The 1,153,433-nt window shown below is 45.8% G+C and overlaps 1 protein-coding gene and 2 long non-coding RNA genes across 12 annotated transcripts; 1 reads left to right on the top strand and 2 right to left on the bottom strand.

The window, feature by feature from the left end:
- Positions 1-60,909: 60,909 nt before the first annotated feature.
- LOC120369489 lies at positions 60,910-67,012 on the top strand. Its single transcript, XR_005583183.1, has 3 exons — positions 60,910-61,168; positions 64,684-64,734; positions 66,878-67,012. It is a non-coding gene; the product is annotated as an uncharacterized LOC120369489 (long non-coding RNA).
- A 470,899-nt stretch (positions 67,013-537,911) lies between these two features.
- Positions 537,912-1,060,703, bottom strand: SORCS3 (sortilin related VPS10 domain containing receptor 3). 10 transcript variants are annotated; one of them, XM_039481980.1, is made up of 29 exons: positions 1,060,325-1,060,703; positions 1,059,075-1,059,189; positions 1,037,656-1,037,789; positions 840,956-841,023; positions 771,641-771,740; positions 724,199-724,357; positions 685,845-685,918; positions 666,200-666,264; positions 649,572-649,690; positions 634,705-634,794; positions 631,292-631,471; positions 627,880-628,026; positions 627,022-627,124; positions 619,644-619,720; positions 619,441-619,532; positions 613,527-613,634; positions 589,959-590,076; positions 587,428-587,561; positions 582,762-582,875; positions 580,678-580,849; positions 571,712-571,898; positions 564,394-564,527; positions 559,134-559,257; positions 555,400-555,512; positions 552,409-552,540; positions 550,524-550,623; positions 545,909-546,014; positions 538,704-538,864; positions 537,912-538,031 (listed from the first exon to the last, which is right to left on the bottom strand). In XM_039481980.1, exons 3-29 carry the CDS (start codon positions 1,037,671-1,037,673, stop codon positions 537,967-537,969), a joined length of 3,060 nt encoding a protein of 1,019 aa, XP_039337914.1. In that variant the 5' UTR covers positions 1,037,674-1,037,789; positions 1,059,075-1,059,189; positions 1,060,325-1,060,703; the 3' UTR covers positions 537,912-537,966. The 10 variants fall into 10 exon arrangements, with proteins under 10 accessions (XP_039337914.1, XP_039337919.1, XP_039337915.1 ...); XM_039481985.1 differs by lacking the exons at positions 1,037,656-1,037,789; positions 1,059,075-1,059,189; positions 1,060,325-1,060,703 and adding exons at positions 913,724-913,861; positions 940,006-940,041; XM_039481981.1 differs by lacking the exons at positions 1,037,656-1,037,789; positions 1,059,075-1,059,189; positions 1,060,325-1,060,703 and adding exons at positions 936,678-936,870; positions 940,006-940,040.
- On the bottom strand, positions 965,955-977,920 carry LOC120369087. Its single transcript, XR_005582923.1, has 4 exons — positions 977,874-977,920; positions 970,270-970,408; positions 966,498-966,559; positions 965,955-966,040 (listed from the first exon to the last, which is right to left on the bottom strand). It is a non-coding gene; the product is annotated as an uncharacterized LOC120369087 (long non-coding RNA).
- Positions 1,060,704-1,153,433: the final 92,730 nt, after the last annotated feature.

Genomic DNA, 1,153,433 nt, shown 5'->3' with positions numbered 1-1,153,433 from the left:
GTACCATTTATCCTTTTAAAAAATTGGCCCAACATTAGCTTTCTTCCAGTCTTTTGGAATTTCCCAGTGCTCCAAGAGTTATTGAAAATCAACATTAATGGTCCAGTGAGCTTCTCAACCAGCTATTTTAAAACCCTTGGATGTGAGTTGTCTGGACCTGCTGAGTTAAAAATGTCTCACTTTACTAGTTTCTGTTTAATATCCCCCAGGGATACAAGTGGAATAGAAAGAGTGTCATCTGCCGCATGTTTCCCTCCAAAATGTACAACAGAAATATTTATCAAACACCTCTGCTTTTTCTGCATTATTATTGATAATTCTACTATTTCCACCGAGCAATAGACCAATATCATTGTCAGGGTTCTTTTTGTTCCTAATATATTTTTTTAAACTTCTTATTGTCCTTAATTCTGCAAGCCATAGATTACACCTTTCATCCCTTGGCTTCCCTTACCAATTTTCCACAATTCCTAACTTATGATTTATATTCATTACTACCAACCTCCCCTTTCTTCCATTAGCAGTATATCATTTATTTATTTATTTTTACAGCTGCAATAATTTACTCTGTAAAAAAAAACAAAAACAAAAAAACCAACAACCACCCCAAAACACCTGGTTTAATCAGCACAGCCTTCTTCTTCAGTTGTGGGATTGTGGCTTTTGGGGTATCTAGTGGGATGTTCTTAAATGATTCCCAGTTATCGTGCACATTTTTCTGATTAAATTCTGCCTCCCATCTGTTCTGGCTCATAATTGTTTTCAGCTTTGTGAAATTGGCCCTGTTAAATCACCAAGTATATATATATATATGGACTTTATTCTGTTTGCACATTATAAATGTGATCAAGTCATGTACCTAAGCTACCGTTAACTTTTAGTTCTGTGATTGGTTCACTCTTGATCTGCTAGGACAAAGTCTAATATAAAATTCCCCCTTGTTGGTTGCAACACTTTTTAATCTAGGAACTTGTCATCTAGAATGTTCAGAAATTCCAAGGATGTGTTAGTACTAGCAGCATGAGACCTCCAGTCTATGTCACTCAAATTAAAATTCTTCATGAGCACACAGGTTTTTTTCTTACACATTAAACATAAGTGCACAAGGAGCTGGTCATCCTGTTCCCTAGTGGGATTTGGTGGTCTGTAGCAGACACCAAATAATACCCCATCTTTGCGCTTTATCTGTTAGGACATTGATCCGTAAGCATTCCAGATAATTTTCGTCTGAGTTGTCCATGACTCAAACAGGTAATGCCATTTTTGACAGAGTGCCACTCCCCCTTCCCCTACTGCCCAGTCGATCCTTCCTAAAGAAGTTATAACTATTGATTTTAACATTCCAAGTGTGTGAATCACCCCATCAAGTTTCAGTAATACCAATTAGAGCCAATTTATGCTCATAAATAAGTAATTCCTATTCCTCTTGTTTGTTACCTCAGCTTCTAGCATTGGTGTACAGGCAAATCAAGAATTCTTCTCTTCATGTCCATCCGTTTCTTGATTAATTTTATTCTCTGCATGTTGATTTTGTGTGGCGTGCTCATATCGTCATTCACTTTAAGTTCCCCTTTTACTATGAGCTTAACCCCCTCCTGGCTACTCCTTAGGGACAGGCTAGCTAGAGATCAGTCCCTGTTCTACTGAGTTGGAGGCCTTCTGAACTATACATTTCCCTCTCCTCATAGAAGGTGGACCCATGTTCCACAAAACCAAAGCTCTTCACCCTATTCCACTTATCTAGCCAGTGATTCACTTCCAGAATCGTGTGCCTTCTGTCTTCCTTTGCTAGTGGGACAGGAAGGATCCCAGAGAAGATTGTTTGTATATTCTTCTTCTACAGCATGCTTCTGAGTTCCCTGAAGTCATCTACTATCTGTGAGATATCCTGTGACACATGAACCATCACCAATTGACCCTTGCCCGCAGACTTCAGAAGCCTATCCAATCTTGAAGTTACGTCTCATGTCCTGGCTGTGGGACGGTAGCACACCCTCCTGTTGTCCACTTATCCCTTGCAGAAGGTTCTTTCAATTCTTCTGAGTCTTGAATCTCCAACAAGGATCGTCTGTCTACCTTGGATGATTGGAGAACTCTTGTGAGGTAAATTTGGTTTTCTTAGGGGTAAGCTTGGCCTAAGCTGCCATCCACACATGTGTCCTGTACATCTCTCTATTCCCTTGGACCTGCTGTATCTTAAGCCATATCTTCCATATTTGCCACATTGAGGACCCAATATTGATTTGAAACTTTTAGCTGTGTGGAATTCCTCCTGCTTCTCTTTTCTCTGGTGGCCACAGTCTGCCTATCCTCATCCATGTCTCCAACCATGGAGAATGCTGCCCCAACCTCTTGCCTCTGGTGGTTACAAACTGCCGGGCCTCCTCTCTGACTTCCTCTCTCGTCAATTTCTTTGTAGCTAGCGCCATTCTTCCTTGAACCTGGGATTCTGGTGTTTCCCAAACCTGGTTTTCTAGGAACTCCACAGCTTCTCTGATGCTTAGTGGCACTTTAACTTGCTCCTCCAATCCAATAATCTTTTCCTCCAGCACAGCCACCAGCTAGCACTTCATGCACAGGAAATCCCTTCTGTCTTCAGGCTGAAAAAAGAACATGGCACATCCATTGCAGATCGCCACCACTGTTCCATCACTGGCCATCTTGATATCACGCATAGTACTGAACCTGGAAGGAAAGTCTCTCCTGCTCCCTTCCAAACTTGCTCTGAAACTCCTGTTAGCTGCTTCTGGTTCTTTTGTTATAGGAGAACTCAGGAGATAAGAACCTATACATTAAATGGCACATTTCTGCTCCATTGACACAAATGCATGCCTACTGACAGAACAATAATGTAAGTTGTTTCTTTTTAATTCCTTGTGCATCCTGCTGAATGTGCAACCCTTACAGGTAGAGTCCTACTAAATACATCTTTGATTAGCTAGAAATGAAATTTTTATAATAATACTATGCAGACAGCTTGTAAGAATAGCAATGACCTTTTTTTTCCTCTCCTCTGTATTTTAAAATCAGTTTCTGTTAGATCAGTAGAAGATTTACTGTCGAAATAATCACTTCAGTTGCATTTAAACCCTATAAAAGACAGATTGGCTGTGTTTTTAGACATTTACATCAAAGTAATTAGCACTATATAAAAGTGTTGCATTCATTAAGATGCTCTGAACCAATTCTTATGTAGTATTAACAAAAAGAAGACAAAAACTGAAGAATGGGAAACTACAGATTACATTCTGCTGCTTGGCTTCTTTCTTATTCATGAGCCTCATTGCAATTCTCCATGGTAAGTGATAAAGAGACATAAAAACAGCTATGGGAGAACTAGGAGGCCTTGTGGGTAAGGCTGGGACTCAGGTGATCTGGTTTCCATTCCTAGCTCTGCCATAGACTGTGTATGCCAGAGTGGGAAAATGGCCTGCGGGCCACATCCGGCCCGCAGAACCATCCTGCTCGGCCCTTGAGCTCCCGGCCTGGCAGACTAACCCCAATCCCTCCCCTGCTGTCCTCCCTCCCCCGCAGCCTCAGCTCTCCATGCCGCCAGCGCTCTGGGTGGCAGAGCTGCAAGCTCCTGCCGGGTAGTGTGGCTGCCAGACATGCTGCTCTGAGCAGCATGGTAAGGGGGCAGGGAGTGGGGGGAGCGGATAAGGGGAAGGAGGTCCTGGGGGGCAGTCACGGGACAGGGAGCAGGGGGCGGTTGGATGGGGTGGAGGTTCTGGGGGGGCGGTCAGGGGATGGGGAACAGAGGGTGGTTGGATAGGCATGGGAATCCTGGGGGGCCTGTCAGGGGGTGAGGGTGTGGCTAGACGGTGGGGTCCCGGGGGGGTGGTTAGGGGTGGGAGATCCCAGGAGGGGGCAGTCAGGGGACAAGGAGCAGGGGGGTTGGATGGGTTGGGGGTTTTGAGGGGGGCAGTCGGGGCAGGAAGTGGAAGGGGGTGGATAGGGGGTGGGGGCCAGGCTGTCTGGGGAGGCACAGCCTTACCTATCCGGCCCTTCATACAGTCTTGGAACCCCGATGTGGCCCTCAGGCCAAAAAGTTTGCCCATCCCCAGTCTATGGGACTTAGGCAAGTCACACTGGCCCCGATTTTAAAAGGCATTTAGGTGTTATTGCATTCGGCGTTGCAACAATTCCCTGGTTTAGGAGCTTCAAACTGCTAGGTTTCAGAGCTGCAACTGCAAAGCACAGCTAATTTTAAAGCACTAGCACGAGCCCTGCTAGCCCAAGTCTGGTGACCTCTACTGGGAGGCTCAGTGCCACAGGCAGTGTAGACATTCCCTAGGAGTCTAGATCCCGTCAACCATCAATGGGATTTTGACCCCCCCCAAGAGCCTAAATCCCTTTTGAAAATTAGATATAGGCTCCTAAATCAGTTAGGCACTGCCACACTGAGTGCAGCAATGCTGAAATACCTTTACAAATCTCAGCCTTAATCTCTCTGGACTGTAAAATGGAGATCATAATCCTTCCCACCAGCCTTTGTCTGTTCTTGTCTACTTAAGATGGAGTCTTACTGTGTGTTTGTAGAGTTACTGGAACAATGGGGCCCTTGCTTTGGCTGAAGCTGCTAGGAACTACCAGAATAATAAAGATATGGTGTTAGAAGACTAGCTACAGATTGTAAAAACCAGTGAGGGAGAGGAATTATAAAAGCCACTGAGGGAGGGGAATTGTTCTAAACTAGTGGTAGGATAAATGGCATGAAACTCAGAAAATTGGAGTTTAATATGAAGGAAAAGTCTCAGATGTTGAGATCTCTAACTTGGAGGAATTAAGTTTTAAGAATAGTCTTCCATGGGAGTAGCTGGACAAAATAGCAGAGAATAGCCTGAAGGTAAAATGGTTACTCGGGCCTGGGGATAGACTAACCAAACTAATAGGTCTTCTTCAGCTATGACTTCTCGGAAAGCCCAACCCTCTTCCTATTCCACAGCAGGGAGGGAGGGCAGGGAAATGGGCTGGCTTCCTCTGGAGTCCCTCCGTGCTGCTGCTTGGATACCAGCCTACCAGTGTCATTGCAGAGTAGAGGTAGGTTAATGGTGAATGGTGCCCCCCTTCATGTCAGTAATATAATATAACTGATGTGGCATGTCCTGCATCATTCAGGCAGAGAAGTGAGCAGGACTGTGGATTCCCATTGTACTGTCAGAAGGGCTGATCCCTTGGTGTGTCTGACTGTGACTGAAAACAAAATGCAGCGCAAATCCCATGACAAAAGTTGCTTCTTCTGGGATTGCTGGATCAATTTTGCAAGGTCATTTGAATTCTCTGGATGTTTTCCCATCACTGGGGCTTCTCCCCTCAGCTGCTGCTGAACAGGTCAGGTGTGTGTCTGATGGGCATGGGCCTGCAGCAGTGCTGAATGGATCCAGATGTGGCTGCTTACACAGGTGAAATTGCAAGACCAGAATTTGAAATGAGATTTTAATAGACTGCCTTCACAGCTGCGGGACACTCCTTAAAAAGGGCCTTCAAATCCAACCAAGGGTGACTTGCCTTGTGGAAGAGGCTGGGACAGAGCTGCTTAGTTTCTCTTCTGTCTCCCATGTACTGAGGTGAAAAGGAGACCTCCCTGGATAAGATAGGAAGCTTAAATGGAAGCGTTTGTTACCCACTGTGAAAGGAGAGACTTACCTGTTGCCTTCTGCTACAGAGTGAAGTGGTTTCTGCCTTTCTACATCTTCAAGGAGCCATTTCTGTTTGTAATCTTCCTTTGTCCTCAGAGTGTCCTGAGGTGCCCTTGTAATCCATTTGATTAGGCTTCACGGTGATTTGACTAATGAGTGACATCCTTTTCTATTAGGTTGCATCTGTAATGTATGAAGCTTTCCTCTTCCCAGTCCCTCATTACTAATGCTTGGCTGCAATGGAGGAAAGAGACTATGTAGTGGGAGGAACTACATGATGGAGAATCACCTGGATAAAAATGAGATGCTGGGTGATAGAAGCAGAAAGTCAAACAGTCGACCTGCAGGTGAGTTTGTGTAACTTACATTTACAAGAGGCTCTGCCCAAAATTAGTCTGACAATCCCAGGGAATATGGAAATGACAAATCTTTATTTGCTTGGATATGGACTAGCTTGTCTAGTAGGTCTTCAGCGATCTTTGCTTTTTCTGGTAGCTCTTCACTTAATGACATTTGGTTAACACTGTCGGTCTAAACACTGGACTTTTTCATTCTCATCACCCATGTTCCTTTTGGTTGGTAGAAAAAGTGGTCCTTTTATAGCCAAAAGAAAAAAAAAAAGAGAGAGAGAGAGAGGCTGACTCTTGAAATAGTGGATATTGGAGATGAACAAAGATCTGGCAGCCCATCATCTCCATCCTCTGGCAATGCAGGGCTGTTCCCCGAAGTTCTGCCTGGGTCAGTTTTCAGGCCCAGATTCTCTGCTTCATCCAACTTACCCTTGCAGAGAAGAGAGGGCAGCTCTCAAGGGGATGGTTGTGAGTCTTTGATTGCCCGCACTGGGCTTGAAGCAATTCTGTTCTGAACGGAGCCAGCTGGCAATGCTCCCCCAGGGAATATATTCCAGCTGGAGATCATCAGAGCACAACAACTCTGAGCCACTACTCTTCCTACCACTCCCCACCCCCAATAAGTTCCATGCAATGGGGGGTAGGGAGGGAAGCATAGAAAATGGCTTTGTTGGCTCTATGCCGTCTGAGGACTCCCATATGCTGGGGGTGGGGGGAGATATGGGTCAGCAGAAGACTTGAGGGAAGTTTCCACTTTCAGGGCCTCCTGAGCAGCTGAAAGAGAGAGAGCAGGCCAGAGAATCCAGCTTTAGCACTCTCAAGCGATAGGGATTCCATCAGTTCCCTCAGCAGACTGTTTCACATACTAGTGGATCTTAGTTAGGACATTGTCTTCTGAGGCCTTGTATACCCACTGATTAGCATCTCACTCACCCCCACGTCAGATGTCACGTCTGCCAGCTGCAGCTTAACTCAGAAGTATGGATTTGATAAACTCTCACACCCTTTCCACATGTTAAAGTGGCTGCTTTGCAGAGCTCAGTAGCTCAGGAGGCTGGGTTATGTAGCACAAAAATCTTTCACTTCTCCAAGTTCTTGGCTCCGATAAAGCCCTTAGATTGATTGTGGCCATAAGTTGTTTACACCAGATGACCTATGTGTAATGAGTTGGCCTGGTCTCAGTTGACTTTCTAATGGACAAGTGTCCACATCACAAAAAGTATCCAGAGGGCATTAACCGCCATGTTAGTTGACCTTCTCAGCACAGGGATGGAGGGTTGAATGTGCCATGAAAACTGAATAATTCTTCAATGACTAGAAGTCTTTGCTTGTGAAGGTAGATGTGATAAATGAAGGGGGTCGGTAACTCCCTTTTATGGACACCCACAGCCAGCCAGTTAGCTATAAAGTCCCTCTTGGTGGCTACTTGCTTCACCTGTAAAGGGTTAAAAAGTCCCCCAGGTAAAGAAAAGGAAGTGGGCACCTGACCAAAAGAGCCAATGGGAAGGCTAGAACTTTTTAAAATGGTGAAAAAAAAACCTTTCCCTTTGTCTCTGGGTTGTTCTCTCTTGGCTGAAGGGACAGGGGCAGCAGGAATGCTGGGTAAAGTTTGAACCAGGTATGAAAAATTATCTTCCATGCCTAGAAGGATTCACTGGGACAGGGAATGTTTAGATAGACGCGATCGGGTTTATTTCTTTATTTTGGCTTGTGGATTTCCTCTGTGCTAAGCTCAGGCATTTTTTATTTCTTTCGTAACGTTAAGGTGGACCCCAGGGAGCCATTCCTGGTGTTTAACCTCTTTTGAATTGCTTTATAAAAATCTAGCAGTAGCCTGATTTTCCAGGTGTCTTTCCTTCCTTCTTTTTTAATAAAATTTACCTTTTAAAAAAAACCTGATTGGTTTTGTGTCTGAAAAGGTCTGTGCATATGTTTTTCAATTAGCTGGTGGCAACAGCTGGGCTTCCTTTTTTATTGTTTTCTTTCTCGGCTTCCCTGAGGGAGAGGTGAAAAAGCCGAGGGGCTTCAGGGAAAAATTCCCAAGTGAGGTTTTCCAGGATTTGCAAGAGGAGGTTTTTTTTTACTTGGGTGGTGGCAGCATTTACCAAGCCAAGGTCAGAGAAAAGCTGTAACCTTGAGAGTTTAATACAAGCCTGGAGTGGCCAATATTAATTTTTAGAATTCTTGCGGGCCCCCACCTTCTGCACTCGAAGTGCCAGAGTGGGGAATCGGCCTCGACAGTAGAGCAGAGACTTCTTCTGCCGTGCCCATTCTGTATCAATTCTGTAATCTTCAGATGCCCGGGTTGTCAATCCAGCACCTTTCACCAGCATTCAAGTCACCTGAAGAATTTTAAGGAGGGGAAATGAAATAGTGCTTAAGGGAATTGCCATGTCTTCAGCAGTGCATTTTAGAAGGCCAAGCTAATCACAGGTTCTTCACAGTAAATGGGATTTAACATGTAAATAGTGATTTAAAATGCCACCAGACAGTCTGCTTGCTTGATAAAAGAGTCGAGGTCAGTGATGTAAAATCAGTGCCCAGTATACTCGGAGAAAGAATCATTATGGGTTTCTGTTGGTATATGCAAAGTATCCCTCAATCTTTCCATGGTCAAATCATTTCCCTGGAACCAGATGAAAAATGTTAATTCCTGTTTCTCCTCCTGTGCCTCCAAAACAACGCTGTTTTTTTCCAGATCACTGTTTCTAGTAAAGGTCATTAGCGAAGATTTTCTGGGATAATCCAGATACCATCCTAAAATTAACATTCAACTGCTCTGGGGATGAACCTTTATCCCAGATATGGTGCATCTAAACTACGTGGTCTGAGTTAGGGTCTGATTCTAAGGTGTGCTGCTGACTCCCTGCAACTCCCGTGTTTTCACTGGGTGAAATCTATGGCCTGTAGTATGCAGGAGGTCAGACAAAATGATTATAATGACTCCTTTTTGCCTTAAAATCTATGATACCTTTCAGGATCAGGCCCTGAGGAAACCTGTAATCCCAGTAGCTACTGTTGCACTCCCATTGATGTCAATGGGAATTTTACCCTTGAGTCGAATGGGAGTAGGATGGGCTCCTTAGACTGTAAACTCCTCGGGGACAGGACCATTTCTTTGTCTGGAAAAGGCTGAGCCCAGTGACTGCTCTGAGTATATACACACATAATAGTAATCAAGCTGTGACTCACTCTACAGCAGGGGTCAGCAACCTTTCAGAAGTGATGTGCCGAGTCTTCATTTATTCACTCTAATTTAAGGTTTTGAATGCCAGAAATACATTTTAACATTTTTAGACGGTCTCTTTCTACAAGTCTATAATATATAACTAAACTATTGTATGTAAAGTAAATAAGGTTTTTAAAATGTGTAAGAAGCTTCATTTAAAATTAAATTAAAATGCAGAGCCCCCTGGACCAGTGGCCAGGACCCCGGCAGTGTGAGTGCCACTGAAAATCAGCTCGTGTGCCGCCTTCGGCACGTGTGCCATAGGTTGCCTACCTCTGCTCTACAGAGTTTCCAGTGAGCCCATGGGATCTTTATGGCCCATCAGCCTCCTCTGACAACAATTTCCATGAATGGAAAAACAATACATTTTGGTGATATTTTAAAAAAAATAACCAGTTCTCAACTTTAGAATCATAGAATATCAGGGTTGGAAGGGACCTCAGGAGATCATCTAGTCCAACCCCCTGCTCAAAACAGAACCAATTCCCAACTTGAGGTCCTTGTTGAACCTCATCAGATTTCTTTTGGCCCAATCCTCTAATTTGTCTAGGTCCCTCTGTATCCTATCACTACCCTCCAGTGTATCTACCACTCCTCCCAGTTTAGTGTCATCTGCAAACTTGCTGAGGGTACAGTCCACGCCATCCTCCAGATCATTAGTGAAGATATTGAACAAAAACGGCCCTAGGACCAACCCTTGGAGCACTCTGCTTGATACCAGCTGCCAACTAGACATGGAGCCATTGATCACTACCCGTTAAGCCCAACGATCTAGCCAGCTTTCTATCCGCCTTACAGTCCATTCATCCAGCCCATACTTCTTTAACTTGCTGGCAAGAATACTGTGGGAATTTGCTTGTTTCAGTAAAGTTTCATTGATTTCTATCCGGAGCTGGTCAGAATATGGGTTTTTTCCTCATGGAAAACTTTGGTGAAACTGAAACTCTTTTACTATTTTGTCAAAATGTTCAGTGGAAGTTTTCAATTTTTCTTAACCCCCCGCCCCAAAAAAATCTTTGTTTGGGTGGGGGGAGATGATACTTGGGAAAATGAACATTTTTAGCTGAAAGCTACCAAAATCTGAAACATTTTGCAGTTTTTGGTTTTCCAACAATAAACTTAGTATAACTAAGCTATTTAGTTAGATTTAATAATAAAATAAAATAATAATAACCTGGCTACTATATAGCATTTTTATCAGTAGATCTCAGAGCACTTCACAAGGAGGGAAGTCTCATTATTCCCATTTTACAGATGGGGAAACTGAAGCACAGGGAGGTATGTGGATCCTTCTACATCAGCGGTTCTCAAACTATGGGTCAGGACCCCAAAGTGGGTCGTGATCCCATTTTAATGGGGTTGGCAGGGCCAGCATAAGACTTGCTGGGACCCAGGCCTGAAGCTGCAGCCCGAGCTCCAGCCCCACCAAAGGTGGCAAGGCTTGGGCTGCGGCCCCCTCTCTCCCCACTCAAGATCCTTGGGTCATGTGGTAACTTTGTTGTCAGAAGGGGATCGCAGTGCAATGAAGTTTGGGAACCTCTGTCCTAGATCAGCCAGCAGGCCGCTAACACAGCCAAGAATAGAACCCACATTGTGCGAGTCCCAGTCTAGTGTCCTATCTTTTTCATCCAAAAGAGAGCCGATGGAAACCATTTCAGCCGGCTCCCTTTTTATTACAAACGGGAAACGCTGCTGATTTAAGTACAGAAATACTCAATTAAGGTATCGCACAATCAGGCAACCTTGGCACGTTCTCCTTTTTCACACTGCAGAGCAGCAAATGCAAGAATCCGTCTCAGCACTTGCACTTTCCCTAGCCAACCTCCCTGTCCTTCTCTCCAATTCTTACTTTGGCTTTGGACACAAGCTTTTGGCTTCATTAATTAGGCTGACCCATACTTGTGAAATATGAATGTCTTGCCCTCCCTTTTAGAGCATTCTGGGATGCTTTTTAGCACACTATTCTTTCAAGGATGTCTCCTTCGGCTAATTAGTTCTTGTTGCAGACAGCGGTTCCAAAAGCGTAAGGTTTCTGGAAGGTTTCCTTCCAAACGAGGCCAGGTATTTAAAGTAATTTAATGTTTGAAAAAAAGAAATCAAAGAGGTTATGCTGTGATGCGTAAATAACTGAATTAAAAGCGATGGCACCGAATGAAAAATTGATCACTGTTCCACAAATGTGAATTTCTCCTCCATCCTGAGCTAGTTGGAAGCGGGGGGGGGAACAACTAATAGATTTTGCTAAATTATTGAAACCCAAAAGGTACGGATCAACGCAATATGGATTAATTGTGCAAACAGAATCAAAATTTTATTACAGGCGCTAATGAAATATTTATCAGGCAGACTCCTTTGCTCATATACACTGGAGTAATTAAAGAGATGTAACCCATAGGTTAACATGTCTCTTCTCATATCCGTGTTTGTAAACCAAATGAGCAAAGTAAACCGATTCAGTTTAAGGAGACTCTGCTCCTCCATGGCATATGTCCAGCTCAAATTCCCACAGTTTTGCACTGGCTGGTCTCAGGAGAAAATGGGGCACCAAGACCCATTGCAATGAATAGGCCCTATATATTTGACACTCATATGGAAGCATATGAAAGTCAACTGAAAGAGATCCAGGGATTCTGGATCTGGCTCTTAGTTCTTTAATAGTAACATGAAAGAGAAAGGCCTCTTACTCTTCCTTGCCCTGGAGTAATAGGCACTCAAATAGCATGGTGATGGATGCCATACTAGTGCTGAGAAAGAAAGTTGGGGAGGATTCGCGTGCTCAGTGTTGGGATTCCCTCCAAGACTTCTTCCACTCAGTTCATCTCCAGTTTTCATCTCTCAGGTGTCTTTATTTGGCATACAGCAAAGCTATGCTGAGTTGACCAGACTCAACTGCAGTGGGTGGATGCTGGGTACATCACAAACCCCAAGTTACACAGAGCACCTCTTCCTTGATGTACATTTACACATACATTGCATTACTAGACATTACATCACATGCTTCACGATTGGGTCGGTTCCCTTGTAAGAACGGCATACTCTGTCCATGCACGACCTACTCTTTACCTCATCTTACATTCCAGGCTTATCTGGTCCATTGTGATCTTGTCCACTGTAAACGGTACCAGGTCGTTCCCCCTTTTCTTCATTAGTGCAGACATCCAGCTTCTAGCGGACTAATCCATTTACCTCTCCAGTCATGCTTATTGAGGAATGTGGCCTCACCCACATCTAGTTGTATATGTCAAGCCCACACCAACACTTACGAAGTTAGACAACCCAAGATTCAGAGTAGTGTGTTTGCTTTTAGATATTCAAAGTTTGTGGCCAGCAGCATTTATGCCCCACCACGCCATCATGTATTATGTGTAAACCACATTAAAAAAAAAAAAGAATGATTTTAGAAATATTTGGGAGTGATGTAAAACAATTCTATTGGGACTATTTTTTGTACCTTTTCACCTGCAAGTGCCTTAGTTCCCATGAGCCCAACTGTATAGGCCTCAGAGGAAATGAAAAGAAAGACAACTAATAAACAGGAAACACCTCTAAGTATGACTTAAAATAGTATTTTTCTACATCAGAGTTATCACACCTTTAACAGCAGATGTTGCAGGACCTTCCAGGGCTGGAAGTAATTGTTTTTTATCCCAATGGGAAGCTAAGAATTTCTCTTTTCCTATGGCATAAAGCTCCAGTTGTTAGCACTATAGAATTACTGTACTCTTTAAATCAGATCACTAACCCAACCTCGGTCCTGAGGGAGTGCAATTTCAGAGAAGGAGGCAGCCTGGAAACATTTCTCTAACCGGTAGATTTAAAAAAGAATGATGTCTGTTTAAAGCTGCTCTGGAGTTGATTCTGGTACATTGGGAAGAGGAATTAGGGGGTACAGAGTGCATTTGAGATGCTTAAATATACAGGATAAGTCACATCATTGTGGCAAATCCCAAAGGGATGTAGCCTCCTTGCAGAGCAAACGCCACCTGGTTCGATCTCTAGTTAGGTCCTTAACGTGGCCTGGTTGGATATTCTCTCTCTATCAGTCATTGGTGATCTTATTGCGCCACTGAAGCTTTTGGTGGCCACGTGATCACTGACCATTTAACAGCAGTCGTTGATAAACACACTTAGTAATTTTTCATCCAGGCACCCATTTTCCATTTGCTGTCAACATGTAGCATAATAGAATGGCCCTTTTGCAAGGTTACATTGATCATTTTTGCCTCATCCACAGAGAAACTATTGGCCTTTTCAGCAACAAGGGCAGTTGACCAGTTTGTCACAGATATAAACATCTTCACAACATGAACATATCGACCCTGGAAGGCAAATTTTGAATAAGTGCAACTGCGCAAATAGATATCACCAGCACATATGTGTATGTATGTGTGTGTATATATAATTTGCAAATGACTTTCACCAATAGGCATTTGGACAGTTGCAATCACATTTGCAAAGCGAGTGTCCTCAGCCCTTTACTTTCTCCATATCAGGACCTTTATTTCTATTTTTTAAACAAATGGAGTTGTGTCTCACAGCTATGCATCAATGTCATCTATGGCTACCATTTACATCCTTCTCCTTTTCATTCCAGGCACAAGTTAATTTTTTTTTTCTGGTGCCTAGAATTGCAATCACATGTAACAACTTGTGCCGAGACAACCTGAGAAGCAAGCGAATGATATGGCTAGGTGGAAGAGACGACACTCCGTCGTGATTTTTTTGCAAGCCTTATGATACTTGCTGTTATTCTTAAATCCCTAGCTCCTGGAGTCATGATTATGTGAGCAAGTCATGAATTTTTTTCATTAAAAATAGTAAATTTCTAGCTCTCAGAGGTGCCGAAAAGAGCTCAAACATCAGAAGGCAAATTTTAAAAAAATCGCAAGTGTGTGTATATGTCTTTTTAAATCTCATCAAGTTGTTTAAGCCAAGTTTGTGATTTTTTTGGGGGGGGGCAATCTCACAATTTTTGAATGCTTGGTGTTGGCCTTGCTAAGCCAGACACCCATGTACATAGAACAATGACTTGCACAGAAAGTCAGCTTCTGCTTTGCAAAGAGAACTGTGTGTTTAATTGGGATCCCTTCTCAGACGTGGGTGACTGCAATTTCTCTGTAGGGACACTGGGAAATACTCTCTTCTTTTCACATAAAAGGCAAATGCAGGCATCTACAAGAGATGAATGGAAGAGGGCTGGGTGCATGTGGTTGGTTTTTCTTTTCATTTTGTTTTGTTTTTGTAATTTTTTTCATCACAGAGGAAGCAGCACATAATTTCTGCAGAAGTTAAGCTAAATGAAAAGAAAATTGCCTCCATAATGGACAGGCTTAGTTTAGGCAGAACTTTAATAGCCTAGTCCTTACAGCAGGTCCAGAGGAACAAGTCAGAAGCTACCAATATGGCTCCTTGAGGAACCCAAGTCATGGGCTGTGAGGTGGGATCCCATGATGAGCATGCCCGGAACCATGCCCGCCTGCTATCCTCCTCCTGGCTGCACAGCTCGAGACTTGGTAAAGTCAAGTCACTGGAACAGGAGGCTTTGCTTTTAATTAATGGCCACTGCTCACCCAGGCTGTAGATGTGGCCTGTTGGTGTCCTTCCACTATAAATTAGTCAATGCTAATCCAGGTCTGTATGTGACAGCCACCACTTTAGCTGACAAACCAGGAGTTGAACCCGGGGAATCTCCTGTGCTAAAAATCACAAGCTGCTACAGCTTGAGCAAATATTCTCCGCTTGGAGCCTCTGTGAATCTGCCACACCAGGGCACCTGTAGCAGACTTACTAGAGGATGGAGTGCTTAGGAGGCATTGTACAACCTTCTTTTGGTGAATATGCCCCAGTCCTACATTGTTCAACACTCAAGGTCTCTCCTTGAATTTACCTCCAATTAGTTAAATCCAAGTTTGACCTGCTTATCCCTCTCCTTTGGTGGGTATCATTACTCTGTCAATTCCTGCTGCTCCTTGTAATTATATATTTACTTGCAGTGTATTGTCCAGCCACTAGATGTCTCCATGTGCTCCATAAAGTTCCAAAAAGGGGAGTGGTCCCTGGTTAAAAAATGTAGATTAAGCTGGAACTCAAGCTGTGTGGAAGCCTGTTTGTGTGCTCTGATGTGGGTAGCTGTATTTCTTTAATAAATGCCACCTGCTTGAAACAGACTCATATTCCATGTGTCATGGCACTCCTGAGGCCCTCACCGAAGAGATTAATTCCCATGTGACTGATTATCCTGTTTTATGACCCTCCCCTGAAGTTTAGCTTCACCGAACAGTGAAGGCATTTAGGGTATGTCTACACCGCAATTAAGCACCCGGCTGTCCTGTGCCAGCTGACTCGGGCTCACAGGACTTGGGCAAAGGGACTGTTTAACGAAGGTGTAGACATTCGGGCTCTGGCCGGAGCCTGGGCTCTTGGACCCTCTGAGGTGGGAGGGTCCCAGAGCTTGGACTGCAGCCCTAGTCTGAATGTCTACACCGCATTTCAACAGCCCCTTATGCCGAGTCCCAGTAGCCCAAAGTCAGCTGGCACTAGTGTGACCAGACATCCTGATATTATCGGGGCAGTTCCAATATTAGGGGCTTTGTCTTATATACACAATTATATCCCCCCCATCACCTGGAAAAAAAGTGTCCTGATTTTTCACACTTGCTCTCTGGTACCCTAGCTGGCACGGGCCAGCTGCGGGCGTCTAATTACAGCATAGACCTTCCCTTAGAGCATTAAAGGTTCCTCCTGGAAGCTTCCTGCTCCTGCCATATCAAACAGTCTGTGTCTGGCCTTCCCAGCAAATTGGCCTTTCTGCAGCACATTGGGTCTCCCTTCAAAGAGGCAGCTGAAATGACTGATCTCGTCCTATTACCTTCAGACTGCTAGTTCTGCCTGCTTGCTCAAATTCATAACAGGGCACCAGGGCTAGTTAACAGGGTTCTTTTCAGCAGTGTATACAACCTCCCTGGGTCAGCTGAGTACCAGCAGCAGACCAGTCCCTTCCCAACTCTCTTCTGCTGGGCTCTGTATTACTGCTGCTTTTCACGCTATTCACCCGATTCACTGGGATGTGGTGGTCACTGACAGCAGGAGCCAGGGGTTGCTATTGGCAACGAATGTGCCTACCCCAAGCAGCAGAAAGACTCTAGCTGCATCAATGCTTCAATGGCAAAGCTAGCCCTGACAGAGCTGCAGGACTACCCCTTGTGGCACCCGTCCTTTACGAGCCCTATGCCTGCCCCCTAACTGCAAGTAGCAGCTCAGAGGTGCATTTGCGGAGCGCTCCAAATGGAACACTCTGTCTAAGCTGGTCCCTCTTCCATTAGCAATTCCTGAGCAGACACACCGTGGTACTTGCTAGCTAGCAGCACTTTGCAAGTCTGCAATTGCTACCCACCCAGATGGGCAGGGGCAGAGCCTGCATCACAAGAGAAAAGAGTTAAGTGCAGTTCTCCTCTTGTACAAACACAACAGATATTTTGAAATGCCCTATCTCTGCCCACAAGCAATCTTCTGTTGGTGTGAGAGCCTTCTCCTTTGCAACCTGAGCGATGTAGAATGATCTTTCTGTCTCATCTCTAACTTGCTTTTCCTGTCACACCTGAAAAAACATATTTTCTCCCCGTTATGCTTAATTCCCCTTTCCCTCTGCTAACAGCCATTTGCCTTGATGCTTAACGTTTATTCATCTTACACTGCTTGATGAGGGACATTGTTGTATCATATTTGGCCCAAAGATAGGCAGGGTAAAAATAAGTTTTAGCATGACTAAGCTTGATTTTTTAAAAAGCATTTCTAATTCCAATGGAAATCTCTTATTTTTTTTAAACTAATCAACATTTCTCCATAATGTATGCAACGCCATCACTGCAGTGTTACGCTAATGGAGGGGACCCTGAGTGTGACACCAACTAGCAACTAGTTGCAAAGGAAAGTGAATCTCCACTTTTTTTACTGTTCCAAACTGAGGGAAATGAAAATAAGAATAAAAAATAGTGGAATAAATATAGTTCTCATTTATACCAGTATGAAACCTCGATCATGGAAGTCAATGGAGTTACTGATATTACTCCAGTGTAACTAACATAGTAGCTCATCAAGAGCAAAAATTATTGCTGAGTAACAACAGAATGAACGGACATTGGGATTGGCAACCTCATGTGGTCAAAAATCATTAGTCAGACTGGTTTAAAAAAAATCACAAGATTGGCTTAAAAACCACGAGGCTATTTTTTGTTTTTTGTTTTTTTTAGGGTGTCCTTTTACTTGTGAGCTAGTTTTTTTTTAACTTTCTGTGTTGTTTTTTCAAGCTTTCTTCTGCAAACATGAAGTAAGTTTCAATGAATGCCGAGATTCTCTCATAATCATATGACTCCAGGAGCTGAGGCTTTGAGCAAAAACAAGAATTATGATTTGGGATGTAATCATGACAGATGGCTACAATGGGAAATCAAATAGATTTTTCAATTCTTTTGGTTATGATAATCATTCTAAGGTGATTTTTGTAACAGGTCAAGTTTTTGTTTGTTTGTTTGTTTGTTTGTTTTTAAAGTATGATTTTTAATCTGAAAGTGTCAGTGTCCTTTTAATACTGAAATTAAACATCAAGATTTACTGATATAAGTCTCTTGAGATGTGACCATAGGGGAAGATTAAAGGAATCTTATTTTTGTTTCTGGCCACTATCCTCTTGGATTCTGCTTTTGGATACATTTTCAAAAGTTAAGAGAATGGAAGATTTCCTTTTTCAACCTTTCCAGAAACTGATTCTTACGCACTTTTAAACTAGATAAGTCGAATAAAGAGGTAAACTAATTTATACTAAAAATGATCAAAACACATAGGCATGATCATAAAGGCACATTTTGCAAAAATATACTTGAGAGGGTTCTCCCGCTACTTCATTTCTTTCTCCACTAGGTGACACTGTGGAGATATTTCTAAATTTTGAATCTTTTTCTTTTCTTTAAAAAGTACCATCAAATTACAGATTTCCCTCTATTGTTTACATCCTGCCGAAAAAGCAAAGTGAATTACACAGAGCAGTTCAGAAAATTAGCATTGTTAAACGTGTCACATATATCACTAATAAAGTTTCATTATTTACACTGTCGAATTGAAGAGCACTTATTTCCTAATCAATCAACTCACAACTATGTAAATAGTCATATTGGCATATAACATGAAATGATGGTGCTCCCAAATCAGATCTACTTGATATTAAATGTTTGCTGGCTGAGGTTAGAAAGGGAAGAATACCAGAGTGTAATGTGCCCCAGTCCAGTCACTTCCCTCCATCCCCAGATGCCTACAAGAAAACAGATTGACATTTGTTAGGCCTCTGGCTGATTTTTTAAACTGTAAATGCCACATGCTCACCCAAAGATGATGTTTAAGCAAAGTTAAGGCAGTCACATCATTTGTAAAAGCCAGGATTTCTTTTAATGTTAAGAGCGATGCATCTTTGCGGGATGGCACAGTGGAGTGGCTGTGGAATCCAAAAGCTCTTTGGGTATAAGTCATGGTTCAAATCCCACCTCGGTGCTATTCTGCAGTGACTGAAAGCCACCACCATCTGTGTTCACTGTCCAGTCTGGTCCGAGACCAGTGGGCAGCTGTATTGGTCAGCAAAGCCTCCATTCTATGCACTAATTGCCAGTCATGTGGGAGGTGCCAAGGGTAACGCAAAGAGGTAAATTCGGTGAGGTGGCTGGAGCAGGTCCAAGGAAAGGTTTGCGACAGGCTAGGTTGATTTTTGCACTGGATCCTAATATAAATGGGAAGCAGTCATACTTTATGCATGCAGTCCACCTTCATCCAGCAGCATTCAGCACATGCCAGAATAGGACAAACAGGCACCTGTAGAGAAGAGAGTTGTAATAGTGAAGACAATACTGGAGTCATATCATTGCTATGCAGCTGGCAATCTGTATGCCTAGCCTTGTACCCACAGCAGTACCCCTAACCTCCCCCCCAAAGCAGAAACACACACAGTTCTTGTATATGAGCTTAAACATCTCTCCTGTGGCACCTTAGGGCTTCATACTGTTCACCATCATGTCAAAGCTAAGCACCTTCCTTATAATATGATAGCAAGAGCGGGATCTCTAGTAGCCTTTCTGGAATCTCTGGCACTTTTCTCTTTTCAAGGTCAAAATTCTGCTTGTAGTAGGTGTTGGTGGGGGTGGCTTTTGTGATTGTTTGGCTTTCGTTTGTGGTTACTAACGGTTTAGGAGCAGAAGGAGGTGCCAATGATATGAGTGTCATCCTTATAATGGAAAGGCTTTTTCAAAGTGGAAGGTTTTGCAGTATTTCCTAAAGATGGTCAGACTCGGCATTTGCCCGATCCCCTCTGGAAGTTTGCTCCGTAGCTGGATCCTCTCGACAGAGACTGTTTTGTCTCCAGCTCAGATTCCTCGGCCTGGGGTTTGTGATCTGCATTGTCCCAGAGGAACTCAGCAGTCATGGTGGCTCACAGATTGGCTCAGTCTTTGACGTAGGGAGGGCTTGATCTATTAATTGCTTTAAAAATTGAGACCAAACACTTCATCTGGCATCAGAATCTGACCAGGAACCAGAGAGGGATGAGCACAGGCCTGATGTGCTCACAGAGGCATAAGCCCTGGCAAAGCCACATTCTGTACTAGCTGGAGCCTGTGCGTCATCTTTACATTCAGCTTCAGATGCGCTGGTGAATTGCAGCAATCCAGCTTGGAGGTGATGAATGCATGGATCGAAGTTTTCTAGCAGGCTGAATCCTTGCTATCAACCTCAGGGCAAAATCTGGGTTTGTCCTGAAAGGGAAAGAGGGAGGCCCGTAGCATTTTAGCAGTTTAGCAAACACATGCAGATCATGACAGGATACAGGTCTAGTCTTCCTTTGAAGACAAGCTGGTGGGGATAGCTAACAAGCCTGACAGTGCTCCAGAACCTCCAAAGGAACATGGTATGGACAGACTTGCTTATCCCTTGTGCATGTGTTGCCACTGGCAGCAGGAACTGGGGGACACACTTGTTGCTCATTTGTGGAGCAGCACTGCTGGCTTGCCCTGTAATGCAAAGTGGGTAACATGCACCTTTATGCAGAGGGCCAGGACAGAGTCTATGCGTTGCTTATGAGCTTAAATGGGATTTATATGGTGTAGTGACATTGTGCTGGCCCTCTGCATGTGGGTTAATTTCACTGAACGGGAATCCCCGAGGTATCCACTCTGCTCAGCTTCTAGTGCTCAGCCTGATGGATAAGGGCAGTTTGGTTGTGGGAGTTTACAGCTGGAGACAAGAATCAATCTGTAGAGTGGGAGCTTTAGGGTAGGTGAAGGGCATAATATTGAGACTCTCAGAGAATCGGAAAACACTGGCAACATACTGCAATTTTGAACAAATAAATGAATTTACCAGGCGTAAGAGAGAGACTGCTGAGAAAACAAAACCAAAAAGAATTCTATAGTCCAGAGGAGATTTTAGTCTGAGTTCTAATATTCTCTACAAGGGAATATTGAATTTAGAGAAAAAGCTTATTCACTCATTTGGCTTTTTAACTCTCCAAGGTGCTTTCATTGATTGATTTTGTTGGTGGCAGCTAATATTACTGTCACTGTAACAATATTTTTTCTTTAGTTCTCTTAGAGCAAGGCACCCTTTGAAGCCATTGACTTTTCTTTTTGTTTCAATAGAAGTGCTTTTTGAAAACTCAAAAATGGTTTCCCAGCATGTGTTTCGAGCCTGCGTTTTTTGTAACGGATCCACAGGAAAACCAAACTGCCAAACTGAATCAGACCCAAGGGGCATCTCAGCCAGTATCTTTTCACCAATAGTGGCCAGTGCAGCTGGTCAGGAAGTTTTCGACAACCCATTTTCACCTAAAGAGGCTGATTCATCAAAACTGAATATGTTCCTGAGGGTCACAAGTGACAAGATCTCCCCACTTGAAAAAAATTGGAAATTTGTTTTTTGAAATTTTGAAATTTTTTATGATCTGGACAGTTTCTGTTTTTTGGCTAGAAATTTATTCTTTTAATTTTAGAAAATTTAGAGAAAAATCAAAATGGGATTCAAGGTCTAAATAAAAAACAAAACATTTCAAAATTATCAAAATGAAATGTTTCCATTGACAAAATAATTTTTGCTGCTGTTTTGGTTTGTCAGATTATGAACATCTTTGACATTTCAATTTTTTGTCCCAATTTCGGACGGGAAATTTTTTTAAAATTTCAAAAACTCTCATGGGATGGGAAGCCTATTTCCCATTCGGCCCTAGGGGCCACCAACAGATGCTGGTACAACACCACAGGAGGCAAACGCTACCCTCCTACCCCAAATAGGTCTAATCAAACCATCTAATAATTCAAGATGGCTTAAACCCTAAAGCAGAAGTATTTCTACCTTTCCAAAATCCTCTCTGTCTCTTTTATATTTACTATTAAAATTCAGGCTATTCTGGTTCTTCATGTACATATCCGCTCCTTCACTGAATTTTGTTAAACTCTTGGCTTCAGCAACATTTTGTGGCAATGAGTTCCACAGTCTAATTTTGCATTGTGTGAAAGAGCATTTCCTCTTTGGCAGTTTTCAACTTTCTGCCTTTCCGTTTCATTCAATGTTCCATTCAGTTAAATGAGTCTCACGCAAATTGTGAACACTGGATACTCCAAGAAGATGGAATATGTGTGTGCACGCGCACACACACACACACACACACACACGTCCTGGCCTGTATGTATCCTTTTGGGTTTGACTCCCGATACCAGAGCGTGCAAAGAACTTGCCTTCATGCTGGTTGACCCACAAGCCCTTCTGTATTTTAGCATCTTGTTGCATATTTAAGAGGCTTTTGAAATATACATAGGAATTGTATGTATCCTTTTGGCAGTGAAAGCTCCTTCCCCCAGAATGCACTCCCCTGAATATCAAATCATTCTGAGTGGAGATTGCCTAAAAACAGAGCCTTTTCCCAGCCTCTCCACAACCTCAAACTTTGTTCCTTTAGCTAAAACGCCAAAATATCGATCATTTGAGTTTGGGTTTTGAAAAGATAGAGAATGGGATCCTGTGGTTCACCTGGCCACCTGATAGGTGACATACTACCCTAGCATAGGTAGGCAGCAGAAGAGACCCACTGGTATAACACCCTCTGCCCATCTTACACTCACTTTGCTTGGCACTTGTGCCTGAATAAATACTACCACCTTCTGAATGGGAGCCCTGCCATTCTAGCAGATGGGTGTGAAAATTGGAGCCAAGAGAATAATCTACATTATGAGCTTCAAACGTGTTTGCTGAAGGCCAGATTCCAACCCCCCAGTAAAACAGCTGTTACCTCTGAGCTGCTGCACTCAGGGTGAGAGGTGATATGGAATTGCCACTCCCAGACCAAGCTGGATTCAGTCTGAAAATGAAACAAAAATTGCTCCCAATTCTGCAGTAAAATGCTTTCTGTCATCAGGATTAGGGTTTTTTGCAAGGTCAGCCAGACCGAGAGACAGAGCTGCAAGGCTCAGAACCAGATTCAGTGCTGGTATATTGACTACAACTCTGCGGATGCCAGTAAACGTGCACCCACTTATAGCTGAGCTGAATTGTATGTTCTGACTTTAGGAGAGGGCCAGGGATAATTCCAAGCATGCTAAGCATCAGAAATATTTGCTACGCCAGTGCTACACTCACTCACACTCTGTGAACCTGATCCTCAGCTTATGTAAATCCACATTAACATCATTTGAGGATCTGGCCTGGTTTTTTATTTAGTCTCTTATCTGCTTTCACTATTAGTTCACCCGAATTTGTAAATCAGCTCTGTGCTCAGACCCATGTTTCCCTTCCTCTTGGTACAGCACATACCAAATACATGGATACATTATCATCCTTTCATTCTTGGTTTCTGTCTCTCCACTTATATGGACCTCAATGCTAGAGCATCTGAGCATCTTCCTAAATAACCTATTTGACAAAGAATATTCAACTAGCTCAGTTTAAGAATCTTAGAGCATTAGAAACAGACACTAATAAAATGATCTGATTACCCCCCTCCACACACCCACTCCTGTCCTAAGATGGAGCTTCTTAGAAGATTTTGAAGAAGACCATCGCAGGGTATATAATATCACTTTGTGCATACCTACCCTGACATAAGTTGGCATGCAGTTAATTAAGATGGAGATTCTTGCTCGGCTCCTACAGTTCAGAGCATTTTAGTGATTAAAAAGAGGGAGATCTAGACAGGCAGAGTATCCCGAGGGCAAATGGCACTAAAGAAAATGCACTAGAGATGGAACTGAGCATGGATCCCAGCGTTCCCAAACACCTGGGATGTTCAGTTCCAGGGTTATGGCCCATTGTAAGGATAACAGCCAAGCTGCTAAGTTCAGAGCAGGATCCAAGCTTCCCCAAATTTCTGGGCTATTGGTCTCGGAGATTTTAACGTGAGCTAGTATCTGGTACAGACTGGACAAAAAAACAACAGAAAAGGGCAGGGGATAGACCTGTAGTGACAGGGCCCAATAGGAAGAAGGGTGGTTTTGAAGCCTTCAGATTGGGACTCAGATGACCTCGGCTCTACCATATACTTCAAGTCTCACCTTCGTCAAGTCACTCAGTCTTCCCAGGCCAATCCTGGCACCTTTCTTCACATTGGCTAGCGGTGTTATTTAGTGAGTTGTTCCATTGACTTCATCAAGAGTGCTCATGGGGTATGGTACTATTCAAAACAAATCGGACTAGCAGAATCTGGCCCCTTTTTGCTTCTCTTCCCCATCTGCAATATCGGAATAGTGGTACTACCCACCTCATAGAATCATAGAATCATAGAATCTCAGGGTTGGAAGGGACCTCAGGAGGTCATCTAGTCCAACCCCCTGCTCAAAGCAGGACCAAACCCAACTAAATCATCCCAGCCAGGGCTTTGTCAAGCCTGACCTTAAAAACCTCTAAGGAAGGAGATTCCACCACCTCCCTAGGTAACCCATTCCAGTTCTTCACCACCCTACTAGTGAAAAAGTTTTCCTAATGTCCAATCTAAACCTCCCCCTCTGCAACTTGAGACCATTACTCCTTGTTCTGTCATTGGGTACCACTGAGAACAGTCTAGATCCATCCTCTTTGGGACCCCCTTTCAGGTAGTTGAAAGCAGCTATCAAATCCCCCCTCATTCTTCTCTTCTGCAGGCTAAACAATCCCAGTTCCCTCAGCCTCTCCTCATAAGTCATGTGCTGCAGCCCCCTAATCATTTTTGTTGCCCTCCGCTGGACTCTCTCCAATTTGTCCACATCCTTCTTGTAGTGTGGGGCCCAAAACTGGACACAGTACTACAGATGAGGCCTCACCAGTGCTGAGTAGAGGGGAATGATCACATCCCTCGATCTGCTGGAAATGCCCCTACTTATACAACCCAAAATGCCATTAGCCTTCTTGGCAACAAGGGCACACTGTTGACTCATATTCAGCTTTTCATCCACCGTAACCCCTAGGTCCTTTTCTGCAGAACTGCTGCCCAGCCATTCAGTCCCTAGTCTGTAGCAGTGTATGGGATTCTTCCGTCCTAAGTGCAGGACTCTGCACTTGTCCTTGTTGAACCTCATCATATTTCTTTTGGCCCAATCCTCTAATTTGTCTAGGTCCCTCTGTATCCTATCCCTACCCTCCAGCGTATCAACCACTCCTCCCAGTTTAGTGTCATCTGCAAACTTGCTAAGGGTGCAGTCCACACCATCCTCCAGATCATTAATGAAGATATTGAACAAAACCGGCCCCAGCACCGATCCTTGGGGCACTCCACTTGATACCGGAGCATGGTGCTACTGCAGTGATGGCAGCCAAGTAAGTGCCTACATAGGTTACAGCCCTAACAACTAGGAAAATGTACATCCAACTGATGAGGTGCACAGTGAAGCTGCTGGGCTTTAATATCAACATTAAATTAATATGGAGGAGGGAGGGAAAAAAACAAAAAACAATGCCTCAGCTAATCCCAGGCATGTTTTATGTGTGATAAGTGCATCAGCAATGACTAATTGTGTATATGTCAAGAGAAAACATCCTTAGAAAAGACCAAGCAACAGGAAATGTATCGCTGGCACGCAGATTCCAGCCTCCTATTAGCCTAGAATGAAAACAGCGGGGAACCCAAAGACAACACAAACAAAATGCCAACAAAGAGAAAGGGGATTAGCCACTCACAGCAACAACAGCTCCAAGTGCCAGAGAAAGGTGGAGAAAATTGCCACAATAGCTTTGTAGCAGATCTGCGTGCATTTGAGGGAGGACGAAAGCAAGGAAATTACATTGTTGAGAGTAATGCTAATGCAACCTATAGGCATTTCAGCTTCTAATGACTGAATGAAGATAGGGAGTGAGACAATAAACAAATGAGGAGAATAAGACAAAGGAAGATTATTATTATTATTATCTGTTTGTATTACAGTAGCACCCACAATCTGAACAAATATCAGGCCCCTTTCAGAAGTGCTGTGCCGAGTCTTCATTTATTCACTCTAATTTAAGGTTTTGCGTGCCAGTCATACATTTTAATGTTTTTAGAAGGTCTCTTTCTATAAGTCTGTAATATATAACTAAACTATTGTTGTATGTAAAGTAAATAAGGTTTTCAAAATGTTTAAGAAGCTTCATTTAAAATTACATTAAAATGCAGAGCCCCCCGGACCAGTGGCCAGGACCGGGGCAGTGTGAGTGCCACTGAAAATCAGCTCGTGTGCCGTCTTCGGCACGCGTGCCGTAGGTTGCCTACCCCTGTGCTAGGCTCTGTGCGGACGTAGTGAGAGAGCCCTTGCCCTGCAGAACTTACAGGCAAAGAGTGGGAGGCACAGAGAGGTGATGTGGCTTACCCATGGTCACACAGCAGCTCAGTGGTGAGGCTGGGAATAGACTCTGATCTCCTGTCTCCCAATCTAGTGCCTGGTCTTTTACAGCTAATAGCGCACATGGCATTTTTAAAATGACATTAGGCTGAGCTGGCAGTAGAGGTGATCAAATTATTTGTTGTGAATGTGCATTACAAATAAAGGGCTTGTGTGATGGGATCCCCAGGGTACAACCTGGAACTGGGGTACAGCTCGGACCCCTTGACTCTCCAGCCTGGGCTGTCTCTCACAATATTTTGCTAGTGACAAGCGTCAAACCCCTCCAGGCGCTGTTATCACTCAGTACAACAGCATGTGGAGCCCTACACCCAGCTAGATTGCATGACTGCTCCCTGAGACACTCACGAATCACACAGAGAAAGGCACCAGCAAATCTCCCAATCCCCTAGCCTTGCACCCCAGAATTATACCATCTTGCCCTGGTCAGAAGCCTGACCAGTGTACATTTATTACCCGGCCTGCCCCTTCCTCGATGTGGAGAGGACACACACCAGCCTTTGTAAACAGAGCTGAGATTTCCCAGGCACTTCAACCAAACCCAGCATTACTAGATTAGGCAGTATTTGGATTAAGCAGTTTTTCCTCACCCCACCGGATGTTGCAGGTAGGTTATAGTCCTTAATACACAAGCTTCCTCTTTAAGCCTGGGACCAGTTTCCTCCATTCAAGTCTCTGTCTTCCCAGAGTTCTTGTTGCTTCCAGCATAGGTGGGGGAGGAGAAAGGCAAAAGCACGATGTCACTGCCCCCTATTTTATATCCTCAGTCTATGGCTGGAAAACACTAGCCCAGACATGTCCTGATGGGCTTTGTTGAGTCACTCGGTTGAACAATCCCCATTGTGGTGCTTCTCTTACAGAAAGGTAAATCCCTTGTTTACAACTCCCTTGCTTGTTAATGGTTGTGTAACAGCCTCCTGGGAGTGGATCAGTTCTTTTGTTGTCACTGCAGAACTGGCAGTAGACAACCCTCAAACTTACAACATAGTTCAGTAACAATCCTATGGCTAAATCTCATAACTTCATACACACTAATGATATACATATTTTGACAGAACAATGGATTTCAGCAGATCAAGATCCTTTAGACAATATCATACGTGGCATGCTTTATATGAAATATCACAACCATATATGAATGTTGGCTATGGGGGTTACAGGGTGCTACTTTGAGGCACATTATGTCACAACCTGGACCTGGAAGCATTGAGCATCCTTAACTCCAACAGAGGTCAGTTCATGGACTCATCGATTTGAAAGCAGAAAGGACTACTGTGATAGTCTAATCTGACCTCCTGCATTACACAGGTCATAAAGCATCACTCAGCAGCAGTTCCTGCAATGAATCCAATGGGAATCGTGATTGGCCCAGCACCTCCGGGAGCTGCTCAGCACTTTGCAACATTGGTCCCTTACTCCCTTTCACAAACCATCCTGGATCTCTATACGTGGACTTATTGTTCATAAACACTCGCCAAATACTTTATACCGAAAGAAGTGATTAACCTGTGAAGGGTTCACAAACTATCCTCTTCGCCTGCCCATGTTGTGACTGGTTACTTGAATTGCAGGGTTACATTTCGGACCTCTAATTGGCTCGCTGATTTTTTTCTGGCATGGGAATAGTGACTGTCAGACAATCAATGGTAAATAATGAAAAACACACATTGAAGTGCACATTTCTGGCCAGTTATCTTTACTAAAATCTGTTGAACTTTGCAAACAGTTTCATAAATGCTGTGCAGCTGCCTGGATTTTCAAACAACAGACAATGAAACCCCTTAAATAATGGGAAACCAAATCATCCCTTTCATTTCAGATAATATTTGCACAGCACTCTGTATTATTTGAGTAACTGTAGTTAACTGCTAGTCTGTCCATGACAGGGGTATAACTGGGACAGAGTTTGATCTGGGTGATCGTGGAAATTAAGACTCCTGGGTTCTAATGATGATGATACTGACTTCTTTCTGTAAAGCACTTTGAGATCTGTGGATTAAAGGCACTATATAAGTGCTTGGTATTATTACTACATTCCTATCTCAGCCACTGACTCAGTAGGTGACATTGAGCTAGTCACTTAGACCAAGATTTTCAACACTAAGTAATCAAACTGTCGTGTGGTACCAGGCAAACATTTTTCAGAAGTCTAAGTATATTTACATCAACAATGTTATAAGTTTGGTTGATAAAGATAATCTCATCAACAAAGATCAAGTTAGTGTGACGGGGTTCGCTCGCCACGTTAGCGCCTCCTGCGAGCTGTCCTGGGGCTAAGCTCTGCTAGCCAGTGTGCCTTTGTCTGGTGGAGTCTCTCCACTGTCACCTCTGCTCCTGGATCCATGTCGCTCCAAGGAATGCAGCGTCCTCTTCAGGACACAGCCCTCGAGCTGTGCCTCACTCTGTGCCCCTCCCTTCCAGGGGACAGTACTGCAGTCCGACGGTCCAGCCACTTCCTCAGTGGTGACTGGGGTGGGGGGAATCCCAGGTCTGCCCACTCCTCTGGGTTCCAGCCCAGGGACCCTGTGCTGCATCTCCCCCCGCCCCCTCCCCAACTGTCAGTTTATTTCCCTGGGCTACTTCCCTGCAGCCCCAGTAGCTTCTTCAGCCTTGTCTCAGGGCCTCAGCCTGCAGCTACCAGCCAGTAGCAGTTCCCCTCCCCGTCCCTTCTAGCAGCACTGCTCTGTCCAAGTTTCTAGCTTTCTTCCACCTGTAAGGCAGCCTGTCCACCATCCTTGAGCTCCAGCCAGCTACTGAACCTGCTCTGCTCTGCAGCCTGTCTTCTATGGGCCTGCCTGGCCCTGATTGGCTACTCCTCAGAGCCCCCTTTCTAATTGGCTGTCTCCTGCACAGCCTCCATAGAGCTTCATTAATCCCTTACCAGCCAGTGTGGGGCGGATGTCCCATCACAGTTAGTTTGACAGCATCCATTTCCATAAGCCTCTGTTGATTGGCATTAATTTTATTAACCTCCTTTAATTATTTATTAAATTGATTTCCATATGAACTTCTCCATTATCTTGCCTGGGATCCATGTCAGACTGACAGCCCTATAATTACCTGGGTCATCCTTTTTACCCTTAAATCTTAGCACAACATTCCTTTCTTCCAGTCTTCTGGAAGGTCCACAGTGTTCCCAGAGATTAACAGCCTAGTCAGCTCTTTCCTGAGACAAATTAAAGAGAGGCAGTATGGCCAAGTGGCTAGCACACTACACTGGGCCTGAGAAGAGCTAGTTTCTATTCTTCTCTCTGCTGGTGACCCTGTGGAAGCCATGTCACCACTCTGTACCTTAGTTTTTCCATCTGTAAACTGGGAATAATAATACTGGCCTCCTTTGTAAAGCACTATAGAAGAGCTTGATATTATTAAAGGGTGCCTTATTTTCAGAGGTTGTGCACTCATCTATGTCTGAAAATCAGATATCCTTTGGGACGTCTCAAGTTGGGCAATGAAAAATTGAGACATCCAAAGCCACATTTGAAAATGTTGGCCTTAAATTCACTTTGGCTCAGTTTCCTCATTTGCAATCTGGGAAAAATAATCACTGCCTACTTCTGGCTGGTGTTGTGGATTCATTCATATTTGTATAGCATGCTGAGTTCTTCCAATGAAAGGAGCTGCAGAATAACAGCATTCTGATGGCCGTCCATATAAGGAATCCGACCCTCAGTAGGTCACTTGTGCACCATAGTGTAATGCTAAGCAACACTTGGAAAAAAACTGATTGTGGCTACAAACGTTGCTGCATATTCTCATATCACTTCGCTAATACAGAGTCAAGTTTAACTGCCTTTAGCTTAAGGGGCAGCTCCATGATTTGGATAGAGAAGAAGCATATAAATATCAAACAGCAACAGAACCCATAAACTCAACCTGAAGAAAATTTCAGAGCCAGCTTCACAACTCAACAATCTACAAGAGTCACCTTTACCTATGAAGCAACGTGTAAGTCAGAGCTATAAGAAGACAGCATTCTCATCTGAATGGTACCTAGCATGTAAACCTCGCGGGCTATTAAGAACAGGAGCTGCACTTTTACTCCAGGCACTGGAGATTGTTTACAGAGGGCAGTCTAAGCTGTGTGATTATGATGAATGTGTTTTTTTTATTATGGCCATTTCCTTTTGCCTTAGAATATTTTACTTTACTGGAACACTGAGAGAATGAATTTTACACAAGATAATTGTGAATTGATATGAATTACTCCTCATAAATATAAATGGTGTTCTCTTTTATGAATTGGAGGCTTCAGGAGGTACGAATGTATTCTAAGAGGCCTAGGGTTTTTCATTTAAAGGTGCTGATATATTTACTGCCAATTGAATATTCTTTGTGAAATCTATACAGCATTTGAAGTTATTTGTTAGTTTCGGGTTCAAGCCCTTGTTTTCTATAGAGGAGAGTGGTGGGCTTGTTTCCTGGTCTGTTGTAGCATCTGCACTCAGAGAAAATAAATTGGCATTAGTATAAGCCTGCCCTGCCTGTTGAAGCATCTGGAACTGTATGATTGTAAGGCTAGGTACTAGCATGATCCTTGCATTTGTATCCTTCATTGTATGAAGCCATCAGCGGGTGCATGATCTGTAGCCAGCAAAGGAGGGTTCCCGAAAAGGTTATAGTGTCGAGCATCTACGGCCCACATCCCACCCAGGGCTTCCTTTTCCATTACTGAGTAGGCTCTTTCATGTGGAAATAGCTTTTGACTTGACTGCAATGTGGGGTGTTCTTCTCCCTGAAAGGTCTGGGAGAGTACCAGCCCAAGTGCCACTTCCAACGAGGCTGTCTGCAGTATAAATTCCTTCAAGAAGTCCAGGTTGAAGAGCACCAGATCATGACACAAAGTGTCTTTCAACATTTTAATGGCTGTATCACAATTGTCTCACCACTGCACTTTCCACAGTTTCTCATCTCTTGTCAGGTCCATAACGGGGGCTGCAATGGTGGCAAAAAGCTTACCTGAAGTATCTGACCAACCCTAAAAATTGTCTAACTTGCTTTTTGGTCATATTGAATGGCGGTCACGACCTGCACCTTGTCTACAAGTGGGTGTATATGTCCATGTCCCACCGTATATCCCAGGTACATGGTTTTATTATTTCCAAATTTGCACTTAGCCGGGTTGATAGTCAGGCCTGCTTTTGAGATGAACCCACATCCTCTTGGGTAAGAGCCAAGGAGACTCTCCCACTGTCTGTCTGTGGTCAGTGTCATTGTGATGGTAAGCTAGATGAGTAGATCCAGGAAGGGCAGAGAAGACCTGAGGGAATGCCTGTATTAGCTGATATATATGGGTCTTTTGTTCAGCCCTTAGTATCTCCCCCAACTTGGTGGCACTAGGCATTCCTGTTGTTGGAATCTCGGGACCTAGTTTGGGGCCAGTGGCAAGGTGAGTGATAAAGACGGGCCTTCAGTATGTTATCTACACTGAGTGGCTTATGCTCAGGTCTCAGTTTCTTAGTCCTTCTTGTGTAATTTTTCCCCCAGAGCCAATTCAAAAAGGAAAAGACCACCAGTACCTTCTTACTTCAGGGATGTCTACATAATGGCTTTCTAGGAGTCCTTTCAATAGAAGAACTGAATTGGGATGGCTCTGTCAGATGTACCCTGGGAGTTCACTGTATTCCCCATGGAATCGGGGTGGAGATCTCCTGGATGGGACTCCAGCCATTTCCTGATCAGAGTGATTTCTGCCCCTAGCTGACTGCACTTTTCTCCTTTTAAAATGCTTCCTCCCTACCATACATGATTGACAGGGTCAGAGAGGTGGGGCTAGCCCCGCACATAGTGCTTCTCTGGTGCCTTCCTCATCACAACGAGCTTTGCAGGACATATAGTTCAGTGGCTAGATTCTAATAAGATGCACTTTAGCCTAGAGATAATGGGTATTGGTGTAGGGTGGTGAATCTGCTTGCCAGAACTGAATTTATACTCCATGATATTAAGCCAACCTCTAATTTAGAAAGAAAATTTCTCTTGTGGGTAGATTATTCCATAATTGTGCACTAAGAGGGTTCTTGAAACTTCCTCTGAAGCAGCTGGACTATTCCCCACATTATATTTTCTAGTGCTTTATCCAATGCTTCCATCATTTCCCTTGGATAGGTAGGTGGTTCCAATCCCATAAGCATTTGCATTGCTTTGCACATTTAATGCAGTGCATTTGCATCAACTGCTACCAGGGCAGTGGCACTAATTTGCAGGTTACTTGCATGAAAATCGTGAGACAAATCCTCAGTTGATGGAAAAAACTGACTGCAACGGAGCTAGACCAATTTACACTAGCTGGGGATAGCACCCACTGTGTTTGTTTTTTGAAGAGACCATGTCCTCCTACATACCATGGAGAGATCTGTTACTCTCCAGAATTATTCCTAGTGCAGAAGTGCCCAGAGGCCTCAGCCAGCATGGGAACTCGACAAAGGCATACTAAGTGTCCTTGGCCTGAAGAATGTACAAGCTTGAAGAGATAAGATAAACCAAAGGGATGGGTGAAAGGAACAGATCAGACAAGCAGGAGGCAGAGAACTGGGGCACAGAAAGTAACACATGGGAAGTCTGTCCCTTCGTAAGTCCCTTAGTAACACCTGGGATGTCTATGACAGAGTCAGGAATGAACCTCAGATCTTCTGAGTCACAGTCTAGCACCTAAACCACAAGACAACCCTTCCACCATGAAGAGCCAGAAGAAAAAGCTCCCTGCATATAACTTTTGGGTGGAGAAAGTCCTTCTGTTCCATTGCTTCCTACATTTCCTGAGAGAGAGAGAGAGAGAGAATGAATCAAACATCTCCTTTGGATGATATATTTACACAAACTAAAGGCTCAATAAAAGATTGTAGCAAAAACCTACAGTATTCAGAGCACTTTCTCCTCTGACCTTATTTCTAATGCACAGCAACCGTTGAATTTCTGTATGTCAATGCATTGTAATTTCTAACACAGAGAGATATTAAATTCTACGCAGCACAGACCAATATCTTAGAATTATACTGCTACATTAAAGATTTTTTTTCTTTAATTAAAATACTTCTTCAATTGCAGGTTCTAAGTTATCATGCTATAGAATAGATAAAAAAGAGCCACATTAGTAGTGGGAGAAATCCTAAAACCACAAAAATGGCAGTCAGTATATGTTTATGTTGGAAATAACCTGGATAATTTTCTGAGAGAAAGAGAGAGAGGAACACGGAAATGCTAAGGGAAACCAGCAGGATTAGCTTTCTTCAGCAAGACATACCTGGATGAATTATAAATACTCTTTGTGACACAAGGGATCAATTGACAATGTTGAAACTAAGCTTACATTTGCATTTTCTTATTTCCTTTTTAACTGATGGGATCTTCTAGCTTGTATGCTAAATGATCTGTCTTTGCATTTTTATTACGTGCTTCAAAATATTTTATACCAATTTTTTCCCATATATTTACTGAGAGGTTCAAAATATGTGAAGATGTGTGACAGGTGTGGATGTGGGGTGTATGTTGTTGATGTTCTTTTCAGGTTCTTATTCCATGTCCATCACCATGGTATCAGAGCACCTAATTAATTAAGCATTAATTAGCTTAACCAGCATCTATCACATATGCTTTTTTTCTGTCTCCCTTCCTTTTCTCAGGAAGAAGTATTAGTATTCCCCTTACGTAGTTGCTCGAGCAGAAATACTCTCCATGTATGCCTTAAATGAGACCAGTCAAGATGGGCTGGACATGGAGGGAGGACTGGATAATGAACAGACTCAAGAATTGTGTGACCTATTCACAAAAAGTAAGAAAGACTGAATTTTCTGAGAATTATCCACTCAGTTCTACTTCCAGACTCTTCCTTCTGCTGAAAAATAATTTTCTCACTTTTTAACTCTTTTCTCTCTTCAGGTGGCACCAACAACTCTTTCTCTGGTACAAGCCAACCTCAGACTAGAGGGGGTTAGAAAGACAGTCTCTGTGGCTGGTCATTTTATAAATGCCTAATGCAGGGGTTCCACCATTTGCCTTTGAAGTATGGCAGGTTGAAGATTTTCCATTAAAAACATTTTCTGATAGAAAATTAGGGTTTGACTAAATCAAACATTTTGCAAGAAGTATCTGGATTCTGTGGAAAAATTGAATGTTTCATAAAAAAACCCCAAATGCCTGAAAAGTGAAAAATCTTTGGTTTTCTACTGAAAACCAAAATATTTTGACTCAGAGATAACCTGTGGTGCATCATGGGAGTTGTAGTTCAGTTTTCTCATGCCCTCATTCTCCTCTATGGGCCAGACTCTCCAGCCAGACTTCATCTCCCATGATGCACTGCAGCCATGGGACTCCTCATAATGTACTGTGATGAGACATAAGAGAATGAGAATATGAAGCAGCTGAACTCTAACTCCCATGAGGCACTGTTTTTTAGGGCAAAAATATTTTGTGCTTTTGCTCAAAGTCAAAATTTTCCATGGTAGCGGGACAGAGGGGACAACATTTTCCCAACCAGCTTTACTTTTGGAGAATCTGGTACCAGACACTATCAGAGACAAGACACCAGCCACTAGATTAGCTGGACCATGGGTTTGATACAACCTAGCAGTTCCTGTTCTGGCTTCCTAGGAAGGATGGTGGTAAACACACTCGTCTGAGATAAATGATATTAATCTTTCAGGAGGCGGTCACAGAAACTGGCCGGGGGAGAGAATCCAGTTATAGGATGAGCTTCCAGTGGAGATTAGGCAAATCCAGAGTCTGACCATCTTTATGAAACCCTGCAAAACTTTCACCTGTGAAGAGGCCTTTCCCCCATAAGAATCACACAACACTGATACCACCACAGAATCCCCAACAAACAAAAATAAGGGAAATTAATAAAATCTATAACAATCACAACTCTACCCCAAGCAAAGATTGTACCTTGAAAAATGAAGAGAACTAGAGACTCCATGAAGTCCACTAGGGACTTGGCTATTGCTATTGATTTTACATGGAAGGAGCTCACATACTAAGATGATAAGCAGCAGTATAAAACCTTAGATAAGATAATGGCAAATTCCACTTTACTTTTGCCATTTACCCAAGCCATTTTCAAGAGAAAGATTAGATAGATAATCCCACCTACTCTTTACCCTCTCTCCTATCTGGTTTCTTAATTATGATATCCCATTAAGCTGTGTTATAGATGGGCATGTTGGATCACTCTTCATGGCAAGATATGCCATACTCTATTTATTTATATATATTTTATAGTTGGAGATATACCAATCTCCTAGAACTGGAAGGGACTTTGAAAGGTCATCAAGTCCAGCCCCCTGCCTTCACTAGCAGGAACAATTTTTGCCCCAGATCTTTAAGTGGCCCCCTCAAGGATTGAACTCACAACCCTGGGTTTAGCAAGCCAATACTCAAACCACTGAGCTATCCCTCCCCCTCTATTACCTTTCTTCCCATCGAACTGCCTTTAAAAGGTCAGGGCCTCCAGTTTTCCTCACTGGTAGGATCATCGTGTGAAATCCCCCCAAAGTCAAACATTAGCTGACCAGGCGAGAATTTGTCATTTCTCATTATCACGGAATAGTTCATTGTGCCATGCTGCTTGGCACTGATAGGTCAGTTTGTGTCTTATCCGAAGCTCATTGACATTTTTCCATTGACTTCAGTGGGCTTTGGATCAGGCTCATAAGGCTTGTCAGATGCCTTTTCAACCAATTTCAACGGGGGTAGAACCAGGCCCATGAAGCTGCGTGGCACGCATGAAAACCTTCTCATGAAAACTTTGTTAGTTGAAGTTTTGTTCCCCAGTTTTATTTTATCCACAGTTTTGACATCATGGCCATATTTTAATCCAAAACGTATAGAGATGGAGGTTTTCACCCGTTTTGGATAGGAGCAATGACATTGCATAAAAAGGGGTGGATTTTTGCTCTGAAAGTAGCTAGTTCTCATTAAAGAGATTAATATATTTCAATGCAAAATTCCTCCCATTTTTGCATTCCTAGTAAAGTGCCAAAACCCTTCAATTTTGAATTGTTTTGTACTTAGTTATGAATATTTTGCTCACCTGCAGGATTTCTACCTTGCAACAAGGGGTGGAATTTAGTATCATTATTTACATATCTCAGGAACACTTTGATCAAATGCCCTCAAATTTTCCACAAAAATATAATATACTGGTGCATGACCTGGTGTTCTAGTTTTCAAAACTGCTCAGACTATATATGAATGCAAAATTCACCTACAAACAGAAATTATGCTGGAGCTTCAACTGTAGAATGGTTAGTTGCAGCTGCATAATAAACCTAAATAGACACAGAAAGAGAGAACTAATGTGGCTGAAAAAGACTGTGTTAAGACATAAACAGTGTTTTATATGCTCAACAGCTTTGCTTTTTTCTCTCTCTCTAAATAAACTCTGGGCAGGTGTTTATGTAACACATTTATTTGAATCCTACCACACCGATAATACAGGCACATTTCTGAGAACATTCTAAGAGACACAAAGCAGATTTACAAAACGCTCCAAAAGAATAATGAAAATAAAAGCAAAATGAAAAGTTCTCAGTGAAAAAGACTCGGTGGTTCAGATTGTCAGCCCCCAGTGCTGGCCACCACTTTTAGGCAAGGAAACGTCAACAAGATGCAAATGCATGTGTGCTAATGCGTGTGCTTGCCCTTTAAATCGGCTAACATCTGCACACATGGCAGGCATTACAATGTGCACCTGTATAACCTATTGGCTCCAAGAATTAGGTTTAAATAATTGGTCCCCGTGGGGTGTTCAGTTCAAATTCTAAGCTATGTGCATATGCAACTGATAGGCACTTTAAAGGGCAAGTACAAGCATTCCACATTGTATCAACTGCTTGCAGCTGGAAAATGCAGGTGAAAGTTTTCATGCTTGCAAGTTCTGCCTGAATAGTTAGCATCTGGGGAGAAGCCCATGTAGAATAACAGCCCTCTGTGTAGAATCAAATAGAAGTGACTATTATTGTAAGCTCTTTTGGGGAGAGGGCGGTCGTTTTGTTCAGTGTTTGTACCACTGTGGGGTCCTGGTTCATGCCTGGGCTCCTAGGCACTACCACAGTTCAATGATACATAATAATAATACTTGCCATGTACCTGATCCAAAGTCCATTGAAGTCACTGGAAGTCTTTCCATTTGCTTTGGATCAGGCCCTTTCATCGTTATCAAATGTGCATAGTGCAGTCTCACAGTCATGATTCTTTACAAATGACCCACTCCTTGTCTGTCCATTGCACAGTAATGGCCACCTGTATAGAATCTGACCCACTTGGGATGCTCCGGTATGATGAAGTGTGTTAAGAAGAGAATCTCCCTCAGAGTCATGTAGTGAAGTAACTCCTGGTATGTCCACAGAGCTAAAAGAAACAACACCCTAATAGCAGTGTAGTTGTTGATGCTCGGGCTGGAGCCTAGGCTATGAAACCCGGTGAGGAAGGAAGGTCTCCAAGTCTAAGCTCCAGCCTGGGTGGCAGCAGCTACATTGCTATTTTTAGCCCCATAGCATGAGCCAGGCAAGCTCAAGTCAGTTGAGTTAGCTCTGAGACACACTGCCATGGGTTTTTGGTTTGTTTTTTCCTGTACATGTACCTTCAGTTTTACCTTTGTCATGTACATTTCAGCACTTTTCAAGGAGCTCATTATAAAACAGATTGAACTTGATTGGGCAGGTGGGTGGAGGGCCAGAGAGACAGTGCAAGTGTGTGCGTGAGAGAAAGAAGGGTTTATAAATCTGATCTTCCAACAGCTTCAAAGATATGATCTACAAACTGGTTACTTGCAGCACGGGCTAGCGCCAAGCATGATGCTACTCAAGAAGTGCTGCAATTTTCCAAATGAATGAAATCGGGGAGTCACACCTGTGCCACGGAACTGATTCTCCAGCACTAGCTGCAAAGGAAGGATTTGAGTATCGGGAAGTTTAATTTAGGATGCACAGGATTGCGTAGATCTAGCAGGCTCCATCAGGGCACTGTGGGACTAGCAAAGCAAGAGAAAGTAATTACTTCCCTGTACTTGGAATAGTACAGAGCTGGAGCTCCCCAGTAGGAGTCATTGTCCTCCAAGTATTAGTGCCTCTATCATGACACGTGCCTGTCTCACCATCTCTCATTTGAAGTGGCCAGGCTACAGGATAAGGCCAATCTATTTAGCCACTGCTGCATTGCTGGGTTTGTAACTACACCGCAGGTTTTCATGCCGGTTTGGCAAATCTGACTGTGATATTTGGGGGTGAATTTGAAATCTACCAGAAGCTGTAAATATGTGATTCCACCCCACGCTGTCCAAAGCATTGGAAAGCTAAATGGATTGGCAGAACCCACACAAAACAGTTCACGCTGCAATAAGTTACTTACAACTCTCTACCAGGATGACATTAAAACTGATAGAGAGAATCTCCACTATTACTTTTGAAAAAATGGTACCCTGTGTGGCCTAGACATTAGGATACTCTGGAGCTACTTGATCAGCATGGAGATGGAGGGCAGATATGTACCTGGAGAGATAGAAACATACATTAGCAATAGCATTATGATGGTACCTACTGATTCCCAATCAAGATTGGGATCCCATTGTACCAGGAGCAGTACAAATACATAAGAGATGGTCCTTGCCCTGAAGAACTTACCAACTAAATAGGCAAAATAGATACACATTCAGAAGGGAAACAGGCACAAAGAAGTAAAGTTTGTCCAAGGGTCACACAGCACGTCAGTAGCAAAGCCAGAAAAGGACCCATGTCTCCTAGATTTCAGAGCCATACCCGAGCCACTAGACAGCATTGTTTCTGGATGGAACCAGCTCCAACTCTTCCTTACTTACATGCCATGAACCACTGTGAATTGGTGGAAGTGTTTCCAGATAGTCGATAGTAAGCAGTGTTCAGAATAAGCCAGGACCACCCTGGCAAGAGAACAAGAGATGAGGCAAAGCAGTCAGTGTTAGACTGTGGAGAGAGGGGATTACTCCGATGCCCTTATGACAATTATGAGACCTTGGAAGTTTGGCAACTTCAAAAGACTCTCATACTGAGATATGGCCCCAGGGACCAGTCAAACTTTAAATGTTTTAAATCTATCTATCTAGATAGATATATTTACCTTTGGGACCTAGGGACTGTATTCTAGATATATGGGGAAGGGTTAATGAGCTTCCCCCAAGAACTAAAAATAGTGGGTAGTAATTACTGCTTATCCTGGGAAAGTAAAGAACTCCAAAGAAGTACCACCCCCTCAGATGATATAAAGAAACTGAACTGAGATTGTAACCAAGAGGGTGAAACCCTCTGGGCAGGTTCGAAGGATGAGAATCTGTTGCGGTCTCCACCTGGAAATCTAGTGTAATGATTGGGACCACCTGGATCACACCAAATTTCTATGGTGCCAGTAGTACCATGACTAGAAGACAAGCACTCTCGGAGCTTCAGCAGCTGGGCCTTGTAGATCCAATAGCCACTCGGACACATGGCTCAGGGAAAGACTGAAAATACCCCAAGTACAGAGGCTTAAACAGATATCGTTCAAAGTGAGCAATACTAGTAGATGTCTGGGTCCCCGGGGAAGTCCTGTCAAGAGTGAGGGCTCTTCAGGCCTACTGCCTGTAGTTCCCACTCCAGTCCAATCTCTAGTCAAGCAAATATGAGCTGGTGGGTTTCCAGGCTAGGCTCAGATGGTGTCTTCTCACTGGCACCTTTCTGCACTGGTTCCCTGTCCAATGGCTGCTACCCCAGAAGTCCCACACGGAGCTGCACACACCTGAATCATCCACAGTCACACCCTGTTCCACATGTGACTCTGCACACAGGTCCTGGGGGGGGTTCTCTCTGCATCTGGATTCTCTGCTGCTCCCTGCTTACCATGCCAATCCCCCAAATCCCAAAGCCATGTCCTGGTTCAGGACCCATCCCTCATATGGCCAGGGGAAAGGGAAGTGCAATGGGGATGGGGTTTGATGGGAAACTTAGTCCCCTGTTTAGCAGATCCATCACACTACCAGGCAAGTAGACTGTTTATTGCTTTGTTATATGTTTTTGCTGGAATGTTTTTGTCCTAAAATACAAATACTGTGCTCCGTGAAAACCGGCAGTGTGAGGAACTGGGCCTAGGCAATCTGGCCTAATGGGATGGCCTGGGATACGTGACCAGGAGTCAAGTTGGCATCAATAGTCAGAAGACAAGCTGGGGTTGGAGCCAGGACTAGTAGCTGAAGGGCAGGAGCAGCCCGTAGGGGCAGGAGCCAGAGAAGGGGCAAAGGTGAGTCATGGAGCAGCACAGGAACTGAGGGCACACGCAGGAGTAAGGAACCAGGGGTAAGGGTTGGATACAGATCAGGAGACAAGCAAGAGCAGGATCCAACTAGGGCTGCCCAGAGGATTCAGGGGGCCTGGGGTCTTTGGCGGCGGATCCCGGGGCAGAAGGACCCCCCGCCACCGAATTGCCGCCGAAGACCCGGAGCGGAAGAAGCTCTGGGGACCCGGGCTCTGCGAGAGTTTTCTGGGATCCCTGGAGTGAGTGAAGGACCCTGCTCCAGGGGACCCGAAAAACTTTCGTGGGGGCCCCTGTGGGGCCCGGGGCAAATTGCCCCACTTGCCCCCCCCGGGTGGCCCCAGATCCAACACAACAGAGTTGCTCGGACAGCCCACCCCATTTACTTCCTGGCGTGAGCAGTGTGTGAGAGCCAATCAGGCAGCCACATCCCTTGGGGGTTCCTGTGAGGCCTGGCCTTCCAGAATTGACGAGGTGGTGCTTTATCTCATCTGGTGGTGCTGAGGAAGTGTCCGAGACCTGCCATCCTGGGTTCTAGACCCACCACAACTGAGAACCCACACTCTTGGATCCTTGCAGCTGGTCATCGGTAACTCTGTCATTGTCCTTAAGAGACAGCAAACTTTAGGTGCTGGACTAAGGTCACACCTGTTGGGATAAGCACAGAGTATTGCAGTCCTAAATCCACAGGGTGGAAGGAGAGAAATAGCACCAGTTCTTGCCCATACAGCCAGAGGCCTGAGACCCAAAGGGGTGCCTTTGAGTAGACCATGGAGCAAGCAAAGGTATAGTGGATCCTGGACCTCTGCCAAGACATCTGTGTTTCACTACAAATTTTTTTAAACGTTGAATGTGCCTTCTCCCCTTCAGTGAATTGCCATGTAGGATAAATTAAACAGTACGGGAAGGGATTTCAGTGCTAACCCTCTGTCACAGGAATCCCCTCTACAATCCATTACCATAGTATCAAAGCCAAATGTTCTCAACTTTTTCCACATTGCAGAGAAAGATGCTTCAGGACACATGCCCCTCATCTAGCTAGAAAGACAGGAAAGGTTACCACATTGACCTCCTGAAAGCTGTTTGAGACCAACCCTCTGGTGAAGGACCTTTGATCTACTCACTTTGTGAATTAAACACTGTGATAAGATTCTGATTGGAGTTAAACAAGTGTGAATCTAGACTAACCCCATTAATTTTAATTTGGCTTTAACAGCCTCCTGCATTAGCTGTCTACTGCTACCTTGGAGTCCATTAGAAACCTAACTTTGATACCACACACCATGCTCTGTATAATGTTCTGCAAAGAGAGGGGGCATTTTCCATGACATATAGCAGACAATGTAAATGAACTGTGGAGTAACAAATTAAAAAGCTTTTCTAAAACTGCTAAATACTATTTATGGCTCTGAGATGTAACCGAGGCTGACCACCAGTCAAATAATTACAGGCTCTGCACTGCATGCCAGAGTGCATTTTGTTGACTAACAACTTACGCAGTGAGCTATGCAATCAATTTTGTGAGATGAATTATCCAAATAGTTGACAGCAAAATTGCCCAGACACTGTGTGTGACTGCTTACCATTCAAAGAATAAAGGGTGTATTAAAATGTATTGGTTATTTTGGCATCTTTCTGCCAATCTTTTCTTACCACTTGCACTTTTTTACCATAACAAAAAAGCATATTGTTAGAGCTGGGCAGGAATAGTTCCCTGACCCTGTGAGGGTTTCTAGGATTTTGATTTTTTTTTCTCCCCACTGAGAAAGAACAAAGGCAAAATCTCAAAAAAAAATTCACAAACCCATAAATCAAAAAAAGGTTGGATCAGGTCAATCAAAATGTTTTGTTTCAATCATTTTGAAATATTTAAATTTCCGCAGTTTAAAAGCAAACTTTTTTTTAGTATAAATTATCAAAAATTTCAAAACAAAAAGCCTTTTGGAATTGAAAAATAAAACTCCCTTTGAAAAATGTCAGAGACATTTTAATAATTTCAAAACTTTTTTTTATTATTTCAATTTGGGAGATTTGTCAAAATTGACACTTACCCACAAACAGTTTTGGTTTTGATAAATTAGTGTTTCCTGGTGAAAACAAATATTTTGTTTGAGAATTCCCAGGGCCTCATGGTTCCTGATATGAAGCTTGCTGACTGCAATGGAAAGTCTTTCATTGATATCAGATCATGCCTATAGAAGCCAGAGCAGGAAAAGACTCATCAGTGAGATGGGTTGAAAAGTTTTAATGGAAAATTTTGTTCAGTGGGAAATTGGGTTTTCAACTAAATTAAACTTTTTCCAGAAATAATTGCTTTCCTCCCCAGCTTGAATTTTTTGTGAAAAAACAGTCAAACATTTTCAGCCAAATATTTTTCTGTTTTCACTTGGATTTTATTCCTTTTTATTGGCAGTTTTCCAACTGTGGTTTCTTTGTTGTTGTTTTTTTTCAGGGGGAGGGATGGGGAGAAGAGGTTGGCTGAAATTTTTAGGTTCTCAGTTGCTGAGAGCCAGAAAAATGTCAATTTTCTAATTTTTTTTTAATGAAAAGTCAAAATGTTCAGAAGAAAATAGCCCCCAATTTTCTGACCACCTCTGCTCCTTAGGACTTCTAAATTGTTCTCTTTTCCCCAGGAAGTTTATTCTCCATTGTTTTTCCCTGTCCTGTATAAAATAACTGAAACCAGGAGAATTCCACCACTTTCCTTTAATGACTCTCACAGTTAAATACAGCTGATCACCAGGAAATTGTTCCCTGTAGAATTCTTTGGGGGGAGGAAGGGAAAAAAATACTTTTCAGAACTTTTTTTTTAATTCTCTACTTTTTTCCCCTCAAAAATTTAAAATTCAAAATTCTGAAATTCTAAATGGTGTTGAAATTGTGAAGATTGCAACCAGCTAGGATGACCAGACATCCCAATTTTATCAGGACTGTCCTGATATTTACTCGTTTGTCCTGCATCCCGACCGATGTTCGGTCGGGATGCGAACTGTCCCGATATTTTGCCCTCCGGCACACAGGCGGAGGGGGCTCGTGCCCCCCCACCCCAACTCCACCCCGCCCCACCCCGACTCCGCCCCTCCCTCCCCCATTGGATCTCTCCCCAAATCCCCACCCTGGCCCCGCCTCTTCCCCAAGTACACCACATTCCTCCTCCTCACCCCTCCCTCCCAGGTTTGAGCTAATCAGCTGGAGGGATGAGGGAGAAGCAGGACGTGGAGGCCAGCTCAGGGGAGGTGGAGGCAGAGTGAAGGCAAGCTGGTGTGGGGGGGGCGGGGTGTGGAGCTGCCAGTGGGTGCTCAGCCCCCATCAATTTTTCCTATGCTCCAGTGGCTCTTGTTTTTTTGGTTGCTCCACTGGCACCACATCCCGATATTTCACGTCTCTCATCTGGTCACCCTACAACCAGCTCTCCAACTGGACAAAAATGGATGTGTGGGATAGAAGTTGGGGGAATTATGTAGAATTTTTTCCTGGCCTATGTGTATTTAAATATTGAAATACCAGTGTCCCTAAGTGTTGGTCAGACGTGGAAGCCAAGCAACACAGAAGGTCCTTTGTTTTAGGGCTGTATCTCATCCTCAGATCCACAGATTGCACGATGAGTGCAGCATTGCTATACTACTGGATTGTTCTCCCAGAATTGTGCATGAGTGTCTCTTTTAAACCTAGATTTCCATAGTCAAAGGTATATTGTCAAATGAGCTATAGTAGCTCATGATAAAATAGCCAGGACATTATGACCTCACTTCAATAAGCTCTGGCAACATTATCATCAGTCAGGTATACCGCGTTCCCGAGGAAAGGGCTTGTTCTACTGTTTCTCTTAGAACAGAGTAATAGCATCATATCCCACTTAGCAAGTGATGGGTGATCTTTCATTTTTCTGGTGCTGCGCAGAGGAAGGTTGGAAACAAAGTCAAAATTTCCAGGATAAACTAGTAGAAATAAGCATATAGAATTAAAAACAAGAACAAATTGAAATCATATATAGGACTGTCTGGTGGCTATTTGGGGCTACTAGCTAGTTCCTTTAATATCCTGCTATAAAGATGAAGTTAGAAACAGAGCTGGGTATACTCCACAATAAATCTTCTACAGTGAGTGAAAAATGAATTTGCTTCAGCTGTGCTCACGCCCCTTTTATGTTGCATGAACATTTCGTGGGAGAAATTGTCCTTGGACAATATTCTGGCAGCACATTTTTAATTTGCATGCTTATTTCAGAGTGTGTGGGGGGGGTTGTCTATTTTATATGGCAGATAGGGTGCGCAGAATCTTTGCCAGAGCCCCAACACAGAGGGCATCAAAAAAGCCGTACGAGGATCTCATTGTATCCCTTGCTGCTGAGACCTTGCTCACTCAGGCAATTGCTTTGTAGAAATGACCATGGAGATTACAGACCATAAATGCAATGCACTTAACATGTTATGCGAGATGGGGCCTGCTTGCAAGGGAGTTAGGCACCTAAATACCTTTGAGGGTCTGGACCAAGGTTCCTGAAAAAACCATGCCATGCCCTGATATAAGCGGGTAGATCAATTTCTAGAGGGACAGGAGGAGGACAACCCACTTGCCAGCTCTGTGATTTGCACAACCCAATAAACACTGGGTAGCTTCAGGCACCATCCAGTCGTTTTCAGCTCCTAATGAGAATGCCTTTAACTGAGGGTATTTGAATGTTAAAATGGACTCCCTTAACTGTAGCCAAGCAAGGAGTCACAATGAGAATCGACTAGGATCCCACTGTCATACATGTTGGAAAATGACATTTTCCACAATTGATGACTGTATATATATAGTTTAAGGACTAAAGGATTAATAAAAGCTTAAAAAAAAAATCCATAGCCGATGGCAAAGAAAAGTGTTAAGCCTGGCTACTAGAGATTGAATTAGAAATAATATAATTAGAAGGAAACTAACACTTACCGGAACAAATGCGCAGACAAGTATAATGGCTTTACACTTGCACCAGATCAGAGACGGTATTAATGATTTACAATTCCAGCTTATATATGTGATGTAGCAATAAAACTAGGAGCGGTGAAATCTATAATTACAGTAATACACTTGTGACAATGGGCAATATTATGGATACATGCCTTTAAGAATTAAAAAAAAAGTGTCAACTGTGCATTCAGCTAGTCCATGAAAAAATATTCAAGGATTATGTTTCCCCATTCCCTTCTTACAATTTAGACTAAGATTGTAGACTCGGTTTAGAAATATTGAGTGTTAAGCAATTCCCCCACAAGAAAATTGCACCCAGCAAACAGGTAACTGCATGTTTTCTACACGTATTTGAGTGTCCAAATAAGTATATAGACATGAAAATGTATGTTTTGAGTAGGCAGTTGCTTGTTTACACAGGAATACTTTGTGGCCCAATACAGACACATAGACACGCGGCAATTTTCTTTTAGTTTTTGAAATTTCTGACTTTTGTCTTATGTAAAAGTGGGTTGACATATTTTGAAATTTCAAAACATTGAAAACAATTTTCAAGATTTTTTTTTTAAAATGTTGATGAAACAGTTCCACAATTGCTTTGAGCAGTCTCTCGGACACCTAATGTTTGGGGATTTAGATCCTAAGGTCACAGGGCACTATATTTATTATTATTATTACTATTATTATTGGGGGGGCATGGATCAATGTTCACATTGCACTCCCCATCAGTACCTGGCCCAGGCTGAGCAAGCTCATGGTCCAACCAGCGGACCAAATTCTGGTCACGTGCCGCCCGAAGCACATTGCACATACGCTAAGAAGATTATTATGATTGTTGTTGTTATTACTGATGTCACTACCACAGCTCTTGATCTGAGGCATACCACCAGATTACCAATTCAGAAGAGAAATGATCAGTAGATTTGGTCTTTTTAAAATAAATACTAAATTAAGGTGGATAGGTCTGAATCACCACTTGTCCAGAGGTAAATGTCTTAAATGGCAAATTAGCACAAGGCAGTTCCTAGGCAGGGCTGTGAACTAGCTGAGTAAACTCTCATCTACAGCTAGCTAATGGCATGACTGGTTCAAAAGCAAAACCAACCAAGAAGAAGTCAAAGCATGAGTTCAGAAAACTGGCTCTACCACATAGTTATAGAGAACAGATCTTTGCTTAACGTTTACATTCATGCATACTGTCCTGGCCAATAGCTTCCTTTCTCAAAATTAGCAGAAGTTATGGAAACGAAAGACAAAACTTTTATCCCCTAAAATTAAGAGTGTAACAATGGTTGAGACATTAAATTACATGGTACAGATATCCAATAAAATCTATTTACATAGAGGGTAAATGTTGCCCATTTAATTGTGAGGTAATTACCACTTACCATGACCAGCTATTTACATAGTAAGTTCCATATCATTATAGGTTAAATGCATAGTTATTTCTGTCTTAACTTCTACATCTACTGAATGTAATTATATAACACTAATCTCACTTATTAGGAACATAGAATTACTGCATGCACCAGGAAGCAGTGTTGAGTTTCAGTGTAATTAAAGAGCAGTTATTGCACCTGATATTTGTTATGAGCAACATAAATGTAGCTGAAAAGTTTCAAGTCTTCCTTTGGTCAGCAGTTGAAAGGCTTGTGGGCTGAGTCTATAACAAAGGAGATGAAGGATTCATTTCCAGTTGGCAGTAAATTGGAAATTGGACAGTAAATTGGAAACAGCTAGAGCTGTCTACATGTTTCATCTAAAGACTGTGGATTAATTTGCTGGATGGGAATCATACCTCCTAGTAGTATGGGATGCCAACACTATCATCTCCTTAGATCTCCTAATGAGCTAAACAGGACCTGGTCCCTCCTTGAAGGAAAGATCTGGAAGGAAAACCTGTGTGTGGTGGGAACTAGTGATGGCGATTCAAGTCAACAGATGGCACTCTTCCCTCAGAATCACCATTGAACCCAACGAGATGGTATTCCGGGTCTCTCTGCTGCCGGAGGTGCTGCCTTATGAATGAAAGGTTGAACAGGGCTTCTTACTGCTCATTAGGTTGCCAGGCATCTGCTTTTTTAACGAAATGCCCGGTCGAAAAGGGCCCGTGGTGGCTCCGGTCAGCACCGCTGACCAGGCCGCTAAAAGTATTAGTTCTACTACTAATGATAAGCCGTTTGTCAGCAAAGCTTTTGTCATTTGTTTTTTTTTTACACCTCTGAACGACAAAGCTGTCTACAGGTTCCAGTGTAGACAAAACCTTATTATATTTTACTGTACTCCCACTATGTAAATATGATACATGGCTCATCCTTTACTTTGAGGAAATTTAAGCAGTCCGCTGTAGAGCGCTCTATTTGCCTTCCCTGTCGCACAGCTCTGATGTCTTGATACAATTTGTTAAAAATCCCATTCATTTAGAAAGGAAAATAAAGATGATGTCCCTTTGGAAAGAATGTGCCCAGAAGCACTAGGCTTATAAAGAAAGTAGCACACCAGACACTCCTAAACTATTGGTAAAATCGCCAGCAGCAGAACAACAGCTTGTCAGGTTTTATTTGCAGTTAAATGGAACAGGTGCCATAAATGTGAATTGTGACAAACAGGGATCAAGTAATAAAATTTAAAATATTATTAGTTCTGCAAAAATGTCATTTTTCACCCCTCTTGGCTCTCTGACTACGGTGCACTAATTTACAATCATTTGAGTCACTGCTAGCTTGCAGCCTCGGGTATTATGATCTTGCTACCATTGGACACTTAATGCATAGGTCTTGTTAAGTGCATTCCACATTGTTCATGTTTGGGGCAATGTGGGCTCATCTGGAAAAGCACAGGAACATTCTCCATTTCCAGCCACCTTAAATATCTGGGGGAAATAAATGGCTGCAGCAAATATTTGCTATTCGAATCTCAAGCAATTTTCTTCCTCTCTTATGGAAAGTCCTTCCAGCACTTTTAGGAGGATTAGTCATATATTAAAGAGAGAGATTTTCCCTACTGGGGTGAACTGTCTTTCAAATATTTCTGACAAGCATAAATCCATTTACCTTTCACAGCTTGTTTTGTAATTCTTCTTGTTGTGAATGTTAATTAATAACTAGAGCCTACTGCATTTAAGTCAGGCTATCTTCTCACACAGCCTTGTTTTTTATTGCAGCAATGAAGTGAGACTCTCTCCCAGACGAGGACTGTGCAAAATGGTTCATTCTGACCTCAGTGAACAGGTTTTTTCTTGGGAAAACTCAAGAGAATTGTTCGGAGGACAGCAATGCTGCTTCATGACAATTTTTGAGGTTTCAGAATTTGTTTTCATTACACACTGGAAAACACCCAAAGCATTTTGAATATTTTTTAAAAATGAATTGTGTTTCAGTGGCTGTTTTCAGATTAAAAAGCTCAGGTTTTCTATTCCAGTTCTCCTGCTCCTCTTCTCTTTGGTCAGAGTTGCCCACAGAGCCCCAGATCTCACCAAACTTTCTGAGGAAAACTTAATTGAAACTTGGACATCCGGCAAAATGTTTCAGCTTCGGTGAAACAGCCTATTTAAATGAAATTTCGTTTAGTCAAAAATATTCTGACCAACTCAAGTTTGCAAGATTTTTATAACCAAGTTCTTGGCCTCCTTATCAAAAAAAAGGCCAGAAAAATTAGCAGCCCTGTGAAACTTGCTTCTTCCACCAGTCCCAGATCCCAACACAGTGGATTGGGTGGTGTGTCCCTACACTAAAGCAGGTTTTCATTCCAATTGTTTTCACTTCTCAAAAACTGAAAAGAAAAATGGATTTTTCATTATAAAAGGAAAACATCCTTCAGTTTTTTTTAAAAAGATTTTCATTTCTTTTGATATTTGCAGGTAAATACCGTTTTCCAAGCATCTTTGATGTATCTCTGCTTTCTGCAGGGCAGAATCAGAATTCCCATTGTGTGTCATAGATACCACACTCTGACTAACTCATGGAGAGTTTCCTTTAGTTCAAGTCATTGGAGTGGTTTATGTAGGAAGAAAATATGAGCTCTATCCAATCAGCCAACATGCAGTTCCAAGTTGGCATGCATGCTGCATAGTGATATTACAGACCAGAACCACAGTTGGCAAAAATCACCAGTTGAAGATCTGGTCCAAACTAACCGCATTTGTTCCCAGACGTAACACCCAAATTTAATTTCTTTTTCTTTACTAGAGAAGGATGTGTGGGAGTGAGTAGGACTCCACACATTCTCAAGTATTATCTGTTTCCTGGGGAGACCTCAAATGTCCCTGGGAAGTCCTATAGTGGCACATGGCTCTTTAAACTACTGGGATAGAAGCTGACGAATAAACTAATGAAACCATATCGCACCTCTCTCTTTGGTCTGCGGGAGAGACTGTAAGCTCTTTGGGGCACGGATCGTTTACCCTGTTCGTACAGCACCTAGAACAATAGAGTCCTGTTAATGCTGCTGGTGGTGCTTCTGCTATTGTTTAGTATTATTGACAGTTTTGGGGAGGGTGGGAATATCCCGGGAAACTCCATAAGAAAATCAGAGGTAAAAATGTGTATCATAAGTATCCAAGAATCTGATGCACATGCAGTTTTATACCAGTGTCACACATGCACATTCCTGCTCAGTTAAGACCCGGGGCTGGGAGCCAGATTTAAAAAAAAAAAAAAAAAAAAAACCAACCCAAAAAACAAAAAACACAACCCACAAGCTGAAACGGGTCTCAAAAGCAACCCCGAACTCTGAAAACAAGCACACACACACACCATGCCAACCTTCAACCAACCAGCTGTACCAAGGATGTATTCCACCCAACACACAGCCACCCTCGGGTGTGGGTGTGGGTGGTGTTTGTCACTCTCCTTGGGCCAGGGGAGGTGTGTAGGGGAGCCAGGTATGCTCCAAGCACAAATAAAAGCCCATATTAAATGCAACCTATTTGATCCTACAGGCTTCAACTTGGTTTAAAAAAAAAAAAGGCTTAAAAACTGTAAGTTGAAATTCGCTTTTTTTTTTTGGCTACCTTTTTAAGCAACTTTTGCAGCACACTGGCCTACAGGGCATGCGATACCTCTCTTACACCACTGCTAGGCTGTCTCTTATTGTAGCCCCAAAAGATTACTAGGATTTTTACAAAAGGTAAAATATACTAAAGCTGATTATCAATAGTGGGCTGAAGGGAGAGCGATAGCTTAAGTGGTTTGAGCATTAGCCTGCTAAATCCAGGGTTATGAATTCAATCCTTGAGGGGGCCACTTAGGGATCTGGGGCAAAATCAGTAACTGGTCCTGCTAGTGAAGGCAGGGGCTGGACTTGGTGACCTTTCAGGGTCCCTTCCAGTTCTAGGAGAGAGGTGTATATATCCCCATTTAATTTTTAATTTTTTTTAAAAGGGAGAGAAATAGCATCTATAATAGGGACTTCTATCCTGGGACAAGTGTATGTGTCTGTCACTGACGGATCACCCAGTTACATTTCATTTCAAATCATCAGCCAGGCCGTTTTTTCCCTGCAAGCACAGAAAAAAGAAACTCTGGCAAGAATGCCTTTAGAAGACAAACTCTTTGACATGCCATGCAGTGGCCAGTCATTATCATAACGGAGACCATAAATGCTATGCTAGATAAGTGGGACACTGTCAGAACTGAGAAAGACAGAGAGAAGTGCCTGGTTGTGAAAGACAATGGGGTTTAGGGTGACCAGACAGCAAGGGTGAAAAATGGTGATGGGGGGTGGGGGGTAATAGCCTATATAAGAAAAAGACCCCAAAATCAGGGCTGTCTCTGACACCTGGTCACCCTAATGGGGCAAGCCCTGCCAGTGCCATAGTAAATGGGTGGCTTTATAAATATCCCGCTTTGCATGCTAATCTGCTTTTGCTTGTGTAATACCCTTGAGAAGGAGAATGTTTCGGGGGGGGGGGGAGAGGGAGGGAGAAAAGATCAGTTGGTAGTTTTGATAGATTTATACATGGGAGTGAACTCCTGAAATGCTCTCAGGAAGGATGTAATGTATGCAGCTCCCCTTCACCCAACACAAATTTGTTCAGAATGTGTAGCTACCCGAAGAAATTCAACTGTGCAGAATGAAGGGAGACCAGGAAAGTGCCTTGAATTTGAACATGATATCTGGCAGCTCCATCTCTTTGGTAAGCTGACTGTAGCTGTAATGGATGGAATGCCTTGTGAATTCCTTGAATCCATTTGAGGAGGGCAACCGACAAATGAGTGCTGAAGGACACGCCTGAACCTTCTCTTGCTGACAGATCACAAGCTGTGGTGCATATTTTGGTTTTAAAGAAGACATCCTGGTAGAAATCTACTGTGGCACTACAGAATTGGAGGCAGAACTTTCCAGGGCACCTAAATAAATAAAAGCCCACATCCCCCATTATTGAATTCCCCCCTTGTATTAAAAATAGTTGAATTATTTGTGTTCAAGCTTTTAAAATAACTCACCATGGATCAGAAACATTCATCCCCAAAAGGTAAAGGGTGGGACAATTATAAGCAATGGAAAAGCAGGAGCCAGACTGGAAGCAGTCCGCCCTGGGCAAAGGGTAGTACATAGGTGTACTCACTGCCCCATATTACAAGAAGAACTGTGACAGAGAGTAATAATTCAGTCTCTGTTTCCTACTTACTTCACAAGGGAAAGAAGCTGCAACAGCCCTTTTAATGGTGCTAAGTCAGCTGTGATGGCTGCTCTATTGTGCTGCTTAATTTTGGCTGCTCTAAAGTGTAGCTCAAACCCATTCCTTCCTGACCTTCCCCACCTACCTGTGTGAGAAGAGGAGTAGCAGCATAATGCTAGCTGCTCTCATAGAATATCAGGGTTAGAAGGCACCTCAGAAGGTCATTTAGTCCAACCCACTGCTCAAAGCAGTACCCATCCCCGGACCCCTCAAGGATTAAACTCACAATGCTGGATTTAGTAAGCCAATGCTCAAACCATCAAGCTATCCCTCTCCCTTATATACTGCTCCCCACAGGAGTAGCTCTTGCAAGGGAGCAATGAGTCTTGTTCCATCCTCTTCATCTCCTGTGTGGGAGCACAGCCGAGGTCACAACGTGGCCTTGAGGCACCTTTAATATGTTTGCTGTCTCTTCCCATTACAAAACAGAGCACAAAAAGCAGCATTTTAAAACATTGTGCAAATGGCAAGGAACCGGTGACGAGTGGTAAAGGACGGCAATGCGAGCGCTGTGCAATACAAGGTCACGTCGAATTTATGATACAGAGATGGGCTCATTTCAAGAGCTTCTTCCCCCACTAAGTATGCTGTAAAAATATGGATGGTTGCGCAAAATTGATGTGTTAGCCATCTCTTTCTTAACAGCAACATTTCCAAATGTATAAACATTATTAACCGAATTATGCCAGGCAGTCATATTTAACATGATGAGTCCTTCCGACAACCCATTTAAGAGCGATGGGAATAGCAAGCCCATTCATTTTCTCTGATTGTAACCATATCTACCTGGCAGGACAATAGAAGAGGAATTCCTATTTCTCAAAGGTTATGTCTACACTTAAAAGGAGTAGAGACAGTCCAGCAGCAGTCTAGACAGTCCAGCAACAAAAAAGTGTGCTAATGAATGGAGGGATAGCTCAGTGGTTTGAGCATTAGTTTTCTAAACCGAAGGTTGTGTGCTCAATCCTTGAGGGGGCCACTTAGGGATCTGAGGGAAAATCAGTACTTGGTCCTGCTAGTGAAGGTAGGGGACTGGACTTAATGACCTTCAAGGTCCCTTCCAGCTCTATGACATAGGTAGGATAGATTGCTTCAGTAGCCACTTCAAACACTGACCCACACAGGGGCATCAGCAGTGAGGATCAAATTTGGGACCTCTGGAGCTTAATGCAGGAGCTTCTACTGCTTCAGCCAAAAGACACCAATCTATTAGCCAAGGTTGTATCAGGCTTATCAATCTCTAGCTGTCTTAGCCACCACTAGGGCTGGCAGAGTGCTACTCTGAGCAAGCAGAGGGTTACACACCTCCCCAAGTGGCAGTAGCTAGGTCAATGGAAGAATTCTTCCATCCGCTTAGCACTATCTACACCAGGGGGTAGGTTAACATTGTTACGTGTCTCAGAAGTGTGGATTTTTTCCACCCAAGAAAAGAAGCTATGCCGCTGTACGTTTTCAGGGTAGACCAGCCCAAAGTCACTGTCTGTCTTTGTTCACCTACCATTGATTCTTCCACATTCAGTCGAGAAAACCCAGCAATGAATGATCTCAGCACATTCATCCTTTCTTTCCACAAATGTGGAACTCTTGTCTCAGATATTTATAGTAGGGAAGAGTACAAGTGTTGCTGGTGTCAGGGTTGCTCCTAGAACTCTTTAGTGATTTGGCTACAAATTATTCTCATGACAGGGCAGGACATGGCCTTTGTGTGTAGTTAGAACTGGTTGGATAATTTTTGTCAAAACAAGTTTTCCCATCAGAAAATGCCATTTAGACAAAACTGAAATTTTTCACAAAGTTGTATTGCTTTTGACAATGTTACATTTATAAACAAAACTGAAGAAACACACATTTAGTAAATATCAAAAATGTCCCATTTTGATTCTTGTGGAATGAAAAATTTTAATTCTTCATTTCAGAATGGCGTTGTACATTTGTACAAAAGAGAGGATTTCCCTCTTTTCTTTTTCCATTTAAAAAAAAATAAATGTTAGGGGTGGGAGTGATAAAAACACACAAGAAAAGGTGGGAGTTTTACAATAATTTTGACCATAAAACTTTCAAAACGTCCCCAAATTGGCATTACTGGGTTTTTTTATTTCATTTCACTTTCTTAAAAAAAAAACTAAAAAAAAAACAACCCACCAACACAGAACTTTTAATAAAAAAATGAAGTTCTTCACGAAGTTTAGAATGAAAAAAAGCTTGTAGCAAAAAAATAAAACTTTCAACCAGCTTCCACTGTGAGCCCCTTCACTCACCCACACAAAGAGAAGGGGGCAGAGTATCTCTTCATTCCCCTCCATGAACTACCCACATTACAGACAATAACCTGGAGGGGGAAGGGTGGAAATACGACCATGCTCCTGCCTAGGGGTGGGCAGGGTAGAGGTGGACAATGGGCAGACCCTTGGCTGCACCCCATCCAATGACCCGGTTAGAAAAGCTCAGCCAGGTTGCAAAGGTAAATAATATGAGCCAGACAGAGTGTTTTACTTTCCCCACCAGACCAAGGTGGGAACCATGAGCCAGATTAGGACTTTGGTCTGTTTTCAGGGCAGTGCAGCTATGTACTTCCCCATGCTCAGGCCTTCCAGCAAAGCGCCGATTGATTCTGTAATTATTTGGCTAAGACTGAGTTCAGGTCTATCTAATATCTGCTGCATCCTTTTTGAGGGACCGTACACCTTTCTCAGTGAACAATGGTCTTGATGATCTCATAGTTTCTTCCATCCCCTAATTACTGGTAGGGAAAAGTGACATTTTCTAGCAATATTCAGAAATGCCAATTAGAGATAAAATGACGAATGCTCACCCAGTTACACAGCCTGGCTTGTGACACACACAAAGCTAATGCATCCACCTTGTAAAGAAAGTAAGTTTAATGTTCAGTGGGGAAAAAATCTATTAATCTCTAAGGGGATCTATTCTTCACTCAGCACTAGCACATAACTCCAGTTAATGTTAACGGGAATTACGTGTGCACCAAAGGGGAGAAGAAGCCAATAACTGTTTTATCAGTTCATCGTGTTGTTCTAATATAAAGACTCATTTTATATTGCTATTAAGTTTCTAACCCAAGATAAGCTACCAACCTATTACCTTTTATTGAGTAAAGTCTCAATCTTGAATAAAAGAAAGTGATATAATATCTGTTTACGATAAAATGATCTCTATCATTTCGGGTTTTTTAATTGCCTGGTGGTTATAGTCCTCATATATTCAGTGGCATAGCTGAGATCACTGATCATTGTGTCATCTGGTGAAAAGCTGTTAACTACTGTAGCAGTCTAAACCCTGGAGAGGCTAAAAAAGAGAATTTCTCCACGCAAAAATCAGTCATATCAAAGTCGCACAGATTTCAAGGTTTCCATATTTACAGAAAAAGCCCAGAAATGAGAGCGACAGCACTTTGGTAGGAAAGGCAGCCGTTGGCACCGCACAAGGGACTGCTGACAACAGCCAAAGCTGTGCTTGGATTCATAAGGAAAGGTCTTTGGGGAAATTGGCTGGAAGATCAAGCAATGTTTTGTAATATTTCCTGAATCCTTGGTTCACCTCCATGTGTCTTGTCTCTCGCTCTCTCTTTTTAGTAAGGGACACTGACAGGGAGTTTAGCCCCAGAACAGAGAGATTTGGATACAAGAGAAAAGAAGTTTTTAAAAAAAGAATCTTGTATTAACGGAATGTTCATCATTGATTAAAACAGTGAAAACAATTGGGTCTGGACTGGAACCTTAAAATCTGCCTTGAGTGAGGGGAGACATTTAGCGGCACTGCCCCAAGAACAGACCAGGGATTGAGTCACAATTCCACCCCTGCTCCCAGAGTGCTCTGGTTGGGGAGATAAGTTACTTCACTCACTTTCAATGGAGCAGCCTCTTACCCCCTGTTTCCTGCACGCTGGTCTGAATGGTAAGTGGGAGTCAGGGAGCAGAGGTAAGGCCCCATTGCTCAAAGTAGGGAATATCAGACAAGCAGCTTCTAGTCTCCCTTCCACTGGCATCACAGCGTATTCCCCAGCACAGCCGCACAATGGCTGAGATGTTCTATGATGTTTGGATAGAAACATTCCCTGTGTGGTGTTTGCAGCTCAAATGAGATGCCAATGAAGGAGCGTCAGAGAGAGTGAAATTTAACAAAAACAAGGCCATGAGCAAACTTGAAACGGCACTGATTTTCATCGGCTACGCCGGAGAGAAATGCAAATGTATGCATTTCCTTTGTATATAAAAATGGGGGGTTAAATTTAGCCCTAGCTCAAACCGGTGTGAATCCCAGGGATTTAGGACTGAATTTGATCTATGGGGTGAAATCCTGGCCCCGCTGAAATCAGTAGCAAAATTCCCATTGACTTCATTGGGGACAGGAGTTCACATGTGGAGTTTCAGTAGATAAATTCATTGGTTCCAATTTCTTCCCTTGCCCCTCACTGAAGCTGTGTGTAACTTTGTAACCTCAATGCAAACCAAGCACTGCAGAACATGGTTTTGTATTATTCTGCACTGGCACACACTGATCCCCCACCCCCAATAAAACATTCTAATTCTTTGTTGTTAATGACACAGTTCATTAGGGAGGAGTGGATCCCGGTGCAGTACACAAATATTGCTGTCTTTGAACTCTAGTGAGACAGGGAAGTATTATTATACTTCTCATACGGATGGGTAAACAGAGGCATAGGAAGATGCTGAGTGACCCTGAGCAACTCATGACAAGTGGGTAGAACACCTAGGAAGACTGGGGTTGAATTGGTAAATCGGAGGAAGGGTAACCTCTTCCTTCCCCAGCTCTGCTCATAGAATGAACTCCACCTACTTGAGACATCAAAATAAGAGCCATTCACACTGGGATCATGATGATCTTCAGACTATTATCAAGCCTGCTTTGCTGGCCTCCTTGGACTTGGCTTGCCCCAGAGGGACTTGCATGATCAACTGGGCTTCTCAGGATTGGCTCCTTCTCGAGTTGGAGAAAAGAGTGGCCTCTCCCAAGTGCCACCCACTTGTGCATGGCAAAGGGAGACATCGCTTCCAGGGAGGAGAATCTCTGAGAGTCCTGAATCTTAGTTCCCATCTCTAGTTACTAACAGATCATACACATGCTGTAGGAGGCAGCATTGCCATGTTAATTAGCATGCACTGGAATAGATAACTAAGGGGAAGGACTGTTTCTGAAGCATGCCTCCGTGCAAATACAGCCAAAATGCTTTACCAAGAGGTACAGATCTGCCTCTTTGGAGCAGTTTCCCCCTCAGTGGTTGAATACAATGCCAGTGTTGTTCTGGATGAATTAGTTGCACAGCTGAATTGTGTTGTTCCTATCTCTGTTATTTGCCGCTTTGTCAGCCAGCGACCCCCCTACACGGCACTCATCATGGAGAATTGTTCCACCTGCTATCTGACTGGTAATTACAGTTTTACAGACAGTCTACTTTTGTGCAGAATGGAACCTTTGACCTCTTAATTCCCAGTCGTCCTCATGAGCGGTTAGGAAAGAAATAATTTTTAACATACTTTTGCAGGTTAATAAAAACTTGTCTATTTCTAAACTTTTCAACCAACGGAAGCGAAGAGAAAAAAATACAAACTGCCCACAGTGACTGGAGCCTTAACTGACTGCTATTTTTGTGCCACTATCCCGTGACACCAAAAAATATTCTTGGTAAAGCCCCAGTTTGCCATACTGGGCTCTGTTATTGTAGCGGCCAAGCAATTTCAATCCATTCCATTTGATCACTTCAGCTTATCTGCCATCGGGTTTTCATTCTAGGGTGAATTAGAACCAGTTCCCTGATCCCTACAATAAAGGCACCCCCAATGGAACGGGCAGTAGAGCAGAAGCTGTATATATTAAACCAAATAATAAAATCCTCTTTTGGCTGCCTATATTTCATATAACAGGGTCAGATTTGTCTAATCTGCTAAAACGATGCAGGACTAGAGAGTGCACAGGTGCTTATTTACAGCCTGAGAGTTGGCTGTGAGAAGAGTCATATAATTCATTCCTCTCTCTCATAGGTGTTTGTCTATCTGCCATCAATTTAATATCTGAGTGCCTCAAGGTCTTTAATGTATCACAATACCCCTGGGAGGTAGGGCAAGGCTATTGTCCGGATTGTGCCGATGGGGCCCAGAGGCCCAGAAAGATTACGTGACTGCCCAAGCTTACATAAGGATGGCTGTGAGAACAGGAAATGGAACCCAAGTCTCCTGAGTCTTATGCTAGTGCATGAACCAGGGTTGGGTGAGCGGAGCAGCCACCAGGGCACAAAGCCAGGGGGGCGGAAAAATGATGGAAAAAGACCAGTAGGGGGCGCAAATATGCTTGCTTGCCTAGTTACGGCTCTGGCATGCACCACTTGACCATGCTTCCTCTCTCAGTCATAACTCCACTATTTGTAGCCAATGAGGTTATTTGTTTCTGATACTGGACTACACAGCCCATTCGTCTGACCTGGTTCCTTTGTTCCACATCCACAGCACACACATTTATTGTTGCTGTTGGTTTTTAAATTAAACCAACTCATTCCGCTTTGACATGGGCTTTAGAAATACACAGGCAGATCTAGCTAATGCTTAATTACCCACATCTGTCCATTGCCATTACCAAATACTAAACTGGTCACTTCCAAATGCATTATCATCGTGTTCATTTATTATTTATCTTGTAGCAGCACATTGGGGGCCCCGGCCAAGGATCAGAGCCTCACTATCGTGCTAGCCACTGGACAGTCCTGAATAATACTGCCCGAAAAGCTTACAATCTAACAAGAGACAACAGGATAATCAGAGAAATAAATGAGGGTTGGGATAAATGAGGAGGTGCCAATGAAGCCAGAAAGTCACTGTGCAATGCCTGGTTTCCATTCAGTAGTACCTTACACCCTGACTACTCTAACTGCTTTCCACAGGCTACTTACAGAGTAAAGTGTTACTGATCTGGAGTAAGAGTATGAGAAACTGGAAAACAACACACAGAAGGGCTCACATAGGAGCATCACCCTATCTTCCTTGTCTATTTTACTAACTTTCCTTAAGCTGTAGATTTCCAAGGTTTCTGAATGTACCCCCTCAAAAAAAAAGGGGGGGGATGAAAAATACAAAGAGATGAATGCTGCTGAATCTTCATCAGAATGAACTACATATGTCCAATTTTATTTTCATCTTGATTTATTTTAATCCCTGAGCCCCACACAGAAATAGACTGTTGAAGTTTAACATTGCTTGGATCCAAAGAGACAAATTCAGTGCAAGCACAACTCTGATTGACTTCACTGCAGTTGATATCAGGCCTGAGTCCACAGTATTGACAATCCCATGATTTTATTGCAAGTCTCGTGGTGCTTGGTGGGTTTTTTAAAGCCCCAGCTTCCGGAATCATGTGAATACATGAAAATCTCTTTTTTTTTTTTTTTTTTTTTTGGTAATAAGGTTTTTGCTGTAGGGTTATGGAGAAAAGCTTGGAAACAAGACCCAAGTGAACTGCAAATTAAAAAAAAACAGTAGGCAAATAAAGAAATCTAGTGCTGGTTGGAATATTTTTGACAGAATGTTTTTCTGTTTGAAAATGCAGATTCAGCAAAAGCTAAATTAATAATGGGACGTTTCAATAAATGTTTGTTTCAATAGAAAAATTGAGAAAAAAAAGAATTTTTATATGGTCAAAAAGTTCCATGTCAACCTTTTCACAATGGAAAATATAAAGTTTTGCATTTCAATTTTTTATAAAAAATATGTCATAAAACAGAATTTTTTAAAAAGTCAAAATTAGAATGAAATATTTTGATTTTATTAAAACAAAACATTTAGATCAGCCTGAAACAATTCCTTTTCCAGAGTTTTATTTCACCGGGAATTTCAAGGGTTTTTTTGTTTGTTTGTTTTTGTTCTGTTTTGGAATGGGAAAAAAGTTTTCAATTCATGGCATTCCCGACAAAACGAAAATAAAAAATAATAAATAACAATCAGAGTCCTACCCAGTTCTAAAATACCCTTGTAACAGGGGGTATGTGTACACTACTACTAGATACCTGTGGCTGACCAGTGCCAGCTGAGTGGGGCTTGTGGGGCTGTTAAGCTGCAGTGTAGATGGTTGGGCTCAGGCTGGAACCCGGGCTCCAGGACTCTGAAAGTTCAGTGGGTCCGAGAGCTTGGAGTGCAGCCTGAGCGTTTACACCACAGTTAAACAACCCTTTAGCCCAAGCCAGCTGGCATGGGCTAGTTGTGGTGTCTAATTACAGGTGAGATATACCCAGGCTTACTTGCCCCTTGGCTAAAGAATCACCATCCATTCACCTAGCTACCACCTCTTGGAGCGGTGGATCTATTACAGTGTGGAAGAACCCCTTCTGTCACTGTTGTAAATGCTTATACTTCAACATAACAGCACCACAGCTGCAGCTGAGTCACTCTATCATTTCTAATATAGACACGTTCTAAGTGGTGATAAAGCCCAACTGGAGAGAGAGCTGGAGTGAGAGCCAGGTAGGAAGCTCAGAGCAGGGAGGAAACCTCTCCAGTCAGGCGGGCCTGGGAGAGACCTGGCTCAAACATGGAAGAGATGTAGAGTCCCAGAGAAGAACTTAAGGGGTTGTTCCAGGGAAAACTGCAGCACAGGAAAAGGAGCAGACCCAGCTATTTAGTACAGGGTCCAGGGCCGGAACCCACAGAAGAGGGCGGGACTGAGTTCCCCTACCAGCTGCAAAGAAAGGAACGTACAAACCCATTGCAAGGGGACTGCAGGCTAAGCCCTGAAGATAGGCTGAGGAATAGCCCCAGAGAGGGCAGAAGGATTTTGTTTGTGTGGAAAATATTCTAGGACTTTTAGTTGGGACAATTGTGATGTCAGAAGGGGTGGCCTTAAGTCACTGGTTGAAGGCCTAGTCACTGGTAGAGAAACCATCACAGCACCAGAGCCACCATCAGTAGGGGGCGCTAGAGAAACAAGAGAGTTGCTATGCCATTATTTGACCTCAAAAATGTACTGTTTAAAGAACAAAAAATGAAGCAAAGCCGCCTTGTGCATTTTAAGCCAGCCTCATGACTGTGTGCATGTCTGACTTGTGATTTTCGAATGCTTGGAGTTGGCTATATTGATCCATTCCCTGTAGAGAGATAAATAGGGCAGGGTCCCCAAGGTTTCAACTTTGGTATAAATGGCTCTGTAGGTATCATCAATGAAGCTGCCAAGATTTGGAGGTGAGTGATGACTTTACTGGTAACGGAGAAACCTGGGGCTCTTGCACCATGTGTATTGTGGTTTCTTGATATAAACAGAAAATAAAATTAAGCCAATTCTTTTTTAAAAAAACTCTTGAATATTCATATCAATATGGCTGGGTTTGGATATTCAGCCTTGGAAATTTCTATTATGTCAATTGAGGAAAAAAAAACAACACCACTCATTTTTCATACTTTAGCCTTATCCAGTCAGTTTTGTGCCCCCAAACGTCATTAATCTTCATTATATGCTACATACCCCCTGTTACAAGGGTATTTTAGAACTGGGTAGGACCCTGATCATTATTATTTTTTATTTTTGTTTTGTGGGGAATGCCATGAATTGAAAACTTTTTTCCCATTCCAAAACAGAACAAAAACAAACAAACATTATATGCAAACATGTTGTCTGGTGCCTTGATGGGCAAAAAAGGCCCAGACGACAGGAGCTCATCCACATCAGCACTAGCACTTGAACAAATGACGTGTTCAGGGTGTTATGCTATAAATCACGGACAAACGGGACCGGCAACAGAAATGGCACCCAAAAAGTGCAGCCTCAGTAACTATCTATATCCTACTCAGAGATGGGCTGGAGAGATGCTCAGGGATGTGGAGCGGGGAAGGATTCACAAAGGGAGATCTTGCTTAAGCAATCTGGAAGAATCACTTTTCAGAAATAGGACAAATTGGTGGCCAGGGGATGCTGAGGACACAAGTTCCCTGGATTCTAAGGAAGGCCTCATTACTGCAAAGGTCACAGGGCTACCTCAGTTAAGCGTTAGCCATATGAATGGAAGGAGATTCAGCTTGGGCAACAACAGTAAAAGCCTTTTAGGATAGGGAACAAGGAGAAGGAGCTTTCTGCCAGGTTCAATATTAGATGGAATTTCACTCATTTTCCTTGGGGAAGGAATGGGCAGCAAGGAGGTGACATTTGCAGATAGTATAGCACTTTGGTGGGTCAGCCAATTCAACAGGTAACAATCAGATTCCTAGGGGCAGAGCCTTCGCTGGTATAAGCTGTCAAATCTCCACTGAAGTTGATGGATAATTTATCCCAGGTGAAGGTCTTCCTGCATGTGGTATGGAGAGATTCAGAAAAGAGATATATTTGGCTTGGAGTGAGAGCCAGGTAGGAAGCTCAGAGCAATTCAGGGTAGATATATGTAAGGTTTACAGGGCTGTGGATGGCTCAAAGGTTTCCTATCCACTCAAAATGCAGATCAGTGCAAGGATCTGGGAGTTATGAACTGAATTCCAAAATCTACAGCACATCACTTAGAAGCAACGGTGAAAGGAAACAGAATGCTAGGAATGAAAGAGATGGAGCAAAGCTCCATAACTAGGAGTGACTGGATGAAATTATGCAAAGGAAAATGTAGCCTGATTATCGGAAAATATTTCCTAATCGTGAAGTTTATTAGATGTGAAATAGTCTCTCCCAGAGGAAGTGGTGAATGCCTGGTTGTCAGAGCCATTTAAATCTAAACTGCCCCCCCATCACATTTATTCTGTAACAAACCTGCATTAGCAAGGAGATCTATTGAGTTATGTCCACTGAATTCAAGACCATTGCATCAGAGTAATTTACAAGGGAGACACAGGTTTTCGGTTATTTGCTCTGATAATTAAAATAGCCAAATACATATTTTCTAGAGCTGGTCAAAATCATATTTAATTCTCAGTTTTTAACAAAAGAACCAATTTTATGCAAGAAAGTGCTATTTTCCTTAAAAAAATCATTTGAGAATTTTTGGTTTTGTTATTTTTTCCCCTTATTTTTTTTCCTTTTTAGAGTAAAAAGGGGATGGGGAGAGAAAAATGGAAAGAACAGGAACAAATGGAACAAATAAACAAAGAACCCCAATAAATAACATTTTTTTCTAATTTCATCCAAACCAGCTCCAACATTTTGAAAAACAAAAAAACAAAAAAACAAAAAGTGTGAATTTTTTCATTTTTTTTAAAAAGCTCATTTTCAACAAAAACATTTCTCATGTGAAAAATTTTACCCAACCTTAATATTTTCCATCATTATATGTTATTCTATAATCCTGTGAGATGTCAGCCATAAAAACTAGATTGAGTTTAATCTCTGTGCTTGTGTACATGGGGACACTCAAGAAAGTTAAGATGAAGCAGCTAAAAAATCATGAAGCTAATGCATGTAAATTAAAGCATATTAAACTCCCGCCTCATGGATGTTCTCATTTGAAGTCTCCTTAGTTCAGCATACCGTCCTCCTCTTGATTAAGCTACAGGAAACTAAAGCCATATCTACCCTATAAAACCACCACAGTTAACTCACTTGTGTGCACACACTTGGCTCCTTGTGTCGGCAGTGTGTGTCAACACAAGGAACACACTTGTGGAACTCCTTACCTGAGGAGGTTGTGAAGGCTAGGACTATAACAATGTTTAAAAGGGGACTGGATAAATTCATGGTGGCTAAGTCCATAAATGGCTATTAGCCAGGATGGGTAAGAATGGTGTCCCCTAGCCTCTGTTGTCAGGAGGAGGATGATGGATGAGAGAGAGAGAGAGATCATGATCATTGCTGTTAGGTTCACTCCCTCAGGGGCACCTGGCATTGGCCACTGTCGGTAGACAGATACTGGGCTAGATGGACCTTTGGTCTGACCCGGTACGGCCGTTCTTATGTTCTTATGTTCTTATTGATTGTATTGTCAGTGTGAGGCTTTGTGAGATAGCTCCTGAAAGCCAGTGACAGTTGACATAAGGAACACAGTGTCTACACTGACACTGCATCGACCTAATTAGATCGACTGTCTCTATGCTGGTTGGGGAGGTGGTGTGTTACTAAATTGGCATAGGGACAGTCGATTTACGTCAACGGGAGTTAGGCTGATTCAAGGCAGCTTATGTCAACCTAACGTTGAGTGTTGACCAGGCTTAAGGTCACTTTACTTCTAAATAGAAGTGTCCACGTAGGAGTTGCATGTGCTTTAATTTAAGCCTTTAATTAATTCACCTTCACTCCTGTGTAGACAAACCTCAAGTATAGTGAATGACTGAGATCAGAACTGAAATACTTTGTTTGGGGGGGGATAAATAGAGATAATAGGTTTGAGCCGAAGCCCATTAAGAATCCAATTGACTTCAGTGGGTATAAGAAAGGAGCTCACAGAGATATGCCAATGTTTCTCACAGATTCACAGAGTCCAAATAGGACCATTGTGATCATCTAGTCCGACCTCCTGTCTAAAACAGGCCAGAGAGATTCCCCCAAATAATTCCTGTTTGAACTGGAACATCTCTTGGGATGGAGGGGGGTGGGGCGGGGAATAGCCAACCTTGATTTTTAAATTGCTAGAATAACTCTTGGTAAATTGTTCCAATGGTTAATTACCCTTATAAATTTGGGAAATTAAAAAGAAAAAGGGTAGCTGCTGTCAATGCAGCTAAACTCAGGCTCTGATAAAAGGAAAAGACCTAAAGAAACAACAATTTAGCCTAATTCTTTTTCACAGTACAATATAGTGAACAGATGAGTGAAGCTGGCTACTATGGGAGCAGTAACGGTAAGTCACTATTTGTTTTGAGTTGATAACTATTTGGTAGGAGAAGAAAAAAACAAGAGTCCCGAGAGCTTTAAGCATGATGAGATGAGTATAGATGGGAGGGCCACGCAGCAGCCAGACATTAGATCAAGCCTATCTAATTAGTGAAGTCTCCCGCCTATTGGCAAGTCACTGGACTCGATTAATGAGCTGTGTAAAGGGTGGCGGGATGATTTAGATGTGGCTAAGTAGTCACCTGGAAGGTGCAAGTGAGATGGAAGAGTCATTTGCACACTAGTGTAAATGTGACCTGAACTCCTTTGAGGTCAGAGCAGGGGGGCAGTGCGCAGATGAGAAATAGGATGGAGTCTGTGTCATTACAGACTTGTCAATGCCGGTCCTTTTAGCAGTTGAACTCATATAGTGGGGGAGTATGCACGTGCAAGGGCATTAAATTTACTACATGAGACAGTGTGGCTTAGTGGCTGGGGCACTGGAGTAGGACTCAGGAGACCTGCGTTCAAATCATGGCTCAACCACTACTTTGATAGATCACCTTGGACAAATCCCTTCCTTCTCCGTATCTCAGTGTCCCCAGCTGTAAAAAGGGGCTAATGCTCGTCCACTCCTTTGCAAAGCCTATGAATGACAAGTGCTGTTTGAGAACTAAGTATTGTAAATTGAAGTAGTATCCCCTGCACCAGTTTAGCTACGGCATGGTGCTACCTGCTGTGGAAGCATCTGCTCAAGCGCCTGGATTCCTTGCAGGCTGTAGTGGCCTTTTAGCCACCACAGAAGCATGTTATACTGTAGTCCTTACAGCAACTGGATAACATACCCGATGGCCCCACAATGAATGGAGCTATGACTCCAGCTGGTATCTCTGCAGCAGAATCATGTGGGTTTTTGGGCTTCTTTCCATCCCATCATCAACCTCACTAAGAATGTCTACACTGTACAAATAAATAAATAAAAACACCCCATCAGCAAGTCTCAGCGTCCAAGTCAACTGACCTGGACTCACAGGGCTTGGTCTTCGGTGATACAAATAGCAGTACAGACATTGCTGCTTGGGCTCTGAAACCTGGTAGGAGTAGAGAGTCTCAAACTTTGGCTCCAGCCCAATTGGGAACATTTACACGCCTATATTAAGTGCCGTAGCATGAGCCCTGTAAGCCAGAGTCATTAGACCTGGGCTCTGAGGCTCACTGATGCAGTGTTGGTTTTTATTTTTTTTTGCAGTGTAGACCTATGCTTCGTGACACTCTTTGATTGTAAATCAGTCACAGCCTGAGAATAAGAAACTCTCCTCTTTGCTTGCATGGCCACATTATATAAAAACTCCTGCCCCCGCCCCCCACCACGTACGCATCAGCACTGCACGCAGCCTTTGTTACGCCCGCGGCAGTGTGAACATCACGGACAGTCTGCCCCCTCACTGGCACCTGATCGAATTCAGAGCTGCGCTGCACTGGCAGTGTGAACGTCAGGACAAAGAGTGTGCATCCCACTGGAGACCTCTCATTGTCTGGCAGTAGCAGATCTGCTGAGTGAGGCAAAACGGAGCCCTGCATGAGCTGGGAGGAGTCAGACAGAGCTTGTCTTAGGCTGGGTCTACACTGTAAAAAAATCGATATAAGAAACTTCAGCCAGCGTGTGAATAAATAGGAAGCAAGTAGTATCTTATATCGATAACTTACCCGTCCTCACGCGCGATCGATGTCCGCTCTCCCTCGCCGCCGCGCCCCGGCCACGCCGGGGGAATCGGGGGAATCGGCGAAGCGCTAGATCGATATACGCGCCGCCAGATGACGACGCGATATATCGAATCGAGATATATCGATCTACGCGACGATACACGGGGCGTGTAGTAGACGCAGTAGGATGCAAGTCATGCTTGATCTACCCATAGAACAGACTAGGGACAGAGTAGGGGTGAAATTCACCATAGTGCAAAGACCATATGCATCTCTAAACTGCACTTGGTGTACAGGGTTTGGCATAGGACCTCTATGCTGTAGAGAATTACTCCTTTTGAACTGCAGCTATCACAGTGAATAATGCCTGGTGCTCATCAAGCTCTCTGTAGGCCAACAATATGCCCATTGCAGCAGAAGCACCTTGCCTCCAGTTAACAGATATTTCCCTTTTTTAATTGGCAAAGCATGTGACAGACCCCGCTGGGTTATGTCACATCTGTCATCCAGCCTGACCGAGTGAGACGAAGCCCAGCAACGCACGTGTCGCTTTGTAATCACCTATGGGAAGACGTGCCGCTGAAGGGAGCTGGGAGTAGACGGTATTTCGGGCAGGAGCAGAAACATGTACTTGTCACAGGGATAAAATGTTGCCATGGAATAATGGTCTCCTGCTGCTACTTAAATGCTGCAGCCTGTACTTTCAAAGCCAGAGGCATCAGTCCTATGGCAGTGCTCCCTTCTCAGGATTTTTTTTTTTATATACCTAACAAGTGATACCAATCTGATCATTTTATCTGAGCACTGTTGGTGCCATACAGCACTATTACTCACCTGCCTGGCTGGCTTGGCAAAAAACAGAGCCATTGTGCACTTCTTCCAATCTTACACCAACATAACACGGGTCTGTTATTACTATTTTTGCATTTGTAGCCTCTATAGACCGCCCCCAACTGATATTGGGACCCCATTGTGCCAGACATTGTATAAACACTTTGCAAGACAGTCCCTGCCTTGAAGAGCTTACAGTTGAAATAGACAAGGCAGATAAAAGGGAGTGTTTTTGTCCCCATTTTACAGACGGTGAGAGATTAATGGCCAGATTTTTAAAAAGAATATGTTGGGTGCTGTATGCTTTTGTAAAGCTCACTGTAAGGCCTGGTCTACACTAAGGGAGGGGGTCGAACTAAGGTACACGACTTCAGCTACGCGAATAGCGTAGCTGAAGTCGAAGTACCTTAGTTCAGGCTTAGTCCAGATGCTGCGGGAACAAAGTCCGCGGCTCCAAGGTCGACTCCGCCACTGCCGTTCGCGGTGGTGGAGTTCCGGAATCGACCGGCGCGCGTGGGGAGTTCGAACTATCGCGTCTTGATTAGACGCGATAGTTCGAATTCCGAGAAGTCGAACTCTCCGCGTCGACCCGCGCAGTAAGTATAGACCTACCCTAAGTGTCAGAATGGGAACTGCTGTGTGAACTTTGAAAAATCTTGCCTTTTTTTTTAGGGACCAGAATGAGAGCCAAGTGCTTTGGAAAATCTGGCCACATGTGACTTGACCAAAGTTACTGGGAGTTGGTGGCAGAGATCTCCTGAGTCCCAAATGAGGCCCCTGGAGTGAGCCAGGTAGCGGCATGCATCAATTTTTTTTTAATCTGTATGCCTTGTGCTGTATTCTGGGGCTTGCAGAGGTGCTGGGTAGCTAACCAGGCTGGTACCTTTGGAAAATCCCAGAGCCAAGCACACTCATTATCTTTGCACTGTCTTGGGCAAGCTTTCAGCCAGCAAAGGCACCTGAAAAACCAGCTGCAAATAGCTGTCTCTCAGCTCTCATAGATAATAAGGTGCCTACCTTCCACACTGTGAACTCACAGAAGTCTGAAAACATTAGGCTGAGCAACTTGTTCAAGGCCAGTAAGTAGCAAAGCTGGGAATAAAGCCCTACTCTCCTGGCTCATTAAAAACTCTGTTACAACAAGGCTGTATGCAGCCAACACTCATTCATAGCTGTGTCTAGGAGACTAGACAGACAAAGCGGGTGAGATATTAACTTTTATTGGACCAACTTCCATTGGAAAGAGAATATTTTGAGCTACACAGAGCTGTTCTTCAGGAGACAAAGTCAGGATTCAACCATATTTTCACCATGTCCAGTGTGCTGCAGTATTGGACATTAAACCACAAACTGGTCCCAAAGACCCTGAGAGTCAAAACTGTGTGTTATGCATGTCCCCCAACATGGTTCTTATAATCAGGTCCAGCAACACAATTAGAGTCATGTAAACCAGCCCTCGGTGGTGAAAGACTCTAAGCCTATACCAGTATCATGAGACATCCAGTCAACCAAACCCATGCAAATTTCATCTTAATTCGCCAAATTCTCTGCTGGAGTAAATGTGCTGAATTTCATTGACATCAACAGAATGGGCCCATTTAGACCAGCAGAGAATTTACCCCAATGTCTGAATTAAAATATGGCATTTTGCCTCCCTATTGGAAAACATACCACATGCTCCAATTAGCTCTGATATTAAAGAACTGTTCCTTTTTGTTGGGAGAGGAAATTATTATAATTGGCCCTACATATTTCCTCCGGGCATTCATTAAGCTAATTATTGTTCAGCTTATAGTACTGCAGCTTCTTTCCTTTACGAGAGACGCTGTATAAATACCCACGGAACTGAACTGATTGTTGTTTTTACATAATAATGGTCTTGACAAAATCTTTTTGTTTGATTGTTCTTCTCGCTAAATCATTCACGGAATTAGATTTGCTAAATTTTAATTTTGCAACAGCTTTTAGCTGAATGAACATTTTAATTGGCCGCTCAGCATTTTAACGAGATTGATTAATCTCTGAATCATTCTAACTGGCAGTTCCTAGTGATCCAAGTAATTTACTTACATCATTTATTTTTGTATGATGGAGGGAAATTTCATAATAATAGCATTTATATGGACCCTTCCATGCAGCGTGATAACTGTGGACAAATGAACCTTCCCAAACTTGATCTTCTGGCAAGTTCCACACGACTACAGTATACTTGCATGGAAGCCTGTACTTTTCTCCTTCCATATAGTGGGCCTAGTCTTAAATAGTTCTCCTTAAATATTATAGGCCAATTATTTTTACTGAAGTCAGTGGGAGACTTAACTAAGGACTGTGCAAAAATAAAAATCTTGACCTGGAACTTAAGGATTCAGCCCAATGATTATCATTTATATTTTTGTACTGTCTTTTAGCAAAGGATCTGCAAAGCACTTAAATATTGATTGGGGGCCGGATACTGCTACCCTTACAGGGAGCAGCCCAGGTACTGGCAATTGCACAGCACCGGCCTCTGCTACTTGAATGGAAGGAGGAACTATCAGCAGAAGTAGGCTGTTATCCTTTACGTGGATCGGCATTTAGAAGGGGATGATCATGTGACTTACCAATGGGTTAGTCAACTACTTGTGAGACAGCAGTGGATTGTTAGAAGATCAAGATTCCTGGTTGTATTTTGAGCTCTGGGACTGGCGTGTGATTAGGGCAGAGGCTACAGACAGAGCCCACCACAGATTGGGCACATTGATTCTGAAGAGCCCTATGGGCTACGAGCAGAATAAGGAGCTACTCAATGGGAGCAATAGTGACAGAATAGGGTTGCCAACTTTCTAATTGCACAAAACTGAAGCACCCTTGCCCCACACCCGCCCCACCCCTTCTCCGTGGCCCTGCCCCTTGCTCACTCCATCCCCCCATCGCTCACTGTTCCCCACTCTCACTCACTTTCACCAGGCTGGAGGGGGCGGGGTGAGGGCTCTGGCTGGGGTTGCGGGTTCTGGGGTGGGGATGAGGGATTTGGGGTGCAGTAGAGGGCTCCAGGCTGGGGCAAGAGGTTGGAGTGTGGGGCTGAGGGGTATGGGCTCTGGGTAGGGCCAGGGATGAGGGGTTTGGGTGCAGGAGGGGGCTCCAGGCTGAGGCAGGGCATTGGGGTGCAGGAGGGGGTTACGGTTCCGGCTGGAGGTGAGGGCTCTGGGTTGGGGCTGGGGATGAGGGGTTTGGGTGCAGGAGGGGGTGAGGGCTCTGGCTGGGGGTGTGGGCTCTGGGTTGGGGCTGGGGATGAGGGGTTTGGGTGCAGGAGGGGGTGAGGTCTCTGGCTGGAGGTGAGGGCTCTGGGTAGGGCCAGGGATGAGGGGTTTGGGTGCAGGAGGGGGTGAGGGTTCCTGCTGGAGGTGAGGGCTCTGGGTTGGGGCTGGGGATGAGGGGTTTGGGGTACAGAGGGGCGGTCAGGGCTTGGGCAGAGGGTTGGGGTGTGGGAGGGAATTCGGGGTCCCAGCAGCTCCCAGGAAGCAGCCACCAGGTCCTGCCAGCACCTAGGCTCATGGGCGGCCAGGGAGGCTCTGTAGGCTGCCCTTCCACTCGCAGGCACCACCCGCAATGCTACCATTGGTCACGGTTCCTGGCCAATGGGAGCTGCGGAGCCAGTGCGGAGGGCAGGGGCAGCACGCAGAGCCTCCCTGGCCACCCATGCATCTAGGGGCTGCAAGGACTTGGCGTCCGTTTCCAGAAGCCGCACAGAGCTAGGAAGCTTGCCTTACTGACAGGCCTCTGCTGCACTGCCGACCCGACTTTTAACTGCCCGGTCAGCAGTGCCAATCAGAGCCACCAGGGTCCCTTTTCGACCGGGCGTTCCAACTGAAAACTGGACACCTGGCAACCCTATGACAGAACCTGGGTCTAAATTTTACAAACAAACATCACTGCATTGCAGGTATAAAAAGTATGTTGCAGATGGGTAAGCCTAGGTTGGACTGGTGCCAGCGGTAGGACTAGAACGCAGGAAATCTGACTCATTGCCCCCTGCCGTAACTGCTTGAGGCTAAATCTTTTTGGTCGCTACATAGAAATGGAGCTACGGTATATGATTCTGAGAACATCTAATCAGATTAGCAAAGCTTGTGATAAATATGAGTGGCAGTTGTGGTAACTACACTGAGATCTGCATTTCTCACTCACCACCCCACACCCCGATTGCTAGGGAGCAAAAACTCTTATGCCCAAATGTACGGGAGACTTGGATGATTAAGATATATAGTCTCCAGTAAGAAGGGGAGGGGGAAAGCAGCTCTACTAATGTGCATAGTAATGAAACAGAAGCGGTAAAAGGGCTTCTTGGATGTCTTGTTCAAAATCCCTTGGGATGCTTGAGATGAAAGAAATCAGGGCCATTGTGGGGTGGCTCATCTCCAAATGGCAGATGAGCAAGAAGGGAAATTAATGTGACAAGGCTAATTTAGCTGCGCTCCAATCCACTTCTGCATGCCTCACATAGGCACTCCGCTAACTGCTTTATTCAGCCCAAAGTGTGTGAAAATCCAGTTAAAACACTCTCATTTTAAAAAGGCTTTTACTGCCCATTTTCCCGCTCTGTTGTTTACTGAGTTCAGCTGGATTTGGGGCCTTACATTTCCATTCAGTGCCTGTGTGCTCATTTACATGTTACACACGATTAGACTGTACTGCCATTCCCCTTGTTTGCAATGGGCTCCTGCAATTCTCCCTCTAGTGTTGCCTGTAACTCTGTTGTTCAGACTGTGTCAGCAAAGTGCACTTCCAATCATGCACGTCTGTTCAGAGACTGGTGAAAATCAAGAGTAGTACAGCTTCAGTCTGGGTTCTCCCATTTCTAAAAGCTTGGGCTAGAGCCCATTCAAGTCAGGCCCTATAAGATTTCCAATTACTCTCTGGTTTAAAAAGTTATAGTAATACATTCCTTATGTGCGTGGGGAGGTGGGAAGAAGGGGTAGTCCTCAGGTCTAGTAAAGCATGTGGCCTTTAAGCAGCCTCCAGTGATATAGGTCAGAGTCAGGGATCTCACCCGGAAACACAATAAGAATAATCTCATTTCTAAAGCTTGTCTTTCACTTACCAGCACTAAATACACCCCACACCTGCCTCTCCCCATTTCTTTAACATCCCTGGGGAGGATTTGCTAAAGGCCACCCTGACTGTGTTACTCAAAACTACTGCTTGAATCTTTGTTCATAAAGGCAAGTATTTCACATTTTCCTAAAAGCGAGATGGGTGTGAAATGCCATAACTGCCTCTAGTACCCACTGAAAATTTACTCCTAAGGAAGGAAAGGATTCCTTCAAAACTACCAAAACCACCAGATCTAAACAATGAAACATTCTGGAAAAGGTCGGATCTGATTCCGTTATGTTCATGGCATGCACACAGAGCAGGTAGATGAAAACAAATACTCTTTCGGGAAGGTTGCAGCATAACACTATTTTTAAGATTCAGAATGATGACAGAGGAAACCAAAAAAACCAGGGGAAAAAAACAAGCTGTTTCCTATGGCAGAGAAGTACAACTCACCCAAACTTGCTTTAAGCTGACTCTTTCCAGACTGGCTGTGAGCAGATTAGGGTGACCAGATGTCCCGATTTTATAGGGACAGTCCTGATATTAGGGCCCTTTTCCTATACAGGAGTCTATTACCCCCTACCTCCTGTCCCAATTTTTCAAACTTGCTATCTGGTCACCCTAGGGCAGATTGTGAAGGACTCGGAGGACCAAGATCACATGGCTTCCCTCATTGGCCCCCACCCTGCAAGCAGGACCAGGAAATCCTTCTCACTTGAAGTGCTAGCAGTTCCAACACAGTACACCACAGGTTATAACTGTGAACTCCACAGCGGGCCCTAGCCTCAGTTGTGGGCCCAAACCTCCGGAGGAGATTTCCTAAGGGGACTGTCACTAGGTTATTTAACCAGTGCCACATAGCTCCCATTTAGTTCAGTGAGAGTTGCATTGCTAACATCCCTAATCACCTTTGAAGATCTCAGCCATGTCTTTGGGTCCCAAGCCCCATAGAATTTTGTAAAAGTTTGCATCCAATCCTAAGCCTGGAATTCACATCAGGCAACTTATTTTCGATTCAACAGTCCTAGAAAGACAATCTCCTTTTAAAAACTGACTGTCACAGAGTAGCTGGTCCCTGTGGATAGACTAGGCCGGAGCTCCTGGACCACAGCAGGTGAGTTCAATCCAGCCAGTTAAAGGGCTGCACCTGGTCATACAAAGACCTGCTAGTGGGCAGGTGGAAGTGGGGGAGGAGGATTGACTGAGTCAGGTTGTGCAAGAGGAGGGAAAGTCACAGTACACAGCGCTAACTCTTGTGGTACATCCCCTGGTGGTGCAAGGAGGCCAGGTGCTCACAGAGCTTGTTGGGACTGGGTGGAGCTGAAACCTAAAAGAGAAGGACTTAGTGAAGAGTCTGTTTGTTTGTTTCTATTTAAGAAAACAAAGTTCCTGGAAAGAGTGAGCATGGCAGCACATGCTTTGGAGCTGGGGAGAAGCCCAGCCCAGTGACACTACCTGAAAAGTTCCTTTTACTTTCCAAGATGAAAGATTCAAGATATTTGTTTTCCTCTTGCACCTATCAGCGGCAGCACAAACACGTAGAGCAGAAAGGGATCTGGCTTGCCTGAATATTGCACACAGCTAGAAGTATCAGCCATCAGTTCTTGCAGGAGATCAACTGAATGCTGAAATGAAGGTAGAATGAAGAAAAACAGTTTTCAGATATATTGGGCCAGATTTTCCAAAGCGCTCTGCATCCCAAAAGCTCCCAGCGTTCTCAAATGGAACATCTGGCCACCTATTTACAAGCCTAAGTGGGAGCTATTGGGTATTGCATTGTTTTGAAGATCTGGCATTCCTCCCCCCACCCTTTCTTAAATGCAAAGATTTCTGATTTGTAAAGTCAGCACTTGCACTTTGTTAAAGGTGTTGAATACCAGTCTCTTTGCCAAGTCACCTTCCAGCATTCTAGACAACTTCTATGCTAATCTTAAGATTGTTTCTGAGGTGGGAGGCAGTCACCACTTTTAACTCATCTAATCAATGTTCGGGGAGACATAATTAGTTATTAAAATACTTGGGTGGCCAGCTCACTGATCCTGAATTTTGCTTAGCCCCAGTAGGGAATGGGATTAAAAATAATGTCCTGCCTCGGAACTTCAAACCATTTCCTTGTGAAAGTGACTGATTTCCCCATCAGAAAAGCAAAGCCAACATTCCCAAGGGTAATGCTTCGCATGAATAAAATGTGATGGGATATCAGTGCAGGGCCGCCCAGAGGATTCAGGGGGCCTGGGGCAAAGCGGGGGAGCTGCGGTGCTTGTACTCACCCGGCGGCGGTCTGGGTCTTCGGCAGCATTTTGGCGGTGGGGGGGCCCTTGAGTCGCTCTGTGTCTTCGGCAACACCGAAGAGCTCCCCGCTGCCGCAATGCCGCCGAAGACCTGGAGCGCCCCTGGGCCAGGGCTCGCGGAGCCCCTGAGTAGAGTGACCAGATAGCAAGTGTGAAAAATTGGGAGAGGAGGTGGGGGGTAATAGGAGCCAAATATCGGGACTGTCCCTATAAAATTGGGACATCTGGTCACCCTACCCCTGCGGGGCCCGGGGCAAATTGCCCCACTTGCCCCGCCCGGTGGCCCTATATCAGTGCAGCTTGTCTTCAGACAACTGGTCAGTCGTGCAAATTTCTCTCTTCCATAGATCATCTAATAGGCATTCAGGGTTTGCTGCTACCTTCAGAGAGTAGACAGACATCTCTCCTCCCCTGTCTGCTGTTGGTCATGGTTCTATCCAAAACAAACATTTATAAAGGTCTAGCTTGTGCCTTGAACTATCACCCATGCAAGGGAGAAAATCTCCCTTACGTCCCCTGCATGTGGGTCAGGATATAGGAGTAAGCAGGGCTACCTACTGCATTGTAAGCGGATGGTGAATGGTCAGGAGGAGAATGGATGGAGTTCTGGCAGAGTATTTGATCCAGCTTGGATGAGTGTTATTCTATCATTGATACAAGTGGGTAGTAATCTGAAACCTCATTCCCTGGAGCAAGGGGAAAGCAGGCGGGGGAATAGTGACTTTAGGGTGTGTCTGGTACTCAGTGCCCCTCAAGGCTACTTCTGAGGCAATATGCCTTATGCACCACCCCGGCTCAGAATTACGTCTAACGTCACATACTAGCCCTTGGTTTTTACATGAGCCTGACTAATGAAATCTGAGAGCCCTGGAAAGGAGCCGACACTTTACACAAGGCAGTTGATTCCCTTTAGTGTCTGTCCCAACAAAAGGAATCAAGTTTTCCCCACACAGCAAACCGCCTTGCCCCACACCCATGCAACAGGGCCAGCTAACCACCGATGGAAGTGAAATGATTTCCTATGAAAAACTGCCCTGCTCTCATGTTCACAACTGCAGACAGCACACACACTGTTTTTCAGTTCACCACACTTTGAATAATGGCATGCTTCATTACGATCCCAGTAACTTCAATGTAAGGTATGACCAATGGAAGTACAAACAGTAGAATCTGGCCCTATGACTGCGTTCCAAACTCTAGTTGCTTGATTTGTTTTTGCAAGAAAGCTATGACATGGGCAGACTGAAATGAACATTTCACTTCTGAGTGTTGCAACATTTTCATTTGTTATGGATATTTTGAAATATCCCCCCCGCCCCCCAATGCAACATCTGCTTTTCAGTCATGTTCCTGCATTTGACCCACTTTTTCCGGTGTGTTCGATGAGACACAAGAACGTCGAGAAGAGATTGTCTCAAGGCTAGAGGGAATCGGTGGCTAACGCTAGAATGAAACTCCCCAGGACCTCCCTAGCTCTTCCCTCTAATCTAATAACATAATAGGAATAATTTAATTTTATGTTAAATCAACTTATTTAAACATCAAGCTTTTCAAATACAGAACACTCAGAGCAGTGGTTCCTTATTAAATACAATAAGAGGATATTAAAAACTATTAAAGATGCAATTTCCACAATATGCAAACAAATGAAGGTCATGTCTACAGCAGGAGTGCTTTACCAGTATAGACATAGCAGTATACTATTCTGGCAACCATTCCTAGTGTGGAGGCAGAAGCTTATTCTGTGCCCTCACACTGTCCTCCCCCAGAAACAAACCATAACAGCAAAATTGCACATCTACTGGTATAACTGCACTACATTACACTACACTACATTACACTAGAGGCTTTAGCCAGGAAAGCTGTGTCAGTCAGGAATCAAGCTTCTTCAAATCGCTCCCCGACACAGCTTTGTCGGCAGAAATCTGTAGTATAGAGATGGCCTAAAAACCAAGGATGTCTGTTGCCCAAGGCATAGTTCGCTGCTCAGGGAAATCCACAGTGTTTGTGAGGGTTAAGTGAGGCCAAACAGCCAAGCACTGTCTTTGGGCTAGATTAAGAATGCACTCTCAGCCCTGTGAAAGGGACCCCAAAATCAACTGGAAAAGGCAATCCAGCTCTAGAAACAGAAGAGGAAATGGCAGAGGTCTGAGCTGATGTGGAGGAAGAACTGGCAGGATTTGGTGGCAGTCCAGAGGAAGGACAGAAGTTTAGAAAATGTGAGACATAGGGTATTATAAAGTCCAGCTGCAAAACAAGCTAGGGTTTACTGATGTTTTTGCAAGGGCAGTTAAGGAAGAGAAAATAGGTCTCACCCAGCAGTTTTCAAACTAAGGAAGGTGTGGACTCAACCGCACGGTATCAATGATCTGGCTATTCTTGAAGCGGCTTGTCTATTATATAGCCCGTTATCACACCGAACCATGGGGTGTGGAGGCCCTGATCCTTAGTGGCAGCAAACTGTATTAATGAGTAATGTCAGGAAAGCCTGGCTCTTGCACCTGTGACATCAATGACCATTATATACCATTTGCAGATCAAACATGCCATTATGCAGCCATATGCACAGGAGTCTTTATTCTGAAAGAACTCCATGTCATGACTGCTGCAGCTGCTAATCCAAACAACGGAGCTGTGCAGACATTCACCAATAAACAGGGAAATGGAGGAGGCTGATCTGTCTGAGTGACCCAAAGAACATCTGACAAGTGAAGTGTAAAACTATAATTAGGAAGGCCAAAAAAAACCCCCCAACCAAACAAAAAAAAACACCCCAATTTGAAGACCAGCTAGCCAAATCTGAAAAAGTAACAGCAAAAAATTGTAATTACATCAGAAGCAGGAAGCCTGATAAACAACCGCTGGGGTCACTGGACGATCAAGATGCTAAAGGAGCACTCAAGGGGGATAAGGCCATTGTGGAGAAACTAAATAAATTTTTTGCATCAGGTCTTCATGACTGAGGATGTGAGGGATGTTCCCCAACCTAAGCTGTTCTTTTTAGGTGACAAATTTGAGGAACTGTCCCAGACTGAGGTGTCATTAGAGGAGGTTTTGGAACAAATTGATAAATTAAACAGTAATAAGACACCAGGACCAGATGGTATTCACCCAAGAGTTCTGAAGAAACCCAAATGTGAAATAGCAAAACTACTCACTGAGGGATGTAACTTATTTAAATCAGCTTCTGTACCAGATGACTGGAGGATAGCTAATGTGATGCTATTAAAAAAAAAGGCTATAGAATTACTATAACAATGATTTCTGTAACATGATTATAACAACAATGCTCAGTGCATCATGAGCCTTCCGAAGACACCTGACATGACAAACTTTGCATTGGATACCATACAATCACATTATAAGGATGAACATGGGGGTGCTGGGTGTTCCCCAGATGTACAGAACATCACAATTAGCACTGTAGATATTTGTGGGGAGCTCCCCACCAGGCACGAGGGCAGCATGGGAGAAAGCACAATGGTGCCCTGACCCTGCTGCTGAGTTTCCTCACCTCCATAGAACACATTTCTGCTGGATGCCTCTGGCAGTGATGATTGCACCACGTGTAGTGCCCCTGCCACTGTAGGCGAGGGCCTAACCCAAGACCCATGGCAGCCAGTGGAAAGACTCATTAACTTTGGGGCGGGCGGGGAGGCGGTTGGATCAGGGTCTAAATGAACTAATGATATAAGAACCCTCCTCCCCTTTTCTGACCATGTTCAGTTACAGCTGTGAGGAAGCAGGGGGTTGGGGGTGGGCGGCGGGGAAGCTTCCAGAATCCCAGGTGCCTGGCTGGATTCTGACACTGGGCTATAATGTTTAGGGCCTTGCTGTCAGAAGAACTGATGTTCAGTGGAACCATGAGTGAAGCCTGCAAGCCAGCTATACAGAGTGATGAGACACCCAAATGAAAATTTCGGCTGGCAAAATGGTTGTGCTTGCAATAGGGATACTGTTTCCAGGAGCCCAAGCCTCGGAGAAAGCAAAGGATGTCTGCTCTTTGGTAAAAGAGGAATCAGAGAGAAAGAGAGAGAGCAGAAGCCAGATGAGATCTGAGAGCAATTTGATGAGTACCCTCAGTGCAATATCCCTGACACATCCTCTTAATATCATTCCACTCCCAGTGTTCTGGTTACTTCTGTTTTGCATATCTGTTACCCCTTTTACTGTCACTTACATTTCAGAGAGACAGCCTATATCATACCTGGCATGCGGGATGAAGAAAGGATTTGCATTCAGTGATATTAAAAATGCAGTTTAATTGAGAGGCTCTCAAAGCTGTGTTGCAAAGTGGTGCATTGTTCTGCCATCTGACTCATTGGGTAACCCAGAAACCTGTCTTCCCTGATGCCCATGAACCTGGATCTCTGAGGCAGATCAGAACTCCTGAATTTCTCTGGCAGTCTGCTTTCCTTTGCTTCTTCTTAAAGCAGATGGGGCGATACATTATATCTTCCTTTTCTTCAAACAATAAGGACAATCTTTTCCACATCATCATCTCATGATCACGCCCAAATTATCCCTGTTTGTTAACTGCTACTAGTGCTGAGGCTAAATTTTCAAATGTTCAACATCCACAGCTGGGGCCAGATTTTCAAAGCTCAGCTCCCACTTAGGCAGATGTTTTAAAAGTGCTCAGCCCTCACCAGTTCCTGTCCAGGCGCTGGTGGCCCGATTTTCAAGAGAGATCAGCCACCAACGTGCTGAGCTCTTCTGCAAACTCAGCCCTGATTTTAGTGCCTACATGGCAGCTGAATTATTCTGAAAACTTGGACCATTGAGTGTTCAGTTGGGTGTCTCCAGTTATGATAGCTTAAGTAGAAAGAATAAGACATTCAAAACTCACACATAAGAATAGCTAGCTCTTACGCAGCAGATTGCAATGTACTTTATAAAGGAGGTCAGTATCCTTATCCCCATTTTACATATGGGGAAACTGAGGCACAGAGCAGTGAGGTGACTTGTTCAACATCACTGTCATGGTTCCTGCATTAGCTGTACCTCTACTTGGTGCTTCTCAATCCCTGTTCCAGTTTCTGAGTGCACCCCCACAGCAATGGGGCCCTGTACCTTACTTCTAAGGTGGGACTACACAGTTCTCCAACTCTTAGACTGTCCCCTGGGCTGCAGTACCGTGTGGATCAACTGAGTTTCTCCAGCAAGTCTGACTGGGGTTGGTATCTGTGCTCCTCCTCTTCAGGAGCCTATGACTAGCAGATTACAGTAACCAAAAACAGCCTTCTTAAAACAAAATATTGTTTAGTTAGCCATAGGAGCAATGCATGGCATAGGAGGAAAAGGGTTTCAAAGGGGCCTACACACTTGTCTATCCTCTTGATGGGGACCCTGGTAGGTATAACCTTCCTCGGTAGGCTCTCAAACCTTAGTCTCAGAAAAGTCTCTCTCCTTGAGGGAGTATGTGTTCCTTCAAAACCTGCTATGGTTCCCTTTGATCCCCCTCCCTGCCAGGATACAGTCACTCTGGGGGAAAGCAGAGCTGCATGCCCGGCAGGGAGCTGAGGCAGGCTTTCAAAGTGACTAGTTCTTGCATTGTCTCTCAAGTGTTTGTGTATGTCAGGGTCTAGATTTCTGGGCGAATTCCCTGACAATCCTGCTATTGAATTAACTCAATCCAGGCACCCGGTGAACGTCACAATAATCAGATCAACACACACACACACACACACACCCCTACCTACCTACCTACCGGCAACTCCATATTTATCAAAGTCACAAACAGAGATTCCGATTAAAGAACTTTTTCAGCCAGACAAAGCCAGCAAGCATTTTATCAATGAGGTTTGGCAACAAGAGGAGACCACCAAGTCTCTCACGCAAGACCTTTGGGGACCACTCTCTTATTCATGAGTTAAATTGCTTACCGCTGCTGAGTTTAACCATATAGAATTGTGACTATTGAAAGGTCACTAACCCTTGTTGGCATGGTTATTGGTGGGGAATTGTTTTTAAAAGAAATGAAAAAAGAGTGATACAACTGTGTGGCTGCAACGCTGGAAATCATCATCAGAGAGGTCGACAGTTTTGTGGGGTTTTCTTTTTGCTCCCCCTGCTACCAGCAGTAGTGGCTGGTTAGTGAGAAAGATTTAGACAAATGACAGCTGGTTAAATAAGGCTAGAAATTACAGGTGCTCACATGCTTTTTACAGCATAAAGATGTAAAAAGAGTATTTCAGTGCTGGTAGCAGAATGTCTCAGGTTCCGGGAGGTATTGATCATGGGCTGTGGAACAGGAAATAATGATACAAATACACTAGGTGTAATATCAGAGGTAATTATCTCAGAGGAAATATAGGTGATTGTGCTGTAAAGCCTTCTCTTGGCCTTTTCCTTTTGAAATTCAGCTCCAATTGCCGTAATGGTAATATTGTTTATGGCCTTTCACCGTTCAGAATTTGACATTGTTTTTCACTGGGCTTTCTATACGGATGTTGCTTTTCCCTTCTTATAAGTCTCTCATCCTGTCGCCTACTAAAAAGGTTACCAGTCACAAATGTGAGACAGCTGAGAATTCATAAGGAGTTTGATCAGTTCTGGCCTCCAAGGGATGAGCCTCACCTGACAAATTCAGTATCATTGCAAATACTTTGCTGGCACTGATTAGACCTGGTGTAATTACCCTTGCTGGAAAGAAAGGGCTCCTAATTTGTGTGATCTGAGTTGAGGCAAAACAGCCAAATCAGACTCATGGAGTGCAAATAGAAAGTCTGTAAGTGAAGGTCTGTAAGTGAACTCAAAAGAGACAATTAGGTAGCTTTTCTGTTCGGACTCCAGGCAGCCAGCTGCTAATTTTGCACTCTCTGTAGATAGTAATATTTGTTATCAGTGCATGATTTAACAATCACATGCATTAGCCTGTAAATTGCTTTGAAATTCCTGGAAACAAACAGCTATAAGTGAACTCTCACAGACAGAGGGCAGGAGGGTACAGATGGTATAGATGGGTAAACTGAGGCAGAGAGGAGTTAAATGGGAGAGTCAGAAACAGATATCAGGAGTTCTATCTGTGGATTTTTAATATCAGACTGAGATCACAAGGCCAGAAAAGGATCACTGTGATCATTTTGTCTGACCTCCTGTATAACACAGGCCAGAGAACGTCCCCCAAATAGTTCAGAGAAAGGATGTTTTAGAAAAACACCTATTCTTGACTTCTAAATTGTCAGTGATGGAGAATCCACCATAGCCCTTTATAAATTGTTCCAATGGTTAATTACCCTCACGGTCAAAAATGTGCACCTTATTTCCAGTCTGAATTTATCTAGCTTCAATTCCAGACATTGGATCCTGTTGTGCCTTTTTCAGTTAGATCGAAGAGCCCATTATTAAATATTTGTTCCCTGTGCAAGACTAATCAAATCACCCTGAACCTTCTCTTTATTGAACTATATAGACTAAGCTCTTTGAGTTGTTCACTCGAAGACATGGTTTCTAACACTTTAATCATTCTCACAGCTCTACGCTGAATCATCTCCAAATTATCAATGTCCTTTTTGAAGAGAGGACATCAGAACTGAACACGGCATGCCAGCAGTGGTCACACCAGTGCCAAATACAAAGATAATGCAACCTTTCTACTACTATTTGAGAGTCCTCTGCTTACGCATCTCACAATCGCATTAGCTCTTTTTAGCCACAGCATCATACTGAAAGCTCCTGTTCAACTGGATTATCCATATCAACCTGCTCTAGCCACCATTTTGTACGGCTTCACAAACACTCTCAGTGTGGATCAAACCAAGTCATGTGGGGACATTGTCACAGGGATCCAAACACTCATGAAGATACCAATATTGAAGAACAAGGGCTAGGGTGCACAAATGGCATTATTACTAACATATAGCACTGTGCCTCTTCTAGAGATATGGTTTGTAAGATGAACCATGTGTTTTCAGAGATTTAGGGTTATTGAACAGTATTTTTGCAAATTTGTTTATATATTTATATATATAAAAATAAAAGCACAGCAGTAGCACAAAGTATGTAAGCACAGTAGGGCAGAGACTTCCAGTCAGAAGCTGACAGAATGATTAAGGTACAGTCTGGGACCCTATGACAGGGGGTTCCACTCACTGCTAGAGCAGCACTTCCCCTACTCTGGGGAAAGCTTGCAAGGTCATCATCCCTTCCTGGGGTTGCACACACCCACTCCATCTCTCCCACTCTGCAGCCCCTCTCTTGCGCCAGGAGCTGCAGCCTCCTTTTTTGTGACATGGCCCTTCAGCCAGCTCACCCTACATGTTTTCTCCTTCCAAGATACTAAAGGGTTCCTTTAACACTCTTAGGCAGCCTTCCCATTCCCTGCCTCAGTGCCCCTGGCAGGAGAACCTGGGGCCACTCTCTACTCCAGGTTCTGCCTCAGGAACCCTCTAGTCAGCAGTCAAGGTTTGTTCCCTTTAAGATCTTACTGCCTTTCCTTGAGCCCTTTCCTACCTCCATAGCTCTGTCCCCCTCCTCTGGGTTTAGCCAGCCTCCCAACTTCCTCCTCCCAGAAATTAACTGTAGGTCCCAGTCCCCTCCAAACATGCCTCCCTTCTCCCAGGGACTGACTGTAGACTTTCCTCACAACCCCCATCTACTACCAATTTCCTGTCCCTATAAACCCAACCCAGCTCATTCCTCCTCAGCTGGGATCCCTCGCTCAGTCCAGGGATTATTTAGCCCCCTGATTCCTCTCAGCTGTGGCCTGTTGGATTAATTAGCCCCTTTCTTAATCTGCCTTAGTCCTTCCTGGGCAAGTGTGGGGTGAACACCCTAACCCAGACCCCTGGCCCTGGGGTGTATCATTCTGCAATGGTGCCCATGCCTGGCCCAGCCAGGGGATCTAGGTCAGGGGAGTCAGAGTTTTCTAAGCCTCCAGTTTTTATCATGTGTTGCAACACAGGAAAGCCAACTATATAATTTTATTTTTGAAAATGTATGTCCCCACCCCCATGAGTGTTGCCTTTCTCCTTCAGGCTCCCACTCACAGGATGAAAACTAAAAACAGGGGGAAAGGGTATTTGCTACTGTTCTGCTGAGTCACAGAGCCTTCCCTGAGCATGGTCCAGCTGGCTGTCTTTAATGGCAGGCTCTTCAGACAGGCCAGCTACTAAAGAAAACCCTTAAGGCAGTTCAGCATGTAGGTGGAATGTGCCTAGCGAGCTTGAAAAGGAGCAGCAAATCTATAATTCAGCTGTGGAATTCACTGCTGCCAGATATTAGTGAGGCTAAGAGCTTAGTCAGAGTCATAAAAGGTTCAGAAATGTATACCAACAAGAACATCCAGAGTTACATTAGACAGGGTACAAACATGCAAGGGATATAAACCCTCAGATTTCAGGCACTATTCAAACATTCACTGCCTAGCCTTGGGAAGAAATTCCCCACCTGGACAGATTATTCCATAATCACTCTTTATGGTGTTTCTTGTTACCATCCCTGGATGGGCCATTTGTAGACTGTGTTGCTAACCACACCCTACATAGAGATGTTGCCATCATTAAACCCCCCCAGTTGCCAATGGTTCTTTCTCTGTGGTATCTGAAGTGTCATGGTTTAGAGAAGGAAATAATTCCTGTGCGGCAACTAGCATTGTTTGGGGAATGCTGAGATTTCAGTTAAGGCTACGCCTAGCAATGATCTCTTTTATTACCTTTGCCCTTGTGTCATAGGTATGCCCGACTCCTGCTGTCTCTGCTTTTGAAACTTTCTGGAGCTCCTGCTGATATTTGTTATCAGAAAGGGCTGTTTCCTGTAAAGGGGCCAGGGAATCAGGGCTGGAGCTAGAACAGCCCTATTCAGGTTTCATTTCAAGTGAGCTGTGGAGTCTGGTCTCTGCAGAGTCCTTTTGGGGAGGTTGGTGCCAGCCTGGCTTCTGCAAGACCTTTATTGACCCCGTGCCTTCCTATGAGGCTCCCTTCTTCCGATTCTGGAGACCCTCTCAAATATATCTTGTCTGTCTCCTATGTGAGCATGGTCTCGTGGTGTACAGGAATTGGGGAGTATCCCTCTAAATAGTTTGGGGCACCTCTAGCTGGCCTCCCTGTTTTCTATCAGAGTGGACCAGACCCTAACAGAGCAGCATGATGTATTTGTAGCTAGACCTTATACATTTAGAGTTGATATGCATGGGTATTTGGGACCCAGCTGTGTCCATGTGGGTTTCTCATATCCTTACTGTTGTGCAGAGGCCAAAAACACAACAGGTTTGTGTGTGTGTGTAAGATCTGATTTTACCCCCACCACCTACCTGCATGCTGTCTTGTGTGGCTGGTTGGATATCAAGCTGAGGGTTTTTTTAGACTGAAAGTCTGATAAGTACAAGCCCACTGCCCCAGGCCATCATGTTCTTAGGAAATGGCTGTACGCCTCCACAGAGAGCAGCATAGGAAGAAACACACTTGCCTCCCCCAGCTGTTAGTAGATTAAGCATCGGGGGAGATAGAATTCCACAGGGCTAGGGATTCCCTGGAGGATGCAGTTGGGTAGCCTGAAGTCAAATGAGCATAAAATATATCGCCTACCTCCAATGGCTGCTCTGAGGCCTAATTAAAGTTTGCAAAGCACTTTCAGATCTTGTCCAAAAAGCACTAATAAAAATGCAAAGTATTCTCAATCTCAATCGTTAAATACATATATTTCTTTGCCTCTGATAAGGCCCCCTGAAAATATAGGTATATCATATAGTCAAGCATCAAAGGAATACATAGGTATATTTTGATCAGTACTGCCTCCGTTGAGTTCCCCGGGAATTCTGGTTTCAAACAAACTCAAAGCAAAATTTAGCTGAATGTAAAGAGATGGATACAAAAGCTGGATTCAGATTTTAAACACACCAGTGTTGGAAGTGGTTTGGATCTGGGATTTTGGTCCAGCTCATAACAGAAATATGGGCTACTTGCATGATTAGGATCTGGCTATGGAGTTTGACCAATCTACAGTTTGGTGAAGTTTATATTCAAGTACAATTCTACCTGAAACTATGCTGTTTCATGTCAGAACCATGGAATTTCACAGTCTCAATGAAAAACCAGAAATCAAACACAGGTCTGATTTAAGAAGGTACATAGTTAACAGAGCTGCGTGGAAGATTAAAAAAAAAGTTTTGCAAAGGATTTCAGGATTTTAATGTTTGGTTTTCATTCTAATTCTGAAAGTAATCAAAACGTTTCAAAATTCTCCAAGAAAGCAAGCTCTGGGGGAAAAAAATGTTACGGATCCTTGGAAACATGCCATTTGGATTTTGACTTTTTAAATTTTAAATTGTTATAATATGGAATGCAATCAGGGGTGAAAGTAACTTACATTTCTTACTGGTAGGGTCGTATTGCAAGCAACCCACCTGTCCGACATGTATCCGATGAAGTGGGTATTCTCCCATGAAAGCTCATGCTACAAAACATCTGTTAGTCTATAAGGTGCCACAGGATTCTTTGCTGCTTCCACTTATCCTACACACTTAACTTCATGGTTCCTTTTGCATGATTTTGATATAGAAATTAAAGGTACTACTATCAATACTGTCTCTAATAAAACTGTAATATTGAAATAAAAGACTGAGAAATGAAAACTCTCTGTCACATTTCTCTCCTCCGTCTGCTGAAGGCAGCTAGGCTCAGCACTTTACCCCCGCTTGCACTCAGGAGTGGCCGTGGCTCCTCTCCAGCTTGCGGTGGGAAGGAAGGGGATTGGCTGATGGATGAGGAGCCATTTCTGGCATCCTTGTTTATTTCACAGTTGTTGGTGTGACCCAGGGGCAGTTTTTTTCTGCCCTGGATCCAATACACAAATACAATTGGAATCAGGGACAGAACATTAGCTGAGTTTAAGCTGTTATGCAGCCAAAAGAGGTGAAAGTAAGCCGGTACTGAATGCTTTGGCCGCTTTCTTACTGGTACGCTGCCCCGCATTTTTTTTTTTTTACCGGTATGCCGTACCAGCCGGTACCGGCTTACTTTAACCCCTGAGTGCAATCCAAAAGAAAAAGACTTCCAAACAAAAAGTCACTTCAGAAAAAAAAAATTGAAACATTTTGATCTGAAAATGTGAAATGAGACATTACAATATTGTTGGCATGTTTATTTTTCCAAAACAAAATGTTGGTGAAAGCAAGATGATTTGATGAAGCAGTTTGATTTCGATCGAACTGCGTTCTCTTATGGAAAATGGTCCAGTTGATGTTTTTTTTCTGCCTAGCTCTACAAGATAACCCAGGAGAAGTTCCATTGAGCAGGGGGTTGGACTAGATGACCTCCTGAGGTTCCTTCCAACCCTGAGATTCTATGATTCTATGATTTCTGTGGGACTACCTGCATGCTTAAAGTTATGCATTTGCGTAAGTACCTGGATGAATCGGGGACTTTGCAGGTTGGAAACCTCAGTGAAAACTGAAGGAACTTGGTTTTCCAGTGTGTAACAAAATATGAAACTGGTGACACAGTTTGATTTACTTTTTGCAAAGCTCTGGCTTATAACTAAATGACTTCTCAACCATAGCTACCCCTGTGCTAGCATAATGCTCTAGGGTTACGCATTAAGCTATCGAAGCACCATAGATTTTAGGAACGGAAAAGACCTGGCTGGCAGAAGTGGCTGTATAATGATTATCTAGGACATTGCTCTGCTAATGCAGGATTGTCTCTTACAGATATTGGGACAGATCCTCAGCTGGTGTGAACCAATGTAGCTCCATTGACTTGAATGGAGTGATACTAATTTACACCAGCTGAGGATCTGGTCCAGTATATGTCCCACTGCTGTGTCCAGGTAAATTTTAAATATCTCAACTGATGTGTTGCCACCAATTCTCTTGGGAGATTAATCTACAGTCAAATAGATCTCAGTGTCCACTTTACCCTGAAAAATCTGTCTGTATTTTCCATTTCTTTGGCCAGATCCCATTGCCTTTGATGCTTCGATGATTCACTCCAGCTGAGGATAAGGGTCCTTAATTTCACCTCACTACTCCCAGGTACACCCCTAAGTACCACACTAAGCAATGCTTAATGTCCTGCTGCCACCTATTGCAATAACCATGAATTCTGGCCAGTTTCACTATACTGTAAATATATTATTTATACCATCAAATGTCTGTTATAAAACATAGAACAAATTGTACTGACAGCTTCTATTATTTCCTTATAGCTGGAAGGCAAATCTCTCACTTTCCTTAGCGGAATGTAACTTCCATTGATTTATAGCTTTGCAGATAGTTCTTCATGCGATTGTTGAATTCGCTGTCCAACAGGGACCTGAGAATCTGTGTGTCTTGGCAAGTGCTATTCATCTTATATGCTTCATTCCCCCTGTTACGCTAGTCTGATGTTTGTGAACTATAGTACCCATGATCACTGTAGCTAAATGCAAGGTTGAGATTATCAGCCCATGCCCAGGCCGCAGAGCAAGCTGTTGATTATGCAGTCACTTGAGGATTATCACCTTGCCCGGGATGGACACATACTTTCAGTTCAGTTTTCCTGGTGGCTCCAGAAACAACCAGCAGCACTGCCCAGTCTGACCAGGTTCAGAAAGCCTCTTTGACAGGGTGCTGATGAAGAATGTGAGCAGCAATACTGGACATTTAAAACAATCCAACTGAGCTCATTTGGGCAGCTTGAAATTTAACCAGATAGTCCTTTGCAGACAAGGAAATCCAGCAATCAGATGGCTCCTTTGGGGAGAAAAGGGGGTGGGTGGGAATATGAAGACACGAAATCAGCACACAAACACACAAACTTTAGGAAATGACTTTGTTTCCCCTTGGATACTGAAGCAGCATTAAAAGTGTGCTGAAAAGTTTTACATGCATACTCCAGGGGCCCTTCTAAGATCCTACAATTCTTGATGTATAGTTCTAATAATTTCCCCTCCTCTTACAGTAATTTTCCTCCTCAAAAGCAATTTAAAAAGTCCCTCGGGGTGGGTGAGTCGCGTTTAGCAATCATAAGACAAAAGCACAAAGAGGAGAAATCAAAATGGCACAGAAGACTGGGGGGGGGGGGATTCAATACAGTGGGGGGGGGGGAATGTTCCAAAATGCTTGTTAATGGCTGTTTTGTGTCTTCTGGCTGTGACTTCACTGATAGAGACACACATTTGTGTGAGCCAAACATGTTGATTTGCACAGGCACTTTGATCACTGCTCCACTTTCCCAACAAATTCTGTCCTAAATGCGCTTTTCTAATACAACTCAAGACAACACCATGGGGGCAGTAGTTTAGACCTTCAGATACATCCTAGCACTCCCACAACAGGATCCCTTCCAATTCAAAGCCTTCATGCTACAAATCTCAAGGAAGACAAGTAGCACCGTTGAAGCCAGAACTACTTGTATGAGTAAAAGTTGCCAGATGGGGGACCAGAGGGTCCTGTGTTTTCATAAGCCTTCCAAGATGTTGCTGAGTGTGTGTGTGTGTGTGTGTGTGTGTGTGTGTGTGTGTGTGTGTGTGTGTGTGTGTGTGTGTGATATCCTAGGGGAAGTTGGGTCAAGGACAGTCATGCTGCTCTATGACCCAACTGTTCAGGCTCAACAGACAATGCAAATGAATTTAACGAATCAAAACTTTTATTGCCGGCCCGTGACTCTTTTCGTCAAACTCATGGGAAATCAAAGTGCACCAGTGTTTGATGAACAGGATGAATATACAACGCTCTCAAGAAAACAGATTTATAGCTGGAATTGGATCGAATGGCAGAATTTCACTGCTGAAGGAAGGGAGCGGAGGGAAGCCATGGGCTTATGAAAAGCTATTGTACCAGTATCCCAAAAGGAGACCTCAAATCATTGTGTAGCTCTATGAAATATACAAGGATGGCTGCTCTAACAGCAATGTAATTGTGACAAAGCTGGAGGTCTTTCCATTATCTCATTAGGTGATGCCTGATGACACGCTCCATACCTGAGTTAATTTCTCTTTCGCTGGAGCGGGGCTGTGGTACGTGTGGTGCCTGTCTCAGCTGACCTTCTTAGTGCAGTCACTTTTTTAGTCTGAAATCCAGTATTTCTTCCTTCAGATCACAAATCGTATCCTTGAACTGCATAGTCAAATGCCCTTCTGGCTTATTTTATGTAATTGCTCTTCTCTTTGCACCTCATTCTTTTGCAACTTGACTCCAAATGTGTTGTTTCCGACCCTGAAATTAGCTACCAGTAGCAGCGCCTGAAAGAGAAATGTTAGAAAATCACCCAAATGGTCTTTGTTAGTTTTTTGCCAAAGGGCAATTTTACACAGTTTTCTCATTTAGAATTCATCTTTACAAGAAGAGTCTAAGCGGCTTATCTGATCCTTCTGTATAACTGGACTTGCAAAAGAGCACAAGCTGCTGTGATAGAGTGACAAAAGTGCTAATGAGATACCAGGGAAAGTTTCTGATGTAGTTACAAAGGAAGGAAAACACAAATATTAATATCCAACATGGATCTCTTTTTTTGTGCTTTTCTGAGATCTCTGCTGATGTTTTCAAAGCTTCATTTTGTAAGCCTTGGTGCTGTTATTTTTAGAGATGAGCCTGAACCAAAATCCTGGGTTCAAAAATTCCCAGAAGTCTGTGGCCATTTGGTACCAGATCCAAATATTGCAGCTGTGGGTGGGAGAAGGGTTCTTGGTTCATTATAAAAAGACAATAGATACACAAACCAAAGCACACTTTTTCTCAGCTCTGCCACTAACTAGCTAGGTGACCTTGTGTGAGTCACTTAACCTTTCTGTGCCTATTCGTCTCATCCCAACCTTTGTCTGTCTTGTGTTTTTCACTCTAAGATCTTTGGAGCAGGGACTGTCTCTTAGCTGTACTTACTGTACCTTGCACAATGTGGCTCCAATTTCTCTAGCCACTATTGTGATACTATGGCCATTAAATACAGAAAGAACTCTTCAGACCATCCCTATACCTACTGCAGTGTTGTTCCATAGAATATATATTTTCCAGTGCTTTGTCTAGTTTTGTGTCTTTAAAGAAACATGTCATCCACCGCTTGTCCCAGGAGTCTCCTGGCAGATTTCCCTCTACGCAGGTTTGCTTGTTAATCACACTCAATTTTCTTCTGCTCATCTTCATTTTGGGCTGTCCACCTTTCTCCTGTTCATCAGTTCCTTAAACATCTTTCTGAATGTCTGGCCTTTATGCTTCCATGTGGCCTCCTCTTGCTTTCTCTTGCCAGTGCTTCTATACCATGATGCCAACTTTTCCCAACTAGGCGCTAAAAAATTCCCAAATCTGGTGAAAAATTCCCAGATAAAGTTTTTTATAGTGCTTCTATATCCTGGGAAATTTCCCCAAACCTGGGAAATTGGGAGTAAAATGTTTCAACTTGAGAAATTGGGAATTTTCATTCAAACATTTTACTCAACAATTCCTAGATTTGGGGACATTTCCCAGGATAAAGAAGCACTGTCTCTTGCTGGACAACTCTATCAGGTTTGTATAGTTTATAAATAAAGCAAGAAAATTAGAAGGAATTTTCCCCCCAAGTCAGCTTGGCAATGACCTTGGGTCTTTTTGCCGCCTTCTGCAGTGTGGGGAGTTGTAGGATCATCTGGGCATATCTTACTAAATCAACTCCATGCCATTGCCGGAGCCACAGGCATATGTCTGCCTTGGTCCTGCCCCTTCTCTGCCTGTGCACGCAATAGTTCAGTTTGCTTAGGATTGTAATACTTTGGTTGTTGGTCTGGTGTGCGGGTGCTGGGTGGTGTACAGTGGTCAGGCTAGATGATCTGGTGGTCTCTTCTAGCCCTAAACTCTATGACTCTGAAAAAATAGCGAGCCTGTAGCAGGGTGGTCACCTGCTCCCGCCTTAAAGGTAGGGTAACCAGAGAGCAAGTGTGAAAAATTGGGATGGGGAGTGGAGGGGGGTAATAGGAGCCTATATAATAAAGAGACCCAAAAATCAGGACTGTCCCTATAAAATCAGGACATCTGGTCACCCTACTTAAAGGGCCGAGAACAGCCCAGGAGAGGGCAGTGGCTGGGAACAAGCAGTTCCCAGGCTGATTGGGGAAGCAGGCTCAGCTGTGACCATGCCCCAATCAGGGCTCAGCTGGCCCTTATAAGAGGTCAGTGGGCCAGAAGCACAAACAGACTCTCTCTCTAGTCTGTTGAGAGGGAGGGACCTGGCTGCTGGGAGCGTACCAGGGTACCTGAGCTGGAGCAGAGCTGCGGGAAGGCCCAGGGAGCTGGGGCGCTCCGGCCTGGAAACCCCCAGGCTGTGGCCTGGTGGAAGGCCAAATAGGTACTGGAGTTGTAGGGTACTGTTAGTAAGGGGTAGGCAGAAGCAGCAGGTCCAAACCCCTTTGCCTGTGATGAGTGGCATTTGTACTGCAGTCTGCCCCAGTGAATGGGGGCTAAATGGAGACTGGGTAGTAGCCAAAGACTGAGGCGAAGTGGGGACAGGGGTTGGGGGTTCCCCAGGGAGGGGAGACCCAGAGATTGAGGGGTGCACTGCCAGGGGGCAGCACCCTGGTGTGCAAGGGGCACTGGGTCTAGGAGGGACTCGGGGGGCAGAAAAAGCAGGACACCGGCCTGCAGAAGGTGCTCCAATGTCTGGAGAACTAATTCCCAGATGGTACCAGCAGGAGGCGCCGGAGTGTGAGCCCGGCATGGTTACAGAGCCTTATAATGTTGAGTTAACACTCTGCCTGTTTGGAGTGCATGCAAAATCAGTCAGTGCTGCTCCGCGGCTGCAGGGTGACGAGAACCATGATAGAGCCAGGGTGACGAGAACCATGATTAATGACAGCCCGGTTTAATGTATCCCTTAGGAAATGGTTGCAAACATATTCTTGGGGACCTCGGTCTGCTTTAAGTTTTTGTGTATTGACAACTAACCAGCAAGCGTCTTTGTGTAGCTCTCTTCCATGACTTGGACGCGTCTGCTCTGGACTCTGCAGCAATGAAACAGGATGCTGTTTTGCTACTGATACAGTATTCATGTGAGCCACTGCTCCTACTCTCTCCACCATGAGCAAAACCACTTGTGCAACACAAGTGTCTCCACCAAAATATTGTTCTCCCATTGATGAGCTCCTCAAAGCAGTTGCAGAACAACTGCATTCTCATTCAAGGTCTCTCATTCCCCATCTGCTTTGTGCAGCTGTAGCTTCCTTCTATATAGCCTCATTAAATTGCCCTGGACCCACCCTTTGTGCTGTTAATCATTTCCCTCCAGCAAAAACCACAGGGAGAGACCTGACCATCCAGGATCATTCTTGCTCCTGTGAGACCAGCATGCAGTGGTATTATCACAGGCAAACCACACCCAGGAGCATGCAAATGGACCAGCGATATTATGTATTGAGAAAGAGCATTATGGAAATCAGCCATAATATTACTGTAGTTAACTGTGACCAAATATAGCCCCAGATTCACTTTCATTGCAACTACTGGGCATATTAGAAAACATGTCTTGACCTGCCCCATGTAGCATTTCCCAGCAAATACAGCCCAAACCTGAAATGCCAGCAATAGCCTGGAAGGTGTAAAGATGTCCCCGGGGAACAAAGAGAATTCACATCCAGCTCTGATGCCAAATCAGCACCAATCACTTCTGGTTCATGAGCACAGCTCAGATTCAAACCAAGGCTGAACAGGAGTGAATTTGAAAGGGAAGCCACAGAAATCCCAAGGATCTCTCCCAAAAGAAGCTCTATAAACTCCTCCCACAAAAAGAATGAGCTGCTGGGAGGGGTTGACCTACAAATCATTCAACAAAGACTCCTATCACTGCTAGGCAAATCTGTGCGGGAGCAAAACTTGCAACTGCAGGTCCTCAGAATGCTTCTGTTCAGCTTCCCATAACCAACAGGACATGGAGCTGCTTAACCAAAGCACAAACCCTCTGAGTTTTCTCCATTACCATTGGGAACATGAGGAGGAGAGAGGGGACCTCATGTCCAGCAGGGGACAGGTATTAAATCTCAGTTCAGGTGTTGGATGGGAGAAAACACATCAAGCAGATCATGATACTGAATCAGGAGTCAGCCAAAGGAAAGCCCAGTGTAGACACACACTTCCTTGGCTCTAAAGCCAAAATGAGAGATATTGTATAGTCTTAATAGTGCCCTTCCAAACCATGCACTATTTACAAGCCTGGAACAAGAATGCACTGTGAGTGGAATCCCATTTCCTGCCTCATTTTTTAAATTGAGCTCCAGTTTATTTACATGGAATGAGAGAACAGTGAGAGAATCGGCAGCTTGACAGGAAGCTTGCTAAAAAGTATCCATGACAAGAGGAGGATGTGCAAATCAGACAATCCCCAATTGCTTTCCTCCCTCCTTGAAAACCAATCAGCAACTTTGCCAGCTATCCTTTCAACCACATACTTTGTTATGCACACACATCAGAATAGGAAGAACTTGACCGAAGCTTGATAGGAACTTGACTAATTTATTCCAGGAATATTCTCTCTCTAAGAAAAAAAAAGTCCCCATGATTTAATTCTTCTCCTGGCAGTTATTAATGAGCCCATACATTTACATGGACACAAGTATTGATGAGATATGCTAATCTCCGTAGAGATAAGAATGAACGTGCCGGCTGGATTCATTTATAAGTCTATCAGCAGTACACATTTGTCACTGATACATATCTAATAAAGTATGTATAGAAGACATCTAGATAACTCACTTCCAATAAAGTTTTTGCAGCGATAGCATAATGCCTTAACTCATTCTCATTGTACCTTTCATAATTTACAGTTTAATGGATCTAACCTAGGTACTTCTCAACCGTTAGACTAAGTAATAAATAGAGACTCTCCCTTTTATCCCTGTCTAAATACAGCGGCACAGACTTTCCGCCAGCATTCTGCATATGCAGCAAGTTAACAAATCAATGCATGCCACGTACATTAAATCCTTATTATGCATTGTGTCCCGTTGCAGAAACTATAAAGCATTTTTATCAAGCGGGTTTCTTGCAGCAGGCAAAATAGATAAATAAGGTGAAAGATACACCCAAGGTCTAAGAAACCCAGGCTGAGATCTCATGGACAAGTCAATGGTTAGCACTGAAAAACACAGATTTTCATGGGGTTCCTCATTTAGTTTTGTTTCTTAGTAGTGCCATAGGGGCCTAAGTTATACAACCCTAGTGCCTTACACTGTTCTTTATGTCACCACTGAATTTTGCAGCAGGGTCTTCTATGGAAATTTTCCTTGCTTACACCATGTGTCCCTATGGGTCTTATCTTCCCAAGGCATAAGCTATTCTGTTGGACAAAGCTCTAGTGAATGCCAGGAATGATCTAGCATAGGTGGAACTCAGGGGAACTAAATAATCTTAAGTATCAGAGGAGTAGCCATGTTAGTCTGGATCTGCAAAAAGCAACAAAGAGTCCTGTGGCCGTATTGGAGCATAAGCTTTCGTGGGTGAATACTCACATGTATCCGACGAAGTGGGTATTCACCCACGAAAGCTTATGCTCCAGTACGTCTGTTAGTCTATAAGGGCCACAGGACTCTCTCACTTTATTTATAAATAATCTTAAAACTTTCCCATCCCTAATTCCTATGAGTTTATAAGAAAATACACACACTGATAGTTAAGAAAGGCACTTACTGATATTTATAAAGGATCAGTAGTGCACAGAATCCAAAGGACATGTTCCTGACACCTGGTGCTTACAGTCAAATTGGACAAAGAAAACAATAGTTACAGTACTCGCTTCCCTGACTGGCCAGAGAAATATATATGTGTGTAAAATGACTGCATTCACCATTTATGACTTGGGTGTCTTATTGGGTAAAAATGCAATTATACTGCATACCCTTCAAATGCTTCAGATTCTAACTGTATCTGATTAAGTGCATACCTCTCAACTATATCAAATTATAAAGGACAGTACATCAGTCATTTCTGACTTGAATTTACCTCTGTTCCACTCAAATTTTGGTGTTCTTACTGTTTATCACTGTGAAGTATTAAGATCAGCAATGCAAAACCATGACGTACAGGCTACATGAAGTTGTCCACATGCTAAAGGAATTAATTTTGCATCACCTCAAGTTTCCTCCTCCTCCTGATTTTTGGTGTGTGCATCACTTAGGGCTCTTCCAAAGCCCACCGAAGCCAGTGGAAAGATTCCCTTTGAATTCACTGATTCAGCCCATAGTCTATCAAACATGAAGTTTGTTGCTTGTGAAAAGTCCCAGAACCAAAGTCTTTTACCTGACCAAAGGATCCAGGTACAGCACAAGTAAACAGGAGAGCAGACTTCCCTTATGCTATTTGTTACAATGAAAGAGTAGCTCATTCTCCATGCCCATTCAGGCCTTGATGACTCTGCTGAACCTAATAGCGTGACAACTGTGATTTGTGTGGTTGACACCTGTCAGCTATGTCTTGAACTGTGACCTCCAGTTTACTTCACAGATCTTTAGGTCATCAGGTAACCAGGCAATTTTGGGTTAATACCAAACTGGATTAGATTAGAACTAGCATCCTGGTGTCATAAACCATACATCCTATTAAATAACCTTCTAAACCATCCAGTCCCCCTACAGAACACAGTTTACAATTGGGTTGAAAGGTCTTTTGCAGGAATGGCTCTTAAAGGTGGCAGCACTTCCACAGTATAGAGCAGATGTATTTATTTGTCCTTATCTACCTATGGTCCCCATCACTGTTGCAGCTAAACTCCTCTCCAATATTTAAAAATAGAAATAGGAATTCTGTTCTCCAAGCCAGTAGAAGACACAGTTTCATTTGTTTGTGATATTTATTAATTTCTCGTGTATGAGATAGAAAGGAGTGTGTGTGTGTGTGTGTGTGTGTGTGTGTGTGTGTGTGTGTGTAGACTTTACTGAAACAAAGCCAAACCAAACAACTACTCCCACAATACTTCTCAGAGCTGGTTGCTGAAAGGCAGCAGTGCCTGCTCTGATCGGGGGGGTGAGGGGGAGAATATGGATCTTTCCAAAATTATTTGTTTCTAAAATAATTCTTAAAATTATCTTATCAACACAGAAGAAAATCCAGCTCCAGTGGCCCCAAATCAAATATGGGAGGGGAGGCAAATTCCAGTCCTGGCCCCCTCCAGCAGGGATGCCAGGCCAGTTTGTGCTCATCCCTCACCTCCTTCTCCCGTCTCATAACACAAGAACTAGGGATCACCCAATGAAATTAATAGGCAGCGGATTTAAAACAAACATAAGGAAGTATTTCTTCACACAACACACAGTCAACCTGTGGAACTCCTTGCCAGAGGATGTTGTGAAGGCCAAGACTATAACGGGGTTCAAAACAGAACTAGATACATTCATGGAGGATGGGTCCATCAATAGCTGTTAGCTGGGATGGAGGGGGATGGTGTCCCTAGCCTCTGTTTGCCAGAAGCTGGGAATGGGCAACAGGGAATAGATCACTTGATGATTCCCTGTTCTGTTAATTCCCTCAGGGGCACCTGGCATTGGCCACTGTTAGAAGTCAGGACACTGGGCTAGATGGACCTTTGGTCTGATGGCCGTTCTTATGTTTTCTCCCTCAGCTGGGGAGTGTCCTCTCTCTTTTATCCACACAGTACATGAGCTGATACAGTCGGGGGTTGAATTCTCAGTGGATTCCCTGGAGCTCCACTATAGAGGATTTGATTCCCTGTGTATCAACTTGCAACACCACGTGGCCCGGCTTCCCCTCCATCTGGGCAGAGGCGCAGCTGAGCCAAATTTGAGTGCAACACCACTCACTGAAATTTGGCCTGGCCCTCTCTCTGTCTGGATGGAGGGATAGGCTGGTCAAATTACGGTGGCACTGAGACCATGGAGCCAGAGCACCACACCAGACTGCTCTGGCAGAAACTGTACTGATTTACTACAGGACCACTGTTTAAAAGTGGTTGGTCCATGGCTATCCCGTGTCTCTGTGGGGACCATGGAACTTTCAGCAAGTGCAAAATCCACCCATTTCCCCCCACCCCCAATTGGCACCAGTGTCAGGGACAGGTTGGTCCTGGGCACTGAGAAGGAGATATGAAGCACTCCGCTCCTGGTTTGCTGTTTCAAATCCAGCCCAGGTTGGTAGTGACTGGTGGCTATTTGGAGGTTCTCATGAAATGAATCTATGGTCTCAGTGTACTTATCAGGGGACAAGTGCCTATATCACAAAAAGCCACCACCATGTCAATCTGATACCTGTGTTAGAAATGTCAGCCTAGAGGCTCAGGATTTGATGGGCACGGAAGAGAGCTTCTGCCTCTATCAATGGTCGGGGATGGAGCGCTGTTGGCAGGGAGTGGCTTGGAAACAAGCTCCTAGTGCAGTACCTGTTCTGTGGGTAAAGAGGAGGACTTCACTCCGTAAGGCTGACAGGCTGACATTCTCCAGAGCCCTAAAATTAATACAGAAAGAAAAGAGAAAGTTCAGTTCAGTTCGCAGTTCAGTTATACATCCAAATTCGACCAATGCATTATGCATCTCTCTTCCCTTCTGAGCCTTCCTGACCTACCTTCCCCCTCACCCTTAAACACGCGTAGATGTGTCATACCCCTGACACAAATAGCACCATCCAGGACCCATTCTGTGCATACTGTTTATTTTTCATTTCTGGATAGAGACCATCTGGATTTGTGCTGGAGACAAGGGTCACAGCCAGCCAGCTTAATGCTCTGGTCTCTGAATTCCCTGCTGCCAGTCATGAGTTTGTAGATAGCATTCCAAATGATCCTGAATCTACAATACCAGCAACTCTGTACGAATACCACCAGCTAATTATTTTTTTAAACAGAAAGACTGGTGCTTGAATATTTAAGCTTGCACAGACTTCTCATTGAATTATGCACAAGCACATTCTGTACAGGCTTAAGTATTAAAAGGGTATTAGCCCCTTAACATGGCTGCAATAATGCATGTGGATGAAAATAATATTAGGCTTTTGCAGCAACAAGCAGCTACCTAGGCAGACAGAAAAACCCTATACACAGGCATACCAACCATATTGTGATTTAGATGAGAGAGTCTTTGTTTCCACAGTGGATCTCCAGATTAGGGCACTTGTAGCACATAAATTGCATGGAGATCATTTCAAACCATGGGCATGTTATGTATGTATTGAGTGGGGAGCTTGGGGGTGCTAGGAGGGGTTAGATGAAGAAAACAATCAGACTCCAATCTTTGTGGCTCACAGTTGATGAAAACCCAAACCTTCTTTGTTTTCTGCATCTGGATCAAAAGTAGAAATACCAAAAAGACCTGGGGAAATCTACTATCACTATATTTCTGCACTGACTGAAAGCTGGAATAGTCTTGAGAGGGAATCTGTTCTTGTAACATCCCCAAAGCAAAGCAGTTCAGAAGAACTGTTCAAATGTCTGACCTTGTTAGGGTGACCAGATAGCAAGTGTGAAAAATCGGGACGGGGGTGGGGAGTAATAGGAGCCCATATTAAAAAAAAGCCCCAAATATCAGGACTGTCCCTATAAAATCAGGACATCTGGTCACCCTAGACCTTGTGAACCTGTTGATGAGCAGCTTCCACGATACTTTTTCAGTTAGTCCTCTGTGTCTTGTAGGAGCCTCTCCGTCTTCATTCAATTCATGCTTTCTTCTGTCCCTTATAAAAAAAATCACATCTCCAGTAAATATCCATTTAGAATCTCTAGGGGTACATCTACACTGGAATACATCTGGGTACACCTACACTGAGCATGGCCGTAGCTGGCCCAGGTCAGCTGACTCGGGTTCTTGGGGCTCAGGCTGAGGGGCTAAATACTGCAGGGTAGATGTTCAGGCTTGGGCGGGGGTTAGGGCTCTGGGACCCTCCCCTGTCATGTCGTCTCAGCTCCCATGCTCCAGGCTGAGCCTGAATAGGTACATAGCAATTTTACAGCCCCACAGTCTGAACCCCATGCGCCCAAGTCAGCTGAACCGGGCCAACCACAGGTGTTTAATTGCTGTGTAGACATCCTCTAAGTGTCACACCATAACTGCCTGGATGGATCGCTACTGGTGCACGAGACACTTCTTCCCCAAGCTTCAGATAGTCAGCAGGCTGCCTGCACCCTTACAGCTCCTGGTCATATGGAGGAGAGAGAAAATCTGCAGTCATGCCATTGCAGACCACTGGTCCACCTCCAACCTCTCTTTTTCCATGGCTTCACTATGCACTTCCTTTCCATCACTGTGCATGAATAGACATCAGAGTCCTTCAATGGGTGAGACACGTCTGATGCCACTGTATGCAGGCAACGCTGAATCTTCTGATCAACTGCCTTGTTCTAGCCAGTGATATGTAGGACTGATGAAAGCAGGTGGATTTGGTGGCTCTATTGACAGCTCGCATCCTTGGAGAGGAACTGCCCAGCATATTACAGAATGGTGGCTGGTCACTTCTCCTCCAGGTCCGCGAGCATGATTTTAGAAGAACCGAAGGCTTCTCTGTGAAGAACAGTCCCACGTTTTACACTGATCCCAGTGCATGCTGGGCGGACACTTCAGAATAGTAGTGAATGCTGACACACTGTAGACTAGATCAATAAAATTCACCGGAAGTATTGATGGTCATGGGTAAAATACTGGACTGGGAGATTTGGGTTCCAAGATCTGCCGCTTGCCTGTTGGGTGACCAGGGGCAAGTCACTTTACCACTCCATGCCTCAGTTTCCCCATCAGTACAAAAGATGATCCTGACCACCTCTGTAAAGGATTTTGAGACCTATAGATGAAAATTTGATATATATGAGATCAGTATAATAATAATACTGGATTTCCGGTGCGACTGTGGGTATGTCATTTAATCTAACTGTGCCTCAGTTCCCCATAAATAAAATGGGGATAATAAACTATTTTACTGATGGGGAACTGCAGAACAAGAGGAAAAACACATTCATCTGTGCCTAAGTGACTTAGGAACCTAATCTGTGTTTTCAAAAATGACTTTAGACGCCTAAAGACAGTGGGACTTGGGCTGTTAAGTGCCTGAGTCACTACTGAAAATGGGATTTAGGTTCCTGTGATGGGGTGTGCACCCCACACAGGCACTGAAAGGGTTAATATGGGCCTGAGAGCCCAGTTTGGCTATGTGGCTGCACCTGGAGGATAGCCCTGTCATAAACAGATAGTTAAGGGTTAATGTCTCTTTTACCTGTAAGGGGTAAGAAGCTCAGTAAACCTGGCTGACACCTGACCAGAGGACCAATAAGGGGACAAGATACTTTCACATCTTGGTGGAGGGAAGTCTTTTGTTTGTGCTCTTTGTTTTGGGGGTTGTTCGTTCTCGGGACTGAGAGGACCAGACATCAATCCAGGCTCTCCAAATCTTTCTGAACCAGTCTCTCATGTTTCAAACTTGTAAGTAACAGCCAGGCAAGGCGTGATAGTCTTATTTTTGTTTTCTCAACTTGTTAATTCCCTCAGGGGCCCCTGGCATTGGCCACTGTCGGAAGTCAGGACACTGGGCTAGATGGACCTTTGGTCTGATCAACTGCCTTGTTCTAGCCAGTGATAAGTAGGACTGATGAAAGCAGGTGGATTTGGTGGCTCTATTGACAGCTCGCATCCTTGGAGGATTTTACCTCCGTTTGCTGTAACTTTGAACCTAAGACTAGAGGGGGTGCCTCTGGGCTATGTAAATCTGATTACCCTGTAAAGTATTTTCCATCCTGATTTTACAGAGATAATTTTTACCTTTTTTTCTTTAATTAAAAGTTCTCTTTTTAAGAACCTGATTGATTTTTTTCTTTCTTGTTTTAAGATCCCAAGGAATTGGGTCTGGACTCACCAGGAGTTGGTGGGGGAAAGGAAGGGAGAATGGTTAATTTCTCCTTGGGTTAAGATCCAAGGGGTTGGATCGGTATCACCAGGGACTTGGTGGAAAAGCCTCAAGGCTATCCAGGGAGGGGAAAATTTTGGGGGGACAGGGAGTGTGCCAGACACTGGAATTCTGGCTAGTGGCCGTGTTGCCGGATCAAAGCTTGTAATTAAGCTTAGAAGTGTCCATGCAGGTCCCCACATCTGTACCCTAAAGTTCAGAGTGGGGAAGGAACCTTGACAAGCCCAATTAAAGATGAGCCTATGACAATCTGGGCTGCAGTCCAGACCAGTGAGGGGATGTGTCACCATTTGCCCTGGAACCTGGGGTGCCTCCTAATGTGTTGCTGTGGCCACCCTGGGCTCCTCACAAGCAGCCAAACAGCAGGCAGGTGCCACCCTGAGTATCTGTGTAAAGCCACAGCCCTGGTCCAGCAGCTCTGACCCCAGGAAACACCAGCCACACTCTGGCTTCCGGCAGCCGTGGTTACTACTTGCTGGGCGACCCTAACACACTCCCGGTTCTGAATTACCCCCCTAGACTTGGTTCACAGTGAAGTCCCTTACCATGTGTTTTCAGGACACTGCTGACCAAACTCCCAGGCCAGGATCTGCTCCCAAAGTCCATAGGCTGTTTCTTTTTGTCATCTTAGGTGGAAAAAAGAGAGATGGGTAAGAAGAGAACTTGGGATGTTTGTGCCCATTGCTTTTACAGTTCAGTCACCCTTTGAAATGCATTGCCCTGAGAGTGACCCCTTGATAAAGGCCTTGGCTACACTTGAGAGTTGCAGCGCTGGTGGTGGCTTTACAGCGCTGTAACTCACTCCCCGTCCACACTAGCAAGGCACATACAGGGCTGTATCTCCCTGGCTACAGCGCTGCTTGTACTCCACCTCGACGAGAGGAATAAAGAGAACAGCGCTGGTGCTGCAGCGCTGGGGTGCCAGTGTAAACAGAGAATAATCTTACTACGCTGTAACTGACCTCCGGAACCTTCCCATAATGCTTTTAAGTAAAGATAACTCGCTTTGTTTTGTTGTGAACTCCAGGCTCCCGAAGCTGCTTATCAAAAAAACAAACACAGCTCCTGTTTGCTGTGAATGAGCTCCCTTTGGAACGCCCACAGCTAGTGTTTGCTTGAAGAGAGGGGGCTTGAGGAGGGAAGCAGCACGGCGTGAGGGAGGGAGGGAGGGACGGGGGGTCCGTTTCGGGGAGGCTGCTTATCTGGTCTGTGAGGAAAAAACCAAAGAGGGCTAATTGCTTTCAGTGAGCGAGAGCGGGGTGGGGGAGGGGGCCGGAACTTGCAGCTGCTGACGGAGTGTCAGCTCCAAAAGTCCACTCTCTCTCTCCCCCACGCTCCCTGTCACACTCCACCCCACCCCACCCCACCCTTTTGAAAAGCACGTTGCAGCCACTTGAACGCTGGGATAGCTGCCCATAATGCACCACTCCCAACACCGCTGAAAATGCTGCAAATGTGGCCACGACAGTGCACTGGTAGCTGTCAGTGTGGCCAGACTGCAGCGCTTTCTCTATTCAGCTGTACGAAGACAGGTTTAACTCCCAGCACCATACAGCTGCAAGTGTAGCCATACCCAAAGTTCTTTCCAGATGAAAGAAGATGTGGCAGCTGGTGGGGCAGAAGTTTTATGCTGTTATTTGCTAAGATGTGTATCTATTTGTTCCTGCCCCACTTCCTTGCCAAAGAATGGCTACTTGATAGGTGATGGCCCATCAGCTTTGATGACACCTGGCTAGAGGCATCAACATATCCTTTGTCTTTGAGAAATAGGTCTACTCACTCCCCAGACCTGTTTGGTAAACACACTTCAGTCATTGTAGCAGGGTGCTTACCCCGCTCTTGCCCTGAAGGGCTTAAAACAGCCTTGGGAGAGGGCTGTGGCAGGGAAAGCAGCTACTAGGCTGATTAGGGAAGCAGCCACAGCTGGGCCATGCCCCAATCGGGCCTCAGCTGGCCATATAAAAGGCCAGTGAGCCAGGCACTCAACAGTGTCTCTGTGTGTTCAGAGAGAGAAGGGTCTGGCTGCAGGGAGGTTAACTAGGTATCTGGAGTGGATCAGGGCTGGGAAAAGTCCAAGGGAGCTGGGGAGCTCCGGCCTAGGAAAGCCCCAGGCTGCAGGCCTGGTAAGGCCTATTAGATACTGGGTTGCAGGGACAGCCCACGGGTAGCTGGAGGCAGCAGGTCCGAACCCCTTTGCCTGTGATGAGTGGCTTATACTGCAGCCTGCCCCAGTGAATGGGGGCTAGATGGAGACTGGGCAGTAGCCAAGACTGAGGTGAAGTGGGGATGGTGGGTGGGGGTTCCCCTGGGAGGAGGAGACCCAGAACTGTGGGGATACTGCCAGGGGGCAGTACCCAGTTAAAGAGGCACCGGGGTCCTGGGAAGGACATAGGGGCCAGCAGTGGTAGCGGATCACCAGCTGACAGAGGGTGCTCCTGGGTCAAAGAGCTAATTCCTGGGGACGACCAGCAGGAGGCACCACAGGGTGAGTCCTGCACGTTTACAGTCATGATTTCAGCTTATGTTCATAATGTTACGTGTCATGTTACTACACACATTTCACTCTGATATTACTGAGCAGCACAGTCTTTGTTTTCAAATGATAACTTACAAGCCATATTTTGTTCAGCCATTATTACAATAGTGTATAAGGTGTGACTACAAGGGTGCAGTCTGCCACAGAGTCCCAACAGAGAGAGGAGCTGGTTGGTTAGTTTAAAGCCAGGATGCAGAAATGGATGGTATTATACAATTGCAAGTCTGACTGCAGAAATGATATATTTCAGGAAATATTACTGCTAACAAATGAATTGGAGCAATTGGGTGTGACCACAGTAATAGCATGGATCCCAGTGCGTGTAGAGATAGCTGACAATGAAGGAATGGCAGGAACTGTGAGCATATGAAACAAAAGGGGGAAAATGCCATGAAGCATGCCCAACAGTTGAAAATGTTGATGTAGTCAAAGGCCCTGAGAGGAAGGGCAAAGTGACTATTCAGAGAGTTTTACCAGGCGGTTGTTTATTAGAAATAGATGACTATTTAATCCATAAATACAAGGATGGACTATGCAAGACATATAAGATCCAGGAAATCACAATTCGTCTCTTATGGAATTGTAAAGGAAATACAGATATGGAAAACTCAAAAGCCTTGGAGTAACCGTTTTCTTTGCAACACCTATCCAGAATACAAGGAAAAGGGGGACCAATTAAAAAAGATATTCTGCAGCTCTTTAAAACTATTGGGAGAAGTGACAGACTAAGCCATAAAGTGTCTGGGCGTGGAGGGATTGGGAGAGTCAAGGCAGAAGCCAAGGGAGAGAGTTGGCCTGGTATCCTTGCTTGAACGAACCTGGCTGGCAAGCAGCCAGGTGAGACAGAGCACTCACTGGGGTGGAGCAGCTCCTTGTGGTGCACCTGGGCAGGAACTGGACTTCCAGGGAAAGACCTCTGAGAAGTGGTCAAGAGAGGAACAGAGAGGGGTGAAAGGTCAAGCCTGAGGAGAACAGGAGTGGCTCTAATTTTTACCGTTTGATTGGGGGATGCAAGGGGAGATCCTTATGAGTCCTGGCCTTGAAGGAAGGGCCTGAGGACCATGGATCTGAGCTACAGACCCAGTGCAAAATCTGGGATTTTGGTTTGATGGACTTCTTGTTACCTCAGAGGGGGTGGATGTAAATCATGGCCTGGCTGGAGGGCCAAGTTACAGGCAGAGTAAGGGAACAGAGACCATCTCAGGACCAGAGAGGCCACTGGCAGAGGACACTAGCAAGGAAAGAGTCATTTATGCCACACCCAGTCATGAGGGGACGTGCCAGAGGCGAGTGCACTCTTTCACAGTTCCTAAATCACTTTTGAGAATTTTACCCAGGGATTATGTCCTGAATCACAGATACCAAATGGTGCTTTCTACCTGTGTGTGTGTGTGGTTTTTTTTTTCCCCCATCATGGCAAAAAGCTGCATTTGCTGCTATAAATGACATACATTTACCTCCTTTGGGAGGATCTATTAATGAATGTGAGTGCTCAGATATTTGGTGATGGGGCGACACAACCCTCTAGATAGATAATTATATATGTCACTTTGATTTAAGCAGCTCGCAATAACCTGAGATATAACACCTGGTCAGAAATGATTTGTTATCCCCTTCTACTGTCTATACAGAAGTGTATATTTACGGTACATTGTAAAACAAAAATGGTATTGATGCTAACAATCAGCTGAAAATGAAATCCCCAGCTGCCAGATCAGCAATTACCTTTCTTCCAGAAATTCTGCATTAACTTCAAAATGTTATTCGAGGTTCAGTGTCTTTCAGATTAAATTGACATTTAAAAGGGAAATATGCATTCTCTCCTAACCTTTGGAAATAACATTGGATCCCGACATTTCTATCTGGCTTTCCTTCTCCTTGCTTGTGTTTCTTATCAGTTTATACAGCACCAAAGCTATTAGTTTTTTTTCAACCTCTGATAGGAGCTGATGAGCTGTTCTAGCCACGGAGTATTAGAGGCACTTTGGTAAAAGAGCAGTAGCAACGCAGAATATATTTGATCTCATTTCTCGGCATTCCTGTTATCATTATTTGACTGCACGAAAATGGTAAGAAAAACCTCCAGCTTCTGAAGGCACTAAAAGTCTTAGAACAGAAATAGTCTGTGCAATACAGAGGTCCAGCAAGAAGTGTTAGCCTCTGTGTCCTGGCTAAATGTCATCTGCTTAATTACATGATGCCGGCTTAAAGTTTCCCAGAATTTTCAATTAGAAACACAAACTTCACCCGACCTTAAGCTATGATAAACCCCAGGTTTGATTCACTCCCAGGTTTCTACTGGAAAACAAGCTACTGAAACTTCTCATTCTCAACTGATGCAATCACTGCCGCTGTTAAAATGTCAGAACGCCAACAGGAAATCAGCTCTCAGATGAAGGGCACTGGCCCAAGCTGAACCCAGCTAAGAACAAAGTGATGCTAGTCGGAAAGGGCCAATGGGTCATCTCCACTTTCCACTGACGTCTCGCAGCCCCCATACATCAGAGTGGAACAAAGTCTGTGTCCTGTTTGACACCTCACTATGGATCACCAGTTAGCAACAATCTCCAAAAATGCCGCCTTCACCTCCAGCTTGCTAGGAATCGTCCTCCCTTTCTCTCCCATGGCTTATCCTGCCGTGAGCACAAGTCCATTGACTTCCAGTTAGCTTCCAATGACAGTTTAATTTTCAGAGCAATTCATGGGTCAAGCTCCAGCTGCATCAGAGACCAGATTTTGATCTATGAATCATGGTGACAGCTACTCTCCTCTCGGACAATGCAGGTCTCAAAGCCCAGGACAACACACATAAGAGCTGGGGATGAAGCATTTTCAATTAAGGGGATCTGGTTATGGAGCAAACTTCCAGAGGAGATCAGGTGAATCCAGAATTGGACCATTTTGTAGTGAACATTGCTGTAACTGGCACACTCTATCCCATCATCTGATGCCTCAGAAACCTCTCAGACTCTGTCCAGGAGGTAGCAACTTCATGTGAATTTATTTATATTCTCAATACCAATACAGTCTTATTCAGCAAAGTATTTACTGTTTCTTTCCCTTCCCGCACAGGGCCAGAGCTCAGTTAACCCAAATCCTCCCCACTCACTTCCTTCCTGTGTCTTCTTTTATACCCTTCAGCTGGTGACTGGTTCACCAGCCCTCCTGGCCTGTTCAGCTAATTAGCTGCAAATCCCCAATCAGTCTTCTCCAGGGGAACTGGAATGGGTTACCTAGGCAGGTGGTGGAATCTCCATCCTTAGAGGTTTTTAAGGCCCAGCTTGACAAAGCCTTGGCTGGGATGATTTAGTTGGTGTTGGTCCTTCTTTGAGCAGGGGATTGGACTAGATGAGCTCCTGAGGTCTCTTCCAACCCCAATATTCTATGATTCTATAACTGATTGGAGCCAGAGTGAGCAAAGACTTGGTTCACCTCTTAGCTCAGGGCACTCTGTCACAGTTTCAAAGCCTTCTTCTTTGAGAGAGCCCTTCCCCCATAAGTGATGCTGACAATTCAAATATCCCTTTATCCCCTCCCAAACCTTACTACTCCATCTCCCCCAAACCCAAAACAAACAAACAAAAACCAAACCATTTATCCCAAGCAAAATTATTATCCTATTAGAAGAGAAATGCTAGAGACTCTATGAAGTCCACTATGGACTTCGTTGTTGCAATTGATTTTATATAGAAGGCACTCAGATACTCTGGTGATGGGGAGTGGTATAAGACACATTGATAGAAAGGTGGATTGCAAGCTCTTGGTAATGGAATCCATTCAGATTCAGTGGAACCAAGATACTCACAAGCTCCATTCTGTTAAGGAGGCCTGAGTTGGCCCGCACAGACTTCAAAACTTCAGTACATCTCGCAGGCAACCTCCAACAGCTTGGTTTCAATGGAGTCCCATGTGCCCTCCCTAAGCCATCCATTGGGAGTTGGTGGTACACCCAGCAATGAATAACCCCTTGAATACAGCAGCTCCTGGTAATGCAAATTGCATGAGGACTAAGTTCTAGCAGCATCATATAAGTGGGTCTAAGCCCCATGCCAATGAAGGGCAGAGCTGTCTAGTTCTTCTTTATAAAGCACATAGAGACCCGAGTCTCTGCCAGTCCCTTGTGTCAGGCATGTATATCGTTGTATTTAAAGTGACAGTCCCTTTAGAAGATACCATGGGTGAAAAATCTCATTTTGTCAGTGACAAATGAAGAGAAAAATCATTTTTGTGGGGTGATGAAATGGGCAAAACATTTCTCATTCTCACCTCCCAAGGTGTTGTTTGCTAAGGATGCTTTGCATTTACATAGCGCTAATTCTTCTGTGGCTCTCAAAACACCTTCTGAAAGTCAGAATGCAGGTGTAGCCCCGTTTAGCAGATTACAGAAGCAAGCACATAGATTTGGCAAGCTCATTCTGAGAGGCAGTGTGGCCAAGTAGCTGAGAACAGTAACTTTCATAGGCATTTTTTTGGCAGGCAGAATCCTCATGCCTTTGCAACAAGTTCCACATGCAACAAGTGGAAATCCTGGATGGAAATGGCAGCTTTTCCTCCAGGGCTTTGCCCTCCTCACGGTGAAAATCTGCAGCTGAAAATGATATAATTTCACCTCTCAAGACAAATTCACAAAGACCCATGAAAACATCAGTGTGAATTAACGTTTAGGCGGGTGCTGACACTGATTCGGCAACTGTGACTGTATGGGCTGAACAATTGTGGTTCTACAGAGAGGCAGGGACCCACCTGAGCAGAACCAATTGCAGGAATGGGATCAAGGCAAAATATGGGTCATTTCTGGCACTCTAGCTGTGACCAAAATGATACCATTTGGTGCTTGGCAGAGGCAACAGCAACAAGAGGATTTGTTCTTGGGGATTTATAGAGAATTGGTAATGTTAAAAAAAATGCTGCTTTCTGACCATACATTTCCCCATATTTATTCATTGAAATAATATGGCTTTGTAATAAAAATGGTTACAATGTAAATGGAGCTAAATGTATTTGATGTTGCTTTTGATCTTTGAGATTTCAGCGTTCCCCAGGAAACCGCATCACACTAAATATTTCCTTTCAGAGCTTCTTTTCTAATGAGCCATTCATTCTTTATGGTGTTTGCTATGGGAATGATTAGATTCATTAATCAGTGTTTGAAGACCTTGTTTTTTCATAGCAGTTCCATTGCTAATGGAGGCCTGGATATATTGATCTAATTTCTGATTATTTTTAAAAGTGACTCCACTAAACAAACCCAGGGTTAGTTTGTGGAAATGTTCATGGTGTGAGGAGGTGGAATGGTTGACTGGAAAGCAGGATTAGGCATGATACACCAGTGTGGGTTAGATATTGAGGCACGGAGAGGTAGAGGAACTGGCCCAGTCAGACTTTCCATATATTCATAGATTTTTAAGGCCAGAAGGTACCATTAGAACATTTGGTCTGACCTCCTGTATAATACAGGCCACTGAATTTCACTCAGTTACCCTGGTATTGACCTCAATAGCATGGGAGTGACTAAAGCTTCTCTTCCAGAGAGGCATCCAGTTTTGGTGTGAAGACATCAAGAGATGGAGCATCCACCACTTCCCTTGAACTTGTTCCAATGGTTAATCCCCCTCCTCACTGTGAGGAGTTATTCACACAACCCTGTAATGATCCATAGTCTCCTGTAGCAACCTAGGGCATCACTGTGTTGGGAACAAGGTTATATTTATGTCTGACATAACCTGCCATAGGGGATATAACTTTGACTCTTACACTGCTCTGACAATGGTTTAACATCTCAGCATAACTCCAACTGTGCATGGACAGGAAAGATGCCAAGTAATCATGGGAAGATAAAGTAACCACAAAGTTAGGAAAGACCGGTCTTTCCTAACACAAAACCTGACAGAGGAGAGTTAACAGGGTAATGAGGAACTACTACATATGCAGTGCCATGAGGGCAGGGGACTGGCCTAGATGACCTCTCGAAGTCTCTTTCAGTTCTATGATTTTATAATACAAGATAACAAGCAGTTTATATATAGTCAGCCTAACAAAAGATTGGGGAACTGTGAACTGACTGGTCCTGGAGGCATGTGTGGTATCATCCCAGCAAGCTTCCCACATGCAAGTAACTGATACCTGCTTGCTGGTGTTCTGCCTTACACATTGATTAATCTCATTGGCTAAATGGTGTATTTAAGTCCAACACACTGTTGCTGGGGTCCAAACAACCCCCTGACTGGGGGAAGCACAGGACTGGGGCTGCATTAATACTTTCAGAGATTTTCTGTCGGGTTAATGGGGAGACTGTGTGAGGAAAGGAAGGATAGCCCAGCAGTTAGGGGCATTAGCCTAGGACTGAGGATATGCTGCTTCAGTTCTAAGCCACACAGCCTATGGGACCTGGGCAAATTAATGAGCCTCTCCGTGCCCTAGAGCTCCATTTTACAGAACATAGCATTGCCCTATGCCAACAAATATTGTGTGAGGGTGAATACAGTAAAGATCGTGCAGTGCTCAAATACAGCGGTGGGGCCATACAAGTACCTTAGGTAGGTGCAGCCCTGCCCAGCCTAAATGCACCTCCTCCAACCCACAATGGCTTCCTTTTCTGTTCCATTTATTTATTTTACTTAATTTCTGTCATAGTTCCAGAGCCAGCCACACCTCTCACCCCTTTGGGTCTTTTGAGAGCGGCCCTGCAGGCTTTGGGTCTCTCTCTCTCTTAGCTGTTTTGAAGTGGAATCGAAATTCTCCCACTCTTCGATGGGGATGCGCACACAACACCTTGTCTAGACTGCCCACTTATTGCTCTGCATCCCTGACAGGGATGCTGGCACCTCTCTTTGGGGATCTGTGACTCCTTTAATCCAACTGCTTTATTCAGTAGCAGGAACAAAGCTTTAGAGAGAGATTTCAGAACTACAATTGGCCTACACACACACAGAGTCTCATCTCAGCCTGTCTTCCACTGCAAGCTCAGTTATACAGACTTTCCTCCTGAGATACAGAAACAACTTGCATTCTTTCAAGAAGCCATTGAGTTCTTGGGTCCCAGCCTGGTCTAAGTTTCTCATGTATGACAGCAGCGCCAGTGTGGATATGGCTACAGTGTGGACGTTTGCAGGCCTTGGCAAGCATGGATCCATATACATGGGAGCCTTGATACAGGTACACGCTGCAGTATGTATAGACCCTCTGCGAGGGTCTCTTGCAGTATTTTTTTCCCCTCATTCTCTTGAAAGCCCTTGGACCCCTCCCACTCCCCAAGATGTGTCTAGGTCCAACTACCATATTGTTCTATAGTCTTTGTTACAGACCTGTTTTGTATCCGGTTGGCCAGCCATGCTGTGGCAGAGAATACGACTCTTCCGGATGCTCCATTGTTCTGCATTTAGACCCATTCTGTCTGTTAAATGGCTTGCTGTCACCTGTGTGGTGTCTGTATCTGAGGGGGAGTATGTTATAACACTCTGCTCCCTCTGTCAGTCCAACACACCCGCTCAGAAATCCAGGATTTACTCCACAATTGGGGGTACAAATCCACATTCACACTGAGCACCCCCCATTCCGTGTCACATTTCCCTGGTATAATCTATTCACAATCATTCTTCCTTGTCAAAATCCCACCTCAGTCATCTCCCGCCGAACTCCCTTGGTGTTCTTTGATGTGAATGTTGTTTTATACTCCACTTATGATTATTACTACCTCAGTTTTGGCAGGGTAACTTGTCCCCTCCCCACCTCAGCTCAGCTCTCTTCACCTTCTCTTCTGATTGACCCCTCCTCTTGGCTTTCCGCAGTATCTTCCCTTGGGGGTTGTTTTCTCCAATTACAGCCCCACTTGTCTCCTTGAGTGAAACATGCTCACAGGAGCTGAGCGTTCACACAAACCCATGCCGCAAGCTCGTTGTGGAGAGAAATGTGATTGCTGTGAAAATGGTGACTCAGATTTACAATCAATGTCTTGTCCTGGCACCATCACCCGGTATACACGCTGTCCTCTTTCACACAGGTTTATTATCCTCTTGGGGCATTTTCCTGACAGTTTCATTCTTCCAACGTGTGTCTGTCACTTTAGAAATACTCTCGATTTTGATATACTGCAGCACTGGTTTTCTGATGGTAGACAATGTAGGATTTACACTGTGTGGTGGAGTGGTTGACTGGGAATAACCCCCACCAACAAACTTTAATTAATTATAGTGACCATGAGACCTGCGCAAAACACAGTCCTAAAACCTTCCTTAAAGAGGAAAGATCTTGACAGAGACAGGGTTTGATTCTTGATTCAACCACAGACATTCTGTGTATCACGTAATTTCAAGGTGCTGAATTCCCCATCTGTAAAACAGGGATAATATTTCCTTTGTCTCTTTAGATTGTAGTCTATTGGGAGCAGGGGCTGTCTCTTATGTTTGTACAGCTCCTAGCACAATAAAAATATGGACCTTTGGTTGGGTCTTCCGCATGCTACTATTACACTACTGTGTAACAAAATGTCTTGCCCTTAAGGGCAGGGGCCTGAACCCAGCCAACCGTGATTACTGAAGAGACACACCTGGGATTGGTCAGGTCACTTCCCTATAAGGAGGAGCATGTGGCTGCAGTGATGGGGGATGCTACAGAGTCTGTAGGGAAGACTCTGAGACCAGGGGAGTTGGGATGGTGCCCAGTTTAAGGCTGGAGGGAAGAGTTTTGTGTTGCATTTTGAACAGTCCAGAAACCAGACCCTAAAGAGGGCTGTTATTACTGGACTTGTGATAGCCTTTTTTTTTAAGTTTATTGAGAAACCAAAAGGGGAAAACAAGCTAAGGGCTGCTGGCTGGGCTGCCCTGAGGGGGCACCTAGGAAAGGCCACTTGATGACACATTACTGCTAAACATAATAAAATGAGAAATTATGCAAATTTTAATTTGGCCAGATCTTCCACTGGAGTAAATTAGTGGAGCTTAACAATGGCAATTCATACCAGCAGAAGGTCTGTCCCAGTGGCATTAAGCATGCCTGTATTCATAAGCTAACCAGCAACTCTGAAAGTCCAAGGTATTAAATACACTAGGCATCCGATCGATAGCCTGCTAATATCTGCAATGCTAGGTATTCTTGAGGACTGGAAGGATTGTTTGTGGTTTCAGGCATTCATTCCATTTCAGGGACTGAAAATAGGATGAGCTACTGTGTTCAATTGTGTTAAATAACATCTCTGTTCTGATATAGTTCCCTGATCCAAGGAGTGCTTATGCCTCAAAAGCAGTGTTGTGAGGCTTAGATGTTTATTTAGGCTTTGTCTACACTGGACTTTTGTTGGTAAAACTTCTGTCATTCGTGGGTGTGAAGAAAATGACAAACGACAAACGTTTTACTGACAAAGCGCCAGCGTGAACAGCGTTTTGTTGGCAGAAGAGCTCTCCTGCCAATAAAGCTAATGACGCTCATTGGGGGTGGAAGTTCTTTGTCAGTGGGAGAGCTCACTCCTGCCGACAAATAGTGGCTACACTGCATGCCTTTTAGTGGCACAGCTGTAGCAGCACAGCTGTGTCGCTAAAGGGTGCATAGTGTAGACAAAGCCTTAGACTGTAAGCAACTTGGAGCAGGGACCATCCCTTACTCTCTATGTGTGCGTGTGCACACAGTGCCTAGCACAGTGGGGCTCCAATCTCGGATTGGACCTGAGGAGATGCTATTGTAATACAAATAATAAACATTACTCCCATTTTAAAGATGGGTCCACTGAGGCACAGAAGTTAGGCATCATGTTCAGCATCACATTACAAGTCAATAGTAATGCAGAGTCTAGAAACCTAGAGCACCCTTTTCCAAACCCAGTCCTCATTCCCTGCCTTAAGTTGATACACTTAAGTAGAAGCCTGAAAATTAAACTTTATGATCAATATTTATCCTCCAATGTCCTAATATAATCTCATGAGGAGAAGTGGTTTATTTGATGATGTTTTTAGGGACTCTCATATTCTATTCAGGTTCTTATATCACACTTATCACTAGTATCTGAACAAAAGCAGGGCAAAATTTTGCAACTGAAACTTTTTCACCAAAAAACAAACAAAAAATGCAGATTTGGGATGACAAACATTAGTAAAACTGAAATTCTCAAATTGTTTTGGTTCCGCCACAAAAAATAAAAATAAAAATTAAATATTTGATTTGGTTTTTTATTCAAAATGACTATTTTGCATTTTTTTTTTAAATCTCAGAACCAAAATATTTAGGTTCAGGTTCCATTTGACCCAAAACAATTTTATTGATAAACTCTTTGGTTTTCCAAAAAAACTGAAGAATTTTCATTTCACGTCTGTCTGAGATTCCCCCCCAGTTCTTCAGGACAGCTAGAAAACTTTAAAAAAAAAAATCAGTTATTTGCCTAGCTCTAATCACAACTCCTTCCACAGTGCTCCAATGGATGTGCCTAGAATCTCTAATAAGACGATAATTCAGCAGGAATGACCCGAACCATGTTCATAATTACTCAGAGGTGTTCTGACCCCATTACACTACTAGTTTTCTATAACTAACTAGCCGAGACGTGCCATCAACTTCACAGAAAACGTATTCATCCACTGCCATGGTGTGAAACAACACAGTAAATTACTGTGTCCCTGCCTTTGGAACTTGTAGGATATCAGTGAAGTACTGCAATTACTGTGACGACGGTATATTGCATGAGCGATAGGGAAATGAAGGGATGTGTTATAAATAATGTTTGGTTTTGATCCTGTATAAAAGTAATTGCTTTTAATTACCATGGCAAATGTTTCAGATAATTACATGAGCACCCTTCTACATAACTGAGAATTTATGAGGGTGCTGGGCCAGCAATGCTACAGCTATGGTTGAAAAGCAGATCCCATTGGGATCCCTTTGTTAGATGTATCTTTTTTCTAAAAATATTCTCCCTTTCTGTGACAATGTCTTGCTTATTTGCTACCTGAGGATGAGAAACCTCACCCTCCCTTGCCTTGAAACTGGATTGATGACCATGTAGACCTGTCTGTTCTCCCATGCATTGGTAGTGCAGATCACAAGTTTCACACCCTATTTAGGGTGTACAGTCCCAAAAGGCTGGTAAAAATGAGACTTTAATGACAATGATCATGATCACACTAATATCACAGAACCACAAAAATATAGGTTAGGAAGGGACCTTGATAGGTCATTGTGATGGGGTTCTTCACCCATTGCTAGGATGGCTCATTCTCCTGGTCACTCTGGGGAATAGCTCACCAGGTTAACACCCCTTCCTGCTACTGCAGGACATCACTTCATCTCTCTCTGCCAGCCCACGGCCCCTCCTCTGGCTCCACAAGCTGTTTCCACCTCTTCATGACTCAGCCCTCCAGCCAGGTCACTATACACATTTTCCCCTTCTGGGGCACCAAAGTCCTTCCCTGGCAATCTTAGTCCTTCCACTCAACACCTCATAATGCCGCTCCCCTTGGCAGGGGAACTCAGACCCACCCTCTACTCTGGGTTCTGGCTCAAGGACCCTCTAGCCAGCAATCAAGGTCTGTTCCCTTCTAGAGCTTAATGCCTTTCCCTGAGGCCTGTCCTACCTTCCTGGCTTCCCCACCTCTCTAGGTTTGCCAGCCCAAATTCACCTCCCTTCTCCTAGGGAGTGACTGCAGACTTTCCCAGCAGCCCCCTTCTGCTGCCGATTTCCTGTGTTTATAGTCCCAGCCTAGCCAGTTCCTCCTCAGCTGATCTTCCTCATTCAGTTGGGGGATTGCTTAGCCACTTGAGTCCCCTCAGCTGTGGCCTGTTGGGTTAATAACCTCCCTTCTCAGTCTGCCTTTTCCTTTTCAGGGAAAGTGTGGGGTGAACACCCCATCACAGTCATCTAATCTAGTCCCCTGCACTGAGACAGGACTAAGTATCATCCATGACAATTGTTTGTCTAACCTGCCCTTAAAAACCTTCAGTGACAGAGAATCCACAACCTCCCTAGGTCATTTGTTCCCGTGCTTAACTACCCTGACAGCTAGGACATTTTTCTTAATGTCTAACCTAAATCTTCCTTGCTGTAATATAAGCCCATTACTTCTTGTTCTGTCGTCAGTGGCTAAAGAGAACAATTTATCACCCTCCTCGTTATAACAACTTTTTACACATTTGAAGACTGTGATCATGTCCCCCTCGGTTTTCTCTTCTCCAGCATAAACAAACTCAGGGGTGGGTTGTTGTTTTGTTTTTTTTCCAGTCTTTCCTCATAGGTAATATTTTCTAGACCTGTAATCATTTGTGTTGCTCTCCTCTGGACTTTCTCTAATTTGTCCACATCTTTCCCAAAGTGTGGTGCCCAGAACTGGACACAATAGTGCAGATGAGGCCATATTAGAGCTGAATAGAGTGGAAGAATTACTTATCATGTCTCACTTATAACACTTCTGCTAATACACTTGGGAATTATGTATGGTGAGGGATTTTTTTTTTTTTGGCAAGAGTATTACATTGTTGACTCATATTTAGTTTGCAGAATTGCTCTGTATTTGGAATAGCCTCTCATTCTGCAGCAAGGATCCCAAATGTGTTCTTCTTTGATCCACCTTAACGTCAACAGGCCCAACGTGACTATGCCAAAAAGCAAACAAACCCTACATGAGTGCACGTGTGGTAGTTGAGATCTTTACATGTATGAAAGTCAGGAAAATGCAATTTAGTTCCTCAGCAACCAATGCAGTAATTTAAGCATATTCTGCACTGAAAAGGGAACAGCATAATCAGTGATACATTAAACCTCTCCAAGCATGAGGTAGTAAACACTTTGTGTAAATTCCTGTACATTCTCAGCTCCCATTGACTTCAGTGTCCAATAGTCAGTGCTACATGAAGAATACTTAGAAGGATTTTTTTTTTTGGTTAAGGCCCTGGGCTGGACTTCTGAAAATATACATTCAATACCTGTTTTTTCCGTGATGACCTTGGGCAAGTCACTTAGGCTATATTTACACTACTGTGGTAAGTCGACCTAAGGTATGCAACTTCAGCTACGTGAATAACGTAGCTGGAGTCGATGTGGCTTAGGTCAACTTACTGTGGTGTCTACACCATGCTGAGTTGATGGGAGAAACTCTCCCATCGACTTACCTTACTCTTCTTGTTCCGGGTGGAGTACTGGGGTTGACTGGAGAGTGCTTTGCCGTTGATTTAGCGGGTCTTCATTAGACCCGCTAAATCGATCCCCAGTGCATCGATTGCCGGAGTGTCGATCTGGTGGTAGTGCAGACATAGCCTTAGTTCCTCTCTGGTTTAGTTTCCCATCTGTAAAATGGAATAATAGTACTTCTGTACCTCACAGGAGCACTGAAGATTGTGAATTGCTCAGATGTTATGGTCCTTCTTTTGCCTATCTTGTCTAGCTAAGCTCAATTTTTCAGAGTCCGTCTCTTACTATATGTCTGTAGAGTGCTTAGCACAATCTTGAACTTAATTTGTGCCTGCAGGGGCCATCATAAAAATAAATGATTATACAATGTAATATATACACAAGGGGACTAAATTTCATCTGCAGTGGCAGACATGACTTTGAACTTCCTGACTTCTTGGGAAAGAAGAACAATAGTGTTGCTAGCACAGATTTTTTTTTTTTTTTTTTTTTTTTGCATTTAACTCCTTGTAAGGGTGTGGACTCACCCAGAGGCGCCTCCTGCTGGTCGTCCGTGGGAATTTTCTCACCCGCCCTCTGGAGTGCCCTCTGTCGGCCTGTGATCCGCTACCACTGGGCGCCCGTGTCCCTCCTGGACCCCGGTGCCCGTTTCTCTGGGTTGCTGCCCCCTGGCAGTACCCCCACACTCTCAGGTTCTGGGTCTCCCCCACCCAGGGGAACCCCCACCCACTAACCCCACCCACTAACCCGACCTCGCCTCAGTCTGGGCTACTGCCAGTCACCATCTAGCCCCACTCCCTGGGGCAGGACTGCAGTATAAGCCACTCATCACAGGCAAGGGGGTTCGGACCTGCTGCCTTTCTCTACCACCCAGTACCCTTTTAGGCCTTAAACCAGGCCTTGCAGCCTGGGGAGTTGCCAGGCAGGAGCTCCTCTGGCCTTTCCCCAGCCCTGCCTCACTCCCAGTACCTTTTCTGCTAGGCAGCCAGGCCCTGCTCCCTCTCAGACCAGAGAGAGCCTTCTGAACTCCTGGCTGCCCTGACCTTTATAGGGCCAGCTGGGTCTGTCTGGGGCATGTCCTCCAGCTGAGGCTGCCTCCCAATCAGCCCAGCTATTCTCTCAGCCCTCTCCCAGGATGGCTTTAAACCCCTCAGGGCAGGAGCGGGTGTCTACCCTGCTACACTCCTCTAAAGTCCAATATCTTGTTCTACTTCTCTTGCAGCCTATTGGCAAGGTGCTAACCTCCCTGACGTTAACCACATCTCTCCAGGACTCAGCTGGACCGTTTTATTCCTTCAGAGTGCTTTCTCCTCATTAGACTCTCGTTTCCAGTTGTTAAAAACTCTGTTTGCAGAATATGTCCTTAGAGTGATCACTTTTAATCCATTCAGATTAATCTTTCCTTATATAAGCAAGTCTTTTTTCCAGGGTGGAAGTTTTAATCATAGTTTTGTTCCCTTATCGTAGTGTTTAAAAAAAAAATCCTCTTATCTATAGAGCGTGAAATGTCTAATGCAAAAAAAAAAAAAGGCTGCTGAATAACTAGCAAAAGAACTATTGTATTAAAGGACTTTACAACCTGCTCTTTCCAGTCATCCGTTATTTCAGTGCCATCTCCTGAAGCGAGATGTGTGTGATTATTAAAAGTGGGCTAGTACTGGAAGAAAGACGACTTGCCTCTTACTAGGTAGATCAGTCATCTCTATGGGGAAATCACATAATAAAGCTCAGTCACCTAATTCTCTTCTCCAGCTAATCCACATCCCATTTGCTGTGAAAGAAGAGGGACAGGTCTGGATTTGACTAAAGTATTCCAAGCTGCCAAGGACATAAACACTGGTTAATCCTTCCTTATTATCCTGTTCTATCACTCAAGAACAAGAGGCCATGGTTTGCAATGGAGCAATTAATCTATTATAAACGGAAAGCTTTACTTCTTTAAGTAGTGCTCAGTTAACTTATGGAATTCACTGCTGTAGAAGGCTATAGAGTCAAATACTAGTTGGATTTATAAAAGGACCGAGTAATTTCCTGAAAGCCCATAATGTCTGTAGCTATGTGCACTAAGATCAAATCAATCCATGCCCATTGTGACATTATTGATATAAATTGGGACCATATAGAACATGGGTTGCAACCAAGGTCCTGCAGTGGCACCAAATCTTAGATAAAGGGGGTCATCTAAGGTGTCTAAGACCAGATTATGGGTTGCTGGTTATAATTATGCTGTCTATATGTCTGTATCATTTGTAGTTAAAGTTATAAGTATTGGCTCTGTAATGTCTATAGTTTGTATTCTGCTCTGCCTCTGGGAAGTGTCCCAGACAAGCTGATGTTAGCCCGGCATAGCTGGATTGATGGCCCATTAAAGGGCCATCGGCTACACAATTGACCCATGGAGAGAAGGCAGACACGCCTTGTGACTCAGCAAAGTATGCAGGGACTGGCCCATGTGACTCTAGGCTCCATTTTGCTGTAAAATTCCACAGTGAAGACAAAGGGATTCTTACACCTGGAAAAGTCTATATAAGGCCAATGCCTCATCTCCATCTTGTCTTCAATCCTGCTTCTGACCTCTGGAAGGACTTTGCTAAAAACTGAAGCTCTATACCAGGGACTGAGGACTCATCCCAGCGGGGGATGCATTCCAGAGACTTAAATTGAACCTGCAGTTTACTCCAGCACTGCTGCAAGCCTGAACTAAGAACTTTGCCATTACTGTATGGAATTGATTCCATTTAACCAATTCTACCTCTCTTCTCTACCTTTTTCCCTTTGTAAATAAACCTTTAGATTTTAGATTCTAAAGGATTGGCAACAGCGTGATTTGTGGGTAAGATCTGATGTGTATATTGACCTGGGTCTGGGGCTTGGTCCTTTGGGATTGAGAGAACCTTTTTCTTTTATTGGGGCGTTGGTTTTCATAACCATTTATCCCCAGGACGAGTGCACTGGTGGTGATACTGGGAGACTGGAGTGTCTAAGGAAATTGCTTGTGTGACTTGTGGTAAGCCAGTGGGGTGAGACCAAAGTCCTTTTTGTCTGGCTGGTTTGGTTTGCCTTAGAGGTGGAAAAACCCCAGCCTAGGGCTGTAACTGCCCTGTTTGAGCAATTGGTCCTGATTTGGCACTCTCAGTTGGGTCCCGCCAGAACAGCTCCGTCACACCCATGCTTCAGGGTGTTACTTCATCTTCAGTGGCCAGGAAGGAAATTACCCTGCAACTGGGTAAGTGTAAAATGGGAATTTTTTGCTTTCTCCTGAAGCATCAGATACTGGATCAGGGAAGCAGGATAGATCCACTGGGCCACACTGGATAATTCTTAGTGGCTGATCAGAAATGCAAACCCTATGCATCTTGTTTATTGAAAACTCCCTTTGGAAGAGAGATGGGAAAAGCTGTTAACCATTAAAGGGAAGAATTCTAAACTTGGATGGATGCTTCACATGTGGTAATGGATGACGTGAAATAGCAGTGTCCAGAGAAAACGGAGCTTATGAGAAATGTATACATGTGAGACAAAGTGTGTTATACGTGCAGCTCACACTGATGTCACTGTGTCACTAGAAGCAGGATTTGCCCCCATAGCTATAAAGCACTGAGCCATCTATAGGTATTTCAAACTTGTGGCTTAGATCCCATAGGAAACAGACTTTGAATAACTCCAAAATTAAAGAGCAGTCAGGATGACTCCTCGGGGAATGTGGATGCTTATCTGCCAGGTGCTGCTAAGATCATCAGCTCATCTCATATCAACAGCCATCATTTGGCAATTAATTTTGATCAATAGGAATGCAATCTAGCTTCAAACCAGAAATCTATAGGTAACAAGCACTGTATCCTATACAACTCAGACAGACAAACATAGGAGAGAGAGAAATACCAGCAGATATAGATAGATCAGAGTCCATATGTAATCCACTGTTCAATGCATGTTGTGTATCTCCTCTGCGCCTGATCAACACAGGCTATATGTCTGTTACAGTTTCCAGCTTGTGCACTTAGTTGTTGAGGGGCTCATAGTCTCCAGTTTAGTCCCAAGTACTGCGTAGGAGGATGGCCCTTTCACATTTATGGCTGAAATTACCTTAAAGTAGGAAAAGTATCAAGGGAGTGGGAGGTGACAAAAGGAGGAGTAGGAGGGAAGATTGATTTCACAGCCCTTTTAAGTTTTCTCTCCCTTGCTCTTTTTCACCTCAGTGAGATTTTTGCATAACACTTGCTTCAGTAAAAAACCTAATGATCTCCAGTGGCAGTCAATACAATGCAAGAAAAGAAGGCAGCTACCTGGCCATTTGAATCTATCTGAACTGGCTTGGGTTCTCTCTCATAACTAATACCCTTTTAATGATGCCATGTGATCAATGACCTTAGCAAATGTAAGAAAAACAGGAATTCTGCAGAAGCATCAATAGCCTCAGTTCTTAGAAGGATTGCGGTCTCGCCTGCATTAAGATTGATGGTGTGATTAGCATAATTAAGTCTGTGGACCCTGGAGCTTTCCTCTGCAAAGCAGCAATTACTAATGTTTTTTTTTTCCCTTTTTTGTGTGTGTTTGTTTTGTGCCTGCCTATGCTTTTTATGAGATCTTATTTTGTGTTGCTTGGTTTAGATAAAGCTATCTTTGTTTCAGGACATTACATAGGACCACAGTAACTGGGGATAGAAGAGAAGTCATACAGTCCTAGACTTTAAGGGTCAGAAGGGACCATTATGATCATCTACCCTGACCTCCTGAACAACGCAGGCCACAGAATCTCACCCACCCACTCCTGTAACAAACCCCTGTCCTATGTCTGAGCTATTGAAGTCCTTAAATCATAGTTTAAAGACCTCAAGGTGCAGAGAATCCTCCAGCAAGTGACCCTTGCCCCACACTACAGAGGAAGGCGAAACCCCCCCACGGCCTCTGCCAATCTGCCCTGGAGGAAAATTCCTTCCCAGTCCCAAATATGGCGATCAGCTAAACCCTGAGCATGTGGGCAAGACTCACCAGCCAGACACGCAGGAAAGAATTCTCTGTAGTAACTCAGATCCCATCCCATCCAACATCCCACCACAGACCATTGGGCATATTTGCTGCTAATAGTCAAAGATCAATTAATTGCCAAATATTGGGTCACCTGGTCCCAGAGCTCAGTCCATGAAGGATTGTTCATGAACAATCCAGGGCCTTGTCCAGGTGAGTTTCCAGTACAATCCCCAGAGCCTTATCCAGGTAAGTTTTAATTGACCCAATATGACGGGGCTTCTACTATTTCCCTTGGGAAACTATTGTACAGTTTTGTGGCTCTACCCAAACACAGCTTGCAGCCTTGTTCCTCCCTCTCTTATAACCACATTCCCATCTCATTTAGAAAGACAACAAATACAGCCACTGTCTCAAGAACAGCTGGCAGCCAGCCACAAAAATGGGTTGTGGGTGGGGGAATGGTTCTATTGTTTCCCACTTAAATACACCTTTCCCATTGTGACGCCTTGTGCTGGGGTCCGTCACGGTGCTGACATATTGACAATGCACCCATGCAAGGTCCTTATATGGACCCTCTGACCATAATACCTGAGTGCCTCACAACACCCCTGCTAGGTGTAGGGAACCATTTTACACATGCAGAGCTGAAGGACAGAGAGTCACAGATTTTTAAAGGTATTTAAGCGTTGCTGCACTCAGCATTGCAATGCCTAACCCATTTCAGAGCCTAAATCTCATTTTTAAATGCACTTAGGATCCAAAAACCCAGTGACAGTCACTGGAATTTAGGCTCTGAGGTGTCCAAATCACTTCTCTTAAATCAGCTAGGTGTTACAAAACTGAGTGCAGCGATGCTTAAATACTTTTGAAATCTGGACCAAAGTGACTTGCTCAAGGTTGCACGAGAAGCCTGGGATGGAGCAAGAAATTGAACATGGGTCTCCTGGTAACACCCTCACCCACTGGACCATCCGTCCACTTTTTCTGGTTGCTTAGCTCTTGCTTCTGCCTTTTGCCCATCCCTAGGGTGACCAGATGTCCCAATTTTATAGGGACAGTCCCGATTTTTGGGTCTTTTTCTTATATAGGCTCCTATTACCCCCACCCCCATCCTGATTTTTCACACTTGTTGTCTGGCCACCCTACCCATCCTGCTCACTCTTCTCACCTCAGCGCTCCCTTTCTGCATTTGGATCTTCAAGCCTGTATTTGTAGTGGGCCCCTCTATCTAGAACAAACTTCCTCTCCCTGTGTGCAAATCCATCTCACAATCCATCTTGTCACCCTTCCTTCAGCCCCACTCTCTCAACTGGCTCAGATTCTTCTCTGCTAGCTACACCATCTTTTGCCTTGTTATTCACACATTCTTCAATGCTAAATAGATTCATAGATTCTCCAGGCCAGAAGGGACCATTGTGATAATCTGGTCTGACCTCCTGTATAATGCAGGCCATAGAACTTCCCCAGAATAATTCCTAGAGCAGATCTTTTAAAAAAATCTCTGATCCTGATTTTAAAATTGCCCGTGATGGGGAATCCACTGCAACACTGGGTAAATTGTTTCCATGGTTAATTACTCTCACCATTAACATCGTGTCTAGACTAGACACAATAAATTGATCCCTGCTGGCTTGATCGCTGCCCGCCGATCTGGCGGGTAGTGTAGACATATCCTTAGAGATTAATAAGGGTGTTACAGCCTTAGCTAATGGCCATGTGGCTTTTAGCTCATGCAGTAGAGGCTCATGCATTTAGCTCGCAAGCTCTCAGGTTCGATCCTGCCAACAACCGGGGTCTGTCCACGTTACACTGGCAAATGTGTGGTGCTCTATCACTGCTACTGCTGAGATTGAGCCGTTAGCCTCTGCCCTTAGTAAGGGGTGATATATAGCTGTGCTGTCCCAGGAAGGAACTGTGGCTTAATTCCTTCTGCTTGTGCTGCAAGGAAGGAAATGTTTTGCAGCCACTGGAAGAATGCATCTTACCCTTTGCACCCAGCCAGCTAATCTGGCCAGCAAGAGTCTCTGCCCCCTCTTTTCTTCTTCCCCACCCATTTAAGCTCATGGTCAGTATCCAGAGTGAAGAGTTATGGGTGGGTCTTGCTCAGGGGAGCAGGGTCGTGATGGAGTCTTATTGCCAGTCACCCCTGGGTTGGCCAAGTGAGAAAAGGACACACTCTAGCCCCAAGAAATAACAGCAGTTAATAAAGATTTTGGAGCCTTCCCATTACAAGTATCGCTCTTTCTCTGGGCAAAGGGGGATGATATTTGTAAGCTGGGTGGAATTCCATCTGTCAAAGGCAGGAACGGGTTCTGTACATTCTCATTTGAACCTCATGCACCGAACCTTCTGCTGAAACATTAACCTCCATGTCTCAATATGAACTCCTTCAAGGGGGCTGGAACAGTTTGTATAGGGGGGTGCTGAGAGCCATTGAACCAAACTGTAAACCTTGTATATAATGGAAACCATTTCAAGCCAGGGGCTGCGGGAGCACCCCCAGGACCCCTAGTTCGAGCAGCTATGAATACTTAGGGTATGTTTATACTACCCGCTGGATTGGCGGGCAGCGATCGATCCAGCGGGGGTTGATGGGTGCGATAAATCGACCCCCTGAGCGCTCTCCCGTTGACTCCTGTACTCCACGAGCGCAGGCAGAGTCGACGGGGGAGCGGCAGCAGTCAACTCACCATAGTGAAGACACCATGGTGAGTAGATCTAAGTACATCGACTTCAGCTACGTTATTCACGAAGCTGAAGTTGCGTAACTTAGATCGATCCCCCTCCCCCCAGTGTAGACCAGGCCTTAGACACATTGGCTGTGAGATTGGCACTGAGTAAGGCTAACCTGGGGTTAATAGCTCTTTTATGAGTCAGTGTTATGAGCCCGACCTCGGACCTTTCATTAGCTATTCTTGACATACAATGTATTTGACTAAGCTCATTCTTAGAGCTAAGAACTAAGGACCAGAACCGTAATGAAGGTGGGGAAGCCAAGTAACTTCTGTGACTTAAAAGACCTGATAGAGGATAGGATTTAATCAAGTCCAAATTGCCTTGGATTTGAGGTTACAAATCTGTAAAGTGAAGCCAAATGGTTTATCCATTATTAAGGGAGGAGAGACTAGAGGCTGATTGCAGGGAAAACAGTGCTGAATTCTATATCGCTTGCATTCCTAACTTATATTGATGGCTTCACTGTGGAGCATTATGGATTATTGTGGTCTGGATTCTTGACTGGGCAACAATAAAGCCATATAAGGGTCAGAGAAGAGGCAAGAGAGTGAAAAATGGATCAGAGAGTGGGTAGAATGGGAAAATGTAGAGACGGGGGTGGGAGAGGAGAGGGTAAGAGAGGAAATACAACATAAATACAATGGGCCGGCCTCTCCTCTGAGAGGTCTCCTTTATGCTGCTCAGAAGTGTTGTAAAAGGCCCAGATTCTGGCAGCTCATTGCCAGCAGAGAATTTCTTTGGCATTTGGGAACTCCCAACAGCTAGGAGGAGCTGGATTTTTTTTGTTTCACTGGAGAATCTGCAGTTTCAGGTTTTTTTTAATTCTTAACCATAATGAAAACAAAAAATGTAGAGATTCCAATGAATGAATGAAATTCCAAATAGTTATTTTGTCTTGGGTTGATCCAAATGTTTTGTTCCAATTTTGACTATTTTAAAAAAACTGTATATTGCATCATGTAATATATATATAAAAAATTGAAACACTGGCATTTTGAAATGGAAAATTGAATCATTCTGTTTTGAGTTCTGACTTCCCCTGCACTTCCCCCACCCCATGTAGGAAAGCTCCCTGCTGGTGCATCTGTGCCAGATGTGGGTCTTTCCCCCCAACCCCACCCCTCTGGGAGGCATGGGACATGACCAAGCTCCACTCTGCACTGGTGTAGGATTCATTAAGGACCCTGTCCCAGTGCCATAAGCTAAAGCTGCGCACCAGCAGCTCCAAGCATGCTCAGGATTAGTTCTGTAGCCGTCAGAATCATGGAACTGTGGCTAGTTCCCTGATGCCACCCACCTTTCTGCACTGAGTTCAATGGGTGAGAGAAACTAAGCCAATATCTATACCTAGAAGAGGGCACCCATTGGTGCCTGGCAAACTTTTTGTGGTGGATAGCAGGGCCCATCTATAACTTAACCTTTTATGAAATCACCCTTATGGCAGACATCATGGCCCAGATTCTTTGCTAGTGTAACTCCAGGGGAATGCATGGAGCTATGTAAGGGTACATCTACACCAGGGGTAGGGAACCTATGGCACGGGTGCCGAAGGCGGCACGCGAGCTGATTTTCAGTGGCATGCACACTGCCTGGGTCCTGGCCACTGGTCTAGGGGGCTTTGCATTTTAATTTAATTTTAAATGAAGCTTCTTAAACATTTTAAAAACCTTATTTACTTTACATACAACAATAGTTTAGTTATATATTATAGACTTATAGAAAGAGACCTTCTAAAAACATTAAAATGTATTACTGGCACACAAAACCTTAAATTAGAGTGAATAAATGAAGACTCGGCACTGCTGACCCCTGATCTACACTATCCGCTGGGTTGGCGGGTAGTGATCCATCTATCGGGGATCGATTTATCGTGTCTAGTGTAGACACGATAAATCGATCCCCGATCACTCTGCTGTCAACTCCGCGGTGAGAGGCAGAAGCGGAGTTGACAGGGGAGCAGCGGCAGTCGACCCCGCGCCATGAGGACACGAGGTAAGTTGACCTAAGATATGTCGATTTCAGCTATGCTATTCTCATAGGTCGAAGTATCTCAGGTTGATCCCCCTGCAGTGTAGACCCGGCCTTAGTTTATACCCAGCTGAGCGTCTGGCTCAATGAGTACATGGACTAGAACTGCCACCTGTTGGGTCTCATCATACACCTAGGGTTTAGGTTCTTTGGGGTGCAGGCACTGTTTTTTCATTATATGTGTGAACATGGAGCCCCAGTCTTGGTTGGGGCCTCTCGGAGCTGCTGTGATACAAATAGTCAATAATTCTAGCACTAATGGGAGCAATTTTCTGAACCCAAAAGGTAAGTTGTGATTATTTCCAAAGCCTCCAGCTCCACAATGTTTATCCATCCCTAGTTTCAGTAGATACATGTTTGTGTGGAAAAATAAATATGAACTCCCTTCCCCCATCTCGTGACCCTTGGCCCATTTCTAGAACAACTCCAGAACAGGAACTATTCCATGATTGGGAACCTCCAGGTTATTACGCTAAAGCAGAAGTGCTGAAAAACCATGAGAGTAGCTGTTTGTGTGTTTCTGGCTACATGTTAACAACAATTGCTGGACATCTCCGCCAGTTTGAGGGATTCTCAGTCAGACTTGTTGACTCGAGAGAGAGAGAGATCTGGATAGTCTGGATATGCATCCAGCCTAAAGGCAAATTCTGAGCCTTTTGACATTCAGCCCTAGCCATTATCCTCCTTAAAGAAAACAGCCAGAAAAAGTTTTACACACACACACACACACACACACACACACACTTACTTCTGAATCCCCTGGACTTCCACTTGGCTCCCAGATACTAAAGTGATGAGCATTGTAACAATGGCTACAAACTAATTAATTGATTAAAATGAGGTGAAGGTTGCTGAGCAGCTGACTGGACAGATTTGGAAATAACATCCCTGGTTCTCTTGCGTTTGAAAGCACGGACATTTCAATCCATGGCACTAGGAGGTATATTTCTGCATCACAAAGACGATTGCTCTGCTGCGCACTGAATTTACTCTCAATGCAGCTAAGAAGAAGGAAGGAAAAGGTGGGCTCCAGGGGCTACCTTTCCACTCCCTCGACTGCTCCTGGAATGGCAGGCAGCTGAAATGGCCTCTGGTGTACCTAATCTCCAGGAGTCTACAGCACTCTGTGCATTCTGCTTGTCCCCTTCTTTAACCAACACCAGTTCAGAGCATCTTCCCCCATGCCAGGGGGCAATCCTCAGCTGCCAGGCCTCAGCAGCCAGAGGTGGGGATCCAGTATTGAGTAGATAGAGTATTGGACTAGGACACAAGACCTGGACTCTATTCCCAGCTCATCCCATAGCTGTGTGACCTTGGACAAGCCTCTTCACCTGCCCTGGGATTCAGTTCCACATCTGTACAATGGCCATAATGCTTCCCTACCTCTCACCGGGCTAGACATTCATAGCTTCATAGATTTTAAGGCCAAAAGGGACCATTAGATCATCTAGTCTGACCTCCTGGGTAACCCAGGCCATAGAATATCACCCAGTTACCTCAGCATGAAGTCCAGTATGACGATTGGGAGGTACGACATGACAGTGATCAGGACCTAGATGTCTGTACAGCATCTTTCTCTGCAGGGCGTCAATGTGCTTTGCAAATTCGGTACAATATACTGACATCCTCAACGCGGGCAAGAAAGGGTTAAAACCTGTATTCGTCACCATTACTTCAGCTGGGTAGTTACTTGTTAGCCAGAGAGGGCAGTGCTAAAAGGATCAGGTGATAACTCAGACACCTGGGCCTTATAAATAGGTTGAGCGTGTTAATTCAGGGAGGAGAAGCCTTAAGGAGCAGACTGGCTTCTGTGAAGGGCTGAAATGCCAGAGACACAAAGGGCTGAGCACGGCGTCCAGAGGACAGGGTGATTCTTTGGGACTTTGGACTATACCTGGATATCTGGTTGTCCTGGAAGAGGTTTGGGGCTGGTCTACACTAAGGGGGAAAATCGATATAAGATACGCAACTTCAGCTACATTATTCACGTAGCTGAAGTATCTTATATCGATCACTTACCCGTCCTCACGGCGCGGGATCAATGTTCGGGGCTCTCCATGTCGACTCCGCCACCGCCGTTCGCGGTGGTGGAGTTCCGGAATCGATAGGAGCGCGTTCGGGGATCGATATATCGCGTCTAGATGAGACGCGATATATCGATCCCTGAAAAATCGATCGCTACCCGCCGATACGGCGGGTAGTGAAGACGTAGCCAGAGTCTAGCCACTTCTCAGGTGGAGGGCCGAGTGGTGCACAAAGACAGATGGCTGCCAGGGGGCAGCAGAGATGAAAAACACTGCAGCATTGTGCCCTGACATGAGGAGACGGCCTGGTGGTGAATGTGCATCGTTACAGTGTATGAAGTTTTTAGTGTCCCCATTGTAAAGTCCAGGAAACTAGGACACTTGAGAGGTTAAGTGAGTTGCTCAAGTTCATACAAGGAAATATCCATGCCAGATTTGGAGATCAGAACCAAGCCAGAAAAGAAGTGCAAACACACAGCATTTTCTTCATGGGTACTAGATAACTTCCTCACCCACATTTTTCTTTCCGTATTCCTTCCTATATAGCCTCTCACTTTAATGTTAATTTAATTAATTTTGCTACATCGAAATACAAGCATCAGTGAAGCCCAACTAATCCCTCGCCCATCTGTTTGCACTGCATAAATCCTGTGCTCTAACCAGAGAGAGAGACACCACACTCCAGGATGAGTGTCATGTAGTCGGCAGCAGCATTACAGATGTAAAGTACCATGTATGATCGCCAGATTCACCTGGATGGGGACGGGGTTAGAGCAGGGGTCAGGGCTAAGTACTGCTCTAATGCCAGGGATGGACTTAGAATTCAATGGTGGGAGAAATCCCAGTACAGTCCATTTTGCACAGTAAATGAACAACACAGCTGACACAGTCGATTTATAATGGATATGGACTCAGGCCCAGGACAGGGCCCAGTGACAAACAATACATGGATCTACAATCTAAAGGACTATTAGCCCCTTTACCTGCAGCCATAAGGGAGCAGGGGCATCTGCTAGCATTGAGAGCCCTCCTTAGTTCACTAACCTATAGCACCTTCCATTCCCACAAGCAGGCTTTTAGCTTCCTAGGTGCTCTCATCAGTTCTCATGCTGGGCCCGGGAGTGGGGATGGCTGGGTAGAACTGCCAGGCTGTCGCTTCGCACACAGAGCTCCCAATTAGGGTTGGGGAGATGCTCAGATGTTACAAACCTACTTTGGGACTTGCTTTAGAGACACCACCCCCCCCGTGAGAAATCCAGAGTTCAGGATGGTTCCGATCACAGACTTCATCTTGACAGGTTGGCAAGACACAGGGTATGTGTACGTGGCGATTAAACACCCATCTGACTCAGGCTCACAGGGCGCAAGCTGTGGGCTGCACAATTGCAGTGTAGACATTCGGGCTCAGGTTGCAGCCTGAGCTCTGGGACCCTATGGGGAGGGAGGATCCCAGAGCCCAGGCTCCAGCCCTATCCCAAACATCTACAAAAAGTGACATCCCAGTCCTCACCATGATGCCCTTACTTCTGCGCTGCTGCTGGCGGCGGGGCTACCTTCAGAGCTGGGCGGTTGGAGAGTGGCGGCTACTGGTCCAACTCTGAAGGTAGCGTCACCACCAGCAGCAGTGCAGAAGTAAGACTAGCACATTATGAGGGGGTCATCCCTTTTTTGGGGGGGAGATCATCACAGCCTGAAATATTTTCAAGGGCGGGCCCAGCAAAAAAAAATTTCAGAACCCCAGTCTCTACCCTGTAGACACACCCGCAGAATCATGCCTTAACTTTCAGATCACAGCTTCAACAAACTTCAACTTTGGAGGTGGAGCTCCGGCTCTGATTCCAACCTTCATTTTATACTTGCATCTGATGGGCTTGGTAGCATAGCCTAGTGGATAGAAAGCTAGACTGGGACTCAGGAGAGCTGGCCTCTATTCTTAGCTCTGCCACTGGCCTGCTGGGTGACCTTGGCCAAGTCACGTCACTGCTCTGTGCCTCGGTTTCCTCATCTGTAAAAATGGAGAGAATGATATTGACCTCCTTTGTACTGTGTTTTGAGACCTCTGGTGAAAACCGCTGTTTAAGAGCCCAGGATTATTATTACACTCACTGAGCCCTATTGTCAATAATTACACATGGTACTGGCCGATAGAAGAATCAGAACCACTGTATCACCAGCAATTAGTCACAGCCAGTTGTGGTACAATGAACTGGACCCGTCTCACATGCTTGCTGGTCTTGCGTTAAGCAGGGGCGGCTCTAGGAATTTGGCCGCCCAAGCAGTCATGCCTGCGGGAGGTGCACCGGAGCCGCGGGACCAGCGAACTGTCCGCAGGCGTGCCTGCGGGAGGTCGACTGGACCCGTGGCTCTGGTGGACCTCCTGCAGGCATGACTGCGGAAGGTCTGCCAGACCCGCCTGCTGCCCTGCTGGCAAAATGCCGCCCCAAGTGCGCGCTTGGCGCGCTGGGGTCTGGAGCCGGCCCTGGCGTTAAGATAGTCTGTGCTAGACCTGACTCTTACCTTCTGTGAACAGTGAAACGACACACAGGGGAACATAAACTCCTTCATTGTCAGCATTGTCAAACGGGAGGTGTGAAAAGATCTTGCGCAAGCAAAGATTTCAATCTGAATGAAAGCAGAAAGGTGGCTGACAATAGATAAGACAGTGTGCCATATGATTTCTAAAGTGGGTACCCTCCAGCCAGCACATCAGCTGTGTTTTAAGACAGAGCCTTTCCGAACACACGACAATTTCTTGTAACAAATATGTGTTGCCAACATAAATTCATCTACAGAATTTAGCATGCTGTGATAAGGGAGCTGAAACAGCTTGTAACATTCCTAGCAACGAAGCAGCCATGAGAGGAAAAAATGACCAAGCTGTTTTTCAAGTGGGCTGGCAGAGATGAGACATGAGCTGGTGAACCAGACACTGGCTTCCTAGCTGCCGGAGCTGAATTGTCACCACGGGGGTCACTGCAGGAACAACTGGACCAGATTCTGCTCTTGCTTCAAGCCCTGTGAATCAGTGCAGTTACTTCAGGCTTACAGCAATGTAAGTGAGAGCAGAAGCTGTCACATTGTGTACACTGTATCCTGCAGGAGTTGTGAACTTCTCTATTTTCTCTACTGTATATAGTGGGTGAATTTACACTGGGAGTCTCAAAAATAACCTAGGGGATTTAGGTACCCAAATCCAAATGAATTTCAGTGGACACTTATCCTCCTTCACAGATGGATTTTAAAACCAGAAGGGATTGTCTAATCTGACCTCCTGTATAACACAGGTCTACAGAATTTTCCCCAGTGATTCCTGCATCAAGCCCATATCTTGTAATCGAGCTGGAGCTTTTAGAAAGACATCCAATCTTCATTTAAAGGCTCCAAATAGTGGAAAATCCACACTATACCTTTGTAATTGCCCCAACGGTTAATCAGACTCATCGTTCACAATCCGTGCCTTATCTCTACTCTGAATTGGTCTAGCTTCAGCTTCATAGAATATCAGAGTTGGAAGGGACCTCAGGAGGTCATCTAGTCCAACCCCCGCTCAAAGCAGGACCAACCCCAACTAAATCATCCCAGTCAGGGCTTTGTCAAGACTGACCCTAAAAATCTCTAAGGATGGAGATTCCACCACCTCCCTAGGTAACCCATTCCAGTGCTTCACCACCCTCCTAGTGAAAAAGTGTTTCCTAATATCCAACCTAAACCTCCCCCACTGCAACTTGAGACCATTCCAGCCATTGGAGCTCATCATGCCTGTCTGATAGATTGAAGAGCCTTCTGCTCTCAGAAATCTTCTCCCCATGTAAATACTTCTAGAATCCCCTGTATAATGCCCCAACCGTAGTGCTCATGAAGTTAAGTGGGTTGCCAGCAGGGCCGGCTCCAGGCACCAGCCCAGCAAGCAGGTGCTTGGGGTGACCAAGAGGAAGGGGCGGCACACCGGGCTCTTCGGTGGCAATTCAGTGGCAGGTCCCTCACTCCTTCTCGTAGCGAAGGACCAGCCGCCGAAGACTGAAGCGGCGGTGGTAGAGCTGATTGCGATCACAGCTTTTTTCTTTTTTTTTTTTTTTTTTTGATGCTTGGGGTTGCAAAAACCCTGGATCCGGCCCTGGTTGCCAGAGCCAGATATAGTGGCAGATCCTGTGCTAGCTCTGTGTAAACTAGGGAGAAAACCACAGTCAGCATCAGTGAGGCCTTTTCCTTAATGGGGACAGCATGTTAATGGAAATTCTGAGTTACCATACACAGCAGGTAAACAGGAAACCTCAGCCCAGCCCTATGATGCTGTGTATAGAACCCAACTTTCCCAAAGGCATTCATACCACAAATATGCCTTTCACCCTCTGAGCACCTTAAAGAGGAGGAGTAATTTGAGCTGAGGAGAACCCCTCAGTCACTTGGGACCAGGTGCTACTGTTTCCCCATTTGGCGCTGCCAGTGCTTTCCTGACATTCACCACCCCCACCCCCCGCTTTTCTAACCCAGTGCCGCCCTCTCAGCCCCACGGTTCTGCCATCACACCGCAACCGTGACCTTGCATCTCTTTCCTGTGTCACTGCCGTTCTACCACCTGTACCCATGTCTGTAAAGTCTTGGAGATCTCTGGAGCACAAAGTATTACCATTGGCAGCCTTCCACAGAGTGATGGATTTTAAAGTGATTGGCCTTACACCTTGCATGCTGGAAGCACTCATTTTGCTCTTTGTACAAGCATAATAGGCTGGTTCTGGGTAAGCAATGTTCCCCCAGAGAGATAAGAGACTTGTTATAAACATTAAAGGAGATCTCCATTAGTTCAAGTGGAAGAGGCCTATCTGGAGCTGAATGAGTAGAGTTCTGGCCCAGGACCACAGCAGACTGTATGGTTTGTCTGTCATCTGGTGTACATGGAGGAGGCTGTTCTTCTCCCTAAGATAAGCTTTGTGACTGGAAAGTGACACAGCTCTCCGGGGTAAATATGGAGACAAACTGAGAAAGTCACCAACTGAAGGTCATGTAGTCTTTCCCCAACTCCTGCTAGCAAAGGATAATACCATCAATAGTTAAATATTTGTTCACTAACTCTGAATTAAACTATACAAGGAAAGGTCTGACAAATTAAAGCTCTGACAAAGAGTGGCTGTGTGCCAGAAGTTTGGGGCAGTTTCTTATGCCACAGGATGGTCTCTTGCACTCCAGGCATCTGAAGAAGTGGGTTTTTTGCCCATGAAAGCTTATGCCCAAATAAATCTGTTAATCTTTAAGGTGCCACCGGACTCCTCATTTTTTTGTGGATACAGACTACCAGGGCTACCCCTCTGATACTTGATTTCTTGCGCAGTTTTCCCTTATATTTTAAAAACATGGGTTCAGAAATATCCCTCAGCTTTGTAACTGTGAGCAGAAGCACTGCTGCTTCCCAGCAGGACTCTGGTCAGCTTCTAGGAGAAGTGAAGCTCCTAACGGAATTAACATCCAAGACCTCAATTCTGCAAGGACTTGCAGATGTGCTCAACTCTGAATACACGCAAAGTTCCATTGAGATCAATAGAACTACTCTATTCATGTGCTCAAAGTTAAGCACATTTGTAAGTCTCTGCAGGATTGGACCCGAGAAGGCAAATTTTGAGTTGCTGTATGACATGCACTATTATTCTTTAGGTGTAATACTGCTCTAAATGTCTCTGCCTTTATCGTGTATTGGAATTAGGGACGGGCCTGTTCCAAAACCCTCAATCTAAACACCTTTCAAAATCGGTGAAAATTCAAATCCAGTTGTGAATTTCACAGCTGGCTACTACCTTGTAAAGTAGATACCAAAACCAAGACCCAAATATACCTTTCAAACCACCCACCTCCCTAACCCACTAAATGTAACATTTGGATCTAAGTCTGAACTTCATGGCCAACACTTAAATAATTCAAAAGAGCATTGAATTTCCATGTCATCATCCATGGTGATGGAGAACCATGATGGCAGTTTCGTCTTTAATTGTTAAAAAAAATGTAGGATTGGCGCTAAAAAGGTTTTTAGTGATTTACTTTTCTTTGTTAATTAAATGTCACGACTGGAAAATCTCTCATACCATGGTGAGGTTTCCCTTTAAATCAGGCTGGTTCCATCACCCCTGGCATTGACTGAGATAGTGAGGTCATTCCACATGGTGATTTGCTGCTGTAGAAACCATTTCAGCAGGACACTTCCATTTTTTCTTGGAGTGTTTCTCCACTATATGTAGCAGCACGGCCAAGGCAAAGCACCATTTAACTTGTCACATTGCTCACCTCCTTGGTAAGAAGACGTCAATAACCAACCTGCACGGAATTAGTTATCTCCACACTCACTGAGCTCTCTGTTAACTAATGGAGAGTTATGACAGAAAGTCATCCCGCAACATCATGCAATTCACCATGCGTTTGTGTCAGGTCATTTTTGTGGGAGTTCATGCACAGTTAGGGACTACATTACAGCATCACTTATTAGGGAATGAGGAAACACTGGGGCATTGCTTAATACAGTAGCGATAGTGCTGTATTTATTACTATTAATACAATGGTAGAGGTGGCATGTGGCTTTAGAGACACTTGCTGAGCTTTGCATCACCTCCCTGGTGGCCCTACACTGCAACCCTCATTTGTTCTTTGTGACCTTACACAGTTGCCCCGGTGCCTCTTTCTGCACAGTCCCCTATGCATAGCACCACCTCCCAGAGATCATCAGCAGAGCCCCATTCCTGTCTACATTCAAGTCTCTCTACCATCGAGCTTGACCAGTCTGGAGCAGGCCAGGGAACAAAACCACATGGGCTGGTTCAGATTTGAAGGTTCAATTCAAAGAGCTCCTGAAACTGGAGGCTCTTTAGCACTACAAGTCAAGTCAGAGATGTGCTGGCCCTGTGTGGGTTTGGAAGGCTGAAGTCATCCTGGCCTTTCAGGGAAAATTTAGAATCGTGCTCAGTTAGGGGAAATAAATACAGGTCATTCACCAGATGGGTAAAGAGGACAGTGGGGGATCTGCATTATGGAACCGGATGGCTGGGAAGATGGAGAGGGTGAGGGAAATCAGCATGGGTTGGGTATCTGTGCTAGGGGAATGGAGCTTTATTGACTCTGGCTTGTGCTTGTATCATGGCATCATGGCCAGTGACCAGCCAAGATGGTCCCTCTCTCTGGTTGTTCTTCTTCTCTTATCTTTCTCCATGATATTGTAGTTAGTAATGTATCAGAGCAGACACTTTCACTCTTTGTGTGTGTGTGTGTGCGCACGCGTGTGTGCAACCTTGATACGGCAATTATAGAAACCGGAGTGTTTCCAATGTGGTGAAATGACTGCAGAAAAAAAGCCATTGCAGGAGAGCTCCAGCTTCAGTGGTATGGCTTCCTGAGGAGACAGTATGCACAATCCACCTGCACGGGGAGCATCTCCGCTGCCGGCAGGCCAGCCCTGCTTAATTTACACAGCTACAAAGATCTAATGAGACGTTTTGGAAAGTCACTAATACTATGGGGCTTTCACATTGTCGCAAGGCATTTGATTTGCTAGCATGTGATGAGACTGTGGATTAGCGGACGGTGCATCCCATTAACCATTTCGCCGGGATAAGTGAGCCATATCTGGCTGGCTGCCAGGGGCCTCCTCTCCCAGCCTTGGCTCTGCCGTCCTAATTAATTGCTTTACACAGGCTCCGAAGCCACACGGGGGTTTTAACTTCTCTCAGGAGCCACAAGGGGGTTTTAACTTCTCTCAGAAGCAACTTAGGGTATGTCTATACTAACTGCCGGATCGGTTGGCAGTTTTCAATCCAGTGGGGGTTGATTTATTGCGTTTAGTCTAGACACAATAAAGAGATCCCTGAGCACTCTCCCGTCGACTCCTGTACTCCAGCTCGTTGAGAGGCGAAGGCAGAGTCGACGGGGGAGCGGCAGCAGTCGACTCACCACAGTGAAGACACAGTAAGTAGATCTAAGTACATCGACTTCAGCTACGTTATTCACATAGCTGAAGTTGCGTAACTTAGATCGATTTCCCCCTCCCCCCGCAGCATAGACCAGGCCTTAGGGTTTGAATGGCCGTGAGAAGTCAAAGTAATGATTCCAAACCAACAAGCAGAAGATAACCCTTTGGCTTCCCCCTTCAGAGTCCTCTCCTTCCATGTCTGCTTTTGCTCCCCTCTTCCCCCAAGTGACCCTGTCTGAATAGCCCTCCCATACCACCCTGCCTCCCCCTCTGCCCAGCAGGCAGAGAGCCCCTTGATTCCTACCCTATTTTCAGTGCCTGCCTGCCACACCTGGTTCCGTACCCGCCCTTCTTCCACTTCCCCGTCTGCTATCTCGATGAAGGGAGTAGGAGCTAGCAGTGGGAGGTGGGGAAAGATAAATCACTTCAATCGCATAGTCAGGGGTTGGAAGATAGAGCAGAGACAAGTTAGGATTAGCTCCTTTTTAAGAGCATCTCCATGCTGCAGTCATGGGTTGTGACCGCAGCTCAGGTAGACCTACCCCAACTAGCTTTAATCTAGCTTGCTCGGGTCCTGGAGTAGTGAAGCTGCAGCAGTCTGCACTTCAGCACAGGTTACCCCTCCTAGTAATTACCCACGGTTATTGGTGGGCTTGCACAGCCCGTGCTGCCACACATTGACTCCACTTGTACCTGAGCTAGCTCCTTCGGGTATGTGCTCCTGAGCTGCAATCACATCCCAAGATTGTGGTGTAGACATACCCTAAGACTCCCAACCTCCTCCCACCATCTGGCAGCCAGAAACTTTGCCTTTGATCAGCAGGGACTGCTCTAGATATTTCGCCGCCCCAAGCAGGGTGGCATCCCATGGCTCCGGTGGACCTCCCGCAGGCGTGCCTGCGGAAAGTCCGCTGGTCCTGCAGCTCCACCAATGCCACGCTCGGGACCAGCGGACCCTCCGCAGGCACGCCTGCGGGAGGTCCACCAGAGCCGCCTGCCGCCCTCCTGGCAACCGGCAGAGCGCCCCCCGTGACATGCCGCCTTAAGCACGCGCTTGGCATGCTGGGGTCTGGAGCCGCCCCTGCTGCTCAGAACGATGCATCTATATGTCAGAGACAGGCACTGGGGGGATAATTTGACTCTGACAAAAATATCATTATACAGTCTTCCCTTGTAGAAGTGCAAAGTATTACCATCTAGCACAGTGCACTGTGGGCTTACTTGCTTCCACTGAGCCTGACAGAGAATAAGGCAACCTTCAATGGTACTGCCAAGGATAGGTGTCCATTCTGACTCCTGCATTAGGGTTTCTAAAGGTCTTGGGACAGGCTCCCTCACAATCACTGGGTTTATAAATGATAACTGACATGTCTATGTGACACGTCACAAATTGAATACTATAGAAACATGTATGTGAACACACATGGCATGTATGCTATAAACATAGTAAAGCTGGTTGAAATTTTTCACTGAAGTGTTTTTTGCTGAAAAAATGGCTTCCCCCCCAAAAACGAATAACTTACTATTTTTATTTCTGCACTTTTGACAAAAAATGTTCAGATTGTTATTTAAAAATATTCCCCCAGTTTTGTCAACTGAAAACAATTTTTTGGGTTTCAGAACAATATTGCTAATGCTGAAACCCCCGATCCCCCCCCCAAAAAAACACATAAGTTTTTGGGGCGCAGGGGATCTGACATAAAAAAACAAAAATCAAAGAAAATTTTGACAAAAGTTTTTGTTTCATTGCATTTTTTTTGGTGGGTGTGGTGGGGCAGTTGCTCCACCCCCATGAGAGGGGGCTAGAGTAGGCCAGTGCAGCTGCGCAGGCCAGCAGCCAATCAGGGAAGGACCTACTGAGAGCCAATCAGGGCTGAGAATAGAGCCAGCCAATCAGGGCTAGACTAGGCCCTATATAAAGGTGGCCTAGGAGAGGCGCAGGCAGTCTCTCCCAGGCCTTCCGAGGCTGAAGGTCCCTCTCCTGCATGAGGAGCATGGCATGGGGGAGCTGAAGGGAACTCCAGCTCGCTAGCTGCCAGGCTGCAGGCCCTGAGGGAAGGGCCTAGCTGGTGCAAAGGGGCCGAAGCGGCTGCCAAAGGGTCCCTGGGTCAGGACCCAGTGTGGAGGGTGGACCTGGGTCCCCCCTTTTCCCCTTGCATGTAGACCCAGCCATTGGATGTGGCAGTAGCAGACTGCACCAGACCCCTGACACAAGAGGTTAGACTTTGGGGTGTGGTTGACCACTGTGCCTGGGGCGCATAGAAAGACTGCTATTAACCCCCACCCCACCCTGGAAAGGGGTGAGGATGGGCTAAGGGGCACTGCCAGAGGGCAGTGGCCTGAAACAGACATCACCAAGTGGGGAGCAATGTGGGTCTGGACACCAACAGATAACAGATGATGGATAGGACACCACCAACAGAGGGTGCTCCCCGTGGACTGAACTAATTCCCGGAGCAACCAGTGGGCGGTGCCACAGTGGTGAGTCCCAAGCCCATCACAGTGGGGAAAAAATAATCCTACTGACCAGCTCCAAAACATGATATACCTTAATTAATGTTTTCACCACACATATGACTGTTGCTGGGGGAAAAAGGCAGCCACAATTTAATATTGTTTAATGTTCACGCCAAAACAAAAAGCAAAGAATACTCTTGACACAAATTCTGCCCCTTAACCATGGGGAGGGATAGTTCAGTGGTTTGAGCATTAGCCTGTTAAACACAGGGTTGTGAGTTCAATCCTTGAAGGGGCCATTTAGGGATCTGGGGTACATATCTGTCTGGGGATTCGTCCTTCTTCAAGCAGGGGGGTTAGACTAGATGACCTCCTGAGGTGCCTTGCTAGTCTATGATGAAATCCAGGGAACTGTAGGAGTTACATTCTATCTAAATTCCTGAGTGGAAACTTGATTGGACTCACATCTCATATCTTTTTTAAAAGTGCCATTGGATCTTTAATGAGCCAAATCTGAAGGATGACCCTTCCAGCAGCCTGGGACATCAGTTCCACAATGGAAGAGCACTTACCTTTTGAATCACCAGGACCACTTTCTTTGGCATGCAGGTGTCCCATTGAGGGCTTCTATCCAGTCTGAGATAACCTGATGCTGCTTAAAGTGAATGAGGATTGAAAGGAATCAGAGCTCAAGGTGATATATCTGCAAGTGAAATTCACCTTCATAGAGGTAGTGTTGGATGTTCCACCATGTCTTCAAACTTCTTGCCTTCCTCCAAACCCCCGGGGTGCTGATCTTTCTAGTTACACTGTAAACTCCTTGCCATGCTGCCTGCTGATTTAAAAAGACAGAGTTTGATGATAGGATTTAAGGAGACATTTGACATAGAGTTTCTGGCTTAATTAAGCCATTAAGATTTTTTTAGGGGGTTTTAAGTACAGGCAATTTGAATGTATAATTCAGTTTGCACACTGGCTTGCCTTGTGCTTCACTCCTTCTGTGGTGAAACAGATTGCAAGAAGGGAAGACAGCTGCGGCGACACCCTGTAGCGTCTGACTGAGCCTGTCCCTCATTTACATTGTGGCTTTGGAGATGAATTAATGAGGCTTTCCCAGCTTCAAGCTGGCATTATGCTCACAACCCCATGCTGGGCAGGTGCACCTCATTTGGCAAGGGACTGGCCCTAGAGATCATGAGCTATTGACAGGCTTGCTCAGAATTACCCTGATTACAGAGAGGTTGGAAAATATTGCCTGCAATTAACTGACCCACTGGGACACACTATGACCTTTGGGCCATAGACCGTTTTTAACTGAAGTTATCTTAGTTTAGGGAAAAAACAGGTCAGCAGAACCTACAGAATGCTTGACTCATTATTACTTTAAGCAAAGTTCAGATGGGAGATTGAATGACCAGGGGATCAAGAACTGAATATGGAGCTTGCGTCTTACCACGTCATCAATCTGAACCCAGCCCAGGCTCGCAATGCTCAAAAGTAGGTTTTCCGACGGCTTCTTGGTGGCTTTCTATTAACTACGCAAGTGATCTCAGTGCAGTTGCAGGTCCCATAGCAACTGGTGTATTCAGGCATTTTGCTGAGACTAAGGAGCAGAAGTATATGGAGAAAATTTCCTTTTCACTGCTAGAACCATCTCCTGAAATTAAGAGAGGAGGCAAATGGATTGTTGGAATTAGACCAGAAATTTACACAGATGTTTTTCCTGTTAAAAAACAAAGGAAACAAAAAATGTTTTTTTGATTAAATAGAATTTTTTTCTGAAATCTTTTGGCCTGTCCATTGTCAGAGACAGGCCTTTGGGGTTTGGGTCAGATGCAGTCTGGCAGGTCCTGTGTTCCTACATAAAACAATCTCCGTGGTCAGCTTGCAGAAAAGAAAGAGGAAAACAAAAATGTCAGGTGCTGAAAATGGGTTTTGCTTTATTTGACAAAAATCACACATAGTTAAAAGAATACTGGATGACAATGAATTTTGATTTTGTTGAAAAGGGAAGAAAGTTATTTGCCCAGCCACAGGTTGAGGTGCTGTGGAGCTTGGGGAAGTTTCTACATCTGGTGCCTATTTATCCTACGTTGTGAATAAAGGTTGTTTGGTTGTCAGCGCATTTCATCAACACTAAACAAATAAATGCTTTCACACCTGCGTCAGTGCATCATCTGATGTGTTTAAGTAGGTGTAAAAATGATAGAGTCCTTTTAAGGACTAACAGGCATTTCTTAAAATCTTTTAAAAACAAGAAGAGATTTTCCATTTCTGTTCTCCTTCCTGTCAGTCAAACCCTGACCTGCCTCATCTGTCTTCTGTGCCGGCCTCACAAAGTACAGAAATAAGGGCAAATATTCACTCAAAAGCTCGTCTCTCACCAAAAGAATTTGGTCCAATAAAACATCTATCTCGCCCACCTTATCTCTCTCTAAAACACACATACACGCGCGCACACACGTACGTACGTACATAGATCATAATGGTCTTTTTAACCTTTAACTCTAAAGCTCTGAGCCTGCATGTCACACAACACATGGGCAAACCAGCTTAGATAAAGCAAACTTCCTAGACGCTTTTTGCTCCGAACTTCACTGTGATCCTTCAGCCAAAGCCAGCATTCCAGTTCTGTGGGGCCAAAAATGTTTATTTTACTTCATTCTTTTTATTTGATTTTTATTTATTTTTGTTAATTTAGACTTTTTATTCAGTATTGTATTTATTTGCATTTATTTATTATTTCTTATATATTTTTATTTTATTTTTTTCATTATTTTTATTTCTTTTAATTTTATTTCATTCTTTTTCATTTTCCTGGCTCCCCTGCACTTTCAGCTTTCAACTGAGATCAGAAGTGCTACGGTAACTTCAGATACTGTTCTCATATTATTTCCAGTCCAAAAAGAAAGCAGAAAAATCTCACATTTAAAAAAAAAAAAAAACAACACCACCACATTATTGTTGGTGCAACATTTCTGTCCCCATTTCTATTAGCAGTCCGGCCTGTGCCACAGCTGGGCAGCTCTGACTCCTTCCAGCAGAGCGCAGTTACACACAAACACTAGTCACTGGTTCATTACACTATCCAACATAACAGGTTGCTCCTCTGGGCCCCTCCACAAGGAATAAAAAACATGGGTAGTGCCTATGGCAGCATTGCAGTGGGTGAGCGCTACTCAAGTCTTGCGACAGTACCCTCAGCCCAATGCCGTTCCCATGGCATATTAATGTTTGTACAGTTTTCCCTTGGCCAGTAACACAATTAGTTACTGTTTAAAGAGGACACACTGTAAATAAGCCATGTGACCCTCTACCATTTTTTTGTTCCAAGATAACTGCTTCAACCCCTAGGAAGCACCCAGGCTGGTGTGCTCAGTGATGGATAGTAACAGCAACTGGTTGTTCTGAGGCATCTGGCCAAATGGTTTCCATTCACAAGCTTAGAGATGCCCAACTCTCATTACTTTGCCACACACGTCTCTCGGAAATAGCTGTGTGGGTGAGGGGGAATATTTAAGGAGAAGAAGTTATGAAGTCAAGCATATTAGAATTCCACTGTTTTCCTTTGAAGAAACCTATGAATGCCAGCAGTTGGACTGGGTATTGGGGAGCCAGACTGAAGTGGCCTTCTGGGGCATTCTGGTGGCTGGGGAGGTCATTAAGCTTTTAAAGCTTGATGTCTGTTGCCTTGAAAGTGTAATGGTAACAGATGCTGGTTGTCAGTGGGCAGGATCGAACCTGCAACATCTGGCGCTAAAGCATATGCTAAAAACCACCTGACTATTAGCTGGAGCTGCTGCAGACTCATCAATCTCTAGCTGGATTAGATGCCACTAGAAGGGGACAGAGCACCACACCATGCAGGCCTGGGTTACGCAAACAGAATTCAAATGACCAAGCCACGTGAGATGAAAAGCACATCGGCCTCTTCGTTTCCTCCAGTCAGTGTCGTCCAGAAGCTCTGAATATGCTGGATGTAACCAGGTCTCAGCGTGAGGGAAGAATTCTGCTGCTCTCAATCTAAGCTTGTGGGTTCACTATAGGAGAATAGGATGCCAAGGACAGGAGAAGTTCTTCTGGTTAAAGTATTTGCCATTCCAATCCTGAGCATAACCCTCCAAAACCTCTTCAACCGAAAGGAAAGTGATGTAGTTGATGCAATTATTAATATAAATATATTACACTTCTGTAGTACAGTAAGTGAGGCAGGATGGGCTTGACGTTAACAACCTAAATCAGGGCTCGGGTGATCTGGGACCAATTCCGGCTCTGCCATGAATTTCATATGTGACCTTGGGCAAGTCACTTCATTTCACCATGTCTGAATTCCCATCTGTAAAATGCATAGAATACTTTCTTTCTCACACCCTTTATCTTGCGTATTTAGAATGTAAACTCTCAGAGAAAAGGATTGTCAATGCCTATGTATCGATACATTGCCTAGGACCACAGAGTCCTGATCATGGTTGGGTGTCTCCAGATGCCTCCAGAAGTTACACTTCTCCTAATGCTAGCTAGTGAGTAGACTGTGCTCTCAGATGAGGACCTTGTGTCAGGAGAAGGTTTGTAGGCAGTCATTCCTAGTGGTCAGAGCAAGTGTGAGGCCTTGTGGTTGGAGTCAGAATGCCAGCGCCCAAGGTCAAGGCAGAGTCAGAACCAGGGATCAGAGCTAAAGGTCCGAACTGATGTCAGAGTCCAAATACCGAGTCAAGGGTCGAGACAGAGTCAGCAGGAATCAAAGCCAAGGGTCAGAGCTCTTCTTGACTTGCTGCTCACAAACAAGGAAGAATTAGTAGGGGAAGCAAAAGTGGATGGGAACCTGGGAGGCAGTGACCATGAGATGGTTGGGTTCAGGATCCTGATATAAGGAAGAAAGAAGAGCAGCAGAATATGGACCCTGGATTTCAGAAAAGCAAACTTTGACTCCCTCAGGGAACTGATGGGCAGGATCCCCTGGGAGAATAACATGAAGGGGAAAGGAGTCCAGGAGATCTGGCTGTATTTTAAAGAATTCTTTAGGTTTGCAGGAACAAACCATCCTGATGTGTAGAAAGAATAGTAAATATGGCAGGCGACCAGCTTGGCTTAACAGTGAAATCCTTGCTAATCTTAAACACAAAAAAGAAGCTTACAAGAAGTGGAAGATTGGACAAATGACCAGGGAGGTATATAAAAATATTGCTCAGGCATGCAGGAGTGAAATCAGGAAGGCCAAATCACACTTGGAGTTGCAGCTAGCAAGAGATGTTAAGAGTAACAAGAAGGGTTTCTTCAGGTATGTTAGCAAAAAGAAGGTGGTCAAGGAAAGTGTGGGCCCCTTCCTGAATGAGGGAGGCAACCTAGTGACAGAGGATGTGGAAAAAGCTAATATACTCAATGTTTGTTTTGTCTCTGTCTTCACGAACAAGGTTAGTTCCCAGACTGCTGCACTGGGCAGCACAATATGGGGAGGAGGTGACCAGCCCTCTGTGAAGAAAGAAGTGGTTCGGGACTATTTAGAAAAGCTGGATGAGCACAAGTCATTGGGGCTGGATGAGCTGCATCAGAGGGTTCTAAAGGAGTTGGCGGATGTGATTGCAGAGCCATTGGCCATTATCTTTGAAAACTCATGGTGATCCGGGGAGGTCCTGGATGACTGGAAAAAGGCTAATGTAGTGCCTATCTTTAAAAAAGAGAAGAAGTAGGATCTGAGGAACTACAGGACAGTCAGCCTCACCTCAGTCCCTGGAAAAATCATGGAGCAGGTCCTCAAGGAATCAGTTCTGAAGCACTTAGAAGAGTGGAAGTGTTCAGGAACAGTCAGCATGGATTCACCAAGGGCAAGTCATGCCTGACTAACCTAATTGCCTTCTATGATGAGATAACTGGCTCTGTGGATGAGGGGAAAGCAGTGGACATGTTATTCCTTGACTTTAGCAAAGCTTTTGATACGGTTTCCCACAATATTCTTGACAGCAAGTTAAAGAAGTATGGGCTGGATGAATGGACTACACGGTGGATAGAAAGCTGGCTAGATCGTCGGGCTCAGTGGGTAGTGATCAATGGCGCCATGTCTAGTTGGCAGCTGGTATCAAGCGGAGTGTCCCAAGGGTCAGTCCTGGGGTTGGTTTTGTTCAATATCTTAATTAATGATCTGGAGGATGGCGTGAATTGCACCCTCAGCAAGTCTGCAGATGACACAAAACTATGAGGAGTGGTAGATACACTGGAGGGCAGGGATATGATACAGAGGGACCTAGACAAATTAGAGGATTGGGCCAAAAGAAATCTGATGAGGTTCAACATGGACAAGTGCAGAGTCCTGCACTTACGACGGAAGAATCCCATGCACTGCTACAGACTGGGGACCGAGTGGCTAGGCAGCAGTTCTGCAGAAAAGGACCTAGGGGTTACAGTGGACGAGAAGCTGGATATGAATCAACAGTGTGCCGTTGTTGCCAAGAAGTCTAATAGCATTTTGGGCTATATAAGTAGGAGCATTGTCAGCAGATACAGGGACATGATCGTTCCCCTCTATTCGGCCTTGGTGAAGCCTCATCTAGAGTACTGTGTCCAGTTTTGGGCCCCACTCTAATGATTAGGGGGCTGGAGCACATGACTTACGAGGAGAGGCTGAGGGAACTGGGATTATTTAGTCTGCAGAAGAAAAGAATGAGGGGGCGATATAATTGCTTTCAACTACCTGAAGGGAGGTTCCAAAGAGGATGGAACTCGGCTGTTCTCAGTGGTGGCAGATGACAGAACAAGGAGTAATGATCTCAAGTTGCAGTGGGGGAAGTTTAGGTTTGATATTAGGAAAAACTTTTTCACTAGGAGAGTGGTGAAGCACTGGAATGGATTACCTAGGGAGGTGGTGGAATCTCCTTCCTTAGAGGTTTTTAAGGTCAGGCTTGACAAAGCCCTGGCTGGGATGATTTAGTTGGGTTTGGTCCTGCTTTGAGCGGGGGGTTGGACTAGATGACCTCCTGAGGTCCCTTCCAACCCTGAGATTCTATGATTCTGTGATTACCTGGTATCAGAGAAGGCAGCAGCAGGGCTCGTTCCAAGGCAGGAGCAAGACTGGGATAGGACTGGAACAAGTGAATCCCTGAATGAGAGCATTGACCAACCACTGATCTGCTGCAGCTGCTGGGCTTAAGAGCAAGCTACCTGATTGCTGTGGCCAATCAGGTGGTTCTGCTCTGGCTGAGCTGCACTCTTTGGCTGCCTGACGAGCAGGCCGGTGCAGCTACAGGCCCTCAGTCCCGACACCTTGCCATCTTCACAACCAGGGCCGGCTCCAGGCACCAGCCCAGCAAGTAGGTGCTTGGGGTGGCCAACGGTGAGAGGCGGCACATTGGGCTCTTCGGCGGCCATTCGGCTGCGGGTCCCTCACTCCCTCTCGGAGTGAAGGACCTGCCACCGAATGGCCGCCGAAGACTGAAGCAGCGGCGGTAGAGCTGATCATGATCGCGGCTTTTTTTTCTTTTTCTGCTTGGGGCAGCAAAAACCCTGGAGCTGGCCCTGTTCACAACTAGATAGACCCAGGAAAGATCTCCTATCTGGGAGAGCACCACACAAAAGCTACAACTTATTCAGCACACACCAGCCTGCTTTTTAAATAAGGGTGAATGTGTATCACATACACACCACTAAATCCCTCTTCATTTCCAGAGTAAATCCAGCATCCTGATACTAATTTTCAAGGCCCTAAACAGGTTAGGACCAGACTGTTTTAGAAAATATATTGCCAGCCATGACTCATCCCCTCTACTCTTCATGAGGGGAGACCATGGTGCATCACAGGAGATGTAGTCTAACTTGGGAGCCCGACCAATGAAGAAGAATGGAAGCATAAGGCACGCAGATTGCAACTTCCTGGAGACTTCGCAATATTTCAGTCTAATGTTGGGCAGAAATATTTCAGGTTTTCATTTTTCACCGAAAAGTCAAAACTTTCCATGGGAAAAAAAAATCAAATTTTGTGATCAGCTTTGTTTTCTAGGCTGGGATTTCTAAAGGCAATGGAGGGAGGTGCTGAGAAATTCTATAAGAGTTGGGCAAATAAAAGCTGTAGGCTCCTTTGAAAATCCCACACGAAATGTCTAAAATTCCCTGATCCTCCTTGTCTGTTTTGTCTTTCTAAACTGCTACTCCTCCCTCGGATAGTTAAGCCAATCTTAACTCATCTAATTGCTGGGACACTGAATCCAGAGGACCAAACAGTCACAGCAAACTGCTCATGCTCAAGTCATAGAATACAAATGCACTAGCAAATGAAAGAAAGAAATGAATTGTCTAAATTTGAAATAAGAAATCTGAGAAAATTGCAATCTGCCCAAGGCTTTTATGAAAGCAGGGAAACATATTCACTGGTTGAAATTTTTCAAATGTGAACATTTTCAGCAAAACAGAGTAAGAATTTTTTTTAAGTACAAAAATGTTGTGTTTTGACCAACTCTAGATAAATTTATTTGCTAAATAACTGGGCTCTATTTAGAAGGCTAGAGGCCAAATTGTATCAACCAGGATTTGAACTTGTGTTTCCATTATAGTCCAGCTATTATAAACGTAGAGTGAAATCCTGGATTTATTAAAATAAACAGGAGTTTTGCCATCAGTTTCCATAGGGCCATGATTTCACCCCTGTTGCTTAGCTGGCCCAGCCAGTTATGCATAGAAATAGCAACTGTGTGTTAATATAATATTTGTTTTCTTTAACAAGAAAATAAAAAAGTTATCCTTTGATGAAGCTAGAGCATGAAATGCCACTTGTTAAATATAACAAATTAGACATAGAAGACCATCCATCATTCTGAAGGCTGCCAATGGCATGCTGTGAATAAAGAAACTCTACACTTTTTGGCTTTGTACGGCTCTGTATCTACTGAATTTTATTTTCTTAATAATCAAGTTACAGCTGCTGCAAACAAAGCTCCCCTGTGGCCACTCTGAAGCTATATTCCCACTCAACGACATACTGTACATAAATACTCGTGTTCTGAATGATCTTTTATGGAAATGGGACTCAGTCTGAGTGCGAGCCAGAGACCACGTGGACGGTTGGGAGGTTTTTAAACCAAAGTGTTGCAGGTTAATGATCCGGGGCTTATTGAAGTAGAGAGTTCTGCTTTCTTTGGAGTCCTGGGTCCTCGGGGATTGCATGCTTCCCCCTGAGTCATATACCAGGACTAGATTGGCCAACGGTCTGATCTAGAGATATGATGACATCTGTCATATGTCAGAATGTGGCCTCCTTAGAAAAGGAGTGAATTCTGGAAGACACTTCACATGGGTTACTAACAACTTCCAGGGTAAACCTGAAATCCTTTAATCATGATTTGAGGACTTCAGTTACTCAGCCAGAGGTTATGGGTCTATACAGGAGTGGGTGGGGGAGGTTCTGTTGCCTGCAATGTAGAGGAGGTCAGACTAGATGATCATGATGATCTGTTCTGACCTCAAAGTCTATGAGTCTAAGAGACATTTTATAAAATCGGGGATGGTCTAAAGCCATCAGAAGCAATTCTGGCACATTGCAAAGGAATGCAGTAGATAGAATATGCAAGGTTCCGCCCAGCCTACAGACTGGATTCTGATACTCTTACTCCGGTTGAATAGTACCGTCCTCCACAAGCAGCTCACCAAAGTCACCAGGGCTACTTGGAAAATAAGGTGCTATTCCATCAGAATAAGGAGTTCAGAATCTGGCCCTAAGTAGTCTCATGCTTCATTTCCTTTCTGGTTAATTTTAAATGGTCCAACAACAAAGGATAGATTTATTTATTGAAAAGTATAACATGGGGTTTGAACCTTAACCTGATCAACAAGCATTCAGTTGCTCCAAAATGAATCCTCTGTATAGAGCATGACTCTGGTTGCTGATTGTCCAAAGTTCTAACTTGCTGCTTGGGGCCATTTTGTTGATGGCACATTCATGCACCAACACTTGCTACTGCACACCTGGGACCTCACCACTTAATTAAATATACAAATCCCCACTGTCATTGCTCCAGGCTCTGATCTCTGGTACCCTCCCAGCTCTAAATGCAGAATATCGTTAATGTCTTTAACAGAGTTTCCTTGGATTTAAGCCAATAAGACTGAGATAAAAAACTGTCCTGTAACCCTTTATAGGTGGGGGAAAGAGAAAACTCTCTCCATGTTCCCTTTTTCCCCTGAGCCCTCGACTTCCTCTTTACCCCCTCCTCTCCTCTCCTCTTTTACTCGTATTCAATAAGCCTTAAACAGCTCCTAACATAGGCCAGTTTAAGTCAATGGAAGGGCTCCTATTGAGTGTCCTGGGCTTTGGATCAGATCCATAGGGTTGGATCCTGCAAAGTACTGACCGCTCTCAACTCTCATTGCCTTTGGTAGGAATTGCGGGTGCTCAGCAGCATCTTGCAGTGTCAGACCCTCATTTGAATCAGAAGGAGCCCAGCTGCTGGAAAGCAGGCTGTAGAAAGCAACAGGAGCTAGAGAAAATTAGGGGTGACTTGGGAGAAGGCGGAAGTTGCTGAATGTAATAGTGAATGTATCTCTCCAGGCTGTAATGCCTCCAAGGTCTTCAGCAGCTCAAGTATCAGTCATGTAGATTATACCTCCCCAGGACAAGTATGATACTGTGACTTGTATGCTTGATGATGCAAAGAGTGTTACGGGTTCTTTGCCCAGACTTCCGCTTATTCTTAGCTAGTTTCGTTCCATTTCCTTCAACCCTTGTTCCCATTTGTTTGTAAGTATCCCCTCCATGTCCACTCTCCATCCTTGTCCCACCACTAAAAGAGGAAGGCTGGTCTGGAATTTAGGGCTTTAGTTTAGCACTTGGGAGACCTGCTCCACCCCAGACTTCCTCTCTTATGAAGGGGACTGCAGATAGGCTGCCATAGGAGTTGGCTATTCCAACTCTAGTCTCAGTGGAGGATCTCTGAGATGCAGTAAACTGCCAGCAGGGAACATGCATTTTGGAAAGGAGCACTGTAAAGTTTAAGTAGGGTTGTGATAGAGAAATCTGACTCACAGTTGCAGTTATTTTGGCAGAGGTTCTATGTTGAGCTTCTCAAAAAATGATCCCCATAATAAGGAACTGATTTATGTGGTGCCAGCCTCTTGTAAATTAAAGCAAACTCATGAGGAAGCGGTTGTGCTTTGGATGGCTGAGAGGTTTTCTAAGCCCATAAAACATGTACATCTTTGCTTAAGTCTTGCATATGTCCATTAATTAAACATTTTTATTATGTGGCTGATAAAAATCTTCCATTAAGTTAACATAGCAATAAATAACGAATGGCACATCCAGTTTCAGTGTGGCATCAACAAATCTTCTAGTCAACACATACAGAAATACAGTGCATTGTTTTACTGCCTCTCATTAGAGCTACTTGCCAGAGATGGTGCTTTTGCACTGCAGTTTCAGCTTCAACATACTGAAAACAGGCAGGAAGTAATGATTCCAGCAGGTTATGGTAAAGTCAGCTATTTCATTGGTTTGAGTCTTAGCAGAGAGACCCCCAGGTGGGGTAAATCAGTATAGCTCCATTGATTTGTGGTCATGAAACTGATGCGTTAAAAGCATTTGCTAGAGCCTGATCTGAGAGGAAGGTCTTAGGAAAACCTTTCTTTCACACTTATGCCAACACCTGTCAGTCCCCAAACTTCAGCACACACATATTGCATTGAAAAAAATACATCAGAAGCAAGAAGCTTGCCAAACAGTCAGTGGAGCCACTGGCCGAGCAAGGTTAAAGGATCACTCAAGGAAGACAAGACCATTGCAGAGAAGCAATTTTTAGCATTTGTCTCCACTGAAGAAGATGTGGAGGAGATCCTCACACCCAAGCCATTCTTTTTAGGTGATAAATCTGAGGAACTGTCCCAGATGAGGTGGCTGTTGAGGAGGTTTTGAAATAAATTGATATATGAAACAGTAAGAAGTCATCCAAGAGTTCTGAAGGAACTCAAATATGAAACTGCAGAATAATTAACTGGTACATAACCCATCACCTAAATCAGTCTCTGCACCAGATGACTGGAGGGTAGGTAATGCAACTAAGATTTATTTTAAAAGGCTCCAGAGTCAATCCTGGCAATTACATGCTGGTAAACCTAACTTTAGTACCAGGAAAAATGGTTGAAACTATAGTGAAGAACAGAATGATCAGACACATAGATGAACACAATATGTTGGGGAAGAGTCAACATGGCTTTTGTAAAGGAAAATCATGCCTCACCGATCTATTAGAATTCTTTGAGGATGTCAACAAGCGTGTGGACAAGGGTGATACAGCTGATATAGCGTATTTGGATCCCTCACCAAAAGCTCTTAAGCAAAGTGAACTGAGATAAGAAGGAAGGTCCTCTCCTGGATTTGTAACTGGTTAAAAGATAGGGGGGAAAGGATAGGAATAAATGGTCAGTTTTCACAATGGAGACAGCTAAATAGTGGGATCCTCCAATAATCTGTACTGGGACTTGTGCTGTTCAACATATTCATAAATGATCTGGAAAAGGAGGTGAACAGTGAGGCAGCAGAAGTTGCAGACAATATAAAATTTCTCAAAATAGTTAAGTCCAAAGCTAACTGTGAAGAGTTACTAAGTGATCTCACTAAACTGAGTTATTGGGAAACAAGATGACGGATGAAATTCAGTGTTAATAAGTGCAAAGTAATGAACATTGGAAAAAAATCAGCTCAATTATACATGGAAAATGATGGTGTCTAAATTAATGGCTGCCACTCAGGGAAGAGATTTTGGAGTCCTTGTAGATAGTTCTCTGAAAAAGAATGTTAGAAATTATTAGGAAAAGGATAGATCATAAGACAGAAAATATCATAATGCCACTATATAAATCTATGGTATACCCACACTTTGGATACTGTGTGCAGTCTGGTCAACCCATCTCAAAAAAGACATGTTAGAATTAGAAAAGGTATAGAGAAGGGCAACAAAGATTATTAGGGATATGAACAGCTTCCATATGAAGGGAGATTAAAAAGACTAGGACAGTTCAGCTTGGAAAAGCAATAACTAAAGAGAGATATGATAGAGTCCTGTAAAATCATGAATGGTGTGGAGAAAACAAGTAGGGAAGTGTTATTTACCCCTTCATATAACACAATAACTAGCTGTCACCCAATAAAAGTAATAGACAGCAGGTTTAAAACAAACAAAAGGAAGTACTTCTTTATACAATGAACAATCAACCTGTGGAATTCATTTCCATGGGATGTTGTGAAGGCCAAAAGTATAACTGGGTTAGAAAAGAATTAGATAAGTTCATGGAGGATAGGTTTGTCAATAGCTATTAGCCAAAATTGTCAGGGACACAACTCCCATGATGTGGGTGTCCCTAAACCTCCACCTGACAGAAACTGGGACAGGATGATAGGACAGATTACTCAAAATTGCCCTGTTCTGGTCATTCCTTCTGAAACATCTGGCACTAGCCACTGTTGGAAGACAGGATACTGGGCTAGATGGACCATTGGTCTGACCCAGTATGGCAGTTCTTATGTGTATGTTTTCATTGGGGAAAATATTTAGCGGTCACAGAATACTTCTGGAAATCTGGATACTGTGATGAGTTGTCTACCCCACACAAGTAAACAAAGGTCAACAGGAGTCAGAAAGTTCAATTGCCTCATCTGTTTGGACCTGGCGGATGTGCCAGACCTAACTGATGATGGAACCCAGCTGGGAAAGGGCTGGGTGGTGTTGCCAACAGAGGAAGTTTGGAGCAGAAGCCATCTGCAGAGAGAAGCTCTGCAGCCACTCTTCTGATAGCTGGAGTAAAGGGACCTGTAGGGAACAGGAAAACTCTTGCACTGTGAGGAGAAAGACCAGGGGAAGAGTTTGGTCAGAAGAATTCCAGGGAAGTGGCTGCAGGGAATTAACTGGAGTGAACCTTGACTGCCTGAGCTAGGATCCCTGGACTGGAACCCAGGGTAGAAGGTATGCCTGGGTTCTCCTACCAGCCACTGGAAAGGTGAAGCCCTTTAGAAGGTGACATGGACCACTGGAAACCCTGAGAAAAGGGTATGTGAGTCTCTGGGCCAAGAAGTGAGAGCAGCAGGCTGGCCAGAAGCATCAGACATTCGTGACTGTTGTGTTTTTGATTATTTCCCCCTGGACTTTCTGTTACCCTAGAAGGGGTGAGGACTAAAACATGGCCTCGCTGGAGGGCTGAGTCATGACAAAAGACATACCATGAGACTGGAGCAACCATCAGCAGGGGGCACTACACCGGAAAGAACTCCCATGCCCACTCATGAGGGGGGACCCTAGGCATTCTTCTATAGATCCTATGGTGATAGACACTGTGGAAGTGTCTTAGACATACAAATAGACACAACTGTCATAAGAAGGGCCTGATCTGGTTCCCATAGAGGCTAATGCCCAACCCCACCATTGCTTTCAGTAGTTACAGGATCAGTCTTGAAATGAGCAATACATATTTGGTAGTGGAAATCCTTATGTAATGTTGGTTCAGTGACTCGCAGATAGAACTGGTTGCAAGAGGAGGTGGTGGTTTATTTTTTTAAAATTGTAATGAAATTTCCTTTTTATTTTGCACTGACATTTTGTTTTTACTGGAATCTTCAACTGGCTCTATTCATAAACTTGCAAAATGCAGCTGTTCTTTTAGCTCTTGGTGCAAATTAATGATGTTCTTATTGCATTTTGAGTTCCTCCATTTTTCGTGCTCATGATTCACCTTAGATGTTTTCTGCCATATCTAAAGAATATTTCTCCCTTTAGGGATTGTAGTGATGCTTAATATTATGCAACATTAAACTCATATTGTTTTCCAAACATACCATCTGCAGAATAATAATTTCCTATATGTGAAGCTGGTGCAGTGAGTTAAACAAATTGCTGAGGAAATAGAATTGAACTGATCGCTTTATGTCTATTTCCTTCTTACTATTATGGCTCCCCATGACTATTCAAATGGTTCCTATATATGCCCTGTAGCTGTTCCTCCTTTGACCGTGTTCAAGGTCAAGTGCCTACAGCTGGACCAGTGTGTGTGTGATAAGCCTTGAGATCACATCACAATTCATCTTGCATCTACCGATATTGTTCTTTTCCAATGTACAGCTGAATCTTGTGTAGCTCAAACTCCAATAAAAATGCTAAGTATTATAGTACTTCAAGGGCTATGTCTCATTTCTTTTAAAATGTATTAAAAGTAGTGTAGTTGACAGACCAAACTATGAGATCAGGACCTAGAATGAGGTGAGTTTTCATAGTTTTTACATCTAATATGCAACAATGACAGGCACCTTAGAAATACTGGACTTCACTAAATTCAGTAGAGTTACTCAGATTTACACCAGATGAAGATCTGGTGCTGTAGCTGCATACAATGGATGTGGATAAACTGAACCAGAATCCACATAGTTAAGGCTTATCCTGGGCTCAAATGCAGTGTAAACTGGGTACCCAATCCTGATTCTCCTTTCACTTCCCCTGGTGTGAATCAGAAGTCACTCCACTGTAGCTGTCCCAGTGTACCGCCATTGTAAGGTGGAAGAGAATCAGAGTTGTTAATAACTTTTAACCCTTGTAATGGAACAGAAATAAGTGGAATTCAGAAAAGACCGACAAACTTTTGTGCCCTGGGTTTGCTGTTGTTTTTTTGGCTTTTTTTATTCATATTTGGTTTGGATCAATTAATCACCATATGCACAAACATACTACACCACTAGCCCTTTTGTATTTGTATTCCTCCCTCCTACCCCAAACACTGGCACTACATAACATTCAAAAATACCCAAGATAAAATACAAAACTGTGACTCCATTACCCAGATCACACGACACCACTGTTCTTGGGCCTGTCTGCAAATGGATCAGAACCCTTCTGCAGGACTGGCAGCCAAAACAGATTAGTTCATCACCCGGAAGCAAAAGGGATTCTTCTCTCTGCTCCAAGTGTTGCAAGGACATGAACCCATGAGAAGGTAGCGATGTATGACCAAAGCTACAAGTGCTTCTCTCATCTTTCTCTTTAGGCAGCATATAAACGGTCACTTAGTTATTCTGTCCATTTAAATAAACAAAACAAAACACATGCATGGCTGCTGCGAGAAAACTGTTTCCTTGCCATTTTCCATTAGCTGGGCAGCTTCTTTAGTATTTGATCAGCAGGATGGGAGGCACTGAGACTGTAGTTAACTGGACAGAAGGGGTGAAATATTGTCCATGACAAATGTAAGCCTTTCCCAATGTGCCTACTTAGCAGGACTTACATCCTTTAAGATTTATCCACAAGCCCCATCAAAGGAGACACCAGCTTAATAGTTTAAAGGGCCTCATTAGTACCAGCTGTTTACTAGCTGGTTTACTTGTCTGACATCCAGCCCTTCCCCCAGCCGCACACAAAAACCAGGATAAAGGATTTGGGGTGATGCCTAATAGCCCTAAACCAGAGACAGACTGTAACAGTTTGGGGAGCATCAGTCATGCACTGACTTAAAAACGATATACAACTAATCGGTAAGCAGTTGTACCCACCCCCTCCCAACAAAACAGAGCAGAAAGAATGCAAGGAAGAGACCCCGGGGCAGATATCAGAGTTTCACTGCCTGAGCCCCCATCTCTTTGCCACTTTCCTTTTTACATTAACGTTCATGTGCTCCGGTGTTCAGCAGGGAGTATTTAATTGGATGACCTTCCACTGAACTACAGAACAATTCATTAATGAAAATTGTTTCCCCAAAGACATGCCATATGTAGGAGACACTACAGTAGTTTAAAGGCAGGAGACACAACCAAGTTGGGACGGGGGGTTTCTTTTTTTTCCTTTTTAACTTTCTCTGCTGACATGAAATTAATTTATTATTTAAACGAGGCTTTTAGAAAAGCCCCCTTTCATCCTCGCTAACTGTAAACATTCCCAGGGATCTGAATGTCTTGTCAATTGCCATTTAGCTCTCTGTAATGACTCCCTGTTTCACTGCAAGGCCCCTTCCTTTCCCAGCAACTGGGTGAACAAAGCACTGTTTGTTGAAGTAATGAATGGTATCTTATTAATTATGGTATAGTGGGTTCTTCCTTCATTTGTGTTGTCAGGTAGAGTTTGTTAGTGTGAATGAGAAGCATGCAAGGCAAGCAGGAAGGGAGGAAAAATGTGCTCAAATCCTTAGGAGCCAGAAGTCCTGTATACAGGGGAGCTCTGGAATGGCTTGATCAACCCACCGGCAACCCCAGGACAGTATAGTAGAAGGCCTGGAATGCTCAGCATGAGATCCCAGGATGTGACACTTGGGCTGGAAGAAACCACTGTGGGAGATGATGGGTGATGGTTTATGCCATGATGCCAGTATGTCTCTGAAATTATCCCTGTCAGTTTAAATCCTCAGGCAGTCTAAATCAGCACTGAAGTCAGTGGAACTATGCTGATTTACATCAGCTGGGAATCTGGCCCAGTAATCTAAAATTTAAAGATGCAAAAACTCTACTATAGCTTATGTAGAGTGTCTGAGGGACAGGTGAAGGATGGGTCTCCAGTATTCATAATTACTGGGTGCTGGCTGTGTGTTACAGGGTGGAATAGGCCCTGGGGCCCCAGTATGGAGGTCTTGCGGCCCTGCCATACCCTGCCCGAGAAAATAGCAGTGGAGAGGGTCCCTCCAAGCTGCCCACAATGACTGAGTGGGATGCAGTCAATCTGAAAGGACTGCAGGGAGCAGTCAATCAGGGCCCAGCAGGCTAGTATAAAAAGAGCTGCAGGGTCAGAGTGAGTTCAGTTCCTTGCTGGAGCTGGAGGAGCATGGATGGTGTGTGTGGCTGAGGGAAGCTACAGGACCTTGGACAGAGCAGTGCTGGCAGAGACCAGAGGGAGCGAGAAGGCGCTGTAGGCTGGCTGCTGAGATTCAACCAGTACAAGGCCCCGAGGTAAGATTGAAGAATGTGCTGGGACATGGAGCAGTGGGCAGGCCCAGGCCCCCCATTAGCTACCAGGGAAGTAGCCTGGATTTTTGATGCACCACAAAAGGGGGGACTGAACTCTTCGAGTGGCCCTGGAGGAAAGCAGGGACCAGAAACCCGAGAGTGAAGACATTGCTTCCAGGGAGGGAACTCTGGGGCACTGCTCTATACCAGAGCAGGGACAATTTGACAGAGTCCAGAAGAGGCTGAGAGACAGTTCAAACCAGTGTATTGGGAGGTCCTGATGGACTGATTGAGCAATTGATAGGGCTGCAGACAAAGAGACATTGCAGAGGGTGCTGAGAGGCCCCTGTTGGACTTGTAGCCTGGAAGGGGTTTGCTTTTTATTTCACATACAGATTGTGTGAGACTCGGCTGGAGGGCTGAGTTACTAAAGACTCACCACAAAGCAGAGAGAAAAGGCAGACACACACACTCAGTGACTGAGATCTGAGCCAGGTCCAGAATTGAACCTCTGTGGTTACAGATCAGCCCCAGACACAAAATGGTGAAGACTGGTGGAGATCTAACTACTTAAATCCAACCTGGAAAATTCCATTTGAATTTGGGGCACCAGTTCTGTGCCTATAGCGATCAGTGATTGCCCACTGAAAGTCCCTCTGCTTCTGGGGTGCAGAGCAGCAGCCATTCTGTACCAGCATCAATACACAACGATTTCTGGGAGCAGAAGTGAAGATGAATGTAATCACCCACCTGAGGATTTGGCTGGGACAGCAGGGGGCAACACCCCCTTTGCTCTAGCAAAAAGCGACAAGGGATCTTCCAGTGCCTACGTGTTGCCAGTGGAACCTAAATTCTGAAGGACAGAGACTCAAAGCAGCACAGTGCCCCACGGCTGACAGATGGGGTAACCTTTCAAGGACTGAGTCAGAAAGCAGCCACTGAATCGCTAATTCTGCATCCTGCAGAATCCTGGATTTTTCATGGCATCTCCCATCCCAGTACTGACTCAGCCCAGCCAAACTTAGTTTCCCATGATGTTTGGTGATATCACAATGTGTTCCTTGCTTTCCTGTATCTCTGGAGGATTAAACTAGACGTCCAGAGTGACCACGGCAGGGATGGCGCTCTGACTGAGCGTGTTTAGGTGAAGGGGTCTCAGACACTGTTTTCAGGGTCTATAGCAGGTGGATAGGAGCATCCCATGTCCCAAGGAAAGGTGTCAGTCAAGAGGTCTGCACTCAGACATGTACCTAAGGGTATGTCTACTCTGTGATTAAAAAATCCATGTCTCTGCGCTTGATCAGTTGACTCAGGCACACAGGGCTTGGGCTGCGGGGCTATAACATCACAGTGTAGATGTTCAGGGTCTGGCTGGAGCCACGGCTCTGGGACCCTCCCTCCTCACAGGGTTTCACAGCCATGGCTCCAGCCTGAGCCGAACCATCTACACTGAAATTGTATAGCCCCCCAGCCTGAGCCCTGCGAGGCCTAGTCAGCTGACCCAGGCCAGCCACGGGCCTTTTATTGCAGTGTACACATACCCATGGAGACCCAGAGCTACAAACTTTAGACTAGACACTACCCAAGCCCAGTTGGCTCGGAACATGTGAGACTCGGCGACTGGGTTTGTTCACAAGGCACAGGTAACCATACAGAGGGATACCAGCTCCATTCCATTGCTACCACAAAGTGCATTCCCAGCATCCCTCAACCCACCTCGTTCCCCCTTGGCACTAAGTGCCTAATACTACAGTATCATCCCCTGGCTCCTCCAAGCTCTCTCAATTCCCCATGCTTGTCCAATATCTGCAGCTACCCCATGAACCTTGGAGTCCCCTTTTCCCCTAATCACCCCTGACCTGAGCTACATATTTGCACTGCTGTTGGCTTCCCCAATCCTCGTCCTCCCCCTAGAACTGAGGTCCTCACCCCTTAGATTTGCAATATATTCTGCTGGATATATGACCACAGGCCACCGTTATTATTATGAAACTCCTATTTGTTGATCCCCATTATATACAAAGAAGCATGGGGTGCTAACCCTAATGCATGACTTGGCTGTACCCCCAAACTTTCTGGCGCGCCCAAGTTCAGCCCTGGAAAAGTCCATTAATGGCCTTCAGTGATGGAGAAACATTCTTTTGTTTACATTTTGTTGTTTCTGTCACCTTCTCCTGCTCCAACAATGCTAAATGAGTTGAGCCTCTTGCCAAGAAATGGAATGTCAATGCTCCTATATTTAATATGCAGAAAATGCCCCATTCTTACAAAACTCAATGGGAAATAAGATTTCTCATGAGCCTTTTTAAACCTGGTCAGTTTAATGAGTGATGGTCTTTATATAATATTTGTTTCACTGATGCTGTAGAATATGGATTTTCTGAAACCTGATGATGCTGGAACTAGGACACAGGTCAGAGTCCTATCTCACTTTCTGGAGTGCAGTTGATTGTGAAGGTAGAAAATCAATATACAATAAAGGTGGTACATGTTAAAACTAAATTGGAATGATTGATTTTTTTTTTCCTCAGGATCACTTAGATTCCTCCCCAAAATCTCTGTCTGGTTATAGAGAAATGTTTACTCTTCATTTAAGGTTTTACAGTGTAGTAAAAAGAGAGATAAAAATCCAAACTTTATCTGAGGGGGAAAAAACCAAATGCAGGAAAACACTGCATTTTAGATGCACTTTAAGGGGTCATTGCAGATACAATGCAATAAACTAGGGGAATTATTCTCTGCCCTTGTAACAACCAAAAGTCAATGTAAATCTCTAAAGACACTGGGCCAGATCCTCAGCTGGTGTAAATCAGCACAAATCCAGTCTGGCCCATGGAGGGGCTAAGCAACACAGCAGACTAGTGCAGCAGCCTTTGACTTCAGGAAACCTGGGTTCAAATCCTTCCTTGAGTCTGTCAGTCTGACAGTCCAGGAGAGTGAGATATTCTCTGTCCACAGGACTAATGCACCAGAAGCAGCAATGCAGGGCATAAACAACCATTGCCACCCTGCCCTACTCATGTGCCTCAACATTTGTGGGGCAGCTCTTGGGGTAGGAGGGTAGTTAAATTTTCCATGCTCTGTGAGGGCTAGGTTAAGAGCTGGACTATTTTCCTGCAATTACAGCTCACATCATCTGCCTGTTTCCAAGTGTGAACGTAATTTGATGTGTAGTTATTGTATACTTGTTTACATCAGAAAATGAATCCACTTTGCTGCCTTTTTCAAGGTACAAAGACATCTGTACAGAACATACACAATAACATTCTAAGTGTTAATAGACCAAAGAGTACAAATAGCATTAGACTGTAGTGACATGATGTTCTGTGCTAACGGTACCCAACAATTCATATATCACGTTCCTAAGAAGAACATACATCTTTTTTTCTGACAGCACCTACATGTTCATGGAACAGGAGTTACTGAGAGTTTACCTATTAGTATATATCCACAGTAAAGCTTAGCATAAGTGCAAGGCATCCTGGGTGCATGGTTCATAATTATGCCACTTAACATGCCTACAAAGTCTTCTAAAAATATGATATTGCCTTATGCCTTGATTCCCATAATCTTTGTCCTCTCTGGCCTCCCAGATTCGCCCTTCTTCATTCTATCCCAATCCATGCTGATTAAATCCTTTCTTTCACTAATTAAAATGAATCAGCCACTCTCAAATTAAGATTCCACAAACAACCTTAACTCTGCTCCCATTCAACACCCATCATCTGTCCAGTAAGTAACAATCCCTTGGTACCAAAAATAACCCAACTCTCCACGCGCCATTCATTTTTTTCCCCATGTAGGCTCTAAATCATCAGCACAACAGTGGTGCACACTGGAAATCAAACAGTCAATATTTTCTTATGACAAGGCTCTAATAATGTGGTTTTAATGGAACTAAAATCTATGTGCAATCTTAATATTTGAAGTAACTTATGCTTTACACCTACAAGTAAAAAAAAGTTACCAAGCCAAAGTCTGTAGTGGGTAAACCCTGTGTCACACCATTGCAAAAGGTCCCTAGGTGTCCAGCTGATAATCAGAGGTGGTTGAAATTTTTCCAACAAAAATTTTTCTAATAAAAAAATGGCCTTTTTAACCCCGCCCTTGCCCCGTCCCCCCAAAAAAAATACAAAAAAAGCTTGTCCATTTTCAATTGCAGAATGGAAATTATGTTGAAAATGTCAACATTTTTCATAAAAAATCTTAGATTTTTTCCCCAGACATCTCTATAGGTAGCAGCTATCTTTGAAAACAAAAATGATGGATGGATACATGGCTGTTTCCCTCTTTTAGCAACTCCTCACAGAAGTCAGTAGTGTTGCACTGTGGTAACTCAGCACAGCTTTCCAGACCACTGCCTCTTTGGCATCTGGGAAGATTGAAAATAGAGGTTAGATTTTTTTTTAAACTCTTTGTCTGTGTATTTCTCTAAAGAAAAAGATGGTCTCACGGTCTGTAAGATCACAGCATGAACTGCAAAGAGGAAAATATTGCAACCGGAGATGTTAACCCATTGAGCCAGATCCTTACCTAAAGTAACTCAGCAAAGCTCTATTGAAATGCATGTGAAGTCAACAGAGCTACACAAATTTACACCAGTGAAGGATCTAGCTGTTAACATTTAAAATTTTCCATTTTATAGATTGGATGAAGGAAAAGGGCCTTCAAAAGTCCCCAGCTGTCTTGTTTTATTAGAATAACTTCTTGTTTAATGCTCTATAAATCATTTCAAGGCAAACTTGACTGAGAATAATAATGTTATTTACTAAGCAAAGTCCACCATGGCATCTCTCTTGCTGTGCTCTGTATTCTAAGAGATGTTTTGGGACAGTAGGGCCTAGTGGTTAGGGTAATAACAGGGGACTCAGAAGACCTGGATTCTATTCCCAGCTGTACAACTAACCAGCCATGTTATACTAGGCAAGTTAATCCTTGTCTGTTTTCCTTTTTTCTGTCTTGTACATTAACATTTGTCAGCTTTTTGGTACAAAACCTGTCTCTTACTATGTTTATACAATTTCTAGCAGAGTAGGGTCCTGATCTTGTTTTGTGATTCTAGCTGTTATTGTAATATAAATAATATTTGACTCTGACATCAGTTTGCCTAGAATATCAATCATCTTTAGACACTGTTGTTTTATATTTGAGCAGTGGGAGGTAGTGTTCTCTAGTGATAATAACCTGGAACCCCAGGGCATCAGTACCCATGGGTTCTCTGTCTCTCTCTCCCAGGGGCTCACTGTATGACCCTGTACCAAATCAATAATCTCCCTCTGTTTCAGTGTATCCATCTTTGGGATGGGTATCTTAATACTTAAATACATCCTAAGGGTGTTATGATGCTGTGCTAATTAGTGGTTGTAAAGTGCTTTCAGATCCCCAGAAGAAAGGAGCTTGATGACTTCCCAGCAGAATGCTAACAACCTACCACTGTGACAAAGCTCCCATGGTGTATGGCTTGGCAGAGAATGTATGATGATTATTTTAAGATAATTAGCTGATCAGATATTTAGCGCAGTTGGTAATTCTTATTTAACATGACCAATTTGCAAACGTACACACTTCAGTGCATGCACAGCTCTAATTGAAACATGTCTAGAAGGCAGACTCCTAAAGCAGGAACACGGGAGTGGTGCTGATATCGCTGTGAAACAAACGTTAATTGATTAGCAATGAAATAATCCTGAGAAATAGAAAATTATCATTTGTTTGGTCCTAGAATGGCCTGACCATGAACCAAGAGAGGAAGGGTAAACACAGATGTTCCCAAGAAATATGATCTGGATGTACAAATATGTAGAAATGCAATAAATAAACCATCCTGCTAATTCTAGAGAAGGCAGTCACTCCTTCACGCCTGGTGATCCGGCTATATAGAGCATAGCGTAAGACACAGTTCAAACAAAATTGGAAGTAACTTCTGCATTAGGGCTCATTTAAGGCTGTTTTTCTGCAGTGAGTAATTATTTCAAATACATCTTTTTCCATTAAAGAGATGTTGCCAAGCAGTTAAATAATATAGTTCAGGTTCTGTTAAATCAAAAAATGGGGTTGGGATCTTAAAAAGCCACATGTTACTAGAAAGATGTGATTCAGAAAAATCAGGGACCTATACTTTCAAAAGTCCTGACGGGCTTTGTATGCTCAACCTCCTGCACCTTACAGGTGCATGATTTTCAGAAAGCGCTGAACACCATCTCTCTGAAAACCAGTCCTCTTTAAGGGGGATCTCAAGCTAGGCACCTCAAAATCACTAGTAGCTCTTTTAAAAATTCAGCCAGATTTTTTTTTATATATAATTATTGGTATAGTTTAAAACATACTCCTGGAGTTACAGAAAGCAAGGCACAAAAGGTATCAGGCTAGTACATGAGAAGAAGAAAATGAAACTGACTAGAAATCAATAGTGAAGCTGATCAATCTGATTTCATTGTGTAAACTGAGTGAAAGGCAAAAATGGTAAAAAATAAATTAGGTTATTGAAAGAATTTTAAGAACCTAAGGGATAGTTTTGGTAACAGAAAAGAGAAATATTAGTTTATTTACATAAATCACTTTATGGAGAGAATCCCTAATTAAAATAAAATAATAGGTAAAAAGCCCATAGTCTTAGTGGTGGTGGATGATCCTGGTAGGGGGTCAGCAGGGAAGCGTGCGGTTGCTAACTCAACTGGACCAGTGTCGAGCAGCACAACTGGACCAGTGTCTGCTTTCCCTGGACTCCTTACTACCGGTTTGTGCAGATGTTGTTCTATTGCAGCTGGGCTCAGGCTTGCAGTCAGGTGGCCCTTCCGCCAACCTCTCCTGGAAGTCTTTGGTTTCTTCAGGCCATAGATTTTTTGATCTTGTCTGTGGTGGGTTTCTGGACCTCCATGAGGGCTCAGCTCTCTGGGAGAGACATCTGCCTCCTTCCCCGGTCCAGCCGAAAGATTAGCTGGGCCCTACTCTGAAACTTCCTGCCCACCCCTGGGCTTCGTGTGAGGTGGGCGGCGTGGGGCTTAGCTGTGCCTCCCAAGGGAAGTTAACCCCCTCTGCACTTGACGGGGGCCACTTTGTCTCACTACAATGTGACAAACCAAAGTGATAAGAGCCCAATTTTTAGTTCCTAGCCCAGTATTACCAAAACCCAAATGTTCAAAAACCATGGATCAGAACTGAAACTCAAGAGATTTTTTTGGTAAAAATAAAATACATGTGGGGTTCTTTTCATTAGCCTTTGACTCTTTGGCCCTCATGTTTTCTCTGCAATCACAAGGCTGGAAATATCTTTTTTTTTAATTAAATTTGTATTTCTCATGTAATTGCATCATTCCAATAGCAGGGGTTTTAAGAAAACACCAAATATTGAGAGTCACAAGAGTTAGCAACACTGCTTGCTCCAGCCACATGATATGGATTAGCGTTAAAATACCCCCATCACACTACACTTCAGACCATATTCACCTTTCAGGAGAGGATAACAAACACCGTATCTATCTTAGGCACTTATATGGCCCTGATCACAGTATTTGAGCACCTCATAATAAATAATGGATTTATCCTCCTAACATCCCAGTCAGGTAAGAAACTGCTTATCCCCATTTTACAGATGGGGACCAGGAAAGAGGAGACAATTGTACTGGGGCCCCAAGCTCAGAAGCCCCCCACCCCCAAATGTCTGTGTAAATACAATGAAATGAGTGGGGATGGGGACCCAGTAAGCATGATGTACTTGACCCTCAAATGTCTCAGGAGGAACACAAAGGTTAAGTGATTCATGCAAGATGTCACATGCAGTCTGTGGTGGAGCAGGGAATTGACGTTGGGTTTCTCAAGTCCTCAGCTAATACCCAAACCACTGGGCCATTCTTCTACTTACAAACAGTTATGAACTAAATCACATTGTGTTTTTTGCATTAGGTAAGTCTTGTCTTGTGGCTCAGCTAGAGATTATACCACATTACAAGCAACTGGAGATTTTGGTTATGTTTCCATCTCTACCTTTGATTTCCCTTGAGTCTGTGACAATGTCAGAATGGTCGGGGTCAGTGGGATTCCTGGCTCCTCATCTATTGAGCTAATGCTACCCTTTTAAAAGTAGATTACATATTGGATGGTCACCGTTTTGACTGTATCCGTACAAGTACCTTCACAGGGGTGATATACCAGTTACTTAAGGGCTCTTCAATCTCGCAAAGAAAGACATAAGAAGAACCAGTGGCTGGAAACTAAAGCCAGACAAATTCTAATGAGACATGAGGTACAAAGTTTTAACAGTGAGGGTGATTTAACCATTGGAACAGGAAGTGGTGGATTCTCCATCTCACGAAGTCTCCATATCAAGACTGGGTGCCTTTTTGGTTGATCTATTTCAGCCAAACACAAGTTTTAGGGTAATTGGATGAAATACTCTAGCCTGCATTACCCAGGAGGTCAGACTAGATGATCTAATGGTTCCTTTTAGCCTTAGCACATCTGTGAGATTCATAGATTCTTTATCTGGTAGAGGAAAAAAATAAATAATTTCTAGACAGTAAATATCCTGGTGGACTGTGAATCAAAATAACTCCTTCCTTTGTTTTAACAAGGGTCCTCCTCATGCAAACCCTTAATCGTGTGAACCCTTTCACTGACCTCAGTGAGAATACTCATGTGAGGAAAAGCTGTTTGTATGAATAATGAGGACTCATTATTTAGGACTCTTCCCCCTCTTCTGGGGACAAAGATTATCCCCTTTAAAATGAGAGAAGAGCGCTAGGTGCTGATTACAAGTCCACCCAGCTGCCAGGTTTGTGTACTTTGCTGCTCTTAAAAAGAGTTCTGCTCTTGCCATTGGAGGTCCATCTTTATAGTCAAGGCATGGGCTTGGAAAAGAAACTTCGTTGCCTGTGATGAAGGGCTTCCAAGAACACCAATTCTGTTTTGATTGGTAGAATCTGAGCTGCAATTACTGATCCTACCAAGCCTCAGAGCTCCATGAAGTACAATATGACTATGATCAATGGAGCGAGAAGTATGAAACCTTAATTCTAAAACAACGGTAAGCTCTGTACTGAAAAAAATTGTCATTTAGCAGTGATTTGCTTGTATCCCATATAATGAGTCTGTCTTTAAGGTTCCCTTCCATTGATCTAGGCTATGCCTTTCCTTATCATAAACAGAGCGAGAGGGAGGGATCACATATATATATATATATATTGTGATGGAGCAAGGCTGGATGGCTACAGGAAAGTACTGAGGAGCAGGTATGTTAGCTCCAGGCTAAGCAAATCCCTAGTACCATGGGAACCAAAATGGCAGTTGCTCCAGGCTAATCAAGGCACCTGGGGCCAATTAAGAACTTTCTAGAAGGCACAGGAGAGAGCTACATTGATTGGAGCACCTGCAGCCAATCAGAACAGGCTAATCAAGGCACCTGGGGCCAATTAAGAACTTTCTAGAAGGCACCGGAGAGAGCTACATTGATTGGAGCACCTGCAGCCAATCAGGACAGGCTAATCAAGGCACCTGGTATAAAAAGGGGAGCTCACTCTAGTCTAGGGAGGAGGAGCCAGAGAAAAGAAGTGCGCATGAGGAGCTGGGAGCAAGAGACACAAGGAACTAAGAACTGAGAGGGGGTACTACTGGAGGATTGAGGAAAACACCATACAATCAAGCAGCATCAGACACCAGGAGGATCCTATGGTGAGGATAAAGAAGGTGTTTGAAGGAGGCTATGGGGAAGTAGCCCAGGGAGCTGTAGCGGTCAAGCAGCGGTTACAAGTAGCACTATAGAGACTGCTGCAATTCACAGGGCCCTGGGCTGGAACCCGGAGTAGAGGGCGGGCCCGGGTTCCCCCCAAGCCCCGCTACTCCTAATCAGACATAGGAGTAGATGATCCAGACTATGGGTTTCATCCAAGGGGAAAACCACTGAGGGGAAGAAATCCGCCAATAAGTGCAGGACCTACTAGAGGAGAGGAGGAACTTTGCCACTATATATATTATATATATATATATATAACATATATAGCACAATTCATCTAAGGAGGTTTTTTTTTTTATTATTACAGGGAAGCAGAAGGATCTGACTGATAGCCAGATCTAGCTTCTAATCTTTCCTTTATGTGACCTTGGACAAGTCACTTCACCTCTCTAAAGGGGGTGTAGCGGGGTGGTTATCCCCCTCCTGAAATAAGAGGAGTGAGAACAGCTGGGGGAAGCTGACTGAGTAGCTGACCACAGGTGTGTCCAGCTCAGTCAGGCAGGGCCGCCCAGAGAATTCCGGGGGGGGGGTCTCGGGGCGGGGGGGGCTCAGGGCGGGGCGTAGACCCAGCGCGCCAGCGGCGCGCGCGGGCGGCCTTTCCTGGGCGGGGGGCGGCTTGCTCCTCCGAGCTCCATGCCTGCGGCAGGTCGACCGGGCCGCGGGGAGTGTGGCGGGCGGGTGCCGTGGTGCGCCGTGGTCCTCGACCTGCCGCAGTCATGTCGCGGAGGTCCAGCGGGTCGCGGCCGGCCAGCACCCCTCGCGCGCATGCCCCTCATGCATCAGGCGGCCGGGGTTCCGTGGGTCGTCGGGAGGTCGGTGCCTGCGGAGGGGCAGCCAGAGGCTCCGGCGGCCCCAGGGGCCCAGCCGGGGGGCCCCTGCCTGGGGGCTGGGGGCCCCTGCCCCCTCTTGCCCCCCCCCTCTGGGCGGCCCTGCAGTCAGGTCCCAGCTGTCCACGATAAGAGGGCTGGAGGCCAGGAGCTACAGAGACTCTCTCTCTCTCTCTCTCTCTCGCTCTCTGGCTGTGGAGAGAGAAGGACCTGGCTGAGTAGGAGCTCAGGGTACCGGGAGTAGAGCAGTTCTGGGGAAAGGCAAGAGGAACAGGGGAGTTTCAGCCTGACAAATCCCCAGGCTGCAGGCCTTGCTAAAGGCCAAAGCAGGTACTGGGGTTGCAGAGGCTGCAGCCCGGGGTTAGGCAGAGGCAGCTGGTCTGACCCCCTTCCCAGTGATGAGTGGCCTTTACAGACTGCAGTTTGTCCCAGTGAGAGGGGGCTAGATGATGACTGGCAGTAGCCACTGAGGCAAGGTGGGTATAGAGGGCTGTGGGTTCCCCTGGGAGGTTAGACCCAGAGTGTGGTGGCACTTCTGGGGGCAGAACCCCAAGGTAAGGGGTACCAGGGCCCAGGAGGGACAGGTGAGACACCGGCCAGAAGGAGGCGCTCCGAGGCTGGAAAGAGCTAATTCCCAGGATGACCAGTGGGAGGTGCTGCACTGATGAGTCTTTGACCGTGCTTTGGGGAGATATGATTGAGGTCTATAAAATCATGAGTGGTGTGGAGAAAGTAAATAAAGGCAGTGTTGTTACTCCTCATAAGACAAGAACTAGGGGTCACCAAATGAAATTAATAGGCAGCAGGTTTAAAACAAACAAAAGGAGGTATTTTTTCATAACGTGGTCAACCTGTGGAACTCCTTGCCAGAGGATGTTGTGAAGGCCAAGACTATAAAAAGAACTAGATAAATTCATGGAGGATAGGTCGATCCATAGCTATTAGCCCGGATGGGCAGTGATGAATTTCCCTACTCTCTGTTTGCCAGAAGCTGGGAACGGGTGACAGGATGGAGCACTTAATGATTACCTGTTCTGTTCATTCCCTCTGAGGCACCTGGCACTGGCCACTGTCGGCAGACAGGATACTGGGCTGGATGGACTTTTGGTTTGACACAGTATGGCCGTTCTTATGTTCTCTCTATACCTCTTTTCCCCCTCGGACACTGAGTCTGTGCTGTCTATTTAAGCCTGGTCTACACTAGGAAATTAGGTCAGTATAATCACGTTGCTCAGGGGTGTGAAAAATCCACACACCTGAATGATGCTGTGAAACCAGCCTCACCCGCAGCGTAGACAGCGGTAGGTCAATGAGAGAATTCTGCTAGCGATGTAGCTACTGCCTCTCAAGGAGGTGGATTACCTACACTGACAGGAGAAATCTTCCTGTTGGCATAGGTAATGTCTTCACTGAAGCACTGCTGCTGTGCTGCTGCCACATTTTATAGGTAGACGAGCCCTTACAGCTCTTAGCCCAATGAGTCCTTGATCTGAGTTGAGGCTTTTTGGTGCTACAATACAAATAACAAATAGTTCACTCATTTTCATATGAATGCGTCATCACTTGCACCAATGCAATGTGAGTATAAAGCAGGTGCAAAAACATTAACGTTTTGATATAGTAGCACTACTGCCCGCTTTGCACTGGTGTAAATAACAGAGGTTATAGTGCAGCAGTGAATCAGTCGCAGAGACGTTGTCATTTGTCCAAACTCATACAGAAAGTGAGTGGTAGTACAAGAAATAGCATCTACGTGTTTTGACTAGTGGAGGGGGGAGGGTGAAATTCTTCAGATAATAGTTGATTTAATGAAAAATGCAGTTTGTCAGCCTGAGACCATTTGTGAGTTTGACAAATTTTTGTCCATTCACAAAACAGAGGAGGAGATGCTGGTGGTTCTGTTTGCCTTCCTACATTATAACCTTTAGCTCAGTGGTTTGGATATTCAGCTAGGCTATGAAGACCCAGGTTCAAATCACTGTCCTTCAACAGACCCAAAAGGACTTTTTTGATTCACCAAAAATTCAGATTCAGTTCAATCCAAACTATTTTTTTCCCAATTTTTAGGAACAGCCACTGAACCTAAAATCAATTATTCATCCAGCTGTAGTCTTGACTCCCATTCTGTTATTCTCTTACCACTAATACCCACACCTATGTGCCATCTGTAATGGCAGGGTCCTCCAGGTATAGGGAATTTTGGAATCATGCGATCATATCAAGTGATTTAAGGCAGTTGGGAGCCAAACTGGACGTGAAAAATGGCACCTCCAAAGTTTAGAGGCTGCATTTGGAAAGGTGGTCCTTAACCTGGGCTAAACAATTATTTTCAAGATCATTTGACCTTTTTAGGTGCCATTATCCCTTCCAGTTTATGGCTTTCATCCTCCTCTGTCCTTTGATAAACAGCGAAATGACACATCTTATGAATGTTCCAGCAGACCATGAAATATTAACTAACAGGAAAAGACGCACGCCTGTAAAAAGTGATATGGGAATTCAGCAGCTCTTGGAGAAGAACTAAACATCGTTTGTCACCTTTTAAAATCTCAGCAGCCACCTATTATTTTTGGAATTATCATTATACATTAGCAGGGCCAATTTTCAGGCTTTTAAAGTCATTTCACAGCTCCTACTTGTAGTGAATATTAATGCACTGACAGTAACTCATGAATATCGATGAGCTCTGAGCGTGGCAATGAAGGGTCAACATTTGGAGTCCCTTCGAATTGTACTTGTCCCCAGGCTGGCTTTAGAACTTCCAGTGTGCCGGGAGAGAATGGATTAATGGAATGAAGGGTGGAAGATGGTTTTTCAACAGGGATTTTCTACCTGAGATGGAAGATCTTGTTCCATCTAAATTTGCACCCACCAGAACATCATGGGCCAGATTGTGGTGCATTTTACAGCTAGCACGGTAGGGGCAGCCTAGGTTGGGGAAAGCAAAGGATGGTTTATGCCCCCATTGTGCCCTCCAAATTAAGGGTCTTGCTGAGACCTTGTTTAGTGTCCAAGTAGGATCTACAGCAGCCTCCGAGGCTCCTTTCCTCATGTCAACCTTGCATGGCTGCCTGTGGCCTGTAGCCCAGAATAGCCCAACTGCAAACCTCTCTTATGCCTCAACCTTCCAACAGTTCCACTCCCTCTTTGCAGGGGCAGCTCTAGGTATTTTGCCACCCCAAGCACGGCAGGCAGGCTGCCTTCGGCGACTTGCCTGCGGGAGGTCCCCGGTCCCGCGGATTCGGCGGCACGCCTGCGGGAGGTCTGGCAAAGCCGCGGGACAAGCGGACCCTCCGCAGGCACGCTGCCGAAGGCAACCTGCCTGCTGCCCTCACGGTGACTGGCAGAGCACCCCCCGTGGCTTGCCGCCCCAGGCACGCGCTTGGCGTGCTGGTGCCTGGAGCTGCCCCTGCCTCTTTGGCATTTCCGTATGCCATGGGCTGCATAGGAAAGTGGCCTACGGATTTCTAAACTGCCAGGGAAAACTCTCTGTGTCAAGTGAATTCCCCAAGGGGGCATTTGGCACCCTTTCTCCTGGAGTGGCATAAAAGGATTGTAGAGGGGCAAAACATCAGGACTAATAGGTGTGAAAGTTCAGCCATTACTGGGTTCATATTAGAGCTGAGCAGGAACTGGATTTTCTCTTTGGTAGAAAATTAGGTGAGTTAAAAAAAAATCCTTTCTGCTGCAGAACGAGAACAAGATTTTGAAATTTCTGGAAAAAAAAAACTTGTTCTGGATCAAAGTGTTCCATTCTAATTTTGGCTTTTTTCAATTAAAAATGTATTATATCAAAGAAAAAGTTTCTAACAAAAAGTCATTTGGAAACAAAATAGAAACATTCCGTTCCAAGAATATCAACACTCAGTAGTGGGTTTTTTTGTTTGTTTTGGGGTTTGTTTTTTTTTCCTAAATGCAGTTCTTGTGCGTGAGCAAGAGCGTCTCTTACAAAGACATCCAATCATGGTTTGAAGACTTGAAGTGATGGAGAACCCACAGCATCCCATGGGAAGTTGTTCATCTTGCATGTGGCTAAATAATGATGCAGTTCAGGGGGTAGGAGATGACATGGATTTAAGGACCTAGAAGTGGCTTCAGGTTGGAAGCTCAATGGGCCTATGAGAATGCCTAATGTGACGCATCCTAAACTCCTCTCCCTTTCCCCAACACAGGCAGTTTCCCCCATCATACAACAGTGAAATGAAAAGAAAACTGAAAGTCAATCTTTTTGGAAGCTGCTGGTAATTCTAAATGGGCATTGTAAGGGGGTGTACCAGGCCCTTTGTCGCCCGTTGCTGGAGGCCTTGTTGTCCTAGCACACCTCACCCCATAAAAGGTGCAATAAAGGTGTGTCCTCCAGGCTTGCCTAGAAAGGTTGCAGGGAAGCAGCCAATCAGAGCCCATCAGGCTCAGATAAAAAGAGCTTCATGGCGTGAGCACATCAGTTCCTGGCAGGGACCAGAGAAGCAAGAAAGACGCTCCTTGCTGGAGTTCAAGGGAGAACCAGAAGATGGGTTCTGGTGACATTTGCATTCCCTGAGGGAGAACTTCAGCCCTGAGGACAGGGTGAAGCAGCAGGGGCTATGTGGGAAGTGGCCCAGGGAATAGCCGTAGTAATTATTAAAGAAAGTGGTACATGGTTGTTATTTGTAGGGTCCCTGGATTGGGCCCTGGAGTAGTGAGCAGGCCTGAGTCCTTCCCCACTGGGGAAGTGGCCTAAGCCCCAAGAAAGGAATGAGGCTTATTTTGAGGCCCAAGTGAAGGGCAGGACTTAGAGTCTCCAGGGAGAAAGCCCTGGGGGCAATGATCTATACCAGGGCAAAGAGGGACTTAACCTAGCCCAGAAGGGGCTGAGAACTGAGCCCAGAGACAGGGCTGCAGACATTACCAAGGTCACAGGGACAAACCCTGTTGGACCCTTTACCCCGGAAGGGGTTTGTTTGTTCACATATTGACTGCGTGTAACCTGGGCCACTGAAGACCTAGCTGACGATGTTAACATCTGACAGGGGTACGAGGAGCAGATTCACACCCGACGAACAGGAAGCACTCACAAGAGGTGAGTGGCTCCTGTCACAGGCATCATTGAAAAGTTAAATGGATACAGAACTTTAGCTGGCTTTTAAACCAGAGTAGTTCTACTGAAAGCAAAGGAGCAATGCTAATTTACCGCAGATGATCTGGGGCCCATTGAAGTCCCATCTTTCTAATGATTTCATTATGCTTTGGATCAGGGTCCTGGTGAGCTCCTGGGAAGTAGCAGGGGCAAAAAACCTACCTTATTTGAAGACTGAGCTCAATAAGTGTATGGAAGGGACAGTATGATGAACTTGCCTACAATGGCATATGGCCCATCTGCAACTGCTATTAGCAAATATTTACAACAGCCAGAGATGAGACACTAGATGGGGAGGGCTCTGAGTTACTACAGAGAATTCTTTCCCAAGTATCTGGCTGGTGGGTGTTGCCCATGTGCTCAGGGTCTAACTGATCCCATATTTGGGGTCAGAAAGGAATTTTGCCCCAGGTCAGATTGGCAGAGACACTATTTTGTTTTGGATTTTTTTGTTTTCCTTCCTCAGCAACAGCAGGGGGGGCACAGATCACTTGCTGATTTGAACTAGAGTAAATGGTGGATTGCCTTTAACCTAAAGTCTTTAAATCAAAGGAGGAGGGATAGCTCAGTGGTTTGAGCATTGGCCTGCTAAACCCAGACTTGGGAGTTCACTCCTTGAGGGGGCCATTTGGGGGAACTGGGGTAAAAATCTGGGGATTGGTCTTGCTTTGAGCAGACAGTTGGACTAGATGACCTCCTGAGGTCCCTTCCAACTCTAATATTCTATGAATTTAGGACTTCAGTAATTCAACCAGCAGTTCTGGGTCTATTGCAGGAGTGGGTGGATGAGGTTCTGAGGCCCACAATGAGAAGGATGTCAGAGTAGATGATCATGATGGTCCCTGCTGACCTTGAAGTCTATGGGTACATCTACAGCATGAAATTAATTCAAACTTATTCTATCCAAATTTTTGGAAGCAATTTTATACATTCAGTGTTGTGTGTCCCCACTAAAGCACATGAATTTGGGGGAATGCAACCACAGTACCAAGGCTAGCATCGAATGTCAGAGCAGCGCACTGTGGGAAGCTATCCCACAGTTCCCGCAGTCCCCGCCACCCACTGGAATTGTGGGTTAAGCTCCCAGTGCATGATGGGGCAAAAACATTCTCACAAGTGTTTCTGGCTGTGTGCCGTCACTCGCTCCTCCCTCTGTGAAAGCTATGGCAGATGCCATACTGCCAGCAGACGGTGCAGTACGGTGCACTGCCTGTCTCCTGGTACTATAAATCCACCTCGCATGTCCTCTCGTCTTTCTATCTATTCTTTTACCTAACCATTTCCCGCCTTTTTTCGGCTACCATGAACTGAGCAGCATAGCTTCTGCTGCAAACTCTGCTCTCCCACTCTTGCATCGCTAGCTAATTTTTCCATGTTGTCTGTCCTGGGCTCACGTGGAAGCTACAGACGGCAACAATTGCCTGTCGTTTTTTGGCCATCGTGAACTGAGCCGCACAGCTTCCACCGCAAACTCTGCTCACGCTTCCGCCGCAAACTCTGCTCTCCCGCTCTTGCAGCTCTAGCGAACTTCCCAACTCCATGAAAGCTGCAGAAGACAACCATTTACCGCCTTTTATTGGCATCTTGAACCAAACAGGCCTCCTACGTGTTGCGCCTTTTTTCCAGGATTACCCATGCAGGCGACATAGTGTGGCAAGCATGGCACCCGCTCAGATCTCTGCTGCAGTTTTGACCATTGTAAATACCTCACACATTATCCAGCACTATGTGCAGTACCTGCAAAACTGGGTGAGGAAGTGATAACTGTGCAATTACTATACTGATGAGGACAGAGACACAGACGTTCCTAGAAGCACGGCATGTGGTGAGTGGAAGATCATGGTGGCATTGGGCCAGATTCATGCCGTGGAACGCCGATTCTGGACCCGGGAAACAAGCACAGACTGGGGGGACTGCATAGTGTCGCATGTCTGGGATGAATCACAGTGGCTGCAAAACTTTTGTATGTGTACGGCCGCTTTCATGGAACTTTGTGACTTGCTGTGCCCTGCCCTGAAGTGCAAAGACACCAAAATGAGAGCAGCCCTCACAGTTGAGAAGCAAGTGGCCATAGCACTGTGGAATATTGGCTGTACTGAGATCTAACCGAGTCAGTAAACTGCGCCAACGTGCTTTCAAATGTCCAAAAGCACATTCTGCCACCATTCTGCACTTGCTCAGCCTATAGTTGAACAGCTCCTGACTACTGTCAACCAATGCCTGACAGCTACCGGTCAGTCGGGAATCAGTTTGGAGTGGGCAAATCTACTGTAGGGGCTGCTATGCTGGAAGTAGCCAATGCAATCATTGACCAGCTGCTATCAAGGGTAGTGACTTTGGGAAATGTGCAGACCATTGTGGATGGCTTTAATGCGCTGGGGTTCCCTAACTGCGGCAGGGCAATATACAGAACGCATATCCTTATCTTGGCTCCAGCACACCAGGGCAGCCAGTACATAAACCGCAAGGGGTATCTTTCCATGGTGCTGAAAGCACTGGTGGATCACAAGGGATGTTTCACCAACATCAACATGGGATGGCCAGGAAAGGTGCATGACGCTCGCTTCTTCAGGAACTCTGGTCTGTTTGAACAGCTGCAGGAAGGGACTTACTTCCCAGAACACAAAATTACTGTTGGGGATATTGAAATGCCTATAGTTATCCTTGGGGACCCAGCCTACCCCTTAATGCCATGGCTAATGAAGCTGTACACAGGCATCCTAGACAGTAGTCAGGAGCTGTTCAACTATAGGCTGAGCAAGTGCAGAATGGTGGCAGAATGTGCTTTTGGACATTTGAAAGCACGTTGGCGCAGTTTACTGACTCGGTTAGATCTCAGTACAACCAATATTCCAACTGTAATTGCTGCTTGTTGTGTGCTCCACAATCTCTGTGAGAGTAAGGGGGAGACTTTTATCGTGGGGTGGGAGGTTGAGGCAACTCTCCTGGTGGCCAATTTCACACAGCCAGACAACAGGGCAATTAGAAGAGCGCAGCAGGGCGCACTGCGCATCAGAGAAGCTTTGAAAGCCAGTTTCATGACTGGCCAGGGTACGGTGTGACAGTTATATTTGTTTCTCTTGAAGTTATCCGCCCCCTATATATATGAAAGGAAAGAAAGTCAAAATAGTTTAAAAACTGTTCTTTATTATTTGTTGCACAACACATTGAGAGAAATCAGAAGGTAGACTTGCAGGGGGAGGGTATTGTGTTGGGGGGGGGGTGGAGGAGGGAAGGACAAGTCCAGAAACCAAATCAAAAGTTCGCATATGCCAGCTTTCTGCTGCTTGGGCGATCCTCTGGGGTTGAGTGTGTGGGTTCCCATAGCCTCCCCCCTCGTGTTCTTGGGCATCTGGGTGAGGAGGCTATGGAACTTGGGGAGAAGGAAGGGTGGTTATACAGGGGCTGCAGCAGCAGTCTGTGGTCTTGCTGCCTTTCCTGCATTAGATCCACCATACAGCGGAGCATGTCAGTTTGCTCCCCCATGAGCTTGACCATAGTGTCCTGCGTGCTCTCATCGCGCGCCTCCCTCCTCTCTTCCTGTTCCTGTAATGCTTTGCGGGACTCCGCAATTGTTTGCCTCCATGCATTCAGCTGGGCCCTATCACTGCAGGAGGACTGCATGAGGTCGGCAAACATGTCTTCCCAAGTTCATTTTTTCCCACCTGCTAATCTGGACCAGCCTCTGGGATGGAGTAGATAGGGGCCACGTTAAAACATTTGCACCTGCAGGAGGAGGAAAAAGGGAGGGTATTTGTATTTGAAAAGATACATTTCAGAGAAAAAAGGGGACACTTTGGTGTGAGTGAGCCATCACACACAGCCGGGCAACAGAATTCAGCTTGCAGGCAGCCTAGGGGCATGCGGGTTTCTGCTTCTACATTCATTTCAATGCTTTCAAATTGCTGGGCCACCTTTCCCATAGCAAGCAATGCCTGGTGGGTTTGCCATATAAAAGGAGGGCCTGCGGGCTCTCTGGGATGATCGCTTCACACACACCCTTCCCCCACACTCATCGCGTGGCTCCGATGAGGCACTGAGCAGGGATGAGCCCTTTAAACTAAACGCGAACAGCCCAGCACGGCTGGGTTTCCCCCCCGCCCCCCACCACGTGGCTCCGATCAGGCTCTCACTCACCAGAAGTACCTTCTCCGGGGTCATGGTCCGGGAGCCCGCCTTGGGAGTGGGGGGAGGCTGTTGGCTCCAGCGTTAAGAATAGTTCCTGGCTGGGGGGGAAATGGATTCCCCACTTGCTGCCTGTGCACTGTCCTCCTCATCTTCATCATCCAGTGACTCTTCCTCCTCACTCCGTGCAGGTGTCCACGGACAGTGGTGGGGTAGTGGTGGTGTCACCCCCCATAAATGCATGCAGTTCACGGTAGAAGCGGAATGTATGGGGCTGTGACCAGAGCTCCCATTTGCCTCCCTGGCTTTTTGGTACGCTTACCTGAGCTCCTTGATTTTTGTACGACACTGCTCTGTGTCCCTGGAGTAGCCTCTTTCCGTCATGGCCCTGGAGACTTTAGCATATGTATTTGCGTTCCTTTTTTTGGTCTATAGTTCTGCCATAACAGACTCATCTCCCCAACATGCAATGAGATCCAGTACCTCCCATTCGGACCATGCTGGAGCTCGTCTGCAAATCAGGGACTGCATGATCTCATGTGATGGTGGACTCTGCATGGTCGCCTGTGATGGTAGACTGTTCTGATGGTCACCTGTGCTGATGGTGGCCAAACAGGAAATGAAATTAAAAAGTTCCCGGGGCTTTTCCTGCCCACCTGGCTAGTGCATCGGAGTTGAGAGTGTTGTCCAGAGCAGTCAGAAGGCAGCATTCTAAGATAGCTCCCGGAGGCCAATAACATCGAATTGCATCCACAATAGCTTTAACCAAGGATTGCGATCTTGATTTAAGTGCTACTCCACTTGCTGAGGTGGAGTACAGAAATCGGATTAAAGAGCCCTTTAAATAGAAAAAAAAAACGGTTTGGTCATGTGGACAGAATCTTTTTTTTTTTTTATTAACTCGGCTAATTCCAAAATAACAGACTAGTGTAGACCAGGCCTATGAGAAAGTCAGAACAACTATGGAAGCATAAGAAAATATACTATAAAAAGCACAGGCAGGATGCTGCACTGACCGAATTGACCAGATGGGCTCATATGTTTTATCTTTCTTTATGTTCTAGGAATATAAACACAGTAAGGACTATTAATATTATAATAAGACATTCTTTTCCAATTATGTGCTAATCATTTATGCTTATATAGCTGCAAAGCCTTTTCTCTGAAAGGCTCACAATGTGCTTTACAAATTTGATAAACTGATGTACGGGGAGTGTTTCATCCACCACTGATATGCAGCTATCTCTGGATGAGAGGTGGCAGCTGTTTAACAACTCAGTGTGACCTCACTAAATTTAAGCTGGATTCTCAGCTGGCATATATTGGTGTAGTGCTAGTAAAGTCACGAGAACCGCATTAATTTACAACAGCAGAGGATCTGGCCTAATGTAGGTAGGCAGGACGCGGAGGGGGAAGCCATGTCATCAACAGGACTTGTCTGGGAAGTGTGCACATGTGCATGGGGGAGACTAGGAGTCAGATTCTTGCATCCTTGCAGCCATACTCACACATTGCACCCTGAGTGACTGGGACAACAATGCAGATGCACTTCCTGGAATTTGGCCAGGAGCTCATGCATGATATCCCTTCTCTGCTGAAACATGCCCTATGATCTTGATTAACCACACAGGGACAAGACAGCTTCTGCTTGATGCCTCATCCACACGACCACACTCCAGCAGCCTGGTGCCCCTCAGCCTCACATGATGTTATTTGATTTAGTATAAAAAAAAGAGAAGAGTGACATCCCCAGAGCTACCACCACTATTTTCGAAAGTGCCTTGATGTACCTGGTAGAGCTTCCCTCTCAGCACTCAGCTGCCCCAGCCCTACTGAGCTTGTTTCACTATCCGAGGGGTGCCTAGTGACAGACAAATTAAGTTTGAAGGCTTGACAAGCTGATGGACACAACACCCTGGTGCAAGCACCCCAGCAATGCAAAGTGATCCAATATATGTGGCACATGCCGTCACGACTGAACCAGGAACTCCCCAAACTAAATGCATGAGGTGCTAATGGTCTGTCACTGGATTCCTCTGCAAAGCTGTACAGAGGGGAACCCCATACTTCCTCTGCTCAAAGGAAGCTCATCTCTACTATCAGAGGTACACAGCAGTTTGAATTTCAACAGGAGATGGATCACTTGATGACTACCTGTTCCATGGCAGTCATCTGATCATGGAGAAGCCTTAGGACCTTAATACATTTTGGAGGGTAGCCATATCTGTCCAGCACCTTCCACAGGGCTTCGCGATTGACAGAGTCAAAGGCCTTTGTGAAATAGATGAAAGCCATGGACAGGTCCTGATTTTGCTCCTGAGACTTCAGACCTTGAACACAACCCACCACAAATCGCCATCGAGTGTCAGACTTTGGAGACAGTTGAGCATTTTTGCTACCTCAGTAGCCAACTTTCTCAAAATGCAAAAATCAACAGAGAGATCCAGCACAGGATCTCGTGTGCAAGTGCTTCCTTTGGGAAATTGCTCTGACACATTTTCATGGACCATGACTTACAGCAGACCACCAAGTTCAAGGTCTATAAGACAATTGTTGTTCCTACACTCCTCAATGGGTACAAAACCTGGTTGCCCCATCAACAGCACCACAAGAGTCTGCAGAGGTATCACCAATTATGCCTCCTAAAGATCATTCACATCAAGTGGCAAGATCGCCGCACTAAAGCCAGCATCCTCACTGAAGCTAATGTCACCAGCATTGACGCAATGAACCTCATGCACCAACTTTGCTGGGCTGGATGTTGTGTGCGGATGCCAGACTCTCACCACCTCAAAACAAGTCCTCTGCTCTCAGCTCACCCATGGTCAGAGATCCCGTGGAAGTCAGAGGAAACGCTACAAAGACAAACTGAAAGCGTATCTTAAGGCAACTGATGTGGACATCACAAGCTGGGAGGAGCAAGCCACTAACAGCCCCCCGTGGCACTATATCCTCCATCAGGCTTCGAGGAGAAGTGCCTTGCCTCAAAGCTGAAAAGAAAGAGAGAAGGGAAGAAAAAGAAATAACTTTCTCCCATTTTGTGGCTGGCCTGCCACAAAATGTCTGTACCTACTGCGGGCAGATTTGCGTTTCCAGGGTTGGACTCCTTGAGTCATCTCAGGACCTATATGTAAATCCGTGGTACAGATCATCCTCAAATTGAAGGATGGTCAATCATCAATTGCCTGTTCTGTTCATTCCCTCTGAAGCACCTGGCACCAGCCACTGTTGGAAGACAGGATATTGAGCTAGATGGCCGTTCTTATGTTCCAGACGAGCTCCTGCTTTGATGAAAGACCTTTTAACTGCCACACCAGATATGGAACCAGAGAACTTAGCAGTTAAAAGGACAAGGTGCTGCAGCTTGAGCTAAAGAGTCAAACCTTTATAGGGGAGGGCTGTAGCAACTTGTATCAGCTGCGGATTAGCACAGCAGGGGCCATGTCACACACTCCCAGTGGTAGTGTCCAACCCTCCAGGTCTTCTCCTGACTCTGTGGCACAGGCTTCCTTTAGAATGCCTCCCCATCAAACACCTGGCATTCTCCAAGGTGTGCCCTAACTTCTTGTCATTCATAATGCGGATTTATCTCCTGTCTGTTGTTTAATTTAACCTCTTGAAATAAACATAAATGAAAACAAAGATGTGCCAGGAAGAGGACATTATTAAGAGATACCATATGTAATTGACTCGGCAGGCTCTTTCCAGCACTTAGAAAAAGGGCCTGGGGCACCAAAAACCCTCCAGGGTAATTATCTCAAGATAATCCTTAGTGCTCAGGTGAATTATTACAATTGACAGGAGACGTTAAAATAAATGGACTTCTGAAAGCTAAGTAGACACTTTTCCTGTGTCATGCTCAACACCTGTGAGGCTTGTGCAAGTCTCCTCACTTACACTGCTGTAAATCAGGAGTAACTCCGCTGAAAGGACTCCTGATTTACAGGGGGTGGCTCCCCTGATTTCAATGGAGCTATGTTGATTTGCACCAGTGGATGATTAAATGCCTAGACAAATCCTGCACTCATTTTCACAGTGGTAACTCTTTAAATCAGCAGAGTTAGACCAGGTAAATCAGGAATTAGTTCAGTGGAATTACTCCTGCTTTACACCAGTGTAAATTAAAGCAGACTACAGCCCCTTTAGTCTGTTTTAAAAATAAGCAAAACAGCCGTAGTCCCCAAGCTACATAGCAAATCCTCTTCTTTCATTTTTAATCTCTTCTTTTTAAAAAAAAGAAAGAGCCAAAACATTAACAAGTAGTCAAATATTCAAACACTGCTAGGGGAGAAAGGATCCTTCAGTCATGGTGAGCTCACCCTGATAAGCCCTTTTTAATTAGGCTGTATGCGAACATTGTATAAAGCACTGAGGGATGCGTGTCTCCACGCTGCACATGTGGGGAAGGAATGTAGGAAAGGCAACAGAAATCAGAACCCCAAATACAGTTTCTCTGTTCGGCACGTGGCGGTATATGATTATGAATTGGCTACATCCCCCACTTAATAAGATGTAGGCTATGTTCCCCAGCACTTTATAACAATGTCTAAGCAGTAATAAACCCATAGGGCAGGCATTTCCTGGCAGGCAATGACAGGGGCATTAGCAGTGATGGCCCTGCCATCAAAGCATTACCTGACTCAGCAAAATGAGAAAATAAAATCAGCGTATGACAAATGTACCACCTTCTTCTTCATTTGATGTGCCATTCACAGCTGTGAAGTTAACAGAACAGCTCTTCCACAGGAGGCGTTGATGCCAAGAAAGCAGTTCAGGGCCCCTAGCTTGTGTTTTCCATTGAAGGGCTGCCTTAGTGTTCCAAGTACAACGGCACTCACAGTTTGTGTGAAGTTCCCATACTAAGGGAAGGGGAGCCAGAGATGTAGCTGGATAGACAGAGAGCCAGCAACTCCTCAGGTCTCATCCCAACATTGGCTCACTTTACCCATCTGCGTCTCAGTCTAGTTGCTTAATCTCTCTCTGATTCAGTTCCCCTATCTGCATAGAGAGTTTAATTATAAGCCATAAGATTGGCTTAAAAACCATGTGATATTAAAAAAAAATGACTTTGGGGTTTTCATTTGCCTTCTGATTTTGAACCTTTAAGGTTGGCATTTTCAAGCTTTCCTCCACCACCACAAGGACTAGAAGAGTATTTTTCAATGAAAACTGAGATTCTTAGAAAAATAACATGACTCCAGAAGCTGAAACTTCAAAAATACCATCAAATATCATGAGACTCTTGATAAAATTGTGAGAGGTGGCAACACTGCAAGACCTATTACACATCACAGTGGTGGTGTGGTGATAACTGGGCTGACAAATGTACCCTAATTTTCAGCTCAGAGTCCATAAGATGTCACAAAAACCTATCACAACAAATGTTGATTGGAAAAGGTACACAAATAAGACAGACTGGATTAGCCTAAACAAAACGGCCTATTGCTATACCTCCAGGATTGTGTTAATCTCATGTTTGGAAAATGAAAAAATGTGGGTCCAGAAATCCAAAATTGGTGTGTTGGAAACTAAGTCTAACAGGTGGACAAAATAATGAGGGACTAGGCTATTCCACCCACCCTTCCATTTGTGGATCCTTAAAGAGACTTTCATGGGGGGAAAATGGAAGAACAGACAGAGGCTACTGGAACAAGTTTCAGCATCATGGCTGCCACCCTGACTGTCTCCTGGGACCCCGCACTATTCCTGAGAGATGCCCTGACGATCTTAGGCTGGAGAGAGGGATCCAGATGACATTGCCCCACTACTGGCTCTAGCTGAGTCCCGAATACCAGCTGGGATGAAATGGGATTGGACTTTCGCAGCGGCAGCAGCTCCAACCCATCTCAGATAACTTCTTTCCCTCAAAAGGACACTTCCTGCCATCTTTGCTGCCATCTAAGACTGTCAAACAAGGGAGGATTTCCCTTCTAAAACTCTCGCCATCTAAAGAGAACAGCGGATGTTGTTAAAATGAACACCTTATTGAACTGTTTTCCCTTCTTTTCTGTATCTTTAACAAAAGGTTTAAAAGAGTTTTTAATGGTGTGTTTGCCATGGTACTAAGCAGGTTGAGGTCTTTATATACCAAACCCTGAACCTTGTTTAACACCATTTATTGTTGGACAGTAGCTGGGTTCTGATAACACCTTTGGCCTTTATTTGCCATCTAAATGAATACAAGAGTGGGCATATGAACTAACAGGAGAAAAAGCAGGATTCTTTGCTGGTGTAAATCTGTATCACTCCATTGACTTTACTGGAGCTACGCTGATGAATGCAGCAGCTAAGGATGTGGTCATATTGTGTGATGGTCATAGGTATTGCTGTCAGGGGATCATACTGTTTAGATGGCTTTAGAGTTGTTTACCATTAAATCCTTTCTACAGGGGTGAGGACATCAGTTGAATTGATCCAGTCTATTATCTGTCACTGAAAGTGGGAGTTAGCATCACATCTTTTGGTTACTAATTAATGGTCTTGGCAACTGTCGTTCATCTCCTAAAGAAATCAGTGTGTTTAAGTCTTGTTATTATTTTATACATGGGTTGCGTCTTCCGTGGGAGGGAGGGCAAAGCATTTCACAACGTTTATTTTCTGAGCCTCACTCACAAGCCGGGGAAGATGTTACAGCACATGTTATTAGAGCTGGAATGATACTTCCCAGGAAAGAATAATCTGAGCATTCACCCACATTTTAAAATGGAGGTTCTTTTGGGTGGGCTTGTAACCCTTTCATATTTATTCTGTCACATGAGTGATGTTTGCTCAGGCATAGCCATTTGTCAGGTGATGTACTTGAGTATTTGTTCCAGAAAGGGTCTATTGATAGTATTCAAGCCAGAGGGGTGTTTTTTTGGAATACTGCATCCAATTCTCATCACTCATGTTCCTGAGAGAGGAATTTAAATTGGGACAGGTACAAAGAAGTGCTGTTAGGGGGTCAGGGGAATAGAAGGCCTGTCTTCTATGAGGAGATAAAAGAATGTGGGTTGTTTAGCCTAGCAAAACAGAGACTGAGTGGTGATCTGATTGCTTTCTGTAAGGACACTGTGGGGTAAACTCCAGGGAGAAGAGCAAAAGGACAGTGTTGGAACAAAAACAAATGGGTGTCAATTGGCCATGAATAGACTTTGGCTGGCAATTAGAAGAAAGGTTTCTAACCATTAGCGGAGAGAGGTTCTCGATCAACCTCCCAGTCGGAGTAGTGCAGGCAAACAATCTAACCAGTTTCAACATGGAGTTTGGTAAATTTCTGAATGGGATTATGTGATGGGGTTGCCTGGGTTAGCAGGGGACTGGATTTGATGACCTAAAAGGTCCCTTTGTGATGCCTACACTGTGTCCTATGCTTATGCCTCCCCATGTCCTACATTTTATATGGGATGGCAGACAAAGTTTGACACAGCCTAGAGATGGAATTCTCCAACCCCTTTCTAGAGCCCTGACACACAGGCAGGTAAGTGAGCTAGACAAATATCTGATTGCACCCTTCACAGATGGGATCAGATGCTTTAACTTTGTGTCAATGACACCGGTGATTTGCAGACCAGTAAATTAACTTGGCACATTTTATATGGGATGGGACACAGATGTCGCAGGAGTACGGGGTTCCCCAAACCTCTCACCAGAAGCCAGGCACAGACACTTACATGAACAAGACAAGGATCAGACTGCACCCTTCTCAGTTAAGACAAAAACAGGGGAGGGATAGCTCAATAGTTTGAGCATTGGTCTGCTAAACTCATGGCTGTGAGCTCAATTCTTGAGGGGGCCATTTAGGGATCTGGGGCAAAAATCTGTCTGGAGATTAGCCCTGCTTTGAGTAGAGAGCTGGAGTCAATGACTTCCTGAGGTCCCTTCCAACCCTGGTATTCTATGACAAAGCACACACATGTGGTTATTTTGTGCAGATATTTCAAGAGAAAAATTTAAACCCCACACCCAGACAATGAATCCTACAGAAGTCTAAATTCTTTTGTGATGTCTTTTGCATGAGCCTATATGGCCCATAAAAAGTAAAGCTTTAAAACCTGCTAAAATTCCCTAATCCTTTTTATCCTTTACCTCTCACTGAATGCTCCCTCCCTCGGAGAGAGTCAAATCCACAGTTGTTCATTCTAGCCTTCCTCCAGATTATGAGTATTAAACCAACCCAGCTCAAATTGTGACTATGGAGGATTTGGTGCTGTAAACTGTACATAGCAGAAAACCTGTAACAAAATTAAGTGAGTCAGTTGTGATCTACACACAAAGGAGAGGTTAATTTTATTTGACGAAATTATCTGCTGGTGCAAATGGATGCACTGGCACATTTACACTAGGTGAAAATGTGGCCTGTTTAGTGAATTAGTCACTCATCTTCAGTGATTATAATATAGTCTGATGACCTGATAAACAGAGAAGTTAAGGACCATAACTGGGAATAGAATCCAGGGGTCCCTAGCCTGATGTTCCAGCCACTGGACAACACTTTTCTTCTCACACCTGCAACTGTTGGAAGAGCTGGTGCTTCTTAGCAAAAATCCAAGGTGGTCCATATTTTAAAAATTCAAAAAGAATTACGGATCTGATTCTGAATTAAACTAAGGCCCCTTTACACTATGGCAGTGTAATGAAATGAATAAAGGCAATTCATGCCCATTTTGTATGAGGGAGGAGTTGAAATAAGAACCAAGCCATGTATATCAGACTGCTAAATGGAATCTATAACAGATATACTGGTGTCCCAGGTTCTGAAACTTGACAGTGGTTGAGAAGAAAGAGTTGAAAGATCATTTAATGCTTTTTTTATACCTTCACAGAAACTAAGATGTCTTTTCTTCCCCCTTCTGGGTTATGTTCTATTATCTTCATGCAGTAACACTTTAAATTAATGACCTAGCTAATTAACATTGAATCCAAGCTGAAATTCTATAGAAGTACTTGTGACAACGACATGAATAACAGAGTGGTTCCTCAGAATTAATGTTATGACAGTACATACCAAGAAAATGAACCATGATTAGGTCATTATTCTACATTGTCCTCCCTTCTGCATTCAGCTCTTCTAGACAGTAGTATTCCATGAGGAATAGGTATGTCATTGCTTCATGGCTTAAGATCTCACTGCCTCAGATACTTTGAATCCCAGAAAACAATAAGGAAATGCTACAAGATGGGACTTAGTTTTCACACAGACATTTTATCACCACAGAATCAGATGCTTGAGGGTGGTAAAAGATGTCTGGGTACATATATCCCTCATTTCCTTGTCTAACATATTTGTGAAGAGAGCTGAGTGAACAACAGATTTTTCAGTCACCGGCAATGAAAAAAAAAAAAAAAAGATTTGAGTCAAACCAAACATCTAATTTTTGAACATGGCCGTGACTTAAATAATAATTCTAATAATAATTTCACGTTGAAAAAAACATGGTTTGCTACAAAATTGTTCAATTTTTTAATGTTTTTTTAATAAAATGAAAGGAAATTCCCAAACACATGATTTCAAATAAAAAATATGAAATGTTTCATTTACAACATGTCAAAATGAAATATTTTGATTTTTTTCCAGAGTGAAACAATATGGTGAAAGCTACATGGATTCACAAAACGTTTCAGTGTTGTTGAATTTGCATTTTTCACCCCCAAAAGGTGTTGGTCCAAAAATTTTATTATTAATTATTTCTACTATGACAGTGCCTATGGGCTCAAGTCTGGAGTGAGACCCCAGTGTCCTACGCACTGTACAAACTTCTAATAAGAGACAGTTTCTGTCTGGAATAGCTCACGGTCTAAATAGACAAATGGTGGGAGGGAAAACAAAGGTACAAAGACATCAAATGACTTCTCAACAATCACTCAACAGGGAGTTCTAGGAATAGAACTTATGTCGTCTGCCTCCTGATCCAATATTTCATCCAGTGCAGTGTGCTGCCTACTCGTGAGTGCCTTTTAGGGACCACCTCGCAGAATGAAAGGAGGACTCGCTGGGTTCTCTGAGTCTGCTAGGAAAAGGAGGCATGTAAAGATGACTGTGTTTTGTGATTTGAACACTGGATACTAGACCAGGGACCCGCGCTTTCTTTGCTGGCATGGTGAAATTTTAATATTTTAGGTGTTTTTTTGAGGCAAGTAGGACCGATCCAAGCTTCAAAGTGCAGGTGGTTGGGGTGCAGGGATGTGTGTGCGGGCTCCAGCTGGGGGTGCAGGCTCTGGGGTAAGGCCAGGGAGGAGGGGTTTGGGGTACAGGAGGGGGCTTCAGTCTTGGGGGGGTGTAACTGAGGGGTTCAGAGTATGGGAAAGGGCTCCAGGCTGAGGCAGGGAGTAGGGGTGTAATGTGGGGTATGAGCTCTGGGCTGGGGGTGCGGGTTCTGGGATGGGGCCAGAAACGAGGGGTTCAGGGTGTGGCAGGGAGCTCTGAGCTTGGGAAGGGGGTTGGGTGCAGAGGAGGGATGAGGGCTCTCGCTGGGTCTGCGGGCTCTTGTGTGGGGCTGGGAATGAGGGATTTGGGATGCGGGAGGGTGCTCCAGGCTGGGATTGAGCAGTTCAGATGGCAGAAGGGGTATCAGGGTTGGGGCAGGGGGGATGCAGTGTGGGCGGGGGTCAGGCTTTGTGGGGTGCTTACCTCAAGCAGCTCCCAGAAGCAGTGGCATGTCCCCCCTCTGGCTCCTACATGTAGGCATGGCCAGGTAGCTCTGCAGGCTGCCCTGTTTGCAGGCACCGCCCCCACAGCTCCCATTGGCCGTGGTTCCTGGCCAATGGGAGCTGCAGTGCCAGCACTTGGGGCAGGGGCAGCATGTGGAGCCCCCAGTCTGCCCCTATGCGTAGGAGCTGGAGCGGGGACATGCTGCTGCTTCTGGGAGCCACATGGAGCCATGGCAGGCAGGGAGCCTGCCTTCACCCTGCTGTGCCACCAACCGGACTTTTAACAGCTGCTGACTGGAACTGTCAGAGTCCTTTTTTGATCAGGTGATCCGGTCAAACACCGGACACCAGGCAAGCCTATCCCCAGAGCTGCTCACTTGCTGTTCCCCACTTCTCTAGCCTTTATTTAAAGTGTAAGGGCCAGATGGGGCAAGACTTCATATCACAGGGTATACTCACCACTGGGCACCTTCTTTTGGCTGCCTTTGAGGATTAGATCCACTCAGGTCTGATGGCCCATCCCCCCACTTCCACTGGTTGCTCATATCACACACACACACACACACACACCACCCCTTCCAGAACTCACCGTGACTCAGCCTTCTGTTCAGCTCACTATGTAGTTGTCCCCTTCCGGGGTATCAATTTCCCATTGGACTGATTTTCCTCATGCTTTTCCAGTCCAAGACCAGGTTCTGTGCCATTTTCCCGGCTGCTGGTAGGGGACCCTGGGCCCACCCACTACTCCAGGTTCCAGTCCAGGGACCCTATGTTCAGCAACTATGATCTGCTTGCTCCCAGATCCTATTGCTATTTCCCTGGACTCCTCCTTACCTCCCTGCTTTATCCCCTATGCCCCCCACCCCTTCTGGATTTTCCTGTCCAGACTCCCTCCTCCCAGGGAGTGACTGCAGACTACTTCTCCTGCAGCCCTCTTCTCTCTCTCTCTCTCTCTCTGTCTCCTTTTTCTGGCAAAGCAGACTTGAAAATAGTCCATCGCTGCCAACAGCTATAATTCCTCAATACTTATTGGTTTATAACCTCACACTCTTCCCTGTGACTTTCAGGTAATGTAACAGCACCATTTAAATAACACTCCATTTCCCTGATGTTTTTACTAAATAACAATGTATTTTTTTTAACCTTAAGATGTTTGAATGCCTCAAAAAGCTTTTCTCTTTCTTTATCAAAACCCTTGCATACCCATAAACAGTGATGAATTGTTTCTTCCACCTCACAGGGTGCACAAAGTCCATCTTTGTGTCTATTTATTCAAAAAAGATTTTTGGTTAAGCCACACTGACCAGTTAGGACGCCAAACAAAAGCACTTCCTTTATCCTATCCAGGCCTTAAAGTATGTCGTAATCCTCAACTCTAGGGCCCAATTAAAAAAAAACTTCCTCTTTTTTCATTAATCCAGATTTGATGCCCTTCCTCTTTTAAATTCAACCTTTTTCTGTTCTCAGCTTGCTGGCTTTGTACAAGCTCACCTATCCCTGCCCAGATGGGCTTCATCATCAGTTCAAGCCCTGGATCTCCCCAAGGTGCAGCCTATTGGGTTAATTGACCAAATTAACCTGCAACCTATCACACTTCATCTTATGTAAATCATCGTAGCTCTGGTGGCTTCACTGGAGCTATGTAAATTTACCACCACTGAGAACCTGGTCCTTTCTGCACTATACACATAGTACATATAATAAATAATAATAATAATAAAATAATTAATAGTTAGTATGACATTCCCCTCTGGAGTTATATGGACTGGTGATCTGCTAGGTCACTCCACTATTTGACTCTGGGAGCCAGCCTTACCCTGCTCTGCTGTGAGAACCCCCACTCCTTGACCACAGGCTGGCTGTTGCCCTTCATCCAGGCTCTCCACTTTGATCAGTGCTTCAGTCGCTTGGTGGTGATGTCTGTAGATAAGGTGGAAGAGAGAGGAAGAGCCTGGCAAACATCTCTCCCTTTTATCATGTCCTTTCTTCCCTCTTGGTTTTGTCCCGCTCCCTCCCCTTCAGAGGCAGGTGAGCATTACCTCATCGCAGTCCCAAACTGACCAAAGGAAGGGGGGTGACTCACTCGAGAGTCCAACAGATCCTTTGTTGTTGCCTAGGCCAGTGTCCTTTGTTCCTGAGGCTGGGCTGGGTTTGTCCCATACATGCCCTGATGAGGTGTGAACTGCCCCTCTGCTTCCGGAGAGTTTTTGCCTGGGCTTGTTTTAAGCCATGAGGACACATTTTCAGCCTCATAACTATATACATGAAATTACAACCTATAACAATGATTACTATAAAATTACCATAACAACTATGCTCAGTACATCATGAGCCTTCCGAAGACACCCAACATGACAAACTTTGTATTAGATACCACACAATAATATAAGAAGGATGAACATGGGGGTGTAGGGTGTTCCTCCATTGTACAGAGTGTCACAGTTAGCATTTATAGGGTGCTTTAAATGTTCAATGTGCATACAAGTATTAATAATTAAGGTACTATTATATATCCAGGCAGAAGAAATTAACCATCTAAATATTAGTCCTTAGTGTAATGACATTGCAAAAAGGCCAGTGTATTTCATCTGTATAATCTACAGACAAAACGGCTCTGGTGATCAATACAGCATAGATTTAGCATCACTGGATAAACCAGGTGTCAGGAATCAGGGCCTGCAACAGAGCTAGTCTCCAGCCAGCCTCCCCTGAATAGCTAGCCTGCAGCAAACTGCCTGATTGGCCATGCCACCGGATTGACTGAAGGGGCGAGTCTGACATACCATGGTACCATCCAGTGAGGGGGCTGTGTCACCCCTGCCCTGCCACTTTGGGTTCTTAACAATGCCACCTGTGCTGCTCACAAACAGCCTTTCTGAATACAACCCACACCCTGAGTGTCTGTGTATAACTGCAATCTGCCAGCCACACTTGGGTTACACTGTTTTTTACCAGCCTGGGTTACTTCTGCAGAGTGACCCCAGCACAATCCCAGTTCCATATTTCCACCCCAAATTGTATGTCTGGTACTGCCCAGCCCTCCTCATGATGGTTCAAATGTATTAAGGCCATCATTCCTTTAAGGGAATAATATACACACTAGCTTGTTATCTCAAATAAGTGACAAATAGTCCTGTGGCACCTTATAGACAGAGCCAGACATGTACCCAGACACCTCCTGCTGCAAGACAAGCCCAAGAAAGAAACCAACAGGACTCCACTGGCCATCACCTACAGTCCTCAGCTGAAACCTCTCCAATGCATCATCGGTGATCTACAACCCATCCTGAACAATGATCCCTCACTTTCACAGGCCTTGGGAGGCAGGCCAGTCCTCGCCCACAGACAACCCCCCAACCTTAAGCACATTCTCACCGGCAACCACACACTGCACCATAGTAACTCTAACTCAGGAACCAATCCATGCAACAAACCTCAATGCTGACTCTGCCCACATATTTACACCAGCGACACCATCACAGGACCTAACCAGATCAGCCACAACATCACCGGTTCATTCACTTGCACATCCACCAATGTAATATACGCCATCATGTGCCAGCAATGCCCCTCTGCTATGTACATTGGCCAAACTGGACAATCCCTACGTAAAAGGATAAATGGACACAAGTCAGATATTAGGAATAGCAAATGAGAACACTTCAACCTCCCTGGACACATGGTAGCAGATTTAAAGGTAGTCATCCTGCAGCAGGGAAACTTCGGGACCAGACTCCAAAGAGAAACTGCTGAACTTCGGTTCATTTGCAAATTTGACACCATCAGCTCAGGATTAAACGAAGACTGTGAGTGGCTAGCCAACTACAAAAGCAGTTTCTCCTCTTTAGGTGTTCACACCTCAACTGCTAGAAGAGGGCCTCATCCTCCCTGATTGAACTAACCTCGTTATCTCTAGACTGATTCTTGCCTGTATATTTATACCTGCCTCTGGAAATTTCCACCACATGCGTCTGACGAAGTGGGTATTCACCCACGAAAGCTCATGCTCCAATACTTCTGTTAGTCTATAAGGTGCCACAGGACTCTTTGTCGCTTTTTACAGATTCAGACTAACATAGCTACCTCTCTTATACTTGTCTCAAAGAGTTACCCAGGCACTTTAACTTAAACACACTGGATTACATAAAACATTAAAACAAATTTATTAACTATGAAGAGACAGATGTTAAGTGAATCAGAGCCGGGCGCTAGGCATAAGCAGACTAAACAATTGCTTAGGGTGAGGAGAAGCTCAAGGGGGCCCCCTATTCACTTTTCTAGCATGTCTTGGGGGGGGGAGGAAGCAAAAATATTCCTGCTTAGGACCCCCAATGGGCTAGCACCACCAGTGAATGAGTACAAAGTAATGAGGCATTAAAGTCAGAAATGGTTAAAAGGAAAATAAAGAGAAGACACCTACTAGTACCTGACAAATTCTATTAAATTCAAGCAAAGTTTCTCACCACCTGTTTCTAGCAGCATTACTGACCAAACACTTCGGATCAGGACCCCTTGTTCCTGCTGCTCTTGACTTGCACCCAACCTTGCCATGGTCCTGCCCCTGCCTTGAACCCCTTCTTGAGCCAGTTCCTGACCTCTGGTGTGTCCCTTGGCTCCAGCTATTGACTCTGGCTCTGACCCTAGTCCCTGGTTCCAATGCCTGGTGCCCGATGCTTGCTCTGACCACTAGGGTAGACTGCCCTCATCCTGGTTGCCTGACACCAGGCACTTAATAATTCTTCGCTAAATAGCTCTGGATGGACTAGGCTGAACATTGCACTCACTTCTGCAATACAAGGAAGATCAACCAGAATGGTACAAAGCTTACAGGAGAATATACATGAGGAGAGACTGAGGGAGCTAAATCTGTATGGTGTGGAGGACTTGAGAGGGACATGATCACAGTCTGTAAATACCTTCATATCAACAAAAACCTGTAGGAGAACACTTCAACCTCCCTGGCCACACAATAGCAGATCTTAAGGTGGCCATCCTGCAGCAAAAAAACTTCAGGACCAGACTTCAGAGAGAAACTGCTGAGCTCCAGTTCATCTGCAAATTTGACACCATCAGCTCAGGATTAAATAAAGACTGTGAATGGTTTGCCAATTACAGAACCAGTTTCTCCTCCCTTGGTTTTCACACCTCAACTGCTAGAACAGGGCCTCATCCCCCCTGATTGAACTAATCTCGTTATCTCTAGCTTGCTTCTTGCTTGCATATATATACCTGTCCCTGGAAATTTCCACTACTTGCATCCGAAGAAGTGGGTATTCAACCACGAAAGCTCATGCTGCAAAACGTCTGTTAGTCTATAAGGTGCCACAGGATTCTTTGCTGCTTCTACAGAACCAGACTAACACGGCTACTCCTCTGATACTTCATATCAACAACATCAATGCAGGAAATGAATTGTGCACATCTTCAGAAGATCGTGGGAGAGAGACGCAATGGCCTGGAGCTGAGTAATGAAAAGTTTAGGCTAGACAATAGGAAAAGTTCTTAGGGGAGGAGAGCGATAAAGGCATCTTCATCGCAGGGATATTAAGGGACTGGATATACACCATGTTCTCAACAGTAGTAGATTCATGTCATTTCATTGACTTGAATGGAGCTATTCTGACTTACTCCATTGGAGGATCTGACCTACAACCTCCAGTAAAGTCACTGGAGCTACACTGGTCTACATCAGCTGAGAATATGGGCCAGTAAGTAACTCAGTGGAGCTTCGCTGATTCACACCAGCTGAGAATTTATCCCAGTAGCTCTACTGAAGTCCATGGAACAACCCTGATTTACATCAGCTGAGAATCTGCCCCACCACGGGTGGGTGGTGTAGGATGCAATTAATAAGCCGTGAACTTTCCTGTGTTAGCCTGAGGCTGACCTTTTACCATCTTTGCAGAGCAATGGCTCCATTTGTTGTTTTTCCACTGGCTGAGGGGAACAGCTTGTCTGGGCTGCCCAATGCTACATTTGTCAATATCCTTCTGGGCTGAATCTGGGAAGCTGGAAGAGTGCAGTAAAATACACCCAGGTTTTTGTATTTAGGTTCTCCCCTGGTGCATAGACTGTGACACTTTTCCCCAATATCTACTGGAGCAGCATGCAGATGAAAAAAGCTAATGTGTGAACTTACCCACAATGGCCCTAAAGCCATGCGTAACTCTCTAAATACATAACATGGCTCAACTCTCTCTTGCCATTGTCCATTTCAAAACCAAAATAATGTCCTGTCCCTTTAAGGACTTGTCTCTGGCAGTGACTGTTGTTGACTAGTTACAATAAGGAACTAAATTCAGGCTATTTTAAATAAGCAATTGAGTTGCACAGTGTGGTCCAATGGAGAGGACATTGGACTGGAAGCCAAGAGGCCTGTTTTGTCATCCCAGCTTTGCCGCTGATGCCCTGTGTGATGGTGGAAATTCATTTAACGGGTCCATGCCTGTCAGGTTACATCATCCCTATGCTGCCTTGGTGGAAAGTTACAGCAGCAGGACAACAAGAATAGAGGAGTTAGATAAAGTTGTTATGAGAAAGTAGGGAATTGCCAGAGCGAGGCAAATGCCAGGTGGCCTAATTGGAATCAGATAAGTTGCATGGGAAATGGGAAACCAGTAGCAATGCATGTGAATGCATGAAAGTGTTGTGTGTAAAGAAACAAGAAGCAATCAGCAAATGTGTTGTGTGTGTGTGTGTGATGTTGCTATGTATGGATATAATATGAGGCATTGTAAATAATAATGATTCAAATGATTCAGCTTGCATGGTTTGTGTTTTTCTTGTGCTCTCCAAACTCAACACATGCCTCCATTTACCCGTCTGTACAATGGGGATTTGAAATACTTCTGTACCTCAGAAGGGGAGGCAGAGCTTTGATAAAACATTCACGTTCATAAAAAATACTGTAAAATCCTCAAAAATAATATTGTCAATTGCAAAATACATTCCTGCAGGCGTCCAATGAATATGCCACAGTAAATGACTATGCTGTACATTCTTGGCATATTACGTATGTAAAATGATGTGCAGAGACTAAATATTTTGTGAGGAATCTCTCTTTAGTAACGTCTGTTAATTTTTTTAAAATGCTTCTGGGATGACATACAGAGGAAGCAGCCAATTTGCAGCTCTCTGTTCTAACAATATAATTTCTTTGTCTTTGTTTCTTGCTGGATTGCCAAAGACAATGGGAGCTCGTACTGTGATTTAACCTACAAAAATCTGACGCTCACCAGGATAGAGAATGGCAAAGTTGTTCCAAGAAATGCAAGATGTATATACACGCCTGTAGAAATACATGTCAAAAAGCATCTTCAAATTGCCAGCAGGGCTACCAATATCAAAGTGACCTTAATATCTTAGTAATATGCTAAATGTGCTGCTTGCAACCTCATAAATCGTCTGGTTGCCTTAAGAAAAAAATGAAAAAGGAGAAAAAAAGAACATGGGGGAGACTCCTTGTGCTGATAAAAAAAAAAATTACAAAAATGGTGAAGAGCCCTATGCTCAGCTGATGTAAATTGGCAGAGCTCCATTGCCTTCAAAGGGCATTGACTTCAATGGAGCTACTCTAGTTTACATCAGATAAATGGTACGATGGACTTTGGCAGCATGTCTTTGCACCCTTGCTTTTGAGTCATTTTGAGTTTTATCCTGGGAGTAGGCACTGGGGACCCTCACCCTTGACCTTAGCACCTTGCAGGCCTGAGCCCCTAAACGCTGAACTGAAATGACAATGTTAATTAATTGTGGGGCATACCCATATAAAAAGCACACCCAACATTTTCTGCCACTAGCCATGGGTTCAGAATGTTCCTTTGGGGCACATGGAGTTTCCGTTGCCTTCTGCCTCTCTGCTACAGTGCATGGCAACCCGTGTTTGATGGAAGCCACATCCGTGAATGTAAGCCAGGCCAAGATGCTAAGAGGAGATGAATCCATGTGCTGTGGACAACAGACATCATTGCTTTGTACAACACCACCTGGGAGGTCACCCTTGTCCTTTGGCTTCAAATACTTGTCATGTTAATGAAAGGAGAAAACTCCCAGTTAAAAGTAGCAGCAGGTCTCTTGTCAACTTTGTTGTCCACCCATTGGGGTGTCAATGTCATACATATACATGTACATGGTACAGGGTGTGAGGATCAAAGTCTGCTCAGCAACTGACATTTAAAGTTTCATTAGTGATTGTGGACCGGAGTCAAGTGACTTAACTTGACTTTGCAAGACTCCCATTGCCTTCAGTGGGCTTTGGGTCGCACCCCAGAGAATTAAAGAAAACATTACTAAAATGGCTTCTATATATCCAAAGCTTTATTTCAGGGTGAGAGAGGAAGGAACAGATGTGTCAATTTGTAGGGCTCACAAATATGTGTGTTAAGGTATATGTAACCCACACACCTCCTGGGTATGGTGTTCTGTCCCCTCTAGTGGCACCAAGACCACTTAGAGATTAATGAGTTTGCTCTACAGCCTTAGCTAAGAGCCATGTGGTTTTCAGCTCATACAGTAGAGGCTCATGCATTTAGCTCCTCCCAGATTCAATCCCACCTGCCAATGCCTGCGGTCTGTCAGTGTTACATATAGAAGTGCACAACCTTTTTTAGTTCAGTGCAGTATCTCCATCCATGTAACGTTTCATATCACAGTCAGCCTAACTCTGAAAGAAATTAGTGTGTAGGAAGACTGTCTAATGCGAGAAAAGTTAATTCTCCAGAGGTAGAAATCAGATAAAGAAATGTAAATTGCTGGTTGGTACGGTATATACAGACTTGCCCTTTAAAAATCTTTCCTGTAAAAAGGGACGACCTTTATTTACAGGAACTCAGCGTTGTTAGATGCAAGACAAAAAAGATTTTTTGCAAGGTTAAGTCTGTAGGCCTAAGTGACTGTGTCTGTCTTGAAAACATAATGTTTCTGCCACATAAAGAAGTCCTGTAACACACAATTTTGGCTTGAACTGCGTAGGAAATTGGCCATATGTGATCGAACCGGTGCATCACTTTCCTGAATTTGTCCAATTCCAGGTAGAACGAATTACATTAGCCCAGCCTGATGGTGATAACCATGTGGCCCACCATAGCCAGGTCACTGTTAGAAGGGAATGGATGCACCACCGTTGACACCTACTGGATGGAGTCAGGACTGTCATGTGGCCTGTTTCTGCTCACAGTGGGGGTGAATCTCCTGTAGTTCAACTGATAGGAGGCCAGTGATTTTGGAGCAGACAGGTCTAAATTCTAACCCCGCTGCTGACACAAAGCTCCAAGTTGCCTTCATGAGTAGTCCTATGTGGCTATGGATATGTTATACCTAATTTTTCTGTTCCCTAGTTTACCCATCTGTAATGGAGGGATGATAACGCTTTCCACAAAGGGTGTTAGGAGACTTGGTGTTTGTAAAGTTCCACATGACCTTTGGTGCTATTGAGTTGTTGTTTTAAAAAGTGCTGCTGCAAGTGTAAATGGGCACTGTTATTCGAATCTCTTAGAATCATAGAATCATAGAATAGCAGGGTTGGAAGGGACCTCAGGAGGTCATCTAGTCCAACCCCCTGCTCAAAGCAGGACCAATTCCCAACTAAATCATCCCAGCCAGGGCTTTGTCAAGTCTGACCTTAAAAACCTCTAAGGAAGGAGATTCCACCACCTCCCTAGGTAACCCATTCCAGTGCTTCACCACTCTCTGAGTGAAAAAGTTTTTCCTAATATCCAACCTAAACCTCCCCCACTGCGTTGGCGTTGTTTGGCTGTGCCTGCCTCTCTGTGTATACCAGTATCATGCAACAGCCTTCCCTGTGGCTATGCTCCCAGTGTTGTCAGGGTAAGTGTCACTTCAAGAGATCGTTGCTTGTTAGTTCTTTACTATGACTTCTCTGGTCTGTCTGAAAATATCTCCAAACTGTCGCTCTGAAATCTGGGTCTGGCCAAAGATTTCCTTGTCTCAGCAACAGCCAATGTCATTGTGACTCAGACAGGCCCACCAAGACATATTATACTGAAATGCTTTTTCCAGCCTTGCGTATCGTGAATGAAGTATTTTACTTCTAGATCACTGAGGGGTTTTTAATCTTGCAGAGACAGGGAAGAAGCCTCTGCTGGCTTCAGGAGATGAAACGCTGGATCTGAAGTTATGCACAGCATGTTCTTTGGGTTCTTGTATTATTTTCCTTGGCTGTTTGGATTGTTAAACTCTGTAAGGGCCTGGATTAGTCTTCCTTGTCAGTCCAGGATCTGGATTGGTGATTAGTACAGAAAAGCCAGGACAAGAAGGGGTTGTGTCCTTTGTGAACAAGAGATAAGAGAGATCTGTCATCATAGCAATAACCAATGGCAGGAACTGGTGCCTCTTAGTGCTGATGAATAAGCTGTGTGGGAATTTAATTTTTGGTTTGGAGGGAATTTCTCAATTCTGATTTTTTTTTCCATTCTGGTATGGAACAAAAACAAAGTTGTGACATTTCTTGCAAACTGAATTTCCAAAATATTCCCAGCGACTTTGGGTTGATCCATATGTTTCATTCTAATTTTATTTTTAATTTTAAATTGTATAATATAATAAAACAATCAAATGAAATGTTGTGATGGGGTGCCTGCCCCACACTGGGCTCTAAGGGGTTAATAGAGCCTTGGGGAGGTTACGCAGGAGGCAGCCAATCAGAGAAGGGCTGAGGGGAGCAGCCAATCAGGGCCCGGCAGGCCCCTATAAGAAGAGCTGCAGGGCAGAGCAGCTTCACTCCCTCAAGATCAAAGAGGGAGAGGACCGGCTGCCTTGCAGGCTGATGGCAGCAAGCACCCTGGACAGAGCAGTGGTGCAGGCAGAGACCCAGGGAGCTAAAGGCAGCTCCTGGAGGGCTGCAGGGATTGGCAGGCTGTGGCCCTGTGGCAAAGGCAAAGAGGGTTCTTGGGCCATGGGGAAGTGGCACAGGGAAATTTACTGAGGGGTCAGAGGGGGCGCAGCAAGCAGTGGCCTTCTATAGGGTCCCTGAGGTGGGACCCAGAGTAGTGGGCAGGCCTGGAGTCGCATTCCTCCCTCTCCCCCCTCACTTGCCAGTGGGGAAGTGGCTAGACAATAGACTGCCGTGGCCACTGAGAGAAGTGGCTGGACAGGGATTGCCGAAGGGATATGTCACTGAAGAGGACACTGCAGTCCTTGGAGGAGCAGAAGAGGTGACGGGCGGAGCACCACCAGAGCAGGGCGCACTGGCTGCCAGAGCTAATTCCTGTATTGACCACCAGGAGGTGCCAGAGTGGTGAGCAAACCCGTTTCCACCTTACCGAAGTGCTTTCTTTCCATTTTCATTTCAAAACAAACTTTTTGACCAAAGGGGACACGTTTTCACAAAATGTTTCACTTTCATCAAATTGGCATTTTCCGATGGAAAAATTCTGACCAGCTCTTCTGGGAATGAAGGATCAAATATGAAAATATGGATAGCAGTACTAATCCTGCATTGTTTGCGGCTCTTCAAGCTGGGTGCTGGAGGTGACAATGGAAAAGCTACTCCCTCCCACATGTCATATGCAGGGTTCTACTGGCCAGATCATCCAGTGGCAGCAGTAGCAGGCAAGAGACATATGCCTGTAAATGCTACTGCAGATTGAATCAGAGATGGGAACAACCTATGGGGACATCTTGTCCTCCACCCACCCACACTAAAGGACTGTCCCATCCAATGCTTTTTCAGTTACTCGAATGATGGGGCTTCTACCACTTTGGGAAACTAATAGACCTCTCTGAGTCTATGAGACTCTGAGTCTCCTGGATGGCAGGAGAGAGATCACTTGATCATTACCTGCTAGGTTCACTCCCTCTGGGGCACCTGGCATTGGCCGCTGTCAGTAGACAGGATACCGGGCTGGATGGACCTTTGGTCTGACCCAGTGTGGCTGTTCTTACGTTCTCATGTTATGTACTTATGAGTCATTTAATTGAATCATGGAAATTAGTTCATCTAGTCTGTTCCCCTCTCTGGCACAGCATTACCCACCACCGCAGCTTTCTTAGTGCTTTGTCCCCTCTCGTTTTGTATGTCTCAACCAAAGGTCAACCAACACTTCCCTTTAGAGACTAGATCATAGGCTAAGAAGTTACAGTCAAATAGAAGCATGAAGTGGTCAGAATCTTGGCCCCACTAGGGACTGAACCAGGGACTTCTAAAGCTGAAATTATGAGCTGCTACAACTTGAGTTTAAAGAGCCGGGCTTTGTGGTGGGTGGCTGCAACAACCTCACATCCTCTGGGCGCAGTGTGGGGACACCTAATACACACAGGCCAGTGGATTACAATTACCTTGAGGTATCACTCCAAGCTACAATATGGAATATTTGTGGTTTTGAATTATAGATCTTTATTGCTGACCTAAAGCTTGCTTAGCCTCACAGTAACTCAATAAATAACCCATGTCACTGCCGTGTCTTAACTCAGACCTGCTGCTCATTCATGAAAAAGAGTCAAGACTGGTTCATCCTTTCTTTGAGCATAAGAAAAACTGGTACCTATAACGATTAGATAGAAAACTCTGAGAATTCAACTGTGATGCTGGCAGACCAGGTGCCAGCTCATGCCAAGGTCCCCATATCTCAGTGGAACACTGACAAACACATGGCAGAAGGCAGTCTGGCTCACCTGCGTGTTAGTAGGTATTTAAATTATGAGACTGTGTTTAGTGTTTAGGCTTTGTTGAATGTCTGTGAGTTGCTGCATGCATTGATCTCACTTACATATCTGTAATCCATATTGTACAGTCATATTTGAATGTTGGTATTGTAAGCCTCTGTAGCTGTGTGTCACCAAAGAGGAGAGAGATATGAGAATCACCAGAGAGGAGAGAGATAGAGAGTGCCAATCTCTAACTGAAGGAGTCATGTCCTGCCCAAAAGGAAAGGTCATGTCCTGCCCAAAAGGGAAGGTCTATCGACATCAGATGGACTATTGTGGAACATTAAAGAGAACAAAAGGTTTTGTTGTTCTGCTCTTCCCCCTGATGAAGACAAGTCATGTGTAGCCCCTCTCCCCTGTTCACTGGCCCCAGTATGAGGCTGTTCCAGATAGGGGAAGCCTGCCTTGTGACTTTTTACACAACTTTGGGAAACTGGGCCTGAGGCTGCTTTGTGTGTGCTCTGCATTGTGTGTTCACCTCAGACCAGACCCACTCAGACAAATCACCAGGAACAAGGCTTTATTCTGTAAAGAACATAGAACAAGATTACAGTCCAGCAGCCTCCTCTCTGCTTGCCTGCTACAAAAGTATAGGATTTGGCTACAAGCCAATTGTCTTTGGTGTGAGATCTAAAGTGCAATTGACCTGGGGTAAGTAACAGGTTTGGGGGGATTGGGAGTAACCTGAATATTGCTGTGATTCTTGGTGGGAGAGACCATCTGTCACAAAAGTAGGCCCTCACCAAGGTGGCAAGACAGATCGGAGTCCCCAGGGGGACTGTCTGTGAGTCCATGTTAAGGCTGTTCTAGTGCCTCAGGAGTTTTAATTGGTTGGTGAAATTAGGGTGACCAGACAGCAAATGTGAAAAATCGGGACGGGGTGGGGGTGGGGGTAATAGGCGCCCATATAAGAAAAAGACCCAAAAATTGGGACTGTCCCTATAAAATCGGGACATCTGGCCACCCTAGGTGAAATCTAAGTATAGAACTCACAAGCAATTTCGGGTTTGTGTTCTGTTCCCTAATAGCCCACCTGGAGGCTAGTACTCATGCTCTTGAGTCGCTGCAGACAGCTTGACATCAACTTTGCACCGCCAGTAGTCAGCAGTGATTACTAGGCCCGTTTCTACATGCCTGGAGACAAGAAACTGAGAAAGATACAATACAAATGGTGTAGAAATATGCACCTTCCAGGATAGATATTTCAGTCCAAAAGGCACATCAAATGATTAATTGCAAACCTTACGCCTTTATGATGAACTTTGCTTAGAATATGGGTGTTATGAACAGAAGAACCCGGCTGACAAAGGCGTTAGCGGAGCCATTATAACTGCTTGATTTCATTAGCCAACAGTACAAACAGCCAGCAATAATGTTTGTTTGAAATAAGACCAGGTCTCCAAGAAGTTCTGTTATCCTGAAAGCTGCTGCTTGGCTAATTAAGACCTTTTGGCTTCAGCCTGGATGCAAGATGTGTGAGTAACCGCTATAATTACACACACAAGTGCTTTGTTCTGTGCGATGTAACCTTGCCTGTTCTCCGCAGCTGGTCACACAATGTCTTGTTATGATTTAGCTGGGGGACATGAGTTTGGGGCCGTGTTTTTGGATCTGAAGAGCACAGTTGGTGCCGTCTACTCCTATAAGCTCTGCACTAAATGATACAGTGTCCCAGACGTGTGTGTTCCTGCAATTTAGTGGCCTGAGTCTTTTAATTATGGCCTTGGAAATAGACGGCTGGAGGGTAAATGCAGCTGAAATTGGTGTGGCTGTAGGGGTCAGTTCTCGGAATGTTTCTTTGTTTGTTCACTTCTGTGTTCTGGGAGCAGTTTTGCAATCAGAGAGCTCTTTCTGTATGGAACATGTCTCTTTGTTCCCACAGGTCCCTGCCATGAGGAAGATGAAGTAGCCATCATAATGAGTGGCTTGGTTTTTAAAAGAATTTAAAGGAAAAAATAAACAAGCTTAACCCTAAACTCTCTCACAAGACTCTGGTGTCCTCAGAGCTGGATTTACACCTTACGCATCCCTAGGCACAGCACTCCCCAGGCCTGTGGCTGACCTTCATGGTTTCTGTAAAAAATTAAATGAGAAGAAACATAAACACAGCCTTCCTGGAAAGGCACAAGACCCTCCATCACTCACGGCACTCCCAGCCCGAGCCGGGACACAGCGCACCCGCTCCAGGCGAGGTGCAAGGGGCGGGACTGTACCTCTTCCCACGGCGAGCAGTCCCCGGGTGTCTTCCATCCCTCCCGCAGCCCGGCACAACAGCCGCACTCTGGCTTTACCCAGGCAAGTGAATGGGGTGTCGGCCACGCTCCCTCCCCAGCATGGGGGAGAGGCAGCGGGGCAGCCAAGACTGGTAAGGGGCTGGGACACTCCCAGCACCTTCAGCAACCAACCCCCGCCAGACATGGCTCACAGTGCCCCCAGGTGGGCTGACTCGGATGCTCACCCTGCTCCAGGCACACACGCTGGGTGGCCACCAACCCGCACCAGGAGCCCAGCTGCCCGCAGGGGAACTATATGTATTAACTTTTTAGCTTTTAGGCACCCCTAGATCGCCAGCACTCCTAGGCATGAGCCTACTTGCCTAATTAGAAATCCGGCCATGGCTGTCCTTAAAGGAGCATCAACCAGTAGCGAGAGCAGAGCAGTGGGACAGGGTTGTGATCCTGATTGTGGTTCTGACATTGATTCATTTTGATAGAGCCTCAGCTAGTGTAAACTGCCATTGCTTCATTAGGGGCACCGGAGTGATGACGGTATACACCAGGTGAGCAGACACCACCCTGTGTCAGCTGCTCCCTGCCTTCTATAAAACGAATATAATGATACTTATCTGCCTCCTGGGGAGGAATTGTGAGGGTTTAATGAATGTTTGCAAAGCAAAGGTGTAGGTTGGTTTCACTCGTGTCTTGCAGAACGGTGCTATCTTGACAGCCCTAGAGAATGTTGTAGAACACAATGGGAGTTGGGTGCCTCCTTTAGCACCTAAGGAATTGCTCTTCATGTCCTTTGATAGTCACAGAACTAGTGCAGTGTAGGTCAGGGTTGGGTGAGCATACCCCACATTGTTCCACCCGACTGCCTCACTCCAGAAGGGCGTTCATGGCCCATATCCACAAATTACTGAGCACGGTCGAGTTAGCTCCCCTGCTGGAAAACTTTGGTGGGGGTGAATTCTTATCCACTAGGAACTTAGCTGAGTCCACAGATTTGTTTCATATGCGTCCACAAAAGGACCATCGAAAAAACAATGATTCTTTGAGACTCTTCCTCTTTCTCTGGCTATATGAAGTTGGTGGCTTAGACTTGGCCTTCTCCCTCCTCCAGGTCCCAGCTAGTCCATCCCCTGTAACTACGTTTCAGAAAATGATCTGGGCACATTTTATGAAAATCGTATCTAGCTACTGATTCTGCTGTCACATTCGGCATTGACCTGCTTCACTGCGTACTTACCTTGTACAGCACTGTAACTGGGTTGTCCTGTTATGTGTATTGTGTGATGGTTTCAGGTTCTCCTTAGGAAAAAGACCTCATCATTAATAAGCTGTCGAGCTTAACTGGGGCATCAGGTACATGTATCATTAAGAAATAAACAAAGAACTCTTCCTCGTGACTTAAGTATCCCGTCCCTGCCCCTCCTATCCCTCCACCCCATATTCCCAGGGACCTTCCACCCCAGCCCACAAGCACAAATGAGACTGAGGCCACGTTGTTCTTATTGTTATACAAGCACATGGGGAAAGAACGTCCCTGCTCCAAAAAGCGTATAAACATCACTAGGGTCAGGAAGGATGAGCCTGTAGATAAAGGAGCTGACCAAGGCTTCAGAAGAGGTGGTTTCAATGCCCAGATTTCATCTCTCTGTGCTTTAGTGAGCCCTCTTTCATATTCAAGGCATAGATTAAAGCCAGAAGGGACCATTACATCACCAGGTCTGCTCTTCTGTATGCTGCAGGCCACAGAATAACCCTCAGTTACCCAGGCACTGAGCCCAGTAATTTGTGTTTAATGATACATCTGCCTAGTGTCTATTTAGACTATGAGCTTTGGGGGGATCAGGTCTGTTGCTTGTTATGTGTTTGTACAGGGCCTAGCACAGTGGGGTCCTGATCTCAGTTATGGCCTTTCACAGCGAGAGTAATAGTACCCAATAGTGACAAATTGTGAACCCCTCACTCACACTGAGCACCAGTTACTCACACCCACATAGTCCCACTCTCTTCACTGTTTTACAAGCTGTCCCTCACTCAGGGGCGGCTCTAGAAATGGCGCCCCCCCAGCGCGCGGTGCGCGCCGCGCCTTCCTTCCCCCCTGCGGCGGGTCCTTCTTTCGCGGCTCTCGGTTGCTCTCCTGCAGCAGGTCGGGCGGGCGGGCGGGGCGCCGACCCCTGCCGCAGGCACGACCGGCCGGTGTGCGTCCGTCCCGCGGCTCCGCCGCCTGCGCGGCCAGCGCGGCGCCGGCAGTGCTCCCGCCGACCCGCCCCGACCTGCCGCCCCAGCCATGGCGCGGCCACCGCCCCCCCCTCCCCTCCCCCTCCCCCGGGGGCGGGGCCCCCCTTTTTGCCCTGTTTGCCTGCTTGTTTTTGCCCTGGTGCCCTGAGCCCGCCCTCACTATTTTAAGAACAGTCAGAGCAGCAGCGCACATCTATTTCTGCCAGCAGCTGTATTTCCTCGGGCTGTGATCTTCTCAGATTTCAGACACAGAGAAAGGTCGGGACTGGGAGAAGAGAACTCCAAGGAAACCCCAGGGTGCTGCAGGAATTGGTATTAACTATTCACTGTTGTGAAGCGGGACGGCAGCAATGCCTCAGCCTGCTGCTCAGGAGCACTCTGCTGTTGGATGTGCTGTCTCTCTGATGATGGGTAAAAGCACAGGCCTAACTGCTCATGGTGATTAAAAATCCCCACAGAATTTTTTTTTGCAAGAGGAGAAGTGTGTTAACTCTGATGTCCTCATCAAATTCCAGTTTGTGGTATTTCATTTTCCTGCTGGGTATGGCACTTTTCTTCCCTTCTATGCCTAACCCGTTGTCCAGGTGTAACTATGCCCCTGCTTGGCTCATCCGCAAGAATTATACCTAGGTGCTCTGGATCTAAAAGCATGAGACTCTACGGCTTGAGCGTAAAAACCACACCTGAAATCCTAGCACCTCCACTGATATCGATGAGAGTTTTGCAGTTGCCTTCAGCGGGACCAGGATTTCACCCCATGTGTGTTAGCTCTCAGGCAGTAGCAGACTTGTGTCATGGACTAGGCCCTTGAAGGAAGACAAAAAGTGTTAGTGCCCCAGCTTGAGTTATGCGGGGTTTGCTGGCCAGTGTCCAGCAGCGGCTACATTCCATCCCAGAAGTAGGTTCGTTTCCCTGGTGGATCAAGTGATCTCTACACAGAGCTCTATATAGAGCTAGGCTGTGATCCTTGATGCCCTCAGGGGTGCTGAATGGCGGCTTGGGGGCACCAGATTGCAGACAGAGTCCCCAGGAGGAATTCTGCTCAGCCTTCTCCAGTAGGTAAGACACCACCCCACCCCATCCCTTTCCGGTATCTAGCATCCCTACAGGTGCTGTGAGGGAAGAGGGAGTGAGTTCCCCTACCACACTGAGGATGTCTACACTGCATACTAAGCCCAGGTCTGAGGGACCTGGACTTGTGGGCTTGGTGTTCCCACGCCTGAGCTTGAATGTAAATACAATTGCTGGACCTGGGTCTCCCAGCCGTGCTAATGCGTCAATACTGCACTGTGCTGACTTTCTGACTCAGGTCTGTGGCTTGACCTGTGTCCACACTGCAAAATGGCAGGGCTTGGACTTAAGTCTCAATGGGACATGGGCTCTGACCCACCCACCCTAGCAGGGTCCTGGGTGCTTGCTAACTCAAGTCAGCCTGATTTGTGTGTGGATGGAAAACAGGGCACGGGCTCAAACCAGAGTTAGAGCCTAGGCTTATGGCGCAATGTAGACATACCCATTTTGGCTGCCCGCTGCGCAAGGAGAGGGGTTGGAGAGGCCCTTCTTACCTCCCTCTCTTCCTCCCCTTTGTGCACCTGCCCGGGGACTCGTCACTGTCAGGCACACAGAGCATCCTCCGTGCGAAAGCTACTGCTTCAGCCCAGTCAGTCCCTTAGTTACAACCCCTTCAGTTCAGTTCTGAATGGCCAATGAGGCTTCCCTAACAGCGATGGGATGAGGATTCCAAATTCAGTGGGCCAAGCGGCAGAAAACCCTGGCTGTCCCTGTTGTAAAATGAGAACTTGGGCAAACCGAGTCACCAGTCAAACCCAGCCTTGGGAAAGAGGCAGAAGATGATGGGTTAAAGCAGAAAAGGGGCAGCGGTCAGCCAGATGATCATACAGTCCCTCCTGGCCTTAAAATCTGCAAAGATATGAACTTGAAGAGTGGGGCGGGACATGCTGAGCCTCATTTGGAGCCCAAAGGTTTGAAAGTTGAACTCCAATGTTTCTGGGTTTGCAGCGTGTTTGGGGGTTAATGACACGTGACCAGGGCATGGGCTGTCATGACTAGTGGTCAGAACAGGAGTCATGCCTAGTGGTTAGAGCGGGACATGGTGCCTAGGATCAGAGCCAGAGCCAAGGGTCAGAACAAGGTTACCTGCAGTGTGGCTAAGGCAGGCCCAAGAGCTATTGCAGCTTTGAGCAGCCACTGAACTGCTGCTACTGCTGGATTTAAGAGCTGCCCTGCTGAGTCTTCCAACCAATCAGGCTGCCTACTACTCGTTCGGTAGCCCAGAGACTGGCTCTGCTGCAGGCTCTGATTCCTGACAGTTAGTGCATGATGGAAAGATACCCAGATAAAACAATGATGGGCATGTGCTAAGACCCAGAATAGAACAGAGGGAGGGTGTTCTTTGTACAGCACATAACACAATGGAGTCTTCCTCCATGACTACAGGTGCTACAGTACTGTGAATAACTAGCAATAATAGTAATTAATAATGTGATTTCTCCTATTCCCTTGGTGCAAGTGAGAGGAGAATCAGGCCCAAGAATCTAAAGTACAATTCATTTTTGAGCCTGGCTTAGGCGGATTTGCCAAAGCTCACAGCCTTTGAGGTTCACTTTTCCTTTAAAAAGTCTTTCAGATCAATATGAAATTGAGCAGGGCTAGCACAGAAGTTTTAATGTGGGAAGGATTCGCTGAGACAGCTGCAGCATTGTGAGGACGGGAGCTGCTGCATTTCTAAATATACGAAAACCCTCCATTAGCAACAGTAAAGGGCCTGAGTGAAATGTGCAAAGGCCTAGGAAATTGAGAGCAAAACCAAAAGACCTCAATGTGCAGGGCTTACATTAACTTCAAGCAGTAGAAAATAAGGGGATTTTAATCAGCAAAATATTTTTGATGTTGCAAAAGAGCCACAAAAACAAGCCAGTAAACATAAGGCCTCTTCTATCTCAAGGGGTCTGGAAAATTGTCAGGCCTGATCCTCCTCCTGGGGGATTTTGCCATTGATTGTGACGGGAAAAGGCTCAAACTTTTTATTATTGGTCCTGTGAGTCTAGAGAGAGGTGTAATGGAGAGGAAAGGTGGTCAAGTGGATAGGCTACTAATTGAAGATTTGGGAGTCTTGTGTTTAATTCCCTGTTCTGCCATATACATATGGGCACGGGGGGATTAAATGAGTAAATCATTTAATGCCCCCATGCCCAGGCGAAAGGAGCCAATACCGCCCCACTTCACAGGGGGGTTCTGAGGACAAATACATTAACGAGTGTGCGGTGCTCAGATATGACAGTCTTACGGGCCGTAGAAGTACCCAAGATAAGTAGACTTTCCTAAGTCATGTGACAAGGTCAATGATAAGAACCCAGATTTGAATGACACTCGCCTATTTAACCACAAACAACGTTACTGCGAGAGTTGTTTGGGAAATAATTTTTCTTTGAAATCTTCAAGATTTTCTTTGGGGAAAAAGGATCCTTTCCCCTGTTACACTATCATGAGTAATATTAAGATGATGGGGCGGGGTGGTGAACTGACTACATCAAGGGAGTAACATTTTACAGTTTGTCAAAGTAGAAGACATGCAGATGGGAATTTTTAAAAACACGGAAAGTGTGGTTCTGCTCTGGAAAAGGCCTGTGGGAAAATGGCCCCTTCGAACGAGATGTGCTCTCTCTATCCAAAGCCAGATCTATTCAATTTTGTACCAAAAGCCTCTTTTTAACTCCTGCTTAGCCCTGCAGAGCCAACCCAATGAAGAGTGAGTGAGCTGGCTCCTGTTCTGGAATCAGTCAGTCAGTTCTGGGCCAGAGTCTGCCCTCACCTACACCTCGAGTTGCAAGGCCATTACCTAGGGCATAATTTAAAAACAATGGCATTGTACAGGTGTCGCTCAGGGAAATGTATGGCATTTACCATCATTATTACTGGGGATGTTGAGCAAGGCAGGAAGAACCCACTTAATTTTAAGATCCCAAGTTGAGTTTCCAGGGCTAGTATTGGGGGAGGACGGGGAATAACATCATGTTTGCCTATAAAATGAGCAAATTTGACCTGGAAGCTACTGAGAGACAGGGCTGGCTCCAGACCCCAGTGCGCCAAGCATGCGCTTGGGGCGGCATGCCGTGGGGGGCGCTCTGCCTGTTGCCGGGAGGGCGGCAGGCAGCTCCGGTGGAGCCGCAGGACCAGCAGACCCTCCGCAGGCACGTCTGCGGGAGGTCCACTGGAGCCGCGGGACCGGCGACCGCCAGAGCGCCCCCCGTGGCGTGCCGCCGTGCTTGGGGCGGCGAAATTCCTAGAGCCGCCCCTGCTGAGAGACCATAAACATGGAACTCGCAATAGCCTCATTTCAGTGTCATGTTTCAGAGCAGAACTGCTTTATATATTGAAAAGGAGAGATATGCAGGACACGACTGGGCCAGATTCTCAACTGGCATCAATCAGGGTAGCTCTACTGAATTACACTGGCAGAGAACCCAGCTTCAGTTGTGCATCATGCTTTCACCAGGTTGAATCAAGGTTTTGCCCTTACCCCTTTGCCCTTCCCCCAACCCTTTGTAGATGCAATGGATTTACCCATGTCATCATGTAGAATATACCATGGCATTAAACCAAACACCCAGTGCATCTGTGATTGGTTAAGTTCCTCCTGCTTTCACTACCTGTCCGATGTGGCAGTTTCATACCGAGCAATTCTAGGTTTTCATTTTCCATCTGAAAAAGCTCAATTCACTTAAAATTGAAATAAATAAAACCGTACATAGTGTAAATTGCATTCAAAGAGTTCTCAGTGCCTGGACGGTGGCCAATATTGAGAGATTATTTTATCAACCTTGAAAGGAATATTCATCACCATTTTGGCAGCTTTGTCACTCAAAGGGCAGAAGAATGCAGCTTGCCTTCAATAGGAGGCAATGAAGTGATATCAAATCCTCAGCATGGAGGGGAGGTGGGGAAACATACAAGTTGCACTTTCTCCCTTAACCTCTTAAATATAAACAATTGAACAGTTCTGACCTGAAAATGTCATGCCAAGTTGTTATTTTGTGCCCTATAAACATGTGGATGGTGATTGCATTTTTCCCTCAGGCAGGAGAGGGAAAAATATTAGGTCAGAACCGTTAACAAAGTTGGGGACTAGCTGAGTTTCTCGCTTTAAACTCCAAAACTGCCAGCTCACATCTGGGAAGTTTTGCCCATGTTCCATTCCATTCTCCTGCATCAGCAACTTAGACTCCAACAGCTTTGGGTGTTTGGAGAATGAGACCTCTAAAGGCACATCTACCCTGCAATAAAAAAATAACAACATGGCTCCAAGTCTCACAGCCAGGTCCGGCTGACTCAGGCTTGCAGAGCTCAGGCTGCAGGGCTAAAAACTGTAATTCGGGTAAGCTCTGAGACCCACCCCCATTGCAGGGTTTCAGAGCCCAGGTTCCCGCTCGAGCCAGGATGTTTAAACTGCAATTATTAGCCATGCAGCCCAAACTCCCTGAGCCCAGTCAGCTGACCTGGGTCAACGACAACCGTCATGCAAGTCTTTTATTATAGTGTAGCCATATCCAAAGAGTGACAAGGGTTGAATCTGACATAAAGGAGCATTGACTAAAGTGAGGGAGAATAAACAGTCTCTTCAAAGGCCTGGCTACTGACGTTTTCACGATGCACTATGTTCCTGCCTCCCATTAGAAGACCACAGGCTTGGGGCATGTTTGCTGCCCAGGAAAGCTCTCTGTGTTAGAGTTAATAGCATGAGCATTTTGTTCTGAGTCCCAAAACACACTGCTGCCCTTTCAAATTCCTCCTGTGCTGCAGAGTCTCAGACACGGTGAATTCCACAGTGTTACAGAGTGTCTTGTCTCTTTAAGGGTTAGCGGCCTAGGGCCAGCCAACCCTAGTTACTCAGGTGGCATACCTGAGCAGGGATCAGCTGACTCCCCTAGAAAGAGCAGGGGGAAGCTGCAGAAAGAGGATCTCCAGGGAGACCAGAATGGGGATGGAGCAGGACAGAGAGAGTCTCCTGGGAGTTTGGAGGCTTCAGGAAAGGCCCAGGAGAGGCCTGATAAAGAGGTGACCGGATGGACTTGAGAACTCTAGTTTGAATCTTTGTTAATTTGCTGACTCAGAGCCAGAGAGGTGCTGCGAATGGGCAAAAGGGTCTGTGAGTTATTGAAGAAGCCCCTTGAAGGGGGAAACTGAGGCAGGAGCTGCTTGCAGTGCCACCTGGAGGCCACAAGGTGTGTTCCAGAGGAGGTCACACTATGACACACTCAAGAGCGTGGAGTTTCTATGTGGAAAAGAAAGATACCTGATGTACAGGAAGAATTTGAGAGGGCCTAGTCTGTATCTGTGCCTCAACACGACACACTGGGTATTTACCTACATCAGATATGGAGATGCCCTCCATGACTGCTAGGATAAGTTTATCCTCTGGCTCCAGAAATGTGGGTGGGGAAAGTTTGTAAGCATGAATAAGCAAGTGTTGGGGGATGACAGAGTTAACATGAACCATACCACCTTTCTGCCTGAAGAACTATGTAGTACCCTGCCCAGCTGAACTCAGAGCCCCTTACTTATCACAGAGGCTTCACTGATGAACATAACACCTCATGTTAAATTGCCGCATCCATGAACGTCATTACCAAAAGCAGCCACTCCATTTTGAACTACGCGTGTGTTTGGGTGAGCGGAATCCACACATGTCTGAAAGGCCCGATCCCTCAGGTGTGGGAGAGACCAAAGGGCCCAGAATTTAACACATTAGGGAGGACAAAAAATGAAAAATCGGGGAGCGGGATGCAGGTCACTGCTGGATGGCACTTAAGACTGAATTTCTCTACACACAGAACAAACATGTTTCCCCTGTCCAAGAGGCACCTCCATCTCAGCATGCAGATTATTGCTAGGGATGTGATAATAGCTCAGTCTGCCTTCCCCTTCAGGTCTTGGCATCTCTGCTAATTAGAGCTGAGTAACCAACCCACAGCAATTTCTCTGATGAATTTTGCCATTTTTCTGTGATTTCAAATTGCCCATGAAGAAATCCTGAAATTCTCATAGTTGTTTTTCATTCAAAAATTATTTGTGACTGGTTTTCTGCCAATAATACCTGTACCTTGAGATCTTGTAAATTGTGACGATTGCAATCAAATCGGTAATCTGCACTGCGGTGGTTAGTTACATAAACCACATGGTATTCTTTCTGTTCTCTAATTAGACAATGTATGTAGCTACCTAAGCAATACATAATGAACCACGAGCTATATCTATTCAGCTGTCAAATTCACAATACACATCATTTTCACATCTGAAATTTACTAGAACTGATGAGAAATGTGACTTTTTGCTTGCAAAAAGTTCATCAACATTTTCCCATCAGAATGTTGACAAAAAATAGTTTTAAAAAATTAAAAAATGTTGACCTGCTCTAAAGTTCTCTCTCTCGCTCACTCTCTCTCTCTCTCTCTCTCTCTCACACACACACACACACACACACACCATGTGCCCCAAGCTTTTTAAAAGCACATTCCAGCTAGTGCAAACACACAGATATTACAGAAAAAGATGCCATCTTTTAGATTTATTAGTAAGGCCCTAGCTCCTCTCTATTGCTCTTCCATCTTTACTGGAAGAGATCGTTTCTGGATCTCTGGTTGTTTTTCAGGACCACAGCGACAAAGTGACAGAATTGTTCCTGAACTGACTCCCATACACACACAATGATCTTTCCAGAGGATGACATTCAACAGCATAGATCACCTCAGCACAATGAAGAGATGTGGCCAGATTGTCAGCTGATGTAAAACAGCATAGTTCCACTGACAGCGATGGAGCTACACCAGTTTAAACCAGCCAAGAATCTGGCCTGTAGAAATTAGAGTTGGATGAGCATACCAACAATTTCCCACAATTATTGGCTTGGAATTAAAAATGAAATTTGCGTTGGGCTGTGCATGTGTGAGCCCCGCCGTCTTGGTCATTACTGAGGCTGGAACTGGGGACATCCTGACCTAAAAGAGCAAGACTTTACAGTATGAGCAAAAAGAAAATCACCTGTAGCTGGGACGTGTAACAGTCTCCTACCCTTTGTTGGTGGGGCACAGAAGAGGATGCAGAACACACAGAGATCAGTGAGTTCCATACAAACCCCATTTGTGCGTGCTTCCTGGATGACTGGGACCTTATTCACGTGAGTGCTTGGGCAAAGTGAATTGTACGTTTTCTTGCTCAAGTATTTGACTTGGGAAGAGTGGGAATGGTTTGTTTTGTATGGGATAATACAGCAAAGGGACAAGATTTCTCTGGCCCAAAGGGATTTAAACATGACAGAGAAGGGTCTGACTGCACCTGGAGTTGTTCACACACAAAGCTCCATTTTGTATCAATAATGGTGATGACTGGAGACTACAGGCTAATAGTTGCTGTGCATTTGGAATATTTTATATTGAATGGAACTATGCTTGACCCAACCTGAGCTCCCCGCTCCCAAAGAACCATGATTAGAACCATGGTCCAGCGAGAATGAAGTGAGCCCGACAAAGGTCCTTACCACTTCCCCATTGGCATGTGCCATATCGAACGTTTTGCAATTAGTGAACCTTGAGCAAACATTCCATAGTACTGGCTTCACCAGAAAAGAGTTTGCTGCATCCTGCCAGCTTTTAATTTTGTTCCCAAAGCTGGGGCCATCATTACTGGTTGCGGACGAGGCCCAGAAGACAAATAGTATTCCGGGTGTGTGTGTGCAAATGCGTCTCCTTTAACAGAGCAGAGAAAAGCTTGCAAGACAAAAAAAATAAAAATAAAAATAAATAAGACTCTAAAATAAATGATGAAAAGCAACTGCTATAAAATTTTAAGGTACGATCTAAGCCCAAGGCAGATGAGTGTTTAGACTGCCTGTGAACAGACAAGCTCACTGTGGGAATTTCTTTTAACCTAATATTGATAGCATTATTGACATATATATATATATATTTTTAAAGGCCTAGGCATGGGATGATTGAGAAACAGAGACATGTCTCCCAGAGCTAGCAATTCAAAGCTACTTGCTTGTAAACTTTCCTGATTCATCTTCAAGATCAGGAGCTGTTTTGCATTCTAGAAATTATTAGTTAGATGCAGAAAAGACCAAATCATCTCTCTCAGCAAGCCATTGGTGATGCAGGACACTAGCTGGGTCAGAAGGTTGTTAGACAACATCATTAGGCTTATCCCATTTCAGTCAAATCACATGGCCAATTTAGTCAGCTGGCAGTGCATCTGCAAAGTAATTCCAGCTGACTAGATCCAGATATGAAATGCCTTGCAGCATTCTCTTGATTCTGCAGTCTCAGGGATATTGTGAGTAAATAGATGAAATAAGGCATCTTAACCATGCTCTCTAAAAGATGTCCCATGAAGTAAGGTAAATAATGTTACTGATGGTAAACACTTGCAGCAGCCATATGAGGTGCTTATCAAAGAGGAGAATGGAGAAAAGAAATTGCAATAATAACTCAAGATTTGTGGAGATAGGAGATCCATTTCACAAAGGATTTTGACATTTCAAAACTTGGCTTCGTTCCAACTATAAAAAAGGAAAATTGAAAATTTAGAAATTCTCTATGAAGGAAACTTCAGGGAAAAAAATTGTCTTGGGTAATCTAAAACATTTTGCTTTGACATAATCAAAATGCTTCATTATTATTTAGATGCAGATCAAATCACTTCTTGCAGCAATTTCCGTTCAAATTCAATTTTTGTTATATAAAATACCAACAAAAAATTCGAACCAAAAATGTATTTCTAAATGAAACATTTGAAATGTGTTGTTCTGGAAATGTTGAAACAGGATGCTTTGACAATGTCAGATTTCCCCCTCTCCCTCCCGCCTCCCCACAATTTTTCTCAGAAATGAAATTCCAGTGAAATCAACCCAATTTTGTAATGGGTTCAGTTTCAATGGAACAGCGTATTCCAATGGAATCTGGTTCTGTCAAAGTTTCTCTGACCAGCTCTGCTAGCCACACAGGAATCAGTGGCTGGGATATATATTGACACCTGTTGCAGATGTTGCTTTTTAAAGAAGATGAAAATGATATTTAGCCATTAATAGAAAGCACCAGATGCAGCTGTACTATAAATAGATGTATTCCTTTTTGTTGCATGTCACAAATACGTGTTACACACAGGTGCTGTCCAGTACTAAAAAGGTATAGGCATAAATTCAGATAAACTTTAAGTTGAAAACCAAAAATACATGGGCCTAATGAAACCTCACATCTAAAACCCTTGGAGTTATGAGTGGTGGGTTTTAGCACCTCTGATCCGAATACCACACTATGCTTGTGGTTCAGATTGGGAGACCTGTTCTGCATTTCAGGTTTAAAATGAGTCAAAATCTAACTAGAATCTCTTTTGCAATTTCAAACCGAAAAGGAGAAAACTGTAGGAGACTGTTTATATCACACCATGGATCTGCGTGTGGCTTTTTGAACCAAAGAGTTTTGCTTCAAAGAGTTTACAATCTAAGGTCCTTTATCCTACACCTATTTGAGAGGTAAGATGGTTTAGCTGGAATCTAGGGTTCAGGTCTCTGCTCTCCTACAGACGGTCAGCAGACGGGGTGGTAGGCAGTAATGCCCAGTGGTTGGAGCGGGAGTCAGCCTTAGTGGTTGGTGTCTGAATGCCAGAACCAAGGGTTGAGGACAAGTCAGAGTCAAAAGCCAGAACTGAGGGTTGGAACTGGATTACTGGGAGTCAGGGAAGGCAGGAGAAATGCTGGTTCTGAAGCAGGAGCAAGGCTGGAAGAGGATGGGAGCAAGGTTGGGTGCAGGGCAGGATCTGATCTGAAGCAGTAGAGGAGCAAATCAGGAGCAAGAGTTGGAGAGATGAGCACAGGGAGGAAAAGAGTGCGTGGGCATGGGTATTGAGCAGCCAGCGAGCTACTGCTGCTGCTCGGTTTAGGAACCGACCTGCTGGCTTCCTCAGCCAATGAAGAAGGTTGGTCCAGCAGGCAGCCTAGCTGGCTTGTTAGGGCATCAGAAGCACTGTGCAGGAGCAGCTGAGGACCTTACTCCTGACACAGACTCCTGTGACCTTGGGCAAGACACTTCATTTCTCTGTGCCACAACTCCCTGTTTGGAAAATCAAGATAACAGCACTGCCCTACCTTACAGGGATAGTGTGAAAATAGATGCATTAGAGAGCGCAAAGTGCTCAGATACTATGGTGACGGAGGTCATATAAATACCTGAAATAAACTGAATTGTCTCCAGTAGTGCAACTGCTTGTCCCTGTGCAGGGGGAGCCACTCTGATCACAGGGTCAGGAACTCAGTTAAGGCAAGAACAACAAACAGAAGGACATCATGGCGTACCAAGAGGTTTCATAGAAAGCAATTGTAAAGAAAAAGGGTTATATTTCTGTGGTGCCTCAGGAGATGTAGCCCAGAAGAAGGGAGACAAAGGTAGCTTTACATGACCCTTACACCTTCCGGGTTTTGGACAGCTCTGGACCAAAATGGCCCTCTGGTCTAAGTGAGAGCAGCCTCTGCTTTAACTCACAGCATCCCACACTACACTGCCTATGGGCTGCAGTGCAGCCCAGAATTCCCATAGTGCTATGTGCTACCGGCCTGCCCTGGGTCACTTCCTATGCTGGGCTTGTGAAGAAAGATGGCCCTAAGCTGTGCCTGCACTGTGGGGGTTGTCCCTCACTCAGCTGCATCACAGGCCCCTGTATCCAACCAGAGAAGCAAGTATGGGCATCTGTCCAAATAGAACCACTTTGGAAAGTCATTCCCATACCCTGGAGGTTATGTGGATTTCCTTCAATTTATTAGCCTGTAGATATCAGCCTCCTTCAAAATCTCTTGAGATTTCAGAGCTGTTGAATCCAAATCTGCAACCCTCCTAGGAACCTGAGCCCAGATCCCAGACTAAATCTAATCCGGATGCTCCATTTCTGGTTGTTATATATTTTTTTCAGATCCATGGAGCAAAATTAAAGTCCTGTGTTACTTCAGGTGGTTAATGTAATGTGTTACAACCCTGGCTGAGATCCCCAGATGGATGATCACCCAGCTGCTGAAATAAACCCAAACCTTGGGTCCCATATGCTCAAAGGCTAACTGGGTCAGGACAGAGTCCAGGCACTGTTTCTGGACCTCTAGGCACAGTTGACTCTTAGGGTGCAGATCCTCTATCTTGAATACCTTTCTGAGAGATTGGACTTCAGAGTCCAACTCCCTACATCCTGAAACCAATGCTGGCCCTCCCAAGCCTTTGGAGACTATGTGACAGTTAAAGGAAAAGGCACATCCTAACTTTGTAAAGGAATTTCCAAACCAATCACACTTTACTCATAAGCAAAGTACAAGAGATATACGGATCTATGGGAAATAATAAACACCTGAACACAAAATGGTCCCCCCTGTGTCCTCACCACTTTGAGAGCCCTTTGAGTGTTAGTTCTATCAGGTTCACAGGACTCTACTTCCTCTTCAGCCCAGTCTTGTATTCTTGTTTTTTTCTCATCTATATGGCCAATGAGCGAGCCTCCCTTGTTTACATAAGAACATAAGAACGGCCATCCTGGGTCAGACCAATGGTCCATCTAGCCCAGTATCCTGTCTTCCAACCGTGTCCAATGCTAGATGCTTGAAAGGGAATGAACAGAACGGGGCAATTGTCAAATAATCCATCCCCTGTCATCCAGTCCCAGCATCTGGCATTCAGAGGCTTAGGGACGCCCAGAGCATGGGGTTCCATCCCTGATCACCTGGGCTAATAGCCATTGATGGACCTGTCATCCAGGAACTTATGTAATTCTCTTTTGACTGCACTTATAGTTTTGCCCTTCACAACATCGCCTGGCAACGAGTTCCACAGATTGACTGTACTTTTTTATGGTCTGAATGTTCCATTTTCCCCTGTCAGGTGATGCCTCTCAGCAGCTTCAAGACCTTTGTCAGGTGATTAATTGCTTGGTTACAGCCCATCTGAGAAAACTGGTCCTCCTCCACCCAGGTGCTGCAGCCAGCTCATTATTCTAGGATTTTTCCATTTCAATGGAAGATCATCCAGATTAATGATTCTTGATTACTCTCCATTGTTCTGCTAGGGCAGGGTTTTTCAGTTGTTGATGGAACTTAATGACTGTTCCATTCACAGACAGATACCCAGGTGCCCCTGCTCTTAAGAGGACTCAGGGAAAATGCATCAATCAAGGTATAAACATACAGAGAGTTCATAAAATCAAACTGAAAATCATAAATTCCCATAGACAGATCCCCAAACTGCCATATAATGCACAGCTGACTCTATAGGCTACAGTAGCATTGGACGTAACACATTCCTGGTCTCATCTTGCTGTTCTTATATTTTAATCTTCTTTGTTTGCATCTCTCAGTCCTTAGAGGTGAAATATTTTTTTCTTCTTCTCCATCCCTGTGTGAGAGAGAGAGATCAAATACAAACTCAGCTTTCAGCAGTACTTGCACTGTGACGTATTAATTAATTTTTTTATGCCTGACACTTATACTTTAAAAAATCCATTGAGATTCTAATGTCCCATCCATATTATAGGCATTTACAGAGTTTTGCTTCTGTTTTCTTTTGGCTAATTAAGGCTCACCAATTTATCTTGCCTGGGAATTCTGTACATATGCCTCTGTCAAGAGATAATGGAACAGATGGAAACTGCACCTTCCATCTAATTTCACTCCAGATTTCAAGTAACTACGAACAATGGCTCCTACCAATGTGTAATGCTACCATAAGACTTTGGGACTTGGGAAAATCTAGGTGCACAGATATTGGCAATGCGTTTTTCGTAGACTTCTAAGACAATCATTCACCTTTATTTTTTTCATTTTAACACTGATTTTCCCAGTTCTTTGACCATTATGGTATTATTTTGCCAGCCATTGCTACAAGAATTATAATCCAAAGGAATAATTTCAATTTATTAGGGTTACTATACGTCCTGGTTTTCCTGGACATCGTCTCTTTTTTGAGGTCTGTCCTCTGTCTGGGTGAATTGTTCAAATAACAGGAAATTTCCAGGATTTTTGCAGAGTGTACATTGAAGCTCAGAAAAAGCCCCGATTGATCTGCTTCCTGATTGGTCCCTCCCTTGCATCCACAGCTGATTGGTCCACTCCCCTGCAGACTAAGCTGCTGGATTCCTTTCACCCAGGCCCCAGTTCCAAACCCTTGGGGAAGGGGTCCCACAGGGAGGCACTGACTAGTGGATGTTGCTGTATCCTGGGCTTCCACCAATCATCCCGCCATCATGACAGGGAGTAACATTAGGGTGACCAGACAGCAAGTTTGAAAAATCAGGATGGGGCTGGGGGGCTGGAGCCTATATAAGAAAAGACCCAAAAATCAGGACTGTCCCTGTAAAATCGGGACATCCGGTCACCCTAAGTAACACTGCTCCCTACCTTCAGTGAGTACCCCCACTGCAGGTACTCCCTCCAGTACCCTCAACTGCACACAATCCCCTCCAGTTCCCCACCTCCTTCTGGCAGTGTCCTCTTTTTGGGAACCTGAAATATGGTAACCCTGGTGTAATTAACCTGTGCAGTCACAACTGCAGAATATGATTAAAGCAACTGTGTTAGTAAGGCTTAAAAAAAAAAAAAAAGATTTTGTAGCGAGGTGGTCTGGCTCCCCCCGAGAGAGGGCGATGAGCATCTCTGGACACCAAAGTGGGCGGAGCCAGCAAATCCTGCGCCCGCCCTTCAGAGGTCAGGGCACAGGACAGGAAGTATAAAAGCCCTCCCCAGAGCTCACTTGTCTCTCAGCCACCAGAGCGACCAGACGCTTGTGGCGTAGCTCCTGGTGGGGAGACCATGGCAATTGGTGGCCGACCTGAGGACTGGCCAGACCGGACACCGCCTGATGCTAGCCCGAGCCCAGAAATGCTGCCAGGCCTACTGTGCACCAGTTACCCCAAGGAACCGCCAAGCCTACCGCTCATCAGTTACCCCGAGGAACCTCCAGGCCTACCGCTCGCCAGTTATCCTGAGGAGCCTGTGGTGTGTGACCCTGTGGAAGATGCCGTCCGAATCCAGGTACCTTTAGAGGGGGAGGCTGGAAGTAGCCTGGGGCAGCCGACCCGAGTCTGGCTGCAGCACTGCCAGAGCCAATGTCAGTGTGTTGCAGTCAGGATCCCCACTGACACAACAGTGGGTGTTCGGCCGCTGCTAGGGCCCCGGGCTGGGACGCAGTGCAGTGGGAAGGCCTGCATCCCCCCTGCCACTCACCTCATGGGTGGCTGTCTCCCCGTCTCCCCGGCCGCTCAGAGCCAGGAGCCTGGGGTTTGCTGTGGAACCTGTCTGAGGGCCTGTGCTACTGACTGTTTGCTGCCGAGCCAAGCTAATTCCCCAACGCACCGGACCAACGTAACAAGGCGGTCTGGCTCCCCGCCGCCCCGGAGGGGGACAAGCCCCAGCCGACCAGCCTACAGACTTATATACAAACTAGTCTAGCCTGTACAATTATGCTAGCCCAGGAGAGCAATGGGCTAAGATGTATCTGAGAGGAAAGGTGGCCCAGTGGTTAGGGTACTGGCCAGAGCTGCGGGGAGAGCAGAGCATGGTTTCAGAACTGGAGTAACTGGGGGACCAGAGGTGCATTTGTAGATGTAAGGGGCTCCAAGCTTGGAACAGTAGAGTGCAAGAGCATTATTAGCAGGGCCGCATAGAGGACCAGGACTAGTATAACGCGGAGCTAAGGGTAGGAATGAGGCACATTAGCAGGGCGGCACGGGAGACCAGGTCTGGGATAGTAGTTAGTGTTGTAATTTGCGATTAAAGTCAGGGCTGTCTGAGGGGCCCAGGTCTAGGACCAGAATGGAAGATGCCAATCAGGATTGGGGTTCCTATTCACAGCTGCAGCGAGGTCCAGAACAGGGGCAGTCGCAGCTGTTACAGGGCAGGAGGGAGCAGCTGGCCCCTCTCTTCAAGGAGAACTGCCACTCACTCTCCAGGGTTTAGAGATGTGGAGAAAATCAGATTGTTTTTAGCCAGGGCAAGTGGTTTGATACTGGCCGGCAGAGCTCTCTGCTGGTTCTACTTTCAGGCAGTATTTTAGAAATGAGCGTTCCCAGTGAATTGCTCAAAGCCCAAGCAGTATAATATTGATCTCTTCTCCCCATTTCTAGTTCCCAAGTTACCCTCGGGTCAAGCGAGCGACCAGGTTGAGTATTTTACAATGGTCAGAAATTAAATGGGCCTGACTCCATTCCAGGTTTCCCTCCAGATCAATGACGTTAGGAGAAGTTGTCATTATCTGTGCTCTGTCTCCCAGCATTATCCTCTGCGCTTTATCACTGAGGGACCGTGTTACACAATCTGAACACAACCCAGACACCCTGAGCAGCTACACACACACACACACACACACAGCCTGCAGGAGAGCGACCCAGAAGGCAGCTGACAGGGCATGGCTGGCCGAGATGCTATAAGCTCTCCTCAGAGCCCAGCAGTGATAGGGCAAAAGTGAAGGAAAGGCAGTGTCACTTCGTGGGCACGTTTGATAACATCTTACAGATCAAAAAATTCAATCTGCATTAAACACCTGCAATCTACATCTGCTCCAGCCTTTTCCCCTCCCCCTCCCCCAGCCCCGACAGCTCTGACTGAGTGAAAATCCCATTATTTTAAGACGAGAAGGAAACCCAGTCAACATACTAATGACTTGCTTATTTCACTGTGCTTTTCTAAGCACTGCTTTAGCCATATGTTCAGTTTTTCCCATTACAAAGGTAAAGGGGGATGAGCTTTTTCTGCTCTAGTCAGACTCTCAATTGCTGAGATTCCTGAGTCCCGTCCAGCCGTGACATTGGCCCGCTGTCTCCCATAAGGATGTGTGGTGCATTATATCTATTTAAAATACTTACCATAGTACCTCACAATATTTCATGCCTTTATCCTCGCGAGATCCTTGTGAGGTAGGGCAGTGCTATAGCCCCATTTTACAGATGGGGAACGGAGGGCCTAGCTGATTTGCCAAGGTCACCCAAGAACTCTGCAGCAGGGCAGCGACTTGAACACAGGTCTCCAGCTAGCATTCTAACCACTAGGCCATCCATCCTCTCTAATAGCATTACACCTCTGCAAGAGGCACTGCAGCCATGCAAAACAAAGGCTAAGCCAATGCCATTCTCTTCACTGTGTTGCCACATTAATTCACGCTGGTCTGAGCTAAGCTGCTGGCGTGGAACACGTCTACCTTCTCGGTTGGCACTGGAGTGGTAACTACAGCCGGGTGGTGGCACTGGTGCAAATTTCCTTCCTGGACACCTGGCTTGAGTTTCGTGACTAGCATCTGTTGGTCCCTGTGGCCTAGATTCTGTTCTCAGTTACACTTGTGTACATCCATGCTCACATGTAGAGGTCCCACGCAAGGCCAGACACTCAGGGCTGTACAGACACCTAGGGAGAGACAGTCCCTGCCAAGGAGTTCATAATCCAATCAGTTGAGAGTGGGAGATGAAAAAGATTCAGGAACCAAAGCACACAGAGATGAAGCGATTTGCCCAGCATGACACAGGGAGCCCGTGACATACTCAGTAATTGAACCCAGCTCACCTGAGTCTTAGCCTAGTGACTTAGTTCAAGTCCGTCCTTTCCTGAGATGAATACTATTCCAACCAAGTCAATGGAGTTACTCTCTGCATGTATTGGCGCTACACACTGGCTGGGGCTGTGTCTATAACCTGATGGTGGCAGTACCTTGGCTGCGGTGTAGCGGGGTAGGAAGGGACAGTTATACTGCCTGTCCTTATAAAGGTAAGAATGACTGTTTTGGGACTGGATCCAAAACCCACCGAAGACAATGGACATACTCGCATTGACATCAGGCTCTTAGCTGCTACAGAATAACATATGCTTGCAGGAAATAAAACACCCGTCTCATCCCATTACAATTAAGCAGCCTTCTCTCTCCCCTCCCACAGTGACGGATGCTTGATTGGTAGAGCCAAACCTGAATACTTTGTGTCTCACCCTCAAAAAAAAGAGGGAGATCACAGCTGTCACACACCTTGTTTTCATCTCTCGGTAATACCTCGGTAGTTCCATTTGCTCTCCTCGCTAGCATTCGCTTTGGGGGCAGATAGATAGCTACATTTAAATGCCCAGAACCTTAGCATGGGCACACACATCTCGTATCATAAATCTCACTCATGCTAAACAAAATCCTTCTGGGTTTTTCTCGCCGCTACTTCTTAGAGGTTTGACAGTTTCTTGTGGAATTAGTCTTAATGCATTTCTGGAGAAGGGTTCTAAATAATTAAATTTGACATTTGTTGGGAGAAGGCACAGAGCGGGGAGAGCTGAAGTCACTGAGTGCAGAGAATATTAGGTGGGTTGTCATTGCCCGCCCCCCCAGCTCTAAGTGCAAACCAAGGTGGGATTTTCCCAACCCCCCTCTCTCTGTGTGTTCCTGGCGTCCCATTAAGTGCTGCTACTCATCATATGGATATGCCCCATCTCATCTCAGCAGGTACATTTCACTTATTGAAACATTATTTGAGAACAACTTTATTAAAGATGCAAGAAGCCAATACAATCTGACATGGTGTATAGAGGCTTGTATCCCGGACAGCTTTACAGAATTAAATAATACGAGACAGCAGGCAGGGGATGGTGTGAATTACAGAAAGGAGCAGTGTAAAAATCATTCCTTAGTGAATAAATTAAAGCATTCAGTCATATGGCTAGAAATGCCGGGAGACAGGAGCTGAAAGGCACAAGCAAAGCAGAGAAGCTGTGTTGGAAAAGAAGTGCTGAGTGGATGGGGCAGAGAGATCCAGGAAAGCTACTTTCAGTTGGCAGGATTTGCAGAGAAGAAGGCTCTGATGCATGGAACACGTCACTATGTGTGGTCAAATAATTGGTCCCACGTGTGGAGGGGCAAAATGACTGAAGGTGCCCCGGGGTTCCCTTGGGAACTGAAAAAGCCAAGATGTGAGGTGAAATCTGACAGCTGTTTTATTTTGCTGTTATAATTCTTGTAATGAATTATCATCCAGATCCTCAGCAGGTGTAAATTAGTGGAGCTACTCATACACCAGCTGAGGATCTAGCCCTGACAAACGTTTGAGACCTTACCTTACCCCAACTATGGCAGAGAAGGTGTTTAAAAAACAAGAAAGATAAATTTCATTGTTCCATTTCTAAGAGAGTTACTCTTGGGATGGCTGATCAGGTTCAGATAAAATATGAACTGAAGCAAACTTTTAATCCACAGCATCCAAATTGAAGTAAACCATTTTGATGTTCCAAAAGGTATACTAAACACGATGGACACACACACCATTTTCAGGCCTCGGCACTTCCAATTTGAGCTCAGGTCTAGAAGCAATAGTAGCAAAACACTATGAAAGAAAGATTTTGCGTATGCAGTTTTTCCTGTTAAACTGGGACAAGAAAGCACCATAAATTTGTTTTCTGTCAAATCTGTGATTTCCACCCTGTTTCGGAGATCAAAGGTGGAGTCCTTCAATACTGGGCAAGCTTCAAGGAAGTGTCTGAACTTTGGGGAGCTTTGGAGAGTCACCAATCACTTATGTTAGAAACAAGAGTCAATACAATCTTGCTTAGATACACGCATGTATTTAGATGTAAGCTTTTAGGAGCGTGACCTTCCTTTATACCAGGGGTTGGCAACCTTTCAGAAGTGGTGTGCTGAGTTTTCTTTTATTCACTCTAATTTAAGGTTCCATTTGCCAGTCATACATTTTAACGTTTTTAGAAGGTCTCTTTCTATAAGCCTATAATATATAACTCAGCTATTCTTGTATGTAAAGTAAATAAGGTTTTTTAAATGTTTAAGAAGCGTCATTTAAAATTAAATTAAAATGCAGAGCCCCTCCAGACCAGTGGTCAGGAGCCGGGCAGTGTGAGTGCCACTGAAAATCAGCTCGTGTGCTGACTTCGGCACCGTGCCATAGATTGCCTACCCCTGCTTTATACATACACAGTGTTCTTGGGTGCATTAGATATGGGCACAAGCAAGAGATGACCTGGGCATAAGTTGAGGAGGTGGTCAGCTAGCTTTCCACATCTCAGGAGACACTATAATAGCTGTGGGGACACGGAGGTCACTGATTGAAGAGTTTCTGCCCACTTGTTTGTCTCTTCACACTGCAAATAACTAAGCCAAAAAGGGACACCCTACTGGAGTGGGAAACAATGCAGACCAAGGACTGGGTGGAATGCTGAGCTGGGTGGGAGACAGTGCTGTAGGTTCTATCTATTCTCCTAGAGCATAGTTCCTTGGGTCAGTCCTGGTTCAAAACGATGTCAAATCCAGACGACCCAATACCGTGTCTGCACCTGAACTGCAATTTATATTATGGGCTTCGTTGAAGCCCAGAGCTGAATAACCACAAATGCTGCCATGCTTCAGGCCATGACCTTTGTGGCTTGAGTCCATCTCTACTTTAACAGCCCTTAGGGGATTCTTCTTTTGCCAGGGAGGTATCGATTGATTACACATCCCTCCTGTCATTATCTGGATTAGGCTACTTCAGCTTAGACTTGCAGTTCTGAAAGCTGTTCATAGACAGGTGCTTGGCAAAAGGCATCCTATTAGTTATAGTTCAGTATATTTAAAGGCCAGTTGAACCGGGTAACATCCCACAGCTTCAACTGAGGATTCATGCATAGCACTGTTATGAACTAGAGGGAGCTCTCCTTACATCCACAAGATGGCGCTGTGCCTGCCATTGTTCTACCAAGAGCTCTGTTCCTGTTTTGTTTTCAGTCCTGTACTGGAAAAAATTATTTCCTTAGTTACAATGGTTTTCATAGACACATTCGTTTTGTATTTCATGTAATCGACTCTGAGGAATTGTCCCCAAACAAATCCAGAGAGCTGACAAAGCCCCTAGAAAAATCTTCTATCCCTAGGCTGAATTATAGGAGCTGTGCTTCTTCAAAACTTAAGAACTTACCCCTGCGTGAGCTGGTGCTATAACCTGAGAGTATCTGGGGAATATGGCATATTAGAAGCTTTCCTGGATTTTATTATTAGATTGTCTCTTGTTAAATAATAGCAAAACAGTGGGCCAGATTCTGATTTCAGTGACACCAGTGTAAATTGCAAGAGCTTTGCTAAAGCCAATGGAATTGCTCCAGAGTTGCACCGCTGTAGCTAAGTTTGTTAGTATGATTGATTTGTACTGTGTAGAGTCTAGAGTAGAGTCTAGTGTAGATCAAGGATCGAGTCCCCACTGCATATCCATACATCAAAGGCGCTCACGATCTAATGGCCAGATCCTCGGCAGCTGTAAACAAAGATCCACTGAAATCAATGGAGCTATGCACACCAGCTGAAGATGTGGCCTGAAGTATTTATGTGGTTAGAGTAGGCGGGGCTGAGAGTCAGGATCCCAGGTCCTTTGGCCCTGCCATTGGCTCCCTTTGTGATCTTATGCAAATCACTAAATCCCAGTTTACACCGTTGTGAAATATACTGTGACTTCTCAGCTACTTCCCCTCCTGGGCAAGACGAGACACTGCCCTCTCTGATCACTTGACTGGGGGCCTTCACAGCCCTGTTCTGCGCTGGGGTTTTGTTTCCATCTCTTTACAGTGGGAACGTGTGCAAGTGATGGGTGTTCAATACTAAAAAAAGGAAAAGGTGCAAGTATTGCACATGTGACAGCATGTGGCTTACACAGCTGTTATCCGCTCCCGGGACCCGGAACACCTCCCCCACAGGCCCCCATCCACTTACTGCAGGATGAACATTGCTACTTTCCCACAGGAAGCAGACATGGTTCGCACAATGAGCTGCTGCTTCTGCCTGAATTTAAAGTATTTTTTCTGTTTCCTTTACTATCTCACTACCAGCTCAGATGCAGAAGGAAGGGAGGGTCCGGGTCCCCCTATCACTCCCTCTGGTCTTACAGACACTCTGTTCCCTACTCCAAACACACACACCCACCTGTAGCTGTTCCATGCCACCAAAAAAAAAAAGAGAATAATTTATATTTTGACTCCTAAGGAAAGAAATATATTTAGCTTGGCCACATGGAGGCTAACAGGGTGTATAAATGATTGCAAGGATTTGCAGGAGTTGTAGTCTTTCATAAGGCAATGTGATCTGGAGGAATGAGTCAAGATTCTGGGTTTTACTCCTGACTTTACTGACTCACTATGCTTTTGGGCAGCTCATTTCACTTCTGTCCTGGTTTTCCCATCTGTAAACTGAAGAGGCCCTTATTTGTGTAGTTAGGATTGGTTAGTTAACCTCTGTATGTCACTTTGAACATACCAGGACATTTGGCTCGGCCGGCATATCTTTTCTTTGTGTCCTCCATATTTTGAATGCCTCCTTATCTGCTATTATGTACTACGAGGTAATATCTTTTATTGAACCAACTTCTGTTGGTGAGGGAGACAAGCTTCTTCCCAGACCTGAAGAAGAGTTCCATGTAACTCGACAGCTTGACTCTCTCACTAACAGAAACTGGTCCAATAGAAGATAGTATCTCACCCGCCGTGTCTCTCTAATATCCTGAGACCAACACAGCTACAACACTGCATATTATCTACTATGCGTGTATAAGTTGCACACCTATTGACTCAAGCATTGGATGGCTTTTCTTGACTCTTGAATAAACTGATAGACCACGCTAGGGAAAGGGGTGCAGGATTGGTGTTTGTTTTTAGTGAATTAAGGTCAGCGATGTCTCTATTTGTAACTGGAGTGCAGAGATTTATTGCTAGTCAGTTTTTCAACTTCTGTTTGTAGAACCAGAGCATAGGAGAACCTCAGAGACTTTAGCTGGCACAAAGACCTGCTGTTTTTACTTATGAATCTCTAATGAGAGCTATTGCCTGCAGCTAGGCAAAGGATGTACATGCATTTCAGTACTAGAGCTGATCAAAAATGGTGAGACTTTTGTTTCTCTAGAAGTTGGTTAAAAAGCAGTAGCAATTCTCCTGATCTATCTATCTATTTATCTATCTCCATACATCCCCTCCCATCTATCTATCTATCTATCGAAAAAGTCTTCACATTTTTGAAAATTCACAATGGTTATAAGTCATTGTGAGGGAGAAGAGACCGCTGTCCGGCACAGTGGGGGTTAAAGAAAACCTTTGGGTTCAGCTAGTCCCTGCCCCCCACTATACCTGCAGCCAATGCCAGGCCCTGAGGGGGAGAAAAGGAGGGAGCCAGGCTGAGTTAGGGGCTGACTGGCAAAGAGGTAGGAGCTCTCTGTCTGCCTGCCTGAAGGGAAGGGATGGATCAGTGACCTGCCAGCCAGTGCAGCCACTTGAGGCAAGTAAGGGCTCCCCTGCCAAAGGGAGGCTGCAAATAAACCCCAGATTTCAGGGCAATTGGACTAGCAAGGCCATGCCCCAAACTGAAGAGACTTGTAGGAAGTGGGTCTCGACTCCCTGGGGGGAGGGAGACCCCATCTTCTGTGTTTAGGGGTTGATCTACACAAGGCCCTGGGCTGGGACCTGGTAGAGAGAGAGGGTCGGGGTCCCCCTACCATCCCCTCTGGCCTTACAGATTAAAAACCCCAGTGATCTAGCCACTAGGCTGCTCACAGAAGACCCTATCACAGTCAGCGTGTGAGAAGCTCCCAGTAGCATTGGCTGACTGTGGAGTCCTTCGTGTGACTCGATATAATGCACGGCACTTTGGAAACAGTTAAAACTCTCTTTTGCTCACCTTGGAAATGTCTGTTTTCGTAAGTTACTTTTGTTTATTATAGCTGGGATTTTCAAAGTAGCCTATGGAAATCAGGCAGCCAAATCCCTTGAATTCCATTGTAAATTGGGAACCTAACACCTTTAAATTCCATTGAAAATCCAGCATTAAAATGACTGTTGAAGGGCTAGTGTGATAGGTCCGACTAAGTGTGGCTATGGGCTTGTCTACATGGGACAATTAATTTGGATTAAGGTAAGGTGAGAAATTAAAGTGAAATAATTACTCCTGAATAACTCCTTGTATGGATGCTTTTATTCCAGAATCAGAGTGTCCACTCAGGGAGTTAATCCAGCATAGTTATTCTGGAATAACTCCCTATGTAGACAAGCCCTATGAGAGATCCTGCCCTCCTCTTTTCTTGTCCTCACAAGAAATTAAACTCATTAAACAGAGATTGGTTTCTCACTGCCATTCAGTTCCTCGGAAACTTCTGCCAACAATTCCCTGGCTGCATGTCCCCTGCCTGCCCTCTGAAGGCTGAACATGGCGGAGTTTTGGAAAAAGCTGCCTTCGTAAAGGCCTTGGGGATTTTTAGACCTTGTAGCTTAGGAACATCTAAAACATTAGGGTGGAAAAGACCCATGGATCCTTCTAGAATTGGATTCATGCAGAAGAAGGGGTATAACCTCGAAACCCTACTTCAGTGTGAAACAGTCTCTCTCCTTCCCCACACATACAGCGAGAAACAGCTGCAGCACCTGGACAAATTGACAATACAATGGCATGAGTGTGGATGCCAATCCAGCCAACACCTGGGATGGCAGCAAACCTCCTGATCTCACTCTGTGCCAGCTACCTTCACTTTAATACATCCAGATGGCTTGGCACATCTCTGCATAATGGCATAATTACAGAGGAATGGCCAGATTCAGTTGCTCGGGAAAGTGCCAGTGGGCTAATTCCACACAGCTAGAACCCCTCCGAGGGTACTCAAAGGCCTGGATGCTATCATGAAGGAGCCTAAGTGTTCGTTTACAATAAATCACATTCATGATCCTTTTACCCTCTCCCTCTATGCTCACGCTATGTTTACTCGCAGGACATTTCCTTTTCTTTACAGCCATTTCCAGACTCTCCTCCATTAATTATTCGTTTCAGGCACACTAGCTTAATGAAGATAAACGATTCTGCAGCCCCCCGAATGTAAAGCTGCCTGGCAGCCTGCAAGAAATGATTCGGTGGGTCTGCGTCTGGTTCCAAGTGGACAGATGTTCACGTTGCAAGGACCGCCACCAGAATTGTCACTCATTGTCACCCTTGTTAGCGGCCTCAGCAAACAGGCCAAGGACTGAGTGGGCCATGGAAGGTGAACTTACACTTAGAGGTGGTCCTTCGAAGGGGATGCAGACATACACTGGCAGGGTGTAGGATGAGGGAGGCTTGCAGAACAGCTGGGCACCAGTTCGGGGATCACTGACAGCAGAGAGAAGACAGTTTCCCTACTTTCAGTTCTAGTTTTCGGACCTGGACCCAGCATGGCCCATGGAGCAATTGTCAGGAAAATATTGCTCAACCCTTGTATCTCTGGGCTGGAGCATGCTCAGTGCAGATGAAATATTTGGAGATTTTAGTTGTCATACTAACAAGTCTCTACTGAGCATGTGCAAACTGAGATTTTTCAAAATTTTACCCATGGGCCAAATTTGAGCATTTTTCCACAGGAATTTCAAAAGTACATTTCTGACATGAGGGTGACCCCCTACCAAATTTCAGGCCCTCGCTTCAAGCCATGAGAGTGCTAGAGCTTCTCAATTAAACAGTTGTCAGATTTTGTTTGTGTGGCCCGAACAATGTTGTTTTCCCTAACCTAGTTATGAGGACCAACTACACCATTTTTGCTGAAACTTTCCAAAAAGATGCAGCATGAGGGTGACATACAGAATGGAAAGATTGAGCCAGAATGAGCAAAGTTATAAGCAACTGAAAGCAGTTATAAGGAGAAGTGTCAGGCAACCTTAGCTATACACAGAGCTACCAGCTCACCCTATAATATATGCTATATTCATTTTTTCCTTTATAATTTTTCCCTCTCCCCTTCTCCACTTCTTTTCCCCCCAACAATCTCTCTCTGTTCTTTTTCATTTTACCTGTTCCATTTTTGCCCTCTTTTTTTAATGGGATTTTTTTCTTTGCCTATCCTTCTTTCTCCTTATCTTTCTCCTAAGTGGAAGGTGACACCTCCCTACCGCTCCTTATTATTGAAGTACAAATCAAATTTTCCACCCATGCAGATTGATTGGATTCAATTAAAAAAAAAAAAAAAAAAGAAGAATTTTCCCATCTTCATTCCATGGACCAGATACCAAAGGAGCTTGGGATCCTCATTGGGAATAACTGGTCTTTAGGGTCAAAGGCACAAATGAATGCAAGCCAGTATACTTTGATGGGGAATCTTGCTGTGTTATTCCCCACTTTTTACCACACACCTACTGAAACGAATGGGTCCAGAAGTGAGTGTTTGTTTAAGGTAAGTAGCTAGTGCAGGGAGTCATCATAATTATCAATATGTATCCTGGAAAATAAAGGACTCTTTCATACTGGCCCTAACTCTTTAGCTTCTAAAGGTGGCAGTTACTATGGTATTGGAGAGAAATGCAATATGACAAGTGGTTTGTAATGATTTACAGGCTTTTCCTTAATTGAAAAATCAGTTGTTTGTTCCGGCTAATTGAGTTCCCTTCCAGTAATTATTCTTTGGAGTTCTTCATGCCACTGTGTTGCACACTTGACTCTTTTCACAGCTACACTGGCTCTCTGATTTCCCTGGACCCTGCAGTCTTGATCAACTGAAACAGAATCACCTTCCAACTTGCCCTGGAAGAAATGGTGGGTTTTTGCAGCCTGCATTCCACAATCGCCAGCTGTCAGGCCCCGGTGATCTCCTGGGAGTCATCACACTCTACTCTCTGTGAGCTTCCGGGACTGGGGTCCACGAAGTCCAACTGGGGCACAAAGCTACACTCAGATTCGGAGCGCTCCAAGGCATCTGATAGGGCCACAGCCCCTATTTAAGCCAGAGGAGGAAACAGGAAGTTGTCTGAACAACTGCGCTTCACCCCACCACGGACTGCTTAGCTGGTGTTTACCTCTTCCTGCCTTCTCATCCTGAGCCTTGGTAACTGAGTCTTGAACCCTGCCCTCCAGTTTGCCTCTCAATTCTGGCCTTCCAGCCCAGTCTGATGCCTGGTTATTGGCTCCCAGCCCCATGGCCCATGCCTGACACTAACCCCAAGACCGAGCTGCCCACGCCCCAGCCCTGACACCAACCTTGCAAAGTGCTGAGATTCCTTCTCTACCCAACACCCCTGTTGTGGGGGTACCTCGCGGTAGGAACCCAGGCAGGTCTCCATGCTTTTCAGCAAAATCCATCAGTGCCTCGGGTTCTTTCAAACCTTGCTGTCCTTTTGTTCCTCAGGGCTACACAAAACAGCAGAGTGCAATTCTATTTTGCATAGCCTGACACCCTCCTCTCTTTGCAGTACCTTCAAAAGGCCCACTTCTGACAGAATACCCCCAAGAAATTGACCAATGCTTAATGATGGGACCAAGGGGCAGTTGGGGAAAGTGAGTATGTATTTATTGCACGTATTTGATTGAAATGCACGTATTAGATTGAAAAAGCTATGGAGCCATGATGACTAGGGTGGGAGATTGAGTATGAAGACAGATTCAGTACCTGTTGCAACTATGTTCCATGTACTTCCCCATTGCTTTTGACATTTTCAATAGGCTTCTCTTAACCTCTCCATTTTCATCTGGTTCACTGCATCTGCTGGAGTCAGCTGAGGATTAGCCCTTCTCCCTTGCCCCACCTCTGCAACCATGGTGGGTCCAGAGTATAATGGAGCCAATGACAAGGCTACAAGATCCCGGGATCTTCCCCAGGGGGCCTGTGGAGCCCAACTTCTTGGGAACTCCCTGAGCATGGGGGGGTTTCAGACTTGGACTGAGATGCTTCTGGCTCCTGGTTGCACAGTCAGTCAAATAACCCCGTAGGGTGTACAATAAGAGGTCCATACCAAGGAAACAGGTCCTGACTGTTGAGGGCTTGTGAAAGCACAAGAGAAACCGACACAATGTAAGACAAGGCAGTATGGGTACAGAGTGGTGTGTAGCCACTGGAGCATGAAAGCTTCATTGTGCATTATTTCATGCTGAAAAGGAATATTAAATCTGAAAGGAGAGACATAAAAATTGACTCTGCACCAGGTTCCCTTCCAGTAAGTTTAATTCCTTAATTATTTTGGGGGGTTATTCCTTGCCGCTGCCAAGCTGTGACTCATTTCCACTGAAAATCACTGAGCTGCCTAAGCAGTCATCATCAATATCCTTCAGCCATCCATTCCTTCCAGCTGAAATTGCGTCCTCTGCAAAGAATTCCATTGCTGCCATAATGGTGAACAGCAAACTCACCCCTGCCATGCCAACAAAGAGAGACTTTTCCTTTACCCCAGGCAATGAGCTCAGGAGCCTGGATGGGAGACGTCTAGGGATATGTCTGCACCACACCTGGGAACAAGCCTCCCAGCCTGGGTCGACAGACTCACGCAAGCTGGGCTCAAGTTAGCACTATGGACATTGCAGCTTGGGCAGCAGTGAGAACGCTCAAGTCCACCTAACTCTCTGGGTCTGAGCTTGGGTGGCTAACCCACGCCTCCACAGAGCCACAATGTCTATACTGCTACTTTTAGTGTGCTAGCTCAGGCTCCACTAGTGCACGTCTGTTAACTCAGGCTGGGAGGTTCACTCCGAGCCCCAGTGTAGACAAAACCTACATAGGAGACCCGGTATGGTGCTTGGAACCACTGCTTCTCAACATACCATCTTTGTGGTAAGACCTAAAACTGAAAATCACTGAGCTGCCTAAACAGTCATCATCAATATCCTTCAGCCATCCATTCCTTCCAGCTGAAATTGTGTCCTCTGCAAAGAACTCCATTGCTGTCATAATGGTGACTAGCAAACTTCAAGTCATAGTCATTTGAGATCTCAGGGCAGTTTTTGCAATAGTAGGAGGTGTTGGCACCCTGCTGTCCTGGCCAAATTCCATTCTCAGGTTTCAACTGGACACCGAATCCTCCACTTCTTAGCCTAACCTGTTGTAGTATCTGCTGCTAAACAGCTGTCATGTCCCACTCCCGGGGTGATTCCATTTCAGTGGTGGGTGAAATTATTCCTGTATAAACAGAGGGTTTTTAAAGTACTTTGGGCTAATTCAGGATAAAAAGGTGCTTTAGAAATGCAGATGATTTATTATTAGTCTCTCCATATAGCTCGAGGAAGTACAGAGAGACACTGAGCAATGGGTGATTCAAGAACACTCTGAAGAATTTTAGAGCAATTTGGCCCTGTTCATTAAAGCTATTACATTATAAATTACCACTGAGATACAGTATATAGAATTCTAATGACCTCTGGTAAGGGTGGCACATTTATTTTCAGAGAATGGTTAAGAACATTTGCTTAGTCCTTATTAGAAGCAGCAAGTAAGAATTAACTGTTATGAAAACCCAGTTTGCTCTGTGTGTTTGCTGGGGGGGAGACAAATATGGGGGAACTGTCCTTAAATGATGTATAAATATTAGCCAGTAAACCTTCTTGCTGCAACAGATTTCACAGGAAATGCTTCAGTGAACCTGTGCCATGTATGGACAAATAGTGTTGCCGAAGCCCTGGATTCTCAGTTCTTACTGCTGCAGTGCTAAGGTCAAGTCTGCATATTGCATCTGAGCTGCAATAGCCACTAAATTGCTCACTCTCACAGTTATCAAGGTATCCTGGCTAAATCCCAGTGCCTTCGTTAAATTCTTACCTAGGGTGAATCAGGATGGGGTGGGGGGGTAATAGGAGTGTATATAAGAGAGAAACCCAAAAATCGGGATTGTCCCGATAAAATTGGGACAGGTGGTCACCCTATTCTTACCACTGTTTCAACAGGGCCATGGTGTCTGCTTTATCACCAACCAGTCCTCTTGATCATTGTCGCGCACTGTTATATGGCAACCGTGTTCCAACTCAGAAGTGGCTGCCACTCTTTCTACATGTGGGGTGTGATTGTTCAGATATGTTAGTACAGGCATGTTGGGATCTGGGCTGCTTCAGATGAGCTCACAAGATCCAGACAGGTGAATGTAGGAATGATTTTATTAAATATGTGAAGCTGTCCTGTGACTGTCTTCAACTGGGAGGCCAATTTTTAAAAAGGGCTCCAGAGGTGATCCCGGCAATTATAGGCCTGTAAGCCTGACTTCAGCATTGGGCAAAATGTTTGAAACTATAATAAAGAACAATATTGTCAGACATATAGGTGAACATAATTTGTTGAGGATGAATCAACATGGTTTTAGTAAAAGGAAATCATGCCTCAGCAATCTACTAGAATTCTTTGAGGGGGTCAACAAGCACGTGGACCAAGGGGATCCAGTGGATATAGTGTACTTAGATTTTCAGAAATCTAAGTCCCTCACCAAAGGGGACCAAAGGCTCTTACGCAAAGTAAGCTGCCACGGGATAAGAGGGAAAGTTCTCTCATGAATTGGTAACTGGTTAAAAGATAGGAAACAAAGGGTAGGAATAAATGGTCAGTTTTCAGAATGGAGAGAAGTAAATAGTGGTGTCCCCCAGGGGTCTGTATTAGGACCAGCCCTATTCAACATATTCATAAATGATCTGAAAAAAGGGGTAAACGGTGAGGTGGCAAAATTTGCAGATGATACAAAATTACTAAAGATAGTTAAGACCCAGGCAGACTGCAAAGAGCTACAAAGGGATCTCTCAAAACTGGGTGACTGGGCAACAAAATGGCAGATGAAATTCAATGTTGATAAATGCAAAGTAATGCACACTGGAAAACATAATCCCAATGATACATATAAAATGATAGGGTCTAAGTTAGTTGTTACCACTCAAGAAAGAGATCTTGGCGGTGGATAGTTCTCTGAAAACATCCACTCAATGTGCAGCGGCAGTCAAAAAAGCGAACAGAATGCTGGGAATAATTAAGAAAGGGAGAGATAATAGGACAGAAAATATCATGTTGCCTCTATATAAATCCATGGTACGCCCACATCTTGAATACTGTGTGCAGATGTGGTCACCCCATCTCAAAAAAAAATATTGGAATTGGAAAAGGTTCAGAAAAGAGAAAAAAATGATTAAGGGTATGTAACGGCTTCCATATGAGGAGAGATTAATAAGACTGGGACTTTTCAGCTTGGAAAAGAGATGGCTAAGGGGAGATATGATTTTGGTCTATAAAATCATGACTGGTGTAGAGAAAGTAGATAAGGAAGTGTTGTTTACTACTTCTCATAACACAAGAACTAGGGGTCACCAAATGGAATTAATAGGCAGCAGGTTTAAAACAAATAAAAGGAAGTATTACTTCACACAACACACAGTTAACCTGTGGAACTCCTTGCCAGAGGATGTTGTGAAGACTAAGACCATAACAGGGTTCAAAAAAGAACTAGATAAATTCATGGAGGATAGGTCCATCAATGGCTATTAGCCAGGATGGGCAGGAATGGTGTCCCTAGCCTCTGTTTGCCAGAAGCTAGGAATGAGCACCAGGGGATGGATCACTTGATGATTATCTGTTCTATCCATTCCCTCTGGGGCACCTAGCACTGACCAGGATAGTGGGCTAGATGGACCTTTGGTCTGACCCAGGAAGGCCATTCTTATGTTCTTATGTGTGATACGCAGAACATGAAGTCGTCTGTATCTATGGAGTGGTCCTTCTAGGTGGCTTCTTAAAGATATCCCACCCTCTGCTTTGGAGTGGGAGCCTCTTTAACCTGCATTGAAGCATATATTTGAAGGCTTAGAAAGGAACCTCTGTTCCACACACTTGGAAAGGGGGTGAGGAGTGGGGGCCTTCTTCAAAAATGTCAGACTGATCATCAGAAAAACATTCCTATCTACTGGGCTGGGGAATACGCTCCCAAGGGATGCAGTGAAAAAGCTTCATTACATACCCCTTGAAGTAGGCTGCCAGAAATGGTTGTATGGCTAAAGCATTGGCCTAGGACTCAGGAAATCTGAGGTCAAGTCTCACTCTTACTACCAATTTACTTGGGATAAGGGTTTGAGTCTCTCTCCTACACCCCAGCAGTCTATAATGGGGGAGTTGATAATATTTCTCTACCTCACTGGAGTGGTCTGAGGAAAAGTGGGCTCATGTCTGTGAGGTGCTCAGATGCACTTGTCATGTGGGGTTAGGTAAATAGATGATGTAATTCACAGAATGAAAAGTGGTTGGGGAATGTTCAAAATACCAATGGGGAAAAACATGAACATCTTTAGGCAAGGAATGTGTCTGGACCATCTCCCAGAATGACCCATTTTATTTTGTCTTGTTGGTCACCTTTGTTTCTTATATGAGGAGGCAGGTTTCCATTCCATAGGGTGTCCCCATACTTTTCCCATCAGCAGGGCCTGATCTGAATTGGAATATCCTGAGCCAGTAAAACCTGCCCCTGGAACTGTGCACTGGCCAGTGAGGAGGGATTAAAACCCCAATATTCTTTACCAATTCTGCAAAAAGTTATTTTGTTCTGCTTTCAAAGTGCTTGCTTGGTTGCCCCTCCCCTCGCCACCCATCTATCTCAACGATCGTTATAAGACTAATTTAGCTGCACTTGGATTTCATCAAGAAAAGTGCTTCCAAAAAAATTGCAACATAACTGCTAATTTAGGCTTCTTTCTATTACAGAAATAAGCCCTTTGCAGTCTCCGTAGCCTGTGCTTTACTGGATTCCCTCTGCTTTTTCTGCAGAGCAACAAAGTTTCCTTGTGATAACAAAAAGCAGCATAAGGCAGAGATGCAGTGGAGTGGGATGAGACAGCATTAGCAGACCTGCTGCCCAGGTATTCTAACCCTGTGTGAGTGAATACAACAGCAAGAGCTGTTAATGAGGCATTCCCTTCCCCAGGCAGGTGGCTTTCCCCTAGAGATTATCTGCATCTGCATTTAATCAGACACTTGTTTATGGCTTTATACAGAGGCCTGATTGGTGATTACAGTGAGCTGTGTTTCCCTGGGTTTCTCCTTTCCAATGCCTTTACCCACTTCCTTGCAATTTGAATGTCTGTCTATTTCAACATACCACAGGCTGGTCTTGAAAGGAGAATTAGAAATACAGAGTACTGGAGCTTTCTGGCTAGGTTAGAAATTTCTAACCTGATGATCCCCAGAGATCAAGAGATCAGGTCCTCAAAGATGGAAAAGCATAAGAAGACAGGCCAAGAAAGAATTTCAGAAGCAACTGCTAATGATGCAAAATTTAACAGTATTTTTTAAAAGTTTATCAGAAGCAGGAAGCCTGCCTAACAGGTAGTGGGACCACTGGACAACAAAGGTATTAAAGGAACACTCGGAAGGCAAGGCCATTGCAGAGATGCTAAATGAATTCTTTGCATTGGTCTTCACTGCAGAGGATGTAGGGGCAATGCCCACATCAGAGACAGTCTTTTGGGGGTGACGAGCCTGAAGTACTGTCCCAAACTGATGTGTCAATAGAGACAAGCTTTTAGAGTAAATCTAAACAGTAATAAATCACCAAGACCAGAGGGTATTCACCCAAGAATTTGAAAGGAACTCAAATATGACTTACAAATACTCTGATATGTAACCTATCTCTGAAATCAGCCTCTGTACCAGAAGATTGGAAAGTAACTAATTATTAAAAAGGGCTCCAGAGGTGAGATTCTAGCAGTTATAAAGTCCAGTGAGCCAAAGGGTCTTAGGCAAAGTAAGCAGTCATGGGGTAAGAGGGAAAGTCTCTGGTGGATCGCTAACTGGTTGAAAGATAGGAAGCAAAGGGCAGGAATAAGTGGTCAGTTTTCATAAAAGAGAGGTGAACTGTGGGATGCCACCAGGATGTGTACTGGGACCTGTGCTGTTCAAGGTATTCATTACTAATCTGGAAAAGGGAGTGAACAGTGAAGTGGCAAAGTTTGCAAGAAATTAAAAAAAAAATCAAGATAATTAACTCCAAAGTTGACTGTGAGGAGTTACAGAGGGATCTCAGAAAACTGGGTAACTGAGTAACAAAATGGCAGATGAAATGCAACATGGATAAATTAAAAGCAATGCACATTGGAAAAAATAATCCCAATTTTACATATAAAATGATGGGTTCTAAATTAGCTGTTACCACCCAAGAAAGAGATTTAGAGTCACCATAGATAGTTCTCTGAAAACTTCAGTGGTCAAAAAGGCTAGCGGTATGTTAGGGATTTTTAGGAAAGGGATAGAGAATAAAACAGAAAATATCATAATACCACAATATAAATCCATGGTGCACCCACATCTTTAATATGGTGATCAGTTATGGTCGCCCGATCTCAAAAATGATATAGGGGAACTGGAAATGGGTCAGAGAAGGGCAGCAAAGATGATTGAGGGTCTGGAACAGGTTCCATAAGAGGAAAGACTAAAAAGATTAGGGCTGTTCAACATGGAAAGAGACAGCTAAGGGGCAATATAGTAGAGGTCTATAAAACCATGAATGGTGTGGAAAAGTGACTAGAGAAGTGTTGTTTAGCCTTTCACACAATGCAACAACCAGGAGTCACCCAATGACATTAATAGGCAGCAGGTTTAATACAAACAAGAGGAAGTAATATTCTACACAGTGCACAGTTAACCTGTGCAGCTCATTACCATGGGATGTTGTGATGGCCAATAGTACAAGTGGGTTCAAAAAAGAACTAGAAAAGCTCATGGTCCATTAGTGGATATTAGCCAAGATGATCAAGGACTCAACTCCATTCTCACGGTGACCCTAAGCCTCTGACTGCCAGAAGTCAGGTAGGGAAGATGGGTAGGTCATTCCACAACTGCCCTGATCAGTACATTCCCCCTAAAGCTCTGGTAGGGGTCACTGGGCTAAATGGATGATGGTCTAAATGGATGATGGTCTGACCCAGTATGACAGCTGTGATATCCTTATGTTTAGGCACCTAACCAACTCCTACTGAAGTCAATGGAAGTTAGATCCCTGCCCTGTTGGCACAAAGAGATACAGTTTGCACCTTTCTTGCCCACAGTGTCAGTTCTGCCTCAAGCAGCCTTCACTCCCACAGAGGGAATGCGGCTTTTCCAGCCGGGGTAGGGAGGTTTCATTTCCACTGGCAGTGTCCACAGCTGTCCCAACAGCAGAGGCTGGTCTGAACTGGAACACCCGGGCCAGCACAGCCTGCTTTGGCTGGTCTCCTGTAGATGCTGTTTGGAGCCCTCTGCCCCCATTTTATGCTGAAAGAAACCAGGTGTGCAAATGTAGTGAAGAAATCTCTGAGCTGACATCTAGCTAATAGGGAAACTCTAGGGGAGGAGGGGCCTGATCCGCAGCCTGGCCCTAATCCAGGAAAGAGGGGCCCGGGGTGCATCCATCAGGATTAACACGCCCAGTGGGCGTGAAGGGAAGGGGCATAGCAGGGGATACAGCTTCTGACAGAAGAAAAGAAAGAAAGAAAAAAAAACACTCTTGCCTGAAATGACTTCGGCTTGAGAAGCAAAAAACCCATCAAAGCAGCTCTTGAAAAAACAACTCATTCCTACCCAGTAGGACTCTGCTGGCAGGTTGGAAAAATAGCTAGGAAAGTTGGCCATCTCTCTAGCAAACCATTATCAGCCCGTGCAGTAATGTACAAATCTTAACGGAGAAGCTGAGTGACGGCCAAAAAAACAGCTGCGGGGGGAGGCTCAGAACTCCTGAATCATTTCCATGGGCCTGGAGAATGCAGCTGCTTTGTCCTTGGCCTTTCTTGTTTGCCAGCTTCTCTTCTAGCACATGATCTCTTCTCTCCTTCCCCACGGGCCCCATATGTTCTTCCCTAGTAGCCCAGCCCTTAGTCCTGTCCCTGCTCTTTACCAATCTCCTTCTCTTCCCCCCTTAGCCTTTCTTCTCTTCCCCAGACTGGTCTCGCTCATGACTCCTCTAGTGAGGACTGATCAACAATGTTCTGTCAGAGCTGTTTTTCTGTGGGGAATTGTTTTGTTTTTAATCATGCTGTCAATGGAACCTTTAAATTTTTCATCAAAAAACCCAAACTCCTTTGGCTGAAAACTGAAATATTTAAATTCTGATGGGTTGTCACTGTGCCTCATAGAACTTTCAGTTGAGTTGGTTTTTTTGGTCATGTCCCAGTTCTCCTCCGTGGGCGGGGCTTCCCAGCTAGATTTCATCTCCCATGAGGCACTGCCTATCCTCACCAAGAGGGAGGACCGCAGTGCATCATGAAGGATGGAGTCCAACCAGGAGCCCAGCCTATGGAGGAGAATGGAAGCACCTCGGCACTGAGAGTTGCTGGGTTTCATAGACTCATAGAAATGTAGGGCTGGAAGGAACTTCAGGTCCAGTCCCCTGCACCGAGGCAGGACCAAGTAAACCTAGACCATCCCTGGCAAGTGTTTGTCGAATCTGTCCGTAAAAACCTTCAGTGATGAGGATTTCACAACCTCCCTTGAAATCCTATTCCAGACCTTAACTACCCTTAGAGTTAGTTTTTCCTAATATTGAACCTAAATCGCCTTTGCTGCAGATTAAGACAGTTACTACATGTCCTACCTTCACTGGACTCAGAGAACAATTGATCCCCACTCTCTTTATAACAGCCCCTAACATATTTTAAAGACTATTTCACCTGGGCATGTGTAGGCAGGATTTGCTGGGGGAGGCAGCTCTACATTGCAGGTGGAGTCTCATAGAAACTGCAGCTCCAGCCTGCCCAATGTATCATTTTAGTGATACAATGGATCACTACATCTCCTGGCAGGCCCTGGCAACCTCCTCTTTCCAGCCAGTGATGCCCCCTTTTAAGGGGGTTACTTACTGCCTATAGGCTCTGGATGGAGGGGAAGTTCTGGGTGCAGTGGGACTGTGTCCTGGACAGAGAAGGAGTCCTGTGCACCTGGATTATACCAGCAGGAACCAGTGTAATGTAGGGTTCAATCTAGCTCTCAGCCTCTAATGCTAGTTAGGGATTATCCTGCCTTAGCTTTTGTGTGGGAGGGGGACGAGTGTATGAACAAGCTGACCCAAGAGCATCTTTTCCATCTTTAATTGCTGTGATTAGAAGCCCGCGAGACATTACCGGCAGGCTAGAAATGCTATTAGGTGTTGCCATCTGCCGCACTAACTAGCACTGCCAGCAACAGTGCTCCCTCGGGGGATACAAGAACAGGGGCCATCAGGTCAGAATTATTCACCCGAGGGGCTAAAACGGTGGTTGTAAGTCAGTGGTTCTCAAGCTTTTTTACTGGTGACCCATAGCAAGCCTCTGAGTGCGACCCACCCCCCTTATAAATTAAAAAAAAAAATTTAAATTTATTTAACACCATTATAAATGCAGGAGGCAACGCAGGGTTTGAGGTGGAGGCTGACAGCTCACGACCCCCAGTAATAACCTCACGACCCCTTGAGGGGTCCCGACCCCCAGTTTGAGGATCCATGCTGTAAGTGGATCTGCAACTCTAAGGAGATTCTCTTAGTGAGTCAGTGCTTAGGGAATTTAGAAAAATACCCTGGCTCAGTTATGCCAAATGGACCAGTGGCTCCTGGGAGCCACATATATCTATGCTTCCCTTTGGGACCGCAGAAGGAATTTGTCAGGTCCCTTGGCTACACTCAGCTCCCACCCAGAAGGACAGGAGGAGAAACGTTTCATTGGCAGTGTTGTGTCACTTAAGCTGTAGGGTCGTTTCATCTGTTAATCAATGTGGTGTATGTTGGGGGAGAGATGGAGTACAACATTACACCAGGAAATATTCTAATGTGAGTCATTGTATGAAGCAGGGCAAAGGAATAGAGGGTTTACAAATGGGCTGACCTCTCCCTCCATGGCAGCGGTGTCAATACGATATGAGGTGCGCAGCCTTCTGTCTGTGGAGCCTTGTGGTAGGAGAGCTTCCTTGTGAACATCCTGGGCACCAGGACAGGACATGAGCTGCCAGTGGTTGCAGTTTCAAAGGCACATGCTCACACTGCTGAAAATGTGGATCGATAAGTATTACTTGAAGTGCCATCTAGTAACTATTTGGTCTGGCTGCTGCTGGAGACTGTGTGCTTTGAATTCTGGAGGTTGTAGCAAGTAGCTAAGTTACAAAAAATATGTGTGCGAGGGGGGAGAAATGTACCCCCACTTTGTTAAAGTTCACTTTTTTAAAAACAGTGCTGCCATTCAAGGAAATGTGGCCTCTCATCTGATTGAAGTTAAGCGAATGCCTGCATGATCTCCTGAATCAAGACCTTCCATTGAACTCAATGGCAGCAAGGTGCTTATTTACCTTTGAGGTTATGGGCCTAAGTAACTTGCCCAAGGTCACCTGGGAGTCTGTAACAGAACTGGCATTTGAACCCAGAACTCCTGAGTCCTCATCCAGTGCCTTAACAACAAGACCCCATCTGTCCTGCTGTCTGGAATGGCTCACGACCCTGAGTGCCTTCCTCAAGGCAGACTGTCAGAAAGCAGGGCAGCCCCCCCAAACGGTGGTGGTATGTTCTATAATTAGACTTCACCAAGCCGGTGACAAATGTGAACTCCTGGATCACTCTCCTGGTCTTACCATGGAGTCACAGACGGTCCCCTTAGATTCTCCAGTCTATCTTGCCACTCAGACAAACTGGAGTTTGTGATAAAAGGTCACTTAAACCAAAAATCACACCCAGGTTGCTCCCAGTCCGAAGAGACCAGTCACTTACCACAGATCTGTTGTTACTCAGGATCTTACACCAGACACAATGCTGGCCGCCAGTTCTATAGTAAACGAACTGAGGGTTTATTAGCTAAGAAAGGGAAGTGAGAGTTACTGAGAGGTTAAAGCAGGTAAAATATATGCACAGGTGAATCAGAGTTTGTCATTCCAAATGGTGGCGGTGATGCAATAAACTGCCAGTTTCAGGGTACCCAGATTGTCCTTGGGGATCTCCACTTTGCATCTGGTACACTTCCCTGTAAGAGTCCAAACAGTCCAGAGAGGCAGGATCTTTCCTTGAATCCGTACTTATAGCTTCTTCTCACAGAAAACAAGCTGAGAGTGTCACTGCCCACGCGGATTTTCCTCTGATGACGGTGAGTAAGGAATGCATTTTGAGTCTCTGACCTCTGGTCATCACACACAATGACCATTTGCTTTGAAATTAGCACTTTTCTGTTCAGTTGCATTCCACAAGGCTTCTTTCTCATTTGATGGGTTATTTAGTTACAGGGGTACACACAATGTAAATGTTCGCTACTACATTATAACAGGATACAGATAAATGAAAACAATGCAGGTAACATCCCACTCGTTTTCATGTCGTTTAAACACCAAATATACTCTTATACATTTAACAATCACTTTGATCTATGCTAATACACAACTGAATTGGCCTGGGGCTCTGGTGTGAGCTGGCACCTGGTCTGCCAGCATAACACCATCTTCTTGAACTTCATGCTCTATTCTCTGTATTCCAGTTAACTGTAACAACTATCTACAGCTTTCTATGGACTAGAATGACGCCCCAACCCAATCCTGTTGATTGGCTGCTTACCGTAGCACGACGTAGCACAGCTGGGCAGCCATTTCCTCTTGGGCATGTCTCTGTGAACTGCTTTTACTTAGTAAGATGTTTGTGTCGCTATTGCAACAAAACCCAGGACTTTCCTTTTGAAGACAGGTCATCTAGCAACCCGAGAGGGCCCCCGCTGCCGCTGCTGTGGTTGCTTGTGATGCACAAAGGAACATTCCCTACCTCCGCCATTATTATTAAAATAATAGCTTTCTCTAGTCAAATAACAAGCCTTCTGGAAGGTGTTTGTTCTGATTACAGTGTGACATAGCTGATCTATTGTGACAGCATCTAAAACTAAACGGCCAATTAACCTTGAGGCGCAGCAGGATGTCTGTGGCTCTCTATTTATTTTTGCTGCACAGAACCTCTTCTTTCCCATGCCTCCCACATCCTAACAGGCAGAAATCTCGAAACCTTGCAAATGCACCACATCACAATTCATGAAACACCTGATTCCGACCTCAGCTATTCCAGGGTAAATCCAGAGTAACCTTACTGAAGTCAGCAGAGTCATTTCAGGGTCAGAGTGACCGCGTATCCCTAAAACTGGAACTGTCTGTTTGATGGTGTCCAGATTGGTTTTTATCAAAACTCATGTTTTATTTTGGTTTTGTGAATCCTGTAGACTCTAGGAGCCATCAGCCAGCTGAGCTGGTGAACCAGACAGCAGGTTTGGCTGATCACCAACCCAGCAGTTCTGATACATTAGCACTTTACTTTCTGTCCAGAGAAGTCCTCCAAGAACCCCTTCCTCTTGCATAAGTCCTGGAGCCAACCCTCCACTTGAATGTCGAATCGAATCCATGCAGTGGGAGAGACTCACTCTGACACTAGGCAGTGGTGAACATCTAGCATCTCAGCTGCAATGCCACCATATATAGGTGGATATAGACCTGGGCTTCCACTGTAAGACACCCTTCCCTGCAGCCTCTGCCTCCCAGCCTTGGTCTACTGAAACAACAGAACTCTAGTGGAACCTTGTCTGAGGTTCTGGGAAATTTGACATTAGTGACAGGTCAGTTTCAAACCCCTTCAAACTCTGTGGGTTCCAAAAGCAACTTGGAAGTGAACATTACTGGGGAGCTAAGGAGGTGGGGAGTTAAACTACAACAGAGGGAACTACTCCAGGGAAAGCAAAACAGAATGCCCCAGCTGCTAATAGCTGCCTCAGGATATTAAACCACTGAGATCAGATGGGTAGGGGGAGAAACACAAGATCTTGGAGAGCAAAACTCTCTTCCAGAGAAAAGAGACAGATATTCTAAATGGTCACATCACTGAGAGGGGGAAAAGGGGCCAGATCCCAGCCCTGGCTCAGTCCATTTTTCAATATGAGGAGCAATCCTGAAGTTTCCATGGAGTTGGCATATTCTTCTTTAATTTGGTAGAAGTCTTACCTAGAGACCTGAGGGCAGATACTCCCCTTTACCATCTACCAGACTCTGAGTGAATGCTATTGACATCAGTGGATGTACTTGTACAATAAATGTAGCCCATCCTGCCCCAAAGTGAGAGGTCTGCCATGGGTCTCTTCTGTTGACCAGACATTCACTTGCACGGTACAGCATGGTCTTTCCATTCCAAAGGAGAGCCAGGATTGAGAAGGTTTGGTATTTGGCATTCCCATGCTGTTTGAAAAGAAGCGGGCAGAGGTCTCTGGGAAGGGAGTCTGCATGCAGCCCAGTGTAGGGAGTTACTGCAGTCACACTGCATTGTATAGTCATAGATACCGTTTGCAGTCATTGCTTCTGTAGCACACAGGTTCTGTGTAGATCCTGCTATGGTTTGCAGTAAGGTGAAGATAATGGGCATCTGTAGTGAATCTTCCCATTTCCAGTTAATCCCAAACAGAGGGTGCCATTCTGCAAATCTGGGAACCTTTCCTACTCTTTCTGATCTCAGTGAGGCATGATCTATCAATTTCCAGGTAAATTATCAGGGGGTAGCCGTGTTAGTCTGTATCCACAAAAACAACAAGGAGTCCGGTGGCACCTTAAAGACTAACAGATTTATCTGAGCATAAGCTTTCGTGGATATTTAGTCTTTAAGGTGCCAGTTATTCAGGTAAATTATCTCCACCTTTCAGTCTATTTTTATACACAAAAGGAAGATGCAAGGTGCAAAAAATCCAATCCAGATCCAAAACGTAGAGTTGTTCAAATCAAGGGGGAGGTTTTTTTAGCACCATCTGGAGTAAAAATTGCTATTCCCTGATGCAAGTCCCACTATAGCGTTTGGATCAGGCCCTCTTGCACAAGTGTGTACTTGCAGCTTCATGTATTACTGTGAAGTCTGTTGCATACTGTGCAGAATCTGAGAAGGCATCAAAGTCAGCAGAGCTGAAATGAAGGATTGTCCTTCTTTATGAAGTCTGCATTCCAGCAAAACATTGAATAAGGAGCTTCTGCGTTGGAAGCCAGTCAGGCTACATACTGAGCTGAAGCAGAATTTGTTTTCCGTCACTATTAGTACTGCTAACATTCTCTTTCAATCACCCAGCTGCTGCCCCATAATTGCTTATTGGCGCCCATTCTTTATTCATCCAGGGTGTACCTGCTCTAACATTATCTGAGCTTGTTATATCTTTAGCTGGAGAATTGTGTAAACTGCTGCACAGGGAAGAAGTGGGAAAGTTAAGGAGAGCTCCTGTGGCAAAGGAAGGCTTTGCTGAATATTGCTCTTCCTAACAAAGAAAGGTTCCATGTTCGGAGGTGATACTTAGTAATTATGATGCATGGTAGGTACAGTTAATTAAAGTGTAACTTTCCAACGCCAATCTGAGTTTTTTCTCCCCAAATCAGCCCATTAGCTGTCATGATACTGGGCACTCATGGACTATTTTAGACCGATAACATATGTCTTGCTTGCAAATTCTTCACTTTGATGATTTATGGTGTGTGATTGATCCCAGGGTATTGTGTCCACTCCCTGAAAAGATGATGATGAACAGCAATTAATGAACAGTTGGTGCAAACATGGTGCAAGTTCAGGAAACTTGGGATTTCGGGACCATCAGAACATTTACCAGAGTGCCCAGTAGTTGGTCATTTGAATAGTGTCAGATACACAGAATGATCCCATGAGTAGAAGTGAATTACAGTTCATCTGTTCATTCACAAATATAGTACTGAGTCCATTTGCTTACTATTCAGACAGCTTTATTAGGTCTTGCCAGGACTAGGACTACTTTAGACTTGTATTTCCTAATGGCTGCAGCTCCCACAAAGGTTAATACCCAGCACTTTTATGTTCAAAGCACATCTGAACCCTATGCAGACAGTGACTAACCCTCACAACCCTCCTGCAAAGTAAATGTGTATTATCCTCATTTACAGATTGAGACAGAAAGACACAGTGACTCACCCAAGCCCATGCAGTCAGTTGCAGAGCTGGGAACAGAATTATATGATACTGGCCAGGTATCAGGTTCAGAAGATACGAATTGCCATACTGGGTCAACCCTTATTGAGCTGGGTCAGACCCATCTGCCTATAACTTTGGATCTCAACCAGATTCTAGCTTGCATCTGAATGTTGTGGCTTGGACCCAGCTCAATAAGGGTTGAACAGAAACATCGGTATTAAAAAAAAAATCACCTTTAGGCTCCGAAATTGTAACGTAACCCCTCTGGTGAGTGAATGTGTGTGTGTTCCTCTGTGCCCAACCCTCAGGTCTATTACAGTTCTGAGACTGAGCCTGCTTCTTTAGCTTAAGCTGCAGGGAATCGTGCCTAACGGTGGTTGGTTCAGTACTCAGCGTTGGCCACCATAGCCGTAAATCACAAAGTAAATCATCCTGAGTGGGAAGGGGAGAAAATTATAAGCTAAAATAAGGGGCTTGAATGGAAGCTCCATCTCAGACTTACAGTGGGGCTGCTACTCCTCTCACCCTATAGAATTAATCCAGATCCATACTTCACATACGCTGGCTGTGTCAATCGTTGCAAGAGATCTATCAGATCTATGGTAAAGGTCTGATTTATTTTCCCATGAGGCAGATATAACACACCCCCCCCCACAGAGCAGAACCAACATTAATTTCCTCCAGCTCATCAGCTGATGAATTCCGAGACCGTGGGAGACCCTGCTGATGCTTTCAGTTCCGAGCCAGCTGCAAATGCAGAAAAAGATAGTCTGGGCTTTAAACTTTGTTTTATTCCTTCCCAACCAGGGTCAGACTCTGATTCCTCCCCAGCCCTCTCCCAGCATCTTGTAAAATATGCAGTAGCTAAAATTGCAGGAGAGGGCGAGACACTTAGTTGCAGTGGTACTAACAAATACCAGATCCTTCACATACATCAGAGCCGTTGCCTCTTTAAGACCAAACTGATGCCTGTAACTGGTCTTCAGCCCACCACTCTGTGTATGGTTGCTTAGCAACCACAAGACATGGAAGAGGGGGAGGCTGCAAGAGTCAGATGCAGAAAGAGGAGAGGAGTCATTAGCTCCAGAGACACTGAACACAGAGGGCTCTCAACCCTGCTGGTACAAACCCAGAGCCACTCAGGGGACTTCACTGTGAATGTATCCAGTCAGCACAGGATCTGTGCACCGCTGGAGTCCCTCGTAAGCCCTGAAAACAGGGACAAAGTGATGCTTAAGGGCCTGGTATGTATATGGTGAATTTCACGCTAAATGAGAGCAGAATTTGACCCACTCCCTGGAGCCAGTGTGGCCGTTCTTATTTTCTTAGACGTAGATTGAAGAGTTCTCCTTGCACTTCAGTGAGCACAATGCAAGGAGACATCAGCCTTATACATGGACATTGTCCCCTATTGCTTTGTATCTTGAGGTCCCTACACAAACTCTCCACAACCAGCGAGCCATATCTGAGGAGGGCAACTCCCTTTTCCCCCGGCAGGTAGCTGTCTGTGACAGTGACACAGAGAACTCTCTCGCTTACTGGGGCACAGGTATTCTCCCTGCTTCGCACTAGGCTAGATTCTGGTCTTGCCTTCACGGGTGTAAATCCACACTAACTCCACAGTGCTTGAGATCAGAATCTGGCCTTCTGACCAGTCTTCCAGCCTGGTGCTAAGACCCCATCTTAACAGAAGTTCCATCTTACAGAGGGAACTGACCGCCTGGTCCTCTGTTGTCTTTAAAGACTGCACGGTACATTTGGAAGAGTTCGTCAGAGCGTGCGGACACCCTTCCAGTTTGGGTTATGTGTTACCTACTCCAGAAGGTCCCTTCCTGTGTCTGTTGGCTACAAGGCTCTTCTTCACATATTGCTGTGCTATATCGCCACACAGTCAAAGAGCTGGCGCCTTTCACCTCCAGAGGAAGCTGAACTTCAGGGGTGGTCCGAGTGATTATTATCGAGAAGGCCATATTGCCGCTGGCCTCTGCGTGGGCATGAAAGGAGGGAAGAGGGTATATGCAGCTGCAAATGGAGCCACTGCATCACAACCCCTGGGCTTTCCTGCGCCTGCTAGCATCCGCTGCACCACAGGCCACTCGGCAAGAGAGAGAGGGGAGACTCAGGGATGTTCCTGTTCCCCAGTCCCCTTCTCTGCTCTAGCTTAAAGGGTAGCCTAGAGAGCGCACTCCACACGCATGCTACGGCGGCGCTCCAGCGAATACCAGGCCTGCCTGAGGAAGACTGCCCCCCAGGGCTCTCCCTGGGGCGCTACAGCTCCCCCCCACCCCCGAATCGGCTGGGCCCTGGCATATTTTCCCCCCTCATAAAATCAGATGCTGCTTTGCAGGCTGGAGAAGGTTGACTTTCCCCAAATACTCACACCGCTGGCTGGGTGTAATCTATCTAAATGATTCTCAGGTAGTGGGAGGCATGAAGGATGAGCTCCGTCACAGTGGTGCTAACAGAACAATATATCACCTGTCCTAACTGATATCAGCCAGATTAGAAATGTAGATACCCCGCTCTTCAGCACATCTCTGTAGGGCTGCTGACAGCACTGTATTGTATGGGTGACATAACATCCCCCACAGCAACATGCCGATGCCCTTGACCTCTCTGAATCATCAATCAACCAGGCACCCTTTCTATACCAATGGGAGGGAGCTGGTGCTTCTGAGGTTTTCCTTTGAATGATTTTTGTGCAGCGGAGGGCAACGGAATTGAAAGACAACTGCTGCCAGCTCAGCGTCAGATATTAAAGAGCAAGTATTGCAAAAGCATCAATCATCCTTTACATACAGTAAATAGTGATTTTTTTTTAAACGGCAGCTACTATTCAGAGTGAACCGAAATAGCAAGAAAGAGGTTAATGGTAGACAGTGGAGTCAAAAGAATAACGGATAAAAAACACAAGACTATAATCAACAGGCTATGTGACTGCTGCCCAGGGGCAGCTCTAGACATTTTGCCGCCCCAAGCAGGGCGGCATGCCGCGGGAGGCACTCTGCCAGTCGCTGGTCCCGCGGCTCCGGTGGACCTCCCGCAGGCGTGCTTGTGGAGGGTCCGCGGGTCCCGCGGCTTCACCGAGGCCACGCAGGACCAGTGGACCCTCCGCAGGCACGCCTGCGAGAGGTCCACCGGAGTCGCCTGCTGCCCTCCCGGCGACCAGCAAAGCGTCCCCCGCCGCCCCAAGCACGCGCTTGGCATGCTGGGGTCTGGAGCCGCCCCTGCTGCTGCCCTCTATGGGACTGAATCAGAACTGTGTGTCATAAGCCCTAACTGAGCTTGGGCATGTCACGTCCTTCCCCGTGCCTCAGTTTCTCCATCTGTAAAATGGGGATAATAATCCTGACCCCCTTTTTGTAAAATGTTTAGAGATTTCTGGATGAAAAGTGCTATAAAAGAGCTAGGTCGTATTAGGGCTTATTCCACAACTAGTGGCTATTCTCCTTTAGCATGACTAAGAGCCTGCAGTTCAGGAACAGGTACATCTGGGTTCTAGTCTTCACTGTAGCCGTAGAAATTTTGATTGCCCCTGGTATACAGCCCAGTCAATTTCTTAGAGGGCTGTTTGTTTGATATAATGATTCTTATGCTGTAGGACGTCTTTCATGCAATGCTCTCAAAGTGCTGTATCATTAATTAATTAAGCCACACAATACCCTTGTGTGGTAGGTGTTATCCCCTTTTACAGAAGAGAAAATCTGAGGCACAGAGAGGTGATGTGACTTGCCTAGATTGCCTGACCCAGCTGTCCCTTCTTCTCCTCTGCATCACGTCACCCACAATCTATGGAGCAGAGGTTGAAAAGTGTCTGTGACTTTGGGTGTCCACTTTTCACTCCTCAAAGGAGCCTGATCTTCAGAAATTACTGAAAATCAGGCTTCTTTACTGGGTCTCAGGTTGGGCCCCAAAAGCTGTAGTACCCTAAATCTCGAGGCACTTTTGAAAATATTGGCCCTAGGTATTTGCTACTGCAGAGCTGAGGAATGTGTCATTCTCTCTAGTCCATCCTGTGCTTGACAGAGGCCCATTCTGGAGCCTTCAGCGCCATGGGCAATATTCCCCCCAATGAATTGTGCAGTGCCAGGCTTCAGGAGTGGGAAAATATCTCCTGACCCAATCTGGTGATCAAGTCAGGCCCTGATGCATGATGATTGACACCTGTTTTCATCTGCATCCTCGTTAGTATCGCTGAGGTCATTACTCTTGTCTTATTTTCAGTGCCCTCCTGAGTCTTTTCCTCCAACAATATCCTGCAGCAGTGAATTTCTTTCTGAAACCGAGTGTAAATCTCCCAAATGTCCCTATAGCCATTAGCCCAGTACACTTGTTATCCCCCAGCAACTGCTCCGCCATGATCTTTTGCAGTCCCCATCTGGTCTCCCGGTGTTTTACCTTTCAACAGTTCCAGGCACACAGAACACCCTAGTGAACTAACCATTAGATTTTACTTACCATAGCAAGTCGCTGAGCAGATTTTAAACCGTGATGGACAGATAACGGCTTTCAATATGGTCCCAGAAGACTCCAGAGTAAATGAAACAGGGATTTAAGACATTTTCCCCCATTCCCACTCGCTGCTTGCAGCCTGTCAACAGACTCCATCTAGCTATTCTTAAATATTAAAGCCGGGAGCATGTCAGCTGGCACTGGCAGCTTGCCAAGCTCAATGTGACTTGGGGTATTTTAAATTAGCAAAGATCTGGGTGAGGTTAGTGTTGCTTTCTGTTGCCAGGCAGAAAACAATGACAGCCTCACGTTCTAACCTGGTGCAGATGTTGGTCTTTTGGTGTTAACATCATTCGGTGATATATACCCGGCTGGGGAGAATAATATTAGTCCACAGCTGGAATGGAATACCCTTCAAGATGTCTCAGTGGGCAAGCCAGCCCCAGCAGCTCCACTGTCTGCTGAAAGGTGTGTGAGCACTAAGACACCTGGAGCGGCACGCACTGCAAACAAATCTGCTGTTCCCAGGTAACCCGACCAGCAGCAAATTCTGTACAAGGCAGTCAAGTGCTCAATGCATAAACGTAATGCACATTAAATCTTTCATGGGAAGGTACAGAGATTTGCATTTATTTCAGCAGCAGGTTTTGATAGAGAGAGAGAGATCTAGCAAGCCACAGAACTGATTGGACCGCCCTCCCCCCTCTTACAGTTGCATCTGAGCACTTCACAGTCTTTCGTACATTTATTCTCACAACAAATCCTGCTGGGTAGGTCTATGCCAGAGGTGGGCAAACCACACTTGCGGGCCACATCCAGCCCGCAGGACCATCTTGCCTGGCTCCTGAGCTCCCGTCCGGGGAGGCTAGCCCCCGGCTCCTCCCCCACTGTCCCTTCCCCCCCAGCAATGCCACCACGTGGGCAGTGGGGCTGAGAGCATCTGCCGCTCTGAGTGGCGTAGTAAGGGGGCGGAGGTTGTGGGCGGCAGTCAGGGGACAGGGAACAGGGGCGGTTGGATGGGGCAGAGGTTCTCGGGGGGGCAGTCAGGGGATGGGGATCGGGGGTTGGATAGGCGTGGAGTCCCGGGGCCTGTCAGGGGCGGGGTGTGGATAGGAGTCAGGGCAGTCAAGGGACAGGGAGCGGGGGAGTTGAATAGGGGGTGGGGTCCTGGGGGGTGGTTAGGGGCAGGAGTCCCGGGAGGGGGCAGTCAGGGGACAAGGAGCAGGGGGGTTGGATGGGTTGAGGGTTGTTAGGGGGGCAGCCAGGGGCAGGAAGTGGGCACGGGGTTGGGGGGCAGGCTGTCTGGGGAGGCACAGTCTTTCCTACCTGGCCCTCCATACAGTTTTGCAATCCCAATGTGGCCCTCAGGCCAAAAAGTTTGCCCACCCCTGGTCTATGCTAATATCCCCATTTTACAGAGGGGGAACAAAGGCAAAGGGAGACTACACAACTAGCCTGTAAATAATGCTCACCCTCTAATCTGAAAAGTGTCATTAATTATTATGATCACGCAGTGCGGCTAGAATAAGCATTTCATCATTTACCCATATGCACTACCCCGCCTCCGTCATCTTCTGTATTCAATAACTAACAGCAAAGAACTATACAAGTTGCCTTTTGGCTGTAAAAAATAATAATACTAATAATCCTGCGATGGTATACAGAGAAAAAGAGAAATCTAAAAAGTCTGCCGAGTCATTGTTAAATAGCAGGTTCTCCAGGCATAATCCTTACATGGAGACGGGAGCATAGTTACTGAGGGCTATTTGCAGGGTGTTGTGTTTGTGATTATTTGCATTTGAATTTGTTTGTGGGCTTTTTGCTTAATGCCTCCGGGAGTTGAAGTGACATATTGTATATTTAAAAGAAATGCAATCAAAACAATTTAACACCTTTCCCCTGCGTCTGCGTTTGTTATTAGGCACTCGCAGGAGGCAGTACATTGGGAAAAAATATAGATTTCTTCTTTTTTTTTTAAATGGCAAAGTTGGGACTTGCTGAGCTGGAGGCAAGAATTTTGTCCTTAATGGTGAGAACTGTTCTCTCTAAAACAGGATTCACTGAGTTTAATCTGGGTTGGGGATTGACTCCTGAAAGGTTAGACTCTAAGTGCGATGATGATCACCCCAAATGATTTATCCCCTTGCAACATCCCCTCACATGCTGCTGCCCCATGAAAATATCTTCTGCCATATATAGGGTTGCCAGGCGTCAGGTTTTTTACCAGAACACCCGGTCGAAAAGGCACTGCTGACCAGGCCATTAAAAATCTGGTCAGTGGCACGGAGCGGCTAAGGCAGGCTTCCTGCCTGCCCTGGGTGCACGCAGGTCCCAGAAGTGGCGAGCATGTCCCTGCAGCCCCCAGGTGCAAGGGCAATCAGGGAAGCTCTGCCCACCCCCAGCACCGGCTCCGCAGCTCCCATTGGCCGGAACCATTGGCCAGGACCTGTGGGCACTTCCACCTAGGGGCCAGACATGTCGGGAGGTAGGGAGCCTGCCTTAGCCCCGGTGCACCACCAACCGGGAGTCACTTGAGGTAAGCGCCGGCCGGCCGGAGCCCGCACCTCGAACCCTCTGCCCCAGGATGGAACCCACTCCCACATCTTAACTCCCTCCGAGAGCCCACAACCCCAGCCGGAGCTTGCCCCCCCCCCCCCCCGCTCCACTCCAACCTCCTGCCTCAGATCGGTGCCCCCTCACATACCCGGAATTTCTCATTTATGGCCCCACCCCAGACCTGCACCCCCAGCTGGAGCCCTCACCCCAACCCCTGCCCCAACCCAGTGAAAGTGAGTGAGGAGGAGAGTGAGCGACAGAGGGAGGGGGGCTGGAGTGAGTTGGGGCAGGGCCTCAGAGAAGGGGTGGGGCAGGGGCAGAGCCTTGGGGCGGGCAAGGGTGTTCAGTTTTGTGCAATTAGAAAGATGGCAACTCTAGCTATATAGCACAAGAGATTTTCATAGGGTGCAATTGTTGCAGCCGCCATCTTGTCCAATACACCTGGCATTGAACTAGGGACCTCCAGAGCTAAAAGGAGGTGCTGCTAAAGTACTGTAGATGGTGCTATTACGGATTCATATTCTCTGTGGCTTGGGCACGGTTGGGGACCCATAACACACAATCACCAATGGGTTAGACAGTAACATAACACATCATGAAAATACCACAAGAAGTCCAGGTCCTGTATTATTTCTGTGATCCCAGCACAGGCAGTGAAAACTAATCACATAGTCTTCGGCTTTTGGCTAGGAGCTAGGGTGACCAGACAGCGAGTGTGAAAAATCGGGATGGGGGTGGGGGGGATAATAGGAGCCTACGTAAGAAAAAGACTCAAAAATTGGGACGCTCCCTATAAAATTGGGACATCTGATAACCCTACTAGGAGTTTAAATGGCACCATTTTTTAATGCTGGTTCCCCAGTATAATAACTTGGGGCTTTAGTCACATTACTCTGGAACCTGAATGCACAGCTTTGCGTGCACTACGTTCTTTCCGCTGGAGATAGGAGAAGCTCCTCTTGTTGAAGTATTGCAGGGAATGGATCTACAAACCAGCAGTCCCTTCAGCCCAGCAGAGGGCAGTGTTGTGCAAACATGAACCAGCCTATCACATCACCGATTTCTCCCCGGCCCGCCATGCAAACACCCACGAGTACTAGCAGGATATCATTATGGGCCTTGGAGACAGGAAGGATAGTGGAGCAGTCAGTGCAGATATAGAAAGGAGGGGCAATCACTGCAGCTTCTGAATGGGACTTTGTTTTTGAATACCCTGGTATATTTTATAGGATACTTACCTGCTTCCTTGAGGGCATTTCATTTCTGGAGAGCATCAATAGTAGTGGAATAGTCTATATGCATTTTCTTATAGCGCTCCTAAAGTGGAAGAAAAAGGAAATGCAGAGTCTCCCTTTCAGCCTCAATTAGGGCCCCAATCTGATTGGCTAACCCGAGTCGAGTAAAACAGCTGTGTAAAATTATGCTTCTCCCCAAAAGTCGACTACTGTACAGCTAGACTTCACTGGGCATGCGGGGATCACCGAAATAATAAAAGATCGAGATTTCTTGTGGTAATTCCATCAGATAGCATGTTATTGCGCCCTGCGAAAAGAACAATTTCAGGTGCAATACAAATCATAGGAATAATCGCTCTACAGTGCATAGGTTTATAAACATAAATTCATGCGTACGGCTGTCTCTCTTGCCCTAAACCAGGGGTGGCCAAACCATGGCTCATGAGCCACATGCTGCTCTTTTAAAGTGCCCCCCAGGCCACATTCTCCACCTACCAGACTATCTGGGGGAGCTTGTGGCCTCTGCCCTGCGGCGGGGTGGTGGGGCTAGGAGCTTCTGCCCAGGAGGCAGCGGGGCTGGAACAGTTTTTGTAGTGGGGGTGCTGAGAGCCATTGAACCAAACTGTAAACGCTGCATATGATGGAAACCACTTCAAGCCAGGGGATGTGGCAGCCCCCTCTGCACCCCTAGTTCCACTCCCTATGCCAGCAGGGAGAGGGGTCTTGGGGCTTCAGCCCTGCAGGAGGTGCCTGCCAAGACTCAGGGCTTCAGCAGGAGTGGGGCTGAAGCCATGAGCCACGGCAGGTTCGTGCTGTGGGGCTGAAGGCCTGAGACCCCCCAACCACACAGGGCAGAAGCCCCGGCCGGCGCACCCCGGCTCTCGAACTTCTGAAGATTGTCGTATGTGGCTCGGGGGGGGGTCAGTATGAACAGCCTACCTCATATTTCAGACAGTGTGGCGGAGTCGTGAAATGTTGCCTCTCATAAACTAGCTTGAAGCTGACCAATGAGAAAGGAAATGAAAACTGTGGTTTAGCTGCATCACTTTCAGTCTGTAACATTGACTGATCTAACTGTGCTCAGAATCTATCACTCAGATCAATCTGTTGGCGGGGTGACCCCTTTATCACCGTAGTTTTAAGCCTCTACAGTTCTCAGATTTAATGGGATTCTTTTAGCTTATCTGAACTTCAGCTCACAGAAATGCTGCTGTTAGTCCACAAGACAAAAGGATTGTAGGTCTCTATAAGTGAATGAGCAGGAGGCTAAAGGCATGTAAATTTGCATAAAGGCATGTAAGAGGCATGTAAGAAACAATTTGCATAAAGGCATGTAACAATTTGCATAAAGGCATGTTACTGTCGGGTTCCACCCTGGTAACAGGTCTTGATCCTGCTGGAAGAGGGTTAAATGGGGCCTGCTAATTCATGGACGCAGGTGGTTTGTTACATCACCTGACAATAAAGGAGGTGGAAGTGGTTATCTAGAGATGATCTAGACGGTGGTCTGACTAGTCCTGAAGGAGGAACCCTAGGAATAGCCGAGCACAGTGAGAAGGCACGCACTGAATTGAATTAATTTCTTTGTTACTGAAGCCAGCTTCAGAAGGAAGATGAGTTTTGGACTCCAGACTCTTATTTGTTGTGGAGGCAAGGGGGTAAAGGCACCCGCTGACATGGTTCATTGGATTACTCAGCTGCTTTGCCAGCAGTGGGTTGACGAATGTAAGTTTCTTTTGTGTTGGCAGCTGATTAAGTCCGTTTGGTACCAGGATGGCCCTGTTCCAGCAGAGTTCAGATTGTTCAGCCAAGTGATGTACAGTAAAAGAATCTTACATTTTTATCACCAGGGGGAAAAAATGCATGAAAGTTGGTAAAGTAATTAAACTAGAATCTTGCAACAATGGAAGCGAGAAGAAAGAAACCAGAGATCAAATATGAGATCCCAGGCCTGAGATGCCCCTGTGTGTCCTTTTCTGAGTATATAAAAATCCTTCTCACCAGGCCCAATAATAAGACAATAATATATGCAAGATAATAAGAAGTGATTCAAAACTGGGATGTCACATCTGAATTTTGTTCTCATTTAAGGAAGGCAGCATTGGATTTGAATCTCTGGACCTAACCCGACTGGGTCAGAACCTGAGCAGAGCCCCTCTGAGTCCTGTATAAGGGCAGCATCATCATTCAGCCTTTTATTGCCAATATACTTTAAGGTAAAACCCGGATTTGAAACAAAAATACATCTCACACAAAACGACACAGCAGACTGCAACAAAGACCGGATCCAAAGTCTCCTGAAGACAATACAAAGTCTTCCATTGTCTTTGATGAGCTATGCATCGGGTTTCTGAACAGCCAGTCTTGTCACTCTCATTTGAAGGTGTAACCCACACTTGCACAGCACGACACTATGGCCCCCGCTAGTGGCTGGGTCACACATTGATGTTGATGAGTCTGCTACAGCCTTGCCACTAACAGATCTGGCTCTTCTACCCAATTCAGTAGAGGTTCTGCCTTTAGATCCAGCAGTTCAGCATTCAGTCCCCACTGTCAACAACCCATCCAGAGGTGGTGTGTTATAAAAAGTTGTCATTCCTTGGTTTGTTTAGCTGATGCAAACTGTCACCTCACTGTGCCTAAGTGAGTTACAGATATGTATACCAAATTCAGGACAGACTGTATAAAACAGGGCAGACACATCCCAAACGGGCAGCTATTTTATCATTAGAAGAACAGGAGTACTTGTGGCACCTTAGAGACTAACAAATTTATTTGAGCATTAGAGTTTACCAAGCCAGTAACAAAAGTGAGCTTCTGTATCACCACACTGGTTAACAAGAAGCTAAAAACACCCTCCTGTTAGGCATTCCCACCCTTGGCTCATCACCTAACAACTGTACTTTATGATGAGAGGTTACTGAAAACCAGATCCATCAGTTAGAAGGTTCTTTCAATCCTAAGGGATCAGCCACCTAACCAGGTCAATATATACCTTAGATCATACTCAAAAAATCATGCTAGCAGTAACTAAAAACTAAAGGTTTATTAATATAAAAAACCAAAGAAAAGCCTTATCAAATGATTAAAGAATCGTATACATTACAGTTGATTTTCAGAGATTGCAGATCAGGATCATAGCAGTGATGTAAATTTGCTAGCTTGTGAAAAGTCACTCTCTGGACTCCCCAACTGATCGGGGGTAATTCAGTCCCTTTGTTCAAAGCTTCCTTGTTAGAAATCCAGTCCAGAGAAATGAAGAGAAAGAAGTGATGTCACCATCTCCCTTTTATACCTTCAGCCCAGGTGTATGGAAAGTTACTGGCAAAAGATGTAGTCTTAGGTCACATGTCCTTACACACCATGATTAGTCCCTGGGCAGCCATTGCCTCAAGTGTTTTCTGAAAGGTCTCCAGGAAAGGCTCATTGGGTGTGTTTAGTCTCTTCAATGGCCCGTTGTGAGAGCTGAGTGTCCTTAATGGGCCATTCATACCTAGTTGGCTAGCCCTGATGTAAATCTGTCGGGGGAGTGTCACCCAGAAACACAATGTGTGTTTGAGATACAAGTACGTAGCCAATATTCATCATTTCAGATTCAAAGATGATACGTGCATATAGACAGGATTATCATATTTAGTAAACCAGGGGTCGGCAACTTGCAGCATGCGTGCCAAAGGCGGCACGCAAGCTGATTTTTAGTGGCTGCTGCCAGCCGGGGTCCCAGCCGCCGGCCCCGCTCAGCTTGCTGCCTGCCTGGATGAACAGAATCCCAGGACCAGGGCCGGTTTCAGGCCCCAGCACGCCAAGCGAGTGCTTGGGGCGGCATGCCGCGGGGGGAGCTCCGCCGGTTGCCGGGAGGGCGGCAGGCAGCTCCGGTGGACCTCCCGCAGGCGTGCCTGCAGAGGGTCCGCTGGTCCCGTGGCTTCGGTGGACCTCCCGCAGGCATGCCTGCGGATGCTCCACCGGAGCCGCGGGACCAGCGGACCCTCCACAGGCACGTCTGCAGGAGGTCCACTGGAGCCGCAGGACCGGCGGCCGCCAGAGCACCCCCCGCAGCTTGCCGCCATGCTTGGGGCAGCGAAATTGCTAGAGCTGCCCCTGCCCAGGACAGCAGCGGGCTGAGCAGGGCCGGCATCCAGGACCCCGGCTGGCAGGAGCCGATGGACGGAACCCCAGGCCGGCAGCGGGCTGAGCGGGGCTGGCGGCCAGGACCCCCAATGAAACAATGTACAAAGAGAAATGTTTCTGCAAGAGAATTCCTTCTGAACAGGTACAAACACCATTGCTCAGGCAAAGTGACCACCATGAGTTTTGCCTGGGAACTGAGAAAGGACTCCAGGATTTTGCCCAATGTTAATTATCATGTGATCTTCCACATACAACACGACCATTCATGGAACAGCTGTTCAGCATGTGATGTCTTCTGTGTAACGCAGAGCCCTGTACATTTTCCATGATTCCCTAGAAGCCATTTCTGGTGAGCAAACCGCTATTTCAGGCTTTCAAAGCATCTCTTTTTAGTGCCTTGACAAAGAATTTATAGCCTGCTTTGATCATTCAGGCCTGAAGTGCTTTATAGTTTGGCAAAACTTCACATCCTGCTGTATATGAGCTGTGTAAATAAAAGCACTGATTATACAGTTGGATGATGTAATGAATGTTCTGATTATACAGCAGGACAATGGAGTGAATGTTTCTGATTCCCTGGTTATTATTTTACATAGCCAATTAATTGTTTTTATTTTAGCACAATGGCCTTTGACATTTTCTTCCCAGAGTAAGTGTGCTCACAAATTTGGTACCTCTCCGATCTACCTTTTGGATTTTTCAGTCTACTATTTTCATGCTGTGGAGCAATTAATTTCATGAGTCTGTAATTAATGTTGTTGTTTTTTTAGCTTAGTCTTTTATGTTCCACTCGTTCCATTTTTCAGCACAATTGAAACTGAAGCCCTGAGCACTCATTGCTATTAAAGATCACAAGGCCATCTTTCTTCACTAAAGATAGCAACCAGACCTTCATCCTTCTTAAATCACACAGATAATGGCGATGATATGGATGAAAATGTTAATACAATGATACCACTGACTTTTTTCGTTCTCTTGAGATTGACTTTTTCATCTCTCTCTTCATTTGCTTCCTCTTTTGATTTTTGAAATATTCCTCCTCTGTTCCGTTACGGGTATCTGATTCAGCAGATCTGCACATCTTATCTTTCCCCCTTCTTTTCTCTAAATCCAACCCCCTGGCAGGGTGATATAAAAGATCAGTTTGCAGGAGTCTTAATAAAATGAGAGAAAAGTCTCCCCGACACAGTTTAATTGTGTTCTTATTTTCATGTTTGCAGAAGGTTACCAGATAGCAATTGTGAAAAAACAGGATGGGGTGAGGGTAATAGGCACCTATATAAGAAAAAGTCCCCAAAAACAGGACTGTCTCTTTAAAAATGGGACATCTGGTCAACCTATATTTGCACAAAATGGAACAGAAATTAAACACATTGCATTTCACTCCTGCTTCTTCTTATTATAGCCAAAGGAATGGAGAACAAAAGTCTTCATTACTGTCTATCTTTCAGACACATACAATAAACCTTGCTATATGCAGAGATTCCCACAAGTTGGGTTCCCCTTTCTGCTATTTCTCTGCCAGTCAATGGGAATTACAGGACATAAAGATACTGGAAGTTGTGGGAAGCAATTCATGAGTTTTCCCAACTAGAGTTGGGTGAAATTTTTGCAAACTAAACATTTTTAGGTCAACCAAAACATTTTCCAAATTCATGTCGAATTCACCAAATAGTCTCAACTAAAAAACAACAACAAAAAATATTCCCAAAAAGTCTAAATGTTTTTTTTTTCAATGTAAATGACTTCATTTTGAATTTTTCTTACATTTTTCGTTGTTGTTTTTTTAAATAAAAATCTCCCTAAAAATTACATTTTGTTTCTGGTTGAGCTCAATGTTTTGTTTGACCCAAATCAATTTTTTCTCTGTTTCACTGAACAAAATTGAAGATTTTTTGTTTTGCATCGACCAGAAACTATTTTACCCTAATTTTTATCGGCTATTGTCACCGAGCTCTAATCCCAGTTCACCAAAAGCACCCGCGATGGTGTCTGCACCTCTCTGAACTAAAATGCTAGCAAATTTCTGTTCCGCAAGCATTGTACAATCCAGAGGAGGAAAACATTTATGATGTTATGATAATGTTTTGGGGTACAACACAGACCAGTAAGGGGTTGTGTCATCACCTGCCCTGAAACCCTGGGTGGCTCACAGCCCGAAGACCAACAGCCAGCAGACAAGCATGCCATTCCCTGAATATTTGTGTGCTGTGCAGCCGGCAGTCTGCTTACAACAGAATAGCCCCACTCTTGTCTCCAGCAGCCTTGCTTACTACTTGCAGGGTGACACCAACACAACCCAGTCTTGAATTTTCCCCAATCCATCTGCCCTGAAGTGTCCGGCCCACTCAGAGATGTAATAAGGTTCATTGCTCTTTTAAAGAGACAAAACCACATTAGAGCTTATTACGGTATCTGGAGCTAACAATCACTTCAGTTCAAACACAGCCCTGGGTTGGTTTCGATTAAAAGTAAGACAAGTGTATTTCATCAAAAGGAGAGAGATTTTAAGTGTGTTCTATTACAAAGTATAAAGACAAAAATGGTTACAAGGAAATAAAAGTAAAAATATGATTTCTAATGCTAAGACTGAATTTAACAAGATACAGTCTTTTTCCGAGGTAGGGTTCTTACCAATCATTCTTTTTTCCAGCCATGGCTGACCGTCTCTCAGTCAGGACCTTCCAGAGAAGTACACAGTGCTGGTTTCCTTGTCTTCCTCTGTGAAAGATGCCAAATGACTCTCCCCCATTTTATTTCTGAGAGTTCATCCACCCAGTTTCAAGAGACAAGATGACCTCACGCTGTTCCTCCCTTCCTGTGGACTTCCCATCTCCCTGTTGATTCATATATAAATGGGTGTGCCATTGTTTTGATTCCATGGTGCTACCTTCCTTCCTATTTGGGAGAAAACCTGTTTCTCTCCTTGTTTGGTTGGAGACTTTAAAGTATAATATCAATAGGTATCAATAATTCCTCATATAAGAACATAAGAATGGCCATACTGGGTCAGACCAATGGTCCATCTAGCCCAGTACCCTGTCTACCAACAGTGGCCAATGCCAGGTGCCCCAGAGGGACTGAACCTAACAGGTAATGATCAAGTGATCTTTCTCCTGCCATCCATCTCCACCCTCTGACAAACAGAGGCTAGGGACACCCTTCCTTACCCATCCTAGCTAATAGCCATTAATGGACTTAAATTCATGGAAGTTATCCAGTTCTCTTTTAAACGCTGTTATAGTCCTAACCTTCACAACCTCCTCAGGCAAGGAGTTCCACAGGTTGACTGTGCGCTGTGTGAAGAAGAACTTCCTTTTATTTGTTTTAAACCTGCTGCCCATTAATTTCATTTAGTGGCCCCTAGTTCTTGTATTATGGGAATATGTAAATAACTTTTCCTTATCTACTTTCTCCACGTCACTCATGATTTTATATACCTCTGTCATATCCCCCCCAGTCTCCTCTTTTCCAAGCTGAAAAGTCCTAGCCTCTTAATCTCTTTAATCTCTCCTGTTCCAAACCCTAATCATTTTAGTTGCCCAATACATACATTTCACAACTATATTAACCACCAGTGTATCACAGGCCCCCTGTCTTTATAAACCAGTAAACCTTTGAAATGTATTCATAGATAAAATTCTTTTTCTCCTGCTAGGAAGAGACAGCATGTGGTCTGGTGAAGTCTTCATGCTGGTACCTCCAGCAGTGGTGATAGTTGAGTTGTTACCTCTTCCCCTTGTTAGTTTGATGGCTTGGTTTACCTTTTATGTAAATAGACTTTCATCGTCTCTGCCTCAGAACCAGGCTGGTCAAACATACAAATATACCCATTGCTTTGTCTAGGGCAGACTGCACTTATGCATTGCTTCCCAAACACATTTTAAGAACATAATTCTAGCACATATCCTTAACTTTTTGTACACACTCCATACATACATGTAAGAATATTAATGATCAGTGAGTTGTTAGTTTTTCAGTGATGGATTACATTCCACCTTTGCGTATCTATTATGACAACAGCATGTTGTATGTCAGGTCTGAGAATAGTCGCTGGCAGAGTACAGAGAACCACAAATGAGCTTTTGTTTCATGGTCATCTAGTTAATTCAACCAGTGCAGGATTATTCCCTACAGTATGTTTCCTAATGCTTTGTCCTGTCTAGTTCGAAATATCCTAAGCAATAGGGTCTCCACTAATTTAATTTAGGAGGCTAATTCCACAGTTTAACAGCGCTTCCTGTCGGGACATCTTTCATGCTCTTTTGCCCAGGGTTTCCCCTTCTTAACTTCAGCCTATTACTCTCACACCAGCCTAAATAACTCTCCTCTTTTCTTGATGTTCACACCCTTCAAATACTTTATAAACTGCTATCATATCCTGCCTATATTGGTCATTGAACTAACCTTTATAAATCACGCCCTGTGAGCTTTTTCCTCTTCTCTGATTTCTCTCCAAATTTGTCGATATCTTTCAGGTGCCCAGAGCTCTATAGAACATTCCTGTTCAACTCACAAAGACCATCTAGAAATGGGTGACTATTTCCTTTCTCTGCAATGTGATGCATCTGAGTATGTGTAACACCGACAGACCCCGGTCGTCCGTGGTTGGGATCAAACCTGGGACCTCTGGAGCTAAATGCATGAGCCTCTACTGCATAAGCTAAAAGCCATATGTCCATTAGCTAAGGTTGTAGAGCAGACTCATTAATCTCTCTCTCTATGTGGTCTCAATGCTACTAGATGGGACAGAACACCGCACCCAGGAGGTATGTGGGTTACATTTGCAGCTCAAGAATGCATTGTATTTTTTGGTTCCCAACAGTAGGGAAGTGTGGCTCTTTTTCTCCCTATAGTCATTGGTCCTCATAAGAGGTTTATAAATCTGCTGCTGCTTGTGACCGGTGGGCTTATTCCTTTAACTCCAGCTGGAGATCCTGGCGTCAAACCTAGATGTTGTTGCAAACGGGATTATATCCCTGTGCATACGTGTGTCTAACATGCTTCCCACTGTCAATCCGAAGCTTACTGCAATTTTGAGGTTTCTCCTTCCCATTGGATATCTGTGTTTCGCAGAACAAACTGTGACCATTTTCCCCAAGATGAATTTTGGCCCATATTTTTAACCTCTCTCCGTCCCTTTGCATTATTTCTCTGTATTATTTATCTTACACTCTGATATGGTACAGGCACATTGTGTTAGGACAAGATGAACTACATCTCAAAATGGTGGAACACGAATATCTCTATGGGCTGCTGATCAGCTCCCTATTCTGGGACCCTGTCCCTGCCATGCAGAGGGTAATGCTGGTTTGTGTTCTCTGATTACAGCTCAAATGCAGATTTCCTTAGAACCTGCCGATGACGGGGTGTCAACCCCACACAAGGTCTGAGGAGGTAAAAAGGGCCAATTAACCTTACAGGCTACACCTGTAAGAGAGCCAGGAATGGATCAAACCCAGATGAAGATGAAGCCCAGCTGGGCAGGACAGTCTGGGCTTGTATAAAGCCAAGAAGTTGAGAGCAAGAGGGGGCTGAGCTGAGGCCAGGCTGGGTGAGGAGTTAGGTGGAGAGGGGCTTAGCTGCTGGGCTGAGGTTTGAGTCAGGCCAAGTGCTAGTGTCTGGTTGAAGAGAGACTGTAACTGGCCCCAGAACCCAGCTGAAAGGAGGCTAAACATTGAAACTGACAATGGAGGCAGGAGCAGGCAAAAAGAGGAAGTTGCCTTGGACTATGAAGGAGAAGCAGCAGGGGATGAGCAATGGTCTCACATCAGGAAAAATTAAAGACCAGACTAGCTAGATCAGGGTTTGTAGAAGGAGAAATAAAACCAGGGTAAAAGTTAACATTTCATCATTGTCAAATTAGAGACAGAAGAGGTGAAAATAGGAGGTGTTAACCCCCTGAACTGGTGTCATACAAAGAGCTAAAAGAATCCAGGGGGAGACCTCCTGAGAGCCTGTACACATAAGGAGCAAGCTGAAAAACTTCTTAAAACTTTAGCTATAGGAAAAATGAAAGTTACTTGTCAACTGCCTAAATGCCTGACAGCTACAGAAAAGACTTCCAGTGGGACTGTGGACATATCAGGTACTTCCCACTCTGCAGACCTGGGTTCTAGGCCCCAGGTCCTTACATGCACATAGTTACAACTAAACACACCAGAAGCAAGAAGGATTGGGTATAGAGTGCTTCTAGGGTTGTCTGAGAGTCATTTCAAAAAGAGGATAGGTTAACAAAAAATACTTTATCTTCAACAGCTTGAAGATACTTAGTATGAGAGAGGGAAAAATCCAGCTATTTATGACACCTTAAAAGTGGGATGCTCCAAATGGGGTATCAAGCTTTCAGGGTTAAACCATGTATTCCCTCCCTGTGAGGTGCTATAATTGTCAAAGGTTTGGACATGCAGCAGCCATTTGTAAGGAAACAAAGGGGTGCAGTGAAGGTGGAGAAAATCACTCAGATGAGAACTGTGTAGAAGGAACAGAACCTAAATGTACCAAGTGAAGCATATAAAGGTTGTGCAGTAGCAGAACAAGCTAGTGAAATACAACAATTAAAATAATTCAAAAGATTGTATGCAGAGGCTACCAAAAAGTACCAGATGCAAAAAATAGAAAAACAAATACTCCAGTCAGTCAGAGAAAAGATGTACATGGGTAGCAGAACACCTCGGTGGTCATGGAGGAGACTATGAGAGGAATGAGAGACGATGTATTGCTTGTCGGTATGGAGAAGTTTATAGTGTTGATTATAGAAGTTAAGTGTCACTTGCCCACAGGAGAAAAAATGAAAAGATTAAAACCGCAGCAGAAAAAGATTTAAAAATAAACTACCTCTTAGTAGACCAGAATCACACAATTTTAAATGAAGGCAATAATATAGCTTAACTAACATGGTCTTAACGATCCTTAGCTGGAATGCAGATCACTTAATAATGGATAGACAGGAATTTAAGAAAGTCATCTTTGAAATGGGAAAAAAGTCTGATGTAATATGTTTGCAAGAAACATGGCTGTGACCGGGTGTGTCCGGGGCTCAACCCTCCGAGGGGAGGAGGGGAGCCACACCGGCCCACTGGTCTCATGAGGGCTCTGTCCTGTCTCTTTAAGGCTAGACAACAGGGTCAGAGTCTATTAGGGCTCCGGCCTTTGGCTGCAAGGCGGAGCAGGAAACAGTACAAGGGGGAGCTCAGGCCTCTTGCAGCAGGGCTGAGCAGTAAAGTGAGGGGGATAACTGCCACCCATGAATGGGGTGGCAGGGGGGACACAGGCCCACCCACTCCACTGTGTCCCGGCCTGGGGCCCTAGGCAGCGGTCGTTACCGCTGACGGTCAGTGGGGATCCTGACCGCAACACACTGACATGGGTATCGTCTGGTCAGCAGCCTGACTGAGGTCGGCTGCCCCCGGGCCACTTCCAATATCCCCCTCGGGTCCTACCTGGTCCACGGCGTCCGGTTCCGGGAAGTCCCACTGCATGGGTTCCTCACAACCCGGGCTGGGGGGTAGGTCTGGGAGTTCCTCGGGGAAGTCTGGCCAATGCTGCTCCGGGGGCTCCTCAGAGTAACAGCAAGGAAGGGGGGAAGTTCCTGGTGGCTCCTCCTCGTAGGTAGCGCGGGGAAGCTCCGGCAGGTCTTCCCAGCAGCGAGGGAGGGTGGTCTCCGGCCAGTCCAGGCAGCTGCCCGGGGCTCCAGCGGTTCCTCCGTTAGGAGCTCCCTCAGGCAGGTCTGCTCTCCCCGGTGGCTGGGCACTGACTGGGCTGGAAGGGCCGGCTTTTATCCTTCCGGGTCGCCGTCTGACCCTCTGAGGGGCGGGCTCACCACTCTGTAGCCCCGCCCCTTCCTGTGTCTGGGGCTCAACCCTCTGAGGGGAGGAGGGGAGCCACACCGGCCCGCTACAATGGCTAATAAGTAAAACTTGTGTTCAGTCTACCAGGATATGATACTCAAGAGGGATTGAATGGCTAGCAGAGGAGGAGGAGTCTATAGTTATAAAAGAGGGACTTAGTTACATTGAAATGAAGGGGCAGAAACGAAGTTTTGAATATAATGCTATCGAGATTCTCATGTGGAACAAAACCACTTATATATGGATTTATGATGTTTACAGAGCATATACAAATTAATTATTTTAGAATTAGAAAAACTAGTTCATAATGTCAAAGCCATTGATAATTTGTGAAGACTTTCATAATGAGCTCTGAGGAAGTAAGAAAACAAACCTACATGATAAACGCTTAGAACAATTTAATGATATGCATAACCTGATAATATTGAATACATGAGCACTTACTAGATTTAATTCAGTAGATGGATCATTTTCTGGTTTGGATTGGGTAACTGTAACAAATAATATTGCTAGTAAATGCAGCTGGGAAAGTCATAAAGAAGACGGAATGAAAAGTGATCACTTCCCTATGGTTATTGAGTATCAAGGCTGAGGAAACGTTAAAAAACACAGAGTTCCTAGCTGCAATTTTTGAAATGCTGACTGGGCCCTTTTCAAGACTAAATGTGATGAACGTTGATGCAGTAACTGTACAAGTGACAACCCAGAAGAATTCTATACCAATGTAATAAAAGGAATTATAGGAACAGCTGATCTGGCCATCTACAAAACATCAAATTGCTCCCAACCTAGAAATCTGCTTCCCTGGTGGAATGAGGATAGCACTCAAGGAAAGAAACAAAGCATACAAGTAAGCAAAAGCACACAATGAAATAGTAAAGATTTAATGAATTATAAAAGATGTAAGGGGGTATCACAAAGGATTATCAAAAGGACCAAGAAAGTTGGAGGAATTTCTGTGGGAAACTGAACAAAGCCTGAAAGCTTTCAGAAAGATATAAGCAGATTCAAAGAATAAATGGAATTTGTAATAAAAGTAAATGTGTACGTGGTCTTATTGTAAACAATGACATTGAGGGCTCCAATTTAGGAGATGACAGACATTTTAGGAAAAGCGTTCCGACGGCTCCGCAGTCATAGGAATCAAAGCAACAAGTTTCATGAAAAAAGGAAGTAATTGAGGCAAACTGTGAACTATTAAGTGGCTGGAGAGAAAATACTCATGACGTGTTAAAGAAATTTAGTAGGCAGGAGCTAATTGCAGCCATTAGAGAAAGTAAGAATACAGCTCCAGGTAGAGATTATATTAGTAATGAAATGCCCCAACATTGGTCAGAAGGGAGTTTAAAGATTCTGTTTGGGTTATATAATAATATATGGGGGCCGGGGGACAGGACTGCTGCAGCAGAATGGAAACTAGCATTGGTGATAACATTTAGGCAACCAAGCAAGGTACATACAAGACCTGATGCTGATAGGCCTATTGCCCTCAAATCGTCTGTGGGGAAAATCACGAAAGAAATGCTAAATGTCAGACTGGTAGAATACTTGGAGAAAAATGATATTCTAACTGAGGAACAAAGTGGTTTCAGAAAAGGAAGACGCACAGTTGACCATTTAATGAGACTAGAAACAGAGGTACAGAAAAGCATAAAACCTAAGAACGTCATAAGTCTTTCTGGACATGAAAAAAGTATATGACGTGCTATAGAGGGAAGGCTTCCTATAGGAACTAGCCAAAATTAGAATAAAAGGGAGATTGTTTTGATGGATAAGGGACTTTTTAAGTAGCAGAATTCTACAAGTCAAAGTGGGAACAGCTTTATCAAAAATCTACAAGCTTACAAATGGAACTCCATGCAGAGAATTATCAGCCCTATTTTGTTTTCTATTATGAAAAATGACCTCCCAGAAAGTGAAAAGGTAGGTGAGGTGATATCTTTTACTGGACTAACTTCTGTTGGTGAGAGAGACAAGCTTTCAAGCTTAGACAGAGCTTATATTCAGGTCTGGGAACTGTACTCAGAGTGTCACAGCTAAATACAAGGTGGAAGAGATTGTTTAGTGTATTTCAAGGGACATGTGCAGACAGGAATAAGTATTTATTTCCCTTTTTGCAAATGACTTTGCTATATGGACTAAGCATAAAAGACACAACGTAGCCATGGAAAAGACTAATGAGGCACTTGAGAGAATTTCCAAGTGTGCAAATCATTGGAGGCTTAAATTCTGACTTGCAAAAACTAAGGGAATGCTTTTAACCAGAAAGAAAATTAGGAGATTTATCTCTTTAGGGTGGAAAAATTCAGATAGTTCAAAAGTTTATGTTCCTAGGAGTAGTGTTTGATAATAAATTAACTTGGAATGGTCCTATAGATAATACCATACAAGAGTGTAAAAATCGGATGAACGTGACAGAGTAGCTGGAAACAAAAGGGTTACAGATGAGAATGTATTGAAGATGGACAGAGCATTGCTAAAACCAGTTTTAGACTATGGATGCCAAGCTTTTGTTTCAGCCTGAAAAACAACTCTTAGAAATTTGGAACTGCTCCATGCCCAAGCTCTGCAATTGGAATGTAGCACAATGAAGATTGGTCAATCAGTGGCTATTAGCCAGGATGGGCAGAGATGGTGTCCGAAGCCTGTTTGCCAGAAGCTGGGAATGGGCAATGGGATGGATCACTTGATGATTACCTGTTCTGTTCATTACCCCTGTAGCACCTGGCATTGGCCACTGTTGGAAGTCAGGATACTGGGCTAGATGGACCATTGGTCTGACTCAGTATGGCCGTTCTTATGTTCGTATGACAGCAATAACATTCTGTGTGCTACAAATAGCCTGAAGAAGCACCTATAAATCTAATGATGAAACTGTTAGATCTAACATTTTGGGGAAAGGGAATTGTGAAAACTGACATACACAACAGATTTATGAGGCTTGCTGGAAACTTCGTGGACAAAAATGTATGGATTGCCACAGACTTCCTCATAGTATTAGGGCCAAATATGGGTAAATGAGATATGTAAAAAACAAAAATTGAGAGAACTAGCAATTTTTCGTCACAGGAAATTATAGCTGGACAGCAATTCCTCCATTTGTGGATCTGGAATTGTATGAAAAAACCAAGGGAAGAAAAACTATACATTGTGACCAATGAAATTTCTGAATGTATGTACGAACAATGAAGCCATCTTTGCTGAGACTATACAGATGGATCAAAAGATGACAGCATGGGCAGAGTGGGAAAGTCTTCTGCATTCTAGTCTTGGGATCCAGAAATCTAAAAAGCTGTCAAATTATTTGACCAATCTGACAGCAGAACTAATGGGGATAATGTTGGCACTAACTTGAGTAAGAGACATGCGACGGCTGTAATTTTATCTGATTCCTTGTCAGGCATTATGGCAATCAGGGCAGGGACTTTGGAAAGAGAAATGACATAATACGTGAAATAATGTTCCTAGCTGGAGAAATAACGCAACCATGTATCAGGGTAACAGTAGCATGGATTCCTGCGCATATCAGAATATCTGGAAATTAAATGGCTGACAAAACAGCAAAACAAGCTCTTAAAAAAATGAGGTGGATATTAAGATACATTTATGTAGACAAGAATTTAAAAGTGTGGTCATGAAGGATTGTGCCAAAGAATGGCAAGAACGGTGGACTAAGGAAACAAAAGGACAAACGTTTTAGAGGTATGCTCAAAAATTGAAGATAATGCCATATTCCACAGTTATGATAGACAAAGTGGACTAGTCATTTTTAGCATCTTAGCAGGTCATTGTGCTTTAAATGACAAGCTAAACCTCTTTAAAAGACATAAAAATGGACTGTGTAATGTGTGCAAAATAAAAAAAATACGGCATGGTGGGCAATATTCTGTGGGGAAAAAAAGTTTTTCTTTATGAAACATCGAGTGAGCTTGGAATCAAAGTTTCTTTCCCTAACAGAACTAGTGAGAATGCCAGAAAATGGAATAATGCAAGAAAAGTCTTGTTTTTTTCCTTAAGGATATTAAACTGAGTGAAAGGATATGCTAAAAATGAATGAAGAAACTGGCGGTCATAGTCTCGTATGATTAGACTGCTCCACCAAGAAAACAGACAAAGAGGGCTGCAGGAAGGCGGTCACTCCCTAGACAGAATGGGAGTCGGCTAGGGACAAGGAGCAGTTCTAGGGGCAGAGTAAACCCTGGGATCCTGCTCTGGACGACAGTCTGGGAAGAAGCTGAGGGAGAGGAGTTGCCACTGGGGGTGGAACAAGCTTGGGTTGGTAAACCCAGAGGTGGTCCAGGAGCTAGAGAAGTGAGGTAGGAGGGAGACCAGGGAAAACAGCAACAGGATCTGAGATGGAGTAGACCAGAGTTGCTGGGCATACGGTCCCTGGGCTGAAAATTAGAGTAGTGGGCAGGCCCAGGTTCCCTACTACTCCAGCCACTCTGAAAGCACTGGACCTGGACTTGGACCGGGAGCCTGCCTGACACAGCATGCAGACAGCTTGTCCAGTGGGACTTTGACACCCCCGAACGGGAGTACAAAATAGTGACCTGGCCAGACAGCTGGGTCATGTAGAGAGAGCACCAAAGTCCCAGAGAGAGGGAGAGGCCACAGCATGAACAACTGGCAGAAAGGGGCACCAGGTCAAGTGAGAGCTAATCCCCAGACTCAGACCCCAGGGGTGAGTGTACCCCTTTATACACCTACCCATATTAAAAACAAGGGCGAAAAATATCCAGTGTGAGGGTCTCAAGTAGTCATATCCACAAAGACCAGTAGTTCTCAACCCATGGCCCATGGGCTGCTTGCAGCCCAATCAGCACACAGCTGCAGCTCATGTGACAACCTCAGGGCCATACAGGGGTATATATATTGTGTGGATGCAGCCCACATAACAGAGAGAGCTGCATATGCAGCCCACAATGGTAAATAGGTTGAGAAACACTGATGAGGACACTGCATCAGGATTGGTGGTCATTAGTCAGAGTTATCACCCAAGCAGTGAGGGGCCAAGTGTTGGTTCTGATCTTCCTAAAGAAACAAATATATTTTAAGAAGTTTTGTTTGTTTTTTAGCAATTTGTAAGCCGCAGTAACCAGACCTGGTACAGTTGTCCTGCCAGACTCCTGCAGGAAAAAGTGAGTTAGAGAAATGCTAAGCAGAGAAATCATTAACTAATTAGTGAGCAATAAGCTCCTTAAATGACGACAGTGACAACTTGTTTGCTATCACGGCAAAGTAGCTGTTCTCTGAAGGGAGGCAGGTGGACCTTTGCAGACATTCTAGGACCACTTACAGAGAAAGAAGGCTGGAGTGGGAAAGGGGAACCTAGGCCATGGTTGGTGGAAGAGGCCCATGCCACAGTCACTCCAACAGCAGAGCCATGTATTTCTTCCCCATCGCTCATTTTCCTGCTGTATAGAGAACAAATACAATTATTGGAGAGTAGGATGGGTTAAGAACCAATTTTCATAATTTCCCTCTGGCTGGCGTGGAGTCTTAGTGGACCAAATTTGTGTAGGAAGAGTGTAAATTGTGTGTCCATAAGCGGGTCTTGAGTCTGCCGGAGCTGACATTCATGCAACAGGTACTTCGGGAGGCACCGATAAAAGGCATAATGACTCTCTCTAGAGTCAAGACTAGCCTCTGAATTTGGCCCAGTCCCAAGCTTCTCTGCTGCATTTCTATAGACACCAAGTGCAGAACCCGCTGTGTTGGGAGATAAAGAAACACACAGGCTGGTATCATGGTTCTGATCTTGTGTTCATTTAAGTCAATGGGAGTATCTCCGCTAACCTCACTGGGCATTGGACCTGGACTCACCTGCATAGCAATGATAACCCAAAGCCATGTTGCTGTAAACTCCCTCCAAGAAGCATCATATCCTGGAAAATTCTATACACAATACTCCGTAGCTTTCCAAGAGAGGCAAGAGGGTGACGTGTCTGTCTACCCTGGTGGCTGGCATAGAGTGGGTGATTGAATTGTACTTGCCATGTGCAGCTCCAACAATAACATTAAATATGTGACATTGACTGTGGATTTTATTCTCAGCTGTGCCACGGACTGACGGTTTGACACAGGGCAACTGCCCTCTCCGTGCCTCTGTTTCTCCTATTTTAAAGCTATTGGCTAACTATGGGTGTGTCTCCAGGGTGGCTAATATGCTCTACCAGGGTGTGATTTCTGATGTGCATTAATTCGTCCATATAGACGCTGCTGGTGCGCACTAAAGTTTCCCTATTGCATGTTAATGTATTGCCTTTTCAACCAGCACTTTGTTAAAGTTCACCAGCAGGGTCTACACAGACCAATGAACGAGCAGCAGGTTAGAGCACTTTAAAATCTCACCCCTGTAGATGGCATTACTTCACCGTGTAGACAAGGTCTATGTGCTTATAACTCAATCAGCCTTTTGGAATTTAAAAAAAAAAGCAATTGTGATGCTTCACTAGGAGCTGGGGGATTGGTTCACACTCATCTCCCATTCTGCAATCCGACTATAATTATATTTTGCACTTCCTTAGTACTTTCCATCCAAGGATCCCGCAGTGCCCTACAGACAGTGATGAATTTAACACCACACCGCCAGTGTAAAATAGGGAACTGTTACTATTGCATTGCACAGATGGGAAAAGTGAGCAGTCAAGAGCTTTTGTGCCTTGTCCAAAGTTCACATAGCAAGTCTGCTGCTGAGCCAGGAACAGAGCCCAAGGATCCCTGTCTTGTGCCGGAGCAATAAGACCATCCATCTGTGATGGCAAACATGTAAATAATTAACAGCTGTGAGTTGGGTACAGCGCCTACAAATGATCTAGCAGCAGTCCATGGCAGCGCTTTACAAGTTGCATGCACAACATTCAGCTTTCACACATAACATACTTTCTAATGACATATGAACCAGTTAGTACACAGTAACTTCTATGAATCTATGATTCCCTCGGTAGGATTTTTTTTCCCCAGTGGTTAAATATTTGTGCCTTTTTTCTAAGACCATTGGTTCTTGTTATGCCCTTCTCCACTACTCAGCCCTTTTCTCAGGAGCTGCCAGGTAGAGGTTCTTTCTCTTTCTCTTCCCTGTCCTGCCCACAACTGAGCTGCTCTGTTCCCTTTTAACTCCTTCTCCAACCTGTCCATCTCTCACAGGTGTGGCACGGCGGGGCTGGCTTAGCTCAGGCCAAATCCTTAACTCCTTGTTGCAAGGTGTGGGGTTTGTATACCCCACCACAGGCTCGTGTTCTCAAGTGATCCAAATTTCTCTGTACAGCTGACCTGTCCTCCTCATTATTTACCACTCTGCCAATCTGTGTCATCTGCACATTTTGTAAGTAGCTGATTTTCCATTTTCTTCCAGATCATTGATTAAAAATGCTCAGTGTCTGGGACAGTCCCAAGCTATGCAGAACCGATTAGAAACTAGAGCTGAGCGGGAAACAGTTTCCCATCCCATGAACATGTTCAAGATATGAAAAGAAAAAAAAACCCTCTCTCAAACCATTTTGTTTTAATAATTTCTATATGTTTCATTTCAATTTTGACTTTTCACATTTTAAAAACTTTTTTAGTATAGATTCGTTGAAATGTCAAAATGAAAAGTCATTTTGAACCAAAACATGAAACGTTTTGTTTAAAAAATATTTAAATCCCACATCAGCTTTTTCATTGATTTTTTCAGATTTGCGGTCACGCTTTCCAGCCTGTAATTTATCTGGGTCTCCGCTTGCCCTTTTTGAATAATGGAACAACATTATCACTCTTCCAGGCTTCTAGAATTTCTCTGGTATTCCAAAATTTCTTAAATATTAATGTCTGAGGGTCTGACATTGTCTCAGCCAATTCTCTTAGGATTTTCAGGTACAAATATCCATGACTGCTGATTTAAAAAATATTTATCCTGCATAGATTCTGTTTAGTTTCTTCCTTAGTTACTCATGAACTGGAAAGTATCTCATCATTATCATGTGATACAGATACATCATCCTACATTTTACCAAATATAGAAAAGAAATATTTATTCAATACTTCTGTCTGTTTTCCATCATTGTTAACAATTTTAACACATCCATCGAGAAATTGTCCTATAACATTGTTAGTATTATTTAGTTCCTAAGATATTTGGGAAAAAAACCTCCTTCTTATTGTCCCTAGCCCTGCCAGCTATAGATTGTTTCCTGATTTTTTTTTTGCTTCCTTTATCAATTTTCTACACTTCACACCTTCTAATTTATATTCATTGCTACCATCTTCCCTTTATTATATCTATATCTATAGTTTGGGATTTTGTATTATTTTTACCTGCTACCTTCATTTCCCTGTTTAAACCAAAATGAGCTTTTACCCAAAGTTGTCCTCCTCCTTGATTGTAGAATCATGGTTTTTTGGCCATCTAATACCCAATGAATCACTAACGCTGTTTTCTGGAGCACACTGTGCTTTTCATGGTTGTGTCCCAAACAAGCATTGGCCAAGGATGTGTAAGGAGCAGGGCTTGGGTGCTTAAACACAGGGTCCCTGGGCTTGAACTCAAAGGAGATGGTGGACCTGGATTCCCTTGCCACCCTAGAAAGACTGATAAGAAAGCCTTTCTGAGGAAGACGAGGGCAAGGACTATACAATCAAGGTAGGGTTGTGGTGACCTCCATAGAGTCCCAGAAGAGGTGAGACTATACCAGGGGTCGGCAACCTTTCAGAAGTGGTGTGCCGAGTCTTCATTTATTCACTCTAATTTAAGGTTTCGTGTGCCAGTAATACATTCTAACGTTTTCAGAAGGTCTCTTTCTATAAGTCTATAATATATAACTAGACTATTGTTGTATGTAAAGTAAATAAGGCTTTAAAAATGTTTAAGAAGCTTCATTTAAAATTAAATTAAAATGCAGAGCCCCCCTGACTGGTGGCCAGGACCCAGGCAGTGTGAGTGCCACTGAAAATCAGCTCATGTGCTGCCTTTAGCACCTGTGCCATAGGTTGCCTATGCCTGGACTATACTTATCTCATGGAACTGGAAGGGACCTTGCAAGATCATCAAGTCTAACCCCCTACTCAAAGCAGGACTGATCCCCTGATAGATATTTGCCCTAGATCCCTAAATGGCCCCCTCAAGGATTGAACTTATAACCCTGGGTTTAGCAGGCCAATACTCAAACCACTGAGCTATCCCTCCCCCTTGGCTCAATAGGAGGGCTGGTGTTGTGAAAAGAAGCCACTATCACAGGGCCAGGCAGCTGTCTGGGGCTAGAGGAAATGAAGGCAGAGTCCCTGCAATGGTCAGTGAGTTCACTCCAGTACAGCTGGTTTATCGCATTCACCTCTGCACCATGCCAGGCTGATAAAAAATCATCCATCTCCTGGGTTTTTTTTTATATTCCCCTTTTAGTTCAACCAATTATAAATTTACAAGGGGAAATGCTAACACATTAGCAGCGATGACTCTATGCCACTAATTGGATATCTAACTTTCAGAACAGCAGCCTCGTTTCTAAATCAAACTGATAATTAAGGCTGTTGGCCACTCACCTGTGTGATAGCTGGGAGGAGGAAGGGGCTTATGTGTTTATGCAGCAGCATCTTGGCAAATCCATCACAGAGACATCTTTCTCACGGACAGGTCAATAAAGCACATGTGTAACTAATCAGGGGCTCTTGATGAGCTTTCCACTCGTTACTTCCCATAGACCTGATGTGCCTTACACCAGCCAGTCTTTCAGTAGTGTCTCTTACATCCAGAAAGAGGCTGCTGAGGTATCAGGAATGGAGTTTCCTTCTCTGAGTCCAGTAGCATTGACACCAAAAACAAGGGGCCACATTCAACCAGGTGGTAATTCTATTGATTTCAATGGAGTTACGCACAGGCGCCGGCTTCCTCCATGCCCAGGGGGTGCTCAATCCCTGTTTTGTCCCAGGCCCCTCCCCCAGTCCACCCCTTCCCTCAAGGCCTCACCCTGTTCCACCCCCGCCCCGCATCTTCACACCAAGTTTTGTCCCCTCCCGCAAGCACGCCCTGTCCTCGCTCCTCCCCATCCCCCCAGAATCTCCTGCATGCTGCAGAACAGCTGATTGCAGCCGGCAGGAGGCTCTGGGGGGGTGTCTGAGATTAGCGGGGCCGCCGGCGGGTGGGAGGCACTGGTGGGGAGCGGGAGGAGATGGCTGCTGGTGGGTTCTAAGCACCCACTAATTTTTTTCCAGCCCTGAAGCATCCACGGAGTCAGTGCCTATGGAGTTATGCCAGAAATGGAATTCTCTCAAGATGAAGAGGAATTACATAGCTAGCGTGGACTGGTCATGAAGCACCAAGCCCTGTGTCTCTAGGTTGCTTGTTTAAAACCAACCAGGATTAATAATGAAACAAAGTCTTTATCATGAAATAAATTTTGATAATTTTCCTCCAAATTCAGTTCACTATGCGCTGGTGGCCACACCACAATCCGCATCCGTGGCAGCGATCTCGGCAGCACTGCGTTAAAGAGATGATGCCGAATACACCACATATTTGTTTAGTATCCCTTATGCAATTATTTATTGCAGGGAGGAATTTGCTCCCTGTTAGGATATCACTGTAGCGTAAGGTTTTCAATCGATTGCATTCCACACCGAACACTGAAATTCACTGCTAAGCAGAAGATGAGACAGAAGGTTACGGTTGAATTGTGAACATGAGCCAAAAATTGATGTCCCTATACTGAAAGCGTCAGTTCTATTGATGCTTGTTAACGCCATATAAATCTTAGTTAATGGGGTTTCTAATTCTTATTTCTTCCCCTCATGCTCCACTGTAAACTCAACCCACCGTTAGCACTTTCCTCCATCAAGAGTAAAGAAGCCAATGGAGATATGTGAAGGGAGTGGACGGAAGCAAACCTGTAGTAGAAGCAGCCCCTTTGATTCACATTATATAGCTTCACCATTTGGGTCCATGATGGGTTTGGATTGATAGTTTTTCATTAAGAGTCAATAAACAGGTTCCCAAGTCAACAGAAAGCGCTGCTAGCAAAATTCCCACATTCCCATTCATCATTGCTACAGCAGGACAAGAAACTCTATTTGTTTCCTCGGAGGCTGACAAATGTAATTTATGGGCTTTAAAGACCTAATCATTTTTTGGTCATACACAATTAAATAAAAGTATTTGTTTCGGGGGGCGTGGGAGGAATCATGAGGTTGGGTTTTTTTTTTTGGCGCCGTCAACTTTGATGCAGTGTCTGCTTGTGAAAGTGGCTTCCATTTATTTTGGAGATTCCACGTGGCTATGCAAGTGCAGCAGTTCCCCAGCACAGAAAACCCAGAGCCTTTGACTATTTCAATGTCTGATTTGAAACCTATTATTCTACGGGGAGGGAGGGAGATAATCTGATTGGAAACTAACTCTCGATCTTTGAAGTTGCCTTCAATTGACCTTAACCGTGCCGTTTAAAATTAACTGAATCGATAACCCTAACTAGCCTGTTTTTTTCCATTCTGTAAATTCCTCATGTTATTTAATTGGGAAGCACTCTTGATACCAGATCAGTTCTATTGAACAAAGCAGCAGTAACGAATGAGTGTGCTAATTTAAAGTGGCAGGACACTGGGGATTTCATGAGAGGCCAACAAATAGACTCAAGCAAAATCAAACACTCCCCTCCCCCACCTCATCTCCTTTTCTTATCTGTAGAAAATGAAAGTTTGGTTAAATCCGTCTTTAGTTTTGTGGAATTTAAAAGCAGGTGACAATGGTACAACATGTCAGATGCAATAATAAAGAAGTGATATTCATTTATAGAAAATATAATATTAGAATAGGGAAAGGAGCATTAGCAGGAAGGATCACTGAATGATTACATTATATTCAGCCAGAAACTACTCCAGAGGTCTCCAGGAAGAAATTTGAACTCTCAATGTAAGAATATTTTTGCTCTTTTACAAATCTTCAGAAAGTTCTAGGAAGGTCTGGTTTAGGCCCATCCCTACCTAGTTTTTCTTTTTAAGGGAAATTTTTGAGAGATCAGTCCCTATTGCCATGCAGGCTTTTCTGTTTTATTTAAATGTTAAAAAGAGAATTTTAAGCCAAGGCGAGCTATTAATTCTTCAAGTCCCTGGAAAATAAGATATTTATGTTATGAAAAGGCTGGCTAAAGGTCAGAGAAGGTTTGGAATTCAGAATCAAGGCTGAAATTGGGCTTTAAACGGATCCAGTTGCAATCACTCACGTGGTGTTCTTCAGAGTGGGTGATGTTAGAGCATAGAAGATGCCATCTAGGTCCAGTATGGTGAATGTGATAGAGAGAACAGTCACATGGCGGGAGGAAAAAAATCCAAGCACCTGACTTCAATTAACCTATCCTCTCAGAGGCTGCTGGGTAGGAGAGGTCTGGGATATAAATACAAGCCACATCCCGCTAATTCCAGAGAGAAGAGGAGAAGGAGTGGTAACACCCAAGAAGATTTGCAGGCTGAAGGAATGCTGAGGGGAAAAAACAGCCCCAGAAAGGGGCATGAGATGAGGAAATTACCTTGTCAGGGATGGTGGGAAGGGAAGATAGGAGTTTGGAGAAAGTTGGACCCCGGCTGCGACTGCCTCCCTAGGAAAGTTGGGACTTGCCTGGGGGGTAAAAAGACTTATGGGATAATGGGCCTAAAGAGTTTGGGTGCAGACGATGATAAACAGTATGGATACACCCCTTTTATAAGTATTCCTACATTCTCGCTGTGTCCTTTCTTCTCCCCTTTCTGCAGTGGTTCGGTCATCCTGGTCCACCAGGCAGTGGCTTGGTGACATTTGGGACTTACCCACAGGGCCAATTCACCTTTGTGATCATAAGCAGAAGTCCCTGCAGCTGGTCAGAATCCATCATTCACAGCGAATTAAGGAAAGAGCCTGCAAATAGTCTGAAGCAGTTTGTATCTTTAAAAGCTAAAGATGGTCAAACTGGGTCAGTACATGGAAAGGAAAACCCAGTTACCGCTGGGAGTAGTGTTGTTCTTACAATACATAGCCCTTTCCCCTTTAGTTCAGTACTGAACCACTGCTGGAGGTTATCTTTCAGATGAGATGTAAAACGGAAGGCCAGAAAACTTTAAAGTCAACGGTGTTGCATCAATGTAAGTGGGAAGAATATCAGGCCAATTTTTCTTTTCCAAGGGGATGTAGCAGACGTTGCCCCAGTGAATGTAAACTTTGCTGTTTTCAACATACATACATCATTCTTTCAAAGCAATAAGAGACACTCATGGATAAAACTGGTTTGAACATTTTCTATCACCATTTTTTTTTTAATAGAAAATGGCTGTTTGTCTAAAGGGAAAGTTCTGAATCACTGAAAATCTAAAAACCAAACACTTTTTTTCATTTTCAACAACTGAAAACTGAAAAAAATCCTGGTTTGGGGTGTCAGCTATATATATATATATATATATATATTTAATTAAATGAAAAATTTCAGTGACAAAATATTCCTTTTCATTTAATTATTTTTCATGGAGAAAAAATCGCAACCAGCTCTACTCAAAGAATTTGCTTTGAACAGGTAGCTAATATGTTAGCCAGAATAGAAGGCTATTCAAGGATATCACTGTATATTGTGGAAGTTCTGTGACCACTGAATATTACTTTTGTTGCTTATACAGTAAAACCTCAGAGTCCCGAACACCTCGGGACTGGAGATTGTTCGTAACTCTGAACAAAACGCTATGGTTGTTCTTTCAAAAGTCTACAACTGAACATTGACTTAATACAGCTTTGAAGCTTTACGATGCAGAAGAAAAATTCTTCTTTTAACCATCTTAATTTAAATGAAACAAGTGCAGAAAAAGTTTCCTTACTTTGTGAAATCTTTTTTTTTTAAACTTTCCCTTTCTTTTTTACTAGTTTATGTTTAACACAGTACTGGATTGTGCCTGATTGCATACTTCCGATTCTAAGGTGTATGGTTGTGACCGGTTAGTTCATAACTCTGGTGTTTGTAACACTGAGGTTCTACTGTGCAGTGATTTATTTGTTAGTCTTCCTTCTTTTTTGCATCCATTCTAGTTAATGGGGACTCTAGCAAGACTTATGGAAAATGTTAATGATTATCTTTGCTTTTCCTTTATAAATACTGTATATCTTCTCTCTACTAATTAAAATGTGTACAATTACCTCCTGAGCTGAGAGAAAAACCTCCCACAGACCAGCTCAGTACCATGGAAAATACCAGAAAATAGCCTACAATTATGGACAAATCAAATACATAAGTGATCATGAAGAATTAACCCCGTTCCCACATGTACCTCTGAACAGCCTTAATTGCTGACAGTATAAGATCATAAAATGAAGCATACATAACAGTCCTGTTCCAATAAAGCCTAACCGTAAGCACATGGTTAAGTCTCTTCAGGGAATTTTAAGAAACCAGTAGCTTCTTTTTCACCCCCAAAAAGTTTCAAGAAATATGACCACTGTACCCATGAATATGTAGTCCAGGGGTTCTTAAACTGGGGGTCGGGACCCCTCAAGGGGTTGCAAGGTTATTGCATAGGGGGGGTCACAAGTTATCAGCCTCCACCCCAAACCCTGCTTTGCCTTCAGCATTTATAATGGTGTTAAATATATAAAAAGTGTTTTTAATTTAAAGAGGGGGGAGTTGCACTTGGAGGCTTGCTATCTGAAAGGGGTCCCCAGCACAAAAGTTTGAGAACCAAACTTAGTCCCTTTATTAATTCTTAGGATTGTTTTGAATGCTGAATAGTAACATGTGGTTCTACAGTGATTTCAGGTAAAAATGTGTTCACTTTATTTAACTGATCTGCTTTCTGGTGTATATGCAATGGAACTGGTTTAATTCTTCATTATGAGTAAGAGTTATTGTGATTTTAGCTCTTTTTTTCTGCCTGTGAAGTGTGCAAAACCCAATCCAGCTTTCTGAGAATATACTGATTATTCCCAATTACTTGCCAAAGAGTTTGGGTGAACAGTTTTCAGCCTCTAGGTTCTGAACTGTACACTCCAGATATTTGATGTTCAATATTGATTGCCTGTGATGGGTCGCCTGAATCTTAAGCTTTCCGTTCCATGATTGGATAACTTTCAGAGTGAACAAACATTTTCAGAAATGATTTGTGACTTTTGATTCAAGACTTTGTTTCAAGACTGTGATTGTAAGTAGTTGCATAACCCCAGTGAAACAAAAAGGCTTAACATTTTTATTTTTGAACATATTCATACATGAGGGTTTTGTTTGTTTAATATTCAGTGAGGTCTAGTATCCAGATTCTCATCTGCCTATTGCAGTGAAAAAAAGCCAGAGATATTACTTCTGATAGACCTGCTATAGGAAAGTGAATTGAATTCTATTTTGGCTCACTTATTATTGGATAAATTGTTAACTAAGCACCCACTGCTGGATCTCACATGGCCCTCTCTTGAAGACAACAGAGTTTCACAAGTGGAATTGACAGCAAAATCCAAAGACTGAAGGTTGCACAGCTGTAATTTAGTGGAATTCCCCCGGGCGATCTCTTTCTTCCCAATGGTGTGATGCATAAGAACCCAGATCAGCTTTCCAATCCCCTGTGTAGTTTTCAGGGTTAGCAGTTCGGAAAAAAATATCTTTGTTGTAAATGGAGCAAGTTTGATTCGGAAGCTATTGAGAGTCCATAAATATGGAATCCCATCATGGTGTTTTTCAGATTAGAACCACACTTACATGAACTGAGTCCTAGGCAAACCAATCCACTGCTCATTAGAATCCTACTGTTGGATGCTGTTTGCCCCTCTAACTGAAAAATAACTGCAGCTTTCCTTAGGCCTATTCACAACCCCATTGCCCTCCCCGGGTTCCCTTCGCATGATAATGCCCAGCCATCTGTTTGCATGAAATTTAATGTCGGATGGCAAACTTTTATTTGTTTAATTCAGTTTCAAAAGCTCCAAACTTTCCAAATCTGGCAGCAGATGCAGAATAGCAAGTTTGTGTCTATTTGGCCTGCTATTCCCCGGTGAGCAGCCTGTGAGCACACTGGTTATACATATGCAACTAATTAGGGCCACTGGTAGGATAAGGTAATTGATTTCACCTCCAAACTTAGTTAAACGGCAGCCTCGGGAGTAGATACAGTGGGAGGAATTTCTCCACGATTACTCACATTGTTCCTGCCAGCCAACCTGCTGAGGCAGACTGAATATCTCTTCAGCAGTAGACTGCCCTCTAAAATGAAGAAAGCTGCATGGGGAAAAGAATAACACCCTTACTGACAGGAAAGGATGGTTGTTACGGAATGTAAAACCTGCTTCGCTGCTTTGTTTGCTTTCCATGAAGTCCAGAAGGCCTCTGGCACTGTTTTAATGGTCCTTCTGCTGGAAGGAAATCAGCAAACTTTCTGCAGATTGTGTAAGTCATAGTTTATCCAGGCTCCTGGTCTCTTTGCTACCAACTATCCTTCCATTAGTTTACTTAGAGGTAATGATGGGTGAGGTCCTTGGATCAGGAGTCAACTATCGGAACCTCTTTCTAGCCCTATTGTAGCTGTCTTCTGTAAACTATGTGTGCATTAGTAAGGCAAGCAGCTTAGTAATTAAGGCATTACATTATAAGAACGGCAGTTGCAATCACACCAGCCAGGACAAAATGATTAAATGAGATAGAGGCAGATAATTCTGGCAAATGACCATCACCCATACACTGCAGAGGAAGGTGGACACCCCTCAAGGTCACTGACTGGACTCCACCTCTAGTCTGTTGCATGGCCTTGAGTAAAGTTACTTCTTTGTTCTGGAATATGGCAATTAACTGGCCCATCTCACAGAGTGGTTCTGACAATTAATTAATGCTTGTAAAGTGCTTGGAGATCCTTGGGTGGAAGAAACTATAGAAATGCAAAGATTATAATATACATTTCTTTGTTTTAGGGGACTCCAACAATCCATCGATATTGGGTCCCCACTAACCTGCTTCACTAATTTAGCCAATGGCTTCACATTGCTCAGCCTGGGGATATTATGATGCTGACTCAGGTAGATGTCTCTAGTAGTCAAGGAATGAGACCCACAGTTCCTGCTGTGTATGACCCTTTGAATAATGACCAGTTCGGTATATTTGTCTCTTTCTGTTTCTATAGCAGCCGTAATAATTTGTGCTACAGTTGGGTGGTAAAGCAAGGCGAGCACTGGAACAAAGGTGATTGACGGCACCACCTTTGTTTCTAACTATACTTTGCTATACTCTGACGTGTGTATAAAATTAACCCGCGTTGCCACTGCCTCTCCTCGGAAGCTTTCAGCCCCTGGCCCTCTTCACTACTTTCCATTCCCTTTAGCCCTCCTGCTACAACAAAGCCTGAATGCTTTGGATATACCCTTTAAACATTTGCATTGCGGCCGATCAATACAGACTCCTCCACAGGACTGTAAACCAAAAGGGGAGTTAAATCAAAGGCCAGTAAGGAATTCTCAAGGAGCTCACAGCTGTGCGAAGACTGGAGAGCTGAGGTCAGAGGCTGAAAGTTCTGTTGCAGCTTCTTTACATTAAGGGAGATATTTTCTTTAACGCGCTCTCTCCTGGGCTCATTAGTGAAGATGTATCTCCAGTGAACTGCATTTGCCCTTCTATTAATCTCAGATAATTAAAAAATCCAAGCAGTTTTGTATGACACTGCATTCCCTCCCCTCCCCCTTCTCCCATGGTATATAGGATCTGCAAACCTGAGCAGTTTGTTGTCAATTAGGTGGACATGCCTACCGCCTGGAGGGGATTGAAGCTGATGGGAAGGGATCAGTCTCTCCAGGGCACAGATTTCCTCATCTTCTGTGGTTGCAGGGCACACAGCCCAATGGCTCCTGGTCCCAACTGAGGCCAGTGGTTAGTGGTAGCTCATTGGGCTCATTATGTATCTGAAAGGATACCTTTTAATCACCGCCTGGGCTATTTTATGATCAATAGAGATTTCATTGCTTCTTTACTGAGATCCTGATTTTGGCGCCCGACTCAGGAAAACATGATAGGGAAGTTCTTAAGCATATGCTTGCAGTATGCGCTGACATGCTTTGCTGAATAGGGCCCTCCACAGTGTATTTAAGCACATGCCTAATTGTCAGCATGTGAGTGGCCCTGCAATGGGACAGTTTCATGTACTTCAAGTCAGGCTCGTGTTTAAGTACATTTCTGAATCAGGGCCCTTAGATGGAAACCTATTTAAATAAAAAATCAAGTACAGGCTAGTAGTTAGAACACGGGCCAGAGAGCCAGGACTGGTTTCATGGTCCCAGCTCTAGTGAAGGAGTACTTGTGGCACCTTAGAGACGAACAAATGTATTTGAGCATAAGCTTTCGTGGGCTACAGCCCACTTCATCGGATGCATAGAGTGGAACATATAGTGGAACATATAGTAAGGAGATATATATATATATATCTCCTTACTATATGTTCCACTATATGTTCCACTCTATGCATCCGATGAAGTGGGCTGTATATATCTCTCCTTACTATATGTTCCACTATATGTTCCATTCTATGCATCCGATGAAGTGGGCTGTAGCCCACGAAAGCTTATGCTCAAATAAATTTGTATATATATATACACACATTCAGAACATGAAAAGGTGGCAGTAGGCATATCAGCTCTAAGAGGCTAATTAATTAAGATGAGCAATGCTCATTAATGCTCATCTTTTCATGTTCTGTATGTATATATATCTCCTTACTATATATTCCATTCTATGCATCTGATGAAGTGGGCTGTAGCCCACGAAAGCTTATGCTCAAATAAATTTGTTAGTCTCAAAGGTGCCACAAGGACTCCTGTTCTTTTTGCAGATACAGACTAACACGGCTGCTACTCTGAAACCTGTCACTTTGGAAAGTCACCTTAACCTTTCTGTGCTTCACTTTATCCATCTGTAAGAGATTTTAAGTTTCTTGGAGCAGGGATCCCTGTGTTTATCTGTAAAGTGCTGTTTACACCCAGGGCGCTCTAGAGATAATGATCAATAGTAATAAAATAGGCATAATTACAGTACTTAGTGATTGTGAGGTTTAATTAATAAACATTTTAAAGACTTTTAAAGTTTTAGCTGATACCATTATAAAAACCTCAACAAAAGAAGTAGAAACTAGGAAGAGAAAATCACCAGTTAAAAACACTCATCTTTTCTCCCATTCAACTTGTTCTCTCTACATCTGTTGAGTGATTGAGTGTTGATTTTTATTAAAGAAGCAAAAGAGCTTCCTGCCAAGATGTAGGTTTTGTGTTGTAAAAATTCAGCTGAGGAGAGAGAAGAGGATAGAAATGTTTCCAAAACTCCCTACCTACCTCAGTCACTTGAAACAGTTTTGCTGACTGGCTCTTTTTTTCTAGGGTCGCCTAATGGAAGCGCCGGCCCTGGGGCCCAGTCCTGCATGACAGTAAGCAGCACGCCTGGCTGTAAATGTGCAGGATTGGGCCCATAGGCAAGGAATTTGAATACACAGACGCATGCAGCCAAGGATCTACACATACTTATTTATATACCTGGTCAGAACCTTTTTAACTCAATGCGTTTTGTGGGGAAATGGCATTGTGTCGAAACTGAGATGTTTCATGGAGACATATCAATGTCACTGACATTTCCAATGGAAAGGTTTCTGAAGTCCAGGGTAGATCTAGTCCGTTCCAAGGAGGCAGAAGAAAAGGAGGAGCCGAATCCTGACCTTTTGGATCTGAAAACGGACGATTTGACACAATTCTATTTTGTGAAAACTTTTGAAAGGTGGAATTATCATTCCGACGCAGAACACAAGCAAACATTGAAACGTCAAAAGTCTTTGCAAAATGGAATTGTTGGTCTCCGAATCATTGTTCTGACTTTTCTGGTTTGTATCCTTTTTTAAATAGGTCACTGTTTTCACTTTGAATTCTCTGGTAGTGTATTCCATATAATGATTGTCATTTTTTTTGGAGCACGTTTACAACAACAATGAAATAAGAAGTCAAAAAGGAAAAAAGTTTGTTTTGCTTTAATCCTTGAGTCTAACAGACAATCAAAGTCTCCACTCGGAGGAGTGTCAAATTGCTCTCATACCCAAAACTTAGAGTTTAATTTGCAAATCTTTCATTTTTATTTAGGTGTTTGTTTATTTTTGGGTAGGTTAAAAATTATCTCAGTACCTATCATATTCAGCATGAAAACTCTTTGGAAGGGGAACTTTGAAGTACTTGTGTTGAATCACATTGTTAAACAGTTTTTCTGTGAAATAGAAAAATGATGAACAAAGCCCTCTGTCACTGCTCCATTAGATTTTGTTCATCTCTGGAATGTCTGTGGTGTTTCAAAGGAAGGGAAAGGAAAGCAGTGATTCAAACCATCTACTGCTCACCTCTGCACTCACATATATGCATTCAGCTCTCATTGGAGATTGCAGCCATCTGCCCTACATGGGAGCAGATTTACAATCTCTAGGAATTGTAGGTCTATTCTGAGCAAGGACATGAAACAGTGGAATAAGCATGAATTCACCGTAGCCTTGTGAATATGTAGAAGAGGTAGTTAATAGCAAAGTGCTAATAGGATAGTATGCAATGTGTGATAGCTTGCAGCTGGGGCCTAGCATGTAGTGCAGCACATGAATAGCTCATGATATAGATGGGGATTGACTACAAAAATTAGTAGCCCAATCATAAAGCATGTGATAGAATGTATTAGCCAATAGTATTAAGTATAAGTGTGTATATAAGTTGATCTATGATTATGTATATTGGATGAGTGGAGTACCCTGTTCCCACCTCCTACCCTTGAGCTTGATCAACTGAAGTGTACTTTGGTTGTATGCCAATAAAGAAGCCTCAGTGACAAGTTCTGAGCTGAGCTGAGTTCTTGGGAATCAAGTGGATAAGCTCTCAGAAGCCAGCCCAACATATTCCTGAGTGGATAAGGTCTCAAAGGCTACCCCAACAGGACGTTATTGTAGTGTCTACAGTCAGCCCCTGGTAAGCACTACCAAGAGAACACGTCAACCACGGCTACTTCTGCTCTGCTGCCAGATCTCAACATTGTCTTCTCTTTCAGCAGGCAATAATTTAGAATGACCAAGGAATAGGAGCAGTCTTCCTGGTTCTTAACGGAATATCTTAGCTGCTTTCGAAGAGACATAAGACCAGATCCTTAGCTGGTATATGTCGGTTGCAGCTGTCTGAAAAGTTTTCAGCCGAACAGTTTCCTATTGGAAAATGCAGTTTTTTCAGCATTGAAACATTTCATGACAATACGTCGATTTTGTTTTAATTTTTGATGAGAAACAATCTGAACAAATTGTTTTTACTTTCTCAGTTTATTTCCATAATGCCAATGTTCACTTTCCTGAGGTAATTTTTTTATTGTTTTGATTTATGTTATGTTAAAATATTAATTCAAATGTAATATGTATAGATATATTTAATATTATATACACAGTAAATGTGTCTTTTGTATTGATGTTATCAATACATTCTGATGGATCCAAATCAGAATTTTTGTTGCAAGGGAAATTTTGAAATTTCAGCTATTCTGTTAGGGTTCTTGTTTTTTTTTTAATATCAGAATTTCCCCTGGAATGGAAGTTCTATTTTCTGACCAGCGTTACCGCTGGTCCTGTTGTGTTGAATTAGAGGAGCTAGGTAACCTTATACTAGCTGAGGATCTGGCCCCTTTGGTTTCGTACAAACATGTCTACCAAAGTAGCCCTCCACATATTAGTACCAGAGCACTTCCTACTCATCAATGCATTTAACCATGCAACACTCCTGTGAGAGAGGGAAGGATTATCCCCATTTTACAGATGGGGAACTGAGGTACAGGATAAATAAAAAGAACAGGAGTACTTGTGGCACCTTAGAGACTAACACATTTATTTGACCATAAGCTTTCGTGGGCTACAGCCCACTTCTTCGGATGCATAGGATGGAACATATAGTAAGGAGTTATATATACATACAGAGAACATGAAAAGGTGGGAGTTGTCTTACCAACTCTAAGAGGCTAATTAATTAAGAGAAAAAAACTTTTGAAGTGATAATCAAGATAGCCCATTACAGACAGTTTGACAAGAGGTGTGAGGATACTTAACATGAGGAAATAGATTCAATTCAATGGTGCAGGCATTCCTAGTCTCTATTCAAGCCTAAATTGATGGTGTCTAATTTGCATATTAATTCAAGTTCAGCAGTTTCTCCTTGGAGTCTGTTTTTGTGCCCCAGATCATACAGCAAGTATATAGAAGAGGCAGGATTTGAACCCAAATTTCTGAAGTCCCAGTCTGGTGAGGTAACTATGAGACCATCCTTGCATCACATACCACAGGGATCCATAAGCAGGGCCGGCTCCAGGCACCAGCGGTGCAAGCTGGTGTTTGGGGCGGCCAAGGGGAAGGGATGGCACCGTCCAGCTCTTCGGTGGCAATTCAGTGGCGGGAAGGACCTGCCGCTGAAGTGCTGCCGAAGAAGAAGCGGCGCAGTGGAGCTGCCACTGAAGTGCCGCTATTCACGATCGCGACTGTTTTTTTTTTTCCCCGCGGCTTGGGACGGTTAAAACCCCTGGAGCCGGCCCTGTCCATAAGTGCTCAGTCCACAGGTTATTCCTCATAAGAGCTAATTTCTAATGGTTGCTTAATGGTATGCCCTACCAGCTTTCTTCCCCCACCAACTCCCTGAGCTTTCCTTTGGCTACAGCTCCTTCTCCCATCTTCAAACACCATAGGCCTTTTTTAGTTCAGGAGCTGAAATGAACTCGAGAGGCAAGGTCTCAGACAGAAATCACTTTTCCAAGCATTTGCAGCCTCCTATTGTAGATTTCAGTTGCTCCCCAGAGAGTGATTTTTCTGGCCAGGAGCCTGTAGCTTCTTGATATCCTGCTTAACTTGGAAACCAAAAAACCCTTGTCGTTCTCCTGAGACTCCCAAATCATTCTTCTCCTCAGAGGCTCATACTGCACTTCAGTAGCATATGTGGCTCCACTCTCAAGCACTTTGACTGGAATAGGTGGTTAGCTCCTGTAACTGTGCAAGAAAAATAGACACTCAGGAGAAGAGAGAGGCAATTCTCACAAGAACTGGGAGCTAGCTCAGCTCCCTGTGGCACAGGGAACCAGGAGGGGCTGTGTTGACGGGCACCAATCTGAGCCAGGAAGCCATGTTGGTGTCATGGAAAAGTGAAAGATGGATGGGGCCGCAGTGGTGCCGGCCTGGCCAAGCCCCCTCTGCCAGTGACACTTTCTAAGGTGCAGTTGACTGCATGAGCTGAGATCTAATGTGACTCGTACTATTGTTACCATGCTAGGGAAGGTGGGCATGTCATTTCCCATCAACTGGAGACATGTAGATGTTCCCAGGAGATGAAGCTGGGACAAGGGACCTTGCCCCAGAAATTGGCAGAATCTTCCAAAATTCAGGTTGGTTTGAAGCCCTGCTTCTATTCCCCTTTACACCCTGGCAGGGCTACACATTGTTATATGGGACACCACAAATAAGCTCCTCAACATACACCATGTAGCCTGTGGTCACAGACTGTTTGGGATGGAGTGTGGAAACACCACACTGGGCCAGGCTAGGCAGGGGTTTATGGTTCCGGCCTGCAGTCAGCTCTTCCCCCAGAAACACCATGTCTGGCGGAAGGGAAGATCAGCAGGGGAACGGGAGGAAGCAGATTGTAGAGAGGTAGCTTGGTTGGGAGCAGGATTTCAGAGGTAAGAACACTGCGGCCTGCTCAGACTAGGAGCGGGGTTCTCTGGGGGAAGAGAAGCTCAGGATGCAGACTCATCCTCCATTCATCTATGGGAGGAATGACTCGGTCTCCCTTAGCTAAGGTGAGCCAGGCTGTGTTCGAGGTTTTGGTTTTCAGGAGGAACACCGGACTCCCTGTCCTCCCACACAAAGCTCACTCCCCACCCGATATAGGCTCCCTTGAAATTCTGATCCCTGCCCAAGCACGCCAGGGCCCTTGGCACACACCTGGGGCCACCTGCTGTGGTCCCGGCCCCAGCCCAGAGAGGCAGTTGGCAGGAGCTACCACCAGAAGACCAAGAAGGCTTCCGAAAATCCTGCTATGATGTCACTAATGTTCACGGATTTTCCTGAATTTACTGACCCACACTAGATCTGTCTGCTGAGCTCAGGGGGACCTCCTGCCACCATTCCTCTCTGGGCTTCTCTCCTTTCTCAAGCAGCACTGGCCTTTCCTCTCACAGGGAGTGGTATGGGGCCACTTTCTTCCCCCTCAGGAGCAGCAGCAGGGTATCCTATGGGAGCAGAACAGACAACCCAGAGGTACACTCTTCACTGAAGATGCAGGAGGAGCAGCAGGGGGCTCTGCCAATCCTTTCCCCAATAGTAGGGGTATATGTTCTTGGATGGATGGATTGGCCCCAATACACTCTTCTCTTGCGACCCACAGAGTCCACTGCTGGATTGGGTTTGGCAGGACCTCCCAGGGCAGAGGATTTTGGAGTCAACACCTCATTAAGATGGATGAGTCCATTCCTACTTTTAGAGCTATTGTCTCAGGCTCTCTGCAGACTCAGGCAGTTGGCACTGAATTAGTTATAGGTCACAATTTCAAACTCTTCATCAGAGCCACAAAGGCTTTTAAAAATAATAATATCTAGCTCTTCTATAGCACCTTCCCTCAGTAGCTTTACAAAGGAGGGCAGTATCATTAGCCCCATTTTCAGATGGAGAAACTGAGGCACAGGAGGGGGAAGTGACTTGCCCAAGGTCAGGAATGAAACATGGGTCTGCTGAGTCCTAGTCCAGTGCTCTGGTTCTCTGGGCTAAAGGCAAGATACTGATGTAATCCTATCACTCCAGAAGCTGGGTCTCTAGGCACAGGTGCCTATGCCTTAGTCTAACCTTGCTGACAAATCCCTCTTGCACCTCAACTCCACAGTGAGCCTCATTAAGGGTATGTCTACAGAGCCCATGGCAGCCAGCTTCTGAGTCTGGGTTGACAGACCCGGGCTTAAACCGCAATACTAAAAACATTGCGGCTCAGGCTCTGAAGCCTGGGATGGGGTTGTGGTTAAAAGTTCCACCTACAAAGCTATTTTTGGCAGTACCGTGAGCCACGCAAGCCCCAATCTGGTGACCTGGGCTCAGAGGCTTGCTGCTGCAGGTTGCCACCGACTATGTAGATATTCCCTCCATCCCACTGACTTCAGTGGGACTTCAGCAAATACTTGGGTGGGTGCTTTTCTGCATTGGGGCCTGCAGCATTTAAAACACCCATGAAAAACACAAATACCGGGCCATGCCGCTCCTTGCAGTTATGCACAATAAACCCTGCAACATCAGCTGGTCCCTGGAGCCCTAGGAGAAGTAGCTTCACCTGTTCAGAGTGACCATACTGAACCAATCTACAGCCTGGCTTCCACCATGCCTGAGCGACTGAGCTCATCTTCAGCTGGCGACAATCACACGGCTGCTGCGCTCCCTGCCAGCACCTGGGTTCAAGATGTTTCTCTTCCCACGGGCACTTCCCACCCACTTGATAGTCAATGGCATTAATTTTGGCTTTAAGGGAGCAGCTTTTGCATATTGCATCTCATAAGGTTTTAAATGAAGAATGAAGTGGATACATGCTGTAGAGTGAGCATAGGCAGGCAAATAAGGCAGATCTTATGCATGAAGGGAAATCCCATACGGAACTGGGAATTTGCGCTAATGCTGGTTAATCTCTGGGTTTATTTGTTGCAAAAGAACAGGAGGGGAAAAAAAGCATTTGATCACCTGTCCCAGCTGGTGGTATAAGCTTTGCGTACCTATGTGCACATATGTACCCGCAGACCTGATTTTTCACAAAGGTTGAGCACCCATTCATCCCATTGAAGTTAACGTGCCCTGCAGGTGCTGAAAATCTTTGACCATCAGGCCTGCCTGTGTTTATATTTGCATATAACTGTGTTTGTGTTCACTCTGAAACATTTCATTCTAATTGTGCGTTCAGGTACAAAATGTTTGGCAGAAAGTATTTGTTCCCACCTAACTGTGGTACAGAAAGGGAGACCAGGTTGAGGTTCCTAAAATCTCAGGACCACTGAAAAGGTGTATTTGTGTATTTATATATATACACACATACCTACACAGAGGGCTTTAAAAAGACCCCAGCCTCTATCTGTGCATTGAAAACACACAGGAAAAGGAACACAACGAGCTATTTAAAATTGAGATTTTTTTTTACAGTCTCTTCATCATGTCTATTCCAAATAGCTGTTGAACATTACCCTGTCAACTCTTCAAGTACTTAAATACAAAATACACTTTGTAAATAATGTAGGCAGATTAACTAAATGGTACATAATTAGTGAAAATGTAGAGTCCCATCGCAGAATATGTTTTATCCATGATTACAGTCCTTACAGACTTTCCAAACACACTTGCGTATATTTGACAGTAAGCCATGGGAAAATTTCAGCAGCTGACAACTTCAATTCAGAATCTATAATAACCTAGATTAACATGTTATTAAAGACTTTGATTCAGGAAACACCTAATGTTTTCCCCCCTTTTCCTCCCATCAAAAGTTTTTTTTTAAAAAAAATTGCTTGAGCTTGTGCTTGCAAACTGATAGTTTTCCACGTTGATTGTAGGTTCACAGCTCTGTAACAAGGTACATCTACTCTGGCATGGACTCAAACAAGACAATTAAGAGGAGCAATGAAGCAATGCAAGGAGTGAGGAGGGTGTTTTTCTTCTTCTTCTCTTTTTTTCCATTGGTGCTATGGAAAGGCAAGGTCCCCTCTATGCAGAAAAGAACGGAGCCTTTGGAGTAATTGCCCAAGTGTTTCTGTGAAAAGGCTTTGAAATATCAGTGAAGCAAAATCTTGATCTCGGCATAGAAAGTGACAGAACGGCAAAGATGTGACTCCTCAGCAGAAGCCCATGAGGGATTTGCATTGATTTTAAACTGGTTATTAAAAGGGCTTGAAATAAATGCCCAAAGCAGACCTAAGCTAGGGGTTGGATCCTGCTCCTAGTTAAGGCTATGGGACAATCCCCTTTCACTTCAATGAGAGCAGGATCTAGCTCTCTTAGGTACTTACATGGCCTCCCATTACTGTAGACTGTGAGTTGCTCAGACACCTTCATTTATTTCTTCTCCCAACACTGCTGCTATATAGCCCTATTTTGCAGGCAGAACTGAGATGCAGAGAGGCTAAGGGACTTGCCCAAAGTCACAGAAGAAGCCTTTTTCAGTGCAGGAAATTGAACCAGAATATCCAGAATCGCAGGTTCATACCCTCATCTCTGGACCATCCTTTTTCCTTCCACTTTGTTCCATTTGGCTTAAATCCTGTATTCCTTCCTCAGGCAACACTCCCACTGGCTTGAAGGAGACTCAGGCCTTAAGAAGAGCTGAAGGCTAGATTCACACAAGGACTTGGGCATGGCAGTGCCTCACCTTAAGGTGCCCTGTAGCTTCATGGAATTCTCAGCCTCAAGTCAGGCACCCGGGCTCCTGATACAATGCAGAAGGAAAGTTAAAGGCCTAAGAGTGGGATTTACAGAAGCCAGCAAGCTGAGTGAGGAGCTGCCTAAACGAGCCAATAGGAAATGCAAAGGTTTAGGCCCCACCCCTATCAGGGAGTTAAGCACCTCCCTCCACTCTGGGTTCACAGACATAAATCCTCTCCTGGAGTTATGCACCTAAGCCAGGTCAGCCCTTTCTTGCAAGAAACCCACAGTACAGCAATACCCTTGTATACCAGTGGTTAGCACGCTCATCTGGGCGATGAGCAAAACCCCGGTTGATCTGATCTGGAGCAGAGATTTTAATCCAGGTTTCCCCCTTTCTCCCAGCTGAGTGCTACAGGGTATTCTGGGGTGAGTCTTTTTCAGTCACTCCTGCTGAAGCTGTTCCACTTTGTATAAATAACCATATTCAGTGGAGCAGGGACTGGAACTCGGAGCTCCCCAGTGACTGCCCTAACCACTAGGCTATACCATCACCAATGAATATTTAAGTATATTATACAAAATGGACTTGATCCAAATCCCACTGAAGTCAATGGGCTTTGAATGAGGCTCACTCTTCATCTTCTATTCACTGTTACACTTCATATGCTTCTTACCATAATAAAAACCAAACAAACAAACCCTTGAACATGGCAGATGGACATAAGCTAGACCATGTCTGTCACATAAATTAGTTCAAGGCAAAGTGTCTATTAAAAGACATCAGGCTCTGAAAGAGAAGTTGTTTGCATTGTGCTGAAAATGCTACCCATCCAGTTCCTGGGGCAGCCTCTCTGATGTACTGCAGGGTTTTTTTTGTTTGTTTGTTTGTTTTTGGAGGCACGTTGAGGGAAGATTTAGCCTGAAATTGGAATTTCATCCTCTGCTTGAGAGCAATGCAGATACAGCAGATAACAGAATTCATTGTGTGTTCGCTATAGGGTCTAGTGTCTCTAAGGGTACGTCTACACTACACCACCCAGGAGCAACAGGGAGAGGGAGGGACCACTATTTTGCCCCCCACCTCCACCCTATCACAGTCCAGGAGGCTGTGCCCGCAAGAAAAGCCCCTGGTGGCCGCATTTGAGAAACGCTGGCCAAGGGTCCAGGATGGGATTGTACTTGGGGCAGCTAGCCCGTTCCTCTGCTGGCACTGCTGAGGCTACCCTGCTATTTTTAGCACACTAGCTCAATCAGAGCTAGCGTAAGTATGTCTGCTTGAGTTGGAAATGACGCCTTCCTGCTACAGTCTAGACATATCCTATGTGTTTATACAGCGCCTAGCACAATGGATCTCAGATCTCAACTCGGGGAGGGGGGGGGCTTTAGGTTCTACCATAAAACAAATAAGAATAATACCACAATGGGACCCCATCCTGCTGCTGTCAAACTCTTTCATTTAACTTCCCCATTGAATGCAGCAGGTGCCAGCTTCGTTTCTCCTTGACAAATATTCAGAAACTGATCACAGCACCTGGTAATAAAAGCAACAATATCAAAGGCGATCACTCCCTTGATTTTAGCTGTGCCGTGCATTTCACTTGCACCGGTAACTCTAAATAAGAAGTGAAAATCTGAGCACTGCATGTATTAAAATAGTTAGACCAGATCCACCCCTACACTGTGTTTACGAAAACATCTGCATCTGAAAGCAATGTTTTTGCCCTTTGAGCACGGACCTACGATAATTTCATTTTTCCTTTTTGTTAGCGGTGAGTGGGTAGGGGAACTGCAGGGAAATAACTTTAAAGTGCACCAGACCTTTAAAGTCAAAACCTTGTTCTGCCATCAAAAGAGAGCAGGTTGGTTCTGCTTTTAGATAATCCCAAATTTCAAGCATGAATAATGATCGGGGAATGGGGGCGGGGTGAAAATCACAGTTCTATTCTGCTGCATTTTTCATTCCAATTTCTCCTCTATTGTAAATCAGAAAGTGCGTGCAATACATCCAGTCCACACGCTGACCTGTGTCTGGGTTGAGTCTTAATATCTGTCCAAAAATAATAATGCATGAAGGTATTAATTTTCTGACAGTGATATACCTTGGGGCCTCCTCATCTGCTGCATTGTAATAATTTGCTCTTTCAGATAGAAGTTTTAGCTCATTTTATCCCATGGGATTTTAAAGAAGGAATGAATTAGATAAGTACTGTAAAGTAAGCCCATGCATGCAGACCTTCTGCGTGTAGTGAAATCCCTCAGGAACTGCAAATTTTCCACTGATGCCAATTGATCACTCCAGTTACTAGCCAAAAAAAATGGTGGGGGGTGAGGCAGGAGAGAGAGCTAATCACCCATCCCAGTTTGCTCTTGGTTTTATAATCTTTGTTTTATGTTCCATAAAACCCCCAAAGCCTAGCCTGGGAAATGTCCCATCTTGCTTTTTTTTACACTTCATCCAACACTCAGGTGAATTCCTACTGAACTCATTGGAGTTTGTTTCAATAGGAATATCAGGTTTCACCCCATTTGTTTCAATGGTGCATACGCGCCTTCCTGGTACATTTTCCTGGGCTATCTGAGACCTCCAATTCCTCCTTTTTGCCTTCAAATCCCTGCACACCTCTGCCTTGGGTTTATGTCATAGAAATCATAGCAATGTAGGCTTAGAAGGGACCTCAAGGGGCCTAGTCCATCCCCCTTCAGTGATGCAGGATTAAGTTTTCTTAGCCCATCCCTGACAGATGTCCCCTCACTTCCTCTTTGCTTCATCAGTGAGACCAGTCTTACAACACTGTTCATTTCCATCTCCTTCTCCGACGCCTACCTCCATGCTCTCTGTCATGCATCCGAACCCCACGACACCAAACCCCATTTCTACCACCCTTACAAAAGGCTCACATCCTTCATGGATTCTAGCAAACATTAACTCAGGCCAGACAAACAGCCCTTACACCCTAGAATGTTATTAGTGGAGGGTTGGAGAAGGCATCAAACTAACAAAGGGTATGTCTACACTACCCGCTGGATCAGTGGGTAGTGATCGATCTACCGGGGATCAATCTATCGTGTATCATCTAGACGCAATACATCGATCCCCAAACGCGCTCCCAGTCGACTCCGGAACTCCACCAGGGCGAGAGGCGGAAGCGGAGTCGATGGGGGAGCGGTGGCCGTTGATCCCACGCTGTGAAGACGCGAAGTAAGTCAATCTAAGTCGATCTAAGATACGTCGACTTCAACTATGCTATTCTCATAGCTGAAGTTGCATATGTTAGATTGATTCCCCCAACACCCTTCAGTGTAGACCAGGCCAAAAGTTTCTAAGTTAAAATCTTCCTCTGGTTCTCCTTTCCCCATGGCCCAACTCCTTGACCTGCACCAACCTATTCCTGGGAGTATGCTAATAGTGCAACTCCAGTCTGAAAGACCTCTCTCCAATACTGATAAGAGGAGCAGTGGTTACAAATTCAAGCTATTTTGATGTTTATTACCACGCTATAAGATTTCTGTGTCGGTATCAATAACAAAATTGTGGCTTAGAACAATATCAGATTAATAACAAATGACTTTTCTATGACAGTGGTTTTCAGTTCCCACAATCCTCTTTTGCCAAAAATTTAAAGTTAAATGGAGTATTTTTCTTTTCTAATATCAGTGTTGACCAGTTAATCATCTTTTATAAGCCATGGCAAAAACCTACTTCTAGTAAAGTCTATCTGTCTCTGCTACTCATGGAACTCCCATTACCGTAGCATCTAAGAGTATCACAATCTTTTATTTAGCAATACAAAATCCATCTGAAGTCCCATTTTACAGATAGGGGACAGAGGCACAGAGACTGTGATTTGCAAGTGTTCACACAAATAGTGGCTTTGAACTTTAGTATCCCAGTGCAACACTGGCATTCTCTCTCTTGGATTAGCCTTCCCACATTTTCAGAGCTATCTACTGCACTAACTGGCTTGCTTGTCGGCAATCTCAGCAGAGGTTGCCAGGGATTGAAAGGGAACAGGGATTAAACTCCTATGGTCCCTTTCTGTCTCTGTTGAGGCACTTGTGTTTGAATCTTGTGCTGCTGATGCCACTCTGAAGACAATCATAGACATAAATATAAGAAGTCAATAGCTGGAACTGAGCCCTCTGGCAAGGGGTGTGAAGGGTTCTTTATTTTTGTTTGTGTGACAGAAACAGACATCCTAAAGAAAGGAGGTAGTATAAACAGGACTAGACATTCTGCAGCCCAAATTGTATAATTAATCCTTATGTTTACTAAGCAGCTTGTTACCAAAAAGACCCCCAAGACTGGTTAAATGTGACTGTATTTGTTACAGCTGGTCAAAGATTGGAATTTCTGTCTCGCAGGAAATTCTGGTATTTCAATATTTATTTATTTAATTTCCAAATCAGGGCGAAAAGATGAAGTACCACAATTTTCCCCAGAAATGGAAAGATCTTGACATTTCCAAATCACATTTTTTCAGAACACTTCAGCTTGGTCTGAACTGTGTCTGCCTGAGTCCTGGTGGTGTCTTATGGGAGTTGTAACTCAGACGCTTCATGCCCCCATTGTCTTCTATGGAGTGGGTGCCCAGACTGGACTATTTTGCCCATGAAGTACCATGGAGGTTCAACTATAGGAGAGACTGTGGTGCATCATGGAAGGTGTAGTCCAGCTAAATGGCCCATACCATAAAGGACAAGGTGGGCATGAGGCATCTGAACTACAGTTCCCATGAGGCACCATAGCATCTCAGGCAAACACATATTAATGTCAAAGTGCTCTGATGTTTTATTTTGGTTCAACGAACCAAACTGTTTTGATTCGTATCATCCTAATCCCAAATTTAAATATTTTTGTTCTGATTTTCCCAGGGAAAGTTTGACTTAATGGAAACAGCAGCTTCTGTAGAAAAACCCACTGGGAGCAGAAAATTCCCACCCAGTTCCAGTATTTATACTTGCCCACACATAGCCATAGAGGTACCTCTGCATTTCTTCATGAACTGCAGCTACTGAGAGGTCAATTTTGCCTCACGGGCATAGCCCTGGGTTGGATTCAGCAGAGTCACTCCTGATTTACACGGGTGAAGTGAGAACAGAATTTGGCCTTAGAATGAAAAGGTTCCATATAGACTCATAGACTTTAAAGGTCAGAAGGGGCCATTATGATCATCTACTCTGACTTCCTGCACAATGCAGGCCACAGAATCTCACCCACCCACTCCTGTAACAAACCCCTAACCTATGTCTTTCTATGTCTGAGCTACTGAAGTCCTCAAATCGTGGTTTAAAGACCTTAAGATGCAGAGAATCCTCCAGCAAGTGACCCGTGCCCCACGCTGCAGAGGAAGGCGAAAAACCTCTAGGGCCTCTGCCAATCTGCCCTGGAGGAAAATTCCTTCCCAGTCCCAAATATGGTGATCAGCTAAACCCTGAGCATGTGGTCAAGACTCACCAGCCAGACACCCAGGAAAGAATTCTCTGTAGTAACTCAGATCTCACCCCATCTAACATCCCATCACAGGCCATTGGGCATATTTACTGCTAATAATCAAAGATCAATTAATTGCCAAAATTAGGCTATCCCATCCCCTCCATAAACTTATCAAGCTTAGTCTTGAAGTCAGATATGTCTTTTGCCCCCACTACTCCCCTTGGAAGGCTGTTTCAGAACTTCACTCCTCTAATGGTTAGAAACCTTCGTCTAATTTCAAGTCTAAACTTCATAATGTCCAGTTTATACCCATTTGTTCATGTGTACACATTGGTACTGAGCTTAAATCATTCCTCTCCCTCCCTGTTATTTATCCCTCTGATATATTTATAGAGAGCAATCATATCCCCCCTCAGCCTTCTATTGGTGAGGCTAAACAAGCCAAGCTCTTTGAGTATCGTTTCATAAGACAGGTTTTCCATTCCTTGGATCATCCTAGTAGCCCTTCTCTGTACCTGTTCCAGTTTGTATCATAGAATCATAGAATATCAGGGTTGGAAGGGACCTCAGGACGTCATCTAGTCCAACCCCCTGCTCAAAGCAGGACCAATTCCCAACTAAATCATCCCAGCCAGGACTTTGTCAAGCCTGACCTTAAAAACCTCTAAGGAAGGAGATTCCACCACCTCCCTAGGTAACCCATTCCAGTGCTTCACCACCCTCCTAGTGAAAAAGTTTTTCCTATATCCAACCTGAATTCATCTTAAACATGGGAGAGCAGAACTGCACACAGTATTCCAGATGAGGTCTCACCAGTGCCTTGTATAACGGTACTAACACCTCCTTATCTCTACTGGAAATACCTCGCCTGATGCATCCCAAAACCGCATTAGCTTTTTTAACAGCCATATCATATTGGCGGCTCATAGTCATCCTGTGATCAAACAGTACTCCGAGGTCCTTCTTCTCCTCTGTTACTTCCAACTGATGTGTCCCCAGTTTATAACCAAAATTCTTGTTATTAATCCCTAAATGCATGACCTTGCACTTTTCACTATTACATTTCATCCTATTACTATTACTCCAGTTTACAAGGTCATCCAGATCTTCCTGTATGATATCCCGGTCCTTCTCTGTGTTAGCAATACCTCCCAGCTTTGTGTCATCCGCAAACTTTATTAGCACATTCCCACTTTTTGTGCCACGGTCAGTAATAAAAAGATTAAAAAGATTGGTCCCAAAACAGATCCCTGAGGAACTCCACTAGTAACCTCCCTCCAGCCTGACAGTTCACCTTTCAGTATGACCCATTGTAGTCTCTCCTTTAACCAGTTCCTTATCCACCTTTCAATTTTCATACTCATCTCCATCTTTTCCAATGTAGCTAATAATTCCCCATGTGGAACTGTGTCAAATGCCTTACTGAAATTGAGATAAATTAGATCTACTGCGTTTCCTTTGTCTAAAAAAATCTGTTACCTTCTCAAAGAAGGAGATCAGGTTGGTTTGGCACGATCTACCTTTTGTAAAACCATGTTGTATTTTGTCCTAATTACCACTGACCTCAATGTCCTTAACTACTTTCTCCTTCAAAATTTTTTCCAAGACCTTTCATGCTACAGATGTCAAACTAACAGGCCTATAGTTACCCGGATCACTCCCCACCCCCTTTTTAAAAACAGGAACTATGTTAGCAATTCTCCAGTTGTACAGTACAATCCCCGAGTTTACTGATTCATTAAAAATTCTTGCTAATGGGCTTGCAATTTTATGTGCCAGTTCCTTTAATACTCTTGGATGAAGATTATCTGGGCCCCCCGATTTAGTCCCATTAAACTGTTTGAGTTTGGCTTCTACCTCGGATGTGGTAATATCTACCTCCATATCCTCATTCCCATTTGGCATCCTACCATTATCCCTAAGCTCCTCATTAGCCTCATTAAAGACTGAGGCAAAGTATTTGTTTAGATATTGGGCCATGCCTAAATTATATTTAACCTCCACTCTATCCTCAGTGTTTAGCGGTCCCACTTCTTTTTTTCTTTCGTTTCTTCTTATTTATATGGCTATAGAACCTTTTACTATTGGTTTTAATTCCCTTTGCAAGATCCAACTCTACATGGCTTTTGGCCTTTCTCACTTTATCTCTACATGTTCTGACCTCAATAAGGCAGCTTTCCTTGCTGATCCCTCCCATCTTCCACTCCTTGTAGGTTTTCTGCTTTTTCTTAATCACCTCTCTGAGATGCTTGCTCTACAACTCCTGCCTATGAATTTTTTTCCCTTTCTTGGGATGCAGGCTTCTGATAGTTTCTTCAACTTTGACTTGAAGTAATTCCAGGCCTCCTCCACCTTTAGATCCACGAGTTCTTCAGTCCAATCCACTTCCCTAACTAATTTCCTTAATTCTTTAAAGTTAACCCTTTTGAAATAAAAAATCCTAGTCCCAGATCTATTTTTGTTTATCCTTCCATCTAGTGTGAACTGAATTAACTCATGGTCACTCGAGTCAAGGTTGTCCCCTACAACCATTTCTTCTATAAGGTCCTCACTACTCACCAAAACCAAATCTACCACATACCCTTCAATACCTGTATTACAGTCATTACTACTATTCCACCATGGTTCTGTTATCCCTCTTGTTGGTTCTTCAACTACTTGGTGAAGGACTCCATCAGCTGTTGCATCCAGGAAACTCTGAGCCCTATTATTATTACCTATTATTATTATAGACTACCAGTCTATATCTGGGAAGTTAAAGTCTCCCATGATCACACAATTCCCATTAGTGTTTACTTCATTAAAAACATTAAAGAGGTCTCTATCCATATCCAAATCATATCCCGGTGGTCTGTAGCACACCCCAAGCACTATACCAGGGAAGGCTCTAGTAGCTTTCTTTCCCAATGTGATTTTTGCCCAGACAGACTCTGTCTTATCCATTCCATCACTTCTTATTTCTTTACAGTCTACCTCATCACTGATATACAATGCTACTCCACCACCTTTGCCTTTATTTCTGTCTTTCCTAAACAGCGCATACCCTTCAATACCTGTACTCCAGTCATGACTGCTATTCCACCATGTTTCAGTTATCCCTATAATATCCGGTTTCACTTCCTGCACCAGTAGCTCTAGTTCCTCCATTTTGTTACCTAGGCTCCTCGCATTAGTGTACAAACAGCTTAACTTTTGCCGTTTGGCTTCACTGACCTTCTTTACCCGATTAGGCACAGACATTCTACCACCAGTATCACCTATTAGACTGGTATCCACACTACCCTTCCTCTTTATGTCCATTCTCATACCCACGGCTGTATCCTTTCCTACTTCGTTTTCTTCCCTCTCAATGTTAAATTCTGGCGTGGAGATTACCTGGACATCTCCCAACCATCTCCCCCAAATTCCTAGTTTAAAGCTCTCTTAATCAGTTGTGCCAGCCTCAATCCTAGAAGTCTATTTCCCTCCCTACTCAGGTGAAGTCCGTCACGAAAGAACCGTCCTTTCCAGTGTCCATACATCCCAAAGCCCTCCTTATAGCACCACTGCCTGCGCTATGTCTATTATCATTCCACTCCTTTTTCTAATGTAAAAGTTGTCCCACTAACTTTCTTCAACTGTTGGCTTCAGATTTTCTGTGGTTCAAATGAAAAATTGTTAACCAGGGTAATTTATTGTAATTATTTCAAAATCATACTTTCGCCTGTCCATCTGTGGTTGTCAAGTTAGTTGTTCTTACACTGCTCAGCCCTTTAAAAGTTAGTTATATAAACCTATAAATAATAATATTGACAACAATGGGAACTGGGAGGGGTGTCTCTTTTTTCCTTTGAAAGCTTTGGGCACTGTGGGAAACAAGAAGACAAGCAGACTGTGCAACAGCTCACTGGTCATTCATTCCCTCATATACAGCACAGGAGCAACTGGCTCTTAATTATGAGTGTGATGCTGGCACACAAGGGAAACAGCTGCCTATGGGGAAAGCAAAAAGGAGAGCAACAGCTCAGAGTGATTAAGTGCCGTGGCTATTAAGCTGCAATGAAAGAGAGCAAACGCTTCTTATTTTTTTTCTCTTGTGCACTTTATTTCAAAGCGCCAGGAAGCTTAATCTTTAGATGAATGTTCTCTTCAATAAAAACTAGCGTTTTGTTTCTTATATGGTGCATTTCTGTTACTGCACAAGACTTTTGAAATTGCTTTACCAAAACTGTAGCTTAAAAAAAAAAAAAAAGCTCACATACAACAAAAGCCACTGAGTTACTCAGATGCAGCCAGACAGCCTTGGGCTGAGATCGCGTGGATCAAGCCAATGAGAGTGGCGTTAGCACGGGTTTATGGGCTCAGTTTACTCACAGAACTCATGAAACTAGGGTGAGAGTGAGCCCAGGCCCCTGCTTTAGGTGTTGTGATCCGGCATGCAGGGTTGTAGCACCACTCAGGTTTGGCCCTGTTGTCACGACCGCAGTGCCGGGCAGAAGCTGCGACTGTGGGCGGCTGGTGTCCCCTCAGCAGTTTAATATAGTGCACCCGTTGAATCAGTAGGTGACATCTGCCTCTGTGAAGTGCACTAATCATTTTGGTTATTAAATATCTCTTGTCTTTTTGTCAGGGAAGATGTGCTGCCACAAGTGTCCTGGCCAAATTCTAACCTGTGTATTTCTATTGTGACAACCTGCAATTTCCCTCTCCAGTTTGATACAATAGTCTCCAGGAGACCTTTTCTGGACTTTCCTATTCATCGTAGCTCCCAGCTTATGGACTCAGTTCTGCATGATGCTGAGCATCCTGTGCTCCCCATAGACATCGCCGTGAACTGAAAATGTTCGTTGCGTTGCCTTTACAGTGGTGATCCTGCTGGTGTCCTACCCCTTGAGTTGAGACTCTTGCTATCCTGGTAGGTCAGTTGGCTATAGACACTTGCTCTCTTGCAGTTTTGGCAGCAATCAGTAAAAAGGTCCCATCTTCTTATAACCATGTTCTGGAGGACCCTAGGAGCCTTCATATCCCCCCAGACAATACCACAAGTAGATGTGCTGGCAGTGCTCCTACTAATACAGCCCAATATGCTGTTGGCCTTCTTGGCAACAAGGGCACAGTGCTGACTCATATTCAGCTTCTCATCCACTGTAATCCCCATGTCCTTTTCTGCAGAGCTGCTGTTTAGCCAGTCGATTCCAGCCTGTAGCGGTGCATGGGATTCTTCTGTCCTAAGTTCAGGACTCTGCGCTTGTCCTTGTTGAACCTCATCAGATTTCTTTTGGCCCAATCCTCCAATTTGTCTAGATCACTCTGGACCCTATCCCTACCCTCCAGCATATCTACCTCTCCCCACAGCTTAGTGTCATCTGTGAATTTGCTGAGGGTTCAATCTATCCCATCATCCAGATCAGTAATAAAGATGTTGGACAAAATCAGCTCCAGGACTGACTCCTGGGGCACCCCGCTTGATACTGGCTGCCAACTAGAGCTGGCTGTGAATTTTCTGGCAAAACATTTATTTATCTGAATAAGCTGATTTCTCAAAACCAGAACTTTTGGCAGGAACATATCCAGGGGGGCAAGCAATCAAGAGTGAGTGCATACATTCCCTCTCAGATTAGCCAGCCACCCAATGGCTAAGGTACTCCCTCAGGATTTGAGAAACCCAGGTTCAAGTCCCTCTTCTGGATCCTGAGGTAAGTTCATCTCCTGCCCCCCAACATTTTAAAAGATCTCAAGTTTGTCCCAAAATGGAACAGGATATTTTTTAAAAAATCTCAGATTGTCATGAGACCAGGAAAACAGTTTCCTGTGCAGATCCATTACCAACTATCAGCCACCACCTCCCGGCTCCCTGAGGCTTCTACTTATCTCCCTCCATGAGCCCTTCCCCCTCACCGTACCTTTGCAAAACCAGAAAAAACTCAGAAGCCTCTCCCAAGAATCAAAAAGGGTTGTGAATACTGAAGCCCCCTCACTTTTGCCCTAAGAGTCTCTTGCACTTAATTTACCAATGGATAATAATCAGTTCCCACCTCCAGCCCTTCCCCCTACAGTGGCCTCAAACGCTGTTTCCTTGAAAGCTAATGGGCATTTTATTTATAGACACAATATTTCTGTACCAACAATTCAACTCCATAGCAAGGTCTGTTGACTGTGGTTCTCGTTATCAGCGAATGATATTCTGATGGCTGCAACCATCTCCCCCGCTGAACTTACACTGCAGGCGTTTATGACTCCAGCTGATGGGTCTACTTTTTTATTCAGGCAAATGAAAACTTCATAGTTTGTGACTCAGCTCCAACTTTTCCCAGGAGATAGTTTATTAAACTGTTCTCCACACCAGACACTTCTGGCTTTGAATCAGCGCTTGTGGGAAAAGAAAATGGATGGATTGGGTCTGCTTGCTGGAAATGCTGAATGGCTCAGCGAGGCTGGCATTGGGGAATGGGGCCTTTCCTATCTAATTCACTGGTTCGACTCTGGTTTAGATCACTAGTGACAAACAATGGATGAATCTTAAGAGGTTTGGGTCAGTTTAAACAAGCAATCAGGATGATTGCTTTGGGCTGCAAATCTCTTCAGGAAAAGGGCTTTTTCATGAGATTTCAGTGTTCCCAAGTTATGCCTGTCTATTGTATTTATATGTCCCATTGTCTTAGAGTCTGAACACCTCACAGCTTTGATATGTTTAGACTCACAACACTCCTGCAAGGAAGGGCAGTGTTATTAAACCCGCAATACGGATAGGGAAACTGAGGCACAGAGCAGCTAAGTGACTTGCTAGAGGTCACACAGGAAGTCTGTAGCAGAGCAGAAAATTGTATCTGTCTCTCCTGGGTCCCAGGTTGGTGCCCATCCTGCTGCAGAAATCTCAGGGCAGCTTTTCTTTTTGTATTTCAGCCCTAGTGGTCTCATTGCTGGTTACCACCAGAAATGCATAAGTGTTCAAAAAGTGAAGCAAACCCTTCCTGACCTTGAAAAAGATTCACTTTGGCATCAGGAGAAGATTCAGGTTGTTTCTGATCATATCTCAATTGGTCACCCATGCCTACCAATATTCATCCACCACTACTTTCCTCTCTCCCCTCCTCATATATGGAACCCCCCCAAACATCATATACATTAGCCTCATGATAAATCTACAAACCGGTCCAGGGATGAGTAACATTTTTTCATGGATGGGCAAGTCGATTGTTCTTTCTGGGCTTGGTAAAGGTTCAGGGCTTTTTGAAAAGTGTGTGTGTGTGGAGAGAGACTTGGATTTAAATATAAAGCTGTTGTTGTTTTTCATTCAGAAAGGTATCCGACAAGTGGTATAATGATTTGAACAAGCCACATCTCACTGAAGATTCCCTCTATTCTTTGCCCATTCCAAGTGACAGAGCCCTCGTGAAGAGGGATGTTCAAAGCCATCACATCTATAACCTTTGCCAGAGGCGCACACAGGCTTTTGAAAGAAGGTTTTTATTTTCCCTGTCACCTTTAATGTTGGACACTCCAGCTGAAAGCTGAATCCTGAGTATAAGGTCACTGCTTGGGAGCTTTCTAGCGACACAGAGCTTGAAAAGAAATTGTCCCTGAATTTCACTTTGAAGCTTTTGCTGACAATGTAGTGATACGTTGTATTCACTAATTGCAGACCTCCTCTTATGCAGTAGGGGTCCTGGTCTCATTTGCACTGTTCCCCCGGTTTCATCTGTGCATTCTCCACTGTAAACCTACAAAGTTTAGTTTCTGGCGTAATTAGCACAACAGAGTTCCCTGGTTCACAGTCTGGTAAAGCAGCATTTTGCTGCTGAAAAATCTCTCTTGGTGCACTAGTAACTATGGACAGTCAATCAAAGGTGCATGGATCAGCTATAGATAGGTGTAATTTACCTACCTAAGCCAGATATACTTCTTATTTATTTGTACTGCAGTTAGCGCCTGGGAGCTCCAGGCTTAGATCGGGGGCCCCTTATTCCAGGAGCTGCATAAACACACATCACAGAGACTGTCCCTGTCCCAGAGAGTTTGCAAGCCAAGTATAAGGGCTTGTCTACACTTAAACTGCTACAGCAGCACAATGGTGACACTGTAGCGCTGCAGTGTAGACACTGTCTATGCCCGTGTCTACAGCTGAGACTTAGGCCGGCTTAACTACTCCAGTCAGGGGGGTGGATTTTTCACACCCTAAGCAATGTAATTACACTGACCCAATTTTCTAGTGTAGACTAGGCCTAAATCAAGGCACAACAGAGGAATGCAAGAAGCTGACAGAACAATGCAAAGCAATAATGAAACAATTATAGCACTTGACTATGAATGTTCTACCTAAAGGTGTGTGCATGTGTGTGTGGATGTGGGGGGGGGGGGGGTGTTGGCTGGCTTTTCAGGTGAAATCCACCTTGAGTAATTAGATTCTACCTGCTTGAGGGCTGGCTCTAAAACTCCTTAGAGTTAATGGAAAGATTCCCACGGACTCCAATAAGCTTTAGATCAGGTCCTAAATTCCCTCTGCTGTCACAAAAGTAGGAGGAGTTTCCTCACTTCCTGTCCAAAACTATTGTGTGTTGCATTTCTGGGGACTGGATAAATTCATGGAAGTTAAGTCCATTAATGGCTATTAGCCAGGATGGGTAGGGAATGGTGTCCCTACCCGCTGTTTGTCAGAGGCTGGAGATGGAAGGCAGGAGAGAGATCACTTGATCATTGCCTGTTAGGTTCACTCCCTCTGGGGCACCTGGCATTGGCCACTATTGGTAGACAGGATACTGGGCTAGATGGACCTTTGGTCTGACCCAGTACGGCCGTTCTTATGTTGCACAGCTTTTGCATTCTGCTTCAAAGGTTGCTGCATTTCAGTGGTGATTAAAGTGAATCTTGGTTACAATGTGGGATCATCCTGGGTGACAAGGGTCATATCAATGTAAAATAATTCAATTGTTTTTCTTTCACCCATTACTGGACCAAGCCGTGTCTGTGTGGTGAGATCCTCAGGTCCTGGAAAGAGTTGTGCAGCTCTACAGCTTTGAATAAATAACAATAATTACATGTGTACCATTATTTTAAAATATGTTTGTGGAAAAAATAGAAGTGCCCCGGTTCATGGTGCTTAGCATACAAGTCCAGAGCCTCAGAAGTATTTAGGCACTTAACTCTGATAGATTTCATGCATAAAAGAAATGCCAGCCAGTCATCCTACTGTTCCTTCCGTCTCAGAATCAGAGACTCAGAGTACAACTTTCAAGAGTGTCTAAGTGGTTTAGGCTCCTAAGTCTTACTTTCAAAAGTTAAGTCATTTTTATTGATGGAACTTATTCTTCTAGAGTCACTCAGGCATACTGGATAGGAAAAGGGGAAGCAGATTTTTCAAATTATTACCAGTTACTAAGGACAATTGTTTTAAGACTAAGTTGTACTTATGATTAAATTATTTATTGAATAATTCTTATAATGCAGTGCTGTCTCTTTAAAACTCCTCCTTGTCCTGAAGAAAATAAATATTTTTTACAAATATTCAGTGTAAATCAGTACTGAATGGTCGACATTTTTAAAGGCCAGAAATGTATATGTTCCCACCAAAAGAATCTGAAATGGAAATTTGTCACTAAGGTGGAGCCTGCTTATATATAAACAATACTTGACTTGAGAATATGTACACAATGTAAATGCCATATTTCTGTGCCATGTTGCATTTATTATCAGTATGAAACAGCTCTATTTTTAAATGAAATAATAATAATACTGGGATCTGTGGCAGAATTTAAAGTTTGGGTTATGAGATTTTTCCCATCTGGTAGATATTGTTAAAATGTGACCTGCCCTTTTAAAAAAAAGTGTTATCAATTAAGTGTGTGCAATTTGTCACTAAAAGAAAAAAATTCAATCTCTAATAAGTGTGTTGAGGATGCTTAAGCACAACCCTACAACAACAAACCCCGAAGGACACTGCTTTCACTTGAGCACTTCCAAGACTCACAGGGAGGAAAATAGCTTGGCCAGGACCTTTGAAGAACAGCACCAGGGATAAAATTCCCATTTCCCTTTAATTTACATTGCACAATCCTTGCCTTCAAAAGTTGGCTCTATTGCATTGTGACAAAGTGCTGGGAGTCAGCAGCTGAACCCACAGCCTGGTCACTGTTATGCCGGCACAGAGGGCCTGATTGCGGAGAGGAGTTCCTGCTTACCAGAGGAGATCGGGGCAGCTAATGAGCTAATTAGTCCATTAGCAAGGACACTGGGTAAAAAAGGACAGGAAGGACAGAAGGAGGAGAGAGAAAGGGCTAGCAGCGAGGAGACAAAAGGAGGTTCTCTGAGAGGAGACACCTCTCTTCCTCCATGGAGATAGGGTAAAAAAGCTTGATAAAATTGTCCATAATGTGACTGCACTAGTATGTAAAAGCTGATGGAGCAAAACTCTGTCAATAAACCACAGACAGCTATCTACAAAAGGGAAGGTGACTGAGTGGTTATTTTAGCAGGGTCACAGTACTGTCCCCCTTACTTCTGCTCTGCCTTCAAGTCTAGGCAGCTGGAGAACAGCGGCTGTTGGCAGGCGCCCAGCTCTGAAGGCAGCATCCCGCCAAACAGCAATGCAGAAGTCAGGGTGGCCACACCATACCGTGCCACCCTGACTTCTGTTCTGCTGCCTTCAGAGCTGGGCGGCCAGATAGTGGCGGCTACTGACTGAGGGCCCAGCTCTGCAGGCAGCAGAACAGAAACAAGGGTGGCAATATTATACCAGGCCATCCTTACTTCTGTGCTGCTGCTGGCGGCGGCTCTGCCTTCAGAGCTGGGCTCCCGGCCAGCAGCCGCCGCTCTCCAGCTGCCCAGCTCTGAAGGCAGCACCGCTGCCAGCAACAGAGCACAAGTAAGGGTAGCAATACCGCAACCCCCCCAACAATAACCTTGCAACCCTCCCACAACTCCTCTATGAGTCAGGACCTCTACAATCACACCACCATGAAATTTCAGATTTAAATAGCTGAAATAATAAAATTTATGATTTTTAAACTCTTCTGACTGTGATAACCCAAATGGACTGTGAATTTGGTAGGGCCCTAATTATACATGATGACTCTGCTATCCTTGCTTAGTCCAGTCGCCTGCAAGGACTGCAGAATTTGGCTCATATGTAACAAGCAGTTGATTGTGATCTATATCTCTGCAGAGCAGGATCCCAGAGAGAGAAATGTGCTACCTACACCTCCCTTGGCTGCCACAACATCTTTATGCTATAGTGCGATAAATGCATAATTCACATTGTCAAATGTACGCATGAAATGGTTATTAAAATACATCATCGCTCCAGTAGCTTGGTGTCTGTACTGCTGCCGACAGCATGCAGAGCAGGCTTTTCATTTGTTTTCACTGAAGAATGATTTGGGGTTTTATGTGTGAGCGTTACAGGAAAGTACCGGGTAGCTATGAGGATAAAGCCCCAGTCCAATAGCGATGATGAATTATACTGTGTGTCTGGGGATCATTTTTACAGGCTTATGAGTGTATTTTGACATTCACTGATCAGAGAAAGCACAGGAGGGGAAGAGATGCACTTAAAAAGGTAGTGAGGATAAGTGCTACATAAATGTGGATAGACAGATACACAGGTAGGAAGGCAAGGTTTTACCCCAGGCGCAATTTGCATCCACCAAAATTGCATCTGCATTTTTTGTGTGTGTGCCTACAGTTTACTGGCAGACACTGATAGGATCATGTAGATTGCTCAGTATCTGCATGTGGACACGAATAAGGCACATGGCCATCAAATCAGGGGTTTTCAGTCAGGTTCAGGTGCTAGTGAGCATTTTGTCTTTCCCATATTGCCAAATGGAAGGAGAGTCCTCGCTAGGTCTGACTGGATGAGGGAGGGTTCCTGTATGAAAGAAGTTGAGAAACACTGATCTAAGTGATTGGGTCTGAACCCACAAAATGGGAGGCCGCTCTCTAACAATCCAGCCCATTATTAGAAATTAGGGCATAACAAACCTGTGGATTTGTTTAGCTAAAGGTTGATGTTGGCTCCCTTTCTGCAACAGCAACTAGCCATCAAGTTTATGCCTCCGTCTGTTACTTTTGCCAACTCTGCCTTCCTTCTTCACAGCACCAATAATGGCCACTGGAACCAAATCGCTTTCTGAATCATAAAGATTGCACTGAATGATTGGTTTGGGGGAACTTCTGTTTTTCCTAGATCACCTGCCATATGGATTATGCCCAACTGTGATGTTCTGAGTTCGAGCTTTGTTCCTGTGCTTAGAACCTGGTCCTCTGGCATTCAAGGAGTTTTGCCATTGACTTCAGTGGAAGCAAGGTCAGCCCCCAGATTCCATTCTTGATCCACCAAATTACTGTGGTGTAAGTGAGGTCAGAACCTGGAACTATGCATCCATCTGAACATTCCTGTCTGCCACAGCAAGGGACTGAATTTATTCCCTGAATCCAGTGTATAGGAGCCCAGATCCTGTGAAATGTAAGAGTTAAATATGAATACATCTTACCGTATCCTACTGGGTATAAACATACACCATCATTACACTCACCATAAGCACTATAGGATCTATTTTGTAAGAAACACTCAGACATAACAGCCTGTCATAAAGGCATGTAATTGTGCTGTGCTTCTTAAGCAATGCAATCCCCTGAAACGATTAAGGGAGAACTTGTTTCATGTTATCTTTCTCCTCTTCGTGTGTTGGAGATTAGCAAACACCAATTCAAATGACGGTAGTATCTGAAATACAAATGACTGATAATTTCTTGATGAGGGTGGTTTTTTTGAAGCAAGTGTTAATGAAGCCAGCACTGAGTTTTTTATCACAGACCTCCAGGTTGGATGTGTTTTTAATATGAGGAAAAATTAGAAGACACAAATTCATAAATACATGCATCTTGGGGCCAAGATTGCTTGCTTAATCGAATATCAAATTATCTCCAAGAAAGGTTAGTTGGAGAACAAACATTCTCAGCTGTCCTATTTTCGGTCTTTTCCCTGAGTTGTAGAAGCATTAACAGAAGTAGCCTAGCCAGGCTGATCAGCAGATTTGGATGGAACATGGTCTTTAAGAAAAAGCAAGTAGCTCGGACTCCTGGGTTCTAATTCTGGCGCTGCTACTAATTCAGGGTTTGTCTACCACAGCTGCAGTGCTGCCAAGGGGAGGGGTTCTCCCACTGGCGTCTCTCCAAGAAACAATAGCTAGGGTGATAGAAGAATTCTTTTTAGTCTGGACCAGGCCTCCCTTAGTGAGCTTGAGTAGGTCATGTAATATTCTCAGACCTCAGTTGCCACAGAAGGCAGCTACAATAATACCTACCTCACAGAGGAATTCTGAGTCTGAATGTTTATGAACAACTCTGAGCTCCTTGGATAAAATATTTTTCAGCCCCTCCGTCAAGCAGTAGTAGACGTTGAGGCCTTGCGAGTTGGCATGCTGTGGAAGAAGAACTATTAGTGATGCAGAGGACAAGTATCGTCTCAATTCACCTTGTTGGGTTGGGGTTTTTTACACTAAATACACCAGTCTTTGAACAGAGGTGATCCTAAATTCCCAATTCCCAGGAAGCAACTCTGCCTCAGGAATTGACTCTCAATAGAGATTGAGGCAGATAGCAAACTCCCTAGCTACTTGCAACAGCTCCCCTAAAAAGAAATCAGCCTTGCAAAAATGCCTACAAAAATTTCTTCAAAGACTGAACAGTGTTGCACACTGAGAAAAACAACTAGTAAGACTGTGAAACAATGACACCCGGTGGCTCCTGTTAGAACAATATACAGGGAGTCCAAGGTACCAGATTGTTAGTATTGGCCTCTGAACTTTGAAGCACCCAATCCTCTATGAATTAAATGCTCATTTCCAAACTTACATGAACAGTATGGTGGGGATTCACATCCTGGAAACAATGGCAACTTTAACCAAGAAGGAATCAAGTGGTGTCCCATTGGGCAAAAAAATGTGTGGAAAATGTACTGCCTTATTTTGCTTAGAAAGGAGATACACGCTCGGGTATGAAACCAAACTAACTGAAGGGGAGCACTTCCCCTATAGTAGATTATTCCATAATTGTCCACTAAGAAAGCAGCTGGCACTGGCCATTATCTGAGGCAGGATACTGGACTACATGGACCATTGATCTGATTTGGTATCTCGTGCGCTTAAAGCCAAAGAACCTTTGTCTTCACAATGGCCTACAAAGCAGAGGATGCTTGGTGCCTTCTCAATTAATATTTCTTAGCATGTACATGTGCTTATATGGCTATCTAGGTTGGTGAGTATGCATATAAGGGACAAATGGCCAAATAGCCTTCAGATATGCTTGGGCCCAGATCTCCAAGGATATTTAGGTTCCTAATTCCCATTGATTTCAATGGGAGTTAGGCACCTAAATAAGTCTGAGGGCCTGGGCCTTGATATATAGCAATTAGAAAAGCATTCAGATGCACTGAGCCCAAAAAGACTGGGAGAGAAAACATGTTAGTGAAAACAGACACTCAGCTAAAGATCAGAGCTAAGTTGCAAAGTCTTTTAATAGCTGGTCTCTGATTAGGGGGTGGGGGAAGGCTTATTTCTGAAACGCTGCATTTCCTGTAAAGACTTGCAAAGAAACTTCAAATGGTTCGCCGGCTGAGTCTGTACAGCTTGGGAGGAACGGCTGCTCTAGCTCTGCAATTCTGCAGGGACCCGGAGTCTTTTAAGCATGCAAAAATTGCAACATTATGAATACCAAATGCCCACACGTACACACTCATCATTACTCCGGGCTTTGAATTCCCTCTGCATATATCTCCAGGGTGTACATATGACCGGGCAAATTCTCAGCTTGTATAATTTGGTGCAGCACTCAATGTGGCCCTAAGGATCAAACGTAGAGATGCAGGGCAAGGCAAAAGAGCCCCCCTAGGGATGAATTTGGCCCATGATGGATTCTTTCCTCTTCACCAATTGAAGAGGATCGAACATGTCGGATATATTTCCATTCCTAACAGTCACTAAGAAGAATGTAAGTACAACTGTACCCCCAGTCCTGTACAGCTCCAGCGGTTAATCATGCAAAGCAGATGCAAAAAAGAGCTATAAACGTACATGAATTGCCTGTATTTCTCGGAGAAGCAGGAGGAGGAGGAAAAAAACCCAGATAATCAAGGGAACATGTTTTCTGTGTCTCTGAGTTTGACAAATAAAGATGATTTGTGTAAGTGATTTCAGCAACTAGAAACCTTTCTCGTGTCTGCTTTGCATGTTTACATGCCGGAGCGATGCGGGACTCCATGTAAAGCAATACCCTTGTTTTGTTCTTTAAGAGGTGATTCAGAGGCTGATCTTGCTTAAGCATGGAAAAGCACCTGCCACATTATGCATGTGTGATTTCAACACTCAAATGCTATGAGTGTGCAGGATGATAAGAACTCATCTAGGAATGCAGGCTATGCCAAGCATCAGTCTGGCCTCCTGCTGCCACCAGACCAGCGGAAGGTAACTCCCCACATCCACACCCGCACACAGCCCCCTGCTAAGTAATTGACCAATTGTCTCATATTGTACATGAGGGTCATCCTTCCTTCCTGACCCCTGCAGTTATTACCTCATGCCCTGAAGCATGAGGGTTAATTATCCAAATCTCTGAGTAGCAATGAAGACAGGGCCTACACTATGAAAGACCTTGTGCAAAGGCAAACATCCAATTACTTCTTCCACCCCACAGCTTCTTCTCTGCCGAGAAGAGGTGTATGTTGGAGGACTTTTTAGAGCCTGCACACCTTTAAAAATCTGGGCATAAATGACTTGACCAAAGTCACACAGGAAATCAGGAGCAGATGTGGAGATGGAACCCAAGTTTCCTAATGCTTAAGCCAGCACCTTAGTCACAAGATCTTTCCTCCTTCCTGTTTATAATTACAACAGTCCAGATTTTCAGCAACAGCCTTCATTGTGAAGGACACTGTGATGGAGTGTAATAATCATACCCCACACGGGCAGTGAAAAGGGTTAACAGGAGCCAGAAAGCAACTAGAGCACCCAGTTGACCTTGGAGAGTGGGCCAGGCTCAGTTAAGTATGAGTCCTTGCTGCAGGGAAAGGCGTGGGGGCTGTCTAATAAACGAAGGGCTTCCGGGCAGGAGGGGAAAGGAAACTTTGGGATCTTCTCCTGGGAAGGGTCAGGAGATACCCTGAAGCGCTGCAGGGATGAAGCAAGCTCCTGTGGTGAGCCCTGACAAAAAGGAAGAAATTGGACCTTCAGGAAGGAAGCCCTGGGTGGCATGTCTCAGTGTGAGATGCTGGAAGAACTCTGCAGCGCCTGGGAAAGGGCCTGGAGGCAAGTAACAGCAGAAAGAAGCCCAGGGAAGCAGACTGTCGGGTCCCTGGACTGGAACACAGAGTAGAGGAAGAGCCTGCGTTCTCTTGCCAACCACCAAAAAAGGGACACAAGGACAACCGGGCCAAGAGCTGGGACCAAAGACCCGGTATAAGCTCATTGGGCAATTGTTTGTGGGACTGTCTGTTACCCTGGAAGAGGGGGACTGAAGGTGACCTGGCTGGAAGGCTGAGTCTTGAGAAGAGGCAGACCACCAAAGGGCCATCAGGGGGCACTAGATGAGGAGATTCTGCTATGCCTTTCCCAGCCAACAGGGGGTGCACCAGCAGTGAGGCCACCCTTCTAGAATAGTGGTTCTCAACCAGGGATACGCATACCCCTGGGGGTACACAGAGATCTTCCAGGAGGTACATCAACTCAGCTAGAGATTTGCCTAGTTTTCTAACAGGCTACATAAAAAGTACTAGCAAAGTCAGTACATACTCTAAAATGTCATACAGACAATGGCTTGTTTATACTGTTCGACATACTATACACTGAAATGTAAGTTCGATATATTCCCATTGTTTTATTTTATAATTATATGGTAAAAAATGAGAAAGTCGGCAATTTGTCAATAATAGTGTGCTGTGACACTTGTATTTTTATGTCTGATTTTGGAAGCAAGTAGTTTTTAAGTGAGGTGAAACTCGGGGTACACAAGGCCAATCACACTCCTGAAAGGGGTACAGTAGTCTGAAAATGCTGGGAACCGCTGTTCTACAACACGCAGACATTAGATAGCTAGGATCAGATCCTCAGCTACTGTAAATCTAAATAGGAGCTACACCAGTTTACACCAGCCGAGGAACTGGCTCTGAGACACTTAGGGTATATCTACACAGCAAAGAAAAATGCACAGCTGGCCTGTGCCAGCTAATGTGAGCTCCCGGGGCTTGGGCTGTGCGGCTGTTCCATTGCTGTGTAGACTTCTGGGCTCTGCCTGGAACCCGAACTCTGGGATCCTCCCAGCTCACAGGGTCCTACAACCCAGGCTCCAGCCCAGACATCTACACAGCAACGAAAGAGCCCTGCCGCCTGAGCTGGCTTGCACAGGCCAGCTGTGAGTGTCTAGCTGCTGTGTAGACATACCCTTAATACTTACATGAATTGTGGATAAAAAAATACTGACACATAAAAGGGACCTTGGTTGCAGCTGGTTGAAATATCTGGCTTATATATATACACACACCCTCGTGTACAGAAATGTGTTTGTCATCTCTCTCCACTGTGATTTCTGGCACTGGGAGATGGCTTGCTATAACCTGGCTGGGTCTCTTGGGGAGTGGAAATACATCCCAGGCATCCTTTCTTGGAGGACAATGGAATACCATGGTTCTTGCTTCAGCACCTTCCAAATGTATAATTCTTCAGAGAATGGATGATCCAGTTCAGATGAGAAAGATTCCAGACCTTTCTAAAGTTTAAGTGAACTGTCCAATGGACAGTTCTGTTAGTCTATAAGGCGCCACAGGACTCTGTCGCTTTTTACAGATCCAGACTAACACGGCTATCCCTCTGATACTTGGCCAGTGGAAGTGGTTTTAAGTAGAAAGGCTGCAGTTCTTGGAGATCTCTGTAGCCAAAGTAGTTGTCTTGCTTCAGAACAACACTGTCAAAGTTCATCATCCAGCCAGCAAAGCGGGTTATAAGCCCTGGTAGATCTGGCCTGAGAGATCCAGTGACTGATCGGTAATTATCTTTTAACTTCTATTCAATTATTTTAATGCTACAAAAGGTAAATTAACCAAGTTAATTAGAAACAATTTGGATCAACTTGATGTCTGAGGTCCTTAGGAGCGGGGGTGAAGTTATTGTAATTGGCTCTCTATCTCACCAGAGAGGCCTCAGCCAAGATTGGAGCCTCCTTGTACACAACCACAGAGTCCCTGCCTTGAAGATTTTACACCTGAACAAAAAGTGAAAATCAAACGGTGAGAGAAAGGAAGTGCTACTATGCCCATTTTACAGACAGGGAATTGAAGGGCAGAGAAACTTGCTAAGGTCACAGAGCCAGCAATTTAACCCGCATCTCCTGAGTCCTGTGCTATTGCCATAACCACAAGCCCATTCTTCCTCTCCCCTCTAAGTTGTTCCCCAAGAAGGAAAAAAAAAATAGATTTCTTTAAAGGCCGGAATCTTTCCTAATGAGCTCAATATCCTTCCTCCGTCACCCGTCCGCCTAATCTTCTTTCCAGCTGAACTGTAAGAGCTGTGCTGCTGAGGCTTATCCAGCAGTACCACGAAAAACACACTTTGTAATCTGAACAATTGTTTTATTGTTCTATAGTGGATTGGGTGGGATTGTGATACACATGTATTGTTGTTTGTCAGTTGTCTGGTATCTGTTATCAACGTCTGCCAGCAGTGATGATAAAAGACGTACCTGCTTGCCTGGAATGTGCCATGATTTCTTCATTTGCCTCCAAGAGTTGCCTTGCAATGATCAAGCAACTAATTGGACTCTTAAAGCTTGCAGGACATTTCTATCACCGCTTCATAGCAATCCTCCTTCTCCATTAGACAGCTCTTGTGTGGCATGTCTCCATTCCTCCTAGATCAGGGGTTCTCAAACTGGGGGTCGGGACACTTCAGGAGGTCGCAAGGTTCTTACATGGGGGATTGTGAGCTGTCAGCCTCCACCCCAAACCCCGCTTTGCCTCCAGCATTTATAATGGTGTTAAATATATTTTAAAGCATTTTTAATTGATTGCGAAGGGGTCGCACTCAGAGCCTTGCTATGTGAAATGGGTCCCCAGTAAAAAAAGTTTGAGAATCATTGTCCTAGAAGCTCCTGGCTGCAAACAGAGACACATTTCTATATAGGTTGGCCCAGGGCTTCGTGCTATAGAAATGATCACTGACTGGTGGACCTTGTTGTAACATCCTGCTGTGCTTCACAAAACTAAATGATCTTGCTGAAAACAATCATGTTCATTATATAGTTCATTGATATGCCCCAGGCCCAGCCTGAGGTCATGCCAGCTTCCACCAGGACAAACCCAGACAAGGGATCCTCAAGGCATAGCCTCTGCCAAATGGCAGATTTCAAAAGCAAAAACCAGCTGTCGCTTCCCAAAATACAGGAAAGACCCAGGGGATCATCTCAGCCAACAAAATTGGCGCTTACTAGCTGGAAAAGGGCATGGCCAGGAAAGCATTGAGATGGTGTATTCCTTCAGCAAAGGGCCTCCACCTACCATCTCTAGATGTAACTTATAGCCCAGCAATGATACCGCCAGGGGAACAAGAGGTGTCGCACTTCCTGCCCATCCAGGGGGCGCCCTCCCTTGGGGTTCAGTGGCTTAGAGGAGACTTTTTTGAAGAAATAATGTGGCACAAGTAACCAGCTGCAGAAGTGCTGAGATGAAAAAGTGGTGTGTGTATCTAAGTGCTTTGCTCTGGTTTACGTTTAGCTTAGGTGAAATGGCATGTATTATAAACGCCATCCAGGGCTTTGGCAAGGAAAAGGTTAACCCTTTCTTCCAGATTGAAGGCCATCCCAGTGTGACCCAACGGTAGGAACGGTCAGGGCTCAGACAGTTTATGCATTTTCCTCAGCACGTTAGAAGACCAGTATTTGGGCTTTACAGTGTTGCTGTAGCCATGTCGATCCAAGGATATTAGCGAGATAAGCTGGCTGAGGAAATATCTTTCATTGGACCAACTTCTGTTGGTGAGAGAGAGAGAGAGAAGTTGGACAGAAGTTGGTCCAATATTACCTCAACCACCTTGTCTCTGTTTGGGCTGACGGCTGGCATTACAAATTGAACTCTTGGGGGAGGGAGAAAGGGAGGCATTGGTTTTGATTGACTCAGACCTTGGTTGAAAGAAGCCATGCCTTTTAATCAAGTTAATTTAGGGCCAAATTTTCAGAAGTGCTCAGCACCCAACAGCACTGAGAACCATGGGAGCATTTTTGAAAATCCAGTCCCAGGCCAGAGAAGGCCTCTTAAGTCCTAAAGGCCAAAGCTCTGGTTGATCTCGCCAGCCTCCCAATGGGATGGGGGGGAATCCAAGAATCAGGAGCATTGATTCCATACATAAATGCAGCTCACCTAACCTGCCCCGCTTGGGTTTGAGACCATATTAAGGGTCAAAGTTTGGATTTGCTGCTGCTACAGTCTCTGTAACTGGTCCCATGAAGAGAGAGAGAAACCTCTCAAAGTTTCTGGCATTTTGATTGGTGCAAATCTTGCATAATCAATCATTCTTGGGAGATTTCAGCAATGTCGAAACCAGAAAATGAGACACTTCCAATTCTGGAGCCCACCACAACTGCTGGGGAAACACTGGCTTCTAATCTGACCCCCAAACTTGAAAGAGTTTGGATCTGAAATACTGGTGTTTGACCCATCACTAGTGGAAAGCCTGAGAAACACACTGGCCATAGGATAAATTGCTAAACAAAGGAGTCTTCAGATCAAGACTGAATGCCTTTCTTGAAGATATGCTTTAGTCAAAACCAAGTTGCTGGGCTCAGGCAGGGGTAGCTGGGTGAATTTTTATGGCCTCTGATATGCAGAAGGACAAACTAGATTATCTAACGGTCCCTTCTCACCTTAAGATCTATGATGATCAAAGGCTGCTAGTCCAAGAATAGTTCCACAGTAAATCATTAGTTCCAATGCATGTACTATAGAGCTGAATCTCCTCCTGTTTTCATTCCAAGTGACAGTGCTTTGACTGGAGCTCGATTAGAAGAACAGAAATAGGAAACTCAATTTTGCAGGAAGATTTGTTTCTAATCAGGCTAGAGGATTCTGTAAGTGGAGAGGAAGGGGGCTGCTTTATCAGCTCAGCTGGGGGACTCTGGAGACCTATCAAAGACTTTAATTTATTTGTATTTATTTTATATTTGTGCTCCGTGGGCACAGTCTCAGGAGGGTAGCATCAAGTTTCCTACATGCTAAATCTCAGTCAAACGGATCCAGCCCACATTTGTCTCAGTTATAAAACTTCTATTTGTGTGCAATAAATGTGAAACCGCAAAAATGCATTAAATTAAAACGTTATTAGTTAAAGCAGGTTGTGGGGACTGTTTATAAATAATCATCAAGGCCTTACTCCAGGGAGGCCACCATGAATATCTCAGGCAATTTTTCTCATGCAGCCCAGGGAACAGGCGAGCTTCATACACATACATTTTCTCATTTGTGGGTGTCTGTTCTAATAAGTGAAACTCCTGATTTTCTCACCATGCCAGAGCTGTCATTTGTTCCTTGTCTCATAGATCTCTCATTTCCCTAAGTTTGGAGCCATCTATGCAGATCTCCTAGCTCATCTTCTCCTGCACACCCATCCCTATCCCAGGCATTGGGTAATTCAAGAAGCTGTGCAAGTATGAGACTTACTGCATAGGTTGAAGACTTAGGGCAGGTCTACACTACAGCCCAGATTGACACTCTGAGATTGATCCACTGGCAGTCAATTTAGCGGGTCTAGTGAAGACCGGCCAAATCGACAGCAGATTGCTCTCCAGTCGATCCCCGTACTCTACCCCCGATGAGAAGAGTAAGGTAAGTCGACGGGAGAGTTTCTCCCATCAACCCCCTGCGGTGTAGACCCCGTGGTAACTCGACCTAAGGGACGTCGATTCCAATTACATTAGTCACGTAGCTGGAGCTGTGTAGCATAGGTCGACTTAATGTGGTAGTGTAGTCACAGCCTTAGTCAGCTTCTGAGCTGAGCTCTTAGATCTTAAGCGAGATGCAGTGACTGAATTCCACCTTCATTAGCAATGCCACGGCAGCAAATTCCTACATGACTGTATCAGGCTGGTTCCTCTCCAGTGTAGCTATATATGTGGCCTGTGTTACCTTGCAAGATGGCCTGGAATCCCAAATGTGCCTCTAGGTTCTCACAATAAGGAGAGAGTGAGAAGAAATGTTCCTTGGAAGTCTGTTCTCCACAGTATCTGCCTGTCTCACATTCTCTAGCTGGAGGAAGTCCAGATCACAAGGGTGTGAGAAAGTCTCATGTTCTCTTATTCAAGGGCTAATCCAGAGAGAAAGGATGGTCCAGTGATTAGGGTACTTGTGATCCTAGACATTCACACTGCTGCAGTGATATTTGTACAAACTATGACTTGTGGGGTATCATATGAAAGCTAACAACACACTGGTTATTAATATCATTGTAGAATACATGTGCTAATCTTATTTGTGAAGTTATGAAGTCCCTCTGCATGATGTTACTAGAATGTGTTTAAGACCAGACAGCCTCACCTAAAGGTGATAAATAGGTCTGTCCTAGACAGCAGAATGGGGGGTTACCTCAATTTACATATCAGCAATAAACAAAGCTATTGAGCTAAACCAGTGAGAGTTATCCTGATCCTGAACTCAAGTGACAGGAGAATTAACATAGCTCCTGTACCCAAGAGAGAATCAGGAGACTGTATCCCCAGAAGTCATAGACTCATAGAATATCAGCGTTGCAAGGGACCTCAGGAAGTCATCTAGTCCACCCCCCTGCTCAAAGCAGGACCAATCCCCAACTAAATCATCCCAGCCAGGGCTTTGCCAAGCCTGACCTTAAAAACCTCTAAGGAAGGAGATTCCACCACCTCCCTAGGTAACCCCTTCCAGTGTTTCACCACCCTCCTAGTGAAATTTTTTTTCCTAATATCCAACCTAAACCTCCCCCTCTGCAACTTGAGACCATTACTCCTTGTTCTGTCATCTACTACCACTGAGTACAGTCTAGATCCATCCTCTTTGGAACCCCCTTTAAGGTAGTTGAAAGCAGCTATCAAATCCCCCTCATTCTTCTCTTCTGCAGACTGAACAATCCCAGTTTCCTCAGCCTCTCCTCATAAATCAGAGTCCTTCCTAACATGTAAGGCAAAGGCATCCCTTTGGAGATAAAAGGAACAGAGAGAGAGACTCCATATTTATCCTCCACTTAGGAGACAAAGGAATCAAGTGATCCAATCTCTGTGATGGGTCCCTGGCTAGTAAAGGCTGAAAAAGAGGCTGGAGTGGGAGAGAGAAACCATCTTGAACTAAGACTGTATTTTGCTAGATGAAGTTTTAGACTTTTAGATGTGTGTGTTTTCACTCTTGTTTGCTTGTAATCATCTCTGCCTTTATCCTTTATTTGGCATCACTTAATCCGTGCTCTTGTGTTAATAAACTTGTTTTTACTTTTACTATACCCCAATTCAGGGCTGTGTTCGAAGGGAAGCGGGTATTTACCCTAGTAAGATTTATAAGCCGTGATGTACTGACTCGAACACAGCAGAGACCTTTAGGGCTTAGTGACAGGGACTGTGCCGTGCAGAGAAACATCTCCAAGGAGCACAGGGGCTGGAGTTCACTGATTGTTACCTGCTCGGACAGGTGTGCTGGGACAGTCCTAAGGAGTTTGCCACTGAGGAAGAGAGACTGGTGGGGCAGGGAGCTGACACACAGTCTAATCACCAGCAAAACTCACTCATGCTGAGGCAGAGTGGTGACGCGGAGTCTCACGGCTCTGGGTATCCCTAGCCACATGCTACAGCATTAGTCTGAGATTTGGAAACTGGAGTTCTATTCCCCTTTATGGCACATACTTCCTGTGTGACCAGGGCTGGTGCAAGGAAGTTTCGTGCCCTAGGTGAAACTTCCACCTTGTACCCCCCTCCAGCCCTGTGGCAGCTCCCTGCCCCCCCTCCACCTTGAGGTGCCCCCCCACGGCAGCTCCCCCCTCCACCCTGAGGGCCCCCAGCCCTGCAGCTCCTCCCCACCCCAGTTCACCTCTGCTCTACATAATCCCCAAGCACGCCACCCCCGCTCTCATTCTCCCGCCTCCCAGGCTTGCGGCGCCAAACAGCTGATTGGCGCTGCAAGCCTGGGAGGCCGGAGAAGTGGAGCAGTGACCGCGCTCCGGGAAGAACCACCGTAAAAAAAAATTGGGGGGCACCGCTTTTTGGCGCCCCCAAATCTTGGTGCCCTAGGCAACCGCTTAGTTCGCCTTAATGGTAGCACTGGCCCTGTGTGTGACCCTTAGATAATCACCTGGTTTCACTAGTCTAGATGTGCAAAGGTATTTAGGTTCCTAACATCCACAGAAATGATGGATCTATGCCTCAGACACCACTCTGTAAAGTGGGGCCAGTTCCGCTTTCCTCTCTAATAGGGGTGTTGTGAAGATAAATGTTAATGATTGTGCGTCATTCAGATACAGTTGTGATGGGGCCCACATAAGTACCATAGATAGATTCCTCCTATCTATTTCACCTCCAGTGAGGATGGATATTGTTTGAACAGCAACAGAGCACACCGTGAAAGACCCGAAGGATATTTATTACAAGAACATCCTTTCCTAACCTTCCAGTCTTTCGTTCCTTAACCTGGCCCCAAGAGGATGGAAGTTGTGCATATGCCAGTGAAAAAAGATAAGACTTAAATTATATATCTATGAAACTCAAGATACAACCTTAACTATGGTGCTTCTGGCATTTCCTCATATTGTTTATTCACAGATATGAGTTAGTCCTGATCTTCTTTCACTTGAGATATTTCCCCTGATTCCAGCTACTATTATGAATACAATCGGTTGGTACTTTTCATTAAAACATTATTTTTTTAATTAAAAATGTCACTGTTTTCTGAAATATTAAGTTTTTTCGACAAAATGAAAAAAAAATCAGTTTTTGTTTGTTTGTTTGTTTGTTTTCCACTCTCATTTTTCTTTTTTCCCTTCTCCTTTTTAACTGGTAGAATGGAGGAAAGGGAGAAAAGGATGAAAACAGAGAAAGAGGGTGAAACATCGCAAACCCGCACAACTGAAAAACGTTGCTTTTGAAAATTTGTGAAGCCCAAGATTCTTGATAAAATATTTTCAAGAATATTTTCAAATAAAGGACAAATCATTCCTTTGGCTACCTGTGGACTAAAATTATTTTATTTTCAGAAAATAGTTCCCATTTTCCAACCAGCTGTGATATTAAAGTCCTTAGACTGTGAGTTTTCTAGAACACGGATTGTCAATGTCTCTAGATTTGCCCAGCACCTTCCACAATGGTGCCCCAATATTTGTTAGGAGCCTCTGGGTGCTACTTCAGTTTGAATATTAATAATAATCCCTATCTCTTAGACAGTGCTTTTCATCAATAGATCTGAAAGTGCTTTAAGTCAGTTTATTAAAACTGAGGTGTGACTGATGTGGATCAGATCAGTGGTCCATCTAGTCCCATGGCCTATATCCAACACTGGCCAGAACCAGCTGCTCCCAGAGATGTTATTAGAAACTCTATGCAGTAGGTAGTTATGGGATAACCTGCCTAGAGGGAACAGTCTTTCTTAACCCCTGTGATTAGTTATAGAGACCATAAGGAGTAAATAATGGAGAACAGTCCCAATGGCTCTAAGACTGTAACATAATAAAAGGTCTCATTTACTCAGCTCTGAGTGATCAATATTTGAGTGGACGTGTTCAACCAGGACATGCATAGTACTGACCCTAACACACTGTACACTATCAGACAGCATTGTGGCTTCCCTTCTCATGAAGTCCTCACGAGTAACTCTGAACAGCTATAGGGGTCCATGGGGTTATATCTATTATGTTATATTTTGGAATCTCAGATTTTACCCATCACCTAGGTATTGAGCACTTAGGATTCTCTGATGTCTAGGATTGAAACTCGGCAAAGGGAATATTTTAGGCTATCATGAGAATTTGCCTAACAGTGAGATTCATTAGACTGTGGAATAGTCTCGCAAAGACCTAGAAGCCCCATCAAATGCATCATTTAAAGGTAGGCTGGACAAATCATTGAACTGGGCAAATCCTCCACTGGTAAGAGAACAGACTACATGAGCTATAGGTCAGTACTATTATAGTCATTTAGAATTGCAATGAGATGATCCCGGAAGCTATATAGCAATCCTTGAGTGAGAGCTCTCTGGAGAAGGAACTGACTACCTCTTTCATTTGTACAACGCCTAGCCCAGTGATGCCTACCCTTGATTCGGGTCTCTATGTGCTCCAGCAATACAAATTACATATGAGCATTGCATATGGTCCCTACTCTCATTCCCCTGCTGGAATTGCTGGATCCCACTCTTTGCCATGTCATGCCATGCGGAAGCTGCTGGGTGAAATACATCTTTAACCTCAGCAAATAATTGTGCGTAGCAGCAGTGCTGTGTTGGCACAACCGTCATCGTTAGGGCCCTACCAAATTCACGGTCCATCTTGGTCAATTTCACAGTCATAGGATTTTTAAAATAGTAAATTTCATGATTTCACATATTTAAATGTGAAATTTCAGTATTGTAGCTGTAGGAGTCCTGACTCAAAAGAGGGTAGTGGGGGGGTCGCAGTATTACCACCCTTATTTCTGTGCTTCTGCTGGGGGCTGTGCTGCCTTCAGAGCTGGGCGTCCAGAAAGCGGCAGCTGCTGGCTGGGAGCCCAGCTCTGAAGGCAGCACCACCAGCAGCAGGGCAGGAGTAAGGATGGCCTGGTATTGCCACCCTTATTTCTGCACCGCTGCCTTCAGAGCTGGGCACCTGGCCAGCAGCCACCACTCTCTAGCCACCCAGCTTTGAAGGCAGCGCCGAAGTAAGGATGGCAATACCATGCCCCTCTCCCCCCAACAATAATCTTGCAACCCTGCCACAACCCTCTTTTGGGTTGGGACCCCCAGTTTGAGAAATGCTGGTCTCCCCACATGAAGTTTGTATAGTACAGGGTAAAAATATACAAAAGACCAGATTTCATGGGGGAGACCAGATTTCACAGTCCATGACTCGTTTTTCACGGCCATGAATGTGGTAGGATCCTAGTCTCAGCTTTTCACTGCTGACCCGTGATCTTTATGAACACAGTCTCAGCTCATTTGTAGCAATATGGACTCTGGTGAAAACAAATAAACATTACAAAGAGGCTGATGATGGGCACTGGCTCACTCCCACTGGCCCACCTTTGACCCACCTCCCACTTTGTAGGTCAAATGTCTGAAGGTAGCCCCAGACAGTAGTGTTAGAAAATTGTTTCCATTGGACTATTAAGTAACTTGATTTTACTCTGGTTTCCAGTGTCCAACTGAAGGGCCCAAGATCTTATAGGGAATCCCTCCAGATCAAGGCTCAGATAAATGAAGGTCCTGGTACAAAGCTTATTGAAGTCAATGGAAGGAATCCCACAAACTTCAAAAGGCTTTGGGTCAGGTCCCAAGGGAGCAGTATTGGAGACCCTGCCCTTTCCCTAGATGCACCGTGTCCATTTGGTGGTTCAGTAGATGGTTTTGTTCTTCGGGCATGTGAACCTGATACTTTTCACCAGTACTGAATTCATCTTCTGGGAAGAAATGCACTTTTGGAAATGGATCAGAATGTTGGAACACTACAGATTCCCCCTGTAATTACTTCTGAAAGGTCATCAAAACCACAGAAGGGCAACATAACTCCAGAGTGACTCACCACTGGAGCAGAAAGGTGCGGGAAGATGGGAGTGTAACTCATTATTTTCAGTGAAAGAAGCATCAAATATAGTAAACAATTTTTGAAAAAAAATCAGTGTCCTATGAGCTATAAATGACCTGCTTCTTGTTCCTTTCAAGGTAGGTACTGGTTAGTTACCAAGGTGATAAATGCTTTAAAAATACCATAAATAGAGAGGTAATATCTAACCAGAGCATTAAGTGACCTTGGCTGTATCTTCACATCTGGGTCTTCAATACCATACTTAGTTCTTTCTTTTATAAACACACACACACACACACACACACACACACACACACACACACACACACACACACACACACACACACAAAGGATTATGAGAAAGGAAAGTAAGGAATTCAGTACATAGCTTATCTGAAAACCAATCATGTTTGTAATATCTGGGGATGCCAATCAGGAACTTATCTGTCCATCATATCATTTAACGTATCTGTTCCAACAGTTACACACTCCTCCTCCTCCCAGGAGGGATGTTGGGAATCTATATCCTGCCAATTAGGTGCTGCAGGAAATGGGCTAAGTGGTGATGGCCATCAATGATGGTCAAAGTGGCCACTAAACAGGCCACCACTATGCAAGTGGTTATAAAACATTCCACTGATAAAGCAGTAACACAGCCTCACCCTTACACCATGTGGCACCTTACTCTGCAGCTAGTCTTATTGAAAGCCATGGGACTCCTTGTAGAGTGGAAGGATCTAGCCCTCAACAAGGACAATTTCCAGACATGTCATTAAGCCTCACAGTTCCCTAATTCAGTTGTAAAATGCAAACAGGACCCCTTTTACAGATAGCAAAGGGATGTGCTATTTCCATGAATGCTACTTTTTCTACAGGGTGGCCTAGTGCAATATTATTCAAAGGAAGTTTTTCAGCAGTGGAATAGAGCTATAAACACGTACGTGTGTTATATATCTAAAAAAATTCTGATGATGGCTTTGAAAGGAAAGAGTACAAACTTTGATTAGTTGCCAAACATGTCTGGCATATTATGGATACTGGAACGTATTTCTTCATAGCAAATTGCATCATTTTATTGACTCTCAAGAAAGGAATTCAAATTTTAGGACCTCTCTTTCACTTCTTTCTCTTCCTTTTCAGCCTCCTCTTTATCTGTGGCACTAAAATACACTCTCTTTCCAGAGCCATTATTCTGTTAATGCAGTCCTATTCTGGTGCTACAGTGCTTTCCCTGCTTCTGCCTCAATACCTTTCTTCAAGTCTCCCTTTCCCACATTTTGAAATTACAATACAAAAATGAAATAGAACAGATCTTGTATTTTTTAAAAATATATATAAAGAGGTCAGACAAAAAGTGTATGCAGGTATTTCTGTTTGAAACAATTGATATTATTATAGAAAAGGAAATGGAATGAGATGAGTTACCCAATTCCTTAGGGAAATCATTCACTATGCACTTTTATCAAAGTCTTATAATGGCCCGGCTGCTGCTTGTTTGCTTTGATGAAGCTGATAATAACAGAAATTTACATTTATTTGCATTTTTTCCTCCAGAATTCACCGAAGCATCTCTGAATATTTAAAGTATTAATTTAACATGTGTAGGGCTGTGAGTAGCACAAAATATTAAATAATGAGAGGTCAGGGAGAAACGAGCAAAACAGGGTTAGGTTTGGTGCGATGCTTAACCTCGCCTGACTTTATTATTTATTTGCATATAGAAGCCCCAGCCAAAATCATGGCCTTATTGTGCTAGGTGATGTACAAATGCATAGTAAGAGACAGTCTCTGCCCCCAAAGGATTTACAATCTAAATAGACATGACAGAGTGTGGGAAGAAGATGAATTGACACTCAAGTTTATAGAGCAGGTCATTGGCAGAGCCCATATCTCCAGAGTCCCAGGACGTTGCTCAATTCATTGGACCACAGCACCTCTCCTCACAAGGCATCTTCTGGAGACTTTGCCCTTGATGTGTCCATTAAATCTCCTTCATGTCATGGTCACTTCCCTTCTCTTGCAGCATTCTCCTACTGGCTCGGAAGTATAACTCTTCCGCTAAACTAGCTTTATTCCGTATGCTGCCCCACCAAAAACACTAATAAGATGAAATATGATCGCCTTCATTAGAGCCAGGCAGGGGAGGTCCAAATTGACCTTGAACTCTACCAAGCTGGGTTTCCAGTTACTCAAAGCCCACTTGTAAGTAGGGTTTGGCAACCAGGTTTGGATGAACTAGGGTTATGTATGAGTCAGGAATTTCCGACCCACATCTAATTCCAAGATTCCTAAAGATACATGAAGAGGGAACGCGGGTCTGATTAATTTGGGAAGATGTCTCAGGCCTATGCCTGAACCACAGAGTTCAGATTTGCCATCTGACACTCCCTCGCAGCTCCAACATCAAACTTTGGAAGAGGTTAGATTCAGATCCCAGTGCTGATCCAGGCCCATCTCTACTAACAACTGACCTGAACCTTTGCAAAATCCGTAAAACAACCCAAAGCAAATATTTATCCTCTTATCTTCCCCCACACACACTCATCATATACCTCTGAATCTCCTTGTTTGGAAATGGAAGTGCCTAAATACTGCACCAAAACCTGATTTCATCGTATAACTGGCCTGACCCGAAAGATTAAATATCAGAAAACTCCTGAAATATCATAGTCTCACCAGATTTCTAAGAGGTCTGGATAGTTCCAATAGGATCTGGAAAAGCATTCAAACTTCTTAGGGCTCACTCCTACTGAACCTTGGAGCCTGTAAAAGTATATGCATCACCAGTACTTTGGAGCCCACGGATATGTCACATCAATGCATTGCTCTTTCCAAAGGAACAAATATATTCTCTTTGCTCATTTCCATGTTCTGTGATTGTTGAGTCTTTCTTACATATCTACTTTTCCTTTTACTTACTATAAACCTTCACGAACCTCTCAGCTACTGCTGCTACATGCAGCCAAAAGGTGCTAATGGTAACTCAACCGGTTTTCTCTCGCCAGCCCGATGAGGGTCCCGTAGTGACTTAGATCTCTCTCTCACAGGAGCAATAGATAACTTAATGGCTCTCTGAAATTTCCCAATCAATACCTATTTTAAAGTCCCCAGTGTGCCATAATCTGAATCAGCGCCTGTGAAGCAAAACTGAAAATGAGCTCCCCAGGCTTTTTTATGCGCTTATTATTTACTAACATATGCACCACAGTTTTAAACGCTGAGCTTCTGAGTTTGAACCTGCAAATTGCAAGTTTGTAAAGTGTGTCCACAATTCTGTGCAGGTACAACCAATGCCACTTTGTTAGCGAAGGCGTGGACTCTGTGGGTGCTCAAGGGCTCAAGCACCCATGGCTGTGGCTGCTACTCTGGTGGCCCTGGGGCTAGCCGCCAATCAACTTTTCAGTGGCTGGACCTAAACTCCCAGCAGCTCTTCAGTGGTTGTGCTGCTGATCAGCTGTTGAGCAGGGATGCTGTGCCCATCAGCTGTTCAGCAGGGCTGACCCACCAGTCACTCCTCTCTGCCCCATCCCCCACTCACTGCCCTGAAGGCAGGAGGGGGCAAAAAGGAGTGAAGGAGGGGGCAGGAGGTGCTCAGGGCAGGGGGTCTCGGGAGGCAGGGTGGGAAGAGTTGAAGTGGGGGCAGGGCCTCAGGGATGTTGCCTTGGGGGAGGGAGCAGAGCCAGTGTGGGTTAGCCACCGGCAAAACAAAAAGTCAGCGCCTATGGCTGAACGTGCGCATTCATCAAGGACTTAGGTGCGCTAGAGAATGATGATTCTAAACTTATGGAATGGCTTTTAATGGTATAATTTGTATGGCATAGATATAGTAGAGGGGAATAGCAGCTGGTAGGGCGAGCAAGCTTCCACAGACAGAGAGAAAGTTTGCGTGATTAGTTGCATGTGGCGTAAAAAACAATATATACAGTTTTATGGCCTTATCAAGGTGTTTTCCAATAACATTATACTAGTCACAGTTAATCCATCAGCCAGAGCTAATAAAATCAGTTAGAAGCCAGTGAGGACAAATACATCTTAAGCTCATAAACAAAACAAAGATGTTGGGCCAGAATCTACTTTCAATTACAGCAGTGTAAGTCTGGAGTAACTTCACGGCCGTCCATGAAGTCACTCCATTAAACTGAATATGCAATCAGACCACTCCAAGTGCTTTGCCAGAGATCGATCTGGGGAGCACTCAATTTGCACAGAGGCCACATCCCTTTGGGATTTGCTGTGATGGTGATGATAACGACGAATGGAGTTACTCCCGATTTACACAGATGTAGCTGAGCCAACTGGGTGTGGCCTGGGCTCATTCACACTCTGCATTATTATTTAGGAATATTACTCCTTTATTTATATGGGGCCCAGTTTTGGCATTGCTGGCCTCAGGAATAGCCTCAGGAACCATATCATGACCCAGACCATCGGTCTAGTGCCTGGTTTCATCTCTTTCTCCAGTGCTGGCTGAGGGGAAGTAATTGGCATTATCCCTATACTTGGTCCAGATTGCTTCCATCTCCCATGCTGGCTCAGCTGTATTAGCCAGCACATTGGGGACGCAGAGCACAAAGAGAAGGCTCTGCCCACCTGTGTACTATGAAGATAAGCCACCCTATGCCCCCACTACAGATAGCCAGTGCAGTGGAGTAAGGGACATCTGATGTGGCCTTACTTCTCCATGTTGTCATGTGGGACAAGTTACTAGCTCACCTTTATTTATTTAATGGCTGTTTGGTGACCCCTCTGGGAAAATAGTCAGAGGTCTCAATCCAGTGGCTGGTGGGCAGGTGTCCACACAAGCCACCATCATAGCTGGGAACGAACTAGAAACCGTAATAATCAATTGTCAGCAGAAAGGCTGACAACTGAAAGGACCACATTATTCTTAATTAATAATTCATAGTGAACCTTTTTCCATTAATCAATAACCAATTAAATTATAGTACTTATTATATTTTAAAATTGAGAATCTGTCTTTGGTGAGAGGGGTTTCCTGAGTCTAGATTAGTTTAATAACAACAACCTTGGATAAGTCAGCTTGATTGGTTTTATTGATTAATAGTTAGTAAAGACAGCACATGGCACAGAGAGGCATATAACTGCACACAGCTACACACGACCTTTGCATGTAGTTGTCTCTGACAGCCTGCGTGTAATCTGCAGGTGGTCTCCTTCCCCTTCACAAATGCTTAAGGTGACCAGATGTACCGTTTTTGGGGGGCAGTCCCAATATTTGGTCCTTTATCTTATATAGTTGCCTATAACCCCCATGCTCTGTCTGGATTTTTCACACTTGCTGTGTAGTCATACTACAAATGCTTAGACCCATTATATCTTTGTTTCCCCCTTTTGTTACCATGGCAACCATTATCTACTTCCTCATTTTTGGCCCATACTTCTTCTTGTCTTAGGCGATGAGAGATGAAAGCCTTACAACTTTCCAACTGTTTCAACACCTCATGGTTAGTGATTATTACCTTACTTGGGAGCTTTTAGCCATTCTACCCTTTGCTCCAATTTTGCGGCTAGTACAGGAACCAAAGGTTACAGCTTTCAGTAAAATTCCACTCTTTAAAGTTAGCTTAACTGCAAAGCATCATGGGACTCTTGCTCCCAGGAAAACCTTAGACACTTTCTTCGACCTGTTAAAAGTCAACAATATAGACCAAAACACCTTTTCACTGCCAAAGACTGTCCCTCCAATGTAGGGCTCACATTTATAAGTGAATGGTAATATGTGAAGAGCCTTTCAGCGTCATTTCTGTACATCAAGCCAACACTTCAACAGCATTAAAGTCGTCATTAAAAAAACTGGAACATTTTCTGGGCAAAGGAAGAACTTGTGGGTTGTTGTTTTTTTTTTTAAATTGAGTTGTAGTCATAATAAATGGCAAATTCATTCAGTATGGCAAAGAAACATTTAGAATCAATAAGCCAAATTCATGTCTGATGTAACTCTTTGCAATGAATGGACTTAAACCAAGATGAAGGAGGAGGATGCCTGTCTGTCTGTCTGTCTGTCTGTCTCATAAAGGGTTTCAGTGGAAAAAAATCACAGTTACATTTTCTATTTGGATTTTGTACTTCTCTATGCATCATGGAAAATTGCTAAAGGCCTGAGATCTACTATAACAAAGGTAAGTGTGGAATAAACGTTATGGCTCAGATATAAATCTTAGCTGAAGGAACTTAGTTATAGAAACAAAGAACAGAGAGTGTGTTGCCAGCTCCAGACAGAGCCACTGATAAAATTTTCAGTCGTTGAAGTTATTCATATTTAAAGGAAAGAGATTTAACAGCAACCAGAAATAGCCACACAGAGAGCACATCTTTCACTTCACTCTAGGTAGCATGTTAATGGAAATGTACACTGACTATAATTTTGCTGCAGAAGTATGACAGCGGGAGATTTGGTTGGGGACTGGTCCTGCTTTGAGCAGGGGGTTGGACTAGATGACCTCCTGAGGTCCCTTCCAACCCTGATATTCTATGATTCTATGAGATGAGGGGTTATATGAGTGACCCACAACAGACGTTTAGGGGAACTCAAAAGTACTGTCATCCCTACTTGTTGACACACATCACATCTCTTGTATTCATTTTTTCCTTAGTCTAACATCTCCTTCATTCCCCATTCAGGTCACTCTAGGAAATATTTATGGGACTATATAAACATTCTAGTTATTAAGGACATCATTATGAACATAATGAAACACTGAATGAAGTCCTGCTTTACAATATTGGTTACTGTACCCACATGGGCTTACTAGGGAAAGTCTGCAAAAGGAATCTCTATTCCTGGACAGGAGTGCACTGTTTAGCCCACAACTCTCCAGCAAATAAAATATGATTGAGTTGGATGAAAACCAAACCCCCAACATCTGAACACCCCCATACTTCCCATCCTAATCTAGACTACAATTCTCAGGCTCATCTTGAGTGTGGACTGAACCAAAACCCCTGGTCCAAACAGCCCAAAACTCTATGGTGTGGTCCTCCCCTTATAAAAAGTTAGTTACTTATTTTTTTTTCTTTATTATCATGATGGATCATGGCAAGAAAGGCAGCTAATTGCTGACTGGGTCAAGGGCTTTGCCTCAGGTCCTCCAGCCAATCAGGAAATGGCAGAGAATATCCTTCATATTGTACTTCTTAAATGAGTTCCAAGAGGCCCAACATGAATACCCATTATCTTTACTGGAGGGAAAGGAGAGGTAGATCTTCACATGCATTGGCACAGTTTGCTTTGACACTGCCTCCTTCTGAGGGAAGAATCTAACCTACCAAATTCTCAGAGTTCTGGGCAACTCCAAAACACCATCCCTTCACTTAGCAGAATCTTTCTATACCGAAAGGTCACCACTTAAGAACAGGAGCCCCATTCTCACTCCCCTTTTCATAGATTCATAGATTCTAGGACTGGAAGGGACCTCGAGAGGTCATCGAGTCCAGTCCCCTGCTCTCATGGCAGGACCAAATACTGTCTAGACCATCCCTGATAGACATTTATCTAACCTACTCTTAAATATCACCAGAGATGGAGATTCCACAACCTCCCTAGGAGGAGAGAGGATAGTTCTGTCTTCATGACCTGTCAATAATATAGAGCCATTTGTGGATACCAATCCACCGAAAACTTCTCTGAAACCCTCCAACCGTGAAGAAGCTGTGGTGTTTGACAGAGCAGTGAAACCTAAGTTCTACTCCTGATCAGTTCTGGAACCTTGGGCAAGTGACTTAATCTCTTAGTTTTTGCCGTCTGTAAAATGGGGATAAGAATGTCTACTTAGCATTTGTAAAGCTCTCTGAGATCCATGGAGGGCGAGTACAAGGATAAACACCCTATGAATGCTGGGAATTTTCCCATTCTATCACAAATACTGAGACACCTGTGCTTAAGATGGGTCACCTCCTGAACCCATGAACCCACTGCTCACATTGGTGAGTTGTTACACCCGCGAGTAGCCCCGTTGATTTCATTAGGACTCCTCATATTCCTGTGTACTCCTCAATAGCATTGGTTGGAAAATATTTTGAGGTTGTTTTGTTTTGTTTTGTTTTCGCCCATGAAAAGAAAATTGACTTTGGATCAAACAGCCAGAAACTGAAGAAGAAGAAGAAGAAGAAAAAAATCTGCTGAAAACAAAAAGGTTTTAGCCCATAATGTTCACGTTTGGGGTTTCCAGTGAAGAAGCAAATATTCTGGTAGAAATTTTCCAAGCAATTTTTCATTTAGTAAATAAGCCCAATTTTCCATTGAAAAGTTGAGATGAATAATTTGTTGCCCAAAGTGAGTAAGGGGTTTGAAATCAGTCCCTAAAGTTGTACTCAGAGTTTCTCAAATTCTTACTTGTGATGGGCAGTCGAGAGACTGCAGTATCAAGGATTTAGGAACTCTGGATCATAGGATCATAAGGGGAACGTTAGACTTTATGTGCTTTGTGGTTTTTTCCCTCCATTAGACCCAATATGCTCAATTTCCTTTAAAAAAAATGCCTACATGGCTCTACCTATTGATCATCTTCCATCAACACATCAATGAAAATGACCTTCGATGACCTTATAGACTTTAAGGTCAGAAGGGGCCATCCAGAGGTGAAAGTAAGCCGGTACAGAACGGTACGGCATTCCGGTCAGAAAGTGTCCGCCGGTACACAGCCGACTGCACTGGCAGGGCCACTGATGGGGAGGGGGGGCTGCTGCCCTGGGGCCCAGTGATTTAAAGGGCCTGGGGCTCCTGCCACCCTGTCCACTACCGTGCCCCTTTAAATCGCCACCGGAGCCCCAGGCAGCGCGGGCCGGGCAGTGCTGAAGGGCTGGCTGGGGGAGTCCAGCTCCAGCCCGTCCCCTTCTGCCAGAGGCCCCGCCCCTTCTGGGGGCCCAGGCTGCCCCCCCCCACCTTGCCCAGGACCCCGGCCGCCCTGCACACCAGTAAGTCCGTTAAGTTACTTTGACCTCTGGGGCCATCATGATCATCTAGTCTGACCTCCTGCACATTGCAGGCCACAGACCCTCACCCACCCACTCCTGTATTAGACCCCAACCTCTGACTGAGTTACTGAAGTCCTCAAATCATGATTTAAAGACCTCAAGTTATAGAAAATCCTCCATTTACACTGGTTTAAACCAGCAAGTGAGCCATGCCCCATCCTGCAGAGGAAGGCAAAAATCTGCCAATCTGACCAGGGGGTGGGGGGTGATAATTCCTTCCCGACCCCAGATATGGCAATCAGTTAGACCCTGGGTGTCTGGTAAAGACCCACCAGCCAGATGCCTGGGAAAGAATTCTCTGTAGTGACTCACAGCCCTGTTTGGTAACGGCTTAGAAATCTATTTAACCATTTTCAGGTACGATAGAGTTAAAAAGATACATACTTCCAGTCATAAATAAGTCTTTGTCTGTAATCACCTGCCTTCCTTTGGGGGCTGAAGACAATGTGCTATCAGACAGTACTGAAAAGCACATTGTAATTTTTTTTTTATTTGTATTGATTTCTCGCTTCTAAATCTGGCTTACATTGCATATGGGTTAGCATGTCTCAACAGCTTTTGTCTGGCTTGGATATAAAGGTCTGATTGCTGCTTCAGCATTCTTTGGGCCAGATATTCAGCTGGCATAAATTGGCCTGGCGCCATTGACTGCAGTGAAGCTATGCTAATATTCACAAGCTGAGGATCTAAGCTTCTAAGTTTTGGCCTTGAACCCATTTTTTTAAAAAATAAAATAAAAGGAGCGGAAACCAAGACAGGGGAAAATCACCTTTCTGAAAATCTGTTTACAAGGACAAACAGAACAACAGTGATTGACTTATTCCCATAGAATCACTGGCTGGGGTAGATAAGATGTATTGAATTTTTAATTATGTTCCATCATGAATACAGGTGTTTTGCATCAGCCACGATGTAACAGTCATTTAACAATTCTCTGCTGGTTTCCTGACAAGAGGAACCTCAAATTTAATTAGAATTCTGAGACGCAGCCAAAAGCTTGATAACTAAGGGCCATTCTGATGGAACTAAAAACACCAAGACGTTGGACAGCAAGAGATAAGATTTGTTTTAAAGAGTCACAGTGAATGCATTTCAACCTTCAGGTCCCATAGAGGCAAAGGTAATAGAACCTTTACACACAATTCCCAGGTTAGGTTGCACAGGGGCAATACATCTTTAGCTGTGTTATTGCCGTTTTTCTTCACATTATTGACACGTCAGACAACTAAATACCCGCTCTATTTGGGTAGATGAGTAAAGTACCAGGGGCTGGATCTCACCAGGCACAGATACTCAGTGCTCTTAACACATTCAAAACCTTAAAAGCCTTTGTCCTGGTCTGAACCCTCACTTGAAACTGGGCGGTTTCAAAGTGAGGACCAGCATGTCTTCCCCCCACCCCAAAATCCTAGGGTAGGTCTCCCCCTTGCCACCACACACCCCGGTCAATCCGTGGGCCACCCCCACCTGTTCCCCCCCACACACACAGATCACAGAGGAGGAACCTCCCCCCCCCCTCTCCTCTTCCTCTCCCAGCCTGAGGGAGAGAGTTCTGGATTCAAACCACTCCTTCTCTACACACAGGGGAGCAGGCCCCTTCCCCCCCCCTCCCTCCCCCTAGAGGGAGGAAAAGGAAGGAAAAAGAAAAGAAAAAAAGAAAAAAAAGAAAAGAAAAAAAAAGAAAAATCAAAAATCTCTAATCCAACTCATAGGTAGATAATTATAATAAGTTTCAGAGAGAAACTCTCTCTTTCTCAGTACAGTACAGTATAAGCAGTACAAATATAATATATAACACAACACACACATAAAACAGCAACATACATTTATTATATAAGGACAAAGTATTCTTCTAATACTCTCTACTCTAAGAAGAAAAGAAAAGAAAGAAAGGTTGAACTGAAGACTTGATTAACTCGTCTGGTCTCTTTGAACTCCAAACCAAAAACAAGAAAAACCCCAAGGCAAAGAAAAGAGAAGAAAGTTCCCTTCCTAAATTCTCTTCTCCTCTTCCTGTCCTCCAGTCAGGTCAGTAGGTCACCAGCATCCTGACAGCCTTAGATAAAACACAGATGCCCACCTAGTCGTTTTTATACTGAGGGGTCATGCTGCATAGAGGTGGAGGATGCTGGAGGAGCGCGTGGAATGGGAAAGTGTTGTGAAAAAGCTAACAAAATAGCCCGTGTGAGTTACCAAACCACTTTGAACTAGTCACATTTCAAAATTTCAATTAATTTCTGACCACGGTAATAAATATTTTGGAACAACTGTGAATCAAAATAGCAAGAAAGTCTTAGTCAGAGGTTAGTTTGAGTGCACTGGGAAATATGAACACCTCTTTATGGCGCTTAACTTGGGCGCTCACACGTGGAGGCAATTAACATCACCGGCGCCTTTTGAAAATGTCGGCCAGAAGATGGGCAGTAGAGGTGTTATCCTCACAGTTGAGTGATACTGCCGTCATAGCTCAGTGCCGATGAAGAGAGAACTGCCCCGCCTACGTACATGGGCTATAAATAAACACCAACTACTTTAGTGTAAGTTAACACCTCTGATTTCTTTGATCCCTTTGCCACTACAAAGCCTGCAGAGTGCATATAAGCTACCGTATGCTACGTTTCTAAAGGGGCAGGGTCATTAATCAGAGCAGTATGCCCCTTTTTTTCCTGATTGTAACCGCAGGATCATCAGTGTATAACCGTAGGGTTTTAGAAACCTTTTCCCCTGGTTTTTAATTCCTATCTAGCACTCCCAACAAACATGCAGCTAACATTGCGAGCAGCTCTGTTAAAGTTTGGTTATGCAGCAATGCCTGCCAGGCATCTGTACAACTGTCAGAGTTGACATGTCTTAATAGCTTTCTTGCCAGAAGCACTTCATATTGTAGGTGCTGCTTGAACTCGTCTAATGCCTCCTGCCCGCCTAGATGAGAATGCGAACTCCCTATTGTTTTAGGTAATAATGTTAGATTGGCTTATTCTATAGCATCTGACAAATAAATAGGGGGTGCAGTTTGAGTGATGCATCTTTTTGCTTTCTTACCTTCAGCAGATGCCTCAGGCCAAGTGGCCATTCATCTGTAGCTCTTTTCATTGCACTGTTATTCCTAATAAATTCTTTTCTACTGGATGGGGATATAAATAAATGACAGTAACGCAGACCTCTGCAGCTTTTTGCTAGGCACCGTTACTATTGAAGGTTGTCTCTTTCCCATTTCCAAAAATCACATAAAAAGCTACCCGGTAGGCTTTGTTTCCAAAGAATGGCTGGTAGGAAAATAAAACCCCCAGAGTGAATAACGCTTTATTGACGGATAAAAAATCTTTATTCTAAATTTTAGCTGAATATACAAGAATGGCTGAAGGAGCCTGGAATTTGTTTCAAGTCTTTAATGAAAATATATTTCTTTATATCTGTAGGGAATTGGGGTCCTGGCTACCACTTTTTATCATGGATTTTCATAAATAAAGTACCACCGAGGGCAGAAATGAGAGGGAGACAGAGAAGGTGGAAGAAATAATAACATTTGGGAAGTTGCAATGAATATACTTAGCCCAAAGAAGTGGCTTTTTATGCTGATGGACAGCATGATAACGTGTGTGTGTGTGTATGTGTTGTTATTGGTAGTTAGAATAAAGAATAAGGAAGGGGGACTGTAGTGAGGCGGCCTGGCTCCCGACGGCCCCTGAGAGAGAGGAACCAGAACAGCCACCTCAGTGGGCGGAGCCACCTCAGTGGGCGGAGCCACCGCCGCCTGTTCCCGCCCCCCGGAAGTCAAGGGGCGGGACAGGAAGTATAAAAGCCCGGCCTCAACCCTCAGTTGGAGCCCAGCGGCCGGAGAGGACGGACGCTCCTGTTCAGGCTCCTGCCGGACCGAGCCTCCCTCGAGCCAGGTACCCTGAAGCGGATGGACCGAGCCTCCCTCGAGCCAGGTACCCTGAAGCGGACGGACCGAGCCTCCCTCGAGCAAGGTACCCGGACGTGGACCGACCAAGCCTCCCTCGAGCCAGGTACCCCGAGGTGGACTGGCCGAGCCTGCCCCGAGCCCGGTACCCCGAGGAGCTGCCCGAGTGTTCCCGTGACCCGAGTCCGGAGGAGCAGCCCGACCTAGAGAGCCATCAGCACGACGAGGAGCCCATGGTGTGGGACCCCGCTGCAGAGCCCAGCGAGGAGCAGGTACCCATGGAGGGGGAGATGGAGTGTAGCCCGGGGGTAGCCGACCCCTGTCCGGCTGAGGGCACTGACGTGCCCATGTCAGTGTGTTGCGGCCAGGATCCCCACTGACTGCAGCGGATCCACGCCGCTGTTAGGGCTGGGACACAGTGGAGTGGGTGGGCCTGTGTTCCCCCCTGCCACCCCACTCACGGGTGGCAGCCTCCCCCTCCTACCAGCGTTCAGGCAGAGAAGCCTACACTTACCTGGGCTTCCTGAACTGCTGCCACAGCTCAGTTCCTGTTGCAAGGACCTGAGCCTTGAGCTATTGTTTGTTGCCCCGCCCTGACTGAGGGCCTGGGCCTCCTGAGACTGATGCCGCTGCTTAGCTCCTGCTACAAGGACCTGAGCCTTAAACTATAGTTTATTGCCCCACCCTGGGGCTTACTGACTATTGTTGCTTAGCTCCTGCTACAAGGACCTGAGCCTTGAACTATAGTTTATTGCCCCACCCTGGGGCTTACTGACTATTGTTGCTTAGCTCCTGCTACAAGGACCTGAGCCTTGAACTATAGTTTATTGCCCCACCCTGGGGCTTACTGACTATTGTTGCTTAGCTCCTGAGACAAGGACCTGAGCCCCTGGGACTATTGTTTGTTGCCCCACCCTGACCTAGGGCTGGGGATTACTGAACTATTGTTATTGCTCAGCCCCTGATGCAAGGACCTGAGCCCTGAACTGTTATTGATACTCAGCTCCTGACGCAAGGACCTGAGCCCTGAACTGTTATTGCTCAGATCCTGATGCAAGGACCTGAGCCCTGAACTATTATTGTTGCTCAGCTCCTGCTGTAAGGAGCTGAGCCTAGAACGGCTGTGTTTGGTGCCTCGCCCTGATTAAGGGCCGGGGCTTAGCTTGTTAACTTTGTGTTACTACTCAGCTTGCAGGGGATCTGAGCTCCCTGGATTCTTGGGTGCTGCCCCGCCCTGAGCTAGGGCTTGGGGCTTACTGCCTCTGTAACTGCTCAGCTCCGGCTGCCAGGACCGGAGCCTAGACCTAGTGTCTGCTGTCCCGCCCTGACTGAGGGCTGGGACTCATTGCAGGAACTGTGTGCCTTCTGTTCCGCCCCTGCTTGAGGGGCAGAACCCCAAAAACCTTCAGAACCCGGAGACTGATAGGGGCCGTGTAGTGAGGCGGCCTGGCTCCCGACGGCCCCTGAGAGGGCACGGCCCCAACCTCGGACTGTTACAGGGACAAACAATTAACACTTCAATCTCCAGCTCGGAAACATCTGCTATGTTTTTTGAATCCCAAACTGGAAAGGGACTGTTTTCTTGTTCTGATTTGCCATGAGGCCCAAATTGGCTAAAATCTCACGAGGAACAGCTGATTTTGTAACACTTCAAGTATTTAAAAATGCCTATTGCGGCCAAAGCAACAAAGAATCCTGTGGCACCTTATAGACTAACAGACGTTTTGCAGCATGAGCTTTCGTGGGTGAATACCCACTTCTTCGGATGCAAGTGGTGGAAGAGTTTTGTATTGAGGCCAGTTTCTGACACAAACAGCTGGTGAAGTTGAATTCAGAAGTTGAAGTTGAATCTGAAAACTGAACCCCAGCCTTGATCTAATTTAGATCCAGAAAACTGCCTTTTCAGTCTATCTTCATTACAAATACATTGGGCCCAGGTCAGCCTTGGCTTAGAAACAACTGTGTCCCTGGACAGTTATAGAACATTGCATGGATGTCAGTGAGGTAAAGATACAGTGGCACATTTGAAATTTACTTGGAGAATATGTGATCATCAACAAAACAGCATTCACATTTCTCAATGAATTAGAAAACTAAGCATTCAGTGTGCTTAACTGATGACTCAACTGGCTGAGACTACTGAAGGGCAGACTTTGGAAGGATTTCTAGACAGGCATTTTTTTACATCAAAAATGTATCAGGTATAAGTTTTTTATATTTGTATATTTAACCAATAGCCTTTATTTAGATGACATTTAGAGTAAGAACATGCAAGCTGGGTTTTGAGGAAATCTCAGCCGTATTCCTGAAAAGGACAAATTCCAATCCAGAACATGGGGCTGTTTCCATCACCTCAGGAGGGCACAAATATCTTAAAGTTATCTGTTGACCTGGGCTTGCAATGATTTGGTTGGGAGAGATTCAAACATGGTTGGGATGGGCAAGATCAGTGTTCTTTCCCAAATAATTCACCCGCACATGGTTTCCATCTATATTTGTTCAAGAGCAACAGCTGTGTCTCAGAAACAATGTAGAAACCGGGGGACAAATTCAGCTATGGTATAAGGGATTCATATTATATGAGAGCTGAATTTTACCCACAGACTTTCACATCAAGGAAGTGGATCCAATTTTTTTTCCGGCTGTTAGTGACCAAAAATTATTAAACTCTCACTTCAATAAAGCACTTAATCATGTGTTTAAGTGCTTTGCTGAATCAGGGCCTACGATACAATGCCTCTTCAATAATCTGCTTTATTTAGAATGAGTTGCTGGTTCCTAGTGGGAAAGTGTCTATCCCCAAACCACCATCTGGCTTACTGTCCCCTTGGCCACACTGCCTCCCTCTTAAGTATGGAAATGTATTCCACTGGGCTGTCCGTCCAGCACCTTTCACCAGTGCTGTATTACTTTGCTAAGAAATACCAGCTCAGACATGTAGTATTTATCAGTGTGGGATACATTGCCATAAATGCCCATGCCTCCCTGTATTGCTCTCTCTGACACAGTGGTGGATGGCATGCACACTGCAGAAGCAAATCATTCCCCCAAGGAGATATTCCTTGGTGACTTCCTGCTTCCTATTAAATGTCCCCAGGACAGACTTGCTCTCTTTTTTTTCCCAGCATGCCTTTCTGAGGCTGAACCTTTAAATATGGCAGATCCATGAAGCTATAGCCCCCAGAAAGACCATTTCCAGGCTGCATTTCCCTCTCTTCCAGCTAATATGTTTCCCTCATCCTGATATATTGATTTGTCCAAACTCCTGCGTGGTCTATTCATATGGTTCCCCTTTCACCTCACCTACAATAGTCCTACCACCTAATCAATATATAATCTTCTGTATCTTCCCAAGTCCATGTCACCGAACAAAGCCATTCTGTAACTGGGATGATGCAACTGAAACCCACTTCTTTCCCAATGGATGGAGAATATTCCTTTATAAAGCAGCCCAGTGTTTTCCATTTGAAAGTTAGTTGAACAGATTGGCCGAATATACTTCAGTTGCTACATCTTGACACAGAGATGTGTGACATGCATTGCTAATATGTTCTGTCTACTGCTGAAAGAATAAAACAGCCCGGGAATGAAGAGTATCTCAGTAGGAGGGGTTAGTTTTTGCACATGCAAAGGTGTGCATTCCCATTAGTGCTGTTGCTGCGTGTATTATGGTAACACTTAGAGTACATCCACATTGCAAGAAGAAACCTGTAGCATCACATCTCACAGTCTGGATCAATGGATGCCTTCTCAGAGTTTGGGCTGTGGCACTGAAAATCACAGTGTAGACGTTTGGGGTATGTCTACATTGTAGTTAAAAATCCACAGCTGGCCCATGCCAGCGGACTCAGGCTCATGGGGCTGGGGATCAGGGCTGTAGATGTTTAGGCCCAGGGTCTAGGTCTCTGCAACGGGGGAGTGTCCCAAAGCTCAGGCTACAGCCAAAGCCTGAATGTCTACATGGCAATTAAACCACGCCTCTGCTCAAGCCCAAGTCAGTTGGCATAGGCCAGCCGCAGGTATGTAATCACAGTGTGGACATACTCTGGGATTTGGACTGGAACCCAGGGTCTTGGAGCCTGGGCTCCAGCCTGAGCCAGAATGTCTACACTGCTACTTTTAGCCCGTAAGCCCGAGACCCATGAGCCCAAATCAGCTGATTCAGGCCAGCTATGGCTGTGCCATGGATCTTTTATTGCAGTATAGATGTACCTTTAGAGAGCCCACCGAGATCAGGGCTCCATTCTGCTAGGTACTGTACAAACGCACTCTGCCCTAGAAAGCTCACAGTTGAAAAGAGTTAATAAGTGGGAGGGGAAACAGGCAAAAATGAATGGAAATGAGTTGCCTGAGGTCCCATAGCTGGTTTGTGGAAGAGACAGGAACAGAAAACAGAGTCTCCTGAATCTCAGTTCAGGGCCCTTACGGGGGAGGGATAGCTCAGTGGTTTGAGCATTGGCCTGCTAAATCCAGCATTGGGAGTTCAAGCTGTGAGGGGGCCACTTAGGGATCTGGGGCAAAAATCAGTACTTGGTCTTGCTAGTGAAGGCAGGGGGTTGGACTCAATGACCTTCCAGTTCTGAGATAGGTATATCTCCATATATTATTAGACTGCACTGCAATCAAAAACAATTCCACCAGCAAAACAAGCTCCTTTGCACATTCAGAAGGCAGGTGGGTGCACAGATACCTGGGCCTGGTGTTCAAAGGACCATTTTCCCGGTGAGTGTTGTTGCAAATGCAACAGGCATCCATACATTTCCCAACCTCTGCCCCCTTGAAAACTTGGCCCAGCTTGTCAGCATTAAGTGTCTGCTTTCGAAGGCTCAATTTCACCCTTCGCTGGCATCAGTCTAAGGAGGGTTGAGTTGTGCTTTCAGAGAAGGATTCGATTGAAGCTCTTGGGTCAGGTCTGGTGCATTTTGATATATTCCACCTAATAAACAACTCTGTTATGAGAAGCACTGGGCAACGTCTGAGTTAGAAAAAAATAGAAGCATTTCTACTTAATTAGTCCTTTTAAAACCTTGCTGTTTGGTTGTCAAATAACTCTCAATGCAAGGAGCTTTTAGATAGAGCCTCATTGGTTTCAATTCTCTGTTACCCCTTGGAGGAACTAATTTTAAGAGACTGTTCTCGCTCCTTTTCTGATCTTCACATTGTGACTTGCTTTTGAGGCTCCTTTTGTTCGTATTATTTGGCCGTTTGAAAAGTGGCTCTTTTGCTAAACTGAGATTGCATTCAAGCTCAATCGCTTTGAACTAAAATGAACCTTTCTGCTTTGATGTTGGGGCTAATAGGCTCTGGGTAGGATTTTGAAATCTTTCAGGATGGTTCACCGCAGCATTATAGTGTCAGACCCTGTGACATAAGACCTCCTAATCCATCAGGAAGTATATTTCAGAGCCTTTGAATGCCTGGTTGGACAGCTGGTTGGTTTACAGCACTATATCTCTGTTGCAGTCTACTCTTCCTCCCCATATACCAACCCCAGTGCCCTCCCCTGAATCATATACAGGTCCCTAATGATCCATGCCAGGAGAGGTAGATATAAGTCTTTCTAATGTTCATCCGGACGATCCTCTTCTGATGGATTGGGACATGCATAGTGTCTGCTAAGCACTCAGAAGTCAGGTGTTTAGGGAAAGGAGGCACAGTAATTTATTAATTGCACAGGTATTCAGCTCAGTCTGAGTCTGCTTAGGCTTCTATAAACATTTCATTCACGCTGGGCACTTCCTTAATCCTGAAAACAAGACAAAGCCAAGGAACTTTGGGCTTTAGTAGATGCTGTGGGTACATGTGGGCACCACAATTAGCTTGGCACCTCCCCATTCTGTCTTTTAAGGAATATCGCTTCTTTGGGGCCTGATCACCTGTGATTCTGAACTACAAGGAGCCTGTAGGAAACACTTGATATGATTAAAAGTAGTGTGCTTTCAAGCAGTACTCACACACAGGATCGTTTGTGCGATTTTGTACCTAGGTGGGTGCAGGGCCTTTAAAATTATGCTTTGTCCTGTATTTTCCATCCAGTTGATCTTTATCTTTCATACAGTTTTCTTTTAGGAAAGGGGTGGTCAACCTGAGCCTGAGAAGGAGCCAGAATTTACCAATGTACATTGCCAAAGAGCCACAGTAATACATCAGCAGCCCCCCATCAGCTCCCCCACCCCGGCTCCCAGGGCCTCCCACCCACCGCCAGCCCTGCCGATCAGCACCTCCCCCTCCCTCTCCGCACCTCCCAATCAGCTGTTTTGTGGCATGCAGGAGGCTCTGGGTGGGAGGGGGAAGTAGTGAGGGCACGGCAGGCTCAGGGGAGGGGGCAGGAAGGGTTGGAGTGGGGGCAGGGCCTGTGGCAGAGCCACGGGTTGAGCAGTGAGCACCCCCTGGCACTTTGGAAAGTTGGTGCCTGTAGCTCCAGCCCCGGAGTCGGTGCCTGTACAAGGAGCCGCATGTTAACTTCTGAAGAACTGCATGTGGCTCCGGAGCCACAGATTGGCCACCCTTGTTCTAGGATAGCTACATAGCACATGGGTCACTGTCATAACCACTGCCCTCTATTGGCAGGAATGTGTCAGTCACGGTTTGTAACTGGCTCATCAACTAGGGGGTAGAGGTCTGAAAATGGGACATAAAATCCTATTCTATCAAAGAGGGTCATTAAATTTGATACCCTTAAGTCACATTGAATAGCACCTCTCACCGCATAAATCCCCATTCATTTGTGGAGTAATGTGCTCCTTGATGTGAATAAAGGGACGAGATCCCCGATCCTGTGCTACAGTATGTAGCCCCAGTCACAGCTCGCCTTCAGGGAATAGGCAGCTGCTATCAGAAAATGCCATGTGGGGTGAACTGGAGAGAAAATCCTGCCCTTTCCTCATGTTTTATCTGCTATCCAGTGGATTTGCTGTGAAGAAAGTAACCCTACCCTTGCAGAAATACAAGCCCACCTTGCATTCAGCCTGTGCCCATGTAGCACCAGAATAAGGAGCTCCTGCATTTGTATTCGAGTCAGGTTTCGAATGAGTAAAATAGACACCATGACCTCCATTCAGTTTCCTGCCATCTGGGAAGAAAATGTCAAAGTTGCTATGACACGTGTCTCCAATTCAAATACAGTGACCTACCTTTTTGTTCTGGGACCATTCATCTTCCACTCTGTCACTGTAGCTCCCGTGACTCCAGCTGTTGCCACATTCCCATTCTGAAGCAACCCAGCCAACAGAGGCAAGACATTTAGGTGCAGGGGAGGGGACTGTGAACACCTGTAGCTTTCAAATGGAGTTTTGTGGTGTTTAGCCCAGGGCATCTCAGATTGGGCACCAAAAATTAGGGGACACTTTTGAAAAAACCTTAGTGTGAGTGACTTGTCCAAGATCACACGGCAAGTCCATATCAGAGTTGGGGCCAGAACCAAGCAGATTTGGCTCACGTCTTCTAACCACTACATAATCTCAATATGCTTTAGAGGCCTGTCCAGCATGGTTTCTCCTGAGGCTCTCAAACCATACTGTATCCGTGAGGGCTGACCTTCTGTTTGTCATTAGACTCCTCTCCCCAGACAAGTTTCAGAGGGGCAGCCGTGTTAGTCTGTTTCAGCAAAAACAATGAGGAGTCTTGTGGCACCTTAAAGACTAACACATTTATTAGAGCATAAGCTTTCATGGGCTATGACCCACTTCTTCAGATGTATGGAGTGGATTCCATACATCTGAAGAAGTGGGTCATAGCCCATGAAAGCTTATACTCTTATTTAAATGTGTTAGTCTTTAAGGTGCCATGAGACTCCTTGTTGTTTCTCCCCAGACAGTAGCTTTCACAGACATAAGGGATTCCCTAGTGGCTCTCTGCAATGTTTACTCTCAGCAGAAGCTTTCACTGCGTCGTCAGGTTAGGACCTTCATTTGGTCATGGTAGATATCACTTGTCTCTGGGGAGGCTTCTCTGGAGATGCAAGCCAGAGGAAGCAGAAGGTGCAGCCTCCATAAGAAGATTTGCACGGTTCTATGCCCAAAGCAATCAGAACTTTGGTACAGTTCCCCAGCTGGTGTAAACCAATATTGTTCCATTCACGTCAATGCAGCCGTAACAATTTATACCAGCTAAGGAACTGACCCATATCTGAGTGTCCAGGTTTTTTCCATTGGATTATCACAGGGAAAGAGGATGTGCTGCTCTTTGAGAGGAAAGATGGCACAGATAGAAACCGCCCCTCTCTCAGTCTCAGGTTATGTCTACACTTCAACTGGAGATGCGATTGCAGCACATGTAGACATACCTGAGCTAGCATAAATTTTTAACAGTTAAGAACTGGAACAATTTACCAACGGTCTTGGTCAGGGGTCTCAAAGTTCCAGCCCACGGGCCATCTGTGGCCCGAGAACCTCCCCTCTGCAGCCCGCGGAGGAGAGAAACATGCTGCCAGCAATGACTGCTGCAGGTGCCGCTCCCCCACAGCTTCCATTGGCTGGGGGAGAGGGACAGAGATACGTAGAGTGACCAGATGTCTCAATTTTATAGGGACAGTCCCGATTTTTGGGTCTTTTTCTTATATGGGCTCCTATTACCCCTCCACCCCCTGTCCCGATTTTTCACACTTGCTGTCTGGTCACCCTAGAGATACCCTCACTAGTTGCTGGGCAGAGTCAGCCAGGGAGGCAGCGTCCCTTTTTTCCACAATGAATATAAACAAGTCAAAATACTGAACACAACTCTCTGATGCACACCTTGCTGCAATCCTGAAGGTTTCAACTGCTCAGCCACTGAGGCCAAACTTCAACAAACTGACAGGACAGGTGTCTGGCAAACACTAAAAACTTTCTGGCAGGTGAAGAATTGTCTAAAGTTGTATGACAGTTTAATTATTTCTAAGAAATTTGAAATAAAAAAATACAATAGACACGTTTTCTGAACACCATCTTCAGTGACATTATTGGCCCGCTGGGAGGATTTGAGGACTGGCGCTGGCCCTAAGGTAAATTGAGTTTGAGACCCCTGCCCTTGGTGGATTCTCCAACACTGACCATTTTAAATTGTTTTTCTAAAAGATCTGCTCTCGGAATTATTTGGGGGCAATTCTATATCTATATTCAAGTGGCCAGATGACCACAGTGGTCCCTTCTGGCCTTGGACTCTATGACTCAAGCTACAGGGTGAGGATAGTAGTGAAGCCTCAGCCACTGGGATTTCAGTATGGGCCTCCTGGATAGTTACCCAGCCTTTTGGGTAGGTTTGCACAGCCCACGCTTCTGTGGCTTCCCTGCTATCTGTACTCATGCGAGTCAGATTAAAGCTAGTTCGCGTACATATGCTGCAATCACACCTGGGATTGCTGTGTAGACATATCCAGTGTCTGAGCTCCTAAGTCACTGCTTCTGTCATCTTGCTCTGTTTTCTCCACATTGTAGCAATAGTTTGCACTTTACACATTGGTGTGACAGGTTGCTGAGAGCAGTGGTTGATAGGCGGAAAATATTCTACAGGCAGGAGCGAAATTATAACACCTATGCTATAGTTTATAAATAAAAAGTGTCCCAAGTATCCTGCCCCTTTAAGGCCCAAATGTAAATACAACAGAGCTTCCATCCACTAAGTAAAAAAGGTTTTACGTATGACACCCAAAGCCAGCTTCCAGAGCAAAAGAGTCTCTTTTTTGCACTGCCTTCCCTGTGAGTTTATATCTCCTCCCCAGAAGCAGATAGGAGCTGCCAGCGTCTAATCAGCCTCATTATGATACGTACTGTACATAAAAAGACACATTTGGGGATCTGGTGCACATGGCAATTGGAGAACAATGGGGACTGGCCACAGTTGCAGTTTTTGCCCTCTCTGAGTGCAGCTGTGACTGACTCACTTGAGTCAGCAACAAGTTTTGAACTTGGAACCTTCAATGCTAAAAGCATGAAGCTCTGAGCCTCCTATGACTAAAGTTATTTAATTCTTTTAAGGGGTTTGGATTTCTACAGCAGGTGTTCTCTCTGCTTCTGAAAAAAGGATGCTGGAGTTTTTCCTCTCTTAAGATGTCCCTCAGAATTATTGTCATGCCATCGATCTGATATCAGAAATCTACTAATGCTGATGATTTGATGCTGGAGGAGTAGATTGTTACATCTAGAATGTGTTCTGGATTACTTGGATTGCTGGCATTGGTATGAGGGGGGGCCCCATTGTCAATAATTCTGATGTCCAGGGGAAACAGGAAAGCCACAAGAGGATATGGTAGCAAGGCAGTATAGATGAGGGGCTAGCTATTAGCTTAGCTCTCAAAGGACTTGGGTTCTGTTCCCAGATCATCTACTGGGTGACTTGAGATACTTCTGTTCTAGAGTGTAGGCTCTTACTATATGCATAATACTTAACACAACTGGTCCATGATCTAGGGGCAATTTGGTGCTACTGTGGTATAAATAAAAAAGTAAGTAGCTTTATTCAGTGATAAGTGAACCAGTAGGTGCAGGACAATTGAGAGCTCAGAAGTCTTGCAAAGCTTTTCAGAACTGGAAATATCTTAGCTGTTGACTTATTCCTGATGCTTCTAGTTGGGGAGCAGCCAAATTAAAGAATTTTTTCTTCCATTTCTTCCCCCTAAAATGTTTCACAACATTTTTCACAATTTCATTCCTCCTGTTTTGGCAGCCCTTGAAATTTGACAGAACAAAATAATTGGGCAGGGCATGGCAGAATGGTATGGGTTGTTTGATTTTTGAGAAAACTGGTGTTGCTGAGAAATAGGCCTTATTCGTTGAAAACATTCTGATTTCAGGAAAAGTAGGTGAGAGGTGGAGACGATTTCAAATTTGCAATGCAATGTGGAAATGATCAGATTTGGAGACTTTTCAGTTTCATTGTGAATACTTTGCCCGTTGTTGTTACATGTCTACAGGCCCAAACTAAAATCAGGCATGCATTGGGCCAGGCACTGTGTAGTCATAGAGTGAGAAAGATCCCTGCCCCCCAAAGTTCACAGTCTATATAAACAAGACAGACAAATGATGGGAGAGGAAACAGAGGCATAGAAAGGTGAAGTGACTTACCCAAGAACACCCAGCAGGTCACTGGGAGAGCATGGATAGGAACCCAAGAGTCCTGAATAGAGCTGGGAGGGAAATGGGTTTCCCATCTCACAAATATTTTTTCCCATACTGAATTGGGATGAAATGTCAAAATCTTGAAATATTTGAGGCCCAAAACCCCAACATTTGTTCTTTGTTTGTTTTGGGTTGATCACAACATTTCTGTAACCCATGTGCCTAATACGGAGATATCTCTTTAAGGGACCGATTGTGGGGAGGTAGGAGTGAGTTGTGTGTGGGTCATTGTTGGTAGGCAGATTTAGCACTCCACATCCAGAAGCTTCTGGAATTGGGTGTGGCAGTGTTGGGTCTGCTCCAATAGGTTCCTTGTTGCTGGGGTCAGATTCCATGAGGGCTTGGGGGGGGCAGGGGGGCATGTGCTCTGTGTGAGTTGGGAGAAGCTGAGCCCAGGAGCATTTTGCAGCAGGTTAGTGATATTGTTAAACCTCTAACAGGGAAGCATGGGCAATGCTAATGATAGCCGGGGACATTGTGAGGGGAAAATAACCTCTATTTTAATTGTATGCTTTGAATGTGGTTTTGATTTTAGCCAAACTGTTCTAGTTAAATTGTCTCAACTGGAGCAATTCACCAACTTTCCTTTAAATGCAGTAATGTGGAAAGAGTCGTTTCTATTTTGCTATTCTCAGTTTTGTATTTTCTTGTAATAGGGTTTTCTTTAAATTTATACAATTGTGACTTAACTGAGTGGTTGGTTAAGCAGTCAGCTGACTGGCTAGCAGGGATTTCAGCACAGGAAGAGCCTGCATGGATTCCAGCTGAAGATTCCTATAAGCAAGTGGAGGGAAGATGTTGTTTTAGACTCACCAGATTGTATAGATTTGGTGATCAAAGACACTAACTGAGACTTAGGTGAACGCAACCTAAACTGTTGGGAATTCTCAGTATCTTCTGACTGTGTTTCTGTGGGGACTGAACTGTTCAGATTTTAATTTGTTTTCTTTATTTATGTTTATGTATAACTGTGAAGGTAATGTCTGTGGATTATAAAATAGCCATGTCATGCTGTAAAAATTAGATTATCTGTTTCTTTATCATGATTTTATAAAGTTATTTAATTAAATTCATTTTTTTACTTCCTTTAGTAAGGTTGACCCTGTGCAACCCTTGCTGAAAATCCTTAGAGACTGAACTCTGGGTCTCCAGCTACTTTTCTATGGGAGTTGGAGTTTTTTTTTAAGGCACAGGAGAAGGGCAATGAAGTAAACTCTAGCCCAGCCAAAGGTTACATTTCCTTTTGATAATGTTTGAAATGTTTTGACTTTTTTTCTTTATTTAACCTTTTCTTTCATCTAATCAGCTTATTTAAAAAAAATTGTTTTGAACTGGAAATTTTTGTTTAGAAAACATTGAAATGAAACATTTCCACAATTTTTTTTTAATAAATCTAAATATTTTTTCAAGTCGGGAAGCTTGTCCAAATTGACCCTGTTTTGTAAAGTTTCAGTTTTGATGAATCAGCTTTTTCTTTTTTTCAATGAAAAATCCATTTGTCAAAAAGTTCCCAACCAGCTTGTCCTGACTCCTACTCCAGGGTCTCATGTACTAAACAAAAACGTTTCTTGTTTCTGGTACCTCCTCCTCCTGGTGGATGGGTAAATCTGTGAGAGTAACATTTCTTGTTATATTTTAAGGGTTCCTCTTCCAATTCCATCCAGAACCAGAAAATAAATAGGCATGTGTCGCAGGGAGGCAGAGACTTGCAGTCCTGGTTGTTTTCTGGCAGTGTTGTGTAGATGTACCCACGTTTCAAGGCTAGAAGGGACTACTGGCTCACCTAACCTGACCTCCTCAATGGGTTCATTCATTGAAGGCTTGCACAACCAGTCCTCTATCACTAGGAAATGGATGTGGACAGTGTATAGGGTATTATACCTTAAGTCACATGCACTGTGTTCTGTATTTCAGATGCAAGCCAGAGCAACAGCATGTCTATGTAAGGAGGCTTTGCATCTCATGAGTATTCACTAAATTTGGTTATTTGGACCCCTCTCTCTGTGCCTATGTCGTCCCTTCATATTATGATTGTTGTATAAGGGTGGGGCGCCCACATAGAATATCAAGGTTGGAAGGGACCTCAGGAGGTCATCTAATCCACCTCCCCCCTTCTCCAAGCAGGACCAATCCCCTGACAGATTTTTGCCCTAGATGACTCCCTCAAGGATTGAACTCACAAGCCTGAGTTTAGCAGGCCAACGCTCAGACCACTGAGCTATCCCTCCATAACAAGCACTGACTCATTTCACATAGACCATCTGTCAGAGAGTAGCTGGCTCTTTAAGGGGCATTGGACCTAGCCCCATCTGTGACTTATCCACTGCCTCCCAGCTGATGTTGCAAAGCCAGGGATTACGTGACAGCTTGAAGATCACCTGGTCCTCATAAGAGCCAGCAAACAGTTCAGTTGCTGGGGACAAGAGCAGGTGTATGTCCCGGGGTCTGGGTAGAGAACCCAGTTTGTATATCGGTCTCAGATGGATGGCCTGCGAGCGCAGGTTAGGAAAGAAAAGGGAGGGGGTGAAGGGGATTGCCTTGACTCCCAGGCAGTTGGTGTGTGGAGTGTAATCTTGTACGGAGTACATAAGCCCCTGTAAGAGAGCCAGGGCCAGGCAGAACGGACATGACTGATGTATTGAATGTGAGTTATTTGAAGAAATAAAGCTGAGGCCCTAAAGGGAAAGGAACTGAAATCCTGTCTCTGGAGAATTCTTTGGTGCATGGGCCAGTGAGTTAGCCCACTTACTTACACCACTAAACCACCATCAGATGGAGAAATTATTGACCTGAGCTGGAATTCAACCAACAAGCTACACCTCTGCTGCTTGGCGCTCAAATCGCCAGAGGAGAAAAATCTAGTGCATTAGCCCTACTGCGCTAGCAGGGCTCTTGTTCAAACGTTTTTGAATCTTTTATATCTTTAATATTAGGAAGACAGGGAATTAAAAACAACACACTGCAGCGCTGTTGAACTGAAGGCTCTGTAGAAATCTCTTTGATGCAGCACTTACTGCCTTCTTGGCCAGAATCTTCCATGTGTAAAATGGATCACAAAATGCATTAGGAGATATTATGCCATACACTCCAATTAACATCAGCGCCATCCCGTTTTGGTAGCTGACTGTCCAAAAAATTAATTTTATTGCTTTCAAAACTTCGAACAAACTCAGATGATCTTTCAAGCAGATGTATGAGCCATTAAAAACCACAATTACATTACTTCAAAGCCATAATTAAAAAGTTTGGTACCAGTTCCAGTACTTAGCCATTGATTTCTAAGGGAAACACATTTTAGTCGTGATGTAAATCCCAATAAATCACTGGGCTATGAGGGAAAAAATAAGTTTAGCTTTCCTCATAAAAAATATAATGCAGTTTTATTGTGAGGGGGGGAAAAAGAAGACTAAATCATTGTAAATTTGTATTGCTTTTTTATAACTGCTTGGATTTGAAGTCAAGTATAATTTGACATTTTATTGATATTTCCAGTATTTAAAGCTGACAAGCAGTACATTAAATTTTACCATGTAAATCTGATATGACAATAAAAAGCCTTTTGCACTCTGCATTGGAACTGTTGCAGTAAAATAAAATAAGAAGTGCCATGCGGGAAGTGATTTTTTTCTTCTTCTGCCCAGTAATCCTTCTGAGCCCTCTACAGCCCTTGCTAGTAGCTGGATGGCATCTGTTCATACAGCATTCCTGGCCCCCTCTTCTTCATTGATCACTCCATGTAGCTGCTATTATCAAAGGAGCATGCCAAAGACACCTCAGGTTTTTTTCTTCAGTGCTGCTATAACAGGCTTTGACCCTGATCAATAAGGCACTTCAAGGCCCTTGTAAATCTAGAACCTAGACTGTGGCTGACTGCGCCCAGCCGCCACCCAACAGCAGCTGTAACCTCCTCTCGCTCCATTTCTAATGACCTCTGTGGACACAGACCATGGGATGTTCCTCCTCAAGGGTTTGACAGAGAGCAGCCCCGTGGCTCCTGATTGGCTCTCTGCCCGATATAAACCCACGGGGTGGTCCGGGAAGTTTCTAGGCAATAGTATGGATGGTCTGTAGCTGCTATGACTGTTTCTTGCGTTTGAATCCTGGCTTGACCTTGGCTTGATTTGGACTTTGCCCCCTGATTTGGACTCTGACTCTTGATGTCGACCCTGGCCTGGACCTGACTATGAAATTCTGGGCTATTCCTAGCCTCAGGGTTGCCCCTGCTCTGACCCTTGGCCCTGACTGCCCTTATTTGGATCCTGGTGCCTACCTATCATCTCTTATATGCCACTGAACCATTGCCCACCCGCCTCCATTCCTCCACTCCCCCAGCAATGTCAGCCCATAACAACCCATGATATTGTCTCCTTTCGTGTACTGTTACAAACCCCTCCTGAAAATGCACGTCTGCCTACACTGTGCTGGACAATGGCTTGGCAGCAGTTAGACTCTGAGTGCTGCTTATGTAATATTTCACTATTACCTTGTGCTACGCTGGTCCATTTGAGAATCCAGCTGTGTCAGCTTAGACTGATACTGTGCCCTATTTGGGGCACTATTTGTTATGTATGTTTGTGCAGCGCCTGGCACAATGGGGCCCCGATTCCTGAGTGAGGCCTCTAGAAGAAACCACAATGTCCCCTTTAGCATCCCTTGACAAAGGTGGTGAGAAAGCGAAGGTTTAAAAAGCTCCTAAGCAGCCAGAGTAGCTGAGGAACTGGAGAGCAAAGAGGGGATTTTTGCAAGGGAATGCAAGAGGCAGATACACCTAATCAAAATACTCTAAATTTAGGCCAATAATCCCCTGCCACAAACAAACAAAAACCCTGCAAGACTAAAAATAATGCAGGCAGAAGTTCAGCAGCAGAGTGGGGGCTATCCAGTTTATTGCACTGAATGCACCATGCCTTGCGGGCACGCGGTGTATGTGTGCATTCAGTGCAAGGCACTCATGGCCCTCGGAGACCCAAGTGCAGGCTCTTAATACCACAGCGGCTGAACTGGAGGAACTAAGGGAGATAGAGAGATACACAGAGGAGCCTTTCGGGGACACAGTAGAGCAGTCCCACCCCTAGTATGACAGCCTTTGTGCTGCTGAGGAAGATGAAAGTCTCTGGGAAGGAGAACATCAAGCTGGAGTGGAGGGAAATGATCCCATAGTTGGGACGTTCCTTCCTGATGATGTCATGAGGATACCCCTTCGGGAAAGGGGACCCCTGTTGTTAGGAAGAGACAGGAATAGTAATGAGGATTTCGTTTATTAGAAATATAGTTTGGTTTGTGATGACTGGGAGAACCACATGGAGAATCCTCTTCTGCGTAAGACATCTAAATAGTCTTATGTGCAGAGCTGGAGACACGCTGTGGTCATGGTGCATGTAGGTACCAGTGATACAGGGAAATGCAGGAGAGATGTCCTGAAGGCCAAATTTAGGCTGCTAGGTAAAAGATTAAAGTCCAGGACTTCCATGGGATAATTCTCTGAAAAGCTTCCAGTGCCACATGCTGTGCTAGTTAGACAGGAAAAACAGAGTCTCAATGTGTGGATGAAATGACGGTGTTGGGAGGAGGGATTTAGGTTTATTAGCAACTGGGCAAACTTTTGGAAAAAGTGAGGTTTTTTTACCCACGAAAGCTTATGCTCAAATAAATCTGTTAGTCTTTAACGTGCCACTGGACTCTGTGTTGTTTTTGTGGATACAGACTAACACGGCTACCCCTCGATACTTTTGGAAAAGGAGGAGCCGATACAGAAGGATGGTCTCCTCCTAAACCAAAATGGAACCGGACTTCTGGTATGTCAAATTAAAAGGTCATTAAACTAAGGGCTGGTAGAAAGTCAACAAGTACAGAGGAGCACAAGGTTTGGACACAGACATCCCTTACAGGAGAATTTATTAAGGTGGATACCCTATATCAGGGTTTCTCAAAGAGGGGTCGTCGCTTGTGTAGGGAAAGCTCCTGGCGGGCCAGGCCGGTGTGTTTACCTGCCCCGTCCGCAGGTGTGGCCCATCGCGACTCCCACTGGTTGCGGATCGCTGCTCCAGGCCAATGGGAGCTGATGGAAGTGGCGCAGGCCAAGGTACTTACTGGCCACCGCTTCCAGCAGCCCCCATTGGCCTGCAGCGGCGAATCACAGCCAGTGGGAGATACAATTGGCCGGACCTGCGGACAGGGCAGGTAAACACACCATCCCGGCCCGCCAGGGACTTTCCCTACACAAGCGGCGACCCTTGTTTGAGAAACCCTGCTCTATATCCTAGTAAAGAGGAGATGATAGAAGTTGATAAAGTGCAGGTAGTAACTGAAGAGAAACAGTCAAATGAAAAAGAGTCCCATTCAATTACATCACGTGAAGGCAGACAGCTAAATATTGCCTACAAGCATTTGTAAAATTTGTCAAATTCAATAAGCCTGAATACTAAAATGGGTGAACTAATGTTCCTGGTATTAAATGAGGATATTGATCTAACATACCTCACAGAAACTTGGTGCAACTATGATAATTAATGGTACATGGTAACACCAGCATAAAAAATATATATAGGAATGACAGAGTAGGTCACACTGGTGCGGGGAGGGGCTCAGGGAGATTAGAGAGATTACAAAACCAGAAAGCCCAATAAATAATGGGGGATTTCAACTATCCCCTTATTGACTGGGTACATGTCAGAAGAGATGCAGAGATATTAATGGTGTCTAAAAATGTTGACTGTCTCTTGGAGCAGCTAGTCCTGAAACCCACAAGACAAGAGGCAATTCTTGATTTCAGTCCTAAGTGGAGCACAGGATCTGGTTCAAGAGGTGAATATAGCTGCACTGCTTGGTAATAGCGACCATAAATAATGTAATTAAATTTAACATCAGCGGGGGTGGGGGATTCCAAAGAAACCCACCACAGTAGTGTTTAACTTCAAAAAGGGGAACTACAAAATAATGAGGAAGCTTGTTAAACAGAAATTAAAAGGAAGAGTCACAAGGATGAAATGTCTGCAAGCTGCATGGAAACTATTGGGGAAAAAAACAACCCTTAATAGAGGCTTATACTTAATGTATACCTCAAATTATTAAAAAAAAAAACAGCAAGAGGACCAAAAAAACGACATCATGGCTAAACATGGCCCAATGGAGGACGTTAGGGACAAAAAAGCATCCTTTAAAAATTGAAAGTCAAATCCTACTAAGAAAAATAGAAAGGAGCATAAACTCTGGCAAGCCAAGTGTAAAAGTATTTGAAAAACAACTAGCAAGACACAATAACTAACCGCAATTTTTAAAGTACATCAGAAGCAGGAAGCCTGCCAACAATCAGTAGAGCCACTGGACAAAGGAGCACTCCAGGAAGGCAAGGCCATTATACAGAGAAGCTAAATTAATTCTTTACATTGATCGTCACTGCAAAGGATGTGAGGGAGATTCCCACACCTGCGCCATTCTCCTTAGGTGACTAATCTGAAGAACTGGCCCAGATTGAGATGTCAGTAGGGGAAGTTTTGGAACAAATTGATAAATTAAACAGTAATAAGTCACCAGGACCAGATGGGATTCACCCAAGAGTTCTGAAGGAACTCAAATGTGAAATTGCAGAACTACTAACTGTGGTAAGAAACCTAGTGCTTGTACAGATTCTGTACCAGGTGGCTGGAGGTTAGCTAATGTGGCACCATTTTAAAAAAGGCTCTAGAGACAATCCCCACAGTTACAGGCCGGTAAGCATAACTTCAGTATCAGATATATTGGTTGAAACTATAGTAAATAACAGAATTATCAGACACGTATGCAAACATATGTTGGGGAAGAGTCAACACAGCTTTTGTAAAGGGAAAATCATGCCTCATTAATCTATTAGAATTCATTGAGGTAGGTCAACAAGCATGTGGATAAGGGTGATCCAGCTGATATAGTGTACTTGGATTTTCAGACAGCCTTTGACACGGTCCTTTGCCAAAGGCTCTTAAACAAAGTTAGCTGTCATGGGATAACAGGGAAGGTCCTCTTCTGGATCAGGAACTGGTTAAAAGAGCAAAGAGCAGGAATAAATGGTCATTTTACACAACTGAAAGGGATAAATAGCGGAATCCCCCAAGGATCTGTACTGGGATGCGTACTGGTCAACATATTTGTAAATGATCTGGAAAAGGGAATAAACAGTGAGGTGGCAAAGTTTGCAGATATACTGAATTACTCAAGATAGTTGAGTCCAAAGATGACTGCAAAGAGTCACAAAGGGATCTCACTAAACCGTGTGACTCAGCAACAAAATCGCAGATGAATTTCAATGTTGATAAATGCAAAGTAAATCACACTGGAAAACATAGGACTATAGAATTAAAATTCAAAATGACCTGGGCAAACTGGAGAAATGGTCTGAAGTAAATAGGATGAAATTCAATAAGGACAAATGCAAAGTACTCCATTTAGGAAGGATCAGTCATTTGCACACATACAAAATGGGAAATGACTGCCTAGGAAGGAGTATTGCGGAAAGGGATCTGGGGCTCATAGTGGACCACAAGCTAAATATGAGTCAACAGTGTAACGCTTTTTCAAAAAAGCAGACATCATTCTGAGATGTATTATCAGGCAGACACTTAGGGACATTGCATTGACCTTTATGCAAATAGGGAAAGGGAGGGGTGTAGGACATGAGGGGTCTTCGTCTTTCCCTCAGTATGCAAAGCAATGCCAATCTCAGTCCCTGCTCCACAATCTGGCTCTTCTCGAATACAGCAACAGTGGCCATGAACTGGAAGTGAGAATTAGAAGTCACAAATCTTGCACTGAGAGGAACTTCCTATTCCAGTCTTGGAAACACAAGGGAGTGTCAAGAAAGAGATTTGCTCCAATCATTGGGAATTGTCAGAGGCACCTCATCAAAAAGCCACGAGGAAGAACTGCAACTGACCCTAGGGGAGGGCAAAGATGGCACTGCACTAGCTAACCACCTGCCAGCAGCTCAGGAATGGATACGGAATCACACCCAGTGTGTAGCCTTACCTTGGGTCCCTCATGGACACCTGTCTCTTGTTTACACTTTGGCAGGGCTTGTGTAGCTTATCAAGCCACAAAGTCTCATTGAATGGTACCAGATTGAATCCCAGTCTGAGGTAGTCTCTCCAGCATGGCGGTGAAGCTGTGCTCCTGCCCCCTAAGTAGAGCTGTGTCCTAAGGGGCAAAATCTAGCCCACTGATAATCCCCATGAGTGGTCCCATTTCATCCACCTATGCATGAATAAATACTGCCACTGAAATGAAGGAGAATCTGGCCCAGTGCCAAGGCTGAAGTGCGTAACACTTGGCCGTTGGTGCCTATGTTGTTTCAGCCAGTTTTTCAAGATGGTTTTTGCACGTTTTGACCTTAGTCGCTGTCTTTGAAGATGGTCACGATATGTGAGAGTTCTATCCAACGTGACGCCTAGATAGACAAGGTGTGAATCATGCTGTATTCGCTGACCATTGAGAACTATATTAAGCTTTCTGCCCACTTGTGCATGATGTAAGTGGAAGACATTTGACACACTCTTACTTCCATTTGGCATCAGGCGGCACCGACAACAATAATCAACCATAGCCGCAATATCTGTGTTCAAAACGCTCTCAAGTATGTCAAAGGAGTGTGACTGAGTGCCGAGGCAGATGTCGTCTGCATAATCGAACTTGCGAGACCTGGTATATGGTAGGTCATTCAAATATAAGTTGAATAACATTGGAGATAATACTGATCCTTGCGGGAGGCCATTTTCATGCCTCCAAGCACTTGTTCTCTCACCAATACGCACACAGAAATGATTTCTCAAAACCAGAGCTATTGCTCCAACAAACCAACTTGGCATAGATCTAGACAATTTCACCAAAAGGCCCGTGTGCCAAACTGTATCGTATGCTGTGGTCAGGTCAAGAAAATACTGAACGAGTCTTCAGCTTATGTTGGAATGCCTGAAAGCACCTATGTTTCCTTTGCAAAATTCCAAGTATTCCCAGGCATGGATTTCTATTTCAGGGAGTTCAAGTGAGTCTGACCCATGGTGCAATGTCATTTTCGTCAGCAGATATGGGATGGCTTTTTTTTTTTCCAGCATGATGAATGGAACTGCAATGGGCTGATGGACAGAATACTGCACTGCAGGACGGCAAAGCGCTCTTCCCAGCTCTGCCATTCTTTCCCTGTGTGGCCTCAGGCACATCATTTAACCGCTCAGGGCCTCAGTTTCCCCATCTGTAAAGTGAGGAGAATGATACACATACCCTCTTTTCATGAAGTGCTTTGGGATCGTCAGTATAGTTCCTCCTATTTCCTCCTATTTCACCTCTTTAAAAGAAGCTAGTTTCCTGGAGGTATCTACCTTAGAAATGGCATGTTTCCTAAGGGTTAAAAGAATAGCTCTGTTGACAACACTTTCCCTGTACTAGGTTTCAAAAAATCATATCTACGGAAATTCAGACAAGTCCTTTAGAAATGAATATCTGATGAAGGAATAAACTTGAAAGGAGTCTAAACACCCAGCGGACCAAAAGGTCATATGCAGCAGAAAATTGAACTGCTTAAAAGACTAAATCTGTTTAAATGAGACATTTTCTCTCTAGCGTCATATCAAAATACATTTCATAAAACAGCAGAGCCCTTTTAAATGAAGTCCTGTTAAAGGAAATTGAGAAATAAACCAGGAACAAGTAGTATTGGCATGTCCAAGAGAGAGGAAAAATGCTTATCTTAACATCCAATGATCTATCTGGGATAAACCTCCTGAGAGCAGGATTCACAAGCAGAGATCAGAAAAATGCCCAAGCTTCACCAAAGATTGCCTCTGTTCTTAACCCTCAATTCATCTGTGTTATCAGGCTCTTACGAGAATTACACATTGCTGCGACAAGGTAATCTGTTTAGCAGGTTTCCACTGAGTTAGGAAATCTCTGCTCTTTATTAGTTGTGCTGGAAAACTCCTCAATGGTTGACAAACGCATCACCTCCTCATCTGACCCAGGCCGGAAAGGGACCGTCTCACCAGATCGTTTGAATACTTTCACTCTTGGTGTCGAGAACCAGAGGGAAATGTCTGTCCAGAGGTTAGAGCACTAGCCTGGGATTCTGACGCCTCTGATTTAGTTCTCTGCGTCATCGCGGCGTTCCTCTTAGTTTGGGCAGATCACTTAGCCCCAGCTCTTCAAAGGTATTTAGGGTTCTAACTTGCATTGAAATCAATGAACACAAGTAGCCTACATACCTCTGAGAATGTGGGCCCAAGTCTCAGTTATCCATCGGTACAATAGGGCTAATCGTACTTCCCTACCTCCCAGGAGTGTTATGAGGATAAATGCCTTAAGAGTGTGAGGTGCTCAGATGCTATGGTAATGGAACTCGTATAAGTGTCTAATCTAGATGGATAAACAGGATCTTTTCTGGTGCTCAGCAAAGTATGCTGGCAAATATCAGGGCCTCCCAGAGGATTCAGTGGGCCTGGGGTCCCGCCGCCGAATTGCCACCGAAGACCGGGAGTGGAAGACGCTCCGGGGGCCCGGGCCCCGCGAGAGTTTTCCGGGGCCCCCACAGCGAGTGAAGGACCCCGCTCCAGGGCCCCCAAAAAACTCTTGTGGGGGCACTTGCGGGGCCCAGGAACTGGGGCAAATTGCCCCACTTGCCCCCCCCCGGGCGTCCCAGGCAAATATAGGATGACAGCTATGCAGTAGTAGTTGCAAATTTCAGCAGCACATCTGAAGTAGGCTTGCGGTGCTGCTTTCTTGCAACGAGTGCCTTACTGGGCTGGATCAGTACTTGTGCTAGGGATCGGCCGGCTGCTGCAGGAGGCAGGGGCAGTGCTGGGGGGAGCTTGCAGGGATGATAGCCACCCCAAAATTTACCTTCGCATCTCACTCTGCCCCACAGCAGCCACCCGGCTCTGAAGGTAGACCAGAGAGAGCGGTAGCTGCTGGCTGGCCAGGTGCGCAGATCTGAAGGTGTGAGCAGCAGCAACGCAGGAGTAAGCCCAGGCAGGGACTGGGGGGGCCGAGAGCAGCCCCCAGACCATGTCCCCACCCACCAGAGCATGCCACCCAGGGCAGGTGGAGGGTCCAGGAGGCTCCCCACAGCTGTCTGGACTCACCCACTTCAGCCTGGGCTCCTGCCCTGCCCGCCACAGTCGCTGCTTCCCGAGGACTCTGCTTGGGTCCCCCTGCCCTAGAGGCTGACGCCAGCTGCAAGCAAAGGGCAGTGGGGAGCTGAGGACCAGCAGCCACCCCGGAACAGGAGGTGGCGCCTCAGAGGAGGAGGCAGGGCTGGAACTTATCTGAGGTAGAGCCAGGGGCAGGGCCATGGAGAGGGGCGGGATCTTGTGCTGAGAGGGGGAACAACCCACCCAATTTTCTGTCTAGTTTCCCTCAGCCCCCCACCGGGAAGAGGCCGGTGCCACTGCTGGCAGGAGGTGGGACTGGTGACGCAGCAAATGGCAATTTTCCGCTCTCGGCTGGGAGCTGCACCTTTCTCATGACCCACAAAACCAAAGTCCTGATTCTTAGCAGTAGTTCAAGATCCTATTGAACTGTCTTTGGGGCAAGATGCAGTTAGTCCTGGAGTCCAGGCAAGATTCCATCCCATTTAGATCTCTAAATACAAAGGTTATTTGCTCATTAGAAATTCATAGATAAATTATCTCTGAAATCTTAAGTGGAATACAGAATTCTTCACTTTCTGTCCTAAACAGTAGTATGTAAGTGTTGCACTTCATTGTGAAAGAATTACCCCATTCCACCCCAGAGATGGCTGCATTTCACTGGTGGGTGAAGCATATTGCATATTTTTTTTCTAAGGGTAAGATTTTCAACAGTGCCTGCAGGAGTTAAGTGCCAGAATCTCATTGATTTTCAAGTCAGTCCCACCCTAAAGCATTTTAGGATCCTTGAGAATAAAAGGTGCTGCGTAGGTATATATGTAAGTAGCTGGTATTACCATGATTACAATGATTGTATGAGGGAAAAAACCAGAACAGGCTTAGACTTGTGGCCATATTGAAGCTATGGAACTCCAAATATCATCTCAGTCTTGCATGTAAAGTCAACAAAGGTAAAGCAAGCCTTGGAGAAATATCAAGACCCAGCACTTTAGCTCGATTCAACGGCAGCTACTGGAGGGCATCAATTAATGGTGCCTAAATAGGTCTGATTTTCAGAGGTTCTGCTGAGCCCGTGTCTGACTCCATCTCAAGTTGGGGGTTCTTAGCACCTTTGCAAATCAAGCCATCTTGTCTCAAGCTGGGTTCCCAGAAAACTGAGCACCTAAGTACTATGGCATTCATTCATTGAAGGGCTGGTCAAAAAGTTTCAGATGAAACATTTTCCTGTTGGAACATGAGACTTTGTCAAAACTGAAATTTTCCATGGGAAACGCTTGATTTCAGCCAAATTTTTCTTTGGAGGAATTGAATCAAATTGAGCTATTTCCACGCTGAAAGTTTTCATTCTGTATGAAGTTTAGCTATTCCTGATGAAATGTCAAAATATCAGAATTTCCCCTCAGGATGGAAATTCCATTTTTTGATTGGCTCTAATGAACAGGTTAGCGAAAAGAGACAGGTTTATTTATTGATTGTAGTATACTGAAAAGTGTAAAGTGAATATAAATGTGTATAAATCTAGTAAACGCTGTCCCAGTTGACTATCACTGTACTTACAGTACCAGTAAAGTATGTGTTTGATTCACTTTTAATTTCCATAGAAGTCTTGTCCTCCAAAAGCAGTTATTCATGGGAAAGTGCCTGGATATGAAAACTAATTAAAATTTGGTGGTCTAATTAGTCATGCCATAGCTGAGGTCTGTAGCCCTTGCTTGATCTCTGCCCTGTAGGGAATTATATAAACAGAGCTTTGTGCTTTTCCATGTATAGTTACATTTATAAAATAACATTCAAATCAGCTTTGCTAGGGGTGGCTTCTGTTTGATCATGGGCTACTACAACGCTCAGCAAACAGACTGCAAAATCAATTTGGAATGTCCCTCTTTGCTGGTAATGATGTTAGATAGAAAAGCCATCTTCAGATGGGGTAGGCAGCAAATCTCCCCCAGATATTAAACAGACCGGACTCAGAAACTGCAGTACTTTTCATTACATGCCTGTTGTCTGTTTGGTTTATATTCAACAAATCAAGTCAAATCCTACTGAGGCATACATAATGCTCTCGGTAACAGATGCAGACGAGTGCATTAATAAATCATGACCATCATTAGAATTCTTAAACCAATTTTCTGCAGTCAGGCATGCTGTTTATTACCAGCCTTGTATTGTTGAGAGTAGGTTGGGGAGGGGCGGTTATTATTTAGTTTGTTATAGGATTTTTTTTTCTTTTCATATTAAATTAATAAAATGGCAGGAGGAGATTCATTACAAAGATCACTAACAACACAATGAAGGTGTGGAGCACACGTTTGACGCAGATGAGTATCAGGACCCTGGAGGTGGTGATGATAAGGGTTACTGGTGAGATGCTGCCCATTGGCAGTTTAGCATCAAGCTCAAACATAGACCGGGTCTAGGCTGAGATAGCCCTGGGAGGACTGGCTGAAATGGGCAGGAAGAATGGAATTAGGAATGAACCCAGGAGAAATTAGTGCACCTTTAAAGGTAACTGGGCTTCAATGTTCTGCATTGAGCAGCAGGGGCCAAAGATTTCTGTTCCTCTGCTGGTGTTTCTCCCATCCCTAAATAGTCTCTCCCCGCTGATGCAGGAGTCCTCCCTCCAGCCCAGCCTCCATCATGCAAACTGGCCTGAGGCCACCCTTTGCTGGATAAAATGATGGCAACAAAGGTACCTTGCATTGAGCGGCCACCACTGGCCAACACGTGATTGGGGTTAGGCGGTGTAAGTGGTGGGCTCCCGGGACTCAAGCCACGTGTGCTGTTGCCTGAGCAATTCTAGCATCCATCGGTGTCTCGTCTCCTCGCAAGCCCCATTCAATGAGAGGAGGTTGGAAGTAGCTTTCACAGATAAATCACCACCAGCAGTGGTCTTGGAAAGGCTTCCATTTGCCTGATCCCCAGTGGCAGAAGAATGGGCTTGAGGCATGGTCCTCATGGTCCAAGCCCATTCAAGTGTCAGAAAAAACAAGCCATCACCTCTCGCAGCTGTAGTAGAAAGAGAACCTGAGACAAGAGGCCTGGTATGAGGCTCTGTTCTTGCCAGGTTCTGTGAGCCTGCAACAAGGCAGAGCCTGACATCTGCTCACAGCCTGACTTTTGCTAACTTTGCTTTATATCAGCAAAACTTGCCCACTACTTTAGCTCAGGCCTCAGGCCTCATACCAGGCCTCTTGTCTCAGGCTCTCTTTCTACTACAACTGCCACCCCTATTAGTGATGGAGACGATGTGGAGGGGACAGCTGCCACCGACAGCACAGAACATTCTGCCACAGCAAAGCTGCAATCTGCTATGTTTGAGGTCTATAAAATCATGACTGGTGTAGAGAAAGTAGATAAGGAAGTGTTGTTTACTACTTCTCATAACACAAAAACTAGGGGTCACCAAATGAAATTAATAGGCAGCAGGTTTAAAACAAATAAAAGGAAGTATTTCTTCACACAACGCACAGTCAACCTGTGGAACTCCTTGCCAGAGGATGTTGTGAAGGCCAAGACCATAACAGGGTTCAAAAAATAACTAGATAAATTTATGGAGAATAGGTCCATCAGTGACTATTAGCCAGGATAGGCGGGGATGGTGTCCCTAGCCTCTGTTTGCCAGAAGCTGGGAATGGGTGACAGGGGATGGATCACTTGATGATTATCTGGGGCACCTGTCACTGGCCACTGTCAGAAGACAGGATACTGGGCTAGATAGACCTTTGGTCTGACGCAGTAGAGCCATTCTTATGTTCTTATGTATGTAAAGCTCAGTCATAAGTCTGCTTATGAGCTTGCACACGGAAATGAGGGGGCATTGATAGTCAGTATGCCAGGGAAGGAAGCAGCACACCCACACACCCTAAGGGATCGTGGTAATGCAACAATCATACCTTGTTTTATTTACACTTTGATCTTGTAGTGATAGAGCCATCAAGTTTAAGGCCAGAAGGGACGATCAGCTCATCTAGTCTGACCTCTTGGGTATCACACACCACTAAACATCAGCCAGCCACCCCTCCACACCAAGCCCAGCAACCAGACTCAAGGAGCTCAATCTGAGTAGCTTAACAAGGTTCAGGGGAGACAAGGACACAGTCTATATGTATCTACCTTAGGACCATACATTTGATAATACAGAGCTCTTCAATCTAGCAGAGAAAAGTATAGCAAATTCCAGTGGCTGGAAGATGACACTAAGCAAATTCAGACTGGAAGGACGACATACGTTTTTAACAGTGAGGGTAATTCACCATCAGAACAACTTATCAAGAGTTGTGGTACACTCCACCTCACTGTCAATTTTTAAATAACAATGGGTGTTTTTGTAAAAAAAAAACCTGCTCTTCAAGCAGGAGTTAATTTGGGGAAGTCCTACGGCCTGTGTTATAGAGAAGGTGAGACTAGGTGATCACAGTGGTCCCTTCCAGCCTTAAAATCTGTTGAAACTCCACCCAAAGCTCCGAGCGCCTTTGGCACATGCTTGCAAATACCGGAACTCAGTAGAAGTTGACCAGCGCAGCCACACTTCTTCCCCCAACCTTGTAGCAAGGCTCGCACCTCCTGGCAACAGTGAAAAGAGGCTCGGTATTTCAAGTGCTGGTGTATTATCCCTACAGAAGAAGGCATGCTATCAATGGGCAAAACTAAAACACTTCCCGGAGCTCTCCCTGTTGTGCCTAGACATGGCTGCTGATCTGATCTTTACGGGATGCTGCATGGTAAAGCAGCAGAAGGGAGGGGAAGGTCCTTTCATCCCCTGGATTAAGCATATATACGACATATTCCAGCAGTGCTTCCTCCTCAGAATGTACATTTCTGAAATTACCTAAATACGCATATATCTGAGTAGGCTGGAAAGGCTCCATCTGGCTGGTGGAGACGCAGCTGAGGATTTCTTAGTAAATGTACTTTTTTTTTAACTGGTGGCCCTTATGTTCTGTCAAATAAATACGTATTTTGACCAGCATTGCAGCATGCATTATTTACTCTACTGACATTAACAGCTTTCTGGAGCTGCTCTGGGAACTGTGACAAGGCACCAGCGTAATTTAGAGCAGTGGAAAAATTAGCAAATGGATCCTTGACGTGATACCTCATAACAGTTTCCTTGTGTCAACTCGTGGCATGGAGTCAGGAGTGCATGTTTAATAAGCAGGATCTGATTTTCCAACGTGCGTATTAAATGTTGGGATGCATGGAGCACTTGCCCCACTGTTGAAGATGATGAGAAGCTGCTGTTGTGTCGAGACTGAATAGCTAAATGGAGCATGTCCTAGAAATAATTCCTTTTGAAAAGCAAGCCTTGTTTGCTAGATTTTGATTTACGTAAGAGGCCAGATGTTGAAAAGGGCTCAGCACCAATCAGAACAACGTAACACATAAGGAACTGAATGCTTCTAAAAGCCTAGCCTTAAATGAACTTAATTACAAGGATGGCTTTCTGAAACCTAAGTCTGAGTCCATCAAGAAAGGACTTCTCCAGCTAGTCTTTCCTGGCCTTTTCCATAGAGTTCAGTTTCTACTACCAAGCAGCCACCCACTAGAATCCACAACCCATTGTGGGTGCTGAGCACTTCTGAAAACTCTGGCCCAGTGCTTTTATTGGACAATACGATATACTGTGAACTTCTCTGCATGGTAAAATGGTCCCAGGCTCCTCCACAAGACCCTCTGCTGTGCTGCCTCTGGGGAATCTGTATGTAAAATCCATTTTGCTGTTTCCCCGTCCCTTTTGTATGTCTGCCTGTCCATCCATTCAATATGAGCTACTCAAGGCAAGGACATCTTGGGTGCCACTGCCAATAATAATAAATATAATAGATTGCTGAGGTTGGTGCAGTTTCCCCATCTGTAAAATAGGGATAATAATACTGCCCTCCTTTGTAGCGTGCTCTGAAATCTACTGACGACAAGTGCCGCGGAAGGGCTAGGGATTATTATCAAGATGTGTGGCCGCTCAGCATCAGGCTGATCAGCTCCACTTGCAGAGCGATTCCATTGTAAAGGAGTCATCCCTCTGTTTTACTCTGCAAGCGACACCCGGGGCCCTTGCCTTTTCATGGTACGAGCCACAGCCAGGATCATCTGCAGAGCCGGCCGGCGGCTCGTGCTAAGAGGTGTTTCCGCAACCTACAGAGCCACATTTACGTTGTAAAAGCAAAAATAATGTTGCTGATTTTGTGCAGCATGTATTATTTTTTAGGGTTAGATTGGCTCTGGCCCTTCAAGGATGGCCAAGAAGGGAGCACAAAAGTGTCCTACCTTTGCCCTTCCAGCAGTCACCACTGCACTCCCCAGAGTACAGGCAGTGCTTTTTCCTAACCCCTGGGAGGCAGTAGACACCTCAGTAGGGTTGAGGGGTAGTAATGAGGACTAGATACATGAGAGAGCACCTGACACCCTACTAATGGGTGATGTAGCATGTAAATTTCCAATGTCATATTTTCAAGTTTTTCCCTGAAACCACAAGTGCTAGAAACTTACCTTTAAAACAAAAATGACAGCCGAGAGTCTCATAGCATCACATGACTCCAGGAGTTGGGGCTTTAAGAAAAGTAGGAAATATCATAAGACTCCCCGTAAACTCATGAGAGTTGGCATCGCTGGTGCTTCCCTGCCTTTGTAAAACTGGACTGGTCTAGAAAATACACCGTTAGACATCCCAATCCTGCTTTGACCCCTCAAATGGACAAACTGATTTTACAGCAAAGACCCATTTCTAATGTCTTTGACTTTGTAAAGGAATGATGGCCCAGTAGTCAACAGCCCTAGTCTAGGACATGGGTCCCTGTGCTAGGATAGACTTCCTGTGATATCTTTAGGTTTTCTGTGCCTCGGTTTCTCCATCTATAAAATGGGGATAATCGCACTTCCCTACCCCGGATAGGGGTGTTGTGAGGATAAATACATTAGAGATTGTGAGGTGCTTACATACTATGATGATGGAGGTCGTACAGGGACCAAAGGCTCTGGAAGGTTACATTCAGTTAGGAATAAACTTGGCCTATCTACCCACAGGATAAGGAGTAAGAACCCTGCTTATATCCCCATGTGGGCTACCGAGACCTTGAATGCAGAACCATGCACCCGCTTGCTCCCTCAGTGGAGAAGATGGGCAGCAATTGGGTGAGAAATAGCGGGGTATTGGCTCCAACCCCTCTCCTTGCTGGCTGGTCTGGGGGGAGTGGTAATTTCTGCTGATACAGGCCAGCAGTAAATTTCCACCCAACAGTGACTGTGTGTCCAAGGTGGGGCTGCTTCCAGAGTGGTGGTGGTTACATACCATCCTTTGCTGAGGGCTGTGATTAAAGTGACAATCAAGCCCTTCCCCAGAAATCTGGAACATGCCAGCGCACAAAGAGTGTTTGTTTCTTCTGCCGTAAATCAGCACAACGTTTTCATTTCATTTTCAGTTTATTTAAAAAATTAAAAAAAAAATGCTAGGCAAATTTGAACAGAAATGATTTTACTCAGGCTGCTTTAGATCTACCTTCCGCAGGTTCAAGAGAGAATGAATCAACTTTTTGTGTATGGGTGCAGTTGTCTCGTTGAACTGTGAATAATTTCACACAATCCAGTTTTGTCAAGAGTGGGGAGGAAAAAAGGAAGACATTTATATTGGCACCATGACGCCACATGTTTGGCAGCAGCTTAAACAGTTTCTATTTCACAAAGGGCTTTGTACATTACCATATTTATAGCTTTAGAAATACTTAGAAGGCTGGAACTGATACCGATTGCCTTAAATTTCTACTTATTTTGGAGTCTTTATCCCCGCAAATCTCTCTCTCTCTCTCCTCTCTCATTTGTTTTAAGATTTGGATGATGGTCAAAATCAGTGAATGGAGTGAGTTTAAGCTTAGGCTGATGTCACAGGCTGGCTTTTTATGGGGAGATGGGTTCAGCCCCATGTCTGACATGCTTTGCTCACCTGCCCAGGTGGAGAGAATTAGTGTCATGGGACAGGTGGCTAAAATCAGGCCTCTGGAGTGTAGATAAGAGAGACCTCTGGAGAGTCAGGAGAGGTTCCAGGCTGGACGTCCTGGGAGCTGTTGTTTGCTAGGGAGTGAAAGGATGGCATGAACATTTCTATACAAAGAATCTTCTTAGACCCAAGTGACAGGACATGGGCAGTGCAGAGAACCAACACCTGCTAGAAAGGCAAGAGCATAGGGAGCTGGTAGGCTGAAGGAAAACCCTCAGCTGGAAGTTTTGTTTTTTTCCTTTTGAACTTTATGTTAATTCACCAGACCCCAAGCATGGATGTTACTGGACATGGGAAAGCCTTTGTGAGTTATTGAGGAGCCCAAGAGGGGAAACTGAGGCAGCAGTGAGATTGGACTTAGACCAGCTAAGGTGACATGGTGACAGCTTGTTTGGATCCAAGTCTCACTTTATCTGGCCTCCAAATATTGTTGTTTTCGTAATGTGAGTAGGTTATTATTAATTATCTGCATCCCAGTACTGCCTCCAACAAAAATCAGGGTCACGTTGTGTTAGGTGCTGTACAAACACGTAATAAAGGATAGGCTCTGCTGTGACGAGATTACAATCTAAATAGACAAGACAGAGTAAAAGTCAGTTTGATTGTCCCCACTTTACAGATGGGAAATACAGAAACGGATAGGTTACATAAAATGCCCAAGGTTATGCAGGAAATCAGTGGCAGACCTGGGAACCGAATGGCAGACACATATGTCCCACTTCAGTGCATTAACCACAATACCACCCTTTTTTGTTAAGAGGAAGGATGGTTCAGTGGTTAGGACACTAATGGAGCCTTGTGAAATGGGGAGGGGGGGTGTCACTTCTTTTATCTGCCACAGACCTCCCGTGTGATCCTGGACAAGTCACTTAGGGCTTGTCTACATCGGGGCTGTGGGGGGTGTTAAACCAGATTGAGTCCATATGCTTTATTGAACTTTTTTGATACATAACCCTCAGTAATAGCATGCACACTGGATGCTGCTGCTTCTTTCAGTTCACCTCATTGTGTCCGCATGGCAGCAACTCATTGCATACGAAGAGTGGGGCATTCCTGGAGGGTATCAATCGTCCTTTGCTACGCTGCTCAGCAGAGTGCATTCTGGGTTTTTTTTTTCACTTTGCATTTTGGGATGCACAGCAGAAGCAAGGCAGGGTGGTTTTTTAAAAAATCCCATGGTTCTTTCCCAGGCATGCTAGCACCAGAGTCAAATCGTATCAGCCGGCATGGACCCAAGATTGATGTGCACTGCTGTGCTAGCAACTGTGAATACGTACAGGCTGCTTGGGCTGTATTTCAGCACTCACCGTTGGAAGTATTCAGCATTGGACTTCACAAGCACTAACTTTCTTCTTTCCAGGTGGGTGGTCCAACCCTGCTCCGCCCCATGGCCACACCCTCGCTCCACCTCTTCCCGCCCCCACTGCACCCTCTCCCCTTAATTGCAGTTAACTCAGGCAATTAACTCAAAAAAATAATTATGATTAGAAAAATTAATTGTAATTAATTGTACTGTTAAATAATAGAATACCAATAGAAATGTATTACATATTTTTGGATGTTTTTCTACATTTTCAAATATATTGATTTTAATTATAACACAGAATACAAAGTGTACAGTGCTCACTGTATATTATTTTTATTACAAATATTTGCACTGTAAAAATGATAAAAGAAATAGTATTTTTCAGTTCACCTCATACAAGTACTGTAGTGCAATCTCATTATAATGAAATGCAACTTACAAATGCAGGTTTTTTTGTTACATAACCGCACTCAAAAACAAAACAATGTAAAACTTTAGAGCCTACAAATCCACTCAGTCCTACTTCTTGTTCAGCCAATCGCTAAGACAAACAAGTTTGTTTACATATACGGGAGTTAATGCTGCCCACTTTAGAATTATGTCACCTGAAAGTGAGAACAGGCATTTTCATGGCACTTTTGTAGCTAGCATCGCAAGATATTTACGTGACAGATGCGCTAAAGATTTGTATGCCTCTTCATGCTTCGGCCTTCATTCCAGAGGACATGCTTCCATGCTAATGATGCTCGTTAAAAAAAATGTGTTAATTAAATTTGTGACTGAACATCTTGGGGGAAAATTATATGTCTCCTGCTCTGTTTTACCCGCATTCTGCCATATATTTCATGTTATAGTAATCTCGGGTGATGACCCAGCATATGTTTGTTTTAAGAACACTTTCACTGCAAATTTGACAAAATGTAAAGAAGATACCAATGTGAAATTTCTAAAGATAGTTACAGCACTTGACCTTAAGAATCTGTGATGTTTAAGAATCTGAAGTGCCTTCCAAAATCTGAGAGGGATGAGGTGTGGAGCTTGCTTTCAGAAGTCTTAAAAGAGCAACATTCTGATGCGGAAACTACAGAACTCAAACCACCAAAAAAAAAAAAAATCAACCTTCTGCTGGTGGCATCTGACTCAGATGATGAAAATGAAAGTGCATCAGTCTGCACTGCTTTGGATCATTATCAAGCAGACCCGTCATCAGCATGGACACAAGTCCTCTGGAATGGTGGTTGAAGCATCAAGGAACATATACAACTTTAGTGTATCTGGCATGTAAATATCTTGCGATGTCAGCTACAACAATGCTATGCAAACACCTGTTCTCACTGTCAGGTGACATTGTAAACAAGAAGCAGGCAGCATTATCCTCTACAAATGTAAACAAACTTGTTTGTCTTAGCGATTGGCTAAACAAGAAGTAGGACTGATTGGACTTGTAGACTCTACAGTTTTACATTTTTTTATTTTTGAATGCAGAGGTTTTTTGTACTTAATTCTACATTTGTAAGTTAAACTTTCATGATAAAGAGATTGCACTACAGTACCTGTGAATTGAAAAATACTATTTCTTTTGTTTTTTTACTGTGCAAATATTTGTAATAAAAATAAACATACAGTGAGCACTGTACACTTTGTATTCTGTATTGTAATTGAAATTGATATATTTGAAAATGTGGAAAACATAAAAAAAATTTAAATAAATGTTATTCTATTATTGTTTAACAGCACGATTAATCACGATTAATTTTTTTAATTGCGTGACAGCCCTAATAATAATACTAATTGTAAAGATAGATCCTTCCATGCCAAAATCCCCTCAAGAGAATCTTCCTCCTCAGTCCCAGCCTGGGTTTCTGGCTGGGAATCAGGCTTGGCTGCTGCATAGTGGGAATTGGGCTTGCCTCCTGTCTGGCTCTCTGGGGCCAACTCTTCACTCCTCGCGCTCATCATCTGATTCCTGCTGGATGTCCTCAAGAGTCTGTGAAATTCTGGCCCCGTGCCAGTTCTTATATGGGATAGTAGACATCCGGGCAACTTGACATGAGAGAAGTGGAGGACTCACAGGTAAACAGATAAGTCAGTAATCATTGTCCACAAAGTAATATGGAATAGTAGCTAGAGGACCAACAGAGTAGCATACAGCCACATCACGAGCATTCGAAAAACAACCGAACTAACTCAGCTTGCAGAAAACTTAGTTCGCTCTGGAAGCGGACTCCAGAGTTCCCGATTAAATATGGAGTTAGTGCATGACAACAAATTTTGTCATGTGTACACGAGTGTTTTCAAACCAGTTTCAAATCACTTAAACCGGTGTAACCCTTCCCCTTCACCCCTGTGTAGACAAGCCCTTAGTCTCTCTGTGCCTCAGTTTCCTGCCTGTAAAACGGAGCTAATAGCACTGCCCTACTTCACAGTGGTGTGAGGATGAATACATTAAAGGCCGCAAGGGGCTCAGATACTATAGTGATGAGGGGCCAGATCAGTACCTTAGATAGATGGAAGGAGAGTAATTGGATGAAATGGTCTCACTTTTGGTCAATTTCTAACCCAGCCCTGGATACCCAAGAACAGTATCTGCAAAGTTCAGCTGCTGTGCAGGCTTCCCTCAAGTTGCTTCCACCTTAGCCTGGAAGATGAGGGCCATGACATTGGAGCCTCCATCCCATTCGCTGCTTAGATTCTTTACTAGGAATGAGACCTCAATGCAGTGATAAATGAGTGACTTTCACTGTATCTTCAGTATTGTGTCCACACATTACAATGTAAGGAAGCACTTCCAGTATCCACAGAAACCTGGAGCGTGGTTAGCAATTATATTTCTGTAAGGCAATGCTTTCTCTGTGATTAGGCATTAGATTAACTCCTTTGCCCTGCTGAGAAAGGGTATTAAGTTCAGCATATGGAGAAACCAAATAGGTGGGCAAATGCTAGCCTGAGGGTCAGAGGAGCTCTGAATTCCTTCCATTTCTTCCATTCTTATTTATACCCAAGTAGGTTAGGGTGCACATGGGAGAATTGGTATAGGATAAAGGGCAGCCAAAAGAACTGAATTTCTCAATTGCTGGGTGGTGCAGTCAGGGCCACTGAGAGTGGGTTCGGGCCCTGGTGGAAAAAAAAAATTTCAGGCCCCCCAGCAAGGGCAGACCAGCTAAATAGGCCGACGAAGCCAGGGAAGCCGGGCCCCGGGTCCCCTTCCATACCGCCAGGCCCCGGTAATGTGTACTGGCTTCCCCCCCTCTCGTTGGCCCGGGGTGCAGTATTTCTATGTTTGTAGTATATTAAGAACAGCTATGCTGGGAGACACCAGTGGTCCTTCTAGCCTTGAATGGTATATGCCTGCTGGGAAGGGGTTGAAAATGTTCAGCCATAGCATGAGCAGTAGCGTGAGTCCTCTCCACGCTGCCCCACCAGCATTCCTCAGCCCTGATACGGAGGCACCATCTCTAGGAGTCCAGGGAAGTTCAATCCCAAAGATCCGTTGAGTCAACGCGCCTGCTAGGCCTGCCATCAAGGGGCTGTGTTGCGTTTGGTGGTGCTGGTGACGTGGCTGCTTGTACCTTAGCAAGCCCTAGTATCTGTTCTTCGGTTACATCTCTTTCTCTCCTGCCCTTGTCTTGTGGCTTTCCCCAGCCTTACAGCTCTTCCACCTTGTGCTGTGCTACTGCCAGACCTCAGGGCCGGGCTGGGTTGAATAGCTGAATAGGAGACTATAGAAATGCAAAGTATCCTTAGTCCCTTGAATGCTACTTGCTGTTTCACTGAAGACTCTGCTTCAAGAGAGGCCCTGTGGTCCAGTGGACAGGGTCCTGGGCATGGGGACCAGGGGTCTACTCCTGATTCTGCCATTGACCTGCTGTGTGATGTTGGGTATGTGACCTCCCTTCTTTGTGCCGCTGTTTCCTGTCCCGTCCATTTAGACAGACAGGAGCGTTCTCCCGCAAGACATGTATTAGACTGCCTAGCATAATGGAGTCCTGATCTAGAGGCCCCAGACAAGGTACTTACTGTAATATAATGAATAATATTTCCATCTGTACGCTAGCTGCACACAGTAGGTTGCTCTTACTCCTTAACTACATGGGGCATTAATAGGGACTCTAACCAAGACATCAGTTATCATGACACTCTGAATACAGTCGGGAGAGCTGGCGACACTTAGAACGCTCTGGGGGTGCTAAGTGGTGGGGTGGAGGGCTACTCATGCCCTCCACCCCTCTGTATTTTGTGTTTTGCAGCCAGACAGGCTTCGACCACATTCTAGATTGAAGAAACATAAACGAGGGGGAGCCTCAGATGAATGAGGCAGGTTAGCTTGTTTGCCTGGTTGCTTCAATGATAAAGGGTTGCAGGCGGCTCACTACTGAGCCAGATAATTATAATGCATAAAACAACCCAGCTATAACGCAGCCGGTGCCAAGAAGGAATCGACTCGCGGCTCCTGCGAGTATCTCCGCTGTGTTATTCCAGGCATTTGAGGAGGCGTCAGCTGTCGGGGAGTGTTTCTTAAAATGGTGATTGGAGGATCTTTCCTTTTGCAAATGGCCTCCGAATGCATCGGGACAGCTGCCTGGGATACACCTCATTTAGCTGAAATTGTCTCTGCTATGTTTATGACCCTCCCACTACCGTGCAAGATACAGCCATCACTTATAGTCTCATTTCCCTAACACAGTGTTAAGATGCCCTTCCAATGCTTTGCTGTGTTTCCTTCCCCTTCCTCTTTGCTGTGATTGTCATCATATCTGAGATGCTAAACCTATCTCTGAACAAGCTAAGCATCTGTGTCAAAGATTGCTTGCTGAAGGATGCTCTGTCTGCTGTTTACCCAGCAGCTTCCCCATCCTATTTAATGACACTGTTGGGGATACAGGGTATAATCTATAATGCCTGATTCATTATATTTAATAGCTGCACATTTTGGACTCTGGAAAACTGGCCAGGCATATGGAGCACATTAATTTGCTAGTGAGATCTGCCCTTCTTAAACCATGAACACCACAGTCTGCTCAGATTAAACCAAGGATCTGCAAACTTTGGCCTGTGGCCCATCAGGGAAATCCACCGGCGGGCCAGGTGCAGTGTCCACAGGTTCAGCCGATCGCGGCTCCCACTGGCCATGGTTCGCCGTTCCAGGCCAATGGGGGCTGCGGAAAGCAGCATGGGCCAAGGGACATGCTGGCCACCGCTTCCCGCAGCCCCCATTGGCCTGGAACGGCAACCTGCAGCCAGTGGGTGCTGCAATTGTCCGAACCAGTGGATGCTGCAGGTAAACAAACCGTCCCAGCCTGCCAGCGGCTTTCCCTGATGGGCTGCGTGCCAAAGGTTGCCAATCCCTGGATTAACCATGGGAAACCAGAGGTGTGTTCAAAGCCCTAATCCAGATCGTAGTTTAGCAGCTGGGACTATCTCTGTAATGCATGCTGGGAGTCCCATGCCTGTGGTGCATCATGGGAGATGTAGGCTAGCCAAGGAGTCCAGCCCATGGGGAGAATGGGAGCACGAGGCGCTTGAACTCCAACTCCCATGAGGCACTGCAGCAGCTCAGTTAGGCAGAGATGGATATTGAACAGACCTGAAATGAAATGTTTTGATTCAATTTTCCTGTTTGCTCTCTTTATCTCTAATGACATCCACATACGACCACCTTCATGGTTTCAGATTAATTTCTCCTTGTTCCATTGTGTCTTTGAGGTTCAAATGAACTCACCCTGAAGGGTTAAAAACCGATGCGAAGCAAGGAGACCAATTTTCCTGGAGCATTGCAAATGGAGGACTCTGGAATGTATATAACTCTAGAAATGGGCTGGCCATTTATATTTCATGGTCTTGAAAGCTGTTTAAAGATTTTATTGTATTGTCATGGTTTGTGTTTTAATGAGTATGTTGGTTATGTAGTTAGAGAAATCAGAGCTCTGAAAATAGGTTGGGAGCGCTTGGAGTGGGCCCATAAGCAGTTTTGGGGTTGCTTTGCTGAGATCTGTCTGCACATGCCATTGGGTGCCTGAAAGAAGGGTGCAAACTCAAATGATAGCCCAGTTATCATCCATGAAATGAAAGCCTGATTAGTGAAGCTGTAACAGAGCCTGAGACAGCTGAGAACCGTCGTCCCCCCCCCCCCCCCCGCCAGCCCTGATTTACAAATCTCTCAAAACAAACAATTCAGGTGGAAAGTGATGACAAATCCATCGATCTAGCTGGGAACCCTGCTGCTACAAAACACAAATCTCTTGTGGAAAGAGAAGCTTGCTTTGTTATCACAGAACACAGCTGATTATTGCTTTTAGATCAATAGCTGGTGGACCTACCAGTAACTTCCACCTAGGCCTGCAGATGTCATTCAATCTAGATCCTTTATTGAGGGATTGATGGCAACTACACAACTAACACTTTTGCTCCTTGCTTTCAGCTACATTCAGCTACTGGCTCCACGCTGTAGGTAACATTTTTGTTCCTGGGCAAATACACTTACAATAAATCACATTGTGGTATAGGAAAAGATACACTTGGAGGTTGTTACCTGCTATTTCTTTGTGTGTGCATGTGTGTATACATGTGTGTGAGAGAGTTTTGGGGTATTTCCATCACTCTGTGGTGCCCAAGTGATTGGGTTAGCCAAAGAAAGGCAAAGGGCAATGAAATAACTCAAATGCTTCTTTATTATGATGGTGTCTTCATTACAGAGTGCTCTGTTGTAACTGTTGTTAGCTAGAGCTCCCCAGCATAAGTGCTTTATTGCTGTCTGTCAGAAGGCCGTCTACTGCCAAAAGGGTGGAGTTTCTTGCCTGCAGCAAGGTGTGGAAGGTGGAAAAACTGCAGATCCTGTAAAGTACACTGCAGTACAACAGTGGTAGGTGCATTATTTCTACGCACAGACATCTCATTTTGAGCTGTCTATGGGGATAGTACATAAATGGTCTGATGGAAAATGCACTTAATTTAATCAAGACACCCATTGACTTAAAGAGGCTTTAGATCAGGCCCAAAATGAGAGACATCTGCAACTGCCAGATGATAAAGCTCTGTGCCGGGGGTCTAATTGGGAAGAAGTAGGCTATGTCTACACTACAGCTGGGATCAACGCTCTGAGATCAAGCCACCGGTGGTCGATTTAGCGGGTCTAGTGAAGACCCGCGAAATCAACAGCAGATTGCGCTCCAGTCGACCCCTGTACTCTACCCCCAACGAGAAGAGTAGGGTAAGTCGACGGGAGAGTTTCTCCCATCAACCCTGCCGTGGTGTAGACCCCACGGTAACTCGACCTAAGGTACATTGACTCCAGCTATGTTATTCACATAGCTGGAGTTGCATAACGTGGGTCGACTTACCACGGTAGTATAGACATAGCCTGAGAAAGAAATCTCAGAAATAAAACGGGCAGGGCTGAAGCAATAGCAAATTGAGAGATTATAATCGTTAATTCCAGATCATAATGGTTTGTGGCCAACTGTCTACTCTGTGGTTTTAATAAAACTGGTCACAATCTTTTGTTTGGAAAAAAATCTGTGAAAAGTAATCATTTTGGGAAAATTTTGGTTGTTTTTAGCTTTTAAAGTTTTCATTTTTGATTTCTGATTTTTTTCATTGGAAAACTGGATCACCTCTGGGAGGGGAGGGATAAATTTTAATTAACTTTTGTTCCTTTCAAAACATATCACAGAAAATACTGTTTTCCACCCAGCTGTGACACATAAGCAGTAGGAGGAAGGTTGGTGCAGGGATTAGCAGCACTAATTTTGGAGTCATGAGATTGTGGTTTAATTCCCATGACTTCCTGTGTAAGTTTGTGCAAGATGCTTAGTCTCTTTGTGTCTCAGATCCCCACCTTTTAAAAATAATAATAGATGTACCCCATCTCGCAGGTGTTGTGAGAATAGATGTATTAAAGATTTTGGGTCATACAGATACCATGGTAATGGGGGGCTATAGAAGTGGAAGAAGTCATGAGATGCTGCTGATTATTTGGTGGGCTGAGCTAATGGAATGTAGAACTGGATTCCCACATTTGCTGACAACAGACTTGAACCCACCCCTAAAGGACTTCAGTAGGATTTAGACACATATGCAGACTGGGCCGCCAAGAGGTGTGTACCATTCGATGTGTCTAAATGGGAAGTTACGCTAGGCCAAGAAGCAATCCATCCGAGGAAGGGGAGCCATTTCAACAGGCTGCATTCAGCAGGACATTCTCAAGAGAAGGCTGCTGATGACCAAAAGTCAAGCAGGCTCTTGCCAAAGTAGAGCCATTATATATAAGTCTAGAAAAAAGGTATTAAAACGTAACCATGCTTTTTGGGAGAGTGCACTTAAAGTACTGCACTGAAAGACTCAGGAAATGGAGGCGGAGAAGAGGAGGGAAAAGGAAGATAGTAGCCCGTAAAAGGATGAGAAGGCTAAATGGTAGATTTTCTCTGGTTAAGGAACAGACAGGGGACTATTTAATCTCACAAAGAAGAAAAAGCTATAATTAGAGCTGGCGCTAGGCATAAGTAGACTAGGCAAGTTCTTAGGGGCCCAAGCAGCCCCCTATTTGCTTTTTATTATGAGGACTTGCCTGTTTTCGTATTGGGGGAGCAAAAATATTCCTGCTTAGTGCCCCCAATGGGCTCACACTGGCTCTGGATACTGAGAGAAAAGATGGACATTTTTAATATACACAAATAACTGACGATGAAAGAGTGGGAAGGAAGCAGGGATGGGAATCATAAAATCTGGGGGGTTGGTGAGAACAGACACCCAACACTTAGGGGCTAGATCCCCTGGGGTGATGCAGCTGCTCTGCTCTGTTCTGCCAGTGGAATCTGGCTGCAAACCTGGTTTACCTGAGACCTGGAGGATTGTCCCAGTGCAGGACTGATTTACCAGTGGTGCGGAACCATGTAAGGGCTCTTGGACCACGCACACTTCTTGCTGCTAGAGGCGCAGGGAAAAGGGGACATGTGTGGGTTTCCCCTGGTCCATGCTGAATGTTGACCCCAGTTTCAGCCCCTTGGGCTCTCCACAGCTGGTATCTATTAGAGCAGCACTCAGGCTGCTCTCTCTTGTCATAGGATGGGAGGCACCAATTTTACAAGCCTACAGTTTGGTGGGTTTGTCCACTGTAGTGGTGAGTCAGGGATTGGCTGACTTCAGCTGTGGCCCATTCTAAAGCACTAAGCAGTGAGAGCAGGGCTGGTCTTTTTGTCTAGTTTTTCGCCCATCTGACCAACAGTCGTATTTGCCCCAGTGCATCATTTGAATTTAGGGTGACCAGATAGCAAAGGCAAAAAATCAGGATGGGGGTAATGGGTGCCTAAAAAAACAAAGCCTCAAATACTGGGACTCTCCTAGCAATATCAAGATGTCTGATCACCCTAGCTGAATTATGTTTAACAAATGATTTTCAATTTTTGGACATTTATCTGTCCTGCTCCTGCAAACACTTAGGTACGTTTTGCTCAGTGAGGACCAGTCGCATCCATGAAGTTACTCACATGAGTGTTTGCAGGCTCAGAGCCTGGGTTCTCCAAGCAGCACCCATCACCCTAGTATCTGAGCATCTCCTAAGAGTTATGACCATTAAAAGCCATTCAATAAATCACTGAATAAAGAGATTGATGTTAATGCCATTTTGCCAAACTCATCTTAGTTTCCTAGGCTTGTGCACCCTCGCAATCTCACTTAGCCTTGATTATGACTTGGTAACTGAAAAGTTAGGTGAATCCAGGATTAAGAATCCTACACGGGTTCAATATTTTAAAGTAATTTTAAAGAAAAAATAACATTTTTTAAAAAAAATCTGGGCGTTGTGCTGTGTGGTAATCCCAAAGTGTCACATGGAGATGGTATCTGAAAGCCTCCCCAAGGCTTGCAATTGAGAATGTCAATGAAGCGGTGCAATCCACTTCATCTAATGGAAATCTTGTGCAAGCGAAAGTTCGCAGGTATCCTGCTTAAAAATGAATCCAATACTCTTAGGAAATTATCTTCCTAGGCAGTTATGCATATGAGAGTGCTGCTGAGCACAGCAGGGGCTGGTTTGATGACTATATATTATACAGGAGAATGAAGAGGAGAAGAAAATAATGTATTTCGTCAGTTGCCAGTTGCTGGGATTTCATACACAGCAACTTAAGGATGCTTCCCTGGTTTCCTTCATTATTACCTTCAGTATTCAGGAAGCTACAGATTTAAATACACACTTCTGTCTCCAGGAATGATCTGTGCCCTATGAACTCATCTGGTATGAATTATTTATCTTTCAGTTTCAACTTTTCAGCATGATTCAGTGTTGGTTGGTTGTTCTGTTGATTATCGTTTTCCCGGTTGTTTTTGGCTGGTGGCTGGGATGGCCCAAGCAACTGCACCAGCCTTCATCTTGGCCATCGCCTGAGATTCAACCCAGGATCTCCAGTGATAGGGCATGAACCACCGCAGTTTGAGTGACGCTCATGTCTTCAGTGGGTCAGACATAAGAGGAGAGTGTGCAATACAACCCGAGCAGAGAGTTACAGAAGAGTCAGGTCTTCGTTTATTGAGATACAAATTGTGACCTGAATAGCTTTAAGATGAACTGCAGATTTTACTGGACTCTCCTGTACAAGGTTTGTGCAGCAGTTAAGACCTCGAAATAGAATTAAGTGGGGCTTAAGTGGCAGATAAGCCTTGTGCAGATTTTCTGCACATGGGTGAATTTCACCCTTGCCGAATATGGTTTGGGGAATTCCAAGAAATGGGGTGAAGAGAGTAAAATAATGTACCACTTGTCAAAGGTTTGCTGAAAGATGATACAGAGCCTTGATGCTGCAGTGACTTGAACTATATAGATACCTTGACCCTGCAGATTCACACGTCTTGTAAAAGAAACTCTCTGTAATACAAACTCAACTCACGGTGAGTTCAGGACTTGATCTAAAACCCATTGGAGTCAAGGGGAGTTTTTCAATGGGCTTTGGATCAAGGTCTGACTGAACTGCATGTTGTGGCAAAGACACAGACTGAAACTCCTTGATATATTACTAGGAGTTATAGTGACTATACCTGGAAAGAATCACTACGGCTTGGCTTAGTACCATGAGCAGGTACTTATATGCCCCCAGTTCAGCAAAGCACTTAAGCGCGTACTTTAGCATTAAGCCTGTAAGTAATCCTATCCCCGCAAAGCATGTCAGTGGGACTTAAACACAAGCACTTTGGTGAAGCAGGACCTTTATGAAGAATTTAGGCAAACAGCTTCACCTGGTCTCAACTGAGAGGGAGCTACCAGAACCGACTTACGCTGTGGTTCCAGACTGCTGAGTATATACTTTCTTCCTCCCTTGATTATCCCTTTTATTCTTTCTTTCCTTTTCCCTACTCCCTGATCTCACTTCCCAATACCCATTACTCCACCTGTGTCCCATCACCATGCTTAAGAAACAGGCCGTATGTGGCACTAAAAGCCACATGCGCTATCCTGCCCTGGCTCAGTGTGTTTGTATGTGCAGCCCATTCTCCCCTCTTCAGCTGCTTCAGACCATAAGCTCTTCCGGGCGGGGACTGTGCTTTCCTCCGTGCTTGGGAATCAGGATCACACCTGCTTGGGGAACAAATATTTGATAATGGGCACTGCAGTCTAGCAGACAAAGGTCTTAACAAGATCCAGAAGCTGGAAGTTGAAGCTAAATAAATTCAGAGTGGAAATAAGGGACAAACTTTTAATAGTGAGGGTCATTAACCCTTGGAGCCATCTGCCAAGGATCGTGGTGGATTCCTCATTGCTGAATTTTTAAATCACAATTAGATTGAAAAAATGCTCTAGTGCCAACAGGATTTATCTGGGGGAGGTTCTGTGGCCTGAGTTAAACAGGAGCTCAGACTAGATGATCATAGGGGTCCCTTCTGGCCTTGGAATCTATTAATCTATTTGGGGCTTTACTTCACTATAGAACAGGTGGGCAAACTTTTTGGCCCGAGGGCCACATCTGGGTGGGGAAATTTTATGCAGGGCCATGAATGTAGGGCTTGGGCAGGGGGCTGGGGTGCGGGAGGGTGTGTGTGTGTGGGGGGGTGCTGTGTGCAGGAAGAGGCTCAGGGTAGGGACTTGGGGTGCAGGAGGGCTCAGGGCAGGGGTTGGGGTGCATGGTGTGGGTGGGGGCACAGGGCCGGGGATTGGGGTGCTGGTGGGGTGCCGGGTGTGGGAGGGGGCTCAGGGCAGGGACATGGGGTGCAGGAGGGGTGCGGGCTGTGGGAGGGGGCTCAGGGCAGGGGGTTGGGGTGCGGGAGGAAGTGTGGGGTGTGGGGGGGGTACTGTGTGCAGGAAGAGGCTCAGGGCAAGGGGTGTGGGGTGCAGAAGGTGGCTCAGGGCAGGGGGTTGGGGTGCAGGCGGGGTGTGGGAGGGGGCTCAGGGCAGGGGGTTGGGATGTATGGGGGTACAGAGTGTGGGAGTTGGCTCAGGGCAGGGGGCTGGGGTGCAGCTGGGGTGCAGAAGGGGTGCGGGGTTCAGCAGGGGGCTCAGGGCAGGGGTTCAGCGTGCAGGCTCTGGCCCGGCGCCACTTACCTCGAGCGGCTGCAGGGTGGCAGCAGCATGCAGGGCCGCTGAGGCAGGCTCCCTGCCTGTCCTAGCCCTGCGCTGTTCCCGGAAGTGGCCAGCAGTGGCTCCTGGGGGTGAGGTGGGGCAGGCAGCTCCGCCGCGTGCTGCCCTCGCCTGCGGGAACCACCCCTGAAGCTCCCATTGGCCACGGTTCCCCGTTCCAGGAGCTTCCGGGAGCGGCATGGGGCCAGGGCAGGCAGGGAGACTGCCTTAGCCGTGGGCCATAGTTTGTCCTCCCCTGCTACAGAACATAATAACTAATAATAAAAGGTTCAGGGCTGGATACTTTTCAGCTTTGGCTAAAGATTCAAGCTGGTCCTTATTACACCCAAGCCAAGTCGTCTGTCTCACCGCAAAACCCATCACCTTCCCCCCCTCCCCCATGATCACCAAACAGAGACAGAACTCAAAAGGGGCCTCCCTGAGAATGAACACGTGTATCTTTAAGAGGTTTTGCTAGGACAGTGGCTCTCCCCCTTATTGGCAAACATCCCAGCTCGCTTTTCACATCTGCACAGACCCCAGGGCCTTTCCTGTCTATCTGCTGCGTCTAATGAGGTGCTTACCTGGTGTCAATCATCCTAACAGAGTCTTCTCTGTGACAGCTTGGGAGGCAGGCAGTACTGCAGCTACCTTGCAAGCAGCACTGCACACAAAAGCACTCTAAAATCAACGAACCAGGAGTAAAACACGAAACAACTTACATTCAGACCTGAATGACATTCCTCAGCAAGGAACAATCGTGCAGACATTAAACCAGAGGCCCACACGGTCATGGTTACTGTTTTACTTTAAATGAGTTGTGAGGGCAGCAAAAAAGGAGGCTTATTTTGTGGAGGCGGTGGGAGTATTTAAAGAGATGCAGTTTGGAGATGTTAGAGGGCTAAAGGGACTACTGGTGCACACTGTCAGCAATCAAGAGAAAAATGTTTTCATGGTCGTTTTTGTGAGTCATTCATAAAATATTGACTCTAGAAATGGGGAAAGTCTGATTGAAATAAATGCTTATGTCTGTCTGTCTGTCTATGTATGGGTTTTCTATAGTGTCCTTTACTAAGCATGTCCCAAGTAGATTAACTATGCATGGGGGTGGTCCCTAGTGTGAGTTCTGTACCTTTTTTTTTTTTTGGTCTGCTACTAGTTAGAGGAGGTTGTGCTTTGGGGGGAGAATTATAGCAAGTCAGGAAATGGTTTTTATTCCTGCAAATTGTTTTGTTTTCAGGTTATCCTGAAAAAACCCAAACCAACATTTTTTTTTTGACAGCTGAAAACTGAAGTATCTTTGATTTTCAGGTGCGTGTTTGGACAAAAACCTGACAAGTTTAGTCAAAATTGGACATTTCCTGCAGAATTTTTTTGTCCAAAAAATGTAGAATGACAAATGTCAGCTCTAGGGTATCCATATCTAGGCGGTATGTCATTGTTGTGCTGGCTATGGTGGAAATGCTTTGTCAAAGTGGAAGGGGACTTAAAGATGCCCTGAAGGTGGTCAGACTGGATTAGTCTGGTGCCATCTATAAACCCATTCCACAGCTGGGCCTTTCAACCAAGAACATTTTCCTCCCGCTTTGCTGGGCTGCATCCTGGGGTTTGTAAGCAGCCTAGTTCCAGAGGGGCAGAACTAGACAAGAGGGTTATGGATGGAGATGAGATCACTGATGGCACTAGGCTTTGACCCATTGACAATATCTCAGGCCCTGAAATCTCCTTAAAAAGCAACTCTCACTCCACTATATTCAGTCTGCTGAAGGACTGAGGAGATCCTCCCTTGGACCACACATTGGAGATACTAGTGGGGCTGTCCAACCCGCTATTTGGTCCCAGGATACACTCTGATAAAACTGTAAACTTCTCCAGTGGTTTTCCATACATTTGTTGTTATTATTTATTATTGTACATAGCTTGAAAGCCACTACGGTTTACATGCAAGCAGGAGGAGATCATAGATTCCAGATGGTGGCTGCACAGAATTGAAAGATTGCATATGTGCAAAGACTGTCAAGGGATGTGCTTTAATTTTTAATGGGAGTTTTCTGCTGTTTATGTCAAAGTAACAGTAACAACTGGTAATTTCTTTAAGACAGAAGTAAATTTGCAAGGGGAAAAAAAATTATATGATGCTGTTCCCCTCTATATCTCTAGCAGAATTTACTCCAGGTGGGCACAGAACTGGATTTTCAGTTACTTTTCCCTTCACGCCACTAAAGTGCTGAAGCACTTTTATTTTGGTGGCGAGTCAATTCTTAGTCAGGCAATATCTGCCATCAATGAAACTTTTTAATGGGCTTTGGATCAGCTCTCTGGTGAAAATAATCGAACAGAGAAGAAAGTGCTCATTGGTTAGCACAGGGCATCAGGACTCCTAGATCCGATTCCCATCTCACTACTTTCTTTGTGGCCAAGCATAAGTCATAACCATAGTGTGCCTCTTCATCTCTACCTGCCTTGCAAGGAAGCCATTAGTGCTCTTAAAATACTTTGAGATTCTCAAATAAAGACACTATCATAGATATATAGATATTAAGATCAGAGGGGACTGTTATACTAATTTATTCTGACCTCCTGCTTAACACAGGTCTAGATTTCATTCAGTAGTTCCCACATCAAGCATAAAAATTTTTGGTTGAACTAGAGCACATATTTTAGAAAGATGTCCGGTCTTGCTTTAAGGACTCCGAGTGGTGGAAATTTTGCCACCGCCTATGGCAGTTAGTTCCAGTAGTTAATTACTCCCCTTGTTAAAAATTTGCATCTTAATTCCCATTGGAACTTTTTTATTTCAGCGTCCAGCCATTGGATCTTTAAATGATTCAATATTATGCAGATTCACCTGGACATGTTGCAGGTAAATTTGCCTAGATGTTAGGAAAGGCATGTTTCTGAACACCCATTCACAGTTATCACGGTTCCACACACACACTGACTGTAACTGCATGCCTAAGAAATCAAAAATCTACCCTGCTAGGTTCTGGCCTGTACCAAGAGGCTATTACATTTTATTTGTAATACACTGACTTAGTGTGGGGGGGTCATGTCTTCCTCTACTGACTGGCCCCAGTGACTTTACCAGTCTATTACTTACACCTAATAAGCGATTTTTTTTTTCTTCAGATCAATCATTTGATAGGTGCTTTTGATGAAGAAAATCTTGGTCTTGATGCCTATCAGTGATGATAATGTCTGTATGTATGAACCCATGGTTCATTACATTAAAAAAAAAAGGATCAAACGTGTGCGATTAATTGTTTTTCTGCTTATCTGAAAGAAGGTTATTTTTTTACTAGATTTGTTTTCCCATCATATGCATCTGGGGGCGTATAAGAATGTACTGTCTGCAAGGGATTGCCATAATTTCCACTGCACAGGAAGCAGCATTTCAGTTGCAATCTGCTAACTCTCAGCTAAGTATCACATTGTGCATAACAAATTCAACCATGGCAGAAAAAGGGAAACAACACCATCAGAAATGCTCACCCCAATCTATTCTTCATGTTCAGTTCACTGTGGTACAGATAAATACAGGCTGAGGAGCGTGGCCTTTCCTAGTACATGGATTTGTATGGATAGGGTGGCCGTGGACTCATCCCCAGCGTCCAGGAGTTCCCCTGGGTTGTCCCTGCCACAACCTGTATGCCCCTGTCCCCAACAGTGTGCCCTCACACACACAGGGCATGCAAGATCATGGTGCACAAAGGATGCCATTTTGCAGAGTATGAGTATGCCACTCTGTTCCCACTGGCATGACCTCACATGCTCCATGTGGGCAAAGTCTAACCGGCAGTGTGGGGCAGGGGGGAAGCAGCATGCTCTGCAAAATGGTGTCCTAGGTGCTTCCATGACAATACCAGATTAAACCATGTCCAGTTTTACATCGGTACCAGACAGGGGTACACCTTACAAAACCAGGACTGCCCATCTTAAAACCAGACGAATGGCATGCCTAGGTATGGCAGAGCTGAATCTGGAGGAAACACAGAAATTTCCTTTCTGGATCAGAAGCCCATCTGGTCCAGTATCCTGTTTCTGACAATGGCCATTTGATGGAAGGTATAAGCAGCCCTACAACAGGCTCAGAGGGAGTTTCTGCCTAAATCCCATCTTAAACCCTCAATTGTGAAAGGTCATATCCCTTCCAAAACTCTTGGCCTAATTTAATACATACTATTGGAACTTTGACTATTCATTTTATCCAAACAAAGTTCCCGTTCAGTTTTGAATTCCGCCAAACTCTAAGAACAAAAACAAACATTTTGCTTTTCCCCCCAAACCATTAACAACATATTTTGTTTTTTGCCATTGAAGAAGGTTTTTTTTTCACATTACTTTACAAGTCATGCAAAATAAAATCCATCAAAGACCACCCACATATGTACAAAGACTCTGCCATTGCGATGCGTGAACATCAAGAGCAGACATTTCATGCTGGAAAAAGTGCTTAACAAGTAAATATGAATAATTCATGAACTGAGGTTAACAACAATAAAACTAACAATGCGGGCATCAAATAATGTCTGTTATTGTTCATTTTATTTTTCTTTAACCCCAGTTCAGTTGCTGGGTTTAGTGTCAAGGTGTCTAGTTGTGTTGGTGGCCTGTGATACACAGGTCAGACTAGATGATCAGGTCTTAAATTCCATGACTCTTCTATGACTCTGTTTGCGGACATACATTTCTTCACGTCATGTCACACGCTAAAGACTGTGTGTCACCATAGTAGCCTGCACCATGGAGATATTAGCCCTTTGGGCCTGGACTATAGAACATGGTTAGGAATTTAGATTTCAGCAGAGATGGATTAGATGTCAGATAATTAGCTCACCTGCCTTCCCAATGGCATCTCTGAAATACTTGCCTTTCTATAGTCACCATACACTGGGTATCTGAGGCTGTAATGTCACAGCTGGAAGTATCACCCTTAATAGTACTAGTTCCTGAGTGAGACGAGGTGGGTGAAGTAATTGGACTAACTTCTGTTGGTGAAGGAGGCAAGCACAGAGCTCTTCTTCGGGTCTGGAAAAGGTACTTGGAGTGTCAAAGCTAAATACAAGGTGGAACAGATTGTTAAATGTCAGGAATTAACACGTGTTGCAAGATACCATTCAAAATGAAGTGGGCAATTAGCACCTATGCAGTCATCAGAAAAAGGAGGGTTAGTGGGTTACAAGTTGTTATAGGAGACATCAATGCTGTTTGCTTTAGAAAATCCCACTCTTAGTGACATCAGCAAGTAGGTCATATCATCATCGCAGACCCAGGGGATCTTCATTTGCCATTTCTCCTGGCTAACGATGTCCATCAACATATGTTCAGGTTTCAGATCTCTGCCCTGACAACCCTATCACCCTCCTTCATTAAAAAGAACTGGGGGCATCACCAAAGGGGAACTGTTTTTTCCAGATTGCTTCCATCTAAGGGGTTTCATTGAAACGCCCACCTGCAGAAGTCAATATCAGGACCCGATGACAGTTTATCTTTTAATAATGCACCTGGTAATGCAATCCTAATAATCACAAACACGCAAAGAGAGAGATCACTTGCACAACCTCTGAATGATACTGTCTGCAGCAGACTAAGATAAAAGGATTATGCAGAGATGAACGGACAGCAATATGGTGCAATCAGTCCCCCATAATATGCTTCAGAGATCCTGATGTGTCAAAGCATACTCTGTGTGATTTGTTGTGGCTGGGGCTGCTTTGTCAGAAATCCAGTGCAGAAAAGAAGCAAAGAAACCAAACAAATTGGTACACTTCAGAGAACCGGCATAGCTGGAAACTGGGTTATATCCAATAGATTTCCTACCATGTGCTTGGTGAGTTCCCATGGTATTAACATTGCCTTTTCACTTACTTGCTACCTTGTGATTTAACAACAAAAATACCCCTCCAAGCTATCCTTTTATCGCTCAGACACAATTAAGAGTGTCCTTATCTAGCTTGTAACACGCCACAGTTTCCAGCTTTCTTTATACATCTAGGGCATAGTGAACATGCTGAATCAGCCATGCATGCTGTTCTTTCCCAGTCACCTGTTCATCGTCCCAATTCTCTCCCTAAACCAATGCACATTGTCAAAAGCTGAACTCCCTGCCTAATGCTCTCAGACGCCAATTAATTTTAAAGGGATGCTATCCAGAGTGATGGGTTCAAACATGCAATGCTGTGCATCACCAGATGTCCTGTTTCTTTTAATGCAAATGCACTTCTCATGGGAAAAGGAGACAATGGAGTATGAAGCCGTGTTCTTCGTCAGGGTGCTTTAGCTGTGAGTTTCCATACTTGCAACTGTTCGGGATTTTTTTTTTCAAGTTAGTCTTCACTCTCAGTTTCCTGGTTTCCTAATGCTGACCCTTTTTTATAGTTACAACATTCTTCCAAGGTTCCTTTTTTATGCTTCTGTTACTAATCTGTGTCCTCATCTTAACAAAACTTTTTTTTTTGGCAGGGGGTTTTGGGAATTTCCTTTGTTTTTCTGTCTGTCTGTTTTTTAAATGTTGGAAATGTTTATGGTCCCAGGGCCCCAGGTGTGGAGCAGAGCAGGGTTTCTTCACTGCCCTGCGACTCCTGCATGGGACCTGGGGAGCTACAGGATGTATCAGGGAGAGCGGGGCAATGGGTTTGTAATTCCCAGGGAATCTGTTCTCCTCCCACAACCTCAGCAAACCTTCTGGCTACTCAGCTACCCAGTGAGCCTAACTAGGAACATCAGCTCTTTATGCTCAACCAGCATCTGAGGAGCCCATGAAAAACTGTGGGATAAGAAAGCAGAGTCTCATGGAGATACGCAAGGGAAGTAGGGGAAGGAATCTTCTCTCCCCTGACATCCTCTGTAGGGTCTTGGGGAGCAACTAGAAGAGGACAGGATAAGCAGAGAGGGTTTCCCTCACCATCCCCCATCTTCTCCTTCCCTTATGCCCCGCTATCCAGAGTTCCACTCTCCTGTCCCCTTTTCTTTTTCCGCCCCTGCCTCTCCGCAGATTCCCCTCTTTTATTCCCCCTTGCTCAAACCTTCTGCTCTTCCACAGTGCCCCATCTCCAGTACCACCTCCTCCTCCTTCCTTTCTTTCAGTCTTCACCTTCTCCCTATCATGCTCCCACCTCTCCCTCCTGGTGTCCCTTTCTCCAACACTCACTTTCCCCTGCCATCTCAAAGATCACCAGAAGATACGCCAAATATCTGCCGGAGGTTTTCCAAATGGATCTGGCACGCATTAGGGCAGAAGGGAGGGAGGTGCTCAGAGGCGGTGGAGATGAGGGCCAGATAAGCCTGGAGTTCATCGGATAGAAGTGAGAGACGGAGACACTTCTCCAACTGTTGACAGAAAACCTGAAGTACGCAGGGATCCAGCTGAGGTTGCTTTATTTACCTTTTTGTGACTGAAAAGGAGTCGTGACGAGATACAAAATATTGGCTGATTTAGAAGCAGTTGAAGCATGCCATAGTGCCTCTAATTCTGTGGTCATACTGTTAGGCCTGAATGAAAATATAGCAGGCAAAACAGTTATGCCAACCTGACTGAAGTCAGGCTAGCAGAGGTTTCTGGGTAATCCCAGAGTGGAAAAGTACTGAGAAGCAGCATTTTTTTTTTACAGCCCTGGAAAACGTGAGATATGAGATAATAAGAAGATTTTGATTGCATTCCACATTTAGCTGTGCTACTGTGCAGGACAGTGTTTAAAAGAACTGAATAAACTCTCCTCCCATCCTAGATCTCCTTCTCTTTCTTATTTTTTTTTTTTTTTAAAACTCCCCTGTATTTTTACTTTTTTTAAGTTTGTTAAAATAATAAAAAAAATAAAAAAAAAATAAGAACATAGTCTAGGCATGTGTATATTAAAAGTGTCTAGTTTTAAGTTGTTAAACAAAGGGGGGGGGTTTTTTTCGAGTGAGTGATGTATGACGTATAAAACTGTCTATATATATATACTAAGCTGTGTAAACTGGCTGCTGTTGACTGAGGAGACAGAAGCTGCCCTTTATTGATGCGTTTGCTGGTGTTGCCTGTCTCTCTGTGAACAGACAACGAATTTCGCTGTCGGGGTTAAAGTCCCCAACAATACGGACAGTGTCAGATAAGCTGAAAGAGTTGGGAAAATATTATTTACTTCTATAAGGGCCTTGTGTCCTCTACCAAAAAAAAATATATATTTGCTAAGACTTTTGAATCAAGCTAAACCAGGCCTTAAAGCTACTGCAATTTCCAAATCTGTGGCATTTGCTAGAATTACACTTATAAGAGTCCATAATGTTCAAACACATGGTTGATTTCAAACATGCACTCGTGGGGCATTATTCAAATAAGCAAGCAAATTAAAGCACGTGTGCTTTGCTGTTTGCTGGGATCTAAATGGGATTCCAAAAGTGACTCCTACTGCGACTCAAAGTTGGTGGCACTCAATTATCAAAGCAAATGATGGGGGGTTTTTTGGCTGTCCAATGGCCTCTTCAATATGTTGTTGCTGCACAAGAAACCTACTGGGGCAAATGTTACTCAGAGCAGAGAAAAAAATAACATGATTTATTCATATTGCCAGCTGAAATTTATGATGGATTTTTCTTTTTGGTCATGTTTTATACTAAGGTTCCATTTCTGAATAATCTATAAAGATTTAATAAGTGATTAATGATTAATCAATTGTTATAGAGGCCAATACATCAATAGGTTGCTCATAACCATGGCCTATTGTCATCTATAAAATGCGCTTATAACGTAATGTGCAATATGCAAGCCTGTAACATATCTATAACTAGAGCTAGTTGGAGTTGTGATTTCAGCTGCCTCATGCTCCCGTTCCTCTTTATAGGCCAGGTTTCCTGGTCAAACTACATCTCCCGCGATGCACCATGATCTCCCATCTTGGAGAGGGGAGAGAATGTATAATGGGAATCCCTGGCCATGGTGCATCAGGGGAGTTGTAGTCAAGGAAGGGAGCACAGACAATACAGGTCAGTGAAGATATGAGGCAAAGAAACTTCAACTCCCATAAAGCACTCTGGCAGCATATAAAAATCAAAATATTTTGCTTTTCTGTTTGTCTTTTCAATGAAACATCTATATGTTTGTAGAAATTTTTATGAAAAATTTTGTTTTGTTGATAACCTGTTTTCCATCAGAAAACAGGTTGGATGGAAAATTTACAACCAGGCCTGCTTATAAAAACTATGAATAATCTTTATAAACTGGTTATAAATGGAGCCTTAATATAAAGAGTGACCAAAAATAATCTCAGAAATTGATTAAATAAAACAAGAGTGGGAATCTGAAAAAGATCTGTATCCACCAGCTGATTTTGCCAAATAAGGAATGGACTTGAGCATATGCTTAAATGCTTTGCTTAATCAGGGTCTGGAAGACAAGTAGTAGCAGGCGGGTGAAGCAAACAAACAGATGGATGATAACAGTAACAGGGGGAGGTTTTAGCATAGACTAGCTATGTGCACAATGAGCAGTCATTCAGAAGCAGCAACAATCACAGAACTATCCCTTCCAGATGACGAAGGAGCACTGGTTGGCTTCAAAGGGGTATGCCACGCATATGCGTTTGATCTTCGCCCACCACCCCCTCTCTGCTCTAACTCCATATCCTCTCCTGGGGAGGAGGGGTTCTTTTAACTGCTGCTGTTCAGTGTTTCAGGAAGGAAAAAGTTCAGTTTCACTGTTATGAATTTTATATAAGAGCTAAAAGGGGTGCATTTTCAACAGCGAAAACCCAGAAGAGACAAACGGAAGTTTGTATTATGTCTCTGAAGTATTTCTTTCTGCTTGGCCAAGAAACAGGCTCAGTGGAGCATGCAGGCTCTAAGTAGGATATTTCAATACTGGCCTCCCAAAGGACATCTCTAAAATAAACTGTCTCTGGCCTGCACTGACAACAGGCTCTAGAGGGAGTGTTGAACTCTTCAGTCATCTCCGTGAATGGCGCCGGAGATTCTGAAGCCCGTGTTCTGTTGCCTTTCCCTTCAGAGCACTCATGACCTGTTCTTTTGCCGGGAGGACGCACATGCAAGTGATTGGAAGGAGATCATATGCTGCAACCGCCATCAGGCCTTCTGTACAACCAGCAGTCTGATCTCAAGAGTGCTCACTGTGTTTTGTTGTTCCAAGTGTTGACACATCAGACAAGTCCGATAACTGGTTTTAGATATTCAAGGAAATCGCTAAGCTACCAGCGTTGCGTTTTTTCTCATAAATGGTTAGATTCCTCTAGTGACATTTCCAGGAATTTGCAGGATCTAGCCATTCTGTAAAACGCTCTTCACCCTCTGCTGAGCAGAGCTAAGTCCCAAATAAAAATAAATTAATTAAACCAACAAAAACCAATGAGCGATTGGTTTGTATTTTTATCCCCATTTTACAGCTGTGGAATCTAGTCACATAGAAGTTAAGTGATTTTATTTGTGGTTGCAAAATAGATCAATGGCAGAACTAGATATAGAATCCAAGAGTCCTGACTTCCATTCATTATTCATGGCGTGTGATTGGTAGAATAATTAGTAGTTATGTTTTAAGTTTTGGATCTCAGCTCTGGTCCAGTTGTTGGTTGATTTGTCCATAGGCAGTTCCTTGACCACTGTGTCTGTGAAGTTTCCTCCCCCTTCTGTAGAGAGAGGCTGTTCTTCCAGCTCCTCTTCCAGCAAACAAAATAGACAGGCCTCTGCCACACTCACCAATTGTGGGTGCTAAGCACTTGAAAATCTGGACCTAAATTCACTGCATTTTTTAAGCTGGAAAAATAATTCTTCTAGAGAATCTTCAAGTTTCCTGGAGTAGGATTTCTCTGCAGAACATGGTTAACTGATTGCTATTTATTGAGTCCTTGGTGCCTATTGTGCAGAATCTCCGAGAGTGTCAAAGTCACATATTAAAAAAGAGAGCGAGAGAGAGAGAAATTATGGCTCTCAGCAGATCAAGCAGCCTGGAGAACAGCTTACAGGAAGGCGACTGTCACTGAACGCCCAGCCGGTGTCGTACATATTTCAGATATGTCAATATTTTCCTTCATGGAGACATTGGTGGGAGTGTTTGAGGGGGGGAGGGGAGGCAGTTAACAGGCTGTGCTAGTATGTGTGGCTGCCCATGAAGAGCTAAATTGCTCAGATACTGTGTAGCAGGGTCCCCTTCTTGACACGTGGCCTTTGGTAGCCCATTCAGCCTGTCTGTCTCCCCTCATCTGTCTGCCTGTCTCCCTCTCTGTGTATGGATATGATACGTTTTCATAAATGCAGTATTGCCAAGCATAAGTGTATCAAATACGAGTCAGCCCCCACTTCCAAGTCATGTGACTGGCTTAAAAATCATGCAATTTTTTTTAATGATAACTTTTGAGTACTTTTTGTCTTCTGTTTCCTGACCCTTTAGGGTAGACTTGTTCTAGCTTTTCTCCACAGCCATCAAGGGGGTAGAAACTTACTTTTTTTCCCCAATGAAAGCTGAGATTCTCTCCAGGAACATGAAACTCGTGGTACAACTGCAAGAGCTGGCAACACGGGATATGTATTTTATTGCTGAACATCAATAAACAACATCATTGATAGTTATTTGAGTAACAGTCTGCTTTGGCGTTTCTTAGCAGTCGTAACAGCCTCAGCATTTTGTTCTGTGATAGCAGAACAAAGATGTAAAGCAGATGTAAAGGCTGCAAAAAGGGATCAAGACCCGATTTATGGATTTTAAAACCAAAAGGATGCATTACGATTATCTAGTCTGACCCAATGTATAGCCCAGGCCATATAACTTCACTCAGTGTTTCCTTCATCAAACCCAGTGGCTCTTGGTTGAACTAGACCATTTCTCTTTTGAGAAATATTTCCTGAGCTTTACTACTGTTAATAATTTGATGTATCAAACTTTTTTTTCTACTTTGCTATTTTGTGCTATTTGAGAGGAAAAACACTTGGTGCAATATGGTGGTTGGATGGGTGGATGAAAGGAAGGAAAGATATATATGGTAACAGATAGAATTGCACTTTCATTCTTTAAGGAGGATAAGAAGATAAAATACCACCTAAGGAGGGAAACGCAATCAAACCAAGTATTTCTGTTAATATCAGATTGCACATACTGTGTGGTGCATTTTATTCCAAAAATTGTACCTGTGAAAAATCTTTCAGCACCTTCCTCCCAAGGAGAGAATAGGATGTGTAAATGAAGGCAATATTTGCTTTCATTAGGGTTTATTTTACAATAGGCTTTGTTTCACATTAAGCTTTTTTTGTCACACAACTTGTTAAAATGACATGGACAGTGTTGGGGGTTTTTTCCCCATAGCATAAAATATTTTTACTACCTGTTATTTCATAAAACTTGGCAGGGAAATGCAAAGTGCTATTTTTGCACTAATCAGAGTGCAGCTACGAAACTTAAAGTAAATTCCAGTAAGGATGTTTATTTTTCTTGATTTTAACCTATTAATCTAACAGGCATAAACAGCCCATACCAATCAAAAGCTGAATTACTGTCTGTCATATGTCAATGGTAACGTGTCACTGTCTTTCAACATTGAACAGGGAACTTTATTATTCATTTCCCTAGAAATGTGTTTAAGGAAAACACAGTTATCCCTAAAGTTACTCTGTCTCTGCTTTCACTGAAGTGTCTGATCAGAACCTCCCAGCTCCCAAAATTTTCTCATTAAAAATATTGTGTTTTTGTTTAATACCCAAAAACTAAAAGAGTCCTGTGCTAGAACGAGGTGAAATGCCATATATTTAAAGGGATCCTATTTTAAAATTAAAAATAGGGAAACATTTGGGACATGTTTAGGGTAGAAAAATACACAAAAGATAAAAGTACACTCTTAAACTTTGTGGGTTGATGTTGCTACTGCCAGCTTTTGACTCAACATCAATACATAGATATTTTTCAGAGTGGAAGATTTTTTCCAGTAATTTAGTGTTCTGAATGAGTTTATCATGAAACACTGAACATGTGCCCTTCATGTTCATTCTGAGCAAAAAGAACAGCTTTGTTAGCATCAGCTCTGATTCAACTTTTCACTCCAAATGTGGTTCATTTCTCTGAACCCTCCTTCTACTAGAGTTCTTGGTTGTTTTGTCTTTGGTTAGACTGCTCAGAGCAATGGCAATCCATGCAGGGTAGATTAATCTAAACAGACTTTTTATGAAAAAGACTTTTCCAGTACACACTCTTCTCTCAGCAGCACAACTCAGCACATTGTTTGGTCTGCAGAAGAGAAGAATGAGGGGGGGATTTGATAGCTGCTTTCGACTACCTGAAAGGGGGTTCCAAAGAGGATGGATCTAGACTGTTCTCAGTGGTACCTGATGACAGAACAAGGAGTAATGGTCTCAAGTTGCAGAGGGGGAGGTTTAGGTTAGATATTAGGAAAAACTTTTTCACTAGGAGGGTGGTGAAGCACTGGAATGGGTTACCTAGGGAGGTGGTGGAATCTCCTTCCTTAGAGGTTTTTAAGGTCAGGCTTGACAAAGCCCTGACTGGGATGATTTAGTTGGGAATCGGTCCTGCTTTGAGCAGGGGGTTGGACTTGATCACCTCCTGAGGTCCCTTCCAACCCTGATATTCTCTATTGTACAAAGCCAGAGTGAGGGAGAGAGGGAGACAGAGAGTATATCAGAATCACTTCCTCTTTTGAAAGGGAAAGTGCTCCAGTTACATATGTAACCCTTCTGCCAGGTGGAGCCAGCAGCAACAAAGGCTGGGTTCAGTATCTAGGGGTTTCTTTTCAACAATACAAAACAAAATCAGCTTGAGCCCCCACCCAGTGACCTGGGACAATTACACACCACCCTCTGGGTGCCTCTAAGAGGCAATACTTCCCCTCTTGCAAGCACGGAGTCTGAGTGTAGCAACCACTTCCAATAAAAGGAGGGAAGTAACTCAGCATTAATTTGGAAATACACCACAAACAGGGTTCATAAACATAAACCATGAGCAAAAGCCCCACCCAAAGTTAGCTGGGCAGTGTCCCTTCCCCCTCCGGTTCTTAAGTCCAGCAACTCAAAAGTCCCTTTAACGTGCTCATCCCTTCTCTGCACCCCACTCACAGTTGCTGTCCTTGGCCAGTGCAGCCCCAGAGTTCAGAGGTTCATCCGCAGAGTCCACCTCCCACCCTGTATGGATGTAGGGGTAACAAGGCACCTTACATGCTCCGCTGCTCAGGCACTCGCTTGTCGCCCAAATGGCCAATTTCAGTGCCTCTCTGTGGGGCTCTGCTCTGGCCCTCTCTTCCAGCCGCCCTGCTGGCCACTCATCACACCTCTCCGCCAGTCGCCCTGCTGGCTGCGCCTCTCCACCAGTCTCCCTGCTGGTCACTCACCACACCTCCCCTCCAGCTGTCCTGCTGGCTGCTGACCATGCCTCTCCACCAGCTGCCCTGCTGGCCACTGGCCATGGTGCTCCACCAGCCGCCTGGCTTGCCATTCGCCAGGATGCCTTCAGGGCCCCCCACTTAACTCAGCTCTCAGTGATTTCAGCTCTGTGATCTCAGCTATTAGTGGGGGAGCCTCACTGCTGGTGCACACTGAGCAGTCTCGTGCAATAGAGACATTGTCCCAAAGTAGGTCTGATACTTAGACCTAGGTATCAGTGATTTCAGGTCTTCAGCATGTAACAAGACTTTCAATTGAGTCTAAATTAGCTCTATGATTATACCATGGAGAGGAAGGATCATATGGTGTCTAGGACCCTAAAACAGGGTCCACAGTAGCAGGTGCAAGTACCTGTCCCCACCCTCTCTCAACTTATTGAGCTTTGGAACCCATGTCCCCTGCCTAGCAAGTGCCGTTCAGTTGAGGGTGAGTCCCTCCATTGGGGTCTGCCAGGTACAGTTCTGCTGCCCTCCGTTCACACAACAAGGCTAACAACCCTTTATTAGTCCTGCCCCAATAACAAGGAGACTGGGGATCTTCGACCAGCCACAAGTGATCATTTGGGCAAGCAATAATCTTTGATTAGAACATACAGAGCTGCTCTACCCGTATGTTGTGTTATGTTCCTCCATGCACAAAAAGCAACCACATTCTTTCCGTCTTCCATTTTCAATTAAGGGAAACAATAATTCAAGAAAGGACAAAAGTAAAGTCTCCACGAGACAGCACAGCATGTACATCTATTCTCTAACATGCTTTGCCTCACAAAATGGCAGCTGCCCCCATGGACAGAAAGACTCCTTCGAAATGTAAAGATGCATTGCAGCGAAAATGACACCATAACAGTGACATGGCTAAAGTAAAATGTCGATGTGGGAAAATATTGCACAAGTAGGTCAATTGCGGGGAGTGCTTGGGGCTGGTTATGCCTTCCTTGGAAGCATCTTACCTGAATCACTGCCAGAGAAAGGACTAAGTGGATCATTAGCGTGATCCTCTGCAGAAATTCCTATGAGAACACAAAGTGAGCATGAGGCTCAGTTGTGAACTGAGCTCTCTTTAAAAGAGGGAGAGGGGAGGAGAGAGCCCCTAAAAGCAGCGGGGAGATCCCTCTCTCTTGGCTTGGGAAAGCAGTTGTACCTCACAGCCCCCCTCTTACTTGGTGACATCTGCTCCCTATTGTTTCAGGCTACTCTAAGCACCATTAGCATATACATATGGGATTTGAGGCAATTTCATTTTTTTCCAAGCTGGTCTTCCTTTTATGGAGCATTTGGGTCTCTTGGCAAGAACCTGGGGCTGATTCACAGTTATTCTATGAGGGAATGGCCCCCTGAGAATATTCCCCCCACCCATGCAGGAAGCCTCCCTGTAGAATTCCTCTGCACTGGTGCTCAGCCCCTCAGCAAGGGGCACTGCAGAATGGCTATTCAATGGTTCCCAGGGCCTCAGGCCAGAAACTGTATGTTGGGCTGCTCTAGCTTACACTAGGGGTTGGGTGGCCCTCCTGCACAGCTGCCTACGCAGGAAACAGAATGCTGTCGTAAAGCTACTTTTTACCTTCCCCTCCATCCTTGCCCCAAGCACACAAACAGAATAATGGAAAATCTGGCCCTGTGAGTCTAATCCTCCCCCCATCCTCCACTCTGACTGGCTGTTCCAGATTATCTGGCTGTGTTTATCTTGCTCATGCATTAACATGGTCTGAGTGTAGCATTCATGTCTTACGTTAGTTACTTTGCCTTCACTCGGATCGTGGTCAAAGCTGCCTCCATTTTCTAGAGAGAGATACCCCATCTCTTGCATCCCCTTCAAGTGGTATGAAACATGCCCTCCCAAAGGATCACAAAGATTTAGATTCTTCCACCTCTAGACACATTATTTGCCTTAACGATTCCCCAGAGCAAGCACACAGATATATATATTTGTTTGCTTAATTTCTAATAACCCTTTCCACTATGATTTTATTTTGTTAGTGTCTTTTTACATTTTATTTGGCTCTGGCTCAGTTGAAATGCTGCCCTGTTTATGCTTTTCAGCAAGTGGCTCTGGCTTTGAATGCTTAACATTTAATTCATGGTTATTTGTTCTTGCATTTAGTACACATCCAGCTTGTCGGCTGTGTAATTTCCTAATGAGAATATTATAAATGCCGGGAGGCTCGTTAAATGCTGGGCTTTTCCCCCCTCTTTCTCGCATTTGAATTAAAAGATGCATTTTTAATATTTAATATTTCATCCATTTGAGTCAATGAGTTACCCACACACATTATGGCTAATGAACTGTGAATATCTCCTCTCCATTAGGATCTTGGTGTGGGGGCGGAGGGGAGGGGGTGCAGGCTCACCACGGTCTGTCATTTTAAATAGAGGACTGGTATTGTCACAGGCACCCCTGGGCCTTTGCCAAGCTCCTCTCCAAAGAAAGGGACTCTCCCACTCCAGCTGAGAAGCTGCAGCTCTCCAAGGACAGGATGTGCTGAATTCATTCACAGTGGGCCACAATAAGCTATGGGCTTGTTGCAAGAAATGAAGCAAAAGTCTATGGCCTGTGTTATTCATTAGCTGAAACTAGATGGTCATGAAGGTCCTGTCTGTCCTCAGATTCCATTAATCTATGAAATCTGGCACCCTCGCTAACATGGAGTTGTACATGTCTCCACCAGGAGCCCGATTAGCTTCATTAAGGTACTAATCAACATGAGCAGCAGTGAAAGAACCAAGCCCAAGGTGTCGAGGATTTGATTCTGCCACCCTTTCTCACCACGAGTAGGACTGTACTCTGAGAACATCCCCATTGTAATAGGAGAACTTGTAGAGTGGGGTTTTACTCAACATAATGGTGACAGTTGCCGGACGTTACTTGGGTAATAAAGGAGTTGTTACTGGGGTAACTCAGAGAGTAAAAGCAACAAAGAATCCTGTGGCACCTTATAGACTAACAGACGTTTTGCAGCATGAGCTTTCGTGGGTGAATACCCACTTCTTCGGATGCAAGTGAGTAAAAAATGCCTACCTGCGTTAGTTATCCAGCCTTTCCTTGGGTCAGTGAGGGGAAGATGTGGGAAAGAGTCACATCTCCACAAACTGCCACTTAATGCTATATCCTAGGAGTGCTGCTGAGGATGGTTGTGTATTTTGTACCATACATTCCCAGGGATTAGATATATTAAGATCATCTCTCCCTTTGTATACAGCACTGGTGAGACTAATGCTGAAATACTGCGTACAGTGCTGGTGCCCAGATTTAAAAGGGATGTTAAAAAATTGGAGCGGATGCCCACAAAAATGGGCTGGAGACTGCCCTACAGTGAGAGATTTAAGCAGCTCAATCAGGTTCGTTTATCAAAAAGTTCAACAGGCAACTTGATCATTCTGTGTAAGTATGAGGAAAAAACGCCTGATTGGAGGGAAATGTTTCCCATGGAGCTTAGGAAAAAAACAACAACAGGAAAACAACTTCATAAACTTTCAAAATTGTTTCTATTTCCCAGGGTCCAAAATGGACCCATTTTAGGTGATGTTTCCCATAATATTTTTTACCTAAATGCCTATTGAAACCATTCAAAAAATCATTACTGAAATGTTTGTTTTATTGAAAACCCAGTTTTTGGAAAGACAAAAATGGTGTCCATGACATGAGAAATTACAAGAAAATTTCCAAATAAATTCCTGAAACAGCTTGGTAAGAAACATGGGGGAAAATTTTACAAAACTAGGAAAATTTCAATAAAGTTGACAATTTGTCATGACCATTTTTGTTTTTTAAAAAAAGTCATTTTTCATTGAAAAACCTTGCTATGCAAAAGTTCCAACCACCTCTAGCTTCATCCCCTTCCTAGCCACCACCTTCCACACTTCCTCTCCCTCCTTGCTACTTCAAATAGGTGTAGACAGTCACCATTTCCCTTTTCGCTGCCGTGTAGCCAAGCCGCAGGAAACAAGGTCATCCCTTTGAATCTTCCCTAAGGTCCATTATTCATGCCCCTTAATCATTTGTGCTGATCACTTTTGAAGTCCAATATATGAGTCTGATCCTGCAAAAGAAGCAGTGTGGCTGGACGCTTATGCAGGGGTGGGGGAGAGGGACGTGTGGCAGGACTGGGGAGTACGGTAGCAATGCACTCTAGGATTGAGATGCTCGTTGCACAATACTCTAGGTGAGTTATCATCAGGTCCGTATAGGAAAGAGGCACCAGCCTTCTGTTCTGTGATAGGATGTAGCTTAGCATGCAGTCCAGTACTGCATTTGGCCACTGAGTTTTATCTGACCTGTTGTCATGTCTTTTGATGCTCTTTCACAGCTTCCTGAAAATCCACCTTGGAGGCACTGAGAAGTCTCCTGCAGTAGTTTTCTGCACTAATAAACCTGAAGGGTGTCTCTATTTTGACAGAAGGGTCCATGGTTTTGACTTACTTTGTTAATTGCAAATAAAACAATACAAATATTAATTTTCTTATTGGGTAATCAACGTGATGGACATAGTTCACTACCTGTATCCTGCAGTTAGATCTCATGGTGCCTTTCACAAGAGCTGGTAGAGTATGTCTACATTTGGGCTGGGAGGTACGATTCCCAACTCACATAAACATTCCTATGCTAGATCTAGAGTACTAAAAATAGTGTATCCAGGGTAGCATGGGCGAAGCTGCCTGAGTGCGTACCGAGGGGGTCCAGGTGGACATGCATTGGGAAGCTATCCTGAGCTATTGCTCATGTTATCCTGGCTACACTGCTGTTTTTAGCATGCTAGTGCAGATACCTCTATCTGACCTGGAAATCACACCTGCCAGCTCAAATGTCGTGGTACCCTTAGTCCTATTGTTCTAGGTCAATTTCATTTTGGGTAATTTATATTCTGCTTTCTTAAAATGCCTCTTCAATTAGAAATACCTCACTTCCCGTCCTAACCTGTTGTGTCCTGATATCAAAGTTTGCTGTTAACAGCTATCACTTTCCAACTTGTCTGTAGTTGCACTAGAAATGGTCAGAAAATTTTTGATGAAACGTTTTATCATAGAAAAATATTGCTTTGTCAAAACCAAAACTGTTGGCAAACAGGTTTGGATTAGACAAATCTCCAGACTCCAAAAAAACGTAAATCCCCCCCCCCCCCCCAAATTTTGAAATTGTCAGAATGTTATGTTTTGACATTTTCATAACAAAAAAATTGGTTTTCTGATTTAAAATGACCTTTCATTTAGAAATGTAAGTTAATTAAAGTAAAAAAAAGAATACAAGAAATAAATGAAACATTTTGATGGGCCTATACTATTTTTTTTTCAGTTCATGAATATTTTCAAGATTTTGACTTTTCCTCTCCATTTGAGATGGGAGGAAATTTCAAACTCTTGAAAATAAGTCAGATAGGAAAACCATTTCCTGCACAGCTGTAGGTTGCACATATATAACATCTGAAATTCATTCTGAATCTACAGGCCACATGAAGGTTTTGCATTTGTTGTTTCTGGTTTTGTAGGTTTCTGGAAACCTAAAGCATTCATGATGATGGGGCATATTGCCCTATTAGCTGAAGCAACATTATACAGGAAGCAATTGTTTGCAGTCGGCAAACATGAGGACTCCGGGATACATATGATAACTTAAAAATCTTTTCCCATCTCAAATGTCTTTGGTCATTTAGAAATGTTGCTGTGAAAAGCAGAAGCTTTGCTCTGGTGTGTGACTTTGGAAGCCTTTTAAAAATTCACTGGAGTTGATTCAGTAGAGATTCCAAACACACCAGGTACTTCCTTTCAGGTCCAGTGGCAGCCACTTTGGTGCACAATGTCTAAACTCATAAAACTCTGGTGCTCCGTGTTCCTCAAACACCCGGTATAGAAACCAAGAGAATGAGCGTTCCATCGCTAAACAGAGCTTGTTCCCCAGTTGTGCATTGAATGTGCATCTTTTTTGCCCTGGACCCATGACATAGAAACTAAGCAGCAAAGTGGAGGTTTTCTAAAGTGGTTGACAGATACATGGCACAATAAAGAGGCATTAAACAAAGAGCTACAGGGTGGACATCTGTTTTGACTTGTCCGGCTGGGACCACTGTCCCAAAACAACCCTATATTCAATGCTTGGATGTGGTCTCTGGCCTGCTAATGCTCATGCCCATCTGCTTGGAGGGCACGGTGCCCGCTTGTAAGTTGCTCAGATGGTTGGCATTACTCTTGGGCAGCTGAAGGTTTGTGAGGGCAGCCTATGCAGCCCAGCTAAATTGCATCTGTTCTGCCAGATGTCCCACCTCTGTGTCTATTGGCTATGCCAGCGTGGCCGCCGCATATCTCTTATTTACATCACATCTACTGACACTAACCTGCCAAGTCAACCCAGCAACACTTAGACCGGCTCAGTGCCAGCAGGGGCAAACTAAACTGCAGCGCTGGGGAAAGCATCATGCTGAGTCCCCATGCACTGAGGCAGAGACAAAGCCAAACTTGGCCTGCATATAAGGCAAAGGTAGCATGGGGACTCTAGACCTGAGGAAACCCTCCCAACCACAGCTCAAAGCAGACGCAACCAGCATTGATGCTCATGCGGATTTGTAGGCCCTGCTGTTCTGGAAGGCTTAGGATGTTGGTTTCCAGTTCAAAGTGCTGGCTTTCATTACAAAGACCTAAATGGTTTCGGACTTGGTTAACTGAGGGATCCTCCCTCGCCATGATATATGATCGAGATTGCAGTAGCACTTACGGGCCTGAGCCCTGGAGCAGGACCCCATTGAAGAAGAAAATGGCTGTGTGTTTTGTACAAGGCAGAGATGAGGACAAGGAACTTAAACTTGATGTGGATAAAGACAGAACACCACTGAATGCATGTGAAGAGGAGAGTAATGCGGTGTCAGAAGAGTGAGAAAGGAAGATGACTTTGGTAACAGCATTTTGGATAGACTGGATGGAGAGCAAGAGATAGAGGCCCTATAAGAGGACACAGCAATTCCCTCCTGACCTTTGCCAGTGATGTTCTTATACCCTGAATCATGAGGATTTGGTAACTGTTAGTGAAAACAGAGCCCACTAATTAACTTAATCATCATGAATTATCCCAAAATAGAGAAACCAATTAAGAAACAGGCAGAGGAAGAAAAAGACTCCGAATGTGGATGAGCGTTGCCATCTAGAGAGATCTGTGACCATTTGCACAGAGAAGAACTCTTTGGAGTGGCCGAGCACACTATGGGGTTCCTCCAGCAGATAAAACACACTCTCTGATCCCTGCACAGTTGTTGTGGGCCCCCGGGGCCAGTCTCCTGTGTTTCTCACTAGCAGAGCCATAAACAGATGTCTGAACTACTAAACTAAAAGAGAAGGGGGAAGAATCACAGACTTACCTGCAAAGCAGTTTTTCCCCTCATGTTTCACACCCTGCTGTATTTTCACCTGTTATTTTGTCAGCCACTTTCCAATGTCTCTTTCCTGTCAACATGGCCAAGATATATTCAGCCTCCCAGCTTCTTATGACAAAACTAGTTTGGTAGTGAAGGAAAAAATAGCTCTTGTTTGTTTGTTTTCCTCCCTCTGAACAATTTATCTTATGGATCTTACTCAAATTACCCTCTAACTGCAATTTCATTTTCAGTGTTGACTTTGTTAGACAGGCCTTTGATTCCACCCACTGGACCAGGAAATGAAAGCTGGGACTCAGGACTGGAATTGGCAGGCACAGTTTGACTGAGACCCATTGCTCCTGCCAAATAGCAGCCATTTGCCAATGCTAAACTTTGCTTACGAGCAAAAGACTCACAACACTCTAGCCTAAAGAAAATTACAGTAAATGAAATAGACTGAAAAGTGTCTGGGGGGAGTTGGGCCTTACTTTGCCGGGGTTCTGTCCTGCTGTGGAAGGACTGATCTCCCATCATGTTATTGGTGGACACATATTTTTTTCAACCTCTTAGCAAGCTGTCTCTGTTTTTATTTTCTGTATTAAAGTAGCACATAGAGGCCCACCTGAAATCAGGACTAGGCACTTTACAAACACATACTGAGAGACAGCCCCTGGCTCGAAGAGCTTACACTCCAAACAGACAAGGCAGACAAAAGACTGGGAGGGGAAAACACAGCAGGAAGAGCTGAAGCAACTTGCCTAAGGCCACAGAGAAGGTCAGTGACACAGTTAAGAGGGCTAGTCTGCTATTTTAAGCACCAAGAGGCCCCGGAGGCTGGCTCAGCCTGTTTAATTAGACCCATCTGCCGCACCTGAGCTGGGTGTAGAGCTTAAAAAGAGTGGAAACCCAGCAGTTAGGGGCTAGCTGTGGAGGAGAACAGTGGAGCTAGGTTTCTGCTGGAGAGCTAAGCCCCATGAGTGGAGCTAGCTGCTGTGGTAGGCCTCAGGAACAACCGGCCATGCTGCAGGGAGGCAGTCTGGGGCTAGTGTTTCACAAGAGGAAGAAGGAGCTGAAAAATTGAGCCAAACAGAGGTGCAAGTGTAACCAACACACCTCCTGGGGCTGGTGCTTGGTCCCAACTAGTGGCACTGAGACTACTTAGAAAGATATTAATGAATCTGCTCTACAGACTTAGCTAAGAGGCCCATGGCTTTTAGCTCATGCAGTAGAGGCTCATGCATTAAGCTCCAGAGTTCCCAGGTTCAATCCTACCCACTGATGACCTGAGTCTGTTGGTATTACACAAGACCTTTTGTTTATGTTAACTTGAGACTTTTGTTGATTTGGGGACTTTGAATATCCCAGATGGGGATTGAATTTTCAAGTGGCTGTACCTGGGTCACAGAAGACCCAGCTGGAGATGACCAATAGGCGGAGGTGACCAAGGGGAAGGCCCAGCAATCCTGCAACCAGCCGCAGCAGGGTGGCAGCTGGTGAGTTGCTTCTATGCACATAGGGCTCACTCGGGGGCGAGACCCCCTAATTGAGATCCAGGAACAGAACCCAGGTCTCTGGACAGCCAGTGCTTTGCCCCATCCAATAGAGAGACACCATGAAATTCTGCAGAAGGGATGTTCTGAATCTGAAACGAGATCTGCAATAATGTCCTAGCCTCTGTGTGTGGGCAACAGATAGAGAAATAGCCCTAACAGATGGGAAGTGACCTGTAACTACCACTGCCATCTAGGTAGTCACCTTTAACTGAGGTGCTAATGCATGTACTTTTGGAGTCAAAGACCCAGAGCTCTAGTCTCAGCTCCCAAGTGGCGTGTGTACCTGTGAATTATCTAGTGACTGTGTGTCTCTTTGCCTGGGGCCCACTGATTCATTACAGTGATGGACTTTTTAATAATAATTCTCCAGGACATTAAGGCAATGGAGCAGCAAATGACTGGGAAGTTCTAGGCCCTTATTCCACCAGCTCTTACTGTGCATGGTGACATGGAAAGAACTGGAGGAGACCATTGTGGTATATGTTAGTGTATCCTGTGTAGTGTAGATCTGGTCACATTTTTTTGCCACTAATCATTTTTTTGTTGAAAAATGTCAATTCATCAGCGACGAAACTGTTCATGAAACAGGGTCTGGTTTGCTGAATAGCCTGACTGGAAAAACATGTAAATGGGGGTGGGGAAGATTCAGATTCTGGAAACACTTCACATGGACTATTTCAAACTGAAAATGTTCCAATTTCCCTGTTCAAAATGACTTTGTGTTTTGAAATTTCAGCTAAGTAGACCGAAAAAAATCAATGAAAAAAAGATCTGTGGAAACAAATGTGTCAACTGAGCTGACCCAAAAAAATGTTTTGGTTTTTCAGTTCACTCAGATTTTTACTTTTTTGTCTTGATTCCAAGCAGGGAAAGAATTCAAACTCTCAAACCTATTTAGAATTTCCTGCCCAACTCTAGTACTGTGATTGTGAGGTCTCTGGCATAGTAGAGCAAAATCCACGTAGACCCTCACTGCTCTTTTAGTGATGAAACCCAATCTCCAGCACTGCTTTACGGAGCACTTACAGCCTACAGAAATGACACACTGAGACAGAGAATCAGATCTGGGTTGCATGTAAGGCAATGCAGAGTACTCTGAAGGGCCTGCTACCCCCAAACCCTTGCTAAAAGAATCCCAGCCAGGTCTAATACAGGGCAGTGGGGAGTACAACACAATCCCAGTATAGCTCTTTGGCATTCTTATTGCCTTTGTGCATTCTTCAAAGCTGACCATTTTCTAAGAGTTTGCTTAAGATAGAAGTTATAGATCTAGGAACAGCAGATAAAGAGACTGAGCCTACCAGGACCGTTAATAATTAGAGGACTGGGTTTGTTTGTTTTTTAAAAAAGCAAGAACTGGATTTGAATGGGACAGTCTTGCTGAGACGCCTGCCCAGTTCATAGAATATCAGGATTGGAAGGGACCTCAGGAGGTCATCTAGTCCAACCCCCTGCTCAAAGCAGGACTCATCTCCAACTAAATCCCCAAATGGCCCCCTCAAGAACTCACAACCCTAGGTTTAGCAGGCCAATGTGCAAACCACTGGTTTCAAAGGCCAGTGATGTCTGAATTGCACCAAGACCCTTTTTCTGCCAGGGAATGGGGCTATTGCATTTTTCTGGCACATTTCCCCCTGATGGTTAATATTCTGCACCAGACGCTCCCCGGTCATTCAGATTACAGCACCATAATTTATTTATTTATTTTGTGTTCCATTTCCCTCTCCTCTTCCCCGCCCCTTCTTTGAATAATCTCATAAAGTTTGCACAATGCTCTGGGGGGAGAAAAAGAAATACCCTGAGGCATGCAAACAACGAACACAGGCAGCTCAAAAACAATCCAGACAAAGAGGACTTCTTTTTTTTTTTTAAATTGGGGCGGGGGGAAATATATTGTATTAAGGTTTCCAAATAGGAATCCAAAAAAACCAAGAAGAAATAATAATATTTAAAAAATGCAATTATGTTCTATTTTCCCAGGAACAGAGTAAGCAATTTCAGTACTGCACAGATTAAATTCTCCCATGGGGTCCGTTAGAAATGTCAGAGATTTAGCTAAGGACACTGCTGGAAAAGTCCATTATGACACAGTGGGTGGCAGAGGCTGTCTTTTGCATTTTTGCCCAATTTTTCCAAGGTTATTGTTATTAGATAGGGGGAGTGTGTGCATAGGTGAAAATCAGAGCTGAGCAAAGGTAATTTATCCAGTGAAAGTTCACTCTTTTACTGTTTGATAATTTTCCACAAAAAGATTGCTGTTTTATTGGATTTATCCATCATTCAAAATTATCTGCCAATTGATTTCTGTGAATAATTCATGGTCTGTAGATTGATCCCAAGCGGTTCATTGATAATAAGAATATTGGAAACGTGAACTGATTTGATTGGACACGTGGGTCATGTGGTTTGTTTCTGCTCTCTGCCTGGAGTTTGCACCAAGTGCATCAGTTCTCTAGAGAAAATACTGATAATGATGAATATGCGATTCTCTTTCTGGAAATATTCTGCAGTGTTTATTTAAAACTGGCTGGTTGGGTGCACTTTTGAGATAGAAAAATCATTTGATGGACTATTAGCAGAAAGCTAGAGCCATCATGCGAAGGACAAAGGGTCTCACAATCAGACCTCTAGCTTGGCACTCAGGAGATCTTGGTTTGATTCCCAGCTCTGTCACAAACCTCTTAAGGCCAGATTTTTTAAAGGAATTTAGGCACGCAATTCCCATTGAAATCAATGGCAGTTAGGTACCTAAATACCTTTAAAAATCTGGCCCTTAATTTCTTTGGGCCTCAGTTTTCCCGTCTGTGAAATGTGAGAAATAAGGTAATGAGTATGCTGTGATGACAACTTCATTATTGTGGGTGAGCTGCTTGTTTTGTTAGCAATAGGTGATTTTCTCGTGGAAAATTAAAACATTGCCAAAAGTGACTTTTCCACTGGAAAATTATTCTGATGTAAAATTCCCAACCAGCTCTAGTTACAAGACATGAGGCTGTATTAAGTATCAGAGGGGTAGCCGTGTTAGTTATAAGACACAAGGCTGTATTAAACATCCCAAGAGGCCAGCGTTACATGCTGAGGCCTTGCTGCTTGTATATCAGCAGCCAGCTACTGGCTTGCATTCTCGACTGTCTAGTCCTTCACCAATCTGGATCTCTCCTGAAACCTGATCGTCTTTCCATTCATCACACTAGTGATGCGGGGCCAATACAAGAGTAGGAGAGCAGATGCCAAGGGATACGAAATGGGAATGTGTGGATCTGTTTTATTTGACTGCTGTATTTACCCAGCTCTGGAGCAGATGAAGTCTCCAGCACTGTGCTTTTCATAATGGGTTTTGACTCTCAGATTTATGGGCTGTCGGGGCAGCAATAAGCAAAATGCTTTGATCATCTGTTTGATAAAACTGAGCAGCTATAAGGTGCAGTGAAAAGCACAAAGAAGGCATTGTCTAAATCACTGACAGTAAACAGAGAGAGGCTGAGGTTCTCACTCTAGCCCATCCTCGCATCTTTTGTTTTAAATGAGCAAGTTTGGGAGGGATTTTGCTGTACAGTTTGCACTCTGCTTGCATTCCCAGCAGCTTGCATTAGGTATTAGATGGAAAGAGAATGTGGTCTAATGGTTAGAGCGAGGCAGAGGAGTCTGGATTTCTACAGCCTCTTCCCATTTCTGCTGCTCATTCACTATCTGACATTGGGCAATTGCCTACCTTCACTGTTCATCAACATTTCCAAACCAAACCCGACGTCTAACCCCCCCGCCCCCAGATTCTGAAGGAGGAGGTTTGACTCAGATCTGAATTTATTACTTGAGCACACCTATCATAATGTATTAACCCATGTAAGACAAAAGGAAAGCACACAGGATGGGTTGGAGGCAGGGGTGCAAGGGGAAGGGTTTGGGTTGCATCAGACACAGGGATACATGGGACTATACATGGGGTGCATCATGGACAGGGGTGTCCAGGAAAGTGCCTAAGGTGCATCGGAAATGGGGGTATGTGTATTATATCAGGAATAGGAAAGAACATGGGACTTGGAGCCAGAAACCTCTGAGTTCCAAACCCGGCTCTCATTCCCTTTGTAGCCTGGGGAAAGGCTGAGGGAACTGGGATTATTTAGTCTGCGGAAGAGAAGAATGAGGGGGGGATTTGATAGCTGCTTTCAACTACCTGAAAGGGGGGTTCCAAAGAGGATGGATCTAGACTGTTCTCAGTGGTACCAGATGACAGAACAAGGAGTAATGGTCTCAAGTTGCAATGGGGGAGGTTTAGGTTGGATATTAGGAAAAACCTTTTCACTAGGAGGGTGGTGAAGCACTGGAATGGGTTACCTAGGGAGGTGGTGGAATCTCCTTCCTTAGAGGTTTTTAAGGTCAGGCTTGACAAAGCCCTGGCTGGGATGATTTAGTTGGGGATTGGTCCTCCTTTGAGCAGGTGGTTGGACTAGATGACCTCCTGAGGTCCCTTCCAACCCTGAGATTCTATGATTCTATGAAAGCTAAATAACAAAAGATGGACCCGAGGTGTAAAACTTCCCCCAAATTTGTGTGCTGGGGATTGGACCTAAAGTTTTGCTTTGGTTCCAGCTCTATACTTCATCTCCCAGAATCTCAGTGTATGGGGCTAGTCTTTACTCACCTCACAGAGATGTTGAGAAGCTTAATGTGTGTAGTGTGTTTTGAAGGTAGAAGGTGCTACAAATTATTATCATTTGGGAGCATCAGGATTAGGATGTTATGGGAGTCTGGATACCATACTAGAAGGGCCATTGATCTTCTCTGACAGGACAGTTCCTCTGCTCCCAAGTACATGAAGATAAAAAAAAACCCACAAACGCATCTATGTTAGAGATATACCACTTGACCCATATCTGTGTTGCTCTATAGCAAACTTAATAGCTTGTGAAAATGAGAAAGTGTCACCACCAAATGTTAAATGACAGTTGCTTAAGATATATATATAGGAACACAAAAACACTAATGATGTGTTGCAGGTCTCAAGCTGACTATCCAAATGCCAAGTACAGCTGAGTTAGTGCTGTACATGGAAACAAGACAAACATAACGCTGTATGGGGAGCTAAACAGGGTAGCTGGGGGTGTTACTTCAGTGTCAGAGCTCCCAATGAGAAATCTAACCCCCAAATGCCCTGTCTCATTATTATTTCCCAGGATGTACTAATGATAGAAAGGATTAGGAAAACTGTGGGGGGGGGCATTCAGATTAAAAGCATTGTCGAAATCAAACTCTGCTTGTTTAAAACAATGCATAACAACTGTGAGTGATTTTTCCCCACTTACAGGCTGCATGGATTTATTGACTATTTTCCTTTTGAATGTCAAGGCTATATTCAATTGTGCCAACAACAATGTATTGTGATTGGATTGAATTGAATTTTCTTTTCCATTCAAAAATGATTAGATGTGTACTGTAGAGCTGAATAAATAAGTAACTGGCCATAAATGTTACGCTCATGGTTATATTGTATCCTATGCCTTCAAGGTTACTATACATGGAAGATGACATATAAGAAATAAATTGTATTGACCCAAATGGTCATTTCTGATCAGTTGTATCCAATCCTACATCAATTCTGTGATCCTAGCTTAAAATTCCTGTTCTGCTCCCTAATAAGAGTTCCTAAAGAGTAGAATGCTACTACTCACATTTGCGAAATGGATTAAGATTACACTGGGATTGGTCCCTGTAGTGGGGCAGCTGCCTCACTCTGGCATGAAAGGGGTTAAAGCAAGACAGAGAGGCTGCACAGGGCCCCTGCCAATTCTGGAAGGGCTTATTGGGAGCCAATCAAGTGGAGGCTTGAAAGCAGCCAGTCAGGGCCCGGCTGGGTCCTATAAGAAGGCTGCAGGCAGAGAGGAGGGCAGTGTCTCCCTGGAGGGTGAAGGGAGAAGAATTGGCTCTTAGAGAAGCACCCAAAACAGCAGTGCTGGGCAGGGTCAGCTAGGGTGACCAGATAGCAAGTGTGAAAAATTGGGGTAGAGAGTGAGAAGTGGGGGGTAATAGGAGCCCATATAAACAAACCCCCCAAATATTGGGACTGTCCCTATAAAATTGGGACATCTGGTCACCCTAGGGTCAGCAGAAGCTGGTAGAGCTCAAGGCTGACGGCTGCCAGATTGGGACCCTGACACAAAGAGGCAGCGAAGGTGCTGGGGCTATGGGGAAGTGGCTCAGGGAAGCTGGCAGTAGAGGAGAGTTGAAGGGCGGGGCCCAGAGTAGCAGTGGGCCTGGGCTCCCCTTTCCCCCCCCCCCACTTGCCAATGATGAGAGTGGCCAAGCCAGACTGTTCTTGGAGGAAGGGGCTAGACTGAGGACTGCAGTGAGCCACTGAGGCGAGGGATAGAATCAGAAGCTGCCGGTCCCCCAGAAGTGGGGGAGAGCCAGCAGAGTGGGCACAGCCGGAGGGCAGTGTCCCAGCGGTCTGGGAGTGACAGGGGTCCGACAGCGAGGATGATGGAGACCGAGAAAGTAATGGAGGACGAGACACCACTAGCGAAAGTGCGCTGCTGAAAGAGCTAATTCCCTAACCAACCAGCAGGAGGCGCCGCTGTGGTAAGTCCGGCACCGTTACAGTCCCATCCCAATGCTCTAGTTCTCCAGCCCTACAAAGACATAGGTGGACATGCTCAAATGTAGGAGACCAACATTAAGCTCCAAAATCTATAGTTAGGCATGAAGGAACTGATTGGAAACTCGCTGAAGTCAATGGAAGTCTATTTATTGACTTTAGTGGGTGTTAGATTCAGTCCCTAAATGAGTGTCCTGATTTTCAAAGGCACCAAGCACTTTTCAGCATCAGGCCAGTGATTTAGGTGCTGGACTATAGACATCCAAATCTGAACATTTTTGCCATAGCCCCCACCCCAGGCAGCCATTAGGGTGTGCCAAAAAAAAGCTAGCATAGCCTTCTACACTGCTGTAGGACCTTGCAATGTGGGAGGGTCCCTGGAAGTCTACACTAAAATTAAATATCCCCTTAGCCCAAGCCCTGTGAGCCCAAGCCAGCTGCCACAGGTCAGTCCCAGGTATCTAATTGGAGCGTAGACATACCCCGAGTTAGAGCCACATGACTTCCAGATGCTGCTGGTCTTCTTCCATCTTATTATGATGACAACCTAGCAAGAAGTGAGTATTCAGTGGGTATCTCCTCCTTCTTCAGTTACTGGTCACAGAGCAGGTGGCCTTCCAGTAGCCATCAGCTGACCCACCTGCCGCTCACTGAGTCACTGATGCATTGTGCACCTCCTCTCATTGTGAGGTTCTGATCCCAAGGATGTTGGCCTAACCTGCCCCTCACACGTAGAATTTCTCTGTGGCCTAGGCACACATAGCCTTCTGACACTTCTATGAGATTGGGCCCTTAGGTTTGGGTGATGGATGAAATCAGCTGATTTTCCCTTAATGAACCTTGAATCAGCCATAAGTTTTGATGGAGGAAAGTGCACAATGTTCTATTGATTCTCAGGGCTTCTGCATAGTTCTAAAGATTTTGGTACCATTCTCATTACAAAAGTGATAAAAAGAACCTAATCACACTTAGCATGGCCAGAGCATGTTACCTTAGCTAGCCAGGAGAAGTCAGTGTTTGACACCAGTGGACCAGCTCCAGTCATGCATCTGGAACACAGGGACTATCTGCTCAGATCCAGCTGCAGGGTTGGGGACAAAGTGTGTCACTATCTCTTAAAATCATAGGATGCTTGTCCTACATCTGTGTGCAACGATGCACGTTCAAGAGCAGTGCAAAGATAATCCTATGGAGCAAACCTGGGTCTGTGGGAACCTTTATATTATCATCTCTGGAGATATTTAAAAGTAGGTTAGATAAATGTCTATCAGGGATGGTCTAGACAGTATTTGGTCCTGCCATGAGGGCAGGGGACTGGACTCGATGACCTCTCGAGGTCCCTTCCAGTCCTAGAGTCTATGAATCTATGAATCTCTGGATTTTTTGGTGTGTTTGTGCCATTACAGTCTCAACCTTGAAGTTTCATTGACATGATGGGGGGGTTAGGAGCTGCACTGACTGACATTTTACTTGGCTTTTAAAGTTGTAATATAACCCTGAGTCCAGTTAATTTTTTTCCCTGGTTCAAAGTAATGCAGAAGCTATGCATCCAAGTGGTCTGGATTAGGATTTGGACCCAGAACTATGCAGTTCTGTTTGCTGCTGTGCCCCTGACCTGTTGCATAAGCTCAGGCAACTCGCTTCATGTTTGTGCCTCAATTTCCCCGGCTGCAAAATGGATATAGTAATATTTACTGATGTCACAGGGGTGCTGTAAGGACTAATGCACTTAAACTTCTGTGTGCTCCTAAAGGGCTATATACATGCAAAATATTATAGTGCTCCCTAGATGGGAGAGGTTGAAATTCTCCCTAGAAGTGCAGTGAAACAATGTTATTCTTCATTTTGACTCTCCCTGCTGTCAAACTTCCTCTAAATCACCATGTAATCAGCTGGGAGCAGAGAAATACAAGGGCCGTAAATCTGAGATGTTTGAAGAGGAAATGAGGCTGTTCACTTTATTATTCTTGATTAACAGCAAATTATTCACCTAACATTTACTGTTCTTTTCATTTATTTGAAAGTGATTAGACAAAAGAAGTGGTTAAAAACATTGGGGTTTTTTAATAATAGTTTTATTTATGGTCATAATTCTTCTGTAGCTCTTCTGCAGCCAGACACACCTCCTCCTGACATGCATGCACTTAAACAGACCGCCCCAACCTTTGTCTCGTGCACACACTCTGCATGGAAGCTGGCAATGCAGACATATCTGTGGAGGCTGAAAGTAGCGGTGTAGCTAGAGTGGTAGGAGAACTGGATGATCCTGTGCAAGACTCTAGGCCTATGCTTGAGTGGCTAGCGTCTTGCACTGCTTGAGCACAATTAGCCAAGGACATGCCTATATAAGCTGGAAATTACACCTCTGGCTACAGGATAAACATAGCCACAGTGTCACTAATATATGGAGATATACCATCTCATAGAGCTGAAAGGGACCCTGACAGGTTGTTAAGTCCAGCCCCCTGCCTTCACTAGCAGGACCAAGTACTGATTTTGCCTCAGATCCTTAAGTGGCTCCCTCAAGGATGGAGCTCACAACCCTGGGTTTAGCAGGCCAATGCTCAAACCACTGAGCTATCCCTCCCCCTGTTCCAAAGATGCTAAAGAGCAGCTCATCGACCCATTGAATTCCCCAGGATCAGGATTGAACCCCTGATGCCGACTGGTAAGCAGTTACATAAGAATTAAAGTAAATGGGACAAGTCATGTGAGTAACTCAGTGTTCACCAATAGGAGTGTTATTTTTTTATTCCACTCAGAGGCCCATTACGCTAGGTGCTGTACAATCATATATCTCTTAAGCTCTTAGGGCCAGATTTGTAAAGGGATTTAGGTGTTGGCTAAGCAGATCAATGCCTAACCCCGAGGTGACCCACTGCCTAGGGGGATTTTCAGCCCTGAGTTAGCCAGCTCCCTTCTGCATAGGCTTCCTATGCAGTGCACAGGAATAGCTCAACCCCTGAGAAGGGGATTCTCATAAGCTTGCCAGTTGGGCAGGGAATCAGCTAACCTAATCAAGAGGAAGGTGAGACCCACACACGGCAACCTGGAAGCAAAGATGACACAGGGCGGCTCCAAGCACAGTGGCTGGCTGATAGAAGTGCCCCAGTCAAGCTCAGCTCTGAGAAGCTGCTATTGTTGCAAGTACAAGGACATATTGCCATCTAGTGAAACGCTAAGAGAAACGTGCAGGGCGAGGGTCGGGCGGGGGGGAGATGGAGAGGAGAGAGGCTTAGGTGCCTAAGTAGCTGACCTGGTGCAACCTGACTGATCAGCCAAAAATAAGCAGTTCCTCCTGCTACAAAGCTTCAGCCACAAACCCTCTCCTGGAGTTAGGCACCAAAGCCAGGTCAGACCATGACTTGTCTCTCTGCTGACTCCGCCAAACCATCTCTCTCCCTCCTGCTTACGCTCAGGTTTCAGAGTAATAGCTGTGTTAGTCTGTATCCGCAAAAAGAACAGGAGCACTTGTGGCATCTTAGGGTACGTCTTCACTACCCGCCGGATCGGCGGGTAGCAATCGAATTCTCAGAGTTCGATATATCGCGTCTCATCTAGACTCGATAGATCGAACTCCGAACGCGCTCCCGTCAACTCCGGAACTCCACCACCGCGAACGGCGGTGGCGGAGTCGACGGGGGAGCCGCGGACTTCGATCCCGCGCCGTGAGGACGGGTAAGTAACTCGAACTAAGGTAGTTCGACTTCAGCTACGCTATTCGCGTAGCTGAAGTTGCGTACCTTAGTTCGACCGCCCCCCCCCCAGTGTAGACCAGGCCTTAGAGACTAACAAATTTATTCGAGCATAAGCTTTTGTGGGCTACAGCCCACTTCATCTAGGGTGACCAGATGAGATGGAAAAAAATATCGGGACCCGGGGGGGGGGGCATCCGCTGGCGGAGCAAAAAAAAAAAAAAAGCCAAGTGCTGCCGGTGGAGCGAAATATCGGGACAAATTGAGTTCTGACCAAAGATCAGTCGGGACGCGGGACAACCACCCAAATATCGGGACGGTCCCAATTTTATCGGGATGTCTGGTCACCCTAACTTCATCCAATGCATAGAATGGAACATAAAGTAAGAAATATATATACATACAGAGAACATGAAAAGGTGGATGTTGCCATACCAAATTGAATCTATTTCTCCATGTTAAGTATCCTCACATCTTGTCAACTGTCTGAAATGGCCCATCTCGATTATCACTACAAAGCTTTTTTTCCTCCTGCTGATAATACCTCATCTTAATTAATTAGCCTCTTAGAGTTGGTATAGCAAATTCCACCTTTTCATGTTCTCTGTATGTATATATATTTCTTACTATATGTTCCATTCTATGCACCTGATGAAGCGGGCTGTAGCCCACAAAAGCTTATTCTCAAATAAATTTGTCAGTCTCTAAGGTGCCACAAGTACTCCTGTTCTTTTTGCTTACGCTCAGTCTCTCTCTCAGACTCATCCTGAATTTCCCTGTGCCTTTGACTGGTTTGTGGAGTGGGGGGCTGTGCTGTCTCTGCTCCTATTGGTGGCCCGCATCTGGCCCCATTGCTGTGGGGACTGGCAGGTGTTCGACCTACAAAAAGAGGCTGGATAGTCATCTGCCGTGGTCAATTTAGACACAACAAATCCTGCCTCTTGCCAGGGGGTTAGACTAGGTCCCTGTGTTGCATTTTAACCCTATGGTTCTATACTCAGAGGTTTCCTATGGGATTGGGCACTGCTGGTGAGGTAGGGCTTCCCAGAGACCCCAAAGTGAAATTTTTGGCTTAAGCTAGGGCTTAGAGCATCTCCTTACTAGTGGGGTGGGTGCAGGATGGAACATGCTCATAGGTGGAAACTTGAGCATCTGAGGACTCAGTGTCCATGGTGCCTGAGATTACTTCAAGTGAAATAGATTCAGCAGGAGAGATTGAGCCAGCTGCTCCAGAACACCTGACAGCCCAGTGGTTTGAGGCCTCACCTGTGGGGTAGACTACCAGGGTTTCAGTCTCTGCTCTGAGTCAGGCAGAGTGGGGGCTTGAACCTGAGATGGCCAAGTTTGCAGATGATACTAAACTGCTCAAGATAGTTAAGACCAAAGCAGACTGTGAAGAACTTCAAAAAGATCTCACAAAACTAAGTGATTGGGCAACAAAATGGCAAATGAACTTTAATGAGGATAAATGTAAAGTAATGCACATTGGGGGAAAAAAATAACCCCAACTATACATACAATATGATGGGGGCTAATTTAGCTACAACTAATCAGGAAAGAGATCTCGGTGTCATCGTGGATAATTCTCTGAAGAAGTCCGTGCAGCGGCAGTCAAAAAAGCAAACAGGATTTTAGGAATCATTCAAAAAGGGATAGAGAATTAGACAGAATATCTTATTGCCCTTATATAAATCCATGGTATGCCCACATCTTGAATACTGTGTACAGATGTGGTTTCCTCATCTCAAAAAAGATATACTGGCATTAGAAAACATTCAGAGAAAGGCAACTAAAATGATTAGTGGTTTGGAACGGGTCCCATATGAGGAGACATTAAAGAGGCTAGGACTTTTCAGCTTGGAAAAGAGGAGACGGCGGGGGATATGATAGAGGTATATAAAATCATGAGTGATGTGGAGAAAGTAAATAAGGAAAAGTTATTTACTTGTTCCCATAATATAAGAACTAGGGGCCATCAAATGAAATTAATGGGCATCAGGTTTAAAACAAATAAAAGAAAGTTCTTCTTCACGCAGCGTACAGTCAACGTGTGGAACTCCTTGCTTGAGGAGGTTGTGAAGGCTAGGACTATAACAGGGTTTAAAAGAGAGCTAGATAAATTCATGGAAGTTAAGTCCATTAATGGCTATTAGCCAGGATGGGTAAGGAAGGGTGTCGCTAGCCTCTGTTTGTCAGAGGGTGGAGATGGATGGCAGGAGAGAGATCACTTGATCATTACCTGTTAGGTTCACTCCCTCTGGGACACCTGGCATTCGTCACTGTTGGTAGACAAGTTACTGGGCTGTATGGACCTTTGGTCTGACCCAGTACGACCATTCTTATCTTCTTATGATGTCCCAAGCATGGGTGAGCACTCTGTTGATGGGGTATTGGGTATAAGGAAGCTACTGCCACCACTCCCTCCCTGTTGGCTGTGATTGGGGGGGGGGGGGGTGGCAAGCAGGTCAATGTCATCTTAGGTAGCCTCTGAGAACACCTACCAAATTGGGTCTCATAGGTAAAATAGGCCTAGTTTGAGAATCCTACAAGGGCTTGGGTGTTGAGCATATCGGCGATGTCAGGACATGGGCAGCTGTGCACATGCCCACTAGCAGAAATTTAGATGCCCAGGGGACTTTACTGACAGAAACGTATGCACCTAGGGACTTTTAGGTTTAGGTGGCAGCTGAGCAGGAGTTTAGAAGATCTAAATTTTGGTTTTAAATGCTTAAAGTTGCACGTACGCTTCTAAATCCCTTTGCGGATTTTGTCCGAAGTGTCTATTGTGTCTCATATCAAATTTTGTTCCATGTAGAGTTTATTTTCTTCTAACTGCCAGCTCTGCAGATCTCCCGGGATATCAGGGTCTGTTTAGACTAGATAGGCCTCCAACCAAACTTTCCCTTCCTTTGCACAAGCAATGTGCACCCACACACACATTTTCTCCTATTTATGCTTCTCTGGACATTGCTCAGTGCAAGTTCTCCCACTTCCTTTCTGATGTAAATCTACATCAGTGGGAGTTTCATCAGCATAGTGGCAAGGTAGACCGCACCCACTTCCAGGGTAACACAACTGATACAAATGGTCCTTTTATTCTGGGAGTCGAACTGAGGATTTTATGGCTTGTGCATCATTCCCAGAAAGGTTTTTGCAGCTGAAATTCTGCTCTGTGTGCACATCTGTGCAACCTGATGGTCTCCAAAGGTCTAAACTCATTTAACAGTCCTACTGATGAAAAGGATTGAACTTACTAAGAGCAGTAAAAAGCAGTGAAAACATCTTAAGCAAATGGTGTCCTCTGAGGGTGCCCAGGGAGTAGATGTGTTCAATAAGAAGGTGCTAATTTTACAGAGTCACTTTCTCGTTTAGAGCCTTACTTTTAAACTAATTTAATTAAAATTCAGATCCAGTTATGGAGAGGTACAGTGCTCCCTTAACAAGCACAGCCTGGCTGGAGGCAGTGAATCTGTCTTTGTTGCTAATGATGTTTGGATTATTTTACCATAACAGATTTAAGAGATTTTAGCATATAAAACCAGACTACACGTTTTTGAAACCACTTCTTGTGGTCAGTTCTCTGCCAGGAATTCCAGCTGGCAAAGACTTTTAGGCTGTATGCATTAAGAGTGCTAAAAAAACCCTAAAAGTTTAGGACAATGAAATCCTCCAGGTAAGGAGTCTGGGGAGTTTAACAAACTAGTCAATTACTTTAATAGCTGGAAAACACAGTGTTTTACACTTCAGCTGCCGTAACCCAGTTTATTGTAAAAATAATGGTCTCTGGCAACCAGATTGTTAAGTAACCAGATTGTTGAGTGACATACAGAAGGGTTGCTTTATAACACCCTCACTCGAGATATATGATTATGAATGACAAAGGTGACTGCAATGCTTTTAAAAGGGAAGGATTCATAACAAAGGTCTAAATCCAGGCAGAGAGAGAGAGAGCACATGCATTGGGAAAACTTCCCCCTATATGCAGCTCAAATAGTTCCTCTAAAGCCTTTATTTTCTTTCAAGTGAATTAAGCCCCTGTCCCGGATTAACAGCCTTTATCCATTGACCACTGAGGGGTAGAGACCAAATGAGCTTTTCCCCACAATGCTCTGCCAACGGGTCTCAACCCTGACCTGGGTGGGCCATTTCCATAGGCGCCAACTTTCTCCGGCGCCGGTGGGTGCCTGCACCGCTCCGTCCCGGCCCCGCCCGACTCCACCCTTTCCCCACACCTGGCCCCACCCCCATTCCAACCCCATCCCCAAAGTCCCCGCTCTAACTCTGCCCCCTCCCTGCCCCTACTGGATCCCTTCCCCAAATCCCTGCCCCAGTCCCGCCTCTTCCCCCAGCGTGCCATGCTCCCCCTCCTCCCCCGTGAATCATCTGTTTCGCGGTGCAAGCACTGGGAGGGAGGGGGGAGAAGCAGGATTCGGCTGCGCAATTGCAGAGGAGGCGGAGGTGAGCTGGAGCAGGGGTGGGGAGCTGCCAGTGGGTGCAGAGCACCCACCAATTTTTTTCCGTGGGTGCTCCAGCCCTGGAGCACCCATGGAGTTGGCACCTATGACCATTTCTAGGGATGAATGAGCCTTTTTGCCACCTATGATGCACACCAGTGCTTCAGTGGGCATTAAAGGGTGGGGCGGCTTCTTAGGAGACTATTGTACTTTGTCATTGTGACACAGTACAGGGATATTGCCTAATGAGCTATCCCCATCCTCTTGCCCTCATTATCAGGGGGATGGTTCTAAGAATGTCTGCTTGGGAGACAGAGTAGGGAGAGAAGGATCCTAGGACTGGTCTGAACCCTGTGTTGAATGGAGGGCATTCCACTTGCTTGCTGACTAAGCTTACTTGAGAGAAGGCCAGGAGAGCAGCTACCCAAGTAGTCCCACAGGGCAGAACTGGGAATAGAACTCTGAACTCCCCATGGGAACTTCAGTGGGACGACTTTCATGAGTAAGTGCTCCCAGTCTGGCCCATAAACCCAAACCTTTAAGGAAAAGATCTTGCTGACCGAACCTGTGGTGTATTCACTGCCGAATAACTTCATCGGCTTCCTCTAATAAACATCACCATTAGGAAACTGGTCCAGATATCTAGCCTCAAAAGTCAACAGCTAGTGTTCCCAAGGTATCCTTTAGTCCACACCAGTGCTTAAGTTGAGCCAGGGCTTGCCAGGCATAGCTCTGGCACCTCTGGGTTTCCTCCATCCATTATGAATGTAAAAAAAATTGCTTGAGCCCCAGCCTCTCTTTCATTACAAATTAAGCCGTGGTCCACACATGAATTGAGCCTTGCAGTATCAGTGCCTGTGTTGGAAGAAACAATCTCATTTATCTTCAGAGAGGAAATTATTTCATCCTTTTAATCCCAAAGTCAAAAGGTCACCATTATCACCTCAGAGACTAATTGCTTCACGTGCTCATGTATTAAAGTTTTGGAGGAATTAGTTTTTTGAAAATAGTGGAGGGGGAGAAAATAATAGGTCATAATAGAAAAATGGAATTCTTGGCCTTTATACTTTCATTATCTGGCTCAGCCTTCTCGGCAGCTCAACTTCATAATATTTCATGTGTGCACATTTATGAGTTCCTACATAAACTGAGCGATTAATTAAGGTGATTATCTAAAACTTCCAGTACGGATGGAAGTGAATTAGGGATTGAATAGGAAAGATGTGGAGGCGAGGGCCCTAAATCTTTCACAAGTGACTACTGAATTTAGGTGTCCTCATGGAGTTTGTAAGAGCAGCAAAGAGTCCTGTGGCACTTTATAGACTAACAAACGTATTGGAGCATGAGCTTTCGTGGGTGAATACCCACTTCGTCGGATGCATGTCTAACGTTTGTTAGTCTATAAAGTGCCATAGAACTCTTTGCCGCTTTTACAGATCCAGACTAACATGGCTACCCCTCTGATACTTGACACTCATGGAGTTTGATTGTCAGAAACTGCTGATCACCCGCCCTCTGGAAATCAAGCCCATTTAAGGTGACTCATATTGGCATCCAACATCAGAAATCACAGGTGAAACTTTAAGACAGAGTATCTGCTCCATTCGAAGGGTCTGAACCTGCAGCTGTGTGTGCACAACAGGCAATGAAGAACCCACTACTTCCCTTGGTAGTTTGTTCCAGGGATAAATCACCCTTGCTGTTAAAAATTTGAGTCTGATTTCCAATTTGAATTTTTCTGGCTACAGCTTCCACCCATTGGTCCCTGGTGTGCCTTTCTCTGCTAGATTAAAGAGCACTTTAGTGCCCGGTATTTTCTCCCTGTGAAGGTACTTAGACACTGTAATCAGGTCACCGCTCAGTCTTGTTTTTGATAAGCTAAACGGATTGAGCTGTGTAGGCCTTTCACTGTGCCATTTTCTCCAGCTCTTGAATGGCTTTTGGAGCTCTTTCTGCGCTCTCTTCATGTTTCCAATGTCCCTTTTAAGAAGAGGACACCAGAGCTATACACAGCAATCTAGTAGCCACCCCACCAATGCTGCATACAGATTGAGAATGAATCCACGGACCTATCCGTGTGTGCAAAGTGCTGCAACCCACCTGCAGAGTAACAGATTTATAGGAGCACCTCACTTCAGAGCATGGATCACTGCACCCGTTAACTAGCCAACAAATACAGGGGCAGCTTACTGGAGTGGCTTCGCTCTTCAAAGCTTTCAATGGGATGGGCCCTGCCTTTTTCCAGGGCTACAACTCCCACCACAACCGGAAGCTACTATGGTAGCTGTGGTCCTCAGGAATGAGGGACTTTTCAGTAAAACTAGTGGGAGCTAGAGCTGAAATTCATTTGGTAGCTGATGCATAGCTGTGGAACATCCTTCAGTTAAGAATGGCCATAATTTGGCTGGCAACAATACAAAATTCAAGACCCATGTCTTTGCTACAGCTCCCCCAAATGACTTCCTCCTGCCCTTGGAAAGGAGGCAAGCAGAGAATACCTAAGTCCCTGTATAACCCAGTGACTTGGGCCAATGTAAATTGGTAAGGGATTCACACACCGCAGCAGTGAGTGTGTTAGAAATGTCTGAGTTAATAGAGAGACGGCCAGATGAATGCTACTAAAGGTCATGAAATTATTCAGTCCTTGTCTTGCTGTCTTCTTTCACCAGTGAACTATAGAAGTTGATTCTCTATTGTGTAAAGAAATATTTTTGTATTGGTTGCCTTCCTTTAAAATGTAGCGGTGAGAGAGGAGGGAATTATTCACAATAAAAAACAGATTTGATAGTTGGTCTTCTCTTGTGCTTCATGAAACATTAACTGATGGCGCAGTATTATCCCAGATCTCAGTGAATTTGAATGGCACAAATGCAGCTTTAATAGACAAATCTGATTTATCTTGTGGAAACCATTAGAGGGGTTTTCTGAGCTATGCTCTGATTTCCTTTCCCAGCCAAAGGATGGGCTTGCAGTCCGAATGACATGGCTATCTGGATCCCATTGTGGCTCTGTGTGACTGGCCAGGGTTTCATTAGCAGTAAGTGATATGGCAGGCAGGCAGGCAGAGTTGTAAGAAAAAGATCGTTGTGGCGCATGCTGAGGCGCCAGGGTTACTTGCTGAGTAGAGGGTGTGAGGTAGCAAGCAGGCCCCGGCTTAAATTCCTGAGCCCCTAGTGCCACATCTAAATGGGTCCCTGCGGAAACCTGACCCTCTTTCTCCAGTTCCACTCGTCACATGACGGCCAAGTCATTTAATCCGTCAGTAACTCACTTTTCCGTCGGCATGACCAGTATAGTAAACCGTATCTACATCTCAAGGATGGGAGGCTGAATCCATTATAACCCCCCTGCGTGGAAAGTACAATAGAGATGCACTGTATCGCTGGTGACAGATACATGCTGAGGTCTGGTCCCCGGGTTTCTGGGAATAGGTATGTGTTAGTTGGTTGGGAAGTCTTGCCTGCAGCCAGTCATTTCTCCATCTTTGTGTAGCATTGCTTTTTCCTGCTCTCTTAGGTACTCATATGCCCCCCACTGCCGTAATATGCAAGTGCCTCACAGTCATTTGTGCATGTGTCCTGTTTAGAGTTACCACCTTTGAAATGCAAAAAAACCACAACCCAGCTCACCCCCCACCACACCCACACCCACACATAAGGCAAACCTGCTGCAACCCCAACCACAAGACAACTCCGCAACCCTCCCCCGAACAGCCACTTACAGTACCTAGAGAGAGAACACACATAGATAAGATTGATAACGTCATTAAAACAAATGCCAGTTTATCATCAGCACATTTTGCCAGCCAGTCTTTGTAGTCTCTTTTGTTTAGCCACTTGTCATTGAATGTGCAGTTTCTGATGCAAGCTCCCCCCCCCCCCAGCAGTGTAGTAGAATCACTCACACCATCGCCCTGATCTTCCATTATTTAATATGCCTCCCACATCTTCTCACTCTTGCATGACTCAAACCTTCTCTCTCACACACGTGTGTGTGTTGGTGGGCAGACAGCTGCTGTATTTCAAACAGTTTTGAACTGTTATCACTTAAATTGCAGAGGTGGGAACACTGCAGCATCTTTAGCTGGACAGAGAAACTTTTGACATTCGATATCCCAGTGTATTGTGATAATCATGCAAATCTTTAGACCCATGTGGAAAAAAATGGCAGCTTCAATTATTTTTCTGGCAACTGGAAAATCCATAAAAAAAATCTAGCCACACTGGTCAAATACCAGCCATGTGGTAACTCTAGTCCTGTTTGAAAGTGAAGTGTTCTGAGCCTCATTTAGCAGTTGGGGATCTGAGGCTAAGTGACTTGCCTTGGTTTGTGCAAGAAAATTGTGGTAGAGCAGGGAATCAAACCCAGGACTTTACTCACTGGATCATGTGCATTGTTAGATTGAAGAGGCACTCTCTGTCATGCTAGTTCTGGCCCACTAATTCACTCTCCATTGTAATAGTTACTCTATGTATCTTCCCCCAAAGGTTTGAGTGCAGGTCACTGAGCAGTGTGTTAATGTAAATCAGTCATTAGCCTTGTTCTGGGGCTGGAGGAGGCTCTGTGAAGGGAGGGAGAGGTTAGATGGATAATTTTAGACTGACTCAGAAAGGAACCACAGCACCTCAGATTGTGAGACTGCCACGTCTCATAAATTAAACTGTTTTTCGTTTGGGGAGGACAGTCCCTAAAGGGAGTGGTGTGTGCTGTTAATTCAATAAACAGCAGTGGTCCCTCTATGCTAGTGATGCAACGGTGCTGTATTTCACATAGGACATAAACCTTCTGAACTCTTGTCCCTTTCATGTTTCATCCCTAGGGTCAGAGCCAAATTCCCTCTAGAGCAACTCGTTCTACCTATCGAAAATTCCTCTCTCTCTTTCAGCTAAGGCAGGTATCTCTCTTCACTTCCTGTCCTAAACTCTTGAGTTGTTTCTATGCGTTGATCAACAGCTGCTGTGTTCTACTTCAGAGGCTGTTGCATTTTAGTGATGAGTTGGTGACACTTCTGACCTGAGACTGAGTATTGCCACATTAGGCTGTGGAGTGATTGTGTCTCACACTGTTGCTGATGCTAGCTCTGACCTGCTTTGGCAGTCTCTCCTGGGCTGCTGGAGGGACAGAGAGTAGGAGACCATGGTCATGATTATACCATTTCAGTACCCACTACCGAGTGATGTTGCTGGGGAACGGATTAAGAAAGTGGAGAAGAATTTAAAGCCTTTTTTGCCATGGTCTGCCTGCTTTAACATTGACTTCAGTGGGGGACAAGATCAGGGCCTTCCAGTAGAAGTGATCCAGGAAGCTAGTCATGTGGGCGTCACTCTCTGGAGGAGGTTTGCCACACTGGGCTCCGAGCCCCCTACAGAGAGCCAAGCCCTCTCATGAACTCCAGCAGCAAAGGGCTGAGAGCTGCCATCTGGTAGACCGCAGCTTGTGGTCCCCTGATCCCCACTGAGAGGAGGGGTGGTTTTTATTTTGGTTATAAAACCTGTTTTGTTTCATGGCCAGATGACAAAAGACTCTTAAAACCTGGGCTTTGTTGGGAAATGTTTCTCAGCAGACATGGATCTGCTCAGTTTAGACAACGGGCTGGCCGCCTGCTTGTACTTAACATCCTATAGAAATTAAAGAGCCAGTTCCAACCATCATGACTATACTTTGGAACCTGATCACGATGACAAATGGCTAATACGAAAAATGACCCGTGTCTTGTTCCATGAGCTATGCTGCAAGAGATGAGCAAGGAGAAAAGTATAAAGCAACCCGGGATAAAGGAGCAAAGAAACTACCTGACTCATGAATTCTCCTGGCACTTATCACGCTTAAAACATTTTCCAATCCATAAAGTTAATAACAAATATTACCCAGGAACAGCTTCAGCACTTGAGATAAAACTTCACAGCTTTGGAAAAGAAACGAGGGAGGGGGAAAATTGGCTCTCACAGACCATTAGTGTGTTTTTTGTTGCAATTAAATAAATTGAACTTAACAAAATTTCTCCGTGTCAGAATTGCGAAGCCATTTGCAGTTCTGCTGCCCTGGGTGTGGGAATAAGGGGTCCCTGGTGCATTCACAACTATCCCAAACTCTCCTTCCAACCAGGAAGAGTCAAATAGTCCCGCTTTGCTAGTCCTCACTGCAACAGTTAGCTGGAGTTACTCCACTCCAGTTCTGAGGAGAGTGGCACCCTGCAAAACAACACTCAGGCTACGCAGAGTGATTGGATGAGCAGCCTGTGAGTTGTAACTTGAGCTGCTGCATCCCCTTGCATTACAAGATTGAGGGGATGTCTACACTGTAATGACAGGTGGTGACTGCAGCTTGAGCTGATGTTCCAGAGCTAGCTTTAGTCTAGCTAGCTTGGGCCCCAGAGCTGTGAAGTGGCAGCAGCAGGCACTTCTGCATAGGCTAGTGGCTAGCAGGGGCAGCTCTAGACATTTTGCCACCCCAAGCACGGAGGGTCCGCTGGTCCCACGGCTTCGGCGGACCTCCCGCAGACGTGCCTGCGGGAGATCCACCGAAGCTGCGGGACCAGTGGACCCTCCGCAGGCAAGCCACTGATGGCACCCTGCCTGCCGCCCTCGCGGCGACCAGCAGAGCGCCCCCCATGGCTTGCTGCCCCAGGCACGCGCTTGTAGCACAGGTGCCTGGAGCCGCCCCTGGTGGCTAGCCTCGCAGGTAATAGGGTTCTGGGCAGGCACGCTGCTGCAACTTCTCTACTCCAGGACTCAGGCTAGCTGAGGTGTGTCTGCTCCAGCTGCAATCACACACAGTGACTGACGTCTAGACATACCCTAGGTGTCAGTAGCACTTGGGCTTCAGTCCCCCACACCCACCCAGTGGGCCAGCTAGCTGGATTTTGCATGCAGAGAGGGGTCAGGTTAGGGGTAACTCGGGGAGTAGTTTGAGCTCACACTGCAGGGAAGACAAGCCCTGGAGGGGTTTGCAGAGGGGTTTGAAATAACACCCCGAGTGGCTTTGGATCCACATAGATGCATTCTTGATTTTTGCACAAGCCTGTTGTCTTCAGTGAGGCTCTGTGTAGGTACGGGGGTCCTCCCACAATGCATTCCTGCTCAAGCTGATGGGACACCGCGTGTGCTCCTTCAGAGCCGCTTGCAGGGTTAGAGCCCAGATCTGGCTGGTCAATTTTGCCGGGCAAATAACCAGAATGATTTTTTTGTGGCTAACTACAAACCAGATTTCCATCAGCTGTGGTCACACCCTTTCATGATCAACTTGGGGTGAAGTTCCCGCCTTGCACAGAGAGCCATCCCAAGCCCCATGCATCACCTGAATGTGATAAAAGAAAAGTCCTTTTAACTCTGACCCCATCCTATGCTATTACAAGTATTCATTCTTGTAGCCGAGGCCTCAAGCAAAACCGGCCTCAACCGAAACAACAAGGTTTAAGATCCAATTCCTCTCATTTTAGCTCCTTCTAAATCCACAAGCTGCCCCCAACTTCGCCCCAAGAAAATCAAAGGACATAGGGTCCTGATGATGCTTTTCACTGCAACTCCTCTGGAAGCAGATCCAGTGCTGTGTGAGTAAGGTAACCAAGCACACCGCATAGTTAAAGAGTAGTGAATGCACATCACAAATCTCACTCTCAAACAATCAATGGACTGGAATGGATTTGCACCAAACATTCTTTGAATTATTATTTTCAGATTGATAGCACCCACAAATACAACTGAGCTGGGTGGTTACAAACACACGGTCCCTGGTCCAAAGAGCTTAAGAAAAAATGCCATAAGCTACCGTGACTCAAGAAGAGGAAGAGACGATGTTAACAGTAATAAGATCAGTTACGTAGGATTGCAGTGATAAGAGAACACGGTTACATAGGATAGCAGGGATCATGATTGAATAAGGCTATTTGGAAGTGGTTGGCTGTGAAAACTGTTCTGTTATTGTAGGTTCCTTATTCTGTGCTGTATACACTAGTTTGCAGCATTGCTAATGGAAATTTTTTCCTTTTCGAAAAAACAAAAAGGGTGACTGTGTTTAAACAGACACAAATATTTATCTGGAGTTTAACAGATAGAGGATTAAAAAATAGATCAAAATTTCCCAACTGACTGTCCCATTTTTTAATTGAATCCATATTGTATAGCTAGACTTTTTAATTACTTTCCCATTATTTAATGAGTGGCTGCAGTCCACAGCGAGCAGAGATTTCAGCTGAGATTCTTCCAGCTTCCCTACTGGTTATACTAGAAAGGCTGGCTCTAGCGTCTAACTCAAAGGCTGAGCATCAAACAACATAAAAGCCTATTCCTGACAACGAAGCCTGCCTTGGTGAAGGATATTCACTGCAGAAGCAAAGGGCTTGTATCATTACAGCTGGGGCTGGCCCAGCGTCACTTCCACAGGCTCAGCCTGCAGCCTGGTCAGAGGAAAAGTGGTCTCAGAGCGTGCTGGGACTTCCAGGCCAGTGCTTGGCTGCAGGCGTCCTTCTGACTGATTCCTGTAAAAGGAAAATATTCTAAAGCTGGTTTGGCCAAGTCGTTCAGATGTGCTGCTTTCTACCCCTTATTGCTGTGACCTCCTTGCTACCAGTGACGGCCATTGAGGAGCGTTGATGCTTCTCCCAATGACAAAACACCCGTGGATTTCAGTGGAAGTAGGATTAGGCCTTCAGAAGCCAGAGCCCTGTTTATGCTAGGCCTCATCCTGCCAGGTGCGAAGCTTCTTCAAAGCAAATTGGCCTAGTTGGGAGCATGATCGAGGTGTGAGGTGCCAGAGCCCTTTCCATACAGGACCCACTGTGATACACTCAGCATGAGGATCTAGACGGAGATTTCAAACAGCCAGACGGAGATTTCAAACAGCCAGACTGTTGGGGGGCAGGGGAGAGGAGGTGTTCTGATTTAGTGGGTCCCACGAAAAAGATGAAGTCCAGCTGCACAACTCAAATGCTGGTTCAGATTTCAGAGAAGACTGAAATCAGGTTTGCTTCGAGTTTTTTTTAATACAGGCTTTTTGTTGGCTCTCATCTCCGTAGTATCTGAGCCCATTGCATACATTAATGAATTAACCCTTGGAGGTAGGGAAGGATTGATATCCATTTGATCTAAAGGGAAGTGGGGCACAAGGAGAGCCCTTGAGCACAAGGGAAGTCCATGGCAGAGGCAGGAGTAGAACCCCCATCTCTTGACTCCTGCTCCAGAGCCTTCATGAGAATCCCATCCAGGCTTTGGCCCATCTTTTCCTTTGGCTATACATACACACACTAAACAATGTCTTTGATACTCGACGCTGAGCTTTTGTCTGGAAGTCTGACACAGCGGGAGCCCAAGTTTACCACTTGCTTGGTTTCACTTGTCATTTGCAGATGCAGAATATGCTATAACAATTGGCAAACATTGAAATTTCAAGTTTACTTACAGGCTCCATTAAGCTCTCCTTGTCTGTTTCTAGAACGATAAGGTAAAAGCTATAAGACTTTTGTATTTCTTTATTATGCCTTGATGCTTATTGCTACAGGACAGCCAACAAAATCCCACTTCTGAAATGTTTCTACTACCGAAAAGCCCTCTGGCCTATTAGTTACATTACAGTTAGCCAGGCCCTCTTAACTGAATCCTTGCCAATTAATTCTTTATAGCCTGTGTTTAGACAATGCACCAGCCTAGGGAAATTAAATCCACCAGTAAAATTAAAATCAAAGCTGAGGCATCTGTACTCAGAATGGGAGAACAGAGGAGAAGAGGGGGAAATGAAAGGGGAAGAAATGGGGAGAGAGACGCAAACAGGTAGCAGCGCAGAGAATGAAAGAACTGTAGAAACCAGGACAAGCGCGAGAGTGCAAGAGTAAAAGGCAGAAAGATAAATAAACATGGAAGGATAAAAACAGAATGAGAGGTACAGGTGGGAGAGACGGAGAGGCGCTCCGACGAAATATAGATGCAAGAAACAGGTGGAAATAAGGATGGTAACGGGATGAAGTGTAAATAATGGATTTCAAATTATCCACTGGGCAAAGCAGGATCCTGTGTATTATGAGCTCACTCCTGTCTTCCGTACTCAGTCCATCGACCTCAATAGGAGATTTGCTGAAGTGGAGATTGAGGGCTCAGTGGTGGCCCTTCAGAGTTGCACCATCGCAGCCGGAGATCTGAGAAACATTGCGGCTCAGGAAGTGCAATGTGGCTATTGTACTATTCTCAAGGATGCCTCAGTCACACCTTTCTGACCTGGGCTAGCTCTGCCCTGGCCTTCCCTGCCCCCAGTGGGCTGTGAAACATGAGGTCTCTGTCCAGCCCATATGCAGGACGACAATGGATTGGGCAGGTTCCTTGCGTCCTCTAGCCCAGTAATAACCAAGCCCTGATCTAGGCTGCAGTGCCACAAATCACTGACCTTAAGCATGTCCTTCAGTTCCATTGAGGTCAATGGGACTTCAGCACTTTAAAGTTGTGTGTGCAATTAAGTGCTTTCCTGAATCTGGGCCTAGGCGTTTATATTCATGCCATGACACTGGAAATGTTTGATGTCTCCAGAACTAATCAGGAGCCCAGCCACAGGGAAAAGATCCAAACCACTGTTAACCTGGCCACTGCTAAAATGTCAGCGGATATAATTCACGAGGTGGGAGAAATCACAAACTGCGTCGTCACTGGCCAAGGGAAACCTTTTATTAGCAATATTCTTATTTTATCGTTAAAGATGGAAATTTACCCACACAGCAGGAAATTCACTGCTCTAATACAGACACCGCCAGCATCTGAAAATAATCCTGTTCCATTAACAATCTCAGCTCCTGCTGCTATTGCTCATATCACTCCATTTAACAAGATTAACAAACTAACAGCCATTTACATTTACTTCCCCCTCTCTTTTTAACATGTATGGAGGGGGCATTTCTCTTTCCTCTCTCTCCAAATTATGAAAGGGGTTTATGATCCTTTGCGTTTCAGAACTTTCTCTTCCAAAACTGTCTCACCAGGGGCCGTTGTTCTGTGTTCATGGCATCCTTCTGGAGATATTAGCCCCCAATCACGATGGTTAAATCTGGATCCAAATGCCCTCCAGCTTCAGGGGTGTGCAAAATTGGGGAGATGACATTCCCAGGCACTTGATTGGGAGGGGAGGGATCGCTCAGTGGTTTGAGCATTGGCCTGCTAAACCCAGCGTTGAGAGTTCAATCCTTGAGGGGGTCATTTAGGGATCTGGGGCAAAATCAGTACTTGGTCCTGCTAGTGAAGGCAGGGGGCTGGACTCAATGACTTTTCAGGGTTCCTTCTGGTTCTAGGAGCTAGGTATACCTCCAGTTATAAGTCAGCAGCAGTTCTCAGCCTGACTGCACCAGCAGCAAAGTTGTGTGTTGGGAGAGCTCCTGCAGTGCCCGTAAGAAATGGGCCATCCCCTGCCACACGCCTTTAATTGCATGAAGGAAGCTTCATTGGTGCCTCAGCTTCTTGGGCACCATCTAGAGGTTGGGCTGATGTGAACAGAGAAAACCAGGGTTACATAAGTAATCATGGAGTCTTCTTAATGCCACCTCATCCATTGCTACTGTTTGCCACCCCTGCTACTCCAAAGAGCTTGTAAACTCTCCAGGGCAGTGACCATATTTATGCTAATAAAGCATCCTGCACAATTTGAGGCTCTAATAATAATGTTCAGATGTATGGTGCAGCCCAACCCCCCTCACGCACCCCTCTACCCACTCCTAACAAGTCTCTCTGGCTCTAGAATCTGATCGCTGCATTCCTAAAGTGCCCATCCCCCCAGTTCTCTAGGCTCCAGGGAGCCCGTTTGGAATTGCATTAAAATGGCTGATTTGGCATCAAAGTCAGAGGTTCCAGTGAGCAGGGAGGAGAGTTTATATTTTCCGAGCCAATTCAGCTGCATCAGCTTTCATGAGCACAATTTTCTCTTCGCACTCAGTTGAAATTTGCCAGCAGAAATCCACAATTAAAAAAAAAATCCCTTTTGCGGCGCATCTCTTCGTGAGATTTCATTTACTCTGTTTACAGATCGGAAAGCCACATTTACAGCTTTGATGGGCAAACTCTCCTTCCAGCCATCGCGCCATGCAACTGAAGCCACGCTATCTCCCAGAAACAAAAGCAGGCACTCTTTGCTTCCATCCTCTCCAGAATGAAAAGGACAAGAGAATAAGCTTGAGGATAGCTGGGCATGTCAGAGGCTGCTCGATTTCAGACAGCATACGCTGGTAAGCGCTTCATTAGCTCACCTGTTCTGTTACTCATCAGATCTATACACTGTTTGGAGCAAAGAGCCAGCATTCCTGTCTCTTGGACACCAACATCAGCCTTGCAAATGCAATTAAACCGAGTTTTGACATGGGCTGTGCCATTACTACACTTTTCTGCAGCTGGAGTGTGAACTAAATCTACATCCTCTTGCAACAATTCTGTTTTTGGCAAAGGAAATCAGATGTGGCCCATCAATAATAAACATGTACCATGGGTCTGTTCACAAGAGAAAGATGGTCTTCAGGCCACATCACAGCACTGCAATTCAGGTACTGTGTGTTCAAACCCGGGCTTTGCCATGGGCACATTCTGTAAGCAGGGACATATCACTTAATCTTCTTGCCTCTGTTCCACCATCTGTAAAATGGCAGCAACACTCCTTGCCTATTGTCCTTATATGTTGTGAGGCCGCACTGGGGCCGCCCGGGGGGGGGCAAGTGGGGCAATTTACCCCAGGCCCCGCCGGAGCCCCCACGAGAGTTTTTCAGGGCCCCTGGAACGGGGTCCTTCACTCACTCCGAGGGCCTCGGAAAACTCACGGGGCACGGGCCCCTGGAGCTTCTTCCGCTCCAGATCTTTGGCAGCGGAGGGTCCTTCCGCTCCGGGGCAGAAGGACCCCCCGTCGCCGAATTACCGCCGAAGTGGGACCTGCCACCGAAGTGCCTGGTCTTTGGCGGTAATTCGGCGGTGGGGAGCCCCCGCCGCAGGTATTCGGGGCACTTCGGCAGTGGGTCCCGGAGTGGAAGGAACCCCCGCCGCTGAATTGCCGCTGAAACGGGGGCTCCCCACCACCAAAGACTCCAGGCCCCCTGAATCCTCTGCATGGCTCTGGGCCTCACTGGTGTTTGCAAAGTGCTTAGAGGTCCTTGGATGAAAGTTGCTGTAGCTGTGCATAATAGTGTTAGTGTAACCAGGAAGATTTTCAAGATTTTTTCTTTAAATTTGTTTAAGGAATGAAGAAAAGTTTGAAGCAGAAAGTTGTTTCAAATAGAAAAATCAAAACATTTTGTTTAAAAGTGACAATGTTTTGATTTTTGTTGTTGTTGCAAAATTGACCCCTGAGTCACAAAACGTTCTGTTCCACCCAAATCTGCATTTTTAGCTTAAAAAAAAAAAAGAAAGTTTTGTCCAAAAAATTTCACCAGTTCTAATTGCAAACTGTATTTAGGGCTTCCTTCTTCCAATGCTGCCTCTTCTAAGGCAGCAGCTGTTTAAAGATTTACAGGAACACAGCACAGTTTAGGACAAGAAGCAAGGAAGAATACTGGAGACAGCTGAAACTGTAGGGGAATTTAGGTAGGTCAAATGTAGTCATCCAAACTGGAATTTGGCTAGGATATGGCAGCTTATTCTACTGCTGAAGCAAATGACCAGGGACATAGGTGCTGGAACTAGGGGTGCTGCTGCACCCCTGGCTTGATGTGGTTTCCATTATATACAGGGTTTACAGTTTGGTTCAATGGCTCTCAGCACCTGGGCCTGGGATTTTTAACTGTTACACGTGATCAGGGCTTTAGTTTTATTCATAGATTCTTAGAAGGGAACATTCTGATCATTGTATTCTGTACACAGGGTATACAATTTCACTCAGTGATCTTTTAGATAGAGTCTTGAAATGAAGATTGGCTGTCTAAGTGATCTAGAATCCACTATATTCCTAGGTAAGTTGTTCCAATAATTGATTACCCTTGCTGTTAAAAACATGCCCCATATTTCTAGTCTGAACTTGTGTGGCTTCAGCCAGGGGCGGCTCTAGGTATTTTGCCGCGCCAAGCACGGCAGGCAGGCTGCCTTCGGCGGCTTGCCAGCAGGAGGTCCTCAGTCCCACGGATTCGGCGGCAGGCCTGCGGGAGGTCTGCCGAAGCTGCGGGACCAGCGGACCCTCCACAGGCATGCCGCCGAAGGCAACCTGCCTGCCGTCCTCGCGGCGACCGGCAGAGCGCCCCCTGTGGCTTGCCGCGCCAGGCACGTGCTTGGCGTGCTGGTGCCTGGAGCCACCCCTGGCTTCAGCTTCCTGCCATCAGCTCTTGCGCTACCTTGGTCTGCCAGATTAAAGAACCGTCTGCAGTCTTCTCTGCATGGAGGTACATCTCTACCCCGATATAACGCTGTCCCCGGGAGACAAAAAATCTTACCGTGTTGTAGGTGACACCGCATTATATCGAACAGGGCCGGCTCCAGGCACCAGCTGATCAAGCAGGTGCTTGGGGTGGCCACTCTGGAGCGGGGCGGCACTTTCAAGTATTCGGCGGCAATTCGGCGGAGGGTCCCTCACTCCCGCTCGAAGCGAAGGACCTCCCGCTGAATTTCCGCAGATCGCGGCTTTTTTTTTTTTTTTTGGCTGCTTGGGGTAGCAAAACCCCTGGAGCTAGCCCTGATATCGAACTTGCTTTGAGCTGCCGGAGTGCGCAGCCCTGCCCCCCCCAGAGCACTGCTTTATCGCATTATATCCAAATTTGTGTTATATTGGGTTGCGTTATATCGGGGTAGAGATGTACTTATGTCTCTTCAGAAATCAACAGCAGCTTCTGCAGCACATTGGCTCAGAGCTGGCTGTGAAAGACAAATGCCTCATTCCAAATGACCAGCATGACTTCTCACAGTTCCTACAGTTCCTTGAAGGGGTCCCGTGTGAGTTTTGAACAAGCCCAGCGCTGCTTAGCAGTTGAGATCTGATGCAGAGGGTATGAGGAATATTGTCTTTCCAAGACCTCTTTTCTAAGGGCTGGTCCACACTAAGAAGCGGGGTCGAACTAGGGTACGCAAATTCAGCTACGTGAATAGCGTAGCTGAATTCGAAGTACCCTAGTTCGAACTACTCACCCGTCTAGACGCCGCGGAATCGAAGTCCGCGGCTCCAAGGTCGACTCCGCCACCGCCGTTTGCAGTGGTGGAGTACCGGAGTCGACCGCGGCGCTTCCAGAGTTCGAACTATCGCGTCCACATTAGACGCGATAGTTCGAACTCCGAGAAGTTGAACTCACCGCGTCGACCCGGCTGGTAAGTGTAGACTAGCCCTAAGAGGCTCTGCAGTGTTCAAATGGCATCCCTCAGACAGTTGGCTCTCTGAATACTTGACTACACCCGGTCTCTCTTGCATGCAAACATTTCTATTTTATTTATTTTTTTAGCAAAGGATCATTGTCTCATTAAGCAGACGGTAATTGCAATTATTCACCAAGTATTGTGAATGGCAAGCGAGGATTGCAAAGTCAATTGGGAAACAATTTGTCTATAAATACACGGATTAGAAAGCCTAATGAAATCCGCCTTGCTTTAGAAACTGCCACCCTTGTTTTCATCAACGGTTCTGTAGCAGTACAAATCTTGATAAATTATCCCTGTCTCTGCAACCTGGAGACAAAAGGAGCGCTGTACCATACCTAACAATGTTCCAATGTCTGCTGAGGATTTATATTGCGGCTGTAGAGGTTGGTGGGGGAGGGATCATGTCTCCCTCAGTACACAAAACAGTTACCTCCTGTTTTTCTAGCACTTCAGAACCTCTCAGCTTGCATGCTTGGCGCTACCATTCAAGTTAGGCTGTGAATGATTAAGAATTGGAGAATGAGCAGAAGAGAGATGCAGGGGGCGGTGTCTGCTAGGAACAAGAGCTTATCCTGGTTTATCTTGCTCTGGTAGGTATGGTTTGGCATCGTGGCATTGGATTCCCCTTTAACTGCCTCTTCTGCGGTTGTAACTCCACTGACTTGAATGAAGCTGCTCCTGATTTGCATCCACGTGAGATCAGCATCAGGCAGCTGGGGCCTGAGTCTCCCATTCTGCATTTCATGTAGTCCCGACTACCTGTGCCAAATGGGTGTGAGTGCTCCCAAATGGGTGTGAGTACGGGAGGGAACGTGGAATTCTGCCATGGTAACATTTCACACTCTCGGGACTCAGGGCGTATGTGAGAACACCAGGTGCAGGGCAGTGGAGAATCTCACGTAGGCCCACTCAGAAGATCACATGATTTTCATGGAGTCTTTGATGGGGAATGAACCTTAGAGATTCCATTTGGCTTGTGGGAATCACCCTAGCTAGCAGCAGTGCTCCCATCTGTGTAAGGCCAGAACTGGGTATGTGCTGGAGGGGTGACCCAAGCCCCGTGCACATGCCCTGACAGCACACCCAACTCAACAACACCTACATCCTCCCCCACTCTTTCTCTGCCCTGCTGGGTCCAACCCCCTGTCTCCCCCGTCCACAAGCCCTCTGAGGTGAATATGAAGCTGCTCTGTTATAACTTAACACTACAGTTTGGGCTGACTCTGGCTTGGTGATTTCTGTATCAATATTTTGGTTTAAGTATCAGAGGGGTAGCCGTGTTAGTCTGGTTCTGTAAAAGCAGCAAAGAATCCTGTGGCACCTTATTTCCACTACTTGCATCCGAAGAAGTGGGTATTCACCCACGAAAGCTCATGCTGCAAAACGTCTGTTAGTCTATAAGGTGCCACAGGATTCTTTGCTGATTTTGGTTTAAGTGTTTCTCAATAGAAGATTGTCTAAGATGTGACCTGTGGGAAAGAGGAGGTGGCTGAAGATGGTCACCCATCATAAAACCTAAATCAAGGCTGAAAAATTTGGGCTCTTTTTAATCAAACTTTGAAAACTTTCAAGGAAAGTAGATGCTCTCAGGGGGAAATCTTCATTTTCTCAACAGCCCAATTTTGATGGAAAATTTTTGACCAGCCCTAGGACTCATATTAGGTAGGCTGATAAATGGGATTATTTGCTCGTGGGGGTTCTGTCAGGAGGAGAGGATCTATTCGACCTATGTATATTTGTTTTTTTACAGTAAACATAAAGGATGTTTGCAAGCAGCAGCCATCACCGTCTGGGCTGTCAGCATTCATGTTCTTGATGCTACAGGAAGTCTGTCTCAGCCTTAGGAGATGGTAGGAGGCAGAGCTTGGGGGGTATGGATCTATTCTGCAATGGCATCGAGCACCAATACTAGCAGAGCCCACAGACATATAATAAGAACAGTTATATGGAAAAAAAGAGGAAGAGGAATGGAAGCCCTAGTGTATATCTGAAGTCCATGGATCTACAGAATGTGTTTGTGAGAGATGAAGACAAACTGTGGTCTACAAATAAGAATGTTCCATCAGATGATTTAGTTGGGGATTGGTCCTACTTTGAGCAGGGGGTTGGACTAGATGACCTCCTGAGGTCCTTTCCAACCCTAATCTTCTATAATTCTGTGAACGAGGGATGCAGTACATCTGTCCGTTTCCTCTTCAGAATCAAACAGATGCTTTAACTTCATTCTGAGACAGTCCCTTGTGAGGGAGGTTAGCTCATGGCGCCGGTAGTCAGGACTTCTAGGTTGTCTTTTCAGCTCTTCCCCTGAGTTGATCTGTGACATTGGGGAAATTGCTCAGCTTCCCTGTGTAGCAGTTTTCTTCTTTGCTCAACGGATGGAATTGTATTCATGTGCCTCAATGGGGTGTTGTGAGGGTTAATGAGGGGAGGTTTGCAGAGTGCTTGGAGATCCGTGGGTGCAAGGTGGTATGAAGTGCAAAGTCTGAACAAAAAAGCAAGCTCGTTAAATGGATCTTCAAATGACAGGCTGCCTCAGGGAAGGGATAGCTCACCTCAACGTAATTTAAAGGGATTTTTATGATGCTGGATGTAGGGAGTCTTATTCTTCCAATGTGTGTGCACTTCTAATGCATAGAAATGAAGTTAAATGTGGTGCACTTTGCAACTGACGAGAAAATATTAAACATAAACTAGTTGCCTTGCGTTGGGAAGGAAAGCAAATCAGTGCTGCTAACCGCAGGGTGGAACTGAAACGTGTGGCTCAAGATGCCGTTAATATGCTAGGAAGATGTAAAATATAGAGATGGGAATAGGTATGAGGTAAAAGATGCCATTAAACTATCAGAGAGAAAATGGGGATAGAGAAGCAATGGAGGGGAAAACTACCTATGTCTCTTTGCTGGAAGTGTTAGATGCACAATATTACCATTGAGCTATATGAGAGGATGGTGTTGCAGTGGCTACGGTGCTGAGCTAGGAAATAGGAGACTTGGGTTTTAGTCCCTGACCTGCTGTGTGGCCTTGGACATGTCACTCGTCTCTCTGACTCTGTTTCCCCTCACAGAATTCGTTTGTCTTCCCTAGTTAGATTATAAACTCCTTTGAGGCGGGGAATGTCTCTTGCCGTGTGTCTATAAAGCACCTAGCATGCCATGGCCCTAATCTCAGCTGGGACAGCTCTGTGCTACTGGAATCTAAATCATAATGATATAAAAGAACACCAAAATTGCAATTGCAAGCCCTGAACAGATAGGAAATGCCAGAAGTAAGGTTGCCCCTACTGTGGGAGCATTATGGTTAGAGCCGGGTGAATAATTGATTTTTTTTTGTTTGGCCAGCAAACCAATAAATCAGAAAAAAAATTTGGTTTGATTCTGAAAATGTTGAGAATTTGTCAGCCAATTAGAAAAGGCCGGATAAAACATTTCATTCTGGTCTACTTAGGAAAGTGTCTGTCCCTTATAAGGTTGACCTCAGTGGTTAGGCCACTTGCCTGGGACACAGAAGACCAGGCTTGAATCTCCTCTCTGAAATGGGGCTGGAGCATGGAGTTCAACTCAGATCCTTCCTAAGGGAGCACTCTAACCCCCAGCTCATTCTAGGGTGGGTTACCCTCAATCTCTCCTGCTGAAGCTGTTCCACTTTGTATAAATATTCAGTAGGCCAAAGAGCGTGAAAGCAACTTTATAGCATGGTGATCACCTGAGCAATAGGAGATGTGATTTCAAACTTCCCTCTGCCTGATTCAGAGGAACATTAAAATTTAATCTGTTCTCATCTAATTCAAACAAAGTCATAACACGTCTGCGTGCACTCTGTGTTGTGAAGGCTTCTGTCAAACTTTTGTCTGGCTCATTTCATGGCACTTGTGCCAGGGCTCTGGCTGGAGGTTTAGGGAGACCCCTAATCCTTCTATTTCAAGCAGTTGCCAGACCACTTCAGTCCAGGTGCACTGAAGACATGTAACTGCAATATATCATTACTACACTTATGATACAAAGTAACTGCATGTAAAGATGCAGTCCTAGCAGCCAAAGATGCAGTGTTGTGTTTCGTTCCATGGTGCTAGGGTCTTGCGAAGGGACTTAAGGGACCCGTTCCCCTTCTTCGCGAGGCAATACCAACATCAGTGCAAATGTGTGTGCACAAGTCTCAACCTTGTCCTGGTAGGACCATCTTTAGGGGTATCCAGTCATTTTACTGTTCGTGGCCATCCAGTGCTTGGTCTTTCTGTGGAGCCTGTCAGCAAGCAAGCCAATGGTGAAGGTCAGTTTTATGATGTGGATAAATTTAGCTGTGGTGTGAGCATGCATAACTTCGTGGATTTGCCTCAGGGCTAGGGATTGGATCTGATGCTCATTCAAGCCAATGGAGAAACTGTTGTCTACTTAAGTAGCCTTTCGATCAAGTCCTTGATGTCCACAAGGAACTGGAGCAAGACATCGTCTCTCTCCCCAGGCAGTAGGGCACCGGTTAGCGGAAGGTAAAGGCTTTGGTCACTATGGGGTTCCTGACCCACTACCAATTGTGAGGCAAACCTGAAACCAGACCAGGGCTGCTCCCTCAGCCTCTAAGCCTCACCCCTCCAACAGAGCCTGCAGTGACCCAGCCCTCAGGGCTGCTGCAGCAGCTTGTCCTGTGCAGGGCCTGGGGCAGACGAACCCCAGGCACAGGTATTTCACTGACCCTGTCCATGCTGCAGATTAGTCTGTGCAACAGCACTACGCAGCCAGGAACCCTCCTGCTGCCTAGCGGTGTTACAAACTGCCCAGGCTCTCAGCCTGCTCTTGATCCAGTTCCTGTTCTTGTCCCTCTTCAGTCTTCTCCGTGCCCTACCCTGACCCTGCTCCAGCTCTGCCACCTCCCTCCTAGGCCCCAGACCCTTGGGCTGACTCCAGCCCTGCTTCCTGACTCTGACTGCAGTCCTGATTTGGCTCGTCCGTGGGCTCTGGCCCACGGCCTGTGTCCAGATCCCGGTTTCAGCGCTGTCCTCAGCCTGGGCCTGACTCTACATCTGGCTTCAACCAACCGTCAGGCTTGACCACCTACCATCCAGTACCTGACCCCAGTCCCCTTCCAATCTTCCAAGCACAGTGTCCTTTGGCAGGTGAATATTGCCAGGAGTGGGCGATCAGTGGGGCATTGGGCCGCACTTCTGGGTCAGCCAAGAAACCCTCTGTTCATCACATACCCGTGGAATGTTAGAGAATTGCTGAGTTGGAAAATGTTAGCTTCATTTAGTCATTGTTTATAAACTCTCGCTGAGAGAGGAGACGGCTAGTTCGCATTCCGGACCTATTTTGGGAAACAATTAGGGATTAATTGGGCTGTTTTTGCTTTGAGCTCTCAGGGTTTCTCTCTTATGCCAGCTGCCTCGGATCACCAAACAAGCAACTGAATCTCATATGGAATCGCTGAGCCTGGCCCAACAATCTAGTGGTTATGTAATGAACGACTGTGTGGGGCTGTGGGGGATCTAGGTTCAGTTGTGAACATCCTGGCATGCTCAGCTCAGGCCTTAAGGCCAATTTTTCAAAAAAATGGCTACTGATTCTGTCTGCTGCTGTGTTTTGGCCTATCCTGACGTGCTTTGGTCCTGACTTTTCAGAAGTGCTGACCACCCACCACTCTCATGGAAGTCAGAGGGAGTGGTGGGTGCTCCGCACCTCTCAAAATCAGCCCCAAGATGGCTTAAGTTGGGGACCTCAAAAGCGCCCCTTCTCCAGGCTGGCAGGTTGAGTGGCACTGATGGGAAGCTGGCCCCAGCTCTCCTTTCCTGATGGATGGGTTGCCTGAAAGGTGGTTTCCCTATAAATTGCCCAGGCAGCTTCAAGGGAAGAAGTTATTCCCCAGTCCCCCTCCTAAAAGCCCTGTCACATAACCCCAAGCAGGCCTGCAGATCATGATCATCTCTGTTAGGTGCTCAGCTATATTGATGAGCATCGTATAAATGCTTCTAGTTATCTATCAGTACAAAGACTCGAGAGAGGCAGTATTGCTGATGCAGTTGTGGCTGCATTTTAGTATTGGGGGTATGTATTCTGACTCCCTGAAATGCTTTTGAACCCGTCACAGATTCAAACTATTAGGAACCAGGATGTCTCTCTCCATTCTGACTCAATATCTTCTCTATCAGTAGTTCCCAAAGTGAGGTCCCTGGACCTCTGGGGCTTCGCTGTGGGTTATACGGGAGTCTGTCCCTTGAGGAGTACTGCAGTGGGGCCAGAACGCACCCAAACAACATTTAAGCACTTTTGCGGCATGGAGGATGGCATTTTGTTCTCAAAGTGGCCTCCCGTGCAGTGTGCAGGAGAGGTCACACTGGCGAGGGCATTCCTACGCTGGTGAGAGCATTCCAGTAATTTCCTATCCAGGACTACACCACAGTTGGAGTTAAAGTGAAAATAAGGGTGATGTGATCATTTGTAGTAATTGCAGCCTGTTTACTCTGGTTTATTGGCGAGTTTGCTTTTTAATAATAAGCCAACTTAACTAACAGAATAATAATAACGTGAAACATAAGTATAAAAAATAAAAGGTGTCCAGGAAATTTAATTAAATGCCAAAGGGGTCCCTGGTGGAAAAACGTTTGGGAACCATGGTTCTATAGTATGGGACAGCCAACTATTGAAGGCATTTATATGGCCTCCATCACCATCGTAACCACACACCTCCTTATCTTTAATGTATTTATCCTTGCTACACCGCCGTGAAGTCTGGAAATGCCATTATCTCCATTGCACAGATGGGGGATGAAGAGGCTCAGGACTTACGCAAGGTGACAAAAGAAGTCTGTGGAAGAGCAGGGAATTGAATCCATGTCTCCCAAGAGCTAGGGTAGCCCCTAACGACAGGAGTATCCTTTCTCTCAAACCATAAAAGAATCCTGCTCTATTCCATGTCAAGAAACGTTTTCGTGTTTGCTTAGCCACTCTCTGGTGTGGATAACCTGGCAGCACCACCTGCACTGTTGGTGCAACGAATGCTAATTGATGCATGGTCTTCCCAAGTCAATTAAAAAGATAGGTCCTCTTCCCCTCCTCCCCTCCCAGGACTGTTTAAGTGTCCCAAGTCCTCCTGGAATCGAATTGGCCTCAAGGATACACGTGTGTTAATCTAGCAACCTCTTGAGAGAGATCACGTCCGCATTCCTAGCATCGGCTGCCGACTCCCTGATGCTGATTTGACAGCATTTGGAAGCACACCTCTACCTCAATATAACACTGTCCTCGGGAGCCAAAAAATCTTACTGCGTTATAGGTGAAACCGCATTATATTGAACTTGCTTTGATCTGCTGGAGTGCGCAGCCCTGCCCCCGTGGAGCGCTGCTTTACCGCGTTATATCCGAATTCGTGTTATATCGGGTCGCGTTATATCGAGGCAGAGGTGTATCGCTATAAAGCAGGAGCCAGGGTCCACTCTACTTTTCCAGACCTATTCAAGGCTGTGGGAGGCAGAGGTGGCCAGTTCTAGCTGGTCTGGAATCTGTTTACTGTGACTCAAGTTTCTGACTATAAAAAATATCTTGTGGTTGCCAAAGGGCTTTCCAGAAATGTTTGGCTTCTGTTTTATGTAACTGCTATTGCTACTCGCTTTAAGCTTTACCCAGCCTTGGGAACAGGGCTAATAGTGTATGGGGGGAGCAGAAAGCAGAACTCCTCCTCTGCTTTTGTCAAAGGAGCACTTCCTTGTCCTCTTTGGCTTGGATAAATGGCACTCCCCTGCACATCCCCCATCTTCTGGGCGGGTGAGACCTCACATTACTGTTTCAATCTCCTTAAACCACTGATGGAAAGGCCTGTAGTTTGACATGAATTGGAGACACAATTGAGAACACCTGCAGCTATTTTATAATGACGGAATGGCACATCCTATGCCCAGTGTCTTTAAAGGAACCCCAGAGCCTCAGTATATTCCCCCCACACACACACCATATCAGCATATATACAACCACCAGAATTGCCAGGTGTGATCAGAGCATCTTGTCCAACATTCTGTCTATTGTAGTGGCCAGTGTTAGTGGATTCAAAGGAAGGTGTAAAGCCTCCATGCTATACCTTATGCTGGGAACCGGGCAGGTCTCAGAAGCTACATTCTATCTAAATCTGGATAGGGGAGTGTTGCAGGGTACGTACACCCCGTCATGGGGCATCAGGTCACATGTGTCAAAAGAAAGGGTAGAGGCGGTACCGCAGCCGGTTAGGTCCTATCCTGATGCCCCTTACTATAAAACATGGTTGTATTGCCTAGTGACTGGAGTCAATAAAGTCTCCCCTCCACACAGGGCTGTGTGGCCCAATGGCTAGAGTCAACAGAGTAACCCTTCTGCCCACGGCAGCATGGCCTAATGGCTAGAGTCAATAAAGGCACCCACTTCTGGGATACCATGTGGCCTATTGATTCTTTGGGGAATTGGAGCTCCACATAGAGGTATGTGGCACCCAGGATAGGGGGACTCAGGCTCTCGCTGTTTCTCCAAGTCCCAGCCCAGGGCCCTCACAGTTATGGGGGTGCTCACTACTGAATCATCCAGGATCCTCCCAAAACACCCTGACTGGTTCCCCAGTTCACTAACTGGAAAAAAGTCCCCTGGGCTGCTTCCTACCTTTTCTCCCTAGGTGATGCTCCATGGTTTCCGCAGTCTTTGAGGTCCTCAAGTGGCATAGCTCCTGCCAGAATGGTCTCTTCTTCGGTCTCATCAGGCAGCCTGCAGTCTGTCTGGAGCTCTGCATGCCATGGCTCTGTAGTCAGGGCCTGTAGCCGGTCTTTGGAGAGAGCCTGCAGTCTGCATCCTCCCCCTTCAGCAGTCTGCCCAGACTGAGTTGGGCTGCTTCATTTTATACTCTGCCTCCAGGCTGAGCATGCCCAACAGAGTCAGAGGGGCGGGGCTTCCTCAGCTTGCAAAGCACAGTTAACCCTTTTGGGACTGGTGTGGGGTAGGTGCACCCCATCACACGAAGTCAGAACAGAATTAGAACATGTAGCAAATTATGAACAAAATCTAGAGCACTGGATGCTGCACTAGACTGCACTTCCTCTGAGTTTTCCTCCCCAACAAAGATAGTGGAGCATTAATACAACCAGAGGACTACAACCAAATGGCCCCAGGGGGAGAAGAGGCTCATTTGCCATGTTTTCTGAAAGAAACCTGTTACTTGAATTTCACCCTACAATCAAGATCTTGGTTCTCCCTTAAAGATGTTTAGAGAGAGCAATCCCTTAGATTTTTATGGGGAAAAGTGAACCTATTCAACAATGAAGTATGTAAATTGGCAAAGTAGAAGAGCCTATTTCATAGATTGCTATCTGAAAAGCATCTTCTTGGATAACAAGCGGAGATGTGTCTCTCTTCTCCCTCCGCCTCCCCCCGCCCGCCCCCGCTCCCACTACAATAGCGTGAAATATTGCCATGTAGAAACTGAAAGCTCCCTGATGAGGACTGAAGAGATTTAAGAGCCATTAAATCATTATACTAATGGGTACTGCGAGTGGGTCTATGGAAACAAATATACGACAAGAGGCAGGAGATTGGGAAGTTAGGTTAAAGTAGGAAATGTACCTTGGCCCTGGCAGAAATATAAGGTACTGGAAATAACAGGCACTGAGGGATTGTATGGCTCCAGAGAATATGGAGCCTTTCACCTCTAGGGGGCCTGAATCTGATCTTATTTAATGGCGTAAAGCACAAATAACTGAACTGAGTTGAACAAATACACCAGTATGTGGACAGAGTAATTGTTCTCAGAATCAGATCCTCAGCTGGTGTAAATGAGTGTCGCTGCACTGAAATTAACAGGGTTACACAGATTTACACCAACTGAGGATCTGTCCCTGGATGTGTCTGTTATTTCCTAAATGACTTTACAACCTTATGTAGGTTTAGCATTTGTAGAGTGATTTGGTGGGATCAATGAGGTTCCTAGCAGAGAGGAGTCCTGGGGAAGGGAGGGGGGATTTGTCTTCGGCAGCATGGGGCACGGGACACTTGCAGGTTTAAACTAGTGTAAATGGTGGATTCTTTGTAACTTGAAGTTTTTAAACCATGATTTGAAGACATCAGTAACTCAACCAGAGGTCAAGGGTCTATTACAGGAGTGGGTGGGTGAGGTTCTGTGGCCTGTGATGTGCAGGAGTTCAGAGTAGATGATCATGATGGTCCCTTCTGGCCTTCAAATCTGAGTCTGTAAGTCTATGAATCATCCCTATTGGTCCCCTTGTTCTCAGATTTATCGGAGAAGTCAGTGAGCAGCTGGATTATGGAACTCAAACGTCTTTCTCATTGCTAAAAGAACAAGGAGTACTTGTGGCACTTCAGAGACTAACAAATTTATTTGGGCATAAGCTTTCGTGGGCTAAAACCCACTTAGTTAGTGGGTTTTAGCCCATGAAAGCTTATGCCCAATAAATTTTAGTCTCTGAGGTGCCACAAGTACTCCTTGTTCTTTTTGCTGACACAGACTAACACGGCTACCACTCTGAAACCTTTCTCATTGCTAGGGAATGTTCTTGCACGTCAGAGATGATGCACAGCGGTGGGTTATAAATGGCTTGACCCCTCCCTGGGGGGGATCTATCAACTGGCAACTTTCAACAGGAGAACATTCCCCCCAGATCTTAATCCTCATTGTTCACTTAACCTTGCCCATTTTCCCTTCCACTTTGATACTGCACTTCAGTCATGCTGCCAGTGTTGGGACCGTGCAGCCCATGACACTAGAGACAAGGACAATGACTTTACTGCCTCCTCTGAAGCTCATACAGAAATTCATTACTCTAGACAAGGGCGTAAAGAGTCTGATCATTTCCCACACTGTGTACTTTGCCTACCCGCTTCTGTTTCGTTCTCTCAGTCCATCCTCACATTGGGTATTGGTGGTTTTTTACCATGTTTATCTGGGACCTGCCCTCAAGTGAAAGGGACCTGTTCTGTGCCCATATCCCATTTGGAATTTAGCAAAAACATGAAGTAACACAGGGGAAGCACAGTACAACTCACATAGTCTCAACACAGTTGGTCTTCATTTTTCCCTCCTGCTACATTTTATTTACATAAATTCTTTTTCTTTTTCCATCCCCCAATACTTTTTCACCCTGAACCATTTAATGTTTGCCACTCACTTCAGTGGGAGCAGCTTGGGTTGGGTTCTTTATTACTCCTAGTTGCTATTTCTCCGAGGAAGTGAAGAGTGCTAAAAGCAGTAAGATCAATCACACTTTCAGTGTTGCCAATTGTTGTGATTTTATCAGGAGTCTTGTGATATTTTTTCTTGGGGTGTTTTTCCCTTAAAGCCCCAGCTCCTGGATTCATGTGATTATGAGAATCTATGCTTTGTAAATAACGTAAGTTTCTAGTCCTCATGGTTGCTTGAAAATGTGAACCGTAATGGCTCAAAGCCAAAGGCATATATATATATATATATAGTGAGGGGACAAGGCCAGATGGCTATAGTAAAGGAGTGAGGAACAGGTATGTTAGCCCCAGGCTAAACAAATCCCTGGTACCATGCTAACCAAATGGTAGTTGCTCCAGGTTAATCAAGACACTTGGGGCCAATTAAGATCCTTCTAGAAAGCAGTGGAGATAGCTAGATTGATTGGGACACCTGAAGCCAACCAAGGGCTGGCTGGAGCTAGTTAAAAGCCTCCCAGTTAGTCAATGAGGTCTGGGTATCAGGAGCTGTAGGCGGGAGCTGTGCTGTTGGAGGAACTAAGCAGATTAAAGCCATATCAAGTGCAAGGAAGGAGGCCCTGAGGTAACAGTGAAGGAGATATTGAGTGGGGGCTGCTGTGGGGAAGTGGCCCAGGGAATTGTACATGTCCTATTTCCAAAAAGTTGGCTACCATTGCTGCTAATTTTAGGGTCTCTGGGCTGGAGCCTGGAGTAGAGGGTGGGCCTGGGCTCCCCGCTTCCCCTCCCTGATTAATCACTGAGACTGGGAGACAACAGAGACTGTGTGAGGGAGGGTTGCTTCTCCTCACCTCCCTTGTTGGCTTATGATGAAAATGGCTCAGTAAGTTGTGACCTTGCCTCTAGAGATAGAAGGGCTACATGGAGGGTCACAGTGAGCCTCTGAGGGTAGCAAAATCTGTCAGTAAATGTGGGACCCACAGAGACAAGGACAGAACTTTGTCACTATCTATGTCTTCATTTGGAGGGGGGGTCCTGACTCATGTTTTTTGAGCATTTGGGGTTAGGTAATAATTGGAGATATACCAATCTCCTAGAACTGGAAGGGAGCTCAAAAGGTCATTGAGTCCAGCCCTCTGCCTTCACTAGCAGGACCAATTTTTGCCCCAAATCCCTAAGTGGCCTCTTCAAGGATTGAACTCACAACCTTGGGTTTAGCAGGCCAATCTCAAACCACTGAGCTATCCCTCTGCCCCTGGGTTAGCAGTATCACTTTCATGTGCTACCAGCCCCCACTGGCAGAAAGCAGGTAGGTATAATATACCTCTTCTGCCTGGAACTGGTTGAAATGCTCCAGATCTCTTTAAAAGGAGCTGCACAGATACACTCTAGCATGGTGATAATCCATTTAGCAGGGATTTTTTGCAACTTTTAAATATTGATATGAGAAGCCTCCTTACCTCCTTGAGCTAGCTTATGTCAGCAGATACTGAACATCTTGTTAGACATGCGATTACCAATAAGTAATGTGTAATTCCACTGCTCTTGAAAACCCCACAAGGCATGTTACATGACAAAACGGGATTTGATTTAACCCCTTTTCCACCTCCCGCCCCTCCAGTATGTGTAGGCAAACTTGTTTCTTATGCAAATCCCCTTCCTTTTCCTTTGAACTAGTTTCCCAAACGCTAACACATTATATGGTGTATCACCAAAGAGAGAGAGGATGGCATCAGTGTCTAGGAGGAGGAAGGGGTAGTGGGGGCAGCTGATTTACATGTTTCTTAGTCATTAGAGAGGCACAAAGGACATAGGTAGATAAGGCCTCTTGGCCCCATTCACAGTTCACATCAATGAGTACAGCCCCATTGGTTCCAGTGGATCTGCACCCACCGACACCAGCTGAGGATCTTTTCTATTGAGTCAAATAGTCCATACCTCTACCGCAGAGTCAGTCTGTAACTCGCTGATGAATATGTTACAAGTCCCTCTCTGTGTCTGATCGGCAGAGAAGAGGAGTCTGTCACTGCTCTGCTAGGGGTCTTTCATTCAAGCTGGAGCAGCTCATGCTTTTAGCGCTGGGGTTACCTGGTGTGTTGGTCAAGATGACCAGACCATCATACTGTCTGCAACCATCATAACTGCAGAAGGTGGCTCACTGGGGTGGGAGAGCCCCTTGTTGAAAGAGCTCGGATGACATCCCTCCTTCTGCTCCTGTTTCCTTCCTTTCTGGATGTTGCTAACTCACCCTTGCCAAAGGTGACTTATCAGAGGGCTCATAAAAATACCTCTAGAGAGCTTTTTTTTTTTGGCCTTTGAAATGGACCAGAGTGCAAACTCATCCCCTTTGTTTATCTGATACCTTTCAGTGTGTCAGCATCAACCTGATCCTGATTTGAGAGAGGTGCGTCATGTGACAATGCTATTGCAGAAAGAGCTGCTGTCCCCAACACTGTCCCAGGAGCTTTATTAGAATGAAGGAGAACCGTATCAATCCCTAGAGCGGCTCCATCTTTCTCTCTGCTCCAATCTACAGTTTCCACTTAGCACCTTCCCCAGCCATCTTCCTGTCTGGCTTTCTCCTGCTAACTTAAAGGAACAGCAAACTCCTCTTTAGAGAGTGACTCGTTTTGCACAAATAGGGACAATAGGAAACTCCTGCCACCCTCCAATCTTTTCCAACATCTGAAGCAGACCTGAACTAAAGCCTTTTGGCAGGTTCAGAAATGATTTGCTTTACCTTTCTTCTGTAGGATTTGTGCATTCTGCACTTGCAGGTTTGGGCTGGAAGCACACCTGGTGAAGTACCACAATGAAGGCTGTTCTCAGGAGATTGCAGGATCATTTGTGGCAACCAAATACATCTGAGGAGGGACTTGAACCCACAACCCTCTGTCCAAGGCACAGCCCACTGAGCACAAACCTCATGGTCTGGAATTAGTGTCTGTGAAAGGAGGCACTGGTGATATATTATTGTTTTTATTAATTGTTCTCCAGAAGTGCCAAAGAGTCCCAGGTGCAAGTACAAACAAAACAAAAAGGCCCCTGCCCCAAAGGCCTTACAATCTAAGCATCAGACAGGAGGCAATTGATGGTTATGGACAGAGGGAGCCCAGAGAAACAATGAGATAGTTCAGATCAGCATGTTGGGTTGTGGTCTCCACACACCAGCAGATTAACCACTGGATATGAGATTATATAAGCATCAGTGAATGAGGATTTCATCCACCTTCACCTTAGAGTAGAGCAACAAGTGCTCTCTCGCCTGCGGGAACTGCGGGGTTAATGGGCGATGTCGCTGTGGGTCCTGTTTCTTGGACGTGACACGGAGAATGCAACATGTCTCGGCTCATAACAGGAAAATTAAAATGCTCCGGCATTTTAATAAATACAGCGCAGGCCGTGCTGTCAGTTCTCCGTGCAGCGACGAGAGATCTCTCTGGATGCCTTGATTAAAGATTGCACGGGCAGAAGCCCTTAATCAGACCCTGCTGCATTCTGCACTTCATTAACCTGGGCTGTGCAGAGCAGCTATGAACAAGCAGCAACAAAACGAAAAGGGGAACAGTGTTCTGAATAATATATTGCCCCACTTGTCCAGCCCTGCCACAATCCAGGATGCTGTAGAGGCCAGTGGGAGAGACCGCAGTACAAAACAATGAGTATGGAAGTCCAGACTCCAGGCACAGACAGTTGACAGGAATTAACATTCTAATATAAACTTCTGCTTTGGCACTGGAGGAGTGGGACACGAGGGTAAGGGTTTGTTTTTATTAAGTGAGTGCAGAGCCAAGCCTCCCAGATGAACACAACTGTGAGAACAGTGAGGCATCCAGGTTTTTACTTATTTAAGCAATATTGTAATGCAGGCTCTGCGGAATATGCAAGGTTCTGCTCAGGCATACATCTGTGCCTGCTCCAGTCATATCGAATACACATCACTGCCTGCTATTTATGGCAAAGCTCCATCCTCTTCTCCTCTTTCTCTCTCCACCTCTTCCTCCGACCAGATTCACAATTATTCTTTTAGGGATTATTTGGTCCTCAGTTCAGCTGTGGTTGCTGGGGCCACAATAAATTGCCACTTCCCATATTTCACTATTACCACAGCTCTGTCACCATTGCAGTGAGACCCAGAAGACCCAGCATGGAGATATTTTCCTGTGTCCACAGCAATCCGAAAAGGCTTTTAATTTGTGATTGTGCTAGCCTGTATTGAGAGCTGTCAGTCTCCTAGGTAGCTCTGTCCCTGATAAACCAGGGGGACTTTCTGTTGCTCAGGAACACTGGAGTATAGAGGAGGCCAAGTTTGTGATATGTCATGCTTTGGGTTGACTAACTGGTTCAGACATGGTTACCTAACTGCTCCCCTGGCTTCATTCCTAAGGGGAAACTCAGTCCATAAGATTGAATGAATCCTGGGCTTTGGAAAGGTCAAGCAGTTATACATGCAGCTCGGGAGAGCCTTGTATCTAGTCTCTTTGAGTTGAAAACAAAATCTGAGTGAGAAATACATGCCTAACAATGGCTGGAGATTGAGCAAACAATGGAGTAAGAAAGTCTAAAACTTCCTTATGTGTTTAGGAATAGGGATGGTCTTCTCCAAGAAAGTGGTTGCAGGAAAGAACACCCATTCTCCTAATCATCAGATGTAATGCATCATGCTTATGTCCTACCTCTTGTTCAGATGACCAAATTCCAAAGGCCTTTATACATTGCAGGTCAGATTTTCAAGAAGTTCTTTAATAACAAAGTACCGGGGGACGGACTAGAAGAACTCTTGAGATTGCTTCCAGCCCTACATTTCTATGATTCCTGGAGTCCAGGATTAGAACCCCATTGTGCAATGCTGTGGCCAATGGGGCTAATGTAATCCTTGGATGCATAAACAGGGGAATCTCAAGTAGGAAAAGAGAGGTTATTTTACTGCTCTATTTGTCACTGGTGCAACCACTGCTAGAATACTGTGTTCTGGTGTCCACAGTTCAAGAAGGATGTCGATAAATTGGAGAGGGTTCAGAGAAGAGTCTCTAGAATGATTAAAGGATTAGAAAACCTGCCCTACAGTGATAGACTCAAGGAGTTTACTCAATTTAGCTTAACCAAGAGAAGGTTAAGCAGTGGCTTGATTGCAGTCTATAAGTACCTACATGGGCAAGAAATATTTAATACTGGGCTCTTCTGTGTAGCAGCAAAAGGCACAATCCAGTGGCTGGAAGTTGAAGCAAGACAATTCAGACTGGAAATAAAGTGTACATTTTTAACAGTAATCTTAAATTGAGAGTAATTAGCCACTGGAACAATTTACTCAGGGTTGTGATGGATTCTCCATCCCTGACTATTTTAAAATCACAATGGGATGTTTCTTTCTAAAAACTCTGGTCTAGGAATTATTCTGGGGAAGTTCCATGGCTTGGAGGTCAGACTATGATCACAATGGTCCCTTCTGGCCTTGGAATCTATGAATTGATAAACTAGGTGCTGGTATAAGAACGGCCATACTGGGTCAGACCAAAGGTCCATCCAGCCCAGTATCCTGTCTTCCGACAGTGGCCAATACCAGGTGCCCCAGAGGGAGTGAACCTAACAGGTAATAATCAAGTGATCTCTCGCCTGCCGTCCATCACCACCCTCTGACAAACAGAGGCTAGGGACACCCTTCCTTACCCATCCTGGCTAATAGCCATTAATGGGCTTAACCTCCATGAATATATCCACTTCTCTTTTAAACCCTGTTATAGTCCTAGCCTTCACAACCTCCTCAGGCAAGGAGTTCCACCAGTTGGCTGTGTGAAGAAGCACTTCCTTTTATTTGTTTTAAACCTGCTGCCTATTAATTTCATTTGGTCGCCCCTAGTTCTTATATTATGGGAACAAGTAAATAACTTTTCCTTATTCACTTTCTCCACATTACTCATGCTTTTATATACCTCCATTATATCCCCCCTTAGTCTCCTCTTTTCCAAGATGAAAAGTCCTAGCCTCTTTAATCTCTCCTCATATGGGACCCGTTCCAAACCCCTAATCATTTTAGTTGCACTTCTCTGAACCTTTTCTAATGCCAGTATATTTTTTTTGAGATGAGGAGACCACATCTGTACGCAGTATTCAGGATGTGGGCGTACCATGGATTTATATAAGGGCAATAAGATATTCTCCATCTTATTCTCTATCCTCTTTTTAATGAGTCCTAACATCCTGTTTGCTTTTTTGACTGCTACTGCACACTGTGTGGATGTCTTCAGAGATGAGTCCAAGATCTTTTTCCTGATTCGTTGTAGCTAAATTAGCCCCCATCATATTGTTTGTATAGTTGGGGTTATTTTTCCCAATGTGCATTACTTTACATTTATCCACATTACATTTCATTTGCCATTTTGTTGCCCAATCACTTAGTTTTGTGAGATCTTTTTGAAGTTCTTCACAGTCTACTTTGGTCTTAACTATCTTGAGCAGTTTAGTATCGTCTGCAAACTTTGCCACCTCACTGTTTACCCCTTTCTCCAGATCATTTATGAATATGTTGAATAGGATTGGTCCTAGGACTGACTCTTGGGGAACACCACTAGTTACCCCTCTCCATGCTGAAAATTTACCATTTATTCCTACCCTTTGTTTATCTCCAAACACATAGTAAGAGTTTCTGCCCTGAGGAGCTTCCAGTGTAGATACACAAAGGGCGGATGGGGAAACAGGTGAAATGACTTGCCCGCAGTCATGCAGAAGGCCAGTGGCAGATTCAGGAGTAGGGCTAGGCCTGCCCAGAAAACAAGAATTACGTTTCATGAAAAAATGTCAAGGTTTGGATACATGTTGCCATTCCAGTGTGGAACGACACCAAGACCATTTGAAATTATTCACAAAAACAAAACAAACCAGGAGAGAGAGCTCTGTTCGCCCACTGTAGACTGGCCAACAGCTCAGTGGTTAGGGCACTGCTGTGGGAAATCCAGTATCAAGTCCCTGCTCTGGTTAATTCAGAATCACTCTGGCCCAATGAACTTTAAATTACTTTCAGACAGTGGAACGGCTCCAGAAGGAGAGATTGCATGAGGGATACTGAGTCTATAGCTGGACTGTTAAGGCTCTTGGTGTGCATTCAAGTAGTAAGGAGGATGGTGATTTTACAGTTTAGGGGAGGGATAGCTCAGCGGTTTGAGCATTGGCCTGCTAAACCCAGGGTTGTGAGTTCAATCCTTGAGGGGGGCATTTAGGGAACTGGGGTAAATATCTGTCTGGGGATGGGTCCTGCTTTGAGCAGGGGGTTGGACTAGATGACCTCCCGAGTTCCCTTCCAACCCTGATATTCTATAAATTCATCCAAAGCAGTGGCAGAATCTTTCCTAATGCTGTGCTGGTACTAACTCTGAGGGAAAAGCGGTATCACCTGAATCAACAAACCTGTTCCTCCAGCTCTTAGGTCAGAACCGCAGATGATGTGAACCAACATAGCACCAGTGGAGCTATGGTGATTTACATCTGATGGGGAGCTGTCTCCTTGGTGACTTCTCTCTGACTGGACCTGATTAACGTAGGAAGCATGATACGTCCACAGTCCAAGGTGTCATGGCTACAAGTTCCCCAGTTTGCTAACACTGTATTATCATGCCATGTATAAATATTTTACTGCTACCTATCAAATTATATGGGTCTTTATAATATGCTTTGTAATAACTAAACTCATGCATGAAAGAGGCATTTAAATTGGTATAACAATATCTACCTCCTATAATCTACTTTATGGCTGCATGTTATGGCTTTATCTGCTAAGATTGTGTTAGCTTTTTTTTAACAGGAGGATTTACAGTATAACACTTTAGCAACAGAAGTCACTTCCCATTCGGCTGGCAAACAGTTCTGTGGCAAGACAGTTGACTGTAGGATATTCATCCCAAGGTCAATTCTTCCATTCAAGGGCAGCTATCAAAAGGAAGGGCGGTAGCCCCATTGGTCTGCAGGGGATTTTTAATGTTCTTTTAAGGGGAACAGCTTGGGCCAAACAAAAATAGACACTTTTGTGCTCTTTGGACTAAATTGTGCCATGAAGTGCCTCCTCGGTGGACTGGATGGGAAAGAGGGTGTGGTGTGTTCCTGAGAAGAAACCAAAATCTCTTCTGGAGCTGGATACAAACATTGTCGTGTGTGTGTGTAAAATCAGGTCCATCTTTTTGTTCTGCATTTGTACAGCATGTAGCGCAATGAAGTCCTAGTCTGCCTAGGGCACCTAGGCACTGCCACAATATAAACACGACATAAAATAATGAATAACATGTCGGCAATGGGTCATATGCTCAGACCCCTACATTGGCTGAAAGCTTGGACAACTAGCATGGAGCAGAGAATTGACTAATTGCCCTTCTGGCTAGGGCTGCCAATTGTATTTGGACATATTCCTGGAGGTTTCATCAAAAGACATAAACTTTAATTGAATATAATTCTTTAATTCCTGGAGATTCCAGGACAATCCTGCAGGGTTGGCGACCCTGCTTCTGGCTGGTCGCACTGTGTCTTTTCTAAGTCTTCTAAAATGCTTAGACATTACAGACAGAGGATCGTTAGAAAGACAGATAGACTGCCTAGTGTACACTGTGCTGCATGCCATTGCTACTTGGAACTGCCTGGAGAAAGCAGGGACAGAGAGTAGAGCCTCTTGCTTCAAAACAATGAACTCCTACCTTTTGCATCTCTGTTAGCAGTACAGGGTCTAAGACCCATAGTTGAGCAGTTCTAAACCTATCCAGTAGTGGGCAACAGCACATATATGTAGCTACATGTAGACATGGGATAACATTTTCAAACATACCTAAGTCACTAGGAACCTAAGTAGACTGTGGGTACACCTATGCTTCAAGCTGGGGTGTCTCCCTGCTCAAGGAGCCATACCTGTGCTAGCTCTGATTGAGCTACCAAGCTAGAAACGGAGCTGCCATAGTGTGACCTTCGGAAGCAGCTAGTTGCCTGAGAAACTACCAAATGTCTCAGATGGGATGCCAAGGTGGCTAGGCCTTCCTGCTGCCTGCACCACTGCTCTTTTAAGCATGCTAGCCCAACGAGAGCTAGTGTTGGTATGTCTCCTCAAGCTGGACTTTACACCAAGTGTGGACATACTCTTAGGTTCCTGAGGGACTTAAGTGGTGTTGAAAACTTTATCCACACACTCTCCAGTTCATGAGAGCGTCTCTATTCATGCGGATATTTGGTTCTTCTTTGAAACTTGCTAAATTAATTTTAACAGACAATGGAGCTGTGTACAATCAGTATTGAATAAGTGTTAGTAAAACACATTTATAAACAGATTTTTAGCTACCAAATAGCTTTCTCTAGCTTCCTAGGCACACACCCGCAGTCCCATTCAAACATCCTTCACTGTTGGCTTTTCAAAATACTTTTGTTTGTATTTCTTTGAACGGGCCTTTTATTGAGATTAGAAATACTCCTCTGGGTTACTCCCGAAAGGCCGGCCCAGACACCTGAAAGAGTTTGTGTGAAGCCTTCAGTGATAGAAACCCTGACTCTTTTGTTACAGCATCTTTGACTGTACTCTGTGCCCGGTTTCCAGAAGCTTTCGGAGAAGGCGCCTGCAGCAGATAAGAATGACAGAGGCACCAAACGCTGCCATAACAATTTCCACAGTTGCACATTGGGAGATGTGCCTTCTGAGTGATTTTTCCAGTGCATGTTTTGTATGGAATGAAACAACAGTTAGGAAGGAGAGGGGGAAAATATACCGGGCATCAGTCTTGCTTTATTAGACTGAAAACCAGAGCAACACAAATTAATTAACAGTAACAACAACACACATTGGTGATATTCTGCCAACACAAAGGGTTTCCTCCAGGGCCGATGTGAGACGTGTGTTTGGGATGATAAAAACGAATGCAAGCAGGATGGTGCAATGATTGCTCTGCTGGGTTTGTAATTGGAAGTGGCCTTTCCATTTGAGGCAGGGGGAGGTTACGTGCTAAATTGGAGCCAAACGAAAAGCATTTGATTTAGATTTAACAGGATGACTGTCGGTTAAATGGATGGAACAGGAAAGCAAATGTATTGAGGCATAAAGGGAAAGTGGCCCTGATAGTACTCATGGGCCTGATCCTCAACTGGTGTCAATCAGTGTAATTCCATTAACGTCAAGGGAGCTATGCCAGTTTTCAGCATCTGTACTTATTTCTGGGGATCTGTATTTATTTCCCCAGGTGTTTTATTAAACCTATTGTCATGGTTCAGGACTAACTATACCTATGTCCTCTCATCTAATCCTGCTGAGTGCTCTCCTCCCTCACCCCCGACTTCCAGGTGTTAGGCCTCCTGGCGTCCCCAGTCCGGGGGAGGGCCGGGATCCTGTGATTCTCCCTCTCTCAGCATACCTTTACATGGGAATTAAGGTCTGAGAGTAGTGCGGTTAGACATACCTGCGCTAGCTTTAATTTAATATGTGCCACGGGATCCTGGCACACTTGTATAGGAGTAGCTAGCTCGCGCTGAAGACCACTCAGCCACATCTTCATTACTACTCTTGCCTGTACTCACTAGATTAAAGATAGTGCAGGTATTCCTGCCTGTCCATGCCACCATTATACCTTAATTTTTAGTGTAGGTTGGGTCACCGGGCTACAGCCCCCTGGGTACAAACCATGATTGCTCAGCAGGTCTGCCTGTGATTCTTCCCTTCTCCAGCAGCGAGCACGGTGCCCCAAACCAGCCTTTCCCACATGAAGCATTGTTTAATCTCTACCGTAGAAACTGTACATAACAACTTTATTTGCACACAAGGACTCCTCGTTGTTTTTGCTGATACAGACTAACACGGCTACCACTCTGAAACCTGCACATAACAAGTGAGACGGGATTTTAACACAGAAAAGCTCTACACACCTATGTCTTACCTAAAGCTCATGTAGGCCTCGCTTTTCCTAGCTACCCCCAGTCTGTTCCCTCACAGTCCTCTCTGGGTCTTAGGGTGACCAGACAGCAAATGTGAAAAATTGGGACAGCGGACGGGGGGTAATAGGAACCTATATAAGAAAAAGATCCAAAAATCGGGACTTTCCCTATAAAATCGGGACATCTGGTCACCCTTATGGGTCTCCCTCAGACTTCCCCCCGTTAGAGAGTGTGTCCCTTTAAAAAAGCCACCAATTCCTTTGTCGTCTTCTCTGCCCCGGAGTGTGGTCCCACGGGGTTGAGGATAGACTTCAAAGCAGCTGGTTTCCTGCATTGCCCCTTAAGTATTGATCTACAGTGTAGTCTAAAGCTGCTGTCTCTTCCTGTGAACCTGCAAGTCATCCCCTACGGGAATGAGCCCTCACATGTAATCATCTAGCAAATACCAACCATCAGGCAAACAGACACAACATGTAATCAGAAAATATAACAGGCAGCTCCCACGCCCTTCACATCCACGTTGATGTACTAAAACTGATTTAGCAGGCTTTTTGCATTTCCCTGTTGAAAATTAAACTAGATGGTGCAGCTTGCTCGCTGTTTCTAGTCACTGTCACATCCTGTTCTCCTGCCCTTCAGGGCCTGATCAGTGGAAGGGGAAGCATCTTGTGTGCTTCCCTGACTCCTTGGCTCATGCCCCTTATGATGGGAGACTCTCGTTTGCTCTGACAACACAATCTGCACCTGCAGGGTCACAGGTTAACATCGGACTGATCCACAACAAAACATTTAGACATTTGCAAACAAATAAACAAAAAAAGTCAGAAAATCTGTTCTGTGAACAATATGAATCTCTTTGTCATGGTTCGGGATGAAAAATGTTGGAATGTAGGGATTTTCTGCAAGATGGAAACTCCGACTTTCAACCAGCTCTAGTTTCCATGGACATCTAAGGAAAAATGTTGGAAAATATTTCTGTTCTTCCAAGATAAGGCAGGCCCTGTTTCTCTTTTTATTTATAGAATCTATATATATTTGATATAGGGGTTTTCCAGAACCCCTAAGTCCCATTTTCAAAAGTCACTTAGGCGCCTAGGTCTCATTGATTTTTCAGTTGAACTTAAGCTCCTAAGTCCCTTAGGTCCAGATCATCAAAGGTATTTAGGCACCTGATTCCCCTTGAAATCAATGGGTGTCAGGAACCTAAATATCTTTGAGGATCTGGGCTTTAGGTACTTTTGAAAGTGTTACTCCTAGACAACTTGTCCCTTGTTATACACTAGCTAGGTTGTAGATACCAAACCTCACTAAAGACATGTCTGGTAATTAGGTGCTATTTATTACCAGACAAAGGAGTCGGTCTCAAAAGCAGGGCCGGCTCCAGACCCCAGCACGCCAAGCGCGCGCTTGGGGCGGCATTTTTCCGGGAGGGCGGCAGGCAGCTCCGGTGGACCTCCTGCAGGCATGACTGCGGAGGGTCCGCTGGTCCCGCGGCTCCGGTGGACCTCCCGCAGGCATGCCTGCGGATGCTCCACCGGAACCGCGGGACCAGTGGACCCTCTGCAGGCACGTCTGCAAGAGGTCCCCCAGAGACATGGGACCAGCGACCGCCAGCGCGCCTCCCGCAGCATGCCGCCCTGCTTGGGGTGGCCAAATTCCTAGAGCCGCCCCTGCTCAAAAGATGTTGAGCATTCTCTCTCCCTGATTCAGCAAAGCACTAGAAAACGTGCTTAACCTCAAGCACATCAACACTCCCAATGAAGACAAGCATGTACATCACTGCTGTCCTGGGTCAGAAGCAGAGTGCCCGAGTACTTTGCAGGACCGAGTTCTAATTTGCTTATGAAATTTTATCCTTTAGATTTAATAGTCCAGTTATTGTAATGCACCAGAATATATATCTGACAGCTGGATTGTAATTAGATGGGGCCAGATCACTCCTTCTAGACCAGCATCTGGAGGGGAGAGACAGTGTTAGGCTTAAGGTCAAAGTGATGAGCATCATGTCCAGGCCACAGGTGGTAAATCTGTTAAAGTTATTCAATTTCAGGGGGCATTCATCTTGTCACACCTGCAGGCAGGTGCGAGCTCTTGCGCAAGCTACAGACATTAGCTAAGAACTGACAAACTCACAGCTGGAGACCAGACCAGTTCACGTACGTGCTAGTGTTGCTCAAAATAGGTATTTGTCTTTGTCACCATGGCTCAGTGGGTCACAGCTGAGAGCGTCAGACTCAGGACAAACTGCTGAGAAATAGAGCAGACTCACCCCCTCACTGGTGGTAATTCTGTCATTAGCATTTACCAAGCCGGTAACAAAAGTAAACTTCTGTCTCACCACGCTGGTTACCAAGAAATCAAAAATGACGTCCCCTTAGGCATTCCAGCCCGTCTCTCACTCCCAGACACTGGACTCTAGGATGAGTAGTTACTGAAATATAATATTTAATCCTGCCACGAGTGCACGGGACTGGACTAGATGACCTCCCGAGGTCCCTTCCAGTCCAATGATTCTATGAAAACCAATTTAATCAAATATAGGGCCCTTCCAATCTCAAGAGATCAGCCACTTAGCCAGGGCAAAATATAACTCAGATCTTACCCAATAATCAAGTTGTTGCCAATCCTTAGAAACTAAAATCTAAAGGTTTATTAATAAAAGAAAAGAAGAAGAGAGTTAAAATGGTTAATAGATCATATACATACAATAATTGCAATGTGCTTATACCAGGTTTGTAGCAGTAATGTTATAGACGGCTGGCTTGTGGAGTCTCTCTGGTAACTTCCGAAAGATTGGAAGGTCCTCGGTCCATAGCTCAATATGCTCCTTTTAGTTGTAAATCTACAGTCCAGAAAATCAGGACAGGAAAGAGGCAAAATGGATTCATTCCAGCAGTCTTTTATACCCTTTGCCGTGTGCCTCGAAATTTTCTGTTTCAAACAAAGCTCAGAGTCCAGTTGGTGGAAAGTTACTGACCCAAGATGGAGTCCAGGGTCACATGAGCATATCACTGTCTGTTACAGCTCCATTTTGTTTCTTAAAGCTGTCCCCTTACTCCATTTTGTTCTTGTTCTCCTCTGTGGCCGCCCCTCCCTGGCTGTTAAGTTGTTTACCAGGGCCTCTGCCCTTCTCAAAGGGAGGGCCCCCTAAGTTGTTTAACAAAAGCCATTGCCCTTCTCAAAGGGATGGCCACTTATGCTAAGTGGGACCACTGCCCTGTTCAAAGGGTTAGTCCTGTTATCACCTTGATAAAACCTGGGCTTGGTGTAGGGTGGCCACTGTCCAGAGCTGCAAGACCTATTGTGTTTTTAAGATCTTGGGCATGAGTCATACCTCTGGGCTCAGGACTAGTCCAAACATGTCTTGGTGGCTGCCTGCAGTTTTTTTTTCTCTGCCTTCTCTCCTACCTGTAAGAGGGGGAGCCAATCAGAGTTACTGGCGGGAAGCTGCCAGGGTTTGCCTTTAAAAACAGACATTTTTTGAACAGACTTCAGAAAGGTTCTTGCATTGCTGCCTGGTCTGATCAACCAGGGGTTCTGGGGGTCCTTTCTCCGCTCTCATTTTATTTTTGAGCGTACCCCCGTTTTTGAAACCCCCCCCCAACGAAGAATGAATTGCTGCCTGAGAGATCTCCTGATTATCAAGACTGTACCGAGCCTTCTGATGTTCTTACTGCTTCTGCCTCTGCTGCTGCCTTGTGGGATGGTAAGAATCCCTCTGTGAAACTTTCTATACTTTTATTTTATTATTTTAGCTGCTGGCTCTGTCTCCCCAGCACACAGACTCAAGCTAAACCTTGGTCTGCGTTTTAAAACCTCTCTCTTAAACCCTGTGGCACTCTGCCACTAAAAGTAAGTTTGTGCTGCTGCTAAGTTCTGCTCCTGTGGGCTTTGCCTTGGACTGTTTTCAGCTGTATCCACTGCTGCAGCCACCTCCCTTAGCTTCCTTGGGGGCTGCCTTGGGAGCTGTATTCTGGGCACATACCACTCTGCCCTCTGTAACTTCCCCATAGCCTAAGGTGCACCATAGGTTTTGTTTTTTCTTTCTTAGTTTGATAAGTCATAGTTTGTTAAGATTGTAAAGCTTGTAAGTCTCACCTGCCTTGCTATAGTTCGTTGTTTTGTTGCTCCATATAAGCTGCTTGTCATTTTATATAAGTTTGATTAAGTTAGAAGATAGATAAGGTTTTTGCTGCCTTTTCCCCCACGTCTGCATCACCCTCTGAACTTCCCAGAAGTCCTTGCTGCTTAAACTTACAGCCTGCGTGTTCTCTGTGTCTTCCTAGCGTGCTTGTTCTCTGTGTGTCTGTGTCTCTGTGCTCCTACTGCCAAACCTAGTCCTTGCTGCTTAAACTTACAGCCTGCGTGTTCTCTGTGTCTTCCTAGCGTGCTTGTTCTCTGTGTGTCTGTGTCTCTGTGCTCCTACTGCCAAACCTCAGTTGTATTGCTGAAGTCTAGCACAAAACCCCATTGGTTACTTTTTCCTCTCTGTAAAAGCAGCAAAGAATCCTGTGGCACCTTATAGACTAGCAGACGTTTTGCAGCATGAGCTTTCGTGGGTGTTGCATCCGAAGAAGTGGGTATTCACCCACGAAAGCTCATGCTGCAAAACGTCTGTTAGTCTATAAGGTGCCACAGGATTCTTTGCTGCTTTTACAGAACCAGACTAACACGGCTACCCCTCTGATACTTTTTCCTCTCTGATACACCTCACATTCTACATTTACACAACTGTGACACATTTTACCTAAAATTGTTATTTAACATATTTTTCCATAACTGTTAGTTGGTTATATGCTGCTGTGACACACCTTTTTACATAGAAATCGCTAGCTACCTGTTACAATTATACCTCCGTGTTAACTGATTACCCACTGTATTGTATCCTACTGTGTTATACCCCACTATTGAAACCCCCTTACTGTTCACCAAAAAGGAACCCCTCCCCAATTGTCTACCTTAACAACCCCTACCCCTCAATATTGAATTTTCCCTGTTTTTGTATTTTCTTAATAAAGTTTATTTTGCACCCCACCCGTGTGGTAATTGTTCCCCAAGATCCCATATACCTGCTGGCAGGGACAATCACATGTCCTTACATGGTTTGATTACTCACAGGAGGTCGTCACTGGCCCCTTGGAGCCTGAGTCATCTGCAGGAAGAGCTATCTGGGCAGAATTAATTTCTTTTACAGCCCATTGTGACAGCTAAGTGTCTTTGACGGGCCATCAAGCTTGAATAGTCCATACACGACTGGCTAGACTGGATACAAACTACCTTGTGGGTGTTATCCCAGGAGCAAACACAGATACAGAAACATAGCCAATATTCATATCTTCACATACAGTGATGGTACATGGATTTAAACAGGATAATCTTATTTAGCAAATCATAACTTTTCCATTGACACCTTACATGACATACCTTGTGATAGATTTCTTGCAATTGTCTAACAGTAGCAAATCAATGATCTACATGGTCATATTTCAGTCATACAGCATCACAGTTTTATTAAAATGTATTTAGTGGTTAGACTATAGAAAGCTTGTAAGTTGCTGCATGCATAAGCCTTATTTGTAATGTCTGCATTCTGCGCTATCAGGAAATATGTACATTTTGCTTTATAGCTGTGAAAACATTTGCTCTAAACTTGTGAACTCAGCTGGTAAGAGCATTTCCCCCTGCTCATCCAAGAAGACTGTTAAAAATTTAGTGGACCATTATAAGACAAAAGCTTTGTTAATTGCCCCATCCATCCATGGAGAAGAACAGGCAGAAGGCCTCTTCCCATCTGTTTGAATGCTGGAAAAGGGAAATAAAAATAGTGGACATGAAGAGTGGGATCACCGTACAGCCACACTCTACCAACATGGAAAGTTCTGCTTTGGCTTCATTTCTTAGCTTCCCGGTCTATGGAGGAGGTCACAGAGTCACACACAGATATGTTTGGGGGTGGCCTGTCCAGGTGAGGACCTTTCATACTTAGGCAGGAGGGGCATGGGTGATATGAGTACATGAAGGTGGGTGACGTGATCAGAGGTGGGGAGATAGGATGAAGGGCCCGTAGTACCTTACAGATCGTAGCATGCAAAGTCTAGTGTCCATCCTGTTGGCACAGGGCTTCTGTGGAGGGAGTTGCAGACCTGTAATGGTTTGGTTTGGATAAGCTCCCATATGTTCATCTGCGTAACATATGGAGCAATAGGGCTGAATTCATAGGTGTGGGGGAGTTAGACACTATGTCGAATCCTCAGCTGGTGTAAATTGGCCTGGGGCCATTGATGCCAAGTGGGATGTCACTTTGGGTCAAGTCACCTGTGCCAAACTTTTCAAAAGTAGCCTCTGATAGTGAGGGTCCCCGTTTCTGGGTGCCTAACCTGAGCCAGTCAAGACTCGATTTTCAGAGGTGCTGAGCACCCAGAGTTGGCAACTGAAGTCAGTGGGAGTTGCAGATGTTCGACACCTCCAAAAACCCAGGCCCCAGGCATCCCATGTTCAGCACCCAAAACCAGAGGCCATTTTTAAAATGTTGGCTTTAACCTGTCTGAACCTAATTTCTCCATTTGCAAAATGAGGGTAATATGTAAATCAAAGGCTTTTACAAGGATTAATTCATGAATGTTTGCTAAGTGTTTTGAGATAGTAAGATGGAAGATGCTCCTGGGTGCATATTATTATTGTATCATCATCTTCTCTGTGCTGTGTGTCCACAACAGGCCTTTCTCCCTAAGGTTTGTAGCCTTGTGTTCTTCAGAGTCTGCAAGCAAAAGCCTGCCTTGTGCTGCTGAATTTCAGCACCTGTGCTTTCACTTTAGCAAAGAACTGCAGTAACGGGTAAAATTTCACAATAACCACACTTCTTTGAGCCTCCATACAGAATGAGAGCCAATTTCTCAGCTGAAGCCACAGAGCTAGTCACCAGTTTACATCAGCTGCAGATCTGACTCTCAGCAGGTGGATCTAGCTTTGAGTTCAAAGAAAGGCAAGAGTTCATGCACGAAAAACAGGGCTGAGGGTGGTTGGTGGTGAGATGATGGGGGAATCTGCTACCTTTTAAGCCACTGTGCCAGACTTTCAGCTGGTGGAAATCAGCATAGCATAGGGTTCACAAGGGTTCAGCTTTTCAGCCAACGGGATGCTCCATCTCTGCGTCTCAGTTGTTTTATTTCTTTAAGCCAGCCCCATGTATTCGCACCAGTTCAAAGCTCAAAGCCTCAATGGGATCCATAGCTCTGAAGCCAAATTTTTGCTTTTAAAAATCCAGCCTTCTGTCTTCTTCCATTGTAGGTTTAAATCTAAGCAACTGCAGCACCAGGGCAAAGACACAGAGAAACCCATTAGTTTAAAAAATAATCTATTGGGAAGAAACCAGTCTTCCACCCTCACTTAACCTCCCTTGTTAGACTCCATTATCCTCCCATGCTCTTCTTGACTCCAATCGCCCAGGCCCAAAAAGAGAAGGGGAGACAGCGGTGACCTTGCCATCTATAATAACCATCCGCTCTCATGGTGGTTTTAATCATCAGTTGTTATTTGATGTCAAGGTGAAAGAGATGTGACGTTTGATTTGTTGGGGTTATGAAGAATCCCTGAACAAAGTATCACCAATTAAACTGCAAATCACAACCCTGCCATGAAGCGTGATGAACTTGCATTGCTCTCTGTGATCTGATTCGTAGCCATCACAGCTCTTCGGAGTGACTTGATTTGACATCAATTAGTTGGTGTTCACAAGGGAAAGTCCCTTTTTACAGGTAGCCTACCCTCATCAATGGGATTTTCCTCCTGAAACACAACCAGGAGCACACATCTTGCTGCCTGTGTTGAAACTCATTGCTGTTGGCATTTAGAATAGGGTGAGTGGTGGGGAGCAGAAAATCTTCACAGGAGAGGGTTGAAGGGCCAAAATTAGGCTTTCAAGCCCCACCTCCCATGTACCATTCTCCCATTTATCAGATTCTATTGAAGTAATGAGAAATGTGTAAAGTGATTTTACTTCCCAAAAATTAACACTAAAATGAAAAACCCAGTCCTGTCCTCCCAGACTGTGTTGTTTCTCAGTGGGCTTGCTTGCCTTATTGTCATGCTATACGGAGTCAGAGTTCACCTTAAACAGGAGGTGTTCATTGAAAAAAGCAACTATGGGTACAGGCACAAGAAGGGCAGCTTCCACGCAGCACAAGTCCCAGCTCTGTCTCCTTTGTTTACCATCCCCTGCCTTGAGTTCTGTACAGCACACACAACCACTTAGTGGCTGTATAATAAAGTGCAGGTAAACATATCATCACACCAGGGTGGTGCACTCCCAAGAAAGCAGACGTGGGGGCAGATTAAGTAGCGAGGATGCCACCAATTTTGTTGGCCACCATGACTTCTTGATACCACACACTTTGCATCATCTTGTGCTGATAGGATGCAGCAAGGGGAAGAGAAATGTAGCCGAATGGTTAGCCTTCAGCATCCCAGGAGTGGGGGAGCAGTGCTCCCGAAGCCAGGGAGAGGAAGGGGAGCTCTCATCCTGTTTTAGTAGAGGAGAATGAGCTGCACTGTCTGTCCCGTACCTCTATTAGCATTGCCAATGATAGAGGGTTGTAGTTACAACAGTGGTCCCTATTTCTTAGCTTCAGCCTTCATAATAACACTTTGCACTCCAGTGGCACTCCCCTCAAGGTGTGTTGATCCACAGCCACCCTATGGCAGTACCATTATCCTCATTTTACGGAAGGATGAAGTGGCCTGCCCAAGTCCACACAGCGATTCAGTGGCAGAACAGGCGCTAAAACCCCGTGGTGATGGGTACAATAGAATAACCTGGAAAAACTGGAAGAGCAGGGATTAGAATGCACATCTCACATTCAAGCCATTTGGAAAGACACAGATGTCTAATAAACAAACCCAGGGTTGTTTTGAGGCCTGCTGGTGGTGTAGGAATTTTTTTTACCTGCAGCCTTCTCTGCAGAACGCTGGGTGCTACTGTATTTTTGACACCTTTCCTATATCCCACCCTCTGCAGCATTGCCTCAGTGATGTCAGAATACCAGCAACCCTAATTGGCTACTGCTTCTTAAAGGAAATACAGCTTGTAGGAGAAAGGAAAGGGTAAACTCTGCAAGCCAGAGATGTGTCCCTTTAAGTCTCTGTAACGGGCCATGTACACACATGGTGCTGCATCATGTACCAGCTTGGGCTGACTGCGGATTTTCCACCAAAGCTGTATTGTGATGGAAAAACTGGTTTTCATATGAAGTGTCTTCCTGTGAAAAATTATTTTTTTTTCCATTGAAAAGTGAAATATTTCAATTCTGAAATGCTGCAATGGTAGCTCATGGGAGTTGTAGTTCGGGTGCCTCTTGTCCAGGGGTTCTCAAACTGGGGGTCATGACCTCTCAGGGGGTCGTGAGGTTACTATGTGGGGGGTCGTGAGCTGTCAGCCTCCACTCTCAACCCTGCTTCGCCTCCAGCATTTATAATAGTGTTAAATATTTTAAAATGTGGTTTTCATTTATAAGCAGAGCTGGATTTACATCTTACACGCCCCTAGGCACAGCATCTTCAGTACCCTCCCCCCCGCGCCGCGCCTACAGCTGACCTTCATGTTTTCCATAAAAAACAAAACTTTTAACCCACTTTTAACTATTAGGAGGCCTTAGAACACTGGTGCCCCATGGCACGTGCCTACTTTGCCTAACTGGAAATCCAGGCCTGTTTATCAGGGGAGTTACACTCAGAGATTTGCTGTGTGAAAGGGGTCATCAGTACAAACGTTTGAAAACCACTGCTCTTGTCTATGTGCCAGACTCCCCAGATGGACTGATCTCCTCTGGAGCACTATGGTCACCATGTGTCCAGCAGAGGGCAACAAAAATGATTAGGGGGCTGGAGCACATGACTTATGAGGAGAGGCTGAGGGAACTGGGATGGTTTAGTCTGCAGAAGAGAAGAGTGAGGGGGGATTTGATAGCTGCTTTCAACTACCTGAAAGGGGGTTCCAAAGAGGATGGATCTAGACTGTTCTCAGTGGTAGAAGATGACAGAACAAGGAGCAATGGTCTCAAGTTGCAGAGGGGGAGGTTTAGGTTGGACATTAGGAAAAACTTTTTCACTAGTAGGGTGGTGAAGCACTGGAATGGGTTACCTAGGGAGGTGGTGGAATCTCCATCCTTAGAGGTTTTTAAGGTCAGGCTTGACAAAGCCCTGGCTGGGATGATTTAGTTGGGTTTGGTCCTGCTTTGAGCAGGGGGGTGGACTAGATGACCTCCTGAGGTCCCTTCCAACCCTGATATTCTATGATTCTATGATTCTATGACTGCCACGATGCCCCACCTTCCTTTTCTAAGAGGGAAGAGCATGGTGCATCATGGGAGATGTAGTCGGACCAGGGAGCTCGGCCTATAGAGGAAAATGAGAACATGAGGCACTGGAACTGCAACTCCCATGAGGTACTGCTGTAACATTTCCAAATCATTTCCAAATATTTTTGTGCCGAAAAATTTCCACAGGATCACTCCACCCTCCCCCGATTTTCCAACCAGCTATAGTAGCAAGCTGTTGTTCTAGCTATTAGAGCAGAGGAGCATCAGTACTGTGATGTGCAATTGATATCTATGATACTGGGATACAGAAGAAAAGGAACTAAAGGATAAGCAGGGGCATTAAAATGAATGAAATGTTTATGAATGTCATTTTTTTTCATAGGGATTTATTCTGGCATTCAAGCTGGATCTTTATATACTGTAGAGAGAAAGGGAAGTAGTGCAAGGTACCACCTTCTGGCTATAACATCACAGTATGTCTCATCAGCACCCTCACCCATCAGTAGTGTCTGGGGAACATACAGGCAAGCCCCAGGAGGCAGAGAGTAATTTGATTTTGAATCCCTGCCTAGGAACCTGAATGACCCAGCTACAGACTGCTTTAGGACTCCCGCGTCTTTGGAAATAGCATGCATGTCCACAGCCAGTACAGAACAATTTAAATGGAGCTGGCTGGGAATTGTTCCCTGAAATGTTTTATATGTTGGAAAATGCCAATTCGTCCAAACCAAAACTTTTCCTGGCAAAAAGGTCAGTTTTGCCAAATTTTTTCAGTGTGAAAAACGTTTTGAAAAAAAAAACATTAGCAATAGTGGGACTGTGTCAATATGCCATGCTTGAAATGGAAAATTCTGTTTTTCTGGCTTGAACCAATGTTTTCTTTAGCAACATAAGCTAATTATAGTACAAAAGAGCCTCAGGCAGGGAGATGTTTAATAGTGGCATGTGCCATATGAAGTTCAGATCTGGATCTAAAATTGACAGCGAGCCCCGGCAGCATTGCTATATTTTGGGCTGAGTCAAAGCCCCATCCCTGAACAGCAGGAAAGTTTGGATGAGGATCTGGATCTGAGCTGTCAATCGCAGACCTATTTTTCAGCACCACCTGGAAGCAGAAGAGTTTCATGTGATTGCGGGATCTGTAGTGATGATTTCGCGTGTCTCTTTCTAATGCGTCTTTTCCGTCCCTAATATCTGTGATTGGACTCTGCATATAAGTAATGTGCTAAGCATGTACTAGCAGCTAATAAAAATAGATCTATTGAAGCATTTTGCCTGGTAGTAAAGGTTTGACTGACTGGACAGGCCTGTACTGTGTGATCCCAACCTGGTATTTCTAAGGAGAAATAGCATCTCTTTGCTAATAACAAAGGAACTGCAATATAAAGTAAATGATTGGAATGAGATTCTTCTAATAACAGCAATTCAGTGAATGCACAAAAATATCCACTTCATTGTCTAGGCTGTACTGCCAACCCACGTCACACTGATAGGGACCAAGCAACTCTTGATGCAGCGGCATACAGGTAGAATCTCTATATGAAAATGAGCCTGGATTGGATTCAGATAATGACACACTCCGCATATGGCACACTCCTAACCTCGATCAGTCAATTAGCACATAGTGCATTGCACGTAAGGCAATTTGTCAGGAGGCCACTCCATGATCGATAGATAAGTAAAAGATGGTTAATGTAAATTGCATTTCCAAAATCCATTCCGCCAAACGACATGCAGCCAGGCCCTTGAGATTGCAATCTAAAGACTGCAATGAGAGCGGGGAAAGTTTGGGCCATTTTCCACTTTTCTTAACATTTTCTTCCTGGAAACACATTAAATGTGTCCTACTTACTCTTCTTGTTACTACTGCCAATGAAAAGCATTGTGCGAATTTGCCCGCTGTATTCTGCGTCCACCTCATTACTGGTAGATGATCCCCAATGAACCCCCGTAAGTATCCAATTTTGAATGCTGCCGTTATAATGTTGCGGCCACCTGAGTTCTCAGCTTTTTCTGGTGATCCTTGGAGGAGTGGAATAGCACAGGGCAGTTTTCTAGTTCTAGAATATAATTCCCAGCTATCCCAGTATTAAGGATATTTCCTGGAATTGTCTATCCATCACCTTTGGGTTTTATACTGGCACTCGGCACCATGATGTCTAACTTTAGAAGAAGAGCATACAATCTACATTGACAAAATGATATTGTTATTTCCATTTTACAGATGGACAACCAACATACAGAGAGATTAAGTGATTTGCAGGGTCACACATTAAACCTGTGGCATAGCCCAGAGTCTTAACCACAAAATCATCCCTAGTCAGTTGGATTTTTTTATGGGATCCTAACCACAGAGCTGGGTCACAGCAACATCAGTATTAACAAAAAAGGAAATTCAGTAGCAAGTCGTAAAACCTTGGTGGTGCACCAGCAATAACATTAGCATGATACAGCTTTACAAGGTAAAAATACTGTCCCATCAAGAGGATAAACGGCTGAGTCTTAAGCCTCATCTTGCCCACTCAGGGACTGGATGAGTGCCTTGCCGTAAAACGAAGCCACAGTCCCATCCCTTCAGGGTTGTCGTTGTTGCGGGTTTTTTTGCCTAATGTAGTCATTCCTCTTAATAAATTCTTATTTACTGCATGTTATATCTGGAGTATTCCTGGCTGCTTGATACTCTGCATGGTTTGGGGTGTACATCAAACAGGCAGAGGTGCTAAATAAACAAGTCCAGGACCGTCTTCTTCATTACCCCTGAAATTTTCACTGTTCTGACTTCGCCCTTTTTTTTATAGGGTGTTACCACTGGAGATTAATAATGGGCTTGGAAGCCTTTTACCACTGGCTCATCTGTTCATGTGCCGCTTGATTGTCTGTGACAATGAGCTTTGCCATGTGATGACTCTTTGATGGCCTGTATATTCACAGCCTCCATCCAGTTTCTAGGACCTGATCCAAAGTTCACTGAAGTCAATGGGAGCTTTTCCTCTGTGGGGTGTAGAGGAGGAGACCAGCAAACAGGTGTATCCATCATCAGTATTGACGTTAACGGCTCCCTGGTTGGCAGTTTGAGCAGCACAGCCTACACCGCTTGAGAATGAGGTCCACCCAGGGCAGCTTTGTGATACGCTGCTGGGACAGTGTCAGAAAACTTTCACTGCCTGTGCTGTTCCTATTTTGGGGCTGTAGGGAGAAAGAGATGGAGCTCCACCGATTTACACCCACTGAGGATTTGCCTCACAGTCCCACTAGTCCTACAGCAGCTATTAAGTAAAACATTCAAACAAGATAAAATCACTAGAAAACAAAGGGGCACTTTTCAAATCTCATTTGCACGGATGTAAATCCAGAGTCACTCCAGTGCAGACAGGGGCTGTACTGTTAGTGTAGGATCTACAACCATCCCCATTCCCTACACTGAAGGGCAGGAAGCCGGGGGCACATAGGAGCCACTACACATTCCTATAAACATTGTGGATTTCCCTACCCAATGAGTGTTAAACATGAGTGGCTCCTGGACATACAGCAAGCAGGGAACGAAAGCCATGAGTCCTGACTCGCTCCACAGCTCTGACCATTGGGCCACGCTCCCTCCAATGAAACAAGCCTACCCTCCGCCCGGATGCTGTTGTTGCCCTCGGAGCGCTGGCTGTGGGAGAATAAAAGAGCCATCACCTTGCGTGTCAATTAAGAAAAGCAAAGGAGAAGTGCGTGCGCTGCATCCAGCTCGACTCTTGCTGAATGTACTTTGGCTCAGGGGAAGCGGTTCCCACTTCAGTCCTCCCCCCTCCTCCGCCTCATTCCACCCATCCTATTTGAACAGCAGCAGCTGGCTAATAAGAACAAAGGCTTATTAGACTTTGTTTCTCACACGTAACCCGTGTCTTGGAAATAATATTGAAGATTACAAGATGCCAATGTGTTCCACAAATATTTGCATTTTATAATTGTTTCTCCAAAGAGTGGAGCAGGCGGGACCACGCTGGAGGGACTGTGACTTCCCACCCACCAGCCTGGGAGAGGCGGTGGAATTTTAACATCACTTCCACTCTCTCGGCAGCTAATTTAGTACCTTGCTCTCTTTCTGCGTCTCTCCCGGCACATTGCCTGCTTACAAATAAATGCTCAGAAGACGCACCAGGAAATCGTTGGAGGGAGGTGATTGCAAAGATGAGCAACGTAAATGGGAGGTGCACAGAAGGCAGGAGCTGAGAGGGCGAGTCTGCCCGGAGAAGGGGAAGGGTCTGTGAATCTTCTCGATGATGGGCCTGGACCAAAACAATGGATCTGCCCCCACACTTGGGGAAATTCACTTTCCAAGCTGAACTTTGGATCCCAGTGAGCTGCACTTGGGGTAGAAGATGAGGGGATCCAATTCTGGAGCCAGCTGGGAACCACAATATAGAGCAACCTCGAGGCTGCTGTAAGCTGCAGCAGTCCCCTAGAAATGTTATATCAGACAGGGAATACAGGAGTGCAAGGCATTCTGGCCGTGCCTGTACAGTTCCCAGCCAGCCACCAACATGCTGCCTATGCCATGTAGGGGCCAGGAGTGTCTGGAGGAGAGGGAATCCCCAGGCGCCTCCTTAGAAGAACTTTATGGCTGCTCTGTGCTGTCTGAGCAGTGCAAAGTAGCAGGAAGGCGGGATGGGGAGAAGAAGATCTGACCTGTCATGTCTCAGGTAAACATCTGACCTGATCCATCACCTATAAAATACTATTGTAGGGCAGGTTTCAGGATCTCAGACTTCTTCCTTCTCAGTGGCTCCTAGAGCAAAATGGCTCTGCTTTGCAAGCTAAAAGCAGATTGTGTTTCTAATTAACTGTAAAGCTGAAAATCAAGCTGGGTGCTTGCTAGCTTAGCAGTTGAGACGTGTGTTGAATTCTCTGCCCAACTCCCTTTACGACTTTGAGCAAGTCACTTAGCCATCTTGTGCCTCAGTTTCCCCATATGTACAATGGCGTTAACAACACTTCCCTGCCTTACAGAGATGTTGTGAGGATGAGTACATCGAAGATTGTGAGGGGCTCAGGTATCACAGTAATGGGGGCCATATAAGTATCCGAGATAGATTTGGTAATTAAACCTTGGCTGCCCACCGTGTTGGTGCTGTGATAGAATCCAGCTCTCTCCCCAAGCTGTGTTGGCTCAGCAGAGCTAACAGGACCTTTAGCATATTTTCACTCAGTCCCGTGAGCAGATTTGTCTGAGACACAGAGGGAGCAGAGTCGTTACGGGATCATTTGCCATTTTCAGAAGAGTCACATGACTGGGGATCACATGATTCAGCCGCTGATCAAGAGGCAGCAGATCTTAGTTGGAGGGTCTGCTTGGCCAGTTCTTCTACTGAGTGGAGGCATCGGCTGGAGGAACTTGCCAGAGTCTTCTCCATGGAGATGAGGCCTGAAAAGGGCCTGGCTAGAAAGGTCCAGGAGGAGATGGCCTGTGTAGGAAGTGGCCCAGGGAAAAGTGAAGTAGGTGGGGATTTTAGTGAAAGGGGAAGGTACCTCACAGCTTTAGGGTGTCTGGAGTAGAGGGAGACTCCTTCTCTCCTCAGCTGCCCCTGTTAGAGGGAGGTAAGCTGGCACCCCTGTCAATAGTAGCCAAGGGCTACTGAGTTGCAGAGGCCTGGGAAAGGAGGCGTGAGGTCAGAAAGGGAGCAGGAAGGCTGTTATTTAGTGGCCTGTTTGCCAGAGGGTAGGACGCTTACTGATGTTTGGCCCAAGGGCTAACCCTCAAGTCACTGAATACCCATGGAACAGTGAGGAAACTGAGGCAGTGGATGACTTTCCATGATAGGGAGAGGTGAGCTGCTGTTTCAGGGTCTCTCGGCACGATTGCACTACAGGTTTCCCTGATCTCCAGCCCTGAGTTCAGTTCACCACAGTTCACAGCCATCTTCCATGAATGGGAGCTCGGAAGTTTCATTTTAGACCTCCCGGGCTCAAGCCACCAAATTTGGGTGTGGCTGCTGCTGATTGCATCCTACACCCTCCGCATTAATGATTTTTAAAAGGGTATCTTGGTGTATTTCAGAATTTCCCCCTGCGCTGCAGAAACTATTTTCCATGGATGCTGGGATCTAGTACACTGAACACAGGCAAATATAGGCTAAACAATATGAGAAATGTCCTCAGAGGGAAGTCTGTTACTATGGTGACAGAAACAACCCGAGCTCCACCCAGTTCTTCCCCTGACTGCTGGAGCTATGGGAATGGGAGTAGCAGGAGTGAGGTGTCACGTCATCTCAGAGGGAGACAGGGATGTAAATGGGCCAATGGAAGGACCTGCAGGGGGAGACCAAGGCTCCCAGATCATATGTATGAAGGCTATTTACATAAGAAATTCTGGATTAACCAATCACATTGCTAGTAGGAAGAGCCAATCAGGATCCCTCTGAGGAGTATAAAAAGAGGCCACCGCACAAAGATAAAGACTAGTAGCTGTGGAGGAGGGTAGTAATGTGGAATCTGTATTGGTTAGAAGAGATCTGATGAGTGAGAAGCATCCAGAAGTCGCAAAGGTAGCCAGAGCTGGGCAGTTAGGTACAGCAGTTGCCATCTCGGACTGTTTGTGGGAAGAGTTACGGTAAGTGGTAGAAACCCAGACTTATTGTAGAGCGTTGCTTGGCTCTTGATTGCAGCTTTAAGAAGGAAGCTGGGCCAAAATGCAGCCTGGATTTGGTATCCAGTTAACTGGTGTGATACTGCAGAAGCTCTTTTGTTACTGCTTTGGTGGATTTAATTATAGAGTAAACCACCAGGTCTGGGGATTGTCTGCCCTATTTCTTGCAGCCTGCCCCGAGTGTGGCATTATCAGTGTGGTCTATCTCAGGCACCTGGTCACACTGCTGATGTATTTGCAAATCTACAAAGTCGCCCTGCCTCAAAGGGACCCCAAAGGTAAAGGATAGCAATAAGGAGGCTGGTTCTGGGTGGAGTGGCAGGATTTGATGTTACAACAGTGGAAGATCTCTAGATGGAAAATTGGGGTGTTCGTGGAAAGATCTTGCCTGTTTTACTCATGGGTAAAACTCACCCCTGTGGAGAAACACAGCGTAAAATATATGCAGCTATTTAGTCCCTGTGAGATTTGAGCTATGCACAAGCCTTAAACTGATCCTCTGAACAGAGGTGAATTTCGCCCTATGAGAACTGAGCAAATAAGCTGATGAACTTAGTCCCTTTTTCTATTTGTGGAGATTTCCTCAGACGTATGTGTCATTCCAAACTCAGATGCTTTGGGGAATCGTTTGATGTGGCTGCATGGCAAAGAAATCTTGATGTTTGAGATGAAATCAATAGCTGTGATTGGTCGGACAATGTAAGTCACATGGTATAGCATCTGCCCCCTGATTGGATGAGAGCGCAAGTGGTTCTGGTGCAAATGTTTGGTTTTTTTGTGTGAAACTTTCCTGCGAGAGAAACTCAAATGTTCGAGTTTTTCTTACACTATTCACCTCGCAGTGCTCATTAATCCCATCTGTTTCCAACACTCATTGTTTCCTCAGACAAGTTTTGTCTTTTTCACTACAAAGTATCTTTTAATCTGTCAAAAATCCTCATTTGTTACATAGCTCACGCTATAAACTGCAGTCTAGTGAGGCAGCTCTGATTGTCCGATATATCAAAGCAACAGGATGATCCCACAAGGACTTGTTTAGAGTGTGTGCAAAAGAGATTTATAATGAAGGGCCGAGTGCAGAGAAGTGCTAGGATTCAGATTCTTCCTTGGGGAATGATGCCTGCAAATGAAATTGACCTTTGCGATGGATTATTAATTGCTGAAGAGCGCATTCTTGAGCATGATGCAGGTTAAATACATCGCCTGGATCCATGCACAAATGGAAAGACATTAGGGATTTCGCTTGTAGATACAGCGAGTTACATGTACTGCAAAGGGTCCAGAAGTAATTCAGCAGCTTTTCCCACTGTTTGCATTTGGGATGTGGATTTAAGCCCAGTGCTCTGAGCCGCTCTTAAAATCCAGGCATGCCTGGAAGTCTCAAACATTTCAGCCAGCTTACCTGGATCTTAATTCTGTTGCAGTGAGAGCTCTAACCATTAGCCGATGCTAGCCCAGCCATCTTCTGAAGCCACCCAGCAAAAGCAGTGCACCGTCTGGGCCAGTTGCTTCATCAAAATGGGTTAAAATGATTTAGCATCAAGATATCATCTTAGTGAGGCTCTGCCCTAAGATTCATTACACTGTGAGCTGGTTGCTATAGCACTGCATTAAATGCACTAGGCTGCTGTTAAGAAGGAAAGACCCTCAGGTTTTCTACCGAACTCTAAAGCAACACTGGAAACTGCAAATGGAGCTCCTTTGGGCTTTCATTTGTGCGGGGCCATTCCTTTAGTACTATGGTATGTATTGCCAGTACCTCATATAACCGTATCTTACATTTATCATAGAGCAGCTTCAGTCCCTTCAGTACTTCACAAATTCTGAACCAGATCAACTCACGCAATCACACTAAGGAATAGTGTAAGATCAGAGCTGGCGTAAAAACTAGATTGCAATCTCTTTGGAGCAGGCACCGCTCTTTGTCCTGTGTTTGCACAGCAGCTACCACCATGGCGTTGTGGTCCGTGATTTGGGGCATCCAGGCTCCCCTGTGCTGCAAAGAAAAGCAGTAAAAAGAGAACATTTTAAAATGGTTTCCATTTCACCTGATTTGAAGGAGAACCACTTCCGTTTGGGGGCTTGAAAACTATTTTTGATAAACATTTGGTTGTTGAAAATAATAAAAAATAATAAATATTTATCAAAAGCTGAGATTTTGGAAAATGGGAAATTTCGCTTTGGATAAAAATGGTGCCAAAATCAAAATGTTGAAAAAGTAAACAGTTGGGGGTGGGGGGGTGTTGGTCCACAACGTGTCTTTTTAAAAGATGGCTTTTCAATAGAAACCACTTCATTTAAAGAACTCTGAGCAGTCCTTTTTAAGATGGGAAGAAAATCTCTTTCAACTGAAATGATGAGGAGAATTTCAACTCAACCCCAGCCTCTGGCATGAGAAATTAAAAGTACAGTTGGCCACCCCGAGAGGTGATATTTTGGGCGGGGGAGAAGAGGAGGTTGCTTTTGTTTTAATACCAGGGTTGGTCTGAGTGTTAAAACAATTTAAGGTCCCCCACTCTCCTGCGAATGCCATTATTTCCTGGCATTGTTCTGTTAATTGCCCAGAAGGACAGTATTGGAGTTGTGGGAATGGGTATTTGTGTCTGCTTCTGTCAGGCACACTCAGCAATACCTTGCTGCATTGAAATGAGTAGGGCCGTTGGCAGAACAGGGCACTGCTTGGTGTGAGGCTGGAAGAATCAAGTCCACAATGAGTAAAAACTGTGAAGAGGGTCCTCTCTCCTGCAACCCGCACTGAGGATTTTTAAATCCACTCAAGTGCAATGTTGCTAATTTCCAGGGAAATGTTTGCCAGTCTCTCCTTTAGTGGGAGGGAGACAGGAATTCCAGGAAAGCTTAATCCAACTATTTCCTGGGCAACTGTATCACGTGTCATCAAAGTGTATGAATTTGCAACAGGGAAAAATAGTGTCTCTCCACGTTGAAAAAACTTCATTTCTCTTGTGATGCTGTTCCACCCCACAGTCCCTGGACTCAGTCAGGACTCCTATCTCCTTCCTTCCAGAAAGTGGGGAGGAGAGGGGATGCTCCTAGCCGGGAGTCCTTGTGACATTGTGGGGTCCACCCAGACTGGTAATGGGTTCTGTCACCGCCATGATAGGCCCATGAAAGCTGAGCGCAATGGTCTTTCCTAACAGCTAGTACTGTGCCCTGTTCTATCTCCCTGCCCTGCTTGGCAATGGTGGTGGTTTGGTTCCTTCTGAATGTTAAGGTCTCAAGGGTACAAATAAAAGGCTTTTCAGAGAAGACCTTTAGAATCCAGGTGTAGTCAAGACCTCCCCATCTACAAATATTTGAAGGAGACACTCATCAAGAAGGGAGAAGGCTGAGGGTTTGAAATCACTGCTGCATGGATCTCAGGGCGTGCTGAGTGTGCTCAGCACCTGTCGAGCAGCCTGTGATCCTAAGCCCCTCCACGTACAGGGATCCACCCCAGGCAGCAGAGGACAGGCCCACACAGTGATGTAGCCAAGCAGCACAGGGCTTTTCGACAGTGCAAGGAGGGAGATTTTTAGGGTTCACCTCTCACATTGGTTGAGGTGGGGCACCACGGGCTGGTTCCTTAGCACGTGCCCCAGCTCCAGCAGGGCTGCCTGTCTTTGGGGTCCTGGTGCCGCTGCCAGGTCCCTGAAGTTCATGGTCTGATCCCTGTCTGCATGGTATAGGGGTGTGCATGCATGCAGGTGCACACACATCGATTGCATCTCCGCAGGGGGTGTAGTGCCATGCCCTCCCTCCACTCCTGGCCCTGGCCTTTCTGCCCTCTGCACACTCCTGCAGAACTGGGTGCACACAGACTTCCTGTCTTACGTGGCACCCAGGTCATGTAATAAGGCCAGTCAACATTTTGTTGGTGTTATTGCTGCAAATGTTTTTTTTAATGGAAAACTTGAAAGTGTCTGGTTCCCAGGGAAACTGTTCACTTAAATCTTGAAACTGTATTTGTGCGGGAAGCAACCCCACCACCATCACCATCACTTTCTGACCAGCTTTAATGCATTGCTCTGTGTGTGTCAGCTGCAACCAAAGATCCACACCAGGAGGTTGCCATGCCATGCACTGTGAATCCTACCTGTGCAATAGTGCTAATCTTAGTGCCTCTGGAAAGACACTGCGCTTATGTAATGTGCTGCAAGGAGGCTTAACTGCAAGAAGGACACTGAAACATGTTGTCTTTAAATCACAAGGGAGTGCCTTTTTGGAAGATATGCTGTAGTAAAGCACAAGTTGTGAACTTTAATACTCGAGTAACTAGATGAAAGTTTACGGCCTGCATTAGACAGGAGGTCAGATTAGAAGATCTAATGGTTCCTTCAGCCTTAAAACCTGTGGATACAAGATGAGAAAATTAGTCTGAAATGAAGGAAAATTTTCACAGTATGGACAGTGTGACAGTAGGTCCCAACAGAACTAATGGAGGTTGCAATTCATTAATCATCTATAAGTGGACAGGGTAAAGCAGTGGAGAACATAGGGAGCAATCTTGCTGTGCTAGCGGGAAGGTCTAAAGTTGGGTTTGGGGGTGTTGTTTTTTCCCCCATCTTTGATTTCTAGAAGTCAGTCAATTCCCATCCACCACTTGTGGTAGGAAATGGACCTTTTTGACAGCTTTTGGTTGGAGAAAGCAACTGGGTACAGAGCTGGCCTGCCCTTTGATGAGCTAACATAACAAATTTCATTCGATTCCTCCATCTTTGCTAACGCGGTGCTGTGCAAAATAAAAAAATAAATAAATCAGAAGCCTGCAATAGAGAGAGCTGGAAACCTGGGGTATGTAAAGAAGGAAGGTATTGCCTTTGACAACGCTGATTTGTAATGTATCATCCTCTACAGAATACTATTGAATAGAAGCACTTTAATGGGAGGCCAGGACTGCGACCTTTATTTAAGGCTATTTGCCAATTCATCATTTGTTTAAAATCAAATGCTTCAATTATTTTGCAAAGAAGAAATAACGTGCGTCCCAATGCTGATGAGCAACCCTACAATCAATAGGAAACAGCTGCAGAGGTTCTTTCACCTGCGAACCAATGTCAGAAAGTTGCATGTTGTGCCACTCTTTCAAGTAGCTCTCTACAGCAGAGAACAATTCAATGCAAGCTGTTAATGACTTGCACTATAATTGCCACCATCTTTTAATTTAAAGAGCTCTTTTAGCCAGTTTCCGAGAAAGTGAGAGAAGGGAGGGGGTACACGTTTCATGAGGTCTTTCTTTCACTTTGGGAAATATGATGATGTTTTGCAAGAATCATTGATCGGTTTGACTTTCTGACACCGTTATCCAGCCGTTTGTCTCTGCTAGTGAGCTGCGCTCGCCATACCAATGGTTGCAGCTATCTGGGAAATGACTGTCTGTTTTTACGCAAAGCAGACAAAGGACATAAGGGTATGTAGACATTTGCTTCCCTTACGTTCCACCAGTGCCTGGGCAAAGTGATCCCAAATGGCCACATTCTGTTCTCATTTACACCACTGACTTCAGACGAGTGACTCCAGATTTGTGCCACTCTGACTCTAAGCTCTTTGGAGCAGGAACAGTGCTTTCTTGGTTTATATGGAAAATACCGAGCATACCATAGAGAAATGAATAATCACTGATCAGACAGGGACAAGATCCTGGCAAGTGGTGTGGTTTCCTGTGCCTACCTCATAAGAGTTAGACTTAACCATTATTTCACACAGTGATGAAATAGGCTTGAGGTAAAACAACTACTGCCCAGCCATGTCATCAGTGCCACATTTTGGTTAACACACAATGGCCCAGAGCTGGGGAGGGGTGAAAGGACTCTAAACTACCTTTTGTTTCCTGCAGTCACTGGTTTTACCATGCTCCATTGCAACCGACTCAGTGGAGTGACTCCTGATTCACACTGATGTAAGTGAGGGCAGAGGAGATAAAAGGGAACCTTTGAAAAGAAAAGCCAAGTTCTTGAACTGTGCCATGGCTAGATCTGGCTGGAAAAATAATCTCTGGGTAAATCTTTCACTGAAATTTTGATTGAGGGAGAAGGGGAGGAGGGGACTTTAAAAAAAAAAAAACAGCTCTCCAGTCAATGCTGCCTCCTCCCAACTCTCATGTTCTAAAGTTGAGCACAGAATCAAACAGAAACAGCATCTTACTGCGTCCTTAGGGCATTGCTTCTGCAATGGAATGCCCTATGGTTCTTCTCTGCGGCGACCTACTCCCATATGATGGCGTTCGGCAGCCTTCTGCGGCCTCTGCAGCACCACCTCTCCCTTTTTCATAACACTTAATGATAATCATTAAAATGGAGAGGGAGGATAACTTGGGGTTAAGAATCTGGCCTGAGGCTCAGGTTACCAGAGTTCAAAGCCTGACTCTGCACAGACTTCCTGTGTGACTTTGGACAAATCACGTAAACTGCGGCTCAGGGAGAATATTGATAAAATGGGGATGAGGCTTTCTTCCTGCCTTTGTCTCTCTTGTCAATTTAGACTGTAAGCTCTCTGAGGCAGGGACTTTCTCGCTATATGTATCTACAATGCGTAGCACAATGGGGCCTCAATCACAGATGCTACCAAAATATCAGTAATGGTATATGAAGCCATAAGATGGCGCTGTTACAAATAGACTCACCAATTATTTTTCTAATCCATGTGCAGTCCTTCAAGAAACACTGTATTGTTTTATGATGCAATTCCTTTTTTCAGGGAGCTGGTGCAAACAGCAAGAACTGCTCCCCGCCTTAAATCTCTAATTAGAGAGTCAGTTCTCGGGGTAGAGTTGCTCCCTGGGAACCAAGCACTGGTGTTTGGGTCAAGATTCCTGAAAGAGGGGATTGGCAAATAGGCCATTTGTGAACATCTCTGTTCAAGCATTAATGTAAATAAACAAGTTGCACTTCGAAACCACCCAAACTTTGTGTCATTGATTTTCTCTTTCAATCAGAAAATTACATGCAAGGCCCTGAAATCTGCCTCCATACACGACACTAATTATAGAATGGGATAATGTGGTGGGTTTTTGCTTCCTAATTGCCTTTTATTCTGCCTGTATCTTCAAGCTGAGGCAACTCAGCCTGGTAGGATTTTTGAGAGAAGAAATAGGAATTGTGCCTAGCCATGACTTCCCTTTCCCATCCACAGGTTCTCTCTGCTCAGATAAATGAAACTCTTGCAACTGACAGTATCGCATTGTCCATCTTTTCTTGTTCCTTGCCACTTCACTGATTTCCATGGACATTTCTTGATCCTCTTTTTTATTTCTGCTGGGACTAATTCTACATACCAGTTCATTGCTATAATTATGGTAAATTACTACACTGGTTTATCTTTTTGATCCTTTAAATAAAGTACCATTTATTGCCGTGGGATAAAACCATCATATCTGTATTTATGGCTGAAATTAATGAGTGTCTTTATTATAGACAGTGATAAAATGAAAGGTGAAAAGGAGGCATAATCCAGTTGGAAAGTGACAAAGGCAAATAAATTGTGGACTATTTAGAAATGTTCAAAGACGTGTCAGTGTTTTCGCTAAATGGATTGGGTTGCTCAAATTCCATAGACTTTATATATGATAGGAATAGATTATTTTTTCCCCCAAAGCACTCCTCACCCAAATTGCTTAGCACTCATGAAAATTCTAGCAGTCAGGCTTGATTCTTTCCTGAGCGTTAGGCCCTGAAACCAGCACCTGAGGTTGAGGTGTGTTACAGGTGCTCAGCATCCCTGGAAAATCAGGCTCACCAATAATCATGAATTCAGTGAGAGATCAAAAGAAAAGGACAGATTTCTCTGTCTAAACCGACCAGTTTGTTTAGCATTTATTGCATTCCTCATCAGGAAAGGTTCTTAGGTAAGTCTTTGGGATTCTGGCAAGGAAAGGGTGTATGGGGACCTTGTATGTTACTGGCCCACCCCCTGCGGAGTTGCATTTCCTCTCCAGGGTTAAGCCCATGTGAAGAATCTGCCCCAGGACTCCTTTGTGTTACTCACCCCCATAACTCAGTGTTTGATGCTTAGCTGTTGGGAGGGATTTAACTGCCTGGCTGTCTCCTCCCCTTCATCAGGTGGTTCATTAGCATTTTCACTGACACCAGCCTGCTTGGGGAAAAAACCCACCCTGCCTTAAAGAGACAGAGTTAGTTTTCACAAGTACAGCAGGAAAAATTTTTTGCAAAAGTGGGATCGGGGTACCCTCAGTCACCCCTCTCTCTGTTCCCAAGAGGTCAGCTGTATGGCTACTCCCCTCAGTTACGCAGCTCCGCCTTAAAACCTGAGCCACAGGAGAGTGCCTGGGATTACAGATGCAGATCCAGCAAATTTCTCCTGGGCAATCCCCCACCCCTGCCCCCCTGCAATCTGTGAGGAGACATTCCTGTACCCCCCCACACACATTTCTTCTTAACTTCCTTCTCTGGGCTGCGCTCCTGGGCACACATCCCTGTGCTCCCTAGAGTGGAATCTGTCCGCTGTGGGCTCACAAGGTAAAGGTAATAATTGGGGACATGCCAATCTCCTAGAGCTGGAAGGGACCTTGAAAGGTTATCAAGTCCAGCCCCCTGCCTTCACTAGCAGGACCAATTTTTGCCCTAGATCCCTAAGTGGCCCCCTCAAGGATTGAACTCCCCACCCTGGGTTTAGGGGGCCAATGCTCAAACCACTGAGCTATCCCTCCCCCAACTAACAGCCAGACCTGTCCCTGTTAAGCACTGCCCACTTCTCCATCTTTGAATTGGGTTTGCTTCCAGTTACGCCATGGAATCCACACCCACCGCAGGGGTCTCTCGGACTCCGTCACTTTTCTCTGGGCTTTCTTCTAGGACACATTTTTCTATGCATTTTAGAGCAAGCTCTGTTCCTTGCTTAACTGCAACTTTCTGGCAGCCAGCAACCTGGACAGTCTTCCTACCCTCAGGCGAAACATTCCCCTTCCCCGAGGGAATATCAGCCCAAAAGGAGCTGGTTTTACCCACACCCACCCCAGTAGCAAACTGCTTTGCAGGGCTGCAGAGGAATTAAAGAGACTTTCCCATTTCCTGAGCAGTTTATGTACTTTGCTGTTTCCCACTGGGGCTTCAGCACACGATTCCCCCTTGCTGCTGACAGACCCCTGCACAGCCTGAGCCACATGAAAAAAGTCAGGTTTCAGAGTGGCAGCCGTGTTAGTCTGTATCAGCAAAAACAACGCGGAGTCCTTGTGGCACCTTAGAGACTAACACATTTATTTGGACATAAGCTTTTGTGGGCTAAAACCCACTTCATCAGATGGATGTTGTAGAAAATACAGTTGCAGGTGTATATATGCACAGTACAAGAAAAGATGGGAGTTGCCTTTCCAAGGGGGGGGGGGGAGGCAGTGGTAACGAGACAATTCAATTAACAGTAGAATACCAAGGGAGGAAAAATCACTTTTGTAGTGGTAACGAGGGTGGCCCATTTCAAACAGCTGACAAGAAGGTGTGAGTAACAGTAGGGGGAAATTAATATGGGGAAGTATCAGAGGGGTAGCCGTGTTAGTCTGGATCTGTAAAAGCAGCAACGAGTCCTGTGGCACCTTATAGACTAACAGACATATTGGAGCATGAGCTTTCGTGGGTGAATACCCACTTCGTCGGATGCATGTAGTGGAAATTTCCAGAGGCAGGTATATATATGCAAATATATCTCCAGCCTGATTCTTGCTTGAATATATATACCTGCCTCAGTTCATGCTTCATTCCTTTGTCTTTCAGTTCCAGGGCTAACTGCTGCCTGGCTGCTTCCGCTTCCTTTTCTTTGTCAGCCTCCAGCTTTCTCCGTTCTTGGGCTTCCTCAGCCTCTAGCTGTCTCAGTTCCATGGCCCTCTGATGTGCAGCTTTTTGCTCATCAATTTCCATCTGTTTCAGTTCTATCTGTCTCTTATGCATCTTTTCGTTTTCTTCTACTTGCAACTGGTTGAGCTCCAACTTTTTGGTAGCTTCACTTTCACTCGTTTTCCTGCTTTTCTGTCCCTAATTCCCTTGCCCGAAAAAAGCAAACAGAAAATAACAAACCAGTAACCATTTTGTCTGTTCTCTAGCCAACACACTTAAAATCACCACCAGTGTCTCAGAGCAATAAGCTGTGCACATTATCCTGCTCAACGATGCCACTGTGATAGGTTAGACCCCCCCCTTCTGGGATGCCACCTCATGTACTGGGGTTTCACTGAGCCCCTCCTGCTCCACCAGCCTGGATTCCCATTCCATGTTTTGCTGAATTAGGCTCTTCGGCCTCTTGCAGCGCACACACAGATAGGGCCACACCCAGCACTCATGTGCACATCCCCTTTGCAGAATAAACCCAAAATAATACTGTCTTGCGCTGTATAGAAAGATCTGCACAGCGCAAGCTCATCAAAATTCACCATCACCCTCCATGTGAAGAGAGATATGCACAACTTCTCCCCCCCCGCACACTCAGAAATTGCACAAACTGCATTTAATAATAACCAAAACAACTTTATTGACTATAAAAGGCAGATTTTAAATGATTATAAGGGATAATAGCAAACAGAACAAAGCATATTACCAGGCAAATAAAACAAAACATGCATACTAAGCTTAAGATCTTAAAGAGATTGGTTTCAAGAAATAATTTCTCACCCTAAATGTTATTTTAGGCAAGTTGAGGAGTTTCTGTGGCTTAGAGTTCCAGTTATTTCTTCTTACAGACTGGACCCCTGTATCAGTCTAGACTCACCCCTGCCTTTCCCCTCAGGTTAGTTCCTTTGTCCCACCAGGTATTTTCAGCTGTCTTTCTTCTTGGGTAGGCAATGGAGGAGAGTCCAGATTAACCCCATCCCCAGCCTTAAAAAGGATTTACCTAAGGCGGGAAACCTTTCTTTGATCCCCATCTCCCTACAGAGGAAAAGTATTAGCAGTGTCCAAGGTGGTATTTTGTAGCAGGTTATCATATCACCTGACCTTGCAGCATCAATGCAGCATCCCAGGAAACTCCTCAGGAAGGTGGAAGATTAGTATATTCAGAGTTCTATTATCCTTCTCAAATGGCTCATTCAGGATGATTGCTTACTGTCTGGTGGGTGTTTCCCCAAGTACACACACAGTTGTAATTCTTACATAGTCAATATACCTCATTTCAGATACCGAAATGCATACAAATTGAATAATCACATTCAGTAAATCATAACCTTTCTAATGGTATCGTACATGAGCCATCTTGCATAAAGTTTATCTTTGTTATGCCATATTCATATCATAGCTGTATTTCCATGAAGAATATGGGGTGTAATGTCACACCTGAGTCATTAGTACTTTGAAGCATCTTTCCTCCCAAACTTCCAAATTATTTACAAATGCATCTTTTCTAAACCCTGTCACACCATTGCAATGGAAGTATTATAATCATATACAGATTATTGAGACAGAGACGTTAAGTGACTTACCACAGTCACACAACCAGTTCATTTCATGGGTGAAAACAAAACCCAAGACTCTGCTGTCCAATTCCCTTGTTAAAATTCACCGACTCTGACTCAGTGAGTTGGTTTTAGAACATTTTCATAGCATTTAAGACCAGAAGTGCCCATCAGATCATCTAGTCTGACCGATATTTCACAGGTCACTAAATTTCACCCAGTTACCCCTGTATTGAGCTCAATAACTTGTGTTTGGCTACAGCATCTCTACCGGAAAGGCAGCTAGTCTTCATATGAGGACTTCAAGAGATGGAGAATCCACCACCTCCCTTGGTCCAATGTCTAGTCACCATCATTGTTTCAAAACTTGCACCTTTATTACCAACTTTGAATTTGTCTGGCTTCAACTTCCAGTCACTGATCCTTGTTCTGCCTTTCTCAGCTAGATTTAAAGAGACTCTTAATACCTGACATTTTCTCTCTGTGAAGGTACTAATGTACTTTATCATATGATACTAATGTCTTCAATGAATTCTGCGCCCTGGGCTGGGAGGTGGCGGTAGCTAATCATTGATGAAAACTTCTCTCATGGAGCTCTGCTTTTGTACATCCAGCTCCTTCTCTAGTGTAGTTCGTTCATTATACTCACTTATCATCCTGAGAGTTTCCTTGCAGACACCCTCACCTGAAAATACTACTTCACTTAACTTAAACACTTTCCTTCTTAAATGCACCATCTTTTACAGCCTTCAAGGAAGACTTAATTAATACTAACCTCTGGTCACTCCTAGCTAGAGGCTTTTTCCTGAAGGTATGGATTTTCCTTCTTAGTAGTCAAAACATAACCTCCTGCCTATTAATCTAGCCTATTCGACTTGGGTGACATCTGCATCTTTGACATTGCAGAGGATGCAGTGGTGTAAACATTTAGCTCTGGGCAACACATTGATAATTGATCTGAGGAATTTACCTCTCTTTTCTGTTTGCAACCAGAGTTAGTTTTCTGAAATTAGTTTTAATTATTTGATCTACCAACTAGATGCTGTGGATTGAGAGAACATTCTTCCAAGACTCTAGACACCAGCCGTTCTTCGGAATTGTCAAGCAGTACACCACTATTTTTTTTTAATGAACGTTTTTTTTTGTTTTTTGGGTTTTTTTTTACTGCCTAGCTACATAGGACTGGAACGCTCACATACTATCTGCGTACAAGTGATACATGTGATTTGCTGCTCATTTGTTCTTCTAGATTCATGGATTCCAAGGCCAAAAGGGACCATTATGATTATCTAGTCTGACCTCCTGCATAACACATGCTGCAGAATTTCCCCAGAATAATTCCCAGAGCAGATCTTCTAGAGAAAACACTCAATCTTGATTTTTAAAATCATTAGGGATGGAGAATCCACCATAACCCTTGACAAATTTTTCCAATGGTTTATTACTCACTGTTAAAAAATTATGCCTTATTTCTAGTCAGAATTTGCCTAGCTTCAACTTTCAGCCGTTGGACTGTGATAGACCTTTCTCTGTCAGAGGATCCCATTACTAAATATTTGTTCCCCGTGTAGGTACCGAGACTGTGATCAAATCACCCTGAACCTTCTCTTTGTTAAGATAAATAGATTGAGCTCCTTGTGTCTATCACTATAGGGCATGTTGTCTAATCCTTTAATTGTTCTCACAGCTCTTCTCTGAACACTCTCCAATTTTTCAACATCCTTCTTGATTTGTGGGCACCATACTGGACACAGGATTCCAGCAGTGGTCACACCAGTGCCAAATACAGAGATAAAATAACCTCTCTATTCCTGCTCGAAATTTCCCTGTTCATGAATCCCAGGACACATTAGCTCTCTTGGCCACAGTGTCGCACTGGGAGCTCATGTTCAGTTGACTATCCATCACAAACCTCAAATCTGTTTTTCACAGTGATCTGGAACTGCTGATTTTCAAAAGATCTAACTGCAGTAGCTCCTGTTAGCATGCTCCAGGGATACTAATGGAATGGAAATAGTGTTTATTTGAAGTCTTGTTTCCCCCTAGTAGATGACAAATAAGAATCAAGTCACTCGTTTCCAAAGAATAGAATAGCCAGTGGTGAGCACTCCTTTTCATGCAAGAATGCCTTTGTCCCTGTGTGAATACAGACAGAAGCAACATTCCTTATACAGGTGTTTGGTACCAAGGCAGCCAAATGGTCCTATAGGAGTAGATCCCAGCCAAGTAGGATAGCAGGCATATCTCATTGCTATTACCTGTGTCTTGGAACAGTAATGAATCTGAAGAAGTGGGTATTCACCCACGAAAGCTCATGCTGCAAAACATCTGTTAGTCTATAAGATGCCACAGGATTCTTTGCTGCTACTATGAGACTGAACTGTCTTGGTGAAGGGAGGTAGGCTGCCCATGATGGAAGGTGAAGCCAGTGTCGGTTTGTCTGGGCTCGTCTCATCTGCATGGCTATCTCTTCCAAGATCTGAGCCATCCGTATGGAAGCATTTGCTGTGTTGCATTAGTGAGATGACCGTATCAAGCTGGTGTCATCTCTGCAGTGGTGACAATTGAGCCAGGGAGGTTTAGACCCTCTCCCGAAGGGTCAGTGTATCTGGAGGGGAAGTGTTGTGTACACATCCCTGAAGCCAGGAACTTTCACTTGTGATTCGATTCTGTTCTATACAGGGTCTGATACCGGCTTCACGCTGTAGTATCTGAGCACCTTCCCTTAGGGCATTAAACCACGTGACCAACATTGGTTACATCTGGCTCTCTCTCATCTCTTCTCCAAGGGGAGAACTGCGTGTGTAGTGTAGTGTGATTTACAGCACTGAATGCAACATTTGCCTCCTCCAGGGTTCTCCTATTTCAAATATAGGCAGAAACTTCTCTTAATGCAAGAAAGAGAGATGGTGACCTTTGAAATTCTTACGCTCCCCTCTGCAGATACATTGCAAGTCTCAAACTGAAAGGCACCAATGCATGGTAGCACCTCCAATTGGAGCTCAGATACACATTTCCTCTATGGCAGTTAAGGTGTCCAGGCAGGTGTCTATGCAGCACCCAGCAAGCTGGGGCTCTGATGCTGACTGAGGCCTTTGAATGATTATGATAGTGTCCATTCATAGTTCCTCTCCTTACTATGTCAAGTATCAGAGGGGTAGCCGTGTTAGTCTGGTTCTGTAGAAGCAGCAAAGAATCCTGTGGCACCTTATAGACTAACAGAAGTTTTGCAGCATGAGCTTTCGTGGGTGAATACCCACTTCTTCGGATGCAAGCAGTCATAGTCCTTACTATGGGAGAGGAGCTGGTTTTGAGAGGGAAAAACTGTAGGAGTAACCCATTCTGTCATGCTGGTCTCCAAGACAACCCCTCCCCTCCCCGGCTGTGCTTTTCTCAAAGATCCAGGGTGTTGGCTTATTCCTGGTTTTCACCTGCCCATAAAATGATGATGGCGTGGGATGCTAGTGATCTTGTTAGTGAACTGCCTTTGGGTTTGCAGGCAGAACTACAGGCTCTTAAACATGCACTGTCAACCACAATGCTGTCTCTTAATATCAATTATAAAGCTCTGTTATTTACAGAGCTTTGTGGGGTCAAAAAGAGATTCCTTGTGCAGTTACATCTGATCTCAAAAGCTCATTGGGACTGTATGTTTAATGAGGTGGGGCGGCTTTTGTGTCTTGCTGCTCATCAGAACCCTCTGGGTGCTTGAAATGGAAACTGTTTCCTTACTGAATTGTATTTCCTCCATTGTGCCTGGAGTGGTTTGCTGTAGGGTTGCTCGCTGGGCCAGATTCTCAGCTGGTGTAAATCATTGTGGCTCCATTATGGAGCCATTCTGATCTCTGCCAGCGGAAAATCTGGCCCACTGCCTCATTGTAAAGTTGCTCAGGTGAGGAACACTAGGGAAGTCTGCTGTATGCTGAGTTTTTGAGGAAGCCTCCGTTCCTATTTAAAATCGAAAGGTTTAACAGGTCTAATTGAAGACAGAATTTGGCCAAATTAATCTAATCTCTCAGTTATAGATGGCTTCATACTACAAAGTATTTGGAGCTGAGTTTCTCAAAGGTTCAGCGGTGACTGGAAGTCTTGGTTTGGGGCCATCTCTGCTCTCAGTTGAAGGGTAGTGGCTAGTTCCCTTGCACCTAGTATTAAATAGTGTTCACTGGCTTTGCACATCAGGGAGAGCATGCAGAAGCAGAGCAGGCACTTAGGATCTAGTCCTGTGCAATCAGTGGACGGTATCAAATAGGCCTGGGCCCATGAATGCCGGCTTGTGCACCGAGCCCCGGCTGCTTCAATCGCAAATTTTGTTTCCTGTTTGAATTTATGTCCCTCATCACGCCTGAGCTGTTTCATTGTCGGGTTGCTCCTGTGTGCGTAGCTCAGTCGTGTGCCTGCAGAACTGCAAGCCTAGCTCTGTGTGTGTGCGTTAAACATCTGGCCCTTATTCTTCTTCCTTAAGCCAATTTCAGGGCTCTTGCTTCCCTGTGTGCATCACCACTTCTTCTTGGGACCTTCTTCTAAGGCCGTTTATTCCCTGCAATGAGGCTGTTAGGAAACATGGCTGCTGCTAGGCCTGTGATGAGATACAGATGTTCTGTCAGCAGCATCCAGCCAACTATCCATATTGCGAGGGGAGGGGGAATACAATAAATAAATACATAAGCTGGGGATTTGTGCAGGGCTTCGTTTGGTGCCATTGAGGTCAATGGGAAGTTTGCTGCTGCCTTTAATAGGAAAAAGATCCTGGTCCCGTTGAAACTGAAAGGAGATTTGATAGTAATCTCAATGGGACCAGGATTTGGCTCTGCGGTGAATCTCACCTAGCTTATGTAGCATTTAGAGATGCTTGAGCAAAAGAATTCTCTCACATGGCCCCCTTAGACCTCACATCCTAGCTAATATAATCTCAGACACATTTGTACCTCATTAGAAAGCTGGTCCAGTGGTTAAGGTGGTAGTCTTGGACTCTGGTGACCCTGGTTCAAGTTTCAGCTTTGCTAGTTTTTGTGTATAACCTTAAGTAAGTCACATGGCCTCTCTGTGCTTTGGTTCCTCATTTGTAGAATGGGAACAATAGCCCTGCTCTATCTCATGGGGGTGTTGTGAGGCTAAGTACATTGACAACTCAAGATTGTGCTGTGTTCAGATAAGGTGGGGGGTGTTGTAAGTACCTGAAATAGATATTTGTATCTATACCTTGCTCAGCTGTCCATTCCCAAAAACATTGTTACAGTGCATCTCCTGCCAGCTCCATTAGGAATCTGCTTGCTGAAGGAATGATCCCCCAGGTCACTGCAGCTTCATTTATGAGGAGAAAAGCATGTCCTGATTTCAGCATCCTATGGCCAAAACGTAAACATCAAATGATATAGATCAGAATTTTGCACTCTGGGCCCCATCCCTAATAGACTGACTTATTTTATTGGCCATTGCATCTAGTTCTCTCACACCGTTTAAAAAAAATACTGAAGTCAATTTCACCCAGGAAGAACATTTAAAATAAAGAATCCTATCAAAACCAAGCCAACCTTCGAGAGCATCCTCTACCTGCCAGAGAGAGATGCAGGGAGGTCTGTCCATAGATCATGTACACTGTGGGGGCAGCCTGACATTTTGCCTTAGCTCTGGCTGCACGTATTTGAGAGTTGGTGATACTCATGTCACTCTGATAAACAAGTGAGCACCGTCCCTCGAGCGGCAGGAATGCTAACCTTTCTGCGCTGTCAGCTTGTTGCTTCTAGAGAGCCGGCACCACCTCCTTCCTCATCCCTGACCTTTCCTCAGTGTCTCTCCATTTCTTGCCGCTGTCCTTTTTAAAAAGCTCCTTATTGATGTTTTAAAGTAATGGGGGAACATAAACAAGTAATAAAGAAAGGTTAACAATACCCAATCGATACTGCGGAAAGAGATGGCAGCGAGGGGAGTGGGGGATAAAGCAAAAGGCCAAATTGAATCACAGTTCTATTGGCAATCAGATTGCATTTAGACTTCTTTTTTTTTTTTTATAAGCAAGTACTAATACAAGGTCTGTCTGGCATTGGGATGTTTTCTTAAGATGAAGCCTAATACCTGAATGGAAACTCTAGCAAATGTGGTCTCACATCTTTTTTTTAGAAAGAGTGGAATTAAATAGTCCAGTTTTCTTTTTCTGAGTGGAGAAGGGAGGAGGCTGATGTTAAAGCAGGGGGATTGGGAGATCTGTCCTTGGATAAATCTCCTTTGCACAGACTCACTGTGTCTTTGGGAAGGATGCTGCCTCCGTTTCCCAACCTGTAAAATGAGGATGGTATTTCCTTCCTTCATGGGGGTGTAGTATTTGGAGGTCCCTGGCTGGCAGGTGCTGGGGAAGGGCAAAGGGATTATGAAAGGTTTTAATTCAAAATCTGAGGCCATGATTTTCAAAAGTTACTTTTAATAAGTGCCCCAACTTGAGTCATCTTTAAAGGATCCTGATTTGTGTGTGCCTGTGTGAGTGTTAGAATGTGACCCCCCCCCCCCGAAAATCAGATCATTTTAAGACCTCTCAAGTTAGGGACCGAAGAGCTGAGGCTCTTCTTGAAAATCTTAGCCAGAAAAATCTCTCAGTGTGGAGTTGGGTCATCTCTGCACCTGAGTTTAATGTGATGTCTGAGGAATCCATGCAGCTCCTTGACCTCAAATGTGTATCTCCCGGGCTTTGTGTGCGGTCCCATAGCGTGTTGTACCCCAGTGAAAGACCTGGGTGCCTAAATGCATTCACATCTGCAGTAGGGTGTTCAAATTGACAGATGGGTACAGAAGAACATAAGAATGGCCATACTGGGTCAGACCATAGGTCCATCTAGCCCAGTATCCTGTCTTCCGACAGTGTCCAATGCCAGATGCCCCAGAGGGAATTAACAGAACAGATAATCATCAAGTGATCAATCCCCTGTCACCCATTCCCAGTTTCTGGCAAACAGAGGCTAGGGACACCATCCCTGCCCATCCTGTCTAATAGCCATTGGTGGACCTACCCTCCATGAATTTATCTAATTCTTTTTTTAATCCTGTTATAGTCTTTGCCTTCACAACATCCTCTGGCAAGGAGTTCCACAGGTTGACTGTGCATTGTGTGAAGAAATACTTCCTTATGTTTCTTTTAAACCTGCTGCCTAATAATTTCATTTGGTGTCCCCTAGTTCTTGTGTTATGAGAAGGAGCAAATAACACTTCCTTATCTACTTTCTCCACACCAGTCATGATTTTACATACTTCTGTCATATCTCCCCTTAGTTGTTGTCTTATTTCCAAGCTGAAAAGTCCCAGTCTTGTTAATCTCTCCTCATATGGCAGCCATTCCATACCCCTAATCATTCTTGTTGCCCTTTTCTGAACCTTTTCCAATTCCAATATATCTTTTTTGAGATGGGGCGATCACATCTGCAAGCAGTATTCAAGATGTGGGCGTACCATGGATTTATATAGAGGCAACATGATATTTTCTGTCTTACTATCTATTCTTTTTGTAATGATTCCCAACATTCTGTTCGCTTTTTTGATTGCCGCCGCACATTGAGTGTATGTTTTCAGAGCACTATCCACAATGACGCCAAGATCTTTCTTGAGTGGTAACAGCTAATTTAGACCCCATCATTTTATATGTATAATTGGGATTATGTTTTCCAATGGGCATTACTTTGCATTTATCAACACTGAATTTCATCGGCTATTTTGTTGCCATCACGCAGTTTTGTGAGATCCTTTCTGTAACTCTTCACTGTCTGCTTGGGACTTAACTATCTTGGGTAGGTTTGTATCACCTGCAAATTTTGCCATCTCACTGTTTACCCCTTTGTCCAGATCATTTATGAATATGTTGAATAGGACTGGTCCCAGTACAGACCCCAGGGGGACACCACTATTTACCTCTCTCCATTCTGAAAACTGACCATTTATTCCTACCCTTTGTTTGACGAAGGGCTGGTCTATGGGATGCTTTAGTCTGCACCCCGGAGGTGTAAATTCTAACGCACCTCAGCATGTCCTGTGTGTGTGGAGTTTGCTGCTGTGCACTAAACGTTCCCTAGTGTGCATTAGCATAGTCCCTTACAACAGCACTGAGTTAAAGCGCACTAAGCCCTTTCAGCACATCAGTAGGATCCACACTGGCCAGTTAGGATGCCACAGCCTTGTGGTGCGGACTAAAGCACCACGTAAACAAGCCCTTAAGGTATGTCCACACAGCCAGAAAAACCTGTGGCTGCTGGCCTGTGCCAGCCAGATCAGGCTGCAGGGCTGTCTTCTTGCTGTAACTGGGATGTGAAATTGTCACTCAGGGCATATCTATACAACCAAAACCAACCCCCTCGGCTGGCCCGTGCCAGCTGACTTGGGCTTGCAGGGCCGTTTCATTGTGAGGTAGGAGGAGCCTGGAAGTCTACAAGGCAATGAAACAGCCCTGTGAACCCAAGTCAGCTGACATGGGTCAGCCGCAGGGTTTTCTTTGTTGTGAAGACAAACCTTGAGTGACCCTTTCAAATCCAAGTTGCTTAAGCACATGCCTAAGTCTGCTAGTATTACCACCTCCAAGGCTTCCAAAATCATTTAGTAAGGCCGCAAGAAATTACAGAATGGCTTAAAAATCACGAAACTTCAATTTGAGGGGTTCATGTTTTCAAGCTTTTCTCCATAGTCGTGTGAACTAGACATTTTTTATCTAATGAAAGGTGAGATTCTCATATAATAGGCTGACTGCAGCAGGTGGGATTTCATGGAAAAACCCACCATCATTCACAAGACGGGTAGTAAAATCACAAGAGTTGGTATATCTGTTGTTGTGTTCAATGGAATTAACCATGTGCTTGAAGTTGGGCTCATGTAACAATATCTTAATTGATCAGGCTTGTATCCTCTCTAGGCCTAGTTCTCTTACACCGTTAGAAAACAAATGAAGTCAAATTTCACCCAGGAAATCTTACACTGAAAGAACATTTAAAATAAAGAATAAAGACCAAGCCGACCTTCCCAAGTATTGCCAGTTACGTGCTGTGTTTCTTATGGAGTTTTTACACCGCGTGTGAAATTCATCCCTAATTTCTCTTCAAGACCTGTAATAATTTTGTGTCCGTCTATCTGGAAACCGTTTGTGCTCCATTCGGAGCCCCACGCCAGAGTGTGCAATATCGGGCATACCAGTTTCAAGGTCAAGTAGCTTACGTTCCAATCCACTGAGGTGCTGAGCACCCAGAGCGGCCCTGGTTTCAGCATCAGACGTTTAAACATAAGTGCAAAGGCCAAAGTGATTGGTGGCATTTAATTCAGTTGAAATCAATGGATTTACACCAAAGTTGAACTTGTCCCTCTGGCTTTGCCTACATTAGGAGAATATTTTTTAGCACATGGGTGGCAGCGATGGGGGGAACCCTAATGTAGCCAAGACTCCTGCACTGGCTGGCATGAAATATTTCGCCCAAGCAGGTTTAAAGGTGGGGTGATTAAAAAGCACTGCCAGGCAGAGTTGCACTGATGGGTGGGACACTCTTGCCAAAGGATCCTAGTGCTGACAAGGATCCTAGTACAGATCTGTCTGTGAGACTCCCCCCTTCACAACTGCTTTTACAAAACACCAGTTTGAGCTCTGCCGCTTTTGGTTGGTGGTTTTTTGTTTTGCGTTCCCCCTCCCCTGCTCCCCAAGATCATAGAATCATAGAATTTCAGGGTTGGAAGGGACCTCAGGAGGTCACATAGTCCAACCCCCTGCTCAAAGCAGAACCAACCCTCAACTAAATCATCTGAAATGTAGCTATGTTTGTCCCAGGATATGAGAGACACCAGGTGAGTGAGGTAATATGTGTTATTGGACCAATTTCTGTTGGTGAACGGGACGGGACAAGATTTCAAGCTTCACAGAGCTGTTCCCTCAAGTCTGGAGGAGGTAACCAGAGCATCCAAGCTATGTACAAAGGGATGGGGGGGAGTTTGTTAATCATAAAGGGTTAACAAGTTGTAGGTCACCATTGAAAATGAAGTGGGCAATTAACACCTCTGCAAGTTGTACCACAATAAAAGGTTAGTAAGCAGCAGGGTGTGTTACAAATTGTTGTAAAGGGTCATACAACCAGTGTCTCTGTTAAATCCATTGTTTTTAGTGTCCAGCAGAGTTCTGAATTTAAATTCCCAGATTCCTCTTTTGACCGTGTTGTGCAGGGTTCCTGAAATGTTCCTGGCCTTACCCAGAAAGACATTTGGTTACTCAAACATTAATGAGTGATTCGCTCTCATTTATTGCAGGCAAAACGCTGTAAAATGAGCAGGAATGGAAACTAGGGAGCTGATTAGCATGAAGGGGAAGAGGCAAAAAAAAAGGATTTCAAAGCCTGCCCCCGTGCTGATCCAGAAACAGCTTTGAATGGGAAGTTATCAAGTTTGTTTTGTGGTGCGGTGCATTTTCCGGAGTTCCGCATGAAAGGCCCCGAATGTAAAAGGAACATTAAAGTCACAAAATATAAAACAAGTCAGATCTGACTTTTTAATAGCAAAACGCTCTCTTGTGTCTTCAGTCAGCTGGGACTGTCTTTTTAGAAGTGGGGAGAAAATCGCATGAAAATTGATGAGACTCGTTCTCTGGTTGCTGGCAGGGCAAACCAGTTACAAGATTATGCAATGTAATTGGACTTCCAGAGACGACCCGTGCCTGAGGAATGAGGGAGGAGGGGGGCAAAGTGAAGGCAGCTGACTTCAGCAGTGTTACTGAGCATGCTCAGTACAAGCCAAGCAGCAAATCTAGGGGGGGCACATGACCACGCATGCCCCCCATGCATTGCCTCTGCTTATTCCCTGGGCCATGGGTATGCCACAGTGCCACTGCAAAAAGGCTGTTTGCAGGTTCCTTTATAACCTGGCCATATAATTGGAAGGAGACCTCAGAACCGAAGTTATCACCTCTTTTAAATCCATTTTTCTGCTGGTTAAAACATTTGTGTTGAAACTGGTTTTGCTAGAAAATGTCACTTCCACATGCTCGAAATTGGTTTTGGCAAAGATGTTATCACTTTGACAGAACTGCCTTTAAAGAACATCCTGTTTCGATAACTTCAGAATAGAACAGAAAATTCAAAATTTTTCCATTTTAAAAGTAGCTTTTCACCTTGAAATGGACCTCATTTTATAGCTAAGGGAGGCTGAAATTGAAACAAAATGTTTCAGGCATATCAATGTTTGGATTGACCCCAAATATTTTATTGGCAGAATTTCAGTTCATAAACATTTTCAGAATTTGGGCTTTGTCTCAAATTGCACTTTTTTTTTTTTTTTTAGTCTAGAACTTTTTTCACAGGATGGGACAATTCACACTCCAGCCAGCTCTGGCTCATTCTGCTGCGGTCACTCAGTGCACCGATGTTACATAGGAATGGATGGAAGGTCAGGAGGTGCTTGAAACATTGCCAAAGCTTCTGACAGCCCCACCTGCTAGATCAGGTAGTGTGCAAGGGTTGCATATGGAGAGCCCTGCAAATCCGCAGGTCTCCGCTTTATATCCGTGGACCATTTTTACAGAGAGTAGCTCAGATGCGGATACAAATTTTGTATCGGGACAGGGCTCTCACTATAACAGACTCTCCAGAACGGAGGGCTGCCCCCAGGCTCCTTCCACCTCAGCTCAATGAATTGTGCAGCAGTGGGGATAACCCGCTGGGCGTTCTGGGAGTTGTAGTCCCCTGCTTGCTTTGACAGTGCGCCATTTTAAAAGAGATGCGGTGGGTCATTTAAAATAGTAGGCAGCAAGGGCCCGCGCTATGAGGGAGAGTAGTTATCGCCGCTCTCTGCCTGGGCCGGGTCTGCATGCATTACTGCCCCCACAACTGCCTCGGGGTGTCCAAATTCCTCCCCCCACCCTGGGAGGGTTGTGCGGCACTGCACGCATGGTCCCAGAAGTGTAGCCTTCCTATCCAGAGCTGGGAACGAGGCATGGCGGGGGCGGAGCAGGCGGTGGGGCAAGAGTTCTCTAGGGAAAATGGGGGGCAGTTGGGGATCAGGTGCTTGGCACAGCCCTGCATCACTGCCAAGGGCGCCAGGCAATTTTTGCGGATTGTGGCTCGGATGTGGATAGAGATGTTTGTATCCGCGCTTGGCTCTGTGTTTATGGAGCTGTTTAATCCCTTCCCCCATCCTTCATGGCCTTCGTTAGCATCTGCAAAATCGAAGCTCTAATTTAAATAATAATAATAATAATAAAAAAAATCAGGTGAAGACTTTCAAAGCTGCCTATACCGTGTGGATGCCTAACGCTCAATTATTATGGGAACTTTCCAGTCCTTCTGGTTGTATAGAGACGCTTGCAAAAGTGAAGCAAGGTAGGAAGCATTCTAGAGCAGGGCTTGTCTCTGCTCTGCGTTTGTATAGTGCCTCGCAGCGTGGGACCTGCTCCAGGAGTGGGGCCCGTAGGCGTGCTGGTAATACAAATAAATAACCACCCCATGCTTGGCCACAGTCTGGGAGTTGGGTGACTCACATCCTTAGGCCCTTTGTGGTCCCAGCCCCACAGCAACATCCTAAATCAGCTGTTGATTATCCGGCCTCTCCGATGGACTTCGCTTCCTTTTCCTCTTCACACCTGAAAACCTGCAGGTTCTTGTAGTTACATCGCTTAGGATAAAATTACAAAGGGCATTGATCCCCGCGCTTTAGAGCATAAGGTGATAGTGAATTGGTTTAGGAAGACTTTTCCCACAGTGCCACCTGGGGGCTCCAGGGTGTATAATGAGCATCATGGATCGGTCACTATCTGAGATAGGAGACCAGACCATTGGACCTGATGGATCACTGATTCAGAACAAATCACATCACCATTGAGCTTAAGCTAGAACTGAGAGCAGGCATACGTTGCCAGTATGTTAGCAATGCTTGGCTTTATAGGCACCACATTTGACTCCTGGTGCATGCTACAACCGCTCTATTTCCTACCAGAGTTGGGTAATCTACTAGGCACACATAGATCATAAACAAAATGCTACTGCTGTGTCTGATGCTGTTTTATGGCAAAGGAGGTGTTCACATGCTCCACTGAGTACCTAGACAGTGATAGGCAGGAGCGCTGGTGGGGGAGGATGCTCTTATGTTTGATCTGTTTCCAAAGGAAAATGTTCCATTCTCATGACAGGCATCAGCCTTCACCAACTCCTGCCTCTGTTACAGGGTAGATGTATGCAACGCCTTTAAATATTTAATCACCATAATCCATGCCATAATGATGCATTATTACTTTTTAACCACCATTAAAGTTTAAAAACGGAATAAAAGCTTTGCTTCATGCCAAAAGCAATTGTCTTTCGGAGAGAGGAAGAAGCGAGAAAGTGCATATGACTTGTTTAAAAGAACCTTAAAATAACTTGTTTAAAAGAACCTTAAAGGTTTAAAATAATCCTTCCTTTACAAAAATAAGGCTAAGGCCTTCTTTGCAGGGTTCACTTTAATTTCAGATCAGGGCTTTTCTTTTAGCTTTGGAAATCTTTTCTCTCGTTTCTGCTGGTGGGTTTGGTTATTAAGGGAGGGCTTGGACCAGCTGTCTGTGCAAGGAAGCAAAACTCCGCCCTCCTCCCCGACATACCTGTATGGGCTACTCAGCCTCCTTGCCTGCTTGTTTGCTTCCCAGAGCAGGTGGATGGGGCGCCAGCTCGCTGCATGCTAGCCAATATAGCTGATCCAGCATGGTCAAGGGATGGGGCAATCATTGATCACTGGTATAGATTGCCAGCACTAAGGAAGAAGCAGTGGAGGTATCCTGACTGAGCAGAGTGTCTCTGAATCACAGTGTCTCCTGGGCCAGTGTTCCGCATGGGCTGGGTCTAATGTCACAGTCTAGTCCTTGGACGCAGCAGGGTGCTTAGCCCAAAGTAGTGCGACTAATAATACAGTGTCTTTAGCTGGTCCTCTCAAGTAATCCCCAAATGCTTTATAAACTGAAAACAGAGGAGATATGTCACCCGCCACTGCACTGCAGCCAGTTCTGGGGTGGATTAAGGCAGATGTTTGTCTTAGGCGGCAGCGCTTTGCGCCGCAGGTGTAGTCAGCGCCCGCGCTGAAAAAAAAACTCTCCCAGCGCTCGTCCTCCCCCCTCCCTGTGGGGAATACGGGACGGCTGGGAGCGCGCGCTCCTGGGCAGCTTTTGCACACTGGCGCGCCGCTGTAGCGCCGCCAATTTACAGCGCTGCAGAGGGTGTGTTGTTTTCACTGCCTGCTGCGCTGCAAATAGTAGCTGCCCTTAGAACAGTAACATTACAAAACAATTTAGGGTAACATGCAGCTGAGCATCGCCAAGTGAAACTGCAGGGGAAATGTCTCCAGGCAGAATATTGTCACTGCAGCTTGTTGAAAAGCAAAATAACCCCAACATGGTGAAATTAGTTTAATAAATGACAGCACCAGATTTGTTTTGTTCATGAATATTCAGAGATTTGTAATGGGAGAGTCACGAAAACATTTGCAAGTCACAAGTTTCACCAGCTGAAAGGCATGCTGTCTTGGTGGATAAGTCATCTCGTAAATGCGCCGTTTGCTCCTTCTCATTCTCCTGTGTCACCCAACTAAGGAGCACCAATAAAGTCATGTGACTGAGCACACACCATGCGTGGTAAATCAAGAATCGGAAACTGCCAAAGCCCACAGTCCAGATTGGTACATTACTCTCTTCAACAGCGCTATGCCAGTTCACACCAGCTGAGGACCTTGCCCGTGATTTGCACTGGACAGTTCAAACTCCTCTAATTACCCAAACAGGAATCTTGCTGGGCTACTCGGACTAATTCTCTTGGTCTTTAATATTCACAGTCATTGGTCAGCATCTGGGTTGTCTGGATGACAAAACCCACAGCGAGCAGTATGTGAAACACACACCACCTCCTGCAGTGTGGGGGTTCTACCCTGTGTGACAGGGTCAGTCCAGATGGCTACAGGAGAGTGTTAGGAGGCAGATATATTAGTCCCAGATTAAGTAGATCCCTTTTCCCTGGGTAAGGTAACAGGAGCAGTTCCAGAACAAGCAGGAACTTGCTGGAACCAATTAAGGCAGGCAGGCTAATTAGGCCACCTGGAGCCAATTGAGAAGAAACTGCTAGAATCAATTAGGACAGGCTGGCTAATCAGGGAACCTGAGTTTAAAAAGAACCTCACTTCAGTTTGTAGCGTGCATGCAAGGATCTGGGAGCAAGAGGCACTAGGAGCTGAGAGTGAGAAGACGTATTGCTGGAAGACTGAGAAGTACAAGCGTTATCAGACATCAGAAGGAAGGTCCGGTGGTGAGGAATAAAGAAAGTGTTGGGAGGAGGCCATGGGGAAGTAGCCCAGGGAGTTGTAGCTGTTGTGCAGCTGTACCAGGAGGCACTCTAGGCAGCTGCAGTCCACAGGGCCCTGGGCTGGAACCTGGAGTAGAGGGCGGGCCCGGGTTCCCCCAAAACATCCCAACTCCTGATCAGACACAGGAGGAGTTGACCTGGACTGTGGGTTCTACCAGAGGGGAAGGTCTCTGGGCTGTTCCCTGACCCACATGGTGGATCTCTGAGGTGAACAAATCCGTCAGTAAGTGCAGGACCCACCAAGATAGAGGAGGAACTTTGTCACACCACACAAGTATGTACTAAGCCCTACTCTAATTTAGCTCATGAAATGGGATGAGATAATGATTCAAGCTCAATAATAAACTTTTTTCCCCTTCCAGTGAAAATTTTAAATGGTTTGAACATTTTTTCTGAGGTGAAAAATTGAAATCTTGATCAAACTTCACAAACTGAAGAATTTTCTCCTCACCCCCCAAACCCTCAACCCCAGTTCAGGTCAAATGAAACCTTCTGGTTTGATTTTTTGACTTTTAACTTTTTTTCAGTCTAATGCACTTAAATTTCTAAACCCACGAAAGCTTATGCTACAATAAATTTGTTAGTCTCTAAGGTGCCACAAGTACTTCTATTCTTTTTGCGGATACAGACAAACACGGCTACTACTCTTAAACCAAGTTGTTTCATGCAGTTTCAACTTTTTTTAAAATGTTTTTCCAATGTCAAAAACAAAACATCTTATAATTTCGAAACTTTTTTCAATACAGTTTTGAGGTGGGAGATTCAGCAAAGCACCCCTGTTTTGCAAACTGTTTTGGGCTTGACAAATGTTTTTGTCAATGTAAAAAATATTTTATCGAAACATTTCCAACCCAGTCTAAGCGTAACCCACAGTACATAAATGTTGTCTAATAGTTGTCACTGGAGTCGTACTGCCCCAGATGGAGAAGCTCCCGTGGAAGTGGCATCTCCAACTTTATATTCAAAATCATTTGGATTTTGCCTAAGCTCAGAATGGCATTCTGTCTCTCCAGAGCTTCCTGCATTGCATGGTTGTCTCTCCATGTCAGTAGGACAGTGATTTCCAATGTGGATTTTGTTTATCTGATACCAATATGGAAAGTAAGAATGGCTCATTTTAACTCAATTCTGTGGAATAAGCTGAAAGTGCTTGGCAAAATAAATATATCATTCAAATATGTTGTGGTCCCTATCCATGTGTCATTGAGCTAGGGTATGCCTAGGGTTGGGGGGTTTGTTTTGCATAATTTAAAAAAAGGTGTTTTTTTTTTATTGTGGCTGCCATTAACATTTGAAACATTTTCCTAGTGTAAAAGAAAAGAAAGCAGCACCTTCTGGTCCCAAGGCTCGGTGTAATTCAACATGAAGGAGTGGCACCTTTCTACTGATGGCTTTTCACACTTCTGGGTTCCATAAGATCTCGCGGGGTAGGGGATAACATGGAATTTCCCTACTTTGACATTTTGGATTCTTCAAAACAAAAATCTCACAAGTTGGAGAAGAGTTGAGCAACTCAGGGAACATGGGAACTTTCATTTCCTGATGGTAAATCAACATTGTCAACAAAATTGGAATGTTCCTACAGAAAATTTTAGTTTTGTGGAAATGTCACTTTTTGTTGTTTCTAATGGAAAACTCCTGATCAGTTCTTGTCTTGAGCAAATATCTAATCAGACACCAGTCCAGGTATCATCCTTTGCTGAAAACCTTATGGCCTCTCTTGGTTCCAGTTGTTGGGTTTGTAATTTGACTGCCACAAAACTCTATCCTTTCTGCCCAGAAATTTAATCCTGATCTAATATCTAGAAGTCACTAAAGTCAAACAGCTCACCAGGACTAGACCCACCAGGACTGGAAATAGATACTTTGCTAATTAAGGATTTGAGCATCCCACACACAAGCAAAAGGTTGGCTTCAAATGTAAAAGCACATATTAGTGCATCTCTGGCTTGTGTCTGGGTATGAGCAAGGAATCGATGGCCCACGTTCATAAAGAGAAATGTTGTGCTTTGATTGATACTCATTATACCACACTCAGGCATATCACCATTGCCTTGTCCTCTCCTGTTTGTTACTATCCTTCACCTTTACCTCTTCTCAGATGCTTAGGACCATCATTTCTTTATATGTGTGTATAACACCGCCCACAACAAGATCCTCATCCCTGAATGGGTCTTCTAGGCGCGGTTACAAAAGTAATAACTGGTATTTGTTTCTAGCTCTGGGGTGACGTGCAATGTCAGGTTACCCTGATGTAAAGGAATAGCGTGTAGATATCTAGTTTAAGAGGATTTTTAAATGATTCCAATAGTTCTGTCCTCTGAGGCCTGTGTGTATATAGGTTATAAAGGCAGAATGAGAAGGGCTATGAGAAATGGTCACAATAAAACGCTTCTGAAAAATGATTGGAAATAACATTGCTCTATAATGTGGCATCAGGAAAATACATGCTGCTGTGGCATAAAGGTTTTATTGGCAGGCGTTTGGGATGAGCCGCATAACTCACTCATTATGTCACGGCACATGAGTTATGCAATCTTCGCGAACGCCCGCACAGCCCAGCGTCCGAAATCCAACGCTTTCTCCTTGCAAAGGGGAGCAGCCTCCCCTGTCTTAGGAAAACAAACATGGATGTGTGGAAAAGGCACTGGGCTGGGACTCAGGAAACTGGGGTTTACTTCCCAGCTTGACTGCAACCTTGCTATGTGAGTTCAGGCACATCACTTAATCTCTGTGCCTAGAGATTCTGCTAACTGTCTTGTCTATTTAAACTCTGAGCTCTTTGGCATAGGCCCTGTGTCTCACTGGGTATATAACGAGCCTAGCACAATGGGACTCGATCTCAGCTGTGATACAAATAAACAATAACGGTGGTGCCCGTCTGAACACTTCCCAGTGCCTATTCTGTAACCATACACAGCTCCTCCTCATGCAAGGACTCTGATTGTTCAGCACGGGTAAGGTGTATAGAATGTTACAAGATAATTTCAAATGTGAAATCACTTTTATTCTGCTGTAGCCAATGACAGCCTAGCAGCTTTTGTCTTCCTTTACTGATAATTAATCAATGTGCTGTCCAACGCCAATGGAGGGATTTCTGGTAGTGACGGAATAGGTGTAACAAATACACACTTGCAGTTTCCTATATCTATTGTGTCAGTGTTAACAGCAAAATAATGGGAGACTTGTAATTTCTGCAACAGAAGCTTGTTTTCTTAAAAAAAAAAAACCAAGAACCCCCCACCAGCACAGGCATTCAAGCTGCCATTCGGATTATACGCCTGACACAATACTGATGCTACAGTTGTCCTGCAGTACAATAAAAATATATTTATAGGAAACTGATTCGAATTGCCAGAGTAAATTAGGCTTTTAGAAAAATGGCTGGGAAACCATCAGGCTTCAGATGAACAGCTGAGGTTTATTGCTTCTGGGGGCAGGGCAGGGGGGGAAAGTGGAGATCACACAGCTTAGAGGAAGGATGTTGATATTTTCTCAGGAAACTAGCACAGAGATATAGGCAAGGGAAGAGCGGGGTGGAACTGGGACTATTGGACAGATTTTAAAGAGAGTTAAGCTATTTAGACACCCAGAGTAAAAGGTCTTGTCTGCATATGCCGGGACTCAAGCACCCACCGGAAAAAAATAGGGGGTGCTCAGCACCCACAAGCCACCGGTAGGTGGCAGGAGTAGGTACATGGTGCACAGTGAAAGTGGAAGGCAGAAAGTACCCACCCGCAAAACCGCCCGTCAGTGCATGTGCTTGGCTGCACGGAGACCTTGTGGGCAGCGGGTTTGCACGCTGTGCGTTCACAGCCTGGATTTCTGCACACGAAGTCGCCACATGGACCCTGCTCCTGCGCACTAAATGTTCCACAGAGCCCGTTGATCTGCTGCCGTTTGAAATGGGAGGACGTCGAAGCGCGCTGCAGAACGTCTCGGGCGTGTCCTCACTGCATTTGATAACCCGCAGCAGCGGGTCTGAGTCCAGGTCTCCAGGCTTGGGCTCGTAGTGCTCAGAACAGCTGTGTAGACATTCGGGTTGAAGCCCGGGGCGGAGGGGTGTTCAGAACCCAAGTGACAAGGTCTGTGCTGCTGGTTTTGGTTCCGTAGCACAAGTGCTGCGAGCCCACGGCTGCAGAGCAGGGCTCAGACTTGCTGCTGCGGGTTATAAAGTGCAGCATAGCTACATCCTTGGCGCGTGGCCGCGGGGTCCGTACTGCGACGTTGTGTGCACCAAGCGAATGCGCTGTCCGTTCATGGCCTGGCTTGCTGGGCATGAAGACTCCATGTGGCCAAACCCTCAGGCTGGATTTTCAAAGGCTCCTGAGGGAGTTAGGCCTCATGCAGTAAGTCTCTTCTGAAACCCGCAGCCTGAGTGGCTAGATTTTTGAGACAGCTCAGCTTGCTGGGTGCTAAGCGCCTTCACCAGATTTCCTAAAGTCCCTCACTGGCAGATTCTGGGGGCCGAGTGCTTCTTAAATAAGGAGCAGATTTTTTTTTTTAAAGCACCTAACTGGAAGATGAGTTCTTGAAAATCTGACTCAAGCAACTTACCCTTAATTCAGAAGGCGGGGGGGGGGAGGGGGGCAGAGAGGACACCAATACAGGGATTGGAGTGGAATATATGTCATGCCGGGGGGGGGAGGGGAGGAGCTTACAGTAACTGCAGCCGTTGAGTATCAACAGAATTAGTTCATTGACATGTGTGTATCCTGACGGAGTAATTAAGAGTGGCGATGTACGTCTGGTTTCTGTTCTGATTTGGGTTTTTCCCCCGACTTGTCGACTACTGACTCGGAAGACAGAGTTCAAGGGAGCCGTCATTTTAGCTTCGCTTGGCTGGGGAGGGGCTGTACCTCTTGGAAAGCATTCGGAGACGGACCTGGGCTGGTTGGCTCGGCGGACTGAGTGGCTACAGGCTACTGGTTTGAACCTTGGGCCAGGTTAGAAGGAAGTGAAATTCTTACTGGACATGGGGGTTTGAGTTCCCCAAACACTGTCATAACTTTCCATTTGGGCCGCCGCTAGCACTCTGGCATGGGTGGGGAGACCAGATGTCCCGATATTATCAGGACCTTCCTAATATTAGAGGCTTTGGCTTATAAAGGACCCTGTGATCCCCCACCCACCATCCCCTGTTTTCACACTTGCTATCTGGTCACCCTAGCCATGGGGCACAAGACGCTACCCATTTTCCTTTACTTCTGGCTCATTTACACATTCGAGTCCACAAGCTAGGAGCCGTTGGTTGCGCTTTACAACGAAAGCCACTTGCTATTTGGGGAAGGGCCTGATTCTGCTCTCGCTTTCAGGAATATTACAGCAGTGCTACTCCAATATTATTAATTATTATTGTTATTTATTATGGCTTCAGTGGAGTCCCTGGACTGAGTGAGAACAGAGTGGCCCTGCATATCCTGTGATTAAAAACAGGGCAAGGTGCTCACCGCTCCTCTGCCCCCTTGCTGGTGCAAGCAGGAGGGAGAGTTGCTCTGTCAGGACAGCGGGTATGTCCGGTCATCCCCTGTGTAGTATAAAGCTGCTGTAGCTGACTAGGGCTCTCCTTGGAGGGTCAGGGGTGTGGTTGGGGACAAGCACGTGTCTACCGTATTCGGAGCCTCGCATGCACATAAGCATGGAGAAAGGCCAGAATGATACATAATATGTGAGTGCTCAGCGGCAGCATGGCCCAATAAATAGATAGAGCACTGGTCCGGGAGGCAGGAGGTCTTGGTTGTGTCCCAGTTTTGCCTTCTCTGTGACCGCGAGCAAGTCTGTTCACTTCTATTTCCTTCTCACCCCTTGTCTACTGAGACTGTAAACTCTGCCGTTCAGGGGCTTTTCCTGCTGTCTGTATGGACAGCATCTGGCACAGTGAGTCCCCAATCGTGGGTTGGGGCTCTGGGCGACGCCCGAATTCTGGCCATTCCTACACGCATATTTTAATGTGTCGCACTTTGCGCACTAGAGCTGGGTGAAGATTTTTCATCAAAAAAGCACTTTGGGGTCCCCAAAAACTGTGTTGAATGTCAACAACTCTGAAACATTTCAATGTTTTGATTCGAAACGGGGTTTCAAATTGACATTTGGGTGGGGAAAAGAAGAAATGCCCAAAAAGGGGGGGAAACACCCACAAACATAGACTAGGAGGAACATCAAAGTCGTCATGTTCTGACCCTACACTGTGACAGGGCCTAGTAACCCTAGACCATCCCTGCCAGGCGTTGACCCAATCTGTTCTTAAGAGCTTCCAATGATGCAGATTCCACAGCCTCCCTTGGGAGCCTAGTCCAGAGCTTAATTACTCATCAATAGCTACGAGGAAAAACTTTCTAACCAAAATCTCCCTTGCTGCAGATTAAGCCCATTCCTTCTTGTCCTACCTTCTGTGGACATGGAGAACAATTGATCACCATCTTCTTTATAACAGCCCTTAACATATTTCAAGTCCCCCCTGCTTTTTTTCCCTCAAGGTTGAACATACCCAGGTTTTTTGGTTTTTTTTTTAACCTTTCCTCATAGGTGAGGTTTTCTAAACCTTTTATCATTTTTTGTTGCTCTCCTCTGGCCTCTCTCCAGTTTGTCCACAGCATCTCTAAAGTGTGTCGCCCAGAACTGCACACAGTACTGCAGCTGAGGCCTCGTCAGTGCTGAGTAGAGCAGGACAATTACCGCCCCTGGCTTCAGTACAACACGTCTGTTACCGCACCCCAGAATGATATTAGCCTCCGTAGCAGCTGCATCATTGTTGACCCATATAAGCCATAGATCCTTTTCAGCAGTTTTACCACCCAGCCAGTTTTCCCCATGGTAGAGTTTGCACGTTTGATTTTTTTTCCTTCCCAAATGAAGCACTTTGCACTTGAATTTCATCGTGTTGAATTCAGAGCAGTTCTCCAAAATTTGTCAAGGTCACTTTGACTGCTGAGCATGCCCTCCAAAGCGCTTGCGATCCCTCCTGACTGGGTGTCATCTGGAAATTTTATAACCATACACTCCACGCCATTATTCAACTCATTAATGAAAATATTGAATGGTCCCAGACCCAGGACTGACCCTTGCAGGACCCCACAAGCTACACCCTGCCAGTTTGACAGCGAACCATTGATACCTATGCTTTGAGTGCGGTCTTTCAACCAGTTCTGCACCCGCTTATTATAGTTAGGTCATGTAGACCATAATCCCCTCGTTGGCTTATGAGAATGTCATGTGGGACTGTGTCAAAAGCAGGACTAAAATCAAGTTATATTCCATCTACAGTAAAAGCTGTTTTGTCCGGCATGTTGCGGGAATGGGGGGTGCCGGTAGGTGAAAAATGCGGGTTAACTAAGTGGGGGGGAGTTGCAGGGCATGGGTGCTGGAAGTGAGTTTGGGTGTGGGCAGGAGCTCAGGGTGCGGGAGGAGGTGTGGGGTGCCGGCTCTGGGGGTGGGGCACTCACCTCAGGCGGCTCCCTGCAAGAGGAGGAGCGGCAGGTGGCTCTGCACACTGCTTCCACCTGCAGGTGCCGCCTCTGCAGCTCCCATTGGCCTTGGTTCCCAGCCAATGCGAACTGCATTGTTAATACTCGGGGTGCGAGCGGAGGAAGTACGCAGAGTTGCCTACCATGCCACCACCTAGGAGCAGCCGGGACAGGTCGCCACTTGCAGGGAGCCGCCCAAGATGAGTGGCCCCTGGATCCAGCACCCTGGACCCCCTCCTGCACCCCACGTCCCGTCCTGCACCCTGCGCTCCGCACCTCCTCCTGTGCCCCACCCCTGCCGGCCCCACGCCAACCAGACTATAACCCGGCATTTCAATGAGGATCAGAAATGCCAGTCTATAGAGCTTTCCGGTTGATGAAGTGCTGCATAAAACAGCATTTACTGCTCCTTTTCCCCCATCTGTTAGGCCAGTGACCCTGTCAAAGAAGGAAGGTAGGATGGTTTGGCTTGATTTGTTCTTGACAAAGCCATGCTGGCTATTCTTTATAGCCCTATTGTCCTCCAGATGCTTACAAGTGCATTGTTTAGTAGTTTGTTTCAGTATCTTTCCTGGTACAAAAGTTAGGCTGAATGGTCTCTAATTTCTTGGGTCCTCGTTGCTCCCCTTTTTAAAGCTAGGTACTATGGCCGATTAAAATGAAAACCCAGCAGAAATTCATTTAGAGTTGACCTGATCCAATTGTTTTTTTTTCATTTTTGATAGGGGTTGGTTCTGGAATATTTTTCTTTATTTTAACCGAAAAAATCCCTTATTTGCCCAGTCCTGGTGTGCACGTGATGATATGAATGCCCTCTAAACATGGAACCCAGAGCACGACTGTTGGACTAAATTGCCCATAATCCTTAGCACACAACTGGGTGTGCCTGTATATGGAAGGTGCAAAATAAAGCATGGTTAGATTGTCACCATAGTGTCTGCTTCTCCTTCCAAACGCCAGTAACATCCTTAGTACTGCATAGGGCTCCATAAACCCTATTAAACTGGTGCCCCTGTTGAGTCTGAAACTCTTTATGAACTGAAACTTAACTCAGACTACATGTCTCTGTCTGAAACTTTTAATCAAAAGCTTTGACCTGCGAACTACTCATGACCCTTCCCCTCCCAATAAGCAGCCATCTCCCCTTTTTGTCTTCTCCAATTTGCATTTTAACCTGTTTATCCTGTAGAATCTTGATTGATTATGCATGACCATTATGATCTGTTAATCACTTTGTTTACTTCTGTGTATAAACATTGATGCTCACCCCTAATAAACTTGCCACACTTACTCCAAAGCTTGGCTCTTAAGCTAAGGATGGTGTGAGCCCGTTGATCAACGAATTGTTGTCTGGTCTCTGACAGATCTCTGAGCCTTATACCAACTCCGCACAAACTCGGGTGCTGGAGAGGTGAGTAGGACTTGCTTTTTACCTAACACCCCTATGCCTGATGGCTCGCATGTGTATTTTAGGTAAGGATGGTCTTTTGAAGGATTTATTTAAAAACCTATATGGCTGGTGATCCCAGCATTTAAGGCTAAAGATGAATGTGCAACTAAAAATCTATGCAGTGATTTTTGAGAGAGGTGATTTTTATAATCTTCAGCAACACACTAATGAAATATTTTTAAAGCAAATTTTAAACTAAGGTCCTGTAGACTAACATGGTCTGAGTAAATATTACAGTCCTGCACAACTGGTTTTGTCAGTAAATTCAGAAACTGACAGTATATACCTGGGGGTTGGCAAATGCCTGTTAAATGGCTTCATTACCCCTTGAATGGCTCTTTAGCAGTTTCAGTGTTGTGCTAATAGGTCTGGCAGGCCGGAAGCCTTTTCACTTTTAAGTACTGGTTTCAGAGTAGCAGCCATGTTAGTCCGTATCCACAAAAAGAACAGGCGTACTTGTGGCACCTTAGAACTCTTCAACTACCGCTGAGCAAAGTGCAGAATGGTGGTGGAACCTGTGACTGTCCACTTGATTTTTAAGAGAGCCTCATCAAAAAAGTTTTTTCCCCCACCCAAGGACGTTTTAAAACTAAGGACATGTTTTTTAATTAATAAATAAATCTTTCGTTGACTTTTCATTTTTCTGTTTATTGAAACAAACATGGGAAGCATTCTGTGCTGGTGTGTGCACTGATGGGGGGGGTTTGCGAAACCACAGACTGTCCCTGGTGCCTAGTGTGACTGCAGTCTGTGTGTGCTGCAGTTGACCCTGCAAGCCAGTCTGCTAGCATGGCACACTGGGGCAGCAGCATTGACATTACCCCCCCCCACAGAACAACAGAAAGTCTTCTGACACAGAAGAACGTGAGACGAAACAGTCAAACACCAAAAAATTTTAAAATAATGTAATACACAGGGGTTTGAACTGTTTGCCAACAGTAAACACAGTCTAGTCAGTTTCAGTGAACAAGACCAGAGGGAGGAAACTCTCAGGAGATCTCAGAACTAGTCTTTTGAAAATCCCCAGAGGACTATTGCTCCATTGCTGTTTGTGTAGACCTGCTGTTTTTTTTTTTTCATATTTAAAAAAATTATATAGTATTTTTTTTTTTATTTAATTAAAGGCCTTAGAGACTAACACATTTATTTCAGCATAAGTGAGCTGTAGCCCACGAAAGCTTATGCTGAAATAAATTTGTTAGTCTCTAAGGTGCCACAAGTACTCCTGTTTTTTTTAAGTACTAGATCCCCTCCAGAGGAAGACTCACCAGGCTGCAGCAGCCAGCTGTGGTGGGAGCCTGCAGGAAGGGTCAGAACAGGCATAGGAAATGGAGGATGGGTGGACACTAAGACTCAGGGGTGCCCCACATTTTCAGGTGCCCCAAGCAGCCGCGTATGTCTAAGGATGGTGCTGCTCAGTAACATCTCTTGTTAAAAAGCCAGCTCCTCTGGTATTTCACTTGCAACTATCTCTGCTATTACCACTGAGTACTGTTAGGAGATGCTTAGCCGGGAAGCCATGTGCACCTTTACCGGACAGTGTAACACTGTGGTCTTTCTATTATCTATCTCCCTGTACAGGCGTGGTTTTTTCCCCCATAGCAGTCCCAGAATATATAAGATGAGATGACTAGATAAAACATAACAGAGAGAGCGAAAACATGCAAAGGAAAACAACAAAGCTTCACAGAACAAAAAACTACCAGGCTAATGGGATGAAGACGTGGTCGATAATACCTAGCGCCATAGACTGTTTCGATCTAGTCTTTAATTTTAACATGTGTTTAACACCCAGCTATTAGATACAGTAGCAAGTGAAGTCAATATTTTTGTCCTTATTAAAAGGAGTCACGTTGCTATTTAATTACATGGGCTGCTGTGTGCAAGTACCATCTAATTAACACTAGTTGAACAATGCTGCATTTTAAGTAGGTGAACAGGAGTTTGGACACCCATAACACTTTTCTTCAGTTGATTTCAAAGCTCTTTACAAAGGAGATTAATATCATTATCCCCATTTTACAGATGGGGGAAACTGAGGCATAAAGAGGCAGTGACTTGGCCACATTCACCAGCAGGTCAGTGGTAGAGGTGGGAATAAATCCCAGGCCTCCTGAGCCACTGGCCAGGGCCTTTATCCACAAGGTGACAGACACTTGTCATTACAGGAAAGGCTCTCATGTAATGGTTTGTAGGTTACAGCCTCGCTCGCGCCAAAGAGTGACGTTTGTACTACCAGGGAGTGAGCTGCTTGGCAAGAAAAAGGCCAAGCTCATCAAATATGCAATGCGAATGCACCAGAGGGAAAAGGAGAAACAGGGTTTCCATTCCTGCTGTAGATCTTCCCATTAAACAGCCATTTCCAAGAACACGCTGCTCATGTGCAACGAGAGTCTCTGCATTCAGAGGGGAATGAGACCACGAGTTAACTTAGAAAACAAGGGCAGCTGCTAAAGGCCTTGTTCACTGTTGGCCTGGGATATGTTACCTTGAGACTCCAGGGGCCAGATTCACAGCTGGAGTAAATCTGTGCAGCTCCATTGAAGTCAAAGGAGCTCCTGACTTACACCCACTGTCGATCTGGCCATGCTGTTGTAACTCAACAGCTGACTTTTGCCACCCTTGGTTGCTGCCAGTCACCTTCCAAGATATCTGCCCCTGAATCATAGGAGGGAAATACCTAGCCCCATACGCTGGCGGTTAGCCCCTTAGGGCCTTCCATATCTCCTATAAGTTAAGTGGCTTACATTTTGAATTCTCCAGGCATTTACCATACCATTCAAAGTCCCACTAATGTGCCTGGATTGTGCCTCGACCCCATTGTTGAGGACAGCGGTTCAGAAATTAGATGGACCTCAACCTTATTTACATTGGAGCCCAGGTCCGATAATCATAGAATCATAGACCTGGAAGGGACCTTGACAGGTCATCTAGGCCAGTCCCCTGCACTAAGGCAGGACTAAGTATTATCTAGACCATCCCTGACAGGTGTTTGTCTAACCTGCTCTTAAAAACCTCCAATGATGGAGATTCCTCCCTAGGCAATTTATTCCAGTGCTTAACCACCATGACAGTTAGGAAGTTGGTCTGTTTGCAGGATTCTACCATTTTCCCCCAATTAACTAGTCATCTGTCAGGTTTAGACCCACTTCGCAAATCTATCACAGAGCAACCCCTTCCCCCCGCCCCCATGATTCTCACCAGAAAGCTACCGTTTAGGAACGGAGTTGGGGCACCCAGTGGGCAGAGTGTTGCCGTCACAGAAACCATCAGCACAGGTGTCTCTAGTTAACGGCTGAAACAGCCAATGGGGATGGCTAAGCCAAGGACTGGAAAGGCCATGTAGACTGGTCTCTTTGTACCCTCGCAAGTGGCCCCTCGGGGTCAGAGTAGAGATGCGTTAGTGGGGATGAAAGTCACTCTTCAGCCACCAGCTTTCACCAAGCATAGCAGGTCCCTGTTCTCACCAGGGACGGGCTGCTTCTGCGTGCAAGGCACTGGATGTGTATTCTAACAAAGCCTCTGCAAAGTGATCATATTAAGTATCCGGTGTACGGGGCAAAAGATCTCGGTTCAATCTGGTGTATGAGAAACCTGCCTTCTTTCCTTCCTGATGTGTGGTTACCTTCCAGAACAACTACCGCTAGCTGGGAGCTGCAGCCAGACAAATGCAAATGGGGAATAAGACTCATGTGCTTTTAACAGTGAGGGTGATTGATAGGGTGACCAGATTTTAAAGCCCAGTTTCCCTTTTTGGACTTAAAAATAAACACAGGGGCAAATTTTCAGGCATGGTTTATTGTGGGCCTGTAGTTCCTCATTTGCATTTGCAAGCATGTAACGGCCGGCTGGGTGAAGGCCCCTTTTTAAAAAACCCTCCAAAGTAGAGTTCAATTCAAACAAAAACAACTTCAAATTTTGTTGGTCAGCCGGTGCTAACAAATTTTGTTAGCCAGCATGAATGAGTCTAACCAACGGGGGTTTTATTCTGAGCTCCTTGGGCTCAGCTCATTTCAGATTCATGCCACGTGGCCTTGGCAAGTCGTCGCTCAGCCCTGTTCACATGTGCCCCTTTCTGTTTTCCCATCAAACCCATGTGGCCACAGAGTGATGGATGCCCAGTGCTGACCCGCTAACATGGCCCCTCTCCTGGCGTGAAAACCAGGCTGACGGTGCCCCAAACGCCTGCTGTAATGCCGTGGAGAGCAGTGCACTTGTGGAGGGTTATTAATGATGCTGCTGTGACAACTGGGCACAATATAGGAGGAAGTCCGCTTGAAAAATGGGTACGTTATCGTTTAAGTGATGTTGAACTAATCTCTGTTAATCCCTTTGCACTCACAAAGCATGGAGCTGAATGTACTTTACAAAGCTGGAGGAAAGGTATCCCTCTTGTTTAGAAAAAACAAAACAAAACCCCGCCACAGAATCGTGGGCTGAGATACTCTGCTGGGCCTCTAGAAGGTTCAGGACTTGAACTCAGCTCCTGGCAGCAAGGGCTAAGGTGGCTGCTCTAGATCCCCTCAGCATAATTTAGCCCTGAGGGCCTGTCTACATGCAGGCAGGCTCCCCAGAGCTGCCTTGTGACCTTCAGCATTTCCTGGAATCTCTGCAGTGCCACATGCTGCCATTCCCAGCATCCTGGTAGGACACGGCTGGCAAAAGTGTTGTTGGAAGGTTGCCTTAAAGCGGTCTCTGAACATGCCTGCACTGGAAAAATCCTCCCCCAGTCGTTCTGGGGATTTTAGGGCCTGATTATACCAGTGTGGGCCTCATGCATCTTAAAGGGATTGAAGTGGGCATGAAAATCTCATCCATGGATTTTAAGGTCAGAAGGGACCATTATAGTCATCTTGTCTGGCCTCCTGCATATCTCAGGCTGGAGAATTCCACCTACTGCTTTCTGCACTGAGTCTAGCAGTGGGTGGCTGAACTAGAGAAAAACATCCAGTTTGATTGAGTGCCTAATCCAGGTTCACCCAGCATGCCAGTGGAAGAGTCAGGAAGGCACCCCAGTTACAGCTCAGGGCTTCAGGGTGCTAGGTGCTGCATGGAGTGTTACAAGTGAATTTCTCTTGTAGGCATGAGATGGGCGTTGACAGGTGCAGGACACTGCTGAAGAGGGATTGGGACGGGCTTGGGGCACGGGTGGGCAAACGTTTTGGCCCAAGGGCCACATCAGGGTTCCAAAACTCTATGGAGGGCCAGATAGGGAAAGCTGTTCCCCTCCCAAGAGCCTGCCCTCTGCCCCCTATCTACCCCCTCCCACTTCCCACCTCCCGACTGCCCCCCTCAGAAACCCTAACCCATCCAACCCCCCCCCCCCGCGCCTTGTCCCCTGACCGCCCCCTCCCAGGACCCCTCCGCCCCAATGGGCGGGACCTCCCCGCAGCCCTTTTTGGAATGTGGCCCTGTGAACATGGGCGGAGGACTCAGGAGGAGATTGGGCAGCTGTGCAGCCAGAGAGACTTGGCGGTTTCCCCATCGCCGCCCAGTGCGCCTCCTGAGTCCTCCGACCACGTTCCCTGCACTCCCGCCACCAGCACCGCCCGCTGCTCCACTGTCCCTGCAGTGCAGGCCTTCCCCCTCACAGGGGGGTGCACCGGTGCTGAGCTGCCTGAGTGCCCAGCCCTGGGGCCCCCTGTTCTTGGGGGGGGGCAGTGCCAGGGCACCCTGTGTTCACCCCTGAGCCGCGCCCCCCCCGTCCGGAGCCAGCCGCACTGCCGGCATGGCAAGCTGAGGCTGCGGGGGAGGGGAGACAGCAAGGGAGGGGCCAGGGCCGGCCGGGAGCTCAAAGGCTGGGCAGGGTGGCCCCACGGGCTGGATGTGGCCCATGGGCCGTAGTTTGCCCACCTCTGGATTGGGGGAATGAGGTAACAATTAAACAGTTTGGAAGGGCGCAAAAGTCTCCATTCCCCACTTGCCTAACCAATGCCAAATGGGGGTGATGTGGAGCTTTACTTAGCTGGTAAGCTCTATATGGCAGGGACCACCTTTTTATTTGTACAGCACCTAGCGCATGGGGCCCCGGGTCATGACTGGGTTCCCCAACTGCTGTGGAGGTACACATAATAAATGGTGATCATTTGTGAGCATCCCAGCAGAGACGGGTTTTACAGAGAGCTTTGAGAAAAGCCAAGGCTCTGTCTTTAGAGTTCTCGCAATAGAAGCCAATTGTCCTGACACCCAACCACTAACTCAGTCCAGACCCGGCCCTGTGGCACTGAGAACACCTGGCTTCTGTTGTCTGGCCTCTTTTTTCTTGGTATCAATGAAGTTTCTAGCCGTGGGCTGAATCATGGCCCCACTAGTGTGGCAGTGCAGGGGCCCGAGGCATCCCTTATGCCTGGCATGAGCTAAATACATCTCAGGGCAGGGTGGACTAAAGGCGCTGCAGCACCATTATATTACACGACTAATAGTGTCATTCTGCCCCTCCCCACACGTTCAGTTGCACAGCGCATTGGGTAGTGTCCATTGCACCAGGAATAGCCGGGTCATAGGCTACTCCCTCGCCGGAGTAGCAGAGAGATTGAGCAGACCTACTTCCTGTCACAAACACCCGCCCCCGTTGGCATTTACCAGCCCCTGGCGTGCCTAGGGGGGTCCTACACAAGAGACTACAACTGCAATGGCTCTCCGAGCCCCCTGCCACCAGCATGCCTGGAGTTAGGCAAGAGGACAGCCTGGACTAAGCATACCTGCAGAGGCCAATACGGAGGCTTCTGCATGGGGGTGACCTGCTCAGCCCCCACCCCGTGGGCAAGCACAGCCTGCCAGAGACAAGGGTTTGGTTCAGCTTTGAGTTTGGAAGTGGAGAGAGAAGCAGAGTGGCTCAGGGCATCTCTGATTAATGCCCCCTCCCTGCAGTGGAGTCTGTGAACTGCTGGGGGTGCGGGGGCTGGTGCATGGGTCAGGCAGTTCCTGCCCTTCAGAGAATGGCCTCCAGGGCTGCGGAGACGCCACCCAGTGCTGGCTACCAAGAGCCAGCCGAGACTGCGGCAGAACTCCAGAGCAGGGAGCAGGCAAGAGCCAGGAGAGGACCCTGCCGCACCCAGGGGCGAAAGCCCAATCAGGTGGCCAACATTCGCAGTGGTGCAGGACGCCGCATCCCGCCTGCCTGAGACAGAGCTGGGGGTTGGGAAGAGTTGTGAGTGGAGAATTCGTTGAGTTCTTCCTGTTTAGTTCTTATTAGTTAACCCTTTCCTTCCTCAGAGCCTCCCCGTTATATTGTTGTTCTTGGGCGTCTCAGTCCATTGCTAGGATTTGTGCTGCTTTGCTTTGTTTCTTGTGCACCAGGTTTTATACTTCTCGCCCATAGCAGCACTACACCCTTGCGGCTCGGGCACAGTGAGGAATCACCTTGGGTGGAGGCGCCAGCCATCAGAAAAATAACCTCGGGTCTAATCCGTGCCAGGAGAGGGGAGAAGCTGCTCCAAGTAGGCAGCACCAGGAAGGAGGCATATGCCACACCTGGGGGGAGGAGCTACATTCCCAAGGTGCTGAGGGGCAGCACAACGCCAACCTGCCCCTTACACCATGCAGATGTTGTGCCTCTAACCTTCAGTCTATGTCTGTAATGTGCGATTCTCTTCTCCCACGCAAGGCACTCAGTCACAAGCACTGGGGAAACAGTCTGGATTTTTCTAGGGAGGAAAAAAGGGCTGCTGGAACTTTCACTCTCAAGTAGGTCTCTCAATCCCCTTGGGTAATGTTCTCAAATGACAAAGCTGCTCTCTCTTTTCAGCAAAGGTCTTTTATCAAGTGATACAGCAGCACATTTTCAATCATCTCCATATCACAATGAAGAGACAAACCCTGTTAGGGCTGTTCTCCGAAAATCATAAAATGCACTGGTTCAGTACACCTAGGGACAAGCCGGGGCTTTGAGCGGCCATGAATCTTAGCAGCAGCGGGAGAAGTGTAATTCAATCTTTTTAACTTGGTGATATATATTCATGTCAGTGGCTTTAAGATAAGGAAAAGACTTTAGCTGAAGAATGAAACTTTTGATGAATAACCCAGAGTCCGATGAATAATGTACAAATATTCCTTTCCTCTCAGTCAAAATGATTTCAGATCCTTTCTCATTCTAATCCCTGTCGTATTCTTCATTTTTTTTCTTTAAAGAAAGGAGGGGGTAACACAATATATATAGTGAAGGGTGTTGCAGTTCAAATACAAGAAACCTATTTAAAAAAAAAAAAAACTTCCCTCAAAACTCCTCAACCCTCAAAGACGGGTGTGATACCAACACTGCTAATGAGGACTAACTCACAAAACCCTGTCTGTGTGACTTGTTATAAAGAAAATGAGGGATTCATCCGAGAAGAATTGTTACATTTAGCTGCAAGGCATTCCTCACGAAATAAAAAATGAATCTGTATGGAGAGCGTAATTTCATTCCTAATTCTGTCCTTGTGAAAGTGATTGGTATGGGTGCTCGCTAAAGAGAGGCAACAAAAGAAACAGGTGTAAACATCAGGTTGTGTTTGTTTCCCGAGGGAGGGAGCGAGAGACTGAATTAAATGAGAGCCAGGAATTTTTAAAATGCAGGGAGGGTGGGGAGAGGTGTTGCAGAAGCATAGGCAGGAGGCTGAAATTGACATGCTCGATTAAATGATGTGGAGACATGTTTATCAGCCCACTTTGTATGGTGAGAGTCACCTTAAGAAGACAGTGGTAGATACTGGTATCATGGATAATGTTAAAGCCAGACAAATTCAAATAAGAAATAAGACACACTGGTTTTTTTTAACAGTGAGGGTGATTACCCACTGGAACCCGCTAAGACAGGAAGTGGTGTGTTCTCCCTCTGGTGACAGCTTCAGCTCAAGGCTGGATGCCTGTCTAGAAGAAAGGCTTTAGCCAAAACACAAGTTGCTGGGCTCAATGCAGGGGCAACTACATAAAATTCTCTAACTGGAATCAATTTGCAAACTGGACACCATTAAATTAGACTAGAATAAGGACTGGGAGTGGATCAGTCATAACACAAAGTAAAACCTATTTCCCCAGGCTCATTTTCCCCCTACTGTTACTCACACCTTCTTGTCAACTGTTGGAAATGGGCCATCCTGATTATCACTAAAAAAGTTTTTTTTTCTCCTGCTGATAATAGCCCACCTTAATTGATTACTCTCGTTATAGTTAGTATGGCAACACCCATTTTTTTCATGTTCTCTGTGTATATATATTTTCCTACTATATCTTCCACTGCATGCATCTGATGAAGTGGGTTTTAGCCCATGAAAGCTTATACTCAAGTAAATGTGTTAGTCTCTAAGGTACCACAAGTACGCCTCATTCTTTTTGCTGATATAGACTAACACAGCTACCACGCTGAAATCTCTAGCCTGTGTTACACAGGAGGTCAGACTGGGGATCTAATGGTACCTTTTGGGCATACAATCTCTGAATACTCTGATTCAGTGCTGCTGGGTTACAAAATATGACCATTCTCTGTGTTCCAGTAACATGTACTGTCTCCCCTCCCGTCCTGTCAAAGCACCAAGGGTGGATTTTATCTCTAGGCTGCAGCGAAATGCAAACACATACCAGAAACGGAATATAAGAGGTGAATTTCAGCCTAAAAGTGCAACCAAGGGAAGTGGCTGCATTTTCAAGGTACATTGGAATAAATGAAACAGGTAGAAGGCAGAGCCATGGTTTAGGGTGGCGCAAGGAAGAAAAGGATGAGGTGGAGCAAAGGGGTTTTTCTTTTTTAGGCTGGAAATCAGGAAAAGCTGAGCTCTGTTACTATGGCAACATATTGCCAGGAATGTGGCGGAAGCTCAGTAGCATACGCCATTTAAAAAAAAAAATTGCTAAAATAGTGTCCTAGAGAACTCCCCTGAGGATCTGTGCTTAGGAAAAGTGGTAGCAGGAAGTGCTGGCAGAGATAACACATGCGCCTTTGGCTTGACCTAAACTCAGCCTTTTTCCCAGTGGAGACGCAGGGTAACAGCAGCTATCTCAGTGTTGAGCTCACCGCATTTTAGGCACAAACCCACCATGGAATCATAGAAGATTAGGCTTGGAAGAGACCTCAGGAGCTCATCTAGTCCAATCCCCTTCTCAAAGCAGGACCAACACCAACTAACTCACCCCAGACAGAGCTTTGTCAAGCTGGGCCTTAAAAACCTCTGAGGCTGGAGATTCCACCACCATGAGGTGTCACATGGCAGCTACACTAGAAAAAGGTTGAGTTTGAGTCTGTCTTAACTAGCACATTAGCTCAGCGCCATCTAGATGCCAGTACTTTTCCTGGTCAAAACCAAGCCTGCAACATCCAAGCCACATGGTTCAGGCTCCGCACTTTGCTAAAGCTCAGGCGTGTTGAATCAAATCCCTCTCTCACCCTGCTAAATCGCCTCTTTCTCTAACTTGGGTGGCTTGGGAGGGCAGCAGGATTATGGGGGCTGATAGATTAAGCAGAAAATGACCACCAGTAGAAGTGGGCTGAAGCGACCCAATGGGAACACAGCTACGCACTGGCTGAGTACAGTATGGGTTTCTACAAACGTTCTGGTGGTTTAAGTTAGCCCCTGGGGGTGAAAGCCACTCATTAAAATCAAAGGACTGGGGAAATGCATTGTGCATAGGAGACTCCAAGGAAGTGACATCACACCTTCAGGTGTGAGGATAGAACGGGGCACTGTCGGCCTTTGAGACCTAAAGTAAATGTAAAGAGGGTAGAAAAGGTTACCGTTCTGCTCTGGCATTAATGCTTCCACCCCGTGCAGCAGGGCAATGGAGAAGCAGGGTGGAAGCACATGTCCAAAATGAACTGGAGAGAGACAAGCAACATAGTTCACACAGACTGATCTCAACTGATCTGGGACGCGCTCGCAGGTCTGGAGGTAAAAGGTGAATATCATAGAATCATAGGACTGGAAGGGACCTCGAGAGAGACTAGTCCAGTCCCCTGCACTCATGGCAGGACTAAGTATTATGCCTCATTGCCAAGTGATTAAGCCATCCAATCTCCCTGGGAGGTTTCCAATTTAGCAGCACAAGCACAGCAGAGGGAGCTTATCTTGTGATGCACACACTGGCTGGCATCTCTCTCTGTTGCTGTCACGGGAGGCCTGGTGAGCAGCGGCTGCGTTCTCCTAAAGCGTGAAGGAGCTGAGGTTGACCGTCAAAAATGAGCAACGTGTCAAGCAGAACTGTGCCCCTGACTGAGATCAATTTATCCCCCATCCCGCCCGCCCTTTTAATGAATGGTTCAGGCACAGCTGGGGCGAACCCAACCCATCCATAATAGAGCTGTGAGCTCTTAGGAAGGGCACAGCAAGTAGTTAGTGCTTCAGTGAAAGGAGCGGGTGGTGTTTGCTGAGGAATTCACTGGTTGGCCAGCTGAGGCAGCTGCAAGACAGGATAATTAGGAAGGAAAACTGGCCCACCACACAGTGAGCCGCTTATGATCATGCTACAGCTGCTCAACAGCTCTACCTGGCCCCAAACACCCCCCTGCCTAGAGCCACACGTGTGTGTGAAGAGCACAGATTACTACTGTTATTGCATAAGGGCTGACGACAAGTTTGGGTATGAAACTATCTCCTTCGAACGTGGGCACTAGCCGGATGGGGTCAGGCTCCACCGGTCTCTGTCCGCGGTGCTATTCAGCGGGGTGGAATCGCTCTGGAAACGGGGTTGCATAACTAAAAGGAGGTCGCAGGCCCAGCACCAGAGAAGTAGCAGCAGAGCAACCGTTGGTTGGGAGCGGGGAAGCCAGAGATAACAGCATTCCACTGGTGCAGGTGAGTGTAGCAATTGGCACCTGGCTGGCGATTGCCTTAGAGCCTTGGGTGGGGAGAAGGGGGGGATGGGTTGGATCACAGAAACCCCCTTGGGAGCTGACAACTGACGTGCCAAGACTAACTCTGCTCCTGCTTTCCCTGCCAGCTCGGGACCCCAGCACCCTGTCTTGCTGAGCCAGACACTCCCATCTGCTCCAACACAGACCCAGGGTCTGAATTACTTGCCCCAAAGCTGCAGGTTTACCTGAAAACAGCCCACAGCAGTGTGCTTGTCTGTAGCACTCAGATGCCCAACTCCCAATGGGGTCTAAACCCAAATAAATCCGTTTGACCCTGTATAAAGCTTATACGGGCTAAACTCATAAATTGTTTGCCCTCTATAACACTGATAGAGAGATATGCACAGCTGTTCGCTCCCCAGGTATTAACACATACTCTGTGTTAATTAATAAGTAAAAAGCGATTTTATTAAATACAGAAAGTAGGATTTAAGTGGTTCCAAGTAGTAACAGACAGAACAAAGTAAGTCACCAAGCAAAATAAAATAAAACACACAAATCTATGTCTAATCAGACTGAATACAGATAAGCTCACCCTCAGAGATGCTTCAGTAAGTTTTTTCCTCAGACTGGACACCTTCCAGGCCTGGGCACAATTCTTTCCCCTGGTACGGCTCTTGTCCCAGCTCAGGTAGTAGCTAGGGGATTCTTCATGATGGCTCCTCTCTCTCTGTTCTCTTCCACCCATTTATATATCTTTTGCATAAGACGGGAATCCCCTGTCCCTCTCTGAATTCCCACCTCCTCCTTCTCAATGGAAAGCCACCAGGTTAAAGATGGATTCCAGTTCAGGTGACATGATCACATGTCACTGCAAGACTTCATTACCCATTTGCCGGCACACACATATGCAGGAAGACTTACAGGTAAACCACAGCCATTTGCAGACAATGGTCCTAGTTAATGGGAGTCATCAAGATTCCAAACCACCAGTAATGGCCCACACTTTACATAATTACAATAGGCCCTCAGAGTTATATTTCATATTTCTAGTTTCAGATACAAGAGTGGTACATTTATACAAATAGGATGATTGCACTCAGTAGATTATAACCTTTGTAATGATACCTTACAAGAGACCTTTTGCATGAAGCATATTCCAGCTACATTATATTCACTTATTATTAATTTTTTATAAAACCATATAGACTGCACCATGTCACAGGAGGGGCTTTAGAAATACAGAGAGGGAGACAAGTCAGAGTATTGGGGGGGCTCAGTGGACCCCCAAACCCCCTGAAACTCAGGCCAAGGGTTGTCTCTCAAGGTGGGCACCAAATGCAATGGCCGCTCTTGCAACTTTGTACCTTAAGCTCTCTGGGCTGGGTTCTGCTCACCAGAGGCAGGCAGAGCAGGGTACATACATTGAGGTCTTTTCTAGCTTCTCTACCCCATCAGCACACAGGCTGAGGCAACCTCCCGGTGGGACGTGTCCCCACAGGAAGATCAGCACTCGAGGATGACAGTGCAACTGACCGAGTCCTCCTATCTCCATCCCGTTCAGGTCTAGGGTTGCCCATTTTGGGTGGACGTATTCCTGGAGGTGTCAGCCCATGACATCATCTTTAATTAATCTTTAATACCCGGAGACTCCAGGACAAGCCCGCAGGGTTGGCAAACCCTAGCCAGGTCATCAGGTGAGCAGTGCCTGAACGAGCCGGCTTCATGGGAGCAGTGTGTGTCTCTTTAAAAGCGAGACAGAACAAGCCAGTCGCAATTACATGGCCTTTCCCTTGAGCGCTATTTCATGCCATGCACCAGATAAAGAAGCGCAAGCTGAGAAGAGGGTGATTGCGACGCCGCCTAGCTGCCTGAAAAGCCAAGCAAAGAGACGTGGGTTTTAATTGGCTAATTTACTAGTCCACAATGGTCATGTTCCCCTTAATCGAGACTGAAAGACGAAGTGAGGTGGTGGCAGGGCAGCAGAAGGAGTAATCATCAACTAGCAGGCTGGGCCCTGTCACGGCACAGACAGTGTCTGAAACGCAGGAATTCTTTGGTTGCGTTCCTACCAGTTCAGCACAGCAAGTTAAAGGTGAATGTGAGGGGGTGGGGCTTCCGGGCCAGCTGTGCTGACTACTTTAAAGCAGGAACGACTCCCACCTCTGCCTACACTGCTGAGCATCTTGCATGTGTAAGTCCATACGAGACCCTGCTATTGCCTCGCTCCCCAAGACTATGGGTCCCTGAAAGTAGATGAAGGGCTCGTACAGCGGTGAATGGCTGTTCCAAGCATCTGACCGGGGCATGAGAAAACGTGTGGCATTACAGGCAGGCCACGACATTCACACCCCTGCCAAAAATACAGCTGTTTCCCCGGGCGGTGGAATCGGAGGCGAAGTCGAACTAAGGAATTTCTGCGGATAGAACAATGTTTTTCTCTGTGCCACCAAAACCAAGAGAGCCATTGCAAGGGCCGAAATGGCAAAGCTCTGGGCTGGGGTAATGGTGAATTTGCACTGAGTAATGTTAGTGTAGTGCAGTGCATGCAGACTGAGGGCAAGGATGAGGGGCCTGGGGTGCTAGCGTAACACCAACACCCCCCCCAGTGAGCAGGATCAAACCTGGGGCGTCTGGAGCTTAGTGTATGAGCCTCTACCACAGCTAAACGCCAACAGGCTCTTAGCTAAGGCTGTAGAGCAGGGGTGGGCAAACTTTTTGGGCCGAGGGCCACATCTGGGACTAGAACTTGTATGGCGGGCCATGACTACTCACGAAATTGGGGGGGTGAGGTGTGGGAGGCAGTGAGGGCTCCGGCTAGGGGTGTGGGCTCTGGGGTGGGGCCAGAAATGAGGAGTTCAGGGTGTGGGAGGAGGCCCAGGGGGCAGGGGGTTGGAGTGCGGGAAGGGGTGCAGGCTCTGGATGGGGGTGCAGACTCAGGGACTAGGGATGAGAGGTTTGGGGTGTAGGAGGGTGCTCTGGGATGGGACTGAGGCATTCAGAGGGCATGAGGGGGATCAGGGATGGGGCAGAGGTTTGTGGGGAGGCTCAGGGGTGCAGGATCCAGGCAGTGCTTACCTCAAGTGGCTCCTGGAAGCAGCGGCATGTCCCTTCTCCAGCTCCTATGCGGAGGCACGGCCAGGTGGCTCTGCATGCTGCCTCATCCACAGGCACTGCCCTTGCACCTGTGGTTCTTGGCCAATGGGTTCTGTGAGGGTGGTGCTTGGGGAAGGGGCACTGTGCAGAGCAGAGCCCCCTGGCTGCCCCTACATGTAGGAGCTAGAGGGGGGGAGGTCATGCCGCTGCTTCTGGGAGCCACTTCTCCCTGCCCCCAAACAGCTGATGTGTTATATAAACAGGCTAGGAGGAGAAACTGAGGCACAGAGTGGTGACTTGCCCAAGTGGCAAAGTTGGGGTCTATTGCCAGTGTCCAGACCACTAGCCCATCCTGCTTCCTGAGGACTCTGCAGTACCGGAAACCTTCCAAGACCACCGGCGTTCTGGCCCAGATGGAGCCGTTCAGATAACGACCCAAACGCTTTGCTGGTGGTTTGACCTAAACGTCTTCGCCTTTTGTGCTTCTTTGCATGTCACGACTCTGCCCAGCTTTGGAAGGGGAGGGAGCAAGAAACCAATCAAGTGATCTGACTGGCTGACCAGCTGTCAAGCCTTAATAACCGTTCTAGCTGCTGTTCCTGAGCAGTCATTAATTCTGATTAAAAATGAGAGCCAGGATAAGACCAGAACGGCTAAGCCAAATCCGAGCCCTGGCTTGGCCTCAGTTTCTAATTCTATCTGGATCCTGGCCCACACACCCTGGACTCGTCCACCTCCATGCAGACTTCAGGGTTAGCTTAGGTTCCAGCATGCGAGGCTAGACGTGAAAGGGCTGCTGAGTGGGAGGGAGGTGGCACTCCAGTGAGCTGAGCCCACACGCCAGAGGCAGCAGCTGGCATGCTCAGTCCCCTACAGGCTAGTACTAGCACTTTGGGCAAATCATTTAAGCCCAGCGCCTCAGAGGTATTTAGGCTCCTAACTCTCACTGATTTCAGTAGGAGTTTAGTCCCGATAGGCCTGTGAGGATCTGGGCTTTAATGGCTGATTCTGCCCGCAATTAAAAATCTGCCCTGGAGGAGTTAAACTGTTGCTATACAGAATGTAATGCTGCGTGTCAGCCGCCCCACCATTAAAACTGGGACTAATAAAATTTAGGATCAGTTGTGTTATTCCCCGGGGAGTTTACTTTGCCCCCTGTAGGGTGCACAAAGGGTTAATTTGTCATGTGCCATGTGCACTGAAAAAGATACGGGATAAAGAAGCCCTGAGGCCTGGCCCCTTAAAGGGATTTTTGGTGCCTGACTCCCACTGAAATCACCAGGACGTAGCTGGCTAAATACCTTTAAGGATTTGAGCCTAAGTTACAAAAGCAACTTCCACTGATCCTGGCTCTGAGCATTTAACTAAACCTCGAACCCAACCCCATGTCTCAAGAAGCCAATGGGGGAGACGGGCCAGGGCTGGCGGTAACGTGGTGCTAATGAGGCGCCTGGCACTGACCGATTTGGCTCCGTGTGCTGCGTTCGCCCCCCTGGCAGGGCAGCCCATTGCAGTCCCAAATGCAGTGACTTGCTGCAAGAGTTGTGTCACGCCAGCCAACAATGGGGCCCAGTTACACAATTACATGCGCGGCGGGGATGTGTCTAAGGAGCTGGAGTAATAGGCTACGAAAATGCAAGCGACACGTTAACGACTCGGCAGGTGGAGGGGAAATGGAAATAGAACCAAGAAATAGAACCGTTGCATTTTGATAACGGGAGCGTAGTCCACACATCCGCTTCTCAGCCGGTGTCACCAGGCACAGGGCCATCGCCGGCAATGGAGCTGCCCTGATTTATACGACCTGCATCTGTGTCCCAGGGAGTCAGCCAACTGCCCCAGTCTGCTGCCTGAGGGGGAAGCCCATCCCCTCTGTAAGAAGCAGAAGACAAGGGAAAGCGGCCTCACGCACTAAGGGTAGCATGTACCCACGCCATCAGCACTACTCCAGCTGCCGCTGCACCGAGTCGTGGGCCTGTTAGTCCTGCCCCACAAGGCTGTCTGAGCCAGGCGACTCGCACCGTGCCCACAGCCTGGTCTATGCCTCAGTGTCTTGGCTGGCTTAACCCCACGCTCTTGCTCAAAACTGGGCTGTACTGTACGGTGGCATCCATTTGCAGGGCATCTATGTGCGCTGTGTATTCCTGAGTGCCACCTACTGGCTGTTTCTCTTTTAACGCACAGTTTGTATGTGTGCAGCCATCAAGCACGCTCCCAACGCCTGCTAGTCAGTGGTATTATACTACTAATGTGCTCGTTCTCTTTAGCCAGCGTGTCATCAGCCGGTGAGTAACATTAATCCCCATTTTACAGGTGGGGACACTGAGGCTCAGGGTAGTTCAGTGACTTGCCCAAGGTCACCCAGCAGCATAGTAGCAGAGCTAGGAACAGGAGTTCCCCCTCCTTCCCTGGGTCCCAATCCAGTGCTATATCCACTAGGCCATGCTATGAGAGAAAAAGGAGGGTCTCACTGGTGAGACTATGTGGGTTATAACACTGTTGGCTCTTTACCAACTGATCAGGTAACGCCCCATACACCAGCTCCGCTCGCATGTAATTAAACAAACCCTGTGCTTAAAGACAAACGCAGCACCAGCCATGAGTGAACATCCCCAAGTCCCGGGGTCAGCGGGGAAAAGTGCGGCTCTTATTTCATCCAAACCAGTCCACTCGGCCCTAATTGGCTTAGTCCCTGTGGTTATTTAACATGTCGCTCACTGTAAGAGCCTCTTGAGATACATTCTCAGGGCCATCCCCACATCTATTAACACTCAGAGACTGACAGAAATGCCCAGAAGGCCTCTTGCCCCTGAACTCACCCCGCAGTTGTGCTGGGTGAGGGGAGCCGCCCTGCCCCATGTGCTGCAGTGCCTATGGGACGTGAAGGAGGCCAGCAGATTTAACCCTGGCTAGCTTTGCCTTAGTGGATTCCAGTGAATATCTCGGGGAAGTGGGAGGTTGCTTGCAGCCTTTTCCTTTTTTTTAAATATCGGGACAAATCCTGCATTACACCCCCAAGTGGTGGGTGGGGAGAAGTGATGGTCAGAGCAGGCATTTGGCCCATAGTCACGGAAGGGAAGCGAAGATGACGAAAGTCCTGCAACATCTTCGACTAGGGTGCAGAGCTGTTGGAACCAGTAGACCGGCAGTTATAGAGACACTGTCAAGGTAAAGAATCAGGGCGTTAAAATGTGGCCTCGCCTGTATTCCTAGCACTACCCAGCCTCATTGCAAGGGAAGGGAATAGTACTGAGACAGTGAGGCTCTGGGGCTGGGAAAGGCTTTCCATGCTGTGGGTGAAGTAGCCAGTAAAATGGGGCCATAATTCCCCCCATGGAGCCCTCAAGGTCCTGCCGCAACATGAATAATTGCTAATGATAAAGTGCTCGTTTCCTTTTCACCGGGCATGCTGGTGAGTCACAGCACGAGGTGCCTTTGGCGCCGCATGCACCTGGTCCACGGCACGTTTTGGTTGCGAATCAATTTCACTTTCTGGTTCCAGGGTTGCCTGACCAGGTGGCAGTTGTGGTTTTCGTGGCCAACACAGATTTATCATGACAGTTTAAAAAGCACGTGACAGGAAAATGTTTCTCGTTTTTTTCATAACCAGCCATCTCCGTCCTTCCCCCTCGCCCTGCTTTTTACTCAATTGAATTTGTTTGGTTACAAACTGCTCTTAATGTTGCCCCTGCAAGGCCTTGCCATGCCCAACTAGCACTAAAGGGGAGTGCGTCTTGGCTTGAAGTGGAAATGTAAACTACTCACAGGGGCGCTCATGCTGGTGTAAATCAGAAGTAACGTTCCCTGAAGTTGCACAAGTACAACTGGCATAAGAAAGCAGTGCCTCAGATCCTTTTGTATTTACTAAGGGCAACCCCGTCCTCCCCCCCAACACTCTGCCCCTCCCATCCCTGATAGGCTCCTACACACTTTCATTTTCAAAATGTAGCTGGCCACACAGACAGCGAAGCATCTGAAATTGGGCAGGATTATAATGGACACTGGCAAATCTCTGAGGAGCATGTTTTTTGCCTCTCCCACTTAAACACTGCACCTGTAGTTGTGTGCCAAATAGCAGCCGAACAAGCTTGAGTGAAGGGCTAACGCCCCTTCCACCCTACCCACGGGTTTCTGATGGAAACGTTGGCAGCCCTGTTAATTATAACACCAGAGCCGGCCTCGTACATAAGCTAGATTTAAAGGCTTTGAAAGCTCGATGGCAGCTCTCCAGCGCTGCCTTCTTTGTGTTCCACCTGCCAAACCAACCTCTCTCCTTAACGGCAAAACAGTGCTGGAAAAATTTCACAGCTGCAATCCCTCACTAGAACTTGTCAGCTGCCAGTCTGCCAATGTAGTACCATGCTACATGACAGGAGAACAGCACTCAGATGCTGTATTACAATAATATGTCAGCAGTGGAATGGGGCTTTGATAGTGTTTAATAACCAGAGTCTTTCTGGTTTGAAAGGCAGATGGTGAACAGGATGGAGGGTCTGTGAGTTCTGCCTTTTCCAAATCAAGGAGGTGCCTGGAAGTGACCAACACACGGCATTTCTATTACCCAGGAACTACTTGGATATTTGGTTTTGTCCAAAATAAAAGTTCTCAACAATTTGAGTTTGGGACTTTCAAAAGATTTCCGGTCAACATCAATAGCTCTGTTTGAGCAGCCGGGGTGCCGGATGAGAGTGTATGTCTGGGTCTCTTCCCCCGCCTCCCCGCTACAGGCCCTGTTCTCTAGTCGGACGATCTCCCATGGTGCACTGTGATCTCAGTTTGTGGCTGAGCCACTGTAATGGCTCATGGGAGTGGAAACCACAACTCCCAGGAGGTGCCCATAAGGCAGAGATTAACATTAATTTGATTTCATTTCATTTTGCTTTTTTCCAACGGTCAAGTAGATGAACCGTAGAATCGTAGAAATGGAGGCCTGTAAGGGACCATGGTTGTCATCCAGTCCAGCCCCCTGCACTGAGGCAGGACTTGGTATTAGAAATTAATCTTTCCTCATGGAAAAATGTGATGGTAACACAGCACCATTGTCCAAAGGGCAAATGTGTCTTTTCAGTCAGCTTTACCAGTGGCACAGACAGGATCCCACAAAGCGCCTCAGGCGGGGCAGTAGATTGCTTTATGGAGAGTTAGTGTAATAAAGCACTGCCAGCGGCATAGCAGCAGCAAACGCGGAAGGTAAATAGCGACTGCCATGATTCAGTTAGCTGCCTGGCCCCCAGAGTGGCTACTAAGCAGATCAGTAACTGGCGAGGAGGGCTGGGTTTGGGTGATGTTCTGATCTGGTTCCTTGCCCCACTGTGGGAAGGATACTTTTTTTTTTAAATTCATATTTTCCCCCCCTAACTGATTTAAAGGCCTCTTCTCCCAAGGGACACACGCAGCACTGCCCCCATGTGGCTTTACATGTCACGCCAGTACACTGCTGATGTTACGGGTTAACAAGTCAGATGCACATAAAGGGGCCTCATTCCAATATGCTGCCATTCAACCAAAAACTAAGAATTGCACCCAAACAGATAGGTGAGAAGGGGCGACGTTTTTTCCTTTGCTTTCGAGTGCAATGACATTTTCAAGGCCTCAGAACTCGCCCCCTGGCAGAGGTGACGACCGACCCATTTAGAAACTCTGTTCTAGGGTGAATGAAATGAAGAGTGAATGAAAAGAGCAGCTGTGAGTAGCTCTGATGTACAAAAATACATTTATTTTCAACAATTTCAAAACCACTGCCTTTTTTACAGTAGAAATATTCAAATGGAACAAGAAAACCAAGACCAGTATTTATATATATGTATATATGTGACATGCATTTGTATTACCGTGTTTAATAGGAGGATTGCAATTGTCTGCCCCATTTAATCCTTACAACATAAAAGGAGGGATTTTTTTTTTGAACTCTTCAAAAGAAACCAGAGTTTCTGACCTTGCTCCTCAAGGGTGATACAGGCAGGTGCCAAAGGGAAGCATGAGGATTTGTGCCACCTTTGCACTTCTCCGATCCCCAGGACTAAGCAGCGGCTGGTTGGGCTTCTGGAGCAATTTAGAGCTACCTCAGGGCTGCTTAACTGATGGTGGCTGCAACCAGGGATTACCAGAGTACAAGTGTGCTCTGGCCACGCCCCTTACTGTGGCCACACCCCCTTCCGCAGCAGCTGTGAGAGAGGCTAGATCCAGACAACATTATGGCCCAGATGGGCCACAGGGCTTCAAATAGCTCAGTGCCCTTTGCCCATTGTTCTATTATTTTAATAAAAAGCCCTTGGGATGGGCTGAACCGAGGGCCCAATAACTACACCACAGCTAGGAGGTGAATCCCCAGATGTGCTAGCTCGGCTGTCTGCCACGCCACCCTGCTGTGCCCACGCTGCTATATTTAGGAGCTAGCTTGAGCAGAGCTAGCGTGTGCATGGCTACCTAAGCGGAGAACTACGCCTCCCAGCGACTGGGTGATGGACGCTAAGAGCACGTGAGCAGGCAGTCTCAGGGCCTGAGCCAAAGCTCATTGAACTCTGTGGAGAAACTCCCATTGGTTTCAGGAAGCTCTGGATCACCCCCCCCCCCCCCCCGGTTCCCACTAAGTCCCACGGAAGCTGAAGTTTGCTCAGGACTAGAGATGCTTGAAACGTTCCCTCAACACAAGCACGGCTTTGTGACCGATACGGCGTTTTTGATGCCAAATCTTTGCATCATTTAAAAATGGTCCTATTTCCCAGCTCTCCCAAATACCAAAATTACTCATTTTTTGTGGGTTCCCCTCCCTTCTCATGTTTCCTTGCTGCCCCAATATGCAAGGGGGAAAGGCAGAAAAAGGTGAAGGGGGGAGAGGAACCCCACATGCATTTTTTTTTTGTACTGAATCAAATCCAAATGAAAAATTTCATTTCACTGGGGAAAAAAAAAAACCCTCTAAAATTCTCTGAAAACGTTCAAAGTGAAAATCATTTGGTACAATGGTTTGGCAGGAAACAAGGGCCATTTCTCTGCTCAGCCGCTCACAAAAGCTCCACCAAAATTCTGAGTAGGGCGAATGGTGCGCACGCACGCACGCACACACACCCCTATTTGAAAATAATGGCGCTGCTGTGACACTATTATCAGCAGATTGGCCCATTACTGTAAAACACTTTGGGGTTTCGGTCACAAGGATACCGTAACAGAACCAGGGTATGCTCATGTGATGGATGGAAACACAAGGTCAGCGAGCAAAGCACAGCCATCAGTCTCCGGTTTGCATCAGGAACTAGAGCAGAAGTGACGGGGTGAGGGAAATTATTTTTAAACCGATGGAAGGGACATCAAGCGTGTTAAGTGGTGGATTAGAATGGGAGCAGCGGTGGTCTGAGGTTGTTTTGCTTTAACGTTTCACACAATGCCATTTCCCTAAATTTGCCTGGTTTGATTGAATCTTGAAATAGCAGCTGCTTTTCTCCCCATAAAGATCCTTGAACCACCTTTCGTCTGATGAACAGAGCCCCAGGCATATGACGCTAGTAACACTTCCAGGGTGCTTGAAATCTTAGCCTCCTGCTCAGCTCTGCGGGTACGTTGGAGACGAACTGGAACGCTGTATCCAAACACCCCAAACTTCAGGGAGGCTTGGAGCTGGAGTTGACATAGAGCCCACCTCTGCTTTCTATAACCCTGCAAGAGGCTGAGCATCTCCTAAAGGTGTCCCAGCCAGGCACTCTCCTCCGCTCCCTTTGGGCCCTGGCAGGACTGGGCTCATTTTTAGCATCTTCCCCATTTCCTCCCACTCGGAACGCTCTCCCAGTTCGGAACCGGAACCAAAGAGCTCAGAAGGCTCTAAAACCTGCAGAGAACTTCCCATCCTCTGAACCCGTTTTCATGCTGCCTTTCCTCATGCCATAGTTTGACCAGGCAGCACCAACCATCAAAAGTTGTTCATGCAGCATTTCCAGCCAGGCCTGCAAGCAGCTGCCCTGGAAGCCTGGTAAGGAAGCCTCTTTCTAGGAGAACCCCAGCTCAGTTTTGCAGACTCAAGAGGTTTGGAGAAAATGTAGATTCAGCTCTGCTGCAACCTTTATTCCCCCAAACAGTCCCTAATTACACGCAGTATTGCATCAGGCCACATTCCGATACCTTTACTCACGTGGAAGTGCTCTGGCCTCCGGAGCGTGACTTCAGAGAGACTACTCAAAGGTACTTCTCAGTGCGAATAAGGATATCAGAATCTGGCCTATTGCGAGCAGGGGTTGTAGGATCAGGCCAGGCTTTCAGAAGCCTGTTCAAACCCAACTACTATGAGGTTTGCCCATCATTGAGATCAAGATCCTTTCTCCTCACTTCCGTCATGTTCTCTACCCTGTGACACCAGATTCTGCACTGGAAGTCCACGGGCAGTGGCTTAGCGTAGAACTGGGGTGAAAAACCACTGCGCATTGTTAAAGCGTGTTATGAAATCCTTGTTCCCGCCTCTTAAAATCATTCTCCCCCTAAAAAAAATCCTTCCTGTTATGCAAAAAGAAAAACCACCGTGGAACATAGAGATGCAAGAGTTAAATACGACAGACAACTGGAATATATTCAGAACCCATGTGTCACGCAAGAACTCACATGGGGTCCTTGGTGGGCTGGTTGGTGTGTTTGTGTGGGGGTGGGTTTTTTTTTTTTAAACTTTTCTTTTACTAAACATTAAATTGTTTCCCAAGAAATAAAAAGTTATTTACACTGGAATTATCTACAGTATGCCATCGGTATCCTCACCAGTCACATGCACAGGTTGGAGCCTCATTCATAAACTTGTGCACCCCCCCTCGCCAGCTTCAGAGCCCAAATGGTTAACATCACTCGGTTTGTTTCCCCATCAAAGGACAAGGAGAGTCAATTGAGTGGGCCTGATCCGGCTAAGACCTGCAAGTCATTGGGAGCTGAGGGCACTCCGCACGTTGCAGAGTCAACTCCCGTGTCTTAGGCTGTTGATTTACTGCGGAGCGTGGAGGCGGGAAGTGGATCGTTTGCCTGAAGTAGTTTAGCTGAGGCGTTCAGATCCACCTAGGAGATTTAGACACGTGATTCCCAGTCATTTTAACACAAACCAGGCACTCAAATCCCTTAGCCCCGTAGTCTTGGCCTACAATCGTTATGTTTAACCAATGGGAATTTTCCAAATGCTAAACATCTACCTGCTGTTTATGAATGTGGCCCTGGTAAACAAAACACCTCTTCCCAGCCCCGCCCCCAAATGATGATAATGATGCATCATTTTCTTTTTTTAATAATAATAATTATAACAATAATAATAATAATTACAAATAAAAAGCCAGAAATGCTGTAGACCAAGTGGATTCTCGCTATTAAACACTAGTGCAGTTGGGGATTTCCTTTGTGCTTTCGCTGTTAGCAATTGTTGAGATGCTTCCTGCAGAAGACAAGAGGGAGAAAAGGGTCAGGGTAGGTCAGGAAACGGCCCAGTCTGTCGCCTCTTGCCCACGGGCAATGGGTACAGATGAGCCACAGTGCAGCAGGACACAGTCCCGAGCCTAGGGAGAGAATTCGGTGGCTGGTGGGGAGATGTACCCCACACTTCTTGCAATAGTAGGAAACTGATCACATGGGATACACCCACCTGAACCTAACTGGGCTTGCTCAAGGGTTCCCAGCCTTGGGCTGAATCCCCCACCCCAACATCATGGGAGTCCAGATCACACACATGGGGGAGGCTCACAACACCCCTCCCCACCAAGCCATCACACATCGCCAAATGGCAGTGGGGTCCCGGCTAGCGGGGAAGGGGGAATCCCAGTATGGAAAAGGCCGAGAACAGAGGAAAGTGCAACATAACCTAAGCTCCCCGCTCTGGAGGGGAACTTCTTCCTGACCCGAGATGTGGCCATCAGTTCAACTCTGTGCACGTGAATACGAAACCCCCGCAGCGAGGTGTCCCTTCCCATTCACACCCTGAGGTGCCTTTGCTACCCAGGCCATTGTCCATTTGGTTTCCTGAACCCTGGTGACCTGGATTCTGCAACTCTCCAGGGCCAGCGTGCTCTCCAGGTTGATCACTGCTCGCCAAGAGGCAGTCGTGCCTTACCTATAACCCGTGTATCCAGTTCTTTCTCCATTAGCTCCTCAGGGTCAGTGAACTCACTCAGCGCGATCTTGGGGGCACTTTCGCTTTGGCTGACGGAACCAATCATCTCCTGTTCCTTGTCGTGCTGGACTTGAGCGTAGATGTTAACCCACGGGATTTTCCTGCCCGGGAAAGGGAAGCAAGAGGCATTTTTTAGGTGGTGATCTTTGGCATTGCAGAACTGAGTTCATTAGAGCAATTAAACCATAAGAACGGCCATACTGGGTCGGCCCAAAGGTCCATCTAGCCCAGTATCCTGTCTTCTGACAGTGGCCGATGCCAGGTGACCCAGAGGGAATGAACAGAACAGGGAATCATCAAGTGATCCATCCCCTGTCGCTCATTCCCAGCTTCTGGCAAACAGAGGCTAGGGACACCATCCCTGCCCAAACCAGGAATAACCCCCATGGCGTGGTAACCAAGACACTGTGGCTATGAACTATTCTATGCCTAGGGAAAGCATGCTGGAGTCACGGAGCCAGATCCTTCAAGCTGCCAAGGAAACGCCCACTGATTCCCATAGGAGTTAAACGCACCCAGCACCTCTCAGGGGTGTTTAGCACCTAGCAGGATGCGACATCGTATGGAGAGTATGTTGGCTCTTTAGTGATTGACCAATGAATTATCATCCTTTGGATTCTGGTAGCACTTGGATGCTTCCACCAAGCTCCATTGCTAGGTGTTGCACATACATATAGTAAGAAATGGTCCTTGCCCCAAAGAGCTACTAATCAGAATTGATAAGACAGGGAAAAGGCAGAAGAACGGTTTTATTACCCTCTGTTTGCAGGTGAGGAACGGGGATGTGTGGAGAAATAAGTGACCTGCCTGAAGAGTAGATGAGCTGGCCATTTCAGACCAATAGGAACAGTGTTTGCATCCCAGAGCTTGTTAGCGGGGTTTGTGTGTAGTCCCCTCCCGGAAGCTGGCTTTTAGATAACCCACCCCTCTGAAATGACCCCATTTGTGCCACTCCAGGCATAAGGCAGAGCAACAGATGTTGGCTTCAAAGGAAGCTCTGTCAAGGGCCACCTCTGGATGTTAGCTTCTTTGCTGCCAAAGAGTCAGATCCTCTCGGGTGTAAATTGGCTCGGCCCTATTGACCTCACTAGATCTGTGCTGATTTACACCAGTGAGATTCCGGCTCCAAATCTCCCGTGCTGTCATGTTAACTTGATATTTCTTTGTTATCAACAGACATCAGGATATATGTGTCATGTTCAGGAGCAGTGAAAAGTGTTAATGTTCTCCTCCTGAATCCCCATGCTCTCTCCCTCTCTCAGGGTATTTCTTCACTATGGAGATTTGGCACAGCCCTGCAGAGTAGACACAGCTTACACCAACAGGAGGGTTTTCACTAGTGGTACTCTTCTGTCGATGTAGCCGCATCTACAAGTGTTGACCAAGCCCCTCACACTCTCTTTCCCCATCTCTTTTGGGAGAAAAAGAGCAGCCTCTGCTAAGTGCAGCCACCTGCTCAGCCTGAGTATGCACTGCTAAGGAACAGGGCTCACTGAACACCTGGCAGGGAAAGGTGAGCTTCGGCTCATGAGGCTATCACTTAAAAATGTAAAACGCGTCTCTATTCTACAGCAAAGTCCACACATCGCAGTTCTGTGATTGTAAACTGCATGCCTTGATCAGCAGCAAAAGAGTTAACGGTGCTTACAGGCCAATGCTCACCACGAGGCTTTGGTGTCCACCCCTTGCGGAGATGACTGGGAGGCTCACACCTGGGAGCTATTAGTGTAGGCTGTCTGCAGACTCAGGTAAACAGCCCTGCTTACATTCCATTCGTATTCTGGAGGCTGCTTTCCCAACCAATACAGGCCAGAGATTCCCACCGCCACCACCAGTGACAGCTGGAGAATAAAACAACAGCCACCAACTATACCCAAGAATTTTTGCCAATAATAATGGACAAAGAATGAACCAAGCAGGGTAAATGGGAAGGAGAAGAATAGAATAGACCCAACCAGGTGTAAGGTGAAAACAAGTCCAGCAAGGAATGGAGGGGAAGAGTACATCAGGAAGACGGTGCAAAACTCTCCAGCAATGGATAAGGGGTAGGAGAAGGCTCTATCCGTCGGGTGAAGGGAACCAGAGTCTGAAAGGGCCGGAACAGTCCAATCAAGGTTTGAGAGTGAACAGGAAAACTCCAGTTAGGATCAAAGGGCCCAGAACACTCCAGATGAGCCTGTAGCTGCAGGGAATCTCAGCTCTGTTTTCAAAGGAAGCAGCAGTAGGAAAGTTACCATCTTAAATTGTGAGCGGGGTGGCTGTGTGTAAAAGAGTTCTCTGCTGCTGCGTGGAACAAAGCCTCCAGCTGCCGCTGGGAACCAGAGAGGAAACAAATCCACGCACACAAACAACCCCCATCACACATCTGCCCTCAGAGTCCCCCAAAGGCGCAAATCCAGTGCCAATCTATAAGAAAGGGAATCGCAGACCAGTCACTTTAACTTCAGTACCCGGAAAGATAATGGATCAAATAATGAAGCAATCGGTTTCACCTAGAAGATAATAAGGTGATAAGTAAGGGTCAGCATGGATCTGTCAAGAACAAATCCTGTCAAACCAACCCGATAGCTTTCTCTGACAGGGAAACAAACCTTGTGGATGGGGGGAAGCAGTAGATGTGGTATATCTTGACTTTAGTAAAACTTTTGATACTGTCTCGCATGACCGTCTCATAAACGGAAATGCAACCTAGATGGAGCTACTATAAGGTGGGTGCATAACTGGTTGGAAAACCCTTCCCAGAGAGTAGTTATCAGTGGTTCACAATCATGCTGGGAGGGCATAATGAATGGGGTCCCGCAGGGATCCGTTCTGGATCCAGTTCTGTTCAAGATCTTCATCAATGATTTAGATAATGGCATAGAGAGTACAGTTATAAAGTTTGCCAATGATACCAAGCTGGGAGGTGTTGCAAGTGCTTTGGAGGATAGGATTAAAATTCAAAATGATCTAGACAAAGTGGAGAAATGGTCTGAAGTAAATAGGATGAAATTCAATAAGGACTAATGTAAAGTACTTCACTTAGGAAGGAACAATCAGTTGCACACATACAAAATGGGAAATGACTGCCTAGGAGGGAACAGTGCGGAAAGGGATCTGGGGCTCATAGTGGATCACAAGCTAAATATGAGTCAACAGTGTGATGCTGTTGCAAAAAAAGCAAACATCCGTCTGAGATGTATTGGCAGGAGTGTTGTAAGCAAGACACGAGAAGTAATAATTATGCGCTGATGCGGCCTCAACTGGAGTATTGTGTCCAGTTCTGGGAGCCACATTTCAGGAAAGACGTGGACAAATTGGAGAAAGTCCAGAGAAGAGCAACAAAAATGATTAAAGGTCTAGAAAACATGACCTCTGAAGGAGGATTGAAAACATTGGGTTAGTTTACTCTGGAGAAGAGAAGACTGAGAGGGGCAATGATAACAGTTTTCACCTACATACAAGATTGTTACCAGGAGGAGGGAGAAAAATTATTCCCCTTAACCTCTGAGGATAGAACAAGAAGCAACGGGCTTAAATTGCAGCAAGGGAGGTTTAGGTTGGACATTAGGAAAAACTTCCTAACCATCAGGGTGGTTAAGCACTGGAATAAATTGCCAAGGGAGGTTTGGAATCTCCATCATTGGAGATTTTAAGAGCAGGTTAGACAAACACCTGTCAGGGATGGTCTAGATAATAATCAGTCCTGCCATGAGTGCAGGGATCTAGACTAGATGATCTCCTGAGGTCCCTTCCAGTCCTATGATTCTCTGATCCCCTCCACATACACACACTCCTTTCACAGCCAGGGTTCCAACAGGTTGCAGCAGGGATCTCTAACGTATCTGCTGAGTCTATTACTTACGGACTCATAATAAGGAGGCTGCGTGGAAGCCAGCGGTGTGCCAATTCTATAAATCTGCAGAATTAAAAATTCATGCAGCCACATGCTCCCCCCTTCTCTAAACAGAAGCTTGGTATTCAGACAGTAATTCTAGCTAATCATAAAAGTACACACTGCCGATGGACCGACAGCTCGGAGGAAGTGGGAGACGAGCGTTTACTTTACGCCCATTTCTCCGTCGACAGCTGCTGCACGCTTTAATTTCTAAGCCAAAGAGGCAGTGGGCTTGGGGTTTGAGCGTGTTTTCTGCTCCGTTACCCAGCACTCGGGGTTCCGGATTTCACCCCAACCTTTGTCATTTGCAGTGGCGTGTGCTGGTTTGGACAAAGCAGCTAATAATGTAGTCCCAGCACCCATTTAACAAGCTCTGATTTAACCACAGTGCGGTGCTACAGCTCAGACCTGTCCAGCCCCACATCTCTGGAGAGAGTGTAGGGTCTGGGTTCCCCACCCCTGGGGCACAGCAAAGTCATACCAGGCACCTGTGTAATGATCCCGCCTGGGGAGGTGGGGAGGGCATATAAGGTGGGGAGCACTTTTCAGGGGGGTGGCCAGGTTCAGAGAGGGTGCATTTAGGATGCCACGGATGCTGTGGCATTGGGGTTATCTTTCTGCGCACACTGGAATGTGGCCCCCTTTGCCAAGCTGCCTGGTACCTCTTTGCACAGGTGCCAACTTTCTTCTTCCCAGGTGGGTGCTCCACACCTGCTCCACCTCAAGGTCCCAGGCCCACTCCACCCCTTTTCCCGCAGGCCCTGCCCACCTCTTCCTGCCCTTGCTCCACCCCCTCCTCCCAGCGCCTCCCCCCCGCCGCTGAACAGCTGATCGGTGGGACCCACCAAACAGCCAACTGGCAGGTGGGTGCTGAGCACCAACTATTTTTCTCCCAGGGGTCCTCCGGCCCCCGAGACTGACTCCTCTTTACTAGCCCGCTCCCCTTTTACCAAGCCCCAAACACAACTCGATCAGAAAGCCTCCTGTGGGGCCACAGGCAGGGGAGGAAAGATTTGGGATTTTGCATCACTCCGAGAGGAAGGTTCGATAGAAGTCCAGCCTCTGGTCCCCACATTCTAGGACAGAGGTGTCATCTCACTGCACCTCCTGTCCCTGGAATAGCATCCCATGCACAGGAGCAGGGCTGGCACTCCGTTGGCAAGCTGCATTTCAGCACAGCGCGGGAGCAGAGAGTAACAGTGAAGTGGCTTTGTGCCATCGACTTGACAAGCGTAGGAGACTGAAACGCTGCATCTGAGCAGAGGAAAAACCTGGGCACTAAGGGCTTGATCCTACTCTCCTGAAATCAATGGAAGCTTCCCCACTCACTTCAATGGACGTAGGGATCAGAGCACTCGATTCCCATTGACTTCAGTGGGCTTTGGATCAAGCCCTTCAGCGACGGTGCCAGTCAATTTCAATTTAAAAAGCTCAGAAACGAGCGGCCGTTCCTTTTTATAAGGACAACGATATTGATTTCAATCTGGAGCATATAGTCCAGGCCCCTCTGAGTGACCGCTTTCCACTCTCGAGACCCCAGCCTGGCTACAACCCAGTAATGCCTTAGAAGGCACAACCTTACATGGTGCCGAAGAAGCGTCAGAGAGAAAGGCTCTGCTCTGGGAGTTAGAAGCTTAAAACGTATTCATGCCTGGAATCAACAAATCAGATCCAATCTGTAGTTCCAGTACAGTACAAACAGCTGCAGGGCTGGATCTGGGCATGCAGCATATTTAACACGGCAGGAACCTTACTGGGTGCAAAGATTACCCTAAGAAGCTCCATAAGCCTAAAACGCATCCCCATTAGGCAGCCATTCAGCAAACAAATCACACTTGCCCCATAGTTTTCTTTGATAACTCGAGACAGCACAGTATAATGAACACAATGCATGTCCTGACTGCTGCTCGGGAACGGGGGGTTTATATTAAAGTCTGGTTCCGGCACCTTCGCACTTAACATGGAAGTATCTGTTCTCTGCGTGTCAGACACAGACAAGCTCCCTGTTGGGTCACGACAGCTGTGGGAGATGGTGGCAGGTTCCATGATATCTACGGATACCGAATGATCCGCTGAATTTGGATTTTGAACATCCCCCGGGGCCCTCTACACCGAGGGCTGTTCAAACTCGGGTCCTGGTTCAAGCCCGTCTCCAGTGCTGATGCAAGACACAGCTTGATTTTTCAGGTCCTAATGAGCATTCACAGTGAGTTACGTGGGAAAAAATGTCATCTGTTGATCTGAGAGCGGGACAGACGTGATGTGGAAGTGACAGAAGGTGATTAACACTGGCTCCCACAACGTCATGTGCACCCTGCTCAATGGAGGGCTGCTGCATTCTAATGCTAGCACTCAGCAGGGGAGGGGCGACATTGCATTCAGGCTGAATACAGAGATTAACTGTGGTGAGCAACACGTGGAGACAAAGCTCATCTCCTGGGACCAGGCAGCAACAGGAAACAAATATCAAAGGCCTGATTCTCCTGTGTCTCCACCTGTGCAAAGCGGCTGTAAAACGCTACGCCCTTGGGAGATGTTTGCTTTACTCTTGCTTTTTGTATGTGTGAGCACCAATGCAAAGTGCAGAGCAGTGCAGAAGGGAGCTGGGAAAACCTCAGGTTATCCTCTGTCCTTCCACCCCCCGTTATGTAAATCATTGTCCATCATCGCTAAGATAAGAAAACGTCACTAGGTCCCAGCTGTCCAAACACAGCAGAACACTGCAGGTCTGCAATCCTAATGGGCGGCCATATTTTGGATGTGCTGTATGTGCACCTTGTACCCGGGTAAGTCATTGTCCACTTGGCAGTACCTTCGACTGCCTGGCCTACTGGAAATGTGGCAGCAAGTCCAGCGTCTGGCACAGCCCTTGCAGACAAGCACATTTCATCTTTTTGGCTAGGGGAGGGTAATTACATTACTGAGAATCCTAAATCAGTCTAAACCAAGGGCTAGCTTCTCAGCTGAGGTAAACAGGTGGAGCACCACTGAATGCAGTGGATCACATACTCAGCTGATGTAAATCAGGGTAGCTGCATGGAAGCCAAGAGGCTGGATTTCCAGCTGATGGAAACTGACACAGCTCCACAGAAAACAAGGGAACTATACAGGTCAAAGGAGGTTCTGGCCCCAAATCCCACCTACCATTCAATCGTAGAGCCCCCATACCAAGGAGCAAAGCTCTCCCGCTCTAAACGCCGGATTTTCAGCATCCCTTTGCCAGGCTTCCCTGGAAACAGCTGCCTCCCTGGATAGCTTCTCAACATACCTTTTAAATTTGTAGATTAAAAAAACAGCCAAGCCGACAAAGACCACAGACAACAACATCAACATCGCCGAACTGCTGTGCCCGGTGCTGGAGTCCACGAGCGGCGCTGCAAAGAGAAAGGGCAGACAATTATATTGGGAAGCCATTAACCAGGGGGGTCTGGGCACCTGTGATAACTGAAGGGGGCGGGAGGGAGCTCCCTTTTCTGGACACCCAGCCAGCCAGTTAGCTGTGAAATCCCTGTTAGGAGCTGTTCTCTACTTGCCTTATCTGTAAAGGGTTAAAAAGTCCGCAGGTAAAGGAAGGGAGTGGGCACCTGGCCAAAAGAGGCTAGAACTTTTTAAAACTGGACAAAAACTTTCCCTTTGTGTCTGTTGTTGTTCTCCGGGGAAGAGGGAACAGGGCAGCAGTTATGCTGTGAGAAGCTGAAGGCCAGGTATGAAAATCATCAGAATCATACCTAGAGAGTGCTTATTTGGAAACCCAGCTATGCAAGTAGATTAGAAAATGTGTAGGAAGACGTGATTAGGTTTATTTCTTATGGCTAGTGGACTCCTCTGTGCTAACCCAAATGCTTTTGTTTTGCTTGTCACCTTTAAGCTGGTTCTCAAGAAAGTTATTCTCCATGTTTAATTTTTGTAAGTGGGAGTTCTAAATCTAGTAAAAGCCTAAGATCCAGACGTATTTTCCTTCTTTTTGTTTTTAATCATATTTACCTTTTTTAAGAACAGGATTGGATTTTTGGTGTCCTAAGAGGTTTGTGCACATGTTGTTTTTTAATTGGCTGGTGGTAACAGCTGATTTCTTTGTTTTCCTTTCTCAGCTCTTCCCCAGGGGGCGGGGAGGGTGAAAGGGCTTGAGGGTACCACACAGGAAGGAATTCCCAAGTGCGCCTTCCTGAGTTCCAAGGGGTTTTGCATTTGGGTGGTGGAAGCATCTACCCATCCACGGTCAGAGAGAAGCTATAACCTTGGGAGTTTAATAGCAGCCTGGAGTGGCCAGTATTAATTTTTAGAGTCCTTGCAGGCCCCACCTTCTGCACTCGAAGTGCCAGAGTGGGGAATTGGCCTTGACAGCACCAGGCAGCCGAACCTGCTTCTCTCTTTGCAGCGTCTGCTTTCCTATCTCTGCTGCATGGGACATGCTGTTTGAGCAAAGCCAGCTGGTATGAGACAAATCAATTCCCCTGCTTCGAAAGAGAAGCTCCTATTTGAGCTGGCGCTGCCCTGTAACAGCTCCTGATAACAAGGCAAAAGCAGGCTGTGCTCAAACAAACTAACTGCTCCCATGTTAACTCTTCGGGCTGTCTCGTTTGAAGCTTTCACTGGGGCTGGAGCAGAGGCATAAAGGTTTTGAAGGGTGATTCTATAAAACTGGTGCTGAGATGTTATTTTGTTAGCTTATGCTGGAGATGAGCCCAAAGCAAAACCCCTCCAACCAAACAGCCTCCTACTGCTTCCTAAATTCCACAGCAGTTTGCACCTGTATTGATATGGTTTGGGTGGTTTCTAATAGAGTGTATGTAGTGCCTTGCGTGGGTATTTGCTCCCACAGCTTGTCTGGGGCAGAATTCTCATGGCTTAGTGGTCAGTGTGCAAGACTGGGACTGAGAACTAAGAACTCCTGAGTTTAATCCCAGCACTTAGCTTCTTGCAAATGATTTTAAGTAGCAGCTGAACTTTCCTGGACCTGCAAAGAACATTTGATCCGGGTTAATTATTACAACTCTCCATTGCTTATATAGCACCGCAGACATGGAGGTGTCTACAGGGACCAAGCCACTCATGGTCCCTGCCCCGATTCTTACAATCGAAGGGGCTGATACTGCCGGCATCCTGTTCTCAGAACTCCCTCTGACTTTCACGGAAGCACCCAGCCTGCGGAAAGCTTGGCTCAGACTCTCATTCCTGGAAAAGGGCTGGAGCTCCTGAATCTAAACGCGGTAAAGGGAGGGACCTGAAGCAAAAGCTCAGACCCAAACGGCCCTAGATTGTGGGAGGCTGGAAGACTGTGCAGAATCTTCACCTGGAGCTGAATTTTTCAGTTGCAGTATCTATAACAAATACTGAATCCTGAACTTGGGGATCTGGGTACAGATCTGACACATTAATTCTAACCGGCTGTCCACCCCTGACCATCAGGGTCTCCCCCAGAGGGAACAGTCTGAGAGGGGCTTTTTGTTGGTGTGGAGCCTTATGTTTATACCACCGAGAAGGAATTTGCTTCCGAATAAAAGCAATCTCAACGACTTAAATTAACCAGTGTCCGGCTGCCCACGGCCACCTATGGCCTGAGCAAAGGCAGCAGGTGGGAGAGAGGTCACAAGCCATGGTCTAAGCTAGTTGTTGGCTCTCTGAACGTTTCATGAATGAGGAATGTGAATCTCATTATTCTATGGGACAAACTCAACGGGAACCAGAAACCCCATTGAGATATTGCACGTCGGACCTGACCAGGTACTTGCAAGAGATGGTCAGCAAGAGCAAAAGCTAAAAGCTCTCCGGCTTTTCATCTCTCACTAAGAGCACCGTGTCAGGGTGGGCTGCATGGCTGCCGAGGTTGGAGGGGACGCGTTCTGATGTAGTGTGAAGATGGAGATGGATAGCCAGTGCTTAATCTTAATGAGGGCTAATTTGTAGAGATGGGTCACTCTCAGGGCAAGTGTTCCTCTGCCAGATGCCGAGATTTCCCTCTCCTACATTCCATGCTCATTGAAAGAGCAGCAGCTTCCTGTATAGGACTGTTATAGCGAGGATAGAACTGGCTGGGAATTTTGGGGGGAAGTGTTTTCTTGTTGGAAAATGATGATTTATTGAAATCTAAACTTTTCATGTGACTGTATCAGCCTCGATGGAACTTCCATTGGGAAGGTTTCTCAGGTCCAGGATGGAATTTCTGGACAAAGACAAAGAGAGAGACTCCAGCTGTTAGAGCACTCATCCTGGGCATGGGAGCCCCAGGTTGATGTCCCTGGTCTGAATCAAGCAGAGCAGGGACTGGAACCTGAATCTCTCACACCCTACACGAGTGCCCCTAATCACAGAGACTACGGGCTATTCTTGAGTGGCTTGGTCTCTCTCCCCCACCCCAGTGCCCCCACGTCTAATTAGCAATAAGGGCTTGATCCAATGCCCATGGAAGTCAATGTAAATGCTGCCTCTGATTTCCCTGGGCTCTGGATCAGGGCCTTATAAAAGATCTTTCACCTGAGTGTCTCAAAACACTTTCCAGATATTAATGCATTAATTAACTAAGCCTCACAATTATGGTATTTTTATAAGTGGGTAAACTGAGGCACAGAGCAACTACCTCACATTTTAAAAAGCAGCAGCAGACTTTGCATGTCTCAGATTTTGGGCCCCCTACTGAAGATACCTTGGCGTTGATTTTCAGAAGCACAGAGCACCCCATCTCCCATTGGCTATGATTGAAGTTGTGGATGTTGAGTGCTTCTGGAAATCAGATCTGAAGGGTGTCCAGTTAGGGGTGCAAAAGTTTTGGCCAAGGTGACCTGCCCATGGTTGTGCAGAGAGTCTGTGACAGAGCTAAGATTACAGCCCAGGAGGACCTCAGGCCTCCGTTCTATCTACTGGAGTACACTGTTTCCCTGGCCAATGTAAATGGTTTACATGCGTCAAGAACTGAGGGTGGGCAGATGCTCTGTTGTCAGATTGGAAGCTAAGGGCCAGCGAACCACCTGCAGAAGGTTAAATTCAGGGTCTAACCACGAAGACCAGGGAACCATTCCCAGAGCCCCAGCAGCTTCTTATCACAGTGTGGGGTTTCTTCAGGGAATGGAGCAAACGCCTAACCAAGTCATTTGCCTAACGCGAGGTTTAATCAGCTCTTTCTCTTCTTTAGCTGAGCTACCTAGAGTCACGGGAGAGGGTTGGGCTGGTGGAAGCAAGTTCTGAAGCTAGTTGGGCACCTCTGAAGAACATTCCCCTTCCAACGTTTTATGCCTCTCCTTTAAACCATCTCCCCCCCTCAAAGCTTAAGCGAACACACTTCCGGCCAAGGAGGGAGAGTTCTGTTGATCTAGCCCCTCCTTGGCTGGGAAGGTATCGGCTTATTGTGGGAAGCTTTGAGGAAGGAAACAAGTTAAAGGAGGGGGGTTAAACATTACAAAGGGGAAGTTCTTTGGAGGTTCTGATTAAACGTGGGCCTGAACCCGTGATCCCACATCACAGCAGCCCAAACTCTCTGACAATTCGAGCCCCAACCTGGAGCCAATCGGTGTGGATCTGGCCCTTCTTCAGTGCTGACTGGCTAGTGGAGGGTCCCGTGCGGGGAGGGAGAAGGCCGGGTAATGGGGAGCATACCCTTGCTTTAGGAAACAGAGAACCTAGCTCAACCAATCCACGTATCAAGCAGCAGTGCCAGTACCACCCAGTTTTGGTTGGGTTCTTTTGCTCACAGTGGGAGCTCCTCCTAAAATTCTGGGATGGCGTTTGGATGCAGTTGCCAACCTCCATCCTCCCTCTGCCACAGCCTGAATGACTCTCCTCTTTCCCCAGTGTCCATCTATTTATATGCCAGTAGTGTGCTGGTCTGTGTCCCTGCTCCTGTGAGAAGTAACAGGGGAAGCACAACTTACGTGGGACTCCACACTTACCTAACGTCAACTGAGTGACGTACGCGATGACTTCGACGCCAGGCTTCAGCTCAAACTGGACCAGGTTCTGGTTGAGAGCATTAAAGAGGAGTTCAACAACCTGGTGAACCAATCAGAGATACGTGGGGTCAAAATGGACAACAGTATCAGCACCACAGAACCTCTTGGGACGCATGCAGTCTCTGAAGGCTAAAACTTAACCCATCCCGCAGCAGGGAGAGTGGCGGGGGGCATTTGCAGGAACTCAGTGCTGTTCCATGTGATTCTCCTGGCAGGAAAAGTGGAATTTTAAGACCCCAGGTGTGTGCTATGATGTTTTTACTGGAAGGGAAACGAAGAACCATAGAGCCCCAGAGTTTAAGACCAGAAGGGAACTCCAGATCATCAAATCTGCCCTCCTATATATCACAAGAAAGCTAGACTTGGGTAGGAAGAAAATCCTTTGGGAACCTTCTAATTGAGCTCAATGGAGGTTGGATCAGACCATGGGTCATTAGACCAGTGGGCCAGCCTGGAGCCTCTCCTTTCCCCCTTGTTTCCAGGCCCTGCAGCTCCTGTTAAAGTAGGGGTGGGATCTAGTCCTGAAGGCCGTTTAACTCCCAACCCATTCCCTCTGCTCAAATGATGGGGGGCCTTGGAGTGCAGGCTCCTTGTGGGCTGTTAGCCCAGCATGCTGCGGTGACCTTTGCATGGCGGTTTCACAGCGCCCAGATCATTGTGTTGCAATGGAAGCAGAACTCACAGAAACCCGAGATCTCTGCAGCAATGCATGTGGCCCTACCCTCTAGGATAAAATTCAGCTGAAGTCAGGAGGATCCCCACACATGGCTTTCCAAACACGCCTTCATGCATCCCTTAGGCACACTGACTACACACTTAAGAGACTGACCTTGCTGGCTTTCAATCGGCTACTGTCATCTCAAGGGGATGACTTTGCTCAGCAGGTAACAAGAGCTTCTAAAGATTCTCTGTGGTCCCCCAAGTTTCTTAATGCCTAGTTGCCACAGAGCGAGCAAGTGAGCTGTGGGACGCCCCCCACGAAGCTTGTGCTGTTTATCCCGTACACCAGTGGTGCACCGGAGAATACTAGCCAGAGCTAAGCCGCTTTCTCCTGCAGCATTTCACTCTGTGTGCTTTTGTAGAGCTGATTTAATCACTTAGTAATCCTGGCGTGAAAGCTTTAGCAGCCTGGTGCTGCTGTTTCTAACTCTCCTCTTGCCTGAACATCGCAGTCCCTATTCATCATCGTAATTACCTATTTATCTAAATGGATGGATATTGTAACTTCCAAATATAGTTTGCATGCGCTGATTGCTATTGCAGAATAAAGAGGTCTCGTACCAGTGATATGCAAGCAGAAGAGCCTGATTTATTTTTAGTGAGCCTCAGTATGTTATCTCATTGCTTTGCCCTCTCTCCTTCCATTACTGTCAGGTGTGTACGGTATTGTCCTCAGGCCACAATGGAGAGGGTACAGACCCGGTCGGGAGGCACTACTGTAACTGGGTCTCGCCACTGGGGGTGCTATGGCATGAAAAAGGTTACGCAGCTCAGCTTCCTTAGTATCTCTCAATAAGCTATTGGGAAAGCCTATTTTTCTTTTTAAAATGGCCTTGCTTAATGAGAAAGGTATGGGTCTGCAGCCCTGAAACGTGCCCAGTTCCCCAAACTCGCTCGAAGTGGTTTCCAATGCTGCATGGACTCCCCATCTGGGCGAGGGCCTGTCTGAACGTGCGATAGGCTTCAAGTCCAATAGCTGCAGCTGAACAGCAGCACTTCTTTTAGAGAAACGTAAAAGCCCCAGGAGGATTCTGTGTGTAGTGTGTGTCCATGCAAGGTGTTCTCTGAGCTTAGCTGCATTCCGTGCTGCGACCCCTGCTGCTACCTGCTCCAGATCGCCTTCATGGCCTTTCCTCCTCTCCGTCGTGTTTTTGTGGGGTAGTATGAAGAGCTCAGCGGAGGTGGGCAGGCCAGGAAATACTGCCACCAAAATCTGCTCATCAGGGATGCCAGTCACCTAGGAAGAAGAGCGAGCAGTGGCATTAGAAGGTCACTCGGTGCCTTTTGGTCCTGCTCTCCGTTCTTTCATCCTGTTCCTTCAGAAGAGCTAATTAAGTGGTGAACAGCGAGCTTCTACCCACTGTCTGGGGGGGCTCAGGTTCTCTTATAGGCAACGTAGCTCTAGTGAGCTGCTGTTTCCACTCAGTAGGGCCCATTACAGAAGCTCTTGTATAGAACCACTCCTCCTCCTTAACCTTTAGAGCTAAGGATTAGCCTGACTGTACCCAGGGATCCAAAGAACCCAACTTCTGCGAGGTTTAAATACAGACCAACAGTATATCCAGATTTTTGCACATCTCCTATCTTTATAAAAGGCTGACTCAAAACCCCAGATCCAAGCAGCCCTGTTTCAGCACACCCACTGCTGCGCACACAACTGAAGGTACATGAAAAGGAGGGTATGAACCCATTACGCACCTACAGATCAGGTTTCTGGTCACCCAGCTGCCTAATTTTCATGCACAGGTGGCTGTCTAGTTGTGTCAGCTGGGTGCTCCCTCACTTTTGTAGTTGCATGAGCATAGCTCAGAGGTTGTAGCTGAATATTTGGTCCCAACAGGACACAGAGACAAGTATTCTTAGATTACGTCTATTTAACTTTGCACCTTCCGGTGCTTGCAATACTAGAAACAAAATCAGCTGGTCTTTTTTTGCAAAGTGACTCTGAATTTGGTAAAGGGGTAAAATATTCCCGTTTCGTCAAATGAACCATGTTTTCTCACAGTGTGAAAATTAAATTGCTGAAATTCCACCAACTGTGAATTTTCCATGTAGTTTTGCTGCCTGTGAGAAATAGCAAATAGGAATGTTAAAATGTAAAAAAAGTCACTTTCTGTTCCCAAGAACAGCAGAAAATAAATGTGAAGCAAAAGTACATGACGTTTCTCTTGCTTCGAGCCCATTACAATCAGAAATTTGTGCTTTGATCCATCATCTAATGAGACATAAAAACAGACTTCCTGGCTGCCTGATAGCATTAATTATTCCATGCCACTTTTATTGTTTTTTTGCAAGAATTCATGAGTTTTCACTCAGAATGTCCTGGTAAAATCCAAATGAGGGTTAGTTACACTCTGTCTCAATAAAGTCCCTCTCCCTCCTGCTGTCTTAATAGGATGAGATATTTTTCACTTCCTGTCTCAAACAGTTGTGTAGTGTTGATATGCGCTCCACTCCACAGGAGGCTAAGTATCAGATGAAAAGACATCTCTCTCATTCCAATACAGATAGATAGATTAGATTAGATTAGATCTTTTGACCTAGCACTGATATGCAGCTTCCTATGGAGTGGAACACAACAGCACATAGCAAGACTATACAACTGTGTGGGACTTGCGTGATAGCCGGGCCTACCAATTTACCCTAATTATGAGCTCAGCTGTAAAAGTGAGTGTAAGTTCATAAAGTGTCACAAGAACCTATAACAACAAACGTTATGGGGAACAGGTGCAAAGGCAAGACAGACTGAATTCGTCCAAACTAAAAGGCCTACTTATGTAACCCAAGGACTGTGCTAAGATCGTGCTTGGCAAACAAGAAAAGTGTTCAGTCAGGAATCAGTGAACCAACATTGGTATGTCGGAAATTAGGCCTAATAAATGGAAAAAAAATAATGAGGAGATGGGACTATTCCACCCACCACTTCCCTTTGGTGTCCTCAAAAATTGGCTACTGGAGCAAGCTTTGCCATCATGGCTGCCACCCCCACTGTCCCCTGGGACCGTGGGCCTTCACCATCCTGAGAGACGTCCTAACCAGACCAGGCCAGAGAGGGGCCCAGATGATCACCTCCACCCGCTCCAGCTGAATCCTAAACACCACCTAAAATGTGCCCTACCTCCCCGTGTGTCCTTTTCCTTGCCTACCTTATTTCTTCCCTTTCCTATCTCTCTCCTTCTTTCTTCTCGCTAATAAGAGTCTCGTTTAGCCCACCAAGAGTGCATATTTTGCAACACTGCTGTAAGCTTGTGACCAGAAAGAATCCACACCAGAGACAGAAGCTGCATATTCTATCTTTGGTGCTCTTTGCTCTCCCACTTTTGTGAGTGTTTGTCTTGTTTTATCTTCTAGGAAACGGGATCGGACTTTAACAACAGCAGCTTCAGCCCATCTCAACCATCTTCTTTTTCCCTCCAAAGGACAGCTACTACCCTCTTTAATACCAAGAGACTGTCAGACATGGGTTTTTTTCCCTCCTAAAGACTCTCTCCAACTAAAGGGAAAGAGCCAGAGACATTGTTAAAATAACAGCCTTATTTAATACTTCACGTTTCAAATGCTTTGAACTATTTTTCCTTCTTTTCTGTATCTTCAATAAAAGGTGAAAGGGCTTTTTAATGGTGTGTTTGCCAAGCAGCTTGAGGACTCTGTATGCCAATCCCCGAACCCTGTTTAAAACCGTTTCATGTTGGGCAGCGTCTGGGTTATGATAACATCTTTGATTCTTTGGGCCCATATATCCCACCTAAATTAATACAACAGACAGGAAATAAGGAATCTCTTATTCTATTAGTCACTTTACAAATATATTGGGTTTGTAAAGTGCTTTGGGATACTTAAGGTTGAAAAATGCTAGAGAAACGTTAATAGTAGTAATTATGTTGCGTACAAATCCCCTAATGCATTTTGTTTTACAATTGCTCAGCACATTAACAGGCTGCTGGTGACAACTCCAGAACGATGGCTTCATTATGGCTGTTCTCTCCCATCCTTTTCTTTTCTTTTTTTTGTTGTTGTTGCTATTCCGCTATGAAACTCTCTGCATTTTAATTGCCTTGCCATTGTTGGGGAAGGAGAATGGGAACCGGCCACTCACCTGCACTAGAGCTCGCTTGATCACTTTGCTAATGTCTTGTCTCCACTCGGGGATGTCAGGATTGTGGTAATCCAGATTAGGAGAAAACGACAAGAGCTGAGACTGGAAATACTCTGTGGATATAGATAGAATAGTAATAATACTTGGGCAGTACATAGGGCCTGATCCTATGTCCGTGGAAGTCAGTAAAAGACTCCCATTGTCATCAATGGCTTTGGATTAGGAGCCCAGTTCCTTTTGTCAGAGGATCTTAAAGCCAAAGAGAGAGACCAACGCACTGCTGGACAGAGATACCCAGACAAAACAACACACTGCACTTATAAAGGGCCTTTCAGTCCAGTAGCATCCCATTGCACTTCACAGAGGAAAGGGAGAAGGAAAGAAAGGAGAAAAGAAAGCGATACGAGAGGGGAGTACATGCTCCCTTCATCGTGCTTTGGGTTTGCGGTTTGAACATCTAACCTTCTGGCCTGCTGCTTGCAAAGCGGCTGCCCGGTAAGTAAAGCGGGGTCAGGATGAAATTTGGAGCCAGCGCCTCAAAATGGGGTTGTTCGCTTGCACTGTGCTCCACAGAGCAAACACGGACGGTCAGGAATGCTTTTTTCCAGAAGCAGCCATTAGCTGTTTGTTCTCCTGGAATGTTGCCAGGAATGGTTAATACCCCCGTAAATCAGGCACCAATAGTGCTAATGACACACAAATCCAGGGAAGGCCAGTCACAAGACGCTCCAAAATTACTTCCTAATTAATTGATAGCTAGGGTGGGGGCGTCCCAGGCTGGTTTCAGTGACAGTTTTTTTTTTTAAAGTACCCAAGCCCAGGCAGGTCCTCTAGCCTGCACTCTAACACCCCCCACCCCCACTGTTGGCACAAGCACCTGCCTCTGGACCTGCCTCCCCGTATCTCTCTGATTCATCCTCTCTTTTCAAGTCTCATCTAATGGGTATTGCTCCTTCCTGGCCCACCCCCTAATGTCTCCCTCACTCTGCTGTCATGTGGCTCTGTAATTCTAATGCAGCACCACAAAGTCTAACAAGATGCACTGGGATGTCTCAGCCTTTGAGGCCTTGAATTCGGCTTTCCACAGCCAACAGCAGAGCTCCCTCAGTTGCACAATGTACTGACTCCCTGTACATGTTTGGACTTGGGGCCTTCACCGTCACAGCCTAGATGTCTACCACTTGAGCTAATGGGAAAACTCCATTAGGTGGTAGTAGCAATAGGTTGTTATCCTCTAGAGGACCAGCCAGTGCTGGAGGACACAACCCAAGCACTTCCAGTATGTTGGGGAGTCAGATTTCCACCACACCTAGTGCTTGTGCCCCTGAGGGCCAGCTTTGGACGATCCACTAGCCATGCTGCAAGGCATTCCTCAGTGTGAATTTTGAGTGGGCTATTTTGTTTTCTTTTGAGGTTTTGGTTTCCAGGTTGGCTTGTTGACTCTGGGCATTTCAGATCCGAGTTCTTATGGAGGGTGGGATGGATTTGAGCCATTATGATGTCTGGAGGTTTCAATAATTAGCATACAGAACTGAGGTGGAGCAGACAACATTAAACATAAACTCTTTCTGGAGCAGGGACTTCTGGTGCATTTTGTGATTCATGTGTGTACTGTGAGAGCACCATGGACACCTGAGCTCTGGTCAGCGACTCTAGGAACTGCCACAATACAAATAAAGCATATCAGTAATAATTTCCCAGGGTGGTCTCGAGGCTCGGACATGGACTGGGACTTGGAAGACCTGTATTGTATTCCTTGCTCTGCCACTGGACTGCTGGGTGACCTTGGGCAGGTCACGTCTTGGTTCTGTGCCTCAGTTTCCCCGTTGGTAAAATGGGGACAATTCTATTGACCTTCTCTGTAAAATGCTTTGAGATGTACAGAAGCAAAGCCTACAGAAGAGCTAGGTATTATAATATGCAGGTAAAATTAACTTGACAATAGCATCAATGAGGAATGCCACAGATGGTGCCATAAAAACCACAGGTCTTGTCATGCTTTTAATGGCAAGGGCTGTCCTTTCTTTTTAGGCGCCACAGCATTATTAAATAAAGTACACATGATAGAAAAACTAAAAGGCAAACTAAGATCAGGCCTGAACTACAAACCTCGGTATGACTACGTTGCTCATGGGCGTGAAAAATCCACACCCTCAAGAGATGCAGTTATACCGACCTAAGCTCTGGTGTAGACAGCGCTCTGCCGACAGGAGGGCATCTCCTACTGACATAGCAGCATCTTCACTAAAGTGCTACAGTGGTGCAGCTTTTTAAGAGTAGAGCTGCCCAAAGTGAAACCGACTTTTGTATGGTGAACTCAACCCAGCCTCCAACCAAGTCTTCTGTGCTTCACCCTTCACCAGTGCACATAGTGTAGAATTTCCAACCGTCCATCCAAAACCAGACAGCAGGTGCATACATGACATCTTCCTCCTTGGCTCACATACCAGGGATCAAACTGGAGATCTCCAGCACTAAATGCATGAGCTAGTATAGCTTGACTTTAAGAGCTCCACTTTGCTACAAAGACTCAGATCCTTTGTGTATTGGGCACAGAGGGGCACCTCTAACATATCCTCCCCAGTGGGTTACAGCTACTCAGCACATATTCAAGCTCTGTTGGATTCGTCTCCTGAAGAAACTTATTGCCCAGTTCCCAAGACAATGATTTCCCTGAAATTTACAGTGCCTCTGACCACACTTGAAACAAGGCTGATTAAATACAGATTTACTTACATGGGCTAATAGTAACTGTGTGCTATTAAATCATGTTAGCAGATTATTAAAATCCACTGCATTTCCACAGCTCCACAGTAGATAAATACATATTTATCTGGTTGTTAAATCTCAACAGCTAGCTTTCTAGTAGCCACATGAGCATTTATTTAACACGTAATCACTGGAACGAGACAAACATTCAATGCAACTTCCATCATCTGACGCGCACATATTTCAAAACCTTGTATCCAAGCAGGGCCACGTTCCCGACATTAGCTGGGGAGAACTGGATAATGAAACCAGAGGGTGGCCCAGGGAGAGAAGTCTGATGTCTTGGGGGTATCCCCTCCATATTCCTGACCAGGACTCTGGAATGGCCCCGCTGTGAATCCAGTCCAGGATTTGTATTGTGCCCAGTGCAGGCAGGAACTGCGGAGGTTCGGTAAGTGCTGTGTGGATGCCCATGCAGTGCAGCTATGAGCTAGAAAGCTCACAGTTATGTAGCTTACTGTGAAGTCCTAGGCGCAGATCCTCACAGGGATTAAGGTGCCGAACTCCCATTGATGTCAAATTCCGCCTTGATTACAATGGGAGTTAGAGGATCTGGACCTCAGTGCCTTGGTTTTTTGAAGTTCCCAGTAACCTGGGAAATAACAGAGTCCAGGGCGGAGTCCCAGACCCAGAGAAAATTGTGATTTAACTAAAGAGCTTTGCTAGATGGATTTTGTTAAGGTGCTTTAGCCAAATCTCTCCCTCTTGGGATCCTCCCTCAATCAAACCTGCTCTCTGGTCTCCTCTGCAATTGGGGCAGCTGGCCAACAGGCCCTGGAGTCAGAGGATCCTCCAAACACGTCAAGCCCTGATAATCCAGGACCCTGTCCCTGGGGTAATCAGGCTTGTCCCATACTGAGATTCAATAGGGAAGCCACTGCCTGCTTTCTTCTGCTGGACTCTGGAAGACCCTTGTGTTCTGCTTGCCCCCTGCTTGAGCTTTGCTTGCAGTCGGTGGAGCATACCATGCACGGCGATGTCCTTGGTGTCCTGGAGGAGGGCACTCCCAGCGGAGACCTGCACCGTGATGGTGTTCGTCCCCTCGGTGGCGAAGGTGTAGGAGACGCTGCTTTCCAGGGTGATGAGGGGCTGCAAAAGCCAAACACAAGCAATGATGACAGAACCCCGTTCTAGGACTGGGGTTACAGTATCTTCTTGGACTCACAGAAATGACACATGGAACTGGCCTGTGGGGCCATTTTATCCGTCCCACCACCAGCTAATACAGCACTGCTCCTCAGGGCTTTCTGCATTTATACAGGACTCAAGTCACGGCCCTTCCCAAACTTCCCCTATGGAGACTCTCCCGCAGCCAGGTACGTCTCTGACTACCGTGGCCCCACAAAGTCGCGGGACCTCCTGGTCAACCTCCTCCTCGCCCTGGCTAAAATGGCCATCTACGCAACCAGGGAGAGGAGGTTGGCCAATGGAGACTCCTGTGACTGTGGGGCTTGTTTCTGGTCCTTAGTCCGTTCACGTATCCGGGCAGAGTTCCTCTGGGCGGCGTCCACTGGCTCCCTTGACGCCTTTGAGGAGCAGTGGGCGCTGTCCGGGGTTCTCTGCTCAGTGTCCCCGTCAGGCTCCCTTCTTATGACCCTCTGACCGCACTCCTGTCCCTGTTCTTTTATTAGTTGTCCCCCGAAATTAGTGGGGTTCTGAGGTCCTGTAGATCCTCCCCTTAGGCTGGGGGAGGGGATCCTTTAGCATTGGGTGGGCTTCCGCCCGCTCGGTTCCCAGAAACCCAATAGATACTGCAAATGCTTCCTGAAATTCAGCCTAAAAGGTTCCTTTTGCTGAACTGCAGCCCCTTCCTCTAGTTATACCCAAGTAGAGCACAATGAGCAGCTCCACAGTATTTGCAGAATGCCGTATTCCTCCCTTCCGCCCCACAGCTCTAGGTTAGCCAAGCTATATACTGAGATTGCCTTGAATGAGAGTTTGGAGCCAGGTTGGACCCCCCCCCACACACACAATTTGGATGCCATACCTCCCCTGAAGTGTCCAGACCCAAGCTATGGCAATCATGCCTAACTCAAGCTAGATGTTTAACGCTGCCTATCTATCTCAGTAGCGCTGTGGCCCTCGTCGCTGTCGTCTCTGAGGACTTGACATTAATACGTGGATCATCACAGCATCCCTGCGAGGGAACCAGGGTGGTGCAGTGGCTGGAGTGCAGTAGTGGGGCACAGGAGACCTGCATTCTACTCCCATCTCTGCTAGTTGGTGACCTTGGGCAGGCTGCTTTGCCTCTGTGCCTCAGTTTCCCCATTCTGTAAAATGGGAATAATGACACTGACTCTGAGACCGAATGAGTCTGGTCACACTAGCCCTATAGTGCTTAGAACAAGGTGCTTCTAAACTACAGGGAACATTAGCAATTGTCCTACAGGTTACCAGCCATGATTCCATCCCAAAATAACAGCAGCCAACGTTGTCTTCAAAACTGCCTTTTTCTTGCGTGTGCCTGTGCTGGATGTTGTATTATTAAGGCTGGTTTCACCTGCATCATGGAGTTTTAACATTCAGCCAATTCCTTCAATTTAATTCAAGCGTCAAGGCTTGGGAACGAACTCTAAATTAAATCAAGTCATTTAAGGTTCATTTGCACAATTGTATCAGACAGCCGGACACATTTATTAAACCGAACCTGCGTTGAGCCAAGCAAACTGGCCTTTGATCATATTGTAAACGCAGCAGACCAGCAATTCACTACAATGGCTGTGTGTGTGTGTGTGTGTGCGTGTGTGTGCGCGCTTAATATGGAAGTGGGGCTCTTTAAAGAATGGGGTTGAGTGCAGGGCAAAGTTTGCTGTGCACTGATGGGATTGCAAAGCTGCATACGAGGCGTTAGGTGCTGTGATACCTAGTGGCCTAGATTCACTCTTAGATCTAGTGGAGGGTGGCTGCGGAGGCAGAAATGGCTACACCTTCCCCTCTTCTCTGGTGGAAGGAGGCTTGAAATGGCAAGTGGCTTGAGCAGGGAAGGGATGTTTGAGTTCTCAGCTGCCTTTGAGAGCACAGGGGTGTGTCTGGAACTCTGCTGACCTCCCAGCGGAATCCCCAGGTAGCTCTGCCTGTCCTTCCTTGACTTTCACCCCCAGCCCCCACAGGGAGCAGCTGGTATAAACGACCCCCCTCTCTAAGACAGCCGGTGTGTATCCCAGGTGCAGCCCGCAGCCATACTCTGAGCCGATTTGTTCCTAAGAAAAGCAGCCTTTTTGTCTCGAACAAGCGTCGGATCCCTGACCCACAACCGTGCACATTAAACGAGGATTGGAGCAGGATCCCACGTGCCCCGTGACATGAGTTAGTGAAACCCACACACCTTCTGGGTGTGGTGTTCTGCCCCATCTAGTGGCACCAAGACACAGAGAGAGAGAGAGAAAATGAGTCAGCTTAGCAGCCAGCTGGCTGTTAGCTCACACAGTAGACGCTCCTGCACTAAGTTCACGAGGCCCCAGGTTCAAACCTGCCTGCTGATGAATGGGGTGTGTTGGTGTTATGTTAGCATGAGACAGAGGCTGCAGGCAGCAGGTGTTTTACCCAGAGAGTGCAGCAGGAGCTCGGAGCCAGCACGGCTGTGGTGCTGCAGCAGAGCCAAAGGGCTGGAGCATGTGGCAATTTCCATATCTGGGAGCCATATGGGCTCAGCAATGGAAAATGGCTTGTGCTGCTTCCCTCTTGGTAGGATCCAGAGAAGGCTGCTCAAGCTTGAGTATCCATAGAGCTAGATGAGGTTGGTGCTAAACTCCATGCTCCTCTCCCTTCTGCACCCCTCGCCTGAGAGCCCCTTCCCCTGCAAAGGTTGCTAAAGAGGTGGGGATACTGCTATAGAGGGGGCAGATTCCCCCTTCTGAAGAGAGGGGCCCCAAGCTGTGATCCCAGGAAGAAATGGATGGTAATAGAGGCAGCTGCCCCCAGAACCTCCTGCCAGGAGTCTGTCCTTCTCCATAGGCCTGGTGGCTTCCCCCCTGCTGACTCCGGCCCTGGAGGAGTCTTGCACATCCTCTGCAATCTCCTGAGCTTCCCCTCTCCATCACATCCTCCTGGGACTCTTTGTAGGGCCATCGCCCTGATCTCTGCCAGGTGTGCCTCATTCTGTCATCAGAATTGGCTAGCTCTAGCCCCTACCTAATGGCTGAGCCACGCTGGTACAAGGACACAGAGGAAAAAAAAATGATTCATCCTTGTAAAACATTCACCATTTCCATAGGAAGAGTCAGAAAATACATCATCCCTCAACACAAAAAATCCACTGTGCAACTATGATCAGTTGTTTGCATTCCCCCCAGTAGCACCCTCTTATTACCTCTGTAGCTGTCGTCGCGCAAGATCTAAACAAACACACAGGGGCTGTGTGAAGGCTGCAATTATCCGAGTCACCCCTCTGCACTCAGAGTGCCCTGCTAATTTACTATCACACGCCAGAGTTTGGGAGAGAGAGTGGGTGCCCATGCTGCATCTTTGTATTCCCTTTGCCATCTCTAAGCCGAGTGCTGTGAAGCCACAGGACACAACTCTGGGGCACGGGTGTATTTGTAACATATCCTGCTTCCAGGGTGAGGACTAGGCAACAAGAGGTCCATGGCAATGGATTAAAGTCTACGGGCAATTCTGGATCCCTGGGTTGACATAGGTGAAAGTGACACAAAATGACACCTTCTCCAGAAAGCCAACTCCACTTTCGTTAACAGAACCTGATGAGACTAGAAAGATGACTAATCACCTTGCTGTATTACTAGCATTAACTATTTTTACTCCATGCACGTCTAAAGCATCCCTCACCATGGCATCTATATCGGCCTATACGGTCCATGGGTTTGAGGTTACACTGAATGGCCCAGGATTCCACTGGAAACCAGTCACTTACAGATCTGAGACTCTGCAAACAAACTGCAGAACTGTTAGAGCTGAGAAGAGATTTGCAGCCACTTAACTCCACTTTCCCATCCTTATCTTATTTTTAAAGGCTCAAACTTTCATACCCCATTCTTAACATGACCTCCAGTTTTGTAGGCACAAATGACCGCAGGGACAATTTTCCACCTGCAATTTATACTGCTTTGATGTCTCAAGCTATGTCTTCCCAGCAAAAATAGATATATTTTTACATCAAGATAGCTAACTTGAGTGCTTGCCTTGATGTAGTTAGTCAAGAGAGTACAGCTATCTCAAAGTAAAAACCACACCTTTTTTGCTGTGAAAACACAGGCTTAGTTCATAGACTATCACAGTTGGAAGGGACCTCAGGAGGTCATCTAGTCCAACCCCCTGCTCAAGGCAAGACTAATCCCCACACAGATTTCTGCCCCGGGTCCATAAGTGGCTCCCTCAAGGACTGAACTCACAATACTGGGTTTTGCAGGCCAAGGCTCAAACCATTGAGCTATCTCTCCCCCACCCTGCTGTGAATTAGGGATGTAGACATTGAAGTGACCAAAAACACTCTCACAAAAATGCAACGACATTACTTCTCTTTGCAATTTACATCTGCATAACTGGAGGGCAGTGTCTGAAACTGTAGCCCACAGGTCTCTCAAACAATGGAACCTGCATTAAAGAGCATCTCCAGTAGGCAGTCTCCTGATTTATTCCTTTAGAAACATCTCCAAAACCACCAGTGGAATTCATTTCAACTTTTCATAAAGAGATCCTTTGTAGCAGGCAACGGAGTTTTGCCAATCCCTTTGCTTAAGAGAGGCTTCACTTTTATCTTTAATAGGTGCTCATGGCCCTGAACAATAGGCATGGTCAGGCAGGAGCAATTCATTGGGAACCTTGCTTGAATTTCTAGACAGCGATAGTTATTTCAACACCAGCAGCTCTAAAGTACTGTGTTGGAATCGAGCATTATACACTGTATACTGGTATATAATGGCAACACCAATGGTTACTTGAACACTCGCAGCTGTTAAATGCTGTGTTGAAACCCAGCATTATCCAGTATATAGTGGTATATAATTTTGTTAAGTTGCAAGCAAACTCAGGTAATAACAATGGTCTGCCAAGCACAATAATAAGCAGCGGCAAAAATGTAATGACTCCTGCAACACCACCACAAGGGGGAAAATAAATCACAACAGGCAAAGTTCAGATAACGAACAAACCTTTTTAGATCCAGGGAAAAAAACTCAGCAAGAGCAGCGTGTTTTCATTGCTGCTCAAACAATATTCTGCCCTGCCAAGCCACTGAGGTAAGTACAATATGATAAAAAGGGACCGTACCTTGGTGCTGTTACCAAACCACCAGAAGTAGGTAAGGGTGCCCGATTGACTTGGCCACACCACTGCGGTAAGGTTGACTTCCTTATTCCTAATGGCAACGAAGGGTACGTTCAGATGGACATGCTCCACTGGACCTGCGGGAGGTGATCTCATTATTACAGGCATCTCAGTAAGTCCTCCTTACACAACGTTCTACAATGACGCAAAGCAAAACTCTCTCCCCTTTTTGAAGTCAACCGAGTTCCACCAGCATAAATTTGATGCAATGGAGGAGAGACTCAAACCCTTAGAAGTTTACTTAATGATAGACGATGATACCAGATTAACAACCCTGGAGACTCCAATTCTTTGTTCAGCTTTTATAGGGTTGCATCATAGGAGGCAGGTGTGCAAGCTTCCCCTCTGTGGCCCAACCACTGTGTCTCAGACTTGGAGCTGGGATGCACAAGCTGTTAGGGTTTTACAGGATGATTTAGATTCTCTGCCCATTCAAACCTTGGCCTGTTGGAGCCAGCTAGAATGATGCTTTTTATAACGCAGACATCTGTCTGCTAGGAACCAAACTGAAACCCACCAACTCATTGCACAGATCACCAAACAGCTCTCAGATAGCTATGGATTTCAATCTCACCAGCTAAGCTGGGTCCTCTAGGTGAAAGGGCCCATAACCGATTACCAGCCCTCCCTGCCATGTTGGATGGACAAATTTCCCCCCTTGAGTAAACCAACCTACATAGCAGGGATGGACAAAATCAGTCCAGCAAGGGTTTTATATGGTTGTTCATCATCATTCTATCTGAGCACCAAGACACATCAGAAAGGACCCTCCAGCCGCTCTTTAAACTGAAAACAGTCCTCTTGCTTCGTGATTTGAACCCAAACCCCCAAACATTTTCAATATTATTAATAATAATATTCCAGTAGTGACCAATATCCACAGTTATGGTCCACCACCACATTGTGCTAGGTGCTGTACAAACAGAACAGAAAGATGGTCCTGCCCCAAAGCGTTTACAATCTAATACAAGACAAGAGGTAACAGGTGGCTACAGACTGACAGGCAGAGGAGGACAAGGAAACTATGATACAGTACTGGTCATCGCGATAGGCAGTGGTCAGAGTTTTTTGTGGGCATCACAGCAAAGGACAGTTTTAAGGAGGGATTTGAAGGAAGAGAATGAGGTAGCTTTGCAGAGATCTATGGGGAGCTTTTCCCAAGTGCAAAGGGGCAGAAAGCACAAAGATGCTAATTTGAAAATGTAACTAGTGAGTGATTAATATTCATAATATTTGACAAGCCTCCGAACTTGGTATTAACTGTGTCATGAAGCAGAAGTACCAAAGCAATCTAAGAACATTTATGTTTGAGGTATTCATGACCTGATCAAAGCCAGGTACTAATAAGAGTCTTCTGAGAGCGCTTGGTCTCATGAGATTTCCAGAACAAAGAAGTTTGAATAAGTCTAGGCAAGCATCTAAACTTCTTGCTCCTTTTTGATCTAGAGCTACACCTGGGAACTTTTTGGGGTCAGCTGTCATTGGTAGTATTTTCTTCTCTACTTTTGGTAATTATGGGCCATCTTTATCTTTCTATAGAAAGAGTTCTGAGAAGAAGAGCGAACCGAGAGATTAAACAGATAATCTCCCTTGCTTCTGGAATGGTTGAAAAGATGACGATGCAGCAGGAAATCTTGTTGCAGCAGCAAATGGCCAGAAATAACTCTAGTGCTCACTTCCAGTGCATGACAATTGAGAATTCAGTTCCTCGCCACAGAAAGGAAAAGAACAAGAGAAAAAAAAAACAGATGGAGAAAACGCTAACGTTTTCGGTTGGAACTTAAGCTTTTTCTCCATCTGCTTTCCCCCCTCCTCTTGCTTTATTTTTTTGGGTGGGACTGAATTTAAATTGGTAATTGAGATGCACTAGGCGTGCTAGCATGTTGCTGATTATGCCTTATCGGTGCCGTTCAGATCTGGTAGTCAGATGGACCTCTCCTGTTAGAGAGGAAAGGCGGGTTTGTGGATAATGCTTGGCCTGGGGCTAAGTAGAGCTAGGTCTGATTCCCAGTTCTGCCACAAACTCTCTGTGTGACCCTGGGAAAATCACTAAATCTCGTTGCCTCAGTTTCTCCTCTCTACGATGGGAAAGTTAACCCTTCATCTACTTGACTTGTAAACTCTTTGTAGGGCAGGGACTGACTCCTACTATGTGTATGTACAGCCCTAACACAACGGGAACCCAGGCTTGGTTGAGGCCTTGGGTGCTGCAGTTGTCTCCTTTTGATGGGGAAAACAAGGCAGCCAGACACCAGACACGTGCACTATCTTTCTAGGAGTGAAGGAGTTGCCTTAGGTCTTGTCTACACTACGGGGGGCGGGGTCAAACTAAGGTACGCGACTTCAGCTACGCGAATAGTCGACCGGAGCGCGTGGGGAGTTCGAACTATCGTGTCTTGATTAGACGCGATAGTTCGAACTCCGAGAAGTCGAACTCACCGCGTCAACCCGCGCGGTAAGTATGGACCTACCCTTGGTCTCTCAGATGCTCAGAAGACACGGAGTCCAGGCCTCAAGATACCCTAAGCGGGGGTGGAGTGAGGAGGTGAGCGGTGAGGCGAGCAGAAGGTAAGGGGATGAGGAGGCAGGAGGCGAGTGGCAGGTGGAGGAGTGAGGAGGGACACAGGAGGCAGGTGGGGGGGTGAGGAGGTGAGTAGTAGGCGCATAGGCAGTGGGTGGAGCCCCCCTTTGGGGAGGCTAGCCCCTGACTCCACCCCTTCTGCCTGCACTCCCCCACAGGCAGCTGGAGCCCCGAGACCCCCTGACGTATATGATAATAAGTTGAGATCATTAATATACTGACCTATAGGAGAAGGGCACCCCAACATTAGTAGGGTGAGGAAATACAAACAAGGAAGAGGGGAGAAATCGCTACTGAATATGCATTAGACATAGTGGCATCAGCGGAACATGTTATAAAAAAGTTCTATCCCAGCCTGCGGGCAGAAGGAGGGAGAGATGTAACCCTTGGGAGGTGCCAGCATGGTGCCCACTGGGGATGAGGAAGAAGGTGATGGTGATGGAGAAGATAATGCCTAACACTTCAGGTTATTCTGCATGGAATGGCGTGAGTATATGGATGTTTGGATGTACATTCCGCATTGTTTCTACCTACCTTGCTGGGTGAGAGTGTCTGTGACTTTGCTAAAGGTATTAATAAACTATTGTAAGTACAGACGGTTTCCTAAAGTGTGAGGGTTGCAACTGTGCACATCGGGGTTCCCAACTGAACAGTAATTTTAATAATACGGGGCCTGATCTTGAGACAAGCACCTGTCATACCTCAAAGTGATAACTGGGAATTCTTAAGTAATCAATATAATTAATACACAATCTTTAGCTCAAGCTACAGGTCCAAAGGGACAGTGATGGGGTCTAAGAGGACAAGGGAGATGAAGACAAAGAGGCTCAAAGAATCCCCGGCTCTAGAATCTCAATATCGAACAGCAAATCCAACAATAAAATTGAATAATCCCTGAGCAATGGGTTGCTATTACTGGCTAACAACTACTTTTGTTAGCTAATGGCCCAAGGTGAAGCCAAGAGCAGTTAATGCTCCAATAACTGGATGTTAAATGCAGGGCCGGCTTTAGGAAGTCCCCACCCAAACATTTTTATGGCCCTGCAGGATGACTAAAAAAAAAAAAAAAAAAAAAAAAAAAAAAAATTTCATTTCTTACTCTGTATTTTCTGTAAAAAGTTGCTTTTATGTGCCTATGTATTTATATTTTTTTTATTTTTGTTAGTACCAACGTCCGTTTTTAAAAAAATTCCTAGATGATGCTCCCAGAAGAACCAAAGAGAACCAAAAGCTGGAAATATGGGGGAAAATAAAATGTACTAAAAAGTCTTTTTTTTAAAGATCTTTTTGGGAATGAACTGAATGTGTGGTGTGTGTCCCCACCACTCCCCACCAGGACTGGGGTGTGAGGTGTGCTAGGGACAGTCCTGATTATTTAGGGACATTTGGGGTTTTCTTTTTAATATGGATCTCTATATCCACCCCCCTTCCCCCCACCCCTTTTCACACTTGCTGTCTGGTCACCTGTGGGTCCCAGTGGTTCCCCAGCCCAGTGTTCCCTCTCCCCCTCCATTGACTGAGGTTGGGTGTGCAGGTGGGGAACTGCAGGCACCAGTGGACATGGGGCTGGCTGGAGGCTGGGGGCAGGGGGCAGGCTGTGGGTGGGGGGGGGGGCTGGCTGAGGGCTGGTGGGGGGGGCTGGCTGGGGCTGGGGGTGGGGGTGGGGGGGGGCTGGCTGGCAGGCCGGAGGGGGTGCGGAGAGGGCGCAGGGCAGGGCAGGCTGGGCTGCAGGCAGGGGGGCAGGGCTGGGCAGGCTGGCTGGTGCGGGGGGGGCGGGGGTGGGGGGAGGGTGGGGGGCGGGGGGTGGGTGGGGGCCCCTCCTCCAGTGGGTCCTCTACCCCCCCCTACGCCCCTCCTCCCCTCCCAGCCCCCTCCCCTCCCCAGGGCCCCACCTGCCGGGGATCGCTCGCTCCCCCGCCCTGCCATGCCAGCCCTGGAGCCCTGGGCCCAGGGGCCCTTTAAAGGAGGGGGCCAAGGGGGGGGGTAAAAGGGGGGCCAGGGGCCTGGCTATTTAAAGAGGGAGGGCCAGGCCCAGAGGGGTGGCAGCCCAGCTGGGCCCAAGGGCCTAGGGCTCACTGGGAGGGGGAGCCCCAGGCCCCCGGCCCCCCCCCAGGGGGGCCCTTGCCACGCCAGCTGGCCTGGGGGGCTGGGCCCACCACACAGGCTTGGGTTAAATGCAGTTGTGATTGATTCTGAAGGAATTACAAGCATGGTACAAGATTCAAGGCACATTTTTACTCTTTCACACACCTAGCTTGGAGTTTAAAACCAATCCTCTCCACTGGCTCTTGCCATTTGGAAACTTTTTAGACAAGTGTACCCCTCGGGGAGTGCAGCAAATGAAACGCAGGAGGGAGAGAAGGTGTATTTGCAGGCTGAGGGTGAAGATAGTTGAGCTTCATGAACTTCCATCAGGAACTTGGATTAAAGGGTATAGCAGTGACTGCAACAGGAGCTCTCAGACTAGGTGGCCTAATGGTCCAAGCACAGGACAGAACACTCCGATCTCCTGCATTCCTATCCTGGGTTATTCACTCTCTTCTGTGGCATTAAGAAAGTCACTTAATTAGTCTGGATCTCAGCTTTCCAATGTATAAAATGGGGTTAATGATAGTTACCTCCTTCACTCGCATTTGTGAGGATAAAATAGCTAACGTTTGTCAAATACATTAAAAATGAAAAGCACTATTTAAGAATTCACATATTATTAATGCTCCAGAAAATGTTCCAGGCCTAATGGCTTTGTGATATTTAATCAGCATTGCCCGCCCCAAACATTCAAAAATCATGAGTCACAGACCCAAAGATCAGGATAATAAAAACGAATAATATATTTGGAATTTGTTTTATTTTTCTTCTGATTTCTGAGCCATTAGAATATGCTTGGCTCTCATTTTCAAGCTTTTCTTGAAGCCATGAGGCCTAGAAACTTACTTCATTTCAAAATGAAAGTTGAGATTTTAACATGGTCACGTCACTTTAGGAATTGGGGATTTCAGAAAAGAGCAATATCAAGAGCAGAGAATCATAGAAATCAGGATTTCTGTCCCACTGAAAAGCCCAATATTTCTATATTTGTTTTTGTCCCATATTGAGACATACTAAAATAACAAAACTTTTTCTAACATGAAAAGTTCCAAACCATTTTGATTCAGAAACGTTGAAATGTTTTGTTTTGAGTCAGTTCAACTTTAAACTGTATCTGCCTCTGTATGTGTTAAAACAGTTCAGTTAAACTGTAGCGAACCCCTGTTAGTTTGGTCTCAGAAGGTATATTTTCACTGAACAGCTAACCCCAGTGATCCACACCTGGGTGTGAGTAGCCAAGTTAGCGTAGCTCAGGTGTGAGCATGCCCACAAAAAAGCCCTACTCATGTTACTGCGTCCTCACTCTTTCTACACTCGCCCATGTGTGTCTGGGGGGGACATATCCCATGGTTCTTTGTGCTGAGAGGCGCCAGGATTTCTTCCCAGTCAACTGTGTCAATTGTGGGAGAACCTGTGTGCCCTTTGGGAGGAATTGTGGGGAAGGGCATTGGAAGACTATCAGCATTCAATTGATTTTGCCTCATTCTTCCCTCAGTGCCAGGCACTCTGGGTGGACTACATAGCCCATGATGCACCACATGGCTCAATGAAGTGAGACTGAGGTGCATCATGGGAGATGCAGATCAGCCAAGAAGTCCACAGGAGAGAATGGAGGCACAAAGGACCCAAATTACAACTCCCAAGGGCACCACATCATCTTATGTTGATGCAGTTAAATGTTGAATTGACTTGAAACCAAATGTTTTGGTGCAGTTTAACAAACTGAAAGGATTCAACTCATGTTGAAGGAATGCGTAACAAGGTATTTTATTTTGATCTGCCTGATGGAAAATCGAAAAATCTTGTCCACGGAACATTTTGAGTTCATTGAAACCACTTTTTCTGTCGAAAAATCATTCTGATGGAAAATTTCCAACCAGCTCTAATCATGAGATTTGCAATAAAATCACGAGAGGTGGTAAAATTATTTAATTTTTTCTTGCAGTGTATTTTTATGGATCTACTTCATAACAGCAATAAGCCAAGCCAAGGCAGTGTGTATTTCTGGGCATTTATATTGCTTCTCCAGAAGCTTGTCCACATCTATTTGGTCTAGAAACTGATGGGAAGACTGGTGAGACCTGGTTCATTTGTGAGCTATGTAGCATTTTCTGCTAAGTTGGAGATACTGATGAAATAAACCAATCTTGTGGTGTTTTATCTTTTTCAGGACTGTCCAGAACCACAAAGTGCGGCAGCACATGAGAATGAAATATAACTATCACAAACAGTAGCTAAAACTACCTGCAGTTTTTCAAACCCTAAGGAAAGGTTTGAGTTGTGTTTTGAGGGATTGATTCCTGCTGTCTGAAGTATGTTCATCTATCCTCTGCATACAAAGCTGACCCTTTAAAATCCCTCATTGCATATGTGAACGGAGAATCTTCTTTTAGAAGAACATGGTGAAATTCATCCTGCAGGTCAGGATGCTACTTAAAGGGCTGGGACTGCATGAACTGTGAGCCATGTATACAGGCCGGGATGAGAAATTTCCTAGGGTGACTGGCCTCACTGAAGTAAATGGGAGTTTTTCCATTAGCCTCAATGAGGCCAGAATTTCACCCTTAGAGTTTAGCACTGACATCAACTTACAGACCACATGTAGGAAGAGGACAGCAGTGTCGGAGCCCAGGCTGTTTTCCGCATAGGCCGTCACCTGAAAGATCCCAGCGCTCTTATAAACGTGCCTGATGCCCTCTTCTATGGGGCTGAAATTAGCATAGGACATGGCAATACCATCTCCGAAATCCAGCTGGATGTTTGTCCTCTGGAGATCGCCCTGCAACAGAGAGCACTGTGGTTAGGAAGTGGGCTGATAAGGGTGATTGATGTTACTCTCCATCCCGCTGCTCAGCTTCACTTTGTTAGTGCGAAGACAACCCCGGCACATGGCAAAACGATCGCTGCCAAATGCTGCAATGCCCCCAAACACAGCCAGAGCCAGCCCAGCTCCTATATTATAACTATTATATATCAGCAATGCCCAGAACAACCTGGACATTAAGAGGTGCAAGCAGGTGTTATCCTCCCACTCCTGAACCAGTGGTTCAAGGGTGCAGAACGCCACTACAGTGCTGCTTATGGGGCACCCGAGATGTGTCTATATTGGGGGCAGTTGAGATGGGAGGAGCTGCATAGATGGCAGGTTACGTCTCTGCTGAAGGACTAGCTAGGAGCACCTTCCAGGTGCTTCTGGAGTGCACTGCATACAAGAAGAGGAGGGAGTACAAATGAGTGACCAGCAGCAGACAAGAAATCCCAGAGTCTTAGGCTTTGTCTACTGCAATGGTTTCATTTAAATCAGTTTTTAAAGCAGGTCAGTTAAACAGTTTCGAACCCCTGTTAGTTTGGTCTCAGAGGGTATGTTTTCACTGAACAGCTAACCCACGTGATCAGCACCTGGGTCTGAGAACCCAGGTTAGCCTAACCCTGGCATGAATGCGGTCACAGCAAAGCCCTTCCCATGCTACTGCATCCTCATTGTTTCTACACTCACCCAGGTGTGTCTGGGGAGACATATCCCATGGTTCTTTGTGCTGAGATACTCTAGGATTCTTTCCCAGTCAACTGTGTCAATTGTGGGAGAACTTGTCTGGCCTTTGGAGGGAACTGTGGGGAGGGCATTGGAGGACTGTCAGCACTTGAGTGACCTAGCCAGCATCCTCGCTGCAAAGTGGACAGGTTCCACCCTCAGTTAAACCAGGGCCTGGGTTCTAACCTCTGCCCTCAACTGGGTGAGCTAGCCTGAAATTGGAGCACCTACAAACCCAGGTCAAAGGTTTTGCTGTGTGGATGGTAGGGAGGTTTGGGCTAAAACGCAGGGAAGCGCCCGAGTTAACTGCAGTGAAGACAGACCCAAAGTGGTTTATTTTTAAATTTGTTTCTGGTTAAATCAAAATAAGCCTGCTTTAAACGAAAATAAAAGCGTCCACATGGCGTTCTTCACCGATTTAACTACGTCAGTTTAAAATCACCCCTTCCATTAAATCTGTGTAGCTCTCTGTGCAGATAAGCACTCACGGCCCGAAATCCTTTCTTTAAGGTGATAAGGATTCCAATCGCATCCAGTTTGGATTGGGAAAGTCGGTAAAAGAGAGAGAATGTCTGAGTACATCCCTGGGATGCTCCACTCCAGAAATCAAACAGATTCTATCTCTATATCTATTCAGAGAGAGGAGAGAGATTCCAGCTCAAGATCAACCACTGCTCCTGAGTTTAACTTGCTTTCATGAGCTGCTGTAAACAGCCTGCTCCCACGCAAGTCAACAGCAAAACTCCCACGTGCTACAATGTGCAGGGTCAGGATCAAGGCTAATGATGTAGATCCACTACATGCTGGTCTAATTAGTGGAGGGAAACTACCATGCAGCTCAGACCCAGTTAATACTTCTCCAAGCCACCTCCCTCCCTCGGACTTCACTGGAATAAACTACCATAGTCGCAGGGTTGCATTAAACCCCAAAGAGGCCAGGTGATTAAAAGCACCATTTTGCATTTGCTGTGCAAAACAGGGATAGCTTCCCACAATAACAACCAGATTCAGTGGTAGATTTTCCGCTCTGATCTGCTCTCTCTGCGCAGGTCACGTGGCACGAAGGGAACAGAAGCCTTCCATAATTCCCTGCTTGGGATGCCCCCCAGTGTGATAGCATCCCCAACAGGCTTAAAGCTGAGACGGCTGGCTCCCTCCCTGCAGCCCTCAGAGTGCACTGGGGGCAGAGAGGAGCATTGCCTGGAGGTGATAGGTGGTCCTTTGGAGACCATAACTACCTGAAGCAAGCTAGAGCAGCACTCAGGATGCGCTAACCTGCACTGAGTCTGAAGCAGAGAATCAGGAAGACTTAGCCAGTTCCCTTGTCCTCATCCACCAAAAAAGGTTTGATCATCAACACCCCCCCTTTCCCCCTGATCCTCTGCAGAGGGAGCAGCCAATCAACTGGAAAGTGGCTTAGGAAACACAACAAAAGGTGGACAAAGTCAATGACACAGCAGCATGTCCACTCAGGCTCCGGGACAAATCTTTCCCTACCGTTACAACTTCCTTTTACGTAGTGACGGTCAGAGCTGGACTGACAGCGCCGGGGAGTGGAATCTCTTCCACAGCACAGACAGTGACCATGTTAGCTTCTTCCCAGCCAATGTAGCTCTGCCTTGTATAACTTAGCAGTCAGGTCCATTCCATCCACGGCCTCTCTGCTGGGACAAAGAGCCAGGACGCTGTGCATGCATGAAGCTTTTGCGAGGATGACACTTGGGTGGAAATCCTGGCCCCATTGAAATCAAAGGGGAGTTTTGCCATTGACTTCAATGGGGCTTGCATTTCACCTTTGTTCTCATGGAACATGGAAAAGTCCTATTGAATTTGACAGGGAAGAAGCCAACAGGCTTCTGTAGAAATGTAACTGAGTGCTATAAAACCCACAGGATTTAGAAGAAGGTGAATAGGACGCTCTTAAACCATCCTATAGAATTCTTTAGCAAGGACAGAATGCTAGGGTGACCAGACAGCAAATGTGAAAAATCGGGATGGGGGTGGGTGGGTAATAGGAGCCTATATAAGAAAAAGACCCCAAAATTGGGACTGTCCCTATAAAATTGGGACATCTGGTCACCCTACAGAATGCTCTGTTGTACTCTCCAGGACATTTCAAAAATTGGATAGAAAGGTTACTAAAGGAAGGTTTTGAATCAAGGTTGGATTTTTTTTCTAAACAATCAGCTCTAGGAATTATTCTGGGGAAGTTCTCTGGCCTGTGTTATACAGCAGGTCAGACTAGATCAGGGGTGGGCAAACTTTTTGTCCTGAGGGCCACATCGGGGTTCCAAAACAGTATGGAAGGCTGAGTAGGGAAGGCTGTGCCTCCGTAGACAGCCTGGCCCCCGCCCCCTATCTGCCCCCTCCCACTTCCCGCCCCCTGACTGCCCCCCTCAGAACCACCGACCCATCCAACTCCCCCCGTCCTTGTCCCCTGACCATCCCCTCCTGGGACCCCCTGCCCCTAACTGCCCCCCCTGGATCCCACACCTATCCAACCACCCCTGCACCCTGTCCCCAGACCACCTCCCAGGATCCCATGCCCCTTATCCAACCCTCCCTCTCCCTGCTCCCTTACCATGCCACTCAGAGCACCAGGACTGGCAGCCACACTGCCTGGTGGGAGCCAGCCGTGCCGCCGCGCAGCCTAGAGCACTGGGGCAGGTCGGTGGCTCTCGCAGCCGCACTGCCCGGCAGGAGCTCGCAGCCCCGCCGCTCAGAGCTCTGGCTGCATGGCGCGCTGAGACTGAGGGAGAGGGGGGAAAGCAGGGGACTAGCCTCCCCAGGCGGGAGCTCAAGGGCCGGACAGGATGGTCCCACGGGTCAGATGTGGCCCACAGACCATAGTTTGCCCACCTCTGACCTAGATGATCGCAGTGTCCCCTTCTGACCTGGGAATCTATGAATTCACTACGGCCTGTTAAATGCTACAAGACTTCTCTGTGTGGGCCTGCACTGAGCCTACAAACTCATTTCACAGGGATGCCACTGAACGTATGGCAGAAAACAGAGCTGGTCTGGATTCAGTCCTGGTGACCTCTGGGCGAAAACTCCATCACCCATCTCTGGAGTTCCATGCTCGTCCATGTCATTTTCTTTTTGTTTTCCTTATTGATTGGTGGCCGGGTTTTTGGTTTGTTTGTTGTTTTTTTTCCCCCCTCCCCTTCCTACAAAGGGAAGGTTTTGATATGGAGATTAGGGAACAGATTTCTAATAGCTAAACAGTAGCAGATGATCCTTCCACCCAATTACTGGCCTCGCTCTTTAATGCAGAGCCAGCGATAGCGCTAATCCGCCTTTCCCCATTTCCTTTGCTGCGGACTGGTATTTGGAATATCGAAAGGTGGCTGCTTGCCCCACGTACAATGGGTTTATGAATATAAATTAAAGCGGAAATGAAGTGGAGGCATTTCAAATGGATAAAAATCATTGGTCTCCAGATATAATCAAGAGGCACTTTCTATAGCGTTGGTCCTGTACACAGCTCAATGGGAATGTGGTAGTGGCCTGCCGTAACACTTGCAACTCGGTCAGTGGAATGCAAGGGGCAGCTGACGGGCAGCGGGAATCGGTGGAAATGGGGGTTACCTATAAGATACCTTGGCAGCTCTTCCTCACTGGAGTTCAGCTGGGAAAGTTTTCCAGATCGACGGCTGCACTGGCAATTTGTCAGAAGCCCACAAGCGTGCAGAGAATGGGTGAAATCTTGGCCTCACTGAAATCAATACCAAACTCCCATTGATTTCAATTGGGCCAGGATTTCCACCCATACCTTTATATATTTACATATTTTTACCATCTAGGAATAAATATGCAGAGTCCTAAGATTTGCTCAGGCTTGTTCTTGTCTTTTCAGTTTGCTAGCAATAAAAACCTGCAGCTGAGCAGCTCTGTCCTTACCTTGCAGTACCAGAGCGAAGGCTGCAATGGTAGGGAGCTGATTTCAGTGGCACAGCTCCCACCTGGTGCAGAGTGGCAGGGGGACCCGGGGCTCACTTACTCCATTCCCACCTACTTCAGCAAACCAACAAAGAGACTCAGACCTATGCTCACTTGTGTGTGCCCGGACCCTAGGTCCAGGGAGCTCATGTGGGAGTGTATTCTTCTTCCTTCTTCCTTATTGCTTAACTGTACAATCTAAGTCACAATCCAGAACTAAATTAATAAAAATATAACAAAGCTATATATACCTTCAATATATAAAACCCACCACCATGTGCTTATTGTAGGATTACCAGCATGGAGATCTTTTAACACCCTGCTACGCAATAGGGTGAAATCCAAGATCCACCATAAATCTAGGAAAATTACCTTTTGGAAGAACAACCTTCAGCTCCTAATGGATGAGCTTAGGTCCAGCCATTCATACTAGCATGTTCAGGACACCCAGAAATAGACAAAATAGAAGTCACTGGTAACTGAGCACAGGGCCATTGGATCAGATCATCGTCTTGTGTTGTCCACCAACTTGAACGGAGCTACACACTAACCCCATCTCAGGAGCTGGCACACTGTTATAACACATGAAGCCAAGCACATAACTAACACATGCACAATCACACACGCGCGCGCACACACACACACAAGCATTAGTATTTTTTAAAGCCCTGTCAAACATACTTCTGGCTTGAAAACTAGAGAGAAGCTCAAGTTTTGTAATTATCAGAGCTGAGGAAAATGAAAATTTCTTTGTTTTCTCTGATTTTTTTTCTCTACGGTTTTCAGGTTTCTGTCAAAAAAACACAAAACTGACTTTTTTTGTTTAAAACTGAAACCTTTTTGATTTTACCTAAAAAAAACTCCCAAGAAAAATTCTCCATAACAGAATTTTTGTCATGAAAATTTACATTTAATTGAAAATCCATTTTTTATTAGTAAAATGTTTCAATGGACACATTTTGATCACCTCTAGTAACAGTAGATAGCTCCGGTGCCCTGTGCCTAAAATGTTATAATCTGATCCCTTTTCAATAGCTTAACCCTACCTATCTGTTTATTCACCAGATCCTTCAATCCCTGAAACCTTGTGCCAACACAACTCTTCAACTACCTTGCCTGCAACCTTATTCCTGTCTGTTTATCATTCTTTATCTGCAGCTGTTCCGCTCGAGTTCCCTAATAAATTACTACTAGAGTCCTAATTTTTAGATTGTCTGTTCTTTTCTGAACTCCCACTCAATAATGTCTCTACAAATCTTTATACCTTGTCAAATCTAAACAGATAAAAGAATCAGTCAGGTAGACAAGAAATTCCCATTGTGCAGAAGCAGGAGGAATATGAATCTATGCAAAGAGACCCTGTCATCTCAGACTGGCTACAATGAACCATTTCATTGCATTATATTTTTTTTAATGAAAAATATGTGGATACTTAAAAAAACCATCAGGTTAGAAAAAAGTATTAGAAGACAGCATGATACCATAGCTAGGGCACTGAACTGGGAGTCAGGGAAGATGGCTTCTGGTCCCAGATCTTATAATGACACCACAGAATCACTCAGGAGGTCATCTAGTCCATCCCCCTGCTCAAAGCAGGACCAATCCTCAACTAAATCAGGACCAATCCCCAACTAAACCAGTGACTTTGGGCAAATCATTTCACCTCCCTAATACTGTTTCCTATCCCTCCTCTGCCTTTTCTGTGAAGACTGTGAACACTTTGGGGCTGGGACAGTCTCTTTTTATGTGTTTGTCCAGCTCCTGGCTCAATGGGTCCTGATCTTGGTTGGGGCCTTTAGAAGACACTGTAGCGCACATAATTCATAATCATGGTATTTAGGCTAAAGGATATCAATGACAAAAGTTTTACTTTAAAAAATATTAAAGCATCCCTCTGTCCTTTGGAAACCTAAAGACACCTGCATTGAATTAGAGCAGGAAAGCGAAATAGACCAGAAACAGACAGTGAAGCTGATCAACCTGGGTTTTTTGTCTGAGCTGAGTGAACTGCACAAAGATAAACAAACAGAACACAGATTGCCAGGTAAGCCTGATTTCTCAAATTCTCTCTTTCCTTTTACCAAGCATGATTAACACTTACGTTCTGATCCCATCTACACAATCTGCCCTGTCATTGTGACACGGGGAAGGCATTTGATAATTTCCCACGTTTCTTTCTTGCGTGCACATTCAATGTCTGCTGGGAGATTTTTAACAAGGAAATTATATTTGATATCCACAAAATGGCACTGTCCAAAATGGATACAGCTGGGATTTTTAAAGAAGCCTGATGGATTTCGGCCCCCAAATACCATTTCCGTGGGATTTGGGTGCCTAATGTCCCTACACATGCCTTTGAAAATTGTCCTGCGAGCGTGCCATGAATCGGTGACCTGTCAAGGCTTTGTGTCAATCCACTACCTGGTGGTGAAGTTTTCTGGACAAACGCACCCCAAACGAAGGCCTCCTTGCTGAATACAGAGCGGTATTAGTGGGTAAGCCACAGCAATCGATTATCCATGGGAGGTTGGCAAAGGGGATCAGAGCAAAGGTCTGTGATTTCCAAGAGATCCTGACAAATCACGTGCCAGAGGCTCCTGGCAACACGGTGATTCCAGATGTCACTCTGAGTGCCCTGGGGACTGGATCACTCGGGCATAATCCTTAACCACATCAAGCTCCCCCTGGGTGCATCTGAATGAGGGAGGTGAAAGTGGTGCTACGTCGCACATCACGCTCTCCTGATCCCAAGGGCCAGCCCCTTAGGGGCTGTTACACTGACGGGGACTGGCTACAGGGCAGTGATCTCTGGCCCTGCCCCCTCTTACCCCCAGCCCTCTCCAGTCACAACCGCAAGCCCAGGCGTGTTGGGGGCAGACTGGATGGCACACAGCCAGCTGCCCTGGCTTTACCCTATACCAGACCTATACCCCAGCTGCCCCTGCGTAGCTGCCTGAGCAGTGTAACCACCCAGAAGCAGGGCAGTGAGCTGGCCCCTCTATTTAGCCACAGATCATGAGCAGCGGCAGTGAAACCCGCCCAGACACAGATTTCTCCATTGCGCCCTCAACTCTGATCTCCAGGGAGCCCCTCTACGGGAGAGAGAGTAGCTGAGCCTCTCGTGCTCCATTCAGCCATTGCCCTCTAAGCTGAGACCATCAGACAGGGAACTAGGTAGTTGCAACCACAATGGGGATTTTTGCAACATGGTCAATTATCTCTCTAGGATCCTCAAGGGAGGCCATCAGGCAAAAGGTCCTTTTATTGCAACTGCTGTCGAGGCCCCAGGAAACGCCCTTATCCAGCAGATGGGGGGTTGGCCACAGAATCCACCACCTGCTGCAGAACTGTGCAGCGCGACCTAGGCTAGCATTGTCCATTGGTCTCTGGCACAGCATCTAGAACCATGGTCCATGACTGAGGCTCCTGGGCACTATCGCAGTACAATACATGGCCATCATCACTCCCTATAGTATCAGAGGGGAACAGCAGCTAGCCAGAGGTATACTTTCTTAATCAGGGCTTGTATCAATAGTGCAGGGATCTAGGAGGGGAGTCCCAGCATCACTCTGACCTGGGACTTCCTTATGACCATGACAGACAGAAGTATTGTCTGGTGCCATCTGTACTAACCTCAGACTGGGCTAGTGTTTCAGAGGAAGGAAGAGAAGGGGGACGGTCTCAGCTGGATTTCTATGCCCACCTGAAACAGCTGATGGCTGGATTTTCAAAGAGGTGAACAGAAGTAAGGAGCCCAATTTCCCATTGAAAATCAATGAGATTCGGGCATCTCACCGCTCTTTGTGTCTCTGAAAATCTTCCCCTACACTTATGCCCTATCCTGGCATGTCTTTCTACAGGCTTGGGCTAGACAGCGCCGAGGCTGCTCCAGCCAGCAGACACCGTATCACGATAACTAGTAGAGCTTTGCAGCCCTCCGTGCACTGGGACGTTCGTCATTCCACCCACCTTCTGCGAAAGGCTTCAAGTTTGGCCACCTGAATGCCATTCTCCTGATGAAGCCAGTAAATGAAAGGAAGGGGGCAGCCCGCACTTCAGTGCTCCAACAAGCCCAGAGACCTACCTCTTCCATAAGGATGATGAAGGTGGTGTTGTGCCCTTGCTGGGCAAGCAGCTTGCCATCAGAGGTGAGGATGTGCAGCCCACGCGGGGCTTTGCCGGGGCACTGCTCCGCTCTGGCCACGTATTTCTCCCGCAGCCCGTCCGTGCAATTGTTAGACACAATCCTCCGATACCTGGGGAACATGGACAATTCAGGTGGGGCTCGGGAGAGCAGGTTTTATTTTTGTAACGTACACATTCCAAAGAGCTGCCCCAGGCTGACAGCCCACATGCTCCCCTCAAATCAAAGAAACTCAAAGGCTTTATTAATCCGCAGAAGCCAAACAAATCACGATCCAGCCGTCTCCGGGGACCCTGGCTTCACTGGTGAGAACAGTTTCATATTGTTGAGCCGATTCTCTACATACCACTTTGAAAGCTGGAGAAGGCCTATTCAGCTCCCTGTTCCGTCTCCCTGTCTCCTGCATTATGGCATTTCGTTATGCTTTCGTTACACTGTGTCTGCTCCTATTCTGCTCCAAGGCACCCTGAATGATTTGGCAGGAGCTTTGTCCAGCTCAGTTTTAAATGATTCAAGGAGCAGGTTTCTCTTGGCTCCATTCAGAAGCAAAGCAAAGAGATTAGCTCCTGTGAGGACACTTGGCAATTTGTTGCCTTGTTCCGGGAGATTGACTCTCCTAGTCATTGCCTCGCAGAACCGGGGAAGGTTAGCAGGACTTCAGCAGCTCTTCCCCACTCCAGTGCATCCCTGCTGCCAGGGGCTCCCCCAGCTGCAGCCAGCCCACTTTAGTGATAATCTTTCCCCGTGGAGTGGTTTCCTAAGACCCATGAACACAGCCTTACAGTAGCCCAACTTTCATTGGCAAACCTCCAGGAAACAGCCAGCATTTGTGAGCAGGGCGTGGCACTCATGAGCAACCCTACAACAGACCTCCAAGTCGACATCTGCTGAGGCACACAAAGAATGTTAAAATGACAAACCAGTGTCTGCCGCCCACTATTTCGGAGTGACCCTACCAAAACAAACCAGCATCTGCAGCCCAACATTCCGGAACAACCCTACCAAAACAAACCAGCATCTGCAGCCCAACGTTCCGGAACAACCCTACCAAAACAAACCAGCATCTGCAGCCCGGTGTTCTGGAGCAACCCTACCAAAACAAATCAGTAACTGCAGTACAGTGGTCCAGATTGAGCCTACCAAAACAAACCAGCATCTGCAGCCCAATGTTCCGGAACAACCCTACCAAAGTAAACCAGCGTCTGCAGCCCAACGTTCCGGAACAACCCTACCAAAGTAAACCAACATCTGCAGTCCAACGTTCCAGAACAACCCTACCAAAACAAACCAGCGTCTGCAGCCCAACGTTCCGGAACAACCCTACCAAAACAACCCAGCATCAGCAGCCCAGCATTCCAGAGTAACCCTATCAAAACAAACCAGCGTTTGGAGCCCAACATTCTGGAGCCACCCTACCAAAACAGACCAGTGGGCAGAGCCTGGTACTCGTGAGCAACCCTACGTCAGCCCTCAAAGCACAAGCAGCCTAAGAATATGAGGAATGTCACAGTAACAAACCAGTATGTGCAGACCCAGTGCTATGGGAACCCTACAATAACAAACTACTAAATACACAGGGTGAAGGTGGGAAAAATTGGGTAAGGATGCACAGCATAAATCCAAGCTTCCTAAAGAGTTGTTATAAATAAGAACAGTAAGAGAGAAACAAATTATATGAAAAATCACGGAAAATACCCTGAGCGTGTCCATTTACATGTTCAGCAGCTACTCAGATGGATATTTTGATTCTCACTTTAATTTTGCAGCAGTGGTGGCATGAAGTGTGGGCTCCCAGGATCATATATCACTTGAGAGCAATGAAATATCTACATGTCACTTATGTTAATGGACTTTTCTCAGTGCCTGAGGAATGAGGCACAATTCCATATAGACGAGGCTGCAAAAAAGCAACTCGCAAATAAGGCTGGAAACCCGCCAGGCAGAGTAGAGATAACGCTAATGGTCTAGACTTACCGTAAATACCACAAGGTCACCAAAAGCGAGAGCCAGCTGGACTTACTTACCCAGTGCTGTTCAGGTAGCTCTGGCCAAGACTGCAGTCTTTTGGCAAGGAGGATGGGTTGAACCAGAAAGCTGGCATGCACTGGTTGTTATTGTGCCTTTCATAGCCATAGTCACTATGGAAACAGAAAGGTAATGAGGAGCATCAGATCATAATAATTAAGCACTGGAACTGTTTATCTAAAGAGGCTGTGGAATCCCCAGTATTGGTGGTTAAGAACAGGTCAGACACGCACTTGTCCGGGATGGTCCAGGTATACTTAACTGTGCCCTAGTGCATTGGGATGGACTAGATGACCTCTTGAGGTCCCTACAAGTTCTAAGATTCTATGTGCCATGGGTCACCACAATCTTCGGGAATCACCTATTTACTAGAGCTGGCTGGGAAATTTGAGCTAACTTCTTTTTTCTGAAAAAACAAGCTTTATTTTTAATGACCATAGTGGAAGAGAAAATGTGGGGGTTTTGACAAGCCGTGCTACTGATGGGGGGGGAACAGGAGAAGGGCTGTTCTTTCTTCTCATCCTGCCTTCTAGTCCATCAATAAGTATCCAAACCTGGATGCCTTACTCGGATTTCACTGTGTCCATTCTTGATCAAAACTCCCAGGGGTGTCAGAAGGAGTCTTGACTCACGGCGAAGTAAACCCAGAGTAACTGATTCGGCAAAGCTGTTAAATGTATGCTTAACTTTAAATGCATGCTTAAGTCCATCCAAATTCTGCAACACACAAGCTTAAGCCCCATTGACTTTGTTGGGCATTAAGAATATTGGAATGGATTTAAACACATGGTTAAGTGCTTTGCTGAACGGGACCCTAGTGAGTGCCCAAATTAGGGAGGCTATGCCAAGCAGCACTGAACACTGAAACTGGAAGCATGGGAGACCCTTTCGATGGGCCATACAGAATAGGGAAGAATGCAGCCCCAGAAAGCTTTGCCGAACAGTAAGCATTGCACAACTTTGGAAGCTTTTTGTTCCATGTGGTGACAAGAGAGGAAGAAAATCGGATTCACTTCGAGCTTAACTAAACCTGTAGCCATTTAATTTTTTGCATTTCCTTTGATTCCATGAACCAAGCCACGTCCCAGGATCTCGCCATATTCGCGACAGGGAAGCGTCGCACAAAACGCAAAGTGCCGGGAGCCGATCTTGACTGATTAGCCGAGGAATAAAGATGAACAGCATGCCTGAACAGTGACAGGGCTAACGAGCAAACAAGGACATGACTGATGCCTGTTCAAAAGAGCACTTAAAACAAACAGTTGGAACTGCCCTGGTAGGCTCATGATTACACAACAGAAAGTGCATCTTCCCTGCAGAGCGTACCACCAGCGCTCAGACTCTGGGGGTCGGGCGAGCTTTGACTCTGGTGAGTGGCTTGAAAGCTGCCACATCCACACTGCTATTTTTACCATGCTAGCTTGAGCCCTGCTACAGTGAGTCTGTCTATCTGGGCTGGGAGGCTCACTCCCAGCTGCAGTGTAGACAAACCTTTACTGTCATTCGGGGGGGAGAGGAATCCAGCTCACCGATCCCTCCCTGAACCTTTAGGGGATGGAAACACACCCAGCTCACACCAGTTGTCCTCCCAGTGATGAAGTCACAAGGCCGATCAGAAGCGCAAAGAGGTCAATGGGAGTCTTTTCATTAGTTTTGGTGAGCTTTGGATCAAATCCTCTGGGCCTCCCTCTTTGGCTAGCTGGAGCTAACGTGGGGATTTTGAGATAAAGAGGAGGAATAAAAAAATGATCACGAAGTTCATCTCACAACAAGCCAACAAACTCCAGCGCTATCGGAACCACAGACATGACGAAGGCTCCACACGCCCTGCGATGCTCTTGGTTTTATCCACAAGCATGCCAGAGTCTGAACGGAAAGCTTCATAGAAGGGTTTTAGCAAGATGAATTAACTGTGCAGCCTCACTGCTGCCAGTATTCTTTGGAGGACAGAGATTTCCAAGCTGCATGAAAAGGTTCAGAAATTCCCTAACGCTCTTTGTCGCAACGTTCCATTTAATCATTCTCAGAGGGTCAGCCTGGCACAGTAAAGAATGCCTGGCAGTGACTGCGTAATTAAAAATGTTCAGGAGGAGCCGTACTCTGCCCAAAAGAAGAAAAGAGCTGCATAAATATTTAATAAAATTAAAGACAACATTGCTGTATGCCCCGAAGGCTGTGGGCTCGTTCATTAACTTCTGGTAATTGTATATTAAAATCTCACATGCTGCCCACCTTCCCGCTTGCAAGCCCCAGGGTTTGCATAAGTTAGGGAAATAATCAAGTCCAACTGCTTCTCTGTCTTTCCTTTCTTGACAGAGTAAATAAAGAACCGGAGGGGGTGGGAAATACCAGCATGTATTTTAATAACACTTCTCAGTTCCACTGCTTCTGCACAAGGCAAGAGTTTGATTTTTAAAATGATTATGTCTGAATGTAGGTAGCCACAGCTACATCCTCATTGTATCTGTCCACACGCAGTTAGCGAACCCATGTGCTTTCATCTATAACTGTGGTCTTGCCATGAATAGTGACTAAGTCATAAGGACAAGATGGAGTTCCAAGCATCTTAGAATATCAGGGTTAGAAGGGACCTCAGGAGGTCATCTAGTCCAACCACCTGCTCAAAGCAGGACCAATCCCCATACAGATTTTTACCCCAGTTCCCTAAACGGCCCCCTCAAGGATTGAACTCACAACCCTGGATTTAGCAAGCCAATGCTCAAACCACTGAGCTATTGCCCCTTGATGACTCCCAATCAGATCTCTTCAGCTTACATGTAAAATATGGATTGGCCAAGATTTCCAAAACGGACTGGTGACTTTGGATGCCCAACTTAAGATGTCTGGAGGGGCCATGTTTTCCAGAAAGTGAAAACCATGAAAACCAGGCCCCTTTAAAATATCTCCGGTTGGGCATCCAAAAGGGAGGTGCCCCAATCACTTGTCACTGTTGAAACCCTTTGCTTTGTTCCTCCCTCCCCCACCATGTAACTATCAGCCCTGTAAACTCAACCTAGGATTGGAATGTTAACTGGTTCTTTCTGGCCCGTGCATCACTATCAATGAAGATTCAGCACTCAGAAGCCAGTTAAGGATTCTGTTGAGGGTGCACAAGCTGGAGTAGAATCCAGCTGTCTCCGCTATAGTTGTGTTGGCTCTGCAGGGCTAACAGGAGAATAAGGCAGTAAAATCTTATTTTAGTGTGTAAGGTAGGTGGAAATGATACTGAATAGATACAGGAAGCGGGTCTATTGAGTAAGAAGGTGCCATTTTTACAGTCACTCTCCAAGGTACCAACTGCATTTTAAGGCCAATTAAATTAGAGTAGCTTTGCACTTCAGCCTTAAAAATACACCAGGCTGAACTCTGGAATGAGAAAGCAGGAGTGCTTCAAAGCAGTAACCAACCAGACAAACACAAAAGCATCTGTGGAGATCAGTGACAGGCTGAGCACAGTGGCAGAACCAAATGATGTGGTATGGGTAGACAGTGCAGGGAGGTTCGGTGCTTATTATTAAATGTTAGCTTTTCTCGTTAAGGGTGAGACCAGCATCCAAATGTGCCACATCTCCTGGGATAATCCAGAAGAGTCTTAGATTTCATTGATGCATTAGGAATAAATGAACATCTGGTTCAGCAAAAATGAAAAAAAAAAATCTACCTGATGTCCCTAAACCTTTGCTTAGACCAACCACCATTGATATTCAGGAAAAGGCAGCTATCTTTCTTCACATTTTTTTCTCATTTTGGCTGCACCTGGTGCATGTCCAGGTCCCAGCCAAAGCTGTATCAGGAAGTCTTGAAAAGAAAAACTGTGGATCAGATCCTCATCTAGCGTATATTGGCATAGCTCCACAGATGTCATGCAGGAGGCTTGAATGGAATCCAGCCTAAGAAGTCCTCAGTGAATTTAGGTTGATTTTCACCAGCTGAGGATTTGGTCCTGCCTATTTAAATGGAAGCAGGAAATAAAAACATCTTCCCAAGACAACCTCTTCTTGTTGCATTCCCAGCCCAGTTTAGCTGTCCAAGAGGTGCAGGTAGTTCAGGGATTCATCTGAACTGCTGGGTGTTTGTGCACACCGCCCCAAACCTTGTCTGTACCCCCCACCCTTTTGAGAATCAGCTGTTGTTAGTCACCCCTTAGCATCCTCCTGCAGAAATCCCAGACACCGACACTTTCCCCAAATGTACGAGCAACATCAGGGTTTTTTAAAAAACCTCAGAGCAGTTTGGAATTTACGATGCCATTACCTCAAAACATCAGAATTTATGCAAAGCAGCCTGTGACTTCTGACAGGCCCACACTACATGGGGGAGGGGTGTGTGTGAAAAAAAGGCCGATCTGGCTTTTGCTGGTGACATTTCTTAATAAAGTGTTGCTGAAAAGCAATAACAGTTTCCCAGGCTAAAATGAAAATCATTGCCCTGTTTTCCACGATGCAGCCTCAAGTGGCTACAGAAGTCAAGTGAGGCTGAAATTCTTTCCCTATAGGGGCACCCTTTGGAGGGGAAACTCCTTTGTTAGAATGATCTGCAAAAAAAAGTCCCTTAGCACTGCACAGCCCACCCTTGGAATTCCATATACATCGAGCTGGCTGGTTCGGAACAGGCACAGAACCAACAGCAGCAGGAACACTAGTTATAATGGGCCAGAATACTTACCACTCAAAGTCCCATTCGGCACAGACACAAGGTTCTGACACAACGGTTCTGGAGTAGTCTCGACCCAGGGCACACTGGGCTCCAGGCTTGCGTTTCTTATAGATCTTCCTCTCTCCCATGACGCAAGGCTCACCCTTTGGCAGCGGAACCATCGTGGATTAGAAAGAGGAGAAGAACATGGAGGATTTCTAGTCTTTGCCCCACCACTATTACTATACAGCAGGATATCAAAGCATTTTGGGGGATGATTTGGGCAGTTAAGCGCTCTTTGAAAGTCAGGAGGGACTAATACTTAATTCCCATTTACACATTTAAAAACCTCCTCTGTACAAACTTCAAATCAAGTCTCCCAGATTCCTAACTCCCATTTACAGCTTCGTAAACCTCCCCCTACACTAACTTCATCAAAGTATCCCACCAGCCGCCCCCTTGTGACTCGCCTGTTACTGAAACAGAACGATTATTTCTGTTTTGAATATGGCAAAAGTTGTGCATCGAGTGCCTCGTCTAAGGTCACGCACAGAGTCAGCGACAAAGCTCTGACTCCTCTTCCCACTACCCCTTACTGCCTTGTAGCACTCGGTCATTTTCTTCAAGCGCTGTGTAGGGGATTAATACTGAGGTTTTCTAAAGCACTGCGGGAGGACGTTTGAAGGAAAGTTCGACCAGATACAGATTGTTTAGGTGAATTACCATCAATCGTCTTTTCTCTTAGGTTGAAATAACTTGTTTGAGCCAAACCCTGCCCCCCCCCAAAACAAACCAACCCAGACCAAAACGCACAATTACATTCCTTATCTTTCTCGTGATTACTGATTGCCAAGATGATCCCATGGTATGAAGAACAAGGGAGTTATATACATTACTTTTTATACAGATCATGTTTTACCTGTTTGATATTATCATGCCTGACTGCACAGAGTTAAATTAAAGGAAGCTGTTGCGGGAGATGAGGCTTGGGCAGAAAGATACAGAAACTGCAGCAAGCCAGCCATCTCTCCCAAGTCAGAGATGGAGGTAACCAGGCTGAATGGAACTCACAAGAATTTGCATGGGAAGACTGCAGTGTAGGTCAGGCCCACGCATATAGACTTTCTCTGGCTTCTCCCTTTGCACTGCATGCTATGTTCCTTTGGGTGAATACATAATGCTTTGTTTTGAAGAAGCTGAGTTTGAGACACTTTGATCAGATGCTGTCACAGGAACCCAGAGGAAAAGGGCTTCCAGGTACCAAACACAGTTGGCCCTGTCATGTTAAGGCAGCTGGTAAGAAGGCAAGGAGAGGGGGGTCAGCCCAGAGATGCAGTCTAAGAAAGGTAGGATGAAGATAGTGAAGCCTGAGGTGCACCTGAGAGGGACTAAAAGGGGTCCAAACATTTTGCCCAGCTAGATTAGCAGATGCTTTCCCCTTGCTTCATTTTGCATTAGTTTTATTCGTTCTGTGTCATGGCTCTATCCACCCAATATATTCCAGGTTCCATGACACTCATTTCTAATGCATCTTCTCTTGCTGATTTCGTTCAGTGACATCACAGTTTCAGTGTTTGTAATGTCACTTCATCACCATGGAAAGGACTGTGACATCACAGTGTGGTCGTTTTGCAAAGGGCCCCAACCCTACAAACAACTCCCCGAAGGACAGGACTGCATTAACTCCCATTGGCTTCCCAAGGCCCCAAATGACCCTAATGTGATAATAAGGCAGGTGATTACAGACGAGAAAGTTTATATACATATAAAAAAATAATAATATGGTCTTCTCTGTCCTCTTCGAGCAAAGGGCTCCTGAGAGTTTTCCAAACTTCTGTGAGATAAGTAGATACTTTTATATCCATTTTACAGATGGGGAAATGGAGGCACAGAGACGGGAAATGACTTGCCTGAGTGAGTGGTGGAGCCAGAAATAGACTCCAGAACTCCAAGACCTGAGTTTAAACCAGCAATGAGGAACAGCACATGCTAGTGGAATGGAATTTCTAAACACTGTTACAAGTTTAAAAGTACACTGGCATGGAGCTGGAGCTCTTTACCCTTTTTCCTGGGTTCACAACTCTCAGCTGACAGAATTCCCCTGTTGGTGTCTCCCGAGTGACTGATCCAATGATTTTAGGTTAGTTTATCTAACTGGGCCAGATTCCTGTTTACACTAAGGGCCCTTTATACGTCTCTGGCAGTGTAAGGGGAACTTAGCATGGGAGTACATGACATTACAGGCCCCTATTACACAGCCAGAGCGGTGGCAAGGGACCTTAGGGCAAATGAGAATCCGGCTCAGTGTGTTTCACTATGCTCTCCGTGCATTCCAAAGCACAAGTTGAGTCTAACCAAGATTTAATGCCGTTCTGGAAGCATCAGGAGGAACTATTTAAAATATGTGATATCTATAGGTCAGAACCGCCTCACTGATTTGATGAATGCTAGATCCTTCCCTCTCTAAAGAACAGAACATGATAGGCTCCTACCCACAAACACTCTGAGCTTGAAAGGCAGTGTTGTGCCCCATAAAAGACTGCACAGGGAGTCAATGGTACCTGATTGTGCAGGTGCCAGGTCTGGTAGTCCTCTTTGTTGCACCTCCTGCTGAAGATGGATTTGTAGTCCACTTTGACCAGCTGCCATTCAGAGCGGAGACTGAAGTGGCCAAAAATTCTGAACATTGGAAAAGAGAGAAAGGCATACACACAGTCAGCCATGGAAATACGGAGCCTCCATACAAAAGTGAACCAAGGGTGGAAACCAACATTGAATCCCAGAACACATTACAAGGAAAGAACATAAGAACAGCCATACTGGGTCAGACCAAAGTTCAATCCAGCCCAGTATCCTGTCTTCCGACAGTGCCCAATGCCAGATGCCCCAGAGGGAATGAACAGAACAAGTGATCATCAAGTGATCCATCCCCTGTCGCTCATTCATAGATTCTGGCAAACAAAGGCGAGGGACACCATCCCTGCCCATCCTGGCTAATAGCCATTGATGGATCTGTCCTCCATCGATTTATCTAGTTCTTTTTTGAACCCTGAGCCTTTACCTTCCTGTGCCTCAGCTTCCAATCATCTGCTTGTACGTGGTATCCTGTTCTCTGTCCCTTTGTGTATCCTGCCTTATTAGAGTGCAATGGATACACAATGGACATACTCCTGTATGTCTGTATAGCACCTAGCATAATGGAGTCCTGATGTTAGCTGTGGCTTTTAGACACTCCTGTCTTATATATAATTATAGTAAGGAGTAGCCCCATTAAAGCCAGTGGAATTACTCAGGTGAATACAGTTATACATGTATTTATACAATCGGGTCCTTTCTGAGATGACATGTTCTCACTGGAGTTAAATATTCTGATTGTACAAAAAGGAGAGAGGACCCAAATGTTAAAAAAAATCACTATGCAGCAAAGAATGAAATGAAAATAGAGACCAACATGATGGAGGTGCTTAGAACATAAGAAGGGCCATACTGGATCAGACTAATGGTCCATCTGGCCCAATATCCTGTCTTCTGACAGCGGCTATTGCTAGATGCTTCAAAGGGAATGAACAGAACAGGGAAAACATCAAGTGATCCATCCTCTGTCGTTCAGCCCCAGCTTCTGGAAGTCAGGCTTGGTAAACATGATGCAAGATGAGAGCCTGCAAAGACAGCAAACTACCATCTCCTAATTAGTTCAACTTCTCTGGAGCGAGGTCATGTCACATGATAACCGTGCTCCACCGCAGGGCAGGAACTTCCTTTTTTGGCAATTCTTTTGAGCAGGCTGATCATTACCAATGATTCAGTGACCCACATTTATGGCCGATCTGGCCAAGTAAGTAAGGAGATGTCTCGTTCATGATGTGCCCCCAAGCTAGTGGACTTGTCACTAGAGGCCCCAACCAACACTGGGGCCTGTTTGTGCCAGATGCTATGCAGCCCCAGGCACACAATAGGAGCAGAAGAGCGTGCATTCTAGATAGACAGGACAGACAATGGGTTACAGCACAGGATTGGGTACTGAGGCACAGAGACGTGAGGGCTGGGATTGTCAGGAAGGCCAATGAACATTAAACTCCAGACTAAGCACTCTGCCCAAGGCAATTCCAGACATCTGTGTGCTTGCTTGAATTCAAAGCCAGGTTTCCTGAAGCCCAGTGCAGTACCTTCCCCACAGGGCCATCTTTCCTCATACCCATAAAATCACACACATGCCTAAGTGCTTCCAAGATCAGCGCCAATGTGAGGCCAACCGTCTCGATACTAAACATTTTGTGCTGCCCTCCTGTGTGATAAACACTAAGAGAGTTTACTTGGCAGAAGCTCACGTCTTTTACAAAGAAACAACTCACAACAAAACCGCCTTTAATTAATAAATAACATCAGGTATCTACACAAAAGGCGCCATTCATCTGGAATCATTCAGCTAGCTGCAGGGAAACTGTTTTTCAATCAAGCAACTACTTCTTATTCCTCACGCCAACAGTTCTTTTCTCCATAAGAAGCAGCTTTTCAGCTGGCTGGAACCATATTTCCAACGGGGTGCGTGGTGCAGGGAGATGGGGGCACAGACATCAGTTGACCACTTTAAAAGCCATAAACAAAGCTACAGTCTCACAGAGGGAAAAGAAAATGAAATAAAGGTGATGGAGCAAATCAATGCATCATCAGAACAAGCCAATACCAGCAGCTTGTTCTCCCCAAAGCAGAGTCTCAGATGCAGAAGAAAAAGATCTTAGAAATCAACAATCATTCTTTAACTGAGGTTTTTAAATGCATATAGATGATTTGTTAAACCTACTTCATTTCCAATATTCAACCAGAAACAGCTGTCACAGTATCACCTTACCTAGAGGGTTGATAGGAAGGAGAGGGAAGTATTTTTCCAACACACCACACCTTTCACCAACCTAAAATTCAACCAGGCTATTCATGAGCTTAGGGCCGGGGGTTAAAATTCTTTTATATACAAAAAAGAGGGGAAATTGCAAGATGATTTGCAAGTCTCACAGTGAGAGGGGAAGAAAAACAAAGATCAAAAGAGTGCGACCCTCAAGACACAAACATTCCTAACCTACATAGCACTGTAACCTTATGGCTGTAACCCTCATCCTAACCTCTCCAGTGTTTGCCACCATCCCTTGCTCTGCCTCATCTTACCCTAGATTGTAAACTCCTAAAGGCTCATGGCTTTGCCTCTCCTCTGCCTGCAAGGTGCTATGCAAGCTTACAGTGCTGTGGAAATGCAAATGTAGGGAGCAGTGCAGGACACAGGATTAGTGGCATGGATGGTGAAGGGCCAGAGAGGGACAGAGACCTCTATTACAGGGAATGAGGAGCTGCATTGCCCCAGGGGCAGCTTCAGAAGGGACTGTGCCATTGGATTTATACAATCCCTCCCCCAGTACCTCGACACGCAGGGCAAGTGTGTGTGCTGTACCTGCCCTCTGGATGGTGCATTCCTATTCCCACCTGCTCAGTTCTGGTGTGGAGTCTCGAGGAACATGGGGCAATGATCTCCCCTCATTCACATCCACTTTGGTGACGTGTGCTAGAGCCAGGCACAGCCTGAGCCCGAGGCAGGTGGAGGAGCCCCTAGGCTCTGGGGAACTCGAACCTTTCTGAGCTGACTGCTTTTTGGCACCCAGCGGGTTAGTTTTATTTCCCTGACTGGCTGCTGTAAAACCAGCTTCACGCCCATGAATGGCAACATCGGCCGCACACTGAGCAGCTCCGGCAGCAGAAGCTTCATACCCACCAGCTCTGCATTCAGGAACCGCGTTCTGTGTATGGGCTTAGCTAGTGGCTACGATATTCTACTGAATCAACTGTGTTGCTTTTCCTCTAAACCTGGTTCCCGCCGGATTTGATACGGGTGATTTAAATGAGGCAAAGGAGGGTTAGAGGATGGAAATGTCACTCCATTTAGTGAGCCAGCCCCTCCGGGCTAGTGGCCTAGTCCCATTGACTCCCACAAAGCGATGCTGATTTACACCAGCTGAGGGACTGGCCCGGGGTGTCTATTTCATTGAACTGTAAACCCCCTGCCCCCAAGGAGCTTACCTTGGATCCTGGGTCTCTGTGTGCTAGTAACTCAGGGAGCGGCACACTGCCCCCAGGAGGAAGGGGGGGATCAAGGGCAGGCTCAGAGGCAGGGTGACCAGATGTCCCGATTTTATAGGGACAGTCCTGATATTTGGGGCTTTGTCTTATATAGATGCCAATTACCCCCCCCCATCCCCTGTCCCGATTTTTCACCTTTGCTATCTGGTCACCCTACTCAGAGGCTGATAGGCAACACATGGGGGGAGAGAGAGGAGAGCCATTATTTCGAGTGAGAGGGCCCCCATAGCTCAGGGGCATGAAGGAAGATGCCTGCTCAGAGGAGGAGCAGTGTAGGAGAGAAAGGAGGTGGTTAGAGTCAAGTGATTGACAAGCAAAAGCCCGAGAGCACTGTGAGAGGGAAAAAGCCATTCTGAAAAAAATCAGGACTGGAGCACGCATGGAAAAAAATTACCGTGGACTGGACTCAAGGAGATCAGGAGTTAGGATTTTCAGGATAGTTAGTATAATCTGCTCCTGATCCCTGCATCTTGTGAAGAGGCGGGGCAGGAATGGTGGAGGAAGGGGTGGAATGGGCCAGAGCTGGGGGTGGAGTTGGGGGCGGGAAGAGGCAGGGTGGGGGCAGGGCCTGAGGCTGAGCAGGGGTTGAGCACCCCCAGGGGAAAATTAGAAGCCGGCACATGTGAGGGCTTGCTGAGGGTAAGTCCCCGGCCTGCATGCAGGGTCTCCCTGAGAACTGGCCCCTGGAAACGTGGTAGCAATATCCCTAAACGTCTTCCTTTCCCTCTTCCGGGTAACTCCCAGTTTATAGAGTTTTGTTGGGAAAACTCCGTGCCCAGTCAAGCTGAGTTAGTCTTTCAGCTCCCTTGATAAAATCAGTTACCACGAGGCATGTACTGCTCATGCTGCTAGTCCAGGGCTGCCCCCACCTGCTGCGATTGTATCTGAGCTCTAGGGTAGGAGATCAGGAGTCAGGATTTTCAGGATAGTTAGTATAGTCTGCACCTGATCCCTGCATCTTGAGAACAGAAGCAGCCTGATTCCTGTGTGAAGAGGACACCTGCCAACTGCAACTGCCAGCCCCTATGCAGTTGTGGAGGAATCTGGATTCATCTCTGAACCTGTGGATCATTAGTGGAGTGGTGAGTGCACCATCTTTTAGTTAGACAGTCAGGGGAACTGTTTGGAAGACCCCTATCCCCTGAACTGTGTCCTCAAGCCAGGGAATAGGGGTTTGGTGATTTTATTACCAACTGCCTATTTAGCCTGTAGAGGGACTTACCATCTTATCCAACATGCACGTCTTTTGGGCTGGATTGAACTTAGGCAGCCAAGTTGTTTATTGATGCTACAGGAGATACATTGTCATAGGTGATCAAAGGCCACTACAAACCAGGAGGACAGTACATTTTTCTCTTGCTGTATCAGGTCATGTGACTGGGGAATGTCCTGGGTATTATCAGCGTGGGCACTGGTGACCCTGAAAATAGTGTTTTACCTTGTTCTGTTATATTTATTTCCCATTTAATTCAATTGACTATATTGTGTGTTTGTGTTATTTCTTGGGAGTCGCCAACCATCTGGCCCATAAGTGGGAGTTGTCCTGTGCTTAGAATTTTCCTTCCAAGCTGCCCTGGTGACCCTGCCCGGAAGGAGCAAGGGAAGGGGAGCCATCGCCAAATAAATTCCTATGGGAAGAAAATAAGGAAGTTACATGACACCCTGCTGAGCTAGAGGCAGTTTCCAGATGAATCCAGGCCTGTCCATCACAACTTGTAAGGAGATTGGCATGAAAGGAGGTAGCCGGGTGGATAGGATGCTACATCATCATCAACAGAGAAATAAACACTTGCTTGAACCCAACAGACAACACGGCTAGAGAAACCAAGAAATAGCGACTGGCCAGAACAGGGCCGTAAGAGCTGTCTCAAGATGAGCCACCAGGGTCTCCCTCTGCACTAACATTAGCGGCCTACACAGCAGGGAAAGCAGAAGGCTGCGCTGGCCTTTCATCAGCAACAAAACTCACCAGAGCCACTTGCTTTTTGAACAAAAAGAAAAACATTGAAATGCTTGCATGGTAATGACAATTAATGGAAAAAACAAGGTTTCCTAAGTGGAAGGGAATATATTAGCATTCCAAAAGCACAAAGCATTAGCTACTCTTTAATTAAATGATTTCAAAGAAGATCTTTGTATATAATTGCTATAATTTAGAAGGAAACAATACTACACTAAATGTAATTAGAGCAATATGAACTGTAAGGGATGTTTCCCTCTGTGATGCTGACGGGGTTCTGGGTCACCTGATTTTTATAAGAAGTGTTTTTTTTTAAATAAAAAGCTTCTTAATGCTGATAAACTATCATGATCCAGCCTTCGATGTTACGAGCTGCAAGTAGGCAAGCAAAGCTGCTGTATCGCCACTCTGGCAATACAGTCACCGATAATAAGTCCCACCAAGATACTTATAGCCCTTTTCTGATGTACAAACCCATCGACATGGTGAAGGCTGCATTTCTAGTGGTCCTGCCTCAGCATGGGGGGATGGACTAGTTGACCTCTCGAAGTCCAATCCAGCCCTACATTTCTGTGATTCATTTGAAGACAGAGGGTGTGAACAAGGGCTGCCCGTGTGTGGGGGGGGAGGGGAGGGGCAAATGGGGCAATTTGCCCCAGGCTCCAGGCCCCGCAGGGGCCCCCACGAGAATACAGTATTCTATAGTACTGCAACTTTTTTTTAATGGAAGGGACCCAAGGCCCCCTGAATCCTCTGGGCAGCCCTGGTATGAACAACTTTTAGAGTAACTAAGGACAAGGAATTGTAGGAGACTATCAAAAGAATACATTCCCAGGGGAAATGGGGAAAGCCCCATCCAAGTGGGATGTGTGGAAGTAGGCGAAAGAGAACATTGTAGGGAACAGTCCTGCCCTGGCAGCGGATTCAGGGGTGACCACCCCACTAGATACTCTAGAGCACAAGGTTCTGTAGTGGGTTCATAGAATAGCTCAATTTGGGATCAGAAAGGCTAAGCATTTATTTTAAAGCATGGTTATGGCCAGGAAAGCAACCACGGCACTGGGACAAGGTTTAAAGGTGCTCTGGTATGTAGTGGGTTACCAGGTACCTGTCTAGCATGCGGCTGATCTAAGGGGGGTTATGAAAGGAAGGTGGTCAGAGGTGAAAGGGAGGTTATCATTAGGGAGGGGACTTGTCCTCTCTTCTCCCCGTTGTCTGACACTGGAAAGGCCCCAGTCATTGGAATTGATTTGTCATTGTTCTGAGTTTGTATTTTTGGAAATAAAGCCAGGGCTGAGGAAAGGGATATGAAGAGGCGTAGCTGGGGGGTTATTTTTCTGTCTCCAACTTGGGAGCCTGTACACAGAGGGCATGTCTACACTACAAACTTAAGTCACCCTATGTCAGGTCGAATTACAGCCACCGCAGTTCCTATGGTGGGTCATGTCCACACTACCCCTCTTTCTGTCGGCGGTGCACAGCCTCACCGAGAGCGCTTCTACCAATTTACGAGGAGCCGGGCAGGGTGGGAGAGAAGACTGAAAGCCCGGGCTCTCAGCGCCACGTGCAGCTCCCTGCTGGGAGCCCGGCTGCGCCCCAGCTCTCCTGGGTTCCTGTCGGGGAGCTTCACTGCTGGATTCTGGGTGGCTGCCAGGTTCCCAGTGAGGAGGCTGGGCAGCAGCCCAGGTCGGAGCAGGGAGCCAGGACCCTGCAGGGCATCCCAGCTGAGAGCGGGGAGCCCAGGCAGCAGCTTGGCGGGGAGCGGGGAGCAGCTGGGCTCTAGCTGGAGGCCCTACCCCGCCCCCGTCCCAGGATGAGAGCCTTAGCTATGAGCCTGGCCTGGGGTTCACAGCAGGAAGCCTACCAGCCTGTCCTGTCAATTTCATGGTTCCAGCAGAGAGCCGTGAAATTGACAAGAATGACAACCAATGGCCAATGTAAGTAACACAGTGTCTACCTGGACATAAGCCCTACGCCCATCGAGGGGGTGCAGTTATTATGTTGCTGCAGCAGGGCACTTACACTGGTGGGAGTAAGGCTGTGGCGTAGACACTGACATAATGAGGTTGATGTAAGATGCCTTATGTCCACCTAATAGACCAGGCCTGAGTTACCTGCCCTTTTCCATTCAACAGAGCAGCTCCATGAGTGTGTCTGTCTCGTATCTGGTTACTTTACTCACTAAATTAGGGAGTTTGTTTTTTTGTTTGTTTTTTTCCCCTAAATATTGCTAACTGTCTAGAGGCAATGCAGATAAAGCAGAACAAGGTGAACTCTTCATTCTGTCTCACACATCCCCAATAACATTGTCAATCAGGACGTAACTGCAGCCCCTTAATTGCTAGCTGGGTTGGAAGAAGATGAAAGATGAGCGCTTGGTTTTCAAGAGCCTACTTTGGAAAGTCAATGTGAAAAGCCATCTTTAGATTTCCCATCTGAGCAGGTCTTATCTGGATATCACTGAGAAGCAATAAATACGGGAGCCCAGATGGCATTTAGACAGAGGCACTTTTCTGACTAAGTACACTTTAACAAGTATTCTCCATTCTGGGCCATAAAACAATAATTTACTGTCGACAGACATGACAGATTTAGTTTTCCTTCCTCAAAGTAAACAGTTAAAATTCGTGTGGATTCCCAGCGAACACAAGAGGGTCGACTCAACCACCATCATTCTCAGCTCTCAATTAAGCGATTGCTAAGGAACCGCAAATCCCATCCCAATCCCTTCTGTTACAGAAATTAGGTTATGCTTTTATTGCGGGGCTGAATGTCATTAATTTGCGAGCAAATTATTAGAAACCTAGAAAACAGTTCTGAAACGCCTGCAGATTTACGATGAAGTCATTTCGGAAAAGGTCAGTGGCAACACTGCTATAATTAAATCTTTCATTAATTTTTTAAATACACAACAACTTACAAATGCAGTATAAATTGACCAGACGACCTTGCAGGAAATTATTACAGTGCTCTTTCGTGTTGTACAATAATCTAGCAGGCCGGAGAATTGCATTTCCTCTCCCTCCTTGTTTTAATTGACGATGGAGTTTCATGTTTGTTACGTAGCAATAATCAGTAGTGGTGGATCGGGCCAGGGATTTGGATGGTTTGGGGGTTATGGAACACCAAGTTTTTGCCCTCTATCGATTCAAGGCCCACCCCAGCTTGGTAAGTGAGAAAAAGTTCTAACAACATCACAGCCAATGAGTTCCCTAGACAAAAGGTCTTAGTGGTAATAGTCTGGGTCCATTGCTGGTGGCGGCTGGGGATGGGACACTAGCAGGGGAGGGCTCTGAGTTACAAAAGAGAATCCTTTCCCAGGTGTCTGGCTGGTGGGTCTTGCTCACATGCTCAGGGTCTGACTGCCATATTTGGGGTGGGGAACGAATTTTCCTCCAGGTCAGACTGGCAGAGAGGCTCAGTCTTTTTTGCCTTTCTCTGCAGGATGGGGCCTGGGTCACTTGCAGGTTTAAACGGTGAATTCTCTGTAACTTGAAGTCTTTAAACCATGGTTTGAGGACTTCAATAACTCAGCCAGAGGTTAGGGGTCTATTACAGGAGTGGGTGGGTGAGGTCTTCTGGCCTGCAATGTGCAGGAGGTCAGATCATGATGGCTCCTTCTGATCTTAAAGTCTCTGAGTTTAAGAAAAGTCAATGGCTACTGTCAGGGCTGGCTTTATGACCCGCGGGGCCCGATTTGAATACCCGGCGGCGGTCCGGGGCTTCGGCGGCACTTCGGTGGCAGGGGATCCGCTCCAGGTCTTCCGCGGCACCGAAGGACCCCCCCACCCCACGCTGCCGAAATGCCACCAAAGACCCCCGGAGTGGGGCCCTGTTAGGTGCGGGGCCCTCTTAAGCACGGGGCCCAATTCCGGGGAATCGGCCTAAAGCCGGCCCTGGCTACTGTAGTGGGGTGGTCACCCCGCTCTGGCCTGGAAGGGGTTAAAAGCAGCCCTGCAGAGGGCTGTGGCAGGGAAAAGCCAGGCTGACTGGGGGAAGCAGCCACAGCTGCGGCCATGCCCCAATCAGGCCCCAGCTAGCCCCCCCAAAGGCTGAAGGACGCACTCTCTCTAGCCCCCTAGAGAGAGGAGGACCTGGCTGCCTGGGAAGCTGAGAAGAATATCTAGGGCGGAGCAGTGCTGGGGAAGGGCAGAGGGAGCTGGGGAGCTCCAGCCTAGCTAAGCCGCAGGCTGAGTTAAGGGCCCACAAGCAGGTATTAGGGTTGCAGAAGTGCAGCCCAGGAATAAGCAGAGGCAGCTGGTCCAAACCCCCCTTGCTGATGAGTGGTTTATAGACTGCAGTCCTCCCCCGTGAGCAGGGGCTAGATAGTGACAGGCAATAGCCGCTGCGGCAAGGGAAGGGTAGGGGGTTGGGAGTTCCCCTGGGAGGGGAGACCCAGACTGAGGGGGTACTGCCAGGGGGCAAAACCCTAACCTAGAAAGGCACAGGGTCTGGGAGGGATATGGGGGCAAGGGCAGGGGAGACACCGGCCTACAGAGGGCGCTCTGGAGGGCGGAGTGCTAATTCCCTGGACAACCAGCAGGAGGCACCGCAGCAGTGAGTTGCTGCCTCGCCACAGCTACTCAGACATGGAAATGCAAGTGCCTCCTCAGTCCTAAACCAAGCCTATTTATATCATGTTTGCAGTAACCTGACAGTGCAATATACAGTGCAAATCTGGGTTGCTGCTGTGTGTATTTGGTTGGACATGTTCTCTGGATATATAAAGGCCTTCGGTCTCCAGAGTTGCCCATTTAACTCGTAATGGAAGCTAGAGCACTGGGGCATTTGCAATGCCTCATATTGTTGACTGAATCTTACAGACCCCTCATTGATAATACAAGGTTTTATGGAGCATGAAGATGCCAAGTGGAAAATGAGTGCTAAGAACATCGCGCAGAGACCCAGACCTCACAGTCACAGCAACCATCTTCATTCATTCCGCAAATATTAGTACTTTCCTTCCATGGCTAACATCAAGGCTGGTGAGATAACAACTTGCCTCACTTTGTTTCTCGCACAGGCCACAGCACAATCCCCTTTGAAGTTAGATGTTGTCAGGATTTGGCCCAATACAATATACGGTTTATTTACAAAATACTTTAAAGTTTTAATTTTTTTCTATAAATACATTAACTAATTAATCAAAATCCTAGCAATCTAGCCTCTTTGTAATGTACCCTGTGGCATGACACTCCATATTCTTCATAGAAATATGGTTATGATATGCATATGGCCTAAGTAAGATATATATTTATACAAGATGGGTCTTGTAAGGTACCATCGGACAGGTTATAATTTACTAAATGTGATTATCCAATTTGTATGCATGCATCATTTCTGTATCTAACGTTAGGAATATTGACTATGTAACTATTACACCTGGGTGTGTATTTGGGAGACACCCACCAGACAACCAGCCATCACAGCCTTGATGGGCCATTAGGAAGAAACACTAAGACTTTAAAGATACTAATCTCGCTCCTTCCTGAGAGGCGTAACACTACCAGGTCAGGTGGTCCTGTCACCTGGTACTAGGCACCATCTTGGACTTCTAGTAATTTTCCATTAAAAAGAGGGGGAGGTCAAGACAGGGAAACAAAAGATTCCCGCCTTATGTGAATCTTATTTAAGGCTGGGGAGTAAGGCAAACAGGACTCTCCTCCATTGCCTACCAAAGAAGAAAGCCTGCTGAAAGTACCTGAAGGGCTCCAGTCCGTAAAAAGAAATAACTGGAACTCTAGCTACAGAAACTCTGCAACTTGCCTAAAATAACATTTAGGTTTAGAAATTACTTCTTGAAACCAGTCTCTTTAAGATCTTAAACTTATTGTCTGTGTTTTGTTTCATTTGCTCGTAATCTTCTTTGTTCTGTTTGCTATTATCCCTTATAATCACTTAAAATCTGCCTTTTATAGTTAATAAAGTTGTTTTGTTTATTACTAAACCCAGTTTGTGCAATTTCTGAGTGTGGGGGCCAAGAAGTTGTGCATATCTCTCTTTACATTGAGGGAGAGGGCAAATTTTTATGAGCTTGCTCTGTGAAGATCTACAGCGCAAGACAGTATTATTTTGGGTTTATTCCGCAAAGGGGGTGTGCACATGAGTGCTGGGTGAATCCTCTCACACAGAGTTGACTTCAGTCTGTGTCTGCAGCTGGGTGTGGCTCTACCTGTGTGTGCGCTGCAAGAGGCTGGAGAGCCTAATTCAGCAAAACAGGGAGAGGGAATCCAGGCTGGTGGAGCTCAGTGAAACCCCAGTACATCAGGTGGCATCCCAGAAGGGGGGGTCCAATCCGTCACATACCCTACTCAAGTAATGTGAATGTGTCCACACAACACTGAGACATTTATCGATACGGGAACATATTCTACCTTCAGGTTCCAAAGGTGGAAACACAATTAGAAACAGTAAATATTAAATACAGAAATACATAAACGATGGATGAGTGACTCCATCTTAATTTGTAGGATGGTGTTCACAAAGCCTTAGGCATGTCTCTGAAGCAAATGCCTCCTACAACTTGGGTGGCCCAGCCACTGGTATTTAATGGAAGGGTCAGAGAAGTATTGGTTTTGCAGCTTTGAAGAAAAACCTAGTGGCATGTGGACACGTTCTCCCCTATTAGCAAAGGGTGGGGTGTCCTATGTCCTGTCGATCAAAATTCACTGGATGTAAAATTCACTGTAAATGTGTGAACATCAACTCAAATTTGCCATAAAATAATTACAATGTTCACTTCTGCAGCATCGATTTCAAGAGTTAATTAAGCACTGCAGCATCCTTGTGAGTTACACAAGTATTATCGTTTCCATTTCCAAGATGGGTGAAATGAGACAGAGAGGAGAAGGGGTGTGGTCAGTGCTACCCAAGGAGTCAGCAGCTCCACACGGGTTGGAACCAAGCAGTGGAAGTCAAAGTGTCTTCCAGTCCTGTCTTCTTCTAACCACTGCACTGCCAGGTCCAGCCCTTTCACTAAAGATGTCTCTGTAGCATAGTCTCAGCAGAAATATATGTGGATCCCCACCGCCTATGAAAGGAGGTAGGAGATTCTCTGTAATGCGCAGATAGACTTTTAATAGATTTTAAGGCCAGAAGAGATCATTAGCACACGCCAGAGCATTTCCCCCAGTTACCCCTGCAACGAGCCCAATGACTTCTGAGCAAATAAATCAAAACACCAACAACCGCACCCAGAATGCAATGTGTGTTCCTACTGCAAAACCTTGACCCGGTGTGCCTAAAAAGGCTGCAGCAAAGGGGCACTGGCTCCCGAACGCAGGCTTAGCATTTAGGGCTCAACACATGTAAGCAATGGCGGAACAATTGCAAACTGAGCCAGTGGGGTTAGCGGCTATGAATGGAGAGCCAGAGCTGAGCCGTTCCCCATGAATTAAACATAAATTATGACTTTGACGACAAGCAAATGGGCTGTGTAACCTTCTGATTGTTTTTTATTAGGGTTTAGATGGAATTGGGGTGAAAGGAGGTCACCGGTTACATAGAAACTGGATGGAATGAGAGTGAGACAAAGAACCAGAACCTAATGAAAAGAGACACAGACCAGCAATTAGGGAGAGTGGAAGAGGAGCCTGAGTGATATTATCTAATGATTGGCAAGATGATGCAGGCAGCGAGAGACTGGAAGGGAAGTATAAAAGATGAACGATGACAGTTTAAAGGAAGGCAATCGTCAATGAAAAACACTCTATAATTTTTCTCCAAACAATAAATAGGGTCTTTAAAAGCCACTTTGAAGCTTTTAATTCAGTTCATTTCACCTGACCACTGGGCCAGAAACGGCTGCTTCGGGGCAACTGGATGACAGAAGTCAAGGCTGCCTGCGCTTGTCTCTGCGGGTGGGAAAAGATGAGAAGAAATGGCAATCATCTTTGGAAAGGGGGAGACAAGATCTGGAAGGGGTAAAACGACACAAACCTTTTTTTACCGAATCAAATATATGGTCCATTCAGAAAGGAATGGGGCCAGATCCTCTGCTGGAGTAGATCAGCACACCTCCACCAGGTTCAATAAAGTTATCCCGATTTACTCCCACTGTGGATCTGGCCCATGGTGTCAAGAACAGTCTGACAACTTAAACCCCCATTTTTATGGATATAAAATAGGTTGATCAGCTCGTTGGGGCAGTGACTATCCCTTAATAGTTATAATTAGGGTCCTACCAAATTCACGGTCCATTTTGGTCAATTTCACGGTCAGAGGATTTTAAAAATCGTAAGTTTCATTATTTCAGCTATTCAAATCTGAAATTCCACGGTGGTGTAATTGTCGGGGTCCTGACCCAAAAAGGAGTTGTGGAGGGGGGGCCTGCAAGGGCATTGTAGTAGGGGCTGTGGTCCTGCTACTCTTACTTCTGTGCTGCTGCTGACGGCTGCGCTGCCTTCAGAGCTGGGCAGCTGGTGAGCGGCGGCTACTTTACTTCTGCACTGCTGCTGGCAGGACGCTGCCTTCAGAACTGGGCATCTGGACAACAGCCGCCGCTCTCCGGCCACCCAGCTCTGAAGGCAGCACAGAAGTAAGGGTGGCAATACCATGACTCCCCTAAAATAACCTTATGACACCCCCCCTGGAACTCCCTTTTGGGCCAGGCCCCTCAATTTGAGAAACCCTGGTCTCCCCCGTGAAATCTGTACAGTCTAGGGTAAAAGCACACAAAAAAACAGATTTCACGGTCCGTGATGCATTTTTCATGGCCGTGAATTTGGTAGGCCCCTATATATAGTAAAGTCAGGCACTGGTATTGGCTGGGGCCTATAGGATGTGCCATTCTACAAATAACAAGATGGCTTCCTTATCGGCAAGCTCCACAGACAGTGCTTGACCAAATGTTCTCGGAGGAGGACGCCACTACCCCTGTAGGTCAGAAGTGGAGTATGATGGAGGTGATGGAGTGAGAGGGGAAGAACCATCATCCAATGCCATAGAGTTTCTGGGATGACAGAGAAGATCCAAGCGCCCAATGCTGTCAGTATAGTCCCTCTTACCCATGCTATGGTCTCTTTAAAAAATGGCCACATATTTACTCATCCAGTCAATGGGCACGTTCTCTACAGTGCTGGCATGAGAGCGGGAACCCTGCCAATTATACAGTGAGATGCGATCCTCGAGTTAGCGAGCGACGCCAAATGCAATTAGCGAGTAATCTGCAGAACACTATGACGAGGTGGCTCTTCAGTTTGAACTGGATTTATGGATTAGTCGCACAGCTCCACATGCAAAAGGGGAGGGAGTGACAAAAAAAATAATCAATATCAAAATACAAGTTTACTGAACAACAAAACCAGGCTTTTGAAATCCGATTTTTTAAAAAATTATTTCTGATGTTTCCAAACCGCTTTACATGACAATTGCTTCAAAAGAGATCCCAGACACATGAAAGGGAGCATGAGAAACAGGGAGTGTGAATTTTTAATGCTGGTTTTCAGAAGCACTTTCTTTGTGGCACTCATGAAAGGCAGCTGGCCTGACAGCTCAAGTCCACTTTGTTCCCCAGAACAGGTACTGCATGTACAACAGCATCCTCCCAACACCACGACTGGGTCTGCAGGCACCGTCCATGGGGGAAAGCAGTGCAACACCATCTCTTTAACCCATTCTTCCCTTATTGACTCCCTGCTAGTGTCATAAAATAGCAGGGTTGGAAGGGACCTCAGGAGATCATCTAGTCCAACCCCCTGCTCAAAGCAGGACCAATCCCCAACTTGCCCCCTCAAAGATTGAACTCACAACCCTGGGTTTAACAGGCTAACGCTCAAACCACTCAGCTATCCCTCCCCACAATGGCACTGGTCTGAGATCCTTCCACTGTGCATCTCACACAGGCCATCAAACAGGTATAAATTATTTATTATTATTATTGTGGTAGCACCCAGGGATTCCTATTAGGGATTAGGCCCTCTTCATGCTACATCCTGTGCAATGTGCAGGAAAAAGATGGTGCCTCCCGCGGAGGGCTTGGTTACTGCCAGTGAGTGCCGCTGGGCAATGGACCGACTGCCAGCTGGCATGCATGGGGTGAACCTGTGCCCTGCAAAGCACTGCTGAGCATACTCCTCAGAGGGGCTAAAACCCCACAAATGCTCAGCTGAGAGTTCAGGGCTTACCGCACCCAGCGCTGCACAGGGACAGGCCCTGCTGAAGCAGACAGCGGATGCTGGTGGCCAGACCCACCAACTAGGGGGAAGTGAAATCATCCTCCTGACAACGTTCCAGGGCCTACGCTTTTCTTTAGTCGATTGGGAACAACACAACTCAGAACTGTCTTTGCCACCCCCTCAGGGCCTGGCCCGAGCTCGTCTTCACAGCCCTCCTCCACTCAGGCTCCTTCCCCTCACGCCTTCTTGCTTGACAGATGCCATGAGCTCCCCTTCCCTAAACCTCCCCTGTTTGATTCTGGGCCTAAAGTGTCAGGAAACCAAGTGACTAAACACTAGCCTAGGATTCAGGTAGACCTGTGTTCTATTCCCAGCTCAGCCAGGGGGTGACCTTGGGCAAATCATTTCACTGCTCTGTGCCTCAGTTTCACCACCTGTAAAATGGGGCTAATGCACCTCACCCCCTTTGTGAAGTGTTTTGAGATCTACCGATGACAAATGCAGTAGAAAAGGTAGGGATTATTATATATGATTTTCCTGTAGGGCACATGACTAGGAATGAACACATGACCTGCAACTACAGCTCCCACCGTTAAAGGGCCAGAACAGGTGCACTGGGACATGCTGCAAGGCCCAGTGACCTCTGCCAGGGGGTTGTCAAGTTCTCTAGGAACTCGTGTAGGGTCACAGACACTCTCCTTTCCTGAGATGCAATAAATAAATACTTGATGGCTTGAGAATGATCACTTCAGAAGCAGAGATTGTGCTCACCTCATTAGCCTATTCAAACGATCTAGAAGGGCAGCGTGCACCACTGGCATCATCAATACAATGCTCTTTCAGTCTAACTAGCTGAATTCACACAGCAAGCCACAGGCTTAACAATTATACAGCTGCTGGAGGAGAAAAAAGATGGGGGTAGGAAAGGATACTGGTTAAATTAATGACCATTAGTAACATTTGTGGTCCTGAAGGCTAAGAAAATGCTACAGCGAATCAAATGTTATGGTTCCAGGTATAGGCTGACCAGGAACAAGGATAGAATAGGAATCCTCATACACACTCATTTTCTAGCATGGCATAAAATTGACAATCAGTATTAGTGGGATGCTCATTTTCCACTGAAGCCTCCAATACAGGCTATTTCCAGAGGTGGTTTGAAACCAGATCAGATGAGCCAGTGGCTTAACTCACTATCATAAAGGCTAATATCTCAAAAAAAAAAAAAAATCTTTGCTTCCCTCACTCAATATTCTTATTTTTGGTTTTTGTTCTCCAGCCAAGTTATATAATCTTGATGCAGGATTTTTTGTTTGTTGATTTGTTTCCCTTTCTTTCGTTCCAAGATGACTTCTCTGTTTTCTCGCGGCTCATTTTGATTCCACATCAGCTAGCTGAAGAGGAGTCCATATATCGATACATTTTAAGTTAAAGACCTTTGCTTCTCTCCTCTTGAAGGCTTCAGCTGTAGTTTCCATTATGCCCTCAAAGCAGTCCACAGTTGCCTGCTGCAGTTTTCATCGTTTCATAACCGCAGGATTGTGCAGTGAATCAGAAGGACAGACGTCATAATATTGCCAGTAAACCCCACTTTAGAAACTGGTCCACCGCCAATAATAAATCCAGTTGCATTTCAAACAGATAATGCAGTTGTAAAGCAGACTCCAAATAAGATAGGAAGGAAAACTTCATGGCAGGATAAAACTAGTCTAAGGGAAAAAAAAACCAGAGCCGTTTTCGGATAACAGCACTAGACAAGTTGGACAAACAGGGTTTTGAGACAATCCACCAATCCATACAGTGTATTCTCCTCCCCAGAATAATGGCATTTTTATGAGATTTGAGAGCTTATGGCAATCTGCCTGGTGGATCAGCTTTACACCCCCGGGGTGTAATAGCAGAGCTCAGAGTTCCACAAGCCCCCCCCCCCACATTTCCCATTCACTAAGTTGTATGGTGGAAGCTGCCAACCCCATTCTCCCTTCTACAGATCTAGGGTAGATGTCTAGAACCAGCGCTCCTTCCCCCTGGATTCCCTCTCCCTTTTTAGTTCTCTCCTCGGCTTACTAGCAGCAATGGCTGAACATCTCCATACGAGACAGACAAGGTGGGCGAGGAAATACCTTTTATTGGATCAAAGGCTGTTGGTGAGAGTTGTCCAATAAAAGATATTCCCTCACCCACCCGGTCTCTCTAAAATCCTGGGACCAGCATGGTTACAACACCACTGCCCACGTCTTCAAAAAAGGCTTTTTCAGGAAGTTTGGCTCAGATCCTCAAAGGTATTTAGGCTCCTAACCTCCACTGAAATCAGGGCTAGAGCTCAGGTTCTCAAGCCCACCCGGCCTCCTAGGGCCTGAGATGTTCTGCTATTTTTAGCATACTAGCCTGAGTCCCACCAGTATGGGTCTGCCTACCCAGCCTGGGAGGCTGGCTCCCCACTGCAATGTAGACAGACCCTTGGGGGTATTTCAATCTCCATCACCCACTGAGATTCCCATTACCCATTCAGCAACAAGACGGCCAATTAGTGTCAGCTGTGCTGGATTTGCAGCTGTGGGTTCTTGTCCACTAGGAAGCAACCAAGAGCAGCAAACCATTTCACATGGCCCACAGGGCAGGAACTGTTCAGTATCACCTCAGAGCTTTCAGCCACCTGTGCTGGGTTCAGGTCTGGAAGTCGAGATGGCAGGCACCAATAGCTCCAAGCCATCCAGTGCTCCGTGAATGCTCCCTTTATAGGCTTGATCTTCACCTGGGCCTCCATCACACCTTGCCACTGTTCTCTGCTATCTGCTCTCTCCCTGTGATGTGCTGCTGAGATTTTAACCTGGAGTTCCTGCATAATATGCCTGCGTCACCCCAGATTTTCCGTGTGTGCTTGGAAAAAAAGATGATGGCATGGGATCTGTTCATTGGTTTTCCCATGTAAACAGAACTGCCGTCTCATATCTGTAACTAAGCAGGGAGGGAGCAGCAGTGTACTTGCTGGAAACGTGGGTACTGAATGCTCCTACAAAGCATGCTGAAGCCCAGCGCAGCAGCATTCAAGAGCTGCAGTTTCAAAGGTGGGCTCGTGTGAAGACCGTGTAGGGGAAGGTTTGCAGAACTCTTAGCCCAAGAAGTGAATGAGCAGCAATGACAGTCATAATGCTAACAAGAAAAAAACCCTCCTCTGGTCCCGTGTGTGACCACTGTAGATTGGAAGCATTTTGGGAAAGGGACAGTCTTTGCTTTTGTGGAGCTTTAAGCACACCAGGGGAAGGGAGGCAGTCCAGTGGCTAGGGACCTGGCTTAGCACTCAGAAGATGTGGGTTCTACTCCCAGGTATGTGCTCTTCAGCAAGTCACTTTATTACTCAGAGCCTCAGTTTCCCCATCTGGCTTATCAATACACAATTTTTGTCCTGCTATAACTATAGATTAGAAAGTGATACAACTCTCTAGTGGAGTAGCATGAAGGTGCTTATACTGGTATAGTTTGTTCCCATATTGTTAAATCAGTATAACCGTGCACACTGGGGGTTTTACTGATTTAAATATATTGCCAGAAAAATCGCAACCCCAAGGAAATAATTAAATCAGTATAAAATCTGTGTATAGACTAGGCTTTACGTCGTAAATTCCCTGGGGCAAGGATGGTCTCCCTACATGTAAGAATTCAGCACAAAGGGGCCCCCAACTCAGAGGAGCACTCAGGGCACGACTGTAATACAAATAAATAATAATAGTCAGCATAACAACAAGTAATAAACAATGAATTCCCCCAGGAGATTAGGCTAGGAAGTAGCCGAGGTGCCGAGCAATCTGGTGCATTTCAATGGCAACGAGGTTACTTTTCCGAAGTCCTAGGTACTGGCTGTGATCTCTGGCAGGAATATTTTAGCTGTTTCCAGGAAGGGGTGGAGGACTCCAGAAAATCAACTCAACCCTTGATTTGGTTTCATGGCATTTGAATACTGGGCTCCCTGGAGCCCCTCCAGCATAGCACTGCCCCTTCCTGGCAGCCTCAGACTCCCCTGCAGCCCTACGCACCACTGAGGAATGAAAGCTCCCGGTCCTGCAAGCTGTGCTCTGTTGAAGGATCCCTGAAATCAGTGGAAGTGCTGCACGGCTACCCAGGTCCCACCTGCCTGCAGTTCTTCTGCCTCGGAGTCCCCCATGAGCCCAGAATGACCTGGCTCTGTCCATATGGATCAGTTCTCTACAATTCATCTTCAAGAAAATATTTAGAAAAGCTGCATGAAAACCATTTTCTAGCTAGGTTATAAATGAGCTGTTTTACCATTCAGCACCTGGGAAAGTGTGGGTAGGAGTTTCTATGCACATTTCTGGCAAGCAAAGGGCCATATTTCTTTTACAGCTTTTATAAACTCCTATGAACATTATTATACTGGCCTCAATATTTAAAAAGAAAAAATGCCTGTAAAGATTTCAAAAGGAAAACAAAGCAGTACTCAGTAAAGTTGGCATCGAATGGCTAGCAGCACTGGCTTCCCGCATTCTCCATGGAAATACTGGAAGGATAAATAATAATAATCTTGGATTTGAAAAGCATGTTTCATCTCAAAGGAAACCACATTGTACCTGGGCCGAATCCTTAGCTACTGTAAACTGGGTTAGCTCCACTGACTACAGTGGAGATATTGATGTGCTGATTTACACAAGTGGAGGACCTGGCTGTCCATATGGGTTTGAGTGAATGCAACCACTTCACCTACTACTGTATTTGGGAAACAGCAGATGCATAATAATGGTGCACAATATAACAATGCAGAGAAACCACTATATTGACCAGGACCCATTGAGGAAAATGTGGTAACCAGAATTGGTTACCCAGAGTGAACAGCTTAGGATCCAGCCCTTTATTCAGAGCTGCCTACATACCACTGACCTCCAAAATGACATTTACCCCTGTGGCAGAGCTCTGACCTTGCCCCCGTGGGTCCTGCGCTTCTAGGCGGTTTATGCTAGCCTCAGTGGCTCACTGTGACCCTCCACGTAGCCCTTCTCTCTCTAGGGCCAGGGTTACAGCGTACTGAGCCCTTTTCATCAAGCAAGGAGGTTGGCGAGAGAACTCCCACAGTCTCTGTTGTCCCTGGGGGCTTATTTTCAGAGCAGTTTAACCTCCTGTCCTGACAGGGGCCTGACTTCCCCTCCCAGGAGATGTTCCTGTAGTGGTGGGTTGTGGGGAACCCGGGCCCGCCCTCTGCTCCGGGTTCCGGGCCAGAGACCCTAATGGTAGCAGCTGTTGGCAGCCAATCTTTCACTGCCAGAGTTGCTACATTTCCCTGGGCCACTTCCCCACAACTCTCCTGCTTCTCCCTTACCTTAGGGTTCCCTTACGGATGGCTTGAGGGTGTCTTCATTAACCAGCCCTTCAGCCGCACTTCCTCTCCTCTGGCTCCCCGGCTCTCCTCTGCCTGACTGGGGTGAGCCCTTTTTATAGTATCAGCTGGGCCTTAATTAGAGTCAGGTGGTCACATTAGCTTAATGGCCTCACCTGACTCTTTGCAGATTAGAGTCAGGTGTTCTCAATAGGCTGGAGCAGCCCCTGCTCTGGTCAGTCAGGGAACAGGAAACTGTTAATCCAGTGACCAGTATATCTGCCTTCTGCTATTCTGCTGTACCCAACTGGCCTGGGTCTATCACACCCCATTTTCATGAAATGTTAAGTATTTGCCTGCATTACTTCTTATTGTGTTTTGCTCTTGTCAGGTAGTAGTTGCACATGACAAACTAGCACACATGCACACACTCCACAAAAGCTGGTTTCCCTGCAAAGATGGCAAAATGTTCCATTGATTAAAATTTCAAATTCTCATGGAAACTCACAAAAATCCCAGTTATTGCCTATGAATCAAAAAAAAAAAAAAGAGAGTTCTGTGAAGGTGCATCCTTGTTTCCAGTTGGAACATCACTATCTGATGGACAAACTACGAGACAGCATCACCAACAATGTAATTCAGAGCTTGAGCGGTTATAAAGCTAGACGTGACCATCGTAAGAAGCTAAACTGACCTCCTGTGTAACACAAGCCATAGGACTTCCCTGCATTTATTCCTGTTTGGACGAGAAAAACATGCAACTTTGACTTAAAATAATAAGGAAGCTAAGCACATTGCTCTCTCTCAAATATAAAGTAGCCAAACCAGAATCAAGTTTCATGGATTTGCTCTTCTGGGGCAGATTCTGGAGCTGGGTTATGATTCTTTGCCCCAGCTAAGTGGCATAAAGAAGCCATCACCCAACTGCAAATGCCTAGAAGAGACTGTCACGTGTGTAGGAGAACACTCTGGTAGTGCAGCTGCACTGCAGCAGGGCCTGGTGCCCTTGCCGGTGGGGAGGTCTGGCAGACAGAGAATCGAGCCCCGTATTGAATACCCTGGGCTAGATCATCTCCTGCAATGAGTTCCCTTTGGGACAGGAGAATTGGAGGAAGGGCTGTCAGAGAGCCAGTGACACCTCCTCATTCTCAAGCTGCCAAGGCCCCAGCCCTGACACACCCCATATGCCAAGAAAGGAGGTCTGGTTGCGGGCTCCACTGACTTTCTGCCAGCTGAGAGATTCAGCCCTCTCCCTGGGAATTCTCAACTTGGCAGCTACAGCTAGATTCCAGCCCCTTGTGTAAGAAATTGACAGGTTCTATGTACTAGAGATATCTAATTCCTTGGGACCCGTACGGCTGCAACAATGCTGTATAGGCTCTCTATCCAACACTCTCCCTACAATACGGTTAGTTCACTCTGCGTAAGATTGATGTATCACCATTATTTTTGGAAGAGATACCACGGTGAATCACAAAATCCAATACCAATGAAAGCACATCCCAACTCCCAAAGCCCTTATCCGATTCCAAACTTCTCAAGAGACGGGTGGCATTCCTGTCTAGTATTCCACTCCAGATTGACGATTAATAGTAATGCTACCTGCGAGCTACACCCCCCACCCCTTCCTGAAATATACAAGCATACAGGAACGATGGAGACTAGAACAAAAGATAGTGGGCCCAATACACCTTCCTCTTGGAACGGGTGTAAATCAGGATAACCCTACTGCTCAGGGTGCAGTCACACTGGTGTCAAAGGGGCCAGCGACAGCAGAATCAGACCCCTTACAAAGTGAAATTCAGAGCAGCCCTGACAGCCAGAGCAGCAGGAGGCTTCTGTGTTTGCAATGAAGTGTTACTGCAGCATAATCTCCTTCCTGTTGTGATTAATGGAGGGCACTTACTCACATCACAGGAACACTCCTGAAGCAGCACTACACAGCTGTATCACACAGTAAGTGTAGAGTGTTTGGATAGTACACTCTTAACTGTACTGCTCTCTGGGAACCTGACCCCTTACTCAGAGCCGGACTTTCCTCTTGCGGCACCCAGCCCCCAGAGGGAGAGCGGATAATGAAATGGTCACTGGAAGCCATTACCTCTGAGTCTATCGGCAAGTGCAACCCACTGGTGAGTGTGTTTCAAGCCACTCTCCGTGCCTGTCCAGAAGATATAAGTGGTTACAGCCAGCAGCTATGATGGACTGGCTCTTTAGCTCAAGCTGTAGCAATGCCTGCATTTAGTTCTGGGGGTCCCTGCTTCAATCCCCAGTGTGTCAGCTGAGAGGGTGCATATTGCTTAGTTCTAAACACCAGTAGCTTATTGCAACATTATACAGCCTGTTTATTCTCTAGCTCATGTTATACAGGAGGGTTAATGGTCCCTTCTGACCTTAAAATCTACAAATAATCCAAAAGCTCTGTAAATCCTAAAAGGTACCTGAGAACGGTCTGCTTTATTAGAGCTTCTAGGCAGCTCTGGAGAGTAACATGTTCACACACAGGGGAGCAGGTCTGACATTGCACCCGGCAGAGGGCTGAAGCAACCGACACACACACGCAGTGCCGTACGCTCGATCCCGACACAGCTCATTTGGGACTTACGTCATTAGCTGCGTCTCTATGCCCGGCTCCACAAGGGACCCATCCACAAAAAGCGGTGTCGAGGTGAAGGCATATTTATTCCAGGATCTTCCTTCGTCGAAACTCACCCTGGAATTGAAACGGACAAAATCAATAAATGTAAACGCCTGGCTCCGTAACCATTACCTAGGCAATTAAACAACTTCTAAGGCTTGCAAGCCACAGCTGCTGGATTTATAAACAAACGTCAATCTTTGCCATCTCCCCATGTTATTAATTAATGTTCTCAGAGTGCCCTCAAGGAGCAAAGCAGCAAGTATTATCATCAAAGTCATTAAGGGCCTGCGTTAGGGCTGTCAACCCTCCAGGACTGTCCTGGAGCCTCCAGGAATTAAATATTAATCTTTAATCAAAGAGTGTGTCTTGTGAGGAAACATCCAGGAATACATCCAACTAAAATTGGCAAGCCAGGCCTGTGTTTGCGATGTCAATCAACAGGTCAGATCCAAGACTGCAGGCGCTATTGATAACACCTAAGACAGGACATGTGGTTCCTAGGTGCGTGTCTATGTTCAAGATGTTAATTTCAGCAGGGGAAAATACACAGCCTCAAATGTGGTGTAGTGGAGTCAGGAGAGCTGGGTTCTTTCACCAACTCTGCCACAGACCCATGGTGAATCACAGCCGCTCTGTGCCCCCGTTTCCCCATCAATAAAACGAGGCTCTGAATACGTATCCCTCTGACAGGGCCTTTGTTGGGTTTAATCCATTAATATTAGCAATGTGCTTTGAGAATGGCAGATGAAGCGGGCTAAATGCTGAACCAAATTCTCTGCTTCATCCTCGCAACTCCACTCACGTCCATGGGACTGCATGGGAGCACCTGAGAGCAGAATCTGACCTTTATCCACTAGGAGGTGGTGGAATCTCCTTCCTTAGAGGTTTTTAAGGCCCGGCTTGACAAAGCCCTGGCTGGGATGATTTAGTTGGTGTTGGTCCTGCTTTGAGCAGGGGGTGGGACTAGATGACCTCCTGAGGTCCCTTCCAACCCTGAGATTCTATGATTCTATGATTCTATGAAAATGGAATGTGCCCAACTAATTTCAACCAAGAGCCAGCATGGACAGCAATCACATTCAGTCGCTGCTGCCGTGGGATGCTACAGGTCAGTGGCTCTGTAGTCTATGTCAAACTGCCTGAGCCACGGAGTGGCATGGGGTAGTGTGGTGATGTTCGGTTTACAAACAATTCAGGAAACGAGACAGTTTTCCTTTGATCCTGGAGTCTTTACATAACTGTTCCAGGAGGATTTCTGCTTGGAGATGTATCCCAGAATCCTGCCTGCAAAGAACAACAAACAGGGGAACACAAGGGCTTACTGGCCCCTGAACGATCAGGTCCCATTCCAGCTGGGTCATTTCAGAGCTCTCTCTTTGTAATGGCAGCACGTGGCTGAGCTGTGAAAGCTGAGAAATAACCCCCCATGGGCATCGCCAAAGGTACAAATGAGGCACAATTTCTCTTCTAGTCAACAGGAAATGTTTCTCACTTCAAAAGAGAAGAGAAACTTATTCTCCAGTCAGTGGGGGCTTGGGGCGGGGAGACATTGTTCTGCAGAATTCTGATTGCCACAGGGCTGAGTCAGCAGCACTTTAAGGGGTAAATTGATGCTTCTCAAGACCGGCAGATGTGACCAACTGGTCAGTGCATGAGATTTGTGTCCAGTCCATAGAGGAGAAGGGTCTCATCTACAGAGCCCAGCTTTTTAGCTCCTGCTGTACAGACTGCAGCTCTTAGCAGAGGAGGTCACTGGTTTAAACCCCAGCGTCAGCAAAGAGGAGCAGCCATCACACCGATTATTTTGAAGGGGGAGACAATATTTGAGCTAGAGAAGGGGTGAAATGCTCCATTTAGGTCTTTCAGTCCATAATGGACAGTCTCAAACCCTGTGTTTCCCTGTCAACATCCAGCCAAACTCCTGCTGGAACCAGCACATGATCTCCAACAGGTGAGTGAGGAGGATATGGACAGCCCACAGTGCCTGCTCCGCCTGAGTTGCGGGGTTTGGTGGAAGGGGTTCGGCAGGGGTTAGACTCCTCCCCACTGAAGCCAGGGAGGAGCAGGACAGATGATTAATGATTTGTATTTCAGTCGCTCCTAGGAGCCCAGTCAAAGGCCGGGAGCCCGTCAGGGTAGGCGTCGTGCAGCTGCATTGACAGACAGGGCGGCAGTGGACTCAGGCCCAGGGCTGCTGAATCCCACCACATCCCAAATCCCTGCCCTGAAGATGGCACATTGGGCCTGATCCAAAGGCAATGGGCCTTTCCATTGATTCCAAAAGGCCGAGGATGAGGCCTAAAGGCAGCCTAGCCCCCCACCCCAGGACTCATGCCTCACAGTATGCAGAGCTCCCCGCTTGAGCTCCTCAGCTCCTGCTTCCCCCATCGTGGAGCACACTGGTCCCAGTGAAACCAGGACCCTCCGCAAATGCAGAGGAATGGACTGGATTTATCCCCATGAGGCGCATTCCTGAGATCTTCCCCTTAGCACAGTGGCCCTCAAACTGTGGGGCGCAGCCCCATCGGGGAATGCGGAGGAACCTTCGGGGGGGCGTGGTGGACCCCAGGACAGCCTCCACAGGGGGCAGGGAGGGAGCACCTCCCAGCTCTACTCTGGTCCCTCCCCCAGCCATGGCCCCGGTCCTGCCCCCAGCTGCGACTCCCAGCTGGAGCTTTGCTCCTGGCCCCAGCCCCAGCCCCACCCCCAGCCTCAGCCCCAGACATGGCTCCATTCCCAGCCCCAGCCCTGCCCCCAGCTGCGGCCCCAGCCTCAGACCTTTTACCCCTCTCCAAGGGGGATCCAGGTGCCCACTCCCAGCCCTAGCTCCAGGGGGGGAGGTGCAGAGGCACGGACAGGAGTAAGGGGGGGCATGACCCTGAAAAGTTTGGGGACTGCTGCCTTAGCGCTACAGATACACAAAACAGCATCTGGCACAGGAGAAAGCGTGCAGCCCAAACAGAAAATGCTGTGGGAGAATCTCATGCAAAGAGCTTATCCTTCAGAAATCTATTTATTTAAATGTATGTATCTCCCCATACCCCTAAGCATTTGTATGCTGTTCGGTCTGCATGCTTATCTAACTAGCATTTCAATTTCAGGGGAACAGCAGGCTTCATTAAAGTTCTCTCAGCTTTTCAATTATCAAACCCTCTTTTCTCCGGGATGAAACTTATTGTACGCCATCCCAGCTTGAGAACTAACAGATTTCCATGTATACTTTAATCAAGATGGCTCTTCTCTTGCAGCAGGTGCCTATCGAGTCAAGATGATGCAAGTTTGAATGCCCCTAAAGGCATAATTTGAAGGACCTGTTTGAGTTTGTCAGCGACAACTCTAAATAACTATGCAATAGAGTGGGCCAGGCGTTCACAGGCACTTGCACGAGCCAAACAGCATGTGCACCAAACTCCTGTGATGAATCTGTGCACAAAACAAATATTTGCCCACACACACAGCCACAGGAACGCAGAACTGGACGGGACTTCCTGGGTCATCATGTCCTGTCCCCTGCTATGGCCTATTATCCACGTTGTGCAGGTATCACACTCCAGCTTAAAGTAGTGAGGTTGTTTCCACCACTCTTCCTGGTGGGAGGCTGTTCCAGAACCTCACTCCTCCAATGGTTAGAAACCGTCTTCTAATTTCCAGAGGACATTTATTCATGGCTGCTTCAGCCCCATTTGTTCTTGTGCCAGCATTGTCCCTTCTCCCAGTAAGCTAGGGCCAGAATCTGATAGCGTCTCTCTCACTGAGTAGCACCCTCCTCAGCAAGTCAATAGCAGCACTCGTGGAGTGAGGCGCCATTCGGTGTGAGGGTTACACTGTCTAGGAAGAGGTTAACAAATGATTGGCAGAAGCATAGGCATGGGAACTTGGGCTGCAAGGCCAGGTTTTACATGAGGCTCCACTCCTGGCCCCCCATGCGGGATCCTGGCTGCTGGCCCAGCTCCTGGGGTCCCGGCTCTCAACCTCACACCTGGGGTGCCCGCTGCTGGGGTCCCCGCTGCAGCCCTGTGCCTGGGGGCCCGGCTGCCAGTCCAGCACCTGGGACTCTGCTCCTGGCCCTGCCCCCAGCCTCAGCCCTTGGCCACGGCTGTTCCCAGCTCCAGCCCCAGACCTGCCCCCAGCTGTGGCCCCAGCTTCAGCCCTCTTGCCGATGTCCAGGTGCGGACAGGGATAAGGGGACTGGCTTTCAGCACCCCCACTATTAAAAGTATTCCAGCGCCGCTGAGCAGAAGCTTCAATAAAGAGCCAACCACTAAGTATAGATTGTGATTGAATCCAGCAGGTCAACAGGTCCCTTAGAAACATCTTACTGGCGTCCTTAGAACCTTCTAGAACACAGGCTGCTCCTGCCGGTGGCTTGTAACGGCAGTCGCTCACTGAGGAATCCTTTATAAACCACCCGTTATGGAACGCGTGGCCAGCGTGAGCGAGCATGTCAGAATCTGGCCTTTAACTGGCCATGAGCACAAGCAAATGCTCCGGCCCTGATCCTGCAGCAAGCCCTGCGTCCACGTGGCGCTCCACTGCCTTCACAGGGGTTCTGTTCAGACAGATTGGCGCTCATGGCAGTGCCTTGGCTGTTGGACTGCATAATGTATTCCTCATCTAGTGCTGTCACAAAGCATCTGTGACAGGCTGCAGGGGCACTGGGTGTGAGTGAACAAGAGAGTAACTCCGACTCGGCTCCCCCAGCCACGCCCCATATACAGGTGCTCCAGGGAGGGCAATACGAGCGGCAGCCTGGGAGATGGGGAGGAGAAAGCTGGCCTGCACATAGAGGGCAAGTGTATTGGGTCATACACCAAGCTGGGGGGCTTTTCTGTTCACTTGCTGAGCCTGGTCATTTATTTTACTTCCTGGTCACAAACCCCAACCCCAGAGGGAAAGGCCTTGCTTGCTGCAACCAGTTTTGTGCCGATGAGGTATTCCATCCGCTTACAGTGCATTACAAAGGAGGGCGATGTTCAGCGTGCCCATTTCACAAATGCGAAAACCAAGGCACAACCAGGTTAAATGACTCGCTTGTGGTCACACAGTGAATCGGCGGCAAAACCTGGATTAGGACCCGGTTGGGCGGTTGATTTCAGCTTAACCCACTGGACTATCCTACTCCTTATGCTGACAAGATCATAGAAAAATTCTAGCACCTTCAGAATATTTTGCTTGTTACTAGCCAGAAAGAAGAGAAAAATCAGAATTGAATCTGAGCCCATTGCATCCTGTCTTCTCTGTGTGGTAGGAATGTAACTTTCTTGTAAAGTGTGTGTTGCATCCATCTCTTGTGGCTAACCCACAGAGACAATAACAGTCCGCTACTGCTGCGAAGCTAATGGAGTTACTCCTTTAGTTCAAGCGGTAGAAGTGTGTACTTTGATGGAGGAGGTTCAAACCCTACTGGAAACCCCTAGTGGAAGTTCTTATAGAGCCATTTGCCTGGTTGTGGCAAGGAAGGATGTAAGGCTTTGAGATGAAGAGGCAACAATCAATAATCTTAGTAAGGTGTATCCCTGAAACATCATGGTGTGAAGGACAACGGCTTAGCCTGAGCTTGTCACAGTAAACTTGTCAGAAAATCTGACCCAAAGTGTGTAACTCAGGAGGCCTCAAACTTAAACACCTGTTGAAAGCAGCTAGTGACAAAATGAAGGACCAGAATCGTGATTTCCCCAGCCTTCTGTAGGCCACCACAAAGTGCTCTGAGTAAGAGATTATTTGATCTGCTCCTTAGTGTTCTGGGTACCTATACTGCATAACCAGCAGGAGAGAGAAGGATCCACTCCAGACCTGAGGGATCTTAATTATATTTTGGACAATTCCAGTTTAGCACCTCCCTCCCTGAACATTCTCAAAGCAAGGGAAACAGCCTTACCACAGATGCCGGATAGGCATTGACGTGCGCTTCATAGCCACAAGTGCCCCACCCCAGTCGAGATACCACACATTGTATTCTTCCTCGAAGATCTGGAAACAAGTCAGGTATAGTGTGAGCTTTTCAAGCCATTTGAGGCCCAGAGAGCAGCTGGAAAGGTTTGCAAAAGGCACACAGCTCCCTTTCCCCACATATGACTGTACCTGTCTCCATGAGTTTCCGGCATCAGAAGATATGAACGTGCTGATATCGGTATATGAGAGTTCAGAGCCAACGTTGCCTGAAACACAAGTGGATTTCATAAGTTCTTGTGTGGCAGGAGCAGGGAAATCACATTTTTGCAGGAAATCAGGGGTAACTGGTTTAACCAAAGTTTTTTGTTGTCTTAATTCCAGGATTATATGACAATACAATGGGACAGGTGGGAGGATTAAGATAGAATAACATTGCAAATAGTAAAATAGTAAAATGTTGTAAAGTAAATAGCTGAGAAAGACTGCTTCACTGGTTTGCTTTTACTCCAAGTGACACTCTGTGCATTTGCAACAACATGAGATACACATGTCTGGATTGCTGCATGTTGAGGCCTACATTTTCAGGAAAATACAAACACAACCCCAGGTCTATTATGTACCGTGTATGCAAATCAGTCATTTTTCTGAAAATTTTGCACCAAAGCATGGCTCTGCATTCTCCTAGTGATTGCAGTATTTTGACATGGAAACATTGAATTCTTCCTATCACCATTTCTCATGCAAATTCAAGTGAAAAGGTAAATGCACACGACCCAAATCAAATTATTCATACTGCCTTCACCTCATCAGAGCTGGAGTTCAAGGGTGAAATCCTGGTCCCATTGGAGTCAGTGGTGAAACTCCCACTGATTTATGTGGGGCTCAGATTGCACTACATGATTCTTCCAAAAAACAAATGGCCCAATGTACTGATCTCAGAAGCAGTGCACCTAGCAAACAGCACCTCCTGCGGGGTTCACTAGTGGCTTGCGGTGAAGCCTAACAGAGGAGGCTTATGGTGAAATTACCAATATCTCCCTGTCAAGGGTTGGCCTGTTTCTGATCTGAACTGCATCTTGGTGGAGCTGGGGTGTAAAATACGACCCAGGACCAAATGAGCTGGCAATAATGGTAATAATGACCAGACCACAGCAATGTCTTAGACAACGGTGACTGTTCTTCTTGATCAGAAACTGGGCAGATTTTAGTGTGAGCAGAAATGGACAGGTTTTGCCTGTGCGCATTTTTATTTTGTTAATTCAGTGCTGATGGAGATTATCACACTGATAGCCCTGGAGACTGAAGTCTTCTGCTTGTCTAAAGTATCACTGTGTAAGTTACCCTACCTTCCCATTACCCTAGAGGAGCCATCTTCCAGAATAAACTTTCTGTTCAGACTCCACACAGTTAACTGGCTTTCCTGCCAAGTCTGCCAACAAGATTGCTAATCTGTGCCAGTTGGGTTTCTGTAGCATGGGTGTCTGTACCCTACAAAGTAGACTGAGGGAACTAACTCTATCACATATACCACTGAAAGGCCCTCAAATGGTAATGACTCACAGACAATATGAACACTGTTGGGGGTTGAACCAATGGATGAAAGATTCAACAGCACATTCCTTATCCACTGATCCATAAAATTCCCTCTCCCTACAGCTAAGATATTTTTAAACTAGGGTATAATTTTCCTGATTTTTTTTTCTAAAGGAGCTAATATTTTTCCACTAAAAGCAGTAAGAAGGGAAGATTCACTCCTACACATCTGTAGTCTCAATAGGAGCACAATAAAAACAGACTAATGAAAATGTTAATTGCGCTCCTGACATTTAATGATGGAAAATGAGGAATTAAAGCCCAGATGCATCTTGACAAGCTCCCATCAGCAACAGAGACTATATAACTAGCCAAGTTGTTGTGACACTCCTGTTTCCAAAAATAAAACCCGAGGAACAGGGTTGTGCCCAATAGGTTTTGGTATCAGTATTAGGAACACAGGAATGACCACACTCCCTTAGTCCTTTGGTCCATCTACTCCAGGGGTTCTCAGACTTCATTGCTCTGTGACCCCCTTCTGACAACAAAAATTACTACACAACCCCAGGAACGGGATGGACACCAGAGCCCGCCCAAGCCCTGCCAAAGCCCAGGCCCCACCACCTTGGGTGAGGGGACAAAGCCAACGCCCAAAAGCTTAATCTCCAGGTGTGGGGGGATCTAACCTGAGCCCCATCACCCAGGGTGGAAGCCCTGGGGCTTCGGCTTCAGCCCTGGGTGGTGGGGCTCAGGCTTCAGCTTCCGCCCCAGCAAGTCTAATGCCACCCCTGGTGAGCCCATTAAAATGGTGTCACAACCCAGTTTGATAACCACTGATCTTCTCCACTGTCCTGTGACCACCAAGCTGTGACCTTCAGCTGAAAGTAGAAGAAATAGGCAGTTTTGGGTTGACTTGCCCATATGGGAAGTTTTCTCTTCACCCCCAAGAGTCAGAGGCTGGTTTATGCCCTGAAGCTTGACATTCAGACTCCTTCTTTATAGGAACTGCCATAGTGAATCAGGTTTTGCTATTAGCATTTTCGTCTCTAAGCTTCAAGGTCTGGAAGCCAATTGTCCAACTGGGGTTTATGGCTGGTAGCAAAGAGAAGTGAGCTCTTGCTTGCTGGAACTCCATCACTACCATTTCCAGATGGTTTTGTCTCTATAGCCCTGATTCGTGAATCCCTTCCTTTCTCCCTTTTAGCCTCATTTGGACAACGGAAGTCAACTGAAAGACTTCTGTTTACTTCAATACAATTTGGATCAGACCCTTGGTCCTGACAAGCGTGGAACGGGATGCTGATATGTGTCTCTTCTCTGTTAAAGAGTCAGACCAATGATCTGATATCTAGGCTAGTGCTCCTACCATTAGTATTACTGGTGGAGCTGCCACACTGGTAGTGAGAGAATGGGAACTTTCCCAGGGAAGCAGAGCAAAGACAAGCCCTATGAGGATAAGTTTGTGATGGGTAATCTGGATTGTCTGTGCTGATACAGTGCAGCTGTTGACCGTGTTTAACAGAAACAGATGGGCCAATTCCCACCAGGTTAAGCCTTTTATTGCACAAGGCAACAACACAGAAATGATGGCTCTGCCTTTTAAAGGTTAATTGTTATACAAGTGAAGCTTTCATCCCCTGCAGTGACAGCTTGAAAAGAAACTCATTGTTTAGTAATCTAGACCATTGCCTAGGACCTCATTCTCTTGCTGCCTCTGGCATCTTATCTGCTTCCTAGAGAATTCAGTAATCAAGAATAAAGGCCACTGTAAGAACTGTATCATGAGCCATGACCGTTTATACACACTCGCTGTGAGCTGCCAGCACCTGACAGTTTAGTTTGGATAAACTTCACAAAGTAGGGATGTTTAACCCAAATAACCTGAACCTCTTCAATCTGGAACATTGAGCTAGAAATCTTGAGGAGAGGATCTTTTGCAAAACATACAGTACCTTCCTTGCTAAAAGCCAGCATGCTCTCTCTCAGGATTTGGTTCAATTTCCAGTGCCGGCTGGAATATAGAAGCACAGAAGTGCATGAGAATGGAAACAAACCGAAGCAAGGGAAGAAATGGATCTGAGCCAGCATCCCACAACTGAACTTCCTGGAACATTGGGGTGTTTAGATGAAATTCTGAATTTTATAGATTGACTCAATCTAACTAAAGGTCTGTTCAGTCTGAATTTGGACTAATGCTTGAGTACAATAGAGCTCTGATTTTATCCAACACCTGGTGTACACATCCCTTGTCTGCCCCTGGCTCCCACCAACAGATTGAAGGGGAAACACCAGGGTGAAACACAAGCCCAGACGCACTTCCTTGTATTACCATTAATAGGAAAAATATGCCCTTGATAGAAAGAGGTGGAGCAAATTGTGAAAGCAGCCACAGACCTCCATGGTCTCTAGTGCCGGGGAGGGAGGGAGTAGGACACACTGCTTACCCCAGTGCAAATTCATACTGATGACGTTCTAAAATGAGACAACTGCAAGCTAAAGCTACAATTAACAGCATGAAACCTGCTCAGGGTGTAACAGCCAGAAACAACTAGGACTAAACTACATTATGGACAGAATGTTTAAGCTATTGCAATTCACTGTAGTATGACTGCTATGGGCCTTTACTCACTTACTCATCTGAGTAATCCCATCACAGGCAACAGGACTACGCAAGTGAGTAAGTATTAGCCAACATGAGGGAGGGTTCTGCTATGGGTCCCTAGGTAAAAAAAAGGACATTAAGCTGCTAGCATGTGTGTGAAATTACACAGAAGCTTTTTCTACTGCATTTGCAAGCTCTCCCCAGTGACAGTCATTCCAAAAGCGCTTTGTTACCCCCCAAAACAGTTCCCACAGAGCTAAGCATTGTGGGAGCTTCAAGTCGGGCCGAGATACTACGTCCATCCTGATTAGGCCGCCTACTGTGAGCAGGAAAATGAAAACAAAACGGGGCTGCGATGGTTGTCAGATTAATTACAGTGGGTCGGCCAGTCGAGGGCATTCAAGATTCCAACAGACTGTCATGAAAGCATTGCAATCTGCCAAAGCACCAGCACAGAGCAGCCACACAGAATCCACCGTCCAGGGCCAAGGTGGTTCACTGAGTGTGCGGCACAGCTAGAATGTCACTGCAAACCTCTAACTTCATAAAAAATAGCCTCTGGGCCAGATCCTCTGCTGGTGCAAATCATTTATGCCAGCCAAAAATCTGGCCCAGCGTGCGAGCCTGAGTCTCCTCTCGCTCACCTGGGCGTAAAAGAATAACTCCTCTAAAGCCAATGGCGTGGTATCAGTGTAAAACTGGTGCAAATGAGAGAAGTCTGAGGCCTGGTGTACATATTTACACATTCACACGAGCACAGATACACATCACACATGGACAGGCATATGCACGTCACATACAGCAGGGTTTCTCAAACAGGGATCACCGCTTCTGTAGGGAAAACCCCTGGCAGGCCAGGCTGGTGTGTTTACCTGCCGCATCCACAGGTCCGGACGATCGTGGCTCCCACTGGCCACGGATCACTGCTCTGGGCCAATGGGAGCTGCAGGAAGCGGCGCGGGCCGAGGGACGTACTGGCCACCGCTTCCAGCAGCTCTCATTCCGGAGCAGTGATCCGCAGCCAGTGGGAGCTGTGATCGGCCTGACCTGCAGACATGGCAGGTAAACACACCGGCCCGGCCCGCCAGGGGCTTTCCCTACAGAAGCGGCGACCCCTGTTTGAGAAACCCTGACATACAGGACACCGATACCCACCTGAAAAACTTCACAGCTATGTGACAAAATACATTCCTCATGGTTCCTTGTCAGTCTCATCTGCCCTCGGCTCACTAATCCATACCCCCCTCCCAGCCAAGATAACCTTCGACATTGCAAACCACTGAACAGCTAAAAACAACAGCAGTTTAGTAGCTCTCCTGAAGGAGTCTAAGGCCTGGTCTACACTACGCGTTTAAACCGGTTTTAGGAGCGTTAAACCGATTTAACGCCACACCCGTCCACACTAAGAGGCCCTTTATATCGATATAAAGGGCTCTTTAAACCGGTTTCTGTACTCCTCCCTAACGAGAGGAGTAGCGCTAATATCGGTATTACCATATCGGATTAGGGTTAGTGTGGCTGCAAATCGACAGTATTGGCCTCCGGGCGGTATCCCACAGTGCACCACTGTGACCGCTCTGGACAGGAATCTGAACTCGGATGCAGTGGCCAGGTAGACAGGAAAAGCCCCGCGAACTTTTGAATATCATTTCCTGTTTGCCCAGCGTGGAGCTCCGATCAGCACGGGTGGCGATGCAGTCCCAAATCAAAATCCAAAAAGAGCTCCAGCATGGACCGTACGGATGTGATCGCTGTATGGGCAGGCAAATCTGTTCTATCAGCTCCGTTACATAAAACGAAAGTCCAAAGCATTTTTTAAAAATCTCCAGACGGACGCCATAGCAGGGACTCAGCACGCTGCTGCGTGAAGAGCGTAACGGAAAGCCAAAGAATCAAATCGACGCTCATGGAGGGAGGGGGGACTGAGGACTCAAGGTATCCCACAGTTCCTGCAGTCTCCGAAAAGCATTTGCATTCTTGGCTGAGCTCCCAATGCCTGTACGGTCAAACACATTGTCCGCGGTGGTTCAGGGCATAGCTCGTCAATGTACTCCCACCCCCCACCCCGGAAGGAAAAGGGAAAAAATCATCTCTTGACTCTTTTAAATGTCACCCTATGTGTACTGAATGCTGCTGGTAGACGCGATGCTGCGGCACTGAACTGTAGCATCCTCGCCCCCCCTCCTTGGTGGGTGATGGTACAATATGGTTGATATCTGTCGTCATCATCAGCCTTGTGGCAGATGGTGTAGTGCAATACGACTGGTATCCATCCTCGTCATCATCCCATAAGTACTCCTGACTGGCCTCCCAGTCATTCCCAGTAGACGGTACAGAACGGCTGGTAACCGTCTTCATCATAGCAACAGGGGGCTGAGCTCTATCATAGCATAACTGGACTATCATAGCAGCTGGAGGCTGCCTTCCCCTCATTTTATTTCACTAACAAGTCACTGTTTCTTATTCCTGCATTCTGTATTACTTCAGCACACAAACGGGGGGACACTGCAACGGTAGCCCAGGAAGGCTGTGGGAGGAGGGAAGCAACAGGTGGGGTTGTTGCAGGAGCACCCCCTGTGAATGGCATGCAGCTCATCATTCCTGCAGGATCTGACACAGAGCTGCTGTGCTCTCTGGTTCTCTGATACACTGGATCTCTAGTACACTTGCCCCATATTCTAGGCAGGACTGATTCTATTTTTAGATACCATAAAGGAGGGATTGACTCAGGGAGTCATTCCCATTTTTGTCTTTTGCGCCCCCGGCTGATCTCAGCCAGGGGCACCTATGACAGCAGCAGAAGGTATAGTGCAATACGACTGGTAACCTTCATCTCATTGCCAATTTACAATAGCATGGTAGACGGTACAGAACGGCTGCTAACCATCTCTGCTGTCATGCAAAAGCAAATGAATGCTTCTGTGTAGCGCTGCTGAATCGCCTCTGTCCGCAGCATCTAGTACACATACGGTGACAGTGACAAAAGGCAAAACAGGCTCCATGGTTGCCATGCTATGGCGTCTGCCAGGGAAATCCAGGGGAAAAGGGCGCGAAATCATTGTCTGCCGTTGCTTTCCCGGAGGAAGGAAGGAATGACGACATTTACCCAGAACCACCCGCGACAATGATTTTTGCCCCATCAGGCACTGGGATCTCAACCCAGAATTCCAAGGGGAGGGGGAGACTGCGGGAACTATGGGATAGCTACAGAATAGCTACCCACAGTGCAACGCTCCAGAAATCGACGCTAGCCTCGGACCGTGGACGCACACCACCGAATTAATGCGCTTAGTGTGGCCGCGTGCACTCGATTTTATACAATCTGTTTTACTAAACCGGTTTATGTAAATTCGGAATAATCCCGTAGTGTAGACGTACCCTAGGTAAGGTATGGCTGAACGGGGACGGGGAAAGCACAGACAAAATCAATACCTGTAGCCACCACAAGCCCGGGAGCCGTCTCCTTGCTGGAGATACTTCCTGATGTGTATGGATTCTCTGAGATTTGCAAATGTAGGTGCAAGGAACAAAAAGGCTGCCGAGGGGAGGAAGTGGAGAGAATAATCTTTAATATACAAAAACCAAGATCAGAGAAAGAGCGAGCGATCAGCTTCTGAGTGCTGGCTAGTTTTGCCAATATGCTTCTAAAAATGGCCCCCTCAGCCACAAGTGGTCTCAGACACACAGAAAAGTGTGTATGTTGTGTTATATATTTCCTCCCCCCTCCAAAAAAAAATAATGAATTGCATGAAAAAGAGGAAAGTTCTGCTGAATCCTGGGAAGGGGAGTTCACGCTTGGGTTTTGTTGTTGTTTTAAAATCAATATAGTGATCTCCTGCAGTTCCCTGTCAGATCTTTTCAAATTTCAAACTCTCCAGCCTGTGTGATCCAGGAGGTCAGACAACAGGATAATGATGATCCTGTCTGGCTTTAAAATCTATGTATTTATGAGAACAGAAGCTGACTTAACTTCCTCAGTACCCAGCAGTCCAAAAACAGATGGGAAACAAACAGGGAAACATTGGGACCCGATTCCTTTAAATACATTGGGCCAGATCCTCAGCTTGTGCAAATTGATGTGGGTTCACTGACCCCAGTGGAGCGACATCAGTTTACACCAGTTGAGGATCCAGCTGACAAACAGGGTTCCATTTCGGAGCATTTGATCCTGCAGTCCTCATGCCGGCCAGAATACCACTGGCTTCAGTAGGGGCTTTGCCTGCATGGGGGCTAAAGGATGAAGCCTGGAATGGTTTGTCAATTCCACATGTGAAAAGTTCTGCCACTGACCAGCTGGCAGTGTAGAGGACCCCCTCTCAGATCGGTGTCAGGAGCCTGCAGCAAGCGCCAGTCTCTGCCCTTGTTGTAGGTGATGAAAGTCTTTATCTGGTCCTCTATCTTCTTATTAGCCAGGAATATGCCTTTGATCCCTGCTACCTAGGAAAAATGGAGAGAGATGGAAAACCACATCGGGCGAACAGGCAAGAATAAGGCTCCATTCGGAACTCTCAGAAGGGTGAGCTCTCTGCAAAAAGGTCAGTTCAACGCATGCTGCCACTGGAAGAACAGGGTGGGGAAAAATCAATTGCATTATTTCTAATGAGGGCAAGTCTGGAAGGTGTCTATGTGGCCGCTAAGGGACTGCTGCAATCTCAGTATGTAAGAGGAAGACGGGGTGAGGGATGCCCAGCAGGTACACGCCCCTTGCAAGCTGCCCACCTCTGTAGGATCTCCCTGCATGGCAGCAGAGAGGTTGGCAGGATGGGCAGGCGATAAATGAATATGAGCAGGCTTGGGGATCTGTGGGTATGTCTGCAGATGTACTGGTGTGAGGGAGGGAGTGAAGGGGAATACACCTCCCAGACCACCCTGCTAATGGCTGAGGGAGCCTGCAGGGCCCCTTACACAGGATATGTCTACATGGCAAAGGCTGCGCACGAACTAATGTAGCTGAGTGCAGCACATACCCAAGGGCCGTGCTGGGCTTACACTGAAATCTGCTCTGTGCAGTCCAGTGCTAGCTGGAGTCAAGCCACCTCGTCTATGCTAGCCCATACAGAGCATTAGGTATGTAGATGTGCCCTGCAAAAGGGGACACAATGCCTATTCCAGCTGCTAGTTCTGCGCCCTGGGGGCTGTCTTCCATTACTTTGCTTGTAAGCCCCTTGGGGGCAGGGACCGTCTTTGTTCTGTCTTTGTACAGCACCTCGCACAATGGGCTCGTGGTCCATTCCAGGGGCTCCTGGCAATACAAATAATACACAAAAACAGCAGCACTCCACCCCCCGCACCAGCACCTTCCCAGGCTTTGGAATTCCCCTCTAATATAAAGGAAACAATTCTTCTGGCAGGGAACGGATGTCCTCTCTGCATTCTCAGGCCAGCTACGGCACAGGCAGCAGCGGTGCAAGATTCCCCGTACTGCGCTGCCAACCTGCCTCACAGCGATACTGACCATCCTGAGCAGGGAAAGGATCTTTGAGAGTGAGACTGGGACCCCAGGCTCAGCCTTGCACAAGGTGCGGTGCGCAGGCTGCAAACAGGGCAAGGCTGTTTGGGGAGGACTTCTTAGAAAAACCTCTCTCCAGGAACTTTCTGCCAACAGGAATGCGAAGGTAGCACAGCAATGTAATTTACACTGTAATCAGATGACTGAATTCCTTATAAACAGCCTCTCTTCCGTGAATGAGGAGGAGAAATCTCTCTCTCACAAGGTAAAAGATCTCAATGAAACCTACAAGAGCGACTGCCTGGCAGAGCGGCCGACATCGTCTGATGAAAGATAGAAACCTGTTTTGAAAATCCACGGGGGAATTCAATACTATCCTATCAAATCCTATACAAAATTGCTGCTTGAAAGACTCCTCACTGGATTTTTCTCTCATCTCTTGAGGAATTCTTCCTCAACAGATGAATTTAAGATCTTTTTTTTTTAATCATAGTAATTTAAGAGCCTGAGATTTTGCCACTTTTGCTCATATGAGGTGGTCCCTTTCTCTGGCTCCAATTCAGGAAAGCATCCCTAGTCACAAGGGTGCTTAAGCACATATTTAACTTTAAGGACATGCTTAAATCCCCTCAAAGACGCAATGCTCAAATACATGCTGAAGTGTTTTCCTGCACCAGGGCTTCTGTGGGCAGTTCACAGGGATTACTCAAGGGAGTAAAGTTAGGCACATGTGCAAGCATTTGAAGGATCAAGCCCTTGTCTTGCAGAGTACCAAGGAGAATTATTCTGATTGGAGCCTCTGGGCACCGCTGCAACCCTTTGTCGTGAGGCTTACCAACAACTTGACAATGGCCAGGCAGCTGGTGCATTGAGACACTGCTTATCGTGCTGGCCAGCACTGCTGCATTGCCGCCTTAGTCTCTCAAAAGAACATAAGAACAGCCATAATGGGTCAGACCAAAGATCCATCCAGCTCAGTATCCCGTCTACCGACAGTGGCCAATGCCAGGTGCCCCAGAGGGAGTGAACTTAACAGGTAATGATCAAGTGATCTCTCTCCTGCCATCCATCTCCACCCTCTGACAAACAGAGGCTAGGGACACCATTCTTACCCATCCTGGCTAATAGCCATTTATGGACTTAATCTCCATGCATTTATCCACTTCTCTTTTAAACCCTGTTAAACCCTCTCTCCTCTGTCTCTCATCTTTGCAATACTGCCTTATGCTCTCAGTATCCACCTGCTGTCTCTCATCTTATACTTAGACTGCCAGCTTTTGGGGGCAGAGACCATCTTTTTGTTGTGTGCTTATACCTAGCACTAGGAGCAGTGGAAGTGCCCTAAAAGTGGGGGGGGGCGCACAGGGGCTCAGACTGTGGCCCTGTCCCCGCGCTGCACCGCCCCCAAGGCTCTGCCCCTTCTCCCTGAGCCCCTGCCCTCACGCCACCTGCTCCTCCAGAGGCCCCATCCTCGCACTGCCCCTCCCCCCAAGACCCCACCGCCTCTTCCCCTGAGACTCCGCTCCTGTGCTGCCTCTTCCCCCCAATACCCCGCCTCCCACTCGCTCCTCTCCACCTCCTCTTCTGGTAAAAAGTGGGAGGGCCACGGCCTCCTGGTCCCCGTTATTTCAGCGCCCCTGCCTAGCACCTACCACAGTGGGATCCTGGTCACAGACAAGGCAGATAATAAGAGAAATAACAGCTACTAATAACAACGTGTGATCTGACAAGATTAAAAGAAAAAGTAGCTCTTGCTGCACAACCTGAGTTAAAGTCAGATTTCAGAACCTCTTGGGCAGGATTTTCCAAAATGCTCAGTGTTGGCCTAACTCAAGTTAGGCCAAGGCTGAGCGCTTACGAAAACAGAGCCTTTTACTTTTCACGATGAATCTGTGCTTGATGGGATAGAGAATCTGGGGGAAATATGAACCTTGTACTTCACATGAATAAATCGTTTTCTTCCTCATTTGCAACAGAACATGATTGAGGAAGCAAACTCCCAACATTCCCTGCCCACATCTATCCCAGCATGCATTTCATCTATCCCAGCATGCACTGGTCCAGCATAAAACGTTGAGTTCTTCAGGGACCAGCTCCATTTTAGTGCACAGGGAGGGCAGAACATGTGTTCATTCTGGGGGATATTCCCAAAATTCCTGGAAGGAGGCTAAGAGGTTTACACACTCATCTGTACTGGCAGGTGGCTCCTGTCTTATGCAGCGGTGGTCCTACAAGGTGACCTTGACTACATACCTCGTAAAGGTCAATGATGATGTTTCCCTCCAGCCCCCGGCTGCTCTTCACATTCTCCAAGGCCAGCGTGAAGTAGACCCCTCGGGTGTCAGATATATAAAGGTTGTATGTATCATTCTGGTTCCACTCCTGTACGGCTGCAAACACCTGATTCTCATCCGTGCTAATAATATGCATGTCCTGTTAGAGGGAGACAAAAGGTCTATTACCGTGGATCTCTATATTTCTTTGCCCTTTGGGACACATAGTAATTACTGTGACTTATGAAAGAGTTGAGAAGGAGCATGAGTTATAGAAGACGTTAAACAATTTTCCGTTAGACCAAGCCAATAAATTACCACCAACGTGACTTTGCTGGGGTTTTTTCAATGGCCACAGGGTGGGTTACGGGTCTCTGCAGTCCTTGTTCTCAGTAGCTTCAAGGAGTTCCATCCAGCTTCATTTTTTATTTATGAATTTGAAAGTCAATTTTATCATGCCTGAAAGATTCATGAGCTGGAGCCTGAAATCCTATCTTTGTCCACCGAATTAGGTATAGCAAGAGTAGCAGCAGTGCTAGCTTCCCTCACGCTACAAACGCCAATAGGCCTGAGTCCTGAGCAGGAGGGGAACCACTTGTAGGAGGATGGAAAGAGATCAAATCTCCACCACATCTCTCTTGAGACTGCCAACCTAGGGATCCACTAGCTCACTTCATGTGGGCCACCAAACAGCCACCCGTCAACCTGAGCTGGATTCCAGCTGGTGGCCAAGACCTGAACAGCTTCATGGCCCAACACCAATCTCCCTCTTTTAGTTTAATACTAAGAAATTTTCCAAACATCACTGATGTTGCTTAATATCCTCTTGGAGAGGGCTTGTTTCCACATTTCACGGGGCAGATCAGGCTCTAGGCCCATTTAACCCTTGCCATCTCTGGTAACTCAGGGCTCATCTAAACAAACAGTGTGGGGGCAAATCTACAGTGCATTCGTGTGCCATGCACTAATTGTCCCTGTGGACTCAGGTACCATGCACTACATTTCCCTAGTGCACACTGATCTACTCCCATTTCAAAGCAGGCAAATTAAAGTACACCAAGGAAATTCTAGTGCATAGCAGATGGGTCCACAGGGACGGACAGGGCATGGCACACTAGTGTGCTGTAGGTTTACACCGCAGCTTGCCACAAACCCAACTGGTGGTCTAGACAAACCCTTAGCAGTGACAGTGCTTTTCGTGTTGCCAATGGCATTTTGGCAAAGTGGGGGATCCTAATGTATCTATTTTAAATCTCTGGGAAGTGAATTCCCCAAGAAACCTCAATTAATTCTCTTTTCTACTTCTGCACCAAGGAACTTTTAATACCGGCTCATCCACAGATATTGTGGGACTTTATCTTTGTCCACAAACACACTGTGTTTACCCGATGCCCGAAGAGGAGGGAGAGACTAGGAGGTAATTTATCTGAGTGTATGTCTACACTGCAGTCAAATGTGTGAGTGCAACGCGGGTCAGCACACCTGTGCTAGCATCCCAGATGGCTTATCATAAAATCAGGTTGGGGAGAGTCTTTGGGGGGAAATATCAATCTAACGGACCCTTCCTATGCAGAATGCAACTGAATCTTCTGTGCTATCCTACATGGATCGTTTAGGAAGATTAGATAGGGCTGTTACAGGGTAGCCTCAGACAGCCCCTCAAAGTGATATGAGGGGGGAAGCTTTCAGAGCCTCTGCCCCTAACAGGTCTGAGCCTGCTCCTGTGAAATTGATGGGAGCTTTGCCACTGACCTCAATGAGGGCAAGATCTGTCTGGTTCATATCAAATGTTTTTAATTCCTTGAACTCTAAAAATGTATTAAATTCACTCCAGCAATGGACTGATGAAGCAATGTAAGAATAAAGCAAATCACCCCAGCAACTCAATCTAGTTGACCAGCGGCAGTGGAGATGTTGCGTTATCCATAGTGGTAGCCTAACAAATATCCATCTCTGGCAGGATTCATTAATCAATAGCTGACAGAAGAGTTGTTATTGCAAGAGAATGCTTGCACTGGCGACCAAAGGCAGACCAAAGGCAGAGTAAACAAGGCTCCTTTATGCTTCTAAAAAGACTTTGCTTTGACAACTTGCTTAAAAGCAATTTCCATTTTTAAAATGCCAAAAGCAGTCATGGTTCTGTATCAGTTCAGAACTAGAGGGCTGCCCCACACCCTTTTCCACAGAGGCCAACAATCCATGATAACATAGGCCAATAAAGGACATTGATAGTGATGCAACTACTGTCTCATGCCTCCTTCATATCAGCACGGGACATCTTCTGACAGCAATCCATAAACTGGCCGCATAGATGCTGCTCCTCTAGGATATATAACTGGATGGTTCCCAGTTTTTAATGGGGCAGCCCAGTGATGTGACAGCTGTTTCCAAAAACTGTTCCAATCTACTGAAGAACACCCAGGAGAAAATACGTTTGCATGGTGATGGTGGCCAAACACAGCACCCCGTGGTTGGATCTAATGTGGAATCCAATGTGGGTTCGTTCAGATTCAGTATGCGGAAGACAAGGAGCTAATCCTCCACTGCTGCTGAGATGAGGCACACGGCTTTTCTGCCCCAGGACCAAGAGTGCACTTCCTAATCTGTTAGCCCGTCCCAGCAAATGGTGTGCTAAAGAATCCTATTACACCCTGAGGAGGCTATTATCCTCTTTGTTGCTTTAGGAAGTTTGTCCTAATATCTAACCTAAATCTCCCTTGCTGCAGATCAAGATCTTCTTGCCACACCTTCAGAAGACATGGAAAACAATCAATCACCATCCTCTTTATAACAACCTCTTACATGTTTGAAACCTGTTATCCTGCTTCCCCTCAGACTTCTCTTTTCAAGACTAAATATACCCCATTCTCTCAACCTTTCCTCGCGGGTCATGCTTTCTAAATGTCTTAGGTATGGCCCATGAAACACAGCGCTTCATAAGGCATGTTCAAGACACAAAATCTCCACCTTAGGGAAAACACAGCAATCCCTGTGAGAAGTGTTAGATGCAGGCAGGTCAGGTTATAATTGGCTCTAACTTGCACTCACCACTAGCTGTAACATTCGCTGAGTGCGGGTGGGTGAATTCACTTCAGTGTATTCTTCCCTGCCTTTGTGAGTGTCACCGAAAGGCAAGAAAATGTTCCCAATCTGTTCCTTTTTCCCCAGAGCCCCATCGATTAATGTAAGTGAGGGGCAAACACACCAGCACATACTTTTGAGGACTAGCTTTTGGGTTGATCCTCAAAACCTGAGTGACCAAAGCAAATGGCAACCAGCAGAAGTGGATTCCCTTGTAGCTCTGGTCCATGTCAGAAACGAACCACAGCACCTCCGCTGTGCTTTTTAAGATGCTGCACATCTCAAGACTGTGTTGATAACAGGTTCATTTACCTTTGGTAGTGAGTATTTGGGCAATTTAATTTGAGCGAAGGGTTCCCTTTTGTACGACACATAGTAATTCGCTCTTCCACCAGCCGTCACCTGTATAAAGACAAAAGACAGACATTGAGTACCCCTTTGAATACACACCATGCTGATACTCCTCAGCAGGGCTCAGTCACTTGTCTTTCAGCTCAGAGATGCCTATTGGGACTGCAAACATTTGTACAGCAATTGCAGACCCAGAAGGCCTGAGATCTGACTTAGTAAAATCACGTTGTTCCAAATTTCATCTAGTTTCCCCACACTTCAATTCTGACATGATTCTAACAACGGATATGCTGCCAGCCATGGACGAGGGGCAGAAGAGTTTGGTAGTGAAGGACTGGGCCCAAGGAGATAATCCAGGTTCTCTACCACAAACTCCCTGGGTGACCTTGGACATATCACTTAATCTCTTTGTGCCTCAGTTCCCCCGGTAAAGTAGAGGTAGTAATACCGCCTGATCTTGTCTATTTGCACGGTAAGCTCTTTGAGACATGGACTCTCTTCTCAGGCTACAGCTACACTACAAGTGCTACCGTGGTCCAAGTTTACTGTGCCAGGGGCGTGCTTCTGGTGAACATGGTTGAAGCCTACAGGAGACAGCTCTCCTCTAGAGTTAATGACTCCACCTCCTATGAGAGGCGGTAGCTATGTCTTCTTCTTCCGCTGACATACCGCTATCTACACCAGTGTTTAGGTCGGTATAATTTACGTCGCTCAGGGGGGTGGATTATTCACCCCCCATGAGCGACGAAAGTTCTATTGACGTAAGTTCTAGTGTAGACAAGGTTTTACTATAGGCATGCCTGTAACCAGGAGGTGTGATGGCAGCACATGGAGACCTAACTGAGCTAGCTTTGACCTAGGTAGATCAAGTATGTACCCAGCATCCTGGACAGGCAGGGCCAGCCCATGCAGCCACCCTACTACCACAGCTTCACTGCTCTTGTTACTCGAGCTAGCTCAGGTACGTCTACTTGTGCTGTAGTCGCACCTCCCGACGGCAGTGAAGACATCCTGGGAGTCTATGCCGTGCCTAGCCGAATAGCTCCGTGATCTTGGAGTGATCTGCAGTGCAGCCATAGGGCACGATTATCATACAAATAAATAACAAGTCACATGAATCCTTTTACCATCTGAAAACTGGGTTCAAAGCTCTCGGGTGCTTTATATAGCTAAAATAGAGGTTTCTCGGAAATAACATTGCCTTTGAGATAAGACGATGGGGAGGGCGGGGGAGAGAGATGAAAATAATCAGAATGATGTGATCTTATGGACTGAATGCTCACTACCTGCCAAGGCTAGGTATAAATGCCATACACTGATGAGAAGTAAGATTCTCAGCTTTCCAATCACTTGTTACATTCGTTCCTAGCCCCTGATCATTTGCGAGAGATTGGATTTTATACTGTCATTAATCCTTCAGTCTTCCAGGGAAGGTTCTTTTTGGCACTGGTCCAGGGCTGACGATGCCATGTCTCAGACCGGTGCAATTTCCATTCTCTGATGCTTTGGCAAGCTTACAGATTTTTAGATTATACAATACACAACACTCCTGTTATTACACAAAACATGATTTACTGGCTTTTTAAGTTTCCAGTAAGCAAACAGAAAGGACACAGATTCTCCCACAGGTAATTTTTCTTCATATCTGGCAGTGATATTTCCGAATGGGCTTATATAGTATATTGCTATAGTATCAATTATAATCTCAGCAATGATATCTATAGACGGTGGCATTTTCCCCTAGAGGAGCTGCCACTCAAAGGTCCTGGTAATACTGGTTGCATGCATCATGAATTGGTTATCTGATCACCTCAGGACGAGGCCTTTCCATTGACAGCTTAAGAGAAGAAAAGAAAAAACCTTGGAAATACAGCAAAACACAGCCAAGTAGAATTCTCCCCTTTAAGTGCTTGTTGTTGTTATTAATAATAGCCTAGTACCTAAAGGCCCCAACAAAGACACAAGAATGATCACTGTGCAAACACATAGTGAGAGACAAGACACAGACAAGATGGGAGGGTAAACACAGACACAGAGAAGTAAAGTGACATGGGCATGGGTGCACCTGGGTGGCACCTGTTCTCTGCCTGTAGCACTTGATAGTTTAAGCTCCTGGGGATACGTTGGCCTAATTCTGTCTGTTGGGTTTGGTATGGGGGTTACTGGCTGGTGTTTAATGGCCTGGGAAAATACAGAAAGCCAGACTAGACAGTCTTTGTCCCTTCTGGTCATAAACCTTATGAATTCCCCAAGGTCACAAGGTCATTGGTAGATTCAGTAAGAGACAGTGGTCATTCAAGATAAACTCAAGAGTGGTCAAGTAACATCTCCAGACCATAACCTCCTGATGTGATGATGGTGCAAGCGCCATGAGGGTTGTTTCAGGAGGACAACCTTGCTGCCCGGCCATCACCCCATCACAACAAGGGTTACCCTGGAGAAAGCAGGGTGAGTGGCCACTCAACTCTCAATTTGTATTTTAAAACTAAAATTCAGACCTATATTAACTATAAGCTCCTCTTGTATCAACTACATAGAGACACCCTAATACAGTCATTCTCATTATTCCTCAGGCCACACTAGACTTTCTCCTCCTATCCTTTCTCATGCTGTTGCCTTTTATTGCATGAGCCAGATCCCCAGCTGGTGTAAATGAGCATGGTCCCACTGAAGTAAATCAAGTTACACCAGCTGAGGGTCTGGCCCAGGATTACACCATCAGCTAGTTTCCATGGCGCACAGGACAAAGGGCATGAATGCACTCAGCGACAAGGGGATCACTAGTCAGGATTCCTGAATTCAATTCCCAGCTGTTCTGAATAGCTGTAACACCCTATAAGCAAGTAACTAAGGTGTTTTGAAATGAGGATAACAATATGTATGTACCTCACAGGGAGGTTGTGAGACTCAGTCAGTGCTTGTGAGCACTTTAAGGTCTTCAGATCAATGCTAGGCAGGTGCAAAATATAATAATAACTATTCACTAGGGTATCTGCCACAGTAACTGGTGAGCAGATGCAAAACTGGGGCTTGAACAACTAGGGTAGTTCCCTCTGCGTTAGCTACACTCCTTTTGAATTTTGTATCTGGTGCTTCACTTTGGCGAAAACTTGACTAGGGCCTACTGTGGTCTGTAGGTAGCAGCCCTACAAAGCCAGTGAATGGGAAGTCTCTCACTATCTCCACCAGCAAGAGCTATATAAAACTTATCTCAGCAGGGACCTGATTTTTGCATGATTTATACCCATGCTAATAGAGTCCCAAAAAATTGAAGTCTGGTAATCGCTGTGGTATGGAATGAATTTAGGGAGGCCCCTTTTCATTGAATCATAGAATTGGAAGGGACCTCGAGAGATCATCTAGTTCAGTCCCTTGCACTTGTGGCAGGACTAAGTATTATCTAGACCATTCCTGACAAGTGCCTGTCTAACCTGTTCTTAAAAATCTCCAATGATGAAGATTCCACAACCTCCCTAAGCAATTTATTCCAGTGCTTAACCAACCTGACAGGAATTTTTTCCTACTGTCCAACCTAAACCTCCCTTGCTGCAATTTAAGCCCATTGCTTCTTTTCCTATCCTCAGAGGTTAAGAAAAACAATTTTTCTTTCTCCTCCTTGTAACAACTTTTATGTCCCTTCTCAGTCTGTTTTCTAGACTAAACAAACCGAATTTTTCCAATCTTCCCTCATAGGTCCTGTTTTCTAGAACTTTAATCATTTTTGTTGCTGTTCTCAGGACTCTCTCCAATTTGTCCACATCTTTCCTGAAATGTGGCACCCAGAACTGGACCCATTACGCCAGTTGAGGCCTAATCAGCACGGAGTAGAGCGGAAAAATTACTGCTCGTGTCTTGCTTACAACACTCCTGCTAATACATCCCAGAATGATGTTCACTTTTTCTGCAATAGCGTTACACTATGGACTCATAGTAAGCTTGTGGTCCACTATGATCCCCAGATCCCTTTCCGCAGTACTCCTTCCTAGGCAGTCATTTCCCATTTTGTATGTGTGCAACTGATTGTTCCTTCCTAAGTGGAGTACTTTGCATTTGTCATTATTGAATTTCATCCTATTTACTTCAGACCATTTCTCCAGTTTGTCCACATCATTTTGAATGTTTAATCCTATCCTCCAAAGCACTTGCAACCCCTCCCAGCTTGGTATCGTTCGCAAACTTTATAAGTGTATTCTGTATGCCATTATCTAAATCATTGATGAAGATATTGAACAGAACCAGACCCAGAACTGATCCCTGCGGGACTCCACTCGTTATGCCCTTCCAGCATGATTTATTTTAATTTATTTTGGTGAACTCTTTTTCCTAGAAACAAACTTGCTGGCATTGTAAATCCAGGAGATTATTATAGCTGTTCCCGCCAACACTGCTTTTTATTTCACATTTGATGAATGTCACCCAGTTATTTGCTCTATGCTCATCAGTCGTGCTCAGCACAGAATTAGCCGGGTTTGTCTTTTACCTCCTCCTTTGCTAATGACTGACTCATGAATCTAATTTTCTGGATTTCTATTTTACAGGTTTAATTGTGATGCTGGCCAGTGGAAAGGATTCCTTCGACAAAATGTGTTTGCTGTTAAACACCTCAGTCTTTCCTGAGTTGTGTTCTCTCTTCCCTTTTCCAGGGCTGGCTCTACCTCCTCTTCAAATCTGTTCTCACTTGTGTTTCCAGAGAAGGGTTGGTTTGCTCTTGGTTTTATTTATTTTGGTAGCCACATGAGAACATGGGAAACTTCCATAGAAAGAAGAAATTGCATATGCTGGCCCATCACACATCATGCTCACTTGATAGCCTCTATCAGAAATGGATGACGACTGGCAGGCTTTCAAGCAAGTAAACAGAATAATGCAATAATTACTATGGAATCCAATCAGCTCTGAATTTTCTGTGGTGTGAAAAGAACATCGCTCAACTCCTGCACCCGAATGCTACATTGAAGGAAATGGTTTCTCAACTCCCACCTGCCCCCACATTTTTTTTTTTTTTAAGCGTAAGGCAGAAGAAACTTTGCTTAACCAAAAATTACACAGGCCATTTGACAGGAGCAAAGGGACTGGGGAAAAAATGCAGCTGCCTTTGTTTTTAATATAGAGGCCTGGTAGTCAGGTCCCAGTATCCAAAGTTTCACTATGATCCAAGCAGCCAGGAGTGGCCCTCAAAGACTACAGATCCCAGCATACAGTGCTCTAATTTGTTCTCAACAGCCTTGTTACTGGGAAATGTAGTCTTTAGTAGCCACTCCTCTTTGTGGTCACAAGTGGTGTTTTAGAACAACATGAGGTCCATAGCGCCAAGCTGACTTGTAATCACTGTCCTAGAGAGGGTCTATCCTCTTCCTGATGCTCAGATAATTTGAAGAAATGTGAAGGAACACACCCCATGCTAGTAGCCAAGCAGTGGTTGGAGCTGGGCATAGCACAGGCAAAGAAGCTGTTTCCTGAGCTTGGGGCATGTAAGAAGCTGGAGGACTAGATGCTTCTACACTGCCAACCTGCAGCCACCGCAGACCTGCGATCCATCCCCTATAAATCCTGTGAGGGGATGAAGCACCACAGGAAGTGCCAACCACAGAAAATCTGATTGACAGCATCCCCAAAAAACTCTGATTGGCCCCAGCACACTATTTAAGCATGGAGGGAGTTCCAGGAAGCTAGCTGGGCAACCTGGAAGTACTTGGCCTGTTACTGCAACAGACCCTGCACTTGTTCCCTGTTCTTTGGCTCCAATTTTTCTGACTTGACTCTGCTTTGACCCTTGGCTTGACCCCTGATCCCTGACTTGGGCTTGAACCCCTGGCTTGACTCCTGCTTTGAGCACTAGGGCTGACTCCTGGTCTTATCTGCTAACCTAGGCCTCCCCCATCCCAGTCATGACAGGGCAGCCCCACTATTCTATACTCTGGCTTCCCCTCTGCACAGATCATGGAGCTGAATGGTTCATGACAATGGGGAAGGGACGTGTCTAGCAGAAAAGCGAGACTGAAGTGACCAACAGATGGTGTGTTCGGAAGGACAGAGAATCTAGTACAGGCATTGGCCAGTGGGCTAAGCAGGAGATCCTCAAAGGTATTTAGGATTTCACTGGGAGTTAGGCAATGAAATAGCTTTGAGGATTTGTGTCTAAGGTACTATTCCTCTGACTAAACATAAAACAAAACTACTACTTTACCAGCCAAAATGGGGTAGTTTCCTATGCCCCAACTTTTTCATCTTTCCTTTTTCTTCGGTGCAGTGAACGGGGACAACTACTATATTATAAAACTAAACTCCCAGCTTCCTTCTGTCAGTCATTCTTTGGATAGTGGTTTAGAATGAGGCACTAGACACCTGTTTACCGAGAATTATTGCCTTCAATGGATCCCCTTGCTTTCTGATCACAGGAAGCCAGCTCTTCCCTGTAATGAAACTACACTATAATGAGAGGGCAGAAGCCCATAGTTCAGAAGCAGTGGGAGAATGCCGCAGCATTCTCTGAATTATATTTGGGAATTTAGCATAGTAGGATCATGCCATATTAAGCCTACAGGCTGCTATGTTGACTGCTTTAGTAGGGAATTGTGTTTTCATGGTATGTAGGCATCTATATATGATATACGTTCTCTATGTATCTATCTAGGATTTTAAGGCCCGGCTTGACAAAGCCCTGGCTGGGATGATTTAGTTGGGGTTGGTCCTGCTTTGAGTAGGGGGTTGGACTAGATGACCTCCTGAGGTCTCTTCCAACCCTAATCTTCTATGAGTCCATAGTGTAGACACATAAAGGTTTAATGCTGCTAGGTTCTGAGCACTCTCCTAATGAAGTCAGCAGTCAGTCAGGTAACTGAAGTTAGCACACAGTCACATTACCGAAGATGCTGTCCTCTCTGCTTTGAAGAAAATATACTGTGGTAGCTCAGATACAGCTATGCAGTATAGAGAGGTAAAATACTTGACTTTTTTAATGACAACTCGTGTAGTAAACGTGCACACAATTACACCTAAGACATCAAACCGACAGCACAGGCAGCGTTACATCTGGAAACCGTGCAATTTCCCTGCACAGAAACTGACTTGAAATGCACACGATTGTACACATTAAATCTCCTTTTGAAGGATTTTCAGAGGAAACATTTTTCAGTCTGCCAAGTACTTTATATCTCCTGCTGAAAATGCAGTTGATGTCGCAGACAACATGTCAAGGGAGGAGTGGGGAGGGGAGAAAGAGAGAAATAAAAGAAACTATGGAATAAAAAGCCCCCTAGAAACAAAATAAAAGACCAAAAAAAAGAAAAAGTTAATCAATTTTTACCAACAGCTGTTGAGCTTTGAGTTCCAAATTCAATAATATTTACCGTGGTAGAAATGAAACAGTGCCAGGAATGGGGGAAGTAGACGTGTCAGCAAATAGGAAAGCACCTAACTACACATTGCTCCTATTCCTTTATGGCACTGCCTTACAAAGGGTTTTAACTAGCATGTAGGATGCACTCTCTCTCGTCTCTAGGATTCTTGTCCCCCCTATCAGGGCTTCGTTTTGTATTTTAAATGGGTGTAGCAGAAGATCAGCTCCAGCAGTAAAACAGGTGTAATCATGCTCATCATTTAAAAGTCTTCATCCAATTAGTTTCACAATCAGTTTTTAATAATTTCTTCAATAGAAATCTCAAGGACCAGGCCTGATAAGTCAAAGAGAACACCATTGTCCCACCAAGCCGCTCTCTCTGCCATTGATTGCGAAGATAAAAATCAATCTCACCTAAGGAGAGAGAAGTTAAAAATAAATTGTGCAGATTGATTTCTGTTAAGAAGTTCTGTCTCCCAGTTAAAAAAAAATGGAGGAAAAAAGATATCTATTAGAACATGGTGTATTTAACTTCCATTGAAACAGAGAGAATGATCCAAGCTAGGGAAACCAAAAGTTTAACTCCCCGCCCCATCTAGTTTCATTGCTGTGAGATTTCGTGGTTAAAAAAAAATCCCTCTCTCCCCGAGGTGGAAGGCTAGTCCTGTTTGTCTTCAAGTGAATTTGTTGCTTGTTGAAGTTGTTACATTGACAGTCCTAGAAAAGGGCATTAAGTAGCCACATAACAGGTGCAGCCTGTGCCAATTGTACTGTGGGATCAACATCTGCTCGCCTGGTAACACTGGCTTAGATTCAGAAAAGCATGCCTATTCAGGAGAGCATTAAGCACGTGCTTAACTTGAAGCACACGCTCAAGTCCTGTTGAAGTCATGTGATGAAGTGCTTTCCTGAATTGAAGTCAGAGCCTGTAAGACACACAATGATATTAATAGGCCATTTTTATTAGTTATTTTTGAGATGTTAAATTTATAGAGCTAGTTGGGAAATGATCATTTTCCCCTCATGAAAAAGTTTCAATGTGCATTCTTTTTGTTTTTGTTGAAAGAGTGTTCACAGTTTTTAGGTTTCAGAGTAGCAGCTGTGTTAGTCTGTATCCGCAAAAAGAACAGGAGTCCTTGTGGCACCTTAGAGACTAACAAAGTTATTTGAGCATAAGCTTTTGTGGGCTACAGCCCACTTCATCGGATGCATAGCATTTTTTAGGCTTTCATTGTACACCTGACAAACAAAAATGTTTTGGTTTTCAATAGAAACCCCCAAATTTTGGACAAAAATTGGAATTTTTCACTAAAATTTCCATTTTGTCAAACAAGCCCTTTTCCAGTGAAAAAACATTTCAACTGAAAGTTTGTGACCAGCTCTATTAATTTAATTCCTATGCTGGTAGTCATTAAAAAGCCAATATTTATGCCAGAAGGAGCTATCAGAAGTCCCACCGTGCATGAGCCACATTCATTTGGGGGCAGGCATCATTCCATGGAATTTCAGCTGTGGAATTTCTAGGGTTAAACGCTCTCACTGATACCAACGGAAGTAACTCCATGTACGTCAATGGAACTGCAATGGTCTAAAACTATTTGAAGTGAGTCAGGCCTTTTGCATGCAAAATAAGTTCAGGTCTCAAAGCACTTCACAATCCTTTTTAACGGATTTATGCTTACAGTGCCTCAGAGAGAGACAAAGTGACCTTCACAAGGTGACACAGGAAGTATGGGCAGGGATGGTGTCCCTACCCTGTTTGCCATAATATGGGAATGGACATCAAGTGATCCATCCCCTGTCGATTACCTGTTCTGTTCATTCTCCCTGAAGCACCTGGCATTGGCCACTCTCAGAAGACTTAGATACTGGGTTAGGTGGACCTTTGGTCTGACCCAGCATAGCTGTTCTTATGTGGCAGAGCAGAGAAATGAATCCAGGTCTCTCAAGACAGTACCTTGGGATAGCTCAGTGGTTTGAGTATTGGCCTTCTAAACCCCGGGTTGCAAATTCAATCCTTGAGGGGGCCATTTAGGGATCTGGAGCCCCCAAAATAGCTGGGGATTAGTCCTGCTTTGAGCAGGGGGTTGGACTAGATGACCTCCTGAAGTCCCTTCCAACCCTGATATTCTATGAAATCCATAGGACCCTGACCACCATCCTTCTAGACAAGTGACTGGTGGTGCAGACAGGGGAGGAGAATTTTGCCCTAAATTTCTCACATTCTGTCCAGAATCCAGTCCTCTAGAACATCAGTTGACAGAGCAGTTTGCTCTCACAGCACGGTACCTCCAGGTTGCTAATGACAAAGTGACTGCTCCCTGCTCACACACGATAATACCACAGACACGGTCTGAATCAGGAAGAATGCTAGCCATAGTCAAATTGCCCCCCTGCCCTTAACATCTGTGTCTTAAGTCCCTTATCATCATCATCTGCAACAAGAGCAGGCAATACAGCCGCGGTTCTCAAGTCACACTGCTGTCACAGCAACAGCGATTGATTGGAGGGAGTCGCTGACCCGGCAGGTGAACACAGGTGCTCAGAGCAGCCACTGATCAGAGAATCACTTGCTTTGGGGGAAACCAGAGTCGAGAGAGAAAAGCCCAGTTGTAAAGGTGCCCAGGAAACTGAATAACAAATGGAATACAACAGGAGGTGGCCAGATATGAGGAGGAATGGCAAGAGAGAGACAGAGTGATAGATATTAACAACGATTAACTAGGCAGTGTCTGTGCTCTTTGGGGCTAACCACACAACTCTCATTAGAATTACATCCTACGTGCCCCTGAGCAGCTGAATAAATATGCCATATGGGCTGCAGGGGGAGAGGGAGTCTATGGTCCAGCTCTTTAAAAAGGCTGAGATAATGATTATTTATTATTCCCCATCATGTGTCCCTTTGGTTAATGGTGCAGGGAGCTTCCAATTTTAAGTGGAAATGAAGCGGATCCTGAGGCAAATAGCAATCCCCACCCAACAAGGATTGAGGCAGGAGGGTCGCTACCACATTCAGATCCAAGTTCTTCCCGCAGTGGAGGATGTTCAGCTCCAAAGGGCTGGTTTGGTCCACTGGAGAGAACGGCCATCAGCCACGAAGTTCAAATCAGGAACCAAGCTTCCCCAAGGTTCAGAGAGGGTTGGATCTGGGGATTTGGTACGGATTCAGCTCTAGTTTCTAATCCAGAAAAACACCCACCAATTTCCTTACCCTGCTGCCGTGTAGAACCCTGTCTAAACCAGAGTTCAGACCATGTTAGCCTGCATTGTGTGTGGGGCTATCCAACCCACACCACGCCCTACCATCCTAAAACGACCCAATTAGAATGCAATTGTCTCGCCCCATCTCTGTCCTTCAACACTCACGGATTATAGTTGGTTCAAAGAGAAAGGCCAAGTTCTGGTCCAAAGTTCTAAATAGCCCCGCCCTCCCTCCGGACCCCTGCAGATATTGATAGATGTGGGAGCACAGGGGTATTAACTAGATGATGAGCTAAACTAGCAGAACATCTGATATGCTAGGAGAACATCATCAAGGACAGGGGCAGCTCTAGCTTTTTTGCCGCCCCAAGCATGGCAGTCGGGCAGCTTTCGGCGGCTTGCCTGCCTGCAGGCAATCCCCAGTCCTCTGGCTTCAGCGTACCTGCTGCCGAATTGCCGCCGAATCCTCAGGACCGGCGGACCTCCCGCAGGCAAGCCGCCAAAGGCTGCCTGACTGCTGTCATCGCAGGGACCGGCAGGGTGCCCCCCACAGCTTGCCGCTACAGGCACGTGCTTGGAGCACTGGTGCCTGGAGCCGCCGCTGATCAAGGAAAACTAGAATCTTCATGCTACACATCCCAGAGCACTTTATTATTATTGTTTTTATAGCTGGTAGGTAATTTTTCAATGAGGGTTTTGGGGGGGAGGGAGAAGAGGGGGCAAAAATGCCTCTTCAGCAAAGTGGAAATTGTCAAGAGAAAAATCTCCATTTTAAAGTATTTTCGGGCTTTACTGAAAAAAACCCAAATGTTTCCGTTTTTGAAAACTTTGGTTCTTGACCACCTGAAAAAGTCTCTGAAAAATTGAGAGGAAAATGAATACCGTAGCTACCTTCAAAATGTTTCCCTGGAAAGAAAACACATTTCCAACCAGCTCTGTAATGTGGAAATCCCCAGAGATCTAGGCACCAAGCACAGGTATAACAAAAAGACTGTCCCTGCCTAAGAGAGTTTACAATGTAAGCTTTACCCAGGAGAATAGAGCAACAGCTCAAGTAATTAACAGCAATCCAAATCTGATGGGCAGCTGTGGATCATCTCCAAGGCTGGATTCAGAAAGTGAAACCATTTTGGTCACATGTAGACACAGGCAGGATGGACAGTGCACTACAGCTACAGAGAAAACTATAGGCATTCTCTGCTTGATGAAAATGTAGTGGAAAAAATGACACTGATTTTAATGGAGACAGTGCAGCTGAATGACTCACAGACCCCCTTGAAAGTAGTTATTCAAAAGCATGTTAAAATAATATATTTTGTGGTTATTTTTGCAAATGGCTTTTTTTTTTCCCCAAAGGGCAATTTTTAGATGACGTTAGCAGCAATACAATACGAACCCAGTTCCGGCTTTGGCAACAGCACAGTAAACTCCTTAATTTAAATGAGATTCAACAGGTGTAACTGGGGGTGGGATTTTGTCTTAAGTATATAACTTATGCATTATTGTCCAAGCTCAGATATGACTATGCTAGGCACCTTAGAAATAACAAATCAATCTGATAGCTATTCAATGTGTGATGAGTTTAATTCATAGAATCATAGGACTGGAAGGGACCTCAAGAGGTCATCTAGCCCAGTCCCCTGCACTCATGGTAGGACTAAGTATTATCTAGTATTATCATTCATATGACTGACAACTGGGATGTGGCCACTCCTTCTTTAATTGAGTCAATCATAATATATGTTTACTGTGTCCTCTCTTATTCATCTTCTTGCCACATTAAACAATCCCCATCATTTCAATCTCTCTTCATATTAAAATTTTCCAAACCTCTAATCATTCTCATTCACCCTTGCCTGCAACTCTTCTAATTCTGCAATATCTTTTTAAGGTGGTCACTACCGCATGCAGCATTCCAGAGGAGGGCAAGCCACTCATCATATTTTCCATATTATGCACCCTGACATCTTGTTAGCTTTGTTTGGAGGTAAACACACAGCTTTACTACTCCTGCTGAGGATCTGACCTCGCTAGCCTAATGATGAACTCAGTTACACTGGATATCTAGATAGATCAGGGGTTCTCAAACTGGGGGTTGGGACCTCTCAGGGGGTCACAAGGTTATTACATGGGGGGTCGTGAGCAGTCAACCTCCACCCCAAACCCCCGCTTTGTCTCTAGCTTTATACTGATGTTAAATATATAAAAAAGTGTTTTTATTTTATGGGGGGGAAGGGTCGCATGCAGAGGCTCGCTATGTGAAAGGGGTCACCAGTACAGAAGTTTGAGAACCACTGAGACAGACGTATACACCAGCTGACAACTATATCTATATCTCCTGATCCATTCTGGGGATGGAGTGAGATCAGAATCAAAGCCTGTGCACATATCTCTAATGCAGCTGTTAAACCTCAACATGTTCTTACATGGTAATTTGTAAGTTATTTAAGGTTCAAAATAATATAAAAAAAATCTGCCAATTAAGTCTAAATGAAATGCAGAGCGAAGTACGTTTAAGACACCTCATTTAAAGTGTTGCCAAATATTTTTACTTGGAGTAATTAGTGACTATTAATTTGAGCCCCAAGCGCTCCATTTCCAGTGGTTGCCAATTTAAGGCAGACAAATGCTCACGCCACTCAGGGTTCCCCATCACCCATACAAACAGTTCAACATCCCATGCCCTGTTCTAGTGCCGTTGAGTGCTAGGGAATGAAGAACGCTTATCAGATGTGCTGTAAGCCATAAAGGGACACAAGAGCCTGGGAACGCTCTAGGCTGCTGAGATAAAAAGCCCGTTTAATGCAGGCTCTCTCAGAGGTCTGGTGTGCAGTAGATGTTTACCAAAAGATGTATGGGTGTCTCCAATTGCAGATACATCGGTTACTAAGATTTGCTAGTATATTTTCTAGAGGCAGAAGTGCTAATTACATCAAAGGAGCTCTACCCCGCCCCCGGCACTGAGCTAGTGATCTCCCCAGTTAAACAATCACTTGGAAAAGCTAATTTTTTTCAATAGAAGAAGCGATTTTGCATAATTTTAAAGAAAACAAAAGAACAAAAAGCCCACCCGCTCTGCAAAAAGAGAGCTTTTGAAGGGCCAAGCCTGTTTCTTTGTTATCCTACTCCCATCCCCCGAACCGAAACATCAGCTTCATCTCTGTCAAGACTTGCTTGGATCATCTGGGTCCATCCCCCACCAAATCATTTCTCTGCCATTGCAGGGCTCTCGGGCACTGGTGCACCTGGGTACCTCCTGTTCTCTGCTTGTGGCACATGATAGTTTAGCCTCCCAAGGGCTGTAGTACTGTGGTCTAATTCTGGTTGGTGGCATGGGTGTGGGAGTGGCTGCGTGGCGATGAAGGCCTGTGTTATACTGGAGATCAGCCAGATGATCTGGTCGTCCCTTTTGGCTTTGAACTCTGTGGCTCTAACACCACCACCATCCTCAAGGTCTTCATTGCTCAATCCTCTCCCATTCACAAAAACCTGGATCCCGGTCTCCACCTGGATGAAACTTCCTCTGCAGCTGCTCTCTCATAGGGTGGCCATTCTCTCACCCCCTCCCCCTTGGTTTGTCCCCAAGGGACATGCTGGGGAGCAGTTGGGCTGTGCCATCCAGCCCCTCGCCTTCTTAGGCAGTCTCCTCCTTCAGGTTCTCCCCTCCCCATCCACAGAGTGGTCATCCACCCCCCACCTCTCCCAACCTTCTTTCCCTTTGATTCAGCCTTATATCTCCCTCTCTTCCCAAATCCCCCTGCCTTCTTCTCTAGTCACTTTGCCTTCCAAGCTGATCTCCTGTCTGACCCATTAGCTTTCTGCCTCCTTGTTTGTCTGTCAAGCCTGGATCAACTCTTCTATTTGCCTCAATGGCCACTCACTCAACATTGTCTTCACCGGACAATGCTTCTCTGCTCTCTCTATCAAGGCCACGGTTTGCTAACAGGTGCTCCGTGGCATTTTCCAGACAATCATAACAACAGTCTGCACCTCCACAATGCCTTCCATTTGGGGAATTACAATCTGCCATGTAAGGTGGGTAAGAATCATCATATCAGATAAGGAAGCTAAAGCACTGAGAGATCAATCAACTTACCCAAGGCCATGCAATAAATCTGTGGCAGTTAGGTATTGTTCCCAGACCTTCTGACTTCCAGTCCCATGCCTTACCTCTAAACTATCCTTCCTCCCTCCGGGAAGAAGAAAACATGCTGTATAGCGCAGGATCTACCTCGCCCCAGCCTGCTATGCCACACACTCACTCCCCTCAGATATTGTGTCAATGTACCTGAATAAAGACATATTCATCCTGGACAACAAGTGAGTTGGTGTCGATGGAGCGCAAAAACGGTCCACTTCTGGTAGTCTCCGAGCACTCCTGGATCCGACAGGTTATATAATGGGCGTCTGTAATAGGAACATAGGCACACATGAGAAATTCCTGCCCAGGAGCTCATGGTCCAAAAACTTAAGCAGCTCAAAAGAAGGGCACAGAATGGAAATGTCAGCCTGGGCTACAGTATCCTGGAAGTTAAAGTTAAATGTGTTTGCCATCCTCATGCTTCAGGGCATCAGATGATCACCTGATTAGGTCAGGAAGGAATTCCACCCCCCTGTGTAAATCACTGCATCCACTTCTATCCAGGGTCTAAACTCTGGGTACGCCTTATAAACACATCAAAAATTCATTAGGCCCCCAAGGCATAGAAAAAGATTTCTCACCCACCCAGACTTCCCTCCTATCCACTACATACGCCTTTTCAAATTCACTCATAACCTCTCCCCAAATCATCCAAGCCCTGGGGAGATAGATGAGCCTTGCAGCATACCCTGAATGTCAGCAGATCTGGCCTGTGATGGCCGAGGAAGGAAATCAGTTCCAGGGTCTAGCCTCTCATATGAAATGCGCTGCCACCTTCTGTTCAACCCAGGAAGTCATTAGCTCAAGCCTCTTGGCTGACCCCAGCTTTTGTGGTGTCCCACAGAGAGAGAGAAAAAACCAGCTGCCAATCCATATCGGGTTTGGTCATGACAAATCTTACAACTTCCTCCAGAAGTTAATCGACAGCTAGCGCAGATCACAGAGCTCAGGCAAAACATGCTCTTGGCACGAAGCACCGTGGTATTCTACACCAGCTGGAGTGTCCAAGGAGTTTTAAGACACAGCCCCTTTTGCACTGACTGCAGGGGTCTAATGCCAAGAGGACAAAGACATGGGAAACTATAGGACAAAACAAAAGGCTGCAATACTTTTTTGGCAAGGACACCTGATACAAAGCGCTACCTGGAATCCGGGAGTGGCTGTGGATCTAAGAAGACCCTCATGCTGCTGAATCCAAGGAGATCAATTCATTAAGTCCTTTGGGTGACTGTGTCCAAAGAACAAATGTAATTATGATTTGGGAAGTGCTGATGATTCATTTAGTGCTGTAGAGTACATGCATACAGAGACAGTCCTTCCCCAGAGAGCTTACACTCTAGAGGACATAACAATAGATGCAAAGAAATTAGTTGTTTTAGATAAAGGCCCCAAATCTATATTCCCCCCCACATTCCTCAACACATACTTTCACTTCTGTGTACCTCACTGAGTACTCAATTTATCTCTATTGACTTCAATAGAACTATCCTGATTTAAACTAGTCAGGATCTGTTCAGAGTCTTTAAGAGGCAGCTCTAGGAGAAGGTGGTGTGGCCTATCACACCAGGACTGGAACATCATTCCATGACTTGGGGGCTGCTTCTGAGAAGGTCTGGGAGCAGGAGGAGGATATGAATAAGTATTTCAGGGAAGGACCCAGCGTAGTAGGTAGATTAATAAACAGGCACTGCGGTGCAGAGAGAATCCAATAGAGACTCACCCACGATGTAGGCAAGTCAGTATGGAGCCACACAGGGCATGGTAGTTATGGACTAGAGTCTTAAACTTGATGCAAGCGGAACTGGGTCAATCAATTAAGAGAAGGCAATGATGTGGTCTGGTCAATGGCACTCTGCCTACTTTCTATTACCTCAATACTTTTCATAGACATTAAGCCTCCCAACACCCTCATGATGTGGGTAAGTATATTACATCAGTGTGTCACATGGGGAAACTGAGGCCCGGTCCAAGGTTGCACAGCAGGTCAAGCAGCAGAACTGGAAATATATGGCAAGAGGCCACAGTCCCTTCCTCGACAGCAAGGCTTCAAAAGGAAAGCTCTTCATAAGCCACCTGTTTTGTCCTAGGGATGCTGTGGAGAACTAAGTTGATGGCCCCTAGTCATTGGTATTCAGGCACAGGCCAGCCAGTGCAATGGAAAAGGAAAAAAGAAATCAGGTAATGATTAATGCTGTAGTAAACCTTCCAGGCCACACAAGCCATTACTCTGATCCCTTGACAGCTCTGCTCTCGCCCCTGAAGATCACATTTACCAGCTTGCTAAGCTTGGGAGGGGAAAGAAAGGAACGTGAGGTCAAACAAGAAGGGTTTTCATCTTGGACCCAGGAACTGTATCCACATTCCAAGATCTAAATGCTTGCTCAAGACAGCGGAAAATGCTGATGTGCAGAGATGCTCAAAAAAGCACCATGACTTTGTTGATTGAGGCGTTCAGCAATCCAGAGCACGTGAGGAAAACACAAACTTGCTAACCTTTCATTGGAGCTGCTGCTGGGAATGGGCCTGCCCGTCAATAGGCTCAGACCAATGACTCCCCTGAGAGCTGGCTGCATTAATGCAGCACCATGGTTCTCTCACCGATGTGCCACCTGTAACACAGGACTGCACTGCAAAGTGAGTTGGAAAAAGTCATCACAATTTTGACCAAAGGAGACATGGAACTCAACAGGCAATTGAAACAAAATGGCTGCATCAGGATATGAGCCAGATGGAGTTTAGCCTTCTCAGGGTACTGCTATAGGTTGTTGTGCTTTTAGCTATTAGTTATGTGCTATTGTGTTATTATGTATAGTCTAAAAGAGAAATTGCGGCTGGGACAGAATGAGATTCTTCATCTGCGGAAGCATGTGGTTGAGAGGAAGGGTGGTCTCACGTTGAAGTCACTAGACTGGGAGATGGGTGGGGTTTCTTCAAGACTCTGACACAAGGGTACAGAGAAGGGCAACACACGTGATTAGGGGTATGGAACAACTTCCATATGAGGAGAGATTAAAAAGACTGGGACTGTTAGAAGAGAGATAGTTAAAGGAGGGCTACAAAATCATGAACAGTGTGGAGAAAGTAAAAGTGCGATTAGGGAAGTGTTATTTACCCCTTCACATAACCACAAGAACCAGGGGTCACCCGATGAAATTAATAGGCAGCAGGTTTAAAACAAACATAAGGAAGTACTTCTTCACACAACACAACCTGTGGAAACTCTTGCAATGGGATATCGTGAAGGCCAAAAGTATAACTTGGTTAAAAAAAAAACTAGATAAGTTCATGGAGGATAGATCCATCAATGGCTATTAGCAAAGATGGCCATGGATGCAACCCCGTGCCCCCAGTGTCCCTAAACATCCACCTGCCAGAAGCTGGGACTGGACGACAGGGGATGGAGCACTCAAAATTGCCCTGTTCTGTTCATTCCCTCTGAAGCATCTGGCACCGGCCACTGTCAGAAGACAGGATACTGGGCTAGATGGACCATTGGTCTGACCCAATATGGTTGTTCTTAACTTTGTGTCACTTTGGGTAATTCACTTAACCTCTTTTTGCTTCCATTTCTCAACATATACAAAAGTGGCCAAGCAGGGAGAGAGATGAGGCTGAATTCTTTAGTATGCTTTGAGATCCTTGCCTAGAAAGTGTCCTAGAAAGGCACAGTGTTATTTATGTCATGTGTGTCTAAATGGGCATGTATTGAATAGGACAGAATTTGATTATACACAGCGTCCTTGTACTCGGAGCAGCACAGAGGGTTTTACAAAGCAAAAATTGCACCAGCCATGTAAGTAAACTTGCCAGTCATGCAGCCAGCCAGCGGTGCTGGAACTAGGGGTGCTGCTATGCCCCCCTGGCTTGACGTAGTAATAACAAACACCAAATACATGGTTTCCATCATCAGCACCCCCACAATAAAAATTAAATTTCAGCATCCCTGCACCCCGCCAGAGACCAAACTGGGAACGCTGGCCTTTACACTGCTTTATAAAAATCCCAGTTGAGGGACAAAATGAAAACAGCACTGGGAGGACACCTGCCATGACGGCACATTTCTTCTAGACAGAGGACGTTTTCTGTGCCCTTGAGTTTCAAGTACTTGTAGACTTCTCTACAAAAAGCAAGGACACTTAAAATGGGAGAAAACAGAGAGTTTCCAAGAAGTGAGGTGAACAAGATGCCATGGGTTTGGTTCAAACCACGTGAAGCCACTTCACAGCCCTTGAGATTCATTTGGAAAGTCCAGCTGGCTAGAACCCAAAATGGCAAAGGGGAAGCTCATATAAAACCATCACATTGGGTTAAGCTCCAAGTATTGCACAGAGGATCTTTTGGCCCTGAAAGCCTGCTGCCAGCCTCGGAGTCTGGGCCTCTCCAGAGCCAGCAAAAGGTTTTGCTCTGTGTTTTGATGGAAGATTCTCGGGACCCCACTGATGTTTCTATTAAACTTAACTAATTGTGTTTCCATACTCAAGCCCAAGACTGGCCAGGTTTTGCAAAGTTCCAGGTTCTATAGTGCAGGTCTACTTAGGGTGACCAGACAGCAAGTGTGAAAAATCAGCACAGGGGGTGAGGGGTAATAGGAGCCTATATAAGAAAAAGCCCCCAAAAATCAGGACACCTGGTCACCCTAGCTCTACTGAAAGCCTCTGGCAGGAAGGAAAGGAGTCCCTGGGAAATGAAAAGGAGATTATGATGCAGTGTTGCCTACAAAAGATGAGAAATGGGCCCTGGAGGTAGCAGAGACTCCTCTAGTAGAGGTTCATTCTGGCCAGCGTCACTGCAGACTTCAGAGTAAGAGGCTCTAGCATGGGTTTTGGGCAGAGGTACTGAGAATTTCAAGGTGGCTGAGACTACAATGCGGGTTCTGAGCAGTTGTACCGGGAACTTAAGTGCAATGGAAAATGCACTGTTAGTTCTGGGCAGTGCCTCTGATAAATAGAGGGTAACAGAAACTACCCCACTCACTCCAATCCCAGCACTGAGAACTTCACAGTAATAAAGCATGCAGCAATACATCTCCACTCCAGCAATGTGCACTTCCTCCCATGTAGATCTGGAAAACTAGCTCTAGTGACATTACGAGCTCCTTGCATGATATACCTATCTCATAGAACTGGAAGGGACCCTGCAAGGTCATTGAGTCCAGCCCCCTGCCTTCACTAGCAGGACCAAATACTAATGTCACCCCAGATCCCTAAGTGGCCCCCTCAAGGGCTGAACTCACAACCCTGGGTTTAGTAGGCCCATGCTCAAACCACTGAGCTATCCCTACTCTCTCTTTTGGTCATGTGCTTGTTTCTGGGTTTACCACAGGAGCCTCTACTCTACTCCCCATGGCCACTTCACCCACTCTTAGTAGACTCCTTACTCCAGGGCCGGATCTCAGGGCTTACTCTCCTGCTGGACTTCCTTTGTCTCCTTGATGACCTACGTAATCCCAGGGAGTGACTGCAGCCCCCTTTCAGCTTTCTGTCTCCTGGCTTTATAGCCCTTCCCCAGCTGGGCTTCATTCTGAATGAACCCTGGCCCTCCCACTCACAGGTGATGCCTGGTAATCTAATTGGCCTCTCAGGCCCTTACTAACTCTAGCAGGGCTGGAGTAGGGTGCACACCCCAGCACACACCCTCCTGCTCACGACTGTCCCCCATGTGGGCATGGATGCCTTCCGCCCTGGAGTTGCTGGAGCTGGGCTTTCTCCAGGCTACCCAGCCTGAGCAACAGTCAGCCCTTTTCTTCCATACCATCCTGGTTCTTCTCCCCCAGGAACTCTTGATCCTCTGCAGCTGCTCACAAGCCCAGTTCTGCAGCTACTTAGCATCTCCTGAATTCTTTTTGCTTGCTCCAGCAAATCCCACAGCATCCTTTCCATGGGGTGGTGTGTTCCTGTAGGGGACTATTTCATTTCTGTGCTTGTCCCTGTTTCTGTCTGGTTCTTCTGCCTCCTAATCTTTTAACTCTGTGCAACCCCCTACCAAGTGTGTGGATTCAATGTCTGCAACGTTCATGGTCACCACTACCACTTCTACTTTGCCTGCCTCCTGCATACTCCAGATACAGGACACACACTTTTTCTACAGCACTGGGGCACACACCTTCCCCTTTGCTACCCAACAATTTCACAAGAGAGCAGTGTCTTTTTATACGGCCAGCTTCTCAACACCCAGAACAAACCCACACCCTTGCCTCGTCAGTAGACTATGCTTCTGCATCCTTCTATCTAGCCCCAGCTCTCCCAGGATAGCCTTCTCCTCACAGTTCATATAAGGGTATGCTCTTCTTATGTGCCCTTGTCGACCACAGGCAAAACATACCCTCGGTTGTGCCTCTGGTCTCCTGGACCCTGTATACCTTTTCCTTTCCTGCTTCCTCTGACCCCTGGTGGTTTCCTTTCTCATGATCTCTATGAGCTACCTCTGTTGTCTCACCAAGATCACCAGCTGCCTTCTCAGCTCAGCTTGCTCCTCTGTCTGCCTTGGCTGGGTCTCCAAACATTGCTAGAGGACTGCCTCCAGAGCCCTTGGAGCTCCCAAGGGAACTCAGGTAACCATGTCTGCCCCTCCATATGCCAGCTTGGGAGTATAGACCTGAAGGGTTCCACATACTCTGGTTCCATTTTCTTACCTGAACAAACCTATCTTCCCTTTGTGTCAGGGGGGAGAGAGAGTCTTCCCGCATTTCCCTGCCAATTGTAACAGGGTCCCTGCTCTCTGCATGTGTCTTTTTTCTGGTAACTTGCCTGTTTCTGGGTTTACCACAGAAGCCTACTCTACTCCCCATGGCTACTTCACTCTTGCTAGACTCCTTACTCCAGTCTCCCCCTGGACTTCCTCTTTGTCCCCAACAACTACCCTCATCCCCAGGGAACCTCCTTCTCCTGAAGCCCTCTTCTTGCTTTCAGCCATCTGGCTTTATAGTGTTGGCCCAGGCCTTCCTAGCTGGGCTTCACTCTTAATGAACCTGGCCCTCCCTCCTGTGATTGATGCCAGGTAACCTAATTGGCCTCTCCGGCCCTCGTTAACCCTATCAGGGCTGGTGTGCAGTGCACGCCTCAACACAGGTGGATAAAAACAACCTTCTAAGATACATATAGTGTTACGTCACCCACAGATGGCAACATCCCAGCATGCATGGCACGACTCTCTGCAGATCTTTTCTGCACCGAGCACGGGAAGAGAAATGGGAATGCGTCTAGGGTGGTATTTTTAGAAGGCCTTTGCCACAGTACATTCACCCACACAGTCGGTTGGATATTCCTATCCCCACACACACTGTGTTATTTGCTGATGGTAAGTCACAAAACAGAAGGAGGGGGGGACTCAAGTGTTGACATGACAACCAGCTTTCTGCCTACTGGGAAATGTGTCATTTTGAGTATATTACACTAGTAATCAAATTTATACAAAGAAGGGCACCTGCTTAACGTTCACAGAAAGGCAGAGTTTTTTCCCCCTCTGCCTATGTTCCATTTTGTTTCTTATTTAGTTTTATTTAACGCAATGAAGTGCATGAAATAAAACAAATCTCCAAACCTGACAGACTCTGGATACAATAATGAGCTTGTCTCCCTTCCTGAGGCAGACATTCTATCCCATGGTCTGACAGGAAATGAAAAGATACTTTACTAAATATTGAGGATTAAACATGACTGGCTATACTAAGAAATAGCCCCATTCAAGCAGGAGGTTAAATGATGGCATTCACTGCAATAAGGCGGGAAACAGATATTTCACAATGCCAAAGGATCAGATTAAAGACACACCTGAACCAAAAGCTCAGATCTGAACATGCGCAGACTTTGGGGAAGTCCAGAATCCAAGAACTCCAAGGCCAGAAGGGACCATTATAATGGTGTAGGCTAACCTCCTGCCTACCACAAGCCAAAGAGTCCGGGAGCAGGATTCCAACCTGGGTATCCCACCTAGCAGGGCAAAGCATGAACCACTAAGCTGTTGGGCAAAAGGAGGAGTCTGGAGCTATCTGAGAATGGTTTTGACTCTCTGATCTGTGCGTTTGGGGCCTGGCACATGCCTGCTTTGCTCACCCCTCTATTTCTGGGGATATTTGCAGACTGGGCTCACCTCTGTATCAGAAAGCGCATGAAATGTAAATACAGTGGGACAGGGTTGGTGGAAGGTCAAACTGTAAACCTGGGGGTAAAAGGGCTTCCAGCAGCTTGAGGGCTCAGCAAGTCCCATCTCTTGTCCCACCTCTCCAAACTGACTCCATGTTTCTAGAAGGCCTGTCCATGCAACTGGTTCTCAACCCTCTCCTCAAGGCAAGCTTGGGAGGCTCTGGGAGCAAGCCAGGAGGAAGGCAATCAGATCTCACACTGGCAGTGCAGGCATCCCCTTAGTCTCTGCTGCTGTGGTTTGGATTGAAGCTTATCTCTGGCCATTAATTTTAAACTAGGTTAATAAACAGGCTTGTTCGAGGGCTGCGACAAGAGCCAGAAAGGACAGTTGAGACACTGAACCCTTTCTTGTCCTGTGCTCTTGCTGCTCATGCAGAGTTGGCCATACGGTCTGGCCATGTAGACGTGTGGACTCACCCCAGCGGCGCCTCCTGCTGGTTATCCTGGGAATTAGCTCAATGCAGCCCAGAGCACCCTCTGCAGGCCGGTGATCTGCCTTACTACTACTGGCCCCCGTGTCCCTCCCAGGATGCCGGTGCCCTTTTGACTGGGTCTCCCCCTCCCCAGGGGAACCTCCACCCACTATCCCCACCTTGCCTCAGTATCAGGCTACTGCCAGTCTTCATCTAGCCCCACACCCAGGGGCAGACTACAGCATCAGCCTACTCATCACTGGCAAGGTTGGGTTTGGACCTGCTGCCTTAGCCTACCCCTGGGCTGCCCTCTGCAACCCCCAGTACCCCTTGGCCTTCTGCTAGGCTGCAGCTTGGGGCTTTCCAGGCCGGAGCTCCCCAGTCTTTCCCCAGCCCTGCTCCACCCAGGTACTCTATTTCAGCTCCCTGCAGCCAGGCCCTTCTCCCTCTACAGGCAGAGGGAGACTGTTTGTGCCCGGCTTCCCTGGCCTTTTTATACAGGCCAGCTGTGGCCTGATTAGGGTGTGGCCCAGCTGCGGCCGCTTCCCCAATCAGCCCAGCTTTTAGAGCTGCAGTTTTTAAGCCCTTCTTGCCCCAGCCACAGCCCTCTCCTAGGCTATTTTAAGCCCTTCAGGGCAGGAGCAGGGGACCACCCTGCTACAGGCCAGATGGATGAACACCCACTCGGGTCCCGACAGGGCAAGATCATCAGCTGGGGTAAATCAGCATTGTTCTCAATGGAGAAATGCTGATTTACACCCACTGAGGATCTAGCCTACTGATTACACAGCTTGCAAATCCCATCAAGGCTGAGGCCCTGAGAAAGGCTGGAGGTAGGAAATACACAAATCTCAGGAGATTTCCAGTCCAGTTTTGCAAAGCCAAGAGGCTAGGAGATATTTGGATATACACACAGGTGCTTGTGCCCAAACGATATTACAGAACTTTTAAAGATTCAGCCGTCATTAGTTGTGATGTGCTTGTGTTAACAGGAGGTTAGCTCCTGGGGTCTGGTTTGGTTACGTCGTTGCTCTAGGGGACACATCTCATTACAAATGGAACACAAGAACTACAGCTGCAAATAACATTGCAAAAAAATGTTTCACGCAGCCCCAACTGGAAGACTGAGCCAATCAAGGATTTGGGCTGTCTTAAAATGTAGGTGGACTTTATAATGCACCACAGTGCTACCATCTCAGCTCATTTGTGTGTGAAGCAACGTGGACACCTAGTGGCTTGGAGGGATTGCAACAGCCTTGCATTTTCTATTTTCATTATCTTGTGAAAAAATTATCCTACTAACTTTCCCTATTTAGGATTCCAGAGCACTCATCCACCTTATGGGTACAGGATAGCAGGACTCCTTGTAAATGCCTGCTAATCATATGTAGCATCTTACAATGGAGGATCTCAAAGTACTTTACAGACATTAATTAACATGGCTTCAAAACACACTTGGGAAGTGGGTATGTTTTCACCCCATTTGACAGAAGTGAAGCGATTTCCCCTGAGCCAGTGGCAGAGCTAGGAAAGGAGTCCTGCCTCACTGCTCCTTGCGCTAATAGCCTAGAAGATGCTTAGAGGCTTGCAAGAGAAATAAACAAGAAGAGAGAAATTGGAGATCTTTCTCCAGTAGGTGGGTCCCCCTCTGACGGGAGGGATGATCAATTGAACCTGTCAATGCCCAGAAAGCTGAAAAGGTCAGACCCACATGGCAGGTGAACATCAGTCATGAGAGATACTTGACATCAAGGCTCCTAATGACTTCCACTGCAAACCAAAAGTAAAAGGGAAGAGAAGATTAAGTCTTGCCCTTGCGAGAATAGGAAGCGAGAAAGAAAGCAGAGTCCTTCTCAGAAGACCCCAGAGTTCCCCCCGGTAGCTTTAGTTAGATGTCCTGAAGGCTCTGTTCAGAGACTTTTGTGAACCCAGTTTATCCCCAGTCCTGACACATTTTGGAAAAGCCCCATCAGCACCTTACTGTCTGCATCTACCTTAGGCCCCAACCCGTGCCAGTCACTGTCTGCACCTTACTGGAAGGCAGCAGACTTGCTGCACTAAAGAAGATATTACCAGTCCATAGCCAGCCCACCAGAAAGGAGAGCCCACAGGGGCAGCACTGAATAGTCTGTGTGGGGCCTACAAAGTGCCACCATGCACTGTACTCCTGCAACTGGTTAGAAACCCTCATGCTATTGGTCCCTGCTTTTTGGAATGTAGGCAATGCACCCACAATACATTTCCCCAGCAGGGCCCCATTGGCTCAGCAGGGCCATTGCCAGAATAATGGGCCAGATCCTGCAAAGAAGCACCAGGAGCTGGACCCCCTCTCTCTTTATGCCTCTATTCGGGGATAACTAGCATCCCAATGGAGATCTGAGTCCCTGCTCCCTCTGAGACCAAGCACTTCCTGAGGGAAGAGAGGGGCCTGGGGAGGTCAAGGATATGGCCCTCCCTAGGGGACAGAAGGCTTAGCTGGACACAGAGGGACGTATACTGCATCCTCTTCAAGGCTGGTGCAGCAGACCTGCCATTGTGATATTGGCCTTTTTTGCAACAGCATCATTGTTACAGGGTTCTCACTCCCTGCTAGTGCCCTGCCTCGTGTCTAGGTCTGAAACCGTAGCTCTCGCTGCATCGAGTGCCCCTGGCTGCCTATTGATTGCTCTGTGATAGTCTTTCTTCTAGCCACTTGGCCTCCAACCAGGCCACCATTTAGTCCCACTGGACAAGCTGTCCGTATGCAATCTCAGGAAATCTTCAGTTCCAACTCCAGGTCCTGTGCCACCTTGCCAGTGGCTGCTAAGGGAACCCAGCCCCACCAGCGACTCCAGGTTCAACCCCAGGAACCCTATGGCTAGCAACCTAGGTCTGCTCAGTCTCGACCCTCTTGCTGTTTCCCTGAGCTCCTGCCTACCACACCCCTCTATCCCCTTGCCTATTTCTGGGTTTTACCCCGGGAGCATCCTCTGCTCCCTGTGGCTACTTCACCCCTCTCAGCCTCTTGTAAGACTCCCTAGCTCAGGGAAGGACCCCAGGGCCCACTCTTCCCTTTGCTTTCCTCTTTGTCCCCGGCCAACGCTCTTTATCTCTAGGGCAGTGGTCCCCAACCTTTTCGTCTGGCAGCTGCCAGACGAAGGACCGTGGCGGCGGTCGAGCATCCGCTGAAACACCGCCGAGTTTCGGCGGCGACGCCTCTCGATGACGTCACTTGTCAGTGGCAAGCGGTGTCATCCAGAGGCGTTGCCGCCGAAATGCTGCTGAAACTCGGTGGCATTTCAGTGGATGCTCGACCGCCGGCCAGGACACGGGCGCCATGGCGCCCGCGGGCACTGCGTTGGGGACCCCTGCTCTAGGGATTGACTGCAGACCCACTCCCTGCAGCCTCTTCCTGCTCTCACTTCCTGGCTTATTCTCCTACCCCAATTCTTCCCCCAGCTGGGCTTCATTAGCACCGCAATGGGTTACCTAGGGAGGTGGTGGAATCCCCTTCCTTAGAGGTTTTTAAGGTCAGGCTTGACAAAGCCCTGGCTGGGATCATCTAGTTGGGGTTTGTCCTGCTTTGAGCAGGGGGTTGGACTAGATGACCTCCTGAGGTCCCTTCCAACCCTGATATTCTAGGATTCTGTGACCTCCTTTCCAGCAGCGCTGCCGTCCAGCCACTTATTCCCCATTTTGTAGCTGTGCATTTGATTCTTCCTTCCTGTGTGTTGTACTTTGCACGTGTCTTTATTGAATTCAATCTTGCTGACCAATTCTCCAGTTTGCCAAGGCCGCTCTGAATTCTAATCCTGTCTCCAAAGTGCTAACAAACCCCGCCCAATTTAATGTAATTGGCAAATTTCATACACATACTCTCCACTCCATTAACCAAGCCATGAATGAAAATACCGAATAGCGCTGGACTCAGGACAGACCCCTGCAAGATCCCAGTAAATACATCCCCCCAGTTTAACAGCAAACCATTGACAACTACTCTCTGAGCAGGGTCTTTCAACCACGTCTGCACCCACCTCACAGTAATTTCATCTAGACCACATTTTCCTAGTTTGCTTATGAGAATGTCATGTGGGACTATGTTAAAAGCCTGAGTAAAATCAAGATATATCACGTCCACTTCTTCCCCCTACCCACTAGACCAGTAGCTGTGCCAAAGAAGAAAATTAGGATGCTTTGGCACGATTTGTTCTTGACCGTTCCATGTTGGCTCTTATTTATAATCCTATTATCCCGGAGGTGCTTCCAAATGGATTGTTTAATCATTTGTTCCAGTATCTTTCCTGGTACAAAGTTAGACGGGCTGGTCTATAATTCCCTGGGTCCTCTTTGTTCCCCCATTTTTAAGGATAGGTTCTATGTTTGCCCTTCCCCAGTTCTCTGCGACCTCACCCGTCCTCCATGAGTTCTCAAAGATAATTGCTAATGGTTCTGAGATTGCTTCAGCTTATTCCACACCTACCCTAGCATGAATTTCATCAGGCCCTGATTTCATCAAGGAGTCTGTCTAGCAGAACGGGGGTGCTCTACACAGAAGTACAGCAAGGAGATCTCACCAAAACTCATCCCCACACCCTGCTTAAGCTTCTTGGGGCAGGGACTGCCTTTTCAGTCTGTATTTGTACAGCACCTGGCACAAAGAGATCCTGATCCAGGACTTGGATGCCTGGGTACTATGGTAATACACATAACATCTCCTATGGGTTTGTCTCTCAGAAAAGGATCCCTGAGCCACTCTGCATCTACAAGAAGCTACACAATGGCCTCCACAGAGGAAGCGTTCTTGCCCGGTGCTCTAGAGGTGGAAAGACTTGGAGTCAACCAGCCCCATCATTCACAGAACCTCAGGAACATTTACAGAGACTGGCCGATCCCTGTCTCACAGGTCTGACACTTTACACCAGGGGTGGGCAAACTATGGCTCGCGGGCCACATCCATCCCGCAGGACTGTCCTGCCCAGCCCCCGAGCTCCTGGCCTGGGAAGCTAGCCCCCGGCCCCTCCCCTGATGTCCCCACTCCCCCGCAGCCTCAGCTCGCTCACTGTGCCGCTGGCGCAATGCTCCTGGCGGCAGGGCTGTGAGCTCCTGGGGCAGCACAGCTGCAGAGCCTGGCCTGACCTGGTGCGCTGTGCTGCACGGTGGTGGCAGAGTGGCCCGGCTCCAGCTAGGGGGCGCGGCTGTAGCGCTGCCAGCCACCGGTGCTCCAGACAGCGCGGTAAGGGGGCAGGGAGCAGAGGGGGTTGGATAGCGGGAAGGGGAGTTCGGGGTGGTGGTAAGGGGGCGGGGGTGTGGGTGGTGGTCGGGGGAGAAATGGGGTTGAATGGGGGCAGGGGTTCCGGGGGGCAGTCAGGAAGGATCAGGAGTTGGATGGGGCGGTGGGAGGCAGTCAGGGGCAGGGGTTCCGGGGGTGGTCAGGGGACAGGGAGAAGGGGCCGTTGGATGGGTCAGGGGCTCTGAGGGGACTGTCAGGAGGGGTTGGATGGGGCGGCGAGGGTCTGGGGGCAGTCAGGGGACAGGGAGCAGGTGTGTGTGGATGGGGCAGGGTCCCAGAGGGGCTGTCAGGAAACGCGGGGGGGAGCTTGGATGGGGCAGGAGTCCGGGGGGGGGGGACAGACAGGAGGTGGAGGCCGGGCCACGACCCCCGCCCTTAACTGGCCCTCCATACAATTTACGAAACCCGATGCAGCCCTCAGGCCAAAAAGTTTGCCCGCCTCTGCTTTGCATAGACAAGAGAGACAAAAGGCAGGAGGGGAAAGAGCAGGAAGATGTCTTCACCCAGGTCACACAGCAGATCAGTGGCAGAAACACAGACAGACCCTATCTCTCTCATCTCCATCATAACACCGTCCTCAGCAGACGTCCCGGGCCTCATTTCCATGGGTAGAATGCAGGAGATCTTAGCCACGTTCCTAGAACCACTCCCGTCCGCATTACACATTTAACCAGGCTGTAGCTGGGTCAGGACACAACTCTATTTTCACTCACTCAGTTATAGCTCTAGCATCGGATCGGCACCTAGTGCAAATCGGTGTAGCTCCACCGTCTTCACAGACGGGAACACTGGGATCACCTAACCTGCCTTCTGCATCCGGCTGGATAGGGAATTTCACCCAGCCATTCCCGGATAAGTGGAGCTAAGCCAGCTCACGCCAACAGAGGCTCTGCCATGTAGTCTAGATGGGGATTTGTATGGTTTCCCTGGAGTGCCGTTGCTGGGAAGCCAATGGCTATTAAACACACAAGCCAATATTAAAAATCACACTTATCGCAACACATCTGCCCTTGTAATGGGCTCTGCTGGGGGAGAACGCAGCTTTGGATAGTCTCACGCACCATCCCCCACGGGGACCCACGAGAAGAACGCCCATCATAACCCATTATCTCCTGATAACACCTGCAGTCCTTGGGGACTGCTGTTTGCCACGGCCCCGTTTTGCTGGCTCTGCTGTTCAAGCCTGTCTCTCTGGAGAGTCTTCAGCACCATCGACTGCCAAGCTCAAAATGCTGAATTGCTACATTACAAATAAAGCAAGCATGCAAGACCTGGAGGAAGAGCACAGTCTACAACCCAACGCAACAGAGACACGAGGACACCTACCTCCCCAACACGCAGTGTCCAAATAGCTGGGTGAGCAAGCTTAGAGTGAGTTTGAATCCAGGCTCCATCAGCAGTTTGATTCCCCCCCAATACACACACTTCTATCTGTGTGTGCAATAGACAATGCACAAAAGAGATAACCTGTCTGCTTCGCCAGCCTGCTGCCCCAGTTTACTGTATTGTTGATGTGGAGCTTTTATTGCCTGGAGATTTATTCAGAAGGGGATGGTACCGATCTCCCTGCTGAAGGGCAGAGCGACGCCACCGGAAGGTCTCAGAAGAAGTGGCGCTTTAAGGAAATCACAGTGGATTTAAACAGCATGAGGCCCGTAGCATAGCACATTCAAACATAACAGGGTCTGCATCCAACAAAATGTAACCCCTGCTCCCCCGGCAAAAAAACCTGCCCAAATCGACCACTTCCAGAGGAACCCTCTCTGAGTGGACCTCAGGGGCTGAATTCCGCATCCACCTCCCTGCGGTAATTGCTGTAAAAGGTGTGTGCTGTCCCCACGTGCCCCCTTGTGGCCTGGGGCACCGCTGGTATGTCCATCTTCATTTCCCCGGTTGAGGTGTCAGTAAGTTGACTGTAAAAGTATCTGGACCAGCGGAAGCCAAAACCAAACTAACAAAAAGTTTGTCCCCTTTAGCAAAGTGTCGGGAACGGAGCAACGTAACAAGAGTTCATGAAGCCCCACTCAGGACTCTGATTCAGGGATCCCAGATTTAACCTCCACAAACAAAGTCTCAAAGCATGGTCAGGCTAGTCTCTGGAGCCTGGGATCACCCATTACAGCCTACACAGTGTCTGGTCCTCAGTCCAGCTTCCTGCTCCAGTTTAAACATGCCAGCCCTAGGGCACCGCATGGAGCCTCTTTGATTGATTACACCCAAACTGTTTCACTTGTGAACTCCTGGCTGTCCCTAAAAGGGGTAATACACTCCTTCCTATACAGTCTGCATTTCTAATCCCCCACCACACACACACTGCCAAAGGGACACGGCATTCTACTGTTGCATAGCATTGCACTGAGCTGTTAAGCAGCTGCCAAGCTCCACCCCAGAGGTAGTTGCATTGCAGCACTGTGATTCCTGTACATGATTTGGGAGATCCTTACAAAAGAAAAATGCTATGGAAATGGAACCTTACTTGTTTGCAAAACATCCTATCCACCTGGTTAGCAATTAATTACTCATGAATCCAGTCCACTCCAGAAGTAGCAGGCTGCATTTCAATGACAGGGTAAGTGATTATTGTTTTCCTATTTAAGTCAGAGTGCCAGCACTGCACCTGCTGAGTCTGGGAAGGAAGTGCCCACCACCGTGTGCTGCACAAACAGGAAAGATCCACTGTGTGTGTGTGTGTTTGGGCAGGGGGAGGGAGGAAGGTTCCTTTGTGAATTTATACGGGGATCCAATTCTCAAAGACAAGTAGGATTATAAGCAATTTGTAACATGTTGTTATCCCATTATGAGCCAGATTTACCAACACAGTCCAGCTGCTTTGTGCCACTCTGCAGATGCAAAGAAGCTATCCAGCATGATGCCGGTGAATTTTCCCTTATGTTATTCATGTAACGTAATTGATAATGACACTTATTATCAGCAGAGGGCTCAAACACTCACGTCCATCAGCTGTCCGGGCTTCCATGTGCACAAGGTCAAGCTCCTTATCCAAACCCGTTACGGACCTGGGGAAGAGAAGGAAAGAGAAGGCGACCAGTGAGATTAAAAGCTGTGACCACATGTGGAGAGGGCGGGTAATGCCAAGGCAGCTGCCATCGCCCCATTATAACAGGCCACCTTGGAGAACAAGTAGATTGAACACATGAAGACTCCACATACCAGCAAGCTGCAGTAACCATGTTGGGTCTGTCTGCACAGGAGTTGGAAGGCATAGTTCTCGGATTAAGGAGACCCACCCGCACTAGCTCCGCCTGAGCGACTCCACTAAAAACAGAAGTGTAACAGCGATGGCACAAGTGTTGGGAGGAACTAGCTGTCCTGAGTATGATCCCATCAAGACTCTGGGCACGTACTCAGGTGGCTAGCCCTGCCCGCTGCTCGCACCACCATAGCTACACGCCTGGTTTTAGCACACTCGCTCGATCTCCTTGAGCTGGAAATGACACCAGCCAGCTCCAAGGTAGACATTCTCTCAGAGTCTGAGAAAAGGGTGATAATCTCTCATCCTTTGGAGTGTGGGCTGATCACCACAGAGGTCAGAGAGGACCTTCCTCTGGCATGCAAAGCACTCACAATTGGTTATGTGCCTTAGGGTTTCCTTGCCTTCCTCTGAGACAGGAGGATGCTGGCTACCACTGGAGGCCAGGGCACCCACCTGCATGGACCTTCATTCTGATGCATTATATCAAAGCCTTCACTTCACACAGGGAAGGGCCCAAGATGTCCGCTGCTTCCCACAGCTCCCATTGGGTCTCTGTTCACAGAGGCCTCCTACTCCTCTGAGACATTCCCTGAGTGAACTCAGGCTGCGCTCCCGTACTCCCAACAGGTTTGGTTCTGAGTCTCTATCTCCCACCACATGACTCATTCCCTTCACCTGGAGAGGTGAGCTAAGCCTGACCCAGGAGTAGCTGAGCCCCACCCCTTTAAAGGGCCAGCTAACCTATGACTGATCTCTATACAGAAAACAGAGGACTGATTTCTGCAGGCTCGCTAGAGTTTTATGTATGTAAAAAGGATAAAACCTGAATTAGTAGAATCTGATCATTCCTAAAACTTAACACTGATGATACCCACGACAGCTGGGGAGCGCCCCGAGCGGATTTATAATGCGCCGGAGAAGAACAAGTCTTCTGAAACATGCCATTCTCCCCTGGATTTGCTATTGTATGGGATCTAGTTGTTTCCTTAATTAGCTTTGACATCTCTGATGGTTCTATTCATAACAACAAAAAAGAGAAGTTGGTACAGCAGCTCCTAATTATGCATCATTCCTTTAACACCATGCTTCAAACTCAAACGCTCCCGAAGCAACGTCAGGCAACCCTGAAATTGTGAGAAACTCCCCCCCCTTTCCTCTCCAGTGTCTGCAAGAGGGTAACAAAACTGAATAGGAGAGCCCCGCTCCCGTGGGAAATCCAGGCACGCATCATCCTTATCCGCCTACCCTGAACCCAAGTCCTCCTCTTGCCTCAAAACCGCTGATGGCAGCAAAAGTTTACAGAGTCAATACCATTTCGCTGTTTTCCCTGTGTATGTTCCCAATGGCAAGGCAGCTGCTACAGCTCTGCAGTGCTGCCAGTTCACAAATACTGGTATTTCCACAGAATGGACTCCACTCAGTTTTTGGAAAAGCTTTAAGCCGACAATGTAACATATCTGTCACAAACCCATGGACTCTTGAGCTCAGCAGTTGTCACCCACGCTGCGTAGCTTGGACACTCAGAACTCCACGGACACAGCAGGGATAGAACCCACATTCTCTGGCTCCGAAAATACTAGCTCCTGACAAGAGGGGAATCGCCACTAGCGGAGAGCAACATAGTACCTATGACACACCACCAAGCAGTTCTAATTCCACCCAGTAGGGAGCAGTAGACTCTCTCTCACCCCCCCTTCTCCCGACCCACACAAACATCCCTAGCCAGTTCATCACAACTTTTTCCTTTGTTGGCATGTATAAAATGACTCCCCGACTCTCCTCCCATGCCCTGGTCTGTCTGAAGGAGAGGATTTACTGTCACAGGTCTGGCAATGAAAGAAGTGCCACATCAACAGCATCTGCAGGCAGCTGTTTGTTTCTCTTATCGTCCATTTCTTTTCTCTCTAACTATCATACTTGGGCTGGTGAACTAGACCCAAGACAGTCTTGCATATCCCCTGAACTACCTTCTACCCGTGTAGTTCCATGGAACCTGGCGTGACCCACAAGGCAGGGTTTCCAATGCTCTTGAGCCAATGGCCTTCTGCCTTTCAGATGCATACAGAGAGGAGGAGGAGGATTTAATTAAACTCAAAAGCATGAATCTGGCTTGGAGGAATTATAGTGTATCCCACCCTGGCAAGCATTTCCACATCCTGCTCCAGGCATAGCTCCGGTCCACGCCTTGTGCACACAGCGAATTGGTGCCACAGGTTAAGAACCAGCAATGCACGCATGCCCTATAACCCCAGAGGGGCACTTCCACCAGGGCTAGTCATCCTACACTGCTTTGCTCATTTATCACAACCCATCTCAGAAAGAGCTGGGGAAAGAGGCGGCAGCCAGAAATGATGGTAAAGGTCACATTCCTGACAGCTGCAGATGTAGGCTTCAGAACTGGGAGCCTGCAGCTAGTATTGCAGCTGGCTCAGGATTATTAGCCAATTAATAACTCAAACTGACTTAAAATCCCATTAGAAGGGACATTTTGGTTGCTTTTTTTTTCTTTTCAGCCCTGACAGCTCTTGGATCTCCAGATTCTTCACTCCCCTGCAGTTTCCTTTGGGTAACGAATTAAGTGTTCTTGACGGCTGAAGGACTGATAGTACCCGAAGCCATCTCCCTATCTGTATCTAGAGGGCAGAGCACTGTGCTTGGATGCACATTTACTAGGTTATTTGCTAACATTTCAACCCTGACCTGAAGGGACAGGGAGCGAGGGTGGGCCACGGCCATTAAACCTCTTCGTTTCACACTTTTCTCTAAACTTCGGCTCCCAAGAAGCTTCCAAATGAACCGTGCTCAGAGCACGTACAACACGGCTCAGACCTGAATGGGAAACGAGTCATACAGATGACACACGGAACAAAGAAACAGAGGACCAAATCCACAAATGTGCCTGAGGAGAACTTGCCTTCATGGCCTGTATCTATTTAAAAGGCCACATGCCCATCAAGTGAAATGCCCTGGAAGTGATTAATGTGGTATGTATCATTATACCCATTTTACAGACGTGAGGCACATGAAGGCTAAGGGACCTATTTACAAGGAGTCAGAGTCAAGAACAGAACCCAAGACTCGTCAATTTCCAGTGCTACAGTGCAGCTACTATATCGCTGGCCATACTAATAAGATTTAGAGACATTTCGTTGAGCAACCACGTGCATAGCTAATACCTTCTGGACTCCAGAAAAAGACATCATGCATAAATGGCGAGAACAAGCAGGGTGGAATCCCAGTTTCATTGGTCTCCTGTTTTTCAGCACACAACACACACTTAGTAGTAGTCGTAGGGGGTTGGGCTAGCTCAGTGAGTGAGATGATGACATGAACAACAACAAAACTTTTCAAAGTTTATTTTCTTATTATGTGTCAGTCACAAAATGAAAATGATGCCATGGAGATGGTGCATGACCCACAGACAGAGAGAAGAGAAAGAGCTTGTCACTGGCTGGCCAAACTTTGGGTTTAGAAGCTCAAGGTGAATTTCTTTAAGCTCAACCTCCCATCATCTTTATTTTGCCTGCTAGCTAACTGAAAAGGGTCACAGCAGAGAATGTTTTCTCAGGTAGGAAGCCACAGAGGCAGCTAAAAGGTAGGTCAAGCAGACAAATGGAAGGAGGAGGAAGAGAGATGGGAATGATGCCCTTTCTGCTTTTGAATCCACAAGGAAAGATCTAACACAGAGCAGCACAAATTTCTCCACTTTCACTGGGCAGGGATTTGCATGAATATTTCCTCCTGCTGCAGTGTCTGGGAGTCCGCTCTGCCCTTAAGTCAGCAGAAACTCATCAGGAGTCAAAAACAAACTTCACCTCGGTTTGCATCAGTTCCATGAATCAGGCCATGAGCGCTTGGAACTGGGGCCTGGCCAGCAAACCTCAGTGACCCACCTGCTTAGGAATCAGGTGCCAGGTGAGAGTTTTGCCAGTTACCTGCCTGGTATCTGAACCATCAGGGTTCCTTGGCACAGCACTAGTCTAAAAAGAAAGAAATTGTGAAAATGGGAATGAGACTTCAACAAGATGCAGCCTTAGAAACCCAGCCATTGTAGGCTGAGATGTCAGAGTGGAGAAACTAATCACCAATAATGGAAAGGGACAGGAGGAATGGATGTGGACTACTCAGAGGGATGTTTTGCAGTAGATTAGGACTAGAAAGAAAAAGAACAATGCACATTTATAGTGCAATAATGTGCAGCGGGGAGGGGAGAAACACATCCCTTTTTTTAAGACAATCCCAATCAAATTAATGGATGTTGGCAATTAGTTTGCTGAAATTTTAACAATATCCTGCCCCAGAAATGAGTAAACACTCAGGTATTTACAGGTGGTACAAGGCAGACAGCGTGTGTGTCTAATCTGACCAAGATACGGACCAGACCCACGGACACAGTCTGACATGAGTGAAGCAGCTCAGCATGCTAATCCAAACACTTCCTGCTATGTTAGATGATACAGATCTTACTGCAGGCCAGCTGGTGAACTATATACCCAACCCTAACGCAAACTGGGCCTCTTTCTCCACACCACCTTGTGTCGCCATTTACATATCTTCACAGTGGATGTACGGCGCCACCATTTTGATTTAGTAGCATGTTTCGCATAAGTGCAAATAACTTCATATGTGGCAAGGTAATGGCAAATTGGACTCTCTGTATGTTTTACTAGTATTAACTTCAGTCAGATCCATAACAGCATCTAGGCTATAGAAAATAGGACATTACCCTCTGGGGCTGAATAACAGGAGACATTCTCTTAACAGTGTGAGACTGTGGTATGGTCTCCCAAAGGATACGGCAGAAGCCCCATTACTTGGCGCATTTCAAATCAAGCTTGAAAAAAAGCTTAGGGGAACATGCTGTAAGGAACTATCTTGCATTCGTCTCCAGGGAATGGATTTATAGTTTTCTTCAAGCTCTAATTTCTAAGACTCTACAATTCTGGACGTCTGCAGGAAGTTGTCAGGTGCCTACACTCAGCTCATTTTTTTCACTTCTGAACAGAGCCAACACAAGCTTGCTTGTTTAAAGCTTCTGAGGAATCTGGGTTTTTCTCTCCCCATAGCATTAATGAAAAAGGCTCTGTACTTCACAGAAACTAAACAGCAATTTAAAGGACTGGAGACAATTCGAAGAAATCTGTGAGGAGTGTTCTTACCAAACAAATCTGCTGATGTGTTTTTCCTCGGTTTCCTAATTCTTTATTATCAAGGGACTAAGAAACTGCATGAAAATATTCATAATGATGTATCTGTTCCTGCTGCTTATTTCCCAACTGCAGTCATCAGGATAGATTACAGTCTTCACCCTTTCAAATTCCTCCTGCTCTACTTTGCATTTATATTTCTTAACCTGCTGGGTGAATTCCGATGAATATCACTGAGTTCTTGTAAAAAAGGAAGGGGAAAAATCCCTTCCCCCAACACAGGAAGTATTTTAAAGGACCAGGTTTGTAGATGTTTACATGTGATGGAGACATTCAGGCTCAGGCTGGAGGAAGGAAAGGGGAATTTTTCCAGGAAATGTTTGTTTCCTTCTAAATTTTCAATACATAAAAATGTTGGTTTCAGTTCAAGTTTTGAAAAATGAAAATGAATGCTTTCCATTCTTCATTTCTTCCCCCCCCCTTTTTCTGTCCTTTTGGGGAAAAAACCCCAAACAACATAAACTGGGGGGGGGGGTTGAATTGATGGAAACCAAAATGAAACAGACAAACAAACTAAACCATTTCAAAATTGAACAAAAATGTGTTTTGTTTCATAGAAAAACTGGACATTTCCATGGAAAATTTCCAAGAAAACAAAACTATTTGATTTTTTTTTTGAGAAAATACCATTTTTCAACCAACTTTACCTTGCAGTCAACAGCAGAGCTCAAGCCCAGATTTTTTTGGATCTATTACCAGCCACAGCATGGATTTATTGAGGGACTGTAGCTGTAGGCAACCTCTCTGTGGCTCAGCTGGTCCATCACTAAAACGAGCATAATGCTTAATGTACTGTTATGAGGCCCAGTTAGTTAATGTCTGTAAAGCTCTTGGGAATCCTCATTTGAAAGGCCCCGTAGAAATGGAATTGCTGTAGCATTACTAGCCTGGCTATTCGGGAACCAGAAGCAACCCTTGTTTCAGAACAGTTTAGAACAGTGCAGCAAATGTTGTGTGCTCTAAGTACATAACTATAATTCCATCCGTCCTCACTCTACATTCAGGGATTCAACTCAGCCTCTAGTTTCTCTCCATGCAAAGGAATATTTGGAAAGCTCATTAAATACAACAGGGTTTGTAGCTTGGCACGAAGTATTCCAAATTGGATCCACTGCACTTTAGACTACAGTCATCTAAAGATGCTCCCTTGCCTGTGTGTTTAATTCCCTCCATTTGTAGGAACATTTTCTGATTGCAAATAGGACATGGCTTATGCGCTAAGGCTCAGTGATCCAGCTACTAACAAAGTCCAAGACAGAGCAGGGTGTCTCTGAAAAGCTTTAGTGTGGGAATATCATTTAATAAATTAGTACCGTGGTATAGGAATAAAAATAAAGCTTAAATTGTCCAAAGAGGGGATGCCAACATGCCACTTGGCACAGATGGAATGTATAGGATACGTTGCAAGATGAGCCGATAAAGCATTGTACATTGTATTAATTAAGGAAGGATGGCTTGCCACATTCCCTGATGCAGAATATCACAAAGAATCACCCTGGGACAATGTCTAACTAGCTGGAAATTACTTCGCACTTCAATTTATGCATTTCAGAACCAGGCAATGTGAAGCCAGATTTGTGACTCGTCTCTTCTGGTGACTATTTCTTTGAGCTTCAGCCACTAACCTGAAGAGAACAATAGATTATTTCATTGTTTAGACCTTTAACCAGCAACCAAGCGAAAGAGAGAGTATAAACTACTCTGCTGCAAGATGGGCCAGAAAGTGTAAATGCATCAATGTGTCTCCTTGCCCCAAATCACGCTCAATTACCAGTTTATGCCAAGTTAAGAGTGAGACACTCATTTGTCCTGACAGCCTTAAGAGGAAAGGCAAAGGAGCAGTAAACAAACAAAAAGGATTCTGGCAGTGAAGTGGGAGCCGCACAGACAGGGTCTCTTCCTAGGAACAGCTAATCAGTACGTCAGTGATGGGTAAAAGTAAAGATTACTAGAGGGAGTTGCAGAGCATCACACATCCTACAACAAGAAGGTTGATCAGTCAAGGCAGGAGATGAACCCACAAATATCAGTGATGGACCCGGGATGGAAATATGCACAACCTCACGTCAGCCATCTCTTCCTGAGATGGACAATGATGGGAGCAAGGAGTTTGCTGGTGGAGAGACGCAAGGCATAAATGCACCTGTGTACGTAGCTGCCGTGCAAGTGAGCGGTGAAAAACATATTGATTCAGGTTGTGTGGGAGGCCAGCTGGGAAGTCCAGCAGTAGGCAGCCCACCATGCCTGGGGATCTGAGATCAAAGACACACTCCCCAGTTCTTCATGGCTGGTAGAGGCCGGCATTCTTTGGAGGCAAGCAGCTGCTTGGACAGAGAGCAGAGGGAAATCACCTGTCAGCATTCTGTGGACTAGTTCAGGAGAAGTGTTACTAGGCCTACAAGTGTTACTAGGCCTACAAGTTACTAGGCCTACTAGGCCCACTGCGCCTCAAGCCAAGAAGGAGGACATCGCACTACAGCCTGGGTAGGTGTAACGAGAGTAATAGATGACACACACTGGATTTGTGGGGCTGAAAAGCACCCTGGGCAGAGAGAGAAGCAGACTGGGGCTATGTCTACATTGCAGTTAGACACCCACCACTGGCCCATGCGAGTTGACTCAGGGTTGTTTAACTGTGGAGTAGATATTTGGGCTCAGGCTACAGCCCGAGCTCTGGGATCCTTCCAAGGAACTAGAGTCCAGGCTCTAGCCTAAACATGAATTGCAGTTAAACAGCCCCTTGGCCCAAACCCAGCTGGCATGGCCAGATGTGGGTTTTTAATTACAGTGTAGACTGTCCAGTCTATCTAGGAGCTTACATGGCCCTCCTTAATGTAGGATCTCACAACCATTAACTGATTGCATCGGCACAACACCCATATGAAGTATTATCCCAGACACATACAAATGGGGAATGGAAGCACAGCATGGATGAAAGGTCCGTTAAAGTCTAGGGGAGTTTTACCTTGCCCAAGGTCATACAAGGAGTCTACAGTTAAGCTAAGAGTTGAACCCAGGTCTGCGGGAGTCCTAGGCTAGTCCCCTATCCACTAAGCCATCCTTCCCACCTCAGCAGGCCCTGGCGTATGGGCTATGAGTTGGGGAGCTCAGTGCCATGATTACAACTTATCCAAACTGCCTACAAGCCTAGGCCATGAACCTTGTCAGAAGCAGGTCTTTGGTTCCATGCTACAGATTCCCTTAAACGCAGTTACACGCATTCAGCTTCACCTCTGAACATAACCCAAGCCATCCAGGGCACACGTCTGCCTAGTGCCTATAAACCCATGGCTCATTATCTCCTACCCATACTACAGCTTCTATGGTATAATTAAATAGCTCTGATGATCCACCATCTGCTAATCCAATTACTGCTGTACAATCATGCAGGCACAATAGCAAAAGCCACTGGCTTCCCCACCTTGTTCTAAATAACAACCTGCTAAGGGGAATAATTGAAGGAAACTCATCTAACCTACATTACTTAAAGGAACCTGCAGTGTAGCTAATAGGATACTCCTTCCTCATCTTAAGTTTCCATGTAGTTTCATGCAGGCTACATTTAACGATGGCAGGATTAAACTAAGCTCATTCTATAGAGGAGACTCTGGGGAATACCAAGGGAACGAAAGGATGGGAGTTTCAATTTCTTCTCTTGCAGAGAATGAATTCTGCCACACATTGCTTCTGATGAATTGTCATTTTAGAGAGTTTGTTAATTTCCAACAGGCAGAAGTCATAAAGAAGGATCTCCTTATCTTTCATAGCCGGTACTGAGTGACACAAATGGATTGTATCTAAATGAGTTTAGGAAAGTCTTGTCTGTTTGGCCCTGATAAGAGACTGCTTACGACACAGCATGGGTCCGACTCGCTCTGTTAAATAGAAGAACTGGTGTCTAACTTAGTGACGGGCAAACTTCCAAAGGCTTCAGTAAGTTCAGAAAAGCTAATCAAAATCTATCTGAACCTTCTTGGTCTAGAAATCTCACATGGGAAATTTATCTCATGATATTCTGGCTACTTCCTAGTTGTAGTCAAATCGGAAACACTGCAAGAAGAGCCATGGCTTGTGGTTATGACCGAGGCTCTGATTTCAACCTAAAATCACCTCTGGGAGTATTTCATATTCTGCTTATTAAGGGCTGATTCTCCATCGCCTTGCTTCTTGTGTAGTCATTTACACCAATGCAAAATGAGCGTAACAAAGCTATCAGGCCAGAACTTCTGCAAGGAAAAGAACTGTCAGGAGCACACCGAGAAGGGAATTTGTTTACAAATCTAAGCACATGTTCTGGGATGGGGTTGGCGGGGGCAATGTTTGCCCAGTTCCAATGAAAAGTAAGCCAAGATTTCCAAAACCAGGAGCCTACTGTTAGAACTCTAAATCCTTATTTTATGTTGGATGTTCAAAAGTTCTCAATAGCGGCCTAGATCTGCTCCCATTGAAGTTGAAGAGAGTTTTACCAGTGGGGACAGTTGGAGCAACACTGCACACTTATGAAAATCCCACCCCTAAAACAAATGAAAAGAGATGAGCATCCAGGAACTCCCCCAGAAATCAACTGAAAGCTACAGGGTGTTCACCACTTGTGAAAATCGGCCCACTCAGGGCTTCTCTACACAGTACGTTAGTCTGCACTAGAGAGGTTAAATTCTAGTGCTCGCCAGCACATTGCACACTGACTCATGTGGACCTTGCTGACGTGAATTAAAAGTTCCCCGGAGCGTACTAATGGAGAACTGTTTGAAATGGGACTAGATTAATATGCACTAGAGAACATTTAATGTGCATCAGCAAGGTCTACATGCACCAGCTAGTGCACAACACACTACTGTGCACTAAAAATCTACTCCCTTCTAGTGCAAAGGCACCATGTAGACAAGCCCTTATTTAGGAGCTTAAAGAGGCATTTAGGAGACTCTCTTTAGACTCCATTTTTGGAAATCTTGGCCATAAACCTACCACACAATGACACATATGAGAATCACACCAAAGCCACTGCTTTGGCCCTGGTCTCCATGGGACCAACTGGCCTGTGTGTTTCTAGATTGCCTCATGTCTCCTGCTCAGAATCCATGTTCCCAGGAGGCAGCTGATATGTGTCCCCCTTTGCCTGTGCAGAGCCAAGCTCAATGAGGTCATCCATCAAGCAAGAGTAGTGGGACATGCTTGCACCACTTGGACTCAGAAACAGAGCAATTAATGGAGTGTGGTGCAAAGTAAAGAAAAGCTAAATCAGACAAAACAAGGAATAAGCCTAGATCTTGCCATCCAATGGCAGGTGTGGACTGTGCTGCTGTAGACACTCCAGCAGAATGGCCTTTGGTTTGCTCTGTCAAGTTCTGATGATCCCCATCTGCCTGAGGCAGATGCATTAATCAATGTATTAATTAAAGGGGGTTGGCTCTTCATGCTGCCTACTACAAATATCACCAAAGATCACCCTGGGACCCTCCACAGCCAAATCGCTGTCTCTCATGTACAAGCTGCCTCCATGCCAATATTTACCTCTGACCCCGCACTCTGTGGGCTACAGAGCTACCTAGGGAAAAGGATTGGTGGGGAGAGGGGCATACATCAGCCTCCCACTGCTCCCACATGGCTCGGGGCAGAAAGGATCCCTCTAGGGCAGTGAGCTGCCTCTCCCCATGCGGCAGCTGCAGACAGGAGAGTCCCTGGGGCTATTGGGCCTGCACTGCCCGATCTCTCTTAAGATCTTTGGAGATTTCCTCCCCAGGGTCTTCCCACAGGACAGGCTCATCAGGCCCTCTGTTTTCAGACACATGCATGTCCACACAGAGAGGATCTTCTGTGGGTGAGCAGAGTTACTCTACATTACCCCAGGGGTGAATCGGAGCAGAACCTGGCCCCAGGAGCATGAAGGCCCTTAACAGATATCAGAAGGTAGTGCATTTCTGGGGCCGTAATTCTTAGCCAGGGTTGAACTTGGGTCATTCAACAGAAGGCAGCAAATTTAAATCCAATAAAAGGAAATATTTTCCACCCCCACCCACCACACTGCAGACTATCAGCCTGTGGAACTCAATGCCACAACATACCTCAACCAAGGGTTTAGCCAAATTATAAACCAAGGATTGGATATCTATATGGATGAGACCATCTAGAGTTATGTTAGTATGGATTTAATTGAAGGGATATAAACGCTCATGCTTCAAGACATAAGGGAGGATTTAGGAAGAAAATTTCCTTATGGGGAAGTTATTCCAAAATTGCCTACTTCAAGTTTTCTTGCATTTTCCTCTAAAGTAGCTGGCACTAGCCATTTTTGGAGACAGGATATCGGAGGAAATGGACCACAGGGCTGATACCAAATTGCCATCCCTGTGTTCCTTTTAGGAATTACATATGCTTTTTACCATGGAGACTTTTTAAAATATATTTCCCCTAGCAATCACACTTGTTTCTTGTGGCCATTCTGCTTTCTTTGATAAAACAGCTTTAAAACAAGAAACCTATAATACTTCCGAAAACACCGTGGGGTACATGAGACTTTGTGGAAAAAAGTTCTAAATGGGATTTAAAACACACAATATTTATCCCAGAGACCTGGCATAATGCATTTAAGAAGATCATACAACTGCTTATTCATGCATCAAAAACCATTAAGTACTTTTTCAGTGCATCAGCTGCTACTGAGAGCTTGAACTGTTAGCGACTAACTCACATAACAAATTCCTTTTATTCTTAGGTTCTTGTGTTACTTTTATAAATTGAAGTTGTTATTCATCTGAGAGGATAAAAATGCACCAGAAACCAGCAAACATCTTTGGTTTTGGCCCTTACATTAACTGCAAACAACTCTGGTGTATTATCCAACCAGTGTTGTTGAGTTGTTGTGAGTTGGTGGCTGGTTTTTGGTTTGTTTTGTGGGGAGGGAGGGAGGGAGGATTTTTTGTTTTGTTTTGTTTTTGTTGTGTTTTTTGCCAGCTTCCCAGATGAAACTATTTCTGCCAAGATTCTGCCCTGGGCCAAATTGGTTACAAAAGCCTGGATCACATTTGCAAAATGGGAATTGTAGCAAAGACATAATCTTAACTGAAACTGACAACTCGATGTTCATTTCCAAGCAGTCTCTCCATAGCAGCCCCTGGATGGTTTCTCAGACACAAAAAGTGAAGTTGTTTCCTTTTCAGAGAAGCATGGAGTTCTCCTGGGTTCTCTCTCCCTGCTCTCCCTCAAGTGCTGATTCATCATTACAGCAGTCACATGCCCAACAGTCTACAGGGGGCCGCTCCTCCGCTGGTATAAACTGGCATAGCTGCATTGACGGAGCAATGCCAATTTACACCTTCTGGAGGATCTGCCCTAGGGCTTCTACCACATCCCAAGCGTTCCTAGAAAGCGTCTCTCTCTTCCTACGTTTGGCTATTTGGCGGATGATCAATGCGGGCACACCTCCCACCAATAAACGCAGATGTCCACCGTTTCCCAGCATGCTCACATCGGACTCAGTAATATCAATGTTTGTAATCCTGTCACACTTTACCATGAACTAGGGTGACAAGATGTCCTGATTTTATAGGGACAGTCCCAATTTGGGGGGCTTTTTCTTATATAGGCACCTATTACCCCCCAAAACCCCATCCCGATTTTTTACACTTGCTATCTGGTCACCCTGTCATGAACAACCCTTACTAATTGGTGGAGGGAGGGAGCAGGAGGAGGAAAATGTCAAGTCTGTGAAAAAATGTGTATGACCAAAAGGAAAATATAAAATAAATCTTCCTCCAAGGTTACTCCAAATATGCCAGGTACCATCATAAACATCTGATCACAATAATGCAAGAGTATTGGCTATGCTGTCTGTACTGTATATCATATAAACTAGAGACAGGGAGGCAAAGTTTGCTCTGTGATGACTATGGCAGAGCAAGAGAATTAACAGTCAGGATACATCGGTTTGATTCCACCCCCCGTGCTGAAGCAGGATTAAGTATACCTAGACCAGGAGAGGCCAACCTGTGGCTCTGGAGCCACATGCGGCTCTTCAGTGGATAATATGCAGCTCCTTGCATAGGCACTGACTCCGGGGCTGGAGCTACAGACGCCAACTTTCCAATGTGCCAGGGGGTGCTCACTGCTCAACCCCCTGCTCTGCCCCAGGCGCTGCCCCCACTCCACCCCTTTCCCCAATGCCCCTGCCCCTTCCCCTAAATGTGCTGTGCCCTCCCCTCCTCCCCCCTACCTCCCAGAGCCTCCTGCACGTGCAAAACAGCTGATCACAGCAGGTGGGAGGCATGGGGGGGAGGTGGAGGTGCTAGGAGCTGGGGTGGGGGAGCTGATGGGGGGCTGCTGATGTATTACTGTGGCTCTTCGGCAATGTACATTGATAAATTCTGGCTGGCCACTCCTGGCCTAGACCATCCCTCTCAGTACATGCCAGGTGCTGTTAAGGAAACTTTGCAATAAATGCAGGTAGAGTTAAAAATATCTCCCCAAACCCAGACCTACCTTTACAGAAACTCAGGACAACTCAGGCTAAACATTTCACATTAGGGCTCTGGTGGCTTGAACCCAGCACTTCAGGTTTATGAAAGCACCTGTCCTGTGATGGAAATACAGCCACACTACGCATACATGCAGGGATGGAATTATTCCTTTTACCATGTAGCATGAGGACAAGGTTATTTTAACTCAGAAATTTCTAATGCAGGATTATTTAATAGTCAATTGACATTTATAAAACTATGTTTTCTTAACGCTAGAGCTGGCTGTAAAAACTCAAGTGATGTTTTCCCAGCACTATATAATGACACCATCTGGTAGTTAGTGATTAGTGGGTTTGCAAGAGACACACAATTTTTAAATGATCATTTTATTGCTGGCTAACGGATCAGGCATGCCCAGTAAAGCTCACCTTTGGTATGTCCAATAGGCCCTCATTGGACGATAAAACTGACACAATCCCAGGGCTGTCCTCATTGGAGCTGGGCCATTTCCACGCCCCGTTGGACACTACAGAGAGAACTGAGAAGTGATCCCCAGACATTTGCTTATTTCTAGATCCGAACCCAGATCATACATTTTAGAAACATTCGGGTAATGCTCCCGCCCCACTCAAGTTATCTTCCTCATTCATACAACTCAGTCAGCAGCTTCCTGATGGCCCTGGGCTACAACCTCAGAAATACGGCAAAAGGGCCCTTGCCACTGTTTCTGCCTCACCATAAGCAAAACAAGGACTGAAAATCTCACAATAAAGCCAGTTCTCATGAGACCATCGGACAAGCATCCACACTCTTCGTGTTTGTCTCAAACAACCATGAACTCCCAATCTTGGGTACCTCTGCACAGCCTCTGGCCAACCACAGTTCACGTCTTCTTACCCCAAAGGCCATGTTAACACCACAGTGAGCTGGCCTGTGTATTTGTGCACTGCTGCCCTCTGCTGGATGGGCTCAGAACTGCTCACCTGTGTGTCACAGACCCTACACTGCCCAGAGATTCTCCTTTAGCTCAAGTGGCAGAGGCCAGTTTCACTCCTGGTGTGGAGTTAAAAATGACTGTGGGGATGCAGTGTGTGAGTGACAACCACAAAGTTCCAAGGAGGCTAGTGATTTGTTTCAGTGCCACAGAAAGAAGAGAAAGTAAAATCCTTCTCTTTATGAGCAAAACAGCTGGTGCCTTTAGCACCATTTGTTATAAATTTAATATCGTTTCCCCTACTGCTTGTTAAAAACAAAGCAAAATCTAAGATAAGCGAGATCTGAAATATTGCTCTGCGAAGAGAGACGCGTGTCCTATTTTCCTCCTCTCCCCATCCCTCCCCCACTTCCCTGCTGGCGTTTTCATTCAGCTCCTTCGTAATTAGTGTACACTTCCGCGTCCTTTCCAGACTGGGCGCGTTCCAGGTATTGACCTTCTCAGTGCTTCAAATCTCCCTGTATCCATCGGAAAGGCTGTGCATGCTAAATCCAATGCTAAATTCCCCCCCTCCCCCGCCTTCCAGCTGTTCCTGGCTACAATTTGACAGTTCCACCCAAATTATTTGATGGCATCTCTTAAGACTGCAGTACAGAGGGAGGGTGGCAAATGACTAAATATGACAGGTGAAGGGGGGGAGGGGATCCCCATCAACTGCCTCCTATTCCTTGCTGCTCCCCAAGGTGGAGAGCGGTAGAAACAAATGGGCCCACGGGGGAAGCGAATGCTGGGGCAGTGCCGAGAAAGTTTGCTACTTCTGACGTGGACTGTGCCTTCCGCACAGAGCATTTCTTGCTGTGTGTGTGCTCTGAAAATATAAGCAGGCCCTCCAGAGACGGGTGGATGGGAAAACAATATGCAGCTGTTCAGCTGGCCAGCCAGTAAATGCAGGATACCTTAAGGAATTCCCTCCTTCAGGGACTTACCTGCTAACAGGATGAAGGAATTTATAACCCACTGAAACTTCTCTTAACCCTTTACTGACTGGTTTGTTTTTAGTCTCTCTGATGTCCCAGTATGGCCCCATTATTGTAGTGTTTGAGCACCACACAACCTTTAATGAATTTTTCACTCACAAAACCCTTGTGAGTCAGGGCAGAGCTATAGGCCCCATTGTGCAGATGGAAAACGGCGGCCCAGAGAGGCTAAGTGACTTGCCCGAGGTCACACGGGAAGACTGTGGTTATGCACAGACTTGAAGCCAGGTCTCCCAAGTCCTAGGCTAGTGGACAACCTGCCCTCGCCCACTTTTTGGTACTAATGCCCCAATTCAACATAGCACTTAAGCAGGCACTTGCTTTTAAGCACAGGTTTAAGTCCCATTGACTTCAAGGGCTTAGCTGATTAGGGATGGGATTACTTAGTACTGTATAAATCACATGTTTTACTGAAGAAACTATTTCCCCGATATTTTACAGTGTACAAAACATGATGTGGGAATGGTCTTTTGTCTCCCTCCACCTGGAAAGGCAGGTGCCTTAGTTACCATGAATTCAACTAAACAAGGCTTAGAAGAAGCCATGACAACTTATAAAACTGAACTCAAATAGTCTCTCTTTACCTAAAAATGCCACCGATTTAAAGGTGATTATCTCGGGCTGCTCCAGGGATAGGAGCACAATGGAATATGGAGAACTCTGCTTCCCATTGCTACCAGCTCCCATTTTTAGCCCCACTGGGGTCCTGAGACATTAAAGACATTAAAACCATAAGGACATATGGAAGTCACATGCGGATCCCTTTCCTCTTGCTGAGGACCACCTTCCTTCCCAAGTTGTGCTAATCAATTCAATGAGACAACACGTATGATAAATTGCTACTACATAAGTAAGGGTATCAAAATCTGGTCCTTTATAATGCAATAGGTCAGACCTGAACTCAGCCCCAAACCTTTGGGCTTGTGAAATTCTATGGCTTGTGTTACACATGAAGCCGATTCAGATAATCCAAATAGTCCCTTCTGGCCTTAAAATCTATCAATATGGAAACTCCTGGGCATTGGACAGGTGTAATTATGTGGGAAAATATCACATAGTAGAGGGGAGAAAGATGAACTCTTTCTGGGTTAGGGTGATTTGTTCTACAAAACAGCAGGTTATAGTACTGCAAATGTGCGGTGGCTCTGGACAACTGAAAGTGCTGCTACAAGTCAAGTGGTATCTTGACAAAGCTGCTGAAGATTTCACCATTTGATGTAAGAGGCTTATCTGAGCCCTGTTAATAATAGATTAGGAGGAGCCCAAATTCGCAGCTCCTTCTAAGGACTAACGTAGGCATCTCTTTGTTGCTGTTACTTCACATCTCCTGGAAGCTTCAGTTAACACAATCTGATGACTTAGCTTTTTACACAACAGTGGACCCCAAAGAGCAGCAGCTTATGTTCCTCTGAAACTTACAAGGTCCTATATATTTGTGTTCTACCCACTCCACATAGTAATAATAATAAAAAAAACCCGCAAGCTCCCCAAGTTTCAGTGTGTTCCTTTCATTTTTTTTCTTCCCCACACACAGCTTACAAGCTCAGAACAACAATCACAGCTTGCAGCATAATAACAAAGAACTCAAACAGCCAAGAGGAGTTATTATATTGCAGGGTTTCAATATCCCTGAGCCTGGCATTACAATAAGGTGGTTCAAATCTTGCCCACTGTGCGAACAACCTAATTTGTTCTCTTGGAAAGTTTATCATCACTGGAATACTGCTGCCTCTGAGTGGAAAAAAAGCTTTGTTGCCACTCTTTCCAGTAACCGATGACCCTCTGTATTTCTGGAAAAGGAGGAGACATCTGAAATGGGAACTCCATATAATGCAACCTGCTCACATTTTTGGGTTAGGTCCCTTTTATTGCTCAGATAAGGTTGTCACCTTTGTATATAATGCTGCCACTAATTAGGGTGGTGGACTTTACCTGGTCCTCTTTAATTATACTCACAGTACAGCACTGATTTAGCTTCTCTTATCTAAAGGTGATGTCTTCCTCTTTGATGAGAGACACCCACAACTTGCTCCTATCCAGAACCAAGCAAAAAAGCAAACCCTATTCCCTCCTAAACTGTCTGTACACACTCCTTGTCCCAACATTTCTTGTCAGCCTCCAACTCCCATGGTCCTTCTGGACTACAAGTCCCAAGATCCCCTTCTTGTGGGATGAAAAAGGCCATGCTGTAAAATGGGGGCGGGCAAACTTTTTGGCCTGAGGGCCGCATCAGGTTTCAGAAATTGTATGGAGAGCTGGTTAGGGGAGGCTGTGTCCTGGCCCCCGCCCCCTACTTCTTGCCCCCTGATGGACCCCCCAGGACTACTGCCACATCCACCACCACCCCGCTCCCTGTCCCCTGACTGCCCTTGGAACCCCCACTCCTGACTGCCCCCCGCCACCCCAACCAACCTGTCCTCTCATTCCTGACTGCCCCCCCAGAAACCCCTTCCCCATCCAACCACCCCTTCTCCCTGACTGCCCCCAGAATCCCTGCCCCTGACTGCCCCCCGCTGCCCCATTCAAACCCCCTCCTTCCTGACTGCCTCCTGGGACCCCTGCACCCACCCATTTAACCTCCCTGTTCCTCGCCCTCTGACCACCCTGACCCCTATCCACACCCCCACCTCCTGACCACCACCCCAAACTCCCCTGCCCTCTATCCAACCCCCCCTCCTTGCTCCCTGCCCCCTTCCCGCGCTGCCTGGAGCACCAGTGGCCAGCGGCGTGGCTGTGGCTGGAGCCAGCCTAAATACCTCTGAAATGGTGCTTCGGCAGCTTGGTCCCATTGATTTTCAATGAGACTCAGGCGCTGACATACATAACTCTCTTTTGAAACTGGGATTTAAGCACCTAGGTCACCTAAGTGCTATTACATTTTTTTTACCCCTCAAAACCAAACCCCCTGAGCCACTTAGGATTTGTCTACACTGCAAAGAAAAACCCACAGCACTGAGTCTCAGAGCCACAGTCAGCTGACTCGGGCTTCTGGGCCTCGAGCTGTGGGGCTAAAATTAGCAATGTAGACATTCCCACGTGGGCTGGAGCCCCAGCTCTGAAACCTGGAGAGGGGGGAGTCTCCCATAGTCCAGGCTCCAGCATGTCTACACTGATATTTTTAGCCCCGCAGGCTGAACCCCATGAGCCAGAGTCAATCGACCCAGGGTCTGAGTCTAGGTGCCATGGGTTTTTCTTTGCAGTGTAGATGTATCCTTATTCCCCAGTTATCTGATGATAAAAATACATTCTAACACATAATAAAAGCCTAGCATGCTCTTTAATTAGCACATTGATTCTGTTTAAAAGCCCCTCCCCACAGTCACCCGGGACACAACAGAATGGAAGTAGTCAATAACAGCATTATTAACAAGTTTCACTAGATTTGGTGTTTGTTTTCTTTAAAGCTCCTGGAGTCAGGTGATTACATGAGAATCTCAGCTGTCTTTTTTTTTTTTTTTTAAGTAAATTTCTAACTCAAGGTTGTGGCTTGAAAGACTTGAAAATATGACCCTTCCCCCACGCAAAGGCTATGACACCAGAAGATGCATTAAAAACTCCAAACCTTTTTTAAAGACACTCCTATGTCAATCTCAGGATTTTTGGGACCAAACTCATGAATTTTGAATACCTGGGTTTGGCAGAACAGCAATAATTCTAGATCCTGGGCTGCTCAGAGTCTTCTTCGGTGTGCGATGAACACAAACGTGCTATATTGTCTGCACAAAACAAGAGAAGCTTGATGGACCACTCACCAGTAAAACCTGTTTGGAGTGATCCGCTCATGCATTAGCTGCCAGCGTCTTCCAAAATCCATAGAGCTATACATCTGAAAGACAAAAAGAAATGAACAAGAGTATAAATAGCAGGAAAAGGAGAGTGATTGTTGCCCCAACAGGGTTTAAAATCATCTCCGAGCTCCCCGAGGTCACAGTATAGCTAGATCGATAATGCAGGGCTACATCATTAACTAAGGAGTACTGCAGAAAAGGATCTGGGGTTTACAGTGGATCACAAACTAAATATGAGTCAACAATGTAATACAGTTGCAAACAAAAGAGAACATCATTCTGGGATGTATTAGCAGGAGTGTTGTTAGCAAGATACGAGAAGTAATTCTGCTCTACGCAGCACTGATAAGGCCTCTACTGCAGTACTGTGTCCTGTTCTGGGCACCACACTTCAAGAAAGTGGACAAATGATTGACGGTTTAGAAAACATGATCTACAAGGAAAGATTGAAAAAAACGGTGTTTGTTTAGTCTGGAGAAGAGACGACTGATGGGAGACATGATAACAGTCGTCAAGTGCACAAAAGATTGTTATAAAAAGGAGGGTGATAAATTGTTCTCCTTAACCGCTGAGGACAGGACAAGAAGTAATGGGCTTAAATTGCAGCAAAGGTGATTTAGGTTAAACATTAGGAAAAACATCCTGACTGTCAGGGTAGTTAAGCCCTGGAACAAATTACCTAGGGAGGCTGCAGGTGTTGAAAGTTTCTAAAAACAGGTTAGTCAGGGGTGGTCTAACAAATACTTAGTCCTGCCTCAGTGCAGGGGGGACTAGACTAGATGATCTATCAAGGTCCCTGCCAGTCCTATATTTCTACGATTCTAGTAACCACACTGCTAGCGACAAGTTAAGACACTATGCCCTCCTCTCAAATTTTACCTCTGAGATTCAACCAGTGTTAACTTTCTTCCCCCCTTTAACCTCACCAACACCCTCTTCACACATCTCTGTGCTTCCTGATTTCAGCTGTCAACACACTCACTCCTATTGCAGTACCAAAAAGCAGGCAGTTCCCATGGTTTTTTCAGCCTACAGCACGCATCTGAAATCTCACCCCAAAATGCCTGTTCTTTAAAGATTTCTAGCTGGATTTTGCCTACTCTTCAGGGTCAGGTTAGGAGGGTGAAAAGCCCATTTATTTTTACATGGAGCAATATACTTTTTTTTTTATACACAGTCTGAAAGACTATGGTGACTGATTACATAGACATTCCTTAGATTAAAAATAGATTAGATAGCTCAACTATGGAGGCATAGGTAGCGACTATAGCTGAAGTCACATTGTGACTTGCATATAGGTAGGAATTAAATCCTTTCCTTATATATGAAATACAACGTGTAATAGCCCCATATTTACAACTCTTCGGGCAAGGCCTACGTCTTCAGAATCAATCTATTCAGTAGTTGAGGCATTAGAACAGGCCTGCACAACGTGCGGCCCCCGGGCCACATGCAGCCTGCATGGGCTCACTGTGCGGCCCATCGGCAAGCGGCGGGGTGGGGCTGCTGCGTTTGCCCCCGGCCCGGGGGGCGCCTCACAGCCCCGCATGTGCGCACCGCATTCCAACCACCCTAACGGCCAGAACCGCACGTTTCTCCATCTCCCGCTCCCCCCGCCTGGCGTATAGCGGGTGCGTCACTTTCGGGGCCTGCTGAGGTGGGAAGCACTGGGCACGAGGCAGAGCCGGTAAGTGCCGAGCGAGGGGAGGGGCGCCCGGCCTGGGCTCGAGCCGCAACTCGGGGTTGGGGGGGGGGGAACTGGGCTGAGACACCCCACCCTTCAGTTGGGGGCGGGGCGGCTACTGCACTGGTTGATCCCAGTCTCTGCCCCACTGTCTCTGTGGGCAGCCAGGAAACCCCCAGGGGAGACGTGTGTGTGTTGCACCTCCCCTGCCCCAACTCCTGCCCCCTTCCCTGGTCCAGGGTCCTTCCCCGTTCCCGGCCCCTATCACACTGCCCCCCTCCCTGGGCTCCCTGCAGCCCCTGTGTTTGTGTGTTGGATAGTCACATCCAATCCCTTCAAACTGTCCCCCTTTTCCCCTCCCTTTATTTCATGGGGGGGGGACGAGCCGAGCGGGCGGGCGGACAGTGGCAGCGAGGCTTTATACTTGGAGGGGGGTGTTTCTGTGGGGCCGGGTGGCGCTGGGGCAGGGGATGTGTTTCGGTGGGGGGCTGGGTGGTACTGGGGGGATGACTTTTGGTGGGGCTGGGGGGTTTCGGCCCTCAGCTGTTTTCTTTGGAGTAATATGGCCCTTGCTGCTTTACAAGTTGTGCAGGCCTGCATTAGAGGCAGCTAACAATGGCTCCTTTTTCAATTTAAACTTACAGTCTAATGTTTCTTTGGTTCCCCATAGCTAACAAACAGCTGAGTTGTAGTAACTCCAAAGTTTCCATCTAGCTCTAGACTAAATGCCAGAGGTAGGTTAATTTTATAAATATCCCACCCATCATCACAATCTATTCCCGTCCTATACAAGTCTACAACCACCCACCATCCAATTACTTAAAACTTACAGAACACCGGCAAGCTTTACTCCAGCCTTAAAGTACTCAGGTTTGTAGGAAATACATCTGATTTTAAGAACTATCTATTAGCTTGAGTGTAAAGTAGACAAGTAAGACATTGCAGACTGTTTTGAAAAGGGAGAAAATAATAAATTCTGTTTGACTAGAACACAATTATGTTGAACTTTGATTCTAGAGAATGTGTGCCTGGATAAGAAGTGTTAGTGAACTGTTTGTACGACAGGCAGAAGAGAGAGAGATTACAGAGATGGAGAGACTGTATATTGGTAATTTGAAAATTGTTGATCCTTAATGGAAAAATTATATGGTTGGAGTTAAGGTTTTGTTTGAGCTCTGTTTCTGAGTAATTGGATTTGTGGACTGGAGGCAGGTCCAGCTTCATAGTGGAAGGAATTACATCCTGGTGATGTGTAGGACGGAATTGTTGATATGCATTGTTATGTACGACTGTGAAGATAAATAATATGCAGGAGCAGCAGAAGGTCCCTAAAAGTGCGGGGGAGGGGGGATTGGGGTGGGAAGAGGCAGGGAAGAGCAAGGTGGGGGTTGAGGGAAGGCCTTGAGTGGGGACACAGCCTGGGGCGGAATGTGAGTCGAGCACCCCCCCCAGGAACTCAAGAAGTTGGTGCCTCTGGAGATTTGGCAAACACCTTGATTTCCTTGGAGTCTCTATTTTCCTTTTTGTCCACAAGCACTTCTTTTCTTTTACAGGTCCACAACAGCATGGCTATGGGCAGCGCAGTGGCAATAAGCACCTCTCATTTGAATGACTCACCTGCCCTACAGTGACTCATTCAAAGAGCTTCTTTCTGTCAAGAGCCACAGACCAGCTGCTGTGTACTTTTTTCTCTCCTTTGAATTAGATCTTAGATTGACTGATGGTAGAAGGATTAAATTGAATTTGTAGCCTTTAGGCAGCTTCAGATAAGAGATAAGAAGGATCCTATTCATTTGGGGTTCTTTGGTTTATTTATTTCTCTCTTTATGTTTAGGGTCCACCATGAATGTTAACCAAGAGTAAATCATTGAGACGATGGACTGTCTGGTAGTGGAAGAGACACAGCAAGCCACCGAAAGGTCTCTTTGGCCCACTTCGCTTCCTCACAGCTTGTGTGCCATTATTTATTGATAGAAATATAAAGGTTAATGTTGAATTACTGAATAAAACGCAATAAAATAAAGGTTTTTGCAAGCATAAAAAAAATCATGCAGGCCTGTGTCTTCTGTTCACCTTGTTTTGGGAGATCAGAGGTGCACTTTAGAAGTGATGACAAATTAAGTGGCAATTACAATAGATTACAATAGAGAATAATTTGCCCTGAGGTTTTATACAGGGTAAAGAAAGAAAATCAGGTCTGTTTGGTGCAAACTTATATATATAAATTCTCCCACGTCCCTTTAACAACTAATAATAGTTGGCACTTGCACCTCCCCTTTCATCCAAAGAGCTCGGGCGATTTTACAGACAATGATTAAACCTCAAAGCATCGTGGCCCAAATGCTCAAAGCTATTTAGGCACCTACCTGCCACTGAGCCCCCATCCACCCATCCAACCCTGTTCAAGCCCATGCTGAACTTTAAGTGCTTTGTTGAATAGGGATAGACTTGGGCACATGTCTACCTGGTTCTCTGAACTGGGACCTTTGTGCGGTAGGGCAGTATCATTCTCCCAGTTTTACAAACTGGTTTTGATCACCCGACACAGGGCTCAGAGAGGTTAAATGACTTGACCAAGGTCCCACAGTGACTCAGGATGAGATCCTGAAACAGAAGGGAGGAGTCCTGACTCCCAGTCATGTCATCTAAGGCCCAGATTTTAAAAACAAACCAACTCAGCACTGAGCAGCCACCATTGGGGAACCTAAATGAAGTAGCCACATTTCCAGAGCAACTCAGCAGATCCCACTGAGAACAACAGGGGCTGAAGGGTGCTGAACGCATTGGAAAAATCTGACCATTTCCTTTAGGTGCCTAAAATGGGAGCTGAATGTTAAAAAAAAAAATGTTCCTCAACTCACAGTGTAGTCACACCTAGCAGGACGACACTTCACACACAGAAATCCCAATACTGGACACATCACACCTACCCAGGAGTGGCTCCAGGCACCAGCACGCCAAGCACGTGCCTGGGGCAGCAAGCCACGGGGGGCGCTCTGCCGGTTGCCGCGAGTGCGGCAGGCAGGTTGCCTTCGGCGGCGTGCCTGCGGAGGGTCTGTTGGTCCCACGGCTTCGGCGGACCTCCCGCAGGCCTGCCGCCGAATCCGCGGGACCAGGGACCTCCCGCAGGCAAGCCGCCGAAGGCAGCCTACCTGCTGTGCTTGAGGCGGCAAAATACCTAGAGCCGCCCCTGCACCTACCGACCCCGATTCTATGGTGCTGCATTTCATAAACAGCAGAGCAACCCAGCGTAGAATGCGACAAGGAGTCCTGTGACACCTTATAGACTAACAGACATATTGGAGCATGAGCTTTCGTGGGTGAATACCCACTTCGTCAGCGTAGAATAAATCCCAGCATTCTGTGCTAAATGTTCTGCGTCAGACAATGTGTCCCCTCAGCGGGTCACCTCCTCAGCTGGTGTCGATTTACTCATCCGGTACCAATTCTACTCAAGTAAGTATATTTGGTATATCAACAATTAGAGGGGTATTCTGCTCCCTGGGAAGCGGGAGTTTTGGCTGGCATATCCAGAGAAGGGGGAGAGCCAGAAAGGTAGGAAAGACTCAAGAGAAAAGCAGCAAGGGATAAGATAGGGCAGGCCATGGCTGCGGTGTAGAGGGTCCCTGAGCTGGAACCCAAGTAGAAGGTGGGCCCTGGTTCCCCTACCAGCCACTGGGGAAGTGGCACAGACCAGGCAGTGGAGAGCAGACGGCCTGGGACAGTTTGCCCTGAAAGACTATGATACCACAGAAGGGGAGGACCATAGTGGCCTGCTCGGAAGGCCAAGTCACAAAAAAGGAAGCTGAAACTCCTGGAGCAAGTGGGGCCAGAGGGCGAGACATGACAGGTGAAGAGGCCACAAGAGGAGGGTGCAGGAGATAATTCCCAGAGCGGCCAGGAGGTGGCTCCACCTGCAGCGAGTGAACCCCACAACAAGGCAGGAGTGCCGCCAGCTTTTTTTGGCGCCTAGGCGGCAGAAGGTCCCGCCCCTGAAATGGCGCCCCCGACAGAGGCGGCGGAAAGTCCCGCCCCCGAAATACCGCCGACGACCGTGGCGGCCGAAGATCTGGCCGCCGCAGTCGCCGCCCCCCAAATGTTAATGCCCTAGACGACTGCCTAGGTTGCCTAATGGTTTGCGCCGACCCTGCAACAAGGGGGCTTTATCCTCTGTGTTTTGGAGCACACGATGCACACTGGCAGTGCTCTGTAAATAACCATGTCAGCCACTTCAAAGGCAGGAGGGATGGTTGTTTTCCTCCAGCCAAATTCCACGTGAAAAATGTCACCATCACAATTTAACAAAGTAGAGTTTCAGGGCCCAAGTCGTTCCCTTTTTGTTTTGTCTCCCCCCCATCCCCCATTAAATCATGCAAAATTACGAGAAGCTGATTTTGTTCATAATGTGCCCATCCGCTTCAGAGCGGAAGTGGGATACTCAGACACTTTGGAAATTCTTCTCCTGGAGAGAGGGTGGGAGAGTGAATGATGAGAAGAAAAAAAAATTCCCTGAATACGTGCCTCCTTCCCATATAGACACATATGTTCTTTGAGTGCCGGGAGGAGGAGCAGGGCAGAATAGCAAAATGGATGCTGCAGATGTAACTGAAGATAGAGGAAAGAAAAGCAAAGCAGCCAAAGGCACTTTACCTTGTTTATCACAGTAAGAGGTGCATTGGAAATGCCATGGATAGGAGTGGAGTTTTCAGCATCATTCTAAATATACAGGATGTGGGAATAAAGATCACTATGGTATATGTAGGCAGTCTTGCCCAGACACAAGGGTAGAATCAAGGCCAGAAACCCTAAGCACGCAAGAAGAATATATTTCCAAATAAAATCAGATGTTCTTTCTTAGTAGGAAACCAGGTGATGAAGTGGCCAGCGCAAACATCTGGAGAGAATCCATTCAAAAGGGTTCTGACCAGCTGCCAACCCTGGAGCATAATCAGATCTGGCAAAGCCTGATATCAGATAAAGCATGCAAGAACAGCAGGACTATGTGCACTTAAAGTAATAATATATGTATTATACACATAATTAGGCTTCCCACTAGATGTAAATACAATCAGCTGATTGCAGTCCATATCAGTCCAGTGAGCTCTTTCTAGAAGGAGTCGGCTTTACAATTAACATCAGAGCAAGGGAGAGAGTAATGGAGGCTGGAGATAAAGATAGAAGAGGGGCGACCTCTTTGCTGATAATGAAAAGACTGGAACAATTTTTTGCTGCTACTATTTTGAAACCTTATGCTGCTGTGGTGTTCCTACTGCAAGTGTCGGTGCAGTGGGTTTGAGTTCTCTAGCTTTGCTCGTGCTAGCATTAGGGGCTGCCACTTTTCTGACTCTGTCCACCTCTGTCAAAGTAATTATGCCATAATGCGATGCCATTGGTATCATGATACTGAGATGGTGTAAAACAAATTTTGGACCATGTTTTAATAACTGAGACCTAGAAGGCCTACTTTAATTGTTAGCCTAACTGGTAACAAAGTGGGTAAAGGTTCTTGGATTGTCACAATGGTTTGTTATATAAAACTGTTTAAGAGAAGATATGAGGCGAGACAGAAAGACTGAATTAATTTGAATAGAATGGTCATGAGCAGTAAATAAGAGAAGTAAAGAATCAGAAACCAAGTGAACCAAAATTGCTATGTCAGAAATTAGGGCTAATTGGCAGACAAAATAACAGGAGGATGGATCCCATCACCTTTTTGGGCCCCTTAAAAGAGAGACTTTGAAAAGAAAAAAAAAAGTTTACCAGCACTGTGAGTGCAACAGAAGGATTGTTGCTGTGACACCAGAGCTCGGTGCTCCAGTAGAGATGTATCCCACACATCACCCGAGTGTGGTGTTCTGTCTCCTCAAGTGGCACTGAGACCACTGAGGGGGAGAGAGAGATATTAATGAGTTTGCTCTGAAGCCTTAGCTAAGGGCCATATGGCTTTTAGCTCCTGCAGCAGAGGCTCATGCAGTTAGCTCCAGAACTCCCAGGTTTGACCCTGCTCACAGACAACCAGGGTCTGTCGCTGTTACAGAAACACTTGACCATTGTCACTGCACCAGCAAGGACCCCAACATGACACCGGTGAAATCTTGCTCAGTCTTCCCCTCCTATCCTCCTTCTCTCTCTCTCTCTCTCTCAGCTCTTCACCTAATCCTGAAATCAACTGTACTGCACATGGTGAGATGAGATGGCCCATCCAGCTCTGGCTAGCCTCAGAAGAATCAGTGAAGGAGAGGGAACCTGACCAAACCAACCAGATGATGTCTCTGGACCAGCGAGGTGAGCCAGGGTCCACAGCAGCAGCTAGTGTGGCTGACTAGTCAGCACAAAGCATCCATCTGTGACTGACCAGCCACCCTGTGTCCTGAGAACATCAACAAAAGCCATATTTTCCCCATCTTTATTACCTCTCTTCTGTGCCTGTCTGTTTTGTCTAAAGCAGGAAAGTGACTATCATTCCCGATTCAGAACTGAACACCAGACGTAACCCTTTCTTCCTCCCCGAGAAGGACTGCTTCACTGAATAAGAGACGTTAACCAATAGTCACTGCATCCAGAAAGGGACTTTGATAGGTTTTGATTACGCTTGTTTTGCACAATCAATTAAAGTTTCAATGCTGTTCGTTTTGATTCTTTTCCTTTAGTGTGTTTCAATCAATGCATTTCTAAGCTTTGGCATGAATTTTATAGTGTGTCTACCATGGTACTAAGCGGGCTGAGGACTCTGTATACCAGATCCCAGACTTTGTTTAACACTGTTTAATGCTGGACAGTGACTGGGTTATGTTATGTTAACACCTTTAGCACATATATTCCATCTAAATTAATACAACTATACTTAATCTTCCTACAAATTAGGAGGTGAGACAGAGCAATGGAAAACAAGAGCCACAGGTATGGAGCCATCTTAGATAGGGCCTACCAAGGGAGAATCCTTTGAGATTGATGCCTGGAGATGCACTTCTACAGTTTCCTTTCAACCAAATAGCATGAGATGAAGAGAGTGTCCCCAAGCAAAGGACAACAGAGGCCAAAGTTCAGCATTTAGCAGTACTTTGCACTTCTATTCCATGTTCTATCCAAGAACTACTACTCCCCTACAAGGAACAGTATTACTATCCCTGTTTACAGACAGTAATTATATGATTTCCCAGGTCTACATAATAATTCAGTGGATGTCACCAGTGTAACATTCTGCCTCTTGAGAGACTAATGTCTCATTTCAACAGAGAAACACTGACATTCAAGGAAATCTAGGCAAGTGAAAATACTTGTTTTCCACTGTAAAGCTCCCCCATAATATCTGCATCAACCCAGGGGCTTCTGTCTGGATATAGTGGAGAAAATCTCAGAATAACAAAAACAAACTAACTCATTCGTAGCCAGAACTGGTGGGCGGGGGGGAGATCAAAATGTAGGGGTTTGGTGTGATTTTTTTGTTTTGTTTTTTAACCAAAGTTTCAAATTCTGATGAAGAAAATAGGTCAACATTTCCTCGGAGCTTTCCCTTGCCTTTCCTTGGAAACTTGCAAAAGTTTCACCTGTTTCTGTGTTAATAGCTAAAAGGATGAAGTTAGGAACGGAGAGGGACTGAGGCTGTCTGCTAACGCACTGTAAAGTCCATCCCTGGAGAGCAGCTGAAAACCCAGCTTTAATGAGAATCAAAAAATCACAAACTGTGAGGACACGGAGTACAGACATCTGTGTAATGTAACTGCAGGAGGCAACATGGCGGCAGGGGAGGGAAAGGAGCATCGCATGATAAATTCAAATCGCAATGAAAAGGGTTCAGTAGATGACAGAGAGGAGCTTCCGCGAAAGGCAGATGTACCTGTTGGATACCACAATAGAAGCATTTTGCAGTGTCTTAGAACTCTATTCTAAATGGAAGTTCCCTGCTCTATCCACTGCAAAGGCAGAGTGATTTTTTTTTAATAAAAACTAGACATAGAAAAGCTCTATTAAAGTCTCCATTAGGAAAGAAATTTAGGACTGGGTAAAACATAGCAGAATATACTGCAGGAAATAACTGTGCTCTAGTCGGTGGATGGCTGTAATGAACCAACTGGGTTTCTTTTTCCATCTTTGATTTCTACCATGTGGTTATAACATAATATCTATCTCATCCCCTGACAATGCAGGATTGCTTCCTAGAGACTGGTTTTCCTGTTCCCTGCAATTCCCCAGCCACTGAATCCACTGCTAGTTTACCATCCTTGTCAGTTTCCAAAGAAATCTTTTTCTCTCTTTTCTGCATTTCCGAAACCAGCAGTGCTCCCCTCCCAGACAGAAGCTCCTGTGACCCAGGGACAGAAAGGACTACACAGAGAAGGGAAGAGGGAAGGAATTGAAACCCTGCTGCTTAGGGAGAGATCTGCTCATACCTGAGAGGGCCAAGAGCTGTTTCTTTCTCACTGTGTCTTAATAAACCAGACCCTTAAGACAGGGATTGTTACCCAAAGCACATGTATGTGTACATTTATTGGCGAGTCAGAAGGGACACTGAGGCCCAGATAGCATAGATCAACCTTCTTCCAAGCAGTAGCAGCTGATTATTGTCTCACAGACTAGCATATTGCCTAGGCATGTTCCTTCCAGTCCCACTCATGGAAATATTTGTTCACGCTACCCTGTCTTGTTGATTCTAGATCTGAAATTTTAACATGCCTCCTGACCCGGTGAGGAGCAAGATGAAAGCTTACAGCTTCGCTAATATCTTCTCTAGCCTCATTGGCACTGGAAATTACTGTTTAGATACAGCTTCTTCGACTGGCTTCCCTGCTTATCAATAAACAAAGCCCATAAAAATCCTATTTCCAAAGAATCCAAGCCAAGGGATTCTTGTGACAGCAGCTGGCAGAGCTGAGAGTGGAGAATAAGCAAATCTACAAGTGTCCTACTTATGGTCTTTGTTTACATGGAATGATTAAAAAAACTAGTAACTGTGATGAAAACAAGTGGACCAATTTCTCGCTCCACTTTGAATTGTTTTTTAGTTGATTAAGCACAATGCCAAGAGCCTTTGTTATAGCCCAAGTTGTCTCCCCTTATCGCAGAGTAGCCAGCTTGCCTTAGGAAGGGACTTTCAAAGGAGAGAGAAGGTTTGTACAGACTAGATCATGCTGGAGTGCCACCTAGTTCCTGGGTTTGTTACACACTTGAGAGTCAGAGTCTCCTTGCTGAAAAGGGTTTTACAAACTTTCTGAGCAGAGATAGGCACAGATGGAACAAGTGGATGAAATTCTATGTCCTGTGTTATACAGGAGGTCAGGCCTGATGATCTAATGGTCTCTTCTTGCCTTAAAAAGCAACGTTTTGAATATCCCTAACTTGGGGGGTGGACGTTTTGATCTAAATCCAGCTCTGAACTCAACAGCTCAGGCCCAATCTCTGTTAAAGCCTGAAGCCTTAGAACATCCCTGGCCCCCTGACCAGAACTTTAGGCAAGTTTGTTCCATATTTAAACTGCAGGGATCAAACCCAGCTCTACTTTACAGGGAAAAGGGATTGGTTCCCCTTGGGAGTTTTGGTTTGAAACCAGTGTGTGTGTGTGTGTGTGTGTGTGTGTGTGTGTGTGTGTGTGTGTGTGTGTGTGTGTGTGTGTGTGTGTGTGTGTGTGTGAGAGAGAGAGAGAGAGAGAGAGAGAGAGAGCACGCACACATGGTGGTTTTGCTTTGAGATTTGGAGTTTGTTTGAACCTGAAAATTCAAAGCAAGCCCTGGTCAGGAGGCAGGGGCAGGAAGAATGGATGGTGAACCTCATGTGGATTCAGGCTGGAGAGAAATGTTCATACAAATGCCTGCACACCTCAATATCTCTTAACTCTAACTGGGACTGAGTATTACACCCAGCCAGAAACCTGCTGTTTCTCCTGACTCGATTGCAATGTCTTTGTCTTTCTACAAATGGATCCTTTTTTGTTGCAATAAGAGATCTAACCTCACCAAGCCTCTCACTCTGTCTGAATCCTGCAGTGACGTCAGAGTTACAATGCTACGGTGATGTGTGCTATAGAAAATCCTATGTGGAGATGGATGGATAAACAGAGCATTTCTCCAGGTGACCCTTTGCAGTCTTTCCTTACACCAGCAGATTGGCCCACGAACCTTCCACCTAGCTGTTGTGTTCCAAGCAGCCTTTCCCTACACCATGAGCTCTCAATCTGGACCCCTCACTGCCGCCCCCAAGGCTGAGTATCAAGAACAGGCACAAGAGGTTGCAGGTGCAACCATTCTCCCTTCCCTTATCGCTGGACAGGAATGGGGGTCCTGAACCTTTTTTTCTGATGTAACATGGGGTGGATAAGAATATGGAAAAGGTCAAGAACCACTGCAGCCCAGTTTAGCAGGGTAGATGTTTGCTCTGAAGCAATCACAAATTAAAGGGTGATACCATTGTGTCCAATCGCATAAAAACCCGTATTTAACATCTCACCATCCCAATGAAAGTCAGGCTCTTCTGATTCCACAAGTCCAATCAATGTAAGTGCATTTGAGAGGGTCCTTCAGGAGACACGGTGTTATCCCCCTGTGGTACAGCACGGGAGGTGTATTCTGCAAGAATCAGACGGCCGTATAGCCTTCCACAAAGATTGGGGCTGCTGCTCCTGTTCCCAAAGCAAAAAAACCCAAAACTCTTTGTCGGATTCACGTCTACACTGCAATCAGAGGTGGGACTGCAGCACATGTAGCTAGAGCTAGCCAGGAAGGCTTGTACAGTCTGTGCTGCTGCGGTTTCACTGCTACTGTTATAGATCAAAGCTAGGTCTTGTACATCTACAGGTGCTGTAGTCACACCTCTGATTGCAGTGTAGACATTCCACTGACTCCCATCCAGGGAGAATTCACCATCAGCACCATCACTGTGTGACAGAAAAAGATGACGTGTATCACATATGTACCCACACTTACACACACTCACACAGGGCCAACAAAACTAGTAAAGGGAGAACCTTAAATATCTCAGCCGTTCAGATGGCAATCCAAACATCTGGACACTTCTCCAAAGCTTATCTGAGCCTTTTGGCCTTGAAATTTGGACTGGAAATCGCCCAGGGTTTCCAGTATTTCTTGGTCCTGATCAAGGGGAGTTTACCGAAGAAAGGTTCAGTGGTTAGGGCACTAGCCTGGTACTCAGGGGATCTGGGTTCAACTCCGTGCTCTACTGCAAGTTCTCCATGTGATCTTGGGTGAGTCATTTAGCCTCTCTTGTGGCTTGGTTCCTGTAGCAGGGTGGCTACCCTGCTCCTGCCCTAAAACAGCCCTGGGAGAAGGTTGTGGCTGGGAGCTGGGATGATTGGGAAAGTAGGCTCAGCTGGGGCCATGCCCCAATCAGGCCCAGCTGGTCCCTATAAAAGGCTGTGAGCCAGAAGCCCAAACAGTCTTCCTCTGGCTGTAGAGGGAGATGGGCCTGGCTGCAGGGAGCTAGAGACAGGGTACCTGAGTGGAGTAGGGCTGGGGAAAGGCTGAGGAGCTGGGGAGCTCCAGCCTGGAAAGCCCCAGGCTGCGGCCTAGCACAAGGCCAACAGGTACTGGGGGGTTGCAGAGGGCAGCCCAAGGGTAGGCAAAGGCAGCAGGTCCAAACCCACCCTTGCCAGTGATGAGTTGGCTGATACTGCAGTCTGCCCCAGGGTGCGGGGGCTAGACGATGACTGGCAGTAGCCAATACTGAGGTGAGGTGGGGATCCTGGGTGGGGGTTCCCCAGGGAGGGGAGACCCTAAGACTGAAGGGTTACTGCCAGGGGACAGCACCCCAGATAAAGGGGTCCTGGGAGGGACACGGGGCCACAGGACAGGCGGATCACTGGCCTGCAGAGGGCGCTCCTGGTTGGAAGTGAGCTAATTCCTGGAACAGACCAGCAGGCCGCGCCGCAGGGGTGAGTACGCACGTCTACAGTTCCTCATCAATAAACTGGATAATAGTAGTGCTCCACCTCACAGGGGTGTTGTGACAATAAATACATTAACAATTGAGGTGCTGTGGTAAAAGGGGCCACATATATACCATTGAGACAGACCACAAAACTAACCTCTCTCAATGATATTTTGCTGCTTTTATTTCAGTTTGAAACCAGAGATTTCATGGAAACAACAACAAAAAAGAACCCAGACCCATCAACAACCAAACAAATGTAGTTGAATTTTTAAGTTGCCATTATAAAAGCTTTGGGCCATTCTGAGTTGTGGGGAAAGCTTTAGATTAGACTCTGCTCCTTCTTTACCATAACTTTGATGCCCATACCTCACTGGCACCAACTGGTGCAAGACGTTTCATACCACACACAAAACCTGTGCTTCTATATTTCTCCAGAATGACTCCCAGTCAGTACAGTAGATTGCTGTACTGAGATAGGTATGTTCATCCCATCTCATTCTTCAGGTCTTCAGTGACAGAAAGTACCAAATCCTTTACCACCTCCAGCATCTGGAGACAACTGGATGCTGGGTATTCATAGCAGGATCATTACTGCATGACAATGTCTATAGAGGAGAAAGTGAACACATTTCAGCAGATGCTTATGGAGGCCCTACCCCAGTTTCCAGGAGGGTTGTTTGAGAGAGAAAAGAGCCTCACAAATTCCCTGATGACAGTGGCAAGGCCAGCAAAGAACCAGAAAACATAAAGCCAGATGATTTCCATGGCTGACATGAGCAAAGCCCAGCAACACGGAGTAATTCCAGCTGCAGGCACCACCACACAGAGCTTCCCACATCCAGAACAGGTGTCAAACCAGCAAAGAGCTTCTGAGAGCCAAAATCTAGAACAGTAAATGAGTTGACAGCACACAAAATGTCAGGGACTGAGAACAGCGAATGAGGGGGCAGGGATCCAGAATACAGCGTGAGATAGCAGGACGTAGAGCTTTCCAGACCAAGGATCCAGAAGAAAGGGAAGTAAAACAATTGCTAGTAAAACTTCACCCTTTGACGGGCACAAACTCCTGGAACAACATATCCAGTTACACATAGCAAAGGGCTGTGTAATGCTGCAATCGCCCACAGCAACTGCTTCAGTTTCTCTTTCTCCATAATCAGCACCTCTTTGAAGGCGGCCACTTCTTCTCCCGCCAACCAGCTCTTCCCAGTTTGAACTATCAGCAGGTAGGGTTTGGGGTGAGGGCTATGTTAATCAGTGACTCAGAGGGTATATCTGAATGGGCCACACTGTTCATCAGCTTACCAAAAAAACGCAAGCTCTCCAAGCCAGGCAGCAGGGCCCTAATATCTCCCTTGAAGTTCTGTCTCTTTGCCTCCCGCCATTGCCCTCTCCTGTTTAAACATCAGAAATTTAACAAAGACAGGAAAGACACAGAAACTATATATCTAACGGTAAGATTTTTCATTTAAATGTGCTTTATTGTATGATGTATTCCTTTAATTAAAGTGTGAGCATCTGGGTGCATTGGTTACCATTATAGAGCCATTCCTCATGTTTATTGAGAGTAGGTCTGGATGGAGCAGAGCAGGGTGAGCTCACGCATTAGCCGGAGTGGGATGTAAAGCTACAGCAGCGTTGCTTTGGAATATCACACCATTTTTCACTCTGCTGGTGGGATCATCGGCAGGGTAACCTCTGTACGCTCTGGGCTGAGGTTCACCTGGCCTGAACCGGCCTACAGGGACTGAAAAATGTAGCAGGGGGGATGTTGTGGGGGCTCAAAGCCGTCAAAACCTCCCCTCTGCCAAGGAGCCTCGTTTGTGAGCAGCACAGCATGGAAACTGTATATTGCTGGCCTGCAAGGGGTTGTGACCAAGGCCACCAGAGATGCACTGATTCCACATGTCCACTCCACCACATCCATGGGGTGGTCGGGTTCTAAGGTGGGTTATTTAGGTGATGAACTGATCCAACTTAGCATGTGTATTGCACACTGGCAGAAGAAGCAGTGGGGCCTGCCCTGCAGTTGGAGAAGCATCTTACTTAAGAGGAGAATTTGGTTGGGATTGTATCAGACTTAGCTCTTGTCACCTCTTGAGTACGAGTGAGCAAGCAAAGGCATTCTCTTAGCAGGCAGTCTGAGAATGGGCTGCACCTTATACACGGGTGCACCGGTGAAAGAAGGAAGGTGATATTTAGCTGTACATTCCACATACTTGCTGCTGTTTTGGGGAGCTTTGAGTACACATTGCATCCCCAACGTACCCTGCTCCATAGCCCGCCTCCCCTGCACACACACGCCTCACATGGTAGAAGAGACCTTTTCCATCTCTCATCACACACAGTACCAGAGAAAGCTGTGAAAAACCTCCAGGACTTGGCTTTGCTTGGAGATGTTAGCAGGTCGTAGGCTGAGAGGTTTGAGAGCAAAAAATGCATTCAGGAAAGGGCGACTGTAGTGATGCGGCAACCCACTGGCGCAGCGCCTCCTGCTGGACATCCAGGAACATCCATGCCAGCCTCTAGAGCGCCCTCTGTCGGACGGTGTCTTGCCTGTCACTGGCCCCCATGTCTCTCTCCCTTGGGGGCTGCCCCCTGGCAGTACCCCAACAGTCTCTGGGTCTCCCCTCCCAGGGAAGCCCCCAACCCCCTATCCCCACCTCACCTCAGTATATGGCTACTGCCAGTCACTGTCTAGCCCCCACTTGCTGGGGCGGACTGCAGTGTATATGCCATTCATCACTGGCAAAGGGGGGTTTGGCCCTGCTGCCTTTGACTACCCCAGGCTACCCCTCTGTAGCCCCAGTGCCTGTTCTGGCCTTTATCAAGGCCTGCAGCCTGGGGGTTCTCCAGGCTGGAGCTCCCCAGCTCCTCTGGCCTTTCCCCAGCCCTGCTCCACCCTAGGTATCTTTGTCAGCTCCCAGGCAGCCAGGCCCGTCTCCCTCAAGAGCTAGAGAGAGACTCCTTCAGCTCCTGGCTTTCCTGGCCTTTATAAGGCCAGCTACGGTCTGACTGGGGCGTGGCCGGAGCTGTGACTGTTTCCCCAATCAGCCAAGGCTTGCTGCTTTGCCCTCCCGCAGCCTCAGCCCTCTCCCAGGGCTGATTTCAAGCCCTTCAGGGCAGGAGCGGGTGACCACCCCGCTACAGTGACATTCCTCTTTCATTTGCACGGTTGACACTCAGTGGCAAGCGGAGGATGTGCACGCCTGTCGGGAATTCAGCTGCCTCCTGGCTCAGGTGCCTTGCAAGCCAATGAGCTCAGCTGGGCCCAATACACCTGCACTAAGTGACTGTGCTCCCTGGCTGGACAGAAGGGGCAACTGATCACCTTGTCAGCCCTGTAGCAACAGCAGCACAGTGGCTGTTCCATTCATTCCATGCCCGCCACTGTGCTAGACCTGCCTCCTGTCCATCACTTGCTCCACCCTTTACCTGCTCTGCTTCAGCCCTAGTCCCTGCCTGCCTCTGAGCTCCTGAGTCTTAACTCCTGCCTGTAACCACTGGCTTGTCTCCTGACCCCGACTCCGGCTCTAGCTCTGCTCTTCCGTTCTCTTCAAGCTCCTGCCCCCGACTCCAGCACCACCCTGGGATTTGTTCTGACGCCTGGCCCTAACCCTTGGCTTGCCTCCTGACCAAGCCTCTGGTTCTTCCCTCCAATTCGACTCTAACCACTAGTGCAGATTCTTGCTCCCACCACCAGGTCACACTGCCTACCCTTGGGTGTTTGACAATGCCTAGACTGCAGTGCTGAGTTCTGGGCATCTCAGTGCCACAGAGATTATGCCAATTTGGAGGGAATTCATAGAGACAATAACAATGACCCAGGAAGAGTCAGTCTAAGTGCTGAATGTATACAACTTGGCCCTGGAGAATTACAGGGAGCTACACGTGTCTCCAAGTATGTGACAGGTATAAACACCAAGGGAGGGGAAGAAGTGTTTAAGGTGCACAATTAGACGTAATGGGATACAATTAAGAGGAAGAAACTTTTTTGGCAAACACCAGGAAAATAATCCATCTAGTAAAATCGATTAGACTGCAGAGTCGTCTCCCCTGCCCCATTTTTGGAGCTAATTTAAACTGCCATTGACAATGCAGTGGAGAAAGTGCCCCACAGAACAACGTTGCACTGGTGAGAAAGCAGGGGCAAAGGACCTTTCCCATCTCTACTTTCTATGACTGTTCAAGACTATCCAGGATAGGCGCAATTGCCATACGTGTTTTGCAGTTTCTCCATGGGGAGAAAGAGACAAATTTGCAGCTGTGCCTTCTAAGAGGTGCAATACAAAAGGAGCAATCCAGGAGGAGGGAGGGCAATGGTAGCTCTTGGCCACATTTAAATCACTCTGAATCTGCCTGCTGGGAAGATACACTTACTTATGGCAGCAGCTGCTTATGAGCTGTAACACTTAGTACTATGGCCAAACCCCCTCATACGTAACATCTCCTACACTGGGGGCTGATGGGGTGAGGGAGCAGTGTGGAGACATGTTCGCTGCACAGCTCTTGCATTGGAAGGAAGTCTTCTTGGGCTATTGTGGCCCCCTATGGTCCCTGTACGCAATCAGAATGGCAATTAGCATCTGAGGCAGAGGCCAGGAACTGAATCAGAAGTTTTAAGGACCGGATCCAAGGCCCCCTTGACGTTAATGGGAGTCTTGTGCTGGCCAAGGTAGACCAGGCGGATTTGCCAGGAGGCAGTTTGTGCTAGTGAAATAACTTCCTTTGTACTTAGTGAAGATAGTAAAAAAAGGAATTAAGACCTTGGCTAATTAATCAACTATTTGGCTTCCCATGGGACTGATGAAAATGGGTCTATCAGCTGCAGTGATCGTTTCTGAAAATATAGCCCTGGCACCATCTTCTAAATGAATTCCTTTAGCCCTTTATCTTACCCTTGCCATGTCCCTTCCCATAACATCAGAGAAGCTAAAGATTAGAGAGACCCCCTTTCCTCCCCAACACCTGGGTTCAGTGGACAGGTCCACTCTCCAAAGCAAGCTGGCTTCTTCAGCTCAAATTCTCCCTTTGTCCAGGGATGAGTCCGGTCTCCAGCAGGGACTATACAAACTGAAAGAGAGGTTCTCCAAAGCTCTCCTTATTACAGTCCTTATTTAGCCTCCTAATGGGGCAATTCAATCAGTAAACTCAGCCAAATAGCCCCTTCGCTAGATTCCTTGGCAATCCATGCATTGATGGTAGACGCCTATGGAAGGCAACCGGTCTTGTCTACATATAGTCTCTCATGCGCACACACGTAAAGTCAGGCCAGAGCTCACGTTTAGGACAGATATGCAGCTCTCGGAAAGCTAATGAAGAGGTCGTTTCCTAAGCCCTGCCCACTGACTAGTATCCTGGAGGGCAAGAGTTGGTGTTATCCTCATACGTGTCGCACAGTTTTATAACAATTCCGGCTACCAGTTACCAACTATGCACCGGAGATTGACATCGCCATCCCACCCCCTCTAAGCGGTGTTTACACAAGGAACCCAAATGAGCAGTGGAAGGCTGCAAGGGCCAGACACTATCAGAAACAATTTAGGTTGACAGCTGGAGCAGGAACTGTCACTGCACGGAGGCATCATTGCCAGAAAAATCACCAGCTGAGAAACTAGCTTCTTTCCAGGATCCCCTTGGGCTACCTCTATACACCATTTACACTGTCATCTTGGATTCATCCATCAGCAGTTCCCTGCAACCAAACAATGGGATGTCACACCTTCAAAGTCAATCTCGAACATGCAGATCCTGCAAGAAAAATGAGGTTCCTGTCTAAGCTCGCACTGTGTCCCTCCAGGCATTTATTCTGGGCGTGTGACTGGGGTGTCTAAATTTAAACTGGTCTGCTCCATCAAGTTCAATTTCTAACCTCAAACCCTACACAATGTCTATGGCAAGGACTATTATAGACTATGTCGCCCAACCTGATATAATGTAACCCTCGCTGGTTAATCAGTGTCCATGTCGCTGCTATAGTAGGTAGGTGTTAAAAGAGAAGGCAGCACAGAGAGAATAAGTAGGTCTGCTCATACTGTCATGAGAGATCTTGTCTATTCTGTTTCACAGAGAGTGCTGGGGCTAATTTGGGAGTGGTCAGTCTTTCAGGCTTGCCAAATTCTGCCTTTACATAGATATGTGCAACTCTGATGGACTTACGCACATATCTGAGCTATGGAGCAAGTCTCATGCCAATGCCCTATGATGCCAGTTCAGAGGGAATTGAGAGAGACAAAAATGACTGAAAAAGAAAGATTCTAAGAGCTGAATGTATGTAAGATCAGAGTCCTTATCGTCTATAGAAACTCCTTGTGACACTGCTGTGATTCCACCAACTGGGAGAAGAGAGACATACTGGATGCATTGTTACTAGAGGAGACCAGTGGTAGGATTCTTCACTGATGGTTGTCATCTACGCCTGAGCCCAGTACATGTGAAATACTACCAGATCAGGATAGGGTGACCACCCAGCCCTAATTGGGCAGGACAGTCCTGAAATGTACATTTCAAGTTCCAGTCCCGGGGCTGATGACTCCAGGACAGCCTTTGTCCGGGATTCCCCGCAGTACTGCTCCACGCCTGCCTGAGGCTCAGGGTTGGTGCCAGCCTCTTCCCAGTGGGGGTGGGGGGAGCAGAAGTGGACCTTTTCCCCCCACACACACCATGAGGCCCTGCCCCCGTTCCCCCTCATCCCCCCCAAGGCCCCACACCTGTCCAGGCCAGAAGCTGGGCAGTAGTAAGAGGCGCCAGGGAGCCTGGGCCACTGTGGGGTGCCCAGGCTGCTATGGGGAGCCCCTGAGTCCTGGACTCTCCACCTGCCCTGGGCGGCACACCCTGGGAGGCAGGGACAAGGGACAGGGTCTGCTCTTGGGCACCCCTGCTTCCCGCCCGTGGCAGGTGGGGGGGTCCAGGGCTCCCCACAGCAGCCCAAGTTCCCTGGACAGCTCTTTCCACTGCCCAACTCTGGCTTCCAACCTGGCCAGGGGGCAGGACCTCAGGGAGAAGAGGAGGAGCCAGGGGCAGAGCCACAGAGGGGGGCGGGGCTTCTGCACGTGTCCTGGTTTTGCATTTTGAAAAGGTGCTCACACTAGCTCAGGATGGTGACATATTGTGCCCACTTTGCACAGCTGGAAATGCCTGCACAAGCTACAGGGCAGTGGAGAATCAGCTCCCCCAAAAGTCCCTCCCTTTGCTATAAAAAAAAAATACGGATTTTACCGAGCACTCAAAGGAAATTCTTAGTGATATTTTTAAAGTTGTCCCTGTTGTAAATAAGCTCTTCCCTCAGAATCACCGTGGCTTCTGCTTCTGCAGCTTCTCCTTTTGTGCATGCCCATGACATGAGTGCAAACCCAGAGAATGTTATTGCACTGGAAGAACGTCTTTTAACTGCCACAAAAGTATTAACTCAGCTTTTACTCTGAACGACTGCATAGGAAATGTGGTTGTGATAGGGATGTAACCCTCTGATTTACACACACATTTCTTGGACAGTTAAATGTGCCTGGTGTAGACAGCCGAGTGCTGCTTTATCAGGCCCTAATCCTACAAACAGGTGTATTAGCCCTGCCAAAGTAGAGCGAGTCAGGAATTATCCAATCAAACACTTTTTCATTGGAAAATGCTGATACATGAAAATCCTGTGGGGGGAGGGGGAAGGGTCAGTTTTGACAAATTTTTCACTTGAATTTATTTTAAAAAAAAAAGATTCAAAGTCGTTATGTGTTGATATTTTCAAAACAAAAAATTGTGAAGTTCAGATTTTAAATGACCTTTTGTTTAGTATTTTAATTATACTGTTAACAAAATGAAAAAGAGAGGTGGTCAAAACTGGAACAAAACATGCTGAGATGATCAAAACATATTCTGATTATCCCAAATTGATTTTTTTTTTCAGATTTTTGGTTCACAAAAATTGTCAAGATTTCACCTTTTCATCCTGATTTTTAGACAGGAAAAATTATTGATTTCTCAAAACTTTTCACAGGAAGGGAAAACCATTTCCTGCTTTGCTCTAGCTCCATGTGCATTCCTATGGAAGAGATGAACTGGAATTAAAGCAGGATGGAGATTAATTTACATAGAGTCTCAAATAAAAGAGCAGGGTTCCATACAGATGCTGATATTAACATTCGTTTTCTGCAAGATGAAGCTACACCAGTTTATACCAGCTGGACGTCTGGCACCATGTGTCTTTTGTGTATTAGCTTGGGTGTGCTGTTAGATTAGAACAGGGTTTATTGGGCTGCCATAACTTCCTTCATGGGCGCAAGGACCACTGGACATAGGAATTACCTGAATAGAATGCAAAAGAGCAAAAATAGACCTATTTGCATGCAAAGGTGGATTTGCAACACAAACACACCAAATACCAGTTTTCAATGGAAAAATTCCATTTCACAAAATAGCAAGATCTTGCAGCCACCTGCAACAGTCCCAAGAGTTTCACAATGTTCCACATCCCTACAATATACACACATTGCGATTTTCTAACTTCAGTATTCATCGATAGAACATATTCTGCATTAGAACCACAAGTGGAATTTCCATTGACCCCGGTGGAAGTTCCTTAAACTGAACATACAAGTTTGACAGAGTAGATGGGAAAGAAGTTTACTTGTGGCTGAAGATCCTGCAACATGGTGTGCACAAGTGGACATCTGGAAGGCAGTATTGCCTAGTGGTTAGGAAACTATACTAGGAGTCTAGATATCTGAGTAAAATCCCAGGCTCTGCCAATAGCCTACTGTGCGACTTTGAGGAAATTACTTCTCCTCTCTGAGCCTCTATTTCCCTTATAGTTTCATAGATTCCAAGGCCAGAAGAGACCACTGTGGTCATCTAGTCTGATCTCCTGTATAACACAGGCCATAGAACTTCCCCTAGATCATATATTTTAGAAAAAGTCCAATCTTGATTTAAAAATTGCCTGTGGTGGACAATTCATTACACTCCTTGGTAAATTGTCCCAGTGGTTAATTACGTTCACTCCCATCACACCCTTTCCTTGTCTTGTCTATTTAGACTGTAAGTTCTTTGGGGCATGGACTATGTATCATAGAAATCAAAAAATGTAGGACTGGAAGGAACCTTGACAGGTCATCTAGTCCAGTTCCCTGCACTAAGGCAGGGCTAAATATTAGCTAGACCATCCCTGACAGATGATTGTCCAACTTGCTCTTAAAAACTTCCAATGACAGAGATTCCAAAACCTCCCTAGGCAATTTATTCCAATGCTTAACTACCCTGACAGAAAGTTTTTCCTAATGTCTAACCTAACTCTTCCTTGCTGCAATATAAGCCCATTACTTCTTGTCCTGTCTTCAATGGATAAGGAGAACAATTTATCACACTCTTCTTTATAACATCATTTTGTGTACTTGTAGACTGTTATGTTCCCTCTCAATCTTCTCTTCACCAGATTAAACAAACCCAATTTCTTGGATCTTTCCTTGTAGGTTGTTTTCTAGACCTTTAATCATTTTTGTTGCTCTCCTGAACTTTCTGCAATTTATCCACATCTTTCCCAAAGTTTGGTGCCCAGAACTGGACACAATACTCCAGCTGAAGCTTTATCAATGCTGAGTAGAGTGGAAGAATTGCTTCCCGTGTCTTGCTTACAACACTCCTGCTAATACATACCAGAATGATGTTCACTTTTTTTTTTGCAACAGTATTACACTGTTGACTCATCTTTAATTTGTGATCCATTATAACGCCCAGATCTGCAATACTCCTTCCTAGGCACTTATTTCCCATTTGTGCAGTTGATTATTCATGTCTAAGTGTAGTGCTTTGCACTTATACTGCTCCTCCCACAACTGGGCCTCTAGATGCTACTCGAATGATAATGGAGCCTCACTGAAATCCATTTGCCTCCACATGGGCACAGGAGGTGGTCCATATGGATCTGATTGCAGGATTGTGGCAATAATCTGTAAAGTGCTTTGGAAGTCTTTGGGGTGGAAGAGTTATAGAAATGGTTATATGGAAACTACATATATTTAAAGATCTTTGCCATCTGTATTGCTGAATAGGCTTCGTGTGACCCCTGGAAAATGCATTCTCTTAAAAAATATTTCTGCTCTACTGGATCTCGGGTGTTCCAGGTGTGCAAGTCATCCCTGCTAGCATTTTAATTTTTTAAGGTGTTTGATTAACCCCAAAACAATACAGCTAGGAAACTGCTTGGCTTCTTGTGGTTTAATGTGAGTGTGTGCGCGTGATATCTTTTCTCCTCAATCTCTTTCAGGTGACTGTCTACCTTCCAGAAATGCCTGCATCAAAGCCACTGGTCTTCTATTCAATCATCTTTGATGGGATTAAGGCATTGCTGTATAGAACTGGCCTACTGCCATACGCAGAATAAACGTGCAGTGGTCCTATACAGTAGGGTTTTATATTTACAAAGTGATGTGCAAATGTTAATTAACACCAGTCATCATTATTCAGGAAAGGTTGTCCCCATGGGGCAGATCTTCTCAAGATCTCAGCCCCCAGCAGCCCCCATTGCTCTGAATGACGCTGGCTGCTAAGCCCTTTTGAAAACCTGGCCGTATGTGTTAGCAAAGCACAAGGCAATTTCTCAGCTGCATCCCTCCAAAAAGCTCTCTTGGACCAATGGAATTAAATGGGGCCTCCCTGTATTCCTGTAGGTCCTTGGTTATAGCTGTCAGATGTCAGGGGGCACTTCTTCCCTCTGGCTGTGCCTAAAGCTGGATGCTTCAGAAAAAATCAAAAAAAGCTCCCCATGGAACTGTAAAAAAGCCTCAATCAAAAACCGTTTTTTGCTTTTTTTCTCCCACTACACAGTGTGTGTTGTTTGGAGAGGAGACCTGGCAATGCAATACTGTGAGTGGAGAGAGGAGGAAGAGGAGGGAGGTTCTTTTTCTTCTCTCGTGTCCATATTTGATATTTGATCACTTTGCACCACAGGACTGATCTGTTGTGCCTATGCCCTCATTCAGCAGCAGCACTTTTTTTAAATTAAGCCTGTGCTTAACTGTTTAGCTGAATCAAGAGCAGGATTACCCCACCGATAGTGAATAGTGTATTGTATAGGCAGGGCAATTTGAAAACAAGTTTCTATGACAATGAATATGATTTTTAGTTACACATGTACTAAAGCACTCTCTCTTTCTCCTGCCTTGCAGAGGCTGGTAAATTTGCAGGATTAATCCTGTTCTTTGTTCCATTTGGGCCAATGATAATCAATCAGCAGATTTCTAAACCCTAACACCGAGTCAAGTCCATTGAATGCCAGCAGCAAGGGCAAAAGCCTCTGAAACTCCAAGTGGTCAGCATCAACAGGCATCACAGAGTGGAGTCAGTAGCTGAGCTGTGCTTTTCCTCACTGTGGTGAAGGTGACCACATGTGTAACATTGCACAGCGGGTTTCAGAGGACACAGTCACTGGTGTCATCAGGCCAAGCAAGACTCAGTACAGAGTTTGGAATCCAATGAGCAGGACAATGAAAAAGAAAATAAAACACGAGGGGCAGCAGACATTTGGGATTCATTTTGTAACCCGGAAGCAGCCTGGAAACTGACCCATGTTCTTACGGGATGAATTCTGTTGGGGATTATAAACATTCTTCTAACTCAGCAGAATCCTGCTTACAAGAAAGCAAGGAACAGACAGACCATTACAGTAGTTGGAAAACACCACTGGGATGAGACATTTAACCCTGGTGATATTTATTCACACACAGCGGTTGAACTGTTCACCAGAGTCGGGGATGGCTATTCCTCCAGGGCACTCTGACAGCAACCTGGGGCCTTTTGTGCTGTCTGTGTTGCGCTGATCACAGTAGGACCAGTGCCCAAACGATCTGTTTTCCACAGCTCCAGACATCTGGGAACACTCCTGGAGCTCATCCCTTCCCTCCTTCTGTTGCTTTCTATCGTACTTGTAATATGCCCATCACCATCACATCTGGGCACCAAATAAACCAGCCACTGGGAATCATTTATCCCGGTCCATGAATAAACTGGTATCTCCACTCCAATCACCGGTGGAAAAGAACTTCATGGAACATATCAGCTAACAGTTAGTGGCTGGGGGTGGTTAAGTCTTAAATGAGTTATATTGGATATACCTCTACATTGCCCTTTACAGAACAAAAACCTGCTGATCAAGGTGCTACATAATAAATAAATAACCAGTAGGAAAGAAAGTATATTCTATCTAATTCAAGTTTCACAGTCAGCTACTTTAGTTTTCAATCACAAACTATCACCCAGCCTGAACCTCACTCTTTGCCAGAGCAAAACGTATCAGGGCACTTCTAAAGTTGAGTCAGTGTTGTGTCATTTAATTTCTCATCTCCTATTTAAACTGCCAGCCTAGCCATAATCGGAAAGATAAATGCAAAGTCGTCATTCTTCTTCCCAACATTAATATCCATCAGTGCTTCAAATGCAAACAATTGTGACATTCGACTTTATAAAAATTACCAGTGCACCAACTCCGCTTAATTAAACTATTTAAAAGTTGCTTCTGTTACACATAATGAATGATATATTAAACTGCAATGAAACATGCAGCAAGACAAATACTCCACAATGCTAGCAATTAAGACTCACTTCACTTATGGCAATTGACAACACAAGTGCTCCACACTTCATTCAGCTTGTGCATTCTAAATGAACTGGTTAGTGAGAAGGGTGCTTCTTTCCTAATGAGTTTTGTAATCAAGGCATCTATTTTAATTTCAAATTGGCTAGATTGGGGAAAATTGCTAGAGTAAATGAGTGGTGCTAATTAGGATTATAAAAATATTCATCATGCCACAAAAGTAATGTAGAGTCTTGATTTCCCTATATTTGCATATGGCTTTAGTTTAAGGGGGGGACTCTTGATAAATTGTCTCCTTTTTAATGAATTGAACAAACACTATGTATGTTTTACTCATCCTTTCATTTAAAAGGCCTGATAGATATTCGTGATTTGTAAATGAAGTTAGGTGATTTCAAATCCTCACTTGATTATATTGAAGAAGAGGCCTTGGTAAGTTGCCTTTAAATATTCTGGATCTCTGGGGTTTCTTTTTACACAACTAACAGTTTGGTTTGCCTGTTTTATTAACTCCGTGGGCTAAGCTCCGGAGGAGCTGGTGGCAAGTAGCATGTGCAGCCAAGGACACACATTGTTGTCATAGAACATGATGTTCTCAGAAGAGTACATCACATAGAGAGGAAGGATAGTCTTGCAGTTAAGGCAGAGGAATTCAACTCCTATCTGGGATCAATTCCTGGATTTAACACAGCTTTCCCATGCAGCCTTGGGTAAATCACTTACTCTCTCTGTGCTTCCTCACCTCATTTGTACTGCGGGGATGATACTTCTTTTTGTCCGTTTCGACTGTAAGCTCTCTGGGGCCAGGGCTACTTCTTACTAGGTACAGCACCTCGAACAATGGGGCCCTGATCCTGGCTGGGGTCTCGAGGTGTTGTCACTTAAACAATACTAAGAGGGCAGTTCTTACTGTTCCTCTTAGCAGTGAAATGTGCATGTTATTATACCCTAGATAGGATAGGGACTACAGGATTGATTAAGGAGGCTGAAAGTCAACACATCTCCATTTTCCCCCTTGACAGCTAAAATCTACTTCCCCCTCCCCCCTCGTACATAAACGTAGAAACTCTAGCAGCAAGATGTGTTTTCTCCCCTTGCCCGACACACTCTTCCATACCATTTCCTTCATCGGCCAGACTTCCCAGGGGCCTGCAGAACTTTACAGATGACATGGTTCTAATCCACTTCCTTACCTACCCAGGTGTTCTCCAGACACAAGCATCCAGCTGTGATGATCCTGTTTAAATACAAACCATCTGTCGCTGCCCACATTTTGTGGAGACCCGCCTGAATAATCCGAGATAGGGCTGCACTCTTACATTTCTTGTAATCTCATTAACTTTCCCTTTTAAGATGCCTTTAACTTAACTACGCCTTCCTATTGACATCAATGGGAGTTGGACTGGGGCCTTAATTTAGACACAAGGTATACTGTGTAGCAAGACAGGAGAAAGCCACAAAAACGGGCGCAGAGAGAGAGGAGGAGGTTGTCAACTTCCAGGGAAACAATGGGCATGTAGCACCTTTAAAATTAGGCCAGTTTTATATGGTTTTAAGCACCTAATTCTAGGTACCCATGCCTAAAAATATTGGCTTTCAAGTGTTTAAAATGAAAGTTCGCAGACTGACCCGGGGGCACCAGAGCAGGGCTGATAGTGCTCATTTGGCTGGCCTGACTCAATCTGACCGGGAATGGCTCTTTGTCTGAATGAAAGTGGTCACCACCAAAAGAAGCTTGTGCTCAGTCCCTTCTGATGCCAGAGTTCTGGAGACAACTGATAGCCAAGGATTGAAAATAAAATTGACGGGGCCAGATCTTCAGCTGCAGTAAACTGACTTAGCTCTGTGGAAGTAAGAGAAACTACACTGACTTGCGCCAGCATTTCCTTCTCCGGAGGGAATGAAACACCAACCACTTCCATTGACTCAACTTCCAAATGGCTCCAGCAATCGTTCACGAGGAAGGTACTACTGGCAATGGGTGCTACTGCCATCCTTGAGATTGGGAAGGGAGACAAGTGTGCAGAGGATGTGCTTTGTTTGTCTTCTCTGGAAGGTGCTCAGATGCTATGGGTGATGGGCATAGAATAAACCTTGGACTAGGCTAGACTAGACTATTTATCTGTAAGGCCAGGAAACAAGAGAACAATGGTCCTGTGGATGTCAATGAACTATGATTAAAACGAGCTCGGGTGCATACCATCTCTCCACACACTACTTCCCACGGGACTCCAACATTCTTGAGATGAATGACAAAAGAATCAACACTTGGCTCCCCATGAGTTCGCTCACCCCACCATACAATCAATGATTTCACTGTATGGGATCCAGGCAGAGGCAGAGAGAGCTTCTTATCTTTCTCATTAACTGAACATCACGTACAACTAATTATGATGAAATGAGTTTGACTTCTGCTGCTACTTTGCCCCACAGGGCAGCCTTCTGTCAGTCTCCTGAACACCCCCAGGGCTGCACGGCTGACGTAAGGGGCTGGGGGGGTGGATGTCTTGTTCACATTCTGGTGACTTTGTGTCTAGCTTATTAAAAGTATCCCAACTGTACCGCTGTCCTTTTAAATGAATTCAGCCCTGTCTAACCTAGGGAGCCAAGATCCTGACATGCGCTGCATTAGACTTGTGGATCGTAGGTCTCTACTGCTCTGAGGTTATGGGTAACTCCTAACTGAATTTGATATCGACTGCCAGGTGCATCTTGATGACACGGCAGTGTATTAGCTTGATCATCTAATTGAGCTGCTTGTACGTGATGATATGAAGATACCCACTTTGTTGTTTTGCTTCGTGATGAAGATTAAGGCCTGTGGAAGCAGCAGCCCTTGATTACAGAGCTCTTTATTTATAGAATTCTCTCACATTAATAATGTGGTGGCAGGTGAATTTGAGATGAGCTGTTATCGAACCATTCTAACTATCTATTTATCCTCTGCTTCTCCCTCCAGCTTTTCCTGCCAGGCCCATCACTGGGGTATGTGAGGACCTTCTATGTTTACAGTTTATTTTTCTAACAATTACGACTTTAAATATTTTAAGTGTCTCCCCCTGCTTCCTTACAGGGTCATGGGGAGAGATTGGGGCTGCAAGCTCTGTGCTTCCCCCTCTCCACACAGGGGACATACATAGGGTCTGCCTACACTGCCACTGGAGGTGTATTTTCCAGCATGCGGAACTTTGATCCAGTTAGCAAGCTAAAAACAGTGGTGTAGCCACAGCAGCCTAGACTATATGCCAGAGTACAATCCCATCTAAGCTAGTACTCAGTTGGCAAGCCCGTTCTGCTGCAGCTACACTGCTATTTTCAGCGCTCTGCTCAATCCAAGCTAGCACGTGTACTTCCCCCCACCCTGGACGTTACCCCTCCAGCTGCAGCGTTGATGTACTCTTAGGGTACGTCCAGCCTACCCACCGGATTGGTGGGTAGTGATCGATTTATCAGGGATCGATATATCGCGTCTCATCTAGACACGATATATCGCTCCCCGAACGTGCTCCCCATCGACTCCGGAACTCCACCAAAGCGAGCGGCGGTAGCAGAGTCGATGGGGGAGCTGCGGCCATCGATCCCGCACCATGAGGATGGGAGGTAAATCGAAATAAGATATTTCGACTTCAGCTACGGCATTCCCGTAGCTGAAGTTGCGTATCTTACATCAACCCCACTCGCTCTTTGGTGCCGGACTGTTTTTCTAGTCTGTGTTTGTACCCTGGGGACCTCAGTGCTACAATAGAACAAAGAATTAATAAACACGAAATAGTAACGGTAGGTGTCTTGACTCAGCCCCACGTACTGCATTAGTCGGCACAGCTGAGCCAATGTGGCAGAGGGTAGCAATTGGCTATAAGTAGCGGCTAGTGGCAAACTGCAATGCCTTGGGAGCAAGCGGTGGGAGGGGGCGGGCGGAAAGGAACCATGCCTCTTAAAGACACAGTTACTTCCCTGGGCTCCATGTGGGTTGCAGCCTCTGTACACTGCCTCTTACTCTGGGCTAGAAGGGATAATATAGCCCCCAGACCGCTGGGGCCATTGGCCCAGTTCCTCAGGTGTATTTAGGTGTGTTAGCCAATACATATATGCTAGCCATAGTATTAATATAAGTATTGGGAAGTTATGTTAACTGAATGGACTATACTCTCCCGACAATTGTGTCCACCCAGGTCAAACCTCCCATAATAGCATGCATTAGCTGAAGTAAGCTTTGGCTTAAGTAGTTAGGAAATTTGTCGAGATCAGGACATATGAGTGCTTTACCATAGCAGCAGGCAGGGAGTTACTCTCACAGACTAATACTGGAATGTTCCAAAGGAAAGGACAAGATATGAATGTTCTACCCTGGTACAAGCCTAGGCCCGACACACCCCTTGGTACCTGGAATGCATGTGTTCAAACCAAAGATGAGAAGAACAGCATGGTACCAGATAAAGTAGAAAGCTGATTGGTTAAATCTAGTTTCAGCTGACATGCACAGTACCTGGTGAACAGGTAGGATGCAAAAAGATGGTTTTAGAGGTGTGACTTTGGGAACACAACTTCTGCATAAGGTGAACGTAACAATGCTGCACAAGATGGCTTCCCAGAGAGTGGTATCATAAAACTAGAAGGCACCTTGAGAGGTCATCTAGTCCACTGCCCTACACTCAAGGCAGGACTAAGTATTATCTAGACCATTTCTGACAGATGTTTGTCCAATCTGCTCTTAAAAATCTCCAGTGATGGAGATTCCACAACTTCCCTAGGCAATTCATTCCAGGGCTTAACCACCCTGACAGTTAGAAAATTTTTCCTAATGTCCAACCTAAACCTCCCTTGCCGCAATTTAAGCCCATTGCTTCTTGTCCTGTCCTCAGAGGCTAAGAACATTTTTTTCCCTCCTCCTTGTAACAACCTTTTATGTACTTGAAAACTGTTATCCTGTCCCCTCTCAGTCTTCTCTTCTCCAGACTAAACAAACCCAATTTTTTCAATCTTCCCTCAGAGGTCATGTTTTCTAGACCTTTAATCATTTTTGTTGCTCTTCTTTGGACTTTCTCTAATTTGTCCACATCCTTCCTGAAATGTGGCACCCAGAACTGGACACAATACTCCAGTTGAGGCCTAATTAGTGCGGAGTAGAGCAGAAGAATTACTTCTCGTGTCTTGCTTACAACACTCCAGCTAATACATCCCAGAATGATGTTTGCTTTTTTTGCAACCGCGTTACACTGTTGACTCATATTTAGCTTGTGATCCACTATGACTCCCAGATCCCTTTCCCCAGTACTCCTTCCTAGGCAGTCATTTCCCATTTTGTATGTGTGTAGCTGATTGTTCCTTCCTAAGTGGAGTACTTTTTATTTGTCCTTATTGAATTTCATCCTATTTACTTCAGACCATTTCTCCAATTTGTCCAGATCATTTTGAATTTTAATCCTGTCCTCCAAAGCACTGGCAACCCTTCCCAGCTTGGTATCATCCACAAACTTTATCGTATTAAACCTTTTTCCTGCACTATACTATTATTGTCTTTTAGCAATAAACCTGACTGATATTGGTTATTAGGTTTCTTTCATAACAAACCAAAGAGTAGTCAGGCAACTGCATATACAATTTATCAATAGGTGCCTAACTCCCACTGAAATCAAATCCCTTTGAAGACTTGGGTCACAATGCCTGTTTCATCTGGTCCTTGGAGGGGGACTGAGGTACAGACTGTCCTAAGGGGCTGTTAATATTTGATTGAAACTTCTGCTTGGTAGAAGGCTTAGCTGATTGTACTACATTTTTGGATTTGTCACTGACTCATTTTCAGGGTTCTCAGAGCCAGTGTCCAGCAGCTTGTTTTTCTGCTACGATGAAAGAAACTTAATAAAATAAAATATGAATCTGAATGAGGTTTAAAAAAATCAGAGTTGAAATGGAATTTGCAGACTCATTTACATGTGCCTAGGTCTAAGCAGTTGGATTAAATCTCCCCTTTGCAGCTCCTGCTGCTGGGAGTCGGAGTGCATGTATTTGGTTTGTTTTCCAATGACCATCTAATGCCTCTTTAATCTGCCATTGATACGCAGTCATTGGAAATAAATCTGCAAAGGTCAAACATGCTTTGACAGCCTAGAGAGAGGGTTGAGGACAAACTGAGTGTAGGTCCCCCTGCCCACCCTGTGTGTGCAACAGGCCATTGACTTCTTATCTGTGGCTTCCTTGTTTTATTAGCTATGGACAAAGAATCACAGGAGGATGCATGTGAACAACAAGCTCACCAGTCCTCATGCATTTCATAGAATATCAGGGTTGGAAGGGACCTCAGGAGGTCATCTAGTCCAACCCCCTGCTCAAAGCAGGACCAATCCCCAACTAAATCATCCCAGCCAGGGCTTTGTCAAGCCAGGCCTTAAAAACCTCTAAGAATGGAGATTCCACCACCTCCTTAGGTAACCCATTCCAGTGCTTCACCACCCTCCTAGTGAAATAGTGTTTCCTAATATCCAACCTAGATCTCCCCCACTGCAACTTGAGACCACTGCTTCTTGTTCTGTCATCTGCCACCACTGAGAACAGCCGAGTTCCATCCTCTTGGAACCACCCTTCAAGTAGTTGAAGGCTGCTATCAGGCTGATCCTGCAGCACCCAGATGGAGGCCTTGGGGAAGGCACAAACCTCCTCCCTTTCCTCACACACAGGAGGTGTCTGCAACCTGCACCCTCACTTGGCTACTCTCCAATGCATGCCTGGGCCACAAAGCAGGCTAGTGTAATGGGTCTGATTAGCCATCATCCCACCCTGTCTCTCTTGAGGCAATTTACATCATGGGGGTGTAAGGAAGGGGCAGGGACTGAGTCCAGGCACTGTGATTGTTCCTGGTTATTGCATGGGATTTGCGCTTAGAATCATAGAAACGCAGGGCCGGAAGGGATTTTGAGAGGTCATTTAGTCCATTCACCTGCGCTGAGGTAGGGCCAAGTAAACCTAGATCATCTCTGTCTGGTGTTTGTCTAACCTGTTCTTAAAAACGGGGATTCCACAGCCTCACTAAAGTAACCTATTCCAGATCTTCCCTATCCTGAGCATTAGTAAGTTGTTCCTAATACCCAACCTAAATCTCCCTTGCTCCCAACTAAGCCAATTCCTTCTTCTGTCCTCAGTGGACACGGAGAACAATTGATTACTATCCTCTTTATAACAACTTTTTACACATTTGAAGACTGTTAATATGTCACTCTCCCAACCTTCTGTTCTCTAGCCTAAAGGTGCCCTGTTCTTCCAACCTTTCCTCATGGGTGGGAGGCTCCTTGCCCCCAGCACCTCCACACAAAGGTGTGGCAAAATCTGGCCCTAAAGAAGTCCAGATTCCTTTCCACCTGATTTGGGGCCCAGTCCTATTCCTGCTGCAGTCAACAGCTGAACGCCAATTTCCTTTCATTCTTTGGAAGATTTAGTGGGAAGTTTTCCCCACTTTGTTTCCAAAGCTGCTTGGAATGAACCTCAGATTTTTTTGTTGTTTTATTTGTTGGGGCGGAGGAGGTTCCTTCCATCTTGGGGTTTTCCGTAGCATGCATCCCCATAGTATCCTGCCAGTGCCTGTCCATTTGTATCGTCGGTGATGTCAGCACTGGACACAGGTGTCTACATTGCAATTAGACATCTGCAGCTGGCCCTGCCAGATGACTCACTCTCAGGCTAAGAGGCTGTTTAATTGCAGTGTAAACATATGGGCAAGGGCTGAAGCCCGGGCTCTAGGACCCTGCAGCCCAAGCCTGAACATCTACACCACAATTAAACAACCTCTTTGTCCAAGACCCGCGAGCCCAAGTCAGCTGGCATGAGCCAGCCACAGGTGTCTACTTGCAATATAGACAGATGGGGGGATAGCTCAGTGGTTTGAGTGTTGGCCTCCTAAACCCAGGATTGTGAGTTCAATCCTTGAGGGGGGCCACTTAGGGATCTGGGGCAAAATCAGTACTTGGTCCTGCTGTGAAGGCAGGGGGCTCAACTCAATGACCTTTCAGGGTCCCTTCCTGATCTATGAGATAGGTATACCCTCAGAGTAGGATCTGACTGTTTGATGCTAGGGAGAGCACTGGAGAACTTTGTTATTTTTCCCTATAGCTACCCAATTTGGGGCTCTTTTTAAATGTTTTTAAAACAAAGATGTGACAAAGATGTGGTAGATTTCATAGTTACTGGAATATACATGTTAAGAAATAAAGACATTTTAACTATTTCTCTCAAATAACCAGGGAAGAATTTCCCCAGCAGATAGTAATATGTTAGGATAATCAAATCTCTTATTTTTAGTAACTTGAGAAATTCCCTTTAAATATCATAACAATGGGACCATCTGCAAATGCCCTTTGTTTTTAAGATTGCCATACATCTATTTCATATACAGTGTGTGCTGTACATTCCATGAAAGGTAATCAATCTGTATTTCTCCCTGGGTGGTTAACTCCTGTCTTGGCTTATACAACTGTATTTTTACTAAAGATTGGCCTGGACCAAATTCATAGAACCAAAATCATTAGTGTGAACCAAATACATGATCCCACTCCCACAGCCCCCACTGCATGCAGAAATTAGAGGAAGTTCACATCCAAGGGGTTGGATTCCACCCAAAGTCTATGGCAGCTTCTGCAGATTTAAGGCCAATGCATTCAATCAGGGTCTTTCCACTGACTGTAACAGGAGTTGGATCAGGCCCACAGAGATTTGCAGCAGAAAATCTGCTGCAGAGAGGTGGAGGCAGCAGACAGCAAGCACAACCTCCCATCCACGATGGAGCCTGCAAGAGGCAACCCTGGCCAAAATTTCAGGCATTGCTGGCCAGGAAGAAGGCAGGGCCAGGGCTGATGGGGAATGCACTGAGCAGAATCTGCCAGCCAGGCTCCCCTGGAGTCTTGACTGCAATTTAAAGCTACCTTTCCCCAGAAGAAAACTCTTACGCAGCAATACCAATCTGAGTTAACCAAGGCCTAGGATGCAGGGGACCAAACTGGCTCAAGGCAGAGTAATGTACATGTCCCTGTGCCGGCTTGGGAAACTCTGTCTTATGAAGTTTGCAGACTCTAATTTGATCCACTTTTATTTTTCCTTAAAGAAAGGTCGTGCGTGGTTGCTGGGTCAGCTCTTCAGCAGGTGTAACTGGCACAGCTCCCCTGGATTATCTGGCCCTCAATCTTTAATCTGATTCCAACAATGCAACCATCAACTGCCCAGATGACTCTTGTATTTCAAACCTCAAACTGTTTGTGTATATATATATATATATATATATATATATATATATATATATATATATATATATATATATATATATATATATATAGTTCTGCACAAGCCAATCTTTACATATAAAGAGGTGAAAATTGTGCACATGGCAGCTGAAAATTCAGTTCTAGCCATTAGCAGCCTCCTTGGAGAGATGCCCATACAAGGCTTAGTAGATTTGACAACTCTCCATCACCAGGCTAGTTTATGCCAAGTTGTCAACAAGAAAGAGCCGGGGTACAGTGCTTCCTCCACAAATCTGCTTTCTGATTAGGAAAAGCCCTCGGTGCTCAGTGCTATAATTCCTAATGCGTTACACTAAGCAAAATATAACCCCCAAGTACAGTAGTGTGCAGCGTAGATCTTGCATATACACAGAGTCTGATTCTTGGTTACTCCTCTCCTGAATTTGAGGCAAGCTGAGAGGTCGGGGATGGGGGGAAGGTGGCATTTAGTCAGCTTTACACTACTTGTATTCTGGGGCTGTGCAGAGAGCTGCTCAGACCCTGGGGTAAATTAGAGCAACCTCAGGAATGCTCTAATCCACATTCAGCTTCCAGTGGTTCCTGGTGGGGCTGTGGGAAGCAGAGAAAACCGTGGAGCTGTACACTCTGACCACACCACTTAAGGGAGGCGGTGAGAGCCGGGATGGCATTGAGCCCGTATGCCAGTTCTACACCATCTGGAAAAGCCCCATGCACAGAGCATATTCTAGGCGGGCTACTTTGAGCCACTTTACCCTGCTAGTGCAGCACAAAGGGGCCTTACTGAAAGAGAAAAGCAGGCCCCCTGTGTGAACCAAGGAGCAAATGTTTCCCATAGCTGAGCCTCCTTGCAGCCACTTGCCCGACACATTCAGTTCAGTTTATCCCACCCCGTGTACCTCATCAGCTGCCTCTTACTTACAGGGCTGCGTGTGTGCGAAAAAGAAGCGCCGTTTAAAAACTTTACCTCCAGCATAAAAGTGGCATCAAACCATTCGGCGACATCAAACGAGTCTATCGGTCTTTCAGTCCAACTTCAACGTTTCTGGTGACGTTGAACATCTGAGCTCACAAGATATTTGACATTTGGCTAAGTCGGCCAGACAATAACCCCCTGGTACTATGAAAGAAGTCTATTTACAATGGCTTTGAGCTTGGAAATGTCACTCAGGCCAGTGAGAGGAGTAACAACATACACCTGGCAACTGCCCTAGCATTCTGCTAACAAGGGGATAAAGGTTATGTTCTAGTTACTGTTTGAAGGTGCTGCTGTCGTAGTGTATGTGACTTATTACAGGGGACACTAAATAGCTCCCAGGACAAGCTGACTGGGAGGAATAGACTAGAAAGAGCGGATGCACCAGTATTTGAAAAGAAGTGCTGCCGAATAGCTTGGGCCCAGTATCTAGGGGTAGTATTGCCCCATAACCCAGGAACTGAAACAAACCAGCATAGTGAACTGCACAGCAGCTGGGTAAATGGTAACAATTAAACGCCATAAGGAGGGGAAAATAAAGTGGATCTTTAAAGTTCTTTCCATTTCAACAATTTATCGTTAGACATGGACAGTAGCAAAGGATTTTGTTTTCATTGTAGTTCCACGCTGAACAGTGACTAAGAATGGCATAATGGGGTTTCAAGTGTATTGCCACCCAGTGATTGGCAGATCAAACGTGTTTGGTTTCCAAACAGAAAGAATCCCCCACCCTCCCAAAAAACAGCCCTTGCAAACGCAAGTTGGGCTCCAAGTGCCAGATTTTCAGGATTGCTCAGGAACTGTTTAGGTCCCTAAGTAAGTGGCTAGATCTTTAGCACATCATATCAAATCTGGCTCTAGGATTCCTTCCATCTCTCTTATTGGCACCATTCATAAAGCTTCCACAGGCCAAATTATGTTCTCAATAAGGACAGAGCAACACCACAGCCTTTGGTGGGTTTGCACGGGAATAACTGCTTGGAATTTAGCAAGCGATTCAGTTGAGGATGCCCGAGGAGGAACAGAATCCAGCTTCGCTGCCATGGAGCTGTTTTGGCTCTGAAAGGCTAACGCAGCAAAAACTGAACCATGTCACTGAAGTCAGCAGATCTGTCTCCAAATCAACCCAAAAAGCAGGTCTGCTGAGTTAAATGGTGCCACATAGTCACTGTAGCGTAGCAAAGACTCACTGGTGCAGCGCCTCCTGCTGGTTATCCTGGGAATTAGCTCTTGTCCAGCCCAGAGCACCCTCGGCAGGCCGGTGTCTCGCCTGCCTTAGGGCCCTCACGTCCCTCCCAGACCCCGGTGCCCCTTTTCCTCTGGGTTCTGCCCCCAGCAGTAACCCACGGTCTGCCCCCCCACCCCAGGGGAGCCCCCAACCCTCTCACCCACCTTGCCTCAATGGCTACTGCCAGTCATCATCCAGCCCCCTGTCACTGGGGCAAACTGCAGTCCGTAAAAGGCCACTTATCATTGGAAAGGGGGGCGGACCAGCTGCCTCTGCCTAACCCTGGGCTGCAGCCTCTGCAACCCCAGTACCTGTTTCGGCCTGTTAGCAAGGCCTGCAGCCTGGGGGATTTACCCGGCTGGAGCTCCCCAGCCCCTCTTGCCTTTCCCCAGCCCTGCTCCGTTCCCTGTACCCTGAGCTCCCAGGCAGCCTGGTCCTTCTCACGCTAGAGCGAGAGAGAGACTCTTCCTTCTCCTGGCTCGCAGCCCTTTTATAGGGCCAGCTGTGGCCTGATTGGGGCATGGCCCCAGCTGTGGCTGCTTCTCCAATCAGCCCAGCCTATTGGCTCCCTGGGACAGCCCTTTCCCAGGGCTGTTTTAACCCCTTCAGGGCCGGAGCGGAGTGACCGCCCCGCTACAGTCACTTTCTAAATATATGGTTATTCTTCTTGACAATGTCTCTGTCACCGGACTCTGGAAAATAATCACTTGAATCTGAAAGGAGTTGGTCACCTTTTGATCGAGACTGTATGCCAGAATCCAGTCCTCCTGCTTGGGGTGGAACAGCAGGCTCTGGATGTAAAAGTTCAGCCGGTACTTTTGATAGGTGGCGCCTTCATCAGAGCTGATCAATATGCTGCTCTCAATCTCTGGGTCGCCCAGGAGCATTATCTAAATAGGACAATTGAGAGAGAGAGAGAGAGAAGGAAACAGAACAGGGTTAATGGAAAGTCAGAATCCATGTAACCTGAAACATATTTATATAAGAATGAACTGGCAGCACTTCCTTAGATAAGATGGAACCAGAAACTGCTCAGCATTTCATTATCGGCCTTAGGCTGCAAACAGCTCATCAAGATCCCCTACGCTTTTTGTTAAAAAAAAAAAAAAAAATGGAAAATGTTAACCAAAATGCACATTTTTGTTTTGATCCAAAAGCCAATTTTGGTTGAATTTTTTTTCCCAATGAAAAAATTTTGACCAGCTGTAGTTTATATGGCATATACAGAATATCTAATACTGAGATGGGCTATAAAAGATTCACTGGCACTCACTGGAGATAGACTCATAGACTTTAAGGTCAGAAGGGACCATTCTGATTGTCTAGTCTGACCTCCTGCACATCACAGGCCACAGAATCTCACCCACCCACTCCTGGAACAAACCCCTAACCTATGTCTGAGTTATTGAAGTCCTCAAATCGTGGTTTGAAGACCTCAAGCTGCAGAGAATCCCCCTGCAAGTGACCCGTGCCCCATGCTGCAGAGGAAGGCGAAAAACCTCCAAGGCCTCTGCCAATCTGTATAGCTTACTCGTAGCTTCATCACCTAGGAGGACTCTGGTCATTTCAAACTCCAGCTGACAAGACCATTATACCACATCACACTATATTTCACACCCCCCTCCCCAAGGAAATATAGAGAAAATAGAATCAATCACAGAACCATGGGACACATATAGTCTATAACAGTTTTGAAGTTTACCGTGGACTTTTGACTCCCTCTCCTGCTCTTTGCCCACTAATCCATCTCTACTACTTCCACTATCCCAAACCTCTGAGCTGCTTCAACAGCCACCAAGTTTGTTTGTTTCCAACCTGCCAGAGACGTGTCCCCCACTTTCTCCCCAAATGTCAAATTCTCTCTTCAAATGTACAGTCTCAAGATCCAAGATGGGCAGCATTTGGATTTAAGGTCCCATCTCTTGCTACCTTGCTGAGCTAGAAGTGGAAGTTTTCTGCCATTGGAAAGGGGCGATTTCCCAGCCTGGCTGTCTGTGTCAGCCGTGCGGTCGGAATTTAGGCACCAGTTTGTGCGTGCGTCATACTTACCATCCGTACTGCAGTGACTGGTCACATAACATTTAGTGAAGCCATTTTTCCCCAGTGCAGGAAAATGAAATTGTTCAATTTTTGCAAGTAGGGAGATAATTCATGCCTCTGATTTTAATTAGAAAGTAAGACCAGTATCATAAAATGTCTTTCTTCTATATTATCTTTTACCATTCCCTATGTCAAAGTTACCAAGAAAACTCATTGGAAAACCTTAACTCAGCTTCCCATCTTATTAACATCTTGAGAAAAACAAATCATATTACAGCAAATGTCAATACAATGAAACAAAACAAACAGAGGGGGCTAAACTACGGATATGCTGAACACAGCAGGTTATTGATACAGTAGCTGATTCCAACAAACACTACTTGCTTTTCCATTGGAAATAAAATCTAGGATCCACCTCTTAGCTGCAGACCTGAGATTCAATACAACTTTGTTCTGTATAAAAACAACAAGGAGTCCGGTGGCACTTTAAAGACTAACATTTATTTGGGCATAAGCTTTCGTGGGTAAAAAACCTCACTTCTTCAGATGCATGGAGTGAAAATTACAGTTGCAGGCATTATATAGTGGTCACTGTCACTATATAACCAGTCACTATATAATGCCTGCATCTGTAATTTTCACTCCATGCATCTGAAGAAGTGGGTTTTTTACCCACAAAAGCTTATGCCCAAATCAATCTGTTGGTCTTTAAGGTGCCACCGGACTCCTTGTTGTTTTTGTGGATACAGACTAACACGGATACCTCCTGATACTTGTTCTGTATAGTGTCTCCATATAAACATTGCCCTAGAAAGCTTTCCCAAGTTAAACAATCCAAGACAATTTAGGGGCACAGCCAAACACCTAACCAGCTACCATTTAATCATACAAGTTCCATTATAAAGAATGGCAAGAATCTGCATTAGGCCCCAATCAAGCATAGCACTTGAGCAGGTCTTTAATTTTAAACAGGTAATAAATCCCACCTGAAACATGAAGTGAAACTGACTCGAAATCAGAAGTGTAATTGCATAGCCTGCCTTTCCATTGCACAGAGCTCGGTGAGATGCAGAAAGGGGGCCATCAGGAAAAATGATTACAATTAAACCATTTTTTACAAATTCATTCTGATTTAATTAACCAATTTTGATTAACAGAGGAAAGAACTTTTCTGCGGAAGGGTGGTTATTGTTTTTAAATAAGTATATGATTTTTAATCTGAAAGTTTCCATTTTAAAGGCAATTTTTAAAACTACTATCCATCATCAACCAGCTTGAAGGGAAAACGAGTGCTCTGCAGAAAAGTCCCTCACCAAGCTCAGAAATCCACTATCCTGAGATGCTGTTGACCATTCATGGCACGTCTCTTTGGGTATCCACAGAAGAATATTCTACTTGCACAACATCATAAAGCAATCTTTACCTAGTGGTACTTTGCTGGCAACAGAAGGGTACTTAGTACTGTAATCTGCTTGCCACCATGGGCAGCTGGCTAACAGAAGACATCAGTAAATTGGTAATGGAAGCTCGAGAACCTGAGGCCACCAACCAGGAAAAGGAACAGGTCAGACTCTCAATCTTGGATTTTTTCCCTTTCTAATCAAATTAAAGCATATGCCTCATTTCCTCTGGACAAGAAAGGCTTTGTGTTTATTTCCCATTTTAAAAAAAGTTTTTGCTATCATGTATAGCTTCAGCTGGGAAGTTCTGTGCTCCCAGCTATATCTGTTTACATTCAAAGGGTATTGCATGTGTAAGAAAGACATTTGTAGAGTGCATTAGTAATATTTGCTTGCATCTGCAGAATGGTAAGAGAGCAGGATACTCCAGGTGGACCTTACATTTAAAGGCAGGATACTTGGGGAATAAAGAGATTTTCCACAATGATGTCACTAAAGGTTACCAAGCTAACAAAGCCATATATTAAAAGTTTACTAGCAAAGTCTTGTCCTGAGGTCTCTAGATAGAAAGCTTGGGGCAGCTAGATATTGTCTGTGCCAGATTTTTCAACATGGTAGATATGCAGCAGGATGCACAGGGGTCCTGATCCTGTTACTTATGTATGCGGTCACAGTAATGTCAATGGGGCTATTCACGGGGGCCACGGCTGCAGAACAGGGTCCAAAATGCAGGTACAATTGTGCATTTGATTTGCACGTGCCTTTGCCATGACTGTACATATGGCAGCATTATCATAGTGGCATAACCAGAATAGCCAAAACCACAATGGAGATATTGAGACGCGCTTTGCCGTAGCATAAACGCCAGAATTCTAGGGAGATCAGTGAGACTCTTTCTCCTGATATCAATGGACTTTGGATCAAGAAAACAGAATGTGGGAGGAACAAGGAAAAGAATTCTGTGCATCCACAAGCAACACCCCCGTCCTTCAAATTCACCCTCGGCTCAAGTCCTAGTTCCACTTTTTCAGTTCCCAGCAGTTTGTAGGTAGCACCTGAACACTGGGAACATACTGAAGGATTATTGGTGGCCTGTGTATTCCTTGCACCCCCTTTTCCCTACCCCATTGTGGAGTGTCTCAGGAGTGGTAACTCTACCCTGGCTCACTGAGCTGGCTTGAGCAAGCTCCTTCATCTCCCTGCCGTATCGAAGATCATAAAAACAGAGCCCATTGTCACTCATTGGCAGGTGACAAGATTTCATTCCTTCCTTCCACCAGTGTTTGAGATTTTGTCTGGAGACAAATCAAATGCTGTCTCAAAACATGCACAATCTCAAATGCTCCTGCGTTTTCGTGCAAACCACGTCATCTTAGAAAAAGGAAAATTTCTGGAGTGCAAAATGGCCCAGCACAAAATTACAAACCATGTCTCCCTAAGCACAGATTCTCTATAGTCATCGGGGGGGGGGTTAAACCTTGGACCTTCAGTACGAAAGACATAGCCTCCTACCACTTAAGCTGAAGGAGCCATGTTCAGTATGGGTAAGTACAGTCACTGGGCCAGGTACTAGGGGAGACAAGATCATATCCACTACCCCACTTGGTCACACACCAAAAGCCCTCCAGACTCTTATCTTCAGTTTGTTTGAATGAGATCCCAAATCCCCATTATCTCCACATTCACATCCCATCTGAAGTCTCACTTCCTCCCACAAGAAGTGAACTATACAAATAAACCATCCAAAGCCTCTTCTCCTCTTCTGGGCTTCCCAGTGCACCCTGCCTACCCAGAGCCTCCTCCACTCCAAGCATTTTGGGTCAGAGACCGTCTTCATTTGTACAGCCCCAAGCATATTGCCAGCACTTAACAGTCAGCGGGGGAGCAGAGACGGTTTGCTCACATTGGAGGGGGCACAAACCAATACTCTGAGCACCCCACATCTTGCAACCGGGGCTGTTTGTCAAATAACAAAGCTGCCAAAGTGTGGAAACTTAACCGGCAACCTCACTGAGAAAGAGGAGGAAAAGAAGAGCTGCAAGAGAGACTGCCGACAGCTGGCCTTGCTAAAGGCTCGTTACATAGGCTGCCTTCTCCCCTTCTTCGCCCTCCTGCTCCTGCAACAGACTATATCATCCTTCCTATCAAAAAGGGTGGGGATCGCACCGAAGTATCAATATTACTACCCAGGGTATCGTCATTACAATCCATCATTCCACGCAACACTGGCCACAAACAAAGCAGCTCAGAAGAAATAGGAAGCGTGCGAATGGTAGCAAATAAAAGGCCGTTCTGTGTTTTTGCAGCTGGGGCCAGTTCAGTTTGGTGGTGCTTTAACTGGGGACGGGGGCAGGGCTGATAAGGAGGAAACAGCAAGTGGGTGATTTGGGGGTTATTTTATTACTATTTTTCCGCTGCAAAAAAAAAACCCCAACACACCAAATAAAACACTTTTGTTAGAGGGAAATCGCAGCACATTTTTCAAAGGGCAAAACTGCCACTTCTCATTATGGGGCCCTGACAAAGGATCCACCCCACTAGCGATTCAGATTAATCGCTTTTCATTAAGAGCCAATAAACAAACTCCAGCCAGAACGAGCTCCTCTGCCAGTTCCTGGTGTTGCCATTTATAATTGCTAGAAGGAACCGCCAAGGAGCACCAGCGAGTTGTCAAATGTAATTTATAGGTTTTTAAGATCTAATCATTTTCTATAATATTAGATTAAATGGCAGCCTTTATTAAAGAGGAAATTACATTTCACCTTGCTGCATTCTGGAGTATATATTTTTGTGCCGTCTGGGGTTTGGAAATGGGACTGGACAGGAGGAGTTGATTACTGCGAAGGGGAAGTCCTTGAAAACGTACTTGAGCCGAGGACTGCTACGATGTGGCTGCAGCTCCAAATCTCATCTACGCCTGAACAGCGAAGACCCGGTCTAAATAGAAACCTGAATGAAGCTCGGGGCTCCAGCAGGAAGGCAGGTGCAATAAGCACAGAGGTTACTGGTATGGAGGGCATCCTCTCTTGTGAACCCCATCAGCTGGATGATCCTATATGGGTGAAATTCAAGACCCCACAGCACGCGAGTCCCATTCGGGGGTTAAGCCGGGCTTCAGATCCTGTATAGGTCCTGTGCTGGCCCTGTGCCCAGTGTGAATTTCACCCACATAACACTCCAACAGATCTGGAAGACAGTCAAGTCCGAACTGCCTGGTTCATTTTGGATGGCAGTGCTTGTTTACAAGCCTGGAGAGCTCGCGAATAAAGCCAGCCAAAGCTGGAGCTGTGGGTGGGTGTGATTATTCTGTTCAGAGCATCTCTGCACAAGCACCGGATGAGAAAGGCTGGGGCTTTCAGAGCAGGAACCAGAGAACAGGGAGTCTCATCCGGAGCCACATGATCCCTTCCAAGGGCAACGTTGGGCTCATGCCCCTGGGCTGAGATTTCCAGAGCACATCTGGAGAGTTAGCCACACAACTTCTACAGAAGTTAATGGGAGTTGTAGGGCTAAATCCTCAGGTCGGCAACAAAAACCCAACCCAGGGGCTATATTGTTGAAAGTAACTGCTGGCTTGGGTGGGAAGCAGGGAGGCACTCCACACCTGGCATGGAGGATGGAGCAGAGCCAAATGCCTCCATGGGCAATGGGGGAAGCTACAGCTTAAAAGGGTGAGCCCAGAAATCTCCCTACTGAGCCACAGTGGACTTGGAAGTGGGAGGCAGTCACATCATGTCACCAGGGCCACTGAGATATTGAGTGCCACTAATGACGCTAATGTAACAATACCCCTAGGTGGGACTGGAACCTGCGGAGCTGAAGGTCTGAAAGCACGAGCCCCTAACACTTGAGCTAAAAGCCTCGCTGCAGTGGCAGACTCATAAACCTCTTTACAAGCGCTACCCACTAGAGGGGGACAAAGTGTCACCCGGCATTAGTATGGCTTTCACTAATACTACGCCTAGCACTCGGCGTCCCCTTTGGCTGCCATCACCTTCCATGGTGCAAGAGTGAACCCTCAGCGCATGGAAGCGCCAAACTGTGGCTCCCTCTCACCTGCCCTGCACATCAATCCAGCTCTGTATCTGTCTTGAACTGTATTATCTGTGTCACTAATCGCACAGTAGAACATTTGAACCGAAAGCTTTATTGTCCCTTCCTCATCTGGCTCTCCTTCCCCAATAGAAGGCAACGAGTCTGCTTTGCACCCAGAGGACTCTTTGGTTAAAATGCCTTTTGACTGAAATTGAAACAACCTGCCATAAAAGGCATTTTTATTAGTATCAGGTTTCGTGAAACCCTTTTATTATATTTCCCAAACAAACATACATTTTGATTTTAAATTACCAGACCCTGTCTCTTTAAATGGGCACAGAGAAGTTTTACAGGTGCAATATCTCCAGCAATAGCCCCACATTAGCAGGAAGCATCCTGGTAAATGAATAAAGACGACGCGCTCAAAATAAATGCCTTTTGTTCCCAGAAATAAATACATGGCGCTAAACTCTTATTTACAGCCTTCTGATTTTCCTTGTAATATGCTTTTCATGAACTGTGTCTATTTCAGAATCTCCAGCCTCACTTTTATTTCCCAACAGAAAGTGTTGTTGAAAAAAAAACAACCTTCCAAACCTGCTGAGCTAAAGAAGAGCTCTGTTCCTTGGCATAATGTCAGTAACTTCATCCTTAGCAGTACATTGCACCGGTTTGTGATTAAAAAATGAGGTTTGTCTTGAGAAGTGACTGTAAAAATGGCACCCTGTTTATTGCCTCTGATATTTCCATATCAGATGTGCTCATCTTACTAATGAAAAGATGATTTTCTACCTGCTAGACATTCAGGCTCAAAGTCAAGCCTGGCTCTTTCTGGAGCTTGCTGGAATTTTTCATGCAGACAGTTTTCCTGCTGGGGAAAAAAACCGGTTTTGTCTAAGGTGAAAATGAGGGAATGTCCATTCCAATTGAAAGTTTTGTTTAATTTTGGCTTAAAATGCAGTTTTGTTTCAGCTTCTCAGTTTAAAAAAAACAAGATCAAATGATGTTTTAGTGTCAACATGTTAATTCAAACCAAAGATTAGTTTTGTTGCAACATTAAAGATCATTTATGTTTATAGAAACCAAAACAAAACAGAAGGAAACAACATTTTAAGTCAAAGTGATACAAAAAAAATGTTTTTCTTTCAAAATGTTGATTCAAATCAAAATGTTTAAGTTCTCATCACTTCAAAAACTCCCGCAGAAAAACCAATATTTTTCAACCAAAACATTTCAAATAACAATTATTCTATTGAAAATGTTGGTTTTCTGACCAGGTCTTCCCTTCCTTTTCCTCCATCATCATCCATTCAGTTATACTGTAGTAACCTTACTGTCTTTGGATCATGTGATACCTCTGCAGCCCTACTGCCTTCAATAGGGTTTGCACAGATGTAACACATTGCAGCTAAGGTCCAAAAACTTTGAATCAGTTCTATTTAAAAACCAATTTGGTTAAAACATGTCTGTAAATTTACCAACACAAGCTACATCAATAGAAACCAGCTTTTTAAATTGAACTGAGAAAATCCACACGGGCTTTTTGCACCATTTAAAAGCACAGCTTCGCTCAAGCTGGTGTAACTTCCGTGTTGAGACCAGCCCTTACTTAAAACAACTATTGAAGATGTCCAAGAAGATATAGACTCCTGCAGGAGTAACCAGAGAATAAAGGACCAAAAGCTCACTTTAATCCCTAAAATCAGCAGATCTGATGCTGAATACACACAGGGAGCAGATCTGCCGAGTCAGAAAGTGCCGTAGTGACAAGATCACTTTCCAAAGATGACCCGCACGGTGCTTGTGAAAAGGGCTGCATTGCACCAAAGTGCTGTTGATCCCAGGTCAGGTAAAGGGCCAGTAAACTTTCGCTGGTAGCCCTGGCAGTGTATCCCAATCTTGGCTAGGAATGGATGAGAAGATATTTTGGAAAATTCTGTTTCTATGTCCAGTCTTTGCCTCTTCCCTGAGGATAACTACCATAGCAATGTGTTCTGTGATGTGGACACCTGTCCTCTGGGAAGTACACTGAGGCTCTCAAACTGGTTTGACAGAGGCCATCAGATAGGACAGCCTTCAGACAGTAATGGCTAGTAGCCTGGGCTGGATTCCAAGCAGCAATCTAGAGGTAATAGAATGGAGATTTTGCATGTTGGAAGGGTAAACACCAGGGAGGGAGAAGAGCTAAAGCTAAAGGACTATGTTGGCACTGGAACAAATGAATATAAATTGGTTGTGAATAAATTTAGGCTGGAAATTAGGAGGTTTCTAACCATCAGAGGAATGAGGTTCTGGAGCAGCCTCCCAGCAGGAATAGTGGAGGCAAACAACCTAAATCATTGGAAGATGGAACCTGATGCATTTATGGATGGGATTATATGATGGGGTGGCCTTCAACAGTTTGGCACTAGACTCAGCGATCCAGGAAGTCTTTTCCAGTCCTATGTTCCTAGATGAAGAATTATTGAAATTTGTGATGCTATTTTCTTTAGCAAGAGACAGCCCCAGCCCAATTTCTCAGGCTCAATATCTTCCTTAAAGTTGAGACAGGGATTTCCCCAACAACTTGTGGCCATCAATCTCCTGGTACAGATCTCCTGAGGTTTCCTGAGAGCTAACGATTCTGGACCTACACTAGTCTAGCTTCTTGTAACTTCACTTCTTATGGCTTGAAAATTACCATTAATAACAGATTTAATTAATGAGAATAGCATCAGATCACTAGCTCTGAGAACTATAACACTGTAACCTGAAAGGATGAAGTGCACTGCACTCACTTTATAAGGTTTTATGGAGCATGTGTTATAAAAATACCTCAACCGTAAGGCTTTTTATACCTTGGCACTCACTTTGACACAATCCCATAAAATCCAAGCAATCTTTAAGTGTTAAAGGTGACTTTCACCACTGTATTTATTACTGAATAATGAAAAACGGGACAGACACACATACAAATTGAGCAATGAAACCACAGCGTAACCAGTTTCCAATGCTTCAGTGAGGGATCCACGCTATACGAACCATGAAGAAACAACCAAACAAGCCTCTCAAAACTCATTTGGGACCCCAGACGAACCTCTCACCAGAACCTCCTTTCCATGCAGACTTTTGGTTTTAATTACACACCAGCATAGAAACCAGCAGGATCACACAGCTCTGGGGCTCAGTGCCCTACCTGAAGTGTATCTGGGTATCTGCCCCAATGGGTCTCACACCACAGCCTAAGCTTGAAGCCTCTCACAATCAGGGGCTTCAGTAAGGGGCTTCGGGCAGAGCGCATGGCTCTCCTCCTATGCTAGCAGCAAAAGGGAGCCGTACACACATACACACTCTCCTTTCCTTGGCTTGGGTAAGCAGTTCTATCCTGGGGAGAGTGGTGAGAGCAACCCCCGCTGTTCACACTCCTTGGGCAACTGCACATCTTCCCTGTGGCAATTAAGGCGCTTGAACATATGAAAGAGGGGAACACTGGCACAGTGCGATAGCCATTGTGTGTCCCCCCCAGACCTCCCTGGGAAATGGGCATGCCTACCCTTTAGGCACCCCCCAGGTGCCAACCATGGCTCTGCAAAGACCTATCTCAGTTTCCCCTTCTCTCCAGGCACCCACACAGGCTTTCTCCACGTTAACACCACTTCATGCCCAGGGCTGGCTGAATAACAAACCGTTCAAAACAGTCCTCAAAAGTCCCAAAGTAAATTCTGTCAGCACAGCATCCAAGCTCATACTCAGCTCTGGCATCCTCAGCCAGTCCTGGAGCACTTCTGTCCAGTCCACTCTTCGCCCACCAGGAGCTCAGCCTCCTTCAGCTCTCTTGCTCTCACTCTTGATGCAAACAAATCCCTTCTGCTGCTCTCCTGCCCCTGCCCTGGTTACTCAGGGACTCCTGCTCTCTGCAGCCTCTGCCACAGCTCCCACTACCAACCTCCCTGAGTTGCGAGAGGTCAGTGGGTAGCCTTCCTTCCCCAGTGGCTGTCTCCCCCTTTATAAGGCCCAGGTGCCTTCCCTTAAGCCCAAGTGGGCACCGGGTAATCAATCACAAAAGCACTGGACTCCACTCCCTCTTAATGGGGCCAGTCACCCTGTGACACCCCCCTTTGTCCTATGGCCATAAACCTCTTATAAGGCCCAACCACTGGATAGGAACTAAGACCTGTGTTCTCCTAGCATGTGTTACCCAGAATTGGGTCACACCTGAGACCATGGCAGCTCGCTTTTCATTTGTTTTGTGCAGACATTCAATAGGATGGAGGAGTGGGCAGAGCCTTTTGGGATTCCATGGGTGAAAGGTTTGGTGGCAAAAGAGCCATCGCCCATCACTCTTCTGTGGGAATGGTTTCAGGGGAAGGAGTGATACCATCTCAATGCTTTCTCCCCAATCCTGTCACTTGTCTGAGGAGAGCTCAATCAAGGCTAGTCAAACAAAGATGGATGCCTCCCCGTTATCCATGGCTAGGAGGCCATCCATCAGCACAACCATTGTTCCCATTCACAAGTTGAATTAAGCCTTGCAATACCCCTGTAAAGAAGGTCACCATGGTGAGCTCCATTTTCTTTCTGGTTATTTGTTTAGATATGTACAGAAGCAATAGGGCCTGTCTGAAGCTCCAGGCACCCCTACCATAAATTAAAAAAAGAATCAAAATTAAGCAGCCCACACAACACAAACCTCTCCCCCTCACACACCCAGCAGATCTAACACCTGGCAAAACCCCCATTAAACCCAACCCTCTGCAGCAGCACAGGCACACAGATGCACCATGTGGCATGCCCTGAAGATCAGCAAATCAAAGCTAGTTTGGACCAAGTGAGAAAGTCGGCCCCTCATGGAAGGCATGATACCTTCTTTATGCAGATGGGGAAACTGAGGCATTAGATTCAGTGGTTTATGTGAGCTCAGAGGCAGGAATAGACCCGAGGGATTCCAGGTCCCTCTTCCAACCTTTCCATGAAGCCAAATCCCACACTAGATCTAATTTGTACAAGATAATCAATTGTAGAAAAGAGTCAAACTAGACATGCTGCAAACCAGAAACCTTTGGTATTGTTTTATTGTTAGGCAGGTCAGGATGACATGTCTCCCTGCTTTATCTTGTCTTCTTGGCACTGGACACGTGTACTTTTCCTGTTTAATTACAAGGCACAGCAAGCATTTGCTTGTTAAATTTCAGGTGCTGGTGGGGATGGAAGTCATCCAAGAAGCATGTATCTGACCTGGCAAAGAGTGACTTATTGGCGCCGGGCATGTGATTGGTTGTAAAACCTTTTCACTGCTAGCCACATAACAGATCCTACCCAACATCAATTGCTCTCATTTGATATTAATTGAAGTGGTCCATCCCTCCACCTGAAAATGAATAGTGACAAATAGGAATTTTCTCCATGTGTTCATAGAGCATCATAGAAAGGAACTTTCATGCTACAACTTGATCTTTCTTCTCTTTTTTCCCACCATTAGTGCTCATACTGTTCTGGGGTGCTTAGAAATGGGGATCCTTCTTCTCCACAGACAAAGTCCCTTTTCACAATCCAGAAAGGCTGTACATGGTGACTGGTTATATTTGGCAGGTCCTCTCTAGAAACTGGCGCACTGGTTGCTGGGGATGACGGCCTGTTGCTGTAGGGCAGGGGTAGGCAACCTATGGCACGCGTGCCAAAGGCGGCACGTGAGCTGAATTTCAGTGGCACTCCCACTGCCCGGGCCCAGGCCACCGGTCCGGGGGTCTCTGCATTTTAATGTAATTTTAAATGAAGCTTCTTAAACATTTTAAAAACCTTATTAACTTTACATACAACAATAGTTTAGTTGTATATTATAGACTTATATAGAGAGACCTTCTAAAAACGTTAAAATGTATGACCGGCACGCGAAACCTTAAATTAGAGTGAATAAATGAAGACTCGGCACACCACTTCTGAAAGGTTGCAGACCACTGCTGTAGTGTATCTCAACAGCCCCTTCCATGACTGTGCTGAGGCCCAGTCAGGATACAGAGGGAGACCCTGTGTGATGACATTACGCAGCACAGGTTATGTTTGAATGTGGTTGTGTCCGGCAGCCTCACTTAAAGAATCCCTGAGTCCAGTTTCTTCTCCACTATAGCATGACCCAAAAGTTCAGAAACCCCTTCTGCGTTCAGAGTGAGAGACTGACTGGAAAGTACAGATGTCAGAACTCAAAAGATGTTCAGAGATTTCATTTAAATGAGCAACCGAACATCCCTACCTATCCAGCCCTCTAGTGTGTATGAAACTGGACTGGAATTTCATGACATTAGCATCAGCCTCCAAATACCACACATACAGTCTAGATTATGGTATTTCAGCACTTCTGGTCTTTGCTGAACTAGGAAGAGCAAAGAAAATGAAAATCAATTCATCCAAAAGAAAATTCATTTGAACCTTGGAGAAAAGATTCAGTTCAAGTTTTGGACAGACTTTGATGCTTGTTGTCTCCAAGCCGGGCCAGCTCTTGCATACAAATTAGCATGTGCACACCCTCATTCCTGCTCGGAGACCCCTTCTAATTAATGGGAAGCAGTCATTAAGACAGACGGGGAGAGCTGAAAATCTAGAAAGAGCTATGCTAGACCTTTCTTCTTTTTACTTTTCCATATAGCATCAAATCATTTAGCACTGAACTAGTGGTACAGTAAAACCACTGCAGCAAGCGCTGTAAAAAGACATACATTTACATTTTCCAAAAGTGGTTTCCAGGTGACACGTCTCCCCTGGTCCCAGCTCAGAGGATGAGCTTTTTCAAAAGCACTGTCAGACAGCCTATTCTTTCAGTTGTGAGATGTTTTGTGTCATTGAATGTGTCTCCTCTGAAAGCCCTGTGGATGACAGGTTTTCCCTGAGATGCCCAGGAATGGCTAACCTCACGGAATGGGGTTGCGCTTTAGCAAGTGAGTGATACTTAAACAACCACGTGTGATTACGTGTAACTGGGCACTAGCCAGAAGAAGAGATTTGTAAAGTTTCTAATCAATGTTTTGCCTTGATCTGTAGATTGGTGCTTTGCGCAAGCTAGATCAGCGGGGTTCTTTTGTCACTCTCCGCTTTTACGTGCAGAAGCCTTAATTGCTGTAAAATCCCAAATATGGTTTTGCATAATGCAGAATCACCAGCCTTCTATAACAGTAGCATTGTTTCCATGCTGTGGGTATAAGGGAATAGGTATCATTTGTAGTTATAACATATATATTATTTGAATCAATGCACATTTGTGCTATTCTCCATAGAACACAAGAACAATTATCGTTGTTGCGGTAACTTAACAAGGCAAGCAGAGAAGATTGTAGAAAATAGTGCTATGGGGTAAGCAAAGCCTATGTGCACTAAAATTCATGGAAGGGAAGGGACATTGAAAACACCATTTATATAACAAAACTTCTGTGGTTATAGGCCTGGATCAAACCTAGTGCAAACACTTACGCATGTGAATAACTTTACTCATGCTAGTTGCTCCATTAAAGTCAAAGCTATTTATGTGAATAAAACTACTCCTGGGTGTAAGTGTCTGTAAGATGGGTGTAAGTGTCTGTAATGTATACTCATATACATTAGAGTATTTCATTTGAGGATTGCATAATGTTTCACAACCATTAAATTGATATATTTTAAGAAAATAAAAATTGCATTACGGGTCATCCCAGAGACTATTAAACCTGAATAAATCTGTAAATACCTTCATGCTTTGCACTGTTTATTTCCTTTTTGCATTTTATTCAGTTTGGAGAGTGAACATAAACAGTAGTAGGAGTCATCTACGGTCACCGATTATTAGAAAATGACTATCTGTCTTCGGGCACATCCCCCAATACGGGCAGAGACACACGCTCGTTCTGCTCAGGCTAACAAGCTATAGAGTGGACGCGGCAGGGCAAGCGACCCACCCAAGCAGGGGCGGCTCCAGGCCCCAGCACGTCCACCACCACTGTCCAGTAGTAGGGAAGTGCTATTATCCCCATATCACAGATGAGGAACTGAGGCACAGAGAGGCTAAAACTCACATCTTCAAAGGTATTTAGGCACCTAACTCCATCTGAAGTCAATGGTAGTTAAGCATCTAAGTACCTTTGCGGATCTGGGCCTACATGTCGTGCCCAATGTCACGCAGCAAGTCTGTGATGGAGCAGAGGGTAAAACGCAGGTCTCCTGAGTTCTAGGATAGTGCCTGAGCCATCTTCCTCTGAAGAATTAACAGGATGCTGTTATGTTTTGGTTGGAAACATTTCTATTAAACTTAGGTCTTGTTAAATCTTTTTAACCCAATCTACATTTTAAACCAATCTTGACCTGACATTGTCAAAGTCAGTCAGGCTACACAACATCCTAGTGAGGTAAATATGAAACCCAATTTTTTTCCACATAGGTAAATTGGAGATACAGAAAGGAAGTTAAGTGATTTGACCAAGGTTACAAAAAGAGTTAATGACAGCATTGGGAATAGGACATAAGAGACCTACCTTCGAGTCCCTTACTGTAATCCCACCACATCTCTACCATATTCCAGTGTATTACAAATTATATATTGGCTAGAGTCCAAAATCTACTGATTTTGGATGCGGAGCCTTGAAAGCCAACCAGATACAATTCTGCCTATATGAATACATCATATATTTTCTGTTTCTCCAATTCTTGCATTGTTTAATTAATAAGGGACACATGCACAGAAACAGAATTTTTGGATTTTGATAATGTCCCCTTTCCTCCATTAGTCACACCATTGTGGTGTCTTTGTGTTTATTCTTCAACACTGAAGTAGGGGCTATGTTATAGAGCAACTTGGAAAATTATTTCATGAACATTTTCAAAATGGATTAGATTTCTCAGTGTTTCTTCTGGACCCACATTCCATTTTTTGTAAAAGTTTGGGTGATAATTTGTAGTCAAATTTTAATGGACATTGTTTCCCAGTGTTTTGTTTATTGAAAAGCAAATTTTCTTACTGAAACTGGATTTTGGGTAAAGAAAAAATTTAGGAAATGATTTAGACAAATTTCATTTAAAAAAGCATGGGAGAAAATTTCACAAACAAAGGAAAACTTAAATAGTGTCCACAATTTTTTCACAACAAGCTTTATTTCTGGCAAAAAATACCTTTTTTTAAACCAAAGAATACCTTTTTCATGTAAAAATATTGACCAGTTCTGCCATGTTGTTATGACATACCCTTAGTGTTCCACATTTTCAGTTTTTACTGATTTTCACGAATAAATTACCAGGTTTTTTTAATTAAAGGATTTTGACTAATTTACACCCATTTATTAATCTACTCAATATTTTTTCAGGTACTTATTTTTGTTAAACTCAACACTTTACACGATTGTTGTGTCCTGAAGCTCTGAGATCGAAGCAGTTGCATAGTGTAAAACACAGAACACACACCCAGCGGAGATCAGAAAATCAAACTACATTAATATCTCACTCTGATTCAATCACAATGAGATGCTGCCCACCTATTTCATTGTGTCTGTTTAGTACAGTGCTGAAGTGAAATGATCAATCCTCCATAGATAAAGAGAAGGCAAACCTGGGGCGAAAACGCAAATCTGTGCCTGAATATCAACAAGAATATCAGTGCTTAGAAATTCTGAAGTAAAGTAAAGACGGGAGTGAAGAGGATGCATTGTGCTGCAGCACTGAGGTCAGCGCTCGCGCTGACAGAATAAAGGAGCATGTCGAAAGCAAATGACACAAGGAGCTTAAAGAAGAAAGTGAGCTTCAGGATATACAATCAATATCGGGAGCTTTCACCAGGGCTTTAACCACAGAGATGACACAGCACAACTGTGTCAATGAATTTGTGTGTGCTCTTTGTTTCGCCGGCCAACCGCTGTTAATTGCAGAGGGGCCTACTTGTGACTTTGTGCAACAATCCCGTCCAGCAGCAAAACATCACGTGTAAGTATCTGAAAGAAAATGATGATGCTTTAGTATCTATACTGATAGAACGAATTGATGGATATGTGGTGTCTAGTCTGATTTTTGACGTCTTCTGCTGCTGTGGACCGTCTGATTCTTTTTCGTTTTTCATTTTTTGATTTCAAAGCGAATAAACCCGCATTGTTTTGTGCTGATGTGACATTCATCCCCTCTGCTGACAGCCCTTTTGTCCACGCAGCAATAACGGACATGTTTGGGATGTACCAACTCGCTTGCAAAGATGTGGCCACAACTAACACAGATTCTGCTTCCTACTTGGCTAAGTTTGCACAGGAGATTAAACTCAATCAGAAACTGGAGCTGCTACGTATTGCCTGTCCTGCTCATCTGATTAACATTGCGCTGTCAGCAGCCACTGCCATGGAACAAACAAAAGATGTGAAATCTTGCCCCATTGGATTTGGGGCCGTTTTCAAGCATGCGAACAAGTTGAAGATTTTGTTTTGCACAGTGCCAGACAAGTGCAGAGCCGACTGCTGTTACCTAGCCCTGTTGTGCCACATCGGTGGATGAGCTTGTACTTTGCTGCCTGTCATGTAAATCAGTGGTTCTCAGCCAGGGGTCCGCGGCCCCCTGGGGGTCTGCAAGCCCTTTCAGGGGGGCCATGGAGCCCCGCAGCTGAAGCCCAGAGCCCCAAGCCCCTCCCCCCCCCGCAGGGCTGAAGCTGGGAGTCCCAAGCCCTGGTGTCCCCCCACTCCCTGCTGAAGCCCCGATACAGGCAGAAGCCCTGAGCCCATGGGCAGAGTTGAGGGGGCACGAGGGTGTTGCCCCCACAACTGCAGTGCCTTACCCAAAGTGGGGCAGTCCTGGGAGCAGCTCCACCCCCACCTCCTCCTCTCCCCCAGCCCCCTTCAGGCCCCACCCTCTGGCCAGGTCATAGACAAAGGGGAAGCCGGAGCCAGGCAGTGCAGGGCAGCTGCTCCTCTGGCTGGTGGTGCCATGGAGTGGGCAGCCGTGGCATTCCCCCATCTGCCGCTGGTGCCCGGGGTTGCAGCTGCTCCTCAGCTCCCAGCCCCCTTTGACTGCTCACGTAGTCGGTCAGAGCTGCCCAGGCAGGGACCTGGCTTCGGGGCCGGCAGAGCCCTCGGGGAACAGCCATCGGAGGGAGAGCCCTCCCAGCACACAGCTGCTAGCTACTCCTTTCCCTGCACCTTGAGCTCCCTCCTGCCCAGACACAGCTGCTAGCTACCCCCTCCCTGCACCCTGAGCGGTTTTCAGAATCCCCCCTTTGAGTTATATTTTCTGGTTGTGTCCCCGCAGAACCCAGACAGGCTGGGTGGCCTGTTGAGGTGGGTAAGGGCCCCACAAAATAGAAGTCAAACTGCACATATGCCCAAGGGTCTCACCCCCGGCCCAGAGCCCCAAGTCCCCCCTCCCTGCCGGGCCCTGGAGTTTTATAGAATGTGGAGAGGGAGTCTCAGAAAGAAAAAGGTTGAAAACCTCTGAGGTAAATAATGTGTGGACTGTGCTAATGCATCTCCTGGTTTGTTGGTTCTCAAGCAGAAACTCTGAAGAGGCCAGCAAATAACCAAAATGACCACCTCATTCTGCGCACCAAGGAAATGTCCATTGTTGAAAACTTGGAGTCACTGTGTGACCCACAGAAAACACTGGAGTTTTCTCCAGCTGCTGCCAACACGTTTGCCTATAGAGATGTTTACTGGACCCTGACACTCAAAATCTCTGCTGAACAGAGCACAAAAGCTGCAGGAGAAACATATGGTGAGAAAACCCAGCTGTTTCCAAAAATCCTTCCGGCCCCGGAACATGAGAGAATCAAAAGAGCATTCAAGACTTTCATCACAATGCTCAGCGAGGAATAGGAGACTACTGTGGCCCATAATCGGAATCTCAAAATGTTTGGTGCCGAAGATTCTTTTTGGAATGGCATCCCGGTATGGCATCCCTTCCTCAAGGAGATTTTTTCAGCAGGCTACGATGGTTATGCCAGACTGTTTCAACCATTTGCCAGTAAAAATGAAACTTCAAATCCGAAAGGGGGATTTGCTATTTACATGAACACGCCTAACCCTGACAATTAGAGCCCTGCATGGATATAAATGTATATCCGTGGATGCAGATAGCTATGAATAGAAATCTGTATCCGTTGAAGTGCAGGACTCTCTTGGGAACCACAGCAGCAAAAGGAGCAGAACGTGGAGCCGTCACCCCCAGGAGCCTGTGCCCCACGCTGGCAGCTCCTCCCGTGCGGCTGTACCACCCCCAGCTCTGCCCCGGTTGCTCGTTATTGCAGATATCGGAATTGAAAATGAGGGGCGTAGCCTCCCATTCCATCTTATCCCTCACCAAGGTTGCAGCACAACATTTGTGGTATTGCGTATACAGAAGCATCAGGCTGTGAATCCATAAACACAGACTCATGACTTCACTGCAGGCACTCAGGAACTGATGGGCCAGGAGAAGGCTAGCTTGCATCAATGCTCTCAGCTTCTGAATTGGCTACAATGTGGCTCAATTCACACACCACAACCCCAGGGAGGCAACCAGTGCTGTTTTACTTGCTGACTCTTCATGTGGTGGTGCCACATGGAGTGGAAAAGAAGTAGCTTTGCGCTGACAAAAACCCAAGCCAAGCGTAAGATTGATGCCTTTCTTCATTTTATTTTTCTTTCACGGGGAAATGTTGCAGCCCCCAACTCCTGCTGTTTAACTGGAAATCCTATTTATTAATTATTTACGTTACAGTAATGCCTAATATTCCCCAGTCAAGGATCAGGGCCCCGTTATGGTAGGCACTGTATGCACAAGTAACATGAACAGGAGTCCTTTTGGCACCTTACAGAATAACAAATTCAGTTGAGCATAAGCTTTTGCTACAGCCCACTTCATGTGATGCAACACAGATGCTGCAGCCCATGAAAGCTTTATGCGCAAATAAATGTGTTAGTCTCTAAGGCCTGGTCCACACTAAAAAGGGGGTTCGAATTAGGGTACGCAAATTCAGCTACGGGAATAGCATAGCTGAATTCGAAGTACCCTAATTCGAACTACTCACCCGTCCAGACGCGGCGGGGTCGAACTCCACGGCTCACCCGTCGACTCCACCACCGCCGTTTGCAGTGGTGGAGTACCGGAGTCGACCGCGGCGCTTCCGGAGTTCGAACTATCGCGTCTAGATCAGACGCGATAGTTCGAACTCCGTGAAGTCGAACTCACCGCGTCGACCCGCGCGGTGAGTATGGACCTGCCCTAAGATGCCACAAGTCCTCCTGTTCTTTTTGCGGATACAGACTAACACGGCTGCTACTCTGAAACAAGTAACATGCCATCCCTAAGTCAGAGAGCTCACGGTCTAAGCCGATGGAACTGATCAATGGGGTAGGGATGGATTAGGAGGAGAAGGTAACGACAGCAACATAACAAAGAGGTTGGCAGAAAAGCAGACGTCTTAGCTCACCACATGCCTACCCGGACCCGGAGGGGAGTGATCTGGAGGGATGACAGTAGAGAGAGGTCTGAAGGGAGGTGGCAGCTTTAAAAATTATGAGGTGGTGTTTCCCCCCATGCAGAGGGGATGGCCTGGAGGAAAGTACCATGATGGTGGAAGGAGGAGAAGACAGACACGCAAACGGGACTGGCACTAGAACGGGTCAGGAAATATTTCCCCCCCTGTGAAAAATGTTGATGAAAATGAAAATGTCTTTGTTTTCCTCCATGTGAAAATCTCCATTTCGATGGAAAGCATCTGACCAGCTTTCACTGGCCTCGTTGGCAGAGTGAAGGTGAGGGGAGGGGAGTTAGATAGCTTGGTGGGTTAGTAGATCTGAGAGCCAGGTTAGGCAAAATGGTGAAGGCCTTATAGGCAAAGACAAAAATGTGGTGGAGGAAGGGGAGCCTCTTGAGACACAAAGAGGCCAGGGGGGTCATGGGGTCAGATTCCCTTAGCTACCTCCATAAACACAACCCATTTCTGGAGATATTCCTCCCAGCTACTCCCAAGGGAACTGAGTCCACCTACCCTACCTGGTATAGGGGCAGATTAGGGGTAGTGGGTTGGAAGGAGAGGGACACAGTGGATCCTGTAAAGCCTCAGTCCCAAGTGAATGGTTTTGCAGGAGGTCCCACATTTGCGTGGACCACGCCCTGGTGTGACGTTCCCCTCTGGTGTTATCTGTACTGGTGATCTGCTAGGTCACTCCAGTCCTTGACTCTGGGAGCCAGCCTTACCCTGCTCTGCTGTGAGAACCCCCACTCCTGGGCTGTTCACGCACAGCCTCTGGCATGTAAGCTGCTCCTTGGATTGTGCAACCAAATGACACTAGCCAATATCTCCGGTCCCAGACACAACCCTAGGAACCTCCATCTTGCAGTGTCCAATTATGCCCGCTGGACGCTGCAAGCTTATACGAGTTCATCAATTTAACAAAGAAATTGATATGTACCAGGCTTGTTCTCCCAAGGGGAATCTCTGACATGCTTCAAAACAAACACACTGCTTCGGGTAGAATAAACAAACAGATTTATTAACTATAAAGATAGATTTTAAGTGATTATAAGTCAAAGCATAACAAGTCAGATTTGGTCAAATGAAATAAAAGCAAAATGCATTTTAAGCTGATCTTAACACTTTCAGTGCCCTTACAAACTTAGGCCATGGCTACACTTGCAAATTGCAGCGCTGCAAAGTGCCAGTGTGGTCAAAGCCCCAGCGCTGGGAGCACGGCTCCCAGCGCTGTACGTTATTCCCCACAGGGAGGTGGAGTACGGACAGCGCTGGGAGAGCTCTCTCCCAGCGCTGGCGCTTTGACTACACTTAGCGCTTCAAAGCACTGCCGCGGCAGCGCTTTGAAGTGCAAGTGTAGCCATAGCCTTAGATGCTCCTCACCACAGGCTGCTGGTTGCTCTTCAGCCAGGCTCTCCCCTTTGATCAGCACTTCAGTCACTTGGTGGTGATGTCTGTAGATGAAGGTGGAAGAGAGAGGAAGAGCCTGGCAAACATGTCTCCCTTTTATCATATCCTTTCTTCCCTCTTGACTTCGCCCACTCCCCCTTCAGAGGCAGGTGAGCATTACCTCATCACAGTCCCAAACTGACCAAAGGAAGGGGGGTGACTCCCTCGAGAGTCCAACAGATTCTTTTGTTGCTGCCTAGGCCAGTGTCCTTTGTTCCTCCGAGGATGGGCCGGGTTTGTCCCATACATGCCCTGATGAGGTGTGAACTGCCCCTCTGCTCTTGGAGAGTTTTTGCCAGGGCTTATTTTAAGCCAGGAGGACACATTTTCAGCCTCATAACTACATACATGAAATTATAACCTACAACATTACTATAACATTACTGTAATAGCAATGCTCAAGGCATCATGAGCCTTCCAAAGACACCTGACATGACAAACTTTGCATTGGCTACCACACAATCATTTTACAAGGATGAACATGGGGGTGCTGGGTGTTCCCCCGAGATACAGAGCGTCCCACCTGGTCACTGCACTATCTTCTGCCACTAATGAAGAACACGAGGGGTATGTCTACATTGCGGCATGGGCTGCAGCACAGGCTAGCCACCCACGTACAAGCCCACCCAAGGCCCTGGGTCCGTTCTCAGGCAGCCAGCCCGAGCCACAACCTGGCTATTGTGAGAGCACCAGCTCGAGCAGAGCTAGCACTTGTCTGTCTATGCAGGTTGGGAGGCTTGCTCCCTGTTGCAGTGTAGACCACTGGTCCCCAAACTTTTCAGGTCACACCCACCCTTACCCCTGTCCACACACCCCTCCCGGGAGCCAGGGCTGGGAGAGGGGCCACTGATCCTAGGTGGTGGGGGGCATGGACAGGGGTAAGGAGACTCAGCTGGGGGCGGATCTGGGGACAGGGACAGGAACAGAGCTGTGGCCAGGGGCCAAGGCTGGGGCTGGGTATGAGGCTAGGAGCCAGGGCCGTGGCTGGGGCAGAGCAAGGCTGGGAGGCGCTCCCTCCCGGCCCCTCGTGGGGGCTGGCCTGGGCCCACCATACTCGCCCCCCCACACACAGAGGGGTGCTTGACCCACTGCTTGGGGGCCACTGGTCTAGACACACCCTGTAGCGTGTGCGTCTCTTTGGTTGTTTCCCCCAAACAAGGGCTCTTGCAAATGGAAGTGACGCTGCCTGTGCATCGTAAACACAAAGCTGGTGAGCGACCTGCACCTTTCAACCCCCTCCCAAATCCCCAACTCTTCCCCTCTCCTCATCCCCTCATTGCTTCCATCCACCCTTCCAACTCCCACCATGGCAGCTCTCCGCGCTCAACTGCGTTGTCAGGGTGGGGGCCCTGCTTCGGCTGTTTCTCAGGTTCCCATTGGATGATTGCTGCTGGGTGTCAATAGCAGGAGTCAAAAATAGTTAAATACATTTTTTTTTTTGTCATAAAGGGGGCAACAGAATCTGTGACGGTAACCATGAAACTCAGCACAAATGGCAGCACCAATCTCCCCTCCGACAGGGAGGAGCATGAAAGCTGGCAATAATGCTAAGGCTACGGTTCAATCCGAAAATCAGAGCCACATTTCTCCTGGCTTTATCCACGCATTGCTTGAAAACTAACCTTTAGCCTCCTCTGGATGCAGTAATGTCTGTTTGTGTACAGAGGAGCGGGGCTTTTCAGGATGGATGGTGCTCACGGAGCTCTGACTAGTGCAAAAAGAAACCGTGCAGGTTTCTAAGACCTGGAAAGGTTCTTTTCTGAGATCCAAACCAGGATTTTGGACCAAAATCAAATCGAGCCTGCCCCCAACACCTCCATCTCACGTTTTCCAGGAGACCCTGTGCATGCTGGGATAGAGCATTTTCTAACATTAAAGGGCTGATAATAGCCAGGCTGATGTAAAAGGACTGCAGCTGCATCTTAAAAAGGTGGCAGGCGCACAGGTGAGGTGCTCAGGGAATAGCTTGTCAAGTGTGCATAAATTGCTCAGTGACAGCTCTTTAAGAGCAGCAAAGAATCCTGTGGCACCTTATAGACTAACAGACATATTGGAGCACGAGCTTTCGTGGGTGAATACCCACTTTGTCATGCATCCAACGAAGTGGGTATTCACCCACGAAAGCTCATGCTCCAATACGTCTGTTAGTTTATAAGGTGCCACAGGACTCTTTGCTGCTTTTACAGATCCAGGCTAACACGGCTACCCCTCTGATACTTGAGCTCTTTAAGACACACTGCCCCTTTATTAATATTGCTGTAGCTATCAATTTAACTCCGAGAGGACCCTGCTGAGATCCAGGACCCACTGTGCTCGACTCTGTTTATACAAATGGTAAGAAACATTCCCTGCCCCAACACACAAAGCTCTGCCTCCATTTTAAAGAGGAGGAACTGAGGCACAGAGAATAAGCAAATTGCTCAAATTCACACAAGAAGCCTGGGTCAGAGATGGGGGACATAGTCCAGACCTCCTGCTTCCAGCCCAGTGCCTTATCCTCCCTGGCCATCCTCCTCCCTTATGCTGCAGTCTTTGCTACACTAAGCACTTTTAGTTACTTCCACGAGGACATCTAGCAAGAGTGAACGTGTTTCGTTAAAGATGAGAATTTTCCATATGAACAGTACTGAGTTGCTTTGGTTTATTGCATTGTTTCTGAAAAAGAATTCAATAGAAAGATAGTTCGGGGTTGAGGGTTTAAGAAACATAATTGTGCCCTAGTGTATTAATTTCAATCTCCAGAAATCTAGGGCACACCCGTGCTCAAATCCCCCAAGGACCGACATCCCTGTTCCCAGAGCCGCTCTCTACCCCGTCTATTATTTTTTTCCCTCCTTTTTAATAACAGAACATGCTGACTCGTTAATATTGATTGATTATTCTGCTGACTGCAAAGCGCCGCTGCCCCTCCTGGTTAATTCAAAACTACCTCATTTTTCATACTTCATAAATTAATATAGTATTGGCGCTGAAGCAGTAAAGGAGAAAGCTGCATTTCAGGGGGAAACAGAAGCGTGGGGGGAAGGAAATCTTCTAAACCTGCCCTGCATTAAAAAGCTGCCTCTACGTTAGACCTCACTGATGGGCTGGGTAATAAAGCACAGCCGCACTGATATTTACTAGCATTTCCGCTTTGTCAATGTAACCGTGATAACTCTTACGCCTCAGTCAAGGCAGCGCTGGTCCACCCCAATCATCAAAGCAGTGGCCAGACTAAGCCGCTGACTCATGTGACAAATGTGGGAAGTTTCTCCAAGAGTTTTATGAACAATACGCCTCTGCCCATCACACTTTGTATTGTTATGCATCAGAGGCAGAGGGGTTAAAGTGCTTCTCCTGGAACAGAGCAGGAGCCATTAGGTGTGTGGGTCAGGTAGCCATCTGGGGTGGTATTAATGCGTCATCAAAAGCTGGGCTGGAATCAACACATTTGAAAGGAAAACCCTACAGAGACAATGGGAACCCCAGTGAACGAAGATTAACACCTAGGTGAAGATGGGAAAGAGAGCTCTGTGTAGCTCAAAAGCTTGTCTCTCTCCCTCACAAAAGTGGGTCCAAGAAAAGATATCACCTCACCCGCCTTGTCTCTCTACCTAGCTGCAGAATGTGTGGACGCAGCAGGGCTGTGCCTGGACAACAAGGATGGAAGATGTCAGGGGCTGCATTAAGAACTGTCACTTGGGGCTCAGAGGCAAAGGGACAGAGAAAGAGAGCCAAGGATGGATTCTAGAGCAGACCAGCTTGGAGGAGTTCTGGCTTCAGCCACAATGAATGGTCTTAACCTTTGCTTCGCAGAGCTACTCTAAAGGCTTTCCAGTGCTGCATTCCAGTTGGCTACTGATTTTTTAAAAGGCTGCTTGGTATCACTGCAGATATTTACTGAAGAGCTCTGCACCTTGAAGGAGGGAAAAGGTCTCTTGAAGGAGTCTGGCTTGGCTGGAGTAGCTGCAGGGAACCATGGACAGAGACAGGGCCTGCTGAAGCCCAAAGGCCCAGTTTTGGAGTGGTGGAGGCCACGGGTCTACCTGGCAGAACAGTGGGACTCCTTGGGGTCTAGCACAATGGGGTACTCCCAGGAGACTGGTAAAAGGCCGGGGCATAAACCAGACCAAGTCAATTGACCTAGACTCTGAGAATATGCCAGGAATATGCAGTGCAGTTGCCCCAGGAACAATGGCTGCAACAGCTCCAAAATAAGAGAGAGAAACGCTGCAGACACAGATCCCAGTGCAGCTCCGATGGCCAGTCCTGCATGGCAGCATGAAGGTGGAGGTCCTGAGGCCAGTGCAAGCCTTGCGGCCATCTTGGTCAGACCCATCCATGTGGCCCCTCTGGGGGCTGGCCACTCCCAAGACTCCACTTGCTGCGACTACCACTGGCACGCTTGCCAGCGCAGGCTGCTTCCCAGCCCAGCTCTCGGCCTTTCAGTCCCAGCTGCCAAGCCTTTTCTTCACAGCCAGCTCTGACCCAGGGGCCCTCTGATCTTTAGCAGTTCTTCCCTTGCCTGAGCTGGAAGGATTCTGGTGCCTTTGACTGGCTGGTAACACAGCGCTCAGCAACGAGCCGACGATTTGCTAACAATAAATACATATCTCACAGGCCTGTTGAGAGGATGAAAATCCATGAATGACTATGAAGTGCTCCAACGCGACAGTCACAAATGCTGTATAATTGGCTATCTAGAACAAGAACCATCACACTCCTCTGCCTCTCCAATCCGGGAGTGACCCATTTGTGGTTGGCTATCAAGAGTTGTCCCACTGACGTCAAGTTACTCAGGTGTGTAAGTGGTTGCAGGATTGGGCCCTAAACCAGGCCCCTCTGCACTTGGGGCAATATCCACCTCTGTGCACCACTCACACCCTCAAAATAGCTCACCAGGTATTTAATTTTTGCTGCTAAACAGGTGATTCTTTTGCAGCAAGAGCTCCTGGTGCATTTCAGTGTTGCCTGCAACTTTGCCAACCTCTAGCACGTCCCAGGGAGCTGCTGGTTTTCCACTCTCATTTGGGTTTGATCTTTATTGGATTATTTTTATTTTTATTTCCTTTGGCATATTTTTGCCCAGAAAGAAAATTCAGTGGAAGAGGCGAGAATTATGTGTAAAACAGAAGGAGGGAGCAAATCTCGGTAACCTTGCAGCATGCAAGCTGACACAGAGGGAGCATAAATGTGTCTCGCCTGTGCCATTTATTACAGGAATAGATACATTTTTAATCGCCATTTTAGAGGTTGGCTCTGTATTTGATTCCCTCTTTCAAGAGGAATCAAATTGAAGAAAAGGAAAACAGGTATAGGAAGATGTAGACAGAACAGAGAGGCAGTGCGGCCCAGTAGCTTGGGACTCAGAAGATCTGGGTTCTATTCTTGCTTCTGATCTAGTGCATCACTTCACCTCTTCTTTGTGTGTCTTTTCCCCCACCCTTTGACTGTCTTGTCTATTTGGTCTGTCAGCGTTTTGGGGCAGGGAATGTCTCTTCCTGTGTGTTTGTCCAACACAGCACCGCTCTGATTGCAGTTGGGGCCTCTAGGACCTACTGTGGTATAAATAATGGCAGAGCTACACATGTGAGACGGGCCACTGGTTTTAATGGGACTACTCATGCCCATTATAGTGCAATTATATTATTGCATATTGGACCTGGACAAAAATTCCAGACCCAAACAACTCCAAAGGTTGAGATGATGTTCAGCTCAGGGCTCTAGCTGGTCTCTGAATTTTATTAACATGTATTGTAAACGGCAGCAGGGGTCTCTGGATCTAAAGGCATGAGCTTTTACTGCCTGGGCAGACAGTGTTAGCTCAAGGCTGTAATAGACCCATAAGCTTCAAGGCATGGCTAAACAAGAAGAGAGGGACACAGCCTCACATGGTAAATGGCCTGGCCAGGGAAGCTCATCCTGAACTTGCAAGGTCCACCCAGCTCAAGTGTCCACATGGACTACCACATGGGGAAGTCCTCACCAGCAAGGATACAAACATGGACCTCTAGCTCTAAAAGTATGACCCTATGCTACCTGAGCTAAAGGACCATCAGCCAAGGCTACAGCAGACTCATAAACTGCTACGTGACCCAGCCACAAGAGGGGGACAGAAAGCTACACTGTATCTGCATGGGTTAACACGCACTAATCCTCGGAGCCTTAGGTGCATGGGACCCCAGTAACAAGCGAGTGCTGAGAGAATGCAGAATCGGTCAATGCTACGCTCGGCTGATGCGGCAACTCATGGACACCATCAGGTGGTCGAGGGACATCTACATAGAACACATCACCAGACATCGGCAATACCAGGAGGGATGAGCTGGAGTGCTGATGAGCGGCGTAGTCAGGAAAGTAAATGAAATATTTTCCGCATGGATCGTATTTTCTAAATGGACAACCAACCTAATTTGCAATTACTGAGGGACAATCTCCACTCATTGATATATTTTGCTTTCCACAACCAAAGCTCTGTACAACTTTTCATGAGTGATGTACCTGAGTATTCTGATTCTAATATCTAAACTGCATTGTTAAATCTATTCACCTAAATTTGGGTTATTGAGGATTATGCACTATATGTATCTTATAACTTTAAAAACAAACTTTGTATTTGTGGATAATCTAATCACTACACCCAGATGTACAGACATTCTTTTCTCAACCTATGTATTATATAATTTTTCTAACATTAGCTTTAATAAATTTTTACATGCATATGAAATAAAGTACTTAAATTCAACCTATATAGTTTGTTAAACACACACAAAAAAACTACATTGAAAGAACATTAAGGTTGGAAAGTCAAGCCCTCCTTAGGAGTTAGAAAATGCCAGAATTAAGAGCATTCCTTGCTTCTAGATGTATACTTTTGCATTGGCTCTACTAAAAAGCATTTTATTTGAATGAGATCAGCTCACCAAACGATCCACATTGCTCTGTACAACTGCCCTATCCTCACCATTATTTACCACTTCACCAATCTTGAAATCACCTACAAATTTTAATCAGCAGAGATTTTATATTTACTTCCAGATCATTGATAAAAATGTTGATCACTGTCAGGCCTACTACCAATCCCTGCAGAACCCCCTAGAAACACTCCCATCCAATGATGATTCCCCACTGATGACTACTTTTTGAGATCTGCCAGTTAGCCATTTAATGTGTGCTTAATTGATACTGCACAGTGCTACTTTTCTTAATCGGAATGGTGTAAAGCATAAGGCAAACACCTTGCAAAAGTCTAAATATAATGCTGTGACGAACTGGGAATGTTCTTAATGTTTTCTCTGAATATGGTGTTGGTGCCTCAGTTCTTAAGTATCTAGGGGGTGTGATAAGGGTGTATGGTGCTGCAGAGCAAAGGGCCAGTGCACCTAAATGCCTGACACTCTGTCTCCTAGCAACTGATGGCCTGGGCCCCTCCTCTACAAAGGTGCCAACTGAAGGTGTTGGAGACAGAGAGATCAGGTGACTTCCTGGCCCAGAAAAGAGACAAAGCCCAGAGAAGGAGGGGCTGGAGGGGGTTTTTCAGTTTTTGGAAGCTGGCTGGAAAGAGAAAGGGATGCCCCAATGGGGCTTGGGCTTCCCAACGGGGCTGTGGCCTCCCTGGGGCCCCCAGATGGACCTAACTAAAGGGGGTCCTGCTGTCTGTGCCTGCAAGACCTGTCTTGGACTGTGTTCCTGTCATCCAAATAAACCTTCTGCTTTACTGGCTGGCAGAGAGTCATGGTGAATCGCAGGAAGCCGGGGGTGCAGGGCCTTGTGTTCCCCTCACACTCCGTGACAAATGCATCTACCTTTTAGTATATTATAGTTACCTTTATCAACCAAACTTGTAATCTACTGAAAGAATGAAATCAGGTTTGTTTGACAAGACCTGTTTTCCATAAAACCATGTTGACCGGCATTGATTATATTCCTATCCTTTAGCAATTAAAACCATATCAGCTTTTTCATTATTTTCTTCAGGATTTATATCAGGCTAACTGGCCTATCGTTACCTGGGTCATCCTGCTTGTCCTTTTTGAATATTGGCTCAACATTCGCATTATTCCAGTCTTCTTGAATTTCCCAGTATTCCAAGATTTATTAAAAATGAATATCAGTAGGCCAGAAAACTCCTTGGTGCAAGTTATTCAGGCCTACTGATTTTAAAATTTTTATACATATCAGATTGTTTAACATCCTGCATGGTTACTATTGGACTGGAAAGTACTTCAACATTCTCATGTAATACAAACACATTATCCTACTCTTTTCCAATTATAGAACAGAAATGCTTACTGAACACTTCTGCCTTTTCTGCATCATTATTAAAATTACCATCTTCATCTAATAATGAGACTATACCATTGCTAGAATTTCTTTTGCTTCTCATGTACTTAAACTCCTCATTTTCCTTAGTCCTGCCAGCCCTGGCTTTTTCCCTAATGTCTTTGGCGTCCCTTATCAATTTTGTACACATCACAGTCAGGGCTGTGTAGTAAATGTGGCTGCCTGTAGGATCCCCTGCCTCACTTGTTGCAGAAGTTTGAAAGCACATAGTGACTGAGACAGACAATGGCAGGAAGAGAAAGGATGGTCTCCTGGTTAATGCAGTTGAATGCTACCCTGTGAAACTGGATCCTAACCCTGTCTTTGCCACAGAGTTCCCATGTGATTCTGGGCAAGTCACTTATACCAGGCTTTTCAGAGGTGGTATTAATTTTATGTTCCTCATTTTCTGGGTACCAAACTTGAGCCTCTAGGACTCAGCACTCGCAGCTGCAACTAAAGTCTCTTGTTGTGCAGCTGTGTTTTGAACACAAAGTGGCATAAAATGCTAAGTACTCCAATAATTTAAATCAGATCCTAGACATCTCAACTTGGGCACCCAAGATTAGAGGACACTTTGAATGGAATCTCTCTGGGCATCTGTTCCTCATCTGTACACTGTGGATCATATTGTCTCATCTCAAAGGAGTATTACACAAGTAACTTCATTAAGGTCAGTAAAGCATTTGGATGCTAAAATAATGAATTCCACAGAAGTGCCTATGAAGAAATTAATAATTCTGTTTTCAGAGCAGGGTTTGGGCTAGTGGGGCCACTAGATGATCGAGGTGCTAAAGGAGCACTCAAGGAAGGTAACGCCATTGCAGAGAAACTAAATGAATTCTTTGCTTCAGTCTTCACTACAGAGGATGTGAGGGAGATTCCCACACCTGAGACGTTCTTTTTAGCTGACAAAATCTGATGAACTGTCCCAGACTGAGGAGTCATTATAGGAGGTTTTGGAACAAATTGATAAATTATACAGTAATAAATTACCAGGACCAGATGGTATTCACCCAAGAGTACTGAAGGAACTCAAATGTGAAATTGCAGAACTACTAACTGTGGTATGTAACCTATCATTTAAATCAGCTTCTATACCAGATGATGGGAGGATAGCTAATATGACACCAATTTTTTAAAAAGGCTTCAGAGGTTATCGTGAAAATTACGGGCCAGTAAGCATAACTTCAGTGTCATGCAAATTGGTTGAAATTATAATAAAGAACAAAATTATCAGGCACATAGACAAATATGATTTGTTGAGGAAAAGTCAAAAAATGTTTAAAGGGAAATCATGCCTCACCAATCTACTAGAATTCTTTAAGAGAGTCAACAAACATGTGGACAAGGGTGATCCAGTAGACATAATGTACTTAGACCTTCAGAAAGCCTTTGACAAGGTCCCTCATCAAAGTCTCTTAAACAAAGTAAGCTATCACGGGATAAGAGGGAAGGTCCTCTCATGGATCAGTAACTGGTTAAAAGACAAGAAACAAAGGGTAGGAATAAATGGTCAGCATTTAGAATGGAGAGAGGTAAATAGTGATGTCCCCCAGTTATCTTTACTGGAACCAGAAAAGTCAGATGAAATTCAATGTTGATAAATGCAAAGTAATGCTCACTGGAAAACATAATCCTAACTATACAGTCAAAATTATGGAGTCTAAATTAACAGTTCCCATTCAAGAAAGATCTTGGAGTCATTGTGGAGAGTTCTCTGAAAACATCCACTCAATGTGCAGCAGCAGTCAAAAAAGCGAACAGTGTTAGGAACCATTAGGAAAGGGATAGATAACAAGGCAGAAAGTATCATAATGTCTCTATATAAATCATGGTACGCCCACATCTTGAATACTGTGTGCCGATTTGGTCACCCCATCTCAAAAAAAGATATATTGGAATTGGAAAAGTTACAGAAAAGGGAAAACTAAAATGAGTGGGAGTATGGAACAGCTTCTATATGAGGAGAGATTAAAAAGACAGATTTTTCATCTTGGAAAAGAAACAACTAAAAGGGGATGTGATAGAGCTCTGTAAAATCATGACTGTTGTAGAGAAAGTGAATAAGGAAATATTTACTCCTTCACACAAGAACTAGGGGTCACCAAATGAAATTAATAGGCAGCAGGTTTAAAACAAATAAAAGGAAGTATTTATTCACACAACACACAGTCAACCTGTGGAACTCTTTGCCAAAGGATGTTGTGAAGGCAAAAACTATAACAGGGTTCAAAAAAAGAACGAGATAAGTTCATGGAGGATAGGACCATCAATGACTATTAGCCAGGATGGGCAAGGGTGCAACACCATGTGGACACATATGGACTGAGGGCTTGTCTTCACTACCTGGGAGATCCAGCAGGGATCAATTTAGCAGGTCTAGTGAAAACCCAGTAGATTGATGGCATAGCGCTCACCGCTCAACCCCAGTACTCCAGCTCTCCAAGAAGAGTAAGGGAAGTCGACCGGAGAGCGTATCCAGTCGACTCAGCATCGTGAAGGCACCAGGGTAAGAAGACCTAAACTACATTGATTCCAGCTAAGTTATTCACATAGCTGGAGTAGAGTAATTTAAGTCGACTTACCCTGGTAATGAAAACAAGCCCTGAGTGTGCCTAGCATCTGTTTGCCAGAAGCTGGGAGTAGACGACAAGGGATAGATCACTTGATGATTGTCTGTTCTGTTCATTCCCTCTGAAGCACCTGGCATTGCGCACTGTCATCAAACAGGATACTGGGCTAAATGGACCGTTGGTCTGACCCAGTATGGCCGTTCTTATGTTCTTGAATAGTGTACAGTAAATAAGGTCTGGGGCTAGGGTGACCAGATGTCCCGATTTTATAGGGACACTCTCGATTTTGGGATCTTTTTCTTATATAGGCTCCTATTACACCCCACCCACTGTTCTGATTTTTCACACTTGCTGTCTGGTCACCCTATCTGAGGCACACATTGAACAAAGAGGATGAGAAAAGAATATTGAATAGCTGCTCATTCAGTGAGCACCCCCATCCTGTGCACTGAATGAGGCAAGGGTCCTGTGGAAAAATAGAATGTGATCATGTTAATAAAGATTATCATAATGCATATGCACAAGCAGGCTGAATTAAGGTTGTACCAACAACCTTATTTCTGGCTTTTCCTAACTACTGAGGGCTTCACTTTGCAACCATAAATGTTCTTTTAATGTAATTCTGTCACACTTCTTCTCTCTCTCTCGCTCTCTCTCTCTCTAGATACAAAATCTCTTGCTATATGTATAGAGAGAGACAAAGTGTGTGTGTGTGTGTATACACACACACACACACACACAGTACCATGTAAAAGAGGGAGCTCAAAAAGCACACACATTATGCTTTTTCAACTCCCCCTTTTACATGGTGCCATATGTGAGAGTTTTGTTAATTATGTTTAAAAATAAATACAAAAGAGATAAGTGACTGACATTTTAAATATTGTTTGTTCTTTCAAAGTAAGATGCTACGTGAATCTCTGTTTTTCTATGTTTAACGTACTCCAAGTAATACCTCACTGCGGCAGGTCTCACAGCTCTGGGGTTACAATGTGTCATTAGAGGTGGTTTTGGAACAAATTGATAAACTAAACAGTAATAAGTCTCCAGGACCTGATGATATTCACCCAAGAGTTCTGAAGGAACTCAAATATGAAATTGCAGGACTACTGTCATCTGTAACCTATCATTTAAATCAACTTCTGTACCAAACGACTGGAGGATAGCTAATGTGATGCCAATTTTTAAAAAGGGCTCTAGAGGTGACCCTGGCAACCACAGGCCAGTAAGCCTCACTTCAGTACTGAGCAAATTAGTTGAAACTATCGTAAAGAACAAAATTGCCAGACACATAGATGAACATAATTTGTTGGGAAATAGTCAACATCGTTTTTGTAAAGGGAAATCATGCCTCACCAATCTACTAGAATTCTTTGAGGGGGTCAACAAGCTTGCAGACAAAGGAGATCCCGTGGATATAGTGTATTTAGGTTTTCAGAAAGCCCTTTGACAAGTCCCTCACCAAAGGCTCTTAAGCAAAATAAGCTGTCATAGGATAAGAGGGAAGGTCCTGTCATGGACTGGTAATGGGTTAAAAGATAGGAAACAAAGGGTAGGAATAAGTGGTCAGTTTTCAGAATGGACAGAGGTAGATAGTGGTGTCCCCAAGGGGTCTGTACTGGGACCAGTCCTATTTAACATATTCACAAAGAATCTGGAAAAAGGGGTAAACAATGTGGTGGCAAAATTTGCAGATGATACAAAACTACTCAAGATAGTTAAGTCCCAGGCAGACTGCGAAGAGCTACAAAAGGATCTCGGGCAACAAAATGGCAGATGAAATGTAATGTTGATAAATGCAAAATAATGCACATTGGAAAACATAATTCTAACGATACATATACAATGATGGGGTCCAAATTAGCTGTTACCACTCAAGAAAAAGAAGATCTTGGCGTTATTGTGGATAATTCTCTGAAACCATCCACTCAATGTGCAGCGCAGTCAAAAAAGTGAACAGAATGTTGGGAATAATCAAGAAAGGAATAGATAATAAGACAGAAAATATCATATTGCCTCTATATAAATCCATGGTATGCCCACACCTTGAATACTGCGTGCAGATGTGGTCACCCCATCTCAAAAAAGATATATTGGAGTTGGGAAAGGTTCAGAAAAGGTTCAAAAATTATTAGGAGTATAGAATGGCTTCTGTATGAGGAGAGATTAATAAGACTGGGACTTTTCAGCTTGGAAAAGAGGTGACTAAAGAGGGATATGATAAAGGTCTATAAAATCATGAGTGATATAGAGAAAGTAAATAAGGAAGTGTTATTTACTCCTTCTCATAATAGAAGAACAAGGGGCCACCAAATGAAATTAATAGGTAGCAGGTTTAAAACAAACACAAAAAAGTATTTTTTCACGCAACGCACTGTCAGCCTCTGGAACTCCTTGCCAGAGGGTGTTGTGAAGGCCAATACTATAATGGGGTTCAAAAGGGAGCTAGATAGATTCATGGAGGATAGGTCCATCAAGGCTATTAGCCAGGATGGGCAGGAATGGTGTCCCTAGCCTCTGTTTGCCAGAAGCTGGGATTGGATGACAGGGCATGGATCACTTGATGATATCCTGTCTGTTCATTCCCTTTGGAGTACCTGCCATTGGCCACTGTCAGAGGACACGATACTGGGCTTGATGGACCTTTGGTCTGACCCAATATGGCCGTTCTTATGTTCCTAATGACCAATTTGGGGAGGATGGAAGTTTGGGGTTAAGGTGTCACATTAACTTGGGTCCCAATCCTGCACTGAGAGCTGTGTGAATAGTGCCCAGTCAAGGTGTATAGAATGACTGAAGCCAAAGGGGGACCTCTGAGGGGCAGGGATCCACCACAGCTCTCAGTGCAGGATAGGGAGTAAATGGCAACAAAATTAAAATCTGCCTTAGAGAGAGAAAGGATGCCAAAGACCACGAATTAAGGAGGTGCCCAGAAACCACAGTGATGGAATAAAATAGAACAGATGATACAATAGAAAAACAGATGTTATTTCAATAATAATAAACAATGCTTAGTATTTCTAAAATATTATTATTACTTAGTTATTGGTTGTGTATGCCTTCCAGCCAAGGATCTCAAAAGAGCTTTACAACCATTAATGAATTTAATCTCCAAGGCTTAATTTACAAAAAAAAAATAGATTAAAGCATTCATTAATATAACATAATAACAAAAACAAAGCGATTTAAGGAGTACTAAAAATATGTCCATATTTTAAGAGAGAGTTCGAATAACTGCACTGCTTTGTCTTTACTCAGCAGCTTGCATATGAGGATCTCAATGCATTTTACAAACTCTAAAGAATTAAAGCTACCAACATCCCGGTCAGAAAGAGACGTTATATCTCCTGTTTCTAGAGGGTCAAACTGAAGCAGAAAGAGTGATGGTCCAGATCCAAAAGGGATTTAGGCACCTAACTTGCCCAAGCTCACAAAGCAGGAGGCTGAGATGAGAACTCAGGGGTCCTGGATTCCTTCGTCCGGCTACTACTTTACAATGACATTGCCAAAGAGCCTCAGGGCCTCGTTCCTCAAACATATGACACCAGGTTTACACTAAATCATTAGGTGAACTCAGCTACATCACTCAGTGATATGAAAAATCCACACCCCTGAGCGACATAGTTAAGCCAACCTAACCCCGGTGGACATAGTGCTAGGTTGCCAGAAAATTTTCTCCATTGACCTACCTAACGCCTCTCAGTTTAATGTAGCCATAGCCTATGTAACTCTTGTTAGGAGAGCAATTTCAAAGGGACCTACTCAGTAAAGCAAGTCGTATGCTTAAGTGTTTGCGGGGTTGGACCTTAAGAGGCCAACACTTGAAGAAAGAAGGATGTTCTTGTGGTTAAGGCTCAACACACCTGAGTTTAATTCCCAGCTCTGCCACAGACTCCTTATGTGACCTGCGGGACGTCACTTTGTTTCTCTTTACTCAGTTCCCTGTCTGTAAAGGGAGGGTAACACCGCTTCCTTCCCAATCTTGGGGCTTGTCTTAACAAAGAATTAGTGCAAGGCAAGCTGGGGTGTAAAACTACCCTGCACCAGCCTGTCATGCACTACCCGGCTGGGTGGACCTTGCTGCCGCGAACTAAAGCTTCCATGGTGTACTTTGATCCAACCTGCGTTGAGACGGGAGTAGGGCAATATGCACTGGGGAACTTTTAGTGCACGGCAACAGGATCTATTCAGACAGTGCACAAGCGGACCCTGATCACAATCAGCGCTTCTAGGAGCCAACATTATAACGATAAAGGAGGGTGTTGCACTGAGCTGACCGTATTAAAGCTACAATTTCAAACCTACAACAAAGGACAGACTCTTCCCATTGGAGGCTCTTACTGGAGATGCACTTTTTTCAGAGCACTGCCGCACAAAGGAACGTTCCAAGGAGAGTAATGGGTGCAGCAAAGGAGTGCACAGAGGGAGGACGACAACTCAATTTGGATCCCAGGTAATGTAACCTCCCTTCCGTGGTGGCTACACAGCCACAGGCCATTCAGTAAATAGATTTCACTGGGCCAAAGGAAAAGATTAGAAATAAAAGACAGTGAAAGAAATGGTCCTATTATTCCTTCCCTGTGGCTCTAACTTACCCATTGTCTTGCTGTTATAAATATGTTCTCTTCAAGATCACAACGGCGCGTGTCAGTTCAAGGCACACACAGGTTTATCACAGTGTCAATATAATAAGGAAAAAAGGGTCCAAAGAAACCTTCCATCTGCCAAATGGCTTTAGGACTCTGCAGAGCTCAGCTCCCCACCAACTGCTCGGGAGGCAAACGTCAGAAAAACGAACAGATCCTAAATGACTAATGGGCGCCCTGGCAAGGGATGGCAGCAAACCTCGGGCTGGGTTAGTGAGCATGGAGCCCACATTTGGAACCACAGCCTTGGCATCCTATCAACCAGCTAGGACGCTGGGGGCACAGGAGAGGAAATGAGGCAGCCCATGGAATTTCCATTGGGGACCGAGTGGGGGAACAAAGCCAAGATTCAGAAGTAAAAGCATGATGTTATTGTATATTATTTGTATGGCAGTTGCACCTAGATGCTCCAGTCAGCGATCCGGACCCCCCCCCCTGCGCTAGGGGCTGTACACGCACCAACAGAAAGATGGAATCTGCTCTAAAGCGCTTACGATGTAAGAATGTAATGAGCAATAAAAGTGAGGTCCAGCTCTCTGTCATTTAAGGTCTACTGCCACTGCTGAAAGAGGAGAGTTGTTAGCCCTGGACAAATCCCAGTTGGGTACCTATTTATTCCACCTCCTTAAATTTCTTTCTGATGTTATCACATACAGTAATAGTATTCTGCCTCACTGGTTACCCTAACCTGCTGTATTCAATGTTGCTGTGTGCTAGCTGTTAAAAACCATACCTTATTCCACCCAAGAGGCTGCATTTCAGTGGTGGGTTAAAAAAAAATAGCCTACGGGCTTTTAGCCAGTGATAACTTTCTGGGCTTCTGTCTTCCTCAATACAAGTGAACATTTCGGGGTCTGATAGGATGGGGCTGTGGGACCCAGACATTTACCAGGGCAGGAGAGCGGTTCTCTTCTCCTCTACTGCCCCAGTGCTGTGGGTTACTTCGCTCGACGAGCTTAGTATCACTCTCTTTCACACTGGAGTTCTGTTATAAGGATTACTTTGGGACAACCCTCATTTTGATCATCACAGCTGAATAATTTCTACAGATGAAATTCCCCAGGGTGCAGAGTGCTGTGCAAGGGCTATGTGCCACTTAAATCCTCAGGACGGCGCCAAGAGCAACGCTCTGCAACAACTTCAGACAAGAGCTGTGTCCAATTGAAACTGCAAGGAGCATTCAAGGAGGCCGAATATAGTTACCTTAGTGGAATCCAGCCAGAACAGTAGGATTATCACCCCCACTTTTAGTAGGGTGCAGTGGAATATTAAATGGCCCTGAGCAAACAGGACCTCAGGTTTATTCACTTTATGTGAACAATATCTATGGTTGGTTTGTTTTTTCACTTTTTCATTTCTCCCTCTATCCAATCTCATCGGAAGCCCAAGGCTCAGCGCTAGTGGAAAATTTTCCACCTCAGTTTTTTCAGTGGAAAACTGGGTTTTCAACTAAAGGAAATCTCTCAGGAGAACGGTCCGTTTTCCAGGGGAAATGTTATTTTGTTGGAAAAAGGAAAACTTGAAAACCCAAAGTATTTTGATTCAAAATGGCACCAGGGTGCCTTATGGGAGTTGTAGTTCAGGTACTTTAGGCTCCCACTCTCCCCTGTGTGCTGGGTTTTGTGGACAGACTCTATCTCCCATAATGCACCACAATGAGGAACTCCTCTGATGCACTCCTTGCACCAAGAGGGGTGAAAGCCAAGAGCTGAATGATCGCTCCAGTGCCAGTCAGTAAGGATGCCTATTAGGAGTTAAATTTCCACACAGCCCCAGGGGATTCACTAGCTACAACCCAAGCAATTTGTTGAAATGTTCCTTGCCGTCCATCCCTCCTTCTATGCCCATCCACATAACAAGTGAGTTTGAATCCCTCCATTCCTTCCTTGTGCGTGTTCTCGCTTACACATAAATGCGTCTCAATACTCAGCCTTACGACAGTCTCTGCCACTAGCTGTAGATCCCCACACAAGGAAAATCCCTGCAAGCTGCCAAAAATGCCTGGTTAAAAAAAAACAGCAAAAACAAACCCAAGTTGGATTTTTATTTGGAAACAGATCATTGAATTCTAAACTCCACAACAATTCTTCCCCAGCACAGACCAATTCATTTTGCTGCCTCCACCACTCCCCATTCATTTCCAATTTCCAACAACGATTGCCCCAGTCACAAACCCCCTGCAGCCCAGCCCTTGATTCTGCCACACACATCCATGCACATAAAAGAGCGGCTGGCATAAAGTGATGGAACTCCCAGAGCTATTCCAGTTTATTCCAGCTAAGGGTCTGGCCCTGTCTCTGGCTCAGATGCAACAGTGTCAAGATCCGTAACACAGCTAGCAATGCACAGGGAAAAAATTTTATTAGAAAGAGCAAACAACTGCAACTCCTGTTCCCACACTGCAGTAAGTATCAGCCTATAATAATGTGTAACTACAGCCCAGAATGCATCACACACAAAAAAGATCAACAGAAAACTGGCATTCCTGCTGCCCATCAGAGAATACCTGCAGAGCACCCAGCAACTTTTTGCCATATCCCTACGGATGGATCCATGGAACAGAAAATCCAAGGAAGGCAATGCCTATTTGGAGGAAAACCTTTGCTTTTTCACAGTGCTAGCCTGTTTTTCCTTTGAATCATATTCATCTGCAGCAAAGGCTTCTGTAAGATGATTCTTGAGTCTCTCGGAAAATTATCGGAGAGTCATAAGGCCCATTTCAACCTGTACGTAATTGATGCTGAGCCAGATGCCCGCTATTGTGGGCTCTCATGCAAATAACTGGGTGGGTGTATGCATTGGAGTGAAGGATGCGTCCTAGAATACGCTCTGCTAATTACAGCCTCTTAACGGGGGTGGAAATCTCACAGCAACAGGCACTTTGGCTTCCCATCATTACTGGAAATAATAATTATGTAAGAAAACCATAGCTACTGAGGACTTCACAGCTGTCCATGGGCTGCGCATCACAACCACCTGGAACTCCATGGTGACAAAGGGCACAGATCTCGTTGCAAATGCACAGAACCCGACCACTTGAGCAAACGGAGAAATCATCCGAGTTCCTCCCAATACGGGGTCTATAATACAACAGTCAAGCAGTTCTGACTCCAGCCAGGAGAGGGCAGCGGTGCATGCATACCAGCCAATTGCTGATATCATTTCTCAGCTTCAAAGCAGGATGAAAACATGTATCAATCCATCCTCACAACTCCTCTCTAAGCAGGATAAGTAGCAGTATTCCTACTTCATAGGTGAGGCAAAGAGAGAGTCATTGCTCGAGGTGGGATTAGAATTCAGTAGCTCCTGGCTTCCAGGCCTGTGCTCAGACCACTACCTCTAGGCTCTAGTTTTATTTAACACGTGCTGTCTGCCCATCTGTGATGCTACTACGCAATCGTACGGTGTATTTTCCAAATACCCATTTCCGTTTCTAGAAAACGTCCCCCCAAAACACTGCCACATCCCACTCCTTTGAAGTGCGAGACGTAGCAGCAAGCAGCTCTGCGGTCTAGTAGACAGAGCAGGGGACTCGTGGATTCTAACCTGATTGCTAATGACTGAGTGTAGAGACTTGGGCAAGTCACTTAACCCCTCTGGTCCCTTCAGTTACCGATCTGTAAAACAAGACTGTCCTAAATTTACAGATTGGAAAACTGAGGCAGCGTCTACTGTACACTTACCTGAGTGCAGCCAAGATCACACACACAGGTGAGTGTACAGTAGACAATGCTGTAAGGCAGCAGTGGATCCAGGGCCTTGGGGAAGTCACTTCACCGCTCTGTGCCTACGTTTAGGCATCTGTGAATACAATGTAGGTATACAATTGCAGAGGGCACCATTTAGAGATTAACAACAGACAAGTGAATATAGAGTATCTTCCTCTACGTAGAAACACGCTGATACAGCAATCACTGGAGAGCAGCAAATGTAGTGTGTTTAAACCAGGGGTCGGCAACCTTTCAGAAGTGGTGTGCCAAGTCTTCATTTATTCACTCCAATTTAAGGTTTCACATACCACTAATACTGTTAATGTTTTTAGAAGGTCTATCTCTATAAGTCTATAATCTATAACTAAACTATTGTTGTATGTAAAGTAAATAAGGTTTTTAAAATGTTTAAGAAGCTTCATTTAAAATTAAATTAAAATGCAGAGCCCCCCGGACTGGTGGCCAGGACCCGGGCAGTGTGAGTGCTACTGAAAATCAGCTTGTGTGCCGCCTCTGGTTTAAACAGTTACGGACCACTCAGCAAACACCAGTAAGTTAGTTGCCACACTCCTCCAGTAAATTAGGTACAGTAAGGATCACTATTCACCACTTCACCGATGAGGAAAACTGAGGAAGAGAAGCCAAGTCCTAATTCACAGTGACACCGGGAATTATTTGTCACATTCTGAGCCAAGGGCTACTAGTCATTTAGTGGCTACATTTTGAGTCAATGACAGAGCCAGGAATAGGACTGAAGTGTTCTAAGATACATAATTTCTTGATCATTCTTCCTTCCACACTAGCTCCGGCTGGCACCATCTGTGGTACACTTAGGTGTCTAAATACCTTTGAGGATCATAGCCTAACTCCCACTGAAATCAGTGGGAGTCAGATGCCTTAATAGCTTGAGGAATTGGGCCTTGCCTACTTGTGTGACCTTGGGCAAGTCATTTCCCCTTTCTGTGCCTCAGTTTCCCTACCTGCAAAATGGAGATAACGATATTTACCTACCTTTGAGCTTTACAGATGAAAAATGCTACATCGCTGCAAAGCAGAGTTGGCTGAAATTATCTGACAATTTGAAATTTCTATACACTTTTTTTTTTTTGTGGTGAAAAATATTCACTTCACAATTGTTCAACCAGTTCTAGAAGAAAATGTTACTCTGGGACAATGCAGATTGCAAAGCAGGTAAGAGGCTGAGACAAAGTATTCTCAGTCGGGGATCTCCCTATGGTACAAACTTGCAAAGGACAAGAGGCGAATCCAGAGTCTGACTGTCTTTAGGAAATACTGCAAGACCTTCCTCTTCAGAAAGGCCTTTCCAGCGCAAGTATGACACTCGCAACATTGGCACTCCCCTCCACCCCAAAAAACCCAGTCCACCAAAAGCCCCTGAAATGAATCAACCTAAACTAAAGGAAATTACTATGCATATAATAAATATATAAATAATTAAAAATTAAAACCTAAATTCCTACCCCAAGCAGATGTTTTACCCTGAAAGGAGAGAAGTGCCAAGGACCCCATGAAGTTCGTTAGAGACTTTGCAATTGGTTTTACGTGGAAGGCGCTGAGATGTTATGGTGATGGGTGGCAGGTAAAATCCTAGGATAGACAGATAGATTTTTAAGGGCAGGAAAGACCGTTGCACCATCTGGTCCGATCGCCTGGATAGCACAGGCCACAGAGTTCCATCCAATTACTCCTGTACTGAGCCCCATAATTTGTGTTTGACTAGCGAATGTTTCCCCACCCCACCCCAAAAAGGCATCCAATCTTGACGGACGGATGGATCGATAGAAAGCATAATTCATTATTGCACATACAGCTCTTGGAGGTTGAAAGGTGCCATGTAGTTGCAAAGTACTGATAATATTAATCACTATTATGGGAGACAGGGGGCAGCCTGATATTAGGAGACCAGCAACTCCTAGTGACCTGTCAGCATAACGGCTCTAGGCACTATGAAGAATGCAACTGAATTCAATAATTTGCCATTATGCTCCCCAAAACTGGGGACAAGAGCTCTGCTTTAAAACAAAAATGGGGGGATTCGGTCTTCTTGCCTTGTACTTTAGTTAAACCCAGGGATACGTTGCCAATTCAGGTAAATGATGTTTATACACCTGGCATTCAGCTGAATGCATAATTCCTATTTAGCAGTTGAATTTTTAGGCTTCAAAGGAATCTGACAGGTAATTCCCACTCTAGTTCTACAGGGCAGCCGAGAAGTGATTATCCTTCTCCCTAGTAAATCAATTAGGAATGGATGGATGTAGCAGGGTTCTCCTCCTCCAAGTAACTGTTAATCGTCTAAGCACTAACGAGCAGACAGCGTTAGCAGCAGTGTGCAAGCTAATCAAATCGACAGAAAGTGTGAGCGTCTCTGAGTCTGACCGACAACCTGGGAGGTTCAAACTCAGGGAGAAACTGATACACACTGTAAAAACATTTCACCTGGGAATGGAGAGAGAGAGAGAGAGTGTTCATGTTGCCCTCTTGTGACAGCTAAACAAAGAGGTTGTAAGATTTACATCCGATGCACATGGGGAGTTACTGCCTATAGCTCAAATGGTTAAGGTTGTTTTTCATATTGCAGTAGTGCCTAGTGGCCCCAGTCAGAGACAAGTTCGCCATTGTGCTACGTATCGTATGAACATTTAACAACAACAGAAATGCTCCCTGCCCAGAAAAGTTTACAGTCTAAGTACTTGGGACTGCTTCCTCTAACATGAATTCATCTCTCTCCCATCCTTAGACAACGCAAAGGAGAGGGTGGCTCACGGTGACGTGATCCTGGGGAATGACAAATGCAAGACAATCTAATACAGCAACGGAGATGCTCAAAGCACTTTACGAATTCTGTACATAGAAATCACACTTTGTCTTCCATTGATGTGGAGCCAATTTGAGGTTGACACAAGGCAGCTGTTGAACTGTGTGCAGCAACAATGCACGACCATTTAGGACAGGATGCAATTGAAACGGCAAGGAGTGAGTACACGTACTGGATGGTGGGGTAGAACGGTCACCCAAGAAAGGACTACCGGGGTGGCCAACCTGTGGCTCCGGAGCCGCAGGCAGCTCTTCAGAGGTTAATGTGCAGCTCTTTGTATAGGTGCTGACTCCAAAGTGGAGCTACAGATGCCAACTTTCCAATGTGCTGTGGAAACAACCCCCTGCTCTGCCTCAGGTCCTGCCACCACTCCCTCCCTTCCCCCGAGGCACCTGCCCCTTCCCCTGAGCCTGCCATGCCCTGCTCCTCCCCCCTACAGCCTCCTGCACACTGCAAAACAGCTGATTGTGGTGGGCGGGAGGCATGGGGAAGGAGGAGGAGACGCTGATTGGTGGGGCTGCCGGTGGGTGGGAGGCACTGGGGGCCGGAGGGGAGTAGCCGATAGGGGGCTGCTGACATATTACTGTGGCTCTTTGGTAATGTTAATTGCTAAATTCTGGCTCCTTCTCAGGCTGGCCACTCCTGGACAAAGCTGTAAATCCAGAAGGGTTTCTGAAGTTGTTAGGAAACGGCGTATCCCAAGGCTGTGACTAGGCAATGAAATAACTCTGATGATGTAATACAGTAGATTCTGCTTCATAGCAACCCCAGTATTAACTTTTGCTCACTAGCAACATTTTGCCGGCAAATGATCCTGTCCCATGGACTTTGATATTAATGGGATATGGATATTGGCAACAGGCATGCCAGGCTGCCTGTTAACTCTATTAGAAGAGAGGCCCTACCTGAAATCAATTTGCTGGCTCTGGATCTATGCAGCCAAGTACTTCTGTTGCACATCATGGCTTCCAAACACATTGACCAGCTCTCGCTGACGAAGTTAGGGCTCTGGACGCCCAGCGTGGGCAGGCGCGAAGCAAACGCGAGTAGCTGAGAAGTTGGGTGTCTCGAGATCCGTTGTTTGGTGCATTAAGAATAGTGGTAACATTTCACAGGATCACGCGATCAGCACAACCCAAGGCGACAAGCAGCAATGTGATGGCCAGGATGGCTCTTTATATATAAACACTATAGTAAAATTCTGTGCTGCTGCACTCGGTGTCCCACAGGCGGAGCGTCCACTCTAAGGACATACAGCACAGCAGGCTAAGATCTAAATTTGCTCTCTTAGTTACAGGGTAACAATTATGGCCGGTTTTGATTGTGCCTTTTTTCATTTTATTTTTCAACACCGTATCAAGCAGAAATTAAATAAACAGGAGCTCAGCTTCTACAATTATTGTGTCTTTGCACAAGTACATGTATGCATGCACCTGAAAACAAAGCCATCCGCTTCCTGGAAACTGCAAGATAATGGCACCATTTTGCTGGGAAACAAGTGGTTGCTAATAAGCAAAGTGTACTGTATCTGCAACCTGATATCTTGCTTCAGATCTTAGGTGGGTGAAGTTGCTCTGGAAACAGAATGAACTAGAATCAGCGCTCCAGCTTGCTTCATAGACCCATGGCTTTTAAGGCCAGAAGAGAGCATTGTGATCCTCTAGTCTGAGCTGCTGTATAACACAAGCCAGAGAATTTCATCCAGTACCAACAGACTGTCTCCATATCAATCCTGTGCACTAGATCTCACCAACCCGTTTTGAATCATCCTGTCTGATGCTTGTGTGGTTTCAATTACACTCAGTTGAATAGAATCCTGTGGCACCTTATAGACTAACAGACGTTTTGGAGCATGAGTTTTCGTGGGTGAATACCCACTTCATCGGATGCAAGTAGTGGAAATTTCCAGGGGCAGGTATATATACGCAAGCATCATATGCCAGCAATGCCCCTCTGCTATGTACATCGGCCAAACTGGACAGTCTCTACGGAAAAGGATAAATGGACACAAAACAGATATTAGGAATGGCAATATACAAAAACCTGTAGGAGAACACTTCAACCTCCCTGGCCACACAATAGCAGATCTTAAGGTGGCCATCCTCCAGCAAAAAAACTTCAGGACCAGACTTCAGAGAGAAACTGCTGAGCTTCAGTTCATCTGCAAATTTGACACCATCAGCTCAGGATTAAACAAAGACTGTGAATGGCTTGCCAACTACAAAACCAGTTTCTCCTCCCTTGGTTTTCACACCTCAACTGCTAGAACAGGGCCTCACCCTCCCTGATTGAACTAACCTCGTTATCTCTAGCTTGCTTCTTGCTTGCTTATATATACCTACCCCTGGAAATTTCCACTACTTGCATCCGACGAAGTGGGTATTCACCCACGAAAGCTCATGCTCCAAAACGTCTGTTAGTCTATAAGGTGCCACAGGATTCTTTGCTGCTTTTACAGATCCAAACTAACATGGCTACCCCTCTGATACTCAATTGAATAAAGTCTCTTAATGAGGCCAGTTGTCATCTTTCTGACTTGCCGTTGGACTCTCAAAAAATGACTCCTTCGAGCACAACAGCTGGGACCTTGTGGGGGCAGCAGTGATAAAATCTGTACAGCAAAATGCAAACAACTTTGTCCCATTTCAGTCAGAACATTGACCAGGTGAAGACAATTTTCACGAGAATTCAGCCTCTGCTTTGAAAAAAATGAAAAAGCTGCCATATACATATGGGTACGGTAGTTCTGGCTGATTATTATAGAAATGTGCCGGTCATAAAGATTCCAGACAGAGAAATAAACATCAGGCCTGAAACCTCTGTGGCCTGACCAGTGATTGAAAAAACAATAGTAAATAATAGCAGCAGCAAAATACAACTCTGCAAAGCTATAGAGAGAGACATGAGATAGGCAGTTTGAAAATGATCAAACGTAATAGTCTCCGAGCCTGCCTAACATGCAATACTGATACAAGCATTTAGCTAGAGCAATCTTGGTCTGACTTCCAGGGGCAGCTAAAAGTGCCAGGGCTCTGCTAGTTCCTTGAACCACCACAATGATGACTTCAAATAAAAAAGCACTCAGTAGTCACGCTCCGTCTGCGGTCTGTGAGTCAGCTGCAGCTCTAATTGCATCATGTGGGAAGCCTGGGCAGAAGGCTTGAAAGCTATGACATCATGTTCTCTCCCACAAGTTCCACTCAAAGCTTGGGTCCCAGCCCACAGCTCCACACGCACACATATCAGCCCTCTGATGTGACGTAACCAGCCACAGGTGTCAGTTACAGCTTTTCCTCCAACTCTTTTGCTAAATGAGGGAAACATAAAAGGAAGCAGCGTCGAATGCAAGGAAGGGATGTCCTTTACCTGGTGTTTCCAATACTAAGTGGCTGATAATAAGGCAAGGAGAGGTGCATTAGTTGAAATCAGCAGAAGCAAGTGTCTCAAAAACATTTGTGTGAATTCAGCTTATTTGGAGGTAGAACAGCAAGTAAATTTACCTCCCTTATTTCTCTAACAACAGACTAGACACTTTCTGCATGAGATTCAGGGCTTGATTCTGATCTGTATTACTGCCATGTAAATCAAGAGTAATTCCACTGAACTTCACCGAGTTACACCCGTGTAAATTAGGCCAGATTCATGTCCTTGGGTGCCTGAGGATTTACTGCTGGATTTTGCTTTAGGATCAGAATTCTTTTTCAAATGAAGCGAGCATGGTAATTTTGTTTCTATGGCTACCAGACCAATGGCTCTCCCTTACCTTCCTCTTGTTCGTAGGACTGACGTAAAGGTAGCTCAGCACGGTCTTCAGGCCCACTTTGTCATTTAGCTTTTCATAGGTAGTGCCATAGTCTGTTGACCTGCAGGGAAGAAGAGACAAAAAGAAAAGAGAAGGTTATTCAAACGTTGGGGAGGAAAAATAGCATCTGACCAGATGCCTGAGGCTGCACATTCTTGTTCCTAAACCTGAGGTTTCATTCCAGGTAGAGGATGGAAAGGAGAGGAGAAAGACCTTGAGCCCTTGGGGCAGAGACTGTGTCTACATCTACTGCTCCCCATTCTGCAATGAGAATCATGTGGGCAAACTCCTGTGCCCAGGCAGAGCCCCACTGATTCTGGGTGCACCCGGGTGGTTTTCAATGGAGGATCAGGGCTGTCTGTAGGTTCCTAAGAATGATACCCTGATCCCACGCAGCACCCCAGACACTCCCGTATGATTTGTGTTTAAAACAAATAGAACAGATGAGTCCACAGCAAAAACCTCCCCCAGAGATTGGGATCAAAATCCATATCCACATCGTAGCAACTGAGTTCATGTCTAAATCAAATGTATCCATACTGCCATCTCGAAAACTCTGTCGCCCCCGTGCTGATCTGTGCCAGGTGTTTTATTTTTCTGTGTTAGGTAGAGAGATTCAGGCAGATCCCACAAGAGACAGCAGATGATCTGGGGGCGACGCTGCCCATTCGTGACTGGCAAAAAGCACTGCTTCCATCACAAAGGGGTTTCTGCAGCTTTCTCCTCCTCCTCTCTGGGGGCATTTGGAATCTGTTCCCCTTGCTTGTTGCCTCTCTGTGTTTTCACCCTCCCACCCCCCAAAAAAAAAACTAATGTCCATGTAGTCTGTTATCCTGTCTCCAACAGTGGACAATTCCAGATGCTTCAGGGGAGGATGTAAAATCCTCACTATGCACCTAACTGTGCAAAATTCATGGCCTGGGAAGGAATTGCCTCCTGACCCTTTATGGTGATCACTGCTCAGTTTATGCCCTGAAGCATGAGGATTGGTGGCCTTGGGATGTTCTCCTGTCCCTTTCCTACCCCGCCCCTTCCCCTTCATCCTCCTCCATATATATTTGAATAGAAAATATTTAGGAACGCAATGCACTCGCTAGATGTATGCTCCCTCTGATACCAGCTGTAGCACAGGTGTTCGTTATCATGATTTCAGTGTCACTGGTTCCGGTTTTGAAGTGTCAGGGAGTGCTGTGATCAGTACTCTGATCCCTACGCATCTGCTGCAGGAATGGGCCATGCACCTCTCCCAGTGCCAAAGTGAATAGCATTGCTCCCCTAAAGAGTTTAACAGAGCTGCTTCAGATTCCCTGCCAATTGACTGTAGAGCCTTAATAACCCTTAATCCAGTTCAGGCACTCCCCTAGCACGTGGGAGACCCAGGTTTAATTCCCCACCCCCGATGTGGAGAAGGGATTTGAATCTGTACCTCCCAAAAGACTGCCCTAACCACTGCATTGAGCTGAAGTTTATCCGGAGGGCCAGCTCTTCCTCTTCTGTGCAGGGTAGGCGTGTTCCCAGCATACCTACCAGATCAGGACCCAAAGGCTACATAGGCAGGGGAACATCTAGTTCGTGAATCCCACTGGGAGTTAAGCACCAAACCACTAGGTGGGGTAAGGACTATGCTGGGTGTGCTCAGCTGCTGAACTTTAGACACCTTGGGGACATTAACAGTGAAAATTTAGGTGCCTAAGGAATTTAGGCACCTCCAGGGCTAAGCAGCAGCTGAGTGGCGGGAGGGAGGGTATTGTGAATGCTGGACTTAGACACCTAAGTCTCTTCATGAATCTAGCCCACGGTGGCTTTACGATGATATCTCCATCTTCATTTCCAACTTCCATGGTTCAAAGACCATCCACTTGAGAGCAGCCAGTGCCCAGAGGTGCTTTTACTGTATACATTTCACAAGGGATAGCTGAGCTAATGACCAAAGAGAGTCAGAATGGGATATATTCCATTGATTTCATTAATGTGGTGCCTTGAAAGGGCCACACAGCAGTTGATTTTGTTTACTCCAATTGTAAGACACAGCAGGTGGAGGAGACAGTGAATCTAGCGGCTCAAGCACAAGTCAGGATTCTTAACTCCCGTGACTCAGTTTCCTGATCTGCAAATTGACTAGAGCAACAACTAATAGCAATAATACTTAAATATTAGCAATAGCTACCTAAATATCATTCTGTACGACAAAGAATTATATTCAGGATTAACTACTGGATATGTGAAAATAACTGTACTGATAAAATAAATAATGATGAATAACAATAATATGATTAGCAATGGTGGAAGTTGTGACGATGAGAGGAAAGGCACAGGCTTTCAGTAAAAGGTCGGAAAAGCTCATTCTGCTGTACATTCCCGCTCACTAATCTAACAACTAGAGCTTGGGGGGGGATTTTCACACGCTATTTTTTTTTTCCTGAGAAAAATTCAGATTCAGTGACATGGGAACGTTTAACAGATATGTGGACATTTTGACACATTTTTCATTTTGAAATTAAGAAACGTTAAAAAAAATCAAAACAGCCAGTTTCAACATTTTCCCAAAAAAAATATTTTGATTGTTTTGTTTGTATTGACTTTTGGGTTCAAAATTGCCTTTAATTTTATTTTTTTTTAATTAAACAAAAAAGAGTCAAAAGCTCAAAATTTAAAAGAAACATTTTGATTTCGTCATAACAAAAGATTTGGTTTGACCTGAAATGCAATTTTTTTCAAAAAATTTCAATTTTATTAATTTAAAAAAATATCATTTTCATTTCAACCCAAAATGATATTTTTAGTAATTGTAAAATTGCCAAATCCGGCTCTCCTCAGAACAAGTTGCCAACTTTCATGTGGTAAATAAGCATCTGACTTTCACAATAAACCCCAAATCAAGCTAATCCCATTTCAAAACAAGGCCAAAACAAGCCAATCCCTAAGGACCCCAACACTCCATGTGACTAGATCCCCCCCGGCGTGCAGTCTGGGACTGTGGTGGGCCCGCTGTGCACCCCTGACTCTCTCCTCCCCATCCCCGTACTTGCCCATCTTGCCTGGAACTGATAAAAAAGAGAAGCAACAAGCTACAAGCCAAAAATTAGCCAATAAACAACTCACAAGCCAATTAAGACAAAAACAAACCCAATTTCTGTGTCCCGTCCCCCCCCGCCCCCTGGGTTTGGCATATCTGCTCAGAACACCTCATCATCAGTTTGCACCGCAGTGGCCAGTTTATCCACTCTCAACACAAAGCTGTTGGGACATCACCAGCGCCAAAGCAAAATGGTGCACCAGGTAAGAGAGAGGAAAGATAAACAGGCCCTCGCACATCTGCATGCTACAGTTCTGATTGGGATATGCTACCAAAGCAGAGCTTTATATAACCTCCAAAGAGGGACCAGGGAGTCTCCACAGAGTCCATTAGGCTCTTATGAACCTATTTTATATGGAAGATGCTCATGTACTATGATGGCGAGCAGCAATACAAAACCCTAAGACAGACAGACTGATCTGTGTGGAGTAGCTGTCATTGTCATATAAGCATGGGGAGGGGGCCTGATGAGATCAAAGGTCAACCTCCATTTTGGAAGATGGGGTCTGGCCTGCAGGGGGCAGCACTGGCTGCAAGCTCCAACAGGCTCTCACTGCTGTATTATGGGGAGCCTATGTAACCCACACACCTTCTGGTGTGGTGTTCTGTCCCATCTAGACCACTTAAAAGAGAGAGAGATAAAATAAGTCTGCTCTACAGCCTTCACTAAAAGCTAGTTGGCTTTTGGCTCATGTGGTAGAGGCTCATGCACTAAGCTTCCGAGGTCCCAGGTTCAATTCTGCCCATTGACTACTAAGGGCTGTTGGCGTTACACATACATAAAAATAATTGGCTTGTTCAATACAAGCCTCAATGCAAAGTACCATGTGTCCATTCACCCTTGTATACACCATGCCCAATGCCACCTGTATGGCTGAAGCAAATTACATTGAAGGAAGAATATCGACCGGTTTCTAGGGACAACGATTGCTTTGATCCAGTAAAGGGAGGCATATGAGCCCTCTATTCAAATCAATCAACTTTCCTTGACGCTATAATGGCACTGAAATCTGTTTACTCCCCCTGGAAAAAGCAGATTTATAAGGTAAGTCACTTATTTGGAGCTTGTGGATTTTCCTGTAACCATATGGTAGTCAAAATGCAAGAGAGAGAAAATTACCTGCTTGATTCAACTGCCCTGACAAGCTACTAAGCATTTAAACCATGATGCACCTGCTCCCAAACTGTATTAGAGCAGGGCTTGTGGACCTAATATGGAGTGAGAAAGTTCCCTCTAGCAAGCCCAGTCGTAACTCAATGTAACGAGCACCTAAGGAAATCAATCCAATTCCCACATTTATATGAGTGTGGGCTTCCTCACAAACCCTACTGACAAATGGGCCTGAGCCAGCACCTTCTAATATTGCAACAACAAGCACTCATCCTGGGCAAATGAAATGGAGGTGGCGGGAGAGAGAGAGCGAGAATATTGGAGCAGACAATGACCCACCTGGGACAGCCAGGAAGGAGCCGGGTGATATGAGCCTCTCTTTAGAAAGGACAGGGTTACGCCAGCTGACTCTCGTCAGCAGAGCTGTCCCATTGGCCGGGTCTCCCACCCCGCCCCGCCCATGCTCTGGCAGGGAGAGAAAAGGAAAATGGAGGGGTTTTGTTTGTTTGCATCTTGAACCATTCGGCTGAGGAAACAGGCAATAAAATATGGATCAGCCCCTCGGGGATGGAAGACCTGCAAACACTGCGACTTGTTTAGCTGGGAGTGTGCGTGTGTCTGAGCCTCCCTGTAAGCAGAGGTCTTCTCTTCCCCGCGGGGTGAGTCATGGCGTTCGTGTGCATTTTCTGTCTCCCCTTCCCTTACTGTCCCCTCTGAATGTGCCTCTGTCTCTGTCTGAAATGAAAGAATGTCTGGGGACGTGGTGAAATGTGCAGTGATCCCTGCAGAGCTTGACACCATCATTCAGGGATAGACCCAGTTCACCCATCAGTGGCCCTGAAATCCCTGTAGCTACACCACCATGGCCCCTAAGCACAGAGAGGAGCAGGAGCAATGCAAATCCTGCTGTCTCTCATCTGTATGCGAGGATTTGCACCCATTGCTGGCCTTCCGTGGCTGAATCGGGGTTATACCAGAGCGTAGGCCAGGCCTTAATTTCAGAGAGCACGACGGAAGGAAACGCTTGCTCCAGACTTACAAGTCATAGAAACCCTCTGTGAGGGTCACCAGCTTCCCACCCAGTTGGGGAGGCTGAGACGCGGAGGGCTGCATGTAACTGGCATGCATACCTGTGCATTTAAAATGAAGAGTAAATGCACAGAACCTGGCGTGTTAGACAGCTGACCCACTGCCCCATTTCACAATGCTGTTGTGGTCCCACCACCCCTTGTATGTCCCTCCTGCTCTTTGGGGGTTGGAGTAGATGACCTCCTGAGGTCCCTTCCAACCCTGAGATTCTATGATTCTCTCTCCCAGCTTATTTCCACAGCGGCAGTGGGCTATTGGCACTCTATTTTTCCTACCCTGGTGATATTTCCCCCTGCACCACTTAAGACTCACTTGGGATCTGAGAGGTGCACATTCCTTGCGCTGCTCCACTGCCCTGAGGTGAATTTCACCCTCCACAATTTGGATATTGCACAGCTACCAGTGCTCAAGCCCCCTGGGTCACTGTTACTGCAGGGGAGAGAATTTGTTCAAAGTCCCAATCAATGCTCTGTGACTTGGCAGTCAACAGGACCCAGGCCACTTTGGGTTGCGGAGTGCAATGGTTCACTCTGCTTCGTCCTTGATGCCCCTTGGTTTGTTCCTCTGATGTTCCAGTGTGTCCAGTGATGTGTTGCTGAGCATCCCTATGCAGGTGACACACAAATTGGGGGAGTGGTAAATAATCAAGAGAACATGTCACTGATTCAGGGCAGTCTGGATCGTTAAGGAAACTGGGCACAAGCCAACCCTTTAATACAGCTAATTGTAAACATGTATATCTAGGAACAAAGACTGCAGGCCATACTTATGGGATGGAGGACCCTATCCTGGGAAGCAGTGATTTGAGGCTGTGGTGGATAATCAGCTGAACATGAGCTCCCAACGTGGCCAAAAGAGTTAATGCCATCCTAGGATGAACAACCAGAGGAATCTCAAGTATGAGAAGAGAGGTTATTTTACCTCTGTATTTGGCACTTGTCTGACCGCTGCTGGGATCCTGTGTCCAGTTCTGATGCCCACAATTCAAGAAGGATGTTGATAAATTGGAGAGGGGTCGGAGAAGAACCACAAGAATGATTAAAGCATTAGAAAACATGCCTTACTGTCCTAGATTCAAAGAGCTCAATCTATTTATCTTAACAAAGAGAAGGCGCAGTCTGCCAGTATCTCCAAGGGGAACAAATATTTAATAACAGGCTCTTCAATATAGCAGAAAAAGATAAAACACGATCCCATGGCTGAAAGTTGAAGCTAGACAATTTCAGACTGGAAATAAGGCATAAACTTTTAACAGCGAGAATAATTAACTATTGGAACAGTTTACCTAGGGCTGTGGTGGATTCTGAATCCCTGACAATTTTAAAATCAAGATTGGGTGGTTTTCTAAAAAGATCTGCTCTAGAATTATCTCAGGGAAGTTCTATGGCCTGTGTTATGCAGGAGGTCAGATCAGATGATCCCAATGGTCCCTTCTGGCCTTAGAACCTATGAATCCCCTGCACCCACTGGGGCCTGGGAGTTCTTTTCCCCACTTCAAAATATCAAGGATGCCTCATGTTGCCTCTCCTTCTGTTGGATGACCCAGTCATGTGTAATGGGAGCTTTTTCAGCTCTTAGCTGCAGTAGGTACATGGAGCCAACTCCCTAGCAGGGAGGGCTTTGACCCAAAGCATTTTAGCTAAATAGGTGTTATCCGAAAAAAGTCAGCAAGTCTAACTGTCTGAATAAAACCAATTTCCCTCTCGATTCATCCAGTCTCACTTCCTCGGTATCTTGGATATCACAATTCTACCAATTCTCACAACACTTTCCAGGGTGGGCAAGACCTGAATCTCTAATGTCAAAAACCAAATAGGTCACCTTTAAGTCTTTTGGTGAGCTCTTATTTGTCCTCAATTCCACTGATTTAAATTTTTCCACTTTAATGTGCATGGTCTCCAAACAAAACCCTGCAAAAGTTCCTCCTAAGGAACCGGCTCATGATACCAAAGCAATTTTTTCCCCTTAATGACAGCTTCAATCACCAAAGGTTTGCAAGACTTGAAGATGACCTCTGCTGATAAGCTTCAATTTATACAGTGCAGCGGAGATGGGCAAGGCAAAACTGGCTGTCATTGTGTATTAGTCATTATGATTCATAGTTCAAACTGAAGAAGATATGAGCCGTCTGGGAGCACTGGGTTTTTGTTTTGTTCTGGGGTGGGGTTTTTTTTACAGCAAAGGTATCCTCTGTGCTTCTTCAGTCTGAATCTTTGCAAGGAGACTAGATGGCTCATGGGCTTGGCAATAGGATAGAGCCTTCTACCACTAGGCTAATGATTAAAGCCCTACCACAAGCTAGCAGTGATCAAAATTTGTTCTGTTTGATGGTTCTTCAGGGTCGGTTGTGACAACTGGGCTGACAAATGTACCCGAACTGCAAACTCAACGTAAAAATTATGTAAAAGTTAAAAAAAAAGGCATAATAACCTATAACAACAAATGTTGATGGGAAAAGATACAAAAGGGGAGTGGAATAACTCTAAATTAGTCTAAACAAAAAGGCCAAATATATGATTCAAGGACTGTGTTGAAATTATGCTTGTTAAAAACAGGATATGTGGAGCTGGAATTTAATGAGCCAAAACTGACATGTCAGATATTAAGTCTAATTGATGGACAACTATTCAACCCACATCTCCCTTTTTGGGTCCTGAAAGAATGAGATTTTGTGGGGAAATGAAAGAACGAAAAAGAAGAACAGACAGAGGCTACTGGAGTGTGCTTCACCATCATGGCTGCCAGCCCGGCTCTTTGCTGGGACCCCGGCCTCATTATCCCGATGCTGAGAGGTGATCTGACCAGAATGGGCCAGAGAGAGAAACCCAGATAACCTCACCACCACCACCCCTCACCATCTCTACCGGCTCCAGCTGAGTCCCAAACGCCATCTGGAATGACAGTTATTACTGTCTTTGGTACCATCTAAGAGACTATCAAAAAACAGGGCTTTTCCTAATAAGACTGGATTTTAAGACTGGACAATGTTCCCTCTCATTTTTTACATCCGTGTGCGGAATGAATTTTGTTATGTGCACCAATCTGGAGACGATGTGAGGTGGGGGTGGGGCCGAGGGATTTGGAGTGTGGGAGGGGGCTCGGGGTTGGGGCAGAGGGTGGGGCCAGGGATGAGGGGTCTGGGGTGTGGGAGGGGGGCTCAGGCCTGGGGAAGAGAGTTGGGGTGTGGCTCTGGCTGGGGTTGTGGGCGCCAGGGTGTGGCCAGAGATGAGGGGTTTGGGATGTGGGAGGGGTTTCAGCGCTAGTGCAGAGGGGTGGGATGTGGCCGGGGTTGAGCGGTTTGGGGTGTGGGAGGGTGGCTCAGGGTTGGGGAAGAGGGTTGGGGTGCAGGATGGGGGGGAGGACTCTGGCTGGGGCCTCTGGAGTGGGGCTGGGGATGAGGGGTTTGGGGTGCAGGCTGCCCCGGGGCTGTGGCAGAGAGAGAGACAGAGAGGACTCCCTCCAGCCCTCTCTTGCCACAGCAGCCCAGGGCTGGGGGCGAGGCGCCTCTCCCCACCACAGCTCTGCATGCCCCCTACATTTCCCCTCTCCAGTCCAGGCCCCTGTGGCTGCATGCCTGCACAGCCCTTGATAGCCTGCTGTGCGGCCATGCAGCTTAGAGGGAACTTAGGACTTTAACAGCAGCAATGACCTCTCCAGCCCATCACAACTAACCTATTCTCTTCTCCAAAGGCCAGTTATCATCATCATCTTTGATACCCTCTAAGAGACTGTCAAACAACGTGGGGGGAGGGGGTTTCCTTCTCAAAACTCTCTATAGCTAAAGGGAAAGAGGATGAAGGATGTTGTTAAAATGGAAGCCTTACTTAATATTTTACATTTCAAATGCTTTACCTATTTTCCTTCTTTTCTGTATCTTTAACAGAAGGTTAAAAGGATGTTTTATGGTGTCTGTGCCCTGGTGCTAAGCAGTCTGAGGTCTCTGCATGCCGAGCCCCGAACCTTGTTAAACATTGTTTAATGCTGGACAGTGACATGGTATGTTAACACCTTTAGCCCATTTATTTCCCCTAAATTAATACAACAGGTCTCTGTGGTCACAATTCATTTCCCATTAGACAGCTGTCCACATCACAGTGGGCACTAATTGGCGGCTTTAGTTTGATCACCTTGGCAAGGAGTCTGACCCTGAGAAGTGGTCTCTACAGCCCAGGGTTGAGCAGTGTTGCTTGTACCGGCCCATCTCTACTTGTCCTCTGGGAAAATAGGGGACCCTCTGGATAAATCCAGTGATTTGATTATTCAGAAGGTCCCTCAGTAATGGGCTGCCTGAATGGCTTTGGACCCACCCTCTGTAAGGGGCTCAGAAGCTGCACTCAGCTATGTCCCAGAAAAGGAACTGCAACATTTCCCACGTCCCATCTGAGGCGGAGATGGGCATGAACTGAAACTCCAGCTCTAAACACATCAGATCTTGAGGAAAGTTTGAATCCGGACCTGGGTGTGAGGTATGAAGCTTCAGCCTGGCCCCGTTAGTAAGGGTGGTTTAACTTTTACAGAAGCTGTTGCTGATGCTTAAGAGCAAACTGTGACCGCCTGGAGTTTGTGTATATCCTGCCAGAAGAATATCTCCAGGTTTTCATTCATCTGCAGTAAGCCAGCAGCTGGAAAACGACCCGAGCCGGAGGCAGCGAAGAATACAGGTGACGCTCTAGCTCTTCCTAAGACTGTGATGCTGTTCAGTGGTTGTGACCAAAGCAGGAGCTAGAGGAGATGTTTTCTCTCCATTCCACTCAGGTTTATCTCTGTGCCACCTACGGTCTACAGAGCAGAGATGGGGATGTCAGAGAGGGCCATAGTAACGGAGTGGTGTCAGCTTCCCAAGTGATCTTTTTGGTAGAATTTTGCATGAAGGTATTTTTCTGATGTCACAGTTTTGCTCTATGTGCTACTTTGAGAAAATAAAGTCATGACAATAAATATATTCCCGTTCCATCCAAGGTCATCAATCCACTCTACAAACATAAATTAATTAAGCCTCATGCCACCCCTGAGACGTAGGTGATACTATACACCCATTTTACATGTGGGGAAACTGAGGCACAGAAAGAATAAGGGCTGGATTTAAAAGCTATTTAGGAGCCTAAGATGAAAGATGGCTACCTTGTGAGGTTTTGAAAAATGCCTAGGGATGTAACTCCCATTGATCTCAATGCAGGCTAAGCATCTTTCTTCATCTTTAGGTGTGTAAATGCCTTTAAAAATCTGGCCCTAAGTGACTTACCCAAGGTTGCGCGGTGGTAAAGCGAGGCAGAGAAACTCGGGTCCCCTGAATCCCAGTGCTGAGTGTTAACACAAGATCGTCCCTCCTTGGAATTTACTGATGCTCCAACATTGGTAAATACGTTACACTTAAAATTAGTCTCCATGCCAAGCAATGTGCTGGAAGTGTGCTTGAATGCAAGAGATAAAGATGATCCCAATGCATTATTGTAGCATCTAGAGGCCACAACTGAGATCAGGAGTCTACTGTGCTAGGCGCTGTATGCACACATGGTGAGAGACGGTCCTTACCCCCAACGGGTTTATGGTGTAAACAAAAGCAGACAGAAGCGAAGTGATTCTCCTAGTGTGTCACAACCAGTTAGTGACAGAATTTGGATTAGAGCTAAGGTCTCCAGACTCTCAATCCATCGCCATATCCACTAGGTCACACTGCCTCTCAATACAGCGTACACATGAGATAGCCTGGATTCTAAGCTCCTTTGACCTTCCGCCCCTACGAAAGGCCTGAATGGATTCACCAGGAGGCACATGAAGTTACCAAGGTGTGTGGGGGGGGAGGAGGGAAATCAGTATGTCCCAGGAAAAATACCTCCAGCCAGGAAAAACACCTCCAGCCAAGATGGCTACTAAAGAGAGAGCATCTTATTTTCCCTGCATTGTTCAGTAAAGAGCGAGAGAACCCGCCAAGTTATAAAACCGAATTGATCTGACAGTGCTGAGTGTGTAAAACAAACTGGAAGGAAAGCTGAAGGTGGGGGATGGAAGGTAGAGTGCACAGAGGTTCATGGCAAACACCATGGAAATGGCTCGGCGCGCAAGCGGCAGGAGTAATTAAAAGGAGACAATGGGGCCCTGAAGAGACGGCAAAGAAAATTTATTACTAGGGAGGGAGGCACCACAAAGGGATGAAATAAATTCGTCACCTTGGTATTTTCACAGAGAAGAGGATGGAGAGCAGATGCTGAGGAGAGAGAGAAATTTCCCCAAGAGTGAAGAAGGGCACAAGAGGAGGAAATATGGGAAGAAAATCTGAGGCTCCCACTGCAACACAGGCGAGTAGGAAACCAGAGCATTTCGGACAAGGACCTAGCTTCCCGCACTCTTCTCCTCCCAATGCACAATCAGAGCAGGAAGAGCAACACGGTGCCCAATGTTAGGGCACAAGAGATTTGGCTTTTGGCTTCTCTGCTGAGCCTGCCAGCAAGGTGCTGGGTAGCACAATTTGCCACCATTACGCTGCTCAATTAGGAGTTGGACAGAGACCTTCTCCTCACGGGGCATTTGCCCCACGGCAGCCATTGGTGACCAGCTGCAAATCCCTAGTGTGGCCAAAGCAAGGCTGCCTCGTGCATCAGTGGAGCTTATACCCTGCCTGAAACCTCTGCATGCTGCAGCTGTGCTCTCTCACAGCGGCCTGCTCCGACTACACTGGGGCTTTGACCCTGTGCAGCCCCATGGATAAGAACATAAGAACGGCCAGACTGGGTCAGACCAATGGCCCATGTAGCCCAGTATCCTGTCTTCCAACAGTGGATAATGTCAGGTGTTTCAGAGGGAATGAACAGAACAGGGAATCAGGAAATGATTCATCCCTGGATGGCTGTAATCAGTGCCAATTCTCACTCAGACAACACCGGAGCTATCCGCTCATTTCCCACTGGCCGCAGAAACACTGCTAGACGGTAATGACTGTCGTTCTCTTTAGACTGGTGGCATGGGGCATTTGAACCAAAAACCTAGAGCTAGGAAGTTCCAGCTCATATTGCTATTATGGAAGGATCCTCTCGTCCGTTTCTTCTGGCCACTATTGTTATTACTTAGATATGAACAATGACAGTTCGTCATTACTCACTCTCTGTCTATTTGGTTTTAAAGGGTTGATATGTTTATGCTCCTTGCAGTTCGGATGTGTTTTAATTTTTGAGGGCTTATGTCTACGCATCCTTGGCAGACAGCATTAGTGACTTGATTCCAAACACACTATTAATTTCAGCACATAGGTGACCTGATGGCACACTCAGGATATTTGTTCTAGAGGATGCTTTATAATCGAATAACCCTGAAGGATAAAAGGAAATTTTCATGACAACCCTCTATTAATTAATCAGGTTATTAATTAGAAACATTGTCCCTCCAAGGGCTTTTTCCCCCTCTTTTTATTACTATTTTTGAAAATGCTGCCCTAACGATTCCCTTAGCCAATTTATCATTTAAATCTGAAATATTTTGGTGTGAGAAAATTGCTTTAAATGTGGTCATGGAAGGAGAATCCGTTGTAGCACTAATGAAAGACCATCAGATAAAGGGTATATAAATCGAAACTCCCTTAAAGTGGGGCTGAGAAAGGAGCGATTAGGGGCACAACCTTGGGCATTCTGGAGGTTCAGAGCTGAGCAATAGCCAGACAAGGAATTTTAGTGCTGGTGAAACATGATACAATCACCACCCTGGATGGTAGAGACCTCAATTTATCCCCAGGACAGGTAGAGCCCAAGCAACAGCAGTGCAAGGAGCCCTGACAATGTGCTACGGACCTACAGAGATCACCAGCTAGAGAAGATAGTTCATTCAAACCTTGGCTTCTCTGCTGAGGCTGCTAATGGGTGTCAACTAGTGTCCATGGTGGAAGTAGCTTTGATGAGGAGGATGCTAGGGACTTGTACCATGTGACTGTGGCTCATTGGGCATACAATTTGGACCTGAGTTTCTTCTAGGTGCTGTTGAACTGCCTCTGCTGATCTGAATACCATGGAGACAGGAACATTAGACATACGTGGCATTAGATGAGGTTAGGTATTCGGGCCAGGTCCCAGGATGAGGGAAGGGTGAGGTATTCTGTCACCCAAGTTTTTGATGCTCATCAGGAGACAGACACAGACATACGTATCACAGACTTTGGGCAAGTCTCTTCATCTCTCTGTACCTCAGTTCCCCATCTGTAAAATGGGGATCATAATCCTTCCTTTGACTCTTATCTATTTAGATTAGCTTTCTGAGGCAGGAACTCTCTTTTACTCTACGTACATCTCCCAGCACAACTAGGCCCTGATCTCAGTTGAGGCCCCTATGATACAACTAACAATAAAGACCCAGATCTCCAGTTTTTTTAAATCAGCGTAGTTCCACCGAATTCAAGGGAATGGCATCAGTGAAGCTATTGCAATTTACTCCAGCAGAGTTTCTGTCCCACTGCACCCTGGGGCAACATGAGTTTGCAGAGAGTACTATGTTCACAAGGGATTGTCAGGACTTTGTGAACGTTTTGAAAAACATATAAGACATTGCAGAAGTTTAAGCCTGCAAGTGACGGGGGAGGCCCAACTTTTGAATCTGGAGCTGTGAACACCCATAGATACATCCCAGGCCAGTGTAGCCTTGAGAAGGGTGCAATTCATCAATTTTTCACATAATGTTTTCCCAGTGAAACAGGATCTCTGGCAAAAGACCTGTCTTAGTACAAAAAAACCCCGTATGTATAAAATTGTCCTATCTCTGAATCCCTCAGAGTCACCAGTTGCGATTACCGCTGAACAGCATGTATTCATCTATCCTGTCATGGAAGCTTGGGGCCCAGTGTGTCTATCTATCCCACCATGGGAGCTTGAGGAAGAGCTCTCTCAGACTGAATTTCCCTCTTGTAAAGCTTTCCCCGTCATCTTTCATGCACAGCACTCGGAGACTCATCTAACACAAAATGCCTCAGCCAGGAGAATAAACTTGTTGGATTTTTTTCCCCCCAGACAGAAGATCAATAAGTGGGAACAGCTTGAAAAGTCAATCAGGCTTAGGAGGGTCCCCAAGGAGACCGCTGGAGACTTGTCATTGTAATGAAGGAATCACAAGAGGCACATAAGAATGTGTAGAGCCTATCCCTGCTCAGCCGAGGCTTAGTAGCACCAGGACAGGAAATGCTAGACTGGAACAGCCTGATATCCTGGCTCCAGCAGTGGTCAATCCTGGGTACCGGAGGGGATGGTTTAAAACTTCCAGAATTGAGTTAATGACAATGATACACTATGTGGAGAAATGTCACTCCCTGTCACTCCCTGAAGCATGAGGGACGATAACCCAGGAATTTTTTAGACTAGCTAGTGTAACTACAAACAATTCCTCTTCTTAGTCATGCCCCAGCTCAGCAGAAATGGGATCAATCTTCTTGAGGACAGACTGGTTAGAAGAGTCAGGAGGAAGCTAAACTAATAACACAAGGGGAGGAAAAAAGAGGGACGATATGAGCACTCAGCACAAAATTGGCATGCCGAGAACAAAATTAATCAAGGAACCAAAGGACTTGAAAAGAAGAAATTCTTTAACTGCCTATACCCAAAGCTAGGAGTGTGAGTAAGAAACAAGAGGAGCTGGAATTGCTCATTATGAACATAAATTTGATTGAGTTGGTATTACTGAAACCTGGGACAACATGACTCCCATGACTGGAATTTTAAAATCAATGGTTATAACCCATTTAAGAAGGCTCAAGTGGGTAAAAGAGGTGGCACGCTGTGTCAAAAATGCTATTACCTTTTTCTGAGCCTCAGACAATTCAGAAGAAAGTGATCTGGAATGCTTACAGATCAATGTCCTAACAGATAAAGCACAAGATGGGGTACTAGTTGGGGTCTGCTACAGACCACCAACACCAGGGAAAAACCACAATCCTACAACTGAGAAAAAAGGCCATATTGGTTACAAAAAAACTTTACCTGGTTTAGAAGGGAACTGAAGGCAGCTACAAAAAATAAATAAATGGAAGAAAAGGGAAGTTGATAGTAATGTCTATACATCAAAAGCTAGTAATTGAAGAAAATTGATAAGTGAAGCAAAGGGACACAAGGAAAAATCTATGGCCAGCAGAGGTAAGGAAAAGAAGAATTTTTTAAAGTATATTAGGAAAAAAAAATTCCATTACTAGATGGAAACCATAGCATTATCAATAATAATGCAGAAAAGGTAGAAAGGTTCAATAAATATTTCTGTTCTATATTTGGGAAAACAGATGCTGTAATAATATCATATGATAAATTTTTTTCCATTTTAGCTCAGGATGATGTTAAACAGAATTCGAAATTTTTAAATGAGCAGGTCCAGATAACCTGCATCCAAAAGTTTTAAAAGAGTAGGCTATAGAGCTCGCTGTACAATTAATGGTGAGTTTCAATAAGTCTTGGAACACGGAAGTTCCAGAAGACTGGAAGAAAATTAATGTAGTGACAATATTTAAAAAGAGTAAACAGGATGACGTAGATCCCAGGCAAGATAATGGAGTAACTAATATGGGACTCGATTAATCAAGAATTAAAGGAGTGTAATATATTCAATGACAGTCAATATGGGTTTATGGAAAATAGATCCTATCAAACTAACTTGGTATCTTTGTTGATGATATGACAAGTTGGTTGATAAAGGTCATAGTGTTGATGTAATAGACTTCTGTAAGGCATTTGACTTGTTATTGCAAGACATTTTGATTAAAAAACTAGAAACATAAAATTAACATGGCACACCTTAAATGGGTTAAAAGGTGGCTAACCATAAATAGGGAATCATCATTAGAGGTGGGTTTCTAGTGGGATCCACAGGGATCTGTTCTTATCCCTATGCTATTTATCAATGACCTGGAAAAAACAAAGTCATCACTGATTAAATTGGCCAATGACACAAAATTGGGGGAGTGGTAAATAATGAAAAGCACAGGTCACTGATTCATAGCTATCTGGATTGCTTGGTAAACTGGACTCAAGCAAACAATGTGTGTGGTAATACGGCTAAATGTAAATCTACTTACACAATGGGGGATGCTATGATGCTGAAAAAGATTTGGGGGGTGTGATGGATAATCATCTGAACCTGAGCTCCCAGTGTGGTGCTGTGGCTAAAAAGGCAAATGTGATCCCTTCATAATAGGGGAATCTCAAGTAGGATTAGAGAGGTTATTTTACCTCTATTTGGCACTGGGGCGAGGGTTGCTGGAATCCTGTATCCAATTCTGGTGTCCACAAGATCCACAAGAAGGATGTTGATAAATTGAAGAATACAAGTGTCAGAGAAGAGTCACAAGAATGATTAAAGGATTAGAAGACCTGATGTATAGTAATAAGCTAAATAGACTGAGCTCTTTGAGTCTAACAAAGAGAAGGTAAGTGTATACTGTATTCAAGTAACCCAAGTATCTACATGGGAAACAAATATTTAATAATGGGCTCTTTCAACCTTGCCAACAAAAGTATAACATGATCCAATGACTGCAAGATTAAGCTAGACAGATTTAGACTATAAATAAGGTAATTTTTTTAGCGTGAGTGTAATTAATCATTGGAACAACTTACTAGAGGTCATGGTGGATTCTCCATCACTGACAATTTAAAACCAAGATTGGATGTTTTTCGAAAAGATCTGCTGTAGGAATTATTTTGGAAATTCTATGGCCTCTGTCACAGAGGTCAGACTAGATGACCACAATGGTCCCTTCTGGAAATAGTATGAATCTATGAATGTGTAATACTATATGGAGTTTCCAGAAATCAATACCTGTGAGAAGCACATAGTGTCCATATTTACCTCTTCTTTAGGGAAGGACAGTGTAGGGACAGTGGTTGGAACTGGTTGACTGTGATCCAAAATATCAGGGTATTCTTCCTAACTCTGCCACTGACTGCATTTGTGATCTTGAACTAGTTATTCAGTTATTCCATGCCTCAATTTACCCACCTGTAAAATGTACCTTCCTCAACGTGGGGATAGGGAGGGTTATCGAGAAAAGGAATGGTCTTGTATTTAAAATACTGGACCCCAGGGACCTGGGTTAAATCCCTGGCTTTGCCACAGACTTCCTGTGTGTGACCTGTGGCAAATCCTTTAATCTACTTTATGCCTCAATTCTCCACCTGTACAATGGATGTAATCATTCTCCACTGCTCCAACCCTTTAGCCCCAGTGCTGCAAAGATTTATACATGTGCTTAATTTTCAGTATGTGAGTAGTACCATTCAGGCCAAAGACTACTCAGGACTCCCGCTCAACCCCAAGGTATGGAGAGGAATCCCTAGGGGAGATTAGTAGTATACTAATCTGATGCCCTCCCCAGGGAAAGCTTACACAGCTGCTGCCAGTTTGGTGGAATAACTGAGGTCTTCAGGGCTGCCAGTCGAGCACTAATGTCACTTTAGCTCCAGTTATTCAGGAAAAGCAAACAAAGCACAAGCAGTTTTGGTCACCGGGCTAGATCCTGAGCTTGTGTAAATCGGGTGGCACAAAAGAGATCCATTAACTTAAACCAGCTGAGGCACCAACCCATGAAAATCAGAGCGAGAGTCTGTTAACAGTATTGATAGTGTGACCTCTCAGCTTTCATCTGATGGTCCTACTTCACCTCCAACCTCCAGCCCTTCTGGATTTCATCTCTGTGGCTGATTTTAATCACCAAGTTAAATTTTCCACCGGGTCAATCAAACATCAGCCTTCCTATCACAAACTAGAGCTCCGTGCAATCAAAAGCATCTTTCCCAGGAATGCTTTAAAAAGGTCCCTCTCCCGGAGCTGTGGGATTAGGACATCAAGGGGTACTTGCACATTAATGCACTACAATTATTGATCAATAAAATAGGTATTGCGATCGAACTGCTATGTGTACAGACAAAGAGAAAGGAGAAGAGATATTACAAAATGTTTACATGTCTATTACACAGCTGCTAAATTCAAACAACACGTTTGTACTAATCAGTGTGATGAAATAACAGCTGTCTTCTTAAGTACATGCTAAATGCATGCTAGAGAGTGTTATCTGAAAAAAAGTTATTTCTTCTCTTGGGCTTGGCTGCATAACTGGCATTGAAGACAGAGCAAATAAATAATGATGGGTTTTCACTACAAGTCATTCTTTTGCAGCGATTACACATTAATAACTGGAGTGCATGGCATTTTCAAGAATTTCACGTATTAATCTCCCTTTCCCCCCGCGCATGAGGGCAAACGATAAACATGTTGCTTTTGTAATCCCATTGTGCCACCACTTATCGGCATCCCTGCAGCCAAAAAAAAAAAATTAAAAATAAAATAAAAAAATGGATTGCTGAAAATGGGATCTCAACCTTAATGACACCATCAATAATCGCTGTCACTGCCTAATACCCATGTTGCAACCTTACAGGGAAGATAAAGAGGCAGAGTTCTCCATAATGTGGCTTCCAGACAGTCCCTCAAAGTGATTTTTAACATGCTCTTAAATACTACCTGTATATCCCATTGACGGGGAGTGACTAAAAGCCATCAGAGCAGGCAAGGATCACTGGGCTGTGATTTCCCCATCACAGGTAAACAGTGTCAGACGCAGGCACCAGAATAGAAAGCTATAAATGAGAGAGCTCCCTCCAGCAGCTTACTCCGTTGGAATATTTCATTGAGCTACTGGGTTAGCCCAGATTGCTGCAGCTTCATGCATCAAATAGATCGAGTTATTCCCCTAACTCATCGATGCAAAACGTCCTGAGGTGTCTTTGGCCTTTCCCAAGCCGAGGGTGTATTCTAAAACACCGCAGAATAGTTACTGTACATCTGAGACGGTCTAAACATTGCTAGCAGAATTTATACCTACAGCGTCTTCTAAAAAGAGCCCATGCTATGCATCTCCTTGGTCCTGACCCAATTTGTACCTGTGCCTGGATAATAATTCAGGATTTATAGTCCCCGAAACATAGTTGCATATTGTCTGGCAGGCTGGATGCAGCCAGTATCCTGGAAGAACTTGCTCCCGTATTAATGAAGTGAAGCAACCTGTTGGATTCCAAGGTCCTGGGAACTTTTGACTGATCCCTTAAAAGCCAACTTAGCACCATCGGGATGTATTTGTACAAGACCAGTAGCATATTCAGAACTGTATAGCCAAGGCCCCTGCCCATCAGAACTTCCAACCCAGACCAGTTCTGAGCGCAGCCACACCTTAAATGGGCTTTTGTTTGCACGGTATTGCCCCATTCATCCAGATCACATTCAGCAAACACATTGCACCCTCGATGCACTGTCTTCTCCTGAGCCGCACGAGCAAGACCCATCTTCCCACTTATACAGGAAAAAGGGGAGGGGGGAAAAAAGCAGTCCAGGTAAGCATTACACACTTTCAAGGATTCCTTTGCTCATGTATACACGAGGTAAAGCTTCCCACACACTGTTAACCCCACCACGACTGCGAATTTCTAATACAAATCAGCCAGAGTGCTATATTTGTAGTACAATTACAACTTGGAAGAACTTGTTTCATATCAGACGACTTAGTGAAGCAGATGAATAGCTTCTACACAATATCCATGGGATAGAAATTCAATTAAAAACTGCAAGCGGCACAGGAGTGGTAGTTATTGTTCAACAGATACCACGGGGCCTTTGCTGAAATACCGCCATTAGCGGCGCTGGTTGAAAAATTCTGTTTTCCTTTATGGCAATCTGTTAGCTTGTATAAAAGTTCAATTAATAAAAACACAGAGCTGTTCTCGCACTCAGGGAACATAATGAAGCCAAGGGCTAGTTGCATATTTTATAATTATGGATTGAGTGCATGGTGCAGCGGAAATTAGAGAGATGCCACAATCATCATAAAAATGAAAGATTGCTCTTCGCTAAACGCTGAGGGCGCAACTACTGCATCCAAAACGCAGTGCCTGGGCCACACCTAGCCCTCATCACTGCTCTGTGGGACGTTTAAAACTATTCCGAATGCCGTGAGCTAAATCCACCCTGGTGTAAGGCTTTGGTGGAGATCCACTGACATGGAAGGGTCACCAGGGGAAGAGGTTGCAGCAGCACAAAGTAGTCGTGACCTCTCTCTATGGCCATGGAGGTTGGTTCTGACCCAAAAGTGGGTAGTGCTGGTGAGGGGGAAGGGGCCTGTCCGGGAGTGTGGCCGGGAGTGGAATAGGTTGATTTCATCACACCCGCCCTCAGCAGCTTCTGGAACTTCCCCTGGTAGAATCTACCCAGAAGAAGCCCCAAGGGAGCGTAGGCTTTTTGCCCTGCCTGAACCTCCACCACCTACAGCACACAGGGCCAGAACCAGTTAATCTGGCCCTGTGTTTAGGTCTAATGGTGCATCAGGGATGCAGCAAAGCAGGATGAAATTATCATATAGCTCGGACCACCGCTCAGTGCCCTCCACCTCCCCAAGCACACCACAGTTGCTAACACCAGTGGGAGCCAGTCAATCAGAGAGGTCCAGCTGCATGTGGACAAAAGGCTTGATGGAAAAGCAAAAATAAATAACCCTGCCAGCACATGGAGGCATATGCCAGCCTTCACCTCTGGCCTTCTCCCCACGGCACTGTTATTAACTGCTCCCTGGCCTTAGAGGATATTTGCCAAACCAATCACCTGCAGGGGTGAGGAGGGCATTTGAATAAGTCACAGAAGCAAAAAGATGTCTCCCTTGGAAGAACCAGTGCTTTCCAGCCCCAAACATAGCCCTGGGCTCCCCAGTTCTTTTCAGGATTTCTGGAGATCCCCAGGGATTTGGGATTGCTCCTGCTGCTGGCATTCAACTCACTGCTAGTAAGATGAAGTTGAAATGGGGGCTCAGTAGTGGGACAGGGCCTATTTAACTGCTCCTGGAGGTTGACAGTTCACACCCAGTCCAGAATAGTAGTGAACCAAAGCTTGTTTCCAGCTAATGACTTTTGGTGGGCAAATGAGTAGCTGGAACTTAACCCAGGTCCCACTTGACATCGACAGAGTAGTTGTAGCCGTGTCGGTCCCAGGATATTAGACCCAAAGAAGAGATCTGTGTGGCTCAAAAGCTCGTCTCTCTCCCCAACAGAAGTTGGTCCAATAAAATAGAGATGAGCTTTTGAGCCAAACAGAGCTCTTCTTCAGGTCTAATATCTGGGGACCGACACAGCTACAACTACTCTGTCTGCTCGGACCTGAGTGTTCTCCCATTGCACAGGCAGCCATCAAAACCACCGCAGCTCTGAGCCACGAGAAGCATTGTCAATACTGTGGCATACATACTGAGAAAGCAGAAAATCGTGATCCCTGCCGGCTACAGGAGAGAGTCTCTGGGATCTATTTGCCTTTTTAATTTCTAACAGGCAGCAGAGGAACAGAGGAAATGTCAGAGTCTCTGGAGTAAACTTCAAACCGCAGGCAGTTACGACATTTCCTCAGTCTTTATCAGCCCCATTTCTGAAGTTTTTCAGAAGGACAATTTGGGTTGTTTGTTTGTTTGACCTTAAGTTTAAATGAGTGAAATTGCCTATTTGGAAGTGTTATAACCAGAATCCATCAGATCCTTGTGCTTCAAGGACTGCCTGCAACTCCACCCCAGACAGAAGCATGGTCTAAAGCACAACATTAGCCCAGAGGGGTTTTGCTGTACCTGTGGTGGGGACCCTAGATAAGAGAGATGGACCCACCAGGTTGCCTTTTATACCTAGGACCACAAGCAAGTCATGGACTCTTTAGGGCTGAGTAATTCTGAAAGAGGATTGATTGTTTTCAAACTTTCCAGAAAAGTTTGGATACCAGTTTAAGGAACGCCTCACTGCACCCACATCTATATAAATTAGCCCCCATTACCTGAGCACCTCAGGCTCCTTTAATGTGTTTAGCTGCACATCACCCTGTGAAACAGGGAAGAGCAGTTAGCCAGGTTTTACAGATGGGGAAACTGAGGCACATAGGTGCTAAGGATTTGTCCCAAGAGTCTGAGCAAGGAATTGAACCGGGGTCTTCAATATGCCAGGCTCATACCCTAACCACCAGACCGGCCATACTTTGCTGTTATAGAGCAGGGTGAACAAGCTACCCCCCAGCTGCCCCAACCCACACCACAAGACCCCTCCTCAGTGGATGTCAGACCCATTCACGCCTCACCCTCTGTGCCGAGACTTCCAGCAAGGGATAATTGGCATTTAGGGCCAATTGCACTAGAAGTTTTTTGTGACAGGGACACCTTGGGAGTGGCAACTTGACGGAGATCCACCAACCCATCTCACATGTTGGGACAACACCTCGTCAGAGCGGCAAGGCTTGGCGCTTGGCTGCCTTCTCCATGGAGGCCCATGTCAAGTGTCACCATTTTGTAATGATCTGTGTTTGTTCCTCTGTGCAGGGGTAGTGCAGACTGCAGGGAATCTCAGTGCTGAGAATCTGTGCCCCATGAGGGACCAGTCTGCCCCAGGGACTTAATGGTCAATATCTATGCAGGGATAGGGGTTCGGCTAATGCAGGAATTACCACAGCTTTTCCAAGGCCGGAGGGGAGGATTCCTCCACCATCATTACCCCAAGCTTCCTGTGCACATGCTGTTCACATGTACTCAAGCTGTGCACATTTAACTCAACTGAGATTGAAGTGAACTGATGAGAGGTGACCAGCTCACTAATCTGAGCCCCCCGCTTTCCCTCCCCAACTCAACGTAGCATGAGCAGCAGCGGAAAAACTCTCCCGCCCCATCCCACCATCGTGTCTTGGCCTTGTTCTGAATGGGGCCATCTCCATTTCAGTCTCCAGGACCTATTCAACTCTTTGGCATCTCTTCAGAAGCTACTAGCACTTGGAGGGTTTCATGAGATAGATCTCCCCAGGTCAAAGATAACATGACCTCCTTTTGAGCTCTACCCCGCCTACGGCAAAACTCCCAATAGCAGCAAAATCACGCATTTTTACTCAATCCTTCCAATGTTGCATTGTGCTGTGGTTATCTAGTAGGCCAACAGTCTCTCCCCTATGCTACTGGCTTCATGACCATCCTCCTACATCATGTCCAGCAAAGTTCAGGGACAGATCTGCATCTTCCTTTCCTCTGCAGCTCAGAAAGCATCAATTGTTAATCTCTCTCTTTTCTTCACATCGTTGTTGATGTGTGTGCACATATGAGAGAGAGAGAGAGAGAGATCAATTATGAAATTTCTGTCCACAAATGGAATATAAGCCCTGGCAACCATAACTTTTCATACAATCATAGAACTGGAAGGGACCTCGAGAGGTTATCTAGTCCAGTCCCCTGCACTCATAGCAGGACTAAGTATTATCTACACCATCCCTGACAGGTGTTCGTCTAACCTGCTCTTAAAAATCTCCAATGATGGAGATTCCACAACTTCCTTAGGCAATTCATTCCAGTGCTTAACCACCCTGACAGTTAGGAAGTTTTTCCTAATGTCCAACCTAAACCTCCCTTGCTGCAATTTAAGCCCATTGCTTCTTGTCCTAGCCTCAGAGAACAATTCTTCCCCCTCCTCCTTGTAACAACCTTTTACATACTTAAACTGTTAGCATGTCCCCCCTCAGTCTTCTCTTCTCCAGACTAAACAAACCCAATGTTTTCAATCTTCCCTCATAGGTCATGTTTTCTAGAGCTTTAATTATTTTTGTCGCTCTTCTTTCCTGAAATGTGGTACTCAGAACTGGGCACAATACTCCAGTTGAGGCCTAATCAGCATGGAGTAGAGCAGAAGAATTACTTCTCGCATCTAGCTTACAATACTCCTGTTAATACATCCCAGAACGATTGCTTTTTTTGCAACAGTGTTACACTGTTGACTTATTCAGCTTATGGTCCACTATGATTCCCAGCTCCCTTTCCGCAGTGCTCCTTCCTAGGCAGTCATTTCCCATTTTGTATGTGTCAAGGATGGCAAAGAACCATCACAACACAATTTTCTCCCTGCCACATTTTGGGCATATTTTGCCTCAAGGAAAAAATAAAAAAAAAATCTTCTCTGCCCATCTTTGCAATATCATGTGGCAAGAATGACTGCCACCATCCTAGCCAGCCACAGAGACTGAATCTGGGACCTCCAGAGCGAAGCAAAGGTAATAATTGGAGATATACCAATCTCCTAGAACTGGAAGGGACCTTGCAAGGTCATCAAGTCCAGCCCCCTGCCTTCACTAGCAGGACCAATTTTTGCCCCAGATCCCTAAGTGGCCCCCTCAAGGATTGAACTCACAACCTGGGTTTAGCAGGCCAATGCTGAAACCACTGAGCTATCCCTCCCCTCATGAAGCACATGAGTCTTTACAACATGAGCTCACAGGCTGAGAGATGTAACAGACACACCCTCCGTGGGCATGTCTCGTCTCATTTTCTGAGAGGAGACTCAGTCTGTGTCTACACTACAATCTAGGTTTGTGTATATGTTCTCATACTAGTTTTCATCAAGCTAGCGTGAGTATAAACAGCAATGAAGACACAGTAGCACTGGCAGCAGCTGGGTAAACACCAGGGAGGAAGAAGAGCTCTTTAAGCCAAAGGACAATGTAGGCACTAGAACAAGTGGGGATAAACTGGTCATAGTAAGGAGGTCCCTTCCAGTCCTCTGCTCTTAACCATCACACACTGACCAGTGGGTCACCTGAATACAGGCAGCAGAAAATGATCAGAGCTGATGTGAGAGGAAAAGCTGCTGATCTTTAGAAGCCAGCTGTGCTTGCAGATTATAATTGTTTGTTTTTTCTTCTTCCCTCCCACATTCAGCCTAGAAAACTTGTCCAGATTGCACCCAGGGTCATGAAGTAGACAGGAAGTGGAATTGATAGGCCTTCTTCTCATAGGAACAGCTGGAAATGAGTTCCCCCAGTACTAGGACCACTGGAGTCTAGTGCGGCTACTGTTGCTTGACTCCCCAGAGGGAGTCGGGAGGGGACACCCACTTGCCCTTCCAAGCAGATCAGCAGAGTTGACCCCACACCGGAGGGTGAGGGGGAAGCATATTGTTACAGGAGTGCTCTACAAAACAGATGTCTGTATCTAGTTAATTAATAAACAGCATGCCAGGAAAGAGTGCTTGAGAACATCCATCACAGTGCCTAGGCAATGTTGGACCTATAAAGATCATGGTGATTGTGCCCTGCAAATGGCTCCATTCATGCACATGGAGCCAAACCCCATAATGTTGTAGCAACTGAATGAACTCCCCTCCTCCTGCTTAGGTAGGTATTGTCCCTGGCTGGTGCTCTTGCCAGGGCCGGGCAGCAATTTCACCCTCAGCCTCTCCACTTCAGTCTCCCCCTGTAACAAGAGGAAAGGACCTTCTAGTAATTAACCTTTGCAGAAATTGCTATACAGAATTATTCATATTTAATAAGATTCCCTTCTGGTGCAAATGATAGGACAAAAAAAACCCGCACAGGAGAGAGATATGTGTAACTCAAGCTATTTCCCAAGACCAGGTCTCTAAACTGAGCTTTGGCTGACATTCTCCCGGCTTCCAACGTTAGCAACGGTGGGAGCGTGAGCCAAGATCAGCTGCCGACATTTTCACCCCGTGTTGGCTAAACATGCTCAAGAGCAGTGTGAATAAAGAATGATATCGTAACTGCTCATGTCATCCCCTCCACTCACCAGCCACCCACACCCCTGAAGCCATCCACGCAGGCTCGACAGCATCCTAACAGGGGAGGAAAAAAAAGAAAAGAAAAAAGAAACCTTGAGCTCTGTTTCAATCGCCGGCCCATCTCTGCTTCAATCCCCAAACATTGATAGAAAGGATTAAAGAAAGGGTTGCTAAAATAAAATGAATCTAGGATTCAAAACCAATTACCAAAGCATAATCTTGCTCAGATGGGCATGCTAAGAATAATTACTATCCACAAGATGAATGCCTGTTCTAGATACATTACAGAAGACTGCATAATTAAATATAGCAACTGATCCTCATTTATCTCCCAAGCAATTCACATTTAAAAGGTTCACCTGCATGGGCTGGCAAGACACAGCATTTGTGCAAAGCCACATGGGAATTTGGAGGCAGTGCAAAGTTTTGTGGGGGGGGGAACCACACCAGCCTGTCACTAGCAAAGGGGAAAAACACTGTTTTGAGCATTATGTGTCCTTTAAAAAAATAATGTTCTTGAGAAAGGCAGAACGGGGCTTCAATGACAGCTTACACTTGGTCCAAATAAGGATTATTTCAAGGAAGAAAAACTGATGCTGAAGCAAAAGGGGACGCCGTGCCAGATCTGTCTGTGAATGCTGCGGATGGCAGATTTCCAAAGTCAGGATGAAAACAGCTGTTGGGGAAAAAATTGGACCACACGTCAGCGCCCCTTATTCCCTCTTAACAGCGTCGCCATATGGGCTCGACTGATCGTTGGCTGACACAGCGAGGACAATGAGACACCTTTGTTTCTGTGCACCTCCCTGCTAAACTCTTAGGAGCACGGCCTGTTTGCAGATATGGCAGCTATTTTGTTGTCAGAGGTTGTGCACACTGCCCTGTCTCATGGAGGCATTACTTTTAGATTAAGGAAGAGTACAAGAAGAACGAACAAGTGTCCCATTGAAAATACCCGGTTGGCTTCTGTGTATGGAAAAGCATGACATGCAAACCCAGGCCCCACATACCTACAGACTAGAGAGGCTGCCTGGATTTCAAGAAAACAAAAGACTACTCTGGCTTCTACATGCTACTTTGACAACACAAAGCATCCACAGAGCCAATTTAACCAGATCCCTGGAGAATTCCCGCATGGAAATCCCCTCTGTGGTAGCAGGTCTCATGTCTCCCCGTCCCACTCTCCCCAGCTGTTAGCTGAGGAGCTGGCATGGTCCCATTGGTGCTATGGCAGCCAGCACATCATAGACCTCTAAGGGGCACCAGCCAGGATGGAGGAAGAGTAAAGCCAATCTTTGTGCCTTCCACGCCTCGCAGAAGAGCTGGAGCTAAGGATTTGGACCACACATTTTATCTGAGCCAGTGCTACTCAGTCGCTCCATTTTGGGTGGGGCATTATACGCCAAATAAGGCACATCCCTTAAAATGCAGGATAGGTGGTCACTCTGCCACAGGTCAAAGCATTTGCAACATGGCACGTCTATATGCCTGGCAAATACTGAGGGAGTTTTAGCAAGAGCAATTCTTGCCCTAAATCCTTGAAGTCAATCAAGTTTTACAGAAGGGCGATCCCTCATCTGAGGTCTGGAGCCAAATGAATAGTGACGGAAATGATTTGCAAACAGCCTTGTGAAATCCCTGGTGTCTGTTTTCTCTGGTTCCAGTTGCCTTTCCACAGACATTTGTGAGACATTAGCGTGAATGTCTGCTTAGGAGCCTATATTTATGAGAACACAGATGTCTTGGTTTGCAAATGAGAATATTAGTGCGACAAGGGCTCACCTGGCCTCCTGTTACATACACACAATTACAGGTGTGAATATGACAAGGGGAAATTGACTGCAAAATCTGCTAGACAGCCAATAAACCTGGTTTATATCTGTCTCTCTCAGTCAAGAAGGAACCCAGTTATTGTTTAATTTGGGGTCTGTGTGTGTAGCTAAGTATAAAGCTCTTTCTTGTGCAAAAGAGGAAAGAAAAAGATTTAAAGGTTGAGATTTTCAAAGCCACCTAAGTAATCTGGATGCCCAATTAAATTTAATGGGAAGCAGGTCTCCAGCCTCCCTTCAGCTTTGAAATAATGCAATCAAACTGTCCTCAGATTTCTTAGGCTTGTTTATCTCCTGAAACATCTCTCTTCTTAAAATGCACCTCCTCCACTCCAGGAGCGATTCAATGCCCCAATGGCACCTTTAAGCACACCTCTTGAGCACTGAGGTTGTCCAAAAGCGCACCATGTGACTAAAGTGACCATTCATGCAGCTTGAGGGCAAACTGACTGACTATCAGTCACATTCAAAGGTACACTTGCCATTGACAGTGCTGAAAAATCCCCAGGCTCTTTTGTGAAAACTCTGTCGTGCAATTGCATATTAAAAACAAAACAAGTAGAAATCATGATCGGTTTGTGGACAATTCACAAATAGAATAAAGGCCTAGCCCAATTAATGAATTATTTGCAACAAAGACTTTGACCAGCTCAATGTTTAAAGACTCTATCCAGAAAAAACATGAGCATGGAGAAGTCTTGCTAATAACAGAGCTTTGATGCTTGAAGTAATAATATAGTACTTTGGCACTTACATAATACTTTGCATACAATGATCAAACAGAGCTTTGCAAAGGCGAGTGAACATTATGATTGCTATGTTACCAATGAGAAAACCAAAGTATAGAAATACTGGCTTGTATTTCTGGCCATGCCAGTGACCTGCAAAGGCAAACAGCATATTTCTACTATAATGTGTGGACATTTAGGCTCAAATTTTAGAATGTCCACTCATTTTAGGTGCTTCAGACTTGATTGTCCAACTTGATACAGCTGGATAGAGACACCAAAACTTAAGGCAACCCAGAATTAGTGGAAAATTTTCAGAATTTGGGTCTCAACTTCTTTGGGTCTCAGTTTCCCAACCATATATAGAATAGAGGAAGAAACGTATCTACCTCATGGGGTTAATTCAAAAGTGTGCATACAGGGCATCTGAGATCCATTGATGAATTGCCCTACAGAGACGCAGACTATTTTCATGTTGGGCTTGCTCTTACAATCAATGGCAGACTCCACGCCATTGGATCTTCAAATAGAAGCAGGATCTGGACTATTATAATATCATACAGAAATCAGTGACAGAGAAAAAGCACAGATCAGTGGGAACGTAGTCTACAGTTTCATAGATTTGAAAGGCCAGAGGGACCGCTGTGATCATCTAATCTGACCTCCTGTATAACACAGGCCAGAGAACGTCGCCAAAATAATCCCTAGAGCAGATCTTTTAGAAAAACATCCCATCTTGATTTAAAAATAGCCAGTGATGGAGAATCCACCATGACCCTTGGTAAGTTGTTCCAATGGTTACTTACTCTCACTGTAAAAATGTGCGCCTTATTTCCAGTCTGAATTCGTCTAGCTTCAACTTCCAGCCATTGGATTGTGTTATACCCTTCTCTGATACATGGAAGAGCTCATTATTAAGTATTTGTTCCCCATGTACATACTGTTAGACTAATCAAGTCACCCCTTAACCTTTTCTTTGTTAAGCTAAATAGATTGAGTTCCTTGAATCTATCACCAATAGGCATGTTTTCTAATCTTTTAGTCATTCTCATGGCTCTTCTCTGAACCTTCTCCAATTTAGCAAGATCTTTCTTGAGTTGTAGGCACGAGACCTGGACACAGGATTCCAGCAGTGGTCATGCCAGTGACCAATATAGAGGTAAAATAATCTCTCTACTCCTACTTGAGACTCCCCTGTTTATGCGTCCCAGGATTACATTAGCTCCTTTGGCCTCAGCATTACACTGGGAGCTCATGTTCAGCTAATTATCCACCATGACCCCCAAATCTTATTCAGAGTCACTATTTTCCAGAATAGAGTCCCCCTCCATCCTGTAAGTATGGCCTACATTCATTGTCCCTGAATGTTTCAATAGACTGGTGGTAATATTTGGCAGGGCACTTGTATCCTAACCAAAAAAAAAAAAATGAAATCAGAAGGGAGAAAAACATGCTGGCAACTCAAGCCTCCCTTTAACCTTCTTTAAATACATTGTCAGAAACCATACATGAACTGCTAATAGAATTACATCTTTTCATGATGGATACAACCTCTATATGATGTAAGGTAGCAGAGGTCACCTACTTCCACAAGTAGCCCCCTCAAGATCTAGGTTATCAATTTTTTAGCACAAAGTAAATTGAAAACATTTAAGACAGAATTTGTACCTTGGAAGTCTCTGCCACTCTACCCTTCGCTTAACAGGCAAGTTCTTAAGCAAGTAAATCTTAAAAGCAAATTGTATTTATATTATATAGAGGGCCTCTCTAGTCAGCACTGGTGAAATCACATCTAGAAGACTGACTCTGATCTTAGTTGCATCAGGTTAGCAATCTGAAGTGACTTCAGTAGAGTTATTCCCAACCTACAGAGGAGAATCAGGGGCCACCATGTTTAGTTCTCGGTACCTCTGTACCAGGAAGGTGTCAACAAGTTAGAGGGAAATTAATGAACAGCAACAAAAATGATTATGCGTTGGGAAGGAAGGGGGAAATTTGTGTGGAAAAAGTAAAAGAACTGAGTGCATATTTGGCAAAAACAATGAGTAAAGAGATGGAATAAGAGCCTACACCTAGCCCAGGTGTATGAGAAGTCTAAGGGTGTGATTCACTCCTACTGAGATCAGAAAGACTCCAACTGGCCTTCACAGGAAATGAATCCAGGAACTGGAAAGTTTGATTGAATGTCGTCTCCACTTTAATATCTTGGAGGATTATTAGTAGAGCTGGTCAGAAAATGTTTGTCAGAATATTTTTTCCAATGGAAAATGTAGTTCCTATTAAATCAAAATTTTCAACAAGAAAATTTAGATTTTAATGAATTTTTTTTTTATTTTCCATTGGGAAAATATAGAAGAACATAAGAATGGCCCTACTGGGTCAGACCAAGGGTCCATCTAGCCCAGTATCCTGTCTTCCGACAGTGGCCAGTGCCAGGTGCCCCAGAGGGAATGAACAGAACAGGTAATCATCAAATGATCCATCTCCTGTCACTCACTCCCAGCTTCTGGCAAACAGAGGCTAGGGACGCCATTCCTGCCCATCCTGGCTAATAGCCATTGATGGACCTATCCTCCATGAATGTATCTAGTTTTTTGGAACTCTGTTATTGCCTTGGCCTTCACAACATCCTCTGGCAAGGAGTTCCACAGGTTGACTGTGTTGTGTGAAGAAATACTTCCTTTTGTTAGTTTTAAACCTGCTGCCTATTCATTTCATTTGGTGGTCCCTAGTTCTTGTGTTATGAGAAGTAGTAAACAACACTTCCTTATCTACTTTCTCTATACCAGTCATGATTTTATAGAATTCAATCATATCTCCCCTTATTTCATTTGGGACACACTGACCTAAAAGAGAAGATATTTTGGTTCAAACTACATCTAAACATTTCAGTTTGGATCAGTCTGACATTAATCCAGATGAGCTGCCACAATGCCTCATGGGAGATAAATTACTGTGCCTCAGGCCCTCATCCTCCTCTATGGGATGGGATCCCTGGCTGGACTACATGTCCCAGGATGCCTAGTGGTCTGCCCTCTGGTTGAACTATCATAATGTAAAAATTTTTGAGAGTGTCAATAAATGCGGCCAAGGGTGATCCAGTGCATATAGTGTACTTGAACTTTCCCTCATCAAAGGCTGCTAAGCAAAGTGAGCAGTCATGGGATAAGAGGGAAGGTCCTCTCATGGATCAGTAACTGATTAAAAGATAGGACGCAAAGGATAGCAGAAAATGGTCAGGCTTCAGAATGGAGAGATGCAAATGGCTGGGTCCCCCACAGATCTGTACTGGGACCAATGCTGTTCAACATATTCCTCAATGATCTGGACAAAAGGGGTAAACAGTGAGATGGCAAAGTGTGCAGATGATTCAAAATTACTCAAAATAGTTAGGTCCAAAGCAGACTGCAAGAAGGATCTCATAAAACTGGATGACTGGGGAAAAAAAAAACAGCAGATGAAATTTAGTGCTGATAAATATAAATACAAAGTAATGCACATTGGAAAACATAATCTCAACTATACATACAAAATGATGGGGTCTAAATTAACTGTTACCACTCAGGAAAGAGACCTTGGAGTCATTGTGGACATTTTTCTGCTCAATGTGCAGCAGCAGTCAAAAAAGGCTAAGAGAAAGTTAGGAATCATTAGGAAAGGGATAGATAACAAGACAGAAAATATAATGCCACTATATATATATATATATCCATGGTACACCCACACCTTGAATACCACAGGCAGTTCTGGTCACCCCATCTCAAAAAAGATATTAGAATTGGAAAAAGCACAGAGAAGAGCAACAAAAATGATTAGCGGATGGAACAACTTTTATGTGAGGAGAGATTAGAAAGACTGGGACTGTTCAGCTTGGAAAAGAGATGACTGAAGGGGATATGATCGAGATCTATAAAATCATGACTGGTGTGGAGAAAGTGAAAAAGGAAGTGTTATTTACCCCTTCACATACACACAAGAACCAGTAGTCACCTAATGAAATTAAGAAGCCGCAGCAGGTTTAAAACATAAGGAAGTACTTCTTCACACACAGTCAAACTGTGGCACTCACTGCCAGGGGATGCTGTGGAGGCCACAGATATAACCGGGTTCACAAAACAATGAGATAAATTTATGGAGGCTAGGTCTATCAATGGCTAGTAGCCACAATGGTCAGGGTTGCAACCCCATGCACTGGGTGTCCCTAAACCTGTGAGTACTTGAAGTAGGAACCAGATGATGGGGGATGGATTACTCAGTAAATTGCCCTGTTCTGGTCACTCCCTCTGAAGAAGCTGGCACTGGCCACTGTCAGGATTCTGGGCTAGATGGACCACTGGTCTGACCCAGTAGGGCTGTTCTTACGTTCTTATCATGTCAGTTGTAGTCCAGCCCGGAAGCCCAATGATAGAGGAGAATGGGAGCAGGAGGCACCAAACTACAGCTCCCAGGAGGCACTGCAGGAATTCAGGGGGACACAAATTGAGGTTGCACTAACCCAAAATGAAACTTTTAGATCCACCAATATGAAAACAAAACATTCCAATTAAAAATACGGAACATTTCAACACTTCCAAAGCAAAACATTTTGAGAACGCTCCCTATTGTGAAAAAAAATGTGATATTTCAACTTTTTCTCATCATTCGGGATGAAAACGAGTTTTGAAATATTAGAATTTCCTGCAAGATGGAAATTCTGATTTTTAACTAACTCTAATGATTAGATCATGGAACATTCTCCCACGGGGTGTGGTAGAAGCCCAATTACTTGAGTGAACCAGAACTGGACAGGACAAATTTGACTTTTTTCGCACAAAGAGAGCAGGCACATGCAGGGAAAAGGCTATATTTACATAGTAATTTGTCAGATTATAATCCTCTCTGGAACATCCCCTGGCGTGCAACCCAGAGATGCTAACCCACAACAGTAAATCTAGCTCATGTGGCAGGAGCACTCACATACATGCATAAATACCATAATTTCACCATTATTTCAATGAGCTAAATGGAAATCAGTGAGTCAGTGTGCCCTTGTTGCCAAGAAGGCTAACAGCATTTTGGGCTGTACAAGTAGGAGCATTGCCAGCAGACCGAGGGATGTGATCATTCCCCTCTATTCAGCATTGGTGAGGCCTCATCTGGAGTACTGTGTCCAGTTTTGAGCCCCACACTACAAGAAGGATGTTGAAAAACCGAAAAGAGTCCAGCGCAGGGCAACAAAAACGATTAGGGGGCTGAAGAACATGATTTACGAGGAGAGGTTGAGGGAACTGGAATTATTTAGTCTGCAGAAGAGAAGAATGAGGGGTGATTTGATAGCTGCTTTCAACTACCTGAAAGGGGGTTCCAAAGAGAATGGATCTAGACTGTTCTCAGTGATAGCAGATGACAGAACAAGGAGCAATGGTCTCAAGTTGCAGTGGAGGAGGTTTAGGTTGGATATTAGGAAAAACTTTTTCACTAGGAGCACTGGTGACGCACTGGAATGGGTTACCTAGGGAGGTGGTGGAATCTCCTTCCTTGGAGGTTTTTAAGGTCAGGCTTGACAAAGCCCTGGCTGGGATGATTTAGTTGGGAATTGGTCCTGCTTTGAGCAGGGATTGGACTAGATGACCTCCTGAGGTCCCTTCCAACCCTGATATTCTGTGATTCTATCACCTCTTTCATTTACTTAATAAAAAAGGCTCATGCAGAATAGAGATGTTTGCAGAATATAAACATATTTCATAGCAGTAAGTCTTTATTTTTATCACGTTGAGTAGCTTTTCCATTCTAAAGGGAACTCTGAGGAAGGATAACTAAAAGTTGCAAGAGTTACTACAGCTTTGGGTTTATGACAGCAGACCATTTTTTAAACTACAGCAGCAAAATGTTGCTAGGCAGACAGAAGCCAATAAAAACACTTGTAAATGCCCTACTGAGAGACAGAGACAGAGTCTGGTACTGGAAGTAATATATGGGAGTTGGATTTTAAAACCCCAGAAATGACAACCAGTTTTTAACAGTGGTGAATTAAAGATGGTCTTTTCATGTTAATACTTTGGGGTGGGGGATTTACAATCCAATACAAATACCTTATTGTGTATCGTGGGCAGCATTTTAAGGTACCAGCTGTACCCTAAAATGCATTACAGAAGCAAAATAAAACAGTTACAAAACTAAACTAAAATATAATAGCTGGGGGAAAACATTAAGACCTACAGACAAAGGGAGAAGAGAGCAGTTTTCAGAACTAATCAATAAGGTCAGGATATACATGCAGGCTGTTCCAGACAGTAGGAACAGCAAAGAAGAGTCTTGTGCCAAAAGTGGCAAGATTGGCCTTGACCATGCATTTAAAATGTGGTATTTTGGTTCTTGGCTTATGCAGCTGCCTGGTCTCTGCACAACAACTGTCTCCCATGTAAATCTATTGGTTTCCGCAGTTTGCAGACTCCCCGTTCACCCAAGGGTTGAGTTGCAAACACAAGAGGTTTGTGAATGTTGATTCTGCTCCCACTGAAGACAATAGGATTTTTTCCATTAACATCACTAGGCCAGGATTAGGCAATGAAGGATGATTGTGGGCCATTCTGGTCACCAGATTTTAATGAACACTGCAGCTCCAGTAGGCCTGATCCTACCCCGCTGAAGTCAATCCGAGATTTGCCATCCATTTTACCAGCAGCAAAAAAGCACCTTCTCATTGCTGCACTCATGCAACTCGCTGAGGATCTGGTTCTCGAGGTGGTGAATTTTTCATAATAGCTAGCGAGTGCTTTACAGACATTAAGCAACTGTGTGTGGGGAAGCCACTGTGAAGTTGGTCAGTGTTGTTATCTCTGATTTATAGATGGGGAAACAGATACAGAGCAGTTAAGTGTCTTCTATTGGTACTACTGAGGACCTCAGATCCTCGCAAATACATAGACATGCAGACTAATGTCAGCCAAGAAATTTTTAGAGCTGATTTTCAGTCACTGCCTGGGTCCTGTATAGACTTATAGAAAGAGAAAAATGTTAAAATGTGTGAAAATTAGAGTGAATAAATCTCAGCTCCTTCCTTCTTATTATTTATGCAAATGTTTTTAATGCCATTGAGGGGAAAGAGATAAAATGGAGAGAGAAGAGAGTCTAGGCTACCTTTTACAATCAGGTGAATTTCAGCTGCAATGAGAGACTTAGTGGGTGTTAGGGATTGTCTTGTAAGTTATCATGAACAGCTAGCAAACAGGGGATGCAAACAGGTCCTCCTCCTGTGCCTGTATCCAGAGAGACAGCCTAATCATGGATGCCTCTGCCTCCATCCAGAGGTGCCTGCTGGTAGAATCTTGCACAGGAGGAGGTGGCAAGGCTGAGGAGCATGCGTGCACATGAGGAATTCCTCGAGAGTATTCACATGGAGACATCCAAGACTGATGACGCTACCCAGCTACAGAGGACTGTCGCAGGCAGTGCTCCACCCTACTAATATGCATGACTGAAATATTGGTATAGAAATGGACTGAGGCTGAGATGGAAATAGGAGACAGACTTGTTGAAAGTCTCTGGGTCAGGATAAAAGGGGTAAAAAACAAGGGTGATGCCATGGTAGGGGTCTACTACAGACCACCTAACCAGGAAGAGGTGGATGAGGCTTTTTTTAAACAGCTAACAAAGTCATCCAAAGCCCAGGACTTGGTGGTGATGGGGGACTTCAACTACCCCAACATCTGTTGGGAAAACAACACATTAGGGCACAGATCAATACAGTGCAAGAATTTATTGGAGACAATTTTTTATTTCAGAAGTTGGAGACAACTACTAGGGGAGAGGCTATTCTAAGTTTGATTTTGACAAATAGGGATGAACTGGTTGAGAATTTGAAAGCGGAAGGCAGCTTGGGTGAAAGTGATCATGAGATGAGAGAGATTCTAAGGAATGGTAGGAGGGAGACCAGCACAAGAAAGACAATGGATTTCAAGAAAGCAGACTTGAGCAAACTCAGGGAGTTGGTAGGTAAGATCCCATGGGAAGCAAGTCTAAGGGGGAAAACAATAGAAGACAGTTGGCAGTTTTTCAAAAAGACATTCTTAAAGGCACAAGAGCAAATTATCCCACTGCATAGGAAAGATAAGTCAGGGTGGTCTCTTGCCATACTTCCTAACCAGGAAACCTTCAATGATCTAAAAATAAATATTTATTTATTTACTTATTTATTTAAATAACGAGTCCTACAAAAAGTGGAAACTAGGTCAAATTACAAAGGATGAATATAAACAAATAATACAAGTATGTAGGGACAAAATTAGAAAGGCCAAGGCACAAAACGAGATCAAACTAGCTAGAGACATAAAGGGTTACAAGAAAATATTCTACAAATACATTCGAAGCAAGAGGAAGACAGGGTAGGCCCATTACTATATGGGGGTGGGGTGTGGAATAACAGCAAAAAATGTGGAAATGGCAGAGGTGCTTAACAACTTCTTTCTTTCAGTTTTCACCAAGAAGGTTGGTGGTGATCGGACGTCTAATGTAGTGAATGTCAGTGAAAATGAGGTAGGATCAGAAGAGGCTAAAATAGGGAAAGAACAAGTTACAAATTACTTGGACAAATTAGATGTCCTCAAGTCACCAGCGCCTGATGAAATGCATCCTAGAATACTCAAGGAGCTGACTGAGGAGATATCTGAGTCATCTGTGATTATCTTTGAGAAGTCATGAAAGACGGGAGAGATTCCAGAAGACTGGAAAAAGGCAAATATAGTGCCCATCTTTAAAAAGAAATAAGGACAATCCAGGGAATTACAGACCAATCAGCTTAACTTCTGTACCTGGAAAGATAATGGAGCAAATAATTAAGGAATCAATTTGCAAACTTCTAGAAGATAATAAGGTGCTAAGTAACAGTCAGCATGAATTTGTCAAAAACAAATCCTGTCAAACCAACCTGATAGCTTTCTTTGACAGGGTAACAAGCCTTGTGAATAGGGGGGATAGGACGTGGTATATCTTGACTTCAGTAAAGCTTTTGATACTGTCTTACATGACCTTCTCATAAACAAACTAGGAACATTCAACCTAGATGAAGGTACTATAAGGTGGGTGCAAAACTGGTTGGAAAACCATTCCCAGGAGAGTAGTTATCAGTAGTTCACAGTCATGCTGGAAAGGCATAATGAGTGAGGTCCCTCAGGGATCAGTTCTGGGTCCGGTTCTGTTCAATATCTTCATCAATGAAAGATAAAGGCATAGAGAGAGTACACTTAGTCAGTTTGTGGATAGTACCAAGCTGGGAGGTGGTGCAAGTGCTTTGGAGGATAGGATTAAAATTCAAAATGATCTGGACAAACTGGAGAAATCTGAAGTAAATAGGATGAAATTCAATAAGGCCAAATGCAAAATCCTCCATTTAGGAAGGAACAATCAGTTGCACACATACAAAATGGGAAATGACTGTCTAGGAAGGAGCACTGCGGAAAGAGGTCTGGGGATCATAGTGGACCACAGGCTAAATATGAGCCAACATGTAACGCTGTTGCAAAAAAAGCGAACATCCTTCTGGGATGTATTGGCAGGAGTATTATAAGCAAGACATAAGTAGTAATTCTTCCGCTCTACTCTGTGCTGATTAGGCCCCAACTGAAGTATTGGGTCCAGTTCTGGGCACCGCATTTCAGGAAAGATCTGGACAAACTGGAGACAGTCCAGAGAAGAGCAACAGAAATGATTAAAGGTCTAGAAAACAGGACCTATGAGGGAAGATTGAAAAAAACTGGGTTTGTTTAGTCTGGAGAAGAGAAGACTGAGAGGGGACAGGATAACAGTTTTCAAGTACATAAAAGGTTGTTACCAAGAGGAGGGAGAAAAATTGTTGTTCTTACCCTCTGAGATAGGACAAGTAGCAATGGGCTTAAGTTGCAGAAAGGGAGGTTTAGATTGGACATTAGGAAAAACTTCCTGTCAGGGTGGTTAAGTACTGGAATAAATTGCCTAGGGAGGTTGTGGAATCTCCATCATTGGAAATTTTTAAGAGCAAGTTAAACAAACACCTGGCAGGGATGGTCTGATAATACCTAGTCCTGCCTTGACTGCAGGGGACTAGACTAGATGACCTCTCGAGGTCCCTTCCAGTCCTATGATTTTAGAATACACACCTGCTCGTACTCTAGCAATGTCGTATTCGGCTAATCCAGCCAAGAATTCCTCTGGTACATGGGTGATTTGAAAAATGAGTCAATTTTAGCAAAAATTGCTGACATTACCAACACTTGCACTCTTTAAGTCAGGATGGGATATCTTTATAAATGATATGCAGTAGTTCAAACAGATGTTCTGTGCTTGATGCAGAAATTACTGCGTGAGGCTCTCTGGTCTATGTTACACAGGAGGTCAGATTAGATTATCACAATGGTCCCTTCTGGCCTTTAAACAGGATGTTTAGAGGATTTAAACCTCTGTTCCTCTATTGCAAACAAGAACACAGGAATTGCCATTGTGAGATCAGTTCATTATTATTCAATGGCTCATCTACAGTTGCTTCTTGAACCAAATCCCATGTGTTAACTAGGAATAAACTGAGAGTAGCCTCACTTCTTGGATTCTCTAAACCAGCTGTTCCAAAAAGCATTCCTGCAACAGGTGTCAAGAAACAGCTTCTCTAAACCTTGTCCCATTGTGGCAGTTGCCTAGTTTACATGCAGGTAAAAGCCACACACTTTTACCATTTTATTAGACTTAGTGGTTATAGACATATTATATTCTAGTCAACCAGGACACCCCAAGTGTTCCCATTGCAGCATAACCCCTCCACCACCCAACAACGTGGGCTAATTAAAACCACATTCTGGCCCCACACCATCCCCTCCCTTTTTCCATTCTGTTTATGCCTCACTGGCAAATATTTCATGGTCTATTGTTTACATAAAAACCAGAGAGTTTGGGTTGGAGTTCTGATCTTAGCAGTGCTTTTTGCTTCCCAAAAGAAACTAAACCCCAGAACACCGAACTGCTCTGAACTGGCTAAGTTTCATACTCACCCTTGTTATCCCCAAGAGTGGCTCAGTTAACATGATGCTGGCCTTAAATCAGCACCTCTGGCATCAGCATGTTTCTTGCACTGTTCTGACATCAGCTGGCTTACTTCTGCCCTGTGCAGTCCCATAGTTAACCCGTAAATAGGTCAGAAATGTCAGATGACCATATTTCACACATTCAAGCCATTAGATTCATCCATTCTATCAAATGGAAAGCGCATTTCTGCAATACCAGATGTTTGCTGATGGGCTCTAAATGGAGCTAATGCACTCCAGAGACTACATGAACCCAGTCTCAGGTTAACACTTGTTATGCTGCTGCACGCAGCACAATCAGTTACTCAGTTGGCTTCTACATCTCATTTGCATAATGTATTAACATGCGTATACCAAAAAGATGTAAGACAGGGCCTCAACCAGCAAGGTAATGAATACTCTCTGTTGAGGATACTCATTAACTCTCAGGAGGTGCTCAACTTCCACAATCAGCTTCAAACATGGAGACAGCTGTGCTGTCCCATCTTCAGCATTCGGCTGGCCTGCTAGATTATAGGTAGGGACCTTCGTTTTCAGTTTTCATTTTATTTAATTTTTCTCTGGAATTTATCAGTGTTTACTACTGCAACAACAAAAAGATGAAAATCCAGGCAAAAAACTATTAATTTTTATGGGTAAATATCAGGTTTATTTTGGTGGACGGAAAGATGTGGAAAAAAGTATTCAGTAGATTAATGGTTTGATTAATGGAATTCAGCGTGGTTTGCTGCAGAACTAAAACAGAACTCAAAACACAATGCCACCCGAGTTTAAAATATATATAATTATAGAATATAAAACTTTTCATTCGAAAAAACAGTTTACTGTTGTAGACTTAGAACTATTAGCCTATAAATCTTTACATTTAATAATAATTGCCAGCTATGGCCCATATGAGATGTCTCCAAGAAAATCAGCCCTGTTCACCTAGGCCGGCAGCGGGCTGAGCAGGGCCTGCGGGTGGGACCCCGGGACCCCAGACCTGCAGGGGTTCAAGGGTCAGGGCAGAGGGCTGGGGGTGTGTGGGGGCGTGTAGGGCAGAAGGCTGGGTGTGTTGGGGGGTGCAGAGCAGAATGCTGAGTGTGTGTTGGGGGCATGGGGGGTGCAGAGCAGAATGCTGAGTGTGTGTTGGGGGTATGGGGGTGCAGAGCAGAATGCTGAGTGTGGGGGGGTCAGGGCAGGGGTATCGGGGTGCAGGGCAGAAGGCTGAGTGTGTGGGGGGGGTTCAGCTCGTAGGGGTGCTCCCAGCCCCCTCCCCCTCGCCAGGGCCATCAGCTGACTGGCGCAGGGACGGAGAGGGGGCGGGGCAGGAGAGCACCACACTGGGGGAAGAAGTGGGGAAGAGGGAAGCTTGGCTGCCGCAGAACCAAGCTTCTGCCTCCTGCCCCCACAGGGGAGACCGGGGGTGCTGAGGGGGGCGGGGGGCCGGGACGGCGGCAGGCAGCTACGTGCCGCTCAAAATCGGCTCGCGTGCCATGTTTAGCACGTGTGCCGTAGGTTGCCGACCCCTGGTTTAAGGGCATTCACTTGAGCAGAAGAGACGCTAATCCTGATTCTCCATTGAATCATAGAACGTTATGGTTGGAAGAGACATCGGGAGGTCATCCAGTCCTGCTCAAAGCAGGACCACCACCAACTAAGTAACTTTGTGCCAGCGTTTAAACAGCTGCAAAGGAAAGTGCAGAGCAAACCAAAAGTTCCTCATCGGGAATAACAGGGGTTTACACCCACTTTGCACTGCTGGGAATGTCCAAGGTTCAAGGCAATGGAGAGTGATTGTAGGAGATTCTAAAGTTAGTGGAAGCTACTCATCACATTTACCCCACCCCTTCCAACGGTAACCCTCCATATCCATGACTTGCTTGTGGCTTGCATACATTGTGGGTTGTTAGTCTCTAATTCTATGCAAGGAATGAAAAACAAAATAAAGGCCTACCCCTGCAGCTGTCCATTGGGAAGTATCAAACTGCCATATTAACTGGGATTCGATGGGGCCATTAAGTTAGACTGGCTTTGGGAAGCACGTTTTGTCTTAGATGTTTCCTCATGTTTCAGTGACTGAGTGTCAATAAAACACCAAGGAAGCTCGTTGTCAGAAAAATTACAGTTGTGCACCTGGGAAAAGCTATTCATTCTGGGGACAGGGCTTTCAGTCAAGACCAATTTAAGTGCCTGCTTCAACAGCAATTTTGTAGCATCACATGTAGCATCTCTCCATTGTGATCAGGAGCTGGACTCCTGGAAACTTCCAGCTCCTGGAAACAATGGCCACCATTGTCTTCTCAAGCCTACCTTTGCAAAGGCACCTTATGCTCACTTTAGAGCAGCACTTTCTGAGCTCAGTGGTAATTGGCTGATTAAGTATGGCTAATGCTGCCAGAGTGTGAGCTGATTGCATAATGGTGCTAATTAGTAACTGCCAGAGCTCATTCCAGTTATCAGCCTTTATGAATGTCATTTATAAAGGTAAGAGGCCTCACCACTGCTTGCTGCAGCATTAGTAATGGCTTCCGTCACCCAGAGCAAGAAGCAACCAGCCTCCCACTGAGGCTGTGCAAAGGGTAGCACAAAGGAAGCTGGGGAGTGGTGTTGCTCTCCGTGAGAGCCGAGTTATGCAGTGAGATTTCACCTAGTAATTCCGGAAAGGAAAGGAGCTCCAGTAGCCCTTTCTGCCATTGCTGAAATGAAAAGTGAGTATGTACCTTCAGCTGGGGGCCCTCTCACAATATACCCCCTCTCAGCCAGGCTCTGGAGGGGCACAGAGAAGAGGTAGACCTATTCCAGATGGCTGAAGCATTGCATTGGGTAGCGGAGGGAAAGCGAAGTGCCCAATGTCCACTCTGACTCGGGCCTATTGTCACCTCAGTGACACGGTGCATTTTTCAGACATAGTCTCGCTCTTCTGAAGTTTACGATGGGGTGCACCGTTGCAGTGCTTTGGGTCCAGTCTGGCTAGGTTTTCCATGCATGGCTCCTTTGCACATAGCTGACACTGTGCATGCAGTGTGCACGAATGTGTGCAAGGCTGGTTTGTATTCCCCGTAGGCATTACTTTTCCTTTGCTGGCTGTAGCGGATAGAACCAACAGTACAGGGGTGGCCAAGCTGAGCCTGAGAAGGAGCCAGAATTTACCAATGTACATTGCCAAAGAGCCACAGTAATACGTCAGCAGCCCCCCCCCAGCTCCCTGCCCCCCACCTGCTGATCAGCGTCTCCCCCTCCCTCCCGATCATCTGTTTTGTGGAGTGCAGGAGGCTCTGGGGGAGGAAGGGGGAGGAGCGAGGGCACGGCAGGCTCAGAGGAGGGGATGGGAAGGCATGGAGTGAGGGCAGGGCCTGTGGCAAAGCCACGGGTTGAGCAGTGAGCACCCCCCAGCACTTTGGAAAGTCGGTGTCTGTAGCTCCAGCCCCAGAGTTGGTTCCTGTACAAGGAGCTGCATATTAACTTCTGAAAGCCACATGTGGCTCCAGAGCCACAAGTAAATTTTAAAAATTCCTCCCAGACGGTGGTTTAAGAACCAAAAAGCCTGACATGGCCATGAAAATACGGCTGTATGGTAACCCCACCTAAAGTTCTTTTTAAAGAAGATGAGCCTGAGCTAGAAATGAGCTCCGTTTCACATGTGAGTCCCAGCTGCTCCCTGCCCCCGTTATTGAAGCAGGTGTGCAGGGTTCCTGCCCTGGGAACTGCAGGGCACCAGTGGATGTGGGGCTGGCTGCAGACATGGGGCAGCTGGAGGCGCAGGGCAGGGGGTGCAGCAGGGGCTGGCTGGCTGGAGGCAGCAGGGGTTGGCTGCAGGCAGGGGGTGCCCACTCTGTGGGTGCTCCAGCCTCAGAGCACCCACAGGGAAAAATTGGTGGGTGGAGAGCGCCCACCGGCAGCTCCCCGCCGTGCCCCCCCACCCTAGTTCACCTCCGCTCCGCATCCTCCCCTGAGTGCGCTGCCGCTGCTCCGCTTCTCCCCGCTCCCTCCCAGGCTTGCTGCGGAAACAGCTGTTTCGTGGCAAGCCTGGAAGGGAGTGGGGTGGATGGGAAAATGGGGCACGCCCGGGGGGAGGCAGCGGGGCCAGGGATTTGGGGAAGGGGTTGGAATGGGGGCAGGAGACCGGGGGTAGGGGGCTTGAGCACCCAACGGCTAGGCTTACCATGCCTCCCTATTTTCCTGGACATGTTCGGCTTTTTGGAAATTCTTCCCAGATGGGGATTTGAGAACCAAAAAGCTGGACATGTCTGGGAAAATATGGATGTCTGGTAACCCTGGCCACCCCTGTGATAGTACATTAATGTTTCCTGGGACGTTTATTCTCTATGCTACTGGAGGCATGCTGAATGATGTAACCTGGTCCACTATAGCTTACTGTGTAGCTTTAACTATTATTCATAGACTTTAAGATCAGAAGGGACCATTATGATCATCTAGTCTGACCTCCTGCACAATGCAGGCCACACAATCTCCCCCATCCACTTCTATAACAAACCCCTAACCTATGTCTGAGTTATTGAAGTCCTCAAATTGTGGTTTGAAGACCTCAAGCTGCAGAGAATCCTGCGGCACGTGACCCGTGCCCCATGCTGCAGAGGAAGGCGAAAAACCTCCAGGGCCTCTGCCAATCTGCCCTGGAGGAAAATTCCTTCCCTACCCCAAATATGGCGATCAGTTAAACCCTGAGCATGTGGGCAAGATTCACCAGCCAGCACCCAGGAAAGAATTCTCTGTAGTAACTCAGATCCCATCCCATCACAGACCACTGGGCATACTTACCTGCTGAAAACCAAAGATCAATTGCCAAATTAATTGCAAAAATTAGGCTATCCCATCATACCATCCCCTCCATAAACTTATCAAGCTTAGTCTTAAAGCCAGATATGTCTTTTGCCCCCACTACTCCCCTTGGAAGGCTGTTCCAGAACTTCACTCCTCTAATGGTTAGAAACCTTCGTCTAATTTCAAGTCTAAACTTCCTAGTGTCCAGTTTATACCCATTTGTTCTTGTGTCCACATTGGTACTAAGCTAATATTAATCCCTCTGATATATTTATAAAAAGCAATCATATCCCCCCTCAACCTTCTTTTGGTTAGGCTAAACAAGCCAAGCTCTTTGAGTCTCCTTTCATAAGACAGGTTTTCCATTCCTCGGATCATCCTAGTAGCCCGTCTCTGAACCTGTCCCAGTTTGAATTAATCCTTCTTAAACATGGGAGACCAGAACTGCACACAGTATTCCAGATGAAGCCTCACCAGTGCCTTGTATAACGGTACTAACACCTCTTTATCTTTGCTGGAAATACCTCGCCTGATGCATCCTAAAACTGCATTAGCTTTTTTAACGGCCAAATCGCATTGGCGGCTCATAGTCATCCTGTGATCAATCAATACTCCGAGGTCCTTCTCCTCCTCTGTTACTTCCAACTGATGTGTCCCCAGTTTATAACCAAAATTCTTGTTATTAATCCCTAAATGCATGACCTTGCACTTTTCACTATTACATTTCATCCTATTACTATTACTCCAGTTTACAAGGTCATCCAGATATTCCTGTATGATATCCCGGTCCTTCTCTGTGATAGCAATACCTCCCAGCTTTGTGTCATCCGCAAACTTTATTAGCACATTCCCACTTTGTGCCAAGATCAGTAATAAAAAGGTTAAATAAGATTGGCCCCAAAACTGATCCCTGAGGAACTCCACTAGTAACCTCCTTCCAGCCTGACAGTTCACCTTTCAGTACGACCCGTTGTAGTCTCCCCTTTAACCAGTTCCTTATCCACCTTTCAATTTTCATATTGATCCGCATCTTTTCCAATTTAACTAATAATTCCCCATGTGGAACCGTGTCAAATGCCTTACTGAAATTGAGGTAAATTAGATCCACTGCGTTTCCTTTGTCTAAAAAAATCTGTTACCTTCTCAAAGAAGGAGATCAGGTTGGTTTGGCATGATCTACCTTGTGTAAAACCATGTTGTATTTTGTCCCAATTACCATTGACCTCAATGTCCTTAACTACTTTCTCCTAAAAACTATTGCATGACAATAAACCATTGTAGCTTAAACATTACACTTCACTGGTAGAGTCTCACCTTAGCCATACTGCAGCTGGCAGAATACGGAGGGAAAGACAACAAGCCCAGTGCACGGTCTTCGCAGTGTACTATACAAGGCATTCTGGAAGTGCAGTGCTTGTAGAAAGAGCAGACTAGCAGCGTGTGGCTTCTAAAATATTTGCTTGATGCCTGTGTCACAGTTACCAGGCTAACCACACCTCTGCCCCTTCCTGGTCCCAGGCCTCAAACCATCACCTTTCTTGGGGTGGAATCATGTGATTCTCCCACTCTCAGACCAGGCCCTGGGCTGCAATCCCCTATATACCAACTGTGGTCATATCAGCAGGCCTGAGTTAGGTTCAGTACCTTCTGGTCTCTTCCTTTGGGGAGCAAGGAGTCTCCAGAGACCAGATAGCCTTCACCAAGTAAATTTGCTTATTTAGAACTAAGGCATTTCAGAGAAAATGATCTTCAAACAATAAAACAGTCTATACACATTCAAATCTTTTCCCTGAGAGCTGGGCAAGGCCTTAACTGTTTAGGCCTTTTCACACAACCTGTACCTGTGCCCCGCATCAGTCTGGGCACAACCATCCCTGAGAGTTTTGGAACCATTCAGCATCCCTTTGCTCTCCAGGCTCCTGGCCTTGGCTAAACAGCTGTTTGACTTCAGGCTGGAGCCTGGAAGTAGCATCCTCACCGGTAGCAGCTCGGCCACTGTCTTGTAATCGTCCCACCTTTGGCAGGCTGTTTACCTAGAATCATTGTGTTGCCTTCTTCCTTGTTCTTCCAACAGTCACGTATCAAGCTAGATTGTTACTATATAGCCATATTGGGTTATTAGACTTTCCATATGACTATCTCCCCAACCACAGAACATGCAGTATTCATACAATTATTCTAATTCCTTATTCTTACATTATTACTTTGCAGCTTTACATCTACCACTGCTCAATCCTGTAGGGTGCGCAGCGCTCTCAACTTCTGCTGGAATCACGAGGCAGCATTCAGGCCCGAGGGCCGTAAACATCAGGAATGTTTGGGTGATAATAACTGTTCACATTTACAGACGCTGTTCTGCAAAGTAATTGGTCATCAAAGGCCCAGAAACAAGCTGTGATAGCCTGCCTATAAAAGAGCTGCTCTAATCTTTACAATCTTTATACACAAGCAGGCATCCTGAACGTAAAAATGTATTATCCTTCTATTATCTGGGCATTTTATGGGAGCTAGCTTGCTTCTTCCTCCTCCCCCCTTAGTTAGGAACACATTCAAAAAGGACAGCCTGCCGTATTTTGCAGAGGGAAACATCTGGCAGATAAATAAATCAAGGGCTACCTTCAAAGCTGGGGGAATACGAGCTGTCTAAATATTATTTGGAGAAGTGACCATTTGAAGTTCTTCAGTTATTAAGTTCATTAGGACTGCTAATGAAAGTACTGCAGAGAAAATGACAGAGACCAGGATGAGAGAAAGATGGAAGGATTAACCAAAAAAAACAAACCCACACACATTTCTCCATATTATTTATGGCCATTATAAAATGGTAGTGTACTTCAGGAAAAAAATAACCACAACGTAATAAAACACAAATGTAAGCAGACATAATCCATGTTAAAGCCTTAGATTCTACTGAACAAAGCTTTACAGTTTTGGACACAGCCTAATTGGGAGGGAGTTAAAAAAAGAAGTTAGGACAAAAAACAAACAAACAAACCACACCTCCCTCTCTCTCTCTCTCAAAAAAAAAAAATCATATAGTCCAGGGGTTGGCAACTTTTCAGAAGTGGTGTGCCGAGACTTCATTTATTCACTCTGATTTAAGATTTTCACGTGCCAGTAATACATTTTAATATTTTTAGAAGGTCTTTCTATAAGTCTATAATATATATCTAAACTATTGTTATATGTAAAGTAAATAAGGTTTCAAAATGTTTAAGAAGCTTCATTTAAAATTAAATTAAAATGCAGAGCCTCCCAGACCGGTGGCCAGGACCCGAACAGTGTGAGTGCCACTGAAAATCAGCTCGTGTGCCGCCTTCGGCACACGTGCCATAGACTATATCAGGGATAGGCAACCTATCAGCCATAGTCCTGGTCAGGGCCCCTGGTTATTCCATGGAATTTTCCATAGAATTCCCCTGTTGTCACAGAATTGTGCACCAGAATCTCAGCTTTGACTCATTTTTAAAAATACCTTTCTAAATCTTATGGCAGTGTAAACCAATAAAGGGCTGAGTGTCTGAGTCTGCAGACAGCCCGAAATAATAGCATGAAGAGGTGTGAGCTACACCATTCATCTCAATTAGCCACCCACCCTTGGATGGCTGTAGAATATGGCATTTTTCTGAGGCTCAGTGTGGCATTTTGTTTTCAGCATCCTACACTATAAAGTCAATGTCAGGAGACTGAAGGACCAGGGAGTGGAGCCAGCCTGCCCAGACAGCAAAGCAAAAAAACCACATCCTCAAAAATTAATGGATTTATAGATTATAGAGCCAGAAGGGACCATTCTGATCATCTAGTCTAACCCCCTGTACGACACAGGCCATGGGACTTCCCTGTATTAATTCCTGTTTGAACTAGAGAATATATTTCAGAAAAACACCATCAAAACCAGAACAGATCCCTGTGGAACTCCACTTGAGACCTCCCTCCAAGCCAACATCATTAATAGTTATTCTTTGTTTGGACTTGTTTAACCAATTATGTATCCACTTAATGATAGTTCCACCAAGCCCGCATTTCTCCAGCTTATCAGAATGTCATGTGGGACTATATCAAAAGCCTTGCTGAAGTCCAGGTATATTCTGTTAAAATTCCCCATTAATACTAGCTCATGTGTGTTAGCTAACCTTGTTACCTACCTGTAGAATGACTGATACACTTCCTTTTCCTGATTTGGATTTGCTGATTTCCCTCACCATAACACTGCTATTGTTCTTTTCCTTTGGTATCCTCATCCAGAGACTCTCAGTAGGTCTGTTGCTCACTTCCTCTTGGAGCAAGTGTATACATTCTTGATATACAGCCCAACACCTCCTCCTTTTTTCCCAAACCTATCCTTTCAGAACAAGCTATATCCCTCAGTGCTGTTACTCCAGTCAGGGGAGTTGTCCCACCAAGTCTCCATGATGTCAATTAAGTCATAATTTTCTTCATCTACCATGACTTCCAGTTCATCCTGCTTGTTTCCCACACGCCTTGCATTTGTATACAGGCATCGAAGATATTTTGCAGACCGCCCCGTTGCTTTTCTTCGTGCCTTTTTAATGAAGTTGTGATTTCTAGACCCTTCTCCAGAAATGAGCCCCTTTCCCTTGGCTTCGTTATTTGAGCCTAGATGCGCATTGGCCAGATTTTTGTCACCATCCCCCACAGGACCTACTTTAAAACTCTCCTTATCAGGTTAGCCAGACTATGTCCAAAGATGCTCTGCCCAGTATTTGGTAGATGAAGCCCATCCCAGCACAGTAATCCTCTTTCCTGGAACATCAGCGCATTGTTGAAGAAGCCAAAGCCCTCTCACTGATACCACCTGCACAGAGTTGCATTTACTTCCATGACTTGATGCTTCCTGCCCAGGCCTTTTCCTTCAACAGGGAGGATGGACGAGAACCCCGTTGGCAACCCAAACTCTTTTATCCTTCTTCCCAGAGACACCATCTGCAGTGATCTGCCCAAGTTCATTCTTGATAGTATCGTTGGTGCCCATGTGGATAAGTAGGGAGGGGTATTGGTCTGAGAGCTTGATGAGTCTTGACAGACTCTGTCATGTCTTGAATTCTAGCTCCGGGCAAGCACACTTCTTGGGATTTCCAGTCTGGACAGCAGATGTAGGACGCTGCCTCCTCAGAGGTAGTCCCTGACCAACACCACCCTTCTTCTCTTGGGACTGGTGGTCATGGTACCCCCATCCCTAGGACAATGCATGCCATGCCTTCGAGTCAATGGGATCTCCTTCTGATCCCTTCCCTCAGATGACCCTTCCAAGGTATTCTCAGCAGTAGTACCTGTGCAGAGCCTGAAAGTGGTTGCTGGCCTCCATCTGTGTTGGGGATATATTGGTTCTCCTCCTCCTCCTTCTGGAGGACACATGCTGCCAAATTTCTTCTGTGTTTTCAGTCCCCCTGCACTTCCCTCTCCAATTCTTAGGCATGCTGTGCCCTCAGTACCAAATCCTGACTTCTATCCAGGAAGTCTTCATTTTCTCTGATGCAATGCAGGGTTGTTACTTGGAGCTCTAGTCCTTTAACCTTTTCTTCCAGTATGGAGACCAGCTTGCACTTTGTGCAGAAAAAGTCACTTCTATCCTCTGGGAGAAAGCAAAACATGGCACATCCTATGTAGGTCACAACCTATCTATATGCACTATCCATATTATCCCTATTATCTATTCTGACCTCTTGCATAACATAGTCCAGAAAACCTCACTTAATTTTTGCATCAAGCCCATAAAATCTGTGAGAGCTATTTCACAGCTTTTAGGAAGATATCCAGTCTTGACTACAAGTGATGGTAATGTCAGCACACGTGTGTCACCCCTAGAACCAACTCATCTTTCCCCTTGCTCATGTAGCAAACAGAGGGATTCTTGGCTGGATTGCCCAAATACGACATTGCTAGAGTACAGGCAGGTTTGCTGCCTGCATGATAACTTACAAGGCAATCCTGAACACCCATTAAGCCTCTAATTGTAGCCGCAATTCAGCTAATTACAAAACGAAACTTAGAATCTCTTCTCTCTCCATTTTCGCTCTTTCCCCTCAATGGCATTAAAAGGATTTGCATAAAGACTGTCAAGGAAGGAGTTGATAGCACAGAGTTGAGCAATGGAATAAATCTTGACTGAATCACCAGTGTGTGTGTGTGTGTGTGTCTCTCTCTCTCTCTCTCTCTCCCCCTCTCTTATAGAGTCCTTGAGAGAGAGAGAAAGAACTGTCCAAAGGATGGAGATTCAGGAGGCCTTGTCTCTCTTAACTCTGCTGTCCTTGGATGACCTTAATCTGACTACCTATGTACTTATATGGGAATCCATCATCACCATAGTATCCGAGAATCTCCATAGCATCTTACAGAAGATACTTAACCCCTTTGTGTCTGTTTCCCCTTCTGTAAATGAGAGATAACACTGACCAACTCCACAGTGGCTTCCCCACACACAGGTTCATTAATGTGTGTAAAGCACTCATATGGAAAGCGGTAGGGAAGAGCGCGCTATTACACAGTCAGGAGCCGTGTTGAGTGCTCTCCGCTCCTCTCGATGCCAGCTGCAGTTGAGGGCCCTTAACACCTTGAGGACCAGGTCCTCAGCAAATTGCATGAGTGCAGCAATGAAAATATCCAATCTTGCCACTGATGAAATGGATGGCAAATCTCCAGCTGACTTCAACAATGCAAGATCAGATCCAAAATAAGGAGCCGCAGTGCTCATGAAAATCCAGTGACCAAAACATCCTGCCTCCCTCCTTCATTGCCTAATCCTGCCCCACTGAACTTAATGGCAAAAATTCTATGGTCTTCAGTGGGAACAGGATTAAAAGTCGCAAACCTCATGTGTTTGCCCCTCAACATTTGCGTGAACTGGGAGTCTGAAAGCTGCCGAGAGCAATAGATTTATATAGGAGTCAGTTGTTTTTTCTGGGAGTGCAGGGACCTGGCAAGAGGAAAGCGAGCAGCTTTATAAGCCAAGAACCAAAATGCCGCATTTTAAATGCATGCTTAAGGCCAATTTTTGGCACAAGATCCATCTCCTCTGCTCCCCTTATTGTCTAGGGCATTGTGCTTGGATCTCCCCACCATACTGATTAGTTCTGAAAACAGCTCCCTTTTCTCTTTGCCTGTACGTCTTAATGTCTCTTCCACTGCTATTATATTTTGTTTTAGCTTTATAACTGTTTTATTTGCTTCTGTAATACATTTTAGGGTGCCCACTATACACAATAAGGCCTTGAACTGTATTGGTACTGGATTTCAGAGCCCCATGCATTAATATTAAAAGATCTTAGATTCCCCGCTATTAAAATCTAGCTATGTCATTTCTGGGTGGCTTCTTGTTGGCACTAGACAAGATGGGGTCACAGTTACAACAACATTTTGGGACCTATCAGGCAGTTTTTAATTTATTTAATATGTGGCATGTTGAATTTATAGATGTCTACTTTCTTAAGCAATATGTTGTGTTGTACCAAGTCAAATGTGTTACAGAAATTGAGGTACATCATATTGAGACCGGATTTGGGGTTAGGGAGGAATTTTCCCCAGGTCAGATTAGCAGGAACCTCCTCCTTCCTCTGCAGCATGGGGTGTAGATGGCCTTCTGGGACCATCCAGACATATCCAATCAATTACGTACCATTGCAGGGGCTCCAGACTCTGATCATCTCAGTCTCTCCCATTATCTGCCTGTGGCACATAAAAGTTTAGACTCCTGAGGACTGAACTGCTTTAATTTATCTTAATACAGAGGTATCTGGGTGAAATTTAATGGCCTGTGTTGTACTAGATGATCTAATGGTTCTTTCTCTCCCTAAACTCTATGAAACTATGAAGCAGTTTATCAACAAGACTTGTAATCTCATTAAAAAAATAGATATCAAGGAGGTTGACAAGATCCATTTTTCTTAACCCCCTGTTGATTGGCATTAATTTTATTACCCTAATCGTGGTTCATGAATTTTATGTCAATTCTCATTTCCAGCAACAAGCCATATAGGTATGTGTTTGTGAGGGGATAGAAGGATGAGAAAGAAGGCTATTTTATGATGACTGAGTGTGGATAATGAACCACTGGAACAGATTACCATGGGACACAGGAAATTCTCTATCATTCAGTCTTTAAATCACAATTGGACGTCTTCCTGACTGACAACATAAATTGAAGAGTTTGATGCAGCAACTACTGGGGAATGTCCCATGTCAGTGGCTCTCAACCTTTCCAGACTACTGTACCCCTCTCAGGAGTCTGATTGGTCTTGCGTACCCCCAACTTTCACCTCACTTAACTTATTGCTTACAAAATCAGACATTTTTTAAAAGTGTCACAGCGCACAATTACTGAAAAATTGCTGACTTTCTCAGTTACCATACAATTATAAAATCAATTTGAATATAATATTGTACTTACATTTCAGTGTATAGTATATAGAGCAGTATAAACAAGTCATTGACTGTATGAAATTTTAGCTTGCACTGACTTTGCTAGTGCTTTCTATGTAGCCTTTTGTAAAATTAGGCCAACATCTAGATGAGTTGATGTACCCCCTGGAAGACTTGTGTACAGTGATGCATTCGGGCCTTAAAATGGACACCGTAGAATTAAATTTAACACTGCCATGGAATTTAGGGCTTGTTGCCATGGTATTTGGTGCCCTAGGTAGTATATAGAGTCTTGGTCTATCTGCACATACAGTCTGGTGATGGGTGTCAGAAGAAAACCCTGCCCAGATAGAGTAACCAAACCAGACAAACAAGAAGCCACATGAGGAAATGCATACACCTTTGCCATGCATTCTCTGCAAACACTAATGCTGGTGAAACTCCACTGCACACAAAGGACATCAGCATGGTCAAAACTAATTCATCTTAAAATGTGTATATTTGCGGAAAGTTGTGCAGTCTCTATTGAATTCTAATTATGGTGTAAGATGAGACAACTCAAAGCAAAGCGCTCTAAAGGCAGCAATGGAATTACTGTTCCAAAGCATAAAAAAAGAGATGGGCTAGCCAATTCCTGTGAACAGATGCAGCTCTGCTGAAACAGCAACAGTAGCAACACCCAAAGGACCTGCAACAGCAGGTTCTTGGCTGCAAATTCCCTTCTGAATGCCATCTTGCCGCTTCTTTTCAGAAACAAGCAGACAAAGCACTACACACATGCTGTACCTGAGATATCTGGCAAGGGGAATTCAGAGGGGGTGGGATGCTTCAAAATACACCATCCTGTGCCAAAATGTTGGGAAGTTCTGGGGACTAAGTCAAAATTTAGATATCCACATGGGGCTCTCAGGGACCTCATAAAATATCAGGGTTGGAAGGGACCTAAGGAGATCATCTTGTCCAATCCCCTGTTCAAAGCAAGACCAATCCCCAACTATTTTTTTGCCCCAGATCCCTAAATGGCCCCCTCAAGGATTGAACTCACAACTGTGGGTTTAGCAGCCAATGCTCAAATCACTGAGCTATCCCTCCCTCCAGTGATGTTATAACTAAGAGCACCTATGCTAGAGTCGATTAACAAATACAGAACACTGCATTAAATATAGCACGTTTCATAGCATGGTTTAAAAACTCTGGCCTTCTGCTTTCCTAGCTGAAAAACAGGGATAACAATGCCATTCTGGACCTTTAAAATAGAGCTGAGTGAATAACTGATTTTCCAGTTCAGCCCCCAATTCACTACATCTGGGAGGGTGGAGTGGAAGAGGTGGAAACTGATTAGTTTCAAACCAAAACTGATTTTTTTCCCAGTTTTTTTCCCCCACCAAATGAATAATCAAAACAATTAATTAACTTAGGATCCAAAGAAACCCAAAATGAAAGGAAAAAAATCAAAACAAAAATAAACTTTTTCAGGCTTTTGTTTCATTTCATTTTGGGGTTGTATTTTGATGCAAAGTGATTTTTCTTCATTTTTTGTTTTGTTTGTGGGTGTTTTGAACCTTTTAAAATATAGCTAATTTCTAAACAAAGCATTTTGAAATGAAAAGTCAAAACGTTTCATTTCAAAATGAACAAGCCATTTTGACTTTGCTGACAAAAATCCATTTTTCTTATCCAAAACTATTCACCAAATTCAACCAAAATTCACGAATTGTTTTGGTGTCTTGGAAAATGCATTTTCCAATTAATTTACCATTCACTGAAGACCACCAAGCTCCATTTCAAAATTACATCTTGTCAGCAGGGCATTTCCTTCTTTACAGAGCAAATTTTGGTGAAGAGCACGGAGATCCTATAAGACAGGAATCTCTCTCTTCCTACAGGGCAGGAGGATTTTTAAAGGTCAAGGGCTCTACTCCTACTAACTTTTGAAAAGTATTTTGAGATTCCCAGGTAAAACTTATTTTGACCGTGAGTCCCTCACATTGGTCACTTCCTCCTGCCGTATGGAGTAAGCATATGAATAGGAAAGCTAGATATTTGCCTTCACAGTTTTAGACCCAGATTTTCTGAATTGTGTAGTGTAGGCAAGGGGGACTCACCCCTGTGGCACCTCCTGTTGTCATCCTGTGAATTAGCTTTTCCAGCTTTGGAGCGCCCTCTGCAGGCCGGTGTCCCAATGCTGCTGCTTGGCCCCCGGGTCCCTCCTAGGACTCCGGTGCCCTGTTATCTGAAGTGCAGCCCCCTGGCAATACACCCCCTCAGTTACAGGATCTCCCCTCCCCAGGGATCCCCCACCCACTAACCCCACCTCACATCAGTCGTAGGCTACTGCCAATCACCACCTAGCCCCCGCTCCCTGGGGCAGACTGCAGTATAAGCCACTCATCACAGGCAAGGGGGTTTTGGACCTGCTGCCTTCCTCTACCACCCAGTACCTCTATGGGGCCTTGGACAAAGCCCTGCAGCCTGGGGAGTTGCCAGCTTGGAGCTCCCCAACCCCTCTGGCCTTTCCCCAGCCTCCCTCACTCTAGGTACCCTGAACGTCCCAGCAGCCAGGCCCCTCTCTCTCTGAAAGCAGAGAGAGACTGAGTGCTCCCCGGTCCACTGCCCTCTTACATAGGGCCAGCTGCGGCCCGATTGGGGCATGGCCCAGCTGTGGCTGCTTCCCCAATCAGCCCAGCCTAAGGCTCCCAGCCCCAGCCCTCTCCAAGGGCTGGCTTTTAACCCTTTCAGGCTGGGAGCGGGTGACCACCCCGCTACATGTAGGCACTTTGCATGCCTGATATGCACACACAAACAACCCTATTATACATGTACTTGTGATTAACACACGTACAACCGGCCATTTCTATGTTCACTTTATGTGTAAATTAGTCAAGAAAAATGTATGTATAACATTCATCACCAGGAACTGAAGTCGGGACTTCCAGAACTGAAAGCTCCAGTATCAACAGCTTGAGCCAGGTTGAGCTTTTTAGAGCCAGGTTCACAAGCAGAAGGCTGTAACTGATCCGCACTGTTTGGGGTTCAGGCACAGAGGGGGACATGTAACACCCACTGACCAGCAAGCTGTGCATACTTGCACATAGGAGCCTGAGTGTATTAGGGACAAAATAACCCAAGCATACTGTGACACCTCTGTACCCCAAAGTAACCCCCTGGCACCCCCATACTTACCATGGTGATAGAATTAGGATATGTTTTGTACAAAGTATGCCTTGTGAGGTATCATTCTAAAAGCCTTAATCTGTTGAACGTTAACATCCCCTTGGATTGTATATGTTGCCATTGTATGTGAAGTCATGGGGGTTTTGCTACATGTGTGTTACTGAAATATGTTGTGAAGTTGGAAACACCCACAACAAGCATTTCAGGTACAACAATGGAGAGGCCAGACAGCATTTATGGCCCATTAAGGGGAATATACACCCTCACAAGGATCACCCCAGGAACCGTGTACAATGGAAACCTCTCAGAGAGAGCACATACACAATGGAGACTGTTTGACTCACATCACAGCAAAAGATCTTTCCAGCAAGCTGGAAGAAGCTATTAAAGAGGGAAGTGACGTCATCGTTTGGCCTCACTCCCTTCACAACTCAACACCTGGAAGCATGTCTGGAGGACAAAGACTGAACTAGGGAGGTGGTCCCAGGCAGAAGAGATTTGTAGCCTATGTATGCAAGATCTGTGACCTGCCTGTATTGTCTAGTGGGGGAGACTCTACTTGATCTACATCCTGTCTAGTCTGTGGAACTCAGATTGCGATTTTACTTTTTATTTCTTAGGTAACCAACTTTGATCTGTATGCTTACTGCTTATACTCACTTAAAATCTATCTTTCTGCAGTTAATAAATCTGTTTTCTATTTTTTAACCTAAAACAATGTGTTGCTTGAAGTGCAAGGGACATCTGCTCAGGAACAAGGGTTGGTGCATGTGCTCTCCACATTGAGGGAGGGTTAGACGGGATGATAAACTTACTCTGGTGAGGATTCTGACCAGAGCAAGACGGAACAGCTCTGACGTTTTAGGCTGGGGAACAGGGGGGAATTGCTGCAGCCTCTCTATCGTTGGTTCATGAGTGGCTGGTGAAAGCATTCATGTAATCAGCTGGGTGTGTCCCTGTCTGTGGATGGCTGTATGAGCGCAGGACCCAGAGGGGTTTGCAGCTTGTACAGCATCACAGTGTGAGAGGGAGCTCAGATTAGTATGTCAGCGGTATCCCAGTTCCAGGTTGCACCCCGGGGAACCCACCACACATACCCTTACTATATTGAGATTCTGATGCAGAACTTGCTTTCAGCCCAGACCCACCAGAGACTAACAGATAGGAAAAAAGCAGAGTGAATAGGAGCGGAAAGCTTTTAATTAACAGCCTAGCTAAAATGCCATTACAATATGCAGTTTTGTTTTTATTAATTTGCTTGGATTCAGCAGGAATTCCACCAAGGAATAGAGATGAGCAGATGCAAAGGGAAGCACATTAATAAATCATGAGTGTCATTAAAATTTGTAAACTAATATCTTCTGGGAAGTCTCGGCAATTAGTCTCGGGGCTTTCTTGGCAAACAAAATATTAATAAATCCAAAAGGTCCATGTTTTATAAAACCACCATCCTGTGGAAAGGTCATTGATAGAACAATTAGGCGACAAAACAAATGGACCAGCCGGCAGCCTGACTTGTGGAAGACAAACGAGTTTCCTGGAACGGGACAGCTGAGGCAGCCTAACCGAGGAAGGAGGCCAGTGCTGGGACGCAGGTCTGTGCGCCAGCATTTTACAACATGCAGATGGGAATGATCTAATTAGCATGTCCACTGGGTCACCTTTTCTTGAGTGATAAAACAACTGCTGAGTTTGCACTGTGTCATTGTGCCCCTCCATCCAGCCGTGACACAACATTAGCCTTATTGCTTGCTGAAAGAAGGACGCTCCAGAGAGGATCGGTTTGAGCCCTGCCTGTTCCCTTACAGAATGTCACAGGGAGGGAACCAATAGAATTCCATAGAAATCTTTCTTAATCTTAGAGAATACAACCGAAATGCAATTTTTACCATTATTACTTGTATTTCAGTATCATCTAGATCAGTGTTTCTCAAAGCTGGGCCGCTGCTTGTTCAGGGAAAGCCCCTGGCGGTCCAGGCCAGTTTGTTTACCTGCCGCCTCCACAGGTTTGGCCGATCGCGGCTCCCACCGGCCGCAGTTCGCCGCTCCAGGCCAGGGGGCTGCGGGAAGGGCGGCCAGCACATCCCTCAGCCCGCGCCACTTCCCGCGGCCCCCATTGGCCTGGAGCGGCGAACCGTGGCCAGTGGGAGCCGCGATCGGCTGAACCTGCAGACGCGGCAGGTAAACAAATCGGCCCGGCACGCCAGGGGCTTTCCCTGAACAAGCGGTGGACCGGCTTTGAGAAGCACTGATCTAGAGGCCCCAACACAAAATTGGGCCCCCTTGTGCTAGATGCTGTACGCACAAATAGTCTGAGCTGGTCCCTGCCCCCAAAAGCATGCAAACTAAATAGGCAAGACAGACGACCGGTGCGAGAAACAGAGGCATGCAGGAAGAAACTGACTTTCCCAAGTGACAGCAGTGGCAGAGCTGGGAATAGAATCCAGGTTTCCTGGCTCCTAGCTGAATGAATGATCTATCCACTAGCCCATGCTACTTTTCTATAGACCTTTTTAACCATCCTTTAGAATTTCATAGTAGCAATAGAATTCCCTATTACATTCAATAGGATGGTTCCAAAAACCCATAGAAAGGTTTTCTATTAAATGTGGTCACACTTTATATTAAGGTTCCATTTATACACAGTATACAAAGGGTTAATAAATGATTCATAGCTAGTATAAGCATGTTATAGACAGGACTGGTATATGTTATGGATAGTTATAAGCAACCTATTAACCTGTTGGACTCTATAATAATCGATTAACCATTTAGTAAACCATCTATTCATCATTTATTAACCCTTTATAAACAAAACCTTAATATAAAGCATGACTTTATATATGATAGGATTTTTCCACAGCGTTGACTTACGAGGAAATAGCAAAAGAGCTAAATACATGCAGCATGGGGAGACAACATAGGGTATGAGTACATCCTTCAAAGCTTCCCAGGATGTTAACTCCAAAGAGGTAGAGGAAATATTTGGCATGGCACATAACAGGTATGTTGTATGTAGGAATAATAGTACGAAATGGAGAAAAGAAATATTGAGGCTGAATGCCAGGAGAGTGGGATGTGCTATGTAGCCTGTGGCATAGTATGCCTAGAAAAGTGGTAGAACTTCCATCTCTTGAGACTCAAACTAAACTGGCGAAAGCATGAGAAATTGTCTTGTAGAGAACCACCCTGCCCTGACAAGGAGATGGATTGGGTGGTCTAATAGATCTTTGCTCTGGCATAAGCCTGTGGACTCATAAGATATAGCACTAGACTTCTTGGGTCAATAGTTAACCGAAAGCTCATTCTCTCAGCCAAAGATAACCTGATGGTAGCCAGTCGGATGAGGAAAGAGATCTCAGAAGAAGCTAAGGGTCAAATTACTTTACAAGTATGCAATCTTTACCCAGATGTGAGAGGTTAGCACTGCGGTGTAGAAAGGTGATGGGGGCATTGAAGGGAGACAGCAGTGATCATCCTCGCATGAATTGTCACAGTCCTCCAAATACCAATCCTCTTGGTTAGAGCTTTCACTCAGCTGGTCTGTTCCCTAGTGTGATACTCGGCACCCATCTCTCCAAACTTTGCTGTGGTCATCACCTAAAAACTGCCCACATGTAGCATGGGGAAATAGAACTTGACGCTTTGTTCCAAAATCAGATTGTGAACTACTAGGACTAAAAGAGGATCCCAATTGGCTAGTAGCAGTATTAGAACTCTTTGATGAAATGGCTGCCAAAAGGTGACTCATAGACTTTAAGACCAGAAGGGACCATTGTGCAGGGCCGCCCAGAGCATTCAGGGGGCCTAGGGTCATCGGTGGCGGGGGGGCCCTGCTTCGGCGGTAATTTGGCAGCGGGGGGGTCCTTCCACTCCGGGACCCGCCGCCGAAGTGCCCTGAAGACCCGCGGCGGGGGCCCCCTGCCGCTGAATTACCGCCGAAGACCCGGCACTTCGGCAGCAGGTCCCGCTTCGGCGGTAATTCGGTGGCGGGGGGGTCCTTCTGCCCCGGAGCGGAAGGACCCCCACTGCCGGATTGCCGACAATGACCCGGAGCGGAAGAAGCTCCGGGGGCCCGAGCCCCGAGACAGTTTTCCGGGTCCCCCGGAGCGATTGAAGGATCCCGCTCCAGGGGCCTCGAAAAACTCTCGTGGGGGCCCCTGCGGAGCCCAGGGCCTGGGACAAATTGCCCCACTTGCCCCCCCCCCCGGGCGGCCCTGCCATCGTGATCATCTAGTTTGACCTCCAGCACATTGCAGGCCACAGACCCTCACTCTTTTACTAGGCCTCTAACCTCTGGCTGAGTTACTAAAGTCCTCAAATCTTGATGTAAAGACTGCAAGTTACAGAGAATCCACCATTTACTCTAATTCAAACCAGCAAGTGACCCATGCCCCATGCCCCGGAGGAAGACAAAAAAATTCCAGGGTCTCTGCCAGTCTGACCTGGGGAAAATTCCTTCTGATCCCAAATATGGCGATGAGTCAGACCCTGAGCATGCGGATGAGACCCACCAGCCAGATGCCGTGGAAAGAATTCTCTGAAGTTACTCAAAACCCTCTCCATCTAGTTTTCCATCTCCGGCTGTGGGAGATATTTGATAACAGAGTCACGGATGGGCCATATGCCACTGTAGGAAATTTCATCATACCATCCCCTTCATAAACTAATCAAGCTCAGTCTTAAAACAAGTTAGGTTTTTTGCCCCCACTACTCCCTTTGGAGTGTTGTTCCACAACTTCGTTCCTCTGATTGTTAATTTAATTTCAAGCCTAGATGTACTGATGGCTAATTTATATCCATTTGCTCTGGTGCCAACATTGACCCTTAACTTAAATATCTCTTCTCCCTCCCTGGTATTTATTCCACCTAAGTATTTCTAGAGAGAAACCATATCTCCCCTCATCCATTGTTCTGTTAGGCTAAACAAGCCAAGCTCCTTAAGTCTCCTCTTGTGCGGTAGGCTCTCCAGTTCACTGATCATCCTAGTGGCGCTTTTCTGCATCTGTTCCAGTCTGAGTTCATCGTTCTTAAACATGGATGAAGCCACATTATTTTAAGCATGAATATAATCCTCTGGAAAACAATGTGTGTTGGAAAGTGGCAACGTAATATACATTATGAGTTTGATAATAAAAAAGTATAACACATTACATCCCCTGGCGTTACTGTAATCTTGTCATGACTGCAGTCCACAAGTTTCATTTCAATACAGCAAATTAAAGCAAAACTGCAACATTGTAGTCAGAAATATATAAGCATTATGTGCTATACTTCATAGCCCAAAAGAGGAAGAGAGATTGAGATCCATCTTTTTCTGCAGTTTATATTAACGCCCAATTCTGCCATCATTATAAGAGCTAAGTAGCACTTTACTGCCACAAGGCCAGCTGGCCCTTTAAGGAAGCTGGGGGCTCAGCCTCACCTGGGTCAAGTTTAATCTACCTCCCGGATAATAGGAATGAAAATCCAGGGATTAGGTGGCAATCACGTGATCATGCGGATCTCCTGGGCTCTTATTCCCAATGTGCCAGCTCGCCTTAGGACACCTTGCAAGCTGTCCTACTGAAATCAAGCTGCACGTTTAGTGTATTTATTAGTGATCTAGAAAAGGGTGTGAGCAGTGAGGTGGCAACATTTGCAGAAGAAACAAAATGACTCTTATTCTGAAAGGACCTAATGGCTGCCAATCACGGGGAGGCCCCTACAATTTACCCCTTCATGGAACACAAGAACCAGGGGTCATCCAATATAATTAATGGGAAGCAGGTTTAAAAAAAAGCAAAAGGAAGTACTTCTTCACCCAATGTAGTCACCCTGTGGATCTCATTGCCAGGGGATGTTGCGAAGGCCAAAAGCATAACTGGGTTCAAAAAAGAATTAAATAAGTTCATGGAGGATAGGTCCATCAGTGGCTATTAGCTAAGATGGTCAGGGATGCACCTCCATGCTCTGGGTGTTCCTAAACCTCTGACTGTGTGAATCTGGGACAGGATGATGGGGGATGGATTACTGGATAAATTGCCTTGTTCTGCTCGCTCACCCTGAAGCATCTGGCACTGGACACTGTCAGAAGATAGGATACTGGCTAGATGGACCATTGGTCTGACCCAGTATGGCCATTCTTATGTAGACGTGAGGATTTCTGAGCAAGGAAGCTGCTGTTTGTTTCTAACGTGTTCATGGAAACAGCATTCTGTGGACTTTTTTGTAAACAAACAAGGTTATACGAAAGAATATACCCAACTTGTATGATCAATTTCTCCTCCTAATGGAAATAACTCTACAAAGCCCCAAATACAAGCTAACTACATGGGCCAAAGGGACAATGTTATTTATATTAATCATGATCAAAGAAGGATGTGAAGAACTCCAGGAGGACCTAAACAAGCTAAGTAACAGGCAACACAATAGCAGATGAAATTCAGTTTTGACATATGCAAAGTCACGCATATTGGAAGGAATAATCTGAGTGACTCTCTCTTGCTTAATAAAGCCGGGGGGTTGTGGTCACTGCTTATCATGCCGGTCATAAATATCTCAATGTTGCCTTGTGATTCCCGTGTCTGGTCTCTGTTCTTGTGTCACACTGATGTCTCTTGTCTTATATTTGGATTGTAAACTTTTTAGGTCAGGGATTTGTCTACCATACTACAAATAACAACTCCTAGGTTCTAAATTAAGTAACAATTCAGAAAAGAGACATGGCTGATATTATAGCAAACTCAACAGAAATATCTGTTCAATCCATAGTGGTAGACACACACACACACACACACACACACACACACACTGGAGGCTGCATAAAGAATGGGATAGAAAATACTGAAAGTATTATCATGGCCATGGTACACCCTCATCTGGAATGTTATGTTCACTTCTAGTCACCCTATCTCAAAAATAATCTAGCAGAAACAGAACAGGACGTGGCTAGAAGATTAGAAGCTTCTATATAAAGAAGAAGGAGAAAGACTGGGATGTTTAGTTGAGAGAGGAGACAAATAAAAAAAGGGACATTATAGAGTTATAGAATATAACTATGGGATCAGGTGCGCCTGTTTACCCAATCTCTCAATACAAGAACAAGGGCATATGCAGTGAAACAAAGGCAACAGACTTTAAACTGATGAAAGGATGTCCTTTTTTCCATAATACAGAGTTAACCTGTGGAACTCCATGCCATAAGATATATCTGAGGCCAAAATTAACAAAAAAAGAGAGACATTCATGAAGACAATCTGAACTTCCACTTTTGTACTAGATGGGGGAAAAAACTAGAAGTGAAAACTAGAAGTGAAGTGCTATGAACCACCAGGATATAAAGATATAAATCAATCACTGGTCAGATTCTCCCTACCTTCAATGGGAAAGTCCAAATTTCCAAAGGGAAACAGAAAAGCAAAATATTTTGATTATGCAAAGTTGCTGCAATGCTCCATGGGTGTTGTAGTTCAAGCACCTCATGCTTCCATACTCCTCCATGGGCCAGGCTCCCTGATTGGACTCCATCTCCACTGTTTCCTCTTCTAGCAAGGGGAGGTGGTGCATCCTGGCAGCGGCATGGCCACAGTGCCTCATGGGAGATGAAGTCTGACTAGCCCCCTGGCCCATAAAGGAGAATGGGAGCATGAGGTTCTACGGGAACATTTCAGAAGAAATTTTTTGGATTACATTTTTTGAGGTTTTTTATGAAAAAAAAAAAGTCAATGGAAAGCAAAAACTTTTTTTCCCACCAGAGAACATATGGTTATTTAAAAAAAAAAATGTTTGGCAAAATACAGTTTTCACAGAATTTTTTTTAAAATCACCCTGTTTATCTAGATAATAAGAACTTCCATGTTTGCATTATAAGGTGGGGTGTGATTCCCTGGCTCATGAACACTTACTCATGCTAGCTTTCCTTGAGTTAGCATGACTATACATAGCAGTGTAGCCACGGTAGCTGACACTACCAGGGCTACACTACTATTTATAGTCATACTAGCTCAAGGAGAGCTCGAGCTAGTATGTCTACACATGCAGAGGACTCACACCCCTAGCTCAGGGCCTGTAAGTGATAGAAACCCTCAGGTGTCAGGACATCAGCCAACCACTAACTTAGTAGTTGGCCACACTTGAAATCATAGGCGCCAACTCCATGGGTGCTCTGGAGCTGGAGCACCCATAGGGGAAAAAAATGGTGGGTGATCAGCTCCCCCCTACAACACCCCAGCGCCTCCCATCCCCCGGCGGGCCCCACCAATCAACGCCTCCCTCTCCCTTCCCATGCCTCCCATCTGCCGCAATCAGCTGTTTCGCGGCGTGCAGGAGGCTAGAAGGGAGGGGAGAAGAGCAAGGACGCGGCACGCTTGGGAGGGGCAGGGTGGAGGAGGAGTGGGGACAGGAAGAGGCAGGGCAGGGGTGGGTCTTGGGGGAAGAGGTGGAGTGGGGGCAGGGTCTGGGGCAGAGTTGGAGGTCGAGCACCCCCCAGCACTTTGGAAAGTCGGCGCCTGTGCTTGAAATGCTGCTGTCGTGTTTCAGCGTGGACACTACCTATGCCAATGGGAGGGGTTCTCATCGTAAGCTATCCGCCTCTCCAAGAGGCAGTGGCTATGTCAAAGGAAGAATTCTCCTATCCACCTAGCCTATCTACATGGGGACTTAGCTGGCTTAACGGTGTTGCTGACAGGGCTGGATTTTTCACACCCTTGAGCAACACCACTCGGTCAATCTAATTTTCTAGCGTAGGCCAGTCCTGAGAGGGTTAGGTTCATGGTGGTGTTTTCTTGTATCTTCCTCTGAAGTAACAGGTACTGGCCAGAGAATCAGATATTGGAGTAGGGGACCCCTAGACCAATCTGTTACAAGCAAGGCCAAGAGCCCTGTGGTTTTCACAGATACAATATAATATACCGTAAAACCAGAAACAACATTTTTAAAAACCCTCACTCTGCAGCAGCAGCTCCAGTGGCTTCTGTCCCACGCGGCTAGGCCCGGCTCCTCATTTTGGGTGGTACAGCCTAGCGCATAAGGGCAGTGCCACTCAGGTTTGGCCATCCCTCCATCATGAGGTGGGGAGCGGGTAGGACTGACCAGGCCAAATCTGAGTTAGTGGCATTGCAAGCTGGCATACAGGGTCACAGTACCACTCACTCAAATTTGGCCTCGCGCTCTTACGTCATCATGATGGGGAAGCAGCCAGGCCAAAGCTCAGTGGTGCTGCAACCCCACACGCTAGATCACAACAACTAGAGCAGGGGTCTGGGCTTGGCCCAGCCTTGTGGGACAGGATCAGCCATTGCAGGGTGACTGAGGAGCAAGCTTGCTCTGCATCACCCCACCTCCAGCACAGTCCTCCCAGTACCTGACCTGACCCCTTTCATCGCCCTTCTCCATTGCTAAAATTGCTAAAAAGGATAAAACTTAAAAAGAAAAAAAAAAGCCACACCACAATATTCCCAAAATAAAATGAAAAATTATTTTAAAAATGAAAAAACATGTACAAGGCTTCAGCAATGCCTCTATTCCTTCATTTGAATGGTGAGTAGCATTTGCTCTGACTTAACCGACAGACAGTTAGCAGAGCAGCGTCCAAACTGACTGTTAATTCTTTCTTCTCTTTTTAATTACACTCAGGACATTTTCCTATTGATTTACTTGGCTTTGTATTTAGATGCAGGGTTTAGAATAGCTTTTCTATTGCAGTGCGGTTTTCCCATTAAAAGCAGCTTCTCGTTCTAGACTCCCAAGGACCAAGAGGGAATTCAGTGGCAGTTTCTGATGCATGAAGAATGAAGGATGAAGCCCATATTTGGAGACAATATTGCACGGTTTCCTATTCTCACCTCCTCTGAAGCTTTAGCACATGATTTACTGCTGTCTGCCATTAGAGTCCTTCTCTTCTGGAAACCGACCTGTTTGCTGACTATTCAGAGCCAGGATCACAAAGTACTATTGTCTAGGAAAGCAGAACTATTGTGTAGTTGCAAGAACATGCCCTAACCCCAGAAAACAGAAAAATCCAGGAGTCCCTGTACATTCTTGTAATGATTATTTTAAACCTCGTAGGAGCTCAGATATCATGATGTATGTGAGTATTTCTCAGCTTATTCTTACTATTGAATATGCCATTAATAAAGATTATGCATTTCTGTAACACCTTCCATGAGAGGAACTCAAAGCACTTTACAAGCCTTAATGAAACCTTTTTTATTCTGCATTTTTCAGATGGGAAAACTGAGGCACAGGGGTTTACCCAAGATCATCAGGCAAATCAACTGGGATTAGAACCCAGGAGTCTTGACTCCCAGTCTCCTGCTCTAACCACTAGAATTCACTCCTGACCAGAAATTGGAACAGAACCCAGGAGTCCTGACTCCTAATCACTTGATCTAGCTCGGGGGGCGGGGGGCAAACTATGGCCTGCAGGCCACATCTGGCCCACCAGCCAATTTAATCTGCCCCTCGAGTTCCCCCCGGGGAGTGGGGTTGGGGCCACACCCGCTCGGCACGCACGTTCCGCAGCTCACGGAAGCAGCGGCGTGTCCCCCTGCCAGCTCCTATGTTTAGGGACAACCAGGGGCTCAGCTCGCTGCCCCGGCCCCAAGTGCCTTGCTCGCAGCTCCCATTGGTTGGGAACTGTGGCCAATGGGAACTGCAGGGTGGCGCCTGCGGATGGGGCAGCATGGAGAACCACCTGGCCGTGCCTCCATGTAGGAGCCGGAGAGGGAACATGCCGCTGCTTCCAGGATCTGCTTGAGGTAAGCGCCGCCTGGAACCTGTACCTCTGACTCTCTCCTGTGCCCCAACCCCCTACCCCAGCCCTAATCCCCCTACTGCCCTCCAAACCCCTCAGTCCCAGCCTCGAACACCCTCCTACACCCAAAATCCCTTATTGCTAGCCCCACCCCAGAGCCTGTACCTCCAGCCGGAACCCTCACCCCCCTCCGCCCCCCACATCCTAAACCCCAGCCTGGAACCGCCTCCCATACCCCGAACTCTCCTCATTTCTGGCTCCACCCTAGAGCCTGCACCCCCAGACAGAGGCCTCACCCCACTTCCTTCACTCCAACCTCAATTTTGTGAGCATTCATGGCTCATCATATAATTTCCATACCCAGATGTGGCCATTGGGCCCAAAAGTTTGCCCACCCCTGTCCTAGCCACAAGAACCCACTCCATGTCATAATTTACCACTCTGTAATCTCTGCTGCAAACTAGATGGATTGTCCAGGACAATACTAAAATGGGTTTCACGAAGCAGTCTACGTTTTTAGCATATCTTCTTTACGAGCTGTAAGACCTACTTGGAAACATGTAGTTTGAGCTGATGGCTAATCCCCATCTTCCTCTCCGAAACCACACCCCCCCAAAAAAAAACCCTCCAAGAGGAATGTCACTATCACCTTTTCGCACAGCTCAAATGCGGCTGCAATTTCTTGGCATTAAGGCAGGATTTGCTGGCTCGTTACATTATTTATGCAGAGCAGATTGCGTGGTAATTATGCTTAAAGTATAATTACTGTGTCATTTGTACTTGTTAGGTGCAAGGCAAAAGTTTTCAAGGCTTAAAGACCCTGAAAAGTACGAGGTAAGTGAAAACGGCTGTGTTCCCTCTTAGTTTCATGGTTATTTATACATTTGCAGATTACCATGGTATAGCACAGTTAGGCTTTAGAGTGCCAGGCAAGTCAAGACGTTTCAAGAGCTGTTATGAACAATTAACTCCTAATGCATTAACTGACTCTGCTGCATGGTTAGCCCCCATCCAGTAATGCTCCTGAAACTATCTTGCAAACGTGACTTCAACGTTAATAGGAGAACAAAGACGTCAAAAAGGCTGGGTGGAAAGAAGGGCAACAGAATGTCTGCGCAGAAGTGACACATTCAGTAACAGAGAGTTACCATGGACTGACTGGCAGCGTTACTAATAATTCTTGTTGCAAGTTAACAATAAACGCACTATAATGGATATAACAGTGAAGTATAGTCCCGGCCCTTGAAAATTTCTTTTGCCCTGTACTGTGCATACCATTGAAAAACCACTTTGCTCGGTTTAAGACTCTTCCATTCTGCAGAACAGGTGGAAATACAGAGGTCGAGATCCCCAGCTGGTGCAAAATGTTTTGAATGGAGCTAAGCTAATTTACACAAGCTAAGGATACGGCCCACGTATTTATATGCTGTCTGTAAGCCTGTGTATATATATATTATTAACACACACTTATAATTGTGTGTGACACATACACACCCACACACACATTTGTACATGGCATGCGTATATATATATATATTGCAGCCCAGTCTCTGCAATTTGAATCTGTTGAGAAAAGAGAATTCAAATGCTTGCATAAAACACAGTCATTAAATGGCCGCAGAAGAAACAAAGCACAACCAAAGGCAGTCAACTCACTGTATATTGGCTAATCTATCCAAGTCAGTAATGGAATAACACATGGGAGGTGTGAGCTGAGCCTGGAACTCCTGATTCTAATTCCAGTTCGGATACTGATTCCCCTGTGTGACTTCAGACATGCCTCTGCTCACCTCCACCTATGTGCCAAATTGTGATACCACCTGCCTGCCAGGCAGAGGGGCTCAAAGGTGGAAGAGAGGATTGATTGGGATGGTTAGCTAGCTGTTTGTGCTGTAAACATGCTTTGCAAATAAAAGTTCTCCAACTGTAACAAGTATTTCTGAGCCAAATCCTTGTCCTGATGGAATCAATGGAAGTTTTGCTGTATCTGTGGGTTCAGGATTTGGGCCACCATATGAGAAATACAGAATAGGATTGGATGCAAGGGGAAAGCTCATTGGGTCAGGGACCACCTTTTAGTTTTGTGTTTGTACAGTTCCTAGCATCGTGCAGCCCGGATCCATGTCTAGGGCTCCTATGGTAAGACAAATAATAATACAACAGCTGTATGCGGAAGTTAAGTGGGCTCTCTCACTTAGCCAAGACCAGTCTCCCTGACATCAAGTTTTTACTGGTCTGCGTTAGGTTGGTTTTTTTTAAACGTCATTCCCCGATGTCCTCTCTCTAACAAACTTTTCTTCTGGGCATCTTTATTATTTGCATTACAGCAGTGCCTAGAGTCCCTAGCTCAGATCAGCCCCCATTGTGCTAGCGCTGTGCACACGCAGAGTAAGAGACAATCCCTGCCCTGAAGAGTTAGTGATCAAAATAAGATAACGCAGCCAAAAAAAAAGGGGGGGGGGATTATTGTCCCAATTTAACAGATGGGTAACTGACGTTCAGTCATGTGTGTGAAGGCCCACGGTGAACTTATGGCAGAGGTAGGACCGACATCCAGATCTCTTAGGTCCCAGTCAGGTATCTTAACCGGAACACCATCCATCCATCCATCCCTTACTGGCGTAGAATTAGTGAGCTCACAAACAAAGACTGTTTTACCAGAGCAGCTCACAAACTTATTCTGATTTCCCCCACTTTTCCCAGATCAGCCAATTCAGGTTCTCTGAGTCTCAGCAGCCCATATAACATGAGGCCTAGCAAACCGCTCCCTGCCATTCACTGATTTCTATAATCCACTTACCTCCACAGTGAGCTTTCAGTAACGCTCCCCAAGTTGAAGTCGTAGAGCTTTGTTAGAATGAGAATCACCTGCAGGGGAGAAAGAAAGAAAAGAGCCTTCCTTTAAGATTTTGTAACTATGTATATAATGCATCTGAAATCACCCAAAGGAGAGCTTAGCATTTATCCATTAAAGTTGGGGTATTATAGGATCAAGTAAGTAAAAAGAAAATCATTAGCTCAATGCATCCATGTAACTAGTAACATTTATTTTAATCCTCGGGATGTTTCGCATTTGAAATGAAACATGCCAACAAGAATTCCTTTAACATTGTTAGCTGGCTTCTCTACAGCTGTAGTTATTCAAGGTCAGGGATGGAATGAGATGGAACTTGTTATCTAAGTAGCCCAATCAGAAACCACACTCAACTACTCCTCTCTTTATTCCCCAAGGTACTTGACAATGAAAGTCCTCAGACTCAGCGAAGATAAATGGAGAGAGGATTCATGTCCAGACCCTGAACCAGTCTGCGCACCCATGCTGAGCTCCATTATATATAACTCTAAGGCGTAAGAGTTCACACTCCCAACTAGGATCAGACTGCTGGACTGGGGTCAAAATTTTCCTTGATCACAGACAAAGGGCTTCACAATCAATGATGGGCAAAAACTCAGCGTTTCAGGTAAAGAAACATTACCGGAACCATACATAAAAGAAACATAGCCAAAGCTTTATCCCAACCATTGGGAAAATGGGACAGCCATAACCCCAAGCAATTTCCAGGACTATTTACCTTTAGCAGAGATGTGTTCAAAGCACAAAATGCAGATTCAGATTTTGAACATGCCAAAATTCAAGCTAAGATTTTGTTTCACCCCCTTTTATAGTCAGTTCATAAGTCCCATTAAAGTCAGTGGGACTTACATAGAATCATAGGACTGGAAGGGACCTTGAGAGGTCATCTAGTCCACCGTGCACTCATGGCAGGACTAAGTATTATCCGACCATCCCTGACAGGTGTTTGTCTAACCTGCTCTTAAAAATGATGGAGATTCCACAACCTCCGTAGGTAATTTATTCCACTGACAGATAGGAAGTTTTTACTAATGTCCAACCTAAACCGCCCTTGCTGCAATTTAAGCCCATTGCTTCTTGCTCTATCCTCAGAGGTTAAGAACAATTTTTCTCCCTCCTTGTAATAACCTTTTATGTATTTGAAAACTGTTATCATGTCCCCTCTCAGTCTTCTCTTCTCCAGACTGAACAAACCCAATGTTTTCAATCTTCCCTCATAGGTCATGTTTTCTAGACCTTTAATCATTTTTGTTGATCTTCTCTGGAAGAGAAGCATGCTTAAAGTTAAGCACATGCTTAAGTACCTGGCTGAATCAGGGCCTTGGTCAGCTGTGCTGGAAGTTAAAAGGTGTAACAGGGGTTGCTGGCAAGCTCAAACCCCTTAGCACACCTAGAGATATTATGCCAGGTGTACCCTCCCCATCCCATAAGACCTCCACATAACATTACTCACATAGAGTGCCAATAACTGCTCTCTCTCCCACTTCTCTTTCCCTGCACACGTAGCTCTACAGATAAGACACTCCTGCCAACACCAGATTATGAAAGCTATCTAGGCATTGCTTGGATCACCATGGCAACACAACCAATGCCATATAGTCCAGGTAGAGATGGTAGCCATGTTGGCAGAAGAATTTTTCCGCCAATCCAGAGGCTTCTACCCTGGGGTTTACGCTAGTTTAACTACGTCTCAGGAGAGTGATATTTTCACATCCCTGGGTGATGCAGCTATGCCGTCCTAAGTTTTAGGTGTAGACCAAGTCTTAGGCTCCTAAGTCTTGTAGGTGTTGAAAAGCTGAGCAGAGCAATGCCTAAATATCTTTACAAATCTAGGCTTTGCGGCCTAACACAGTGCTTACCACGTGATTCATCCAACTGAAGTGAATGGGACCCCTCAGGGGCAAGTCTACAGTACAGAGCTACATCGGCGCAGCTGTCCCGCTGTAGCGTATCTGGTGAAGACGCTCTGTGCCGACAGGAGAGCGTACTCCCATTGGCATAATTACTCCACCTTAGTGAGAGGCGGAAGCTATGTCAGCGGGAGAGCATCTCCCACCAGTAAAGCACCCATGTGGATAGCGCAAAATTTGCGTCACTCAAGGGAGGGGGCTTTTTCACTCCCCTGAGTGACATAATTCAGATTGACTGAAGGGACAGTGTAGACCTGCCCCATGCACTACTGATTTTTTTTTTCCAATTTAGCAAAATTTTGAAATCTCACCCTTGTTTCCACATTTTCCAGGGCTCAAAAGAGGCCCTTTTCCAAATATTTTTGGCAATTTTTTTTTAAATGAAAACATTTAGGTTTCTGGCAAATGAAAAAAATTTCTACAGAGATCTAGATAAAATGTCGAGCAAAATTCAGAGAAATGGTCGGCCTTTTGCAAAGTTTTCATTTTCAAAGACGAGACCATTTTTTCCCCTAATAAAAAGGCTTTTCATTGGAACAATGTTGCCCAGCTCTGCTCACAGTAGCAAGCACTACACTCCATGGCATTTGCAGGGCTAGGCCCTTAATGTGGCCTTATCTTGCTTAACAGCTACCTGGGGCAACAAGTTAAAGGCTGAAGGGAAAAGTGCAGATGTGTTAATCACTGTCACAAACCCCAGGTTGCAGTACCTTCTTATTGACAGCATATCACAGGGAAGAGATCTATGGGAACTATAAGACTCTAGGGCACATGCTTCTGCCTAGGTTAATGGATGGGATGTCTGTTTCAAGCATTCATTCATCTTTATACTGTGGTTACTGTTCTCTCTCTTGCTCTTGTTTGGCTCCATTATTTCCTCCAGGGTAGAAATCGGGTGGGGGGGGGGGAAGAATAGAAGTTAAGCAGCTTCTGGCAGAGAATGTGAAGGAACAGTTGCTGGACAGATTTGAGTTAGGTTAGGTCACTCCATAAATCAATGTGACGCAGTAGGGAAATACGAAAAATACCTTCATGCTATAAATTAAAAGCTTCTCCACAGCTTTCCGCACAAGGTGAGGAACTATCAGCAAGAAGTGGTGACCCAGCTACCTGGCTGCTGCACACGTTTGCCTTTCCTGATTAACATCCCACTATCCATCATTACACGCTGGGTGATGGATGCCATGGGGTTGGATTCCCACTTTCTCAAGGATACCCTGGTTAGGGTAGCTTGTTTTTAGAATGCTTCCTATTGCCCTGGGGCAATGCTCTTGTCACATCTGAGAAGCAGCACCTCCGGTGCTTAGATGAGAGCCCTTAAAAGGTAGTGCCATTAGTCACACAGGAGATGGTGCTCTTCCCTCGGACTCCTGAATCAATGCCCCGCACAGAGCTAGGGGGCGCTGTGGTACTGGAAGGGCGATCTTTCTCCTGGGACATAAAGCCACTTGGTTTGATTTTTCTTCTAGTGACATGGTACTTGTTTTCCAATGTAGGAACCCAATTCAGCTTCCACTGAAGCCAATGGGAGCTGGATCAGATCTTAGATGTATGAGATATATTGAGCCCCAACATCCTGGACAGATTCCAACAGGGTAATTACATTCTGCCCATTTAATTTCCCCTGTAATTTCAAATGGATGCTGTGTTCATACTCTCTCTGTAAGGACTCTGTTCCTTACACAGCTCTTGCTGGGTTTTATGCTTATTGTAATTGTACCTTACAGTATGTAATTTATCATTAGCAAAACTTGCAAATACTAGGCCAATGGGCTAAATCCAGCTCTGCCATCCTGGTTTAAATCTGAAGTAAAGCCATCAACTTTGGTGGAGCTATTCTGGATTGACACCAGCGTAACAAAGCAGAATCCCGCCCTACTACTGCCTTTACTGTCTGGAAACCATGCTGCAAATGAGAGCAAGGCAGAAATGTAAGCATCCCTTAGCAGTTAAACCTCACATAAGGTCCTAGAAAATAACAGGAGTTGCTTGAGGCATTAGTGATATGCAACAGAGTCCTTACAACATATCACACATACAAATCACAAACACGCACGCACACACACAATGCTGGAGGCACGCTCATATTACAACTACAAACGGAGTAGCTTCTGCCAGCACAAAACGCAGCTCTCGCTTATGAAACAAGCCACTTCAGAGACAGTACATGTAACACGTACAATAGGTTGGGGAGTTTAAAAACCAGGGAGGATTGCAGGGAGTCTTAACATACAAACCTTTGTGACTAAAGCTGTGAAAGTCCCTTTCTTCATAACACTGCCTTGTGATACTAAGGGAGCAAATGTAACTATCAAAGCAATGTCATACATACAGCCAAGACATACATCACAGACAAAGAAACAGCCAAGGTACAAGTTTGTTTTCAGACAGGCTTTTAAACAGCATGGTACTTAGCAGTTATTCACAAGAGACTTCAGGGCCTGTTTAAGACTTTGAACAGCCACCACCCTCCTAGGCAAAAAAGGTTGGACAACACATTTCTGAAATAACTTGTCTGCCAGGAAAGTTACCATAAGAACAGCCATACTGGGTCAGACCAAAGGTCCATCTAGCCCAGTATCCTGTCTACCAACAGTGGCCAGTGCCAAGTGCCCCAGAGGGAATTTACAGAACACATAATCACCAACTGATCAAACCCCTGTCACCCATTCCCAGCTTCTGGCAAACAGTGGCTAGGGACACCATCTGTGTCCATCCTGGCTAATAGCCACTGATGGACCTATCCTCCATGAACTTACCTAGTGCTTTTTTTGAACGCTGTTATAAACTTGGCCTTCACAACATCCTCTGGCAAGGAGTTCCACAGGTTGACTGTGCATTATGTGAAAAAGTACTTCCTTTTGTTTGTTTTAAACCTGATGCCTATTAATTTCATTTGATGACCCCTAGTTCTTGTGTTATGAGGAGTAAATAATACTTCCTTATTTACTTTCTCGACATCAAGTATGACTTTAGAGACCTCTATCACATACCCCTTAGTCATCACTTTTCCAAGCTGAAAAGTTACTGTTTGGCAACAAGGCATTTCCAATCCTGCTTTGGGAGGGATTCCATGTACTACCCCAACACCAGGCTCAACAATCCCCAACAACCTTAGAAGCAGAAGGCAACGGAGACAATTTCCACTGGGTTTCCAGCATGGTTGTGCAGCACACAGTTATCAGGCTGCCTCCATCCTTCCCCATCTGGAGAGAGCAGTGACCTAAGGATGTTTGGTGCCCTATGCAAGATGGAGTTGGCACATTCAATCCATTCACTACCAGATAAGTGTTGGAGCTGAGCGAAACTGGGAATTTCCATCCTGCGCAAAATTTTTATATTAAAATTATTTTTTTTTTGGATGAAAAGTTGAAATATCAAAATGTTTCACCAAACACAACTCTCCAAGTAATATTGGGCCGGAAATGGAGAGACGTTTCATTCTGGCATTTTCAATCAAAATGAAAAATTTTTATATGCTTGAATTGAAAGGTTTCATTTCTGTTTATTGAACTGGGTGTTGCGAGTCATTTACTTGATGCCCCCATTCTCCCCTGGGGGATGAGCTCTGTGGCCAAAGTAATTTCCCATGATGCCCTCTAGTCATGTGACTCCCATGAGGCAACATGCAGCTCATTCAGAGGGGAGACCACATTGCATCATAGGAGATTGTAGTCAGCCAGGGAGCCCAGCCCATAGGACAGAACAGGGATGCGAGACAACCAAACTACAATTCCCATGAGGCAATGCAACCTCATGTGAAAATGCCATTTATAATGTCAAATTGACTCAGAATTAAATGATCTGAAGTGAAATAGTTCATTTTGGTGTTCCTAATGGAAAAATTGAAAAAAATCCAGCACAATCATTTTCCAGAAACTGCATTATCTGATGAAAAATAATTTTGAAGAAAAAATTCCCAGCCTGCTCTAGCAAGCACCCACATCACAAAACACTCCTACCACTATTGTTTATTATCTTTACTACAGTAGCATCTAGGAGCCCCAGTCATGGACTAGGACCCCGTTGTGCAAACACAGAACAAAAGGGTAGTTCCTGATCCAAAGAGTTTCCATTCTAAGGGCATGTCTACACTACAGCCCACTATAGCGCCAGAGCGAAGATGCTTCCTACATTGAGGGAAGGGGTTTTTTCCATCAATGCAGTTAATCTTCCTTTCTGAGAGGTGATAGCTTGGTTGACGGAAGAATTCTTCCATCAACCTAGTTGCATCTCCAGTAGGGATTATGTTGACCTAATCAGGTCACAAAATTTTTCACAGCCCTGGGAGACATAGCTAAGTCAACCTAACTTTTAAGTGTAGACCAGGCCTAAAAATCAGCCCCCTTTGTTGGCAGTCCCAACAGACAAGCCAAGCATTGGGGAGTGAAATCCTCTTTTGTTCACTATAGGTGGCTCCTCTGGGTCAGGGTGAAAGCATGAAGACAGCAGGGACACCATGAGGAAGCATGCACTGCTGTATACATGGCAAGCATAATGTACCTTCTCCTCAAGATAGAAGCTTTCAGTCTCCAAGACTGGTCGATCTGGTAGCTTTTACTTTGACCAAAAAGAAAAAGAACCCACAGAGAAAACCTGGAAATGAACCTAGATCTGCCACAGCTGCCTCAGTTTTGGTCCATATGGAAAACACCAAGCACAAGGGAATTCCTATTGTATGGAAGAAATACTAAGAATCCTTGAAAACATAAATTACAGAAGGGCTCACGAGCCCCTGAGCACCTTCAGGGGTGTAAGAACCTCTCCTGGCTATAAAGTTTTACTATGAAGGAAAATTACTTTAGTTCATTAAACCTTCCCCCAGACCTTGCTACCTCTAAATTGGTGAAGTGCTTTGCATATACCTCCATATAGATGCTCTTTGGTTCCAAAGAATTACAGTGTAAATGCATTTGATTCCTTCAGCAGCTTAATAAAGAACTTCAGAACAACTGAGAAGCATCAAGTCAAAGGCAGCTACTCTCATGTATCAAGGAGACATCCTCATTAGAGAGAGATGTGTGATCACTTTAGGTAGAGAAGCTGAGAAGCCAGCCTTGATCTGCAGCACAAAATTAATCCCTATCCTCAGCAATCAGCTTTATCAGCAGAGAGATTAACATAGCTCATCAGTAGCCCTGTCCACATATTTTCAGAGTGTAATTAATAAGGAGCAAAGGAAGGTGTGCTGTGCAGGCAGTGTCTTGATGTAAAAAAATAGAGAAGGGATAGCTTTAGCTATAAAAAATGAGAGCTCTCCCTCTCACACTCAAACACTGGTGTACGTTTTTTCATTTCCAAGCTAAATACTTGTTTTCCATAACATTTGTAACCTTTACCCTCAATGCTAGGCGAGGAAATCTTGTCCACTATTGTAATTTGCATTTTCCGGACTCTGATGAAAGCAGCTGCACTGATGGGTAAACACAAGGGGCTGATAAAAACATGAGCCAATCGGCAGGACTCTTCATGGACCTTCTGCAATTGAGGGGAGACCAGTGCTGGTGTTTCTGAGAGCCAACGAATATGGACCAGTGCAGTCCCAGGCTGTTTGATTGCTTGCACTATAGTCTTAAAGAAAAAAAAAAAGCCACGCCAATTTATCCACTGACTTAAATGTACTTTCAGTGGGGATTAATTTGGTCATTAAGCCAGTCTCTACCATCAATAGAAAGCTGCACAGTACACAATCCACAGACTGATCTAGCAAGACACGGAAACATCTGCTTAACTTTAGTTCCATTGATGTCCATTACTTCAGCGGGACTCCTCACACACTCAAAGTTAAGGTTGTGCATAAGTTCTGCTAGATCAGGGCCCTAGCATGGAGAAAAGCACTCAGAGTCCAACCCCACACCACATACATTTCATCCATTGTTGGGTCACTTAACAGACTCCAAATTAAGGGCTGGGGAGCTTTGAAATGAATTTGGTCTCATTTTGAGTTTGCATCACGATCAGGGAATGGCAGGGGGGCAAAAACAGCTGAAATGGGGAGGTTCCTACTGAGGTTTGATTTGTGTTTTTTTTTCTTCCTTCCTCAAAAATAATGTTCACACAACCCCCTCTAGACAGGACCGTGATGCTCCTCCTAATCTCACACATATCCCCAGTCATAGACACCTGCCTTAGCTCACTGGTTTGAGCATTGGCCTGCTAAACCCAGGGTTGTGAGTTCAATCCTTGATAGGGCCATTTGGGGAACTGGGGTAAAAATCTGGGGGTTGGTCCTGCTTTGAGCAGGGGGTTGGACTAGATGATCTCCTGAGATCCCTTCCAACTCTGATATTCTATGACACTGCACTCGCTTATTGCTTGGGTGTAGTGGTTAACATCTGAACAATACAATTTCCTCCTGGGAAGAGAGGACAGAGGTGCTAAGTATTACCTTCCATCAGAGGAATTCAAAGCACTTTACACAAACATTTAATTGAGGCATAGCCAGTACCACCACTGTAAGAAAGACAAGTAATAGCCTTGTTCTACTGAGGTGAGGAAAGATTAAGTCACAATTTGTTCAGAGTAACACAGTAAGTCTGGGCACAACTGGAAAGAGAAACTGATTCTCTCAAAACACCAGCCCAGGGCTCTCACCACAAACCAATTCTTTCTCCCTGGCTTTGGTGAGCCTACTCGAAGAAGCTGGTAGCTGAGAACTCTATTGGTTGAGGTGTTTCATTTCAGAAGAACGGAAGGGACTGATAACATCTGAGGGCCAGTTCCTTTCCTGGTGTAAATCACCAGGGCTCCAGTGAACCAAGCCAATCTACAGCCACAGAGGATCTGGTCCTATATACATGTTTAAAAAAAGTAAGAACAAAAAAAAAAAATCAGTACATGGCTTCAGGCAGGGCTGGCAAAAGAAACCTCTGAAAATGAAAGAAACGAGTCTAGAGATCAGATACCAAAACTAAAAATATTCACGAGACCCTGTGATCACCAATTGCTGAAACTGTCAAATGTGTCATCAAAACAAAAACCAAATAAAAGAACTAAAGAAAAACGCCCTCTTTTAATCTTCTCTGCCCTGTGCTGCTTTTCATTTTTTGGTTGGAAAATAGCCACGTTATTTTGTTTTGTTTTATCCCTTTTAATGCCAAACAATAAGTACTTGGAGCCGGATCCAAAGCCCACTGAAGCCAGTGGGAGTCTTTTCACTAACAACGGAGACTTCTGGGTGGAAAATGTAGCTTGAAATTCCAGATGCTGAAACGCAGAACAAACGAGCAAAATTTGTTGTTGTAAACAGAGAGAGAGAGAGAGAGAGAGAGAAAGCACTTTTTAAACTGCTCCTGAAAAGCGCCAACTCTGGGGAGTGCAGTCCCCATCTGCATCCACAGGACAGATGCACAGCAAGGTTTTCACACATCTATTCCCACCTCTAGGGCACCAGAGGGCATTTTTCAGGCCTATCCATCCAGGCCCATCCACCCAGGCCCTGTATGCGGACAACAAAGGTATTAGCTAGTGCAGAGGTGGGCAAACTAAGGTCCGCGGGCCACATCCTGCCTTCAGGACCGTCCTGCCTGGTCCCTGAGCTCCTAGCCCGGGAGGCTCACCCCCGGCCGCTCCCCTGCTGACCCCCTCCCCCACAGCCTCAGCTCACTCACCCCACCGCTGGCGCAATGCTCTTGGCGGCAGGGCTGCGAGCTCCGGGGGCAGCGCAGCTGCAGAGCCCAGCCTGACCCGGTGCTCTGTGCTGTACGGTGGTGGCAGCGGCATGGCCTGACTGCAGCTAGGCGGCACGACCGCAGCGCTGCCAACCACCGGTGCTCCAGGCAGTGCGGTAAGGGGGCAGGGAGAAGGGATGGTTGGATAGAGAGCAGGGGAGTTTGGTGCGGTGGTCAGGGGACAGGGGTGTGGAGAGGGGACAGGGCAGTCAGAGGGCGGGGAACGGGTTGAATGGGGGCAGGGGTTGGGGGGCAGTCAGGAATGGGGGGGTGGATGGGGAGGCAGGGGTCTGGAGGAGGTCAGGGGAGAGGGAGCGGGGGTGTGGATGAGGCGGGGTTCCTGGAGGGGGGGAAGATAGGAGGTGGGGGCCAGGCCACAAGCCCCTCCCTCCCCTAACCGGCCCACCATACAATTTACGAAACCCGATGCAGCCCTCAGACCAAAAAGTTTGCCCATCCCTGAGCTAGCGCAACGCTGATGTGGAGCATCTCAACTTCGCTGACCTATTTGCTCTTGTCCTATAGGCTAAACATCCCTGTCATAACTGCAGTCACTTTTGACCAGGGCTGGTGACCCAGAGGTGAAATGCTCTGTCGCCTTTCGTTCCGTATGCTCTTTGGGACTGTCATTTATTAGGTGTTTGTACCATGCCTAGCACAAGCGGGCCATGACCTGGTTGTGGCCTTTAGGTTCTAATGTAATATAAACCTTAAAGAATAATAATAATGAAACCATTACTCACACCTTGGGAACCAGACAGTGGTCCTGATGGCTGGATGTCATAGGCCCTTAGAAATTCACCACAGGATGGGCAGAGAAGTCAGATTCTCCTGCTTCGGAAGCACAGGTCCCTTATGTTACTCTGTTAGCAGTACACAGAGTCAGTCACACAGTGAAAACTGCTGTGATTCTCCCTAGCCCAGCTTAGAGGTGCACGGTATCGGGTTCATTACAGCATGAGCACAGTGTGATAGCTGGCTTTGTTGCCTCCTTAGCAAGATGTCTCTGGCTTTCCTGTTTACTCCGGTTCCAGTACCATGGCTAGGTTTGTGGAAGCTATGCAACCATTTGGGGGGTCTTTTTCTGCTACTAATATCTTGATGCTAAAGAGCAGAAAGCCTGTCAATTTCTCCTAGACAGAAGGGTACCGTGAGAAAGCTCCTCCAGATCACTCGGCCTGCAGATGCACCAACAGGGGTTTGTGATTACAAAGGTGAGGGAGGGCCTGGCCTGGGGTCTGAATAGTCAGACCCTGTAATGGCGGTCCCCGCTCACTGCTAGTGCCCCTCCTCATGCCTAGATCTGGGAAAGTAGCTCTTATGACACTGGGTGACCCTTCTGCTCTCTGCTTGCTCTGTGATAGTCTCTCTTCTGGCAACCTCCTCCCAGGTCCTCATTTAGTCCCCCCTGCCAGGGGTACAAAGTCCAAGAGGACAATTGTCCAAATGCCTTCTCCTTACAATGTTCAGCCATAGCTCAGGGCTCTGCACCCCTATACCAGTGGCTGTCAGGCTACACCAGGTTCTGGCCCAAGGACCCTATAAGCAGCAGTTCAGGTCTGCTCAATCCCCATCCCTGTTTGGCTGGGCTCCTTCCTACCAGCCTCTCTCTTCCCTTGCCTGTTTCTGGGTTTGCCACAGGAGCCTAGCCCTTCTGCACGCAGGTGGCACCAGGTAATCTGATTGGACTCTCAGGCCCTCATTCACCCCACCAGAGACCTCCCCACCCATCCAATTCTGAATATCACCCTCATCTGCCCCCTTCTTACTCTGGACTCCCCTTGCCCATCTGATCTGGAGCTCCCCTCCACTTACCCAGAGGACCCCTCTTTGTATAGGAGCATCCTGCGGCCTTTTCCACTTCTCAGTGTTTTTGTGAATGGCCAGCTGCCCTCTCCACCTCGCGGTAGGCTTACCTGGCCCCCTCCTTTGCCTTCAGCAAGCAGTTCGCTGGCCCTCTCTCCCTGTCATTATTCACTGGGGACTGGTGTCATCGGCCAGCTCTTCCCCGATGCACCACTAAGTGTCCGCAGCAGAGAGCAAAACAGCCTGTCCTCCAATTCTGCAGCAGCAGGGACTGAGAAACCCTCCTCCCACCAGCCCTTAATGCTGCTAGGCAGAAGCAACCCAGAGGACATTTGGCTATTGGAGTACGGCCCAAAAGCCAAAACATTAAATGGTCAGTACAACAGAGCTGGTAGGAAGGTCACCCACGCCTGCTGCTGAGGTAGGGTATTTGCTCCTGCGTGATGTGAGGATGCACTATGCTATCTCTGGGGCTGGATATTGGAAGGAAAAAAAAAAAGAGGCCCTGGTTCTTTCTAGTCATTAAAGGGTCCATAGCATTATTTGCGAGAAGAATATTAATTAATCCTGGCATCCTGATCAAATTTCAGAAGTATAACCTGCCTTCCGCCCTGTAGCTTCAAATCGCTGCTGTTGCTCACCATTAACGAGCTGCTGTGTTAACACCCCAGAGGCTGGGCTGGATCCCAGAGCATAGCTGGTAGGTTGGCTTGTAAAGCTGAAAAGCACTCCATAAAAGCTAAATATTATTCTAATCGTTGGGCATGAGTCAGGATAAGCTTGTCTTTGGGGAAGACATGGTGTATGAATCAGTCTTTTAAAGCTAACAGCAAAACATGGGGACAGTTGGGAAGGATCCCAAGCCAATATAAACAAACACACTGGGGAGGGGGGAGGGACACAACAGCTCACAAGTAGCACAAATCACAGAAGTCAGAGATGGCAAAGACCTATTAGGTTATCTAAGCCATTCCTCTGACAAGGCATGATTTTTCCCCATAGTATCTTTGCTGCCGCTTCTAGATGGTCCTGCTGCGAACAAACAAGCATTCCCACAAGAAAAGACATCCAGACGGCTTCAAATAACAGAAGCCCGCGCTTTATCTTTGTGTACCTCAGTTAAACATAAATACAATCTCTACTGCCGGGTGGAGATATGATTTAAGGGTCCTCTGTCATGCATTATAGGAGGCGATGGCAAAGAACTCATAATTTATTTTTATTGATTCAACCCACACTGGATCATATCTCCCAGTCCTTCCCCTCTGCTAAGATATCATGGCCAAAGTCTTGGGCAACTTAATTCTTTATTTTTTCCCTATTTCTTTTTCTTCTTCCTAAAGCTGTGATATGTATCTCACTCCCTAAGTTCAAGCAGGAAACCTGACAGGAAGAGAAAAAGGGCCCTCATTCCAATTATCTTTCAATACCCTCTGCAAGCAGGCAGCGCTTGTGCCGCAGTTTAACTCTGGGGAACCACATCCCAGCTCGAAGGGTAATTTAACAGTTCCCAGCGCTAGGACCTGAGCCGGGAGATGTGCTGAACTCAAAGTTTGGGGGCATGAGCTTCAGAGTAGAGCTCTCATTAAAAAGAAAAAGGGTTGATACAAGGCAAGAGAGTGAGCGGCGCTTGCGATGTGACGAACTGCCAGGGCAAGTAAGGGTCTGAAGACCAGCCTCATTTCAGAGCAGTAACTAAAGCTTGTTGGGAATTTTCCATCTAAGTGATTTTTCAATTAAAATATGTAGTTTCTGCTAAATTGATTTTTCAATAAATAAGAAAAAATTGCTTTCTGTCAGGAAAATCTAAGCGAAATATTTTGATCTGGATAGTTTAGAACTGAATTGAAATATTTCATTATGTTCAACTAAACAAAGATTTTGTTTCAAATCAGTTCAACATTAAATAGTATCTGCCTATGGCGCCACAATGCTTCATAGCAACTGTAGTTTGAATGTTTCATACCCCCATCCTCTTCATGGGTGGGGCTCCTTAATTGGACTACATCTCCCATGATCCCCTGTGGTCTCCTCTTTGACTGAGCCACATGGCGCATCATGGGAGATGTAGTCTGGTCAGGGAGCCTGTCCCATACAGAGGAATGAGGACATGAGCAGCTGAACTAAAATTCCCAAGAGGCACCATGGCATCATAAATATATGCAGTGCAATGTGAAACTAATTCAAAGCAAAATGTTTCAATTCACTTCAGCGAATCAAAACAAAAAGTGTTTTGACATTGCTGAATAGAAATTTTTCTGAACTTTTTGCGATGCAAAAATGATTTTGTGTTTCAACTTTTCATCCCAATTCGAGATGAAAACAAATGTCTAAATATCAGAACTTCCAGTGAGATGGAAATACTGAGTTTGGCTCAGCTCTAGCATAAGTCCTCATTGTCCTGATCTGATTTAAGTCAGTTTAGGTCTTTTAAAAAAAGAAGAAAAATCTACTTCACTAGAACCACCGAGGAAGCCAGTGCCCTCTTCCTAGCTGAGCTGTTGAGTTTATACTCCATCCTCTTCCTCTCCTGTGCCTTCCATCACCCACTAGTCATTCTCCCTTCAACATCTTCTTCCTCTGATGGTTTTCTTTCTGTCTTTGTGGCTGCTCTCTCAGCATTTCCCTCAATAGTTCTTTCTGATGCCTTTGCTATCTGCAGGAATCTCACAGAGCTCAGTCCTTGGTCTCCTCTTCCATCTTTGCATTAGAACTGGTCAGGCAATGCTTTTGGTTCCCATGAAAAATACGTATGAAAACAGAAAAGTTGTCTGTCGTCAAAAAAGAAAACCCCTTTCCCCCGCTATATTTTTGGCAGCTGAGAACCTAAACATTTCAGCCAAACACGGAACATGTTTTTCATTTGGTCAATGGATGAAAACCCAAAATTCTTTTCCTCAAAATTGGACATGACCCATGGAAATCTCCATTTTGATGCAAAAGCCATTTTTTGTCAAAAAAAATTAAATAAAAAATTTACACCAGGTCTGCACCTTATCTTTGGTGGCCTCATACATTTTTGTGGCTTCAGTTACCATCTCTGCACTGACTACTCAAAACTCAAGTACTTCTCCACACCCGGCCCATTGTATTTCTGACAGCTCTTTTTGAGTGCCTCACAAATCAACTCAAGCTCAACATGCTCAAAACTTTCAACTACCCCGTCCTTCACTGTCATCATATTCCCTGTCATCCATACTCTCAACCCAAGAGCCATCCTTGTATTCCTCTCTCTCTCTCTTTGGGTTCTCACATCCAGAGACTTATCAGATTTTACAGTCCCCTCCTCCTCAACATCTCCAAAATGTGATCTTTCCTCAGAAAGAGTGAGTGAAAGAGAAAGGGGAAAGAATGGGGCTCTCTGTTTTTCACAACAGCATCACTTCAAACCTGTTCTGTCCCCACACACTGAAGTATGGAACCAAATCCTGGCATCCTTACTCAGACAAAATTCTTGTCAATTTAAATGGGAATGTAACAGATTGTTAGGTGCTGGGACCCTGCATAAAATTTACACATTCTTGCACTTATTCATGCCAGCAGCCAGAACAGACATGCTCTGTTAACTCCAGTTCAGTACTTGAATGGGTTTGAGTGTTTCCATCTGGAGCAGAAGGAACAAGGGTCAGGATCAGCGGGTTCCTGCACACTGCAGCAACCCTAGAACAAGCAAACTCTGGCAGCAAGTTGATGTGTGTTGTTGTTTAAGTTAACAATAAAGGAAACCCCAGGAAGGGGATAAGTTTGGATCCCAACTTTGGGTGGGTGGCAGGACTCTGTTAGGAGCAACATGGGATGCCACCTGCTCATGGGGAGGTTACCCAGAGTAAGGACTACTTCAAGCTCCAGTTTTGAATAATGTGGCAGCTTTGTTCAAATTTCCCAGTGTTTATTCCCTGATCTATCCCAAACACCTTGAGGGAAACAGGCCCCATGTATTTCTAAGCAGCTCTTTACCTCAACAGCAAAACTCATCTGTGGAAAAGCTGGGATCAGCACAGAAAATACATACTTCATGCAATTTGAGGGTGAAGTATCTGGATTAGGGGCCTATTCACAGCTCTCTGGAGGCTCAAATTAACATCAGCCACAGTCTGCAGGCACCAGCTGTTCTGCACAATGCCATTCAGTTGTATTTTTCATAACATCTATTATAAAAAGTCTCCCAAAATGCTTTTACAATGTTACTATAAATAACACAATTACCGAGTTAAATAATGAACAGCAGCAGAGAGAGGTAGAGGCGACAGAAAGAAGGGCCGTTCTCAGACAAGATTGGACGTGAAATGGAGAGCTGATGAGCCAGAGACACACAGGAAGGCACCTGAAGCCTCTGACTGCCAGGCGCTGGGACCAGACAACAGGAGATGGATCACTTGATAATTGCCCTGTTCTGTTCATTCCCTTTGAAGCATCTGGCATCAGCCACTGATGGAAGACAAGATACAGAGCTAGATGGACCATTGGTCTAATCCAGTGTCACCCTTCTTATGTTCAAAGAATATTCTGCCACTTACAGTGGCTGCGCTGTGTGAAGCCACAGAGAAGAGACCAGTGCTAAGTAAGCAGAGGTAGTTGGAGCAGAAGGAAAGGTCAGATGTGTGATGTAGGTTGGAGCAAGTCCATGGAGGGACTGAAAACCAAAGAGTGCAATTTGGAAACATATTCTGAGATATGGGTCATCAGCCTGGTGGGAAACCTGGGTCTTTAGCACTAAAGGACCTGACTCCAAGCCCCCTGAAGTCAATGCGAAGACTTCCATTGACTTGAATGGGCATTGGTTCAGACCCTAAAAGCAGGGGCATTTACAGGTTGAGCTAAAAAAAACAAAGTCTGGATTTTCAAAGATATTTAGGTGCCTAAAGATGCAGATAGACATCTAGTGGGGATTTATAAATGCATCTAAGCAGGCCAAACATCTCTCTCCGACTGACTGATTGATTTTGTAAGTTCCACTGAATGCCTGCCCACATCTCTAGGAGGCTAACAACCTTTGCAAATCTGCACCTAACACTATTAGCAACTAGCAGTAGTAGGTTGTTAGCCTCTAACTGATCAGCCACTAGAGCAGGACAACCCACAATTTTCCAGGATGTTATATATTGCCCCTGTTAGAAGGTGCTCATTCTGAGTGTCCAAGTTCTAATGTTATGTTGGGTGCCACTTTTACAGTGACCTCCTGCAAGGGTTATCAGCAAGGTTTGAGCCCAGGACCTTCAGCTCTGAAAGTACTTGAGCTATCAGGAGCAACTCCATTAGCTGACAGCAAAAGTAGGCTGTTATCTAATAGGCCAGCCACTAGAGGGGGACACTACACACACTTTGTCAGTTGCACTTCTCTGTACATGAGAGAGAGGCAGAGAGTCGGATTGGGCACATTCTAGCACTTTGACAGCTAGGACTTGAAGCCGCAAAGAAAGATGTTGCAATACTCAACTCACACATCTCTATCAAGTTGGATGGAGATAGCCATTTGGCCACTGGTGTACTACTGACATAACTCAGATTTTAAAAGAAGGCCTCTGTATTACATAAGAACATAGAATGGCCATATTGGGTCAAACCAATGTGTCGGTCCCAAGGGGGGGCTCGGATACACTCAGTGAAGCCACGCCAGGTGCACAAGTACTTATTGCCAAAGTATAATAAGCCTCCCAGCCTTCACGCATTACTAAATCCGTGATTACCAGCAACCAACCAACCAAGCAAGCAAGAATCAATGCTTATGCCCCTTCTGCTACGGACAGTCCCGGACCCTCCTGCCTTGTCCTTGAGGGCTCGTAGCAGGCGCTGCTCCAGTGTGGGGAATTCCTGGGCACCAACAAGGCCAGGGTCCACAGGTGAGATTGTTCATCTAAAGCAATTCTCATAGAGGCTTTTAATCATCACCTCCTTCTAAGGGGGGCGGGGGGGCATATTCACCCAAAAGCAGGCTCTGGCAGGAAACCTGTTTTCTATTCCCACACTTCACAGTCTCAGCCCTTCCTTATCTCTTCACTTGTTTATCCAGCCAAGTGGCTATAAGCCAGCTCAGCCGGCCAAAGCCAGCTCACTACTAGCTCCCCACAAGCCATTCTGTAACATCAGCCCAAGGTAACTTCCGGGCAGCCCCAACACAATGGTTCATCTAGTCCAGTATCCTATCTTCAGACAGTGGCCAGTGCCAGATGCTTCAGAAGGAATGAACAGTGATCAATTTTCAAGTGATCCACCCACCGTCATCCAGCCCCTGCAACTGGCAGTCAGAGTCTTAGGGACACCCAGAGCATGGGGTTGCATTTCTGACCATCTTGACTAAAAGCCATTGATGGACCTGTCATCCAGGAATTTATCTAATTCTTTTTTAGAACTTATCTAATTCTGTTCTATTTTTGGCCTTCACAATATCCCATGGCGACGAGCTCCACAGGTTGACAGCGTGTTGTGTGCAGAAGTACTTCCTTATGTTTGTATTAAACCCACTGCCTCTTAATTTTATTGGGTGACCCCGGGTTCTTGTGTTCCATGAAGGGGTAAATAACACTTCCCTATTCACTTTCTCCACACCAGTCATGATTTTATAGCCCTCTAACATTACCCTCCCCCACCTTAGTGGTTTCTTTTCTAAATTGAACCGTCCCAGTCATTTTAATCTCTCCTCATATGAAAGTTGTTCCATACCCTTAATAATTGTTGTCGTCCTTCTCTGTACTTTGTATTGTTGCTAGCATCTGAGCAGATCTCAGTTAGATATCAAAACTGAGGAGAGCTGTTCAATTTAAAAGAACTGTTCCTACTCACCACCGAATAATCTCCAGCAGTAGGACCAAATAAGAGGCGGGGATAGTACAGTAATAATTTTAGGCCTGATTTATTTAAGTAACTTCGGTGACTCAGCCAACGCCAAAGTCTTTGGACCAAAAAAACATCCTGCTACAAAAAAACCAAGTACCACATATCTGATTTCAGCTGCTTTTTGCTTGGTTGTTCCCTTGCTTCATCCAACAGAAAAGGTGCTCACACAATCAGAGGTTAAATTAAACAGCTAACGCCTCGGGTACTCCACTCCCACACCAACGCCAAGCGATGACGATCGTCACAGACGAAAATGTGAATGTAACCTGAAAGCCAGAGATTGAAATCCAGCTCTCAGGGGGGTTTGTTAATGCTCCAGTCACTGTCAAGCATGAAATGAGAAGCCTATTTATATTTTAAAAAGTCATTGTGCTTCTCCAGTGGCTCTCTGGTTAACTGCTCAAGCCAGTGGCAGTGAGTAGAGCGTGTACAAATGGTGTCCTCCCATTGTCCGGGGCTTCGCTTTGTCCAGGTAGCACTGTATCACTGCTACCCCAATAGGCCAAAGTGGAATAACTTCATTGTAATTCATCATCCAAAAAGACGTGAAACTCATCTTTATTATCCTCCCCCGAAAGCAGAGTCCTGCATTTAATGGCAAGAAGTGCAATGTGAGATATGGAGGAGTCACATTTTTCAGAAAAGCAATCTGGGTAAACGTCTGACAACTAGAGTAGAGGAGTGGGAATTGTGGCTCCTGGCTTCTATTACCTGCTCCGACACAGACTCACTGTGTGCCTCAGTTTACACACCCACAGGGATATTAATTCATGTTTGTGAAGACATATAAAAGCAAAATGTTATTCTAAGAAAGTATCATTATCCCTCCACCAGAGCCATTCAGAGTTGGCAATTCACAGAGATTATGAAGAAAGGAGATATGTACCTGTTGGAAATAAACACTTGCAGTTGCTTTGACTGCCTGGTTAAATATATCTCTGTTTCCACTCTCAGTGGTATCTATACGGCCCCATTGCCATAGTATCTGAGTGCCTTAGTCTTTAATGTATTTTTCCTCACAACACACCATTGTGAAGTAAGCATTATCTCCCTTTTACAGGTGGGGATCTAAGACACAGAAAGACTAAGGCCAATGTCTACACCTGGAGCCGGGGGTGCGATTCTCAACTCAAGTGACATACTGGCACGTTCAAGCAAATGTGCTAGAAAGAGTAGAATCATAGAATCATAGAATATCAGGTTTGGAAGAGTCCAACCCCCTGCTCAAAGCAGGACCAACACCAACTAAATCATCCCAGCCAGGGATTTGTCAAGCCGGCCCTTAAAAACCGGAGATTCCACCACCTCCCTAGGTAACCCATTCCAGTGCTTGACCACCCTACTAGTGAAATAGTGTTTCCTAATATCCAACCAATATAAACCTCCCCCACTGCAACTTGAGACCATTACTCCTTGTTCTGTCATCTGCCGCCACTGAGAAAGCCGAGCTCCATCCTCTTTGGAACCCCCCTTCAGGTAGTTGAAGGCTGCTATCAAATCCCCCCTCCCGAGTCTCTTCTGCAGACTAAATAACCTCAGTTCCCTCAGCCTTTCCTCGTAAGTCATGTACCCCAGTCCCGTAATCATTTTTTTTGCCCTCCGATGGACTCTCTCCAATTTGTTCACATCCCTTCTGTAGTCAGGGGACCAAAACTGGATGCAATACTCCAGGTGTGGCCTCACTAGTGCTGAATGGAGGGGAATAATCACTTCTCTCGATCTCCTGCGAATGCTCCTACTAATACAGCCCAATATGCTGTTGGCCTTCTTGGCAACAAGGGCACACTGCTGACTCATATCCAGCTTCTCGTCCACTGTAATCCCCAGGTCCTTTTCTGCAGAACTGCTGCTTAGCCAGTTGTTCCCCAGCCTGTAGCAGTGCATGGGATTCTTCCTTCCTAAGTGCAGGACTCCGCACTTGTCCTTGTTGAATCTCATCAGATTTCTTTTGGCCCAATCCTCCAATCTGTCTAGGTCACTCTGGACCTATCCCTACCCTCCATCATACCTACCTCTCCCCCCCAGCTTAGTGTCATCTGTGAACTTGCTGAGGGTGCAATCAATCCCATCATCCAGATCATTAATAAAGATGTTGAACAAAACCAGCCCCAAGGCTGACTCCTTTTGATACCGGCTGCCAACTAGACATTGAGACGTTGATCACTACCCGTTGAGCCCGACAATCTAGCCAGCTTCCTATCCACCTTATAGTCCATTCATCCAATCCATACGTTTTTAACTTGCTGGCAAGAATACTGTGAGAGACCGTATCAAAAGCTTTGCTAAAGTCAAGATACATTACATCCACCACTTTCCCCATATCCAGAGCCAGTTATCTCATCATAGAAGGCAATCAGGATGGTCAGGCATGACTTGCCCTTGATGAATCCATGTTGACTGTTCCTGATCACTCTCCTCTCCTCCACGTGCTTCAAAATGGATTCCTTGAGGACCTGCTCCATGATTTTGCCAGGAACTGAAGTGAGGCTGACCGATCTGTAGTTCCCTGGGTTCTCTTTTATCCCTTTTTTAAATATGGGCACTATATTTGCCTTTTTTCAATCGTCCGGGACCTCCCCCGATCCCCACGAATTTTCAAAGATAATGGCCAATGGCTCTGCAATCACATCAGCCAACTCCCTCAGCACCCTCGGATGCATTAGATCTGGACCCATGGACTTGTGTATGTCCAGCTTTTCTAAATAGTCGTTAACCTGTTCTTTCACCCCTGAGGGCTGTTCACCTACTCCCCATGCTGTGTTGCCCAGCGCAGCAGTCTGGGAGCTGCCCTTGTCTGTGAAAACCGAGGCAAAAAAAAAAAGCATTGAGTACTTCTGCTTTTTCCACATCATCTGTCCCTATGTTGCCTCCCCCATTCAGTAAGGATCCCACAATTTCCCTGACCACCTTCTTGTTGCTAACATACCTGCAGAAACCCTTCTTGTTACCCTTCACATCTCTTGCTAGCTGCAACTCCAATTGTGCCTTGGCCTTCCTGATTACACCTCTACATGCTCTAGCAATATTTTTATACTCCTCCCTAGTCATCTGTCCAAATTTCCACTTCTTGTAAGCTTCCTTTTTGAGTTTAAGCTCACCAAGATTTCACTGTTAAGCCAAGCTGGTCGCTGGCCATATTTGCTATTTTTTTTTGCACTTCAGGATGGTTTGTTCCTGTGCCCTCTATAAGGCTTCTTTAAAATACAGCCAGCTCTCCTGGACAACTTTCCCTCTCATAGTTTAGCTATGGTAGCACAGTCAGCGGCAGTTCAGGCTAGTTGCCCCAAGTATGTTCCTATGGGATCCGGAGAGTTTGTACTCATGGCAGCTAGCTCATGACGCTGATCTCCACTGCCCGTGCTACCATGACTACACTAGTCATTGAGCTAGCGTGTAACCCACACACCTCCTGGGTGTGGTGCTCTGTTCCAGCTAGTGGCACTGAGACCACTTAAAGAGAGATGAATGAGTCTGCTACAGCCTTAGCTAATGGCCGTGTGGCTTTTAGCTCATGCAGCAGAGGTTCATGCATTTAGCTCCAAAGGTCCCAGGTTTGATCCCGATGACCAGGGTCTGTTGGTGTTATACCAGCTCCAGGTGTCAACATAACCCAAGTGACTCAGTAGTTGACCAGAAAATTGAATGTGAGTCTCCCTAGACTAGCATCCAAACCAGTACCCCATCTTTCTTCTCCTCTCTAAAGCATCCAATTACCAGTTCCTCAGGGGACAGGCAAGCGGTGCTTCTGGAAGAAGGACAGAGACTGTACAGTTTACTGGCAGAGGCTCCAGCTGGATGTTGTCTGCCAGAAATTACTAGACGCTGTACAGAACGACCAATTTTTTACTTGAGTACTTGCTAAAGGAAAGGGAGAGGGGAAAAAAAGATACTTGCATAACTACATGCAAATCTGACCTTGCGTGAAAGACATGCTTTCATAGATTTGTCCTCAGAAGGAAATACACCTTTTTCTCAGGAAAAATGACTATTTTTTTTTTGCAACAAAATGATAGATTTTGGTCTCAGCCCAAAGTTGCATTTTGGGAGAGGAGAGGGTAAATTTGAGCAAAATTCATTCATCAGTTTCTAAGCTCAGTAAGAAGAAACATACATTTTCCCCACTTTGAAAATATCTTGTGTTAATGTCTACGCCGGGAGATGTGGAGCAGCACAGTTAAAGCTGTCAAAGGCAATTTTTCTTACAGACTTAAGTATGCTGTTACTAAAAAAAAAATGGTGAGAAAAACAGAGGAAGTTGGATTCCAATCTGCATTAATGCAACATTATGGCTGAGACTTTCAAAGTCGTAAAAGTCAGGAAATTCAGAAGTACAGGCTCCCATGCTACGCATGCGGATTACAGAAAGGGACATTGGAGAAGCAACATCACAGGATAAAGTCAAATGACGGGGGGCCAGATTCACCGCTGTCCTGCAGCCTTATAGTCCCAGCTAGGCTAGTTCAAAGGAGCAGTAGGAACATAGGAGTGGATGGGACCTCCTGAATCATTGAGACCAGTCCCTGGGTGCAACACGCAAACACGTTGTATAATTCCATTCATAAACTTCACAAGCTCCATCTTCGAGCTAGTTACATTGTTTGCCCCCTCTTATGCCTGTTGGGAGGATGTTCCAGAACCTCACTCCTCTGATGGTTAGAAGCCTTCTTCTAGTTTCCAGCCTGAATTCATTCATCACCAGTTCATCCCCATTCGAACTTGTGTCAACATTGTTCTTTAGCTTAAATAGCTCTTATCCCTCCCTGGTGTTTACCTCCTTCTCCCAGGAGCAATCAGATCCCCTCTCAATGCTCGTTTTACTAAGCTAACCAAGCCAAGCTCTTTTAGTCTCCTCTCTAGGGTAGGCTCTCTGTTTCCCTGATCACCCCAGTAGCCCTTTTCAGCACCTGCTCCAGGTTGAATTAATTTTTATCCTTTCCCAGTTATAAACAAAGCCCTCACCCCATCATTGCAGGCCTACTCAAGCCTGAAAGCACCGGAGATGGGGGTGAAAGTCGGACAGTACGTGCCGGTACCGGTGCATATGCTGCTGACATTAAAGCGCTGCCGCATCCCCCCCCGTCGGCAGCCCTGCCAGTAGGGTCACTGATGGGGGAGGTGGTGGGGGGAAGAGGGCAGCTTCCCCAGGGCCAGCGATTTAAAAGGATCCAGGGTTGCTGGCCACCACCGTTGCTGCCGCAGCAGCAGCCAGAGCCCCGGGCCCTTTTAAATTGCTGCCAGAGCCCCAGGCAGCATGGGCCAGGCAGCGCAGATGGGCTGGCTGGGCCCCGCCCCTTCTGCCCGAGGCCCTGCCCCTTCTGGGGGCCCGGAGCCAGGCCCCCATACCGGTAAGTGTTTAATATTACTTTCACCCAGACCTAATAGACCCTGATCTTGCAAAGCAATTCATTGGTTCAATTCAACAAAGAGCATAAGCACAGGCTTAACTTTAAGCAAGTCCCTAAGTTCATCCTCATTCAGCAAAGCACTCAAGCACGTACTTAACTTTAAGAATGGGCCTAAGTCCCCCTGGGACTCTAACACATGCTGAACCTAAAAGCAGGTACTGAATAAAGATGGATGTAGGCACATGCTGAAGTGTTTTGCTGTGCCAGGACCTACGTGGGTGGCCTTTCATCCACTGGCATGGACAGGACTCCACACAGATGTAAGGATCTGGCCATACAGTTCACACTGCAAGAGAAAGTCCAATGGTCCGGATGAGCCAATTGGCATGGAGTGGTCTGGGGGAAGATGATGCCTGCTCTCTGGAGAAGGACAGGTTTTCAGTCCCCAGGGATGGCTAGCTGGCTCCACTTACCAATCCCACTTATAAAATAGGCTAGGACCTTTCACCATAACCAAACTGCCTTTAAAAAAATAGAGTCACGGATTTAAGGCCAAGAGGTACCGTCAGCTCATCTATTCTGCCCACTTGTATAACACGGGCCATAGAATTTCACCCAGTGACCCTTGTACTGAGCCTGGCAGCTTGTCCCACACTGAAGCATATCTTCCAGGCAGGCATCCAGGCTGGATTTGAAGACTAAGCTCACGAAGTCAGGCATTGAGAAGAAGATCACGTGCAGATCCTCAGGGATTTGCAGATCCTCAGGGATGACCAGATTCCATGGGGCATTTAAAAAACATGAATGTTTATATTTGAAAGACATGAACCCATTATCTCCTAGAAGTACTTGACACTTGCATAAGCAACAAAGAATCATGTGGCACCTTATAGACTAAGATTCTGCGTCAGCATGCATTCTGGGTGATCCCATTTCTTCTTCTTCTTCAGAAAGAAATCTGAGTGGGTATGCTGCTCTACTACTGCTTCTGTCATCTCTTAATCACACAGATTTGATACTTGACACTTGCATAGTCTTCCATCCACACATTCTATAGAACTTTACGAAAGGAGGGAACTGTCATCACCCCCAGGTTACAGAGCAGAAGATGAAGGAAGAGAGCAAATCACCCACAGGCAGGACTAGAACCCAGTTCTCTTCATTAGCAAGCCTCAGTTTAACTCACTAGAGCCCAGCGATCCCTCCCTGAAAGCCAGCTGTGAGGATGCATCTGAAATTTGCTAGCAATTAGCAGCTCAGTTCTCCATGGTAAGCATACAGTAGTGAGGGCAGACACAGGGCACCGTCTTGTCTCATTATCTCTAATGGAAACCTGCACTGACAGCTAAATCAGCAAACTCCATGCATACCAACAACACTTTTTGTGTCGAAAAGGGAGGGGGTGGCCAGCTCAGAGCTGTCAGGGGTCCAGAATCGAAGCAGCTGCTCTCCATGCCGACAGGTGGAAGCTGTCTATAAAGCGAACAATCCATCTCCCCTTTAACCCTTTTACTGCTGGCCCACCCTCGCATCTGCTCCGACACCGCTGGCATCGCCTAGGCACAAGGCGGCAAAACGATGAATGGTTGTGGTGTGTGTGGGCCCTTCGGCAGCACAGAAGGAGCACGTTTCCTGGACGTACCTGGAACACTCAATGGTGCAGCAGCACCTAGTACATTCGCAGGAACTGCAGATACGTACCACACGGGCTGAGCAGCGGCAGCAAAGACAGAAAGCCCAAAAGGCTGACACACCAACATCTGATGCACTTTGAGGAAATGGCCAGCAGCCTGCAGCCCTGGGTGAAATGACCTGGGCAGTGAAGAGGCACCTGCAGAATTGCCTTCCCACCCCTGTGGATCTTGTCTTTGTCCTTCAAAAAGCAAAGGCAGCAGCCCCCTTATGAATGGTGCCACCTAGCAGCTCACCTGTCCATGTTATGCTATGGAACAGCAATGTGTTGTTGACAAAGGAGGTAGTATGGTCTAGGGGCAACAGCGGGTGGTGGGAATTCAGCGGGGGCTGGGTTCCATTTCTGGCTCTGCCAATTGACCAGCTGCCTGACATTCACCTCTCTGCTTCCCAATCTGTAACACTGGGGTGCCACCTATCTCCTGGATTCAATCAAGGTATATAAAGTTCTGAGGATGAAAGGCCCTCGTGATGTGCAAAACCCAGCCCAGTCCCTGCTTCAGCCTCACAGTGTCCCATCCTAGAGAAATAAAGGAGCTGGCTCCCACCATTTCAACTGTCACCCCAAGGGTAGGGTGACCACACATCCCATTTTTAAGCCCTGTCCTGGCCATGCCAACTTTTTTGGCAAAAGTGGGTATTTGTCCCATTTGGTCCTGCCAATTTGATTAGTTGGCAAGAACAAACGGGACAAATGCCCACTTTTGTCAAAAAAAGTGGGGTGCGGTACAGAGGGGGCGAGCTGCAGTGCCAGCCTGTTGCAGAGAGGAAGGCAGGGTTACAGGCAGGGTTCCAGAGACCAGCAATCCCAGCCGAGCTGGGACTTGGGTGAGTGGCCCTGTGCAGGAGGACTCAGGCCAGCCCCACATGGTGTCCCTTTGGGAAATATGGTCACCCCACCCAAGAGCTGGTCTCCAGAATACCAGCTGCATTACGCTGGCCAAGGCCATTAACACGTCCCCACTCACCAGGGGGCCTTTTCTCTTTCCCTCCCATGCTGACCCTCAGATAACCCCACCATGGCCTTGGGCACACTAGCCTTCAAACATGAAATGCAGGTGGAGTCAGTTAAGTCCTAGCACCATGTATATATATCTCCTAGAACTGGAAGGGACCTTGAAAGGTCATTGAGTCCAGCCCCCTGCCTTCACTAGCAGGACCAAGTACTGATTTTTGCCCCAAAATCCCTAAGTGGCCTCCTCAAGGACTGAACTCATAACCCTGAGTTTAGCAGGCCAATGCTCAAACCACTGAGCTATCCCTCCTCTCAGCTCCCTCTGCCCAGCTCCAGGAGTGTCTCCATCACAGCTGTGAGATGCGCGCTGGTACCATTAACAGGTGATCTGCCAAGGGAGTGCCAGATCTGAAGCGAGAAATCAGCCAGGGCACATCAGAGACCCTGGAGATGTACTAGGAAAACGATTCGCTATCAAAGGTTCGTAAACCAGGATGGGATAGAGTTGTCAATGAGGGGGTCTGGCTGGGAATAAGTCACACTGTTTTATTTAAGGGCCTAATTTTAGCACTTTGGATGCACAATCTGGCAGGGGAACTCAGTCCCACAATGTACCTCTGAGGCCAAGCTCTTAGCCAGATGCCAAACAAGTGTGCGCATTTAGATGAGCAATGAGACTATCCAGAGTTCTAACAGCAAAAAAACAAACAAAAGCCTTTGGAAGCAATATAAACATGCCTCAGGGCTTAAACCAACCTCTAACTATTGGGAGACCCCCTTAGAAGGGCATATTAGCCCACATCTGCCTGGAGTGTGGTTTCTTGCATCTTCCTCTAAAGCATTTGATGCTGTCTGCTGCCTGAGACAGGATACAGGATGAGATTGATCACACTGACCCACTCTGGCAACTCTTATGTTCCAGCCAGAATCTTCCAAACCATTAGCTTTCTCTAGATAGCACAGAAGGGAATGGATGTGCAGCGAGACGAGTTGCGGGGAAGCATACTGGCTAAGCAGAGTCTTACCTGCTTCCTATTAAAACTGATAGAAGCCCTGATAGCTTCATCCGTCTCCTGCCCATTAGCAGCGTGGGTAATGAACAGCTGGGCACAAGGGATGCTGCTAATAGCCATAAGTTGCACTTCACAGGCAGGTGTCTTGGAGACACCAACATAAAAAGGCAGCAACCTCCCTGACCGTGATAACAATGCTGATGAAAATATCTGTGAGAGCGAGAGGCAGGAATCAAACTCAGAAGAGGCTACAGGCATTTGTTATGGGTGGCTGTAAGCACCGTTTCCAAGCCATGGAAATATCCATATACCTTGCCCAGATCTGTAGAGAAAGTTGCCATCAAGAGACAACATCCCCTCATTATTGTAGCTCACCTAATGTGGCATTTCTAAGGCACCATACAGGCTCGCACAAAGGGTTACTGCAATTGTTGTTCTAGATTCCAGTGGAAATAGCGAGCAGTGGGCGAAGGATCTAAGGGAGGGTGTGGCCGAGGCCTATAAAATCACAAATGGTGTGGAATAAAGTATTATTTACCCTTCCACACAATGCAAAAAAACAGGGGTTACCCAACTAAATGAATAGGCAGCAGGTTAATACAAATGAAAGGGAATACTTGTTCATAGACACACAGTTAGCTGTGGAACTCATTGCCCTGGGATGGTCAAAAGTATAACAGGGTTCAAACAAGAATTGGATAAGCTCATGGAGGATAGGTCCATCAGTGGCGAGTAGCCAAGAGGGTCAGGGATGCCACCCTATGCTTGGGGCAACCCTAAACCTCTGACTACCAGGAGTCAGGAGTGGATCACTCCATAATTGCCATTCTGTACATGCTCCCTAAAGCTCTGGTACACTGTAAAAGACACGATAAACCACACTAAACCACTATCTGATCCTGTATGGCAACTCTCACGTTCTTATTCCTAATACGGAGCATCTTGAAGCACAACCCTTTCCCCAAACCAAACGGATTCTTTCTTTGGCTGAATTTCACCCTCCCACCAACTTTTTGATAAAACAATCACAGGCTAGTCATTGTTCCAGGTTCTCTATAGGATCCAAACTAGTTTATCACCCTACGTCTTACACTAAAGGGGTGAGTAGTCTACAAGGCTGAGTTTGCAAAGAAAACCCTGCGGTTTGTTTTCTGAAGGGCCTGTGATGGACACAAACTTCCAAGGATGAAATCTCCTTTCCCCAATCACCAGCCACCACAGCAGGGCTCTCCGTCCACTTCAGCCAACACCACCAAGCCTCTGGTGCTTTATTGCCTAATCTAATCCAGTGCAATACAGACTCTGTAGCTTCTGGGAGTTCTACAACAAAGCTGCACAATGCACGGTGAGGTGTCATGAGTGGGGAAGCCTAAGGGTGGCACTGGATTTGAAATGAAAATTTAGTCTGTGTATCTGCTGGGTCTGCGATTCTTGTTCAAAGGAGCCTGGACTGGATAGAAAGAGTAGTTACCTCCACGTCAGTCCAGATGGCTGTAGGAACAGATCTAGGTTACAAGACTTGTCTGGTGATGAGGGTTCAATACAACTTCTCACACCACACGGTGTGAGCAGAAAAACTCCAGGTGCTTAAGCAGAGAACTAGAAAATGGCCTCCTAATGGGAAGTTCCTTGTTTTTACTAAGGCCATGTCTACACACCCCTAAGTGACATAAGTTTCCCCAGCATAAGTGGTAGCATGCCCAGCGCTATGTCGGTGTGAGAGCTACTGCTGCTCCTTGAGTGTGGTTTAATTATGTCAACGGGAGAGCTCTCTCCCATTGGCATAGAGCGGCTACACAGGACATCTTACAGCAGCACAGCTGCATCATGACAGCTACAGAGCTGTGAGGTCTCTAGTGTAGACCAAGCCTTAGTTCCTCCTACAGCATATCTCAGTGCCCTCTGGGAACTGAATGACCAAGAAAGCTGAGTTCCAACTCAACTCCACCAGGGGCCATTCAGAGTCTACAAGTTGGGGTGCTTTATTGAACCTCCAAAGCTTTTGATGTCCGGCTATCAGTAGGAATAACACCGGCTCTCATGAAAGCTCCCAGGAGATCGGTCTCTAGCACAAGCCACCCCTAGAGTCATCCAATGCCTTACAATCTGCTTTAATGGTTGCTGTGTCACCTCTGTGCAACGTGGGCGGATTGGCCAAAATGAAATGGAGATCAAAGGCACATGGGCGCAAACAGCAGCTCCCTTTTTAAAGTCAGCTTTGCCCTGAGGAAGGAAAGGCACCACCAGGCCTCATAGGCCAAAGCCTTGTCTTTATCCACAGAACAGGTACAGGATGGGCAGTGGCAACCCAGACCTCCGGCTCTCCCCCGAGCGTGCCCTAGGCGTAATCAGGCAGGATGCCTCTAAAGCAGAAGTCTCTAAGTGCCTAAACTATAAGGCACGTCTCCCCAGGGAGATGTGGGAGTTTATCAAGGGAGGTACAAGTTGTGTGCTGCTTTAAAAAAAAAAAAAGAGCTCTGGCTGTTAGTCCCAACACTGCAGAAGGGCTGTGCAAACCCGGAAGGCGGGGATGAAAGGGACTGCTGGAGCCCCACCACTCAGGCTCAGGCTCTCCTTCCCTCACCTGGAGGTGGTGGGGCTCCAGCTGTCAGCCCCGGGGCAGCATCAGCTGCTGCTCTCTGCTCCGCCGTCAGAGCTGGGTGACAGTAGATGTACTTGGGGGGCGGGGGGCGTACAGACACAAAGACTTTCCTACAGTCTTTCTGCAGCTGAAATCAGCTAAACCGTGCATTCAAATACCAGTGTTGCCATCGTGTCCCTTAGCTGTTTCATAAAACTCTCCTCTCCTGGGGTGTGAGGAACAAGCTGATTGGTTCTCGTTAGAGTGAAGCCAAAAGCAGACCCATTTATCTGAGCCCCTTTAAATCAGCAGGTTCTCACTGAGCAGGATCTGGACCAGATGATTCCTGGATTGGCCAAAGAACTGTTATTTATTGTTGTGTGTGGATCTATAGTAACTGCATAAGAGAATCCCCAACGCCTCCCAAACTCTTAAAAATAGAATCAACACAAGTCATCATAAACAGGCTCCAGCAAGCCCCCGAACAGCAACATGAGTCTAACACAATAATTACAGATTCTCGTTGTAATAACTGAAGCCTAGCATGCGTCTTTAATCATGAGACTAACCCGTGGGTCAAGCTTCATGAATTGTCACAATGACCTGTTACATAAAATTGTTTAAGAAAAGATTTAAGAAGGAGACCAAAAGACTGAATTAATTTAAAGCAGAGAGGGCCTACCAATGCCGCTCAAGGACTGTGTTAAGGTTATGACCAGTAAACAAGAGCAGTAGGGGATCAGAAATCAATGAACCACAATTGGTGTGTTGGAAGTTAAGCTTAGCTAGTGGGCAAAAAAAAACAACCCCACAATAGGGGTGGGTCCCTTAAAAAGAGGCTTGATGGAGAAAAGAAGAACTTGTACCACCACCACAGCTGCAGAAGAAGGAATTTTACCATGATCCTCCAGTGGGGACGCTTGACCATCAGCGCTGCACCAGCAAGGACCCCAGCCTGATACTTGTCAGAGCCTGCTCTGTCTTCCCCACCCTTATGTGCGTCTCTCCATCCCCTCACCCTCTATCCCCACCTGGGCTTTTTACCTGATCCTAAAATCAACTACGCTGCACAGCACCCTCACGATGAGATGAGCTGGCCCAACCAGTTGTGTTCGGTCTGAGAAGGACCACTGAAGGAGAGGGGCCTGACCAGACCAAATGAAATACCTGACCAGGGATCCAGAGAAACAGCTGCCAGACTAAAGCTTCTGTCTATGACTGACACGTAGGGTTGCCAACCTTCCCACTTCGCCGGGAGTCTCCCGGAATTGCCTGCATCTCCTGGAGGCTACTGAAGCTCTGATTGAGCTAGGGTGCTACAAAACAGAATTGAAGCCAGAGCTGTGTTAGGGGATAGCCACCCTGCGTATGTGCCCAAGGTTTCAGATGGGATCATACTCTGGTTAACTAGCCCCTCCTGCCACTCACGCCGCTGAGTCTACACTTCTATGTTCAGTCAGAGCTAGCACAGGTATGTCTACATGAACTGGAACTGACTCCTTCCAGCTCCAGCACAGACAGACCCTTAACAGCTACACCAACTCTTGCAGCTGTCACGAGTGCTTCACATTCAAGAACACTGGATTTACATTATTAATGTAAAGAAAAGAAAAAAAAGTCGATTCAAGAGTGCTACAGCACCAGAAGGACGTGTGATATTTTTAGATCAAGGGCTTAGCATTTGCATTCAATACATGAGGAGTACATGATTAAATGAGAAATCCCCATGAACGTCATAAACCTGTAATGTTATTGGCTGAGCACTACAGAACAATTTAAAATACATGGACAGCAGCGCTAAGCAAACCACAGTCCATGTGCAACACTTGTGAATTACAGGGACTTGGCAAAGAGCTGACCGGTTGCTTGCCACGGCTTTTTAATCATCATCTTCATCCTCACAGCACAATAGATATTAGAGATGCAAAAGGCCTATTAGCTCACCCTGAAAATCATAGGCTATCAGGGTTGGAAGGGACCTCAGGAGGTCATCTAGTCCAGCCCCCTGCTCAAAGCAGGACCAATCCCCAGACAGATTTTTGCCCCAGTTCCCTAACTGGCCCCTCAAGGATTGAACTCACAACCCTGGCTTTAGCAGGCTAATGCTCAAACCACTGAGCTATCCCTCCCCCCAAAATGCTGGCTTGTTCCCTAGATGACAGCTCCGTAAACTAGCTTTCAAAGGCCTGAGTGATGTGGCTCCCACCAATTCCCTCAAGTTTATTCCAGAGCCTAACACAGTCATACTCACCGGATGTTTCTCCGGCTGTTCAGTCTAAATGCCCCCTTTCTTAGTTTAATCCAAATGTGGCTCTCAGTAGCAATACCCCCAAGGATCACAACAGACCGTCTCTTCCATCAATGGCGTTTGCAGTCTGCAGATATTCATAGATTTCTGTCCCCAATTCTCCTTATAAGTCACTTGGCCTGATATGTATTTAGCTCTTCAACTATCTCCTCATGAAATCACACTTCCCCGCCCCCTGTACATTTCTGCTGCTCGCCTCTGAACTCCCTACAGTTTGTATCTTCTCAGTGATGCAGTGCCCAGCATTTGACACAATATAGTAGGTGCACAATAATACCTGGCACTTATATCGTACCGTCTGAGAATGAGAAAGCAGATTACATAGCTGAGGATCTCTCCCTTTGTCTATGAATTAAGCCTCACAAGATCGCTGGGTGGAAGGAATTACTAGGGGGACAGAATTCACAAATAGGGAAACCGAGGCACGGAGCACTTAAGCAACATTCTCAAGGTCCCACAGGAAATCAATGGTGGAGCCAGGAATAGCAGACAGATTTCCTGGCTCCCAGGACTATGCCTTAACCACAGCATCATCTTCTTCCCCTCTTTCTCGGAGTAGCTAGAGGAGCTGACGTTGGTAATCACATTGCTGGCAAGGAGAAGCTGTGGGAGCGGAAGCTGTTCCAGCAATGATGGGAGAAGAGCAGAGGACATAGCCGCTCAGCTGGAGCCATCTGTAGGATGAGGGGCAATGGGAAGATAGCTGTGGGCTCAAGACAAATGCTCTGATGGAATTTCTGCTAGCTCATGGATCTGGCCGGGCGGGGAATAAGCTCTATCGTTATTTTAGTACGTCAGCTCCTGGTCAACCCAAGGGAGTAGAGTGACCAGATGTCCTGATTTTATAGGGACAGTCCTGAATTTTGGGTCTTTTTCTTATATAGGCTCCTATTACCCCCCACCCCCTGTCCCGATTTTTCACATTTGCTGCCTGGTCATCCTACAAGGGAGTAGAAACCAACAACAAAAAGGAGAAAAGGACAAACCAAAAATAATTCACCAAACTTTATAAAAACCTCAGAAAAGTTTTGAGTGGATTCTTTTTTTATCCACACCAATTCTTCCAGCCAGATTCTTATTGTGTTGGAGGGATTTTTTAAGTGTAACGACAGCTTCCGCAAGAGCCACTTGTGACTAGAGAAAGCTTTTCCAAATGTCAGTGTCTCAGTTTCCAGTAGCGAAGGCCTCATCGAAAGAAGAACATCTCTCTGGCCTGTATTTGCACTGAAGCATCAGGATGTGGTTGATCAACTAAACTCCACCTAGATGCACATGTATTTGTGACTCCCTGTCTCATAAATGCTGTACTGTGGTCAGTCTGGTCCACGCTGAGCTGCTGGATATAAATGGAGAGATCCATCTCAGCCAGAGTTAAGTGGAGTCAAAAATTAAAAGTCAACTCTGGGTAGAACATACTCCGGCTCTAAGAGGGAACCCTGCTTTCTTGGTACCTCTGATTCCAGGGAGCAAATCAAGAAGAGACAAACAGGTGAGGTGGTTACTAGGCAGAGAAGACCACAGCTGGGGTAGGCTTTGATTAAACCTATAACTTCAGTGAACCCCCAACAGCTCCATGAGAGATAAGAGTCTCCCTTCAAATGCAGTTGTACCTGGGGTGTGCTTACACAACACCTGAGTCTTAGGAGTGTAAGGTGTCCAAGAAACCCAGTCAACACTAAATCTGCAAGTAGCCAATAGTTTGTCTCTCTCATCTGAGGTATCAGCTGTTCATCACAGGCAGAATGGAAAAGTTGACAAGGCATAGAAGGGAGGCTGAGGCCCATGGGAGTTTTGCCTGAGCTAGGAGTGGAGAATCTGTCCCATTGGTTGGTGCCACAATGGGACCATTACATATTTTATATTGTTTTGTGCAATAAAAATAAAACAGTAGGGTCTGTCTTTTAAATACCATTATAGAGCTAAATGTATCCAAACGGACCAAAAAAGAACAGAACCGTCCCTAATGAAGCAGAGATGCCAGGGTGCGTCAGAGAAGCCAGCAGTGAAAAACTGCTCCGTTCCCATGGACCCTCTGAAACTGAAGCATTAAGATGCAGCTCGTGGCAGCAGGCTGATTCCGCACTGATTGACTTTCATTCGGCTCTAGACAGAGACAAACAGAACTAGAGGCAATGAGCAGTAATACATTTAGCCTTTGTTTCTATGGCATCCCGCAGTGACACCATCCCGAGCGTGCCCCCCAGGGACAATGTTTCCAAGCCCAGCCTATGTTGTTAAACACCCTTGATACACAGCGTGCCAGACACAGCTTTGGATGCCAAGCTATATTTAGTTTGTTTATTAAAACTCCACTCGCTGCATTAGCCCCTGGGAGCTGCTGAAATCAGCTTGCGTGCAAGGAGAGCTCATGTATGTGTGCGGAAGGAGGAAGGGGACTGGGAGATTTGCGGGCACGTGCCAGAAACATATAGAGGGGAACAATGCAACCCACAATAAAAGCAAGATTCCAGGACAGGTGTATGTACAGCTCCTAGCACAATGGGGCCCAGTTCTCTAGGTACTGTCTCTTGGTGCTGCGGCCATAAATAATAATCAGAAGAACAACAGCTTCCTCATGTGCCATGCTTTTCATCACTAGATCTCTAACTGCTTTACAAACAAGATCAGTATGACAGTCTTCATTTCACAGATGTGGAAACTGAGGCACAGAGAAGGGAAGTGACTTATCAGGCTAGTGACAGAGCCAGAAATGGAACACATCTCCTGATTCCCAGTCCAGTGCACTATCCACTAAGCCACACTGCCTCCCTCAGTAAGTAATTACAACTGTTTATAGCAGCTATATTGGCAACCTTTAGCACTGCCAACCCTCAGCGCAATGCCACAATTGTTAGCTAATACATCCGTAGCACATACCTATTGGGACAGTAAATAGGGTTACCCACATTTTATAAGTGGGGAAACAGAGGCAGAGAGAGGTAAAGCGACTTCTTAAAACGCCACACATCCAGTGAGTTAGACCTGGGATTAGAACTCAGGAAAGCCTGGCTGCTAGACCTAACCACTACCCTCTTGCCAGCTGTGAATGAATCCTGATTTCTACTAATGTCTCCAACATGCATAAGTATTTGCCAAATAGTTATGTGAACAGACTTTCAGACAATCATTTACTTACATACTGCTCACTTCAGCTATGCATTATTCAGAGTGTGAGAGAAAAATCATATGGTATTGTTTCTGTTCCATGGCTAGACGGGATTTTTTTTTAAATAGGAGAAAGAATGCTAAACACATTTTCTAATATGAATTTTCATGCTATAGTCTGAAAATTTGGGACTTTGCGAACATTTTCTTGTATAAGCTACAGGAATCCAAATACACACAACAAATAAGGAGACCCAGTGAACAATAGTCAAACTAACTGTGCTCCACCCCAAAAGTGACTTCACTTCCAGGATGCTACTCTATCCAGTATGGGTCTATAAGATTCCCTTTGGAAGAAAAATGACGGTAGAGAAGTGAGAGATTATTTTGCTGCTCGAAAGACCATGAAGAAAGTTCTTTTTGACCTGACTCCTTTCCTTCTGGGAAAGACAAACCGCCAATAACTACGGAGGAAATTCTGTGGGGGCAGTAGCAGGAAAAGACATTAGAGATGACAACTGCCATGTCAGGGGCACTACACTGCAGGGAAAAGGAAGAATGGCCAGATAATGAAATTACAGAGCACTGAAAATGTCAAAGAATGACAGCACATGGCCATCATTCACCGATTATATGAGGCATTAACATGCTGATATCCCATTCCAATGACAAAGATGGCAACAAGAACAGTAAATAGTCCACAATGAATCTGTGCCTGAGACCAGGAGCTTAATGAAACTGGCAGAAAATTAACCCCCCTCACTGTGCAATCTTAAAACTGAAAACCGCTAGGCCCTTTCAGGGATAAAAATTGCTTAGGTTCTTTATTTCACCTCCCTTTGCTGTGATATGCTACAGATATGTCCTGTAATGGCAAAAGGCCATTTTGAGTATAGCCATCATCATGTAATCTCATAACCAAGGAACACATTTTTCATCCAACAACAAAGGGGCAGGAATAATGACTAATGACAAAGCCACACAAGGGATAACGCTGATCATAACATGATCCACTTGCCCTGTTTCTCCCCTGCCATCTGCTGCCGGGTCTGCAGAACCCCCTGGGAGTTTTCCAAACCATATAAAGGAATCAGACTCCATAAGGTATTTGCAATTAGAAGAACCAACTTGGCTAACTGGCTAGGACATTGCAGCTCCAATACCAGGTCTGCATGGGTTCCCCTTGCCATCGACTATGGTTCTCTCTCTGAACCAGGTCAGCTCTAACTAAAAGTTATGACCACTGGATGGCTGCTCAGTGGCCTGTGTGAAAGAGTTGGTTTCAATCCAGTTCCTCCTGGAGAAGAATTTTCCACATCAAGACAAACTCAGCACAACTGACACGAATTGCCAACCTCGCTGGCAGGCTCACGTGAAAGAACAAGGGTGGAATGAGCCACATGGACTCTCTCTCTAGCTGGACTTTAGAGGGATGTTTTCTTCAAGCCCCTTTTGGAGAACATCATAGGAAAAAGGAGGAAAGACCCCTCTGACAAACATGTAAGGCAAAATTCAAACCTCATGTGGGCAGAGGCAGCTCCACTGGAAATCCCATAGTTGGCCAGATCAGTGCATTTCAGGCCACATATTATATCATAGAATATCAGGGTTGGAAGGGACCTCAGGAGGTCATCTAGTCCAACCCCCTCCTCAAAGTAGACCAATCCCCAACTAAATCACACATTGCTCCCAGCTCTGAAGCACTAATCTCTATTGCACCTACTTTACTACAGAAGGTGAGCATGAGGGGGATCGCTTAGAATAGACTCCTCACATGCAAATACCAATGAGAAAAGAAATCAGGCAGCAGTGAAATCAGTGCATGACCATAGCCTGATTTAATCAGACCTGTCTTTCTCATACACAATGGGCGTTCGGGTTTGTTTTTGTTTCCCTTTACTCTAAAACACGGCGAACTGGAAGAACAAGGAGGACCAGCTAAAGAGCAAGTGCTGTGAAAGAGACAACGTAATGGTCACCAAGTCACTTTGGGTTGAAATCCTGGCTCCACTGAAGTCAAAGGCATAACTGTGTCATGTATAGGAATACAGTAATACCCCTTTAAATCAGTCGTGAGCCCCCAGCGGTGCTCACTGTGTTCTATGCTTGAGAAGCAGCTACAGTCCAACAAGAGCAGCAGTGTGTATCTGTAGCTAAGCACTGTGTGTGGGGTTTGTTCACTAAATAATGGACTATTTGGTCACCGCATGTGGTTCCTTCATAGGTTTGTCATGAAATGATAAAAAGACAACACTGCCATTAACGTCAATGGGGTCAGAATTTCACCCCCAGTCTTTGCCAGTCACCCTGATTATAAGCAGGGTAACAATTTAACTTAGCCAGCCAACAAACCAAAGCAACAGAAAAGCGTCTTTCACCTGCAACCCTGGGACGGACCTTTAACCTTTTCCCCAAACCTGCCCAGCAAATGGCCTCTGCGGTGCCCAGAATCATGACAATGTAGGAAGGGACCTCACCAGATCATCCAGTCCAGCTCCGCGTGCTAAGGCAGGACCAATTAGACCTAGGTCATCCCTGACAGGTGTTTGTCCGGCCAGCCGATTCCTGAGCTTAACCACCCTAAGAGAGAGAAAGTTTCTCCTAACACCTAACCTAACTTTCCCTTGCTGAAGATTTAGCCCTCTGTTCTTGTTCTACCATCAGTGGACATGGAGAACAATTGATCACCCTCCTGTTAATAAAAGCCCTTAATGTATCTGAAGATTATCATCAGGTCCCCTCTCGGACAGTCATCAAGTTTGGGCTATATCATACCAAGGCTGGCAGCAAGATTCAGAGTCCTGGGGCATTCACGGAGAATCAACGCCCAATATCTTTCATAACAAGGGGAATCGAGGTCTGGTGTCTCCGCTGACCAGAGCTGTGGCAGGGGTTGGTCACTGGGACAACAGGCAGCTGTCTCTCAGGTAGGCAGGTCTCAAGCAATGTAGGGCAGTACAGCTCATTGCCAAACACTTTAAACTCCACCTGGAGACCAATGGGCAGGCAGTGCAGATCCAGAAGCTCCTTTTTGTTCCCAAAGCCCCACCACCTTGGTAGAATGAATCAATGATAGACGGCTGGTCTGAAGCTGCAGCCCATGTTCCCAATTAAGTCTCAGGGGCTTCCTTTGTCAGGATCAGAGAGGGGCCAAGATTGTGCTTCCCTACCGACACACACATTAACTGGCACACAGGCTCTTGACACCTCAGGGCAATTACATGCTTAAAATATCTCCCTCACCACCACAGACCGGGGAACTTCCTCTGAACAGGAACTGCCTCTGTCTCTAGAAACAGAACACACTGATTTGTGTGTGTGTTGTTTTGCAGAGTACATGGACAGATTAACCGGACTGAATAATGCATGGGGAACAGGAGCTTTATCAGGGTGGAATAAGCTAAATGACTTAGCTTTCCAGAGTCAAATCAAGCCCATTCCATCAGTCTGTATGTAAACAATCAAAGAGCGTCACAGTGCTCAGCTGCCCCTCTTGCTCCGGTGCTGTCTCCTTGGGAATCCAACATCTGGCGCTGCAGAGCTCGCCGTTTTCAAATGTTTGCATAAAAAGAAGGGACTGGAGTAGAGGGTGGCCATTCATGTAGCTCACACAGCACCAGTGTTACAAGCGGGGGAACGAAGTCAGCTGTGCCACAAGACCCAACCCAAGCTCTCAACACGACGGGCATGCCAAGCGGGATCGCCTTTGAAGTGGAAAGGTGGGGTATTAACAGGGCTCTTCTGTTAACTCACACTGTTAGCAGATGCAAGAATACTGAACAAAGCTGCTGAATACATTTGGTTGACTTTTGTTAGGTGTGGCTTGTTCACACTGTTTCGATTCTATTCATATTTCAAGAGGATGTTAAAAAGCAGCTACTAAAAGGTAGGTATTTTTAAATCTGCAGGTCTGGATAACTTGTATCCAAGAGTTTTAAAAGAGCAGGCTGACCATTAATGTTGATTTTCAGTAAGTCTTGGAACACTGGGGATAGGGCCGGTGCAAGGATGTTTCACGCCCTAGGAGAAACTTCCACCTTGCGCCCTCCCTTGTCCCCAAGCCCCCACTCTGAGGCACCTCCCCTGTGACAGCTCCCCACCCTCCGCCCTGAGGCACCCCCCCCTCCCCGCCCCAGCTCACCCCTGCTCCGCGCACGAGCACGAGCACCCCGAGCACGCCGTCGCTGCTTCACTTCTCCCGCCTCCCAGGCTTGCGGCACCTAAGCTGATTGGCGCCGCAAGCCTGGGAGGCGGGAGAAGTGAAGCAGCCACGGCGTACTCGGGGAGGAGGTGGAGCAGGGGTGAGCTGGGGCGGGGAGTTCCCCTGCGTGCCACCACCCCCCCCTTACTTGCTGCAGGCGGCCCTCCCCGCGCTCCCCTGCCCCAGCTCCCTCCGCCTAAATGCTGGTGGTGACCGGCGCAGCCGAAGATCCGGCCGCCGCGGTCGCTGCTGAAGAAAATGCTACCCTCCAAATCCTAGCACCCTAGGCGACCACCTAAGTCACCTAAATGGTTGCACCGGCCCTGACTGGGGAAGTTCCAGAAGACTGGAAGAAAGCTAATATCGTGCCAATATTTTAAAAGAGCAAATGTAATGACCCAAGTAATTATAAGCCTGTCAGTCTGACATCAATCCCAGGCAAGATAATGGAGTGGCTGATATGGAACTTTATTAATAAAGAATTAAAGGAGGGTACTATTATTAACATCAGTCAACACGGGTTTATGGAAAATGGATACCAGTTCTAACTCTGTCTCCGTGGGCCACTACTGAGAATGCCAAACTTCGGACAAACTGATGAGAAACAAGGCAAACACAACCCAAAACTGGTGGTTATTCTTCCGAAAGATATTCCAAACCAGCAACAAAAGTAAACGTCTGTTTCACCACACTGCCTAACAAAATTCATAAAAACTGTTTCCTTGTGGGCATTACCTCAGGTACAGAGCCATTATTCATAACTTCAAATACCAAATATGATATATGCATACAGATAGCATAATCATAACCAGCCAATCATAACCTTTTCATAGACATCTTACATGCCACATTTTGTACAAGATTTGTTGCAAATATATAACAGTGGTTGCAACAATGATCTATATGGTCATATTTTAATCAGATAACATCACACCATCTGCTAACTTGACATCTTTTTTCATGAGATTACAAGTTTGGTTAGTAAAGATAATAGTGTTGATGTAATATATGGAGACTTCTGTAAGGCACTGAATTGGTACCGCATGACATTTTGATTAGAAATTTACAACAGTACAAAATTAACATGGCCCACATAAAATGAATTAAAAGGCTGATAGGTCTCAATCTAATTGTAAATGGAGAATCAAACAGATGTTTCTAGTGGGTCCCACAGGGAATGATTCTACGCTATTTAACATTTTTCTCAATGACCTGGAAGAAAACATAATTATCACTGATTGTTTTCATATTACACAAAAATTGGGGAAGTGGTAAATAATTACAACAGGTCACGGATTCATAGCAATGTGGATTGCTTGGTAAACTGGGCACAAGCAAACAATATGTGTTTTAATATTGCTAAAGGTAAACATATACATCTAGGAACAAAGAATGCAGGCCATACTTATAGGATGGGGGACTCTACCCTGGAAAGCAGTGACTCTGAAAAAGATTTGAGGGTCGTGGTGGATAATCAGCTGAACATGGCAATGCTGTGGCCAAAAGGGTGAATGCAATCCTTGTAGACATAAACAGGGTATCTTGAGTGGGAGTAGTGAGGTTATTTTACCTCTGTATTTGGCATTGATGCAACTGATGCTGGAATACTGTGTCCAGTTCTGGTGTCCCCAATTCAAGAAAGATGCTGATACATTGGAGAGGGTTCAGAGAGGAGCCATGAGAATGATTAAAGGATTAGAAAATGTGCCTTATAGTGATAAGCTAAATAAATTGAGCTCCTTCAGTTTAACAAAGAAAGGTAACTTGAGCACTGTCTACAAGTACCTACATGGGAAATAAATATTTGATAATAGAGAGCTCCTCAATCTAGCAAAGGAAGGTGTAAATGGTTGGAAGTTGAAGCTAGACATATTCAAACTGGAAATAAGGCGTGCATTTTTCAGTGAGAGTAATTAGCCACTGGAACAATTTACCAAGGGTCGTGGTAGATTCTCCATCGCGGATCATTTTTAAATCAAGATTGGATGTTTTTCTAAAAGTTATGTTCTAGGAATTATTCTGGGGAAGTTCTCTGGCCTGCATTGTACAGGAGGTCAGACCAGATGATCACAACGGCCCCTTCTGGCCTTTGAATTTATGAACCTCACCAGGATATAAGGGAGATGGGAACTTGGGTCTAGAGTAGAGAGGGCTTTTCAGGGAAACTTTGAGAACACCAATCTGGGCAGAAAGCTGAGGCTGTTAGATTGTGTTATTGTTATTTCAATTTCCGCTAAAACTAATCCCCAGGAAAGAGCTAAGGCCCAGATCCCTGACAGTATTAGGCACCTGACTTCCACTGATTTCAACAGGTGGCAGGTGCCTAAATACCTTTGAGGATCTGGGCCTAAATTTGGACTGTACGCTGACTGAGCATATTGTGGTGAGAGCAGGGTGGGAACCCCAGCTGCTCACCTTTGGGGTTATAGGAATTAGCCTGCTCCAAAAGGAACTAACCACCAGTACAGCAAGGTTGCTGTGTTAGATATCTGGTCTCATCCCTCAGATCTCTGCTCAGAGCGAGTGTTGTGGTCCGTTTATTGTCACTGAACAACTGGCTTCCCCTTGGGCTTTGCTCCATAGCTCAGCCCTGCCCATCAGAAATAGAGGGAGCTCCCCTGCTCTCCCAGTTCTGCACGCGGGTATAGCCTTACCCTGCGGCCTTTCACAATAGAGATTCCTGGTTCCCCACGCCCTTGGAGAAGGGACCCTTGTTCCAATTTGTACTGCTGCTCTCCCCTGCTCAGCCCACCTGAGCCTGTTTTCCTCCTCATTCTTCCCAGAGTTTGAAGTAAAAGACGTAATCACTGTCGTCTCTGCGTTATCCTCTAGAAATTAACTTTGTCATGGAAAGAAGTGTAAAAATACAATCATCAGTGTTAGCGACACTGATTTAGAGGTGCTCAGTCGCGAAAGAGATTTGTGTATTCCGGGGAAAGGCCGAGAACACACACCTATAAATATGTATGGCTCTGTGAAAGCGGCAGGGTTGTTACTTAAAGAAAAGCCGTGAAATGGAGACCAGCGCTTATCTGCCAGAACTACACGGCACGTCTGCATGCCTGGGTGTCAGAAATAAGTCACAAATGACCACGCAGACTCCTGTTACTTGATCAAGCGTGAAGGGAAGGATTGAAGGAAGCATGAGCTGACACCCACATGCATAGTGCTGCAAATCAGGATGCTCCTAGCATATTTGAGCAATGCACCTGGCATTGGAAAAAAACCCATCATTAGTGCAACCAGCAATGGGTGAACATCAACAGGTTTGGAGGTTCAGCTTGGTTTGGAATAGGCACCTGAGGAGTTGCTTGCCTGAAGCCCTCTGCACCGACAAAACCCATCATCCCCAATGCCCAAGGGAGGTTATTAAGAAAGAGCAGGGACGTGCTGAAGGACAGCACAATGGGAGTGAAAGAGGAAAGGTTTGGAGCAGAGATTCACTAAGCGTTAGTGCACAGAGCTCTTTCTGGAGGTCTGCACAATACAACACAGGGGTTTTGGGGTGCTGGGAAGCAAGGTGGTTCCTAGAGTGAATGTGGGGAGAGGGAGTGCAGAGAACCTCTGAGTTAGGACAAAAGAATACACCACTGGAGTCAGAGGCAGAAAAAGAAAAATCCACCTCAAAAGGGAAGTGAGTACCATGGTAGCTCACTGAACTGGGCCTGGTTCTGCTGTAAGTTACCCAGGTGCCAATCAGGAATAACTCCACCAGCTGCATCCCACATGAAGCTGCTATAAGGAAAGGGAAAAATAAACCCACTGAGACTATAATGCAGAGGGTCCAAGCCATACATTACAGTGCAGGTGCCAAACTTCCCTCGTGCTCAGGGCTATTAGGATCTGAGGTTCTGCTTCTGACCCATCCCTAATACAAAGACTGGACTGATGCCGGTCCTGTGTTTAATCCACAGAAATAAGCCAAAGTCTGTTCTCATTTTTTTTAAATCCAGAGCAACAGCACTCAATGTAGGGCTGTTACTACTGGGCTTGCATTGGGGTGGCTGAGAGCAGAGCTGAGCTCCACATTTCTCCCCTCACCTCTGCCCAGGAGCATATTCTTGTTCTCAAGACAATAATTAGCTAGATCTTAGTGAGCAGTAAATGGGTTTGTGGGTGACGTGAACTGGGCATTCTGATAGTGTGGGGTGGAGGGTGGGAATCACAGCTACCAAGAGCAGAAGAGAGGACAATGCAAGGGGACCAGCAGCAGGAGACAAAAGGTGGCCAAAAAACCACCCCTGTAAGAATGGGGCTGGGGCCCACGAGAGGGCGAGAAAGGCAATGAGCAGAGAAAAAGGTGAGATTGGGGTCCAATGAGCCATGTTCGCTTCACGTCTAGGATTGGGCTGAGGCAATTCTGTCATTAGCAGAGAAGTCAGGGCTTTCTGATATACAGCACCTAACAAATTGGTGGGGAATAAATGCAATTTATGGGGATCATAATGTAGTCAATTTATCCCCATAAATGAAAGCAACACGGTAACTCACCAGGCAGGTTCTGGTTCTTACTGTCATTTGCCACGATAAATTTCATGATATAGCACAAGTTCCTGTACATGACTTTTCATTTCTGGGTAGCTTAGGCAAGTCAGATGCAAACCACAATGCAAAAGTCTCCTTGGTGATCCAGAAATGCACATCTCCAACCACTTCTATTTTTATTGCTGCTATTCTTCATTTGTCTGCGTTTGTACGTGGAGCACATGAAAAGTAAACAACTGACAACCATAGAGAGTGAACTGTCTGGTTGCCATCAGAACACATACACGCAACGTGTGGGCAACTTTCCTCAACATCCAGCCCTGCCAATATGCATCATCCCAGCCCTAGAGGGACCTATCTCCAGGGGGTAGAGCATAATTAACTCGTGCCAACTATGGGGATGTGTTCTGCCATATGAATACCTATCCTCTGGGAAATGATCTAAGACCATCCAACTCAGCTGCTCTAAGGTTGCCTCAGATTTGGTTTTCCACAAAACTCTCCTGTAGAGCTGGCATTTGCTCCTCCTGCTTGGGGGCTCTGTCACACCTTCGGCCCAATGGCTGGGATAATCCAAGGCACACGAGGGAGGTAGGCACCCAACTCTTTATTTCAATGACATTTGGACACCTAGCTCCCTTAGGCTCATTTGAAAAACCAAACCTACTGATCTTGGAATTCTGCATGCCTCTTTTGGGCATGGTCCAGCTCCCATGGAGGCTGGAAGAAATGCAAGAAGTGACTTGAATGAAAACTGGATCCTTCCTGCCCTGTCCAGTTTCTATTGCTCCCCCTATGTCTGGGGCATCTCTTCTCAACTCCCACCTGCCAAGCCTCCTCCCTCAAGTACCTTATCAAAACCCAGGAGGCTTAGCAAATAAATTCAAATAAAATGAACAAGAAAACCAGGTTTTGTTCCCTTGCAGACATATGGATTAGCCTCCCTTCAACTTTGCTTCCCTGTGTGCCATGTCCCCTTGTTGTCTCTGCAATCCCTAAATAACCAAAACTCCCTCTGACTTCCAAAGGGCCGGATTCTATGCCCACCAAAGCCATGAGGTGACATCCTAACCCCACCAAAGCCAACGGCTGCCTTGTGATTGACTTCCGTAGGGCCAGGATTTTACTCAATGGAGTGTCTTTCCCTGGACTCCAGTGGCCATGGAATCAGACCCTTGGACTCTAAGTATCTGCCTTTGGGAAAGACAATCCAGTGTATTCGGGCACTTTAGGGTTCATCTGTATGGAAGAAGCTGCACCACAACAGTTGCACTGTATTGCATTTTTTGGACTAACTATCCATTCACACATGCCCTGGCCATGGAGAGGGGGGCAGGAAAAAAATTAAGACATCAAAAGGAGTAGTTTGCATTAAAGTCTTGACAAAAGGGTTATAATGAACCTAGGAAATGGCATCTTATAAATCCATAATTGTGACAAGCCTGAAAAAAATGCAATCTGTTCTCATTACCTATGCAAGAGTAATTCTGTGATTTCTCTCTCTCTCTCTTCCTTGTGTTGTAACTTCCCCTGAGGCACAGGATGGAGGAAGAGATGGTTTAGCAACCACTACTGCCTCTGATCAGCCAGCTTACTTTTACCTTGGACAGAGTCCCAGATTCCCAGCTGGCACAAATCAAATGCACTGTTATCTATCATTTGTATTACATCTAAAGGACCCAATTGAGATGAGGAGCCCATTGTGTTAGGAGCTGTATGCTCAAGCAGTGAAAGACAGTCCTTGCCTCCCATCTAAATAGATAAGACTGACAAAAGCTGAGAAGATAAACAATTTGCAAAAGTTTATAGTGGCGGTCAGAGCTCAGAAGAGAACCCACATCTCTTGACTCCTGGTCCAATGCCATTGCATTAGACCACACATTTTCCACTGGGCTCTGTGGACCACATGTATTTATACCAGCTGACGATCTCACCCATGTTATATAAAGGTGAACAGGAGATAAAGCAAGAAATAGAAGATGTGGATGGGTCATTTAAGTGGGTCATTTAAGATGATAAGGTAAGTGAAGTAATATCTTTTATTAGACCAACTTCTGTTGGTGGAAGTTATTACCTTATCTAACCTGTCTCTCTCATATCCTGGGACAAACAACTCTTCATTTTCCTTCATAGATAAAGGGCTACATTCTGCTCTCTGATACATCCGTGTAAATCTGAAGGAACTCCACTGCCTTCATTTAAGTCTTTCCAAGAATGGAGGCCTAAATCTTCACTCCCATTAGACCTTGCAGAACCAATATAGCCACAGAAAAGCAAACTGGATTCTATTCTCCTTTGTGCATCATCAACAGAATTTGTTTCGTTGCAGAAGCTTTATTCCTGGAGATGATGTAAAGTAATGGGCAGGAAGAACACAACTTTCTGATCAGATCAAAGATTGATTTTGTAGTCCTGACTACTAGGGAGAAAATGTTTGGTTTACAAAGTGAACAAATTTAGTGCATCAGATTGGATGTGTCAAATTTAATGGATGTCACTAAGTAACTGCTTGTTTAATTTGTGGTAGTGCTCCTTGTCTGTATGTGAAACACCTAGCACACAAGAAGGGACAACCCTTGTACTAGGGAGACTGCAATCTAAGGCCAGGTGAAGGTTGGAAGAGATGTAGAACATACAAGGTGGTACTTGGCCATACATTGACCAGATAAGATCATCTACATTCACAAAGTCAGCACAGCAAAAGAGGGTCTTGGGGAAAGGGTACAGGTGTTGTGGATGAGCTCAGGGAGGTCATAGCATGCTGCGGGGATAGCACCAAACCATGGAGACAATCATGGGAGAAGCTGACCACTGGATGGATGTGGCTGGTAGTATTAATGGAGTCAGTGAGGCGGCAGGCAAGACCAGGACAAGACAAGTATGGTGATGCAGAGCTATGTAGGGCATTGAAAGTAGTGAAAAGCAGCATGAATGTGATGCCATAGGAGAGCCAGTGGATAATTTCAGAGTGATGGCGAAATGACTGGAGTGATGGGCAAAGAGAATAATGTTCAGACAGACTGGAGCAGGATGGAGGGTGATGTGAGGCCAGGAAGAGGAAGGTGCAGCAGCTGAGCCAGGCACCAATGAGGGATGGAAAGAAAATGAACAGCTCCTAAATGTTGTGCAGGAAGAAATGGCAAAACTTGGACACGGGGTGAGTGTGTGGGTCAAGGGCAAGGAAGGAGTCTAGGTTAACCCCGGATCACAGTCCAGAGTGAGGAAGGATGGCAGCATTGTCAGCTGCAATAGGGAAAGGTGGGGACAGGAGAAGGCTGGGGAGGGAAAAGAAGAAGTTGGATTTTGTCTACACTAACTCAAGTTGATGGTGGGTCCAAAGAGATGGGTGTCTGGTAGAGAGATAACAAGCAGGATGGGATTTTTACAGTCACATTCGAGAATGCAGCCACTCTTTATAACAGAGACACACAGACTGAGTGAGAATAGGAGAGGCTGCCACGTTTTCCTCCCTTGCTGGATACTTTCTGACAGGAAAAGCACAGCTGAACCTTTCACATGTAACAAAAGACCTGCCATTCTCCAATTTCATTTACTGAAAGAGCCCATGGAGAAGTGTAGACTAGTGGATCAGTCAGTGGCCTGGGAGTCAGAGACCTGGGTTCTTTGCCCAGTTCTGCCACTGACCCACTACGTGACCTTGGGCAAATCACTTTCTATGCCACTGTAAAATTGAGATGGTGATCTATTGTCTGTCTTTTCTATTTAGACTGTAAGCTCTTCAAAGCAAGGATGGTCTCTCACTATGTGTCTGTGCAACTCCTAGTCCTGGGGCCCAGAGCAACAACAAACACAAATAACTGTAACTAGCGCTGAGCAAATAATGGATTTTTTCGCTTCGCTGCCAATTCTGAAAAAAACAATTAATTGTTTCCGATCAAACCAAAACACACATGTTTTGGCAAATCAAAAAGAAAAAATAATTTGGGGTTGGCCTAAACTTTTGTTTTGGGTTGAGCACAAACATGCTGGTTGGATTTTGAGTGCTTTTAATCTTTTTTTAAAAATTGATGGAAATTTCCAAAGGAAAAGTTGTTTCGAATTGGAAAAATAAAAGCCATTTCAATTTTTTCTTTCCTGCAAGCAAAACTAAGTGGCAAAAATCGACAGGTATCCATAAAATGCTTCTGAACGCAGAATCTGCATTTTTTGCCAGGAAATGTTTGTCAAGAAAATTTGCCCAGTTTTAGTAACTACTACAAATCTAATATGTAATGCATGGTCTGTCAGTAGCCACTTGGATTTGTACTGAGTCTAAATGACAGTAATCAAGTCTCAGCCCAGGTGGGGGCTGAGGGTGCATTAGACTGTACTAGTAAATACAGGCTCTGAGACACCAATATTTTGGTATCACGTGAATGTGCTAAATTCAATGTGTGTGACACTGCTTTGCTGTCCTGGCTGATTGGAAAAGGCTTGTAACCAAAAAGGAGCTCCTCTGAATCCTTCCTGGTTTATAATAGCTAGCAGGTTTAAAACAAACAAAAGACAGTACTTCTTCACACAATGCACAGTCAACCTGTGGAACTCATCGCCATGGGATGTTGTGAAGGCCAAAAGAATAACTGGGTTCAGAAAAGAATTGGAAGTTCATGGAGGATGGATCCATCAATGGTTATTATCAAAGATGGTCAGAGATGCAACCCCATGCTCTGGGTGACCCCCACAGAGTATGTCTACACTGCAATTTAAAATCCACAGCTGGCCTGTGCCAGCTGACTTGGTCTCACAGGGCTTGGACAGCAGGATTGTTTAGCTGCAATGCAAAGTGAGAGGGTCCCAGAGCTTGGGCTAAAGCCTGAGCCAGAACATCTACACCAGCGATTCTCAGCCTGTGGTCTTTCAGACTGTGCCTTGGTTGTTACCATTAGAGAGGTTTTTTGGACAACCTCCAAAAGGGCCACACCTCCATTCAAAATTCTTTAAAGGTCCATAAATGAAAAAGAGGTTGAGAACCACTGATCTACACCACAATTAAACAGCCCCGCAGCCCAAGCAAACACAAGCCAACCAGATGTCTAATTGCACTGTAGATATACCCTAATCCTCTGACTGCCAGAAGCTGGGATTGGATGGCGGGGATGGATCACCTGATAATTGCTCTGTTCTGTTCATTCCCTCTGAAGTATCTGGCATTGGTCACTGTTGGAAGACAGATACTAGGCAAGACGGGCCTCTGGTCTAACCCAGTATGGCCGTTCTTACGTTCTTGCTTCACTTTATGGAAAAGGAGAAATCACAGTGAGTTTAAGAACCAGAGTCCCGGGGAAAGCTCCTGGCTTTTCACAGCGAGAGCAGATTTTGGAGCAGAGCCGTAGCTGGCAGGGTATACAACAATGCCTGTGCAGCAGGAATACCAGGCAGTAGGTTAAGGAAATAAATCAAGGTGGCTTCTCTGCATGCCATCCTTAACTCTTGTCCCTGCTCCCGTCACAAGGTCTGCCCTGCCAACCCCCTTCCCTGGCTCGCCCCCAACATCCACACCCCTCCTCTCACACCGCTGTCTCAGGCTGACTCCCTCCACTCCAAAGTTGTTCTCTCCTCCTTCCGTTTTGCCATCTTCTTTCCCCTATTTAATGAATCCCAAGCCCACAAATCCCAGCTGTCTTTTCAGCACTTCTGATTCACTTCTCAAAGCCCCTCCCTGCACCTGCTTCCACTGTGCCCTGTCTTCACTGGATCTCGCTAATTTCTTCCAAAAGGAAAAAAATGACGGACCACAACGGGACTTTCTGCATCCACTCAGCTTGCGTTCCCTTTCCTCTCTGTAACTCCCGCCTCCTTCTCCCCAGCCATAAACACAGACATTTCTCGTCTCCTTTCCTCCTCTTACCCCTCCTCTTGCCCCGGTGGCCCTGTCCCATCTCCTCATCTGCCTCCTGTCCATTCTCATGCCCCTCCATTACTCTTCCCCTTAACCACTCGCTCTCCTCTGGCACTTTCCCCTCATGATAAAAGCATGCTCTGACCTGAAACAATCCATGCGTGGCCACGCTTCCCTCTCCAGCTACTGCGCCATCTCCCCTCCCATTTTCCTAGCCTGTCATTTCCACCTCTCTCTTTGCATCCCTCCACTGGCTCCCACCACTGCACTGCATCAAATATAAGATGCTTGCCTTCACTTCCAAGGCCTTGCCTAGCCTCCCTTTCATTCACTGACCACTATCAAAACGTCAACTCCCACCTCTGATCAGCCAATCACGCCGGCCTCCAACCGCCCACTCGTTACATTTTCAGACAAGCACCTTCGCGCTGTCTCCCATTCTGTCCCTCACACTTAGGAGGCGCTCCCCGTAAATATCCACAAAACCAACTCATTGCTCTACTTCAAATCCTACCTTAAAACTCCCCTTTGTTCTCAGTTCTTTGGTAGGGATCATGGCAATCAGATCACTGGTGCACTAAGATCACTGCCTATCATATTGACCTGTATTCTTTCTTTGTTTCCTTATACTTCCCTGTCTGTCTGTGTCTATTTGCTGTCTTGTCTTACATGAAGATCGTAAGCTCTTTGGGGGCAGGAACCATCTTTTTGCTCTGTGTCTGTACAGTGCCTAGCACAATGGGATCCTAGGTGCAATGGGAGTACAGATAATATACCAGTCATATCCATCCCAGGACTCTAACCCATGTGATGACAAAACAGGGAGAAGCTGATGAGGAACCAATTGCTACAATAAATCTCAGGGCTTTTTCTTTGAAGGGGAAGCTCGTCGTTAGCCAAATGGGTGCATTACTGAGATTGAGCCTAACAGGGGCAGATAGCCTGTTGCCTCTGAGTGGCTTATATGCTGCACCTTCACTTAGAATCATAGAATATCAGGGTTGGAAGGAACCTCAGGAGGTATCTAGTCCAACCCCCTGCTCAAAGCAGGACCAATCCCCAGCTAAATCAGAAACTTAGGGAACTTCAGAACCATCGGCCCATGTCAATCATAGCACCTCTCACATAGCACTTTCTGTCCATACATCAAAAAGTGCCTTGCAAAGGAACTCAGCATCATCCCCATTTCACAGGTGAGGAAACTGAGGCAAAGGGAGGTGAAGTAACCTGCCCAAGGTCAATGTCCTCACCACCAGCTTGAAGCTACTTTAGGCAGGTCGACCAGTGCAAAGCGACCATTAACCTAGCAATCCAAGCAATGGCAGATTCCCCTGCTACAGGAAACTTTGGGGCCAACTTCTTCCTAGTCCCCAGCACAGTGATAGAGCCAGAGCGCCAGTGCCCAGACCTTTTCAACAACACTGTTTTAACTCCTGGTTCTGTTAGAGTCCAGGGCAAATCTCCCACGGACTTAAATGGAGCCAGGATTTCACCAGGGGTGTGTACAATTAGCACACTGCATGCGACACTCCTGAGCAGCCAGGTCACTGGTGACAAAGGATCGTAACAGAAAATGAGCTCATCTGAAACCTTCCTGATTGATGAGCATCTGTGCATGCTTCACTTTATGGAGAGAGAGAAAGAATAAGTTTAAGAACCAGGTTGCCCAGGAAAGCTCCTGGCTTTTGACAGCAAGAGAGTTTGGGCAACTCCAGGGCTGGCAAGTTAACAAGCAGCACTGTGACAATGCCTGCTCGTGACGAATACTGTGCAGTAGATTAAGGAAATAAAGGCAGATTCTCTGCCTATTATGGAATTTTACCAGCCTCAGAGTCTTCAGATCCAGAGTATGAAATGGAGAAATGTCAATGGTTCAAAGGGCTACTGGTCCCAGCTGTCCTACAGGCTCCTGACTGGAATTGCACTGAGGACGGAGGTGCAGGGACTGAATGTTGAGGACTCTGCCACAGTCTTCACAATTAGCTGGATTCTGAAGGCGTTTCTAAGACTCAGCTCTTACTTCTGGGTTCGTTTGTTTTTGCCCCTAGATAAAGTGGGCTGGCAGCTCCTGGTTAACAGGTGTGTCAGGCTTCATCTCACTGTCCTTCCCTTTGTCTCTTAAAGCAGAAAGGAAAAATAAAGCCCTTTTCTTCCAGACGGCTGCCTCTACTAGACTAACTCCCTTCCATTCCTCTGTAAAGGATAAATATATATTCCACCTTAATACGTTTCAGGGATTTGGATAGCATTAGTTTCCTTGACTGAAATGTTCAGCCGTACTCAAGACAGCTGATTGTCTTGGGTCAGTAGTTTAAAATTTGCCCAGAATGAGGAAAGATTTTCTGGCGAGTCCTACTCAGACTCTAGGGCTCCCATTTGTTTCTAGCATTAGTGATCTGTATTAGAGTCCTTCCATTTGTTAAACGTGTCTCTCTTTCCCTTTCCATATTCCTCACACACTCAGTATCTTGGCAACGCCACATTCCTTCTAGCAGTTAAAATAATCCATCCTTGGAAAAGCTTTAGGCTTAACTGGTATTGGTACATGAACATGGATTTACAGTGCTGCCAACTCTTGCAATTTTATCAGGGGTCTTGTAATATCTGGGGAGGGGGGTAGGAAAGCCCCAGCTCCTGGACTCACGTGGTCATGTAAGAATTGGGGGGGTGTTTTTTGTTTTATTTTTTTATTAAAAGGAGATTTCCAGACTTCATGGCTGCAGAGAAGAACCCAGGAGGTTAAAAAAGTCCAGCAAGTAAATAAAGAGAACCCCATATTTATAAGTATCTTTAAAATCTCATGACTTAAGCCAATCTCATTATTTTTTAATACTCTGAGTTGGCAATATTAGATCCAGGAGAGATCAGACATGCAGATTATTTAAAGCAACAGCACACTTTGCAAGCAAGAACCCCCATATATTCTGGAGCAAGACAGACCAAATTCTATGGTGAGGCCCCTGGATTCTGTGGCAGCTTCATTTATATAATTTAAATGAGTTGTGATTTAATTATATATGGAACTGAGCAATACAAATCCATGCAGTAGAAGCCCATGTGATGTTCATTTTGATTGCACATTACATTTGTTTTACTCTGCAGCCACATATTCTAGTTTCCATATCCTACAGATTTTTGTATAGATGTAGAAGTTGATGGGAGAAGCTGGAACTTTGGGTAGCTGAGAAGGCATGAGAGGCAGTTTGGGATGAGCACATTAGAGGGCCATTTCCACTAAAACGATCAGCAGTGAAACAGTTAGCCTTGTTGATGTTTAAATCATCATCTATAGGTTTCAGGGTTAACCACTTATTGAAATAAATGGAGCAGATCAGACATCTTATAACTGATATTTCAGGCTGCCTGTATTCTCAGACACAGTTTATTCTCAGTTCACATTCTGAGGTTAAATTCTAGCCCTTATTCATGGTGAAGGTTTTGTTTTTTTTTTTAAGAGACGAAGCTTGGATTCTGGAACATCAATTCTGTGGCAAGGGATTCTGTGGATCCAGTGGAATGGATAAATACATGAGGCCTTGATTATTACATCAACTTTGTACCTAAGGCAAAGCATTTCTTGTCCATCATTCCCTCTAAATAAAGTCTACTACCACCCTGACGCATGCCCTATAGAAATACCTGCTGGTACTACAAAGGCCATATACAACACACAGGGGACCCGACTGTTGTGCTCCAGTCATTCTGCCAAGTGCCTTCAGAGATCCTCATACTGAATACGCTCTGCAAAACCATCAGGGATGATCAAGGAGGTTGGTCAGGATGTTATATCTCAAAGGAAAAGGGGCTTGCTGGTTCCTGACAGAGGCCCCTTTGGAACGGGAGGAGGAATGAAATAGCTCCATTCCAACGTTAAGGACGATGGCAGAAAGAGTGCACTGTCATCAGGAGGGATGCTACTTAAAAGGCTTTTCTTCTGAAGACAGAACATCCATGCTCACCCACTCGACAGACAAGAGGAAGGATGATCCAGTGAGTAAGGCAGCAGGGGTGGGTCAATTCCCAGCTCTGCCACTTGTGATCTTGAGCAAGTCACTCAGGACCAGATGTTCACAAGGTATTCAGGCGCCTCAAGATGTCTAGTGGGATTTGTTTCAAAATCACCTAATACCCACTGATTTCAATTGGAGCTAGGTACCTAATCCACATAGACTGTTTTCCAACCCCCTAGGGCCTAGATCCCCAAAGGTATTTAGGCACCTAACGTTCTAAATACCTTTGAGGCTCTGGGCCTAGGTGTCTGTAGGCACCTAAATACCTTTAAAAATCTGGGCTTTCGTCCTCTCTGCGCCTTAGTTCCCCATCTGTACAATGGGGATAATAGCACTGGCCTGCCTCACAGCGCTGCTGCAGATAAATCTATTAAGGAGCGTGAAGTACCCAGACACTCTGGTGATGGGGGCCATATAAAAAGAGATATCTAGAAAGGAAAAGCATTTATGTGACACAATGAGACCAGGGTAAACCCCAATGCTGACCATCCCCACTGGTGGCCTCTGCAGCGCTTTTGAAAAGGCACCTTGTTCCAAAGCCTTTAATCTTATGGCGGGGATGGGGACGGTGGATTCATAGCACATCTTCTGTCCATTCAGCAGGACTCCTCAGTGATGTTGCACGCACTGAATAATAAGAGCCTGGATTGTTCAGCAATGCTGAGCCATGCAGCTCCTGTCCACTTCAAGCTCATGTCAATGGCTGCTCAGCTCCTCTAGAAATCAGACCTTGGTATTTATCATAAGAACCATCCCACAGCCAAATTGCACATCGGAGGCAGATGTCTAATAATTAGACAGAGACCAAACACTCCATGGTTGGAGCTCTGCATTTATGACGTTCATAACCTGGTTTGTTTGCCTGTGGAGAAGAAAATGTAGCTCTAGGGAAGTAAAGGGTGGGGTGGGGAGAGAGGTATCTAATTTATCATTCTCCTACCTTGCTTCTCCTTCCTTCCTCTTTCTGCTTCTGTAGATCTCGGGACACCCTCTGAAAACTGAGACTGTTTCAGGAACATTTATAATAATAAACAGACTTGCTCACAAATTCTCCGGATGCCCTTCCTCTGCCTCCTTGGTTCAGCATGCATGCCACTCATCCTACAGTTACCCGAGTGCCAAGTTCTCCTGTGCTGCTCCTGGCTTTGTTCCGTTCCAAGCCTGTTTTCCCTAAACGAAGCCCGCCAATTCCCCGAATACATACCTCTGTCCTCAAGCCTCCTCCACCCTGCAGCAAACAGCAGCATGACTGAGGTTAACACACCTGTCAAACTCAACCATGATGAATGACATGTTAATGATGTGCCTGTCTTTTTAAATCATTCATAATTCTAATAGTGATGTGCCTCAGCGCTTGCCCTAACTGCATTAGCCAGCACGGAGAGAACTCGGCATTCCTGGAGTCACTCTTGCATAGGTCACACTTGCTTTAATCAGATGCCAACAGAGAAGAAAAGCTTAGGCCCAGCCAGTGCTAAGAAAGTAAAGAAGGTAGCTGAGCTCTGGCTCTTCCCACTCTTGTGCTGCAATCAGACAAGATGTACTGAGGCTGTTGTTCCTCAAGAGAGATCAGTGAGTCACGTTACTGGGATCTCGCGCACGTGTGAAAATGAGACCTCAGTCTGATAGGCATCGCATCAAACGTTAGGCCAGATCCTCAGCCGGCGTGAATCAGCGCAGCTCCTCCACTGACTCCAAAGGAGACGCACTGAGTTAGGCCCACGGTAGACCAGTTCCTACTCCAGTTCAAAGGACATTTGGCACGAAGGAGCAAGCGAGCATCCCACATCCCGGAAGGTCCAAATATTCTTCACTTCTGGATGGGGACCTAACTAGCTATTTCTCCCTTCAACCCATAGTGTGCCCAGCTCCGGGAGAAGCACCTCTGTGGAAATGACTGCTTCCCCCACAGCTGTGGCAGTCGTTTGAATTTATTTGATGAATGTTTCATGCCACCCAATTTCAGCCTCTGTGCTGCTCATGAACTGCTGGTTGTGAATATTCAAACAACATGCAGGGTCTCCTCAAGCCATATAGTGGTGTTTCTATTTCCTGACTGGATGATTGTGAATGTTATAAACCAGGTGATGGCCTAGACAAGTCACTGTGCTTAGATTTGCTCTAGGAATGGGAGATCAGTATGTGCTGGGAATTTTATACCTTATCTTTCCACAAGAGCATTATATTCTGGCTCCATGCGTGGACTCCTACGGCTTTCTACCACAGTCACTTATACATTCCTCTCTCTCTAAATTATGTGTGTAACTTTTGTGCCCTTGTGGCCACGATGGAGTCTGCTCTGTAGGCAGCTCTGGCCAAGAGAAGCCATGCGCAGGAATGCAGCAGGAAAAATCCCTTCCACCCCAGCAGCACCTGTTCCAAGCCCCCAGAGTGAACACACACATGAAAAGCACACTGGATATAAGATAGATAGATGAAGCAGATGATCTACTAGGTCTTTTTTCTGCTCTCTAAATCCAAGTTGGAGATAAGAAATTAAATTTCAGTTTAACTTTCGTACATTCCAACATCCAAACTTATTCACAAATGTATGTTTGGAGTTCTAGATTTTACCGCAATCCTCAGGACAAGAACCATTTCTACAATTGTACAATACTTGTTAAAGCCAGATATATATCATGCAGCATATTAATTTTTCACTAGAATACTTTGAAAAAATTACTCCAAATCAACAATGAAAACACACAAAAAGAACTAGTACAAGCTTTGCCCACAGACTGGTAGAGAATATGGATGAGGCGGAGAGTTACACAGATTCTCAGCAAAAAGTCAGTCTGAGATGTTACATAAAGTGAGAAAGGCCAAAAGCCATGTAGAGTTGGACCTTGCAAAGGGAATTAAAATCAATAGTAAAAGGTTCTATAGCCATGTAAATAAGAAGAAAACAAAGAAAGAAGAAGTGGGACCGCTAAACACTGAGGATGGAATGGAGGTTAAGGATAATCTAGGCATGACCCAATATCTAAACAAATACTTTGCCTCAGTCTTTAATGAGGCTAATGAGGAGCTTAGGGATAATGGTAGGATGACAAATAGGAATGAGGCTAGAGAGGTAGATATTACCACATCCGAGGTAGAAGCCAAACTCAAACAGCTTAATGGGATGAAATCGGAGGGCCCAGATAATCTTCATCCAAGAATATTAAAGGAACTGGCACATGAAATTGCAAGCCCATTAGCAAGAATATTTAATGAATCAGTAAACTCAGGGGTTCTGCCGTACGACTGGAGAATTGCTAACATAGTTCCTATTTTTAAGAAAGGGGGAAAAAAGTGACCCGAGTAACTATAGGCCTGTTAGTTTGACATCTGTAGTATGTAAGGTCTTGGAAAAAATTTTGAAGGAGAAAGTAGTTAAGGACATTGAGGTCAATGGTAATTGGGACAAAATACAATATAGTTTTACAAAAGGTAGATCGTGCTAAACCAACCTGATCTCCTTCTTTGAGAAGGTAACAGATTCTTTAGACAAAGGAAATGCAGTGGATCTAGTTTACCTTGATTTCAGTAAGGCATTTGACACGGTTCCACATGGGGAATTATTAGTTAAATTGGAAAAGATGGGGATTAATATGAAAATTGAAAGGTGGATAAGGAACTGGTTAAAGGGGAGACTACAACGGGTCGTACTGAAAGGTGAACTGTCAGGCTGGAAGGAGGTTACTAGTGGAGCTCCTCAGGTATCAGTTTTGGGACCAATCTTTTTATTACTGACCTTGGCACAAAAACTGGGAATGTGCTCATAAAGTCTGCAAATGACACAAAGCTGGGAGGTATTGCTAACATAGAGAAGGACCGGGATATCATACAGGAAGATCTGGATGACCTTGTAAACTGGAGTAATAGTAATAGGATGAAATTTAATAGTGAAAAGTGCAAGGTCATGCATTTAGGGATTAATAACAAGAATTTTGGTTATAAATTGGGGACACATCAGTTGGAAGTAACAGAGGAGGAGAAGGACCTCGGAGAATTGGTTGATCACAGGATGACTATGAGCCGCCAATGTGATATGGCCATTAAAAAAGCTAATGCGGTTTTAGGATGCATCAGGCGAGGTATTTCCAGCAAAGATAAGGAGGTGTTAGTACCGTTATACAAGGCACTGGTGAGACCTCATCTGGAATACTGTGTGCAGTTCTGGTCTCCCATGTTTAAGAAGGATGAATTCAAACTGGAACAGGTACAGAGAAGGGCTACTAGGATGATCCGAGAAATGGAAAACCTGTCTTATGAAAGGAGACTCAAAGAGCTTGCCTTGTTTAGCCTAACCAAAAGAAGGTTGAGGGGGGATATGATTGCTCTTTATAAATATATCAGAGGGATAAATATTAGGGAGGGAGAGGAATTATTTAAGCTTAGTACCAATGTGGACACAAGAACAAATGGATATAAATTGGACACTAGGAAGTTTAGACTTGGAATTAGATGAAGGTTTCTAACCATTAGAGGAGTGAAGTTCTGGAACAGCCTTCCAAGGGGGAGTAGTGGGGCTTCAAAACTAAGCTTGATAAGTTTATGGAGGGGATGGTATGATGGGATAGCCTAATTTTGGCAGTTAATTTGGCAATTGATGTTTGATTATCAGCAGGTAAGTATGCCCAGTGGTCTGTGATGGGATGTTAGATGGGATGGGATCTGAGTTACTACAGAGAATTCTTTCCTGGGTGCTGGCTGAGTCTTGCTCACATGCTCAGGGTTTAACTGATCGCCATATTTGGGGTCGGGAAGGAATTTTCCTCCAGGGCAGATTGGCAGAGGCCCTGGAGGTTTTTCGCCTTCCTCTGCAGCATGGGGCACGGGTCACTTGCTGGAGGATTCTCTGCAGCTTGAGGTCTTCAAACCACAATTTGAGGACTTCAATAACTCAGACATAGGTTAGGGGTTTGTTACAGGAGTGGGTGGGTGAGATTCTGTGGCCGGCGTTGTGCAGGTGGTCAGACTAGATGATCATAATGGTCCCTTCTGAGAGTCTATAAGAAAGGGAGATATTTATTTACAGAGGGATGAGAGGAGAAAAACGACAAGGGGAAATATAGTGGGGAGCAGTAGAACAGGGTTACATCCAAACCAAGGCCCCACAGGCCCAGTAGTAGCAGTCTGGAAGAGCAGACACTGAGCAATGTGTCTGCACACAGAGTTCAGGAGTCCTGAGCAAAGTTCCAGGCCACTGGTGAGTCTTGGGTGCTCCTGGTCATCTTCAACGTCAGTGAACTTTCCCCCAACAAACCCCTCCGGTGCCCTCTTCTGCCTCTCTCTGCAAAGCCACACAGAGCGACCACCTCCCCACTTAACTAGCTACAGCCTCCCTCCTTATTCCCAATGCAGAGTCACAAGCCCCAGACAGCTCTGGGCAGCAGTGATACTGGGTTCAGCTCCGGCCTGTCCTTCTTGGGTGATTCCTCCCCGGCACAGTGCTCCTCCTGGCTCCTGTCCTGGGGTGCCCCGATCAGCCGCCCTGGCCTTCCCAGGCTTCAGGCAGGTTCTCTGCTGCTTTACTTTGCGAGGGCCTGCGGACTGCAGCCCTTCTCCCTGGTTCTCCAGAGCCACACCCTCCTATCTCTCACTGCTCCCCCTCCCTGCTTAGGAAAGATTTAAAGGGGCCATGCTCTCTAAACCCCAAAGGGGTTACACGTGCATGGACCCCATTCCCATCGTATCTGAGCACCTCACACTCTTTAGTGTATTCATCCTCACAACACCCCTGTGAGGCAGGGCAGTGCTGTTATCCCCATTGTAGAGATGGGGAACTATGGCACAGAAGGGCTATGTGACTTGCCCAGCGTCACACAGGAAGTCTGTGGCAGAACAGGGAATGAAACCCACATCTCCGAGGTCACAAGCTTTGTCCTAACCACTCAAGGAGAGGACTTGTCTCACATAACTGCATGAGAACTTTTTAGCACTAAAACAGATGTCAGTGTAAACAGGAGCTTCCCCCCACCCCGAACATCCGTGTGAACAAAATCTCAATCACATGAAAGGTCACGGACAGGAGTTTCAGCCAGTTCAATCAAATTCGATACAGAATTCAATGCAATTCCTTCTGAACTCGTTTTCCCACCACTTTTCACCCAACTCACCTCAGTCTTTCTAGCAACCACTGCATCCTGCACAAGGCTGCTAAAAACCCTTCCTCTTGGGGCAGGAGTGAGGGAGGCATCTGTGGATGCCAACTAAAACTCAGGCCGATCATGAAGCTGATCCATCCAGGTATTTCTAATGAAGCTTCACATTAGCATCTGAGCACCTGTCCCCAGCAGAAGGATGTTTTTTTGGAAGATCAGCATAGGTCCTTCTTGGGTGGAACCAGGGCCGGCTCTGGCTTTTTTTGCCGCTTCAAGCAAAAAAAAAAAAAAAGGGGGTGGCCGGAGTGGCAAAGCAGGCGGGGAACACGGCACGGCTGGAGCAGCAAAGCGGTGGGGGCAAACACGGTGGCTGGAGCGGCAAAGGGTGGGGAACAAAACAACACCGGCACGGCCGGCAAAGCGGGGGAAAAAAACAAAACAAAACCCTACTGGGCAGCCGGAGCCAGGGAGCAGGGGGACTCCCTGTGCTGCAGAGTGTGCACCCAGTCTAGTGGGGGGCGGAGAAGGAGGGGGAGGGAGTGGGGGGGGGAGAGAGAAGCGGGGTGGCCAGCTCTTCAGCAGGGCGTTCGCCACGCGGCCCCAACCGCCTGCCAGGAGGGCTCTGCGCTGCTCCGGTTGCTGGGGAGGGAAGGACGCGGGCTGCCCTGCCAAGTTTCCTGCAGGGCGATCCCCTCCTCCGCGCCACGGCCCCCTACAGGGCGGCCGGAGCAGCGAACAACAACAACAAAAAAGTGGCCGTGCTGCCCTAGGTTTGGGCGGAATGCCGCCCCCTAGAATCTGCCGCCCCAAGCACCAGCTTGCTCAGGTGGTGCCTGGAGCCGGCCCTGGGTGGAACATATTAGGATGAAAGAAGAAGGAACTATGAAGCGTGTCTACCAAGGAATGCCACTGCAGTCAGTGTTCACATGGGCACCAAAAACTTCTTTGGCACAATAAGACTGCCAGTGATGGACACAGGCTAAACATCCAGCCAGACCACCGTAAGGCCCCAGCTAGATATCAGTCACTCATTCAATCTGCAAGGAGACAACGTCCCTTTGGGATTTGCCTTGACAATGATAAGATGATCGGCTCCACCTGACCAAAGGAAACTCATAAGTTCATCAGGAGCTTCCAAATGTAACCCACTGGGGTGGTGTTGGCAGGATGTGGGGAGAGGCAGAAATATATATAAACTTATTTTTCAGGCTCCTCTAAACCATTGTTGGCTCCTTTCACATTGAGACACAGATCAGGAAGCCCTCATTATCCATTTTTACTTAGGAAGAAGCCTGGGGTTGCTCCTACTTGGCCCCACCACAATAACTAGCCTTCAGTTATATCAGGATATGGATGAAAAGTTATCCTTCAAAACGGTCACGTTACACTCTGCTGCAATCAAACAAGCCTATTGGACCAAAGGGCACAGTGCTTGTGAGCTCTGAAGTTGTTTGCTCCCATTGCAAGGGAGCTCTCGGGTCTTGATTTTGCTGTGTCGCAAAGGCCGTAAAACAGTTTTCACCATGGATTTATGACATGAGTTATTATAGCGGCGGGTTTCAGAAGGTTTACATTGCTGCTTTACAGGGATCGCAGCAAATGGAACAACAGCAACGCATGTAAGTGCTCTGGGAACGGCATTATTGATTCAGAGTGGCAACAGTAGATAGGCAGATCTGACAGACAGAAACGGGGGCCTTTCAAAGCTATTCTGTTATCATGGCCCTTCGCAATCCCATTTCATACAGCCATATCCTGCAGTACGTTCTAGGATCCCCCTCATTATTTGTTTCAGAAAGTTAGTTTTGTTCCATTCATTGGTGCAATAAATCCTCTCAGCAGACAGTCAGCAGGAAGGTTGGTTTTTAGACATCTAACCATTATTGACCACTTAGCCCATAGTGCTAAATACACCATCCTGATTACTGTTTATGGTCCTCTATCCAGAGAATATGCAGCATCAATACAACCTGTCCTTCTGCCTCAATGTATCTCAACCCTGACCTGGAGGCACCATATCTAGACCTAGTTCCCTTATCAGTTCATAGATCAGGGGTGGGCAAACTACAGCCAGAGGGCTGGATCCGGCCCATCAGGGCTTTGGATTCATCCAGTGAGATTGCCCCCCGTGGTGCCACAGGCCCTGTGCCGCTCTCAGAAGCAGCCGGCACCGCGTCCCTTGCCTCCAGGCACCGCCCCCTTCCCAGCAGCTCCCATTGGCTGGGAATGGGAAACCGCAGCCAATGGAAGCTTCGGGGGAGGTACCTGGAGGCGCGGCAAAAGCAGCACGCAGAGCCCTGTGCCCGCCCGCCCCTCCCCATAGGGGCCATGCAGGGACGTGGTTCCGGCTGTTTCCCGGAGCGGAGCAGCGCGGCGTGGGGCCGGGGCAGGAATGCAGGGAGCCTGCCCTGGCCCCGGTGTGCGCTGCTGCCGCTTTAGGTAAGCAGTGCCGGGCTGGAGCCTGAACCCCTCCTGCCGTGTAACAGCTGCTACATTCCACCCTAGAGACTGCTGCATTTTAAAAAGTTGTGCTAATGCAGCAACCCCCCCCAAGGGATTAATCAAGCTCAGACCCCAGCAGAGATGGTCTCCAAAGGTCAAAGGAAATTAAGTAAGTAATAACGACTTCATTAATAATTCATAATGATAAGAGTCACATTGTAGTGGAAGTGAGAGGCATATGTTAAAGTCCTCGCTTTGCACAGGGGAGCTGGGTCGGAACTGGTTGCTAGCGCAGCGTTCTCTACTTGAAGTCTGTAAAGTGTTTTTTTTCAGATCCAGCTGGAAGGATCAATCCGCCCACCCTCACTCAGCCCTGTGCAGAGAGCCAGTATAAGGCCTTGGTCCCACTTAAGTCCTTCAGATAGGGCTTAATCCATGTGTCAGGCCTCGGGGCTAGCCATCTGCTCTTGGAGGACTTTCACCCAGGAGTAGTTGAACTGATTTCAGTGGAACACCTTACAGGAGTAATTGCAATGGCCACCATCTTAGCTGATGCCTCAGAGACTGAGCCAGGGACCTCCAGAGCCAATGGCATTAGCTGCTACAGCATGAGCTAAACCTCTCTAGGAGAACGCTGCAACAAGTCCTATCCCCTAGGAATCAAGCACACAGAGGTGTGCCTCTAAGGGTATGTCTACACTACCCGCTGGATCAGCGGGTAGTGATTGATCTGTCAGGGATTGATTCATCATGTGTAGTGTAGACGCGATAAATCGATCCCTGAGCGTTCTCCCATCAACTCCTGTACTCCTGCGCCGCGAGAGGTGCAAGCGGAGTCCACAGGAGAGCGGCAGCAGTCAACTCAGCGCCGTGCACACTCCGCAGTCAGTCGACCTAAATACGTCGACTTCAGCTACTCTATTCTCATAGCTGAAGTTGTGTATTTTAGGTCGATTCCCTGCTCCCCCACACATGTAGACCAGAGCTAAGACACATTCAACAGGTTACACAGAGTGAGCAGGATTTAGTTCTGAATTTACTACTCCATTCGGAATACTAAATAACTTTGGTTCAGAGCAAAAACAAAGATATATTTTTTATTTTTATTTTTTTTAAAGTGGGCATCTCCCCAAGCTCCCCTGGCAAACTCCACCCTCCCAAATCAGGGGCAGCAGCCAAGCGATTGGCATGCTTGTGTGATACCCAGCCGGGCCCCCAGGTACAGTGAGCTACGTAAGAGTTGCTTTTTCACGTCACCTTACAAGGAAGAAACAGGAGGAGGGTTGACTGCTGAATAAAGAAGATAAAAAAAGAACCACTGCCTTCGTTTCAAGGCTCATCCAGAAAGGTTTCTCCAGCCCTGAGTCATGATGATATTGAGATCACCTCCTACACTACAAGTTTTGAGAGATGGCCTTGCAGGTGATTCAGCCCTCCCCCACTTTGCCAGCATAAAGGCCAGTGAGGGGGTCGTGTAGGCAAAAGTGCCTGTTCATGTGGGCTTTTAAAAGCGATTCTTAGTAACTTGGCAAGCTAGTAAACTGAGCTGATGACAAATGCAGGAAGCACCAGGCTCCTGTTTAATGTCACATGAAACTGACTATTGTGAATTATATGGCAAGAATGTCAAGCAAAACCGAGAAAAAAAAATCATGTGATTTTCAGGCTTGTGATGCTGAAATCTTTATTGACACTATAGGCCGTGATCTACCCTGGCGTCCATAATATACAGGCTTGTGCAAAAAAGTAACTGGGCAAGCTAGTACTTTGTTCGCACGCATCCGTTTGTGCATGAACATGCTTCACGGGTGGCTGGTTATCACACACTAATGGCTGAGAAAGTGCAGCTATTTCCAAGTATAGGATAAGGGTGTGATCTCTCAGATAGTATCTATCGAGGCATATGTACCATCCCCATTCACCATCACCTCTGACCTCCTGCCATGGTTGTATGCACTTATCCTCACAAGAGTCCTGGGAGGTATGAAAGTATTAGAGTCCCTGTTTTACAGACAGTCCTTCTGTGCTTCAGTTTCCCACCACTGGCGTTATCAAAGGAGCCTCTAAATGTTGATTGCATTTGAGTGCCTAGCTCCCTTGGCCCCTTTGAACATCCTGGCCAAGTGAATTTTCCAAGGAGACCCAGGAAGTGAGTGGCAGAACAGGGAGGCCTTTGAGCCCCGGTCCCACTGAGCGGTAACAGTTGGTAAATGCTTTTTTAAACATGGTGGCCACTAACTCAGGTGCTACTTTCTGGAATTAGACAGCCAGCCAAGTACATCCGTCCATTTCCACTCTGGACACTTCCCGGAACCATCACCTGATGGACCTCGCCTCATTATGCCGCACTGAACAATGGACACCACTGGGCCTGGCGCCCGTAACAGTGCAGAACGTCAAGCCCTTGTGAGCAAGGCAAGAGAAACGTTTTAGGTTGGAGCTCATTAAATCTTCCCCTCTGTGGAGGGTCCAAGCCTGCAAGATGTCCAGGCAGTAGATGGAAATTGGGGAATGCTCAGTTGCTGGCAGGACTGAGCTGTGAACCACCAACAGAATCCATGTTGCTTCATGTGCTGCATTCCCAGGAACCTTACCCCGTAAGAGAGTCAGCAGCTTGCAGGTCTTTGCAGAGCATTGCAAATGCAGCTCTTGCTTCCTGCTAGCAAAGAAAGCCCCAGAGTTGAAGACTGTGAGCCTCAGTTGCTATTTGGTCTCCAGTGCTGGCTTTAATTGAGTCTGGTAAGCCATCCCCTCAGAGAGCACAATGCAAGGAAAAACACTTTGCACACTATTGGCAGATCAATTGCACAATTTTTGCAGAGGAGCAATAGATAGGTAGCTGCGAGGGATTCTCAGAAACTTTAATTTTCTCCCTGTTCCCTTTTGGATATTATGTTTAAAAGACGCTTGTGGTTTCTGGGCCTTTTTATTTGCTCAATTTTTTTTTAAAAAAACAAACACCGGCCTTAACTAGAGAAAGCCCGTGCCCAGACGCCGGCCTTAACTAGAGAAAGCCCGTGCCCAGACGCCGGCCTTAACTAGAGAAAGCCCGTGCCCAGACGCCGGCCTTAACTAGAGAAAGCCCGTGCCCAGACGCCAGCCTTAACTAGAGAAAGCCCGTGTACTGTGGCTCTGCTATACACTGGGAAGGACTGGAGCATCTTCAGCCCTTCAGTGGCTCGGACTGACCCCTATCGCTACAGCCCAGCAGTTAGAGCAGGGACATTGGAGCTTATTGTTAATTATTTGCCTTGTCGCAATAGCAGCTCAAGACCTCAACCAAGATCACGACCTCCCTGGGGTAGGTCCTATAGAAACGCATAGCAAGAGCTTACAATGTAAACAGGAAAGATAAGCCACCGGGAGCTTTGTTATTCCCATTTGAGAGGTGGGTCTCTAAGGCACAGAAAGAGACTGAGGAGAAATTGACCAGCATGGCTATTCTGGAATAACTCCCTATGGGAGGGACACTTGTATTCTGGGATAGCTCAAGCACTTTAAATCCACACCCTACCTTATTCCAGAATAACTTCCCCATGTAGACATGTCCTCGGGGACCAGCCCACAGTTACATGGGAAGTCTGTAGCAGGGCCAGAAACTGAACTCAGATCTCTTATAACCCAGTCCAGTGCCTTAACCAAAAGGCCCTTCTTCTCTGTGGCTTGCATTTGCATTTCCTTGCTAGATCTTCACACTGGTATCCAGGCCTGGACGGTTGGCATCCCCCGTAGATGTGCAAGGCAATCCTTGACTGAAAAGGAAGTTAATTGACTTTTGGTAACAATGTTATATCGTCACATCTGTCATCCTGAGCATTTTATAAACTCAAATTGATAAGCAAACTATACACAGGGGTTCAGTTCACCCACCACTGAAAGGCAGCCATCTCCAGGGTGAAATGTGGCAGCTGTATAACAGAGCACAGCATTCCTACAAAACCGTTTAAAACAGGGAGTGAAGAATACTACACCCAATTGAGACTGAGAGGGAATTGAGACAGGCCCCTGTTGGAATCTGGCCAGAACATCAGCGCTAAGAGCCCCACTCGTCAATGCCGGAGTCTCTTTAACGATTGCCTGTCTAGGTTTTCATGCAGCACTCTTCACATTTGCACCTGGGTGCCCCTAAGGAATACACACAAAGATTTATTCAGCTTTCTCTTACCTAGAGTCAACAGGGTCTGGACCTTGTTTATTTCTTAGTTTCTTCAGTTTGTCTGTGATGGGAAGGCGTGACTGAAGAATGGATTTTACACAGGTGGTCAGGGCCTCGGTTTAGCGTCAAACCCAAAAGATGCAGGCCAGCCGCACCCTTCACTGCTGACTCAGAAACGCATCTGTGTGACGGATCAACAATAGCCTATACAAGACTTAGTGAATTAAGGTAAACATTGTGGAATTACCTTTCGTGTCTTTGTGGTTCACTGTATTAAAAATGCAACTGGATGGGGTTTGTGGAAGTGTTTGCATGTACCTTCTCTAGGAGGCCGACTGACATGCAGTTTTGGGATGGTCAATTAATTTTTTGGAGCAAAAAATTACCTGTGAAAGGGATGTCCTAGGTAGTACCTGGGGAATGCAAATGACCCACTTGGAATCCACCCTTTCAAAGCTATGATCTGAGGAGGAAAACCTATTGTCTGCCAATTACTTGTTCCTGGAAACTCCAGCTCAAAGACCCCTGAACTGTATAAAGGATGGACTAAAACATGGTGTGTGTGCTTCTTCTGAACTGAAGCTGTGACAAATGAGTGACCACAAGGAACCCCCCTGGGTGAGAATTTGAAGGACTGCTCCTGCCAGAGCCCATGAGGGAGAGGGGTTAATTCTGGTAAGCTTCTTAGCGTGTGTGGGGGTTCTTTTATTGTTTTTAACAGGCTCTCTCTCTCTCATGCTTTACCTTAGGAACAAACTGAGCTTGCACAGGAAGTGCACCAAGGTACCTTATAACCATTGACAATCACGCTGATCAGTCTCTGAAGAGAAAGCTAGCAGGAGTCTTTGGGCAACCTGTCTGTGCTGGGAAAGGCAGGGAACAGTGCAGCCTGGAAATAATCCATTCAGCACAAGTCTGAGGGGAATAGGGATGCAGCTGCCCTGAACTATGACAGTCCCACCTACTGAAACACCAGCACCTCTTCCTATCACACCCTGGGATTTCCTCAGTATCCTCTCATGCAAGAATGAGTCTGACCCTCCTTAATTGGTGGAATCCACTGGGAACTGATTTCCAGAAGGCTGTTGCTCCAACTGGTGAGAGATTTGAAGGGCCTGATTTTCAAAGCTGTGTGCACATGTGTGTGCTTAATTTGTGCATGCTATTACTATGGCTTCGTGCACAAGCAAGGCAACTGCATGTGCAAATGACTAGGTAGGCATCTAACTGGTCCTTTGGGCATACAAGTGACCACTTTTGCACACACAATCATAGCAACTGCTCATGCAACTTAGGTGCTCAGTAGTGCAAAGTTTTGAAATTCAAACCCAGCTTGCTATCGGAGGTGTAGATTTGCTACTGAATATTCTAATGGAAATAGAACAGTCCCTCCTTTTGATGAGGTCATGGAACAAAAGAACTAGGGGTGACCCCCTGAAATTAAAGGCTGGTAAATTTATAACAAGAGGAGGCTTTAAAAAGAGCTGGTTAATTTTACTGCCAATAAATATTTGCAGTTGCTAAGATAAGGGTAATCAAATCTCATGCTTCAGGGGGTGAGCTAATTTCCAGAAGAGTCAGAAAAGTCTCTACCCCTTCCCACCATGAACAGCACTACACAACCAGTAAAGGGGATTACTGGGTTGAAGTTACACCATCTCTGTTGATCAGTGCCACAGGCAGGATACTGGATTTCAACGACCAGTACAATGAACCAATATAGCTAATGCTCTGTCCCTAGCAATTTTTTTGCATGTATTTCCATTATTTCTTTCTCCCCCACTTCCTTATAGCCTGATTTTACTCCTCAGAAGGTCAAGTTTTGTTTTCCTAGCTGTAAGCCGACAAAGTTGTTTCTGAATTACCTAAGGGCACTTCAAACACACTTTGATAATTTTGGTTTTAATTAGCCTGGGTATCTATTATCAACGCTAATGCTGAGAGACTATTGAAAGCTACAGCTAAAATGTTGATTTAGCAGCTATACCGGCCTTTAATTCCCTAGGAATAGCCAGGAGAGCAGAAATTTCCTTTAAACCCAACCATCCCGCTGTGCCCTGAAGCAACAGTGGAGCCAGGCAAGGGGAAATTAAGCAATTAATTGGCTCTTTTTAAAAAATAAAATTGTGAGTAAATTATTTAATCCATGTGCAAATTAATCACCCCAACTAGAGACCCGCAGAGGGTACGCTGTGTCTGCGTCTTCATGCAGCTCTCTAGCGCTCCCTGCTGTTCCACTCCAGGGCTGCCCATACAGCTGCAGATTTCTGCCCCCATCCTGTTTCAGTCCAGAGCCCCCCCACACACACACACATACACATTGCTCTTCCAAAGTGGCACAGTCCTGACTCTTGACATCAACCGCCCCATCGGGAGCACTGGATGACCAATCTCGCTGAAACTGGCCAGTGTTTTTGTCAGGTTTCCATTACATGCTCAAAAGGGGGGAAAAAACCCACCAAGTTCTTGGACACGTGGGAACTTAGCCAGGTTTGAGCTCCTGACACAAGATGTTTCCTCTGAAATTAATGAGCAAAGGGGGAAGGATGGACCACTGGTTAGGATGCCAGCCTAGGACTCAGGAGACCCGAGCTGACAGCAAGTGACCGGACTTAGTGACCTAGGTGATCCCATCCAGTTTTATGTTCTTATACCCTTAATTCCCTGCTCTGTCACAGGTTCTCTGTGAATAGGGACAAGTCACCCAGCCTCTCCGGGTACGTCTACACTGCCAAATACCTCACGTCAGCGAGGCTCAGAGCCGGGTCTATAGACTCGAGCTCGCAGGGCTCATGCTATTGCACTGAAAATAGCTATGTAGAACTTCCCATTCGGGCTGGAGCTGGGGCTTTGAAACCAATTCCCCTTCCCAGGCTTCTGTGCCCAAGCATCTACATAGCTATTTTTAGCACCATAGCATGAGCCCAAGTCTGTAGAACCAGGCTCTGAGACTCGCTGCTGGGGGCGGGGGGGTTGCCACATAGACAATCTCTGTGCCTCAGTTCCCTCATCTGTACAATGGGGCTAAGAGCACTGCCCTGCCTTATAGCGGCGTTGTGGTGATAAATACATTAAAGATGACAGGGTCTATATAAAGGACCTAAGCAATAAACTCTGCCCCACTTCATATCCAGAAACCAGGGATGTGATCATTCCCACTCTGTACTGCGCAGATGCCAAATACTAGCTACATTTTCCCTTTGGATACAGAGTCAGTGAAGTCCTGGTGTCATGTTAGGCAGTAACAGCATGTGATAATGGGATGTTTTATGCAGAGCATAAAGTCTCCTTCCAGCCACAGAGGTGTCAGAGTACAGGGGTCAACTCAACCAGCTGGATGGCCCCTGGCATCTCCAAGACTCTCCCAGGCCTCAGAATGGCAGAGGTAGAACACTCCGCCCCATTTGAACACATTAAACCAATGCTGAACATTGCTACAATATCAGCTCTACTCTGCCATCGGGGCGGGGGGGGGGCAGCTTGCTCTGCCCAGACCCATAGACCAGCCTGGGTGACCCGGGGTCTACTTCCATTCTGCCACTGACCCACTGGGCATCTGTTAACTGCTCTGCTCCACAGCTTTCCTAGCTGTAACACGGGCAGAACGACATAGGCCAGCTGTTGTCAAGGGCTGAGATCTATGGATGGAAGGCGCTAGATGAGATGGTAATACTGAGTGGCTGCAGTTTTCCCTGGCCGGGCCAGAGACAGGAGGAAGGTTGGTCTGGAGGATAGGACACCGGCCTTGTGAGTCATGAGACCTCTGTTCAGCTGCAGCTCAGATTCCGTGTGTGACCTTGAGCAAGTCATTTACATTACCCTGTCCCTGGGGCCCCCACCTATAAAATGAGGATAGTACATGCTAGCCTCAGATGTGTTGTCAGGGTAAAACCCATTCATGATTGACTGTGGTGATCAGGGTGCCATCTAGAGACAGAACACGACTGAAATTCAAGTCCATAGAGCGCTCATGAGGCTGCAGCCAAACACACCAACCTAAAAACCTAACCGTGGAGATCCTAAAGGAGGATCCAAGCCAGCAAGCTGGCTAACCGTTTTATACACCATTAACTCAACAGGGCTGAGCTCCAACTGCAAATACTACCCACCTCCACCAAGACAGCCAGGTCAGGATCTCTTGCTGGATGCCAGCTCTCACTCCCTGCTAAGGGTGTAGGCAGTGATAAAAAGCGTTAGGGAGGGGAGGAGAATGAAGAAATCAAACTAGCTGTCATGATTTACCCTGAAAGATGGCACAGCAAAATTGCTCTCACCTTATTAAATCACTCCAGATTCTGTTTGCACAGTCGCTAAAACCGTCACCTACCCACATTACGTGACATGACCTTCCCCGAGCACCACACACCCCCATCCTCCCATAAACTGTGTACGCCTTCCCAGGTTGGATCTGCTAGAAAGCCAATTATAATACTGACTGCTTCCAGTTAGACAAAGACAACAGACCCCTTTTGCACTCCAATTCCTCTTGGAAGAGGCCGAGGCAGATACTTGAATTACGGTCAACTCCAACATCTCTTATGAATGGCAAATTCCTTTCACCTCCTAGAATGTACTTGAATGGATAAGAAGGGGATGGAAGAACAACCAGCTTCTCACCCCCTCCATTAGAATTTAACTCACCAGCCACAGGAAGAAGGTTCTTAGGGCTTTACAGAAGCTCTCTAATTCAGGCTGCCAGAACCTATGTGGATGAGCTGGAACCGGACTCTTAGTGAAGGGTACATGTGGGGCGGGGGGGTGTCACAAAATTGGGAGGCAGTTATAGATTGCAACACTTTCTCAGATCTGTGCTGGGAAATCTAATTCTCCTCTAGAGAAGGAGAGATGGTCAGCTAGGGCTCCTAGCTTCTATTCCTGGCCACTGGCTTCCTTTTTTGGACAGTGGCCAAAAAAATTTAAAAGTGAGAGCCTGATACTAGGCTCTTGGGTCCATATTTATATGCTTTTGCCTGATTTCCAGAAGTGCCAAGCACCCAGGAGATCCCACTGGAGCCAATCCTTGGAAGATAGGGGCTACAGAACAAGACTTTTGTTTTAAATCTGCACATGCTCCTTACAGCGTATGCAAGTTTCCCCAACTCTGAGTTCTGCCAATGCCCATTGGTCTTGGCCTGCTGCAGTTCCTGCTGCACCAGTTGGCGATGTGCGATATAGGAAGATGCCCATTTGGAGGGATGAGATCATCAGATTCATTCACCCTCTTGGCCTCTCATCAAGCTTGGCACCAAGGTGGTGGGAGATGACTGCTCTAATCCCATCACAAGTTTTCCCTCTGGCACTCGCAATGGGACTGCGGAAACGCTACAAGCTACTGCTCCCACCACTGGAATCGATGCTTTGTGGCTGAGATGACGCATGGCATGCCAGAGGCAAGCTCTGGTGGCAGGAGTGAATTCTTCCTCCAGTCACTGCTGCAGACAGCTCATCGGCATCACCTACCCCCCCGGAGTAATGTTAATGTTCTGAACAACAGAAGTGCAACTTTGAATGCATTCTCCTGCAGCTCATTATTTCTTAAAACAGAACCAGATCCCTTCTAAAAATAAGGGCATTAACTCCGCTCAGTGACTTCTGACATGATCTGCTCGGCATCTCTATTGCTGCTTTATTCCTGGACCTAGCGTCAGCCTTGTGTGATTTACTGCCATGCTTTCCTTTGTACAATGTGCTTGTCTGCTCACCATCACCCACCCCCACAGTTGCCCACCAACAAGGAAAGCGATCACTGTAATTATACGCACTTAACCAAACTTCAACCTGTCAAGCACAATCCTAATGAACTGTGCTCATCACAAAGGAATACTATTTAAGCTAATGAAAAGTGAGGTCCCTCCTCCCGCCTGCCTCCTTCTCACTACTATGAAAATCACTAACAGGCAATGGTTTACTGTGAAACATGAGTAACACCACGCAGAGTGCAAAAACACATATTCCGAGGGATGGCAATCTTGTCAGAGGATTAATGACTCATGTCTGGATAATCAGATTCTGTAACAATAAAGCACCAGAGTCTTCAATACAAGCAAAATAGCCCCTACTTCTGATTCACACAGTCAATGGCTGCATTCAGTTACTTTGCTTTTTCCTGGAGCGGAACCATGCATGAAATTAAAGAAAGCACCAGAAATTGAGAGAGTGTGAGGAATGCATTCCTTGAAAATTACAATTCATCCCCCCACCCTGTCCCTCTATAGTATGTCAAATTCTGCTGTTAGTAAATCCATTGCAAATCTTGAATAGTTCTATCACCTTGAGACAAATTACTCTGGTTTAACACCAGTGGTGCTCACAGCAGAATTTGGTCTGTTGGGAGTTCAAGTCCTAGGGTGACCAGATGGCTTGGAAGATGAGTTATAGAGTCATTGCCTAGGTCACTAAACAAAAGACCTGGTCAGGAAAAAAAATCCAATGTTAGTACTGCAAAAAATATTTGATTAAAAGAATTTTGTTTGAAATTTCACAGAAAAAATTATTAAAGTTTCTAAATATTTTTTTTGCAGAGTTGTAGCCATGTTGGCCCCAGGCTCTGAGACACAGAAGGTGGGTGAAGTCAGGGGCGGCTCTAGGCACCAGCGGGCCAAGCGCCCGCTTGGGGCGGCATCCTGGGGGAGGGCATTTGGCTGGCTGGAGCGCCGGCGCCCCGCGCCGGCGGCAGGTCCACGCCGGGGGGGGGGCGGACCTGCGCCGCAGGCATGACCGCGCGTCCGGTCTTCCCGCGGGCTGAGCTCCGCGAGCAGGCGCAGGCGCGGCAGCAGGCGCTCGTCCGGGCTCCCCCTGCCCTGGCACCGCAGCGCGCGCGAGCTCGCCCAGCTCCGCCCGCCGCCCCCCCGGATGGCGAGCCGGGAAGGGACGCGACCGACTGGGGAAGCGGGCGGCGCGCGGCGCGCTCCTCGCAGCGGCAGCCTTTTGCAGCCGCCCCCTGGGTGAAGTAGTATCTTTTATTGGACCTTCACTTGGTAGACGAGAAGTTATCTATACAGAGCTCTTCTTCAGGTCTGGAAAATAACCCTGAGAAGAGCTGGGTAGCTCGAAAACTTGTCTCTTCCACCAAACAGAAGTTGATTAAATAAAAGTTTTCATTTGAAAACCCAACACACCCACCCACCCACCCACACAAACTTTCTTTATATTTCATTTCAAATGGAAATTTGGGTTTGATTTTTTTCCCCAGTGAAAAATATTTGAAAGTCAAGTTGTCTTTGAGAAACATTTAATGTTTGCTGAAACTGCATTTTTCTACTAAAAGAATTTCAGATGAACAATTTCAACCAGCTCACCTGGTAGAAGTCTGGGATGAAGAGACCGAATAGATAGGGCCCTACATTCACAGTCATAGGATTTTGTTTTAATTGTAAATTTCATGATTTCAGCTATTTAAATCTGAAATTTCACGGTCTTGTAATTGTAGGGGTCCTGAGTCATAAAGGAGTTGTGCAGTGGTTGCAAGGTTATTGTAGCAGGGGTTGCGATACTGCTGCTCTTACTTCTGCACTGCTGCTGGCGGCGGCGCTGCCTTCAGAACTGGGCAGCTGGAGAGTGGTGGCTGCTGGCTGGGAACCCAGCTCTGAAGGCAGAGCTGGCAGCAGCAGCGCAGTAGTAGGGGTAGCATGGTATGGTATTGGCACCCCTACTTCTGTGCTGCTGCTGGCGGGGCGCTGCTTACAGAGCTAGGTGCCTGGCTAACAAACAGCTGCCACTTTCCAGCTGCCCAGACCTGAAGGCAGCACAGAAGTAAGAGTGGCAATCCCACAACCTCCCTAAAATAATCTTGTGACCTCCCTCCCCCCACTCCCTGTGAAATCTGTATAGTATAGGGCAAAAGCACACAAAAGACCAGATTTCACAGGAGAAGACCAGATTTCACAGTCCATGATACGTTTTTCATGGCCGTGAATTTGGTATGGCCCTACTAATAGATGATATAGGAATCACACTGTATTGTCAAGTGCTTTTTCCTGTTCCGTTTTAATGACTCCATTGATGTGGCATCTACAAGTCCATCGTTAATGCTCCAATCACCATGGCATCTGAGCTCAGTTTCTAAAAGGAGCCATACAATCTCACTCTCTAATAGGATTCTCACCATTCCTAATAGCCTCAATATCCCTTTGTTTAAATCTCCACCCACTGCTCCTAGTTATGCACTTCCTGGGGCACCCTAAACAGTTTCACCCCCTTATTAACAGTACTTCTTCCAATGTGTGGAGAGAGACAGAGCAGCTGGAGACTGGGTTTCATATGCAGGACACAGGAATATTGCTTATGCACTGTGATCCTCTCTTGCCAGTACAGACCGGCTCCTTCCAAGCTGCTGCACTGCCAACACTCTGCAAATGCCAGAGGTGGGATGGTGGTAGAGAGTGGGCACGCACCAAGATCAATCACAGTGACAGAGATTAATAAGAGATGTGGGACTATATAGCACCAGAACTGCTGAGAGTGTGAATCCCAAGGAGAATCTGCAAACCACTGCAAGTGAGATTCCCCCCTAGAATATTCATAAGCAGCAGCAGCAGCACTGAGCTTGGCAGCAGCCTCTCCTCCATTCCCTCACCCAGGAAAAATGTCAAAGAGACCAAAGGTGTAACTCTTTATTAGATGCATTAAAATTAATTAGCTGCATTGGCCTTCCGCAGCGCCTAACCACACTCAGGAACACAGCAGTGGTTGGATTCCATCTGATGCTCATTCCCTTCCTCCCCCCACACTTTGTTTACCAGCCTTTACTTGACCTCGGATAGGGCAGGGTGGGAGATTCAGCCGGCATCTTTCTGAGAATGTTGCCATTGCAAGAAAGGCACTAAAAAAGGGATACCTAGACTTTCCCCATTCCTTAAGGGTCTTATGATGAAATCTAGAGGCAAAAAAAAAGGATGCAAGGAGAAAACAAGGGTGGAGGTGGAAGGACGTGATGGAAAAAAATGAGATGTAGCAAAATCAAAGCTGGTAGAGCGATGGCTCAAAGGACAGGTAAGGGAATATGGAGCTTTTCAGCTCCCAGTTGGTAGTGACCAAAAGCACTCACCCTCTGAAGTCCATTTGGTGGCCAGAGTGGAATGAAGCAGTGGGGTTCAGTCTGTTTTTTACTGGAAAGATGAACATATCACTGGGAGTCCACCAAAACTGGTCCCTGCCTTAGCAGGACCAGCAGAAAAGCCAAGAAGTGAATAGGCCACGGGTGATAGTGAAAATTCTTATCTCACCCCATGCTGACCTGGAGCCATCACCTACTGGATTCACAATGGCCGCATTGCCAAGTGCTGCATCCACTCAATGATCAGAGCAGAGACTTCGGCCTCCAGGGTTGTCAGTCTGGTAGGTTTCACCAGCATTAGTTGCTTTGAACATGCAATAGCTGATAATGCATCGTATTATCCTGCAGGAGATCCAGCATCATAAACCACCTTTGGCCTCTCACTCCCAGGTAGGGGACAATCAGTTAGAACATGGAGATGCCTGGCTTAACATCTAGGACATGTGGTGCCACCAACAATGCCACATCCCCTATTGTCTTACCTATAGAATGGCACATACTTGTACCTACATATCATACCACACAGCCAAAGCATCCCGATTTGAGGCTTGTAGTTTATAGGAATTGGGTGGTATCCCTATAAATAGCTTGTGCGCCCTCTGGTGGCCCTCATTATTCATACTATGTTTGTTGTGTAAAGAGCAAAACGCACAAGATGGCCTACAGACAGAGACACAACCACGGGAGCTAGAGAGCAGCCCACAACATGCAGGACACACAACACTCGGGCTCTCTGCTTCCAAAGACAAAAGGCTTTACTTAGTTCCGGTGAGCTAGGTAAACACAGTCAGTACAGGGAAACTTGAACACGTCTGAGTGACATCCCATCCAGTAGGGAACAGTGGAGCAAACATCAGACATACAGTAACCAGCTCCCATTGCAATACCAAGATGCTAATTTAGCATCCTGTGCAGCCTTCATTCCCCATTTATGCAAGCTAAACATGTCTGGCCAAATTCTGTTCTCCGTTTCTCCGATTGCCGAAGAGTAAGTCCTACCCTGAAAAGTGACTGTTAAAAACAGGATTTTAAGGTCCCCATGTTTATTGACTCCCAGCGAGTCTGATCTGCTCAGTTCAGCTCACAAGTAAAAGGGTGGAAAGTTTTCCAGATGGCAGGTCTGCAAATTGCACCTGGGATTGGAGAGTCAAATTGGTTTCTTTCTTTCTCACATATCATCATTAATGAAGGGTACGAAGGCCAAATTCTGCCCTTGCTTGCACCTGTGTAACCCCATTGTCCACAGATTATATCCTCAGAAAAACCATGCAGCCCTGGTGAATTCAGTGGGGCTTCCACAGGTGAAGCTGACTGGAATTTGATAAACTATTCTGATGATGATTCTCAGGAAGGCCCAGAATCCCAGTTCATTCCCTGAGCTGAGTCGGCCCTGCTGGGCTAATAGGTGCATACTGACTAGTCACCTGCCATCAACTCAGAAGGGAGCATCATGATCATCTAGTCTGACCCCCTGCACATCACAGGCCACAGAACCTCGCCCACTCCTGTAATAGAGCCATAACCTATAGCTGAGTTAGTGAAGTCCTCAAATCTTCAATTAAAGACTGCAAGTTACAGAGAATCCACCATTTATTCACATTCAAACTAGCACGTGACCTATACCCCAGGCCGCAGAGGAAGGCGAAAGCCCTCCAGGGTCTCTGTCAATCTGACCTAGCGGAAAATAACCTTCACGACTCCAAATATGGTGATCACTTAGACCCTCAGCATGTGGGTGACACCCACCAGCCAGACACCTGAGAAAGAATTCTCTGTAGTAACTCAGAGCCCTCCCTATCTAGTGTCCCATCACCAGCCGTTGGAGATATTTGCTAACAGCAGTCACAGATGGGCCACATGCCATTATATGCAATCTCCTCATACCATCCCCTCCATAAACTTACAAGCTCAGTCTTAAAACAAATTAGGCTTTTTGCCCCCACAGCTCCCCTTGGAAGGACTGTTCCAGAACTTCATTTCTCTGATGGTCAGGAACATTTTTCTAATTTCAAGCCTAAACTTATTGATGGCCAGTTTATAGCCATTTGTCCTTGTGCCACCATTGGTTCTTAACTTAAATGGAGGAACTATTTATCCCTCTGACGTATTTAGAGAGAGCATCCGTCTCTCCCCTCAGACTTCGTTTGCTTAAGCTAAACAAGCCAACCCCTTTGAGATTCCTCTCCTAAGACCAGGTTTTCTGTCCTCTGATCATCCTATTAGCCCTTCTCTGCACCTGTTTCGGTTTGAATTCAGCCTTCTTAAATACGGGAGACCAGAATTTCATGCAGTATTCCAGCTGAGGTCTCACCAGTGCCTTGTATAATGGTAACACTTCCTTATCTCTCTATTGGAAATAACCGGCCGGAGGCATCCTAGGATTGCATTAGCCTTTTTCACAGCCCTCTCACACTGGCAGCTCATAGTTGCCCTGTCCTTGACCAGTACACCCAGACCGTTCTCATCTTCCGTTGCTTCCAGCTGATATGTCCCCATCTTACAGCAAAAAATGTTTTTGTTAGTCACTAAGCGTATGTCTTTGCATTATTAATTTTCATCCCATTTATATTAGTCCAGTATTCAAGGTCATCCAAATCATCTTATATGATATTTCAGTCCTCCTCCCTATTGGCAGTACCTCCCAATTGTGTGTCATCTGCAAATGTGATTAGCATACTCCCACGCTTTGTGCCAAGGTCATTAATGAAAGTGTTAAATAAGATTTGTCCCAAGACTCTGAGCCTTGAGGAACTCCACTAGTAACTTCCCTCCAGCCTGACAGTTGAGCTTTCAGCATGACCCACTGTAGTCTCCCCTTTAACTAGTTTCTTATCCACTTTTCAATTCTCATAGTAATCCCCATCGTCTCCAATTTAACTAGTAATTTCCCATGTGGAACTGTATCAAATGTTTTATTGAAATCCAGGTAGATTAGATCTAATGTATTTCCTTAGTCTAAAAAAATTCTGTTATTTTCTCAAAGAACTAGATCAGGTTGGTCTGACACGAACTCCCTTTTGTAAAACCATATTGTATTTTATTCCAATTACCATCTAACATTATGTCTTTAATTACTCTCTTTCTAAATATGTTTTAGGACCTTGCATACAAATAAGGTCAAAATTAACCGGCCTATATTTTCCTGGATCATTTTTTCCCCCTTTCTTAAATATAGGTACCATATTTGAAATTCTCCAGTCAGAATACAGCCTCCAAGTTTATGGATTCATAAAAAGTCCTTGCTGTTGTTCTTGCAAGTTCCTTTAATATTCTTGGATGGAGATTACCTGGGCCCCCTGTTTTGGTCCCACTAAGCTGTTTGAGTTTGGCTTCAATCTCAGATGTGGAGATTTCTACTTCCATATCTTCATTCCCATTAGCCACCCTGCCCCAAACTCCTCATTAGTAACTGCCAAAGTAATCCTTTAGGTGTTGGGCCAGATTTAGATTCTGTTTAATCTCCACCCCATCATCAGTGTTTAAGGGACCCACCTCTTCTTTCCCTGTTTCCCCCACCCCCCTTTCTTATTTATATGGCTAAAGAACCTATTACTGTTGGTTTTAATTCCCTGTGCAAGGTCCAACTGTTCATGGCTTTTGGCAGTTCTCACTTTCCTCCCTATACTTCCTGTCCTCCAAGCAGTAGATCTCTTTGTCTAGCCACCCTTTCTTCCACACCCTGCAGGGAGATGCAGGCTTCTTCTGATGACAACATCCTGATCTGTTCTGATATGTTTGAACTTAACATATGGGTGGTCAAATACTGCTGGCTTGCAGCAGCAGGTGCATCTTGTTAATAACAGCCAGGGGCTGGGACAGAGGAGGTCCTGCAGGGAAACCTGTGGGAAGAAAAGTTAGGGACACAAGATGGCTGAGGTAATCTCTTTTAATGGACCAACTTCTATTGGCAAGAGAGACAAGCTTTCAAGCTTATACAGAGCTCCAGAAGATCAAACACCTGAGATCAGGATGACTTCTAGGTCTCTGTGTAAGCTTGAAAGCTTGTCTTGCATGCCAACAGAAATGGGTGCATTAAAAGAGATTACCTCACCCACCTTGTCTCTCTAATATCTTGGATTAGCATGGCTACAATACCACTGCATACAACAGGAAGAAAAATTAGGCAGAAGTATATGGGCCTTGTGTTGTTTTGAGTTATCAATCCCCCAGAAGGGAGTAAGCGTGGGTTATGTACAATGAGCCTATATTGTTTTCCAAGAAGGATGGAAGCTCTTCCTGTTTAGAAGTCAATGGGGTTAAAAAGGAATTTAGAATCTGGTCTTTGAGATAGTCAGTTCCAAGGAGTCCAGTGTTGCAATACTCATTTCTACCTACGATCTCCTGGGCGCTTAGGGAGAAGCACTGCAAACCTCAGCCTTTCCTGCAACTCTGGGGGATTGGGGGGTGGAAGGAAGAGACCTTACATCAAAGACTCACTGTGCATTCAGATGAGGAGGATGTGCTGCGCACTGTTGCTGTTTGAGACCTAAACAACAGCCGCTTCAGACACGGGATCGAACGCTGACCAGGAAAACAAGACTTTTTTTTTAAAAAAGGATAAAAGGAAAGAAGGAATATATTGCTTCTCTCTCCAAAAAAAGGTCAAAGTTAGCCCCACCAGCAAAGCTGCAGGTGCCATTTCCATATGCTTCATGTAGCCTGAGGACAAACTATGGAAACTTTCAAACATTTGTACGAGAGAGAGAATGAATAATGAATATTTCATGTGTTGCCTGAGCTTACTTGCAAGATTCTTGGAAACTATTAAAGTGCAACCATAATATTGTCATCGTTCACTTGTCATTTTCCACCTGGCTGGCTGGGAAGAGAAGGAAAAAGACTATCTAGGCTCTGATGCCACAGTTGGAAGAAACCCTATGTCCAGTGTTTTAAGAAAGAAATTGAGAGATGTCGCAACAGAGTTGGGCATTTATTTTATCAGTGTCCGGACAGACTTTCTCGTCAGATGTCATACTTCATTTCCAAGGAGTTTTTCTGCTCCTCACAGCTTACTGCAGAAGAGAGAGTTTTGTGCCATCAACAAACATTGCTCGGCACAGGCGGGAAGGCGGGGCTTCTCAGCTCAGAGCCTCCTTCACCAGTGAGGGGTCTATGCACCACATCCCACCTAGGATAGAATTTCTGATCTGGAGAGAGACTCCAGTGACTTCAATGGGGGTTGCACTGGCCCAGACTGAAGTCAGTAGCCCAGCTCCCCTTGATTTCAACAGGATTATACTTGATGACTGCTACTTACAGTGGCTTGACCACATTTACTCCCTGCATTACTTACAATTAACCTCGGATCTTATCAAAGGGCTGAGCACCCTTAAATCCATGGCAGCAAGAGGGTTCAGCAATTCAAGAGGTGCTTTGCACTTTCCAGGATCAATTCAGGTTAGCCTGCCCTCTAGTACACCCCAGAGCCTGTTTTCCCAAGAAGCAGTCGCTGATGATACAGAGAAACTGTTTCTCCAAACTATACCGTCATATAACAATTCAAACTTCAGATTCTCCAACTGCTCCAGGAATAAATGAGAGACAACCACAGCCAAACAGCTGAAATAAAGAGCTAATATAACCTGTAAGTTCAATCCATCTCTATAGTGCAGATACCAACATCAATATTCAACAAGAAGAATTCAAGAGATGGAGGAATCAGACACACAACAGAAATTTGATTCAAGAGTCAGACTTCTCTCACAGCAAATTATTACACTGACTTCACACCGACATAATTTAAGACTGAGAAATCTCCTTAGAAATCAGAGATTGAAAATAAAATACACTCCCAACCCTAAGTCCCCAAAACAGGAGGGGAAGAAAATTAAAGAAGAAAAAGAAGAAAAGATCCAACCGAGAATCAGGATTAAAAAGAAAACAAAAATCGATTCTGCTGACGGAATAAAGCTTCAAGTCCACATCAGAGAAGTTCAGCATAAACAACAACAAAACCCAAGGGATTTTATCTCAAACTCAAACTAGTATTTGTTTGACAGGGGCCACGAGGAGTCTTAAGAGGCAGAGTCACACTGTGCTGGGCCCTGATCAAACCCTTTTCTTAGTCTCGGCCGACACTGACTTTCTGGCTACTTACAAAGGAGGTGGCTATTGGCAGTGGTACTGGAACACCCCCTACCTCTGTCCACACCCCACCCCAGAGCTGAGGCCAGGAGCAGGGCCCTGTCTCCAGGAGGGGAGGACCCGGACAAGAGAAAGGGGGCCGAGGCTGGGGCCACAGCTGGGGGTGGGCGCGGGGCAACGAGCGGAGCCCTGGGGCCCACGTGCAAGGCCAAGACCAGAGCCCCGCGTAAAACCTGAGGGTGCTGCAGCACCCCCCGCACTCCTAGTTCCTGCAGCTCTGGCTGTTGGAGCTATTTCACCCTGTGAATGGGAAGAGGGAGCGTAGTTCTTATTAGAGGGGGAAACGAACATTCTCGCAGCGCGAGTGAATTCAACTCTTGCCAGGTGAGCGAGGATCACAGCCAGTCTGCAAACGCTAATTTAGCAGAGGGCTTGTCGGCACAGAGACCTAGTGCGTGGCAAGCCAACGTGGGAACGTGTAGTTCACTAACTTGGTACGTAGACCCTGCGGCCATGTGATAAAAGTTCTGTTGTGCGCTTTAGCACAGGGCAACAGGCTCCACACAGCAATTGTGGTAAGCTAGTGCGGTGTAGACTTCTACCCCAGCTTCCGTGCACTAAGTCGTCATATAGACGAGCTCTGAGGCACCGATATGGCCTCATTACGGTCGTGTCTGAGCATCTCAATACTACAGGGAGGTAGAGGAATGCTATTAGCCCCCTGTTTTACAGAGGGGGAACAGAGAGGCAAAGGGCTAGATTTTTAAAGGGCGTTAGGCACCTAAATGGTCACGCTGTGGCAAACGGGGGAATGGAACGTCAATAAGAAATGATTTAATACTTTGCACTTCTACGCACCTTCACACATTCCCAAACATTAAGCAAGGCCCACATCAGCCCTGCACAGTAGTTATGTGCTGTTATATCCATTGCACAAGCCGGTAAGTAAAGGTCCCGAAAGTGTAAATAAGACATCCAAAAAGTTTCACATCAAGGCAGTAGCAACACCAGGAATCCTGTCTCCTGCTCTAAGTATTACAGGGTTAGAAGCACCTTCTGTTCCCAGTTGCGACCAAGGCCCCATTGGGCTAGGGAGTGGACATGAATTTACAATCTGCTTAAGGTCACTGAGAAGACCAGTAACAGAGATGGGGCTAGAACCAAAGTCTCCTAAGTCCCAGCTACGCAGCCCACACACCAGACCAAGCTGCCTCTGTAGACATTTGACGTAACTGGGGTATCTACATAACGAATTATGGCACTGCGGGTCTTACAAAGCCTCTATTTGTTTTCCAGCTGTTCTAGATGGAGAGAGACACAGACACACACGTGTGCCTTTATTCTGATCCCTCGTCCCTTTCCAGACGACAGCAGTAAATTAAACTGGGTGAGCATTAAGCACTGATCTCACCCACAAGGCAGCTACAGCTCCCCAGCACACCTTCTGTAATGTAACCGTTGTTCTGCACTTCCCTGCACCGCCCGCCCAACACACACACACACACACACACACACACACACACACACACACACACACCTCCTGTTCTCCACCTGGATTATTTCAGCGTGTGGGAAAGATAAACATTAAGACCACAGTTGGCAAGGCTGGAGGGAAATGCCAGGTCTGAATTCACCTCATTTAAAAGGGAAGGAATAAATCTTCGTTAATGTTAATAAACATAATGCTCATGCTTGCGGATCAAGTTACTTGGTGCTGCTGTGGCAGGGTGAGCAAAGGGAGAAGGATTTCTAGAATCAGCTCCAATGTCCAATGCAATTTCACAAGGAAATTTCTATCCACTGATACAGAAGGGGAGGAAGAGATGCCACAGCCCTGGACAAGGTTAGAGGACTATCTCCAAAGGGGCTGAGGCTATGCCCCAATTATGGCTGCCCCCCGCATAGTGCACCAGAGGAGTAGGGAGGGCATAATGAACAGACATCTGGCATCAAGGAATGGTATCTGGCCAGCATTGCTTGACAGGTGGGCAGGGCCATAGGGGCCACAGCTCTACCCACTCCTCCGCACATCAAAAATGGAACCGATCAGCAATTACCCACCGAAACGTTTGCTTCAATGGAAAATGGCTTTTGGCCTAAAGGGAAATTTTTCTGAAAATCATCAGTTTACGTCAAAAGCGAGAAACAATAACAGATTCCCCAGACCTTGGCACGTGGCAGCCAAATATATTTAGGGTTTGGGTTTTCAGCTTTTGGACTAAAAACTTGAAAAACGTCAACAAGATGTTTTACATAGGGGCAGGGAGGAAAAAAAAAAATCCCGTTTCCTGACCAGGTCTAGCAGCTCAGACAGGGCTGGGCAAGGGCAGTTTCCCAGGGCCCTCCATGAATGGTCAGCAGAGGAGCCTTCTAACCCTCAGGCAACCCTGCTCATGAATTGTTACTGGGTTGTCATAAGGTCCAGGAGCCTGGGCATGGAGCAGGACCCATGCTACCAGGCACTGTACAAAAAAACAGAACAAACAAACAATACCTGCCGCCCCAAAGAGTTTACAATCCAAATCAAGACTGAACTGTTCCCATAGGGTAGCACTACACTGCACACTAAGCCCAGCTCTGACTCAGCTTTGAACCCAAGCCCCAATCAGACAGACTTGGGCCAGCAAGCACTCAGGCGCTACAACCCAGCTGGGGTGGGGAGGCGGGGGTTAAAGCCTGACTCCCACTGTGACTCGGGTGCAAGCCCTGTCATAAATGCAGCTCAAGCCAAGTCAGAACATACTGCACAACGCAGACTGACGTGTTAGCATGGCTGTAAAACCAGGGTCCAGCAATTGAAAAACCCAGGTTTACATTACAATGCAGTGTGGATGCTCAAGCACCCCCTTAGAAGCACTGAGTCCACAAGTCCAGGGCCTACCGATCTGGATTTACAGTGTAGTGTAGACATACCCTAAGAGGAATCATTCTGCCATTGGTTTTCTGGAGGGAGGCAAAAATAAGACATTCTGAATTCTGAGGGGAGAAAAATTTCTCACAGATTAGCACTGCAGGATTTAGAAGCTTAGAGGATTAGGGTTGGAAGAGACCTCAGGAAGTCATCTAGTCCAACCCCCTGCTCAAAGCAGGACTAACTCCAACTAAATCCAGGGCTTTCTTACAGGAGTGAAAACTGTATTTCCTCAGCAAAGGAAAAGGGCTAGAGGTCACATATGGGGAGCATAGGTGTTGAATAAGAAGGCACAGTTTACACAGTCAGTTAGCAGGCTAGAGCCAAACTAAACTATATGAGAAAGCTAGAACACCCATGGAATGGGCATTGGGTTGGGAATCAGGAGACTTGGGTTTAATTCCCAGCTCCGACACCGATGTGCTGTGTAAACGCAGACAAGTCACTTCACCTTTCTCTGCTGCTATTTCCTTTCCCACCCCCTGTCTCGTCTGTCTAGACTGTAAACTCTCCAGGGCAGGGATGGTCTCTTACTATGCAGTAATACAGTGTAGCTAGAACAATGGGGCCCTAATCTGGTAATGCAAATACCACCATTGTACAAATAACTTGAAACAGGGTCCTCTAGAGACTTTGCAATATAAGAAGAGGTAAGATGAACAGAGTCAACCTGGATGCCCACAGCCAGATCAATCATGCCTCTAAAAAGGAAGAGACAGAAACAATCTCAAGAGGGAAAAAAAGCCAAACACATCTGGAGTGATTTCTCTGGAGTGACCCGAGCCCAGGCCTGATTAGTAAACAAGATCTGTCCAGGTGCTGCACCTAATTAGAAGCAGCCCAGTCGATGAAAGCAGCAGATACACTTTGGTACAATTGTCTAATTACTGCAGAGAGTTTAATGAAGTTTCCAAAGGCCTAACCCCTTGTTCCTATTAATTAGGAGACAGGGCCGTTACATTCTCACGTTATTCAATTAGGGGAACTGCTGACACAGCTATTTCTTGTGGCACCTTAATTCACTGAGGAACAAGCCAGGCTATTTGCATCTTAGACATAAAATGACCCTTCAGCTATTAATAAGAAAGTGTTGTATTAGTCCCAAATGCTGCCACAGCACAATTACTGCTGTATCATCTGGCACAGATCTGTCGATTGCCGCGGTATGGTTTTAGACAGGAAAGCTCGCGTTATAAAAGTTTAAATGAATTTAGCGCTGGTGGAAGGAGACCCATTTCTAGAGCTGACAATTACTGTCCTCAACCCACTGACCAGTGAAACCGGGTCTCTCATGAAATCTGGTCTTTGTGTACGTTTACCCCCATACTATACAGATTTTACAGGGCAGAGCCAGCCTCTCTCAAACTGGGGGGCCTGACCCAAAGGGGGTCTCAGAGGGGTCACAAGGTTATTGTGGGGCAGGGAGGCGTGGTATTGCCACCCTTACTTCTGCGCTGCCTTCCGAGCTGGGTGACCGAAGAGTGGTGGCTGCTGGCTGAGTGCCCAGCTGTACAGACAGCAGCATAGAAGTAAGGGTGACAATACCATGCAATGCCATTCTTACTTCTGTGCTGCTGCTGGAAGCAGCTCTGCCTTCAGAGCTGGGCTTCCGGCCAGCAGCCGCTGCTCTCCAGACCCATACAATGACACCACTGTGAAATCTGAGATGTAAATATCTGAAATCATGAAATTTACGATTTTTAAAAATCCTATGACCATGAAATTGACCAGAATGGACCACGAATTTGGTAGGACCCTAACTATAGCATTAGCAGCAGCATCGGACCCTGTCAGTGTGCCTCAAGCCAGACCTAGAGGGACAATCTTTAAGGATAAGAGGGTTGCTCAATACTTTGAGCATCTTCCCACGTTCACTTCTGAGGAGGTTTGCATTTGACTCAGACTCTTTTCCCTCCCACTTCCTTTTGCACTGAGATGAAATATTCAAATCAATGCATAATCTGTCTTTCACCCACACAAGCACACACCGGAAGCCACACTCATGTAATTATAGCGGCTCCCCTTAGCATCGTAAGAGAGAAGAATCCCGTCATAGTGTTTCCATTGTAAGCCCCTATTCCTCCCCACCCCCAAGATTTTATACTGTAGTCAAATAATTTGCTTTGGCAGAAACTTGGTTTCACAAGCTTTCAGCCCAGCAATGAAAAATGTGTTTTTTTTAAGTTGATTTAAATCAGTTCAGTCCCATCAGTTTAGGGTCTGATGCATTCATTTACATTTGTATAACTCAGACTCAGCTCCCATTACACAGAGAACTAGGTAGTTAGTTCACAATCCAGACTGATGCTTTTGGCAACTGACAAAAAAAAATATCAAAGTGAAACCAAATAATTTTCTGCGTTTTCAATATCTCTTCAGTATGTAGAACTAGCATATGTAGATCGTATAGGGCACTGATCATTAAATACAAAGTTTCAGTTCACATTATATGCTGGTTTGATCCCACTTACAGTCCAACATATTAAAGTTCTAGGATCTACATTCAAAGTTCTAGGATCCAGAAATGTCTGGCACATTTCCTTTGTGAACTGAAAAAATAATATTCCATTTTTTTCCCTCTGATCCTGAAGTCACCCACATTTTACTTGCTGTGCAGCTACTTCTGGGATAGAACAGGGAAGCTGTTTAACCACACACAGCAACAATACACAAACAATGGAAAAAGGTGAAGAAAAAAAAACAAACAAAAACTTTTGCCATATAGAATACGACAAAACTTGGTAAGGAAAGAAATGTTCTTCTCAAGCCCTCACCAGCCTATTGCAGGGAGCAAGAAAGAAATTAAAAGCAATAAATAAGTAGTTGATAATGTCCATTTAAACCTTAAAAAGCAGGTTTCATATATCCAACGTGAACATTAACTACTGCTGCATGACCTGGCTGCTATAAAACAGCCGGCCCCAGTGAGCCTGCCTATCACGCTTTATTAGCCTGATGACAAAAAGCTGTTACAGAGCTGAGGTTACCCACCAGGGCATTAACAAGAGTCTGGCAGAAGCAGATCAGACACAATTTCAGGTTCCCTCCTGGAAAATTATCAATCACGCAAGATGCCATTATTATTTCCAAGTTGGAATCTATAAGCCACAAAGCAGTTTTTGCTGGGAGCCCTTGTCACCCAGTGATTGGGCCCAGGACTGGGAGTTGGGAGAGACTTGCATTAAGCAGCTAAGTTCTTTTTATTTAGACTTTACACAGCACAGCAATGGGAGCCTGCTGCAAGCTGCAGCCAGCCCTGTGTGCTCCCCTCTCCAATGTAAGCCCCACCATCTAAAACAGAGGGTGAGCTTTGCCACATCCCACATCCTCCCACCATGACGACACATGGGTTCTGTTCCTGACTCTGCCGCTGACCAGCTGTGTGACACCGACTTAGTCAATGCCCCATGCCTCAGTTTCCCTCTGTAAAATGGGGATCCCTTCCTTTGTAAAGCACTTTGAGATCTATAGATGAAAGGGGCGACAGCAGCGGTATTGCTGGCCTCTTCTTTCCTCATTTCTCAGCCGTAAAAGCTGAGGCCTGGGCTCTGCTGTTGCGCCTCCAGTTTTTCAATCTGAATAGGAGTCACAAGTGCAATCCGGAGTAGTTGCTGTGACAGTTCTCAGGGTACCCAGGACTGAGAGTCTGTGTTACACCCTCCCTCCAGCAAGAGAGTGTCTTGTACATAAGAATGGCCCTATTGAGTCAGACCAAAGGTCCATCTAGCCCAGTATCCTGTCTTCCGACAGTGGGCAGTACCACATGCCCCAGAGGGAATGAACAGAACAGGGAATCATCAAGTGAGGCATCCCCTGTCGCTCATTCCCAGCTTCTGGCAAACAGAAGCTAGGGACACCATTCCTGCCCATCCTGGCTATTAGCCATTGATGGACCTATCCTCCGTGAATTTATCTAGTTCTTTTTTTAACCCTGTTACGGTCTTGGCCTTCACAACATCCTCTGGCAAAGAGTTCCACAGGTTGACTGTGCATTGTGTGAAAAAATACTTCCTTTTATTTGTTTTAAACCTGCTGCCTATTAATTTCATTTGGTGACCCCTAGTTCTTGTGTTACGACAAGTAGTAAACAACACTTCCTTATCTACTTTCTCTACACCAGTCATGATTTTATAGACTTCAATCATCTCTCCTTAGCCACCTCTTTTCCAAGATGAAAAGGCCCAGTTTTATTAATCTTTCCTCATACAGAAGCCTGTGGTAGCTGGCTGTTAGCACCTATCAGCCATTCAAGCACTCTCCTCCAGGCTAGAAATCACCCAGAGGCAGCATGCTCCAGCCACGCCCCCTGCTTTCCCAGCATTCCCTGGAAGGTGCTGGTAGAAAGACAGCTATGCCCACTAACTATCGCTGCCTCCTAAACCCAGGGAATCCCTAGTTTAGTTGGGGCAGCTTTAATGCTGTTTTGCACTGATGGATTAGGACTAAACAGTGGGACCCCTGGATGGTGGGTTGAGTGGATCTCAGTTCCACCCAGAAAGCCAACAGTTAAATGATACCATGCATCTCAGTCTTGAGCTGAGAGAACAGCCCTTCACTGGGGAAGGAAAATGTCTTGATATGCAGATCATCTGAAAAATGGAGGAGGATTAACGTGAGAATGATGATTTCGAATATTCACTGTTTTGCCACAGCAGAATATGGTCATTCATGCTTGGAGTCCCAGCACATTTAACAAGCTATTCGTAATCGATCTCCCATTATGTGCAAGTACCTTCCATCGTTAGAAAACCCACCCCATTCAGCAAGTCCGTCGTGTTCACCACAGAGCCGGATGTGTACTTTGCTCTGCTCGCAAAGACTATTTGCAACACGCGAGCTCGCAGCAAGATCCAAGGTGTGTCCCAGGGACAGAGAGACACTACTGTGAGATCAGGAAAACACCAGCCTCTCTTGAAGCCACTGCAAAATTACTGTGTTTTTAACCAAACAGCCCAATACTACTGGGTTGGATGCATGCAGGAATTGCTGGGTGAGATTCTATGGCTTGTGTGTGCAGGACAGGGCCGCCCGGGGAGGGGAGGGGGGCAAATGGGGCAATTTGCCGCAGGGGCCCCCACAAGAATATAATAGTCTGTAGTTTTGCAACTTTTTTTTATGGAAGGGGCTCCCGAAATTGCTTTGCCCCAGGCTCCCTGAATCCTCTGGGCAGCCCTGGTGCCGGAGATCACAAGAGACAATCACCATGGTTCGAAATCAACCTACTATAGATCCAGGGTATTTTTGTCCATTTCTCTCCCTCCCCCCCAGTGTTTTCAATGGGCAGCAGAGAAAAGGAGAGCATGGTGTAAGCACATCTAATATGAGCGCCGACTGAAATGCCAACTTCAGGGGGCTTTCCTTCTTACCCGTTGTCATCATCATCATGGGCTAAATGAACTGCAGGCTTGGAAACCATCAGGAGCTGATTAGCCCAGGGTATAGTTATTACTGATTTCACAGGGCTCACGCTCAAGTTATTCAGTACTCTATTTTTCTCATCCTGTCTGCTAAATAAAACCCTTCTCCTCCTCCTCACTACCAGCTAGGAAATCCATGAACGGGGCACTTAGGGATGCACTGGTGACCATTGTTGGAAATGCACTGGGAGAGCTCTTTGGAAGGACAGAGTGGAAAATGGACAGCTGTCTTGCTAAATAACAGGGACCAGCTGCTATCTGGAGAACTCTCCATGCGCATGGTGAAACATGCACACACGTTTGCACTCCAGTGCAAATCTTTCCTCTACAACCTCACTGCTTCTCCTTGTCCCTTGAGCAAGGCTTGGTCTATGCACACAATTGTACCTAGCGGCTAGCGCACTAGTCTGGGACTTAGGAGAGCAGGGTTCTATTACTGGCTTAGCTACTGGCCTTCTGCGTAACCTTGGGCAAGTCACTTCACTATGCTGAGCCTCAGTTTCCCCATCTGTAAAATGGGGATAATGGTACTAACCTCCTGTGTGCAGTGCTTTGAGACTTACTGATGAAAAGAGCTACGTGGTGGTGTTGTAGCAGTGTTGGTCCCAGGATATTAGTGAGACAAGGTGAGTGAAGCAATATCTTTTATTGCACCAACTTCTTTTGAGCTCTGTACAAGCTCAAAAACTGGTCTCTTCCATTGTCTGTCCAGTGTATTTATAGCGGAGTCAGTCCCAGGATATTACCTCACCCACCTTGTCTCAGGCCTGGTTATTACAGTCCTGTTGGTCAGGGGGTGAGTTTTCCCCTCTGTGTAGTTACACCCCGGTGCAGAAGCAGTTACACCAGTAGAAAGGCGATTATACGTGCATCGACCCTCGGAGGGTTCTATTAACTCTACCGGCCCAGTTAAAGCAGTACAGTTTGCCGGCAGAAGCAGTCCGAAGGCTCAGTTTCCTCTACCTGCCCCAATAGAGAGCGATGACTTTTTTCGTTACATTACAGATTAGTCCCAGCAGAGAGGATGTGGTGGCAGAGCCACTGAGGCAGCCGCATTGGTTTGTCTGGCCTATCAAGAGACTGGGATCTCCTCTCACTATGTGTTTGTGCAGCATTTAGCACACGGGAGGCCCTCAACCTACTTCAGGCCTGTAGGTGCTACTGCGATACAAATATCTGCCGTGGGGAAGCAAACCTCTGAATCAAAGCATGAGCCTCTATTGCCTGAGCTAAGAGGAGCCTCTGCCGCTAGCCATTGCTGTGGCAGGCTCATGTACCGCTACAAGAGACCCAGCCACCAGTAGAGGGGGACAGAGCGCTATATTGAGTGTCCGTGGGTGGCATAAATAGCAATGCATTAGCACCCCTTCTATATCAGCAATCGCTGTGGTTGTCAGAGAGTGGTTATCCGATCACCAATGGGAGACAATCTCGCTATTCAGATGCGGTCCTAGCTATGAAAATGTTGGGGAACCCCTGCTTTGGAGGCAATATTCAGTGAGCTGCTAATGCCATGCGCCTCAAAGCCCCATCGCTCCCCAACATTTTGATTTTTTAATTTTAAACTGAACTTTTTAAACAAACTGTAACAGAGCCTAATTGAGGTTAATCATTTCCTGATTCCTTTGGCATTCATTGTAATAGCACTAATTACAATAAACACATTTGAAATTAATGTGCATGTCATATGCATATATCAATTCCATTCTAATTTACCACTGATTAATGTCCACAGACCGAACGTGGTTTCAATACTAAAATGCGCCTACATGGCTTACCCACCTTTGCCGGCAAGGCTGTTCCCACTGAAGGGTGGAAAGATTAGATAGATGAAGACAGATATGGAGGAAAAGCAAGCAAACAATCACCACCCAGGGTTGGAAGATGAAAGCACTATCAGAGACTAGGGCATGTTCCAGTGATGAAAGACAGGGCAACCCATCTATCTTCCGGTTTCTATAGTATTCATCACATGTGCTTAGCATAATAATACTGTGCAAACTGATCTGAGAGCCTCAAATGGAAAAAATACTGTAGAAGTGTAGACAGGAATGCTCTAAGCTTCACAATTAGATCTGAACAAATCTCAACTAATTTTGTGAAGGGCCGTTAAAAATAATCTGAAGACCAAGCTCCCTCTGCTAGTGTATATTTCACCAGCTGAAAATATGGCCCTGAATTTGCTTGGTGCATTTGTTCACCTTTGAGTTCCCTTTCTGCAAATATTCCAGCAAACCAGTTTAGTGGCAGGAAGTTAACAAACAGCACATTTCAAGAGAGAGTATTAGAGAATATCCATGAAAAAAAAAAGCTCATTTGAACTTAAATTTGAGGAACTGGATTCTAAAGAACTATAATCATCCAATCAGGGAACAAAAGCCTTGTGATTTATGCATCCAATCAAAATTAACCAGCATGGCTCCAATATTGAATGGCTCAAAAATCATTTGCAGACCAAGAATTGTCCTTAGAAATTATTCTGAGAATAATTTTGAAGGAGTGAATCTGAGAAAATCCCAAGCTGCTAATGAACAAGATGTGAGTAGAAAGGCAGGCTAAATTTGTGGAATAAATTGATTGCTATGAACTAGTTGCTCAGCTCTATCCACAAACACCTTATGTGTGGTAGGTAGCAATTATGATATCCATTTTACAGATGGTCAAACTGAGTCAGAGAGCCTAAAGGGTCTTCTGACCTTAGTGATCTGTGCAGGCAATTTGTAGCAATAAAGCTGCTTAGCCAGCACAGCAGAACCCCAGGAGGTAGAGCCCGTAGCATCAAAGATTAAGCTACAAAGGTTATGCTACATCAGACTCTTCTGTACAAAAGATCATTTCATCCTGAGCAGCTTGCCACAGTTACACAAATTTAACAGCAGAGCCTAAAACAGGACCAATGAGTCCTGCTTCCCAAATTCTCCTCTCTAACCACCAACTCTTTGACCACAGGAAGAGACTAAGAGCAACAGGGCCACTACAGTGTATGCAAGACAGTCTCAGCTGAATTAGAAACCCTCAGATCCTAACATCTCCGGGAAATTCTGATCCAGATTCAAACTTTGCTGCCCCTTCCCATTTCTGCTTTCAGCATGTGATGGGGTGGACTAGGCCCAGAGGCCCCCTGTTGGAGGCTTCAAGGTGCTGCTACACCCCATTCCAGAGAGGAGCAGAAGAGAAGTCCTCCAAGAGACCTAGAGTGGCTTCAGCCAATCAGAAGGGCTGCAGGAGCAGCCAGTCAGGGGCAAGGAGGGCCATATAAAAAGGAGCAGCAGGGCTAAAGTCAGTCAGTTGCTTTCTGAAGCTGTGTTCCTGGCTGGCTGAAAGAGCAGCAGGTCCACAGACAGCTGAATGTTGGCAGGGACTGGGGGAGCTAAGGAAGAGATCCTGGCTGGCTGCTGGGGCTGAGTAAGGATTGAGCCCACAGAGGGCTCCAGGAAGACTGTCTCTTGGGAGGAAGCCCTGGGGATACGGTCCCATACCAGGGCTGGGTGAAGGTAAAGACTCTATACCCTGGGAGGGGTTTGTTCTGTTCTACCTACAGGCAGTGTCTGAGACTTGGCCAGAGGGCTGAGTCACTTAAGACCCGCTGAAGAAACCATCAGCTGGGGGGAGTGCTCATGAGAGGCAGGTGCTGACCCCATTACACAAACACAAAAACCAGGTGAAACTGGGAATCAGATTCACCGAGGTTTGGGATATGTTCCTCTGAGAAAGGTGCACATCCAGTTGACTTGCAAACCTCAGGAGCTCATGAGAACCGATAGCCAGCAAGTTCCATACAAGATCCAGCTTGAGCTATGCCTCTCGGTTCCGTTCACCTCCATCTAGCAGGATCACTCCTACATACTGGCCTGCATAATACTGGATGTCTTTTGAAATTTAATTGGGTGATATGACTTATATACAAACCAGATACAAAGATATTCTCTGTATTTCCCAGCAGGGAACTCCTAGAGATTTGATTTTACATGCCTATATATATATTCATTCACACGCAGTGTATGTGTGAAAGAGAAAAAAATTGATGGTAGAGTGGTGGCTGCGATAATGCAGCTGCTGCATTCAAGCCACCAGTATCCTCTGGGAGCATCTCTTTGTACTCATCAACACCCAAAAAGATGCACAAGGCATTGTAATAATCCCACAAAGCGGACATAACGTGCCATCAAACCCAGAGTCCATGTGTGGAGAAGAGAACTGAACTGTGACTGCTACCATCAGCCTTGGCTGCCCTGAGGGCATTAATGCTAAGACTGGCTGCTCCCATTCAGTCATGTGGGGGTCTATTATTAATGGTATTTGTCCCTTCATTAAGATTTCTACTTCAGCAGGAAGGGAAAGCCTTTTAGAAAGACCATAAATTACACTGTCCTCAAAGGCGCTACACTAGCTCCAGTAAAGGAACAGAAGAGGTTTTCTGGGCACAGGACTATGAGAGCCTAGGAAGAACCAAGGAGGGTGTATATGAAAACTGATCTTTATCTAAAAAAAGATTAAATAGATAAAATAAGACCAGGGAAATTTGTACCTTAAAACCACAATGGAATCCGGCTTCCAGCCTATTCCTATCTTACCTTCAGCAGTGCCTGAGTTCTACTGAACTACCCTGGCTGTTCAGCTCCACCCTCTTTATACAAAGATATTACCCACAATTCCCCTCCACCTGCCAGAACTAAAAAGTCTTCCTCTGCATTTTTAAGAAACCCCTAATTAACTGCCATGTGACTCAACCAGCCACCACCATCTTGTAATGCAACAAATGATTCTTAAATCACATCACAAAAGAAACGAGTCCGCCACTCGAATCCTGAAGGAGATTTCCCAGAATGCCCCAAGACTAATGTCACAGCTCATCCCGCCTTAGGTAGCAAATACCCTGACATGCCTCGAACAGAAGTTTGTAAGTACATAGAGGGGAATCAACTAACAGCATCCCACCGGCATCCTGTTGTACAAGCACACACACACACACACCAGTTCACAACAAAATAAGGTTTCTTTTAATAATCAGCACATACCTGTAAATTATCTCCTCCTGGGAAGATGCTAAGAAGTCTGGGATACGAGTGGTTAGACTCAGGCCACAGACACTGATGCCCCAGGTTGGGACCCAGGGTTCAACAATCCCTAACCTGGGGTTACAAATGAGCATAGGTGCTCAATCCCTAGGTTAACAAACCCGGAGTCTAACTCGAGTTCTACTAACCCTGAGCTTTCATTGCAGTGTAGATGCGCACTCAGTCTTTAAACGTCCCTGTTACTCCCCAATATAAATCCCGTCAGAGGAAAATGTGCATATTTCATGGATTACTGCAGATTTTGAAGCAAAAGCAAAAAGCAAAGAAAAAAAAATCTCCTGTCCAGGAAATGAAAGAGAAATAAAACCACTCACGCTAACACCTTCACACACGGCAGCAGTGACCTATGTCTCCTGTACAATTCATCTACACCGCCCGTTATTGGACACAATATTTATAGCAAGCTTTTAAATCCCAGGTGAATACCAAGCCAAATAGCTAAAGGTTCCATAATTCACAAGTACAAAATGTAGTCTGCAGCCAAATATACTACATCTACGAACCAGCATAATAATAGGTTATGCAAAATGGATCCAATTTCACAGGGCTATTTTAATGCAAGCATTTAACTAATCAGTACAGTCAAGGCCTATGCTGCCCACCCCAGCCCCAGGGAACTTCTTCCGGCCAGCAGGAAAAGAACTTGATTGTTCCTGAGCCAGCTGCCCAGGTCTCCTACCATTTGAAGTAAAGCAGACTCTTTAGGCTGTTGGTTGCCATGTTGTTATGGGTGTGTCAGTCCCAGCATATGAGAGAGACAAGGTGGATGAGGTAATTTCTTTCACTGGACCAACTTCTGTTGGTGAGAGGGACAAGCTTTCGAACTTCACGGAGCTCTTCCTCGAGTCTGGAGAAGAGTCTAGGTAGGTATGCTGTGCGGGACAGATTTTAAGCATAAGGGGTTCACATGTTGTAGGAGACCACTTAACAGAGTGGGCGATTTTAGCTGTTGGCAGTGCAAAGGCCCATGACACATCATTCTGAGCCAGCCAGTACCGTGGTCGTCAGCCAGCTGAACAGCAGTCTGAAGTGGGTCATGAGGGGGCATGTGGTGCATTGCTGTGAAAGCAAAATCCCATGGTCACCAGGAACTAGTGGGAGCTGAGGCAGGGGAAAGAGCAGCTCACTCCCCCTCCATCAAAGGAGACAAAAGAGAAGACTCAAACAAACAAATTACCCTAGTGTAAATGCAGACTAACTAACTATTGGAGTCAAGGGAGCTATTCCACATTTGTAATGGACGTTGGAATCTGGCCCATAGACTGCAAGCTTAGCACAACTCCTACTGTAAGTAAACGTATGCCCTAGTGAAAGCCAGTCCTACAATGGAACAGAAGATTAGAATTCTGAGGCCTGTTTAACAAACACCACCTACAGTGCCCTGAATCCCAAGGAATAACTTTGACTCTTTGTAAACCAATTTTCACCAGTGCCAAACACTTGGAGTAAATGCCTGTGACCACACAACAGCATGGCTTCTGGTGGAGAACCCAGCTCCTACCAGCCACCCTCCAGAACTGCATGAGTTGAAAGCAGTGGGAAAACCCCCTTTTTGTTTAGTGCTTTAGAGCCTAGCAGCTCTTGACCAGTTCTGAATTTGCCTGTTGCTGACTCAAACAGTTAGACCTCGAGAAAAAAAAAATCAGAGTTTTTCCCTCCAATTGATGTTTTATAACAGGCTTCTGTGGTGCTGAGAAGCAGTCGAGTCTCGGCATATCCCCAGTTGCCGGGAATTACAGTAAAATTACAGAATGCACCAGCTAAGAAGTTTGAGGGGATGATCAGTATGAAAATAAACTTGACGTTCCTTTTTTTAAAAAAATTCTTTCCCCTCATGGTATTTTGTATTACTGCATGGTTTGCCAAGAACATCGCAGAATGCATCACTAAGATTACAGATATTATTAGCCACATGCAACCAGTAGGAGTAGAGATGATCCCAGACCAAAACCCAGGATTCTCAGTGTCCCCAAGCTTTGTTGAAAGCTCGGGTCTGAGTGGCTTGGGTACATCTCCATGCAATGGGGTATGATGATGCAAAACAATTTATTCTGTTGTCATGTCCTTCACGCAGTGCTTTGTGGACATAATTTGGTGGTCATAACCCAAGAAAAGAGGTTTTAAATAGGGAATTTCAAAAAAGGATGCAATGGATTTGCATTGCAAGATACACAGAAGTGATCAACTTGGATAAAGCACAAGCAATGCACAACAGTGAAGAGTCATGCAGCAGGAGGCACTTAGAACTACTAAGGTGCTTAAATATTAGAGCTGGTCAAAAGACTTTCATCCAAACACCTTTTCCAGTAGAAAGTGCCATTTTGACCAAAACAAAAAACTTCTCTGTTCTTTTGACCCAAACCTTTCATCCCTTTTCCAGTGGAGAAAAGCAAAAAGTGGGACAAAAGTGATCTTTTCCCACTAAAACTGCGGAGGGGAAAGATTTGGGGGGGGGATCTTGAATTTTTTTGCAAAATACATCTCCATCCCCCCGCCTCCACCCCCACCCACACACCAGTTCTGCTCAATTATGGAGAGAGGCAGAGACAACAGCCAAAGATGTAGGAACAGCGAGTGGGTAGACAATGGGTAGATAAACCAATCCAGCCCTTTAAATTTCCTCCTGTGCTGCAGGATAAGAATTTTTTTCTCCCATACATTTTAAGACCAGGAACTCAGTGGAATTCACCAAGCAAGGCAGAAAAATCGGCTGCAGGACAGGACAAACAGTGACAAATCAGGGGCTATAGCATCACAAGGGTAACATGATACAATCATAAAGTTTCCCATCGAGGACTTTGTGCCTCTTGAAATGATATGCTGGGATCACTCCTGGTTGATTGTCCATGGATGCTGTTCAAACACACTGTTCTTCCTACCAGCTGGCTGACCTGATCCTTTTTATTTCTTCCTTTGCAAAGGGGAACTGGGTGGAAGAAGGAGACCTGCTCTTTGTTGCAATGTGTGCACTGAAGACCAAGGTTGCCCAGCTGTGCAACAGTTATATGGAAAACAAATGAATCTTCCCAAGCATTAAAAAACTAGCTCAGGTCCCTAGCTGCCGCCATTCCAGGTCAGTGCATGCTGTTGAGACTATGCAGAGTGTAGCTATATAAACATCCGTTCCCCAGGAGCTTCATACACAGAGTCCTCCTGACAACAAGTAAAGTTCTCACATGATTGGTTCCTCGAATCAGTATCTGGGGCACACTACACAGCCGGCTTCTCTGCTCCATTCGGAATAGTAAAAATTTGTACAACAGCCTTATCGCTCTGATTGCACACGGTTTGTTCAAAATGTGATATCTGAGCTGGGACCAAACCAATCTGCAGGTGATAATACCCATGGTTGAGAGCCCCTTTTCTAGCCTACTAGTTCCAGCAAGAGATCAGCATTCCCATCTCCACCCACATCTCACAGACAACGGAGTCACTTCCCTTCAGGTTTTTCATTTTCCTCAAGACTCTCCCCTCCCCGCTATGCACTGAGAAGCTGGGATCATCGTGTCCTCTAACATACAACCATTAAGTCTGTCTAGTGGAGGGCAATCTCAGTGATCTCATTTTTTCTGCCATCAGTCCATGGCACAGGGATGATTTAGCCCCACAGCTGTACCTCCCTGATAAAGCATATAACTCAGCTGTGTAAATGAAGAGCCAGGGTAATGAAGAGTGATCAATTCTAGTCCCTAATTGGCATGTGCCCAAGAAAACACCGAGAAGGTCATTGGTATTCCCAACAACTATCTAGTATGGAGACCCGAAGCAGAGAATCCAGCCTTTCTTTAAACCCGTGCTTAGTATAGTGGGAGGAAAACTGTAAATCATATGGTATCATTAAGGTGTTGGAGTTATTCATCCCATTATGGACCATAGTTGAGAGACAGTGGTATGACCCTGAAGTGGCATCTTCTAGAGGAAAGCTGTGTGATTTGGTACATGAAAGCCAACATTTTCAAATGCAGACAACTAAAGTTAGGCACCTAAGTCCCTATTTAACCACCTACCTAGCTGAAAGTGACATCCATCTCAAGGGATCTAGGTTCAAAGGCTGCTTAGATCACAGGAGAAAGGAGTGTGGTGACCTCATTCTAGTCCCCGGTGTTCCAATCTATCTGAGTCAGAGTCCCCCCTCAGATCAGGCAGTCTCTGCATATGGGAGAGCTAGCCCAGGAATGGCAAAAGGGATCATTGCAGTGTGCCCAGCTCAAACTTGGGCTTTCAACGTCTCATTCTAAGGAGCATCAAATTTGCCCCTAAAGAGAGAGAGAGAGAGACCTCCCAACACTGCATGGACCTGACTCTAAAGTGTGTATATGGAGAATAAAGGGAGATCAAAAAATAAAAATCAGAGGAGAGGAGAAGGGATCTGAGTAAAAAGTCATGTTCTTTTTCCCAGTGAAACCAAAATGAGAGACAATCACAAAAGCCAAGAACATTTATTTCTGAGAAGTGAGGAGAAAAGTCTTTTCACCACCATTGCAGTCACTTGGTGGAGACTGCAAGAGTTTGAAAACCCAAGCTCATCTTGCACTGCCCCACGCTGTCTTCTCCTCCTGGTACAACGTTCAGAACAAGGAAGTCCATGATACCTGAATAGATGCTTGATCTTCAGTCCTGGAATCATACAGGTTAGAAAGTTTGAAGCCTGGTTCTCAATTGCCCCGCAGCTTGTGCGCCCGAGCAAAGCAAATGCAAAGGTTGGAGGAGAGGGGGACTTTGGGTATGCGGCGCAGGAATGAGTGTAGAATTTGTGAAATCCCAGACAATCTACATGGATCACAAAGAATAAGCATCTCATTATGTTTTAAGAAATCACTAATCCCATTGAAAGACAAGGTTAACAAAGCTCCTGTAAATACCAGTCGTTTAGCAAACAGGAGCTCAAGACTCGCAGCAAATTTACCAAGATCAGCAATCTCAAAACATGCTTGGGAAAACCTGTGCTCCTGTTGGAATGCCTGCCTGCTTTCCTGTTCCTTCCCCTGGGTAGCCCTAGCACAGAAGGTATTACAATACATTTTAACTACATCACTGTGGTGGCGCTACAGTCCCGATCCACAGCCCACTGACATAAATGGAAGGATTTCCATTGACTTCAGGCAGCTTTGGATCAGACCCTGCACAAGAGACTATTTGTTGCAGATTCTTCCACCCATATTTTAAATTAAATGCGTCTCATCAGCTCAGGCAGAGTGACCTAATGAGCTGCTCATGGGACGTGCAGCCAGAACTCATGCATTCTAATTCCAGCTCGGTCACTCACACACTGGGAGGCCTTCTTGGGCAAATCCCATACTCCTTCCATGACTCAGTTTCCACCAGCTGCAAAGTGGGGATCTGATCTCCCAACCTTACCTGGATGTTGGAGGTAGGGTGACCAGATAGCAAGTGTGAAAAATCGGGATGGAGTGGGGGGGAGGGGGTAATAGGAGCCCATATACAAAAAAAGCCCCAAATATCAGGACTGTCCCTATAAAATCAGGACATCTAGTCACCCTAGTCTGAGGGGCGTGGACCTGGCTGAAAGCCTGCTGAAGTTAATTGGCAGTCCTGGGTCTAGCTGTGACTAATATTTCTGTAGCACTCTGAAGCTACCAAGATCAGGGCTCTCAACTCCCTGTCCCCATCTGTCACCCCAGATGCCATGTGTTACCTGGACAAGTCACTTGCCTCTACGTGCTTCAGCTCCTCATCTCTACAATGGGAACAATACCAGTGCCCTTCTTCACAGATGAATACATTAAAGACCAGAGTGTTCAGATACTCCAGTGATGGAGGCCATATTATAAGTACCTCAGATAAACAAGAAGTTCTCAGTAAGGACTAATTATTATTATATTGATCTTCCAGCTCTTTGTACAACTGGGATAAACAGCAACATCATAAAAGATTTCATAACACTTCCCAGGGGAAAAAAATCCCTCATTTTTGCCCCGCCCACCATTTTTTATTAAAGGAATGATCGTCATGCTTGTGAAATGTGTCACAACTGAGCACCTTGGAGACTCAGCTGTCTTCAGCATGGTTACACCAGGGATGCTGTTGGTCCTATGGGGAGTAAGGAAGAGCTGAATCTCCTAACTAACAAGGGAGCCCATTCTCATGCACACGTCTTCAGTAACTAAACTAAGGAGATATTAAAAGAAAGTGTCTTTCGCCAACAGAAGTTGATCCAATAAAAGGTGCTCCCTCAGCCACCTTATCTCTCTTCTTAAGAGAAAGACAGAGCATTTCTGAGACAGCAGAAGCATTGTTCCTAAAATGAAGTTTTTCCAGCATTCTCTCCTGCCCCCCACACACACTTAGTTTAACAGTAAAATGTGTAGATATGTAATCTGGCTTTTGGAATTCTAGACCACAAAGCTCTCTGGGGGAGGTCTGCTGCAGCTTTAATTGTGAACCTGTTTAGTTCCATAGCCTCTAGGAGAAGTTTCAGCAGACTGCAGGTCTATCACATCCCCAAGGCAAAGAGGAATCATATTTTTGCTAAGGACAGCTTCTTCCCATGCCTACTCAGCCAGTTAATGTCTGATCTCAGCTAGTCTTCCCAGCTCTCAGCTTTATCTTCACTAGGATTTTACCCTGAGTTAGCTAACTCGAATTAGGAACACAGCTCTTTTCCTAATGAAAATAAAGCCTCAATCTCCCACATTTTAGACAAATTCTTTGCCTATCTGGAACTAAGCAAGTTATCCCATCCCTAGGAAACTATTAAAATAAGCTAGCTGGCTGGCTGGCTGGCGTGTGTGTGTAATTGCCCTCCCCTAGATGGAATCAGAACCACTCAGGTAGGGAGTCAGGGCTGTTACTAGGGTTGCCAATTTTGGTTGGACATATTCCTGAAGGTTTCATCACATGACAATCTTTACTTCCTGGAGACTCCAGGACAATCCTTGAGGGTTGGCAACCCTAGCTGTTACATGGACTCCGGCGATCTTTCATTAGTTCGAGCAGCAGGCACCTCTCCTTTTTACAGCCATTTGATCCCTGTGGTTGCAATGGAGTCACAGCAGTTCATGATGTAATGCTAATCATAGATGGCCACTGATTTGTTATAGCATTAACAACATCAACAACTCGTTACCTGCAAGAAGATGAAAAAAAAAATACAGCCACATTCTGCAAAATTTTGCTATTTTTAATTGCAGCAGCAACCAGGTCACATGGTCAGGCTGCCACTAGCCTTTAGAAGAGTGATATAACCTGGCTTGACAGCAATGCCTTAAATAGAGCAATTAAGGAACATTTTGAAAAAACCAGGAAAATAAGATTAGTGCCTCGGAGAATCAATCTTCCAACTGCAGTGAGACAGATACATCAGAATAATGAACTGACATCACAGCCCTATATATCAAAGGCATCCTGGCACAGGGACTAATCGCGCACACAGGCAAGAGTTTAGATCATTCTCACACACACACACACGGCTGGGGGAGGGGAGGAGCCACCCCCGCAAGAGCCATGGAACGGGTTAGCGTAGGAGAAGAGGACCTACCGAACTCTCCTCCTGGAATGGACATCTGAGCCCTGGGTGAGGCCCCTCAGCATTTAGCAAATTTTCTTTCATCTCAGAAAAGCAGGCCGATGCTACGGTGATGCAGGCTATAGTAACACTTAGATGGGTGGGTCGGATAGGAAGGATGGACGCTGGGCTCTGCTGAAGCTTGAGCTGCTGAAACAACCCTTGCACAAACAGCTCTGCAGTCCAGCGCATAAAAACGGACCCTACCTACGACACTATAATGGTGGCCATCCCCATAGTATCTGACCTTTGGATGGCCATCTCTTCCTTTCAGTGCCGACACGGGGCAGTGGGCCTTTATAACAAGATGCAGGGCACCTAGATATAAACTGGATCAGGCCAGAGCTACCGTAGTGTAGTTATTTTACAATGGGAGCGTATCTCTCCAGGGGCCGGGAGTGGGACTGAACAGCCTTATTCTGTTCCCCCCTCTCCATTTGTCAGAGGGGCAGTGCGGTGCCTTACAAGGAAAGGCAGGTAAAAATAATTCCTGTCCTAGCCACTGTGCATAAAGATAACCCCTGGGCAGCAAACACAGTGTGCACCACTGACCCCTTTGAGTGACCAGCACAAAACAGGCTGGGAATACAACTATGGAGAGAATCACAAAACTCCCTTTCCTAAAAAGCCAGTGCACTAACCTAGAGCACCCAGAGTTCACCTCCCCTTCCCCGTATGGACAATTCCCAGGTTTGTTCCACTTTGCCATGCTAACCACATTATAGCCTATTCTTTTGCACACACCACCTTCACTTTGCACACTGTTCATAACGTGGATGGGATGCTCGTATCCCAAGAAAGCCATTTCGTAGGCCACACCATTCACAGTGCTTTAGCCTGGCAAGTTTCCCAGGAGGTAGAGCCATGAGAAGCTAGCCATCCCAGACCCAGCTCTGTGCCACATTTATGGCTTGGACTCGATTCTGCCTGTCAAACAGGTTCAGCCACATTTCATCTCTCCATAAAAACATTACAGAGTTGCAACAAAATTAATTTGTTCACAGGGGAAATTAAGATACTTGTTGAACTACGTTCTACCTGCAGTTCTGCTGGAGCTGGGAAACAAAGCAGATGCTGCCAGCAGGAGAACTCAGAGTGGGAAGAGGTGGGTAAATTTCACAAACAGCTTGGAGAAGGGGAAGGCATTGGGTTTTTCCCTTCAGGAAAAAAGCATTTGATCAAACTAACCGTGCTGCTTTAATACGGGGATCTACAGCCCCAGAGAATGAAGGCCTCTATGCACAGAGCGACAAGACAAGCTTCCCCCTCCTCCTCCCTGCAGAGCATCACCCCATGTCTCTCACCAGCGGTGGTTCTTCCAGAGCAGATCTGATGGTGTAGGCAGTTCAGCCCCTCACAGTCCAGTCAGTCCTTCAATTCTCTGCCCACCACCACCAAGAGGTATGTTTTGGTGGTGCACACTAGAAAGTGGATCAAGACCATTTGATATGGTAGTAGTCCATAGTTTCCATTTTTATTTGTTAAAAAAAAAACCACACACCGGGGAATTTCAGTGTTTATATTCCATACATTAAAACCAGAATAAAAAAAATCAGGTGAAAAAAATTGGGAAAAAAGTTTTATACACATTGTATTACAATATAATTATAACTTTTATGTACAAAGGTATTTTTTTCTCTGAATTTTTCCCAAAATCCTGCTTTGTGGACACTCGCATAATTTTCTTCAAAGTATCCTCACTCATGTGGAGCCTCTTGCTATCTTGGAGCTAGTCCAACTTTGAAAATAAGCGTTCTGCATCAATAGATCCAGGGGATACACTCTAGAGCTCACCACACCACTGTGCTCAAGTTCGGAAGTGTGTCTTGAGGACTGTTCCAAAAAGCCGGCACATTCAGTTCCACATCGTCAGGGTTAGGCATGTTCATGTAAATAATAAATTCCCCTTTGAGATTTGGAATTTCATTTTTAGAGGCAAATGGTTGAAACCCTCCGGCATAACGGTCGTAGTCTGCTGCAAAATTCACCTTGAGGAAAGAGTGCAACACCTGGATGAGATGCCAAAAAGAATCTTCGGCACCAAACACTTTGGGGTTCAGATTATGGGCCACAGTCTCCTATTTCTTTTTTTTTTTTTGGTGTTCTCATGTTCTGGGTCGGAAAGATTTCTAGAAACAGCTGGGTTTTCTTGCCATATGTTTCTACTGCAGCTTGTGTGTTCAATTCAGCTGAGATTTTGGTTGTCAGTATCCGGTAAACATCTCTATTGGCAACTGTGTTGGCAGGAGCTGGAGAAAAACTCCAGTGTTTTCTGTGTCATACAGTGACTCCAGGTTTTCAACAATTAACATTACCCTGGTGCCTAGAATCAGGGGGTCATTTTGGTTATTTGCCAGTCTCTTCAGAGTTTGCTTTAGAACCAGTGAACTCCCGATGATCTAGGAGGTGCATTAGCTAGCACACGCCACATGTTATTTACATGACAGGAAGCGAAGTACAAGTTCATCCACCAATGTGGCACAACAGGGCTAGGTAATCAGCAGCGGCTCTGGACTTCTCTGGCACTGTGCAAAACAAAGACTTCAACTTGTCTGCATGCTTGAAAATGGCTCCGAATCCAATGAAGCAAGATTTCACGTCTTTAAGATGAGCAGGACACGCAATATGTAGCAGCTCCAGTTTCTGATTCTCCTGTGCAAACTTAACCATGTACGAAGCAGAATCTATGTTAGCTGTGGCCACATCCTCCCAAGTGAGTTGGTACATCCCAAACATGTCTGTTATTGCTGCATGGATAAAGGGCTGTCAGCAGAGGGGATGAATGTCACATCAGCACAAAACAAAGTGGGTTTATTAGCTTTGAAATCAAAAAACAAAAGGCCAAGAATCAGACAGTCCAAAGCATCAGGAGACTGTCAAAAAAAAGTAGTCAAATTAGACACCACATTTCCATCACTTTGTTCCATCAGTTTAGATACTAAAACATCGTCATTTTCTTTCAGATGCTTACGAGTGAGGTTGTCTGAATTAGGAAGGGGTTTTGCTGCTGGACGGGGATTGTCGCACAAAGTCACGGGTAGGCCCCACTGCAATTAACAGCGGTTGTCCGGCGAAACAAAGAGCACACACAAATTCATTGACACAGTTGTGCTGTGTCATCTCTGTGGTTAAAGCCCTGGTGAAAGCTCCTGATATTGACTGTATATCCTGAAGCTCACTTTCTTCTTTAAGCTCCTTGTGTCATTTGCTTTCAACATGCTCCTTTATTCTGTCAGCACGAGCGCTGATCTCAGTGCTGCAGCACAATGCATCCTCTTCACTCCCGTCTTTACTTCAGAATTTCTAAGCACTGATTTTTTTTGTTGGTATTCAGGCACATTTGCGTTTTTGCCCCAGGTTTGCCTTGTCTGCCTTCATCTGTGGAGGAGTCATTGTTTCAATTCAGCACCACACTAGACAGATGCAAAAAAAAAAAAAAAAAAATAGGTGGGCACTGTCTCCTTGTGAGCCAATCACAGGGTGATATTAATGTTTGGTTTGCCGACCTCCACCATGTTTGTGAGTTCTGTGTTTTACACTATGCAACTGCTTCAATCTCAGAGCTTCGGGACACAATCACGTACGCATTAGTGTTGAACAAAAGTAAGTACCTGAAAAAATATTGAGTCAATTGATAATTGGGTGTAAATTAGTAAAAACCAAACCCCTTTGATTAAAAAAACTGGTAGTTTAGTGATGAAATTGGTAAAAGCTGAAAACATGGAACACTAGCTATGAGGCAGCTAATGGTTCCCATGTTAGGGACTATTTTCAGTCACTAGAGACTTAGGCTAGATTTGAACTAGCGACTCCAAGATGAAAGACTTTGGCTCCTGTTTTTGATCCCTTATGCTGGCCAGAGAAAGATGCTTCTCAAGTAATATCTTGTATTGAACCAACTTCTGCTGGTGAACGAGACAAGCTTTTGAGCTACACAGAGCTCTTCTTTGGGTCTCAAGTGAAGAAATTAAGATGAAAGGGGCCTAAAACCATCAATGTTTCAGGTTCGCTCTCCAATTCTAGAGTCTTCCTCACAGTCCAGCTCTCAGGCCCATTAGTTCCTGGCCTTCTGCTCCACCATCATTCTCCCAATGGCAGCAGCCCCCCCACACCCAGCAGGCAGCTATCCTACAGCAGTCAGCACTTTTGCTGCAGCCAGCCTTTGACTCACTACTCCCTGTTGCTGCTGCTCCCCTGACCATGGGGCTCCTGATGCTACCTGGTGGGTCCCTGGCTGTTCTGCTGGGCCTGGGCTGCGTCCTGCTGCTCGGGCTGCTCCGAGCCGCTCTCCCCGTGAGTACTCGCCACCCTGCCCGCAGCCAGCCCCTGCCCTGCCCGCAGCCAGCCCCTATCTCCAGCCAGTCCTGCGCCCCCTGCCCTGCCTGCAACCAGCCCCCGTCTCCAGCCAGCCCCGCGCCCCCTGCCCTGTCTCCAGCCAACCCCTGCTGCACCCCCCTGCCCAAAGCCAGCCAGCCCCACACTTCCATCTCCAGCCAGCCCCACACACCCCGCCCAAAGCCAGCCAGCCCTGCCCCACACCCCTGTCTCTAGCCAGCCCTGCCCCACAGCCCTGTCTCCAGCCAGCCCCACGTCCGCTGGTGCCCTGCAGTTCCCAGGGCAGTAACCTTGCACACCTGATTCAATGAGGGGGGGCAGGGAGCAGCTGGGACCCACACATGTGCACACCCTATGGTGACCAGACAGCAAGTGTGAAAAATCACAATGGGGTGGAGGGTAATAGGATCCTATATAAGAAAGAGACCCAAAAATTGGGATTGTCCCTATAAAAATCGGGACATCTGGTCACCCTAGCACACCCCCAGGAAGTGGCAGGGACCCACACATGTGAAACGGAGCTCATTTCTAGTTCAGGCCCATCTCTTTTTAAAAGAACTTTAGGTAGGGTTACCATACAGCCGTATTTTCCTGGACATGTCAGGCTTTTTGATTCTTAAATCACCATCCAGGAGGAATTTAAAAAAAAAAATTAAAAATTTTTATGGTTAAGTATGACTCCCAGTGACTGAATGCATTCCCACTTCTTATGGAGAAAGGTACAAAAAATACATACTGTGGCACATCCCTTAAATCAGAACTTTTTATAGGGAACAGGTTGTTAAGATTTTGGCAGCTCATCATTGCCTGTACTGCTTCCAGCAAACTACTTCAAAAAGATTTCATAATGTGGGGGAAATGAACATAACAGCATGATGCATGGTTTCAGGACTAGAGTAACTAACAGGGCGAATGCTGAAACAGCAGGAAATCATGGAAGTTCATCACCCCTTGGACTGTTAATCCCAACAGGGGAAACGCATCAAGTGTTATATGGAAAACAGAATCCAATAACCAAATAACCTTCATCCATTGACCTGCTCCAGTCCGGTTGTGATTCAGGCTGGAGAAGGAAGAACAGAGAAGCACACGTGGTGGGAACACAGACTTAAATTCCTGACGGTGATACAGTTAGTCTGCACTACTGCTGGATACAGGGAGACCTAGAGAATTAACTCTAAGCGCCTTCCCCTGCACACTTCCTGTTCCAGCTTCATGCATCGTCCAGGGTGTTAAAAGCTATTTAAAAAAACAGAGCAGCAGCAGACGACAAGTGACCTCAGTTAATGTCTTTGATCTCTGACCTATAAGGGTATGTGCTGGATATGCTCATAGTGAGAGGCAGCCTTGTGGCTTTGCAAGTTATGGAAAGTAAATGCAAATTCCAGCTCTTTAGCCATTTGATGGTGTTTTAAATTTTTACACTGGAACAACAGACCCGGGGATGGCCCAGGTCAGCTGACTCAGGCTTATGGGGCTAAAAATTGCTGTGTAGCTGTTCAGGCCTGGGCTGGAGCCCCCACCAGCAATTTTACAGCTCTGCAGCCCAACCCGGAGTCAGCTGACCTGGGCCCGCCACAGGTGTTTAATTGCTATGGAGACATACCTTTAGGGGTGCTGCTTTAGAGAGCCAAATTCTGCCCTGATTTACACCAATGCAACCCAACTGAAATCCTGGAGTAAAAGTTCAGAGCTGACAATAGCTGAAGAGTTAAAGTCATGCCACAATGATAATAATAAAAAAAGTTGCAAGTGCTGCTTCTGTGCAGTCTGGACCAGAAGGTGACAGGCCATCAGATATGCTAAAGAGAGAGCGAGAAGTTTCTAGGATTTTGTTTCATGCTCAGCAGGCATTTCCCCAGGAAGTCACTGAATGTTTTCAGACCCAGGGTCTGTGCAGTGCAGCTGTTCATCCTCTGCTCTAATGTTCAGATAATGCGGGGTGGGGGACGTTATTCCAGTGCTAATAGTTTATCAATCCCTTGCTGCTATCTGGACACAGGCTTATGGCCCCATCCTGAATGCTGCTCAACTGACTGACTTGCCAGGGATTCAGCACTTTGAGAATCAGGCCACTGCTGCAGACAAGTCCTGAGCTATGGTGCTTCTGTGGCCTCCCATCACTGCATTCTCTGAGCACTTCACCGTCTTTAAGGGATATGGCTTCACAACAGCCCTGTGTGGCAGGCCAGAGCTATTAGCCCATTGCACAGATGGGGAACTGAGGCACAGAGAGGCTATGTGACTTGCCCAAGCTCACAAAGGAAAGCAAGGACTTGGATCCAAGTCCTAGGCTAGTGCCCCAACCACCAAGACATCCTTCTTCCACTCACCATCATGCTCTGCCGGGACACCTGGGACTCACCCCACAAGGTACCGAATGCTCCTCCGAAGCACCAAGTGCCCTCAAAGCCCATTGCAGTCAGTGGGAATTGGCGGCGCTCAGCACCACGCAAGACAGAGCTCTTAAACCTAACGTGCACTATTCCCTGCCCATTTAACGCAAACCGAGACCCAGATCCACCAGCATTCTGCCCTTCCATCCCCCTCCTCACAACCTGGCAGTCTCCTGTCCCAAACCACTCTTCATTCCACCTGAACATTGTTCAGCATGTGCTGCATGTCCCCTCGCTAGTGGCAGGTCCACAGAAGATAATGGACTACTACTACTAGCAGCAAGGTGAATTATTCTTTCAGCTCACATGCCAGAGTCACACTTTAGCACTGGCGGTGCCAGGTTCTATCCCTGGCAATGACCCATGAATGCAGTCATGACCACAACATGCTTCTCTTCATCCCCTGGTACCTTGGATTCACCATTAAATTTGATTACTGGCCCTTGCTCTTCTTGACAAGGAAATCTGGATCAGATTGTTTAATGGCTTTGTCCCTCTGGGCAAACTTCTCTCCATAACGGCAGTAGGATGAGCAACCAGCAAACTCAGTTTTACTTACAACCATTAGCTGAAATTTCAGCTGTTAGTCTCTGCAGAGGTGGAAGGCACTAACCCTGCTGAGGCACCAAACTGCTGAGAGGTAGTTAATTTCAACAACAAAAGGGAAGAATAAATAAATAGAGGGTGCTCACTCAAAAGTGTTGAAATATACATGGACTGCATAATGTTGCTTTGATAAAATCCCACTTCTCTCTCCTTGTTCTCTACCCAAATGCCTTAGTTAGGCAAACATGGGGCAAAAGCAGATCTGGCTTCATTTGTCATCGCCTACCAAGATGTACAACGGAGAAGTCAGATTTCAGATGGAATTGGCAATCACTGAACCGGACTACAGCTGACTGTCCCTGCTTTCTCTGAGCTGTGCTATCAAACCACTCCCCTCCTGCCCCTGGTGAGTTTTGAGGTGGGGGAAAGACGTTCCACGTTGTGTGGCCAGATTCTGAGCTGTGACACATTGGCATCTCCAGTAGAGTGACTCTGGATTTACGCTGGCGTCACTGCCTTCAGGATCTGACCCACAACACTTCCAAGTTCAGTTGATTTCTAGGGCAGAATCAGTGCATTCCATAAAAGCAATTGGGAGTTCAGGCTCCCAGCAGCCTAGTGACGTGGATCAAAAGGCAAGAATGACCATATCTGCTAAGCACAAGGTTTGGCGGTTTCCAAAGCAATGGGTGACAGGTATAAAATATGGAATAAAGATCCTGAGTATAAACATGCAGTGGGGACTGAGGAAGACAGGAGCCCGGCCTTGGACAAGGGGTGAGGCTATGGCTTTGCAGCGTGCCAGGTGGCCAGTGTCCCGATGCTAGAATGAACCACTCTGCTGGAAGCACAGAAATAAGAGCAATGCTGGAAGGGGTCATTTAATGGTTTAGGCACCAGTTCATCCAGGTACTTAAGCACGTCAATAGCCCCAGTGAAGTCAATAGGATTTCTCATGTGCTTAACACCAAGGATGTACCTAAAGGGCTGTAAGCATTTGGTTTGAAACACCCAGGCTCTCTGGGCCCCCCATCTGGCCACTCAGATCCACATGGAGAAGGGAACCCTCTGCTCAGGCTCTCCCCTTACCTCTTCAGAAAGGGATGGTTCATCTTTGCTGACTTAGCCTGCAGGGCCAGGGATCCATATAAGCACAGGGTGGGGGCAGCGGGTAGTGCTAGGTGTGCTATACATGATCTGAACAAAGTGGGGAATCCACTGGGGGGGGGGAAATCAGTGGACCTCTGGGAGGCAGAAACCCCAGGTAGCAAGAATTCTAGGGCCAGCAAAAGATAGGCGAGCCCCTGACACCATGGTGAGACTAGAGGAGAGAACCATAGGGCAGTGATTTAGCTCTAAAAATAGGTTTCATGGATTATCCTGAAGCCCTTTCCAAGAAATGAGAAAGAAAAAACCAAAGCCTCCTGCTGAGCTCCCAAGTCCCCAGGGAGTTCCCCAGCATTGCCTGTGTGCATGTGGATAAATCAAAGTTACTATTTTCTCTCTGCCTGCGTAAGACAGCATCTCAACTTGCATCCTCCTACACAGCTATTTTTGCCTGCTACTAATCAACATGTTCTCCAACACCCAGAGGCTCAGAGACGAAGGGTTCGCTTGCTTGTGATCCTGGCCCACTACGGCAGGAATAAACTATGCTAACGTTTTCGCAGTGCCCTCCCCATGCATCCACCTTGGCACACTGACCTCTGACTGCAGTGGGAAGGGCTCCAGAGGATATTTGCAGGGTGTCTTATTGCTCACATGGTATCGAATTCAACTGTCAGCTCTTTGCTGGCAAGGACTATCTGTTCATTGTGTGTTTGTACAGAGCCTAGCGCAACAGAATCCTGGGTCCATGACTGGGGCTCCTATGTGCTACCACAAGATTATTAATATTAAATTATTAATTTTATTAATATTAATTATTAAAGAGTGCAGCAATCACTGGGTTACTGGCAGAGCTGGCCAATGTTTTTCCATTAAAAAAAATTTGTTTTCCCTGATAAAAGCGCCATTTTGTCAAAAACAAGTTTACATGGGAAATGTCCAATTTCAATGTTTTGGGTTTCTGTTAAAAGAAAAGAAAAAAAAGTTGCTGAAAATTGGTGTGTGGGGAAACAGGTTGTTTGTTGTTTTTTTTTAATATAAAAACCTTTGGAAGAAAAATTGATGAGAACATAAGTGTAATGGCTTTCATTGATTTCTCCCCCCCCCCAGGAATGAAAAGCATGACCCCACTAACTAATCTACAGCTTCCTTTGAATGCCCATCCAGCCACCGGTGCTCAAATGCCATTGCAGAAGGAGCTCTTCTTGTTTACTCTCTGCATCTTAGGGCACAAAGCTGGATCTGAACCAGGATCTTCGTTTCCATCTACTTGTATTAAGTTAGCACTGCAATTGAGATAAGGGCCCCGTGGTGCTAGGCACTGTACATACACGTAGTAAGAGATGTTCCCTGCCCCGAAGAGTTTATGATCCAATCAGACAAAACAGCCAAAGGGAGGAGACAAGCAGCATTATTAGTTCCACTTTACAAATGGAGAATATAATCTCTCTGCCTAAGTGACTTGCCCCAATTCATACATGCAGTTTGTGGCACCAATCCGACTACTTCAGTACAGAATCATCCTCCTCTTCCAGCATCTTCCTCTCCCAGTTCCAGGACTGGCACGTACAGAATCAGCGTGTCCAATCCCAGCTCATCCCTACTGTAGAGCCAGAGAAAAGAGCCCTCAGGAACGGGCACGATCAGTGGTCAGGATTCTGTAGCGGGGGTTTGACATTAACAGAGTCAAGGTTTTACTCCGAGTACATTTTCATAGTATTTAAGAGGGTGACTGAACTCCAAACTACTGCCTGCCTGCTCTGTGCTGTTCTTCCCACAGACTGGATTCCCTGCAAACAGGCCCTAGAGATTTCAACCATGCGCATGCATAGGAGTCTGTTGGAAATGTGTTGACTAGAGCAGCAAAAAAGTCTGCTGGAAGTCTGTGTTGACAACACTTCCCCCCGACCCCAAAAAAAAAAAAATTAAAAACCACCAAATGGCTAAAGAGCTGGAATTTCCATTTACTTTCCAAAGCCACAAGGCTGCCTCTCACTATGAGCATATCCAGCACCTGTCCCAGTGGGACACCACTCCTGATTTGAATGTCAGGGTGCTCCATAATTAATAGTTACACCTGAATCTTTACAGGATATTCATGCAATAAAGTCACTCAAGTGCCTCTACTGTCAAATACAGCTGATTTCAGGATTATAAATCTGGAGAAACTTCCTCAGCATCCTGAGCTTTAATTTAAAAAGTTATAGCAATAGAAGCAGAATATAGCTCCCTCAAAAGAAAGCTTCCATGAGCTGGAAAAGGCTCTAGATCAGGGGTCTCAAACTCCCGGTCTGTGGCACATCTGTGGCTGACGAACCTCCTGAATGTGGCCTGCAGGGCTCCAGCAGTTTTAGGGCTGGGTCTCTCCCTTGGCCCCCACCTGCTGCCCCTGGGTGCTCCCCCGCCCCCGGGTGATTTACAATGGCCCAGGCAGCGCAGCACAGCGGCATCTGCCTGCTTGCTCCATGTGTCTGCCAGCCCTTTCCCGTAACCCCCGGGGCAGGGCTGTACCTCCGCATGCTGCCCCCACCCCAAGTGCCCCTGCAGCCAATGGGAAGCTGCAGGGGCGGTGCCTGGGGGCAGCACTGCTTGGAGGCCCCCCAAGCCCAGCCCCCCCTGCCCTGGAGCCCCAGGTAAGCGCCTCACCCCCCCAACCCCCTCCCATATTCTGCACCCCCACCCCCTTCCCACACACTCCCAAACTCCCTCCCAGAGCCTTAGGCAGGTGGGGGGCAGAGTTTGGGGTGGGGTTTTGGGTAGCATGAGTGACATCATTGGCCTGCTGGGAGGATTTGGGGACTGGCACTGGCCCTAAGGTAAATTGAGTTTGAGACCCCTGCTCCAGATCATGTGACGGGATTAGATTTTACAGTGAGAGGAGATTTAGAAATCCTGACCAGATTATATTAAATCCTGCTCCAAGTATAGTTAGTGGTCAAACTTATTGACTTCTATGGGATTCTCCTCACAGCCACAATCCTTTCATTTCACCAGTGCACCTAAATCAACTGTCCAATAGTTATTTATACTGGGGCCACCATTTTGAAATGCCATAACCTGCTGGAACCAATGTCTGTGTGTCCTATGCCTTTGTATCCATGTCAGATTTTTTTAAAGCCAGAAGGGACCCTTAGTCTGACCTTTTCTAGAACACATGCCATTAATTTCACCCCTACTTGGAGCCCAATGACATGAGTTGGACTAAAACTTTTCAGTCCTCAGGAAACTAGTTGCATGCTTTGGGCAGAGACCAGTGGGAGATCAATATGCCACCAGTGCCAAAGACCTCTGCAATTGCACGGCACTAATTAGGGGATATATTCCAAAGAATGTTTTGCATCCTACAATAACACTTCCAAGATACTCCCTAGTTCAACTACGAGTTACCGAGATGGATAGTGTTCTCTTTTTCCACACAGATGATTAATTCCCACCACTACAGAATCCACTGGATGAAATTCTCTGGCCTGTGCTACGTAGGAGCTCAGATGAGGAGCACAATGGTCCCTTCAAAAAACAATGTAAGATGATAGAACCCAAGAAAAACACAGACACTGGGCCAAATTCATCAGTGGGGTTACACATGGCCCATAGGATGCAGAAGAACAGGACAGTCCTTTGGGGGGGGGGGGGAACAGTAAGTTGGCCATTAATACAAAGAATATCCTACACTAGTCTGAGTGCAGAGCTATAATTAATAACAAATACGGCTACGATTTTGGTAAAGAGGTCAGGATAATTGTGAATTTGAATGACATCCACAGACTCTGGGGGAGGGATAGCTCAGTGTTTGAGCATTGGCCTGCTAAACCCACAGTTTGAGTTCAATCCTTGAGGGGGCCATTTTTAAGGATCTGGGGCAAAAAATCTGTTTGGGGATTGGTCCTGCTTTGAGCAGGGGGTTGGACTAGATGACCTCCTGAGGTCCCTTCCAACCCTGAGATTCTATGACTACAGGTCTGGTCCTGGCTCCCTACTCTAGGCATTGTGCCCTTGCCCACATGGTTGCAGTGCCACTCAGGTCTGGCGCATCCACCCCACTGGAGATGAAGGGCCAACTCTCTATCTGTGGAGTGGCGGATGTGCCAAACCTGAGTGGCACTGCAATCACATGGGTCAGGTCACAACACCTGGAGTAGAAGCTAGGCCCAGCCCTGCAAAACAGCCACTGCTACTAGGCAGGTGGCTTGCTCTCCAACCCATCCTCCTTTAAGCCCCCCACTTCTCCCCATCAGTGATTTTTCCCCTGCACCTCTGCTAGAAGCTTTTTTAATAAAAGTGTCTGACAAAATTGTAGTCCTAATGATGTATGTTCTGCCGGGAATATTAAGGTCTTAAGACAGACAATCTCTATGAGAGATCAGGAGACCACCTGATGGGGGCAGGGCACATCATCCCATGGTGGGGTTCTTACACCTTCCTCTGAAGACTCTGGTGCTGGCCATTCCTAGAGCCTAGACGAGATGGACGTTAGGTCTGATCCAGTCTGGCTGTGTCATCGCTGTCAGCTGGATTGGTCTAAGCCCACATGCTTTGCCTTGGGAAAGTTTGTCATTGTGCTGGTCACATGGAACCCTGCATGGCCCTGAACAGTTTGCTTTTCTCTTTCAGATTAGAGGCTCTGAGATATGCACCGCTGGGGTCGCTGTTCCCTGCCTTTACCATTGTTTCCCCCTTGCATTCAGTAATATTTTTATCATGCAGTTTTGGTTAGAGGTCAGATTTTCAGACACATTCTCTCAGGAAACTGATGATCAAAGGCATTTTAATGGCTCTCAAAAGGAAGTGTGCCAACAGAAAGACTTGAAAGCCGTGCTAAGGACACAGCAGTTATCAAGCGGAGTCAGACTGCAGCTCTCTCTAGGCTGGTATGAATGCTTCTGGGAGTGCTGAGAGGCTCCATTGGCCTCGGCACTGTAGTTACAAATAGCAAGAGCTGGTTGCTGACCCAAAGACCTCACAGTGTAAACAGACCAGACATGGTTATGAGGCTGTTCATAACCATCTCACTGTTCCCTTGTGCTCCACCTGTTTGGGGGCCCCAGGCACAAACGTTGGGAGAAAGGAAATATTTCCACTTTACAGATGGGGAAAAATGAGGCGCAAAAAGATCAAGTGACTTGCACAAGGCCACCACAGGGAGTCCACAGCAGAGCTGGGCATCAAACCCCGAAACTCCCAAGTCCCAGTCTAGAGTCTTAACTGTAAAACCATTCACTTTCCCTCCTACAGCAGTGACCGTATATCTACACTGCATATTAAGCCTGGGCTCCGAGTCGGGTTTGAGCCCAAGTCAGACTCAGGTCAGCAAGCACTCAGGATATGGGTCTGAGGATCCTGATACGAGGGTGGGTCAGAACCTGAATCCTGCTGCAACTCAGATCCAGCAATTAAAAACCCAGATTTACAATGCAGTGTGGACACTCAAGGATGTGCTGAGAAACACCAACTCCACAAACCAGGGCTTAGTGTGAAGTGTAAACACGCCCCATTTACTAAGGCAAAATCCTTCCATGTTGTCTCTAGCCAATTCTGTAGTATTACCCAGGCATCAGATGTTGGGGGTGAGTGAAAGTGTGAAAATTCTTTCCTGATCCTCAGAGGCGACCACCTCGTACCTTGAAACAAGAGGTTTAGTTACACTTAAAAACTACTTGCTTTGCTTAAAAGGCATTTTCCTCTCTTACTGGTATAAATCAGGAGGGATTCCACTGAAGTCAAAGGACTTTAAACCACAGTTACTGGCCTAAAGCCCGTGTGAGATAACAAGCCCAGCAACATTAATATTTTTAAAATATCTATTTAATGACAATGTAGGAGACGCTGCTAACTAGAACTGAGCAAATTTGCAACAAATAATGTACCGAATAAGTGTGGCCTCTGTCTGTGAAATGTTTCTGAGCAGGTCTCAGCTTCCTCTATTATATTTACGATTTGAATGTGTGACACTTTAAAAATTAACTATGCCTTGCAAACGATTCACTGCAAACATTCAACACTTAATACGTGAAATTAAAATTCTTGCTTAGCTGTGAATGGCCATATTTATTTAAAAGTGGAGCAGGTTTCGAAATGATTATTTCCCTCCATGAAAAATTTCCACTAATATTGCTTTTTCCATTTGCATCAACATTTTTCATTGAATTTTTGGGGAAAGGTTCACTGAAATGCCAAAACAAAAATTATTTGGTTTTCAGCAACCCGAAATCAAAGCAATTAAGTTTCACACCAAGTTTTTTAAAAACAAAAACTAAGTCATTTGACAAAAATCTGAATTTTTTCACCAGGGTTTCCATTTTGTTGAAAAGGTGATTTTGCACCCAAAAAAAGTTCCAAAGAAATGTTTTCAACCAGCTGTATATATAAGTTGCATGGCATTGTTTCTATTCCTTAACTGGAGAACCATAACAGTTGGTCAAAAATTTTTAGTCCAAAGAGGCCCATTTTCCAACATCATTTCCCCCCCGCAAAGAAATTTCCATGACATTTAATCAAAATTTATAATTTCAACATTTTGATTTTTGTTAAGACACACCATGTAAATAAATAGACCCAAAAATTCTTATTCAAATGTATATTTTGTACAGGATTAAAAAATATTTTTAAAAAAGTCTTTTTTCTTCTTTCTCCACCAATTCTAATGAACATTCAAGCAATCTGGGTGAAAATACTTGTGGGTATGGATTTAAAAATTCATTTCCCAATGAAATATTTGTGCTCCTGATTGAAATTTGTTCTATGAATGATTAAGCCAGTGACCAGCTTAAAAATGAAACACAAAGGGCATAAGCACAGCCCAGGCAAACTCATTTCAGTAAATACTTATAAAAGTCAGTTTGCCGGATTCGCCCAGCTCAGAGATTGAATGTTGGCCTTAGTCAAAGGAACCCTACCTTTATACAAATGACTTGTCTGCATGAGCTCATGTTTTCCTGCACTGAAGCGTGCATGTATTTAGAGATCCCTTTGCAATGCTATTAAATTACCTTTGGCTTAACTCATAGCAGGTTGACAACATTGAAATGGGATACTTAATTTCCCTAGCACAATAGATCAGATGGGGGGGCGGGGGTGTCACTCCCTGATCCTTGGCCATATTTTCAGATTTACTGTTCACATTGAACCATTTTCCAACCTCTGCGTTTACACATTTGGAGCCTAGGTTCCTAAACACTGACTAACAAGTACCATTTGTTCATTAATCCATTCATGCTCCGTGTGTATTTTTAAATATATACAACTTTAGATAATGTTTTCACCCCTCAGCCACGAGGCCGAGAAGTGAACTACACTTAAATGTACACACAAATGAGCTGTTCTTTAGAAACTGCATATGAACTCAGTGATGCCTCTATCAATCAGCTGGTAAATGCACAGCTCCTAAGTCTACTAGGAGAATGCGGGCAGGGGGGAGGGGGAGAGAGACCGACCTCTCACCCTTATTTTTAATAAACAGGGATTTAGGACAAGCCTTCCGCTGGCTCCAGTTACATCTGAGCCTCTTGCACTGATAAGAACAATTCATTTCCCAGCAAATGGAAAAAAGGTGTCAGGATCTGACAGTAAAAGAAACGAACAAGTACCAGATAAGCATCACAAAAACATCACCCAGCTTCAGAGGAGGGGCAATTAGAAGTGACCGGAGAAGATGCATTTCCTCTACATCTTTCCTCCAAACAGGAGCCTTTGATTTTAATCCAGATTTGTTAATTAGGTTTATTTAAAAATATTTAAATTTAAATCCATTTATTGTTGCCCATTCTCTCACGCACATATACCCTCCCCACGGCAATGACAGGTGCACTCCTACAGTTTGTTATCATGGTAAAAACTATGTTGTGCTGCTTTGTATAGGAAGAAAATCTCTTAATACATAGGAAGAAAAACACTTCACAGTACAAAGCAGTACAAGTATATGCTATATTGGGATAGTAAAAAGGGTGAAGTTGATCTAGATACAGTGCCCCTCTCTCAAAAAGTGTGCCCCAGTCCATCTGCATGCATCTGCACAGCTTTGCATTAGTCTGTTGTTTCATTGTAATTGCATGTTTCCATTTGGTGATTCAAATGGTGAGGTCTCTTGGCAGCAAGGATAAAAGTAACCACCTAGACAGGTTTACAGATGAAGGCTGCTGGATGGGATTCCCAGCCACAGTGTGTTTCAGAGATGGACAAAGATGCCATTCCCCAAGGATTAATCAGCAATTCACCTTCTGTACTGTTGGCTGGGTGGAAATTCTCGAACTCAGTGCCATGGTCACTCGTCTTCATGGCACAGCAGCTTGCCTGGAAAGACAGCTCTATCTTGGACATAGATGTGTCCTATCTGGTCCTAATTCGAGTCCCAATAGCAGGTGCACATTGGCAACAGTCAGGGCTACTGTTACTCCATCTCTTTCATCTGCTTTCAAGTTAGAAGAGGGCATCACTTTGTTAGTGGAATGAAACTGACACAGGGCTGTTCACAGGTTTTCTGGGTTCTCCACTAAATGAAGTTTGTGATCAGTTGAAGTTTTATGCAGAGTGCAGACACTTCTCAATCAAAAATCTGAACACTCAATATTTGAAACATTTGGGGGTTTTGGACAATACAAGTATCCTGTTCAGAAACGTCACTGCAGTGCCCCATGGGAGTTGTAGTTCAGCTGCCTCGTACTCCCACACTCCTCTATGGGCCAGGCTCATCAGCTGGACTTCTCCCAGGATGCACTACAGCCTGGGGACAGTCATGAGGCACTGCTTCCCATAACTGAAAGGGGAGACTGGGAGATGTAACCCGACTAGGAAGCCTGGACGATAGAGAAGAATGGGAGCCTAAGGTAACTAAACTACGATGCTCACAAGCCACGGGGCAGCGTTTCAAAGTTAAAATATTTCGATATTTTGCTGAATACTCAGTTGCAATTCTTTGCCATAGAACTGATGCCTCTGACAATTGCCCCCCCCCCCCCCAACCCTTGCCAATAATAGATGTCCTATAGATCCAACTTTCAGGGAATTGAGAGCATGACCTACCCTGCCCATGAGCAGAACTGCAGAAACGGGCTGACTAGTTAGAGAGGAAAACTTACAACCCAACTTCTCAATGTGCAGCAGAGAAGGCTCCGGTTCAGCTTTGGGATGGATTTGCCATGAAGACTTGGCTGGGTTTGTTTCAGCCAAGAGAGGGCTCTGTTTGAATGCTACAGAAAGGCCTCATTGCCGAGCAGGAGCTGCACGGAGGACATGGGATCCAGCCAGTCCCTCAGCTCCTGTCAGTGTACAGCCAGTAATTAAGCTTCTCAACCTTAATACACCACCTTCCTAAGAGTTCCCAGATAGGAAGGCAAGGATGCCTGTGCCTGAAGCCAGAGCAGGTGTGGGGGGGGAGGGGAGTTTTCAGATCCTGAGCACTGCACTTGCCTGAATAGCAAGGTCCATCTTGCTTTTAAATAAATAGTTCATATGATGATGTAAATATGTATTTATAAAGCCCTCCCCATAGCCCCAGAATGGGGCCTACAACATAATCACAGGTTAGAGCATAGGACTGGCAATCAGGAGAACTCCGCTCTGCCACCGACTTGCTGTGTGATCTTGGGCAAATCATTTTCATCTCAGTGCCTTAGTCCCACCACCTATGTAGAGTTAATGGGTCAAATTCAAATGTCCTTTCTTAGCGCTCCCTCTAGCCAACTCCAAGCTGACAGAGGTACCTCGGAGTAGGAACTAGAATATGAATTGCAGGATTCACTCATTGATAGTAAAGCAAAGCAAACTCCCAGGCTCTGTGGTAATGCTCGCTTTACAGATGTCTATTAGACAGGTCAGAGAGACAGATAAAAACACAGTGAAAACACCAACCCCTTCAGCAAATGAGTGGCTCCAACTCACAAAGGGGAGAGGGAAAGATAAATACTCATCATCGTTTATATTGCGGTAGCACCTAGAGGTCCCAAAACTAAGCTTGTGCCCCTATTGTGTCAGGTGCTGTACAAACATACAAGGTCACAACTGTCCAGCTACTGCTGCATCGTGTTCCTTGATGCATCTTTTTCAAACCTAGGAACGCGGCATGCTGCCCATTCATCCTGATACTCCCTGTTGGCCAGAGACAGATGATGTCTTCTATAAAAAGGATTCAAACAGCCCATTCTGCAATGCTACCCCTTGCACTCTGCTGGGAAAACCCCCACACCATTGCTATATTCTCCAGTTGGCTATGAAAGCCATTTCTCCCAGCACAGAGAGCCCGGCATCCTCTCCATGACTGAGTGCAGCTGGGTAGCCAGCCCATGAGCAAGTGCCACCTACTCCTTCAATTTCAGTTTTTCAAAGCAACCCTGCAATTATTGCTCCTTTGCAAATGGTCGAAAGCACAGGGGCTGTGCCAGAACTCAGGTATCATGCCCCCTTCTGAAAGCCAGCCTCAGAAAAGGAGCCAGGCTCCACTTCCCATAAGCCCCTAATAGCTGTTGCTAAGGAGTAATAATGTCCTACAGCTGTGCCAATGATGGCTATTTCAGTTCACCGGCCGTTTTGAAAAAAAAAATGGAAGAGGCATATCCGATTGAACCAAAAATGGAACTTTTTGGCAAATCAAAAAGTTAAATAAAGTCATTTTGGGTCAAACAAAAGGTTTTGTTTTGACAAAAATCCAAACTTTTCATTTCAGTTTGAGCATCTTTTTTTTCTTTTAAATGAAGTTAAAGACATTTGGAAACAAAAAGCTGCCTCAAACTGAAAAAAGAAAATCATTTTGAAAGTGTCTGAATTTTTTTTTTAAGGTTTCTTTCAGCCAAAACAATTTAGCAGAACAGATACGAATTCACAAGATGCAAATGCACATTTTTCACTTTAAATAGATCCAGAGGGGAAAGTGGGAGGAACAAAACTTTGCCCAGATCTAACCTGGTCTACCCAAGAGCTCTTACCTCTGCATCCAGGTTGCATGGCAAGTTGCACATCCCCCCCTCCATCTGCCCATTTTCTAGTGTATTTCTCCATGCACCCCAGTTACCCTTATATGTGAATGCCTCGATATCCTTCATCGACCTGTGAGGCATGGAAAAATTATTCCCATGAGGAACTGAGGCAGAGAAGCTAAGTGACTAACCCAAGTTCACAGAAGGAGTATGTGGCAGAGCAAGGAGTTAAACCCACTTCTCCTAGCATCCAAGCTAACGCCCTAACCACTATACCATCCTTCCGGTTTGGACACTCTCCTGCCAAGCACTAGGGGCAGTGGATACTTGGTCATGGGGTTGAGAGGGCAGCAGATTAATTGCTAGTGTGACTCAGCCTCTAAGAAGGAACAACAAACCCAAGGAAAGTATGTAGCCCCTGCAGCTGGATTTGAACCAGCAACCTAGAGTTAGATGACTAATCCCACCATCCCTCAGAAGTCCTCGTTCCAAACAGACTGACACCAGCCACTGCATGAGTCCCCAGGGGGCAGCAGCTGCACCAGCCCCAGAAATGACTACACAGTATCTAGCAGGTGGGATAATAGCTGGGGTCTATCATCATCAGCCCTTTAAGTAAGCCTGGGCCCTTGCAATCTGCTGCACTTGGATCCTTTGCCGCCTACTCCCCCAACCTCCAGCTGCAGCTTCCAGACAGCCTCGTTCCCCTTGACTGGAACCTGGCAGGCAGAGGAAGAGAAGTGGACAGTAAGCTGACACAAACTGCATTTCCGAACAATTCAAGATTCCCCTCAGTGGCTCATCCAAGAGGAGATAAAGCCGTTTTCCCTTTGTGCTTTCACTACAAGAGCAGAGCTGTCTAAGCCAAGACCTGAAGGTTAAATAAGAGATTCAATTTTCTTCAATGGAACGGGTCTCATTCCATACTGTTCTCCCCTCCCCCTTGCTCGGAGTGGAGACAGGCACGTCTCAAAATGTAAAGCAAGAATTTCCAGCCAGTTCCATTTCTTTGGCGAGGCCGAGCACCCTGCTGTCCCACAGCTCTCAGGGAGCCCAGTGTAAATCAGGAGTAACACAGTTGATATCAGTGGGTTTACACCAGATTTCCAGCAGCATAGCTAGCAGTACACTTCTCCCCCCCCCCCCCCCCGAGGCAAGTAAAACAGGTGGGATTTTCATCAGAGACAATAAAAAAAATTCAATTTATGGTTCCTGATTGTGCAGGGCCATTTACACAGAAGCTGCTACACCAGAAGCTGTGGAATCACTCACTTAGAAAAGAAATACCATGCTGTTTCATGATCCTTTACTTTCCAATAGCCACAGAAAAGCGTGACTCAGACGTGTGCAGTGGCAGTGGTAGAGTGGCTAGGTTCTTATCCTGTGCCCATCACTGCGGTGTAGAGGCATAGCCAGGAGGGCCGTGCAAAATACATTTAATGAAATCCCAAAGCCTCAAAAATGGAGATTTCTGCATTTCATTTTAATTTCCTCAAACTGGCCCAGGTTCACTCAAAACCATGACCCATTTGTGATTGAAAATAGTCGTTTCATTCAAAGCTTGGCCTTGTTTGAGGGGACTCTCTGGCTTCATTGAAACACGAAATTCTGTCGTGGCACAGATCACTTTGCACGATTAAATGGGACGTTCCAAACTGTCCCTTTCCTGTCTGTGACAAGCACAATTCTGGAGAAACCAGAGAGCTCTGAAGGAAGCTGGAAATATTTTTCCATGAAATTTCATGGAAAAACATTCCCTATTTCTGCACAGCTCTAATTGTTCATTTAACTTCATGGTAGCAAGGCTGCTAAAGTACTACCCTGACATAGCACTTATGTCACCCTCTCAGGACTGATCCCAGTGACTACAACAGCCTACTGCTAATTAATAACTAGTGGAGCTGCTCTGTTGGGTAAGGAGCTTAAGGCTGCCAGTTCAAACCCTATCAACAGCTGTGGTCTGCATGTAGTAGCCAGCAGGATTTGATACACACACAGCAATGTACAAGAGAGCAAATTTTAATCTCTGTGCATTTGGGATTCAGGTTCTCTTCTTGCAGACTCCATTTCTCATTAGCACATTTCCTTCAAGCTGCTGTTGGGGGCGAGGAGGGGGAGATATTAAAGTGCTTTGTTCGCATGAAGTGCAAGTAACTCCAGCTGCATTCTCTGGGGGCCTGCTAGGATCCACTGCACTGGGGTTTGCCTGTAACTGAGAAATCTGTCCCAGGTGGAAGGTGCTAACTAATGAACTAGTGAGGAAGACAGGCCTGGAATAACCTCAGCCTCCAAATTCATCTGGAAAGGGTCACAAACTGCTCTGATCAACCCTGCCATCCCCAACAGGCTCTGGCGTTGCCCCAGAGTGCTCCTGAATTTGCTATACTTCCCAAGCTAAGGAAGCCAGATAACGCTCCTGGGGATTGTGTCCCGTTCACATGTCAGACAGGCAAGCACGGTCTCAATTTCCCACTAGGCCTGTGGCTCAGAAATGATAAGAGCATCTGGGAGCCCAGTGGTCTCAGAAAATGTATCAGTTTGGGATGAAATTGTATGCAACACAGAGCCTATACGAAAGAGCAAGCAGAGGGCCATTTGCTGGTTGGGAAAACCCTTACCTGGATTCTCATTGTTAAGCACAAGAGGTTGCAGGTTCAACTCTGGAAACTGAGTCTCCTGAAGGCTGTAGAGTGGAAAGCCTTTGGGAAAGTCCTGATTCAGGGCTCACCATCACAGGCCCTTCTCTGCCCTGTCTCAGTCTCCCAGTGACACCAGTTTAGTCTCCAAGTCACCAAGGCAATAAGCTGTGTCAGCACCAGAATTGTATGAAGAGGTCATTGCTTGACTAAGACAACTCATGTGCAGGCTCAATCAGGATGGGGAAGGCTCCTGAATACATAAACCTAACAGGACCACAGGCTTTGCTCAGGCAAAACTCCCACTACAGTAACACGGAGCTGCAGCTCCTAGTTAAGCTAACCTTAGGCACCCAGATTTGACAATGTTGGCCTTAACCTTTGTCACAGCTTCCCCACCTGTAAATGCTGTAATAATGTGCTTAATTGCAATGTGTTATTTAGCCATTAGAGGTCTCTGTATGCTGTCCACAGTTCCAGAGCATGGCCCTTGGTAAACAAAGTAGAGTGAGCTGGAACTCAAGCTGTGTGGAAGCCTCATTGTTTGTGTCTGTAGCTGTGTTTCTTTACAAGTGCCTCCTGCTTCAGAAGATCTGTGGAATTGCAGATCATGACAGGGTCAATACAATGCCCTCCCAGAGGTGGTGAATAAATGAATGCTTGTACAGTGCTCTGAGTATGCAATTTCATCTTTCCAGCACAATATATGGGACATACATGTAGCAAGGCACATCTTGGGGCTGGCACAAAAAACGACACCCTTTTAAGCCCCTTTTTCCAGACTATCAAACCTTAGCTCTCTGTAGATTAGCTCTATTTCCTGCTGAATTTTGGACAGGGGACAAGGTAGTTTGGGTTTAATGAGGAGGATCGGGCCAAGGATTTATTTTCATCCAGATTACATGGAATAAGGTGTTATCTGCAGGAGAAGGCTGAGGAGTCATTCCCACCTGAACAGGTTTCAACTGTAGCTTTACTATAATGATTATTACTATAGCTGGGTACAGATACAGGGCCCATTCCAAAGCTGGTCTAAAACCTGCTCCATACCAGTTTAGGATCGACATGCCCAAAGGTCAGGAGAAGGGATGTTATTGTTTCCTTTTTCAAACCTGAAATGAAGGGAAAGGAATTAGTGATCATCATCCTTTCCCAAGATTTATTCACAGACTGCAAAAAGATCTGATTCTGTCCTCGCTTACCAGGGCCGGCTCTAGTTTTTTTGCCACCACACCCTCCCCCCCCAAACAAAAAAAAGTAAGCTGATCGGCAGCAGCTCAATCATGCCACTTCAATCTTCTGTGGCAATTCGGCAGCGGGTCCTTCGCTCCCTCTCTTCCTCTTCGGCGGCAGCTCAGAGAGAAAGAGGGACTGAGGGACCCGCTGCCGAATTGCCGACGACTACTCGGACGTGCCGCCCCTTTCAATTGGTTCCTTCCTTCGCTGGTGCCTGGAGCCGGCCCTGTCACTTACCCTAGCGTCACCCCAGTGTAACTCCATTGTTTTCAACAGAGATACTCCTGATTTACATCCAGAGTACGTGGGATCAGAATGAGACCCACTCACCCTGTTCTCTAGATGGCTGTGTGATTGCATTAGGGACATTCCCCCAAAAAAAACCAATTGCATTTGCTCCTAGTTGGATCACCCTTAAATCCTTTCCATTCTCAGATCCTCCTCTAGAAGCCTGTTTAGAGATTTTTAGCCCTTGTCCAAGACACGCCAATGATGCTTTTTCCTTCCTACTGAGTCATCCTTATAGGGATCTTAATTTATCCGGCAGCATGAGTGTGCATCCAAACATTTCCTGCATCCTAGTGCCCATCTCAAACACCAGAAAAAAAATAATCTGAAGAGACCCTTTGGACTTTGGGTTGATTGTCTCAGTTGTAAAATTAACTAAAGTAGGAAAGGAGCAGGCAGAAAAAAACAAAAAACACACTAATTGCTAATAACAAATATGCACACCTGGCAACCCACAGAAGGCCTGCTAGAAAGGAAGGGGGTAATTGGACAAGTGAATTAATTGTGGGCTTCAGAGCAAGGTTATTAGATGACTAGGGTGACCAGATGTCCCGATTTTATAGGGACAGTCCCAATATTTGGGAATTTTTCTTATATAGGCTCCTATTTCCCCCGTCCCGATTTTTCACATTTTCTATCTGGTCACCCTATTAGATGACTGAGGGGAGAGTCAATACTTGCCACTGCCACCATCCTGTACTGAGACGGCAAATCAAGAATAAGGGGGCTTCTAGTACGCTTACTACTTCATTTGAAAAGGTTGGGGGGGGGAAGAAGAGAAGGAATCACTGGAATCAAAAAACACTTTTTCCTTAGTGTTGCTTTCTCTCTGCATTAGCCATTCATGTGAGTAGTCTTGTTGGGAGGGTGCAGACCTGGGCATCAGGAGAGCTGGTTCTCATGCGCCCTAGGGAACTCCTTAGATCAAGGCTCTGAGACGTGACAGCAAGAGAAGTAGCTGAGCTTTACTGATCTCACGTATGCAGGGCATGAACATTTGCCTAGTCCCGCCTAAGCGCCCAAAGGCCCATCCCAGTATGCATGGGGCTCCGTGTAAAATTTGAGATGGATTCTCTAGGGGCAGGCCCTTTGGGTCTGGTCAGCTGACTGAGATGACGTCCCCCATGAGATTGCAGATTCTAGCTCCCACTCTGCCCCAGCTTCCTGGACAAGCTACTTAGGCCAAAATTGGCCACTGACTTTGGGTGACTTTTTTTTATTAATTATTATTATTAAGGTGCCCAATTTGAGACACTCAGGGCCCCACAACTCCAGCTCAAGGCAATGAGAGCCATGGGGGCTCAGGAGAATTAGTTCAAGTTAGGCACCCAAAGTTGTAGCTGCCCAAATCACTGGCTACTTTGGAAAAAAAATGTAGCTGCAGAGTCTCTTGTGCCTCAGATTTCCCTTCTGTAAAATGGCAGGCAGAATACCACCAGCCTAGCTCTGAGCAGTGTGGCGAGGCTCGATGGACAGCTCTGTAGAATTATTTAGAATGAACAAAGATCACAGGGTCTTGACTGAGTCCATAGGAGATTGTAGCATGCAATTTTGGGGGTCCTGTTTTAATTGGTTCTTAAATATTGTTATTTTCCTTACTCCTGCATAGGAAAAGTGTCAGAACCACCTCCTGTTGGGCACACCCACCAGCTGCAAAAGTAGCATTTCTCTGTGCCAGCATCCTCCCCCACCTACACACAGCCCCCAGCCAGAAGCAGAAACAATCTACATCGCAGGTCTGGTTCAGAGCTCGGACACAATCCCACCCTTGTCTCTAGATGTCCCCCAAGGCAGCACCTCTCTCACTCAGGGCTCGTAGCCTGGGTTTCAAGGGGACGAGAACAGGATGCACCTGTCAGAATTTGGCTGACAATCTCTACCTGCTGCATTTATTATTTAGGTGGGTGGTGTTTCAGTACAATTATAGAATGTATTCAGGTACAACGTAAGGGCACATTAATGAATAGAAAGCAACCCCAGACACATCACCCCCTCTGATCTCAGTCACCAGGATGGGGCATGGGAGACTGGCAGCCTCTAAGGTTAGCTGGTGTCGATCCTGGTAATGCTCCCCAAACCCAACCCCTTGGATTGAACCCGGGGACCAGCTGGAAGCTAGTGCAGGCTGCAGAGCACAGGTGTAACAGGCTCCAGGAGGGAACCACCACAGAGTAGATGGGCAGCTCTGTTCTTCACTGAGTGCAGCCACACTAACTCAGCAAGGCTCTGGGCAAAAGCAAAGCAGTGAGTTGCCCTCCCTCCCGGTCCATGGAGCTGGAGCTATGCTTCTCCACAGCTGCTGCTCCAACCTGTCTGGTTTCCCCTGGCAACCCTCACCACGGCATCTAACCCTCAGGCCTGGAGTAAAACCTTATGGCCCAAGTACCTGCACCCAGGTACATGTAGTGGGGGAGCCTCCAGCCCCACCCCCTGCCTGCACCACCCTCCATAGAGCTGCGCCCCACTGCTCCACCAACAGCAGAGTTTCACCAGGTACAAGGGATTCCCCCCCGCCCCGCAGTGTACAGCAGAACCCGCTGGTTCCTGTGGGTTGAGACCAACCACAGTTGTGAAAGGCAGCAAGGGGAGGGGTGCATAACTGGGAACTAAGGGCCTGATCCTGAGATCAGATGAGAAACTCACTACAACTCCCACTGCCGTTAGTGACAGGCCAAAGGAGAAAATTCCACCCCATAGGGCACGCTCTGCTCTAGCTCATTGCTCATGCTCCCTGCAAGGTCATCCACCCCATGCACTGAACACCACAGGGCAATTCATTGAGATGCCATCGTACCATGAGGCCTTGCCCCACCTTATGGTTTTGCTCTGGCACCAGTCTTGGTTATGTCTGAGCATCTTTCCCACTCTGGCTGGCAATGTTGGGCCCATAGTGGACTCAGGTGACCTAGCACATAACGAGCAGGTTAAATCCTAAGAAACAAATGGTAGAATATAGGGAAGGGACCACAAGAATTCGTCTAGTCCTTCCCGCCTGTGCTGGGGGAGTCTGGACTAGGGAAAAAACCTAGAAACAAGAGTTGCCACCAGCAAAGATGGGATGTAGGGTCAAAATCTCCCAGCTGCCCCTCTGAAATCCCACTCAGATCAATGGCGTCATTCCAAATTTTCACCAGTGCAAATCAGAGCAAGAGTTGGCCCATCTTAACCCCCCTCCCCAAGTGCTTCAGTGTTTTGAGGTCTCAGCTACCTTTTGAGGCCACTGCATCCCTCTTATTACCTCTTTCCTGCTAAAAGTGAGGCACATCACCACACCTTCCTTTCCCCAAAACTTACGCACCTGCGTCATGCAGCTGCGAATGGGAGAGGCAGAGGCAGTGCTGTTGTAAGCCCCCCTGGGGCAGGGACCATCTTTTTGTTCTGTGTTTGTGCAGCACCAAGCACAATTCGGTCCTGGTCCACCACTGGGCCTGTAGGTGCTCCAGGAATACAAATCAATAAAATAGATTAATAAAATAATAATATTCCCTGAGGATGTGACTGAGTTTTAATACTGGAATCACAGGGCCAGATTCGGATACCTTTTGCTCATGGTGATAGCACCTTGCTCCACAAGTGGTCCCATCAAATTCAGTCAGACCTCTCAGAGTAAGGTACTTTCATGGTGAGTAATAGTATCAGAATCAGATTCTGAGATTCCCAGGCCAGAAGGCACTGTTGTGATCATCTGGTCTGACCTCCTGTATAACACAGGCCAAAGAACTTCCCCCAAATAGTTCCTAGGGAAGATCTTGTAAACAACCAAACTAGGTTTAGAAGTTGTCAGTGATGGACAATCCACCACAAACCTTGGTAAGTTGTTCCACTGGTTAATTACTCTTGTTGTTAAAAGCTTATGCATTATTTCCAGTCTGAATTAGTCTAGCTTCAACTTCCAGCCATTATCCAGTGTTATACCCATCTCTGCTAGATTGAGGAGTGCATTATTAAATATTTATCCTCCATGTAGATACTGTGGCAAATTCAGGCCAATTAACTACCTGGAGAGGGGTAACAATTATTAGCAGGCTTAGGCTTAAAAAGCAAGGTTCAGCTGGGGGGGGGCAGGAAAAAACTAATCAGGTTCATTCAGCCCCAGTTAGAGACCTTTAAACCCCTCCTGACACCTGACAGCCAGGGGAAGGGAGGAGAGAGAAGCAGGGCAGGCAGCTGGCAGGAGGGACAGACAGCTGATGACTGAGACTGCTGCAGGGCGAGGGCATTCTCCCCAGGGGAGGAAAAAAGAAAGGAACTGGGGGAGCTGGCTGAAAAGAAATCAGCCCGCCTTGGGAGATTGAGAAGGGTTTTTTCCTTGTGCCTAGCCTGTCTGTGCCTAGCCTGGACGGACTGAGCCAGCAGAGGGCAGGTATTTTTTGTGACACGTGGTGTCAGGAGAGGATGTGTGAGAGTGAGCTCCAGCCAAGCCGTGGGCAGGGCAACTGGGCAAAAAAAAAAAAAAAAAAAAAAAAAAAAAAAAAAAAAAAATTCTAAATGCTGGAGGATGCTGACATGGCTCACGCAGCCCAGCAGGCCAAACAGGTAGTGCCGAGCGCAGTGCAGGCCCCTGCCCAGCGGGTGCGGTGCAAGACAACCCAGAAGCCATGGTGCCAGGCAGCAAGATCCCAGCCAACCTGACAGAACAAACTGAGAATCCTGAGAAGTTGAAGGCCCTGACTGACCAGGCAGGCGGGGGGGGACCCAACTACACAATCACGGGCAAGCAACTACGAGCAGAAGATGAGGCCAGAGGACAGAGAGGAGAGCAGAGGAGGCGCGCCTCGGACGGGCCGGGGGACCAGGGCAAGTGGGCAGGGCAGTGGCCGGGCGGAGGCCCTGGGGAGGCCCAAGGAGGCCGGAAGCGCCCGCGGCCTGATTACTGGCGGGCCAAGGCGGAGGCTCGGCTGGCGGGCGCCTGCCGCGGGCGGGCAGCGCCGCCGCCAGCCCAAGTACCGGGGCAGTCGCCCGACCCCCCAGAAGTACCCCGAGACACCGCGCCCGAGGGCCCATCCTGTGGATACACCTTGCTGTGGCGAAGCCCGGTCCCAGAGGTTAGACAGGTAAGAAGGTGCTTTGGATTGGACAGAGTATTGACAGGCCGCCGGGAGGGCCGGTGACATGGGTCTGCCGCTGCAAAATGATGCTCCTTCTTTATGATCTCTGAACGGGACCAGACCTCCGAGAGCGCCAGGAGAAGAGGCTCACCTCTCCGAGGGAGGGCCCAGCTCTACGCCGAGGCCCCGCCGAGGCGCCGGCAGGCCTGAAAGAGGGAAGCGGGCCCGGAAAGAGGGGAGGGGGAGGGGAAGCAGGAAGAAGGCACAGGCGAGGAGCGAGAAGGGGAATGGGAAGGGGGGGCGGCAGGCAGCCCAATAGCCAAAGGCCCCTGGAGGGCTGGGAGGGGGGGGCCGCCCCCGCCCTAGGCTAGGGAGGGTTGCTGCCCAATGCCCTAACCTATGGAGGGACCGGTAGGGCTAATCAGGGGGAATGGGGGACTCAGGCTGTCGGGACGATGGCACGATGGTCGTTATAGATATGGGGACCACCCGATTAATGAACTGGGATAGGGACCCAACCAACCACCTCTGGTCTCTGGGAAGCTGTGCCTGCGGTCTCAAGAAGCTGTCTCCGCCCACCCGCTCCCATGCCCGGCTCGGGGACGACCTGTGTATACTGTGTACCCGTCCGTGTACCCGCCCCCCCGCCAGGTAGGAGTGCCGGAAGAGACACCCCGAACCCCCACCCTGACCGCCCTTCTCGGACTTTGCCCTTTGGGGACCCCCCGGGAGGGGACCCTTGATGGCCTACTTCCCGGGGGGGAGGAGGAAGGGGCACGGGGGGGGGGGGCCTCTCAGCGGGCCGAGACCCCCCCCCCCCAGGGGACGACCAGAGGCCAGGACACCCTCTCCCCCAGAGAGGGAGGAGGAACGAAGAGGGGGGAGGAGGGGACGGGGAAAGGAGGGAAGCCCAGGGCCCTGAAGCCGGCAGGCCACAGGGGGGGCAGGGCCAGGGAGCTGCCCATTTTGGGGGGCCCAGGCCCCCGACATATCTCTGAGGGAGAGGGGGTTCCCTCCCGGGGGGGGAGGAGGGGGGAGGAGGGAGAGGGACTTTGGACAGGGGGCCGAAGAGGGATCCGGTCAGGGACAGGACCACCAAAGATGATCATAGGGGGTTTTAAAGATTTAAAGAGGGAGTCAGGAAGGACCAGAGGGAGGAAGAATTAGGTCCTGGAAGTATATAGTATGAAAGGATTTGAGGGGAGTGAGTAGTCGAGGGTCCAACATCTGGGATAAGAAAGAAACTCTCTTGGTCCCCACCTTGTCATCCCCTAATGGACTGGCCACAGTCATCTGTTGTTCGGGCCTCCTCCTGATGGATAAGACCATGGCCCGGGTTCTAGTATGTTTTTGGCAGGGGTTTTATCCGCTCGCCAATTAGCTTAATGTCCTCCTGTCCGGACATCCTGGGCATGGCCCCGACCATGCCCGGCCCCGTGTGTTGTCTCTACCAATATGGCCATATGCCACTCGATACCCCAGGCTATCCCAGCCCGGGGCCATTCCTAGCAGTCAGCGCCATCCATATTCCATCTATTATAGTATTGATTATGCCCCCCATATCAGAAGGCCCATCCCATACCCTGTATCAAGTCCAAGTCCAAGGACCAATGACCGTCCCAGATATTCCAGAGACAGGATACCTAGGGAGATGTGACAGACCAAAGGAACCCTTTGTTTCCAAGCTGATGAGGGACTGTCAGCGACTCGCTCCACTGACGATCGCCTCGGAACGCCGGGACACCCTGATGAACCGGAAGTTTGTTGCGCGTCCGGGAGAGACGTTGAAAAAATGTGGAGAAGGTGATCTTGCGCGGCAAAAAAGACTGAGGCCATACCATACTTCTCTACCGCGAGAGTGCTCGAGAGCAGCCGCTCCCGGGAGAAACACGATTCTCTGGCTGTCTGTTTTGAGTCCCCAGGGGACCAGGGGAAAACGGAGAACATGAAAAAAAGCATGGTTAGCCCCAGAGAAACATTGTGGCTGGGAACATGAAATGAAGGAACAATCGCCAGGGTCACCCCTAAACAACACCACGGCTGTGAACAAATGGCAAAGGCCCAAGGGTACAACCAGGGGACTAGCTAGGGGAAGTTCCAGGCCACCAGGGCAGGGGGGGTCGGACCTCCTACTCAGAGCAAGCTCAAGGCCAGAGCTCAGGGAGCGGGAGGGGACCCTAGTGGGTAAGGCCTGCAGAACTAAGTTGCCTGAAGCCATAGTCCGGACTGTGAGCTGCAGGGAGGCTGGGGAACTGACCCCCGACCAACGCAGCCAGGTCGCACCCTGGTAAGACGATGTAGGCGATCACCCCAACCCCGATCCAACTATAGAGACCAGGTGGTCGAGGGGGAGGACCTGGGCCAACCCAACGGACCGACGGGACCATTCTGGAAGCCAAGAGGAACGTCTCCAAGAGGAGAAGCGAGAGAACTCAAGGAAAGGCCTGAAGTCTCATCATACAAGAGCCCGGGTTCCGGTGCCAAAAGGCCAGACGGCAGGATGAGATCTGAGAGAAGAGGCAGGGAAGAGGTAGAGTCTTCTAGCCTGGGTTCCTCCCAGCCCTTTGAGAGATTCACCTGAGTCCTCGATTCATTGCTGCATGGGTCCAGTGGCAGCAGTACCCGCTGGGCTGAGATGGCAGCTGATGGACAGAAGGAGAACGATCCCGGTGACTCCCCGACCTTAACTAGGGCCCCTGGCGTTGACGAGCGATCAGGGGTTCATGCAGAAGGCCTGTTTAGACCCACCATGGAGAAGACGGCCCCTAGACCTGGCCGCCTCTGCCTATCTTGCACCCCGGGAAGGACTAGCTGCATACACCCATTCTCCATGAGACCATATAGCCCTTTACCTTCCAGTAGCTGATGGCCCCTGCACTATCTCCATATGACCTCCTCCTGTAGCCTGCCGGGGAGGGGGAGCCAAGCTGCCTAGGGTGATGATGGAGTCATATAGGGAGGGGTAGAGGCGCAAGCCTCTGGGAAGATGGGCCGGGGGTGACCAGGGAGCTGGGAGGGGTGTGGCACAGGCGTGGAAAGCCAGGCCCCAGCTTAACCAGGACCGGCGGGAGGCGAAGGTGTTCGCCAGCCCATGCAGGCTAAGGCAGTTCAATCCCCGCTTTGGGGAGGGGCGCGGGGGCCCATCCAAGGGCTGCCAACCCTAGAGGAAGTGTTAATAGGCATTGCCTCACCTGAACATACCCAGGGCCCGACCCCGCTTCAGGGCGGGCGCAGGCCTCGCCCCGCCGGGCAGATCTCCCAGACGCCCGGCTGCTTGTGGAGCAGAGCGACGCACCCCTGATGGACCACCTCGTGCAGTGGGCCAGACGGGAGAGGAGGACTAGACACCTACGAAGGAGGCCTGGGCTCAGTGAGAGCCTATGCCTGAGGTCTGCAACGACATGCCTAGAAAAGAGACCTCTACCTTGCGTGGTGAGAAAAAAGCCTGCCGGAAGTACGGGAAGAGAACTATGGTTGGTCACGGACCATGCCCGTTGCAATGGATGCGCCATGGAACTACTTGGCCGGGTGGAAGTGAAGAGATGGTTCCTGCGCCTGTCAGGTGCCAGAGATGAATAGATTCACCGGTGCCAATTAACTACCTGTCCTGCCGGTAGTGCCCATGGGCTGTCCTTGTCACGGTAAGCTGTCAAGGGGGCATGGTTTGACATGCAAGTGGCCTGGGGGGTCGCAGTTGCTAGGTGGGGCGATAAACCAATTAGCTGGGAAGGCAGGGGGCAGGGAATAAGGTTCACCAAGGGCAAGGTCGGAAAGAAGCTAATCAGGGCGCCAGGAAGGCTTAGGCAGCAAACCAAACAGAGGGGGAAGGGGACAAAGGGGAACCCTGGAAGGAGGAGAGCTGGGAAGAGAAGGACAGCAGGGGCAGCTGAGAAGCAAGGCCAGGAGGAGGAGGAGGACGAGAGAAGCCTGAGGCAGAGAGGACTGCTAGAACAGCACTCTGGAACTAGGAAGAGAGGGGAGAGGCAGCTCCCAGGAGAGTTCCAAACTAGAACTTGGAGACTAGAATACTAGTAGACTAACCAACTTATCCCTTGACCTCTTCTTTGTCAATAGAGTGAGCTTCCTGAGTATCACTCTAAGGCAGGTTGTCTAATCTTTTAGATCATTCTTGTGGCTCTTCTGAGCCCACTCCAGTTTACCAACATCCAAGTTCCAGCTAATAGAGTTAAGGCAACCTTGCCCTTTCCCACAAAGAGTTCAGAATTGTTCCTACAATATAGCTGGTGTCCAGTCTCTAAATGACCCAAGTGATGGGATGTCTGCTCCCAGTAGCAACCAAGGGTTCCTGGACAGGATCCCATTAGGTTTCACACTGGTCAAAAAAGTAGTAAAAAAAGAGAGATAGTCCTTCTCTCAGAAAGGCCCAAATCTATTTTGATGTCAGGAAGCCACAGGTGAGGTCAGCTGCAGGAGCATAAGGTAGTCTCTGCTCACCTATACTGTACCATTACGCTACTGCATCACAGAATGGAGCATGCACACAGCAGCACAGAAAATATGCACCACCTCTTTATAACATAGCAGCAGCCTCACCACTGAGCAAGGAAGATAGAGGATTGTGGGGGCTGGGGGAGGGTTGCCAATTTTGGGTGGATGTATTCCTGGAGGTTGCATCATATGACAAATCTTTAGACTCCGGGACAATCCAGGAGGGTTGGCAACTCTAGCGTGGGGGGGACTGCTCCATCAGAGTATTAACGACACTTGTTTTGTAATCAGATTTAGCTGCAGTAGAGGAAGAGGAATAGTGTTGAGGCAATCAGCCCCTTTTAATTGTTTCTTAGGCATATTTTGGTGGGGGGGGGAGAGGGGCAGGGGAAAGCAGGTGAAAAAACAAAACAATGTCAGGTTACCTACGCTTATTTTGTCCTTGCTTTAAAAACAAACAAAAACCATCCACACAAAGCCCAAATTCGGACAGAACGCCACACCACGCCACGTTCCCCTCCCAAAAAAAAAAAGCAATTTTGAAATCTGTCACCTATGTACTCCTGCAGGCACAGCGCCTATTAATAATTCATCACAATATTACAGTCATTACTATATTTTGCAATAGCACAACGCAACACTTCTGCAGAACTCCCTGCAAATCTCCTTGCAAAGCCATTAATAAATAAAATGCAATTCACCATATATTCAATTTGTTGTTTAAAGGCTAAATATTTCATCAGAACTAATTCATTTTACATAACCAGAGAGGACTCCCCCCTCCAAAAAAAGTCCCTAGTCCTGCACTTTGCCCATGTTTGAGATTAAATTACACTTTAAATATTGTATCAGAAATTGAGTTCTCACTGTAATGTTTATGTAGCAGCTATTAGACCACAAATCCCTGTGGGCTGACTGAGTAGCCACAGGCTGGCTGGGGACATTCAGAACTTTGTTATGCTGCACAGACAAGACCTGGGGAAAGATTAGGCATGTAGGATCCAAGAAGAGATCACAGCATTGCCTGCTTCCAACTCCTGATTCACCACAGAAGGATGACAAAGAAAAAGCATCTTAGTACAAGATGTAACAACACTTACTTCTTAGAGTGTTTTCCCATCAGGAGGTAACCAGCATTATCCCAGATAAAGGTGTGCATACTATCCCCAGGGAGGTCCTTCTTGGAAGTTCTCCTGCTCTGTTCCTCAAGGGCTCTTTCCCTGAGAAACCTCCTCTCTCTAGGAGCACTCTCCCCTGACTTCTGGCAACCTTTTATTGGGCCCAGGTGTTCTTTAATTAGTTAACTGCCAAACAGCCACCTAGGCAGTTAAATACTTACAGGTGGGCCAAGATGGGTTCATTCTCCATAAAGAAGCCCATCATGTGTAGATGGGCCCTGACTCACCTTACAGGTGGGCCAACTGCACCATGACACCCCATTTTACAGATAGGGAAACCGAAGCATAGGGAAGTCAAGTGACTTGGTGGGTGAACTACGGCAAGTCACTTACCAAAGCAGAAATAGAACCCAGATTGCTTGTATCCCAGGCCAGTGTGCTATCCACTATGACACACTGCCTGCTCTGTAGATATCAGGCCACACACAGTGATCCAGTGCCCATTGAAGACAATGGTAGGACTCCCCTGGATTTCAAAGGACCTTCCAGCCCCATTTTGGCAAAGTTATTTAACACAACTGGTTGCAGTTTTTCACTGAAACTTATTTTGGGGTGAAAAATGGCTTTGAGCAAAAAATATATATATATATATTTATATTTTATGGAATTTGTTTTAATCAAACTTTTCCAATTTCAAAGTGAAACTGAATTTTGCTAAAAATAGTCTGTTTACATTTTTAAAAATTTCACTTTTCAAACCCTGAACATTTTTACAGAAAAAAATTTAAACTGAAAACCATTTTTGAAAACCCAAGTACATTTCAATGTTTAGTTGGGGCTTTTCATAAAAACTAAAATTTTCAAAAATTTCTTGCAAAGAAATAATTTGGTGATTTTTGCCCCCAGGTGTAGTACTTGAGCACATGCCTAATTTTAAATGTATAAACAGATCCATTGATGTCAATGAGAACTCATGTACTTAGTGCTAAGCATGCATATTGCTAATTTTGGGCCTGCATCAGGCCCTATATATTGCTTTCTCCTCATAGATCTCAGTGCCCTGAAATAAGAGTATGTAAACATTTTTATCCCCATTATACAGACAAGGAAACTGAGGCACAGAGTGATGAATGGACTCATTCACTGTCATACAGAGAAGTCTATGGTAGAGATAAGGAATAGATTCCCTGTTCATTCCCCCAGCTCTTGAGTACCAGCCAAATATGCATTTCAATTGCCCCATCACCACCATCAACAGTAGAAAAATAGTATTTCTTGACACCCCCACCACCACTCACTGATCAGCGTAGACTCTGAAGCATGAGACTTGATAATGGACTCATTTGGGAGCAAAGCCAACATCATGTAGTGATGTACTCTATTCTGTGTTTTATTGTGCAATTTCCTATATTACAATATATACCTGTAATAGAACAAATTATAATTGAACTATATGGGCCTGAATCCAAAACTCACTGAAGTCAATGTAAAGACTCCCATAGATTTAACTGGACTTTGGATCAGGCCCTATATAACAAGCAGTAGCAAAACTTAGGGCTACTTAAACAGGAAATAGAAGCATTAAAAGGGATTCACAATAATACACCCACCGTAACAGCACCCTCTAGCCAGGGATCTCCGTGTATTTCACTCACCCTAACTCATTCACACTCAGTAGCTAAGGATACTAAATCTAGTCAGGATCAAAGCCCATGGAAATCAACGGAGAAACTCCCATTGAATTCCATGGGCTTTGGTCAGCATTCACAGAGGTGCAGCAGGAGCAGGATTTGCTGCTCAGGGGAGCAAGCAGATGGATAGTTGGGCACGGAGTGTCCTACCAGCCCAGCTATGACCAGATGCCAGGATTAGCATAGCCAGAGCCAGACAGTGCTGCAGTCAAACCCCAGCAAACAAGATGTTGTTCAGAGCCAAGGAAGCCACTTGACAGCAACAGTCAGCATCATAGGCTCAGATCATCATAGAGATGCAGGGCTGCAGGGGACCTCAAGAGGTCATCTACTCCATCCCCCTGTGGTGAGGCAGGAGCAAGTAAACCTAGACCATCCCTACAGGTGTTTGTCTAACCTGTTCTTTAAAAACTCCAGTGACAGGGATTCCACCACCTCCCTAGGTAACCTGATCCCACCTTTAACTATCCTTATAGTTAGAAAGTTTTTTTCGTAATACCTAACCTAGCTCTCCCTTGCTGCAGATTAAGCCAATTACTTCTTGTCCTACCTTCAGTGGACATGACTCTTTATAACAGCCCTTAACATGTTTGAAGGTTTGTACACACACACACACACACACACTTGGTTTCTTTTCTCAAGACTAAACATGCCCAGTTTTTTTAAGCTTTCCTCATAGGTCAGGTTTTGATGACAACATAAAGTGAGGCCCAAGAGCCATTTTTGAACTGCCCAGTTCTCAGAACGCTGTTTAAATAATTGCTGTCTCCTTGGGTTGCCAAGTCCCTTTCAGGAGACAGTTTGCTGATGTACCAGGCACCTCAGTAGACTGTTATGTTTATTCTGGTTAATTTAAAGTGACCAGATGTCCTGATATTAGGGGCTTTGTCTTATAACCCTAACCCTCCCAGTCCCGATTGTTCACACTTGCTATCTGGTCACCCTAGGTTAATTACCAATGTCTTTTTTCTGACTCTTGTCAACTTTGAGTAGTTTGAAATGGTTTTGATTAAATGTTTTCATTTGAAAATGCTGTTCTGACAAAATGAACAATTTCCACAAAACCATATCAAATTTTGACTACATTCTGTTTGAAAGACATCCGGAAAGAGGCTTTTGATTTTCCATTTCAAAACAACTTTTCATTTCAAATTTTTATATACAAAATTTAACAAAGAAAGGGTCAAAAATCAAAATGAAATGTTCTGAATTAGTTTTGTTTTGGAATTTCATCTCACAAAATAAACCTTTCAAAATGTAGGTATTTTGGCTCAATTTTAGGTTGATTTTTTTTTAAATCTCAATTTTTTTGTGGGATGGAAAATTGTTTTCTAATCAGCTCTACCTACTATGAAACACTGAGATTCAACCAGCAGCCTAACGGGTCTGAGTTTGATCTCACCAGCTTTTCATTTTCACTGGTTATTCCAGGTTTACCCTGGTGTCAGTGAGATCACAACCAAGCTCCTGGATCTTGGCTTCATCAAATTATGGTTCTGTCTAGGCAAATTTTCTAGGACAAGACTGAGGAGAGCACAGGTGCTGCAGTTTCATAACAAAGAATGAAATCCAAATAATTGGAAAGGCAAGTCCTGGCCCATCAGCACCTTTAGTGCTTCAGAACAATTATCCCAGTGTATAGAACAGTGAGAGTGCTGAACAGAAATCCTGAGACAGTGCTTTCCCCATCTCCTGCGCCAAGAAATCCACCATTAGCAATAGTTTGTGTATGTTAGTTAACAGCCTCAGCTCAAGGCCAACATGATGAATGACTTTTAAAAGGAATGATTTGCTATAGTAAACTGCCTGCTTTTTTTAGAACCCCAGGAATAATACTTTGATTTCCTATTAGGCACCTGGTGAGCGAAGAAGGCGTCCTCAAGAACACTGCCCTGCAAATCTAGGGGTGTCTGGAGGTCCTTGACCGGCACTGTGAGCAGGAGGAAACGCTGCCTGTCTTCACACAGAGCGCTGACCTACACAGTGACTGGGGCAGCTTTTCAACATTTAGGTTTTGCTTTAACCAAGGAATTGTTTTGACACAACCCACCAGGAAGAGACGTCTGGAAACAAAGCAGCTCCCAAACCATGGTACCTGGAGAGCTGAATGGTCATCGGGGGCTGACTGTGCTTGTTTTCAGCTAGCTAAGCAGAACCCCTCAGCAGGGGGAGGTGCAATGGAAATAGGGTGACCAGAGAGCAGGTGTGAAAAAAATCAGCACTGGGGTGGGGGTAATAGACACCTATATAAGACAAAGCCCCAGCTATCGGGACTGTCCCTATAAAAATCGGGACATCTGGTCACCCTAAATGGAGAGCAACCCTGCAGAGCACAGTTACTGTTTATCAGTGAGATAAAAAACCACTTAAACACAATTACATATACATGAGCTGCTTGTCAAAGGGGTGTTATTCCATTGTGGCTGGGGGGTCCACACAACAATCTTATTTTACGCTCAACACGATACAAAGTTTGACAACCTCAAGCAGACTCCGATGAGCTCAGGTTTAGGAGCCAGGAAATTCTGAAGTTTAAGGCCAGCTCTGACAATAACTGGCTGTGTGGCTTGGAACAAATTGCTCAGGCCTCAGTTCTGCAATGCATTTAAGTAAGTATTTATTTCCCATAATAAAGCAAAGCACATGCTTAAGTCCCATTAAAGCCAATGGACTAAAACGTGGCCTTAAATGCTTGGCTGAATCGGGGCCTTAAGCCTATTGGCACTTCAATTTCCCCATGTGTAAAATGAGGACAACGCTCACTTACATTATAGCCACGTGTACAGCATAATCCAGTAGATTTAGAGCACAGTACAATATTTGTACTTCAAAAATAGAGAGAAACGGGTAATACTATAGATGTGCCACTGGCAGTCCAGCTCACCTGGTGGTTGGTATAGTTAAAATACATTAGTGTTAAGAATAGGTCTAGTGTTGAGATTCTATAGAATGCTTGTAGGATGCAGCATGTGTGCACCATGAATGCAGGGGACTGGACTAGATGACCTCTCGAGGTCCCTTCCAGTCCGATGATTCTACGTATTAATCCTACTTATAATATCTGTATCCCATTCTAGAAAGGCAATACTTAAGTGTTTGCTCTGTAGCTGTAAAATGTTTGTTCCGAATCTATGTAACTCAAATGAGAGGGGAAAAAACCCCAAAATTTCACCTAATGCAAAATGCTGGATGGCTACAGAAGGTGTTCTCCTGCCCATCAGGAAGGGCTATTGAATTCAAATGGGCCATAGTGGAACACAGACTCTGTCAGTTGCTTCTCACACCCACCTACAAAGAAGTTACATGCAGAAGGCTTGTCCCATCAGCTTGGACTCTAATGAGGTGAGGCTAAAAATCCCTGATGAGAAGGATTTGGGGTCTTTTTATGCTGTTTGGGTTCTAGGAGGCAAACATTCCTAAACAGAAGCAGGAGAATAGAGCTGGTATATTTCAGAAGCTTTATCACTATCTGAAACACAAGACTGCAACTCATTTGGGGGTGTATGTTTATCCGTTTTAACCTTGTAAATAACTTTTTCCTGGTTAATAAGCCTTTACTTAGTTTATTATAGCACTGACTTCCTGCGTGGCCTTTGGTGTGAGACCTAAGGTGCAAATTGACCTGTGACACCACATTTTTTTAAAAAATGTTTTAGACATTTTTGAGGAACGGGGCTGAACGGAAGAGGAGAGCAGAATATAAACCTTCCTTCTCTGGTTTAAGCTGAACCCAGCCACAGTAGCATTCCGCTAGTGGACGCAACGTGGCAGTGAAATGGACCAGTCTAGTTTTAGTGTCCAAGGCTTATTATCAGTGAAATGCAAAAAAAAACCAACCCTAAATAGTATGAACAGTGCAAAGTAAAAAAGGCTTTTAAAATATGACCACTCTTGCAAACCTAACGTGCTATTAGGGGCAAGGAGGTGAAATTATTTTGATCACATATGATGAGTCATTAGGATACCACTTACACCATGTGAATTGGAACCCAGTGGAGTAACACCAGGGCAAAACCATTACAAGTGCCACTGGATTCTGGCCCGTGAGTCTCAGCCTGACAGCATCCCTTTAAAGGGAAACGCAGATGTGCTGGCATCCATTTCCCCTCTCTCTCTTCACTTCATGGCTGGATTGATTACTTAACCAGCGGTCTAAAGCTTCAGTTAATCCAGCAGGAATTTATGCAGCCTGGCAGGTACAGATGACCCATTCAATTCCATTGATCTAAGTAAGTAGGATAGAATTCTGCTAACAATACCATGGTGCCCAATCTTTGCGTGAGAGCTCTCCTGAATGGAGCATGCCCCAGACTCCAGCACCGCTCACCCCACAGGCACATCCCTTCCCCTTGGCTCCTGGCTGGAATTCGACTCCAGATGCTCAAGCAACTGGTGTGAAATGTTACCTAGGAACAAGGAGTGTCGGATTCCCTGGTGGTTGTCACCACCTTGATTTGGGGTTGGGATTTGTTTGATTTCTAATTTCTCTGATTAGATACATTCATCATTTCCTACCTAGTCCCTTCCCCACTCCCAGCAGGAGCTGGCAAAGCCCAAGTGCTCAAGGAAAACAAACCAGCACAAATCAAGCTCAAGCATCACCCTGGAGGGAGACTGTTTAAATAATTAACCTGGAATCTCCATGGGCTTCCTCACAGCCACCACTGCCTGTCAGTGAGAATTCCCAACCCACTGAGAGCTTCTGGGAGGGAAACCGCCACCGGCCCTGTGCCCACCAAGGAGAAAATGAGCAAACTTGACTGGCATCCTGCCTAGCAGAGACTCAGACACACCCTGATATCAGAGAAACAGAAAATACCGCAGGGGAAGTGTGACGCTACACCCCATAGTCTTCATACAAATATTGTTATAATATGATTTTAGCATGACTCGGAGATGTTTTGTGCAAGATAATGTGAGATCTCACTGGAAAGATTGATTTGCTGAATACGATTCTCCTATTTGTATGCATGTATCATTTTTGCATCTAAAGTTAGGAATATTGACTATACATCTGTACTTCAAAAGTGTTTGCACATGGGGAACACCCACCAGACAGAATGCAATCAATTTGGCTGGCTAGCTAGCTGGGGAAAAGTCAATAGACCATGAGGGAGAACAATAGGTCTTTGAAGATGCTAATCTCCCACTTTCCTGGGATGCTACAAATGGCCTTTGACTCAAGCCTGCAGGGTCATGTGATGTGTCACCTGGTACTGGATTCCATGATAGAATACCAGTATTTTTCCACCGAGGAGGGGAGGAACCACACTTGAAAACAAAGGATTCCCACCATATGTAAAACCTATTTAAGACAGGGAAGTGACATAGTGAATGGTTGTTCTTCACTGAATCCCCTCCCATGACAACTGCTAGGAACATCTAAGAAACAAAGACAAAGCTTGGGGGGGGGGAGGGGAGGAGAAGAATTGAGCCCAGGCTGCAAAGGTGCCTGGCCTATGGGAAAAAAAAATACCTGGAGTTTTAAGCTGCAAGCAAGAGCAGCTTGCCTTCAAGAACCTCTGCAATCTGCCTAAAAGATCATTTAGGGTGAGAAATTGCTAGTTATAACCACTTCACTATATTAAGCTTAGCTTACATGTTTGTTTCATTTGCTAGGCAATCTGTTCACTATCCCTTATATTCACTTAAAATCTGTCTCTTGTAGCTAATAAGGTTGTTTTCTCTAAAAACAGTTTCTTGAATTCATAACTGGGGGCAAAAAGCTGTGTACATCTTCCTCCACATTGAGGGAGGGAGCAAATTTCATGATTTATGCTGTACAGTTCTCTGTGCAGAACAAGACAATTGAGTTTGCACTCCAGAAGGGGGTGTGCACTTGAGTACTGGTTAGTTCCTTAGCTGGGTCTTCCCATCCAGAGCTGATTTCAGCATCTGTGTGTTTCTGCAGTTGGGTGTTTCCTTACCTGTGTGTGTGCTGGAGAAGGTTGGAGGGCCTGGTTCAGCAGGACAGCGTAAGGGAGCCCAGGCTGGTGGAATAGGCGGGCTCAGTGGTACCCTGTATATCAGGTGGAATCCCAGAGTGGGGGGTAACCCATCACAGGAAGGATCCCAGCCATCTGATCCTAACAGATCTCTCTGATCTTTGGTCCATGGGAGAGTGGGGGGGTTGGGGGAGAGGACTGTGCAGTGTCCCTGGTAATGTGCTGCCTCCATACTCAGTGCATGTGAGCTGCAGAGTGCCTTCAAACTCAGTGCATGTGAACAAGAATCTCCACAGTTACATGGTTATTAATATTTGCAGAGCCGGTGCTAGGCGTAAGCACACTAAGCAATTGCTTAGGGCTCCGAGCAGCTCAAGGGGGGACCCCCCCCAGTCATTTTTTTATTATGTGGGGGGGAAATATTCCTCTTAGGGCCCCCAATGGGCTAGCACTGCCTCTGATTATTTGTAATTCAGTAGCACTTAAGAGTTCCCCACCAGGGATCTGCGTTAAGCACTGTGTATACACACACACACACACACACACACACACACACACACACACACACACACACACACACACACACACACACACACACACACACACACACACACACACACACACACACACAGAAATGACGATCCAGGCCCCAAAGAGCTTACAATTAGTTATTTCCTTCTACTTATAACCCTAAATGCCAATGCTATCCATTGCCTTTGGCACACATGGGCAAGGGCTGTGGCATCAGACCCCAGCTAATCACCAATCATTTTGCCCTTCTCTACCCTCTATGCTACTACTTTGCACCCTCTCCTCCCCTCATTTCTTGTCATCTTCCTTAGTTCAACTGCATATTGTATTCCCATTGGCTGAAATTTAAATGAGTTAGTCAAGGAGCCAGAAGACAGAGGAGCCAGAGAGACATAAGGACCATATTCTTCTAAGCCGCATGGGTATAACTAGGGGTAAAATGTAGTCCTCTAGCCATTACTATTGTATAGCGTAGATCTAGCCATATATTACATAAAGGATTTATACACATCTTTAAAATACACGCACACAGTGACTTTATTGCTGATAAGCTGCTTAACTTCTAATGGCAACGGTTGCTACAGAAAACCTTACAACAGGTGGGAACGTGCAGCCTTGGAGATGGCAGGTGTCAGTTAATCCATAGAGCAGGTACAGCAGAGGACACACACACACACGCGCCACGGAGTGGCTACCACTGCCAGTGGGAGTATAGGTAAGTCTCCACAACTCATGCAGTCTCCTGTCTCTCTGCAGAGACTGCCAACAACAGTTCCAGTTCTTCTACATCAACCCTTATCTCTGAAGAAAAGGACTAAGATCTCCCAACTCATCTTACAAGAGGCCCAAATAGCCATCCAATGGCAAAAGAGTTCAGCCATGGTCTAGGATGTGAGGTAGCATTTTTCAAGGCTTTAGTCATCCTCCCCCCTCCCCTCTTCCTATGAAGTTTAATTCATATGCTGTTCCTCACATCTGATTGGTTTGGTTTTTCCTCTGGCCTTCAGGAAACAAGCTAAATCGAGTACAGAGTGAAGAGTCACCAGAATATCACCCTATGCACCAGCACCTGAAAAGGCAGGTTTCTCCATTTGTGTCAACACGAGACCAACCAACAAGGACAATCTTAAATTAAAATGGACCAGAATAAATTTGGAGCCTGGAACAAAGAGATCCATGGTACATGAAAACTGAAAGTGTAACATTGGCAGCTATAGTGACTTGATTAGAGCAGCAGAGTTTCCAATGACAGCTGATGAAAATACAGCATTGAAAACAATTAAGTCAACTGGGTCCTGCCTCATTCTCTGAAGCCCTTAGCTGCTCTCAGCTACTGACCTTTATACAAACCCCTCCTGGTCCTGTCCAGCTAAGCCTCATCTCTAATTAGTCCTTGTTCCTTGGCTCATCCTCCAAGTGCAGTCCAGGCAGCTAACTGGCCCCCTTAACCCCTTCAGGCGTTGGGTGGGGTGCACAACCCATCACAGGGAGTTATACCGGTATAACTAGAGTGGTTTAAATTCACACCTTAGCTCACATCAGCATAATGTTCCCTTGTAGACAAGCTCTTGGAGTTCTTTTGAAAAACTGGCCCCAACACTGAGTGGTGAAGCTTCCGGCCTGTAGCTCAATCTAAGGCCTGGTCTACTCTAGGAAATTAGGTCACTAGAACTATATTGCTCAGGGGTGTGAAAAATCCACACCCGGAGTGATGCTGTTAAACAAACCTAACCCCCTGCGTAGACAGCACCCGATCAACAGGAGAAATCTCTCATTGACCTAGCTACTGCAGAGTACCTGTGCTGATGCCAGAACTCCTCCCACTAGCATAGGTAGCGTCTTCACCAAAGCACTATTGCATTTTAGGTGCAGACAAGCCCTAAGTACTCATAGGGCCTACACCAGCATAGCACTCCTGAGGGGCAGGGAAGGATCTGTAAAATGGGAACAATGCAGGGAATGTGTAGCTGAGCTAGGAAGTGAACTCAGGTCTACTCAAGTCTCAGGCCAGGGCCCGATTCACTTGCACACCCTTCCAGTCCTATAGATGGGGGAGATTATTAGGCCAGGGCACTGGGAAGCAGACCTTAGGTGCTCTATTCCTGCCACTGACTTGCTCTGTGTCCATGGGCAAATCACTTACAGCTAGAGTCTGCCCTGCATGCTGGGTGTGAAGCTACTCTGCAGCTACCAAGAGGAATCTGGAGTCGGTCAGCATTCCTCTGGGGATGAAAAAGCCAGCGCAGCAGCTCCATCACCTTTGGTGAGGGTCCAGTCTGTCAGCCAGATGGTGGGGAGGGGTCAGAGTCCCACACCTCCCTCTTTCAGACATCAGGAACACAGAGAGGGGCATGCTAGAAAGGAGCAGGTACAGTGCCCCCCAGTGGGCAGGGCCGGTGTAACCATTTAGGCGACCGGCACTAGGATTTGGTGGGCGGCATTTTCTTCGGCAGCGACCACGGTGGCCGGATCTTTGGCCGCCCCGGTTGCCACCGTCATTTAGGCGGAGGGAGCTGGGGCAGGGGAGCGTGGGGAGGGCCGCCTGCAGCAAGTAAGGGGGGGGAGGGCGGCACACAGGGGAACTCCCCGCCCCAGCTCACCCCTGCCCCGCCTCCTCTCTGAGCACCCTGGCTACTTCACTTCTCCCGCCTCCCAGGCTTGCGGCGCCAATCAGCTTAGGCACTGCAAGTCTGGGAGGCGGGAGAATTGAAGCAGCGATGGCGTGCTCGGGGTGCTCGTGCGCGGAGCAGGGGTGAGCTGGGGCGGGGGGGGGAGCCTCTGGGCAGAGGGGAGCTGCTGCAGGGGAAGGGGGGCACCTCAGGACAGGGGCTCCGGGACGGAGGAGGGCGCAAGGTGGAAGTTTCGCCTAGGACGCAAAACATCCTTGCACCGGCCCTGCCAGTGGGATTCTGTCCAGCCCGGCACAAAGGTACAAGAAATAAGGAAGTTCTTCGCGCTGCCTCCCCAGCCCTCGTGCACAGAGACAATCAGCCCTTTAAGCCCCGCATTGCTTCAGTTGACCAGTCACGTGGGCACAATGATACCTCCCTACGTCACAGTACTGTTGTGAGGCTGGATCAGTTGACATTCGCCCAGCACCTGGAGTGGAAACACACACACTGCTGATGAGAAAGGCCTCACAAATTATTTTGTGGGCTCACAAAACCAGTTTCATTCCATGAAACTGTATTTCCTGCAACTTAATCCCCTGGGATTTCTGCGTGCGCCCTGAAAAAATGATTCCATTACTTTCAAAATCACTAGTTAACAAGCATCCTGTTTAGAGGAACCTCCTATAGGCTCAGCGGGCATACAAGTAGGTGACCCCTCTACTGTGCCTATGTTTCCTTTGGACGCTCTGCTTTCTACCTACCGGCTCCCTGTTCCACAGTCTCTCTGCATATGTTTCTGAGGCCTTGTCTAAAGCAGAAAATTGCACCCATTTAACAAACTTGATTTGAAAAGTGATTTAGCTGAAAGGCTGCCAGCCTCTGACGCAGATGCACTTAAATCAGTTTTAAGTCAGGGGTTTGCACCCATTTAACTAGATCAATTTTAAAATTATTTTAATTGAAGCAGTGCAACTTTCAAGTTCAGACAGTCTTATTCTGCCCACTCTTGGTTCCACTTTTCATCCTAGTTTTCCCCTCCTTCCTGCTCCCTTTTTCACTCAATCTCTTGTAAGTGAAATACAAGCTCAACACTTGAGTGAGTTTAAAACTATATCAGACTAAACTATATATTTTTAGGAAGTAGTGAGGTCCAGTGGGTAAGGAACTGGTGTGGGAGACCTGGGTTCTGTTGCTGGCTCTGCCATTGACCTGCTAGATGAGGCTCGGGCAAGTCATTTTGCCACTGTGTGCCTCAGTTTCCCCATCTGTAAAATGGGGAAAATGCTACTGACTTTCCTTTGTAAAGAGTTTTGACATCTGTGGACAAAAAGGGCAATAAACGAGCTAAATTTTATTACTACAGTATTTTCCATTACCTCTAAAGCGCTGGTCTGGAAGCCAAGACCAACCAGGCACTGGTCCCCCCGCAATAGAGGTACCCTTTGTGAAGTGTGCCTTTAAGTGTTTAGCTTTGTGTTCAGGGAGCCCCACAAAAACCCCTTTGGTGCATGTGGCAAGGATGGGTGGAAATAACGATGGCTCCTCAGTGCTTTCGCTCTTGCTTAAAGCCCTGCTGGATCCTCCCTTCAGACACAGCTCATGCCAAGAGGCCAGTTCCATCTTCTTTTCCCTTAGGCAAAGAGATGTTCCAAGGGCTCCACCGTTTAGGAGCATTAGCGATCGTGCCGCACTGTTTCCAAGAGTAACACAAGAATGCTTTATATTCATCCAGCTCCTTCGCTCACGTTGCTTTACCAACAATACGAAACACATTCATTTCAGTCTGGTAACAGCCCTATAAGGGAGGGAATTCTCATCATTTCTCAGACGGGGAGCTGGGCCACCAAGAGACTAGAACTGAGCCCAGGTCTCCCAACACCCACACCAGGGTTTAACCATAAGGCCAGACTGAGTTAGTGGCATTATTCCCCTGGTTGAATTACAATGGGGTAATGAGCTTCCGCCTACCCGGATTCCCTCTGCACTTTTAAGTGGATGTGATTAATTCCAGTCTTAGCCCTTGATCTCATCCCAACTCCCACCCCGGCCTGCTCTACACTGGCAGTGGCATGTAGGGTGTGTGTAGCAACATGCCACAGTGAAAGGCTGGCTGTGTCCACACTGCTGAGTGTAATTACAGGTGGCAGGGAGAGGCTCTGGCAGCAGGAGCAGCTGGGGTCTCTCCCCATGGTGGTCAAAGGCTCCAGCAGCAGGGAAGCAGCGGGACATGACACTGCTAAACATAACGGCGTGGATGGGAGATGCACCGCTTGGGTGCGTAGAGAGCCGTGTAAGGTACGTATCCTATGGACCTACGCAGCGCCTCACCATCTACGCTGCTATTGCCACCCGTGCTAGGGGGGCGGGCAGCATCCATACTCGACATGCCGCTGCCAGCAGAGACCTGCCCTCAGAGGGAAGGGGAGGCGAGAGGGAGCCGAAGGCTACAGACATGAGAGAGGCTTGTGTGACGACCCCCTCTTGGCCAGCACACTGGGGATTGAACCAGAGTCCTCCAGAGCTAAAAACATGAGTAGCTACATCATAAGCTGAAGTCCCCTGACCCCTAGGCTGTGTGGACTTGGCACAGACGCAGACCTATAACACACACTCACCAATGGGTCACACTTGCACAGAAGAGGGGCTAGAGCAGGAGTGATGATGGGAAGCCAGGGCTGCTGCTGAAGTGACGAGAAAGTGGCCAGCAGTGACACTCTGCAAAGAAGCGAGGGTGAAGGTTAAGACTCTTTCTGCCTGCCAGGAAGAGACAAGGGAGTCCATTTCGGGGAGCCAGGAGAGTATGTGGGCCAGAGGGTCCTCACTTGATTGATAGCAGGGGGAAGAGGGTTACAGGCTGGCATGAAGGAGTGAGGATGAGCTGACGTCACTGCCCCCGTCTAGGACTGGGAGATTTGCCTGCAGTGCTCCAAGAGTTAACCGTATCCCTTTTCCAATCCAATCACAGGCAGCTGCTGTGGAGATGCCAGGGATTTTGCAGGCAGAGGGTTCAGGCTGGAGGTGAGGGCTGTGGTCAGCAGCAGCAGATGAGCCTCTCAAGCAACCAAGATCCTATCTTCAGGCACTGGCAGTAATTAAAGAGAAACCAAAGGGGGAAAGAGAGCAGAAGCAACAGCAGAACGGGTCTGAGATGGGAGCATAAAGCATTTGATTATGGCGTGTGCTAAGACTATTCACCTCACTGTGTAAAGGAAGCCTCTTACAGCTGGAGTTGCACTGAGTCAATGATGCCAAGTGAATTTCCAGTATTAATATTTTAGCAACATCCATCTTCCATAATGTATTTTGCAGCCCCCTATGTCCCCCCTCTCCATTTGTGCAGCATTTCACTTTATTTTATTAAATGTCCACACTCCCTCTAGTGTTAGACTCTGCACTGGATGTGCTTTCAATCTGCAGAGCCCGAGAGCTCTCATTTCCAAAGCTTTTGCCCCGAGGTTATATGGGGTCGTGTTAGAGCTAATTAAGAGCAGTGCTATTTTGGGCAACGAGGTCCCATGATGCTTTCCAGATCTGTCCGGCTGGTGTTTCTGTTTCATATCAAGGGATAAAGGAAGAAAACACCCACAACAATCTTTGGATGTTACTGACTAGGATCATGCTCCAATTGATTTCAATGGGAGAAGTATCATGTCCTCAGCCTTTTTAGAATAAACAATTACAATGCTGCAATTATTTAACTTCTACCTTTCTTGATTTCCTTTGTATTCTGGCAGTTTGTTGGCCTATTAAACTGGGAATTGCCCCTAACTGTAGTGTGAACTATTCATCATAATGATATTTAGCACCCCTGGCACCCTTTGGACCTGTGTTACAAACATTAGCCAATTAATTAATCCTCACATTATCCCTGAATAAAATATTAATATCCCCTTTTTCTAGCTGGGGAAACTGAAACAGGAAAAAAGGCTGGGATTTTCAAAAGAAACTAAGGGATTTAGGATTTGGAAAATCCCAGATTCAAAGTCAGTGCCTGCATTAGATCCCAGTTAGACCTGGTTCCCAGTTCTCTGATCAAGCCACTATAATTTCATTATTCCCTAGTAGACTAGTGCATTAAAGTAAAGTGAGGTTCAGTATTTTATTAAAGGGACACAATCAAACCTTTAAACTCAAATGTTAAAACAGGGCCCTGTGCTATGATCCCACACACGACCCCATTGTGACACTGCAGGAGAACCAGAAAGTGAAAGGGACTATAAACGAAAAGTGAGACTGACCAGGCTAGTTTTAACATCCAAGCTGAAAAAGTAAACAATCAGGTAAAATCATGACAAGTAAAATAGTATAGGGTACTGTTATAACATGGACAAGGATTATTTTAAAATCACATTTATATATTCATATCCTCTTTGTACAGGTTCTTTGTATGTGTTTTTCTTCTCAATTGCACTGTTTGGTTTTGCAAGACTAAAGCCATAAAGCAAAACAAAATCTAACTACTGTGAGGGGATTTTCTTTTTATTAAAATCATCTCTCTGAGGCATCCAATTGTTATTTGGTTGATCTGTGTCAGCGACAGGGAACCTATGCCAGATGATGCTGAACCAGCTGTCAGTTTTGGACCTCGAGTGGCGATTTGGGCTTTGTGAAAGTCAGAGTCAGCTCTGGTGGGATGGGGGCATATTGGAAGAGAGATCCTGGACAGGGAAGAGGAGTAAAACGGGAGAATGCCATACCCTTTTACGGTGCTGTACGTCAGCTGGTTACCTGACATGGGAGTTGAGCACACTCAGCACTCGCGGGATCGGAGCACTAAGGAATTAATAACGTAGGGCCAAATTCTCATCTCTCAAGCAAAGATAAAGCTAAATGAAAGTGCTGTGCTTGGAAGGGAACAGAATCGTTCCCTACCCCCCATATAGGGCACAGAACACCGGTACAATTTGACTGCGGCTACTACTACTGATACATCCTCTTGCATTCAACCTATCTGTGGAGTTGCAATCCAGTGGATCGGGAAAGTTCACAAACCCACTGGCCATGTGTCCCCTTCCCCTGCCCACCCAGGAACCCCTGCAGAGAAAGCCACTACAGAACTCGGCTCCATGGCACACAGGAGCTACATAGCCTTCAATGATCCTCAGGTTCCCTCCCTCGCCTTCAGCTCCACTGCTATGAAATCTCCCAGGCCAGATCCTCAGCCAGTGTAAATTGGCCTAGCTCCAATGATTTCAACGGAGCTACATCTGTCACAGTGTGGATCTTCTACAGTCATGGATTTGACCCATAATGCTTTCCAACTCACAAATCACTGCGAGTTAACTAAGCCTGACAACTCAGGGCAGGTCTAACCTGGATCCTTAAACCCAAACCCGATTAATTTTAAACCTGACCAGATCCCAACCTACCCCTACAACTTGGGCTTAGATCTAAAACCAGAACTGCCCTGGTATCGGTTTAAGATCCTTACACACTCTCTTGTCATTTTACCATCCTCATACCAGAATCCAAACTCTAGCTTGGCCTCAGACCCAAACCTAATCCAGATCTACCTCCCTTTACACCAGACACTTCTATCCCCCATTTTACAGATGAGGCACAAAGAGTTTACATGGCCTGATCCTACAAATCTCCCACTGACTGGCAGATTGGGTCCCATGTAATTTACTCAAAGTCATACAATAAGTAACTGGATAGAGTCAGGATTAGAATTCAGGATCCTTTGTTCCTAGTACTGCATTCTAATCATTAGACTTCAACATTTCCCAGATGTTACTGCAGTATTATTACCCAAAATCTCTACCTACTAATCCAGTTATATTCCTGGTCACTTGATCTGATTTATTTTCCCATTGCCTAGAATTCAGGACACCTCCACCTCACTGGCTGGAGAGAACTCCCCTGCCTACCATCCATTCTCTACCCAATTTAAACCAACTTCCAAGTCATCTTTTCTTGCAAGTAGATGACTCTTCTCCTTAAACACACAGTTGATTCAGTTTCCATTTAAATCACTGCAAAATCTTGGATACAAATCATAGTCCCCATCCTACATTCCTTGTGCACCCAAAACTTTTGGGCTATACCCTGAAACTGACTGCAACCAGAAAACTGAAAATGACCAGATCACTCTTCAACCATGGGCTGTGATAGCAGCTGTGGCCTATGACTTTAAGCAGGGTTGTGGGGCAAGAGTATTTTTTTCCTTAAACTTGAGATATACCTATCTCATAGAGCTGGAAAGGACCCTGAAAGGTCATCAAGTCCAGCCCCCTGCCTTTACTAGCAGGACCAAGTACTGATTTTGCCCCAGATCCCTAAGAGGCCCCCTCAAGGATTGAGTTTATAACCCTAGGCTTTGGAGGCCAATGCTCAAACCACTGAGCTAGCCTTGAACAGGTTTAGAGGCAGCACATAAGGCATGCAGCAGCAAACCCCTTAAAGTTTCTTTCCATGAGATCTCAATCCAATTTTTCAATGAAACCAGCCTGGAGATAAGTAATTGGAAGGAAGGATCCTCGGGCTCTTTTCCCATGCTCTGGCAACACAACACAAACCTCAAAAACCTCACCGTGTCAGCGTTCCATTTTTATTTCTCCACCCCCCTTGAAACATTAATTAAAAACTTATTTTTTTTCTGGCAAAGTCCCAGAGAATGATTTTAGTGACAGACTTCATTATTAGGCATGGTAGAGAAGGGAAATGCATTAAGATATTGTGACACAGAAGCTGATTCCAGTGGGGAGGAGACTACCATCTATAGCCAAAAACTATTTGGAAAACAAGTCTGGTTAGCACAGCAATTAAAATATCTCCCAAGTGCAACACAATTAATCTGGTCACTCTGTCACTATCTTGCATGTGAGAAGTAAATATTTTAGAATGGAACCCAAGTGGTGCACTCGAGCAGTAATGCATGCTTGCCAGCCAAAGCCTGCGTTTCCTGATGAAAAATCCTTTCTCAACAGAGCTACCCATTTGGAATTATAAATAATTCCCTCTCATGTTCTCCCTACCACATAATGTATTGTTAGGCGCCTTAATTAAAAGCCACCTAGAACAGATTACAGCCACTGGGCTCCCCCGCTTGTAATTCACCATTGCAAAGGTGAGCAATATCTCGATGACAAACAATTTGTATGTTAGCAGCTTGGCGATCTCATCAGATTATTGCCAAAGGCATTTGTTAGAGTCACTCCCGACTAAGGGCTGACAGCAATGCAAGTTCTTATACCACTTTCCATTTGTTGGGGTCATTTGTCAGCCCATTGAGCAGGAGGCTTCATTTGCACAAGGAGAGGGAAAGAATTCTGGTGCTTCTGTGTATCCACATGATCTAAAGGGGTCTGTTCTCCCCCTGCCTCCAGATCTTTGTGTGGAACTTGCATCTACATGAGCCAGAGAAGATAAAGAATTAAAAGGACTTCTGGACCATTTACTCCAATCCCTTGCAGTAGTTTCCACTACACTAACCCCCAAAACAGGGCCTGCTACCAGTAAGCACAGCTATATTTTGTGCTATAGCATGAAGTCTGAGTCTCTCTATGGATAATTTATATTTGTAATGTTTTCTGAAAAAACAAACTTTAAAATATTACGTTTCCAATTCTTCTGTTTGTGAAGAAAACCCTTCTGAACATGAACCACTGCAGTGCAGTCTTTATCAGTCTGCAAACAGAATGAAAGAGTAACTCTAAAGGAGGTGTAAACTGCCACATTCATCTCAAAGTAGGTATTAACTCTGAAACCTAGTGGGGGAAGTCCCAGCAACTATTTCAATCATTCAAGACTCAAATCATCAAACTTTCTATGGAATAGTTTAGCCCCCCAGGATAGAACTCTGGGTGGGGTGAGGAGACTTAGAAAAATCCAGCAGATAAAGTGATTTCTACAGGTAGGAGGAAGTTTGTTGGGAGTGGAAACTGTCTGAAGCCATGAAAACTCTCAGGCAGATGGGGAATAGTTAAAAAAAAGAGAGCGAGAGAAAAGATTGGGTGACATAACAAGTTTAAAGGATACAAATACTCGACTAACCGCATATTTGTGTCCCGTGTATGTTCCCAGAGGATTTGCTTTAAAATAAAAAGCCTCTGGATTTTCCAAAAATGATCCCAACAGATTTTAGCAAAATTTCTCCTGAGTTTCCAAAAGCCTTTCCAATGAGCCTTTTCTTCTGGTCTACAACTGCATTACTCATCCCTACAGTGAGGCAGCCTCAGTAACCTCTCTCAATAAATTGTTCTTTAGGGTAACCCAATTTACTGACAGAAAAGTCTGCCTTATGTCCAATGTAAAATCCTCCCTTTTTCAAGTTCAGTCACTTATGTCATACCAAGCCACTCTTAATGGATCTGCATAGAGAGTCTGCAACCCCCCCTTGCATCAATAATATTTTGCATTTCCACAGCAATTGCCATCAGAGGATCTCTGTGTTTTATAAACACATATATATATTCTGCTCCACAACACCCCCTTTATGGGAGGTAAGTAGCATGACCCAGATTCTACAGGGCAGATTAGTCAGAGAAGGGTTAATAATCCCATCTAAGGTCACATGAGGCAGGGGCAAGAACAAAACCCAGATCTCCTGACTCCCAGACCTTTGCTTCTATCTCAAGGCCACCCTTCCTATGCGAAAACACAGACAGCAAAAGTTCGACTCTTGGGAGTTTGATTTTTTTCAGTGAAACTGAAATTCTCTCTCTCTCTCTCTCTCTTTTTTTTTTAATATGAAGTGGCTTATCAAAATCCTGAGTAACACAATGCATTGAATTTGCAGGTCTCTCTTTTGAGAAGGGAACTGAGATTCATTTATATTCCCAACCAACAGCCTGATCTTTTTTATCACGGTCTTTTCTTTTTTTCTCTGAAAATCAATCCGGTTTTAAGAACCTCCCACCACAAGTGTTTGCTTGGAAATTTGCTGTTTCACTAAACAAATCTTTATTGATAGTTTAAACCCCCCCCCCCCCCGTCATAGGCAAGAGAGATCAGACTTTCAATCAATGCAAAGGAGAACAAAATGGGGAAAGTGCATCCCATTTCCCTATTCATTGCTTTGGTAGACTGAGAACTGAATCATATACATATGCCCTCCTCACTGCCCCAAGACTTCCAGTATAATGACGGGCCATGAGTTAATATCCTCCAGTATTTCTAATTTCCTTTCCTGCAGCTCCACTTCCACTGCCAGACAGTTAAGAAAATACATGATTCACGGTTTTAGGTTAGGCAGCATTGTAGTCTTGGTGGTCAGAGATATCATAACCCTTAGCCCTAATCTCAGCCAAACCATTGGTTCATTGTGTGACCTTGGGCAAATTGCTTGACCTCCTTGTACCAGATTCAACCCAACTGGAAAATTGGGTAAACGCAGGACTGCATCTGCCTCTCCCTGATAATACATGAAAGTACCTCCATACAGTCTCAAGTTCAAGCATTTAACTTTCCCCGTAGACTTGCACAATAAATTGCCTTAAAAACAAATAATAATGAATGACAGACTATAGTGTGTATTCTCCAAAAGGGACAGTAAAGGAAACTGAGTCTCTAAGAACCAAACCTCACATTTGACAAACCATGGAGTGAGAACACTATTATTTATTAGCATGTTTGCTTGTCACTCCCACAAATACCACTCAGTTACTCCCTTCAATAAATACAGCCACAAAAGTAGCCAAAAGGTTTCCATGCACAGTGTCATGACAGAGGCAAAACCTTAGTGAGAAGCCCTGAACAATCTGACAGTCTTTAATTTATTAGCCTCATCGGTGACGTGAAGTTAAAACATAAATAAAGCTGCTTATTTAAATGACACATTTCTACAAAAGAGAGATCTAAGCAAAGGAGATTTTTAAAATCCCTTTCTGAAATGCACCTTGAAAAATCCTTTATTTCCAAAGTGCCTGGAGAATGAGTCCCCTTTGCTAGTTTAATAAGAATTACAAATAACTATTAGGAATCCATACACTAGCTCCTTTTGCTAAGCCTCCTTCAATTCAGCACTGAAATGAAAACAAGAAATAGGGCTTATCAGGCTGATTTTTTCACTACATTCCTCCATACATTTTTAAAGAAGCCTTTGGACAACGTAATGCTAAAACATACCACATGCAGCTTTCAATGAATGTTTATCTTCATCTTAAGTGATTGTGGAGTTCATGTCTAGCAAACACAGCTACCTTTAAAAACTGAATAAATCTAGGTAACATCTAGATAGCTGTCGGCATGATTAGGTAAGTAAAAATAAATAACAATGAGATAAAACTTCCATTCAGAAAAGCACAGAGAGATGGCTGAATTGTTCACTGCCTAGATAGGCAGGCCCCAAATGATCATTCAACCCCAGGTGTAATATAATTTTCAGATCTGGTCATTCCACTTTATACTTCTAATTGTCCTGTGCACATTTCCAATATAGGCAAAACAGTAAAAGAGGTATTTTCAAGGCAGTGAGTACCTGCAATAATCAGAATAATGGGCACATTGTCACCCCATATAAGGGTTTCCTGAAGCCTTTAAATTATGCCTGCTTTCAGGCTTTATGGCGCAGTGGAAATAGTATGTCTTATATCAGGTTAAAATAAAATTGAAATTCCCTTATGGCTGTCCTGGGAGTATTATAAAGCATGGAGCTAGATAGGGGAGCAGTTGCTAACATAACAATGTTCCTTTCACCGCTCTCTCCAGCAGGCAGACGCTCGACACAGATGCTTTTCAAGAGCGCCACCTTTTGACACAAACCGGGCCCAGCAAGTCTCCAGCGCAAACTTTCACTGGTGCCTCAACTAATTTTTAAATTGGTCATTTATTGACTGAGGGGGAAAGGCATTATATGCAATTGATTTTTTTTTATTGTGCTTCACCTTCTTTGCTCCTCTTTCAAACCCATTAAGCAGCGTGTGTTTTTACTGCTGAATGAATGAATATGAGCGGCGTTGCCTCGCACAGGCAGAGCACACACAAGCTCAGAGACTTTTTCTTTTCTTTTTTTTTTTTACTGCCCATCATTCATTTTCCAGCACAGCCCCGCTGAAGCATTCCAAGGCCCAGATCATAGATATAAAGAGAAACAGCAGAAGGAGAATCAGTTGGACAGATGCAGGGGAAGCCTCTCTCTCCTCCCTATGGAGAGGGGAGGGAAATTGGGTTCAGACAAACCCTCCGCTCTAACTTCCCAGAGCTCAGATTCCGTCTATGCAGGAGGGACACGGGGTGTCTCCCTTCTCTCCCCACCCCCTTGTGCGAAAGAGGCAGCAGCCTTGTGAGACACGCGCCTGAACCCCGGGCGCCGGAGCCAAGGCGGATTGTCCCGGCGCTGTGCGCCCAGACCCCTTCCCCTCCCCAGCGCCGCATCGCTCCCGAGGCCACGGCTACTCACGCTGCTGTTGTGGCCCGACCAGTGCACCATGGCTTGGTTGTGGGCCGAGTCCCCGGTCAGGGCGCAGGTGGTGCTGGTCAGTTTCAGCTCCTCGCCGCCGCGCAGTTTGGTCACTTTCCCTTCCTCTTTGGAGCCTTTGGCTTGAGTCCGGGTGACTTTCGGTCCGTCCGCCCACGGGCTGCCCCCTCCTGCCTGGCCATGGCCAGGGGCGAAAAGCTGGGGGCCCCCGCTGCTCCTCCTCGCCCTGGGCAGCAGGGGGTGGGAGCTAGTCCCTTTGCCCACCGAGCCGGCCGCCTCCCGGGCATCTCCGGGCGGCAGCGGCGTCTCCTCCCGGCCATAGGCGGCGGCTGCTCCGCTCCGCTTCGCCATCCCCAAGCGCTGCCTGGACTGAGGGGCTGCACTTACTTTACAAGTTGCAGCGCTTACAGCGCTGCTGCTGCTGCTGGTGGTGTAGCAGCGCTGGAGTGTGGCCACACCCCACACTACAGCGCGCAGCGTGGCAGTGTGGCAGCACTTCCAGGCGCTGTATTGAGGTGCACAGAGGTGGGCCACAGAACAGAAACACTCGTTTTGGTTTTGTTTGGCGCTGTTTTGGCGAAGGTATTGGAAGAAGGAAGGAAGGAAGTCATTCCGCTCCGTCTGCGCCTTGTTCGCCTGTGGTGCATCGCTTCACATCCATCATTCATGGCGCCATTGTGAGTGTCTTGTGTGTCTTTCTGTTTTCTGTTACTCTCTGTGAATGTGGATTCTGATGTGAATCGGAGCGATCTGCCCTGAGCTGATAGTGTCACCAACACCAGCACTGGCAGTCGAAAGTGCTCAGAGTCAAAGTGACAGTGAATAAAGTGAGTGATTTAGAAATACATGATGTCTGCCGCGTGTTTTGTGACACTCGTGTGATGCTAGAGTGCGCGCGGCACCGCGGGCTCGCTCGGGAGCACTCGGGCTCTCAAACAACGCACCGAGTGGTGGAATCACATGGTGGGGGCAGGAGTGGCATCAGTGGTGTGAGAACTGAACTTTCGGATGAGAAAATGATGGCCACTCAAGGCGCTGTGCCCTGAGCTCGCCGCGTTTCCTGCCTGATGGTGGAAAAGCTTGAGCTATTGCGTGGACTATTGCAAAGAAAGTGGGCAATCTGAAGGTGAGCTAAGCGGGTTAGCTGGAGAAGTCGGACCACCGGCTTCGTGGGGGAATCGTTTTGATGCAAGTTTGGCAAGGCAATAAGAAAGATCCTGACAAGAAAGACCGTGAACTTGGGGATGGGCAGTACACGTGGAGGACTTTGTGGCTTTGGGGAAATGGGGGGGGTGGGGCGGGGCTGGCGATAGATGGGACGCATACTCTATTCTGGCCCCCACGGGGCATCATCTACGTTAATCGTTCTGGTATTTCTCTCAGGTATTCCAGGCATGATGCACGCATTTATTTAGGCTGGCCTGGAAAGGTGCTGGCATGCAGGGAACTTCGATGCGGCTGGCCTGGAAAGCTGGCTGATGAGGAAATGGACTGATTTTTTTTGGAGACAGAACAGAGATCAGGACAGGAAGATGCAGATCACAGATGGGGACCTGGAAATGCCACCTCATGAACCTGAAGTGGCTCATACTTGAAAGGCTAGGGCAGCAAGAAAGTACAGGGAGCGGCTCATGAACAGGACTGCAGGAAAGTGCGGTGGAGACTGTGAGTGGGGCTGGAGGGCTGAGCTGGGGAAGCTAGACTTGGGGAAGCTGGAATTGTTTGAAGTTTAAAGGGAGAGCTTTGAGGTACCCATAGCATATTTGTGAATAAGATAATGGATTGAGTAGTAAGGAATCCAAGGAGTGACATTCAGTGAGGCAGTTCAAGTCCTGAGAGGAGTCATGCAGCTGAGAGAGAGCAGAGAATTAGAGGCTGAAGAGGAGGGAGGCAGAGGAAGGGCAGGGGGAAGGAGGACAGGGCTGACACTGCCTTGCATGGAGAAATGGCACTGCTTATTATTGTGATGGAATTTGCATATACTGCTATTGCATTACACTGTGATTCTATTATCCATAATAATTCTGCTCTATCTTTTTGTTTCTTTCAATATAAGTTAGGTTTTCTTTCTATCAAAAGTTTTGTTGAAAAAGAACAAAACAGACAGACAGACACAACAAACAAAAAACACAAATATTTCAGACAAAAACACATGTGACAGAGTGAGTTTAGACAAGTTTGCATCTGGGCAACAGTTTAATGAAGTGTGGGTTGGTAGAGTTTAATGTCGTGCATGTTTGCATATGTCATGTCTGGATTGCTGTTTGTGGTGTAGTGTGTTAGGGGGTGGGCGGAGGTAAGGGGTGGGGGGGTTGAATGCAGTGGGTAAGGGTGGGTGGTGGGGGGGGGGGGTGGTGGGTGGTGGTGGGGTGAGCACAAAGTGGTGAAGGGGCGGCACCTGGGACGGGGCACGTGGGTGCTGCTGGTGCAACGAAAGCAACTCAGTGACTCAGGCAGGTGGGGAAGTAGCACAGTTGCTCTCTAGCTTCCCCTGGCTTTTGCACTCCTCTCACTCGGTGCCTTCTCTTTCCTCACCTTCCTGCCTCTCCTTTCTCTTTCAGTTCTTTTCTCTCTGTTCTCTCATGTCCTCCTTTCTCCTCTTTCATTTTCTTCTCTTTCTTTTTTCTCTCTGATTTTCTTTCTCACATCTTCAGCTTGTCCTCTGAAGAACTGGGCAGTCCAACAAAAGCATTTGAACACATGAACATGAACACATCCACTATCCAGCACAGGAAACACACACACTGAGGCAACATCTCACTTGCACTTATCACTTTTATCCTCTCACTTGCAATCAAACAGAAAACCACCGAGGTGAGAAGTTCTGTAAGAAGGAAAACAGTGAGGAGGAGGGGCTTGAGTGCTTGAGCTGGTGAGTGAGGAGGGTAGTGCTGAGTGGTGAGGAAGAGGAGGATCTTGCAGATTTCTTATCTCTCTATCTTCTCCTCCCAAGAGTCTCCCAACATTTTTCACAGGACTTAACTTGATTACTTTTCTTCACTAAAAGTCACTAGAGTGCCTTTTTACTTTCATGGGGACCCGACCTGCCCTATAGAGCAATGTGGGATCCGTGTTCGGGAATGGTCCCGTGGCCCGGTCTGTGTGGGACGCCCGGACAGGGTGACAGGCCTGCGTGTGGCTCTGCCTCTATGGGGACGTGGCGCAGTGGCTCTGCGCGTGATAGATAAGCTGCATACACTATTCCACATCTGAAGCATTGCCAGGCAGACATCCATAACCCCGATTACCGCATCAACGATTCCATACCCGATAACATCAAGCCCATTCCTCCAGAAATCACTCACCCAATTCCCAATCAAAAGCCGCCTGCTGCCTCCAAAGCAATGCCTCTCCTCTGCCTGAACTGCCTTGCTTTCCTGTCATGCTGCAACTGCTCTTCCCTGCATCCAGGAGCTGTCCTTCTGCTTTCTTCCCTGCTCCAGGCGATTCCTCTCCTCTCTCCCAGCTTGCTCTCCCCACCCCTTCTCCTCCCTCCTCCCCCTCCTCCTCAGTCCTCCCCCCCCTCCCCCCCCCTGGCTCGTGTCCCCTCCCCTATGTTGTCCATCCTCCACGTCCAAACACTGCCTGGTGGGGTCCGTCCCCCGTCCCCCTTCTCCGGGTCCTAGGGTCGTCGCAGGGCTTTGTATTCACTCCCTCGGTCCTCCCAGTCCCTGATCCGGCCCCCTGTCCATCAGCCCCCCCTTTGCCCCTATCCAGCATGTCCCTCCATATCTGCTCAAAGATATATCCAGCATGTCCTTGATATCTGCTCACCCCTATCAGCCCGCGCCTCCCACCGGCAGCCTGTGCCTGTGCGTGCTGTCTGTGAGGACACTCTGCTGGTCACTGCATAGACCTGTGAGAACTCTGTACCGGTCCTGTGCTTGACCTTGCAAACACCTGGGAGGCTTAGAGATTTAAAACTGCATTCACACCTGGGGTGCAGCCAAAGAGGAAGGAGAGTTTTAAATTTCCTCTGAGCAGAGAAACTGGAACAGGAAGTGTAGAGTGCAAACTGATGTGCAGGCTGAGCCCCGCTGGTGACTGGTATAATCACCAGCGAGAGCAGGACCAGTGCACTGCTCGCAGGTTCACCACCGCTGCTGCAGGAGGTTTTCAGCGCGCGTGTGCAGGACAGCGCTGGCCGTGGCAGAGCTGCAGCGCTGGGCTGCAACTGCAGCGCCAGAGCGCCTGAGGATTCCCGTGCGCCTCCCCAGCCCAGCCATCCCCCTTCGCCCGGCTCCTGCGAGCGCCCCCCGGCCCCTCCACCGCTCCCGCGGCCGGCTGGACCCTTCCCCAGCCCCGATCCTCTTCCAGCACCACAACCAGCGCCTCCTCCTCTTCGTCCTCGTCCCCGAGCCCCCATCCTCCGCCGGGCTGCTCCTCCTGCAGGGCTTCTTCCCTGGCCAATCCCACGTCCCTGCTCCCCGGCCAGCGCAATAATCCCCGAGGCGGCAGCGGCGGCGGCTCCTGCTGCTGTTTCACCCGCGAGGAGGACGAAGAAGGCGCCGATGATGAAGACGAGCAGGATCTGCAAGTTATTTCAGCGCTGGTGAAACACCAAGGGGAGAGCAAAAGCCATGTCCAGGCGAGCAGAGCGATGTAGCAAGCTGGGTACCAGCCAGTCCCCCTCTCCATGCCTGGCCGACGGAGTTGGGGAGTTTGGGGGGGTTCCTAAGGGGCGGGGGGCTGGGTTAGCAGCAGTAGGATTTGTAAAGGCTCCTCTCTTCCCCCTTCTCAGCCTCGGAGACGGTGACCAGGAGGGAGAGAAAAAAAAACCCAACTCTCTCCCCGGTAGTTGGATCTGTTCTTTACTGTTGGTGGGATTTTTTTTTTTTTTTGAAAAGTGCTTTTCAGTGAAACTGTTCACGTTCAAGGATTTGATCAAGTGAGAGGGTTACACCACACGGGGGAGGAGCCGAGGCGCCCTAGCCAAGTGCGGCGGCTGAAATATACTAGCAATTCACCAACCACGCTGCTGCGTTTCCACTGGAATGGGGGGGGGGGGCGGAATATTGGTGGGACGCCTGGAATCAAATAGCTAGAGAAGGATCGCCTAGCTCTGTGTGTGTGTGTGTGTGTGTGTGTGTGTGTGTGTGTGTGTGTGTGTGTGTGTGTGTGTGTCACATACACTCACAGGTCAGGAGAAATGCTGGGATTTCCTTCCTTGGCTATTTTGTATGTACACGCACATAGACACCCAACATTGTTATAATAGAAGGATCACCCAATACATCTCCTCGGACAGGCAGACAGACATAGGGGCACAGGGACAGACAGAAAGCGAGCCGATCTATGTACCAGCACAACACAACATAGCTATTGGACGATCAATCCATATTTCTCCTGACGCATGTCAATCTCTATACCATCGGTACACACAAAATAGTTACAGAAAGATCACCCAGTATTTTTCCATAGATAGACCGACAGACCGTGTGTGTGTGTCACACACACACACACACACACACACACACACACACACACACACACACACACACACAGAGTCTGTCAGTCTACCTATGGAGAAATATACAACAGAATACCTTGGGGGCATAACGCAACACATCTGCCGGAGGATCACCCCAGCTTAGTATTTCTCCAAACCTCTGTGTGCGTGTAAGAAAAAGCCACAGGAAGATCAACCCAAGTATTTCTCCTGACACACAATCGAGTGTGAAACAAAATATCTGTGTCTGCGTGTGCCCAGGCTAACCTGACGTGTGCGTACCAAAACACCTCTGTGTGGACACGAAGCTCAGCCTCCCAGTGTCTCCTCTGAGGTGTCAGTGGGAGCGGGAGCCGCATTTCTTGAGAAACAAACGTGCGGACGTGTCTGTGTAAATCAAAAATAGCTTTGGGAAGATAAGGCAGCGTTACTGCTGAAATACTGGGGCGGCGAAGGGAATTATTTTGTTCAGAGCGAAAAAGAGCCACGGGAAGCCCATAGTGGCATTTCCCTAGGCTTGTGTAGGACCGGGGGGGGGGGATCTCCCCGTAGCCAGGACACCCACTTTCTGTGTCTCCATCATGAAATTCAAAGCGATGGTTGGCGGCAGCAGCCTCGCAAACTGGGCAACGTGTGAGTCGTTGGGGTCTGATGGGGGGGGGTTGGTTTTCGTTTCCCCCCATCCCCAAGTCCGCTCAGGCTGCAGGGTTGGGTGCGACAGGCTGGTCTGCTGCGTGAGCGCGGTGGGAAGGGAAGCCGGGGGGGGGGGGGGATTTCTCATCTCATAGAGGGTCACTATTGTCACATTCACATGTCTCCAGGACGGGACTCAGGTCCGCTTGGAGCAATTAAGAAAACGATGGACTCCGAAGACAGGTGGACACTTTCCTTTCGGATTTCTTCCCTGATCCCCGCCTGTTTCTCTCCATTTACAAGGACGGTATCAATCCGTTTTGTGGTCAGCAATCGCCGCATCCCGCTGCAGAGCGGAGCCTTCATGTGTCCGCCCCTCTCTCTTCTAATCCTGGGATAGATTATTGCTCACTCTGCCGTTGTCTGCCTACGTACCCCGGCGGGGGCGCCCCCGGCAGAAGCTGTCCCGCCGCATGGAGGAGAACTCAACAGTTTTCTTCTGATCTGGAGTCAAACAGGAGCGTGGAAGGGGTTGCGAGGAGAGGGGAGGGGAGGGTGAATCTGGGGAGGAAGAAGGATCTGGGGAGGGCTCAGTAGTTGCTAAATTTTAACTAATAGAGGGGGGTTTAGGGGTCCCCAGGAAAGGGACATGGATGGAAGCCAAGCAGCTGGTCTGGATGCTGCGGTGCCCAGCCACCGGTGTCTAACTGCAGCGTAGACAAACCCTCAGGCTTTAACGCTGGGGGTGGCGGGGTCGCTTTCCCCCCCCTCTTGCTTTGCAATTTCCAGGAGAACTACTCCGGCCTGCGGGGGGAGGGAGGGAGCGGAGGGAGAGAACCATCAACTTTTGCACTAGAAAAAGAGACACATTAAGTCTGGCTCCTGCCAATGGGGCTGCAGCATTGTGCCATCCGCGGGCAAGGAAGGGGAAAGGCAAGTAAAAGGGGTTTGCTGGACTGCAATGCAGGTCATGTTAAAATATTATATATAATGGTATAGCCTCCCTGCCAAGGAAACCAAGCGTGGTGCGTAAATAGAGAGCTCACCACAGAGCGAGACACCCCCACTCCGCCCCCAGACCCACACACACACCCAGAGACTACACAATCTGCCCAGTGCCTCTGCTGGTTAAAATCACACGACACGACTCCCTCATTCTCCTAGCGGTGTGTAAACACAGCGACTCCTCTTGGACGGGGTAGCAAAATGCCTCTACTAGGAGTAAGGAAGGACAGGCTCCGTGCCTGAGGATTTCCCTGTCTGCAGTGTTGTCGGAGCCACGGCGTCTCTCTGAATAGTGCCTCGGCTGGAGCCGTGTAACGTGTGGACAAAGAGGAAACCTTATTTCATTGTTGCCACTCTCTAGCCTCTGGAACCGGAGGGAAACCCAGAGGGTTGGGTGAAATTGACAGTTGTATCCACTGCCTATTAAGACTCCCTGCTGTCAGCCAGAGCACTTGGAAAAAAACAACTCTCGCAGCATATTATATATATATATATATTTGTAAACACAGTGACACAGTTTATTTAATTAACGTGGAATCCGAATAAGTGGGAGTTGGGGGTGGGGTGGTAGTCAAACAAATCAACTTCCAACCATGTTATTTTTGGTTTGGGTTCTAGTAGGTTTCAAAGCTCAGGGCGAAAATGTTTAAGGGGTGACATTTTATCTGAGGGGGAGCAGAGAGATACCAAAGCGATAGGTGCCTTAGATGGAATTTATATAGAAGCACACACAGGACATTGTAATTGTGGGATCACATATCTATACGCTCTCTACACGCACAGAAACGTGATATCTCACAAGATGCTACAGCAGGAGGAGAATTTTAAAAAAATCAATCGATCAGCCTATTCCATATGGTACACACAGTTGTGTGAATTTCCCTGTTCTCCAGAGTCCCATTCCTCCCGTTTCTGGTAGAAATTAACTGTCACTCATATTAGCTCCAAACAGAAAAGGAAGAATGCAGGGAACCATCAACACCGCAAAGGGAAATGGGGCTGACACCCTGAAATAGGGACACCGATCAGTCATCCGGTCAGAGAATCGGGATTGCCTCGGGATTTTTCAGATTCCTTTGGGCCAACGGTTGCTTCTTCCTCTCTGCTTCCTAAGCATTCTGCACTAAATTAAGGACCTCTGTCAACATAAACATCTTCCTCCCAGAGACTATGAACAGAACATTCAGAAGCCACCATTAGAGCTTGGTTAGCTACTTACAGCGCAGAGATCCTCCCTTTTACCCCATTCGAGAATTATCCAGGAAGAGATTCTGATTTAATTTATTACAGACTTGCTCATCATTTCAAATTGCTAAACAAAATAGTCATGAAATCTATTCCTTATTCATGTCATGACTGGCCTGAGGTGGGCCCATGACTTAGTCACATAGGCCCACATGCTCAAAGGTATTTAGGCACCTAATTCCCATTGAAATGCATGGGTGTTGGGTGCCTAAATACCTTTGAAGATCTGAGCCCAGCTGCTCCCTAACTTGATGACAAGCGTTCATAAACAGGAGGGAAAGGTGTTCAGAACCCGAGACAGGTAGATGGTTCTGACACAAAACCTCGTGAAACGGCATTTCCTCAAGTATCCAAGAGAGCTTCACTGTCTGGGAGCATCCTTGCAGATTAAAATGTTCCTTGTACAAATGTTGTGAGACATGAATTAAACGGGATGTGAACACTGTCAAGGTGAATCTGTGGTTTTCATTCAAATAAATGCTCACAAATATTTTATTATTATTATTATTATTTGCATATTCTCCCAGTTCTGGTAACCATTCTCCGTTACCGCTCAAGCCCCAGTGAGGTTCATTAAATAGAAACCACAGCTCACATAAGACTAGATTTTCAGAGCTCAGAGGCTGATTTTTCAAGTGGTCAGCACTCACCAGGGTAGAGTTTCAAGAGAGCTCAACTCCCATTTAGGCACCCAGATAAGGGCCAGATTTTCGAAAGAAAATCTGGAAAATGTGGTTTCTAGTGTCTCTTCTGCCATTGTTAAATCACACACACTGACACAGGGATGCTCTGTTGAGGACCTTGTGACTATACAGAACCTCATTAAAATCACTTCTTTGTCAACTCCCTAATCCCTTAACTCTGAAGAAGAGCATAATAATAACTCCATTGTGAGAGTGAAAGAAAAAGTAGTGCATGCTCTTTAGTTTTAGGATTGTATGAACAAGGGAGTGTATGTGGCATTGCCCTCTACTGGATGGATTGAAAACTGCTTAATCGTGTACTTCCATACTACTAACTGCGGAGAAAGATTCTCTGTTAGCTCAAGTGTTAGACCTTTGCTTTAGGAGCAAGCGTATCTGGATTCTAACCCTGCTGCTGTTTGAAGTTCTGAGTGGCCATAGTGCATAGCGTAGCAACTATGAAGTGCTTAGACAGCCATAGATTTGTCCTAATATATTTCCAAGAATAGAAACTGAATAATCCTACCCAATATCCATTACAATCTGATTTAATCCCTGGACTAATCCATTATAATATGGTTTAATCCCTAACCGGCTGCAAATATCCATTCAAAGAAGCAGGAGCTGGTGTTAAGATTCTGCTAGACCATGTTGATTTTTTAATTGATTGCTTAGTGTTGTAAGGCTCCCAGATGCTGTGGCAACAGGCACCAACACAGATTTCTAAGTGTGTGTGTGTTCTGGAAGGCAAATTAAAAGCACAAATTCATGATAGTGGAACTTGCCTATAAACAAGTGGCATCTGAGTTCCATTAAGGAAATCCTGACAAATATTGAAGGTTTTTGGATTTGGGGGAAGGGAATTTCAGGAGAGGAAAGGAAGGTTCGAATGATGCCTCCCGGTTTAAAGTAAGTAAGTAATAAATAAAGAGACACCTACGTTGCTTCATGACCTAGCCTTAATCAAGCATATTCCATGACTGGACTGTATTGCTTGTGTCTGAAGTAGGGTCGGATTTTGCTCCAGTAAGGCCATTAAAAGTTTTGCCATTTCTTCAATAGAAGCAGCTGCATATACTTGGACTGTAAGATGTTTGGAGAAAGGATTATATATGCCCCTCTGCTTCCCAGATCACAGCACATGCTCAAAGGCCAGATATTTTCAAATATTCAGCACCAACAATTGGGGCCAGATTATTTATTTGTTTGTTTGTTTTTGTTTATTAGAAAGAAAACTCCGCTCCTCATTAGGAACCCAAAGCAAGGGGCCACATTTTCAAGTGCTCACCGTGTTTTTGTAAACTTAGCCCTGAGGGTCACCAAGGAGGCTGCTGGGTTCTGAGTGTTCGACGATCCAGGCCGTATTTAGTTTCCTAAATGGGAGCAGAGCTCCTTTGAAAAGTTGGCACCAACAGTGCCGGGTATAATGGAGAGGGACGTAATCATGGCTTAAAATTTATAATATCCAGGAACATGACAAGTAATGAAATGCTCCCTCTGGAGAAAAATCAGACTGCATAAACAGGGAAGTCTGACTAATATGGGCAGGGTCATTCATTCAAAGTAGTAAGTGACTAATTCTCCCAAGGTGCTACTGCAGTCTTCAGGTTTGGACTGCCCTCTTCACACAGCTGAAAGTGTGGAAAGCTCAGACTTTTGAACTGTGCATATCTAGTATGGATTTTCATTTAACACTGGGAGTGAAGCACTTCTGCAATATTTAGGTTGACTGGACCATTTTATGGATAATTTAAGGTTAAAAGCAGGACATTCAAGGGATCCGCTCATGGCTGACTGTGGGAATGGGACTGCGTGGTTTAGTAAGTGCATCATGTTCTCTTAAATCACCTTCATGTTTCTGAACAATTAAAGCCAGATTCTGCTATTCTGGCATAGGGCCAGCAGTACCGTACTATGCAGGAAGTTCTAGTGAAACCGAGCTCACACACTGCTTCCCCACAGAACAGAGAGTCACATGCAAGGTTTCAGTCCTCATCCTCAATGGTAGGAGCCAAGCGTACCTAAAAGATCACCTGACACTCAGGAGGATTGTGGCACAGCCCATCTCCAGGGTAAAATTCATCAGGGCAGGAGATAGAACTTTCTAGGGGGGCCGGTGCCAGAACGAACTCCCCTAGGTGCTGAGGACCATCCGAAACCTCAGCACCTGCAATGCTAAGTGCACTTCTTCAACCTGTCTTCAGTCATAAAAGAACACGGACAATCTTAAATATTTTTAAAAGGAACAAACCTCACAATTGATTCCTCTGGGGAGAAAGAGAGAACCAGGCATGTGCTCAGCTGCAATGGTGATAGACCCACCCAATTAAAGAAGGGGGGCATTGCCCGCTGCTCCGTGAATCCAGGTCAGTTTCCCCATGTGGACGCTGGAGGGAGGTGCAGGGGTTAGGGGTGCAGGAGGGGGTGCAGGAGTTAGGGGTGCAAGGGAGGGGTGCAGGGGTTAAGGGTGCACGAGGGGGTGCAGGGGTTAAGGGTGCAGGGGTTAGAGGCACAGGGGGCACAGTTCAGGGGTTGGAGCAAAGTGGGGTGGGGAGCCTGGGGAGCCCGGGGGGCCCAGGTCAATGGGGAGGCACCCACAGGGGCCAGGGTCAATGGGGAGAGTGCCGTCCTCATGGGGGCCAGAAGCGCCAAAATACAAATTCGCTCTGGGTTCCATTTTCCCTAGGGCCAGCCCTGGTCCATCACCACATTTGGGCTCAGGAAGCAATTTCCTGCCGGGTCAAATGGGCAGAGACCCTGGGGGGGGGGGTTTCACCTCTGCAGCATGGGGCAGGGGTCACTTGCAGGTTTAAACTAGTATAAATGTGAATTCTCTGTAACTTGCAGTCTTTAAACTATGATTTGAGGACCTCAGTAACTCAGCCAGAGGTGGGTGGGTGAGACTCTGTTGCCTGTGATGTGCAGGAGGTCAGACTAGATGATCATGATGGTCCCTTCTGACCTTAAAGTCTAGGAGCCTCTGAGGAAGAGCCCGCACTATTATCAGCCCACTGTTCACAGTCCACCCCAAATGGAACGCTGGTGACCCACAGATCACAGAAAACCTCTCCTCTGATCCATCTGCAAGGCAACGAGACACCACCGTAGACAGAGAAGGAGCCAAAGACAGGAAAGGAAGAAAAAAACCCCATGAGCTGCATTTTTTCCAGCCCACAGCCCCAGTGCACAACCAGAGAAGTGGTTTTGAGAGGATGGAGCTGCTGTGACCAATGAAGCACCTCAATACAGGTGAGTAAAGGATTTACGCTGCTCCAAATCCTCATCTACTTCCCCCACCTCATTATCCTCACCGAAGAAAGGCTTTCCCTTACCCCCACCCCCACAACCTAAGGTGGGCCTAAAAGAGAAACAACAAGATGTTTTGTTTCCTAGTCTCCGGTGTAGCTAAACTCAAAGCAACGTTTCTCTGTGAAAGCAGAATTTCTTAGTAAATTGGAAAGAAACACATCCAGCTGGGCCCCCTGCCTGTGATGGTGGAGTTTGCCAAGAGACCACACTCAGCTTGCCTCTGCTCTGTGCTGTTCTGTCTCATACAGTAAACGCAGCCTTTTAAGACGTTCACCTCAAGTTATTTCTTTTCTGGATCTTAGGAATAGCCCCATAGAAAAGACCCGTTGCACTCCAGCAGGTCAGGACTTTGTACCTGTCAGTTAGAGCAGTGGGAAGCATGTTTAATGGGGAGAAAGAAAAGGAAAAGAATTAATTAAAAAAACAGAGCAACATGCTGCTGACCAGAGGCAGGAGTCATGTCCCCTGCCCAACCCTGATAACCCCCATCGCTCCTGGGGTCAGATTCGATGGCAACAAAACCAATAAAGTCTCAGACATGCTCCTCTCCGGGGTCTGGTTTAATTAAGCCCCACACAAATGGTTTTCAAACAATTCTAGAGGAAACTCTTCTCACACCAACTACCTAGTAAAGCGGGTCAGGAATTTTTGACACAACTTTTTTGTGGCAACATGGACACCGGAGAGCGCTGCTACCAAGGTGGATGCAGATTGCTTGAGCTCTGGATAGGCCCATGGGGAAAACCTCAGACATTGTCCTGTAAACCCCACCATCCAACACCAAGAAATATTGCAGCTGATTACTGAAACCCCCCTGTTGCCTCTAGCTCACATCTTATTCTCCAAATCCAAAACCATCAATAAAACAGAGGAGATCTGCCTCCCCCACCTACAACAAAATGGTGCTTCAGCCTGATGGAACACAGAAAGATGAATTCAAACTGGAACAGGTACAGAGAAGGGCTACTAGGATGATCCGAGCAATGGAAAACCTGTCTTATGAAAGGAGACTCAAAGAGCTTGGCTTGTTTAGCCTCACCAATAGAAGGTTGAGGGGGGATATGATTGCTTGTTATAAATATATCAGAGGGATAAATATTCGGGAGGGAGAGGAATTATTTAAGCTTGGTACCAATGTGGACACATGAACAAATGGATATAAACTGGACACTAGGAAGTTTAGACTTGAAATTAGATGAAGGTTTCTAACCATTAGAAAAGTGAAGTTCTGGAACAGCCTTTCAAGGGGAGTAGTGGGGGCAAAAGACATATCTGGCTTCAAGACTAAGCTTGATAAGTTTATGGAGGGGATGGTATTGTCCCTTCTGACCTTAAAGTCTATGAGCTGATGGCTGTACTACATCAGCTGGTCATAGATACGGTTGAAATGAAATCTACAGTTCCCATCCTATCGACCACCATGATTGAGATTCAGGGAGTGGGTGGGATAGCTCAGTAGTTTGAGCATTGGCCTGCTAAACCTACAGTTGTGAGTTCAATCCTTGAGGAGGCCACTTAGGGATCGGGGAAGAATTGGTCCTGCTAGTGAAGGCAGGGGGCTGGACTCAATGACCTTTCAAGGTCCCTTCCAGTTCTAGGAGATTGGTATATCTCCAATTATTACCTTTTTATTTTAGAGCTCACTACAAGCTCTACCCAGATGGCTGGGTGAAGCAGAACACAGAATTTCTGAGTTGGAAGATGATTTCAAAGAAAACAAAGTACAGGTTATGAAGAACTGTAATGATATCAAGATTATTAAGACCAACCTAACTGATCTAGAAAGCCACTCATGACGATCAGGACCCAGACAATCTGTTTTTTTGGCTTCTGTGACCGGGTGCCATTTAGGCTTGCCAGGTGCCTGGTTTTTGACCAGAAAGGCCGGTTGAAAAGGGGATCTGGTAACCCTAAATGATACCCAAACCAAAAGTCCAGTTACCACTGGGTGGGAGGAAGCATCGAGTCATTACCCTGCACCAGCATCAATTCAGCCGGGGCCACCTCCTACCTGCAGGCAGGCTCCTTGAGACAATGCAGCAAGTGACAGAGGGAGAAGGGGAGAGGAGTGAGTGATGGGGCAGGACTTTGGGGGAAAAGAGATGGAGAAGGGGCAGGGCATCAAGGGAAGAGGTATAGCAGGGGCGGGGCCTTGGTGGGGAGGGAAGAGGCAGGCCAGGAGGTGAGGCCTGGAGGGAAGAGGTGGAGCTTTGGGGTCCAGTTACTAGCAATTAGAAAGGTGGCAGCCTTGACAATGTAACACTGGGATGGTGGGTATCCCTGAGGGAATAGAGAAAGGGAAACCCTCTGAATTTGTCCCTAAACTGCTAAGTTGTTGGATCTGCCAGTAGATTTTTGTTTTGATATAAAACGGGCACACCAGGCCCTTGCCCCCACACCCAGCTGCAGGAGTTCAGCCTAGAGAGCCTTGATTGTGAAGTTTACCACCTAAGGAGCTTATTCTGCAGAAGTCCAGAGAGAAAGAAGGAGCAGTTATGGGGAGACCCAGCTATTAAAATACTGCTTTCAAGATTATGCCTGTGATGTGGTTGCAATGAGGTTGCAACCAAACAAAGCAACTGGCCAGGAAGACAGACTTGGAGTATTTTATTAAATACCCAGCAACGCTTCATATTAAGAATGGTCAGAAGATATTATCATTCAGTTCCCTGCCGGGGGCAGTAACATACCTCAAAAATCTGTAAACTCTTCCCTTGCAAGAGGACACACCTATGGAATGATCCAACCATATGGCTTTTACGTTCTGCTCTCTAGGATCTGACATGGCTGCTCTAAACAAGTTGATGGGTGCTAGCTGATAATGATACGTTAGTTCCTTTGGTTTTTGTTTGTTTCTCTCTCTCCCTCTCATTGGGATCGAAAGGTTAAAAGATTATTATCCATTTATTTCCAATTGTCTTAATTCATGGTAAAGGAGCATCAAAGGAAACTCTTTCAATTAGTAATACTTATCTCATTGCTTTATTAGATGATGCTTCCTTATGGACTAGGGTTGCCAACTGTCTAATCATACAAACTCCAACACCCTTGCCTCGCCCCTTGCCCTGAGGCCCTGCTCCTTCTCCAAGGCCCCGCCCCGCTCACTCTATCTCCCCTCCCTCAGTCACTCACTCTCCCCCACCCTCACTCACTTTCACCGGGCTGGGGCAGGAGGTTGGGGTGCAGGAGGGGGTGCAGGCTCTGGGCTGGGGTTGAGGGGTTTGGAGTGTGGGAGGGGGCTCTGGGCTGAGCCTGGGGATTGAGGTGCAGGAGGGGGTGGGGGCTCTGAGCTGGGGTCGAGGGATGTGGGAGGGGGCTCTGAGCTGAGCCTGAGGCAGGGGGTTGGGGTGCAGGAGGGGGTGCAGGGTGAAAGCTCTGGGAGGAAGTTTGGGTGCAGGAGGGGGCTCCTGCCCCTGTTTTATCACTTAATTCCTCTTTCTGCCCCCTTCCTCATACCTTCCCGTGATGAGAATTTCCTTCTCACTCCTGTAGGATACACACTGGGAAGCAACACACTATCCCTGGCGTATATAACTTTTGCCGCTTAGATATGCAAGAACTGTATGCTGCTCAGGAAAATTCGCTATTTCTCATTTATTCACAAAGCAACTTTATATTTTATCTGGTGTTGTTTAACAATGATGGCTCCGATAATTAAATGTGTCTCCTGGAATTGAAAGAGTCTTAATAACCCTATTAAAAGAAAAAAATATATACTCAATGCTTAAAAAAAAGAACGTTGACATTGCAATGCTTCAGGAGACACATCTGACAGACCTTGAATCTTGTCAACTGAATAGAGATTGGGTAGGCCTTGCAATTTCTAGCTGTTTTAATTCTAAAGGGAAGGGCTGTACTATATTAATACATAAAAAGTTGAATGTGAATGTTCTGAGCACAAGGTCTGGCAGGGCAGATTTACTGTCTTCAAGGCTGAAACTGGCAATTCTATAATCATCTTTGCCAACCTCTACAGGCCAAAACAGGATGATCCCGAATTTGTAATGAGTGTAAATGACATGGGACACCACCCTATGGCTGGAGACTTTAACAAAACTCTAGACCCTGTCCTTGATAAATCTTCTCCTCCATACAAACACGGCTGATCTAGATTTACAAGATACGTGAAGAGTGGGTAATCCTACACCCAGAGACTATAGGGGTTTTTTCTGCAGCTCATTCAATATATTTAAGATTTGACCAGGGGTGCTGAAACAATTTGTAGTGCAGGGGTGCTGAGAGCTATTGAACCAAACTATAAACCCAGTATATAATGGAATCCACTTCAAGCCAGGGGGTGCGGAAGCACCTCCAGCACCCCTAGATCAGACTGTTTCTTAGTGTTGCAACACTCAATCAGTTCTGTCAGTGACTGTAGTATTGATACTGTTGTTATCTCTGACCATGCACCTATATATCGATCTTTTAGGCCCGCAGGGTATGCACCCCCAACTAAAATGTGGAGATTAAATACCTCTCTGCTGTTTGGTAGATCATTATTAACTCTATCCAGCAGGAGTTAGGATTTTGTTAAAGAACAACTGCCCCCCACCGCTTCATCAGCTGCCACACTTTGGGAATCCTTTAAAGCCTTCATCAGAGGCCGTATCATCTCTTATGCCAGCTTTACAAAGAAACAGAGAGAACCTAGAATTGATACCCCTGTGAAGGAATTGAAGACCTTAGAGGTAGACTATGCTTCTGTCCCCTCCCCAGAGAAACTCAGAACTTTCATCAATCTCAGATATGAAATCAACAAACTTCTGTCCCAGAAGGCTGAGTGTGCTTCAAACAGAATAAAGTAAAATGACTGGGAATCTGGCGAGAGAGCTGGCAAGCTATTGACACAGAGACTTAAGCAAAAGGCTAACAGAAATAAGATTGCTGATGTGTGTCTGTCAAGGTTCCTCCCCCACTCTGAACTTTAGGGTACAGATGTGCGGACCTGCATAAACACTTCTAAGCTTAACTGCCAGCTTAGATCTGGTTTCGCTGCCACCATCCAGATTCCTCAGTCTGGAACACCCTCTTTCCTCCCAAAACCTTCCCCTCCCTGGGTAGCCTTGAGAGACTTTTTCACCAAGTTCCTGGTGAACACCGATCCAACCCCTTGGATCTAACACAAGGAGAATTTAACCACCCCCCCTCCTTTCCCCCACCAATTCCTGGTGAGTCCAGATCCAATCCCCTTGGATCTTAAAACAAGGAAAAATCAATCAGGTTCTTAAAAAGAAAGCTTTTAAATTAAAGAAAGAAAGGTAAAAATCATTTCTGTAAAATCAGGATGGAAAATACTTTACAGGGTAATCAGATTCATATAGCCCAGAGGAACCCCCTCTAGCCTTAGGTTCAAAGGTACAGCAAACAGAGGTAAAATCCTCTCAGCAAAAAGGAACATTTACAAGTTGAGAAAACAAAAATAAAACTAACACGCCTTGCCTGGCTGTTACTTACAAGTTTGAAATATGAGAGACTGGTTCAGAAAGATTTGGAGAGCCTGGATTGATGTCTGGTCCCTCTTAGTCCCAAGAGCGAACAACCCCCAAAACAAAGAGCACAAACAAAAGACTTCCTCCCACCAAGATGTGAAAGTGTCTTGTCCCCTTATTGGTCCTTTGGGTCAGGTGTCAGCCAGGTTTCCTGAGCTTCTTAACCCTTTACAGGTAAAAGGATTTTGGTGTCTCTGGCCATGAGGGATTTTATAGTATTGTACACAGGAGGGCTGTTCCCTTCCCTTTATAGTTATGACAGTGTCATAGAAGCAATAAAGTATATACAACACAGTCGGATATTAATAAACAATTGCAACCGCTTTATTCAAAATCTATCTTCAGCTGAAGAAGGAATCAGTAAAGATGGCCTAGATAACTTTTTTAGTGGATTGTCTCTACCACAGATCTCTGACTCTCAGAAGAAGCTTTTAGATACCCCTTTAGAAATCGCAGAACTGACTCAGGCTGTAAAAGATATGAAGGTTGACAAGACACCTGGCGCAGATGGATTCCCAACTGAATTTTAAAAATAGTTCTCTGAAACTTTAATACTAGATTGCCGAATATGTTTAATGTGGCCAAGAATGTGGCTAAGAGAAGCTATCAGCGCCCCACACAGACAGTTCAATTGGTGCAAAGATGTGCACCACCGACAGAAGCATTGCGTGGACACACAAAACTGATTTAATTACTGCAGTGGCTGTACGTTGACATAAGTTAAGTCGACTTAATTTTGTAGCATAGATTTGCCCTTAGTTGTATTTTGTTAAATTTTTGTGTTTCTAAATCTCTCGTGCTGCTGAATTCCAGCTCCCTGGATTCAAGTTCAGTGCTGTGGCTGTAAGAAGATAAGGTCAGGGGTATGAGCATTGACCTGCTAAATCCAGGCTTGTGAGTTCAATCCTTGAGGGGGCCATTTAGGGACCTGGGGTAAAAATCTGTCTGGGGATTGGTCCTGCTTTGAGTAGGGGGTTGGACTAGATGATCTCCTAAGGTCCCTTCCAACCCTGACGTTCTATGAATTTAGTAACTATTTGAGATTGTCAAATAGAATTATTTAATCAAAGATTAGTACAGCACTATACAGAGTACAAAAAGAATAAATGCATTACCATCCTTGGTGTAAGGTAAAGAGCTGGCCCCTGTCTCTCTCTTTTCTGTAGCCTGTGTGATGCCAGCAGTTTGCACTCCCAATCTAATTCCCAAAACCTGTGTCTTTTTATGGGGTTTGAGACCAAAAAAAAACCCTTCTTGGAAGGAAAAATACTTCCGCACGATTCATTTCACTGTATGTCCTGTTTTGACATTTTCCTTTTACCTCATTACTGATGGAATTTCTTTTATGGTATCTATAGTTTACATGATCAATAAGCTAAAGGGAATCTTAATCCGGTCATTATTTGTTTCATTCCTTACAGAACCATCTGCACTAACAATTACCCCTTATCGACCACCCAGTCCATTACAGAAAACATCTGTCATAGCACATATTCCTTATCAATCACCCATCTTTGTTTATACTTTTACTAGTTTGAGGGTTCTTTTCCCTGGACATCTACACTCCCCCAGACTTGAAGGCGCCAGTACAGTTCAATATTTGAATTACACAAAGTTTCTGAGCACAAGTCACTCACAGGTTAAAACCCAACACGCTGGGCTTTAGAATTCAAACACACACTTTGCTAATACCATGAAGATTTGGGAAGAACAGTTCATATGTTAATAAGCTTAATGAACAAGAAAATTGAAAGGGTTAATATTTCCTAACAGGTACTAGCAATAAGAACGGCCATATTGGCTCAGACCAATGGCCCATCTAACCCATTATCCTGTCTTCTGACAGCAGCCAGATGCTTCAGAGGGAATGAACAGAACAGGGCAATTTCAAGTGGTACATCCTCTGCCGTCCAGTCCCAGCTTCTGGCAGTGGATGGTTTAGGGACACATTGTGCATGGAGTTGTGTCCCTGACCATCTTGGGCTAACAGCCATTGATAGAGCTATCCCCCATGAACTTAGCTAAATCTTTTTTGAACCCAGTTATACTTTCGGCCTTCACAACATCCTCTGGCAATGAGTTCCACAGGTTGACTGTGCACTGTGTGAAGAAGTACTTCCTTATGTTTTTTTAAACCTGCTGCCTATTAATTTCATTGGGTGACCCCTAGTTCTTGTGTATTGTAAAGGGGCAAATAACATTTTCCTATTCGCTTTCTCCACGCCATTCATGATTTGTCATTTCTTTTCACAAAGAAAAGGGGAGGGATAGCTCAGTGGTTTGAGCATTGGCCTGCTAAACCCAGGGTTGTGAGCTCATTCCTTGAGGGGGCCACTTAGGGATCTGGGGCAAAAATTGGTCCTGCTAGTGAAGGCAGGGGGCTGGACTCAATGACCTTTCAAGGTCCCTTCCAGTTCTAGGAGATTGGTATATCTCCAATTATTATTTATTTCTAAGTTCTTTTAATTTTCTTTTATAGCTCAATCAGGCTCATCGTCATTTTACTTCTAATTGGTGGCCTGATGACAGTCTCAAAGGGTTAAAATAAGGGAAAGTGAAATCTAAATACACATAATATGCCTGCTATGTAAAAATCCTTGAGCTTTTAAAGCAATCAGCAATGGCTGAACATTCTTCCGGAGTGTACTGTACTCGGTTACTGCAATAATGCATCGTAATACAGTTTGCATTGATTAACCACAAGGTACATGTACTTCATCCGCAAGCTAAGAGGGAAAATGAAGGAGGATCTCTTTTTGAAAGGCCACAACTGCTTAATTGTCTAAGGAAACTGCCACACACGTTTACCAGTGTGTAGAGGGGACAGGACTGACCCACCTATTTCCATAGTTCAAGCAGACCAACACTCCTAGACTACATTAGGTCTGGTCTACACTACGATTTTAGGTCGAATTTAGCAGCATTACCTCGATTTAAGCCTGGAGCCGTCCACACGACAAAGTCCTTTTTTTCGACTTAAAGGGCTCTTTAAAATCGATTTCTTTACTCCACCTCCGATGAGGGGATTAGTGCTGAAATTGGCCTTGCCAGGTCGAATTTGGGATAGTGTGGACATAATTCGACGGTATTGGTCTCCGGGAGCTATACCAGAGTGCTCCATTGTGACTGCTCTGGACAGCGCTCTCAACTCAGATGCACTGGCCAGATAGAGAGGAAAAGGCCTGCGAACTTCTGAATTTCATTTCCTGTTTGGACAGCGTGGCGAGCTGATCAGCACAGGTGACCATGCAGAGCTCATCAGCATGATGTGCACATTGCTGGGTCAATTTCTTGTTTTGATCACTCCATCTATCTTTTACATCTTAGGCTGGCAGCAGACGGTGCAGTACGAGTGCTAGCCATCATCATCTCCTGGCTGCTCGCCAGAAGACAGTGCAGGACTGCTAGCCATCGTCATCTCTTGGGTGCTTGGCAGAAGATGGGAATGACCTGGCTGAGTCACTCTCATGTCTGCCCAGGCGCCCCAACCGACCTCACCAATGTCGGCTAAAAGAGCACCCAGGAGTATGACGACAATGGCTACCAATCGTAATGCACCATCTGCTGCCAAAAGGTAATGAGCTGATGCTGTGTAGCAATGCAGTCCCACATCTGCCAGCACCCAGGAGACGTATGGTGATGGTGAGCTGAGTGGGCTCCATGCTTGCCGTGGTATGGCGTCTGCTCAGGTAACCCAGGAAAAAAGGCACGAAACAATTGTCTGCCACTGCTTTCATGGGGGGTGGGGTGAGCTGATGACATGTACCCAGAACCACCAGTGACACTGTTTTTGCCCCATCAGGCATTGGGATCTCAACCCAGAATCCCAATGGGCAGCGGAGACTGTGGGAACTGTGGGATAGCTACTCACAGCTACCCATAGTGCAATGCTCCGGAAGTCGACGTTAGCCTCGGTACTGTGGACACAGTCTGCCAACTTAATGCACTTAGAGCATTTTGAGTGGGGGGACACACAATCAACTGTATAAAAAAGATTTCTAAAAAACCGACTTCTATAAATTCGACCTAATTTCGTAGTGTAGACATACCCTTACATTAATGCAAAGCAGGTTCTCCCACATCCTGCCCGGCACCTGAGCTCCCGGCCGGCCCCTCCCCTACTGTCCCCCCACCCCCACAGGCTCAGCTCGCCATGCCAGCAGTGCGGCTGGCTCCAGCTGGGCGGCGCAGCTCAGGGGTGAACACAGGGTGTCCTGGCATGCCCCCGCCCCCAAGAACAGGGGGCCCCAGGGCCAGGCATTGGTGCACCCCCTGCGGGGGGGAGGGGCTGCACTGCGGGGGCAGGGGAGCAGGCAGGCAGTGCGGGTGGCAGGAGCGCGGGGAACGTGGCTGGAGGAGTCAGGAGGACACTGGGCGGCCGCGCAGCTGGCCAGAGAGAAGCAGCGCTTTGAAGGGGAAACCGCCGCTTCTCTCCAGCTGCACGGCTGCCCCTGCTCCTCCTGAGTCCTCTGCCCATGTTCGCAGGGCCACATTCTGAAAGGGGCGGGGGGTGGTTGGGGCAGGGGGTCCTGGGATGGGGCGGTCAGGGGACAAGGAGCAGGGAGGGTTGCATGGATCAGGGGTTCTGAGGGGGGCAGTCAGGGAGTAGGAAGTGGGAGGGGCAGAGGGCAGGCTGTCTGGAGGGGCACAGCCTTCCCTACCCAGCCCTCCATACCCTTTCACAACCTCGATGTGGCCGTCGGGCCAAAAAGTTTGCCCACCCCGATCTAGAGCAATAAACTGATGGCTGCCAAAACACAGCATGTCGGAAAGGAAAAAAGATAAAATCAGGCAGACAAGGTAAAAGGGAGCATAGGGCTCAGGGGATCAGTAATGGAAGACAGGGCCTTTCCCTCCCAGATCAGTGGGTCAAATCCCGACCAGGCTGATAATAGCCAAAGGAGGTTAGTATGACCAGGTGATGGCTGGCTGTGGTCTGAACCTAGCCCTGGGGCGCAACAACTCCACAGGTCTAATCCCAGCTCTGACAATTCCCGCTGTAACTTTGAGCAAACCACTTCACATCTTCCTCGGCGCTGCCACAGACTTCCCATGTGAAGGAGGGCAAGTCACTGAGCCACTCTACGACTCAGCTCCTCATCTGTAAAATGGGGACAATGCTACTTAACTACCTCCCAGCTGTGTTGTGCAACGTTCGTAAAGCACGTTAGCTGTTCCCATTTTATAAGCCCCCTTTGTATGATCATGTACTTCACAGTAAAAGTCCAGCCCACTACTTCTTACAGCAGTCATAGCTCGACTATTACTATGAAATGCGCTCTCACTTTTCCTCTGTAGGGAAGTGCTAAGGGTTATTGTGCCTGATCCCAGCCCAGTTCATAGTGGTCAAGTGACCAGGCCCACAAACAGACAGCCCTAACTTGCATTGTGCATGGCACGCCCAGCAGAGGTGCCAAGCATGTGGGGGGCGGGGAACACATGGAGCTGATGCCTGGGATGCTCTGGGGCTGGAGCACCCATGGGGAAAAAAAGGTGGGTGCTGAGCACCCACTGTCAACCCTCCTATCAGATCTCCTCCCCCCGCCCCCCCCAAGGCCTCCCACCCACCGGCGGGCCCCACTGATCAGCGCCTCCCCTCCCTCCCAGTGCCTCCTGCCCGCTGTGATCAGCTGTTTTGCAGCACGCAGGCAGGAGGTTCTGGGGGCAGGGGGGTGGAGTGAGGATGCAGCACGCTCAGGGAATGGGGAAGAACTGGGTGGGGTGGGGATGGAATGGGGGGAAGAGGCAGGACAGGGGTGAGGCCTTGGGGGAAGGGGTGGAGTGGGGGCAGGGCCTGGGGCAGAGCTGGGGGTCGAGTATCCCCTGGCACTTTGGAAAGTCGGCACCTGTGGGGGAACAGTGGTTTTTTTTGGGGGGGGGAGAACCATTGAAGCCCTTTTTGCTCTGAAATTCAACCATTTTTGATTTTCTGAAAATTTTCATAAAACTTTTCTTGAAAAATTTCAAACTGAACAAAATTGAACATTTTAATGTTAGGGGGGTATTTGTTGTCCCCCTTTTCCTTCTTCTTCTCTCTCTCACCCCCACCCCAACCCCTCACACATTTTCTATCATTTTTGCCATTCATCTGAATGCTGCCCAGGGTTTTGCTACACCAAGCCTATTTAAAACTTCCCCATCTTTTGCAATGGGAAACCACAGCAAAAGTGACCATGAAAAAGGGCTGGGGGAAGGGCAGAAATGTGGATCTCATTCATTCTACTGTTGCAGTGGCAGAAAGATTAAAGAAAATAAACGGTGAGAAAGGACTTAAAAACAGAAGTTTGGTATTCTGAAAAACTAAAATCTCTAGGTTGGGTGAAAAACTAGAATATTCCAAAAAACGGACACTTTGTCACAACAATCTCTCCTTGAACGATTTTTTCTTAGTTTAAAAAAATTTCATCAGAAAAAAATTTCAAGCTAAAAATGTTGACCAGCTCTAGCTTGAATGAGCCGTGGAGAACTAACTCCTTCTATTCTACAGATTCCAAGGCAGAAGAGACAATTGTAATCATCTTCCACCTTCCTGCGTAACGCAGACCATAGAACTTCCCCAGAATAACTTCTAGAGCAGATCTTTTAGAAAAAATCCAATCTTGATTTTAAAATTGTCAATGATGGAGACTCCAAGTTGTTCCAGTGGTTAATTACTCTATTAAAAATTTACACTTTATTTCCAGTCTGAATTTGTTTAGCTTCAATTTCCAGCTGTCGGAATATGTTGTATCTTTCTCTGCTAGATTGAAGAGCGATTATTGAATAGTTCCCCATATAGGCACTTACAGCCTGTGATCAAATCACCCTGTAACTGTCTCTTTGTTGAGCTAAATCGATTGAGCTCTTTGAGTATCACTATGAGGCAGACTTTCTAATCCTGCAATCAGTTTTGTGGCTCTTCTCTGAACCCTCTGCAATTTATCAACATCCTTCTTGAATCGGGGGCACCCAAACTAAAAAAAAAGAATCAGCAGCTCCTGTGGGTCCCAAGCACCTGCTGCCATAATAGAAGGAGCGGAATACAAATTCTACAAACAATGCGGGAGCAGGTGGGAGTGGGTATTGCGGGGTGGGGTAGGACTGGGATTAAACAAATTTTAAAAGTAGTCCCACGCAGAGCTCTAGTAAAGGGCACAAATATACTTGCTTGCCCCAAGGGCTAAAATGCCTAGTTACGGCACTGGCATCTAGAAAATGTTCTTAAACTAAACCCAATTATCATTCACATTTTTCTATTACATTTTTCCTCCCAGCTGATCTGGCTGATAATTGTTTTCAGCTTTGTGAAATTGACCCTTTTAAAACATCAACTATATGTAGTGCTGGCTTGGGCTTTGTTCTTTTGCACATTATAAATGTGATCACGTCATGATCACTTGTACCTACGTTACCATTAATTTTTCGTTCTGTGATCAGTTCCTCTCTGTCTGTCAAGGCAAGGTCTGAAATAGAATTCCCCTGGTTGGTTGCTACACTTTTTGAGTTAGCAAATTGTCATCTATAATATTTAGAAATTCTAAGGATGTTTTAATATGAGATCACGGCATGAGACCGCCAGCATAAGTCACTCTAACTGAAGTCCCACACGATCATGGCAGATTTTTTTCCTCACTACACGTAGGTGTGTAAGGAGCCAGTCCTCCTTGTTAGGAGTATGTACTGTGCCTTTAAGAGCAGAGAACATATTAAAGAGGAGGGGATTGGTCTAGGAAGAACCAGCTGGAAGCAGTCCAGAGTCAGCTTTGCCAGTAGCACTGCAAGGAGCACATAAGAACATAAGAAAGGCCATAGTGGGTCAGACCAAAGGTCCATCTAGCCCAGTATCCTGTCTACCGACAGTGGCCAGTGCCAGGTGCCCCAGAGGGAATGAACAGAACAGGGAAGCATCAAGTGACCCATCCCCTGTCGCTCATTCTCAGCTTCTGGCAAACAGAGGCTAGGGACACCATCCCTGCCCATCCTGGCTAACAGCCATTGATGGACGTATCCTCCATGGCTCGCCTTTGCCTTATGAAAGTGGGAAGGCTATGCCCTGCAGCTTTTTACCGGCTGTAAGGGTAAGCAACAAGAGGGTATTGGGGATGGAAAGGAGCGAACCGGGGGTGGGGTTTTGGGGAGGAAGACGTGGCATGGGAGCAGGGCCTCAGGGGAAGAGGAGGCACAAGGGCAGGGCCTGGCGGGGGAAATGGGCAGGGCCTAAGGGGAAGGGGCGGGGCAGGGCCATGATTCAGGCACTCATGCCCCCCCCACACACACACACTTTTAGGAAGCTTCATCACTCCTCCAGAAAACTCTTGCAAGAGTTTCAAACAGAGTTTTGATAGATTAGACAGATAGATATGCTCGAGAATCAACATTTCTTTGTTGAGATGGATGGTCAGAAAAGGCACTGGCACATCCAACAGAATGGATTGCTCCAAGGGTCAGTGCTATCACTCTTGCTGTTTAATATCTACATGAATGATCATCCAGGATTTCCCAATGTGCAGATTCACTTATGCAGATGATCTTTGCATTGCCACTCAGTCAGAAAGATTTAAGGACACTGAGCACATTTTAACGGGCTCCCACATGTACTCGGAAAATACTATCACGCATGGTTCCTGAATGCCAATTCTAGTAAGACACAAGTGTGCACCTTCCACCTCAAACACCATCAGGCCTAGCAAAAACTCCACGTATCGTGGGATGGCACACTCCTTGAGCACTCTAAACATCTGGTGTACCTTGGGTCACATTAGAACAAACGCTGACGTTCAAAGAGCACATCAAGAAGCTGAAAAAGGAACTGAACTCCAGGAAATGTGAACTCCAGAAGTTGGTCTACACAAAATGGGGAGCTGGCCCCCCAAAAAACAAGTCTCGCCCTGTGTTACTCAGCTGCAGAGAACTGTGCCCTAGGATGGGCATGCTTAAACCAGGTACACAAAATTGATATGGAACTCAATCAATCTTGTAGGATCATCACAGGGACTTTGAAACTGACCCCCACGCAGTCACTATAGTATCTCAGGGGACTGCAGCACCATCCGTGAGGCTGGATGCCTTCCATAAAAAGGAGAGACAAAAATAGGTGCATGATCTAAGACATTCACTGCATAGACTCATTCCACCACCTAAGAGGCTGAAGCCCATAAAGAGTTTTGCCTCTGAAAATCCCTTACTTCACAATATCAACGCCAGGCTACAGAATAACAAAATGGTGGGAAATGCTGATGACCTTGGAGAACCTAGTTCCTTGAGAATAACTCCCTCCGGTCACTGACCTCAAATGAAAACACAGGGATATTCTAAGTCGAGTGAGAGCGGGGGTAGCAAAGACTGGTGACAGTATGACCAAGTGGAAGCTGGAGATGTGGATGTGGAGAGTGTAGGCAAACACCTGAACATTGCCTCATGCAGAGCCCATGCCAACCTCCTGAACTCCCGAGGAACTATTTTAAAGTCATAACACCAGGTCTTGGACGCAGTTCTGGAGTGACATGCTTTGAGGACCTCTCAAAGGGGGTCACATCTGAACCCTATAAATTCATCCAAGTTTACTATGATTGTTAAGACTAATGCAGACCAATGCTCTATTCACAGGCCATCAAGGTGCACTAATGATTCTTAGGGACATGACGTGGAATGGGATACAGTTTGGAATTAAATTCTGATCATATGTTGGAAGAGGTTTGTCCTCAGTAATGCCTCAATATCCCATGGAAAATAGAGGCACCAATTCTTAGAATTGATGCTATTCAGAACAGTGCTCAAGCAAGTGCTTAACTTTAAGTACTGAAACCAGTGAGCCTTAAGCACACATGTAAGTTAAGCATTTTCATAAGTGCTTTGCTGAACTGGGACCAGAGAGAGCAGGTCCCTGTACTCATAAAGATTCATTAAGTAAAACTGAGGGAGGCTTGTAATCTGATCCACGAGGTCAGGTGGTTTTTTTCCCCCAATGCTGTTCATTAAACTTGGATGGATGAAACAAAAGGGTTTTTACTGGAGTGGCTGGCAAGAGCACTTTGGGGCAGGGACAGTCATTTGTTATGTTTGTACAGCCCCTAGCACAACGGGGCCCAACCTGCTTGTGACCTTTCAGCACTATTCCAACTTAAATACTAAATAACAAGAGAGCTCGGGGTGTGCTTTGAATTTTCAGCAGAAGCTTGTGTCCCGCAGGAGGACTTAATTAAACACAATGAAGATTTCAGTCTGTCAAGTCTCCTCTTTCCTGTTCTAATTTCCAGTGCACACGACCGGCATATGAATGCATTTATTAGTGGCCATCTTGCAGAGCAGCACCAAGATGCCTGGATGTCCTTTTCCCTATGAAGTCCATAGAGGAACCTCGGACTGGTGCAATATCTTGCAAACTGAATATCATTTGCATTGAGGCTGGTGAATTTAATCTTTACTTGAGAGTTTAAAATCTGGTTCTTTAATCTGTTTTGTATTTCTTTATTGAGATCATATCTGCCAGCAGCCGTCACTCATCAAATTTAGTTGCCCAAGTTACAGCAACTTGGAGACTGAAAGGTTTTTCTTCAAAATTACCTGCAAAACAGACACAGCATATGCCTCCAGAGTGCAGATTTCTCACACAGGGAGCCCATTGCTTTGTTTTATTCCTGATCCCCAACGGAGGGTAGGTCAGTCTCCATGATCATTCAGTCCCTGGTCTCTCCGCTGAGGCAGTCGACACAGGAGCTAGTTGCTCTCTATTGCACTTATCTCATGCCTTCCAGGGGATCTCAAAGTGCTTCACAAGCATGAATGAATGAAAACCCATCACCCCAAATGCTGATTTTGGAGAATCTATCTATCTGAGGCATAGATAGATTAAGCTAAGCTATGGATGCTCAGTTAGCCAGTGGCAGAGCCAAGAATATACACCAAGAGTCCTGACCCTCAAAGCTCCAGCTACTGAAGACCCTCACGCCCATGCGTCTGTGTGATTATTTTTTGTGATGCTGACACCCACCAACTCCTTCCATTCATTACACCAAACAGCTGTCAGATGCCCAGGACTTTTCATTCACTACCACCCAGTACCGCATTTGAACTAGGCATTCAAGGGTGAGTGGCTCCTTATCAACCTATTCTACTCCCCACTTCAGAAGAGGTGCCTGTAAGCTTCCAAAGATGGGCAAAGGCCACTCGTTCATTCTTGGTCCCACATCTTCATTCCAGTGAAATTAATAGGCAGCAGGTTTAAACCAAACACTAGAAAATACATCTTTACACAATGCACAGTCAACCCCTGGAACTCGTTGCCAGGAGATGTGAAGGCCAAAATATAACTGGGTTAAAAATAAATGAGGTAAGATCATGGAGGATAGGTCCATCGGTGGCTATTAGCCAAGATGGTCAGGGATGCAACCCTATTCTCTAGGTGTCCCAAATCCTTTGACTGCTGGAAGCTGGGACTGGATGACAAAGTGGATCACTTGATAATGTGCGCTGTTCTGTTCTCTCTCTCTGAAGCACCCGGTACCAGCCAGTGTCGGAAGACAGGAAACTGGGCTAGATGAACCATTGCTCTGACCTAGTATGGCCGTTCTTATGTTCTTAGTCTTCCACAACCTGTCCCATCTTGCCAGAACTGCAGGACACAAAGTTCTTCACTAGCATTAATGCAGTTCTGAGTATCAACCCATTACAGGGGCTGCTCAGGAGGATACATAATCAATAGCTTCCTCATCAACACCTCCCTAAAGAGATCACGTTAAAGCCTGCACAAGCAGCAGTGGAGAGGGCTGCTGTTTTACTAGCGTGCTTGCTAATAAGAGGGCCTGACCCTGCAAGCTACCGGGACCCTCCTTTAAAGGGCTTGGCACCATCAACTCCCATTGAAATCAACAAGAGTGACCACAGGGCCAGGTTTATGGTCTGCCTGTGAGATGTACCGTGCTGGTGCAGATACAGAAGCAACAGGAAATAAATAGGCGATATCCCTTATTGGGCCAACAAAAAGCCAGCTAGACAAGCTTTGGAAAACCACAGATTTCCTGATTCCCCATTTATCCTGCTCGTTGTCTCTTTATTTATGCCCCTGCAAAGTGGATACAAAATGCCACCATTCTGGCTGGGTAGCATTTCACACTCACTGTGCTGTGACATAAATGACTGCCCAAGGAGCAGGAAAACAAAGAATCAGGCCTCCTACCTCCCTCAGGAGTGTGGAATTACAGACAGAAAGAGCAACCTGTGGGAGAATTGCCATAATAGAGCAGGCTCCCTCTAATCTAATGTCCTGACACCAATAGCAGCCCATTCACGATGCTGCGGAGGAACCTCCATCAAGCAGTTATGCCCTGATCCGAGAGTACTTGCTCAGGCAAAACTGCCATTGGCTTCCTCCTGAGTCCACCTCCTAGGAGAGTGGATTTGATGCACGAACATCAATACACTCAGTCTCAGCGTGAGTACCAGGAGAAAAGATTATGTATTTCAGATTCAATTTCACACCAGCTCCACCGCAACAGGCTCCCATTCACAGCTCCAGGTGCCCTTGACACACATTTAGAGACACAAGCACACAGGAGATACAGAGTAAAAATCCAGCAAAAAAGCAGCACCTCTTCCTGCCATCTTACCACCCCGCATTAGTCACACAGACATTACACCAAACCAACCCCACCCCCATCTGCCTCAGCCCTTTGCCAAGGCTCACTCCCAGACGAACTTTGCAGCATGCATAAAAGGGACAAGAAATTCAGGCTCTTTCAGACCTCGGGGATGTGGAATTAAAGCTGTCCAGAGGAAAGGAGCCTTCCCAGAGAACGCTTTGCCAAGAGTAGTTTCAAATGCAAATTCAGCTAGAAAAGCTTTGCCCCAGACACCTTCACCTGGGAAGAGAAAGGAAAATCAAACAGCTTCATCTCTAGGAAGCAATAAGCTCTCGGACAGGAAAGAAACCGTTGTGGGCCACAGTAAGAAGGAATTCTGGCTGACCAGACCAGCTTTCTTGGGGACTTGTGCTGCTGCTGGCACTAACATGGGACAGCGGCTCTGATGCCCCAGATTGTGACTACTCCACAAGGAAGTGAATTGTCCTTACATCCTCTTCCCCACCCATTATAACACGAGCAGAGACAGACACAATTCATTTCCCCAGTGTAAGCTCAGCGAGGTCCCTGCATTTGCTTATATATTAGGCGTTTCCATATCACCATCAAAGCTTAACAGGATCACAGTAGCTGTCATCTCATCTTTAAAGCTAATCACAGCATATCTCCTGCCTTGGGCGTGACTGGTTTCTGCTTCGGGGTTGTGGGTGATGTGAAGGGACCCCAGCGTTGTGGTGGGTGGAAAGAGAAGTTTTACAGCTTGCTTTGTCTCGTCATTTTGCATTTGGTTATGCTGGCCAGTTGCGCCTTCATCACGTTGGTAACTAGGCCTGATTCAAAAGTGATCCATCAAAACTTTTACCTCCTGTGACCAAATGCACCCCTGCATTCAGACCCTCCACACTACTGCAATAAAGAGATGCCTCCCCCCAGAAAGTCAGGGTTTGGACCAAATAAAAATGTGCACAGAAGGTATCTGCTTTCCTCAATTTTCCCTTTTTTTCATAAAACTGAAAAATACAGTCAAAATAATGAGCATTTTTCAAGTTTTGGACAAAAAGAAAAAGTTTTCAACAAAAGTCGAGATCTTCCATTGGTGGAGGGAGGGACGACATTTTCTGTTTGCAACACAGGTGAAAGGCCTTCCTGGCAAGCCAGCACACTAAGTCTGTAACTGCATCAGAGACTGCAAGGGTACAAATTTAAGATCTAATCCTAAAGCCCTTAACATGAGCAGGCCAATATTGGTCTCCATTAAAAGCCAAACACCTTTAAATCGTTCATAGGTTTACACTAGTCATCAATGTAAGCAAATAAATCCAGAAGACATATTAAGCCAAGTTCCGCTCTCGGAGACAACAGGGTACAGTCAAAGTAATTCTCCAAAGTCAACAATGCTGCATCTAAGTTACACCAGTCACTGAGAACACAATCAGTAAGAAGGTGCCATTTTTACACACCAATTTCTCTGACTGTAATATCATATTTTAAAGACAAAAGCAGGATACCCCCTCCACCCTTCTCATGAGGGCAATTGATATGGCTGGAATATCTCTTCATTAGCTGCTGAGGCTCAAACAAAATGCTTCTCAAACCAACTCCATCTGAATGTTGCATTTTGTAATCCCTGCATCTCCGTGATGTGTCCACGCAAACACACCACGGCAATGATTGATCGATCCTCAATATTCCATCACTTATGATATTTCCAAGGTAAATAACTTCCTTCTCCATTGGGAAATAATATCCACGCTAAATCAAATTGCAGGGTACTAAAGTCAGAACCAAGAAAGTTCACCTCCCCTGTATTAATCTTAAATTGTTTATGATAGATCGAGATATTGATTCTCTGAATCTAATGAGAACAGTGTAGTCTGAAATAACTAATTGATAAGGGATAAGATAAAAGAACCAGCCCCTTGGAGATTTGTATCTATAAAGGAACAAAATACGCAGCAGTAATGCATTTCAAACCCATATTGGGGTGGAGGATATCTTGGCTCGTGCTCTGGATGTCAAGGGGCATATTTGGGGGCTCTGCCAACATAAGCAGCTGGATTTTAAAAACAAAACCCCACCACCTCTGCACAGGACTATTTAGAAAAGCTGGACATGCACAAATCCATGGGTCCAGATCTAATGCATCCAAGGGTGCTGGGGGAGTTGGCTGATGTGATTGCAGAGCCATTGGCCATTATCTTTGAAAATACGTGGAGGTCCTGGACAACTGGAAAAAGGCAAATATAGTGCCCATATATAAAAAAGGGAAGAAAGAGAACCTGGGGAACTACAGACCGGTCAGCCTCACTTCAGTCCCCGGCAAAATCATGGAGCAGGTTCTCAAGGAATCCATTTTGAAGAACTTGGAGGAGAGGAAGGCGATCAGGAACAGTCAACATGGATTCACCAAGGGCAAGTCATGCCTGACCAGCCAGATTGCCTTTTATGATGAGATAACTGGCTCTGTGGATATGGGGAAAGTGGTGGATGTGATATATCTTGACTTTAGCAAAGCTTTTGATATGGTCTCCCACAGTATTCTTTCCAGCAAGTTAAAAAAGTATGGATTGGATGAATGGACTATAAGGTGGAAAGAAAGCTGGCTAGATTGTTGGATTCAATGGCTCGATGTCTAGTTGGCAGCCAGTATCAAGCGGAGTGCCACAGGGGTTGGTCCTGAGGCCGGTTTTGTTCAACATCTTTATTAATGATCTGGATGATGGGATTAATTGCACCCTCAGCAAGTTCACAGATGACACTAAGATGGGGGGGAGAGGTAAATACTCTGGAAGGTTGGGATAGGGTCCAGAGTGACCTAGACAAATTGGAGGATTAGGCCAAAATAAATCTGATAAGGTTCAACAAGGACAAGTGCACAGTCCTGCACTTAGGAAGTATTGCATCCAGTTTTGTCCCCCCACTACAGAACGGATGTGGACAAATTGGAAAGAGTCCATTAGAGGGCAACAAAAATGATTAGGGGACTGGAGCACATGACTTACGAGGAGAGGCTGAGGGAACTGGAGTTCTTTAGTCTGCAGAAGAGAAGAGTGAGGGGGGATTTGATAGCAGCCTTCAACTACCTGAAGGGGGGTTCCAAAGAGGATGGAGCCAGGCTGTTCTCAGTGGTGGCAGATGACAGAACAAGGAGCAATGGTCTCAAGTTGCAGTGGGGGAGGTCTAGGTTGGATATTAGGAAACACTATTTCACGAGGAGGTGGTGAAGCGCTGTAATGGGTTCCCTAGGGAGGTGGTGGAATCTCCATCCTTAGAGGTTTTTAAGGCCCAGCTTGACAAAGCCCTGGCTAGGATGGTTTAGTTGGGGTTGGTCCTGCTCTGAGCAGAGGGTTGGACTAGGTGACCTCCTGAGGTCTCTTCCAACCCTGATATTACATGATTCTATGACTGAGAGCATTGTGGAAAGCCCATCCATGAGTGAGATGCAATGGGAGATGTTGAGCCTGATTCACATTACACTAAAACCACTCTGGCCATATAAAGGGGCCCTAATGGGGAGGGAGTTCCGGTTCCAATGTAACTGCCAGAGCAGTCTATAGGGACCCCAGTGTAAATGAGAACCAGTCCTGCTGGTGCTCAGCTCTTTGGAAACTCTGGCATTTAGAAACAAAAAAGAGGCAATAGGCCCAAGAACCGGATGGCTCAGGGAACTGGTAAAGGAGCTACACAGCCACTCAGTCTAGGATACAGGAATGAATACAGCCCAGATCAATGGGACCATACGTTGTAATCTATTTGTTGACCTGCCTGAAGCAAGTTTATAGCCTCCTTCAAGTTTCCAGTGGATGGTGGCCCACACCAAAGAGGCATTGACCAGTCCCTTCTCAGCATCCTCAGCTGGAGGTCAAGGAACAAATGGAGTTGGAGATGCACTTATGTCCGCTCCTCCTAAATGTGACTCGTGCAGATCAGGGTTGGAGCTCTGCATGGCTGCTGCCTGCACTTTGCACAAGTGAATGATTTTCAGCCTCCTCCAGGGCTGTCACTTTGGAAACCACTGCTAACATGCGATTTGTCAGAGACCAATTCCTCCTTTAGGTGAGAGAGCGAGGTGCACTCTCCATGCATCTGCTTCAATTCCTCCTCCCTCCAAGGCTCTGTGCTGTGGGATGATGAGTGGAACTAGAAACAGGTTTCAGAAGGGACCTTGCTTGGTGGGACATCACAGGCTCAGAAATGCAAATTGGGCCCAGGGGTTTCTATCACACAAACTCTAGAGCCTGAACATGTAACCCTAGCCTCTCAGCATGCTCCATAAGGATCTGTCTCCTGCAATTCTGCCTGCTATGGCACTCACAGCTCAGAAACACGTACCGTGGCCACCATACCTCCAACCTGAGGGAAGTCTCACCTGAGCCCATCCTAAAGTGAGTGGCAGGACAGAGGAGCGGTTTGCATTCCCATCCCATCCCCATGCCTTGAGCAGGAAAGCAGGGCTGAGAATTCAGTTCTCCCAGATACTAGACTACATGGTCAATTTCTGTCCCTGCTTGGACACAGTCTAGCTGACTCCATAAACCTTGCATCTCTACTCCACTCCACTCCCTTCACTTTAGCACTCTCCATTTAAAACCACATTTGAAAACTCCTCTCTCTGCCTTGCCAATATTGCAATTTCCCTCCCCCTTATTCGTCCCAATCCTGCACCAGTGAATGGCAATGTAGCTTCCCTTTGACTTAACTTCAAGCAGCGTAGGATCTAGTGCCCTATGGATTTTCAAGAATTTCAAAGGCCAAATTCTGCTCCCACTGAAGTCAGTGGTAAAACTCCCATAGACATCAGTTGTATGGAGTATTGTTGTATCCATTTGGGTCCCGGGACATGAGAGAGACAAGGTGGGTGAGGTAATATCTTTGATGCAATAAAAGATATTACCTCACCCACCTTGTCTCTTTAATATCCTGGGACCAACATACCTATAATACTTCATACAACAATGGAAGATATCGAATTTTGCCACCTGAAATGGAACTCCATAACGTGAAGAAAAAGGAATCAAAACTTAACAGTGACATCAACTCCTGAAGCAAATTCAAGAAACAAAACATCATCCCCAGATGTCCCACCATCTATAGCCCTCTGACCACTACACAGAACTCCAAATATGCTGAACAACTCTGCAGAAGGACTTCAAAAGTACTGAGGAACCACTTACTGCACCTAAGATAAGAACATAAGAATGGCCATACTGGGTCAGACCAAAGTTCCATCTAGCCCAGTATCCTGTCTTCCAACAGTGGTCAATGCTAGGTGCCCCAGAGGGAATGAACAGAACAGGCAATCACCAATGATCCATCCCCTGTCCCCCATTCCCAGTTTCTGGCAAACAGAGGCTAGGGACACCTGGCTAATAGCCATTGATGGACCTATCCTCCATGAATTTATCCTTTTTGAACCCTGTTATAGTCTTGGTACTCCAGGTATTCCAGAAAGGACCATCTCAACAAGAAATTGACAATGTTCCTGCACACTGGAATTTAAAAAAAAACGTACATGGAAATCATGCAAGAAACCCAAAACAACTGTCTAAGTAGAAGTTGGTCCAATAAAATATATTACCTCACCCACCTTGCCCACCCACACACAGACATCAGTGAGAGCTGAGTTAGATTAAGACCAAAGTGCTTTAGACTATCCCAGCCTGAGTCTTTAATTGCATTATTTCACCCTGCATTGCTTTTCTCAATGCTCTTGGCAGAAAAGATGCTACGCAGATTATTAGTCATAGCAAGGCATGAGTTCCAAAAAAACGCTTTGAAAAAAACAAGACAGCTGAATTATATGGAAGACATTAATTCACCTAGAAAGAACAGTGATGCTTTTTTGACTAGCTATGGCTTGCACATGAACTCTGATTAACTCCTGTCCTTTTAAGTCACATTCTTCTAAATCTGCCCCCTATTTCCTTCCTCCATCCCTCAACCACACAAAAAATTTGTTTCTCAAGGGGGTTTGGATTTTTTTTTTTAAACAAGATCAGTGAGGAAAAGCTGTTTCTCAGCGTTTGGGGAAAAGCCGCATGTTTTGTTGGAGACAGAGAGATGACAAGGTTCTCATAAAGTTTGCTGACCTGAAAAGAAAACACTGCATTTACAGTAGTGTGAAGGGAATCTGTTCAACTAATTCATTTACATTTTATTCCCCTGTAACGTTAAGAATATACCCCTTTATGTCTCCCAGATCAGATGACATTCCACATCAGAGACATTCCGAGGCACAAAGGGCACTGTCACGCCCCATTAAGTATTAGTGGACTTTTCTCAACCAATTCAAGTATTTAAAAACTCCCTAGAAAACACATTAATCAAGCAGATCCTCAGTTGTGTAAAATGATGACATTTTTAAATGTACCATATTTAATATGAAATGGGCTGTCAACCAGCCCGGACACACTAGATTGGCATAGTCCATTGAACGTCTAGTCTTATGAATAATAGCTGAAAGCACTGACTTTTATGTGAGTGTGTATACACACACACACACACGTTCCTGTTTCTATAAAAAAATTAAAAGATAAGACTTAAATATAGCACCGATTGCTGAATACAGCATAAATTGTAATCCGAGCAGCCTCATAAAGCCTGTTTCAGAGCAGAATAAGACTGATTCGCCTATGTGAGAAAGCCAATATATATATTTACATGCTTCGTAAAATTTATGGGGCATATTTTAAAATAGATGTGACAAAGGCATTTGCAATTTAGAAAGGGGCCACTGTTCATGATCTTGCAAAGATAAGTGGCAAGAGGTATTCCAATCATGAATTAAACAGCACAGATCCACTGGCGGACGGGAACGGGGAATGATTCGCTTTGAACGTCAGGTCCACATGGGGATGGATAATGTCAAACAACACAGTGCCACAGACCTCTTTCAGGTGTATATAAGTAATCAAGATTGAGGTGGAAGGCATTAGGTGCAAATTAATGAGTAGCCTGAAACTTAACTGTCATTTTCTGTGTCGTGCTCCATCATCCTCTCCCTGATGGTCATTAATCCCTACAGAAGCTCCCTTTTCTTCCTTGATTGCTATTGCTGGAATCTAATATGGAAATCAGCCATTTTCTGGACTATCCTCAGTGTGTATTAGATATATGCACACATCAGGCTCCTGGAGAACTACCCCATGTCTGATCTCCTCAGAGCTCAGGTGGGAAACACAGATAGGAAACCATCAATGGATTTACCCCTGCAAAAAGTCTCCCCACTGAAGTCAAGGCAATTATTCCAGACGTACACCAGCCTGAGTTCAGACTCTGGATCCAGCAAGACAAGGCTAGCTTGTATGCTAGGCTAGGAAGGAGTGAGCTTAACGGAGGGGAAGGTAAATAAGGAAAAGTCAACAACTGGAGGGTTCAAGATAAAGCAGCCCCTCAAGCTTATCTGACCCTCTCCCGCCACCATGGTGGGCACATTAAGCTCCTTTTGCACAGCAGCTGAAAGTGACGCCACTTTCCATGTACATCCATTGTTATACTACCTTCCATCCAACCGCGATCTCGTGCGCCACCACTGCTGTGCAACGCATTTCACAACACCAACCTGTGTGGAAACCAGCATCTCTTTTCATGGGGCTTGCAGGCCCTTCACTGCTTCAGATTCCTCGGGGTGCTCTCATTGTACAGGTATAGAATAGACGCTGACTGCTAAGGAGCATGTCTGGAGAGTCCAATTTGCTGCAAAGATAAAATACATGTAGGCTTTCAGGGAAGCAGTGCCCACCCCCAAATGAAAATCCTAATCACTGCACCAAAGAGTATAAGGGAGGCTGCCACTGCCTCCACCCCCAGCCATTTTGTATGGCGTTAGGCATGCTCAGACCACATCTACAGGATCAGGCCCGCCCATCTTTCCCCAGTTTGAGGGTTCTGCGGGGGCTTAGGGAAGGGATTGGCACTGAAGTGCCTGCCTGGGGCAGCAGTGCACATGACCAGAGGCAGAAACTTAAACAGCTTGGGGACTTTTACAGGAAAAACGTACGCCCCGAGTGAATTTAGGTACGACAGGGTTAGACAGCAGCTGAGTGGTGCTTTGTGAATCATAGCAGTGCTTAAAATTGGGACTTAGATGCCAAATCCCTTCGTGGAGCAGGGCCCTAAGTCTCATTGAAAGTCAATGGAATTTCAGCTCCTTAGGCCTTGTCTGCACACAATGGCTCGGTTTTAATGATACTGGCATAGCTGAAGCAGTTTGACACCCTCTCCCCTCCATTTGTGGACGTAGTTATACCACTATAAAGGAACTTACAGCAGTACAGCTTATTCCCATAAAGCCTGGGGAATAAGATACACCAACATAAAGCACCTTTAATCCAACCTAACTGCATCCACACTAGGGCCATGTCTACATTAGGGGCTAGTCTACACCAGAAAGGCTTTGAGAATACAGCTATAGTGGTATAGCTCTACTGGTAGAGGCCCCAGTGGAGATGCAGCTTATACCAGCATAAGGAGACTTTTGTCAGTATAATTAAATCACCCCCCTGAACAACAAATTGCACCAGCAAGAGTTTTTATGCCTGTATAAACTGTGTCTCCACTTGAGGGCTCTGCTGATATAGGTGCATCTACATGGCAGGGCAGGGCTTGCCGGCCTAGCTATGTCAGGCAAGGGTGTGATATTTTTCATACCCCAACCAACATAGCTAGGCCGGCAAAACCTTGTATGCAGACCTGTACGAGCACTTTGCTGGTAGAGCTGTACCAATATACTGTATAGTTTGAGAAGTTGTGCCCTTTTTTCCTCACTTTTTATATTATTTTTAACAATAACTAGGGTTGGTTGAAAAACAATTCCATTTTCAACAAAAAAAATTGAAATGAAACATTTTTTATTTTTCAAATTTGTCATGGTTTTCTTTATTTCATAAAAACTCAAAACTAAACCCAAAATTTTGAAAATAAAATGTTTCAGATTATTTTTGTTTGTTTGAATATTTATCTATCTATTTTTCAAATTTTGTGAAGATTGTTTCCCCCACACACACACTTTCTCTCGCTTATTTCCACTTATTCCAGTAGGAAAAATAACTGAAACTGGTAAAATGCAAAACCCCAAACCTTACAAGTAAAAACCAAAAGACTGAAACAAAGTTTTTCAAAATGAAACAAAAACCTGACTCAAACTTTTGTTGAAAAGCTAAAAACTTTTGACCAACACAAAACTTCCTCAAATTTTCTCATTTTAGTCAAAAAAGCTCTTTTATTTTGGTCAAAAATACTTTTCAACAAAACAATTTCAATCAGCACTAGTACAACAGTCAAGAAGCAGCCCGCATGCAAAAAGCATCTTATGTTTAAAAGTATGTGAACTCTTCGCAAGGCTAGTTATTGTCTTCACTACTGAGCTAGACTCAGATCACTGCACAGGAAAGGAGAGCTGCATGTAAGGAAACTTGGCTATAAATATGACTTATTCTTAAAAGTTTTTATTGCACTTACAAGACACAATATGGAGGAAAATTACCCGGCAGTGTCAATTTTCTCCAGCAACTGCTGCAAGAAATGTTTTTTTTTAATTTGCACTACAAGAAAAGCCCATTGACTGGCTATCAGCTTCATTGTACTAAAAGCCTGCCTGCATCAACCAGTTCTCTGCAGTGTCACTGTGGCATGAGCCAGGGGAACAGGAAGGCTATATTTAAATTAACCCCTGAGTCCTGATACATTTTTTAATTCAGTGAGGAGCAAGGTTTATAACTCTGTAGAACTCTTAGAAGGGGAAGTGAGAGATGACTTGCAAAAAAAGGGCCAGATTTCCTGGGTGCTTTTCAATTATCAGACTGTGTATATTGTCTGGTTCTCTATGGGCTTGTCTACACTACAGGTTATGTCAGTATAAACAAGCCACCCCCCGGAGTTACAGTGACATAAGCGCCGGTGTGGACAGTGCTGTGTCGGCAGGAGAGTTTCTCCCGCCAACACAGCTATGGCCTCTCGCAGACGTGGTGTTGTTATGCCGATGGGAGAGCACTCAACCAGAGTGTGTCTTCACCAGATGTGCTACTGCAACAAAGCTGTGTCGCTGCAGCAGCGCTGCTCCAGTGCTTCTACTGTAGACTAGCACTAAATCTTCCTCTGGTACAGGTCAGACCTCACATCGCATCCCTCCCCAAATCCCTTTGGTAGTAGCTTGTCTCCTTCCACACCAAATTCAAGCTCTCTGCCATTGCCTTCCAACAACCTCCACCATTTCACTCCTGTCTACATCACCCCGCAGCCATCCCTTCCTCTTTTTGCTTCATGCTGTCCTCTCTCCATAAAACAGCCTCCCAAAGCTGATCCATCACACATGCTGCTCTGTCCGCCTCCTAAGAATTCCCTCCTTTGATAAAGCCTAGCATTATTCAGCCACCAGCATGTGCGTGACTTGTTTATCTGTCTATTCCGTTTGCCCATCCAGATAGACCATAAGCTCCTGCAACCAGAGACCCTGTGTGCGTGTTTGGAAAGCACTGTGTACACTTACAGCATCCCACAGATAATACAGGATTAGCTGAGCGCTTAAAACACATGGCAAGAGGTAAAAGACGGTTACTCACCGTAGTAACTGTTGTTCTTCGAGATGTGTTGCTCCTATCCATTCCAGTCAGGTGTTTTTACCCTAGCAACTCGCGCCTGTTAGATACCCCCGCCGGCCCGTCCGCGCCTCAGTTCCTTCTTGCCGGCTACTCTGACTGTGGGGAAGGAGGGCGGGTCTGGAATGGATAGGAGCAACACATCTCGAAGAACAACAGTTACTACGGTGAGTAACCGTCTTTTCTTCTTCGAGTGATTGCTCCTATGCATTCCAGTCAGGTGAATCCCAAGCCTTACCTAGGCGGTGGGGTCGGAGTGAGACGTCGCGGAGTGTAATGGCTGCATCGTCGTGATTGCTGCCCCAGTGGACAGAAGACCGGGTAGCCGCTCTACAGATGTCCTGGATGGGGACATGGGCCAGGAAGGCGGCCGGCGTGCGCTCGCCGAGTGAGCAGTGAGGCGCATGGTGGAACGCGAGCCAACTCGTAATACATGCCGTAACCCATGAAGAAATTAACAGCTGGGTCGAACGTCGGAAGGGCTCAGGGTTTGCAGTGGGTGCTCACGAGGTGAGGCATGCGGCTTCGGGAAGAAGACCGGGAGGAAGATCTCCTGGTTAAGGTGGAAGGCCGACACCACCTTAGGGAGGAAGGCCGGGTGTGGTCGAAGCTGCACCTTGTCTCCGTGGAAGACGGTGTAGGGAGGACCAACCATTAGAGCACGGAGCTCAGAGACTCGTCTTGCTGATGTAATTGCAACGAGGAAGGCTGTCTTCCAGGAGAGGTAGAGCAGAGAGCACGTGGCCAGAGGCTCGAAGGGCGGTCCCATAAGCTTGGCCAGAACGAGGTTCAAATCCCAGGTCAGGGCAGGACGCCGCACGGGCGGGTACAAGCGGTCCAGGCCTTTAAGGAAGCGGGAAACCATCTGGTTGGAGAAGATGGACCGACCTCCCATAGGTGGACGAAAGGCAGACACTGCTGCCAGGTGTACCCTCAAGGAGGCGACCGCCAGACCTTGCTCCTAAAGGTACCAGAGGTAGTCCAGGATGGTAGGGACAGGGACTACGAAGGGATTGAGGCCTCGTTGGTCACACCAGAGCACGAACCGCTTCCATTTCGCAAGGTAGGTGGAGCGAGTGGAAGGCTTTCTACTCTCTAGCAGGACTTGCTGTACCGCCGCCAAACAGTCCCTCTCCGCGTGGGTCAACCACGCAGGTACCAAGCTGTAAGATGGAGGGACTGCAGTTTCGGGTGGTGGAGTCTGCCGAAGTCCTGAGTGATGAGGTCCGGCCACAACGGAAGGGGGATGGGATCCCGAACGGAGAGCTCGAGCAGCAGGGTGTACCAATGCTGCCTCGGCCAGGCCGGAGCGATGAGTATGGCGTGCGCTCTGTCCCTCCGCAGCTTCTGCAGCACTCGGTGTACGAGCGGGAACGGAGGGAAGGCATAGAGGAGGTGATCCTTCCAGGAGTAAAGGAAGGCGTCTGACAGGGAGCCCGGCGAGTGACCCCGGAACGAGCAAAACAGGTGGCACTTCCTGTTCTCCTTGGACGCGAATAGGTCTACTTGGGGAAACCCCCACCTCCGGAAGATTGTGTGCACAACATCTGGACGGAGGGACCACTCGTGGGAGAGGAACGACCTGCTGAGATGGTCGGCCAGCATGTTCTGCACTCCCGGAAGAAAGGATGCTTCCAGGTGAATTGAGTGGGTCACGCAGAAGTCCCACAGGAGCAGCGCTTCCTTGCAGAGGAGGGAGGAGCGGACTCCGCCCTGCTTGTTCATGTAGAACATCGTTGTTGTGTTGTCCGTGAACACTGTCACGCAGCGGCCCTGCAGGCGGGTGCGGAAGGTGTGACACGCCAGACGGATCGCTCGCAGCTCGCGGATGTTGATGTGCAGAGCGAGCTCTTGGGGTGACCAAAGACCTTGGGTGTGAAGGTCGCCCAGGTGCGCCCCCCAGCCGAGCACTGAGGCGTCCGTGGTCAGAGAGGCGGATGGGCGAGGAGGGTGGAATGGGACTCCCGCACACACGACGTCTGGGTCTAGCCACCAGCGTAGGGACTCGAGGGTTGGCTTGGTGACCGTGACCACCATGTCGAGCCAGGACTGGTGACATCAGGATGCCATGTGGCCCAGGAGGCGGAGGCAGGATCGCACCGTCGTGGTAGGAAAGGTGACGATGTCTTGAATAATGGAGACCAGTATCTGGTGCCGAAGGCAGGCTCTGGCCAACTTGGAGTCGAGCTCCGCTCAATGAACTCCACCCGCTGCGATGGGATTAAGGAGGACTTCTCTGCACTGATGAGAAGAGTGAAATAGAGACAGGATTTCTGTCATCTGGTCCATTACCAGCCGCAGCCAGTCGGCAACCACTGCCATGCACTTGGTAAACACCTCGGGGCGGTGGATAGGCGAATGGCAACACTGCGAACTGGTAGTGTACGTTGCTCACCACGAAAACGCAGGTAACCGATGGGGAGGGTAGATCGCAACATGGCTTCATGTCGAGGCGGCAAACCAGTCTCCCGGATCCAGAGAGGGAATGATGGTCCCCAGGGTGACCATGCGAAACTTGGGCTTGAGCAGATATTTGTTCAGCTCTCGAAGGTCCAGGATAGGACGTAGCCCTCCTTTGCTTTGGGGATGAGGAAATAACGGAATAGAATCCCTGCCCCACCTGTCTTGAGGCACCGCCTCTGGGCACCCCACAGAGACTGGACCTCTTGTAAGAGGAGTTGCTCGTGAGAGGGGTCCCTGAAGAGGGACAGGGAGGGTGGGTGGGAAGGGGGCAAAACAAACTGAAGGCGGTATTCGACTGGACTGTTTGGAGCACCCAGTTGTCCGTCGTTATTTGGGACCACGAAAGAAATGGGAAAGGCGGTTGTAAAACAAAAGGGTAGGATCCCCATCAAAAGGCCTGTTTGGACCCTGTGGCTGATTGTGTCTGCCGCCAGATGGTCGATTTCGATTTGCCAGGCCGTCTGGTGTTGTAGGGACGTACCGTGGCTGGGCGAAAGGCCAGGAGGGTTGCTGCCTGAAGGACCTGCGCTGTGTTGCCGGTGTATGCATCCCGAGAGTGCGGATGGCTATCTTCAGGGTCTGGATCCGGGAATCAGAGAACAGGCCCTGAGTATCAAAAGGCAGGTCCTGCAGCATGTACTGCACCTCCGGTGGTAGGGTGGAGGACTGCAGCCAGGAGATGCGCCTCATAGTCACTCCTGAGGCCAGGGTCCTTGCAGTCAAGAGCGGCCTGGATGGAGGACCTGGAAGATTTTTCAACAGCGCCGAGAACTCCTGGCGGGAGGCTGTTGGGAGCAGGACACCATGATGTCATAGGCGTACCTAGCGAGGAGAGCCATCTGATTGGCGATCCGAAGTTGCAGACCGCCAGCAGAGTAGACCTTGCGGCCCAACAGATCCATCCGCCTCGCCTCCTTAGACTTCAGCGCTGGGGCGGGCTGACCATGCCTCTCCCTGTCGTTGACTGACTGTACGACCAACGAGTCTGGGGTCGGGTGAGTATACAAATACTCATATGTGACTGCCAGATTGTCGTGGCGTTCTTTTGGATTGATGAACAGTAAGGCCACCCGTACTGGCTCCTTGACCTCCGCCACGGGAGATCGATAGCCTTTGCCACGCCGCAAGCAGGTCTTGGTGGGCCCTCAAGTCTATTGGTGGCGGATCTGTGGCAGATGCTCCGGCCACCGCCTCGTCCGGAGACGATGACGAGGATAAGCCCTGGACTACAGCCTCCGTGGATGGATCTTCCAGCGGTTGGTCGGCTGGCTCGGGCTGAAGGTGCCTCTGGGGGTCAGGCGGTATCGAAACCACCCCGTGGCGAATGGGGGCGGTCGACTTAGGTGGCCTCTGGTACTCTGCGCTCTGAGTCTCAGATTGGGCCCAGGGACCCAGAAGCCCCACTGTTGTGCACCCTGAGGTTGACCTTGTAGAGCAGGCGGGAGGTGCCCGTTGCTGCCTGCCCCGACGCGACCCGACGCGGGCGAAAGGCCAAAGGGGGTGCAGAGGCGCTGATGGACTGCGCCAGTGGCAGCCTGTGTGCCAGTCATTACGGTACGGGATGGTGACCGAGACCAACGTCCGCGATCTGGACCTGCGGTGCGGGGCGCGGCGGCGAGTCACGTGCGCCCCGTGCCGCCGTGCGCGGACCTCCGCCCGTGCGGTGGCGGCGACGGACCTGGGGAACGGCGGCGCCGAAGTGCGAGATGTTGAACTGTACCGGACTGCGATCCGCCGACAGACAGCGTACCCGCGCGAGCGCGGGCGTGCGGGATCTGGGCGGGGGCGGTGACGTGCCTCTGTGAGCTCTATGAGCTCCCGCGCCCGTTGAAAGTCTCAGGCGTGGATGGCAGCTGCAGCTCAACCGCGTCGGCGCCTGGTGGTATTGGCTGGGCTTCTTGACCCTGAGAATGGGTCTTTGCAGCTGCCCTGGAAGGCGAGAGGAGCGGTCGCGGGTGCCGCTGGCTGAGGTCAGGAGCCTCGGTGCGAGCAGCTCGATGCCGGGGCTGGAGCGATGCCTCCATCAGGAGCTGCTTGTCCAAGGCTTAAATGCCGAACAGATAGGGCACTTATCTGTCCTGTGACTCTACTGGCATATGCCGCTGGCAAGATGCGCAGGGCTTAAAGCCCGGTGCCTTGGGCATGAGCCCGCACTGGTAGAGGAAAAGGGGGGGGAAAAAACCCCTTATCCTAATCCTAAAACTATCTAACTAACTGAAGAAACTATCTACACTAAGTAATGACAAAAAACTATGTACAGAAAAAGTAGCGAGAGCTAGGGTTGTGGAGGACAGAGAGCACTCCACAGTTCCAACTGGGGGGTATATAACAGGCGCCATAGGCGCCACAAAATGTTCACCTGACTGGAATGCATAGGAGCAATCACTCGAAGAAGAATCAGTAAATCATGGGCCCACTTGTGGTTAATTCATTCCTATTCAGGACATTTCAAGAGTCCTGACCATTTGCGTGTGTTGGACCCTTCCACCTGCATGGTGTGAATTTTATCATGAGCCGAGAACAACCATTCTTAAGAAAAAAAGGTCCATCAGTTTCTTCCAGCAGTAGGAAGAACAGATCTACGGCTTTGCTAAGGAAACTCTGGAAAGTAAGTAAACAGCCACCCCAGTGAGCCTCCATGTAGACTACCTAGCTCTTACACAGCATTTGTTATTGCTAGACCACAAAGCCCTTTACCAAGGACAGAAGTAATTTGCCCCCATTTTACACATGGGGAAACTGAAGCACAGAGCAGTGACTTACTCAAGCTCACCCAGCAGCAGAGCCAGGAACAGAATCTAGGACTCCTGTGGCTAAGACCAGTGTGTTATCCACTAGGCCTAGCTGTAGGGTGGACTGTTTGACTTACATAGTGGAGGAGAATAATTCCCTCCCCTAGTGAAAGTCTATTCAGGAGATCTGAGTAGCTGATCATACCAACCCCTTCTGTTCTTAGAACAACTATTTCCCCTTTGAGGTTGACTTCTGCAGTTCAGGGTTCAGGCTCGGCGAGCCAAACCACTGTAAGAAACATCAAGGGAAGACGGGAAGACAGTGGCCAGTGGCGTCAGAAGGTAAAGTGAGGAGTGATGGGATGCAAAGAGGAAATGCCTAGCCTGGAGGTTTGCAACTCTAGACGAGCCTTCCAGATAAATCATCCTGGAGACGTGGCTCTGCCACTTTCAGAGTAGATGCCACAAAACATTTGGTCGATCATGCAGGGGACAATCCTACAGCGGACAGAGGAAGGCGCTCAATTACTGCTCCAGGTTCTATGATCGGCTAATGGTGCTGTTGGCCCTGTAGGCAGAGTTCTGCACTCATCTCAGAGCAGTGACGTGTGACCTCCTAGTATCATTCTCTGGCTTGAGGGGCCATCTTCATCCCTCGCCCCTGGGAAAGGGACTTGAATGGTGGCTGAGGGAATGTATCAAAACAACCCTGCAATTTCCCTTAAAGGAAGCCAATAGCTGAGCTAGAGGATGCCCTATACATGGGCTCCTCTGGGGCTCGCGCCACTTCCTCCCATGGATGTTACAAGAGCATCACAGCTTTCAGCTGCATGATTCACCAGTGATGTGTGAACCTCCAGGCAGAATTTTCCATCTGGTTGGCATTTGTCAAGCTACTGTGTGGTGTGACAAATGGAGCCAGATGGGCAATCTTCCACAGGCGAGTCATTCCTAGTGGGCGACACACACACGGATAAATTAGGAGGATGAGCCGTCTGCAAATGTAAGGAGCCAAATTAGTGATGCTGGCAGCGTCTAACATTTTCTTCCAGGTGTCTGTGACTGATTCTGTGGAATTCAACTGATTGGTACTTAGAAAATTAGAGCTACTTATTTTTTGAATCCACTGGCGGCAGGGGAATCAGAGGGGATACAGTCTGAGTCTCTCTTTCGCCAAGCCCTGCCATGCAGAAAACAAGCCAGAGTTGCAGCCTCAATCCATTCTCTTTTTAAAACAAAACCTAATACTACCATGGTTTAATACCATATGTAAATGTTAATGAGAATGAATTAAAAATAAATTTAAACCTACCTCAGTGCTTTAGTGCAGGGGAGTCAGACAGAGAGAGGTAATCAACAAATGTGAGATTGACCAGTCGAGGCCCTGAATCTGCAAACACTCACACAAGTGAGTAACTTTATCCATCCATGTAGTCATAGAATCATAGAATATCAGGGTTGGAAGGGACCTCAGGAGGTCATCTAGTCCACCCCCCTGCTCAAAGTCTTGTGGAACTCCTTGGGACTGCTCATGTGAGTAAGCGTTTGCTGAGTCAAGGCCATTCTTTCAACAGCTAAGCCAGTGTTTTCCTAATGTTGAAAGTTGAGGGTTCCCCCCCACCCCATCCCACCAACCTGTAAGAAGAAACCAACCCCATACTCCAACAACATCCACCATGTGTTGTTAAAGGCCCACCCAGAATGAATAGTCACTCAGAATCCATTGTGCAGATCTTCATGATCTGTCCTCTCCTTTGTTACTTGCTTGGATGAGCCGTGAAAGAGTTAACCATGTTGCAATTTAAAGTATCACCATTGGTATTTTTATGGCATGCACTGAAAGGAATGAGTCAAGTCAGTTCACATCTCAGTGCTATTGTTTCAGGCTCTCTGCAAACTCAGACACACAACACTGCATCAGCTACATTTTAATCACATTTTAAAGTTTTTCTTTGCAACCACAACAACTAGAAACTTAGGCCTCATCTACACACAGGTCTGGTCCATATAACTATTTTGGTTAATAGTGTGATTTTTCTACTGAAATAGTTAAATTGGTACAACCCCAAGTGTGGATGCAGTTATTTATTCATAGATTATAAGGCCAGAAGGGACCATTGTGATCACCCAGTCTGACCTCCTACTCCGACTTCTAGGAATTCTTTTGAAGAAGTTCTATGGCCTGTGTTATACAGGAGGTCAGACTAGATGATCACAATGGTCCCTTCTGGCCTTGGAATCTATGATGGGCTCTAGGGCTTACTTGAATTAATTCCTGTTGAACAAGAGTATCTTTTAGAAAAACATCCAATCTTCTTTAAAAATTCCAGGGATGAAGAAGCCACCACAACTCCTGGTAAAATTGTTCAATGGTTAATTACTCTTTCTGTTAAAAATGTGTGCCTTGTTTCTAATCTGAATTTGTCCAGCTTCAATTTCCAGACATTGGATCTTTTTATACCTTTGTCTGCTAGACTGCAGAGCCCATTGTTAAATATTGGTTCCCCATTATTATCTGTGATCAAGTCACCCTTAACCTGGTCTTTGTTAAATTAGGCCGCATGAGCTCTTTTAGCCTTTCATTATTATGCATGTTTTCCAATCCTTTAATCATTCTCCTATCTCTCCATGTTATCAACATCCTTCTTGAATTGTGGACACCAGACCGGGACACAGGATTCCAGCAGCAGTTGCACTAGCGCCAAATACAGAGGTAAAATAACCAACTTACTCAAGATTCTCCAAGGATCACATTAGCCCTTTTGACCACAGCATTACACTGGAGTTCATGTTCAGCTGATTACCCACCTCAATCCCCATGTCCCTTTCAGAGTCACTGCTTCCCAGGATAGAGTTCCAGTGTCCTGTAAGTACGGCCTGCAATCTTTGCTTCTAGATGTATGACTTTACATTTGGCCATTTAAAAACGCATGTTTGCTTGTGAACAGCTTGCCAAGAGATCCAGATCCCTCTCTATAAGTGACCTGTCCTATTCATTATTTACCACTCCCCCAATCTTTGTATCAGCTGCCAACTTCATAAGTAATAATTTTATGATGTCTTCCAGGTAATTGATAAAAATGTTAAATCGTGTAGGGCCAAGAACTGGTCCCTATGGGATCCCACTAGAAACACTCAGTTTACAATTACATTTTGAGACCTATCAGCCAGTTTTTAATCCATTTAATGGATGCCATGTTGATTTTGTATCATTCTAGTTTCTTAATCAAAATGGCATGTAGTACCAAGTCAAATGCCTTACAGAAGTTTATTACATCAATAACCTTTATCAACCAAACTTATAATTTCGTAAAAAAAAAAATATCAAGTTAGTTTGACAAGATCTATTTTCCATAAACCCACACTGATTGGCATTAATTATATTTCCCTCCTTTAATTCTTTATTAATCAAGTCCCATGTCTGCTATTCCATTGTGCCAAGGATTGATGTCAGGCTGACAGGCCTATAATTGCCCAGGTCATCCTGTTTACCCTTTTAAAATGTTGACACGACATTAGCTTTCTTCCAGACCTCTGGAACTTCCCCAGTTTTCCCTGACTTCCTGGAAGTCAATATTAACAGTCCAGAGAGGTCTTCAGCCAGCTCCTTCACAGCACTTGGATGCAAGCTATCTAGACTGCCTGTAGTGGGAGAATTTAGGCTGTGGCAGACCAGTGCACCTGCACAGGTGGGCAGCCAATCAGGGCCCAGATTGGAGGCAGCCAATCAAGGCCAGGCTCAGTCCTATAAAAAGGCTGCTCAGGGAGAGGAGAGGCAGTCTGTCCCAGGCCTTTGATAGGGGAAGGTCTGTCTCCAGAGCTGGGAGACTAGCACATGGGACAGCGCAGTGCTAGGCAGGCCCTGGGGAGCAGAAGGGAACTCCAGCCCGGTGTCTGCCAGGCTGTAGGCCCTGAGGGGAAAGGCCTAGCCGGTGTGAGGGGCCGAAGGGAAAGCAGGCCAGGGACGTGGACAGATGGAGGGAGAGAAGGAGGGCAGGACAGCTGCCACTAGAGGGTCCCTGGGTTGGGACCCAGAGTAGTGGGCGGGCCTAGGTCCCCCCCGTCTCCCTTGCCTTACACCCAACTGATGGGAGTGGCCATCTAGGGCTGCACCAACTCCTGGCCAAGAGGGGTGTGACTTTGGGGGTGCAGTTGCCCACATTGCCTGGGGTGCAGAGAGACAGCTGATTGACACACACACCCCAGAAGGGGGTGAGGATGGACTAAGGGGCACTGCCAGAGGACAGTGGCTCAAAGAGGATGCCGCAAGTTGGGAACAACATGGGTCCACTCGCCAACCGAGGGCGAGGTGACGGATGGGACACCACCAGAAGAGGGTGCTCCACTGGACTGAGCTAGTTCCCAGAGTCACCAGCAGGAGGCGCTGTGGTGGTGAGTCCCAACACTGTTACAACACCTTACACCAGTACAGTTTATTCACCTTCCCTACAGATATATAAACCGCCTTTTTTTTACCAGCATAACTGCATCCACACTGCAGGGCTGTACCTCTTTTACTATACTGCTATTGTTAAAAGCAGTACAATTTTTGGGTGCAGATAAAGCCTTACAATTTTTTTTTAAATGAAAGCTGAAACTCTGAAGAATGATTGGGAAGTCTGTCCAGGAACCCTCCCACTAAGGGGTCAGGCCCCACACTTTAAGTCCAGCTGATCTAAGCACAATTGCCAACTTTCATGTGGTAAATAAGCACCCGACTTCCATAATAAGCCAAAAATCAAGCAAATCCCATTTCAAAAGAAGGCCAAAACAAGCCAATCCCTAAGAACCCCAACGTTCTATGTGACTAGATCCCACACACACCCCCGGCGTCCAGTCTGGGACTGTGGTGGGCCCACTGTGCACCCCTGACTCTCCCCCTCCCTTACCCCTGCTTGCCGGGAGCCAATAGAAAAAAAAGCAGCAACACGCTACAAGCCAAAAACTAGCCAACAAGCAACTCACAAGCCAATTAAGCCAAAAACAAGCCCAATTTCTGCGGGGTTTTTTTCGCATGGGTTTGGCATGTCTGGATCTAAGCTGAGAAACCCAGAAGGGAACCAACATCAGTGGCACAAAGGAAGGGTTTTTTTTAAGGTTCATGTTTAAATGAACTCAGGTGTTATTAGTAACACAGGTAAGGCCATTGTGAAGATCATTTTCCAAACAGTGGTTTTATTTATGAAGTAAATTCCTCCCTCTCTCCCCCCAGTCACCTGGGGACACAGGACAAGTTACAAAGCCATTAAAGTATCATCAAGACAGAATTCTGCTTTTATGTTCTATCCCTCCCCCCACCCCCGCTCAGTTTGTCGTAGCTATTTAGATTGTAAGCTCTTCAAGGCAGGGACTGTCTATTGGCCTGTCTGTGCAGTGCCTTGCACACTGGGAGCTCAATCCCAGCTGGTCCCTAGGCACTACTGTAATTACTTTGAAAGCCCCTATAAATAAAAAAAACTTTACACAGCCAACACTAAAGCTGGTTGAGTCAGGGCCGGCGCTTCCATTAGGCGACCCTAGGTGGTCGCCTAGGGCGCCAGGATTCAGGGGGCGGCATTTTGTGCGCTCCCCATGGGGTGCACGGGAGCTTCCGGTTCTGCTCCCGTTGTGCCGCCAAAGAAGGACCTTCTGCCGACGTGCCGCGGAAAACAGCGGCAGGCAATTAAGCAGCTCAATGACTGCTGCTGTCGCCTGCGGCATTTTGGCGGAGGGTCCTTCGGCGGCGCGATGGGAGCGAAACCGGAAGCTCCCACGCGCCCCGTGGGGAGCACACAAAATGCCGCCCCCCGAATCTGCCTAGGGCGCCAGAAACCCTGGCACCACTCCTGGGTTGAGTATAACACCTTTCTTCCCCTCAGTCATTAGTGGACTGATATTTGCTAATGTATTCACTATTTGTAGCTTTTCAAGGAGTTCATGCAGAGACAATTTCAGCCTCTGGATTGTTCATGAATGGTTTGCGATCTATGGGGCATGATTGGTCATCTAAGTCACTTTTGGGTGGATGGGTCTTCCTTTATGTCTACTCTGACCCAAAGAGACTGTTACAGCCCTTAGCTCCGGCACTTGCATTTTAACTCCAGCGCAAGCAACTCATGCTTTTTGCTCTGAAGGTTCCTGGTTCAATCCCTGGTGTGTTAACCAAGATGGTAGCCATCGCACAAACATGATCAGACCAAATACCCATTGAGAATTCAAATGAGTTTGGACCCAGACTGTTAGACCAAATAGAGAGGATTCTCAGTGGAGAATCAGGCCCCTAGTCTGCTGACTTCCAGGTTCCCCCTGGTCTAATGCTGAATTAACAGAGTATAACCCTTTAACACAGAAATTGGGAAGGACTGAGGTTCCCCATTTCCTGTCCCTGGCCTGCACTCACGGGGGAGGGGGGGGAGCCCCACCCTTTCATTCCTAGAGCAAAATGAAACAGAACTTCTCACAACAAGCAGGAAGTCAGGGGAAGTTTACGAGAAATCAAGACTCTACGGTGATCCTGGTACATTGCTGCAGGGAAACGCAATACATTTTTCCTTATGTTCATGACTTTAGACAGCTCATCTCTCTCCTCAAATATTTATCTCCACCTCGACCTTTCTTGGCCCATAAAGGCCCTCTCTGGCAGTAATGGAGTTGACATTCTTCTGAAAAATGTCTCCCGCCATTGTTATGCTGGAGCTGGCATTAGCAGGAGGCGGTAGGGGCTGCAAGGCTCTGCCCTTGAAGCATCACCGTCACAGAACAGACTGCTCTCTTTTAGGTACAGAATCATCTCCCAGCTTCCCGTTCATTTTTGTCTACTGATGTAGCTATGTCTGTACAAACTCCTCCTCAGACAAGGGAAAACTTTTTATGCCTATGCAAAGTATCTTCAGCAGGGCTTTGCATTGGTGCACACCCAACGATATAGCTAAACCTGTGGCTAAAACCCCAGTATAAATATGTGTCAAAGCTGTGCCCATTTCATGCCACTACAGTCCAGGAAGTATCAAAAGGAGGTGCCTTTCCCCTAAGCGACTGCATAATTCAAACTCCTTTCCCATGTCTCTGCACTAGTTTGAAATGCATGTTCAGGAATGCTATTCCTGTGATGTTCAGCATTGTTATCTATTCATTAAGCACCAAATATACACTTATTCTTGTACCAAAGGAAGACCATCCTTCGTTCTATCTAAATAGAAAGCCCTTTGTTCTTTTATATAAGCCTCCTTCGCCCAAAAGGATCCCAACGCACTTAACCATACCAAAAAAGTTTCAGTCAGACATGCAGCTGCCTGTGGGGTGGAATGCAACAGCTGTTTAGAATATACCCCCTACTAAAATAGTATGGGGGAAACTTTGTTACTCCTTGGAGTAGAATTTGACCAGGCCAACAGTACTAACCCTCTTACTAATACCATCATGAGATTATGACTTGCCCAGCCTCACATAGGGCATCTACAGCAAAGCAGGCAATTGAACTTGGGTCTCTCAAGTCAGACTAGCACCCTAACCACTGGACCATGCTTCCTTTTATGACAAAAAGATTGGTGCTGGAATACATTGCAATGTATGGCCCAATATGGCATCACCACTGGGTTTCCCTAATTAATTTCTTTAATTTTAAGGAAAGATTCAGTGCTGTAAAATTCACTCCACCCCCTCCCTTTTCTCTCTCTCCTTCCCCTATATCCTCCTCCTCTCCTCTCCTGTCCCCCATTCCCATCTTGTCTTCAAAACCCCACGTCTTTGCACTCAAAAATGTCATAATTCATGGGTGACACATCCCAGCCTGAGTTATGGCAGCTGAGTCATCTCACAGCTATGAGTGAGGTGCTATGGTGACAGGCACCTTAGAACTGCAAGCTCCTTTTTTGGCCACGGCAGTGTGTTATCTGTGTTCTATCAAAAGGCAGGGGTGGGAGGGAAGGGGCAGAGTGGAAGGAGGGTGGTGAACACTGAAGAGATTGACAGGGAACACAGGTGGCCTCAGATTAAATTACATCTGAAAATGCTGTCAAGCACTCCAGGATACCTGGAGATCCATAAATGCAGCTTCGGGCGGGAGGTGAGGGGGAGGCAAGGGACATGATGAGCCAGATCCTCACTTGCTGTAAATCAGTTGAAGCCAGTGGAGCTCTGCTGAATTATTCCAGCTGAAGATCTGGCCCAGTAGTTCCTCACAGCTATCAACCCTCTTGCTTATGAGAAGAAGGTAAAATCAGGCACCACTGTTGAATCTACCATGTGGCACAATCACACAGACAGAGGCATAAGCACTGAGTAGTTGTAGTAAGTGTTGTAAGCAAGACACATGCAGTAATTCTTCCACTCTACTCCACGCTGATTAAGCCTCAATTGGAGTATTGTGTCCTCTTCTGGGCGCCACATTTCAGGAAAGATCTGGACAAATTGGAGAAAGTCCAGAGAAGAGCAACAAAAATGATTAAAGGTCTAGAAAACATGACCTGGGAGGGAAGATTGAAAAATTTGTGTTTGTTTAGTCTGGAGAAGAGAAGACTGAGAGGGGACATGATAACAGTTTTCAAGTACATAAAAGGTTGTTACAAGGAGGAGGGAGAAAAATTGTTCTAGTTAACCTCTGAGGCTAGGACAAGAAGCAATGGGCTTAAATTTCAGCAAGGTCAGTTTAGGTTGGACATTAGGAAAAACTTCCTAACTGTTAGGGGGCGTTAAGCCCTGGAATAAATTGCCTAGAGAGGCTGTGGAATCTCCATCATTGGAGATTTTTAAGAGCAGCTTGGACAAACACCTGTCAGGAACGGTCTAAATAATACTTAGTCCTGCCATGAATGCAGGGGACTGGATTAGATGACCTCTCGAGGTCCCTTCCAGTCCTACGATTCTAATATCAGTGCTGTTGAGGCCATGTAACATGGAAGGAGAGCTAAGGTATGTGACTGCGGCACATGTACATATACCATAGAGTCCAATGGAATCTATGATATTGGGGACAGAGTACAATCAGGGGCAGCTCTAGGAATTTGGCCACCCCAAGCAGGGCGGCACGCCGCGGGGGGCGCGCTGCCTGTCGCCGGTCCCGCTGCTCCGGGGGACCTCTTACAGACGTGCCTGCGGAGAGCGCGCTGGTCCCGCGGCTCCGGTGGAGCATCCGCAGGCATGCCTGTGGGAGGTCCGCTGGTCCCGCGGCTCCGGTGGACCTCCCACAGGCATGACTGCGGAAGGTCCGCCGGAGCCGCCTGCCGCCCTGCCGGCAAAATGCCGCCCTAAGTGCGCGCTTGGCGCGCTGGGGTCTGGAGCCGGCCCTGAGTACAATGGTATTTATGATCAAGGCTATTTCTCCCAGAGTCCAGCTAGCGATGGGCGAAGCTCACGTGGTAGAGGTTCATTTGGGATAAGCACCCAAAATTCACAAGCTCTTGTGCCTGCAAAACAGGGAGGGAACTATCACAAGAGAAGGCTGGCCCGTCAGCTCCCTAGGACGTCCTACTTCTTTTCAGAGCACAACAGCAGCCTCTGATGGAATCTTCACCCTTCTTCTTCCACCCCAAGCAGTGACCCAGAAGTTCAGAGGCTTTTCAAAGAAAGACAATGAAAAATGAAGCAGTTACCTGGAATTTTCTAACCCTCCCAAGCAGTGTGGGCCTAACTGGAAAAGGTAATTCCTTACTACACAGATAGTCCCACTGCATCCAAGATTTCCACCCTCAGCTAAGGGATTACTGAGTATCAGGACCATGGAATCAGGCTCTCTGTATTAAGCCAGACTCCAAGCAGTGGGTGGAAGGTGGAGGAAAGCTCATCTTACCCAAACTGGTTTGTTCACGCCTACTGTTTCCATCACTCCCCAGCCCTTCTGCTTTTTTGCAGACACAAGCACTTTTGAACTTTGGGTGCTTATCTGGAACAAACCTCCAACACATCCGCTTCACCAATCTCTATTAAGTCTCTTTGCAAGAAATTGCTTTGATCATAAACATATGCTTCCGGGTCCCATTGCACTCCAGCCGCTTTCACATCTGTGGGGACTCAAAATAGATGCATCTGCACTGGGGGAATGTCATTCCCACCCTAGGCCTCCCTTTCCCCTTCCTTTGGGGACCGCAGAAGTTCCTCTGCTACCTTGCCAAGGGTCCAGGGTTCTGCTGGTAATTGGGGAATGAAGCCAAGGGCACGAATCTGAGGAGCGGTCACTCTCTGCACAGCCCTCCCCTCCAGACTGCACAGATACCCAACAGCTTCCCCCTGGGCTGCACAGTAGCAATGCTGCCACAGGAAAGGAGAGGGTGGGGACATTTCACCTCCATGGATCTTAGGGGATATCCACTGTCTTAGAAGGATGACTCCTCCCACTGTACCAGGGGCAGGGGAGGGCAAACCTCAACTCCTTTCCAAATGGATCCCCATTGTCATGCTTGGATGGTCAGGACCACTGCCAGAGTCGAGGGGCCTTGGTCGGGAGTCAGAAATGGGGCTGGAGCCTCTGAGCAGTAGCCTGAATTCAGGACCAGGGTCAGAGTCCTGGTACTGATGCCAGGACGCAGGAATGGAGCCAGGGGTCAGGGGCCAACCCAGGGTCCCCAGCCAGAGACAGAGTCCCAATATCAAAGTCAGGGGTCAAAGCCGATGTCAGAGATGAAGCCGGGGGTTGGAACCAGGAGTCCAAGTTCAACGATTCAAAATGAGGGTCCAAGCCACGGTAGGTAGTCCAAAAGCCAGCCAAGACACAGGTCCATCACTACAGCTATCAAGGGAGGCTACCTCATTGGACAGACACTTCCTAGAACAGCTCCTGCGCTTCAGTAGGGTGCCTGGACCAAGCAAGGGCAGTCGTCTGTCCAGCCTTCTGAGGTGATACTTCCTGGGATGTTTACCTCAGGGAGCAGCATGGAGGCGTCAGCCATCCCACAGATCTGTGTTCGAGTCTTGGCCCTGCAGAACCTCACACCTGGGCCCAGACACTCCATTTCCTGCCTCCTGTGGGAGGTTTCCCCGCACAGGGGAGACTTCTCTGTCCCCAGCCTCAGAATAAATACAGCTATCATTTAGTTCACAAACTGGAATGAGCAGTGGCAGAGGGCAAGTGGCTCAAGGCGATGGACCATAGCCTGTATTTCTGCTGGAAATGTTGCTGCCTAAGCACACAAACAAATAGCAAAGAGATGGAGGAAGCAGGCAGAAGCAGCTTACACCTGCAGCTTGATTATTCGTCTGAAGGTCTCCCGGCCAAGAGTGGTCTCACATGAAACGGGTACGTCTACACTGCAGGTGGGAAGTGTCACTGCAGCACAGGCTGGCCACTCACCGGCAATCACACATCCCGATTGCAATGCTGACACTTCCGAGCCCTGTCTCTCCCCAAACAGCCTCAAGCAGCAAACACCATCAGACCTGCTGGTGCGAACTTTGCTGCTGAGTGTCTATTACCTGGGCTAATATCCTGCGCTGCTGCTCCTGCGTGACATTCCCGCAGGCCTGGAATAGGAAAGGCCCCGCCGCATGACTGTTTACTCATTAGCTCCTTCTTTTGCTTGAGAGGCTGCCAATTACCTCATTGATCAACTCTGATTGAGAAGCTCAGTGACAAGCCTCTCATCGGAGCAGGTGAGGCGAGGATTAAATCTGCTACCCAGCCACTTTGCTGGTGCTTTCGCATACCTGGGCCTGCGAGGACGGATGCAATTTCAAGGCGTATGCAGCAAAGCATAGGATTGCTTTTATCCCCTCCATTGCAATAACCCATGGGCTCGATTCGTCATTGCATTTGCACCTGTGTAAAGGGGACGTAAAACATTCTCATTCTGACTTGGTAGCGTTTTGCACTCTCTTTGCCCAGGTGTAAATGAGTGTGCAAGGGGAAGGGCGATGAGAACCCTGTGCATGTAACTTGCAGGCCGCTCATTTGGTGAAGAGCCACTAGGCTAGTATAACCCCCACACCTACTCAATGCGGCACTCTGTCCCCTCTTGGGGTGGTTGGGTCATATAGAGAGGCTCATGGGCCTGCTCAGCCTTACATAACAGACCTGGGCCTTCTGGCTCAGGCAATATCACCTCGTGTTGAGGTCCGAAGTTTAATCCCTGCTGCTCTCAACCCATGCGATGGCATTACACTGCAGGAAGCTCATTTAACAAAGAGCCGTTGGGTTTCTATGATGTTTGGATTCAACATACACACCACATCATACCTGACTTTCAGATATCACAGCTGTGGGCATGTTAGAAATACACAGACTTGCCCCATTGTTCCCTTACATGTGAAACCTATTAACCTGTTCTGTTAATAACCAAGGGAATTTGCATGTCCAACTTCTGTCCTAACACCATGAACAGAAACATTCAGCTAGATCATTTTCAAGAGCTGGCCTAAGCACAAAGTGCAACCAGTTATTACTCCCTCTTCCTTCTTAATTCCATAATTACCATTTTGCAATGTTTAGAATGCTAGCAGCTAGGCTTCCTGGTGTTTTTAATGGTTTACATGGAGTATATTATTCAGCCACTAGATGTCTCTGTTTTGCAGGCTGGTTAACAAAGGCGACACAGCTGGAACTCAAACTGTGTAGAAACCTGTTTGTGCATATAGTTGTAGCTTTTTTTCCTTTAAATAAGGATGCACTTAAGGAGAACAGTTAATCCTATAGATAGCATCATGGCCAGTCCCAAGATATCTGTCCTCTGAACACTGCTGGGGTTTTCTTAGGGCAGGGTTTTTCTTAAAACGCTGCATCGACGCAGCTGCACCAGCGAGCAGTGCTGCTGTAGGGCTTTAATAAAGATGCTCTATGCCAACGCGTGAGAGTTCTCCCATCAGCGTAGTTAATCCACCTCCACAAGAGGCAGTAGCTACATCGGTGGGAGAAGCTCTTCTGCTGCCATAACACTGTCTACAGCCGCACAGAGGTCAATATAACTACGTCACTCGGGGGTGTGGATTATTCCCACCTCTGAGTGACGTAGTTCTACCACAGTAATTCTCTAGTGCAGACTAGGGCTTAGCCTGTGCGTTGAAAGAGGTATTTCTCCCCCATCCCCAGCCCCAGTGCTGCACTCACCGAGTGACCTGCACGTTTTTTGAATCTCATAGCAACAACTGCCTAATGGACAGAGGGACCACTAGCAAGTCTAGTGCTGCTCAAAGCGACATGACACAAAAAGCCTAGACGTTCTTTAGCACTTACTATTTAATTACAAGTAATTTACCATGCCATGATGGTCAGAAAAATCACTCACCATGAGAAACTAAATGCATGATTATTTCAGTCTTCTTCACCATGGTGCCAGTTAGCTAGGAATCAATTCTGCATGCTTCAAGAGATAAATTCTCCATGTGGATTGGATTGTGGCTCTGGAAGATAGAGCAGTTGCTTAGCACTTCTGGTAGACAAATCTTACTCCGCCACCTATTCTAATGTATGCATGACCTACCTGGCCCATATTCACCCTCTCTCTTCTATTGCACGCATTAGGTGAAAAATGAACAGGATAGAGAGTGTTTAGGCTTCAATGCCTCCATCTAGAAGTGCCGTGACTGCATACAAGGTAAGTCATCCTTGAAAGAGATCCCATTTCCAGGCCAGTCTCCCTTCCAGTGGCATAAGAAGAGCTGATGTATCATCATTCATACACCACATTGCCTTCCTCACCTCTGGCTGATGGCATGAGGAAGTGCTCAGTGAGAAATATAAAGCCTGAAGAGCTAGACAAGTATTCCTACAAGGCTAAAAGTTACACTGTATTCATATTAAAATGTCTCCTAAGCCTCGATAAATTTTAAGAATGGGTCAATACAGATAGCGGCAGAGTGATAGCTGGAGGGGCCTTGAACATCAGAACCAGGAAGACAGATTGGCAGGACACTAAGTACAATGCCAGGTAACTGAGAAAAAAAAATCTATGCCAAGGTAATTGCCTCTCTGAAGCTCACTGTCAGCCACACGGCTGCCTACTCTGCAGCTTGTACTGCTCTAAGCCAACTTTAATAGGGGTCTGCCCCTTTAAGGGCCAGGGAGCCAGGCAGCAGCCAGCCCTGTTCTGGAGCAGAGCCCAGTGGCAGGTACTGGGAATCACATGATCCAGCTGGATAGCACCTAGGGCAGGGGTGGCCAATCTGAGCCTGAGAAGGAGCCAGAATTTACCAATGTACATTGCCAAAGAGCCACAGTAATACGTCAGCAGCCCTCCCCTCCCCCATCAGCTCCCAGCACCTCCTGCCCACCGATCAGCACCTCCCCTCCCTCCCCGCACCTCCCGATCAGCTGTTTTGTGGAGTGCAGGAGGCTCTGAACTGGGCGTGTCCATCTTTTTGTCCCAGCCTGGTTATCAGGTCCACCAGTCTGCACTGCCTAAAGCAGCCGCTTTATTTTGCATGGATCAGTGTACGTGGCCTCCCTCGGGACAGGATGGGCTGGGATGCTTTGGGGGAGCTGCAGTTCTAGCAGCCACGTTCCCACGAAGGCAGTTTCACGGTACTGGAGACTTACCCGGCTGTTGCTGCACCATACGTGTTGCTTATGCAAGTTAGTCCAGCGATGCTCTGACGGGGTTGGGACTCTCCACAGCAGCACCTCCCGCTGGTTACCTCCAGGAATTAGCTCAGTTCATGGGAAGCGCTCTCTGCCGGTGGTGTCCCGTCCGTCGTCTCTTCCTTGCTGGTGTCTGGACCTGCATTGCTCCCTGCTCAGCGGCGTCTTCTTCAGGGCACAGCCCCCTAGTCCATCCTCACCCCTTTCCGGGGGGGGGGGTTAGCAACAGTCCTTGCACTGGCCTCAGTGGCCAACCACAACCTCCAAAGTCTAGCCCCTTGTCTCAAGAACCAGTTGCAGTTTGTTTCAGCCACTCTACTGCATGGCCAGGTGCAGTACAAGGGCGGGGGGGGGGGGGACCCAGCCCTGCCCACTACTCTGGTCCCAACCCAGGGACCCTTTAGTGGCAGCCTCCCTACCCTCCTTCTCTCCCTTTGTCCATCTGTCCCTGGGCCACTTCCCCTTCAGCCCCTTTGCACCAGCTAGGCCCTTCCCTCAGGGCCTGCAGCCTGGCAGGTATTAGCTGGAGTTCCCTTCTACTCCCCCGAGCCTGCCCAGCACTGCGCTGTCCCAGGTGCTGGTCTCCTCCTCTGGAGACAGACCTCCCCCCATGAAAGTCTGGGACAGACCACCCACTACGCTTCTGGGCAGCCCTTATATAGGGCCAAGCTGAGCCCTGATTGGCTGTCTCCAATCCCGGCCCTAATTGGCTCTCAGTAAGCCCTTTACTGATTGGCTGCCGGCCTGCGCAGCCTCTCTGGCCTACTCTAGCCGCCTCTCACATGGGGGTGGAGCAGGCGCCCCACCACAGATGCATAATAAAATATGCAACAGCGTGCCCCAATGAATATTTATGAGTTACACACTAACACCAATGAAGCCTCACCATGACTGCTGCCATCACCAAATCACCATAATAAGATGTAACAGCCACAGTGACGTCAACCTATGTGATGCACCAATGTCACATGTACTGACTGTGGCAGGGGCTGAAGAGGTGGATTCATCTTAGTCCAATGCAGGGGTCCATCTCAAGCCCATAAGTGCCTACAGCATTGCTATGTGTGCTATAATGCCATACTCACATATCTCTGCAAATTAAGGGCTCTTGAAGCTCACGCCTGCCTTGATGCTGCTCCAGAATGGGATCTCACCACGGGAATGTGGCCAGCCGCTGGGTGCTGCTACATGGAGCAGCCATTTGTAGCCAGCCTTTAAATCCCAGGTAAAGAATATCAAGCTAGCAGCTGAACTAGAGAATCACACCGTTGGAGCACATCCACACGAGTTAGCCTTTTGGGGTACACCCAATGCACTGCACGACCACGCAGCACCACCTGCAGAAACTGTGGATTGTTGCATTTCCCCCACAATGTAATGCCATAGGCACATCATGGTAGTGGAGTGTAATATACCAGGCCTTAGCATCCGGACATGTACTTTAAGAGGCAGAGGCTGAACCCTGCAATGTCCTTGCACTGACCAATGTCACGGAAAAGAGTCACCAACCTTCATCACACCAGCTGTCAGACTGACTGGGCCTGGAGTCATTGCAATGTAGGTAGCCCTGCTCCCAGAGATAAAAGAGATGGAGTTCAGGATTTTCATTCATTTGTCTTCAAGGGTTTGGTTTTGGTAGGTTTCCCAATCTTCTTTTATAGCAGGACTCTGATTATTACAACCCTCTTGACTTTTTTGTGAGGCTTTTATGGCCCACGCAGGTTTTCCAGGGCCTTGCCCCCTGAGAAAAGGAGGTGTAGCGTGGCAGTGATTGACATGCCTTTTGCTGAGGGGGTAAATGCAGTAAAGAATTACGTTTTGAAGGCCAGGTCCTCAGCTGTTAGAAATCAGGCAGTGGAAAACAAAGTCCAAGGAGCCTATACACTAACCTGAATTTCTAACATAAACCGTTCTAGCATACCCAAGCGTCCTGCTTTCATAAACTGGAATGTGTACGGACACAGCGATGTGTCGTGCTGAACATGTTATTAGTGTGTATGTGCACTACCGCCCTCTGTTGGATGGCATGATCATGGCTCTACGCTTTCTGCTACTGCCAAGTTCTCCTTGTGTTCGAGTGAGAGCAGGCTGGGGCCTTCGGAGCAGAGAGAACTGATTTCCTACTCTATTGTTGCTAGGATGTTCTAAGAGGCCTTGGTGTGCAGCGTGAATGACAAACATGACATTTAATGTGGCTACAGATTTGCTACTGACATTACATCAGCCTTGCAGCTGTAACCATCTGCAGCAAGGGCTTGGTCACAAAGGACTTGCTAATTAAAAAAAAAGCCATGTTGACATAAGGGGCAGTGTAGTAACAAAGAACAATATTGATATAGGTGCACCACTCCAAAGCCTTCAGACATCTGTACGAAAACAACCAAATACCAAGGATCCATTTACCAAACATGACACACACAGTCTTAAAGAAAAAAAACAGGAGTACTTGTGGCACCTTAAAGACTAACAAATTTATTTAAGCATGAGCTTTGCTCTTTCGGCAGCTCTCAGAGAAGTGCATCCGCTCTGTGAGCTGCAGCTCAAACTCTAAAATATATAGTCTTCTTGGTACTCTTTACTCTCTGTTTTTTTTGACATTCTGAACTACACACAGTCTTAAAGCTGATCTGAAATAGGGAGGAGGAAATGGTCTGGAGCCCTTTTCTTCTTATTTATGATGGATAAACGAAGTCTATGAACTAGCAGATACTAGTCATATCACTTAATGCTCTCCCAATGCTATGCTGATGAGGGCAGTATAACAACCTATATAGAACAAAGTAACATTTTCCCCTGCTTTAAAACAAATACATTAGAAGTTAGGTCTTGTCTACCCTGGATGATTCTATGATCACTAAAGATCTAAGGAAATGATATCACAAGAGTGAAAGCTGAGCAACTGAGATGGGGCAGATTTGTTTTCAAGTCACAATTTTTAAAATGGGCTCCAGAGGTGACCCCGGCAATTACAGGCCAGTAAGCCTGACTTCAGTTCCGGGGAAACTGGCTGAAACTATAGTAAAGAACAAAATTGTCAGACACATAGATGACTATAATTTGTTGGGGAATCGTTAGTATGGTTTTTGTAAAGGGAAATCATGCATCACCAATCTACTAGAATTCTTTGAGGGGGTCAACAAGCATGTGGACAAGGGTGATCCAGTGGATATAGTGTACTTAGATTTTCAGAAATCCTTTGACAAGGTCCCTCATCAAAGGCTATTAAGCAAAGTAATCTGTCATGGGATAAGAGGGAAGGTTCTCTCATGGATTGGTAACTGGTTAAAAGATAAGAAACAAAGGGTAGGAATAAATGGTCAGTTTTCAGAATGGAGAGAAGTAAATAGTGGTGTCCCCCAGGGGTCTGTACTGGGACCAGTCCTATTCAACATATTCATAAATTATCTGGAAAAAGGGGTAAACAGTGAAGTGGGAAATTTTGCAGACGATAGAAAACTACTTAAGATAGTTAAGACTGCAGGCAGACTGCAAAGAGCTACAAGAGGATTTCTCAAAACTGGGTGACGGCAACAAAATGGCCGATGAAATTCAGTGTTGATAAATGCAAAGTAATGCACGTTGGAAAACATAATCCCAACTATACATATAAAATGATGGGATCTAAATTAGCTGTTATCACTCAAGAAAGATCTTGGAATCATTGTGGATAGTTCTCTGAAAACATTCACTCTATGTGCAGCAGCAGTCAAAAAGCAAACAGAATGTTGGGAATCATTAAGAAAGGGATAGATAATAAGACAGAAAATATCATATTGCCTCTATATAAATCCATGGTACGCCCACATCTTGAATACTGTGTGCAGATGTGGTCACCCCATTTCAAAAAAGATATATTAGAACTGGAAAAGGTTCAGAAAAGGGCAACAAAAATGATTGGGGTATGGAATGGCTGCGGAGAGATTAGATAAGACTGGGACTTTTCAGCTAGGAAAAGAGACAACTAAGGGCGGATAAGATAGAGGTCTATAAAATCATGACTGGTGTGGAGAAAGTAAATAAAGAAGTGTTATTTACTCCTTCTCATAACACAAGAACTAGGGGCCACCAAATGAAATTAATAGGCAGCAGGTTTAAAACAAACAAAACGAAATATTTTTTCACACAAAGCACAATCAACCTGTGAACTCCTTGCCAGAGGATATTGTGAAGGCTAAGACTATAACAGGGTTCAAAAAAGAACTAGATAAATACATGGAGGATAGGTCCATCAATGGCTATTAGCCAGGATGGTGTCCCTAGACTCTATTTGCCAGAAGCTGGGAATGGGTGACAGGGATGGATCACTTGATGATTACCTGTTCTGTTCATTCCCTCTGGGGCACCTGGCATCAGCCACTGTCAAAGACAGGATTCTGGGCTGGATGGACCTTTGGCTGACCCAGTATGGCCGTTCTTATGTTCACATTGCATACAACTATTTGTTTTGGTCAATGTTAGCTAGGTACTTATATGGCCCACTATCAACTAAGCCCTTCATAACAATTAATGAACTTATACTCATTAATGTACTTATAATCCCCGATTTTGCTCCAATGACTAATTGACATTTTGGATAAATAAAGTCTTTGCTAAAAATTTTAATCCCTCTCCCTTCAAGTAGTGGGTGAGCACTCCCAATGCACTTTCTCCAATACACCCAAATGGTCTCTTCAGCAAAACCAGGACATCCAGACTTGATATTCCTGACATTTCTAAGGTAAAAATGAAGCAAAAAGAGCCAACCACCCGCTTTTACTAAAGAAAGAGAATCCTTCCCCTTGTGCTCCACCTGACAGATTTCAGACCCTCTTTATCCAGCCTAAAGAAGGGCACATGCCCAGTTTTTAGAAGCCACTTGTAAAGCACAAAGACTTGGTAGCAAGCGAGGTGATTGCTCCATATGCCTGTCCCTAGATCAGTTCAGCTGACTAGCAGCAGGAGTTGTTTTTACCAACACTTTTAAAGGTGTCTCAGTTTAGTTTACACGGTGGAGTGTTACAAACTATCTGCAGGCCACATTTAAGAGCATGACTAATGCCACCCAGCTTGCTCCCTCCAGTGTTCCAGTAGCACTGGACATCTTGTTCTCTCCTTTCCTCCCTGTCCATTTTAGAAGCCCAGTTCTTCTCTCGCTCACACAAACAGAGTCACTCCTGACTTTGGGCCTGAACCAAAGCAGAGACTCCTATTGGCGGCAATGGGCTTTGAATCAGGCTTTCACGGCAGGTGAGAGTGAGGTCAGAGTCAGGCCGTGGCTTCCAAGAGCAGGAGTTGTGTGGAAGTGAAACAATGGACTTTGATCATCTAACTCAGCACTTCTATTCTCCACTCAGACACAAGGGCTGCTTTTGGACTGGCATTTGGTTTGCTCTTGTTGCTGCTTCAGGCTCACCAACCACTGATCAACTTTATGTGTTTTTTTTTCTCTTCAAATTAATAGGAAACTCTTTGGTGCTCCCTTGTGTTCATGTTTAGTTAGCAAGCTGGGAAGGAGAGGAAAAGAAGTGAGAAAGAGCCAGCCACGTCACGAGAAGCTACTGCAAGTGGTTTTCAGGAAGGCGTCGCATAAAGGCACACACATCACACTCCAAGGTAGCAGCAACAAGATCCGGGAAGCAGAAGAATGAACAGTGGAATGAGGGAAGGGTGAGAAGCGGCTCCACCAGAAGCAGAGCTAAAGTCCGCTGCTGCTGGGTATGGAAATCCACTCCAGGTTATTTTTCTTCATTCCATTTGATTTGCTGGGCCAAGGCAATCTTCGTTTTCATCCAGCATATGGTTACGCAAAGGAGGACAGTTGAAAGGATGATCATAGTCTAAAAAAAATATTTTCTTTTCCTCTGTGGCTTATTTTAAAAAAAAAAAGTATTTGTAAAAATGGAATGGTCTTTGTCCCCTATTTGTGCTGGTCACTTCCCTGCTGCTCTTCACTCAGCTTGTGTAGCCCATGGACGAGCATGTGTTACAGGTTCCATTTCATGCCCAATCCACAGAGAATATGAATGTGTCACCACAGCAGCTAAAGAACCTTGGCTCCCGTGGTGGCATGTGTTTAGCTCTGCGAGTCCCCGGTTCAGTCTCTGGTGTGTCATTCAAAATGGCGGCTGTCACACTTGGAGAGTGGAACTGGATCGGTTTCCTGTCCAAGATCAGAGGCACTGCACTGGAGAGCGCTAGCTCTGTACATCATTAGGAGGGTGCAAGTTACACACAGAGTGGGCAGCAGTAATTATAAAGCAAGACCACAAAAGCCCTTCATCTTAAATCCTCATGTTGGCTGCATTTCCCATTACAACCCCTCCTTCCCAACCGAACCTGTTGGTGGGCGACTTACACCCACTTACCAGTGGGCAGGTTAATAAGTTGTAGCTGAATCTAGATTTCGATTTCCAGTCTGTTTCGCTTTGGATTTGATGCACTAGCACAATGCTGTTTGTAATTCCGGTACTATAGGCAAATGTTTAAATATTTAAACAAAAGAAACCCTGTTGACAATGAATTTTTAACTCAAAATGAAACATTTCCATTCCTGTTTGTTTTGAAGAGTTTTATATTTAAAAAAATCCTAAATTTGGCTCTTTAATTCCACTAGACACAGGAGGATCCACAACTGGATACCTGTGGTCAAGAGATTCCGGCTACAGCAAAATCACTTGATTGAAAACAGTTTGCCATTACACTGACACTTTACTAGCTGGTTTCACAGACTTGTTTCTACCTCAGATCTGAACCACCTGAGAGGGCCAGGCATTGTGTGTGTTAACAGGATGTCTTGCAAGGAAGCTTTGTGTGGAAGGCTCTCTTCTCATTAGACCTCAGATACCAGAGTATGAGATTTGCCAACATGCAGCTATTGGAGTATTCGTTTTCCTAATATGCATGTACCAGTTAATGACAAATGAAACGCTAGATTGGGGATGAGGAATAAACTCTAAAAATTGGATGAAGCTGCAGGTTTCTCCTTCTGTATGAACCAGTAAAGCAACAGGAGAGCTCGTAGTCCAGCCACAGTCCTATGAACTATCTGGAATATCCCAGCTAAGGGCTTGCTCCTAAAGCCTTTTGAAGTAAATGAACAGACTCCCACTGATGACAGGCCCCGAGGTCTTTCCTAGCTTCACTCTTAGCCTCTTCTCCTAACTCCTTACCAGAGAGGATCCGATATGCGAGTCAGCATCAAGATCAGGGAGCCATTTTCTGTAGGCATCGTGCATCCATTTTCACAGACACAGCAAGACATTAGCTTGCGGCAAAACTCTACCACGGTTGCCGAAATCACTGCTGCCTTAGAAAACCAAGTTTGCGCAGGGCAATTTCGATGATTTTTTGTTGGTGTTGTTTTGCGCATCCCTGCAAAAGCTGCAATCGATCACATCTAGAAACCATTACATTGTAATGCAAAAGGATTATTGAACAGCACGTCATTAATGGATCAATACTGGTTGATTGGGCCATGGGCGTGTCAATGTTGCATTGATTTCTTAAATGCTGTATTGGTGAAAGTGACCTGCTTAGCAGCCTTCTCGTCAGATCCATCTATGAAGGGTTCCAGTGACTTCCCATTCTACTTTTGACAACAGCTTTATGGCCAAGTCTCATATGTGCGCCTCTTCCCCCCTCCACACACACACACACTCCACATCTTGTTGATCTCCATCCACTGTAGAGGAAATAGGGCTGGTAAGAGGGTAGAGGAAGGCAGATGTTTGCTGATCTGGTTCAAAGGCAGGCAAAAATGCTAGGATTTATTCTAATATTAGGAAGAGCCAAAAAGGTTCAAGTGAAGACAAGGGTGGGGAAAAGAGGGAAAGCAGTGATCAGACGTGAGCTCATTAGTAGCACTGAGTGAACCTCTGTGGCAAGAATCCCATGGCTTTCAACTGAAGCAAGATCAGAGCTGAGGCTTGAAGGACTGGTTTGAGCAGGAAACAGAACATTTGAGTGTTTATTCAAACATCTTGTGTCTGTAAAACTGTGTTGGAAGAATCTCAAGAAAATGCTTTACTGAGATCAAGTGGAGAAATATCATCTTACAAGAGCCGCTTCTAGGTATTTAAGCAGAATAGGACCTAGAAGAAGAGAGGCATAGGGGACAGTGAATTACAGTAGAATAAGAGTTACTGAGCACTTGTCAGAAGTTCAGTTTGAGCTCAATTCCAGCTTGTTATTTTACCCCAAATGGTTTCCCCATTCCTATGGGGTAGCCAGACATGGGACCATGATGACCCTAAGATCATTTGGTTACATTTAGCACATTTCATACTCAACGTATCTCGTAGTGCAGTGAGTATGTACAGCAGACTAATAACAGCCACCATGCATCTGACACAATCTTAAGAGGGATAGCTCAGTGATTTGAGCATTAGCCTGCTAAATCCAGGGTTGCGAATTCAATCCTAGAGGGACCATTTAGGGATCTGGAGCAAAAATCTGTGTGGGGGTTGGTCCTGCTTTGAGCAGGGGGGTGGACTAGATGACCTCCTGAGGTCCCTTCCAACTCTGATATTCTATGATTCTATGGACAAACACCAGAAACTAAGTCAGATGCTTATTTCCAGACATCCTTGGGAAGCTTCTGCTTCCACGGAGAAAGCTCATAGAGATGCACAAAAGGAGATCTTGCTTAACATCTCTGAAGGATGGCACCCGACCCAGTATACTGCAAGTCCCGGTATAGGAGTGAGACTACTACTATTAGGAGTAGGAAGGAGGGTCTAGTGGATCAGATACTGGTCCGGGACTCAGTTGATTTGTTGGAATTTTTCACAACCAGCTCTATTGATGAAGGCCTTATAAGTGCCGAGCTCACTGGAAGTTTTCCAGAGATATTGTTTCCCCTCTCCATACCCCCCACTACTCCACCCATCTACCAAAAATGCAGTTTCTGGAGATTTTTCACGGAAAAGTTTCAATTTACTGAAAGCTTTTTTTGTTTTCTATTGGGAAAACTGAAACAAGATATTTTCTTTCAGGTCAGGTCTGCATTAATCTGTGTTCCCCTGAGTTGCTGCAGTGCTCCAGCGAAGTTGTAGGTTCAATGCCTTATGCCACCATTCTCCTCTCTCGGCCAGGGTCTCTTGCTGGACTCTATCTCCCATGATATGTCACGGTCTCCTCACTCGCTGAACAGATGCAGTGCATCATGGGAGTCACATGGCCGCGATGCATCACAGGAGATGTAGTCTAGTTGGGAAGCACTGGTTTGTAGAGACGAATGGAGGCCTGAGGCACCCAAACTACAACTCCCATGAGGCACTGTGGCAGCTCAGGGGGTACAGATCAGTGTCAAACCAGGCCAGAATGAGCCGTTTCAATTTGGTTCAAGAAAATGAGACAAAATTTCAGGACTCTCAAAACAAATATTTCAACATTTCTAAAATAATTTTTTTCAGAATTTTCTGTTCAGTGAAAAATTTCACTAATTTGACTTTTTGTCCCAATTTGGGATGAAAACAAATTATGAAATACGAGGATCTCACTCACAGATCCGGGGTTTTAAACCAGCTCTACCACATAAATATTATGTAATGCTTATATTGCAGGGGCACCCAGACCCCCAATGTACAGTCACATTGGAAGACACGGTCCCAGCCTCGAAGAGCTAACAGTCCAAGAACACATGCTAACTTGGCCGCAGGCAAGAGCTCCATCAAGTGATCCCTACCTACCGGTGGGAGTGGCCTCCTGGAGGGGCAAAAGTGGCTGTTCGTGGAACAAACCTTGTGCATGTGATCTACTTGCCATGACAGGGGGATGTGCTGTTGATCAGGGGAAGTGGAGAGCAATGCAGCAGCTAAGCAGGCCTCTAAAATGACGGCCAGGGGATGAAATTGTAAATAGAAAAAAAAATGAAAAAGTAAAATCTGAATTAGGGATGGCTAGAGTAGCAAATGTAATAGAAAAAAAACAGGCACTGAAGGAAGCCAGCAGGTGACTGATAGAAGCAAACAGTCAGGGGCACACTCAGGAGCTAGGAGAGCAGAAAGTTAGAGATAGGAGAGGTAAACTGAGTTTTTCAGTCTAATAAGAAGCTGTAGAAAGTAATAGTTGGCCACCTAGGCAGGTGGCTTCCCTTTCTCTGTGGGATATTATTGCAGACTCCATTTGCTTCTCTCCAACTCGGTAGTTTAGTTTAGCCACCCGTCCAAACCAAAATAGCGCTACCCCTTCCAGGGTAACCAAAGTCCCTCCCACACAAAGTGGAAATCCAAGCTTCCATCCACTCTCCCCCATCTGGGTCACAGTCCCCCTCCAGGGGCTGTGCAGCCTCCTGCCCTTGGTTTCAACGGTTCCCCCCCTCTTGACATCAGGGTTATAATCACACCCGCCTCTAGCTGAGCTGCAAGGGAGCTCACCGCCCTGCCTGCACCACAAGCCTGACCCCCTGCATCGCTAGAACGTGAAGCAGGCATCCTCTCCCAACCATCCCTACTTTGCTTTCCCCTAGGACTAGTTCCTACACCTGGCTGCCCACCTCTCCGGCCTCCCCTCCACAGCCTCTCACCAGCTGCCCTCCGCCTGGCCCTGCTGAGTTCCTGGCCCCTCCCACCCTGAGACAGGACTGCATCTTATACCCTGCTTTCCTCTTCCCATCAGGCCTTGCTTTCAGCCTACAGTTCCCATCAATCCTGCTTGGAACTACGACCCCCAGAATGCAACAGTCTGGGCTTGACCTGAGTGCAGTAGCCTGCCTTAAAGGGCCAGCGTACCCAGATCTCAAAGTATTGGGCTTTAGCTATGCAGCATCCAGAACTATCAACGGGCTTCAGTCAATCCAGCTCCAGGAAAGTCAGTCGAAAGACTCCCATTGACTTCACTGCATTAGGTCAGCAACCATTGGACTGGAGAGTACTTTGATGGAGGAGCGGTGGCAATTCTTGACCCAGAGCCTTGCACAGGCTGCTGCCTGTTTGTGCTTCTGTCCCTGTCGGGAGCTGTTTGGGTCTGCCTGCACCACCACCGATCTCTACTACAAACTGTGTCAGACTAGCTGCTTCAGTAGCTGTAGGTTCCCTCTGTTGGCTGGACTAGCAAAGCTGCTGAGATACCTTTTAGGCCTCATCTTCACTTTGGGCTGTGTGTAGGATACACGTAGCTACAGGCTGTGGTGAACAGAGGGCTGCAGCCACACTGCGGTGTGTAGCTACACATGGCAGGGAAAAGCTCCAGCAGCAGGGAGGCAACGAGACACTACCCTGCTAAAAACAGCAGTGTAGACATGGGAAGCACTGCTTGGGCGTGTAGAGAGCTGTGTAGCGTATATACCCTTGGGATGTAGGCATGTAAGGGTACTCTACTGTACTCTATCCGCCTACGCCGAGCCTCACCATCTACACTGCTATTTATACCTGGGCTAGCTAGGCGTGCAGTGTTTTTCCTCTACACATCGCCATGAGTGTAGACATACCCTTAGAGGCCGATACTTTTGAAAGAGCAAGAAGCTGGCCGGTGACCACCATGTCCATTCATACATGGAGCCATTGAGTACTGCAGCCCCAGGACACAACCATAATGGTTTGCCACTGAGAGGGATCGTTAATTCTCTGCCGTGTCCATGTTAGGCCACAATATAAAGGTCCAGGACCGATCAGATGTGGTTGGAGCTGCTCATCACTGGGATTAAATCCATTTTATTTTCCACCAAAGCAAGATTAAAGGAGCTTTTCCACTGAACCCTTTGCAGCATGCAGCTCGTAAAATGAATCAGAGAAGGAAAAACAAAACAATAGCACAGCAGATATTTGTATGAAGAATAACAAGGAGAGAGTCTAGTATATAAACAGATCTGGCCATTAAGATGCAGCAGGCAGATAGGGAGCATGGCAGCAAAAAGCAGCCATGGCAAAGTTCAGAAATAAGGGCCATATCATGCAGAAAAGTTATGTCACCAGCTCACGAGTGGCATCAGATATTCCAGTGGTATCACTTCAAATTGGACCCCTGGGTCATATCCGAGTGCTTAGCAGGAGTGGTATTGTTATTTCTAGGCAGAGCAACGGGCCTGTGGCAGGCAGGAGAACCATATGTGCCAGGAAAGCAAAACCAGCTTTCCAACTCTCTCTGCTCTACAAGGAGGACCGGGTTGCCATTCTGCTGCTTGGATTTCTTTTTTTAAACACAAATACCATCCCTAATCCTCAGAGCAGCTAATACCAGAACCTAAAAGAAAAGAGCAATTGCACTTGTAGGTAAAAAAAGCAGCAGAAGTCGGATGAGTGAGAATCCTGCTGGCTGAGAGGAATCCAGATAAATGAATTTTACCTCACCAAACTCATGATCTAGGATATCACAGGTAAACTGGTTCATTTCTCCCCTCTCCTCCAACTAAACCTTTCATTAAGCACTGTATCCGTACAAAGCTAGGCTGATGAGCTATCAGCCATAAGCACTACACAGTACAATGAAGCCCCATGAGTGGATCTTGTCCAAGCACGGAGCCATCTTGGTGGTAATGGTATGGTTGCATGTGATGAAGGAGAAGGTTTTTATAATGCTGCCCATCACCGTTATGTGAGCACCTCCCAAGGGTTCAAGCCAGAATACTTACCTGGACAAGTATCACTGCACTCAGAAAGCAATGCAGATATTCTTCAAATCTCACTTAAAGTAACGTTCTTGCTATACACACTTGAACTCAGTTGTATCAGCCCATCGGTCACGTTCTGTGCTGCCCAGATGGGAAGCTTCATCCCACTGACATAGCCAGCAGAGCTGTTTAGCTCCTGAGTGAGGAAGGCAGTGTCCTGTTTGACAGGTGAAGGGCCTGTATTGATACCCTCTGCAGACTCCCCCAGACCTTGGACAAGCGAATGGCATTTCCTACACAGAAGCTTTGCAGATCAAGGGAGTAGAGATGCAAAAGCCCCGCCCGTAACTGTCCAGTTAATTAATGTTGGGAAAGGTGAAATGTCATCATAAGGGCAAAGAAAACAAGCTTTGCAACTAGTTGGGAAATCAACAAGGGATCAATAGATTGCTTCTCACTAAGGAGAGATTTCTTAGTGCAGTGGGATGGCAGGAGCATCACCCCTGGTGGAACCAGCAACAAACCCAGGGTCCATGAGAACATTAAACTACAAGCAAGAATGAGGCGGAGCATTGGCCTTCAGGAGAAAATACAGCGTGAGAAGGGTTCAGTGTCACAGCCCACACTGTTTGAGCATTCCTCCCCCCCTCACAAATCATCAATAAACCTTCTCGCTTCCAAAGGGAAGATTCCGAGACCAGCTCTCGTGCATATTAAACACATTGCCTCACATTCCCACCCTCCTTTACCTGCAACTTTGTTTTCAAAACAGAACCAGTTGCCGTCTGGTGCAATTGCTGCTGGGATAAAAAGGATCATCGTGGTACAATAATGAGGAACCTGCGGGAGTCTGGTTGCTGGAAAGCACAATGTAAAAAATTGTACTGTCAAAGCTGGTGGGCCCTACCATTAGCCTGCTTTGATAGCTGTCCCATTTTTTAGCTCTTACCTTAAAGCGCCATCACCATGAGTTTTGTTTTGCTATACGGAGCTATTCTTCAGGGCTGAATTCAAAATCAGCTCACCACCCAGAGAAACCCACCTGCATACTCACCTACCTGTACCACCACCAGTGCTGACTCTCATGTCATCACCTCATGCCTGTGCTTATGGGGTTTCAGATTTTAAAAATATTGTAACACATCTGTAGCATGCACATTGCAGCCACTTACGCCTTCATGGTGACCACAGAGGGTAGACTCTGACAGCCTTGCTGTAAAAGTGCAGGCCTCTACCACTCAAGCTAAAGGAGAATCTTTTCTTGTTTTAGTAGCATAGGGTCTATGACACAGTTGAGCAGTTCTCATTCCATCCAGTAGAGGGCGGTGGTATCTGTACATACCCACTAGCTAGTTCATTTAAAAAATGCAAGGAATGTATTCTGTAAAGGTAAGACTGCTCGGGGCAGGAAAGTGTTCAAAGATACCTCAAGCTGGTCTCTGAGCTGCTGATCGGGACCTGGATTTCCATTCCAATTTGACATGCACAGTAATGGGCACAACTTGAATGTTAATGTCAAACTGCCTGATTAGTGATACGAAAAAAGAGAGAGACAAACATCGCAGTCTTATTGTTTCTGATCGTGTTTGCAGAATTGCAGGCATGGATTTACAGCCTGGTTTTCAACATCTTGCCCTCCAAATAGGGCAGTTGTCAGGGTAGATCAGCCAAACAATTTGTAGTGTCTCTTGACAGTGGTTAAAGGAGAGGGCTGAGTGTAATGCAGACAGATAGGCAGACGTGTGATATGCTCACAAGAAGCAGCTGTTCACACATCCTACTACCTGCAACTACCCAGGAAAGGTAATACCTACCCTGAGAATCCTCCACTGACTAGTCGTCAGTGCTTGTAGGGTGTCATATCAGCTCTGCCACCGACTTTCTGTGTGACTGTGGGCAAATCACTTCACCGCTGTGTGCTCTGTTTCTCCTAGCTGCAAAATGGAGATAAGAAGCCCATATTAATTGTTGACACAAGTACCAAAGGGCATTAGAGAGGAGGGAAGATCCAGTGATTAGGGCACTACCATAGGACTTGGGAGACCTGGTCCCTGCTCTTTCACAGTGTTCCTAAGCATGTCACTCAGTATCTATGTGCCTCAGCTCTCTATCTGTGCAGGGGGGATAATACCCTGCCTCCCAAGGGTGTTGTGAGCATAAACGTATTACTGCAGTATACATATACATAAGTTAGGCCCATGAAATAAATATGGGAAAAGGAACGTTTACATAAAGGCATAATGCTGTGGTCACTGAAATCATTTCATGTATTGCTGCATGCACACCAAAAATTCTTCATTAGGAAAACCTCAGAATCTCTCCTCTGTGGCCAGCAATTTCACAACTGTTAGTTTCCCTTTGAACTAGGATTAAAAGCAATAATGTTGTACAGAATTTATTCTAAAGAACCTCAAATGATCAAATATCAAGGCTCCATGTATAAGTAGTCTATAAAGGGTTAATAAATGATTAATGGATGTTGTAAGCACATTACAGACATGAGCGGTAGGTGTTATAGATGGGTACCATATAAACACATCAGTAGAAGGTATGATACATGGTTATAAGCATGGTTATAGACTATTGATCTGACGGACGCTAACAATTTGATAACCATTTTACTAAAACATATATGATTTATAAACTGTTTATCAGTAGAACCTCAACATAAAGTGTGACTGAATGTAACAGAGAATGAAATCCTCTCTCCCGAATTCTGGAGCAGAGATACAGTTTTACAGTAAATTCTACAGGATAGTAAAAAAAATTAAAAACACAATAGGGATAATTTCATTCTCTATTAAAGTCCATGGGTATTTAGAATTTATTATTTCCACGGCACCCTATTGTTTTAATCCCTATTAGGATTTGTTAGAACTTTTCCATTAAGGACATGGACTAAAGTTACAGAACACAATTTCTGTAGTCTTCTGGGAGCATTCCTAGGATGCACTCATTTGTAAAATGCCATTTCATTGGTTAATGTAATTTAATTGGTTCCTGGCCTCTGATGAGGTCAACGATCAAAACCAGATGACTATATAGGCAGGATTGTTTTCAGACAATTCAGGATTTTTGTCCTGTACACGACAACAACATTTATGTACCTCACAGGGCTGGGAGAGGCAATTAATGGGTGGAAAGTGCATTGAGATCCCTGGAAAGTTAAATCAATTAAACCCAGTAAGTCATGAATGAAATCAGTCCCATCACTTAGCTACTTAGCCACAAAGCAAGTGAGAAGCAGAAGCTACAGAATAGTGTCCAGCAGATGCTCTGCTCTAGATTCTATTTCTTCTAAACTGAGCAGGATCCACAACTAAAAGATCCCACTCCCCCTTCTCGATAACGGAAAGTGAGCTATTAACTAGTGAGCACCTATCACTTCCCACTGAAGTCAATGGCAAGTGAAGGTGCTCATTTATAATGCAAGAGGTGTTTATTTTCTCCCAGGATTAGACCCTACACTGTTGGGGAAGTGACAGATACAGACACCTGTCCAGTATCCAATATCCTTTCATTAACCTCAGTCGGTATCACTGCTGATTTCAGTCACTTTAGACAGGTTGGCCTTTCTTTCTTAGCAATACCAGCTGAGTGGAAACAACAATGCGCTGGATTTCCCCTGTGCCCTTGCCATTTACTTATTTATCACAGATCTTCTCAATTAAACCAAATATTTCATTGCTGACGCATAGAATATTCATCAAAATTCCATCTTCTCTTTGATGCCTTTCTATCGCTGCCATTAAAAAAAAATCCCCATGTGAAGAATTTAGTATTAGAGGAAAAAAGTCCACTTTAACTCCTAACAACAGCAAGTCTGTTAATAATTGAAGGATTTCCAATATGATAGTTTCTCATTGCTCCAGAGCTACTTGATTTATTGTCTTCTGAAGGTGGCAGGGAATTTGCTGCACTAAGATCTTCTCCTTGTGGCCCAGAGGGTTTCTCTCACACGTGCTCAGATGAGAAAAGGTGAAACCTTCCTCAAGGGAAGGTCATGCAAGCCTTGAAATAGGCCAATTATGCTGCAGAGAGCTGTCTCCTTTGGAGAATGGGTGAATGGAACGTCCTGAGAGCAGAAGGGTGGTTCCTTATATTGGCGCTGTCAGCATAAGATGTGCAGGGTTTCTTCTTAATTGGGTTACGTAACCTGAAGATCACTAGTAAACCAGCTTGGGGGCTTTTGTGGGGAGTTCCCATGTTATAAATGCTTCCTAGGCACTACTGCCCCTGCAGACACATTTGGCCTAGATCCTCAGCTGGTGTAAATCAGCATAGCTCCATTGACTTCCATGGAGCTACACCAGCTGAGGACACAGTTCAAAGAAGTCTGTGAGCAGTTAAGTCCTCCATATTCTTCACCCTGCTACAATGCTGCTATGAACTTCCCAACAGCAGTAAGGGCAGAATTCAGATCCTCCCTTTCCAAAAGCACTAACCTCTAGCATAAGGGAATCTCCTTTATATGAGACACAGTCAAGCAGTTCTAACGCTATCCAGTGGAGGGCAGTGGTAAACACACACTAGCCAGTTCCTTATGTTAAAACTGCAAGCCCCTTCCTTTTTAGAAGGCCGTCTTCCACCAGCTGTAGGAGGATTGTCCATTTAAAGAAGAGGGGAAGGGAGGTGAGAAGAGTTTTAATATGTCCAAATAAGTTTATTACTTTCCTGAGCAAACTGCCAGAAATCAGCCAAACAGTTCCCTATGTCTCTGGCCCTCACTGTACAATTTACTCTCAGGACTCCTTGGCAGCTCGTATGACAACAAAGCTCTGCCTTTCTTGCATTCCACTGGGGACCATGTATTATTCAGTGCATTTCTATAAGAGAGAAGAACACAGAGAAAATGGAAGAGACAAACTATATTCTTAGTTGGGGGTGGGGGAGGAAGAAGTACTTTTGATTTAGTACCTAAATAAAACTTTCAGAAACAGCTACACTTTCTAAATGCCAGGGCCCAAACATATATAATTATAGATTGGTTGGGTGGCCCCCAGAAAGCTTGTCTGTGATCTGTGGGCAATCATACCACCTCGTTGAAGCTGTTGGGTATGCTAGCCATCTTCCATTCAGGCTAAATGCGGGAACAATTAAGTGCCTGTGTTTAGTGATAGCTGAAACGATGGAAGCCACAGCCCAAAGACTATAGATTGAGCATTAATTTTTTTTATTTTAGTGTGTAAGAGAGAGACAGAATGCCTAAGCCAGCTAAAGAGCAGTGAAAGAAGCAAAAAGCCAAGGAGACAGCCAGAGAAACACGGGGGATGTGGCTCTGCTAGACAACCAAGAGAGCACTTTGGGGGCAGAATGGTGGCTGGAAAGAGGCTTGGAATTGTGAGTAAAGAAACTGCCTCCTGTCTTTTGTTTTCTATTGCATTCAGGGAAGCAGGACCTAGTGTGAATTCTTTGTACATAAACAGGATTGTATTAAAGAAACAACTATCATCAATTTCTCCTAACAGAAACAACCCGCAAGATCGCAAACATTAATTGGCTGACTGCTAAGGCCAAGAAGAGGTAACACGATATGTAGGCCAATACGAAACATACAAACCCCAAACAACTAAAAATTAAGCATAAAATATCCCTCCTCCCATACAAAATATTCAGCCTGGGTCTTCCTATATATCTGCATTTTCATGCCAGGAGTAATCAGAGAAACAAAGTAACGTTATAAATAAAGCTCTATCACTCAGGGAAGATATTTAATTAAGTCACTGGTGGTCAAGTCTCCTTTGTGTGCAAGTTACCCTCACATTTCATTTCTATCTGATGGGAGTCTGGTTTATTTAAAAGAATGGGGAACACATTCGAGCGAAGGAAGCTGGTGCCTGGGGCGGCGAATAGAAAGGGGCGGCAGTTCGTCCGTTATCGGGGCGGCACGTCCGGGTCTTCGGCAGCGATTCGGTGGCAGGTCCTTCACTCCTCACTTCCTCTTCGGTGGCTCTTCGGCAGCAGCTCAATCGGGTTTTTCTTTTTTTTTTTCCCCTTCGCCGCTTTGGGTGGCAAAAAAGCTAGAGCCGGCCCTGCATTAGAGAATGATAGAACTGGCCTATTAGGTCAGGTAGGCTGGGATTTTCAAAGGAGCCTAAGGTATTTAGGTGCCTAAAATCATGGGATTTGGGCAGCTTTGGACTATTTTGAAGATTCCAGCCAGAAACAACCTGTTAGGTCATCTAGTCGTTACCTCTGATAATTCAGGACTGTTCTCTGTAGTACTGTCATGAACTGACTAGTTAAGAACATAAGAACATAAGAACGGCCGTACCGGGTCAGACCAAAGGTCCATCTAGCCCAGTATCTGTCTACCAACGGTGGCCAATGCCAGGTGCCCCAGAGGGAGTGAACCTAACAGGCAATGATCAAGTGATCTCCCTCCTGCCATCCATCTCCATCCTCTGACGAACAGAGGCTAGGGACACCATTCTTACCTATCCTGGCTAATAGCCATTTATGGACTTAGCCACCATGAATTTATCCAGTCCCCTTTTAAACATTGTTATAGTCCTAGCCTTCACAACCTCCTCAGGTAAGGAGTTCCACAGGTTGACTGAGCGCTGCATGAAGAAGAACTTCCTTTTATTTGTTTTAAACCTGCTGCCTATTAATTTCATTTGGTGACCCCTAGTTATTTTATTATGGGAATAAGTAAATAATTTTTCCTTATCCACTTTCTCAACATCACTCATGATTTTATATACCTCTATCATATATACCACAGTTCATGAAGTGCCAGGCAATTCACAGGGACTATTCATGTGAGTAACTGCTCACCAGTGGGAGTTAGGGGTTCATAATCTGGCTCTTCGGTTGGCAGGCATTAGCCCCATTTTACAGTTAAGTAAACTGAGGCACAGTGTGGTTGGGCCAAGATCACCTGGCAAGACAGTGACACCTGGCAGCCTAGATTCTGGGTCCTGGGCTTTAACCAGGCTCTCTCTGTCAGCAGCAACACAAAGCACCAAACACTTGATTATTCCCTTTTAAATGTTTAGTTCAAACTCCAAACTCCTTAGATGCAGAGAAAATTCAGGGGCCCATCTTCCCCACAACAGCCTTCACCATAGCCACAGGGGAGGAACCACAGCACTGAAGGTGACTGAGAATAAGCCACCTGTTGGCAAGAGGGACATCTACCAAGTGTCAAAACCAAGAGATTTTTGTTTTGTTTTGCTTCATTTGAAGTCTGGGATTTGATGTCAGTGCTTTGAAAAATGTCTCGTCTCTCCCAGCAGCTAGTGCCAGTTTTATAAGAGTCTCATCAGCTAAGAAAGTCTAGACATAGTTCACTGGCTAGGATGCTCTGAAAGAGGAGGGGAAGGAAAGGGAGTTTTAAAGGATGCTCTGTGGAAGCAGCAAGTAACTGGAAGAAAAACAAAAGTTCTGTGTACGAATAACTGACTTTAGACCAGTCTGGTCTGTGTTTTGTGAGCATCGTCCAGCCCTTTAAATGTCAAAATAAACACGCCGCCCTATTGAAATAGAAACATACCACCTGGACCATTATTAATTAAGTGAATCAATATACAGAGCAGGCCATGGGGAAATTAAATTTTCTTTGAAATGTAGAAACGGCCGGTTCCAAGTCACTAGAAAAAAAACCTGCCTGTCTTTTATGCTTTAATTCAGACAATCCCAAAGACCCAGGGCAAAGACCTTTACCACCAATTTTCCACTCCCCCACCATTCTGCTCACCTGCTATTTCATAGGTCAAAGTCTCACCACCCACAGACAAGGGTCACAGCAAAGTTGCGTAATGGAGCTGCTTGAAGATTTTCAGTCAAAGCTTTGTGGACGGTGGGTAGCCCTTACCAGCTTGAGGCATCAGGGATGCAGCTCCCCCAGGAAGCACCACTCAAGCAAAGATGGTAACTGCCCCTGAGACCGCCTTCCTGCCTGTTCTTGAGGGACACACCCAGGAACTTGACTGACATGCTGCACTGGCTCCTGAGGGGCTCCATCAGTGGGACCACTGGGCCAGGGAGACAGCGCCTGAGGGGAAGGAAGTTGGGGGCGGTTGCTCTCCTCAGCAGCAAAGGAGCCATCTTTAGCTCTCCAGACTATAGGGCCTGAGACTGACTTAGACCCCAGTGGTTCTAAGGGAGGTTGAAGAACAGGGTTGCCAGGCATCCGGTTTTAGACCAGAATGCCCGGTCGAAAATGGACCCTGGTGCTGACCAGGCCGTTAAAAGTCCGGTTGGCAGTGCAGCGGGGCTAGGGCAGGCTCCCTGCCTGCCCTGGTTCTGTGTGGTTCCTGTAAGTGTCTGGCATCTCCCTGCGGCCCAGAGGCACGGGAGCAGCCAGGGATGCTCCACACACTGTCCCCGCCTCATGCACCAGCTCTGCAGCTCCCATTGGCTGGGAACAGCAGCCAATGGGAGCTGCAGGGACAGTGCCGGAGGGCATAGGCAGGTCATGGAGCCTCTCTAGCTGCCTCTGTCCCTAGGGTCCACAGGGAGATGTCACTGCTTCCAGGAGTCGCCTGAGGTAAGCACTGCCTAGAGCCCACACCCCCTCCTGCACCCCAACCCTCTACCCCAGCTTTCAGCTACCTCCTGCACCCAAGTTCCCTCCCAGAGCCCGCATCCCCTCCTGCACTCCAAATCGCTCATCTCTAGCCCCACCCCAGAGCCCGCACCCCCAGCCAGAGCCCGTACCCCCTCCTGCACTCCAAATCGCTCATCTCTAGCCCCACCCCAGAGCCTGCACCCCCAGCCGGAGCCCTCACCCCCTCCTGCATCCCAACCCCCTGCCCCAGCCTGTTGAAAATTAGTGAGTGATGGAGGGAGGGGGGATGGAGTGAGCGAGGGGTGGGGCCTCAGGGTAGGGTGGGGTGGGGCCTCAAGGAAGGGATGGGGCAGGGGGTGGGGCAAGGATGTTTGGTTTTCTGCAATCAGAAAGTTGGCAACCCTATTGGAGCATCCCTCCGGAGGGAAGAACAAGGGACATTGTTTGATTTGATTTGATTTAGTTGGGGATTGGTCCTGCTTTGAGCAGGGGGTTGGACTAGATGACCTCCTGAGGTCCCTTCCAACCCTGATCATCTATGATTCTATGACTTCATCCACTCTTGAGATTGGAGTGCCCCAGGAGGGGGCTACACAAAAAAACCTGGGTTTTTGACTAAATGAACAGTTTCACAGCAAACAAGTGATTTCCTCCACACACAAAAAACCATCGTTTTTTGTTACAGAAAAAAATGACATTTTTTCAGTTTTCAGCCAATTTTTTTCCTTTTTCAAACATTTTTCGTTGTCAAACAAACACTGTTTTTTCAACCCATTTCTGTCTAGCTCTGTTATGTAGTTCTATGGCCCAATAATGTGCGTGCGCAACTACAACAAAAAATGTTCCCAGTCATTTTTAAAGCTGTGTCTCCACCCCACAAAGGAAACATTTCAAAGATGGCCCCTGTCCCGCTTCTGCAGTCAAATGACTGGCAAGTGCAGGATTTCAGGCCGAACTGGCTCACAACGATCTTTCTCGGTGCCAATACATAGGTAGGAAATAACCTGGGAAGAAACTGCTAAAACCTTGCAGGAAAGTATATAAAAAAGTTTAAATTTCATTATTTTTGCAAGCTATCAGTCTTGAGGCAACTTAGCTCAGCTCTTTCCCAGGGCTTTTCTTGTAGTGCAAATGCCATTCTGTTGCAACGCCGAAATGAGAAAGTTCCTACTTCAGCTTGCATCTTCTGTTGTGAAGCTCTTGATGCAGTAAGAAGAACAGGAGTACTTGTGGCACCTTAGAGACTAACAAATTTATTTCAGCATGAGCTTTCGTGAGCTACAGCTCACTTCTTTGGATGCAGTGAATACATACTCAGTTTGTGCCTCTCAGGAGGTCAGGCAGTGAAGACCCTTATCAGTAAAATGCTGTGTTAGCAAACAGCAGAACCTACAGACACGATGCATTGCATGATCTGTTGCTAGTTCCTCCATAGGAACGTGCACAAAGATTCATATTCCGTGACCGAGACATTGGATTAGATTAATCAAACACCTCAGAGCTCTCAGCTTGCGCTCCTCGGGGGGGCCTCATTTTTAAAGACAGCCTAGTTTGGGCTGACAGGAAATCATTCTGGTTTTATGAGGACTTTAATCCTCACAGGTGATCTTTCACTTACTGCTGGCACCGAGATCCCAGAGCTGGACTAGGAGGGAAAGGAGTTATAAGGGGAATTAATTATGGCAACCGCAGACCAAGCTCAGATAAAGTTTCCTTGCATGACTCTATATCCAGACAGATAAGGGTATGGTAAACAAAGAAGCGCAACTGGATTTTCTTCCAGTAAGAAAATGAGCTGCAGCGGCACAGAACCTATGAAGTACACAGTATCACACACTCAAAAACACATGCTGTAGAAACCAGCCAAGCAGAGGCAACAATGGGAAGAAATCCTCTCTCTCTCAGTCTGCACATACAGCAGTCTGCAAAAGGCCAGGCCTTTGGGACCCAATTCTGATCTCATAAATAAGTAGTTACTGCACTGAAGTCAATGGAGTTACACCAGCATAATAGAGACCGAAATCAGCCCCTGATCAGAATGCTCAGCCAGGCCTGTCCTAGCTACTCCAGACATGCTGCACTCTTCAGTGCCCTGACATTTCTCTCCAGGCGGTTTATATTTCCATCCAGATTCCTCCTACAGTGCAGTCAGCTCCCACACACTCCTGACCCTTTTCAGGACACACAGGCACAGCCTTATCCTCTCCACAAGTGTTGAGAGGCCACTTTTTTCCAATCAAACTCTTAAGGTTTTCTCTTAACAATAAAGACTGCAGTGAATCTAGTATTTGATCCAGGGAAATAAAATGGGAGGCTTCCTCTTTCATCTCTCCTCTACCCCATCGCTCTGTCCATGCCATCACAATCAGGACAAATTCAGACTGGAAATAAGGTGTAATTTTTTAATAGTGAGCCTAATTAACCATTAGAATGACTTACCAAGGATTCTCCAGTACCAGCACTTTTAAATCAAGGGATCGTCCTTCAGGATAGGTTGTAGATCCTTGATGATGTGCTGGAGAGGTTTTAGTTGAGGGCTGAAGGTGACGGTCAACAAAGAAAGTAACAGAACGCCACTAGCCATCACCTTCAGCCCCCAACTAAAACCTCTCCAGCACATCATCAAGGATCTACAACCATTCCTGAAGGATGATCCCTCACTCTCACAGATCTTGGGAGACAAGCCAGTCCTTGCTTACAGACAGGCCCCCAACCTGAAGCAAATACTCACCAGCAACCACAGACCACACAACAAAAACACTAACCCGGGAACCTATCCTTGCAACAAAGCCCGTTGCCAACTCTGTCCACATATCTATTCAGGGGACACCATCATAGGACCTAATCAGATCAGCCACACTATCAGAATTTTTCACCTGCATGTTTATTTCCCCCTCCCCACACACACACACACACACACACACACTGTTCCTCACAACTTCTTGTCAACTGCTGCAAATGGACCATTTTGATTATCACTACAAAAAGTTTTTTTCTCTCCTGCTGGTAATAGCTCACCTTAACTGATCACTTTCATTAGAGCGTGTATGGTAACACTCATTGTTTCATGTTCTCTGTGTATATATATATATCTTCCTACTGTATTTTCCACTGCATGCATCCGATTAAGTGGATTTTTTAATAAATTTGTTAGTCTCTAAGGTGCCACAAGTACTCCTGTTCTTTTTGCGGATACAGACTATCACGGCTGCTACTCTGAAATCTGTAAAGTCAGCCAACCTAACACTTTCTCTGTGAGGGTCCAGTGAGAGGGACTGGTCCCTGCAGCAGGATAATTTAGGGTTGGAATAGTTACAAGGTTAATGTACAAGGAGTAACCAAGATGAGACTTGGGGACTGCTTCAGTTAGAGCACTGGAGCAAATCGGCACGGCCACAAGACACCCAGGATTACAAGGCAGACAGTGATCTAACCCCTTACTGGCCTGGGTGAACCCCAAAATGTCACAGTGAGTAAGGGTGGTAGAATCATGCCTTTCATGATAAGCAAACTTGGAATGGTTCAGTTCAGACGAACCCCAAAAGGTTAGGTCCTCCCTCACAGCTTTTGGACCTGCCGAGCTGGAACCCCGGGAGTGCTGGCTGCCTGGGGAGAGTCCTAGCACATCCCACTTCCAAAGCAGTCAATTGTCTTGAGCTAACAACCTCCAGCATTCCTGAGTTCTGTTCCCAGCTTGGCCACTTACTTGCTCTGTGACCTTGAGCAAGTCACCTTCCTGATGCTGCACTTTCTTTTTTTCCACCCAATCTGTAAAATAAGCCCTATAGCTCAGAGATTTTTGGGAGCACTGATTGATGTTTGTCATGCGCTTTGCAAACCTCATATGAAAGGATATAAGAGCAAATTATTATTAACTCCATTATCCCAATGCATTTCTCCTTGTTTCTTCAGTGAGGCCAATTCTGGTACCTTTTTTTAAGCCATCTCTACTACCCCATGCTCTTCTTACCCAGATGAACAGAGCTCACCTGCCCTGCAAGGCTTTCCCAGAAGAGATAATACCCTCAAGAGCTCTGTTGCCTTTTCCACTCCCCCACCCTGAGGTCAGCTGTGGCAAGAGAAGTCCCTGGTAGCACGGCTCTATTGGTATCTATCATGATACCAGATAGCAAGTGTGAAAAATTGGGACACTTTTGCCTATATGAGACAAAGCCCCTAATATTGGGACGGTCCCGATAATATCAGGACATCAGGTCACCATATGCTACCAGGACCAAGGTGCCAATTAGAGGCACAGAGCTTCCATATGGATTCTCCTGGCCTCTCACAGATTTCTGTGGATCTTCCAGCTTCAGAGATAATGTTCTCAAGGCTTGTTCCACCTGGTAGACATTCACCTCCTGAATCAACGAGGGGAGAGGTGCTCCATCAGGAAACTCTATATGGAAACTAGACTCTCCTCCCCTGCCCCACTCATGAGGTTTTTCCCTGGAAGGTGAGATCACTGCACACACAATGGTGCTTTTATAGCATATGGTCTACCATTTGCTGAAGCAAGCAATCAGGCAGGGTTCTGATGAAAGAAGTGGTGCTGGGTTCTTACAACAGGACCCAGGAAGTGGTAGAGCAGGGGGACATGGTAGAAGATAACGTGAGCAACACAGCCAAGCCTGAGTAATTCATAGCCAGGGAAGGACTCTGCCATTTCTTTGTGGGATATTGAGAAGCTGAATTTGCAGGAGAAGCCACTGTCAGAGGCTCCAGGTCCCTGAGATGCTCTGTGTCTTTGGGCTTATACATATTGTTCCTGTCTTGTTTTTTCACTGGAACACCAGTAAACCCTGTCAAATATTTTTACACCAGCTGCTGAAGAATGATTCATCCAATCTGCGTGTCCAACTTGCTGAGTGATGCACTGCACAGAGCCCTTTCACGCTCTCCTAATGGCAAAGCTTCCTCTCTCTGCTTTTGCTCAGCAAATGGCATCATAGCTGCACTATGTGCTTAGCACTGTGGTTCCCACTTCTTTCTATGGCATCCGTAGATGTCCATGGAGCTGGGATACATGCCGTGGTGGTAACTGCGCTGTGCACTGGCAACGCAGAGACACATGGCGCTGTTGACCTACTCCCCGAGTCCGTAGCTCCGTATGACTATGCTAGGGACCATTGAAGGGGTGATAGTTTTCAAGAAGCTGCCCAGTGCCTGACTCACAGCAGAAGCATGGAGTCAGAATGGATCCATGATTGTGCAGCTTTTCCAACCCTTTTCCTTTGCTCCTCTCCGCTGCCCTGGCCACAACTGCCCATCCCGTGCAAATCCAGGGAAGCATGATCTTCCCAAATGGAAAGTATTGGGATTGTAGAAGCAATTTAAAATTAATCACGCAGTGTGTACTGCGGAGAAGCCAGGGTGCCTGCATCATCTCCAGAATTCGCCATCTCACTTTTGATTCTCCTCCTTTCAGATGTTTAACAAACATCAGCCCTATCAGATCCTTGGTGCATCCATTGGTGGAAGAACCACTGGAGAAAGGATGGTACAGTGATTCAGGCACTAGGTTAGGCTGCTGGATTCAAGGATCTGCTCCTCCACAAATCAGTGGTCATCTATGAAGTTGAGCTACAACTAAAATGGGACCAGTGCTGCAAAATGCAGATACAGATCCAAAACATCCTTAAGGTTTGAGGCATATTCAGATCCCAGAGTTTTCATCTGGCCTCACAGCGAGTTATAGCAGCCACAAAGTTTGGATGCAGATATACATGCAACAACGTTTCCCAAAAGTCCAGGGATGGCTGGGTATGGGTGTAGGCTTCAGCACCATAAATCTAGGTGCAGCTGTACAAATATTTACTATTGAGGTCTGTTCTTGTTGATACAAGCTGTGCATTTATATGCTAGTCTGGGGACTTTCAGATTACCACCATGTGGGCAATGCAGCATTGAGTATTTGGACTCCCCTGGCTGAGAGACACAAGGTAGCACAAAATAAATCCACTACCATGCAAACTAGAGCTGGTTGAAAATTCCCAACAATTGTTTAAAGCTTTCCATGGAACAGGTCAACTTTGACAATTTCATTTCAGAAAAAAATCAGAATTTTCCCTTTCAAATGTTAGCGGAAGTGAACATTTCAATTTTCTGTTCTGAAACTCCTTTTCCTTTGGAATTGTTTTCTTTAAAGTCAAAATGGATAAACATTTTGATTTTAATCAAAGCAGAACATTCTGATCATTCTGAAACTCTCCCCACCCCCACCCCCAAAAATCTATTTCACAGAAGAAAAAAACTTTTTTGTTCTGATTTGGAAAGAAAACAAATTTAGAAATCTCAGTTTTTCACTGAATGGAAATTCCAGTTCTTGCACAGCTCCAGTACAAGCCTTTACTGAAGTAACATTTCTATGGTGCTCTGTGCCACTCTGAATAATACACTCTTCAGAAGCCAGTTCCTCTGCCTTTGATGGCACCTTTATGCAGAAGGCTAAAGAAGTTACTGAACTACTTAGCGGATGAGTGCTTTACCAGTTCAGAGTCTAAATGATTCCACCTTGCATGCCAATTCAACTGAACTGCATTGTTTCTAATATGCAGGTAAGGGCCCTTGTTCTCCTCTCACACTTGAGACAACCAGGAGTAGCCCCAATAAACCAGCGCAGTCACACCAGTGTAAATGAGAGGGGAACCAGGCCTATCAGATGTCCAGCATAGACAACTTTTAATCAAAAGTGTCACAATATTTCATGTTTTTCTTAAAGCCACAGTGGGAATTGTGTTATTACTTGAGAACATCAGCTTTCATTTCCAAACCCAAGTAAGTTTCTAGCTCTCATGGGTGCAGACAGCATCTTGAAAACGTGACCCCCCTAAAGGCTCCAACACCAGAGGTCAAAATAACCCCAACTTTGGTAGGGTTTTTTTTTCAGTATCTTGTGATTTTTTTTAAGCCAATCTCATGGACTTTTTAAATGCTTGGCATTGGCAAGTCCAGATATATGCTCTGCAGTGGCTTTAATTCCAATAACCTTGACAATCCATGCATTACTGGGACCTCCTGCCCAGTGATCTCTTAACCCTGGTTAATGCACTAAAATGCACTAAAATGGGCTTTGGAGAACTGGAACCCTAACCTGGAGTTCATTGGTGTAGCTCCGTTGAAGTAGAGGGAGCTCAGGCAATTTATACCATCTGTGGATCTGATCCCCAGATTGGTGATCTCTGCAATGGACTATAACCTTCTTTCCACATCCATAGCCTTAGGGAGCCCAACCGCTTCTTCTCGCACACTGAATACTAGTGCTTTCGTTATATTTGAATAAAACAGAGCATTTTCTCTGTCTTAACTAGGCACACTCCCAAAGTTGCAGATGGTTTTGCAATAGAGATTTCTGCTGTAACTCATCTCCCATAACAGTGAATTCAGATTTCCCCCATTTTTCCCCTGCAGTAATGATACATGGATAGAGCCTGGACAGAAAGTTTGGGGGCAGTGGGTTCTTTATGCAAAGAATGTTATGCCCACGTACTCCAAGAGCCTCAAACGCCAGTCAAGAGATGGCACCCCGAGGACAAAGGCTAGTTATGAACCATGTGATGTTTTACATATGAAAATATTCCAGGCAGCATACAGAGAAGACATTGCATTTCATTTTACTGTATATTTTATAGGCTTTAAAGTGTGCCTGCCAGGGAGCGTATTATGTTCACAGCAATGTTGGCTTGTGCTGTGATCTGGTCACATCTTACAAGCAGGATCAGAACTATATCCAGTGGTGCCAGTGATTCAGGATGAGACGTTTGTCTCTGAACCAATACCCCAGCATTTTGGTAGGGGGCATTAATTCCACTGAAGGTTCTATCCATCAAATAATATGTAAACCTAAAATCATGATCACTGATGGTCATCAAAGACCTCACAGTATTTTTGGCAAGAGTGGGAGTATTTGACTGGAATTTGGCCAGAATATTGAGTCTAAGTAACTACAAACTTCCCCTGCAGTTTCAATTGTATATAGTATTCTTCATTTCCTGTCCTTACCCAATGTGTAACATTGCAGTACAACAGCTGCCATCTTCCACACAACTGTGTTTGTATTACAGCTGGTTGAAATTTTTTCTCCAAAAGATATTTTGACAAAGAGTGTATTTTTAAAGCCAAATAAAATTTTTCACAGAAAGTTTCTCATTTTGGTTGAAAGCTGTTTTTTCAGACAAATAAATGAAACAGAAAAGTGCAAAATATTTCATTTTCTAAAACTGTTTTGAGTGAAGTTTGTCATGTTTTTGAAAACCGAACATTTTTACTGAAAACTGTTTTCAAAAACTGAATATTTCTCAGTTCTCACTGTGCTAATGTTTTTTTGTTTTTCAAAGTTCTGGATTTTTTTTTTTAATTTCTGGGGGGAATAATTGGCATTTTTAGACCAGCTCTAGTTTGTATATCAGTTTGTACAGTGCTGTGGGATTCTTTGAAATAAGAAGCATTGTGGATATGAAGTAATTATACACATACCTACTAGAGAGGCAAATTCTAAACTCATTGGCAGCACATCTCAATGCTATAACTTGTCTGTAGGAGATAAGTTAGCTTAATGGTATGAACGATCAGTGCTGTTCTGTGTTCATGAATCACAGGGTGTATATTCTAACTTTTAAAACATGCATTACTTAGCTTGAAGTGTTATTTTTAGATTTTAATTATAAGTTTAAAATATTAACGAGAGCTGCGTCAGTGAGGAATGGGTGAACTGGTTTGGAAAATCTAGTGCATCCCCTCTTATTACAACCGCCTCCTCATTAACTGTCATGATATATGGAATCATATAACTTCTTAAAAATCATTTAAAACCACCAGCTACAGAACATACAAAGAGGCTTCTGCAAAGCTTGAGTTCCAGCTTCCTTGTTTACCAGGCAGTGACTAAATAATATACCGCAAGCAAATAGATCACATTACATTAACCACCTCCCAAAAGAGGACCGTTAGACATTTGCAGCACCAAACTTACACCAAATAGTTTAGTAAGGATATGAAATATTCAGGTACGTTAATCCTTTTCTATTGTTTGTGCCTGACCGAAACACTCCTGAACTTCAGGGTTATTTGGATGCCAGATCTGAATTTGGAGGCTTGGGATCTTTTCTATTTTGTTTCATTCCTATATTTCAAGTAGATCCAGAACTGCATCACTTCACTGAACTCAATAGAGCAACATCAATTTACACCAGCTGAGGATCAATGTCTAATCTTTAGGTCACCTAACTGAACTCTAATTTTGTGGATATTCATATGCCACCATTGCCAGTTCCCCCTTTATCAGATCATGTATGCCACGTCTTCAGAGTGGTGGGAAATGCCTGACTTTTGCTTCATGAGCCTCAGAAGCCAAGTGTGGGAATATGACCCAGGCAATGCAAAATAACAAAAATTTACAACAGATGTCGATCTGCTCAGAGACATGAAGCTCATCGGCTGGTATGTAAAGCAGGGAACCCCAAGGCCAGAGGTGAAACTCAGACACTCATCTCAGCATCCAAAACAGAACAACCGGAGTCTCAATCAGATGCACCATTTACACAATGCTCTTCCCAAAGAGGAGAGCAAACACTGAGCAAGACTAACATCTCCCCTTCCACTGAGTCTTTCACATGCTGGGTAATTATTCATTTTTAGCTTATCAGCTAATTATACATGTGACTTGGCATTTGAAGAAGTGGGATCACTTCTTTTTTTCCTCCCATGACTAGTAATTATACTGGCCTCTTCTGATCCCTCTGTTTTAACATGAGGGCTTGTTGTTTACGCCAGCATGCCGTCATCTCTAGACGTTAAATAGCACTGGATTATTGGTTGTTATCTTGTTTAACACAGAGGGCAGGCATCTGTAGCCATGACAATACAGGGCTTTCTAGTAACTAGAGCTGGCCAAATACTACAGACTATTTTCCTAAATGTTAAATATTTAAATCAATTTGCTTTGAGCCTGTGCACGGCTCTTGTGCATTGACTTCCTGGGTGAAATTCACCCTAGTGCGTCAAGGACTGTAAGAAGGCCGATGCATCACTTGCATCCCACTGGATGTCAAAGGAAAATAAATAGATGCATAATCCTTGCACTTAATTTCACCATCTACTGGTGGAGTTTATTGGCAGGAACAAATATTGAGAAATTGCTTCTTGGTTCAGCTGTTTACAACGGCTTTTAACACCAGGGTGCAAAACAGAGCTGTGTGAAGGACAGGAGCTCTGTTTCATGACAGATTCTGAGATTTCAAAATCTGGCTTCATTCCAAATTAGCACGAAAACGGAAAATTTTGAAATTCAACATGAAAGAAAATTCAAACCATTTGTTTCACATCAAAGGGTTTCATTTTGATTTTGACTTTATTTTCTATATTATATTACAACATTTTAAAAATTTCAAACCGAAAAGTTGTTCCAAAATGAAAAAATCTGCACATTTTGTTCAAAAATGTCAAAATGGGACTCTGACAGTGTCAGAACATTTGGTTGTTTTTGGTTTTTCTTCAGAACAAAATTTTCGCAAATCAACCCAGTTTTGAAAATCATTTCAATTTCAACAGAACCACACACTTGTCGGAATATGGTTCCGTTACGTTCTCTCTGATCAGCTGCAGTTCAAACCATACTGAGGACCTGTAATGCATGTGGTTATATAAATCATTTTTTCTCCCTTGGCCTCCTTCTTTCTACTTCTATGCACACAGCAAACTTCTGCTCTTTAACCCCACTATGGCACCTGCCTTAACATGCGACCAGTCAAACATGCAAATATGCCCTCGTTGGGAATGAGAGACTCACTGGCTCCGTTCTCATGGAAAGTCAAAAATAATGTCGGCAGCAGGAGCGGGGAGAGAGCAGACAAATGAGAATTGATGAAGTCTGGCTTCCTGGAGTTATCAGAGCAGGCTGCTGTGCTGTGGAGGTGCGAGTTTCCACAGAAGCCTCAAACTGCATATTAAATCTATCCCTCGGTGCTGTGTGTTAGGAAGGGGAGGGAGCAGAGAGTGTTTTAAAGTCAAGCTGTAATAGGTCTGCAATAAAAGTTTACCAGCTTTTAGATCAGTTCCCAATAATGAGTAGAGATGTTTCAGTAGCTCAAAGCTCACTGTGATGGGAAAAGCAATTTCTGGGAATAGGTTATTAAGGGTCCTATTCTGCCTTCACTTACCTGGCTCGTAACTCTGAATCCTTTCTGTACTTAAAACGACGCTGTCAAGACGGAGCTCGTCTATTAAATATTAACACGCACACAAAATGCCATGCATAGCAAATCCCTTCCATTATTAAAAATAAAAGAGCTTAAGGAAATCCGCTTTACTTTACACCATTTATGAGGCTTATCCAAGATGAGTGAAGTTCAGAGAGTAAATACTTAATCAAGACCGGTCAGTTTCGTTTTCTTTTACCAGTCCATTTCATTTTCTGTTACTAGTACATTTCACTTGCTGGCTCTCACTCACTCACCTGAGGATATTGGTTCAACATTCCCACTGCTGCAGTATAATGTTGATCTCAACCAAAACTGTTTGCATTGATTTCTTTTTTTTTTTTAAGGCAAGAAAACATTTCTAGTCCGATTCGATTTTTTTATAACCATCCTCCTCCCCGCTCCTTCTTTTGGCTCGCTCTTAATAGCCAGCTGTGGCCTGACCTCAGAAGCAGGGTGGTCATGCTAATGGCAGCTGTGGAGGATGCTAGAGGGAAAAGGGTCCATTTTTATCCCGTTGACTTTGACAGCACTTCCAAGAGCCGTTTTTCTAACTCAGGGCCAAACCTTGACGTCTTTAATCTGGTGGAGAGAGGAATTCCATAGCAAGGCCCCCAGCAGGGACCCTGAATACCAGTGATACAGTTATGGCAGGTTTGACCCACTGAAGAAACAATGCAGCGAGATACCCATGATTGCGATAGTATCTGAGCACCTCACAATCTTTAGTGCATTTGTCCACACAACAGCCCTGGGAGGTAGGGCAGTGCTATTATCCCGTTGCAGCTAGCAGCGTGCCGCCCAGTCCAGGTAGATATAAAAACACCTGTGTGGACGTTACAGCACAGGCTGGCCACACGAGTATGGATCCAGGAGGCTTGGGCAGCTCGCCTGTGCTGAAATAGCCACACTACTATTTTTAGCACGCTAGCTCAAACAGAGCTAGCACATGTCTGTCTGCTCTGGGTGGGAGACAGGCTCCCAGCGGCAGTGTAGACATACCCGAAGTGACTGGCCCATGGATTGAACCCCCGAGTCCCAGGCTGCTTCCCTAACCACCTACCTCCCTGGGGAAAGGCTACCCAAGCAACTCTCTCTGTAAATCTTTCATTTCCCTTCCCCCTCCCCAAACACACACTTAAGGGGCTCCCCAGCATTCATACAGCTGTGTTACATTTTGTACACGCTTCCGTGGGCTTTGCAGCAGGGGGAACAACTCATGTGCTACCCAGTTGTTGGTGGAACTGGAAGAGCAGTCAAAATGGTGGCCATGGGGTCAATCACCTCTCGCCAGAAGGAAAGGGAGATAATTCTCTAGGAGAAGCCCTCAGTGAGCCAGATCCCCTAGGGGTCTCTCTCTTCCCCCAGGGCAAGCCATGCGGCTTCACCACCTCCTTAAGCTGGACATCTGGTCCTTCAGCACCCCTGCTACGCACCGCGAGCTCCGTTCAGTGAGTTCTGGTGGAGCAGGCCCTTGAGGGAGACATGTACAATCTTAGGGAGTGGTGCACCTCCTCTGTTAGCAACTGCAGGGACACTCAGCCAGCGCCGTCACACAGAAGTTTGTTAGTCGACTGGAACACAGCATAGGAAGTCCTTGGTTAGCCTAGAGAAAGGAAAGTTACAGTATTATCTGTCCCGGTCAGCACAGAGCCCAAAGCCCTGTCCCTCCCTCTCTGTCCCAGCTCAGGTGTGCCCCCATTGCTTCCAGCCACCAGCTTTTAACTTCCACCTCAGACCCTCCCAGTTCTTTGTTCTCCATCTGGGGAGATGTGGCTCAGGGTTGCTAGGTAGCAATATCCCAGTGATTGGATTTGCCATTGTCTTTTCAGAGGCTGCAGCAATACGGGGACCCAGACCCACTTAGTCCAAGACATCCAGGAGCCATTCACACCTGCATCTCTGAGCCTCTGCAGACAGCAAACAGACTCTCACACACGCACACTTTGTAGCTATGCAGCATACAGGGGAAACTGAGGCACACACAAGCGTCACAAAAATATTACAGAAAATTCCCACTTTGTCACAATTCCTCCTTGGCAAGGGTTTCTGGATGCCAGCAATGCTGCCACTACAAAGGGGTTCAGCACATGTAGCACACATCTTGGATTTGCATAGGCCACTGTGTAACTAACTGCTTGGTTTGAACTGGAACAGAAGCTTTAGAGACACGAGAAGCCGCCAGGGGGGACTGGTGAGTGAATCCAAGATGGGGTATGGATTTGGCAGATGTTAAAGGACTCTGGAAAATGCATCTAAATTTGTTCTGTGGGTCCATTCAATAGCACTATCCATGTACACTTTACACAGGCACCTTCTTCTTTCTGGATACTGGGCTGCCTTCCATCACCTCCACTTTGCCTTCCAGTTGCCATGCAGTGCTCAGGGTAAGCATTTCGACACAGATGGGCAGGGCAGGTATTGCCTTAATATCTTCATGAACAACTGTTTCAGCCCATTAGGCACATGTGAGCTCCCATGATCAGAACAGAGCCTCAGCTCATGACAGGTCATTGGGACGAGGTGCATTACTGTGGCAATGCCCTCAGTGGGGTGGGAGGTGGATGCAAGCCAGCAGCTAGCTCATTCTTAGAACCGGTTCCTCTCTCTACATGTGACACTGAAAGCCGTCCCAGTGAGTCAGAAAACAGCTGGAGCACACCAGTCCCTCTGGCCCCTAGGACTCCAAGTTTTATCTGTCTCCCATTAATGATACAGTTTCTCCTCTCCGCTACACAAAGTGACTCCACAGCATTTTCTGGTAAGGGAAATTATAGCTCGGCATCTGTTCTTTTCCCTGCCAGAATCAGATTGCTCATCTTGTTATATCTTTCAAAATTGCTCAAGACCAGCAAGGAGAAAATTGATTTTCAATATGGCCTTTTCTTGTTAATAGGCACTCTTACGTTCGTGAGAAGCTGTAATTCCTGTTTCACACACCCTAGCTATTGCAAGAACATTTGGAGTAAGGCTGGGATACCTCTAAGTGCAGACCTATAGATGCTAACATTGGAGATCTGCTAGGATTTCTTGCCCATTATCCTTCCAGTTTTCTACACTATGTTGTCCAGGCTCAGTTCAGCTGAGAACATTTCCACTACCTACTCGGAGAGGAGCATGGCTGATTAGGTCAACTTATCATGACCAGCTCAGTAAGTACCACCCCTCAAAGCCAGACAAGTTTCCAGCACAGTGAGTACACGCATTCAGATCAGGAAGTATTTACAGGCAGATGTAGCCAACAGGTTTCTGATCCCATGCTCCTGAGATATAGCCTGTGGGCCCATCCTGAAAAGCAATTCAGAAATCCAGGAGTTCCTGGGCTCAGAAGAAGAGGCCTTCGCTGAACGGCATGGAAACTAGCTTCCCCTTCTCCATTTATTTTTTATCTATGGTGTTTAATTTGTTTTTAAGACAGACTCCAATCAAAGGAGGGCAAAGACCCACAATCTGGAACCATACGGCAAATCTGAATCAGGACAAGTCATGCATATTTTATTTCCCTCCTTCAAATGCAAATGCATGTCTAATGTATTTAAAGTTTCATCTATTGCCGTGCTGTTTTGCCAGCAGAGGTACAAAGGGAAAGGGACAGCGGAAGGCTACGACAGCACAGCCGCCCCAGCATGTGAGACCCTGGAGAAAGCAGAATCATAATGGCATGTATGCTGTTGGCATCCCAGATGGTATAGAAAGGGGGGCCAGAAAGGGGGAGGGGAAACAAATACTTCATCATCATTACTGGACAAAAATCAAAAAGTCATCGGGCCAGATTCTCTGGTCCTGTCTGAAACCAAAACCAGATTTGAGGCAAAAGTGGCTTTAAGTGTCCCCAATTCTGGGTCCGGTCTGGTGTCTCTGGTACACTTTGAACAGCCAGAAGTCTCCTCTAATGAATGCCAGCTTCCCACCGTGACAAGGAGGCTTTTCCAACAGCTACGGATTGCCAGGGCATAGGGGCATCACTGCCCTGTCCCCTTCCCCACACCATGCTGCTTGAACCAGGTGAGTGTGGGAGGAGGTTGCTGGTAGAGCCATAGCAGAGGAGCCACTCGACGCTGCCTATGCAGGGAGAATCCTGACGGGGCCAGATTCACAAGTTTCATGGCCGCTTTGCAGCATCAGGAGGATTATAAGTGGAGAGAGCAGGGCCCAGGACCTGACATCAAAAGGGATTGTTTTGTGCCTCCTGCCGTGCAAAGCATTGAGTGAGGGGACAGTAGAGCTGCTGGAACCAGCCAACGTCTGCAACTAGTGGTGAAAGAATGGAACTGCAGCCAAGTAAAGCCCCACTGTGCTGTGTGGCTTGGGATCGTGACTCCCAGATTCGTGACAGATCCCTGGATGGAAACAATCCTTTGCACAGAATCTTGTGGAAATTAGAATGGGAAGAGACCTTGCCCATTGCAGGGCTCCAGGCCAGGGCCACGCAAGCCCAGCTGTCAATCTGCACTGGCGCTTTCCCCTTCATTGGGGCTCACAGGAACTAGATGGCTAACTCGGGACAGCTCAGTGCCATGCTAATGAGAGTTTCTGCTACGGTTTTCCCTTCATCCCTGATGACAAAAAGCTGCTGCTGTCAGAACCGTAGGCAGTCACGAGCAAGAGAACCTATTAGACCATTAAACCTTCGCTTGCCAGAAATACAATCTAAAAGTGTATTTTCTACTCGCTCGTCCAGTGTACTTTTAAACAACTCAAGCAACGGAGCTTCTGCCACTTCCCTGGGGAGATTATTCCAATTTAGTAAAGATCACACTCCCAGGAAGATTTCAAGTCTCTTCCGCCTACGTTTTCCCCTCTTAATTTTAGCCTTTCCTTCTTTATTATAACCCTACATTTGGCATGCTCTCTTGATGGTTACTGCACTGCCCACTCTACGCACACAGTCCTCATCTTCCCTGGGCCAGAGTTAGTTCTTTCATCCTTTATCTTTCTATCCCATCAGTTATTTTCGTGGCCCTTCTCTGAACTTCCCTCCAATTTGTCTACCCATTCTGCTGCTCTGCTTTACATGAAAGCAGCCCGCCGACTAGGGCACTGATCTACCGAAAGGCAAAGAATAAAGTGACACATCAGACTCTTGAATGATATAAATTGCTCCAAATTTCCCCTCTGGGATGAATTCAAGTTTGCCCTTCTTTGAACAAGTTTCACAAGATTTTCTCTCTCTCCTCTGCAATGGCTGCTCTCTGCGTGCACCTTCACAAGCTCACCAAGTGGCAAGGGGAGGAGGGTTGGAATAACCTCGGATAAAGAAAGGGAAGATGAATGTGCTGCTGATTGCTACTGCACGTAGCAAAGAAAAGCGCTTCTAGACATTTCTCCAGGCAGGATATTCTGCTCCACCCCAAGAGTCAGGGTTTTTACTCGAAACATCCAAACACAATTCCAGGCAGTGGGCCAAATTCTGATCCGTCACACCAGTGTAAACCCAGAGTGACTGTATTGTTAATTTGTACTGCAGTAGCCTCTGGAGGCAGCAGTCACGGATCAAGGCCTCCTGGTGCTAAATGTTGTACGAGCATAACGAAAAGACAATCCCAGCCCTCAAGAGTTTGCTGTCCAAGATGTCAATGGAATTACTCTGGAGTAACTGCTCACACTCCAATCCAGAGGGTGGAGCTAGGGGAGATTGGCGAGGTAACATAGGATAATAATATTTAGCATTTACACAGTGCTTTTCATCAGATGATCTCAAAACCCTTCACAATCTTTAATGTATTTAGCCTCACAGTATCTCTGTGAAGTGCTATGAATCCCATTGTACAGATGGGAAACTGAGGCCCAGAGAGGCTAAGTGACTTGCCCAAAGACACCCAGGAAGTCTGCGCCGGAGCAGGGAATTGAACCCAAATGTTCAGAGTCCTAGGATAGCACCCAACATGCTGCAGAGGAAGGTGAAAAAACCCTAAAATGGAATAACCTGCCCTGAGGGGAGTTTTATTTCTCATTAATACATCTTTAAAATGGTCTCTTTATGGTCACTTTGACTGACGCACCCTTTTAATAGCAGCCTGATCTTCAGCTGCCCCTCTAATTAAAGGAGGAGGAATGTGGGTGAATAGACAGTATTACAGGCCCTCTGGACGTTCACAGAGAGTCAAATCCTGAAGTTCTTACCCAGGCAGATCCACCTCCCACTAACTTCAAAGGGAGTCATTTGCTTAAGGGCCAGATCCTCAGTTGGACTAAATGCAAATGTAGCCTCATTGAAGTCAGTGAAGCTCCACTGACTTACACCAGCTGAGGGTCTGGCCCAAGGATTCCCAACTGTGCAGCCTTTTATTCACCTGGTCGAGCATGTACCGTTGCAGTTCCATTGACTTCACTCAGTGCTCAGCCAGGTGAGCAAGGACTGCACAGCGAATGCACAACTGAAATTAAGTTCCCGTGTCTGTCCGCTGGAGGCAAGTTTGTTCAACTGGAAAAAAAACCCCTCCAAGCGGCTGGAAGCACATTTATCGGGAGAGAGATCCTGCGGCTTTCCAAGAGCAGGAGTCCAGATGTGGCCCCATCTCAGGTGCTGTGCACAGCTTGCGCTTTTTGCGGAGGGAATTGGGAGTAGAGTAACTGCTGCCTCATCTCTGCACTAGCTGGATGGAGTTTGTGACTATCATGGGCAGGAAAAACCTTCCCCACACTACTCTCTGTCTCTGCGAGGGCTGGAAAAAACTTCATCATTAACGCATTATTTTCACACTGCACCATCTTAATCTCGCTTGACTTTCAACTGCTTTCAGCTACAGCCACACACCTTGAAGAGCCAAGCTTTTTGCATGCATGATAAACTCAACTTTAAACTGATTATTAAAATATACAAGCTGTTAATCTAATGACTGCCAGCTGAAACCACATTCTCTCCACTGTTTAATCTTCACTTACAATGTCAGAATTCATTTGTTCTTTCCCACTGCACTCATTGCTCCCTATTGTGTGCTCCCTAGACCTCTCACACACTACACATACACACACACTCCAATTCATACATATCTGAAAACAGATCATTCTGGGAAGGGCTTCTTGAAGGTTTGTTTCAAACAATAAGCCACAGCAACCAAAAGGAACAACTCAATCACTATGAACTTAAGGACAAAAAGGCAACACATTCACTCTATATTAGATACTTTCTGTGGATTGGAATAAGAATTTTCTAGTGAATGAAGAAGACTCTTGCATTTCCTGCTCTCAAATGTTGAGTAACATTGCTATTCGGTGTCAATCAGCTGCCGCGTTCCACCTCAGAGGTGGCTGCATTGTAATGGTGGGTTGTGACACAGGAGTCGATATGGAGAGGGTAATTATCACACTGCTAGAAGATACAAGGTATGTAGGCTAGCTAACAGAGTCCAATCCCCTCTATAGCCAAACAAACCAGCTTTCCCAGCTCACCACAGCCTGTAGTCCCAAGCAACAAGTGGCTTACCTCAACTGAGATCCCAGGGAGAGACCGAGTGCTTCTAAGATCGCAGTCATGTCAGGGGTGCAAAGAAATGTTCAGCTCCCTTCAGGCAAGCTCTTAAGGAAAGCAAATGAAGAACCCTCTCCTGGGTAGCCTTTCACTGCGGGCAAGTAGGAAAGAGAGGTAATTGCTTCCCTGCCACTCAAGGAATGAGGCCCAGCTCCCTCTATCACACAAGAGAAGCTATTCTCCTCTGTGTGTGTGTGTGAGACCTTTGCATCATGCTTTGGAAGTGACCAGTGTAAACATGGGGCTAGAAACGGATTAGCTACATTAAAGTCAATGGAGCTACATCACTTTCCACCAGCTGATGTCCTAGCCCCCTTTTATATGAGTAATTAATAGTACTTAGAGATGAGAGCCAGAGACATGAAGCAATTTGCCCAAGGTTACGCAGGGCATCTGTGGCATTGAAGCCAGCTCTTCTGAGTGCATATCAGGTGTTTTAACCACAAGATCATCCTTCTGCTCACACAGCAAAGATCTCCCATAAAAAAACCATTTAAGATACTTTCTGATATTATGCTGTCATTGCAATAGCTGGAAAATTGGCCAACCCATTAAACCATGTGTGAGAGCTTTGCAAATGGGTCAGATGTGACCTCAGGGCACAGAACAGGATGTTCAGCAAAGGCCAAACGCCACTTTCAGATAAGCATGTGGTGCAAGCATTGAGGCCAACAGGAGCTGAGAAAGGCAGATGCCCCCCCAAGGCAGAATTTGGCCAAAGTTGCCTCTTTTCCTACTTTGCTTCCACTGCTCCAACGGAACAATTAACAATAGATTTGCAAGATCATAAGGTTTCCCCATACAAAGTGCTGTGTCTGTCATCCTACATTATTTTCTGCAGCATTAAACATTTAGGTCCTGATCTGCAACCCCCATGTACGTAGCTTATTGAACACAGTGGGACTACACCCATGGGAGTTGCGGAATGGACCCTTATATCTGTAGTGTGACACTACAGAGAGTAAAGGGAGAATGAATGGGGAAAATGAATAGATTTTAAACCAAAAAGGGACCTTGATTATCCAGTCTGCTTTCTTGCATAACACAAGCCAAAGATCTTCACCCAGTGATGCCTGCAGTGAGCCCATCACCTTATGGCTGAATGACGACATATATTTTGGGACAAATTCCAGGCTTGATTTAAAGACCACAAGTAAAGGAGAATTTGGCACGTCCCCGGGTAATTTGTTCCAATGGTTAAATTACCGTCACTGTTAAAAACTTCCAATTGGAATTGATGTAACTCCAATTTCTAGCCATTGTATCTTTTTATGTCTTTGTTTGCTAGATTAAAAAGCTCTCTAGTGTCTGATATTTCCTTTCATAAACTGCCATCAAGTAGCCTAAACAGTTTTCCCTCTATTAATAAACATCCCAGTAATCCCCCGGTACCCTGCAGGATCACTAGTGCAAGCTGGAGCATGGTGGGGCAATGGATGTAGAACACACCAATCCTTTTCAGCTAAGAGTTTCTATGTGGGTTTCTGGTCAGTGACTCCATTGCCTGCTTTAACGGCCTGCCAGCACTTTTCAAATGCTCTGCCCTCCTCATCAATGATTCACACAGACTCTTAGAACTGTGCAGAGATTAAAGAGGCTGCTGCGCCCCCATCTCGCTTCAAACCAAAGCGTTTCTAAATATTTCATCTCGCCGCAGAACTGTTCTGCACACATCTTGGGGGCCTTTGGAACAGCTCTCGCTGGGGCTGAGCTTTTTCCTAAAGCAGACGTGGTGTTGCTGCCACGGCAGCTGATGGTGTGAGCCCGGCCTGTCTGTATTTACTTTATTTAATATTGACTTCAGCACTAGCCACCTAGTGTGAGGTCAAGAGTCACTGGAGCTGCTGATGCCCGAGAGACGTTGTAACTGCACTGAGAGGATGAAGTTGAGAGTTTTCATAAGGGGCAGCCTAAAAGGAGTAATAACCTGATCCAAAACCCATTGAGGGTTTTGATTAGGGAGGCAGTGTTGTCTAGTAGGAAGTACACTAAGCTGGGACTCAGGAGAGCTGTGTTCAAGTCCTACTCGGTGATGTTGGGCAAGTCATTTCCCTCCCTGTGCCTCAGTTTCCCAATCTGTCAAATGACCTCCTTTGGAAAACACTGAGATTTACTGATGAAGAGTGCTATACAAGTGCCAGGTATTAGTCCTGATTCTTGTTCATGCCCTAAATGACAAACATTGCAGGGAAACAGAAAGAATATTGAAATGCAGCTGTTGACTTCAGTGGGGTTTGTGGGTGCTCGGCACTCCTGAAAATTAAGCCAGGAATTCACACTTCCTAGGAAAGACCAGGTGCCTTCAACTTTCCTGGGTGCCCATCTCCTCTGGGACACACAAAATAAAGTCTCTGTAAAGCTGAACTGATCGGTGACAGCACATGAAGGCTCTTGTAGGAACATGTTTCTGGTCCTGTATGGAAAGATCTCACAGAGTCACAGAAAATGGAGATGGAAGAACCAATCATGGAATCTATTATCCCCAGCGAAGGCAGGATTGTGCCCCATGGTGCAGTCTAGGCTGTTTTCTACAGTTCCATGATAAATACTTGCAGAGGAGAGTGACCCAATGGACTGGGCCCCAGCCTGTAAGTCTAGAAACCTTGATTCTGACCCCAGCATGGCCACTGCGGTAAATCACTTAACCTTGGTGTGCCTCAGTTTCTCCATCTGTGAAACAGGAATGATCATTCTTACCTATCTGTGCAAAGCACTTTGAAATCTACAAGTCTATAAGGGTTGAGTACTAGTATTAAAAAGCACATGACTATTTCGTCTACATCTCTATATGTGACTTTCATTCTCTGAAGAAGGATTAGCGTTAGAACTACCAGTAGAGCACGTGCAAAACACTATGGGACAAAACTTTTCACTCTGTTCTTGATGCAACTTCCACTGAAGCTGGCTGGGACATATTCCTGCATTTTTTAAAATTGAAATTGCCCCTCTCCCATCAAATGTAAGGGGGGAAGGGGAGAAAAAACCCAGAAGAACAGAAAGATAAGGGAAAGGAAGATGAGGGAAAGGAAAGGAGAGTGAAATCTCAGTTTCCACCTGCTAGGAATGAATCAAAGATTTCTAAAAAGTCATAGCCTGCATTCTAATCTAAGTTCTTCCTAACAGAGTCATTTTACACGTCTGGTAGCTTGGGTTTCTATTTTAAAGAAAACAAAATGTAATTGAAAAAAAACAATACAATATGTTGATCAGAGAAATTTCATACAGAGCCATTTTTACCACAGCAGACTCCAAGGCGATACAGCTAGCTAAAAAACTGAGCTCCTTGTGTGGAACACCTACAAAGCACAGGATCAGACTCCAAGTGTGTTATCGTCTCTTGCACTGACCTTTCTGTTCACTGTCCTCACTACTATAGCTGGCCAGCTGATAGTTACAAGTACTGTACTCAAACTCTCGTCAACAGGTGACTAATTCACTGATGAATCTATTTTCCAGCGATTTGGCCAGTACTACAGGCAGTCGAACTACATTCTTCCGATAAACCATGATTTTTGCCCCCCTCTGAGCCACACATTTTTTTCAGCTGATTGACCTGCTCTGAACATAGAGATAAAAACACACGCAAAGAAACAGACACACACTGAGAGTTTCCTTTGCAGCTGTTGTAGCTTTTAAACCCTTTGCAAAGACGGATTTCACCCTCCTGGGTTTTGGGTTTTTTCCCCCTCACGTTTCTTTTGTCCTGTATTTGCAGTGTTACCCACCGGGCTGCCTGGGAACAGGTGGGGAATACAAGCAGGTCGCAGCCACCTGAACACGTGTGCCTTCGCTTCCCTTTAGCGAGGAGTCCTTTGATTTCGCAGCCTGTAGGAAGTGGCAGACAGCCAACATTTCCCAGCCTTTTGCAAAGTGAATTTACTGCTGGCGAAAGGTGCCAAGAGAAACGCTAGGAATCGAAGCCCTCGAACACAGTCCAGGTAGGGCACAGGCAGCAGCTAGGCAAGCTTAGCCCATGCTGCTCCTCAACTCTGACCTGGAGGGACAAGCATCAACCCCCCCATGGCCCCGTCCTTCCCAGACCGCTCTGCCAAGAGCACCAGCCAGGGAGCCCATTAGTGGGTTGTAGACACTCACCACAAGGATTTGCACTGGGGCCACACTGGCAGCACAACCCCCGTTGGACCATTCTGACTTTCGGTCCCTAACAACCCAGACTAGATAGGAACCAGCGATCCAAGGGGTCTGTCGCTCATTACCGACCTGCGGCATCCACTGTCCCATCATGTCTCCGCTACACAGCAGCTCCCAGTCTTCAGCCTGTGAGGCAGCATTTATCCCACTCGTGGTACTCAGACACGGTACGGGCACAAGGCTGAGTGTCGGCCTTTGGCTTCTGCTGCCCCTCTAGTTACATAGGGCCCTGATCATACAAAGAGTCTAATGCCGACACCCCCACGCACCAGAGCAGATTCTGTGCCGTGACAGGAACCCCCTTTTGCACCTCCCTGATTCCGGGCTGCTGCAGGGGCTGCAACTGCCTCTGGTGTAAGTTAGAGCAGCCCCCAGGACTGATCTACCTTACAGGCCCTCCCCATGACTGCCCATTAACTACTGTCCAGCCCAGAATATCCATAGCACTGAGCACTAAGTTACGTACCCCTCCTGCCACGATTCCCTCTAAACCCCACCTCCAGCATGCCCCTACACTGGACGGATGTGGCGGTGCGGTACCAGGATGTTTACATCAACCCTACGCTGCCCGTGAGCCAGGGGAATTCTCTCTCAGCCCTTGCGGCTAGTTACAGCTACAGCGATCTCCAGCTGAATATTTTTCCAATGGAGAATGCCTGTTCTTTGAGAGCCAACTATTTCAGGGAGACAGTTCAGTTTAGACTACGTTGTCAAAACCTACCTGGTTTCCTGCCGGCTTACCCGCCTAGCTCCCCGGCAGTTCGCCAGGCAGACTGATGGGGAACCAAGCACCTGGAAGCGCTGGGGACTCCAGCTCACACGCTCCTCAGCTCCCAGGCTCCTTGGTGGCTCACCTGGGGGGCTTCCCTGGAGTGGAGCTCCCCGGAATTCCAGCTCTTCGTCAGCTCACCTGGCAGGGAGCTTGGAAGCCACGAATCCCCAATTGGTGACGGCTCCTGAGCTGAGGACCCCAGGGCTTCCAGGCTGCACAGATCCAGGAATGCCCACCAGACAGCCTGCCTCAGTCAGAGACCACAGACCAACCTTTGCTCCAGGGTGGCCTGCCCCATGGACTGGCTGGGACCCCCTGGCTTCTGGGCTCTGCAGGTAGGGGGCTGCCCATCAGGCAGACCATCCTGGGCTGGGGCTCAGTTCCCTTCCACGGAGAATTCTGAAATGTGAGTTTTGTTCCGAATTAGAATGAACCCAATTTTCAAAACAGCAAAGTCCTCCATGAAGCAGCATTACCTTCCTCTGCTCAGCTCTGTTTATGGCCCTCGTACAGAGCCTTGTATAGGAGCCAGGCCCGGGACCAAAATCCTCTCCCTAGCTCCCCAGTGACAATGGAACTACTAGCACATTGTCACCCCCATCTGTTCTCTTCTCTTCCCCCCCACGGTGGAGGTCAGCAGAGGCCATCATCGCCTCTAGCAGGGGAGGTGAGGGGCTGCTACAGGCCAAGACAGATGTCCTCACATTTTATTTTTGTTTGTTTGTTTTAATAAAGCCTGAGATTCTCTTTTACATTTCAAGCTCTCCTAAATCAGAAGGAGCAGGAGCCAGAGCGAAGAGCTCCGTGGGCCTGCAAAGGCTGGCTCTACCTGGGGGAGTCTTCAGAGATTGCTTTAGTTAGTGCAAAATCAAATAAAGAGCAAGCAGTAAAGCAGTACAAAAAATGAGCAGGCAAGTACCTACATTTTATCCTCAGTCAATACCTTTTCAGCATGGCTGATAGCTGCAATCTGATTTAATGTTGTACTATAGAACACTGAGGGGAAAATCCAGATGCCTTGGAGTGGCTGCATGTCATGCACCGTATTCCAGAGCATAGACCTTCAGATCATCTGCCCAGGCATCCTGTCATGTGCCCATCATCATGGTAGCTGGGCAAGATTAAATAAAAGCGTAATTAGTCTTTAGAGGATAGCTAGGCTCCACCAACCTGTTCTACCTACTGTCGCCAGGGCCGCCCGGGGGGGGGCAAGTGGGGCAATTTGCCCCAGGACCCGGGCCCTGCAGGGCCCCCCACAAGAATATAGTATTCTATAGTATTGCAACTTTTTTTTTATGGAAGAGGCCCCCAAAATTGCTTTGCCCCAAGGCCCCCTGAATCCTCTGGGCAGCCCTGGCTGTCGCCCCTGTTATTTCCTGGGATTTGTTTTGTTCCATGACATATGTCACCATTCTGTTTCCATTCATCAATAAAAAGAGGCTGCACATTAAAAAGGTCTTGCACTGCACCCCAGAGACTCATCCCGATGTGACTCATCATCATCCCTCAGGCTTATCCTGCTCTCTTGCCAGAATGAGAAGGTCCATATTAGAGGGCCCTTTGCCAAAACCACCCCACCAGCCATACAGAGTTTCCCCACCATTTCTTCATCAACACTTCATCATAGGACAAAGCTGTCGCAATGGGTTGGAGAAGGAGGGGTCACCTCTAGCTTAAATGCTAAAAAATGTGAAGCGGGACCTTGAGGTGGATCCAGAAATCAAATGGTGAGACAATGAAACATCCGCAGCACTGAGGTAAGGTGCGCTCGCACGGCAGTCCTCCTGGCCCATGATGCCATTGGTCAAGGCATTCGAGAATAATCCAAACAGTTCAGTGCAGCTCAGTTTCCACAGACAAAATTCTTGAGCTTCCCCCTTTCGCTTGTCCCAAAGACACATGTGCCAAGAGGTAACAATGATAATAATTTACTTGTGGAGTACACAGCGCCATTTCTACAGCTGGTTCCAAAAGCACTTTAGAAGCAAGCGTGGGTGCACACACAAACAATTGTGTAGTTGCTCAGGGACATTATGGGACTGTGAATGGGATGGAAAGTGGGTCCATAAGAACCCTATGTTAAAATGGGGTAAGCACTGTGAGAAAATTTGAGAACCCCATCTTTAAAGACACCTGGTAAATCAGCCTGGCTTTTGTACTTTGCAAGGGGGGTGTAACTACCCTGTTTTCTTATGGTACTTCACAATGCCATGGCAATGACTCCTTCAGGAATGCCATGCAGCCCACTCGGACCTAGTAAAACTCTCTGTGATGGAACAGAATGAAAACATGCAAATTTGCTTTACTGCCTCATAGTGTGCACCTTGCAGTTTGAAAATGAGTGCAACCCCTCTATTTCCTCTGTGGGCGGGGGCACTGGAAGAGGTGGGGTTCCGCTGCATCACCAGGATTACCCTGGAGACTATGCAACAATGATGCTGGAGTGGACAGATGCGGGGAAATATCAATGTCTTCTAAAATGATTAACCAGAAGTCCTCACTCAAGAAGTGCAGCAGCAGGGGTCCTTGTTAATGCCCAAGGAAATACACAGTTACTAAAATCTTAAACACACAGTGTATTTGATTCCTATGAGTTTATCTGTTGGCAAACATGGAGGAACAGACAAATCCCTGGTGTGACTGCATTGATTTCACAGAAGTTACTCCAGGGAAGAATTTGGGTGAATGTCTTTAAAATCAATGTGAAAGCATCATCCATTAAATAGGATAGTGTCGTGCTACCTCTTAGTTAATTACATTTACAAATTAAAGTCAGTAGCACAGATTCTGGGCTGGTGTAAATCACTATAGCCTCACTGGGGCCAGAGCTAGCTACACTGGTTTACATCAATTGAGTAGCTGGCCCAGGAACTTAGGGGACAACTACAAAAAGAACCAAATTTATAAGCAGCAAAACTACAATTTTCCCTAGCCGAGGTAGATCTTCATTTACAAGTGTGGATTTCTCCATGGATTTTCATGCTTAGAGGTGCTGTACTGGCTGATAGAGTCATAAAGTTTAAGGCCAGAATGGACCACCCGGTCATCTAGTGGGACCTCCTTTATATCCCAGGCCACCAACATCACCAGCACCCGCACGCTAAACCCAGCAACCCAAAATTAGACCAGCCCACAGGAGACTGGACTGTTATGTGCCACAAGCAGAGAATAGGAGGGACCAATGTGCACCAGTGCCCAAGGCCCCTGCAATAGCAGGGAACTGATTGAGATTAAGCAGATAATCCTGGTAAGTAACCCACACTCAGACTCTGCAGAGGAAGATGAAAACCCCCCCAAAGTCTTTGCCAATCTGACCTGGAGGAAAATTCCTTCCAGATATGGCAATTAGTTAGACCCTGAGCATGTGAGCAAGAACCAGCCAGTCAAGCATCTCAGAGACAGAATGCTGGGTGCCACCTCAGAGCCCTGGTCCTTGTCACCGAATGTCCCATCTCCAGCCATGGCTATCCCCGATGCTTCAGAGGAAGGAGACAAAGAACTGCTCAGAATACATTGTGTGCATGGGCAGGGAGAGTCCCTTCCTGACCCCTACAAGCAGCTGGCTGAAACCCTGAAGCATGAGCTTTAGGAAAATAAGATATAAACCAAGCGTGAGCCCCAGGACTGCTGAGCCCTGCCCCCTACCAACACAACCAACCCTGTCACACATACGTACCCCATCGGATGAGACGCATAGACCATCAAGAGACAGGGAAACAAAGGCACTAGAAGATATATTCTAGTGGGCAGTTCCCCCACGAGGGTACACCAAACACAATCTAAATACAGATGGACCCAGAGCCCTCACCTCCATAGCCCTTTGTTTACGCCTTTTTTCTCATATGAAAAGCAGCATGGTCCAGGGGCTTTAGCACTGGATGGCTTGATCTCTGGGCTGATCACAGCCACCCTTGGGCAAGGCACTTAATCTCCGTGTCCCTTGGTTCCCTAGCTGTAAAATGGGGACAATCTTTATTCCCCCACCCGCCATCCTGTATCTGAATTAACTATTTAAATTCTCAGCTCCTTGGGCAGAGACGGATTCCTACTGTGTTTGTATAGTCCCTAGCACATTGGCCCTCAAACTGTGGTGTGTGGCCTCCTGGGGGAGCATGGAGGAATGTCCAGGGAGGCATGGAGGGGCCCGGAGCAGCCCCCACAAGGGGGGAGGGAGTAGCACCCAGCCCCTCCCCACCCCCAGCTCTGCTCGGGTGATACCCTCAGTCCTGTCCCCGGCTCCTGGCTCCACACCTGTCCCTGTCCCCAGCCTCGGCATGACTCTGCTCCCAGCCCTGTGCCAGCCCCCAGCCTCCAACCTCAGCTCCATTCCCGGCCTGGGGATGAGGCTGGGAGCAGCGCCGCACCTAGTGGGGGGGGGCCCAGCTGCCAGCCTCCACCTCAGCCCCGTATTCCTGTCTGGATCTCACCCCCCTTGAGCCACATCCCTGCTCCAGGCCCCAGTTCCCCCAGACATGGACAAGGGTAAGGGGGGATGACCCTCAAAAGTTTGGGAACCACTGGCCTAGCACAACGAGGCCCTGGTCTTTGTCAGCGCCACTAGATGCTACTGGAATGCAAATAATAACATAGCGACTTTTTCCTAAATGAATTTTCCTAAAGCTCCAGCGTACTATACATTAGCCCACAGCCCTAGCCAGGGATGGATTGTTCCCTATAGCACATTACTTAGTGCATTCTCCAGCTCACTTTTAAACAATTCAAGCTACTGGGTGTTCCACCACTTCCCTTGCGATACTCATGCACTTTCCAAGGAAGCTCACCATTAGGGTTTCAATCCTGCAGCAAGATGGGATACTTGGATGGACCCGCCTCACACTGCTGGGCTCCTGCATTCTGCCGCTGATCTGATCTGCATATTAATCCAATCACCTTTCACAATTAAATAAGACCGGGGTGCGGGGGAGGCCGAGAGATAAGACAAAGCCCTCTGCAGATGTTGCCTTTTTCATATGGCCACCATATGCCCGTGCCTCACTGCTGCTCCTGTTTACAGGAGCTTTCTCTCCTCACATGGCAACTCCAGCCCCTTCTGTGCCACAGCCAAGTGATTGATTAGGAAACAGGTAATTCTGCAAGGTGCTCTGTCATTTCTGATAGAAATGCTGAGCAGCCATTGATAAATTACAGCTATCAGTCTCCCAGGCTATGCACAGACAGAGTCATTATGTCTTTCCTTCTCCAGACAGACAGACAGATACTTCCCGTTTTCTCCGCACATGCTGTGGGGATCGCTAAGCCAGCCTGGCATCTTTGCGACTGTTTTAATGTCTTTATTACTGGATGTCATCTTCCTATTTCTAATAACCTCTGCGGGGAGGCAATACTGCTACTTAGCACTTACAGTCTATTGGTCTTTTCATCCTCCCAGATTAGTTCATTTACCCTCAAATCTCCCTGTGAGGTGGGGATGTATTATCCCCATTTTACAGTGCGGGACCCATGGCACCGAGGAGTGACATGATTTGCGAATGGGAACGTAGATAGCCTGTGGCAGGGGGAGGAACATGTAGATTCCATGGTGATGGGCGCTATAGAAACCCCTCAGGTAGATAGAACTCAGGCCTTCCTAGCTCCCGGGCTTGCATGCAGACAGTATGGGCATGGTCCAAAGCCATTTAAGTCAACAAGAGTCATGGGCTTTGGATCAAGGCCAGAAAGTGGTAACGAGGGTCGCTTTCCCCCCACATGTTTGGAGTTTACTGGGGGAGGATCCAGAGAGGGGGGGAGAGGATGTACCCGGAGAGGATGAATCTGTTAATGCTGTATGGTGCCCTAAAGAAGTAACGTGTTGTGTGCTAATTATGAATATAATAAATAAGAATAAGAATGAATAATAATAAATGAACCTGAGCCACCTGACTCCAGCGGGGATCTGAATAGGTACAGAAAGCCCATCAGTGGGGATTCTGGCCACTCAAACACCCTCGAGGTTACCTGGGGCTCTGTGGCTACCTGTTAAATGAAAGAAGACTGGCCGGTTCAGGGGATTTTACATAAAAACACTTCCTGTATGGTCCAAGATCTGGTGGAAAAGTACCTAGAGATGTGACCTTACACTGGCAATACAGATGCTTTTTTCTATCTATCCACTTCTCCAGGCAGAGCGGAATGGGCAGTTTACAATAACATTTTCCTTTTATGTCCCAATTCCACTTCATTATACCAATAAGATCTTCTGTCTCTAGGGTGTACTTCTCGGGTGATTAAAGACAAGAGCCTTGGCCCTTGTGCCTTATCAGCCCTGCCCCAGACACACCATAACCACCCAGATACGCTCTGTCTGTCGTCTCTTATTACTTAAGAAACTTGCCAGCAGACCTGCTGCAACAGAATTATGAAGCAAAATGATTGCATTCAGTTCAGTAAATCTAGGGGCAAAGTCTGTTAAAAAAAATCTAATTGCAGAACCACAGAGTGTTATGAAGAGATCCTGTCAGTTCAGCCAGAGTTTATAACCCGCAGGGGCTCGCCGGTTCCAACATCGAGTGGAGTGAGCTAGGGTCAGGGCACGATGGGAAGGATGTAAGGATGGGGGGAGGGGGCGAGAGGGGTTTTGGGGTCAGTTCTGAGCAATTTGGCGGGGTCAGTTGAGGTGGCTGTGAACAGCACAGCAGGTGGCCTTAGGGGTTCAGCAGGATGCTTTAGCTCAGGATTCAGGTGAACTGGCAGAGCAGTATGAAGGAAGCTAGCCCAGCACTTGGCTATGGTATGCCAGGCAATAGCCAGCTCTCTCAGCCCCTGGCTTTCCAGAGCTATAGACCTGCTCAGAGAAGGAAAAGCCATACCCAGCAGTCACTGAGGATGGATGATCATTTATTCAGCACTAGCGCCCATAATGGGCTAGGTGTTTCCCAGGCATGCAGGAGAACACAGTCCCTCCAGCCCAGGAGCTCACACACCACACAGCAGGCAAGAGCCACAAGTGACAGATGGAGTCGGACGGGGGCACGGTCTCCCAGTGCATCGCTGTTAGGGTCTTGTGAACCCCCACGTTCCCCTCCCCGAGCTGTACAAAACTCCCCCCAGCACTATAAACCCCTGCTAGGGCACAGCGCTTCTTTACCGGACACCCCCCTTCCATCCTCACTAGGCACCCGCCCCTGATTTCCCAGCATTCTTCCCCTCCCCAGCCAATGCCCCGGCTCAACGTGATCCAGCCTCGCATCTTTCCCTTCATCCTCCCTCCTCATGCAGCCACCCACCATCCTCATTCTGCACGGCAACCCCAGGCGACTCATGCTGTGAACACTCCACCCTTCCCTCTGACAAGCAGCTTCTTCCAAATCACTCCGGCCCCACCACCCACCCACCCACCCGTGTCAAGCTGCCTTCCTGAACAGACCCCTGGCTAGGTGTCTCAGGCAGAGCCAGTCCACAGCGGGCGGCAGGGGACGCCAGCAGGCTGCCTCTACTGCTTGACCCAGCCCCTGAGGAGGTCATGAAAGGCTGACCAAGTACCAGGTGCCAGGGACATCACAGGGAGCCAGAGGTTCCAGCAGAACCACTCTCCCCACTTCTGCGGCAGTCGTGGCCACTGCTGGAACAGCATCTGGCTCCCCGGAGGCTGGCCCACCGCTGAGAAGTTCTGGCTGCCTCAGCCCACGTGGCTGGAGGAAGACAGAGGCCCTTGTGCCCCTGGGGAATCTTCTCCCAAATCCTCAAAGCTTCCCCCAAACAGACATGGGGCTAGGAGAAGATGTTCCATCAGGGAGAAAGCAGCTGACAGTGTCTTCAGAGTCCCAAGACTGCTGTGATTTGCATCAGAGCTAGAGATTACAACATGTGGCACCTTCAAAAAGAGGCTCTTGGTTTGGTTTGGAAATTCATTACCATCTCCAAACTCCTCTTTTGCCCCAGAAGGCACTGGTGGTGTTGCTCTGATCCTGCTCTCAGGCTTGCTGTAATGGGAAGACACCTCAGTTCCAGCCACTGGTGGCCTAACCACTGTGCAAACCCCGTACCGTAGACAGACTGAACCAGTATAAGCAGTGATTTGTTCAATCCATTCAATTCACTCCAGTTTCCTGCAGAGGTTAGCCCCACTGGTGCAAATTGTGTCTACACTAGGGGTCTGCATTGGGGCACATACGCCAGTGGCTATAACTGGCGCAAACACCCAGTGGAGACAAGGATTGCATGACACTGGCCTGAGTAAGGAATTACCTTGGAGTCACTCTGGATTTAGACTGTATAAAAGGGGGGTCATAGTCTGGTCTTGGATCTCTGTAGAGAGCTTATTCCACTGCATGTGTGTCTGTTGAAGCTTCTGCAAACCAACTTCAACCAGTGTTTAATTCATCCTAAAGATTACATACGGTTAAAGCAAGCACTGGCATGCATCCAGCAATATCTCAATCATGGGGAAAGGTCTCCCTCTCTTTGTTTAACGCCTGCTCCCTCTCTCCTTTCTGCAATCCGATCGAGAACAGTTTGTTTCTCCTTTAAGAAAATAACTTCGGCTCCTCCACGTTTGTGGTTTACATGAGCAGGGAACAGAAGAGGATTGCCATGGTTACAGGCTTCATTCAAGGACTTGGGGGACATTGAGGCAAGCACAGAGCCAAAGCTCAAAAGCTCCTTGTATACATCAGGCAGCAGTAATCAGAAAAGTATTTACATCGGAAGGGAACAAATGCTTCTCCAACAGCAGAAAAAAAAATACAAGGTTTGGTCAGATAGAAACAGAGCATCCTGGGTATTCAAGGTTGCATTAAATCAGGATTTTGATTTAATGCACAAAATCTCTCCTGGAAATGGTCCACAGTGGCCCTGAACTAGAGTGGGCAAAAGGTTGCTATCTATAAAACTTTCTCCTTTGGGTCAAAGGAAGATCGTTCTTTTATAAGTGCGAGCTCCTTCAGGAAAATGACTTCCTCCTTTTTTTTGTACACAACCAAGCACTGTGCTTATGCCAGGCAGTCATGCAGTAGTAAAACACAATGTAGAAACACTTCAGTCACGTCATATTGGCTCACTGCAATCCAAAGGTAGTCACAAGCAGAACCCATGATACAACAAAGATAGGCCAGCCCCAAAAGCATTTCAGGCTATTTTCTTTCACCGTCTTATATCCTGCAAGCGTGGAAGAGCACCATCGCTATGGCAGGTTGGATACGCTCAGTGTCCTCATCGTGGGTTTAGCAACAAGAGGCACCCTGGTGCAATGTGCAGGGTACGGGCCTAGGAGATAGGAAGCCAATGCCAGGGTTCTGCTTTCAGCTGTGTCGTTGGCTCACCGTGTTACCTGTGGCAAGATAATTCCTTTCTCTGGGCACCATTCGTTGTTGCCTTGTACCTTGCGTAGTCATTTACACCAGTGCAAGCTCACATATGTCTGAGGGCCAAATTCAGCTTCCAGTCACGTTTCCACTAGTGTAAACGACTATATGAGGTGAGAAGGGAACAATGAATTAGGCCCTCTACGACTCAGCTACATTTGTAACCTACCCACTTTGAAAAAGCACTAGATAAGTGTAACACTGAGCCTCAGGCATGTCTGTCGACATTGAACCTGTGGCCTTTAAAGCATGAGGTCCTACTACCTGAGCAACAAGACCCACCTATGTTAAATAATGATGTAGCAAGCGCCTCAGCCTCTGTGTGCCCTACCACCCACCAGTAGCTAGGGAGAGGGCATCATGCTGATCAGGTGTTGATTACATAAGCCCTTCTTTTTTAAAAGACTTACATGGATTATTTTTAATTTGTTACAAAAAAAATTAGCTTGCTCCTGACTCTGACATGTCTGAGACTCAGGGTACATCTTCACTACCCACCGTATCGGCGGGTAGCAATCGATTTCTCGGGGATCGATATATCGCATCTCATCTAGACACAATATATCGATCCCCGAATGAGCTCCTGTCGACTCCGTAACTCCACCAACCCGAACGGTGGTAGCGGAGTCGACATGGGGAGCCGCGGACATCGATCCCGTGCAGTGAGGACGGTAGGTAATTCAATTTAAGATACTTCGACTTCAGCTATGTTATTCACGTAGCTGAAGTTGCGTATCTTAGATCGATTTCCCCCCCTAGTGTAGACCAGCCCTAAGTTAGAAGTTGAGATGGGCAGGAAACAGTTTTCCCATCCTGGGAAAAATTTTGAGATTGAAAAATGTTCTCATTCCAAATCAGGACAAAAAGTCAAAATCTAAAAAAAAATAAAAAATCAGGCACTGAAAAATCTGGAAAAAAAATCAGTCCAAATCAACCTTAATGTTTAATTTCAATAATTTTGAAATGCTTTGCTTTGATTTCAACCATTATTTTTACAAAGTTTTGTTACTGTAATTAAATTTCAAAATGAAAAATTATTTTGAATTGGAGCAGCAGATGTTTTTTATTTTGAGATCAAAACACGTTACAGCAACTTAAAAACTTTTTCTTCAGTTTTTTGGTCAAAACTGAGCCTTTCCTGCAAAAAAAGTTTCCGTTTCAATGAATCAGTAATTTTTTACCAAAAAAAAGTTTAATCAAAAAATTCCTAACCCGCTCTGGTTAGAAGCCTCTAGGTTCCCAATCATAATACGATCACACAAGTTAAGAACAAGGGAATGATTTTACTGAATAACCCTGTAACTTACAAAGTGTCTGGCCACTGGAGACGTGTACAATTACTAACTCTGCTAGAGGCTGCAACATGTGACCATTTATCCCTCCTGCTTCCTCAAATACAGGATGGGAAAAAAAAAGAGGGTCCCTTCCTTATGTCTCAATAGGAGACAAACAAGTCTAAATACATGTGACCCAAATCATCATACAGTGTAAATTGGCATAGCTCTGTCAAAGTCAGTGGTTCAGCTCCTCAGCAGATGTAATTCAGTATATTTCTACTGAAGTCAATGGATCAGATCTTTAGCTGGTATAAGTCAGCATAGCTCCTTTGACTTTAATTCTTAGGATCTTGGCTGAACTGTGGATCTGGCCCAAGACACGTAAACGATGCTAATGGTATAACAACCTAGATGCTCATCATGGTGTCAATTGGTGTAGCTCCATTGAAGTCAATGGATTTACAGAGATCAACTAGACCTGCTCAGGATCTGGCCCCAGGACCATATTGCTATAAGAATATTTGTGTTTTCATAACACGGCACAGTTAGTGGAAAAACATTTTTATTGCAATTATCTGAATCCATTAAAAACCGCTTATGGCCTTGAGCAAACGAGCACAACATTTAATTGATGCACCCTTGCTCAAGACAGGGAAATCACAAAGTGAATTTACCCATTTTGCAATACGTTTTATATATTTATATCCATTCTGTACAACCAGACATAACATTCCCAAGCTGGCCCCTTGCATGGAACTCATTGGGCACTTACAACTCTTGAGCAACTGGAGACCTGGGCTATAATTTACACCAATGCAATGGCCAAACCCCATTGAAGTCCATGGGAGTGTCCCCATGGGCTTCAGTGGATGCTGGATCAGGCCCTGAATGCTGAATAACTCCACTGAGGTCAATGGAGTTACTGCAGATTGACACTGGTGCTTCTGAGTGCAGAATCTGGCCATAGGGGTTTACATAACCTGCACGCTTAAGCGTTACATTTACACAAGCAGCATCGACACACAAGAGTGACAAACTGGCCTCTCTCACCAATGAGGTGCATTATTGGATTTTGAATGTCCCTGTGTCACCCTGAAAGCAAACGTCATAGTACAGAAGAGGTCACGTAACCTGCTCCAGGGCTATACCTTGGACTGGAGAATTCCAACCTCATTCCTCTCTCTCCCCCAAGCATTCCAAAGTCCACCTTGCATTTCCTTCCACACCCCCACTGCTCTCTTTCTCTTCCTCTTAATTAGGCCATAGAGGCTTGTTTTCAAAACTGTCTGGATCCCAACAGAAGCTTTTAAGTCTCAGACATCAAATGGAAGGCATTTTACGATGGTTAATTATGGTAATTCTTGCTTAGTAGTATCCAGTCCCCAAAGAGTTGAAGCTATTTAGAAAAAGCCCCAGCCCTGGGCATGAATTTCTGAGAACGTATTTCTTGTGATTTATTATTTCTCAGAGTTAAGTAGTAGAATAAAAATAAAACCCAGAAGAAAAAGCTGCCCGTGCTGTTCCGAGATGATGAGTCATCAGGCCTCGTCTTTGACTTACGCAAACTGCTGAGAAACAGCCGCTGCTCTGTTGAGAAACATTGCGAGAGGTGCCCAACCGCTTCGGAGTGATGGAACTGCGGCTTACCCTGCCCCATGGCCCAGCCTGAAGATGCTTGAACTCACACCAGGAGGCGAGCAAGCCTTACCTTAAAGCCACCTTGCCCTCAGCTACTGGGCCAAGCACACCTTGGGACAAATGGAGAATCTAATGTAGAAGGTGTCCATTTATATACCTCTCCAGCCAGCACTAGTCTGGTGTTTCATCTTATTATGGGCGTCTGGTTTCCTTTGGCTGAGATACACTATATAACGCAACGGGTTAACACCTTAGCCCCTAGATTCAGGCTTCAAGGGAGTACAGCAGGTCAGGCGGACAGCCAGCCGGCCTAGTGGCCAGGCAGTTCTTTTCAGCCTACTCATTCTGGAGAGGGCCCTGCCATGTCATACCTGGTGGGCCTTAGTCCCTCGCCTGTATCCCTTCTACTCCCCTCAGGGCTCTGTCACAACAGAGGGACTTGGGAGCAGCCCTCCCACTCCATAGGGTCCAGACCCAGGGCCCTCAAGGGGTGCGGCAGTGTCCGGAATGCTTGTCGGTCCACCCCAAGACATAGTCCCCCAGTTCGCTTCCTATCGGGCTGTGGCTCCTTCCAGGAGCGGCTCCAGGCACCAGCACAGCAAGCGCGTGCCTGGGGCGGCAAGCCACAGGGGGCGGCCTGCCGGTTGCTGTAAGGGTGGCCGTCAGGCTGCCTTCGGTGGCACGCCTGCGGGAGGTCCGCCGGTCCCGCGGTTTCGGAGGCAATTCGGCAGCGGGGATGCTGAAGGCGCGGGACCGGTGGACCTCCTGCAGGCATGCTGCCGAATCCGCGTTACCAGCGGACCTCCCACAAGCATGCCACTGAAAGCCGGCTGCCATGCTTGGGGTGGCAAAATACGTAGAGCCGCCCCTGGCTCCTTCATCTGAGGCATGGTCACAAATTAGTCTGTCAGCAGGACAATGTCCTATACTTTGGGGCCTCTCATGGGTTTCCAAGTCCAAAAGGAGGAGGGGATATGGATCATCACTTCTAGATGGCCTTACTAATGCTATGGTCACTCCTCCCACAGTTCCAGGTGCAGCCTGTAACTCCTTTCCCCATCAGCCTCCAGTGTCCTTTTAAACTGTCTTTCCACTTGGAACATGCCTGGCAGCTGTTGAGGGGCAGTGCCTGCCTAGCTCAGTACTGCCTGATGCCTTGCTCTGGTTTAGTGTGGGGTCTGTGAACCCCATCACGGGGACATACTGTACTACCTGTGTGTTTAGAGACGAGATGAGACGAGAAAGAAGATAAGGTAATGCCCAGCTGAGCGGATAGGACCTAGAGTAAGAACCTGAAATAGCTTTCAAGTGGGCCATTCCCAAAGGACAGCACTGACTTCTGAAACAGCCAAGATCTGTTTAGTATTTAATATAGTAAATGGCTGAGCAAGACCCCCACTCACTTTAAAATTTAAAAAAAGACCAGACTAATTACACCCAGAGTAATGGCTAGATTGGTGACAAATCCCAGGTCACAGGTCTCCTGGGACCCTGATTTGTTTTCTCTTTCACTTACAGTGAGAAATAATTAATCAGTGGCCCCACGCTACAGTTCTGCTCTGGGTTCATGTGCTTTGTCCGATGGTGGCTCAATGCCGTCTAGTGCCAAACCACATCTGATCCCCTACCCAGGCATTTGTGCTATGCAAACCTTCCACTCAAGCTGCAGCCCTGCATGGGTCAACATGCTGGGCGAGTCACAACAGACATCTCGGTTGGGGTACTTCCAAAAATGATTTTGCTTCTAAGGGAGGGAAGGATGCGTGCATGGGAACAAACAGCGAAAAGAGAGCAGGTATGTACTTATGTCTTAATGAAATGACAAGCTTAGTGGAGGTGGAGTTAAGTGAAGGAGCAAGAACTACTTCCCCTGATGCTGAAGGTTATGTTCTTAGCTCTGCCACCAAGTAACTTATTTAGACTTGAGCAAGACACTTAGCCTGCCTTTGCCTCCGTTACCTTGGCTATACAAACAGGGGTATTAATATTTAGCTGCTTCACAACTAAGTGCTGCCAATCTTGTAATGACAGGCTTCCACAAAAACACTTCCGTTTAGCCTGAGATGAGCCCAGCATCCCAGAGGTGTGTGGGATACAGGGGGGGAAATGAGTTTTGCCATTGATTTCATTGGCTGCAGAATCAGCCCAGATGATCTCGGCTTTAATATACTCTCACAGGTAGAGTCTTAGCTCTGAAGAGTCTGAGAATGTGGTGTTTTTATGAATTATTGCAATATTTAATGTTCAGTCCGTCTTTGCTGCTGCAGAGCTCATTTAATCTTCAGGGCTCCTCTTTTCTTAGGCAATTTAGTGATTCGCCTGGGAATCTATAAACCATTTGGAGCAGTTTGAATAAAACTTTAAAATATTTATTACAAGGTGGGTTCAGAGGTGAGCGTGAGAATCTGAAAGGCAACTTCAAAGCCTCCCACATTCCACCATCTCGAAGTTGGAAGAAGAAAAAAAAATCTGTATTTCTAATTTAATCAAAGGCAAGCATCTAAATCCTTTCCAGAAGCTTTCGTACTTGGGCTTATGTAGCTGTTTGTTTGCAGAGTAGTTTGAACAATTAACAAGCATTGTTTTGTGCAAAAGAAAATAACTGATTTTTGAAAGTTGGCAAAAACCATCCAGGTGGGATATTTCAGTGCTGAGAAAGCCACCTGCATTTCTGAGAACACCTACTTCAAATGCTGTTTACTTACCTCCAGCTAAATAGTTTTATGTCTTTGGACCCATGCTTGTCTCTCAAATGTTATATTTCCTCTACCCAACTTTTAGCAGGGTTGTCTACACACAAGAGCGGGTCAATACAAGTGCTGAGGGCAGCTGTTAATACAAGGAAATGGAGGTTAGAAAAAAAATAAAGTAGTATTTGGCTACTCCAAAGGAGTTTGAAGGCCAGCAAAAGACTGAAAGGCACAAATTGGCATTGAGGCACTGATCCAGCAATGCACTTAAGCACCTGAGTAACTTTAAGTGCATCGGTAGTCGCAATGAATCACGTGCATAACTTGGAGCAGTCACTGAAGTCAGTGGGATTGCTCATGTGCTAAAAGTTACGCATCTGCCTAAATTCTTTGCTGAATCAGGGCCATAGAGCAGAGGCAAAAAAGGTTGCTGACAAGCTGAAACCAAATAATTATTCAATTACCCGTAGGCGGTTTCATTGATTTTAAGGCCACATGGGACCATTAGATCATCTAGTCTGACCTCCTGTATATCACAAGCCAGAGAATTTCACTCTGTTACTCCAGTATTGAGCCCAGTAAAGCATATGATTAAAGCATATCATATGGCTTTGGGGCAAAACACATTTCAGTATGTGTTTGAACAGTGCTAGAACAACGGGAACTGACTGTTGACTGGGCCCCTAGGCACTTCCACAGTGTGGAGGACGGACCAGCAAGAGGGTATTTTGGCCACAATCATGCATGGTAGGGTACTGCTGACCAGCAAACATGTCCTGCTGGCAATGAGCCTGATTCCATATTCTACTGAAGTCAATGAAAGGACATCCGTGGGCGTCGATTCAGTCCCAATATCCACCAAGAATGGCATGCTCACTGTGACCTCGTCCTTTACTGAGTGAAAGACCATGCAGCACCAACGGAGGATTGCACTGAGTTTCTAAAGGCACAAGGCTCAAGCTCTAACTGATCTGCAGAAGCAGGGCCATTCCATAGCTAGCGGACGTCCACTGAAAGTCTCCTGCTCCTGGGGGTTGCACCTTGGATTCTCTCAGTCATGATGTACCTGCTGATCGTAGCATTTTTGGTGGAGTCCAGAGATGAAGGTGGGGGGAAACCCTGAGGTAGCTAAGCCCTAATTTATTAGAGGGTTTGAAGATGAGGATCAGAACTGGGGGATGGGGGTGAGGAGCACAGAACAAAGATGCAAGCTATATGTTTTTGTTATGCCATGCCCCTGGGTGCAGAGATCGAGCGGGGATCTCTGGATCTAAATGCATGAGCCTCTACTGCCTGAGCTAAAATACCTAGCTCTGTTAGCTGCAGCTGTAGCAGGCTCCTCAGCCCAATCACCACCAAAGGGAGACAGAGCTCTTCACTAAGGGGTTCTAAGTTACACTCGCATCAACCTGTCCCCCACAGAAGGCAAGACGTTACCTCTTGGAACAATATTAATAGCAGTGATGTCAGTTTACCCAGAGCCATAATGACTGCTTCCCCCGACTGCAGTCCCACACAGAGCAATGCTCAAGCCTGTGATCAGTTTATGCCTGGATTGTATTTTCAATACAGAGTAAGCAGAGCCCTGAGAGGACAACCATCTGAACGCCTTCTGATGTCACACCATTCCGCTGCAGCTTTTGCTATTCTGACTACGTTTTATTCAGGTTCACTGGGAAGCACATTGACCAAAATTGCAAGTAAAAGAAAACCAATTTATAGCAGAGTGGCCCAGGGTGAGAGAGAAAGAGAGTGTGTGTGCGCGTGCGTGTACACATACATACAAACACACACTTAGGGCTCTAATCCATTTCAGAATGCCTGTGCCTATCTCTGCCTGCTGTTATCTTATGTGACCAAGCTAAGCCAGGGATAAAAGCTGTACCAGTTAAACAATCATATCTGCAGGTGCCAGGAGGCCATGATGCATCAGCTGGAGATATTCACTAAACACCATCTTCCTACTTTATTACTCACCACGTAATTCTCTTAGAAACTCAGGCAACACTTACCTGATTAAATGAGCCCAAGCGTAAATGATAAACTTGTGTTGCATGAAGTAGATTCTTTTTGTGAAGAGACCAGAACAAAAGTCAGTCTGATGACACACCACCACCAATTCTAGGACTGCCCATTTCCCACCTGCACAAGTGGAATTGTTACAGCAACTGTGTGTCCAAGACCCAGGGCAGCAACTTGAAATATTGGAGCTAAATGCCACAACTCATGCCACTCCCTGCATCAGCAACCATTGTTCAAGGACATTGTAGCCAGAAACAAAGCTCTCAGCTACCCCATGGCAGGTCATCTTGGATGTTACAGCATTCATGTGTCCCACAATGGAATCCAGTGGTTTTGCACAGATATCATCTTTGGAATGGAATAATTCACACCAGGTGTCCTCAGCAAGTTAACAAAGCCACATGGCCTTGTGTATATAAGTACAGCTGAGAGCATCAGTGAAAGATTAGATACTAACCACAGTCCTATGATAACCAGTGATGGGGGAACCTTGGAAGGCCTGTAAGTTCACTCCAGGGTAAACATCTTCAAGTCCATACATCTTCTGAACCTCTTGGGCTTGCAGAACAGGGCTCTAATTCCTGCAATACAGCCTCTCTCTTGGCTTTTCAAACCTTCCACTTCAGGGCTAGAATATCAAGGTGGGCAAAAATGACTTAAATGGAGCAACAACTCCACTTTGAATGGTCCTCATAGTCAGACGACAAATCTCTGAGTACAACAGCCAAATTCTTACTCTATCGGGTGCAGCTCGCCCATGTTCAGTTCATGTTCCAATTTCCAGTTCCCAGGGGTTCAGCAGCCAATGTTTAAAAGTGGCTGGGTCAGGATCAGATGACAGACACTGCATGCAAAAGGCCTGAGTTTAACTTTCTGTAGAATCCACCCCAGAGCCCAAAAAGGCTTCATAACCAAAATACACAAAGAATGATATGAGTTACAGCCCTCTTCTTCTGGGTTGGCATCAACAGCCTCTCTCTCTACCTGACCACAGTCAGGGCTTCCCTCTGTATCACAGCCAAGCGGAGCAAACCACCAATATATTATGATGAAACAGAGAACATTCTTCACTCCCCATGTATCAGCCCGATCTAAAGGGACTCATCTCCACCCTGCAGCTGAGACAACACCCAGCCAAGAAAGGGAAAAGTTTCTCTTCCCATGAGTTCAACACAGGAGAAAAGGACCTCCACAAGCCCTAGCATATGAGAGGTTAACCTGTCACATGGGTGATAGGGGATGGGGTTATAAAGGGATAACTAGGAGAAAGGATATCCCCCTTTCCCTTCCACCTGGCACGGTCTCTGCCATTTGGAATTTGCTGCTCTGAGGGATCTGGAAACCTTGGTTCATAAATCAGGGACTAAAAGCCCTGTGGAAAGGGACTGAAGTTCTGCTGCTGGTGAGAATGTTATTCATCTTCTAGTTGTTCTGCCCCCAGCTTAACTTTGCTCGCAGTCCTGTGCAATATTCAGAGATTTGGTGGTAGTGCAGGATGACCATTAGTTAGGAACACATAACATCCGTTTTCTCCTGCTCCTCCCCCCCTCGCACCAGCGGGTCCAGCAGCAGCTGAAAACTCTCCCTATATTGAGTCTTGGAATGATAAATGACAACCAGGCAATTGCTAACCGTATTCACACTTCCTAGTCTCAGGGGGGAAAAAATCATAGTGTTACTATGGGAAATTCTATTAGCTTGCCAAACCCCAGTGAATTATAGCCATTGATTTCACCATCTATTTTAGTATTACTGCCTTTATATCAGTCTCTGTACCTATTTTCAGCAGTGCATTCTTTATTTTTTCTTGCAGGCAGGCAGTAATAAGCTAGCTTTTATGCCCAGAGCTGAGTGACTGTAGTTCATGAGAAGTGTTTGTATACCAAACCGTAGGCCATTTGAGTCAATTGACAACACTTATGCTAATGCCGTGCCCTCCTTCAGCTTGTTAAGAATTTGAGTTAGGAAGAGCTCCCAACTGCCAAGAATTCAACTGAAGCAGGCAATGGATGTAGAAAACACCAAAGGGAAAGACTTCTGATTGAGCATTTTTAAGTCAAGGTAGAGGCCCTTGGAGCTGCTGCCCCATTGTAACAGGGTAACTCTGAGCCAGCAGGAAAATGCAATTTCTGTTCTACGGGAAACTCTGATATTTCAAAATTTGTTTTTGTTCTGAACTGGAAATGAACCAGAGTTTAGTATATAAAATGTCCTAGGGTTTGGTATATGAACATCACTCACTCACCTATGGACATAATATAATGGCAAAAATATTAGAATATAAAAGTTGACGCAAAATAAAATGAAATTATAAACACAATTTGCCTTGACTTTATCTGACTGAAAGGTGTCAGCGTTATCAAAACAAAACAAAGGTTTCCCGAAAGCCTAATCAGCAGGCAGGCTTCCCACCCCAGACATTTTCATAACCTCTCATTCCTCAGAAAATTTCACATTTCCAACATCTCAGTCCAATTCACAACAGTAAAAAACCCCTCAGAAACTCAAACATTTCCATGGGATAGAAATTCCAGTTCCCTCACAGCTCTATTTCTAACCCCAGTTCTGCCGCCAACTTGCTGTGCGAGATCAGTTAAGTCACTTGACCTCTCTGTACCTCAATTAACAATCTGTCAGATAACGATAATATCTTGCTGGGTTGCAGGGAGGCTTAATTAATTATTCCAAAGCATTTGAGGATTCTTGCAAGGAAAGGTGTTATACATGTGTGTGCGCAAAACATTAATATTTCAGTGTGTGTTAGGTTTGAGAATGAGCATGTGTAGGAGCCTTTGCAGTGGACAGGTGGTTAGCAAGCAGTAAAATACCAGAACTATTAGTGGACAGATGGCAAATCACCATCTTCACCAGTACCCTCCCTCTATTTTGGAAGTAGTTTGCCCATCTTTAATCAGTAACCGTCTGGCCTACAAGTGAAAGCTTATTTTGTCAATGCCAAAAGATAGTTCTCCTGCACAATATAAATTAACCAATTACACTGTTGCAACAACATATTCCCTTTTATGTGCATCTCTAAATGATTATTGCTGCTGCATGCAGAATGGGTTCTAGTTAAATGGGATTTCTATTTAGTGTGTGTTTGGTCGGAATGCTTGTCCATGAAGAAAATGCAGAAAGCTCTAGATAGTTGTTATTGTCAAAAATACAGTTTGCAAGGAGAAAGGTATTTGCGGCTGGGGAAAGAAGGCTAATTTGAATAACAAAAAAGTGTTTTTTGTTATGAGCTATTTATTCATTCCCTGGGGGAAAGTGGGGAAAAGAAGAATTTGTCAGTTAAACATATTTTAAACAGATGATAATATCGACGAGAAAAAATTCCATTTTAGCAAGGTACAATGAGAAGCACATCAGGCAATTTCTGGCTAGGAAATTATAAAAGACAATTTAATGAGGCATAAAAATATGATGAAAAAATGGTTTGTAATTTTTTTTGTAAATAAAAGTTACATTTCAACCCGCTTCCAACATTAACATAAAACCCTTTGGCTTTTTTCAGCCAAACACCGGTAGCTGTTCAAAAGAAGAAAGATTTGGAAAATTAGATACTGTTTACCCACTTCTACCAAGTCCTGATCTACCCTTACAGCTCAAGGTTGGCTAGGGGATGGTTTTTTTTTTACCAACACAGCTATGTTGGTGTAAGCCCTAGCATAGGTGCATTTATACTTGCGTAACAGTCCTATTGTCAGTATAGCTTGTGTCTCGGGGAACTGGTGTAAGATATGCCGGCGGCAGCACGTTTATGTTGTGTCTCCATGTTTATGTTTGTGTAGCCAAAGCTTAAGAATTGCAGGGAATTAAAGTCCTAATCTGGCAAACATGCTTCACTTTAAGTATGGGAGTAGCTGCATTGAAATCAGTGGGTCTTATTCTCATTTACACTGATTATTGTTGAACTGGAGTAGAGCATACTTGGCAGGGTCCCGTTGTGCGAGGTGCTGTGTAAACATATAACAAAGAGATGGTTCCTGCCCTAGAGAGTTTACAGCACAAATATAAGGTAACAAACAGAGGAGGGGAACACAAAGAAACAATTGGTCAGCATGCTAAGCGGTGTCACAGCACACCAGCTGCCTTTACACTACACTGGCTGTGTAAAGGCACCTTAGAGCAGCTGTACCTGAAATTTATGTCCACTTTAAGGCCCCTTTACATTGCCAAAGCAGCGGAAAGAGATCAGAGTAAATGAGAATAAGGCTGATAGATCTCAATGACAGAGAGACTGAGTTCTATCCCTGGCTTTCCCACAGATCCATGTGCCCTTCTCACTAAATCTCTCTGTACCTCTGTTTCCTATCTCTAGGGGTAATACTTCCCTACCTGACAGGGATACTGTGAGGATAAATTCAATCATGTTTATCTGGTGCTCGGGTTCCATGGCAAGAGATAGGCAGAGATCACTGAAAAGTATGAATCCTGTGAGCAGACATTACAGTCTTGCGCATTTCAGCCTGGGTTCCATCTTGTTGATCCAATTCAAGACAGCTCATATAAATTACAACAGCTGAACAGTCTTGACTGCCATCTACTATAAATTTTGAGTTAAAAATAAAAAGGCAACTTTTTTTCATAAAGAAAAAACATTCTCCAGAAGGTAATTTATTTGCAAATGACTGTATGTTATAAACAAATCAATGTTTTATTCCCCAAAGTTGAAATCATCTGTAATTATCAACAGGCTAATCCCTTACAAAGACTGCTGCATTCAATAGCAAGATGTTAAGTCATAGAATCATAGAATTCAAGATCAGAAGGGACCATTATGATCTTCTAGTCTGACCTCCCGCAAGATGCAGGCCATATAAGCCGATCCACCCACTCCTGAACTAATTCCCTCCCTTGACTCTGCTGTTGAATGCTCTAATCATGATTTAAAGACTTCAAGTAGCAGATAATCCACCAGCAAGCGACCCCTGCCCCATGCTTCGGAGGAAGGCGAAAAACCTCCAGGGCCACTGCCAATCTACCCTGGAGGAAAATTCTTCCCGACCCCAAATATGGCAATCAGCTGAACCCCGAGCATGTGGGCAAGACTCTCCAGCCAGACCCTCTGGAAAAGGCTAACCATATCCCAACATTGACCCTTTGTACTAATTACCAGTGTGGCACGTTATTGACCTATTGACTAAACCCGTTATCCTATCATACCATCCCCTCCATAAACTTATCCAGCTTAATCTTAAAGTCATGGAGGTCCTTTGCCCCCACTGTTTCCCTCGGTAGGCTGTTCCAGAATTGCACTCCTCTGATGGTTAGAAACCTTCATCTAATTTCAAGCCTAAATTTCCTGACTGACAATTTATATCCATTTGTCCTCGTGTCCACATTAGCACTGAGCTGAAATAATTTCTCTCCTTCCCTGGTATTTATCCCTCTGATATATTTAAAGAGTGCAACCATATCTCCTCTTATCCTTCTTTTGGTTAAGGAAAACAAACCGAGCTCCTCAAGTCTCCTTTCATACGACAGGCTTTCCATTCCTTGGATCATTCTAGTGGCCCTTCTTTGTACCCGTTCCAGTTTGAATTCATCCTTCTTAAACATGGGAGACCAAAACTGCACACAATACTCCAAATGAGGTCTCACCAACGCCTTATATAACGGGACTAGCACCTCCTTATCTCTACTAGAAATACCTCGCCTAATGCATCCCAAGACCGCATTAGCTTTTTAACCACATCACATTGCCTACTCATAGTCATCCTATGATCAACCAGGACTCCTAGGTCCTTCTCCTCCTCCGTTACTTCCAACTGGTGCGTCCCCAGCTTATAACTAAAATTCTTGTTAGTCATCCCTAAATGCATAACCTTACACTTCTCATTATTGAATTTCATCCTGTTACTATTACTCCAGTTTACAAGGTCATCCAAATCTCCCTGGAGGATATCCCGATCCTTTTCCGAATTGGCAATACCTCCCAACTTGGTGTCATCCACAAACTTTATCAGCCCACTCCTACTTTTGGTTCCGAGGTCAGCGATAAATAGATTAAATAAAATCGGACCCAAAACCGAACCTTGAGGAACTCCACTGGTAACCCCCCTCCAACCCGACAGATCACCCTTCAATACGACCCTCTGCAGTCTCCCCTTTAACCAGCTCCTTATCCACCTCTGGATTTTCATTTCGATCCCCATCTTTTCCAATTTAACCAGTAATTCCTCATGCGGTACCGTATCAAACGCCTTACTGAAATCAAGATATATTAGATCCACCGCATTTCCCTTGTCTAAAAAATCTGTTACTTTCTCAAAGAAGGAGATCAGGTTGGTTTGGCACGATCTACCTTTCGTAAAACCATGCTGTAATTTGTCCCAGTTGCCATCGGCCTTAAGGTCCGTAACCACTCTCTCCTTTAAAATTTTTTCCATGACTTTGCATACTACAGATGTTAAACTAACAGGCCTGTAGTTACCTGGGTCACTTTTTTTCCCCTTCTTGAATATAGGAACTATATTAGCTAATCTCCAGTCAAACGGTACAACCCCCGAGTTTAGAGATTTATTAAAAATCATCGCTAACGGGCTTGCAATTTCACTCGCCAATTCCCTTAATATTCTAGGATGAAGATTATCCGGGCCCCCTGATTTACTTCCGTTAAGCTGTTCAAGTTTGGCTTCTACCTCAGATACCGTAATGTCTACCCCCATATCTTCATTCCTGTCAGTCCCTCTACCACTATTCCTTAGCCCTTCATTAGCCTCATTAAAGACCAAGGCAAAATATTTGTTCAGATATTGTGCCATTCCAAGATTATCCCTAATCTCCACTCCGTTTAAAGTTTTAAGCGGTCCCACTTCTTCCTTCTTGGTTTTCTTCCTATTTATATGGCTAAAAAACCTTTTGCTATTGGTTTTAATCCCCTTCGCTAGGTCCATCTCCACCCGGCTCTTTGCCTTTCTCACTGCTTCCCTACATCCTCTGACCTCAATAAGGTAGGTTTCTTTGCTGATCCCTCCCATTTTCCACTCCTTGTACGCTTTCTGTTTTTTCTTAATCACTCCTCTAAGACGCTTGCTCATCCAGCTCGGTCTAAAACTGCTACCTACGAACTGTTTTCCCTTTCTCGGGATACAGGCCTCTGACAGCTCCTGCAACTTCAACCTGAAGTAACCCCAGGCGTCTTCTGCCTGTAGATCCCTAAATATGTTAGTCCAATCCACTTCCCTAACTAGTCGCCTTAATTTAGTAAAGTTAGCCCTTTTGAAATCGTAAACCTTAGTCTCAGATGCAATTTTGTTTATCCTTCCATTTATTTTGAAACGAATTAGCTCATGATCACTCGAGCCAAGGTTGTCCCCTACAACTATTTCCTCAACAAGGTCCTTGTTACTCACCAAAATCAGATCTAAAATGGCATCCCCCCTCGTCGGTTCAGCAACTACTTGATGAAGGAATTCATCAGCTATCACGTCTAGGAAAAGCTGAGCCCTATTATTATTACTAGCATTTGTTTCCCAATCTATATCCGGGAAGTCAAAGTCTCCCATGATCATACAGTTCCTATTAGTATTTACCTCCTTAAAAACATTAAAGAGCTCTCTATCCATATCCAGGCTAGATCCCGGCGGTCTATAGCACACCCCAATCACTATCCCAGGGGACGCTCTAGTAGTTTTCTTCCCCAATGTCACCATTGCCCAAACAGACTCCATATTATCCATTGCATTGCTAGTTATTTCGGTACATTTCACCTCATTATTGACATACAATGCTACTCCCCCACCTTTACCTTTGTTTCGGTCTTTCCTAAACAGCACATACCCTTCCATACCTGTACTCCAGTCATGGCTACCGTTCCACCATGTTTCGGTTATTCCTACGATATCTGGTTTCAATTCTCGGACCAGGAGCTCCAGTTCCTCCATTTTGTTACCTAAGCTTCTCGCATTGGTGAACAAACATCCTAATTTTTGCTGTTTGGCTCCTCTCACCCTTTTCACCCAACTTGGTAGGGACACAGTACTACCAGTATGACCTGTCGGTCTAGTATCCGTCCCCCCGCTCTTCCTTATACCTAACCCTCCCCCTCTGGCTATATCTGTTGTTATCCTGTTGTTCTCATTCTCAATGTATAAATTTGGCGTGGAGAGTACCTGGACCTCTCCCAACCGTCTCCCCCCAAAGTCATCTGCCTTTGCAATTTCTCTTAGTTGATAAAGACAGCGTCAGGACTGGGAAGCTGGGACAGAGAACAGCCTGCCCTGTCCTTATTGCAAACTATCAAATCTTTGCTGCAGCCATCATCCCTGCCCATCTCTCTCACCAGATTACCTGTCTCTTTGGATCACTCCACGGGCTTTCACCACATCAAGCTTCATTTTATCTTCACCTTCCAGGCCCTTCCCAGCTCTCCACGCCACACCCCACCCACCACTTATTGTGTTTGTTGCTTTTTACTCCTGGGGGAATTCTGTACCACTGCACATATGCATAATTAATGAGCCATGCATATTTGTAATTTTTTGCACAGAAAAAAAACTTTGGCTGGAAAGTTGCTGCAGTTCTGCCTTTTGCCCACCAGAGGGTGCTGTGGCACTAGAACAGAGCAGCAGCTCTGGGCCAGCTAGGGAAGAGAAAGAGCCTGCCTTCTTCACAGTGCCTGCTGGGACAGGTCAGGAGACAGGGGCTAAGGGGAGACAGACAGCATGGGACTGCTGGGGCGTCAGACAGGGGTTCATAAGGGCTAGTGTGGGAGGATAGACTGGAGCAGGGGCTGAATGGGAGTGGAGGTGCAGGGTCATAGGGGGTAGGGGTGCAGGGCCACATAGGGACAAGGCGTGGCTGAGTGGGGTCACAGAGATACATGGGGATGGGGGAGGGGGTGCAGAGCCACATAGGGACAGAGTGTGGCTGAGTGGGGGTCACAGACATATGGGGACAGGGGGAGGGGGTGCAGGGGAGTGTCCCTCAACCCCTACATGTGGACAGGGCATGCAAGGACAGATGGGGATACAGGGACACATGGGTACAGGGCAGATATGCTGACTAAATGGGAGAGGCTAGAGGTCAGCCAGGATCTGCATGGGGGAAGCTCCCTAACAATCCCACCCCACCGCCACCCCACCCCACCCCCAAAAAAATCCTGTTCCATGCTTTTCCCACCCATACCCAACAACCCTTTAAGTTCACACCCGGCTCCTTCCCAGCAATTACTTCCCTCTCCCTCAGCTCCTCCATTACCCCTGACTCCCCCAAGCTTTTGCACTGCTTCTGAGGGGTGCGGCAAATATGGTTCTGTATTGTAGTTTAAATGAATTATTACTCAGACTTCTGCATTAATATGCCTAGTAAGGAATCTATTTGTCAAAAAAGATTTCCTGAATTGTTACAGACGTGCTTGCTGACAGATATTTTGAAATAAATGGCCAAAAATAATTGAAACTGGTATGATTATACTGTGTTATTTTGACAAATAAAATATGCAGAATTTGAAAATATTGTGTACAGAATTTTTAATTTTTTGTTGCAGATTTTTCTCTTTTTTTGGGTGCAGAATTCCCCCAGGAGTAGTTCTTTTATACGATGGAGTCCATTCAGTTGGACTCCAAGTAACCTGTTTACTAACTATCCACAAATATGTGAGACCTTGCTATATACATCCAGCTGCTTTGGTTGGTTATTGGTGGCTTCTAAAACACAAGACACAGTGAGCACCACTAGATGGCTCACAAACTAATTAAAGGGACCACTACACCACTCATCTCTTACATTGTCCCACCTCCACTCCACCACCAGTAATTGCATCCTCAGCAGTCTGTTTGTCACAATTATCCTTGTGCGTTCTTCCATGCTGCCCATTACGCATGGGGTGACATCCTTAAATTCCTCTTCCCTCTCCTTCAAATCCCTCCTCAGGATCCACTTCTACCCTGATGCCTACAGGAAATTAGCCAACTAACAATTCCTGGGTAGAGGGGCAGCTAGAGAGAGCGCATACTTATTTAATTGTTGTGCATGTATTAGAGCTGGTAGAAAAACTTAAGTATTTTACATGAAACATTTTTACATTGATTTTTATTAACTTATTGTCACAGAAGTTTCCAATGACATGAAACTAAAAATTTCAGTTTTCAAAAGCCAATACATTTTCCATTTTCAATTATTGATTTTCTTTTCCCCTCCATTTCTTTCCATTTTTTCTTCTTCCCATGGGAAGAGGGGAGATTAAAAAGAACCTGCAAAACTGAAAACCAAAAATATTTGGTTGGTTGGTTGGGTTTTTTTGTTTTGTTTTTGAAAACTGAAAGGAAACATGTTTCCGATTTGAAAATATTTTGAATCATTGGGGGGGGAGGTCAGAAAATGTCACTGGAAACAGAAGTATGTTGTGAGCATTTTCATTCTCTTCTTAAAGACTTCTTCATCAAAAATATTTTAAGAGAAAATGTTTTTGACCATATCTTGTTTGTGCTTTTTTCCCCCTACTCCCCCATCCTTTATCTGTTGCTGGTCTTTTGAGTTTGTGAGCTCGCTGGAGCAGGAACTGCATCTTCCTTTCTGTGTGCAAGACACCTAGATCATTGCAGGCACTACTGTAACCTGTATAATAAGAATATTAACATAAAAGTAAGGTTCTTAAGAGATCCCCATAGTACCAGACTAGCTACATCAATTTGTATGTGGAGCAGTTGCTGCTGTTATGTAATGATGTGGAGTTTGGCTACAAAACCATCCTCCATTTATTTTAATTTTTTGTATAATTTTAGAGCTTAAAAATCCCAGTCATGGACCAGGACCCCAATGTGCTAGGTGCTGTACAAGCACAAAACAAAAAGACAGTCCCTGCCCCAAAGAACTCACAAGACTTCTTAGAAGGCAGGACTCTATCAATCTAGGGTATACAGATAGCCCCCAGTACCATAGCATCTCACAATCTTTGACACCCCTATGAGGTAGGGATGCACTATTATCCCCATTTTTCAGATCAGGAACTGAGGCACAAAGGGGCTAAGTGACATGCCCAAGGTCACACAGGAAGTCCCTAGGATAGAGTAGGGATTTGAACCCATATCTCCCAAATCATAGGCTATTGCCTTAATCCCCACCTTCCTCGCCAGCGGCAGATCAAGGAGTGGCAAGCCACAGCTTACATCAGGCTCTCATGTGTTATGTAATGCTGGAATAAAAACAGTATCCATGTTAAATACAAGCTTTCATTGTTTTAGGGCTCCAAACAGCACGTCCTGTGCTCCATTCTCAGTGCCCGAGGTCAAAGAGGACTGGGGAAGGAAGAGGTTTAAAGTGACAAGGTTGAACTCAAGGACCTGGCAGAAAACGTGACACTCCAGCAATGCCGGGACTTTAAGAGATAAAGAATAAACTAGCGAGGTGTCAATCAGACTCTGTGCCCACTTAATCAAAAAGCAATATAAAGCCTTAGCTCATCCATCTTGCTGTTTTATATAAAGACTCCAGAGTTATAATTAGAACACGAATGAAAAGTTTAAGAAAAATTTCTAGACTCAAACTTCCAGTGACCTCTCTCCCCTCCAGAACACGTTCCCTGCCACAAGGAAAGGCTGTCTTGTGGTTAATGCCCCCGACTGGGACTCAGGACGACAGCTGCATGAAATTTTTTGACTTAAAATTTTTTGGGGTGAAAAATGCAAGTTCAAGTCAACCAAAAAATTTCGTAAATTGGTGTTGATTTCAGCAAATTGTTTCAGTAAAAAAAAATAATAATTTCCAAAAAAAGTCAATACATTTCATGACATTTTCTAAACAAAAAATTATTTTTTAGAAATTTCCTTGATTTTATTAAACAAAGAGGAAATCGTAATGAGAATGCTCAAAATATAAACAAAACATTTCTTTTGGGAGCGCACATGTTTTGTTCAACCCAAAATGAATGCTTATTCAACTCTTCAATTCCCCAAAGTTTTTTTAAACATTTATTTTCGGGTCAACCCAAAGTGATTTTTTTTTTTTTTTGGTGGGGGAGGTGAGAATTGCCAGCAAACTAAACAACCAATTATTCACCCAGCTGTGTTCAGGAAAGCTAGCTCCACTTGCAGTTCTGCCACAATCCTACTATGTGACGTTGGGCCAATCAACTCATCTCTCTAGCCTCAACTCAGCAAAACTTTAAGCACACACTTAAATCCATGCCTATTTAGCACAACCTTCAAGCATGTGCTTAACTTTAGGTACAATGAAGATAATGAGGCCTGAACATGGACTTAAGCACTTTGCTGAATATGGAGGGACTGCAGCATCGGGGAACTGAGGTACGCAGCCTTTATCTGTACAATCAGGACCATACTACTACCGGACAGGGATGTTGTGAGGATAAACGCATTAATGATCGTGAGGTGCTCGGATACTAGTATGATGAGATCTGCGTAAGTACCAAGAGAGGTATTTAAGTCAGTAGTATCTTGTCTACACAGGACATTAGTGCCTGGCAAGCCAGGGTGCAAATCTACAGCACACTAGCTTCCCGCCCACTAAACATCACATGTGGACACTGCTAAGTGCACTTCAGAACTTTTAGTGCACTGTAGCAGTGTCCATGTGGAACACCACTGCCCGGCAAGCTAGCATGCTGTGTGTAAATTCACACCCTGGCTTCCTGTGGACCAACATCCTGTGTAAGGAAGCCCTAAAATACATGGGGTGTTATCCTAGCACCATTGAAGTCATTGGGAGTTTTGCCATTGACATAATTAGGGTCAGGATTTCACCCAAGGTATTGTTTGTTTATCAGCTAAAGAGACTTTAATATTTGATCAAGGACGATCTTTTTGTTACATGTTTATACAATGCACAGCACAATGGTACCCCGATCCATGGCTGGGGCTCCTAAGCCAGGTAATCATTTCTGTAGCTGTTCTCTACCCCTGTGGGTGTGGTTTGTTCTCCCCAAATAAGACACATTATTGCAATAGCCACAGCTGGTGTATATCACCAAGAGGATTAAATAAACTTCATTTAGAAACTACATGACATATTCCACCTCATTATCTGAAAGGGGCCTGTGCATCCAGTCCTCTGGTTTATACCGGCTCTGCTTTTGCACAGGAATGTAAATATGGAGCAATCTGGAAACAGATCAGATCAGTCCTCATCACAAAATGTTACAGCTCCTATATTAACATGAAAAATGAGGTGTCCTGATGCTGATCATTTCAGGAGGTGGGGGGTAAGGATGGGTGTTAAGAAGAAAGCCGTATGCCATTATAGGTTATTTTGATCTGACATTTCCTTGCAGCTGTAATTAGTTAATTGATGACACAGCCTGTTAATATTATGTCTGTCTTCAATATTTATAGCTCGCCAATTACCGTGGTATCAAGGCGCTACTAACAAGTTGCTATCGGATGAAGCTGGGCTCTGAGGGCGAGATCCTTAACTGGTGTGAATCCATGTAAGTCCACTGAAGTCAACGGTTGCATCATTTTACACGAGCCCAGGATCTGCCCACAAGCTCGCAACTTTACCAGCGATGAAGCCTGATGCCCCGGTTCATCATACTCTAGATGCAACAAGAGGAAGAAGAGAATAAAACAATCAATCTGCATTGCAACTTCAGCCAGTTTTCTGTCCAAGATGTTTCTACTGTGCCCATCACTATTATAATCCAAAGTCAAGATTCCAGTACCCTTAGTCATGTTGGATAGTACAAATACCCCCGCTGAAGGCACTAGGGGAAATTCTGGCCCTGCTGAAATCAATACGCGTTTTGCCATTTGGGGCCAGGATTTCACCCTATGAGACTCCGCATGCAGCACAGGTGAATCGAAGCAGAAGGGTCCTGGCCCTAATTACAGATTCCTTGTCTGAAACAGGAGAAGAATTTCGTTATCCTCCTGTCAATGCACAGAGGAAATGTCAGGGATCTATCTACAGCAGCCGCTGCCTTTCTTTAAAGTGGGGGGAATTCAAAAGCAGGTGGCCCCAACCCATCTAGTTTTTTGTTAGATGTGATCCCATAGCACCTCCCATCCCAGGGATGTTGAAATGCTTTGCAAACTGTAGAGATTGCTTCTAACTGCATTGTTACAGTGGTTGTACCCTTCTACCTACAAGGCCAGCTGCCTCAGCACCACAAGTCCAACCCTCCTGGGCTCAGAGGTTGAGGAAGGAACGTAGCACAGGCATTTTTTCATAAACTTAAATGTGACCTGAGACGGCTTTAGTGTTGACAGTCTCACTGCTTTGGTGCAGTGGAACTCTCTGCAACAAGAGTCAAGCTCGTCTGTCCAGGAGAGAGAACTTTTCAGGGGGCTGGTCCCAGACTGTGGAATGAACTCCAGGAACTAAGGACCATCACAAACTCACTGCGTTCTGCTCCAAGTGCCAGGTGCTATGTAGTTATGTTGGAGAAGGCAAATGCAACAGGTACGTTTACAAAAGCTCAAACAAAATAAGACTCGCAACTGGACACGCTTCTCATCCTAGGGAGAGGATGAGAGAACAAATCACACATGGCAGATGTGTAGTAGTGTTGCTGCTGAACACGCTACTGGAAGCACTCAGATACCATGGGGATGAGCATGGTATAAGAACCTATATGGAACAGAAGAGAATAGCTTCAATATGCAACCCCCTCAGCATGCTCTGGTGCTCTGTGTTGCACTGGAAGCTGGGGATCTAGAAAGGATTAAAAAGTATCTCTCACCCTTTGGCCTGAGAAGAGATTCTCGAAAACACAAACCAGTCACTAGGGGTGAAAGGAAAAAGCAGGAAAGCTTTATCTGCCTTATTTAAGAACCGATCCCTGTAAAGAAAAACTTGTGGATAAAGATCTAGGGCCCATCTCCCCTCCTTTTTCTGATTTTCCTCCGCCTTAGAGGCATCACAACAAAGACATCTGGGCAAAGACTCTCTTGCCACACAGTTGAAGCAAGCACATGAAGATAGGGATTAAATACAAAAGGTCCAACTTCACTGACACTCCCAGCAATGGCATTTCACTGCATAGGAGGCGTTATGTATTAAGGGGAAATATTTTCCCACCATTCTTAAAGCTGAATACTAGACTGAGCCAGCGCCCTGGTGCACTGTATCAGCTCCCCTCTGCTGGCCGTGTGCATTCCTGCAGAGGCTTCTGGGAGAGAAGGTGTCATGGTGACCGTGACCCAGTATAGCACTGAGTTATTCTGCCTGGGTGCAAAGGGAAGACCCAAGAATTTCTGAAATGGGTGTCTAGAGTTAGGAGGTGGAGATACAGCTGTGAGAACATCCCTACAGGCGTTTGGCCTCTTGCCCTTACCTGTTTCAGAGCAGAATCTCACCATTCTCCTACTCTTAAGCCAGGGCCAGAGTACGCCATCACCCAGGCACCTGGTCCACAGCAGGTAGCCTGATAGGCCGCATGGCCGAACCAAAGGCAGGAAGTCCAAGATCCTTAGCAGCCCACCAGGCAGGGTCCATGATTTGATCAAACCCAAACCATTTCCATGAAATGTTTCTGATTCTATGAACTGGCATTTTCATGAGGGGGGGAAATCTCCAACCAGCTCTACTCAGGAGATCTGGGCTCAAAACCTGGCTCTGCCACAGACTTCCTCTGTGACCTTGGGCCAGTCCCTTAGGATATGTCCCTCTCTGCAGAGTTGACCTGGGTGAGTAGCCACACTGCAAAGTCCTATTCACATTACCGTGCCTCACTGGTGCTGCACTATCCTGTGTGTCTTGCTCGGATTGCTAGGGGCCTAGCCCAGGGTTTTTAGCTTTGCAGAAAACTGAGCCACTCTAAGATTCTTTCCCAGTGGATAGCGGGAGAATTTCGCCATCCTTCTGGGCACATGGGGGGTGGGGACTATGGGGAGGCACCGGTGGACAATCAGCACTCAGGTGGGCTAGGCTGCATTCTCACGGAAAAGTGGGCGGGTTACCAGCCTGAGTGAAAGCCGCGTCTGGGCTCTAAAACTCACATCCCCAAACAGGCCACCTGGCCTGAGCTTAAACGCAGGAGAGAGGGTTTGTGTGCGGATAGACGGGACTTGGGGACAACACCTGAGTTAACTCAGTTCCTAAGGTTATGTCTTTACTGCAGTGTTTTCTGGAAATCTGTCCCCAGATGCGGGTGCTGAGCACTTCTGAAAATCTAGCCATGAATGTCTCTGCACTTTAGTCCTCTATGTGGGAACCATAACAATCCCTGTACCCCACCCTTGTCTATTTAGATTATAAATTTTTGGAGGGGGGACTATTTCTTAGTATGTGTCACTACAGCATCTAGTACAATGGGGCCCTGCGCTCATCAGAGGCACGTCCGTGCCACTGGAATACAAACAATAACGAATAGCCTACCACCCCTATTTCATGCAGCACTGGTTAGTGAGAGAGGCTACAATACTGATGTGCCAGTAAACACCCAGGGCATCTGAATGTCAAGTGAACGGATGACGATGATGGATCTGTGCCATACAACTCAGCCTAGACTTAGGTTAGAGCCTATCACTCCTGAGCCATGGTCCCAGCCAAAACCTACGCACATCTGCATGCTAATTTCTCCCTCCCTCCCCTTTGCCACCGAGTCAGAATAGTGATTGCAAGTGCTCAGCGTCAGCTCATCCCTAGGTTTCCTAATGACTCTGTGTTCCAAAAAGACAGACTTTTGTTATATGGATTCTGATCCTTTGGTCATCTTCAACTCCCGCTGAGGAACCCTCTGTCTATGGGAGAGGAGGGTGCTCATCGTCTGGGTCTCTCTGAACCTAGCAGGATCAGGCCTCTGGAGAAGAAGCATCTACTCCCACCTGATCTTGGTGCTGTTGAACAGGCTGGGTTATCTACAAATAAAAGGGCAATTTTCCACTAATTGTAAACAGCGCTGATGGCCATGTATTTCATTCCTGCTTTTGCTGTGTAAACCTAAGAAAAAAGGGAATCACTGGAGAACACTTGAACTTTTGTGGTAGAGGTTAAACGCTCTATAATGTTAACAAATCAAAACACATTACTTACCGGGCAGCAAATGCCAGGCCATTTACTTTAGCCATGCTTAGATTCCTGCTGTGATTAGTGTGTAATTGTCCACAAGCAAAGAACAATCTCTCAAAATTAGTGCATGTCACAGAGCTCCAGACTGCCTAGAGTAGCACTTACCAGGGCTGAGAGTGGTGATGTATTGAAATCCACTACTGACCCAAATCGAAGGATGGCTTTCTGGCTGGATGCTCTCCCTTTCTGTTCCCACACCCTTCTTCCACAAATGGACTCATTTTGGCCTTCAGTGTCATAGAAGCTGGAAAATTACACTGCCACTAGCAATGTATCTGCTGTGTGTCATCCCCCCGCAAGCTCTAGGCTCCAGGGATTAATACCAGGATGATGTAATATTACCCTAGGACAGGAATAGTATGGAATAAATAGAAAGCACCAGCCAGGATTGAAGATCAATTCCGTTTTCTGTGGAAAATTCTTACATTTGTAGAGTGTTTTAGTTAGTTAGAATGTGACCACCAAGAATTCGTTTGCATCCAGACTGAAATTCTTCATCTGCAACCTCTAGGCCAGAAGAACAATAGCCTAAGTTTTAAAGAGGGAGAGGAAGACTTTTGCAGTCACAACATAGAAGCCTCTGAGGGGTGGTGAGAAAGCCAGCACAGCTGACTCCTGCGCAGACGCAAATGCAATGTGTTGGTTCTTCTAGACAATCTGTTTAAAAAATAAAAATAAAAAAACCCACCACCACACAATTCACACACACACCCCACAACTGGGCTGCCCCCAAAAAAGAATATTTAACATTAGGGAAATGTTGGCCTTCTTTGGACCCAGGTGCCCAGGTTCATGGGTTGTTTCCGTGACACCTATAAGAAAATTAGACTATAAAAGCTTACAGCGCACTCAATTCAGGCTGACACCTCCAGCCAGGGAAAAAACTGACCTGCAAATCAGGGTCCAAGCTTTAGGCCAGGGGTTCTCCAACTGGGGGTGGTGACCCCCTGGGGGGGGCCACAAGATTATTAGGTGGAGGGTTGCAGGCTGTCAGCCTTCACCTCCCAACCCCACTTCGCCTCCAGCATTTATACTAGTGTTAAATATTTTAAGAAGTGTTTTAATTCATGGGGGGGGCGGAAATCGCACTCAGAAGCTAGCTGTGTGAAAGGAGTCACCAGTACAAAAGTTGGAGAACCCCTGCTTTAGGCTGAGTAAGGTGCAGGCGTGATCAAAGGGGAGTTTGTAATGCTACATCTCGGGAGAGCAAACTGGGAAAGAACTCCAGAGGCAGACGGGTAGGGGGGACGACAGCTGTTGTCTGGAGGAGAGAGACTACTTTGCTTCCTTACTCATGTGACTCACCTCAAAAATTACACAGCTGAAATGCAGATGCAGCCTTGACCCGCCCGCCATAATGAATTCTGTCACACATTTACCATCAAAAGGAGCAGGGAGATTGACACTGGTTTTGAGACTAGAGGCAGTTGGTTGCATTCTCCATGGCCTGGTTGTCGTTTTTTATACCATTCCAAGGTCAGTATGAACTGGAGTAAAATGGAGCAGTAACTTGCATCTTGCTGCCTGTGGCCCTAAGGGGGTTGTTGCATTAAGTGTATGTCCACACTGCAGTTAAACACCCACAGCTGGCCAGCATCAGCTAACTCAGGCTCATGGGGCTCAGGATACAGGTCTATTTAGTTGTCATGTAGATGTTTGGGCTTGAGCTGGAGCCTGGGCTCTGGGACCCTCCCCCATCATGGGATCGCAGAGCCCAGGCTCCAACCCGAGCCCAAATGTCTACACCACAAATAAACAGTCCCCCGGAACCTGAGCCCCACAAACCCGAGTCAGCTAACATCCACCCAGAACGGTGAGGCTGAGAAAGTGAGACGGAGGAGCTAAGATGCAGAGGGAATTCCCCAAGGGCCAAATCTGTTGGGTTTATGGTCCCTTGGCAGCAGCAGGGATGGAACAAAGGCATTGCCTGTATTCAGGTGTAAATTATTCACAGATTTTTTTAAGGATCATCTGGTCTGAGCTCCTGCATACCAAGGCCAGAGAACCTCGGCCAGTAGTTTCTGCATCACGCCCACAAGTTCTGTTGGAGTGATAGCATCTCTTTTACAAAGAGTCACTCAGCCTTGATTGAGAGATTAAATGTGTTTTACTACCCAAGATGCCAGGCAATGGAGGATCAAGCCCTGTGCCCAAGATCAGAAGAAATTGCAGAGAGATAAGGGGAAGAGGGGGTGGAGAAGAGAGAGAAAATGTAAGATTATTTCCTTAGTGACAGGGATTGCACCGGTCTGGATTGGCTTTCACAGTCTGTCAGACTAGATATGTACTGAGAAGCATCTCTTTTGTCAGATTTCACCTCCTCACAGTTAATTCCTTTTTCCAGATCATGAATAAGTATCTCAAATAAACCCAGTCCTAATATGGATCCTTGGAGCAGCCCACTGTTAACTACGTTCCATGTTGAAAGACGACCATTTACCCCTGCTCTGTGTCCTCTATCTCTGATCCATGACAGTCGTTTGGGGTTCCCCATAATTACTTGCATTGATTAAAACAGATCATCCAGAAGGGCATCCAGTCTTGATTTCAAGACATTAGGAGATGAAGAATTCACCACTGGCCTTGGAAGTTTGTTCCAATGGTTAGGCAGCCTCACCGTTAAAATGTAGGCTTTATTTCTAGCTTGAATTTGTCTGATTAACTGCCAGCCATTGGCTCTTGTTATGCTTTTCTCCCCTAAACTGAACAGCCCTTTGGTACCCCACATTTTCTTCTCAGGAAGATGCTTATACACCATAATCCTATCACTGCATGATCTTTTTGATAACATAATCTAATTGAGCTCCTGCCGTTTCTCACTGGAAGACGCTTTCTCCAGCTTTTGAATCATTTTTGTGGCTCTTCTCGGCACCTTCTCCAATTTTTTGAACACCCTTTTTAAAATGTGGACACCAGTACTGGAGGTGGTATTCGAGTATCAGTCTCACCAGTGCCATATACTCTTACTCACTATCCCCTCTTTATACATCCATGGGCTGTGCAGCTCTCAATAGACCGTCAAAAGCCTTGAGCCTTTGCATTACTTTTCTGACTTGACCTTGGCTTCCATGACACGTATCTTTGGCCCGTTTCTGCGAGGCTACACTGGAATCAGCTAGGCCAGATCTGAGAGCGAGGGCTATTGTCCTTATGACCTTTATCAGAGCAGATCTCAGCAATGTCATTCTGCAAAGACTTCAGCCTAGTAGTAAAAAAAAAAAAAAAAGCTGTGCACATACGTTACATCTCCTCTCTGCACACACGACCTGTGTGGGTGAAATAATTACTTTCATCATTTGTGCCTTTATCTCACGGGTAAAAAAAAAAAAAAAGCTTGGAAGTTAACTGAGAAATACTAGAAGCTGGAACCTTGGTTATGAACCGGATTCTTATCAATAGCATCACACTGGTTAGCAAATCTGCCACTGGAATCAGCGGAGAAATCATTTAGAGGGACAGTGAGAAAAAATAAGGGAAGACTTCAAGGTGAAGCAGTTTAACCCAGCACAGAAGAAAGTTTCCTTTTGGGAAGACTCGGATAAATGTAAAAGGAGCCAGGGCTTGTATCTCGAGAGGCTGAACATCTCAGTGGAATTGTGGGTGCTTCGCCCCCTTGGAAATCAAGCCTTCTGTGTTTAAAGTACAAATCATGTGACTTTCAGTGTTGCTGAAAGATGCTGGTTGGAGTAATTTCTGTTCACCTCCCACGGGTGGAATTCTCACTGGGCCTGATCCAAAGCCCACCGAGGTCAACAGAAGTCCAGTGGGCTTTAGGGTTGATCTTTCTCAAGCTAGACACAGCAGCCATGAGCCACTGCCCTGTTCTGCAGTGAACAACCTCTTGGGCTCCGAGCGGAGCCAGGAACACTTGGTCTCTCTCCTGAGACTGCGAACAAGGGGGGCAATGTCAATGGGGTGGTGAAGTGAATGCCTGTGTTATGGGGACTAGGTGAGGCCCTCAAAGCTCATCTCACACAGGCTAACAAAGAATGCAAACAACTTTCGGTGAGAACCAGGCTGGGTTAGAGTCACACTAGTGACCTGGAGGTAAGCAGCTCCATTACCAATTCCCTGACCCATCCAGGCCCCAAGAAGAAGGGTTTCCTTTTGATGTATAGGACTTTATAGCATTTTTCAAGAGTTTTGTAACTTAAAAGGAATGTGAACAAACGGAAAAAGCGAGGAGAGGGTCAGTAGAGTGGTGAGGCTGTATCAGAGTTCATTAAACTAAGACATTGAATTAGCAGCACAGGATGCTCTGTGCATATACAGTATAAATGCTACACGCATGTGAACAGACAATCTAGAGTCCCATCTAAGGTGTCTGTTTGATGACACAAGCCCCTATCCTGCAATCCGATCTGTGCACTGGGACTCCAGAGGCACACGCATGCGCCTGCCAGCACCCATTGCATTGCAGGACCGGGGCTACAATGTGTAGCAACCAAGTGAGCTAGCTGTGTCTACAGAGCTAAGCAGCAGGCTGAGAGTCAGGAGACTGTAGCTGTATCACCAGCTCTGCCACAGACTCCTTCTGCTACCTTGGGCAAGTCACCTCACTTTTCTCCATGCCTCAGTTTTCTCATCTATAAAATTATGACACCAAGACCTGACTAATCCTCCTTATCTCCAGTTTGCATAGCGAGGGATAGAAAGCACTATAAAAGCAAAGTGTTACAGATTTCTTTCTGCTGCGAGCATGGAGTGGGAAGAAACAAGGCTACTTTCTAGCCTTGCTTAAATGATTTTGTCTCCTCATCTCTCCTTAAACCCTTCTCATCTTCATTCCCTCTCCTTCACCCCTGCTGCTTCCCCCCTTCAGCCCTTCCTGTTTTCCCTTTTCCCCATCTTACCCCCCACTCCTCTCTTGCCCTCTCTGTCCCATCCCCTGAATCTTTCCTCCCTGGCTGGTGCCTTTGCAGCAGCTCGAACACAGCTAATCATGCTTTATTGTACATTACAAATGCGGAGCTGCCTGAGTATGAAGCGCTGAGCCCTGCTCCGAAATGAAGGAATAAAAGCAACTTCTCTCCAATAAAGGGAAAGCAGACAGGCCGCACATAATGCTGACAGTGATGCTTTCCCTCTGAGTTATGCAGTGTAATATCATGAAAGCTGTATTATTGACTAAAAGCTGCTCCATGTTTATTATTAGAAGGAATGATCACTACTGCAGGCCAAGTTTGGCTCATCACAAATCAGATGTTAATAACAGCACAGCGGCTATATGCATGGATCCATAGACGCCCAGCATCTGTCAAGATAATGGCACTTGAGCACCGGCACGGAGATCCCGATGGCTGAGCTTTGTTTATGACCCGCAGCCAGAGCTTTACGCCTTTGCCCTAATAGAAATCCATTCTCGATGAGCAACAGAAAATGACCCAGGCAATGCTAAAATGTCATTAGAAAAACAGACCTGAGTTGGCTGCTAAAGCTTTCCTTCACTCAAAAATCAAGGGGCTGGTTTTCTGGCGAGGGAGAGGTGAAAATAGCAGGTCTGCAGTGACGCAAGCCAGCTGCCACAATTCAATTAAGTCTTCGCTGGGGATCAGAAAAATACAGGGAAGTTAAGCAACCACTTGCTGTGGGAATCCCGAACTTAGCTCTTCGCAGCTGAGGTGACTTGGTTCAGGACCAACACAAGGTTTTACATGGGAGGGACTAGGTACGAGAGCATTCAACTCATCTCACACAGTAACGTATCATCCGAGTACCTCCTCCAGAACACAGGATATCCTCCTGGCCTCTTCTCCACATAATCTTTGAAGATCTCCATATTCTATACAGTCATGCGCAGGCTGCTTCTTTGTCATATTGCATGAGGGGGCGGCTGTCCCTGCCAGCGATGGCATGGGGAGATAAAGGGGATTAGAACACACTTTTGGCAAAGGGCGGTAGACAGGTGCTACCACTTTCAGCAAGTCACTGCCCCAGATACGTGCAGTAGCCACGCGATCTTCCTACAGCATGGAATGAATGAGGGAGATGGATGAATGAGTGGATGGAGGAATACACAGGATGAGGGAGATTAAAGAATAAAATGGAAGAGATTTTGCTCATGTGTTTTAAACTTGACCTCTGGCATTTGTTCCACACGGGGGGGGAGGAAATGACAGGGGACATTGGAACAAACCTGCACAATGAGGCTCCTGGTTCTTTACCTCTTTGTTGCTTAGTCCTAGCTCAGTGTTTCTCAATGACCAGTCCCTGGACCAGCGCCAGTCCCAGAGATCTCCCTGACACAGCAAGCCGGTCCTTGGTATCAAAAAAGTTGAAAAACCACAGTGGCTGATTTGCCAACTGTGCACAACATATTGCAACAAACTGGCCCATTTTTAACCCTGTTCACAAACAGACTGTGAGCTTTATTATTTTGTTCATTATTCTTACTAGGTGTTTGTACAGCACCTAGCACAATGGGGCCCTGACTGGGAGAGGGCCTCTCTGTGCTACTATGATAGAAATGTTACATAAACAATCAAAATATTCACAGCTTTTCAACAAACGTGAACTTCAGTTTGGGGGTTACTGGCCAGCTGTTCTTTCACAGATTCATTCAATAGCTTCTCTTCAGTCTGTGTGATCCAAGACATGGGGTAGTTTTTCCTGCTCACTGACTGGAACTCACAGTTGCAAATATGGGGCTTCTCATGAAGATTCTCATTTGTTTACCAGCAAACATGTCTGCCCGTAAGAGCTCCCCCTGACTTTGAATGAACAAAACCTGGCCTATGCCAATGATCACAAACAGTGAACAAAATGGACTCACTAATTCACTGGTTTTTATATGCACAGATGTGCTTGGATAATTCTGCAGCATTTGCCTAGCTCTCTGACCGAGTTTTAGCACTTGGCTTTACGGAGCTTTCCGTTACCTGGGACAAAACCTGCACAAATGCACCGCTTCTGATACCCCAAATCATGCTGAGTGGCACCTTACTCCATTGACATCACTAGCAGTACTTGTGGAGTAAGGGACTATTAGTGTGAAGCAAAATAATCAGAATCTGGCCCTTGGGCCCTGTTCCAAAGCCTATTGGCAACAACAGGCTTCAGATCGGGCCTCTATGGAGCTAAATATGGGCCCCCGCTCTGCAGACATTTAAGCACATACCTCAGTCCACACCTATGTAGAAAAGCACTTAAGCACATGTTTAAGTTCCCATGAAAAGTAATTCACAAGAAGGAGGATGGTCCTGTGATTAGGGCCCTCACCTAGAAGCTGCAACAGCTAGAAGTTCAAGGCCCAGCTCCATCAAATTTCCCATGTGTCTGGGGGTAAATCCAAGCGTCTCTGTACCTCAGTTCCATAGCTGTCAAAATGAGAGAATAGCACAGCCCTGCTCAGGAGGCAGACAGACCCCAGGGTGATGGGGGACCTGTAAGTACCATTGTGATGTAAAAGCCATTGATTTCAATGGGACTGACATGCATCCCTGTTCAGGGAAATGTGTGAACTGGGGCCAGAACATCAATATGCTCTACCCCTGACATGTTTCACCAGTAGGTCCTTATACACAGAAAATCTTGGCTGCAGCGTACGACTCCCTTTTCAATACTATAGGTGCCTCTTAGATATGTACCACACATACCCGTGCTATACGTCCATCATAAATGGCATAAGTGCTTGAAAGTTAATCACTTATGCCATTTGCTGCAGTCCTCAAAAATAAATCAAACTGCAGTATCAGCATCAAATCATAAGGGAAGATAGTTTTATATGGTAAAGCAGCACTTGGAAATTGCTTATGCTGGCAGTATTAAAAAGAAAAAAACCTACGCAGTATTTCAAAAGAGTCATGTGTTTGCTTTTAAAAATGAATTGGATAGTAAACAAAAAATATAGAATCCCTGAGGGGATAATTGCAAAACGTAGCAAAATAAAAATACACTTTAAAAAAAAAAGTAACTCCAGCTTCATGATTCTAGGGGTATTTCCCATTCTGAACATGTAACAATGCTGACAAGACATTTGCCTGGAACAGCTGTGCTATTTTTCTTAGCTACTTAAAGCCGCTTTTGGCTTAATGAAAGAGAATGACATCCCAAGTAAATGACATTCTTCACACCTGTGTGAGATCCTGGGGATGGGGATCCCCTTAGTTGGCAAAGATGAGAAGTGATGTAATAACAAAACAAGCCTTCAGCTACCATGTAACCCCCACTGAGAACATATAAGGGGGGACTAGAACTTGTCACTTTCTGCTCCCAAGGTACAGGCCCCTGCCACCTGAACTAAAGGTATGTTGCTAGTAAGCCTGATGGCAACGGCTGATGTTATTCTTCCTTCCCCAAACAATAGACAAGTAGCTTTTACGTTCCCCTAACCTATCATCTGATTTATCCAGAGTCCTACTCCAGAGTGTCAGACAACCTGTAGGGGGAAATCATGGACTACCATGCAAACAAGGAGAATCCCCTCATGCTACTAGCACTGTGGGATATATGAAACACAGTGGAGCCGTTCTGATTCCGTCCATTAGGGAGCAGTTTTTCATGTGCAAGGTTTTTTTTGCAATAAATACAAATAAAAAGCACCAAACTTACTATGGAAACCAGACCCAGTTTTTGAGCTTACAGCTTAGGTACTTACACAGCTCCCTCTACTGTGGTGTCTAAGCACCTCACAATCTTTAATGTACGTATCATTGCTATTACCCCCATTTTGCAGATGGGGAATGGACACACACAGTCTATGTAGATTATCCAAGGCCACACAGCAGATCTGTAGCAGAGCAAAGAACTGAACCTGGCTTTCCCAAAGCTGACCCTTGAACCAAACCATCAGACCAGCCTTCCTCTCTGCTTTTGAAGAGCATTTTTTCCTATACAGGCAGGCATGATGATCTTATACCCAGGGCCGGCTCCAAGCACCAGCACATGAACCAGGTGCTTGGGGCGGCCAATGAAAAGGGTAGGATCTTTACCCCCTGCACACTCCACATGATACATGAGACCCGGTGCTCTATTAGAAACACACTCAGCATATTCTTCAGCAACGAGCCCTTACCAAGCCAGCATCCGAGCGCCACCTCCATCCTTGGCTGTGTTTACAAAAAGCATTTTGGATGCCATGAGGCGATGAATAGATTCCTCAGTCCCTCGGCCATCTCCCGCACAACTCCCACGCCCCGGGTACAGAGGGCTTATCACAGCTAAGTGTGTGGGGAGGGGGGAAAGGATGCCTTTGTGGCAGCCCATCATTGTGTGAGGGAGATCCAAGTCTGTTTAATAGGCACCTATAGATCAGGCTTCGCACACCAGAGGACCTTTCCTAGGGCAGGAGCGTTTCGTTTCTGGCTCTGGGGCCAGAGTCCTTTTGCTCCAGGGGAGAAATGCTCCTCTTTGGCCAGTTGTCAGGCAGCCAGGCCAGCCCCTTGGCACGGTAAGCCAGGGACACAGAAGAGAGGCTTGGAGGTGACAGCCAGCATCTCGGGAGACAGGCCCCTTTTGTTCTCATTCAGGAACACCAGTGCCCACGCAAATGAGACTGAGCTCCTGATTGAAACGGCCGACCCCGCGCAGTTCTGGGAGAGCTGCATGGAGCCCATGTGGCACCAGGCGAGGTGCACACTGCTCGCCGGGTGCGGCCCAGCACTTCCCAGCAGCACCAGCTCCATTTGCGCTTGCTGGGCTCTCAGCAGCACATCCTCAGTATTTGTGCAAGCGCCTGGCTTGCAGCTGCCCTTCCGTTCTTTGTCCTGCCCGGGAGAAACACGAGGCTGTTGAATCAACTGAGCGGGGGGTGCGGGACCCATCATCACTGGGTACTAACAAGGAAGCTTTAAACGCACTGCTAGAAATCTGTCCCTCCCTTGGGCCTGTGGAGCTGGCTACCCCCACTACCTGGATGGGAGATGCTCCAGGGCTGGGGGTAGAGTTCACATCTGCTTTTACCCTTCACAGCTCCCCAGCCAGTGCCCCCGTAAAGTCCTTGGCATTTAGCCCAGTGGCACTTGTCAGTTTGTGCAGCTACCCCCTGCTTCCATTCCCTGTGACTAGTACAGATGCCATGTAGCCATGTTCATGGGACGGGGGACTAGCAACCAAACTGCCCCGACAGGAATCCCCTCTCCATCCAGTTGGACCAGACCCCTCACCATAGCACTGAGAGTCATCCATGTATTTTCTCCTCGCATCACTCTCAGGAGCTAGGCAGGTATTATTCCTATTCTACAGATGGTAACTGAGGCACATAGTAGATGAAACACAGGGAATCCCAGTTGACAGCCCTATCCACCCACACCCACACCCACACACACCTCATGCCGTTTACAAGGTATTGTTGAATCCTGATCTACCACTGCGGCCTCTGGTGTAACAACGCCATCAGTTCTCCAGACCAGCCACTACAGGGGGAAAGGTAACTCACACTGGACAGTATGTTACACCCTTCCCCTACTCGGGGAAGCTCATCCTGCGTTTCTGAGGCCCACGCCGGCTCAAATCCGAGAGAAGTCCTTGCCTGTAACTACATCTTGGCTCGGCACCGGGCTGAAACTAGATTTAATTGATGCATAGGCTGCACGCTGGCCTTCTGCACAGGGGTGAAAATGCCACCTTCTGCAGACACAGACAGACAGCAATAAATGGCGCAGGAACTGGCTGAAGTGGGAGGTTTGTTCTGAAGAAGAGCAGAAATGTGTTAACCAGCCTGCACCTGCAATTGACTCTAGCTTGTGTCCCAAGGTAAAGCTGTGTCAGGCTCAGCACTTCAGCCCACGGCACCAGCTTTCTGCGGCACTTCAACAGTCTGATTCCCCAAGAGCGCTGCGAACCGGGGCCATAGCAATTAGCAGCAGCGAGTGACATAGGCACACCCCACTGGATCAATGGCTGTGCTGTCTGGATGGCTACAATCATGCCATGATTGCACTAGACCTTGAAAGGCAGCAGAAAGCAGCCAATTCCCTTATATAAGCCCGGTGTTACTGCACTATGGGAATGCTTACAAAGGAAACTGCACACATGGGATGGGGGTGGGGGGAAGTATTGTGATTTATTCAGTGTTTAGAGAAAGGAATCTGAGAAGGTTTTAAGAGGGAGACTATGGCGATTCAGGCAGAAGGAAGATGTTAAGATTATGCAAAAACGCTGCAAGTGAGTCTCCCAAGAGCCCCTGGTTTTGCATCCCAACTCTTCCTCTAACGAGGTCCTCCTCATTAGTATGGCTCTAGCCTCTCTCTCAGCAAGCAAACCTAGATGTCATCTTACGTTCTAAGGCTGAGCCACCCCACGGAGAAAAAAGCAGGTTCCTGTCTCTCAGCACAAGCAGCTCACTCCCTCTTTCCCTGCCAGTGAGACTGATGGCAGATTTGCCCTTCTCACTTCCTAGTTTAGTTTCCCTTCTTTGCATTATTTGATGGGTTTTCTGATTCCCATTGTTACTTCTCAAATGTGCACAAGCCGAGTCCTCACCACAAATCCTACCAGCCAGTACTCTGGATGCGTACTCACCACACACCAAGGTAGCGAGTACTCTGAATGAGTACTTGCACCAAAGATATGCTGGACAGTACTCTGAATAAATCCTCCTCACAAAAACCTGCTGGACAACTTTCCAGACAAGTACTCGCTAGAAAAAGCATGCTGGACAGTACTCTGAGGGCCACATCCTGCTCCCAGAGACGCCAATGGCAAGATGCCCTGTCATGGCGACGCTCTACTCACCAACGGTCTGGTGCCTCTTGCTGGTCACCCTGGGGATTAGATGCCCCTGTCCACTGTCTGCACACACCATCGGTCCAACTCTGGTCGGCGGCTCCTCTCGCCCTGGAACCTCCCGCATCTCCTTTGAGACTTAGTCCTCCAGTAAGGTCACTCCGCGTTCCCCCTTCCGGATTACAGTCCCCCAGCAGGCCTGGGCAGCCTGCCCATTCGCTCAGTTCTACACCACACCCTCAGTGGCTGGTAGGGGAACCCAGGCCACCCTCTTCTCTGGGCTCCAGCCAACAGAGCTTCCTCTCTGCTCCTTCCCCAGACTGCTTCCTGCTCTCTGGTTCCCCTTCTCTCTCTCTGGGCATACCAGCTCCAAGAACCCTCTTCTCAGGGAGTGACTGCTGCCTGCCTTCCTGCCTGCCAGCCCCCAAACACTCCTGCCTCTTTCCAAGGAGTGACTGTCCTTTCTCAGCAGCAGCCCGGCCTGCTTCATAGGCCCTGCCTGTTCCTGCACAGGTGAACTTGTTCCTAATCAATCTCCTGCTCCCTGGCCCTGCTCCAGGTGCAGCCTGTGGAGTTAATTGACCTGCCCAGCCACCTTCACCCCTCAGTCCTGTGTGGGGTGGGCACCCCATCACACTCCTATTGACTTCAATGGACTAGGATTTGGCCCTGAATAAGTACTCATCACCACACAAGTACCTGCTGGACAGTATTCCAAATGGGTACTCGCCACACAAAAACATACTGGACGTTACCCCCGATTAGTACTCACCACACAAAAACATACTGGATGTTACTCCAGATTAGTACTCACCACACAAAAACATACTGGACGTTACCCCCGATTAGTACTCACCACACAAAAACATACTGGACGTTACTCCAGATTAGTTTAGTACTCACCACACAAAAACATACTGGACATTACTCCAGATTAGTACTCACCACACAAAAACATACTGGTCGTTACCCCCGATTAGTACTCACCACACAAAAACATACTGGATGTTACTCCAGATTAGTACTCACCACACAAAAACATACTGGACATTACTCCAGATTAGTGCTCACCACACAAACATACCAGATGAATCTAAATCACAGAGACATCAGTATTTCTAAATATTCCACCTTCCCTCTCCCTTCCTTTGTCCCATACCAAACCCCCAGTCACTGAATCCCAAGTACCTGGGACCAGGTCATGGCCTGTAGCTGGACAGCAGATGAGAACACAAACAGCCCCCTACTCTCCCCCAGGCCTGGGCCAGCCCATGGCAGGGCCTGTGTATGCCTGGGCAGAATTTTGCCCCGGGTCTTCCATTTTCTCATGTCTCCTTCATTCCCCCTTTTTCTCTCTAATCACTTTCCTTCTGCTAGCCTCCCTGTGGCTCTCTCCCCCATCCAGCTAACTTCCTGCCCTGTTTCTCTCCCTCCTTCCCACCCACATGGCATGCTTGTCCCCCTCCCTCGCTTGCCTCCATTTGGATCCCAATTCTCTTTTCCCCTTCTCCCTCCCAGCTCACCAAGCCCTCTTCTCCCTCTCTCCTCCCATCCCAAGAGCTTGGGGAAGGGGGGCGCAGGCAGGAGGGGAGCTGGGCAGGATGACCAGAACTGAGAACCAAGGAGGGGGAACTTCCCCCCCCCCACCCACTGTGAGCTGGGGGAAGGCCAGAGCTGTTCGCAGTGGAGGCCCAGTGCCCCCTGTTCTCTATGTGCTGGCTCCAATGCACATACACCCCTGCCAGCCCTACAATCACACAGGGCTGCTCCCTGGAGGGCTCCACATTGCACAGGGGGCGCGAGGGTCCCTAGCTCACAGCAAGCTGCACTCGTCCGTTGCAGGGCTGGTGGGTGTTGGCAACACACTGGATCCTGGCATGGCCATAGGTGGGACCCGAATTCCTCATGCAAGTTGAGAGAGAGGCACCAGAGCCTCCTGCTCTGCACTTAGCAACCTTCCTCCACCCTCTCCCTGGGAGAGGCAAGAGCTCCCACATCTGCCACTGACATGACAGCTCATGAGAGTCCGGGACCACAGGTGCCTTAATGTTCTCGTCCTGAGGCATTGCTCTTCTAAATCAAGAGCACAGAGGGGAGCAGCAGAGCAGCTGTGACGTATGCCCAGTAAAGGAATCCAATTTTAGAAAGGGCTCAGGACAGGCCAATAACATCATTACTACCAAGGGAATACACAGCATCCTATTAACAGGCAGGACACAAAGGCATTAGGCACTAAACACAGAGTTCACAAATGTAGGGTTTACCTCTATTGTTATCTGTATTAAGATAGAACCTAGAGAGGCCCCAGAAAGGATCAAGACCCCATTCTGCTAACCACTGTACAGACATGTAGTAAGAGACAGTCCTTACCCGAAAGAGCTCACAATCTAGACAGACAACAGGGGGGAGAGGTGGGTGTAACCTACCAGCAGAGTTCCCAGGGATATGAGTGACACTTGCAAGCAGTTATTAACAAGACACAATCACAATGTGTTCTGCTCTGAGTAGGGACAAAAGCCCGTATTCCATGACTGGGCTACACTATCCCCTTCCCTAGGAAGTAGCCTCTTTGGAGGTAAGGTTCTTTTCTTTTCCTTTCTAAACTTGGAAATGTTATGAAGTTCCAATATTAGTTAAAGTTCCCTGTGTTACATTCCTTCCACACTACTCTTGTCTGAACTGGATTTCAGGCCTTATCACTTTAAAGATGATTCAAGAGAAATTACAGGGGAATTACACTCTGTCTGGCTCTGGAAATGGTCTTTGTGCTCATTATTTTCCCCCAACACTCCAGCTCCACAATTTCCATTGCTGTTTTAGCTCTGTCTGTCTGGAACACTGAAGGGGAAGCAGCAGTCAGTGATTTGTT

This window comes from Mauremys reevesii, linkage group 7, assembly GCF_016161935.1.
Source record: "Mauremys reevesii isolate NIE-2019 linkage group 7, ASM1616193v1, whole genome shotgun sequence".
NCBI lineage: Eukaryota > Metazoa > Chordata > Testudines > Geoemydidae > Mauremys > Mauremys reevesii.
Note: the sequence above shows the minus strand (reverse complement) of the source record. Positions and strands in the feature narration are given on the sequence as shown.

Bases quoted from the DNA above. Each gene is read 5' to 3' on its own strand.
- SORCS3 (XM_039481978.1), bottom strand. From the start codon at position 930,092: ATGATCTGCATATCAAGACATTTTCCTTCCCCAGTGAAGGGCTGTTCT. The intron at 580,850-582,761 runs GTAAGTAAGTCC...CATGTTCCCCAG, and splicing joins AGCTACCTGAACAGCACTGG to GTATCGGAGGATTGTGTCTA. The intron at 555,513-559,133 runs GTATGCTCCACC...CTATATCCACAG, and splicing joins CAAGGACATCGCCGTGCATG to AGTATTTCCAGTCTCAGCTC.